Source organism: Manis pentadactyla, chromosome 3, assembly GCF_030020395.1.
Source record: "Manis pentadactyla isolate mManPen7 chromosome 3, mManPen7.hap1, whole genome shotgun sequence".
Classification (NCBI taxonomy): domain Eukaryota; kingdom Metazoa; phylum Chordata; class Mammalia; order Pholidota; family Manidae; genus Manis; species Manis pentadactyla.
This window is the reverse complement of record NC_080021.1, coordinates 42,815,173-43,968,605: the sequence shown is the minus strand read 5'-3', so window position 1 is coordinate 43,968,605 and position 1,153,433 is coordinate 42,815,173. Positions and strand designations below refer to the sequence as shown.

At 41.0% G+C, this 1,153,433-nt stretch overlaps 2 protein-coding genes across 5 annotated transcripts; both read left to right on the top strand.

The window, feature by feature from the left end:
• Nucleotides 1-32,812: 32,812 nt before the first annotated feature.
• SDC2 (syndecan 2) lies at nt 32,813-136,284 on the top strand. 3 transcript variants are annotated; one of them, XM_057497876.1, is made up of 5 exons: nt 32,813-33,437; nt 115,456-115,567; nt 121,836-121,951; nt 134,059-134,194; nt 135,021-136,284. In XM_057497876.1, the coding sequence occupies exons 1-5, from the start codon at nt 33,378-33,380 to the stop codon at nt 135,182-135,184; spliced, it is 588 nt and encodes a 195-aa protein (XP_057353859.1). In that variant the 5' UTR covers nt 32,813-33,377; the 3' UTR covers nt 135,185-136,284. The 3 variants fall into 3 exon arrangements, with proteins under 3 accessions (XP_057353859.1, XP_057353858.1, XP_057353860.1); XM_057497875.1 differs by having other exon boundaries at nt 32,819-33,437; nt 121,836-121,969; XM_057497877.1 differs by lacking the exon at nt 32,813-33,437 and adding an exon at nt 77,229-77,252 and having other exon boundaries at nt 121,836-121,969.
• Nucleotides 136,285-196,886: 60,602 nt separating this feature from the next.
• On the top strand, nt 196,887-1,122,578 carry CPQ (carboxypeptidase Q). Of its 2 annotated transcripts, none has more exons than XM_057497874.1 (8): nt 196,887-197,140; nt 320,174-320,641; nt 400,776-400,983; nt 468,232-468,439; nt 941,039-941,150; nt 995,918-996,009; nt 1,027,301-1,027,502; nt 1,119,217-1,122,578. In XM_057497874.1, the coding sequence occupies exons 2-8, from the start codon at nt 320,209-320,211 to the stop codon at nt 1,119,378-1,119,380; spliced, it is 1,419 nt and encodes a 472-aa protein (XP_057353857.1). In that variant the 5' UTR covers nt 196,887-197,140; nt 320,174-320,208; the 3' UTR covers nt 1,119,381-1,122,578. The 2 variants fall into 2 exon arrangements, with proteins under 2 accessions (XP_057353857.1, XP_036731477.1); XM_036875582.2 differs by lacking the exon at nt 196,887-197,140 and adding an exon at nt 197,284-197,406.
• The last annotated feature ends 30,855 nt before the right edge of the window (nt 1,122,579-1,153,433 follow it).

The window sequence follows — 1,153,433 nt, the reverse complement described above, 5'->3', positions numbered from 1 at the left end:
CTGAGGAACCAGGCAGGCCCAGGTAGGTGCTTCAGAAGATGGGTGGGCTACCACAGTGGTCCTAAGGAGCAGGTTGTGTGGTCCAGCACTCTTCAGAAGGCCTATGGGGACGCAGAGACTCGTGTGTGAACAGTGCAGTCCCAATCAGTGGACTGGCATTTTGAGCAGTATTGCTTAGCCCTGGTGATGTACTAAGCACTGATAAGAATCTGGGGAGGTTTTATGAGAAGACTAATGGAGGTCCAAAAATCTCTGAATGAAGGTTAGGAAAAGATAGATCTTTTAGGTTTTTAGAATCTGACAATAGGTTTCTATTAACTAGAGGCTTTATTTGGAGGTGAGGAAGGATGAGAAGAGTTTGAACTGCCCTCTATCCTGGCATACTTTCCCGCATGCCACTTATACCCAGGTCTGACTTAGTAGATTGATGGTTACTGAGGCAACAGATGTCCAGCTCTCAGTGATAGTTCTACTCTACGTGTGACACTTTTGGGCAGGACCACTGGGCTTTGCAATGTTCTTCTGAAACAGTTGGGGCCCTTATCTGCAATTTGCTTCCAGTTTCATCACAGAGAGCTGATCCCAAAGTTACACATATAACCTTAATGCACCTCTACTTCTGTTTCCTGCAAAAAGAATACAATCATAAAAAAAATTACAAATGTAGAAAACAACTCTCTTGATGAAATGGATAGAAATTTATTTACATGCTATTTTTTTGCATGTCATATATTTAATCCCACAGTAGCTTCTGGAAGGATATTACAAAGATAATCCAGTCAGCAATAAAAAAAAACCTATCTACCTGAGAAATAGTTGTTCCTCTTAATGGGATGTGGAGATTAATCCCAATTGGGCATCAGACATCAGCCTAGTGGTCAAAAACTGCTGAGGCAGAAAATGTTGCAGGTTTTAATTAAAGTTCTGATTGGGTCAGAGTGATGTTAGTTCAGCCTAACGTAAATGTGTCAACCAAAGTTGGACAGCCTTTGACTTTTCTCCTTAACTACAGGGTGCTTTAATTAGAGGAAAGCAGAGCAAGCAGCTGGTATGACTCCGTTTGGCTCTTAAGTTTTCAGTGCCAAGGCCCAGTTTGGGGCATGAGTTATTAAGCTTTCAGAACCATTCTGGAGTCGGACTTTTGGATAGTCAACAAGTGTTTACCAGTAACTGATCGTGAGATTTCAACACCAGACAAAAAACGTCATCCTGACTTGGAACCAACCCTGTTTCTTGGGTAAGCTTTAGCCTCAATGTTTTGGTGGCAGGATTTTCAGGTTAATAATGTTTCCCCCCCTAAGGTAACTGAGAACTTGAGAAAATGAAAACCATCCTTCCAGAACCTCTGGCTATGTGAGGTTCTTTTTGAACACCAGCTTACCATGACTTTCACTTGGGACTATGCAGATGGGAAAACCTACTATATGATTCTTTCATGTATTCCATCACATCCACAATGCTGAACACAAATTTGGAGAGAAAAATTAATAAATATGACTTTGCTGAGTAACTAGTTCTAGGTCTATACAAACATTCCTAGGTATAGTACCCAAAGAATTGAGAATAGGTATTCAAGCAGAAATTTGCACACAAATGTTCATAGTAGCACTGTTTACCATAGCCAAAAGGTGGAAACCTAAATGTCTATCAGTAGATAAATGGATAAACAAAATGTGGTATAACCACACAATGGAATATTATTCAGTCATGATAAGGACTGAAGTACTGATCAATACCATGACATGGATAAACCTTGAAGACATCATAGTAAGTGAAAAACCAAAGGTCACATATTATACAATTCCACCTATATGAAATACCCAGAAAGGTAAGTTCATAGAGACAGAAAGCAGACGGATGGTTGCCAGGGACTGGGGAGGAGGGAGAAGTATGGAGAGGCTGCTTGATGGGTACAGAGCTTCCTTTTGGGGTGATAAGACATTTTGGAACTTCATAAATGTGACAGTTTCACAACGTTATGAATGTGCTTAATGTCACTGAAACTGTGCACTTTAAAAATGGTTGATTCTATGTTATGTGAATTTTCTCCCAATTTAAAAAAGTAGTAAAAAAAAGTATTTAAAAATGCAGAAAAAAATATTACCTATAGTTACACCACCCCAAACCCAAAACTGTTCATATTTTGTTCCAGTTTACATTCCTTAGTAATAATTCATACTGCATATATAACTTATGCTTTATTTTCAGACATAATATTATTTCTGAAGTATTACCTACACTCCATATGTGTCATGATCTTAAACTACTGGGTCAAGTTTCTTGACTCATATTTTTTAAATTGTTTCTTAATGTTGTTGTACTAATTTATTCTGATACCTACAATATAGGACAATATCAATTTCCATACATCCTTGCTAAAATTGACTAGTCTTTTTGAAAAAAGATACTATTATATGATTGTTTTAGTACTATTTTATTTGACTTTAGTAAGGTGGTCACCCTACAACTTTTTCTGTTTTGAAATAATATATAAATTTTAGTAGAGACTTTTCTATGCTTTGTCTTTATTAGTGTTAGAGTGTAGCTAGTCATTATTGTTTGGGGGAGAATCCAACGGCACATGCTTTAAAAGGCTACACTAGACACAGTTGTCCTTGAAGAAGGAATTAGAGAATTCCAAGACAGATACCACCAAGTTACCTACAATGTAATACTGAGCAGAGGTAGATAATATGAAAGATCAAAACATAGAAGATAAAATTTTAAATTCTGACAAAAATCCAGTAGGCTATATCAGTGGAGATACAGCCTTGCACCACTGTGGGGAGGCAGCTCAGCACTCCGTTGAGGCTGCTGTCTTCCTGTTTGATGCTGGAATAGTCACTCTAGCCCCTCTGGCTGCCGATACGGACTCACAGAAAGAACACAGACTGGTGTTGGTATATATCCTAAGACACAAACTGTTCAGTCTTACACATGAATTCCTTGTAACACCGCAGAATGCAGAGTGGGGGATAGTAACAACAGGAGCTGGGCTGTGGAGGGCACTTAGTCTTTCTTCTCCAGGTATTGATAAAGATTAAATTCCAAACTTGAAACTTGAAAATAGCAATGTAAATTTCTTAAAAATTTAATCTGTAACATTGCATTGAAATGCAACTCAACATATGGCAGTGTGGCAGAAAGCCACCAAGGTCGCACTAGAATATTGAAACTTGGCTTGTTAATGAATTACTGGGGACAAGACATAAGGACACCATTTCATTGATTGACTTGGAACCGTCGCTCATAGCCTTTCTGCTCCTCAACTTTCCCTCCTTCCTAACCATCCCTTTTCATGAATACAAAGAATTATTTTGTATTCATGAAAGAATAGAGAAACTAGGATTACAATGAACATTGCCCAAGATTAATCTTGTCTCTGCTCTTTAGTAAATCCAGATGAGAATCTCATAAATTAACAAAGACTATACTGAGGGTGGCAGTCTGTCAAGATGCAGGATGTACCACCCTTTCCTTTTCAATTTTAGAATAAAAATAGCAAGAAAAATATATTCAACTTTAGTGTGCAGATGAAAAAACTGTAATTGAACTGTGACAGAATTTGTTGAAATATGAATGTATAGCAGATGGGCTTCACTTCTGGTGAGAAGAAACTATGGTCTCAGCAGTCATTTCTCAGTCCTTCAATGTCCAATGGTGACACAGGGCAGTGGTTTTCATCACTCAACATAGTGTCCTAGAGACCAATCCTGCCCTTCAGCCAAAGCAACTCTGATCATATTCATTTGTATACTGGAGTTATATTAAGATGTTGCTTGAAAACAGGTTCTTATTTTAAACTTAGCTTGTAATTGCACTGGTGAAAAGGAAGGGACTATGATATATGTCTATAATCAGTTGTTTGGATTCCCAGTTTTAATTTCTGCAAACTCTATTATCTTAGGACAGCTATTGATTATTCTTCTTCTCAAATTCCTTAGTTGAAAAGTTAGAACAATATATGCTTTTTCACTGAAGGTTATAGGAATCTATATAATGTGTGAAAAGACATTTTGTAAACTGTCTCACCTTATAAATTTAAGAATTATCATCTAGTATCAATGATTGCAGGACTGTCAGGTGAGAAATGAATCTAGCTTCACTGCAGCCACAACAGATTGTAAATCAGGGTAGTAAACAACTGAGTTAGCCTTAGCATATTTTTTCTATTTAGAGGGGTAATATTTCATAAATTAGCCAATCAAACAATAAAGAGAGAAAATATTGAAAATAAAATGAACATAACTTCAGGGATCCATAGAACAATACCAAAAGTCTGGTATTTATGTCATCACAGTCCCAGAAAACAAAGAGAAAGAGCAATATATATATTGAAGAAATAATAGCTGAAATGATCCCAAATTAGATTAGATATAAATGGAGCTGAGAAACCCCAAACAGGAAAAATTAAAAGAAAGCTATGCTCACAATATATCATAGTCAAGCTGCAAAGCACTACTGTTTTTATTTTGAAAGAAGCTATAGAAAAATGACATTTTACTTATAGAGGAAGAGCAATTTGATTGTAGGCTTTTTATCAGAAACCATGGAGGCCATGAAGGAGCCACACAACACTTTTAAAGTGCTGAAAGAAAAGAATAGTCAACATAGAATTCTATACACAGTGAAAATATCCTTCAGTAATGAATGCAAAATAAAGATATTTTCAGGAAAAGGAAAACTAACATAATTTGTTGCTAGCAGACCTGCTCTAAAAGAAATGCTAACAGCTGTTCTTCACATGGAAAAAAATTATATTAGAGGGAAAGTTGAAACTTCATGAAGGAACAAAGAGTAATAGAAAGGGTACATATCTGGGTAAATAAAATGGATGAGGTTTTAAAATATATATAACAATTGAAAGCAAAAATAGTAACACTATTTGATGGGGTTTTCAATGCATTTAGATGTTGTTACCAGCTGAGATGCTGTTTTGCCCAGGATCATGTCTTGGAGGCAGCAAGGACAAGGGATCAACCTTTGTTTGGTATGGAGCAACCATCAGAATTTTTAATGAGTGAAAAGAAAATAGATCCTGCTAAATCAGGAGGGGCTCCAAGGGAGGATGCTGTCAGGGCTGCAGTGTCTAGGGTTTATAAAACGGAAAAATTTATATGATTGGCTGGTGTGGGGGGCTTGTTGGTAGGGCCAAGCTGGATTCAAAACAAAAAAACTCCCTTGTTTTTCAGGTTGAATTTGCCAGATGTCCAAGTTGTGGCTTCTTGTTTACTGTGAAGCCTTGACCTTAGATCCCTTCTGACTGCAACTTACCAGGGCTTTGAAACTTACAGGGGCCTTGAATTCTATCTTTCTGTGTCCCAATAACACCTGCCTCAAGGTTACACATTTGAAAACCATAACAAAAGAGTTGGGGGAGGTTAAAGAGTAAGAAGACTTACACAGTGGTTAAGTTTTCTGAACTCCACTTGAAGATTTACAATGTTAGTGCTAAGTAGACTGTAAACATAAGTATCATATTGTGATCTCTGGTGCAACCACTAACAAAACTACACACAAATATAGTCAAAACTTCAACAGTTAAATTAAAATGGAATACTAAAAAATATTCAAATCAAAAAACAGGGGCAAGATCAGAAGCAAAAAACATAGGGATCAAATAGAAAACAAATAATAAAGTGATACACCTAATCCAACTATATCAATACTTCCATAAAAGTTAAATAGTCTAACTATGTCAATCCCAAGAAAGAGAATGTCATAATAAATAACTGAGCAAGATCCAACTATATCAGGAAACCCACTTTAAATATAAAGCAAAAGGATAGAAAAGCATACCATGCAACATTGGCACAAAGAGAACTAAAATCACTACTGTAGTACAAGGCAGCACAAATTTCAGGGGAATGAAAGCTACCAGGGATAAAGATGGACATATATAATGATAAAAGGGTCAATTCATGAAGTAGACATAACAAATCCAAATGTGCATGCAACCAGCGACAGTTTCAAAATACATGAAGCCAAAACAGCTAGTGCTGAAAGGAGAAATGGAAAGACCCACAACTATAGCTAGAGGCTTTAATACTCTCCTCTGTTACTAAAATAACAAGTAGACAGGAAATCCACAAGGATATAGTAGAATAGAATTGAACAACACCATCAACCAATTATATCAATTTGATATTTATACTATATTCTACCCAACCACAGAAGCATGCAAATGGTTTTCAAGTACACACTGAACATTCACCAAAAAGAGCATATTTTTTTCTGAGTTCTAATACAAACCTTAACAAATTGAAAGAATTTAAGCCATATAAAGTAAGTTACCTGACCATAATGGAATTAAATCAGAGATCAATAACAGAGATAGAACTGAAAATATTCAATACTTGGAAATTAAAGAATACACTTCTAAATATTCCATTAGCCAAAGATCAAGCCTCAAGAGAAATTAGAAAATAATCTGAATGAAACTGAAGCTACAATAATTCAAATTTTGTGGGATGAAGCTAAATTAGTTCTAGATAAATGATGATTCTCAATCTTAATTTCCATTTGAACCACCTGAAGAGCTTCTTAAAAATACTGATTCTTGGGCCCCATCCTAGACCAGTAACATCAGATTGTCTAGGGGTGAAGCCTAGTGTGGGGAAAATGGAAATTCCTATGGCCAGGATCCTCACCTGACCCTAAACTACTTAATGATGTAACTGGTGTACTGCTAGGCTACTGCTTCCACATCCACAGGCAATAAGCTATTATTGACTGACTCACTATATAAAGAGCTCTGCCCAGTGCTCTACATGGAGGCAGAGGTGGAGGTGGATTATGGGTCTGCAGACTGCTGGATGCAGATGTGATTCAAGTGCCCAGCCTACTGCCGTGAGAATAAAGCTGAGTATAAATCCTTTCACCCCAAGAACGTTCCATTGTCATTTCTCAGTCCCACTGAATCCATAGTGAACTTGCCCAGGGCTGAAACCTTCAGGCAAGCCACCCAGACAAGAGTATTTTCACAAAGCAGCCCCAGTGATTTTAATGTACTGCCACAGTTGGGAACTGTTATCATAAATGCTGCAAAAGTAATAGAAAATGTTCTGGGAGCACAGACCGCACAATGAACATTGCCTGGCTATTGGGGATGGCTTCAAGGGGGTGGGGGGCACTGAATCTGGAGGGTAAGCAATAATTTGTCAGGTTGGGAAAGGCATCAGATGAAAGGCATGCAGGCATGAAGAACAGCATGGGCCAAATCACAGAGATATGAAATGGTATTGGGTGAATGAAGTTCAATGGATAAAGCATATACATTGTGCCACCTTATGCTCACAGACACACACACACACATGCATCATAGTGCAAACATAAGCCTATACCCTACTGTTAGGGTGAAACTTGCAAATGACCTAAACTTACAAAAACTCTACATCAAGAAAACAGACAAAATATATGGAGATAGGTTCTTATTGGGAGGGAGCAATTTTGAGAGTAAAAATTGCTAGGAAACATTTGTTTATATCTCAGTTTATATAGAGAGATTTTAATGCTGTACAAAATTTGGCAAGCAAAAAGTCACTAGATCAATAAAGCCCACCAGAATATAACAATCTTCATTCAGCCTGGACTGACTAGTTTGGGTTTTTTTCTGAGATTTGTTCCCTCCCTACCTTCCCAGTCTCATTCTTGCCAGTCTCCCTCTGCCCCCCACACCACCTTGTACTCTATTCTTTAATAGCAGAACACTGCACAGATTCACCTCCCTGCTTCTTGCTTCTGCACCTTTGCTCAAGTCCCACTTGTTGCCTACACCTCACCCTGATTAACTCCTACTTACCTTTTATGCCTTGGCTCAGCTATCACCTCTTCCAGGAAGCCTTTCCTGAAGGAGAGTGCTTGGGTTGGGCCTTGAAGATACATAAAATCCAGGATGTTTATTACTCTTCTGCATTGCCTTTTGCATATGCAGTAAAATTTAAAAATTTTATTCCTTCTTAATTCCAGATCACAGGTTTAAATAAGATTCAAAAGTTTTATATCATTTCTGAGACTTTTGTAAGAGCAGCTAGAATCCTCTGTTGTGTTATTTCTCAGGAAACAGATTTGAAAGATTGTAGCAAATGGGCATTTGTTTTTCTTGTGTATTCCAGGAAACATTGAGGAGGGCTTTAGAAAACAAAACTCTGAACTGTGGCAGGTGGTGTTATTCCAGAGAAGAAATTAGTCATTAATAAGGATGGTAACATTAGAATCAGATGCGTATCTCCTGTCTGTGTTGGCAGTCTCTGGGACTGTTGCTGGGAAGATGCAGGCTATTACATGGACACATCCTAGCCTCTCTAAGAAACACGGAGTTGGATCCCAAGAGGCCCTTTAAGGGAGAGTGAGGTTCAACTGTAAAGCTTTCAATCAGAAGTGAAAACCCCACATAAACATTGATTTCTCTCTCTCCCTGGAGTTCCCTATGGCAGGGGACAAAGAAAGCACAAAGGTCTTAAAAAGAGTAAGAAAATTAATCTGGCAATGGGGCAGCTACAGGTGACATGAATTTTTTATGATGAGGCATTATAACTGTCTTTTGGGACCAGAGTTTGTGGAAATTAATAAAGGGAAACCCCAGCAAAGTGGAGCCAGAAAGCCAGAAGGGGGAGCAGTACCATCCATGCCACATCAATTCAGGAAGAATTGTCAATCACTGACCCCAAGAGAAGAATCCTCAATGAGAAAGAACCATCAATTACAGGTCCCAACAGGGAAAGGGGTACATGCTGCTCCTACAAGAACTGACCACCTCTACAACTCAGCCAGTGAGAAACCGTCATCACCCTGAACTCTTGCTTTTCTCCAGGGGACTTTCACTCAAACGACCCTCCCAACGTCCTCCTTCCTCTCCATTAAATGATGTTCCACTCCTTTGTTTGGGGGACTTGCCTACAGTTTTGCTGTAGCTTGCACGTCCTTAATTGCAATTCTCTACTGTTCCTAAATAAACCCATTTTGCTGGTAAGATAACGACTTTTATTTTTAATGTTAATGAATCACCGACCTGAGTACTGCCCTCCTTAAATGAGGTGAATGTGTAGGTACAAATAGGAAGCTGTGTTTGATAGTATGTGAAAATAAAAATAAGCTATAGAAACTATGCATAATATACTAACTCTATTTAAAAATAGGAACATATACTACACAAAATAATGTGAGTAATAGCATCAACACTTCAATAATGTCTGTCTATGGGTATCAAGATCACAGGTAATATTAGTTTTTGCTTGCTTGCGTTTTTTTGTATTTTATGTATTTTCAATACTGAGCACATAGTGCCTTTATAAACTGAAAAACAGTATAATATGAAATAACAGTAAGTAAATAATAAGTTAAAACATGACACTGTATGTTGCAGGGAGAACTGGCTGGAACTGGTTATTAGACCAGTCAAGCCATGAACTTGCAGAATGAAAGCATGGACAGTCATTTCTTTTTCTTTGCCAATTTGAAAAAATAGACAAAGCCTCGGAGTTGTTAATTTTTATTACTTTGATACCAGTGTTGTTGAACATTTCTCTTTTGGAGAAAACACTGAGAAAGCACCTGCCATACTATATGATATAAACAAAGAGGACGTACAGAGTGTTACCTGTGCACACACAAGTCACAATACTACACTTGGTGACCTTGCCTTAAAATCTATGGGTGAACCTCCAGTGAATGCATAAATAAGGTGTGTGGAACTCCACATTCCACTGGAGAATGTTAGCCTGTGAGAACTCTGAACTCAGAGTGGATCTGTGTGTGGAAGGTGAAGTAGGTGGGCTTTGGAGAAAAACTGCATGATAATTTAAAAAATAAAATTAAAAAACAATGAGTGGTATTATATATATTGATATCATTGGTTTGATATTTTAAAGTGGAAAGGGTGTCAACTAGCTACGTTTGCCACATAAAACTGGTAACCTATGTACTTCCTTTATGCACCAGCTTTTACATTCCACCACTTGACTAGGGCCGACCATCTTCCATCTGGGGCACCTGATAGGCAGCATGCCCAATTATCCAGAGCAGGGTCAGCCCACTGATGAAAAGTTGGGCTTAATTAGAAAGTGACAAGCAAAAAGAAGATGAATCAAGCTGCACAGTTATTTCTGCAGGTTCTGCTCTCCTGTGTAAGTCCCACTGAGAGTTTTTCCAGGAAGCCAAAAGAATCCTTCAGTCCTTTAAAGCCACACCAATGTGTCATTCTGGGGATTCCCCAGGATATACTCACCACATTTTGAGGCATGACTTGCTGACTTTCATGTCAAGGGGGAGAGTTATTAGTATGTTAGGCTTTTCCTACATGTATGAACCATTTTTAAAATGCTCCAGAGTTTCAGAATGCTCTTATAATTGGCATCATCAGCATTACCCTCATCATCATTACTAATTTCAAGTAAATTGAACAATCTTCATAGCATTTTATAGCTATCCTTTGCAGAACCAATTTTCTGAACATTAGTCTGACTATAGGATTGAATGAGGTTTTAGAACAAAGCGAAGAGGAGATGGCATGAGTTGGTGGGAGGGTTAGCAGGATGTGGGAAGTGAAAACTAGGAATTCTTACAATTAGACAACATCAATGGTAACTATTGTTTACATATCAAAAAGCACTCAGTGGTATCAATATTTAGATTTTCAACTACTAATTTTTAACTTATTTTATTTTTTAAACTATCATGCAATAAAATCAACTTTTTTTGGTTCACAATGGTGTGAATTTTAAATATATAGGGATTCATTTAACTATCACCACAATCAGGACACAGTAGTTCCATCACCCCAGAAAATGCGCTTGTGCCGCCCTTTTTTAGTCACACTTCCCCAACTCTTATCCTGATCAGTTCTGTATCACTGTTGTTTTATCTAATAGAGACAGTCATATAAATGGAATCATACAATACATAACCTTTGAGACTGACTTCTTTCACTCAGCATAATGCCTTTGTGATTCTTCCAAGATGTTGCATTTATTGATAGTTTGTTTCTTTTCATTCCATTGTATACATGTAGCAGTTTATGCATCCTTTATTGGAGGACATTGGGTTGTTCCCTGTTTATGGCAATTAAGAATTGAGGTGCTATAAATACTTGTGTACAGATTCTTGTATGAACAAAATGAGTTTTCATTTCTTCAGGTGAAATACCTGGAACTGAGATTGCTGGGTCATGTAAGTCTAAATTTAACTTTATAGGGAAGTTCCAGAATGGTCAAACTATTTCTCATTCCCATCAGCTATTATGAAAGTCCAGTTGCTCTGCATCCTTATTAGCACATACTAGTGTCAGCACTTTTTATTTTAGCCATTCTATAGGCATGTAGTAATATATCACTGTGACCACAGTTTGCATTACCCTGATGGTTAATGATATTGAATATCTTTTCTTGTGCTTATTTGCCATCCTTATATCCTCTTAACTATTCATCTTTTGCCTGTGTTTAAATTGGTTTGTTTTCTTACTAGTAAGTTTTGAGGGTTCTTATATATTCTGGATATAAGCCATTTGGTGAATATTTAATTTGCCAATATTTTCTTCTAGTCTGTAGCTTGTCTTTTCATTCTCTTAACAGTGTATTTCACAGAATATTTTTAATTTTTATGAGGTCTAACTCATGATTGCATTCCTTTATTTTTAATATTTTTAATTTTTATGAGGTCTAACTCATGATTGCATTCCTTTATGGATCATGCTTTTGTGTCAGGTCTAAGAACTAATCCCAAGTTATAAATATTTTCTCCTGTGTCCTCTTCTAAAAGTTTTGTAGTTCTAGATTTTACATATAGATCTATGATCTATTTTGAGTTGTTTTGTAAAAGGTATGAAGTTAGGTCAAGGTTCATTTTTTTATCTATGGGTGTCCAGTTCTAACATCATTTGACAAGATCATCCTTTTTTCATTGAATTGCTTTTGCATCTTTGTCAAAAATTAATTGGGTATGTTTGTGTGGGTCTATTTCTGTACTCTCTATTCTGTTGCACTGATCTTTATGTCTATATCCCTTCAACAATATCTCTATTGTTTCGATGACTATAGGTTTATAGTAAGTCTTAAAATCAAGTAGTGTGATTCCTTCAACTTTGTTCTCAACATTTCAACAACCAGGTTTCAATGAACTTTCACTATGAATCAATACCATGCCAAGCACCTTACATTAATTATCTCATTTAGTCTTCACAATAAACCTTGAAGACTGTGTGTCATTTCAAGTCGGCCAAGAAGCAGATGTCAAGGTGGATTTAGAATTGCAATAGATTTATTGGGGGAAATTACTCTAGAAAATAAAGGGTAGAGCGAGCAGGAGTAACAGGAAAAAGCTTCAGATTGTGATGCTGGTCTTACCCCAGCAGTGAAAGGAGAGGAGAAGGAAGGAGGCTTCAGTAGGAGATTCAAACTGGAACACAGCTTTGAGAAAATCTCAGCCAGGGTTATGAGCAAAAGTCCAGAGCAACACATTCCCGTTAGAGGTGTCCTGTGTTGTACAGGAATCCCGAGAGCTCTTGGACCCCCCTGTGCTCAGCCACTGGTTGGGAGCAACCTGAGAAAGTTTGGCCTTAATGTGAATGCTGCCGAGGAATTAAAATCCAGAATGAGCTGATTCTCTTACCATTTCCTCAAATGCAAATATCATGTGGTGGTTAAATTTTATTGTACTATTACAAACACATAAAATAATTTGAACCCTCCCCTGCTCAAAAATGAAGATCTCAAGGTTAATGAGTTAGAAATTTTGTAGCATTTTTCCACTCTGGCAAGACTCAAATATTAATAGAGCTCAAAATAGTGCTTTTATTTAAAAATGGCATTTAGATCCATTTCTATGGACACAGACAAGGGATTAGACTTGGAATCCATTTCTTGCTCTGGCTCCTTATTAAGTGATGCCTCTTTTCTCAGTACTGTTGCTCCCTCCTCTTCTTCCTTTCTTACCCCTCTGTAAATTTTCTTCAAAGATCAAAGTCACTATCCACTCATGTCTTCCTGCCTGGTTAACAGAGGCCAGCTGTCTTCTGTGTTATTAAACACCACATTCAGAATCTCTTAATCAATGTTCCCATTTAGCATTTGTAATAAAGTGCTACAAAAGATGAGGCCTCTATGCAATGCTTATCATTGTCTGGCAAAACTAGCACTATACTTTGATAGTCTATGTGCATCCCCTTGAACATTTTAGAGCATCTCAGTTTGTACAAGATGTTTTTAGTATGTTTTAAACATGTACTCTGAACAGCAGTTGACAAATCAAGACTTTTTCTCCACTGATTTTTCACCCATCTTTTGATTCTTTAAGGTAAGAAATAGTTAAAAATGTGAAAAGTATTCTTTTTAGTAACAAAAATGATAAGTTTGATCTAAATATATATATATATCTCATTTCGATGTGCTTTGTTCTGTTGGTCCTGAAATGAATATGTGAGGCAGATAGGTAAATAGGGCCAGTGATATTGTCCCCATTTTGCAGTTGAGAGAAGTGTGGCACAGAAAGTTAAAGTGCCATCCAAGGCAGAACTGTGATGAAAATCTAAGTTTTATGACTCAAACCACGTGCTCTCTTCTCTGTACATGAAAGCCTGTACATAACATCATAATATGTAAACATAGAAGATATACAGACCTTTAAAGAAGTAAATAGTTGACAGAAGGTTTTGAGTGTTTGAGAACATGGAACATGTTTATATAGGAGCCCAACCACCCCCATTAATGGGAGACTGACCCAGAGAAGGTTCAGAGACAGTTGAGTGAATGAATGAATGAATGCCCCAGATCTGGATGGACAAAGCAGGCACTGCCAGCATAGGGGTTCAGAGGGTAAACACAGAATTCTGCCTGTTTCAGTACAACTCTTCCTGTGTCATGATGTCACATTTTCCTACGTGCCCTGAATGATTTCTGGGCAGCCTGTACTCAGAGCCAGGCAGGGAAGGGAAAGTGTTTTCCCCAGCCCGGACACAGTACACTGTCATGCTCTTGGGGGAAGTGCAAATGATGGCTCAGCTATTCCAGTGAGCACATCTATGCCCATTCAACTCATCCAGAAAATGTATTGATTTTCTTCTGCCTGCCTTCCTGTGCTCATCTCCCCTATCATTTAACTATCCTTATTGTCTATGTGTTGTCTCCTTTGCCATGGAGTGGGCAACATGATTTCAGGAGCTCACTCATTCATCTTTATATTCTAAAGTGACCATCACAGTTCCTGTAATAGTTGGAACTAATTAAGCAATGTCCAAATGAAGGAATGAGAACTATATGCTCAGCACTAGGTTTTCTAGCACTCAGATGAGGAAGAGGATGAAGATACTGATGATGACATCAGCTAACATTTATCAGCACTTATTATATGCCAGGCATTCTACTATATCTTTTACACACACAATCTTATCTAATTTTCATATTAACCCTTAGGAGGTAGGAATTTCTACTAGTCATATACACATACTACAGATACTAGGAAACTGAGGCTTATTGGGGTTAAATAATTCTGCCTAGGACCACACAATGAGTGGAAGAATTATATCTGTTGAATTCCAAGGAAGAGCCTTAACTTGTATGTTATTCTGCCAGTCATACTGTCCAATCCAGAAAATGGATGCATGGTCCAGACCTTGGTATTTCAAAGAAAACAGGAAGGAGTCTGGACATTCTGGGAACTAAGCCACCTTAACTATGGGGAAAAAGAGAAATTAAGTAGAAGGCAGGGTCCCATCTTCAATGAGCTTATGCTGTAATAAAAAAATGAGAACCAACACACATATTAATGAGAGAGTGTCCCAGACACATAAAACTGAATATTTATATATCCGCTCATTTATCTAGACACAACCATACCTTTACCAGTTGGTAAGTATACCCTATATGCCCCACACTATGCTAAGTGCTTTATGTCTGTTTTCTTAATAATCCTCCCAATGACCTTCTAAAGTACATGATATATTCAATTTACAATGCTGAATTCTAATTAGAAAAGTCAGCACTTTGTGCTTGATCACAGAGCTAAGAACAAGTGGATTTGGGCTCCTAGGTCACAGGACTGCAATACCCAGATTACTAAGCCCATCCTCCATGCATTCTGAATCAGGAGTGGTAGAGATCTGGCAGTTATGCCAGAAGAGGAGAATGTTTCTAAAATACACTGCTTAATGGAGACATCTTTATGAAAAGTGAAGATACTTGGTGAAGACTTCTGGATCTGGTATAAACTAGCCCTTTCAGATTAGCTAATCATTCAGTCAGGGTATTATGGGCATGGAACACAGAACAGATAAATATTTTATCCTCTACCCAAAGATGATAGGTCTTTGATACAAAGGCCACGTGAGGCATCCTGAGTAGATGGGGTGTCAGGACATGAGGAGATGAAAGTACTATAGCCCAAGGACTCTGGAAATCTGAAGAGAACCAGGTCTGCAAAGAGGATAAGGGGATGATGAATATCAAGTCCATAATTTCACCAGGGGCTGCCCCAGTTTAGGGAAGTGAAAGAAGTATGTGTTGGAGACTTATTCTTGGAGGTTATTTGGCTTAGTTTATTATTTTGCTTATATAAGCAGAATGTTACCTAGTAAAATAACTAACAATTTGGAACATTTCTAAGTGTTCTAAGTAAGTTTTGTATGAGTTACACCTCATTAAATCCTTACACCTAGCTATTATAGGTAGTTGGTTCTCAACAAATATGGGTTGAATATATGAGTATGATATGTATTAATCTGTGGCTTGCTTTTATGTAACTTAACAACATATTTGGAGCTATTTCCAGGTAAGGATATAGTCATCTGCTACATTTTTTTACACGGACACACATTATTCTTAGTGTTGATGTACCATGATTTATACAATTATTTTACTGTTGGATGTTTAGGACATTTTTATTATCTTCATACAAACAATAATCCAATGAACAGCTTTGTTCATACAACCTTGTATACATTTGCCAATGTTTTTGAGGATCAATACCAAAAATAGAGTGTCATAGATCTTTTTTAAAAACTAAAATCCATGGCCCATTCTTGAGTTCTGTGATCCTGTTGCTGTTTTGTTCCTTCAGTTTTCCTTTGTTCCTATAAGGGAAAGGGACTGGGGAGAATGGGTGGGAAGGGAGGGATAAGGGTGGGGAAAAAGAAAGGGGGCATTACAATTAGCATGTATAGTGTGTGTGGGGGCACAGGGAGGGCTGTGCAACAGAGAAGACAAGTAGTGATTTTACAGCATCTTATTACGCTGATGGACAGTGACTGTGAAGAGGTATGTGGGGGGGACTTGGTGAAGGGGGGAGCCTAGTAAATATAATGTTTTCATGTAATTGTAGATAAATGATACCAAAATAAAAAAATAAGTAAATTTTTAAAAAACCACCTAAAATCCATGGTTCATTAATTGTTAAGTTGATGAAACAATTCTGACTTCTGACTTACATTGGCCTTTGAAACAATCTCTTTCTGTTTTAACCTAAGGCTGATAAATATATTGTTTAAAGATAGGAAGTATAAATTATAGGCCTTCCATTTTAGATTATTAGACTAAAAAGTTATGTGTAATCATAACAGCTATAACATTCTATTCTGTTCTGCAGCATGAGGTAAATAACATTTCTCAGAGCACTGAATATAATTTTGGGTGTTTTGATGTCAAATTCAGGCTTTACATCTTATAGTAATGCCCTTCATTACTCGTATTTTCAGCTGAGTTTTTTTTATAGATTTGTGTTTTATACACAAAATATACGGAACACAAAAATATGGAAGGAAATGTACTAGTGAATCCTCAAGTCCCCCCTGCCTTTTTTTTTTTACCTTATTTTGCATCTTACATACTTTGATTCAATTATCCTCTATATACCTGGATGTGTCATTTCAGAATTAGAATGCGCTTGGTGGGGAGGATCAGTAGGAAGTGGATAAATAAAGAGATGAACTAAAATGTTACTTGTGGGGTCCTTCTCCTGTACAGAAGATTCCCAGACTCTGAAATAATCATAGAGAAGCAACCCATATGTCTATCAACAGATGACTGGATAAACAAAATGTGGTATATAAATGAAATGGAGTATTACTCAGGAGTATTATGAAGGAAGGAAATTCTGACACATGCTACAGTGTGGATGAGCCTGGAGGACATTGTGTTACATGAAATAAGTTAGTCACAAAAAAGATAAATTCTGTATGATTCCACTGATAGGAGGCATCTAGAGTAGTCAAATTCATAGAATCAGAATGTAGAATGGTAGCTGCCAGGGGTGGGCAGGGAGAAGGAAATGCAAGGTCACTGTTTAATGGCTATAGGGTTTCAGTTTTTCAAGGTGGAAAAGTTCTCAAGATCTGTTTCACAGCAATGTGAATATATTCAACAGTGTTGAACTGTACACTTAGAAATGATTAAGATGGTAAATTTTATGTTATGTGTATTTTATCACAATTTAAAAAATTTCAGATGATCTAAATGAAAAACAAGCATTTGTTAGACTCTGAGTAACCTTGACTTGACACAACCCACCCTCTAAGGTTCACATTTAAAACTGCATTCTCAAACTTAGTTGTATTAAGCTGGGGGTAGTCTAGGCCCCCAAACAAGTTGACCTCAACATTTAAAATGGCTAAAACATAATAGAAGATAATTTCTCTCTCATGTAACAGTCCCCAGCAGGTGGTAAATAAATGTTTGTTAAATGAATGAATGAATGAATTAATATATATGGGTTATAAAATATGCATACAAGCCATAGTACCAGATATGAATTCAGTTTCAAATTCAGATGTGAAATGTGATTATTCTTCCATAATTAAATTAAAATATATTTTGAACCTGCCTCCTGGTGGGTTAGGTGACCAAAACTAAATATAAGACAGCTTCTTGCCACTCTGTAGGCAAAATAATGGCCCCCCCAAAGATGGATGTCCACGTCCTAGTCCCCAGAACCTACGATATGCTAATTTACATGGCAAAAGGAATTTTGAAGATGTGATTAGGTTAAGGATCTCAAGATGGGGGGATTATCCTGCATTATGTGGGTGGCCCCATGCCATTATCACGATGGTCCTTGTAAGTAAAAGAGGGAGGCTGGAGAGCGAAAGTGAGAGAAAATTGGCAGAGGCTGTGCTGATGCATTAGAGGAAGGGGCTCCGATCCAAGGAATATAGAGACTTCTAGAAGCTGGAAAAGCAAGGAAAAAGATTTTCTCCTGGAGCCTCCAGAAGGAACCCCACAGAGCTAACATCTTGATTTTAGCCCAGTGAAAGCCATTTCAGAACTTCTGACCTCTGGAACCATAAAATTATAAATTTGTGTTGTTTTAAGTTGCTAAGTTTGTGGTAGTTTGTTACAAAAGGACTAGGAAACTAGTACACACCCATCCCCACTTTGCTGGCAGTGGTAGCTACATTGCTATTGGGAAGGCCACAGTGATACAGAGAGGCCACGCAGAACACAGGGACTCTGAGTAGAAGCTGCCTGGATTCCAAACCCAGCTGTCACCTGCTTGCTCTGTAACCTTGGTGAAGTTATGTAACCTCTCTAGGAATGACTACCTCCTCTTCTGTAAATTAATGTCCTCACCTGTAAAGTGGGAATCAGATTAATACCTACATCATTCAGTTATTATAAGGAATAAATATGTTCATTTAAATAAAGGGCTTAGCGCAGTGCATAGGATGCAGCAAACACTGTATGAGTACTATCTATTTTTGCAGTCACCCTTATTAACATTATCTGGTCCTAGGCCTTATTAATTTATGCTGGTTCCTGGCAAGTGAGCACTCACTTTGGCCATAGGCTGTCCCAGGTCTGCTTGTATTTCAGTTAATTCTTCTCCAGAATGTTCCCCTCATTCTGAAGGCTTGATGCTGATTCCTATGCCAATCGAAAACAGATGTTGGTGTCACCCTTAGAATCCTTTTTACCTGTTGGTTGGTGTGCTTGTCCCCCCATCCTCTGCTGCTGCTCTCTCTGGCTGAAGGCCCATTCCTGCAACGTTGTCCAGGGGATTGCCCTTGGGCAGTGGAAGTCACCTGACTCAGAGTTAAGATGCCCTCACCTGAGGCCAGGATCCCTGGGGAAGGGTATAAAAGCCTTGCTCCCGTGTCTCAAGGCAGGACAGACTGCCGTACAAATTATCTGGTGGACACCACACCCTTCCCCCTGCCTGTCCTGCTGCTCTCACCACCCCTTAGATGTGTCCTGGGAGGACTCCCTCCATAGTATTTGCATGCAAAGTTCTGTCTTGGCTCTGTTTCTAGGGAACTTAACTTAGAATGTGGTCTCGGGCCACAAGACATTTAATAGAGGCTGTTTAGGGTACATGATAGGTAACCTGGGAAACAGTAATAAAAAACTGTGGGATTGCAGAGGAAGTAGAGATTTGGGCTGGAGGAGCATAGAAGGCCTCACCGAATGGCCTGAGCCAACAGTTGGCCTATGTACACCTAATGGAAAAAGCTTACTTTTAGACTAAGGCTTTGTTCTATCAGCCACCTTCAGGTGTCATTGTGTTCTATGCACACAGAATGTATAATGCTATTTTCAACCCAACCTTGTCACAAAGTCAATTTTTTTCTCAAAAGCAATAACACTTCTACCCCTTAAGGCCTCCTTATGTCCTGGAAGTTAAAAGTAAAACTTAAAAGCTTAAATTTTTGTGGCACCTAGAAACCAAATAAAAAGTTCCTAAGACAAGTAAAATTATGTTTGTAGTTTTTCCTGCATAGATTTAAAAAAAAGACCAAACAAACCATTAATTTTTGAGATCTCAGCAATTCATACTATTATCTTTTTGTTTTATTTTCCCTTTAGGTGATATACTGCTTAATATGTAAGCATTTATTGCCATAGTGTCTCAGTACTTTATGACTTTACTTCATTACATTTTCTGTAGTTTACATGTTTATGTTCCTTCCTGACTTCCCCCACTATCCAAGACAACTCCTGCCCCCATTTACTCTTCTCTCTCATACCATCCATACAAATGCTTCCCATACATATGTTTAAAAAAAGAACTATGGCCATTGGCAAGCTGTTTTGGGACTTGTAAGAATATCATAAAGACTCATTGGAAAACACACTTTCCATTCCATTGGAGGTGCAGATCAAAAGGTATTCCCTGATTTTCAAAAGTTCCTGTTACACCACTGTGGGAAGAATGGAATATCCTATGGCCAGGATCCTCACCTGACCCTAAACTTCTTGATGATGTAATTGGCCAGCTGCTACTAGGCTAATGCTCCCACACCTGTAAGCAATGAAATATTACTGACCTAATCACTATATAAAGAGCTCTGCCCAGTTCTCTGGGTGGAGGCAGAGATGGAGGTGGTTTACAGACCTGCAGACTGTTGGATGCAGAAGCCATCCTAGTGTTCGACCTACCTACCACCTTGAGAATAAAGCCAGGTATAAACCCTTTCACCCCAAGCACGTTCCATTGTCATCTCTTGGTCTCATTGAAACCACAGTGAGCTTGCCTGGGGCTGAAACCCTCAGGCAAGGCAACCACTTTATTTTTAAAAAAGACTATACTAGCACTTGTTTTCTAATAGAAAGACATCGAGAAAGGTGTTTTGTTTTTACGAAAAAAGGCAGAAAACGAAAACAGCATTCCGCATTTGTTTTGTAGCCAGCCCTTATAGAGGCAGTACACCTGAGCAGCGAAGGCAGCTCCACCAAGCTCCTTCCCAGTGAACCACACTCAGCGTCTCAGTATCAAGCTGCCCTAGCTTTGCACTGTTTCTGTGAGCATCTGTGTTTTATCTCCATTTATTTTGTGCATCCATTAGCAAGATGCACCCTAAGGTACAGAAAAGCCTAAGAGTGGTTATATTTGGGGTCTGGGAACACTCAAAAACTTTTCCATGTAAATCAATGGTAATTGCTTCTTGTCTTTAGGCCATTTCAGCTTACAAAAGCTTTCATAGGAAGGCTCCACTTTAAGATGAGGGCGGAGGGAACCTGTGAATCTAAAGGACAGTGTCTTCCCCAGCACATGAAAGTGTTCCATGAAAGGAGCACCCAACAATGAACAGGCATTTCCCCCTGACAGGACAAGAGAAACTGTGACTGGTGACACTCTATCACCCACTTGTGTCTTTATCCCCTTCCTTCTTATACACTGCCTTTTCTGGACAGTTGCCAGGCACCCAACCCAATTCAAACTGGGTGGGATACTGCCCCAAGCTGACTGGATGAGGGAACAAGGCCCCATCAGCTCTGCTGGGTGACTGGCCTGGGGAGGCTGGCACCCACCACTCTAGCTGAAAAGCTGCAGCTCCTTCCTCTTTACCAGAGGTGTTTGTGCATGAAGGGGCAACTTGGAAGGGATGAAGAGAGAAGGTACTTTTCACCTACTCCTCTTTGTTTGTCTACGTCTCACTCTCACATACTGGTATGTATGTTCTGACCATTTTACACTGAGTCTCCAATGCAATTCTTTGACTTTTTATTTTTTTAGGGTATAAAGTTGAAACGTGGAAGGAAAGGACAGGAAAGATACTTTTACTCCTTCCTTTCATTTCTCTTTTAAAAATACTCAGTAATACATGCTTTGGGACTTCCATACTGTCTTTTCTGTAATTTTCTGCTTTACCCTTTTTAGTTCTAAACCAACAATGGAGATAAACCAGAATCCAGATGCCTTACAAGTTACTTCAAGGGGAAATGAGGAATTGAACTAGTAAACAGAGCATGTGTTAGTTAATCATGCTGAACGATTTTTATTTCTAACAAAAGCCTTGTAAAATGCATTGGTTGTCTCCATTTAATACTGTAACAAAAACAGATGAAAAAGAGAGTGATTGGTTCAAAACTCATCACATTCGTCGCAGAGGCAAAACAAGAAACCAAGAACTCTTTGATCTGAACCCAAAAGAGCTTATATAGCTTCTAATTTCATTGGGAGGGGTGCAGGGAGTTGTCAGTGCATGTCCTCGAACATAAAACAAAAACAGAATATAACTTCTAGTCCATTTTTACTAATTCTCAGAGGATACAGCCCCCAGTTTTAGAGTTTTAAAGTCTATTTCAACATTTGAATGGCTTTAGCACCAGCCTCAATCAAGCCTTCGATTGCTAATAGATTCCTATTAGCAACATTTTCTTATATGAGATTTTTCTAACTAAGAATAAATTAATTGCTTATGTATGTTCTCCCTGTCCCCACCCCTAAATGTGCTTTGCTCTTTCCTATTGTCCATAAAAGCAATAAAGCCATCATCAACAACTTCCTCCTAAAACTGATGCGTGCCTTTATGACTCACTTCTTGGATATCTACCTTGAGAGCACTAAAGCTGTACTGGAGAACCCTAACTCAAACCCTGCTCTTAAAAAAAAGTATCCTTTAGCCTCTAACAAGATCTGCAGGAGAATGTTGAAGGCGAGCAATTAAGAGGCACCAAGTAGAAAAACTTTGCAAGGGAAGAGCATCAGAATACAGCAGAAAGAGATGACCTAATTTGCGGTCTTTCTCAGAATTATCAGGTTTGGCTAGATTTCCTCATTTTTCTCTTAATTCCTTACACATATGAAGACATTTATCACTAAAATATCTATCCAAGAGTGTGATCTTGTATTTGAATTGTAAGAAAAGCATACTCTTTCAGCATGTAATGGGCTAAAATGGAACTACAGTCTATTTAATTATTTTTGCCCCTTGTTTCCCTGTTATCTAAAGAAGTTCAAAAACCTGAGAATTAGATTCAAATTCATAGTTGGTAATTGATTTTTTTTTTGGTCGTTATTGCTATTGTTATTGTTTAAAACAGTTGCCATTTCTAACTCCATCCATATATATTCCCTCCCCTGGGCTCGTTAGTGTTAAAAATAAATTGGGTTAAACTTATGTAAAAGTAAAGGAATAAAATATTTTTCAATTGAAAAAAAGAACCATCAATATTCTCTGTGCTATAAGTGACCCCTGCCATCATCATATCAATGCTATGTCATGGTCCAAAAGAGAAGCAAATGTTTTACAGGCCAGTAAAAGATTTTATGCACTTTGTTTCAGAACGTTTATCTGCAAAACTAATTTAAACTAATTTGAGTTTATGATCACTGGGAAGATTTGTGATCCACATGCAAATTATTATTACAAAAAATTTTTCTAATAGGGGTCAATATAAAGGATATTAGCATGAGTCTATAACTAGGCAGAGGGGAAATTTTGTAACCAAAACAATCAAGGGTTGGAATGAGAAATCCTTACCCAAAGAGATCTTAAAATGAGTCAGATATTTATTTGTCCTGAATGATCTAGTTGAAACATCTCTGGAGGCTGAGGGATGGGTTATGTAACTCTGAATGCTTTTCCCATTTCTACAATCTGATGATAAATCTCTGGGTGGCACATTAGAATTGTGTTCTTAGAAACCAGTGACATGGCTTTTTTCCCATTGACTCCAATGAAAAAAATACATGTTGAGAGATTTTCTTCTTAGGCTCTCTCTGTCACTCTTCTACCTGAAGATAATGAAGACAGATACAATTATCACGAAGAAAAAAAATAGTATTAGATCCCTACCTCATACCAAACACAAAAATCAATTCTGTATGGATTCAATACTTATAAGTCAAATGCAAAACCTTAAAACTTTTAGTGTCCTATAGGTGAATATCTTTCTGATCATGGATCTTTTAAACAATACATAAAAATGTGCTGGGCATAAAATAAAAGCTTGAGAAATTCGACTGCATTAAAGCAAAGAACTTCATCTCACTAAAAGAGACCTTTCAAAAATGAAAGGATAAGTCACAGACTGAGAGAAGATATTCGTAACACATATAACATGCAATATTGTTGTTAGAGTATATAAAGAACTCCTTCAAATTAAAAAGAAAAATACCAAGTAATCCAATAGAAAAATGGGCAAAAGAAATGAGGCATTTCACAGATGAGGTAACATACATGGCTAAAAAACATTTGAAGAGCTGTCCACGCTTACCAAGAAAGAAAATACAAATCAAGACTACAAGATACATCGTATATACATTTAATCAGTAAAAGTTAAGAAATGTGACAACACCAAATTTTAGAAAGGATATGAATGAACAGGATCACTTGTGCATTGCAGGTAGCAGTGTAAAAATTGCTACATCCACTTTGGAAAACCATTTGGCATTATCTTGTGAAGTGGAACATTCCCAAAGCTCATGACCTGGCAGTTCTACTAGGCATTTACCTGTGTACTACCTGAACACTCATAATCTTGGAAAAAGCAAAAAATGGATGTTCACATTACCACAATAGGTAGATAAATTATTCTGCATGTTCACCCAATAGAATGAACTGTAACTACCTACAGCAACATGACTGAATTTCAATAACATAATACTGAGTGAAAAAAGCCTGTCTGAGATACAAGAAAGGCAAAACTAAACAACATATTGCTTAAACATTTATAAAAATAATAAACACTAAATTCAGGAAAGCAGTTTTCTTTGGAGTTGAGGAAGACAGCACATAGGTAAGTTCAATTTGGGGGGTAGTTGTAGTTCTTAGATTGGATGGCAGGCTCAGAGGTATTCAGTAAATAAATAAAAAGCAAATGAAAAAATAAATAAATAAAAAAGATAGCTATGCTCAGGCCAAAGATGATAGCGTTTGTGAATAAGATTATGATTAAACTGATTTTGTGTATGTGAGGTCGTCCTAAGCCTCCAAAAGAGAGAAAAATAAAAATTGTGATTTCACAATTGCTTTACTTGTGCTTTTATGGTATTTCAAGGACTATAAAATATCTTAGAAATTTCAATTCATAGATTCTACACTATTTAATATTATTTTTACCCCCATCCCTGTTGTGTCTCTGCCTAGTGTTTCCATTTTGGCTTACAGTTGGACAAACAGGCAAACAAGCAAATGCTTAGATGTTTTTCTCAGAATTCAGTGGTTAGCCTAGAAAAATGGTTTCCTAGGTTTCGATCCACATACCCCATATGATCCACCAGTGCACACGTCCCCCTAAGTAGCAGCTATGACAAGCGTAGTTGAGTTTTTTATTGTTGCCTATGGGGGTACTTTTTTTCTTAATCGGTCTTACTAGGGTGTTAGTACTTCCATTAATCTTTTCCTCCCTGAGCCTTTTGCCAGAAATTTCCCCCAGGGGGAAGCTAGGGTAGCCATGGGTGTCTCTTTGTGGGTTTCCCTTCTGGGATCACAGTCTTGCATTGCTGTTATGCAAGGCTTTACAATAGCTTATTCCTTTATGTATTTTGCCCAGTTTTATAGTGGTTTATGATAGGTGGGCAAAACCAGTAGCAGTTACTCCATTCTGCACAGAAGAAGTGACATTACTTGATTTTTATAAGCTTCCACTTTGTTTTTATAAAAAATTTGAATTTTTTATAGTGTTGCAAAGCATATCAAATTATCCCTTACATTCACAGTTCAGAGATCTAATTTCTCAAGTTTTGTAAAGCTGTCATATCCCCAACTGTTACAGATTTTTCCTTCTCACTTCTCAGAACATTTCTCTTGGACACTTGTCTCCTATCCTTCTACCGCTGCCCCCAGGGCTTCCCTTTTCATGTCAAACTTACACACCCCATCCCAAAGTAGAGTGCATATCATACACTTCTTCTAGAATATTCACCCGAAAACCTGAATTCCAAAAATCATAAAAGTTTTAAAAAAATCCAATGTCCAGTCATCATTTGTGCATTATGAAAATGCTTCTTGAATCTGTATATATATTTTCATTCTAAGCCACGTTTGGGGAAAAGATCTCCAATATGCAATTTTTAAGAACTTTATGTATATTTAACATTTTTATAATAAAATAGCACAGCAAAACCAAAAATACGTCTGTAAAGGTTCACAATTACTTCTCTCTCATTTGTCCTCCAAGAACTAAGTAATGCCCTTAGGTTCATTACTCAGTTATTTCCCTGCTATCCTTTTTCTTGTCTGAATTGACTATACTATTTCATTTAGTCTCTCCTTACTGGATAGCTCCTAAATCTGTGGGCATTTTTGTTGCTTTTCTGTAGGACACTCAAATGTCCTTTATACGTCTTTCTGAAGCACAGCTACCCCAGCTGCACCTGGTGATTCCACAGAGCACCCATCATGAGAACTATGAGAAGGAAATAAACACCACCCAGCAAGGAGGTGCTGAGTTTACCTGGAGTCCTCTTTTGCTGGAAACACATAGTAAAGGCAGAGAAAAATATCCAAATTATGTTCTCTGATGACAATACAAGTCATTTGGCACTTCATAATAATAAAAAGATTGCTTTAATCATCTACAAATGTGGAAACTAAAAAACACATTAAAAACAAAACTGGAAATTCCCTCAGTGAAATAGTTATGAATTTTGCTTAAGCATTTAAAAAGCTAACAGGCAACTAATGCCTCAACCTCCCAACCAAGAAGGATTTATAGAAGAGATATCAGACTTTTAAAAGTTCCAGACACATTGGGCTAGAAATCCTGGCTCTAAAACTCACAAGTTGGATTATTTTGGGCAAATGATGGAAATTCTTTGCATTATGGCCTCTAGTCTGTGATATGCAGACATTCCTTGGTTGGCATGAAGTTTTTCTTGAAATGTTCACCTTGCAAAGAACTCTTGCTCTTTAAACCTCTGTTCTCACTTAAATGGGCTTCAAAACCTTGATCTTTCAGCCAGCCACTCCATTATAATTTCAGTAGCATATCTCTTTTTAGAAAATAGAAAATAAAAGCTTAGGAGGGGCCATCATTTTAGTCCTGAACACATAGTCCCCTCCCCCAGTGTACCCTCAATAACCTCAAGGAGGAGCTGGAAGAGAAATGGGCCTGTGGGACAGCAGACACTGTCTGCTCCATGTTAGTGCACTAAGTCTTTCTGATTCCCTCTGCAAAGGCCAATGAAGGGTAGATCTTCCCTGTCCTTGGGGCTGAGGACTGGGAATAGACATGGGACAATGGACGACATGGGAATAGACAGATCAGTGGATAAAATAGAGAAATGGAAATAGAGTGCAGTATATGTAAGAATGTGTGTAAGATAGATTTATATCGTAGAGATGGATATACGAAAGCAATCATGTAAGAGTTCTTATAACAAAAAAGCACATTATCATACAGAAAAATTAGAAAATGATATGAACAGACAATTCATGGAAGAACAACTCCAAATATAACAAACACATGAAAAGATGTTCAAAGGCCCTAGTCATCAGGAAAAGGCACATAACACTAGCAATGAGCTGTCATTTCCTACTTATCAAGCTTATTGCTGCCTGGGATGTGGAGAAAAGAAAAGGATACTCTCAAATACCACTGGTGGAACTATGAGAACTTTTTGTTATTGTAAAACTGTCAAACAATATCTCAAAAATTAAAAATATTTATACTCCCCAGCCCAATAATCCCACTCTTGGGAATCTAGCCCACAGAAAGAAAATCACCATTAATTAAGGAAATATATAAAAGGTATTTCCTGTAGGATTGTTTGTAGGAAACAGCTGGAAACAGAATGAATGCCTATTACAGGGAAATGGCTGGATGGAGTATGAAATAGCCACACCAAAGGGAAATATGCAGCCACTAAGAACATGAATGAAAGTTCTGTCAAGTGACTTGGAGGAATTTCTACAAGATGAAGGAAGTGTTAAATGGGATCTCTTTTTGTAAAATAAATAAGAACAAAACAAACAAAAAAACTTGTGCATGTCACGGATGTGTGTATTCATACAGGGATTCAGTGAGAACCGAGGGAGAAGGGGGCAATTCATATTGGGCTGTTCACATAGGTCAGTGTGGGGTGTCAGACTATGCTTGGGTGAGTAGGGGGGGCTTTACAATACAACACGGACATGAAATCTGCAGAGAACCTCCTCTCTTTGCCATTTGCATTAGTAAAAGCTACAGGAAAAACAGCAAAAGCAGATATTTTGAGTTCTGACTCCAGCATAGATTGTATTTATTTCTACTGGAATTCAAAGAGGTGATTTTTTTGTTTTCACAATTTAATTCTTTCCACTTCTATTTCAGAACTTGCAATTTTGGAATGTTATACTCTTTCTCTAGGTTTTTATTTGGGTTTAAATTTGCTATGGTGTTTCTTTTTTTTTTTTTTTAACTAGAATGATGGGTACTCTTGTTTCCTATGCCCTTCCTAATGCAATTCAGTCTTTTTGTTTGTACTTTTGGCCACTGCAGAACATGTTTCTGTGAGCAAATTTTACTGATACTCAAATATTCTATCATAAATTATAGTGAATAGATGAGGACTAATTGTCTTAAAGGTCGCTTTATCCAGTCTAAGGGCATCAGGGAAGGCAACCTGGAGGAGGTGTGTGACACACAGTAGGCACTAAAATATTTGCTAATGAGGACACTTCTAAACTGACACTGAAGGGGCAAGTATGAATTTGCCAGGCAGAGAATGGGGAGAACATATAGCTTACTCGAGGAAGAGGAAAGATTAACAACAATAATACATTTATTAAGACAACTGGCATTTATTGGAAGTTCAATAGGTGTAAGGTAACTTGCTAAATACTTCACAAGCATTAGCTCACAGACCCCACACATTAACCTTATTATCTCTGATCTACAGATGAGCAAACTGAGGCTTTGATTCAATGGTCTGCTCAGGGGGAACTGGGATTCACACCTCAGCCTATCTGTCCACAAGTCTGAGCTATTATCCACTCTAATACAGCTTCACCTAACAGCAGGTGTAAGAGGTTGCAATATGTCTCCATAATAATTCACCCAGGAATGACCATACTACCTGTTTCATCACTACCTGAAAGAATTTAGTAACACTTTCATACTGGACATTTGTGCATTTTGCCTTTTAGATATTCTAGAAAAATCTTCAGTGAAGCAATTTCCCACATTAACCTGTAGGTGATTCTTGTATTAATATTATTTTACTCAGTGAAATGTTTATGTGTTCTATTCTGCTTTTAGAGTTTTTAAGATACCTACCTAGCTCTACTGAACATGGAAAACATTTTTCCCCAAGGTAACTCAATAATTAAAACATCTTTTTCTATAAAGCTTTTTTTTCTGAAAACCTAAAAGATAGTGGTTTATCTTCATTGAGACTATTCTCTACCTATACATGCCTTACAAAGCACTAATGGCAAAGGATTCCATCCTACTCAGAGTGAAGATAAGGTAGTGAAAACTCTGACCACATTTCAGGAAAATTCATGTACTACCCAATGAGTACCCGGCATGTGGCAGGTGATCCATATGTGTTTGTTGAGTTAATGAATGTCAAGTTTTGCCAGTCTTTCAAGAACCATACCATTTTGTTAGGGAAATTGACAAGAGTGCTTAGCCTCCTGTTTATTCAGGGGATAATTTATGTATTTCATACAATTCCTTAACTTTCCTGCCTGTGTCCTACTGCCCAAAATGTGACAGTTTTGTTCAACACTAGCCCCACATCAACTTATGAAACTCAAATCAGTCAGCTTCCTTGGCAAAGGGTTGATGGGAGGCGAATGGAGAGAAGAGTGGAAAGTCTGAGGCTAAGAATAGATTTTTTTGGATGGCTTTTGATTTTCCTGATGGCCTCAGCTTACTTGTCACTATTAGCATGGGTAATTAATAGTTGGCTGGCTGTATTTCCTTTTATTCTCTGGTTTTATCATCTTTCAAGTGAATTTAGTCAGGGCTGGTCCTACTAAACGGATTTCTAGCCTAGACTCCTGGTAACATTCCAGGAGAATGGCAGTGGAAGAACAACCGAGAACAACAAAGTGGCATCTTTCTCCCTAACAACAAAGTGGCATCTTTCTCCCTTTGCAGTTTCCTCTTCTGACACAGCACCTGCTTATCCACGATTATAACATGATAGCAGTAGATAGCATGGCAGAGCCCAGTGTGTCAACTTAAGTTAAAAAAATGTCTGTAGTAGTTTTCATTCCTATTGTTTTATTTTGCCTAGTTCCTTTTCATTTCTATTTTTTTGTTTCTGCATCTCAGTGTCTATATTCTGTTTGTTTTTAATATTTTCTTGTGAGACTCCTGAGATGGAGTGTTTATTCTTTCAGCAATTAGAGCAGCTATTTGGGAAGTGATGGGTTTTGCTATTTTACTGGCTGTGCTGCTCAAAGCAAAGGGATCTGAAAACATATGTTAGGGGGGAGCCTTTGGTTCTAGGCACTTGCTGCACTTAGTGTGTTAGGTATTCTCCACAAAATTCTACTGAGTCCTCATAGGGTAAAAAAATCCAATTAGCAAATCACACAAACAGGCTGCTATAGACTGAATGTTTGTGTCCTCCCCGAAAGTCATACATTGAAATGCTAATCTCCAAGGTGATACAGAGTATTTGGTGGTGAGCCTCTGGGAGGTGCTTAGGTCATGACAGGGTGGCCCTCAAGGCTGGGACTATTACCCCTACAAAAGAGACTCCAGAGAACTCCCTCACCTCTTCCACTAGGTGAGGGAGGACACAGGGAAAAGACAACCATCTATGAACAGGAGGTCTGCTCTCACCATACACCGAATCTGCCAGCACCTTGATCTTGCACTTCCCAGCCTCCAAAACTGTGAGAAGTAAATTTTTGCTGTTTGTAAGCCACCCAGTCTATGATATTTTTCTTAAAGCAGCACAAATGGACTAAGACAGGCTTTTGTCATTTCCAAATTTAGACACCTTCCTAACAGGAATAGTCATCCCCTTTCCCCTCCCGGACACTCCAACTCAGCACAGGCAATGTTTCTGTAGTCAGCAATGTGTAAGTGCTTTCACTATTAGTGTTTTTGTACCTTTAGATTATCCTTTGGGCCACCCCTGCTAATGCATTTGAACACAAGATATTCTATATTTATTTGTTATTGAGTCCCTGATATTGTGCGACTCAACCCCTTATTACATATACTGTCAATGCTATGCGATCATTTATGAAAAACAAGTTGCTGAGAGTCTCACAAATGCCAAGAGCCTTGAGGGTACATCCTGGGTGCAAGGACAGATACATTTCCCTGAACAGATTCATCTGTTTATTCATTTTTCTTACTGTCCAAGATGAATCAGAGTGCAGCCACCATGCTTCTTGTTAGGTGGATGCCCTAACAAACAGCCATAACCACTAGAGCCATTCAGTGAGTTAATTTTCCCTTTCTGTTGGAATTCTGATTGACGTGGTGGGTCCTTAACTGTTAGGGGGAAAGGAGGTGTGGCCTTGCCCAAAGCCTGGAGAGCAGACTCTGTCTCTTTTGGGGATAGAGGTGACATTCTTTGGCTCTTTACATTTCTCTCACATTGTTCGTTTTCTTTTGAAACCTGTTTTCAGAAGTCTCCTCATCTCATGAAATTCTTCAACCCACAAAGAATCCATTAAAAAAATATGGCAATAGTTCATTCTTCTAAAAACCAAGCTGGACCCACATTGACGTATGGATGCCAGATCAGTTTCTGTGGAGTTGGAAGCACATGATGATATAAATTCCAGCCTCATGATCTTTTTCTTCTTTTCTGTCTCCTTTATCCACTCTTCTGTTTCTCCATATTACCTTTTTGGTCGCCAATGCCTTAAGACTGGACGCTGGGGAGCTTAGTAGTCGGCACTCAGAGTCAAAGAGCTGGATGTCTCCCTCTTTCCAGTTCTCTCAATTTCTTTCTTTGAAACTTAATACAATGAAAGGTTATTAAGACATTGTAATTCTCACTTGGAGTATGCCTGTATTTTAGTCTAATACTAAATTCAAAGTTACCATGGTCTACTCTCAGTATATTTACATCTATGTATCTTAAAGGCTCACAACTCTTGTGCAGCATAAATTGAATTTTAGATCAAAATTTATTCAAGAAATATTTATTGTGTGTCTTTCTGTACCAGGAATGAGAATACAATGGTGAATAAGACAGAAAGTCCTTGGTCTCCTGGACCAGGCATTCTAGAAGCAGAATGGCACCATAATTCATTTATTCCGTAACTCCAGAGAGAAAAATGGTGCTAGAAACTGGGAGGGACTATGCATATGCCATGTTCTGTAGTACACCATAGACTGAATTGGAAATGTTTTTTCATAACAAAATATTTCAAATCAATTACTTCCATTCAGGAAATACATGGTCATTATTTTCTTCAAACTAGAAATTACTTTATCCCTCTTTTCTATGAAGTTCTCTTAAATCCTTTATTATTCAAGGTCTCTATCCAATTTTTCATCAAATTACCCTGTTTGTAGCTCCCAAACGTTAATACCTCCATGGACCCTGTAAAGTGCTTTAGGGGCTTAACTGTGTGTGAGGTAGGAATGGTATTTAAGCCCTTAATGAAAATATAAGCTTTGAAGGTGTTACACTTTGGTGTTTATAAGAGTCTTCCTCCTCTTATCTTTTTTTCGGGGCTGGGCTAGTTAGGGAGGGGGAGGAAATAATCTTAATGCACTTTTGTTACATTTATAGTCTTCTCTTTTAAAATACGGGTTTCGTGTACTGGCAATTATGAACACTTCATACGGCCTGAACGCATCTGCTAACTTTGGGTGTATTTTTCCAACTCTCCAAGCAGTTTCTTTCTACCGATCTGATTCTCGCAGGCAGAAAAGCTAATTATGTCTCGTTGTTTCACCTATCTTTCTCTAGAAAAGTGAAAGTGAATAGACAACACAGAGAAGAGAGGAAAAGAGAGGGGAGAAGGCAGAAGCAAGAAAACGAAAGAACAGTGGAGTCCGGGAGCGCTGACTGCGGACGAGCAGACCCTGGCAGCCACAGCGCGGAGCTGCCGGCGCCCACTGGCCCCTGGAGCTGCCAATCGGGGCGTAATCCTGTAGGAATTTCTCCAGGGTTTAGCTAGGAGTCACATTGCCGCCTCTCCTCCTCCAGACGCCCGGCGGAGCTCGGAGAAGCCGGCGAGGGAGGGAGGGAGCGGGAGAGGAGGAGGACCCGGGGAGGGAGGCGGCGGCGCGAGAGGAGGAGGGGCGCAGCCGACCGCAGATCCACTAGCTCGGCCCGACGCACTCCTCTCCAGATACTCCGGGAGCTCTAGCCGCGCGGACTGCGCGCCCCCGCTGCTCTGTCCCCAAACTTCGGCTGCAGCTAGATTCCAAGTCATCTAATTTATTCCGCAAAATCAGAAACTGAACTGCGACTCGGGGAAGGAGTCCGCGGAGGGGTAAACCAGCGGAGCAAGAGGAGCTCTAGAGAACAGCCTCCCCGAGCAACAGCTCGGCGTCGGGAGTGCAAAACCAACAAGTGAGAAGGCGCCGCGGTCCCGGAGCGCAGCCGCGAGCGCCCGGAGCACGCGCAGGAGGAGCGAGCGAGGCCCCCGAGCCCGGAGCGCGAGCCCCGGCCCGGCCCCCGAGTATCCGAGCCCGAGCCGCGGTCGCTGCAGCGGCTGTGCTCCGGGTCTTTCTGCGCGGGCTTCGCCGGGCGCTGGGCGGGAGGCTCGTATCGCCCTCGTTGCAAACGGCGGCTGGGAGCAGCCGGACCCGGGGAATATGCGGCGCGTTTGGTTCCTGCTCATCTTGGGCTTGGTGGCCTGCGTGTCGGCGGAGTCGGTGAGTGGGCCGGGAGAGGGAAGCGCTCGCCGAAGCGAGGCCGACGGGAGTCCGCAGCTCCCGCGGAGAACCGGGGAGCGCCACCTGGGGGATCCCCTCGCAGACTTGGCGCGCAATTCCCGGGGATCCGCTGGGACAGCTGCGCTTGCTTCTCCAACCCCTTCCCCTCTTTCCACCGCTGCAGAAAAGCATTCCTCGCCGGAGTTTCCCAGTGGTCCCTGGCGATGAGGGCGCGAGAATCTCAGTTTTTCTAACCGCAGAGGTCCCTGAAGTCTCTCCCAACTTCTTCTACCCGCAAGGGTCTTGTTGCGTGGCCCGTGGGGTAAAAGGTGGCAGGAAGCGGGAGCTGGGGAAGGGCCCGAGAGGGAATGTGTCCTCTCCGTGCGTTTCACGGGACCACCTGGAAACTTTAGGGTCCCTACCTCCACACACCATCTCCCCCTTCATCCCCCCAACGCCAGCTTTCCTACTTGATTGAATATAAGGCCTGGGGAGATGGGGCCTCGGTTTAAGAAACCCGCTAGTATCCGGAGAGGAAAGTTTACAGAAGTTCTTTTGTTCGATGTTCCCGGTGGCTGGGGCGAGGTAGCAGACACTACGTGGAAACGCTATCCCCGGAGGCGCAGAATGCAGTCCAGCCGGAGTGCCGCGGAACGCGCTCGAATATTCTGGGTCGCGGGCTGCTGGAATCCTAGTCCTTAAGTGACCCCCTCCTCCAAGAGTGGCCAAGAGTGGCCCGAAGGCCTTTAGGGGCAGGAGGACATTTTAAAATCGAATTGCACTGGAGCGAAGCGCGCTGGGTGAGGCGGGCTTCGTGCGATGCGCTCGGCCTCCGGTCGCCTGGCTGCTCGGGACCCAGGTTTCCAGCCACGTTTGCGTCGCGGGGTCTGGCGGGGCTGTTTCCGAGGCCCGAAGAGGTTTCTTAGGCCGGGGCGCCCTATGGGCACGCAGCCTCCCTCTCCTACCCCGGCACTGGGAACTTGGTTTTTCCTTTGGGTAGTGTTTTTGGGGCTGGAGCCTGTATACCTACTTCGTCCAAAGAGCGCCCTCTAAAGGGAACTGGCTCCTGGGCTTCCCCTTGTCCCTACCTGGGCACCCCTAGAGCTTTGTCCGGCTAAGTGGAAGCCCAAACACCCCGGATTCCGCCAGCAGCTTCAGTATCTACTGGGGCCTCGGCCGGGGAGTGTAGCTGTTCCAGTCCTTGAGCTCCCGTTCTCTGCGCGCATTGCCACCGGTAACTTGTCCGTTTCCAGTTAACTGCACTCTTTGAAGACAAATGTCATCTTTAGGGATAGTTCTGTGAGCTTTTTTCTCCTCCACCCTTGGAGTGTTACTTTCCCCTTCTCGGTTTTTTGGAGTTGAAGCAATTTAGGAATGGAAACCGCTTTGGCACTGAGCAGCCAATGGATGTTTTCATCAGTGTGAGAGCAGCTGTGTATGCTAGCAGGTCCCCAAACGTTACTTGAGATTGGAGAGCACGTAGAATTGTCAGAATAGATGAGTGATTTGGGTAATCAGGCTGAAAAACAGAACTCTGAACCTTAGCCGTATTTTTCTGTAGCAAATGACCGTTTAATCCACTGGGATCCGCCACCTCGTAGCCAGTTACGAACTTTGGCATGTTATCCACAAGGAGAGATTCTGTTTATTTCAGGAAAACATTGCTCATCTTGTTGCAAAACAAGGCAAAGGGAAAACTCCCTAAAGGTTTTCAAGAGAAGCCTCCCTAAAAGGCTTACATGGTTAATTTAAGGAAGTCCTTTTTTGCTAGGATTTGCTAGGAAGTGTTACTGTTGAGGATCGTAGAAAAAGACTGTGTGTTCTGCCTCTGTGTGTATTCTGTGTGTGTAAATCAGACAGAGCTCCTTAAGCAAGCTTTTGGCTGAACTGTGCTCCCTGATGACACCTTTCCCTGGAACTCTGACTGGGGTTCTGATATTTCTCACTTCCAACCAGAATTGGATGCTTTCCTAGTGAGCTGCTTCACTGAGGTAGTTACTGTTTTCAGTAATCGGAATATCCAAAAGTGTGATTAGATATATTTAAAATGTCAACTTGGAGACAGTAGCAGAGTCTTTGTTAGGCAGAGTCAGTCTACTCCATAGAAGCTGTTTCAAAGCCCACAATGGCTAATATAGTACATTTAAATGACTTTTCTGTATGTTTCATGTATAGCAGCATAAATATATGTGAAGTTGAAAGTCTTAATTTTTTTATATTTAGTCAGTAAAGCACATTATTTCTAGTACAATGTATTTTAATTTGAAAATTGCAACTGTTCAGCTGGGAATTAGTAGTGATCATCTGAGCTTAAAGCTTCTCTTTAAAAGGAAGAAAAGAAAAATGTCTGTAGTTAGTGAATTCTTGAGTTTTATACTGAGCTTGGGGAAAAATAAAGAGGCTCTTAGGACCTAAGGCTTAAAGCTGGCTATGAAGAGAAATGGGTATCCATTCCTTTACAGAGGCTGGAGACAACAGGTCAGACTGTTCATGGTGATGCATTCTACTTTCCACGGGCATGTTAGGTCTTCCACTGTGGGAACCGGGTGCAAGGGGAAAGACTGACTGAGTGTGGCAGTAGTGATATGCTGATGTTTTTCCATCCATTTTTTCCCATGACAGTCTATCTTTAGAAAGAATACATTGCAGACTGCTAGGAGCTCATAATTTGAACTGGAAATATGTTTAAGAAAAGGGAGCATTTTAAACTAGTGGAATTTCACACACATGCTTAGATATGTATAAATTAAAAGAAACTGTCAAGTCACTTGGACCCCGTGCTTACCTCTCAGTGTATTATGAAAGGCAGGCTTTGGAAAGTCTTTTGGAAGGAAAAATAAAATTGGAACTGTATAATCTTTTGCAGTTCTTTAAAAATATATTTTGGCTGTTCTAATAATGAAACAAATTACTTTTGCTAGGGAATTTTATAAAACCAGGGTTCTTTCTCTGTTAGTTGGATATTGGCCATAAATAGATGTCATTTAAGAAGGAAAGATCTTATAAGATCAGGCTCACAGGAGATGGGTCTCCTAGAAGAAATTTGAGTATGCTCTCTAACTCCTAGTGCTGGGGTCTGGTTGTACCTAGTTTTGGTGGTGCTCTAAATTCAAAGGATTGCATAACATGGTTATTCACATGGCACCTTTTATAATCATTGGTTTGGAAAGGATTTCACAAGACCATCCAGTTTTTTCCTGGGTGGGACTAGTTCTGAAGTCATTAAAAAACCCCAGAGACCTGACTGGTCAGATGTAGGTGGCCTGGAGTATCCCCAGGTTGGCAAAGCCCTGAGACTGATCCCACCACACAGCCTAAGCAGCTCTGTTATTTACAGGGAGTCCCATCAGGCCACGGTGGTAGTGGCATGTCATTTGGCAGTGATCCAGTAGATCGTGTGAAGAATGTCATTTGAGTATATTCTCATCACACTGTCTCTCCTTTATTGTTAAAAATCAGACAAGAAGATCTTGCCTATCATTTTCTTTTTCCCAAGGCAGAAGACCTGCCATTCCTGCCACTGGCCACAGTAAATTCCATGATCTCAAAATCACCTAATTCTTTCCAGGACCAGAAGCCAAAATAAAGTTTTAGAGGAAAAAAAGCAAGAAGTAATGAAGAAGAGTCTTTGCTGAAATAGCTGCTTTTACTTTCTTTTTAGTCCATGTGCCAGTTCCATCATCTTAATTCTAGTCTTTTGGATTTGAATCTTGAAGACATCCTTGACTCATTCATCTTTGTTGACTTCATGTCCAGTTGGCCTCTACATTCACCTCTTTGTTGTTCATTACACAGTTAATTCACCACCTATTAAGTACCTGGGATAAAGCATGAACAAACCAGACGAACCCTTCGGTTTTTGTGGAGCTCCCATCCTACTGATCCAGATGGCTTTCCCTTCGGTGTTTTTCTGTTTTGGGGCCTCACCAGCTTGTGCCTCCACGTCAGCATCCTTGTAGTCACCCTTCCTAGCCCAGATGCTTACCAGCTGTTTAATTTATCCTGTACCAAGTTGCCTATGGTCCAGAAACCTCCATATTTCCTTGTTGTTAATGGTGTGGAGAATAAAGATCTCCACCAGATTTATGAGATGCTCCCTAATACTGCCACTTCCTACTTATCCCCCCATGATTACTCTCCATCACATCTCCTGGCCCTGAACCCCTGGTTTCGCTGTCACCAGCACTCCAGGGACATAGCCATCTCTTCTGTGTTTCTCCTTTTAAATTCTGTTGATTCAAATCCAAGCTCCAGATAGCCTTTTCATGACTGGTCCAGCCCTTGTTTTTTCCTTCTCTGTAAATAGTAAGCCTAGTGATGGTCAGAATCACTGAAAGTATGTAAAAATACAGATTTCAGGGCCTCATCTTAGACCTACACAATAAGTAGCCTGCAAGGGGTGGGGGCAATCTGTATTTTTATGGAGCATCTCAAATGATTCTAATCAGCCAGCCACGTTTGGGAAATAGTGGTCTGAATTGCACACTTTACCCCTTATAGCTATTTTGTGTTAGTTGTGGGGTTCCCAAAAGTAAGTAGCTGTGTGACCCTGGGGACCAGGGTCGAACTCAAAGGACTTGGGCATGGGAGGTAGACAAGTCTGGGTTCTGATGGTGGTACTTAGCCACATACTCAGTGCAGTAGGGCTTGGATAAGATGCTAAAACTCCAAGTCATTAAAAAAAATACATATGTGTGAGTGTACAAATTGGATTTGAGAAAGACTTTATAACATGACTTATGAGCATAAAATTAGGGTGCATCATAAGCATGGTGTTTGAGGCACAGAAGGTAGTAGGTAGCTTTTTTCTTCCTTTACTTTCTTGGCTCTAAAATCAGATGTTATTAAGGCTTCTTAGCTCTCTGACTTATAGAGGTGAATTTTCTCTCCTATCAAGATTGATGCTATCCAACAGGAGAGCCCTTGTTTCCACACCTTTGTGCAGTGCTAAGCTTGGGAGACACCTGTGGATGATTTGTGTTTGAGTGCAGGAGTTCAGGATTGGGTGGTCAGGGTGAGTTGGTTCTGCTGAAGCTCAGCCTCACTGTGGCCACAGAAGGCCATGCTTTCTGGGGTCCTCTGAACCAACCATCCCTGGGGGGGGACTGGCATTCCTTTGCCAGTTTCGATGTCATTTTCATCAACATTGCAGTGTGGCTGTGAACAATCAGCCAGACATGGAAGTGCAGTCCCACACATCGTCAGTATACAGTCCTGCTTCCCCATTCCCTGTCACTGGATTGACATTCCAGTACTTCGTCTGAGAGAGTTCTGTCTGCATCACCTGCTGGAGAGCCACTGCTCATCTAGAATGACTGGCAGGAGTGGTGGTGGTGGGGTGTTGGGGAGGTGCGGGCAGAGAAAGGGAATATTTTAATTTAAGAGTAGAAATGCATGAAATTTCTCCTCCTAGTAGCTTGAGCATCAGGTCCCACTATTAAAAATCCCCCTTGAGTCTTGACAAGTCTCTTTCTAGGGCAGCATTAATTAGTCTTGCCGCAAGGCTAGAGGGTGACTGACTCTGAATAGGAAAAGACACTGTTGCAATAGAATTGTGAATGTCTGTTTTTCCTGGATCTCAAAGAATTGGTAGGACTGGGAGAGGGGAGAAGCTTGGAAGTCTTTGAAGATTTCCCTTTTGAGTTTCATATTAGCAGAGTGAGGCCAACGGGTATGGTGGAGGTGAGCCAATTCATAGTCTTGGACTCAAACCTATAGAAAAATGTTATTAAAGACATGTTTTCACATGTCTTTCCTCTGCTGTGTTGATCTGTTAAAATGTCACAAAGACATAGCAAATGTGCCCTTTACAAAGCATTTTGATGTTTATTTTCTTTTCTTATGATTATACAGAGATATTAAATACAAATAATACTGGTATTTAAGGAGTATATGCGATTAAGAGAGTTTAGTCTCATGGTAAGAATTACACATGAAATTATTAAAGGAAAGTTATTTTTTTCAAGTTGTTAACCAAAAGAGTAAAAGTTATATATGTATTTTTTGTATGATTTCTTATTAAACATAAAGACAGTAAAAATAATTGTATAATATTTAGGTCAAAAATGAGGTTTTTGCACACGTTCTCTTAATCCCTGTAGGACCCTCAACTTCTCCATCTACAAAATGATAGAATGAACTAGAAGAACTTTAATACTTACTTTTTTTCCTATATGCTTTAGTGTATGATTGGAGAAATGTTAAGATTAACCTAATCAATAAATAATTATTAAGAGCCTGCCAAATACTTATTTTATTACTGAAGCAAGGAATTTATTTACATTGTAGAAGAGTAAGTCTTTTCTAATAGCTGATGGCAATCAGTTAATGTGAACTGAGTATTCATCATGTACTGGGATTATATACATTGCTCTGGATAATCATGATCTAATGCCTGGTGTTTCCCTGCATATATTCTGATACCAGCCAATGTATCATTAAGACCAGTTGATATGATGAAACTCACTTTCAGAAGACGATATGACTTATTGATGTAATTTGGAGAGCTTTTTAAAGCTTAAGTCAGTGAGGGGTCTCAGGCTCCTCCCTGGGTTTCTGACACAGACCTCTGTTTCCACGGAGGGACCTTTAACTGGTGCCTTCCCTTTGGTTCCTTTCTGTAGTCCTGAAACCTAGTGTAAATGCTGGGAAGACTAGAAGCAAGAATCTACATGAGCAGGCAGGATGGGAGAGTGGCTCTAGTGGCTCAGATCCTGGGCATGGAGGTCAGACTTGCCTAGGTTTGAATCCACTTACTGTGTACCCTGGGCAAGATTTTAAAAATCTTTCTGTGCCAAGTTTTCTCATGGAATATTCTGAAACAGGTTTCTAGGATTACATGAGACAGAATAGGTAGGAGCTTTTAACCTCGTGACATGTCTGTGCTGTACATCACATGTTACAGTTATTCTAATTCCTGGTTGTCTGTCTTCCTAAAGTGTAGGGTCTTGGCACATGGTAAGGGCTCATCTGATAAGCTCCAGCTGACAGGGTGGCCCAGGATATGCATGGTTGAGCCTGCTTTTTCATGGCTGCAGTTCTCTTCTGTGACCTAGCTCTATGTTGAATTACTGGGGACGTATTTGTACTCAGCTTTTCTCTAAATGTGGGCAATGTCAGAGAATATGTCATTGATTATTTCTGGTCCATGAAAGGTTTCTTACAGGGCCTGAGTGAATCCATGAGTGTTAAGATGTGAAAAGCCCATCTTTTTCAGTAATTTTACCCCTACAAATCTAACCAAAAAAATAATGATAGCCAGGCGAATGTACTTATTGAAGCCTTACTTATTTATGATAGGTAAGAAAAAATGGAAACAACCTGAGTATACAGTAACATATAGGAATGGTTAAATAAAAGATTCTTAACTATACATTAAATATCAACAGCCATTAAAAATGTATTTGAAGAATATTTATAACTTAGAAACTTTACAGTAGACAGATATAAAACTATTTTACTACACATAGTAAAACTAGTTAAGTTAAATACATTTATATAAATGTATATGTGTATATACTATAAATATATATTCACAAACCTGTACGTGTGATAAAAGTGTATAGAACTAACTACACACACACATATGAACAAACACAAATGAGTACACATAAAACTGAGGAAATGTAGACAAGATTGTGGACTGTATTGATGTCAATATCATTGTAATATTCAGTATAGTTTTATTAAATGCTACCTGTGGGGAAATCTGGGTAAATGGTACAAAATATCTCTCTGTATTATTTCTTTTAACTGCACGTGAATCTAAAATTATCTCAACAAAAAAATTAAGTAAAAAGAAGTGGCACCAGATCTAGATGATTTTACAAGGAAGTTCTGCTGATCCTTTAAGGAACAGATAATTGCTCCACAGTTTAAAGAATGATAGAAGGCTGTTCTTTTTCATTTTATGAGTTTAGCTTTATTCTATGTCAAAACCATGCAAGGAGAACACAAGAAACAATTCTGTGGACCAGTTTCACTTACGATCAGAGATGCCAGAATTTAAAGTAGAATATTATTAAACTGAATACAGTAACTTATTAAAAGCATAATGGTTAAGTCCAAGTAAGGTTCGTCCAAGGAATGTTTCAACTTTAGAAAAGCAGTGCAAGTATTAACAGTTTAAGGGAAATAACAATATGATGATCTCAATAGATGAAGAGAAAAGCATCTGATAAATGATTATAAAAATGTTAATGTAAGAGTCTCTAATCTCTGGTTAACTGAAGGCTTACTATATCAGGGTTAGTACATCTGTGCCAACTGCTCAGTTCACTTGACATGTTTAGGAACCAAAAGACCACTGTTGACTGAGTTGTTAGGCAACAGTTTCTAGTTGTATGGGTGACAGGTGTGTGGCAGAGCAATAAAGTGGGGTATATAGTGTATATAGATTCTAATTCATATGAAGTTGTAGTGCTAGCATTGCCACGTTTCAGTTTTGAGCTCTCCCAAATTAAGTAATATAGGAGATGATCTTGAAAGTTCACAGTCATATGTACTGGGGTTCAGTTTCTGGTATGAGCACCTTATTTCATGTCATCTCTGAGCTTGTTTTTCAGTGTAAAACTTTTGGTCATTTTGAAGATTAGTGTCAGTAATGACTGAAAACTTGTAATAAAAAAAACCTGACCCATAATAAGTATTTTAAGCACTTTTGACTCTCTTTCCTTCTTTTTTTAAGTTTTGTGATTCTGGAATATACTACATATTCATTAATATGTGTGCATGCTTCTTGTTTCTTACTGGCATTCTGACCCTTAACACCAAAGGCATACATATTTTTAAAAATTTAAGAGCAGTTAATTTTTTACCAGGCAGGGTATGATGCTGAATTATACTTTTTCTTTCCCCTGTCATCTGGTCCCTGAACTACACTCAGCTAGAGCTCAAAACAAACTTGCATTTGAGATGAAATTTTAATTAAGATGTGGAAATCTAACATAGTACTTGGGACATAACCATAAAATGCTTAAACAAGGAATTGGAATCTTATGTTGTAATAAGTGATTTATCTGTTAGGTTCACTAATGAATTAAAATCTTAACTTCAGTTAAGTTCCACTTCTTAACTCATTCAGTTAAGAGTGGTATTTTGTTTTGATTATATGGGTATCCCCTTGCTTTTCAAAAGTTTTTAAGTTTCACTACTTTGCTTTTATGGAACACCTACATTCCAAACTTGTTTTCCCTAACTGAAATAAATCTAAAGAGGATTTTTACTTTCATGAGAAAGGACAAAAACAGAAATTGCATTCAGTGTTTGTTTTGCAGTGAGCTGTTACAGAGGCGGCTCGAACCCTGAGCAATGAGATGGCCCTGCCAAGGGAACTACACTCAGCATCTCCGAATCAAGCCACCAGGGCTTTGAACTGTGTCTGTGAGCATCTGTGCTTGATCTGAATTTGTTCTGTGCATCTGTTAGCAAGATGTGTCCTAAGGTATCAGAAAAGCCAAAGACAAGGCTTTTTTGGGGTCTGGGAATGATCACATTTTTTTTCCATATAAATTAACGGTAATCGTGTCTTCATTTCATGCCATTTCAGTTTATGAAAAGCTTCATAGCAATGCTCTACTTTTGGATAGGAGGGGAAACCTATATTAGATTGATCAGATTTTGTAATTGTTCTGATCAGTGATTAATGAAATTTCGTATGTTTGGTAAAGTGGTCAGTTAATAGTTAACTCATGTTACTGCACATCAACCAAAGGCAAAACTCTTTGCTGGTCTTAATAAGTTTAAAAGAAATTAGGACATGATACCCACCTTCAAGCAACTATTATCTTCCTTTGAATTACTTTGAGTAATTGAAGATGGGCTTGACCCATATTTAATATGTGCATTATTTGTAAAATATGCATCAGCTTGTTTTTCTCTGAATCTAGTTAGACATACCTAGCAATCCGAAGTACCAAAGCACTACAATTGAGAGGGATAAGAAGAACCTCTTAGCAGAAAAGTTATTGCTGTCTGAGAAAAACAAATACAAAACCTTTCCTGAAGTGGCACATGTGTTGGAGAAAAATCATAATTCTCTTGATGAAGACATTTGATTTTCATATTTTCCTCTACCTATTCTTGTGTATTAAAAAAATTTTTTTAGAACCAGAATAATCTATTGATGTTTATATCAGAGGAGAAGGAAACCTTACATTTTATCCAGTCTAATTCTACTTACTCTATGTGCTTTGGGCTCTTAAAAAGGTGAGAACTGGACCTTGTATTATGTGTTCTATTGGGATCAAGTAGTCTTAATAGACTCATAAACACAGAGAACAGACTCGTGGTTGCCAGAGGGGAGTGGATGAGAATATGGGTGAGACATGTGAAGGGGAAAAATTAGAATGTTTGAGATCTTGATCTGGGGGTGGTTACATGAGTGTCAAATTTTACATGTCATTATATACAGTGAAATATTACTCAGCCATATAAAAGAAAGAAATCTTACCATTTGTAACAACATGATGAACCTAGATGGCACTATGCTAAGTGAAATAAGCCAGGCAGAAAAAGACAAATACCCTATGATTTCACTTATATGAGGAATCTAAAAACAAAAGAAACAGAACAGAAATAGACTCATAGACACAGCGAAGAGACTGATGGTTGCCAGGAGGGAGGGGAGAGATGGAATGAATGAAATAGGTGAAGTGGATAAAGAAAGAGGCACAAAATTCCAAGTAAGATATAAATTAATCTTGGGGATGCAAGCACAGCATAGGAAATATAGTCACTAATATTGTAGTATCTTTGTATGTTGCCAGATAGTAACTATATTTATTGGGATGAACACTTAATAATGTTAGATAACTGTTGAATCACTATGTTATATACCTGAAACCAGTGTAGTATTGTACATAAACTATCTTTAATAAATTAAAAAGTTTTTTGAAGATAAATAAAAGAAAAAAATTGACATGTCAAATTTTGTCAAGCTATACACTAAGAATTATATGTTTATTGTATGTACCTCAATATAAAGAAACTTTAAATTAAAAAAATATCAAATAGTCTTAGCTGCTGAGTAAAAGGGGTATAAAAGCGTTGGGATGGTTTTCATTGTATTCTTTCAGATTCTTCCTTTTTAATATGTAACAATGGATTTGAGCTAGAATTGACTTTTTAAAGGAAAAACGTCTAGAGAGACTATCCAAGATCACATAGTTAGTGGTAGAGTTATACATTGGGCCTGGGCCATCTGATTTGTTAGTATTTTTTTCTTACCATAAAACATTCCCTTTCTGGCTCCTTCTCCCTTATTCTCTATAATGATTAGCACCTAATACACTTATTTCTGGCACATGTTTGATGAATAAATGAAATACCAAATGGTACATGCATTATATATTATGTACTGTGTACATCAGTGTAGTTAATGTGTTTTGTGCAAAATAAAAAGTTTAAAGTGATGTTTGATGATTTCTCAATTTTCAGCAAAAATTGTGCCCCAGCCAACTCCTTTATTGTCTGTGAACCTTTGGGCTAACTAGGGGAGGGGAGCTAGGAGCACTGGGATTTGGGAGACCCACAGAGATCAGGGACTGAAGTCAAATTGATTTGTAAATCTTAGGAAGATTGTGGAGACTTAAAAACAGAAAAGGAGATAAAAGCTTCCTGGAGATGAGAACCAAAACTAGAAGCAAAATCTTCATGAATGAATGTTCCATTTTATGTGGGGGAAAGGCTGCTATAGTAGATTGGGGGTAGAAAGCATTCCTTCAAATTTTTACACTAAAAATATGTCAATATCTTCCAGAAGAAGAGTCTGGGGGTACTTATGGCTCAGGTAGAAGCGCTTTTTCGCTCAGTTCTTTTTGCCAGTGTTGGATGTAGGTTCATCTTTTCTCCCAACGTTGTCTTGCCAATGGGTTTCAGCCCCAGGCAAGTTCACTATGGATTCAGGGTCACCAAAGAAATGACAGTAGAACGTTCTTGGGGTGAAAGGGTTATACTCAACTTTATTCCATGGTGGCAGGTCAATCACTAAAATCCCATTCACTCCGAGCGAGTCTTCATGCAGCAAGCCGGTCTCTGCTCTGCTCTGCTCTCCTCCAGCCTTGCAGCCCTGCCACCTTGTCTCCCAGAGCACTGGGCAGAGCTCTTTATATAGAGTCAATAACAGCATATTGCCCACACGTGTGTAGTGAGCTAGCCAACGAGGGCCAGGTGAGAATCCTGGCCACAGAACCTTCATTTTATCCACAACATCTTTCACTTAAACACTGCTTTTGTAAATCCTAGCACAGTAACATAAATATATTTGAATCATAGTTCATCAGAAAACAAGTCTGTGGGATATTTTTAAGAAATGAATTTTATTAAAAGACAGTGTCATTGAAAATGACTGCACCGATCTACCATGTCCTGAGAGCTGTGACAGGCACTTCCCATCCTGCCTCACAGCTGCTAGGTGGTGTGACTTGCTGAGGCTGCCTTTTATGTGACCCAGCAGAAGTTTGATCTTTAGTTTTTCTAGCTTTAAATAGCTCTGACATGATACTATAATCTTTGAAAAGAGCAGTGAAAGTGTTTAAATGTGTAACCACTTTTTAATAAAGTCTAATGGGTGCACCCTGAACTGTGAAATGTCAGACCCTTCCTCTGCGTGGGTTGACCTAATGGTCTAGATCACCCATATTCTGATTTCTTTATCAATGCATATTACTTTGATGGCTTCTTTCCACAAGCTTCATCCTGGTAATGGGATAACTAGGGAGTAGAATTAATTGGAATCTCTCTGAATCCCAGATCAGCTGGTATCTGGCTGTTATGACTTTGGGCAGGTTACTGAGTTTTCTCTGCCACAGTTTTCTCATCTATAAAAAGGAGATGGGTCACAGTAGCCTCATCCGAGGGATGCTAGGGGATTAATGATGCTGCACGTTTAGAAGCGTGCAGGATGTAGACTAGTTGAGTGCACTAGTTGATTCTGACTGAACTAGATGACTGATTAGATGTGGTGATGAAAAAGGATCCTCCTTTGAGGTTTTGAACCTGAGACTGAGAAGAATGATGGCGCCATTGACCTACAGGAAAGACAGAAGGAGAGGATGAAGTCTTGCCTCCTTTTCCTCCTTTTGTGGCAGTGGTGGTTTGGTGAAAAGAGGAGGCATTTTAGCCTATGACTTTTAGTTTTGGATAGTGAAGGACATGTTCTTGATCAGTGGTTCTCAACCCTCTCTGCACATTAATTCACTTGGGGAGCTTTTAAAAGCTATCTGTGCCCAGGCACCACCTGGAACCAATTAAATCAGAATCTAATATGGGGGTAGGGCCCAGCTCGCTATAAAATCTCAGGGGCTGATTCAAATCTCCTGAAGGTTTGAGAAGCACTGCTGTGGCTGCTGCCCTGGTCTGCTCCAGCTTAAAGGGAAGGCTAGCAGGTAAGATTTTGTTTCCTACTACTGGTGACCCAGCTCCATGGAATGCAGTGGCTCCCTAGGACCCTAGGACTGACGTGTTTCCATCAGAGTCTAAGCTGTATAGAATTGGGAAATGCTTGCTTCCTTCCAGCTTCTTCCTTTTCTGCCCTTCATTTTTTTCTGCTGCTCCTGCTTTTTTGATAATTACGTTGGTGGATTACGATAGATTTGAGAGCTCTTCAGACGAAGGATTATATATGTATAAATTATCTGAGAATGTCTTTACTGAAACCTTTCCCTTTCCTTTCGAAAAACTTTCCTCAGTGGAACAAAGGATGCTTGTCTTCTTGGCCTGGTTGCAGAAAAGCATGTTTGGTCAGCTTATTAGATTTGCCTGAGTTCATGCTTTGAAAAGAAAGAGTGTGTTTTACAGATTGGAAATGTGTTTTAGGGCTTGTCTGAATTTACCGATCATGTAGAAGTCTTACACACGTGTCTTAATGATGGCCCTCTTACTGTAACTGCACTTCAGTTCAGCACCGTGCACCTGGTTCAAGCTGAATTAATTCCATGGAACTATATTGTTTCCAGTTGAAGTGGAAAAGAGGGTGCTTTAGGCTGTCCTGTGAATAAGACATCTGAGTTGTTCTTAATTCTTAAGTGAAAAAGCAGCATCCCATTATCTAATCTATTCATAGTTTACTTTTTTCAGAGATCTAATTTGGGAGTATGTTTATCCTCACTCCACTCTGAAACACAATTTTTCTATCCCTTAAATAAAAGGGGATATCTTTAATTGACTCAGGGGGAAAAATAAGTCCTTGTTTAAGAACAGTAGAATTCTCAAAGCTTTTAGAAGTTGCTCTGCAGGATAACATTAAAATGCTGACCCTTTAGCAACTGCCACTCAATATGTGTCTGTCCTATAGTAGAGTTGGAAGGATTATTTTGAGCAAGCTGTTGAAATGAGCCATTTTCTATGATTTGTAGGCTTTTAAACCCACTAAGTCTGTAATATGTAGAATAAAACTCAGTATCACTATTATTTTGGTGACAGTAGTGTTAAGTGTGTCTTTGCGAAGTAGTAAGTGTGCACGTAGACATGTTAGAAATTAAGGGAGTGAAAATGTGAATTCTACTCTCCTCCCAGTATATTCCTGATAGATGTACCAGAGCATGGATATAATACAGTTTGCAGATAGAAGTGTTTGTTCTCAGTGGAAATTGGTCTGTTCTGGGAGGCCTCAATTCTAGCCTAAGGCCCGTGGTTCTCAAAGTGTGGCTGCCCCTGCAGGATCTGCGTCACCTCGACCAATGTGTTAGAAATGTAGGTCCTGGGCCTAACTGCAGACTAACCAAATCAGAAATCTGGGAGTGGAGCCCAGGAATCTGAGTCTTTAAAAGCCCTCCTGGTGATAATGTTGTATGATGGAGTTTGAGAGCTATTAAGCAGTGCTTCTCATGGCTGCCAGCACAGGCACTATTAAATGGGAGCCCCTGGGTGTGGGACCCCCACATCAGTGCTTGTTTTTAAGCTGCTTAGCTGATTCTAATCTGTGGCCAGGCTTGTAGGCGATGGCTCTAGGCCTTGAGAATCAAAATGTGGGTGTCAGACCAGCATGAGCATCGCCTGGGAGCTTATTAGAAATACAGAATCTTGAACCCCACCTGAGACTACTGAATTGCCATTTGCATTTCAACAAGACTCCCAGTGATTCATCAGCACACTGAAGTTGGTGAAAGTCTATAGAAATAGTTGAATTTCTGGTACCAAAATCAATCCTAGAAGGCCCTTAATTTGAAAGTTCTGTGAGGGGCACAATAGCTGCTTTGGCTTCTATCTGGTATTGACCCAGGGAAGCAGGCATTAATGGGGAGGAAAGGCATGACTCCACAACTACTGCTTGGAAGCCCTTGGACCATTAGGCAGAAAGCTACCCATAGGCCATCATTAAGTGAGTGATAGCGGTTAAGACACTTGCACGTGCAAGAAAGAAAAAATCCTAATTAGCTCAAGCAATGAAAAGGAACTTTTTGGCTCAGATCATGGAGAAATCCAGAATATGAATAAAGGAAAAGATAAGTTTGTTCCTTTTTGTCTGATGGGTAGATGATTTTTTTTTTTTAATGAAATTGTTTGCCTCTGTCACTGCTAAGCAGTTAGAGATAAAGGCTGTTAGTATATCAGTTTTGATGAGTATTACAAAAATGATGAGTTCACTTGTGTTTACCCTCTCATTCTCAAGATGTTTCCTTTAATGTACACATGTTTCTATACCTTTCTCAGTGCACAGAGGATTTGAGGTGGTTTCCAAGACTATATACCTTTTCTACAAACTTCAGAAGAAGTGCTATAAATGGTTGAATTAAATTCAAATGCAACCAGAGCATTCTATAAGCATACTATGTAATGCCTGTGTAAAGAAAGTTTCATTGAGGATAGGAAAATAATTCCTAATATTCAAAATAACATGATATTTCTAAGCCTCTCAACTGAATAGTGATTGTCCTCTTAATAAAAATGTGGATTGCAGGCACATCAAATGTAAATGAATTAAAATTTCATTTGCTTAGAATTTTGTCTATTACGTTAACAAGATTTACCCAAAACACTGTTGCTGATTTAATAAATATTAAGAGAGCATTTGTGAGATGCCTCCTGGTGTTTACCGTTTTTTTTTTTTCTTGGGCATTACTACTCTTGTGAGTCTTTACCAGGCTGCTTTTGTTGTTTTGTGCCTTGAGGTATAAATAAAGATAGAAAATCGAGAATATTCAAACAAATTCCATACCATGAACTATTTGCAGATGTATTTAGTATTCATTCAGGAGAGCCTTTTAGTCTATTTAATATAAAACTTTCTTCTAGCATTCTACATGTGCAAGAGGTTCAGTTTTTTTTTTACAGGAAATTTAAAAAAACGAACATTTTCTGGAAAGAATTATCATCTAGCAAGCACCAGGAATATAAAATCTAATGACTTACATCTGACGCTGTGTCTTCCTGCATCGTATATTCTTTTGGGCAATCAGAAATGAAAGGGACAGACTCTTCTAAGGAGACAGATTTTGATTGCCTTTTAGGCAGGTTTTCCTTTTATTCAGTCAGAGATGGAATAGATGACTTCAGGAGTAGTGAGGGCTCATGCCTGGAGGAAAGCAAGCTTGTGTTTGGATGGCCCTTTTTGGGTGGATCTTTAGGGGAGATTCAAAGCATCAGCTTGCTGGAAGATAAGCTGACATTTACAGCTTCCTTCTAACCTTAAATTTTATTCTTACAGTATTTTAAATGCTGAGCAACTTATATTTTATTTCCTTTCCTGATAGCTTGGTCTGACTGAGACTAGACATCATTTCTTGCCCTTAGTTGGAGGAGTATGGCATCCTAGGACTACCTTTCTGTTACACTGATGGCAAGACTTCTATTTGCTACATTTAGGGGATAGTGAAACTATTGAATTTTGACATTGCCTCAGACTTGAAGTGGTCCTGACAGGTACTTCATCAGGTAGAACAACCAGCTTGACTGCTGTGTGTCCCTGGGAGATAAGGCAAACTCAGGTCACAGTGAGTGGCCTTGAGGAGGAAGGAAGAGAGCCTCCAGAGGTGAGAGGCAGACGGTCTCTAAGCCAGCATGAATATCAAGGGAGGGCACCACTGTCCCAGCCTGTCAAGGCTTTGGGAGGTATCTTAGCCTCCCAAGCTGTCACTCCTCCACCACTTTGCTCATGGACTAAGTAGTCTTAGACTGGATGAGGTAGCTAGTCATACTGTGTCAAATCACCCATGACCCATGGGTCATAGCACAGGGCTTTCCTTATGAGGAATAGGCAGCCATTGTGAAAAACACCACTGAACCAAATGATGGGCAAACGACCCTAGAAAGAGCCATTTTTCTCCCTCTCCTTTTGCTCAGGTAGCACTCGCTTGATGTTTCCTTCTTCTGTCTGGATAAAGCAAGAAAATGCTGGTCAGGAAGCCAGAAGCTTTGGGTTCTTACAAGTGGTCCTTTCTCTGCCAGTAACCAGCTGTGACCTCTGGCAAATCACTCAACTTCTTTTGCCTCCGTTTCCCCATTTGTAAAACCCATGGATGTCTGCAGCTAAACACCCTATAGTTCTGTAATTGCTGTGCTTTTATTTTTTTCCCAAGGAAATTATTTTTTCTATTTTCTACCTACTACCTTGGGATAAAGTTTTTAAAATTCCAGTTCAGATTTTAACATTGTGCTCTATTCTCTCATCTCCTTTGCCAGCCAAGTGAACTGGCTAGTTGTCAGTTAGAATGCGGTAATCTGTCATGACTAACCATTTCCTCTCAGAGATGCCACTCCAACTAGCTGCTAGATAGCTCAGATTTCTTCCTTCTAGATAGGAGAATGGAAGTTGCTTTTGAATGTGAGAAACTGGAGTTGGAGTAGGAGGTAAAGTTCTCACAGTAGGGGAAAACCGTCCACCTGTTAGAGGCAGGAAACAACTGGGGTGTGAAGGCCAGCTGGCCTTGTTCTGTGGGTAACAATTCCCAGCAGAGATTTTTTCCCCCATTTTAGGCTCTGAGTATTATACCCTAGATATTATGGTCTTATGGTCCTGGAATCTAACAGTTCTATTTAAACTCCAGAAAAGATTATGAAGCTGTGAGTCGCTCAAGTATTGTATTCTAGGGGTTTCAAGGAGTTGATGAACCTCCTCTTCCAACAGCTGACATCCGCAAACTTTCAAAATCGAAAATCTACTAAATGTTTATGAAATTGATGGCGAGAGTAACTATGAGGCAGGTGAAGAATGCTGCCCAGCAGCGATTCCAACACACCTAGCAGTTTGCTGCTTATTAGCCCTGGGACTGCTGGAAGGATCCCCGTGCTGCCCCAGGAGAGGGGCCGTTCCTGGCTGAGAGGTCTCCTGTGCACACTGCTGTCCTCACCCTGCCTGTATTAAAATGATCTTGGTGAGGAGGGCGGATGTGGATTAATTAAAAATGTATATTCTTGGTTCTTACCCTAAACCTTGCTTTTTAATGTAGTCTAAACTTACTGAAGTTACAGAATAACTGCTTTGGGCTGAGAGACTAGAAAGCTTGGAATGGCTTTCTGTTGACTCCTCTATGCTCACCCTTTTTGTGTTTCTTTACAAAGTGCAAAATCTGTTCCTGAGCTCAGGATCAAAACATCCCATGCATTATCTAGACATTATTCATTTAAAAAATTTATTTGGCCATGTAATAGGATGACTGTCAAACACTATCATTTCTTTTATGCTACTTGCAGCTGATATACATATATGTAGGCAATATTAAATCACTTTCTTGAGGTAGAACTCATATAATCTCAAAAAGTCACCCATTTAAAGTGTGCAGGTTAGTGGTTTCTAGTGTCATCACAGAGTTGTGCAGCAGTCACAGCAATCTAATCTTAGAATATTTTCATCACCCGCAAAAGAAGCCCAGTGTTCATTAGCAGTCACTTCTCACTCTACCCCCAACATGTCCTGCACAAGCACTAATCACCTTCTGTCTCTTTAGATTTGCTAATTCTGGACATCTCATGCATGGAATCATACAAAGGGAGGCCCTTTGTGACTGACTTATTTCACTTAGCATAATGTTTTCAAGGTTTATGTGTGTTGTAGCCTGTGTCAGTACTGCCTTTCTCTTTATTCCTGAATAATCTCCCACTGTTTGGATTTACCAATTTGTTTATCCATGTGTCAGTTGATGGCCATTTCTGTTGTTTCAACTTTTTGACTATTACTAATAATGCTTTGAGCATTCATGTACAAGTTTTTGTGTGGATGTGCTTTCATTTCTCTTGGGTATGTATTCAGGAGTGGAATTGCTAGGTCATATGGTAACTCTGTTTAACATTTTGAAGAACTGCCCAACTGTTTTCCAAAGTGGCTGAAACCAGAGTTCCAGTTTCTCTACATCCTCCCTCCCACTTGTCTGCCCTTTTGATTATAGTCATTCTAGTGGGTGTGAAGTGGTATCTCATTGTGGTTTTGCGTTTAGGGATGTTAAGCATCTTTTTGTGTCCCTATTGGTCATTTTGTATTTCCCTCTTTGGAGAAATGTCTATTTAAATCTTTTGCCCATTTAAAAAATTTGTCTCAGTATTATGTTTTAAGATCTCTTTATACAAGTCCATTATAAGATAGACAATTCATAAATATTTTCCCCCATTCTGGGTTGCCTTTCATTCTCTTGACGGTGTCCTCTGACACATAAAAGTTTTTAATTTATATGACGCCTTATTTTTTCTTTTGCTTTTGGTGTCATATGTAAGAAACCTAACTGAAGGTTGCAGAGTTCCTCTGGGTTCTAAGAGTTTTATGATTCTTAGCTTACATTTAGGTTTATAATTCATTTTGAATTAATTTTTGCATATGTGGTGAAATGGTACAACTCAAATTTTTTTTTTTGCATGTGATATCTAGTCCCAACTCATTTTGTTAAAAAAAGACAATTTGCCCTATTGAATTGTCTTGACATCCTTGTGGAAAATAATTTGGCCAAAAATGTAAGGATTTATTTCTGGACTGTTTTATTCCATGTATTCATATGGTCTATATGCAGTACTATATGTACATATTTTTGTATGTAAATATATGTATGTGTATGTGTATAAATGCACACATAGAAGTGAAAATTAAAGTGAACTTGGTTGTGATAGAAGTCTTTCTTTTGGCTTTAAAATAGGTTGCTAGGAAATGGGGCAAATTTAAAAAGTAGGAATTTAAGACATTAACTCCATCAGGAGACTTGGCCTCAAGTCTCAGCTGAATTCACTTGGCAGGAATACAAAGAATAGGTAGCAAAGTGTTGGTTTGCTGTTTTTATTCTTCTTCTTCCTGAGATGGAATACATTTCAGACTGTTTTGGGGTAAAGCACATTTTACATCTCTCTGACCTTAGCCTAGCCCTGCCAGTAAAGATTTGGCTAAGTGAACTTCATGAGCACGGAATGCCCTTCACCCTGCATGTGGATCCTTGGGCTTGAGTTTCTTCAGCTGTAAAATGAAGGAACTTGACAAGATCCTACTGCTTCCCCCCAGCCAGCTTGAAATGGTGTGATTTGTGGACAAGGCCAGTCCTTTAAAATTGGTACGTTACTATCCAAATAACTGAAGAATACAGACACATCTATTAACTCCCTCAATTTTACTCCTGATTCTGGCAAGAAGAGGCTGGGAAGCAAAAAATGGTGGGATTGAAGTGACTAGTTCTCTAAATTATTTACTTTAGTGGTATAAAAAGCGTAGTCTTATGCTCATCACAAAGTTTCTTGGTTATTTTAGTTTTTAATGATGAAAGGTATGGCATGGAAAAAGGAAAACACAAGATTTTGCTGTGACTCTGTGCGCCTCTGCTTTGTGGATAAAGTTGGAGAGCCTGCCTTACCTAGAGAGCAGTTAACTACAGAGAAATAGCTGAAACTTCTAGAAATATCATTATTTTATTCTTGGGTTTGTGGGAATTTAGAAATATGTATAGGCTTTTAATTGTTCACAGCTGGTTCATTACTATAGTGAGAATAATAATTAAGAATAATATGGTTCACCTCTTAAGCTGTAAGTTCTAATCCACTAATTTTTTGACCTGAAGTCTGGCAAAGTCTTCAAGCGGAACATTTGGAGGAGTTCCATCCTACAGTTTTTGGTCAGGAAGTATGGGAATCTGTCTTGTGTTGCTAATTTGTTACAATGATTTTGATGGTTTGATTTTAATGACTTCCACCTAAAAGTGCACACACACAAGCAGCCCACACTCAGAAAAATCCATTCAGACATCCTCACTGCAGAGTCCTTGAGCAGCAGCAATGAGTACTCTAACCCTGATTTAAATGGGGAGCTTGGAGCCTCTGGTTAGCTCTCCCCAGTGGGACCCTATGTGATGGAGATGAAAACCTTGTTGGGAAGAGAGGGAGACAGTTTTAAGGCTCTTGTGAATGGTGGCTGAATCCAGGGTGTGGCATGCACTACTTCCTCAGGATAAAAATAGTTCTTCCAATTCCCAGATTCTAGTCTTGACTATCATAAAGCTGACTTAAGTTATTCCCCTCCACACTTTTTGTAAAATCCTCAAAGTACAAAGTATTATATAATTTAGTGCGGTTTCCTTTCCATCATTTCTTAAGGCACCATCATGGAGAAATGTTTCAAAGCCTTTCAAAATGATGTTAGATAAGTGTAAAAAATAGAATGTATTCTTGAAGAATGATTTGTGTGACAGTTGTACTAAAAACAACAAAATAGCTGTCTCATGAGAACATGTAATTATATCAAAGTATTAAAAGATACCTTTTTTACCTTGGATAACTTGAAGAGAAAAATCTTAAAGTTTCATAGATTTCATGTGTGAAAAATTTTAAGCCCATTTAACTTTGCATTAATTTTAGAAGGAGTAGTAAAACATTAAGTATCTGAACAAATTGATAGCTTTCATAATTTATGCTGGTCAATAATTTGGCTGAGTTAGTAAATAGTTGTTATCTGGATGATATCTGATTCTTATAACATATCATCTTCACTTTTCTCATAGGACTTCCTGGAACAAGATGACTTTTGCCAGGTATATAAGAATCCTGCCAAGAAAACTTTATAATGACAACCTTTTTACTTTTCAAAGTACACATTGTAAAAAAGTTTTCTTGAATCTACAAATAGAATCCATTTTATGAAGTTAAGCTGTTAGTCACTTCACATTTCCAGGAAAACAGGGTAGAACTGTTTTTACTTTAGGGCCATGGAACTTAAGTAGGGCCATGATGGTGTATCAACTGCATGGGAACCCTCGCTCAGTATTAGAAATTAGTGTGAAATCCATAAATTTGGCAATTTCCAAATAAAGGATGTTTGGTGCTTTTTACTTAATACTATTTCATGATATGTTTGTTAAAGTGAACAGAGGAGCTCTAATAATTCCATTATCAAAGAGTTCTATACCTCTGCGCCTATAAGGGCCTCTTTTTCCATCCCAAGCTGTTTATATATGATCAGCATGTGGACACTGTGCATGCTTATGTTTTAAGTATTTGCTTCTGGAGAGCCAGCTTGAAAAAGCAAAACAGAAAAATCCATTGGCATTTTGAGAGTTGAATCCACAGAAGATGTTGTTTGCAATGTGCTGAAAACATAAGGTCCAAACTGCCGGAACAGGCCTGGTGCCAGGCAATTTCACTGAAAGAGGAGGTCTGAAGCGGGCCTTTTAGGATTAGCTCCAACTCAGCAGCTGCTGTCTGAGTTTGATTATGCACATCCTGCCCCGGGAGAACTGCATTAACCCTTGGGCCCCTGGGGAACTTCAGGCCTGTCTTTTAAACAAAAAACTCTTCCCTTGGACACCCAAGGGCAAAAGCCAAAACAATATGGAGGTTAAAAGTAGGCGGAGCTTTTGAAGATTGGATTTGAGGGAACAATCTAGGAAGGAAATTGATTGCAGAATTTTGGACCTGCCAAATGCCTTTTATGATCCTTTAATTTTACAAAGGAGAAAGCAGAGACTCAGAGAAGTTAAATGACTTGCCCAAAGAGAACCAGTCAGAACTGAGATACAGGTCTCCTCCTTCCCAGGTTAGAACTGTTTTATATAGTACCACATTCTTGATGACATAATCTCAAATTGATGTAGGTAATACACTGTGTATTTTTGAAAACTGAGCTGAAAGAGAAGAAACATTTAAAGCGTTTTAGAATTATGTATTAATCATCTTTTATAGACTATCCAGGCAGTTCAGATTTTTCCTTCAAGCAAGTGTTCTACCAGTGTGTAAATCTTAGTAAGTGAGCAGCAAATAGATTATTCCAGCAAATTCTATGTATGATTATTAAAAGCAGACCAGACATATTGGAGAGGTGTTGGGAGGGAAAGCTTATTCAAGGAAGGCTGCTCTGAAAACTTGGAAAGATGTTTATGTAATGAATCTTCCGTTCAATTACTGTGGTGTCTGAAGCAGGACTGCAACCTCTGAGGATTTATGGCCTCGAGTCTGGAGAAGGTAGGTGGGCTCCTATTATCTGCATTGAGGAACATGTGTGGGGTCTTTGAGCTTAAGGCTGTTCCCCCGTCCAGGTAACAAAAGGCTTTGTCAATGAAGATGGCTATCTAGAGTTCTTTGAGAGTAATGTGTTGCTGTTTATTCCACATCTGTGCTGGGAATTGAGAATTTTCCCTGCTCTGTGGTTTCAACATATTCCCATTTTCTTCCTTTTAAAAGTTAGGAAGCTAATTTCTTGTAGGAAAGAATACATTAAATCCAAGGATGTCACTAAAATGTGTGGGTATGTTCTCCTCTTGCCCAATTAAAAGATTGAGCTGTTAGTTTTGTTCGATATGCTGGAACTGTTTAATATTGCTGACTGAAACGGTTTTGACTGAACAAGAGAGAGAAATCAGGATGATCTTACTAAAAATTCTAACTGGGTTTGGGGTCTGTTTTTATATTCATTAGTAGTGGGATCTTTAATTGCTTTAAATTCATGTTTGAAGGTTGAGTGTGAGCTCAGTATCTTTTTCTGTGTCCCACCATCCTTTCTGCAAAACTTAAAATAGCTACATTTATGGTACTCTGTTGAGATACAGTGGCGTTGAGATAGTCTTTCTTGGTGTGTATTATTTTTCTAAGATTTTAGTGATCTCTGTAGCTGTAAATAGAGGGAAAAAGGGAGGTCTGGAGCACATATTAGGATTCAATATCCCAAATAGGCAACCATGACAGCCTTCTTTTAGAGCTCTGCATTGGGAAATGTTTTTTATTCTGTGGTTTAAGTAGGATATGCCTATGGTTCTGTTTATAGATTGATGGACTTTTGAAGTATCCGTTAACTAAAAATGAATTTAAGTTGTTACCTGATTTTCCCCCCTCTGGCTGAAGAAAAGTTAAGGCAGAAGAGAAAGTTATATATTTTTATTGTTCTTCACCAACGCAGTTTTGGGTACTTTGAAAAGAGAAAGTATCAAAATTACTAATCCTTTCCTCCTTTGTTTTCCTTGGTTGATAGCCAGTGGCCCTTTTCCCTATTGAGAAACACTATCTTAATGCTATTATTATGCCGAAATGATATTAAAGGAGGGTAACAAAAGTGATTTTCTCCATAGGTAACTATTCCAGTTTATGTGATACGTTGGAAAACTTTTTGGCGAACTATTTGGACTACTAAGGTAGGGGAAATAGCTTAAGGACTATGGTCCACATTTGGAATAGTTATTAAGCTATCTAATTGGATGTTAAGAGAGCACAGGGAGCAGCTGCAGGACGTAAGGTGTAAGATAAATCCTGTACATGTCCTGCTTCTGAATCGTCACCTTGACCAGAAGTAGCATTCCTTAGGTGGTGCCTTTATCTGTGTCCCACCATCCTTTCTGCAAAACTTAAAATACTACATGTAAGGTACTCTGGATAGGGGAGTACCTGTTTAGGAAGGGGACAAATACATCAATATCTGGATGAGTTTTTTACACAAATGAACGGTTTTTCTCACCTGCTGCTCTTTCCTAGGGTTGAAATTTTTCTTTGTCACTGCTTCTTGTTTGGCATTTGAATGGCAGTGTGTCCTTCCTTTTAGAGCCAGCCAGAAGATTCTGTGTAATCAGGAGAATTTCTCCAAAGAGTTATTAATTCAGTTGCTCCCACTGTAAATGGGTCACACTACAGTGATAAACCGCTGAATTTGAAATCTTTTTAAAAATCTGATTTTCTCTTAAAAACAAAACATACAATTGATTTCTGAGCAGCTAACATCCCACATTCTCTGCCATCTCTGTTGAGATGTGATGGTGTTTTGCTAATTGGGCTGAACTATGATAACATGAATGTAGAAGTAGTTCAGGAATAATAATGGGAGGCCCTGTAGATTTCCTTGAAGAAAGACAAGTGGGTACTTGAAAATGTTACTTCTTAATTTTGGGTGTGAGCTAAGCTTGTCCCTGTGGATTGGGCCTCTTCCAGGACTAGTGCTTGGAGTCCTATGTGCCGAGAGAGAGGGGCCTTTCATTCTTGGCATTCTGGAGGAGATTTACATCTGTAAGCCGGATAAAAATCTGTGGAAAGGTGATTAGTGTAATTGGCCCACTATTACAATTATTCAGTAGGAGGTGACTATGGGATGGCTATTATAGTCCAAAGTGCCTGGTAGGAAGGGGAGGAGACTCATTGAAAACAGCAGCAACATTATAAAACATTGGTTTAAATGTTCATTTAGTAACAAATTACCCTGGCACACACTTCAAAAAGGATGGAGGAATTCTTAACACTTGGAATAAGAATCCACCCAAAAAAAGAGGTGGTCTTTTTTCAAGGATAACTGGGATTTCTGTTCATGATTTCTCTTTCCTTAAAATAGTATATGGGGTAACAGAATCTAGTGGATGTAAACTCGCTCTTAGTGTTCATAATTTTAAGATAGTCATTTTGAAGTTGTACCTACAGACACTCAGGGTGGCCCCAATGGTGGTGGTGTTTTAGCTTTCAGAGAAGCAGCCCAGTGCAGGGTCAGGTTGTAAAGTGGAGTATTTTTCTTTCACATCAAAGGCCAGGGAATGTTCTATAGCGAGCTAAGAAGTAGGGAGCAGGCATCTCACTACTTCTGTTGGGAAACTATGTGTGGAATGTCATAGTTCATGGACCAGAGACCCTGAAGTGAATCCAGGTGCCTGCTCAGTGCTGTTTTCCTGGAGCAAAAAACTAGGCAGAAATTGCAGCCAGATGAACCAAAAATAAAACTGATGGCTTTATTGGACATTCTTTGCATGAAATTTAACTTTCTAATGTGCACATACATCACTCTGGGGATGTCATTATAAATGCTGACCTTTGGTTTGGGGGAGCTGCTGCTTGCTTTCTGAGCTGTTCCACACAGCTCGGCTTTGATTCTAGCCCACATCTGTTGAGCATGTGAGATATATTTTTTCCCTCTGAAGCACTGACAACTGGCTAAAAAGATTTAACGAAAACCAGTCAGAACTAATTTCAGTTAGATATTCCAGTTTAGGATATCAGCTCTTCTGGTTTCAGATGTAGAAGTTATGGCTTCCTTAAAAGCCCTTGCTGAAGGCAGCACTGGGGGAGTCTCCTTGCACAGGGAACTGGGTTTCTTTGTCTTAGCTCCCCCCACCACTGCCTGGGTTAATGATTGCAGGGTGGCTGGGAATAATGAACCAGTGCAAAGCTTGTTATCAGTATGCTTGGGTAATATTTAAAAATCATTCCTCCTCCCCTTCCTCCTTTCTAATAGAAGTCAGAGCACTGCTGTGGTTACATCTAATAAATCCCACAGACTTCATTGGGCTGTTTAATGGGACCGAATGTAGTGTCATTTGTGTACTTCAGTGGGTGGTTCTTATTTCTGTGTGGTTTACTGCTCAATCTTGAAACGATGTGATGTGTGAGGACTTTCAAACAATTACTGTCTTTTATGGAACCAGAGTTTGAGATGACACTTTGACCATCATTCAGCAGGTCACTTGGATTTCCATATGAGCTTTAGAGGGCTTCTCTAACACCAGGCCTTACTGGCTAGCTGGATTTCCAGGTCTTTATTGATTTCTGGGGGCACTCACATGGCTCCTGGATCTGCAGGGGGAGCCAGGGATCTAGCCACTGGCCTGGAGGGGGAGAGGCAGGTGTCCTTGGAGAAGGTGGTGACTCCTTACAACAGCTTTTTTCTGATAGCTGGTGACTACAGTTCCTACTGCCATCAGGATGTCAGAATCATACTCTTCATTCTCCATGGCTCCTGCTGATTGTTGGCACTATTTCAGGATTTATTTCAGTGGCCCGCATGGTGCCTGACCCATAGTAGGTGCTCAGTAAATATTGGTTGAGTGACTAACCCTGGGTGTGTGTGTGTGAGTGCGAGTCTGTTGGCATGTGGGGAGAGAGATTGCACTTGGAGATGGTTCATGAGCTTCATTATTTCTGCCTCTGGAGTGTTTGCACCCTCTACAGCAATAGAGGCAATACTCCCCTATCATAAATGCCACTAGAATTGCTCTGTTTTCACCGCCATTGTCCTTGTCACGTCTTCTCTAGAGGCGCTGAGGAGATCCCTAACTGTTTCCCTGCCTCTGTTGGGTGCTTTAACATTGACCTAGCTGTCTATTCTCATAGTTTTTTGACTCCTTAAAACAGAAATCTGACTATGGCACTCTCCTGTTTAAATGCCCTTCAGTGGCTCCCTATTGACTACGGTTTGGGGCACAGACGACCCTCTGTGATCTGGCCCTGTGTGCCTCTCCTGTGTCAGATCCGAGGGTCTCTGTGTGCAGCCCCGCTCTCTCTCCCAAAGGGGCTCTAATCTACCAGGTGGACTTGGATTTGTTGGGTTTTAAAAAACCTGTTTGGAGCTGGGTCTCCAAGTGAACTGGCAACCCACATATTAAGGTACATTTTGAACAAAGGCATCAAATATTTGGAACAGGACAATAATTCACATTAGGTAACCAGAGAAAGTAGAGATTTTGGGTTTTTGCATATGGTCTTTAAAATTCGATTTATTAAAAAGTTTGCTTTTTTTTTTAACTGATTCTGTAGTTCATCTGGAAGAATATGTGTGTGTATAGGTACACACATAACGTTTTTTAATTTGTAGAAGGAATGAGACAGAGACTTGTACTACTGGAGACTGAAACAAATCTATAATAAGAGGGTGATGTGAATGTAAAAATAGATGAATAATTCAACAAAATAGCACCTCTCGAATTTTTAGTGTGTTGAGTAACAATTATGTGATAAGTCACTGGGGGAAGGTATGTATGGATTATCTAGTAAATGAAGTAGGGAAATTGGATACTTTAAAGAAAAAAAACTATTTAGATCCTTGCCTCAGGTCATACACCAAAATATTCATGTGGATTGGAGTTAAATATGTATTTTTAAAACTCTAAACTAAAAGAATATTTGGGGGCTATTTGATCTCTGAAGGAGGGTACCTTTTTTAGCATGAAAGCAAAAAATTACCAGTCATGTCCCAACTTAAGTGCATAAAGTTACTCCTTTTACTGAAGAACTACAAATGACTAACAGTGATCACTGGGATTAAAAAAATGCAAACCGAAACAAGTATTCATTGTTCTGTCATTGTATTAGGAAAGATTTACAAAGTGCAAATATTCAGTGCTCATTCTGATATGCTTAGATACCCTTTCCAGAAGGAAGTGTAATTCAAAATAAATTTTAAATAAAATATTTAAAAATGGTTTGGATTTTACATATCCTGGGGGGATATTACTTATTTAAAAACCAGTGTAAATTATTTTAAAATGAAAATCTCGAATTTTAGGTTTTCATAACCTTGGTTTTTGATCTTTGTTGTCTTGTTTGCTTTTTAATATACCTTTTGGGCTGTAAAGAGAGGTGTCTATAATTTACTACTCTTAATCATATACTTCTCCATATAAAATAGGGCAAAGGGACAGACCATTGGGGGAAACATGCCTTGTAAAGGGGATTTATGATCCTTAATATCCTAGAAGACCATAATGAGGCATCCTAATTAAAGTCATATTAGGCTCCAGTTTCTGAAATGCTCAAATTTTAATTCATGGTATGATGTTGAATGAGCTACTTTACCTCTCTGGGTCTTGAAGTCTTCGTCTGTAAAAGGAAAGTTGCGTTAGGTCATAGTCTCACAGGTGGGCTGCCCTTGCACACAGCTAAGGTTCTGATGCTTCCTGGCCCCCAGGGCAACTGGATGGAGTCCAGGGCAGCTGACAGAGCTCAGAGTGGAGGCCACAGATCATCACTTCCAGCCAAGAGCCACCATTTGTTCCCCCCAGCAGGTTGTGCAAATGCTACCACAGATCACACTTAATGCATGAAACCTGTTTGCAGTGACTTGTTTTACATTCAAGAGGTGAAGGCTAGGTGGAAAAAGAGATAATTTCAAGTATCATGATGACCCACTCATCCTTCCTACTCAGTATTCAATAGACATAAAAGTGAATAGAAGAAGATACTTCAAAATGTCAAATTATTTATGGTGGTGGGCTTATGGTAACTTTGATTTATAATCTATACCTTTCAGATTTACTCTTAAGAGTGGGTTAAATTTAAAATAAGATTAGTTATTAAAAACATTATTTCTTGAAGCCAACCTTATATTTCAAAACTCCATGAGTACAGGTGGCCACTGTGGCAGTTGGTGTTAAAATTCTAACAAAAATAAAACACCAAACTTGGGCCCATTTCTCATTATGTTAACTATCCTGAAGCATTTTCATCCCAGGGTTTCTTGTTCAGTGATTATTGGCAAGGCTGGTTTAAGTTGTGAGAGGCAGACTTTGAGCAGAAGGCTGGCTGTAGAGTGTTAGAAGGCTTCTTGCTCAGGTAACTCATCCCAAAAGTTGTCTTCCTCCTATCATATTCATCCCCAGATGTTTTCTTCCTTCTTTTTTCCTTAGGATCCTGGAATTACTGAACCATTCATCCTTTGTTCTTGATCCCCAGTGTGCATAAAGTTAAATGTATCTTGTGCCTTCTTAGTGAAGCGATGGAGATTCTGTTGTTAACTTTTCTTATATGCCAGCCCTTCTAGTTCCTTAATCATTATTGTTTTTCTTCTCCCAGGCGCATCCTGCTTATTTACAACTTTCTGGTATGAGTTGCTTAGAATTTTTGAACCGATTAGTTTAAACCGGATTGCTTTTGGCAAGGGGTGGGGGCAGGATAGCTGCTCTTCATGGGTTTTGCTTTACTTGGAAGATAAACACTATACACATTAAAGGTGTTTAGACCCCATTTTCCTCTGCTTAAACGGATACTTTTCATTGACTCCAGACATTTTAATTCTCTGAAAAGTACAATTGTCTTGTCTAAATGATGGTGGGTACCTGGGGAATTAGAAGAAATGCCATTGTAATTCTTAACTATTTTGGAATGATTAAATAGCAAGGCTACCATGGCATATATTAATTATAAAAGTTAGAATATATGATAATGTTCATATTAAACTATGCTAAATGTAGATTATTTTCATTTATATAACACTTTAAGATCTTATAATATGTCTTGACTTTCTGAGCATAAATAATAAACTAAGGTACTAAGTAATAGAAGTTTCCAGTTGGTAGACCATTCATCAATGACATTGTAATTATATGCTTAATTTGTATAGTAATGTTGATTTCTCAGTGACACCACTGCAGTTTGAACCATTGTTACAATTTGTTGAGGGCCTCCTGATTATAAAGCACCATGCTTTGCATTGCCCATGATAGACTCACACAGTAGTTGGCCTTGGGCAGTAGCCCAGGCTTAAAATTATGAAGTTACAAAATATCAGAGCCAGTATGGACTGCACAGGCCTCTAACCCAGTGCTTCTCAGCCATTGATGCATCATGGCATACTTTCAAAAGGTTTGCAGAGCTCACTGCAGGAAACAAATGGATGCTTTTCACTGGAGTTGGACCTGGGGCCTCCATCGCAGGCTCTATCCAGTTGCCTGGAGGGCCCAGGGACATCAGAATCTTGGCACAGCTGTGCCATTGCAGCCCTGCTGGGAAACTGATCTCATCCAAACCTCCCATTTCATAAATGAAACACATCTGTATTTACACATGAGATCCAGAGCAGTAAAGTAGCTTGTTCAAGGTCACAAAATGAACTAGTAATGTTACAGTGGATAGAATTCAAGCATTTCAAAAATTGGAGTCTGATATGACTTCTGTTACATAGGATGCCTTGGTGTGGTCTGCTTCCAGGACATTAAGGCCCATGAAAACATTTCTTATAGGACCTGTTTTCCCAGGCTTATCTCTTTGCCGTATTTTATATAGACAAGTATATGGCTATCAATAGTAAATTATAAATATATTTCTTTGGGCAACCTAAACAATAAAAGGTTTTAAAAAAACCCCACAAAATTAAGGTTATGAAACTAAAAACAATCTGAGATATGTTAAAAAAAATAAAACCACTTTACAATATTTTACTGTTGCAAATCAAGAGTGTACTTAAGGTATAAACCTGTATGCTTCAGAGTTGCCTTTCTTTTAAAACTGAAGAGATAAAAGTAAGATGGAAAAGGAGACTAAAATTTAAAATACAATAACGACACACCACCAACTGCCTCTGTCATTGTATTTACCATGTATTTACCAGCCACCAACTGTTAAAACCCCTTAAGAATACTAGGAAAACTGGTTATCTGGCCTGGCTTTATAATTCAGTTCTGATGATCTCTTAAGTTCTTCTTCAACTCCATGAGAAGATCCACCGGTACTAGGGTAACTGCCTTAGTTTAGCCTTACGCAAGTTCATACGTGTGCCAGCCAAGGTGCATCCTGGAACATGGTGTCTCATCTTCAGTTCCTTAACTGCACTACAAATTGTGCCAATTCAGGACAATTTATAGCATGCTAGGGTGTGACTTCAGGTTGAGCTGTTCCATTACCTCAAGACTAGCACCCATACCATTAATAGCTACATGATCTTGAAGTTCTTAAATCTCTCTTTGCTTCCATTTTCTCATCTGTGCAGTAGGGCATAATAGTGCTTGCCTGCTGGACTTGTTGCATGGGTTCAGTAAATTTATAGGCCAAGTCTTAAGAATAACATCTGGCCCATCATAAATGCAGCCATCCATGTTAGCTATTGCTGCTATTGTTTGCCACCATGGACTGTCACTGAGCAGGAGGCAGTAGGGGCCTTCATATAGCTGAGACTTACCCTACTTTGCCAGTCTCAGATTTAAACCTAAAAATAGGAATCCCTTACCTGAGTTCTTGAGGTGTCAAAGACTATGACTACTGCCAGATGCCCCCGAGTCTCTGCTTACTCGGGGGGCTTTTTGTTGGACTTTCTTCTTTTTGGGGTGGGGGAAGAAAGCCCTACCTTTCTAGGACATAGGTGAAGTATTTTTTTCCCATAGTTAACATTCAGTTCTCATCATTCTTTTGCAGAAATGTCATGGAACAAAAAGGAGGAATAAAGATCCCAGTTTTTGGCTTTACCGAGACTGCACCTAGTGAATATCTAGACAATGTGGTACTTTTTCGGTGAGGTGTTCCCAGCGAAGAGTGTGAGGGACAGAACAGGAGCTCTGTGTTCAGACAAGCTGGCTTTGGCTTCCAGCCCACCCTTAAGACTGAGCACTCTCTGGACTGTGCCTTTACCCTCTCTGCTAGTCTTCCAGTTTGGAGCCACTTTCCAGAGGTGGCGTAAACCATCAGGGATGTGGTGTAAGAGACCATGAGGTGCTTGGAACATACGCTGTTGGACATAAACATGCCCTCCTTTTTCTAAGTTCATCTTTGCCAAAGTGATTTTTTAAAGTACACCTTTGAGCAGTCTTGTATGGTGGCCTATTTAAGGCTGTTTGATGCTGGTGGTCTTAAGGTGACTTTCAATTAATGGGTCTCAGGCTAGTCCTCCCTGCCCTTCTCCCTTAGGACATTTTTGCATCATTCTAAGTTATTTAAGCTCCTTTAGTTTTGTCACTTAAGTCTCCTCCCTCCACCCCCGTAATAATTTACAGCCTCCCTGTGCTCCTTGCCCTCTCACCAGTGGGTTAGACCCCCCACAACAGGGCTGCCAGATAAAATACAGGACACTCGGTTAAAGTGGAATTTCAGAGAAACAACAAGTAAATAAACTTTTTTTTTTTAGCACAATTATGTCCCATGCAGTATTTGGGACATACTTACACTAAAAATTAGTCATTATGTGAAATTTAAATTTAATTGAGTAGCCCTTATTTTTAAGTCTGGCAACTCTGTGAATATTTGTACCAGTTATACTGCTATAACTCTTCTCCCAAGCAGCATATTTTGGCCATAAAAATGTTATTTGGTGATCATTTCACAGTATATACAAATATAGAATCATTATGTTATACACCTGAACTAATATAGTGTTGCATGTCGAGTCTATCTCAAAGAAAAAAAAAAAAGGCCAAGAGGAATAAAAGAGGCTTCCCAGGTGCTTGCTGAAGTCTTGTTCTGACTGACGAAAGAAGAAAATGCCTGCAGGTAACTAGGAGATTCTGACAGTTGGTAGGGAATTCCTTGATGTCTACTTTGATTTGGGAGATTGACACAATGTAAAAAGATGGTCATTCACCAGTTAAGTATTACATATAGCAATTTTATGAAACGCAGAAATGGCTTTTTCATGCAGCTCAAAGGCATGATGTTGAAGGGGAAAACCCAAACAAGAATGCTTTGTATTTGTTAGGAACTTTTAGGAAAATGTCCCTGGGGGTTACTGAGGTAATCAGATGGCACGAACTTGCTCCTTAAGGAATTTAATTTATGGGTGAGAAATTAAAAAATAGTATAGCTTATCCCAACTTCTTCTGTGTTTCTTCTTTAATTTCCCTCCTAAGAGACAAAAGTAGGTCTGCCACAGCTATGGGGAGGAGCAATCAGATGAAGGTTGGTTATAGCCTGGGGGCTTCCAGGTAGAGGCAGTGCTGAGGGCTCAGTGATATCCGAGCCCCTGCTGGGTGAGGTGTGTGCCTGGCAGGGCTGTAGGTGCTGGGGTTGCCGTAGCAAGTGACCAGGTACAGTGCCAGTCTGATGGAGTTCATGCTCTGTCATTGTGGGTCCTTCGGGAAGCATACAGGAGTACCAGATCAGGAGGGAGTGCTGCTTCTGGGAGCTTCCTTAGGGTTTACTGTCTGAGCAGCTTCCTCCGTGGAGATTAGAGAGCTTGCTGTTGGCTAGAGTACTGGAAACGCGGCCATCCATTGTTGCTTGGAGAGCTCATCAGACCTCAGGTCCCTCACTGAGAAGTTTTATACCAGCATCTCCTTTAGCCAGTCCAGGTTGACAGTGGCAGGCTGTAATAAAACAGCTAAAATCAGTCAGTCAATCCGTCACTCTATCTGTAATGCTTTATAAAATAATAAAGGTACATTCCATCTTGTGTCAGATAGAAGGCCTCCTAATATTGGTGTATTATCAGTACCTTTGTGGGGGTTCTGCTGTTATGAAAAATAATCTAGTAGAACTTGATTGATTCTCATGACACTTTGATAAATTTTTAGGGGCTAAAAAGATTGTACCACAACAATAAGGTTTTTCTTCCTTACCAAATTAATCTATAAGTGGTATAGAATAGGAAATAAGGCTACTAGCTTTGGCAGTTCTAACTTTTTGTTTTAAGGTAAGAGAAAAAATAAACTTGATTTTAAACCACTTGGAATTTGAGCTATTGTCCATGTTCTAGAAGCTTTTTTGGGTTGCTTTCGATCCCCAACCTGATGTTTACAGGGCCTCACAGTGTTCAGATATTTCAAAGCTGTCGCAAAGTTCTCAGAAAATCCTGAAAACAATTTACTTAAGAAATAGGAGCATGCAGTGGAGTATTTTTTTTTTAGAGCTAGCAGGGTTCTGTGTTGAAGGAAATAGCAAATCAGACAGTAATGAGGTGTTATGTCAAAAGACTGCATAGAAATCAGTGGTTTTAGGTGTTCAGGGAAGTTAAAAGAAATGAGTAACCAAGTTCTTCTTTGGGAGAGTTTGGTTATTTTGTACTGGTTTCAAATGCTATTTTAATGAGCCCAGTGTTTCATAGTGGGACCAGAACCAAAAGCCATGAATTTTAAGGGTAAAGTAGGGGGAAGAAAAGTCCATTTTCCCATTCCTTAAGGGCTAATGCACTTTAAAATATCTGTCAACTTTGTCTTGAAAATATTTTTATTTACAAGTGACCTCTGACTTTCAGCTTAATTGGTTCCTGCACGTTTCATCTTGAGGCATGGCCATAACACAAACTCTTATTTCCTGTAGACTGTGTTAAATGTAAAGCTTATGTTATATATTGGGATTCCATTCCTGGAAATTTGTTTTTTGATATAAAAATGTGTCAAAAAACAAATGCAAATTTTTTACACATATTTATTATTTCAAGCCAGAGACGCTAAGATAATTTTAAAAACTGTGCAGTAGATGTTACTTTGGGGACATTTTTTTCCACTTAGGCTGAATTGACTGAAACTTTGTTGGAGCTGAATGTTAAATCTCCCTAAAGCAAATACACTTTTTGCTTTGCTTCAAGGATCTTTGAATTGTGTTACATAATAGGGTTTTCTGCCTCATATTCTGTTGCGCATGAAAAGTGTAGAAATGCAGCTAAGTTTCTTAATTGCTAAAAGTTAAAGGAGGGACAGTTGCCATGGCAACTTCTTCAGCCACCCATGCTCTGTTATTTCAGAAGGATCTTCTTTGCTGAGCTTTGAATGAAATATTAAGAATTCAATCAACTCTTCAGAATGTGAAGAGCAATTGCTAAAGAAATGACTGCCCTGAGTGCAATTAGAGCAGACGGCTAGCTGGTCAGTACCATCCCCAGCTGAGTCAGCCTGACCAAGGCGCTGACTTTGGACACAGGCCTTTCTGGCCTGATGCCATCAGTTTGGGTTATCCCTGTGAGGATCTTACAAGATGAGAGGCAGTTGCAAGTTGAGCTGTCCTTGGAGTTTGCTGCCCAAACACCATTAGGATATTCTTTAATCTATATGTTTCTGTCTCAAGTAAGTAACCAAAATACAAATTTCGGCTGAAAGCATTTTCTGGTTTCCCTTTTAAATAAGAGGACAAAGTGGGGCAGACATTATCTTATAATGACCAGTACTGACCGTAGAATTTCATATATCTGTGCCTACATGTTTTCAAAGGTGAAAAATAAGCATGAATGAGATGACATAAAAGTTTTTTCTTCAAACGTTTTGGAATACTTTGTTCTCACTGATCTTCTCGACTAGATGGTGTGTTTTGTAGGGTCGTGTGCCATGATAAAGTACCTAAGTATTTGTGGATTCATGATATGTCAACTCTCACTTCCTGGTTGAGTTTGTGTATCTTAAAAAAACATTGAATTACATTAGGAAAGGAAGAGAAATAGTCCTGCATTATTGCTCATAATCAAGTATACATCAATCTATTAATCATATACTAAGTGTAGTATTTTGCCTGGCACTAAATCATGGGGATCAAAAGGACGCATAAGGAGTGATTCCTGCCCCCTTTTCAAGTTCCCTGACCTGAGTTCTGACCATTTACTAGTGATTAAAAAGCAAATGACATAAGCATAACTAGATTTTCCTACAATGAATGCTATTCAAGTTTTCTTTATTCAGTTTTCTGGTGTTCTCACTCCCATGGCCAAGTTTTCCAATTTTCTAAGGTGTCATTTTTGGATCAAGGTACAACTTAACCCTTCCTATCCTTAAGACATCATATAAAAATTAACAGGTATTTCTGACCAATTGACTTAGTTGGGAAAATGGGGCCATATTGACTAGAAGAGGTTACAGAACTAATGCTTTAAAAACAAGTTTTGTATTTAGCTTTATTGAGATAATTAGGTCAAGCCTCCAAGAAGTTTCAAGGAGTAGGAAGAAAAATTGTAGTGTTAATTATGAAAATCACGTGTAATTATGCATTTCTGATGTCTGTTCAGAATCTCCAGGTGGAGGAAGGAAGGAAAACGGAAGCCCCGACAGATACAGCAGTAGCGTCCTGAGGACTGTTAGAACCGCACGTGGTAGCTTTCAGCCCAGCTTCCCTGTGCTCACCTGTCCATCTTGGGAGGTCACCCCTGTGGACATTAGCTGCCCAGAGGCTCCTTCTTCTGACACTTTTCTTAAACGTCTGTAGTTTATGGATGTCAGGATTTGCAAAGATTTAGCATTGTTTATCCATTCTGTAATAGCTTTCTCTTTCCAGATGAAGAGGCTGTCTTCTTGGCCTTTCATGAAAATGGGTTTTACTCTTATATTGAAATGGAAGTGTTAAAATATAAACTAATAAAAGCAAGGCAGTTTACCAGAAAAGTCTCAGTTCACCCAGGCCAAGTGAGTTATTGAGTCATGCATTCTCCTTAATGGTAGCAAATAGAAGAGAGCCTTGGGGAAGCACTTTCTTACCTGACCTGTTGATCTCTTTTCTAAGAAATTTCTAATATTCCAGCCCAAAGAAGAGACTTGAAATTCTCTCAACTTTGAGGAGACTGCATTCCTGTCTCTGAGGTATAGTTACTTCATTGATTCAAAGGGTATTCATTATGGAAAAACAATATGTGGTATATACATACAATGGAAAATTATTCAACCTTTAAGAAGAAGAAATTCTGACAAATGTTGTAACATGGATGAACCTTAAGGACACTCTGCTGAGTGAAATAAGCCAATCACAGAAAGACAAAACACTTAAATACAGTAGCTAGAGTAGACATATTCATAGAGACAGAAGTACAACGGTGGTTGTGAAAGACCAGGGGAGACAGGACTAGGAAGCTGTTCAATGGGTACAAAGTTCAGTTTCGCAAGATGAAGAGTTGTGGAGACAGATGGTGGTGATGGTTGTAAAATATTGTGAATGGACTTAACCATCTTTAAGTGTACAGTTCAGTAGCGTTAAGATGGTATGTTTTTTAAGTGTACTTTACTACATTTTAAAAAAAGGTATTGATTGAACCCCTGTTTTTTGGGTGCCCATTATACTGCAGTGACTGACGCCCAAGCCCCCAGGCTTAAGGGAGCTCACAGGTCAGTGAGAGGGGAGGGTTTGACACTGCTGAGGTGGGGAACCCAAGGTCGGGTCACGGTCAGGGCCCTTTGGTCCTCAGCTCAGGTGAGCCTGGACCAGCCATGGAGAAGGCCTGAAATGGTTGTCTTTGGAACTGCCCCATGTGTCCAGCCGGCTTCCCCTCTCAACAGTAGAGCTGCCCCATGCTGAAGCCCCAAGCCCGTGCCTGGGGGTCACTTAACCAGCTCCTTCTTTCTAGTTTGCTTTCTGTTCCATTCCCAAACCCAGCTATACTCTTCCTGGTTGGCCTGCACCTTCAAATCCCTTATTTGATGTGTGGGTATCTCCCATTTTATAGTCATTTTCTTTCTGGGACTGTAAATGTAGAGAGGATGTGGGCTGTGCCCTCTGACTGTTGGAGCTCCCAGCACAGTAAACCATACCTAATGAGTGTTTTGGATGAGGAAGAGCCTCTGAAGTTCGAAGCTGACATTGCTAATGCCTATTTAATTGATGGTTATTAATGCCTCTTTAGCAGTGAAGGATAGCCACTGTTTATAGCAACAAACAAGCCCTCAAGCTTTTACCAGTGGTCCAAAGAATTCCCCATCGGTATTAGCCCAGTACATGCTGACCTGGACTTTGCACCCCAGAGAGGAGAGATGGGGAGAAGGGTGGCTTTGCTTTCTTGGGCGTGGCTCAAAGATGGGAATTCAGGGCTTGGATAGGTCCAAATATTCAAGTACTAGTTCAGCCTGTTAAATAGGAGATTTTCCTTCTCTTCTCAGCAAATGGATGTTTCCTTCCACCCAGAATAATAGTTTTAAGTAGCATTACCATATATATCCCAGTTTTTTATACCCCTTTTTCTGTCTTAGTTACTAATAGTAGTTCCCCCTTTCTCAAAAGTGCCTTGATTTGGATAAATTGTCTTACTACCATGGATTATAGGGAGGAACAATGAGAGAGAATCAGTGATTAAGGGAAGGTAAGAAGAAAGAATAGGAGAAACTTGAGCTGCTTGAGGTTTAAGAGGTGAGGAATTGGAGAAATAGCTGTGTAGTCTGGTGTGTTATATAGTCTTTGGATAGACAAAATTATTTGGCTTTTAAATTATAAGTATGGTAGCCTAATATGTAAGAATTTGGAAGTCTTGAGGGCTGCATGGGATCAAAGGCAGATTTATTTTTTAGTCACACTAAAGAATCCTTGCTGCAGGTTAACAGGTTAATATGTTTACTTAGAGCTTTAAACATTTTTATGGCTAATGGCAAGAGTTCCTTGCATTGCATTTGTTTCTTTAAGAAAATGAATTACAGTCTGTTAAAATTGTGTTATATGTGTATATATTTAACTTAGATAATTGTATAGTGGTGTTCAATATTGATTGACCCTGACTATTAAGAAAAGCCAAGCTGGTAATGAAGGAAATTGGGTAGGACCATAATAAAATCTTCATATTTGTTAAGGAAACATCATGTAAGCTGAACAAAATGAGTGTTTTTTAAATCAAGTGTGTCATTAAGGAATTTTTTATGTTGTAAGTTTCAATTTACATGCGTGTGAGCCCATTTTTCAGTTAAGGAGATGTATCTATTCAAGGAAATGAAAAGTCTAGATGTGGGGAGCTCTCAGTGTTTTCTGACCCATCGGCCCAATAAGCTCGACACCATCCTGTTTGTTTCTGATTCTCTGCTCTGGCGTCCTGGCATCTGCCGCAGCCTGAGCCTGGCACTCCCTTGCTGTGGAAGGTCTTGTTTGCATTTTTTTTTTATGATGCTGATGTGTGCTTAAAACCTTTTCCAAAATTTTCAGAAGTCATCCAGTTATAACTGCCTTACATTCTGAAAGAGCTTACTTTTACACAGGACCTTCACAGCCATCTTGTGGGATCAGCAGTCTTTCTGGGTAGAGGAATTACCATTTGTATTTTGCATGTAAAGGAGTGTGGTTGATTCACTCAAGGTGGTGTAACTGGCAGGAGGAACTTGGACTCAAACCTGGGTCTTCTGATTTTATGTCCACTGCTCTAGCCATGATGTTCCCTTTTACTTTGTCTGGCTCAGTTTATTTCAGAAAGAAGAGCTTTGTTTTTTCTCCCAGTCCCCATGCCATTTAGGCTTAATTTGAGGTTGTGCCACACTATTCCTTCTTAGGAAAGAACTAACCTAGGTGCCTTTGGGCTAATTGGACATGTTTTTCCCATTAGCAAAGTGACTTTACTGATGTAAAATTCTCCCCATCCTAAGGGTGTACCGTGGAGAGGCCAAGGGGCTGCAGTCCAGTGTCTTTTGACAGTTCTGCCTCAGTTAACATCCCATTCCATTCCGAGCATTAAGATTTTGCTACGTTCTTCAGCTCTCGCACTTGCTGCTAGCGCCCTGTTCTCTCAATTCCAAACTCCCCTTGCCAGACTTATGCTTATCCCTCAAGAACCAAGTGAAAAGCTGCTGCCTCAGTGCTGTTTCCTCTGCTTACCCTAGTAATCACTTCTTTCTTTCATGAGCTTTTGTGGTACCCGGAACTTCTCTACAGCACTTATCACACACTGCTTTGCACTACAGCTCTTTGTCTTTATTACATTTCTCCCTGCAAGATTGTGCTGAGCTCCTTAAGGGCAATGACCATTTCTCATTTATGTTGGTGTCCCTGTAGCACTTAGCACAGTGCCATATTCCTAGAAAACTTCGAAGTTAATCTTTTTGAATAAATGAGTAGGTTTCGAGATGGTTATGCTCACTTACAAAGTTTTGAAAATTGCAGATTTTTAGAGCTCATGGATATTACATGGGAGCCTGATTATTGGTATAATTATCATCTGGTTTGCACATAATTTAAAAAACTATAACTTATGCAGCAGGTTATCAGATACAGTTTTAAGTCTGCGCTGCTTGTGTGAGCCTAGCATTTAATTAACTTGTATAGGTGTTTTTAAGAAGAGGGAGAGGGGTTGCGGAGCTGAGGGTTTTTTTCAGGAGCTCAGTGAGCTGGCTCCTCGCACTGTTGGTATATCCTGTTAGGTTAAGCCATGGCACAGCTGTCCCCACCTGACTGGCTTTGCTCTTGTAGCTTGCATTCATTGCATTAGATGAGAGAACACATTTCAAGACTTTAACTCTTCTCTGCCTGGCCTCAACTCAGTTTCAGAAGTATTTGAGAGGGTTTTGGGAAATAAACATTCATAGACAGGACTTCGGTGGTGTTGAGAGTTCTCTCTGTGTTTTGTGTATTTTTTATTAATGTTTACATATATACATTTCACTCTATGTTCTTCCAGTTCTGTAGAACTTGGGTTGGCCTAATAATTGGCATTTTTAAGAACTAGGTAATTCTGATGTGTGAAGTCAGAGAAAAATTCACCGTGAGAGACACCAGAATAGATCCCTTTTGGGGAATGAAGGACTTTGAGATAGAGCTTTTAAAATGTGTAAGACCAAGGTAGGTAGAGAGGAGAATATTCCCATGTAGAGGTAAGAAACAGATCAAAGTCTGTAGTGAGAGTGGGTACATCCTGGTAGGAGGGAGTAGGGCACAAGGAGGATCCTAACCAGGCTTCAGTCAAAGGTCACTTGAGAGCAATAGTTCACAAACTGAATGCGTAAGAACTGTTCAGTGAGTTTCTTAAATGTTCACCTTCCTGTATCCCACCCCTGCCTTGAAGTTCTGCCAGTTTGCTGAGGTTTAGGATATGGCCTAGGCGTCTGCATTTCTAATAAGCACTCACTGACCTTAAACACCCTGAGATGATGGAACCCCCCCACTTATGGAGCAAAGAGGATCGGTTGATGGGGTAGCAAGGACTGTGATTTGGGATGATGTTTTGGGACTTAAGGTAAGGAATCTAGAGCTTTAGTGGGTAGATGAGTTTCAGAGCAGCTGAGGGCTCCTGGTGAGGTGGTACATGTAGTGAGGAGGCAGGGAAAAGGGAGGATCAGGAACTGGGGGGTAGAACTTTTCCTTGGAAGAAGGTCTATGCAACTGAAAAGAGTTTGCTCTTGTGGAAACTGCTAAGAATTTGCAGAGAAATTTTTCACTTACATAATCTGTTGAAATTTTGTAGAAAGGTAGCCTTTTTAATACACCTCTTTAAGGGTCTGACAGTGGTCTCTCATAGTCATCCAAAATAGCCTAAGATCAAAGATTGGTCTAATCTCGAGATGACTTGGAATTCATGAACCCTGGGCGGATCCAAGGACTTTGCGAATCAACTCCCAGAAGCCGTAGAATTTTGTGTGGGTGCTTGTTTTTGGGGAGAGTGTCTCTCATATTGATCACATTCACAAAGGAACCTGTACTGGGATTTGGGGTAAGATAATTTAGTAATCAGCTTATATTGGCTGGCTGGCTTGCTTTCTCTTCTTTTTAAAGATCCCAAACAAATTTCTGTTAGTGATAAAATTAGCCAAAAGAACAAAAAAGACTCCAGTGCCTTGGGTGGTTGGCAGGGGAGCCCTAGAATTCCCTGCAGAGGACCTTCCATTTGTTTTTGCTTGGGTGGGCATGCCATCATTAACAGTCACCTGCAGGAGAAGAGCAATGGGGAGCTTTTTGTAAAATGTGTGATGAATTTTCCTGTTCCTCTCTGAGCAATTTCAGTGGCCTCAGCTGAAGTACAAAAAAGAAAGGGCTATTTTAACAGTGAGGAGGTGAATTACTAGTTATTACTATCAAGTTTGGAGCTGAGGAAAGAAGCTGGTGCGTGAAACAGGACTATGTGTGAATGGATTTCTCAAGTGTTTCATTAAAGTTTCATCAGAACGGTTAGCCCTCTAACCATCTTACAGTCTCCCACTTCTGATTCCTTTGTGGAATTAAAAAAAATGCTTTTGGGAAGCAAGGCTAAACAAGCCTTTTTTTCTGAATTTCCATATATTGATTACTGGGCCCAGCAGAGCACCCTGCTGGGAGTTCCCTCTGCTGATGGGAACCCTCAAAATGAGCAAAGCTTTTCTGAGCTGGCACTTTCCACACAGGCTGCCTGTATGCTCTTACCCTGGGTGTGACCATTTTAAAAAAGCCACAGTACTAGAATGAAAACAGGCCATTTCTAAATGGCCTATTGATTTACAAAACCTTTTTTGTGTCAGGTTGAATGGTCTCCTATCTGAGTTGAGGGGAAAACACAGGCTATTTTCAATTTATTATTGTGTCTTAAAGGTTTGAGTTGACAATGTGTGGCAGTTGTGTTCCCTCCTGTTGGAAGGCCTACTGGCATCCTATGTCTTGGTTATATATGTAAAAATCTGGTTCAGTAGTTTACACTGTAAAAGGCTTCTATAGTCCCACTTTCAGTGTGAGTTACACTTAGTAAATATGGATCTAGAAGGCCTAATTATGACTCCAACTCGCCCATATACTTGGGGACCACCTCCCCACCAACACTGCCCACCAGGCTATTTATGGAAGAAGCTGCCAGCGACTCTTAGGTGTCGGCCCATCAGACAGAGTCTGTATCTATTCTCCTTGCTGCAGTATGCAAACCTGAAGCTAGTCTGGGCTCTGCGTCAGTTACAGACGGTGATCAACTGCATCAGGGTGTACCTGGACAGACTATGTTTTTTGCCTGCTGATGTAGAATATCAGGGTGGCTTTTATTCTAATGTGTAGGGTCTGGATTTAAAGAAGCTTTCCTGGTCTTAATATCTGGGCTGACTTGGTGTGGGTCCTGCTTTGATTTCCCAGGCAAACATTTTATGCAGCTTTGAAAACAACAATAGTCATGAAGGTAGTTGAGATATCGAGTGTTTGTATTTCCCCAAACATGATGGGACGAGGAGGAAGGAAGTTCTGAGAATGACAGATGCTTTTCATTGCGGATATGGTGCCATTCATCCTGACGAAGGGATTCGTCTCATCTTGAGGCATTCTTCAGGCAGGAGTGAGCGAGGTGTCACCCTTCCAACCTGTTTTTTAACCTGTATTTTACTCCATCACTTCAGTGCTTTTTTGTTTTTTTTCCTCTCGAGGCTGCAGAAATGTTCATGAAAGGTGAGGAACTACCAGAAGTAGCTGTGACTGGAAACGGACTGAGGAAATTCCTGACCCAAGCCTTCTGTTTAAACTGCCAGTTTTAAAATTGAGACTCTCTCATTGCAGGGGACATGATATAATGGAGTTGCAGCTTTGAGGGCTGTGTGCTTCACTGTCTTGATGTCAATTTTGGTGATAAGTAGGACCATGGCAATAAAAAAGCCTTGACTCCAGCTCTGTGTGGGTGACAGAGCATCCTAGAAAACAGGGTGCCCGTGGAGTAGACATAGTATTTAAAGGGTTTTTGCAGCATATTATGTGTTGTGTATGGTTCCTTCTTATCTCTGGTCTAGTAAATTGAGCTCAAATGTGCCTGTGTACCTTTTATCTCCTGTATAACAAATTATATCTGTCAGAGACATTTTGTAGGTGGGCTGAGTATAGGAATCTAAAAACTGAGTGTTTCACAGAACACTCATACTGAAACTGAGATACTTAGTTCTTCAAGAAAACATGTTAAAGCATGTTATTTAAAAACAATTTTGGGTATTTCCAAACTTTTCTCCTATTTCCCTCCTAACAAACATATCCCCCCACCCCACGTCCATCCAGAGTCTTTGACATGGGGAAGAAAACAAACAAAACCTTTTCCCCTTGCAACATGTACCTGTGTTTCCTGCTCTTGAATTTCAAGTCCCCTGCGCAGCTCTGGTGCCTTGAGGCTGTCCTGCAGGATAGGACACATAGAAATCTTACCTGTAGGTAACTCTGAAAATGGGACTGAAGTCTGTCTCCGAGAACTGCTGCAACTGTGAATGGAGCAGCTTTTATAGAAATGGATGGCTTGCAAGCTGTTGGAAAAGGGGAGGAAGTTCATTCTATTAACAGTGCCACTGTGAAGCGCTAATGCAGGTGGTAGGTAGAACCTGTTGTCCTTCACCTAGTAGACTCACTGGAGCCAGTTAGTTGGGGATGTTTTTTATTTGGCCCTTTGTTTCTCCTTGTTGAGAGTATCTTCATCTGACTGTTATGCTTGTGCCTCCCAACAAAAAAAAATGGCTTTAAAAGTCCTCATAGCAGTTTTCTCTTCTGAGGCAAGGAGTAATACCTCATATGTTTGTTTGCATACCCCAAATGCCTTTGTGTAGAGACTCAATGAGTACTTGTTAGTGAATTTGATTTTTAAAAATTTAATAAGCATTGTTTAAAACAAATCAAACTATTTTCTTATACTGAACCAGAGCCTAGAAACTGCTGCAGTGTAGTAATATGTGTACTATTCCTGTAGCTGAAAAAATAAAATTAGAATAATGTTTCCAAGTCAGTTTTCAAATCCACTTCACCTTTAAGACTGCTTTCTCCTGTAGGTTTGAAACTTTACATGTGGGTTTTAGGGGGACTCCCAAGTAGTATTCAGTACTTCCAAATACAGGCCACATAGATAGGGTGAGGGCCTCTCTGCTCATAGGGAAATGGGAACTCAAAAAGTTTGTCAGAGATCTCATGATTGTAAGTGAGGAGACACATTGTTAAAGGTAGAAAAAATCAAAATGGAAGGTAGGTGGTTGTCCCAGTCTAGGATTTTTGGATAGAATGTAGTTATAATCCAAGTACTTCGTGGAGAATGCTGACGGTCATTCCCAGAAAGAGACACATTCCACTGAAAAGGGAAGTTCAATGGCCGATAGAGGCATCACTGGTGAAGCAACGCTTGTGTCAAAGGTGCTCATGAAAAAGGAGTTTCAATCCTTTCCATTATGTATGTCTCACATGTCCATTGACCTGGGCTGGTTCCCACCCAAATACCCGCCTCGAACTCTGGGGAAAAAAACAGTGTGACAGCCTTCGGCAAGTCCCTTGACCTCCCTTCTGTGGGCATGTTTTATTAAAAAATACAGAATGTTCTATGCAACAATCTCAAGTGACATCTTATTTAAACTGGCCAGTCATGACAGTCCAGTGCCCTCCTGTGATTATTTCTCATTGGCATCCAAAGCCCCCAGGAGCCTCCTGTGTAGATCTCACTCCGGGGTGACAGGAGTCAAATTACTTCCTGTTGAGGGGTGCCCTGATCATCTTAATGGTCCTAATATTGTCAGTTCTTGGTTCCTACACACGGTTCTGTGATCATCTGTCTGGCAGGCTCCCCAGGTGTCTGCGCTGCCAGGTCGCTGTTGAGGGGAAATTGGAACTTAGCCTCTTGCTCAGCCAGTGATCAGCATACTCACCCAAGCCCAGGTCCCCACTGGTGAGTAGGGCTGCTGGATAGTGGGGAGCTCTCCCTGGGGACTCCCACTTGGTTCAAGCCCATTACCTGGGGGCCCTCACCCAGCCTAGGCAGGCGGTATAGGTGCAGAGATGCCCATCATGCCCTTGCTGTGCATTGCATCATGTTCCTCCTACAAACCCCAAGAAATTCAGGTCTCACCAACTGAGTGAGATGAAGAGAAAATCTGCCCATGGTTTTAATTTTCCTAGTCAAACACATCTCTTCTTCATAGGTCAGTATAAAACACACCACTCTCAGTAAAGAATCATAGTAACTAACACTATGTCCTGCTTACTCACTGTGCCAAACACCTAGTCTCAGCCTCTGTGGGTGTTAGCTGTTAAGTCTTGGAATCCTCATGTCACCTTAGGAGGCAGGTATAATATTATTAGCCCCAGTCTACAGGTTAGTTGAGCAGAGACACGGAGCAGTTAAGTAACCTGCTGGAGGTCACTGGGCTACTGGAGCCAGGCATTGACCCATTCAGCTCCAAGGCCCAGCCCTTACCCTCTCCTAGGTGTTGTCACCAAATGCAAGCTGGTTGCTTTTGAATTCTCATGGGGATTTTGGGCGATTGAGTTTGACCATTTATGAGAGCAGACAGGTTGTTTTCTGAATCTTCAGAGGACAAGGAAGAGACCAGATGAGCTCAGCATGTTCGGCAGGCCCTAGTGCTCCGGGACCTTCTCTCCTCCCCCTCTGATCCCAGCCCCCATGAACTTGGGTGCCAAGTACTCTACTGCCCATTTCCTTTTTATTGAAATAGATTTTCTCCAGTGTCTCCATCTTCTTCAAATCTTCCCTTCCTCCTTCTTTTTTGAACAAGATTAGCCTGCATTCATTCTTGGGGTACAGGGTCTGTGCTCCATGAGCCAGAGACTGCATTGGCTGGGGGCAATGCCATCTTGCTGTCTCCCTGGAAGAGATAAATGCCTCCTGATTTGGGGAAGGAGGACATGACAGCCTTTTCCACAGAAGCTGTGCATTGGTGTGTATCTGGATTGCTTCCGATTTGACGTCACTCTTCTCCAGCTAGGCTTGGGCAAAACCCTTGCTTTACCCGGACCTTGTTTGAGTTAATGTCTCAGCCTCCAGGTGAAATGAAGAATGAAATACAGATTCTAGTATCCAATATAAAACTAACTTGTTTTTACTCTGAGTTCCATCGTCGGATTATTTTCTCCAGAGGCCCTGAGGAATTTCTTTCCCTCTTTTGTTTTGATATATTAAAGTTCTTGAATTATATTCCACGTTATTGATCTTGGCAAATGCAGGTTTCAGAACAGAGAGAAGTTAATGGTGCCTTGCTGTTACTGTGCATTACTTGAATTCTGCCCAACACCTGAAAGAAGGGAATTATATCAAGCCATAGTCTTTGAACATAAAATCAGTTTACACTTTGCCTTCTTAAAAATTGATTGATTCATTCAATACATTTGGTGTTTGCCATTTCTAAAAATTTATCCTGATTTAGTATCATTGTAAAGTCTTAAATTTTACTTCAACAAGGTGTTCTGGTAGTCCTACTTCTAGGCTACCTTGCTCTGTATTCAAGACTGAAAGGAACAAAGGAGTTTTTAGGCTTTTGTCACTAACTGATACTTTAAAATACTGTTGTGCTGTTTTAAAGCCTCAATTTTGTTTCTTGGTTCCTTTGTTCTTCAGAAGGGATACTTTACAATCTTTTAGTGTATTTAGGTAACTTTTTATAGAATGTGGTATCCCTTCCCCCAGGGTTAGAGAACTCTGAATGATGAAATTCCTGTGGAGTCTTGAAGCATCTTGCCTTTGTTAGGGAGTAATGTTTCTCCAGTTCATTAAGCTTATAAGAATTTTCTGGTATTGAATGAAAGAGAATTGTAGGTATTTCAGGAATTCCTGAGTAGCTATTTTATAATCAGACTGATGAAAAGAAAGCAGTTTGAGGCTTAGGGTTATATGTAATTCAAGTTTCAGATTTTAAAAACAGTGCAAAAATCTGACACCCTTGTTTCACAAAATGCTTTTTTACACTGAGGGACAAATTGCTAAATGGCATAAAATAAGCTTGGCTTGAGAAGTATTGAAACAAAAATGTTTCATGAGGCATATTTTTAAAATAGATTCAACTCCTATAAACTGGTGTTAATTTTCAAAAATATTAATTACAGGGATTCAGTTTTGATAACTAATCTGTATATACACTATCCATACAGGTTGTGCTTGAGGAAGTGTTTCTACAAAATTTTATGCCATTTTATTATTTTGATAATTTTTTAAAGATATAGAGATTATTAGCTACAAATAACTTATAAGTTCAACATTTTAATACATAAATAGTCTCAGTTTTTGTGGTGAGGGCTTTTTTTGGGGGGGTCTACTGAGTCATTATTCTTGCTAAGTTTGCTTTAACATCTTTTAGGAAGAGATAAGGGTAATGGGAAGTTGTAGAGATAACCTAATTAATAACCAATATCAGTTTTAGAGTGCTATGCTCTTTTTATTTTCTTGCTATTTTTTTGGCAGCAAGAATTGCACAAACACAAACTAGCTAATACAGCTGTTTATCCATCATAACCACAAACACTATTTTCTTTATGCCTTATTGCTCGACCTTCGACCGTTGTCTTCAGACAATGAGAGCCGCTTGTGCATCAATTAATTTTTTTAATTTTATGCAAAGGTTCGTAATCTGGTCTGTCTCCAAGCTCTCTCTATAATAAGGTAATTGACTGAGGACATACAATACTGGATTTATACCAGGAATATTTTTTCTAAAGAGGTTTACAGAGTGATTATTTAAGATAGAAGGTTCTGGTGTATTGAAATATATAAATATCTGAGCAGCCTGCCATCCCTCTATAAAGGGTCATAGTGCAGGTTAGCATCCAAATTTTAATAAAGTCTTGAGTTTTGTGAATATCATTCTCTTCCGTGAAGCACAAGTATGAGAGTGTTACTCTTAAGCAGTTACTCTTAAAACAGTTATTTCTTTGGGTGCGTGTTTCCTAATCTAGACAGATTCTAAAAGGAAAAAATAAGATTTTATGCAGATCATGGTTTAGGTTCTAGCATTTAATTAGAAATAATCTTTAATCTTATAATGCTGTTAATTAGCCAAACACTTTACTTGTACCTGGTTCATCCCTCACAAGGGTGCTCTGAGATAGGTGCTAGTATCTTAGGTTGCCACACTGGGTGAGACAGAAGCCAGGCCCAGCATTGCATGGCACCCACCTGTTTTGAACTGGAGTGTGGGACATAGGTTCACCTGTCTGATTTGGGATCCAGTCCAGTTTGTACTATGGCACTTAAAGCTTTTTGGTTTTTTAACTTTTCTCTTTTTTTTAATGTTAAGATAAAGACACAGAGGTCTGGCCTCTGCCTGCCTCTTCTCTGCCTTCTCAGCCCTGGCCTTCTGGCCTCCTGCTATTCAGCAGAGTGGCAGCTTTTCAGCTTCTCCTGCGGGCCCAGCTTCCTTCCTCTGGGGACTTTGACACAAGCTGCTCTGCCTGCATGGAACTGTCTTCCCTCTCTTCTCCTCTCTTCCTTTCTTTCCTTCTTCCCCTGGGTAAGGCCTAGTGGTCCTTCGGGCCTCAGCTAAAGTCTCTTTCGACCCCCCCTCCCCCGCACTACTCTCATAACTCTGCTCACATCCTTGGAAGCACTGATTTCTATGGTTCATTTTTGTGGTATGTGGTTGTCTTCTTCATTAGACCAAGCTTTGGAAGGATGGGACTTTGTTCTGTTTTGCACCCTGTGTTACAAATGGAAAATTAATTCTCCCCTGTGGGGTCTTTAAGGATCACTTCTACATGACTAAAGAAATAATACTGGGAAAGGCATATGAAATTAAAGGAGTAATTATACTCGGAAGAGGGAGGCAAGGTGTGCCATGCAGGGAGCCATGTGGAAGGAGTGCCCAGGGAGCACGCTCAACCGAGCAGGTAGGGGAGCTGGGAGAGTGAGGTCCCCCCGGGCGAGTGCCTTTACTGGAATCTGGATGGATTACATAAACAAGGCTTAAGATTTCATTAGTGCTTTGGATTCACTAGGTCACATGGGAGGGCAAGAAGGGGAACCTGTGGCAGGGACTGGCCTTACCACCTGTGTGCAGCTGACTGCACGGGGTATTGCCAGCCTATTTGTGGGGAAACAGGCAGTTCTTAAAATTTACAATGCACACTCATTATATTCTCAGCCTCTAGTGTGGTGTCTAGCACAGAAGAGGTCTCACATATCTGAATGAATGGGTGAATGAATGATGCGGACTTTTTATATCTCCTTTCTTAGACCAATCTGAGGGGGAGCCCATGAGATTCAGTTAGTATCCACCAAGAGTAGCTTGTAGCACTCAGTCACCTGTGAACACATTAGGAATCTTTTGTTTCATTCCAACTCCAATCAATTAACCAATATTTATTGAGTGTGAGACAGGGCATAAAATGTAGCTCTGTTGTTTTATTTCTCTTAGTATTTCTTCATATTTACAGAGCAACAAGAATGATTCAGGTACAGTTGCTGAAAGTCACCAGGTAAAGCACACAAATAATTAATATTAGTATTTAAATGTTTGTGACTCTTCCCTAAATAAACACAAATATATGTCACTGGTAGGACATAATAAAGTAGGCTAGATTTAAATTTTTTCCATGTGGTGTATAATACTTTATGGTTTAGGAAGTTTTTAGAAATTGAGGCCACTTCTCAATTACTTCTGACAAGCCTTACTCTTCAAATTTAATAGCATTTTCTGCACTAGTGTCTTTACTTTGTTCATCTCTCCAGCTCCCTTTATCAACCCTGCAAGTTGAGGCATCCATACAAATCCACACATTTAACTTGTGGCTTGCTGCAAAGGTTTGAGATAGTATAAATTTTCTCTTAGTCTGAGAAGAGCATATTTCCAGCTTGAGCCATAATAAATTGTTAAACTTAGAGCTAGACCTCTCAACTTCCTCATGAGCTTGATGGTTAAAATATAATTTGTTTGGAGTGAATTCTCAGAATATCATACATATATATGCAAATGCAATTAAGTGACATACTTGGAAGTCAAACTTGAACTAAACAGTTTATGGTTTGGATTATTTCTGTAATGTCATTTCATATTTCTCACCATTATGTTCCCCTCTTCGGGGCTGATAATTTAAGAAGTCAACTACATATAAACCAGTTTTAGTGAGAAATTTTATTATATTTAAAAGAAAAAGAAACTGAACATGGAAATTATTCTTCCTCTTTTGGCTTCTCCATGCCCCCAACCTTTGCACTCACACTTGTAACCAATTTTAGGATTGTAACAATTAAATATTTGCCATGTGTTTGGTCAATTGATGTCTTTATGTGAGAATCGTACCATTTCTTGCTGAACAATATTTTTATCTTTTCAATACTTGCCCTGAACCCTAGAACACAATAGCTGTGTTGTGTGGGAGGAATGTCCTAGAATGCCAGGCTGAGATTTCTTTAAAGAAGATGCATAAGTACAGGAGGAACACAAGTACAAAAACTGATCTTGAGGACAGTTGTCAGGGCGTGTCTAACCATGTCTCCATTCAGTGTACTTTGTAAATAAAGCCCATAATTGGTATGCATGAGTACTTAGAGCAGTTCTAATTGCCTGAAACCCGTCTGGGAGAAGGATCCATTCTGTTCTTGGTGGTTGAGAAGATTGTAAGTGTAGGGTAGAGCTGTGTGTTATTTAGAAATGGTTTGCTAGGGTTCAGACATGCTACTTTTCTGGTGGGTGGAGATGGGGTGAGAGGAAAATAGCTAGATTTGCCCTGGTTTTTCGTAAAGGAGAAAGGGGTTTGTGATTCTGGCTCAGAACTTGGGTAACCAGGAACAATACTGGAGCAAGAGAGAAGGCTTCTGGTGGTTTTGTGGTCAGCAACTGATGGGCCTTCATTGTTGGTATGTTGCCTGCGTAGGCGCTTGTGTTTGTTGTTGTCTTTAATTATATCCCTGACCTGTATGCGGGAAATCTTTTCAAAGTAAATGTATAATGATTAAGAATTTATGAATTTTAATTCTTGAGATTGCTTAGGGTTCTGTGATTAAGTTCTTGAAACCTAGTGGGTATGCTGAAATATTTATTGAATGAATGAATGAAATGAATGAATGTGATTTTTAAATGGGAAAAGTCCATAAAAGTACCTGTTTTTCAAACATTTCCATAAATCAAATGAAATTTGATGATGATTCTGTAATAAACTAAGTGGTATATATTAGCAAAACAGCCCAATAGAAAATGTTAAATCATACATTACCTTAAAAGTCACATATGAAGATAATCTCCAGATTACTTCATTGATTGCTACTAGAAGAACTGGGCTTTTTTTAGATTGCTTTTGTATGACTTACTGGAATTGGGGAGTAAATCTAGTCATGCTAATGATTAAGTTATCTACTTGATGCTCAGTCCTAGGTTAGGTGCTTATTATGTAGGGTCTCCCCAAGGAATAATGGTGGAAATAAGGTTGCTGTATTTAGCTCAAGGGCCTATAGGGACTAGCTGGAATATGAGAGAGGAGAGTCAAGGCCAAATGGCTAAGAAGGGGGTGAAATTTGAGGTAGGGCTGAAAAGATTTAGGATTTGACATCTAAAGGAAGAAGGAAGAAAGGAAGGGATGGCTGGAGAATCTCTCCTACTTTGGCAGTGGAATTGAGCGTGGGAGGGTGCCGAGGGTAACCTACCTTGTGGAATTGTGTGTGAAAGGTGGGAAATGAAGTAGGGTGTGGGGCCAGGCAGAGGATTGGGGCTTAATAAGGTAAGTAATAAGAGGCTGTTATAGTTTTCTGAAGAGAGAAGTGGGAGAATGAAACCATGGCTTAAAGAGAAGCTTGGTTTGCTATGTTTATAAGTACATTCTCATGACATTAGCATAATTTGCTTTTTTCTCTAGCCAAATACTGGATATTGTCACCAGTAGGCTTTGTTCCCTAACTTTTTAGCCCCAAGTGAATGACCCATAATGATTTACTGATTAACTCTTTTTGAGTATTAGGTTTTTGTTTCAATTTTTATACATTTCCAAGTCAGAGTGCAAGTAAGTAGTACAATCCCTATTCCATAGGAAGGGAGATAGATGAAATACAGTTTCCACCCATGTATTCTAATAGATTTTTTAAAACTAGTATTTTACAAAATGTTACCATGGATTTTGGCATCAGACAACCTAGGTTCAAATGCCAGCTTATTGGTACTATCATCTTGAGAAAATTTCTTAATTGTAAAATCTGTTGCCATATTTTTAAACATGGATAATAGTGTGCATTTCACTGCTTGTTGTAAAGGTTAAAGAATATTTATGTAAAAGTGTTTTGTTAAGTGTGGTATGAGTTAATTGTTCCCTGGTAGGTGTATTACTAAATTATTATACTGTTTCATATATTAATCCTTTAAAATAGTTGGTAGAACATAATAGAATCCATAACAAATGTGTGGAAATGAAAGGACAGATTATATGTTTTTAAGCTATGATTTTATTATTCATGTGGCTTTAGGGTTTGGCTTTTAGGATGGAAGAAGTTTTCTGTATTTCCCTGTAGAACCTAGAATGCTAGTACTTATACTATTTTTAGATCACAAACTCCTTTGAGAATCTGATGAAAGTTATTCACATACACTTTTATTTTTGAAAAAATGAGGTTCACAGATCCCTTAAAATGATCTGTGCACTATTTACATACCATGTTAAAAGCTCTTGGTCTTTTAAAAGATAGAGAAAATGCTCTTCAAAGCTAGATGAGCAGTCCCACACACATTGGCAGGAAAAACACAGCCATCAGCCTGAAGTATGTTTATTTACCCTTCAGTTTTTAATATCCATGTAAATGTGTGCCCAGCATGTATTTGACCAAGCAAGGTGGATTTTCTTCTGGGTGTAGAAACATATACACATTGCTCATAGAGAAGAAGTGAAGCGTAGTGTCCCCAAAAGACAGAGGTGGGAAGAGAAAGAGAAGCAACCCGAGTATCTGTCATATTGTAAGCAGCCTCTCGGGCTTGCATGTTTTAGAACCCTTGTATAAACAAGCACTGGGTTCCCAAAGGGCCTGGGGAAAGTGGGAATTCACGAAGGCCTTACTGTACAAGGTGAGTGGGATGGCCTTGATTGAGTTTATTCTCCAGATGGCTGTTACTCACAGGCCACTTGACACCACTGTTGTTTATTTCATAGTAGTTAAAAATGGCCCAGCAGCGCAGCATCCCTCAGCAGATTTAACAGAGTTCTCCCGTGCCTAAGAAGAAACTTTCTTCCTTACCAAATCTGGTATCCCGCTTACTTCCCTTAATTTGAAATGCATTCTTGTAGGAAGATACTTGGGTACTAGGAGTGAAAGGATCCAACTAAGAAGAAAGCTCAGAGCGTTGAGATAGGGAGAAATAGAAATGATGAGTGAAGGCCAAGTGAATACTAAGAAACTGGCCCTGTCAGGTAAGAAGGAAGACCACTTGCTACACAACTTTTAAATAATAGTCCTTTATCAGATACATCTTTTGCAAACATTTACTCCCAATCTGTGGCTTGTTTTCTTACTTTCTTTTGCAGGGCAGAAAGTTTTTAATTTTAATGAAGTTGAGCTTACCAGTTATTTCTTCCACGGATTGTGCTTTGATGTTTTATCTAAAAAGTCATTGTCATACCCTCAAGGTGGTTTAGATGTTCTCTATCTTCTAGGAGTTTTATGGTTTTGCATTTTACATTTAGGTCTATGGTCCATTTTCAGTTAATTTTTCTGAAAGGTTGTGTTTAGACTCACTTTTTGCATGTGGATGTCCAGTTGTTCCAGCCCCTTTGTCAAGGAGGCTACTTGTTCTCTGTGATAATTGCCTTTACCCCTTTGTCAAAGATCAGTTGGCTATATTTACGTGGGTGTGTTCCCGGGCCACAGCCTCTTTAGGACTGAAAGTTAAGGGGACAAAGTGGTATCTTTCACTGGCACCATTTCCCTTTCTTGCCCTTGGCAGGATTTCTGAGGGTGACGGTCAGCCTGGGGAGTCCGGGTGGCAGACAGCTGGCAAGGAGAGGGCTCCCTGTGGGGTTTGGGGGCCTTGCGGGTTTCTGAGGAAGGAACTCATTGTTACCAGAGTCAGAGTGAAAGGCTCCGCATTCCTGGATAAGGAGTCTAGTCCTCATTCCTCCTGTCCTGCGAGCTCCTCAATTCCTAATGCCCTCGGTCTAACTAAGATCATTAGAGCAAAGTTTGTGTAACTAGTGGAACCAGGAATTCCACTGAAACAAATATGATTGGTAACCCTCATCTTCAATTCTTCATTGTAGTGAAACCTAAAGTAAAAATTAGGGTTGTTTTCAAGCAGAGCTTTTGTGCTTAAATTACCACACTTTTCTCTCCATATCTGCAGGCTACCCTAAATTCCAGATTTCCACTTTGGGGACTTGGATGATTCTGTGTGGAGGCCAAGGTTAATTTAGTGATGGATTAATGACTGTGGGAGAGAGGGGACATGTTTACAGTAGCATTCCATTCTTTTATTTATTTTTTCTTTATTACCCCCACCCCAGCAAAATCACTTAACTTTGTGTCTTCAGACCATCATTTTCACACAGATCACCCCTGACCTGTGTTTCTGGTTCTGTGTGCTTTCCTCTTTTGCTATTCTAACCACCTAATAGACATTTTCCCTGGGATACCCTATTGGTACATCAGACTCCAAAAGCAAAATCTTCTGGACTTCTCCCAAACTTACCTTTAACATTGCTATTTCTGCAAACAGTGTCAGCAAGATGTCTTTGTTGCCATGTCTTACTGAGGTTTGTCTCTCTGCTATTATCTTGCTCTAGATAAGCTTTCCTGACAGACTCCCTATTCTTCCTAACCCACCTTTTTAAGATCTGACTTCCTGCTCAACCCCCTGTCCCCCAATTTTTAAGAGCTCTCAATTTTCAGTTAGAATTTGGGCATCCTAGGCTAGCACTTAATTTCCTGGCTTTTACCTTACTTTCATCTTTTCTAGTACATTCCTTCATGTTCTTTGCTACCTAATTAGGCTGAGTGTTCTCCCAGTCTCTCCATTACCTATAAGTATCTTATACATTTCCACTTTTATATTTGTTCTCAGACATCTAAGCCAGGGTCCTCAAACTTTAGCATGCATCAGACCCACCTGGAGAGCTTGTTACAGCATAGATTGAGATGTGCCACCCCCAGTTTCTGATTCAGTGTGTCTGGGATAGGTGAGAGAATTTATAGCCCTGTCAGAGGTCTGGGTGATGCTGATGGTCCAGGAATCCCATGTTGTACTTTGAGAAAGCCACTTTGCCAACTGATTTTTAAAGCTGATGGTATGGAAGCAATGCAGTTAGTATTTAGTACATTTGGGTTGGAAAATAAACTTAATTCATATGTAGGCCATTAGTTATTCAGATCTGTGCATTGGAATATATGAGCAGCAGTGCTAAAAATGTGTTTTGAACTTTAAAAAGTATGCATTTTAAATTCTGGGCTGGTGGACAGGTCTGTTGCCTTTAAAAGCTCTGTTGAATTGAGAGTTATGCTTCTGTTTCCTCGGTTGGAGACACTTGCCATATATACCCGTGAACCACTGATGGCCGTGCTCTGTCATTATACACCATCAGTCCCTACAGCCAGTTAACTGCTAATTACCAAACTACAGGCCTGTATTCCAGGAATGGTGTAGCCAAACTATGCCAGCATCTCAGTTGTTTATTCCATGACCAGGCGTATGCAGAGTTTTGTGGCTTGGTGGCTTGATAGTACACTGTTTCAAAGACTTACGTGCCTCCAGTTGTCCTGGTGAAGTTTTATATTTCAGTCCTATTGTTAAATGTAGGGAATCACCTCCTTGTTTCATTAATAATGGAAATGTAAGCTAACTGTACCACCAATGGAGATAGGTAAAAAGGGTGGGAAGGCGCTGAGGCCATGGGTTCATGGCTTCTGCCCAGGCCTGTAACCTATTAGGGACATTTTAGTGCTTTTAACTTTGAAAGGGCGTGTCCAAGGGTGGATGTGATTTGAGTAAGTATTTGGAGCTCCTTAGAAAGTAATCAGAAGGTAATCACTTTCCTTCCAATTTCGGTTGCATACTGCAGCTCTGGGATGTAAAGTTGTATGTATATGTTGGTAGCATGTGGCCTGGCCTCACAGGGAGAGTTAAAGGACTTGTACTTAAGTGGAGCCTCTTTTGTGAATGAGTCTAAAGTGAAAGCCTGAAAAATGCCCTGTGATTGGTGAATGTACCCAAGATGTTTCCCTCATACACCTCTGGGCTTTCGATCTCTAACCTGAAATACAGCTTTACAAGGAAATGCCCCAAGATGCTACATTTTTTTCCTAACAGTTCATCTTAACAAGTTTTGTTATCTCCCATTGGTAACTGATGAAGTCATCCCTGCCAGTGCTTTGGGAAAAGGGCCTTGCCCATTGTTTTTGCAGTTGAACTTTGTGATCCTTTGGAAACTCGCCTAATTGTCTGCTTCTGCATCTCAGTCATTCTCTGTGTGTTCTTCACTCAGCTTCACAAACTTAGGGAAGTGAGCAGTAAGATACCCTTTCCTGCTCAGGTATATTTTTTTGAAATTGTCCATTGAGGAAAGTAATTTTTAGGCAAATTTCAGTGCATTAATAAGCATGTGTATTAAAGGCATGAAATGTATGAAGTATTTTAGTTAATTATGAGTGAATTATTATAAGAATATTATGTGTGAATACACTAAGCTCTTATTTCTGAAGTTTGTTTTAGAAATGAGATGTCATTTAGTATTAGTCTGCTTAAGTGAATCTATATTTGACATTTGTGAATGATCAATTTTTTTAACAATTAGATTATCTCAGTTTTTTTCTATAGGAGAAAGTTTTATTAGAGATGTTCCAATCCAATCTCTGATTTTTTTACAGATGAGTGTAATGAGATCCTGATAATGAGATTCACACTGACCACTAAAACCACACTAAATCTGACTTAATCTTTGATTTTGAAGCTATCTCAGGGTCTTATGGGATTATCATACAAAAAAAGAAACTACTGTTTTCCTATGTGGGAGAAATGAATTTAGGTTAAGTCCTTAGTAGGGTTTTGGATAGAGTTTAACATATGTAAGTCCTAATAGTATATTCATATGTGGTCTTTTCTATTAGGGTGGGGACAAGGTGGAAAGTGTGTTGGGGAAGATAGAGAATTGAACACCTGTGGCACCAGCTGCAGTTCTTTCTAGAATTGTAGTGTGGAGAGGGTTGCCTGTGGCTATATCTCAGTTTTCCCTGCCACCAGTCATACCTGTCTCCTAGATGGGAAGACTGTATTTCCCTCCTTAAGCCCTAGAGACATCTGATTGGAAAGGCATAGATAACTACCATGGAGAAATTGGGAGAAATTTGGAATATAGTGGTGTTTCCCATGGGGGTGGAAGGTAAAGGGCCCAGGGAGGGATAATTGAGGAATCAGTCACCTAGAAGTTGTGGAGTTGAAGTTCTGCAGCCAGTTGAAATATCTTGAGTTGTTGTTACCCTACAGAAGATTGATATTATAAGTGAAAAATACAGTGAGTGTGCCACCCCGGCGACCTGGGCTTGAGCCTGCCTTCCCTTCTGTCCTTACACCACTTACAGGCTGTGCAATCTTGTATAGGATCCTAGACTCACATCCTTTTTGATGTCCATGATGCCTACTGCCTGGTCTACCCTACAGAGGTGCAGTGAGCCTCCACTTTCACTCAATGATGTGAAAGTGTGTCTTAGACATAAAGCAGCAAAATGAAGTGACTGTTTTATCATGCTTATATGGCTACATTATTTTGATTATTATATTGGCCAACTTAATTATGTGCCTCTTAGATGCTTCTCTTGAAGGCATAAGGAATTTTAATTCAAAGACATATTTCATCTAAGAACATTGGAGTTGACTTTGGTAAATTCATGAACTTAAATACTTAGTCTCTCCATTAAATATTTCTTGATTTTTTTGAGAGTATTTAATTTGTCCTAATGCCGTGGAGTTATAAAACCATTAATGGTGTTACAGCTCTTAAAGTGAAAGCTACAGCTAATTCATTAGAATGATAATATTGTGAAAGGGTTTTTAGGCATTCTACTGACAAGATTTCTCGGAAAATAATGAAATGTGAACTATAACAGATTTTTAGCTGGGCATATTTTACATGTCTAAAGAAGCTGTTACTATAACTGTTGTACTTAACAGGTTTTATATGAAATACAACTAACAAGCATATGTAACAGACCAAAAAATATTTTTGCTGATTGTTCTTAGTTTTTCTGAGATTGATTGTCTTTGTTTTTTTTAAGTCATTCTGACCTTGCAATTTGAGAAGCATGGGCATTATTTTCATACTTGAATCCCATTGTAAGCATTTATATTTAGTGTGTGTGTGTTTGTGTATGTACAGTTGGGCATAACTTTATTTTCTGAAGTTTAAACAAGTAAAAATTTTTAGTAAGATCTCATCTCTGTAGCAGTTTATATTAAATAACATCAAAGTCTGACTTTAGGAATTCTGGAAGCAAAAAGATAGGGAAGAATTCTCATTTCTCATTTGTAGTTTGAAAAGAAAATGATGTTGTCTTATGAAAGTGTTAAGTTTTGGCATGTTCTGCTATCTTTAATCTGAGTGTTCACAAGAATAATTTAGTTGCCATGTTTTTAACTAAATTTATTTTTACCATGAAAGCCTCGTTCCACAACTGTATTTTGAGGAATGGAGTAATAATAAGTACCTACTATGTGCCAAGCACTGTTAGACAATTTATGTGCAACTACTCATTTTAACCACCAAGGTAGTGGTATAATCTAAACTTCTTAGAAGAGGAAATTCCTGTAAAACTGTAAAGTGTTGCTGTCATTTTGACCTAGGTCTGCCACACACTGGAAAATTCATGTTTTTCCTACTCCTTCCTTACAGAGGCACAGTTATTGAGTCTTTATCTAATATTCAGTAAAGCTTATTCTAAATTTAAAGGAGAATTGTCTGTTTTCTTTGCTTTGTCTTACAAAGCTATATGAGGTATGAGCCAGGTAGACCTTCTGTCTGCAGAGAAGCCTGTGGGTTTTCCTCTCTTCCTCAGAAGTTCATAATTACTCTTGGCACATCTGGTGGTGAAATAATACATCTTGTGGGGGTGGAAGATGAAATGTTAACTATAATTAATGAGATTGTTGGCCAGCCCAAAGAGTTAGTTTAAACAAAAGAGGAGAGCAGCTCAAATGAATGTTTTTCATAATGTACTTTAAAACATAGCCAAAATCTGTTGGAGGTTCTAAACAATTGTCCAGTTACTAAAATAGTTGAAGTAGTACATGGTGGTAGAACCCTAAAGCTCTGTCTGTATAGCAAGATAGGCATCGTGACTGCAGGGGTGGTGTATATGGGTCAGAGAGTGTCAATGACTTGCCTAAGGGAAAACCTGGAGGTGGAACTCTTATTGGAGTTCTTGATTCATGGGTAGGAAATAAACACCACAGACACTGAGTTAGAGCCATTTTTTTCCTGTTTCTGCAAGTTGTAGAATGGGAACTGGTCAGATACTGTAAATTGAGCATGGGTCTGCTGAAGCCAAGAGCTTGTTGGTACAGCCCTAGTCTAGGACTGTAGCTCAGGCTGCTGTTTTGGAAATGTGGGTCTTTAGTTATAAAGGAAAGTAGGGAAAAAGTGAATGCATTCAATAGGCATTTATTGAACATTTGCTGCATTTAGTAGGGCAACAGGTGACTAGGGAGAGTCTTCATCTCCTCAGAGTAGGCCGACCTAAATCAGAGTGTAATGCCAGTAAGAGGCACAAAGAATAATGAAAATTCACTACATGATCAAGGAAGAGTGGGAAGTTGTGTGTGGCTGATGCTTGGATAAGAATAGTGAAATGTTCTTTCATGCTTACTTATTTTTCTTTTTTTATCCTTCCCCTGGCCCCAACCCCAGTACTAGATCATTCCCCTTGCTGGGGGTCTGAGCATATAGTGTACCACCCTGAGCAGACCATCTAGCACCTGGATTATAACTGGCTCTTATTGGTCTCCTACCTGACTGTAAACTCCTGTGGAAGGAAGAGCCATATTGACACAGTACCCAGCACTTAGTATGTGCCTAAATATTTGTTAAATGAAATGAAGCTACAAAGATTGGAATTCAGTTGTTGAGAGCCCTATAATATTTTTTGATTGCTTACTATGTGCCAGGCACTGTAAAAAGTGCTTGTCACATGTTAATTCATTTAATTTTTCAACAGTCCATAAAGGAGGTACTTCTGTTCCATTTTACAGATGGGGAACCTGAGACATGGAAAGCTGAATGTGTTCTCAAAGATCATTCTACTTGCAAGTACAGAGCCTGGCTCTGCCCTAGCCATTAGGATCTGAAGTCTTGCTCTTACCCGCTTTTACCCGCTTTGCTTCCTGCCCCTGGCTTGCCCTGCTGGGGAATTCAGACTGGCTCCTGAAGGAGTGGGGGCGTATAGTGCTGTATGCAGGGGCCTGTGTGAGCACATATGCTCTCTGGTAAAGTAATCCTGGCATTGTTGTGTAGATGGACTGTCCAAAAATGAGAGATGCTTGGAGCGGTATGGTCACCCCTGAAATGGCAACAGCAAGACTTATTAACGTGATTTATTGACCTAACTCACAGAGTGCTTACTATGTGCCAGGCACTTGTACAGGATACTTTACATATACTGACTGATTAGTGCTCATGGCACCCCTATGAGGTAGGCACTATTACTGTCATCCCCATTTAATAGATGAGGAACCTGAGGTTCAGAGAGGTCCCATAGCTGGTAGGTGGCAGAGCCAGGCAGGTCTTCTTCCAGGCTCTAACCCACTATCCCATGCTGCTGCCGAGTCTTCCTGTAAGAGGCAATGACTCCTAGTAGTCTTTGGTGATGCTTCCTTTCCAAATAGTATTGGATCTGAGTAATATCTTGGAGACAGAGCCTTCCATTTCCAAAGCATCTGCTCAGAAGACATTTGTTTAGAAATATTTATATGATTACATTAATATATGCTTGGTTTAGAGCAGAGGGGGGAGAAAAGACACAGGCCTTGACCTTGAGGAACATATTTTGCTGACGGGAGACAGAAAAGTATATAGACACATAAAGAAAAAAGTAATTTCATCTAGAGAAAGGTGAAAAAAATAAGGTAATACAATGGACCTGTGCTATCCACTGTGGTAGCCACCAGCCACATGTGTCCATTAAGCACCAGAAATATGGCCAGTCTAAGTTGAGAAGTTCTATAAGTGAAAAATAATACACTAGAATTCAAAGACTTAGCATGGAAGAGAATTATAAATCTCATTAATTTTCCATTGATTATGTCTTAAAATTTGTTTATATCTTAGACTTAATAAAGAGTATATCAGATGAATGCTAAATGAAAAAAGCAAAGCACAAAAGGGCAAATACATGATTCCACTTAATATCAAGAATAATCAAATCTATAGAGCCAAAAAGTAGAATGGTGGTTACCAGGGGCTAGTGTGGTGGCAGGGAAGGACTGGGGAGTTACTGGAATGATGAAAAAGGTCCGGTTATGCAACAATATGAAAGTACTTAATGTCAATGATTTATATGTTTAAAAATTGTTAGAATGGTAAAATGTGTGTAGTGTAGTTGTAGTACAGTTTTTCAAAAGCCAAAAGATGAATTTAACTTTAGAAAAATCCAACTACTAGGAAGTTTAAAATCAACTGTATGGCTCACATTATATTTCTATGGGACTGTGCTGGGCTAGCGAGTGATGGGTGGGATGGTCAGGGAAGGCCTTTTTGAGAAGATCATTAAAAATAGGAACAAATCTTCTGAGATGAGAAGGAGTTAACCACAGAGAAGCTTGAGGGAAGAGTTTAGGCAGATGAAGAGTTACTGCAAAGGCCCAAGGGTGGAAGCAAGTTTGTGTGTTTAGGGAAGAGGGGTGAGAAATAATGCAAGTGTGGCTCCAGATCACGCAGTCTTACAGGCCATGGCAAAGAGTTCAGATACAACTCCTGCTCAACTTGAGAATAGAAGCAATAAAAACAGAAATTCTGTATAAACTAAGCCACACGAACTTACTGATATTCCTGACCTACAAAATGGCTTTTTCATCTGGTTGAAACTGATACTGTGTTTTGTAATTTGGGGATTTTATCATTTTACCAGTGATATGCCCGGTCGGCTAACACTTTATTGTTTTCTAATTATTTGTTCACTGGTGGGCACCACAGAGGACAGCATACCGTCCTATTGGCTGCGGATCCCAATGCTTGCAACACATCTCTTTTGAAATGGAAGAAAACCTAACTGGCTGCAGACTAGAACTGTCATAAATAATAAAAGTTCCTGAAGGCAGTACCTTGAGCGTTTCCTATTTCATACATCTTCATCTTTTGTCAGCTTGGTGGCGTTTGGAGCCCACATGGGGAGATCATAGCATCGTTAGCGACTTTCAATCTTAGCTCTATCAGGTCACCTGGGCATTTATTATTGCACAGGTAGACTTTCTGGAAACTCTTGGCTCAGGACAAGTAAGTTGAAGGGTTGGCTGTCTCAGTAGGGGAGGGTTGTTAGGAAGGTGAGTTGGGGTTTATCCTAAAGGCCAGTGCTGGCTCAGGTAATCTGGTGACTGTTCCATTCCCCGGCTCCACCTGGGCAGCCTCACTGCGTGTTATTACCACCTTTCAGGGAGCAGGGGCCTTGGGACAGTGAAAGGCTACCCAGAGGAGGTCTGCAGTACAAATTCTTTTCTGAAGAGTCTGACTCCAAAGCCGCTGGTGGAAATTGCTTGTTCATAATAAAGGTGAAAATGGTTAATACCTAAAATCTGGAAAATATTTTCTGGGTTTGGAGCATCCTGGGCCGGCTGCTGTGGACAGGTAAGTCCAGCCAGCAGTGATGATTACTGCCTTGTGCTCCGGTCTTCTCTGGAGGCGTTCTGCGGTGTAGCTGAGCTCCCCAAAGAGGCGTTTCCAGAGGCTCTGGGCATGTCCAGTGATGTGAGGGGGAGAGGTGACTGCAGCCTCCCCAGGTTAGAGTTTAAAAGTCAGCTGCATATTTTGTGCTCCCCGGGATGACTAGACATCATTTCTTGATAGCCTGAGTGCTGTGTAAGCTGATTTTCTGAAAAATGGTAAAGTTGTGTTCTGTCCCCTCTGAATGTAATTATTGGTACCTGAGTTACAAACCAGAAATATATCCCACATATGGAAGATTTCTCGGCTATGTACATATTGTGATTCATTTCTATGGGGTCACTGTTACGTCATCTGTGTTTACTGTTAATGGGGTCACCTAATATAAATCATTAACTACATTATTTCAACACTTTCTAACCTCATGAGGAATGCCTTATTTTGATAGGTTTATAGGGAGGTGGAGTTAGGTTTAGGCTTAAAAGTTAGGTTTAGAGCATTTTTTTCATTGCTGTTTCAGTCCTGATAAGCTTTGTTTGTTTTGTTCATGTCAGGGTTCACCAGGTCATTGTAGCCACCTGCCTTAGTTATAACTATGGGACCCTCCACCCCAGAGGTGGCTTGAGTTTGAGGAAGGCAGTCACTTTAACATGGCACCCAACTTGTCTAAAAGAGCAAATGCGTCTGCATGAATATAAATAACAATTGTATGGGTTTTTGATAGTTTACATAAGCTATTTCTAATCGTCCTGAGAAATTTGGGAGATTGGCATTACTATTTTCTCATTTTATACGTAAAGAAACTCAGCTTCAGAGTTTCAGACCACATATATTGACTTAAGATTAGATTCTGTTCACCACACCCCCCAACCACCATGTTGCCTACTTTCTGGCAAGTGGCCAGAAGGACCACAAGTATCCAGTCATTTGGCATAGTGGAGAAAATAACCATCTGTCACTCACGTCTAATGCTTACTTAGTAACTCTTATTGGCACATCCTACATGCACGTTCTCCAAAATCATCGTGTCTCAAACCTACCGCTGCTTCTTCCTATATTCCTGAGTCGGTGAAGGACTCTACCCCTCATTCGGAAACCTGAATCAGAAACCAGGGTGTTCTTAGACCTAATATGTGTGTGATGGTGGGCCAATCTTATGTTCGCTAAGGTTCAGGTCTCTGTAAGATGGAGATAATTGTGTTAGTACACTGCCTTGTTGAATGTTGGGAGTATTTTGGAGTCTCATCCATGTGAAGTGCTGGTAGTAGTACATATTAAACACTCTGCAAGGACAGCAACTGATGTTGTCATAAAAAAGAAAACCCCCAAAAACCTAATATCTTCTCACTCCTCAATCACTTTGGAGATTCTGTAGATTTTATCCACATTAATATTGTGGACTCTGTCCTTTCTAGTCCCTCTCCCTTAGAATTCCTACATAACTGCTGCTATCATTTGACTCATCACCCTGAGGTCAGGCCCTCTAATCCATCATCTGCACTACACCCAGCCTGATCTTTATCAAAAACACAAATTTGAACTTCTTGAAGTCTCTCATTTGCTCACAGAGTACTTGTAAATTCTCTCGTTTTTCCTCCAAAGGCTCTTCATGATCTGACCCTTTCCACAGCCTTGTCTCACATAATCATTTCTCTTCCTGGACATACACCCTACTGTTCACTGTGTGGAACTAGGGCTCCTCTGAATTCCCCATCCTGTCTTGAACCCCCCAGATACTAGCATTCTCTGTGCCTTAGTTTCCCCTATCTTTCTGCTGTCCTCCACAACTTCTCTCTGCCTAGCGAGCATGAACTCATTTGCCTGCTTTGTGGTCTTACCACCTTGCACAGCACCCTGCATGTAGTAGGAGCTCAATGAATGTATGAATGAATTCTTAGCCTAAGTGGATACAGAGAGGCCAGTGCCTTTATTTAGCCTTGGGGCCTCTCAAGTCTCTAGCCTCTCTGGGGAGTTGGCAGGGCTGGTATTGGACCTTCAGAGGATGACCTGAATTGGTAGCTGAGCCACCAGGAGACCGGGAGCCTGTACCCGAGCACTTGGAGTGAAGAGGAATGAGATCACCACAATTTGTCTGCTTTATCAGCAGCAGCTGCCCCATCAGGACATCTAGAGTTGCCATGTGGCTATTCAAAATCTAAGCCATAATGTCCCTAAATATCCTCTGCAGAAGCAGCCAGCCTTTCCCCACAAGCCACAATCAGCTAATAGTGGTTGTCTGTGGTTACCAGGTACAAAATCTCCATTTAGCTGGAAAGTAGCAAAGCCAGGTCTGCTCTCTGCATAGGCTGTAGAATCTTATCCTGTCATGGTAAAGGAGTCACATTTGTCCCTGGGCATCTCACAGCTTTCTGTGGCAGGTTACGAGTCACTAGACTGTATAGTCTTACTGTTCTGTGAGAAAGACATTGAATATTTCTCATCTTTATGTTATGCTTTACTTCATTGGGCAACTCAAGAACCATGGGAAAATTATTGTATTACATTTATGTTCTAAACAACTAGAAATCCAAGTCTTTCTCCTTCATGAAAAATGGGGGGATCTGCTTTGTTCCTATGAGATGCAAAGCCTGCTAAATGTTTCTTGGGTGAGTGTGACATCTCTGACTTTAGTGCTCAGATTTATAGGTGTGCAGGAAAAAGACCTGCATGATCCACCTGCTCTGTGTCTTATAAGTGTATGTAAATGCAAACCTCTGTTAAAGAGAACACCGACTGGAGAGAGCCGTTTGTTCTCTATGATTATGTTTGCTCTCTTTATTGTTGTTTCAGTCAACATTTTACTGAATTGCAGCACAGTCAGAAAAGTACACAAATTGTAAGTGCATGGCTTGAATTTTTGAGATGCCTTTTAATATATTAATATATAATACATGAATCGCTTAGGATTTGGTGCTATCACCAATTTCTTAATTAAATAAAGAGTTGAGGCTGGAGATAGGAGTGAAGTTCTGAATGCTGTTTTCTTGCTACAGCTGTTTCATAATCTTTTATTACTCATGTGCTTAAGGAGGCAAAGTTTTGCTTTCTTGGTAGTAATATCTGACCACTCACCAGCCTGTAATTTTTACCTCCAATTCTGTTTCTGTAGCCTTTTGATACTACACAAATTCCATTAAAGCCCCATACATACGTGGCCTGTTCCTGTCTCTGTCCAGTGAAAGGTCACCAAAGGGCTTAGCTAAACATGTTGTTCTGATAACCGGGTTCCTTACCTGGATGGATTTGTTTTCTCCCCTTTCCTACCCTCATGTCCTCCCACTTTGTCTTCAAAGGCAGACACCCTTTCCCTTTAGAGCTGTAGTTTATCTCAAGTTCATAGCCTTTTCTTCTGGAAGATTGTCTGATTACCCCTGTCCTCCCATGTAGTCATTTGTGGGCCCAGTTAGTTTAAGTCAGCTAAACACAGGCTGGTATAATTCTGAGTGAAGCTTAGTTCACTCCTCCTAGTATGAAGACAGTGTTTTCTTGTCCCATTAGTGAAGAACTGTTTGTCTTACCATCAGCCTTGGTATCATCTGAAATTTTTTTTATTGGCATTCCCTCTTCTCCCAACTTTTTAATTATGAAAATTCTAAAATATACAGAAAAGTGAACAGAGGACAGTCTTTTCTACCTAAATTCAATAATTGGTAGTATTTTTCCATATTTGCTTTATTTTCTTTTATGTGTAGACCTTACAGGGTTGTCCTTTTGACAGTAAATTTGGTCACAAGGGTATTTCCCTCCTTTGTACTTCAGCATTTGCCCCCTATGAGGAAGGACAGTATCTTATATAAGAAAGTTAATGATGATTCTATAATATTTTCTAATATCCAGTTCATATTCTGATTCTCCTGGTTGTTGCAGAATGTCTTTTTCAGTTTTTTCTTTTAAAGCAGAGTGCACTGGGTTTTTAATCTCCCTCAGTTTATGAATGCATCAGAATACCCCAATTGTGACGACTCAGTGGAGGGACAGTGATAGAACTCATTACTTAGGATGTGTAGACAGAGGAGCTGTTTCCCAGGGGAAGATGTGCTTGCCTCTCTGTTGGCAGTTTCCTTCCTTGCTTGGTGAAGCAGTGTGGACATGAAGGAATGAATGAGAAAGAATTTGTAACACCCATCACCACTATGAATGGGCCACTGACAACTTCAAGAAATCTGGGGATGTCTTATCAAATAAATAAGTTAACTGAGTCTGATACCCTGGGGTGAGGCAGCCAGGCACACACATTGGTAGCAGCTGGGAACCGTCTCTTGTGTATTGGTTTGCCAAAAGCCCAGTGTCACTCTAGCAGGGAACGTAGCTCAGGGCAGAATATTTGGGCCAGCTTCAGGAGTCTCCAGGGATTTGGATTTAATGATAATTAGTAGGCTTTATTATTTGAGGAGGGTGGTGACACCAAAAGATTTATAGAATAATTGAACGTATAGTACATAGAGTTCCACATACTCTTCTAGCCTCCCCATTTCCGTTGCTATTGTGTACATTGCAATTGATGAACTAATATTGGTACATTGTTATTAGCTATAGTCCATAGTTTACAGTAAGGTTCACGTTTTGTGCTGTACAATTCTATGGGTTTTCACAAATGCATAATGTCATCACGTATCTACCATTATGGTTACATACCAGATAGTTTGAAATCCCTTGTACTCTACCCATTTATCCCTCCCCTATTCCCCCTGAACCACTGGCATTATATTGTCTGGTAGTTTTGCCTTTTCCAGGATGTCATATAGTTGAAGTCACACAGTATGTAGCCTTCTCAGACTGGCTTCTTTCACTTAGTAATACGCGTGTAAGGTTCCTCAATGTCTTTTGGTGACTTGATATCTCATTTCATATTATTTCTAAATAATTTCTATTGTCGGGCTGTGTAAATATTTTGTTTACCCATTCACAAGCCTGGATGTTGTATTTTTAACAAATGGTTATACACTTTGGCATATAGTAGGTGTTTGGTAAGTAGTTATGAAATGACCTAGTTAAACAGAATCCTTAATTTTGCTGACAGGTGGGTAATGCCAGAGCAATTATGTTGTTAGGCACTGATTTCCGCTAATGTGCAGTCATTGTTTAGGGAGAGAGCGTGTAGCCCTACAGTGGTCTAGCACAGCAGCTGTGGACAGCTTTGATAGGCCCAGACTTCCAACAGCAGTTTAAAAATTCTCTCTATAATAGCTCTTTCCAGTATAGTAGCCACTAGCCCCAAATGGCTGTCTGAATTTAAATTGATTAAAAATAAATAAAATAAAAAATTTAGTGCCCCTGTGGCACTAGCCACATTTTCAACTGCTGGACAGCCATGTGCAGTTAGTGGCTACCATTTTGAACAAGGCACATATAGAACCTTCCTTTTATCATAAAGAATTGTATCAAACAGCCCTGATCTAGAGCATTCCAATAGAAAGATGGGATTAAAATGGGTTCACCAGGCTGATTCTGGTTTCTCTTGAACGCTTAGCTGCTTGGTGCTGCAACCATTTTATGATGAAAGAGAAGAAGGCCAGAGATTTGTTTGCTGGAGAAAAGTTGGTTTAAGTAACTTGCTGGGGAATAAAAAGGTTGCCCAGGCCCATGAAGCTGTGAAATCCTCCTTGTGTGATAGCCCCAGGAGGTACGGCTTGACAGAGGTTGAGGCCCTTGATCAGCTACTGTTAAGGAGTTTTACAGAACTGTCAGCACTTGCTTAGTTAGTTTGGTGAAAAAGCAGGGGCCTTCTCTAATTTGAGGGGTTGGGGCGGGGATGGAGAAGGGAGTTAAAACTTCTCAGCTGAAAACTTTGCAAACCGTATACTCATCCTTTCAGCAAACTCCTGTGGTCATCGTAGGGTGCTAGGAACATGAAACCTGAATGGATATCAGATATTTGCCACAGAAATTGTAGCTCACTCCTTTGAAATTGAAATTACACTTACTTGGGAGCAAAGCACATGGCAGTTAAGTTTCCTTGGCTTTTTGCTTTTTTTTTAACTAGCTCTTTGGATTTAATCAGATCTAATTTCATTGGTGTGGTAAGTGCCATGCTGACACAAAGTATTATGGGCTGTCAGTCTACTTAGATTTCAGTTCTGTATTCATTTTATGTATGGCATTTTAATGAAGTCTTTGGGTTTTTTTCCTTCTAAACAGAAGTACAGATAACGGACATTACATTAAATTGTGCTTTTCCTTAATGTCTAATCTGGAAATTGGCTGTTGAGGCTGGTGAGGGTTTTTAATATAATTTAAAATGAAAATGCCAAATTGCTCTTTCTGCACAGTGTAGCTCTAAATACTGACTTTCTGCCTTTTGAAATGCTTGCGTTTCTGAGAGGCCTAACGTGGAAAGGTAAATATGACAGAATAATATATCTACTATAATTCCTGTGAAAAGACTTAAAATATTCTGAGTATTTGCAAGTTCAGTCAGGATGTGACCACTTTGAATCATGATTGTGTATAAACACAGGCTTAGAATGGATAGTTTTCTCTAAGAATAGGCATAGAGAAAATAGTATATTATCTTGCAAATGAAGAATTGGAAATGCCATCTCTCAAATGAAGACAGATTTCCCTTTAATCTTTAAGCTAGTGTCACCTGCTAAACAGCTCTTACAAAAGTTGCTGAGGTTTAATCAGTATTTAATAATTATTGAATTTGTTCAACTGACTTTCCTTTGGAAACCAAACATGTTATTCTTTGAATGAAAGTCAGGATAACAGATGAATTTCTTATATTTGCTATGGTTTTAATTTAATTTTTAGAAATATATTTTAATTTAGATACTGTTTCATGTTAGCAAACTCTAGAGAAATTGATTATGGTTTCTTATCATGGAATTGTTCTCTTAAAAGCTGTGAAAGGGAAAAGAATCAATATTAGAGCTTTCCAAGTGGCAGCATTTTACAGAGACCCCCAGCACAATTGATTACAGCCGCTTTTGTAAAGGATTTAAAAAGAACAATCTGTATTAAAAACATCATTCTTTGGTATGAGCCAGAGCAGTTCCGAATGGGTTTCCATGGGGGCTGCGCTGCAATGTGAGTACTTGAAGGGATTGTGGTCATCACTGGCGGGCCAGGGCAGCGAGGCAGAGGAAAGGCTATTAGGTGAGGAGCTGTTGGCGTGCATGCCAAAGAGGTTACCCTGGCAGCTGCAATCATTCGGCCACATTCTTAAGCCTGCAAAGCAGGAGGGGCGAGGAGTGAGTAATTCTTTCACAGGCGAGAGTGTAGGGTTAAGTAGCAAGAAGAGTCGGAAGTATGTCTTTGTTCCAGAGCACCGGCTGAAGGCAGGTATGTCCCGTTGAGGTCAGGAGTAATGGCAGCTCATGGCTCCCCGGCTTCTGCATCTTCAGCTGTTGCCTTGAGGCCCGGGGGAGGCATGTGTACACATTATTCGCAGGCTGCATGCTGATTATAGCCCAATTAAATAAAAAATTCCACTCTGTGGGCAGAGGCACTGTCTGGATGTAGAGTGCCTGGAGCAGTTCAGTATGTTAGAAACTGGTCTCATCTCAGAAGGCATGTGGCAGGACCCAAGTGAGAGGCCCTTAAAGTGAACTGGGCTCCTTGGGTTTTTAATTCAGTAAGACTGGGCTCTCTCGGAAATTAAGAGGTAACAGGTAGCCCAGGTGGCTTTCATACTAAAAGTGGGGGCTTTATCATATAAGCCTTGTTATTGCTTCTTTACAGAGGGCATTTGCAGGAATGGGGTAGTCTGTTAATGGGGTAAGTACTGAAGGTTCTGGGGACTGTGAGAAATTTTAGAAAACAGTGTTCAGTTTGGCATCGGCAAGTCTGATTGAGCAGCTAGAAGCCTTTGGTATGGCTTGCTTCAGAACTGATGGGACCAGGTGGGAAGCCACTCCTATTACTGGATTCACTGGGAGAGAAAGCAATTTTTCCTTGAGATGGCTGATACATTTTGACTCATAACTACTTGTTTTTCTTTATTTCCCACATTTTTAGAAAACTGAGTGCTACATCTCTAATGAAATAGTGCTTATGAATATGTGTTCCAACTGAGACTTTGAAATATCACTAGTGAATTGCTGTGAAGCAGCCTAATTTTGGGACAAAAATAATAATTTCTCTTAAAATATATTCTCAAAAGTTCTTCTTACTTATAATGTTTTTAATTGAGTGTGTAATTTTACCATCTTGCAAGCCCTTTCTTTCCCCTTATCCTCCACACGCTCATATCATAAGAATAAGAGTATGTAAGTCCATCAGCAGAATGTCAGAATGTTTTCATATGTAGATGCTGATGGAGGTAGACCGGAGGACAGAGGCAGTGTTGGGATGAGTTAGGTTACCTTTTGGATTTCTTGGAATCTTTTGGGCATGTGTTAGTTTGCACAGTCAATACAGTTTTTGGCAGAAAATATATATATTACTGTCCATCAGCAAGGGTGCTTTCTAAAATGCCTTTGCTTAGAACTGGCACAGATCATGTGACTATAAACACTCTCCATTAAGCACATGCCTTTGGCTGAGAGCTTATGCTCCTGCCTCGAGTGGCATGGTGCAGCCTGGCATGGGCTCCATTTCTTGGGGGAATTTCATGAGGGTTCTATGTTGGGTTTCACAAGACTCTATAACACCTTTAGATCTTCTGGTTCTTCTCTCAAGGAAATCGTATCTTTAAAAGCTGTTTCTCTTTATTTTACTTGGTTAAAAAGTTTGATCAAGAGCAGTTCCTTTATATAACAAATACAGGGCCTGGGCGGCACAGAATCAGGATGTTTTCCATAGCTATCAGATGTGCATAATCCTTTGGGCAGCTGTTCCTGGGCCTGGACACTGGGTGTAAAGCCCACCACTGAGAACAGCTCCACTCCAGGTTTGGCATCAGTGGTGAAACCATGTTTGGATTTATTCCCTTCTTTCTAGCTTTGCTACCATTACTTAGGTAAGTGCCAACACATGGTCAGTCTTCCAGTATAAGGATCCAGCTGCAAATGTCATCTTCATGACAAAGGCCTTCTAGATCAGGTAGTCACTGTGTCATCACAGAGGCTTTCTGGAATCAGGAGAGGTAGAATGAGAGGCCTCCCTTCCGGACAGATAAAGTGAGTGTAGAACAGGCCCTGAAAGCCAGGAGTCATGCGGAACATGTGCAAGGCTCACTGGCATGTCAGCCCTGTAGACGGGCAGGGGACACGGCACCCCGAGTTCAGGTTTTGGCCTCAGTGCGTGGGAGCTAAACTGGAAAGGAACTTGGCCCCTGGGAAACGAGGCCACCTCCCTTTGATACAGAGGGCTTCCTTGCTTTAAATAACCCAGGAGCAGAGAGTAGTTGATGAGAGGTAATGAGACTCAGGAAATTTTATTACCTGGAATCTTGTGATTGAACATTCATTTTACTAGACTTTTGCCTTTGTGACCTTAGATGAAATGGATTGGGAGTGGCCCACTCACTGTTGTGTGATTCTAAGGCACTTACCTGAAGTGTTAAGTATTTTTTTTGTTTGTTTTAATGCTCATCACTTATACAACCATTTCCATACTTTCCTTAGATTCTTTGTATATGCACCTGTCTGTGTTTGAATGTATAAACTGTTAAATGTTTGTTTTCAGAAGTGTGTTTGTACTGTTGATGTTTGGAAGCTGGTTCCTGGTCATTTGTGAGCATGATTCATTCATCTTGTGCTTTCTGTGTGTTTAGCACCATGTATGTTGTGTGTGTGTGTGTATATATATATATATAAAATTTTTAATGGTATGTCAATTAGGAAAGAAATCATTTACAAGCCACTACCCTTACCAGTTAACTATCTTCATTTTCCATTCCCCTTTCAATGCTTGGCCAAATGACTTGAAATTTTAATAGACTTGTAATATTAGAAGATAAAACAATATATCCTTTTTAAAGTTTATGTGTTGTCTAAATATTTTTCCTTGTTGCTCTACAGTATATGATTCTTAGTGGCTATGTTGAGAATTCATGTATCATACATAATGTACATAGCCACTCCCATCATTGGCATTTAGGTTATCTCAGTGCTTTTGCCTTAATGCATTAGTAAACATCTCTTTAGAATACTTCCTTAGGGTAGATCTTTCCTGAGAATAGAAATAAATAGTCAGATGGTGTAAAAGATTTAATATCTTCTTAAAACAGATTACCAATGTCCTTCCTGAAGGGCTTGTTCCAATTTCTGTTAGTTGTCATCTTTTAAATAGTCAAATCTCTTTTTCACAGCCAGTAGTAAAGTGTCCCATATTCCTGTTAATATTCAAACTCATTGCTATATTAGACTATGAAGTACAGGCTCACTTGGAAATTCCATCCATCAACTGCTGCTAGCCACAGAGCCATGTTCATTCTTCTGCATCAGCTAGAGCCTTGGAAAGGTGTGGCCTGCCCCTTGGACCAAAAGTCCTTCCTGTTTTCCTGTTGCATAGGCTTCCTATGGCATTCTGTCAACCCCCTATATAGGGTGGAGAATATATGTGGTTTGCGCTTTGGGACCTAAAATTCTAACAGTTGAAAAACGCTTTGAGTGAATTATTAAATCTAAACCAGGGCCTATTAGCTTCCTGTGCTTAACTTGGAGTCTGTTCCATTATGGTAGTTTTTACAAAACACTTCTGAATAAGAAATAAATTCCAAATCCTTACCTCCCTGCCTTCATTCTCCTGCCAAACTTCACCAGGAACAGAATCTCGTTATTTCAGTTAGAATCTATTAATATTGACCCTCTTCAGCACTTGGGACTTTTCAGGTTGGGCTTACACAGCTTCTATTTTTACTCTAGTCTAAACTGTGGTCATATGGATAGCAAAATAAATACTAGTTTGGGACGGGGGAGGTAGCAATGCTTATAATAACATGGCTGCAAACCTCTTGCTTCCCCTTGTTTGATATTCCAAAAAAGGAAGAAAACACAACTTGGAGCACATCTGTAAGTAATGAACATTTTCCTTTTGTGTGTCATGCATATTCAACACAATCCCACTCAGAGTCCCAGGCGTTGCTCTAATATACATTGCTTTGTAGAGCCCTAATTTTGTTGCCAACAAATTTAATTCAAGACAAAGGTTATTTCCCTTCTCTTGCTGGTTCAGGAATCCAAATCCTTTACCACAAACAGAAGTACGAATAGTTGCTATGTTCTGCTGCTTTTGTTTTTTCTCCCTCTGGTTTATTTCCTCATTGCTGAAGAGGAGAGAGGTTTTTGTGTAGTATTTTAGCAATAAAACAATTTCAGCAAGAGTATTTTTTAAAAACATAATAATTGAATTTTATAACTTAAATGTTTCAAAATTGATATGCTAGGAAATCTAAACCATACTCAGTTCTTTTTTTATTAAAAAAAGAGGACATTTTCTACTATTAAGTAAACTAACTCAGTGCTCCTTTTTAAATGCTTTTCCATCATTTAAATGTATTCCAAAGACTATGGCTCTGCCTGGCTTGCCTGGCTCATTGGAGGCATTCTTAATGAGTTAAGGGTTTCTTCTAAGGTCATCCTTAGTTTGAGGCTGAATTCCAGATTGCCCTTTTTAAAGAGACCAGGTAAGAGAACATTAATGTAGTTCTCCCAGATGTGAGGCGACCAGGTAACTTCTTTAAAAAGCATGGTTATTTCCTTCTACCAAATGACTTCAAGCTTTCAGAAAATGTGACCTCCACTACTCTATACTGAGCCTTACCATATGCTGGGTCTTGGAGCACAATGTTAGGCCTGGCAACAGGTACTGGAAGCACCACACCCGGTCCCAGTTCTTGGACCTCTTTGGTAACGTTCTGAGTGGTGAGATAAGATTCCCACTCTGATGAGGCATCCATCATGAGTGATAAGTTCCCAGTGAATGGTTCAGACGTAAAGAACTGTAAAGATACCATGCGGATCCTGTCATCTGCCATGGCTTGGTTTGTTTCAGAAGGTTCATGGGAATCAGTCAAACTGCCCTATAGTTGCCTGTGATTTGACATTTATTTACTTTTATTTGCCATTTTTACGAGGAACACAGTCCCCCTTTGCCTCACACTTCACACCTGAATGTGATTCTATCTTCATAAAACCTGGTATTTTTTTCAGAATCAGGTTTATTTTCTTTATATGCATGAGTAAATAATTTAATTATTTTCCTACTTTATGGAACGTATGCTGATGTGTGTCTGAAAGTAAAAGACTGCATTTTCTATGTAACTAATTAAGGACTAGTGTAGATATTTGAAGCAGTTCTGAGTTCTTAAAGAGTTGTTAAGTATAGGGGATTTAAATTATCTCTCATGTGTGACCTCACCTTTGACCTTGGCTTTTGTATGTATTATACATAGGATGGTAGAGTAAACCCGGGACATAATTAGGTACAAGGTAGTTGTCTGTAAACCTTTAAAATAAATGGTTATATTTATATAAGTAAATACAACAGTATATACTTATAAACCTACAGAACACATTCATATCTCACACATTCAAGGACAATAGTATCTTTTTCCAGCAATAAGTTCAGGGTTCCTTCCTTCTATTAAATCTTAGGTTGGATCTGATGCCTGATGGAAATGAAGTATTACAGAAAATGAATGAGTGCAATTGATGTACATGGCTCCAGGCATCCTCCATATGGAGAACTTACAGGACGTTAGGCAGAGAAGAAACTGTTAAGCTAGAACTCTAACTCTTAAGGCAGATTTATTTCCCATTTATGATGCCAAAATGCAGTTCTGAAAGATGTGAAATAGATATTCTTGGGGGCAGAATTTCCATGGCCAGCGATTGCAAGTGCTGGATCCAGCCATGTTCAGCCTCTTTATTGCAGTTTTTCTCAGGACGTTTATTATGATTATGTGTGAATCACAAGAAAAGGGAAGTGGGGAGGTGGGCATGGCCTGGCCAACACTGAGTGAGCACACACTTGAAGACCAGACTTGTACACGAATCCCTCTTCCCCATTTCTGAGCTTATGTCTTCAGAGAAATCTCAGTTCCCTGGTCTGCAGTGGAGATTTGTGAGATGTTTAAATGTGCCAGTGCTTATAGAATACTTGGTACAGAATGTCTGGCACATAATAAACACTTCACATTTAGCTACAACTAATCCTTTTGAACCCCAGGCTGAATAGCTGTGATATCTTCATGTGTGGGTAACAACAGAAGGAGCCCAGAGCTAGATGTCAAGTTTTGGGCTCTGGTTTGGCCACCAACTAGATGGGATGATTTTAAGCTGCTTTGCCACTCTGATGTTTTCTTTCTTCATTTTTGAAACAAATGGTGATCTTGATGCCTGTAATGTCCAGTCAAGCTCTAAGATTGTATGTTCCTTTGGGCTGTACATAAGCCAGAGTTCATTTTAAGGACAAGTATAATCACTTCTAAGTGACTGTGGGAGAAATTTTTAACTATTTATCATCTCATTTACAGTGTGTGTTAGCTGGTAATAAAGTCATCTCTGGAATAAGGTAAGCTAAAGTTACAGTGTAACACTTTATAGTCACCATAGAGGTTAATACCGTCGACTCTAAATCAGTACTTAGATGTATGTGCCTTTGCTCTAAAACTAAGAGGCATCCAGGTGTTTGTTTTCTGTGATGTGATAGAGAATGTACTATCAGGCCTCATGAATATTCTATTTTTATATCCAAAGGCTAATTTTATGAAGGTTGGGTCCAGGGGTGTCTGGTATCCATAAAGTTAGGTTTTCAACTTTCTTACTTTGTTGTTAACCTGAGTTTAAATCATGAAGTGAATTTAACACCAACTGCTTTGAGCTGTAATTATCTTGACCACTTTATTGTTTGCACTAGTTTAAGGCATTTAAAGGGCATTCATCTAGTAGATAAAGCAGTATATTTCTCAAGGAAGCCCTCAAATTTCTAAGTAACAGATTCCCACACTGGTGGTTTGAAACATGATGTTTGTTCCATGTAGGCTTTACCTACGCAAGAAAGATCCAACAGGCAGATTGGTTCAGTTGCTATCCCACAAATTTTCTTTGATGAGAAAACGGGTAGGCTTGTGATATTTCTTACTCAGACCAAGATTGGTGCACTGGATGGTCTTGTATGCATTGAATCAACAGTTTCTCTGTTCGTTTTTATTACAAACACCATGTGCATTCTGGGCTGAATCATTTTATCACTGTACTGGTTTTCATCATCCTCAAATATATAAGGCATACATCACCATTGTGTTCCTCAATTTCCCATCCTTAAAGGAGTTTATTTCCTCTCAGGGGTCTTATATGAAGGAAATTGGTGTGTCCAGGTCTCTTCGTGGAGTTTTTTGTTGTGGAGCCTGGGTTTGGGTAGAAGTGGCAGCAGCTGATGCCATATGGTAAAAGAACTTCCTTTAAGGCTAAGGAGCTTTTTGTTTCATGTGGGTAGGTGACAGGGAGCCAATAAAAGATGTTTAACAGGTGAGTGATGGGGTCACGTTTGAGTTGAAGAAGGGTCCTTCTGCAGAGAATGGCTTCAAAGATGCAGACTTGAGTGTGGCCAAGTAAGGAGCCTTGCTAATGGTCCAGGCCCAATACCATGAGGTCGCTAGAGAAGGAGGGGCAGCAATTAGGAGACAAATGTGTGGACCTGCCTGCCTTCTGGGCATTGTGGGGATTCAAAACTGTTAGCTGTGCTAGCTCCTCTTGGAAAAACTGTATCCTCTGTGGAGCCAGTTTAGCACGTCTGTTTCTGTGGCTGAGCATGGCTGAAGTAGACACCTCTCTCGGTCTCCAGTAGATTTCCTTCCTCAGTTGCTTTCCTAACTCCCCTTTGCTCCCTGTATTCACATCTTGCATCAGCCACGGGGGGAAAAGTTCTCAAAGACCAACTGTGTTTTTCTTCCAACTTGTACTCTGAGCCCTCTTAGCCAACAGTATTGGCACTGCCTCACAGAGGTGGCCAGGCCCAAGTTAAACAACCTTGTTAGGAAGTCCTGCAGTCCGCCTGCAGCCTTGCACATGTTTCCTCCCGGCTACTTCTGTCTGGTGGTTGCTCATTGGGCAAGAGACTCTTCAGAGTGTGTCAGGACTCCTGCTTAGTGGGGAAGACCATTTGTCTAGGTGTGAGAGCAACAGTCTTGAGTCCCCCTTTTCATGGCTTTCAAGATAGGCACATCTTCTTGTCCCAAGGGAATGTTAGTGCATCGTTTGTTTCCCTCCCCGGGCATGGAACCTGCAAAAATCCTTTCAGCACAGAGTGCAGAGTCCTCACGAAAGGAATTTGTCATATTTGGAAAGGTATTTTTAGTTTGTTTAAAGGAAAGCTAATGGAGGTATTCTTTGAGCATTATCTGCTACAGAGTGAAAAAGCACTGCTTATTATAAAATTGAGCTCCATGGAAGAATTTTGGTAATTCTCTTGTATGCTTGGTGCCCCTGATGTCAAAGCTGGAGGTAACTTAGTCTGCTGTCAATTATCTGCACCCCACTGGACAGTGGAGGAACAAATTCTTGTAGCTGCTGTTGGGCACATTAAACGTCCTGTCAGCCCCAGGACCACCCTGGAGCCATTACACACCCCAAGTGGCTGAGGGCTTCTCTGGACATGCCCTGGCCTCCACCCCACATTGTTATGTAACTGAGGCCTGACACCTTCCTCAGAAGAGTTGTGCTAGGAAGGCCAAGTGCTTGTCAGGCTACCATGTATGGTTGGACTGTGGAGGTGGCCAGAATTCTCTGGGAGACTTTCCTGGCCATCTGCGTGCTAGGGAGACAGATGTGTCAGTCTAGACATCTGGGTCACCTAATGAATATAAATTCCATTTACACATAGGGATTAAATATCTTAGTGTTACCCTTTCCCCATCAAACTTCTTTGACAGAGCCAAAAGGAAAATTAAAGCGATTCAGTGTTAAAAAAAAAAAAAAGAAAAGAAAAAAGGCAAACAGGTTTCTAATGCGTAAAGGGAGTTGTTTCTTTCAAGACTTCAGGTTCCCTGAGTAGCTGCAGCACAGCGTGTGCGGCAGGGGTGGGGCAGTTGATCTGCCAGAATTAGAACTGAGAGATTTTAATTTTAGGAATCCTGGAAGTCTTGTGACTTGTGTTAACTCTGAAACCTGAGTCAAAGGCCAGTTTGTTTTGGTAATCTCAATGGGCAAATATTCATTGAGTACCTGTGCACTTTGGGAGGGGCAGGGAGTGCACCAGGTCACTGAAGACCCATCTTCAGTAAGTTGTATTCTGCTGAGGGGCAGGAGAAAATACACCTGAAACTAAAGTAACAATGAAAGCTCACACCTTCAACTGTTCACATGCTACCAAATCTAAAATAGTAGTTTATAACCAGGGGACATTGAAGAACCAGAGAAGTCACAGGCTGTTTTGTAGGTGGCATTTGATGGAGGGAGTGAGAGGGTCCTCCAGATGAGACTGACAAGACAAAGTTAAATACAAGCAGGACAAGGCTGCAAGCTGGAGTTGCTATTAGGGTTGGAGCGCAAACAACCTAAGCAGCATTCACTGAGCACCTACTGTATGCCAGGTACTGTGATTGTACAGGGAGGCAGAGTGGATTAAGGATGAATGAGGGACAGTTCTTGCCCTCAAAGCAACCTAGAGTTTAATAAGGATCAGTTAAGCTGATGGTAGAGCTGTGGAATGCAGGTTCTTGATACAGTTCACTAACTTTGGGGATTATGGCCTGGAATGACGATGGCCTTGGAAACCAGTAAGATTCAGGATGGCCTCAGATTGTTCTGACAGTTCAGAATGCCCAGAATGTCAGTTCAGCTCTGACATTCCAGCAGAAAAATTCCTGCACACTCTTGGCTCAAGGTAGTCACTCAGAGCCTGCAAGCAGCCTGCTGGAAAACCAGTCCCTTAGGCTTCAGGTCCCAAAATGCCAGTGCAATAGCTCAGACAGAATGGGTTCCTGTGCTTTTCTGTCAGTTGGCACTGAAGCCTGGTGGAGAATATGGGCTCAAGTTTAACATACTGCGACTTCTCTAGGAAGCAGCTGAAATTTGAGAGAATAAAGTGGAACTGTTACAGAGGTCTGGACCTGTCTGTCTTAGGAAGGTTCCAGTCATCGCAACTTCTGGAATGAAGTTTTATTTTAAGAGGAAATCTAATGAAAGCCAATGTAGTAAGGAAAACATTTCTTATAATTCCTGTTAGGAACAAACATTCAGTTTTATTTTTAAAAATAGAACAACAATGAGTGTTGCCTATTTCTAAACACAAATGTTATGTAGAAGCTTAACGGTCTGCTTTATTTGTTTCTGAGCTTTCATGAGATACTGGTGGTAAACTATCAATTTACTAAAACCATTAAAAAAATTATGCGTCTACTCTGCCTCTAATTCATGCAAGTTACTCTTTTGGCAGGATTAAGTTGAATTTTAATACTAAAATTCTTACTGAAGAGCTAAGAAGCCGTAGAACTGGTATACTTAGTGAATGATCCCTCTGCAGATTAAGTGTGTGATTTGCTATTACCAAGTGCCAGTAATATATAAAGAATGTGCTCATGTGGGTTTATCTGCATTTGTCATTAAGGCTGTGCTAAGCCAGTGAGCCCTGGAATCAGCCACTGCTCCTCGCAGGGTGCCCTGCCTGGCATCTGTGTGAACCTGGGATGCTGCAGAAAGCTCTGGACTGCCCAGGTGATGGCAGAGCTCTCAGCTGTGCTGATAAAACTCTGAGCGTGGCCAGCCCTGCAAACATTTGGTGGGCCTTGATGGATCTCTGGGTGGTGATTTAGCCTAAGTGCTATCATACTGTTGTGTATATCATCAAGAAAGTCTTAAATGATTTGAGTGTTTTGTGGCTTTTCCAGTAAGAGAGCCCCCCAGTGACTTTGTGGCAAAGAGAATGCCTGAGATGGCTTATAACTAGCACTGGGGCCACTGAAACTCGGATGGGTTCAGTGGCTGTAATGAAAGAAGCACTTGATAGGTGCTTAGGTCTCAGCCATCTTCCTTCAGTTGATTTGGCTACATAGGCTTCACTCAGGGGTGATCATCTGTGGTCAGCCCTTGACTGTATGTAAATTGTCAGGGTGTTCTGAGGAAGTCCAGAAATGTGGGTTCGAAGGAACAGAGGAGAGGGAGAGGTAATCACTGTGGTGGAAAGCTGAACAGTAAGATAAATAAATAAGTATGTTTATTAGTCTCTTACCATTCTGACTCCCTTTTCTTTCCTTTCTCAGAGAGCAGAGCTGACGTCTGATAAAGACATGTACCTTGACAACAGCTCCATTGAAGAGGCTTCGGGAGTGTATCCCATTGATGACGATGACTATGCTTCTGCATCAGGTTCTGGTAAGGCTGTCCACGTCCTCGCTCACCCTCATTCTCCACGCTTGCACACACACAAGTTCTGTTGGAACTTCCTTAGGGGAGATAGGCAGGATACACAGCGATTTAGAGTTCGCTCTTTGGCGTTGAAGTGCCCAGGTGCAAATTCGAGCTCTCTGCCACTTATGCTGTGAGATCCTGGGAATGTATTTAACTTGGCTGAGCCTCAGTTTCCTCATCTATAATATGGAAGGTAATAATAGTCCCTACCACATAGCTTCCTTTTGAGGATTAACGGGGTTGACATATCTACAGCTCTTAGTGTTTGGTGCCTGACATGTAGTCAGCGTTCTGTCAACAGTAACTTTTAGTTTTATTATTAAGGCTTTTAGAGTGATGTCATGGAAGCCAATCTTAAAGAAATCCCTCAAACACTAGTTTTGTAAAACCACCAGCCCTATATTTAAAGATTATAGGTGAGATCAAAGCAAGTCATAAGGCCAGCGCAGATTGCACCTCTTAGTAAAACGAGCTACAAAGTCACATTGCAGAGGAGGAATGAAGGATTCTGGGATTTTTGCAGTCTGCCATACCTGGTAAACATTTCACCTGTGCCAGGAATGGCCCCCAAGAAGCTGAGAAAGAGAGCTTGTACATATGTTTAATTAATGATCAAGTCAGGAATTTGTGGTCAGCAGTATGGTAGGAAAATCTTACCCAAGACCTTCCTTGCTTTGGGTTTTCACTGTAGATTCAACAGATAGTAAAAGTTAAGCTGAACATACATGTCCAGTAGTTAAATTGGCCTGGGTTCAGGGTGACCAAAACAAATTAAAATCAATTTTATCTTTGTTAGAGATCTAGCTATATAAGGGTGATTGCTCTAAGTTGATAGATGGCAAGTCTAAGAGAGACAAGAGAGGTGGTGGCTGACCCAGTAACAATGAGCTTACAATGCAATCTTAATGTAAAAAATAGCGCTAGTTATTCTTGGGAAAGTGATATATATCACACACACAGAATGAGTGTGGAAGGAGTTGTTCTCCATAGCCCACGACTCTATTAATATCTTTCACTCATGGCACCTCTTTTTTTTTTTAGCACCTCAAAAGTGCTTTGTAACTATCATCTTAAAAATGTCCCAGAAAATAATAAACATGGAAACTTTTTTGTCCCCATTTCACAGATGTTAGAATCCATGAGTTGTTATATATTTGTAGAAGTTATCCGAGTCATTTTGCGGATTTCTGCCAAGATCATCCTTAAGATAATATAAAGAAAGTGGGTACACTGTCTTGCTTTTCTGCCAGTCCTGGAGTGGATCCTTTGAAATCCTGAACCCATAATCAGATCATTGATAGAGCTGACACTTAAATGTGGGCCCACATAGATTCTGTCTTGGCTCCAGCCTTGGGCTGATCATTGCTGCAAAGAAGTGTATCATTCTGGAGTTTGGAAACCCCCTTGCCCTACACTTGGGATTTTCAGCTTAAAGGTAGTAGAAGTTGTAACTAAAATTTGTAAAGCATTTACTGTGTGTCAGGCACTGTTCCTATCTTTATAACATTTCTATAAGGACAAATTCTATTTTTATTTCTATTTTTCACATGAAAAACCTGAGGCACAGAGAGATTAAGTAACCCACCTTAGATTATGCTGTTAGACAGTAGTGCTGCTGGGATAGGAACCAGGGAGCTGGGCTTGAGAGTGCGCTCTCTTCCCTTTGCTACTGCCTCCTGGTGTTGCCAAATCCCACTCTAGCACTAGGAGACCCTGCCTAGCTGATCCCCATTCCCAGACAGAAACTGGGGTCCCAGGATTTTGGTCAGTGTTCCTTTGTCCTCACTCCTATCAAGCTCTCCAGTGAAAAAGCAAATGGACTGGATAAAAATTGGCCAAAGGCCCAGAGGGTTTCTCCCAGGTAAGGAGATGGGGTCATGATGTACATGTAAACTCAAGGATGGACATTAGCAAATGCCCATAAGCAAAGTGACTTAACCAGTCACTTCAACATTCATAGGCCTTTACTGTGTGCCAGACATTAGGCTGTGTTCTTGAGCTATGGAATCAGAAAGACTTGGTCCTTACCCTCAAGGAACAAAAAGTCTTAGAGAAACATAGAAATGAGAAAAAAAATAATTGTAACACTATATCATGGGTTACAGTAACATAGGGAAGTGCAATATAACAAAAATGTCAAAGGTAAATGTTGAGTTCTGGTTAAAGGTAGAAGATTGAACACACATGCCTTCCAATATCCAACTAAACTGACAATAAAGGAGTTGGGCCCAAACTTACAAGGGCAAACAAAACAATAGAGTGGACAAAAACCACAATGTTTTGAAAGCTGGGAAGCAGACGGGCCTGTGGTAACAGATTTGGCAGACATGAGAAAGCTGAGTTAGCCAACAGTGGGGATGGGGGCAGGGGGAGCCAGGAAGCAGCCCACTTAACACAGCAGAATCACCCTGGGGCCCAGGAATTGGTGGCACTAGATGGAGGGTGCAGGGGGTATTAAACTCAGGATGATTGTTTGAAAACTGTTTAAGAAGCAAATGTAGATTCCCTGATTCCTTCCCACATAATGCACCAGAGGGACTCATGTTTTCAACCTCAGAAGAAAACCAGAGGTTTATCTGGAGAGAATAAAACAGTGGGTCTTAGGACTGGGAGTGCACCAGCACAGATGGGGCTGTTGGTACCATACTGAAAACTGGGAAAACAAGTTCTTAGATTGAGTTATTTAATGGTGAGATATTTCCAGTTGTCTTTTCCCAGTCGGTTCCTGGAATGCTGTCAGTCTGGCCTTTTCCCTTCCTGGGGAATTGGACCAACTCAAAGCAAGCGACTCCAGTGGCATTGGGAGCTTCCCAGCAAAACACACAGCTCCATCTTAACTGATGCTGCCCACATTTGACGAACCTCTCCTGTGTGCTCAGAGCCTCTGGTCAGCTTTTCAGTGTTTCCCTCTTAATTCTGAAAAGACAACAAAGACTCCCCCAGACACTTACAGGAAAACTTGTAACACAAAAGATAGAGGCCTCGCCACACCCCTAAAATTGGGAGAGGATAGAAGCTCACAGGGAGAAGATAATTTGCAGAAAAACATACTAAATTTGGAGAGATAAGAAGATGCTTTATGGTGAAACAAGAAGAGAGGTACTTAAAGAAAGAACATTCTGGGAGTGCAGGAGAGTGGAAGTATCATGTCAGAACTGAAAAACTCATTAGAAGATAAGATGATATGAGGATATTTATTCATTCATTCAGCAGGTACTTATTAACCGTCCACTATGTGGGGAAACAGACACCATTCTATGTGCTAGGAATACTTTAGTAAATAAAATCTAATATGGTTTCTCTGGTGGAATACTTTTATTTATTCCTTTCTTTATTTCTGTGTTTCCAAATTTTAAATGTACTCTTTTAAAAAGTAGAAGAAAATCTTAGCTTTTTTTTTTTAAGAAGAGATTCAGTAAACAGTGGGAACATAGAGAAAGAAAGAGCTGCATGATGGAGAGGAGATGGCTTCGATTCTGGGCATGGTGGTGTAAGCAGGGGTTGCACAGTTGGCAGCGGGCTCTGGGGTAGGATGTCTCGGGCAGAGAGGTCAGTGAGAGCTGAAGTTGGGGAGGAGGGAGCTGTCACCACAGGGGCTCCCAGGGTCTGGCTGGGGCAAAAGGGTCAATCTTTTTAATAAAAATAACCAATACAGTGGAAGAGCCACCAGAGGCAGATCGCTCATCTGTCCTTAGCTTAAGAAGTGCAAGCTCGAGGGAATTTTCTACTTTACAGAATGTCTTCTCTCTCATAATAGATTCTCCACACTTCTAGGTTGGTGATTGATATTTGTAACTGTTGTGAATCAAGGGGGCTTGAAAGCCCTTAATTGAAAAATTTTCAGTTCTTATTTGAAAATGTTTTTTGTATGAAAATGATTCATTGGAAGCAAATCAAGCATGTGTAACACCTTGAGGGAAGTCAGGTAAGCTGACAGAAAAGAGCAGTGTACTTCCAGAGACATCACTATTAATGACTTATTTACATAGTATTTTGTGTACACAGAATGCTTTCAAATGTCTGTCACATTTATATCACATTATTACCCCCATTTTATAGATGAAGGCCAGCATTACTTGCTGAAGGCCACAGACCTAATAAATACCAGAGCCAGTACTTAGTTTGGTTGTTTAATGCCAAATCCCACATTTATTCCAATATACTCCACCATATCTTCTCTGTATAAGGAATATACATGCTGGAGTTAAAGGGACTGTTGATACATTAAAACATTAAAAACTGAGCCACAGTCGTGGCCATTGTACTGTTTATAGCATGTTGCCTCTTACCCTCTAAACTACTTAGTACGTTAACATGATTTTATGAGGAATTTGAAGGTATTTATAATTTCTTCCTGTCTGAGGAAGTGAGTGAGTTTGAGTTTTTACAAATTTGACAAATGATTAACTTAAAAAGAATGTTGTATTTGAATGTCAGAAATTCTCAAATGCTGTTCTGGTAAAAAGGCAAAAAAAATAGTGCTCAGGTGGCAGTTGGTGGTTAGTCACTCAGTGAACAAATACTGGGTAGGGCCAGTGTATGCTAAGGACTCTGTTAGGTGCTCAGGCATCAAGCCAGATGCACCCTCAGCCTGTGGCACTTCCAGTCTAGTGGGGGGAGACCTCAGGCAGTAGTTATACAAATAAATATGATTACAAATTTGTGATAAATGTAATTAAGGAAGAAAGATGCTGCTAAAAATCACTTACCAGAGGGCGCCAACCTGATATGGAAGGGAGGCCTTCCCCTGGGAATGACCTCTGTGCTAAGGTCTGGGGCCCTCAGACCAGCCAAGGGCTCCTGGCGGAAGATCAGGAGACCATGGCTGGAGCGCAGGGGACAGCAGGGAATGTGATGCCGAGGAAGCTGGAAGGTAGGCCAGGGCCACGCCGCCTAAGGCCGGGCTGAGGCACTTCACATTCATCCCAAAAGCAGTGGGGTGCCATGGTAGTAATTTTAAACATTATTAAATGTTTAATGATGATGGAGTCCTAGCTAATTTGTGGTCAGTGGACTGAAAGGGGTCTGTTAGGAAGAAGTCAGGTATAGTGGTTCATGGAAAGATTACAGTGGCTCAGATGAGGGTGGTGGCTGTAGAAGGGTATTAGAGTGGAGACATATTAAGGTTAAAATCAGTGGACCCAGATGATGGATTTGATCTGGTGTAAGGAAGAGGGAACCAGAGTTGTGGTTTATAGGAATGGAAGGTTCCATTCACTACAGGGTAACATGGGGAGCAGACCAGGTTTGTTGGGAGAGAGGGAAGGAGATCATGAGTTCTGTTTTAAACAGATTGGAGGTATGTAGTACCTTTGAATCATTCCGGTAAAAGTGTCAAGTAGGCTAGTAGATACATGCATCTAATTTCAGAGGAATGGTCTAAGCTAATGATGCAAACCTAGGCTTTGTGTATATTTAGGTAGTAATTGAAGTTATGAACATGAGTGCAGGAGAAAGTAAAGGGTAAGAAGAAGCTTATGTTGAACCTTAAGGAACTCTGTTACCTGGTGCCTGGATAGAAGAGAATGAACCTGCAAAGGAGAATTAGAAATAGCCACAGGGGTGAGGGGAAAGCCAGGAAGTCAGTTATAGAAGCCTGAAGATATTATGTCAAGAAGTAGCTGATAGTTGACAAGTGTCCAGTGGTGCTAAGAGGTTTGGTTACATGAGGACCACCTCTGGAAAAATGCCGTTGGATGTGACAGTGTGGAGGACATTAGTGACCTTAACAAAACAGTACAAGAGTGTGATGACAGGGAAAATCTGACTGAAGGCAGTAGAGCAGGGAGAGGAGGAAATGGCGAGTATCCGCAGCACCTTTGGAAAATCTGGATGTGGAATGGGGAGAGAGGGGACCAGCCCACCTCAGGTCAAGGGTCAGCTGTTGGGAGCCTGCCTTCTTTGTTTATTGTTGTTATGTGTATTTTAAAATGGAAAATGTAGCATGTTGCTGTGGATAAGGGAAAAAATCTCATGAGCATGAGAGATTGAACCTGTAAGTCAAAGGGCCACTGAGAGTGTTCAGGATAATGGTACAAGAAAAATTGCCAATCTGCCTGAAAGTCCACTTTGAAATCCTTCATCACAGAAAGACTGCAGGAAGATCTGTGTTGAATTCTTGAAGAGAGGGAAGTTTGAAAAAGCCTGGCTCTGTCAGTGTCACCCTTAGAGTTGTCTGATAATGTAGGAATCTGTGTCGATGTTCTCAGCTCATCTCTGCATATGTTCCTAGGAGCCGATGAGAATATAGAGAGTCCAGAGCTGACAACATCTCGACCGCTTCCAAAGATCCCATTCACTAGCGCTGCTCCAAAAGTGGAAACCGCAACGCTGAACACGCAGAACAAGGTACCTGCTCAGACGAAGGTGTGTTTGGTTTTGCACTGCATTATCAGCATTGGAAATGCTCCTTTTTAAAATTGTACAGTATGTTCCTTTTAAGAAGCTGTGTTTAAAATTATGTGAGGGTAGATGCTCTTCTCATTATATTACTGTAAATGGCTCTTTGCTATCTATGATCTTTTTGACATCTACCCACCAATTTTTGTTATTGTTGTTAAATAGACTTTGTTTTGCAGAGCAGTTTTAAGTTCATAGCAAAACTGAGTAGGAAGTACAGAGAGTTCCCATATACTCCCTGTCCCCCCGCTGCCCAGCCTCCCCCACTGTCAACGTCCTGTGCTAGAATGGTTTGTTCCAATCATTGAGCCTGCACTGACTCAGCAGTGTCACCTGGAGTCCCTAGTTTACCTTAAGGTTCACTCATGGCCTTACACATTTTGTGGGTTTTGACAAATGTATAATGCCATGTATTTACATACATTACAGTATCATACAGAATCACTTCACTGTCCTAAAAGTTCTGTGTTCTGCCTCTTCATCCTTCCTGTCCCCTGACCCCTAGTAACCACTCATCTTTTTGCTGTCCTTGTAGTTCTGCCTTTTCCAGAACATCATACAGTTAGAATCATAGGGTAGGTAGCCTTTTCAGATTGGCATCTTTCACTAAGTAATATGCATTTAAATTTCATCTATGTTTTTTCATAGCTTGATAGCTCATTCTACCTACCACTTTTATTCTACAACTTTTATTCATCTATAAGCTCCCCAACTAGCTTGTATGTGAATACTTTTTACAGGGTGCTCCTTCTCAAGGAACTCACAGCTCTGTTAAGAAGCAAAACCTTTTCAGTTTATTTCACTTAAGCCAAGAAAATCTTTCATTTCATTAAGAATTTGTTCTGAGTTAAAACCACTGTGATCTTTACATATGCTGAAACAGAAAGAGACTCTAGGTACTAGTTTCAATAAGTTATTTCTCAAAGTCTCCTCATCCACCCTCAGTGCTATATAAACTTTGACATCTTTCATTGGTCATGATGAATGTAGGTGCACACTTGACCCTTGAAAACTGGGACTAGGGGTGTGGCCCCTGGCATAGTTGAAAATCTGCATATAACTTCTGACTCCCCATAAACTTAACTAATACAGCCTAATGTTGACCAGAAGCCTTACCAATAATATAAACAGTTGATTAACATATGTTTTGAATATGTATGATATACTGTAGTTTTATAATAAAGGAAGCTAGAGAAAACAAAATGTTCTTTTAAATTGTCATAAATCTCTGCAAAATTTTCTAATGCATTTATTGAAAAAAAAATATGTGTAAAAGTGGACCCAGGCAGTTCAAACTCATGTTGTTCCAGGGCCAACTGTATATATTGCTTTTGAGAGCTGACTTATTAAGAAATAAGGTCTTTGGCCTTAGAATAGAGCAAAGCTACTAGCTAATGGAAACCATTAGACTGGTGATTTTGGCTTTATCAGCATTATATTGCAATTAGCTGACCACCCACCACTAGGTAAGTTATTTTAGTTGGAAAATGCATAACAAGGCCTGGGTTTCAAATCCTCGATCTGGCCAAGTTTCTCTGAGCCCATTAGCTTCTCTGAGCCCATACTTCATGGTCCTTGAGAAGATTAAATTTGAATGCATGTAGCATGGTGCTTGAGACCGAGTAAACATTCTGTAAGCCTTAATTGAGTTTGGTTAGAGCTGTAGAGACCAAAGCAGTTCAGCAAACGAGCATATGTAATAACTGCAGTAGTAGACTTTGTAGACAGCCCAGGGGTAGCATGCTGCTTATGAAAACTTAGACACAAAAGTGTCTGCTTTTGGAGCTCACCCATTTGTTGGTTAGAAATAAGATGCTGCCAAGATTTAGCAGCAGACAGGATGTGCAAGGCTGTGTCATGAAGGCAGTGATGAGTCTTTTCTGGAGTAAGAAGAGCCCCTTTGCAGGAAGGAACACAGGCAAGTTTTCTGTCCTTGCATTTCCCTACCTTTGCCAGAGTGCATTTGTTCTTCCCATTCCCCCTGACCTCCTAATGCATGAAACAAGGTGGTGATGACCTACTGGATGGGCTTCTGCAGCCAAGTCAACCCTCTCCTGCTGGGACTGTGCTCTCTGAAGCATTAAGATGGGTCAGTTACTATTAGTGGTGGGCTGACTTCACAGGCCAGGAAGTTCTGTGAGCTCTGCGGCAGACGTACTGGCATGTGCTGGCTCCATGTGTGGGAGCCACCCCGTATAATGGTATGAAGTTGAATGAATGAAAGAAGGGAAAAGGGAAGAAGGTGCAATTGATAGTAGGATGGCTGAACACCTCAAAGTGTGTGTGATTCAATTAGCCATTGTGACTGTGGAAAGATACATTTGACTTGACCACATTTTTATTTGACCATTTTTCATGACTGGAAAGTCTTGAAGTCAGCAACCATGAGGACTCAATGGCTTGAGGCTAGAAACTCTGTGTTGACTTTCAGTGATAGAGTTATATCCTAAGCAGAACCTAATTTGATTGAGTTCTGACCAGTTGATAACAATGGGTTGAAAATTGACTTGCATTTTTTAAAATTTGCCTTAAAGAAGTAACGATGTCAGATAAAAATACAGAAGATAGATACTTGGCAGAAGAGCTCAGAAATTAAGGGTCCCAAAGCATTTTAATATATTTATATTCCTGGTATCATTTGTTCAATGTAGTAGTAATAAAAACTCATTCATTTGTGGGGGATTTATTGAGTGCTATTTATTATGTGTCAAATAGTATTCTAGATACTGATAATGATGATGTTGATAATGGATAACAATAATGGTGATTAAGTTTTCTATTTTGCGGTTACATGGTACAGCCAAATTAAACATTGCCTCTTGGATACCATTAATGTAGACTTTGCTTTTGAATGAGCCTCACAGTGGCATTAATGTCACCATTATAGATATTCTATCTAGTTTGTTGTACATTTATGTGACAAAACTAAAAAGCACAGAGTAGAACATTGCTCGTAATCTTTTACTTCCATTATATTTCCATGGCATCCAAACAGCCATATGTGGATGTGACAGATCCTTAATTGGCTTCATTTAATAATCTCTGCTGCCTTTTTGTGATTTTATTTTGTACCTGTATACAAGAGTTAATGTATTTCAGAGTCTTTTTATACTGTAGGAAGAATTCTTTTTAGTCAAACCTCTGCTTTCAAACAGCAAAAGTTTTCCACTTAGAGAATGAGTGGAAGCTTGTGCACTGATGGAAGTGCATAGTGGCCCCAGTTCTGTAGAGGTCTCCTGTATTCACACCCACAGACCCCTGAAATGCAATCTTCTTCTTGCCTGCTGGATCAGAAACTGAGTCCAAGGGAACTGAAGTATCAGCTCTCTCAAATGATTTTAGGGACTCAGAAATCCAGGAGGGAAATTCTGTGATTTGTCATAATAATGGGACAAAGATGATAAGGATTAAGTTAAGCTTAGTCTCTAAGAGCACAGTAGCTACTTCTGTCATCGTATTCACTACCAGAATATACCTCTTCCCCTTGTCACAAACCCGAGTACTATCTAACTTGTTTTCTCATCTCTTCCCCAACCTCTAGTGAAAGTGCTAATGAGCAATAAAAAGGTTCCTAGAGTAGAACCCAGGTCATCCATTCTCCCATCTGTTGAGTTGTTTGTCTTTCCAACAGACAGCCAATTAGTGATGGGCTTTCCATGAGAAGAATGGAGAAAACTCAGGCAACAGACTGCCCTGGAGCCTCTCTCTTTGGCTTTACTATGGTATCTGAGGTCCTGGGAAGATCTTTCATGTTTTCTTCTCTTACAATAACATAGAGAATAATGAAATTTTACGTGCATGTTGGGCAGCAGTGGTGTGATAATTTCTCTGTGGCCTCCACTTTTTATAAATCATGGCAGGTTGGGGTTTAAGGCAGTGCAGGGTTTTCTGCAGCTTCAGAAGATAAGACAGCCATTCTTCCTTACATGTCATTATGCCATCTTCTGTGGAAGTCTAGTGCTCTGTTCATTGAAGCAGGGACCTACTGATCTCACTCTGGAGTTCAAATGGATCTACTTGGTCTAACTAGTGATCCTTCCTAGAAATGCCAATGATCTTAAAGCACCCCAAGAAGGTCAAGTCTTTTTTTTTTTAATTTTATTTATTTTTGATATTTTGTTATCATTAATCTACAATTACATAAAGAACATTATGTTTACTAGGCTCCGCCCTTCACCAAGTCACCCCCACACACCCCATTACAGTCACTGTCCATCAGCATAGTAAGATGCTTTAGAATCACTACGTTCTTCACTGTGTTGCACAGCCCTCCCCATGCCCCCACTACATGCTAATTATACATGCTAATTGTAATACCCTCTTTCTTTTTCCCCACCCTTATCCCTTCCTTCCCACCCATCCTCCCTAGTCCCTTTCCCTGTGGTAATTGTTAGTCGATTCCTGGGTTCTGTGATTGTGCTGCTGTTTTGTTCCTTCAGTTTTTCTTTATTCTTATATTCCACATATGAGTGAAATCATTTGATACTTGTCTTTGTCTGCCTGGCTTATTTCACTCAGCATAATACCCTCTAGCTCCATCCATGTTGTCGCAAATGGTAGGATTTGTTTTCTTCTTATGGCTGAATAGTATTCCATTGTGTATATGTACCACATCTTCTTTATCCATTCATCTATTGATGGACACTTAGGTTGCTTCCATTTCTTGGCTATTGTAAATAGTGCTGCAATAAACATAGGGGTGCATATGTCTTTTTTAAACTGCTGCTTCATTCTTAGGGTAAATTCCTAGAAGTGGAATTCCTGGGTCAAATGGTATTTCTATTTTGAGCTTTTTGAGGAACCTCCATACTACTTTCCACAAAGGTTGAACTAATTTACATTCCCACCAGCAGTGAGGGAGGGTTCCTCTTTCTCCACTACCTCGCCAACATTTGTTGTTGTTTGTCTTTTGGATGGTGGTGATCCTTACTGGTGTGAGGTGATATCTTATTGTGCTTTTAATTTACATTTCTCTGATGACAAGCGATGTGAAATGAAGCTTCTTTTCATGTGTCTGTTGGCCATCTGAATTTCTTCTTTGGAGAACTGTCTGTTCAGCTCCTCTGCCCATTTTTTAATTGGATTATTTGCTTTTTGTTTGTTGAGGTGTGTGAGCTCTTTATATATTTTGGATGTCAACCCTTTATCGGATCTGTCATTTATGAGTATATTCTCCCATACTGTAGGGTACCTTTTTGTTCTATTGATGGTGTCCTTTGCCGCACAGAAGCTTTTCAGCTGGATATAGTCCCACTTGTTCATTTTTGCTTGTTTCCCTTGTCCGTGGAGATATCTTCATGAAGAAGTCACTCATGTTTATGTCCATGAGATTTTTGCCTATGTTTTTTTCTAGGAGTGTTACGGTTTCACTACTTACATTCAGGTCTTTGATCCATTTTGAATTTACTTTTGTATATGGGGTTAGATAGTGATCCAGTTTCATTCTCTTACATGTAGCTGTCCAGTTTTGCCAGCACCATCTGTTGAAGAGACTGTCATTTCCCCATTGTATATCCATGGCTCCTTTATCATATATTAATTGACTATAAATGTTTGGGTTAATTTCTGGAGTCTCTATTCTGTTCCACTGGTCTGTGGCTCTGTTCTTGTGCCAGTACCAAATTGTCTTGACCATTGTGGCTTTGTAGTAGAGCCTGAAGTTGTGGAGCAAGATCCCTCCCACTTTCTTCTTCCTTCTCAGGATTGCTTTGGCTATTTGGGGTCTTTGGTGTTTCCATATGAATTTTTGAACTATTCCAGTTCATTGAAGAATGTTGTTGATAATTTGATAGGGATTGCATCAAATCTGCATATTGCTTTGGGCAGGATGGCCATTTTGATGATATTAATTCTTCCTAGCCAAGAGCATGGGATGAGTTTCCATTTGCTAGTGTCCTCTTTAATTTCTCTTAAGAGTGTCTTATAGTTTTCAGGGTATAGGTCTTTCACTTCCTTGGTTAGGTTTATTCCTAGGTATTTTATTGTTTGTGATGCAATTGTGAATGGAATTGTTTTCCTGATTTCTCTTTCTATTAGTTCATTGTTAGTGTATAGGAAAGCCACAGATTTCTGTGTGTTAATTTTGTATCCTGCAACTTTGCTGTATTCCGATACCAGTTCTAGTAGTTTTTGAGTGGAGTGTTTGGGGTTTTTTATGTACAGTATCATGTCATCTGAAAATAGTAACAGTTTAACTTTTTCTTTACCAATTTGGATTGGCTGTAATTCTTTGTTTTGTCTAATTGCCATGGCTTGGACCTCCAGTACTATGTTGAATAACAGTGGGGAGAGTGGGCATCCCTGTCTTCTTCCTGACCTCAGAGGAAAAGCTTTCAGCTTCTCGCTGTTCATTATGATGTTGGCTGTGGGCTTATCATATAAGGCCTTTATTATGTTGAGGTACATGCCTCTATACCCATTTTGCTGAGAGTTTTTATTATGAATGGATGTTGAACTTTGTCAAATGCTTTTTCAGCATCTATGGAGATGATCATGTGGTTTTTGTCTTTCTTTTTGTTTACGTGGTGGATGATGTTGATGGATTTTCAAATGTTGTACCATCCTTGCATCCCTGGGATGAATCCCACTTGGTCATGGTGTATGATCCTTTTTATGTGTTTTTGAATTCGATTTGCTAATATTTTGTTGAGTATTTTTCCATCTACGTTCATCAGGGATGTTGGTCTGCAATTTTCTTTTTTTGTGGGGTCTTTGCCTGGTTTTGGTATTAGGGTGATGTTGGCTTCATAGAATGAGTTTGGGAGTATTCAATCCTCTTCTATATTTTTGGAAAACTTTAAGGAAAATGGGTATTATGTCTTCTCTGTATGTCTGATAAAATTCCCTGGTAAATCCATCTGGCCTGGGGGTTTTGTTCCTGGGTAGTTTTTTGATGACCGCTTCAATTTCTTTGCTGGTAATTGGTTTGTTTAGATTTTGTGTTTCTACCTTGGTCAGTCTTGGAAGGTTATATTTTTCTAGGAAGTTGTCTATTTCTTCTAGGTTTTCCAGCTTGTTAGCATATAGGTTTTCATAGTATTCTCTAATAATTCTTTGTATTTCTGTGGGGTCCGTCATGATTTTTCCTTTCTCGTTTCTGATTCTGTTGATGTGTGTTAATTCTCTTTTTCTCTTAATAACTCTGGCTAGAGGCTTGTCTATTTTGTTTATTTTCTTAAAGAACCAGCTCTTGGTTTCATTGATTTTTTTTCTATTGTTTTATTCTTCTCAATTTTATTTATTTCTTCTCTGATCTTTATTATGCCCTTCCTTCTGCTGACTTTAGGCCTCATTTGTTCTTTTTCCAATTTCGATAATTGTGACGTTAGACTATTCATTTGGGATTATTCTTCCTTTTTTAAATATGCCTGGATTGCTATATACTTTCCTCTTAAGACTGCTCTCGCTGCGACCCACAGAAGTTGGGGTTTTGTGTTGTTGTTGTCATTTGTTTCCGTATATTGCTTCATCTCTATTTTAATTTGATCATTGATTCATAGATTTAGGAGCATGTTGTTAAGCCTCCATGTATTTGTGAGTCTTTTTGCTTTCTTTGTACAATTTATTTCCAGTTTTATACCTTTGTGGTCTGAAAAGTTGGTTGGTAGAATTTCAATCTTTTTGAATTTACTGAGGCTCTTTTTGTGGCCCAGTATGTGGTCTATTCTGGAGAATGTTCCATGTGCACTTGAGAAGAATGTGTATCCTGTTTCTTTTGGATGTAGAGTTCTATAGATGTCTATTAGGTCCATCTGTTCTAGTGTGTTGTTCAGTGCCCCTGTGTCCTTACTTATTTTCTGCCTGGTGGATCTATCCTTTGGAGTGAGTGGTGTGTTGAAGTCTCCTAAAATGAATGCATTGCATTCTGTTTCCTCCTTTAGTTCTGTTAGTATTTGTTTCACATATGCTGGTGCTCCTGTGTTGGGTGCATATATATTTATAATGGTTATATCCTCTTGTTGGACTGAGCCCTTTATCATTATGTAATGTCCTTGTTTATCTCTTGTTACTTTCTTTATTTTGAAGTCTATTTTGTCTGATACTAGTACTGCAACACCTGCTTTTTAATCCCTGTTGTTTGCATGGAATATCTTTCTCCATCCCTTGACTTTTAGTCTGTGCATGTTTTTGGGTTTGAGGTGGTTCTCTTGTAAGCAGCATATAGATGGGTCTTGCTTTTTTATCCATTCAATGACTCTGTGTTTTTTGAATGTTGCATTCAGTCCATTTACATTTAGGGTGATTATTGAAAGATATGACTTATTGCCATTGCAGGGTTTAGATTCGTGGTTACCGAAGGTTCAAGGTTAGCTTCTTTAGTATCTTACTGTCTAACTTAACTTGCTTATTGAGCTATTATAGACACTGTCTGGTGATTCTTTATTTCTCTCCCTTATTATTCTTCCTCCTCCATTCTTTATATATTGGGTGTTTTATTCTGTGCTCTTTTGTGTTCCCTTTAACTGCTTTTGTGGGTAGTTGATTTTATTTTTTGCCTTTGGTTAGTATTTGGTTGGTCTGCTTTCTTTGCTGTGATTTTATTTTCTCTGGTGACATCTGTTTAGCCTTAGGAATGCTCCCATCTAGAGCAGTCCCTCTAAAATACCCTGTAGGAGGTGGTTTGTGGGAGGCAAATTCCCTCAACTTTTGCTTGTCTGGGAATTTTTCAATCCCTCCTTCATATTTAAATGATAATCGTGCTGGATACAGTATTCTTGTTTCAAGGCCCTTCTGTTTCATTGCATTAAATATATCATGCCATTCTCTTCTGGCCTGTAGGGTTTCTGTTGAGAAATCTCATGATAACCCGATGGGTTTTCCTTTGTAGGTGACCTTTTTCTCTCTAGCTGCCTTTAAAATTCTGTCCTTGTCCTTGATCTTTGCCATTTTAATTATTATGTGTCTTGGTGTTGTCCTCCTTGGGTCTCTTCTGTTGGGAGTTCTGTGTACTTCCGTGGTCTGAATGATTATTTCCTCCCCCAGTTTGGGGACGTTTTCAGCAATTATTTCTTAAAATACACTTTCTATCCCTTTTTCTTTCTCTTCTTCTTCTGGTACCCCTATAATGCAAATATTGTTCTGTTTGGATTGGTCACATAGTTCTCTTAATATTGATTCATTCCTGGAGGTCCTTTTATCTTTCTCTGCATCAGCTTCTATGCATTCCTGTTCTCTGGTTTCTATTCCACCAATGGCCTCTTGCATCTTATCCATTCTGCTTATAAATCCTTCCAGAGATTGTTTCAATTCTGTAATCTCCTTCTGGATGTCATCTCTTAGCTCTTGCATAATACTCTGCAGCTCCATCAGCATGATTATGACCTTTATTTTGAATTCTTTTTCAGGGAGATTGGTTAGGTCTATCTCCCCAGATTCCTTCTCAGGGAAGGATGTCTGGGTTAGTCTGGTCTGTATCAAATTCTTCTGCCTTTTCATGGTGATGGAGGTGGTTGCAGTAAGCTGGTGCCATTTGTCTGCTGGGAGAACGTTCCTTGGTGCTGGTTTTTGGCCTTCCTCTCCTGGGAGAACAGTGACCCCTAGTGGCTTGTGCTGGGCAGCTGCATGCAGACGGGGTTTCTAATTCTTGCCCGGCTGCTGGGAAAAAAGCTCTGCCCTGCTGCCTCAGGCTGCTGCTCCACTATGGCGGAGCAGCGTTGGAGGGGAAATGGGCGGGAGGCTGTTTATCTCTGTGAGGGCCCTCCGAGCTGCACTGCTGCCTGGGGGGTTAGGGCGCCCGGAGTTCCCCGGGATTCCCAGCTGCTAGGCTAAGTGTCCCGGGACGTTTCCGTCCAGCTGTGGGGTCCCTGTCCCTTTAAGTCTTTCAAAAAGCACTCTCTTTTTTTTGTCCCAGGGGCGCCGGATGCAGGGACCCACTCACAGGCTTTACTGTCCCGTTTCCCTAGTATCCTGCACCCCATGCACTGTTTGTCTGTGCTCCCTGTGCGGATGGCTAGGGCTGGATGTTTAGCAGTCCTGGGCTCCCTCTCCCTCCCTGCTCCGACTCCTCTCCTCCCACCAGAGTGGGAGGTGCTCTCCCCGCTGGGGTGAGGGGCACTCGGGTCCCGCCTTGCCACAGCTTGTATCTTACCCCCTTCGCGAGGGGCTGGGTTCTCGCAGGTGTAGATGTACCTGGCTGCTGTCCTGTATCTTCTTGTCTCTCTTTTAGGGATAGTTGTATTTGTTGAATTTTCAAAAATATATATGGTTTTGGGAGGAGATTTCCACTGCTCTACTCATGCCCCATCTTGGCTCCGCCCCAGGTCAGGTCTTTTTATATTATTTAACCCTCTAGACCTAAATAGCCGGCTGCCATTTGGGATGAATCTTGGGTTTAGGTGAACCGTGGCCTTCAGAAAGGATCACTTAACTGGGCCATGGTTTATAGAGACCTAATGAAGATGGTTGGCTATTCTTAGGAAGAGCAGTAGAGCTAAAAAGGATTATTCCCTACAGTGATAGCCCAGTGGAATTGAATATGCTTTTTGTCAGCTGTGTTGGCCAGTAGGAACTTCACCCTGATAGAGAATAGCCAGCTTATTTGAACTGAGTTTTTCCATTCTCTAATCCAGTGGTTTTCAAACATAGAACCACCATGGTTCTGGAGAGCTTTAAATAACAAAAATCAGTGTCAGCTTCCCTACCCCAGACCAACTGAAACAAAATCTCCAGTGGTAGCCTGTTTTTTTTTGACTTGGCAAGTGATTTCAGATTTCATTGTAACCTTTGGTCATTCTCACAAGATGGCCAGCATTGGTGCTGACTGTCAGAAAGCCAAAAGATGATTTATGCATTGATGTGGTAGATTATAAAAATGTTCTTGGTCTTTAGAGAGGTAAAAGTCTTCATTAGAGGGCTTTGTTAATGACAAAAGGACAATGAAAGAAGTGAAAATTTTGGATTGGAGTTAGGAGAACTGCATGAACCAAGGCACACATGTTGAGAATTGATCTTGGTCAGCAGGTGCCAGTAGAGATGGCCTTTCAGGGTTTCTTACTAGAGATGAAGCAGTGAGCTAGGGGGAAGGCTGGAAGTGGCCCAACACAACACAGTTAGGAGGTTGCTGCAAGAACTTGTTGGGTGTCATGTGATAAGACCTGAGTAAGGTATGGAAATGAGAATCCAAGGAAGGCGCCTAATTTGAGAGAATGGTGAAAGCAAATTGGCAGGACTGTGACATGCAAAACATACAATTTGAAATATGCTAAAATAACTTTGGGGGCCTTAAAGAATAGTTGGCACCATTAATGCAAGTAGAAAAGAAGGTGGCTTTGTTTGATGCCACAGTCATGGTTTAGTGTCCTGTGGCTGCTGGGTGGATGGGGATAATGCTAACTTGAGATGAGGTTGTTTTCTTAGACTTATACTTCAGAATTGTGAAAAACACAAGAACTGGAGTATCCTTCATTAGACAGATGAAGAGAGTGAGGTCCAGAAAAGTTGTATGACTTGGTCAGGATCACACGGGAGCTACTGGCAGAACCTAATCCCCCCGAAGTTCTAGTCCAGGGTTCATGGAAGGTGTGGGGAGGGAATGAGTAGAGGCGAGTATGGCAGAGTAAGCCTGAGGGTCCACAGAGTGACAGCAGGCAGAGCCCTGGGAGAAGCCCTGTCAGGAAGCTGTCATCACAGTGCCCTGTGTAACAAGGAGATCCAGAGGCAGGAGAATCAGGGCAATGCTGGTGGGCTGGGCAGCAAGAGGAACATGGTGGCCTGAAGTCAGAAGTGTGGTGAGAAAATAGAGATCTTATGAAATGTCAACAAAAACAACCATATCATTGGGATTGTCATGAACTCACTATCTATCTATCTTGTCTGTATATGTGACAGGTATTATACAAAACCACGAACCATGTGCATCTGGTGTAGGACTCACCCATGGTATAAATATCACACAAACTAATTATTTCAATTATTTCCTAAACTCATTGTTTGTTAAAAAAAGAAAGAAAGAAAGAAAGGGGGGTTGGATTTTAGAATATATTTACCTATTATGTCTTCTTTCTAGCATATTACTTTTTAAAGAAATCTTTATGATCTTTCCCTTTTCCCTTTATCAGTCACCTGAAGAAATTGATAAGGAAAAAGTTCACCTCGCTGACTCAGAAAGGAAAATGGACCCAGCTGAAGAGGATACAAATGTATATACTGAAAAGCACTCAGACAATCTGTTTAAACGAACAGAAGTCCTGGCAGGTGAGTAGCCCGCTGGGGTCTTTAAATAGGCCTTTTTGTCTCAGTGATATTCAGAGGTTTAGGCAAAGCTTGCTGAATGTCATCTTTCTGCTAAAAGCAGTCTTGAGGGTCTCTCTCTTTGCAGAACGCAGCGGGGAACAGGAGTGGCAAGAAGAGGAAAGTTAAAATTTGAATGGGTTCCAAAAAGCTGGACTGGGGGATGGCACGGTGTGCAGATCAGTCTTGTTCCCAGTCATCCTGATTTCAAAATAAACTTAAAGTTCTTTATGGGGAGGGCTGTGGACACAAATAATGCTCAAGGTATTAAGGATGTTGTCCCTAATTGTAACTTATCTGATGACAATATTAACATCTGATTTTAAAGGAGAAGATTTGTAAGATTTAAGAACACTTAGTCCTTGAGAGGATAATCCCAAAGCCAAAACTGAAAGGAAATTTGCATGCTTTTTAAAAAAAATTTAATCGACTTAAATTTCGATTATATGTATTTTGTGTTTTCATTGAAAAAGCAATTAGAAGACTAGGCTGTGAAATGTGAGTATTGAAATGACTAAAGAATTTTTAAATTCTTTAGTCACAGCCAGATTTTCATACTGAGACTTTTGGGTGATATTATTAATACCAATCAAAGAAAGTATTGTTCCTTCCTGAGGAATGTCAGATTTGCATAATTACCCGGTTGCCTCATTGAATCCAGTTTTTAAATGTTTTGGGGGTTTTCAAATTAAGCCTTTTATAAAAGTGTAAATAGTCTGGGCTTGACAAAGCTAATTTCTCCAACCCTTGGATCTCTTCTAAAAGTCATCTTTCTTTCGGTGTGTTTCAGCCGTCATTGCTGGTGGAGTTATCGGATTTCTCTTTGCAATTTTCCTTATTCTGCTCTTGGTGTATCGCATGAGAAAGAAGGATGAAGGAAGTTATGACCTCGGAGAACGCAAACCATCCAGTGCTGCTTACCAGAAAGCACCTACTAAGGAGTTTTATGCGTGAAACTTCCACTTAGTGTCTCTATTTATGAGATCACTGAACTTTAAAAAATAAAGCTTTTGCATAGATTAATGAAGATCTTTGGTTTTTGTTGTTCTTTTTTTTTTTCATTGAAGAGCCATTTTGGCACTTTAATGATAAAATCCCATTGTATTTAAAACTTTTCATGTATTTCTTTAGAACAACATAAAATTAAAACTTAACATCTGCAGTGTTCTGTGAATAGCAGTGGCAAAATATTATGTTACAAAAACTGTCGATGTTCATGGAATTGGGTTAAACATTTATGCACAAATACAAAATGATTGTTTTTATCCTATGGTTCGAAGATGAAAGCTGTTTAATTTGTGTCAGCATGTCTCAGATTGACTTTACCAAGTTGGTCTTACTTTGTTAATTTATCTGTTGTTTCCCCCTCCTCTACTCTCCCTCCTTGTCCCATTTAATACAAAACACAAAACTCTGCCTTTGTAGCTGTTACTGTGCAATTTGTCTTCAGATAATTCAGATATTGGTAGTTCAGTGCAGATGTGATTTTCAAATATGTAAACTTTAACCTCCACTTTGTATAAATTTTTAAGTGTCAAAACTATCCGTTTCACAAGTGCTTTGGTTTTCATTACCTGTAGCTTCAGGCAGATTTGCCACAGCAAATTAACGTGTAAAATTGGATTATTACCACCAAACTGTTTAGTCATATATGTCTCATCAGATCTTCTTTTGGGAGGATTTGATGTGAGTTACTGATAAGCCTCAGCAAACCCAAAGATGCTAACAGTATTTTGAGAAGTTGCTGCAGATTCCTTTGGCCACTGTATTTGTTAATTTCTTGCAATTCGAAGGTACGAGTAGGGGTTTAAGGAAAAGTCAGTTTTTGTTCTTAAAAATGCATTTAAGTTGTAAACGTCTTTTTAAGCCTTTGAAGTGCCTATGATTCTATGTAACTTGTTGCAGACTGGTGTTAATGAGTATATATAACAGTTAAAAAAAAGTTGGTATTTTATAAGCACAGACAATTCTAATGGTAACTTTTGTAGTCTTATGAATAGACATAAATTGTAATTTGGGAACATAAAAACTACTGAATAAATCATGTGGCCTAATATTGAAAATGTCACTGTTACAGATTTTGTACATTTTCGATCAAATGTACACCTCCCCTTTGTTGACGTCTCTCAAGGATGACGTGGTTTGATTTGAGTGTTCCATAATGTCTATAAATCAAAACCAAAGAGCTCATCGATGAGGCTGTTTATTACCAGATTTCTTCTGAATTGGCCAGAGGAAATCTGAGTGTATCATCCTGTGTGTGTTTGGGTGTAGATAATGGAATGCTGCCAGAGAGAGAATTGTGAAGTTTACAACCTTTATAGGATAGCTGATGGCAGTATTGAGATGGATGCCTGTTCGTGCAAATAACTTTTAGGACTATAAATTTCCAGAAAACTGAAGGCGGCTTCTGCGACGTTGGTATCTAAGCTTTAGTCTTATAGATTGATTTACCTTTGAAACTGTACCCCAAATCTCTCCTGAAGCTTAACCGAGAGCTAGCTAATAGAAGAGATACCATGGTTCACACTGTAGGGAAGGACACAGCAGAGGGGCTCTGTGCAATGAAAGGAGGGCCTCACTGCTTGGGACCAAAATTGCTGCAAAGCACTGAAGCCTGAGGAGATGGCAGTATGAGGGTGCCCTGCCTGGGTACTTCCTTCTAACTGCATGGTTCCTCCTAGTTTACCATTACTTTTTGCTTTAAACTGTGAGCCATCAAATAGGAAGAAGGCAGCAAAACAACCTTTCCAACATATAATTTACTTGTAACAAAGTATGAATATTTCATTTAGAAAACATTCCCTGAAATTGCCACAGAACTTTTTTTTTTTTTAATTTAAGCAGCACTTGGAGCAGTGTTTACTTAAATTCTTAATGGCCTTAATTTTCAAATTCCTGTCCATCGCTTACAGACTCCATCCACCTTGGAATGATGCAAAGCACAGGGAGATTCAGGTCGTAGAATAACACCTGCTTGGAATGTTCACGCCAGGAAAAGGTTTCTGGCAAATATTTTGTCACTGCTGTAAAGCAAAATATTTGTTAAAGTGCCAAAATAAAGTCTGTCATGCTGAAAGTAAAAAAATCATTGTATATGACTGACATCCACTTTTCTTCAACTGTAAGTTTTCTGCTTAGATTTTACTTTCCTTTTCAAGATGCAGCAAGTAGTACTATAAGAAGTGTTACTAATGAATACTGAGTTCAGGAAAATTTTGGTAAAATATAAACATTAAAGCCAATGTGAAAATATCCTGTTTTCTTAACCATATGTAAATGATTTCCTTTGTATAAACATGGCTTTGTGTTTGAGAGACTCGCAATATTCAAATGGTCCCATTTTCAGCTTATAGGGGTACGTGGGATGAGCTCACATTTTTTAAAAGGTTTTAGCTGGAGGTTCATAGTGCCTGAACTTCAGGATTAGGACCTGCTTAATCAAATTGAACTTAAATTGAACAAGATTACAGAAATTGCCATCTATTAATGTTAAAAGTTGATAGTTTGGATAAATGTTTAGTGAATTGGTATTTTGAGAATGCATTTAATTTTTGCAAATAAGGCAAAATGTACTTGCTTGTTGAGGATGTGGTCTATTTATATTGGGTCCAGGAGACTAAGCTAAGTAAGTGGAACATTATTAACTCACTTTGGTTGCCCTAAAGAACTAAAATGTCCTACAAAGTGTGCTGGGTCCTACAAGAATAAGTACAATAATAACTTCATAGTTTTGGGGAGCTAATTTCTTCAATATCTTAAGCACTATGAAACCTTAAGGAAAATTCTTAAGAGCAAAAACATAATACCTAAAAATACTACAGGGTTAATTTTATAATCACGATAGTTTTTACTGCTTTATTATAATTATTGGATGGTAGAAAAAATATTTTAAAATACATTGTTTAAGAAGGCAATGACTTGAAGCAAAATCTCCATCTTGAGTTTCTAAGTTCTAATCCTCTGGCAGACAACAGCAAAACCCTAAGAGGTTTCCAATTAAAATTAAGCCAGATGAGAAATGGAGTAGTATGAATTGAGTAATCACTAAGGTTTTTCCCAGGGCTGATATTTTATGACAACAGTGAAATTTGAGATTTAGCTTACACAGAAAACTTTAAAAAGGATAGAACTGTCTGATGTTTAGTGGTGAAGCCAATATCAGAATGAATTTTGTCTCCTGACTCTGGGTGACTTCACTCATAATTTATGGTTCTAAGATTTCATTCCTTTTTGTTTATCTGTTGCATATGGTCTGTATCAAGGCCTTTTCTGACTAAGGAATCATGGTGGCTTTGGAGCAACTTGGTTTCCTGTGAATTAGCTCGAAGGGCATGTGTAAACCAGCAATAGTTCTAACCCACAGATAGCAGAATGAAGCCTTAGGCTTTCAGGCTTCAGATGTGAATGCAAGACTCATTCATTCCAGTTGCCTTGGCAAAATTATGTTCAAGGAACAAATACTGGTATTTGCAAAAGGCATCAGAGGTTTAACATACACATACACATAGTTGCCTATTGACTGTGCACTGGGCATCTTCTAGCAGCTGGGGGTAGAGTGGTGAAGTAGGTAGAGGCCCTGCTCTCAAAAGGTTTAGTTATGGATACATAGTGGAAACAAAATTAGCAAGTGGACAGTATTGGTGGCAATTTCTGTGATGAATGTAATGCAGGCTGATGTAAGGGACTGAAGGACTGTATCAATCCAGATAGGCTAGGAATGCAGCAATACAATCTCAAAGTCTCAGCAACTTAAAACAGCAGAGTCTTGCTTCTTGCTCATGCCACATGTCCATGGGTTGACAGAGAGTTCTGCTCTGAATAATTGTCATCCTCAGCCCAGGTGTCAGACCAATGGAGTAGTCATTGTCTGGAACACTAACAGTCACTGTGGTAAAAAGGAAAATTGTGGTGCAACACACAGTGGCTCTTAGGGCTGTCACCAGTAGTGACATATGTCACTTGCATCCACATTTCATTGCCCAAAGCAAGTCATGTGGCCACATGTAACTTCCAACTTGCAGGGAAGTGCACTACCACTTTGTGGCAGTCAGGAATGAGATGGCATATTTGTGAACAGCTATAGTGACTACAGCCTGGCCAGGAAGGATCTCAGAGGGTAAGGCCCCATTGATGCAGAACCAGTTGAACTAAAGTCAGGAGAAGCATTCCAGGCTGTGGGAAGCCCAGGAAAGGATAGGAGGTCGGCATATTGGAGGAGCAGTGAGAATGCCTGGCTGGCCTTACTTCTTCCACTTTTGTTACCTTTTATTTTATTCCCCACAAGGAGGCTAAGCTGATCTCTTTATGATGTAAGTTACATAATATGTAAATGGTCCTGTGGCACTTAGCATAAGATCCTGACTCTTTCCTCTTGCCCTCAAGATCTTCAGGAACTGACCCCTGGACGATGCATTATAAGGAGTCACAGGTGGGCAACACAGCCAGTTAGGAAGTCATTTTTGATACTTAGTGGGTAAATGATGGTGATTTGGCCTATGGTGGTAATAGTGGAGATCGAGAAGATGAGAGGAATTGTTTGGGAGGTAGAATCAGGTGTTGCTAGAAGGTCAGGGAGGAGTAGAGGGTTAAGGAAAGAAAGGAATCAAAGATGATAGCCTCATTTTTGGCTAAGCTGGGTGAATTATGTTCTGAGAAGGAATATCAGAGGGATATCATTAATAAACTAAGAGTTCCTTTCAGGCCATGTTAAGTTATAGAGAACTAGCAGATACACACATGAGGTGTCAGGTGAAGAGCTGAATGTAAGAACCTGGAGCTCAGAGAAGAGGTCTGGAGATGTTAGTAGGGGTGGTGTCTGTCGTCACCCGGTCGGCGCTCCGACTCCTCTGCTTCCCTTCCCTGCGCTGCTCTGTGTGGGGGTTGGAGGTGGGGAGAGTGATGACCTGTGCAAACTCCATTTCCCAACTTTCCTTGCCAACTGGCTTCTGGAAAAGTTTGACCAATGGAAGGCACTGGCAGAAGACGTAAAGGTCAGGAGGAAGGGAAAGCCAGAGTACTTTGCGCTTAGTCGGCTTTGGGTCCCATCTGTACCAAAAATGAATCTCCTCTGTGGTCTGAATTCCCACTGGGCCACCTTCCTCACGCTCCCAGCTCCCACTGTTCGTGAATGCTCATATGCCCCCGTTTCCCCTGCTGTCTCTCCAGCCCACGGGAGGTAGAGGCTTCCTGCTGTTGCTATGCTCTGGGTTCTTACTCTCCCCAGTTTGCCCTTACAGCTTTTCCAACATCTTTTATAACTGAGCCCTGGATTAAATTCCCTCTCTTGTGTTACCCAGCGTGGGTTCTGTTTTCTTTCCTGGACCCCAACTGATAACATAGGAGCAACATAGGAGCACACAGCACGTAGACGGCATTGAAAGCTATGGGACTAGATGAGATCATCTAGAGAGGTAAGTACACAGAGGAAGGTGGCCCTGGGTCTGTCTTCTAGCACAGCTTATCTTTTCAGATGAGCCACTGCCAGGCTCACTCTCTAGTGCTGATCATAGTGCTGGATTTTCCTTTGGCAGAAGCTTAGCAGGAAACACAATCTTTAATTGCAAGAGGGTAAAAGTTTCCATAATGCCTCACAGCTCATTTTTGAACAATATAATAAGCGTGTTAAAGTATCCACGTTACCAGGTCATTAATAATATATAATATGAACTGTTTTTAAGTTTGAAAAAAGCAATGGGGCAGAGGAGTAAGAACTCAAATATTTCTTGAATATTTGAATATTCAAGAAATACTTCTATTGTGTGTTTACAATGGGAGAATATCAGCAAACAAAATAGTAATTCTCCCATTTATTGCTTGTCCTGGATCATTGAAAGCAGGGTTTTTGCTTCCTTAATTACATCCTGCTGAGGTAGACACCAGAGTAAGCTTGTATTTCCTTTGTCCAGATCAATTGCAGTGAAGAGAAGTAAAGATGGTACAAAACGTAGATTTACTTGGCTCCGTGTCAGACACAGAACTTGCGGGTCATGGAAGTTTCTTGTTCTGATAGCCCCACATCTCGGTCCTGTCCTTTTTATAGTAACTTTTACTCCTTAGCTCTTTTTTTTCATGTGTTAAATAAAGATAATTCCCACTACCTTGGCTTGTGGGAATTCAGTGAGGCACATCAGTGAGGTTATGCACTTATTATGGTATCTGGCATCTGGTAGACCCTCAAATGCAGGAAAATAAGTTCATTCCTCCACAAATGTTTCCCGGGCACTCATTGTGTACCAGGCATAGTTTCAGGCACTGGGAATATAGGAGCCAACAAAATGAAGTTTCTACTCTTAAGGAACTTATATTTGAATGGGAAGAGACAGATAATAAATATGTAATGTATCAAAAAGAAGGTGACATTTGAGCAGAGGCTTGAAGATGGTGAGGGATTGAGCCATGGTGGGTTGGAGAGAAGAGGCTGGGGAACTTTCCAGGCTGAAGGACTAGCAAGTGAAGTGACAAGGCCTTGAGTGTGGCCGAGAAGCAAGTGAACTAGAGATGAGTGGTGGGCAGTCAGTGAAGGATCCATGGGCTGAGGTCCATGTAATGAACTTGGAGAGCTATTGCAGGACATTGAGCCAGAGTGACATTATGACCTGTGCTTACCAGTTTATTCTCAAACCCTAATAGCCTTAGAATCACCAGGAGCCCTTGTTGTTCACAGATTTCTGGGCCCCACCTCCAGAGTTTCTAATTCTCTTGGTGGGTAGAACCTGAGCGTTTGCATTTCCAGCCTCCCCAGGGACAGCTACTGCTAGCGCAGGGACCCAGCTTTGAGAATTATTGCTTCAGAGGGATTGCTTTGATTGTCCTGCTGAGAATGGATTGGCTGTGGGTGGTGGGCAAGGGCAATGGCGCAAGCAGGAAGACAAGTGAGGCTGTAGTAGTACCTCGGGAATAGTCATCCGTCATGGATGGAAGTGGCAAAAAGTGATGGGATTCCTGAGAGACAGAGGTAACACAGTCTAGAAATCCAAGTGAATGTATAATAAATGGCTTAATGACATTATACTATAATATCTGATGATATGACCCATGTTGGCAGACTTCACGGCCACCCCCTGTTTTGAAGGTGTAGCCAACAGGAACTGCTAACAAACCCAGGGTGACACTCTTCTCCCAGACAACCACAAATTCTAATCTTCCTTTCTTCTTAGGAGTAGCAAGAACCATGGTCAGTATCCAGTCCCTAGTCAAGCTGACTCCTTTCTCTTCAGTCCTATAACCTTCAGCATATACCTTGTTCCTGCCTTGTATTACATACATCTGCCTTTGCCTTCAGTTCTGTGTATTGAGGATTTAGATCAGCTTTGATTGATTTTTCCCTCCCAACTCACGCTTACTACCTAACCCAGTTCCTGGCACTGGATAGAGGATGCCTGCACATTCAGGCATCTTACTCAGCCTCTTACTCAGTTCCCCTCAGAAACACAGTAAGGCCCCATATGTCTGGGACCTTCAGCCAAACAAAACAAAACAATCGATATCATTTCAAAAGTCTAAACAGAATTCAAGCAAGTAGGTGTTCCCAGACACATGTTAAAACCTTGGGCTTGAATTTACTTAAAACACAGCAAGTGCTCTAATGGGTTAACGATTTTCTTGCAGATAATATTTTATCGTTTTGTAGATAAATATTTAGCATTTATACAGGCAGCTGATTAGTGTTTTCTTCCTTTGTTCTTTCAGTATTTCCGTTACTATGCCACATAATCACCATGCTGGATCCATGCTGTCCTGAGATCAAAAACTACCCTTTTTATGACCCTCTCTCCCATTTATGTGAAGGAGGCTGGGCTGTAAACATGGTATGAAAAAAATTCTTATATGCCATCTTGATTGCTAACATCTGTTCAAATTTCCATTCATAAATTTAAAATTCAGGCTTCTGCAGCCATCTGGTTTCTTGCAACTATCTGAAAAGAAAAAAAGCCCGAGGCAGATGTGCAGGTGGGAGAAGAGTTTCTGCCTGGCTCGGCCAACTTCTCTGGGTTTTCGCTTTGCTTTCTTTTTTCTTCCAAGCAGAGCAGGCATGCTTTTTCTTCCCTCAGGGTCTGCTGTACTGGGAGAAGGGGTTAGGAAATGGCCAGTCTTGGCTTTCTCCCCATCTCTTTTCAGTCCATTTAATCATGTAAAATGCTGTCTTCTAGACTGTTTGGAAAAAACTTTCTGGTCTGTTTTATCATTGCCTCCCAGTGCCCCATCTCTCCTTGTCTCCCCCTCTGCCCCCCACCACACCCACACTACCAGTGGAGAATGCGCTTTTCTGAACAAGAAGATGGGAACTGTAATCTTTCTACTGACTTGCTCCATGCTGCCTGACAATCTCAGCAGACACAGGAGAACTGGAACTCATTGCTCACCTGGATCATGGGCAGTTTTCTAGCTTGCTGGGCCACTGGGCCTCTCACTGGGAATTTCTCCTCAGATTACCTTGGCAAAGTTAGTGGATATGATTTGGCAGCTGCGGGACCCAGATGCTAAACTAGGCAATGGCCCTTTTTGATTTTGCTCTTGGCAATATCATCTATGTCTAAGGGACTGGGCTGTTTCTAAAGCTGCCTGGCTTCATTCCAGAGGTGCTTTGCAGCAACTGTGAAATGCCTTTGAAAGCTGACATGACATTTGGGGGCCTGCTGGGCTAGGTACTCTCTCAAATGCAACCGAGCTTGGGATGTACTTTTGGCTTTATGTAATTATTTCTTCTAGTTTATCTTGAGAAATAAGTTCTCAGCAAACCACGTGCAAAGTCTGTTTCACATTCTAATATCCTTCTCTGGAAACCACAGCAGTATGAGAGAGGATCCACCCATCCCAAACCTTAGTTTAATTGCCCTGTATGTGTAAGCTGGCAGTTTGTGGGATCATTTTGCTGGGTTATACGTACTCATTTTCATTCTACTCTGATGTTGCTTTTATATATAACTCGTGACTAGTGTCGGATCTGTACTGTGTGACCTGGAATGAGTCATTTAAACAATCTACAACTTCTTGAAATGCTACAGTATTAGAAGTCAAAACCTTGCTTCCCTTATGCTTGCTGGTGTGTGGATCCTCGCGGTAATGTTTGTGGATGTAAGGAAGGGCTTGGCTGGCATTGCTGACACAGGGCTATTCGACTTAACACACTACCCATAATTCTGAAAAGCTGTTAGTGCATCAGAGGTGGCCTAGCCACTGATTTCATCAGCACCCCCCCACCCCATGCCCACACATTGTCACAGAAGCTTCTAGCAGTTTCTGTCACCACCATTTGCTTTCTGAATCCCTGCCTTGTCCCCTTCCCCCATTTCCTGGACTCCTCAGGGCTCAAGATTGAGAAGTGTTTAGAGGCAAAGTTGCAAGCCTAGACTTAAAGCTTAGTGTCAGGGTTTAAAAGGGACTGGAGCAGAGATGGTAAATGCCTGGCTTGGGGGCCTCTCTTCCTGCTTTTCCATCATAGCAGACATCATCAATTGATCCTAGGACACTCTCCTGCAAAGGCCAACCTCAGAATTCTCCAGACAGCACTGGTGCAGTCACAAGAAATTGACTGGAATCGGGTTGGGAGATGAAACCAATTCACCACCCTCTGCCCAGAGGGATGCTGGTCTTGAGGCCATAGTTGTTGTGAGTTATAATTAAGTTTGGTCGATTTAAATAGGTTGGCCTTGGAATCAAATCTAATTTGCAATATTGTTTTGTTGGGAAGTGCATTAAAACTTGAAAATTAGCTTACAAGTGAACTCTTTGAAAGTAACTGGTACATAAATTGGAGTTCTCTCCCAACTTGGTTACACAGTAGCAAGAGGGGCAGCATGCATCTGGTTTGAATGCTTGACTAGTCTAATTCTGTCCCTGCCTCTTACTGGCTATGTGACTTTGCAAAAGTTATTCAATCTCTCTTTGGTTCACTTCCCACATCTACAAAATGGGGAAGGTAATAGGATTACCCTTCTCATAGGATTATTTTGATGATTAATAATTTTTTATTTGTTAAACACTTAAAATACTGCCTAGCATACAGAAGATATAGTATAAGTATTCATGAGTTAAAACAAATATCAAGTTCCAATTTGAACTAGAAGGCTGTATCTGTTTTCCACATTCTCTGTGAAACAAAGAACAGAGATTATCACAAATTTTATCTTTGTCTAAGTGAGGTGCTCTTGGTATCAGTTAATAATTTATCCAACCCTTTACAAATATATATTAAGTCATTTAATACTCCCAATAACCTACTGAGGCAGGGTACTATCCCCATTTTACAGGTGAGATAACTGAGGCATTTCTGTGGGATATTAAATGGACTGCTAGAGTCACTCACCCACTAGGTACCTCTCAGACACATGTAGTAGAGTCAGTGACCCCATGCCAAGGACATGCTTCAGGGACTTTGCCCAAATGTCTTCTGCAACATCAACATGTCCCAGCTGATAAAATGTGAGTTATTCATGGTTGTGAATACTGACCACACTGCCTCTTTTTTCCCTCTAATCGTTATTTAAATCCTACTTTTAAAAATTGTCTTTTACTACTACATAAATGGCATGTACATATTTGAAAATAAAGACAAGCAAAAAGAAGAGAATAAAAACCTATTCCTGCCACTCAGTGAGTACCAGTGTTGAGGTTAGTATGTATCCTTCCAGAACTTTATCTGTATTTCCCTTTTTCCACAAAATGAGATCACATGCTGCATGCCTCTGTCCTTTTATCTGCTGTTTTGTTCTTTTGTTTCTGGTCAGTGATCTCCAATTTTTCCATCTCAACACATTTCATCCCATCTAATAATAAACCATATTTACATTACCCAGTTGTCTGCAATATGTGCTTTATCATTGTTTATCCAAACTTGAATCTCATCCAGGACCATGTTTGCATCTGCTTGTTAGTCTCAGAAGTCTCTTTCAACATATTCCTTTTTTCGTGATACAGATTTGTTGAAGAGACTGGGCCAGTTGTCCTGCATTCTTGGCCTTTATTATTATTATTTTTTTTAAATTTGGAAATGATTCCAAATTTACAGAAAAGTTGCAATACAAATAATTTATTTTTCTTTTCTGAAGTATTTGAAAAGAAGTTGTGACATGATGCCCCATCACATCCAGGCATTTAAGTGTGTATTTCTTACAAAAAAGACATTCTCCAACATAACCCTAATATAAGCATCAAATCAGGAAATTAACGTTGTTACATCACTACCATCTAATCCTCAGCCCCTCTTCAAGTTTCTCCAGTTGCCCTAGTATTGTCCTTTAGATGAAGGATCCAGTCTGGAAAAATGTGTTGAGTTTTGGAGTCATGTCTCTATAGTCTCCTTTGATATGGAACATTTTTTCAATCTTTCCTTGACTTTCATTTTTTTTATATTTGTGGCGATTAGTTAGAGGCTAGTTATTTGTACAATGTCTCCATTTAGATTTCTCTGATGGATCTTCATCATTAGATTCAGGTTATGCATCCTTGGCAGAAATATCACAAAACTGATGCCACATTCTTCTCATTGCATCCCATCAGGTGGCATAAGATTTAGATTTGTCCCATTACTGATGGTGCTAACAATGACTATTGATTAAGGTGGTATCTTTCCCTTTATAATTAGTAAGTACCGTATGGGATACTTTAAGACTACATAAATATCATACTATTTCTCATTGTATTTTCAACTTGTTATTTATTTTTTATATCAATATGGAACTCATAGATCCCTATCTTATTTAATAGGTTATAATCTGTTACTATCTTTATTTATGTTCACGCTTACATTGTTCCATGTTTGGCTAGTGGGAGTCCCTTTAAGCTGGCTCCTGTGTGTCCTTTTGATATGACATATCTCTATGTTCTTTGATCACTTTTTAACATTTTGGTACAAAAAGAGACTTCAGGCTTATCTTGAACTTTCCGTAGCCCAGCTCTGAAATATGCCATTTGTGTAAGGATCCCTGGTGTCTTTGCCTGGAGATAGCGCTCAGAATCTAAGTCTAGATCCTCAGTATGCTCATGCTACTGAAGTGTCCCTGCTCCCAGGTCATCTCAGTGCATGGAGCTAGGAAATGTGCATATCTTTAACTACTATATCTACCTATCTGCTGTCTTCTATCTATCTATCTATCTATCTATCTATCTATCTATCTATCTATCTATCTATCTATCTATCTATCATCTATCCATCCATCATCTATCTATCATCTATCTATCATCTATCATCTGTCTCATCTAGTATCTTTTGTCCTCTATTTATCTATCTTGAAAACTGTGTTCACACATTCACCTCCAGTTTTAATCCAACACCAAAAGATTCTTCTAGTTTTCCCCTTTCCATATTTATAATTTCCTTCTACAACAAGGAGACACCTAGCTCTCATTGTCCTTAATACATTTACTCATTGACTCAATCCCCCTATATATAACCGATCTCCTATTTGCCCTCCTTGCACCACTCATGCTCACAACCCACACTGGGCCAATTTACCACACAGATGCCCTATTCACCCAGCTCAAGTTCTGATACCTAATACCACCCACCAGCCCACCCCTTTGGGTGTTGTCCTCCTCACCTCAACACACCATGTCAGTGCCCCTCCCCATGTGGATGCCTTCTCCTTCCTCACCCCTCTCCTCCTCTGACACCATGCTGAGCCACCCTGCCATGTGGACATCTTCCTCACTCTGCTCAGCCTTCAGTATCTCACACTGGGTTGCACCCCAGTGGGGAAGAGACATATCTATACCCTATTCTGGCTATGACACCTCACATGGGGTCACCCTCCCACATGGAGACTTGTCTCTCTCTCCTTGCTCAGCCTACAAATTCTCTCACCAGGTAGCCCATCTATATAAATGCCCTCCCCACCCTTCTCAGGCCAAGCTACCCTGTGCTAGGCTCAGCCCTGCCTGGGCACCCTCCTCCTCCTACTTAGGCTCTAGCAATCTGCTCTGGGCCACTGTGGCTTACTAGCCCCTGACCTCCAACATACACACATATGTACTTGCTCAGATCTGTCTAATGGCTTTTGCACAAATTGTTCAGGAAGGAGAGAGAAAGGGAAAGAAGAGGAAATGAGGCCATACTGACTTTGGAGGAAAAGAATACCAGCACTTTAGCATTAGCTGCCTCTCCACTATTAGCCACCAATGACAGGGCTCCAGATAGATTCCTTAGTTACTGGCTAAAGAAGAAAGTGTTTAGCGGTAATTCCACAAATACCATGGGTTTATTTTTTCTGGGTATTTTTTGAGAAGGAGAACAAGAAACAGATTCCCATTGTTTTTAACCCAAGGATTTGATGAAGGGAGACTAATACTTAGTCAAGGAGGGATTCCATTAATTTGCAAAGATGAAGTACTTGTAGACTGTGGGGCTTAAACGACAGATTCATAGTTCTGGAGGCAGGAGTTCAAGATCAAGGTGTCAGCAGAGGTGGTTTCTTCTGAGGCCTCTCTTCTTGCCTTAAATGGCTATCTTCTCCCAGTGTCTTTGCATCATCATCCTTCTAGATGTGTATTTCCTAGTCTTTTCTTCCAATAAGGACACCAGTCATATTGGATTAGGGCTCACCCTAATGATCTCATTTTAACTTAGTTACCTCATTAAAGCTTTAATCTCCAAATATAGACAGACTCTGAGATATTGGGTGTTAGGATTTCAACATAAGAATTTTGAGGGAGCACAACTGAACCCATAATATGGACTTATTTCCATAAGGCTAAAAGTATCATTCTCCTTCATGTAACCAGAGTGCCTTATGCAATGCAGATTTTTAGAACCTACCTATATGACTAACCTCTTTTAAAAAGCTTAGTCTTTCTTACCCTTTCCCATAAAAAATTCCTATTATCAAATTTGGGGAAAATAGTTCTAATATTTTGGTGGGCTATAGCAGAGGTTTTGATCTTTGGCTTTCCTGAATGACATAATTTAAAGCCACAGGCAACAACATAAAAAAACAAGTGAACATGTATTAAGGGGACCTGGAAGGTTCACTACAGAGCCCACTGCAGGAGACAAAATGACTCAGTGGCTCTTGCTTAGGAGAGATGTCTGGCTCAGGGGTCCTGGGCTGGGTGCAGAGGTTTGAGACCCTGACGCAAGGAAATAAAAAGGGTGCAGACTAGGGTTTCTGGAAGAACTACACTCAGGGTGAGACTGAAATAGAAGGGCAGGCTCAATATACCATGAAGTGTCAATCCAAGGAGATCCAAGTACCTGGCATAGGACAGAAGTAGAGATAAGGAACCAGGACAAAAGGGTTTGGAGTGGAAAGTACAAAGTGGAACCTAGTGCAATTTTCTGAACCACTGGGACACAACTGTAGGAGCTGTTTATAGGCCCTCAGGGGTCCTACCCATGGATGATGGAGGAGCTGTTAGGATAACAAACCAAGTCAGGTACTCTACAAACCGTGACTCTTGGAATCAAATGTCAGAAAGTCTAACTCAAACAAGTTTAAATAAAAGTGGGAATTTATTGGTGCATGTAGCTGAAAGGGGCAAATCTCACTTCAGGGACAATTGGAGTTGGACGTCAAATGGTATCATCAGTACTTTCAATCAGGTGTCTGTTGAACTCTGGCTCCCTCTTTGGTTTGCCTACATTTTTCATTGGGTATGACCTTTCTAGGGCTAGGAAATATGTTTTCAAATGGGACAAGTTCCACTTTCCTTTATCTGTCCAGAACAATCCATCCTTTCTCTTTCAAGGTCTATATTAAATTTTAAGGAAGATTCTAGATCAATTTGAGTCATACACACATTCATAAACCAGTCACATGGTTAGGAAGATGGCATACTCTGAATAAGGAAATACAATAAAAAGAAAAATGTGTAAAAGAATAAGAGGAAAGCATAAAAGAAAATATAACAAAGTAAGAGTGGAGCTTTTGGGTCTGGTGGGCACAGCTGTACTGAATCACGTGGAAAGGGAGAGCTGAGGATCCCTATAAAGGCAGCAAAGTGCTGTGACCAGAAAAAAGGAAAATGGGTGCATGGTGGGCAAAACCATGCATTCATTACAGATACCTATACTGTTGCTCTTCAGCAACAAGAAGGCAGGGGGACGAGCAGGACCAGCCTGTTATCCCCAGGGATGAGCGAGAGGGCAAGTGTCGGCTGCTTGGACACCCTCCCCTGAGATCCGGGGAAAAACAAAACCACACCAAGCCGGGAGATGTGTCAGCCTCAAGGGCGCAGCAAAACTCAGCTTTATTCCATCAGAGGCTTAGTTATATAGGGGAAGATAAGGAAGTAACAGAAACCAATGGGAATTGATTATCTCATTGGTCACTAGGGTCTTTAGGCAGGTTTCAGGTTAGGTGGGGAGGCGGAGTTAGGGCAAGAGCGCGCGCGCGAGAAGCCAGTTAGGCCACGAACGCGGAAGTAATGAGGGAGAATGGAAACCTCCAGCCTGTGGCCGCCTCATGGTCACAAGCCCAAAAGAGGCAAAAGGTCCCAACAATTCCCCCTTTTTGTTTTATAAATGCTCCGGGATGTCCCGGCAGGCAAGGCCCTGTCTTAGGTTGTCCCCCTCTGCTGATCTTACCTGTCACTGGGTACCTTGCAGCTCTTCGGTTGTCCCAAGCTTACTCATCCTCAGTGGCCTGTCTTAGGTTGTCTCCACCTTGGAGATATTACCTGTCAAGGGCACACGGGGAGATAGTTAGGGGGAATTAACGGACACGGCCTCATCATAAGGTTCACAGCAATCGTAGGGGTCACTGGCTTCCGTGGCAACTCTCTGGTAATGTACCTGCATGCACATCAACTGAATTGATTCAATTCTTTTTTGGACAAACTGGATAATCTTGTTAATAATGCAGGGCCCAAAAGTGAAAAGTGGGAGCAAAAGAAGGATAGGACCAAGGAAGGGCAGAATATAGGGCAACCACCCGTGTAACTCAGTCCAAAGAAAATTGGCTTGTAATTCTTTTTGGCATCTCTCGAGGTCTTCTTGAAGTTGCTTGACCTTATTTTGGACTATGCCGGAGCGGTTCACATAAAAGCAGCACTCTTCCTGTAAAAAGAGACATAAGCCTCCCTTTTCAGCTGTGAGGAGATCAAGCCCCCTATGGTTCTGTAGGACTACTGCCATGAGGGAATCCAATTGTGCTTGGAGGTCAAGAATTGTGCTGGCTACAGCTTGTATATCATTGATCATCTTTTCATCTTTTGAGAAAGGGCTTTATAATAATGCAGAGAGGTCCCCAATCCTGCTGCCCCACTGGCAGCTCCAGAGGCCACCTCAAGGCCTATAAGCAGGGGGATAACTTGGATGGCCCTTTTTGATCTACCTTCAATGTGGTCTAAAGCAGGAATAGGGAGGCTCTGATTATTAGGGACCACTCCAATGTCAGGGAAAATTACAGCTGGAGCACAAAGCCCTGTCCAGTCTGTTGGGAGAAAGCCAAACATGTTTTCCCCACAAATGAAGACTGTTCCATTAGGGGGACAGAGAAAGGTATTGTTCACAGTAATATTTTTTTGGCAAAATGAATAGTGGATTCGACCTACATCTATCCTACTAGTATTATCAGTATGGGGGTCAGCTTTGAAGCATGGGCCTTTAGGGGAAAGAGGGTCTAGATAGACTCTAGAACTTGGGGGTAACAGCTGGCACTGGGGCTTGGTCTGTGACAGGTTAACAAGAAGAGCATTGGCTTGTAATGGTCCCGGCCTCAAGCACAGCCAGCAATCCTTAAGTAAATCGGGATTGGTTCTACTGAGTAAGGTAAAAGCAGCCTGTATGATTGATTATGTCTCAGGATCAAGAAGCAATTCTCCCCTGATCTCCGGGAGTCTAAGAGGGTGGTAAATCGGGGGATTTTGGTCTTCAATCAGCCTGTCTACCAGTTTTTTAATTTTGGTACTGTCGAGCCTGATCTTGGACTCTGCCCCCATCAGAGGCACCTATAGGGGCAAATTTATTCCAGCAGATGTTCTCTCCCCTATTCTTTCGACAGTCAGCATATTCATCCTTGCCTTTTATTAGAGTTGCATACCAGTATATTTTGTTCTGGTGAGTGCAGGGGATGACCTCCTGATAGCATTGAGCATGAACGGAGGCAAGAAAAGTGGTGCAAGGACACTCAGAGGGGGATTTCCCTTGGGCAGGTGAAGATATTTTGGGGCCTGGCCAACAATGGTGAGAGAGAACTCTCCCAGGGCATCCATTTTCTGTCCCTTGCATAAGTGTAACTGCCCGTTGCCCATTAGGGCAGGTTTTAGTAGAAGTATAACAGTGTGCGGGGGGAGGGGCCTTGGAGTGAGCGCAGGCTGTGCAGGGGTCTCCGATGGTTTTTTGTAGTATGGCTCTTGCTTGACCAGGATCTCCAAATCCTGTCCTAGCTAATGGGAGATTTATTGCCATTAACAGGAAGACCAGCATCATTGGGTTCATTGCAGACCCTGAAAGAGAGAAAGAAGAGATATCCTCAGGAGGCGGGGGGCCTTCTGGGTCATCATTGACATTAGTGAACTCCCCCTCCTTAGGGGGGTAATACTTGAGATCCCTTGCGGGGACCCAGATCGGCCTTTTTTCATTGGTCAGAAAGACACAGCCAAACCCCTTCCAGCTGTAATGAGGGGGTCTGGGCCCGGGTCTGGGCCCCTCCATTCTCCAGTAAGGGGGTCCTTCCATCGGGCTCTAATCGTCCAATAAGTAACGGTTGTTGTCCAGTGCTTTTGGAAGGGTGAGAAGTGTTTGCCTTTGGAAAATTTAAAATATTTAGAGTAAATAATGCCATCTTTAGTTGATCATGGGGGGGAGTGTTCCCCCTTTTTGTTTTATTAATTGACCTTTGAGGATATGATTGTGTTTTTGTATTATTGCTTGTCCTTTAGGGTTATGAGGAATTCCAGTGGTATGGGAAATTTGCCATTGACTCAAGAATTCAGTGAAAGATTTACTAATAAAGCAGGGACCATTATCAGTTTTGATTTGATCTGGCAGGCCAAGAACGGCCAAGCACTGGAGAAAATGGCTTATGGCATGTTTAGATTTTTCTCCTATATGGGCTGTAGCCCAACAAGCATGGGAGAAGGTATCAACTGTTAGAAATATGTATTTAAGCTTCCCAAAAGGGGCAAAATGTGTGACATCAGTCTGCCAAAGGTTATTGGGCCTCAGGCCTCGAGGGTTCACTCCACCCTTTTGAAGCAGAGGAACCTGTAGAAAAGGTTGGCATGACTTACATGTCCTAATGATCTTTTTTAAGTCTCTGACGGGGACCTGAGGGAACCGATGGTGTAGTCACCTCCAATTAGCATGTGTAAGTTGATGAAAAGAGGTGGCCTCCTGTACCTTGTAGGCTGAAGCTAGTCAGTCTGCAAGAGCATTGTCCCTCAACGAAAATCTTGGCAAGTCTTGATGTCCCCTTAGATGTTGTACAAAAAGGGGAACTAGTCTCTGTTTTAACAAATTGCGGGCTTGAATCATCAAAGGAGTGATGGGATTATCATCAAGTCTGATGTGTGCGCCCACAAGGTTGGGCAGTAGATTGACAACGTAAAGGCTATCTGAAAACAGATTAAGAGGGCCTTGGATCTCAGAGCTAAAACAACAGCATAAAGCTCTTTAAAGTGGGCGGAGCCCTGTACCTCATGAAAGAGGGTTACAGCCGGAGGGCACTCACTTGTGCCTCGGGGGAACATTACCATAGAGGCTCCCCATTTACCCCCGTCAGTAAAAACAGAGGGGAAACAGGGGTCTGCCTCAGTGAGGAACATTTTAGGTGGCTGCCATGCCAATTGGCCAAAAGAACTCATCCACTTATAGGGACCATAGTGAGAGTCTACTATCCCTGGAAAGCCCTCCATGGCTATTGCCAATCTGGAATTATTTCTCTGTAGCCACGAGAAATCACTGACCTGAAAAGGGATGATCAAAGAGTGGGGTTCACTTCCAAAAAGATGGACAGAAAGATCTCATCCTTGACAATGCAGTCGGCCATTTGATCCACCATAGAGTACACCCAGGGTGCTCCTCCCACAGATAGATGTATCCAATGTACGGGATCCCCCTTCTGAGCCAAAAGGGCAGTGAGGAGGGTCTCTCTGGCCATAATATAGAGGACCAGTGGCAAGTTTGGATCATATCTTTTTAAGGCAGCATTATCAATGGCATGTTGAACTTTTGTTAATGTATCTCTATGTATAGGGTTTAAAGTCACTGTTGAAGCTAGATCAAGGCCTTTTAATAGGTCAAAAAGAGGGATAAGATCAGCTGTGGTTATAGGAATCCAGGGCCTCATCCAATTGATTTCTCTCAGCAATTTCTGGAGCTGTGGTAGCGTATATGCGTCCTGAATACATAACTGGGGCTTAACAGGGGAGACAACATCTAATGTTAAAGTAGTCCCCAAAATTTTAAAAGGAGCTACCTGTTGAACTTTATCTGGGGCAATCTGAAAGTTATAGTTTTTGAGCAGGGAAAGGCACCTTTTAAAGAGGTCTAATTTGCGGGAACAAGTGGCCCCCAAGATAATATCATCCATATATATGTAAAAGAGTATGTCAGATTCCTCTCAGCTTGTTGCTGGCATTCCTCTTTATACAAAGCACACTACTTAATATAAAGGGGGCCATGGAGAACCACCCGGGCAAGAGCCCTCCAATCTGCAGCGGTGCATGGATGGTGAGCAAGTCCCTGGAGGATGGTCTCAGTCCAAGGAGCATTGGGGCCGTCCTCAAGAACGGCCTTCTTTAATTCCTTAAGGTCACCTGGCTCCCAAGTGTACTAGGGGGCAGGGCGGTTACCTCTGGGATTAACATTGACTGGAAATAGCTGACATGGCTCTGGGTTAGGTTGTGGGTAGAACAATGGATTCTCTTGGGGTTGGCAGCCAATGGGAGAGCATGAGTCCTTATATGGGAAAGGAGCTGGAACCTCTGCCTGTTGGCAGCCAATAGGAGAGCATGAGTCCTTATATGGGAGAGGAGCCGAAACCCCTGCTCGTTGGTATTGGGGAGGGGGAGCTGATGGTGATTTGAAAGGGTTAGAAGGGGAACTAGTACCAGGAAGTGGTGGGTACAAAGGAGCCATGGATTTGGGAGGCCAGGGGGCGGCATCAAAAGGGTCAAGGGCGCCATTGCCACGATTCTTATCCGGCTCTTTATGGCTTTCTTGTCCTGCTGGCGTGGACTCAGCCTGAGGAAGGGGATCAGAATCTCCCCAGGAAGGGGCTCCTGACCCGGTGGTTTCCCTGTCTATTAAGTTCTTGGCAGCTGGCTTCGATGGCTGAGGAGGGAAGCAACTCTTAAGGGCTGCTAAAGTGGGGAAGGTGCCCAGAGGGGGGATATCACCCCGATTAACTTGGGCTTTGTGTACGAGTTGCTCCACCCTGTCCCAAGTTTCCCAGTCAAACAAATTACTTGCAGGCAGCCACAGGGTGACCTTAACTAAGGTCTCCCAGGTTATGATAGCTTGGCTGTCAGAGAGCTCTAGGCCTCTACTTCGGAGGAGGACCCTAAGGGATTCAAGAGAGGGATCACGCTTGGAAGAAGAATGTCCCAATTTTATGGGATTACACTTACCCGTAGTCCGATTAGCTCATCAGCGAAGTTCCTCGTACCTCACTCGGGGCACCAGTTGTTGCTCTTCAGCAACAAGAAGGCGGGGGGGATGAGCAGGACCAGCCTGTTATCCCCAGGGATGAGCGAGAGGGCAAGTGTCGGCTGCTTGGACACCCTCCCCTGAGATCCGGGGAAAAACAAAACCACACCAAGCCGGGAGATGTGTCAGCCTCAAGGGCGCAGCAAAACTCAGCTTTATTCCATCAGAGGCTTAGTTATATAGGGGAAGATAAGGAAGTAACAGAAACCAATGGGAATTGATTATCTCATTGGTCACTAGGGTCTTTAGGCAGGTTTCGGCTTAGGTGGGGAGGCGGAGTTAGGGCCAAGAATGCGTGTGGGAAGCTAGTTAGGCCACGAATGGGGAAGTAATGAGGGAGGATGGAAACCTCCAGCCTGTGGCCGCCTCATGGTCACAAGCCGAAAAGAGGCAAAAGGTCCCAACACTATACCAGAAGCATTTTAAATGCTCAGGTTATCTTCTATCCTAAAATATTCTGTGGGCTAGAATATCCCTAACCTGCAGCAGAATGACCCTGGAAGACTAGGTCTGAGAACTCCATAAACCATCCTAGTTTCTTGCTGTGGCACTGGCCTCCTTCTGAGTCCAGCCCTCTCTCTACCTGTTAACCCAGTGTCTACTCTGACCTACTTTTTCTTGTCTTGATAGTGTCCCCTAAGAGATCAGTAAGCAGTTAGCTTGACTGTAGTACATGTACAGATAAAACACATCTAGGCTCAGCCAGGCAAAGAAATGAATCTTCAGGTCTCTGGTGAGAGGTCTCCTGTCACAGAGGCCTAGTGACTGTTTCTGCTTTAGTAGAAAATGTTATTGTCTACTCATAAAAGGGGGAAATTTTCAGTTTCTTTTTCATTGTATTTCCTTCCTTCCTTCTTCCTTTCCTCCCTCCCTGCCTTCCTCTTTTAATCTATCTATCTATCTATCTATCTATCTATCTATCTATCTATCTATCTATCATCTATCTATCTATCTATATCCATCTATTTATCTATCATCGATCTATCATATATCTATCATCTATCTATCATATATCTATCATCTGTCTATCTATCTATCCATCTATCATCTATCTATCTATCATCTATCATCTATCTATCTATCATCTATCTATCTATCATCGATCTATTATCTATCTATCTATCTATCTATCTATCTATCTATCTATCTATCATCTATCTATCATCTCTCGCATTTCATCTATGACACTTAAGTAACACTCACCATGTGCCAGGCACCATTCTAAGTGTTTTTTACAAATACTGGCTCCTTAATTCCACATAATCTTCATATCCTAACAGTTCCCTTCTGCCTGGTTTGGAAGAGAGGTTTTTTTCTTCAGGTTTATGAAAGCCCACAAATTGATCCTGAAGATCTGGAAAGTCAAAATAATTAATAACTAAAACTAACAAAGAAACTTAGGTCAGAACATATCAAGGCTAGCTCCCACACCCCCCCAAAAGAAGAAAGTGTTAAATGGGTATTCACTGAAGCATTTAGTCCCTGGGACTTTTGAAAATCATAATTTAAGACACTCTTCTAGGTTACCTTAATGTGACATAAATAATTGGAATTCAAAGTTGTTAAAGGTCTTTTCTGTACTAGATACTATGCTAAAAATATATACTTACTTATTTGTCTTTAGGGAATGAGACACAGTTCCTGCTCTCATGAAACTCATTGTCTAGGCATAATAGTCAAATGAGGTGGAGACTGATAATTACCTCTCTGTTTATGCTGTTCTTCCTCCTGTTAGTAAAAGAATTCCCCAAAGTTTTAGCTGCATGTATGGCTGCCAAGCTAGAAACTACTTTACACATCACCTTTGTGACTAGATTTGGCTATGAAATTATGTTTTGGTCAATCAGGTGTGAGAAGAAGTAATGCATGCAACTCCCAGGTTATATTGCTTAAAGAATCTCCCTTCTCCCACTTCTTTAGTCTCTATTCCAATAAATTGGAAAGTGCAGATATGGCACTGGGGCCAGCTTCAGCCATGGATAAGAAACACCCCCTGGCAGTCTCAACTAGGGTTCCTGTAAGAGCAGTAAGCCTTACAGAAAATGATTTAAATAGCTCTTATTTCCATTATTCCAAGGATGGTACAAAGCCATATAATTCTAGATACATAGGAAAAAAGTTAATTCATTACAGCAATGGATACTTTAAAACTTTAAAGCATAATTCTCTTGAGAAACCTCCATTGGGAAGCACTGCTTGATGATGTCAGAGCAAAAAAGAAGGAACCTGGATTCCTGAATGTCCACGTGGATAACAGCCTCCAATCCATTCTAGACTGCCTACCCATCTCTGGACTATATGAGAAAGAAATTAATGTCAATATTATTGGGGCCCCTATATTTTGTGGTGTCTTTTGTACAACAGCTTAGCCTTTGCCTATCTAATCTATAACAAAAGGAGCAAGTATATTGCCATGGGGCTCGAGAAGCTTGGGGTCAAAGAACTGTGTGATATTGAACCAGTTGGTCTCAATCTGAGAAAATAAACAAGAGCACTTTGGGTATTGCCTTTGGCACAATCCTTCAGCCAAGGAAGACTACCTGGATGAGTGGCAGGTGCAGACAGACTCAGGGAGAACAACTAGAAAGCAATTCCAGGAGGTGCTCTTTTTTCATTGGCCTCCTGCCCAGCTTTGTCCTAGACCCTTCTAGGATAATTACCCCTCTTATTCCTGAATCCAAAATTCAAGCTCCAAGGATTGAAGTAGATGCGTAAAAGAACTGTCAGACCAAACGCACGTTAGCAAATGGTTGGCCTTTCTTCTGGGAGATAGATCTTTCCCAAGACAATAGCTGTAGTTGCCAGTAGAGGGGGTGTCACTAGGCATCTTGAGAGAATGCTGTATTCTGGAACCTACATCTTTCCCAAGACAATAGCTGTAGTTGCCAGTAGAGGGGGTGTCACTAGGCATCTTGGGAGAATGCTGTATTCTGGAACCTACTGGATTTTTTTTTCTTTCCAATATGGTGAGAGTCCAACCATTGATCTCCCTCTCCCTAGTTCTTATTAACAGTTCATTGCACACTAGATGTAACTAGCAGTCAGAGGGGTCCTAACTAGCATTGGTGCCCAAAGTGCAAAGGGCACGGTCAATGTCACATATAATGCTTGTAATCATTTATAAGGTTGGGGGGTGTCAGTCTAGATTTTATAGATAAGAAAACTGATGCCTGGAGAATTTTCAATGAGTCATGAAAGTCAAGAGCTGTTAAGTGATTAGATAGTCTGTCTGGCTTTACACCGATATTCTTTTTATTATACCATGCAGCCTCTAAAGACTGAGTAAAAATGGCCTTGATCATAGATTGAATTGTTGATGCCAATTTTTCACCTCTCTCTGTAGCTACATTCTTTACAAGTGAGTTTGTAGTTCCTCTCCCTAGAGGTATATTGTACTTCCCTGTCTCTTGACTTTTGGACTCAGCTATATGATGTGCTTTGGCCAAAGGAATGTAGGTAGACATCATTATGTGCCTGTTCCGAGCTTAGGTCTTCAGAGACATCACAATTTCTGCCTGTCTTCTGGGGCTTCTGCCACTGCCATGGAAGGAAGATGATCTGGATAGCGAGCTACACCGAGGAGGAGATGAAGAAGTGCCCTTAGGTAGTGCTTCCCTTTTATTCCAGGCCCCAGAATGAACATACACGGAGCAGATCTGTGAGAAAGAATAAGCAAATATTGTTTAAGATGCTGTTTTAAGAAGCAAGTATTGTTTAAGATGTTTTAAGATCCTGCATTTGAGATTAGAGATATCATTATTCTGCTTATAATTCTTCAATGGCTCCCTGTGGCTTTTGTGATAAAGTCCACACTCTGATTTCTAAACAGTCTTAGATTTGATTCTTGCCGAACTGTCCATTTCATCTCCTCCTCTACACACTCATTATGTTGTATACCAACTATACAAAGAGTCCTCCATGTCTTTGTATGCCCAATTTCCTCTTTCTAGAATGTCTTATTTCTTTCTCTGCCTAATTAATTCTAATCACACTTCAAGAATAAGCTAAAACATCACCTCTTCCAGGAAGCTTTCTCGGCCCTCCAGTATGGTTTAGATGCCACCTTAGATGTGCTTACTGTTAGTATAGCCCTTACCACACATATTAAAACCATATTTTTACATGCTTATTTTTTCTACCTGCCTCTAATCTAAGCAGAGATAGTGTTTTTTTTTTTTTATTCCTGATGCCTAGCACAGGATAAACCTAGGCACAGGACAAACCCCACAGGAAATGGATACTAAATGAAAGCATGAGATATTAAGCGATTAATTACTTGAAACATTTTACTGATGTATTGGGTCCCTTTTCCTTAGATGGGTTTATGTCCCAATTCTCTGGAGCTCATGTATCTTATAGTATTGTTACCTCTGTGAGCCAATTTTTGCTCATCCACTCCAATTAGCATCATGTAATTGAAAGGGTGGACTTACTGTAATGTTCTGTGAGATGTCCAGCAGACTTAGATCTCTGGACCATATTATGACAGAGGATGGTAGAATTAACAAAGCCTTGGGGTAAAACTGCCTATTCCAACTGAACTTGTCTTGTTTTTTATCTTACTTTGTAAAAATGGGGATGGAAGACTATCAGATTGATGACAGTATGCCATGTGCCTGAGGCCATGTTAAGCTGCTCAAGCTAAGGTGCCACATGGAACACCACCTTCAACTGAGGCTGCTATTTGGTTGGGTTTGTAAGAGTGCACTGTTATCCTCTAACTATATTTTATTTTTGAGGGGACTGTCTTGCCAATGGATTTCAGTCCTGGGCAAGTTTGCTATGGATTCAATGTGACCAAAGAAATTGACAGCAAAATGTTCTTTGGGTGAAAGGGTTATACCCAACTTTACTCTCACAGTGGCAGGTCAGTCACTAGAATTCCATTCACTCAGAGAAAGTCTGCATGCAGCAAGCTGGTCTCTGCCTCTAGGCCCCTCTGTCTGCACAGCCGTCCTCTGGGCCTCTCTGCACAGTCGTCCTACACAGCTGTCTTATGGGTCTCTGTCCTCAGCACTGCCACCACTCCAGCCTCTGCTCTGCTCTCCTGCAGCCTTGCAGCCCTGCCACTGTGTTGCGCCCAAAGCACTAGGCAGAGCTCTTAGAATCAACAGCCATGTATTGCCCACAGGTATGCAGTAAGCTAGTCAACCAGGGCCAGGTGAGAATTCTGGCCACAGGAACTCTCATTTTATCTCCAGGATTCATTTAGTAAATTAAATTGAGATATGATGGGTACCACCACCACTGCATCCTCAAGATCTATGTGTCACTGTGACCTTAATACTGCCATTTTTACCTTATAATTGTACCCACCCTCTCTGACATTTAATCACTGCTGCCTGGCCTCTATTATCTTGGGATTCTATTATCCTTCTTATGGGGCTTAATTATCTAACAGAATCTTCTACCATCAGTCCTGGCTCACAAAGGGTAGCTTCTTAGTTTCTCATGAGAGCATGCCCTTCCCATTAGTGCATCCTTATTGCTTTGGTATATAATTGATGGGCTTTGGTAATCTGTCTTGTTTTCCCACCTCTTGGAACCTCAATCCCTTCCTCCACCACCTGCCCTGGGAGTTTTGGAATCTGTATTTCCTTTAATGTGGGACTTTTCCCAAGAGTCCCTAAAAGCTAACTTGGCCACATACTACTATCTCCAGAGGTCCTTGTCAGGTGTTAGATTATCCCGTTTCAGGGGAAAGTGCTACCATGTTGACAAACTCTCCCTTATTCATCTCTGTTTTCCACCCTCCTTGGTCCTACACCTTTAGGGGCAGTTCCATATTTTCTGAACTCCTGATGTTATATACTAGTCAAATCCTGCATCAACTTTGGGCTATAATCCCTTATTCTCTTGCAAAGTCCAGCACAGCCCTACCAGCAGCCTGATTTTGCATAGCAGACATGCCTGTTGAGAATTTTACCTTCTTTGAAGCTCTACTGCAATGATTAAGAAGGTTCATCAGCTTTTTTCACTCTTCTGTGTGGGTGATGAAAGCCTTTTTATATGCCACCAAAGGAGCACTCTGGCTTTCACACTTAGCTTTTGATTATACATTAATCACTTTCAACCACTGTCTATTGCCTTAGCACAGCCACTCAATTCCAGTGTTCTTATGATTTCTTCCATATTTCTCTAATGCATCATATCCTTTTTTTGTGCTGAAAAGTAAGGAAGTGTTCAGTGAATAAGGCAACTTGAAAGAAAGGAAATTGTGGAAGAGGACTAACAGCTGTGAGCTAATTGTCTGCTAGCAGTGCTCCCAGAAGTTAGGGAAATGAAGGCACAGAGGCATGAAGCTCTGTGGTATGGTGGAGGACTACAAGCACTTTAGAACGGGAGTTAGAGCTGGGACCACATACTTAATAGTAGTTGAGTCAGAATCCATGTCTTCTGAGAGTTAGTCTAGTTGTTATTCTGCTGTAATAGGCAATTTCTGAATGTCAAATAAGGCAGTTAGTTTCCTTGCTTACACTGGGGAAAAGACTTATGCTCTCCTTTTTTAGTTCCTATACCACCACCCCTTGTCACAGGAATAGGACAGAGAGGTGCAGAATAGGGGTCCTGGTGGGACACACAGAGCCCAGGCTGTATTTCAACAATTCGGGAATCTTTCAGCATTAGTCATTGATGCCGCCATGGCGTCTCCTCCTCCCTGTTCCCCCATGTTCAGGGTTCCTGTGCCAGCCAGCCCTATAGGGAGCAGAATGGTGCCAATGACTCGTGATTGTTCCCCTCATCGCTTCTTCCTGCCAGGAGGCAGAGGACCCATGGAAGCTCTACCTTCCATTCCTAGGATTGTCAACACCCAGCTACCAGTGGAGGCTCAACTTTATTAAAGGGTTTACTCTAACTCATCGTTCTATTTGAAAAGGTAATTTTTTAATGCAAAAGTAATAAAAGTTATTTATAGAAAATTGTGAAATTTCATACATGGAAAAAGAAAAAAATAAACACATTCCTCCCATCACACAAGACAGCCACTGTTGTATTTTGGTGCATTTTACTACCATATTTTTCATGATTTTATTTACACAGTTATAATCGTTGTAGAGAAAGTGGAAGTTCCTATGGCCAAGATCCTTAGCTGACCTCAATCTACTTGATGATGTAATTGGCCCTCTGCTAGCCTAGTGCTTACACACCCATTGGCAATGAGCCATTATTGTTGGTGTTACTATATAAAGAGCTCCACCCAGTGCCCTGCCAAGAGGCAGTGACAGAGATAGACTGTGGACTTTCCAAAGACAGATGATTTCAGTACTGAACTAACCACTAAAAGAATAAAGCTGGGTATAAACCCTTTCACCTCCAACATTCCATTGCTGCTATTCAGTCTCACCAAATCTAGGGTGAAATTGCCTATGGGCAATCCTCTTTAGGTGAGACAATCATATAAAGCATTTTTCCTGCTTTGGACTTCAGTTTTACAAAAGGAGGCATTTTTCCACTCTTTAAATACTTGCAGACATAATATTAATTGGAATATTACACAGTAATGACTATATTGCCTACTTAATCATATCTTTTTTGGAGTAAATATTTGATACCTATGAGAAATACATATACTTACAATTAAAATACTGTAAACATGGCCTTAATTTAACCTTTTAATTTAAAATGATAGGCTGATATTTTCTATGTCTTGAAAAATTTATAAGCCTGAATTTTAATTGCTTCATGATATTTCACTATGTAGATGTACCAATACTTATGAAGTATCCTGGTATTGATGATCAGCTGATATATTATTGGTGTTTTTCTGTGCTAAATTAATCTGCTGTGTTTATGGTACCCTTAGAATAGATTTCTGGAACTTTATTACTGGGTAAAAGAGTATGGTGACTGCTAGCTGTTCAACAAACCCATTGCCCCTTCCTCCTGGGCACAAAACCAGACTAGATTCTAAGTCCCCTTGCAGTGAGGTGTGACCACAGAGCTAAGTTCTAGCCAGAGGAATGAGATCTACTTCTAGACCTGTCCATCAGATATTATATGCACACTCCTCTGTGCTCTTTGCATTTCTGCCAAATGATCCTGGACATCTCCATTGATTCTGGCCAAGGATCCATTAATTTCCTGAAACAGTTCAGGATCATCATATGAACAAGAAATATACTTCTATTTTGTTTGAGCCATTATACTACATTTTTGGGTCAATGTTTCAGCAGTTAGTATTACCCCAACTAATAAAAAAATACACATTTAAAAAATACCATTGTATATGTTCTGATTTTTTTGTACTTACTTTTAAGCTGCTGTCTAGAAAGTTACTTATAATATATATTCTCATCTGCAATGTACAAGAAAGCCCCGGCCATTGTCAGCATTAAAAATATATTTGCTACCATGCATGAAAATATTTATCATTAAATTTGCCTTTTTTGATGAGTAGTGAAGTTGAATATTTTTCTGTTTGTTACTCATTTGCATTTCATGATGTTTTTCACATATAGAAGTTGTATAATTTTTAAAAGTATCCAAATATATCTTTCCTTCTGTGATGCATTTCATTGTTCTAATCTACATGGTTATAGATAATTTGAAATTAATACTCTATCGACTTGAAGAGTTAGGCCTACTTTTTTGGCTAATGTTTTTGAGGATCCCAAACTACCACTACATTTTAAAGGTATAGTAATATCTCATGACCAATGAGACCAAAAAAACCACTAGATTTGGTCCTGTAATCCTGGAAAAACCAAATTGTTAATCAGATAATTGCAGAATAGCACATTCAAAACAAATATCAAGCAATTCCTTTGAAATTCTGGTGATGGAAATCAGGGCCACCACCTGGTATGTTCTGTATTTATTTGGTTTGGGGGAGTATAATTTGGCTGCAATTCACTGTAATTAGGAAGAGTTTTATAATGGAGTTTCACTCAACTCACACATTGGTTTTGACTTACATGATATATGTTGTCATCTTAGGTTTCTTACATGAGCTGATTGATGTATTCCAAACATGGTCTCCATCCTTGTGTTCTCTGCCAGGAGTAGGAGATCGGTGGTAACCAGGATTCTGGAAGAATAACCCATTCCCCTATATTTATTTTTACCTCCCTGTCCTTACATGACTCTGCAAGTCACCTTTACCTTACCCTCATGGTTATCTTGATCAGCTCTTTCTCAACTATTATAAGGACTGATAAGAATTTACTGAGTGCCTACTATGTGTCAGACACTGTTCTAGGTGCTGGGAATGCAGTGGGTAAAATAGGAAAAAATCCCTGCCCTTGAGGACCTTTCAGATAGTATAAAGTACACATAATAAATAAGAACTATTACCTAGTGTGTTGGGAAATTATAAGTGCTATAGAAATAAAGTGGAGCAGGGTTAAGTTCTGGGGTGGAGAGGGGCTGGTTGAAGTATTAAATAGGTCAGGGTTGGCCTCAAGGAGATGAGATTTAAGCAAAAGCTTGGAGATGGATGAGTTGGTCAGTAGAGATTTGGCAAGAGGGGCAGCCAGTGCTTAAGGAATAGTAAGAAAGAAGCAGTTTGATTGAGGCAGAGGAGCTACTGGGAAGGGAGGTGGGGATTAAGGCTCTGTCATGCACTATCTTGTAGGCCATTATAAACACTTTCCCTCTTAACTGGGGAACAGTGGGACTCTACTGAAGGGTTTTGAACAGAACAACGACATTATATTTTTTCTTTTTACTGTAATAAGTTCTGTTCCCATTGTCTATTACTGTGTAACAAATCACCCAAAACCTTAGTTATTTAAACAGCTTATTATTCTCTCTCATGGTTCTGGGAATTAACTTGGGCTCAGTTGGGCAGTTTTTCCTCGAGGTCATTCAGTCAGATAGCAGTTGATGCTGGCTATTGCTAGGGTCATTAGCTCAGACATTGAATGGGTCACAGATGTGAATATTGGGCTTCTCAAGCCTGGAGGTGGGTTCCCGTAGGAACTATTGCAAAGACAAACATTCCAAGAGCCCCCAGTGGAGGCCTTACGGTTTCCTGTGAGCTGACCATTGAAGCCCCAGAATGCTGCTTCCGCCCCATTCTATTATTCGAGCACATCTCACAGGTAGGGCAGATTCCTAAGAGGTGTTTTAGACTCCACTTACTGTTGGGGTATGGCAAGGTCACACTGCAAAAGGGTATGTGGAGTGGGAGGTATTATTGTGGCTATCTTTGGAAAATATAATAAGCCTCAGGGTCCCTCTAGCTGCTGTGATGAGAATAAATTGTACAGTGGGGGGAAAGGATGGGGTGTGGCAAATGCTTAAAGCAGACCATCTAAGAGATTATTTTAATAATTTAAGCAAAAGACAACGGTGGTGTGCACCAGAATGATAACAGTACAGATAATACAAAGTTCAAACTCTGGATTTATTTTGATGGTAGAGCCATCATTATTTGCTGATGACTTGAATGTGGGTGTGAGAGAAAGTAATCAAGATGTTATTAGAGTTTTTGGCCTAGGCAACTAGAAGGGCGGAGTTGCCAATGCATGTGATGAAGGCTGCAGGTAAAGCAGATTTGGACATGAAAAATTTGAGAGGTCTGTTAGATATCCAAGTAGGAAAGGTAAGTTAGCAGTTGGATATACAAGCTGAGAGTGAGGATGGAGAATATTTTAACCCATTATATACAATTTGAGTGCTGTATGAATGCCTTCTAAGCCCTAAAAATCTGATAGATCTTTATTTTCCTCATTTTATGATATATGGCACTAATTACAATAGCCCAAACTAGATTATTTACTGAATACCCATCAATAGTAGAATGGATAAATATACTGTGGTATATGCATATAATGGAATGTATGTAGCAATAAGAATGAATGAATCATAGCTATGCACAATAATATGAATGAGTTGCTCAAATATATTTTTAAAAATTTAAAAATATTAATTGTGGTGAAAACATATATCGTGAAATTTATTAACTATACATTTTTAAGTGTACAGTTCAGTAGCAGTCCAGTAATGTCAAGTATATTCACATTGCTGTGCAACAGATCTCCATTTTTCTTCCTGTAAGACTGAAAAACTATACTTTTTAAACAACTCCACATTTCCCCTAATCCAAGCCTTAGGCAACCACCATTCTACTTTGTTTCTACAAATTTGACTACTTCAGATACCTTATGTAAGTGGAATCATACAGATTTGTCTCCTTGTGACTGGCTTATTTCACTTAGCAAAATGCCCTCAGGGCTCATCTATGTTGTAGTATGTGATAGGATTTCCTTCCTTTATAAGACTGAATAATATCTATTGTATGTATATATTACCACATTTTGTTTATACACTCATCTACCAATGGACATTTGTGCTTGCGATAGAATGAGTCCTAAGAAAACATATTTGGTTATTCAGATGACCAAATAGATATTTCCCAGGTATATTTGGTCTTCATTCATGGTTCCTGCAGAGTCTTAAAGGTGAAATGGGTGTCTTGCCATATTAATGAGAGACTTTTGGGCCCTACCCAAGGGCAGGGGTTGCCTGTGGAATCAGCCAATGGTCAATGATCTAGTCAATCATGACTATGCAAGAAGCCCTCACAAACCCCTGAGAAGAGCTTGTCCCTCTGTGGTATCCTACTTCACTGTGGGAGAGAACTCCCTTGCTTGGGGAACCAGAAACCTTCCACAAGCTGCAAAGCCAGACCCCAAGCTCCACAAGGATAGAAGCTGCTTTACCTGTGACCTTGCCCTATGTCTCTCTTCTTCTGGCTGTTAGCTTGTGTCCTTTACAGTATCCTTTATTAAACTGGTAAAAGTAAGTATTTTCCTGAGTTCTGAGGTCCATTTTAGCAAACTAATTGAACTTAAGGGGGAGGTTGTTGGAACCTCCAATCTATAGCTGGTAGGTCAGAAGCACAGGTAAATGCCTGGGGCTTGAGACCGGGGACAGTCTTGCAGGACAGAGCCCTTAACCTGGGGAATCTTGGTGCTGTCTCTGGACAGGTAGCATCAGAATTGAGTTGAATTTTCAGACACACTGCTCATGTTAGAGAATTGCTTGTGTTTTCCATGGGAAGAACCCCCTCCCACACACACATGGGAACTGGGTCTGGGAATAGAAAGGAATTACACTGTTACACTGCTATACTGTTACTGCTGCATAACACTATTGTTGTATATGTAGGAAAAACATGTGCTACCTTCACTTCTTGGCTCTGGTGAACAATGCTGCTATGAACATGGGTGTGCAAACACCTCTTACAGCCTCTGCTTTCAATTCTTTGGATACATACCCAGAAGTGGGATGTCTGGATCCTACGTAATTCTATTTCCACTTTTTTGAGGAACCACCATACTGTATTCTATAGTGGCTGCACCTTTTACATTCCCACCAACAGTGAACAAAAATTCCAATTTTTCCATATCCTTGTCAATACTTGTTCTTTTCTGCCTTTTTTCTTAAACAGTAGCCTTCCTGATAGGCATGAGGTGGTATCTCATTGTGGTTTTGATTTGTGTTTCTCTACTGACTAGTAATGTTGATCATCTTTTCATACGCTTCTTGGCCATTTGTGTATTATCTTTGGAGAAATGTCTACTCGAATCCTTTGACTTTTTTTAAATGTAGTTTTTATTGTTGAGTTGCAGAAGTTATTAATGTATTCTGGATATTAGCCCCTTTTCAGATTTATGATATGCAAATACTTTCTCCATTACTTTAGGGAGAAATTTTTACCCTGTTGATTGTATCCTTTGATATAGAAGTTTTATTTTGATGAAGTCCAATTTATCTATTTTTGATTTTGTTATTTGTGCTTTTGGTGTCATATCAAAGAAATGATTGCCAAACCCAAGGTCAGGAAGCTTTTTCCCTATGTTTTCTTCTATGAGTTTTATAGTTAGTTTGTAAATGGTATATGGTAAGTCTCCAGTTTTTTTATTTTGCACATGGATGTTCAGGTTTCCCAACATCATTTGTTGAAGAGACTATCCTTTCTTCACTGACTGTTTTTGGCACCGTTATCAAGATTATTTGACCATATATGTGAGGGTTTATTTCTGGGTTCTCTATTTCATTGGTCTATATGTCTATCTTTATGCTATCAAACACATTTTTAAATGAAAGAAGCTAGATACAAAATAATACCAACTGTATGATTCCATTCATGTAAAATTTTAAAATGATTAAATTTGATCTATAATGTTAGGGGTCAGTAGGGGACATCTTTGTGGGTGTGGGTGGTTAAAAGGAAGTGTGAGGGAGGCTTTTGGTGGTGCTCATATTACTGTTTCTTGATCTGTGTGTTTCACTTTGAAAATTCTTTGAGTTATACACAGATATTTAGCATTCAAAGTTATTACCAGAATCTTTATACTACTTAGTACAATCTTAATTAAAAGCTGTTGCATAGAAGTAGCAAAATAGAATAAAAATTCATTGATCCTATATAATATATAATTTTGGTATCATTAATCTACAATTACATGAGGAAAATTATGTTTACTAGACTCCCCCCATCATCAGGACCCCCCCACATAGCCCCTTACAGTCACTGTCCATCAGTGTAGTAAGATGCTACAGAATCACTACTTGTCTTCTCTGTGTTGTACAGCCCTCCTGTGCATGCGCCCCAACATTTTGTCTATTAATAGTAATGCCCCTTTTTTCCCCCTTATCCCACCCTGCCCACCCATCCTCCCCAGTCCCTTTCCCTTTGGTTAGTCCATTCTTGGGTCCTGTGAGTCTGCTGCTGTTTTGTTTCTCCAGTTTTTGCTTTGTTCTTATAGTCCACAGATGAGTGAAATCATTTGGTACTTGTCTTTTGCTGCCTGGCTTATTTCACTGAGCATAATACCCTCTAGCTCCATCCATGTTGTTGCAAATGGTAGGATTTGTTTTCTTCTTATGGCTGAATAATATTCCATTGTGTATATGTACCACATCTTCTTTATTCATTCATCCACTGATGAAAACTTAGGTTGTTTCCATTTCTTGGCTGTTATAAATAGTGCTGCGATAAACATAAGGGTGCATATGTCTTTTTCGAACTGGGCTGCTGCATTCTTAGGGTAAATTCCAAGGAGTGGAATTCCTGGATCAAATGATATTTCTATTTTTAGTTTTTTTGAGTAACCTTCATAATGCTTTTCACAATGGTTGAACTAATTTACATTCCCACCAGCAGTGTAGGAGGGTTCCCCTTTCTCCACAACCTCGCCAACATTTGTTGTTGTTTGTCTTTTGGATGGTGGCCATCCTAACTGGTGTGAGGTGATATCTCATTGTGGTTTTAATTTGTATTTCTCTGATGATTAGTGATATGGAGCAACTTTTCATGTGTTTGGTGGCCATCTGAATTTCTTCTTTGGAGAAGTGTCTGTTCAGATCCTGTGCCCATTTTAATTGTGCTTTTTGTTTGTTGAGGTGCATGAGCTCTTTATATATCTTGGATGTTAACCCTTTATTGGCTCTGTTATTTATGAATATATTCTCCCATACTGTAGGATGCCATTTTGTTCTACTGATGGTGTCCTTTGCTGTACAGAAGCTTTTTAGTTTGATATAGTCCCACTTGTTCATTTTTGCTTTTGTTTCCCTTGCCTGTGGTGATATATTCATGAAGAAGTTGCTCATGTTTATGTCCAAGACATTTTTGCACATGTTTTTTCCTAAGAGTTTTATGGATTCATAACTTACATTCAGGTCTTTGATCCATTTTTAATTTACTTTTGTGTATGGGATTAGACAGTGATCCAGTTTTATTCTTTTGCATGTAGCTGTCCAGTTTTGCTAACACCAACTGTTGAAGAGGCTGTCATTTCCCCATTGTATGTCCATGGCTCCTTTATCGTATATTGATTGACCATATATGTTTGAGTTAATATCTGCACCCTCTATTCTGTTCCACTGGTCTGTGGCTCTATTCTTCTGCCAGTACCAAATTGTCCTGATTCCTGTGGCATTGTAGTAGAGCTTGAAGTTAGGCAAAAAGATCCCCCTCACTTTCTTCTTCCTTCTCAGGATTGCTTTGGCTATTTGGGGTCTTTGGTGGTTCCATATGAATTTTAAAACTATTTGTTCCAGTTTGTTGAAGAATGCTGTTGGTATTTTGATAGGGATTGCATTGAATCTGTAGATTGCTTTAGGCAGGATGGCCATCTTGACAATATAAATTCTTCCTAGCCAAGAGCATGGGATGAGTTTCCTTTTGTTTGTGTTCTCTTTAATTTCTCTTAAGAGTGTCTTACAGTTTTCAGGGCTTTCACTCCCTTGGTTATCTTTATTCCTAGGTATTTTATTCTTTTTGATGCATTTGTGAATGGAATTGTTTTCCTGATTTCTCTTTCTGTTAGTTCATTGTTAGTGTATAGGAAAGCCACAGATTTCTGTGTGTTAATTTTGTATCCTGCAACATTGCTGAATTCCGATATTAGTTCTAGTAGTTTTGGAGTGGAGTCTTTAGGGTTTTTATGTACAATATCATGTCATCTGCAAATAGTGACAGTTTGACTTCCTCCTTACCAATCTGGATGCCTTGTATTTCTTAATTTTGTCTGATTGCTATGCCTAGGACCTCCAGTACTATGTTGAATAACAGTGGGGAAAGAGGTCCTCCCTGTCTTGTTCCTGATCATAGAGGAATAGATTTTAGCTTCTCGCTGTTAAGCATGATGTTAGCTGTGGGTTTATCATATATGGCCTTTATTATGTTGAGGTACTTGCCCTCTATACCCATTTTCTTAAGAGTTTTTATCATGAATGGATGTTGAATTTTGTCAAATGCTTTTTCAGCATCTATGGAGGTTATCATGTGGTTTTTGTCCTTCTTTTTGTTGATGTGGTGGATGATGTTGATGGATTTTCGAATGTTGTACCATCTTTGCATTCCTGAGATAAATCACACTTGGTCATAGTGTATGATCCTCTTGATGTATTTTTGAATTTGGTTTGCTACTATTTTATTGAGTATTTTTGCATCTATGTTCATCAGGGATACTGGTCTGTAATTTTCTTTTTGTGGTGTCTTTGCCTGGTTTTGGTATTAGAGTGATGCTGGCTTCATAGAATGAGTTTGGAAGTATTCCCTCCTCTTCTATTTATTGGAAAACTTTAAGGAGAATGGGTATTATGTCTTCTCTGTATGTCTGATAAAATTCCCTGGTAAATCCATCTGGCCTGGGGGTTTTGCTCTTGGGTAGTTTTTTGATTACCGATTCAATTTTGTTGCTGGTAATTGGTCTATTTAGATTTTCTGTTTCTTCCTTGGCCAGTCTTGGAAGGTTGTATTTTTATAGGAAGTTGTCCATTTCTTCTAGGTTTTCCAGCTTGTTAGCATATAGATTCTCATAGCATTCTCTAATAATTCTTTGTACTTTTGTGGGGTCCGTCGTAATTTTTCCTTTCTTGTTTCTGATTCTGTTGATGTGTGTAGATCCTCTTTTTCTCTTAATAAGTCTGGCTATGGGCTTATCTATTTTGTTTATTTTCTCAAAGCAACAGCTCTTGGTTTCATTGATTTTTTTCTATTTTATTCTTATCAATTTTATTTATTTCTTCTCTGATCTTTATTATGTTCCTCTTTTTGCTGACTTTGGGCCTCATTTCTTCTTCTTTTTCCAATTTCAATAATTGTGACGTTAGATGATTCATTTGGGATTGTTCTTCCTTGTTTAAATATGCCTGGATTGCTATATCTTTCCTCTTGGAACTGCCTTCACTGCATCCCACAGAAGTTGGGGCTTTGTGCTGTTCTTGTCATTTGTTTCCAGATATTGCTTGATCTCCATTTTGATTTGGTCATTGATCCATTGATTATTTAGGAGCATGTTGTTAGCCTCCATGTGTTTGTGAGCCTTCTTGTTTTCTTTGTACAATTTATTTGTAGTTTTATACCTTTGTGGTCTGAGAAGTTGGTTGGTAGAATTTCAATCTTCTTGAATTTACTGAGTCTCCTTTTGTGGCCAAGTATGTGGTGTATTCTGGAAAATGTTCCATATGCACTTGAGAAGAATGTGTGTCCTGCTGCTTTTGGGTGTAGAGTTCTGTGGATGTCTGGTAGGTCCATCTGTTCTAGTGTGTTGTTCAGTGCCTCAGTGTCCTTACTTATTTTCGGTCTGGTGGATCTATCCTTTGGAGTGAGTGGTGTGTTGAAGTCTCCTAAAGTGAATGCATTGCATACTATTTCCTCCTTTAATTCTGTTAGGATTTGTTTCACATATGTTGGTTCCCCTGTATTGGGTGCATATATATTTATAATGTTTATATCCTCTTGATGAACTGACCCCTTTATCATTATGTAATGTCCTTCTTTATCTCTTCTTACTTTCTTTGTTTTGAAGTCTATTTTGTCTGATACTAGTATTGCAACACCTGCTTTTTCTCCCTATTGTTTGCATGAAATATCTTTTCCATCCCTTTACTTTTAGTCCATGTATGTCTTTGGGTTTGAGGTGAGTCTATTGTAAGCAGCATATAGATGGGTCTTGCTTTTTTTATCCATTCAGTGACTCTGTGTCTTTTGATTGTTGCATTCAATCCATTTACATTTAGGGTAATTATGGAAAGATGTGTACTTATTGCCATTGCAGGCTTTAGATTCATGGTTACCAAAGGTTCAAGGGTAGCTTCTTTACTATCTAACTGTCTACCTTAACTTGGTTATTAAGCTATTATAAACACAGTCTGATGATTCTTTATTTCTCTCCCTTCTTATTCCTCCTCCTCTATTCTTTATATGCTAGGTTTTTAATTCTGTACTCTTTTGTGTTTCTTTTGATTGCTTTTGTGAGTAGTTGATTTTATTTTTTGCCTTTAGTTAGTATTTGGTTGGTCTGCTTTCTTTGCTATGATTTTATTTTCTCTGGTGACATCTATTTAGCCTTAGGAGTGCTTCCATCTAGAGCAGTCCTTTTAAAATATCCTATAGAGGTGGTTTGTGGGAGGCAAATTCCCTCTACTTTTGCTTGTCTGGGAATTGTTTAATCCCCCCTTCATATTTAAATGGTAATCATGCTGGATGCAGTATTATTGGTTCTAGGCCCTTCTGTTTTATTGCATTAAATATATCATGCCATTCTCTTCTGGCCTGTAAGGTTTCTGTTGAGAAGTCTGATGATAGCCTGATGGGTCTTCCTTTGTAGGTGAACTTTTTTCTCTCTCTGGCTGCCTTTAATACTCTGTCCTTGTCTTTGATCTTTGCCATTTTAATTATTATGTGTCTTGGTGTTCTCCTTCTTGGGTCCCTTGTGTTGGGAGTTCTGTGGGCTTCCATGGTCTGAGAGACTAATTCCTCCCCCAGTTTGGGGAATTTTTCAGCAATCATTTCTTCAAAGACACTTTCTATCCATTTTTCTCTCTCTTCTTCTTCTGGTACCCCTATAATGCGGATATTGTTCTGTTTGAATTGGTCACACAGTTCTATTAATATTTTTTCATTCCTGGAGATCCTTTTTTCTCTCTCTGCCTCAGCTTCTCTGCATTCCTGTTCTCTGATTTCTATCCCATTAACAGTCTCTTGAACCTCACCCTGTCTGCTCTTAAGTCCTTCCAGAGATTGTTTTATTTCTGTAATATCCCTCCAGACTTCATCTCTTAAATCTTGCATATTGCTCTGCAGGTCCATCATCATGGTTATGAATTTTATTTTGAATTCTTTTTCAGGAAGATTGGTTACATCTATCTCACCAGGCCCTCTCTCTGGGGTTGCCTGAGTGATTCTTGACTGGATCAGATTCTTCTGCCTTTTCATGGTGATAGAGGTGGTTGTAGGCAGGTGTTGCATGTGTAGGCTGTGAGAACAAAATCCCTGCTTGCTAGTTGCCTTACCCTTCTCTGCTGCCTGTGTCAGTCACCCGCACACAGGGAACAGTCTCTGGGATAATCTCCTGAGGTGCTGTGGGCAGGGCAGCCCTCAGGATAGCCCAGAGCCCTGCGGGTAGTGGCAGGTGTGCTGGGTGTGTTCTACTGTGAAAATGGTGCCCCTTCGTGCCTTGCTCTGGCTTCCTCTGTCTGTGCCAGGCATCTATGCACCAGCAGCAGCCTCTGGGTCAGTCCCGGTTAGTTGCATGCTGGGAGGAGACTCTGTGTGGTTGCTGTGGGCGGGGCTGTTCTCTGTCTGCTCTGCTGCTGTGGCAGGTCAGCCGGTTTGCTTGCAGTGCTGACCTGGGGGTAATGAGTGGCAGGCTGCTTATTGCCATGAGGGGCCTTGGGGCCGGGTTATCCCCCCGGGAGTTGGGGCACCTGAAGTTCCTTAGGAATCTCAGCCTGCTGGTCTGAGTGTGCTAGGACAATTCTGTCCAGCTGTTAAGCCCCTGTCCCTTTTAGACTTTCAAAAAGCACCTGCTTTTCTTTTGTCCCAGGGGAGCTGGCTGTGGGGACCCATTCGCAGTCTCCATCTCTGATTTTACTTTTCTATTTCTCTAATATTCAGTACACCATGCAATGTGTGTTTGCACTCCCAGCACAGATTACTAGGGCTGGTTATTTAGCAGTCCTGAGCTTACACTCCTTAACCCACTCTGATTCTTTTTCTCCCACAAGTGAGCAGGGGTGGGGGGAGTGCTCAGGTCCCACTGGTTCACGGATTTGTATCTTACCCTTTTCATGAGATGCTGAGTTCTTGCAGATGTAGTTGTAGCCTGGCTGTTGTACTCTATCTTCTAGTCTCTCTTTTAGGTGTAGTTGTATTTGTTGTATTTTCAAAAATATATATAGTTAGGGAAGAGATTTCTGCCACCCTACTTATGATACCATCTTGAACCTCTCTCTGATCCTAAATATTTTTATTTTTATTTTTTATAATTATTTTTTATTGAAGCGTAGTTGACACACAGTATTACATTACATTAGTTTCAGGTGTACAGTGATTCAACATTTATATACATGATAATTCTAGTTACCAGCTATCACCATACAAAGTTGTTACAATATTTTGACTATATTTCTTATGCTATACATTACATCCCGGTTACTTATTTATTTTACAATTGGAAGTGTGTACTTTTGTTGTTGTTGTTGTTGTTGTTCTGAGGGCATCTCTCATATTTATTGATCAACTGGTTGTTAACAACAATAAAATTCTGTATAGGGGAGTCAATGCTCAATGCACAATCATTAATCCACCCCAAGCATAATTCTCGTCAGTCTCCAATCTTCTGAAGCATAATGAGCAAGTTCTTACATGGAGAACAAATTCTTACATAGTGAATAAGTTACATGGTGAACAGTACAAGGGCAGTCATCACAGAAACTTTTGGTTTTGCTCATTCATTATGAACTATAAACAGTCAGTTCAAATATGAATACTCATTTGATTTTTATACTTGATTTATATGTGGATACCACATTTCTCTCTTTATTATTACTATTTTTCATAAAATGCTGAAGTGGTAGGAAGATACGAGATAAAGGTAGAAAACATAGTTTAGTGTTGTAAGAGAGCAAATGTAGATGATCAGGTGTGTGCCTGTAGACTATGTGTTAATCCAAGCTAGACCAGGGCAATAAAACATCCACGTATGCAGAAGATTTCTCTCAAAACAGGGAGGGTGAGGTTCTAAGCCTCACCTCTGTTGATCCCCAATTTCTCACCTGATGGCCCCCCTGCGACTGTGCCTGTCTTAGGTTGTTCCTCCCTTGAGGAATCTTACCCGTCTCTGGCTAACCAGTCATCTTCTGGGGCCATACAGGGAAATGTAAAGTTGGTAAGTGAGAGAGAAGCCTTATTGTTTGAAAAGGTTAGCTTTTTACTTCTTTGCATATTTATGCCCTGTGGCTACTATGCCCAGCATTTGTCTTGAGGTATCTTTACAACTTGGAAGAATTATGATACTCAGTAAATTTGATATGAGGCACGAATTCTATTTAAGGGTTGTAATTAGGAAGGAAGAAGAAAAGCTATAGAAGCAGCAGGCAAAAGAAAACATGGGAAGAGTGATTATTTCTTTGACATATCTTCTTGTAGAGTAACTTCAGAATGCATAGGTTTTTTTTTTTTGCAATGACTTATACAAATTACCTTTATTCAAGAAAAGAAAGAATGCATAGGTTTTAAACTACAAATTAAATTTTGCACACACATTAACATAATAGGAGTATAGTTACATAACCAAAGCATATCTGTAATTACCAGCCATCTCCAGTGAAACCAAGAAAACCAGTTAGGCACCTTAGGCATTTGTGAAAACTTATCTATGATATGGTGGATATTGTCCAAATGAGCTTGAACAGTCTGAGAGAAATCAGACAAATTAAAACAACCCATTCCTGGGGATTGTTCACATCCCATATGTTCTTTTAACAGTAAATAGTCTGTAGTTGTAAGAATTAGGAGCGCTACAATTTGCACTTCTCCTAATTCTTGGTTGAGTTCCAACAGTATAGATCCAGTCAAATTTGTTGTTTTACTGTATGCAAAGGCCAGTTTAGATATCTCCTTCTTCATTCCCATGGCAAGTCCAGGAACTGGTGGGATGAGTGCATCTACAGCTGTAGCAGTGCGTGGATCTTTGTTGGGATATTTTGATGATCATCTTCTGGCATGAGTCTTCCAGAGAGTGCTGATGTTGGAAGTTATTTTTCATATCGTATCTTAGTTCATTTTTGGGGTAGCCCAATTAGGCTTTGATCCTCTGTATAAACACAAACAGACCCTTTGCCTACACTTTTATATGCCCTTTATACCCTTGTGTAGGACTCATTGGAGGTCTCCACACAGGAACTGCCTTTTTTTTTGTATCATTAATCTACACTTACATGACGAATATTATGTTTACTAGGCTCTCTCCTATACCAGGTCCCCCATATAAAACCCTTTACAATCACTGTCCATCAGCATAGCAAATGTTGTAGAATCACTACTTGCCTTCTCTGTGTTGTACAGCCCTCCCCTTTCTCCCACCCCCCCATGCATGGTAATCTTAATACCCCCCTTCTTCCCCACCCCCCTTATCCCTCCCTACCCACCCATCCTCCCAGACCCTTTCTCTTTGGTACCTGTCAGTCCATTCTTGAGTTCTGTGATTCTGCTGCTGTTTTGTTCCTTCAGTTTTCCCTTTGTTCTTCTATTCCACAGATGAGTGAAATCATTTGGTATTTCTCTTTCTCCGCTTGGCTTGTTTCACTGAGCATAATACCCTCCAGCTCCATCCATGTTGCTGCAAATGGTAGGATTTGCCCTTTTCTTATGGCTGAGTAGTATTCCATTGTGTATATGTACCACATCTTCTTTATCCATTCATCTATCGATGGACATTTAGGTTGCTTCCAATTCTTGGCTATTTTAAATGGTACTGAGATAAACATAAAGGGTGCATTGGTCTTTCTCATACTTGATTGCTGCATTCTTAGGGTAAATTCCTAGGAGTGCAAATCCTGGGCAAAATGGTAAGTCTGTTTTGAGCATTTTGATGTACCTCCATACTGCTTTCCACAATGGTTGAACTAACTTACATTCCCACCAGCAGTGTAGGAGGGTTCCCCTTTCTCCAAAGCCTCGCCAACATTTGTTGTTGTTTATCTTTTGGATGGCAGCCATCCTTACTGGTGTGAGGTGATACCTCATTGTAGTTTTACTTTGCATTTCTCTGATAATTAGCGTTGTGGAGCATCTATTCATGTGTCTGTTGGCCATCTGTATTTCTGTTTTGGAGAAGTGTCTATTCAGTTCCTCTGCCCATTTTTGAATTGGGTTATTTGTTTTATGTTTGTTGAGGCATGTGAGCTCTTTATATATTCTGGGCGTCAAGCCTTTATCGGATGTGTCATTTTCAAATATATTCTCCCATACTGTAGGGTTCCTTTTTGTTCTATTCATGGTGTCTTTTGCTGTACAGAAGCTTTTCAGCTTAATATAGTCACACTTGTTCATTTTTGCTATTGCTTTCCTTGCCCGGGGAGATATGCTCATGAAGAAGTCACTCATGTTTATGTCCATGAGACTTTTGCCAATGTTTTTTTCAAAGAGTTTAAGGTTTCATGACTTACATTCAGGTCTTTGATCCATTTTGAATTTACTTTTGTGTATGGGGTTGGACAGTGATCCAGTTTCATTCTCTTACATGTAGCTGTCCAGTTTTGCCAGCATGATCTGTTGAAGAGACTGTCATTTCCCCATTGTATGTCCATGGCTCCTTTATTGTATATTAATTGGCCATATATGTTTGGGTTAATGTCTGGAGTCTCTATTCTGTTCCACTGGTCTGTGGCTCTGTTCTTGTGCCAGTACCAAATTGTCTTGATTACTGTGGCTTTATAGTAGAGCTTGAAGTTGGGGAGTGAGATCCCCCCACTTTATCCTTCCTTCTCAGGATTGCTTTAGCTATTCGGGGTCTTTTGCGGTTCCATATGAATTTTTGAACTCTTTGTTCCAGTTCATTGAAGAATGCTGTTGGTAATTTGATAGGAATTGCCTCGAATCTGTATATTGCTTTGGGCAGGATGGCCATTTTGACGATATTAATTCTTCCTAGCCAGGAGCATGGAATGAGTTTCCATTTGTTAGTGACCTCTTTAATTTCTCTTAAGAGTGTCTTATAGTTTTCAGGGTATAAGTCTTTCACTTCCTTGGTTAGGTTTATGCCTAGGTGTTTTATTCTTTTTGATGCTATTGTGAATGGAATTGTCTTCCTGATTTCTCTTTCTATTGGCTCATTGATAGTGTATAGGAAAGCTACAGATTTCTGTGTGTTAATTTTGTATCCTGCAACATTGCTGAATTCCGATATTAGTTCTAGTAGTTTTGGAGTGGAGTCTTTAGGGTTTTTTATGTACAATATCATGTCATCTGCAAATAGTGACAGTTTGACTTATTCTTTACCAATCTGGATTCCTTGTATTTCTTTGTTTTGTCTGATTGCAGTGACTAGGACCTCCAGTACTATGTTGAATAACAGTGGGGAGAGTGGGCATCCCTGTCTTGTTCCCGATCTTCAGTGAAAAGCTTTCAGCCTCTCGATGTTCAGTATGATGTTAGCTGTGGGTTTATCAGATATGGCCTTTATTATGTTGAGGTACTTGCCATTCTATGCCCATTTTGTTGAGAGTTTTTATCATGAATGGATGTTGAATTTTGTCAAATGCTTTTTCAGCATCAATGGAGATGATCATGTGGTTTTTCTCCTTCTTTTTGTTGATGTGGTGGATGATGTTGATGGACTTTCGAATTTTGTACCATCCTTGCATCCCTGGGATGAATCCCACTTGGTCATGGTGTATGATCCTCTTGACGTATTTTTGAATTCGGTTTGCTAATATTTTGTTGAGTATTTTTGCATCTATGTTCATCAGAAATATTGGTCTGTAGTTTTCTTTTTTGTGGTGTCTTTCCCTGGTTTTGGTATTAGGGTGATGTTAGCTTCATAGAATGAGTTTGGGAGTATTCCCTTCTCTTCTATTTTTTGGAAAACTTTAAGGAGAATGGGTATTATGTCTTCTCTGTATGTCTGATAAAATTCTGAGGTAAATCCATCTGGCCTGGGGCATTTGTTCTTGGGTAGTTTTTTTATTACTGATTCAATTTTGTTGCTGGGAATTGGTCTGTTTAGATTTTCTGTTTCTTTCTGGGTCAGTCTTGGAAGGTTGTATTTTTCTAGGAAGTTGTCCATTTCTCCTAGGTTTCCCAGCTTGTTAGCATATAGGTTTTCATAGTATTCTCTAATAATTCTTTGTATTTTTGTGGGGTCCGTCATGATTTTTCCTTTCTCATTTCTGATTCTGTTGATGTGTTTTGACTCTCTTTGTCTCTTAATAAGTCTGGCTAGAGGCTTATCTATTTTGTTTATTTTCTCGAAGAACTAGCTCTTGGTTTCATTGATTTTTTTCTACTGTTTTATTCTTCCGAATTTTATTTATTTCTTCTCTGATCTTTATTATGTCCCTCCATCTGCTGACCTTAGGCCTCATTTGTTCTTCCTTTTCCAATTTTGATAATTGTGACGTTAGATGATTCATTTGGGATTGTTCTTCCTTCTTTAAATATGCCTGGATTGCTATATACTTTCCTCTTAAGACTGCTTTTGCTGCGTCCCACATAAGTTGGGGCTTTGTGTTGTTGTTGTCATTTGTTTCCATATTTTGCTGGATCTCCATTTTAATTTGGTCATTGATCCATTGATTATTTAGGAGCGTGTTTTTAAGCCTCCATGTGTTTGTGACCCTTTTTGCTTTCTTTGTGCAGTTTATTTCTAGTTTTATGCCTTTGTGTTATGAAAAGTTGGATGGTAGGATTTCAATCTTTTAGAATTTTCTGAGGCTCTTTTTGTGGCCTAGTATGTGGTCTATTCTGGAGAATGTTCCATGTGCACTTGAGAAGAATGTATATCCTGTTGCTTTTGGATGTAGAGTTCTGTAGATGTCTATTAGTCCATCTGCTCTACTGTGTTGTTCAGTGCTTCCGTGTCCTTACTTATTTTCTGCCCGGTGGATCTATCCTTTGGGGTGAGTGGTGTGTTGAAGTCTCCTAGAATGAATGCATTGCAGTCTATTTCCCCCTTTTGTTCTGTTAGTATTTGTTTCACATATGCTGGTGCTCCTGTGTTGGGTGCATATATATTTAGAATGGTTATATCCTCTTCTTGGACTGAGCCCTTTATCATTATGTAGTGTCCTTCTTTATCTCTTGTTACTTTCTTTGTTTTGAAGTCTATTTTGTCTGATATTAGTACTGCATCCCCTGTTTCTTCTCGCTGTTGTTTGCCTGAAATATGTTTTTCCATCCCTTGACTTTTAGTCTGTACACGTCTTTGGGTTTGAGATGAGTTTCTTGTAAGCAGCATATAGATGGGTCTTGCTTTTTTATCCATTCTATTACTCTGTGTCTTTTGATTGGTGCATTCAGCCCATTAACATTTAGGGTGACTATTGAAAGATATGTACTAATTGCCATTGCAGGCTTTAAATTCGTGGTTACCAAAGGTTCAAGGTTAGCCTCTTTAGTATCTTACTGCCTAACTTAGCTCGCTTATTGAGCTGTTATATACACTATCTGGAGATTCTTTTCTTCTCTACCTTCTTATTCCTCCTCGTCCATTCTTCATATGTTGGGTGTTTTGTGCTGTGCTCTTTCTAGGAGTGCTCCCATCTAGAGCAGTCCCTGTAAGATGTTCTGTAGAGGTGGTTTGTGGGAAGCAAATTCCCTCAGCTTTTGTTTGTCTGGGAATTGTTTAATCCCACCGTCATATTTGAATGATAGTCGTGCTGGATACAGTATCCTTGGTTCAAGGCCCTTCTGTTTCATTGTATTAAATATATCATGCCATTTTCTTCTGGCCTGTAGGGTTTCTGTCAAGAAGTCTGATGTTAGCCTGATGGGTTTTCCTTTATAGGTAACCTTTTTTCTCTCTAGCTGCTTTAAAAACTCTTTCCTTGTCCTTGATCTTTGCCATTTTAATTATTATGTGTCTTGGTGTTGTCCTCCTTGGATCCTTTCTGTTGGGGGTTCTGTGTATTTCCGTGGTCTGTTCAATTATTTCATCCCCCAGTTTGGGAAGTTTTCAGCAATTATTTCTTCCAAGATATTTTCCATCCCTTTTCCTCACTCTTCTTCCTCTGGTACCCCTATAATACGGATATTGTTCCTTTTGGATTGGTCACACAGTTCTCTTAACATTGTTTCATTCCTGTAGATTCTTTTATCTCTCTCGATGTCAGCTTCTATGCGTTCCTGTTCTCTGGTTTCAATTCCATCAATGGCCTCTTGCATCCTATCCATTCTACTTATAAACCCTTCCAGAGTTTGTTTCATTTCTGTAATCTCCTTTCTGGCATCTGTGATCTCCTTCCGGACTTCATCCCATATCTCTTGCGTATTTCTCTGCATCTCTGTCAGCATGTTTATGATTCTTATTTTGAATTCTTTGTCAGGAAGACTGGTTAGGTCTGTTTCCTTCTCTGGTGTTGTCTCTGTGATCTTTGTCTGCCTGTATTTTTCCCTTTTCATGGTGATAGGACTAGTTTGCAGAGCTGGGATGAGTAACCGCTGGAAGAACTTCCCTTCTTGTTTGTTTGTGGCCGTCCTCTCCTGGGAATACAGCGACCACTAGTGGTTTGTCCTGGGTAGCTGTGCCCAGACATGGCTTCTGCTTCCTGCCCTGCTGCTATGGAGTTTATCTCCACTGTTGCTTTGGACGTGGCCTGGCTCGGGCCGCTGCTCCAAAGTGGTGGAGTCGCGTTGGAGGGGGAGCGGCCTGGAGGCTATTTTTCTCGGTAAGGGGCCTCCGAGCTCCCTGCAGCCCAGGGGATTAGGGTGCCCAGAGATCCCCAGATTCTCTACCTCTGGATTAAGTGTCCCGCGCTGCCCCTTTAAGACTTCCAAAAAGCAACCGCCAAAACAAAACAACAACCACAAAAAAAAAAATTTTTTTTAATAAATAAATAAATAAATAAATGGCCGCTCATTTTTCTTTATTCTCCGGCACCAGCCTCAGGCATCTGCTCACCGGTTTTGCTGCCCTGTTTCCCTAGTATTGGGGTTCCTATCCCTTTAAGACTTCCAAAAAGCACTCGCCAAAACAAAACAGCAAAAAAAAAAATGGCCACTTGCTTTTCTTATGTCCTCCGGCGCCACGCCTCCGGTACCCGCTCACTGTTCTTGCTGCCCTGTTTCCCTAGCATCCAGGGCCCCCTGGGCACGTACTGTGTCTGCACTCTGGCCTGGATGGCTGGGGCTGGGTGTTCAGCAGTCCTGGGCTCCTTCTGCCTCCCGCTCTGCCTACTCTTCTCCCGCTGGCAGCTGGGGAGAGGGGCGCTCGGGTCCTCCGGGGCTGGGGCTTGTATCTTACCCCCTTTACGAGGCACTGGGTTCTCGCAAGTGTGGATGTGATCTGGATGTTGTCCTGTGTCCTCTGGTCTTTATTCTAGGAAGAGTTGTCTTTGTTATATTTTCATAGATATATGTGGTTTTGGGAGGAGATTTCCGCTGCTCTACTCACACCGCCATCTTGGCTCCCTCTCCTAAATTTTTAATTAATATGATATGTATGTGTGTGTTTTGCCATTAGATTCATATTTAGCAGACAAGATAAGGGTTTCAGTATCAGTTTCAGCCATTCACATTCTGGTAGGCCTCTTTGTTCACATACCTGGCAGAGTACTTAGGAGCAAGTGATGAAAGAGAATAAGCAACGCTTCATATTGTGTTCTTTGAAGGATCAAGGTAACACTGACTTTGTTAGGTGAGATATAATCCTTTGACTATAACATCTTCTCTAATAGCAATATTCTGGTAATGTCAACTTTGACAAGGAACACCTTTCTATAATGCCAAGCTAATTAGGATAACTGGCAAAATAAGGACCTATCAGTTATTCCTGCAAGCCCATGTCATAGGAAAAAGAAGGTATAGACCTCACTTCCCAACCTGTGTGCCTTGGCACACTGGGTCCCAGGAATGAATTACAGGCATGTGGAGTCACAGATTCTAACCCTCAGGGTGGTCAAGCCAGGCTTGGGGAAACTGAAACTGCTGGGCTGGTCACTTCCTACAATGAGATCCCTCAATTCTTAATCCCATCGTGCATTACAGATACTATTTTCTCTGTGTGCAGTGATGTGCAATGGGTTGGAAAGTCCATAAAAAGAAAAAACAGTAAGAAGGGACCCCTAGCACAGTGAAGAGATAATTACACACTTACAAAGAGAGAATCACTCCTAATTCTTGATAGTAACACAGATTCCTAGGATGTTCAGGAGTGGCCTATAGGGAAGAAAAGTATGGTGCAGTAGATTCCAGGGAAGGTTCTAGGGTCAAACTACTTGATTTTGAATGATAACCCTGATTAAACAATTATTTTTTATAGTACTTCAAAAACTAAAAGAACTGCTCTGTGCCTCAGTTTCCTCATCTATGATTCATAGAAACCTACCTCACAGTCATGTGAGAGTTAAATTACATTATCTCAGTGTTTACTGTATAGTAGATATCAAGAAATGTTATCTAAGTTACTAACACTGAGTATCACTAACATTTATTCAGTATAGCCATGAGAGTCTCGCTTGTTAGGAATTTCAGTAAAGTTTATTCAGTCTAATCCTCAAAGTAGGTTTTATTATTTCCCATTTTATAGATCAGAAAATTAATACTTAGGTTAAATGATATAACTCCAGGGGTATAATCCTGGGACAAAATACCTTTGAAGCTGAAATCAGTCAAAGAAAGAAATAAAGTAAAGGAACCCATTTATTTCTTACAAGCAGTCATTCCATCTCTCTCGACCAGGCTGCAGCAGAAGAGAGCTCTATCCAATCTCTCCAGTACAGATAAACTCTTGTAATTACCTATTGATATGTAGATGGATGAATCTTCTCCACTCCTTGGAAACACCTATTGATATGCAGATGAACTAAAGCCAGGCAAGAGATTCTGGAAATAGTGAAATTTTACCCACAAATGACTAGCCCATGGCTACACAGGTAATAAATGGCAAAACCAGACTAACTTCTAGGTCATGTAAACTTAGAGTCTTCAAATATTTTTGCTAATATGCTCCCTAGCACATTTTTAAAAAACACATACTTCTTACAATTTTCATTGTAAGTTTAATAGCTACAAAGAAAAAAACTTCCAGCATGTTTTAAATATTGGCATTTCAAAATAAAACTCACTCTTCTAAATATATCCAGTGGAGTTTAAATTCTATAGTGATTGGACATTTACCATCATCCATTTAAAAAAGTACTTGAAAAACTCTTCTTTAATAGTCAGAAATTTTATACTGGTCCTTTTCTTCCATGAAGTTGTTTTTCCTTAGCAGTGTCCCTCCTCCAGGATTTTATCTCCCTGGTTTTTATGTTTCAAAATATTTTGTGGATTGCACTTCATAATTCTCCACAATAAAAAATACATATGTAAATTTAATTTTTAAAAATTTCCTTTGTAGGAGGATCATGAGAAGATGGCGGCATGAGTAGTTCAGAGGAAATCTCCTCCCGAAACATATATATTTATGAAAATACAATAAATACAACTATTCCTAAAATAGACACCAGTGGATGCACTACAACAGCCAGGATACATCTACATCTGTGAGAACTCAACATCACATGAAGGGGGTAAGATACAAGCTGCAGCCAGGTGGGACCTGAATGCTCCCCTACCCCAGAACCCGGCAGGAAGAAAGGAGTCAGAACGGGGAGGGAGTGAAAGCCCAGGACTGCTAAACAACCAGCTCTAGAAATCTGCACCCGGAGCACAGACACAAGGTGCACAGGGTGCTGGATATTAGAGAAACAGAAAAGCAAAACCTGTAGGCAGGTTCTCGCAACTAGTGCCCCTGAGACAAAAGAAAAGCGAGTGCTTTCTGCAAGTCTTAAAGAGACAGGGACCCCATAGCTGGACGAAGTCGTCCCGGCACACTTAGCCAGCAGCTGGGAATCCCAGGGAACCTTAGGCGCCCTAAACCCCGGGCAAGCAGCAGAGCTCTGAGGCCCCTCACGGCACTAAGCAGCCTGCCAGTCATTCCTCCAACTGGCGCAGACCCCGACACACCAGCCCAGTAGCAGGAGAGTGGGAGCGCATGCCAGGAGCGGCAGTGCCAGAAAGGACCGGGAGCAGATCGCGTGTGCCAATGGTGCCAGAGAGGACCAGGAGGGGCCTGTGCAAGCCCACAGTGGCAGCGACTGAACAGCCCGGGTGCAGCTCGCACACACCAGTGGCAGTGGAGCCAGAGAAGCCCGGTAGAGGCCAGCGTGGGAGAGCCCTGTGCACACCTGCAGCAGAGTCCGAGGGAGCAGGCACGCTCCCAGCAGCTGACTGGAATCCCAGCCCAAAGCACAGCAGCCTGGGCCAGACCCAAAGGCCGCTGTTGGTACACAGCTGCCCAGCAGGGGCGCCGCTATCACAGAGGAGTGCACCTGGCGTCCTGCCACTCCCAGCAGGGCTCCGCACTGCTCTGATGGGGACCCTGCTCACAGCAGCTTAGGGGACTAACCCAGTGGCTGCTCCAGGAGTGTGGGTAACCAACACAGGCAGTGGAGAAGGGCAAGGCATCCAGCAAGCAGGAAAGGACTTTCTTTTCCCAGCTGACACACCCGCAACATGCTTACAGCCACCACTATCACCACGAAAAGGCAAAAAAACTTAGTCCAGTCCAAGATAGTTCAGAAAACACATGAGAGAGGATCTGCAGAGACAGACCTAACCAGTCTCCCTGAAAAAGAATTCAAAATAAAAATCATAAACATGCTGACAGAGATGCAGAGAAATATGCAAGAGCTAAGGGATGAAGTCTGGAGGGAGATTACAGACGTCCGGAGGGAGATTACAGAAGTGAAACAAACTCTGGAAGGATTTATAAGCAGAATGGATAAGATGCAAGAAGCCATTGATGGAATAGAAACCAGAGAACAGGAATGCATAGAAGCTGATGCAGAGAGAGATAAAAGGATCTCCAGGAATGAAACAATATTAAGAGAACCGTGTGACCAATCCAAGAGGAACAATATACACATTATAGGGGTACAAGAAGAAGAAGAAGAGAGAGAAAAAGGGATAGAAAGTGTCTTTGAAGAAATAATTGCTGAGAACTTCCACAAACTGGGGGAGGAAATAGTTGCTCAGACTATGGAGGCACACAGAACTCCCAAGAGATGGGACCCAAAGAGGACAACACCAAGACACATAATAATTACAATAGCAAAGATCAAGGACAAGGGCAGAGTATTAAAGGCAGTCAGAGAGAGAAAAAAGGTCACCTACAAAGGAAGACCCATCAGGCTATCATCAGACTTCTCAACAGAAACCTTACAGGCCAGAAGAGAATGGCATGATATATTTAATGCAATGAAACAGAAGGGCCTTGAACCAAGGATACTGAATCCAGCACGATTATCATTTAAATATGAAGGAGGGATTGAACAATTCCCAGACAAGCAAAAGTTGGGGGAATTTGCCTCCCACAAACCACCTCTACAGGGTATCTTAGAGGGACTGCTCTAGATGGGAGCACTCCTAAAAAGAGCACAGAACAAAACACTCAACATATGAAGAATGGAGGAGGAGGAATAAGAAGGGAGAGAAATAATCATTAGACTTTGTTTATAATAGCTCAATAAGTGAGTTAAGTTAGACAGTAAGGTAGTAAACAAGCTAACCTTGAACCTTTGGTAACCATGAATCTAAAGCCTGCAATGGCAATAAGTACATATCTTTCAATAATCACCCTAAATGTAAATGGACTGAATTCACCAATCAAAAGACACAGAGTCATTGAATGGATAAAAAAGCAAGACCCATCTATATGCTGCTTACAAGAGACCCACCTCAAACCCAAAGACATGCACAGATTAAAAGTCAAGGGATGGAAAAAGATATTTCATGAAAACAAAAGAGAGAAAAAAGCAGGTGTTGCAATACTAGTATCAGACAAAATAGACTTCAAAATAAAGAAAGTAACAAGAGATAAATAAGGACATTATATAATGATACAGGGCTCAGTCCAACAAGAGGATATAACCATTATAAACATATATGCACCCAATACAGGAGCACCAATATATGTGAAACAAATACTAACAGAATTAAAGGAGGAAATAGAATGCAATTCATTCACTTTGGGGGATTTTAACACACCAGTTGTTGGGACCTTTTGCCTCTTTTAGGCCTGTGCTGCCCCAGACTGGAGGTTTCCATCCTCCCTCGTTGCTTCCGCGTTCGTGGCCTAACTAGCTTCCCACGCGCGTTCTTGGCCCTAACTCCACCTCCCCACCTAACCTGAAACCTGCCTAAAGACCCTAGTGACAGATGAGATAATCAATTCCCATTGGTGTCTGTTACTTCCTTATCTTCCCCTATATAACTAAGCCTCTGATGGAATAAAGCTGAGTTGCTGTGCCCTTGAGGCTGACACATCTCCCAGCGTGGTGTGGTTTTGTTTTTCCCCGGTTCTCAGGGGAGGGTGGCCAGGCCATCAACACTTGCCCTCTCGCTCAGTCCCAGGGATAACAGGCTGGTCCTGCTTGTCCCCCTGCCTTCTTGTTGCTGAGGAGCAACATCAGTCACTCCAAAGGACAGATTCACCAGACAGAAAATAAGTAAGAACACAGAAGCACTGAACAACACACTAGAACAGATGGACCTAATAGACATCTATAGAACTCTACATCCAAAAGAAACAGGATACACATTCTTCTCAGGTGCACATGGGGCATTCTCCAGAATAGACCACATACTAGATCACAAAGAGAGCCTCAGTAAATTCCAAAAGACTGAAATTCTACCAACCAACTTCTAAGACCACAAAGGTATAAAACTAGAAATAAATTGTACAAAGAAAGCAAAAAGGCTCACAAACACATGGAGGTTTAACAACATGCTCCTAAATAATCAACGGATCAATGACCAAATTAAAATGGAGAACCAGCAAAATATGGAAACAAATGACAACAACAACACAAAGCCCCAACTTATGTGGGACGCAGCAAAAGCAGTCTTAAGAGGAAAGTATATAGCAATCCAGGCATATTTAAAGAAGGAAGAACAATCCCAAATGAATCATCTAACGTCACAATTATCAAAATTGGAAAAGGAAGAACAAATGAGGCCTAAGGTCAGCAGATGGAGGGACATAATAAAGATCAGAGAAGAAATAAATAGAATTCAGAAGAATAAAACAATAGAAAAAATAAATGAAACCAAGAGCTAGTTCTACGAGAAAATAAACAAAATAGACAAGCCTCTAGCCAGACTTATTAAGAGACAAAGAGAGTCAACACATATCAACAGAATCAGAAATGAGAAAGGAAAAATCATGACGGACCCCACAAAAATACAAAGAATTATTAGAGAATACTATGAAAACCTATATGCTAACAAGCTGGGAAACCTAGGAGAAATGGACAACTTCCTAGAAAAATACAACCTTCCAAGACTGACCCAGAAAGAAACAGAAAATCTAAACAGACCAATTCCCAGCAACAAAATTGAATCAGTAATAAAAAAACTACCCAAGAACAAATGCCCCAGGCCAGATGGATTTACCTCAGAATTTTATCAGACATACAGAGAAGACATAATACCCATTCTCCTTAAAGTTTTCCAAAAAATAGAAGAGAAGGGAATACTCCCAAACTCATTCTATGAAGCTAACATCACCCTAATACCAAAACCAGGGAAGACACCACAAAAAAGAAAACTACAGACCAATATTTCTGATGAACATAGATGCAAAAATACTCAACAAAATATTAGCAAACCGAATTCAAAAATACGTCAAGAGGATCATACACCATGACCAAGTGGGATTCATCCCAGGGATGCAAGGATGGTACAAAATTCGAAAGTCCATCAACATCATCCACCACATCAACAAAAAGAAGGAGAAAAACCACATGATCATCTCCATTGATGCTGAAAAAGCATTTGACAAAATTCAACATCCATTCATGATAAAAACTCTCAACAAAATGGGCATAGAATGGCAAGTACCTCAACATAATAAAGGCCATATCTGATAAACCCACAGCTAACATCATACTGAACATCGAGAGGCTGAAAGCTTTTCACTGAAGATCGGGAACAAGACAGGGATGCCCACTCTCCCCACTGTTATTCAACATAGTACTGGAGGTCCTAGTCACTGCAATCAGACAAAACAAAGAAATACAAGGAATCCAGATTGGTAAAGAATAAGTCAAACTGTCACTATTTGCAGATGACATGATATTGTACATAAAAAACCCTAAAGACTCCACTCCAAAACTACTAGAACTAATATCGGAATTCAGCAATGTTGCAGGATACAAAATTAACACACAGAAATCTGTAGCTTTCCTATACACTATCAATGAGCCAATAGAAAGAGAAATCAGGAAGACAATTCCATTCACAATAGCATCAAAAAGAATAAAACACCTAGGCATAAACCTAACCAAGGAAGTGAAAGACTTATACCCTGAAAACTATAAGACACTCTTAAGAGAAATTAAAGAGGTCACTAACAAATGGAAACTCATTCCATGCTCCTGGCTAGGAAGAATTAATATCGTCAAAATGGCCATCCTGCCCAAAGCAATATACAGATTCGAGGCAATTCCTATCAAATTACCAACAGCATTCTTCAATGAACTGGAACAAAGAGTTCAAAAATTCACATGGAACCGCAAAAGACCCCGAATAGCTAAAGCAATCCTGAGAAGGAAGGATAAAGTGGGGGGATCTCACTCCCCAACTTCAAGCTCTACTATAAAGCCACAGTAATCAAGACAATTTGGTACTGGCACAAGAACAGAGCCACAGACCAGTGGAACAGAATAGAGACTCCAGACATTAACCCAAACATATATGGCCAATTAATATACAATAAAGGAGCCATGGACATACAATGGGGAAATGACAGTCTCTTCAACAGATCATGCTGGCAAAACTGGACAGCTACATGTAAGAGAATGAAACTGGATCACTGTCCAACCCCATACACAAAAGTAAATTCAAAATGGATCAAAGACCTGAATGTAAGTCATGAAACCTTAAACTCTTTGAAAAAAACATTGGCAAAAGTCTCATGGACATAAACATGAGTGACTTCTTCATGAGCATATCTCCCCGGGCAAGGGAAACAAAGGCAAAAATGAACAAGTGTGACTATATCAAGCTAAAAAGCTTCTGTACAGCAGAGGACACCATCAGTAGAACAAAAATTTATCCTACAGTATGGGAGAATATATTCATAAATGACCGATCTGATAAAGGATTGACATCCAAAATATATAAAGAGCTCACACACCTCAACAAACAAAAAGCAAATAATCCAATTAAAACTGGGCAGAGTAGCTGAAGAGACAGTTCTCTAAAGAAGAAATCTAGATGGTCAACAGGCACATGAAAAGATCCTCCACATCACTTGTCATCAGAGAAATGCAAATTAAAACCACAATGAGATATCACTTCACACCAGTAAGGATCGCCATCATCAAAAAGACAAACAACAGCAAATGTTGGCGAGGTTGTGGAGAAAGGGGAACCCTCCTACACTGCTGGTGGGAATGTAAACTAGTTCAAACATTGTGGAAAGCAATATGGAGGTTCCTCAGAATGCTCAAAATAGAAATACCATTTGACCCAGGAATTCCACTTCTAGGAATTTACCCTAAGAATGCAGTACTCCAGTTTGAAAAAGACAGATGCACCCCTATGTTTATCACTGTACTATTTACAATAGCCAAGAAATGGAAGCAACCTAAATGTCCATCAGTAGATGAATAGATAAAGAAGAAGTGGTACATATACACAGTGGAATATTATTCAGCCATAAGAAAAAAACAGATCCTACCATTTGCAACAACATGGATGGAGCTAGAGGTATTATGCTCAGTGAAATAAGCCAGGCGGAGAAAGACAAGTACCAAATGATTTCACTCATATGTGGAGTATAAGAACAAAGGAAAACTGAAGGAACAGAACAGCAGCAGAATCACAGAACTCAAGAATGGACTAACAGTTACCAAAGGGAAAGGTACTGGGGAGGATGCGTGGGAAGGGAGGGATAAGGGTGGGGAAAAAGAAAGAGGGCATTATGATTAGCATGTATAGTGTGAGGGTGGCACGGGGAGGGCTGTGCAACACAGAGAAGACAAGTAGCGATTTTACAGCATCTTACTACGCTGATGGACAGTGACTGTGAAGGGGTATGTGGGGGGAACTTGGTGAAGGGGGGAGCCTAGTAAACATAATGTTCTTCATGTAATTGTAGATTAGTGATATCAAAAAAATATTTCTTTGTAAAAATGTTTTCTCTGAACTATTATAATTACTAGGATACAACACTACTAAAATAAATAAGTAAACAACAAGCCCAAATGGAGTTATTTGCCTCTTAAACCAAGACTTTACAATTTTAACCTATTCCAGGAAGGTGACTTTTTAACCTTCAATCAGGAATTTTCTGGTTAGCAGCAAGGAGGTAATTTCACCTGGTCCTCTCCATTCCCAAAAGACAAAACAATCTGCTAGATAAGACCTCCTGCTCTTCCCCTTAAGGAAGGGTAAGCTAGCCTGAAACAATCCCTTTTCTTTTGCTAATAACTTCATGCCCTATCCTTCTTCCTATGAAAAATCTTCCAGTTTGTACAACTTCTTGGAGCATCTCTCTACTTGCTAGATGGGAAAATTTACTTGGTTGAATTTTTTATTTTAACAGTACATGTTTTTTAAAACAAATATATTATACATTCAACAAGTAATTATTGAACATAAATGTAAAATGTTAATCTTCAAGAGATAGATAGGGGTACTGGGCATGTATGGAGTTCTGATTAAAGGAATTATCAAAATGTCCCTTGGTTTAGCTTCTGGGACATTATTCCCCTCAGGGCCATGCACTTTAGAAATGTATAGGATGTGTGAGAAAGGCAATTATAAAAGATTATAAAAGATACCTTTCCAGCACATACCTTTTTGGAAGAAGGCAATATGACTTTTGAGGTTCTAGATCTTGAAGCTGGTGCCTTAAACTCTCCATGTCTGTCTGCCTCTTGGAAAGTCCTTGAGCTCTAAGATGACCACACATTTCAATTTATGCCTGTTGTCCTGGCATGGTTATTAACAGCATCCTCTGGCACTCTCTAAGTGTGTTTGGATGATATTATTGGTCACCCCATCAAGTACTCCAAGGGAACACTTACTCAAATTTGAAGACCACTCTTAAAAACCAAGGGGTGCCTGATTTATTTCCTTTTCTTTTTTAACTGTTGAATTTTAAAAATACTTATTGTTTACCTGTTATGTGCTACATACTGTAAGTTCCTTTGAATTACCATGTGAAGTATTTTTATTGTATCTCCTTTTTTCTAGCAGATAAAAATACTAAAACCCAGAGATTAATTGATCAGTCACAGATAGAAAGTGGCTAAGCCAGAACCCAAGCCTACCCTCCCATAGTTTCTAAAGCCTGTGCTTGTTACCAAGTCTGGCCCCTGAGTCTCAGGGTGAGGCACTGCCTGGTGCTGGTTCCCTTCCCTGCAGCATGAGGTCCTACCTCCTGAAACTAGGGTTATAGTTGAGGCCTGCTCAAGCTGCTCTTTTGCCCAAATCTCTGTGCAAAACTCCTCCTGCCAACTGTCCTTGCAACAGCTGTCCCTGCTTTCTCTTCTTCTCTTTCCTGGTTCTGCTCACTAGCATCTCTTCTCTGGGTGGCTGCATAGTGTCCAATCCATTTGGCAAGGGCAGCCAGAGTAATTTCTCCAAAATGCTAACTTCATTGTGCCACACCCCTGCTTCCAAGCCAGTCCAGTGCTTCCCATAAGGATAAAGTCTGAACTTGTTATCAATATACACAAGGCCCTTCTTTTCATATGTACACTGAACTTTCTCCTCTTCCCTCCCCAGATCCCCCTCCCGTGTTAGTTGTTTGTCCCACACACATCTCCACCACCCAAACCCATCTATGTATATTTCAGATCTCAGCTTAGATCTCTGGGCTGTTTGCCTGGGTTTTGTGTGCCACTCTCTGCCCCATTAACTTTGGTGCCCTTCCAGTGTTGTGCTGGAGCCAACTGGTACAGGCTTTCAAAGCTGATTGTTCACATCATTTCCCAGCTCCAGTGTTGTGTGACATTATATTGGCATCTCAGAATTGGCCATGGTATTTACACCACAGAAACTGGCACATGTTGTAAGTCAGGGCTTTCTTTTTTTTTTTTTTTTATTAATGGTTGGGAAACATTTACCAGCACAACACTGCATCTCTCCTATATTTTCATAACACTCTTAACACCACTTATTTCTTCATTCATTCAGTGAATGTTTACCACTGCCTATCAGGTATCAGGTACTGTTGTATATAAAGTACAATATAAAGGTGAGCAAATAGGATAGTTCCTGCCATCGTGGAGCTTACAGTGTTGAAAGGGGAGAGACTGACCTTAGTCAAATATTCATGTAAGTAAAATACAAAATGATAAATGTTAAGAACTAAAAATACTTAAAAAATGTGCATAGGATATTTGACCTAGTCTAGCAAGGTTTTGCTGAGCTAAAATCTTAAGGATAATCTAGTGTTGTGGAGGGAACAAGGTAAGGGAATAGTGTTCCAGTACAAAGGAACAATAAGTACCGTGGTCAGAGGGAACGTGACCCTTGGGAGCAAGGGAAAATACAAGTGTGGCTGGAAGCAAGCCAGGAAGCTTGGTGGGAGATGCAGCTGCAGAGTTAAGGCAACACAGAGTTTTGTAGGCCCTACTGAGGAGTTTCACGTTTATCCTAAGAGCAGTGGAAAGTCACTGAAGAACACATGGTGTAGTGGAAAATCAACACAGCACGGTGGTTCAGTAACAAGCTAGGTTGCCTGGCTTGACATACGGACTCTGCTGCTTACTAGTATCTTACTAGTTCTCTGAGCCTCAGTTTCTTCACAGGTTAAATAGTAATAACATAATACCTATTCTATGGGGCTGTTCATGAGGTTGTAAGGCTCTTAGAACATAAATGTTATCATATTTCATAAATGTTATTATATATAGGTGTTACATAAATGCTATGGAAGGAACTGTTAAAAACGTCTTTGGTAAGATAACTGAATGTAGTGGGTGGTCTGTGGTCTAATAGGGGACCCAGACATAAATAATTATAACATGAACTAAGCACAAAAGATAGTGGTGACACAAAAATGAGGCAAGTTTAGTTTCCAGTGATTATTATGAGCAGAGTCAAGGGCATAAAGGATGGTCCAGTTGCAGAGAGCAGCAAGCACTCTAAGAGCTGTGGAGACACACAAATGTCACTGTACCAGCTTAAGGCCTAGTGTAGGAAACACACATGAATGAAAACCAAAGGGGAAAAAAATGTAGAGAGGTACCAGTAGGGAGTGGTTAATTTCAACTCAAAAACAAATGGGGAGGCTTTATGGAAGAGGACCCAGCATCATGGTTGATTGTGTGGGCTCTGGAAATAGGCCAGCTCATTTGAGAATTTGTACTTCACTAGCTGTGTGATTTGACCTCTCTAATCCTCAATGTCCTCATCTATAAAGTGGGAATAGTAACAATACTTAGCTCATAGGGTTGATAAGCATTCAATTACTGCTTATAAGATCTTAGGATAAAACAATAAATGTTAAGCTAATGTTATTACACTATGAGTTGAACCTTGAGTGAGACAGATTTGATCAGCACTAAAGGAATAACATGAGTAAAGTCCCAGAAGTTGAAAAGCATGACACATTTAAAGAACAGCAAATCCGTGCCACTTAAAGTATGGTCATCAGTGTCAATCTACACAGTTTTTACTAATGCATGAGATAAATACAGGAATTGAGAACAAACATTTAGAAATTAAAAGAAAACAAAGTTGACATAATTTTATGCTTCTATAATTGTATACTCATAATGAAAACTGAGACTGGCAGTTTTGTATGTCTTTTTTTTTTACTTCCTGCAAGTCTTTAACTGTATCTTGCAAAAATAACAGTCCATAACTGATTGGAAATAATACAAACTTGTCCTTTACCTCAGGTAATTTGAGAAAGAAGCAATTCATTGGAGCCGAATATAGCACCATAGAGATGATCCTGGAAAGGTGGGTCAGGATCACATTGTTAGGAACTTTTAGGAACCTTGAATGTCTCAGAGTTCATAGTGTATTTGGTGGGCAACAGGGTTAATAAGGTTAACTGGGGGTATGTGTATACAGGTAAAAGAACCTTACACGTTACACTTTTTTTTCCTCCAGTGAGCATGTTATTTTTCTTTTCTAATTAATTTTTTTTCCTGGTTAAGAGGAGAGACCTGAATTGCCCTGTTTTACAAAGAGAACTGTTTGTATTTGATAAGAGTGTGGTTAAACAAAGGAATTTAAATTTAACAAAACATTAAACGCTGTGAAAATACGTGAGCACACACTTGGAGACCAGGAATGCGTGTGGCTTGTTGGGATAAGCTACGCTGGGAAATCAGATGAGCCCTTTCTTCCGGGCACCCTCACATAATTAATGTATCAACTAAGGAGAAAGGACTTTTCCTGATCTCCCAGTTTGGTCGTCTCGTCTACCATCATCTCAGCCTCTCTAACAATCCTGCATTCGCAGGATAGGAAAACAACGGTTAAATAACCGCCTACTCAGGGGCGGCATTTGCCAGCTCACAGAGCAGAGCTTCCAGACGCCGTTGGCCAGGTTCCGAGGCCGACCAAGGCCTGTCACGCGTCCCTTTCAGCTCCACAACCCTGTCCTTCCCTACCTGCACAGCCACTCATTAAAGCACAGGGCACCTGTGCCAAGTCCTCCCCACCCGACCTGAAGCTGCTGCTTCTGAAACACACTGCAGCCCGGAAGCCCAGGCCCTGAGGCTCTGCGAGGGTCTGAGGGCGACGCCTGAGTCCCTTTCGCCCTCATATTAAAGAAGCAAGGCCACGGGCCTAGGACCCAGGGCGGGACACTCAGTTTTCCAACGGGAGCCAGCACCCAGCGGTAAGGAGCCCTCCGGCCGACCTGTGACCCTCGGGCCACCCGAGTCCCGGCCGCCCCGCGTCCCGGGCCTCTGCGCCTCCGTCGGTCCCGCCCCGCCGCTCCGCCCGCAGACCGGTGGGGGGGGAAAGGGCGGGGCTGGCAGGGACGCGGTCACGGGGCGGCGCGGAGGGCCCGGCACGTCAGCGTGCGGCTGCCGCCACCTGAAGGCTGGGCTGCGAGCCCGACTCCGAGCATTGCCGCTGCCGCCGCCCGGGCAGCCCCGGCAGGTGCGTTCGCTGCCCGCCCCGGCTGTGCCCGCGGGCGGCTGGTCCGGGGCCCTGGCTCCTCCCGGCGGGCGGGCGGAGGCCGATGCCGGCCCTCGGGGTGAACTTCCGAAGCAGCTCAATTCGTGGTAGCGGCTGACGGACGGGGCTGGGAGGCCCCCAGAAGCCTGGCGGGTCTGCAGCTTCCGTGACCAGGGAGGCGCCGGGCACAGAGATGGGGAGGCCGCGTGCGGGCGTCGAGATGGAGGATGCTGCGGAGCCGCGGCGAGCGCGGCCCTGGGGGTTCCTCCCGGGGCGGCCTCCTTTGGCTCCTAGTTTCAGGGCCCAGTCCCAGGCGGCCTAGGAGTTTCCCTAGCCCCGCTTCTGGAATAAACCGCTAGTTCCCCTGGGCCCTGAGGTTGCTTTATCCAGGCTTCAAAAGTAAAAATCTTACGCTTTTACTTTTGGTGTGCGGGTCTAGGCTCCACTCAACTCTGAGTGTCCTGGGGTGAGTCCTGTTCAACTGGGCAGGGGCTCATAGTACTGAGTAAGTCACTGATGAATGAAGTAGACTGATGAATTAACGAACGAGTACGTGGATGAGCACATGTAAAGCAGAGCTGAACGAAGGAATGCACGAATAGATAAAAATATATTTAAACGGAGGCAGTAAGAGACCCGAGCTTACAACTCATCTGTTCGTTTTCCAAAATAGTTGTGTACATGGTGCACTCTTGAAAATGTAATTACTGCTTGTGGCTACTTAAAAGGAGTTCTGTTTCTGCTGTTTTTTAAAAGAAAAATCACCAGAAGCACCCTTCATGTTTCTACCTTACACAGATTTCATATGTGCTGCTTAAAAACAAAATATGCCTAGGCTTTTTTTTCTTATTTGTGTTTTTTTTTTCTACTTTGGACTTTTGAAGAATCATTGTCACTGTAACATTTAATGTATTTCCGAAGAATAAGGATGATTCTAAAGGTAGAACTACGTAACTTGCTTCTAGTAACCTGTTGTGAAGCCATTCTCTTGAATTAGGGTTGTGAAGAATCTTGTTTTTCTGAGACAGGGACTGGCTAGTTTGTGGGTGACTGAAGAAGGCTGAATGTAGTCCACAGAGGAAAAGAGAGACATTTCTCTGTACAGACACTTCAGAAGTTACATAGGTCAAGACTGCTTTAATACGGTGGGTCACTGCATCAGTTCTAGGTTTCCAGGCCTGATTTTCAGAAAACCTGGGTGACTTTGGACTTGTTACTTGAGCTCTTTAGGTCTCAGTTTCTTAATTGCCAAGGTAAGGGAGGGCTGGTGGGGCCCTTTCCTGAGTTAGACTTCTGGGGTTCTCTTTTATCAGGGGTAAGAGGTGAAAGCTATAGGTGATTTCAGGGAATTATTCCCACTTCAACTGTTCTGCTTGGAATTCTGTGGACTCTTGGCTCTGCAAATTACATCTCATTCCTCTTCCTTTCCACATCTGCTACAAAAAGACCTGGGAGTTTGAGAATTACAATAGACTCTGGGCTCCAGGGGAGAAAGGAGGGCAAAATTTCATTCTGTAGTGCCTCAGGCTTCCAGTTCAGTGTCTAACTTGTTTCCAGGGCATTCTGGCCTGAGTGTCGTATATCCCCAGCATATATAGGGAATTGCATCACTATTAATTTGCATGCATTTGAGATGAGTTGTCACAGATCACAACATTTGGGAGCTAGAAGGACCTTAGAGATTTTTTCAATGGCATTTAAAAAGTCATTTTACATACATATTAAATATTTTTTGCATGCTGCATTTAACAAACACAAAGTCCCAAATGTATTAAGTAAAATAAAATTGGTGTTATCTACTTCAGTTATGTCAAGTCTGTTGGAGAAGTGGAGTCAGATGTGGTGCTTGGTGGGAAAGACCACCCTTCTCATACGCTTTTCCCAAAGATCCAAGTTATGGGGTCACATGTTGTTCAGATGTGGAATGTAGCAAAGGTAATATTTGTAGGGCACTGACCTGTACCGAGCACTGTTGCATTTAATCTTTTTACATATATTGCTGCATTTAATCCTCACTATAAACCTAAGAGCTAGGTACTATTGTAATCCCTATTCAACCTTCCTAAATGGAGTACTTAAAAAATGGGAAAGTCAGGTACTCAGAATAGGTAGATGGAGGCAGGGTTTCTCCCAGAAATACAGGCAGTCCCTGCTAGGAAAGTCTGTGTGGTGTCGGAGTATGTGATCTCTGTGTGTATTCCAGGATGTATATTAACTCTAGGGTATTGTGGACAAGTGAAGTTAGAATGGGAGCCCAGGAGTGGAGGGTTTGACTGAATTATAGAGAATTGGTTGTTACATCATTTAAAAATTATTGAATTCTGTTGGGACTCTGGTAGACTGACACTTTGATCCATGTGCATGTAAGTCCTAATTTTAAATGAGTTAGTAGACTTACTAATTTAGGGAGTGTAAAATGGGTGACAACATCAAGAGCTGTCATCAGGAATGGCACCTCAGGGCTTTGATCCATGAGTACCAAGCATTGTTGTTCCTTGGGCTGCCTTCTGTCCTTGGTAAGGTGCTGCCTCTCAACCTCCTTTTCATAAGAAAGACAACTTTTAATACAGAAAAAGTATAAGGCATGCCTCTCCGTAATTCAGGGACAGGAATGTAAGATGAGTTTCCAGAATCTTTATAATTAATTGACAGGAGCAAAAGAGAGGCCTATAAAGTAGGTGGTTACTTTGTTTCTTCTATGTCAGTCAGGTTTAGCTTCATGGAAGGAATAGACCAGTTGGGGTCCCCTGAGAAACTGAGAGCAGATGCCAGTTTGAATTAGCTCAGGAGGCTGAGATTTTCTGCCCTGAAGGCAGGTGTGATGTAATGGACCTTACCATCGCTCACAATATTATGAAAGAAACATTAAAGCAACAATTTTTATTACATGCCCTGGAGCTAGAGCTTTAAAATGTACTTTCTTCTCCCTCTACCCTCTCTAAACCACTTAGCTTTTAAAAACAAACAACCCATTCATGTGTTTGCTATAGTCAGATTATTAGTTCTTTCTCTGTATTCCTGAGCTCTGTTTCTTTTGGGTAGCAAAAAAGTAAGACTGGTGTTCTTCTAAGTCTCTGGAATTTTTCTTTACATGCAGTTATTATTTTATTCCACACCTATTAATTTCAGTGACCATTTATTGAGTGTGTGCTATGTGCCAAATTAAGATGAATGAGAGACTGTGTTTAAGTAGGAAAGTGGCCTGTCCACAAATAATTGCACTACAGGGTGATGTGAGGGTAGTGACCATTCATTACCCCAGGAAAGAACTATAAGGAACGAGGTATGAGGAAGGCTTCACAGATCAGGTGAATTTTAGACTGGATTTTGAAGCCTAAGAGCTAAGAGGAGGGAGAAGGGTGTTCTAAGTAGAGAGAACTATGTGAGCAAGGAAAAAGGGGTTGAGTATGAGCATGACCCTCCCAGGGAGAAACAGGTTCAGTGTGGCTGCAGGAGAAGGTCTTGTGAGGTTGGAGCCAGAGAATGAAGGTTCTTGAATGCCGTATTATTTAGATGTTTTCACAGCCTAGATTATCTTTTTTAGAAATTTTTTAAGCTGAATTTTTGTGTAGAGGCATGCTATGATTGGATTTTCTTTAGAAAATAGTCTGGCAGTAGTGCTTTGGAAGAACTGTATATGGAAAAGCCTGGTGGCCAGAAGAAAATGAGGATGCTGTTGCTATAGTCCAAATGAAATAGGAAAAGAGTCTGAACTAACATAGATCTGAGACATATTCAGAAATAGGGCAGGATTTAATGGCTACTAAATATGGGAAACAAGGCTGAAAATAATGGTGAGGTTTTGGAATTGCTTGACTGGGTGACTGGAGGTGCCACTAACAAGGATAATAAATAGATGAAGAAGAGGTTTTGGGAGAAAGAAAGTGAGCAGAGGTAACTGTGGACTATCCAATGGAGATACCTCCTGGACAGCCTTGGCTGTAGCTGTACTGTGACATCACATGGCGGAGACCTGTCACACATTATGCCAAACATTTAATAAATTCAATAAATCACGTAAAAAGAAGGAAAAAAATACTTTCGTTAGACTTGACTAATAACCATTGCATCATACTTCAGGTGAGTTTCTTAGAACTCTAATACTGTGATTCTTAATGTAGGTTCCAGTGAAGGAAAAAAAGTTGGACAGTCAAACAATGAGGGCTTATTATAAGCCACCAAGGGAAACCGAAACAGAGCAACCCAGATAGGAGTGGTTCAAAGGAACAAAGCAAATGGCAGAAGTGTAGCAGAGGAGAGGGATTGCTAAAGCCACACACAGGTATAGGCAGATTTGGAATACTGAGAAGAAATTTGAACTGGCTCTTCCAAATAACTATATTTCTTTAATGGTCAAAATATCACAAGCTTTCTTATTGTATTCAGCTTGTCAGTAAGAGACAAATAAGAGATTGTTCAGAGGTGTTGGGCAGAGAGGATTTGGTCTTATTTTGCAGAAAAAAGTTTTGGAAGACTTTGAACTAAAGGAAGAATAAAAGAGGAAGAGGAAGATAAAACGTAAAGGATCAGGATTAGGAGGAATTTTCAGAACATTCAGTGAAATCTATGGCAAATAGTTGCTAACAAGGTAAAAGATGCAATGCTCTCCTAGTGTGGCATTAGACTAACTTGGAAAAAGGAGTATATTAGTATAGCACCACACACACGCACACACACACACACACACACACATTTATTTATTTGAAGTATCATTGACATACAATTTTATGTTGGTTTCAAATGTGCAGCACAGTGGTTCAACAGTTACCTATATTATTAAATCCTTACCCCCTCTAGTGTGGTTACTATCTGTCAACATAGAAAGATGTTACAGAATCACTGACTATATCCTCCATGCTGTACTATATGACTAACTTATATTGTGATTGAGAATTATTGTGTCCCTTTATTTCCTTCCCCATCCTCCTTTACCTGCCTCAACCCCTCCCCTTGGTAACCACTAGTCATCTCTTAGTGTCTATGAATCTACTGCTGTTTTGTTCCTTCAGTTTTGCCTTCTTTTTATATTCCACAAATAAGTGAAATCATATGGTATTTGTCTTTCTCTGCCTGGCTTATTTCACTGAGCATAATATCCTCTAGATCAACCCATGTTGCTGCAAATGGTTGGATTTTCTTTCCTTTTATTGCTGAATAATATTCCATTGTTTATATGTACCACATCTTCTTTATCCATTAATCTATTGAAGGACACTTAGATTGCTTCCATATCTTAGCTATTGCAAAAAGCATAGCACCTTATATTTAAAAAGAACTTTTACATTTGATTGTTACATGATCCCTCAGAAGAAGGTGTAGTCAGATACTATTGTCTTTCTTTTATGAACTAAAAATCTGGGTATGAGGAGGCTGCAGTTTACCTCAGACCCCAGGGCTGGAAACAACTCTGAGCCCTCTGTCTTTCACTCCACTGCTCTGTACATTGTGTACATTGTAGCAGAGCTTTGCTTTGCCTTAGAACCTCAGCTTTTAATGTTGTGTGCTCTCTACCCCCAACTGTGTTAGGTCATGTAAAGTAAAAGTAAAGCAGATATTTGAAGGCTAATAAACCCAGGATCTCTGGCTGGAAGGAGAGATGGAAAGGATCCTTAACATCAGCTCTGCTCTATGCAGCAGGAATAGTCATAAAGCATTGTATATAGAGAATATATGTGGAAATCATATGATACTCTCAACACAATAGGAAATTCTACAAAATAAAACTCTTATGATTAAATCTTCTATGAGGCAAATAACCCCTTTATAAAGTGAATAGCTAATCATTCCTTAATATTGTCTTGATAAATTCAGACTTTCAAATATGGAATTTGCTTAAAGCAGGATACATCGGCAGTAAGCAACATCAACATTGATTATATTGTATGTGAAGAGTTATCTAATTTGAGTATCAAATATGAAAATGGGGATCTGGAGCTGGATCTGCTAATCATTACAGACCATTTAAAGCATATTGAACATTAGGATTTTCAGTAAAATCCATCTAGCTACCTTTACTGCTTACAGAGCACCTGCAGGTAGGACATTGGGTGTGACAAAGCTTAGCTGGCACTAAAAGCCCAGCGAAGCCCAGCCTGGCACTGCCCCCGTCTGATGGTGGGACCTGTAAGAGACAGTCAAGACTGTGACTCCAGCAACACAATGTGCTGGGATAGGCAAACCAGAAGCTCTTGTGGGCTTTGGGTTCTACATCATTATTAAATGAAACTACATATAGTTCAAAGCAAAGTGACCAAAACAATTTTTAGGAGACATTAAGGTGTTGTTTACATGAAAAATCAAGTAGACAAAAGCCAATGGTAATATACAAAAGACAATTGTGTAAGATTTGAATAATGTAACTAATGAGGTTGAAGAATGTAATTCATAAGGGCAAACAGGGTTATAGAAAGTTTCAGTAGCATGATATATTTAATATTATCTTCTATTGTCTATATTATATATGCATATATACAACTCTTCACATACAATATAATCAATGTCGATGTTGCTTACTGCAGATCTATCCTGCTCATGGTAAGTGTGTGGGATATGCACATAAGCATACATTATGTGTATTAACCTTTTATCTTTCTTATGTATATGTACATGTGTGTATACATACATAAAGTCTCTTATTTTTAGAAAGTTCATTTCTTCCTTGGAACATTTATGGAAGATTGTAAAAAAAAAAGGTCAAATGAAGACTTCAGTGAATTCCAGAGTCCTACTGGCCTGGTGCCTCAGTCCTCTGGTTTATTCCTGTTTTCAGTTGGCTTTGTAATGGGTTGAAGTGATAAAAAGAAAACATCCTTTCTTTTGCATGATGCTGTCAAGCCACTCATAATTTATCTTCTGCCTCCACATACATATGTCTTTTTGTACACAGAACATTATTTTGAGAGTCTCTATTATCAAAATACATCAGATCTATGTTATCCATGACTAATCTGAAGATACATTTGTTATGTTTGATGAAGTGTTCTAAATCATTAATGCCTTGTGTATTGTATTGCAAACTTAACCTTCTGAAACATCTGGCTGTTTTTTATATGGTTTTTCTTTTCATTAGCTTTTCTGAGCTAGAGGTTACAGAAAACAAGGGGCTATAAGAAGATTAGAAAATGTACAGAGGATCACAAATCCTCAAAGTTAAGTTCTTTGAGAAGTGGAGGGAATATCATGGAAGTCAGTTTATTCTGACTCCATTTCACTACCTATTCAGTTCAAATGTTAGGGTTTGCAACTTAAAGTCATCATTCATTAGCACCCTATGTTCTCTGTGGTTTAATGGTTAAAAATATGGGCTTTGAAGCCAGTTTCCTGGGTTCATATCTCGGCTCTGCCATCAACACCTCTGTGACCTTGGACCAATTATATATCCTCTCTATGCCTCAGTTTTTTCATCGATAAAGTGGGGATAATAATTATAACTGCCTGTGGTAGGCAGCGTAATGTCCTCCCCCAAAGATGTTTATGCTCTAATTCCCTGGAATCTGTGAAAGTGATAGGTTATGTGATAAAGAAGAATTAAGGTTGCTGATGGAATTAAGATTGCTAATGATCTGACCTTAAGGTAGGGAGATTATCATGGTTTATCTGGGTGGACCCAATTAACAGTGGCAATGGGGAACAAAAGAGGAGTCAGAGGGTTAGGGAGATTGACTGTGGAAGAATGGCCAGAGAGACACATTGTGACCAGCTCTGAGGATGGAAGGAGGAGACCATTAGAGAAGGAAGCGAAGGTGGCCATTAGAAGCTGGAAGAGACAAAGATCCTCCTTTAGAGCCTCTGAAAGGAATGCTGCCCTGCCAGCACTTTGATTTTACCTGGTGAGTCCAGTGTTAGTCTTCTGATCTACAGAACTGTAAGATAATAAATTTGTATTGTTTGTGCCACCAAAATTGTGGTGATATGTCACAGAAACAAAGGAAAACTAATGCATTGTCCTATAGGTTCGTTGTAGGGTTAAAAAAATGTAAACATTTAGGACTGGCCTGCCTCATGGTAAATGCTCAATGTTAGCTACTATTATTATTATTATTATTCATGGTACTTTGGTGCTTCTTCTGTTTTTGCCTCTTTGTCATAGTTGTCTTGTGATTACCCATAATTGTTGGACTCTCTCACCTCTCCTGACTGAGACCTAGGGGTTTCTCACTGTCATTGTAATCCATATTCAGTCTCCAGCCAAGATGTCAAAATTACCATTTAGGTATTCTTACCATTTCATGGCCTCAGATGCTTCTGCTCCAGCTAAGGAGATCTGGGCTGTGACTCCCTGGATCTGCCTGTCTTTCCAGATTGTAGGGTGGTCGTTTGCCCTGCACCCTTGGTTCTCTGTGAGGCCCAAGGAAAGTGATTGGTTTTCAGTTCATGCATTTTTATTTGTTGTTATAAGGACAGGAGGGATGACAAACAGGTGGGGGCTGAAATTGGACCCACGGCAATGCTGTCATTACCATATAGCTTTAAGGAGCTGTTCTGTACTCGAGATCTTCATCTCTACACTTGACTTTTTAAATTTCTGTTCTCTTGTTTTCAGTGCATCGATGTCATTCCTAAACATGCACTTTGCATGTTTTCTATTTTGGTTAATGATATCTCAATCTGTGGGATAGTAGATAATGTGATGTTTTCAAATATAGGGTACAAAACAGGCTCAAAATCTGGGAGGTTATCCTTAACTCTTCCCTTTTCCTTATCCTCCAAAATTAATAAGTCACCAAATGTTGTGTCCACCTGTGATAGCTCCTGAATTTTTCTGTCTTCACACCCCCATTCTGTCTTTGCTCTAATTGTACCCCTTATTGGCTAGGCAGAATCTTTTAAAGCACTTCATCTTCCACACTGCCTTAAGAGTTAGATCATGGCTGGATCATGTAACTCCTCTTCTTAAAATACCTACATTTTGAGATATTGTCTGTAGAGTAAAATCTAAACTGCAAATATGACATTTAAGGTTCTTAAAGATTGGCATTAAAATATATTTCTAAGTGCATTCCTGGTATATTCACTTACTATATTAGTATGCTAGGGCTGCCATAACAAAACACCACAGACTGAGGGGCTTTAGAGCAGAAAATTATTTTCTCACAGTTCTGGAGCCTGGAAGTCCAAGATCAAGGAAGGTGTCAGCAGGTTTTTTTTTTTTTTTATGAGGCTCTTCTCCTTGTTGCAGATGGCCATCCATCAACTTGCTGTTTTAGTTCTCTTACATCCCTGGTGTCTCTGTGTGTCCAGATTTTCTCTTCTTATAAGGATGCCAGTCAGACTGTATTAGGGCCCACCCCTAACATTCTCATTTTAACTTAATCACCTCTTTAAAGGCCCTATCTCCAAATATAGTCACATTTTAAGGTAGTGACCTAGAACTTCAACATAGATTTGGGCAGGGAGGCAAGATTCAGACCATAACACCTACTATACCCCTCCATGTGTTCTGTATGTACAAATCAGATCACATCATGACCTGGAAAGATTTAAAAAATACTGATTCCTGGGTTCCACCCAAGTTCTGAATCAGTAAGTCTGAAATGGGACTGGGAATTGGGAATACATTTGTTGTGTACATGTGTATGTGTGTTTGAATTTCTCCTTTGTGCTTTATAATGCCCCAGCTTCCCTAGACTTTTTGCCATTTCTGGGGAACTTATTATAGGTGTTACACTTTTACTCATGGTTGTTCTTTAACTAGAAATACCCTCTGCAACACAGAGCTATGAAAATTTATTTGTCCTATAAGGCTGAGCTGAGTTACCATCTTCTCTGTTACTTCTTCCATATTCTATCTTGTGATAATCCTGCAATACTTTATCATTACTTAATTATAAGTGCTTGCGAATTTATTTTCTTTTGTTTTGTATGATAGTTATTTGCCTTCCTCTCATTAGCTTCCTAAAGTCAAGGATGACATAATCTTTATTTTCATATATCTGAAACAGTTGCTCTTAGTAGGGAGTCAGTCAATATTTGTTAAAACGAATAAATGAATGAACTCATTAGTGAATAATAATTTTCTTACTACCTTTTATACAATGGAGCCCATTGGATAAAACAAGCTTATCAGATGTAAAATCAGTGGTAGAATTTTTATTCTTGAATTAAACATCCTTAACATGAAAGATGAACAGTTTTTAATCTATATGTCCAATTTAGGTCTTTAAACATTAAAAAATTTCTCTTGAAGCAGTGTAGAGTGAAGTTATCATAACAACTCATAACAGTGCCATTTTTTCTCACATTGAATTTTTCAAGGCAGAGTGTGGATGGGCCTAAAAATGAATGGATTTCCCAATGTCCTTTTTTATCTTCCCAGTCAAGAGCTGCTTCTTTATAGCTGGCATGTTAGGGTGGACTTGTCTAATTGCTGAGCCAATAAGCTGTGTTTTCTGGGTCAATGAATAATGAACACAATTTTTAAAATAATTACATCAGCCAAGACCCAGTTACTAGGCAGGCATCTAGAGTCTAGCATTTCATTTTTGATAGCTTTTCAGAAACTCTAAAACTTCAACCCAGTATTTTCTAGAGATGGAATAATCACCTCTCAGATAATTTTCCAAAGTCTTCTGAACCAGTACAGGCAGTAGGAAAGATTGGCAAGGGAAGGACTGATATCTACTCATAGGGGAAGAAGGGCTCTGCTTTGAAACTGTACAGATAAGACTTTGGATGTGGAAATTTACAAGGCTCAGAAAACCCTGAAACATCTTTAGAAGCCGAGTCCAGCAGAATAACGGGAGTTTGGGTGTTGGCTTGGCTTGGAGTCTGTTTGGCACAAACCACACTGTAAACAACTCTTCAAACATTTGCATCTGCATACTGACTAGATTCTCAAAAGGTCCAATTAAACACTTGCCAATGGAAGAAATGTTTGTTTCCTCAGCTGACCAGGTGTCAGCCTGGCTTTTCTGATGGGGAAACAGTTTCAGCTGATAGTGTTGTATTCTCTTTCTCCTAGACCTGATCTTGTCCTTTTTCTTCAGACAAAATTATTCTTGAAAGCCGTGGAGACTGCGCCAAGCTATGGACCATGGGATTAGGTTAGGCAACTAAAGAAAAATAGTTTTTGTCAAACCCAAGAAAACCTACTCAGTGCTATTGCTTCTTTTGCATAGTTCTAAACCCCTGTTGCTTGGAAAATTATGAAAGTGATAGTAGCTAGAAAAAGGAAAGAGCAGTTCTGAAATATCTTTTAAAAAATAGAATTTTCCTAATAATTGAATTCATTTTTTCAGTCCTTATCATTGTCATTATCATTGCAACAAATCCATATTGAATGATTGTTAATAGGGGTGTTGTGTGTATAGTGTATGTATGTCCCTTATTGACAAACACAGAAATGCTCAAGCGAGAGAGAAAAATTAGATAATTGGTATAGTATGAATAGATAATTTGGCTTTGGAAAGGAGGGTGGGGAATTGTTTCACTGGAACATGAGCTGAGAAGGACTGTAGATAAAGGGATTGAAAAGTTTTGAGTGAGGGTGAAGAAAGCTAAGGTAGCTCACGGTCAGAATATTGTATCCTCAGTTATGGAGAGGAGGGGAGCTTTTCCTGAGCATGAGGGGAGTAGGGGTGGAATTTGGGGCTTAAGGAGAGTGGAAAAACTTTGTAGCAGCTGCTATGGGTAATTTGATAAGGGTCAACTGAAGATATAAATATAAGGGTTGCCAAGCAATGCAGAGGACCCAGACGAGATCAGAGAGTCTTAGTTTTTAGTGGAGACATTTGGCGTGATTAGGTATATGTTGATGGTGGTATTATTTTGCAAGCACAGAGAAAATTCAAAACTATTTTTGGGAATAGGTAACTAGGTGAGGAGGAAAGGCAAAGGCATTCTACAGTATAATGAAAGCATTGTTGTAATTATTAACTACCAAGTTGTGAGCCAATATTAATCTGAATGGTGTCAAATTAAAAAAATCACTGCCAAGAGTTATGTCAAGGAGCTTACCACTTATGTTTTCTTCTAGGAGTTTTATAATTTCAGGTCTTATATTTAAGTCTTTAATCCATTTTGAGTTAATATTTTATATGGTGTAAGATAGTTTTCCAGTTTCATTCTTTTGCATGTGAGTGTCCAATTTTCCCAGCACCACTTATTGAAGAGACTGTCTTTTCCACATTGTATATTCTTGGCTCCTTTGTCATAAATAAATTGATGACATATTTGTGGTTTATGTTTGGATTCTCTGTTCTATTATATTTAGGTATGTGTTTGTTTTTTGACAATACCTTTCTGTTTTAATTACTATAGCTTTGTAATGTAGCTTGAAATCGGGGAACATGATGCCTCCAGCTTTGTTCTTTCTTCTCAAAATTGCTTTGGCTATTTGGAGTCTTGTGTAATTCTGTACAAATACTAGGATTGTTTGTTCCTTTTCTGTGGAAAATGCCATTGGAATTTTGATAGGCATTGAATTTATGTATTGCTTTGGGTAATATGGACATTTACACCATTTTAGTTCTTCCAATCCATGAGCACAGAATATCTGCCCATTTATTTGTGTCTTCTTCAGTTTTTTTTTCATTAATGTCTTATAGTTTTCAATATATAGGTCTTTCACCTCTGTGATTAAATTTATTCCTGGATATTTTATTATCTGTGATGCAGTTGTAAATGGGATTGTTTTCTTAATATCTCTCTGATATTTTGTTAATTACTGTGTAGAAACACAACAGATTTTTTTGTGTATTGATTTTGTATCCTGTGACTTTACTGAACTTATGGATTAGTTCTAACCAGTTTTTGATGGGCACCTAACATTTTCTACATATAATATGTCATCTGTATAGTTGTATTTCTTCCTTTCCAGTTTGGGTGCCTTTTATTTCTTTTTCTTGTCTAAGGCTTTTGCTAGAACTTCCAGTACTATGTTGAAACAACTTTGTTTACAGTATCCATATGTTCTAAAGTATATTTTATTTTATTATTATTCAGCTATGGTGGGGCTAACAGATCAGGAAATAATTGCCTTTGAAGAGATAATTTGTTACTTACAGTTCCCAAGAGGGGGGGTATGCCATGCCATGCAAGGCATATGGGAAACACGAGGGTCAGTTAGGAGGCAGAAGGAATGAGGAGAAAGCATGGGCAAAAAACTTTATTGTGAATTTGATGAGAAAGAATGGGTGACATGAGGTAAGCAGGTTTAGGACTGGCTAGCTTGAATTTCAGTGGGCTGTCAAGTATAGGGACTGTGCCTGGCCCTGGGTTGATTAGGATAGGGGAATATTGGCTTGGCATGTGAGAGTTAGATAAAGGGAAAGTGGTTGGTTTTCATATGAAAGGAGCATTCATAGGGGAGTCTAAAATTTAGCTGATCATGGGAGGGGCAGTTCCTACCAGTCTTTGAGGCCCCAGATGCCAGAGCATCAAAAATACAGAAAATAAGAAAATATAGTTAATACATCACATATCAGAATCAGGGAAGATTCTGATTGGCCTTGCATGGTTCATTCTATTTCTGTAGTTTGGGTGTGGAGTGTGGGGTGAGGAATGGTACTGTGATTGGCAGCCAACCTAGACCGTAATTGAGTACAGGATGGACAAGCTTAAAGAAAAAGAAAACAGAAAAAAGTAAAATATGCTGGGAAGCCAAAACCTGTAGCTACCATAGTCTACTAGAAGGTGCCAATAGCCATCTTGGTTCAGTTCTCCAGGTGACAGTGCAAATATGGCTTGTAACTTCTAAATGTCAGAAAAATTAGGGTTTTTGTTTATATTTTAACAGCTCTTGCTGCACAACATGTACTGCTCCTTGGCTTGATGTCTTTCTTTTGTCCTGCATTTCCACAAGCTTATAGAGCTCCTGAAACACAGTGTCCAAAAGTAAACTCATTATTTGTTTTCCAATCACCTTGGCTAGGTTCCAGTGTTTTTCTCAGTGGCTGCAGCAACAGTGCCTTTTTCTTTGACTCCCTGCCTTCCCCCTATATCAAGTCTTTTATCTTCTAAAATCTCTTTTAGATTTACTTCTTTCTTATCCATGTTTGCTGCTGCCTTTCTATGTAGGATCTCATTACCTTTCCAGTCTTTTCTTTTGAATCCACCTTTCTTAATATTGTCAAATTTGTCTCACTGGGGAAAAATCACCCAAATAAACCCCCAAGTTACTTGAACATTATGGATAGAGAATGGTGCATATATGGCACAAGGGTGAATGTCTGGAGATCTAAATTCAAGTCACATTCCTCCTATGAATTTTATCAAAGATATCTATCTGGTGGCTTGAAAGAGAAATTGTATGTTTGAAAAAATGTTGGTAAACTGTAATGTATTCAGATGATGATATCTTTATTTCTCTTTCTATGCTGTGTGAATTCTAAGTCTTTTCCAAATTCTAATTTTCAGCCTCATCTCCTCTTTCAATTGGAATTCTTCTGTACCCACTCTTAGCCCAAGTTTTTAAAGTTTGTTTCTATCTTTGAATCTTTCTACACTGTTCCAAAAACTGAAATGCCCTTTGTTCTCCTGTCTTCCAACTAAATCTTAGCCATCTTTTAAAGTCTGACTGAATCCTACCTCTTTTGAAGTTGTTTTTAATTATCCAGATCACCCATATTCTTTTTTTTTCTTGCACTTCATTTTCACCACTGATTATTTACTATTCACTTTTTTCTTATCTTTCAGTCTCTACAATATATTCTCTACTTCTGAGGGTAGGAACCTTGATTTTCACTTCTTTTGTATCATGCATAGTTTAGTTGTATAGTTTGTAGATAAATAGTTGATTAATTGTTAATTGGGAAAAAAGTGCCTATCTTCAGTAATTACATTTTGGATATTCTTTGTGAACTACTTTTTTCCCCATGGGAATAAATAATTGTAGATAGACTCACAGATCCTGAAACAGTTTAGTCCATTTTAACAAATCCTTATTGAATTCTGGAACATACGGTAAATGTTGAATAAAGGTCCATTTGTTCACTTATTCAGTCAACAAATATTTATTGAATATCTACTGTTTGCCCCATACTCAGTGAATTATTGTAATATATTCATAGTATTAGACATTGAGAATCCAAATATGAATCTGACATGATCTTTATTCTTAATTTGTTTTACTTGATCAATGATGACACCGTTGGGTAGTTATAAGGCAGTACAGAAGAGTGAATGATGTGCTTGGACACACAAAGAAATGAATAATTTATTCTAACTCAGATAGTTCAACAAAGGATTCACAGAAGAGATAACATTCAGGAAAAAAATGAAGCATGCAGGGAGGTAGCATTAATAGTCATGTTAGCTTTGTGAAAATTTTGCACTTTACACAGTGTTGTTAAAAATTAATATGCCAGAGAGTTTTTGCTTCTGGAAAGATGGAGTAGATGTACTTTTTCCTATTTATCCCACTAAGCACAACTAAAAACAACTAAATTCCATATATCTATATCTATATGTGTCTATATATGTCAAATGTAAGAAAATTCTGAAAGATGGAGAGAAGAAGGAAGACCAGATAGGGACCCTGGGACCTGAGTTCCTTGTGTTTTCTTTTTGTGTCATATAGTTCAGGCTTGGAGCTGAGAAAGCTGGCAACTTGGAAATGCCAATGAGTACAGACCAGAAAAAAGAAATGTCAACAAAGTCCTGTCTCTCTAGCTAGAGGATCAGGAAAAGGATAGTCTAGCAAGACAGAAAACTTAGAAAGTAACCACTCTACTCCAGTCAAACATTACAAAAAACAAAAATCTGTAGTTCCCACTGTAACCTATGCCAACAAAGACTGACTGGGTATAGCTTATACTTCTACTCTCATAAGGCTATTATAAGTATCCTAATAATCCTGCCAGAATGGTGTCAGAGAATACCACCCAGGAAGACAGGACTTTCATACCCACCAGTCATTAATGAGCATCTCCTCTCCCAACCCCATCTGTGGAGTAAGTAGAGACCAAATAGGCCCAATTGACTAGCGCACCCCCTCCTTCCAAGCTTGCATGATGTCAGAGAAGAGCTAGTGGAGAGTCAGGACTTTCACCTTTTGCCAGCAGTAATGGCAACATCTCACTATATTGCTGGTGGAGACCATTTGGGGTATCTGGAATTCCCACCTTCCCTTAGAATTTATAAGGAGACCTTATTTTTTGAGTGTCAGTGGGGGCTAAATGGGGAACCTGGACTGCTTATCTCTAGTAGCAGTTTTGAGGTAGTAGTACATACCCTCCCATTACCTTTCTTCTACTGCAGTAGTATCAGAGAAAACAAGCTAAAATAGAAGGTTAAATAAGATCCAGAGTCTAATAATAACAAAAATGTCTGATTTTCTATTGAAAATCATTTGTCATAACAAAAAACCCAAAGATCTCAAAATTAATAAAAAAGAAAATCAATATAGATGTCAACACCAAGATGACAGATTTTAGAATTATCTGCTACTGTAAAGCAGCCAGATAAAAATGTGTAAGGAGCAATTACAAACATGCTAGAAACAAATGAAAAAATAGAAAGCTTCAGAAAAGAAGTAGAAGATAAAAAGAAGAATCAAATGGAAATTTGTATCTGAAAAATGCTAGAAGCAAATAAAAGTATCAGTGAATGGGCTCAGTGAAACAGCAGAATGGAGGGGACAGAAGAAATAATCAGTAAACTGGGTATTGCCCAATTTGGCCAACATATAAAGAACAGACTGAACAGAAAAAATGAGCAGAGCCTCTAGGAGTTGTCGCACTGTAAGAAAAGATCTAACATTCATGTTATGGAGTCTCGGAAAGAAAAAAGAAATCAGGATTAAAAAAAACTTTCAGAGAGATAATGGCTGAAAACTTCCCAAATTTGATAAGAAACACAAACCTAGAGATTCAAGAAGCTGAGCAAAGTTCTAAACAATATAAACTCAAGAGATCTCTGCCAACGCACAGTATAATTAAACTTTTGGGAAATAAAGACAAAGAATAAAAATCTTGAAAACAGCCAGAGAAAAATGACACTTTACTTAAAGGGGAAAAGAATGAGAGTGGATTTCTCATAAGAAATCATGGAGGACAGAAAATGGTGGCACAATATTTTCTGGGTGCTGAAATAAAATAACTGTTAACCCAGAATCTTATACCCAGCAAACATATCTTTCAGGAATAAAGGGGAAATCAAGACATTCTTGGGTAAAAGAAAACCTTAATCAGGCCTACCCTAAAAGAATGGCTAAAATAAATTCTCTGAACTGAAAGGAAATGATAAAAGGAAGAACCTTGGAACATTAGGAAGGAAGGAGTGAACATGGTAAGCAAATATATCAGCAAATACAATTGGCTGTCCTTTTCCTCTTGAGATTTCTTATTTTTTGATGGTTGAGGTGAAAATTTTAACACTCTTTAAATGTGGTTTTAAATGTATGTAGATAAAATATTTAAGAAAATTATACTATAAACTTGGAAGGGTAAAGGGACATAATAGGAGGTAAGTTTTTATACTTCACTCAAATTGGTAAAATGATGACACCAGTAGACTGTGATGAATATATATATATATATATATGTAAAATGTACTACATACATCACCTAAAAGAACGATGATATATACTCATAAACAGTATAAATTAAAAGATATAAAAGATATATACTTGAAAACAGTATAAATTAATGAAAATGGAGTTCTAAAAAATGTTCAACTAACCCACAGCAGGCAGGAAAAAATACCCAGAGAAACAAAAACAGAGGAAATATAGAAAACAAAAAATAAAACGACAGACTTAAGCTCTAATGTATCCATAATTACATTAAGTGAAAATCATGTAAAATACACCAATTGAAAAACAGACTGGCAGAGTGGGTTTGAAAATATTACCCAACTTTGTGCTGTCTATAAGAAACTCATTTCAAATATAGTGATATAGGCATGTTGAAAATAAAAGGATGGGAAAACTTAAAACAGTTGATTCTTGTTATTTTTGGTAGCTAATAAAGTCACTGTGAACACTGAATTAGCAAATATTAAACAGCTGTTCCTAGCGGAAATACAGGATTAGGTTCCTGTGAGCCTCTTCTCCATTTTTTGTCAACTGACCAATACATGTTTTGTGAAATACAACTGTGAAAATACATTTGTTTACAGCTTGAGACCTGAAATGAGAAGGCCAAGTTTTGCCTTATTTGACTGTAGCTGGGAATTTGTGAATCAGGTAACTCAGGTTTTTTGTTGCTTTGTCCATGGATGATTGTAAAAGTACTGCTAGTATTGAATTTAAGATTATAAATAAATTTTAGTGAGTGGGTGAATTAGCAAACATGAATCCATAAATAATAAGAGCTGACTGTATCATGCAAAAATTAATCAAAGAAAAGCAGAAGTGTCTATATAATATCAGGTAAAGTAAACTTTAGGGCAAAGAAAATAATGCAAGGCAAAGAGATGTTGTATAATGATAAAAGAGTTAATCCACTAAGAAGACATAACAGTGCTAAATGTGTAGGACCAAAAAAATAGCTGCAAAACATGTGAAGTAAAAACTAATGAAAATGAAAGGAAAAAAGACACATTTGGTCATAGTTGGAGACTTTAGTACCCCTCTCAACAACTGATAGAACAACTAGGTAGAAAATCAGCAAGTATATAGCAGAACTCAGCAATAGCACTAACCAAAAATATCTAATATTTACAGACCACCTCACCCAACAATAGCAGAATATACATTCTTTTCAAGTGCTCATGAAACATCATATGAAGATAGACCACACCATAGGCATAAAACAAACCTCAACAAATTAAAAAAAATTGAACTCCTACAGAATTCATTCTTTGGCCACAATGCTATTAAAGTAGAAATGAATAACAGAAAGATAACAGGAAAATCTGCAGACACTTGTAAACATACTTCTAAATGACACGGTCCAACAGGAAGCATTAAGGGATATTAAAAAAATACAACTAAAGCAAATGAAAATGAAAATATAATATGTCAAAATTCATGGGACACAGCTAAAGCAATGTTAAGAGGAAGATTTATAGCATTAAATGCATATATTACAAAAGAGAAAAAGTCTAATATCAATCTAAGCTCCCACCTTAAGAACCTAGGAAAAGAAAATCAAAATAAACCCTGAGCAAGCCAAAATTAGGAAATGAAGAGCAGAAATCAGTGAAACTGATAACAGAGAAACAATAGAGAAAAATCAGTGAAAAAATAGTGCCTTAAAAAGATTAATGAATTTGACAGTTCTCTAGCCAGACTGACAACAGGACAAGAGAAGACGTGGATACCAATATCGGGAAAGAAGGAGGAAATCACCAACCGCAGACACCAAGAGGTTGATAAGGGACTACTCTTAACAACTTTACATGCATAAATTTGACAGCATAGGTGAAACAGACCAGTGAAATAATATAAACTGCCTCCACAGCTTACTCAATATGATATGAATAATTTGAATGGACTATAACTATTAAGGAAATTGAATTTATAGTTAATGGAAATCTCCCAAAGATGAAATCTTTAGCTCCAGATGGTTTCACCAGTGAATTCTACCAAATGTTTAAAGAAATATTAACACAAATTCTATAAAATCTAATCCAGAAAACAATGTGGAGGAGATATTTCCCAATCATTTTATGATGCTAGTATTACTGTGATATCAAATGGCAAAAACAGTACAAAAAAAAAGGAAACTACAGATTAATGTCCTTCATGAATATAGACACAAAAATGCTTAACAAAATATTAGTAAATAGAATTCATCAATACAGAAATAGAACTATACAACATGATCAAGGGGATTTTTTTCCAGAGATGTAAGGCTAGTTCAATATTTGAAAATCAGTCAATGTAATTGACCACATTAACAGAATAAAGAAGACAAGTAATATAATTAGAGCAATTGATATAGAAAATGTATTTGATAAAATTCAATACCCATTTATGATTATAACTTACAGAAAGCTAGGAATAGAAGGGAGCTTCCTCAATTTGATGGAGAGCATGTACAAGAAGTCTATAGATAACATTTTACTTCATGGTGAAAAACTGAATGTTTTCTCCCAGAGATCAGAATAAAGTAGGAAGCATTAGTCTACTTGGTTTCAAGAAGGCTTTATTACAGATGTACAATAATCAAGACTGTGTGGTATTGGTGGAGGAATAGACAACATAGATTAGTAGAGCAGAACAGAGAACTTAGAAATAGATCCATATGAATATGTCCAGCTGACTTTACGAAGGTGCCAAAGCAATGTAGTAAAGGAAAGGTAGCCTTTTTCAACAAATGGTGCTAGGGTATTTGGACATCATCAGCAAGATATGAAACTTGACCTAAGTTTCACATCTTATATGAAAATTAACTCAAAATGGATAGTGGACTTAAATGTAAAATGTAAACTGTGAAACTTTTAGAAAAAAACATAGGAGAAAATCTTCCGAATCTAGGGCCATTCAGAGTTCCCGGACTTGACACCAAGAGCACTAGCCTTAAAAAGAAAAAGCAACAAATTGAACTAGATCAAAATTAAAAACTTATTCTGGTGAAGACCCTGTTAAGTGAATGAAAAGACAAGGTACAGATTGAGAGGAAATGTTCACAAATCACATATCTCATAAAGGACTATGAGTATATAGAATATATAAAACATATATATAAATACAGCATCTAGTATCTAGAATATATATAAACTCTCAAAACTTAATAAAGAACAAACAATCCAATTAGAACTTGGGCAAAAGACAAGAAGAAACATTTTACTGAATGTGATATATAGATGGTAAATAAGCACCTGGAAATATGTGCATCATTGTCCATTAGGGAAATGCAAATGAAAACCACAAGGAGATATCACTATGTATCTATCACAATGGCTAAAATAAAAAAATGTCAGCACTAACTGTTGACAAGGATCTAGAGAAACTAGATTACTCATACATTGTTGGTGAGATGTTACATCTACTCTGGGAAAGAGATTGGCAATTTCTTAAAAAACTAACCATGCAATCCAGCACTTGTGCTCCTGGGCATTTATCCTGGAGAAATGGAGACTTAATGTTTGTATAAAAGCCTCTACACTAATGTTTGTAGCAGCTTTACTTGTAACAACCCCAATCTGGAAACAATCCAAATGTCCTTTAATGGGTGAATTGTTAAACGGTGCTATATCCATACAATGGAATACCACTGAGCAATAAAAAGGATTAGACTATTAATGAGGCAATGACATCTCTGAAAAAAGCCAATCCTAAGATCATATACTGTATGATTTTATTTATTTAACATTCTTAATATGACAAATTATAAAAATGGAAAAGAGATCAGTGGTTGCTAAGGTTTAAGGAGCAGGTGGCAGCAGTGAGGGATGGGAGGAGGAGTAGGTTTAGCTGTAAAAGAGCAAAATGAGGGATGCTTGTGTTGATGGAAATGTTCTATATGTTAACTGTGTCAATGGCGGTATCCTAGTTCTGATATTGTACTATAGTTTTGTAAGATGTTCCATTGGGGGAAACTGGGTGAAGTGTACATGGGATCTCTCTATTATTTATTGTAACTACCTGTGAATCTCCAGTTAACTACAAATAAAAAGCGTAATTAAAGAAAACTTAATATACTTTAGTGTATCTTACTCCCTAGGTTGATAATCTTAAGTCTTTTTGCCAACCTGGCCTACAAATATTTATTCTGAATTCCTGCACTGCACTTGGCATTATGGTAGCTGGCGCTGTTAGGAATACAATTATAGAAGCATGAGTTTTACAGTATATACAAACTAAAGTGTGTGTGTGTATGTATGTGTGTTAAAAACATGTGCAAGAACACCTAAGGGAGTTAAGATACTCTCTTCTTTCAAAATTTCCAATATTCGAATGAAATTTTAAGAGCTATTGCATAAAGTGGCTTTTGTAGTCATATTCAGCTCTTAACTTGCCAAGACTATCTTCTCTCACTATATGCAACTTCACTACAATTCACATTGTATTATCAAATCCATGTGAATTGTGCAAAACAAAAGAAAAATAAATGACCTAGCTAAGGTTTTCCAGCTGCACCAAGGAGAACCTATTGATTTGAGGTTTGATGTAATGGACTGCACTTGAAAGAATATTTTTCCAAGTAATTGTAGTACTTGGAGTGAATGAAGAATTGTGTGAAGAATCTGCAGCTCATTTTCAAAAACTGGGAAAAAATAAGGTAAAATTCTTACCAACTTTGCTATATATTTATGGAATATATGAAAGTTTAGCATTTTAGATTCTTTTCTAATTAACAGTTAATTTGCCTGTAGAATATCTTTGAGAAACTATTTTCACAACCAAGTTTTAAGAAGAGTGATATTTCACTGTTATGGTTTTCAGGGATCTGGCAGAAGAGTAGATCCTATCAGATCTCATGGTTTGGAGGAATTCTTATATATTTAGGTGAAATAGATAAAGATTTTCTGTTCTTATAGAATCAGGTAATTGTCTTTCTATGCAATATTCATATCAGCATACTATGTAATAAAAATGAAGTCATAGAAAGAAAAAAGAGGCAAAAATAAAGCTTCATGGACATCTGAGATTATTGTATTATAGATCACAAAGCAGGTAATTAACAAATAATGAGTGCCTTGACAAGGGCTGCACTGTTGTTCCACTCCAAGACATCTGAATGGTGTTCTCTGGGGTTGTGTAGTATACAGTCAGCCCCATTCTATGCAGCAGCCTTGACATCTACCATGTGCCTGACACTCTTCTAGGTACTTGGGATACAACAGTGAACAAAACAGATGAAAATCCCTGCCCTCATGGAGTTTCCATTCTAGACTAGAAATACAGATGATAAGCTAAATGGATGAGTTAATTTTATAGTATGTTCAGAAGTGACATATTCTATGCAGGAAAATAAAGAAAAGGAGTGCAGGAGTAGGGGGTGTTGTCACAGTTTTGAGGTGGATGGTCATGTGAAGATGCACTGAGAAGTGAATTTGTAGCAAAGCTTTGAAGGCACTGTGTTTCCTCTGGGTACGAGTGTTCAAGCAGAGGGAACAGTTAGGACAGGGGTTCTGAGGTAGGAGTCTTGAACTGCAGCATGGAGGCCATCGTGTGGAGGGAGTAGTAGGGATGTGGTCTGAATTTAGCCGGGGCCTTGTGGGCTATCCTAAGGACTTTGGCTCCTATTCTGAGCAAGATGGGGAGGAATTGGAGGGCTCCACGCAAGGGCACAGCACAGTTTGATCAGATAGCTTTGGTGAAAGTACTGCATTGCTTTGCTAGTTAGGAAGTGGCTCAAATACCATGTTAAAGCAATTCCAATGAAGTGCTGGGGCTGCAAGTGGAGAAAGGTAAGTAGAATGAAAAACGACACCTTGACAAGACCTTTCTCTTATGTTTAAGAGAGTGGAGGTGGAGGAGTGGGGGATAGAGTCTTATAATAAACAGTCTTATTTCTAAAGTAGTTGTTGGACTAGAAACAATGAAACTGATCACACATCTATTTTGGTAGGCAAATTCAATACATCAACGATTATCGGGGCATCTTAAAATTTTCAACATCCAAAATACCCAAATCTGGCATTACAGCTTGGATTCCTCCCACTGGAAAAACTAGTTGGAAATAGAGAAGGTCCTGAAGAGGAATGGAGTCTTACAGGACTGAAATACATGTGTTTTCTGAACTTTTGTCCTTTCTTTAATGATGTTGTACTTAAACACTTTTGTGGGTTTATTGAAACTTTAATAAATATACTCATTTGCATCTCATTGAAGTCAAATCTACATAGCTGAGTAACATAGTTTTGTAGTCTCTACTATGTAAGACTTCAGGGCCTAAGTAAACTTTTATATCACTCTCAATTAGTGTTATTAAGTGTATAAATTTCCTTAAGAAATGCTTGTGTAGGCTTTTAAATAATGAATAAAATCACACACCTGGCTAAGAATTACTGCACTAGATTCACATTTCTCTAGAGAAAGGTCTGTCAGCACATCCATTATACGCACATATTTTCAGGTTGAAATTTGGCATAGCAGTTCTAAAGAAGAAAGAGATTCTAACAAGATGTGAATAAAATCTTTCTCTTCTTTTGAGAAAAGAGACATTCTTTTGTATTCTGACACAGCTACATCCCACAAAACTTTGGGACTCTTGATTTTTGTTTTGTTTTTTGTAAAGGAAGAAGTACCTTTGAAAAGCAGTTAATCTTTGTATATAAAGGTAGAGAAGAACCTTTTGATGTTTGACAACAGCTTTGCTTAAGAACAGAAATGATTTAAAGGGCTTTTAAAAAAGAGCCAATGTTGCCTTTTTTTTTTTTTTCTTCTGGAGATCATAATCACATGAAAACTGAAATACTGATACCCTTAAGGGTGGAATTTATCCTGCCTGTCGCTGGAACAAAACAAGAATACCCACAAAGGGGACACCTTCTTTGGAAGAGTAGACACTAGTGCATGTTTCTTGAGAATTTGAACACGAGTCAGATAAAAGAAAGCATATAAAAGGCTTTAAAATTTTTTATAGTTTTTGAGGTAATAATATGCAAGTGGAACACCACTCAAAAAGGATGTCAGTGCAATGTACATTTCCTTCTTCCTCCTTGCTCTAATCCCTGGTCATTTGTCTTCTTTTTAGAATGTTCCTGGTTATTCTTGTTTATTTTCCCTGTGAACTTCACAATCAATTTGCATTATTTGTATATAGAGAGAGTAGTGGTATCACTATATTATGTTTATAGTCATCTGCTTTAGTGAATTCTCTTATTGATTATAGTTTTCCAGTCTTGTAGAATAATAATACCGGACAGGTAAATGATCATATTGTTTGAAAATGATGATAATTTTGCCTTGTCCTTTTAAATTTTATACCTAGATTAATTTTTTTTTTTTTAAATAATTATTTTTTATTGAAGGGTAGTTGACGCACAGTATTACATTACATTAGTTTCAAGTGTACAACACAGTGGTAGAACATTTATATACATAATTCTAGGTTCCAGCTATCACCCTACCAAGCTGTTACAATATCTTGACTATATTCCTTATGCTATACATTACATCCCGGTTACTTATTTATTTTACCATTGGAAGTCTGTCTTTTTTTTTTTTTTTTTTTTTTGTGAGGGCATCTCTCATATTTATTGATCAAATGGTTGTTAACGACAATAAAATTCTGTATAGGGGAGTCAATGCTCAATGCACAATCATTAATCCACCCCAAGCCTAATTTTCGTCAGTCTCCAATCTTCTGAGGCATAACAAACAAGTTCTTACATGTAGAACAAATTCTTACATAATGAATAAGTTACATAGTGAACAGTACAAGGGCAGTCATCACAGAAACTTTCGGTTTTGCTCATGCATTATGAACTCTAAACAGTCAATTCAAATATGAATACTTATTTGGTTTTTATACTTGATTTATATGTGGATACCACATTTCTCTCTTTATTATTATTATTTTTAATAAAATGCTGAAGTGGTAGGTAGATACAAGATAAAGGTAGAAAACATAGTTTAGTGTTGTAAGAGAGCAAATGTAGATGATCAGGTGTGTGCCTGTAGACTATGTGTTAATCCAAGCTAGACCAGGGCAATAAAACATCCACGTATGCAGAATATTTCTCTCAGAACAGGGGGGGTGAGGTTCTAAGCCTCACCTCTGTTGATCCCCAATTTCTCACCTGATGGCCCCCCTGCGACTGTGCCTGTCTTAGGTTGTTCCTCCCTTGAGGAATCTTACCCGTCTCTGGCTAACCAGTCATCTTCCGGGGCCATACAGGGAAATGTGAAGTTGGTAAATGAGAGGGAAGCCTTATTGTTTGAAAAGGTTAGCTTTTTTACTTCTTTGCATATTTATGCCCTGTGGCTTCTATGCCCAGCATTTGTCTTGAGGTATCTTTACCACTTGGAGGAGTTATGATACTCGGTAAATTTGATATGAGGCACGAATTCTATTTAAGGGTTGTAATTAGGAAGGAAGAAGAAAAGTTATAGAAGTAGCAGACGGAAGAAAACATGGGAAGATTGATTATTTCTTTGACATATCTTCTTGTAGAGTAACTTCAGCATATATAGGTTTTAAGCTACTAAAATTGCGCACATACATTAACATAATAGGAGTATAGTTACATAACCAAAGCATATCTGTAATTACCAGCCATCTCCAGTGAAACCAAGAAAACCATTAAGGCACCTTAGGCATTTGTGAAAACTTATCTATGATATGGTGGATATTGTCCAACTGAACTTGAACAGTCTGAGAGAAATCAGACAAATTAAAACAACCCATTCCTGGGGACTGTTCACATGCCATATGTTCTTTTAACAGTAAATAGTCTGTAGTTGTAAGAGTTTGGAGCGCTACAATTTGCACTTCTCCAAATTCTTGGTTGAGTTCCAACAGTATAGATCCATTCAAATTTGTTGTTTTACTGTATGCACAGGCCAGCTTAGATATCTCCTTCCTCATTCCCATGGCAAGTCCAGGAACTGGTGGGATGAGTGCATCTACAGCTGTAGCAGTGCGTGGATCTTTGTTGGGGTTTTTTGATGATCATCTTCTGGCATGAGTCTTCCAGAGAGTGCAGATGTTGGAAGTTCTTTTTCATATCGTATCTTAGTTGATTTTCGGGGTAGCCCAATTAGGCTTTGATCCTCTGTATAAACACAAACAGACCCTTTGCCTACACTTTTATATGCCCTTTATACCCTTGTGTAGAAGTCGTTGGAGGTTACCACACAGGAACTGCCCTTTTTTTTTTGCTTTGTTTTTGGTATCACTAATCTACACTTACATGATGAATATTATGTTTACTAGGCTCTCCCCTATACCAGGTTAATTTTAACAAATAAATAAAATAAAAAGCAAACAAACAACTGAAGAATCCCATGTTTATCAGGGATATGTCTTCCATCTCATGGCTCTAGGTTCAATGAAGTATTGTGTTCTTATTGAGATTTTCCCTGTTTGAGAAAGAAAATGGTCAGATGATTTCATGCTTAGCACAGAAGGGCAGCATGGGACCCTCCATAGAGGTACTGAGTCAAAATTCCTCATTTTAACTGACTTCTTGAAGTATATATACTTAAACTCCATTGGTATTTGTATTGCTATTTTTAATATATATTTTTTAATTTCAGAAGTATATACTGTTCATACTTGTTCTAATGGGCGAAATAAATCTTAATAATCTCTTCCCACCTGCCTCCATTTCCACCCCCTCAATGTGACCAGGATTTGCAATCAGTTACGTATTTTCTCTCTCTGTCTCTACACTCACCTATGTGTTTATGGATAAATGTAATGATATGTATATATACATAGGATTTTTGAAAAATAGACTTTAATTTTTTTTTTTATAGCATTCTTTTTTTTTTTTTTTTTTTTTAATAATTATTTTTTTATTGAAGGGTAGTTGACGCACAGTATTACATTACATTAGTTTCAAGTGTACAACACAGTGGTAGAACATTCATATACATAATTCGAGGTTCCAGCTATCACCCTACCAAGCTGTTACATTATCTTGACTATATTCCTTATGCTATACATTACATCCCGGTTACTTATTTATTTTACCATTGGAAGTCTGTCTTTTTTTTTTTTTTTTTTTTTTTTTTGTGAGGGCATCTATCATATTTATTGATCAAATGATTGTTAACGACAATAAAATTCTGTATAGGGTAGTCAATGCTCAATGCACAATCATTAATCCACCCCAAGCCTAATTTTCGTCAGTCTCCAATCTTCTGAGGCATAACAAACAAGTTCTTACATGGAGAACAAATTCTTACATAATGAATAAGTTACATAGTGAACAGTACAAGGGCAGTCATCACAGAAACTTTCAGTTTTGCTCATGCATTATGAACTCTAAACAGTCAGTTCAAATATGAACACTCATTTGGTTTTTATACTTGATTTATGTGTGGATACTACATTTCTCTATTATTATTATTTTTAATAAAATGCTGAAGTGGTAGGTAGATACAAGATAAAGGTAGAAAACATAGTTTAGTGTTGTAAGAGAGCAAATGTAGATGATCAGGTGTGTGCCTGTAGCCTATGTGTTAATCCAAGCTAGACCAGGGCAATAAAACATCCACGTATGCAGAAGATTTCTCTCAGAACAGGGGGGGGTGAGGTTCTAAGCCTCACCTCTGTTGATCCCCAATTTCTCACCTGATGGCCCCCCTGCGACTGTGCCTGTCTTAGGTTGTTCCTCCCTTGAGGAATCTTACCCGTCTCTGGCTAACCAGTCATCTTCCGGGGCCATACAGGGAAATGTGAAGTTGGTAAGTGAGAGGGAAGCCTTATTGTTTGAAAAGGTTAGCTTTTTACATCTTTGCATATTTATGCCCTGTGGCTTCTATGCCCAGCATTTGTCTTGAGGTATCTTTACCACTTGGAAGAATTATGATACTCGATAAATTTGATACGAGGCACGAATTCTATTTAAGGGTTGTAATTAGGAAGGAAGAAGAAAAGCTGTAGAAGTAGCAGGTGGAAGAAAACATGGGAAGATTGATTATTTCTTTGGCATATCTTCTTGTAGAGTACTTCAGCATGAATAGGTTTTAAGCTACTACTTAAATTGCGCACACACATTAACATAATAGGAGTATAGTTACATAACCAAAGCATATCTGTAATTACCAGCCATCTCCAGTGAAACCAAGAAATCCAGTTAGGCACCTTAGGCATTTGTGAAAACTTATCTATGACATGGTGGATATTGTCCAACTGAACTTGAACAGTCTGAGAGAAATCAGACAAATTAAAACAACCCATTCCTGGGGACTGTTCACATGCCATATGTTCTTGTAACAGTAAAGAGTCTGTAGTTGTAAGACTTTGGAGCGCTACAATTTGCACTTCTCCAAATTCTTGGTTGAGTTCCAAAAGTATAGATCCAGTCAAATTTGTTGTTTTACTGTATGCACAGGCCAGTTTAGATATCTCCTTCCTCATTCCCATGGCAAGTCCAGGAACGGGTGGGATGAGTGCATCTACAGCTGTAGCAGTGCGTGGATCTTTGTTGGGGTTTTTTGATGATCATCTTCTGGCATGAGTCTTCCAGAGAGTGCTGATGTTGGAAGTTCTTTTTCATATCGTATCTTAGTTCATTTTTGGGGTAGCCCAATTAGGCTTTGATCCTCTGTATAAACACAAACAGACCCTTTGCCTACACTTTTATATGCCCTTTATACCCTTGTGTAGAACTCGTTGGAGGTTACCACACAGGAACTGCCCTTTTTTTTTTTTTCTTTGTTTTTGGTATCACTAATCTACACTTACATGACGAATATTATGCTTACTAGGCTCTCCCCTATACCAGGTCTCCCCTATAAACCCCTTTACAGTCATTGTCCATCAGCATAGCAAAATGTTGTAGAATCACTACTTGCCTTCTCTGTGTTGTACAGCCCTCCCTTTTCTCTTACCCCCCCTTGCATGTAATCTTAATACCCCCCTACTTCTCCCCCCCTTATCCCTCCCTACCCACCCATCCTCCCCAGTCCCTTTCCCTTTGGTACCTGTTAGTCCATTCTTGAGTTCTGTGATTCTGCTGCTGTTTTGTTCCTTCAGTTTTTCCTTTGTTCTTATATTCCACAGATAAGTGAAATCATTTGGTATTTCTCTTTCTCCGCTTGGCTTGTTTCACTGAGCATAATACCCTCCAGCTCCATCCATGTTGCTGCAAATGATTGGATTTGCCCTTTTCTTATGGCTGAGTAGTATTCCATTGTGTATATGTACCACCTCTTCTTTATCCATTCATCTATCGATGGACATTTAGGTTGCTTCCAATTCTTGGCTATTGTAAATAGTGCTGCAATAAACATAGGGGTGGATCTGTCTTTCTCAAACTTGATTGCTGCGTTCTTAGGGTATATTCCTTGGAGTGCAATTCCTGGGTCAAATGGTAAGTCTGTTTTGAGCATTTTGATGTACCTCCATACTGCTTTCCACAATGGTTGAACTAACTTACATTCCCACCAGCAGTGTAGGAGGGTTCCCCTTTCTCCACAGCCTCGCCAACATTTGTTGTTGTTTGTCTTTTGGATGGCAGCCATCCTTACTGGTGTGAGGTGATACCTCATTGTAGTTTTAATTTGCATTTCTCTGATAATTAGCGATGTGGAGCATCTTTTCATGGGTCTGTTGGCCATCTGTATTTCTTTTTTGGAGAACTGTCTGTTCAGTTCCTCTGCCCATTTTTTAATTGGGTTATTTGTTTTTTGTTTGTTGAGGCGTGTGAGCTCCTTATATATTCTGGACGTCAAGCCTTTATCGGATGTGTCATTTTCAAATATATTCTCCCATACTGTAGGGATCCTTCTTGTTCTATTGATGGTGTCTTTTGCTGTACAGAAGCTTTTCAGCTTAATATAGTCCCACTTACTCATTTTTGCTGTTGTTTTCCTTGCCCGGGGAGATATGTTCAAGAAGAGGTCACTCATGTTTATGTCTAAGAGGTTTTTGCCTATGTTTTCTTCCAAGAGTTTAATGGTTTCATGGCTTACATTCAGGTCTTTGATCCATTTTGAGTTTACTTTTGTATATGGGGTTAGACAATGGTCCAGTTTCATTCTCCTACATGTAGCTGTCCAGTTTTTCCAGCACGACCTGTTGAAGGGACTGTCATTTCGCCATTGTATGTCCATGGCTCCTTTATCAAATATTAATTGACCATATATGTCTGGGTTAATGTCTGGATTCTGTAGTCTGTTCCATTGGTCTGTGGCTCTGCTCTTGTGCCAGTACCAAATTGTCTTGATTACTATGGCTTTATAGTAGAGCTTGAAGTTGGGGAGTGAGATCCCCCCTACTTTATTCTTCTTTCTCAGGATTGCTTTGGCTATTAGGGGTCTTTGGTGTCTCCATATGAATTTTTGAATTATTTGTTCCAGTTCATTGAAGAATGTTGCTGGTAGTTTCATAGGGATTGCATCAAATCTGTATATTGCTTTGGGCAGGATGGCCATTTTGACGATATTAATTCTTCCTAGCCACGAGCATGGGATGAGTTTCCATCTGTTAGTGTCCCCTTTAATTTCTCTTAAGAGTGACTTGTAGTTTTCAGAGTATAAGTCTTTCACTTCTTTGGTTAGGTTTATTCCTAGGTATTTTATTTTTTTTGATGCAATTGTGTATGGAGTTGTTTTCCTGATTTCTCTTTCTGTTGGTTCATTGTTAGTATACAGGAAAGCCACAGATTTCTGTGTGTTGATTTTGTATCCTGCAACTTTGCTGTATTCCGATATCAGTTCTAGTAGTTTTGGGGTGGAGTCTTTAGGGTTTTTTATGTACAGTATCATGTCATCTGCAAATAGTGACAGTTTAACTTCTTCTTTACCAATCTGGATTCCTTGTATTTCTTTATTTTGTCTGATTGCCGTGGCTAGGACCTCCAGTACTATGTTAAATAACAGTGGAGAGAGTGGGCATCCCTGTCTAGTTCCCCATCTCAGAGGAAATGCTTTCAGCTTCTCGCTGTTCAATATAATGTTGGCTGTGGGTTTATCATAGATGGCCTTTATTATGTTGAGGTACTTGCTCTCTATTCCCATTTTGCTGAGAGTTTTTAACATGAATGGATGTTGAACTTTGTCAAATGCTTTTTCAGCATCTATGGAGATGATCATGTGGTTTTTGTCTTTCTTTTTGTTGATGTGGTGGATGATGTTGATGGACTTTCGAATGTTGTACCATCCTTGCATCCCTGGGATGAATCCCACTTGGTCATGGTGTATGATCCTTTTGATGTATTTTTGAATTCGGTTTGCTAATATTTTGTTGAGTATTTTTGCATCTACGTTCATCAGGGATATTGGTCTGTAGTTTTCTTTTTTGGTGGGGTCTTTGCCTGGTTTTGGTATTAGGGTGATGTTAGCTTCATAGAATGAGTTTGGGAGTATCCCCTCCTCCTCTATTTTTTGGAAAACTCTAAGGAGAATGGGTATTATGTCTTCCCTGTATGTCTGATAAAATTCCGAGGTAAATCCATCTGGCCCGGGAGTTTTGTTCTTTGGTAGTTTTTTGATTACCACTTCAATTTCGTTGCTGGTAATTGGTCTGTTTAGATTTTCTGTTTCTTCCTGGGTCAATCTTGGAAGGTTATATTTTTCTAGGAAGTTGTCCATTTCTCCTAGGTTTCCCAGCTTGTTAGCATATAGGTTTTCATAGTAGTCTCCAATAATTCTTTGCATTTCTGTGGGGTCCGTCGTGATTTTTCTTTTCTTGTTTCTGATACTGTTGATTTGTGTTGACTCTCTTTTCTTCTTAATAAGTCTGGCTAGAGGCTTATCTATTTTGTTTATTTTCTCAAAGAACCAGCTCTTGGTTTCATTGATTTTTGCTATTGTTTTATTCTTTTCAATTTTATTTATTTCTTCTCTGATCTTTATTATGTCCCTCCATCTGCTGACCTTAGGCCTCATCTGTTCTTCTTTTTCCAATTTCGATAATTGTGACATTAGACCATTCATTTGGGATTGCACTTCCTTTTTTAAATATGCTTGGATTGCTATATACTTTCCTCTTAAGACTGCTTTTGCTGCGTCCCACAGAAGTTGGGGCTTAGTGTTGTTGTTGTCATTTGTTTCCATATATTGCTGGATCTCCATTTTGATTTGGTCATTGATCCATTGATTATTTAGGAGCGTGTTGTTAAGCCTCCATGTGTTTGTGAGCCTCTTTGCTTTCTTTGTACAGTTTATTTCTAGTTTTATGCCTTTGTGTTATGAAAAGTTGGATGGTAGGATTTCAATCTTTTGGAATTTTCTGAGGCTCTTTTTGTGGCCTAGTATGTGGTCTATTCTGGAGAATGTTCCATGTGCACTTGAGAAGAATGTATATCCCGCTGCTTTTGGATGTAGAGTTCTATAGATGTCTATTAGGTCCATCTGCTCTACTGTGTTGTTCAGTGCTTCCGTGTCCTTACTTATTTTCTGCCCAGTGGATCTATCCTTTGGGGTGAGTGGTGTGTTGAAGTCTCCTAGAATGTATGCATTGCAGTCTATATCCCCCTTTAGTTCTGTTAGTATTTGTTTCACATATGCTGGTGCTCCTGTGTTGGGTGCATATATATTTAGGATGGTTATATCCTCTTGTTTGACTGAGCCCTTTATCATTATGTAGTGTCCTTCTTTATCTCTTGTTACTTTCTTTGTTTTGAAGTCTATTTTGTCTGATATTAGTACTGCAAGCCCTGCTTTCTTCTCACTGTTGTTTGCTTGAAATATGTTTTTCCATCCCTTGACTTTTAGTCTGTACATGTCTTTGGGTTTGAGGTGAGTTTCTTGTAAGCAGCATATAGATGGGTCTTGCTTTTTTATCCATTCTGTTACTCTGTGTCTTTTGATTGGTGCATTCAACCCATTAACATTTAGGGTGACTATTGAAAGATATGTACTTATTGCCATTGCAGGCTTTAAATTCGTGGTTACCAAAGGTTCAAGGTTAGCCTCTTTAGTATCTTACTGCCTAACTTAGCTCGCTTATTGAGCTGTTATATACACTGTCTGGAGATTCTTTTCTTCTCTCCCTTCTTGTTCCTCCTCCTCGATTCTTCATATGTTGGGTGTTTTGTGCTGTGCTCTTTCTAGGATTGCTCCCATCTAGAGCAGTCCCTGTAAGATGTTCTGTAGTGGTGGTTTGTGGAAAGCAAATTCCCTCAGCTGTTGTTTGTCTGGGAATTGTTTAATCCCACCGTCATATTTGAATGATAGTCGTGCTGGATACAGTATCCTTGGTTCAAGGCCCTTCTGTTTCATTGTATTAAATATATCATGCCATTCTCTTCTGGCATGTAAAGTTTCTGTTGAGAAATCTGACGTTAGCCTGATGGGTTTCCCTTTATAGGTGACCTTTTTCTCTCTAGCTGCCTTTAACACTCTTTCCTTGTTCTTGATCTTTGCCATTTTAATTATTATGTGTCTTGGTGTTGTCCTTCTTGGATCCTTTCTTTTGGGGGTTCTGTGTATTTCCATGGTCTGTTCGATTACTTCCTCCCCCAGTGTGGGGAAGTTTTCAGCAATTATTTCTTCTAAGATACTTTCCATCTCTTTTCCTCTCTCTTCTTCTTCTGGGACCCCTATAATACGGATATTGTTCCTTTTGGATTGGTCACACAGTTCTCTTAACATTGTTTCATTCCTGGAGATCCTTTTGTCTCTCTCTATGTCAGCTTCTATGCGTTCCTGTTCTCTGGTTTCAATTCCATCAATGGCCTCTTGCATTCTATCCATTCTGCTTATAAACCCTTCCAGAGTTTGTTTCATTTCTGCGATCTCCTTTCTGGCATCTGTGATCTCCTTCCGGACTTCATCCCATTTCTCTTGCGTATTTCTCTGCATCTCTGTCAGCATGTTTATGATTCTTATTTTGAATTCTTTGTCAGGAAGACTGGTTAGGTCTGTCTTCTTCTCTGGTGTTGTCTCTGTGATCTTTGTCTGCCTGTAGCTTTGCCTTTTCATGGTGATAGGAATAGTCTGCAGAACTGGGACGAGTGACGGCTGGAAGGACTTCCTTTCTTGTTGGTTTGTGGCCCTCCTCTCCTGGGAGAACAGCGACCTCTAGTGGCTTGTGCTGCGCAGCTGCGTGCAGACAGGGTTTCTGCTTCCTGCCCGGCTGCTATGGAGTTAATCTCCGCTGTTGCCGTGGGCGTGGCCTGGCTCGGGCAGCTACTCCAAAATGTGGAGTCGCGTTGGAGCAGGAGCTGCTGGGAGGCTATTTATCTCCGTAAGGGGCCTGCCTGCTCCCTGCAGCCCAGGGGTTAGGGTGCCCAGAGATCCCGGATTCCCTTCCTCTGGATTAAGTGACCCGCCCTGCCCCTTTAAGACTTCCAAAAAGCACCCGCCAAAACAAAACAACGACCACACACACAAAAAAATAATAATAATAAAAAAAAAGTTTTTATTAAAAAAAAAAAAAAAAAGGGGGGGTGGTTGTTCGTTTTTCTTTATTCTCCGGTGCCAGCCTCAGGCCTCTGCTCACCGGTCTTTCTGCCCTGTTTCCCTAGTATTGGGGTCCCTATCCCTTTAAGACTTCCAAAAAGCGCTCGCCAAAACAAAACAGCAAAAAAGCAAAAAAAAAAAATGGTCGCGCGCTTTTCTTATGTCCTCTGTCGCCCAGCCTCCAGTGCCTGCTCACTGTTCTTGCTGCCCTGTTTCCCTAGTATTGGGGTCCCTATCCCTTTAAGACTTCCAAAAAGCGCTCGCCAAAACAAAACAGCAAAAAAGCAAAAAAAAAAAAAATGGTCGTGCGCTTTTCTTATGTCCTCTGTCGCCCGGCCTCCAGTGCCTGCTCACTGTTCTTGCTGCCCTGTTTTCCTAGTATCCAGGGCCCTGCACTCTGGCCTGGATGGCTGGGGCTGGGTGTTCGGCAGTCCTGGGCTCCGTCTCCCTCCCGCTCTGCCTGCTCTTCTCCCGCCGGGAGCTGGGGGGAGGGGCGCTCGGCTACCGCGTGGCCGGGACTTGTATCTTACCCCCTTCACGAGGCGCTGGGTTCTCTCAGGTGCGGATGTGGTCTGGATATTGTCCTGTGTCCTCTGGTCTTTATTCTAGGAAGGGTTGTCTTTGTTATATTTTCATAGATATATGTTGTTTTGGGAGGAGATTTCCACTGCTCTACTCACGCCGCCATCTTCCCAAAAATCCCCCCCTAGATTAAGTTTTATTGTCTAATATTATCCAGAACCTTCAAAAATTAATGATGGTCATTGTGGACATCCTTATCTTTTATTTGACTTTATTAGGAATACTAATAGTGTTTAAGCATTGTACGCTGTCTTTTGAGATCAGTGAAGATATTTTATGTTAAGGGAGAATCCATCTGTTCTTTGCATAGTATACAATAAAAATTTTTGTTAAAGTGATTGTTGAAATTTATCAAACGTTTTTTCATAATTTCTGGAGATGGTCACTTAATTTTCCTACTTGTAGTTTTCTTTTTTCCATGCTATCTTTATTGGGGTTTTATATTTTCATAACCAGAATTTTGAAGCCTTCCTTCTTTTTTTCTGTGCTCTAAAACACTTTGGTACTGTGGTTATCTGTTTTTTAGGATTTGATAGGATTCCCTTTGTGAAACCAACTGTGTGTTGGGTTACTTTGGTGGGAGTTAAGTGTTGACAATTTGTCCTACTTTTTTTTTACATGAACTCTGGTCTGTTAAATTTCTTACAAAATAATCCATTTCATCTTAGTCCTCAAATCTGCTTATGTTGAATGAGCCAAATGGTGTTTTAGGATTATTTTTAATTTCTTCTGTTTCTATGATTTTCCCCATCATTATTTTTCCCTTCTAATTAAAGAGATTAGGCATTAAAGGTTTTCTTTACCATTTCCTTTCCTCTTCCATCCAAGAAACAGTTCTTAGATTTACTTACTAGTCCTTTCATGTTCTGTTTTGCTAACACATTAATTTCAAATTTTATTTTTACTAATTACTTATTTCTGTCCTCCTTTTTTACATTTTAACATCTTCAGTTTAGTGCTTAAATCAGCTCTTTCATTCTTCTTTCTTGATATTTTTAGCCAAATCCCCTAACACAGTTATCATGTTTTTCTATACAGTTGAAAAAAATCTATATATTGCTTTTTTTACCATTATCTTTTAGATAGCCTGCATTTTCAGTTTTGATTTAATCTTTGATGCAAAGTTAACAGAATTAAAAAATATCCTGATGGTAGAGCTTTTTTTCTTTCTAGTTTTGTTATTTTTAGGTTTTACTGCATAATGATCACAAGATGTCTGTGTTGCTTCCCCGTTTTTTGGAACTTGGTGAAGTTTTCTTTATTTCCAAATTACTGATTTTGTGAATTTACTAGGGGAGCTTGGAAAGAAGGATCATTCTCTATTTGCAGAGTATATCACTTAGGAATACTTTATTTACATTTTATGTATTCTGAGATACGCTCGTCTATTTTGCCATATACAGAAAGAAAAGAATTGAAATTTCTTATCGCCAATATTTTATTTTCTAGTTTGAAACATATTTTCTGTAGGTTTTTCTTTATGGATTGTAATGCTATCTTATTGGGCACTTAGGTATTCATAACAATCTTCATTTGGGCTTGTATCCTTTAGCATTATAACCTGTCTTTTTTTCATTTAATACATTTTACTCTGCATTCAAATGCAAAACCTTGTTTTCTAATTTCAGCTGTAGTCTTTGCCCTTCCTTTTATTTTAAGCTTTTCTGAGTTACTGGATATCAGGTGTTCCTCTGTGTGCCATAGACAGTTGGGTTTTGCTTTAAGATTCAGTCTAAAAGGCTTTCCTTTTAAAAGGCATGTTTAGGCCTTTTGTATTTATGAAAACAAATGGTTGGTATTAGTTCTGTCATCATGTCTTACTGCTTTTTGTTGTTGCTAAATTTACAGGACAGGTAAATGATCATATTGTTTGAAAATGATGATAATTTTGCCTTGTCCTTTTAAATTTTATACCTAGATTAATTTTTATTGTCTAATATTATCCAGAACCTCCAAAAATTAATGATGGTCATGGTGGACATCCTTATCTTTTATTTGATTTTATTAGGAATACTAATAGTGTTTAAGCATGATATGCTGTCTTTTGAGAGGCAGTGAAGGTTTTACTCTCCCAGTGGTAGGTTGAGCACTAGAATCACCTCTGCATCCAGCAGTCTGCAGGGCCGTAACTATATGAACTATATTTCTACTTTGTTGGACATGTGCATATTTCCTGATAATAAGGGAAGACTTGAATTTCTGTTCTTGTGGTAACTTTGATAACTTTATCTTTACATTGTTCTCTATTCTTTACTATGAACATTGATGAACTCAGCAGTTTCTAGTTTTTCTCACTACCCCCACCCCAAAATTGATTGTATTATATTTTTTCATGTGTATCTTTACATTTAAATATACATGTAATTCTGGTACTTGATTTATCAGTTTTAAATATTTTCAGACCTCTAGTAAATCAGAATGTTTTCATCAATAAGTAACAGAAAACCCGTCTAATGGTTGCTTAATCAATAAAGACAAATTAATTATCTCAATAACAATAAGTCCAGAAGTAGGATAATTCTGTTACCTCAAAAATATCATCAGGTCCTAGGTTTTTCCATCTTTCCCCTTTGCCATACTTAGAATGTAGACTTTTATTTTCATGGTTGTCTCTTTGTGGTTGCATTTACAAGCATGACTTGCTATCCTGCTGTGGCATGAAAAAAGTACTGTTTGTTTTCTTATATTTCTTCGTCAGAGCAAAGAACAAATGTCCCCACACATTTCCTTGGCTAGAGTTGAATCACATGTTCATGCTAATATCACTTACTAAGGGAAATAGGTTTACCAAGACTGACTTAGGCTAATCAAGGATCATCCCTTAGAGCTATATTTCTGCTTTGTTGAATATGTGTATATTTTCTGATAATTTGGGAGAGCCCACTTCCTGCTCTACCAGCAAAGAAGCAGAGAAGGGCAGATTCTGTAGGTCCCCATTGGTATCTGCTACACCTTCTTCTATAAAATGAAGAAATCAGCATTATATTACCCCCAACTTTTGCTCTCTCATCTTTTTATCAATTATACATTACTACATGTACAATTAGGGCTCATAACATATTCATTCTATCCTATCATCATCATCTCCATATTTATTTTGGTCTTAATATAGTGAATGCAGTACTACTATTAGTTATTTTTGCCAGTTTTTCATACATTTCTTGATTGTTTAATATACTAGCAATTTCTTCCAGAGATGGTGAAGGGGAGGGAGAGACTCAAATTCTTTGGGTTCCTTAATGCTCAAAGAATGTTTGTCAGCTGTCATTATATTCCAACAGTTTTATTGGATGTAAAATATGTAGTTTTAATGTATTTCCTTGAGAATTTTTCTATAGAGAGGGAAAAAATAAATGGATTGAATTCTCTTTCACTGTTTGGATTAAGCTGCTTGGGGATGCTAGTTATGCATATATTTGATTTCTATTTTCTGATTTTCATATGCATAATTTTTGCTGTAATTAAAAAAAATTTATTTTTGCTGTAATAATTTTTGACTTGTTCACTTACATTTCATTCTGATCTCTTTTTCTCATTTGTGTCCTTTGTGATGGTGGGGAAAATGGAAGTTCCTATGGCCAGGATCCTTACCTGTCCCTAAACTACTTAATGATGTAATTGGCCTACTGCTAGGCTACTGCTTCCACACCCATAGGCAATAAGCTATTATCACTGTATAAAGAGCTCTGCCCAGTGCTCTGGGCAGAGGCAGAAATGGGGTAGGTTATGGCCCTGCAGACTGCTGGATGGAGAGGTGATTCTAGTGCTCAACCTACCACTGGGAGAGTATAAACCCTTTTACCGCAAGAACTTTCAGTAGTCATTTCTCGGTCTCACTGAATCCATAGTGAACTTGCCTGGGGCTGAAACCCTCAGGCAATACAGTGATCCTTACTTTGTTTTTAGCAGTATTTAATCTCTTTGGGCTATCTCTAATATCATTTTCATTTCTCTGACAATATAATTTTTCTCTTCTAGTTATGAACATTTCTGATAAGTCATCAGTTCCAACTGCCTCACTTTATTTTACTTGAACTCTTGTTTACTTACATTAAATTTTTGTTTTATAGAGACATTTGCTTATTTTTGGTTTCATGGCATTATATTTGGCCACAATTTTTATCTGTGCTGTGACAATATTCTTTGGATGCCACTTTTTTCCCCCTGTTCATTTCTCCTTTGTGGCTTGTACATAACTTTTTTTCTCTTTCTAACAGTTGTCTTTAATGAGGCATACTCTTTCTGTATCAGGTATTTATACAAGGCTTGTAGGTAAGCGAGATCAGTGCTGCATTCCAGATTAACAGCAGTTGTCTTTGTGATAAAGGGTTTTATGGGTATGATATTTTAGCTTTTTCTTTCCTTCCCCACTCCTTTGCCTTCAGCTTTCTAAAGATATGGCATGAGCATGTGATTTGCTACTTTTTTCTACCTACCTACTTTCTTCTCTGCCAAGTTTTATCCAGGAAATCTGCTGCTAGCTCACGCAGCTTGTAGCATTATTCCAAACAAAGGGTGGTTAGTTTTTAAATCAGGGTGTGACACTTTGGAGAACTGTCCTCTGCTGGTTTTGTCACTGAAAAGAACTACAGCTTTATTCAAGATCGTCCTATTACTGACTCACAAGCAAGTCTTCAATTTTGAACTTCTGCTGGAAACCTGTGGCAGTCCAGCCCAGCCAGACCAGTCATTTGTTTCAAGCTTTTCCTGGGTATATTCCTCCTTTACCAATGTCATTCTCATGGCTGGAATGCCCTCTTTCTCAATCAGAGTGCCCTCAGCCTTTAATTTCAGCTCAAGATCCATTTCCCAGAGACAGCTCCAACCCTAGAGGTCTTGCCCTTCTCCAGAACTGTAGGACTTATTAATAGTATCACTGTCTTGCATTTAATCATATGTAATTGTTTAAATAAGCCCAGCTATTCCACTGGTTTCCAAAGGATATTCACTCAACAAATTTTTATTGTGATTTCTGTGGTTTTATTGATAGTTGTAGAAAATGAGGAAGTCACATTGTACAAAGCATTTCACATTAAAAAAAGACCCATTTGGTTTCCATTATCTAAAAGCGACCTCTCATGCCACCACTAGTAACCCCCTTGACCCTCCTTGCTTTTTAAGTTCCTTTTTTCAGAAACCTGAAGACCAGCCAAACCTTGTAGGATAACTTCTACCCAAATTTATAAAAGTATCATCTCAAGAAAGACACTTTTCCTGGCAAAGAAATTCGCACACCACTTAGCAAGATGACTCCACTGTGTTTTCTGTTTTAATTTATATGATTGTTTAAATGTAGTTCTGAGTCAATACTCTAAAACCATTAGATCAGTGGTGAAGGAAGAAGAGAGACTGACATGGGTCCCTGAAGTGTCAAGGTGTATGTGAACTTGGAAATTGGTGCCTCTTTCTTGCCTGACTCTCGTGATCTGCCAAAGCTAATAGAGAAGGGACTGTAGGGCTCCCCCACCCCACCTGAAAGACCGGGAGGTCTTTCATTGTTCCTATGGCTCCACAGAAGAAACCTAGAACACAGAATGGGAGGAGTGAGTTTTGGGCCTGATTAAGTGACAACTAGTTAGAAGATGCCCCATTTGGTAGAGGATTGGGCCCAGAGTCCACTGGTAGCAACAGTGTGGAAACACAGTTGCTCCTCTGTTTGAGGGCATTTTCCATCATGTTCAGAGATGGAATGAGGCAGAACATCTCTTCAACTAAGCCACATGTACCTTCTGGACAAAAACTGCCAGATAAGTGAAGAACACGAGTAGCAGAGAGGGCCAGATCCAGCAAGGGAGGAAATAGCTGCCTACCTGTCACAAGCAGCCAGTCTGAGAAGACAAACCCTTGACACCTCTCAGATTTCACTCTCCCTGCTCCCACATGCTGGTGGACTTAAGGGTTGGATGATGGAGGTGGGAGCAGGTGCACTGGACACTGAGTACATCCACTGCCTAGCAGAAGAGTGGAAAGAGGAGAAGAGCAGCCCAGGGTTCCTGTTCTTTCTCAGCACTGGCCTAAGGTGGGCTAGCCCTGGGGAGATAGAAGACAAAGAGCTTTAAACTGGATGTGAAACTGGAATTTAAAAAATAAATAGGTGCAAAAAAAGGATGCCCACTCTCCCCACTTTTATTCATTATAGTTCTGGAGGTCCTAGCCATGGCAATCAGACAACACAAAGAAGTAAAAGGCATCCAGATTGGTAAGGAAGGAGTCAAACTGGCCCTGTTTGCAGATGACATGATATTGTATATAAAAAACCCTAAAGAATCCACTCCCAAACTAGTAGATCTAATATCTGAATTCAACAAAGTTGCGGGTTACAAAATTAATACACAGAAATCTGTTACATTCCTATACACTAATAATGAACTAGCATAAAGAGAAATCAGGAAAACAATTCCATTCACAATTGCATCAAAAAGAATAAAATACCTAGGAATTAACCTAACCAAGGAAGTGAAAGACCTATACTCTGCAAACTACAAGACACTCATGAGGGAAATTAAAGAAGATACCAATAAATGGAAACACAACACATGCTCATGGATAGGAACAATTAATATTGTCAAAATGGCTATCATGCCTAAAGCAATCTACAGATTCAATGCAATCCCTATCAAAATACCAACAGCATTCTTCAACAAATTAGAGCAAACAGTTCTAAAATTCATATGGAACCACCAAAGACCCCGAATAGCCAAAGCAATCCTGAGAAGGAAGAATAAAGTGGGGGGGAATTAAGCTCCCTGACTTCAAGCTCTACTCCAAAGCCACAGTAATCAAGACAATTTGGTACTGGCACAAGAACAGACCCATAGACCAATGGAACAGACTAGAGAGCCCAGATATAACCCCAAACATATATGGTCAATTAATATATGACAAAGGAACTATGGATATACGATGGGGAAATGACAGCCTCTTCAACAGCTGCTGTTGGCAAAACTGGACAGCTACATGTAAGAGAATGAAACTGGATTATTGTCTAACCCCATATACAAAAGTAAACTCAAAATGGATCAAAGACCTGAATGTAAGTCATGAAACCATAAAACTCTTAGAAGAAAAAAATATAGGCAAAAATCTCTTGGACATAAACATGAGCAACTTCTTCATGACCATATCTCCCCAGGCAAGGGAAACAAAAGCAAAAATGAACAAGTGGGACTATATCAAACTAAAAAGTTTCTGTACAGCAAAGGACACCATCAGTAGTACAAAAAAACATCTTACAGTATGGGAGAATATATTCATAAATGACATATCCGATAAGGGGTTGACATCCAAATTATATAAAGGGCTCACGCACCTCAACAAACTAAAAGCAAATAAGCCAGTTAAAAAATGGGCAGAGAAGCTGAACAGACACTTCTCCAAAGAAGAAATTCAGATGGCCAACAGGCACATGAAAAGATGCTCCACATCCCTAATCATCAGAGAAATACAAATTAAAACCACAAGGAAATATCACCTCACACCAGTAAGGATGGCCACCATCCAAAAGAAAAACAACAACAAATGTTAGTGAGGATATGGAGAAAGGGGAACCCTCCTACACTGCTGGTGGGAATGTAAACTAGTTCAACCATTGGGGAAAGCAGTATGGGGGTTCCTCAAAAAACTAAAAATAGAAATACCATTTGACCCAGGAATTCCATTCCTAGGAATTTACCTTAAGAATGCAGCAGCCCAGTTTGAAAAAGACATATGCACCACTAGGTTTATCGCAGCTCTATTTACAATAGCCAAGATATGGAAACAACCTAAGTGTCCATCAGTAGATGAATGGATAAAGAAGAGGTGGTACATATACACAATGGAATATTATTCAGCCATAAGAAGAAAATAAATCCTACCATCTGCAACAACATGGATGGAGCTAGAGGGTATTCTGCTCAGTGAAATAAGCCAGGTAGAAAAAGACAAGTATCAAATGATTTCACTCATCTGTGGACTATAAGAACAAAGCAAAAACTGGAGAAACAAAACAGCAGCAGAATCACAGAACCCAAGAATGGACTAACAGTTACCAAAGGGAAAGGGCCTGGGGAGAGTGGGTGGGAAGAGAGGGATAAGGGGGAAAATGGGGCATCACGATTAGCACATATAATGTAGAGGAGGGGGACACGGGGAAGGCAGTATAACACAGAGGAGACAAGTAGTGATTCTATAGCATCTTACTGCACTGATGGACAGTGATTGTAATGGGGTATGTGGTGGGGACTTGATAATAGGGGGAGTCTAGTAACCATAATGATGTTCATGTAATTGTACATTAATGATAACAAAATAAAAATAAATAAGTAAATAAATAGTCTTGAGTCTTAAATACTGGAATGAGAGCCTTCTAATAACTGGAAGTGATAGGAAATTTGTGGAATCTGTCCCGATGTTATTAAATATATATTTTAATAAGTCATAGTAAAGTATGATTCATTATAGCACAACTGGCAGGAGAGGCTGGGGAAAATAAAACTATTTTAAGTTTGTATTCCACAGAGTGCTGGCTGTACATTTACCTGTTTATATACAATATAGTAGAAAGAATATAGACATTAAAGTCAGACTGACTCGGGTTTGGTCTTTGCTCACCCACTTACTTTTCATATGATTTTGGCAAATTATTTTCTGCACAGTTTCCTTAATTATAAAATGGGAATGGGTTGTAACATCAACCTCCCAGGGATTTTGTGGGAGGATTAAATGAAATAAATTCCAGGCAGGATCTAGTGTGATCCCTGCAACACAGATTCTTGAAAGGGGGAGTGATTATTATTATAATTTGGAGACAGATCTGACAAATGAAGAACTAATGGCAAATGTAGCCAATGTAGTTTGTGTCAAAACTGGTAAGTATTTGATGTTTTCTAAATCCAAAAGTATACTTTACAATGAATGCAGTATATTTTTCAAAGCATTTTTCTGCTTAATTTAGAGGTTTAAATATGTTGAACTGGAAGCTAATACTTTGAATACCCATAAAAAAGGGTCTCTTGTCCTGATCAGAAAGATGAGGAAGCTCCAAAAGGAGATCTGGAGAGGGCTTCTGCCAGCCTAAAATGTGCCACACACATTTCACTGGGAAGATACTCTGAAAACATACTCTTGGCATTGTGAGTATGTTCCTTGGCAACCTTGGCAGGAGAGGATTTTTGTGTTGCCAGCTAAAAACCACCACTCAGGACTGCCTTGAGTGTCTCTGCTCCCAACCCCTTTCCCATCCCCAGCCCAAGGAACTTTGTGCAATGGCCATTGTATCACTTCCCTTCTACGCACTGGCTCTGGCCCAAGCTAACTCTTCCACATCCCCCTCTTAGACATGCACGTGGGAGGTTCTCTTTGACAAGTCCCCAGCTTTGGCATTGTCAGTTCCTCGTCTGGAGCTTCATCTCTCTCTTTGCCTTGTCTGGATCCTCACTTCTTTGTTGACCCACTGGAAACTGAAATCATGCTGGCCGGCCGGTGACTCTCTAGTCTCTCCCTAGAATGGAAAGGGGCAGTAGTCACAGAGCTGTAGGGTTAACAAGAATGCTGCTGCTGCCTGTAGATGGTAAGTGTGTCCTTGGCATTAGTCATCGGGTGTACAGCAGACATGGGTGCTCATTCCAGAAGTCCAGGTTGCATTTGAAGGAAGTGCCATTGTAATTCTGGAATGAAAGCTACTTGTCTCTAGGTCAGCAAACTCTTTGCGGGTTGGGGGTAGGGGGTCTCCCAACATATGTGTGGGCCTCCAGGGAGCCTGAGGCATAGGTAAGAAGGAGGTAATTAGGAAGAAGAAAAGGGGTGGGGAGGGAAAGGGAGAAGAAGAGGGTGAAAGACAAATGAAAGCTACAGCTATTGAATACCCATTTTGTACCCATTCCATATTTCTACTGACAGTTTAAGATAATGTCCCATTGCTTTGTTTATTTGCTAGCTAATGTTTAAATAGTGTTTGCTGTGTGCCAGGCACCAAACACTTTATTTGTATTAACTCTCTTAGTCCTCACTACAAACCCATGAGGTAGACAATATTCATTTTAGAGAAGGGGAAACCGAGGTATGGAGCTTTAATGTACTTTTCCTAAAATCACATGGCTAGTTAGTAGTAGAGTCAGGTTTCAAACCCAGGGATTGTATTTTCTTTTTCCTTCCTTCTCCTCTTGCCTACCTCTCCCCTCTTCTTTCCTCCTCTCTTCTTTCATCACTCATACTGCAAAAAGTATTTTTTCCATGGATTATTTAGTGACACATTTTTGCTTTTTGGGGGGTCATTACACTGTTTAAAATGGCCTCAAGTGTACAGCTGTAGTGCTGTCTAGTATTTTAAGTACAGAAAAGCTGTGGTGTGCCTTTTGTAGAAAGCACATGTGTTAAATAAGCTTCACTCAGACATGAGTTTCAGGGGTGTTGGCTGTGAAATAGATGTTAATGAATCAGTAGATAATAAATATGGGGTCTTTAAAAGAAACATACATAAAGCAAGGTTATCTATAGATAGGTTGACAAAAATGTTGTGACTGGAGGTTTGCAGGAACCTACTTTTATATTTTCCTAGGATCCATGGTTCAGTATTCTCTATTTCAGTGTATGTAGAGATGTTTTAGAATATAACAACCATGAATAATGAGACTCAGCTATATATCTTTTCCTAACAAAGGTGATAACAAATATCTCTTGCCGTCTGAGCTTGGCCAGATATACATCCATCTTTCTAAGCGATATGGTCGTTTTTCCAAGCACTACCACTAACAGATTTTCTTTCCTCACTTCATAAAATCCCATGCACTATATCATACAGGGTGCCTGACAAGCTGTCAGTGCTTAGAAATACTTATTGAATAAATGTAGTATTCTATATCTTAAGGACTATATGAATGGACCCAGGAGTCAATATTTTCTTTCTTTTTAAGTAAGCCATAAAGCCTTGATAGCAAACAAATTCTTCCAAGTTACCTTGCAGTTGATTATATGCTATCTGTTGAGCATGAGCTATTGAGATTTTCTGAATGGAATGTTACATAATTTGCTGTGTATATTGTTTATTTCCCTTAATCCTCACTGATAAGATTAGGGTCCATCTGTCTTGATTAAGAGTGTATTGTTGATTTAACAAGAGCACTTTGGTAAACAAAGAGGGTATCAGCCACTTGTGTGGGTTCCCTATTATCTGGCTACAGTTATGCTTAAGAGGTCAAGAATTGAGGATTTAGAAAGGTAGATTATATAAGGGGATTCTGATCCCTAAAGGACCTTATATATTTTGTAGTGGATATTTTTGTTTCATTTATTCATCTATTCAATAAATATTTTGAAAATGTACTCACGTTGTAATTTATAATATAAAAATGTGACTTCGCTGAGATTGCAGTTGTTCTTTGACATATGGGAAAGTAGTCCTATTTAGAAAACAATGTATTTCATACACCTATTCCTTAAATATTCATTGAGCACCTGTTATATTCCAGGAACTTGGGATTTAGCAGTAAGACAAAGCTCCTGCATTTGAAGCTTCTTGAAATTTCTTCAGAAAAAGCAGACCCTGAACAATTCATCTAAGGCATTACTCTCTCCCTTAGCCCTCTTCCCAGTCCAACCACTCTGTATCATATCACCTGTTTTATTGTTCTCATAGTACATATTATTATCTGAAATTATCTTGCTTTTAAAAAATCTGTGTACTTATTGTTCCTTCCATCTCTCCTCATGACAAGTATGCAGCTACAAGAGAGTAGGGGCCTTGTATTTCCTGTTGCTGAATCTCTATCACCTGTAGTTTTAGGTCCAATAGTTTGTGCTTTGTAGATATTTGTTCTTAATTATAATTATGGTAATGATGTGAACTGTATTCCTAGGGAACCTGACTTAGTGAAGGGGATCAGGAATGTATCTTTAAGGAAATACTTATTGAGTCCAACTCTGAAGAAGTAAGAATTAACTAAGGCAGGGGAGGAGAATATATTACAGGTGATATATCATGACAAAACATGGCATGTTGGAATGTGTGGAAAAAAGTCAGCATATCAAGAGTAGGGGAGTGTATGAGGTGAACCTACAAAGGACATTTGGGGATTAGGAGGCTGTGGAAGATTTGGAGGATTTGAAATTTTATCTTAAGAGAAAATTGAAGAACTGTAAGCAGGAAATCAATCTCGCTACTCTACAGATAGGAAGGAGACAACCAAGTGGATGGTGTGACCATTCATGGTCTTGAAGATCAGGTGTTCAGTTTTGGAAATTTTGAATTCAAAGATGCTGTAAAACATTCAGATGGAGATGTCAACTATACAATTGGGTGTACTTATTTTGGGGTTCAGAGATGAGTTGTGAGATGGTACACATTTGAGTGACAGCATTGTAGATGGTATTTGAAGTCAAGGGCATTGGTGAAATTGTCTAGGGAGAGAGTATAAAGTTAAGAATAAAAAGGTTTCATTCAGTCTGGCCTTGAGGAACTTGAACTTTTAAAGATTTGATGAAAAAGTATGAATGGGGGAAAATCTTAAAGAAAAGCAGAGGAGGTTCAATTATTTATACTTATTTCTCTGGCCTCTCTAAACAGTTTAGACAATGTTAGAGAAAAACCTGTCAGTTGCTCAATGACAATGCCATCCACTTTGAGCAAATGTTTCTTCATTTATGGTGTCTTGGCATGGATTTGCTCTTACCCTAAAACCTGTGGCTGCTGGAAGTTATTCCCAGAAGCTGTTGCAGCAGAGAATTTGGTGTCCACCTCATGAGTTTGGAGCCTGGCCTGTTCACGTCTGCCAGTAAGCCTTTTCCCTCTTTGCACTGTCCCTCCTGAATGCCTGCAGCACTTCCCCTAACTATCTCAATTTTGTTGTGCAAAGAATCCCAGGGGCATGTTTTCATAATTATAGACCTTATTTTACTCAGGATTTAATAGTATTCTTGTACTATTAACAACTCTTCTCCATTTTCCATTCTGAATTACATTATTCCATGCTGTATAATTTTTACCTTTGGTAGTGAGGTTTCTGTCTTCTCTTTGATAGTGGATCTACTGTAATGTGACTAGTGTGTAGAGGTCAGTGGGCCATCCTTTCTTCTCTGCCATTCCTCATTCCTGCCAGGTGCCTGTACTTGTGAAGCCTGACACCCCATGTTTGGGGATTGGCTATTTTTCCTGGTCTAAAGCAAAGAGCTGTAATATTGAAGACTTGCTGTCAGCTCATGATCCAGTCCTTGTTGTCTGGACTCTAATTCATGATCTTTCCTGCTCAGATTTTCTTTTTTTTATTTCATATTTTTTTTTACTTTGGTATCATTAATGTACAATTACATGAGCAACATTATGGTTAGTAGACTCCCCCTATTATCAAGTCCACACCACATACCCCATTACAGTCACTGTCCATCAGCATAGTGAGATGCTATAGAATCACTACTTGTCTTCTCTGTGTTATACTGCCTTCCACATGTCCCCCCCTACATTATACACACTAATTGTAATGAACACTTTTTCCCCCTTATCCCTCTCTTCCCACCCATCGTCCCCAGTCCCTTTCCCTTTGGTAATTGTTAGTCCATTCTTGGGTTCTGTGAGTCTGCTGCTGTTATGTTCCTTCAGTTTTTGCTTTGTTCTTATAGTCCACAGATGAGTGAAATCATTTGATACTTGTCTTTCTCTGACTGGCTTATTTCACTGAGCATAATACCTTCTAGCTCCATCCATTGTTGCAAATGTAAGGATTTGTTTCCTTCTTATGGCTGAATAATATTCCATTGTGTATATGTAGCACCTCTTCTTTATCCATTCATCTACTGATGGACACTTAGGTTGTTTCCATATCTTGGCTATTGTAAATAGTACTGCGATGAACACAGGGTGCATATGTCTTCTTCAAACTGGGCTGCTGCATTCTTAGGGTAAATTCCTAGGAGTGGAATTCCTGGGTCAAATGATATTTCTATTTTAGGTTTTTGAGAACTTCCATACTGCTTTCCACAATGATTGAACTAGTTACATTCCCACCAGCAGTGTTGGAGGGTTCCCCTTTCTCCACATCCTCGCTAACATTTGTTGTTGTTTGTCTTTTGGCCATCCTAACTGGTGTGAGGTGATATCTCCTTGTGGTTTTGATTTGCATTTCTCTGATGATTAGGGGTGTGGAGTATCTTTTCATGTGCCTGTTGGCCATCTGAATTTCTTCTTTGGAGAAGTGTCTGTTCAGCTACTCTGCCCATTTTTTAATTGGCTTATTTGCTTTTAGTTTGTTGAGGTGCATGAGCCCTTTATATAATTTGGATGTCAACCCCTTATCGGATATGTCATTTATGAATATATTCTCCCTTACTGTAGGATGTCTTTTTGTACTACTGATGGTGTCCTTTGCTGTACAGAAACTTTTTAGTTTGATATAGTCCCACTTGTTCATTTTTGCTTTTGTTTCCCTTGCCCAGGGAGATATGTTCATGAAGAAGTTGCTCATGTTTATGTCCAAGAAATTTTTGCCTATGTTTTTTTTAAGAGTTTTATGGTTTCATGACTTACATTCAGGTCTTTGATCCATTTTGAGTTTACTTTTGTATATGGGGTTAGACAATAATCCAGTTTCATTCTCTTACATGTAGCTGTCCAGTTTTGCCAACAGCAGCTGTTGAAGAGGCTGTCATTTCCCAATCTTATATCCGTGGCTCCTTTATCATATATTAATTGACCATATATATTTAGGTTTATATCTGGGCTCTCTAGTCTGTTCCATTGGTCTATGGGTCTGTTCTTGTGCCAGTACCAAATTGTCTTGATTACTGTGGCTTTATAGTAGAGCTTGAAGCCAGGGAGCTTAATTCCCCCCACTTTATTCTTCCTTCTCAGGATTGCTTAGGCTATTTGGGGTCTTTTGTCATTCCATACGAATTTTAGAAGTATTTGCTCTAATTCATTGAAGAATGCTGTTGGTATTTTGATGGGGATTGCATTGAATCTGTAGACTCTTTTAGGCAGGATGGCCATTTTGACAATATTAATTGTTTCTATCCATGAGCACGTGATGTGTTGCCATTTATTGGTATCCTCATGAGTGTCTTGTAGTTTGCAGAGTATAGGTCTTTCACTTCCTTGGTCAGGTTTATTTCTGGTATTTTATTCTCTCTGATGCAATTGTGAATGGAATTGTTTTCCTGATTTCTCTTTCTGCTAGTTCATAGTTAGTGTATAGGAATGCAACAGATTTCTGTGTATTAATTTTGTGTCCTGCAACATTGCTGAATTCAGATACTAGATCCAGTAGTTTGCGAGTGGATTCTTTAGAGTTTTTTATATACAATATCATGTCATCTGCAAACAGGGACAGTTTAACTTCTTCTTTACCAATCTGGATGCCTTTTATTTCTTTGTGTTGTCTGATTGCCGTGGCTGGGATCACCAGAACTATGTTGAGTACAAGTGGGGAGAGTGGGCATCCTTGTCATATTCCCAATCTTCAAGGAAAAGCTTTCAGCTTCTTGCTGTTAAGTGTAATGTTGGCTGTGGGTTTGTCATATATGGCCTTTGTTATGTTGAGGTACTTGCCCTCTATATCCGTTTTGCTGAGAGATTTTATCATGAATTGATGTTGATTTTGTCGGATGCTTTTTCAGCATCTATGGAGATGGTCATGTGGTTTTTGTTCTTTTTTTTTGGTGATGTGGTGAATGATGTTGATGGATTTTTGAATTTTGTAACATCCTTGCATCCCTGGGATGAATCCCACCTGATCATGATGGATGATCTTTTTGATGTGTTTTTGAATTTGGTTTGCTAATATTTTGTTGAGTATTTTTGCATCTATGTTCATCAGGGTTATTGGTCTTTAATATTCTTTTTTTGTGGTGTCTTTGCCTGGTTTTGGTATTAGAGTTATGTTGGCCTCATAGAATGAGTTTGGGAGTATTCCCTCCTCTTCTACTTTTTGGAAAACTTTAAGGAGGATGGGTAGTAGATCTTCACTAAATGTTTGATAAAATTCAGCAGTGAAACTGTCTGTTCCAGTTTTATTATTAGGTAGTTTTTTGATTACCAAGTCAATTTCCTTGCTGGTAATTGGTCTATTCAGATTTTTTGTTTCTTCCTGGATCAGCCTTCGAAGGTTGTGTTTTTCTAGAAAGTTGTCCATTTCTTCTAGTTAATCCAGTTTGTTACCGTATAATTTTTCTTAAGATTTTCTCATAATTCTTTGTATTACTATGGTGTCCATAGTAATTTTTCCTTTCTCATTTCTGATTCTGTTTATGTGTATATACTCTCCTTTTTTCTTGATAATTCTGGCTAGGGGTTTATCTATTTTGTTTATTTTCTTGAAGAACCAGCTGTTGGTTTCATTAATTTTTTCTGTTGTTTCATTCTTCTCAATTTTATTTATTTCTGCTCTAATCTTTATTATGTCCCTCTTTCTACTGATTTTGCACCTCATTTGTTCTTCCTCTTCTACTTTCATTAATTGTGAGTTTAGACTGTTCATTTAGAATTGTTGTTCTTTCCTGAGGTAGGCCTGTATTGCAACATACTTCCCTCTTACCATGTCCTTTCCTGCATCCCACAAAATTTGTGGTGTTGAATTATTGTCATTTCTCTCCATATATTGCTTGATCTCTGTTTTTATTTGGTCATTGATCCATTGATTATTTAGGAACATGTTGTTAAGCCTCCATGTGTTTGTGGGCTTTTTTGTTTTCTTTGTGTAATTCATTTATAATTTCATACCTTTCTGATCTGAGAAGCTGGTTGGTACAATTTCAGTCTTTTTGAATTTACTGAGGCTCCATTTGTGGTCTAGTATATGATGTATTCTGCAAAATGGTCCATGTTCACCTGAGAAGAATGCGTATCCTGTTGCTTTTGGGTGGAGTGTTCAGTAGATGTCTGTTAGGTCCATCTGTTCTAATACGTTGTTCAGTGCCTCTGTCTCTTTGCTTATTTTCTGTCTGGTTGATCTGTCCTTTGAAGTGAGTGGTGTGTTGAAGTCTCCTAAAATGAATGCATTGCATTCTATTTCCCCCTTTAATTCTGTTAGTATTTGTTTTACATATGTAGGTGCTCCTGTGTGGGGTGCATAGATATTTATAATAGTTACATCCTCTTGTTGGACTGACCCTTTATCATTATGTAATGTCCTCCTTTGTCTCTTGTTACTTTCTTTGTTTTGAAGTCTATTTTGTCTGATACAAGTACTGCAACTCCTGCTTTTTTCTCCTTGTTAGTTGCATGAAATATCTTTTTCCATCCCTTTACTTTCAGTCTGTGTATGTCTTTGGGTTGAAGTGAGTCTCTTGAAGGCAGTATATAGATGGGTCTTGTTTTTTTTATCCATTCAATGACTCTGTGTCTTTTGATTAGTGCATTCAGACCATTTACATTTAGGGTGATTATTGATAGGTATATACTTATTGCCATTGCCGGCATTAGATTCGTGGTTACCAAAGGTTCAAGGGAAATTCCCTTACTGTGTAACAGTCTAATTTAACTCACTTCATATGCTATTATAAACACAACCTAAAGGTTCTTTATTTCCTCCTCTTTCTTCCTCCTCCATTCTTTATATGCTAGGTGTCATATTCTGTACTCTTTGTCTATCCCTTGATTGACTCTGGGGGTAGTTTATTTGATTTTGCATCTGCTTAGTACATAATTGTTCTACTTTGTGGTTTTATTTCCCCTGGTGACATCTATTTAGCTTTAGGAATACTTCCATCTATAGCAGTCCCTCCAAAATCTGAAAATTGTTTAATCCTTCCTTCAAATTTAAATGATAACCTTGCCTGGTAAGTATTCTTGGTTTAAGGCCCTTCTGCTTCATTGCATTGAATATATCATGCTACTCCCTTCTGGTCTGTAAGGTTTCTCTTGAGAAATCTGATGACCTGATGGGTTTTCCTTTGTGTGTGATCTTTTTTCTCTTTGTAGCTGCTTTTAAAAGTCTGTCTTTATCCTTGATCTTTGCCATTTTAATTATTATATGTCTTGATGTTGTCTTTCCTTGAGTCCCTTGTGTTGGGAGTTCTGTGCACCTCCAAGGCTTGAGAGACTATCTCCTGCCCCAGACTGGGGAAGGTTTCAGCAATTACCTCCTCAATGACACTTTCTATCCCTTTTTCTCTCTCTTCTTCTTCTGGTACCCCTATAGTGCGGATATTGGTCCGTTTGGATTGGTCACACAGTTCTCTCAGTATTCTTTCATTCTTAGAGATCTGTTTTTCTCTCTGTGCTTCAGCTTCTTTGTATTCCTCTTCTCTAATTTCTATTCCATTTACTATCTCTTCTACTACATCTAATCTGCTTTTAAATCCCTCTGTTTTATGTTTCATTTCAGATATGGAATTTCTCAATGATTGAATCTCCATCTTAAATTCATTCCTGAGTTCTTGAATATTTTTCTGTACCTCCATAAGCATGTTTATGATTTTAATTTTGAACTCTCTTTCAGGAAGATTGGTGAGTTCAGTTTCATTTGGTCCTTTTTATGGGGTTTGTGAGATTTTGGTCTGAACCCGGTTCCTTTGACGTTTGATATTTTTATGTGGCACCCTCTCATGCCCAGAAGCTCTAGTCTCTGGAGCTGCTTAGCCCCTAGAGTGAGGTTCGTGTTCATAAGGGAGTGGTGCTGGTGCCTGGGGGCAGGAAAGATCTGTTTCCTGATTCCCGTCTTCAGTGCCTGTCTCCAGTATTAGAGCCAGTACGCCAAGCACACAGGTGTGAGCCTTTGTGCTTGGCATCTCTAGCTATTGTAGGCGGGGCCTCCCCTCTGGCTGGCTGACACCAGCACAGTGACTGCCAGTTTGCGAGCCGGTGCTGGCAGGCACGGAGGAAGGTGGAGCAGGCTGTGTGTCACAGTGGGGGCCTCTGCGCTGAGTAGTCAGCCAGGGGGATTGAGCACCTGAAGCTCCTCAAAGTTCCCAACCTGCTGGGCAGAGCGTGCCCAGACAACCTTGTCCACCTATCCCTTCTCCTGCACAGCAAGCTCCATGTAATCCCCGCCCCTTCAGTGGCCCTATAGCTGCTTGGAAGCCTCTCAGACCACCAGCCTTTCCTTTGTCCCAGAGTGTCCAGATGTGAAACCTCATCCTCCACAATTGGATAGAATCCCAGTCTCTTAAGCACTCCACCTGTCCCAGCTTCCCAACCTCACCAACCTCCAGAGCACCACACAGTGTAAGTTTGTGTTCCAAAGCAGACCTCCAGGGCTGGATGTTCAGCAGTTCTAGGCTTCCAACCCCTCCCAGCTCCATTTCTCTTCCTCCCGCCTGTAAGCTGGGGTGGGGGAAGGGCTTGGGTCCTGTAGGATTAAGGCTTTGGTACGATACCCTGTTTTGTGAGGTCTTCTCTGTTGTTGAGGTCTGTATGCAGTCTGGTGCAGCCTTCTTACCTGTTGCTGTTTTAGGGCTAGATGTCCTAACTATATTTTCACACTATATGTGGTTTTGGGAGGAATTCTCTGTCTCACCTCTCACACTGCCATCTTGTGGGATTACTTCAGGTGTAATCTTACTGCTGTGTTCCATGGTGCTGCCATCTCGATCTTCCTAGCTGCTTGAATACTCACATTTCTTTTACATCTTACCCAACTTCCTGGCTTCAAGATTGCTAGCTTGAAGCTAAATGTTGTGGAAAGGTCCATCTTGGGGGTCACAGATTTATAGATACCTGGTCTTTTCTCACCTTTGGTAGCCGAGGGACCATTAAACCATGGGTGACACATTCAAATGTTTATATAATCCAGAATGGGAACACTAATGAGTGGCCCAGGATCCCAGGATTAGTGTGACACTATTAGGAGAAGTGGGACTATGGTGATCTGATTATGGGGTAGCCTCTTCTTATGAGGCTGCTTCCACATCTTCTGATTTTTCCAGAAGAAATAGAAATCCAAATCTTTACATGAAATCTCCTGATCTTTTAATTTCACCAATTGATTCAATAATTGGAAAAACACTGTTCAGGCGAAACAAAATATATCTGACCTTGAGGCAGTCCACAGGTCACTTATTTGTGAACTTTACCTCAAACTCTGGCTTGTCTGACATTTGCTTTGGCTATTGCCTGGTCTCAACCCCCAGCTTTCAACACCTGCCCGGGTGTCACCTACTCCCTGGGGTGATACTTCATTGAAACATCTGCCAGGTTAACCTTGACTTGCAAGTACCTGATACTGAGAGCAGGCAGGACAGTTTGTGATTACTTAGCTTTTGCATCACTGCTTTTTCCCTTAAGTGCTTTTGCCAAATGCTGGTGCTTTGGAGGTCTGACTTGTTTTGATAATTTTAGTAGAAGAGAAATGTTACATGGAAGGATATTTTTTTAACTTTTGAAAAAGTAAATCAGATAAGAGGCTAGCATTTTATCATTCAGTGACTCTCAAACCTGTTTGCATTTTAGGGGTTCTCTGCATGATCTTGCTCTAATATTAGTTGGGTGGCCCCAATTTAATTAGAGGCTGGATTTCCCCTCCTCTTATCCTACTAGGCTGGTAGACCAAGGAGTAATCCGTCTGTTGTGTTTTTTTTTTTTTTTTTACCCAAGATGGTAACTCATCTTTAACCTGTTCATAGCAGTTCACTAAAAAAGGCCTACATTCCTTTCATTGGAAATAATTCTTAATCTGTGTTTTTATAAGGAATCCACACACTGTCACATCCTTTCCAGTTGCATTAAAAGATTATATTTAATTTAGTTCACACTAATAATACACACTGAAGATTAACCTAGGATGTATAATTGTAGAAGATTTTTCCTTTCTTCAAAAGGAATTGCTTATTGCTAAACAAGAATACCAAATTCATTTGACTAAATTTGTAACAAAGCACACCATATCCTTTTTTCCAGAAAACAAAGAAAATTCATGAGAATCTGGTTGGAATAATATTTATGCTTTAAACTGTTCACATGAGTTACCTGATATATATAAAATAAGAAATAACATAAGTGATTTTTAAAGGCTGGATTGAAATCGGAAAAGATCTAAAATCACTATTAGGGGGCCATATATATATATATATTTTTTTTTGAGACAGCATTTTATTTCTTAATGGACAAGAAATTGTATCTATAGTGATGAGTACGAAATGCTCTTTTCTTTTTTTTTCTTTTGAGAGGGTATCTCTCATATTTATTGATCAAATGGTTGTTAACAACTGTTGTGTTTTTTTTTTAATTTAGAAAAAGAAGGTCTTTAACGTTTCATCATCTTAGAAATTTTAATTTCCTTTTGATTTGTGGATTTTAGGCTTTTGAGCATTTTGGGCACAGCCTTCTTGAAACAGAATACCTTTGCTTTCTTTGTGATATTTGACACATTCTAAAGGTGGATGCAATCAGTATCAAGTTGGGAAACCAAGAAAGCCATTCATAAATCACAGAGTTGGTATCAGATATGGGAATTCTAGAGCCAGCCTGCTGATCAGCTAGGTATGCAATTATGGATAGTCTCTGAAATTGAGATAGTGGAACTCATAATATTTTTAATTATGAAAAATATTTCAAAGTAATGAGGATATAGTGATGAATATCCATTTACACAGCATCTAGATTTAATAATTGTCAACATTTTGCTGTATTTCATTTTTGTTTTTTTGCTATTGTTAAGTCACCCCTACATATTTCTCTAAAAAATAACTATTTCTTGCATTATCACTCCTATTAAAATAAGATATAATTTCTTACTGTCATCTAATACTTGGTCCATATTCAAATTTACCATTTATTTCCAAAGTGTGTTTTGCAGCCAGTTTGTGTAGTTCAGGACTTAATCAAAGTCAGTACATTTCATTTGGATATGTCTCTTATCCGTTTCAGCTTAGAACAACTCTTCCTCACCCCTGCTCTTGTGTGTTTGTGTATGTGTGAACATGTGACACTGACCTGTTGAAGAGACAGGCCAGTTGGCCTATACTATGCCTCTTATTTTGGATTTGTCTGATTTTTCAGGATGAATTTTGATGCTTTGCATTTGATGCTGAAAATGGCCTTGGGTCTGGAGATGGGTAGTGGCCAGGAGACCCTGTGCAAGATAATGAGGAAGATAAACACAAAGGCAGTAGGAGTGTTCCCTGTTCCTCTGTCCTGCTCTCTGCCAGAGCTGACAGACGCAGACTAATCTGAACACACAGGACCATAGTCCTTTTGGAAAGATGAGGCAGTTTTTTCTCTTGGCCAGTCCATAATGTAGAGCCTGAAGATACAATGATCTTATTGGGTATGTATTTTAAATAGTGTATCCTGAAAAAAAAATTAAAACCAACAGACAAGAAAATGAAAGGCAACTAAAGCTAGGATAAGATCCTAGAAAATTCTCAGTGTTCTTATACTTTGAGTTTGTTGTTCTTTCTTGAGATGATGAGAAATCTCATCTCTCTTGAGGGTAGAGAGAACCCAGATTTGAAATAGGCAACTGCAGAGGACCAATTGTCTTGGGAAAAGCTGATGATAGATGTTAGGAGATTAGAAATGGGAAAAAGAAGACAGTCAAAGCAGGATGCTTAGTACAGGGAACCAACATTGAGAGGGTCTTTTCTCCCTCCCTCAAAAGACCTATGGGCCTATAGAATCTTTTTTGATCATAAAGGCTTTGGAAGACTAACTCAATCCTTAGCATTCTTAACTTGAAGCTGGGCTTCTGAAACTTTAATGCACATTGGCATCACTGCGAAGCTTTAAAAACTGATATCTGGGTCCCATCTTCAGAAATTCTGATGTAATTTGTCTCAGATGTGCCCATGGCAACAGGATTTTTAAAGACCCTCTGGTGCATTTACATTTGAGGCCCACTGACCTAGAGCACTAAACCATATATACATTAACCTTTAAAAAAATAAAGATGTATTCAGCCCTCTCCCCCACTCTCCATTAAACCTTATGGAATCCCAGTGCATAAAAAAAATCCCATAAAAGTGGAGGTTCTTTAGTTAAGGTAGTCCTGAAACCTGTTCATTGGGCACTATTTGCCCTCTCCATTACCCATTTCTTTCAAACTCTCATTTCCTTCCTATTGCAACATCTTCATAGTATTAAGTTCCAAAGAGGAAGACTATTTGAAAAAAATCACTGGTCAAGAATTTATTGGATTTTAACCATCTGGATTTGAACCCTGTCTCTGTCACTTAACTTATTAACTGGGTGACTTTTGATAACTACTTAAACTCTCTGACCCTCAGTTTCTTTATCTCTTAATTAGAGATCACATCTATCTCACAAGTTGTAGTGAAGACCAAAGTTGAATATAAGCTAGTGCACTCTCAGTAGAGGTTCATTTCTTGGATGGTTTAGGCTTTCCTTGAGGCCGCCATAGGCTTTCAGGTCTCTTCTAGGATGGGATCGATTTGGTTTAATCTGGGAACCTTTAGTTACCTTTGCACTGCACTTGTAATATAGGATAAACACAGATTTTCTCCACCCATAATGGAGCTAAAATTCTTAATTGATTTGTAGCATTGTAGAACAGATGGGGTGGGGTAGGAGTTGTTCACTGCTGAGTGATGAAGAAGCTAGTAGTGTCCATGAAATACCTCAGGAAATGCTGTGTAACCCAGATGAACTATGATAACCAAAGGAGAGAGAAATGGGCACAAGTCCATTCTCATGAGGAACTCCATGAAAGTGATATAAGGGTCCATAATGGTGGTAATGGTTAGGCTGAGGGTTGAGGTAAGGAGTTCTCTGTGGACCAGAGGTGCAGGTTCATGAGTGAGGGAGGATGTTTTTTAAAAAAGAACAATGGAATTTTAAACAGGCATGAAAAAACATGAACACATTCTTTACCATTTTGGTATTCCTATATGGTAAAATAAAACTTCCAGATAATACAGAAACCTCACTTTTTCCCTTATGAATATTTTACAGTGTTACTGAGAGGAGAAATTGACTGATATGAATTTAAGTTCTTCTTCCTTTTTCTTCCCACCCAGGCATTAATAAGTAGTGAAATGGCTAGAGGTGTTCAGGTTGATGAGAAAAGAAAAGTCAGAGGTTTGGGGAATTACAAAGTTAGATGATCTGTGATTGAATAATAATGTTGAGTAAAGTACACAAGTAAAAAATGCCTAAAGTATGTTAAAGGAAAAACTCATTTGGGTTTGGTGCTGTCTCAGTGACATTGAACTAGAGATTCAAGTGGCTATAGATGGTATTTCCTGTTTATCTTTGACACATCTGGCATGAATTTCCACATCATGTTCTCTGTACACTCCTAATCTCTACAGAATGAAAAATGCTTTTTAGTTTCCTTAGCATTCACAATGAAGAATCTTATAGAGAAGCTCTGTTTTCCTTCTGGCATCTGGATAAATGGAGGAAAGGAGAGGTATGTAGGCCAGTTAGGATGTTTGGTGGGCTTGTGTAGATTATCCTTAATCTGTTAAAAAATTATTTTGGAATAATCTTATCCACCCATTATTATCCAAAATATGTGGATTTGATTGCTACCCCACTTTAATATAGTAGCTATATATTTTTAATTCCCATTCTTAATAGACAGATGAGGAATAAAAAATAACTCCCAAGAAGTAAAAAGTGAAAAATTCTTATTTGGGGCAATAGAATCACTTTTTGTTATGTGAAATTGAGAACATGGCAATTTCTGGCAAAATTGTGATGCTGCCTCTGCAGTGGCCTCTTTTTTGTATTATCCTTCTGCTATCTAGCATACATCCACTCACATCCAGGTGCTGAGCAGGGCCCCCACGTGGCTTTTCTGTCAGAGTTCATTTGTCCACAGTGTCCTATTGAGAGCACTCCCTGCAAGTGTTTGTCCTTTACCATTTCCCTTTCGTTCCTCACTTTGCATTCAGTTTATAAAAGACTTCATTTATTATACTCCTGACTTTTGAACTTGAGGCACATTTTTATTTGTCTTACACCAGTTTTAAAAATATTCAGTACATCATTACTAAATAAAGACATGGGTAATAATAAATACCTGGTTCCATCATTTCTTAGAATAGTCCTGTCCAATAGAAATATAATGTGAGCCCCTGTGGGTAAAATTGTAATATTTCCAAAATATCTCGCCTTGCTTTAGTGTATCTGCATATCAACAGGTGTTCCTCAGGGGTGGAGAACAGTTCATCTCCATATTAATGGGTAATTGCCTGGGCAACCTGGGCTTATCTGAACCTGAGAGATTAGGGGAGGGGCTTGTTTGCTTCTGCCAAAGCAGGAAAGAGAGATGGCTCCAGACTGCAGTTTGTAAGCAATGAATGAGTTTTAAACTTTCTCCCTTTGACTGATTTCAGTTTTAGAGGTATTTTGCTCCAGGATTTCCTCTCCCTGGAGTTACGGCCCCATACCTAATTAAAATTTTCTAGTAGTCACATTAAAAAAATAAAAAGAAACAGGTGCAGTAAAATTTTGGTAACATATTTAATAATATATTTTATTTAATTGTATGTCAAAAATAATGTTTCAACATGTAATCAATATAAATAAAAGCTATCTCATATCCTTTTTTTCTACTTAGTCTTTGAGATCTAGACTGTAATTTACAATTACAGCACATCTTATTTTGGAGTAGCCACATTTCAAGTGCTCAGTAGCTAAATGGGACTACTGATTACCATATTTATAGAAAATTTCTCAGTAAGAAGAGTATAGAATTGTGAACATATGCTTAGTTTTAATTAGACCATCTTCTTTGTGAAAAATATTTAAATCTAAACTAATGATTTTTCTCCTTCAGTCTCCTCCTCCTCTCATTCTCCAATTTAGCAACTGTCCCTGACAGGCCTGCCATATTTGGTTTTACAGGTAGAACACTGTACATCTCTAAGAGGTCCTAATTACAGTGCACACAGCTGTATGCAGTGGTACTGTTTCAATAATGCTCCCTAGTTGTCCATGCCAGAGGGGAGTTACTTGTGACATTCCATTTCCCTTATCCCCACTCCCCATCTTCTCCAATCCTGTCTTTCATTAAGTTTTGTTGGTTCTATCTCCAAAGTACATCTAGAATCAGATCACATCTTTCAGTTTATACTACCATCTCTTTAGAGAGGCTGCTACCACCTGGATTACTGCAATATATTCTAACTGGCTCCCCACATCCACTCTGGGTATATCCAGTTCATTCTTCATGCTGCATCCTGTGTTGTGAGTGGTGAGTCTGAGCAGGCCACTCTCCCACTTGAAATCCTACAACCACCTCCCATACTTTTGGGATAGAGTCCAAAATCCTATGGTGGCCTACAAGGCCCTTTGTGATCTGGCTCCTGTGTACTCCTCCTTTCCTCTTTATTTTGCTGAGCTTCTCTCTCCCTGTGTGAGCATTTTCACATGCTGTCTTTGACTACAGTGTCTCTTTACCTTTCTCTTGACCTGGCTAACCTCTTTTTGCCATTCTGGTTAGATATGACTTCTCCAAAAGTGTCTTCTCTAACCTCCTGATGCTTGGGTCCCCATTCTAGGTATTCTTATAGTACCTCTATGTCTTCTTCATAGCACTTATCACAATTTTATCTATATGATTATTGGGTAGTTTTCATGTATTACCTGGCTTGACCAGTGTAAGCTCCATGAGAAAAGAGAGCCACATTACCCTCTGTCACTAGCTCTGTCTCTGTAGTACTGTGCCAGGGCTTGGCATATAGTAAACCTTCCACAAATTCCAGCTGAATTAGTGACTGCATGTGCTCAGACTGTTGTTTCTAGCAGTGTGGTAGCTTTAGGAGGCCTTTCAAGGTCACACAACCTCTGGTCTGTGTGATTAAGTGTTCCAGTTTCTGTTTTATTTAAAGATTTTAGAGTGTTTCCTTTAAGAGGCTGTTTCTTTGGCAGATTGCTGATAAACCTGGGAAAGTTCCAATGGGCACTGAGATGATGATCACAGTCTGTAAAATAGCTCTACAATAAGCATACTCATAATAGCCAACCTTCCTGCACCTCATACTCATACCAGCTCATGTGGTTGTGGAATTGCTGGGTCATAGGTGTGTATCTGCTCAAATTTACCACGTAATTCCAAGTCATTTTCCAGAGTGATTATACCAGTTCACACTAGTGTGGGAGCTCTTCCTTTGTTCTGGTTCTCTTCCATACTTATCATCGTACATTTTTGTTTTTGCCACTATTATGATGTGAATGATATCTTGTGATTTAAATTTACAATTCCCTGATTACTAATGAAGGCAAGCCTTTTTTATTTTTTAAATCACCATTCCTCTTTACCCTTCTGTGAAGTGACTTTTGCCATTTCCCTATCAGATTGTTAATCTTTTCCTTGTTGATAATGAATATATAAAAATACATAAATTTTAATATATTCTAGTTTCTAATCTTTTGATAGTATTTGTGTTATTAATATTTTATCTGTTTGTGTATTTTTTCCCCTGTCATTCTTTGGTCTTTTTTATAAGAGTCAAGATTATTATTTTTAATATAGTGAATTAATCAGTCTTTAACTTCATGGTTTCTGCTTTTTATTTTATTTTTTTAATTTTGGTATCATTAATCTACAATTACATGAGGAACATTATGTTTACTAGGTTCCCCCCTTCACCAAGTCCCCCCCACACCACCCATTACAGTCACTGTCCATCAGCATAGTGAGATGCTATAGAATCACTACTTGTCTTCTCAGTGTTATACTGCCTTCCACATGTCCCCTCCATACATTATACATGCTAATTGTAATGAACCCTTTTTCCCCCTTATCCCTTCCTTCCCACCCATCCTCCCCAGACCCTTTCCCTTTGGTAACTGTTAGTCCATACTTGGATTCTGTGAGTCTGCTGCTATTTTGTTCCTTCAGTTTTTGCTTTGTTTTTATACTCCACAGATGACTGAAATCATTTGATATTTGTCTTTCTCCACCTGGCTTATTTCACTGAGCATAATACCCAGTAGCTCCATCCATGTTGTTGCAAATGGTAGGATTTGTTTTCTTCTTATGGCTGAATAATATTCCATTGTGTATATGTACCACCTCTTCTTTATCCATTCATCTACTGATTGACACTTAGGTTGCTTCCATTTCTTGGCTATTGTAAATAGTGCTGCGATAAACATAGGGGTGCATCTGTCTTTTTCAAACTGGGCTGCTGTATTCTTAGGGTAAATTCCTAGAAGTGGAATTCCTGGGTCAAATGGTATGTCTATTTTGAGCTTTTTGAGGAACCTCCATACTGCTTTCCACAATGGTTGAACTAATTTACATTCCCACCAGCAGTGTAGGAGGGTTCCCCTTTCTCTGCAACCTTGCCAACATTTGTTGTTGTTTGTCTTTTGGATGGTGGCCATCCTTACTGGTGTGAGGTGATACCTCATTGTGGTTTTAATTTGCATTTCTCTGATGACAAGCAATGTGGAGCATCTTTTCATGTGTTCGCTGGTCATCTGAATTTCTTCTTTGGAGAAGTGTCTCTTCAGCTCCTCTGCCCATTTTTTAATTGGCTTATTTGCTTTATGTTTGTTGAGGTGTGTGAGCTCGTTATATATTTTGGATGTCAACCCCTTATCAGATCTGTTATTTATGAATATATTCTCCCATACTGTAAGATGCCTTTTTGTTCTATTGATGGTGTCCTTTGCTGTACAGAAGCTTTTCAGCTTAATATAGTCCCACTTGTTCATTTTTGCTTTTGTTTCCCTTGCCTGGGGAGATATGTTCATGAAGAAGTTGCTCATGTTTATGTCCAAGAGATTTTTGCCTATGTTTTTTTCTAAGAGTTTTATGGTTTCATGACTTACATTCAGGTCTTTGATCCATTTCGAATTTACTTTTGTGTATGGGGTTAGACAATGATCCAGTTTCATTCTCTTACACATAGCTGTCTGGTTTTGCCAGCACCATCTGTTGAAGAGGCTGTCATTTCCCCATTGTATGTCCATGGCTCCTTTATCATATATTAATTGACCATATATGTTTGGGTTAATGTCTGGAGTTTATTCTGTTCCACTGGTCTGTGAGTCTGTTCTTGTGCCAGTACCAAACTGTCATGATTACTGTGGCTTTGTAGTAGAGCTTGAAGTTGGGAAGTGAGATACCCCCCACTTTATTCTTCCTTCTCAGTATTGATTTGGCTATTCGGAGTCTTTGGTGGTTCCATATGAATTTGGAACTATTTGTTCCAGTTCGTTGAAGAATGCTGTTGGTAATTTGATAGGGATTGCATTGAATCTGTATATTGCTTTGGGCATGATGGCCATTTTAACAATATTAATTCTTCCTAGCCAAGAGCATGGGATGAGCTTTCATTTGTTAGTGTCCTCTTTAATTTTGCTTAAGAGTGTCCTGTAGTTTTCTGGGTATAGGTCTTTCACTTCCTTGGTTAGGTTTACTCCTAGGTATTTTATTCTTTTTGATGCAATTGTGAATGGAATTGTTTTCCTGATTTCTCTTCTGCTAGTTCATTGTTAGTGTATAGGAAAGCCACGGATTTCTGTGTATTAATTTTATATCCTGCATCTTTGCTGAATTCCAATATTAGTTCTAGTAGTTTTGGAATGGAGTATTTAGGGTTTTTTATGTACAATATCATGTCATCTGCAAATAGTGACAGTTTGACTTCTTCTTTAGCATGGTTTCTGCTTTTTAAAATCTCTTTTAAGTACATTCATCATTATTTTAAATTATGAATCTTTTTTCATTTCATAAATTTTTCTCAATAGTATTTTTGTTATCTTTCAATTTTATGTATTTGCTGGTTTTTATTGTTCTGTAACCTGTGGATAATTTTTCATGTGTGTTTTGAATTTCAAATATATAATTTCCTCTTATAGTTCTTCTTGCTACTGACTTTCAATTTAACTATTTGTTGCCAGGTAATGTAGTATGTAAGATACAGATTAATTTGTTGAGATCTATTTTATAGCCTGAATTGTAGTTAATTTTCATATTCCATGTGTATGTGAAAAGAATGTGTATTCTTAAGTTGTTGAATGCGTTGTTCCACCAATACATATTAGATCAAGTTTTGCATATTATTCAGATTTTATAAAATTATGGATATTTTCATTTTTGCTTGATATGTCAGCACTGAGAATGTGTCTAAAAATCTTCCATTATTATATGGATTTGTACATTCTGTATAGACATTTTTTGCTATAGATTCTTTTTAACCTGTATAATTAAGTGCATATACATGTATACTTGTATATTTCTAGTGAATTGAGCTGTGTATGTAGTGATTCTTTTTATATCTGTTTCTGTTTTGTCTTTAAGTCCATTTTGCCTCATATTGATACAAGTTTAGCAGTGTTTTTGATTAATGTTTTCTTGATTTACCTTCTTCATAAGTTTAACATTAAACATTTTGTGTGTTAAGCTTTACACATGTTTCTTGCAAATAACAGAATTGTATCTTATTTTTTAATCCAGCCTGACAATATTTGTTTTTTAACTAATCATGCCCATATACATTAATTTTAATTAATGTTATATTTGGATTCATCTCTTCCATCTTGTAATGGTTTGTACTGAAGTGTTCATCTGGATTGTATCACATTGGTTGAAAGATGTCCCAGTCACTGAATCACCCATTCACCTCTCCATGCTCCATTATGTTGGATTGTCCCTAAGGTCCCAACAGCCTAAGGGATTGGGATTAAATGACACCAAAAAACAATGCAGGGACTAGAGATGGTTAGCAGGGCAAAGGGCAGTAACAGGAAGGGAAAAGTTCACCATCAGCATATAAGTAAAGGACTATCATATGCACAGAAAGGGAAATTAAGACATTAGCTAGAACAAATGAATAGAATAATAACACTTTATTCATTGAGTAACCATTTTGTACCAGGTAAGTTGCTAAGTACTTATCCCATTTACCTTAATGCACACAATTACCTTAATGTGCACAACACGCCACTGAGATGGAGAGTTATTTTTCTCACTTTGTAAGTGGGGAAACTGAGGCTCAGAGAGTTTAAAGAAGGTACTCATGGTCAAACAACTGGTAAGTGGCAGAATGGGAATTCTACACAATTCTGTATGATTCTAAAACTCTTGCTTTTTTTGCTGAATTATATCACAGGGAGGTAAACTGTTTCCTGCTAAATAAAGGAAGAACTCTCTTAATTAAAATTGATAAAAAATGTGATTAATGATTACTTGGGGTGGTGAGCATCCCATCTTTGGACATCTTCAAGCAGACACAAGGTGCTCATACAGCAAGACTATTGTAGTGGGAGTTTTACTTTGAATGGGAAGTTGTACTTTAGAACAGATGCTTGGATTATATGGCCATTAAGGAGTATTTCAGTTTCCATCACTGTATTGAAAATGTGCCAAAGCATAACAAGTATATGCCTTTCAAAACTCTCCCTACTTTTTGAAAGTAGCTTCAATGTGAACTTGTCCTTTCTTCACTGAGCCTCTTTAACTCACTGCAGTGTTATATGATGTGTACAGGTTGAGGCTTAATAAAATGCCATTTGATGATGACTTGATGAAAGTTGACTCGGCCTATTTAGATGGGGAAAAACAAGTCATGTGTATTTTTATAGAGTGAAAACACAAGAGCAGCATAAGGTTCATTAATTTGAAATGCTGGAGCCAAGAAATGGAAAAGCTGAGAGACTCCTTTTAGTATCAACATACTAAAAACATTCATGTGTTAAAAACCTTAACAATAAAGCCATACCTATTTTAAATACAATGTTTTTAAAATGAAATATTATTTTATAGACAGCTTTTAGTAAGTAGCCAGCATATACTGGGGGAAAAATAAGTCTGTCCTTGCATCTTGCTTTGTTGTTGCATTCTGCCTTGTGAAGGGTAAGGGCCCATAAGAATGAAAAAATATTAATTTCTGTCATCAGTCTCATCAGATTGGCCCCCCTGTAGACTCTGCTTCTGTGCACCTTATTTTCTTTATGCTCACTCCCACTCCATCAGTAACCACTTCTCCTTTTAAAGCCCAGCCCAAACCATATTTCTTCCAGAATAAAATTCCGGGCATATTGGCCTGTGTCTCTGCCTGTACTTGTATCTCTCCAAGTATCCAGTAATGGAAGCTCACGTATATGAAACAGGATTTTATACATTCTGTACTTTTGAATAGTCCTTTTATACCTTGTTAAAGCAATTTCACAACTGTATCCTATAATATATGGTGTGGGTAGGAAAAATATCATTATAGCATTTTGACACATGAAAAACTGAGGCATAAGTAAGGTATGAATTGCTAAGTAGTTAGTGGCAGAGTTTTAGCATCTTTCAGCTCCATGGCCCTAACAGCCAAATGTCGTGCTCCAAAATATTTCCCACAAGTTTCTGACTCTTGGAGTTTAAGTTAAATGACATGATTAATACCTGGGGCTTGGGGTATTTGCGATTGGCTGAGCTTGTTATTTGAATGGGCCAACCAAGTGCTATGCAAAGCCTACTAGAATGTGAACAGTCTTTCACAAGGGCCTGCCCCTGAGCTGAATGTGCTGTCACCTACATGTGTGAGTCCAGAAAACATGCTAGAAAAGCTTTCAGAACTGACCAATGTCGATATGGGTTGGTTATTCCGGCTTCATCTCATTGGCCCACATGAACTCTGGGTTGTTTTGGGCAGTCCAACATAGATAGTGTAAAGATTACTGGGAATTGGGGCCCAGGGTTCTAATTATGGAGCTTCCTGAGATTAGATTCATCACTTTTATTTCCTGACCTCAGCTTTCTCATTTGACATTTGAGAGACTTGTGCTAGCTCAGTGATTCTCAGAATATGGCCTTTGGATCACATATATCAGAATCACCAGGAGAGTTTGTTAAGGTCCATATTCCTGCAATCCGCCCAGGCCTATAGAATTGGAACCTCTGGTCTTGGGACTCAGTTATTTACCTTTTAACAAGTTGATCAAGTATATGCACTTAAGTTTGAGCACCTCTAATTGAGGTAATCTCTCAGGATCCTTCTACCTCTGACACGCTATGTTTCTGAGTGAGAAAGACAAAGACAACAATTATGGAAATTTTTTTGGCAGATATTTCTTTGCTCTTATTTTTTAGTGTATAAAACTTTTTTTTGACATACAGGAAGCTGTACATATTTAATGTGTACAACTTGACAAGTTTGGAAATAAGTGTACACTTGTGAGACCATCACCACAATCAATGCTGTAAACATAGTCATCACCTCCAAAAGTTTCCTCTTGCTTGCTTCTGTCCTTCCTCTCTTCCTTTCTTTTGTGATAAGAATGCTTAACATTAGATCTACCCTATTGTACATTTAAGTGTACAATACAGTATTGTTAACTGTAGGTGCTATGCTATATAACATGTAGATCTCTAGGATTTGTTCATCTTGCATAACAGCAACTTTGTATCCTTTGACCAACACTACCTCATTTCTTCCTCCCCCAGCCCCTTGTAACCACCATTCCACTCTGCTTCTGTGAATTTGACTACTTGAAATTTCTCATGTAAGTGGGAACATGTAGTATTTCTTCTGGGTCTGGCTTATTTCATTTAGCATTTCTCCTCCAGCTTTATCCATATTGCCACAAATGACAGGATTTCCTTTTAAGGCTGAATAATGTTACATTGTATATAAATAATACATTTAGGTTGCTTCCATGTCGGGTATTATGATAATGTCACAATGAACATGGGAAAGCAGATACCTCTTTGAGATACTAATTTCAGTTCCTTTGTATATATACCCAGAAGTGGGATTTCTGGATCATACAGTAGTTCTATTTTTAATGTTTTGAGGGATTTCCATACTGTTTTCCATTATGGTTTCACCACCAGTTTACATTCCCACCAATAGTACACAAGGGTCCTCTTTTCTCCACATCCTCCCCAACATTTGTTACCTTAGTCCTTTGATGATAGCCATCTTAATAGGTGTGATGTGATATTTTATTTTTATTTTTATTTGTATTTCCATGATGATTAGTGATGTTGAGCACTTTTTCAAGTACCTGTTGGCCATAACTGATTACTCTTCTTTGATATCAGAGACTCTTTATTTTAAATTTGCCAGAAATCAACTAATTGGCATGTGGTGATGATATACTATTCTTAATTATTTACTTTGTTCCTGTTTCTTTCCTGCATAATTACAGTAACCTTCAGTTTCTTCTCATTCAAATCTATCCTTTATGCTATCACTTTTTTTTTGTCTCTGAAACAACAAACTCAAAGAAGTCCTTCACAAAATCGATGTTATTTTGTTGCATTAAAGAACATTTAATTTCTCAGTATGCCTTGCTAGATCTTTTCAAATATTGTGTTGTACCTTATCTTTGTAGTATCTTTCAAGATTTTACCCTCATCCAACCAGGAATCCTTTGGTTCTCAAACCAAGTGTAGGTAGCTAATTACCTAGAGTCATCTTGTTCCTGTCTTTAGGTTTTATTTTGTTTTGCTCTTTTTTAATATGAAATAGCTTTGTATTTCACTTCATCATTTGTTCCAGGTACAATAATATTTACAGAAAAATGCTAAAACATTGAACCATAAGCATTTATTAATAAAACTGAGGATTTAGTTTGGCTCTTTAAGTTTTTTATTTAATATTTTTGTGTATTTATTACTTTAGTACTTATTGCTACTAGAAAGTTGAGAACAAATACCAAAGAAATATTTGTGCAAGAATAACTTAAAATTAATAATCTTCTATATATTACTTTGTTGTAACAGATTGTAACAGTTTGCCATTCTGTGATTTAAACAGTAAAATGCCTTGATTCAGTTTGTGAAACATTATTCTCAGTGAACATTGTTCATTAGCAGGGCCTGTGTCCCAGTGGTTCTCTTTCTGGAATGCCTTTCTCAAGTTTCCCCTCCTGAGGAACTCCTCCTCCTTGTTGAAGAGCCAGTGCCTTTGTTACCTTCTCTGTGAAGCTTCCTCTGACTCCCACAGGTAAAATCAGCTGCTCTCTCCTCTGTATTTTCCATGTTGCTTGGGATATTTGTCTATACTTTTGTGTAATTCATATTGAACATATTATCGTTATGTTTCTGCATCTCTTGCTAGGTTTTATCTCATTCAGTGCTATACTTCAGTGTCTCTGTGGGGCCTGGCACCAAGTTGATGTTTAATAATTGATGTTAAATGAGAGTTTTAACTAAGATTATTTGTTCCACAAGAAACTTACCCTTCCTCCCTTATTGTGTAATGCCCAGAGCACAGATCTTGTCTGTACCCACGTGGCTAAATGATCTGGCTTCCGTCCTTGCACTGGGAAGTGGTTCAACTCTCTCAAAGAGCAGTCCAGAAAAACTCATATATTGAGAATGATATGGTGATGGCTACTTGAAAAGTTTGAAACTATCTTTTTAGTTTAGTAGATGTGTGTCTGTCTCAGATTTGGATTAGGGCCAATGCTTTAATATCTCAGTCAGCAAGGATCAGAACTCAGGAATTCATAATCTTTCATTCTGATCTGATAATTGCTGAAACTATTTGTCAATAAACAACAAAGGACTTCTAGGACTGGATGTAAGAGGACAAAGAAGCCTACAGCTTGAAAGGGGTCGTCTTCTGCCAGCGAGGAACTCTGGACTGTGAAAGAGGCTTAGTTCAGGTCTGGTAAAGAATTTGAGAATGAAGGAAATGCAAGGGCACATTAGTCAAGAAAGTATTTTGGTTACTAAGGGTTAGCTTGGATGTGAGGAAACAGGCACTTTACTCTGTTGGTGAGGATAGAAGCGTAAATTGGTACGGCCCTTCTAGAGTGCAGCTTTTCAATGAGTATTACAAATCTTAAAGGTGTTTATACTTTCTTTTTTATTCAATTCCACTTCTAAGAATCTTTCTTAATAGTCTGACAGGTGTACTAAGATGTTTGTATAAGTATATTTATGTGGAACCAGTCCAAAGATTCAAAAATAGGGAACTGATCAAGCAAATTGATTTGTCTATACAAGGGAATATTATATATGCATTCAAATGATGAAACAATATATTTATGGAAAAGGAAAGAGGTACACGATATATTGTCAGTTTTTAAAAAAGAAGCTATGAGACCATAGGTACATTATGATTCATTTTTATAACATATATTTATATGTATTGGCATCAAACAATTACTGGGAATTAATCACTGATAAATTTTTTTCTTTTGGTTTATCTTGGTGTTAAAAATTTCCTACAGAGAACACACAATAAGTAATAAGGAAATGGTTATTTTTTCAAAATTGTTACCTATGGGAAGGATAATTCCTTTTGATTGGATTCTCTAGATTGAATGCATAGTGCTTGGCCTAGAGTAAGTGTATCATATGTTTTAGAATATTAAGTGATTGTGTGAATAGGTAAACAATTTCACTTCTAAAACTTGGTAATATTAGGTAATTTTAGGGAAACTTCTCTTCCATGGGAATTGCTTTTGTGGGATAGCCACTTTTTGATTCCTGAGATCTTTGCTTCTGTAGTTTTTATTTTTCAGACACCAGCATATGAGGTTATATCCTTTCCTTGGTTGAGGCTGTGCCCCTTCCTTTGAGTGTTGCTGGTCTATTTCTGACTGTTCATTCATTATTTGTTTTACATTTCATTAAAGGTTTTGAGAGTCAGGTTTCATAATACCATGTCATTTCATCATTTTATCCTGTGATTCCTTCCAGTGCTATTATTTAGAAAATTCTTCCTCTGTAAAATTTGATGAAAGTTTACCTATTCTGCCCTAAAAATATTTTTTCATTTAATTCTGAAATTTATTTGAAATCCATTTTTGTGTGGTGTGAAGTGAGACCATAAATTGATTTTTTTTCTTTCAAAATACTTAACCAGTTTTACACAATCCATTTATGGAGTGTTCCATTTTTTTTTTCCCAGATTGATTTGTGATTGCACTTTGTCATATGTTAAGTTATAATACAAACAAGGGTCTATTTCAGGCCTCTTTTTGTTGCACTGATTTATTGATTATTGATTCCTACACCAGAATTATACTATTTTAATTATTAAAGTATTAAAATATAGTCTAGTATCTAACTTGGGTACATTTCCACTGATTTTACTTTTTTGAAAAATAGCTATCTTCACTCACAGTGATTTCCATATACAATGCTTGACATTATGTCAAAGATACAGATTTATTTGGGAGTAATTGACACTTCTCATTTCTTAGTCTGCCCCTCCAGGAGCATGACTTCTCTTTCCATTTGTTCAAGTTTTCTTCTGTTTCATCTCTCTAGGTTTTGCTTAAATAATTTATAGTTTGTACCTATTGTAAGTCATATTTACTAACTAGTTATTGCTAGTATATAGAAAACTGAATCTTGAATATGCATTTTATAATGGGCAATTTGTTGAGTGTTATTAGTTTTAATAGTTTTTTGGTTCTTCTATATTTTCTAGAAAAAAATCTATCATCCTGTGCAAATAATTATAATTCCTACCCTCTTTTCAAATATTTATGTATTTTGTTTCTTTTCATGAATGTCAGTTATCATCCTGAACATCCTTATCTTCCTCCTGATTTTAATGAGAGCAGCTTTCTTATTTGATGCTAAAAGGTATTGGCAATTGGTCTAAGAAAGATTAGGAAGTATACTTTGCTTTCTAGTTTGCTATGAGAGGCTTAAAAATCAGGAAAAAAAAGTGTTGAATTTTGTCAAATCATCTTTTGTCCTTGTTTGATAAATTATGTGCTTTTATTTGACCTAGTGATGTAATATGTTATATTAATATATTTTCTAATATTAAGTAATCCTTGCATTCCTAAGACAATCCCTATTTGATTGTGCTGGCTTATTATATTAATATACTTTTTTTTCTTTTTGTAGATAATTATTTTTTATTGAAGGGTAGTTGACACACAGTATTACATTACATTAGTTTCAGGTGTACAACATAGTAATTCAACATTTATATACATGATAATTCTAGATACCAGCTATCACCATACCAAGTTGTTACAATATTTTGACTATATTCCTTATGCTATACATTACATCCCGGTTACTTATTTATTTTACCATTGGAAGTGTGTATATATATATATATATATATATTTTTTTTTTTTGTGAGGGCATCTCTCATATTTATTGATCAAATGGTTGTTAACAACGATAAAATTCTGTGTAGGGGAGTCAATGCTCAATGCACAATCATTAATCCACCCCACGCCTAATTTTCATCAGTCTCCAATCTTCTGAGGCATAACAAACAAGTTCTTACATGGAGAACAAATTCTTACATAGTGAATAAGTTACATGGTGAACAGTACAAGGGCAGTCATCACAGAAACTTTCGCTTTTGCTCATGCATTATGAACTATAAACAGTTCAAATATGAATACTCATTTGATTTTTATACTTGATTTATATGTGGATACCACATTTCTCTCTTTATTATTATTATTATTTTTAACAAAAAGCTGAAGTGGTAGGTAGATACAAGATAAAGGTAGAAAACATAGTGTTGTAAGAGAGCAAATGTAGATGATCAGGTGTGTGCCTGTAGACTATGTGTTAATCCAAGCTAGACAAAGGCAATAAAACATCTACAGATGCAGAAGATTTCTCTCAGAACAGGGGGGGTGAGGTTCTAAGCCTCACCTCTGTTGATCCCCAATTTCTCACCTGATGACCCCCCTGTGACTGTGCCTGTCTTAGGTTGTTCCTCCCTTGAGGAATCTTACCCGTCTCTGGCTAACCAGTCATCTTCCGGGGCCATACAGGGAAATGTAAAGTTGGTAAGTGAGAGAGAAGCCTTATTGTTTGAAATGGTTAGCTTTTTACTTCTTTGCATATTTATGCCCTGTAGCTTCTATGCCCAGCATTTGTCTTGAGGTATCTTTACCACTTGGAAGAATTATGATACTCGGTAAATTCGATATGAGGCACGAATTCTATTTAAGGGTTGTAATTAGGTAGGAAGAAGAAAAGCTATAGAAGTAGCAGGCGGAAGAAAACATGGGAAGATTGATTATTTCTTTGACATATCTTCTTGTAGAGTAACTTCAGCATGTATAGGTATTAAGCTACTACTTATATTGCATACACACATTAACATAATAGGAGTATAGTTACATAACCAAAGCATACCTGTAATTACCAGCCATCTCCAGTGAAACCAAGAAAACCAGTTAGGCACCTTAGGCATTTGTGAAAACTTATCTATGATATGGTGGATATTGTCCAACTGAACTTGAACAGTCTGAGAGAAATCAGACAAATTAAAACAACCCATTCCTGGGGAATGTTCACATCCCTTATGTTCTTTTAACAGTAAATAGTCTGTAGTTGTAAGATTTTGGAGCGCTACAATTTGCACTTCTCCTAATTCTTGATTGAGTTCCAAGAGTATAGATCCATTCAAATTTGTTGTTTTACTGTATGCACAGGCCAGCTTAGATATCTCCTTCTTCATTCCCATGGCAAGTCCAGGAGCTGGTGGGATGAGTGCATCTACAGCTGTAGCAGTGCGTGGATCTTTGTTGGGGTTTTTTGATGATCATCTTCTGGCATGAGTCTTCCCGAGAGTGCTGATGTTGGAAGTTCTCTTTCATATCGTTTCTTAGTTCATTTTCGGGGTAGCCAAATTAGGCTTTGATCCTCTGTATAAACACAAACAGACCCTTTGCCTACACTTTTATATGTCCTTTATATCATTGTGTAGAACTCATTAGAGGTCACCACATAGGAACTGCATTTTTTTTTTTAATCATTAATCTACACTTACATGACGAATACTTTGTTTACTAGGCTCTCCCCTATACCAGGTCCCCCCTATATACTCCTTTACAGTCACTGTCCATCAGCGTAGCAACCTGTTGTAGAATCACTACTTGTCTTCTCTGTGTTGTACAGCCCTCCCCTTTCTCCCACCCCGCTATGGATGCTAATCTTAATACACCCCTACTTCTCCCCCCCTTATCCCTCCCTACCCACCCATCCTCCCCAGTCCCTTTCCCTTTGGTACCTGTTAGTCCATTCTTGAGTTTTGTGATTCTGCTGCTGTTTTGTTCCTTCAGTTTTTCCTTTGTTCTTATATTCCACAGATGAGTGAAATCATTTGGTATTTCTCTTTCTCTGCTTGGCTTGTTTCACTGAGCAAAATACCCTCCAGCTCCATCCATGTTGCTGCAAATGGTTGGATTTGCCCTTTTCTTATGGCTGAGTAGTATTCCATTGTGTATATGTACCACCTCTTCTTTATCCATTCATCTATCGATGGACACTTAGGTTGCTTCCAATTCTTGGCTATTGTAAATAGTGCTGCGATAAACATAGGGGTGCATTGGTCTTTCTCAAACTTGATTGCTGCATTCTTAGGGTAAATTCCTAGGAGTGCAATTCCTGGGTCAAATGGTAAGTCTGTTTTGAGCATTTTGATGTACCTCCATACTGCTTTCCACAATGGTTGAACTAACTTACATTCCCACCAGCAGTGTAAGAGGGTTCCCCTTTCTCCACAGCCTCGCCAACATTTGTTGTTGTTTGTCTTTTGGATGGCAGCCATCCTTACTGGTGTGAGGTGATACCTCATTGTAGTTTTAATTTGCATTTCTCTGATAATTAGCGATGTGGAGCATCTTTTCATGTGTCTGTGGGCCATCTGTATTTCTTTTTTGGAGAACTGTCTGTTCAGTTCCTTTGCCCATTTTTTAATTGGGTTATTTGTTTTTTGTTTGTTGAGGCATGTGAGCTCTTTATATATTCTGGATATCAAGCCTTTATCGGATGTGTCATTTTCAAATATATTCTCCCATACTGTGGGGTTCCTTTTTGTTCTATTGATGGTGTCTTTTGCTGTACAGAAGCTTTTCAGCTTAATATAGTCCCACTTATTCATTTTTGCTGTTGTTTTCCTTGCCCGGGGAGATATGTTCAAGAAGAGGTCACTCATGTTTATGTCTAAGAGGTTTTTGCCTATGTTTTCTTCCAAGAGTTTAATGGTTTCATGACTTACATTCAGGTCTTTCATCCTTTTGAGTTTACTTTTGTATATGGGGTTAAACAATGGTCCAGTTTCATTCTCCTACATGTAGCTGTCCAGTTTTGCCGGCACCACCTGTTGAAGAGACTGTCATTTCGCCATTGTATGTCCATGGCTCCTTTATCAAATATTAATTGACCATATATGTCTGGGTTAATGTCTGGATTGTCTAGTCTGTTCCATTGGTCTGTGGCTCTGTTCTTGTGCCAGTACCAAATTGTCTTGATTACTATGGTTTTATAGTAGAACTTGAAGTTGGGGAGTGAGATCCCCCCTACTTTATTCTTCTTTCTCAGGATTGCTTTGGCTATTCTGGGTCTTTGGTGTTTCCATATGAATTTTTGAATTATTTGTTCTAGTTCATTGAAGAATGTTGCTGGTAGTTTCATAGAGATAGCATCAAATCTGTATATTGCTGTGGGCAGGATGGCCATTTTGACAATATTAATTCTTCCTAGCCACGAGCATGAGATGAGTTTCCATCTGTTAGTGTCCCCTTTAATTTCTCTTAAGAGTGACTTGTAGTTTTCAGAGTATAGGTCTTTCACTTCTTTGGTTAGGTTTATTCCTATGTATTTTAATTTTTTTGATGCACTTGTGAATGGAGTTGTTTTCCTGATTTCTCTTTCTGTTGGTTCATTGTTAGTGTATAGGAAAGCCACAGATTTCTGTGTGTTGATTTTGTATCCTGCAACTTTGCTGTATTCCGATGTGAGTTCTAGTAGTTTTGGGGTGGAGTCTTTAGGGATTTTTATGTACAGTATCATGTCATCTGCAAGTAGTGACAGTTTAACTTCTTCTTTACCAATCTGGATTCCTTGTATTTTTTTGTTTTTTTCTGATTGCCGTGTCTAGGACCTCCAGTACTATGTTAAATAACAGTGGTGAGAGTGGGCATCCCTGTCTAGTTCCTGATCTCAGAGGAAATGCTTTCAGCTTCTCGCTGTTCAATATAATCTTGGCTGTGGGTTTATCATAGATGGCCTTTATTATGTTGAGGTACTTGCCCTCTATTCCCATTTTGCTGAGAGTTTTTATTATGAATGGATGTTGACCTTTGTCAAATGCTTTTTCAGCATCTGTGTAGATGATCATGTGGTTTTTGTCTTTCTTTTTGTTGATGTGGTGGATGATGTTGATGGACTTTCGAATGTTGTACCATCCTTGCATCCCTGGGATGAATCCCACTTGGTCATGGTGTATGATCCTTTTGATGTATTTTTGAATTCGGTTTGCTGATATTTTGTTGAGTATTTTTGCATCTATGTTCATCAAGGATATTGGTCTGTAGTTTTCTTTATTGGTGGGGTCTTTGCCTGGTTTTTGTATTAGGGTGATGTTAGCTTCAAAGAATGAGTTTGGGAGTATCCCCTCCTCCTCTATTTTTTGGAAAACTTTAAGGAGAATGGGTATTATGTCTTCCCTGTATGTCCGATAAAATTCCGAGGTAAATCCATCTGGCCCGGGGGCTTTGTTCTTTGGTAGTTTTTTGATTACTGCTTCAATTTCATTGTTGCAACTGGTCTGTTTAGATTTTCTGTTTCTTTCTGGTCAGTCTTGGAAGGTTGTATTTTTCTAGGAAGTTGTCCACTTCTCCTAGGTTTCCCAGCTTGTTAGCATATAGGTTTACATAGTATTCTCTAATAATTCTTTGTATTTCTGTGGGGTCCGTCGTGATTTTTCCTTTCTCGTTTCTGATACTGTTGATTTGTGTTGACTCTCTTTTCTTCTTAATAAGTCTGGCTAGATGCTTATCTAATTTGTTTATTTTCCCGAAGAAAAAGCTCTTGGTTTCATTGATTTTTGCTATTGTTTTATTCTTCTCAATTTTATTTATTTCTTCTCTGATCTTTATTATGTCCCTCCTCTGCTGACCTTAGGCCTCATTTGTTCTTCTTTTTCCAACTTCAATAATTGTGACATTAGACCATTCATTTGGGATTGTTCTTCCTTTTCAAAATATGCTTGGATTGCTATATACTTTCCTCTTAAGACTGCTTTTGCTGTGTCCCACAGAAGTTGGGGCTTAGTGTTGTTGTTGTCATTTGTTTCCATATATTGCTGGATCTCCATTTTGATTTGGTCATTGATCCATTGATTATTTAGGAGCATGTTGTTAAGCCTCCATGTGTTTGTGAGCCTCTTTGCTTTCTTTGTACAGTTTATTTCTAGTTTTATGCCTTTGTGGTCTGAAAAGTTGGTTGGTAGGATTTCAATCTTTTGGAATTTTCTGAGGCTCTTTTTGTGGCCTAGTATGTGGTCTATTCTGGAGAATGTTCCATGTGCACTTGAGAAGAATGTATATCCCGCTGCTTTTGGATGTAGAGTTCTATAGATGTCTATTAGGTCCATCTTCTCTACTGTGTTTTTCAGTGCTTCCATGTCCTTAGTTATTTTCTGCCCAGTGGATCTATCCTTTGGGGTGAGTGGTGTGTTGAAGTCTCCTAGAATGAATGCATTGCAGTCTATTTCCTCCTTTATTTCTGTTAGTATTTGTTTCACATATGCTGGTGCTCCTGTGTTGGGTGCATATATATTTAGAATGGTTATATCCTCTTGTTGGACTGAGCCCTTTATCATTATGTAGTGTCCTTCTTTATCTCTTGTTACTTTCTTTGTTTTGAAGTTTATTTTGTCTGATATTAGTACTGCAACCCCTGCTTTCTTCTCGCTGTTGTTTGCCTGAAATATGTTTTTCCATCCCTTGACTTTTAGTCTGTACATGTCTTTGGGTTTGAGGTGAGTTTCTTGTAAGCAGCATATAGATGGGTCTTGCTTTTTTATCCATTCTATTACTCTGTGTCTTTTGATTGGTACATTCAGTCCATTAACATTTAGGGTGACTATTGAAAGATATGTACTTATTGCCATTGCAGGCTTTAATTCGTGGTTACCAAAGGTTCGAGGTTAGCCTCTTTACTATCTTACTGCCTAACTTAGCTCGCTTATTGAGCTGTTATATACCCTGTCTGGAGATTCTTTTCTTCTCTCCCTTCTTATTCCTCCTCCTCGATTCTTCATATGTTGGGTGTTTTGTGCTGTGCTCTTTCTAGGAGTGCTCCCATCTAGAGCAGTCCCTGTAAGATGTGCTGTAGAGGTGGTTTGTGGGAAGCAAATTCCCTCAGCTTTTGTTTGTCTGGGAATTGTTTAATCCCACCGTCATATTTGAATGATAGTCGTGCTGGATACAGTATCCTTGGTTCAAGGCTCTTCTGTTTCATTGCATTAAATATATCATGCCATTCTCTTCTGGCCTGTAGGGTTTCTGTCGAGAAGTCTGATGTTAACCTGATGGGTTTTCCTTTATAGGTGACCTTTTTCTCTCTAGCTGCCTTTAAAACTCTTTCCTTGTCCTTGATCTTTGCCATTTTAATTATTATGTGTCTTGGTGTTGTCCTCTTTGTATCCTTTCTGTTGGGGGTTCTGTGTATTTCCGTGGTCTGTTCAATTATTTCCTCCTCCAGTTTGGGGAAGTTTTCAGCAATTATTTCTTCTAAGATACTTTCCATCTCTTTTCCTCTCTCTTCTTCTTCTGGAACCCCTATAATACGGATATTGTTCCTTTTGAATTGGTCACACAGTTCTCTTAATATTGTTTCATTCCTGGAGATCCTTTTATCTCTCTCTATGTCAGCTTCTATGCGTTCCTGTTCTCTGGTTTCAATTCCATCAATGGCCTCTTGCATCCTATCCATTCTGCTTATAAACCCTTCCAGAGTTTGTTTCATTTCTGTGATCACCTTTCTGACATCTGTGATCTCCCTCCAGACTTCATCCCATATCTCTTGCATATTTCTCTGCATCTCTGTCAGCATGTTTATGATTCTTATTTTGAATTCTTTTTCAGGAAGACCGGTTAGGTCTGTCTCCTTCTCTGGTGTTGTCTCTGTGATCTTTGGCTGCCTGTAGCTTTGCCTTTTCATGGTGATAGGAATAGTTTGCAGAGCTGGGACGAGTGACGGCTGGAACGACTTCCCTTCTTGTTGGTTTGTGGCCCTCCTCTCCTGGGAGAGCAGCGACCTCTAGTGGCTTGTGCTGGGCAGCTGCGTGCAGACAGGGCTTCTGCTTCCTGCCCGGCCGCTATGGAATTTATCTCCGCTGTTGCTGTGGGTGTGGCCTGGTTTGGGCTGCTGCTCCAAAGTGGTAGAGTCACATTGGAGGGGGAGCAGCTGAGAGGCTATTTATCTCCGTAAGGGGCCTCCCTGCTCCCTGCTGCCCTGGGGTTAGGGTGCCCAGAGATCCCCGGATTCCCTACCTCTGGATTAAGTGTCCCTCCCTGTCCCTCTAAGACTTCCAAAAAGCACCCGCCAAAACGAAACAATGCCCACACACACAAAAAAATAATAATAACAATAATAATTTTTAAATTAAAAAAAAAAAAAGGTGTCCGCTCATTTTTCTTTATTCTCCGGCGCCAGCCTCAGGCATCTGCTCACTCTTCTTGCTGCCCTGTTTTCCTAGTATTGGAGTCCCTATCCCTTTAAGACTTCCACAAAGCGCTGGCCAAAGCAGAACAGCAAAAAAAAAATAAATAATAAATAAATGGTCACTCGCTTTTCTGGTGTCCTCCGGTGCCAGGCCTCCAGTGCCCTCTCATTGTTCTTGCTGCCCTGTTTCCCTAGTATTGGGGTCCCTATCCCTTTAAGACTTCCAAAAGCGCTCGCCAAAACAAAACAGAAAAAAAAAAAATGGTCACTCGCTTTTCTGGTGTCCTCTGGCGCCCGGCCTCTGGTGCCCGTTCACTGTTCTTGCTGCCCTATTTCCCTAGTATCCAGGGCCCCGCGTATGCACTGTGTCTGCGCTCTGGTCCGGATGGCTGGGGCTGGGTGTTCAGCAGTCCTGTGCTCCGTCTCCCTCCCGCTCTGCCTATTCTTCTCCCGCTGGGAGTTGGGGTGATGGGCACTCGGCTCCCCCTGGGCCTGGGCTTGTATCTTACCCCCTTCGCGAGGCGCTGGGTTCTCTCATGTGTGGATGTGGTCTCGATATTGTCCTGTGTCCTCTGGTCTTTATTCTAGGAAGAGTCGTCTTTGTTATATTTTCATAGATATATGTGGTTTTGGGAGGAGATTTCTGCTGCTCTACTCATGCCGCCATCTTGGCTCCCTAGCTATTTTAATATACTTTGACTTAATTTCACTGATTTCTTGTTTAGGATTTTCCCAACTGTATCCATAAATGAATCCTGTCTAGAGAACCCTTTCTTGAAGTGTTTTCTAAAAAGAAATATGAGGGAAAAAGAAACGGTTCATTGTCAAGTGCATTTGAGAAAGGCAGATTAAAACATTTGAACAAATTGCTTCTGGCCTCTCAGAGATTTTAATGTGCTAACACATGTAGTAAGTCTCTGAGAAAGTGTTTTCCAAATTAATCCACAATAGACTTTTCCCCCTCAGAAAGTGACACTTATTTCCACAGAACCCTCTTTGGAATGTACTAGTCGTTGTCATGTTTTGGCATCACAGTTATGTTGACTTCATAAAGTGAATTGGAATAGCTTTTCATAATTTTATAGGATCTGGAATAGATTAAGAGGCCTTGAATGGCCTTTCCCATAGCATTGTCTGGACCTAGACCAGTTTTTTAAAATTCCTTGACAACGTGCAACATTGGAAGGCATGGATATTCAACTTTCCTGTTCCATTGAATCAATTTTATTAATTTATGTTTCTAGAAAGTTGTTGACTTTATTGAGATTTCAAAATTCATTAAAATGTAATTGCATCATATTTTAAATATATAAATACAGATATAAATAAATGTAAAATACAAGAATTCTCTTTAATTCTTAAAATCTGTTTATCTGCTGGTAAATAAAATAAAATTTAATGATCTATGCCAAATGCTTGAAACACAGTGCATGGCAGTCAGTAAATGGTGAACTCTTTTATTTCCTACCTCCTTTATAATTTTGTCTTTCTTTTTTATTTAGATTTTTGAGAACTTTGTCAATTTGAAAACTATTTTCCCAAATAACAACCCCTTCTACTTATCTATTTACCTACCTATCTACTTGTGGGGACTAGCACTGCCTGCTTGTAACCTTTTGTCCCAGAATAACCATGTGTCCACATGGCCCCCTCCTTCAGGCAGTATGCTAGCTCTATGGTATGTTGATGGCCTGGGGCTGGCCAAATCCAGGCCCACCTTACTTATGGAAACATCTTGTTGGGAAGCAGACCCCTCTGACTAAGGTTTTGTTCCTTGGGGTGCTGGTTGCACAAGAATGATCTCTTCCAGGAAAGCTTATAGACTGTGTCCTCTTGCCACTGGTACACACATAACCTCTGTCTCCTCCCCTATGTAAGTAGTTCCCTCCTGTCCGTGATAGTGGTATGCAACCTCAGCCAGCTGGCTACTCCTGGACTCCCTGTGCTTAAGTCCCAGTAAATCCCCGTGTCTCCTATGACTTCTCTGGGTCTTTCCTTCTGTCTTTTCAGTGCTTTCCTGTCACAGCACCCACGTGGGCATGCTGTGGGACTTGTGATCACATACTATCTCTCCATCTATTTTTTGTTTTAAAATTCATTAGTTTTCTTCTTAGATTATCAGTTTGGTCTTCCTGCTTTTTTTGCAGTTGTTTTTTCTTTACCTTCTTGTGTTGATGAAATGGTTCATGTAAAGCAAAAATCTTGGTTAGTAATGAAAATATTTAAGTCTACCAAGCTGATTTAAAAATATTTTTGTATTATATTGTCCTTTATGCAGGTGGTCCAATATTCAAAGTACACAGAATGGCTTACAGAAAAAAAAGGGAGTCCTTTCTTCCCCTGCCTCACTCTTCCAGGTCCCCAAGAGGAGGCAACCACAAGGTTCTTGTGTTGCCTTCCAGAATTACTCCAGATGAATTTGGCTTGTATTGCTTTGTCAGGAATGCACACATTTTTTACTTAGGTATTATTTTCACTAGGTTTGAAAAGGCTCTACTTTTAATTTAAATTTTTCACTTGATACAGTACTAGAAGAGTAGTTTTAAAACTCTTTTCAATGGGATATTAAATTACTTTGTTATTAATTTCTATTTTTACTGCATTGTGAATAGAGAATATAGTCTATAATTTGTACTGTTTGGAAAGTCCTGAGATTCATCATATGATCAATTACATGGTTAATTTTTATAAATGTTTCATAGATATTTAAAGATGTGTAATCTCTAAAGGCACAAAATATAAAATTATTAATTTAAAAGATTTTTTTATTGTGGCTTACTGAATCTGTTGTTACAGAGAGTGATACAGTACTTCTCAAAGTTAACTTTTGTAAATTTTATTTATATTCCTGATAATTTTTATGTAATATTTGAGACAGAAAGTTTAATGATTTTCATATATTTATTCTGGATTGTAACTTTTACTTCTTTAAAAAACAATGCTAAAAGTAACACCTATACTTAGAAATAAGAATTCAAATAATATAGAAGGACATAAAATGAAAATAAAATCTTTCTTCAAGCTCTCTACCTGCAGTCTCACACTATAGTGCTAATTATTTTTGAATATTTTTTTACTGTTATTTCTTCTGATGTGGCTACCTTCATATCTTTAAATAGTGTATTTATATCTCTCATTCTTAATTTATTAACTGTAGATATCATCTATTGATTTAATACAAAAGATTAAGATTTAAGTTATTTATACCTTATCTCTCCTTCTCAACTCCCTCCCAATTTTTAAACATTTTTTGACATCCAATGTGTCTCTCTTTTTTTTTTTTAATCAATACTATTTCTCTCAATAATTTGGTGAAGGTTATAAATTTCAACTTCTACATGAATGGTAGTGACAAACTAATTAGGGATTAATTTAATACACTCAAAATTTAAAAGAGCATAGAATATTTTTTTGAGTGGGCTAAATAGAAAAGACGTAGTAACTGACATGTCCAGGTAATACTATTTAATATTTCTTAATTGGACAAGCCAAGATTTTAATAATCAAGAAAATAAAAACTTTTTTATATATGACTTCTGGTCGATTTTTATGACTGATAAACAAGGATTTGTATTATTGTTGTTTTTGTTTGTTTTGATCTTTTTCACTAAGGAAGTTTGTGTGTATATGTCAATATCAAAATGTCATACCTAATAGTTCCACTTTATCCTTCAACTATTATAACTAAAGTACATTTGATTAATCTCACAAGATTGACTGACATGTACTTCTGGCACTTTTTTTTGGGTTACCATATAACCTGAACAAATTGAAGTTTTCAGTTATAAACCAAGGTGGATACAAATAACAAAGCTGCCAACTTGAAGGAGACACTAGAAAATACAATACTTAGGGCAACTTTAAGAGTGTGCCTGAAATATTTGTTATCACATTAAGAAACATGAGGTAAGTGGCAACTCTCCAATGGATGAAAATTATTCTATTAAAAAAGAAAAAAAGCAATGCCAGGTCTTCTACCCCAACTCTTTTTTCCTAGAGGACAGCTATTTTTATAAATCCCAATTTGTTCTAGATTAAGTTCTGGGAAATCTGTTTATTGATTATTACTGATTGTGCCTAAATAAGTAAAGTATTTAACAACTAGTTAGGGTAGTAAAACCCAAATCATTAAATCCAAGTCAAAATGTGTATCTAATCTTCTAATAATTCAATGAAAATATACACATAAGTCAAGAAAACAGATGGTAATGAAAATTCACCATTCCTGTATTTCTATTCTTTTTTTTTTTCTATAATGGTAGTTTTATTTTCCATTTTTTTTGTGTGTGTGTCAAATGTGCTTTTTATTTATTTATTTATTTATTTATTTGGAGAGGTCATCTCATATTTATTGACCAAATGGTTATTAACAACAATAAAATTCTGTATAGGGGACTCAATGCACAGTCATTAATCAACCCCAAGCCTATATCTCAACAGTCTCCAATCTTCTGAAGGATAACAAGTTCTTACATGGTGAACAAGGTCTTAATAGTGAATAAGTTCTTACATGGTGAACAGTGCAAGGGCAGTCATATCACAGAAACTTTCGGTTTTGATCACGCATCATGAACTATAAACAATCAAGTCAGATATGATTATTCGTTTGATTTTTATACATGATTTATAGTGAATCCCACATTTCTCCCTAATTATTATTATTATTATTATTTTTAAACAAAATGCTGAAGTGGTAGGTAGATGCAAGATAAAGGTAGAAAACATAATTTAGTGCTGTAAGAGGGCAAATGTAGATGATCAGGTCTGTGCCTATAGACTAAGTATTAATCCAAGCTAGGCAAGGGCAACAAGACATCCACGGATGCAGAAGATTTCTCTCTAAATGGGGGGGTGAGGTTCTAAGCCTCCCCTCTGTTGGTCCCCAATTTGTCTCCTGATGGCCCCCCTGCAACTGTGCCTGTCTTAGGTTGTTCCTCCCTTGAGGAATCTTACCTGTCTCTGGCTAACCAGTCATCTTCCGGGGCCATACAGGGAAATGTAGTAAAGTTGGTAAGTGAGAGAGAAGCAATATTCTTTGAAAAGGTTAGCTTTTTACTTCTTTGCAGATTTATGCCTATGTGTCTCTCTTTTTCTACCATCCAACTTCTATTAGCTATATTATCACTTTTATGTGGGGAAAATTTAGAGCATTCTGTTCTCTAATTATAATACATCTTCCATACTTTGTCTGTTTGTTGACTCTGAAAGTTAAAAGCTGATAGGCAGCATTTTAATATAATGGTTATGTAATTCACTGTATATTTGATAGGAATACTGGATATGTAGAGAAGGCAATGTAATTCAACACCCATGCTCCTTTGAAAGGGAATGTTCCAATAGTTAAGGCTGAATGTATTCTGTCTTTTAATATTTCATCTGTTACTCAGATGTATGCCATGGTTAACTTGTTTCATATTTGGAACATTCTTGGAAAATGTCTTTTTTTTCCCTGGATTTTCTAATTGTTTTTATCAATAAAAGAAACACATGCCTTTCCACTATTATTACCACTATCTTGCAATAGTTAGTATTTGTTTAATGCTTTAGTATATATTGACCTATTTCTTAGTATGTATAAATGTGTCATCTGGGATTTTTCTTCATTTCATTTCTTCATTAGTTCCATTATTGTTAATTCTGTATATTCCTCTTTTTTTTTACCCCTATCCCTGCAGTATTCAAGTGACTTTTTTCCCGCAAAATTTGCATTGAAGGTAAACTTTCTGGGTTCTTGCTTTTATGAAAATGTCTTTATTTTGCTAGGTATAGAACTCTAGATTTAAAATAATTTCCTCTTAGCAATTTGAAGGCATTGCTCCTTTCTATTGTAGCATGTACCATTCCTGATAACTATGATACCAGGCTGATTCTCTTTACTTTCTAGATAACCTGAATTATTCCTTTCTGGAAGATTCTAATATTTTCTTTTTAACTCTAGTACTCTGAGTCTTCCCAAATGTGTCTGAGAATTGCTTTTTTGTATTTATCCTGGTGAACATTTCTGGACTCCTTCAACCTAAAGATTAATACCTTCAGATTTGAAAAATGTTATTCTATTATTTCTACAGTTGTTTTCTACTTTTCTTTTCATTTTTAATTTTTGTTATGTTATTTTAGTGGGTTTTCTGGAGGGAGAAGGGTTATGTACAAGTAATCAGTCTGCTTCCTGAACTGGAAATCTACATTGTAATTTTTTTGAATATTAAGGGTACCTTTTATCTATTTAATAATTTTGCTTCAATTCCTTTGTTTTGTATCTATAAGGCTATCTCCCCCTTCTTTTTTTTTCTACTCTTTCATGTTATAGCTTGGTTCAACCTGTTATTTTATACCTTGTTTTCTTTTAGGTTTGTCTTTGTAAGTAGCATTCAGTTGGATTTAATGCTCACTACCAGTCCTTCTAATACTGTGACTACTGTATTGGTTCTTGGTTTTGATTTGTCCTGCAAGTACAATGTCTTAAGTAATAGTCTCTGAAGGTGTGGATATGTCATAGTACTTGCTGAGCACATTCACATCTGAAAATATTGTTCTTTTGCTTTGGGACATGCACAGTAACATGACTGGGTGTCAGATTCTTTGGGAACAGTTAACATCTTTAAAATCTGTATAATTGATATCATTTGGTTCCTTATGTTTAGTGTGGGGAAATCTGAGGCCAGCATTTTGTTCCATTCCCCCTTTTCCTCCATGTTTCCCTTTGCAGCAATTGTTTTGTTTTGTTGCCTGAATTCATGTATGTATGTTTTTACAGTGAAATTCATAAATTTATCTAGGTATGATTCTTTCAGTGACTGTGGTTCAAACTGGAACACTGTGGCTTCATTTTATCCACTCTTCTTGAGAAAAATTTTGTATGTTCATTGCTTTTAATCCTTTTTTATTCTTCTACCATAGGTATAACAGTTTGGATATATACTCTGTAATCATCCTACTTACTATTTTCCTTCTTAAGGTTTTTGTTTCTCTGTATTCTGGGAGACTTTTTTCAAGCTTGTTCTCTATCTTTTTTATGTACATGGTCTATGGACTAGCAGTTTCAGCATCACCAGAAGCTTGTTAAGCATGTAAAATTTGTGCCCTACTCCAGAAATACTTAATTAGAATTTATATTTAGATCCTTAAATGATTCATGTGCACTGAAAGTTTGAGAAGAGCTGCTTATTATCCCAAATTCTGTTTCTTTATAATCTCCTAATAGTATTTTGGGTTTTCTTAAATTTTCATAGTATAGACAAGTCTTTTGCCAGCTTTTCTCTAATTTCTGGGTTCTGATATTATTTCAGACAGGGACCTTTTACATCTTTATGAAGACAACAAAGTATGTTTTGATTTCACCTGTTATAGAAAACTGTTTTTAGAAGACACTCTTTTCTTTGAGGGTTCAGAGTGATTTGCTGGAGTGTTTTTGTTTGTTTTTCTTTTCCTTTCTTAAAAATTGAAGTATAGTTGATAGACAATCATGTTGGTTTCAAGTATGCAACACAATGGTTCAACAGTTACCCACATTGTTGAATGCTCACCCCACTGCTGCAGTTGCTGTCTGTCAACATAGGAAGATGTTACAGGATCATTGGCTACATGGTCCATGCTGTAATACTATCTCTGTGACCAACTTATTTTATGATTGAGAACTTTTGTGCCCCTTTATTCTCCTCATTCTCCTTACCCTCCCCTATGGTAAGCACTGGTCACTTCTCAGTGTCTATTAATCTACTGCTAGTTTGTTCATTTTGCTTTTCTTTGTTTTAAAATTCTGCATATACCAATAGACCAGTGGAACAGAATAGAGAGCCCAGATATAAACCCAAGCATATATGGTCAATTAATATATGATAAAGGAGTCATGGATATACATTGGGGAAATGACAGCCTCTTCAATAGCTGGTGTTGGCAAAACTGGATAGCTACATGCAAGAGAATAAAACTGGATTATTGTCTAACCCCATATACAAAAGTAAACTCAAAATGGATCAAAGACCTGAATGTAAGTCTCAAAACCATAAAACTCTTAGAAAAAAACATAGGTAAAAATCTCTTGGACATAAACATGAGCACCTTCTTCATGAACATATCTCCCCAAGCAAGGGAAACAAAAGCAAAAATGAACAAATGGGACTATATCAAATTAAAAAGCTTCTGTACAGCAAAAGACACCATCAGTAGAACAAAAAGACATCCTACAGTATGGGAGAATGTATTCATAAATGATATATCCGATAAGGGGTTGACATACAAATTATATAAAGACCTCATGCATCTCAACAAACTAAAAGCAAATAAGATAATTAAAAAATGGGCAGAGGATCTGAACGGATACTTCTCCAAAGAAGAAATTCAGAGGGCCAACAGGCACATGAAAAGATGCTCCACATCCATAATCATCAGAGAAATGCAAATTAAAACCACAATGAGATATCACCTCACACCAGTTAGGATGGCTACCATCCAAAAGACAAACAACAACAAATGTTAGTGAGGATGTGGAGAAAGGGGAACCCTCCTACACCGCTGGTGGGAATGTAAACTAGTTCAACCATTGTAGAAAGCAGTATGGAGGTTCCTCAAAAAACTAAAAATAGAAATACCATTTGATCCAGAAATCCCACTCCTAGGAATTTACCCTAAGAATGCAGCATCCCAGTTGGAAAAAGACATATGCACCCCTATGTTTATCAAAGCACTATTTACAATAACCAAGAAACGGAAACAACCTAAGTGTCCATCTGTAGATGAATGGATAAAGAAGAGGTGGTACATATACACAATGGAATATTATTCAGCCATAAGAAGAAAACAAATCCTACCATTTGCAACAACATGGATGGAGCTAGAGGGTGTTATGCTCAGTGAAATAAACCAGTTGGAGAAAGACAAGTATCAAATGATTTCACTCATCTGTGGAGTATAAGAACAAAGAAAAAATGAAGGAACAAAACAGCAGCAGAATCACGGAACCCAAGAATGGACTAACAGTTACCAAAGGGAAAGGGACTGGGGAGGATGGGTGGGAAGGGAGGGATAAGGGGGAAAAAGGGGGCATTATGATTAGCACACATAATGTGGGGGGGACTTGGGGAAGGCGTATAACACAGAGAAGGCAAGTAGTGATTCTATAGCATCTTACTAAGCTGATGGACAGTGACTGTAATGGGGTATGTGGTGCGGACTTGATAATAGGGGGAATCTAGTAACCATAATGTTGCTCATGTAATTGTGCATTAATGATACCAAAAAAATAATTCTACATATAAGTGAAATCATATAGTATTTGTCTTACTCTGCCTGGCTTATTTCACTTAGCATAATACCCCTTAGGTCCATCCGTGTTGTTTCAAATGACAGGATTTCTTTCTCTTTTATGGCTGAATAATATTCCATTGTGTATATGTAACACATATTATTTATCCATTCATCTACTGATGGATGCTTGGGTTGCTTCCATATCTTGGATATTGTAAATAATGCAGCAATAAATATAGGGGTACATGTATATTTTCAAATCAGGAATTTTGTTTTCTTTGTGTAAGTCCCTGAAAGTGGAATTACTGGGTCATAAAGTATTTCTATTTTTATTTTTTTCAGGAACGCCCATACTGTTTTCCATGGTGGCTGCATCAATTGACATTCCCACCAATGGTATAGGAGGGTTCCCTTTTCTCACATCCTCACCAACACTTGTTATTTCTTGTCTTTTGGATAGTGGCCATTGTAACTGGGGTGAGGTGATATCACATTGTGGTTTTCATTTGCATTTCCCTGATGATTAGCAACGTGGAGCATCTTTTCATGTGGCTGTTGGCCATCTGAATTTCTTCTTGGGAAAAAATTTCCTCTGGTACTCTGCCCATTTTTTAATTGAGGTATTTGGTTTTTTTGGTGTTGAGGCACATGAGTTCCTTATGTATTTTATATGTTAACCTCTTGCCAGATAAATATTTTACAAATATTCTCCCATGTAATAAGTTGCCTTTTTATTCTCTTGGTGGTGTTTTTTGCTGTACAGAAGCTTTTCAATTTGATGTAGTCCCATTTGTTCATTTTTTGTTTCCCTTGCCTGGGGGAAAAATTGCTAATGCTTATGGTCAAGAGATGTTTGCCTATGTTTTCTTCTAAGAGTTTTATAGTTTCATATCTTGCACTTAGGTCTTTAACCCATTTTGAATTTACTTTTGTGTATGGAGTTGGACAGTAATCCAGTTTCATTCTCTTTAATGTAGCTGTCCATTTTTCCCAACAGCAGTTATTGAAGTGATTGTCTTTTCCCCATTGTCTTTTGTTGGCTCCTTTGTCATGCATTAATTGATGATATATGTGTGGGTTTATTTCTGGGCTCTCTATTCTGTTCCATTGATATATGGGTTTGTTCTTCTGCCAGTACCATATTGTTCTGATCACTGTAGCTTCATAGTGGAGATTGAAGTCAGGGAGCATAATCCTCCCAGCCTTGTTCTTCTTAGGATTGCTTTGGCTATTCAGGGTCTTTTGTGGTTCCATATGAATTTTAGAATTATTTTCTCTAGTTCATTGAAAAATGCTATTAGTATTTTGATAGGGATTGCATTGAATCTGTAAACTGTTTAGGGAAGGATGGACATTTTGACAGTATTAATTATTCCTATTCATGAGCACAGGATAAATTTCCATTTATTTATGTCTTTAATTTCTCTCATGAGTATCTTACAGTTTTCAGAGCACAGGTCTTTCACCTGTTTAGTTAGGTTTATTCATTGGTATTTTATTCTTTTTGATGCAGTTGTAAATGGAATTATTTTCCAGATTTCTCTTTTTGCTAGTTCATTGTTAGTATAAAGGACCACACAGATTTCTGTGTACTAATTTTGTATCTTGCAACTTTGCAGAATCTAGTTATTAGGGCTAACAGTATTTTGGTGGAGTATTTAGGATTTTCTATATATAGTATCATGTCATCTGCAAATAGTGACAGTTTTACTTCTTCCTTACTAATTTGGATGCCTTTTATCTCTTTATCCTGTCTGATTGCTGTGCCTAGGACTTAAAGTACTATGTTGAATAAAAGTGGTGAGAATGGACATCCTTGTCTTGTTTCTGATCTTAGAGAAAAAGCTTTCAGCTTTTCATCAAAGTATGAGTGTGATGTCAACTGTGGGCTTGTTGTGTATGGTCTTTATGATGTTGAGCTACATTCCCTCTATACCCATTTTGTTAGTTTTTATCATAATGGATACTGAATTTTGTCAAATGCTTTTTCAGCATCTATGAAAAAATCATATGTTTATTTTTAATTTTGGTATCGTTAATGTACAATTACTTGAACAACATTATGATTACTAGACTCCCCCTATTATCAAGTCCCCACCACATACCCCAGTACAGTCACTGTCCATTAGTGTAGTAAGATGCTATAGAATCACTACTTGTCTTCTCTGTGTTATACTGCCTTCCCTGTGTCCCCCCCTACATTATATGTGCTATTCATGGTGCCCCTTTTTCCCCCTTATCCCTCCCTTCCCACCCATCCTCCCAAGTCCCTTTCCCTTTGGTAACTGTTAGTCCATTCTTGGGTTCTGTGAGTCTGCTGCTGTTTTGTACCTTCAGTTTTCGCTTTATTCTTATACTCCACAGATGAGGGAAATCATTTGATACTTGTCTTTCTCTGCCTGGCTTATTTCACTGAGCATAATACCCTCTAGCTCCATCCATGTTGTTGTAAATGGTAGGACTTGATTTCTTTCTTATGGCTGAATAATATTCCATTATGTATATGCACCACATCTTCTTTATCCATTCATCTACAGATGGACACTTAGGTTGTTTCCGTTTCTTGGCTATTGTAAATAGTGCTTTGATAAACATAGGGGTGCATATGTCTTTTTCCAACTGGGATGCTGCATTCTTAGGGTAAATTCCTAGGAGTGGAATTCCTGGATCAAATGGTATTTCTATTTTTAGTTTTTTGAGGAACCTCCATACTGCTTTCCACAATGGTTGAACTAGTTTACATTCCCACCAGCGGTGTAGGAGGGTTCCCCTTTCTCCACATCCTCACCAACATTTGTTGTTGTTTGTCTTTTGGATGGTAGCCATCCTAACTGGTGTGAGGTGATATCTCATTGTGGTTTTAATTTGCATTTCTCTGATGATTATGGATGTGGAGCATCTTTTCATGTGCCTGTTGGCCCTCTGAATTTCTTCTTTGGAGAAGTATCCGTTCAGATCCTCTGCCCATTTTTTAATTATCTTATTTGCTTTTAGTTTGTTGAGGTGCATGAGGTCTTTATATAATTTGTATGTCAACCCCTTATCGGATATATCATTTATGAATACATTCTCCCATACTGTAGGATGTCTTTTTGTTCTACTGATGGTGTCTTTTGCTGTACAGAAGCTTTTTAGTTTGATATAGTCCCACTTGTTCATTTTTGCTTTTGTTTCCCTTGCCTGGGGAGATATGGTCATGAAGAAGTTGCCCATGTTTATGTCCAAGAGATTTTTACCTATGTTTTTTCTCTAAGAGTTTTATGGTTTTGTGATTTACATTCAGGTCTTTGATCCATTTTGAGTTTACTTTTTTATATGGGGTTAGACAATAATCTAGTTTTATTCTGTTACATGTAGCTATCCAGTTTTGCCAACAGCAACTGTTAAAGAGGCTGTCATTTCCCCATTGTATATCCATGGCTCCTTTATTGTATACTAATTGACCATATATGCTTAAGTTTATATCTGGGTTCTTTATTCTGTTCCACTGGTCTATGGTTCTGTTCTTGTGCCAGTACCAAATTGTTTTGATTACTGTGGCTTTGTAGTAGAGCTTAAAGTCATGGAGTGTAATTCCTCCTTTTTATTCTTCCCTCTCAGGACTGCTTTGACTATTTGAGGTCTTTTGTGGTTCCATATGAATTTTAGAACTATTTGCTCTATTTCATTGAAAAATGCTATAGGTATTTTGATAGGGATTCATTGATTCTGTAGATTGCTTAGGCAGGATGGCCATTTTAACAATATTAAATATTCCTAGGCAAGAGCATGGGATGAATTTCCATTTATTAGTGTCCTCTTTAATTTCTCTTAAGAGTGTCTTGTAGTTTTCAGGGTATAGGTCTTTCACTTACTTGGTTAGGTTTATTCATAGGTATTTTATGCTTTATGATGCAATTGTGAATGGAATTGTTTTCTGATTTCTCTTTCTGCTAGTTCATTTTTAGTGTATAGGATTGCAACAGATTTTTGTGTATTAATTTTGTATCCTGAAACTTTGCTGAATTCGGATATTAGATCTAGTAGTTCTGGAGTGGATTCTTTAGGATTTTTTTTTCTACTGTATCATGTCATCTGCAAACAGTGACAGTTTAACTTCTTCCTTGCCAATCTGGATGCCTTTTATTTCTTTGTGTTATCTGATTGCCATGGCTAGGACCTCCAGATCTATGTTGAGTACAAGTGGGGAGAGTGGACATCCTTGTCTTATTCCCTATCTTAAAGGGAAAGCTTTCAGCTTCTCATTGTTAAGTATAGTGTTACCTGTGGGTTTGTCATATATGGTCTTTATTATGTTGAGGTATTGCCCTCTATACCATTTTGTTGAGAGTTTTATCATGAATGGATATTGAATTTTGCTGAATGCTTTTTCAGCATCTCTGGAGATGATCATATGGTTTTTGTCCTTCTTGTTGATGTAGTGGGTGATGTTGATGGATTTTCGAATGTTGTACCATCCTTGCATCCCTGGGATGAATCCCACTTGATCATGATGGATGATCTTTTTGATGTATTTTTGAATTTGGTTTGCTAATATTTTGTTGAGTATTTTTGAATCTATCTTCAATAATATGCTTTCTTTTGTTAATGTGGTATATCACATTGATTGATTTGTGAATATTGTATCATCCTTTCATCCCTGGAATAAATCCCACTTGGTTGTATTAGATGATCATTTTCACATATTTTTAAGTTCAGTTTGCTAATATTTTCTTGAGGATTTTTTCATCCATGTTCGTCAGGGATATTGGTCTGTAATTTCCTTTTTTTGAAGTGTCTTTGTCTGGTTTTGGTAGTGAAAGTGATGCGGGCCTCATAGAATGAATTTGGAAGTATTCCCTCCTCATCTACATTTTGGAAAACTTTAGGAAGGATGGGTATTAGCTCTTCTTTAAAGGTTTGGTAGGATTCAGCTGTGAAATCATCTGTTCCTGAACTTTTGTTTTTTGATTACCAGTTCAATTTTGTAACTGTTAATTGGTCTGCTCAGATATTCTGCTTATTCCTGGGTCAGTTTTGGAAGGTTGTACTTTTCTAGGAATTTGTCCATTTCCTCTAGATTGTATAATTTATTGGCATATTATGTTTTATGGAATTCTCAAATAATTGTATTTCTGTGGTGTGAGTTGTAACTATTCCTTTTTTGTTCCAGATTTTGTTTTTGTACTCTTTTTTTCTTGGTAAGTTTGGCTAAGGGTTTGTCCATTTTTTGTTTATCTTCTCAAAGAACCAGCTTCAGGTTTCACTGATGTTTTTCTATTGTTTTATTCTTCTCTATTTTTTAAATTTCTATCCTGATCTTTATTACATCCCTCCTTCTACTAACTTTGGGTTTCATTAATTCTTCTTTTTGTAGTTTTTTAATTGTGAATTTAGACTTTTTATTTGTGATTGTTCTTGTTTCTTAAGATAAGCTTGTATTACTTTGTACTTCTCTCTTAGAACTGCTTTTGTGGCATCTCTCAAATTTTAAACTGTTACATTTTTGTTTTTATCTGTCTCCGTGTATTGCTTGATTTCTGCTTTGATTTGTTCATTGATCCATTGATTATTTAGAAGCGTGTTGTTTTGTTGTTTAGCCTACCTGTGTTTGTGGGTTTTTTGTTTTTTTCTTGTAATTTATTTCTAGTTTAATACTATTTTGGTCTGAGAAGTTGCTCGATACAATTTCAATCTTTTTGAATTTATTAAGGCTCTTTTTGTGGCCTAATATGTGATCGATTCTGGAGAATGTTCCATAGGCACTTGAGAAAAATATGTATTCTACTGCTTGTGGATGGAATGTTCTGTATATAACTGTTAAGTCCATCTGATCAATATGTTGTACAGTGCGTCTGTTTCCTTAATTTATTTTCTGTCTGGATGATTTGTCCATTGATGTCAGTGGGGTGTTAACATCTGCTAATATGATTGAATTGCAGTTTATTTCCTCCTTTAAATATGTTAGTATTTGTTGTACATATTTAGGTGCTCCTATGTTGGTGCATAGATATTTATAATGGTTATATTCTGTTGTCTGATTCTTTTATCATTATGTAATGTCCTCCTTTGTTTCATTAATTTCTTTGTTTTGAAGTCTATTTTGTCTGATATAAGTACTGCTACTCCTGCTTTTTTCTCCCTATTATTTGCATGAAATGTCTTTTTCTGTCCCTTTACTTTCAATCTATGTATGTCTTTAGGTCTGAAATCTATATCTTGTAGGCAGCATATAAATGGGTCTTGTTTCTTTATCCATTCTGCCACCCTGTGTCTTTTGATTGGGCATTCAGTCCATTTACATTTAAAGTAGTTATTGGTAGGTATGTACTTACTGGCATTTTATTAATTGTTTTCTTGTGGTTTTTGTAGTGCCTTTGTGTTCCTTTCTTCCTCTCTTATACTCTTCTCTTGTTATTTGATGATTTTCTTTAGTGTTGTGGTTGGGTTTCTTTTTTATAATTTTTTTTGTGTCTAAAATAGGCTTTAGGTTTGTGGTTATCATAAGGTTCATGGATAGTTTCCTAAATATATAACAGTCTATATTAAGTTGATGGTTGCTCTATTTCAAACACAATCTGCAAATTCTTTTTTATTCTTTTTTTCTCTACCATTCTTTATGTATTAGATATCATAATCTGCATTTTTTGTGCATCTCTTGACTTATTTTGTGTATAGTTGGTTTTACTACTTTTATTTTGTTTTGTTTTTAATGTCATACTTGCTTGTTAAGTAATTGGTTTACTACCTTTATTGTGGGTTTATTTTCACTGGTGAAAGATACTTAGGCTTAAGAACATATACATCTACACAAGTCCCTTTAACATATTCTGTGAGGCTGGTTTAATGGTGGTGACTTCCTTTAACTTTCATTTATCTGGGAAACTTTTAATCTCTCCTTCAAATTTGAATGATAACCTTGCTGGGTAGAGGAGTCATGGTTGAAGGTCCTTTTCTCTCAATACATTAAGTATTTCATGCCACTTTGGCCTGTAAAGTTTCTGCTGAGAAGTCTGCTAATTGCCTGATGGGGTTTCCCTTATATGTAATTTTTTTGCCCCTCTTTAACCTTAATCTTTGTCAATTTAATTATTATGTCTTAGTGTTGTCTTCCTGGGGTTCCTTTTGTTAGAGGCTCTCTGTACTTCCAGGACCTGGGTGTCTATTTCCTTCCCCAGATTGGGAAAGTTTTCAGCAATTATTTCTTCAAAGAGACTTTCTACTCCTTTTCCTCTCTATTCTCCTTCTGGTACCCCTATTATGCAAATTATTTCACTTGGAATTGTCACATAGTTCTCTTAGTATCCTTTCATTTCTAGAGATTCTTTTTTCTCTCTGTACCTCAGCTTCATTATTTTTCTGTTCTCTATTTTCTATCTCATTGATTATCTTCTCAACATTCAGTAATCTATTATTCATTCCCTCCATTTTATTTTTCATTTCAGTTACTGTATTCTTAAGCTCTGAGTGGCTCTTTTTCAACCCTTCTATCTCTTTGTCAAAGTCCTCCCTGGGATCATTAATACTTTTCTGCAGATCAGTGAGCATATTTATGCCTGTTACTTCGAAATCTTTATTGAGATTGGTGAACACCACTTCATTTAGCCCCTTAGCTGTGTCTTATCCTGTATTTTTGTTTGGAACATATTCTTCTCCCTCCTCATTTTGTCTGTGTTTCTGTGTTTCTTCCTTTGTATTAGATGTATCTGCTATGCCTCCTGGTCTAAAGAGTAATGGCTTTATGAAGAAGGTGTCCATAGGACCCAGAAGCTCAAGCTTCTTTACTGACCAGTGCTTGGTTCTCCTTTGCTGTGGAACTCCGGTTGCTGTTGGTGGGCTTTGGGTGGGGCTCCCTGTTTGTCTGTCTGCCAGAACTGCCTGATCCCTGTCAGCAGTGGCTCTTTGTTAGATGTGCAGCATGAGAGCACTTCTGCTTAGATCACTGTGGGCACATCTGCCCTCTGCCTTCCCTACATTGATGGCAGCCTTTCTGGGCAGATGGGGTGGGTGGGGTGGGTGCTTATGGGAGTGTAGTGTGGGATGGGCTTCTAGTGAAGAGAAAGGAGCATTTGGAGATGGCTCCTGGAGGTGCCTCCCTACTTGGGCTGAGAGAGGGTTGGGTAAGCTGGGAAAGCCTCTCTCTGCCTACCAGGCACCAAATTCTGACAGCTGCTGGGCTGAACAGGCCAGGCAGACAGGTGGGTGCTCAGAGGTGTGCCTTGGGGTTAAGATGCCTGCAAGGGGCATAGTGTTTGTAGCTCCCATGAGCATCTGACCAGTTGGGCTTAGGGAGGACTGGGGAAGTGTCCACCTTCCCTTTCTCCTGTGGAAGGAGATCTCTCCAGCCCTCGTCTCTCTGGCTCCCTTCCCACTGCTGGTAAATCTTTCAAACTGCCACCTCTTGTGTTGAGTCTCAACGGGAGTGCACCTGTCCTGCCCAGTGGCATGAGTCTCAGCCTCCCAGAGTGCTCCAGCTCTCTCTGTGGCTGGCCCCGCTAATCACCACAGCCCAGTGCAGTGCGGACTCATGTTCCAGAACAGCTCCACAGGGTCAGATGTGCGGAGTTCCTGGGTGCCTGTCGCCTCCCTGCTCTTTTCCTCCTCCTCCTGCCTGTGGCCTGGGATGGCGGAAGGGCTGGGGTCTTGGTTGATCACGGCTCTGCCCCTCTACCCTTCTCTGTGTGGTCTTTGCTTCTTCCCCAGGTTTGGGGGGTCAGTTCTGCCGTCTTCATGTCGTTTTCAGGGTTAGTTGCATTTGCTGTAGTTGCTTCCTTTGTGTGTGGGGGGAAGGTTTCCACCTTGCCTTCTGACTCTGCCATCTTTTTTCTCCTGTTGTTGTTTTTCCATAAGCCTGTTGTTGGCTCTTTTTCCACTTTTTCATTCTTGAATTGTGTGAGACATAGTTGGGCTTTCTCTTGTTTACGAAAAGAATAAGTGAGTTATTTTTCACTCCACTTATTTTTCATATGTTCAGCTCAGATTTAACCTATAAATTTTATTTGAGCTTTTCTTTATTTCTTATATTTATATCTAATAGGCATTCATCTATCATGGATTTAGGTGAATTAGGATTACAGTTAATGTCCTCTTAATACAACTCTAACTTTTTTTAAACTATAAGATTACATGCAGTTTGCAGTTATTTAAATAGTGTAACACAGCAAATACTCTTTCACATGCCCTCCAGAATGTTAGCTCTTTCTGTCTTTATAAAGCTTTTTCTAAAAAGCTGTGCTTCTATCTGTATTCATTATCTTGCTAAGTTAGGAGGGCTGAGGTTTATTAGCAAAAGTAGAGCAGGCAGAGCTGGTGGGACAGAAGACTGGTTTGGGTAGGAATCCATCACTGCAAGAAAGAGAGTTCCCATGAAATTGGTTGGCTGCTTACCATATTTCTGGCCATTGCAGCCCCTTGGGTTCTGAAATTGGTTATGAAATTTGGTCCAGACTCTAGGGGTAATCAAGATCTTTTCCTATGTTATTTGGGACCATCCTTTCTGTCTGGTTGTGAGGATGAATCATGTGATATATGGTTAAGAATGCACTTCCCAACCTATTCCCACTGATGCTCTATTACATGGAATTTTTTACATTCACAATGAATAACTGTTCCTTCTTTGGCTTTTTCTACTTTGCCAGTTCTGTGTGTGTGTGTGTGTGTGTGGTTTTTACAACAGGACACATAGCCATTAGCCTATTACTGTATTTTGATAAGCTAGGCATCTCAGGTGGCTTTTTGGTTTTCTGGCTCTGTTGTTATTATTATTACTGTTCTTTTGCTTTTTCATATTTTGTGTTTATTTTTGTGTTTTGTGTTTGTAATTCATCCCCAGGGGCTGCATTCTCTTACTTAACTCATTTTGGGTTTGCTTCCAATGTTTTTATCCCAGAGGTCCCTTATGAGTCTCCTTATTGCTTCCACCCCCAGTTTGCCACTTGCATTAATAATTATCTGAGATACTGTATCACCAATTAGACAGTGAGTCACTTCCTTGAAGGTGGGAGTTAAGTCTTAATATTTTTTATTTCTCATTTAGGCTGCTTAGCCTCCTGGAGGGGACAGGAATGAGCTCCTACTCCTCTTTCTTCCACCAAAGCTAGCCCTGGAAAAGGACAAGGTTTGAGTAATATCTTCTAAGGAGAATTTGGAACTCAGACACCTACTGTGGGGGCCTTATACCCTTGCTTCCTGGTCTCTTAGTGGTGGAAATAATGTGCTACCTATTCTTGTCTCTTGGGACTAAGCCAGCAGTATGCTTTTCCAGGGCTCTGTGGGATGGGCTCACTCACCTTGTTCCATCCCTGTCCTACCTTTAATCTGCCTTCAGGAGGCTCAACTTATTCTCTTGTCTTCCTTCTTCCCTTTCTCTCAAACCTCCAGTGAGAGAAGAGATTTTGGTATTAGGAAAATGGACTGTTGAATTCCAAAATCAGAAATAGACCACATAAATATGTATGAAGCATTAAAACCCTTCTTTGAAGTGTGATTTCCTGACTAATGGATGCTTCTGGGTTGACTTTTTTCTATTTTTCTTTGCACTCAGTTAAGCCCTATTCAGACCAACTTTCTTTTTGGATGGACTTAAAAATCTTATGATGAGCATCTGTTAGCGTTTCTATAACATTTTGTATTGTAATAATACCTCCTAAAATTTCTTACCTTATCTTTCACAGAGTGCTCTTATGCTCATTACTTTATTTGATACACCCAACAATGCTGTGAAGAATGAGGGTGTATTATCATCATTCCATTTTATAGATGAGGAGTCTGAGGTACAGAACATTTATGAGAATTTTCCGAAGTCGTGTAGTGATTAAGGTGGCAGCATGCTAAGAGCCACATCTTCAGTTAGTGTGACAAGGGTGTGCTGCCTGTCACTGTTAATGATGGGAAGTGACTGCTGACATTGAGTATTTACAGCATACCAGCTACTGAGTTAAGCCCTTCTTTTCCATTTTGTCATTTAATACTGTTCATAGGCCTGAAAAGCAGGCCACTACTTAGTATCCCCCCAGTTATACACAGGAAAATGTAATTTAGAGAGGCAGGGTAACTTGGTGAAGCTCACACACCTACTGATAGAACTACAGTTTGAACCCAAGTTTCCTTGATTCTATAATCCAAGCTCCTAGCTATTTGGCTTCCTCTTAGCTTTATTGGACCAAATCTAAGAAGATGTTCAATATAGTACAGCTTTTAAAAGGCTGGTCTATTTCTTATGATTTCCTAACCTGTGATTACAAACTCCATTCTCCCTATGACTCCTGCATATCTGGGGCCTATTGTCAGGAGTACAGGTGGGCTCTTCATTGATAAGAAGGGCTGAGAAAGTGATGCAACCAACATTTACTGAACAACTATTACAGCCCAGTAGCTGTTAGAAATCTGTATCACAAAGAGCTCTGTAAGTCTGGCATTGTCATTCCCACTTTATGGAAGAGGAAACTGGTTCAGAGAGGTGAAGAAATTTGTGAAAGCTTCAAAGTGAAGGAGTTGGGACTTTTATGCAGGTCTGTCAATGGCAATGTTGTAAGAGCAAATGAGAAATATTTTACAGGAGAACTTTAACCAACAGAGATAAATTTGTCCCCTGATGGTTTTAAGAAGCATTATAATCAATATTCTGGAGCCCCATAAAGTATGTTATGAAAGAACTCATAAGAGAACCTAAAGAGAAGAAAACCTATGGCAGGTTTTGGCTACATTGCTTGGCTTATATTAATTACAATGCCAGCAAGCCTTTGACTGAAATACAGAGGGATTGGGACTTCACCAGCAAAAAACACATTGGTAAACATCATAATGACACACATATTTAGGAAAATGATGTTTTTAATTTTAAATGCTATGCAGCCTTGCCTTATATAGTCAGTGCTAGGAAGTCATGGTATACCAAAATATGATGTACGTTTTAGCCTTAGGGCAAAAATATGGAACTTGTAGTTATGTCAGAGAGAGGCAACATCTTCTAATGACAAGAACCAAAGCTATAAAAGCCTCAAGATATCTGTTGATTAAACTATTGTGTGGCTGAGCATTTTCCTAAAACTTTATAGGGAATAAGCAGCTGTTAATGACTTTCAGGTAAAAAACTTTTTTCTGAATCTTCAGTCCTCCATTGCTGAAGTGCCGAAGTTGTGGGTGACAAACATTTTCCTGTTCCTCATAAAGGCCGTCCTTGTCTGAGGCAATTTTAAGCAAGGCCTAGCAGGTTTTTCAGCTCATGGAGAGAAAGCTGCATGTCTGCCCTAATGTGCCTTAGCTGGCTTGAGGTGTGTGATGCTCATCAGATGCAGATAAACTGCCATACAGACAGGCTGCCTCATAGATGTGACTTCTTTTTCCACACCTTTGATCCAGCACCCCTAACTTTACCTCTGCTGGATTGGTGTCTCTGTGGTGTGTGGGGTGACCAGGGGAGTGATCTCCATACCCTGGGAACTAGGGGAGGGTGTGGAGGGAGAGTTTGGTGTGTTTTCCTGTTTTCTCTGTCCTTCCTCTCCCTGAGAGAGGTTGGCAACAGCAGTAATGCAAGGAATTCCTCTGCAGCCACAGATCTGGCTGCATATAGTGATTCTGTCCCTTATTTATGGTGTAACCTTGACCTCACCATTTTCCTCTGCAAGCTTCTATTTTGTTGGTACACTGCATTAATGATACCTAACTGCGGGTGAGAAGTAAATGAGATAAATTAGGGCTTAGTAAGGATTACATATCACTATAACTTTACCTCCACTAATAGCATCAAACCTTGGGCCTAGTCAGGGCTAAATCTCTTTACTGTTTGTGTGACATTAACCTATTTGTAGCCACTTTGCTTTTTTACCCTTATTCTTTTTTTTTTTTCCCACGCAAGAGACTTTATTATCTGAAGGAGAGAGTGGCTGCCCCAGAGGGGGGGGGGAGAGAGGGAGCAGCAGAGAGAGCAGCGGGACAGAGAGACAGAGACAGAGAGAGGGCGTTGAGAGAGAGACAGAGACACAGAGAGAGAGAGAGAGCAGCAGAGTGAGAGAGACAGAGAGGGAGAGCAGTGAGTGAGAGAGACAGAGAGAGGCAGAGAGACAGAGAGAGCTTTTTACCCTTATTCTGAATGCAGCAATGCTAATTGGCTTACTTAGGCCTTTAAACAAATGCAGTTTATCACCTGTAGATCCCTGAGTACCACTTACTTAATAGCACGAAAGGTATGTGTATATCTGAGAGAGGGGGCTTGCCAAAACTATTTGCTTTATAGCTATGTTATCATGTTATCACATGCTAGTGTAGCTTTATAGGAAGCATATACTGGATGTTTGTTATACATAATTTTTAGGTGAGGTGTACATGGGTAAAACTGTAACATTTCCAGAATATCTTGCCTGGCTTTAGTACATCTGCATATCAATAGGCGTTCAGAGGTGGAAAGAAGTATGGCTTTAGTGAATTTGCATCATTCCTAAGGGATGGAGAGAAGTTCATCTCCATATCAATGGGTAATTACCTGGGCAAGGAGGGATTATCTGTACCCCAGAGGTGAGGGGAGGGTGGGTTTTCTTCTGCTGGAACAGTAAAGAGAGATGGCCTAGGACTGCAGCTTGTGAGCAATAAATGGATTTTAAACTTTATTTCTCCCTTTGACTGATTTTGGTTTTTAGAGGTATTTTGTCCCGGGATTTCCTTTCCCCGGACTTACAATTGGCAAGAGTTGGCAGGACTCCTGTGAACCCAAAATCTGTCATAATGGGTGCGACCTTTGGGAGGGCTGCCCCTAGAAATGATGGGGAGAAGTGGCACTCGTGCCAAAGGATGTGTGTCTACATTCGTGTGGTCATGGAGGCACCACCACCGCTGCTGGCCGCACTGACCCCAGCCTGTGTCCCAAGCCTAAGGCTACTGCTTCTGCCACTGCTGCTGCTCCTGCTGCTGGCCAGACCCTGGCCACAACCATGGAAAGGAGCAGAGGTCTGGGTCACCTTGATAGAAAAGCAACTGGCTGCTGTGTACCATGTCTTGTTGGCTATGGAGCCCATCGCCAGAACAGCTCTGACCAAGGTAATAACCACCTATCCCATCGCGGGGTGAGTGAGAGACTGGACCCAAAGGCCACGGAGTGGTGTAGCACAGACACCTACCGTGTGTCATGTGACTGGCCATTTGCCTTTGGCATCACCAGGGAATGATGAAGCAGATGCATTGGCTCAGGTGTGTTGCCTAGAAGGAAAGCCTGCCTCTGATGTGGCCCAATAGCTACACCAGTGTTTGTTGCATGCAGGGCAAAAGACAATGTGGGCCCCTCAGTGGGGCTTGCCATTGACCTTTGAAGAAGTCAGTTGATCCCGGAAGGAGTGCCCTGCATGTTGTGCAGATCAGCAAACCACCAAAAGGGACCTAGAGCATCTCTTTGCAGCCTATGGCTGGTCACTGGTGATTGAGAGTGATCAAGGCACCCACTTTATTGGACATGCGTTACAAGGATGGGTGCCCTGGACATGGCTGTGGACATTTGAACTGGTAATGGCTGGCTCTTCAGGCATCTTGGGGAAAAGACCTGAAAGCTGGCTTCCTTTATATTCCTGGAATAAAGCAAAGTGACCCCCAAAATCACAGTTATTTGCCTCTACAGTCCTTGTGTGCTGGATGCGCCCCCTGGCTGCAGCTGCCGCGTGATGGCTTGAATGGACGAGCTTTGGACTTAATCTGCATGGGACTTTGAACCTAGCTGAATCCTCTAGCTTGAGAATTATCGATTGTGTTACTGTTGTCAAGAAAAAAATGCTTAAAGAGAGGCTTGACTTTGTCTAATGTTTGGTGAAAGTTTTGTGAGCAATCTAGCATAGTTGTTAGGAATGAGTAAACAAATGTAGAAACATATTTTGTGCCTAGTGAGAGATTGTGCTGTAAAGTACATTTACTCAATCAACATAGGCTGAATCCTCTGGCTTGAGGATTATGAAGATTTTATTGCTGTTGCTATTGTATGTTATTAGATAGGTCGGAAGAGGGGGAACAAGTAAATTGTAAGGTAAGATTTCTGGAAGGGTGGCCTGTGGGTAAAATTAAAACATTTCCAGAATATCTCACCTAGCTTTAGTACATCTGCATATCAATAGGCATTCAGAGGTGGAAAGAAGTATGGTTTTAGTACATTTGCATCATTCCTCAGGGGTGGAGAGAAGTTCATCTCCATATCAACGGGTAATTACCTGGGCAAGGAGGGTTTATCTGTACCCCAGAGGAGAGGAGAGGGCGGGTTTTCTTCAGTTGGAACAGTAAAGAGAGATGACCTCCATTGCAGCTTGTGAGCAATAAACGAATAAACGGATTTCTCCCTTTGACTGATTTCGGTTTTTAGAGGTATTTTGCCCCAGGATTTCCTCTCCTGGACTTACAGTGTACTTTTCTAAGGAACTAAGAATTTAATTTTTTTAGAATAGACAGTTATTTGTAAAAGTGGTTTATGTCCACAGAAAGTCCAGGTTCTGACCTTTTATGTTTAGTTTCAAGGTACTGTGTAAGAGATGTCTCTGAACTTTGGAGTTTGAAAGAGCATGGTCTTGTGATCAGAACTGACTTTAGATCCCAGCTGTGATATGTACTGTAAAGAGCCTCAATTTCGTCATGTATGAATGTAAATAATACCTACATCATTGGATTAAAAGGGAAAAAATATAAGAAAGTATCACATTATGTAATGCATAAATAGTCTTTCAATAAAAGTTAGTGATTATTTTGGACAGATACAAACATCCTGACAATAGAAATTCATGGCTTCCATTTTTTATTCTTTAGGACCCTGTGTTCCACAGAGAGAGATGCTAGAGGCCACAAAAGAAGGTGATGGGGGGACAGAGGATAAAGAACCCAGGACCCCACCCCATTCAAAAGAAGCTCTTCTTTTATCTATTGTATATATAGTTGCTTTGCATAAGATTTCTTTAAAAGGAAAAAATGCTCAAAAATTGATTTGAGTTCAAGTTATCAATTTTTCTTTTATGAATCATATTTTCAGCTTTGTATCTAAGTAATCTTTGCATGACCCAAGGTCACAAAGGTTTCTTTTTTGGTTTTAAATATAAATTTTAAATTTAGGTCTATGATCAATTTTTGTGTGTGGTGAGAGCTTTAATATTTAGTTTGCTAGGGCTGCTATAACAAGGTGCCACAGACTGGGTGGCTTTAACAACAAGTATATGTTCTCACAATTCTGGGGGCTAGAAACTGGGTTGGCTTTTTCTGAGGCCTCGACTTATAGATGGCTGTCTACCCCGTGTCTTCATATTGTCTTCCCCCTGTGCATGTCTTCTTCTTAAAAAGACACAAGTTCTATAGGATTAGGGTCACCCATATGACCTCATTTTAACTTAATTACCTCTTTAAAGACCCTGTCTGTAAATAACAGTCACATTCTGAAGTATTGGGATTTAGGACTTCAACATATGAATTTAGTGGGGAAGTGATTGAGCCCATAACATATGGATTGAAGTGGGGTTTTGAGTATTTTTGCTTGTATGTTTTGTTTTGTGTATCGATAATTCATTTATTTTAGTACCAGTTGCTGAAAAGAACCTACTTTCTCCACTGAATTGCCTTTTTAATTTGTTGAAAAGCAACTGCTATATAAATATGAGTTGATTTTTGGCTCTCATTCTATTCCATTGATCCATTTGTCTGTTTTGCTCTAGTACCACACTGTCCTCAGTACTTGGCTTTATAATAAGTTTTGGGAAAAAATTGATAAATTGGATTTCTTTAAAACTAAAAACTTCTGCTCTTCAAAGACACTATTAAGAGAATAAAAGGATAAGTCAGAGACAGGAAGAATATATATTTTTGTAAATAATAGATCTGATATAGGACTTATATCAGACTATATAAAGAACTTTAAGATCTAAGTAATAAGAGAATAATCCAAGAAAAAAATAGGAAAAGGATTTGAACAGGCAGTTTCCTAAAAAAATGTGGATAGCAAGTAAGCATTTGAAAATATACTCAACATAGTCAGTTATTCTATAAATATGAAATAAAGCTACAATGCAACATTATTAGGAAAATAAAAAGACTGACCATATCATGTGTGGTAAAGGTATGGAGGAACTAGAACTCTCGTATACTGTTAGTGGGAATGTAAAATGGTAGATCACTTTGGAAAACTGCCAAAAATTTGGCAGTTTTTAAAAACCATAATATCCCTATAGGGTCCAATAATTCCATTACTAGAGTGTATATTTATACAAAGACTTGTATACAAATGTTTGTAGCAGTTTTATTTACATAGCTCCAAACTGGAAACAACCCAAATGTCCATTAACAGATGAGTGAATAAATTAACTGAGGTATACCCATACACTGGAATACTACTTAGCAGTAAAAAAGAAACAAACTATTGATACATGTTTATAATGTGGAGTAATCTCAAAATAATTATGCTGGGTCATAGAAGCCAGGCATAAGAAGAATACATGTTAAATGATTCCATTTGTATAAAATTCTAGGAAATGCAAACTAATGTATAGTAACAGAAAGTGGATCACTGATTTCTTTGGACTAGGGGTATAGAAGAGTTCAAGGAAGGGTAGGAGGGAGGGATTATCAAGAGGCATGAAGAAACTTTTGGGAATGATGAATATGTTCATTATCTTCATTGTGGTAATGGTCTCATTGCTATAAACATGTCAAAACTTATCAAATTGCATTATTTTGAATATGTGAAGTTTATTGCATGTTAATTATACCTGAGTAATAAAGCTACTAAAAAGTGAAAATGTTTGGACTAATAGTATGGAGAATCAAAGAATAAAGTGAAAAAATACAAGAGTAGTAGCCTTAAACTTTCAGCCGTATTAGAATTTTCACTATCCCAACAGCATTTGAGAGACTGTTCTTCTTGTGTACTTTAAGAAATCCAATTCAGGTAGTCAGGAGACTGAGAAGAGACTCCCCACAGTGCTGGTAGCCTTAAAATACAGTATGAAACCATACAAATGCCAAGGCAAATTGAAAGAGGTTGAGCTTTTATCTACAGTTCAGTACCTTTGAATTAATGCATGTTCCACTTTGGTTCTAGTTGCTAGAGACTACGTGTTTCTGTTTTAAGCCCACAATTTGCTACCCCCACTGGGTGTGGAATTCTGTGAAACCAGACTTCACACATGACTTCATTAAAGTTTGTACCTAGATGTGTTTGGAACAAGAGATAAAAGTAACTGGAAGCAGATTTATACAATCTGGACTTTGTTGTTTGGCTAACCTCTTTTTGCTGGTTTTCTGGGTTGATTAGACTTTGCTGCTTGAGGAGGTTTCAGGGGTGACAGCTCCGGCAGAGCCACTCTGCTCTGGACTTGGGCTTGGTGCAAACATTCCTGGTGGTCAAGTCATTTCTACTTTGGAAACAGGCATTGGAACAGGATTGCTGGAACAATTGCATGGGTTCTGTGGTGCAGAAACCATAATGACTTCCAAAAACATGGGCTAAGGTAACTTGGCTCTCTTTTTGTTCCCATCTCTGGAAGAAAGGACCTAGCAAAGTTCAGAGCATCTTAAACATTTTGAAGTTGTGACATTGAGTGTGAATAATTGGTATCTGTGGGGCTCTGAGAGTGAAAGCCAGGCTTACCAGTGTTTCTCATTACCATACAGAAACGAACCTGGGAAAACCTATAGTCAGACATAAAATTTCCACCTAACATTCATTTTCAACCAGGGAATAACAAGTACTACAGTGCTGTATAGCCACTTGCATTTAAACACTCTGTTTTACAAGTCCATAACCATGGTCCACAAAGTAGAATTGGTACCATGGAGACTATACAGTAAGAGCTTGAAAGTAGGACATGTGTAGTCTTCGTAACTACTCTTTCATTTTGTTAAGCACTTCATTAAATTAAAATCCCAAGCAGTATTACTCAGAGACAGCATGGAATGGTGGGTTTTCATCTGTGGCCCAGCATTCCTCAGGCATTGTATTTAGCAGGGAGGGATACTGAAGAGACAGACTGCCTTCAGTGAGGTATCAGTCATGGGAATGAGGCTGAGAAATAAACAGGCAGTTATAACGCAGAGTGTTATGTATGTACCTAGAACAGAGTAGTACTGGGACCTATCAGAAGATCACCCAACCCAAACTTTGAGGGTCAGGTAAGGCTTTTCAAAGGGTGAGTCAGAGTTACCTCCTCAAAGAAACAGAGGAGAGCCTCCTACCTTTACCTCCCATATGACAATGAGTAAATCACATTCTCAGAGACTCTGTTTTGGAAGTTAATATTCCTAAACGGTTGCTAATGAGGATTAAATCAGATGATATGTATGAAAACACATAGCCCAGTGATTTGCTTGGGAAAAGGTCAATGCTGGCTTCCTTCTGTTTTCCTTCCCTCCTGCCCCTAGCAAGTGAAGGACGTGACTCCCATAGCAGACTATGTGAAGGTAGCATCTAGAGGATTTTTAGCTGTCATTTCTGTCACTAGGTGTTTAGTCTGCCTGCTTTTGCCTCTGATGCTGGTCAGGCTGTGCTCCTGAACAGCACAAAGTATTTCATGTCTGCCTGGGACATGTCGTTAGGGGAAGTGGCCAGCCTCTGAGCAAGTGGTGGAGGCGGAGGGAAGATGGGAAACCAGTGCAACACGTGGTGCAGGGCTGTGCGGAGCACAGTCCAGTGTTGCCACATGTGTGGGAGCGGCAGGCGGCAGCATCATCCATTGTCATCCCGTGTGTGGGGAGTGGTGAGAGGAGATTGCTTTAGTAATCAAGCAGACGGAAGAGAGGACAAACAGGAAATCATCTTCAAGTTTACTCTGTACCTAGATATCTGGCAAGTGGTAAATTACTTTTACTTTTGGCCAGACCTTAACTTCTATAAAAAGGAATGGTGCCGTCGGGGGACATTCTGACTGATCAGCAGGCATCTGTGATGTGAAGAGACAATGCAGAAAACTTACCAAGCTGGGCACACTTTGCTTTCCTCTGCTCTTTATTTTCCTTTTGTTTATTTTTCTGTGCACTCTACCCTTTGGAAAACGACTGCTTTTCCCAAACCCAAATCACCTTCTCGTGTTGCAGATCAACCTACCCTTCAGACTTTTTTCTGCACAGCTGTCACAACAAACTTCCCCTCATCTGCTACTAAATGTCTCAGACACTGTTGTGCAGGCTGTGAGTTGCCGACTCATTACCCCGGGGCTTTCCAATGGAGTCTGATGTTATCCAAAATTTCTCATCTGTTTCAAAGGGTACAATTTCCTGCGTTCTCTGGAGAGAAATCAAACACACTACATTTAGGAAATAGGCCGATCCTTCACAGATTTAGTAGACCTCTAGGCAATTATGGGGTGATTATTCCAATTGCATTGTTTCCTCACCTCATTTCCCATAACAGTGACTTGAGTGACCCGGTTATGGGCTTTTCATTTTTTGAGTGAGATATGGAGAAAAGAAAATCTCAAAAATTGAGATAGCTGTGTGTCAGGGTCCGGGGGTTGCCTTTGAGATTTTGGGGCAATGCGAAGAACAAAGAAGGCAGCGGGAGCGGTCATGGAGGGTGCTCAAACAGGCCACTTTATTCTGCACACAGCTCTACTTATACTGCTATATTGCTAATTCATGGTTACGTAAGTGTTTTAAGATGCGCATGCATATGACCTTCGTGGCCAGGCATCTGGCCGTCAAGGCCCCTATCTAGCTCCTTTCCCATGGGTACAGCAGCTTTCTCAAGGCCAGACATATCTAGGGTGAAGCAGTGGGCAGCTGTGCTCATAGAACAGCAGGGGAAGGTGGGGGCCCTCCCCACACTGTGGTATCTTTGAGTCCTCTCTGTGCTTCTCCGGAGCCGTTTTTGTCTCTCCCCAGAGGGAACCAGTTCTCTTTTCCCTTTTTCTTCTGCAGTCTCTATCTGGGATCCAATAATCTTTTTCTTTAAGTCTGTCTTCATAATCTCTTAAATGATACACCTTGTCTCCTGATACATGTGATCCTCCTTTTAAAATTTACTTTTTGAGTTTAGAAATTGCCTGTTAAGAAAAATCATTCTCAGCTGGTTTCCCCTGAGTCTTTATAGTTCTTCGCTCCTTCCTTTTCACCTCTGGTCTGGGATGTATTTACCACCATGGTCTTTGTTCCACAGTCCAAACTCTCTCTCTCTCCAAGTGTCTCTGTAATTCCTCTTTTATTTTTGTAAGTTACCTTTTAATTTCCTGCTGTCAAACATCTGCTCTATCACCTTGCTTTCTTCACTTCCTAGAGAACTTGTTTTATGAACGTTCTCTGTCCCCAGGATAATTTTGCTGGCTGTGCACAGATGCAGTGCTACAAGGGTTTTATTTTACACTGACTGATTAAGCACTTTGAATAATTGTTTTAGCCCCTTCACTGTGACTCCATTTGTCTTAATTCTTTTCTTTTGCCACCTTTGATTAATGTCTCACTATTAGGACAGAGAGGAATCAACGCATTAATTTCCCCTCAACACCATTGAGATGTGCTCTTTTTCCTGTGCAAGAGCCTGAAGCAGCATGTGCTGCATGCTTCCATTACAGAAGGAGGGAACACGAACTATTGTAAAGTAAGTCAGTGTGTGCTCTCAGCCCGTGTTTGCTAGTGGCGCTGTGTGGCAGCCATCTCATAATGCTGTCGGGCAATCCAATCCGGGGAGAGCTCCCTGCCAGCGAGGTAAGACCTTAACCTGGGAGGGGGTTCTTGACTCTGATCAAGAAAGAATTCACCAAAAGGTCAGATGAGTGTAGGTAAGGAAGGAATTTGTGAAAGCAAGGGTAGTGGTGAATGGCAGCAGCCATGCAAGCAATAGAGAGCAAGGAAGAACAGAGGGAGGAAAAGAAAGTCCACTGAACTCCTGCTTGGCATAGGTCAGATCCGTTTCCAACTTCTGAAGCTAGGTTCACCTGGTGTCTGGTGTCCACTTAATCTACAGGGCAATGGAACTACACCCTTACCACCCAGAATTTAGGGGAGCTGCATAACACTGGATGGAGGGAGATTATGTTTTGAGAACTTCCCTAAAGTAAAGAAAGGAGGTTTGGGGGCAGGTACTAAAGAGCAAGATCTGATGGGACAGCTGCAGCCCCATCTGGGTCACCCAGGTGATGGGAACATGCAAGCCCAAATCAGAGCTCTCAGCAGCCACTCCCTACTATCTGGAGTAGGACAGGGAGAGAGGAGACTTGTACTTAGAATCGCTTGCCCTGCCTTAAGATAGGGTCAGTTGTTGGCTAATTACCATAAAATATTAGGAATTTTACTTCCTAACTTCCTGGTTTTTAAAATGAAATTTAGCCTTAAGGTGGAGTCCTTCCTGTTCTTCCTATACTATTGTAACTATGATTTTTCATCATAGGCTGGAAAAATCAATCATGATGCTTGTCCTATGTCCATGCTCTACCTCAACAGCAGAGAGCAAATGTTAGGATTTGGGGAAAAGTGCACTGGTATATCATATTTTAAAACTGAATGGTGAATCTCTGTTAATACTGTATAGCTAGATGATATTTTCTTTTTAACCTCATGAAACTTAACAGCTGTTTAGTGAAGCAGCATTTTCATATATGTCTGTTTGACAGGTTTAATAGCAGGTTTTACCGTAAGTGACTTGCTGAAGAGGCCTCCCTGGCTTGGGCTATAACAAGAATTGTGTTTGCAGGAAGATTCATTGAGAGTCTTTCTGCTTTTGTGTTTATAGGATGGGGGAGCCTGGCTAAAATGAGGGAGACTGAAAGGCATGTTCCAAAGGAAATTACTAATATCTCTACCAGAGTGTTCTTGAACTTGTTATTAACCAGTTCAGGGGAAGATGCGTGGAGGAAACATGCTGTTTAGCAATAAAAACACATTAGTACAGTCAGCTTACTCTACTCCTGTATTGGTGAATGGTAATTAAATCTATATATCTCTAGCTTTATAGTTTTCTGCAGCTGAATCTCTGGAAGACTTCTGCATTTTGTCTGATTCAAGGAAGATTGTAGTCTCTCCCCTGCCTCTGGAAGAGGCTGTTGTACTTTCTAATAGCTTTTTAATATCACTGGACAAAGACACATGCTTCACTGGTTTTACTGGCAGAAATAAAGTACTTCCTTCACTCTTACACTGGAGATCCAAGTCCTAGAAAACTAGGACTTTATGAGGCTAGAGTCCCATTTCCTTTTGTCCATTTTCCAGTTCTCTTAGATCTCAGGACCTCAGAATTGCTAGGGTTACTCACTTTGTGTTTGGCCCCTCAGTGTGTAAACTGCATTCTGGACAATTTATTTGTGTCTTTATTGACTGTATGTGCTTGATATGGCAGCTGCTTGTGGGTGTGTGCACATGTGGCAGAGTCCCAGACCACAGAACCCTGTTCTCAAGGGCATCTGCCCACATGGTCAGCTTGGTGGCACCCTCGGTTAACAAAGAGGCCCAAGAGCTATCTCATATCCTCTTTGAATTTCAGTACATATTTTGCAATTCAAGGATACAGTATTTGTCCTAGGGTTCATGGTTGATTTCATTTACTATAATTTTCATCATATTGTTTCACTTAAGCAGCATGTATGGGAACTTCATATTTATTTCTCAATCATGATGTAGGTCAAAAGTCACTTATGTTTGGCTGTATAACAGAGATACTACTTTTGAACAGTTGATATTTAGGCTTCATCATTTTATATACTCAAGAAATTTGAGGGGGACTAAGAAATCCAGAGACAGGATTAGTAAAGTGAGCCCAGTTCATTTTCTTAGAAGGCAAACACAAAACTGCTCACTGGTAAACAGTAAAATGTGAGGGACACAAAATGTGTCAGCCCACTGTTTCATGCTGATGGGATGAGGAGGGGTAAGAGAGAGGTCACTTGACATCTTTAGAGGGGGGCCATGAGTGATTCAGTGTGGCCAGTGGGAGGAGAAGACCTACTGGTGGAGCTTCCAGCAGGCTGTTGCCCCCACACCTCCCAGCCCAGAGCCCCTGGGATTCCCTCTGGGAAGGGGCCTGCCAGTCAGTACCAGTTGCCCTGCAGTCACTTTACTAACTTCCAGAACCAGTGGGGAAGAAAATGGAGAATCATGCACTGGCTTCTTTGTCCAGCTGTTAGGGTACGTCTCTCTGCCCTCACTCCTCCTCCCTGTGTCCACGATGCCCGTGTCTTCTTCAGAGTGACTGCTTGGTGGCAGAGACATTTGAAGTGAAGCATCCTTAACATTGGCTCTTAGGGAAAATGATCATGGAGCTATTGGGAACAAGTGAATCCTAATCCGAGATTATAGGAGAGGTGGGCCTGGAACATTCCTCTCCCTGTCCTGGAGTCTGATTCTAACAATTAGGACCAGTTCTGGTTGACTCCTGTTTTTTTTTTATTCCCCCAGAAGTATAAGTAAGTTATGATATTAAAAAGTAATGCTTGAAGTTTAAGAAAGAGGTAGGTTGGACTTCTTCTCTTTTCTTTTTAACTTCTTATTTTTAAATAAGTACAGACTCACAAAAATAATACAGAGAGAACCTGTTGTTGCCTTCACCCAGCTTCCCCCCATGGTAACATTTATAGTTTATCAAAACCAGGAAACTGTCACTGGTACAATCTACAGACTTTATTCAGATTTCACCAATTCTTATTAAATTATTTCTAACTCTATGGATTTTTTTTACATAGGAAATAGAATTGAAGGTGCAGTGGGAGCAAAGGTTCTCTTCCTTCCTTTCTTTCTTGCCCTTCTGTCCCCCATCATGTGAAAAATAGATATTAGAAAACTTAAATGAAAAAATACAGTCTGAATGCTTATTTGAAAAGCAGTAAATTAGGTGCCAAGGAGGACATGAATGCTTTTAAGAAGAATTTGTCCTGTATTTGGAAATTAATCTGCTTATACTAAAAGGTTTAGCTTAAGAGAGTACATGTTTACTAAGCACACAAAATGTATTCAGCAGTTTTCTTTGATTTATAAAGAGAGAGAACTACTCTTAAGCTTGGAATGTACATTTACTGCTTCTCATCCTGGTGGCAATTAAAAGTCTTCCAAAATGAATTCAAACATCACCTCCTGTATTTTCTGCCTATGTTCATTGAGTACCTACTAAATGCCGGATCAACACTAGGTCCTAGAGGCTCAAATATGGGTCCTATACAGTCCTTGCCCACATTGAGTCCACAGTTTAGTGGGAGAGACATTGTGAATATAAATATTTTGAAGAAAATAACCATGGCAGCAAAGAGAATGTATGGGAGAGGAGGAGACTAAAGACAAGGAGATCATTGAGGAGATTGTGGTGGTCGTTCAAGTTAAGGTAAATGGCCTGAAACCAAGGTGGAAAGGAAGATGTAGAGGGGGAAGATGAGTTTGAGGGCTTTTAGGAGTTAAATTTGATTGCCCTTAGTGTTCAAGTGGTCGACATCTTTAAAAGAGAGTGAGATGTCTCAAATGGTCCAGACGAAGGGGTGGTAGAAATGCCAGGCATCAAGAGTGGGCATTGAGGGGGAAAGGCAGCCTGTGGATAAAAAGTCATGAGAAGGGTTTGGATATATTGAGTTGAGGTGCCTGTGGGCATCCAAACTAAGAGAGCCTGCTAAGTTATAGGTGAGCCTATGCCATAGATAGTAAATGAAGCCTTGAAGTGAATGACCTTCCAATTAGAATGGGTAGAAGGAAAAGAGGGTCAAGGAGAGAGCCCTGGGGAATGATAAACTTTGAAGGATAGATGGAGAAAAGGTCTTTACAAAAATGATTGGGAAGGAGAGCAGAGATATAGGTAAAAGACTGTTTAGAAAAGGAGAGGCTGTCCACACTGCTAAATGTTTCAGATGTCAGGTATGCTAGGAAATGAAATTTTTTCATTGGATTTAGGGAAAAAAACATCCTTAATGACCTTTGTGGATTCAGTTTTAGTTGGCTAGTGGGAGGAGACAAAATGGTAGATTGAGAAGTGGTTTTTATATATGAACCAATTCAGAGTTTAGTTTAAGGTAATTTAATCGCCTGCTAACATGGATTATAAATCAGTGAGGCTGATATTAAATATTTAGGAAAATCCACAATAGAATGTTAGAGCTAAAGCAGAATCCCTTATTTTACACAGAAAGAGAGACTTCAAATAAATTGTTCAAGGTGATCCATCTAGAGAAGAGCAGTCAGGACCAAGTCCTAGGTTTCTTGACTCATTTAATGGAAGGTATGCTATATGTCTTGATTCAGGAAAAGTAATCATTAAAGTGATGAATAAGTGTATACTTCTGTTGTGAAATAAAACTACTTGTTTGATGAATTTTTTCATTTATTCTATAAATATTTATTGACAGGTATTGTGCTATTTGCTTAGTACACAAAACAAATAAAACCTATTCTTTGCAGAGAACATGCTTGATGAATTTTAAAAAGGTAAAAATTATAAAGGTAAAATATTATTGCTATTATATAGTCTAGCAGGGTGACAGACACCAGCACATGCAGCTCACAGTGCACTCTGAAACGGCAGCAAAGAGTTCTGCCCAGGAGTTTAAGACCTTGCTTCACGATCACAACTTCTGCAAATGGAGGAAGGATGCAAGAACAATTTTGGCAGAAGGAACAGCATGAGCACTATCAGAGAGGTATAAAGAGTGTTTTGTAATTTCAAGGATTGGTGAAAAGCTGGTCAGGGCTGCAGTGTCAGGGTGAGGGAACAGTAGGGGATGGTTGTGAAGAAAGTCATACCCATAACACTGAACAGTAAATGGTGGGTTTTAAGCCAAGGAGTCATTCCATTTGGGTTTAAGGTAAATCTGCTGGCAATATAGAAGATTGATTGGGAAGGGACCTGATTTAAGGCAGGGAGATGTGTGAGGAAGTGTTTTGAATGAAGGATAATGAGGTTCTGAGCTAGAGAAGTGATGATAAAGGTGGAGAGGAGGCAAGTTAGCCAAGAACAAATTTGAAGGAGGAGTTAGAGGCTGGACTTGGAGGGAGAGGGCAGAACCCAGTACATACCACAGATTCTAACTTATCAAGAGTGTGGAAAACACCGGAAAAGCAGGTTCAGAAGGGAGGATTCTGAGTTTGGTGTTGGATATTTAGAATTTAGGTGCATGTGGGAATACAGGTAGACCATATGCCAGATCCTAGAACTTGCTTGTGGTGTTAGTTAGTATAAGAAATATATTTAATTACGGATCCCCAAGAAGCCCCTGAGTAGTGAAGTTGTGTAGCAATTAGAAATGTATTCACAGCAGTATGGAACAGAAAATCCAACTAACAGTGGCTAGAACAAATGGAATTCAGTTTTCTCACATAACAGACAAGTTGGTGGTGCTGGCATTGGTTCAGCTGCTCAGTGATGTCAGGACTAGTTCTTTTGCACTTGCTCCTCCTGGTTACAAAGTAGCTGATGCAGCTCTAGAATTGTGACCCTTTCCTTGTCAGCTGCTCCTGTGTGGGTTTCTAAGTAGAACTGGGTCACAGGGCTTCCTCTGGCTGGGTGGTTGGCTGGAAGAGTAAGGAAGATAATTGTTGAATTCACTTAAATCACCAGTTCCCCATTCTGTGATATGCAATACCTCTCTCTGTTTTTTTAAGCAAATAATTTATAATGCCTGCTTTATTATCCCAAATTAAGCAGCATAGATCATGTATATTTCCAAATTAATCAGTGTGCTATCCTAATTATAGTATAAAGGGGAATTAAGGGAAAGTAATTTATAATAAAGTGCTTCAAGATGTACATTGCCAGGCATGAGCACGAAACCCTGTAATGAAGTGACCTGATGCTTGCCTGGTGAATGTGACTACAAAAAAGGTAGGCAGTCCCTGGGGAGTGGTGATGGTGTTTCCAACCCTGGGAGCAGTGCAGTCGTTGGTGTTCCACTGAAACAAGGCCCAGCTCTTGGTTTGGTTCTCAGCAAGACACAGCATAGCCTTCCCCTGAAACACATGGCTGCTTTTTGGAAGAGTCAAGACTCATTAAAACTACACAAAAACTATTTTTACATGTATTTGTATGTACAGTAGAGTTAGGTTTAAGGCTGAGATAATAGGTTTTTCATATTTAAGAAATCTGTGTGGAAAGGAGGATTCTTAATACACCCATGTCTAGTGTCCCTGCCCCTACCAACTAATAACTATTAGAGCTCCACACCCTTATGACAACCAAAAATGCTCCCTCTGTCATGTATTCAGAACACCTCCTAGGGGTGGCACCATCCATATTGAGAAAGCTGGTTTAGACTAATGGGGCTGGACATTCCAGACAAAATTGAGGTTTGGTTAGCAAGGAAAAGGGGGCTGACTATTGAATAGGTAATTAACAGTGACTCCTAACAGTGGGAACTGTGTCTTAATTTTTTTTATCTTGCTTGTCTTCTCCAAATTCTTGCACAGGTCCTATACAGAGTAATTTCTCAATCGGCTTTCTTGAATGAGGGAATGAATAATTGGAGTATAAGCTGAGGGAAATAGAAGCCCAGTACTGTTTGAACAGTGAATTTAATAAAGGTAAGAATCTTCCTTAAGATGGTTGACAGGCTAATTATTATAAATCCAGGAGTGTTAGCAGGAGTGAAGGAGTGAGCTGCAATGTGCCAGTGTCTGTGCTGGGATTTAGCTTTTCTAGTGTGCATATTGCTTCATGCTCTAGACAGAGAACTAAGTTAAATTTTTATCAGTGAATCCTGTTCAGCAATGCAAGGTTTAAGGGAAACACTTAAGCTTTTATGTAAACAGTATATTCAGTCTTTAGGAGAAAAAGTGACACAGTAAAAAAATCAAAAATTTCCATACTGTAAATCTTACTCGTGTCTTTCAACACATTCTCTTTTCATCGTGTCCTTTTCCACTTTACTTAGCCTGTTCATTTTGGCACTTCTATCATAGCCTGAGCCATTTTCAAACAATAATATTTTAGGAAAAATATTAAGAAATAGTAGCAAAGGATTTTGTTTCCTCAAAATACAAAGCTATTGTTAGAGAGAATATAGTTCACAGTATGAAAAGAATTGGTTTTGCTTTAGTTGGCTTCCAGATTTAAGTAGAAAAGAATGAAAATGATGTTATAAAGAATTTTATCTCTTTTTGTGAAAAAGATAATCTGTAACTACGGATTATGAAGACAATATATGAAAAGCAAGCCTTTTCCAAATAGTGCTCCAAAGTTTCTTTGAATATATAACTTTCTGAATTTAAAGGCATGAAACAGCATGGGTTTTAAAATTAGTTGTTTAAGATTTTAAAGGGTATAACATTTAATATTTCCATAGTTTGAATTCAAATAAAGGAACAATGACTTCAACCTTTTGTATATAAGAATAAAGAGTATTTCAAAAAAATGTTGTGCAGTTTAAGTTTAGACATGTCAAGTGTCCTATAATTGCTCAAGGGAGCGTAAGATTTTTTTTTTTTTGTCAATTGAGTTTATTTGTATTTTAGGGATTTTAAACAATAAAATCTTGAGTGTCTTTGTAAATGAATTGCTTGACTGATGTGTCTTTTGTAAGCATGGATTGCTTTTCCTTCTGTGAAAATTCTCAGGAATAACCAGATAGGTCGTAAGTAGTGACTTGTCTGGGGATTTTGAGAAACTGTCCTTTCCTTGTCCTGATGTGGAATCTGGGTGAATTCTCTTTTCCAAGGAGACAGGAGTAGTGAGAGTCAGAAATAAACTTCCCTCCCTCCCTCCATTCCTTCCTTCCTGCCTTCCCTCCCTTCCTTAATTTCCCTGGGTACATGAGGGGTGGGAAGCTTTCACTGGGCCCCCGTTACAGCCCTCTAGAGCATTTAGTGCCATATATGTTGGAGCTTCACATAGACCTTTTCAATCAAACCTTGGGGAATAATTCCTTCCTATTACTGCAGTATCTTCCACCATTTCCCCATTTATCATTGAAGTACCTGCTGTTTTCTCCATAGCCCGTTTTGTAAAGCCGCTATATTTTGCATGGGTTGTTTCCACTGTTGGGTAGCTTTTTCTTCAGTACTGTTCCAGCTTTCTTCACCTGCCCATCAGTAAACTCCTGCTTACCCTTCAAATCTCCACTCAAGCCATGTTTGCCAAATCCCTACCTTTCCTCTGTTCTCACAGACCTTATAAGTACCTCAGTTATAGGTTTTCACCTTCTGTTTCCCTTTTATACTTCACCGCTCTTTGAGGGTGTGGTTGGTTATTATCTTAGGTATTTGTATCTTTGGTGTTTAGTAGGTGTTCAATAAATTTTTGTTAAAATAATGGAGAGATGAGGTGATGACTTAAAATATAACACCATTTAACACTTAATAAAGAAGAAATTTTTGACATGATTAATACTATGTGTCCTTGTTGATCACCATGGAATTATTTTCTCCCACTGCAGGTGGTAGAAAAAGACTACTGTAGCTTGCTTACCGTTATCTGGCTGAAATTACTATGTTAGGGCAGGCTGACAGTCTTTCAGAGCACAAACCCTCCTGGGGATCCCATACATAACTTTACTTGATAGTGCTTTGTGGTAGATTTCAAAGAGTTCAGCTTCCAATGACTGCATCATTCATGATTTTATCCAATCCTCTTTCTTTCTTAGGTAAGCTATTTACTTGTTTATCACTCACTGTGTAAAAGTGTGCATTTTTGAATTTCCTAAAACTAGCTCTGAGCTACTAGGGCTGTCCTCTAGTACTGATATTAAAAGGTTTAGTGAATGCATCTGTGCTCATGTTATCCCAAGTCTTCTTGATTTCATACACTAAAATATTTCTAATTTGGCCCGTATCTTTTCATACTGAGTAGGAGTAGGGTTTTTTATCCTTTCATGAAAATACACTGGTGTTTTTGATCATCCTTCTCATTTGAATTGACTTGAGGTCTAGAATGAATTTTTTGATGTATGGTCACCCTAAACCTGTGAATTAGGAGAGAAGTTCTTCAAATTGTCCTTGATTATTGGCCTTAATTTGGCCTTATTCTCTCTGTGTATTTCATTACTTGTCTCTGTTTTTTCTTAGGAATGTACAAATTGTGTATTGGATTATAGTCTCTGTTTTTAAATTATATATTATATTTTACAGTTTTTTTAAAGTGGAATGTGATATAGAAAATATCTTGTTTCATTTCCAAATATAGACTGTTAGTAATAATTACTATTTTCTATAATTTATTAATGAAAACATCTTAGTTGGGCTAATGTACCTTTCTAAAAATAAAAATAATAAAAGATTCTTGTAGTGCTCTGTTGGAGAGATATATAATTATGCATTCTAGCCAAGAATTACATCAGTAATTTCTAGATTATGTTCCAGGGAAAACCAGGTTTAAAATCAACTAACATATATTTAGTGTATACTTGACATCGAGTGTTCTAGGTGATTTTTCATGTATTTTGTGTTGTGCCTTTTATTGCAGTAAACTTTGTAAGTACTGCTATGATATTCAAGGGGAAAATGGCCCATTAAAAGGTAGGTTAGTCTTTAAATGAACCTACTTTTAAAAATAAGCATTTATTATGTTCGTGGGATTTGAAGATACAGTGTAGTTAAGATATCAATTTCTGTTTTAAAGTATTTATATCATTTTTTACTGTCAAAATTAACTTGAGTGTGTCAAGAGACATGTGTTATTGTAAAAATGGGTTTTATCTATTAATTCAATTGACATATATGCCAAAAGATGTCAAAATGATAGACTCAGGCCCTGTTTTTTGAGACTGACCTAAGGATGCAGTTCCATTGGTCCCTTTGAGAGGGGTACCATTCCTTCTTGGCTGCCTTGAGATGTCATGTCTTCTCTAGCTTTTCATGGTCCCCTTTGTTCTTCTCTATATGCTGCCTGAATTTGAAATTTATCCTTTTAATATAGTAGTTTCTGACTCCTCAGATTATTTCTTGTGAATGGCCAGTCTTTTAAATTTCAAATTTGTTGAGACTAGTAGTTTTGCAAACTTCAGTAGCAGCGAAGTAGAAAGATGAAATGAAAGAGTCATACAAAGAGAACCATTGTTTTTAATAATTAGATTTGACAAATGTTTAATTATTATGTCAGTTGCCTAGAAAGGTGTCTGTCTAAACCATGATATCCAACAGAATTTGCTTTGATGATAGAAATGCTTTGTCTATGCTGTCCAAAATGAGAGTCACTAGCCAGGTGCAGCTATTGAGCATATGAAATGTGGCTAATATGACTGAGAAACTGGATATTCAACTTAATTTAAATTGAAATAACCACATGAGATTATTGGGTACTGTGTTGCACAGCACTGGATATATTTACTCTTAATTGCAATGTTTATCTGATGTGGCAAGTGAAAAACAATTGTGGACTGGCACTCATCCACGCACCACACTTTGAACTCATTGTTTAGAGCATAGAATCTAGAGCTAGAAAGCTTTGTGTGTCATTGGCAAGTGACTTAATCTGTCCCTACTCTAGGATCCTCATTTGTAAAATGAAGATAATAATAATAATAATAATAAACTATCTCATAGAGTTCTTATAAGGATTAAATGTGGAGGGGGTAGGGTTAGGGAAAGCACCAAGAAACGATGACATCTGAAGGGGCCTCAAGGACAAGTTCAATAGGCAAAAAGGAATGAGTGTTATTAGGGGGAAGGAACCCATTAGGATCACACTCTATTTAGAGGGAGGACAACAGCTAATACTGTCCTAGCCTTATCACTGCTACTACTCCTCTTACCACCATTTCCTCTCTTTCCTAGTTATTTTCTTCTTTTAATCTTTTAGCATATTTTAAACTGGATTACTAGGTAACATGTGGTTCTATGATTTTAATTAATGCTACTTTATTAATAAAGCCAGTCATTGCCTCTTTACTTCTTCATTCTTGGGAATTACGGTGTTAAATTTGGTGGTGGAAGTTGGGCAGCAGTTGAGAATGGAAGGGGAATCCTGCTTGAAAAGCAGCCCCTGGGTTATGGGCAGATAGCTGTGAGACGCTTTACCCCTAAAACATATTTCTTACTTACATAGATTACTTAAGGAAGACAACCACCTGGAAGAAAACCATGAAGTTCCTTCTCTTCTCATTTGTTGGTGTTGTTCACCTTTTATCTCTGAACTCTGAGAAAGCTATTTGTAGAGATGGCATCTGTCAGAGGACTTTTCAAGAAATAAAAGAAGAAATAGCCTGCTATGGAGATATTGCTAAAGCAATCATCAACCTTGCTGTTTATGGTAAAGCCCAGAACAGATCCTATGAGCGACTGGCTCTTCTGGTTGATACTGTTGGACCCAGACCGAGTGGCTCTAAGAGCCTAGAAAAAGCCATCCAAATGATGTACCAAAACCTGCAGGATGACAGGCTGGAGAATGTCCACCTAGAGCCAGTCAAAATACCCCACTGGGAAAGGGGCGAAGAATCTGCAATGATGCTAGAGCCAAGAATTCACAAGATGGCTATTTTGGGTCTTGGCAGCAGCATTGGGACGCCCCCAGAAGGTATTTTCTGTCTTTTCAAGTCAATTTGCTATGTAATTTATAAAGCTAATGTCATGTGACATAACATTATAGTATGCATGATTCATATTATAATTTGGGTGATAAAAAGAAAGATATAATCATTTCCAATTCCATTGGCTTAATGAGTTTTTTTACTCTTCTACTCTTTTCTTCTTCCTTTCCTTCCTTCTGTATCTTTCTGAAAGACAGCTGATTGCACAGTCACTTTTTAAATGAAGAATCTATAGCTATTGGTCCATGATACTTGTCAGCCCTATCACTTAATAGTTTCTATCTGGTATATATTAGTATCATTCTGTAGAGAATTGAAATACGTGTAAATAGGATACAAAAATTATGACCTCTTCCAGGTGACCTCAATGTTCAGAATTTCTTAGAAATGAAATAGGTGATAGAGATTTGCACATTAAATCAATTTGAGTTAATTATTTTTACAGAACTTGAGGCCTCTAATTCAAGGAGTTATCCAGCATGGAGTTCTACCTTTAACTTATCAGCACCCTGGCTCAGCTTCATCAGACAGTATTAGTATGTCGGGGGCACATATAACCAGTCAACAGTGAGCTATTAGTTAGTCTTGGACTATTCACGGACTTCTTATGGACTATTCATATATTCGTGGACAGTTTCCTATGTCAGAAGAACTAGTTTATAGAAACTAGTTGACCTTCCCTAGAAAGTTTATAGAAAAAGTTAAGATAAAGACCCAGTAGAGAATTTGATGGTCTTTTTAAGCAAAATCTTTATTGAAGTATAATTTATATGCCATAATATTTTCCCATTTAAAATATTTCATTCAATGGTTTTTAGTATATTCATAGAATTGTACTACCTCCACCACAGTCCAACTGTGGAATATTTTTGTCACCCAAAAGAAACCCCATACTCATTAGCAGTTATTCTTCGTTCCTCCCCTAACTCCCTTCTAAGCCCAAGGCAACCACTAAATTGGCTTTCTATCTTTACAGATTTGCCTATTCTGAATATTTCACATGAATGGAATAATACGCTATTTGGTCTTTTATAATTAGCTTCTACATGCAACAATGTTTTCCAGGTTCATCCATGTTGAGGCATGTATCAGTACTTAATTCATTTTTATTGCAAATTATATTCTATTTTAGGCATATGCCCCATTTTATTTACACATTCATCAATTGATGGACATTTGTTTTTTTTCCCACCTTTTGGTAATTATGAGCAATGTTGCTATAATCATTCATGCATAAGTTTTTGTATGGACATATGTTTGCATTTCTCTTGAATAAATACCAAGGAGTGGAATTGCTATGGAGGTCATATAATAACTCCATGTTTAACTTTTTGAGGAACTGCCAAACTGTTTCCCAAAGTGACTACACCATTTTACATTTCCACTAATGTTTTCTAATTTTTACACATACTTGTTAACACTTGTTATCTGTCTTTTTGGTTATAGCTATCCAGTTAGGTGTGAAAGGGTATCTCACTGTGGTTTTGATTTGCATTTCCATAATGACTGATGATACTGAGCATCCTTCTATGTCCTTAATAGTCATTTGTATATCTTCTTTGGACAAATATATATTCAAATCCTTTGCCCAATTTTTAATTGTGCTATTTGAACTTTTATTTTTGAATTTAAAAGCTCTTCATGTATTCTGGATACAAGTACCTTATCAGATGTGGGATTTGCTAATGTTTCCTCACATTCTAAGGGTTGTATTTTCACTTTCTTGTTGGTAATATCTGCTGTAGAGAAGTCTTTAATTTTGATTTAGCATATTTATCTAAATTTTCTTTTGTTACTTGTGCTTTTGGTGTTTTTGCTCTATATTTAAGCCTGTGAGTTAATTTTTGTACATGGTGTGAGGTAGGAATTCAACTTCCTTCTTTACCATGAGGTCATTCAATTGTTAGTATTATCTGAAAAGACTTTTCTTTTGCCAAAGAATTGGGTATATTACTTTAACAGATTTTCAGATGTTAAATCAACCTTGAGTTCCTGGGATGAATCCCACTTGGTTATTGTGTCTAGGTTTTTTTTTTTAGATGTTATTGAATTCAGTTGGCGAGTTTTTGTTGAGCAGTTTTACATCTGCATTCATAAGTGATATTTGTCTGCCGGTTTTTGTTTCTGTTTTTGGTGATGTCTTTGATTTGGTATCAGTGTAATTCTGGCTTCAAAGAAACAGTTATTGGTAGTAATTCTTAAAGTTTTGTTAGAGTAACTGTTGAAACCATCTACTCCTGGTCTTTTCTTTGTGGGAAGATTGTTAATTATTAATTCAGTATCTTTTCTTGTTAAAGACCTATTTCCGATTTTCTATTTCTTCTTGAGTTAGTTTTAGTTGTTTGTGTCTTTCTAGGAATTTATTCATTTTATCTAAGTAATATAAGTTGTTGACATACAGTAATTTATAGTATTCTTTTATAATTCTTTTTATTTTTGTGAGGCTAGAGATCCAGACTACTGTTTGTTCTCACTTGCTTTCAACCTGAATAATTCCTTTCATTTATTTATTTTTTTAAATGCAGGTCTGCTAGCAGAAAATTCTCTAGGCTTTCATCCGTCTTAATTTCCTCATTTAATGATCATTTTTGAAACAGCTTTACTGGATGTAAGATTCTTGGTTGACAGTTTTTACTTTCAACACTTTGAATTTGTCATTCTGTTGTCTTTTGGCCCCCATTGTTTCTGATGCGAAGTAAATTGTTAACATTATTGGGACTCCTTTGTATATGATGAGTCATTTTGCTCTTACTGATTTCAAGATTTTATTTTTCGGTTTTCAACATTTTTTATGGATGTATTTAAGTGTGGGTCTTCTTGCTTTCATCCTGCTTGGAGGTTGAATTTCATGGGTGTGTTAATTAATGCTTTTCATCAGTTTGGGAATTTTTCAGCTATTGTGTTTATGAATATTTTTTCCTGTCCCTTTTTTTGCTCCCTTCCGCTGGTATTTCCTTGAGTATTTTGATGCATTTAATGGTGTTCCACAATTGTCAGAGGCACTGTTCATTTTTTTCCCACGGTTTTTTAAAATTAATTTATTTTTATTTATGTTTACTAGGCTCTCCCCTACCCCAAGTCCCCCCCACAAACCCCATTACATTTGCTGTCCATCAGCATAGTAAGATGTTGTAGAATCACTACTTGTCTTCTCTGTGTTGCAAAGCCCTCCCCTTTCCCCCACCCCCCACATTATACATGCTAATCATAATATCCCCTTTCTTCTTAGCCGCCCTTATCCCTCCCTACCCTCCCATTCTCCCCAGTCTCTTTCCCTTTGGTAACTGTTAGTCCATTCTTGGGTTCTGTGATTCTACTGCTTTTTGTTCCTTCAGTTTTTCTTTTGTTCTTATACTCCACAGATGAGTGAAATCATTTGGTATTTGTTTTTCTCCGCTTGGCTTATTTCACTGAGCATAATACCCTCTAGCTCCATCCATATTGTTGCAAATGGTAGGATTTGTTTTCTTCTTATGGCTGAATAATATTCCATTGTGTATATGTACCACATCTTCTTTATCCATTCATCTACTGATGGACACTTAGGTTGCTTCCATTTCTTGGCTATTGTAAATAGTGCTGCGATAAACATAGGGGTGCATCTGTCTTTTTCAAACTGGAGTGCTGCATCCTTAGGGTAAATTACTAGAAGTGGAATTCCTGGGTCAAATGGTAAGTCTATTTTGAGCATTTTGAGGAATCTCCATATTGCTTTCCACAATGGTTGAACTAATTTACATTCCCACCAGCAGTGTAGGAGGGTTCCCCTTTCTCTGCAACCTTGCCAACATTTGTTGTTGTTTGTCTTTTGGATGGTGGCCATCCTTACTGGTGTGAGGTGATACCTCATTGTGATTTTAATTTGCATTTCTCTGATAACTAGTGATGTGGAGCATCTTTTCATGTGTCTGTTGGCCATCTGAATTTCTTCTTTGGAGAACTGTCTGTTCAGCTCCTCTGCCCATTTTTTAATTGGATTATTTGCTTTTTGTTTGTTGAGTGTGAGCTCTTTATATATTTTGGATGTCAAGCCTTTATCGGATATGCCATTTATGAAACTATAGGGTATCTTTTTGTTCTAGTGATGGTGTCCTTTGCTGTACAGAAGCTTTTCAGCTTGATATAGTCCCACTTGTTCATTTTTGCTTTTGTTTTCCTTGCCTGGAGAGATATATTCATGAAGAAGTCGCTAATGTTCACATCCAAGAGATTTTTGCCTATGTTTTTTTCTAAGAGTTTTATGGTTTCATGACTTACATTCAGGTCTTTGATCCACTTTGAATTTACTTTTGTGTATGGGGTTAGACAGTGATCCAGTTTCATTCTCTTACATGTAGCTGTCCTGTTCTGCCAGCACCATCTGTTGAAGAGACTGTCATTTCCCCATTGTATGTCCATGGCTCCTTTATTGAATATTAATTGGCCATATATGTTTGTGTTAATGTCTGGAGTCTCTAATCTGTTCCACTGGTCTGTGGCTCTGTTATTGTGCCAGTACCAAATTGTCTTGATTACTATGGCTTTGTAGTAGAGCTTGAAGTTGGGGAGTGAGATCTCCGCCACTTTATTCTTCTTTCTCAGGATTGCTTTGGCTATTTGGGGTCTTTGGTGTTTCCACATGAATTTTTTGAACTATTTGTTCCAGTTCGTTGAAGAATGTTGTTGGTAATTTGATAGGGATTGCATCAAATCTGTATATTGCTTTGGGCAGGATGGCCATTTTGATGATATTAATTCTTCCTAGCCAAGAGCATGGGATGAGTATCCATCTGTTAGTGTCCTCTTTAACTTCTCTTAAGAGTGTCTTATAGTTTTCAGGGTATAGGTCTTTCATTTCTTTGGTTAGGTTTATTCCTAGGTATTTTATTCTTTTTGATGCAATTATGAATGGAATTGTTTTCCTGATTTCTCTTTCTATTGGTTCATTGTTTGTGTATAGGAAAGTCACAGATTTCTGTGGGTTAATTTTGTATCCTGCAACTTTGCTGTATTCCGATATCAGTTCTAGTAGTTTTGGAGTGGAGTCTTTAGGGATTTTTATGTACAATATCATGTCATCAGCAAATAGTGACAATTTAACTTCTTGTTTACCAATCTGGATTCCTTGTATTTCTTTGTTTTGTCTGATTGCCATGGCTAGGACTTCCAGTACTATGTTAAATAACAGTGGGGAGGGTGGGCATCCCTGTCTTGTTCCCAATCTCAGAGGAAAAGCTTTCAGCTTCTCACTGTTCAGTATGATGTTGGCTGTGGGTTTATTATATATGGCCTTTATTATGTTGAGGTACTTGCCCTGTATACCCATTTTGCTGAGAGTTTTTATCATGAATGGATGTTGAATTTTGTCAAATGCTTTTTCAGCATAAATGGAGATGATCATGTGGTTTTTGTCTTTCTTTTTGTTGATGTGGTGGATGATGTTGATGGATTTTTGAATGTTGTACCATCCTTGCATCCCTGGGATGAATCCCACTTGGTTGTGGTGTATGATCCTTTGGTATATTTTTGAATTCAGTTTGCTAATATTTTGTTGAGTATTTTTTGCATCTATGTTCATCAGGGATATTGGTCCGTAATTTTCTTTTTTTGTTGTGTCTTTGCCTGGTTTTGGTATTAGGGTGATGTTGGCTTCATAGAATGAATTTGGGAGTATTCCCTCCTCTTCTATTTTTTGGAAAACTTTAAGGAGAATGGGTATTATATCTGCTCTGTATGTCTGATAAAATTCCGAGGTAAATCCATCTGGCCCAGGGGTTTTTTTCTTGGGTAGTTTTTTAATTACCACTTTAATTTCTTTGCTGGTAATTGGTTTGTTTAGATTTTTGTTTCTTCCTTGGTCAGTCTTGGAAGGTTGTATTTTTCTAGGAAGTTGTCCATTTCTTCTAGGTTTTCCAGCTTCTTAGCATATAGGTTTTCATAGTAGTCTCTAATAATTCTTTGTATTTCTGTTGGGTCCGTCGTGATGTTTCCTTTCACATTTCTGATTCTGTTGATGTGTGTTGATTCTCTTTTTCTCTTAATAAGTCTGGCTAGAGGCTTATCTATTTTGTTTATTTTCTCAAAGAACCAGCTCTTGGTTTCATTGATTTTTTCTATTGTTTTATTCTTCTCAATTTTGTTTATTTCTTCTCTGATCTTTATTATGTCCCTCCTTCTGCTGACCTTAGGCCTCATTTGTTCTTCTTTTTCCAATTTTGATAACTGTGACATGAGACTATTCATTTGGGTTTGTTCTTCCTTCTTTAAATATGCCTGGATTGCTATATACTTTCCTTTTAAGACTGCTTTTACTGCGTCCCACAGAAGTTGGGGCTTAGTGTTGTTGTTGTCATTTATTTCCATATATTGCTGGATCTCCATTTTAATGTGGTCATTGATCCATTGACTATTTACAAGCCTGTTGTTAAGCCGCCATGTGTTTGTGAGCCTTTTTGCTTTCTTGGTACAATTTATTTCTAGTTTTATACCTTTGTGGTCTGAAAAGTTGGTTGGTAGGATTTCAATCTTTTGGAATTTACTGAGGCTATTTTTGTGGCCTAATATGTGGTCTATTATGGAGAATGTTCCATGTGCACTTGAGGAGAATGTGTATCCTGTTGCTTTTGAGTGTAGAGTTCTATAGATGTCTGTTAGGTCCATCTGTTCTAGTGTGTTGTTCAGTGCCTCTGTGTCCTTTCTTATTTTCTGTCTGGTGGAACTGTCCTTTGGAGTGAATGGTGTGTTGAAGTCTCCTAAAATGAATGCATTGCAGTCTATTTCCTCCTTTAGTTCTGTTAGTATTTGTTTCACTTATGCTGATGCTCCTGTGTTGAGTGCATATATATTTATGATGGTTATATCCTCTTGTTGGACTGAGCCGTTTATCATTATGTAATGTCCTTCCTTATCTCTTGTGACTTTCTTTGTTTTGAAGTCTATTATGTCTGATACGAGTACTGCAACTCCTGCTTTTTTCTCCCTATTGTTTGCATGAAATATCTTTTTACATCCCTTGACTTTTAGTCTGTGCATGTGTTTGGGTTTGAGGTGAGTCTCTTGTAAGCAGCATATAGATGGGTCTTGTTTTTTTATCCATTCAGTGACTCTATGTCTTTTGATTGGTGCATTCAGTCCATTTACATTCAGGGTGATTATTGATAGGTATATACTTATTGCCATTTCAGGCTTTAGATTCATGGTTACCAAAGGTTCCAGGTTACTTCCCTTACTATCTAAGAGTCTAACTTAATTCACTTAGTATGCTGTTACAAACACAATCTAAAGGTTCTTTTCTATTTCTCCTCCTTTATTCTTTATATATTAGTATCAGATTCTATACTTTTTCTCTGTCCCTTGATTGGCTTTGGGGATAGTCAATTTAATTTTGCATTTGCCACACAATCAGCTGCTCCACCCTCCCTACCGTGATTTTACTACCTCTGGTGGCAGCTATCCAACCCTAGGAACACTTCCATCTATAGCAGTCCCTCCAAAATAGACTGCAGAGATGGTTTGTGGGAGGTAAAGTCTCTCAGCTTTTGCTTATCTGGGAATTGTTAAACCCTTCTTCAAATTTAAATGATAATCTCACCGGATAAAGTAATCTTGGTTCCAGGCCCTTCTGCTTCATGGCATTAGGTACATCATGCCACTCCCTTCTGGCCTGTAAGGTTTCTGCTGAGAAGTTTGTTGTTAGTCTGATGGGCTTTCCTTTCTATGTGATCTTATTTCTGCCTCTGGCTGCTTTTAACAGTCTGTCCTTATCCTTGATCGTTCCCATTTTAATTACTATGTGTCTTGGTGTTGTCTTCCTTGGGTCCCTTGTGTAGGGGGATCTGTGGATCTCCATGGCCTGAAAGACTATCTCCTTCCCCAGATTGGGGAAGTTTTCAGCAACTACCTCCTCAAAGACACTTTCTATCCCTTTTTCTCTCTTTTCTTCTTCTTCTGGTATCCCTATAATGTGAATATTGTTCTGCTTGGATTGGTCACACAGTTCTCTCAATATTCTTTCATTTTTAGAGATCCTTTTTTCTCTCTGTGCCTCAGCTTCTTTATATTCCTCTTCTCTAGTTTCTATTTCATTTATTGTCTCCTCCACCATATCCAACCTGCTTTTAATACCCTCCATTATGTTCTTTAATGATTGGATCTCTGACCTGAATTCATTCCTGAGTTCTTGGATGTCTTTTTGTACCTCCATTAACATGTTGATTATTTTTATTTTGAACTCCCTTTCAGGAAGAGTCACGAGGTCCATATCATTTAAATCTTTCTCGGGAGTTGTATTAACAATTTTACTCTGGACAAGGTTCCTTTGGCGTTTCATGTTTGTATATGGCGCCCTCTAGTGTCCAGAAGCTCTATTCTGGAGCCGCTGAGCCCCTGAAGCAATGTCAGGGGTCGCAGAGGAGCGTTCCTGGTGCCTTGGGGGTAGGAAAGAGCTGTTTCCTGCCTCCCGGCTGCTGTGCCTGTCTCCACTGCCTGAGCCAGTGGGCCGGGCACACAGGTATAAGCTTTTGTCCCAGAGCAGCCAGATATGGATCCCTGCTTTCCAAAAGCAGCCGGAATCCTAGTCTCCCCAGGAACTCTGCGTGTGTTAACTTTCCAACCCGGTAGTCATGTGAGTCTCATGAAAGCACCATGAAATGTAGGTTTGTGCTCCCAGAGCAGATCTCCGGAGCAAGGTATTCAGCATTCCCAAGCCTTCCACTCCCTCCCTGCTCCATTTCTCTTCCTCCCGCCAGTGAGCTGGAGTGGGGGAGGGGCTCGGGTCCCGCGGAGCCACAGCTCTGGTACGATACCCTATTAGCTGAGGTCTGCTCTTTTCTTCAGTTGTGTGCAGTCTGATGCGTCCTCTTTCCTGTTGCTCTCTCAGGATTAGTTGCGCCAATTAAATTTTCTTATTGTATCCAGTTTTAGGAGGAAGCCTCTGTCTCTCCTCTCACGCCGCCATCTTTAATCCAGATTCCACTGTTCATTTTTATATTCCCCTTTTTTCTTTCTGTTCTTCAGCTTGCGTAACCTTTATCAATCTATTATCATGTGCACTGATTCTTTCTTCTGCTAGCTTAAATAAACTATTGAGCCCTTCTACTGAACTTTTCTATAATTAGTTTCAATTATTGTACTAATAAAGTTAAATTGTTAAAATAAAATTTGATTGTTTTAATAGTTCCTAAGTAGGAACATGTGCATAGCCTTCCCAACCCCCAGGGTTTACTGTGATATCAGGAGGGCTTTTCTTAGTTGTTTCTTACTGGTTGTTAACTTTTGATTGGAAGGCTTTGACAGGTGGGCTTTCCTTGGTTGTTAAAATTCTGATTGCTCTGCCATTTTGCTTGTTGCTAACAGTACCATGAAGCTACCAACACCCCCTTAATTGCTCTTTATCAAGCTCTCCATTGTTCTCAACAACACTTAAGACAAGGAATTCTCTATGTTCTATTCTAAACAAAGTTGTCACTCTGGGTAATAACTGTAAAGCATTTCATCCCCCTGACTTGCCTCTTCTCCAGGAGACCGTTTGTGCTAGTGCCCAGGAGTTAAACACAGTGATAGTTGCCTTGTTCTCCCAGAGTGATACCCCTATTCGGTGCTAGGACAGGGTGGTATATCCTAGTCTTCTCAGCTTGTCTCTCCGAGCATGGGACCTCTGCCTATGAGTGAGCTGAGACTGGGGCAACCAGCGTCCCAGTATTCTCAATGGCTACATTTTGGGTAGGGTTGCCACCATATGAATAGGGGCTTGGTAGAGGAATGGGGCATCAACCCTCTTGGAATAAGTGCCCATAGTAGAGTTTCTGTAACACAGAGCTGGGGATGGACAAAGGAAGCAGATCATGGTCCAAACACTACACATTCTCATTATTTTAACTCATATTTAGTAGATTTTTTTGGATGACTATTTCTCCATCTTCTCTATGCCCTTAGGACAGTTTTCAGAGACTTTAAGTGATTTTTAAAAAAAAATTTCTTCCAGTTAAATGTTTTGTAGCGTAAAGTTCTGTGAAGTTTCTCCCTCCACCATTCTGGAATTACCACTGGGATGGCCAGTTTTGATCTTTCTGGGGTTATAGAAATAGGTAGTAGAGTTCTGTAAGGTATTAAAGAACCCCTCAGCTTGGTCTTATAGTGTCAACCTGGAGTTTTTTTCAATTAGACACTAGTCTATTTTTTTCTTTCAAAATCCTCCCAATGATCTTAAAAGGTCTAGCCTTATTTACTTATTTTTTAACAGATAAGAAAAGCAGACTATAAGAAATTAGGTACTTTTCCCAGGATTACACAATAGTAAAAGGCCAAGTTCAGGCATGAACAACTGTGAAACTCCAGAGTTTGTGCTTTTAGTCATTAGACTATATTGACTCACCAAAAAAAATTTTAGTGTAATTTTCATCAATAAGGTTTTGCTTTTTAGCCATATGGCTGAAGCAAATCCATCTCAAAAGCTGCTGATAATTATACTGTGATGAAAGAAAATATTGTTGTCTGCACCTTTTTTTTGGACATGTTTTCTAATTCCCATTTCTTTCCTATCCTCATTTCTTATTCTGTAGCTAAGCCTGCTCTTCCCTGGCTTTATCTGTCTGGATTTGAAAATTAAGCCAAGTTACTGATTGCTTCTGGGACCTTCAAAACCTGGGCAAGTGAGTTTTACTCACTTGAATCTATTGTGGTATTCCAAGACTTGCTTTCACTCCACTTTTCATTCCATGGGGCTCAAAGTAGATAAACATTTGTCTGGCAAGTGGACTATTTTAAGCTCTGAGGGGACTGGAGAATTAAGCTGGACCAGGTATGGGAAAATTCCTATAGGAGATAATGTGAAGTCAGCATAAAGGGACTTGTAGATACAGAGCTCATCTCCCAGAAAGCCCATGTTGTTTCCTTGGTTTAGCTACCGACTAGTTGTGGTCTCATCATTTAATTTCTGTGGGCCTTACTTTTGTCACCTGTAAAATGAAAGATGGCTGGAATATGAATCTATAAGGTCTCTTCCAGATTGGAAAGGCTTTTTTCACTTTCCAATTTTGACTTGGATGTTACTGTATGTGTTAGTTTATTTGTGTGTAAGGATTAGGGCTCTGTGAGCTACCTGTGGAGAGTTAGAAAGAGACAAATACATAAGCTGGCCAAGTAAGATGAGATGCTAGCAAAATTTAGTCTTAGAAGTAAGACAGGAGGAAGTATATCCTCCAGTCAATCCTGAGATAACACAGCAGACATCAGATTTAAATGGACTAAGAGAAAGAATAAGAGAAATCCAAGAGGGTGACATGGGGAAGAAAGCAGAGCTTGGGCAGACTATTTTTGCTCTGCTTCAGCATGCATAACTCTATGGATCTACATGATCTGGTCTCTGAAGCCAACACATCAGATCATTGAGTGCTTACGAATCCTCTATGGAGACTGACATCTCTGTGGAGGTACTGGGCTTTCCCAAAATATATGTTACAAATTGTGTTTTTTTAGTTTGGGAGCCCCTGAAGGACTGGACTGAATCTCATCCATCTCTCTCTTCTTTGCACCTAGCACTTTACTCAGTACATAGTAGTTATGCATTTAATGTTTGAGGAGCAATGCATTCTTTTAGGTAATTCTTCCCTAGAGTATTAGTCACTTGTAATAACAATAATAATAATAATAATAATAATAAGTGCTTTCTTCTTCATACTGATGATGTTGTTGATCCATCATCATTTTTTGAGAACTTTTTCTAATTATAAATGAATACCTGTTCATTATTGAAAGCATATAAATATGAAAATTTAAAATATATTATTTTTTCCTTCAGAAAGTGTCATTGCTAACATTTTTTCCCTCCAATTCTTCCATATGCATATGAATTTATATTTTACAAATTTGAGATCAAACTATATGTATTTGTATCTTTTTATGCCATATATCATGAGCATTTACCACATACTGATAAATGTTCCTTTGGTATAAATTTTAATGGGTAAAAAAATATTCAAATATACAGTAATTAATATAGCCCAAGTCTTGGTTTTGGAATCTAGATTATTTCCTTCTTTTTTTTCCAGTTTTAAATAATATGGCTATAAAAACCTTTTAATACAGAAGTAAGAATAGATTTTTAAAGGAGAGATTTTTATGTTTTTGATAAGTGTCCAAAAAGAGGGAATGATTGGTATATTCTAGGACGTCTTAAGAGGATGGCAAAAAATAGTGAAACAGTAATTATTGGGGAAATGCAAATATAAACCACAATGAGATATCACCTCACACCAGTTAGGATTGCCAGCATTGAAAAGACTAAGAACAACAAATACTGGCGAGGATGTGGAGAAAGGGGAACCCTCCTACACTTCTGGTGGGAATGTAAGCTACTTCAACCATTGTGGAAAGCAATATGGAGGTTCCTCAAAAAACTGAAAATAGAACTACCATTTGACCTGGGAATTCCACTCCTAGGAATTTACCCAAAGAAAACCACTTCTCAGATTCAAAAAGACATATACACCCCTATGTTTATCGCAGCACTATTTACAATAGCCAAAATATGGAAGCAACCTGAGTGTCCATCAGTAGATGAGTGGATAAAGAAGAGGTGGTACATATACACAATGGAATACTATTCAGCCATAAGAAAGAAACAAATCCTACCAATTGCAATAACATGGATGGAGCTGAAGGATATTATGCTCAGTGAAATAAGTCAAGCAGAGAAAGATAAATACCAAATGATTTCCCTTATTTGTGGAGTATAACATTGAAGCAAAACTGAAGGAACAAAACAATAGCAGACTCATAGACTTCAAGAGACTAGTGGTTACCAAAGGGGAGGGTGGGTGGGAGGGAGGGAGAAGGGGATTGAGGGGTATTGTGATTGGCACACATGGTGTGGGGGAGATCATGGCGGGGACAGTGTAGCACAGAGAAGGCAAGTGGTGACTGATGGACAGTGACTGCAATGGGGTATAAAGGGGAACTCTGTAGTATGGGTGAATGTAGTACCACATTGATTTTCATGTGAAGCCTTCGTAAGAGTGTATATCAATAATACCTCAATAAAAAAACAGTGAAACAGCTCCTATAGATATTAAAATATGCAAATAAAATTCTTAGAAACCATTTTTTCTTTTAATGTTTATGATATTAATTATTTATAATACAATGTATATATATTCATTTAAATTTTAATTAAAATATTGTTATATTTAAGCTTTTGATACTTTTTGTCAAAGTGTTTTCCAGAAAAACTACACACATCTTCTCTCCTATCAGCAGTGGATCTTAATGTTCTCATCCTGCATCTTTGTCCACATTGGGTATTTTTTCCAAATTTTTGCCAATTTTGTGGGCCAAAATCAATATTTTACAATATTTTATTTTTTATTCCTTATTGGTGAGGTTAATATTTCTGTATTTTTATTAGTTACATGTATTTTTCTTCTTTAAATTATCTGTGAATATCCCTTGCCCATTTTTCTGTTGGTGCTTTAATGGTTTTCTAATTGATAAATACAAACTCATTACATAGTACAAATTTAAATTCTTTATCATTTGATTCAAATTGAGTCTTTTTAAAAGCTATTTGTTTTGTTTTGATCCATCAACTCCTTTTCTCTTTCTTCTTTAGGAGCCTATTTATTTCTCTTATTTCAGTTGGAGTGTTGTTAAAGACTGTAAAACAAAGTTGACTTATCTATGCTTCCTCTTCTCTATCAAAGTCAGCTCTAAGAAACTGAGGTCTTTAGCTCAGTTTACCAGACTGGAACATCAGCCTCATGGTTGCAGATTAGTGGTTGATTTGTTCTTGAAATTGCACTTATTAATGTAAGGTCTCAGTCAAGCTGGACTTGGCTTCTGAGCTGTGTGTAGTCATTGGTGCTTCTGCTGGTTCATGCTAAAGTGTGTGTACCTAATGACTTTTCTTTATGGAAATTTGATTTGGTAGTGGGAGGAAGAAGAGGTAGACATAGCACTAGACTGGACTTAATGGTTAACATGTAGTTGTGGAACTACTCTAACTGGTTTAAAGTTAAAACAGATGTGGGTGTATTACAGGATTTTAAATGGTTTACTGAATCACTGGGAAAGCTGATATTGCAGACTTTAACTTGAGCTTTTCCAGAATGAATTTGAGAACCATTCCATAGAACCAGGCTACTAAGACTGCTATATACACTGCTATACATAGCCCTTCCTAGATTAATCAAAGCCTTTATTGGAAAGCTGCTGTAGAAAATCCAGACACTGCCATAATTATGCTGTCTCTGATACAGTGGAAAACAGCCCCTACCTAATTTCTACCTTCCAGATCTTGTTCAAGGGCATAAAATTGGTGACACTTAAATTACTTGTAGAACCCTAGCTGTGAAAGTCCCAGAAAGGTAGTTTTTAGGTTGGAAAGGATGTTGAATGCCAGTTGTCTACATCCAATCCAACACAATGCTCATTATGCCTCAATAACAATATGATATGAATTTTTTGCATAAATTAAAAAAAAGCCACTGGTTATATAGTACAGGTAACACCACCAATAGCAATTTGGTACTCTTAGGCCAATGAATTATAGTGGATTTAATAGGACTAAAAAGAATATAAGGCGAGTAGTCATGACATGAAGTGGAGGCATATCTCCCTGGGCATCCTGATGGATTGAACAGAAATGTTCCAGGCTTATTGTCAAGCTTGCCATATAATTTAAAGTGGGTTCTTTCATCTTTTTTTACTGTTTCTCTCTTATCTATTTTGCATGTTTCTCTTTCCTAGACTTCATCTTCAATTTTGGTATTTTTACATACATTCTCCCTAAGTGATATGATCCAGTCACATAGCCTTAAGTACCACCAATATACTTATGACTTTTAAGTGTATGTGTGTGTCGCTGACTTCTTTCTACATTTCCAAGAACTACCAGATACCCTGTGAGCTCTACAAACCCATTTCCCCTGTTTCTCATCTTCATGATGAGATTGTCATCCACCCAGGCATCCATGTATAGAGCTTCAGAATTCTGCTAATATCTGATGTAGTATCTTTTTTTTTTTCTGCTGCCTGGAATACCCATATTTAAGAATTTAGTTCAACTGTCTCCTCCACTTTGGGGAAATTTTTTTAATGCTTAATTATCCCCAAAGAAGTACTGACCACTTCTTCCTTCTGCTTTTCCTTTATCCAAACATATTTATATCATAAGCATTTCTCTACTAGATAATTTCCCCTTGCTCCTCAGGGGAAATTTGGCAATGTCTGGACACATTTTTGATGGATCACATGACTGAGATAGTGGTACTACTTGCCTTTAGTGTGTAGAGGCCAGGAACACTTCTCAACATCCCATGATGTACAGAGCAGGCTTCCCTTTTCCCCCAACAAATAGTTATCCATTCCATTGCCACAAGTGCTAAAGTTGAGAAACTGCCTTAGTCCTTAACATAATGTCTCATATACAGAAGAGCTTTAGGAAATACTTGTTGGATGAAGAAGACCTTCCACTTATCTTGTTCCAACATTCAATTAGTCACCAGTCCTTCAATGTCACACATGACTCCATTTTTCCATCCTCACTGTCACATCAGAGTTCAGGACCTAATACCTCCTGCCTATAGTATTATAATTACTTCCTAACTGATCTTCCTGACTCCAGTCTCATTTCGATCTATTTCTACACTGTTGCTTCAGTTGTGTTTATAAAATATGGATTTCATTTGTCACTCCCTTGCTTAAAGTATTTTTATTGTTTAGGGTATAGTTTAAATTCTTATAACCTTTAAAAAGTGCCCCTAGGCTATGTTTCTAGGCATGTGTCTAGTTCCTCTCTAGTCACACACCTTATGCCTCAGCTACTTAGGCCTAACTGCGCTTTCCTCGATACATTCATATCGAAGCAAAGTTGCTTCCTAGACCTCTCTGGCTAACCTAATCCTAGCCCTAATCCTAATCCGAATGGAACTCAAACCATCCCTTCTCTATTTGGAGAATTCCTACTCACTTTTAAAGACTCATATAAAATGGATCTTTTATCTGAAGTCTTTCTTGAACCCAAACCTAAATAAACTTAATTGTTCTTTCATTTCTGTTCTCATAGCACTTTATTTGCCCATATTATACAATGATGGCAATTTATTATAGTTAATCATTCAACTGGTGATCTCTTGAGAAACTGACCTCTTCCAGGGTAAAGCCATATCTTACTTACCTTTGTATCTTCTTCAGCCCTAGGCCCAGTGCCTTGTATTTAATAGATATATATTAAATACCCATTGATCTGATGAACAGATTGTGAGAAATATCACACATTTAAAAGGGATATTTAAAAACTCACTCATACCCAAACAAGCATCCTTTAGCTCTATGTGATTTCCATAGGTCTTTCATATCCTTGGCATCTAACTAACAATAAGTTTTAGTGAGCATCTGAAGTAAAGGCACACAGCAAAGAGCAGGATAAATGAACATCAACTGAGTCATGATAGATTGTTCGCTACAGTCAGATTACTCCTGAAAATTTAAGCAGCATGGACTGGAAAGTCTGAAAAGCTTCAGTTTAGGCTTATTCCAAACTCTCATTGTATTCATCTCTGTAGCTCTGGAGGGAAGGGTATTCCTGGCCTGCGGCAAGTCCTCCTCTGTAAATCTGGTGAAACCAAAATAAGTCAAGGGAATATGGCAGGTTGGGATAAATCTTTTATTTCTTACAGTGGCTCGAGTTTGCTAGCCAGGCCCAGCCCCATCTGCTTCTCTGCCCACCTCTTTTCCAGCTGCCACTCATGCTCTCCTTCACCTACCCTCCCCTTCTGGCAGGAATTCCATGGGAAGGTCCTTCGTGACCAGCAGATGCCATACCAATGTACCAGGAACAGAGGGGAGGAGAGAATAGCCAGCTTCTCTCCAACCCTTGCCCCAGAGGCTGCAAGAGCCTGCAGTGGTAAACACCTATTGATATGTAAATGGACTAAGGTTAGGCAGGATATTCTGAAAATTCTGCCTTTTACTCCACAATCTCAAGGGAACCTAAAATAGCCTCCCTAGCCACATCCATCAAAGGAAGATTTTCTATAGCTGATAGTTTGGTTGATAAATTAGTGAAGTGCTGAGGATGGGTGGAAGATGTCGGCATGAGTAGAGCAGCGGAAATCTCCTCCCAAAACAACATATATCTATGAAAATATAACAAAGACAACTCTTCCTAGAATAAAGACCAGAGGACACAGGACAATATCCAGACCACATCCGCACCTGAGAGAACCCAGTGCCTCGCGAAGGGGGTAAGATACAAGCCCCGGCCCCGCGGGAGCCGAGCGCCCCTCCCCCCAGCTCCCGGCGGGAGAAGAGCAGGCAGAGCGGGAGGGAGACGGAGCCCAGGACTGCCGAGCACCCAGCCCCAGCCATCCGGGCCAGAGTGCAGGGCCCTGGATTCTAGGAAAACACGGCAGCAAGAACAGTGAGCGGGCACTGGAGGCCGGGCGCTGGAGGACATAAGAAAAGCGAGCGACAATATTTTTTTTTTTCTTTCTGTTTTGTTTTGGTGAGCACTTTGTGGAAGTCTTAAAGGGATAGGGACCCCAATACTAGGGAAACAGGGCAGCAAGACTGGGGAGCAGATGCCTGAGGCTGGCACCGGAGAATAATGAAAAACGAATGGACACCATTTTTTTTTTTTTTTTATTAAAAAAATTTTTTTTTTTTTTGTGGTAGTTGTTTTGTTTTGGTGTGTGCTTATTGGAAGTCTTAAAGGGGCAGGGCAGGACACTTAATCCAGAGGTAGGGAATCCGGGGATCTCTGGACACCCTAACCCTGGGCTGCAGGGAGCAGGGAGGCCCCTTACGGAGATAAACAGCCTCCCAGCCGCTCCCCCTCCAAAGCGACTCCACCACTTTGGAGTAGCTGCCCGAGCCAGGCCACGCCCACAGCAACAGCGGAGATAAATTCCATAGCGGCCGGGCAGGAAGCAGAAGCCCTGTCTGCACGCAGCTGCCCAGCACAAGCCACTAGAGGTCGCTGCTCTCCCAGGAGAGGAGGGCCACAAACCAACAAGAAGGGAAGTCGTTCCAGCCGTCACTCGTCCCAGCTCTGCAAACTATTCCTATCACCATGAAAAGGCAAAGCTACAGGCAGCCAAAGATCACAGAGACAACACCAGAGAAGGAGACAGACCTAACCAGTCTTCCTGAAAAAGAATTCAAAATAAGAATCATAAACATGCTGACAGAGATGCAGAGAAATACGCAAGAGAAATGGGATGAAGTCCGGAAGGAGATCACAGATGCCAGAAAGGAGATCGCAGAAATGAAACAAACTCTGGAAGGGTTTATAAGCAGAATGGATAGGATGCAAGAGGCCATTGATGGAATTGAAACCAGAGAACAGGAACGCATAGAAGCTGACATCGAGAGAGATAAAAGGATCTCCAGGAATGAAACAATATTAAGAGAACTGTGTGACCAATTCAAAAGGAACAATATCCGTATTATAGGGGTTCCAGAAGAAGAAGAGAGAGGAAAAGAGATGGAAAGTATCTTGGAAGAAATAATTGCTGAAAACTTCCCCAAACTGGGGGAGGAAATAATCGAACAGACCATGGAAATACACAGAACCCCCAACAGAAAGGATCCAAGGAGGACAACACTAAGACACATAATAATTAAAATGGCAAAGATCAAGGACAAGGAAAGAGTTTTAAAGGCAGCTAGAGAGAAAAAGGTCACCTATAAAGGAAAACCCATCAGGTTAACATCAGACTTCTCGACAGAAACCCTACAGGCCAGAAGAGAATGGCATGATATATTTAATACAATGAAACAGAAGGGCCTTGAACCAAGGATACTGTATCCAGCACGACTATCATTCAAATATGACGGTGGGATTAAACAATTCCCAGACAAACAAAAGCTGAGGGAATTTGCTTTCCACAAACCACCTCTACAGAACATCTTACAGGGACTGCTCTGGATGGGAGCACTCCTAGAAAGAGCACAGCACAAAACACCCAACATATGAAGAATGGAGGAGGAATAAGAAGGGAGAGAAGAAAAGAATCTCCAGACAGTGTATATAACAGCTCAATACGTGAGCTAAGTTAGGCAGTAAGATACTAAAGAGGCTAACCTTGAACCTTTGGTAACCACGAATTTAAAGCCTGTAATGGCAATAAGTACATATCTTTCAATAGTCACCCTAAATGTTAATGGGCTGAATGCACCAATCAAAAGACACAGAGTAATAGAATGGATAAAAAAGCAAGACCCATCTATATGCTGCTTACAAGAAACTCACCTCAAAACCAAAGACATGTACAGACTAAAAGTCAAGGGATGGAAAAACATATTTCAAGCAAACAACAGTGAGAAGAAAGCAGGGGTTGCAATACTAATATCAGACAAAATAGACTTCAAAACAAAGAAAGTAACAAGAGATAAAGAAGGACATTACATAATGATAAAGGGCTCAGTCCAACAAGAGGATATAACCATTCTAAATATATATGCACCCAACACAGGAGCACCAGCATATGTGAAACAAATACTAACAGAAATAAAGGAGGAAATAGACTGCAATGCATTCATTCTAGGAGACTTCAACACACCACTCACCCCAAAGGATAGATCCACCGGGCAGAAAATAAGTAAGGACATGGAAGCACTGAACAACACAGTAGAGCAGATGGACCTAATAGAAATCTATAGAACTCTACATCCAAAAGCAACAGGATATACATTCTTCTCAAGTGCACATGGAACATTCTCCAGAATAGACCACATACTAGGCCACAAAAAGAGCCTCAGAAAATTCCAAAAGATTGAAATCCTACCAACCAACTTTTCAGACCACAAAGGCATAAAACTAGAAATAAACTGTACAAAGAAAGCAAAGAGGCTCACAAACACATGGAGCTTAACAACACGCTCCTAAATAATCAATGGATCAATGACCAAATCAAAATGGAGATCCAGCAATATATGGAAACAAAAGACAACAACAACACTAAACCCCAACTTCTGTGGGACACAGCAAAAGCAGTCTTAAGAGGAAAGTATATAGCAATCCAAGCATATTTAAAAAAGGAAGAGCAATCCCAAATGAATGGTCTAATGTCACAATTATCGAAATTGGAAAAAGAAGAACAGATGAGGCCTAAGGTCAGCAGAAGGAGGGACATAATAAAGATCAGAGAAGAAATAAATAAAATTGAGAAGAATAAAACAATAGCAAAAATGAATGAAACCAAGAGCTGGTTCTTCGAGAAAATAAACAAAATAGATAAGCATCTACCCAGACTTATTAAGAAGCAAAGAGAGTCAACACAAATCAACAGTATCAGAAACGAGAAAGGAAAAATCACAACGGACCCCACAGAAATACAAAGAATTATTAGAGAATACTATGTAAACCTATATGCTAACAAGCTGGGAAACCTAGGAGAAATGGACAACTTCCTAGAAAAATACAACCTTCCAAGAGTGACCCAGAAAGAAACAGAAAATCTAAACAGACCAGTTACGAGCAACGAAATTGAAGCGGTAATCAAAAAACTACCAAAGAACAAAACCCCTGGGCCAGATGGATTTACCTCGGAATTTTATCAGACATACAGGGAAGACATAATACCCATTCTCCTTAAACTTTTCCAAAAAATAGAGGAGGAGGGGATACTCCCAAACTCATTCTTTGAAGCTAACATCACCCTAATACAAAAACCAGGCAAAGACCCCACCAAAAGAAAACTACAGACCGATATCCCTGATGAACGTAAATGCAAAAATACTCAACAAAATATTAGCAAACCGAATTCAAAAATACATCAAAAGGATCATACACCATGACCAAGTGGGATTCATCCCAGGGATGCAAGGATGGTACAACATTCGAAAGTCCATCAACATCATCCACCACATCAACAAAAAGAAAGACAAAAACCACATGATCATCTCCATAGATGCTGAAAAAGCATTTGCAAACGTCAACATCCATTCATGATAAAAACTCTCAGCAAAATGGGAATAGAGGGCAAGTACCTCAACATAATAAAGCCATCTATGATAAACCCACAGCCAACATTATATTGAACAGTGAGAAGCTGAAAGCATTTCCTCTGAGATTGGGAACTAGACAGGGATGGCCACTCTCTCCACTGTTATTTAACATAGTACTGGAGGTCCTAGCCACGGCAATCAGACAAAACAAAGAAATACAAGGAATCCAGATTGGTAAAGAAGAAGTTAAACTGTCACTATTTGCAGATGAGATGATACTGTACATAAAAAATCCTAAAGACTCCACCCCAAAACTACTAGAACTGATATCGGAATACAGCAAAGTTGCAGGATACAAAATCAACACACAGAAATCTGTGGCTTTCCTATACACTAACAACGAACCAACAGAAAGAGAAATGAGGAAAACAACTCCATTCTCAATTGCATCAAAAAAAATAAAATACCTAGGAATAAAACTAACCAAAGTGAAAGACTTATACTCTGAAAACTACAAGTCACTCTTAAGAGAAATTAAAGGGGACACTAACAGATGGAAACGCATCCCATGCTCGTGGCTAGGAAGAATTAATATCGTCAAAATGGCCATCCTGCCCAAAGCAATATACAGATTTGATGCAATCCCTATGAAACTACCAGCAACATTCTTCAATGAACTGGAACAAATAATTCAAAAATTCATATGGAACCACCAAAGACCCCGAATAGCCAAAGCAATCCTGAGAAAGAAGAATAAAGTAGGGGGGATCTCACTCCCCAACTTCAAGCTCTATTATAAAGCCATAGTAATCAAGACAATTTGGTACTGGCACGAGAACAGAGCCACAGACCAATGGAACAGACTAGACAATCCAGACATTAACCCAGACATATATGGTCAATTAATATTTGATAAAGGAGCCATGGACATACAATGGCGAAATGACAGTCTCTTCAACAGATGGTGCTGGCAAAACTGGACAGCTACATGTAGGAGAATGAAACTGGACCATTGTCTAACCCCATATACAAAAGTAAACTCAAAATGGATCAAAGACCGGAATGTAAGTCATGAAATCATTAAACTCTTGGAAGAAAACATAGGCAAAAACCTCTTAGACATAAACATGAGTGACCTCTTCTTGAACATATCTCCCCGGGCAAGAAAAACAACAGCAAAAATAAGTAAGTGGGACTATATTAAGCTGAAAAGCTTCTGTACAGCAAAAGACACCATCAATAGAACAAAAAGGAACCCTACAGTATGGGAAAATATATTTGAAAATGACAGATCCAATAAAGGCTTGACGTCCAGAATATATAAAGAGCTCACACGCCTCAACAAACAAAAAACAAATAACCCAATTAAAAAATGGGCAGAGGAACTGAACAGACAGTTCTCCAAAAAAGAAATACAGATGGCCAACAGACCCATGAAAAGATGCTCCACATCGCTAATTATCAGAGAAATGCAAATTAAAACTACAATGAGGTATCACCTCACACCAGTAAGGATGGCTGCCATCCAAAAGACAAACAACAACAAATGTTGGCGAGGCTGTGGAGTAAGGGGAACCCTTCTACACTGCTGGTGGGAATGTAAATTAGTTCAACCATTGTGGAAAGCAGTATGGAGGTACATCAAAATGCTCAAAACAGACCTACCATTTGACCCAGGAATTTCACTCCTAGGAATTTACCCTAAGAATGCAGCAATCAAGTATGAGAAAGATCAGTGCACCCCTATGTTTATCGCAGCACTATTTACAATAGCCAAGAATTGGAAGCAACCTAAATGTCCATTGATAGATGAATGGATAAAGAAGATGTGGTACATATACACAATGGAATACTACTCAGCCATAAGAAAAGGGCAAATCCTACCATTTGCAGCAACATGGATGGAGCTGGAGGGTATTATGCTCAGTGAAACAAGCCAAGCGGAGAAAGAGAAATACCAAATGATTTCACTTATTGGTGGAATATAAGAACAAAGGAAAAACTGAAGGAACAAAACAGCAGCAGAATCACAGAACTCAAGAATGGACTAACAGATACCAAATGGAAAGGGACTGGGGAGGATGGCTGGGTAGGGAGGAATAAGAGGCGGGGAGAAGTAGGGGGGTATTAAGATTGGCATGCATGGGGGGTAGGAGAAAAGGGAGGGCTGTATAACACAGACAAGGCGAGTAGTGATTCTCCAACATTTTGCTATGCTGATGGACAGTGACTGTAAAGGGGTTTATAGGGGGGACCTGGTATAGGGGAGAGCCTAGTAAACATAATATTCATCATGTAAGTGTAGATTAGTGATACCAAAAAAAAAAAAAGGGCATTTCCTGTGTGGTAACCTCCAATGAGTTCTACACAAGGGTATAAAGGGCATATAAAAGTGTAGGCAAAGGGTCTGTTTGTGTTTATATAGAGGATCAAAGCCTAATTGGGCTACCCTGAAAATGAACTAAGATAAGATATGAAAAAGAACTTCCAACATCAGCACTCTCTGGAAGACTCATGCCAGAAGATGATCATCAAAAACCCCAACAAAGATCCACACACTGCTACAGCTGTAGATGTACTCATCCCACCGGTTCCTGGACTTGCCATGGGAATGAAGAAGGAGATATCTAAGCTGGCCTGTCCATACAGTAAAACAGCAAGTTTGACTGGATCTGTACTGTTGGAACTCAATCAAGAATTAGGAGAAGTGCAAATTGTAGCGCTCCAAAATCTTACAACTACAGACTATTTACTGTTAAAAGAACATAAGGGATGTGAACATTCCCCAGGAATGGGTTGTTTTAATTTGTCTGATTTCTCTCAGACTGTTCAAGCTCATTTGGACAATATCCACCATATCATAGATAAGTTTTCACAAATGCCTAAGGTGCCTAACTGGTTTTCTTGGTTTCACTGGAGATGGCTGGTAATTACAGGTATGCTTTGGTTATGTAACTATACTCCTATTATGTTAATGTGTGTGCACAATTTAATTTGTAGTTTAAAACCTATGCATTCTGAAGTTACTCTACAAGAAGATATGTCAAAGAAATAATCACTCTTCCCATGTTTTCTTTTGCCTGCTACTTCTATAGCTTTTCTTCTTCCTTCCTAATTACAACCCTTAAATAGAATTCATGCCTCATATCAAATTTACCGAGTATCATAGTTCTTCCAAGTGGTAAAGATACCTCAAGACAAATGCTGGGCATAGAAGCTACAGGGCATAAATATGCAAAGAAGTAAAAAGCTAACTTTTTCAAACAATAAGGCTTCTCTCTCACTTACCAACTTCACATTTCCCTGTATGGCCCCGGAAGATGACTGGTTAGCCAGAGACGGGTAAGATTCCTCAAGGGAGGAACAACCTAAGACAGGCACAGTTGCAGGAGGGCCATCAGGTGAGAAAATGGGGATCAACAGAGGTGAGGCTTAGAACCTCACCCCCCCTGTTCTGAGAGAAATCTTCTGCATCCGTGGATGTTTTATTGCCCTTGTCTAGCTTGGATTAACACATAGTCTACAGGCACACACCTGATCATCTACATTTGCTCTCTTACAACACCAAACTATGTTTTCTACCTTTATCTTGTATCTACCTACCACTTCAGCATTTTATTAAAAGTAATAATAATAAAGAGAGAAATGTGGTATCCACATATAAATCAAGTATAAAAATCAAATGAGTATTCATATTTGAACTGACTGTTTATAGTTCATAATGCATGAGCAGAACTGAAGGTTTCTGTGATGGCTGCCCTTGTACTGTTCACCATGTAACTTATTCACTATGTAAGAATTTGTTCTCCATGTAAGAACTTGTTTGTTATGCCTCAGAAGATTGGAGACTGATGAAATTAGTCTTGGGGTGGATTAATGATTGTGCATTGAGCATTGACTCCCCTACACAGAATTTTATCGTTGTTAACAACCATTTGATCAATAAATATGAGAGATGCCCTCACAAAAAAACAAAAAACAAAAAAACAAAAACAAAACAAAGAAAAAGTACACACTTCCAATGGTAAAATAAATAAGTAACCGGGATGTAATGTATAGCATAAGGAATATAGTCAAGATAATGTAACAGCTTGGTATGGTGATACCTGGTACCTAGAATTGTCATGTATATAAATGTTGAATCACTCTGTTGTACACCTGAAGCTAATGTAATGTAATACTGCGTGTCAACTACCCTTCAATAAAAAATAATTATCTAAAAAAAAAAAACTTAGTGAAGTCCTAATTTACACACAAGTTCCCATCATCACATAATTGATTATTTGCATCTGTTCTTTTCTCTTCCTTTGGTCTCATCAGGGAAACAGCATTTTCACTGTTTTTTGGGGGCTTAATGTTTGTTTGATATCTAATTTCAGTATAAGCATAAGTGCTCTAGGGAGCCAAGTATCCCCAAATGATACTTGGAATTTGGAGGTATGGCAACAGCTGGAGGATCTGATTCTAAAGTGTCAGAGGTTATAAATTCTTCTTCTCCATCAAATCAGGAGAGGAAATGAGAAGGAAGGGGCAAAGGAACTCAACATTTATTGAGTGCTTGTCTATTATACACTAGTCATTGCACTGGTTCTTTTACTTGCATTATTTTTTTGGATAGGTAGTGTTCGTATTTGATAGATGGCAGTCTCTGGGAGGTTTAGCACTTTGTCCAAAGTTACACAGTTAATATGCAGCAGAGTCTCACCCCACATCACACCTTCGCAATAGCCTTACCTTTTCATCTTGCCTCCTGGTGGATCTTTCAATCTTTCAGGTAATGCCATTTTTTTCTTGGCTGTTTTCTCAAGAAAGGGTCATCACATTTATCTCCTGTGCACCTTCACACTCTCGTGGAAACCCAACTTAAAAAGTACAAACCATAAAACAAAAACATCACTAATTTTGATTGAATCAGAATTAAGAATTTCTATTCCATAAAGGATAGCATGAACAAAGCTGTTAGATGGTAAAATGGAAGAAGACACTAACACTGTCTAAAATTTTTATGAGATTAATATGTAGGCTATGAACTCCTGGAAGTCAAAAATAAATGAATAGAAAAATGGAAAAGGACTCTGAAAGCAGTTTAAAGAAAAGGAAGCCTAAAAGCTAACAAGTGTATAAAGAGATATGAACTAATTCACAATCCAAACAATACAAATTTAAAAAATAATGAGATTATTTTATAGCAGAGATGTAAAATGTGTTATATCTGTGAGGACATAGGAATCCTCATACATCAATTGGTAGGTATGAAGCATGATGCCACTATTCTGGAGGGCAAACTCATAGTACTTAGCCAACTTAAATATGCTTTCATACTCAGTGGCCCAGTAATTGACTTCCTTGGTCTATTTCCCAGAGAAAATGTCACACAGGTCCATAAGGGTACATATATAAGGATGAGTATTATAGCCTTATTTGTGGGGACAGTGTCCATCTGGAGGTCTGTACTGGGAAAATAGACATGTAAAATGTGGTGGATATCCCCCAGGGAATGTTACATATAAGTTGGAAGAAACAGACTAATATATGTATAGCAATGTGGATGGATCTTACATACATAAAGCAGGGAAAAACTGGAATGACATACATAATACAATTATATTCATATATATTTCACAAATGAGTGAAATTATTTGGTACTTGTCTTTCTCTGCCTGGTTTATTTCTCTGAGCATAATACCCTCTAGCTCCATCCATGTTGTTGCAATTGGTAGGATTTGTTTTCTTTTCATGGCTGAATGATACTTCATTGTGTATATGTACCACCTCATCTTTATCCATTCATCTACTGATGGACACTTAGGTTGCTTCCATATCTTGGCTATTATGAATAGTGCTGTGATAAACATAGGGGTGTATATGTCTTTTTGAATCTGAGAAGTTGTTTTCTTTGGGTAAATTTCTAGGAGTGGAATTCCTGGGTCAAATGATATTTATATTTTTAGTTTAATGAGGAACTTCCATACTGCTTTCCACAATGGTTGAACTAGCTTACATTTCCATGAGAAGTGTAGGAGGGTTCCCCTTTCTCCTCATCCTCACCAACATTTGTTGTTGTTTGTCTTTTGGATGGTGGCCATCCTAACTGGTGTGAGGTGATATCTCACTGTGGTTTTAATTTGTATTTCTCTGATGATTAGGGATGTGGAGCATTTTTTCATGTGCCTGTTGGCAATCTGAATTTCTTCTTTGGAGAAGTGTCTGTTCAGATCCTCCGCCTATTTTTCAATCAGGTTATTTGCTTTTTGGGTTTTGAGGCATGTGAGCTCTGTATATATTTTGGATGTTAACTCTTTGTCAGATACGTCATTTATGAATATATTCTCCCTCACTGTAGGATGCCTTTTTGTTCTACTGATGGTGTCCTTTGCTGTATGGAAGCTTTTTAGTTTGATGTAGTCCCATTTGTTCATTTTTGCTTTTGTTTCCCTTGCCTGAGGAGATGCATTCAGGAAAAAGTTGCTCATGTTTATATTAAAGAGATTTTTGCCTATATTTTCTTATAAGAGTTTTATGGCTTCATGACTTACATTCAGGTCTTTGATTCATTTCAAGTATACTTTTGTGTATGAAGTTGGACAATAATCCAGTTTTATTCTCTTACATGTAGCTGTCCAGTTTTGCCAAGACCATTTGTTGAAGACAGTGTCATTTCCCCATTGTATATCCATGGCTCCTTTATTGTATATTAATTGGCCATATATGTGTGGGTTTATATCTGGGCTCTCTATTCTGTTCCATTGATCTATTGGTCTGTTCTTGTGCCAGTACCAAATTATCTTGATTACTGTGGCTTTGTAGTAGAGCTTGAAGTCAGGGAGTGTAACCCCCCTGCTTTATTTTTCCTTCTCAGGATTGCTTTAGATATTCAGGGTCTTTTGTAGTTCCATATGAATTTTAGAACTATTTGTTTTAGTTCATTGATGAATGCTGTTAATATTTTGAAAGGGATTGCATTGATTCTGTAGATTGCTTTAGGCAGGGTGGCCATTTTGACAACATTAATTCTTCCTATGCATAAGCATGGGATGTATTTCCATTTTTTGGTGTCTTCTTTAATTTCTCTTAAGAGTGTCTTTTAGTTTTCAGGGTATAAGTCTTTCATCTCCTTGGTGAGGTTTATTCCTAGATATTTTATTCTTTTTGATGTAATTGTAAATGGAATTATTTTCCTGATTTCTCTTTTTTGCTGGTTCATCATTAGTATGTAGGAATGCAACAGATTTCTGTGTATTAATTTTGTATCCTGCAACTTTGCTGAATTCCCTTATTAGTTCTAGTAGTTTTGGGGTGGATTCCTTGGGGGTTTTTATGTACAATATCATTTCATCTGCAAACAGTAACAATTTAACTTCTTTACCAATCTGGATGCCTTTTATTTCCTTGTGTTGTATGATTGCTGTGGCTAGGAACTCCAGTACTATGTTGAATAAAAATGGGGAGAGTGGGTATCCTTGTCTTGTTCCCAATCTTAGAGGAAAAGCTTTCAGCTTTTTTTGCTAAGTATGATGTTGGCTGTGGTTTTATTGTATATGGCCTTTATATGTTGAGGTACTTGCCCTCTATACCCATTTTGTTGAGAGTTTTTATCATGAATAGATCTTGAATTTTGTCAAATGCTTTTCAGCATCTGTTGAGATAATCATGTGATTTTTGTACTTCTTTTTGTTGATGTGGTGTATGATATTGAAGGATTTTCAAATATTGTACCATCCTTGCATCCCTGGAATAAATACTACTTGATCATGATGGATGTTCTTTTTGCTGTATTTTTTAATTCAGTTTGCTGATATTTTGTTAAGGATTCTTGTTTCTATGTTAATCAGAGTTATTGGTCTGTAATTTTCTTTTTTTTGATGTGTCTTAGCCTGGTTTTGCTATTAGAGTGATATTGATCTCATAGAATGAGTTTGGAAGTATTTCCTCCACTTCTACTTACTGGAAAACTTTAAGGAGGGTGGATATTAGGTATTCTCTATATGTTTGATGAAATTCAGCTCTGAAGCTATCTGGTAAAGGGGTTTTGTTCTTAAGTAGTTTTTTGATTACCAATTCAATTTCATTGCTATTAATTAGTCTGTTCAGATTTTCTGTTTCTCCCTGGATCGGTCTTGGATGGTTGTAATTTTCTAGAAAGTTGTCTATTTCTTCTATGTTATCCAATTTGTTAGCATATAATTTTTCATAGTATTCTCTAATTATTCTTTGTATTTCCCTGGTGTCTGTAGTGATTTTTCCTTTCTCATTTCTGATTCAGTTTATGTGTGTACACTCTCTTTTTTTCAGAAGTCTGGGAAGGCATTTATCTGTTTTATTTTCTTGAAGAACTGGCTTCTGGTTTCATTGATTCTTTTTATTGTTTTATTCTTCTCAATTTTATTTCTGCACTAATCTTTATTATGTCCCTCCTTCTACTGAACTTTCACCTTGTTTGTTCTTCTTTTCTAGTTTCCTTAATTGTGCATTTAGACTGTTTATTTGGGATTGTTCTTTCTTGAGGTAAGCCTGGATTGCAATATGTTTTCCTCAAAAAAAATGTCTTAACTGCATACCACAGATTTTGGGGTGTTGAGTTGTTGTTTTCATTTGTCTCCATATATTGCTTGATCTCTGTTTTTATTTGATCATTGATCCTCTGATTATTTGGAAGCATGTGGTTAAGCCTCCATGTGTTTGTGGGCTTTTTTGTTTTCTTTGCAGCATTTATTTCTAGTTTCATACCTTTGTGGTCTGAGAAGCTGCTTGGTATAATTTCAATCTTTCTGAATTTATTGAGGCTCTTTTTGTGGCCTAGTATGTGATCTGTTTTGGAAAATGTTCCATGCGCACTTGAGAAGAATGTGTATCCCACTTCTTTTGTGTGGAGTGATATTTAGATGTCTGGTTGGTCCATCTGTCCTAATGTGTTGTTCAATGCCTCTGTCTCCTTACTGATTTCCTGTCTGGTTGATCTGTCCTTTGGAGTGACTGATGTGTTAAAATCTCCTAAAATGAGTGCATTGCATTTTATTTCTGCATTTAATTCTGTTAGTATTTATTTTATGTACTTCGGTGCCTCTGTGTTGGGGGCATAGATATTAAGAATGATTATAGTCTCTTGTTGGATAGACCTCTTTATCATTATGTAATGTCCTTCTTTGTTTCTTGTTGCATTCTTTGTTTTGAAATCTATTTTGTCTGATACAAGTACTGCAATTCCTACTTTTTTCTCCCTATTATTTACATGAAATATCTTTTTCCATCCTGTTGCTTTTAGTCTGTGTATGTGTTTGGGTTTAAAGTGAGTCTCTTGTAGGCAACATATAGATGGGTCTTGTTTTTTTATCCATTCTGCAGCTCTGTGTCTTTTGATTGGTACATTTAATCCATTTATACTTAGAATGATTATCGATAGGTAGGTACTTATTGCCATCACAGGCTTTAGATTCATAGTTACCAAAGGTTCAAGGGCACCTTCTGTACTATCTAACAGTGTATCTTAACTTGCTTATTACTCTATTACAAACACAATCTAAAGTTTCTTTTTTTCCTCCCTTCTTTTTCTTCTTCCTCCACTTTTCATATATTAGTTGTCATATTCTGTTCTCTTTCTGTATCCCTTGACTGACTTCGTGGGTAGTTGATTTACTTTTGCATTTGCTTGTAATTAATTTCTCTATTTCCTTTACTGTGGTTTTGTTTTCTTTGGTGACAGCTATTTAGCCTTAGGAGCAATTCCATCTATAGAAGTTCCTTTAAAATATACTGTAGAGATGGTTTGTGGGAGGTAAATTCCCTCAACTTTTACTTATCTGGAAATTGCTTAATTCTTGCTTCAAATTTAAATGATAATCTTGCCAGGTAGAGTATTCTTGGTTGAAGGATCTTCTGTTTCGTTGCATTAAATATATCATGCTACTTCCTTCTGGCCTGTAAGGTTTCTGCTGAGAAGTCTGATGATAGCCTGATGGGCTTTCCTTTGTATGTGATCTTTTTTATCTCTCTGGCTGCTTTTTGTACTCTCTCCTTGTCATTGATCTTTGCCGTTTTAATTAATATATGTCTTGGTGTTGTCTTCCTTTGGTCCCTTGTGTTGTGAGATCTCTGTACTTCCATGACCTGAGAGACTATTTCCTTCCCAAGATTGGGAAAATTTTCAGCAATTATTTCCTCAAAGGGACATGATATCCCTTTTCTTTCTTTTCTTCACCTGGTACCCCTCTAATGCAAATATTGTTCCATTTGGATTGTTCGCACAGCTCTCTTATTATTCTTTCACTTGTAGATTTTCTTTTTTTCTCCCTGTGCCCCAGCTTCTTTGTTTTCCTGTTCTCTAATTTCTATTTGATTTACTTTCTCCTCTACCTCTTCTAATCTACTTTTAAATCCCTCTGTTCTGTGTTTCATTTCAGATAGTGTATTTTTCAAATTTTCTATCTCTTTCTTGAAGTCCTCCCTGAGATCTTGAATGTTTTACTGTAGCTCCATCTGTTTATGATTTTCATTTTGAAATTTTTATCCAGAGAATTGGTGATTTCAGTTTCACTTAGCCCTACTTCTGGTTTCTGTTGGATTTTTGTTTGTAAAAAATTTTTTTGCTGTTTCATTTTTCTAGTGATTCCTACAGATTAATAACTTTGTGTAGGTGGCTTCCTCTAGTGCCCAGAAGCTCTATTCCCTGGAGCTGCCCAGCACCTGGAGGAATGGTGGGGGTTGCAGGTGTACGGTGCCAGCTCCTGTTGGGAGGAAAGAGCTCTTTCCTGCTTCTCAGCTGCTGTGCCTGCCTCCACTGCCAGGTCCAGTGGGCTGAGCATGCAGTGAGGAGCCTCTGAGTAATGCCCCTATAGCTGCCATAGCCAGGGCCACCCTCCAGCTTGCCTGGCACGATGGTGGGGGCTGCAGGTGTGCAGACCAGTGCCTGATGGGAGGAAGGAGCAGCAGGCTGCGTATCGCAGAATGGGACTTGGCACTGCATTGCCAGCTGGGGGATGGAGAATCTGAAGCTCCTGCAAGTTACCAACCTGCTGGGTTTCATGTGCCAGGTTGATTTTGTCCACCTGCCCTTTCTCCTGAGCAGCAAACTTGGTATAATCCTTGCCTCTTTAGCAACCCTCTCACTTTTGGGAAGTCTTTCAAAGTTCCCACCTTCCTTTTGTCCCGGAGCAGCCTGTTGTGGGTACCTTTTCTCCACAAGCAGCTGGAATTTCAGTCTGAGTATTCTGCCTGTCTTTGCTTTCCAACCCCACTAATCTCCAGAGGTTTATGCTTCTAGAGCAGATATCCAGGGCTGGGGGTTTGGCAGTACTGGGCTTCCACTACCTCCTTGCTCCATTCTCTTCCTGCCACTTGTGAGCCTGGATGGGGGGAGGGCTTGGGTCCCACCAGATTTCAGCTTTGCTACTTTACCCTTTTCTGTGAGGTCTTCTCTTTTCCCCAGATGTAGGCAGTCTCTTGTGCAGTCTTCAGGTCACTCTTTCAGGATTAGTTTTATTTGCTGCATTTTCATGGTATATGTGGTTTTGGATCGAAATTTCTGCCTCACTTCTCATGCTGCCATCTTTGCCACCCTACCTTCTCTTTTATTTTTTAAATATTCCCACCCATAATATTATGCCATTCACTTAGAGTTACATTTATACAATGTGAAGTCTTTGCTTTTTACTGGTATGTTTTTAGTTTTCACATAATGTGTATCTTTGTCATTTTTGTCTTCTTAGTTTCAAAGCCTCTGGGGGCACAGATGATGTCTCTTTCATTTGTTTTCTGTAGCCGTTCAGTATACTCAGTCCTCCGGATCATGATAATCCCAATGTTTAATTTTATGGGAATTCTCCCTGAAAGACATTTTCTTTTGAAATTTTACAAGTATGGGTAATGGTCCCTGGAGACTTAATGGTGAAATAATATAGGCTAATAGTAACCAGGTATCATTTTTTAATAAACACTCATCCAGCTGACATTTCACTCCTTCCTTTCCTTTAGCAAATCTCTCTGACTCCTTTGTCCTAACAGAAAATATCAATGGCTAACAACTGTAGGTTTTTGATAACTGATATTGTAGATGTACCTAGGAAATGTATTCAATAACCAAAAGGTATAATTAGTATTGAACTTAATCAAGTAGAACTAGGGGTAGGATTTAGATATTTCTTATTGATAGTTGTGATTCTTTATGTCTCTCTTTCTCTTTTTCTTTCTTTCTCTGTTATTTACTGTGCTTCTCTCTCTGTCTCTTTTTCTGTACTTCTGTCTACTAAGTAACTCTGCCTTTTTCTCTCTTCCTGTCTTCATCTCTATCTCTGTGTCTCTTTCTTTGTTTTGGACTCTCTTTGTTTTTTGTCTCTTCATTTTCTACCGCCTAGTTTCTGGTTCATAGTCTTACTAACAAGGTAGTCCAAAGCTGATGTCTTTGCAGCTTTGTCAGGTTATTGCTCTAGACTTAATTGGAACTTCTACCTTTTTCTTAGTCTGTGAAAGTCCTCTTTGACAGCCTCATTGTATTCTTAGTATTACAGTCCCTTGGAGCAAGTGCTTGAGTACATATTTTGTTCTTTTACAGCAGTAAAGTAAAATTTCATGATGTATTTAACACTGAAAGTGGTTTCCTAGGAATCAGTGCCATTTTGATGGCTGTTGGGAATATGCACCAAAAAAATCATTAGCTGAAGGCACTTTGATTTCTCCTGGGGAGCTCAATAGGGCAGGGCCTTATGGGACTCCTTATATTCTTGATTTTGTTTATCTTGAAAAAAATTGCATATAAAATTTCCAGGAAATTTCAAATAATAAAAAAAATTATTTTTTATTATTTGAAGTTTCACAACTTTATATCATTAAATTGAAACATTTTCTGATTAAAACATTAAGAAGATCTGTTTTCTTTAGAAGTAGATAGCTTAGAGGTTTTAGATTAACTACTGGTAAATGCATTTGATGCTCAAGGCCTGATTGACTAAGTAAATAAATAAATAAACTATTGGGGCCACATGACATTTACCCAATGTTTTTGAAGGAACTTGAGTGTGAAATTGTCAAAACTAGGTTCAGTTGTGTTTAACCCTTCTTAGTTGCTATTGGGCCCAAGAATTATCAGATTTTCCTTGAGACCATCTTCCATATGAATTCTTCCAAGAAGACCTTGAGAAGTAAATTTTGTTGGTGATCATTGCTTCTTTTTTTTATATCATTAATATGCAGTTACATGAGCAACATTGTGGTTACTAGATTCCCCCCATTATCAAGTCCCCACCACGTACCCCATTACAGTCACTGTCCATCAGTGTAGTAAGATGCTATAGAATCTCTACTTGTTTTCTCTGTGCTATAGTGACTTCCCCATGCTCCCCCCCCCCCACATTATGTGTGCTAATTGTAATGCCCCTTATCCCCCTTCTCCTTCCCTTTCCACCCCCACCCTCAGTCTTTTTCCCTTTGGTAACTGGTAGTCCATTCTTGGGTTCTGTGATTGTGCTGCTGTTTTGTTCCTTCAGTTTTTTCTTTGTTCTTATGCTCCACAGATGAGTGAAATCATTTGGTACTTGTCATTCTCCACCTGGCTTATTTCACTGAGCATAATACCCTCTAGCTCCATCCATGTTGTTGCAAGTGGTAGGATTTGTTTTCTTCTTATGGCTGAATAGTATTCCATTGTGTATGTGTACCACATCTTCTTTATCCATTCATCTAATGGGCACTTAGGTTGCTTCCATTTCTTGGCTATGGTAAATAGTGCTGAGATAAACATAGGGGTGCATATGTCCTCTTGAAACTGGGATCCTGCAGATCATTGCTTTCTTATTTCATACCACATACATGACAAGACAATGTATAGGGCATTTCTGAAAGGTGAACTTAGATGACATGTTACAGGGGTGATGATGTCTGAATAGTGGTGGAAATCTATGACAGAGAAAGATTGGATTTAAAGCCAGTGAGAATTATTGCACACTTAAAATAGGGGAATTTTTGGATAAAAATTTTTTCAGAAAACATTCTTCTTGGCTCTGACAAATAGATGGGAAGGAGAAAGACCAGAGAAAGTGCATATTTGAATGACTAATAGGTTGGACTAATGGCTTTAGAAATGGAGAACTGAATATTATGAAATAAAGATCAATTAATACATTTTGGATATCAGAGATGAAGAATGAGAGGAATCAAAGATTACAAAGCTTTCAAGTCTGAATTAGTAGAAAAACAATAATGATGTCAAAGAAAGGAAGAGGTAGGCTGGGGAGGGAAGTTGGCTGAAGATAGTGGATAATGGGATTAATTTTTAATACACTGACTTTTTGAGGTTGATTCCATAGAAAGCAGTAACATCCTCTTATACAATGTCACCAAATGCCATAAAGTGATAACAATAGATCATAGTGATCATTGATCCCACCATTGGGGCATTTCTTATTTTCTTCAGCTAAATTTTATGAACTATTGAGTCCACTTTGATACAGTCAGAACAGTGATTCCTGTATACTCATCTAACAGATCAATGTACTGTGAGCTTGATTCAGACAAAGGATCTCTGTTTCTCCAGCCCCTAAGGTAGCACCTGTCACATGGCATTGGTTATTGCATTGGCATCCACTGTGTGCCCAGCACAGGGTTGGGTGGTGGTGATAAACAGATGAATCAAACAAGGAGAAGACACTTGTGTACGTAAGATGAGAACATGGAGAAGAGGGAGTTGGACATGCCTTCAGAAGGATATGACGCTAAAGGATGAAGGATTCACTGATGCTAAGAAGGGAAAAAGGGTAAACTTAGGACAGGAAAGAAGGAGAGCAAAGGTACAAGCATGTGAAAGTGTAAGATATACTTGTGCAGTGACTGGAGGAGCAGTTTCATGGTGAGAAGCAAGTGGATGGTGATAGGACTGTAAAAATCCTTGCTTGGACCATTTAATGTAATCTTACATTCCTTAGGTTTGAAATTATTTCTAGGATGAGTAAAGAAGGGGAGAGAGATTATGTGATACTCTAACTTGGTATCTCTTAGTAGAAGCATACAGAACTAGGTGTAATGAGTTTTGAGTTTTAATCTTTGCTTTTAACAAATGTGACCAAGATAAAATTATAAAAATTCTCTGAACTATCTGGGGTCAGTTTCTATGGTACTTATAAATATGATTACTAGCATAATTTGTATTTGATATGAAAATTCCTGATAGTTTTTTTAAGTACAATATAGACTTTTTTATTTTTAAAAATCTAATAAGCCAAAACAATGGCTCATAGTCTTTTGATCATACAGAATGAATGGAATAATTTCCAGTCTCTGCTTCACAGGCAACTGCTAACCTCATTCCTTACTAATGCTTCCCTCCTCCTTATGCGGCCATTTTGTAAACTGTCTCTGTCATTCTTACTATGATTCAAATAGCTTTAAAGCTAATGTGGCCTTCAGTGACAAAATTAATTATTTGCAAAAGGTGGTAGCTTTTCTTTTTAATTCAAACTGCCATATTGTGCTGCTCCTGAACTTTACCTGTAAAGTGCATTTTCTCTACTTAATTTGGGAAATTATGAGAAAACATTTAGTGCTTTTTTTTTGAGCAAGCTCTTGGTTCCCTCTCTTAGTTCATGGAACAGTACATTTGCCCTCCAAGTGAATTTATGCATTATTGTCATCCTGAAGAGCATTTATTAAGCACTTATCTGTGGACATTATGGGCTGAAACAAAAACTAAATAGTTAATGATGTGCAAGGAATGAGTATAAGTTCCAGTCGGTCATTTAAAATAATAATGATTATAAAAATAATGCATTTCTTTTCAAATATAGAAATTTGAAAAATAAGAAAAAGCACAAGTAGGGAAATAAAATCACATGAAATCCTATTGCCTAAAAGCAAGAGCTATGAACATTTTGGTCTATGTGCATACTCTTTTTTTAATGCATTTGAATGCTTAATATACATTCACAGTGTATTGTAAACATTTCTCCTCTTTTTAATGAGAGTATAGTACAGTTCAGAACCTGGCTTTGGGGAGTTGAATCCTGATTCTGTTGTTAATTGGAAATATGACCTTTATCATATTATTTAAACTTTCAAAAACTGTTTTGTTTCTGCAAAATGGGGATAACAATAGTGTTTACCTCATAGAGTTAGAGTCAGGGTAAAATGAGATAATGAATTTAAATCATTTATTGCCTGACATACATTTTATTAGAGTCCTTCTTATTGGATATCCAGTTATTTCTAGTTTTTGTTTTCTTTATGTAATGTTTACTAAGCTATATGATGTAATTGGTATCATCAGGTTTACTGGTGTTTCAGTTAATTGATCTGTGTGTGTCTAGCTCAATTACAAAGAGCTGTTGAGCCAGACTCACCCCATTGTAGGTTGTCCTATGTGGAAGTTTTCCATTGATTTCTCAAACTTGGAACTTCTATGTTGTTCCTCTCATATGGATTTGGTTGCACCAAATGACCTTGCCTGGTTGCCATGGAATTTGTTTCTATAGTGACGACACTATTCTCATATTCCCTTCACCATGAATTTGGTAGAAATGAAACCTGGCTGCATGGGGCTGGTAACAGAAATATACATAACCTTTCAGGTGGGCCTAGAGACTGGGTTTGGGTGACCTCTGGCTATGGGGTCAGCCATAGGATTTTGCATGAGTTGTTGCCACACCCCTTTTGAATAGGGTACTGAAGTCTGGGGATGGATCCAACTTGGGATTTAGGGTGGAGAGTCAGATATCATCTGCATGAGGTGGGATGGATGAAGGGACAAGGCTAGAGCTGTTTTAATGAATTTTTCTACTGTTTGAGCTAGAGATTTTGTCTCAGCAGTTTGTGTGTCTTGTTGTATTTTGGTGATGCCTTAAAGCCTCTACGGTTCCTCCCCAACCCCAACTTACATGTTTATTGAAAATATAATAAAAATGAGATAATATTTAAGTTCAACAAAACTTTAGAGGTTTGACTCTAGAAAAATGCTATGGAGCAGCAGAAACTCTGCTTTGAGTTACTTTGCCCATGAGTGTGTCCTGGTTCTGGGAACACACCCTAAAAAAACTCTCAGACAGCACCTGAGGTGACCTGTTCCAGTTTGTTTATGGCAGTGTTGTTTGTAAGAACATGAAGTTATTATTACAGGACAGTGGGTAAATAAGTTGGAGCAGATTTCTACAGTGGAATACCAGAAAGCCATTAAAATGGATGAACCAGGGTTACTTGTATGAGCCAGAGTTAATTTAACAGTGTTGAATATTTAAAAGTGTGCTGAAGCATTATAGGTATGCATCATATAGTTTATATGAAGTTAAGGAACACACAAATGTTACATTTATACATTTATGTGTAGTGGGGGCATAGTTAGAACACCACATTAGATAATAAATGTCTGAAAAAAGAGAATAAGATGGGGAAATAAACATCACAGGTCTCAAATTTATGGATATTTACTTAAGGGGAAAAAAAAGACATGAAGCAAAGATGACAAAATAATGAGATATAGGGAGATTGAAGTGTGTTCTATATTATCTTTATTTTTTGTATTATCAACCTATTAAAATGGGGAAAGGGGGCAGAGGAAGTTAATATATGACCACAATAAAGAGAAATTCTAGCAATGGAAAGGAAAGTCTTTATTGCATCCCTGATCCCTGGTTCCCATTCCCTTTGCCAAAGAAAACTACTCTTAGCAGTTGTCCATGAATCCTTCCCATGACAGTTTATGATAGAGAAGTATGCTGTATTCATTTCTTCTCTAACTGCACAGTTAATGCTCTTTGCTGTTTTTACTGACAATATATATTATGGAGATCATTCATCCTACGATTTCTGACAATGTGTTCTCAGGAAACTTTTGGTTTATGAAGGTAAGTATAACTATAGTTTCTTTAAAGCTCAAGTTTGAAATTACTGGTCTAGAATACATAAGACCAGCTTAAATATTAAATTATAAAGAAAGATTGTGCTTAGACCCAGACCAACCTTGAAATCAAAGTATATTTATATTGAGATTTGAAAGGCTCTTTTCCCACTTCAATTTGTCAAACAGTTGAGTATGTTAAGCTTGTGACCAGACACAATGTCAGGGTGCACATTTGTGAGGAACTCACACCTCTGAAAGATAACTAATTGCACTTTGTATGGCCTTGGGCAGGGTGGGGATTTGGTTCCATCACTACTGCTACAAGTCACTCTATTGAAACCATGATTGCATCTTGGGTTGCTGTTGAATCCAGGTAATGTTAATTTTGTCCTCATTTGTATTTTGTTCAGCTTTACCAAACTAAATGTTTATTAGTGATTTTTAGGAAAATTGGCATGGTTGTGACAATATAGTTATATTTTATGAGAAAGGAGGAAAAGCTCTTTTTAAATTACCTAAGTCTTATTTTGAGCAAAAGAAAGAAAAATAAATGAAAGAAGTAGTGAAGTAGTTGAGCTCTAGTTCTGGATATCTGGGACAGCTCTGGAGAGGTTCTTGTGAGATCGCAGTGAGCCGGGGTACATAGAGCATGGAAAGTCCCTGAGCCTTTCGTCACAGAGTTTGGCTTTCAGCCCTCTCCTCTCAAAGATGAGGCTTCTGGAATTTTTGGCACTGTTTTCTATTTCTTTTGCTCCTTGGAGGGAGACATTCAATGTATTTTTGCTAAGATTCTCTAGAGTTGAATTTGGGAAATCAGAGGGCAAGCTCCTCATGCAAACCTGTGGGCAGAAAAGGTGCCCCTTTTATCAACCTGATAATAATGCAGATGTCCTCATACACATCTGTTCACTCCTTTGTGGTACCCACAAGATGTGGAAAAGACAGGAGCTTAGAAGTCCTAGGTAGGAGTCCTTTGTCCTTGTACTTCGCCAGGGTCTCATGGCAGTCAAGATTCTTAACTTCTTTGCACCTCAGTTTCTCATCTTCAAATGGGACCAGTAGTACCTACTTCACAGGTAATATTCAAAATATCCGATAGCCAGTGTGGCCTGGCTGTCGGCCCATCAGACAGATGTCATATGTATCTGATAAGGTTGTCCCTGACACTTAATGGCTGAATATGAACCAGGGCAATAGGGGTCAAATAGGGTAATGTATGTGAATGTGCTTTGAAAAATTGCAAAGGGGCACTTAAGCCTAAGCTATCAATACAAAATACATGCATTAAGAAGGGTTTGAAAAAGGGCTTTGGGCTATTTGACCAAAAGAGTCATTAGTGGGAATAAAGAATTATTGTCCCACAGTTATTTCAGCTTATTGAAAAGATAGTTTTCTATAAAGTTAAACATATACTAATTATACAACCCAGCAATTCCATTCCTAGATATTTACCCAAGAAAAAACATATGCCCACACAAAGGCTTGTATGTGAATATTTATTGTAGTTTCATTTATTATAGCTAAAAACTGGCAGTGGCTCACATGTCTATCACCTGTTGCATGGATAAGCACACTGGTTCATACATACAAAGGGATACTACTCAGCAATACAAAGGAATGGATGACTTATGGAATAACAACATGGATGAATCTCAAAAACATACTAAGTAAAAGAAGACAGGCACAAAATATTACATACCATATGATTCCATTTACATAAAATTCTATAAAAGGAAGAAGTTTAATGACAGAAAGAAATCACTGGTGGCCAAGGGCCAGGGTTGGGAGAAGGGATCGACAGCAAAAGTCATGAGGGAACTTTCTGAAGTTATGGAAAAACTATATCTTAATTGTGGTAGTGGTTACATAACTGTATATATATTTATCAAAACCCAATTGTATACTGAAAATTGATCCATTTTATTATATATAAATTACATTTCAATAAAAAGCTGATTAAAAAGTTGAAGTAGGTAAAAAACGGTTTGCTCATGAAAAATTAATAGAAAATTTGCAAGGAAAAGTTGAAAGCAAGGAGGAACATTATATTATGAATCAAAATAGATCCTTTTTATAGGTAATAAATTTTATTTCTGCTTTTGAGTAGTCAATTTTCCAGCTGCTTAGTCTCTAGTAACACCACTTGCAAAGAAGTTCTGCATACACATGGTCTTGTTCATCTCATTGCTATCATTTTCTTCTGCTGTAGAGTATTTCCCTCCCCTATCCTTCCCTTGGACCCCCACTTCCTCTCTTCCTCACCTGACCAAGTCCTACTTACCTTTGAAAATTCAGTTTGGAATTCATCTTCTCTAGGGAGGCTTCCTTTGATTTCTCCTCACCTCTGTGCAATTAGGACACCTTTGGGTATCCCAGTCAGCTTTATCATTACAGTTTCCAGATTACACTATAATTAGCTCTTTATTGGCTTGTCTTACCTAAAATGTGGTAGTCTTTTAGAGTTTAGGCACCATATCTTACACATCTATAGTTTTGTCAAATCTATTCACTCCACGTTATTTCACACTGAAGCAATCGCCAACCAGTCTGTAACATTTTTGAAGACAAGGCTTCTGTCAAATTTATCTTTGGGCTCTCTGCCATACTTAATAGGAAGCATTGCACCCAGAAATGTTAAAATTGCAAAGTAGCATTTAATATAGAAGACTAGAGAAATGTTATCCGGTTTTCTTTAAGGCTAGATTTCAAAGTAAAATTGTAATTGCATATCACTTTTAGAGTTTGCTCAAATGATTTTGGGTTGCCACAGAAACCTTCCAGGTTTATGGTAATAAAAATGTCCTGGATCTTTGGAAGTCTACTGATATCTTCATTCGCAACTTTGTAAGACTAAAGAATTTCACTGTATATAGGATCCATTTTACACAAGCCTTAAAACCTGAACTACAGTATGTTATCTGTGTGGTATTCTTTCCAGCACTTCATAGACATCTTCATTTTTAAAAATAGTACATTACCTTGATTACAGAAAGAACAGGGACTATGCCTTGTTTTTAGGTAGTAGATCAACCACTAGGCCCTTGACCAACTCTCATTGGCTAGATTCATCATCATTTTCAGTTTTTTACTAATCTTATTGATGTTGCTTGGAAAAAAATGGGAGAAAATCTAATTAGGTGTATAAATTTTGAGATACATTAAGAATTCATCAAAATAATATAGATAATATGACTTTTTAGACCCAGGATAAAAATAAATGAATTGACAAAATGTGAGATACTGAAATATTTTACTGGTATAGTTTGTTATGTAAATATTTAAATTTATGAGATAGCATTATAATAGAAAGCAAAAATGTCTCTACATTATAGTCATTTTTAATAAATGGATTTCTACTTCAAGGTGATTTAAACCTATGTTTTAATCTTGGTAAGCAATTTAAAATAGTTTGCTGACTTACTGATTTAACCTTTCAAATATGTCAAGGGCTATTAACTTCTTACAGCATTTATAGATACTTATCTAATGTGTTTTTGGTTAGGATGTGAAAATATTTGGGGGAATAAATCCAATAGTTGAGTGTATTTGTTGTACACAAATCAAAGTTTCTCATAAGTGACAGTATAAATTGGAAGAAGTGGAAAGAAAGAGAAACTTGAACTTAAACTAAATGTGTGTTTATGGGCTCTACTTAGAAATCCACATTAGTGACTCTGGTAGTTGGGATATTTACCCAATAATTCCTTCTCTTTGTAGATTATTATTTCACATATGATTATATATTCTTAGAAGCCAGTTCTCTTTGGAGTACCCAAAGAGAGAGAGACTACATTTTTACCAAATGAGTTATTTTCAATATTCTAATACAGCAATATTTGCATTTAGGAACACTACTTCATTCCAGTATAGCTTTCTTTTTTTGCACAGGTATTTTCCTGTTCACCTCCTCCACCTAAAAGAAATAAAGGCAGTATCATAACTTTTCAGAGCTTTATGTGCATTCAAGATGGTTTGGCATCCTTACTGCATTATATGCCTTAGCAAAAATGTTTCCCAGCAGTTATCTTTAATTACATTTGCACTTACATTAATTTTTAAAAGGATTAAAAGCACTTTCAAAAATAATGCACCTGTTCACTAACCAGCATGTATTAATTTATAACTGCTTATTGAAAAAAATCTGATTGGTCTATATCTCTTGCCTCATGCATAATAAAGAACTTTTTTTGAAAGTAATTGCTGTAATATATTGCTTGAGGGATCAAAATATTAATGTGGTTGGGAGGTAGTATCTTTGCTCTTAAACACACTTTTGAAATGTCCCAGGTGCGCACATAAAACTGGATAAGGGTAGTTGAGGTTGGGGAATGATAGAGTGTTTAGAAGTGATCCTTAGGTAATGAAGTCCTTGAGAGCAGGAATGGGGACTTCTTGATCTATTGAAAAATCATTAAGTACCTGTTGCAGCACCATTCATGGAGGAAAGGATAGTGTTGCTGCTAGAACAGCCAAAAGTCAAACAAATAAGAGGTTGATCTTAGAACATGCTGAGTCCCTCTCAAGGTTTTCCCCTCAAGCTGTGTTAGTATCTGATTTTTTGACCATATATTTCTTCTCTTCCTAAAGAAGAAACAACATAACTCATTTGAAAGAAAACAAAAATGCTGTCATTGAACCAAACAGTGATTTGGGCCCTCATTCAAATAAAGTGAGAGATCTTGTTCATGTGATTTTGGTCCTGTGGGGTTAGGTTAGAAGGATGTGGTTATAAAATAAGCTGTGATTTTATTTTGTTCATCTCCTACTCATAAACCTTCAGTGTTCTCTTCCCTACAGTCATGCTAGGAAAAAGTTCAAACACTTTCATGTAGGTGTCATGGGAGGCCTTCTAGAATTTGGCTCCAATCTAAGCATAACTTTTATTACCTTCTAACTTGAACCTCAGTGTAGCTCAATCATTTTATGATTTGGTCAAGAGATATTCTAGGCATTTCTGGTGGGAAGGAGAGAATAAACTAAGGCCAAAAGGGGGCAAGGTTTGGAGAGCACCAACAGAGATCAGTGCTCAGATCACTAAGTTTGCTGGGGGTGTGCAAGGACAACTGTGGAGATGCCCACACTGATAAAGACTCAGGGTGCCTTTCCAAGGTGAGGGAGCAGTGTTTGTCTCAGAGACTGTGTTCAGATAACATGGCATCACATGGTCTGTGAGCTGATGTAGTAGATTCTTGAAGGAGAAGGCAATCCCAAGAGACAGGTTGGAATTAGGTGAGAAATTATAAGTCTCATGTTCAAAGATGGACTTGAGTCCTTGAGAAAATTAACATAAAAACTAGGGCCTGAAGGATATGTGTTCGATTGGCCTTAGGAGGTGAGGGATGGGGGTGGAAGTGGGCAGAAAGATGGCAGCTCACTCTGGGACTAAGACTCTTATCACCCCTAGCATACCAGACAGCAGATAAAATGCACATATTGGTCCAGAAATTTCCCTGGCATATTGTCATGGTCCTGAGTAGGGAAGAGCCTATAGGTAAGTAGCTTTTAATGTTGACAGATGGATAGGGCAAGTTCTGCAGGGACCAACATCCACCTGCTCTGGATTCTTTAGCTTTATAACGAGCCTCTTTATGATATTTGGGTTGCCATATATTGCATATGATTAATTATTTCATCACTCCCAATTAATTTATATTACTTTAGGTGAGAAATGTCTTATTTTTTCTTTAACTCTTACCCAAGTTTTAAGTACTTCTTGAATGAATAATACATTTTTGGTCATTATTCTGTCTACTTAACAATGAGACCAAATGATAAATACAATTTCACTTAAATTAATTTAGAAAATTAAAAAAATTTTAATGGACATAAAATCAGTCTATTACTTTCCTTAAGCTCTATTTCTCCCCCATATTTATCATTTGGATTGGGAATTGTAAGTGTTGCACAGCAACTAGGAACCTTTTCTTTCTGATTATTTTGGAATACATTTTTTCTCTAGAGAGACTAGAAGCTGGAAAGCCAAAGGCTTTTGCACAGAACTGTGAAGGGATGGATTCAGAATGCTGGGAGATTTTAAAAAATACTTTAATTCTATCTCAGTAAATTCAAAAATATTGAAACTGTATCAACCAACCACATATTACAAACCCATAGCCAACAGCATACTTAACAACGAGAAGCTGAAAGCTTTTCCTTTAAGACTGGAAATGAGACAAGGATGCCACTCTCCCCACTTTTATTCAGTATAGTTCTGGAAGTCCTAGCCATGGCAATCAGACAACACAAATAAATAAAAGGCATCCAGATTGGCAAGGAAGAAGTAAAACTGTCCCTGTTTGCAGAGTACATGATATTGTACATAAAAAACCCTAAAGAATTCACTCTAAAACTACTAGATCTAATATCTGAATTCAGCAATGTTGCAGGATTCAAAATTAATGCACAGAAATCTGTTGCATTCTTATACAATAATGATGAACTAGCAGAAAGAGAACTCAGGAAAACAGTTCCATTCACAATTGCATCAAAAAGAATAAAATACCTAGGAATAAACCTAACAAAGGAAGTGAAAGACCTATACTCTGCAAACTACAAGACACTCATGAGATAAATTAAAGAAGAAACCAATAAATGGAAATACACCCCATGCTCATGGATAGGAAGAATTAATATTGTCAAAATGGCCATCCTGCCTAAAGCAGATTCAATCCAATTCTTATCAAAATACCAAAAGCATTCTTCAACAAATTAGAGCAAATAGTTCTGAAATTATTATGGTACCACAAAAGACCCCGAGTAGCCAAAGCAATCCTGAGAAGGAAGAATAAAGCAGGGGGAATTATACTCTCTAACTTCAAGCTCTATTCCAAAGCCACAGTAATGAAGACAATTTGGTACTGGCACAATAACAGACCAATAGGCCAATGGAACAGACAAGAGAGTCCAGATATAAACCCAAGCATATATGGTCAGTTAATATATGATAAAGGAGCCATGGATATACAATGGGGAAATGACAGCCTCTTCAACAACTGCTGTTGTCAAAACTGGACAGCTACATGCAAGAGAACGAAACTGGATTATTGTCTAACCCCATACCCAAAGTAAACTCAAAATATATCAAAGTCTTGAATGTAAGTCATGAAACCATAAAACTCTTACAAGAAACATTGGTAAAATTCTCTTGAATAGAAACATGTGCAACTTTTCCCTGAGTGCATCTCCTCAGGCAAGGGAAACAAAATAAAAAATGAACAAATGGGACTACGTCAAGCTAAAAGGCTTCTGTACAGCAAAGGGCACCATCAGCAGAACAAAAAGGCATCCTACAATATGGGAGAATATATTTGTAAATGACATATCTTACAAAGGGTTAACATCCAAAATATACAAAGAACTCACACACCTCAACACCCAAACAGAAAATAACCCTATTAAAAAATTGGCATAGGATATGGTCAGATACCTCTCCAAGAAGAAATTCAGATGGCCAACAGGCACATGAAAAGATGCTCCACATCGCCAATTATCAGGGAAATGAAAATCACAGCCACAGTGAGGTATCACTTCACTCCAGTTAGAATGGCCCATATAGAAAAGACTTGGAAAAACAAATGTTGATGGGGATGTGGATAAAGGGGAACCCTCCAACATTGCTGGTGGGAAAGTAAACGAGTTCAATCATTGTTGAAAGCAGTATGGAGGTTCCTCAAAAAGCTAAAAATAGAAATACCATTTGACCCAGGAATTCCAGTCCTAGGAATTTACACAAAGAAAACAAGTTCTCAGAGGGTGGAGCCAAGATGGCGGCGTGAGTAGAGCAGCGGAAATCTCCTCCCAAAACCACATATATCTATGAAAATATAACAAAGACAACTCTTCTAGAATAAAGACCAGAGGACACAGGACAACATCCAGACAACATCCACACCTGTGAGAACACAGTGCCTCACAAAGGGGGTAAGATACAAGCCCCGGCCTGGTGGGACCCGAGTGCCCCTCCCCCCAGCTCCCAGTGGGAGAAGAATAGGCAGAGCGGGAGAGAAACAGAGCCCAGGACTGTTGAACACCCAGCCCCCGCCATCCGGACCAGAGCGCAGACACAGTGCATGCACAGGGCCCTGGATACTAGGGAAATAGGGCAGCAAGAACGGTGAGAGGGTACTGGGGGCCTGGCGCCGGAGGACATAAGAAAAGTGAGAGGCCATTTTTTTTTTCTGTTTTGTTTTGGTGAGCGCTTTTTGGAAGTCTTAAAGGGATAGGGAACCCAATACTAGGGAAACAGGGCAACAAGACTGGTGAGCAGATGCCTGAGGCTGGCATTGTAGAATAAAGAAAAACGAGCAGCCATTTTTTATTTATTTCTTTATTTTCCTAATTAAAAAAAAATTTTTTTTTGTGGTCATTGTTTTGTTTTGATGGGTGCTTTTTTGAAGTCTTAAAGGGGCAGGGCGGGACACTTAATCTAGAGGGAGGGAATCCAGGGATCTCTGGGCAACCTAATCCCCTGGGCTGCAGGGAGCACGGAGGCCCCTTACTGAGATAAACAGCCTCCTGGCTGCTCCCCCTCCAATGCAACTCCACAACTTTGGAGTAGCGGCCCGAGCCAGGCCACGCCCACAGCAACAGCGGAGATAAACTCCATAGCGGCCGGGCAGGAAGCAGAAGCCCTGACTGCACGCAGCTACTGAGCACAAGCCACTAGAGGTCGCTATCCTCCCAGGAAAGGAAGGCCACAAACCAACAAGAAAGGAAGTTCTTCCAGCCATCACTCGTCCCAGCTCTGCAAACTATTCCTATCACCATGAAAAGGCAAAACTATAGGCAGACAAAGATCACAGAGACAACACCAGAGAAGGAGACAGACCTAACCAGTCTTCCTGAAAAAGAATTCAAAATAAAAATCATAAACATGCTGACAGAGATGCAGAGAAATACGCAAGAGATATGGGATGAAGAGATATGGGAGGGAGATCACAGATGCCAGAAAGGAGGTTACAGAAATGAAACAAACTCTGGAAGGGTTTATAAGCAGAATGGATAGGATGCAAGAGGCCATTGATGGAATAGAAACCAGAGAACAGGAACGCATAGAAGCTGACATAGAGAGAGATAAAAGGATCTCCAGGAATGAAACAATATTAAGAGAACTGTGTGACCAATCCAAAAGGAACAATATCCGTATTATAGGGGTTCCAGAAGAAGAAGAGAGAGGAAAAGAGATGGAAAGTATCTTGGAAGAAATAATTGCTGAAAACTTCCCCAAACTGGGGGAGGAAATAATCGAACAGACCATGGAAATACACAGAACCCCCAACAGAAAGGATCAAAGGAGGACAACACCAAGACACATAATAATTAAAATGGCAAAGATCAAGGACAAGGAAAGAGTTTTCAAGGCAGCTAGAGAGAAAAAGGTCACCTATAAAGGAAAACCCAACAGGCTAACGTCAGACTTCTCAACAGATACCCTACAGGCCAGAAGAGAATGGCATGACATATTTAATGCAATGAAACAGAAGGGCCTTGAACCAAGGATACTGTATCCAGCATGACTATCATTTAAATATGATGGTGGGATTAAACAATTCCCAGACAAACAAAAGCTGAGGGAATTTGCTTCCCACAAACCACTTCTACAGGACATCTTACAGGGACTGCTCCAGATGGGAGCACTCCTAGACAGAGCACTGCACAAAACACCCAACATAGTAAGAATGGAGGAGGAATAAGAAGGGAGAGAAGAAAAGAATCTCTAGACAGTGTATATAACAGCTCAATAAGCGAGCTAAGATAGGCAGTAAGATACTAAAGAGGCTAACCTTGAACCTTTGGTAACCACGAATTTAAAGGCTGCAATGGCAATAAGTACATATCTTTCAATAGTCACCCTAAATGTTAATGGACTGAATGCACCAATCAAAAGACACAGAGTAATAGAATGGATAAAAAAGCAAGACCCATCTATATGCTGCTTACAAGAAACTCACCTCAAACCCAAAGACATGTACAGACTAAAAGTCAAGGGATGGAAAACATATTTCAGACAAACAACAGCGAGAAGAAAGCAGGGGTTGCAGTACTAATATCAGATAAAATAGACTTTAAAACAAAAAAGTAACAAGAGATAAAGAAGGACACTACATAATGATAAAGGGCTCAGTCCAACAAGAGGATATAACCATTCTAAATATATATGCACCCAACACAGGAGCACCAGCATATATGAAACAAACACTAACAGAACTAAAGGGGGAAATAGACTGCAATGCATTCATTTTAGGAGTCTTCAACACACCACTCACCCCAAAGGATAGATCCACCAGGTAGAAAATAAGTAAGGACACGGAAGCACAGAACAACACAGTAGAGCAGATGGACCTAATAGACATCTACAGAACTCTACATCCAAAAGCAACAGGATACACATTCTTCTCAAGTGCACATGGAACATTCTCCAGAATAGACCACATACTGGGCCACAAAAAGAGCCTCAGTAAATTCAAAAAGATTGAAATCCTACCAACCAACTTTTCATACCACAAAGGCATAAAACTAGAAATCAACTGTACAAAGAAAGCAAAAAGGCTCACAAACACATGGAGGCTGAACAACACGCTCCTAAGTAATCAATGGATCAATGACCAAATCAAAATGGAGATCCGGCAATATATGGAAACAAATGACAACAACAACACTAAGCCCCAACTTCTGTGAGACACAGCAAAAGCAGTCTTAAAAGGAAAGTATATAGCAATCCAAGAATGTTTAAAAAAGGAAGAACAATCCCAAATGAATGGACTAATGTCACAATTATCGAAATTGGAAAAAGAAGAACAAATGAGGCCTAAGGTCAGCAGAAGGAGGGACATAATAAAGATCAGAGTAGAAATAAATAAATAAAATTGAGAAGGATAAAACAATAGCAAAGTCAATGAAACCAAGAGCTGGTTCTTCGAGAAAATAAACAAAATAGAGAAGCCTCTAGCCAGACTTATTAAGAGGAAAAGAGAGTCAACACAAATCAACATTATCAGAAACGAGAAAGGAAAAATCATGACGGACCCCACAGAAATACAAAGAATTATTAGAGAATACTATGAAAACCTATATGCTAACAAGCTGGGAAACCTCGGAGAAATGGACAACTTCCTAGAAAAATACAACCTTCCAAGAGTGACCCAGAAAGAAACAGAAAATCTAAACAGACCAATTACCAGCAATGAAATTGAAGCAGTAATCAAAAAACTACCAAAGAAAAAAACCCCTGGGCCAGATGGATTTACCTCGGAATTTTATCAGACATACAGGGAAGACATAATACCCATCCTCCTTAAAGTTTTCCAAAAAATAGAGGAGGAGGGGATACTTCCAAACTGATTCTATGAAGCTAACATCACCCTAATACCAAAACCAGGCAAGGACCCCACCAAAAAAGAAAACTACAGACCAATATCCCTGATGAACGTAGATGCAAAAATACTCAACAAAATATTAGCAAATCGAATTCAAAACTACCTCAAAAGGATCATACACCATGACCAGGTGGAATACATCCCAGGGATGCAAGGATGGTACAACATTCGAAAGTCCATCAACATCATCCACCACATCAACAAAAAGAAAGACAAAAACCACATGATCATCTCCATAGATGCTGAAAAAGCATTTGACAAAGTTCAACACCCATTCATGATAAAAACTCTCAGCAAAATGGGAATAGAGGGCAAGTACCTCAACATAATAAAGGCCATCTATGATAAACCCACAGCCAAGATTATATTGAACAGCCAGAAGCTGAAAGCATTTCCTCTGAGACTGGGAACTAGAAAGGGATGCGCACTCTCCCCACTGTTATTTAACATAGTACTGGAGGTCCTAGCCATGCAATCAGACAAAACAAAAAAATACAAGGAATCCAGATTGGTAAAGAAGAAGTTAAACTGTCACTATTTGCAGATGAGATGATACTGTACATAAAAAACCCTAAAGACTCCACCCCAAAACTACTAGAACTGATACCGGAATACAGCAAATTTACAGGATACAAAATCAACACACAGAAATCTGTGGCTTTCCTATACACTAACAATGAACCAACAGAAAGAGAAATCAGGAAAACAACTCCATTCTCAATTGCATCAAAAAAAAAAATACCTAGTAACAAACCTAACCAAAGAAGTGGAAGACTTATACTCTGAAAACTACAAGTCACTCTTAAGAGAAATTAAAGGGGACACTAACAGATGGAAACTCATCCCATGCTCGTGGCTAGGAAGAATTAATATCGTCAAAATGGCCATCCTGGCGGAGCCAACATGGCGGCGTGAGTAGGACAGTGGGAATCTCCTCCCAAAAACATATATACTTTTGAAAATACAACAAACACAACTAGCCCTAAAAGAGAGACCAGAAGACGCAGGACAGTGGCCAGACTGCAGCTACACCAGCGAGAACCCAGCGACTGGTGAAAGGGGTAAGATACAAGCCCCGGCCCTGCGGGACCCGAGCGCCCCTCCCCCCAGCTCCCGGCGGGAGAAGAGCAGGCAGAGCGGGAGGGAGACGGAGCCCAGGACTGCCGAACACCCAGCCCCAGCCATCTGGGCCAGAGCGCAGACACAATATATGCCCAGGGGGCCCTGGATACTGGGAGAACAGGGAGTAAGACCTCTGAGCGGGTGCTGAAGCTGATGCCCCTGTGACAAAGAAAAGCGGGGGCTTTTTGAAAGTCTTAAATGGACAGGGACTTAACAGCTTGACGGAAAAAACCCAGGTCACAGTACAGCAGCTGGAAATTACAGGGAAAACCGGGTGCACTAACCCCCTGGGCAACAGCTCTGAGACCCCTCACAGAGGCAAACAGTCAAGCAGCCCCCCCATCCATCACCCCACCGGGCGCTGCGAAAGCAGAGAAGCAGCCTGAGACAAATTCCGCCCTCAGAAAGGGAAATTTCTACCTCCCGGCCAGGCAAGACACAAAGACCCACTCTACACGCAATTACCCAACACAAGCCACTAGGGGTCGCAGTTGCCCCAGTAAAGAAAGGCCAGTAGTAAGTGAAAATTTTGGCCCTCCCAGCTGACAGTCAATAGCACCTGTCAACATGAAAAGGCAAAAAAATATGATCCAGACAAGACTAACCCAGACAGCTTCAGCATCTGCTACATCTTCCCCTGAGAAGGAATCTGGGGAGATAGATTTAGCCAGTCTACCTGAAAAAGAATTCAAAACAAAAGTCATAACCATGCTGATGGACTTGCAGAGAAATATGCAAGAACTAAGGAAGGAGAATTCAGAAATAAAACAAGCTCTGGAAGGACTTCAAAACAGAATGGACGAGATGCAAGAGACCATTAATGGACTAGAAAACAGAGAACAGGAACGCAGAGAAGCTGATGCAGAGAGAGATAAAAGGATCTCCAGGAATGAAAGAATTTTAAGAGAGCTGAGTGATCAATATAAAAGAAATAATATAAGAATCATAGGCATTCCAGAAGAAGTAGAGAGAGAAAAGGGGATAGAAAATGTCTTTGAAGAAATAAATGCTGAAAATTTCCCCAAACTAGGGGAAGAAATGGCCTCTCAGACCACAGAGGTACGCAGAACTCCCATGACAAGGGATCCAAGGAGGGCAACACCAAGACACATAATAATTAAAATGGCAAAGATCAAAGACAAGGACAAAGTATTACAAGCAGCCAGAGAGAAAAAAAAGGTTACCTACAAAGGAAAACCCATCAGGCTATCATCAGACTTCTCAACAGAAACCCTACAGGCCAGAAGAGAATGGCATGATATACTTAATGCAATGAAACAGAAGGGCCTCGAACCAAGAATACTGTATCCAGCACGAATATCATTTAAATATGAAGGAGGGATTAAACAATTCCCAGACAAGCAAAAGTTGAGGGAATTTGCCTCCCACAAACCACCTCTACAGGGCATCCTACAGGGACTGCTCTAGATGGGAGCACTCCTAAAAAGAGCACACAACAAAACACCCAACATATGAAGAAGGGAGGAGGAGGAATAAGAAGGGAGAGAAATAAAGAATCATCAGATTGTGTTTATAATAGCTCAACAAGCGAGTTAAGTTAGACAGTAAGACAGTAAAGAAGCTAACCCTAAACCTTTGGTAACCACAAACTTAAAGCCTGCAATGGCAATAAATTCATACCTTTCAATAATCACCCTAAATGTAAATGGACTGAATGCACCAATCAAAAGACACAGAGTAATAGAATGGATAAAAAAGCAAGATCCATCCATATGCTGCTTACAAGAGACTCACCTCAAACCCAAAGACGCGCACAGACTTAAAGTCAAGGGATGGAAAAAGATATTTCAAGCAAACAACAGAGAGAAGAAAGCAGGTGTTGCAATTCTGGTATCAGACAAAACAGACTTCAAAATAAAGAAAGTAACAAAAGACAAAGAAGGACATTACATAATGATAAAGGGCTCAGTCCATCAAGAGGATATAACCATTATAAATATATATGCACCCAATACAGGAGCACCAACATACCTGAAACAAATATTAACAGAACTAAAGGAGGAAATAGAACGCAATGCATTCATTCTAGGAGACTTCAACACACCACTCACTCCAAAGGACAGATCCACCAGACAGAAAATAAGTAAGGACACAGAGGCACTGAACAACACACTAGAACAGATGGACCTAATAGACATCTACAGAACTCTACATCCAAAAGCAACAGGATACACATTCTTCTCAAGTGCTCATGGAACATTCTCCAGAATAGACCACATACTAGGACACAAAAAGAGCCTCAGTAAATTCAAAAAGATTGAAATCCTACCAACCAACTTTTCAGACCACAAAGGCATTAAACTAGAAATAAACTGTTCAAAGAAAGCAAAAAAGGCTCACAAACACATGGAGGCTAAACAACACGCTCCTAAATAATCAATGGATCAATGAACAAATCAAAATGGCGATCCAGCAATATATGGAAACAAATGACAACAACAACACTAAGCCCCAACTTCTGTGGGACGCAGCAAAAGCAGTCTTAAGAGGAAAGTATATAGCACTCCAAGCATATTTAAAAAAGGAAGAGCAATCCCAAATGAACGGTCTAATGTCACAACTATCAAAATTGGAAAAAGAAGAACAAATGAGGCCTAAGGTCAACAGAAGGAGGGACATAATAAAGATCAGAGAAGAAATAAATAAAATTGAGAAGAATAAAACAATAGCAAAAATCAATGAAACCAAGAGCTGGTTCTTCGAGAAAATAAACAAAATAGAGAAGCCTCTAGCCAGACTTATTAAGAGGAAAAGAGAGTCAACACAAATCAACAGTATCAGAAATGAGAAAGGAAAAATCACAACAGATCCCGCAGAAATACAAAGAATTATTAGAGACTACTATGAAAACCTATATGCTAACAAGCTGGGAAACCTAGGAGAAATGGACAACTTCCTAGAAAAATACAACCTTCCAAGACTGACCCAGAAAGAAACAGAAAATCTAAACAGACCAATTACCAGCAACGAAATTGAAGCGGTAATCAAAAAACTACCAAAGAACAAAACCCCCGGGCCAGATGGATTTACCTCGGAATTTTATCAGACATACAGGGAAGACATAATACCCATTCTCCTTAAAGTTTTCCAAGAAATAGAAGAGGAGGGGATACTCCCAAACTCATTCTATGAAGCTAACATCACCCTAATACAAAAACCAGGCAAAGACACCACCAAAAAAGAAAACTACAGACCAATATCGCTGATGAATGTAGACGCAAAAATACTCAACAAAATTTTAGCAAACCGAATTCAAAAATACATCAAAACCATCGTACACCATGACCAAGTGGGATTCATCCCAGGGATGCAAGGATGGCACAACATTCGAAAGTCCATCAATATCATCCACCACATCAACAAAAAGAAAGACAAAAACCACATGATCATCTCCATAGATGCTGAAAAAGCATTTGACAAAGTTCAACATCCATTCATGATAAAAACTCTCAGCAAAATGGGAATAGAGGGCAAGTACCTCAACATAATAAAGGCCATCTATGAAAAACCCACAGCCAACATTATATTGAATAGCGAGAAGCTGAAAGCATTTCCGCTGAGATCGGGAACTAGACAGGGATGCCCACTCTCCCCACTGTTATTTAACATTGTACTAGAGGTCCTAGCCACGGCAATCAGAGAAAACAAAAAAATACAAGGAATCCAGATTGGCAAAGAAGAAGTCAAACTGTCACTATTTGCAGATGACATGATACTGTACATAAAAAACCCTAAAGACTCCACCCCAGAACTACTAGAACTGATATCGGAATACAGCAAAGTTGCTGGATACAAAATCAACACACAGAAATCTGTGGCTTTCCTATATACCAACAATGAACCAACAGAAAGAGAAATCAGGAAAACAACTCCATTCACAATTGCATCAAAAAAAATAAAATACCTAGGAATAAACCTAACCAAAGAAGTGAAAGACTTATATTCTGAAAACTACAAGTCACTCTTAAAAGAAATTAAAGGGGACACTAACAGATGGAAACGCATCCCATGCTCATGGCTAGGAAGAATTAATATCGTCAAAATGGCCATCCTGCCCAAAGCAATATACAGATTTGATGCAATCCCTATGAAACTACCAGCAACATTATTCAATGAACTGGATCAAATAATTCAAAAATTCATATGGAACCACCAAAGACCCCGAATAGCCAAAGCAATCCTGAGAAAGAAGAGTAAAGTAGGGGGGATCTCACTCCCCAACTTCAAGCTCTATTATAAAGCCATAGTAATCAAGACAATTTGGTACTGGCACAAGAACAGAGCCACAGACCAATGGAACAGACTAGAGAATCCAGACATTAACTCAGACATATATGGTCAATTAATATTTGATAAAGGAGCCATGGACATACAATGGCGAAATGACAGTCTCTTCAACAGATGGTGCTGGCAAAACTGGACAGCTACATGTAGGAGAATGAAACTGGACCATTGTCTAACCCCATATACAAAAGTAAACTCAAAATGGATCAAAGACCTGAATGTAAGTCATGAAACCATTAAACTCTTGGAAGAAAACATAGGCACAAACCTCTTAGACATAAACATGAGTGACCTCTTCTTGAACATATCTCCCCGGGCAAGGAAAACAACAGCAAAAATGAACAAGTGGGACTATATTAAGCTGAAAAGCTTCTGTACAGCAAATGACACCATCAATAGAACAAAAAGAAACCCTACAGTATGGGAGAATATCTTTGAAAATGACACATCCGATAAAGGCTTGACATCCAGAATATATAAAGAGCTCACACGCCTCAACAAACAAAAAACAAATAACCCAATTAAAAAATGGGCAAAGGAACTGAACAGACGGTTGTCCAAAAAAGAAATACAGATGGCCAACAGACACATGAAAAGATGCTCCACATCGCTAATTATCAGAGAAATGCAAATTAAAACTACAATGAGGTATCACCTCACACCAGTAAGGATGGCTGCCATCCAAAAGACAAACAACAACAAATGTTGGCGAGGCTGTGGAGAAAGGGGAACCCTCCTGCACTGCTGGTGGGAATGTAAGTTAGTTCAACCATTGTGGAAAGCAGTATGGAGGTACATCAAAATGCTCAAAACAGACTTACCATTTGACCCAGGAATTGCACTCCTAGGAATTTACCCTAAGAATGCAGCAATCAAGTATGAGAAAGATCAGTGCACCCCTATGTTTATCGCAGCACTATTTACAATAGCCAAGAATTGGAAGCAACCTAAATGTCCATCGATAGATGAATGGATAAAGAAGATGTGGTACATATACACAATGGAATACTACTCAGCCATGAGAAAAGGGCAAATCCAACCATTTGCAGCAACATGGATGGAGCTGGAGGGTATTTTGCTCAGTGAAACAAGCCAAGCAGAGAAAGAGAAATACCAAATGATTTCACTCATCTGTGGAATATAAGAACAAAGGAAAAACTGAAGGAACAAAACAGCAGCAGAATCACAAAACTCAAGAATGGACTAACAGGTACCAAAGGGAAAGGGACTGGGGAGGATGGGTGGGTAGGGAGGGATAAGGGGGGGAGAAGTAGGGGTGTATTAAGATTAGCATCCATAGCGGGGTGGGAGAAAGGGGAGGGCTGTACAACACAGAGAAGACAAGTAGTGATTCTACAACAGGTTGCTACGCTGATGGACAGTGACTGTAAAGGAGTATATAGGGGGGACCTGGTATAGGGGAGAGCCTAGTAAACAAAGTATTCGTCATGTAAGTGTAGATTAATGATTAAAAAAAAAAAATGCAGTTCCTATGTGGTGACCTCTAATGAGTTCTACACAATGATATAAAGGACATATAAAAGTGTAGGCAAAGGGTCTGTTTGTGTTTATACAGAGGATCAAAGCCTAATTTGGCTACCCCGAAAATGAACTAAGAAACGATATGAAAGAGAACTTCCAACATCAGCACTCTCGGGAAGACTAATGCCAGAAGATGATCATCAAAAAACCCCAACAAAGATCCACGCACTGCTACAGCTGTAGATGCACTCATCCCACCAGCTCCTGGACTTGCCATGGGAATGAAGAAGGAGATATCTAAGCTGGCCTGTGCATACAGTAAAACAACAAATTTGACTGGATCTATACTGTTGGAACTCAACCAAGAATTAGGAGAAGTGCAAATTGTAGCGCTCCAAAATCTTACAACTACAGACTATTTACTGTTAAAGAACATATGGGATGTGAACAGTGCCCAGGAATGGGTTGTTTTAATTTGTCTGATTTTTCTCAAACTACTCAAATTCAGTTAGATAATAACCATCATATCATTGATAAGTTTTCACAAATGCCTAGGGTGCCTAACTGGTTTTCTTGGTTTCACTGGAGATGGCTGGTAATTACAGGTATGCTTGGGTTATGTAACTATACTCCTATTATGTTAATGTGTGTGCGCAATTTAAGTAGTAGCTTAAAATCTATACATGCTGAAGTTACTCTACAAGAAGATATGTCAAAGAAATAATCAATCTTCCCATGTTTTCTTCCGCCTGCTACTTCTATAGCTTTTCTTCTTCCTTCCTAATTACAATGAACTCTTAAATAGAATTCGTGCCTCATCTCAAATTTACCGAGTATCATAACTCCTCCAAGTGGTAAAGATACCTCAAGACAAATGCTGGGCATAGAAGCCACAGGGCATAAATATGCAAAGAAATAAAAAGCTAACCTTTTCAAACAATAAGGCTTCTCTCTCACTTACCAACTTTACATTTCCCTGTATGGCCCCGGAAGATGACTGGTTAGCCAGAGACGGGTAAGATTCCTCAAGGGAGGAACAACCTAAGACAGGCACAGTCGCAGGTGGGCCATCAGGTGAGAAATTGGGGATCAACAGAGGTGAGGCTTAGTACCTCACCCCCCCTGTTGTGAGAGAAATCTTCTGCATATGTGGATGTTTTATTGCCCTTGTCTAGCTTGGATTAACACATAGTCTACAGGCACACACCTGATCATCTACATTTGCTCTCTTACAACACTAAACTATGTTTTCTACCTTTATGTTGTATCTACCTACCACTTCAGCATCTTATTAAAAATAATAAAGAGAGAAATGTGGTATCCACATATAAATCAAGTATAAAAATCAAATGTGTATTCATATTTGAACTGACTGTTTATAGTTCATAATGCATGAGCAAAACCAAAAGTTTCTGTGATGACTGCCCTTGTACTGTTCACCATGTAACTTATTCACTATGTAAGAATTTGTTCTCCATGTAAGAACTTGTTCGTTATGCTTCAGAAGATTGGAGACTGACGAAAATTAGGCTTGGGGTGGATTAATGATTGTGCATTGAGCATTGACTCCCCTATACAGAATTTTATTGTTGTTAACAACCATTTGATCAATAAATATGAGAGATGCCCTAACAACAACAACCAAGAAAAAGTACACACTTCCAATTGTAAAATAAATAAGCAACCGGGATGTAATGTATAGCATAAGGAATATAGTCAAAATATTGTAACAACTTGGTATGGTGATAGCTGGTACTTAGAATTATCATGTATATAAATGTTGAATCACTGTGTTGTACACCTGAAACTAATGTAATGTAATACTGTGTGTCAACTACCCTTCAATAAAAAATAATTATCTAAAAAAAAAAAAAATGGCCATCCTGCCCAAAGCAATATACAGATCTGATGCAATCCCTATGAAACTACCAGCAACATTCTTCAGTGAACTGGAACAAATAATTCAAAAATTCATATGGAATCACCAAAGACCCCGAATAGCCAAGGCAATCCTGAGAAAGAAGAATAAAGTAGGGGAGATCTCACTCCCCAACTTCAAGCTCTACTGTAAATCCATAGTAATCAAGACAATTTGGTACTGGCACAAGAACAGAGCCACAGACCAATGGAACAGACATTAATCCAGACATATATGGTCAATTAATATTTGATAAAGGAGCCATGGACATACAATGGCGAAATGACAGTCTCTTCAACAGATGGAGCTGGCAAAACTGGACAGCTACATGTAGGAGAATGAAACTGGACCATTGTCTAACCCCATATACAAAAGTAAACTCAAAATGGATCAAAGACCTGAATGAAAGTCATGAAACCATTAAACTCTTGGAAGAAAACATAGGCAAAAACCTCTTAGACATAAACATGAGTGACCTCTTCTTGAACATATCTCCCCGGGCAAGGAAAACAACAGCAAAAATGAGCAAGTGGGACTATATTAAGCTGAAAAGCTTCTATACAGCAAAAGACACCATCAATATAACAAAAAGGAACCCTACAGTATGGGAGAATATATTTGAAAATGACAGATGCGATAAAGGCTTGACGTCAAAAATATATATACAGAGCTAACATGCCTCAACAAACAAAAAACAAATAACCCAATTAGAAAATGGGCAAAGGAACTGAACAGACAGTTCTCCAAAAAAGAAATACAGATGGCCTACAAACACATGAAAAGATGCTCCAGATCGCTAATTATCAGAGGAATGCAAATTAAAACTACAATGAGGTATCACCTCACACCAGTAAGGATGGCTGCCATCCAAAAGACAAACAACAACAAATGTTGGTGAGGCTGTGGAGAAAGGGGAACCCTCCTACACTGCTGGTGGGAATATAAATTAGTTCAATCACTGTGGAAAGCAGTATGGAGGTACATCAAAATGCTCAAAACAGACTTACCATTTGACCCAGGAATTGCACTCCTAGGAATTTACCCTAAGAATGCAGCAATCAAGTTTGAGAAAGACCAATGCACCCCTATGTTTATCGCAGCACTATTTACAATAGCCAAGAATTGGAAGCAACCTAAATGTCCATTGATAGATGAATGGATAAAGAAGAGGTGGTACATATACACAATGGAATACTGCTCAGCCATAAGAAAAGGGCAAATCCTACCATTTTCAGCAACATGGATGGAGCTGGAGGGTATTATGCTCAGTGAAACAAGCCAAGCGGAGAAAGAGAAATACCAAATGATTTCACTCATCTGTGGAAATAAGTACAAAGGAAAAACTGAAGGAACAAAACAGCAGCAGAATCACAGAACCCAAGAATGGACTAACAGGTACCAAAGGGAAAGGGACTGGGGAGGATGGCTGGGTAGGGAGGGATAAGGGGGGGGGTAGAAGAAGGGAGTTATTAAGATTAGCATACATGGGGGTGTGTGAGATGGGGAGGGCTGTACAACACAGAGAAGGCAAGTAGTGATTCTACAACATTTTGCTATGCTGATGGACAGTGACTGTAAAGCCGTTTATAGGGGGGACCTGGTATATGGGAGAGCCTAGTAAACATAATATTAGTCATGTAAGTGTAGATTACTGATACAAAAAAAAATGCAGTTCCTGTGTGGTGACCTCCAATGAGTTCTACACAAGGGTATAAAGGGCATATAAAAGTGTAGGCAAAGGGCCTGTTTGTGTTTATACAGAGGATCAAAGCCTAATTTGGCTACCCTGAAAATCAACTAAGATACGATATGAAAAAGAACTTCCAACATCAGCACTCTCTGGAAGACTCATGCCAGAGGATGATCATCAAAAATCCCCAACAAAGATCCATGCACTGCTCAGGTGTAGATGCACTCATCCCACCAGTTCCTGGACTTGCCATGGGAATGAAGAAGGAGATATCTAAGCTGGCCTGTGCATACAGTAAAACAACAAATTTGACTGGATCTATACTGTTGGAACTCAACCAAGAATTAGGAGAAGTGCAAATTGTAGCGCTCCAAAATCTTACAACTACAGACTATTTACTTTTGGAAGAACATAAGGTATATGAACATTCCCCAGGAATGGGTTGTTTTAATTTGTCTGATTTCTCTCAGACTGTTCAAGTTCAGTTGGACAATATCCACCATATCATAGATAACTTTTCACAAATGCCTAAGATGCCTAACTGGTTTTCTTGGTTTCACTGGAGATGGCTGGTAATTACAGGTATGCTTTGGTTATGTAACTATACTCCTATTATGTTAATGTGTGTGCACATTTTAATGAGTATTTTAAAACCTATACATGCTGAAGTTACTCTACAAGAAGATATGTCAAAGAAATAATCAATCTTCCCATGTTTTCTTCCACCTGCTAGTTCTATAGCTTTTCTTCTTCCTTCCTAATTACAACCCTTAAATAGAATTCGTGCCTCATATCAAATTTACTGAGTATCATAATTCTTCCAAGTGGTAAAGATACCTCATGACAAATGCTGGGCATAGAAGCCACAGGGCATTAATATGCAAAGAAGTAAAAAGCTAACCTTTTCAAACAATAAGGCTTCTCTCTCACTTACCAACTTTACATTTCCCTGTATGGCCCCGGAAGATGACTGGTTAGCCAGAGACGGGTAAGATTCCTCAAGGGAGGAACAACCTAAGACAGGCACAGTCGCAGGTGGGCCATCAGGTGAGAAATTGGGGATCAACAGAGGTGAGGCTTAGTACCTCACCCCCCCTGTTGTGAGAGAAATCTTCTGCATATGTGGATGTTTTATTGCCCTTGTCTAGCTTGGATTAACACATAGTCTACAGGCACACACCTGATCATCTACATTTGCTCTCTTACAACACTAAACTATGTTTTCTACCTTTATGTTGTATCTACCTACCACTTCAGCATCTTATTAAAAATAATAAAGAGAGAAATGTGGTATCCACATATAAATCAAGTATAAAAATCAAATGAGTATTCATATTTGAACTGACTGTTTATCATTCATAATGCATGAGCAAAACCAAAAGTTTCTGTGATGACTGCCCTTGTACTGTTCACCATGTAACTTATTCACTATGTAAGAATTTGTTCTTCATGTAAGAACGTGTTCATTTTGCTTCAGAAGATTGGAGACTGATGAAAAATAGGTTTGGGGGTGGATTAATGATTGTGCATTGAGCGTTGACTCCCCTATACAGAATCTTATTGTTGTTAACAACCATTTGATCAATAAATAAAAGAGATGCCCTCACAAAAAAAAAAAAAGTACACTCTTCCAATTGTAAAATAAATAATTACCCGGGATGTAATGTATAGTATAAGGAATATAGTTAAAATATTGTAACAACCTGGTATGGTGATAGCTGGTATCTAGAATTATCATGTATATAAATGTTGAATCACTGTGTTGTACACCTGAAACTAATGTAATACTGTGTGTCAACTACCCTTCATTAAAAAATAATTATCTACGAAAAAAAAAAGAAGAAAAAACAAGTTCTCAGATTCAAAAGACTTATTCTCCCCTATGTTTATTACAGCACTATTTACAGTAGCCAAGATATGGACACAACCTAAGTGTCCATCAGTAGATAAATAGATAAAGAAGAGGTGGTACATATACACAATGGAATTCTATTTATCCATAAGAAAGAAACAAATCCTACTGTTTGCAACAAGATGGATGGAGCTAGAGGTATTATGCTCTGTGAAATATGTCAGACAGAGAAAGACAAATACCAAATTATTTCCCTCATTTGTGGAGTATAACAACGAAGCAAAACTGAAGGAACAAAATAGTAGCAGACTCACAGACTCTGAGAAGGGACTAGTGGTTACCAAAGGGGAGGGGCTAGGGAGGGCAGGTGGAGAGTGAGGGAGAAGGGGATTGTAGGGTATCATATATTGGTGCACATGGTGTGTGTGGGGTCATTTAGAAGACAGTGTAGCTCAGAGAAGACAAATGGAAACTCTGGCATCTTACTACACTGATGGACATTGACTGCAATGGAGTATGGGGATGTCTTGATATTAGGGTGAATGTAATAACCACATTGTTTTTCTTGTGAAAACTACATGAGAGTATATATCAATGATACCTTAATAAAAAAAATAGAAAGAGAATAAACATTCTTTAACAAGGTTAAAAAAAAGTGGTATATTCACATAATAGAATATTATTTGTCAATGAAAAGGAATGAAATACTAATGCATACTAAAATATGGATGAACCTCAAAAACATTAGGGTAAGAGGAAAAAGCCAGTAACAAAAGACCACATTTTTTATGATTCCATGTATATAAAATGTCTAGAATAGGCAAATCTGTAGAGATATAAAATAGATCAATAGATAAATGTGCGTGTGTGTGTGTGTGTGTGTGCATGTGCGTGTGTGCATATGGGGGATACATTTGGATAAGGATTATCTGCTAATAGTACAGTGTCTATGTTGGGGGTGATGAAATGTTTTCAAATTTATTGTGGTTATGGTTGCATAACTGTGAGTATGCTAAGAACTATTAAATGGTACTCTTTAAATGGGTGTATTCTATGTTAAGTGAATTTAATCTCCTTACGCTGTTACTAAAAAGAGAGAGAGAGAGAGAGAAATGGAAGGACTAGATAGATCTTTAAAAAATTTGCCATGGAGGGGAAGTAGAGAAATGCAAAGATGGTAAAGAAATATGTTTTGTTTCTATATTGGTTATTTGTTTTACACAACAGTTTCAAGTACACATTCTCATTTCATCTGTACAGTGTTGCTGTGAATTTATTACATAGATAAAGAGTGAAGCTTAGAGAGCTTAAGTGACTTGCCAAAGAATATATAGCTTAATAAGAAGCAGAATGGGTAATTAAACTCAGTTTTCAGGAAACAAAAGCACAAGTTGAAGGGTTGACTCAGAGAAAGTGGGACATAGCCTACTGAGATTGGAGCAAAGGAAGAAAGACAAGATGATGATACAGATACTTTGAATTCTCTCATTCCAGAAACTCTTATAGTCCAAACCACATTTTTAGCACTGTTTACTTTTATTCTTTTGTAGGCTAGTATATTAACTTATTAATGTATTAATGTATTCTTTTGTAGTCTAGTTAAGTATTTACATTTTAAATTATTTGAACACAGGGCAATGTCTATATCATTCAGATCCTTCCCAGTACATCTGGGGCCTTGATTACCCTTTCTCTGTGTTTAGCACCTATATTCTGAGGAAAATATGAGCTCATTGGAACCAATCAGTAGAAGTATAGTGGCCATGGATGCAGACATGTGTCCTTGCTAGTCTTAATTTGTAAGAGAATGTCAGTTGCCTTGTCAATATGTATTGCCCTGCTTTAAATTGACAACATGGAATACACATGTGCTCCAAATTTTTTTATAAAGAATCCATCTTTTAAATCCCTTTAAAAATTTTTTCCTTTTCCTCATCATATCCCTCTTTCTTTCCTAACATCAAATGATTAGCAAAACCTATTGACTCTATTTCTAAATATTGCAAACTCATCCACTTCTTTCCCTCTACTATGAAATTAGGCCAGGCCCCATCATCCATCATCCAGGTCTTTTCTTTCACCTGGTCTCCCCTCTTTGAGTCTGTCCCTCCTTTACTCTGTAACTACCAGAGCTATATTATTCATATAAAAATTTAATCATATGCCTCCTTGAAGAACCCCCTGCCCAGAAAAATTTCATCACATAGATTTATCTTTTATAATACATGTAAAAACTCATTCAGCAAGCGCTTGGTGGCAACTATTTGCCACACATTCTTCTTCCATTGACAACTTTTAACAATTATAATGAATTGTTAACTCTTTGCCATGACCCATGAGGCCCTGCATGATATAGTCCTTGCCTTTTCCTCAAACTTAATCTCAGGTTCCTACTTGCCCTTTCTCACTACTGTCCAGTGACAGTGATCTTCCTTCAGTTCCTCGGAAAAGCTTTCCTGCCTTATTGCTTCTGGAAGGAGTACTCATCACTGCTCTTCTCAGTGGTAGCTCCTTAGCATAATCCTTCAGTTTTCAGTTCAAATATCTCTTCAGAGAGGATTTTCCTGCTCACCAAATACAAAGGAGAGTTCTGTTCCCATATTTGTCAATTAGCTAGGAATGACAGAAAACCCAAAGTAATCTTAAGCAAGATTCAAGTCTCTTTGTCATGTAAAATTTTAAATGGGCTAGGGACCCAGACTCCTGTCCAGACGATTCTTTCCACCTCTACCTCATGGCAAAATGGCATCTTCCATCTGCATTTGAGTGACCAGGAATGAATCAAGGGTAGGCTAAAGACATGGTCACACCCAGCTACAGAGCAGTTAGAAAATGAGGTCTTTTTTTGTCTAGGTGGTCATGTTTCTAGCAATATTAAAGGGTTCTATCACTGAAGGAGAGGGAGAAAATGGAAATGGTGGAAAAGGAACAACGTCTGCACATGTTGTGCTTGTGGTAGAAATAGACTCTTTTCCATTATTATATCACATGGCATTTTCTTTATCATGGCCCACAAAATAACTTTCTCATAGGAAATTGTGCTTTCCTTGAGCAACTGGCTTGTTTTCTTACCATGGACACTGAATTTTGTGCCTGGTTATGTTTCACTTCTTGCTCTATTTGCCAGACAGTTTGTAGCTTGACTTATTGTCCTCTCCAGTAACTGCACAAACATTATGACATGTATTTTTTTCTATAATATTAACCCTATATTCCTTAATAAAAAAAATAATATATGTTAGGTATAAGGAATATGGAAAATAGAGAAGAGCAAAAAGAATAAATTAAAAGTCAACAGTAAACATCCAAGATATTAGCCATTATTAAAATTTGTGTATTTTCTTCTAAAAAAATATTAACCCTACATTATTTTAGTACAACTATTTTATCTAATTTACTTTTACATTTATTTTTATTTTCTCAGTGTAGTTTTGCAAGTCTTCTCAAATTCTTTTGACAATAAAGTAGGAAACTAATGAGTAAAATACAATTACTAATAAATAAATACATAAGTACACATAAAAATACCCTGTATTTAATTAGGATAACAAAAGTACCTACATTATAGAGTTGTTGAGGGAATCAAGAGTTAATATAAGTAAAACATTTGGAACAGTGTCTGGTACATTGTAAGGCTGTAAGAAATACATAAATGTTCACTCAGTATTTGGGTAATGACCAAGTAAGCCTGCTTGAAAAGTGAGTCTTATGAACACTCCCAATGTAGGTTAAAATGAGAGGAAAAAGATAAGTTATATATTTAAGGGGCTTTCATCAGGAATTATTCTGTGTCTATAGTTTGTAATCTATGTAGCAGCTAGCAAATGCATTGTTCTGTGTAAAATAACATGCTAAAAAATCTTAGTAACGATGGCCTCTAAGATGTTTCATATGTCTTGTAGTTCGGCATCTTGTCAATACAACCATATAGGTAACTAACTGCATGAGATTCAATCACCAGAAGGAATGTTGCTCTCTTTCTGCTTTTTTCCATGTTAAAGATAGAAGGTCTGCATCAGATAGGTCTGTTTGAATCTTAGATCTACAACTAACCAAACTCTATGATCTAAGCTGAGTCTCAGTTTTTACCTCTGTAAAGAGGAAGGTATTTGTCCTCAACTGTATTTACCTCAGTAAATACCTACCACATGGGGACATAATGATTATACGAACTCATATATGTAAAGAGCTTCACATGGTTCTTAGCCAGAATATGCACAAAACACTTATTCCTGTTATCATTTGTTTCATGCAAATCTTTTGAACTAAAGAATTATTACCTTTCACTTCTTAGACTTAAACTGAGTATAAACATACCTGATTTTTTTTCTTTAAATATTTGGAACCCCTGCCCTACAATCTGTGGAAAAGTCTGCAAGACTTACATTTTTACTTTTCCATCCAGAGGTTGTATAGAATAGTGGTTCTTCTCAGATATGGTTCAAGGTTCAAAAGTGGTCCACATGGATTCTTGGGAACCATGTAAACTGTGGGCTCCTGTTGTGATGTTCCCATTACTACAGCATTTCTGCTTAAATTTGTTATGGATTAATAAACTATTAATGATGTTAAATGGATGCCTGTTTTTCATCAATTATAACCCTTCAGAAGCTCATAAAAAAAACTTACCATTCATTTTATTGAATTCAGGTGGTTGGGGATGAATGGCCTGAGAGGCTCTTTACTCTACCAAGGTGGATCATGAAAAATATGGTCAATTTAGTTCCACTCAGCAAACACATATTGAATTCAGATTATGGGAAAAGCATTGTACCACATATTGTAGCAATGTCAAAATACATCCTCTGTGATGGCCATCTGTTGTTATATTCTCCTCTGTTTAGGAGTGGGTGGCCTTCACCCATTCCCAGCCATATAGTTTGAGTGGGATTGGTCCCTTATGCAAGTCTAGAAGTGGATTTTGCGTGGCTTAAGGTAGTCAACACGTCTCATCTGCAAGACCAGGGTACTGGATTCAAAGTGGGCATATAACACATGAGTCTTAAACAGACTTGTTTCCTGGGGCTTCTGGGAAAATTAAGCTTGCTCTTCTTTTCTGTGGGAACTTCTGGGAGAGAGACTCTCTCTTTCCTTGAGAAGTATAATAAGGATGTGAGGGTTGGGAGAACCTGGTGCTGTGAAGGGGCAGAGCACCACACAGATGCTGAAGATGAAGAAGGGCGGTACCAGAAGTTAGGAACTATGTGGGACCAGTCCTACTACTGGTAACATGAGTCAGTACATCTCCTTAAGCCAGCTGGAAATTTCCTTAAGCCAGTTGGGGCTTTCTGTCACTTGTCAAGTATGAGAATCCACATGTTCTTTGACCTCAGCAATTAGAAGAAAAATTTATTTGTGTCATAAATATCAATTTCTTTCATCATTGTTTTCTAGTTTTCAGAGTACAGGTCTTTCACTCCCTTGGTTAAAATTTTCACTTTGTTGATTGTGTATTTTGATGCACAGAAGTTTTTAAGTTTGATGTCGTCCCTGTTGTCTATTTTTACTTTTTTATCTGTACTTTTGGTATCATATCCTAGGAATCACTATTGAGTCCAGTGTCATGAAACTTTTCCCATATTTGTTCTTCTAGGGGTTTTATAGTTTTAGGTCTTATATTTAGGTCTTTAATCCATTTTGAGTTAATTTTGGTATATGGGTAAGGTAAAGATCTGATTTTTCTTTTACATGTGGATCTTTAGTTTGCCCACTACTATTTGTTGAAGTGGTCTTGGCACCCTTGTCAAAGATTATTTAACCATCAATGCAATATTTTTCTCTATTCTAGGGCTCTCTACTCTATTCCATTGGTCTATTTGTCTGTCTTTATGCCAATACCACATTGTTTTGATTTCAGTGCCTTGTAATATATTTTGAAATCAGGAAGTATGAATTCTCCAGCTTTGTTTTTCATTTTAAATATTGTTTTGGCTATTTGGGGTCCCTTAAGGTTCCATATGAATTTTAGGTTGAATCTTTCTATTTCTGCAAAAAAATGCTGTTGAGATTTTGATAGGGATTGTGTTGATTTCACACGCTTTTAAAGATTTTCTTTTCTCATGTTTTTTATCTCTCCCTGATTTATTTTTATTATATGTTTGAAGGTATGGGTCAGTTTTATGTTTTCTAGGGCCAATCATTGAATAATTTATCATTTCCTCGGTGATTTGGAATGCTGTCATTATCATATATCAAATTTTCATATATGGGTGGATTTACTTCTGGACTCTATTGTTTTGCATTTATTTATTTTTCTTTCCATGTAGTAATATCACATTTCTTTCTTTATTAAAGCTCTATAAGAAGTCTTACTATCTGGTAGTGTCCTCTCTGTTTTTTCATTGCAGTTGATGGTGGTTTTTGGCCTCCACTCTCAATATGAATGCAAGAATTGATTTATTTTTCTCTACTGTATTTCTAATATTGTTAAGATAACTTAGAATTTCTGTTGCCATTAATATAACACAATTTTCTCTTTTACATTTTCTAGTCAAGGTCTGCCTGGTATATAGGATATTTTGATTTTCGTATACTGATTGTGTAAGCAACATAGCTGATTTCTCTTAATATTTTCTCCATAGATTTTCTCGGACTATCTACAGATTATTATGTCATTCTCAGATAAGAAAAACTTATTTCTTCCTTCCCTATATTTAAGTATTTGAATTATTTTTCTCAACCCATAAGAAGGGCGGTACCAGAAGTTAGGAACAAATATAAGTATTTGATTTCTATTTATTGTCTTGACTAGTTAAGAATTTTAGCATGTTGTTGAATAAAAGTGATAGCGAGTAACATTTTTTGATCTGATTTGATGCTTGAAACGTAAACTTAGAATGCCATTGCTACTTTGGGTGAATTCCTTTCTTTTTTTGAAAAACAAAAGACGGATTATTTCTGCTCCCACTTAAAACCTTTGAATTAGTTCCAGCTACCCTTAGGATAAATACCTAAGTTCCTTAGAGTAACTATGACACTCTGCCTAGCCTGGTTCCTCCCCACCTCTCCATCTTCATCTTGTCTCACTCTACCATTCTACCCAGGTCCTCTTTCAGGTGCTAGGACTTCATTTCATTTTAGAGCTTTTACATATGTTATTTAATCATACTGGAATATTTTCTCTCTCCCCTTCCACTCCTGCTTCACTAAGTTAATGTCTACCCCACCTCAGTTTCTTAGCCCAGTGTTTCTTTCTCAGATTTCCATGATTTCTGTCCTATCAGAACAACTCAAGTCCCAAGGGTTCCAATTTTAGAACATCATGTATTTCAGTTATTAAATTGTATGTTTAGTATGTTTGCTATTTTTGATAGGTATCAGTCCTCCCCACTGTACTCTGTACTGTAAAATTCGTTAGCAGTATCACTATATCTCACAAAGGACTCTATCCTTTGCACTTTGGAATGGCCAGCACATTGGAAGGGCTCAAAATATATCTGTTGTATGAATAAATATGAATAAGTAAATCATTGTAGGTGCAGATCTCTTGAAATGGAAATACAGGTCCTTCACTTTAATGTCAATTATTTAATTGAGTCTAGTTTAACTCAACTATTTGATGAAACAAATAAATATTTGAGAATAGAAGAATGGGTAATTTGTGAAATAAGTAGGGATAAGGGAAAGGAGAAAGAGTAACTTTGGCTATCCTTAGGGCAATACAATGCCTCTGAATATTTGAAAATTCAAGTAAATGATACTTACTCATTTGTGAACCTTTAGAACATCTCTGCCTTTCCTTTCCACTTCCCAAATCCAGGGATTTGTGTAATAAGACAGGATGCCAGACTCCTTTGATGATTATTGGGCACCTTGGAGAGGGTCCTAGAAAACACGCAAGTACGTGCTGACAAGTTAATTAGGAGGGAAGCTATGTAGGTTGGGGTGAGAAGAGCTTGGATTTGGAGTCAATTGGACCTGAGTTCAAATCCAAATGCTGCCACTTTCTGGTTTGGTAAGATATTTGAACCTTCCTGAAACCCCTTATTTTCTCACGTACTAAATGTGGTTGATGCTCTTGTGCTTAAATCTCTCCTGTTTAAACTTTATGGTGATGATTTTGAATTATAAATATAATGGGATTAATAGATTTATGTCCTTCTGGCCAGTCAACTTTAATAAATGGTGTCCAGGAAATTTTTGTATTAAGTCATATGGTACTGATATTTCCATTATGTCTCTAGAATCTTCTTCTAGTAAATTGGTATGTCAAAGTGAAGTATGGAACTAAGCCAGATTTCTTATTATTGAGAGCAGAAATTCTGTTTTGTTACAGTATTTTTCCCCCAAGTTTTACTTCTCTAGGAAGAGCATAGGACAGTTAACATTTCAAAACATAGCTAAATAAAAAAAGTCCATTTTGGAATGCCAAGCTGTCAAAGAGTTATTTTATCTCTCTGATATAGCACTATAATAATATTACTTTGTACTTGATACAAACATAAGCGTACCAGTTTCTATCATTTGCCCTTGGTTTTCAAAGATGGGATTTAGAGGGGAAATGCATTTAGATATGAAATATTGAAATCTGCTAAAAGTGTATAGAATTATTTAACAGTACAACAGGGCTGCTTGTTCCTTTTTGAAGTGACATCAGGTAGGTAAACTGAAACTGCCAAGATTGTATTTTAATGATCTCTAGGGTTTATGTGCTGTTTAAATTTCTTTGTCATTTAGTCTACATGTGTTAAATCACTGACACTTGCTAAATTCTTCTTCACATTTGTTTGTTGTCTATTGTTTGGTGTAGATCGTTTGTTCTCTTTGATGTGTGATGGGAGGAAGTGAGTAGTTACCTAATTTTCAATGAACAATTTTTCCTAAGGTATTAAATATGTTTATTCTACAGCTTCTCTGTCATTAGCTACAGAATCTGAAGTGCTCTGACAGAAACTTTCAATTCAAAGCTCCTGCATTTAGTTAGCTCTCACTCAGAAATGCAGTGGTACCAAAAAAGTACCCCCAATATCTGTGGCTGGCAACCACTAAGATTTATTTCTTGTTCACTTCATACACCCACACACCCTCAACACACACACACACACACACACACACACACACACACGCACATAAAGTTGGTATTGCCTTTGCTTCTGTCTCAGATATCTTTTTCACTCCAGGATCCAAGCTGAAGGAGACACCCCTGTCTGGGATATGCCAATCTTATAAGAAATAACAGAATATCACATTGGTATGATTTTAAAGAAAATCACTGGCATCTTTTCTATCCTGCCCTGTTCTGACACTTCTCCAAAAAGTCCCTTCCCTATTCCTCTCACCCATCCCTCCATCTTTCCTTCTGTACCCTTTGCTGCCAGGTACTCCCATGAAACCTACTCAGCTTCTCTTCCCAACCTGATGGCGGATCTTTATGACATGCCTAAATTACTGCTTTAGTCAAACCTGACAAGAAATTACATAGCCTCTGGAACTGTCTGATATTATGAAGAATAGCTCTGCTCTAAGCCAAGTAGGCTCCATATTTGCTGAAGTCATAACTACTATTTTTTTTTATTCTTGGTAATTAGTCTGAAGTGAAATTTTAAATAAATTAGAAAATTACTGCTTATACCTATTCAATATATTTCCAGAACCATTACATACCTGATTCTTATTATCATATAATGAGTAATTTCTACATCTGTCATTTCATCTGATGCTCACAAGAATCCTGGTGGTATCCATATTACTGTGATTGTCATTTTACAGGCTAGGAAAAGTTAAGCAACTTAGGATCAAAAGTTAGTGAACTTTATAGACAATATTCAAGCCAGGGTACATAATGATGGACACTTGATAAAGAAATACCTTCTCTTAAACATGTCTTATAGAATGCATAATATAATATAGTAAATACCTTGTAAACAATTTTTAGAGTGAGTTTCTTGTTTCACTGATAGGATTCACCTTAAAATTAGAAAAAAAAAGTCTTCTGCATTTTGAATGACCTAACTTCTAAATTTCAGTTTACATACAACCTTCCCCACGAAAATAATCATTATGTAGATTGGGCAATATGGTTAGTGGAGCACAAAACTGCATGAAGCCAGTTTCCCCATTGCAGTAAGTAATGTCCCCTCTATACTGTCGCTGAAAGTGTTCTCCGATTCTTATCTCTCTTCCCAAGCCACTATCATCTCTCAGACAGAATGTGGCACTAGTTCTCTAGATAGCCCTCCATACCTCTTCTTACCTTCTCCAAGCCTTTCATTACACCAAGCCTAGTGATATTTTCAAAACAAAATCTTAATTTGCCTGACTTCTCTATTCTCACCCAAATTCCTTAATACAGCTACCAGGCTTTGAGGTGATGTCACTCTGCAAACTGCTAGCCTTGTCTCATGCCATTCTCTCCCTCACTCTCTGCTGACGTTAATCTCAGTCCTCTCTTCTCACCAGCCTCCCTGCCAAGGTCCTCTCATTTCTCAGATCTCACCTTCTTAGCACAGCTGTCCATGGCCCCCAGGCCATGATAACTAGTCCTCTTTTCATGGCTGCAGCCATTGAAACTCACTTCTGTATCCCCACCATCATTAAGCTCTGTGGATTTTATTCCTTAAATACCTGCTGGAAGCTCACTGAGGTACATAGTACCTTCAGGATGCTCTCTTTAACAGATGTATTAGATAACAGTGTTTTATTTTGTATTTTTGTGACAGCCCTCACTCACTCACACCAGTTACAATTACAAGGAAATACCCAGGTACTGGGGAGAAAGCACCTTGTTCAGTCATGCTTCAAAGCAACTTTGTTTCAAACACAATGCCTCTTGTTTTAGAGCATAGATGTTCCTTCTGTGATTATTGCTAAAATTAATCAAAGTACCCAAAAATGTGACTGCCTTTCATACCGTGGCCTTATCAATGGAAGCCATTTGGATTCTAAGTGGTCAGATTGCTGGATTGGTCTGTGTTCTATGCTTGTTGCCACTGTATGTTGCTCAGTTAGGTTCCTGTATGACTTGAGTGTCTTACTGTTACTTTTGAGTTAAACATAATGGCCCTATGGTAGATGCCTCTCCATTACAAAACAAAAATGTGTAAATTCTGTATTTCAGAGGTCAAAATAGACAAGTTACCTTGTTTGCAGCTTGTCCTCAGGTGTCAATATGGCAAGATGGATTGTGGCACACTTGTCCATCAAGCAGGCAGCTGCCTCTTCAGAGATGATGACAATTTAACTGTGCCCATGGATTTTGATAGAAGTCAGGACTGGGCTTGCTTGAAAGGCTGACTGACTTTCATTTGAGCCAGACCACAGGAGATAGTTTGGGGAGATGGGTCATATGCCTCTTGCTATTGTTTGGAGATGCACTTTGCCTCTTGCTCTCTCACTTGACTAATGGCTGAGTTTAACATTTGTTTCCTGAAAATTGTTTCATGCAGACTGTTTTTCTTGCCTTGGAAGTCATAGAATAAGGATAGGGGTCCATAAATATCTTGGTTGAAAACTGGAAGATTTCAGTATCCTCTTGTCTATTTTGAAGCCTGGCAAGAAGCCTCCTATTCACTGTAAATGAATAGATCCTTCATCTATTTTTGTCTTCCTTTCCTTTTTCTTACCTGAGAATGCCCTGTCCTTCATTTTTAGGCTATTGAAGTCTAAGGCCCACTTAAAGTTTTATCTTATAGGAAACCTCCTAGATTTTCTCCAGTCAGAATTAATATGATTTATGTTGTTTTTTTTTTGAAATTGTACTTTGTATTTTCATCTAGCGCTTGTGATATCCTGTGTTTTTTTTTTCTTGAGAGGGCATCTCTCATATTTATTGATCAAATGGTTGTTAACAACAATAAAATTCTGTATAGGGGACTCAATGCACAATCATTAATCAACCCCAAGCCTAATTCTCAACAGTCTCCAATAATTGTTTATAGTTCATGATGCGTGATCAAAACCGAAAGTTTCTGTGATATGACTGCCCTTGCACTGTTCACCATGTAAGAACTTATTCACTATGTAAGAACTTGTTCATCCTGTGTTCTTTTTAAAGTTATTATTTACCTATTTTCTCCCCCAGATTATCAATTTTTAAGGGTAGAACTGTAACTTACTCATATTCATATTGTCCTCTGTGCCTAGCACAAAGCCCTGCACAGTAGGAGGACTATAATTTTTGGAATGAATTTGAATCTTTAAGACTTGTTCGTCCATGGAAAGGACATTGCACAACTATAACGTCCTCCATAAACAAGTGGAGACTCAGAAAGGACTGCTATGATTTCTTTTGTCTGCCTTACTATGATTTTGCAATTTCCTTACCACTTTAGGCCAAAGCACTGAGTTTCCAAGAACAACTGTTTTCTCTTCTCCATAACTGAGTACAGGAAAAGCCATTCCACCAGACCTAGCTACCCTGTATAGGGTGCTTAGTATAAGATTACATGGTAAGAGTAAGAGTAAGCTAGGCTTCCTTTTGGGTGGGGCGAGAGTATTTCCTATTTAGGGGTTAAGTCCTCTGAAATTGGAACCAGTTTCCTAAAACATACCACACTGAATGAATCATGTTTTTCTGTCTGTAATTGTTTCCTTTTAATAGTAGAAAACATTATAAAATTCTCACTTTACTTCCTATGTCAACTGTTCTTGGGAGGAAACCAAGTCAGAAGAGACTGAGATTGAAGTCTCTTTATCAAGTTTTCTGTAGAATAAATGATCTGAGGCAATACCACAGCAGTCCACATCTGTTGTTTTACAATTACTAAAGCAGTAATTATGCACAGGGTAAGTTGCTTAAAGAATAAATTGATCAAATTGAAAATTAGGTTAAGGAATCTGAGGATTTTAGTACTGTTTTTGTGATACTTGGCTGTAGCCAAGAGAGTCACTTCATAATTTGAATATATTAACTTCAGTCCCATGTTTTCTTCATTATTAGCTACCATAATCCTTTTCATTACTCTAACAGAGTTTGATGACTTGTTCTGGAGTGAAGCACCCCTCCCTACACATCCCCTATTAATAGATGGGGGCCTAGTGTGAAAACCACCCTCTGATTTATGAGCAAGGTCCTGGGTAGACTAAGAAAAATAACTGGTAACTCAGGCATATATCTACATACCTATTTATTTTTCTTTCTTATTCCTTTTAAAATGAAAATACTGGAGTTTTCTTATTTATATACATATTCTGCATTTGTGAATGAAGATAGTAATATGGTTAATAGGAGAAGAATAACTCTTAGATTCAGACAACCAGTAATTCAGATTTCAGCTTCAATACCTATAGTTGTGGTGACTTCTCTGCACCTTAGGATCCTCCCAATAACTACTCTGCAGAGTTGTTGTGAACATTAGCATAAACGATAGATACTCAAGTATAACCATTAGTATTACTATTATCATTACCAATTATTTCAACCTATAGAAATACACAGGTTCCTTGGAGATATACATTTTTGGAGAGTGATCAAGGATGGGGTATGATTATACTTTAAGTTTTTTGGTTTCTTTTCATTCTTTCAGTATATGTGTGTATTTGTGCCTATGAGAGTGTGTGTGTGTGTGTGTGTGTGTGTGTGTGTGTGTGTGTGTGTGTGAATTCCACATGTTATGTGTCAAGCACCATTTCAGTCTCTTTGGTAATATTAGTGAATAAAACAGACAAAAATTTCTACCCTCCATGGAACTTATATTATTGTAGAAGGCGCAGCAGAAAGCTGATAAAATCTATCAAAAACCTAAACTGGAGAAGAGGGATAAGGTGTTGGAAGTGAACTGCAATTATAAATGAGGAGGTCAGGGCAGACCTTATCATGAATATGATACTGGTTTTGGGTTTCTATTAGAGGTTTTCATGTAATATCTTTTAGAATGGGAGAATGGGAAGAAGGGAGGTGAGAGTACAAGAAAGAATAGGAGCCTGCTGATTTGTAGGAGAACATGAGTATTTCCTTTGTGTAATGTGTTAAAACATAAACTAATATAGGGAAGTTTTCCAGATGGCCTGGTTTTATTTTATTCAGTTTGAACAAACATCTTCTTTAAGTGCTTTATACCCGCTCTGACTTCCCAAACAATGGATACTGAATACAGTCCACTTGGTCTGTGACTGCTGAAGATCATTGCCAAAGTGTCACATATGTTAGTGAACAGTCATGAAACAAGGACCTCAGGGCCCACAGGGGAGCTTTCGGCTGTTGGCCTACATAATGGCTGAGCCTGCGGTGTTTGTGAGTTCTACATAGTAGTCAGTACACACATTTGGCTTTTACATTTAAATTCATTAAAATAAATGACATTAAAAGTTCAGTTTCTGAGTCACATTAGTTACATTTTAAGTGTTCAATAGCCACATGTGCCTAATAGCTACTGTGTTAACAGAGGTATAGAACATTTCCAACATTGCAGGAAATTCTTAGTGTTTGTTATTTTACATGTTCCTGTCTCTGACATTGTTTTGTGTGTGGTATTTCTGTCAGCTTCCATGACTATCTCTTCCTTATATTCATTGTTTCTCATTGTTTTTAGATTTAAATACTAGATCTAGATTTTTGTGTAAGCTAACTAGGCTCTAGCAGAGAGTAGAAAAACTTTCTTATATTCAAGCCTCTGAGTGTTCATACTTGGAATTTGGAATTTATATTTCAATTCTGACTGCCCAAGACCTTTTTGGCTTGGTTATTGTTATGTAGCCGTGCTCTGGATGGTAAGAGAATCAGACTGCTGAATTACTATGGGAGAAGTGCTATCAAAATTTAAAGGTAAAATTGCCCTTTTATGGAAATGCTTTAGACCCAGTCAATGGTCTCTTGCTTGGAGCAGTGCCATTCAAGTAGTGTTTACTGACTGACTGCCCTACACATACACCAAACACTTTGTGAGGCCCAGGAGATGTAAATGAAGACGAACTTCGCCCAAACCCTGAGGAGATCCCAGTTTACGTGGTAGGGAGAGTCATAAGTGGGAAGTCTTCCATTTGCAGTGCCAAGGTATGCCAGGACACTCTGAAAGTCCAGACGAGGGCGGTGCCTGAGGCAGCCTTCCTATGGGTAGTGGTGGGGTGTGGGGGTGGCAGGGCATGAGACAAGAGGCCAGAGGCCAGGGAATGCTCCCCAAAAGAGTGATTCTTAAATGACATCCTGAGCAATAAGTAGGTGTTAGCCTCATGGTGGGGTTGAGAGAATGGGGCCAACAAGACATGATGTACCATAGTGTGAACAGAGGCACTGAAGAGTGAACTAGCATGATGTGAGTGGGAATTTTTAAGTTTAGTATTGTTAGAATTTAAAGGAAAGAGAGTCTGTGTCTGTAGAGATAAACAGGATTTGAATGGTATGTTGAAGTGTTGTTTTTTCAGCAGAGGTAGAAGAGGAGCAGGGGGAGAGCAACATAGGCTGATACAACCTTTTTGCAGTGAAAGTAGTTCACTCTGGCAGGTTTGGTGAGGTGAAATTTGAGGGAGCTAGCCTGGAGGCCAGGACACCTGTGGCGGTGGGTGTGTGGAGGAGGAGGGATTCATAGTAGTCCAAAAGACGGAGCGTGAGGGCCTGATTTAAGAGTGTAATGGGGTGGAGCAAAGGACCTGGCTTAATCAGTATTTAAGGGATAATGATATTTAATCAATTATCAGTTTTTGAGGATTGATTAGACAGACATGGGGGATGTAGCAGGCAGAGGAATCAGAGAGGACTCGAGGCTTTCAGGAAAACAGATTAATTTGAACTCTTCTTCCAAGTTATGGGTGATAGGTTTTGACCTATAGTTGTTACTAATGATCTGCCTTGGGAACTATGGTTTCTAGGCTAGGTTTTGGCTCTTCAGGACTCCAGCACTCTCTTGTTAAAAGAACTTAAAGTATCACCATCATATGACTTTAATTTTTCAGTGGCCTATGAAAATTTATAGAAATTTGGCTTCATTTCTAGTGACTCTAGTCCAGATGCCAAAATTACCCCATTGCTGGGACATCCCTTTGATGGACGATTGAACCTGTTATTCATTAGAAACAGCTGAAAACCATCAACAAAATTCTCATACAATGCCAACAATAATGCCAGTCAGATTTCAAGGTAACTCCAGGTTTCAAAAAGTTATGAATCTCAAAATATGCCTAATTTAAAATGAACCCTTATTTGTATTTTAACACATATTTATCATGTGAAAAAGCTAGTGGCTTCCTTACTTTCCATAATTGTACTTTGCTTTTTTTAGATTATAAATGAAATTCTGAGTTCTGGATGTTGGTGGAGATGTGCTTATACATCCATAATCAATCACTTTAAAGTAAAAGTACAAATTCAGTCTGAATGATGGAAGCAGACATAAGAGAGGAGCCAGCCACTGGGTCCATTAAGATAAGGCCTATATTGAAAACAAGAGTTTTCTCCTACCTGTAGTGTATTTTTAAAAGATTTTTTAAGTAACAGTTAATATTTTAATAACATCTGTTAAGCCTCCAGAAAAGCCTACTCTCTAGTTTGCAAGATTAAGGAAGTATTCCAAATATATGTTGATACTTATTTCACGACACATTTCCATGACTGCATAAAACCACCAAACGGTAGGTGCCCGCCACTTTCCTTTGGGTGGTTATATTTAGCCACTGCATCTGGCCTTTGTTGCTAAATATTTTTTCCTTGTCACTGTCTTCATTAAATTGGATCTTCAGTGGTCTGGCAGTTTTTGAACAACTTTTTGGAAGCTATGAAACCCTGTTCCCTAATCAGGAAGATCTGGGCAAGTCCTGTGATATGAAGAAAGATGGCACTTCTCTTCTAAATGAGACAACAGAATTATAGGACAATTACATAACGTCTTCAAAATTTGTATCTGAAGAGTAGTCATGTGTTTGGGTGATGAACACTGCTGTAAATTGAGAAGCATGGGAAGTTTCCACATCCTTTAAGAATGTTTTGTACAAAGGAGGAAAGAAAAGCTGGCTTTTTGTGATTCTTGGGAAAGGTTACATTAATTATTTGTTAAAAGTTGGATTTATGAAGATCCTTGGTTTCTAAGCACATTCTTTATGAACTACTATGTTTTGTAAGATGTCAATGAAGGTTGTTTAACAACATATCAAAATAGCTTTATGAACAGATAAATATATTGTAGGGAAGTTGGGGTTCCTATGGCCAGGATGCTCACTGAACTTAAACCGCCTGATGATGTAACTGGCCTGTTGCTAGGCTACCGGTTCCATACCTTTAGGCAATAATCCATTATTGCTCTCTAGAGAGCTTGGCCCAGTGCTCTGGGTGGAGGCAGAGACACTAGTGCTTGACCTGCCGCCGGGAGAACAAGCCAGGTAATAAACCCTTTCACCCCAAAGAACGTTTTGCTGTCAATTCTTTCTGAAATGTATTTTCTTTATAAATACTGTCATTCTGTGAAACCCATGACTTCTTAGGGTGAGAAAGAAAGGAGAAAAACTATCTTTTCAAGCAATTTGTGATTTAATACCAGCTGGTCAAGTGAGTTGAAAAACCTTATGAGACATATATTATTTTGAATGCCTTTTCTCTCTCTTGGGAAACTGCCTGACCCCCACAGTCTTTCTCCCGCGGCAAATGGCTCTCAAACTTTGATATTCTCAGACCAGTTTGCCAGATGTAGGAGATAGAGCATGTGTGGCCTTTTGTGCACCAGTTCAACCTGGCTGATCTGAAACCATAAGTTAATCTTGTATGACTTTTATTTCTAGGCATCACAGCAGAAGTTCTGGTGGTGACCTCTTTCGACGAACTGTGGAGAAAGGCCCAGGAAGCGAGAGGGAAGATTGTTGTTTATAACCAGCCCTACACTAACTACTCGAGCACGGTGCAGTATCGAGTCCAGGGGGCAGTAGAAGCTGCCAAAGTGGGGGCTTTGGCATCCCTCATTCGATCAGTGGCTTCCTTCTCCATTTACAGGTCAGTCATGGTGTTCATTTGACATCTTTTTAAAAAAACAGGGTTTTCTATTAAAGAGAAGCCCTTATGAAATAAAAGCAAACCATTCAAATGAAAATACTGTTTTGTTCACACATTTTCCCCCATTCCATATTTGGTCATTTGTTTGTAATATCTTCTTTAGCATTTTCAGGATGAAATTCCAAGCATCATTTGTGCATTCCTTTAAAAAGTTTTCCACATCCATGATGATCCCATAACATTCTTTATAAAACCAAACTATTACATAATTACTTCGGAGGGAGAACTGAATTCATGTCTGTATTTCACCAAAGGTTCCTAATAACTTCAGAGGAAGTCAGACTTTTTTTTCCATTGTTGCTTGAGAAGTGAAATGCAAATAGAGTGGATAACATGATAGGGGCATAGTGGAAAGAGTTGAGGAAGAAGAGGACCTTGGATGTAGACCTGGGCCTGCTCCCAAGCAACGCCGTGGGCTTGGGAATGTTCTTCAGCTCCCTGGGTCTCAGTATTCTCCTCTACTAATCAGTGATGATGAAGAATAAGGAGTTGAATTTACAAAATTATTTTAAGAATAAATGAGGTAGACTTATGATTTTATATGAAAGATACTTGGTTACCTATAAAGGTCTATGTAAGTGTATGGTGGTATTGTTTGAGGGAAAAATGTTTTATCTTTTTCTTTGTAGTTGTAATTGAGGTAATTGCAAGGTGCTTTACTGACCCTCAGGCTTAGGATGAAATTCAGCATTACAGTGGATAGAAGGTCTAAAAATTGACTTATAGACATCTGGCCTAGTTTAATAGCTGCATACAGTAGTGTCACACATTAAGGATAAGATATTTGAGAAACATGGATAAAAGGAGCACCATTTTAGTGTTTGTAGCCTAGACTCTCTAAGGTAAAGAAAAAATGCAAAAAGAATTGAAAATAAGGTTTGTTTAGGTCTCAAGATTAGATCTTTAGTATTTGTATTAAAGGAAAGTTTTTTTGTTCTGCACAATTGCTGCTTGGAGCTGGAGACACAGCTGCTTAACCTTAATTAACAACCTGCACCCTTGAAAATAAAATACTGAGGGGGCGACATGAGCAATTAGGAAACCAACTCAGAAGGGAGTTGTATAAAAATGCAGAATAAAAAGGAAAGGGACATGTTTGTTATGGGGATAAGGTATTTTCCCAGGGGAGGAAGATGGGGCATGTTAAAACCACTCATTGGAAGTTTTATAAGAGAAAAACTGGTTCCACTGATGTCATAGTGTTAAAAATAGAAAAATTTGGCAACTATGAAATGATGATTAGACCATATTCTTTTGGATGGTTAATCTTCCCAGGAGGGAAGTCCTAAAATGTCCAGCTTACTTCCCAGAATACCTCAGTCACCCCCTAGAATAACATACTCAGCAAGCCCTAGCCATTCCTTATGATTTCACTGGTCATGAGACCTAAATTATGGGGCTAGTCTGTTGCTTTGTGAAACTCCATGATTGCCAGAAATATTTATTTAAGAACTACTACTCATAAGACTAATAAATTCCCAGATGATTTAATGCACTGCAATGTGTCAGGGTTAATTTTTTTTTTAATCTTGTGTAATGAAAATATCTGGAAACCCAGGCCATAACCTACAAGCCCCAGAAGAATTTTGTCTAGCAGAGGACTTAGAAATCTGTTGTTAGCCAGTAAGATTGGATTCAGCCACTTGTAGTGTGTATTAAAAAGATATTTTTCTTAATATTTCTAGATCTAGACTGATTATAATTTTTTACCAATTTTATAGCCAACCATATTTCACTGGACTCTTGACTTTTGTAACTTTATATTTTCAACATTTGTAAATATATAACAACATTGCAGTACTTCAGGGTCTTTCACATGAGTCAACCTATTTGTTCTGACAACAACCCAATGGGCCAAGTAGAAGAGGCAGTATATCCCCTGTTTTACAGAAAGGGAAATAAAGCTTAAGAGAATTCAGTGTAATAACATGTTTGAGTCTTAATCCTGAAAGATAAAAATGAAAATGAGACAAACTCTGTCTCTTTCCAAATCTAGCTAATTGTTTTTTAAAACCAATTTTCCTTAAAGAGTATTTTTTATTCCTATCTCTAAATTTTCATCTCTCATTTACTCTGCAGACCATTTAACCTAGCTTTTGCCAGTACTCCAGTGGAACTTGTTAAAGGCACAAACGGCTGTCTACTTGTCAAATACAGTGGATGTTTTTGAGCAAATCATCTTACTTCACCTATGTGAAGCATTTGTCACTATTGACTGCTTTTTCAGTATCTCTTCTCTTTGGCTTCCATGACCTCTTATAGTCTCTCTCTCTTTCTCTCTCTCTCTATCTTACTTTCCCTCTTCCTTCTCTGTTTCTCTAGCATCTCACTCTGAATAGTCTTCCTAAGCAGTCCCATATGCTTTTGACTTCAACCACCATCTGCACAGGGATGCTTTCTAAATGCACATCTCCTGTTCCTACCACTGCCTGTGCTTTAGGCACACACATTCAACTGCCTGTGGATTCTTCTTTGAGATGTTCCATAATTATTTCAGTTTCAATTTATTTTTTCAGAATTGAACTCATCCTTTCACTTCTTTCTCCTGTATTTTCTATCTTAGTGAAGAGATTGCCATCCAGTCTGCCTTCTAAGTTGTATGGTCCTTGATTACATTTTTTCTCTTCCCTTGTCCATCCTTTCTAGTAGTTAATACATGTTTAGGCTCAGCATTTTATCAGTCATTTCAACAAATACATAATGAGCAGTTCCATTTCCTAGCATCACTCCACATTCCAATAGCCAGGAATCACTAACACTTTCCCAAATGCATCACATTTCCTCAAAGTTTCATGACTACATATGCTTCCTTCTCTGCAGCCTTCGCTCTCCATCCTTACTAGTTTCACACTGTCCTTCAAGATTTATCTCAAGTGTTTCTTTTTCTGGGTATTCTCACATCATCCTTTGCACACTCTGTATCATAATGTTCTGGAGATAGTTTTGTCTCATGCTTTGTTAGTTAGACTAACTGTTGTAACAAACAACTTCAAATCTCAGTCATTCAACACAATAGGAGTTGATTTCTTGTTCACATAATAGTTCCAAGATTGTGTTGCACAGATGGCCTTCTATGTCTTTATGTCTTGTGGCTCTATTGCTTCTGGGATCTCAGAATCCTCTGCAGGGTCCTCTGTATGGACTGGCAAATAAGGAGAGAAAGAGTTGATAATCAGAAGGGAGGTTTTCCATGGCCAGGCCTGGATATGGCCTACCTCACTTTTACTCACATTCTGCTGGCCAGAATGTAGTTACATGGAAGCTGAGAAATTTGGTGTATCCTTATGCTCATGGTGAAAGGTAAATGTTTGATAAATTGTCCAGTCTGTCCTAATTGCCTGACTCCAAATTAGACTATAAGTTCCACAAAGACATGGATGATGTATTTTTATCTCTGTAGTACTGTCATCGAGTATAATTTTTGTTACCTAAAATAGTCACTCAGGAAATGTCTTTTGAGAGCATGAACTTGCCTGAAGTTGTGCAGTCATTTGTGCCAGGTCTCTTAAGACAAGCCAGGTGACCCGATTTCAAGTGCTCTCTGACCAAACTGTGTAGCCTCTGTAACAGTAAGTTCAAAACAACTTGAACTTTTAGGGCACTTTGCTCTGCATTTGGAGGAAAATAGCCACATGCGCAATATGCCGGATTTTGTCTTTTCTCTGCCATAGCGTTGGTGAACAATGATGTTCTTAGTTGCTGATCGAATAAAACAGCTCTGTTCTTTGAAAGGCTCTTACTTAGCTCTATGGGAAGGGGTGATTTTGGCTTCTGTCTAGGAGTAATGTAGAAGTCAGCAACACTAGAGAAGAGAATATGCCTTGTAATTTGTTGCTGCTTTACGTCAAAATTAGGCAACCTCCTAAAGAATAGGAAATGTGTTTTCGCAGTTGACATCTGACACTTTTCAGGTCAGACATTTTGGAAGTACAGCTGTCACATGACATGACAGATGTCCTCAGAAGACATCTGTAAAAAAGTCCTTTACTTGTTGTCAACATTATTTCCAGTTTCATTGTTATTTCTCCGTATTCCCACTTTAATGTTTGTGTGCTCATATTTACTTCAAGAAAAGATTTTTCCTTTATTGATGCTTTTCTGACTATTCTTTTGTTCACTATTAACTATCAACTGGGACTCCCATTTGATGTTCCTTAATTTTTCTCTATGTGAAATACCTTTTGCTTGTGTCATAGAAGGATATTTTAAGGATAAATGTTATTAATAAGTTCTACAGAGGAAAGTTTCTTTATGGAGCCATTTGTCTTATGTTATTTCTCAAATTAATTCTATTTTTTAGTTAATATTGAGAGCTTACCAGGAGACTGTTGCTCAGATGTTGCTAGACACTGAGGTTGTTGAGATGAATTAGACATGTTTTTTTTCCCTCAGAAATATTCTATCTGGTTAAAAGAGAGGAGGGTAAGCTTAAACTATAAATGACTAATGCAATATATTTTATATTTAGTGCTAAATGTATGATTGGAGGAAAGGAATGAAGGAAGGAAATTAACATTTATTAAGTACCTATTTTTTACTGTGCTTCTCTGAAGGCTTAAAAAATTTGTTTCAATTAGTTATGCAACCCAGTAGAAGTAGATATTGGTGTCTCTCTTTTACTGAAGGAGAAACAGGCTGACATAGTTAAATGGCTAGTCAAATTACACAGTTAATGAAAGAACTGGGATTTATACTCATAGTCTCTGGCTCTAAACTCCATGTACTTGAGATTATACCAACTAACCAGGAGAGCTAATGCTAGAGGCATCTAGAAGAGATAGCAGAGGGTTTGATTAGAGCTGACTTCATTGAGGGTGTGGGTTTGGGGCATACTACAATGAAAAAGCTGAACCTGAACAAGAGAAGTGGGGTGGAAAGACACTGTATATGTTATCAGACAAGCATGGTGCACTTGGGTAGCACGCAGGTAGATCAGTTTGGCTGGAGCCAGAAGTTTTACAGCAATCAAAGAGACCTAATTGGGGTGAGAGGAAGAGACTGGGTTATAAAGAACCCAGAGTACCAGGTTGGGGAATTTTAAGCTTAATGTGGAGGAAAGGGAAATCATTGAATGTGTAGAGCTGGGGGCTGATATTTTAGAGCAGTATTTCTCTAGGCATGGTCTCTGAAACACTATCATCAACCTCCCCCGGGAGCTTGTCGATATGCAAATTATCAGGCCCTGATTTCCCCCGTTTTTTTTCAACCATTAAAGTAAAAAATGATTGAGGTTGGTGCTGTGGTTTAACCAGCCATCCAGGAGATTCTGATGCAGTTTGGGAACTATTGTTTCTGATCTGTCTGGTGACTGTACATAGCATGCTTTGAGGAGGAAAGACAGGCTATTGTTTTAATAATGCAGATGTGAAATAATAAGGCCATAGATGATGGCAGTGGAGATGGGAGGGCAGAGATAGAAGGAGGGATGGCATGAAGAAATTAGCCCAATGTGGGAAGTTGCATTTGGAAGGGGGGAGGAGGAGTCAAAATTTGCCATAAAGCAAGGATAAAAAACCATGGGATGAATCTGTGTTCAGTTTCACCCAATTTTTAAAAATCAAGAGTTTTACATAAAAATAGGGATTTGTGGTTTTTAGAGAAAAACTAGATCCGGCAACATCTGGTGTGTTTATAAGGCAAATTTCAGCCGAGTGGATTAGCCACCAAATCCTTTTTGGTGAGGGATGTGCCCTCTCCGGTCTGCCCCAGTTTCCCAGTTTCCCTCCACTCAGCTTGGGGACTGGAGAATAATGAGAAATACAGGGGTCAGGAGAGGGAGCTGATATGGAAGCACCATGATTAGTTGGTTTTTAGACATTCTGAGTTTGAAGAGACTGTGAGATAGTCCCATTACTTTAGTTTTTATATTTTGTAAGAAAAACAGTTAAGCATTTCCATTTCTCTCTTATTTACTTTTTGGATCACCTTAGGCAGTTTAAAATTCTAGGCTGGCTTCCTTGTATGAAGTACACCTTGGGACTTCTGCCTCCTGCTTTCTCAACATGTGAGCTCAAGAATGCAAAATAACTTTATATTAGCCCTAGTAAGACATAGTTTGGAAAGTAACCATACTGAGGCCAAATTGTCTATTGTACTGCCATTGCCAAATATATTTTATTTTTCCTAGTTATTTTCTCCTTTGCCCCAGATAATTGAACACAGACTGTAAGTTATAATCAGCCAAGGAAGCAAGAGGCTCTCCTATCACTTTACTGTGAAAATTGCATCCCCACACTGGCTAAGAATTCATTGAGGTGGCAATGAGTTGCTGATGGAACTTGGTTTTATAAATACTATTGATTTATGTTTTTATCACTTGGCCTTTGTGTACTGTATTGGTAGGGTACAGCAAAGAGGAGGAAAAGAAGCAGTCCAGTTTGAAGAAGACTAAGATATGATTAAACATTCAGCTGGAGAGAGAGATGAGTGAATCCAGGTGATGTTTATGGAGTGTCAGAGAGTGAGAATGTTATACCATCTGGTGAGAGAGCTGTGAAAGAGTATATAAATCAATCCCTATAATGATCCTTAATTAATACAGAGCCGATAAGTGACATAATTGAAGCACTGGTTGGACTACATCATGGAGTTAAATAGCTTCAAAAAGGGCTCTGATTAAAGCCATTGCAATTTATAAAACATTCTTCATCTTAAGAAAGCATCTTGATGAGATTTAACACGAACACTTTTGTAATCAGAGGGCCAGCTTAAAACATTCAGAGCAGAGGTGAAATGTTTTAAGAGGTCTACTTTGGATGATTTTTGAAAGCTAGTTGTTCTCGAGAGTAAAAAAGATTGTTCCGTCTCCCTTTGTTTTTTAATGGGAGGAAATTAATGCTGCTGCTTCACACTTAGACTGTCTTGCATTTTTGATGTCCTGATGGTTTGATTCTTCGACATGACCTTAGCATAATTAGCTATCAGGCTTGATTTAAACTGTTTTGAAATATTGTTGCATTTGGAGGGGACATCTGTGCCTGCTGATGATTACAAAATAAGAAAAATCCCACTGTGGCTCAAAATGGTGCATCTGGGCCCACCTCGATTAGTAGGTTCTTTTCCTCCCTTATTTCTTATTTTGTTTTTTCTTAACTCACTCTGAGGCCCATTACAGATGCACAGTAATCAAGCAGAATGCCAATTCTCATCATTTATGCAGGTGGAGGGCCACTGTGTTCCTGAGGGGATAAACTAGAGAAGACCCACACACTGAATGCTGCATTTTTTTCTTCTCATCAGCCTTTTATTTCCTCTGCCTCTGATTTTTGAAAGGCAGATTCTTAGTATAGAAGGCCTTTGTTAGAAATTCCAAAATGTTCTTTAATCACTGAATTCTTATTATTGCTTCAGGTAGTGTGACAGGCACACTGCCTCCTAGTGGATAGGCTCAGGCTGTGTACTCTGGAGTCCCAGCACTGGAGTTGAAGGTCGGGGTCACTGTTTAGCCACTCGCCAGGGGTGTGACCTCGGTAAATTGTATAAACACTCTGCTTCAGTTTCATCTGTAAAGTGGGGGAAATAATGGTACCTTTTTCCTGGTGTTCTGTGAGGATTAAATGAGATGTTATTATTACCTGACAGTAAGTTTACATATGGTGTGTGTAACATACTATTTTTCTATAGTCTGGCCGACTAACAACTGGATATAGTTATTGAATAAAAAAGGATGGGAAGGAGGAAGAAAGGAGGAGAAGTAAGAAAGAAATGATGAGTAAGGAAGGAAAGAAAGAAGGATGAGAGGAAGGGAGAGAAAGAAGGACTTTATTTAATATCACTATTATAATTGCAGCTATCTAATTGGGAGATGGTTCCTAACATCATTATTGCCATTTTGATCTCTGATTAGTTTGTCCAAACTCTGTTGGGACTATGTGTTTACTGGTCTTTTTCTCTCTGGACTGGAAGTTCTCTTGGGGATATATGGTATGTCTTACTCATCTCCATGTTCCCAGGGCTGTACTCAGTGTCTGATATACAGCAATGCTTGAATGAATGAATAAGAAGAATTAGAGGCAGACTATTCAGTTTGCTAACATGTAAATTCAAGGTGTTACCATTTCACATTCATAAAAGTTGAATAACAATATAGATGAGGTGACTAACCTTTTGAATTGCTACTTATCAAAAATGGAATCTCTGGAATCTGAGAGGAGACTATATAGTTATGTAAATTTTGGTAAAGTATTGCAAACTGCATATTACTTTGGTGCTTTGTGAGGCTGCTATAATTAATGGTCTGTTTGCATTCCTAGTACCGGCTGTCATTTTTCATCTGCTTATAACCTTGATATAAAAATGTGTTCTTGGCTGCTATTTTGCATTCATAATTTTAAAATGTATATAAATGTTCACCTTCTATTTTCCAGCTTTCTGATTATCAAAAACACAAACTTAAGATCGCATCACTGTGGCATATTTTTCTGAATCTCTAGTGGTAAAAAGAAATTAAAGCATTTTGAATTCAGGTTTCAGGATTATGATAATGCTGTTTGCTTATGCAGCGCCTTTTGAAAAATGTCTAGTGTTGAATATGAACCCAAAGAATCATGAGTGGCTTCAAGTCAGTCTTTTGCTATTGCATGTGCTTCCATTCTCTCTCATCAAAGCTAGAGGCAACTCTTAAGGTCCTCTAGAGAAAGTACCAGGCAGAAGGTATTACTAAGGAGACTTAGAGACTAAGAAGGTAATAATATATAGAGTGGGATTTGGAATCAGCAGACCTGGATTCAGATGTAGGTTCTGCCACTTAGAGGTTGTGTGACCTTATGTACATTAGTTAACCCACACTGAGCCTCTTTTCTCACCTGTAACATGGGAGAATACTATTTATCTCATAGAGTTGTTGAGATAATTAAATGAAATCAAGCACTACACATACAGCCTGAGACATGGAAGCAGTCAATGAATTATAATGACATCTTATCTTGATCATGGTCATTATTGTTATTATCATCATGAGATAGTGACAGGACTAAGCAGGTAGGTTGTTATAAACTGGCTTATCTTAGAAAAGCAGCAGCTACAGAACTCTTCTGTCTTCCCTAGGAGTTTCAGCTCCAGGCAAGTTCACTCTGGATTCAGTGAGACCAAGAAATGACAATGGAACATTTTCAGGGAAAAGGGCTTATACTCAGCTTTATTCTTGTGGTGGCAGGACAAGTGTTAGAATACCATCTGCCTCAGGGCAAGTCTGCCTGCAGCAAACTGGTCTCTCCTCTGGGCCTCTCCCCTACCTCCCAGCCCCAGAGCACTGGATGGAGCTTTTTATATAGAGTTAATAATATCTCATTGCCTACACATGTACAAGCATGCACCTGTGAGCATTACACTTGCACAGTGGACAAGCAGACTAGGGTCAGGTGAGGATCCTGGCCATGGAACTTACATTTCCCATACACTCCACCCCTCCAGGATTCTTGCCTCACAGTCTATGTACCCTCAATTTTCTGCAATGGTCCCTGTGTGAGAAAGCTGGAACATTGTAATCAAATTCCACAATAACAACAGAGGCTACAACAATATGACGTAGTTATGATACAGGTAACAACAAAAGTTATCATAATCCTCAAACCTGAGGAGATCAATTGCACCAAGTGGTCATTCCAGCTGTATTCAAACCAGTTCTACTAGATGACTTCATGACTTGCACTTTGTGTGCACATCCATCAATCAATACTTTTTGCTATGGTGTGTGCCCAATCCACAAACATTAGAGAAAATTAATCTTAATAGTGATAAGACACATGTTTTAGTGACACCAATATAAGCAAATCTTGTCCATCAGGTAGGATACATGCAAGAGAGTGGTCCTGTGATAGGACTGTGGCAGGAAGGGGTCCCATCCAGATCTAGTACAACAAACCTTTACTCCTCTCCCTGTGGGAATTACTGAGGGAGCTATATATAGTGCTACTGGAGGCATATGCACTGGCCTTAAAGATAAAACAAACTCCACAGGAAGATGCTCTTACCTTCTCGCCATTTAGGGTACATTACCATGATCACTGGGGGCTACTCTGCTGTTACTCCAGGAATACACAGGAAGCCCCACCATCACTGGTCCATGTGGCAAAATGTCCAAGGTCACATCCATGAAACGGAGTCTCTGGGATTTATTGCAGTTGGGCTGGTAGTAAGATATTATTCTGGTGGCCAAACCCTGGCTTCAGTGATTTCTCCTTAGTTTGTATTTGCAATTGTATAGGGGAAGCAGCAGTGTGTGTTATCATGTCTATGGGGCTCAGTGCCCCTTCCAGGGTTTTTCATTAAAATGCCACAGCACTGTCCATAAGTGGACTGACCAACCCCATAGACTATTAGTGTCTGACTTTAGGCCAGATTTTAACAAACCATTGTACCTCTCTGTCATGCCTGCCCTGGTAGGATTATATAGTACATGAAACATCCACTTTATACCTAATTGTTGCACCCATACTTGTAGTGCATGTCCAGTAAAATGGGTGCCTTGATCATTCTCAGTTACCTGTGGTTGGCCATAGGCGATAAAGAGATGCTCCAGGTTTCTTTTGGTTGTTTGCTGGTCTGTGTGACATGCAAGAAAAGCAATCAGAAGTCCAGTAGCTGTGTCCATACAAGTCCTGGCATATTGGTAGCCTCTGACAGGGTAGAGGCCTAATATAGTCTATCTGCCACCTGATTGGGGGCATTGGCCCCTTAGCTATTATCCCATGCTGCTGTGGGACTTGGTGTAAGTCCCTTTTAGGGCATACAGTTACTCCTGCTGGGCTCTGCTGACTTCTTCAAAGTTTAAACTAAGTCCCACCAATGGGCTACAGCCCACATTGTCTTCTGCCCCATATGCAACAAACGTTGATGTAACCAGTGGACCGCATCATAAGCAAGCATTCCTTCTAGCCGTTGTACCTAGGCCAATTTATCTGCTTCATCATTTCTTGGGGATGCTAGTGGCAAATAGCCTGTCATATGATATACTGTAACTGTTTTAGTCTGACCACTGGCCCATAAGTTTTGCAACAACTCTGCCCCCAAAGGGGTAGGTGACCAATCGACCAGTCAACATGGTACCATGTCAGTAGCTACATAGTCAAGCCTCGATAGATGGCCTAGCTGTCAGTGCAGACTAATGGGGAGGGCTGCTGGGTAATCATGAGCCTTATGCCAAAACTCTGCCTATTGACTGCTTTCCCCTCACTGTCTTCCATCTATATTGTCTGTATTAGGATAGAAAGCTGTGGCCCTCCATTTTGGGGGCTGCCCATGGCTGGAGCCATCTATGTATGATGCATCTTCAGGTATAGGGACTCCTCCCTCCTGATAAGGGCACTCTGCTACTAATGGCTCTAACGCAAATTCTTCCTGCCTTTCACTGGTATATGCCACTGGCTCCAATAAGCATTGCAGTTCTTCACTCAAGGGTCTAGTAGAGAGGGCACTATGCTCCTGTAGCTATGTGTCCCACTGGGCTAGTGTGGGCATTTGTGCCATGCCACTCAGCGGCTTTTGGGTCCAGTCTCATACCCACCCCACAATGGGATAGGTTGTTATTACCTTTATCAGGGCCATATCAGAGATGGGCTCCATAACCAGCAAGATGCGGTGTATGGCAACCAACTGCTTCTCTATTAAAGTGTACCATACCTCTGCTCCTTTCCAGAGTTGCTTCCAGAATCCAATAGGTTGATGAGTTCAGAGTTCACAGCCAAAACTGTCTTCAGATATATGAACATCCAGATCACAGAGCCTTAATGGGTCTCTCATACGCAAGGCCTGCACAACCTTGACTACCTGTTTTGCAGCAGTAAAAGCAGATGCCCATGTTACATCCCAATCCCACGTGATGCCCTTTAGCATAAGGTATAAAGGCTTCAGAATTTGTGCCAAGTGCAGGATAAACACTCTCTAGTAGCCTAAAAGGCCCTAAAACTCTTGTAATAATGCCACAGTTGTAGGAAAGGCCTGGACTTTTTCTATGATTGCTTCTGGGATAACTTTAGTCTTACCAAACCAGACAGCCTTCAAGAATTTACTGACAAACCAGGTCGCTGACCCTTAGTGCTGTTCACAACCCATCTTTTTCTCCTGTAGATATTACAACAGTCTAGGTGCTAAACCTTCTAGATCCAAAAGAGAATCAGACATGAACATGACATCATATATATAATGATACAGCTGCACCATTGGCAGTTTCTCCCATGCTGCCAAATCCTGGGCTATGAGTCCATGACAGATGGTGGGGCTGTGGAGGTACTCCTGAGGAAGGACAGTGAAAATCTATTGCTGTCTTTCCCATATGAAGACAAACTGTTCCTGACTTTCATGTGCTGTGTCAGTGGAAAAGAAGGCACTAGCAAGATCCACAACATAATGATATGTCCCTAGTTCATGACCGAGGGTGTCCATAAGGCCTGCAATAGAGGGGACAGCAGCATGCAGAGGGGGTATGACGTTATTCATTTTTTTGTAGTCCACAGTCATACACCAGGAGCCATCTGGCTTTTTCACTGGCCACAGTGGGAAATTAAAAGGAGTATGGGCAGGGTTTATAAATACCCACCTTCACTAGTTCCTGGAGAGTTTCTTCAATTTCTTTATGCCCTCCAGGTAATTTGTATTGCTTGGTATTAGTCACCTGCTGAGGCACAGACAAAGTAACAGGCAGGTGCTTAGCATGTGCCCTCAGAATTTACTTCACCACATATATCGTCAGTCTGAACTCACCTGCAGTGGTCTGCAACCAAAGGCCCTACAGGATATCTATTCCAAGATATATTTGGGGATGTGAGGGATATACACAGGATACCCCTTTGTGGATATATGCACTATTACCAATGGTATTCGGGCTTATTTCCCTCTGATAACCTTACCTCCATATACATTTATAATAGCAGGGGTCCTGGGAAACCACTCAGGGTTGCCATAATTCAGTGAGCACTCAGTTCCTATGTCCAGCAGAGCCAGGACACATTGCATACTCACTGGTGATAACAAATTGATATTTCAACATGTGGTTTCTAGTTCTCACCCAGTCCTCCAAGGCAGGTGCCTTGGCCCTCTCCTCAGTCAAACCATATCACACAATCATCTTCCTATGAGGGTCCAGGCAGGGTTGGCTCACTCTCCAGCAGAAAGTCCTGCAGACACACTGGCCAGATTTGGTACCTCTGGCTTCCATTACTTGGTCCTTGCTTTAACCAACTGCTGAAACTTCTATTCCAGCTTTAATTGCTCCCACAGCTCCAGTAAGGCTTTGTTGGAATTTCCATTGGAGTTTCTCTCTGTCTGCTCCTGCCTTTATCAAAACAAATCATATCTGGGTCCTTGTGACCTCCATGGGGCCCTTTATTTTAAAAAATTTTTATATCATTAATGTAAAATTACATGAACAACATTATGGTTTCTAGACTCCCCTTATTATCAAGTCCCCACCACATACCCCAATACAGTCACTGTCCATCAGTGTAGTAAGATGCTATAGAATAACTACTTGTCTTCTCTGTGCTATACTTCCTTCCCCATGCCCACCCCCTACCCTATGTGTGCTAATTGTAATGCCCCTCTTTCCCCCTTATCCCCACCCATCCTCCCCAATCCCTATCCCTTTGGTAACTGTTAGTCCATTCTTGGGTTCTGTGATTCTGCTGCTGTTTTGTTCCTTCAGTTTTTTCTTTGTTTTTATACTCCACAGATGAGTGAAATCATTTAATACTTGTCTTTCTCCGCCTGGCTCATTTCACTGAGCATAATACCCTCTAGCTCCATCCATGTTGCAAAAGGTAGGATTTGTTTTCTTCTTACGGCTGAATAATATTCCATTGTGTATATGTACCACCTCTTCTTTATCCATTCATCTACTGATGGACACTTAGGTTGTTTCCATTTCTTGGCTATTGTAAATAATGCTGTGATAAACATAGGGGTGCATATGTCTTTTTCAAACTGGGCTCCTGCATTGTTAGGGTAAATTCCTAGAAGTGGAATTCCTGCATCAAATGGTATTTCTATTTTGAGTTTTTTGAGGGACCTACACACTGCTTTCCACAATGGTTGAACTAATTTACATTCCCACCAGCAGTGCAGGAAGGTTCCCCTTTCTCCACATCCTTGCTAACATTTGTTGTTGTTTGTCTTTTGGATGTTGGCCAACCTAACTGATGTGAGGTGATATCTCATTGTGGTTTTAATTTGCATTTCTCTGATGATTAGCAATGTGAAACATCTTTTCATGTGCCTGTTGGCCATCTGAGTTTCTTCTTTGGAGAAGTGTCTGTTCAGATCCTCTGCCCATTTTTAATTGGCTTATTTGCTTTTTGTTGAGGTGCGTGAGCTCTTTATAAAATCTGGATGTCAACACCTTATTGGATATGTGATTTATGAATATATTCTCCCATATTGTAGGATGTTTTTTTGATCTACTCGTGGTGTGCTTTACACTACAGAAGCTTTTTAGTTTGATATAGTCCCACCTGTTCATTTTTGCTTTTGTTTCCCTTGCCCAGAGAGATATGTTCATGAAGAAGTTGCTCATGTTTGTGTCCAAGAGATTTTTGTCTATGTTTTTTTCTAAGAGTTTTATGGTTTCACGACTTACATTCAGGTCTTTGATCCATTTTGAGTTTAGTTTTGTGTAATGGGTTAGACAGTAATCCAGTTTCATTCTCTTACATGTTGCTGTCCAGTTTTGCCAACACCAGCTGTTGAAGAGACTGTCATTTCCCCACTGTATATCCATGGCTCCTTTGTCATATATTAATTGACCATATATGCTTCATGTCTGGGCTCTCTAGTCTGTTCCATTGGTCTATGGGTCTGTTCTTGTGCCAGTACCAAATTGTCTTGATTACTGTGGCTTTGTAGTCGAGCTTATAGTCAGGGAGCATAATTCCCTCCACTTTATTCTTCCTTCTCAGGATTGCTTTGGCTATTTGGGGTCTTTTGTGGTTCCATATGAATTTTAGAACTATTTGCTCTAGTTCATTGAAGAATGCTGTAGGTATTTTGATAGGGATTGCATTGAATCTGTAGATTGCTTTAGGCAGATTGGCCATTTTGACAATATTAATTGTTCCTATCCATGAGCACAGGATGTGTTTCCATTTATTGGTATCTCCTTTAATTTCTCTCATGAGTGTCTTATAGTTTTCAGAGTATAGGTCTTTCACTTCCCTGGTTAGGTTTATTCCTAGGTATTTTATTCTTTTTGATGCAATTGTGAATGGAATTGTTTTCCTGATTTCTCTTTCTGCTAGTTCACCATTAGTTTATAGGAATGCAACTGATTTCTATGTATTAATTTTGAATCCTGCAACTTTGCTGAATTCCAATATTAGATCTAGCAGTTTTGGAGTGGAATCTTTATGTTTTTTTATGTACAATATCATGTCATCTGCAAACAGGGACAGTATGACTTCTTCCTTGCCAATCTGGATGCATTTTATTTCTCTGTGTTGTCTGATTGCTGTGGCTTGGACCTCCAGAACTATGTTGAATAAAAGTGTGGAGAGTGGGCATCCTTGTCTTGTTCCCAATCTTAAAGGAAAAGCTTTCAGTTTCTTGCTGTTAAGTATAATGTTGGCTGAGGGTTTGTCATATATGGCCTTTATTATGTTGAGGTCATTGCCCTCTGTACCCATTTTGTTGAGAGTTTTTATCATGAATGGATGTTGATTTTTGTCGAATGCTTTTTCAGCATCTATGGAGATGGTCATGTGGTTTTTGTCCTTTTTGTTGATGTGGTGGATAGTGTTGATGGTTTTTCAAATGTTGTACCATCCTTGCATCCCTGGGATGAATCCCACTTGATCATGATGGGTCATCTTTTTGATGTATTTTTGAATTCAATTTGCTAATATTTCATTGAGTATTTTTGCACCTATGTTCATCAGGGATATTGGTCTCTAATTTTCTTTTTTTGTGGTGTCTTTGCCTGGTTTTGGTATTAGAGTGCTGTTGGCCTGATATAAAGAGTATGGGAATATTCCCTCCTCTTCTGCTTTTTGGAAAACTTTAAGATGGATGGGTACTAGGTCTTCACTAAGTGTTTGATAAAATTCAGCAGTGAAACCATCTGGTCCAGGTGTTTTGTTCTTAGGTAGTTTCTTGATTAGCAAGTCAATTTCCTTGCTGGTAATTGGTCTATTCAGATTTTCTGTTTCTTCCTGAGTCTTCTTTGGAAGGTTGCATTTTTCTAGAAAGTTGCCCATTTCTTCTAGGTTTTCCGGTTTGTTACTTTATAATTTTTCATAGTATTCTCTCATCATTCTTGGTATTTCTGTGGTATCTGTAGTGATTTTTCCTTTCTCATTTCTGTTTCTGTTTATGTGTGTGGACTCTCTTTTTCTTGATAATTCTGGCTAGGGATTTATCTTTTAGTTTATTTTCTCAAAGAACCATATCTTGCTTTCATTGATTCTTTCTATTATTTTATTCTTCTGGATTTTATTTATTTCTGCCTTAATCTTTATTATGTCCCTCCTTCTACTGACTTTGGGCCTTATTTGTTCTTACTTTACTAGTTTCATTAATTGTGAGTTTAGATTGTTTGGGATTGCTCTTCTTTCCTGAGGTAGGCCTGTATTGCAATATACTTCCTTCTTAGCATGGCCTTTGCTGCATCCCACAGATTTTGTGGTGTTGAAATATTGTTGTTATTTGTCTCCATATATTGCTTGATCTCTATTTTTATTTGGCCATTAATCCATTGATTATTTAGGAGCATGTTATAAGCCTCTATGTGTTTGTGGGCTTTTTCATTTTCTTTTTGTAATTTATTTCTGGTTTCATACCTTTGTGATCTGAGAAACTGGTTGGTACAATTTCAGTCTTTTTGAATTTACTGAGGCTCTTTTTGTGGCCTAACATATGATCTATTCTTGATAATGTTCCATGTGCACTTGAGAAGAATGTGTACCCTGTTGCTTTTGGATGAAGTGTTCTGTAGATGTCTGTTAGGTCCATCTGTTCTTATACATTGTTCAGTGCCTCTGTCTCTACTTATTTTCTGTCTGGTTGTTCTGTCCTTTCAAGTGAGTGGTGTGTTGAAGTCTCCCAAAGTGAATGCATTGCATTGTATTTCCCCCATTAATTCTGTTAGTATTTGTTTCACATATGTAGGTGGTCCTGTGTTGGGTGCATAGATATTTATATTAGTTATATCCTCTTGTTGGACTGACACCTTTATCATTATGTAATGTCCTCCTTTGTCTCTTGTTACTTTATTTCTTTTGAAATCTATCATGTCTGATACAAGTACTGTAACTCCTGCTTTTTTCTCCCTATTAGTTGCATGAAATATATTTTTCCATCTCTTTACTTTCAGTCTGTGTATGTCTTTGGGTTGAAGTGAGTCTCTTGTAGGCCTCATTTAGATGGGTCTTGTTTTTTTATCCATTCAGTGACTCTATGTCTTTTAATTGGTGCATTCAGACCATTTACATTTAGAGTGATTATCGATGGATGTGTAATTATTGCCATTGCAGGCTTTAGATTCATGGTTACCAAAGGTTCAAGGGTAATTCTCTTACTATCTTACAGTCTAATTTAACTTACTTAGTATGCTATTTCAAACACAACCTAAAGGTTCTGTTTTTTTTCTCCTTTTTCTTCTTCCTCCATTCTTTATATGTTAGGTATCATATTCTGTACTCTGTCTATCCCTTGATTGACCTTGGGGGTAGTTGATTTGATTTTGCATCTGCTAAGTACATAATTGTTCTACTTTGCTGTTGTTTTATTTTCCCTGGTGACATCTATTTAGCTTCAGGAATACTTCCATCTATAGCAGTCCCTCCAAAATGCACTATAGAGGTGGTTTGTGGGAGGTAAATTCTCTCAGCTTTCACTTATCTGAAAATTCTTTATCCCTCCTTCAAATTTAAATGATAACCTTGCTGGGTAGCGTATTCTTGTTTTGAGGCCCTCTGCTTCATTGCATTAAATATATCATGCCATTCCCTTCTGGCCTGTAAGGTTTCTGTTGTGAAATCTGATGATAGCCTGATGGATTTTCCTTTCTATGTGATCTTTTTTCTCTCTGTAGTTGCTTTCAAAAGTCTGTCTTTGCCCTTGATCTTTGCCATTTTAATTATTATATGTCTTGATGTTGTCTTCATTGGGTCCCTTGTGTTGGGAGATCTCTGCACCTCCATGGCTTGAGAGACTATCTCCTTCCACAGATTGGGTAAGTTTTCAGCAATTACCTCCTCAATGACACTTTCTATTCCTTTTTCTCTCTCTTGTTCTTCTGGTACCCTTATAATGCAGATATTGTTCCATTTGGGTTGGTCACACAGTTCTCTCAATATTCTTTCATTATTAGAGATCCTTTTGTCTCTCTGTGCCTGAGGTTCTTTGTATTCCTCTTCCCTAATTTCTATTCCATTTACCATCTCTTCTACTACATGTAATCTGCTTTTAAATCCCTCCACTGTATGTGTCATTTCAGTTATGGATTTTCTTAATGATTGAATCTCCATCTTAAATTCGTCCCTGAGTTCCTGAATATTTTTCTGTACCTCCATGAGCATGTTTATGATTTTTATTTTAAACTCTTTTTCAGGAAGATTGGTGAGTTCAGTCCTTTTTCTGGGGTTTGTAAGATTTTGGTCTGAATCAGGTTACTTTGATGTTTCATAATTCTATGCAGTGCCCTCTAGTGCCCAGAAGCTCTAGTCTGTAGTTGCTCATCCCCTAGAGTGAGGTTGGGGGTCATAGGGGAGCAGTGCTGGTGCCTGGGGGGAGGAAAGATCTGTTTCCTCATTCCAGGCTGTAGTGCCTATGTCCAGTATCAGAGCCAGTGCGCTGAGCACACAGTTGTAAGCCTCTGTGCTTGGCATTCTAACTGTTGTAGGCACTGTCTCCCTCCTGCTGGTGTAATACCAGTGCAGTGACTGCCGGTTTGTGAGCAGGTGCCAGCAGGCCAGGAGGAAGGCACAGCAGGCTGCATGTCACAGTGGGGGGCCTCATACCTGAGTAGCCAGCCAGGGGGATGGAGCACCTAAAGCTCCACAAAGTTCCCAACCTGCTGGGCAGAGTGGGCCCAGACAGCCTTGTCCACCTATCCCTTCTCTCACGTAGCAAACTCCGTGCAAACCCATTCAGCAGCACTCTCTCTGTTAGGAAGCCTCTCAGACCGCCTGTTTTTCCCTTCTTCCAGAGTGGCTGAGTGCAGATCCCCTCCTCCACAAATGGCCAGAATCTGTATCTCAAGCACTCCATCTGTCCGAGCTCCCCAACGTCCAGAGCACCACACAGTGTAGGTTTCTGCTCCCAAAGCTGACCTGCAGGGCTGGGTGTTCAGCAGTCTTAGGCTTCCACCCCCTGCCCACTCCATTTCTCTTCCTCCCGTCAGTGAGCTATGGTGGGGGAAGGGCTCGGGTCCCGCCAGATCAAGGCTTTAGTACGTTACCATGTTTCGTAGGTTTGCTCTGTTCATGAGGTCTGCGTGCAGTCTGGTGCAGCCTTCTTTTATGTTGCTGTTTTAGGGCTGGTTGTATTAACTATATTTCACACTATATGTGGTTTTGGGAGGAATTCTCTGTCTCCCCTCTCATGCCACCATCTTGAATCTACACTGCATGGGGCCCTTTATATTCTTCCTCTGAGTAGTAGACTGTATTCCCTTTCATACTCTCATTGTTCCAACCTTTTCCTAGTCTGCTACCATATGGGTAACTTCATTAATGGGCTGTCCTAAGTGTGGGGCAAGAATGGTCACTAAGGGCCCAAAGAGAGATGGTGAAGCCATTTGAAGCACCACATTCCTCATCCCCACAATAAACAGCTTCTCATCTGAGTCATAATTCACTTGGCTAGAAATGGCATTTTTCAGGCCCCAATCCACCAGCTTGGCCTGTGTATTGGGGCAGAGCATAGAGTGCTTCAAAACCTGGAGAGGGAGCTGTACCTCTCCCAGAGGAACCCGTAGTTGCTTCATCTTAATTTTCTTAAATACAACCAGGTGGGCTTTCAATATAGGAGGGCTCTGGCACCACCTCCATTCCCACCAGCTAGTCCTTCCCTGGTTCCTCCTCCAGGGCCATAGGTAGCTTTCTTGCTGCTCCCCTGAGTGTATCTTCTGCTACACCCTTTACCTTTTCTACAGTGTCTCACAGCAATGCTAGCTCAGTCTTCAACAGCTCTCTTACCTTCACCTCAATGTCTCACAGCTGGTATTCTCATGCTGCCTCTTCTTGTGCTTCTCATAGAGTATGTCCTTCTCTTTCATGGCTTTTGCATCTTCCACAGCACCTTTCAACCTGCGTTCTTGTGCTACCATTACATTCTTTACCATCTCCACAGCATCTTGTAGTGATGTCATCTCAGTCATCAATAGACTTTTTTACCTCCTCTATGGCACCTCACAGTTTGTGTTCTTATGCTGCCTCTTTTTGTGCTTCTCACAGGAGTATGTCCTTCTCCTTTTGGTCTTTATTAACACTCTGAGAAACAGCCAACTCATGGTTCCTGTTGCCTTATGGACACTCTTTTAGGAATTTCTTATTTTGCAGAGGGCCAACTCTACTGCTTCAGGTGTCACTTCTGCCTCTCCCCAGTCCTGAGGAGGGGCCCAGTCCTCTAGGAGGCAAGGCACCTTGGACCACATGCCCACTGGGGGATAGCCAAGAGTCTCCCCATCCATAGGGGCAGCCACTGAAGTACCCTTTCCATGAGGGCAGTTTATTCTGTGCTTTTTTTTCTTTTGGTCTGCAGTGAATCCTGCTGATGTCGCCAAATGTCTTGCCTGAGGGTATCATCCCCAGGCAAGTTCACTCTGGATTCAGTGAGACCAAAAAAGTGACAATGGAACATTTTCATGGAAAAGGGCTTATGCCCAGCTTTATTCTTGTGGTGGCAGGACAAGTGCTAGAATACCAGCCACCTCAGGGCAAGTCTGCCTGCAGAAAACTGGTCTCTCCTCCAGGCTTCTCCCCCACCTCCCAGCCCCAGAACACTGGGAAGCTCTTTATATAGAGTTAATAATATCTCATTGCCCACACATGTGCAAGTGTGCGCCTGTGCGTATTGCACGTGTGCAGTGGGCAAGCAGACTAGGGTCAGGTGAGAATCCTGGCCATGGACCTTCCATTTTCTCTACATCTCCTCAGTGTGGGTTCCAGATACCTTGGAACCTACTCTTGTAGTCTCCCTCAGTTTTTGGCTTAACACTCTGTCCTTTGCCTTTTCGTCCCTCACTGGCCTCACATTAAGTGCTTGATATTGTTCTTGATTGTAGTGCCAAAGTTGGTGTTTCAGACCAGTGATGAGTGGCTAGCTAGCAGAGATGCAGCAAGTGTTCTATTTTAAATATTATCCAAGCTAGTTTCCACCTAAGAGCCTTTTTATTCATTAACTCCTTTTTCTGGAATGCTGTTTTCCCAGCTTTTTGTGTGGCTGACTCCCTTTCAATCTTCAGGTCTTAACTGAAAGATTTTCTCCTGAAAGGCCTTTCCTGCCTATCCTTAGTAGAATAGCATTCTCCCTCAAATTCTCTTACCTAGTGCCCTCCTTTGTATGTTCAGAGTCCTAATAACATTTGATAACATATCTATCTACCTGCCTACCTACCTATCCATTTGTTTTATATGTATCTCTTCATGAGAATATAAATTCCATGAGGACTGGACCATATGTTTCTTGTACACCATTATATTCTCAAGACACAGGAGATTGCCTGGTACATGGCAGGTACTCAGGAGATATTTGTTGAATGAATAACTATTAAAAAATCTAAGATCAAAATAATAGAGAACCTATAAATGGATACATACTGACTCATGCATATTTTTTGAAGCCACTTTCTAAAACATCACCGATTTTTTTCTCAACTTGTGTTTTTTTTTGTTTTTAGAAAAATATCAATATATGATAAAGTTGAAAGAATATTTAATGACTCATATACTCTTTATAAAAAATTGCCTAACTTCTTCCAGAGAGGTGGTACCATTTTACATTCCTACCAGCCATATGTGAAAGTTAAGGCTGCTCCATTCTCACTAAAATTCGGTGCTGTCTGTCTGTTTAATTTTAGCCATTCTGGTGGGTGTATATTAGTACCTCATTTGAGTATTGACTTGCATTTCCCTTAAGATTAATGATGTTGAGCAGTCCTTCACATGCTGTTTGGTCATTTATGAACCTTCCTTTGTAAAGAGTCTGCTCAACTCTTTTGCCCATTTTATAACTGAGTTGTTTTTACATTATTGAATAGTACTTGTTCTTTATATATTCCAGATACAAGTCAGTTGTCAGATATGTTTTGCAGATATTTTCTTCCAGGAGGTATCTTGCTTATTCTTTGTTTATTTGTTTAGTTTTTATTTTTTGTTTTTTGGCTCAACAGTTTCTTTTGATCAAGAGAAAGTTTAAATTTTGATGAATTCTAAATCAATTTGTTAGCTGCTTTCTGTGTTCATTCATATATCCTTAATCAACATTCAATTTGACATTTTGTCACATCTCTCTCTCTCATTTTCTGAAACACAGGAAAGTAAGGAGGGCACAGTCATGAAGATACTTTACACATAAATACATTAAGCATCTATTCTCATAAGAACAGGGACCTTCTCTTACATAATGCAATATCATTGTCATACCTGTATTTCTCCAACTATCTTCCACTCTCAATAATGTCCTTGCCTTTTTTTTAAAATTCCAGAATCCAACTGGGGACATACATTGCAATTGTTATCATTTATCTTTCCCCTCCTTAATCTAACATTGTTCCCATCTTTTTAAGACTTTATTACACTGATATTTTGGGGCAGCTATTTTGCACAATGTCCCTTATTTTATAGTTCCCATTTCCTCATTATTAGATTCAGATTAAATATTTTTGGCAAGGATTCTATATGTATAATATTGTGCCTCTCCTACTGTATTACATAAGGAGCAAATTTGAGTTTTCTTTATTAGTGATGCTGTTTGATCACTTGTCTTAAGCAGTATCTCTGGATTTCTTCCATTTCAAAGGTAAATTTCTTCTTTATAGAAGAAATACACTACAATTATGGTGAGATGCTTTTAGACTTTGTAAATCTCATGTGTTCCCCAATAAAATTTCATGCAATAAAAATTTAGTATGTGTTTTGATGATCCTTGCCTGAATCAATCACTACATTGATGGTTGCAAATGTTTTTCTAATTCAATTATTCCTATTAGATTTATTAAATGGCATCTTTTTTGTAAAGAAGAGCTTCCACCCTTCTTCCTTTCTTATTTTTTCTGGGTATCACTTAATGGATTTTTGAAATGTGTGTAATAAAATTCAATACTGTCATTACTTTTTTTGATAAAGCCTCAAAAATTTCAAAGTGCTTGATAAATATCAAAGCTAGTATTTTATGATGTTTGAATATTTGAAACATTGAAAGGAATTCTTTTTTTTTATCCAAAGGAACCCAAACTATCCCAGATAAATCAACTAATTAGCAAAGTGTAATCAATACCATTTCCTCTGAACTTTCTTATTAACAGCATGGGTTTGGACTAATAACTCCTGCAGTTATTTTTAGTTTACCGTTAATTACCACTGAATACTATATGCAAATGAAAATCCTTCACTCCATACATCATTGCTGTTAATTGTTAAAATAAATAAGTAAAAATACCAAATCCAGCAAATTGCTACTGTTTTTCTTCAGATTTTTTTTTCTTTTTTTTTGCTATTAAGTGCCAGTGTTGAGAATGTGTTTTCAAAGAGCCCTTCCCAGGAGAAATAAGTGTCCCAGTGTGGGTTTGCAGAGGTCTACAAGGATGTTTGTTTGGGAGAAGTTTACCTAATTTCTGTGGTATAGTACAGAAAACTGTAAATTATCTACCCACTCCAACTTTCCTACATCATCAGTAGTTGTGAAGGGGGAACCAGCCTTGGCGAGTAAGTCAGAGGTAATAGTGTAATAGCTCAATGAATTTTGTAGCAGTGGTTGCTCTATAAATTAAATATTTAACACCTAGGAGAATAATTTAATTTTTAAAACTTCCCAACTTTATTCCTTCAGTAAACATTTATTAAATGTCTTACATATTCCAGGCCAGGGAAGGAACCAAGTTTTGTAGGACTAGGCACTTATATAATTTTAAGTTCTCTTTTAAGAAAATGAATACAAAGATGTAAATACAAATTTAGATATAAAATCGACATTTACTTAGAAGAGCAAAGAAATTATAATAAATTACACATTTAAGAAAGCCACAAACATTACAAAATACTACAACATAACAAAACCCAGAAAAATGTAATGTTCTTATTAAATTACTACCTGTCAAGATTCTATATTTTTTCTACTTATTTTGCTAGTATATTCTTTGATTGCTTTTTATATGACAGTGCTTTGTGTTATAATTTCTAAAGAGAATAAAAAGAGAATTCTTTCTTCTAGCATGGTTGATAGAAATTTAGTTATTATTGATAGTTTGGGTTTCAGCTTTACAGCTTTTTAATGGTAATCTAATACACATTTTTAGGATTGTCAAATTTCAGAAAGCTGCTATCAAGTTTCTTTCATGTATGAGCTGTAATATTTCAGGACATTATGAATTTTCTTGTTTAATGACAATGAATTGACAACATTTTGAAGTGACAACATTTTGAATTTGATTATTTATTGCCTATATTCTCTTTTCAGTGGCACATCATGACTTCCTTTTACTTTTATATTTGTCAGTATTTTGTCTCAAATCAATAAGAAATTTTAGTCTTTTTCCAAGATGATTTATCCTTCACTATTTGTATTATTTAAAAATCTAAGAATCTAAATCTATTCATCATGAATAGGCCAAGGACATCACTTTCTCTTAATTAATCATGTTTTTTTGTATGTCTTTATCTGATATTGATTGCCAGACTTGGTTGGACAGATATGTATGCTAACTACTGATCCAATATATTGACACAATGTGATTTATACATAGATACACAGGTATACAACTACAGGTTTGTACCCTACAAACACAGGGATTCTGATAAATTCCATTTTGGATGACTACCTCAAAAAAGAAAAATAAAATATAAAATTATAAGTTGTGTTTGTAATGGCATACTCTGAATTACTGATCTATTCTTCACAAAAGAGAACTTCCATTTTAGGTAGGCATTGGTGACAATTGAATCCTTCAACTGTAGTTTTACACATTGGTTAATTGGAAGAACTTTCCTAGTGACTAGCTTCTGGATTTCTACCACTGTCTCCATAAGTTCAGTGACAGGTATTGTAGGATACGTTCTTAGCACAGTATGACCTCTGGCCCTGCCCCTTTGTACTATGACATCAGTAGTTCTGGGAGCTGTTCCTGTACCAGGAAGGAAGTGACAACTGTGAATCACATAAAGATATCCCTATAAACCCATACTAATACATATCTCCAAATCAGTGTCCCCTGAGCTGGATCCTCAAAATCTGTATTCACTTCAGTGTTGTCCAGTATGATGGGAACTATGACAGAAAGGAAGTCAGAGTGATTAAAAGTGTTAAACACCTGTAAAAGTGCATGGACCAGTGCTGGGTGGGCTCCTCCTCAGAAGGTCTCCACAGAGGTAGCTGACAACACCATCCTTATCTTCATCCTCCTTTTCCTCATTTCTATACATGGTTTAGTGGCCTTTTCAGTGTTTTGTGGTTTGGTCCTTGGAATTCTTTGTAAGAGGCTTCTTCTTATTTCTATCTCCTTTTACTTTTAGAGCCTGCACTTAAAATATGTTAGAGATGGTTGAGGCCTTAGAGAATATCTGCTCTACCCCTTCATTTTACAGATGGGGAATTTGGGCTTAAGATCATTCAGCTAGTTAACAGAATAAAAAAGACACGTTTTCTAGCTTCTGATATTGTTTCTTTTCTCTCAAGCCTCATGGGTAGATCAGACTACACCCAGCCTCCCCAGATTAAGAGGAGATTAATTTAGTCATGCTTTAATTTAATGTCTGTGGGGGTTCCCCACCTCCCCCCACAAATGATAGTTTTAAGAGAATATGCAATATGTTTTTAAAATGCTACATCATAGTATTGCTTTGCTCATTTTGGTAGAACTTTTAGCAAAGTGAACTGTGTCATGAATGTTGTCACAAGAAATGGAAACTTACCTTGTGAAGAGAGAGACTTTCCCCAGCTTTGTATTTCATTTCCTCAGCAGGGGAGGAGCCTATATGTCAACTGCCTTGCCTTCCTCTGGGGCTTGATTTTTAATCTCCAGGGAGGCAAGACCGACAAAATGTCATCTCTTCTCCTGCTAAGGAAAGAAGCTGTGAAATAGATCTTCATTGCTTACATGCCTCGTGTTGCTTAGCACCAGATGTATCCATAACACTATGGTGTATATAAAATACTGCTCTTCTGGAATGACTTTTTAAAGGGACTCTTATGCTCATAATGCACCAAATATGCACTGTGATATTGCACCAGTTTTTATCTTTAATTGGATTTATTCCCCTGAGAAAACTTAAGTTTATAGGTGTATGTCTAAATATTGCCCATTACTGATGTGATTTTTCTGCCGAAAATTCTAAGAATGTCTTAATTCTAAGAGAGGACAAGAAAAGAGCTAACATATAATCAACAACTTCTACATACTGGGTGTTTTATATATATCATGTCAGTTGAACCTTTATAAGAACCTTGAGAGGCAGGGAGCTTTAGATACATTTAATATTTGAGTAACTTGAATCCTAGGACATTTTGAAGTTTTTTTTCCCATTGTTTGTGTTCCTACTTAAGAACTGACAGTCTTATCTCTAAACTGAGAATAAAGAGGAAAAAAAGCACAGAAAAGGGTTTTTGTAAGATCACTTTGGTAAAGTTTGCAAAAGAGACCAAAAAGGGCATTTCAGTTGAGAAATTGAAGTTGAGCGAATTGAAGGAGGAAAGTGCCAACAAATGTGCAAAGACAGTGTTAGTGACAGTGAAGAGGCTTCTATGATCTTGGGCCTTATGCTTTGGAAGATGGCTTTTGAAAGACATCTTTGGTTGTATTTCTGTGAGGCTCATTTTTTCTCTACCCTTCTCTCTTGTCCCCTTCCTCCTTCTCTTTGTTCAGTAGCTTTTTGGGGCAAATAACAGTTCCTAAACTAGATTCCCTGTTACTTCCCATTTGAAAGGCAAAAGCAGAGGCAGTACCTCCTGGCAACTATTTGTGGTATCTCCCCTTCCAGAGGTTTGCCTTGTGGCAGCTTCAATTCTTTATCATCACTACTTTTGCCCTATTGGCAGCTCCCCAAGGCCTAAGGAGACAAAAACATATCTGCAGATATGCAAACTTCCAAATCAAGACTTAGTTAATGAGATCCCACCTCCACTTGCCCTTGCCAGTTACTGAATCTTGTTTCCAGCTAGGATGGAAAAAGAGCCTTGGTCATGCTGTCAAAAGCAGATCAGATTTCTCCACTACTCTTTCTTTCTTTCTTAAAAATAAACAAAACACTATACACAGACATACAAAAAAATGACACTAGGTGCAAGTGAAGGTAGTTTGCACTATTTTCATATGTCTTGTGTTCAATCATATTTCTCCTAGCAAATACGATTGAAATTGGTGCTATGCCTTCTTTCTCCACCTTCTGGCATTAGATTTATAGGTGAAAATAAAAATGCACTGGCCCCACAAGAAAGATCACCTTCTGTTCTGCACATATCCCATCTTATTGTCCTATTCTTTGCTCCTGCTCACCTCCCTCTTTCTTTTTCTCTCCCTTCCTCTCCTTAAATTCAGGGCCTAGAGAAATCTTTCACTCTTCTTTTGATAGGTGTCAAATAGACACTGTGAGCTCACTTAAGCTGAACTGTCTGGGGGAAAGTAAATTTGTTCAGGAGAACAGCAATTTGGATGACAAGTGCCAGGACACACCTGATGGCATGACTGGAGAAACTCTTATCAATTTATCAAGCTTCCAGCTCATGTTCCAGGTGGCCTCTCTGTCATTCTCCCTCCTATTCTTATTTGTTCACAGTTGACCCAAATGGAAACATTGAAATACAATGAAGTTCTTCTTGGAAGTTGCTAAGAAAAAGAGTTGATACTGATTCAGCATAGAGTATCTACATCTCCCAAAACAATAGCCAGTTCTTACTGTCAGTTATGTTATTACTACTAATGCTTCTCTGACCCATTTGGGTACTTATATGAAGAAGCCTCAATTTTGAGCCCTCCTAGTTTTTTAATAAACAGGTATGTTACCTAAGCTGCAAAACCTTGCCATTTTGGACCATCCCCAAACCTGGCTGCAGCTTGGCAATTTTTGCCAAGATATAAATAGAACTGTCCTTAAACATTCTTCTCCATTTGCCACATAGTCTTGACTGATGTTTTTGGCTCTCACTTGTCCAAAAGGGAACCTATAGCCATAAATGTCATGAGAACATATTTAGTGGAAGGTGAGATTTTTGTGGTCAATGTAAAAAAAAAAAAGCATTCTAAAATTCAAGGACAGGGCACTGTGGCAGGATCTAGTCTATGAATCACATTGTTAACATGCCCTTAAAGAAAAGAGAGATCAACCTTTATAGACACAGGCAGAATTTCTCCTCTGAACACTGATAATTCATGTGACATTTGCTATTTGCTTATGTTTGCAGCGAAATTCTTTCCCTCAACCTTACACTGTGCTATCAGTCACTTAACAGACCTTCTGAAAGAGTAATACAAGTTGATGTTTCAGATACACAAATAAAGCAGATTTTTAATGCTGGGCATCAGTTATTTGGTTTTTTTGGGGGGTCACCTTTATTTTTTACAGCTTGTAAGCTTTGGCTGTGAATTTACATGTTTTAAAAAATTTGGTGTTGTTGATAAGTCAGTGATAAAACTTATTTATGGAAAAGTCTTGTTATGAGTGAAGAGATAAAGTACCACAGAGTGTAGACAACACACTTTTATTTATTTTTTAATTTTGTACTAAACGATACATGAGCTTGGTATTAGGAATCCCATGGTTGAGGAATCCCAGCTGATGGCAATGCCATCCTTCTCTTGAGGTTGAAGTTTCATTAACAATGTAAAGTGGAAATCTGAGCACCCCCATGTGACAAGAAAGTACACTGTACTTCTGCTCATCTCATCAAGAGCTTTGGAACTTTAGGTCATTAGTATTATTAAAGACAAATTTTTAGGACAGTTTTATATTTACAACAGAACTGAGAGAGAGATACAGAGATTTCCCATATACCTGCTGCCCACATACATGCACAGCCTCCCCTATTATCAGTATCACTCAACAGAGGGTAAAAGTTTTCACCGAAGTGTAACCTATATTGGCATTTATACATCTTATCACCCAAAGTGCAGAGCTTACATTAGAGTTCATTCTTCGTATTGTACATTCTATAGGTTTGAATAAATATATAGTGCCATATATCTGTCATTATAATATTATACAGAGTATTTTCACTGCCCTAAAAATTCTCTGTGCTCTGCCTATTCATCTGTCCATGCCCCTACCCTTAGAAACCATGGATCTTGTGTCTCCACAGTTTTGTCTTTTCCAGAATATATAGTTGTGATCATATAGTATGTAGCCTTTTCAGATTCACTTCTTTCATTTAGTAATATGCATTTAGGTTTCCTCCATGTCTTTTCATGGCTTGATAGCTCATTTCTCTTTAGTGCTAAGTAATATTTAATTACCTAGATGTATCATAGTTTATCCATTCATCTATTGAAGGACATCATTGTTGCCTCCAAGATTTGGCAATTACAAGTAAAGCTGCTATGAATGTGCAGGTTTTTGTGAACATAAGGTTTCAACTTCTAGGTTAAATACCAAGAGGCACAATTGGTGGATCGTATGTTGAGACTATATTTAGTTTTGTAAGAAACCACCAAACTGTATTCCAAACTGACAGTCCCATTTTGCCTTCCCACTAGTAATGAGAGTTTTTATTGATGTGCATCCTTGTCAGCATTTGGTATTGTCATTATTTTAGATTTTGGCCATTCCAGTATGTGTGTAGTAGTATCTTGTTTTAATTTGCATTTCTATGATGACATCTGATGTGGAGCATCTTTTCATATATTTATTTACCATCTGTATATCTTCTCTGGAGAGGTGTCTGTAAGGTCTTTGGCCCATTTTTAGATCAAGTTGTTTGTTTTCTTACCATTGAGTTTTAAGAGTTCTTTGTTTATTTTGGTTAACAATTTATCAGTTGTATCTTTTTCTCCCACTTTGTGTCTTGTCTTCTAATTCTCTTGATATTATCTTTCACAGAGCAGAAGTTTTTAATTTTAATGATGTTGTTTATCAATTATTTCTTTCATGGATCATGTCTTTGGTGTTTTATCTAAAAAGATATCACTATATCCAAGGTCATAGATTTTCTCCTATATTATCTTCTAGGAATTTTATAGCTTTGCATTTTACATTTAGTTCTTTGATCCATTTTGAGTTAATTTTTATGAAGGGTGTAAGGTCTGTGTCCAGAGTTATATTTTGCATATGGATGTCCAGTTGTTCCAGTACCTTTTGTTGAAGAGACTATATTTGCTCCATTTTGCTGCCTTTGCTCCTTTCTCAAAGATCAGTTGACTATGTGAGTCTGTATCTGAGCTCTCTAGTCCATTGTCTATTTGTATGTTCTTTTACTAATATCACACTGTTTTGATTACTATAGCTTTATACTAAGTTTGGAGTTGGGTAGTATCCATCCTTTAACTTTGTTCTCCTTTAATATTGTGTTGGCTATTCTTAGCACATTTTTTAAAGCAAGTTTAGATTTCTGTTTTTTAAGGACATACCAGATTAGCATACGCAGGAATGATAGAGGGCATTTTGATGTTGAGGGAGGAGATAAGAAAACTAAAGTGTAGCTACAAAGTTGGATTGTCATACCTACAATGGTGGAAATGTATAAGGATAACATTGACTCAACCAAAAAAGTTGTGTCTTTATCTTAAGAAATAAAGTTGGGGAACTGAAGGCCCAGTAAAAGTGTTGTAACATGAAGGGAAGCAGCTATTGTTTTCATCAGAGTTCTCCACAAAAACAGAGTCAATGGGAGAAAGATTTTATATATCATATACATATATATGATATATAATATAATAATTATAGTATATACTTATGTATAATGCATTACATTAATAATTATATATTTTATATATTACATATTTATATAATATACAATAATTTATTACATAATATATAATATTTTGTATATAAATAATACATATTTAATATATATTAATAGTTATAGATATAATATATAGCATAATTAATGTATCATCTAATTATATTATATATAATATATTAATTATATACAATATATAATACATGAACTAATTATATATATATAGTATGTGTGTGTATATATATATATATATATATATATATATATATATATATATATATATAAAATGTAACAATTTAGGTATGTAACAAACTGACTCATACAATTATACTGGCTGATAAGTTCCTAAGATATGCAAGTTGGAGACCCAGGAGAGCTGACAGTAGCTCCAGTCCATGTCCAAAGGCATGAGAACTAGGAGAACCAGTGATGTAGTTTCAACTTAAAAGCCAGAAGGCTCAAGACCCGGGAGGAGCCAGTGTGGCAGTATGAGTCTAAAGGCAGGAGAAAGCTGATGTCCTACTTGGAAGGCAGTCAGAGAAGAGGAATTCTCTTTTATTTGGAGTAAGACAATATTGTTTTATTTAGGCCTTCCACTGATTGGATGAGACCCACACATATTAATCTCATTTAGAAACACCCTCATAGAAAATACCCAGAATGATGTTTGACCAAGGCATGTTTGACCATGTGGCCCAGTCAAGTTGACACATAAAGTTAACCATCTCAGTTGTCTTTCTGATCAGTCACATTATGATGTCTCCTGTCTTGGACAACAAGTGACTGCTGAGAAGGGCCAAGAAAAGGAGACTGATGGCGTTATATCAGAGGCCCAAGGATCCAGGGAAAAGACAACAAATCCATCCCTCATAGGAGAATTCCTGATCCTGGGAAATGGATTAGTTTCTAAATTATGTAAAGAATTCATTCATTCATTTTTTTTCATTCCAGTTTCAACTCATAAATTACTTCTCTGGGGGACTACCCCTAGACATTGGCTAAACTAGTCCTTTCAGCTATTCTCAGTTATTCATTTACAAAAATTTATTGAAGGTCTACTCTCAGACAGGTTTTGGAGATTCAACAATGCCTGTGAATAACACATAAGGTCCCTGCCTTCATTCATCTTATGTACTAGTAGGGGAGACAGAAACTAAACAAATAAAGAATGTAATTTCTGATAGTGATAACTGCTATGAGAAATAAAATAGGGTATTTTACTTGGGCATGGTGGTGGTTACACTAGCTATACTGCTCAGAGAAGACCTTTCTAGAGATCACAGTCAGCTTGCATTTGAATGATAAGAAGGCTATTCAGAGACCTTAGGAAAGAACCTTTTGGGCATAGATAACAACTAGTGCAGTAACTCAGTGGGGAGAACCACTTTTCTTGTTCTAGACACTGAATGGAAGTAGGGCAAGAAAGGTAGGAAGTGGCTGGTGAAGAGGTTGGCAGGCCACATCATCATGAAAGGTCATCTAAGCCTTGGTTTGGAGCTTGCATTTTATCCTAATGGAAATGATTTTAAGTAGAGGAGTGATACAATCTGGTTTATGCCTTGGGAAACCACAGGCCTTTGGGTAGGACATGGACTGTGGGGAAGAGGAATGGAAGTAAGAAGACCAGACACTTAGGAGGCTATTGCAAGGGTCCAGGTGAGAGACTCTGATGGTTGGATTATGGTAGTGGCAGCTGAGATGGTGGGTAGTGATCAGATTTGGCTGTTTTGTAGGCAAAGCCTTCAGGACTTGCTGATGGACTGGATAGGGGAGGTGAGGAAAATAAAGGACTCAAGGATGACTGTGAGGCTTTATTTTTTTAATGCCACTTATTTTTATTTGAAATTATTTTTCTGTGTACTTCTTTGCTGTCTGTCTTCTCTCATTAGGTTAGAGTACAAGGAAAGAAGGAACCTTGCCTATCTTACCAGATACTGTGGTACTGCCTTATCCTCAGAATCTAGAATAGTGCCTGTACCTTGTATTCATGAATATATAAATACTGATTTAATAGTTTTTATGGAGGCCTGTCCTAAGGCTGAGATTTAGAGGAGAACAAGACAGAAAGGACCTCAACTGACATGGATCCTGTGTTCTGATGGAGGAGATAGACAATAAACATGTAAACCAGGTTGTTTCTGGTTTTGATAAGTGCTGTGTTGATAAAAGGATAAATAATATGGCTAAGGAAACATCTCTTCTTTATTTTTCCTGTTGTTCTACATGTCTTAGCTAGATTGGAACTTCTGTGAAAGCAAGGAAGGACCAGGTCTTATAGTCTTTGCACTGTGCTAAGCAGATACTATGAACCCAGGAAATACAGATGGGCTGGTCATGCCTGGAAGCCTTGCTTGGTTCCTAGTGGGCCTTAGGTACCTGTTCGTTATTTGTGCAATGCAATGTGACTGGCTAGGGAAATTGAACTAACCCCTCCTTTCCCATGTAGGTTGGCAGTACCTAGAACCATGGGCCTTTTCCTGGGCATGCCTACAGTTTAACTGCTTCCTTGGCTTTGGTTGTTAGTAGGGATTGGGAGGCCACCGATGGGTTTGCCCAGCCTTCCTGCAAATTTAGCAGCAAATAGTGCTTTGAGTTTACTTGGGAAGAATTAAATCTGGAAGGGGAATAAACTTAGGCCAATAAACACAGAGTGCCAGAGAGCGGCAACCAGAGGGATCTGAGGAGCATCTGCATGTTTATTAAAAACAAACAAAAAACCCCTTCTCCTCCTCTACTTAAGAAACATATTTAGACCTCCTCTTATGAAGTCATTTCTTCCACGACATCTGCTTTGAATAAAAGATTTTCAAAAGAGCTTTGTTTGCCCTTAAGCAGTCTTTTCCTTGGATAAGAATGCACCTTTGGGGAAAATTTTTCACTGGGTTGTTTGTCAGCTATCAAAATGAAAAATGAAATCTTCCCTGACTGGAGCAAGTGTGGAATGCTCCAGTAGCACAGCATTTTTCAATTGTCCCTTTACAAACTACTGGACACATTTTAGTTTTTGGTGATCAGGTAGTCAGTAAATATTTATTACATGCTTTCTATGTACTGGTCCTCCACAGGGAACTGTGCCTCATAGTTTGCCGTCTTGTTACTTTTTTGTCTCTTTTTGTGTTCCCCATAACTCAAAATCAGTGACTGACCCACTTAGCACCTTTAGGAGGAAAAGAAGAGCAAGGCAAGTCATTAAGCAGACTTGGAAGAGATGAGTCATTACAATAAGCTGTGAAAAACCAAGCTTAACATAATAACTAGATAGTAAATACTTCATAATTCAAAACTGATTGTTTCAATGAATGGTGCTTTGCCATTTGAATGATCCATTTCCTTACTGATAAGCACCACGGGTCAGTGTTCTCTTCCTTTTGGCTTAGATCATAAGCAAGTGTAGCACACTCATCATGTGTGGACACACTGCTAGGAGTGAGACAGGATGCTGAGATGCACCAGGTAACACTGTCTGTTCTCTGGGGCCTCAGTGCTGAGTACAGAGAAGATGTGTACTTGAAGACTGGATCTCAAGGATAAAGGTATTAAGCTTAATAGGAGAAAGATGAATCTGTGAGAACATGGAGAGGAGATATTAATACTTCTTGGGGGGAATCCAGGCCTAACTAAGGATCCTTCTGCTTACTGTCCCCCAGCTCTGAATTTTTAGTGTTCCTCTTGGATTATTAGTTTTCTTTAGCTTGTGGCAGGCCTCAAGACCAGTATGTGTATCTTTGTTTGCTTTTTTCAAATAATCTACTTACTTTGAGTTTACTCTTTGCTTCCAATTCTTTCCTTCTTCTGAGTTCTTTGCACAACAATGTCACATATCCTGAATGTTATCTTCCTTTTTTTCATACCCAAATGAAAATCACTAGAGCAAAATTGTACCAGCAAAATGGATACAATGAAAATCACCAACTGCTGGGTTGCTAATAAGGAGAGTTCTCTCCTTCCTTCTGCTGCTACCAGCTTCTTTCCTTCTGTCCTATCAAGGTAAACAGGTTGCTAGCTCACTAATTTCCAGCTGTTGTAATCAGTGACTCCTTTACTGTGATGCACAAAGCTATGTGTATCTCTCTACTTCCAAAGTGACTGAACTGTTGAAATAGTTTTAAGAATCAATTAGTTAAAAAAAAAATAGGAAGATTTGGACAATACAGATAAATATTTCCCTTGACTACCCCCCACCATATTCCAGTGTCCTTAGATTTCCTCACTGATGTGAATTGGTTGTATGTTCTTCCAGACTTTTTTTCTCGAATTGATATATGTATATATGTATGTTATGTGAATATGTCATTTGTATTTTTCTAACTCAATTTAGAAATCTTTTTACATCAGTTACAGATAGCACTACTTCATTGCTTTTATTTTTTTCTCTCTCTAGTCCATTATGTTTTTATAACTCTTTGTATGTCTAATAATTTTTGTTCAAATGCCAGATATTGTTTTAAAAAGCAGCTTCCTAGGTTTACCTTTTATCTACTGGGCAGATCAAGTTGAGAACTGATCACCTTAATCCCACCATAGACTAAATTGTATCAGGACAGGTTGCAATTTTGTTAAGACCCAGATTACTTACTTCTGGTTCTTCCTATTTCTGGAGCATGGCTTTCCAGGGCTTTCAGTCAAAAGTCAGGTAGGTCTTTAAGTCCTTAGTATTGAGATGATGAAGAATTTCTCATCACCTTTTGAGAGATTTTGGCTTACCTCTTTAGTTTTCTTCCCTGTGCAGCTTAAGCACTGGACGAATAACTTGATGGGGAAACCAGCTCTGTGGTTAAGGCCCCTCACATCTCCGGTTTTGTCACTGATGTCCAAATGGCTGCAGAGGATTGCTGATTTCTGTGGCCCAGCAGCTGTCCCCTGCCTGACCTATCCTGATGCTGTCCTCTGGATCCTTTAGAGTGAGCCAGCTCAGGAGTGACAAATGTCCTCCATGGCCATGGTGCTGAGTGCAGAGAAGACGTGTACATGCAGACTGTATCTCAAGGGAGAATGTACTAAGGTTAATAACAGAAAGATGAAGTCATGTGAGAGCATATACTTAGTATACTTCAGTCACTTAGTACACTTAGTCACTAGGTATACTTGGTCACCTCTGAAGTCTCTTCTTTCTGGAATTTTACTTTTTTAGTCCTCTTTACTTCAGTTACTCTCAAGTGTATGGTTTTGTAATTTATTTGATATTCTTACTGTTTTTAGTGGAATTGTTGGCCTGCCATGAACAATTCATTATATGCAGAAGTAGAACTTCTCCCTTATGGTTTTTAACTTCTGTAGATTGTTTCATTGCATGATACACTATTTTCTGTACTTTATTCAGCCATTTGCCTGATTATGGACATGTTAATTATTTCCAATTTTTCATTGTTACAGTCTTGCAAATAAAATTCAACTATATGCATCTTTGTGCAATTATTTATTTATGGCAATTACTAATAGTTAAAATTTCCAGATCAAAAAGTAAGGACTTCTAATTTTAATGGAGAGATTGCCAAAATTTTTCTCCAAAATAATTTAAAATTGAATCTCAGGGATGAGGCTTCCTTTCAACTGAATCAATACTTTTTAGGTCTGTATCTGATCTAATAGGTTAGACCTAGTGCCAAATAGTTCTACTAGGCATATGGGGAAGTCTATTAAATCTTTCAGAGACACTGAACACACTGAGGATCTGCCTGCTGTGTTGCCCCTGCCCACTCTGATCCCAGTGCTTTCCTGCGGGTCCATTCATTACTTTTACAGTGTGTTAGGTGAATATGCAATAGATTGTAAGAGTTCAACACATTCTCTAAGACACCAGGGCAGTGAAGTAAGCACTCATGAGATGTTCAGTAGGAAATACAAATCACTGAGAATAGCATAAATAAATAAATGCTGGTTTCTTTGTAGTACAGGCAGCTTCCCAGCTGAAAAGCCTACCTATTGCTGCACTGAGAGAAAACTGGCCACTGATTTAAATCTGTGGGGCCAGCTCTTCATTCACTTTCCCATGTGCTGGCTATAAAATCAATCTTTTGGATGGTTTACTCAGTGTATTTAATGCCTTTTCAGATTCCTTCAAGATCCTTGGCCCAGTAGCAATTCCTTTCCTGGCCAAGTCACAGGGAGTTAGAAGATAGCTTTTTCCAGGCATTTATTGGTATTGAGAGTGGGAATAGTCTGAGCCACTGAACATGGGGTGTACAAGTGTGTTCAGCCTATTGGAGCTCCTCCAGTTCATAGGGTAGATCTACTGGATAGCTCTGCTGGGTTTCTTTTCATTCCACAATTGAACTAAGCTTTTGGCTGAATAGGTAGGAGGTAGGATAAGTCTCAGGCTTCTGGACACTTAACCTAAAATTCTAAAGGAAGATTCCTAATTCTTCTTTTTCTTTGCAGTAGCTTAGCTCTAGGCAGCATTCATATATTCTCTGTTGTACTGTAACAAGGAGCTGCAGTATTTATCTTCAAAAATGGATTTTCAATGTGAGTTTCCTGGAAATAAATGCTGGTTTATTTTGAATTTCAAAAATCTGAATTCTGATTCAGTGGTTATAGTTTAAGTTCTTTGAAATATAGTGGGGAAGGGTTCAGAAATAAAGCAGGCTATCTTCTGGCCTCATTCATTTATTCCCTCTTTATTAAGCAGTGTTGAATCCCTTCTAAGAATTAGACACTGGGCTTTGCTTTTGTGGTAGAAAAATGAATAAGACTGTGATACTTTTGTGCTGTGTCTTAATTGTCTAGATTGAATTCTAAGCTAGCATGAGCATTTTACAATGTAGAAAATAGAAACCAAACAAAAAAATTCCAGTTAGGAGCAAAATTGTACAGGCAGTTGTCTAAGAAAGTGCTCTGCTTTTTACCTCTTATTTAGAATTTTACGACTAAGACTAAGCAGAAAATTAGGAAGAACAATGAAAGGGGCAAGAGGTTAATGGAAATGGGCCAGAGGTGAGAGGACAACGTTTGAACACAAGGTGGAAAAGCAGCAAGGATTGAAGAAGGGTGTTTAGGTCACAGCTTATAGGATCTTCTATTTCCCAATCAGTACATTGTGACCCTGAAGACATAAGCTATGAGAAGGATATCACTGGGGTGTGATGAATTCTTCACATTCTCATTTCCCTTTGCTAATTCAGGCATTAGAGTTGTTGCAGAGAATATGCTCAACAGTGGATGGAGCCACATCTTCATTAGGTATGCCTTTTCTTAAGCAAGCTTGATGTGTTTAAATTCATATTTATTCACTTAACAAAAATTAGATGCTTACCCAGAATGCCTGGCACCCAGTGCTACATGAACTGGGGATGTACATAACAAACATCCTCATCCAGCACTCTGGGGATGAGAAACCTTGAGGAAAGGCAGGCTGGGATGTTGCCAACCATGTTAAAAGATAGGATATAATTAAGACTTTAAAAGAAATACAAACAAATATTGTGGGTATTCAAAGGGAAAAGCACTTCTGATTTTGGGGAAATTGAGTTGAGGGAGGAAGAGCAAAGAAATGAGAGAAGTTTTCATGAAGCAGTATTTTAACAAATCATGGAAGATGGTTTGAATGCCAGCAAGTGATGGATCTCAGCAAGGATGGAGGATAAGGACACTGTGGTAACAGCAGGAGCCAAGTTATTAAAAAGGAGAGCTTGTCTGATGACTGTCAATGTGTTATGAGGTAGAAGATGGAGGATGCAGAGAAACAATGTACATTGGGGTCACACAGATAGGTCTTCAACTCCCTTTTACTTATAAATATGGAGCTATACTCATGTTACTTAACCTTTCTGAATCTCAGATTCCTCATTTTTATTCTTTGGTAGTTTTTTGATTACCGCTTCAATTTCGTTGCTGGTAATTGGTCTGTTTAGATTTTCTGTTTCTTTTTGGGTCAGTCTTGGAAGGTTGTATTTTTCTAGGAAGTTGTCCATTTCTCCTAGGTTTCCCAGCTTGTTAGCATATAGGTTTTCATAGTAGTCTCTAATAATTCTTTGTATTTCTGCGGGATCTGTTGTGATTTTTCCTTTCTCATTTCTGATACTGTTGATTTGTGTTGACTCTCTTTTCCTCTTAATAAGTCTGGCTAGAGGCTTATCTATTTTGTTTATTTTCTCGAAGAACCAGCTCTTGGTTTCATTGATTTTTGCTATTGTTTTATTCTTCTCAATTTTATTTATTTCTTCTCTGATCTTTATTATGTCCCTCCTTCTGCTGACCTTAGGCCTCATTTGTTCTTCTTTTTCCAATTTTGATAGTTGTGACATTAGACCGTTCATTTGGGATTGCTCTTCCTTTTTTAAATATGCTTGGAGTGCTATATACTTTCCTCTTAAGACTGCTTTTGCTGCGTCCCACAGAAGTTGGGGCTTAGTGTTGTTGTTGTCATTTGTTTCCATATATTGCTGGATCTCCATTTTGATTTGGTCATTGATCCATTGATTATTTAGGAGCGTGTTGTTTAGCCTCCATGTGTTTGTGAGCCTTTTTGCTTTCTTTGAACAGTTTATTTCTAGTTTAATGCCTTTGTGGTCTGAAAAGTTGGTTGGTAGGATTTCAATCTTTTGGAATTTACTGAGGCTCTTTTTGTGTCCTAGTATGTGGTCTATTCTGGAGAATGTTCCATGTGCACTTGAGAAGAACGTGTATCCTGTTGCTTTTGGATGTAGAGTTCTGTAGATGTCTATTAGGTCAATCTGTTCTAGTGTGTTGTTCAGTGCCTCTGTGTCCTTACTTATTTTCTGTCTGGTGGATCTGTCCTTTGGAGTGAGTGGTGTGTTGAAGTCTCCTAGAATGAATGCATTGCATTCTATTTCCTCCTTTAGTTCTGTTAATATTTGTTTCAGGTATGTTGGTGCTCCTGTATTGGGTGCATATATATTTATAATGGTTATATCCTCTTGATGGACTGAGCCCTTTATCATTATGTAATGTCCTTCTTTGTCTTTTGTTACTTTCTTTATTTTGAAGTCTGTTTTGTCTGATACCAGAATTGCAACACCTGCTTTCTTCTCTCTGTTGTTTGCTTGAAATATCTTTTTCCATCCCTTGACTTTAAGTCTGTGCGCGTCTTTGGGTTTGAGGTGAGTCTCTTGTAAGCAGCATATGGATGGATCTTGCTTTTTTATCCATTCTATTACTCTGTGTCTTTTGATTGGTGCATTCAGTCCATTTACATTTAGGGTGATTATTGAAAGGTATGAATTTATTGCCATTGCAGGCTTTAAGTTTGTGGTTACCAAAGGTTTAGGGTTAGCTTCTTTACTGTCTTACTGTCTAACTTAACTCGCTTGTTGAGCTATTATAAACACAATCTGATGATTCTTTATTTATCTCCCTTCTTATTCCTCCTCCTCCCTTCTTCATATGTTGGGTGTTTTGTTGTGTGCTCTTTTTAGGAGTGCTCCCATCTAGAGCAGTCCCTGTAGGATGCCCTGTAGAGGTGGTTTGTGGGAGGCAAATTCCCTCAACTTTTGCTTGTCTGGGAATTGTTTAATCCCTCCTTCATATTTAAATGATATTCGTGCTGGATACAGTAGTCTTGGTTCGAGGCCCTTCTGTTTCATTGCATTAAGTATATCATGCCATTCTCTTCTGGCCTGTAGGGTTTCTGTTGAGAAGTCTGATGATAGCCTGATGGGTTTTCCTTTGTAGGTAACCTTTTTTTTCTCTCTGGCTGCTTGTAATACTTTGTCCTTGTCTTTGATCTTTGCCATTTTAATTATTATGTGTCTTGGTGTTGCCCTCCTTGGATCCCTTGTCATGGGAGTTCTGTGTACCTCTGTGGTCTGAGAGGCCATTTCTTCCCCTAGTTTGGGGAAATTTTCAGCAATTATTTCTTCAAAGACATTTTCTATCCCCTTTTCTCTCTCTACTTCTTCTGGAATGCCTATGATTCTTATATTATTCCTTTTCGTTTGGTCAGTCAGCTCTCTTAAAATTCTTTCATTCCTGGAGATCCTTTTATCTCTCTCTGCATCAGCTTCTCTGCGTTCCTGTTCTCTGTTTTCTAGTCCATTAATGGTCTCTTGCATCTCGTCCATTCTGTTTTGAAGTCCTTCCAGCGCTTGTTTTATTTCTGAATTCTCCTTCCTTAGTTCTTGCATATTTCTCTGCAAGTCCATCAGCATGGTTATGACTTTTGTTTTGAATTCTTTTTCAGGTAGACTGGCTAAATCTATCTCCCCAGATTCCTTCTCAGGGGAAGATGTAGCAGATGCCGAAGCTGTCTGGGTTAGTCTTGTCTGAATCATATTTTTTTGCCTTTTCATGTTGACAGGTGCTATTGACTGTCAGCTGGGAGGGCCAAAATTTTCACTTACTACTGGCCTTTCTTTACTGGGGCAACTGCGACCCCTAGTGGCTTGTGTTGGGTAATTGCGTGTAGAGTGGGTCTTTGTGTCTTGCCTGGCCGGGAGGGAGAAATTTCCCTTTCTGTGGGCGGAATTTGTCTCAGGCTGCTTCTCTGCTTTCGCAGCGCCGGGTGGGGTGATGGATGGGGGGGCTGCTTGACTGTTTGCCTCCGTGAGGGGTCTCAGAGCTGTTCCCCAGGGGGTTAGTGCACCCGGTTTTCCCTGTAATTTCCAGCTGCTGTACTGTGACCTGGGTTGTTTCCGTCAAGCTGTTAAGTCCCTGTCCCTTTAAGACTTTCAAAAAGCCCCCGCTTTTCTTTGTCACAGGGGCATCAGCTTCAGCACCCGCTCAGAGGTCTTACTCCCTGTTCCCCCAGTATCCAGGGCCCCCTGGGCATATACTGTGTCTGCGCTCTGGCCCGGATGGCTGGGGCTGGGTGTTCGGCAGTCCTGGGCTCCGTCTCCCTCCCGCTCTGCCTATTGTTCTCCCGCCGGGAGCTGGGGGGAGGGGCGCTCGGGTCCCTCGGGGCCGGGGCTTGTATCTTACCCCTTTCACCAGTCGCTGGGTTCTCGCTGGTGTAGCTGCAGTCTGGCCACTGTCCTGCGTCTTCTGGTCTCTCTTTTAGGGCTAGTTGTGTTTGTTGTATTTTCAAAAGTATATATGTTTTTGGGAGGAGATTCCCACTGTCCTACTCACGCCGCCATGTTGGCTCCGCCCCAGAGATTCCTCATTTTTAAAATGGGGATGATAATATTGCTTTTATGACTTTTTGTGTGTTTAATTTTTGGGGAGTGAAACTTGTTCATTATATAAACACTCTGGCTCTCAATACATGGTAGCAAATATTATGGTAAGTAGTTAGGCTGTCTCAGTTTTGGGCAATGGTATTAGATAAAGCCAGAAAAGTAGTCTGTGATTAAATTTGTTGGTCTTAAGGAGCTAGTTTAAGAATATAAACTTTATATGTAGGCATTGGAGAGCCATTGAAAACTTTGACTAGGGAGTGATGTGATTAAAGTTTGCAATTAGAAATTTTATTCTGAGAGCAATGCTGATGCCATATTCATTGTGGAGATAAAATGTAACAGATGAAAACAGTTGCATATGGAGAATGGTGCCAGATACTGCTATTCACACCTGAGTATCTGTTCTTTCCTCTTTTATACTACAAAACCCCTGATTTTTAGCTGTAAACATGGCTATCTAAAATAAAGACTATATTTCCCACTTTTTCTTGTGGCTGGGTGTGGGTATGTGACTGTGTTCTGGCCAGAAGTATCATGCAGTAGCATGCCTGAAAGGTGGTTGGCACACATTGTTTTCTCCCATTGCTTCTATCCTGTTGCTCAGATAGTCTGCCGTTCAGGTCTAGCTGCCCATTTGGATCCTAGCAATAGTGGAAGGGAAAGCTAGAAGGAGCGTGAGTCTCAGAAGACTTCATGGAGCAGAACTGTGTACCAGACCTACACAAAATTTCACCAGATTTCTGCATGAAAGATGACTGAACTACCTGTTGTGGAACCCACTGAGATTTTTAGAATCTGTTACTTGCCATAGAATCTAATCCTAGACAATTCAGAGATGGAAGGAAAATATGAATAGGGGTTTAGTTTCTCAGATATCAAGCCAATAGCAGTTATAGGAATATAAAGGAAACATGCTTGGAGCAGGAGAAAGATCATGCTTTTGGTTTGGGATCCAGTCCAGGTGGAGATGTCAAATGATGGGAAATCAATGTTAGGAGCCTAGAAGAGAGGTCAGAATTGGAGATACAGACTTGGAGTAGGAAGAATACCTCTAAATAGCTCTGATAATTGTAAGGGAGGGAATGAAATTTCCAAGAGAGAAGAGTAGAAGGAGTATAAAATGAGTACAAAAAACTGAAGGCTGGCCGTGAGCAAGGTCTGTTCATAGAGGAGGAGAGGGCAACAGAGACAGTGAAGTTGGATAGGAGAACATGCACAACGATGGTGGAATTAGAGGAAGAAGGGTTGAGACATAATTGGAGAAGCTTATTTGGTTTGCACGTGGTAGGAAATATGGGAAAGAAAAAAGGAATTACCAAGTTTCTTATATTTGAAAATATACTCATTGTATGTGTGTTTGTTAATGAATAAAATGCTATTTCCTTGAATGTTTCAGAGACGACTTTGATTCCAGTTCATAGAAATATTTTCTATCTTAATGCTTGATTACAGCTTTGTTAAGGCCTTCTCAGGTGGACAGCTGCATACCAAAGTGTGTCAGTGACAGAAGTGCCAAGGAATTCCATGAAGATGGATGGTCTTGTTTGGAAAGTCACCTAATGGCTTTTAAAGTTGTGAGTAGATGATCATCCTACTTAAGAAAGAAACCATAAAGACTGAGAATTTATTAATAGTTTTGGTGTTGGCATCAAATAAAATTAATAACCAATTGGAGTTGACACATTGTAATAATATGCATAATTGTTATTGGTCTTCATGCAACAGACCATATAGTAACTGGCTGTTAAATACTAGCCAGTAGTATTTTGGCCTAGACACATACCAGGCTTCATGTGGATAGCTGTAAGAAGGAGGATACTGAGAAATGTGAGAGAAAAGATGGTTTGTGCCCAGAGGATGGGTTGTAAGGAGGTGGGCACTGTTCTCCTCCCACTTACTAACTAGCTTGCTCTAGAGCTGGAGGCCTAGTGTGCCTTGCCCCCAGTCAAGCTGACCTAAGAACCTGGTGTGTCTACCTGCACTAGTGCCCACCCTCCAGAACCAGCAAATCTGCCAGCCATGTTCTCTCAGAGAGGCTGAAAGATACTGCCATCTGGGGTTTTTTGATTTCCTGAAAGTTCTTTTCGACTTTATAGATAGCCCCAGGGAGTGGGGTCTGTGCAGGAAGGCATGAATGAAATGCTTGTGCGGAATGTGTGGGCTTCAGGTCTCTGGATGTATAGAAAGGCAGGTGGCTCCAGAATGTAGAATAATAATGATGGCTGCTAATTTAAATTAGAGTGTGCCAGGCATTCTGTATAAGCTATTCTGAAGACTCATCAACACTCTGAGATATTATCTCGATTTCACAGATGAGAAATCTGAGGCTAATCCTGGTTATAAAAGTTACTCAAAGTCATACTATTAGTATCAAAGCTGGATTTGACTCCTAGTCTCTCTGGTTCATATGGTGACCTTGCCTCTTCAGGAGTCAGAATAGAATCAATAGTTCCCTGAACGGCAGCTGAGCTCTGTCCAGCTTGAATATTTCAAAAGCCTAGCTCTCTTACTCAGAGATACTCTGAGTTTGTCTGGAGTAGAGGAGCAGGTATTGAGAGTAAGCCACCATGGTGAGCTGGGCTCTGTACTGAGGGAGAACAGGGAAGGAGGCTCCACTAGATCTGACCTAGCTTTGAGCATCACATAGATGATGTGCTGAAATACCTAGGTATCTCTTTTCTTGACAAGGGCATGTGAGAGGAACCCAGCAGGACCTTCCTGGTGTCTGTGGTCAATATGCTACCCTGTGGAGGGTGGCAATTTATTTAATTTCTGTTCTGGTCAACTTCAGTTCATTTGACTTTGGAGAGGTTGCAACATGCCGTTGCCTCTTAAGCTAAGCTTTTCTCTAGAGTTGTGTAACTGATTCTTTATCAGACTTAGTTAGAAATTCAGATGATACTGATTTTAAGTAGATCCATGGAGATTAAATATAAAGAGAGCACAAATGAGGAGAGGTTGAATTTTTCCTAAACTCAAATTATCAGTAGTGAACTCATCATCCCCAGTAGTGGACATAATTATGGAAGTAATAATCTATATCTTTTTCATTCATCAATCCATCAAACATTTATAAAAAGTCTACTGTGTATTAGGGTGCATACTAAGTGCTAGACATATAGAGATAAATAAATAAGTAATGCCTGTTCTAGAGAGTAGACTGGAGAGCCTGAGGGTGGCATTCAGGTTGGTCTGGGAAATAAATGCTCCACAAGCTTTTGGAGAAATGTTATTTTTTTTCTTTGCAAGACTGGAATTGTATTTGTTTTGTCCACAGATGTAGCCTAACTCCACTACCTTAGCACAGAATCTGGCTTTGCTAAGTACCCAAGATATTTTGTAAACTTAATATTCCTAATATTATATTATTATATAATAATTATATATACTAAAGTAATTATATTATTAATATTTCTAATTATATGGTCAAGTGGCCAGAATGAGTTAATTTAACCCATAAATCCTTTTTACTCCCTTTAGTGAGCTAGAAATTTAAGGTTGCCAAAGACAACTTCGTGTCCAAATGTATAAATTCTGGTCTGATTGTGCTTAGTCACAGGTTTGATGAATGATATATTTTTAATAAAAGCAGAAGACTCATGACAAGCTCATTGAATCTGTTGGCAGTTTTAAGACATTGTGCCAGGTTGCTTAGGAAAATTTATCAGAAAATGAGATCTATTAGATTATATATATTTTTGCAAGGCAACTAGGAAAAAAACTGTAAAAATTGAATCTATTTTATTATTTAAAAGCAGAAATTACCTGAAAGGGGAGCAGATTATGGGGAATTGATTAGATATCTGATAGCATTTTTTTTATGATTCAAAAGAGTAATAGATGTTAATTTCTCACAGAAGTTAAATCATAGTTCTAAAAGTAGAAATAAGAGCTCCCATTTGATTACCAATTTTGTAAGAGTTGACTACCATCTATTTTTGGATGATTTTGGTTACCTCTCTCTTTTAAAGTTCAAACTCTAAATTTAAGGCTGTACCTCAATATAGTGTTTATGAAATGGATTAAATCTTATGTAATGTTCCAGTGCAATCTGGAGCCAGAGCAATTACCAGAGGCTTTATGTTTGAAAAGTGTTTTAATCCATGATGGATTTAGAATTATTGCCAGCTGACTTTTGAATCTTAGGCCTAAGCCTTAAGATTCACATTATCCAGATGTTTGTACAATGCCATCTTACTAATGTCCTGTTTATACTTTGACTTTGTGGTAAAAAAATACATTTGCCTACTTCAAAGTACAAGATGAAAGTACTTCACATCAACCAAATATTACACTCAAGCTGCTCAACAACCCTTCACCCCCACTTTTCTGCCTTAAAGGGACTTATTCCCTATCATCACCTATTTTCTCCATGACAAATGACAAGAATTTAGTCTGTTTTGTAGAATTTCATGTGAATACTAAGTCCTTGGTAATGCTTCTTATACTTCCCCTAGCTCTTCTGTTTTCTCTAAAATCATTTCTCTCTTTAAAGGAAAAGTTTAATTTCTCAATTTTTTAAACCAGATTATTAATTGAAACCATGCAAAATGAATGGAGGAAAACCCATTAATTCTTCAAAACTCAGCAGCAGAATCTAATCCTTTGAAAAATCTGTCTGCTTAACTCATCACTATTAATGAGTTTAAGACAACTTAGAAAGGAACAGTGGGAAAAATAAATCTAAAGAAGAGGAGAATAAGGCAGTATTAAAGCTGATATTTTATATTCAGGTTGGGAGAATTAAAAATCCACTTTTACCTTTTCATCTATTTTTTGAGTCTTTTTTTACTGCATATATTAACATATATACTATTTGGGTTGGAGTATATGCATAATTTTAAAACACGTTTTAACCATTTTCTTGTGTTACAAAACATTCTTCAGAATACAGTGTTTAATGGCTACAGAGTTATTTGGGATGACTTTACCACCCTTTATTATATTTATATTTATCTCTCTTATATTTTTATGGTGTCCAGTCTCAGTCCCATAGTGATTCATATCCACCTTTGTGTTCACTGAGTCCCTTTTGTCTTACTGTGGTATTCATCAGAGCTGGTCATCAGATATTTCTGGATTTCATCTTCTGCACATAAAATTGCACTGTGTTTCCTGTTCCCATTGGATTGGCGAGACCATGTGACTTTCTAACCAATGAGATGTAAGCAGAACATTTAATTATTGATGAGAGAGAACTTCCAGAGTGCTTTTCCCTCTGCAACAGTAACTGGCAGTATTTCAGAGAGTGGCTGCCCATTAGCCTCAATTCCAGAATAAGAGTAAGAACCCAGAACTGGGATAGACAGATAGTATGAGCAGGAAATAAAACTATATTGTTTTGGGAGTTCTAGTCAAAGATGGTAACAGGAGGCTCCTGAACTCACTTCCTCCTTTGTATACACTGAATCAACTGCTACACATGGGGCAATTCCCTCTGAAAGAAATCCCAAAACTAGCTCAGTGACTCGTACATATCAAATGAACAAAAAAATAACCACATGGAAACAGGTAGGAAAGACTAAGACACACTCTTACAACAAACCCCAATCCTGGCACAGTAATATACAACTGAGAGGGAATTCACACAATTCCCAGCTTCTTCCTGAGGAGCAAAATGTTTGGATCCAACATATAGTGCCTCCAACTTTTAAGGCTTCCACCAGGCCCCCAAAATAACTTAGCTGTAAAAGTCAATATGGCTTGTGTCCACAAGACACAAAAAATATAGCAAATAAAGAAACAATGGACTTGCAAGGACTCACTGTGGCTATCCACCTCAGAATCAGCACAGAAGGAACAGACAGAAACACCCATTTCCCAGTATTTCCTTGGAAAAGGCCTATTTGCATACTACAAAACTTAATGTACATCTAGGGGCTGACTGTCATCTTCCCCAGAGACTGGTGATGATGGTGAGTGCCACATCCACATTATTGCTCCAGCCTGCTCCAGGTTGCCATTGTCTCCCTGGAAGCTGCCTGTGCCCATGAATGGCACCCTAGCTTTGCTTCCCAGAGGACAGACCCTTTGATTGCCTGGCTTTGGTGGACAGTGGGGCTTGTTTTTCCCAGTCCCACAGAACTTTAGCAAACAAAGAAACAGTTCCTAACCAGTGATTCCCCCAGGGCTTAGTGCAGAGGGAACAGACAGAAATTACCATCTACTATTCTTTGCCTGTAAGAAGTCAATTTTTAAACTTTAAAAGCTACTGCCTGAGGATATGACTTTCAATCTTCCTAGATCTAGGTGATGACAGAAATCCCCACTCTGGGACACTGACAGGTCTCGGAACACCCTTAACTACTGGGAGCCACTATGAACAATAATAAAAGCTTGGACATTCACAAAGGTTTCAGAGACAACCAAGAGCTCAGACTGGGGTAAACAATAAGATTCATCTCCTACATGGGACCATTTCTTCAAGACCAGGGGAAGTGTCTATTTTATCTAATGTGCAGATACCTACAAAGACAGTCAAGAAAAGTGAAGAAACAGTGGAATATGTTCCAAACAAAAGAAAAAGATAAAACTCTACAAACAGACCTCAATGAAACAGAGATAAGTGATTTACCTGATAAAGCATTGAAAACAATGGTCATGAAGTTGCTTACCCAGGTCAGGAGAAAAGTTCATGAACAAAGTGAGAAGTTCAACAGAGACTGAATATATAAGGAAATATCAAACAGAAATCACAGAGCTGAAGAATAAAATAACTGCACTGAAAATTTCAGAGGGGTTCAACAGCAGACAGATCAAGCAAAGAAAGGATCAGTGAAAGAAGAGAGGGGATATGAACTCAACAGTCCAAGCAGGTTTATTGCTGAACCTGAGAAGTACCCTCTTGTTCTGATGAGCAGAAAAAAGGAAAGAGAGAGTCTCTACAGGTCAAGAGGCTTTTTATGGTCAGGGGTTTTGGCAGGCTGTTTGGGGCGCGGGGTTCCTGCCACCTGAAGTTATTTCCAATATCCAGTATTTCCTTCTAATCCTTGTACATAAAACTTTATATTTCTTATCATAACATAAAATTTGCCATTTTCTCTATATTATATCAGAAATTTTCATGTGGTTTTACAGACTTCATAATTAACTTAATGGTTGTAAAAGTGTTCCATTGAAATTAGAAACCATAATTTATACCTCAATTTCTGAGCTTCTAGGTTGCTGTCATTTTTTAAAAGAAATGTTGTTGGAATAAATAATTTTAAACAAATAAGCTAGAACATTAATCTAATCAGCATTAGTATGTAAATACCTTCCTAGTCTAAACACTTTCTAACACAGGTGACTGATGCAAACATTTCTGATACTTTCTTTTGAAGTTTTCTTTACAGTCAATCAATTAACCACATTAAAAACTAATTTCATTATTTTGTAACACATATTGGTTTTGGACCCTAAGTCATTCATTCATTTTGTTCATAATTTTGGCCATGTCCAAAAATCAATTCCAATTTTAAAATACCAAATTTTGCCTCCATTTAGACTATTTGGGAGGCTGCCAGATGTTCTGTAGGCAATTTTAGATGAAAAAATTCCAAAAATGTTTAGAGCAATGGGCAATTACTGCAATAACTGTGCAGCCTCCCACAGTAACAGTTTTGGAGGGATAACACTCCTTTTATGCAAATTTAACTAGGTTTGTTACTATATCCATTAAGTCCATAACTCTTGTCACACTTTATGTGAAACTAATATTGTTCCAAATACATATCAGTTCTTTGAGTGCAGGGACTGATTCTTTCACAGCACCTGTATTAGTGTCCTGCACAGAGTATGTACTTTTATATATTTGTGATTGATTCTCTAGAAATGAATACTCTGTTGAGAATACAACTTTTCCACTGATGAAGGTACATCTTTGAATGAAACCTTTCTTCTGGGTTGAAGGCTTGAACTCTCCAAACCTTAGGACCAACCGTATCTGCATCACTTGGGAATTTATTAGAAATACATATTCTGTGGCCCCACCATGGACCTACTGAATCAGAAACTCTGGATGCTGGGCCCAGTGGTCTGTGTTATAGCCAGTCCTCCATGTGATTCTGACAATGTTTCTGGTAAAAAAATCAATGCAAGTAAAACACTCAGAATACTGCCAGCCCTTCAGCAAATGCTCAGCAAGTGCTATTATTATTATTAATTTCTTTGGAACATTCCATGGACTGTTCTTTCAAGAGCTTAACTTCTCTTTGTGGTATTTTGTGATTTTAAGGGAAGGTTTATGCTTTAGGGGTTCTTGGAACAAGAATATCACCTTTCCTTAAATCTGTAGGAATCAAAGCTCCACTACTTACTTGAGTAAAGGTCTTTCTGTGGTGCCTAAAATAAAGGAAAAAGGATGATACCATAAACTTTAAAAAAGGCCAATGGGAGGAAAATTTTAAATCAGAGTTAGGAGACATCCTTTTTTATCTTATGGAAATGTATTATTTAGGCAAATTTACTGATAATCATGCACAGATGTTGTTTGTAGATATTATTTTCCTGCTGTAAAGCAACCAAGTGCTGATTTCCTATCTGTGCCAGCAGTCTTTTCAGAATGAATTCTGTGCCCTTCTATATCATTGGGCAACAGAAATCTCATAACGTGACCTTTCTAAAGATTAAAGACTAAAACATGTACCTATTGCTTCAGAGGCTGAGAAGATGTACACAAATGTGAATAAATGGTTAAAATACTACCAGATATACAGGAAGAGTCCTTGAACACAAATGCAATTGACATCAAGAAAATATTGGCTTTGTAATTCTGCCTAAATGGCACATCGATGGATCGTCACTGTAGAAGAATTCAGCTGCAAGTATTTCATGTAATTGATGGTGGAAGAAAAGAAAATTTCACCAGATATTTTTCTATTCATTTGCCACAGGTGCCCAACTGCCTGTGACCTAGTATTTCAAGGATTCAAATTGCTACAGTGATAGCTTCAGGCTTTGCTTCCAGATTATTTTACAGGCTGTGCCACAGACTTCCAAGAATTTAATTCTATTTATTGGTAATGCTGCAGTCCACACAATTTCAGCCTAACAGGATGACTATAGTTTCTCAAAGATTCAACAGAATATTGACAGTTTATGTCACCCCAAATTTATGTTCAGTCTTTATGATGTGTATACTGTACTTCATTCTTTTATTTGATCTTAACATGATTTCCTTTACATGTGTCCATGTTTGATCTATTGTGAAGAATACTGCTGTGAACATAGGTGTACAAATATCTTTGAGACCTTGCTTTTAATTATTTGGGTATATGCCCAGAAGTGGAGTTACCAGTTTACATGGTAATTCTAGTTTTAATTTTTTGAGGAACCACCATTCTGTTTTCCAAAGAGGCTGTACCATTTTACATTCCCACCAACAGTGCACAAGGATTCTAATTTCTCCATATCCTTGCAAACTCTTGTTATTTTTTTTTGATAGTAGACATCTTAATGGATGTGAAGTGGTATCTCATTATAGTTTTGATTTGCATTTCCCGAATGATTGTGAAGTTGAGAATATTTTGACATGCTTATTAGTCATTGTTGAAATGTCTATTCAAGTACTTTGCCCATTTTTTAATTGGGTTGTTTGGTTTTCTGTTGTTAATTTTTCAGTTCTTTATTCTGGATATTAATCCCTTATCAGAGATATGATCTGCAAATATTTTCTCCCTTTGTGTGTGTTGTCTTTTTACCTGGTGTTACTGTCTTTTGACGTAAACAATTTTTTAGTGCCCATGAAATCTAATTTGTCTATTTATCTTATTTTCCTATGCTTTCCATGTCATATCCAAGAAATCATTGCCAGAGCCAATGTCATGAGGCTTTTGCCCTGTTTTTTTAAAAGAAGTTTATAGTTTAAGTCTTACATTCAAGTCTTTGATCCATATTAAGTTAATTTTTGCTTATGATGTTAAAAAAGGGTCCAACTTCATTCCTTTGCATCCAGATATCCAGTTTTCCCAGCACCATTCATTGAAAAGTCTGCCCTTTCCCCATTGAATGGTCTTTTCAGCCTTGTCAAAAATCCTGTATATGTGAGGGTTTATTTCTGGACTCTCTGTTCTATACCATTGGTCTATATGTCTGTCTTCATGAAGTATAACACTATTTTGATTGTGGTAGCTATGTAGAAAGTGTGATTCCTCCAGCCTTGTTCTTTTTTTTTCAAGATTATTTTGGCTATGCAGGGTCATTTGAGATATCATAAGTTTTAGGATGGGTTTTTCTATTTCTGCAAAAAACATCCTTGGGATTTTGATAGCTATTGCACTGAATCTGCAGATCACTTTGGGTGGTATTTACATCTTACCAATATTAAATATTCCAATCCATGAACATGGAATCTATTTCCATTTATTTATGCCTTCTTTAATTACTTTAGCAATGTTTTCTAGTTTTCATTGTTCAAGTCTTTTTTTCACCTCCTTGGTTAAGTAATTCCTAAGTATTTTATTCTTTTTGATGCCTTTATAAATGGAATTGTTTTTGTAATTTCCTTTTCAGATTATTTATTGTGTATAGAAATGCCACTGATTTTTGTGTGTTAACTTTGTATCCTGCTACTTTGCTGAATATAACATTTTTTTTTGTAGAGTGTTTAGGGATTTTTTCATAGAAGATCATATCACCTATGAACAGACATAATTTTACCTCTTCCTTTCTAATTTGGACGCCTTACTTCTTTTCAGAACTTACAGTACAATGTTGAATAGGAGTGGGGAGAGCAAACATCCTTGCCTGGCTCCTGGTATTAGAGGAGAAACTTCCATTTCAGACTTTTACCATTGTGTGTAATGTTCACTGTGGGCTTTTCATATATGGCTTTAATTATGTTGAGGAAGTTTGGTACCATTCCCAGTTTCTGGAATGTTTTTTATCATGAAAATGACTTGAAATTGGTCACAGCTTTTTCTTAATAAAGATGATCATATGGTCTTTTTTTGCTTTATTCTGTTAATGTGGTATAATACATTGATCAATTTTTGTATGTTGAACCATCCATACATTCCAGAAATAAATTCCATTTGGTCATAGTGTATAATCCATTTAATATGCTGCTGAATTCTGTTTGCTAGTATTGTGTTGAGGATTTTTGCATCAGTGTTTATAAGGGATCTTTGTCTGTAACTTTCTTTTCTTGTAGGATCTTTGCCTGGCTTTGGTGTCAGGTTAATGCTGACTACCTAGAATGACTTAAGAAATATTCCTTCCTCTTCAATTTTTTGAAAAGTTGAGAAGGGCTCATGTTACTTTTTCCCTAAATGTTTGGTAGACTTTACTATCAAAGCCATAATTTCCAGGACTTTTCTTTGTTAGGAGGTTTTTGACTACTGATCCGGTTTTCTAACTAGTTATAGATGAATTCAGATTTCCTATTTATTCATAATTTAGTCTCAGTAGGTTTTCTGTTTCTAGAAATTTGTCCGTTTCATCTCGGTTATACAATTTGTTAGCATATAATTTTTCATAGTACTCTCTTACAAATGCTTTATAGTTCCCTTCTTTGGAATTTGTAGTAATGTACCCACTTTAATTTATGTTTTTAGTTATTTCAGTCTTCTCTCTTTATTTCTTTGTCCATTCAGCTAAAGGTTTGTCAATTTTATTGGTTTTTTCAAAGAACCAACTTTTGAAAAAATTTTCTCTGTTGTTACTATTCTGTTTCATTTGTCTCTGCTCTAATCTTTATCTTCTTTTAAATTTTGGTATAGTTAATGTACAATTACATGAACAACATTATGGTTACTAGACTCCCCCTATTATCAAGTCCCCACCACATACCCCATTACAGTCGCTGTCCATCAGCATAGTAAGATGCTATAGAATCATTACTTGTCTTCTCTGTGTTTTACTGCCTTCCCCATGTCCCCCCCAATATATTATGGGTGCTAATTGTAATGCCTCTTTTTTCCCCTTATCACTCCCTTCCCACACATCTTCCCCAATCCCTTTCTCTTTGGTAACTGTTAGTCCACTCTTGGGTTCTGTGATTCTGCTGCTGTTTTGTTCCTTCAGTTTTTGCTTTGTTCTTATACTCCACAGATGAGTGAAATCATTTGATACTCATCTTTCTCGGCCTGGCTTATTTCACTGAGCATAACATCCTCTAGCTTCATCTACGTTGTTGCAAATGGTAGATTTGTTTCCTTCTTATGGCTGAATACTATTCCATTGTGTATATGTACCACATCTTCTTTATCCATTAATCTACTAATGCACACTTAGGTTGTTTCCTTTTCTTGGCTATTGTAAATAGTCCTGCAATAAACATAGGGGTGCATATGTCTTTTTCAAACTGGGCTGCTGCCTTCTTAGGGTAAATTCCTAGAAGTGGAATTCCTGGGTCAAATGGTATTTCAATTTTTAGTTTTTTGAGGAACCTCCATACTGCTTTCCACAATGGTTGAACTAATTTACATTTCCACCAGCAGTGTAGGAAGGTTCCCCTCTATCCACATCCTCTTCAACATTTGTTGTTGTTTTTCTTTTGGATGTTGGCAATCCTAACTGGTGTGAGGTGATATCTCACTGTGGTTTTAATTTGTATTTCTCTGATGATTAGGGATGTGTACCATCTTTTCATGTGTCTGTTTGCCATCTGAAATTCTTTTTTGGACAAGTGTCTGTTCAACTCCTCTGCCCATTTTTTAATTGGCTTATTTGCTGTTTGTTTGTTGAGGTGCATGAGCTCTTTATATAATTTGGATGTCAACCCCTTATCAGATATGTCATTTATGAATATATTCTCCCATACTGTAGAATACCTTTTTTTTCTACTGATGGTGTGCTTTGCTGTACAGAAACTTTTTAGTTTGATAAAGTCCCATCTGTTCATTCTTGCTTTTGTTTCCCTTGCCCGGGGAGATATGTTCATGAAGAAGTTGCTCATGTTTATGTCCAAGATATTTCTGCCTATGTATTCTTCTAAGAGTTTTATGGTTTCATGACTTATATTCAGGTCTTTGATTCATTTTGAGTTTACTTTTGTGTATGGGGTTAGACTATAATCCAGTTTCATTCTCTTACATGTAGCTGTCCAGTTTTGCCAACACCAGCTGTTGAAGAGGCTGTCATTTCCCCATTGTATATCCATGGCTCCTTTATCATATATTAATTGACTGTATATGTTTGGGTTAATGTCTGGAGTCTCTATTCTGTTCCACTGGTCTGTGGCTCTGTTCTTGTGCCAGTACCAAATTGTCTTGATTACTGTGGCTTTCTGGTAGAGTTTGAAGTTAGGGAGTATAATTACACCTGCTTTATTCTTCCTTCTCAGGACTGCTTTGGCTATTCGTGGTCTTTTGTGGTTCCATATGAATTTTAGAACTATTTGCTCTAGTTCATTGAAGAATGCTGTAGGTATTTTGGTAGGGATTGCTTTAGGCAGATTGGCCATTTTGAGAATATTAATTGTTCCTATCCATGAGCACAGGATGTGTTTCCATTTATTGGTGTCTTCTTTAATTTCTCTCATGAGTGTCTTGTAGTTTTCAGAGAATAGGTCTTTCACTTCCTTGGTTAGTTTTATTCCTAGGTATTTTATTCTTTTTGATGCAATTGTGAATGGAATTGTTTTACTGATTTCTCTTTCTGCTAGTTCATCATTAGTGTATAGAAATGCAACTGATTTCTGTGTACTAATTTTGTATCCTGAAACTTTGCTGAATTCAGATATTAGATCTAGCATGTTTGGAGTGGAGTCTTTATGGTTTTTTATGTACAATATCATGTTATCTACAAACAGGGACAGTATGACTTCTTCCTTGCCAATATCGATACATTTTATTTCTTTGTGTTGTCTGACTGCCCTGGCTAGAACCTCCAGAACTATATTGAATAGAAGTGTGAAGAGTGGGCATCCTGTCTTGTTCCTGATCTTAAAGGAAAAGCTTTCAGCTTCTTGCTGTTAAGTATAATGTTGGCTGTGGGTTTGTCATATATGCCCTTTATTATGTTGAGGGACTTGCCCTCTATACCCATTTTGTTGAGAGTTTTTATCATGAATACATGTTGAATTCATGTTGGTTTTGTCCTTCTTTTTGTTGATGTGGTGTATGATGTTTATGAATTTTTGAATGTTATACCATCTTTGCATCCCTGGGATGAATCCCAGTTGATCATGATGGATGATCTTTTTTATGTATTTTTGCATTCAGTTTGTAGTATACTGCTAAGTATTTTTGCATCTATGTTCATCAGAGATATTAGTCTGTAAGTTTCTTTTTTTGTGGTATATTTGCCTGGTTTTGATATTAGAGTGATGTTGGTCTTGTAGAATGAGTTTGGGTGTAGTCCCTCCTCTTCTACTTTTTGGAAAACTTTAAGGAGGATGTGTATTGGGTCTTCACTGAATGTTTGATAAAATGCAGCAGTGGAACAATCTGGTCCTAGGTTTTGTTCTTAGGTAGTTTTTCGATTACCAATTCAATTACTTTGCTGGTAATTTGTCTATTCAGATTTTCTGTTTCTTCGTGCTTCAGTCTTGGAATGTTGTATTTTTCTTGAAAGTTGTCCATTTCTTTTAGGTTATCCAATTTGTTACCATATAATTTTTCATAGTATTCTCTCATAATTCTTTATTTCTGTGGTGTCTGTAGTGATTTTTCCTTTTTCATTTCTGGTTCTGTTTAATGTGTGTAGATTCTCCTTTTTTCTTTATAATTCTGGCTAGGGGTTTATCAATTTTGTTTATTTTCTCAAAGAAGCAGCTCCTGTTTTCACTGATTCTTTCTATTGTTTTATTCTTCTCAATTTTATTTATTTATGCTTTAATCTTTATTTTGTCCCTCCTTCTACTGACGTTGGACCCCATTTGTTCTTCCTTTTCTAGTTTCATTAATTGTGAGTTCAGGCTGTTCGTTTGGGACTGTTCTTCTTTCCTGAGATAGGCCTGTATTGCAATATATTTTCCTCTTAGCATGGCCTTCACTGCGTCCCACAAATTTTATGGTGTTGAATTATTGTTTTCATTTTTCTCTATATATTACTTGATCTCTGTTTTTATTTGGTCATTGATCCATTGATTATATAGAAGCATTTTATTAAGCCTCCATGTATTTGTGGGCTTTTTCATTTTCTTTGTGTAATTTATTTCTAGTTTCATACCTTTTTGATCTGAGCAGCAGGTTGTTACTATTTCTACCTTTTTGAATTTACTGAGGTTCTTTTTGTGGGATAGTATATGATCTATTCTTGAAAATGTTCCACATGCACTTGAGAAGAATGTGTATCCTGTTGCTTTTGGATGGAGTGTTCTGTAGATGTCCATTAGGTCCATCTGTTCTAATATGTTGTTCAGTGCCTCTATCTCTTTACTTATTTTCTGTCCTTTTGAGTGAGTTGTGTGTTGAAGTCTCCTCAAATGAGTGCATTGCATTCTATTTCCCCCTTTAATTCTGTTAGTATTTGTTTCACACATACTGGTGTTCCTGTGTTGGGTGCAGAGATATTTATAATAGTTATATCCTCTTGTTGGACTGACTGACCCTTTTTTCATTATGTAATGTTCTTGTCTCTTGTTACTTTCTTTGTTTTGAAGTCTATTTTGTCTGACACAAGTACTGCAACTGCTGTTTTTTTCTCCCTATTAGTGGCCTGAAATATCTTTTTCTATACCTTTACTTTCAGTCTGTGTATGTCTTTGGGTTTGAAATAGTCTCTTGTAGGCAGCATATAGATGGTTCTTGTTTTTTTTAATCAATTCAGTGACTCTATGTCTTTTTATTGGTGCATTCAGACCATTTATATTTAGATTATCGATAGGTGTGTAATTATTGCCATTGCAGGCTTTAGAATTGTGGTTACCAAAGGTTCAAGGGTAATTCCCTTACTATCTAACAGTCTAATTTAACTCACTCAGTATGCTATTACAACCACATCCTAAAGGTTCGTTTTTTTTCCCTCCTTTTTCATCCTCCTCCATTCTTTGTATGTTATCAGTTGTATTCTGTACTCTTTGTCTATCCCTTGGCTGATATCTATTTAGCCTTGGGAATACTTCCTTCTATAGGAGTCTCTCTGAAATTCACTGTAGAGGTAGTTTGTGGGAGGTAAATTCTCTCAGCTTTTGGTTATCTGAAAATTGTTTAATCCCTCCTTCAAATTGAAATGATAACCTTTCTAGGTAGAGTATTCTTGGTTCAAGGCCCTTCTGCTTCATTGCATTAAATACATCATGCCACTCCCTTCTGGCCTTTAAGGTTTCTGTTGAGAAGTCTGATGATAGCCTGATAGGTTTTCCTTTGTATGTGATCTTTTTACTCTCTCTAGCTCTTTTAAAAGTTTGTCTTTATCCTTGATCTTTACCATTTTAATTATTATATGTCTTGGTGTTGTCTTTCCTTGGGTCCCTTGTGTTGGGAGGTCTGTGCACCTCCATGGCTTGAGAGACTATCTCCTTTGCCAAATTGGGGAAGTTTTCAGCAATTACCTCCTCAATAACACTTTCTATCTCTTTTTCTCTCTTCTTCTTCTTCTAGTACACATAAAATGAGAATATTGTTTCATTTTGATTGGTCACACAGTTCTCTCAATATTCTTTCATTCTTAGGGATTCCTTTTTCTCTCTGTGCCTCAGCGTCTTTGTATTCCCCTTTCCTAATTTCTATTCCATTTACCATCTCTTCTACTACATCTAATCTGCTTTTAAATCCCTCTTTTGTATATTTCATTTCAGATATGGAATTTCTTAATGATTGAATCTCCAACTCAAATTCATTCCTGAGTTTTTGAATATTTTTCTGTACCTCCATGAGCATGTTTATGATTTTAATTTTGAACTCTCTTTCAGGAAGATTGGTGAGTTCAATTTCATTGGGCCCTTTTTCTGGTGTTTTTGAGATTTTGATCTGAACCATGTTCTTTTGACGTTTCATATTTCTGTGTGGTGTCCACTATTTCCCAGAAGCTCTAGTCTCTGGAGCTGCTCAGCCCCTAGAGTGAGGTTGGGGGTCATAGGGGAGTGGAGCTGGTGCCTGGGGGGAGGAAAGGTCTGTTTCCTGATTCCCAGCTACAGTGCCTGTCTCCAATGTCAGAGACAGTGGACCAAGCACACAGGTGTAAGCCTCTGTGCTTTGCATCTCTAGCTATTGTAGGTGGGGCCTCCCTCTTGCTGGCCTGATGCCAGCGCAGTGACTGCCGGTTTGCAAACAAGTGCCACCAGGCTTGGAGGGAGGTGCAGCAGGCTGCTTATCACAGTGGGGGGCCTCGCAGCTGGGCAGCCATCCAGGGGTATGGATCAGTGAAGCTCCTCAAACTTCCCAACCTAACGGGCAGAGCGGGCCCAGGCAACCTTGTCCAGATCTCCCCTCCCCCATGCAGGAAGCTTCGTGGAAATCTGCCTCCCACCCCTTCAGCAGCCCTCTCGCTGCTAGGAAGCCTCTCAAACTGCCTGCCTTTCTTTTGTCCCAGAGCGGCCAGGTGTGGATCCCCCTCCTCCACAAATGGCCAGAATCTCAGTCTCTCAGGCACTCCGCCTGTCCCAGCTCATCAACCTGCAGAGCACCACACAATATAGGTTTCTGCTCACAAAGAAGATCTCCAGAGCCCGGTGTTCAGCAGTTTCAAGCTTCCACCCCCTCACCCACTCCATTTTTCTTCCTCCCGCTGGTGAGCTGGGGTCGGGAAGGGGCTGGGTCCTGCTGGATTAAGGCTTTCTTTCGTTACCCTGTTTCATGAGGTCTCCTCTGTTCGTGAGGTCTGTATGCAGTCTGGTGCAGTCTTCTTGTTGCTGTTTTAAGGATAGTTGTATTAATTAACTATTTTTGCACCATTTGTTGTTTTGGGAGGAGTTCTCCATCTCTCCTCTCACGCCACCATCTTGAATCTCAAGTCTCTCCTGTTTTTTTTTTTTAATGTAAACATCTTTTTAAAAACCATGGACTAGGTGGCTTATAAACAATAAACACTTATTTCCTCACAGTTCTGGAGGCTGGGAATTCCAAGATTATGGTGCTGGCAAGTTTGATGTCTTTGTGAGGGCCCACTTCCTAGTTGGCTGTCTTTTTACTATTGCTTCACATGGTAGAATGAGTGAGGAATCTTTCTGGGGCCTCTTTTTTAAGAGCTCTAATCCCACAGATGATTATGACATAATCACTTATCAAAGGCCCACCTCTGAATACCATCACCTTGGGGGTAAGATTCCAAAATATGAATTTTGGGGAGGACACAAACATTCAGTGTATAAAATTTGCTGTGAGTTATGGATTCAGTTCTGACCTAACAGGAAGATGTTGGGGCTCTGAGTGTAAAGAGAGAGTAGCATAGATTAACAGAATTAATATTTGAAATTTAGTCTATTTCATAATTAGAAGACAGTGATCTGGTTTAGAAGATCTTTAAACACCTTCCAGTCCAATTAATCAGAATTATTTTCCATTGGAGCTTAAACTGATAACAATATTTAGTTCATAATATGGACAGAGCATTTCATTGGTTAAGGTTACCTTCTTCATTTACCAAAAGATTATTATGTCCCTCCATATATGTATCATTAGTACCATCTTTATTAAGTAAATTATTCATTTTCACATTTTTCTTATTCCAAGAAAAGTTTTCATCTTGTTTAATACATAAACCCATCTTTTTAAAAAACTGTAAAGATTAGAGGAGAAAAAAATAAGATGATGAAACAAGTATAAGTGCAGAAATTGTAACTTATACAGAACAACAAAATCAGAAAGGAAAATAAAAAAGGAATAAATATATTTTGTGATGTTTACATTAGATCACAAAATATATAACTAGTATTTATATAATACTTTCTATATAATAAAATATTAACTATTTTTAGCTATTTTTAATTCTCTTTAATATTTTTTTCAAAGGAAATTACCTCCTTATATCTTTGAATCTTCTTTATATTTCTGTGTTTTAGAGAAAAAAGCTCTAAGACCTTCCTGTATGCTGTTGAAGTTAAAAGTTACAGTTTTATTGCCCTATGTATTTCTTCCTTCTTTTTCCACTCTTGTGGAACTGGCTGGGTTCCTCTGATACTGCATTTGTAATAGTCTCCTTCCTGGGATCTGCAGGTGAACATAAGATATGAAACATGTTGGTTGAGTTTTGTTCATGTGGAGTCTGTCATCAGCATGGAATAGAATCCAAGAATTTGATTTTTTCCTGTTTCTCTTTTGCCATTTCAACTAAATCATAGAAATCAAAAAATGAAATTTGGTCTTACCTCCTTGCTTGATCAGGTTTTTTTTTACCTGGGGGAGTTGGAAATATTTGAGTGTCTCCCTTTTGTGAAATAATGTTGTAAATAAATGACTTTTCTTTTGTGTTGCTAATAACAGTTTGAAACACCTGAGATGAATTACTCTTGTTAGTGACAATGTGAAAGTCTAAGACGACCTTACTTTTAAGATGCTAGATTAAAAAAATTAATAAAGTCAACTGCCCAAGAGAGTTATTTTCAAACTGATTTTTAAATCAAACAAACCTTTCTAACAAACACAATGTGTGCTCTTCTGACCTTACTAATAAAGGAGTTAAAAAATAAACATTCCTAGAATAAGACAGTAGCTTCAAATGCACACAGTCCTCACAACCATTGCCACCTCCAGACCATTTCTTCAGGGAATATTCCAAGTCTTCATTGGGTTATGAGTAATATTTATTTTAGTCATTGTATTATATGCCCCTGTAAAACCCACTTATTCCTCAGTAAGGATACATAATTGTCCTCTTGTTGGATATTTAACAAATAAGCTGACACCCACTTTCAAGGGTTGATTTGAGCTTGGCAGGTTTTGAAATGCTCAGAAACATAAAGTGCTTGGTGTCTTTTATAAAGAGCTAGTCAGAAGTGACTAGCATTAAGGGAATTTGATTGACATATGGTAATCAGGTGGGAAATTTCAAACTTACATGTTTAAACATCGCACTTATTTTATGTAGATAGTAAATACTTAGCTGACTTAAATTATGTCACTTCATAAAGAAACATGAAATTTAATGAAATTTAAGAGTTGAATTGAATATGTTCATTTTATATTTTGGGCATACTATCTTGCAAACACAGAGACCAGTAGGCTTTGTCTTCATGTATCTCATAGGCCATGTCCAAGGAAGCATGATTTTTGAAGGAAAGAGATACCTGGATTTTCTCTTTAAAGAGAAATATTTTTATTTTTATTTTTAATAATAAAAGTTTTATTGGTCTATAATTCATATACCATAAAATTTACTCCTTAATATGCACAATTCATTGGTTTTTAGTATATTCACAGAGTTGACCAACTACCATCACTACCTAGTTAAATAACACTTTTATCATTCCAAAAAGAAACCCATATAGATTAGTATTCACTCCCTATTTCCCTCTGCCCCCCACAGCAGACTCTAGGCAATCTAAAATTTACTTTCTACCTCTATGGATTTGCCCATTCTAGACATTTCATATAAATGGAGTCTTAAAATATGTGGTCTTTTGTGATTAGCTTGTTTCACTTAGGATACTGTTTTCAAGCTTCATCCATGTTCTAGCATGCATAAGAACATCATTTCTTTATGGCTGAATAATATTCCATTGTATGGATATACCACATTTGTTTATCCATTCATCAGTTGGTGGACATTAGGGTTGTTTCCACCATTTGACTATTGTGAATAATGCTCCTGTGAACATCTGTGTGAACATATATTTTCATTTCTCTTGAGTATATAACTAGGAGCAGAATTGCTGGGTCACATGATAACTACATGTTTAACTTCTTAAAGAACTGTCCAATTGTTTTACAAAGTGACTACACCATTTTATATTCCCATTGGCAATGTACAAGAGTTCAGATTTCTCCATATACTCATTGGTACTTGTTTTTATTTGTGTTTTTGATCGTAGCCACCCTAGTGGGTGTGAAGTGGCTTTTCATTGTGGTACTGATTGGCATTTCCCTTATGGCAAATCATCTTCAGCATCTGGTCATATGCTTAGTATACATTTCTGTATCTTATTTGGAGAAAGTTTGTTCAATTTTTTACCCATTTTTTCAATTGGATTACCATTTTATTACTGAGTTCTTAAGAGCTCTTTATATATACTACATACAAGTGCCTTATCAGATACATGACTTGAAATTTTTGTCCCATTTTATGGATTGCCTTTTCATTTTTTGATGATGTCATTTGAAATAAAAAAGTTTACAATTTTGATGGTTCAATTCATCTAGTTTTTTCTTTGGTTTCTTATGATTTTTGTGTTGTGTCTAAGAAAGAATTTCCATACCCAAGGTTATGGAACTTTACAGTTTTAGCTCTTACATTTAGGTCTATGATTCACTTTGAATTAATTTTTGCATATGTTGTGTGATATAGGGGTACAATTTTATTCTTTTACATGTGGTTATAAGATTGGCCCTAGCACCTACCATTTGTTGAAATTCTTTTTCCATCACCATTGAATTATCTTTTTACCCTTGTTGAAAATGAACTGACCATTCTTACAAAGGTTTACTTCTGGACTCTCAATTCTATTTTATTGATCTACATATTAACTGTTCTTTTGCCAGTACCATACTCTCTTGACTACTATAGATTTGTAGTAAGTTTTGGTATTTGGAAGTGTGAGTCCACCAACTTTGTTCTAATTTTTTAATGTGCTGTTTATTCCAAGTCCTTTGCTTTTTTCCATACAAATTTTAGGATCAGCTTGTCAATTTCTTCAAAAAAAAAAACCAGCCAGCTGGATTAATAGGGATTACATTGAATCTGTAGGTCAATTTGGGGAATATTGCCATCTTAACAATATTAAATCTTCTAATCCATAAACATGGGACAGCTTTCCATTTATTTAGATCTTCTTTAATTTATTTCAACAATATTTTACAGTTTTCATTGTACAATCTTGTACTTTTGTTAAATTTATTTGCAGTATTCTATTATTTTTGTCACTAATGTAAATGGAGTTGTTTACTTAATTTAATTTTCAGCTTGTTCATTGCTATTCTGTTACTACTATATTGTGCTGCTCATTGCTATTGTACAGTTGATCTTTGTATCCTGCAATAGGTTTTAACAGTTTTGTGGATTTCTTAGGATTTTCTATATAATGACCATGTCATCTTTATACAAAGATAGTTTTACTTCTTTCTTTCCAATATGGATTCCTTTTACTTCTTCTTTTTCTTGTCTAATTTCCCTGTCTAGAACCCCTAGTACAATGTTGAAGATAAGTGGGGAGAGCAGACATCCTTGTCTTGTTCCTGATCTCAGGGAAAAAGCAGTCAGTTTTTTACCATTAAGTGTAATGTTAGTTGTGAGTTTTTTATAGATACTTCCTAATTATGTTGAGGAAATCCTCTTCCATTCTTAGTTAATTTCTTTTTAATCATGTTAGATTTTGTTAAATACTTTTTCACCATATCTTATGATGATCGTGTGGTTTCTGTCCTTTTGTATTACTATATTACATCGGTTGATTTTTGGAATTTCTGGGATAAATCCCAATTGATCATGGTGTGATAATCTTTTTCATATGTTGCTGGTATTACTTTGCTTATGTTTTGTTGAGGACTTTTTACATTTATATTCATAAAAGATGTTGGCCTGTAGTTTTCTTAAAATGTCTTTGTATGGTTTAATATTAGTAATGGTGGCCTTGTAGAATGAGTTGGGAAGTGTTCCCTCCTCATATATTTTTTCGAAGAGTTTGTAAAGAATTGGTATTAATCTTTAAATATACTTATTTTGATATTTTTATGGCTTCTCTTATAGTTTACCCTTTGTATTGTTAAATTGCAGGTGGGCTTTGTAAATGGAGGCAGGGAGGTGGTGGTTATCCCAATCATCCCCTGTAGGACAATAGATGTGAAAGTATAGGACTCCAAAACTGTTGCATCTTCATTTTGCCTACTTTCACTAAACAATAGTGGCTGGATACTCCACCACTGAATAATATGCTTAATTGAAGAAACAAATTGGAATGCTTTTATATCTTGAATTCAGAACCACAGATGGAAGTTACCATTTTCCTCAGTGAAGCATTACCATGGGTGCATGTCCAGCTTACTGTCCCCACTTTAAAAGCTCTTACCTATGACTTTTTAGTACAAATTTGTTTATAAACATTATTTAGAAGAACCTATTAAAAAGTATTAATTGAATTGACCTCTTAAGAGAGTCTGAGAACAAGAAGAGTTTGTTGTATCCCAGACATCACATAAGGTAATATGAATTTAGGTAATAAGTATTTAGATTGTTTTCTACATGTTCCAAAGTACTTTTGATCATTAATCACTCTGTCAACACTCAGTGGGAAATTAGCACTGAATAAATAATAGTAACAAGTATTGACTAAATAATTATTATGTGCCAAACATTGTTTTAAATCCTTCACATATATCTTTTATTCCTCATAGCAATATTATGAGGTCAGTACTATTGTTATTCTCCACTTCACAGATGTGGAGACTTAGAAACAGAGAGGTAATCTAAATTGCTTGGTATCATGCAGGTAGAGAAGAATGGTAGAGCCAGGATTTGACCTAGGTTATGTGACTCCATAGTTTGCCCACGACCAGAAATCAGAGTGGATCCAGCATATTCCAGAGCAAGGATTAAGATTCAGCATTTCTGTATTAATAGTTTTGAGTTGATAAGTCATTTATTTCTCTCTTGAAGAAGAAAAATAAAAATTTCAATCAACATTTAAGAAATATGCATAAACAGATTGTACTAAGGATTTGAGATTAGTCTGTCCTGCAAGGGTAATGTAATAGACAAGTTAATAAGACAAATTTAGCATTAATTGAGTTCTTAACTGTGTTGCATAGTGAGTTACTTATATTAATTAATTGCATCTGCATAAAGTAAATAAAATAATTTTATGAAATAGGTATTACTATCACCTTTGTTTATAGATAAAGCTACTGAAGCAAAGATGTGTAACTTACCCAAGGTGAACTAGCAATAAATGGCATAGTCCAATTTTGAACCCAGACAGTATTGCTCCAGAGCCTTTTTCTTAATTATTTTGCTGTACAATTTCTCTGAGAAAGTAGTCACTTGATGTATGGTCACAAGACAGTCATACCAAGAAAGCAGTGGTAAACCGGATTTTTGTGTTTATATATGTGGAGGTTGAAGTCACTTATAAAGGAGATATGTTATGGATGAAATGAGAGAAAGGCTTTTCTGTAAATATTAGAAAATCTGAAACAAATATAGAAATATGAAGAGTAAAAGTAATTTTAAAATGGAGGGCTTAGTTTGTGCTGTTATAGATGATGGGAATAGACTGATAGGATGTAGTGCACACCCAGAAGCTGTGCCACCTTGGCCTGAGGGAATTGTGGTCTTGTACGGTTTGAAACTGTACCTCAGGGGTAAAAAGGGACAGTTGAAAAGAGAAATTTTAGAAAATAAATTTGATGAACTCAATTAGCATGTACAGAGGTTGAATCAACAGTAGATTAGTAAACTTCAATTACAAGTGTTTCTAATTCTGTAAGGAGAATCTGGAAGATAGCAGGAAAAAAATGACCAGTTGAGGTAATATTTCTCCTTTAGTGCCAAAAATATAATCATTTTTTTCTTGTGGCAGTAAAATCAGGGACCTGGGTTTATTCATCACTGTTCTTTGTGGGGACATGAACATTTCCCATTGCTCTACAGTTTTCTGCAGTGTTCTACCACCAATGCAGGGCTACATGTTTGGGCCTCTGACCAGCGAGCTGAATGTGTCTGGGCCAGTTGTCTTCCAGATGTGTGGGTCTCCTGGTCTGTGGCCTGGATGGACTTCAGAGCAAGTTTTGTCTCTGCAAACACATGTACCCACCTCTTGGTCATGAAGGCACTGTCACTGTTCTGCCTTTGAGGTAATTAAAAATTTTAGAGGATCATCCAAATTATCAAAATAAATTCCATGTAATGCTTTCAATGAGATGATTAAGTTAGATTGAAGTTTCCAGGTTTTTTTTCAACTAAAAAGAAAAATTACATTCACATAAAAGCAAATAAGCCAATATTACCCACCTCTCCTGTTCTTCATATGCAGGCAAAGATCAGTGAGTCAGATGTCAAATACAAACACTTTTTAAAAACACTTTTGGTGCATTTATACTTTTGAGGTAACCCAGTGACTTCTTTTCTCAAGTCCTCACACAGGTGTGCAGGAATATCAGGATGGTGTGCCAAAGATCCCAACAGCCTGTATTACGGTGGAAGATGCAGAAATGATGTCAAGAATGGTTTCTCGTGGGAGCAGAATTGTTATTCAACTGAAGATGGGGGCAAAGAACTACCCAGATGCAGATTCCTTCAACACTGTAGCAGAGATCACTGGTAGCAAGTACCCGGAGCAGGTGAGTGAACAGGGTGGATGGGCTGTCTGGGAATAAGATGTTTTGGTTAAGTTTCAGTTTTTAGGTCATTTGGGAAAGAAAGAACATGAGTCTGTTGAGATGTCCCTCATAGATTCATTAAAGGCAGACACTTCGTATATATTTTTTCTCATCAGAAGTCTTATTATATTGGCTGAATAAAGGCAAAGGTAGGACTAATGAAAGGGCAGAATAGGATCCATGGTGTGGATAGTCAACCTTGGAAGAGCGGAGGGCAATATTTGTACATGCGTGTTGTGTTTATTTTGTTTGGAGCCTGCTTGGCATTTGAGATCATGGCAACAACTAATAGTTATTGTGTTCATTGTGTGAATTATCCTATTTTATCCTTTCAAAGCTCATGAAGTGGGATCTATTTTCTTGATTTGATAAGTGGGAAAACCAACATGGAGAGAAACTCAGTTGTCTTAGGTCCACATGGCTAGTAAGTGGCTGAGAAGGGTCTTAAACCCAGGACCTTAGGAATAGTAAACTAAACACTAAACTACAGTTATAGTGCAATTTCCATAATTATTTTTCTTAGTAAAGTTTTGACAATCAATAGTCCTAGAGGCAGATCCAGATTCTATACTAGCTGAAGGGTAAATAACTTGTTCTCTGAGTCTTAGAGAAATTATCTTCAAAGAAAAGGGTGGTCTATGTGACTCACAAGATTATAGTGAGATTGGATTAGCTAATGCACATCAAAGTAGGCTCTCACATCACGGGTGCTCACTGAATATAAGTTTACTTCATATGACATCAAGTGTACAAAAATCAGTTTTTATGAGATTTCTAACACCAATTTCCTTTATTAGTGGTTACTGAAATTATGAAAATAGCAGTTAAAATTATTCAGGAGTTTCAGACTTTATTTTATTTAAGGAAATGAAATGAAGGAAATGAATGAAATGAAGGAAAAAGTAAATAGTGATGGACTTTAGTGATGGAGAAACAAACCTTCTGCATGTGTCTTGACTCAGGACCTCTCCCAAACTTGAGGGCTGTGCTGCAGTAAAGATTTGTTCTATGTTCAGAATCCTTTTCTCCCTTCTTGAATTACCTGCTTCCAGGACCTGGGCATGTGTCAACCTGGGGTTTGTGGCCCAGAGACAATCAAAAAGCAAGACCTCAGTAAGACCATAGAGAGTCAGATAGCTATGCAGAATACTGAGAAACAAACCCTCACAGCCCCTTGACCCTGTAAGGAACTGATAAAACAGAAGGGCCAAGAGTCTATATTCTAGGTACTGAACAGTCAGGCTCCTTAGGTCTAATCCATACCAGGTATATTTCCCCAGTCAGTAGTTCCAGGATAAAGTGTTACCATTTTAAGGTTGCTGGGCCAGGGCAGGAGGGGTTTAAGATTGTATATTATCTGTTGTCTGGGTGAGCAGGCCACTTCTGGCCCTGAGAGTGGGCAGGCAAGGGGAGTGTGTACCATTTGGAGCCTTCATCTAAGTAACCAGGGGGTGTCAAAGTCTGAGGTGAAAGCACTGGGGCAGAGATGTTCTTGGGGATGCAGCAGCCAGAGGGCTGAGATGGTGCTGGCTTTACTGAGGTATAATCTAGATAAAGTAAATTTACCAAAGTTAGGTGTGCAACTCAGTGAGTTCTGAAAATTGTGTGCAGTATTATAACCGGTACCACAATAATAATGTAGAATATTTCCGTCACTCCAGACATTCATGCTCTTGTGCCCCTTTGCAGTCCATCTTCTCATTCACTCCCTTGTTCTCTGGATACCACTGATCTGCTTTCTGGAACTGTTTTTACCTTTTTAGAATTTCAATAAGTGGAATCACAGAATGTGCAGTCTTTCACATCTGGCTTCTTTCACTCAGCACTTTTGAGATTTATCCACATTCTTGAATCAGTTGACCATTCCTTTACATTGCTGAGTAATATTTCTTTGTATAGATATGCCACAATTTGTTACCCATTAAGCAGTTGTTAGACATTTGGGTGGTTTCTAGTTTTTTACTTTTATGAATAAATCTTCTGTGTAAATTCTTGGATGAGTCTTTCTGTGGCCTTATGTTTTAATTTGTCTTTGGGTACATGTGTAGGAGTAGAATTGCTGGCCAGCCTGCATTTTAAGGATTCAGTGGGAAAAGCACCTTCTCCAGGTGGGTAGATTCCAGGAAGTTCCCAGGACTCAAGATTAAACTTTCACCTCTACCAAGTGTTGCATAGCATTCCAAGAGCTTGTCATAAATACCTTGTTACCAAGATGTAAAAGGTAGAAGATTAACAAATTTCTCCCTCAAAGAAGTCACAGCATTACTTCCATGGAAAAAATGTAGATGAGTGTAGTAAAGTCCATGTGGCTGTGTTTTGGTGGGAATCTGCCTTATAATCTGCCTGGAAACATGGAAGATGTCCAGATGGGAATGTGAAGGAAAGCAGCAAGTTTTCCCTCCAGATGTTAGGTAAGTTAATGAACCTGAGTAAGAACAGTCCATCCCTGATAAATGCCACCTCTACTGTGAAGCTTCTTCTGGTAACCTCCCCTCATCCCAATACTTTGTGCCATTGTTACTGTGTTCTCTCCTAGCAGAGCTTTCAAATGCCCTGAGCAGACATTCTGTTTATTTCTTTCCTTTTTTCCCCACCAATGCCAATCCTAAGACTTGGCATGCAGTAGCTTTTGACCACATATTTTATTTCAGTAAAATGAAGGAAGAAAAAAAAAGAGGAAATGGTTGGAGAATAGTCTTAATTTTGATTCTCTTTAAATCTAGATGTTTTTCTGCCTGTCTAGAACACTGATTGTTCATTGGCATATGGACTCACCCCTAACCGCAGCTCTACATGTCCAAACCTGAACACCTCAACTCCTTTATACTTGATTCCTTGCCTAGTTTCTTGTTTCTCTTAAGAAACCATGTCAACCTATCAGCACAGTTAGAAAATTTAGAGTTATTTTTCATTCTCTCTTCTTTATCACTGCCCTACAGCCAGATACCACATCCTATTCTCTCTACTTTCAGCATATTAAAAAAAAACCTGTTCCTGCCTTGCCTTACTGTCATTTCTGTCTTAATATAGGCCCTTGCTATTTCCCTCCTGATTTTTTTCTTCTGATCTCTCCCCTATTTATGTTTTTTTTTTTTTACCTCAATGAAGCTAACGGTTATCTTTTAAACCATTGTTCTCCACATAGTGTTTTCCTGCTGTCAGGCCTCCTCTCCTGTTCTATATAAGATAATGGTTATTATAAAGCTAAATTCTGGGGTGAGTGATCAGATGTTAGCAGAAAATAGAGGAAAAGAGACAAAGAGAGGGGAGTTTGGGAAGCTTAAATAGAAGGCAGTTTAATTAAGAGGAAATTTTATAATACTATTTATAAATGAACAGTAAATGAGAATGAAGAAGGAGGGAAAGGAAATATGTGATGGAAACTCAAATGCCAACCAAGAACATTCTTTCATTGGCCAGTGAGGAAGTTCAGCAATTCTAAACTCTGTAAGTTTTCCTAAAATTATTCAATTTTTTAAAAAGTTATCAGTATATACCCCCCCATCCATAGTTTCAGTTACCTGTGGTTAACTGTTTTCTGGGAGCAAATGATCCTCCTTCTGATGTATCATCAGGTGTATCGGTAGAAAGTCAGTAGTAGTCTAATGCTACATCACAATATTTGTGTCATTCACCTCACCCTGTCTCATCATGTACGTTTCTTATCATCTCACATCATCACAAGAAGAAGGGAGACTACAATACAATAAGAGAGTTTGAGAAAGAGAGTTTAATAACTTTTATTAGTGTATTGTTATACTTGTTCTATTTTACTATCAGTTATTGTTAATCTCTTCCTGTGCCTAATTTATAATTTTTTGCCTATGCAGTTTGAATAGGAAAAAACATAGTACATATAGGGTTCAGTGCTATCTAGGGTTTCAGGCTTCCACTGGGGTCTTGAAACATATCCTCTGTGGATAAGGTGTAAGGTGCGGGGGGTTGAAGTGGTTTGGTAATACTGACAGTGACATAAACATTGGTCTTGACAGTTTAGTTGACTAACTTATCCTAGATGCATCTTTGTTACCTTTCTCTATATCATACTAAAGAATAGTACTGAATAATGCAGAGCAAATTAATTGTAGTGGAATTTATCTCTAAAAAACAAGAGGGTATATTGAAAATACCATTATTCTGCCTGCAGATTGAACATCCTGGGTGACTTGCTGGTGGGTTAGCACTCAGGCAATGGTTGACAGACACTCTTTAGAGCTCACACACAGCACAACCTTACATTCTTCATGCACAGCAGCTTTATGAATGGTAAGAAATAAGCACCAAAGAATCCTTCTGATTTGGCCCAAGAACCATGGACAAGGTGTGGTGAATTTCAGCTCTGGAAAAGTATGCATATGTTTGGTGAAGCATTAAATTTCAAATCCCTATTGCACAATTCAAATATAAGCCTGTACTGAATTAACCACAGGCTTTTAATAATGCTAATAATACCAATACTTTACTGGGTTCAATATGTGAAAATGGCAGAGTAGGGGTATTGTATACCTTCTTCCTAAAGAGCCCACAGTGGCACATTTTGGTTCCTCCACACCCAGAAGTTTCTATCCACTTTGACTTCTTCAGAAACTGCTCCTCTGTAGTTTGGGTATGTTGTGGAACATTCAGTGGACCTTGAACATTTCAAGAGGGGTGCATTTCAGTGGCGGAAGGCAGTCCTCTGGAAGCTGACATTAGTTCTCTGAACTCCTTTCTCTCAGACAGCTTTATTCCTGGGAAACCATCATATTTTTGAGGGTCATCTGTGGTTCAGCATGAGTCTGGTAGAGTGAGAGCAGGAGTGCTTTGACTTGTTATACTCCCTGACACTAAAATGGCAATATTATATATTTTCCTCATTCATTAAAGAACTAATATGCATAGGAAAATACATAGGAAACTTATTTCCATCCAATGAATAGGTTTTCTTTTTTATTAAATCAATAGATGTTGTCCTAATACATAAAGTAGTCTTAAGACAGAGACAGAGATGTAGGAGGTCTTAGCAATTTAGTACCAATTCCCTGACCTTCAGATGAGGAAATTGAATCCATGAGTGACTTATGCCAGGGGACACAACAAATATGTGATAGGAAAGCATCTGGAATGTGACTCCAGATTTCTTGACCCATTTCTTTCTACTCCAAAGATATTCCATTATGCCTGTGTACACCTTAGATGGATAACATCTGCAACATAATGCATTATAAGAAATACATATTCAGTCATTCATATGTCCAAATATAAATTTCCCAGGTATATTTGGTCTTCATCCAGTTCCTGAAAAAGCTTGAGAGCTGTAAAGGTGAAATGGGTGTCTTGTCATGTTAATGAGAGACTTTTGGACCCCCCCCAAGGGTGGGCCAGAGGTCAGATGAGCCAATGGCCAATGATTTAGTCAATCATGACTATGCAATGAAGCCCTCTCAAAAACCCATGAGAAGAGCTTATCACCCTTTTGGATCCTGCTTCTGGGTTGGAGAGAGCTTCTATTATTGGGGAACCAGAACATTTCCATGTGCCACCGAGCCAGGCCCCAAGCTCCATGAGGATAGAAGGAACCTTGCCCTGTGTATATCTTCATCTGGCTGTTAACTTGTATCCTTTATGGTATCCTTTATCATACTGCAAGTTAATGTTTTCCTGAGTTCTATGGGACACTCTAGCAAATTAATCTAATAACCTCAGGGGAAGTTGTTGGAACGTCCAATCTGTAGCTGGTTGGTCAGAAGCACAGGTAAACAGCATGGGGCTTGTGACTGCCATCTGGAGTAGGGAGTGGAGGGCAGTCTTGTAGGATGGAGCCCTGCCCTTAACCTGGGGAATCTGAATCTGGTGCTGTCTTCTGGCAGAGCGTCAGAATTTAGTTCCCAGACACCCTGTTGCTGTTCGAGAATTGCTTGGCCATGTGTGTGGGAAGGCCTCTTCCCCTCATCCGTTCCCCCAACAAAGACAGGGATCAGATGTCAGAACCCAAAAGGAGTTTCTGTGTGAAAATTAACATCTAAATCTAAAGGATGTATGTTGGTTCAAGATGCAAGCAATGTGATCCCTACCAAGTCATTGCACAGGAAATTGTGTCTTTCATGCGTTTTCTCCAGACATCTCTTTCCTAGGCACAAATTGTTCCCATAAATACTGCCCCTTGTTGTCTGAGAGTTTCCTGAGAGCTCTTACTAGCGTTATTACCTGGGAAACCCACCTGTGCTTAGTTCATTCCTTCTGTGATGCTCCCTCCATCATGGCTTTCTTGGATTTCATTACATTTTAGCTCCTTGTGCCTTTGGCAGAGGATCTGGTGAGTGAATCAGTTCTGTGGTGTTATGACTCTTTATGATGCCCTATTCCCCTGTGCCCCTATTCATACACTTTCACTCTCACCCACCAGGTAGTCAGGTGTTTCTGTTTTAGTAGAGAATCATACAAAGCCAAGATAGATCTACTACCAATTACATCATTAAAAACAACTATTAATTTTGAAACAATTTTAAATGCACAAAAAACTAGAAAAATGGGGCCAAATATTTGGATATACCCTTTGACCAGCTTCCCTGATAATATCTTACAAAACCAAGTACATTAGCCCAGTGTGGACACTGGTGAGAAGTATTCCTGAGAGTGAGGTGCTTTCTTGTAAAGCCAGGGCATCTTGTGGGCATCTTCTGTGTAGTGACCAATGCAGGGGACCATGTCCTGACATCAGCTTGAATACTGTGGTCCTTTCCTGGGCTCAGTTTGTGATGTTTCCAGGTATCCCACAAGCAAGCAAACAAACACAGAAGGAAGGTTATGCTCAAATTGACCTTGTAAGAGGGCAAATTACCTGAAACTGGGGGTTTAATACACCCATAGGAGAAATTATTTCATGATAGCAAATTCTCCAGTGTTGACTATTGGGGCTGGCTTACTTCTTTTTTGCTTCTTAGTGATTTCCTAAGCCTTATTATGTGGTCTTGCTTAATAAAATGCAATATTTAAAAAATGTTAATATAGTCAAGAATTATTCTGAGGAAACTATGTGCAAAAGTGTTTTGGATTTTCATTTTTTTTTTGGTTGATAATATCCAAGCTCATTTTGATAATGTCTTGATGAGTGAAATTATTTTTTTATACATACCTGTTTCCGATAGTTGTTTTCATAGATTCAAGGGACAATTTCAGTTTCATATGCCTGTATTATTTCAAATATTATACAGTCTAGTGGGAAACATTGAAATGAAAGTTCTAGTTTGTTAACTGGACAGTTTACTTTTTCTTTTTTTTAAACTGGGGCAGGGTTTCTCAACATCTACACTATTGACATTTTGGGCTAAATAATTCTTTTTTATGATGAGTCTGTCCTATGCATTGTACAATAGCATCCTTGGCCTCTTCTGTACCTCTCACAGCTGTGACCTTGAAAAATGTCTCTAGACATTTCTAAATGTCCAGGACAGAAGTCACCCCAGACTGAGAATCACTGGTGTGGAGTAATGGAATGAATGCTGTGTGGATGTTGCCAGGCCTTAGTTCTAGTTTTATTTTTGCTACAAATAAGCTGAGTGACTTTGGACCACTTAATTCCTCCATTATAGAATGGGATATTTTATCTGGAAAATTTTGAAGGTCATTTCCAACCCTTAAATTCCATTATTTAAAAGAATCCTTAGAGATTATCATCAGAATGGTGGTGTACATTGTATATTGTTATATAATAATAAAACTTTGTGGGAACCCTTTCATCATTTCACAGAATAGGGGTGTTGGTAGGTGGGTTTTTTCTTAATATTCTGTGTTCAAATACAGTTAGGAATTCTTCTACTGAAAATGTTAAACAAGCCCCCCTTTTTGTGGCACTTTTTGAGTCTTTAATGTGCTCATAAGTAATGGTAATTTATAAGACAGTTTTTGTAGTGATCTCCAGGCTTTTTGAGAACCAATAGGTTAGAAGTATAAGACCCATTTCTACTGAGTAGCTTATGTTTTGGCATTTCTTATATTCTTTTTTTTTCAACTGTTCATTCATTCATTCAAAACACATTTATTAAATATCTGGTATGTGTCAGGGATGAGAATGTGGGAAAATGGAAATTCCTATGGCCAGGATCTTACCTGACCCTAAACTACTTGATGTGATTGTCCTACTGCTAGGCTACTGCTTCCACACCTGTAGGCAATGAGCTATTATTGACTTAGTCACTATACAGTGAGCTACACCCAGTGCTCTGAGTGGAGGCAGAGATGGAGGTGGATTATGGCCCTGCAGACTGCTGAATGCAGACACGATTCTAGTTCTTGAGCTACTGCAGTGAGAATAAAGCAGGGTATAAACCCTTTTTCCCAAAGAATGTTCTGTTGTCATTTGTCAGTCTCACCAAATCCATAATGAACTTTCCTGGTGCTGAAACCCTCAGGCAAGACAGAGGTTTATAACACTAGCACTGGGTGTGTAGTATAGCACAGTAGTTGAGACACAACCTGCTATAGAATTCAAATCCAGCCTCTTATATTTTGTTGGTAGGTTATTTTGCATATCTGACCCTCAAGTCAATGAATATTAACCTTCTATGTGGATGGGAGAGCTTATGAAAAGCAGTGAGTTGAGAAAAAGGAGGGTCACATCCGAGGGTCAGAGCCCAGAAGGTCTGCCATGCCATGTAAAAGGCTGGGGTTTTGTCCTGTTGGTAGTAGGGAGTCTCTGAAGGGTTTCTGCATATTTTCATTGCAGTTCACTCTGGCCATTGTATACATTCAGAAGGGCAAAGACTAAAATTTAGCCAGGAGATAATAGGACTTGAACTGAGTTGGCTGAAGTAGAGTTGGAGAAGAGAAGGATTCAGGAAATATTTAGGAAATAAAATTGCAGGAGTTGTTAAAGTTTGGATATAAGGGAGTTAAAAAGGAATAAAGTATAGTTTGGATAACTAGGAGAATTTTAAAATTAATTCCACAGGAGTTTATTGAGTTGCTACCATATGCTGGGTGTATAAAATTTCCCACACAGTGCTTGGAGTTTGTGCTTGGGTGGGCAAGGAAACAAATAACTGCCATAGAAAGCGGGATGTGCCATAACATGGCAGCTACATGGTATGATGGGGGCTCATTTCAGGGGCAGCATTTCTGGTCAGTGAGGCCAACACACGCTTTCTGGCTTATTGTTACAGCATGAGGAGCTGACCATGCTAATGTTTATGGGTCATGGGGCTGGGTTTGGAATGGGGAATATTCCAAGCAGAGAGATTAGTATATATGAAAGCCCAAAGAATAGTGTTATTCTTTTCCTTAAGAAACGTGATGTGACCACCTATAATTTCCAAATCTATTTGACAATGAATCCTGTTTTGACAGAGTCATGCTGTAAAATAACCTGAAGAAAAAGGCATGTCCTATTTCATGTACGTTTTTTTTTAAAGATAAATTATTGAAAAGTTTAGCTATCCCTTTGGAAGTAGCTTTAACACTGATGCTGTCAAGACCATTCTTGAAGGAATAAACAAGGTCTGATTGGCCTAGTGGACTAACTTATTCCATTCATAATTGAATAGTGAGGTGCTATGCAGCAAATTCAGCTTGCCTTTCATCTGAATAGGTAGTCTGATGATTTGTAAAACCTTAATGGGTACAGAAAGTTATTCTGCCTGGTTGGGAGGATTGTACTAACTTAAGCAGCTGTTTAAACTGTCATAAGCAAAGTAATTATTAAATATTTCATGAACATTCTGATTGGAACATTTGTTCACAATTTAAGCTTGAGTTGGAAAGTTTTAGGGATGGAGTTAAAGAGTTTTAAGCTGGCAAATTTCATACCTTTTTTTATTTTTTATTATGAGCTTTTCATGGCCTAGAACCAGTCAACCTAAATCATGGAAGAAAAGTATACATATGGCAAGCATGAGACATTTCATTGTTTATTTTTCAAATTTCTGAAATGTGCTCTCATAGTGGTGCATGCCTTTGGTTCATAAAGACAGCAAATTAAAACAGCTCAAAGCAGACAGGCTGCTTTAGATAGAGAGCCACCCAGGTAGATGAGGCAAACCTTGGAGAATATCATTTCCTGGACTCACTAAGTCATCTTAGTGTGCCAAAATGGGATTTGTAAGCAGGAAATGACAGCTTTTATAGGTTTGGATATATTTTCCTTAGTAATGATGGAGCATTTAATAATAATCATGATGGTATGATGAGTGATAATCCACATTTATGGAGAACTTACTGTGTGACAGGCAGTATACTAGATGCTTCTCATGCATTTTCTCCTTTCATCTTCACTATGACCTTGTTAAACAATGCTGTTATCCCTGACTGATGGATGAGAAAACCAAGGCTTAGATAGACCTCAAAGTTCATAAAACTTCTGTGTGGAAGAATTAGGAGCTAAACTCAAGTTTGTCCTATCCCAGAAGCTGTACTTTAACAATTCATTATCCTGTACTTTTTAGTACCTTTCTATTCTAGTTTGTGAAATACTGCTACATAGTTTCCTGTCTAACTCTACATGTAAAGAAAACCAGGACAACTGTCAGCATCATAATCAACAGCAACAAATGCTTTTTGAATACCTGCTGTGTGTAGAATTCTATGTAATAAGCTTGGAAAATATTCTGTGGCAAAGAGAGACATGATAAAACGGGCCCTTGCTTGGTAGCTAAGTAAAGAAGGCAGTAAATTCTGCAACTCAGACTCTGCAGTGTAATGCAGGACCTGCAGCCCGGCATCCTGCTGGCTCAGTACTAACATAGTGTATAGCACTATATAGGTGGCAGTACTGTCACCTACATTATTCGATTTAATCCTGACAGCAGGGCAGATTATTACCTGCAGTTGCCTATTTAAAGAGGAGAATGCTGAGATTCAGAGTAAATTACTAAATTCAGGCACACATCTAATAAACGGAAGAGTCAAAGTTTCATTCTTTATAACTTGATGTAGTCACTAACCAGAGAGAGCCCTGCAGTTTAATATAGCATAAAATAAATGCTTTAAGGATGCCTTTAAAAAGAACCTAAAAAAGGAAATTGTTTAAATAAATACAATATAATGCAATAAGAGCAGTCTTGGTGGGTCTAAAATATGTTCACAAATTCTTTGATCTTCTTTTAAAAGATGGAGCTGAACTCACTTACCCTATATGTAAGCTGTAGTTAGTAATTTACTTCTGTGAATAGAATGTGATAGAAATGATGGTGTGTGATATCTGAGACTAGAACAAAAAGTGCAGTGCGTCTTCCTCTTTACTCTTTCTCTGGGGTCACTTACTTACTCTGGGAGAAGGCAGCTGCCCTGTTGTGAGGATGCTCAAGCAGCCTTGTGGAGAGGCCCATGTGTTGAGAAACCTGCTCTCAACCAACACAAATTAGCTGGCAAATGAATGTAGCAGCTCCAGTCAAGTATCAGATGACTGCAACCCTGGCCAACAAACCCTTATAAGAGACCCTGAACCAAAATCACCCAGCTAAGCTTCCAAATTCTCAGTCCACAATAACTATGTGAGATAAAAAATATTTCTTGTTTTAAGCCACCAAGTTTTGGGGTGAACTAATACAACAATCAAGAACAAGATACACAGTAAGGAATCACTGAGCTGGCTACTGAAAGATGAGAGAGATGAGTAGGACTTTATTGGATGAACAAAGAATTTATGGGGAAACTTATTGGGTGTTCTGGGCAAAGATAAAAGTGTGCAAAAAAGTATGAAAGTGCAAAAAAGCCGTAGCAAGACATATTTTAGAAATTGAAAATACAGAATAAAACAAAAGCTCACAACTTAATCATAGCATTTGGGGTATGAGAATCTCACTAAGAGCTTATTATATTAATATGATAATGTAGCAATTAATGTTCCTAAGAGTGACTTGAGTCTATAAGAAATAAAGTTCCACATGTACTATTTGAGAAGACAGTAAAGCAACTAAAATGTTGAAATATTTACTTCAAATATTAAAACAAAAAAAGTACTCTATAAATCTTTATTGAAAGGGAAGTCCAGGTAGTCCAAAATAGCCACCTCCCTATGTTGTTACTTTACCAAACTGTCTGGGTCCTTGTTATGAAAACTTTAAGTTTAAATGTAGGGCTAAGAAATAGCTAATGAAGAACACCTGGATTTTCCCCAGGATTTCACTCTACCAATTCTGCTACAACAACTGGGTAGAAATTAACATTTTATAACCAATTATGTTTTTTGCTTGGCATCATGCTAACCAACTGAGTTTTTTAAAAAAGAGAATTGCCCAAACTGACTTGTTATTCTATGCCATATCTCATTCATTGGTTATTGAGGGCTACCCATGTGTCACCCACTGTGACAGGCCCATAAACCGAACCTTTATATTTGTGTTGCAGAAATCTCTTTGCATCTCAGTTCCAGATCCACTTTTTCTATAGTTAGTAGTAGCTCTTGGTAGAAAAACTACATTTATTCTTTAAGTTGGATTTTGTGGTAAAATTAATACCTACTTATTTGGAAAATAGAAATTAAAGGAATTTTTACTCAGAAACACATTAACTCAATTGCTGTAAACTTGCTGCATTTCCTCTCCTGTATTTTCTTCTATGAATATTTTTATATAGACATATTTTACAGGTAGTTTCAGATCCTATTTTTGTTTAGCATCACACAAAATATGACCTGGAATAGAAATTTTAATATCTTTAAGTTATTCTAACAGATAGATATTTAGTAATTTACTTAATTTGTTAGTAGATGTTTTGGTTATATGCAAATTTTTCTGTTAAAATTATGCTTGTCTAAATAAATATGCAGTAGGGAATTTTGAAGTTTTATTTTGACCTGTTTTTGGGCTTTTCTAAAATGGGATAATTTTATTTTATTTCATTTTTATTTTTTGATGTATTGTTTTTATTGAAGTATAGTCAATATACAGTATTGGTTTCAAGTATACAGCATAGTTATTTGACAGTTACATACATTATTAAATGGTCACCCAGCTAATGTAGCTACTGTCAACAAAAAGAGATGTTACAGAACTATTGACTATATTCTCCATGCTGCACTTTCATCCCTGTAATTAATTTATATTACAATTGAAACTTTGTGCCTCTTAACCCCTTCATTTGTTTCACCCACCCACCCCAACCCCTCCCCCATGGTAACCACCAGTCACTTCTTAGTGTCTATGAGTCTACTGCTGTTTTGTTCATTTTGTTTTGTTTTGTTTTTAGATACCACATATTAGTGAAATCATATGGTATTTGTCTTTCTCCACCTGGCTTATTTCACTTAGCATAGTACCCTCTAATTCCTTCTATGTTGTCACAAATAGTAGAATTTCTTTCTTTTTTATGACTGAATAATATTCCATTGTGTATATATATATATATGACATCTTCTTTAACCATTCATCTATTGATGGACACTTTGGTGGCTTCCATATCTTGGCTATTGTAATTAATGTATCAATAGACATAGAGGTGCATATGTTTTTTCAAGTCAGGGTTTTGTTTTCTTTGGGTAAATTCCTTTGGGTAAAAGAAGTGGAATTACTGGGGCATATGGTATTTCTATTTTTAGTTTTTTGAGGAGCCTCCATGCTGCTTTCCACAGTGGCTGCACCAATTTATATTCCCACATTGTAAGAGGGTTCCCTTTTCTTCACATTTTTGCCAACACTTGTTATTTCTTATTGTTTGGATAGTGGACATTCTGACTGGTGTGATGTAATACCTCATTGTGGTTTTGATTGGCATTAACCTGATGATTAGTGATGTGGAGCCTCTTTCCATGTGCCTATTGGCCATCTGTGTATCTTCTTTGGAAAAATGTTTATTCAGGTTCTCTGCCCATTTTAAAATCAGATTATTTGTTTTTTCTTTTTGGTGTTGAGATTTCTTTATATATTTTGGATGTTAATCCGTTATCGATGTATCAGTTAAGAATATATTCTCCCATACTGTAAGTTGCCTTTTTGTTCTGTTGGTGGTGTCCTTTCCTGTACAGAAGATTTTCAGTTTGATGTAGTCTCAATTGTTTATTTTTGTGTTAGTTTCCCTTGCTCAGAGACATGTCCAGAAAAAAATTATTCATGCTTATGTTTGAGAGATTTTTGCCTATTTTTTTCTCTCAGAGTTTTATGGTTTCATGTCTTATATTTAAGTATTTAATACATTCAAGTTTACTTTTGTGTGTGGTGTCAGACAGTATTTCAGTTTCATTCTCTTGCATGTAGCTGTTATGAATATACAATGGGGAAAAAGACAGCTTCTTTTTCCCCATTGTATATTCATAACACCTTTGTCATATATTAATTGACCATATATTCATGAGTTTATATCTGGGCTCTCTGTTCTGTTCCATTGATCTAAGAGTGTGTTCTTGTGCCAGTACCATATTGTTTTGATTACTGTAGCTTTATAATATAGGTTGAAGTCAAGTAGTGTGATACCCCCAGTTTTGTTCTTTCTCAAGATTGGCTACTCTTGGGTCTTTTGTGGTTATATATAAATTTTAAGATTTATTCTAGTTCATTGAAATGAGGTAATTTTAAATGATAATCAATGGGAATCATAGGAAAAGGTTAACATAATTTCTCTCCCTGCCAAAAGAATTGCTTCTGAAAAATTCTAAGAAAACTGTATGGACTTGTGCTGAATGTGTTGTGATATTTATGCTGTTAGGTTAAGCATGAATGATTGAATGAAGAATGTTATTATTCCATGCACATTCTTTACTCTTAAATTTAAGGCTAAAGTAAGTTAATTTAATGTCATGTGAATTTTAAGCACCAGTTATGGCCAGTTAATGCACATTCTTCCTTAGTCGTGCCTCATCTCTTTACAAAATTACAATATTTCATTCCAAATTTATTCTGAACTGATTTGTAAGTAGCAATTTCTCCTATTTTCCCTCAAGTTTATACCAGAAGGATTTCAAATTTATATTCTAAACAACCATTTATGTATTTTCATAACAAGCCTCTAAGGAGTGGGCCTGAATATGGGAACACAAGATTCCATACAAATCAGGATACTGGGCCCAGTTTTTTCTTTATCCTTCAGGGGATATTTTGTGGACAATAGAGATGCCATCTTTATGTCTCTATTCCAGTTTGTCCCCTCTCCATCCATCTTGTATACCACCCCCAAACCAGTATTCCTTAACTATGCCTCTGTGCAGAAGTATGCTTCTGTCAACCCTCTATTTTAAAAAGCCTATGGCTTCTCACCTCCTGTAATAGCCAGTACTCTTTAAACCTAGCATTTAAACCCTTCCATCTATAAGACATTATACTGGTCATACCTTTTCACACGGTAATCTAGAAACCCAGGAGATTCTGTTTCACATGTTTTATGTCACTTACCTGTCTCTTTGCCTTCTCCATACCAATCTTTTCTGTATCTACCTGTTGAAATCTTACTTACTGTTTAAGTGAAATATTTAATAATATTAGCTTATTTAGTAAATATTTACTGGGTACCAATTGCATGCCATACACTGTTCAAGGACCAGCTCGAATACCACTTCTCTCAAGAAGCATTTCCTACGACCTCAGCGATATGCAGTTTTTCTCTTCAGAAATGCCTTGGTATTTTTTAAAATTAAGTATCATTGATAGACAATCTTATGAAGGTTTTCCATGAGCAACATTGCAGTTATAACATTCACCCACATTATCAAGTCCCCAACACATCCCATTGTAGTCCCTGTCCATCAGCACAGTAAGATGCTATAGAGTCATTATTTGTCTTCTCCAAGCCATACTGCCTTCCCCGTGACCTAGCTATATTATGTGTGCTAATTATAATGCCCCTTAATCCCCTTCTCCCTCCATCCATACCCACCCTCTCCAACCCCTTCCCTTTGGTAACCTCTAGACCATTCTTGAAGTCTGTGAGTCTGCTGCTGTTTTGTTCCTTCAGTTTTGCTTTGTTGTACTCCACAAATGAGCAAAATAATTTGGTACTTGTATTTCTCTGCCTGGCTTATTTCACTGAGGATAATACCCTCTGGCTCCATCCACATTGCTGCAAAGGGTAGGATTTGTTTTCTTCTTATGGCTGAATAATATTCCATTGTGTATACATACCACCTCTTCTTTATCCATTCATCTACTGATGGACAGTTAGGTTGCTTCCATATCTTGGCTATGGTAAATAGTGCTGCAGTAAACATAGGAGTGCATATGTCTTTTTGAATCAGAGATCTTGTTTTCTTCGGGTAAATTCTTAGGAGTGGAACTCCTGGGTCAAATGGTATTTCTATTTTTAGTTTTTTGAGGAACCTCCATATTGCTTTCCACAGTGGTTGAACTAATTTACATTTTCACTAACAGTGTAGGAGGGTTCGCCTTTCTCTGCATCCTTGTCAGCATTTGTTGTTCCTTGTCTTTGGAATGTTGGCCACAGGTGATATCTCACTGTGGTTTTAATTTGCATTTCCCTGATAATTAGTGATGTGGAGCATCTTTTCATGTGCCTGTTGGCCATCTGAATTTCTTCTTTGGAGAAACATCTGTTCAGATCTTCTGCCCATTTTTTAATTAGGCTATTTGCTTTTCGGGTATTGAGGCATGTGAGTTCTTTGTATATTTTGGATGTTAACCCATTATCAGATATGCCATATATGAATATATTCTCCCATACTTTAGGATGCCTTTTTGTTCTACTGATGGTCTCCTTTGCTATACAGAAGCTTTGTAGTTTTATGTAGCCCTATTGCTCAATTTTGCTTTTGTTTCCCTTGCCTGAGGAGACGTGTTCAGGAAAATATTGCTCATGCTTATATTCAAGAGATTTTTGCCTATGTTTTCTTGTATGAGTTTTATGGTTTCATGACTTACTTTCAGGTCTTTGATCCATTTTGAGTTTACTTTCGTGTAGGGAGTTAGTAATCTATTTCATTCTCTTACATGTAGCTTGTCAGTTTTGGTAACACCGGTTGTTGAAGTGGCTGTCATTTCCCCATTGTATATCCATGGCTCCTTTATCATATATTACTTGAACACATCTGGGCTCTCTATTCTGTTCCATTGCTCTATTGGTCTGTTCTTGTGCCAGTAACAAATTGTTTTGATTACTGTGGCTTTATAGTAGAGCTTGAAGTTGGAGAGCATTATGGTGTGGGTTAGTGTAAGGATTTGGATTTAGGCTGAGTGTGAGTGTGAGAGTTAGGTTAAAATCTATGGTACCATGTGAGTGAAGGTGAGGTTGAGGGTTAGGGGCTACAATTAATGTTAGGTCCAGGTTAGAGATAGTGTTAGGTTTAGGGTGAGGATATGGTTACTGTGAGACTTAGGTTTAGGGTACAGTGATAGGTATTGGGTAAGTTTTGGGTTATGGTTAGGTGTGGGTGAAGGTGATGATGAGGGTGAGGGGTTAGGTCGAGGTACAAGGGTTAGGATAAGGGTTAAGTTTCGGGTTAGGTGTAGGGTGAGCATATGGTTACGGATAGAGTTAGAGTTCTAATTTAAAGTTAGGTTCAGTGAGAGATTTAGGTTTAAGGTTGTGGTAAGGTGTGGGTGATGAGGTTGAGAGTCAGGGTGTGGCATTATGGGTAGAGTTAGGATTTGGTGCTGGGTTAGTTTTAGGATGAAGTTATGTGTGGGTTAGTGTTAGGATTTGGGTTTAAGGTGAGAGTTAGCATGAGAGGTTAAAAATTATGGTTCTGTGCGAGTGATATTGAGGTTGAATGTTATGGGCTAGACTTATTGTTAGGGTCAGGGTAAGGTTTAGTGCTAGATTTAGAGTGAGGCTATGGTTATAGTGAGAGTTAGGATTAGGTTTCTGTTTTAGGAACTGGGTTAGATTTATGTTTGGGGTCACAGTTAGTTGTGGGTGAAGGTAACGATGGTGAGGAATTAGTTCAAGCAGTTAGTGTTAGGGTTAAGGTTAGGTTTAGAGTTAGGTGTAGGGTGAGCTTACAGTTTTTGAATTGGATCTTGTTTTCTTTTGAGTGGCAAGGGTTAGGTTTAGGGTTGTGTTTAGGATCATGTCTACAGTGAGCATACATTTAAAGAAAGAATTAAGGTTCCAGTTTAGTTAGGGCTAGGGCAAGATTTTGCTTTAAGGTTATGGTGAGGTGTGGGTGACAATGAGTGGTAGTGTTATGAGTAGGGTTTGGGTTAGCAGTTGGGTTAGGTTTAGGATGAAGTTAAGGTGTGGGTTAGTGTTAGGATCTGGGATTAGGCTGTGGGTTGGCATGAAAGTTAGTGTAATAACCACCTTTCTATGTGAGTTATGGGGGGGGTTGAGGTTTAGGGGCTAGAGTTATTTTTTGTGTCAGGGTTATAGTTAGTGTAAGGTTTAGGATGAGGATACGGTTACAGCAAGAGTTCTATTTAGGGTTCAGTGTTAGGTATTGGATTAGGATTACTTTTGGTTTACTATTAGGTGTGAGGAAGGTGATGACAAAGGTGAGGTGTTAGATCAAGGGGTTAGTGTTTGGATTACGTTTAGGGTTGTAGAGAGCATACAGTTATTGATAGAGTTAGGGTTCAGGTATAATATTAAGGTAAGGTGAGATTGAGGCTTAGGGTTATGGTGAAGTGTGGGTGATGATGACAGTGAGAGTCAGGGGGTGGTGATATTGTTTGTGTTTGGGATAAGTTAAGAATAAAGTTAAAGTGTAGGTTAGTGTTAGGATTTGGGGTTAGGCTGAGGGATAGTGTGAAAGTTAGGTTCAGAGTTACGGTTCTGTGAGAGTGAGGGTAAGGTTGAGAGTTAGGGACTAGACTTATTGTTAAGGTCTGGGTTAGAGTTATGGTTAGGTGCAAGGTAAAGATATGGTTAAGGCAAGAGTTAGGCTTAGGATTCAGTGTTAGTGATTGGGTTAGGTTTAGGTTTTGGGTTACAATTAGGTGTGGGTGAGAGTTAGGGACTAGACTTAATGTAAGGGTCAGAGTTGGGGTTAGCACTAGGCATAGGGTGAGGATATGGTTAAGGTGAGAGTTAGGCTTAAGGTTCACTGTTAGGGATTGGGTTAAGTTTAGGTTTTGGCTTATGGTTAGGTGTGGGTGAAGGAGATGATGGAGAGTGGTCAGGTTGAGGGGCCAGTTTTAGGATTGGAGTTAGGTTTGTGGTGTGGTATAGGGTGAGAATACATTATATATAGAGTTAGGGATCCTGTTTAAAGTTAGGGTTAGTGAGAGATTTAGGTTTAGGTTGATGGAGAGGAGTAGATGATGATGAGGGTGAGGGTCAGGAGCTGGTGGTGTGGGTAGGGTTAGGGTTCGGTGTTGGGTTAGGTTTAGGATGAAGTTATGATGTTGGTTCATGTTAGGATTTGAGTTTAAACTGAGGGTTGGCCTGAGACTTAGGTTCAACATTATGTTTCCTTGTGAAGGAGGTTGTGGTTGAGGGTTAGGGCCTAGACTTAGTGTTACTAACAGGGTTAGGGTGAGAGTTAACTGTAGGGTGTGAATATGGTTATGGCGAGAGTTAGATTAAGGGTTCAGTGTTAGGGATAGGGTTAAGTTTAGGTTCTGGGCTATGGTTAAGTGTGGGTGAAGGTGACAGTGTGGGTAAGTGGTGAGGTTGAGGGCCCATGGTGAGGGTTAGGATTAGGTTTAGGTTTCATGGTAGGGTAAGGATAGGATTATGGTGAGAGTTAGGGTTTATTTCCAGTGTGAGGATTAGGATTCTATTTAGGGTATTGGTTATGGTTATGTGTGGGTGACATTGAGGATTAGGGTGAGGGGCCAAGTTTAGGATTAGGGTAAGATTTGGGGTTAGGTGTATGGGAAGGACAGGGCTACAGATAGAATTAGGATTCAGGTTGAACGTTAGGGTGAGAGCAAATTAAGGTTTAGGGTTATGGTGAGGTGTGGGTGATGTTGATGGTGACGATGAGGTGTTCCGTTCAGGGGCCATGGCTAGGGTTAGTGTTAGGCTTTTGGTAAGGTGTACCGGGAGAATAGGGTTATGATTAGTATTAGGATCCAGGTTTAATGTTAGGGTTAGAGCAAGACTGAGGTTTAGAGTTACGGTGATGTGTGGGTGATGATGAGACTGAGGGTCTGTTTGTGGTGGTATTCATTATGGTTAGGGTTATGTTAGTTTTGTTGATTTAGGTTTAGGATGAAGTTGTGGTGTGTGTTAGTGTTAGGCTTTGGGTGTAGGCAGAGGTTTAGCATGAGAGTTAGGTTCAGAGTTATGGTTCTGTGAGAGTGAGGGTGAAGTTGAGGATTAGGGACTAGAGTTAATGTAAGGGTGTGGGTTGGGGTTGGCATTAGATGTAGGGTGTGGATATGGTTAAGGTGAGAGTTAGGCTTAAGGTTCACTGTTAGGGATTGGATTAGGTTTAGGTTTGTGGTTACAGTTAGGTGTGGGTGGAGATGATGAGGGTATTGGGTCAGGTCGAGGGACCAGGGTTAGGAATAGGATTATGTGTAGGTGTGGTGTAATGTGAGCATACGTTTACAGATAGAGTTAGGGTTTCTGTTTAAAATCAGGGCTAGTGAGAGGTTTAGGTGTAGGGTTATGGTGAGTTGTGGGTGATGATGAGGGTGAGAGAGGTTGGTGGTATTTGTAGTGTTAGGGTTCAGTGTTGGGTTAGGTTTAGGATGAAGTTATGGTGTGGGTTTGTGTTAGGATTTGAGTTTAGGCTGAGGGTTGGCCTGAGACTTAGTTTCAAAATTATGTAATTATGGTTCTGTGTGAATGAGGCAGAGGCTGAGGGTTAGGTTTTAGACTTAGTGTTATTGACAGGGTTAGGGTAAGTGTTAGCTGTAGGGTGTGGATATGGCTATGGCAAGAGTTAGTTTTATGGTTCAGTGTTAGGTGTAGGTGAAGGTGACAATGTGGGTGAGTGGTGAGGTTGAGAGCCCATGGTGAGGATTAGGGTTAGGTTTAAGTTTCATTGTAGGGTAAGGATAGGGTTACAGTGAGAGTTAAGTTTCATTTTCAGTGTGAGGATTAGGATTCTATTTAAGATATGGGTTATGTTTAGGTGTTGGTGACATGGAAGTTTATGATTAGGATTAGTTTTAGGGTTAGGTGTACAGGGAGGACAGGGTTATGGATAGAGTTAGGATTCATGTTTAATGTTACAGTAAGGGCAAGATTGAGGTTTAGGGTTATGGTGCAGTGTGGGTGTTGATGAGTGTGAGGGTCAGGTATAGTGGAATGTATTAGGGTCAGGGTTAGGGTTAGTTGTTGGGTTAGGTTTAGGATGACATTTTAGTGTGGGTTGGTGTTAGGCTCTGGGTTCAGGCTGAGGGTTAGTGTGAGAGTTAGGTACAGAATTATGGTTCCATGAGAGTGAGGGTGAGGTTGATGGTTAGGGACTAGACTTAATATAATGGTCAGAGTTTGGTTTAGCTTTAGGTGTAGGGTGAGGATATGGTTAAGGCGAGAGTTAAGCTTATGGTTCAGTGTTAAGGATTGGGTTAGGTTTAGATTTTGCGTTACAGATAGATGTGGGTGAAGAAGATGATGTTGGGCCTCAGGTCTCTGGTCCATCATTAGGGTTAGGTTTAGGTTTATGGTGTGGTATAGGGTGAGCATATTTTTACAGATAGCGTTAGGGTTTCCTTTTAAAGTTAGGGATAATGAGAGATTTATGTTTATGGTTACAGTGAGTTGTGGGTGATGAAGATGAGGGTGAAGGGGTGGTGGTATTGTTGGGTTAGGTTTCAGATGAAGTTATGGTATGGGTTCGTGTTAGGATTTAGGTTTAGGCTGAGGGTTGGCCTGAGACTTAGTTTCAAAATTATAGTTCCTTGTGAGTGAGGCTGAGGTAGAGGTTAGGGCCTAGACTTAGTGTTATTGACAGAGTCAGTGTTAGAGTTAGCTGTAGGGTATGGATATGGTTACCATGAGAGTTAGGTTTAGGATTCAGTGTTAGGGATTGTGTTAATTTTAGGTTTTAGCCTAAGGTTAGGTGTGGGTGAAAGTGACAATGTGGGTGAGGGTTTAGTTTGAGTGGCCAGGGTTAGGGCTAGGGCTAGGCTAAGTTTAGGGTTAGGTGTGCATAGAGAACAGGGTTATGGATAGATTTAGGGTCCATGTTTAATGTTAGGGTAAGGACGAGATTGAAGTTTAGGGTTATGGTGAGGTGTGGGTGTTGATGAGGGTGAAGGTCAGGGGGTGGTTGTGTAGGGTTAGGGTTCATTGATTAGGTTTAGGATGAATTTATGTTGTGTATTTGTGTTAGGATTTGAGTTGAGACTCAACCCTGAGTCTTGGGTTAAAAATTATGGTTCCATGTGAGTGGCTGAGGTTGAAGGTTAGGGCCTAGACTTAGTGTCATTGACAGGGTTAGTGGTGAAAGTTAACTGCAGGGTGTGGATATGGTTATTGCGAGAGTTAGGTTTAAGGTTCATTGCTAGGGATTGGGTTACATTTAGGTTTTGGGGTACAGTTAGGTATGGGTGAAGGTGATGATGTGGGTGAGAGATTGGGTTAAGGGGCCAGGGTGAGGGTTAGGGTAAGGTTTAGATTTCATTGTAAGGCAAGGATAGGGTTACGGTGAGCATTAAGTTTCATTTTCAGTGTGAGGATTAGGGTTCTTTTAAGCATATGGATTACGGTTAGATGTGGGTGACATTGAGGATTAGAGTGAGTGGCCCGGGTTATTGTTAGGTTTAGGTGTGCAGGGCGACACATTTATGGATAGAGTTAGGGTTTGGGTTTAATGTTGGGGTAAGAGTGAGTTTGAGGTTTAGGGTTACAATGAGGTGTGGGTGACGATGAGGGTGAGGGTCAGGGAGTGGTGGTATGGGTTAGGGTTAGTTTTGGGTTAGGTCTGGGATGAAGTTATGGTGTGGGTTAGTGTTAGGCTTTGGGTTTAGCCTGAAGGTTTTCATGAGAGTTAGGTTCAGAGTTACAGTTCTGAGAGAGTGAGAGTGAGGCTGGGGGTTTGGACTAGACTTAATGTAAGGGTCATGGTTGAGATTAGCACTAGTTGTAGGGTGAGGATATGGTTAAGGCAAGAGTTAAGCTTAAAGTTCAGTGTTAGGGAATGGGTTACGCTTAGGTTTTGCATTATGGTTAGGTGTCAGTGAAGGAGATGATGAGGGTTTGGTGTCAGTTTGAGGGGATAGGATTAGGGTTAGGATTAGGTTGAGGTTTCATTTTAGGGTAAGGTTAGCATTACAGTAAACTTAAAGTTTGTTTTCAGTGTGAGGATTATGGTTCTGTTTAGGGTATGGGTTTTGGTTAGGTGTGGATGACACTGAGAATTAGGATCAGTGGCTAGGGTTAGGGTAGGGTTAGGATTAGGTATACGGGGAGGACAGGATTACAAATAAAGTTAGGGTTTGGGTTTAATGTTAGGGCTAGGGCGAGGTTGAGGTTTAGGATTAACAGTGAGGTGTGGGTGATGATGAGGGTGAGGGACATGGGGTGGTGGTATGGGTTGGATTAGGGTTTGGTGTCTGGTTAGATTTCGGATGAAATTATGGTTTGGGTTCATGTTAGGATTTGGGTTTAGGCTGAGAGTTGGCCTGATACTTAGGTCCGAAATTACAGTTGCATGTGAGTGAGGCTGAGGTTCATTGTTTGGGTCGAGACTTAGTGTAATTGACAGGGTTATTGTGAGAGCTGTAGTGTATGGATATTTTTATGGCTAGAGTTAAATTTAGGTTTCAGTGTTAGGGATTGGGTTAAGTTTAGGTTTTGGGTTATGGTTGGATGTGGATGAATGTAACGATGTGGTTGAGGGTTGAGGGTGAGGGGCCAGGATAAGGGTTAGGGTCACATTAAGGTTTTATTGTAGGGTAAGGATAGGGTTACAGTAAGTGTTAAGGTTAGTTTTCAGTGTGAGAATTAGGATTCTGCTTAAAGTATGGGTTTTGGTTAAGTATGGTTGATGTTGAGGGTTAAGGTGAGTGGTCATGCTTAGAGTTAGGGTTAGAGTTAGTTTCAGGGTTAGGTTTATAGGGAGCCCAGGTTTATGAATAGTGTTAGGGTTTGGGTTTACTGTTAGTATAAGGGCAAGACTGAGGTTTAGGTTTATGGTGAGGTGTAGGTGACAATGAGGGTGAGAGGAGATGGTTGTATGTATTAGGATTAGCGTTGATGTTAGTTGTTGTATTAGGATTAGGATGATGTTATGGTGTGGATTATTGTTAAGCTTTTTCTTTAGCTTGAGGGTTAGTGTGAGAGTTAAGTTCAGAGTTACTGTTCTGTGAGGGTGAGGATGATATTTATGGACTAGACATAATTTAAGGGTCCTGGTTGTGCTTAGCATTAAATGTAGGTTGAGGATATGGTTAAGGCGAGAGATATGCTTAAGATTCAATGTTAGGAATTAGGTTAGATTTAGGTTTTGGGTCACGGGTTATGTGTGGGTGAAGGAGATGAGGAGGGTGAGTGGTCAGGACAAGGGTCAAGGGTTAGGGTTAGCATTAGGTTTAGGTTTCATTGTAGGGTAAGGATAGGATTATGATGAGAGTTAAGGTTCATTTTTTAAATATACATTTATAGTTTTATTGAGGTTTAATTGACATACAGTAATCAGCACATAATTTAAAATGTACAATTTGATAAATTTTGACAAAGGTATACACCCAAGGAACTATCACCACAATCAAGACAATGACCATATCCATCACCCCCAAAGTTTCCTTGTGACGCTTGGTAATCCCTTCTTCCCTTCCATCATAGCTTGCCCCAGCTACCATTCCCAAGAAACTGTTGATCTGCTTTCTGTCACTACAGTATGCACTTTCTAGAATTTTATAAAAATATAATAATATGTTTTTTTATCCTTTGGTCTTGCTTCTTTCATTTAGCATTAAGTATTTTTAGAGATATCCATATTGTAGTGTGTATCAATAGTTCATTTATTTACATGACTGAGTGGTAGTCCACTCGTTGGTTATATCACAGTTTGTTTATCCATATTCACCTGTTTATGGATATCTGGATTGTTTCCAGGTTTTGGTTATTAAAAACAAAGCTGCTATGAGCATTCATGTCAGTCTGTATAGATATACACTTCCATTTCTTTTGGGTAATACCTAGGGGTGAAATGGCTAGATCATATGTGCAGGTATCTAATGAAATTTTTAAGAAGTCACCAGTTTTCCAAAGTGCGCCATATACATTCCTATCTGTAGTGTATGAAGAACTCCAGTTGCTCCACATCCTTGTCAATTTTTGTTTTTTAAACTTAAGCCATCCTGTTATTGTGGTTTTATTGCATTTCCCAAAGGACTAATGATACTGAATATTTTTTTCATGTGCTTATTTTCCACTAGTGTATCTTCTTTGGTGGAGTATCTTTCATATCTTTGCTCATTTAAAAAAATAGGTAGTTCATTCTCTTACTAGTCTTGAGAGTTCCTTACATATTCTGGAAGTAAGTCCTTTATCACATATGTGATTTGCAAATATTTTTCCCAGTCTGTGGCTTGTCTTTTCATTCTCAATAGTGATTTTTATAGAGAAGTTCTTAATTTTGGTAAGTCCAATTTATTATTCTTTTCTCTTACAGATTGTGCTTTTAGTGTCGTATCTAAGAAATCTTTGCCTAACAAGAAATGAAAATGATTTTTGGTTCAGTATATTTTTTGAAAGTTTTATAGTTTTAGCTTTTACATTTAGGTCCTCAATCCATCATAAGTTAATTGTTGTATATGTTGACAAGTTGTTGAAAAGACTAAGGTTCATTTTGAATGTGAAGATCAGGGTTCTGTTTAGGGTTTTGGTTGGGTGTGAGTGATGTTGAGGATTAGAGTGAGTGGCCAGGGTTATTGTTAGGTTTAGGTGTATAGGGTGGGCAGGGTTATGGATAGAGTTAGGGTTCGGGTTCAATGTTAGAGTCAGGGCGAGTTTGAGATTTAGGGTTACAATGAGGTGTGGGTGACAAGCGTGATTGTCAGGGTATGATGGTATGAGAAAGGGTTAGGGTTAGGGTTAATTATTGGGTTAGGTTTAGAATTAAGTTATTATGTTTGTTAGTATTAGGTTTTGGGTTTAGGCTGAGGGTTATCATAAGAGTTAGGTTCAGAGTTTCATTTCCATGAGAGTAAAGGTGTGGTTGAGGGTTAGGGACTAAACAATGTAAGGGTCAGTGTTGGGGTTAGTGTTAGGTGTAAGGTGAGGATGTGGTTAAGGCAAGAGTTAGGCTAAAGTTTCAGTGTTAGGGATTGGATTAGGTTTAGATGTTGGTTTATGACTAGGAGTGGGTGAAGGAGATGATGGTGAGGGGTCAGTTCCAGGGGTCAGGGTTTGGATTAGTGTTAGGGTTAGGATGTGGTGTAAGTGGAGGAAAGGGTTATGGTAAGAGTTAGGGTCTGTGTTTAATTTAGGGTGAGTTCAAAATTGAGGATTAGTCTAATGTTCAGGTGTGCATGACATTGAGGGTGAGAGTGAGCAGTTAGGGTGAAAAGCCATGGTTAAGGGTTAGGGTTAGGTCTTGTGTAACAAGTAAGGTGTGGCTATGGTTGCAGTTAGAATTAGGTTCCAGGTTTAATATTAGAGTGATTGAAAGAATGAGGTTTAGTGTTATATGTGAATTTTAGGTGACATTGATGGTGAGGGTGAGGTGTATAGCTATGGTGCTAGGGCTAGGGTTACAGTTATGGCTTCGATAGCTTGTATTGTGACAATAGGGTTGTGATTAAAGTTAAGGTCTGTGTTTAATGTTTGGGTAATTGTGTAATTAAGGTTTAGGGTTATGGTGAGTGTGGGTGACGTTGATGGTGGGGGTAAGGAGTTATGTTAGGGGCCAGCTTAAGGGTAAGGGTTAGGTCTTGAGTCATGTATAAAGGAGGTATAGGTTTACGGTTTGAGTTAGGGTCCATGGATAATGTGAGTGTGAGGGTGAGATTGAGGTTCAGGGTTACAGTGAGGTGTGGGTGACATCAATGGTGACTTCAGGGTTAGGGTTTCAGGGGCCAATACTATGGCTAGGGTTATGTTTCTGGTAATGGGTACTGGAGAATAGGCTTACAGTTAGAGTTAGGGTCCATGTTTAATGTTAGGGCAATGACAATATTGAGTATCAGGGATATGGTGTGGTGTGGGTAAAGTCAATAGCAATGGTGATGGGCTGGGTTCAGAGGCCGTGGCTAGTGTTAGGCTGAGGTTTCTGGTAAGGATTATGTGTAGAATAGACTTACGATTAGAGTTAGGGTTTGGGGGGTAGTGTTAGGGCATGGACAAGATTGAGATTCAAGTGTACGGTGAGGTGTTTGTGACATCAATGGTGATGGTGAGGGTCAGGGCTAGGGTTAGGGTTAAGTTTTTGGTATTGGGTATGGGGTTGATAGGCTTTTGGTTATAGACAGGGTCCTGGAGTAACGTTAGGGCGAGGGTGAGATTGATGTTCAATGTTACGGTGAAGGGTGGATTTTGTCAATGGTGATGAGCAGAGGCTGGGTTCAGGTGCCGGGGATAGAGTTAGGATTAGGTTTCTGGTGAGTGGTAGGGGGTGGATGGGCTTACAGTTAGATATATAGTCTGGGAGTAATGTTAGGGCATGAGCAAGATTGAGGTTCAAGGTTACAGTGAGGCATGGGTGATGTCGATGGTGACAGTCAGTTGTCTGGTACAGGGTACAGGGCTAGGGTTAGGATTAGGTATTCTGTAAGGTGTACGGAGAAGATAGGTTTCCAGTCAGAGATACAGTCAGTTTCTGATGGGAGGGCAAGGGTGAAGTTGAGGTTCTGGGTTATGGTGAGGCCTGGGTGACATTGATGGTGATGGTGAGGGGTCAGTTACAGGAGGCAAAGCTAAGGTAAGGTTTAGGTGTTCCATCAGGTGTACCAGGAGGTAGCATTATGGTTAGAGTCTGAGTTTGGGTCTCATGTGAGGTTGAGGGCGAGATTGAGATTCAGGGTAATGGTGAGGCATTGGTGATGTTGACTGTGATGCTGAAGGTTTAGGTCCAGGTAACAGGGCTAGGAATAGAGTTAGGTGTTTGGTAAGGTGTACAGCAATGTCAGGCATATGGTTAGAGTTGGGGTCCAGGTCTGATGTGAGGGCAACGGACAGATTGAGGTTCAGGGTTATGGTGATATGCGGTTGACAATGGTGACAGTGAGGGGTCAGTCCCAAATGCTAGGGCTATTGTTAGGTTTAGGTTTTCATTAAGGTATATGAGTAGGATAGGTTTTCAGTTAGAGTTAGGGTCTGTCTATGATGTGAGATGGTGGAAGAGATTGAGTTTCATGTTTATGGTGAGGCCTGGGTGATGTTTATGGTGGCAGTGAGGGGTCAGTCCCAGGGGCCAGGGCTAGGGGTAGGGTTATGTGTTCCTGAAGGTGTACGGGAATAATAGTGTTTTGGTTAGAGTTCGGGTCTGGCTCTGATGTGAGGGCGAGGGAGAGACTGATGTTCAGTATTACAGTTAGACATAGGTAGTGTCAATGGTGACAGTGAGGTGTCAGGCCTAGGGACCAGTGCTAGGATTAGATTTACAGTTCACTAAGGTATACATTGAGGAAAGGGTTATGGTTAGAATTATAGTCTGTCTCTGATTTGAGGGAGAGGGCGAGATTGAGATTCAGGATTACGGTGAGGCATAGGTAACATCGATGGTGACGGTGAGGGGTCAGATCCAGTAGCCAGGGTTAGGGTTAGGGTTAGGTGTTTGTTAAGATGTATGGGGAGGATAGGGTTTTGTTTAGAGCAAGGAACTGACTCTCATATGAGGACGAGTGTGAGATTGTGGTTCTGGTTTACAGTGAGACATGGGTGATGTTGATGGTGACAGTGAGGTGTCAGGCCCAGGGGCCAGGGCTAGAGTTAGGGTTACAAGTTTGCTAAGGTGTGCAGGGAGGATATGGTTATGGTTAAATTTCAGATGCTGCTCTGATGTGTGAACAAGGGTGAGATTGAGGTTCAGGGATATGGTGAGGCATGGGTGATGTCAATGTTGACAGTGAGGGTCATGTCAAGGGTCCAGGGCTAGGGTTAGGGTTACATTATCAGTAAGGTGTATGATTAGGATAGGGTAGGGTTAGAGTTTGTGACTGGCTCTAATGTGAGAGTGAGGGCAAAATTGAGGTTCAGGGTTACAGTGAGGTATGGATGACGTAGATGGTGATGGTGAGGGGTCTGTTCCAATGTCCAGGGCTAGGGTTAGGGTAATGTGTATGGAAAGGTGTACAGGTAGGAGAGGGTTGCGGTTAGAGTTCGGGTCCAGCTGTGATGTGAGGGCGATGATGAGATTGAGGTTCAGGGTTACAGTGTGGGTTGTGTGATGTCAATAGTGATGGTAAGGGTTCAGTTCCTGGAGCCAGGGCTTGGGTTAGGGTTTGGTGTTCAGTAAGGTGTATGGGTAAGGTAGGGTTGTGCTTAGATGTAGGATCCAGCTCTGATGTCAGGGTGAGGGCGAAATTGAGGTTCAGGATTATGGTGAGGCATGGGTGAAATTGATGTTGATGGTGAGTGTTCTGATCCAGGCTCCAGGGCTAGGGTTAAGGTTAGGGTTTTGGTAAGGTGGATGGGGAGTATCAGGTTATGTTTAGACTTCAGGTACAGCTCTGATGTGAGGGCATGTGTGAGATTGATGTTCAGGTTTACAGTGAGTCATGGGTGATGTTGATAGTGATCTTGAGAGGTTAGGTCCACAGTCCAGGGCTATCGTTAGGAATAAGGGTCCAGTAAGCTTTACAGGGAAGATGCGGTTATGATGAGAGTTACGGTCCATCTCTAATGTGGAGGCACGGGCAATGTTGAGTTTCAGATTTATGGTGAGTCAAGGGTGATCTTGTTAATGGTGAGGTGTCAGGTCATGGGGACATTTCTAGGGTTAGGTTTAAGTGTTCGGTAAGGTGTACAGTGAGGATAGGTTTATATATACAGTATGGGTCCAGCTCTGGTGTGATTGTGATTGCAAGATTGATGTACATGTTAATAGTAAGGCATGGGTGATGTTGATGGTGACAGTGAGGTGTCAGGTGCATGGGCCAGGGCTAGGGTTAGGGTTATGTGTCTGGAAAGGTATACAGCTAGGAAAGGTTTATGGTTAGAGTTCTGTTCTGGCTCTGATGTGAGGCTGATGGCGAGATTGAGGTTCTGTGTTACTATGAGGATTCGGTGATGTCTATAGTGATGGTAAGGGTTCAGGACCTGGGGCCAGGGATAGGGTTAGGGTTAGGTGTTCAGTAAGGTGTATGGGGAAGATAGGGTTACACTTAGATATAGAAACCAGCACTGATGTGAGGGTGAGGGCGAAATTGAGGTTCACCATTATGGTGAGGCATGGGTGAAATCGATGGTCACAGTGAGTGGTCTGGTACAGGCTCCAGGGCTGGGCTTAGGGTTAGGTTTTCTGTAAGGTGGATGTGTAGTATAGGGTTACGTTTAGAGTTCAGGTCCAGCTCTGATGTGAGAGCGAGGGTGAGATTGACATGCAAGTTTATGGTGAGGTGTGGGTGATGTTGATGACTATGGTGAGTGGTCATATCCACCGTCCTGGGCTAGGGTTAGGTTTAGGGGTTTGGTAAATTTTATAGAGATCATATGGTTATGATGAGATTTAGGGTCCTGCTCTAATGAGGTGGCACACACAATATTGAGATTCAGGATTATGGTGAGGCATGGGTGATGTCGATGTTGATGGTGAGGGGTCAGGCCATGGGGCCATTTGTAGGGATAGGTTTAAGTGTTCGGTAATATGTACGGGGAAGATAGGTTTACATTTAGAGTAAGGGTCCAGCTCTGATGTGAGGGTGAGGGCGAGATTGAGGTTCAGGTTTATGGTAAAGCATGAGTGTTTTCGATGGTGATGGAGACAAGTCAGGTCCAGTGGCGATGGCTGGGGTTAGGTTACATGTCTGAAAAGGTGTACAGGTAGGAGAGGGTTATAGTTAGAGTTCAGGACAGGCTGTGTTGTGAGGGTGAGTGAAAAATTGAGGTTGAGGATTATGGTGAGGCATGGGTTAAATAGATAGTGATGGTGAGTGGTATGGCCCAGGCTCCAGGGCTTGGGTTAGCATTAGGTTTTCGGTAAGGTAGATTGGGAGTATAGAGTTATGTTTAGAGTTCAGGTCCAGCTCTAATGTGAGGGTGAGGGTGAGATTGATGTTCATTTTAACAGTGAGGCATGGGTGATGTTGATGGTGGTAGTGATTGGTCATGTCCACAGTCCGGGGCTATGGTTAGGGTTAGGGGTTTGGTAAGTTTTATTAGGAGGATACATTTATGATGAGAGTTAAGGTCCGGCAGTAATATGGGGGCATGAGTATTATTGATTTTCAGGATTATGGTGAGACATGGGTGATGTTGGTGTTGACGGTGAGGGGTCAGGTCATGGGGCCATGGGTAGGGTTAGGGTTAAGTGTTTGGTAAGGTGTACAGGGCGGATAGGTTTACATTTAGAAGAAGGGTCCGGCTCTGATGTGAGGTCAAGGGCATGATTGAGGTTCAGGTTTGCAGTTAGGCATGGGTGATGTCGATGGTGATGGTGAGTTGTCAGGTTCACGTTCCAGGGCAAGGGTTAGGGTTCTGTGCCCGTAAAGGTATACAGATAGGAGATAGTTACGGTTAGAGATTGGGTCCAGCTCTGATGTGAGAGCGAGTGTGAGGTTGAGGTTCAGGCTTATGATGAAGAGTGGTTGATGTCTATAGTGATGGTAAGGGTTTAGGTCCTCGGACCATGACTAGGGTTAGGGTCAGGTGTTCAGTAAGGTGTATGGGGAATATAGGGTTATGCTTAGACGTAGGATCTGGCTCTGATGTAAGAGTGAGGGTGAAATTGAGGTTCAGGATTACATTGAGGTATGGGCAAAATCAATGGTGATCATGAGTGGTCTGGTCCAATCTCCATGGCTAGGTTTTGGGTTAGGTTTTCGGGAAGGTGGATAGGGAGTAGAGGGTTATATTTAGGGCTCAGGTCCAGCTCTGATGTGAGTGCGATGGTGAGACTGATGTTCAGGTTTATGGTGAATCATGGATGATGTTGATAGTGATGGTGAATGGTCAGGTCCATAGTCTAGGGCTAGGGTTTGGGTTAGGGGATTGTTTAGTATCACGGGGAGGATATGGTTAGGGTGACAGTTAATGTCTGGCTCTAATGTGGGGGCATGGGCAATATTGAGATTCAGGATTATGGTGAGGCAAGGGTGATGTTGATGTTGTTGGTGAGGGGTCAGAACATGGGACCATGACTAGGGTTAGGGTCTAGTGTTCAGTAAAGTGTATGGGGAGGATAGGTTTACATTTTGAGTAAGTGTCTGGCTCTGACATGAGGGCGAGTACAAGTTTGAGGGCCGGGCTTACAATGAAGAGTGGGTAATGTCTATAGTGATGGTAAGGTTCAGGTCCTGGGGCCATAACTAGGTTTAGGGTTAGGTGTTCAGTAAGGTGTATGGGGAAGATAGGGTTACACTTAGACATAGGATCCAGCTCTGATGTAAGAGTGGAGGTGAAATTGAGGTTCAGGATTACAGTGATGCATGGGTGAAATAGATGGTGATGGTGAGTGGTCTGGTCCAGTCTCCCGGGCCGGGGTTAGGGTTAGGTTTTAGATAAGGTGGATGGGGAGTATAGGGTTATGTTTAGAGTTCAAGTCCAGCTCTGATGTGAGGGAAAGTGTGAGATTGATGTTCAGGTTTATGGTGAGGTGTGGGTGATGTTGATGATGGTGAGAGATTAGGTCCACAGTGAAAGTATAGGGTTAGGTTTAGGGGTTCGGGAAGTTTTACAGGGACCATATGGTAATGATGAGAGTTAGGTTCCTGCTCTAATGTGGGGGCATGGGCAATATTGAGTTTCAGAATTATGGTGAGGCATGGGTGATGTCGATGTTGATGGTGAGCATTCAGGTCTTGGGGCAATGGTTTGGGTTTGGGTTAAGTGTTCAGTAAGCAGTATGGGGAGGATAATTTTACATTTAGAGTAGGGGTACAGCTCTGATGTGTGGGCAAGGGTGAGATTGAGGTTCAGGTTTACGGTAAGGCATGGGTGATGTTGATGTTGATGGTGATGCGTCATGTCATGGGGCTATTTCTAGGTTTAGATTTAAGTGTTCAGTAAGGGGTACATTGAGGATAGGCTTACATTTAGAGTAAGGGTGCAGCTCTGATGTGATTGCAAGTGAGAGATTGATGTAAAGGTTTACAGTAAGGCGTGGGTTATGTCTATGGTGACAGTGTGGAGTCAGTTGCAGGGGCCAGGGCTAGGGTTAGGGTTACAAGTCCAGAAAGGTGTACAGGTAGGAAATGGCTCCAGTTAGAGTTGAGTTCTGCCTCTGATGTGAGGGTGATGGCGAGATTGAGCTTCAGGGTTTCAAAGAGGAATGGGTAATATCTATAGTTATGGTAAGGGTTCAAGTCCCGGGGCCAGAGCTAATGTTACCGTTAGGTGTTCAGTAAGGTATACGGGGAAGATATGGTTATGCTTAGACATAGGAACCAGCTCTGATGTGAGGGTTAGGGCGAAACTGATATTCAGAATTACTGTGAGGCATGGGTGAAATCGATGGTGATGGTGAGTGGTCTGGTCCAGGCTCGAGGCCTGGGGTTAGGGTTAAGTTTTTGGTAAGGTGGATGGGGATATAGGGTTATGTTTAGAGTTCACATTCAACTCAGATGTGAGGTCGAGGGTGAGATTGACATTCAGGTTTATGGTGAGGCATTGGTGTTGTTGATGGTGATCGTGAGTGGTCAAGTCCACAGTCCTGGGCTAGTGTTAGGGTTAGGTTTTCGGTAAGTTCTACATATAAGTTCAGTAAGATATGGTTATCATGAGAATTAGGGTCCTGCTCTAATGTGTGGGCATGTGCAATATTGAGTTTCAGGTTTATTGTGAAACATGGGTGATGTTGATGTTGATGGTGAGGGGTCACATTGTGGGGCCATTTCTAGGTTTAGGTTTAAGTGTTTGGTATGGTGTACAGGGAGGATAGGTTTACATTTAGAGTATGGTTCTGGCTCTGATGTTAGAGCTAGTGTGAGATTGATGTTCAGGGTAATGGTAAGGCATGGATGATGCTGATGATGATGGAGATGTGTCATATCCAGTGGTGAGGGCTAGGTTTAGGTTTACATTTCTGGAAAAGTGTACAGGTAGGAGATGGTTATGGTTAGAGTTTGGGTCCAGCCCTGATGTGATGGCGAGTGTGAGATTGAGATTCAGGGTTACGATGAGAAGTTGATGATGTCTATCGTGATTGTAATGGTTCAGTTCGTGGAGCCAGGGCTATGGTTAAGGTTAAGTGTTCAATAAGGTGTACAGGAAGGATAGGTTTACTTTTAGAGTAAGCGTCCAGCTCTGATATGAGGGCGAAGGCGAGTTAAGGTTCAGGTTTATTCTAAGTCGAGGGTGATGTTGATGTTCACGGTGAAGTGTCAGTTCCAGTGCCCAGAGCTAGGGTTAGGTTTAAGTGTCCTGAAAGGTGTTCAGGTAAGAGAGGGTTATGGTTAGAGTTCAGTTCCAGCTCTGATGAGAAGGTGAGTGTGAGATTGGGGTTCAGGTTTATGATGAGGAGTAGGTGATGTCTATAGTGATGGTAAGGTTTCAGGTCCTGCAGCCAGGGCTAGGGTTAGGTTTCGGTGTTCAGAAAGGTGTATGGCGAGGATAGGGTTGCACTTAGATATAGGTTCAGACTCTGATGTTAGGGTGAGTGTGATATTAAGATTCAGAATTCCAGTGAGGCATGGGTAAAATTGATGGTGATGGTGAATGTTCTGATCCAGGTTCTAGGGCTAGGGTAGGGTTAGGTTTTCGGTAAGGGGGAAGGGTAATAGAAGGTGAAGATAAGACGTCAGGTACAGCTCTGATGTGAGGTCGAGTGTGAGATTCATGTCCAGGTTTATGGTGAGGTGTGGGTGACGATGGTCATGGTGAGAGGTTAGGTCCACAGTCCAGGGCTAGAGTTAGGTTTAGCGGTTCATTAACAATTACAGGGAGCATAAAGTTACAGTGAGTGTTATAGTCTGGCTCTAATGTGGGGGTGTGGGCAATATTGAGTTTGATGTTGTTGGTGAGGGGTCAGGTCATGGGGCAATTTCTAGGATTAGGTTTAAGTGTTCAGTAAGGTGTATGGGGAGGAAAGATTTAGATTTAGAATAAGGGTCGGGTTCTGATGCTAGTGCCAGCACAATATTGAAGTTCAGGTTTACGGTAAGGCATGGGTGATGTCAATGGTGACGGTGAGGTGTCACTTGCAGGGGCCAGGGATAGGGTTAGGGTTACATGTCCAGGAAGGTGTACAGGTAGGAGAGGGTTACAGTTATATTTCGGTTTCTGCTATGATGTCACAGTGATGGTGAGATTGAAGTTCATGTTTATGATGAGGTTTGGATGATGTCTATTGTGACGGAAAGGGTTCAGGTCATTGTACCATGACTCGGGTTAGGGCTTGGTGTTCAGTAAGATGTACAGGGAAGAAAGGGTTATGCTTAGACATGGGATCTGGCTCTGATATAAGAGTGAGGGCGAAGTTGCGGTTCAGGATTACGGTGAGGCATGGGTGAAATCGATGGTGACAGTGAGTGGTCTGTTCCAGACTCCATGGCTAGGGTAGGGGTTATTTTCTCTGTAAGGTTGTTGGGGAGTATAGGTTTACATTTAGAGTTCAGTTCCAGCTCTGATGTGAGGGTGAGGGTGAGATTGATATTCAGATTTACATTGAGGCGTGGATCATGTTGATTGTTATGGTGAGTGGTCACGTCCACAGTCCAGGGCTAGGGTTAGGGTTAGGAGTTTGGTAAGTTTTACGGGGAGGATACATTTACGATGAGATTTAGGGTCCGTCTCTAATGTGGGGGTGTGGAGAATATTGAGTTTCAGGACTATGGTGAGGCATAGGTGATGTTGATGTTGATGGTGAGGGTTCAGGTTGTGGGGCCATGGCTAGGGTTAACTTTAAGTGTTTGGTAAGATGTATGGGGAGGATAGGTTTGCATTTTGAGTAAGAGTCCGGCTCTGATGTGAGGGCGAGTGCAAGATAAAGGTTCAGGTTTCCAGTTAGGTTTGGGTGATGTCGATGGTGATGGTGAGGAGTCAGGTTCAAGTTCTAGGACTAGGGTTAGGGTTCCATGCCTGTAAAGGTATACAGATAGGAGAGGTTCACAGTTAGAGTTCGGGTCCACCTCTGATGTGAGGGCGAGTGCGAGGTTGAGGTTCAGGCTTATGATGAAGAGTGGGAGATGTCTATAGTGATGGTAAGGGTTCAGGTCCTGGGACCATGACTAGGGTGAGGGTTAGGTGTTCAGTAAGGTGTTCGGGGAAAATACGGTTATGCTTAGACATAGGATCTGGCTCCAATGTAAGAGTAAGGATGAAACTGAGGTTCAGGATTACAGTGAGGCATGGGTGAAATCGATGGTGATGGTGAGGGTTCAGGTCTTGGGGCCATGGCTTGGGTTTGGGTTAAGTGTTCAGTAAGTTGTACAGGTTGGATAGGTATACATTTAGAATAAGAGTCCAGCTCTGATGTGAGCACGAGGGCAAGATTGAGGTTCTAGTATATGGTAAGGCATGGGTGATGTCGATGGTAACAGTGAGATGTCAGGTCCAGGGGGTAGGGCAAAGTTAAGGGCTACATGTCAGGAAACGTAGATAGGTAAGAGAGGGTTGCGATTAGAGTTCAGGTCCATCTCTGATGTGAGGGCGATGGCGAGATTGAGGTTCAGGGTTACGATGAGTTCTGGTTGATGTCTATAGTGATGATAATGTTCCAGGACCTAGGGCCTGGGCTTGGGTTAGGGTTAGGTGTTCAGAAATGTGTACGGGAAAGATAGGGTTACACTTAGATGTAGGATCTGGCTCTGATGTGAAGGTGAGGGTGAAATTGAAGTTCAGGATTACAGGGAGTCATGGGTGAAATTGATGGTGACAGTGAGTGGTCTGGTCCAGGCTCCAGGACTAGGGTTAGGGTTAGGTTTTCAGTAAGGTATATGGGAACTATGGGGTTACATTTAGAGTTCAGGTCCAGCTCTGATGTGAGTGCAAGGGTGAGACTGATGTTCAGGTTCATGGTGAGGCGTGGCTGATGTTGATGTTGATTTTGCTTGCTCAGTTCCACAGTCCAGGACTACTGTTAGTGTTAAGGCTTCAGTAAGTTTTACTGGGAGAATATGGTTAAATTTAGAATTAGGATCTGCTTCTAATATTGGGTTGCAGGCAATATTGTGTTTCAGGATAAAGAGGCATGGGTGATGTAGATGATGGTGAGTGTCAGGTCATGGGGCCATGGCTATGGTTAGGTTTAAGTGTTGAGTAAGTTGTACGGGGTGGATAGGTTTACATTTAAAGTAAGTATCCAGCTATGACATGAGTGTGAATGTGAGACTGAGGTTCATGTATACGGTAAGGCATGGGTGATGTTGATGGTGATGGTGAGGTGTGAGGTATAGGTGCCAGGGCTAGGGTTAGGGTTATGTGTCAGGAAAGGTTTACAGGTAGAAGGGTGTAATGGTTAGAGTTCAGGAATGGCTCTGATGTGAGGGCGATGGTGAGAGTGAGATTCAGGGTTACGATGAGGAGTGGGTGATGTCTATAGTGATTGTAAGAGTTCAGGTCCTGGGGCCTGGGCTAGTGTTAGGGTTAGGCATTCAGTAAGGTGTACAGAGAAGATAGGGTTCTGTTTAGAATTAGGAAACTGCTCTGATGTAACAGCAAGGGCGAAATTGGGGTTCAGCTTTTCAGTGAGGCATGGGTGAAGCCAACGGTGATGGTGAGTGGTCTGGTCCCGGCTGCAGGGCTAAGGTTAGGATTAGGGTTTTAGAAAGTTGGATGGGGACTATAGGGTTATGTTTAGAGTTCAGGTCCAGCTCTTATTTGAGGGCGATGGTGAGAATGATGTTCAGGTTTACGGTGAGATGTGTGTGATGTTGATGGTGATGATGAGTGGTCAAGTCCACAGTCCAGGACTTCGGTTAGGGTTAGGGTTTCGGTAAGTTTTAGGGGCTGTATACGGATACAATGGCAGTTCGGGTCCGGCTCAAATATGGGTGTGTGGGCAGTATTAAGTTTCAGGATTATGGTGAGGCATGGGTGATATCAAAGTTGATGGTGTGGGGTCAGGTTGTGGGGCCATGGTTAGGTTTAGGGTTAAGTGTTCATTAAGGTGTACATGGAGGATAGATACATTTACATTTAGATTAAGGCTCCAACTGTGATGTGAGGACAAAGGAGGATTGAGGTTCAGGTATATGGTAAGGTGTGGGTGATGTCGGTGGTGGTGAGCTGTCAGGACCTAGTTCCATGGCTAGTGTTAAGTTTACATGTCAGGAAAGGTATATAGTAGGAGAGGGTTATGGTTAGAACTCAATTCTGGCTCTGATGTGAGGGCGACGTTGAGATTGAATTTCTGGGTTACAATGATTTGTGGGTGATGACAATAGTGATGGTAAGTGTTCAGGTCCTGTGGCCTAGGCTAGAGGTAGGGTTAGGTGTTCAGTAAGGTGTACGAGGAAGATAGGATTATTCTTAGACATAGGAAACTGCTCGGATATAAGAGCAAAGGCAAAATTGAGGCTCAGGATTATGGTGAGGCATGGGTGAAATCGATGGTGACAGTGAGTGGTCTGGTCCAGGCTCCAGGGCTAGGGTTAGGATTAGGTTTTTGGTAAGTTGAATGGGGACTATAGGGTTACGTTTAGAGTTCAGATCCATCTCTGATGTGAGGCGATGGTGAGACTGATGTTCAGGTTTAGGGTGTGGGGTGTGTGATGTGTGATGTTGATGGTGATGGTGTGTGATCAGGTCCAAAATCCAGGGAAAGGGTTAGGCTTAGGTTTTCGATAAGTTTTATGGGGAGGATACGAATACAATGACATTTAGTGTCTGGGTCTAATGTGGGGGTGCAGGCAATATTGAGTTTCAGGATTATGATGAGGTATGGTTGATGTAGATGCTGATGGTAAGGAGTAAGGTCTTGGGGCCATGGCTAGATTTAGTGTTAAGTGTTTGGTAAGTTGTACAGGTTGGATAGGTATACATTTAGAGTAAGAGTCCAGCTCTGAAGTGAGGGTGAGTGCGAGATTGTGGTTCAGTAATATGTTAAGGTGTGGGTGATGTCGATGGTGACGGTGAGGTGTCAGGTCCACGGGATATGGCAAAGTTGAGGGTTACATGTCAGGAAACTTATACAGGTAATAGAGGGTTACAGTTAGAGGGCAAGTCCTTCTCTGATGTGAAGGCGATGGAAAGATTGAGGTTCAGGGTTATGATGAGTTGTGGTTGATGTCTATAGTGATGGTAAGAGTTCAGGGCCTGAGGCCTGGGCTAGGGTTAGGGTTAGGTGTTCAGTAATGTGTACAGGGAAGATAGGGTTGTGCTTAGATGTAGGAAAGTGAACTGATGTGAGGGAGTGGTTGAAATTGAGTTTCAGTATTACAGGGAGGCATGGATAAAATTGATGGTGACGGTGAGTGTTGTGGCCCAGTCTCCACGGCTAGAGTTAGGGTAAAGTTTGAGGTAAGGTGGATGGGGACATTTGGGTTACATTTAGAGTTCAGGTCCAGCTCTGATGTGAGTGCGAGGGTGAGACTAATATTCAGGTAAATGATGAGTGTGTGATGTTGATTTTTATGGTGCATGGTTAGGTCCACAGTCCAGCGCTAGGGTTAGGGTTAGGTTTTCAGTAAGTTTTATGGGGAATATGGTTAAAATTAGAATTAGGGTTCGCTTCTAATATTGGGTTTCAGGCAATATTGTATTTCAGGATAAAGTGGAGGCATGGCTGATGTCGATGATGGTGAGGGTTCAGGTCTTGGGGCCATGGCTAGGGTTAAGGTTAAGTGTTTGGTGAGGTGTATGGGGAGGATACATTTACATTTAAGGTAAGTGTCCAGCTCTGACATGTCAATGAATGTGAGACTGAGGTTCAAGTGTACGCTAAGGCATGGGTGATGTCGATGGTAATTGTGAGGTCTCAGGTCCAGGTGCCAGGGCTATGGTAAGCATTATGTGTCAGGAACTGTATACAGGAAGGAGAGGGTAACGGTAAGAGTTGGGGACAGGCTCTGATGTGAGAGTGACGGTGAGACTGATGTTCATGTTTACCATGAGACATGTGTGATGTTGATGGTGATGAGTAGTTAGGACAACAGTCCAGGGCTAGGGTTAGGGTTAGTGTTTTGGTAAGTTTTAGGGGCTGGATACGTATACAATAACAGTTCAGTCTGCCTCTAATGTTGGGGTGTGGGCAATGTTGAGTTTCAGGTTTATGATGAGGCATGTGTGATATCAATGTTGATGTGTGGTCAGGTCTTGGGGTCATGGCTAGGGTTAGGGTTAAGTGTTTGGTAATGTGCACAAGGACGATAGGTTTACATTTATATTAAAGGTCTGGCTCTGATGTGAGGGCGAGGGCAAGATTGAAGTCAAGTATACAGTATGGCATGGGTAATGTCAATGGTGACGGTGAGGTGTCAGGACCAATGTGTCAGTAAATGTATATAATAGGTGAGGGTTATGGTTAGAACTTAGGTCTGGCTCTGATGTGAGGGCAACATGGAGATTGAGCTTCTGGGTTACAATGATTTGTGGGTGATGTCTATAGTGATGGTAAGTGTTCAGGTCTTGGGGCCTGGGCTAGTGTTAGGGCTAGGTGTACAGTAACGTGTATGGGTAAGATAAGGCTATGCTTAGGCATAGGAAACTGCTCTGATATAAGGGCAAGGGCGAAATTGAGGTTCAGGATTGTGGTGCATCATGGGATAAATCTGTGCTGACAGTGAGTGGTCTGGTCCAGTCTCCAGTGCTAGGGTTAGGTTTAGGTTTTTGGTAAGGTGGATGGGGACTATGGGGTTATGTTTAGAGTTGAGGTCCAGCTCTGATGTGAGGGCGAGGGTGAGACTGATGTTAAGGATGAAGATGAGGTGTGTGTGATGTTGAATGTGATGTTACATGGTTAGTTAACCAGTCCAGGGCAAGGGTTAGGGTTAGTGGTTCGGTATGTTGTACAGGGAGGATATGGTTACAGTGAGAATAAGGGTCAAGCCCTACTGTGGGTGTGCAGGTAATATTGTGCTTCAGGATTAAGGTGAGGCAAGGGTGATGTCGATGTTGATGGTGAGGGGTCATGTTGTAGGGCCATGGCTACCATGGCAACGGTTAGGGTTAAGTGTTCATTAAGATGTATGGGGAAGATAGGTATACATTTAGAGTAAGGATCTGGCTCTGATGTGAGGGCGAGGGAGAGATTGAGGCTCAGGTATACACCAACGCATTGGTGATATTGATGGTGATGGTGAGGTGTCAGGTTCACGGGCAGGGTGAGAGGTAGGATTATATGTCAGGAAAGGTATATAGGTAAGACAGGGTTACTATTAGACTGCGGTTCCAGCTCTGATGTGAGGGTAACAGTGAAACTGAGGTTCAGTTTTACGATGAGTTTTGGTTGACGTCTATAGTGATGATAAGTGTCCAGGGCCTGGGTCCTGGGCTAGGGTTAGGGTTCGGTGTTCTGTAATGTGTGCAGGGAAGATAGGGTTACAGTTAGATATAGGATCTGTCTCTGATGAGGGGCAAGGGCGATATTGAGGTTCCATGTTACGATGATGCCTGCGTGAAATTGATGGTGACAGTGAGTGGTCTGGTCCAGGCTCCAGGACTAGGTTTAGGGTTAGGTTTTCGGTAAGGTGGATGGAGTCTATGGGGTTATGTTTAGCATTCAGGTCGAGCCCTGATACGAGGGCGAGGGTGAGACTTTTTCAGTTTCACAGTGAGGCGTGGGTGATGGTGATGTTGATGGTGCATTGTCAGGTTCACAGTCCAGGACTAGGGTTAGGCTTAGAGGTTTGGTATGTTTTACTGAGAGGACACGGGTAAAATTAGAATTAGGATCCACTTCTAACATGGTGTTGCAGGCAATATTTCAGGATAAAGGTGAGGCATGGATGATGTCAATGTTGGTAGTGCGGTGTCAGGTCATGGGGCCATGGCTAGGGATAGGGTTAAGTGTTCGGTAAGTTGTATGGTAAGTATACGTTGACATTTAAAGGAAGTGTCCAGCTCTGACATGAGGGCAAGGGCGAGACTGGGGTTCAGGTATATGGTAAGGCATGTCTGGTGTCGATGGTGATGGTGAGGTGTCAGGTTCAGGTTTCAGGGCTTGGTTTAGGGTTATGTGTCAGGAAAGGTATACAGGTAGGAGAGGATAACGGTTACATTTCTGGAATTTCTCTGATGTGAGGGCAACTGTGCGAGTGATGTTCATGTTTACGGTGAGATGTGTGTGATGTTAATGGTGACGATGAGTGGCCAGATCCACAGATCAGGCCTAGGGTGAGGGGTAGGGTTTCGGTAAGATTTAGGGGCTGGATACGGATACAGTAACTGTTCAGGAACGTCTCTAATGTGGGTGTGCGGGCAATATTGAGTTTCAGGATTCTGATGTGGCATCGGTAATATCGATGTTGATGGTGAGATGTCAAGACATGGGGCCATGGCTAGGGTTAGGGTAAAGTGTTTCTTAAGGTGCAGAGGGAGGATAGGTTTACACTTAGACTGATGGTCCGGCACTGATTGGAGGGTGAGTGCGAGGTTGAGATTCAGTTAAATGGTAAGGCATGGATGATGTCGAAGGTGATAGTGAGGTGTCAGCTCTAGGGGCTACGGCAAGATTGAGGGTAGATATCAGGAAAGGTATACTGGTGAGAGAGGGTTACGGTTAGAGTTCAGGTCCATCGCTAATGTTAGGGTGATGGTGAGATTGAGGTTCAGGTTTACGATGAGTTTTGGATGACGTCTACAGTGCTGATAAGTGTCCAGGACCTGGGTCCCGGGCTAGGGTTAGGGTTCGGTGTTCTGTAACGTGTACAGGAAAGATAGGGTTACACTTAAATATAGGATCCGTCTCTGATGAGGGGGCAAGGGCGATATTGAGGTTCCATGTTACGGTGATGCCTGCGTGAAATCGATGGTGACAGTGAGTGGTCTGGTCCATGCTCCAGGACTTGGTTTAGGGTTAGGTTTTCGGTAAGGTGGATGGAGTCTATGGAGATACGTTTAGCGTTCAGGTCGAGCCCTGATATGGGGGTGAGGGTGAGACTGTTTTTCAGTTTCACATTGAGGCATGGGTGATGGTGATGTTGATGGTGCGTTGTCAGGTTCACAGTCCAGGACTAGGGTTAGGCTTAGAGGTTTGGTATGTTTTACTGAGAGGACACGGGTAAAATTAGAATTAGGATCCATTCTAACACGGTGTTGCAGGCAATATTTCAGGATAAAGGTGAGGCATGGATGATGTCTACGTTGATCGGAACGGTCAGGTCGTGGGGCCATGGCTAAGGTTAGGACTAAGTTTTTGGTAAGGTGTGTGGGGAGTATAGGTTTACATTTAAAGTAAGTGTACGGCTTTAATATGAGGGCGAGGGCGAATCTGAGGTTCGAGTGTATGGTAAGGCGTCTGTGATATTGATGGTGATGGTGAGGTGTCAGGTGCTGGTGCCTGAGCTTGGTTTAGGGTTATGTGTAAGGAAAGTTATACAGGTAATAGACGGTAATGGTTAGCGTTCGTGATCGGCTCTGATTTGAGGGCGATGGTGAGAATGATGTTCGGGGTTACCACGAGACGAGTGTCATGTTGATGGTGATGAGGAGTGGTAAGGTCCACAGTCCAGGGCTTGGGTTAGGGTGAACTTTTTGGTAAGTTTTAGGGGCTGAATTGTGATACAATGACCATTAGGCTCCATCTCTAATTCGGGGGTGTGGGTAATAGTGAGTTTCAGGATTATGATGAGACGTGGGTGATATTGATGTTGATGGTATCGATTCAGATCATGGGTCCATGGATATGGCTAATGTTAAGTGTTCGTTAAGTGTACAGGGAGGATATATTTACATTTAGAATAAAGGTCCAGCTCTGATGTGAGGACGAGGGCGAGAATGAATTACAGGTATATAGTCTTCGTTGGTAATGTCGACGTAAATGATTAGGTTTCAGGTCTAGGGGCCAGAGCTAGGATTAGGGTGACATGTCAGGAAATGTATATAGGTAGTAGAGGGTTACTGTTAGACTTTGGGTCCATCTCTGATGTGAGGTTGACTGTGAGTTTGAGGTTCAGGTTTACAATGAGTTTTGGATGATGTCTGTAGTGATGGTAAGAGTTCAGGTCCATTGCGTCTTTTTGGAGGAGGATTAGGTGTCCAGTAAGGTGCATGGGGAAGATAGGGTTATGCTTAGACATAGGAAACTGATCTGTTGTGAGACGAGGGTGAAATTGAGTTTCAGGATTACGATGAGGCCTGGGTGAAATCGATGATGCTGGTGAGTGGTGTGGCCCAGGCTCTGGGGCTAGGGTTAGGGTGAGGTTTTCTGTGAAGTGGATGTTGACAATAGGTTTGTGTTTAGATTTCAGGTCCAGATCTGATGTGTGGGAGAGTGTGAGACTGATGTTCATGTTCACGATGAGGAGTGTGTGATATTGAATGTGATAGTGCATGGTCAGGTCCACAGTCCAGGGCTAAGGTTTGGTTTAGGGGTTAAGTAAGTTTTACGGGAGCATACGGTAAAAGTTAGAATTAGTGACCACTTCTTTTATGGGGTTGAATGCAATATTGTATTTCAGAATAAATGTGAGGCATGGGTGATGTCAATGTTGGTGGTGCGGTGTCAGGTCTTCAGGCCTTGGCTAGGGTTCAGTTAAGTGTTCGGTAAGTTGTATGGTTAGGATACTTTGACATTTAAAAGAAGTGTCCAGCTCTGACGTAACGGCAAGGGCGAGACTGTGGTTCAGGTATATGGTAAGGCATGTCTGGTGTTGAAGATGATGGTGACATGTCAGGTTCAGGTTCCAGGGCTTGGGTTAGGGTTATGTGTTGGGAAAGGTATATAGGGAATAGAGGATAATGGTTACATTTCTGGAATTTCTCTGATGTGAGGGCAACTGTGAGACTGATGTTCATGTTTACGTTGAGATGTGTGTGATGTTAATGGTGATGATGAGTGGCCAGATCCACAGTCCAGGCCTAGCGTTAGAGTTAGGGGTTCGGAAAAATTGAGGGACTGGAGACGGATACAATAACAGTTCGGGTCCGGCTCTAACATGGGTGTGTTTGCAATAGTGAGTTTCAGGATTCTAATGTGGCATCGGTAATATCGATGTTGATGGTGTGGTGTCAAGTCATGGGGCCATGGCTAGGGTTAGGGTTAAGTGTTTGTTAAGTTGTATGGGGAGGATAGGTTTACATTTAGAGTAAGGGTCTGGCTTTGATGTGAGTGCGAGGGCGAGATTGAGGTTCAGGTTTCCAGTTAGGCATGGGTGACGTCGACGGTGACGGTGAGGTGTCAGGATCCAGTTCCAGGGCTAGGTTTAGGGTTCCGTGCCGTTAAAGGTATACAGATAGGAGAGGGTTACAGTAAGAGTTCGGGTCTGGCTCTGATGTGAGGGCGAGTGCAAGGTAGAGATTCAGGGTTTTGATGAAGAGTGGGTGAAGTCTATAGTGATGGTAAGGGTTCAGGTCCTGGGGCCAAAACTAGGGTTAGGTTTAAGTGTTGAGTAAGTTATATGACAAAGAACGTGTTATGCTTAGACATGGGATCTGGCTCTGATATAAATGTGAGGGGGAAATTGAGGTTCAGGATTAGAGTGAGGCATTGTTTAAATCGGTGGTGCCAGTGAGTGGTCTGGTGCAGACTCCATGGATAGTGGTACGGTTATTTTTTCTGTAAGGTGTATGGGGAGTATAGGTTTACGTTTAGAGTTCAAATCCATCTCTGATGTGAGGGTGTGGTTGAGATTGATATTCGGGTCACGTTGAGGCATTGATGATGTTGATGGTTATGGTGAGTGGTCAGGTCCACAGTCCAGGGCTGTGGTTAGGGATAGGAGTTTGGTAAGTTTCACAGGGTGATATATTCACGATGATAGGGAAGGTCCGTCTCTGACATTGGGGCGTCGACAATATAGAGATCAGTACTATATTGAGGCATAGGTGGTGTCGATGTTGATGGTGAGGGTTCAGGACGTAGGGCAATGGCTAGGGTTAGGGTTAACTGTTTGGTAAGGTGTTCGGGGAGGATAGGTTTACATTTAGAGTAAGGATCCAGCTCTAATGTGAGGGCCAGGTTGAGATTGATGTTCAGTTTATGAGTTAGGCATGGTCGATGTCTATGTTGACTGTGAGGTTTCAGGCCTAGAGGCCAGGGAACGGTTAGGGTTACATGTCAGGGAAGGTATATATGTAGTAGAGTGTTACTGTTACACTTCGTGCCTGCCTCTGTTGTAAGGGTGACTGTGAGATTGAGTTTCAGGTTTACAATGTGTTCTGGATGATGTCTATAGTGATGGTCGATTTTCAGGTCCTGGGCCTGGGGTAGGGTTAGGGTTAGGTGTTCAGTAAAGTCTACGGGGAAGATAGGGTTTTGTTTAGACATAGGATGCAGCTCTGATGTGAGGCCGAAGGCGAAATTGAGATTTACTATTACGGTGAGGAACATTTGAAATCGATGATGACAGTGAGTGGTCAGGTCCAGGCTCCAGCGCTAGGGTTAGGTTTAGGTTTTCGTAAGTTGGTTGGAGACTATAGGGTTTTGTTTAGAGTTCAGGTTCAGATTTGATGTGAGGGCGAGGCCCAAACTGATGTTCGTGTTTATGGTGAGGCATGGGAGATGTTGATGTTGATGATGAGAGGTCAGGTCCACAGACCAGGGCTTGGGTTACGGAGAGGGTTACAGTAAGTTTTATGTGTTGGATATGTTTAAAAGTAGAACTAGTGTCCGGTTCTAATACGGGTTTGCTGGCAATATTGTTTTTCTGTATATACGTGAGACATGGGTGATATTGATGTTGATGGTGTTGGGACTGGTGGTGGGGCCATGGCTAGGGTTATGCTTAAGTGTTTGTGAATGTGTACAGGGAAGACAGTTTTACATATAGATTAAGGATCCAGCTCTGATATGAGAGCAAGGCTGAGATTGAGGTTCATGTATATGGTAAGGCATGTGTATTGTCAATGGTGATGGTGAGTTGTCATGTCCAGGTGTCAGGGCTAGGGTTACGGTTAGGTTTCGGGTAAGATGGATGGGAACTGTAGAGTTACATTAGAATTCAGGTCCAGCACTGGTGTGAGTGCGATGGTGAGAATGATGTTCAGGTTTACGGTGTGACGTGTGTGATGTTGATGGTGACCACGAGTGCTCAAGTCCACAGTCCAGTTGTAGGTTTAGTGTTAGGCGTTCGGTAAGTTTTAAGGGCTGGATATGGACACAATGACTGTTCAGATCCAGCGCTAATGTGGGTGTGCTGGCAATATTGAGTTTCAGGATTACGATGAGGCATGGGTCACATCAATGTTGATGGTGTGAGGTCAGGTCGTGGGCCCATGGCTAGGGTTAGGGTTAAGTGTTTTTTAAGGTGCGGAGGGAGAATAGGTTTACATTTAGATTAATGATCCGGCACTGACTGGAGAGTGAGTGCGAGATTGAGGTTCAGTTAAATGGTAGGGCATGGATGACGTCGAAGGTGACAGTGAGGTGTCAGTTCCAGGGTCTTTGGCAAGTTTGAGGGTAAATGTCAGGAAAATTGTTCTGGTGAGAGAGTTTTACAGTTAGAGTGCGGGTCCATCACTAATGTGAGGGTGATGGTGAGATTGAGGTTCAGGTTTATGATGAGTTTTGGTTGACGTCTATAGTGCTGATAAGTGTCCAGGACCTTGGTCTGGGCTAGGGTAAGGGTTCGGTGTTCTGTAATGTATGCAGGGAAGATAGGGTTACACTTAGATATAGGATCCTTCTCTGATGAGGAGGCAAGGGCGATATTGAGGTTCCGTGTTACGGTGATGCCTGCATGAAATTGATGGTGACAGTGAGTCATCTGGTCCAGGATCCAGGTCTAGGTTTAGGGTTAGGTTTTCGGTAAGGTGGATGGAGTCTATGGGGTTATGCTTAGCGTTCAGGTTGAGCCCTGATGTGGGGGCGAGGGTGAGACTGTTTTTCAGTTTCATGGTGTGGCGTGGGTGATGGTTATGTTGATGGTGCGTTGTCAGGTTCACAGACCAGGACTAGGTTTAGGCTTAGAGGTTTGGTATGTTTTACTGATAGGACACGGGTAAAATTAGAATTTGGATCCACTTCTAACATGGTGTTGCAGGCAATATTTCAGGATAATGGTGAGGCATGGGTGATATCTATGTTGACGGTAAGGGACAGGTCATTGGGCCATGGCTAGGGTTAGGACTAAGTTTTTGGTAAGGTGTATGGGGAAGATAGGTTTACATTTAAGGTAAGTGTCCGGCTCTCTTTTGAGGGCAAGGGCGATTCTGAGGTTCGGGTGTATGGTAAGGCGTGGGTCATATCGATGGTGATGGTGAGTTGTCAGGAACTGGTGCCTGGGCTTGGTTTAGAGTTATGTGTAAGGAAAGAAGTACAGGTAGGATACGGTAATGGTTAGAGTTCGGGATCGGCTCTGATGTGAGGGTGATGGTGAGACTGATGTTCGGGTTTACCACGAGATGAGTGTCATGTTGATGGTGATGAGGAGTGGTAAGGTCCTCAGTCCAGGGCTAGGGTAAGGGTTAAGTTTTCAGTAAGTTTTAGCGGCTGGATTGTGGTACAATGACCGTTAGGCTCCCGCTCTAATGTGGGGGTGTGGGCAATAGTGAGTTTCAGGATTATGATGAGGCGTGGGTGATATTGATGTTGATGGTGTCGATTCAGATCGTGGGTCCATGGATAGGGTTAATGTTAAGTGTTCGTTAAGGTGTACAGGGAGGATATATTTACATTTAGAATAAAGGTCTGGCTCTGATGTGAGGGCGAGGGCGAGAATGATTTACAGGTATACAGTGCTTGTGGGTAATGTCGACGTAAATGATGAGGTTTCAGGTCTAGGGGCCAGAGCAAGGGTTAGGGTGACATGTCAGGAAATGTATATAGGTAGGAGAGGGTTACTGTTAGGTTTTGGGTCCATCTCTGATATGAGGTTGACTGTGAGTTTGAGGTTGAAGTTTACAATGTGTTTTGGTTGATATCTATAGTGATGGTAAGAGTTCAGGTCCGGTGCGTCTGCTGGGATTAGGGTTAGGTGTCCAGGAAGGTGCATGGGGAAGATAGGGTTATGCTTAGACGTAGGAAACTGATCTGATGTGAGGACGATTGTGAAATTGAGTTTCAGGATTATGATGAGGCCTGGGTGAAATCGATGATGATGGTGAGTGGTGTTTCCCTGGCTCTGGTGCTAGGGTTAGGGTTAGGTTTTCTGTAAAGTGGACGTTGCGTATAGGTTTCCGTTTAGATTTCAGGTCCAGATCTGATGTGAGGGACAGTGTGAGTCTGATGTTCATGTTCACGATGAGGAGTGTGTGATATTGAATGTGATAGTGCATGGTCAGGTCCACAGTCCAGGGTTAGGGTTAGGTTTAGGGGTTCAGTAAGCTTTACGGGGAGCATACGGTAAAACTTAGAATTAGTGACCACTTCTATTATGGGGTTGCAGGCAATATTGTATTTCAGGAGAAATGTTAGGCATGGGTTATGTCAATGTTGGTAGTGCGGTGTCAAGTCATGGGGCCATGGCTAGGGATAGGTTTAAGTGTTCAGTAATTGCTATGGTTGGGATACTTTGACATTTAAAGGAAGTGTCCAGCTCTGACGTGACGGCAAGGGTGAGACTGAGGTTCAGGTATGTGGTTAGGCATGTCTGGTGTCGATGGTGATGGTGAGGTGTCAGGTTCAGGTTCCAGGGCTTGGTTTAGGGTTATGTGTCAGGAAAGGTATACAGGTAGGAGAGGATAACGGTTACATTTCTGAAATGGCTCTGATGTGAGGGCAACTATGAGACTGATGTTCATGTTTATGGTGAGATGTGTGTGATGTTAATGGTGATGATGAGTGGCCAGATCCACAGTCCAGGCCTAGGGTTAGGCTTAGGGGTTCGGTAAAATTTAGGGGATGGATACGGATACAACAACAGTTCGGGTCCGGCTCTAACATGGGTGTGTGTGCAATAGTGAGTTTCAAGATTCCAATGTGGCATCGGAAATACCGATGTTGATGGTGTGGTGTCAAGTCATGGGGCCATGGCTAGGGTTAGGGTTAAGTGTTTGTTAAGTTGTATGGGGAGGATAGATTTACATCTAGAGTAAGGGTCCAGCTGTGATGTGAGTGCGAGGGCAAGATTGAGGTTCAGGTTTCCAGTTAGGCATGGGTGATGTCGATGGTGACGGTGAGTTGTCAGGATCCAGTTCCAGGGCTAGGTTTAGGGTTCCATGCCCTTAAAGGTATACAGATAGGAGAGGGTTACGGTAAGAGTTCGGGAATGGCTCTGATGTGGGGGCGAGTGCAAGGTTGAGATTCAGGGTTTTGATGAAGAGTGGGTGAAGTCTATAGTAATGGTAAGGGTTCAGGTCCTGGAGCCATAACTAGGGTTAGGTTTAAGTGTTGAGTTAGCTATATGACAAAGAACGGGTTATGCTTAGACATGGGATCTGGCTCTGATATAAGAGTGAGGGGTAAATTGAGGTTCAGGATTAGAGTGAAGCATGGTTTAAATCGGTGGTGCCAGTGAGTGGTCTGGTGCAGACCCCATGGCTAGTGCTAGGGTTATTTTTTCTGTAAGGTGTATGGGGAGTATAGGTTTACGTTTAGAGTTCAAATCGAGCTCTGATGTGAGGGCGTGGTTGAGATTGATATTCAGGTTTACGTTGAGGCGTTGATGATGTTGATGGTTATGGTGAGTGGTCAGGTCCACAGTCCAGGGCTGTGGTTAGGGATAGGGGTTTGTTAAGTTTCACAGGGAGGATACATTTACGATGATAGGGAAGGTCCATCTCTGACATTGGGGCGTCGACAGTATAGGGTTCAGTACTATATTGAGGCATAGGTGGTGTCGATATTGATGGTGAGGGGTCTGGTCGTGGGGCCATGGCTAGGGTTAGGGTTAACTGTTTGGTCAGGTGTTCGGGGAGGATAGGTTTACATTTAGAGTAAGGGTTCGGCTCTAATGTGAGGGCAAGTGTGAGATTGATGTTCAGTTTTCGAGTTAGGCGTGGTCGATGTCTATGTTGACTGTGAGGTTTCAGGCCCTGAGGCCAGGGCTACGGTTAGGGTTATATGTCAGGGAAGGTATATAGGTAGTAGAGTGTTACTGTTACACTTCATGCCTGCCTCTGTTGTAAGGGTGACCGTGAGATTGAGTTTTACGTTTGCAATGAGTTCCGGATGGTGTCTATAGTGATGGTAGATTTTCAGTTCCTGGGCCTGGGGTAGGGTTAGGATTAGGTATTTAGTAAAGTCTATGGGAAGATAGGATTACGTTTAGACATAGGATGCAGTTCTGATGTGAGGCCGAAGGCAAAATTGAGATGTAATATTATGGTGAGGCACGGGTGAAATCGATGATGTCAGTGAGTGGTCAGGTCCAGTCTCCAGGGCTATGGTTACGTTTAGGTTGTCGTAAGGTGGTTGGAGCCTATAGGGTTTTGTTTAGATTTCAGGTCCAGATTTGATGGGTGGGCGAGGCCCAAACTGATGTTCGTGTTTATGGTGAGGCATGGGAGATGTTGATGTTGATGATGAGAGGTCAGGTCCACAGACCAAGGCTAGGGTTAGGGTTAGGGTTACAGTAAGTTTTATGTGGTGGATATGTTTAAAAGTAGAACTAGTGTCCCGTTCTAATACGGGGTTGCTGGCAATATTGTTTTTCTGTATATACGTGATACGTGGGTGATATCGATGTTGATGGTGATGTTACAGGTAGTGGGGCCACGACTAGGGTTAAGCTTAAGTGTTTGTGAATGTGTACAGGGAGAATAGTCTTACATATAGATTAGGGATCCAGCTCTGATATGAGAGCAAGGCTGAGATTGAGGTTCATATATATGGTAAGGCATGGGTATTGTCAATAGTGATGGTGAGGTGTCATGTCCAGGTGTCAGGGCTAGGGTTAGGGTTAGGTTTCGGGTAAAGTGGATGGGAACTGTAGGGTTACATTTAGAATTCAGGTCCAGCTCTGATGTGAGGGCGATGGTGAAAATGATGTTCAGGTTTATGGTGTGACGTGTGTGATGTTGATGGTGACCACTAGTGGTCAAGTCCACAGTCCGGTGGTAGGTTTAGTGTTAGGGGTTCGGTAAGTTTTAGGGGCTGGATATGGACACAATGACTGTTCAGATCCAGCACTACTGTGGCTGTGCCGGCAATATTGATTTTCAGGATTACGATGAGGCATGGGTGACATCAATGTTGATGGTGTGAGGTCAGGTCGTGGGCCCATGGCTAGGGTTAGGGTTAAAGGTTTGTTAAGGTGTGGAGAGAGGATAGGTTTACATTTAGATTAATGGTCCGGCACTGATTGGAGGGTGAGTGCGAGATTGAGGGTCAGTTAAATGTTTAGGTATGGATGATGTTGTAGGTGACAGTGAGGTGTCAGTTCCAGGGGCTATGGCAAGTTTGAGGGTAGATATCAGGAAAGGTATACTGGTGAGAGAGGGTTACGGTTAGAGTTCGGGTCCATCTCTAAAGTGAGGGTGATGGTGAGATTGAGGTTCAGGTTTATGATGAGTTTTGGATGATGTCTATAGTGCTGATAAGTGTCCAGGACGTGGGTCCTAGGCTAGGGTTAGGGTTCGGTGTTCTGTAATGTGTACAGGAAAGATAGAGTTACACTTAGATATAGAATCCGTCTCTGATGAGGGGGCAAGGGCGATATTGAGGTTCCATGTTATGGTGATGCCTGCGTGAAATCGATGGTGACAGTGAGTGGTCTGGTCCAGGCTCTAGGACTAGGTTTAGGGTTATGTTTTTGGTAAGGTGGATGGAGTCTATGGGGTTACATTTAGTGTTCAGGTCGAGCCCTGATATGGGGACGAGGGTGAGACCGTTTTTCAGTATCACAGTGAGGCGTGGGTGATGGTGATGTTGATGGTGCGTTGTCAGGTTCACAGTCCAGGACTAGGGTTAGGCTTAGAGGTTTGGTATGTTTTACTGAGAGGACACGGGTAAAATTAGAATTAGGATCCATTCTAACACGGTGTTGCAGGCAATATTTCAGGATAAAGGTGAGGCATGGGTGATGTCTACGTTGATCGTAACGGTCAGGTCGTGGGGCCATGGCTAAGGTTAGGACTAAGTTTTTGGTAAGGTGTGTGGGGAGGATAGGTTTACATTTAAAGTAAGTGTCCGGCTCTGATATGAGGGCGAGGGCGAATCTGAGGTTCGGGTGTATGGTAAGGCGTCTGTGATATCGATGGTGATGGTGAGGTGTCAGGTGCTGGTGCCTGAGCTTGGTTTAGGGTTATGTGTAAGGAAAGTTATACAGGTAATAGACGGTAATGGTTAGCGTTCGCGATCGTCTCTGATTTGAGTGCGATGGTGAGAATGATGTTCGGGGTTACCACGAGATCAGTGTCATGTTGATGGTGATGAGGAGTGGTAAGGTCCACAGTCCAGGGCTTGGGTTAGGGTGAACTTTTTGGTAAGTTTTAGGGGCTGAATTGTGATACAATGACCGTTAGGCTCCAGCTCTAATTCGGGGGTGTGGGCAATAGTGAGTTTCAGGATTATGATGAGGCGTGGGTGATATTGATGTTGATGGTATCGATTCAGATCGTGGGTCCATGGATAGGGCTAATGTTAAGTGTTCGTTAATTGTACAGGGAGGATATATTTACATTTAGAATAAAGGTCCGGCTCTGATGTGAGGGCGAGGGCGAGAATGAATTACAGGTATATAGTCCTCGTGGGTAATGTCGACGTAAATGATTAGGTCTAGGGGTCAGAGCTAGGGTTATTGTGACATGTCAGGAAATGTATATAGGTAGGAGAGGGTTACTGTTAGACTTTGGGTCCATCTCTGATGTGAGGTTGACTGTGAGTTTGAGGTTCAGGTTTACAATGAGTTTTGGATGATGTCTGTAGAGATGGTAAGAGTTCAGGTCCGGTGCGTCTTTTAGGATTAGGATTAGGTGTCCAGTAAGGTGCATGGGGAAGATAGGGTTATGCTTAGACATAGGAAACTGATCTGTTGTGAGACGAGGGTGAAATTGAGTTTCAGGATTACGATGAGGCCTGGGTGAAATCGATGATGATGGTGAGTGGTGTGGCCCAGTCTCCGGGGCTAGGGTTCGAGTGAGGTTTTCTGTAAAGTGGTCGTTGACAATAGGTTTGTGTTTAGATTTCAGGTCCAGATCTGATGTGAGGGAGAGTGTGAGACTGATGTTCATGTTCACGATGAGGAGTGTGTGATGTTGAATGTGATGGTGCATGGTCATGTCCACAGTCCAGGGCTAAGGTTAGGTTTAGGGGTTCAGTAAGTTTTACGGGGAGCATACGGTAAAAGTTAGAATTAGTGACCACTTCTTTTATGGGGTTGGATGCAATATTGTATTTCAGGATAAATGTGAGTCATGGGTGATGTCAATGTTGGTGGTGCGGTGTCAGGTCTTCAGGCCTTGGCTAGGGTTCGGTTAAGTGTTCGGTAAGTTGTATGGTTAGGATACTTTGACATTTAAAGGAAGTGTCCAGCTCTGACGTAACGGCAAGGGCGAGACTGTGGTTCAGGTATATGGTAAGGCATGTCTGGTGTTGAAGGTGATGGTGACATGTCAGGTTCAGGTTCCAGGGCTTGGGTTAGGGTTATGTGTCAGGAAAGGTATATAGGTAGGAGAGGATAATGGTTACATTTCTGGAATTTCTCTGATGTGAGGGCAACTGTGAGACTGATGTTCATGTTTACGTTGAGATGTGTGTGATGTTAATGGTGATGATGAGTGGCCAGATCCACAGTCCAGGCCTAGCGTTAGGGTTAGGGGTTCGGAAAAATTGAGGGACTGGAGACGGATACAATAACAGTTCGGGTCCGGCTCTAACATGGGTGTGCGTGCAATAGTGAGTTTCAGGATTCTAATGTGGCATCGGTAATATCGATGTTGATGGTGTGGTGTCAAGTCATGGGGCCATGGCTAGGGTTAGGGTTAAGTGTTTGTTAAGTTGTATGGGGAGGATAGGTTTACATTTAGAGTAAGGGTCTGGCTTTGATGTGAGTGCGAGGGCGAGATTGAGGTTCAGGTTTCCAGTTAGGCATGGGTGACGTCGACGGTGACGGTGAGGTGTCAGGATCCAGTTCCAGGGCTAGGTTTAGGGTTCCGTGCCGTTAAAGGTATACAGATAGGAGAGGGTTACAGTAAGAGTTCGGGTCTGGCTCTGATGTGAGGGCGAGTGCAAGGTAGAGATTCAGGGTTTTGATGAAGAGTGGGTGAAGTCTATAGTGATGGTAAGGGTTCAGGTCCTGGGGCCAAAACTAGGGTTAGGTTTAAGTGTTGAGTAAGTTATATGACAAAGAACGTGTTATGCTTAGACATGGGATCTGGCTCTGATATAAGTGTGAGGGGGAAATTGAGGTTCAGGATTAGAGTGAGGCATTGTTCAAATCGATGGTGCCAGTGAGTGGTCTGGTGCAGACTCCATGGCTAGTGCTTGGGTTATTTTTTCTGTAAGGTGTATGGGGAGTATAGGTTTACGTTTAGAGTTCAAATCCATCTCTGATGTGAGGGTGTGGTTGAGATTGATATTCGGGTCATGTTGAGGCATTGATGATGTTGATGGTTATGGTGAGTGGTCAGGTCCACAGTCCAGGGCTGTGGTTAGGGATAGGAGTTTGGTAAGTTTCACAGGGTGATATATTCACGATGATAGGGAAGGTCCGTCTCTGACATTGGGGCGTCGACAATATAGAGATCAGTACTATATTGAGGCATAGGTGGTGTCGATGTTGATGGTGAGGGTTCAGGACGTGGGGCCATGGCTAGGGTTAGGGTTAACTGTTTGGTAAGGTGTTCGGGGAGGATAGGTTTACATTTAGAGTAAGGATCCGGCTCTAATGTGAGGGCCAGGTTGAGATTGATGTTCAGTTTATGAGTTAGGCATGGTCGATGTCTATGTTGACTGTGAGGTTTCAGGCCTAGAGGCCAGGGAACGGTTAGGGTTACATGTCAGTGAAGGTATATACGTAGTAGAGTGTTACTGATACACTTTGTGCCTGCCTCCGTTGTAAGGGTGACTGTGAGATTGAGTTTCAGGTTTACAATGCGTTCTGGATGATGTCTATAGTGATGGTCGATTTTCAGGTCCTGGGCCTGGGGTAAGGTTAGGGTTAGGTGTTCAGTAAAGTCTACGGGGAAGATAGGGTTTTGTTTAGACATAGGATGCAGCTCTGATGTGAGGCCGAAGGCGAAATTGAGATTTACTATTATGGTGAGGAATGGGTGAAATCGATGATGTCAGTGAGTGGTCAGGTCCAGGCTCCAGCGCTAGGGTTAGGTTTAGGTTTTCGTAAGTTAGTTGGAGACTATAGGGTTTTGTTTAGAGTTCAGGTTCAGATTTGATGTGAGGGCGAGGCCCAAACTGATGTTCGTGTTTATGGTGAGGCATGGGAGATGTTGATGTTGATGATGAGAGGTCAGGTCCACAGACCAGGGCTTGGGTTACGGAGAGGGTTACAGTAAGTTTTATGTGGTGGATATGTTTAAAGGTAGAATTAGTGTCCGGTTCTAATACGGGTTTGCTGGCAATATTGTTTTTCTGTATATACGTGAGACGTGGGTGATATTGATGTTGATGGTGATGGGACAGGTGGTGGGGCCATGGCTAGGGTTACGCTTAAGTGTTTGTGAATGTGTACAGGGAAGACAGTTTTACATATAGATTAAGGATCCAGCTCTGATATGAGAGCGAGGCTGAGATTGGGGTTCATGTATATGGTAAGGCATGGGTATTGTCAATGGTGATGGTGAGGTGTCATGTCCAGGAGTCAGGGCTAGGGTTAGGGTTAGGTTTCGGGTAAGGTGGATGGGAACTGTAGAGTTACTTTAGAATTCAGTTCCAGCTCTGATGTGAGGGCGATGGTGAGAATGATGTTCAGGTTTACGGTGTGACGTGTGTGATGTTGATGGTGACCACGAGTGCTCAAGTCCACAGTCCGGTGGTAGGTTTAGTGTTAGGGGTTCGGTAAGTTTTAGGGGCTGGATATGGACACAAAGACTGTTCAGATCCAGTGCTAATGTGGGTGTGCTGGCAATATTGAGTTTCAGGATTACGATGAGGCATGGGTGACATCAATGTTGATGGTGTGAGGTCAGGTCGTGGGCCCATGGCTAGGGTTAGGGTTAAGTGCTTGTTAAGGTGTGGAGAGAGGATAGGTTTACATTTAGATTAATGGTCCGGCACTGACTGGAGAGTGAGTGCGAGATTGAGGTTCAGTTAAATGGTAGGGCATGGATGACGTCGAAGGTGACAGTGAGGTGTCAGTTCCAGCGTCTTCGGCAAGTTTGAGGGTAAATGTCAGGAAAATTGTTCTGGTGAGAGAGTTTTACAGTTAGAGTGCGGATCCATCACTAATGTGAGGGTGATGGTGAGATTGAGGTTCAGGTTTATGATGAGTTTTGGTTGACGTCTATAGTGCTGATAAGTGTCCAGGACCTTGGTCTGGGCTAGGGTAAGGGTTCGGTGTTCTGTAATGTATGCAGGGAAGATAGGGTTACACTTAGATATAGGATCCTTCTCTGATGAGGAGGCAAGGGCGATATTGAGGTTCCGTGTTACGGTGATGCCTGCATGAAATTGATGGTGACAGTGAGTCATCTGGTCCAGGATCCAGGTCTAGGTTTAGGGTTAGGTTTTCGGTAAGGTGGATGGAGTCTATGGGGTTATGCTTAGCGTTCAGGTTGAGCCCTGATGTGGGGGCGAGGGTGAGACTGTTTTTCAGTTTCATGGTGTGGCGTGGGTGATGGTTATGTTGATGGTGCGTTGTCAGGTTCACAGACCAGGACTAGGTTTAGGCTTAGAGGTTTGGTATGTTTTACTGATAGGACACGGGTAAAATTAGAATTTGGATCCACTTCTAACATGGTGTTGCAGGCAATATTTCAGGATAAAGGTGAGGCATGGGTGATGTCTATGTTGATGGTAAGGGTCAGGTCATGGGGCCATGGCTGGGGTTAGGACTAAGTTTTTGGTAAGGTGTATGGGGAAGATAGGTTTACATTTAAGGTAAGTGTCCGGCTCTCTTTTGAGGGCAAGGGCGAGTCTGAGGTTCGGGTGTATGGTAAGGCGTGGGTGATATCGATGGTGATGGTGAGTTGTCAGGAACTGGTGCCTGGGCTTGGTTTAGGGTTATGTGTAAGGAAAGGAGTACAGGTAGGATAGGGTAATGGTTAGAGTTCGGGATCGCCTCTGATGTGAGGGTGATGGTGAGACTGATGTTCGGGTTTACCACGAGATGAGTGTCATGTTGATGGTGATGAGGAGTGGTAAGGTCCACAGTCCAGGGCTAGGGTAAGGGTTAAGTTTTCGGTAAGTTTTAGCGGCTGGATTGTGGTACAATGACCGTTAGGCTCCCGCTCTAATGTGGGGGTGTGGGCAATAGTGAGTTTCAGGATTATGATGAGGCGTGGGTGATATTGATGTTGATGGTGTCGATTCAGATCGTGGGTCCATGGATAGGGTTAATGTTAAGTGTTCGTTAAGGTGTACAGGGAGGATATATTTACATTTAGAATAAAGGTCTGGCTCTGATGTGAGGGCGAGGGCGAGAATGATTTACAGGTATACAGTGCTTGTGGGTAATGTCGACGGAAATGTTGAGGTTTCGGGTCTAGGGGCCAGAGCTAGGGTTAGGGTGACATGTCAGGAAATGTATATAGGTAGGAGAGGGTTACTGTTAGGCTTTGGGTCCATCTCTGATATGAGGTTGACTGTGAGTTTGAGGTTGAAGTTTACAATGAGTTTTGGATGATGTCTATAGTGATGGTAAGAGTTCAGGTCCGGTGCATCTGTTAGGATTAGGGTTAGGTGTCCAGGAAGGTGCATGGGGAAGATAGGGTTATGCTTAGACGTAGGAAACTGATCTGATGTGAGGACGATTGTGAAATTGAGTTTCAGGATTACGATGAGGCATGGGTGAAATCAATGATGATGGTGAGTGGTGTGGCCCAGGCTCCGGTGCTAGGGTTAGGGTTAGGTTCTCTGTAAAGTGGACGTTGACTATAGGTTTCCGTTTAGATTTCAGGTCCAGATCTGATGTGAGGGACAGTGTGAGACTGATGTTCATGTTCACAATGAGGAGTGTGTGATATTGAATGTGATAGTGCATGGTCAGGTCCACAGTCCAGGGCTAGGGTTAGGTTTAGGGGTTCAGTAAGCTTTACGGGGAGCATACGGTAAAACTTAGAATTAGTGACCACTTCTATTATGGGGTTGCAGGCAATATTGTATTTCAGGAGAAATGTTAGGCATGGGTTATGTCAATGTTGGTAGTGCGGTGTCAAGTCATGGGGCCATGGCTAGGGATAGGTTTAAGTGTTCAGTAATTGGTATGGTTGGGATACTTTGACATTTAAAGGAAGTGTCCAGCTCTGACGTGACGGCAAGGGTGAGACTGAGGTTCAGGTATATGGTTAGGCATGTCTGGTGTCGATGGTGATGGTGAGGTGTCAGGTTCAGGTTCCAGGGCTTGGTTTAGGGTTATGTGTCAGGAAAGGTATACAGGTAGGAGAGGATAACGGTTACATTTCTGAAATGGCTCTGATGTGAGGGCAACTATGAGACTGATGTTCATGTTTATGGTGAGATGTGTGTGATGTTAATGGTGATGATGAGTGGCCAGATCCACAGTCCAGGCCTAGGGTTAGGCTTAGGGGTTCGGTAAAATTTAGGGGATGGATACGGATACAATAACAGTTCGGGTCCGGCTCTAACATGGGTGTGTGTGCAATAGTGAGTTTCAAGATTCCGATGTGGCATCGGAAATACCGATGTTGATGGTGTGGTGTCAAGTCATGGGGCCATGGCTAGGGTTAGGGTTAAGTGTTTGTTAAGTTGTATGGGGAGGATAGATTTACATCTAGAGTAAGGGTCCAGCTGTGATGTGAGTGCGAGGGCAAGATTGAGGTTCAGGTTTCCAGTTAGGCATGGGTGATGTCGATGGTGACGGTGAGTTGTCAGGATCCAGTTCCAGGGCTAGGTTTAGGGTTCCATGCCCTTAAAGGTATACAGATAGGAGAGGGTTACGGTAAGAGTTCGGGAATGGCTCTGATGTGGGGGCGAGTGCAAGGTTGAGATTCAGGGTTTTGATGAAGAGTGGGTGAAGTCTATAGTAATGGTAAGGGTTCAGGTCCTGGAGCCATAACTAGGGTTAGGTTTAAGTGTTGAGTTAGCTATATGACAAAGAACGGGTTATGCTTAGACATGGGATCTGGCTCTGATATAAGAGTGAGGGGTAAATTGAGGTTCAGGATTAGAGTGAGGCATGGTTTAAATCGGTGGTGCCAGTGAGTGGTCTGGTGCAGACCCCATGGCTAGTGCTAGGGTTATTTTTTCTGTAAGGTGTATGGGGAGTATAGGTTTACGTTTAGAGTTCAAATCGAGCTCTGATGTGAGGGCGTGGTTGAGATTGATATTCAGGTTTACGTTGAGGCGTTGATGATGTTGATGGTTATGGTGAGTGGTCAGGTCGACAGTCCAGGGCTGTGGTTAGGGATAGGGGTTTGTTAAGTTTCACAGGGAGGATACATTTACGATGATAGGGAAGGTCCATCTCTGACATTGGGGCGTCGACAATATAGGGTTCAGTACTATATTGAGGCATAGGTGGTGTCGATATTGATGGTGAGGGGTCTGGTCGTGGGGCCATGGCTAGGGTTAGGGTTAACTGTTTGATAAGGTGTTCGGGGAGGATAGGTTTACATTTAGAGTAAGGGTTCGGCTCTAATGTGAGGGCAAGTGTGAGATTGATGTTCAGTTTTCGAGTTAGGCGTGGTCGATGTCTATGTTGACTGTGAGGTTTCAGGCCCTGAGGCCAGGGCTACGGTTAGGGTTATATGTCAGGGAAGGTATATAGGTAGTAGAGTGTTACTGTTACACTTCGTGCCTGCCTCTGTTGTAAGGGTGACCGTGAGATTGAGTTTTACGTTTGCAATGAGTTCCGGATGGTGTCTATAGTGATGGTAGATTTTCAGTTCCTGGGCCTGGGGTAGGGTTAGGATTAGGTATTCAGTAAAGTCTATGGGAAGATAGGATTACGTTTAGACATAGGATGCAGTTCTGATGTGAGGCCGAAGGCAAAATTGAGATGTAATATTATGGTGAGGCACGGGTGAAATCGATGATGTCAGTGAGTGGTCAGGTCCAGTCTCCAGGGCTACGGTTACGTTTAGGTTGTCGTAAGGTGGTTGGAGCCTATAGGGTTTTGTTTAGATTTCAGGTCCAGATTTGATGGGTGGGCGAGGCCCAAACTGATGTTCGTGTTTATGGTGAGGCATGGGAGATGTTGATGTTGATGATGAGAGGTCAGGTCCACAGACCAAGGCTAGGGTTAGGGTTAGGGTTACAGTAAGTTTTATGTGGTGGATATGTTTAAAAGTAGAACTAGTGTCCCGTTCTAATACGGGGTTGCTGGCAATATTGTTTTTCTGTATATACGTGATACGTGGGTGATATCGATGTTGATGGTGATGTTACAGGTAGTGGGGCCACGACTAGGGTTAAGCTTAAGTGTTTGTGAATGTGTACAGGGAGAATAGTCTTACATATAGATTAGGGATCCAGCTCTGATATGAGAGCAAGGCTGAGATTGAGGTTCATATATATGGTAAGGCATGGGTATTGTCAATAGTGATGGTGAGGTGTCATGTCCAGGTGTCAGGGCTAGGGTTAGGGTTAGGTTTCGGGTAAAGTGGATGGGAACTGTAGGGTTACATTTAGAATTCAGGTCCAGCTCTGATGTGAGGGCGATGGTGAAAATGATGTTCAGGTTTATGGTGTGACGTGTGTGATGTTGATGGTGACCACTAGTGGTCAAGTCCACAGTCCGGTGGTAGGTTTAGTGTTAGGGGTTTGGTAAGTTTTAGGGGCTGGATATGGACACAATGACTGTTCAGATCCAGCACTACTGTGGCTGTGCCGGCAATATTGATTTTCAGGATTACGATGAGGCATGGGTGACATCAATGTTGATGGTGTGAGGTCAGGTCGTGGGCCCATGGCTAGGGTTAGGGTTAAAGGTTTGTTAAGGTGTGGAGAGAGGATAGGTTTACATTTAGATTAATGGTCCGGCACTGATTGGAGGGTGAGTGCGAGATTGAGGGTCAGTTAAATGTTTAGGTATGGATGATGTTGTAGGTGACAGTGAGGTGTCAGTTCCAGGGGCTATGGCAAGTTTGAGGGTAGATATCAGGAAAGGTATACTGGTGAGAGAGGGTTACGGTTAGAGTTCGGGTCCATCTCTAAAGTGAGGGTGATGGTGAGATTGAGGTTCAGGTTTATGATGAGTTTTGGATGATGTCTATAGTGCTGATAAGTGTCCAGGACGTGGGTCCTAGGCTAGGGTTAGGGTTCGGTGTTCTGTAATGTGTACAGGAAAGATAGAGTTACACTTAGATATAGAATCCGTCTCTGATGAGGGGGCAAGGGCGATATTGAGGTTCCATGTTATGGTGATGCCTGCGTGAAATCGATGGTGACAGTGAGTGGTCTGGTCCAGGCTCTAGGACTAGGTTTAGGGTTATGTTTTTGGTAAGGTGGATGGAGTCTATGGGGTTACATTTAGTGTTCAGGTCGAGCCCTGATATGGGGACGAGGGTGAGACCGTTTTTCAGTATCACAGTGAGGCGTGGGTGATGGTGATGTTGATGGTGCGTTGTCAGGTTCACAGTCCAGGACTAGGGTTAGGCTTAGAGGTTTGGTATGTTTTACTGAGAGGACACGGGTAAAATTAGAATTAGGATCCATTCTAACACGGTGTTGCAGGCAATATTTCAGGATAAAGGTGAGGCATGGGTGATGTCTACGTTGATCGTAACGGTCAGGTCGTGGGGCCATGGCTAAGGTTAGGACTAAGTTTTTGGTAAGGTGTGTGGGGAGGATAGGTTTACATTTAAAGTAAGTGTCCAGCTCTGATATGAGGGCGAGGGCGAATCTGAGGTTCGGGTGTATGGTAAGGCGTCTGTGATATCGATGGTGATGGTGAGGTGTCAGGTGCTGGTGCCTGAGCTTGGTTTAGGGTTATGTGTAAGGAAAGTTATACAGGTAATAGACGGTAATGGTTAGCGTTCGCGATCGTCTCTGATTTGAGTGCGATGGTGAGAATGATGTTCGGGGTTACCACGAGATCAGTGTCATGTTGATGGTGATGAGGAGTGGTAAGGTCCACAGTCCAGGGCTTGGGTTAGGGTGAACTTTTTGGTAAGTTTTAGGGGCTGAATTGTGATACAATGACCGTTAGGCTCCAGCTCTAATTCGGGGGTGTGGGCAATAGTGAGTTTCAGGATTATGATGAGGCGTGGGTGATATTGATGTTGATGGTATCGATTCAGATCGTGGGTCCATGGATAGGGCTAATGTTAAGTGTTCGTTAATTGTACAGGGAGGATATATTTACATTTAGAATAAAGGTCCGGCTCTGATGTGAGGGCGAGGGCGAGAATGAATTACAGGTATATAGTCCTCGTGGGTAATGTCGACGTAAATGATTAGGTCTAGGGGTCAGAGCTAGGGTTATTGTGACATGTCAGGAAATGTATATAGGTAGGAGAGGGTTACTGTTAGACTTTGGGTCCATCTCTGATGTGAGGTTGACTGTGAGTTTGAGGTTCAGGTTTACAATGAGTTTTGGATGATGTCTGTAGAGATGGTAAGAGTTCAGGTCCGGTGCGTCTTTTAGGATTAGGATTAGGTGTCCAGTAAGGTGCATGGGGAAGATAGGGTTATGCTTAGACATAGGAAACTGATCTGTTGTGAGACGAGGGTGAAATTGAGTTTCAGGATTACGATGAGGCCTGGGTGAAATCGATGATGATGGTGAGTGGTGTGGCCCAGTCTCCGGGGCTAGGGTTCGAGTGAGGTTTTCTGTAAAGTGGTCGTTGACAATAGGTTTGTGTTTAGATTTCAGGTCCAGATCTGATGTGAGGGAGAGTGTGAGACTGATGTTCATGTTCACGATGAGGAGTGTGTGATGTTGAATGTGATGGTGCATGGTCATGTCCACAGTCCAGGGCTAAGGTTAGGTTTAGGGGTTCAGTAAGTTTTACGGGGAGCATACGGTAAAAGTTAGAATTAGTGACCACTTCTTTTATGGGGTTGGATGCAATATTGTATTTCAGGATAAATGTGAGTCATGGGTGATGTCAATGTTGGTGGTGCGGTGTCAGGTCTTCAGGCCTTGGCTAGGGTTCGGTTAAGTGTTCGGTAAGTTGTATGGTTAGGATACTTTGACATTTAAAGGAAGTGTCCAGCTCTGACGTAACGGCAAGGGCGAGACTGTGGTTCAGGTATATGGTAAGGCATGTCTGGTGTTGAAGGTGATGGTGACATGTCAGGTTCAGGTTCCAGGGCTTGGGTTAGGGTTATGTGTCAGGAAAGGTATATAGGTAGGAGAGGATAATGGTTACATTTCTGGAATTTCTCTGATGTGAGGGCAACTGTGAGACTGATATTCATGTTTACGTTGAGATGTGTGTGATGTTAATGGTGATGATGAGTGGCCAGATCCACAGTCCAGGCCTAGCGTTAGGGTTAGGGGTTCGGAAAAATTGAGGGACTGGAGACGGATACAATAACAGTTCGGGTCCGGCTCTAACATGGGTGTGCGTGCAATAGTGAGTTTCAGGATTCTAACGTGGCATCGGTAATATCGATGTTGATGGTGTGGTGTCAAGTCATGGGGCCATGGCTAGGGTTAGGGTTAAGTGTTTGTTAAGTTGTATGGGGAGGATAGGTTTACATTTAGAGTAAGGGTCTGGCTTTGATGTGAGTGCGAGGGCGAGATTGAGGTTCAGGTTTCCAGTTAGGCATGGGTGACGTCGACGGTGACGGTGAGGTGTCAGGATCCAGTTCCAGGGCTAGGTTTAGGGTTCCGTGCCGTTAAAGGTATACAGATAGGAGAGGGTTACAGTAAGAGTTCGGGTCTGGCTCTGATGTGAGGGCGAGTGCAAGGTAGAGATTCAGGGTTTTGATGAAGAGTGGGTGAAGTCTATAGTGATGGTAAGGGTTCAGGTCCTGGGGCCAAAACTAGGGTTAGGTTTAAGTGTTGAGTAAGTTATATGACAAAGAACGTGTTATGCTTAGACATGGGATCTGGCTCTGATATAAGTGTGAGGGGGAAATTGAGGTTCAGGATTAGAGTGAGGCATTGTTCAAATCGATGGTGCCAGTGAGTGGTCTGGTGCAGACTCCATGGCTAGTGCTTGGGTTATTTTTTCTGTAAGGTGTATGGGGAGTATAGGTTTACGTTTAGAGTTCAAATCCATCTCTGATGTGAGGGTGTGGTTGAGATTGATATTCGGGTCACGTTGAGGCATTGATGATGTTGATGGTTATGGTGAGTGGTCAGGTCCACAGTCCAGGGCTGTGGTTAGGGATAGGAGTTTGGTAAGTTTCACAGGGTGATATATTCACGATGATAGGGAAGGTCCGTCTCTGACATTGGGGCGTCGACAATATAGAGATCAGTACTATATTGAGGCATAGGTGGTGTCGATGTTGATGGTGAGGGTTCAGGACGTGGGGCCATGGCTAGGGTTAGGGTTAACTGTTTGGTAAGGTGTTCGGGGAGGATAGGTTTACATTTAGAGTAAGGATCCGGCTCTAATGTGAGGGCCAGGTTGAGATTGATGTTCAGTTTATGAGTTAGGCATGGTCGATGTCTATGTTGACTGTGAGGTTTCAGGCCTAGAGGCCAGGGAACGGTTAGGGTTACATGTCAGGGAAGGTATATACGTAGTAGAGTGTTACTGTTACACTTCGTGCCTGCCTCTGTTGTAAGGGTGACTGTGAGATTGAGTTTCAGGTTTACAATGCGTTCTGGATGATGTCTATAGTGATGGTCGATTTTCAGGTCCTGGGCCTGGGGTAAGGTTAGGGTTAGGTGTTCAGTAAAGTCTACGGGGAAGATAGGGTTTTGTTTAGACATAGGATGCAGCTCTGATGTGAGGCCGAAGGCGAAATTGAGATTTACTGTTACGGTGAGGAATGGGTGAAATCGATGATGTCAGTGAGTGGTCAGGTCCAGGCTCCAGCGCTAGGGTTAGGTTTAGGTTTTCGTAAGTTAGTTGGAGACTATAGGGTTTTGTTTAGAGTTCAGGTTCAGATTTGATGTGAGGGCGAGGCCCAAACTGATGTTCGTGTTTATGGTGAGGCATGGGAGATGTTGATGTTGATGATGAGAGGTCAGGTCCACAGACCAGGGCTTGGGTTACGGAGAGGGTTACAGTAAGTTTTATGTGGTGGATATGTTTAAAGGTAGAATTAGTGTCCGGTTCTAATACGGGTTTGCTGGCAATATTGTTTTTCTGTATATACGTGAGACGTGGGTGATATTGATGTTGATGGTGATGGGACAGGTGGTGGGGCCATGGCTAGGGTTACGCTTAAGTGTTTGTGAATGTGTACAGGGAAGACAGTTTTACATATAGATTAAGGATCCAGCTCTCATATGAGAGCGAGGCTGAGATTGGGGTTCATGTATATGGTAAGGCATGGGTATTGTCAATGGTGATGGTGAGGTGTCATGTCCAGGTGTCAGGGCTAGGGTTAGGGTTAGGTTTCGGGTAAGGTGGATGGGAACTGTAGAGTTACTTTAGAATTCAGTTCCAGCTCTGATGTGAGGGCGATGGTGAGAATGATGTTCAGGTTTACGGTGTGACGTGTGTGATGTTGATGGTGACCACGAGTGCTCAAGTCCACAGTCCGGTGGTAGGTTTAGTGTTAGTTGTTCGGTAAGTTTTAGGGGCTGGATATGGACACAAAGACTGTTCAGATCCAGTGCTAATGTGGGTGTGCTGGCAATATTGAGTTTCAGGATTACGATGAGGCATGGGTGACATCAATGTTGATGGTGTGAGGTCAGGTCGTGGGCCCATGGCTAGGGTTAGGGTTAAGTGCTTGTTAAGGTGTGGAGAGAGGATAGGTTTACATTTAGATTAATGGTCCGGCACTGACTGGAGAGTGAGTGCGAGATTGAGGTTCAGTTAAATGGTAGGGCATGGATGACGTCGAAGGTGACAGTGAGGTGTCAGTTCCAGCGTCTTCGGCAAGTTTGAGGGTAAATGTCAGGAAAATTGTTCTGGTGAGAGAGTTTTACAGTTAGAGTGCGGATCCATCACTAATGTGAGGGTGATGGTGAGATTGAGGTTCAGGTTTATGATGAGTTTTGGTTGACGTCTATAGTGCTGATAAGTGTCCAGGACCTTGGTCTGGGCTAGGGTAAGGGTTCGGTGTTCTGTAATGTATGCAGGGAAGATAGGGTTACACTTAGATATAGGATCCTTCTCTGATGAGGAGGCAAGGGCGATATTGAGGTTCCGTGTTACGGTGATGCCTGCATGAAATTGATGGTGACAGTGAGTCATCTGGTCCAGGATCCAGGTCTAGGTTTAGGGTTAGGTTTTCGGTAAGGTGGATGGAGTCTATGGGGTTATGCTTAGCGTTCAGGTTGAGCCCTGATGTGGGGGCGAGGGTGAGACTGTTTTTCAGTTTCATGGTGTGGCGTGGGTGATGGTTATGTTGATGGTGCGTTGTCAGGTTCACAGACCAGGACTAGGTTTAGGCTTAGAGGTTTGGTATGTTTTACTGATAGGACACGGGTAAAATTAGAATTTGGATCCACTTCTAACATGGTGTTGCAGGCAATATTTCAGGATAAAGGTGAGGCATGGGTGATGTCTATGTTGATGGTAAGGGTCAGGTCATGGGGCCATGGCTGGGGTTAGGACTAAGTTTTTGGTAAGGTGTATGGGGAAGATAGGTTTACATTTAAGGTAAGTGTCCGGCTCTCTTTTGAGGGCAAGGGCGAGTCTGAGGTTCGGGTGTATGGTAAGGCGTGGGTGATATCGATGGTGATGGTGAGTTGTCAGGAACTGGTGCCTGGGCTTGGTTTAGGGTTATGTGTAAGGAAAGGAGTACAGGTAGGATAGGGTAATGGTTAGAGTTCGGGATCGCCTCTGATGTGAGGGTGATGGTGAGACTGATGTTCGGGTTTACCACGAGATGAGTGTCATGTTGATGGTGATGAGGAGTGGTAAGGTCCACAGTCCAGGGCTAGGGTAAGGGTTAAGTTTTCGGTAAGTTTTAGCGGCTGGATTGTGGTACAATGACCGTTAGGCTCCCGCTCTAATGTGGGGGTGTGGGCAATAGTGAGTTTCAGGATTATGATGAGGCGTGGGTGATATTGATGTTGATGGTGTCGATTCAGATCGTGGGTCCATGGATAGGGTTAATGTTAAGTGTTCGTTAAGGTGTACAGGGAGGATATATTTACATTTAGAATAAAGGTCTGGCTCTGATGTGAGGGCGAGGGCGAGAATGATTTACAGGTATACAGTGCTTGTGGGTAATGTCGACGGAAATGTTGAGGTTTCGGGTCTAGGGGCCAGAGCTAGGGTTAGGGTGACATGTCAGGAAATGTATATAGGTAGGAGAGGGTTACTGTTAGGCTTTGGGTCCATCTCTGATATGAGGTTGACTGTGAGTTTGAGGTTGAAGTTTACAATGAGTTTTGGATGATGTCTATAGTGATGGTAAGAGTTCAGGTCCGGTGCATCTGTTAGGATTAGGGTTAGGTGTCCAGGAAGGTGCATGGGGAAGATAGGGTTATGCTTAGACGTAGGAAACTGATCTGATGTGAGGACGATTGTGAAATTGAGTTTCAGGATTACGATGAGGCATGGGTGAAATCAATGATGATGGTGAGTGGTGTGGCCCAGGCTCCGGTGCTAGGGTTAGGGTTAGGTTCTCTGTAAAGTGGACGTTGACTATAGGTTTCCGTTTAGATTTCAGGTCCAGATCTGATGTGAGGGACAGTGTGAGACTGATGTTCATGTTCACAATGAGGAGTGTGTGATATTGAATGTGATAGTGCATGGTCAGGTCCACAGTCCAGGGCTAGGGTTAGGTTTAGGGGTTCAGTAAGCTTTACGGGGAGCATACGGTAAAACTTAGAATTAGTGACCACTTCTATTATGGGGTTGCAGGCAATATTGTATTTCAGGAGAAATGTTAGGCATGGGTTATGTCAATGTTGGTAGTGCGGTGTCAAGTCATGGGGCCATGGCTAGGGATAGGTTTAAGTGTTCAGTAATTGCTATGGTTGGGATACTTTGACATTTAAAGGAAGTGTCCAGCTCTGACGTGACGGCAAGGGTGAGACTGAGGTTCAGGTATATGGTTAGGCATGTCTGGTGTCGATGGTGATGGTGAGGTGTCAGGTTCAGGTTCCAGGGCTTGGTTTAGGGTTATGTGTCAGGAAAGGTATACAGGTAGGAGAGGATAACGGTTACATTTCTGAAATGGCTCTGATGTGAGGGCAACTATGAGACTGATGTTCATGTTTATGGTGAGATGTGTGTGATGTTAATGGTGATGATGAGTGGCCAGATCCACAGTCCAGGCCTAGGGTTAGGCTTAGGGGTTCGGTAAAATTTAGGGGATGGATACGGATACAATAACAGTTCGGGTCCGGCTCTAACATGGGTGTGTGTGCAATAGTGAGTTTCAAGATTCCGATGTGGCATCGGAAATACCGATGTTGATGGTGTGGTGTCAAGTCATGGGGCCATGGCTAGGGTTAGGGTTAAGTGTTTGTTAAGTTGTATGGGGAGGATAGATTTACATCTAGAGTAAGGGTCCAGCTGTGATGTGAGTGCGAGGGCAAGATTGAGGTTCAGGTTTCCAGTTAGGCATGGGTGATGTCGATGGTGACGGTGAGTTGTCAGGATCCAGTTCCAGGGCTAGGTTTAGGGTTCCATGCCCTTAAAGGTATACAGATAGGAGAGGGTTACGGTAAGAGTTCGGGAATGGCTCTGATGTGGGGGCGAGTGCAAGGTTGAGATTCAGGGTTTTGATGAAGAGTGGGTGAAGTCTATAGTAATGGTAAGGGTTCAGGTCCTGGAGCCATAACTAGGGTTAGGTTTAAGTGTTGAGTTAGCTATATGACAAAGAACGGGTTATGCTTAGACATGGGATCTGGCTCTGATATAAGAGTGAGGGGTAAATTGAGGTTCAGGATTAGAGTGAGGCATGGTTTAAATCGGTGGTGCCAGTGAGTGGTCTGGTGCAGACCCCATGGCTAGTGCTAGGGTTATTTTTTCTGTAAGGTGTATGGGGAGTATAGGTTTACGTTTAGAGTTCAAATCGAGCTCTGATGTGAGGGCGTGGTTGAGATTGATATTCAGGTTTACGTTGAGGCGTTGATGATGTTGATGGTTATGGTGAGTGGTCAGGTCGACAGTCCAGGGCTGTGGTTAGGGATAGGGGTTTGTTAAGTTTCACAGGGAGGATACATTTACGATGATAGGGAAGGTCCATCTCTGACATTGGGGCGTCGACAATATAGGGTTCAGTACTATATTGAGGCATAGGTGGTGTCGATATTGATGGTGAGGGGTCTGGTCATGGGGCCATGGCTAGGGTTAGGGTTAACTGTTTGATAAGGTGTTCGGGGAGGATAGGTTTACATTTAGAGTAAGGGTTCGGCTCTAATGTGAGGGCAAGTGTGAGATTGATGTTCAGTTTTCGAGTTAGGCGTGGTCGATGTCTATGTTGACTGTGAGGTTTCAGGCCCTGAGGCCAGGGCTACGGTTAGGGTTATATGTCAGGGAAGGTATATAGGTAGTAGAGTGTTACTGTTACACTTCGTGCCTGCCTCTGTTGTAAGGGTGACCGTGAGATTGAGTTTTACGTTTGCAATGAGTTCCGGATGGTGTCTATAGTGATGGTAGATTTTCAGTTCCTGGGCCTGGGGTAGGGTTAGGATTAGGTATTCAGTAAAGTCTATGGGAAGATAGGATTACGTTTAGACATAGGATGCAGTTCTGATGTGAGGCCGAAGGCAAAATTGAGATGTAATATTATGGTGAGGCACGGGTGAAATCGATGATGTCAGTGAGTGGTCAGGTCCAGTCTCCAGGGCTACGGTTACGTTTAGGTTGTCGTAAGGTGGTTGGAGCCTATAGGGTTTTGTTTAGATTTCAGGTCCAGATTTGATGGGTGGGCGAGGCCCAAACTGATGTTCGTGTTTATGGTGAGGCATGGGAGATGTTGATGTTGATGATGAGAGGTCAGGTCCACAGACCAAGGCTAGGGTTAGGGTTAGGGTTACAGTAAGTTTTATGTGGTGGATATGTTTAAAAGTAGAACTAGTGTCCCGTTCTAATACGGGGTTGCTGGCAATATTGTTTTTCTGTATATACGTGATACGTGGGTGATATCGATGTTGATGGTGATGTTACAGGTAGTGGGGCCACGACTAGGGTTAAGCTTAAGTGTTTGTGAATGTGTACAGGGAGAATAGTCTTACATATAGATTAGGGATCCAGCTCTGATATGAGAGCAAGGCTGAGATTGAGGTTCATATATATGGTAAGGCATGGGTATTGTCAATAGTGATGGTGAGGTGTCATGTCCAGGTGTCAGGGCTAGGGTTAGGGTTAGGTTTCGGGTAAAGTGGATGGGAACTGTAGGGTTACATTTAGAATTCAGGTCCAGCTCTGATGTGAGGGCGATGGTGAAAATGATGTTCAGGTTTATGGTGTGACGTGTGTGATGTTGATGGTGACCACTAGTGGTCAAGTCCACAGTCCGGTGGTAGGTTTAGTGTTAGGGGTTCGGTAAGTTTTAGGGGCTGGATATGGACACAATGACTGTTCAGATCCAGCACTACTGTGGCTGTGCCGGCAATATTGATTTTCAGGATTACGATGAGGCATGGGTGACATCAATGTTGATGGTGTGAGGTCAGGTCGTGGGCCCATGGCTAGGGTTAGGGTTAAAGGTTTGTTAAGGTGTGGAGAGAGGATAGGTTTACATTTAGATTAATGGTCCGGCACTGATTGGAGGGTGAGTGCGAGATTGAGGGTCAGTTAAATGTTTAGGTATGGATGATGTTGTAGGTGACAGTGAGGTGTCAGTTCCAGGGGCTATGGCAAGTTTGAGGGTAGATATCAGGAAAGGTATACTGGTGAGAGAGGGTTACGGTTAGAGTTCGGGTCCATCTCTAAAGTGAGGGTGATGGTGAGATTGAGGTTCAGGTTTATGATGAGTTTTGGATGATGTCTATAGTGCTGATAAGTGTCCAGGACGTGGGTCCTAGGCTAGGGTTAGGGTTCGGTGTTCTGTAATGTGTACAGGAAAGATAGAGTTACACTTAGATATAGAATCCGTCTCTGATGAGGGGGCAAGGGCGATATTGAGGTTCCATGTTATGGTGATGCCTGCGTGAAATCGATGGTGACAGTGAGTGGTCTGGTCCAGGCTCTAGGACTAGGTTTAGGGTTATGTTTTTGGTAAGGTGGATGGAGTCTATGGGGTTACATTTAGTGTTCAGGTCGAGCCCTGATATGGGGACGAGGGTGAGACCGTTTTTCAGTATCACAGTGAGGCGTGGGTGATGGTGATGTTGATGGTGCGTTGTCAGGTTCACAGTCCAGGACTAGGGTTAGGCTTAGAGGTTTGGTATGTTTTACTGAGAGGACACGGGTAAAATTAGAATTAGGATCCATTCTAACACGGTGTTGCAGGCAATATTTCAGGATAAAGGTGAGGCATGGGTGATGTCTACGTTGATCGTAACGGTCAGGTCGTGGGGCCATGGCTAAGGTTAGGACTAAGTTTTTGGTAAGGTGTGTGGGGAGGATAGGTTTACATTTAAAGTAAGTGTCCGGCTCTGATATGAGGGCGAGGGCGAATCTGAGGTTCGGGTGTATGGTAAGGCGTCTGTGATATCGATGGTGATGGTGAGGTGTCAGGTGCTGGTGCCTGAGCTTGGTTTAGGGTTATGTGTAAGGAAAGTTATACAGGTAATAGACGGTAATGGTTAGCGTTCGCGATCGTCTCTGATTTGAGTGCGATGGTGAGAATGATGTTCGGGGTTACCACGAGATCAGTGTCATGTTGATGGTGATGAGGAGTGGTAAGGTCCACAGTCCAGGGCTTGGGTTAGGGTGAACTTTTTGGTAAGTTTTAGGGGCTGAATTGTGATACAATGACCGTTAGGCTCCAGCTCTAATTCGGGGGTGTGGGCAATAGTGAGTTTCAGGATTATGATGAGGCGTGGGTGATATTGATGTTGATGGTATCGATTCAGATCGTGGGTCCATGGATAGGGCTAATGTTAAGTGTTCGTTAAGGTGTACAGGGAGGATATATTTACATTTAGAATAAAGGTCCAGCTCTGATGTGAGGGCGAGGGTGAGAATGAATTACAGGTATATAGTCCTCGTCGGTAATGTCGACGTAAATGATTAGGTCTAGGGGTCAGAGCTAGGGTTATTGTGACATGTCAGGAAATGTATATAGGTAGTAGAGGGTTACTGTTAGACTTTGGGTCCATCTCTGATGTGAGGTTGACTGTGAGTTTGAGGTTCAGGTTTACAATGAGTTTTGGATGATGTCTGTAGAGATGGTAAGAGTTCAGGTCCGGTGCGTCTTTTAGGATTAAGATTAGGTGTCCAGTAAGGTGCATGGGGAAGATAGAGTTATGCTTAGACATAGGAAACTGATCTGTTGTGAGACGAGGGTGAAATTGAGTTTCAGGATTACGATGAGGCCTGGGTGAAATCGATGATGATGGTGAGTGGTGTGGCCCAGTCTCCGGGGCTAGGGTTCGAGTGAGGTTTTCTGTAAAGTGGTCGTTGACAATAGGTTTGTGTTTAGATTTCAGGTCCAGATCTGATGTGAGGGAGAGTGTGAGACTGATGTTCATGTTCACGATGAGGAGTGTGTGATGTTGAATGTGATGGTGCATGGTCATGTCCACAGTCCAGGGCTAAGGTTAGGTTTAGGGGTTCAGTAAGTTTTACGGGGAGCATACGGTAAAAGTTAGAATTAGTGACCACTTCTTTTATGGGGTTGGATGCAATATTGTATTTCAGGATAAATGTGAGTCATGGGTGATGTCAATGTTGGTGGTGCGGTGTCAGGTCTTCAGGCCTTGGCTAGGGTTCGGTTAAGTGTTCGGTAAGTTGTATGGTTAGGATACTTTGACATTTAAAGGAAGTGTCCAGCTCTGACGTAACGGCAAGGGCGAGACTGTGGTTCAGGTATATGGTAAGGCATGTCTGGTGTTGAAGGTGATGGTGACATGTCAGGTTCAGGTTCCAGGGCTTGGGTTAGGGTTATGTGTCAGGAAAGGTATATAGGTAGGAGAGGATAATGGTTACATTTCTGGAATTTCTCTGATGTGAGGGCAACTGTGAGACTGATGTTCATGTTTACGTTGAGATGTGTGTGATGTTAATGGTGATGATGAGTGGCCAGATCCACAGTCCAGGCCTAGCGTTAGGGTTAGGGGTTCGGAAAAATTGAGGGACTGGAGACGGATACAATAACAGTTCGGGTCCGGCTCTAACATGGGTGTGCGTGCAATAGTGAGTTTCAGGATTCTAACGTGGCATCGGTAATATCGATGTTGATGGTGTGGTGTCAAGTCATGGGGCCATGGCTAGGGTTAGGGTTAAGTGTTTGTTAAGTTGTATGGGGAGGATAGGTTTACATTTAGAGTAAGGGTCTGGCTTTGATGTGAGTGCGAGGGCGAGATTGAGGTTCAGGTTTCCAGTTAGGCATGGGTGACGTCGACGGTGACGGTGAGGTGTCAGGATCCAGTTCCAGGGCTAGGTTTAGGGTTCCGTGCCGTTAAAGGTATACAGATAGGAGAGGGTTACAGTAAGAGTTCGGGTCTGGCTCTGATGTGAGGGCGAGTGCAAGGTAGAGATTCAGGGTTTTGATGAAGAGTGGGTGAAGTCTATAGTGATGGTAAGGGTTCAGGTCCTGGGGCCAAAACTAGGGTTAGGTTTAAGTGTTGAGTAAGTTATATGACAAAGAACGTGTTATGCTTAGACATGGGATCTGGCTCTGATATAAGTGTGAGGGGGAAATTGAGGTTCAGGATTAGAGTGAGGCATTGTTCAAATCGATGGTGCCAGTGAGTGGTCTGGTGCAGACTCCATGGCTAGTGCTTGGGTTATTTTTTCTGTAAGGTGTATGGGGAGTATAGGTTTACGTTTAGAGTTCAAATCCATCTCTGATGTGAGGGTGTGGTTGAGATTGATATTCGGGTCACCTTGAGGCATTGATGATGTTGATGGTTATGGTGAGTGGTCAGGTCCACAGTCCAGGGCTGTGGTTAGGGATAGGAGTTTGGTAAGTTTCACAGGGTGATATATTCACGATGATAGGGAAGGTCCGTCTCTGACTTTGGGGCGTCGACAATATAGAGATCAGTACTATATTGAGGCATAGGTGGTGTCGATGTTGATGGTGAGGGTTCAGGACGTGGGGCCATGGCTAGGGTTAGGGTTAACTGTTTGGTAAGGTGTTCGGGGAGGATAGGTTTACATTTAGAGTAAGGATCCGGCTCTAATGTGAGGGCCAGGTTGAGATTGATGTTCAGTTTATGAGTTAGGCATGGTCGATGTCTATGTTGACTGTGAGGTTTCAGGCCTAGAGGCCAGGGAACGGTTAGGGTTACATGTCAGGGAAGGTATATACGTAGTAGAGTGTTACTGTTACACTTCGTGCCTGCCTCTGTTGTAAGGGTGACTGTGAGATTGAGTTTCAGGTTTACAATGCGTTCTGGATGATGTCTATAGTGATGGTCGATTTTCAGGTCCTGGGCCTGGGGTAAGGTTAGGGTTAGGTGTTCAGTAAAGTCTACGGGGAAGATAGGGTTTTGTTTAGACATAGGATGCAGCTCTGATGTGAGGCCGAAGGCGAAATTGAGATTTACTATTACGGTGAGGAATGGGTGAAATCGATGATGTCAGTGAGTGGTCAGGTCCAGGCTCCAGCGCTAGGGTTAGGTTTAGGTTTTCGTAAGTTAGTTGGAGACTATAGGGTTTTGTTTAGAGTTCAGGTTCAGATTTGATGTGAGGGCGAGGCCCAAACTGATGTTCGTGTTTATGGTGAGGCATGGGAGATGTTGATGTTGATGATGAGAGGTCAGGTCCACAGACCAGGGCTTGGGTTACGGAGAGGGTTACAGTAAGTTTTATGTGGTGGATATGTTTAAAGGTAGAATTAGTGTCCGGTTCTAATACGGGTTTGCTGGCAATATTGTTTTTCTGTATATACGTGAGACGTGGGTGATATTGATGTTGATGGTGATGGGACAGGTGGTGGGGCCATGGCTAGGGTTACGCTTAAGTGTTTGTGAATGTGTACAGGGAAGACAGTTTTACATATAGATTAAGGATCCAGCTCTCATATGAGAGCGAGGCTGAGATTGGGGTTCATGTATATGGTAAGGCATGGGTATTGTCAATGGTGATGGTGAGGTGTCATGTCCAGGTGTCAGGGCTAGGGTTAGGGTTAGGTTTCGGGAAAGGTGGATGGGAACTGTAGAGTTACTTTAGAATTCAGTTCCAGCTCTGATGTGAGGGCGATGGTGAGAATGATGTTCAGGTTTACGGTGTGACGTGTGTGATGTTGATGGTGACCACGAGTGCTCAAGTCCACAGTCCGGTGGTAGGTTTAGTGTTAGGGGTTCGGTAAGTTTTAGGGGCTGGATATGGACACAAAGACTGTTCAGATCCAGTGCTAATGTGGGTGTGCTGGCAATATTGAGTTTCAGGATTACGATGAGGCATGGGTGACATCAATGTTGATGGTGTGAGGTCAGGTCGTGGGCCCATGGCTAGGGTTAGGGTTAAGTGCTTGTTAAGGTGTGGAGAGAGGATAGGTTTACATTTAGATTAATGGTCCGGCACTGACTGGAGAGTGAGTGCGAGATTGAGGTTCAGTTAAATGGTAGGGCATGGATGACGTCGAAGGTGACAGTGAGGTGTCAGTTCCAGCGTCTTCGGCAAGTTTGAGGGAAAATGTCAGGAAAATTGTTCTGGTGAGAGAGTTTTACAGTTAGAGTGCGGATCCATCACTAATGTGAGGGTGATGGTGAGATTGAGGTTCAGGTTTATGATGAGTTTTGGTTGACGTCTATAGTGCTGATAAGTGTCCAGGACCTTGGTCTGGGCTAGGGTAAGGGTTCGGTGTTCTGTAATGTATGCAGGGAAGATAGGGTTACACTTAGATATAGGATCCTTCTCTGATGAGGAGGCAAGGGCGATATTGAGGTTCCGTGTTACGGTGATGCCTGCATGAAATTGATGGTGACAGTGAGTCATCTGGTCCAGGATCCAGGTCTAGGTTTAGGGTTAGGTTTTCGGTAAGGTGGATGGAGTCTATGGGGTTATGCTTAGCGTTCAGGTTGAGCCCTGATGTGGGGGCGAGGGTGAGACTGTTTTTCAGTTTCATGGTGTGGCGTGGGTGATGGTTATGTTGATGGTGCGTTGTCAGGTTCACAGACCAGGACTAGGTTTAGGCTTAGAGGTTTGGTATGTTTTACTGATAGGACACGGGTAAAATTAGAATTTGGATCCACTTCTAACATGGTGTTGCAGGCAATATTTCAGGATAAAGGTGAGGCATGGGTGATGTCTATGTTGATGGTAAGGGTCAGGTCATGGGGCCATGGCTGGGGTTAGGACTAAGTTTTTGGTAAGGTGTATGGGGAAGATAGGTTTACATTTAAGGTAAGTGTCCGGCTCTCTTTTGAGGGCAAGGGCGAGTCTGAGGTTCGGGTGTATGGTAAGGCGTGGGTGATATCGATGGTGATGGTGAGTTGTCAGGAACTGGTGCCTGGGCTTGGTTTAGGGTTATGTGTAAGGAAAGGAGTACAGGTAGGATAGGGTAATGGTTAGAGTTCGGGATCGCCTCTGATGTGAGGGTGATGGTGAGACTGATGTTCGGGTTTACCACGAGATGAGTGTCATGTTGATGGTGATGAGGAGTGGTAAGGTCCACAGTCCAGGGCTAGGGTAAGGGTTAAGTTTTCGGTAAGTTTTAGCGGCTGGATTGTGGTACAATGACCGTTAGGCTCCCGCTCTAATGTGGGGGTGTGGGCAATAGTGAGTTTCAGGATTATGATGAGGCGTGGGTGATATTGATGTTGATGGTGTCGATTCAGATCGTGGGTCCATGGATAGGGTTAATGTTAAGTGTTCGTTAAGGTGTACAGGGAGGATATATTTACATTTAGAATAAAGGTCTGGCTCTGATGTGAGGGCGAGGGCGAGAATGATTTACAGGTATACAGTGCTTGTGGGTAATGTCGACGGAAATGTTGAGGTTTCGGGTCTAGGGGCCAGAGCTAGGGTTAGGGTGACATGTCAGGAAATGTATATAGGTAGGAGAGGGTTACTGTTAGGCTTTGGGTCCATCTCTGATATGAGGTTGACTGTGAGTTTGAGGTTGAAGTTTACAATGAGTTTTGGATGATGTCTATAGTGATGGTAAGAGTTCAGGTCCGGTGCATCTGTTAGGATTAGGGTTAGGTGTCCAGGAAGGTGCATGGGGAAGATAGGGTTATGCTTAGACGTAGGAAACTGATCTGATGTGAGGACGATTGTGAAATTGAGTTTCAGGATTACGATGAGGCATGGGTGAAATCAATGATGATGGTGAGTGGTGTGGCCCAGGCTCCGGTGCTAGGGTTAGGGTTAGGTTCTCTGTAAAGTGGACGTTGACTATAGGTTTCCGTTTAGATTTCAGGTCCAGATCTGATGTGAGGGACAGTGTGAGACTGATGTTCATGTTCACAATGAGGAGTGTGTGATATTGAATGTGATAGTGCATGGTCAGGTCCACAGTCCAGGGCTAGGGTTAGGTTTAGGGGTTCAGTAAGCTTTACGGGGAGCATACGGTAAAACTTAGAATTAGTGACCACTTCTATTATGGGGTTGCAGGCAATATTGTATTTCAGGAGAAATGTTAGGCATGGGTTATGTCAATGTTGGTAGTGCGGTGTCAAGTCATGGGGCCATGGCTAGGGATAGGTTTAAGTGTTCAGTAATTGCTATGGTTGGGATACTTTGACATTTAAAGGAAGTGTCCAGCTCTGACGTGACGGCAAGGGTGAGACTGAGGTTCAGGTATATGGTTAGGCATGTCTGGTGTCGATGGTGATGGTGAGGTGTCAGGTTCAGGTTCCAGGGCTTGGTTTAGGGTTATGTGTCAGGAAAGGTATACAGGTAGGAGAGGATAACGGTTACATTTCTGAAATGGCTCTGATGTGAGGGCAACTATGAGACTGATGTTCATGTTTATGGTGAGATGTGTGTGATGTTAATGGTGATGATGAGTGGCCAGATCCACAGTCCAGGCCTAGGGTTAGGCTTAGGGGTTCGGTAAAATTTAGGGGATGGATACGGATACAATAACAGTTCGGGTCCGGCTCTAACATGGGTGTGTGTGCAATAGTGAGTTTCAAGATTCCGATGTGGCATCGGAAATACCGATGTTGATGGTGTGGTGTCAAGTCATGGGGCCATGGCTAGGGTTAGGGTTAAGTGTTTGTTAAGTTGTATGGGGAGGATAGATTTACATCTAGAGTAAGGGTCCAGCTGTGATGTGAGTGCGAGGGCAAGATTGAGGTTCAGGTTTCCAGTTAGGCATGGGTGATGTCGATGGTGACGGTGAGTTGTCAGGATCCAGTTCCAGGGCTAGGTTTAGGGTTCCATGCCCTTAAAGGTATACAGATAGGAGAGGGTTACGGTAAGAGTTCGGGAATGGCTCTGATGTGGGGGCGAGTGCAAGGTTGAGATTCAGGGTTTTGATGAAGAGTGGGTGAAGTCTATAGTAATGGTAAGGGTTCAGGTCCTGGAGCCATAACTAGGGTTAGGTTTAAGTGTTGAGTTAGCTATATGACAAAGAACGGGTTATGCTTAGACATGGGATCTGGCTCTGATATAAGAGTGAGGGGTAAATTGAGGTTCAGGATTAGAGTGAGGCATGGTTTAAATCGGTGGTGCCAGTGAGTGGTCTGGTGCAGACCCCATGGCTAGTGCTAGGGTTATTTTTTCTGTAAGGTGTATGGGGAGTATAGGTTTACGTTTAGAGTTCAAATCGAGCTCTGATGTGAGGGCGTGGTTGAGATTGATATTCAGGTTTACGTTGAGGCGTTGATGATGTTGATGGTTATGGTGAGTGGTCAGGTCGACAGTCCAGGGCTGTGGTTAGGGATAGGGGTTTGTTAAGTTTCACAGGGAGGATACATTTACGATGATAGGGAAGGTCCATCTCTGACATTGGGGCGTCGACAATATAGGGTTCAGTACTATATTGAGGCATAGGTGGTGTCGATATTGATGGTGAGGGGTCTGGTCATGGGGCCATGGCTAGGGTTAGGGTTAACTGTTTGATAAGGTGTTCGGGGAGGATAGGTTTACATTTAGAGTAAGGGTTCGGCTCTAATGTGAGGGCAAGTGTGAGATTGATGTTCAGTTTTCGAGTTAGGCGTGGTCGATGTCTATGTTGACTGTGAGGTTTCAGGCCCTGAGGCCAGGGCTACGGTTAGGGTTATATGTCAGGGAAGGTATATAGGTAGTAGAGTGTTACTGTTACACTTCGTGCCTGCCTCTGTTGTAAGGGTGACCGTGAGATTGAGTTTTACGTTTGCAATGAGTTCCGGATGGTGTCTATAGTGATGGTAGATTTTCAGTTCCTGGGCCTGGGGTAGGGTTAGGATTAGGTATTCAGTAAAGTCTATGGGAAGATAGGATTACGTTTAGACATAGGATGCAGTTCTGATGTGAGGCCGAAGGCAAAATTGAGATGTAATATTATGGTGAGGCACGGGTGAAATCGATGATGTCAGTGAGTGGTCAGGTCCAGTCTCCAGGGCTACGGTTACGTTTAGGTTGTCGTAAGGTGGTTGGAGCCTATAGGGTTTTGTTTAGATTTCAGGTCCAGATTTGATGGGTGGGCGAGGCCCAAACTGATGTTCGTGTTTATGGTGAGGCATGGGAGATGTTGATGTTGATGATGAGAGGTCAGGTCCACAGACCAAGGCTAGGGTTAGGGTTAGGGTTACAGTAAGTTTTATGTGGTGGATATGTTTAAAAGTAGAACTAGTGTCCCGTTCTAATACGGGGTTGCTGGCAATATTGTTTTTCTGTATATACGTGATACGTGGGTGATATCGATGTTGATGGTGATGTTACAGGTAGTGGGGCCACGACTAGGGTTAAGCTTAAGTGTTTGTGAATGTGTACAGGGAGAATAGTCTTACATATAGATTAGGGATCCAGCTCTGATATGAGAGCAAGGCTGAGATTGAGGTTCATATATATGGTAAGGCATGGGTATTGTCAATAGTGATGGTGAGGTGTCATGTCCAGGTGTCAGGGCTAGGGTTAGGGTTAGGTTTCGGGTAAAGTGGATGGGAACTGTAGGGTTACATTTAGAATTCAGGTCCAGCTCTGATGTGAGGGCGATGGTGAAAATGATGTTCAGGTTTATGGTGTGACGTGTGTGATGTTGATGGTGACCACTAGTGGTCAAGTCCACAGTCCGGTGGTAGGTTTAGTGTTAGGGGTTCGGTAAGTTTTAGGGGCTGGATATGGACACAATGACTGTTCAGATCCAGCACTACTGTGGCTGTGCCGGCAATATTGATTTTCAGGATTACGATGAGGCATGGGTGACATCAATGTTGATGGTGTGAGGTCAGGTCGTGGGCCCATGGCTAGGGTTAGGGTTAAAGGTTTGTTAAGGTGTGGAGAGAGGATAGGTTTACATTTAGATTAATGGTCCGGCACTGATTGGAGGGTGAGTGCGAGATTGAGGGTCAGTTAAATGTTTAGGTATGGATGATGTTGTAGGTGACAGTGAGGTGTCAGTTCCAGGGGCTATGGCAAGTTTGAGGGTAGATATCAGGAAAGGTATACTGGTGAGAGAGGGTTACGGTTAGAGTTCGGGTCCATCTCTAAAGTGAGGGTGATGGTGAGATTGAGGTTCAGGTTTATGATGAGTTTTGGATGATGTCTATAGTGCTGATAAGTGTCCAGGACGTGGGTCCTAGGCTAGGGTTAGGGTTCGGTGTTCTGTAATGTGTACAGGAAAGATAGAGTTACACTTAGATATAGAATCCGTCTCTGATGAGGGGGCAAGGGCGATATTGAGGTTCCATGTTATGGTGATGCCTGCGTGAAATCGATGGTGACAGTGAGTGGTCTGGTCCAGGCTCTAGGACTAGGTTTAGGGTTATGTTTTTGGTAAGGTGGATGGAGTCTATGGGGTTACATTTAGTGTTCAGGTCGAGCCCTGATATGGGGACGAGGGTGAGACCGTTTTTCAGTATCACAGTGAGGCGTGGGTGATGGTGATGTTGATGGTGCGTTGTCAGGTTCACAGTCCAGGACTAGGGTTAGGCTTAGAGGTTTGGTATGTTTTACTGAGAGGACACGGGTAAAATTAGAATTAGGATCCATTCTAACACGGTGTTGCAGGCAATATTTCAGGATAAAGGTGAGGCATGGGTGATGTCTACGTTGATCGTAACGGTCAGGTCGTGGGGCCATGGCTAAGGTTAGGACTAAGTTTTTGGTAAGGTGTGTGGGGAGGATAGGTTTACATTTAAAGTAAGTGTCCGGCTCTGATATGAGGGCGAGGGCGAATCTGAGGTTCGGGTGTATGGTAAGGCGTCTGTGATATCGATGGTGATGGTGAGGTGTCAGGTGCTGGTGCCTGAGCTTGGTTTAGGGTTATGTGTAAGGAAAGTTATACAGGTAATAGACGGTAATGGTTAGCGTTCGCGATCGTCTCTGATTTGAGTGCGATGGTGAGAATGATGTTCGGGGTTACCACGAGATCAGTGTCATGTTGATGGTGATGAGGAGTGGTAAGGTCCACAGTCCAGGGCTTGGGTTAGGGTGAACTTTTTGGTAAGTTTTAGGGGCTGAATTGTGATACAATGACCGTTAGGCTCCAGCTCTAATTCGGGGGTGTGGGCAATAGTGAGTTTCAGGATTATGATGAGGCGTGGGTGATATTGATGTTGATGGTATCGATTCAGATCGTGGGTCCATGGATAGGGCTAATGTTAAGTGTTCGTTAAGGTGTACAGGGAGGATATATTTACATTTAGAATAAAGGTCCAGCTCTGATGTGAGGGCGAGGGTGAGAATGAATTACAGGTATATAGTCCTCGTCGGTAATGTCGACGTAAATGATTAGGTCTAGGGGTCAGAGCTAGGGTTATTGTGACATGTCAGGAAATGTATATAGGTAGTAGAGGGTTACTGTTAGACTTTGGGTCCATCTCTGATGTGAGGTTGACTGTGAGTTTGAGGTTCAGGTTTACAATGAGTTTTGGATGATGTCTGTAGAGATGGTAAGAGTTCAGGTCCGGTGCGTCTTTTAGGATTAAGATTAGGTGTCCAGTAAGGTGCATGGGGAAGATAGAGTTATGCTTAGACATAGGAAACTGATCTGTTGTGAGACGAGGGTGAAATTGAGTTTCAGGATTACGATGAGGCCTGGGTGAAATCGATGATGATGGTGAGTGGTGTGGCCCAGTCTCCGGGGCTAGGGTTCGAGTGAGGTTTTCTGTAAAGTGGTCGTTGACAATAGGTTTGTGTTTAGATTTCAGGTCCAGATCTGATGTGAGGGAGAGTGTGAGACTGATGTTCATGTTCACGATGAGGAGTGTGTGATGTTGAATGTGATGGTGCATGGTCATGTCCACAGTCCAGGGCTAAGGTTAGGTTTAGGGGTTCAGTAAGTTTTACGGGGAGCATACGGTAAAAGTTAGAATTAGTGACCACTTCTTTTATGGGGTTGGATGCAATATTGTATTTCAGGATAAATGTGAGTCATGGGTGATGTCAATGTTGGTGGTGCGGTGTCAGGTCTTCAGGCCTTGGCTAGGGTTCGGTTAAGTGTTCGGTAAGTTGTATGGTTAGGATACTTTGACATTTAAAGGAAGTGTCCAGCTCTGACGTAACGGCAAGGGCGAGACTGTGGTTCAGGTATATGGTAAGGCATGTCTGGTGTTGAAGGTGATGGTGACATGTCAGGTTCAGGTTCCAGGGCTTGGGTTAGGGTTATGTGTCAGGAAAGGTATATAGGTAGGAGAGGATAATGGTTACATTTCTGGAATTTCTCTGATGTGAGGGCAACTGTGAGACTGATGTTCATGTTTACGTTGAGATGTGTGTGATGTTAATGGTGATGATGAGTGGCCAGATCCACAGTCCAGGCCTAGCGTTAGGGTTAGGGGTTCGGAAAAATTGAGGGACTGGAGACGGATACAATAACAGTTCGGGTCCGGCTCTAACATGGGTGTGCGTGCAATAGTGAGTTTCAGGATTCTAACGTGGCATCGGTAATATCGATGTTGATGGTGTGGTGTCAAGTCATGGGGCCATGGCTAGGGTTAGGGTTAAGTGTTTGTTAAGTTGTATGGGGAGGATAGGTTTACATTTAGAGTAAGGGTCTGGCTTTGATGTGAGTGCGAGGGCGAGATTGAGGTTCAGGTTTCCAGTTAGGCATGGGTGACGTCGACGGTGACGGTGAGGTGTCAGGATCCAGTTCCAGGGCTAGGTTTAGGGTTCCGTGCCGTTAAAGGTATACAGATAGGAGAGGGTTACAGTAAGAGTTCGGGTCTGGCTCTGATGTGAGGGCGAGTGCAAGGTAGAGATTCAGGGTTTTGATGAAGAGTGGGTGAAGTCTATAGTGATGGTAAGGGTTCAGGTCCTGGGGCCAAAACTAGGGTTAGGTTTAAGTGTTGAGTAAGTTATATGACAAAGAACGTGTTATGCTTAGACATGGGATCTGGCTCTGATATAAGTGTGAGGGGGAAATTGAGGTTCAGGATTAGAGTGAGGCATTGTTCAAATCGATGGTGCCAGTGAGTGGTCTGGTGCAGACTCCATGGCTAGTGCTTGGGTTATTTTTTCTGTAAGGTGTATGGGGAGTATAGGTTTACGTTTAGAGTTCAAATCCATCTCTGATGTGAGGGTGTGGTTGAGATTGATATTCGGGTCACCTTGAGGCATTGATGATGTTGATGGTTATGGTGAGTGGTCAGGTCCACAGTCCAGGGCTGTGGTTAGGGATAGGAGTTTGGTAAGTTTCACAGGGTGATATATTCACGATGATAGGGAAGGTCCGTCTCTGACATTGGGGCGTCGACAATATAGAGATCAGTACTATATTGAGGCATAGGTGGTGTCGATGTTGATGGTGAGGGTTCAGGACGTGGGGCCATGGCTAGGGTTAGGGTTAACTGTTTGGTAAGGTGTTCGGGGAGGATAGGTTTACATTTAGAGTAAGGATCCGGCTCTAATGTGAGGGCCAGGTTGAGATTGATGTTCAGTTTATGAGTTAGGCATGGTCGATGTCTATGTTGACTGTGAGGTTTCAGGCCTAGAGGCCAGGGAACGGTTAGGGTTACATGTCAGGGAAGGTATATACGTAGTAGAGTGTTACTGTTACACTTCGTGCCTGCCTCTGTTGTAAGGGTGACTGTGAGATTGAGTTTCAGGTTTACAATGCGTTCTGGATGATGTCTATAGTGATGGTCGATTTTCAGGTCCTGGGCCTGGGGTAAGGTTAGGGTTAGGTGTTCAGTAAAGTCTACGGGGAAGATAGGGTTTTGTTTAGACATAGGATGCAGCTCTGATGTGAGGCCGAAGGCGAAATTGAGATTTACTATTACGGTGAGGAATGGGTGAAATCGATGATGTCAGTGAGTGGTCAGGTCCAGGCTCCAGCGCTAGGGTTAGGTTTAGGTTTTCGTAAGTTAGTTGGAGACTATAGGGTTTTGTTTAGAGTTCAGGTTCAGATTTGATGTGAGGGCGAGGCCCAAACTGATGTTCGTGTTTATGGTGAGGCATGGGAGATGTTGATGTTGATGATGAGAGGTCAGGTCCACAGACCAGGGCTTGGGTTACGGAGAGGGTTACAGTAAGTTTTATGTGGTGGATATGTTTAAAGGTAGAATTAGTGTCCGGTTCTAATACGGGTTTGCTGGCAATATTGTTTTTCTGTATATACGTGAGACGTGGGTGATATTGATGTTGATGGTGATGGGACAGGTGGTGGGGCCATGGCTAGGGTTACGCTTAAGTGTTTGTGAATGTGTACAGGGAAGACAGTTTTACATATAGATTAAGGATCCAGCTCTCATATGAGAGCGAGGCTGAGATTGGGGTTCATGTATATGGTAAGGCATGGGTATTGTCAATGGTGATGGTGAGGTGTCATGTCCAGGTGTCAGGGCTAGGGTTAGGGTTAGGTTTCGGGAAAGGTGGATGGGAACTGTAGAGTTACTTTAGAATTCAGTTCCAGCTCTGATGTGAGGGCGATGGTGAGAATGATGTTCAGGTTTACGGTGTGACGTGTGTGATGTTGATGGTGACCACGAGTGCTCAAGTCCACAGTCCGGTGGTAGGTTTAGTGTTAGGGGTTCGGTAAGTTTTAGGGGCTGGATATGGACACAAAGACTGTTCAGATCCAGTGCTAATGTGGGTGTGCTGGCAATATTGAGTTTCAGGATTACGATGAGGCATGGGTGACATCAATGTTGATGGTGTGAGGTCAGGTCGTGGGCCCATGGCTAGGGTTAGGGTTAAGTGCTTGTTAAGGTGTGGAGAGAGGATAGGTTTACATTTAGATTAATGGTCCGGCACTGACTGGAGAGTGAGTGCGAGATTGAGGTTCAGTTAAATGGTAGGGCATGGATGACGTCGAAGGTGACAGTGAGGTGTCAGTTCCAGCGTCTTCGGCAAGTTTGAGGGAAAATGTCAGGAAAATTGTTCTGGTGAGAGAGTTTTACAGTTAGAGTGCGGATCCATCACTAATGTGAGGGTGATGGTGAGATTGAGGTTCAGGTTTATGATGAGTTTTGGTTGACGTCTATAGTGCTGATAAGTGTCCAGGACCTTGGTCTGGGCTAGGGTAAGGGTTCGGTGTTCTGTAATGTATGCAGGGAAGATAGGGTTACACTTAGATATAGGATCCTTCTCTGATGAGGAGGCAAGGGCGATATTGAGGTTCCGTGTTACGGTGATGCCTGCATGAAATTGATGGTGACAGTGAGTCATCTGGTCCAGGATCCAGGTCTAGGTTTAGGGTTAGGTTTTCGGTAAGGTGGATGGAGTCTATGGGGTTATGCTTAGCGTTCAGGTTGAGCCCTGATGTGGGGGCGAGGGTGAGACTGTTTTTCAGTTTCATGGTGTGGCGTGGGTGATGGTTATGTTGATGGTGCGTTGTCAGGTTCACAGACCAGGACTAGGTTTAGGCTTAGAGGTTTGGTATGTTTTACTGATAGGACACGGGTAAAATTAGAATTTGGATCCACTTCTAACATGGTGTTGCAGGCAATATTTCAGGATAAAGGTGAGGCATGGGTGATGTCTATGTTGATGGTAAGGGTCAGGTCATGGGGCCATGGCTGGGGTTAGGACTAAGTTTTTGGTAAGGTGTATGGGGAAGATAGGTTTACATTTAAGGTAAGTGTCCGGCTCTCTTTTGAGGGCAAGGGCGAGTCTGAGGTTCGGGTGTATGGTAAGGCGTGGGTGATATCGATGGTGATGGTGAGTTGTCAGGAACTGGTGCCTGGGCTTGGTTTAGGGTTATGTGTAAGGAAAGGAGTACAGGTAGGATAGGGTAATGGTTAGAGTTCGGGATCGCCTCTGATGTGAGGGTGATGGTGAGACTGATGTTCGGGTTTACCACGAGATGAGTGTCATGTTGATGGTGATGAGGAGTGGTAAGGTCCACAGTCCAGGGCTAGGGTAAGGGTTAAGTTTTCGGTAAGTTTTAGCGGCTGGATTGTGGTACAATGACCGTTAGGCTCCCGCTCTAATGTGGGGGTGTGGGCAATAGTGAGTTTCAGGATTATGATGAGGCGTGGGTGATATTGATGTTGATGGTGTCGATTCAGATCGTGGGTCCATGGATAGGGTTAATGTTAAGTGTTCGTTAAGGTGTACAGGGAGGATATATTTACATTTAGAATAAAGGTCTGGCTCTGATGTGAGGGCGAGGGCGAGAATGATTTACAGGTATACAGTGCTTGTGGGTAATGTCGACGGAAATGTTGAGGTTTCGGGTCTAGGGGCCAGAGCTAGGGTTAGGGTGACATGTCAGGAAATGTATATAGGTAGGAGAGGGTTACTGTTAGGCTTTGGGTCCATCTCTGATATGAGGTTGACTGTGAGTTTGAGGTTGAAGTTTACAATGAGTTTTGGATGATGTCTATAGTGATGGTAAGAGTTCAGGTCCGGTGCATCTGTTAGGATTAGGGTTAGGTGTCCAGGAAGGTGCATGGGGAAGATAGGGTTATGCTTAGACGTAGGAAACTGATCTGATGTGAGGACGATTGTGAAATTGAGTTTCAGGATTACGATGAGGCATGGGTGAAATCAATGATGATGGTGAGTGGTGTGGCCCAGGCTCCGGTGCTAGGGTTAGGGTTAGGTTCTCTGTAAAGTGGACGTTGACTATAGGTTTCCGTTTAGATTTCAGGTCCAGATCTGATGTGAGGGACAGTGTGAGACTGATGTTCATGTTCACAATGAGGAGTGTGTGATATTGAATGTGATAGTGCATGGTCAGGTCCACAGTCCAGGGCTAGGGTTAGGTTTAGGGGTTCAGTAAGCTTTACGGGGAGCATACGGTAAAACTTAGAATTAGTGACCACTTCTATTATGGGGTTGCAGGCAATATTGTATTTCAGGAGAAATGTTAGGCATGGGTTATGTCAATGTTGGTAGTGCGGTGTCAAGTCATGGGGCCATGGCTAGGGATAGGTTTAAGTGTTCAGTAATTGCTATGGTTGGGATACTTTGACATTTAAAGGAAGTGTCCAGCTCTGACGTGACGGCAAGGGTGAGACTGAGGTTCAGGTATATGGTTAGGCATGTCTGGTGTCGATGGTGATGGTGAGGTGTCAGGTTCAGGTTCCAGGGCTTGGTTTAGGGTTATGTGTCAGGAAAGGTATACAGGTAGGAGAGGATAACGGTTACATTTCTGAAATGGCTCTGATGTGAGGGCAACTATGAGACTGATGTTCATGTTTATGGTGAGATGTGTGTGATGTTAATGGTGATGATGAGTGGCCAGATCCACAGTCCAGGCCTAGGGTTAGGCTTAGGGGTTCGGTAAAATTTAGGGGATGGATACGGATACAATAACAGTTCGGGTCCGGCTCTAACATGGGTGTGTGTGCAATAGTGAGTTTCAAGATTCCGATGTGGCATCGGAAATACCGATGTTGATGGTGTGGTGTCAAGTCATGGGGCCATGGCTAGGGTTAGGGTTAAGTGTTTGTTAAGTTGTATGGGGAGGATAGATTTACATCTAGAGTAAGGGTCCAGCTGTGATGTGAGTGCGAGGGCAAGATTGAGGTTCAGGTTTCCAGTTAGGCATGGGTGATGTCGATGGTGACGGTGAGTTGTCAGGATCCAGTTCCAGGGCTAGGTTTAGGGTTCCATGCCCTTAAAGGTATACAGATAGGAGAGGGTTACGGTAAGAGTTCGGGAATGGCTCTGATGTGGGGGCGAGTGCAAGGTTGAGATTCAGGGTTTTGATGAAGAGTGGGTGAAGTCTATAGTAATGGTAAGGGTTCAGGTCCTGGAGCCATAACTAGGGTTAGGTTTAAGTGTTGAGTTAGCTATATGACAAAGAACGGGTTATGCTTAGACATGGGATCTGGCTCTGATATAAGAGTGAGGGGTAAATTGAGGTTCAGGATTAGAGTGAGGCATGGTTTAAATCGGTGGTGCCAGTGAGTGGTCTGGTGCAGACCCCATGGCTAGTGCTAGGGTTATTTTTTCTGTAAGGTGTATGGGGAGTATAGGTTTACGTTTAGAGTTCAAATCGAGCTCTGATGTGAGGGCGTGGTTGAGATTGATATTCAGGTTTACGTTGAGGCGTTGATGATGTTGATGGTTATGGTGAGTGGTCAGGTCGACAGTCCAGGGCTGTGGTTAGGGATAGGGGTTTGTTAAGTTTCACAGGGAGGATACATTTACGATGATAGGGAAGGTCCATCTCTGACATTGGGGCGTCGACAATATAGGGTTCAGTACTATATTGAGGCATAGGTGGTGTCGATATTGATGGTGAGGGGTCTGGTCGTGGGGCCATGGCTAGGGTTAGGGTTAACTGTTTGATAAGGTGTTCGGGGAGGATAGGTTTACATTTAGAGTAAGGGTTCGGCTCTAATGTGAGGGCAAGTGTGAGATTGATGTTCAGTTTTCGAGTTAGGCGTGGTCGATGTCTATGTTGACTGTGAGGTTTCAGGCCCTGAGGCCAGGGCTACGGTTAGGGTTATATGTCAGGGAAGGTATATAGGTAGTAGAGTGTTACTGTTACACTTCGTGCCTGCCTCTGTTGTAAGGGTGACCGTGAGATTGAGTTTTACGTTTGCAATGAGTTCTGGATGGTGTCTATAGTGATGGTAGATTTTCAGTTCCTGGGCCTGGGGTAGGGTTAGGATTAGGTATTCAGTAAAGTCTATGGGAAGATAGGATTACGTTTAGACATAGGATGCAGTTCTGATGTGAGGCCGAAGGCAAAATTGAGATGTAATATTATGGTGAGGCACGGGTGAAATCGATGATGTCAGTGAGTGGTCAGGTCCAGTCTCCAGGGCTACGGTTACGTTTAGGTTGTCGTAAGGTGGTTGGAGCCTATAGGGTTTTGTTTAGATTTCAGGTCCAGATTTGATGGGTGGGCGAGGCCCAAACTGATGTTCGTGTTTATGGTGAGGCATGGGAGATGTTGATGTTGATGATGAGAGGTCAGGTCCACAGACCAGGGCTTGGGTTACAGAGAGGGTTACAGTAAGTTTTATGTGGTGGATATGTTTAAAAGTAGAACTAGTGTCCCGTTCTAATACGGGGTTGCTGGCAATATTGTTTTTCTGTATATACGTGATACGTGGGTGATATCGATGTTGATGGTGATGTTACAGGTAGTGGGGCCACGACTAGGGTTAAGCTTAAGTGTTTGTGAATGTGTACAGGGAGAATAGTCTTACATATAGATTAGGGATCCAGCTCTGATATGAGAGCAAGGCTGAGATTGAGGTTCATATATATGGTAAGGCATGGGTATTGTCAATAGTGATGGTGAGGTGTCATGTCCAGGTGTCAGGGCTAGGGTTAGGGTTAGGTTTCGGGTAAAGTGGATGGGAACTGTAGGGTTACATTTAGAATTCAGGTCCAGCTCTGATGTGAGGGCGATGGTGAAAATGATGTTCAGGTTTATGGTGTGACGTGTGTGATGTTGATGGTGACCACTAGTGGTCAAGTCCACAGTCCGGTGGTAGGTTTAGTGTTAGGGGTTCGGTAAGTTTTAGGGGCTGGATATGGACACAATGACTGTTCAGATCCAGCACTACTGTGGCTGTGCCGGCAATATTGATTTTCAGGATTACGATGAGGCATGGGTGACATCAATGTTGATGGTGTGAGGTCAGGTCGTGTGCCCATGGCTAGGGTTAGGGTTAAAGGTTTGTTAAGGTGTGGAGAGAGGATAGGTTTACATTTAGATTAATGGTCCGGCACTGATTGGAGGGTGAGTGCGAGATTGAGGGTCAGTTAAATGTTTAGGTATGGATGATGTTGTAGGTGACAGTGAGGTGTCAGTTCCAGGGGCTATGGCAAGTTTGAGGGTAGATATCAGGAAAGGTATACTGGTGAGAGAGGGTTACGGTTAGAGTTCGGGTCCATCTCTAAAGTGAGGGTGATGGTGAGATTGAGGTTCAGGTTTATGATGAGTTTTGGATGATGTCTATAGTGCTGATAAGTGTCCAGGACGTGGGTCCTAGGCTAGGGTTAGGGTTCGGTGTTCTGTAATGTGTACAGGAAAGATAGAGTTACACTTAGATATAGAATCCGTCTCTGATGAGGGGGCAAGGGCGATATTGAGGTTCCATGTTATGGTGATGCCTGCGTGAAATCGATGGTGACAGTGAGTGGTCTGGTCCAGGCTCTAGGACTAGGTTTAGGGTTATGTTTTTGGTAAGGTGGATGGAGTCTATGGGGTTACATTTAGTGTTCAGGTCGAGCCCTGATATGGGGACGAGGGTGAGACCGTTTTTCAGTATCACAGTGAGGCGTGGGTGATGGTGATGTTGATGGTGCGTTGTCAGGTTCACAGTCCAGGACTAGGGTTAGGCTTAGAGGTTTGGTATGTTTTACTGAGAGGACACGGGTAAAATTAGAATTAGGATCCATTCTAACACGGTGTTGCAGGCAATATTTCAGGATAAAGGTGAGGCATGGGTGATGTCTACGTTGATCGTAACGGTCAGGTCGTGGGGCCATGGCTAAGGTTAGGACTAAGTTTTTGGTAAGGTGTGTGGGGAGGATAGGTTTACATTTAAAGTAAGTGTCCGGCTCTGATATGAGGGCGAGGGCGAATCTGAGGTTCGGGTGTATGGTAAGGCGTCTGTGATATCGATGGTGATGGTGAGGTGTCAGGTGCTGGTGCCTGAGCTTGGTTTAGGGTTATGTGTAAGGAAAGTTATACAGGTAATAGACGGTAATGGTTAGCGTTCGCGATCGTCTCTGGTTTGAGTGCGATGGTGAGAATGATGTTCGGGGTTACCACGAGATCAGTGTCATGTTGATGGTGATGAGGAGTGGTAAGGTCCACAGTCCAGGGCTTGGGTTAGGGTGAACTTTTTGGTAAGTTTTAGGGGCTGAATTGTGATACAATGACCGTTAGGCTCCAGCTCTAATTCGGGGGTGTGGGCAATAGTGAGTTTCAGGATTATGATGAGGCGTGGGTGATATTGATGTTGATGGTATCGATTCAGATCGTGGGTCCATGGATAGGGCTAATGTTAAGTGTTCGTTAATTGTACAGGGAGGATATATTTACATTTAGAATAAAGGTCCGGCTCTGATGTGAGGGCGAGGGCGAGAATGAATTACAGGTATATAGTCCTCGTGGGTAATGTCGATGTAAATGATTAGGTCTAGGGGTCAGAGCTAGGGTTATTGTGACATGTCAGGAAATGTATATAGGTAGGAGAGGGTTACTGTTAGACTTTGGGTCCATCTCTGATGTGAGGTTGACTGTGAGTTTGAGGTTCAGGTTTACAATGAGTTTTGGATGATGTCTGTAGAGATGGTAAGAGTTCAGGTCCGGTGCGTCTTTTAGGATTAGGATTAGGTGTCCAGTAAGATGCATGGGGAAGATAGGGTTATGCTTAGACATAGGAAACTGATCTGTTGTGAGACGAGGGTGAAATTGAGTTTCAGGATTACGATGAGGCCTGGGTGAAATCGATGATGATGGTGAGTGGTGTGGCCCAGTCTCCGGGGCTAGGGTTCGAGTGAGGTTTTCTGTAAAGTGGTCGTTGACAATAGGTTTGTGTTTAGATTTCAGGTCCAGATCTGATGTGAGGGAGAGTGTGAGACTGATGTTCATGTTCACGATGAGGAGTGTGTGATGTTGAATGTGATGGTGCATGGTCATGTCCACAGTCCAGGGCTAAGGTTAGGTTTAGGGGTTCAGTAAGTTTTACGGGGAGCATACGGTAAAAGTTAGAATTAGTGACCACTTCTTTTATGGGGTTGGATGCAATATTGTATTTCAGGATAAATGTGAGTCATGGGTGATGTCAATGTTGGTGGTGCAGTGTCAGGTCTTCAGGCCTTGGCTAGGGTTCGGTTAAGTGTTCGGTAAGTTGTATGGTTAGGATACTTTGACATTTAAAGGAAGTGTCCAGCTCTGACGTAACGGCAAGGGCGAGACTGTGGTTCAGGTATATGGTAAGGCATGTCTGGTGTTGAAGGTGATGGTGACATGTCAGGTTCAGGTTCCAGGGCTTGGGTTAGGGTTATGTGTCAGGAAAGGTATATAGGTAGGAGAGGATAATGGTTACATTTCTGGAATTTCTCTGATGTGAGGGCAACTGTGAGACTGATGTTCATGTTTACGTTGAGATGTGTGTGATGTTAATGGTGATGATGAGTGGCCAGATCCACAGTCCAGGCCTAGCGTTAGGGTTAGGGGTTCGGAAAAATTGAGGGACTGGAGACGGATACAATAACAGTTCGGGTCCGGCTCTAACATGGGTGTGCGTGCAATAGTGAGTTTCAGAATTCTAACGTGGCATCGGTAATATCGATGTTGATGGTGTGGTGTCAAGTCATGGGGCCATGGCTAGGGTTAGGGTTAAGTGTTTGTTAAGTTGTATGGGGAGGATAGGTTTACATTTAGAGTAAGGGTCTGGCTTTGATGTGAGTGCGAGGGCGAGATTGAGGTTCAGGTTTCCAGTTAGGCATGGGTGACGTCGATGGTGACGGTGAGGTGTCAGGATCCAGTTCCAGGGCTAGGTTTAGGGTTCCGTGCCGTTAAAGGTATACAGATAGGAGAGGGTTACAGTAAGAGTTCGGGTCTGGCTCTGATGTGAGGGCGAGTGCAAGGTAGAGATTCAGGGTTTTGATGAAGAGTGGGTGAAGTCTATAGTGATGGTAAGGGTTCAGGTCCTGGGGCCAAAACTAGGGTTAGGTTTAAGTGTTGAGTAAGTTATATGACAAAGAACGTGTTATGCTTAGACATGGGATCTGGCTCTGATATAAGTGTGAGGGGGAAATTGAGGTTCAGGATTAGAGTGAGGCATTGTTCAAATCGATGGTGCCAGTGCATGGTCTGGTGCAGACTCCATGGCTAGTGCTTGGGTTATTTTTTCTGTAAGGTGTATGGGGAGTATAGGTTTACGTTTAGAGTTCAAATCCATCTCTGATGTGAGGGTGTGGTTGAGATTGATATTCGGGTCACGTTGAGGCATTGATGATGTTGATGGTTATGGTGAGTGGTCAGGTCCACAGTCCAGGGCTGTGGTTAGGGATAGGAGTTTGGTAAGTTTCACAGGGTGATATATTCACGATGATAGGGAAGGTCCGTCTCTGACATTGGGGCGTTGACAATATAGAGATCAGTACTATATTGAGGCATAGGTGGTGTCGATGTTGATGGTGAGGGTTCAGGACGTGGGGCCATGGCTAGGGTTAGGGTTAACTGTTTGGTAAGGTGTTCGGGGAGGATAGGTTTACATTTAGAGTAAGGATCCGGCTCTAATGTGAGGGCCAGGTTGAGATTGATGTTCAGTTTATGAGTTAGGCATGGTCGATGTCTATGTTGACTGTGAGGTTTCAGGCCTAGAGGCCAGGGAACGGTTAGGGTTACATGTCAGGGAAGGTATATACGTAGTAGAGTGTTACTGTTACACTTTGTGCCTGCCTCTGTTGTAAGGGTGACTGTGAGATTGAGTTTCAGGTTTACAATGCGTTCTGGATGATGTCTATAGTGATGGTCGATTTTCAGGTCCTGGGCCTGGGGTAAGGTTAGGGTTAGGTGTTCAGTAAAGTCTACGGGGAAGATAGGGTTTTGTTTAGACATAGGATGCAGCTCTGATGTGAGGCCGAAGGCGAAATTGAGATTTACTATTACGGTGAGGAATGGGTGAAATCGATGATGTCAGTGAGTGGTCAGGTCCAGGCTCCAGCGCTAGGGTTAGGTTTAGGTTTTCGTAAGTTAGTTGGAGACTATAGGGTTTTGTTTAGAGTTCAGGTTCAGATTTGATGTGAGGGCGAGGCCCAAACTGATGTTCGTGTTTATGGTGAGGCATGGGAGATGTTGATGTTGATGATGAGAGGTCAGGTCCACAGACCAGGGCTTGGGTTACGGAGAGGGTTACAGTAAGTTTTATGTGGTGGATATGTTTAAAGGTAGAATTAGTGTCCGGTTCTAATACGGGTTTGCTGGCAATATTGTTTTTCTGTATATACGTGAGACGTGGGTGATATTGATGTTGATGGTGATGGGACAGGTGGTGGGGCCATGGCTAGGGTTACGCTTAAGTGTTTGTGAATGTGTACAGGGAAGACAGTTTTACATATAGATTAAGGATCCAGCTCTCATATGAGAGCGAGGCTGAGATTGGGGTTCATGTATATGGTAAGGCATGGGTATTGTCAATGGTGATGGTGAGGTGTCATGTCCAGGTGTCAGGGCTAGGGTTAGGGTTAGGTTTCGGGTAAGGTGGATGGGAACTGTAGAGTTACTTTAGAATTCAGTTCCAGCTCTGATGTGAGGGCGATGGTGAGAATGATGTTCAGGTTTACGGTGTGACGTGTGTGATGTTGATGGTGACCACGAGTGCTCAAGTCCACAGTCCGGTGGTAGGTTTAGTGTTAGGGGTTCGGTAAGTTTTAGGGGCTGGATATGGACACAAAGACTGTTCAGATCCAGTGCTAATGTGGGTGTGCTGGCAATATTGAGTTTCAGGATTACGATGAGGCATGGGTGACATCAATGTTGATGGTGTGAGGTCAGGTCGTGGGCCCATGGCTAGGGTTAGGGTTAAGTGCTTGTTAAGGTGTGGAGAGAGGATAGGTTTACATTTAGATTAATGGTCCGGCACTGACTGGAGAGTGAGTGCGAGATTGAGGTTCAGTTAAATGGTAGGGCATGGATGACGTCGAAGGTGACAGTGAGGTGTCAGTTCCAGCGTCTTCAGCAAGTTTGAGGGTAAATGTCAGGAAAATTGTTCTGGTGAGAGAGTTTTACAGTTAGAGTGCGGATCCATCACTAATGTGAGGGTGATGGTGAGATTGAGGTTCAGGTTTATGATGAGTTTTGGTTGACGTCTATAGTGCTGATAAGTGTCCAGGACCTTGGTCTGGGCTAGGGTAAGGGTTCGGTGTTCTGTAATGTATGCAGGGAAGATAGGGTTACACTTAGATATAGGATCCTTCTCTGATGAGGAGGCAAGGGCGATATTGAGGTTCCGTGTTACGGTGATGCCTGCATGAAATTGATGGTGACAGTGAGTCATCTGGTCCAGGATCCAGGTCTAGGTTTAGGGTTAGGTTTTCGGTAAGGTGGATGGAGTCTATGGGGTTATGCTTAGCGTTCAGGTTGAGCCCTGATGTGGGGGCGAGGGTGAGACTGTTTTTCAGTTTCATGGTGTGGCGTGGGTGATGGTTATGTTGATGGTGCGTTGTCAGGTTCACAGACCAGGACTAGGTTTAGGCTTAGAGGTTTGGTATGTTTTACTGATAGGACACGGGTAAAATTAGAATTTGGATCCACTTCTAACATGGTGTTGCAGGCAATATTTCAGGATAAAGGTGAGGCATGGGTGATGTCTATGTTGATGGTAAGGGTCAGGTCATGGGGCCATGGCTGGGGTTTGGACTAAGTTTTTGGTAAGGTGTATGGGGAAGATAGGTTTACATTTAAGGTAAGTGTCCGGCTCTCTTTTGAGGGCAAGGGCGAGTCTGAGGTTCGGGTGTATGGTAAGGCGTGGGTGATATCGATGGTGATGGTGAGTTGTCAGGAACTGGTGCCTGGGCTTGGTTTAGGGTTATGTGTAAGGAAAGGAGTACAGGTAGGATAGGGTAATGGTTAGAGTTCGGGATCGCCTCTGATGTGAGGGTGATGGTGAGACTGATGTTCGGGTTTACCACGAGATGAGTGTCATGTTGATGGTGATGAGGAGTGGTAAGGTCCACAGTCCAGGGCTAGGGTAAGGGTTAAGTTTTCGGTAAGTTTTAGCGGCTGGATTGTGGTACAATGACCGTTAGGCTCCCGCTCTAATGTGGGGGTGTGGGCAATAGTGAGTTTCAGGATTATGATGAGGCGTGGGTGATATTGATGTTGATGGTGTCGATTCAGATCGTGGGTCCATGGATAGGGTTAATGTTAAGTGTTCGTTAAGGTGTACAGGGAGGATATATTTACATTTAGAATAAAGGTCTGGCTCTGATGTGAGGGCGAGGGCGAGAATGATTTACAGGTATACAGTGCTTGTGGGTAATGTCGACGGAAATGTTGAGGTTTCGGGTCTAGGGGCCAGAGCTAGGGTTAGGGTGACATGTCAGGAAATGTATATAGGTAGGAGAGGGTTACTGTTAGGCTTTGGGTCCATCTCTGATATGAGGTTGACTGTGAGTTTGAGGTTGAAGTTTACAATGAGTTTTGGATGATGTCTATAGTGATGGTAAGAGTTCAGGTCCGGTGCATCTGTTAGGATTAGGGTTAGGTGTCCAGGAAGGTGCATGGGGAAGATAGGGTTATGCTTAGACGTAGGAAACTGATCTGATGTGAGGACGATTGTGAAATTGAGTTTCAGGATTACGATGAGGCATGGGTGAAATCAATGATGATGGTGAGTGGTGTGGCCCAGGCTCCGGTGCTAGGGTTAGGGTTAGGTTCTCTGTAAAGTGGACGTTGACTATAGGTTTCCGTTTAGATTTCAGGTCCAGATCTGATGTGAGGGACAGTGTGAGACTGATGTTCATGTTCACAATGAGGAGTGTGTGATATTGAATGTGATAGTGCATGGTCAGGTCCACAGTCCAGGGCTAGGGTTAGGTTTAGGGGTTCAGTAAGCTTTACGGGGAGCATACGGTAAAACTTAGAATTAGTGACCACTTCTATTATGGGGTTGCAGGCAATATTGTATTTCAGGAGAAATGTTAGGCATGGGTTATGTCAATGTTGGTAGTGCGGTGTCAAGTCATGGGGCCATGGCTAGGGATAGGTTTAAGTGTTCAGTAATTGCTATGGTTGGGATACTTTGACATTTAAAGGAAGTGTCCAGCTCTGACGTGACGGCAAGGGTGAGACTGAGGTTCAGGTATATGGTTAGGCATGTCTGGTGTCGATGGTGATGGTGAGGTGTCAGGTTCAGGTTCCAGGGCTTGGTTTAGGGTTATGTGTCAGGAAAGGTATACAGGTAGGAGAGGATAACGGTTACATTTCTGAAATGGCTCTGATGTGAGGGCAACTATGAGACTGATGTTCATGTTTATGGTGAGATGTGTGTGATGTTAATGGTGATGATGAGTGGCCAGATCCACAGTCCAGGCCTAGGGTTAGGCTTAGGGGTTCGGTAAAATTTAGGGGATGGATACGGATACAATAACAGTTCGGGTCCGGCTCTAACATGGGTGTGTGTGCAATAGTGAGTTTCAAGATTCCGATGTGGCATCGGAAATACCGATGTTGATGGTGTGGTGTCAAGTCATGGGGCCATGGCTAGGGTTAGGGTTAAGTGTTTGTTAAGTTGTATGGGGAGGATAGATTTACATCTAGAGTAAGGGTCCAGCTGTGATGTGAGTGCGAGGGCAAGATTGAGGTTCAGGTTTCCAGTTAGGCATGGGTGATGTCGATGGTGACGGTGAGTTGTCAGGATCCAGTTCCAGGGCTAGGTTTAGGGTTCCATGCCCTTAAAGGTATACAGATAGGAGAGGGTTACGGTAAGAGTTCGGGAATGGCTCTGATGTGGGGGCGAGTGCAAGGTTGAGATTCAGGGTTTTGATGAAGAGTGGGTGAAGTCTATAGTAATGGTAAGGGTTCAGGTCCTGGAGCCATAACTAGGGTTAGGTTTAAGTGTTGAGTTAGCTATATGACAAAGAACGGGTTATGCTTAGACATGGGATCTGGCTCTGATATAAGAGTGAGGGGTAAATTGAGGTTCAGGATTAGAGTGAGGCATGGTTTAAATCGGTGGTGCCAGTGAGTGGTCTGGTGCAGACCCCATGGCTAGTGCTAGGGTTATTTTTTCTGTAAGGTGTATGGGGAGTATAGGTTTACGTTTAGAGTTCAAATCGAGCTCTGATGTGAGGGCGTGGTTGAGATTGATATTCAGGTTTACGTTGAGGCGTTGATGATGTTGATGGTTATGGTGAGTGGTCAGGTCGACAGTCCAGGGCTGTGGTTAGGGATAGGGGTTTGTTAAGTTTCACAGGGAGGATACATTTACGATGATAGGGAAGGTCCATCTCTGACATTGGGGCGTCGACAATATAGGGTTCAGTACTATATTGAGGCATAGGTGGTGTCGATATTGATGGTGAGGGGTCTGGTCATGGGGCCATGGCTAGGGTTAGGGTTAACTGTTTGATAAGGTGTTCGGGGAGGATAGGTTTACATTTAGAGTAAGGGTTCGGCTCTAATGTGAGGGCAAGTGTGAGATTGATGTTCAGTTTTCGAGTTAGGCGTGGTCGATGTCTATGTTGACTGTGAGGTTTCAGGCCCTGAGGCCAGGGCTACGGTTAGGGTTATATGTCAGGGAAGGTATATAGGTAGTAGAGTGTTACTGTTACACTTCGTGCCTGCCTCTGTTGTAAGGGTGACCGTGAGATTGAGTTTTACGTTTGCAATGAGTTCTGGATGGTGTCTATAGTGATGGTAGATTTTCAGTTCCTGGGCCTGGGGTAGGGTTAGGATTAGGTATTCAGTAAAGTCTATGGGAAGATAGGATTACGTTTAGACATAGGATGCAGTTCTGATGTGAGGCCGAAGGCAAAATTGAGATGTAATATTATGGTGAGGCACGGGTGAAATCGATGATGTCAGTGAGTGGTCAGGTCCAGTCTCCAGGGCTACGGTTACGTTTAGGTTGTCGTAAGGTGGTTGGAGCCTATAGGGTTTTGTTTAGATTTCAGGTCCAGATTTGATGGGTGGGCGAGGCCCAAACTGATGTTCGTGTTTATGGTGAGGCATGGGAGATGTTGATGTTGATGATGAGAGGTCAGGTCCACAGACCAAGGCTAGGGTTAGGGTTAGGGTTACAGTAAGTTTTATGTGGTGGATATGTTTAAAAGTAGAACTAGTGTCCCGTTCTAATACGGGGTTGCTGGCAATATTGTTTTTCTGTATATACGTGATACGTGGGTGATATCGATGTTGATGGTGATGTTACAGGTAGTGGGGCCACGACTAGGGTTAAGCTTAAGTGTTTGTGAATGTGTACAGGGAGAATAGTCTTACATATAGATTAGGGATCCAGCTCTGATATGAGAGCAAGGCTGAGATTGAGGTTCATATATATGGTAAGGCATGGGTATTGTCAATAGTGATGGTGAGGTGTCATGTCCAGGTGTCAGGGCTAGGGTTAGGGTTAGGTTTCGGGTAAAGTGGATGGGAACTGTAGGGTTACATTTAGAATTCAGGTCCAGCTCTGATGTGAGGGCGATGGTGAAAATGATGTTCAGGTTTATGGTGTGACGTGTGTGATGTTGATGGTGACCACTAGTGGTCAAGTCCACAGTCCGGTGGTAGGTTTAGTGTTAGGGGTTCGGTAAGTTTTAGGGGCTGGATATGGACACAATGACTGTTCAGATCCAGCACTACTGTGGCTGTGCCGGCAATATTGATTTTCAGGATTACGATGAGGCATGGGTGACATCAATGTTGATGGTGTGAGGTCAGGTCGTGTGCCCATGGCTAGGGTTAGGGTTAAAGGTTTGTTAAGGTGTGGAGAGAGGATAGGTTTACATTTAGATTAATGGTCCGGCACTGATTGGAGGGTGAGTGCGAGATTGAGGGTCAGTTAAATGTTTAGGTATGGATGATGTTGTAGGTGACAGTGAGGTGTCAGTTCCAGGGGCTATGGCAAGTTTGAGGGTAGATATCAGGAAAGGTATACTGGTGAGAGAGGGTTACGGTTAGAGTTCGGGTCCATCTCTAAAGTGAGGGTGATGGTGAGATTGAGGTTCAGGTTTATGATGAGTTTTGGATGATGTCTATAGTGCTGATAAGTGTCCAGGACGTGGGTCCTAGGCTAGGGTTAGGGTTCGGTGTTCTGTAATGTGTACAGGAAAGATAGAGTTACACTTAGATATAGAATCCGTCTCTGATGAGGGGGCAAGGGCGATATTGAGGTTCCATGTTATGGTGATGCCTGCGTGAAATCGATGGTGACAGTGAGTGGTCTGGTCCAGGCTCTAGGACTAGGTTTAGGGTTATGTTTTTGGTAAGGTGGATGGAGTCTATGGGGTTACATTTAGTGTTCAGGTCGAGCCCTGATATGGGGACGAGGGTGAGACCGTTTTTCAGTATCACAGTGAGGCGTGGGTGATGGTGATGTTGATGGTGCGTTGTCAGGTTCACAGTCCAGGACTAGGGTTAGGCTTAGAGGTTTGGTATGTTTTACTGAGAGGACACGGGTAAAATTAGAATTAGGATCCATTCTAACACGGTGTTGCAGGCAATATTTCAGGATAAAGGTGAGGCATGGGTGATGTCTACGTTGATCGTAACGGTCAGGTCGTGGGGCCATGGCTAAGGTTAGGACTAAGTTTTTGGTAAGGTGTGTGGGGAGGATAGGTTTACATTTAAAGTAAGTGTCCGGCTCTGATATGAGGGCGAGGGCGAATCTGAGGTTCGGGTGTATGGTAAGGCGTCTGTGATATCGATGGTGATGGTGAGGTGTCAGGTGCTGGTGCCTGAGCTTGGTTTAGGGTTATGTGTAAGGAAAGTTATACAGGTAATAGACGGTAATGGTTAGCGTTCGCGATCGTCTCTGATTTGAGTGCGATGGTGAGAATGATGTTCGGGGTTACCACGAGATCAGTGTCATGTTGATGGTGATGAGGAGTGGTAAGGTCCACAGTCCAGGGCTTGGGTTAGGGTGAACTTTTTGGTAAGTTTTAGGGGCTGAATTGTGATACAATGACCGTTAGGCTCCAGCTCTAATTCGGGGGTGTGGGCAATAGTGAGTTTCAGGATTATGATGAGGCGTGGGTGATATTGATGTTGATGGTATCGATTCAGATCGTGGGTCCATGGATAGGGCTAATGTTAAGTGTTCGTTAATTGTACAGGGAGGATATATTTACATTTAGAATAAAGGTCCGGCTCTGATGTGAGGGCGAGGGTGAGAATGAATTACAGGTATATAGTCCTCGTGGGTAATGTCGACGTAAATGATTAGGTCTAGGGGTCAGAGCTAGGGTTATTGTGACATGTCAGGAAATGTATATAGGTAGGAGAGGGTTACTGTTAGACTTTGGGTCCATCTCTGATGTGAGGTTGACTGTGAGTTTGAGGTTCAGGTTTACAATGAGTTTTGGATGATGTCTGTAGAGATGGTAAGAGTTCAGGTCCGGTGCGTCTTTTAGGATTAGGATTAGGTGTCCAGTAAGGTGCATGGGGAAGATAGGGTTATGCTTAGACATAGGAAACTGATCTGTTGTGAGACGAGGGTGAAATTGAGTTTCAGGATTACGATGAGGCCTGGGTGAAATCGATGATGATGGTGAGTGGTGTGGCCCAGTCTCCGGGGCTAGGGTTCGAGTGAGGTTTTCTGTAAAGTGGTCGTTGACAATAGGTTTGTGTTTAGATTTCAGGTCCAGATCTGATGTGAGGGAGAGTGTGAGACTGATGTTCATGTTCACGATGAGGAGTGTGTGATGTTGAATGTGATGGTGCATGGTCATGTCCACAGTCCAGGGCTAAGGTTAGGTTTAGGGGTTCAGTAAGTTTTACGGGGAGCATACGGTAAAAGTTAGAATTAGTGACCACTTCTTTTATGGGGTTGGATGCAATATTGTATTTCAGGAGAAATGTGAGTCATGGGTGATGTCAATGTTGGTGGTGCGGTGTCAGGTCTTCAGGCCTTGGCTAGGGTTCGGTTAAGTGTTCGGTAAGTTGTATGGTTAGGATACTTTGACATTTAAAGGAAGTGTCCAGCTCTGACGTAACGGCAAGGGCGAGACTGTGGTTCAGGTATATGGTAAGGCATGTCTGGTGTTGAAGGTGATGGTGACATGTCAGGTTCAGGTTCCAGGGCTTGGGTTAGGGTTATGTGTCAGGAAAGGTATATAGGTAGGAGAGGATAATGGTTACATTTCTGGAATTTCTCTGATGTGAGGGCAACTGTGAGACTGATGTTCATGTTTACGTTGAGATGTGTGTGATGTTAATGGTGATGATGAGTGGCCAGATCCACAGTCCAGGCCTAGCGTTAGGGTTAGGGGTTCGGAAAAATTGAGGGACTGGAGACGGATACAATAACAGTTCGGGTCCGGCTCTAACATGGGTGTGCGTGCAATAGTGAGTTTCAGGATTCTAATGTGGCATCGGTAATATCGATGTTGATGGTGTGGTGTCAAGTCATGGGGCCATGGCTAGGGTTAGGGTTAAGTGTTTGTTAAGTTGTATGGGGAGGATAGGTTTACATTTAGAGTAAGGGTCTGGCTTTGATGTGAGTGCGAGGGCGAGATTGAGGTTCAGGTTTCCAGTTAGGCATGGGTGACGTCGACGGTGACGGTGAGGTGTCAGGATCCAGTTCCAGGGCTAGGTTTAGGGTTCCGTGCCGTTAAAGGTATACAGATAGGAGAGGGTTACAGTAAGAGTTCGGGTCTGGCTCTGATGTGAGGGCGAGTGCAAGGTAGAGATTCAGGGTTTTGATGAAGAGTGGGTGAAGTCTATAGTGATGGTAAGGGTTCAGGTCCTGGGGCCAAAACTAGGGTTAGGTTTAAGTGTTGAGTAAGTTATATGACAAAGAACGTGTTATGCTTAGACATGGGATCTGGCTCTGATATAAGTGTGAGGGGGAAATTGAGGTTCAGGATTAGAGTGAGGCATTGTTCAAATCGATGGTGCCAGTGCGTGGTCTGGTGCAGACTCCATGGCTAGTGCTTGGGTTATTTTTTCTGTAAGGTGTATGGGGAGTATAGGTTTACGTTTAGAGTTCAAATCCATCTCTGATGTGAGGGTGTGGTTGAGATTGATATTCGGGTCACCTTGAGGCATTGATGATGTTGATGGTTATGGTGAGTGGTCAGGTCCACAGTCCAGGGCTGTGGTTAGGGATAGGAGTTTGGTAAGTTTCACAGGGGGGATATATTCACGATGATAGGGAAGGTCCGTCTCTGACATTGGGGCGTCGACAATATAGAGATCAGTACTATATTGAGGCATAGGTGGTGTCGATGTTGATGGTGAGGGTTCAGGACGTGGGGCCATGGCTAGGGTTAGGGTTAACTGTTTGGTAAGGTGTTCGGGGAGGATAGGTTTACATTTAGAGTAAGGATCCGGCTCTAATGTGAGGGCCAGGTTGAGATTGATGTTCAGTTTATGAGTTAGGCATGGTCGATGTCTATGTTGACTGTGAGGTTTCAGGCCTAGAGGCCAGGGAACGGTTAGGGTTACATGTCAGGGAAGGTATATACGTAGTAGAGTGTTACTGTTACACTTCGTGCCTGCCTCTGTTGTAAGGGTGACTGTGAGATTGAGTTTCAGGTTTACAATGCGTTCTGGATGATGTCTATAGTGATGGTCGATTTTCAGGTCCTGGGCCTGGGGTAAGGTTAGGGTTAGGTGTTCAGTAAAGTCTACGGGGAAGATAGGGTTTTGTTTAGACATAGGATGCAGCTCTGATGTGAGGCCGAAGGCGAAATTGAGATTTACTATTACGGTGAGGAATGGGTGAAATCGATGATGTCAGTGAGTGGTCAGGTCCAGGCTCCAGCGCTAGGGTTAGGTTTAGGTTTTCGTAAGTTAGTTGGAGACTATAGGGTTTTGTTTAGAGTTCAGGTTCAGATTTGATGTGAGGGCGAGGCCCAAACTGATGTTCGTGTTTATGGTGAGGCATGGGAGATGTTGATGTTGATGATGAGAGGTCAGGTCCACAGACCAGGGCTTGGGTTACGGAGAGGGTTACAGTAAGTTTTATGTGGTGGATATGTTTAAAGGTAGAATTAGTGTCCGGTTCTAATACGGGTTTGCTGGCAATATTGTTTTTCTGTATATACGTGAGACGTGGGTGATATTGATGTTGATGGTGATGGGACAGGTGGTGGGGCCATGGCTAGGGTTACGCTTAAGTGTTTGTGAATGTGTACAGGGAAGACAGTTTTACATATCGATTAAGGATCCAGCTCTGATATGAGAGCGAGGCTGAGATTGGGGTTCATGTATATGGTAAGGCATGGGTATTGTCAATGGTGATGGTGAGGTGTCATGTCCAGGTGTCAGGGCTAGGGTTAGGGTTAGGTTTCGGGTAAGGTGGATGGGAACTGTAGAGTTACTTTAGAATTCAGTTCCAGCTCTGATGTGAGGGCGATGGTGAGAATGATGTTCAGGTTTACGGTGTGACGTGTGTGATGTTGATGGTGACCACGAGTGGTCAAGTCCACAGTCCGGTGGTAGGTTTAGTATTAGGGGTTCGGTAAGTTTTAGGGGCTGGATATGGACACAAAGACTGTTCAGATCCAGTGCTAATGTGGGTGTGCTGGCAATATTGAGTTTCAGGATTACGATGAGGCATGGGTGACATCAATGTTGATGGTGTGAGGTCAGGTCGTGGGCCCATGGCTAGGGTTAGGGTTAAGTGCTTGTTAAGGTGTGGAGAGAGGATAGGTTTACATTTAGATTAATGGTCCGGCACTGACTGGAGAGTGAGTGCGAGATTGAGGTTCAGTTAAATGGTAGGGCATGGATGACGTCGAAGGTGACAGTGAGGTGTCAGTTCCAGCGTCTTCGGCAAGTTTGAGGGTAAATGTCAGGAAAATTGTTCTGGTGAGAGAGTTTTACAGTTAGAGTGCGGATCCATCACTAATGTGAGGGTGATGGTGAGATTGAGGTTCAGGTTTATGATGAGTTTTGGTTGACGTCTATAGTGCTGATAAGTGTCCAGGACCTTGGTCTGGGCTAGGGTAAGGGTTCGGTGTTCTGTAATGTATGCAGGGAAGATAGGGTTACACTTAGATATAGGATCCTTCTCTGATGAGGAGGCAAGGGCGATATTGAGGTTCCGTGTTACGGTGATGCCTGCATGAAATTGATGGTGACAGTGAGTCATCTGGTCCAGGATCCAGGTCTAGGTTTAGGGTTAGGTTTTCGGTAAGGTGGATGGAGTCTATGGGGTTATGCTTAGCGTTCAGGTTGAGCCCTGATGTGGGGGCGAGGGTGAGACTGTTTTTCAGTTTCATGGTGTGGCGTGGGTGATGGTTATGTTGATGGTGCGTTGTCAGGTTCACAGACCAGGACTAGGTTTAGGCTTAGAGGTTTGGTATGTTTTACTGATAGGACACGGGTAAAATTAGAATTTGGATCCACTTCTAACATGGTGTTGCAGGCAATATTTCAGGATAAAGGTGAGGCATGGGTGATGTCTATGTTGATGGTAAGGGTCAGGTCATGGGGCCATGGCTGGGGTTAGGACTAAGTTTTTGGTAAGGTGTATGGGGAAGATAGGTTTACATTTAAGGTAAGTGTCCGGCTCTCTTTTGAGGGCAAGGGCGAGTCTGAGGTTCGGGTGTATGGTAAGGCGTGGGTGATATCGATGGTGATGGTGAGTTGTCAGGAACTGGTGCCTGGGCTTGGTTTAGGGTTATGTGTAAGGAAAGGAGTACAGGTAGGATAGGGTAATGGTTAGAGTTCGGGATCGCCTCTGATGTGAGGGTGATGGTGAGACTGATGTTCGGGTTTACCACGAGATGAGTGTCATGTTGATGGTGATGAGGAGTGGTAAGGTCCACAGTCCAGGGCTAGGGTAAGGGTTAAGTTTTCGGTAAGTTTTAGCGGCTGGATTGTGGTACAATGACCGTTAGGCTCCCGCTCTAATGTGGGGGTGTGGGCAATAGTGAGTTTCAGGATTATGATGAGGCGTGGGTGATATTGATGTTGATGGTGTCGATTCAGATCGTGGGTCCATGGATAGGGTTAATGTTAAGTGTTCGTTAAGGTGTACAGGGAGGATATATTTACATTTAGAATAAAGGTCTGGCTCTGATGTGAGGGCGAGGGCGAGAATGATTTACAGGTATACAGTGCTTGTGGGTAATGTCGACGGAAATGTTGAGGTTTCGGGTCTAGGGGCCAGAGCTAGGGTTAGGGTGACATGTCAGGAAATGTATATAGGTAGGAGAGGGTTACTGTTAGGCTTTGGGTCCATCTCTGATATGAGGTTGACTGTGAGTTTGAGGTTGAAGTTTACAATGAGTTTTGGATGATGTCTATAGTGATGGTAAGAGTTCAGGTCCGGTGCATCTGTTAGGATTAGGGTTAGGTGTCCAGGAAGGTGCATGGGGAAGATAGGGTTATGCTTAGACGTAGGAAACTGATCTGATGTGAGGACGATTGTGAAATTGAGTTTCAGGATTACGATGAGGCATGGGTGAAATCAATGATGATGGTGAGTGGTGTGGCCCAGGCTCCGGTGCTAGGGTTAGGGTTAGGTTCTCTGTAAAGTGGACGTTGACTATAGGTTTCCGTTTAGATTTCAGGTCCAGATCTGATGTGAGGGACAGTGTGAGACTGATGTTCATGTTCACAATGAGGAGTGTGTGATATTGAATGTGATAGTGCATGGTCAGGTCCACAGTCCAGGGCTAGGGTTAGGTTTAGGGGTTCAGTAAGCTTTACGGGGAGCATACGGTAAAACTTAGAATTAGTGACCACTTCTATTATGGGGTTGCAGGCAATATTGTATTTCAGGAGAAATGTTAGGCATGGGTTATGTCAATGTTGGTAGTGCGGTGTCAAGTCATGGGGCCATGGCTAGGGATAGGTTTAAGTGTTCAGTAATTGGTATGGTTGGGATACTTTGACATTTAAAGGAAGTGTCCAGCTCTGACGTGACGGCAAGGGTGAGACTGAGGTTCAGGTATATGGTTAGGCATGTCTGGTGTCGATGGTGATGGTGAGGTGTCAGGTTCAGGTTCCAGGGCTTGGTTTAGGGTTATGTGTCAGGAAAGGTATACAGGTAGGAGAGGATAACGGTTACATTTCTGAAATGGCTCTGATGTGAGGGCAACTATGAGACTGATGTTCATGTTTATGGTGAGATGTGTGTGATGTTAATGGTGATGATGAGTGGCCAGATCCACAGTCCAGGCCTAGGGTTAGGCTTAGGGGTTCGGTAAAATTTAGGGGATGGATACGGATACAATAACAGTTCGGGTCCGGCTCTAACATGGGTGTGTGTGCAATAGTGAGTTTCAAGATTCCGATGTGGCATCGGAAATACCGATGTTGATGGTGTGGTGTCAAGTCATGGGGCCATGGCTAGGGTTAGGGTTAAGTGTTTGTTAAGTTGTATGGGGAGGATAGATTTACATCTAGAGTAAGGGTCCAGCTGTGATGTGAGTGCGAGGGCAAGATTGAGGTTCAGGTTTCCAGTTAGGCATGGGTGATGTCGATGGTGACGGTGAGTTGTCAGGATCCAGTTCCAGGGCTAGGTTTAGGGTTCCATGCCCTTAAAGGTATACAGATAGGAGAGGGTTACGGTAAGAGTTCGGGAATGGCTCTGATGTGGGGGCGAGTGCAAGGTTGAGATTCAGGGTTTTGATGAAGAGTGGGTGAAGTCTATAGTAATGGTAAGGGTTCAGGTCCTGGAGCCATAACTAGGGTTAGGTTTAAGTGTTGAGTTAGCTATATGACAAAGAACGGGTTATGCTTAGACATGGGATCTGGCTCTGATATAAGAGTGAGGGGTAAATTGAGGTTCAGGATTAGAGTGAGGCATGGTTTAAATCGGTGGTGCCAGTGAGTGGTCTGGTGCAGACCCCATGGCTAGTGCTAGGGTTATTTTTTCTGTAAGGTGTATGGGGAGTATAGGTTTACGTTTAGAGTTCAAATCGAGCTCTGATGTGAGGGCGTGGTTGAGATTGATATTCAGGTTTACGTTGAGGCGTTGATGATGTTGATGGTTATGGTGAGTGGTCAGGTCGACAGTCCAGGGCTGTGGTTAGGGATAGGGGTTTGTTAAGTTTCACAGGGAGGATACATTTACGATGATAGGGAAGGTCCATCTCTGACATTGGGGCGTCGACAATATAGGGTTCAGTACTATATTAAGGCATAGGTGGTGTCGATATTGATGGTGAGGGGTCTGGTCGTGGGGCCATGGCTAGGGTTAGGGTTAACTGTTTGATAAGGTGTTCGGGGAGGATAGGTTTACATTTAGAGTAAGGGTTCGGCTCTAATGTGAGGGCAAGTGTGAGATTGATGTTCAGTTTTCGAGTTAGGCGTGGTCGATGTCTATGTTGACTGTGAGGTTTCAGGCCCTGAGGCCAGGGCTACGGTTAGGGTTATATGTCAGGGAAGGTATATAGGTAGTAGAGTGTTACTGTTACACTTCGTGCCTGCCTCTGTTGTAAGGGTGACCGTGAGATTGAGTTTTACGTTTGCAATGAGTTCTGGATGGTGTCTATAGTGATGGTAGATTTTCAGTTCCTGGGCCTGGGGTAGGGTTAGGATTAGGTATTCAGTAAAGTCTATGGGAAGATAGGATTACGTTTAGACATAGGATGCAGTTCTGATGTGAGGCCGAAGGCAAAATTGAGATGTAATATTATGGTGAGGCACGGGTGAAATCGATGATGTCAGTGAGTGGTCAGGTCCAGTCTCCAGGGCTACGGTTACGTTTAGGTTGTCGTAAGGTGGTTGGAGCCTATAGGGTTTTGTTTAGATTTCAGGTCCAGATTTGATGGGTGGGCGAGGCCCAAACTGATGTTCGTGTTTATGGTGAGGCATGGGAGATGTTGATGTTGATGATGAGAGGTCAGGTCCACAGACCAGGGCTTGGGTTACAGAGAGGGTTACAGTAAGTTTTATGTGGTGGATATGTTTAAAAGTAGAACTAGTGTCCCGTTCTAATACGGGGTTGCTGGCAATATTGTTTTTCTGTATATACGTGATACGTGGGTGATATCGATGTTGATGGTGATGTTACAGGTAGTGGGGCCACGACTAGGGTTAAGCTTAAGTGTTTGTGAATGTGTACAGGGAGAATAGTCTTACATATAGATTAGGGATCCAGCTCTGATATGAGAGCAAGGCTGAGATTGAGGTTCATATATATGGTAAGGCATGGGTATTGTCAATAGTGATGGTGAGGTGTCATGTCCAGGTGTCAGGGCTAGGGTTAGGGTTAGGTTTCGGGTAAAGTGGATGGGAACTGTAGGGTTACATTTAGAATTCAGGTCCAGCTCTGATGTGAGGGCGATGGTGAAAATGATGTTCAGGTTTATGGTGTGACGTGTGTGATGTTGATGGTGACCACTAGTGGTCAAGTCCACAGTCCGGTGGTAGGTTTAGTGTTAGGGGTTCGGTAAGTTTTAGGGGCTGGATATGGACACAATGACTGTTCAGATCCAGCACTACTGTGGCTGTGCCGGCAATATTGATTTTCAGGATTACGATGAGGCATGGGTGACATCAATGTTGATGGTGTGAGGTCAGGTCGTGTGCCCATGGCTAGGGTTAGGGTTAAAGGTTTGTTAAGGTGTGGAGAGAGGATAGGTTTACATTTAGATTAATGGTCCGGCACTGATTGGAGGGTGAGTGCGAGATTGAGGGTCAGTTAAATGTTTAGGTATGGATGATGTTGTAGGTGACAGTGAGGTGTCAGTTCCAGGGGCTATGGCAAGTTTGAGGGTAGATATCAGGAAAGGTATACTGGTGAGAGAGGGTTACGGTTAGAGTTCGGGTCCATCTCTAAAGTGAGGGTGATGGTGAGATTGAGGTTCAGGTTTATGATGAGTTTTGGATGATGTCTATAGTGCTGATAAGTGTCCAGGACGTGGGTCCTAGGCTAGGGTTAGGGTTCGGTGTTCTGTAATGTGTACAGGAAAGATAGAGTTACACTTAGATATAGAATCCGTCTCTGATGAGGGGGCAAGGGCGATATTGAGGTTCCATGTTATGGTGATGCCTGCGTGAAATCGATGGTGACAGTGAGTGGTCTGGTCCAGGCTCTAGGACTAGGTTTAGGGTTATGTTTTTGGTAAGGTGGATGGAGTCTATGGGGTTACATTTAGTGTTCAGGTCGAGCCCTGATATGGGGACGAGGGTGAGACCGTTTTTCAGTATCACAGTGAGGCGTGGGTGATGGTGATGTTGATGGTGCGTTGTCAGGTTCACAGTCCAGGACTAGGGTTAGGCTTAGAGGTTTGGTATGTTTTACTGAGAGGACACGGGTAAAATTAGAATTAGGATCCATTCTAACACGGTGTTGCAGGCAATATTTCAGGATAAAGGTGAGGCATGGGTGATGTCTACGTTGATCGTAACGGTCAGGTCGTGGGGCCATGGCTAAGGTTAGGACTAAGTTTTTGGTAAGGTGTGTGGGGAGGATAGGTTTACATTTAAAGTAAGTGTCCGGCTCTGATATGAGGGCGAGGGCGAATCTGAGGTTCGGGTGTATGGTAAGGCGTCTGTGATATCGATGGTGATGGTGAGGTGTCAGGTGCTGGTGCCTGAGCTTGGTTTAGGGTTATGTGTAAGGAAAGTTATACAGGTAATAGACGGTAATGGTTAGCGTTCGCGATCGTCTCTGGTTTGAGTGCGATGGTGAGAATGATGTTCGGGGTTACCACGAGATCAGTGTCATGTTGATGGTGATGAGGAGTGGTAAGGTCCACAGTCCAGGGCTTGGGTTAGGGTGAACTTTTTGGTAAGTTTTAGGGGCTGAATTGTGATACAATGACCGTTAGGCTCCAGCTCTAATTCGGGGGTGTGGGCAATAGTGAGTTTCAGGATTATGATGAGGCGTGGGTGATATTGATGTTGATGGTATCGATTCAGATCGTGGGTCCATGGATAGGGCTAATGTTAAGTGTTCGTTAATTGTACAGGGAGGATATATTTACATTTAGAATAAAGGTCCGGCTCTGATGTGAGGGCGAGGGCGAGAATGAATTACAGGTATATAGTCCTCGTGGGTAATGTCGACGTAAATGATTAGGTCTAGGGGTCAGAGCTAGGGTTATTGTGACATGTCAGGAAATGTATATAGGTAGGAGAGGGTTACTGTTAGACTTTGGGTCCATCTCTGATGTGAGGTTGACTGTGAGTTTGAGGTTCAGGTTTACAATGAGTTTTGGATGATGTCTGTAGAGATGGTAAGAGTTCAGGTCCGGTGCGTCTTTTAGGATTAGGATTAGGTGTCCAGTAAGGTGCATGGGGAAGATAGGGTTATGCTTAGACATAGGAAACTGATCTGTTGTGAGACGAGGGTGAAATTGAGTTTCAGGATTACGATGAGGCCTGGGTGAAATCGATGATGATGGTGAGTGGTGTGGCCCAGTCTCCGGGGCTAGGGTTCGAGTGAGGTTTTCTGTAAAGTGGTCGTTGACAATAGGTTTGTGTTTAGATTTCAGGTCCAGATCTGATGTGAGGGAGAGTGTGAGACTGATGTTCATGTTCACGATGAGGAGTGTGTGATGTTGAATGTGATGGTGCATGGTCATGTCCACAGTCCAGGGCTAAGGTTAGGTTTAGGGGTTCAGTAAGTTTTACGGGGAGCATACGGTAAAAGTTAGAATTAGTGACCACTTCTTTTATGGGGTTGGATGCAATATTGTATTTCAGGATAAATGTGAGTCATGGGTGATGTCAATGTTGGTGGTGCGGTGTCAGGTCTTCAGGCCTTGGCTAGGGTTCGGTTAAGTGTTCGGTAAGTTGTATGGTTAGGATACTTTGACATTTAAAGGAAGTGTCCAGCTCTGACGTAACGGCAAGGGCGAGACTGTGGTTCAGGTATATGGTAAGGCATGTCTGGTGTTGAAGGTGATGGTGACATGTCAGGTTCAGGTTCCAGGGCTTGGGTTAGGGTTATGTGTCAGGAAAGGTATATAGGTAGGAGAGGATAATGGTTACATTTCTGGAATTTCTCTGATGTGAGGGCAACTGTGAGACTGATGTTCATGTTTACGTTGAGATGTGTGTGATGTTAATGGTGATGATGAGTGGCCAGATCCACAGTCCAGGCCTAGCGTTAGGGTTAGGGGTTCGGAAAAATTGAGGGACTGGAGACGGATACAATAACAGTTCGGGTCCGGCTCTAACATGGGTGTGCGTGCAATAGTGGGTTTCAGGATTCTAACGTGGCATCGGTAATATCGATGTTGATGGTGTGGTGTCAAGTCATGGGGCCATGGCTAGGGTTAGGGTTAAGTGTTTGTTAAGTTGTATGGGGAGGATAGGTTTACATTTAGAGTAAGGGTCTGGCTTTGATGTGAGTGCGAGGGCGAGATTGAGGTTCAGGTTTCCAGTTAGGCATGGGTGACGTCGACGGTGACGGTGAGGTGTCAGGATCCAGTTCCAGGGCTAGGTTTAGGGTTCCGTGCCGTTAAAGGTATACAGATAGGAGAGGGTTACAGTAAGAGTTCGGGTCTGGCTCTGATGTGAGGGCGAGTGCAAGGTAGAGATTCAGGGTTTTGATGAAGAGTGGGTGAAGTCTATAGTGATGGTAAGGGTTCAGGTCCTGGGGCCAAAACTAGGGTTAGGTTTAAGTGTTGAGTAAGTTATATGACAAAGAACGTGTTATGCTTAGACATGGGATCTGGCTCTGATATAAGTGTGAGGGGGAAATTGAGGTTCAGGATTAGAGTGAGGCATTGTTCAAATCGATGGTGCCAGTGCGTGGTCTGGTGCAGACTCCATGGCTAGTGCTTGGGTTATTTTTTCTGTAAGGTGTATGGGGAGTATAGGTTTACGTTTAGAGTTCAAATCCATCTCTGATGTGAGGGTGTGGTTGAGATTGATATTCGGGTCACGTTGAGGCATTGATGATGTTGATGGTTATGGTGAGTGGTCAGGTCCACAGTCCAGGGCTGTGGTTAGGGATAGGAGTTTGGTAAGTTTCACAGGGTGATATATTCACGATGATAGGGAAGGTCCGTCTCTGACATTGGGGCGTCGACAATATAGAGATCAGTACTATATTGAGGCATAGGTGGTGTCGATGTTGATGGTGAGGGTTCAGGACGTGGGGCCATGGCTAGGGTTAGGGTTAACTGTTTGGTAAGGTGTTCGGGGAGGATAGGTTTACATTTAGAGTAAGGATCCGGCTCTAATGTGAGGGCCAGGTTGAGATTGATGTTCAGTTTATGAGTTAGGCATGGTCGATGTCTATGTTGACTGTGAGGTTTCAGGCCTAGAGGCCAGGGAACGGTTAGGGTTACATGTCAGGGAAGGTATATACGTAGTAGAGTGTTACTGTTACACTTCGTGCCTGCCTCTGTTGTAAGGGTGACTGTGAGATTGAGTTTCAGGTTTACAATGCATTCTGGATGATGTCTATAGTGATGGTCGATTTTCAGGTCCTGGGCCTGGGGTAAGGTTAGGGTTAGGTGTTCAGTAAAGTCTACGGGGAAGATAGGGTTTTGTTTAGACATAGGATGCAGCTCTGATGTGAGGCCGAAGGCGAAATTGAGATTTACTATTACGGTGAGGAATGGGTGAAATCGATGATGTCAGTGAGTGGTCAGGTCCAGGCTCCAGCGCTAGGGTTAGGTTTAGGTTTTCGTAAGTTAGTTGGAGACTATAGGGTTTTGTTTAGAGTTCAGGTTCAGATTTGATGTGAGGGCGAGGCCCAAACTGATGTTCGTGTTTATGGTGAGGCATGGGAGATGTTGATGTTGATGATGAGAGGTCAGGTCCACAGACCAGGGCTTGGGTTACGGAGAGGGTTACAGTAAGTTTTATGTGGTGGATATGTTTAAAGGTAGAATTAGTGTCCGGTTCTAATACGGGTTTGCTGGCAATATTGTTTTTCTGTATATACGTGAGACGTGGGTGATATTGATGTTGATGGTGATGGGACAGGTGGTGGGGCCATGGCTAGGGTTACGCTTAAGTGTTTGTGAATGTGTACAGGGAAGACAGTTTTACATATCGATTAAGGATCCAGCTCTGATATGAGAGCGAGGCTGAGATTGGGGTTCATGTATATGGTAAGGCATGGGTATTGTCAATGGTGATGGTGAGGTGTCATGTCCAGGTGTCAGGGCTAGGGTTAGGGTTAGGTTTCGGGTAAGGTGGATGGGAACTGTAGAGTTACTTTAGAATTCAGTTCCAGCTCTGATGTGAGGGCGATGGTGAGAATGATGTTCAGGTTTACGGTGTGACGTGTGTGATGTTGATGGTGACCACGAGTGGTCAAGTCCACAGTCCGGTGGTAGGTTTAGTATTAGGGGTTCGGTAAGTTTTAGGGGCTGGATATGGACACAAAGACTGTTCAGATCCAGTGCTAATGTGGGTGTGCTGGCAATATTGAGTTTCAGGATTACGATGAGGCATGGGTGACATCAATGTTGATGGTGTGAGGTCAGGTCGTGGGCCCATGGCTAGGGTTAGGGTTAAGTGCTTGTTAAGGTGTGGAGAGAGGATAGGTTTACATTTAGATTAATGGTCCGGCACTGACTGGAGAGTGAGTGCGAGATTGAGGTTCAGTTAAATGGTAGGGCATGGATGACGTCGAAGGTGACAGTGAGGTGTCAGTTCCAGCGTCTTCGGCAAGTTTGAGGGTAAATGTCAGGAAAATTGTTCTGGTGAGAGAGTTTTACAGTTAGAGTGCGGATCCATCACTAATGTGAGGGTGATGGTGAGATTGAGGTTCAGGTTTATGATGAGTTTTGGTTGACGTCTATAGTGCTGATAAGTGTCCAGGACCTTGGTCTGGGCTAGGGTAAGGGTTCGGTGTTCTGTAATGTATGCAGGGAAGATAGGGTTACACTTAGATATAGGATCCTTCTCTGATGAGGAGGCAAGGGCGATATTGAGGTTCCGTGTTACGGTGATGCCTGCATGAAATTGATGGTGACAGTGAGTCATCTGGTCCAGGATCCAGGTCTAGGTTTAGGGTTAGGTTTTCGGTAAGGTGGATGGAGTCTATGGGGTTATGCTTAGCGTTCAGGTTGAGCCCTGATGTGGGGGCGAGGGTGAGACTGTTTTTCAGTTTCATGGTGTGGCGTGGGTGATGGTTATGTTGATGGTGCGTTGTCAGGTTCACAGACCAGGACTAGGTTTAGGCTTAGAGGTTTGGTATGTTTTACTGATAGGACACGGGTAAAATTAGAATTTGGATCCACTTCTAACATGGTGTTGCAGGCAATATTTCAGGATAAAGGTGAGGCATGGGTGATGTCTATGTTGATGGTAAGGGTCAGGTCATGGGGCCATGGCTGGGGTTAGGACTAAGTTTTTGGTAAGGTGTATGGGGAAGATAGGTTTACATTTAAGGTAAGTGTCCGGCTCTCTTTTGAGGGCAAGGGCGAGTCTGAGGTTCGGGTGTATGGTAAGGCGTGGGTGATATCGATGGTGATGGTGAGTTGTCAGGAACTGGTGCCTGGGCTTGGTTTAGGGTTATGTGTAAGGAAAGGAGTACAGGTAGGATAGGGTAATGGTTAGAGTTCGGGATCGCCTCTGATGTGAGGGTGATGGTGAGACTGATGTTCGGGTTTACCACGAGATGAGTGTCATGTTGATGGTGATGAGGAGTGGTAAGGTCCACAGTCCAGGGCTAGGGTAAGGGTTAAGTTTTCGGTAAGTTTTAGCGGCTGGATTGTGGTACAATGACCGTTAGGCTCCCGCTCTAATGTGGGGGTGTGGGCAATAGTGAGTTTCAGGATTATGATGAGGCGTGGGTGATATTGATGTTGATGGTGTCGATTCAGATCGTGGGTCCATGGATAGGGTTAATGTTAAGTGTTCGTTAAGGTGTACAGGGAGGATATATTTACATTTAGAATAAAGGTCTGGCTCTGATGTGAGGGCGAGGGCGAGAATGATTTACAGGTATACAGTGCTTGTGGGTAATGTCGACGGAAATGTTGAGGTTTCGGGTCTAGGGGCCAGAGCTAGGGTTAGGGTGACATGTCAGGAAATGTATATAGGTAGGAGAGGGTTACTGTTAGGCTTTGGGTCCATCTCTGATATGAGGTTGACTGTGAGTTTGAGGTTGAAGTTTACAATGAGTTTTGGATGATGTCTATAGTGATGGTAAGAGTTCAGGTCCGGTGCATCTGTTAGGATTAGGGTTAGGTGTCCAGGAAGGTGCATGGGGAAGATAGGGTTATGCTTAGACGTAGGAAACTGATCTGATGTGAGGACGATTGTGAAATTGAGTTTCAGGATTACGATGAGGCATGGGTGAAATCAATGATGATGGTGAGTGGTGTGGCCCAGGCTCCGGTGCTAGGGTTAGGGTTAGGTTCTCTGTAAAGTGGACGTTGACTATAGGTTTCCGTTTAGATTTCAGGTCCAGATCTGATGTGAGGGACAGTGTGAGACTGATGTTCATGTTCACAATGAGGAGTGTGTGATATTGAATGTGATAGTGCATGGTCAGGTCCACAGTCCAGGGCTAGGGTTAGGTTTAGGGGTTCAGTAAGCTTTACGGGGAGCATACGGTAAAACTTAGAATTAGTGACCACTTCTATTATGGGGTTGCAGGCAATATTGTATTTCAGGAGAAATGTTAGGCATGGGTTATGTCAATGTTGGTAGTGCGGTGTCAAGTCATGGGGCCATGGCTAGGGATAGGTTTAAGTGTTCAGTAATTGGTATGGTTGGGATACTTTGACATTTAAAGGAAGTGTCCAGCTCTGACGTGACGGCAAGGGTGAGACTGAGGTTCAGGTATATGGTTAGGCATGTCTGGTGTCGATGGTGATGGTGAGGTGTCAGGTTCAGGTTCCAGGGCTTGGTTTAGGGTTATGTGTCAGGAAAGGTATACAGGTAGGAGAGGATAACGGTTACATTTCTGAAATGGCTCTGATGTGAGGGCAACTATGAGACTGATGTTCATGTTTATGGTGAGATGTGTGTGATGTTAATGGTGATGATGAGTGGCCAGATCCACAGTCCAGGCCTAGGGTTAGGCTTAGGGGTTCGGTAAAATTTAGGGGATGGATACGGATACAATAACAGTTCGGGTCCGGCTCTAACATGGGTGTGTGTGCAATAGTGAGTTTCAAGATTCCGATGTGGCATCGGAAATACCGATGTTGATGGTGTGGTGTCAAGTCATGGGGCCATGGCTAGGGTTAGGGTTAAGTGTTTGTTAAGTTGTATGGGGAGGATAGATTTACATCTAGAGTAAGGGTCCAGCTGTGATGTGAGTGCGAGGGCAAGATTGAGGTTCAGGTTTCCAGTTAGGCATGGGTGATGTCGATGGTGACGGTGAGTTGTCAGGATCCAGTTCCAGGGCTAGGTTTAGGGTTCCATGCCCTTAAAGGTATACAGATAGGAGAGGGTTACGGTAAGAGTTCGGGAATGGCTCTGATGTGGGGGCGAGTGCAAGGTTGAGATTCAGGGTTTTGATGAAGAGTGGGTGAAGTCTATAGTAATGGTAAGGGTTCAGGTCCTGGAGCCATAACTAGGGTTAGGTTTAAGTGTTGAGTTAGCTATATGACAAAGAACGGGTTATGCTTAGACATGGGATCTGGCTCTGATATAAGAGTGAGGGGTAAATTGAGGTTCAGGATTAGAGTGAGGCATGGTTTAAATCGGTGGTGCCAGTGAGTGGTCTGGTGCAGACCCCATGGCTAGTGCTAGGGTTATTTTTTCTGTAAGGTGTATGGGGAGTATAGGTTTACGTTTAGAGTTCAAATCGAGCTCTGATGTGAGGGCGTGGTTGAGATTGATATTCAGGTTTACGTTGAGGCGTTGATGATGTTGATGGTTATGGTGAGTGGTCAGGTCGACAGTCCAGGGCTGTGGTTAGGGATAGGGGTTTGTTAAGTTTCACAGGGAGGATACATTTACGATGATAGGGAAGGTCCATCTCTGACATTGGGGCGTCGACAATATAGGGTTCAGTACTATATTAAGGCATAGGTGGTGTCGATATTGATGGTGAGGGGTCTGGTCGTGGGGCCATGGCTAGGGTTAGGGTTAACTGTTTGATAAGGTGTTCGGGGAGGATAGGTTTACATTTAGAGTAAGGGTTCGGCTCTAATGTGAGGGCAAGTGTGAGATTGATGTTCAGTTTTCGAGTTAGGCGTGGTCGATGTCTATGTTGACTGTGAGGTTTCAGGCCCTGAGGCCAGGGCTACGGTTAGGGTTATATGTCAGGGAAGGTATATAGGTAGTAGAGTGTTACTGTTACACTTCGTGCCTGCCTCTGTTGTAAGGGTGACCGTGAGATTGAGTTTTACGTTTGCAATGAGTTCCGGATGGTGTCTATAGTGATGGTAGATTTTCAGTTCCTGGGCCTGGGGTAGGGTTAGGATTAGGTATTCAGTAAAGTCTATGGGAAGATAGGATTACGTTTAGACATAGGATGCAGTTCTGATGTGAGGCCGAAGGCAAAATTGAGATGTAATATTATGGTGAGGCACGGGTGAAATCGATGATGTCAGTGAGTGGTCAGGTCCAGTCTCCAGGGCTACGGTTACGTTTAGGTTGTCGTAAGGTGGTTGGAGCCTATAGGGTTTTGTTTAGATTTCAGGTCCAGATTTGATGGGTGGGCGAGGCCCAAACTGATGTTCGTGTTTATGGTGAGGCATGGGAGATGTTGATGTTGATGATGAGAGGTCAGGTCCACAGACCAGGGCTTGGGTTACAGAGAGGGTTACAGTAAGTTTTATGTGGTGGATATGTTTAAAAGTAGAACTAGTGTCCCGTTCTAATACGGGGTTGCTGGCAATATTGTTTTTCTGTATATACGTGATACGTGGGTGATATCGATGTTGATGGTGATGTTACAGGTAGTGGGGCCACGACTAGGGTTAAGCTTAAGTGTTTGTGAATGTGTACAGGGAGAATAGTCTTACATATAGATTAGGGATCCAGCTCTGATATGAGAGCAAGGCTGAGATTGAGGTTCATATATATGGTAAGGCATGGGTATTGTCAATAGTGATGGTGAGGTGTCATGTCCAGGTGTCAGGGCTAGGGTTAGGGTTAGGTTTCGGGTAAAGTGGATGGGAACTGTAGGGTTACATTTAGAATTCAGGTCCAGCTCTGATGTGAGGGCGATGGTGAAAATGATGTTCAGGTTTATGGTGTGACGTGTGTGATGTTGATGGTGACCACTAGTGGTCAAGTCCACAGTCCGGTGGTAGGTTTAGTGTTAGGGGTTCGGTAAGTTTTAGGGGCTGGATATGGACACAATGACTGTTCAGATCCAGCACTACTGTGGCTGTGCCGGCAATATTGATTTTTAGGATTACGATGAGGCATGGGTGACATCAATGTTGATGGTGTGAGGTCAGGTCGTGTGCCCATGGCTAGGGTTAGGGTTAAAGGTTTGTTAAGGTGTGGAGAGAGGATAGGTTTACATTTAGATTAATGGTCCGGCACTGATTGGAGGGTGAGTGCGAGATTGAGGGTCAGTTAAATGTTTAGGTATGGATGATGTTGTAGGTGACAGTGAGGTGTCAGTTCCAGGGGCTATGGCAAGTTTGAGGGTAGATATCAGGAAAGGTATACTGGTGAGAGAGGGTTACGGTTAGAGTTCGGGTCCATCTCTAAAGTGAGGGTGATGGTGAGATTGAGGTTCAGGTTTATGATGAGTTTTGGATGATGTCTATAGTGCTGATAAGTGTCCAGGACGTGGGTCCTAGGCTAGGGTTAGGGTTCGGTGTTCTGTAATGTGTACAGGAAAGATAGAGTTACACTTAGATATAGAATCCGTCTCTGATGAGGGGGCAAGGGCGATATTGAGGTTCCATGTTATGGTGATGCCTGCGTGAAATCGATGGTGACAGTGAGTGGTCTGGTCCAGGCTCTAGGACTAGGTTTAGGGTTATGTTTTTGGTAAGGTGGATGGAGTCTATGGGGTTACATTTAGTGTTCAGGTCGAGCCCTGATATGGGGACGAGGGTGAGACCGTTTTTCAGTATCACAGTGAGGCGTGGGTGATGGTGATGTTGATGGTGCGTTGTCAGGTTCACAGTCCAGGACTAGGGTTAGGCTTAGAGGTTTGGTATGTTTTACTGAGAGGACACGGGTAAAATTAGAATTAGGATCCATTCTAACACGGTGTTGCAGGCAATATTTCAGGATAAAGGTGAGGCATGGGTGATGTCTACGTTGATCGTAACGGTCAGGTCGTGGGGCCATGGCTAAGGTTAGGACTAAGTTTTTGGTAAGGTGTGTGGGGAGGATAGGTTTACATTTAAAGTAAGTGTCCGGCTCTGATATGAGGGCGAGGGCGAATCTGAGGTTCGGGTGTATGGTAAGGCGTCTGTGATATCGATGGTGATGGTGAGGTGTCAGGTGCTGGTGCCTGAGCTTGGTTTAGGGTTATGTGTAAGGAAAGTTATACAGGTAATAGACGGTAATGGTTAGCGTTCGCGATCGTCTCTGGTTTGAGTGCGATGGTGAGAATGATGTTCGGGGTTACCACGAGATCAGTGTCATGTTGATGGTGATGAGGAGTGGTAAGGTCCACAGTCCAGGGCTTGGGTTAGGGTGAACTTTTTGGTAAGTTTTAGGGGCTGAATTGTGATACAATGACCGTTAGGCTCCAGCTCTAATTCGGGGGTGTGGGCAATAGTGAGTTTCAGGATTATGATGAGGCGTGGGTGATATTGATGTTGATGGTATCGATTCAGATCGTGGGTCCATGGATAGGGCTAATGTTAAGTGTTCGTTAATTGTACAGGGAGGATATATTTACATTTAGAATAAAGGTCCGGCTCTGATGTGAGGGCGAGGGCGAGAATGAATTACAGGTATATAGTCCTCGTGGGTAATGTCGACGTAAATGATTAGGTCTAGGGGTCAGAGCTAGGGTTATTGTGACATGTCAGGAAATGTATATAGGTAGGAGAGGGTTACTGTTAGACTTTGGGTCCATCTCTGATGTGAGGTTGACTGTGAGTTTGAGGTTCAGGTTTACAATGAGTTTTGGATGATGTCTGTAGAGATGGTAAGAGTTCAGGTCCGGTGCGTCTTTTAGGATTAGGATTAGGTGTCCAGTAAGGTGCATGGGGAAGATAGGGTTATGCTTAGACATAGGAAACTGATCTGTTGTGAGACGAGGGTGAAATTGAGTTTCAGGATTACGATGAGGCCTGGGTGAAATCGATGATGATGGTGAGTGGTGTGGCCCAGTCTCCGGGGCTAGGGTTCGAGTGAGGTTTTCTGTAAAGTGGTCGTTGACAATAGGTTTGTGTTTAGATTTCAGGTCCAGATCTGATGTGAGGGAGAGTGTGAGACTGATGTTCATGTTCACGATGAGGAGTGTGTGATGTTGAATGTGATGGTGCATGGTCATGTCCACAGTCCAGGGCTAAGGTTAGGTTTAGGGGTTCAGTAAGTTTTACGGGGAGCATACGGTAAAAGTTAGAATTAGTGACCACTTCTTTTATGGGGTTGGATGCAATATTGTATTTCAGGATAAATGTGAGTCATGGGTGATGTCAATGTTGGTGGTGCGGTGTCAGGTCTTCAGGCCTTGGCTAGGGTTCGGTTAAGTGTTCGGTAAGTTGTATGGTTAGGATACTTTGACATTTAAAGGAAGTGTCCAGCTCTGACGTAACGGCAAGGGCGAGACTGTGGTTCAGGTATATGGTAAGGCATGTCTGGTGTTGAAGGTGATGGTGACATGTCAGGTTCAGGTTCCAGGGCTTGGGTTAGGGTTATGTGTCAGGAAAGGTATATAGGTAGGAGAGGATAATGGTTACATTTCTGGAATTTCTCTGATGTGAGGGCAACTGTGAGACTGATGTTCATGTTTACGTTGAGATGTGTGTGATGTTAATGGTGATGATGAGTGGCCAGATCCACAGTCCAGGCCTAGCGTTAGGGTTAGGGGTTCGGAAAAATTGAGGGACTGGAGACGGATACAATAACAGTTCGGGTCCGGCTCTAACATGGGTGTGCGTGCAATAGTGGGTTTCAGGATTCTAACGTGGCATCGGTAATATCGATGTTGATGGTGTGGTGTCAAGTCATGGGGCCATGGCTAGGGTTAGGGTTAAGTGTTTGTTAAGTTGTATGGGGAGGATAGGTTTACATTTAGAGTAAGGGTCTGGCTTTGATGTGAGTGCGAGGGCGAGATTGAGGTTCAGGTTTCCAGTTAGGCATGGGTGACGTCGACGGTGACGGTGAGGTGTCAGGATCCAGTTCCAGGGCTAGGTTTAGGGTTCCGTGCCGTTAAAGGTATACAGATAGGAGAGGGTTACAGTAAGAGTTCGGGTCTGGCTCTGATGTGAGGGCGAGTGCAAGGTAGAGATTCAGGGTTTTGATGAAGAGTGGGTGAAGTCTATAGTGATGGTAAGGGTTCAGGTCCTGGGGCCAAAACTAGGGTTAGGTTTAAGTGTTGAGTAAGTTATATGACAAAGAACGTGTTATGCTTAGACATGGGATCTGGCTCTGATATAAGTGTGAGGGGGAAATTGAGGTTCAGGATTAGAGTGAGGCATTGTTCAAATCGATGGTGCCAGTGCGTGGTCTGGTGCAGACTCCATGGCTAGTGCTTGGGTTATTTTTTCTGTAAGGTGTATGGGGAGTATAGGTTTACGTTTAGAGTTCAAATCCATCTCTGATGTGAGGGTGTGGTTGAGATTGATATTCGGGTCACGTTGAGGCATTGATGATGTTGATGGTTATGGTGAGTGGTCAGGTCCACAGTCCAGGGCTGTGGTTAGGGATAGGAGTTTGGTAAGTTTCACAGGGTGATATATTCACGATGATAGGGAAGGTCCGTCTCTGACATTGGGGCGTCGACAATATAGAGATCAGTACTATATTGAGGCATAGGTGGTGTCGATGTTGATGGTGAGGGTTCAGGACGTGGGGCCATGGCTAGGGTTAGGGTTAACTGTTTGGTAAGGTGTTCGGGGAGGATAGGTTTACATTTAGAGTAAGGATCCGGCTCTAATGTGAGGGCCAGGTTGAGATTGATGTTCAGTTTATGAGTTAGGCATGGTCGATGTCTATGTTGACTGTGAGGTTTCAGGCCTAGAGGCCAGGGAACGGTTAGGGTTACATGTCAGGGAAGGTATATACGTAGTAGAGTGTTACTGTTACACTTCGTGCCTGCCTCTGTTGTAAGGGTGACTGTGAGATTGAGTTTCAGGTTTACAATGCGTTCTGGATGATGTCTATAGTGATGGTCGATTTTCAGGTCCTGGGCCTGGGGTAAGGTTAGGGTTAGGTGTTCAGTAAAGTCTACGGGGAAGATAGGGTTTTGTTTAGACATAGGATGCAGCTCTGATGTGAGGCCGAAGGCGAAATTGAGATTTACTATTACGGTGAGGAATGGGTGAAATCGATGATGTCAGTGAGTGGTCAGGTCCAGGCTCCAGCGCTAGGGTTAGGTTTAGGTTTTCGTAAGTTAGTTGGAGACTATAGGGTTTTGTTTAGAGTTCAGGTTCAGATTTGATGTGAGGGCGAGGCCCAAACTGATGTTCGTGTTTATGGTGAGGCATGGGAGATGTTGATGTTGATGATGAGAGGTCAGGTCCACAGACCAGGGCTTGGGTTACGGAGAGGGTTACAGTAAGTTTTATGTGGTGGATATGTTTAAAGGTAGAATTAGTGTCCGGTTCTAATACGGGTTTGCTGGCAATATTGTTTTTCTGTATATACGTGAGACGTGGGTGATATTGATGTTGATGGTGATGGGACAGGTGGTGGGGCCATGGCTAGGGTTACGCTTAAGTGTTTGTGAATGTGTACAGGGAAGACAGTTTTACATATCGATTAAGGATCCAGCTCTGATATGAGAGCGAGGCTGAGATTGGGGTTCATGTATATGGTAAGGCATGGGTATTGTCAATGGTGATGGTGAGGTGTCATGTCCAGGTGTCAGGGCTAGGGTTAGGGTTAGGTTTCGGGTAAGGTGGATGGGAACTGTAGAGTTACTTTAGAATTCAGTTCCAGCTCTGATGTGAGGGCGATGGTGAGAATGATGTTCAGGTTTACGGTGTGACGTGTGTGATGTTGATGGTGACCACGAGTGGTCAAGTCCACAGTCCGGTGGTAGGTTTAGTATTAGGGGTTCGGTAAGTTTTAGGGGCTGGATATGGACACAAAGACTGTTCAGATCCAGTGCTAATGTGGGTGTGCTGGCAATATTGAGTTTCAGGATTACGATGAGGCATGGGTGACATCAATGTTGATGGTGTGAGGTCAGGTCGTGGGCCCATGGCTAGGGTTAGGGTTAAGTGCTTGTTAAGGTGTGGAGAGAGGATAGGTTTACATTTAGATTAATGGTCCGGCACTGACTGGAGAGTGAGTGCGAGATTGAGGTTCAGTTAAATGGTAGGGCATGGATGACGTCGAAGGTGACAGTGAGGTGTCAGTTCCAGCGTCTTCGGCAAGTTTGAGGGTAAATGTCAGGAAAATTGTTCTGGTGAGAGAGTTTTACAGTTAGAGTGCGGATCCATCACTAATGTGAGGGTGATGGTGAGATTGAGGTTCAGGTTTATGATGAGTTTTGGTTGACGTCTATAGTGCTGATAAGTGTCCAGGACCTTGGTCTGGGCTAGGGTAAGGGTTCGGTGTTCTGTAATGTATGCAGGGAAGATAGGGTTACACTTAGATATAGGATCCTTCTCTGATGAGGAGGCAAGGGCGATATTGAGGTTCCGTGTTACGGTGATGCCTGCATGAAATTGATGGTGACAGTGAGTCATCTGGTCCAGGATCCAGGTCTAGGTTTAGGGTTAGGTTTTCGGTAAGGTGGATGGAGTCTATGGGGTTATGCTTAGCGTTCAGGTTGAGCCCTGATGTGGGGGCGAGGGTGAGACTGTTTTTCAGTTTCATGGTGTGGCGTGGGTGATGGTTATGTTGATGGTGCGTTGTCAGGTTCACAGACCAGGACTAGGTTTAGGCTTAGAGGTTTGGTATGTTTTACTGATAGGACACGGGTAAAATTAGAATTTGGATCCACTTCTAACATGGTGTTGCAGGCAATATTTCAGGATAAAGGTGAGGCATGGGTGATGTCTATGTTGATGGTAAGGGTCAGGTCATGGGGCCATGGCTGGGGTTAGGACTAAGTTTTTGGTAAGGTGTATGGGGAAGATAGGTTTACATTTAAGGTAAGTGTCCGGCTCTCTTTTGAGGGCAAGGGCGAGTCTGAGGTTCGGGTGTATGGTAAGGCGTGGGTGATATCGATGGTGATGGTGAGTTGTCAGGAACTGGTGCCTGGGCTTGGTTTAGGGTTATGTGTAAGGAAAGGAGTACAGGTAGGATAGGGTAATGGTTAGAGTTCGGGATCGCCTCTGATGTGAGGGTGATGGTGAGACTGATGTTCGGGTTTACCACGAGATGAGTGTCATGTTGATGGTGATGAGGAGTGGTAAGGTCCACAGTCCAGGGCTAGGGTAAGGGTTAAGTTTTCGGTAAGTTTTAGCGGCTGGATTGTGGTACAATGACCGTTAGGCTCCCGCTCTAATGTGGGGGTGTGGGCAATAGTGAGTTTCAGGATTATGATGAGGCGTGGGTGATATTGATGTTGATGGTGTCGATTCAGATCGTGGGTCCATGGATAGGGTTAATGTTAAGTGTTCGTTAAGGTGTACAGGGAGGATATATTTACATTTAGAATAAAGGTCTGGCTCTGATGTGAGGGCGAGGGCGAGAATGATTTACAGGTATACAGTGCTTGTGGGTAATGTCGACGGAAATGTTGAGGTTTCGGGTCTAGGGGCCAGAGCTAGGGTTAGGGTGACATGTCAGGAAATGTATATAGGTAGGAGAGGGTTACTGTTAGGCTTTGGGTCCATCTCTGATATGAGGTTGACTGTGAGTTTGAGGTTGAAGTTTACAATGAGTTTTGGATGATGTCTATAGTGATGGTAAGAGTTCAGGTCCGGTGCATCTGTTAGGATTAGGGTTAGGTGTCCAGGAAGGTGCATGGGGAAGATAGGGTTATGCTTAGACGTAGGAAACTGATCTGATGTGAGGACGATTGTGAAATTGAGTTTCAGGATTACGATGAGGCATGGGTGAAATCAATGATGATGGTGAGTGGTGTGGCCCAGGCTCCGGTGCTAGGGTTAGGGTTAGGTTCTCTGTAAAGTGGACGTTGACTATAGGTTTCCGTTTAGATTTCAGGTCCAGATCTGATGTGAGGGACAGTGTGAGACTGATGTTCATGTTCACAATGAGGAGTGTGTGATATTGAATGTGATAGTGCATGGTCAGGTCCACAGTCCAGGGCTAGGGTTAGGTTTAGGGGTTCAGTAAGCTTTACGGGGAGCATACGGTAAAACTTAGAATTAGTGACCACTTCTATTATGGGGTTGCAGGCAATATTGTATTTCAGGAGAAATGTTAGGCATGGGTTATGTCAATGTTGGTAGTGCGGTGTCAAGTCATGGGGCCATGGCTAGGGATAGGTTTAAGTGTTCAGTAATTGGTATGGTTGGGATACTTTGACATTTAAAGGAAGTGTCCAGCTCTGACGTGACGGCAAGGGTGAGACTGAGGTTCAGGTATATGGTTAGGCATGTCTGGTGTCGATGGTGATGGTGAGGTGTCAGGTTCAGGTTCCAGGGCTTGGTTTAGGGTTATGTGTCAGGAAAGGTATACAGGTAGGAGAGGATAACGGTTACATTTCTGAAATGGCTCTGATGTGAGGGCAACTATGAGACTGATGTTCATGTTTATGGTGAGATGTGTGTGATGTTAATGGTGATGATGAGTGGCCAGATCCACAGTCCAGGCCTAGGGTTAGGCTTAGGGGTTCGGTAAAATTTAGGGGATGGATACGGATACAATAACAGTTCGGGTCCGGCTCTAACATGGGTGTGTGTGCAATAGTGAGTTTCAAGATTCCGATGTGGCATCGGAAATACCGATGTTGATGGTGTGGTGTCAAGTCATGGGGCCATGGCTAGGGTTAGGGTTAAGTGTTTGTTAAGTTGTATGGGGAGGATAGATTTACATCTAGAGTAAGGGTCCAGCTGTGATGTGAGTGCGAGGGCAAGATTGAGGTTCAGGTTTCCAGTTAGGCATGGGTGATGTCGATGGTGACGGTGAGTTGTCAGGATCCAGTTCCAGGGCTAGGTTTAGGGTTCCATGCCCTTAAAGGTATACAGATAGGAGAGGGTTACGGTAAGAGTTCGGGAATGGCTCTGATGTGGGGGCGAGTGCAAGGTTGAGATTCAGGGTTTTGATGAAGAGTGGGTGAAGTCTATAGTAATGGTAAGGGTTCAGGTCCTGGAGCCATAACTAGGGTTAGGTTTAAGTGTTGAGTTAGCTATATGACAAAGAACGGGTTATGCTTAGACATGGGATCTGGCTCTGATATAAGAGTGAGGGGTAAATTGAGGTTCAGGATTAGAGTGAGGCATGGTTTAAATCGGTGGTGCCAGTGAGTGGTCTGGTGCAGACCCCATGGCTAGTGCTAGGGTTATTTTTTCTGTAAGGTGTATGGGGAGTATAGGTTTACGTTTAGAGTTCAAATCGAGCTCTGATGTGAGGGCGTGGTTGAGATTGATATTCAGGTTTACGTTGAGGCGTTGATGATGTTGATGGTTATGGTGAGTGGTCAGGTCGACAGTCCAGGGCTGTGGTTAGGGATAGGGGTTTGTTAAGTTTCACAGGGAGGATACATTTACGATGATAGGGAAGGTCCATCTCTGACATTGGGGCGTCGACAATATAGGGTTCAGTACTATATTAAGGCATAGGTGGTGTCGATATTGATGGTGAGGGGTCTGGTCGTGGGGCCATGGCTAGGGTTAGGGTTAACTGTTTGATAAGGTGTTCGGGGAGGATAGGTTTACATTTAGAGTAAGGGTTCGGCTCTAATGTGAGGGCAAGTGTGAGATTGATGTTCAGTTTTCGAGTTAGGCGTGGTCGATGTCTATGTTGACTGTGAGGTTTCAGGCCCTGAGGCCAGGGCTACGGTTAGGGTTATATGTCAGGGAAGGTATATAGGTAGTAGAGTGTTACTGTTACACTTCGTGCCTGCCTCTGTTGTAAGGGTGACCGTGAGATTGAGTTTTACGTTTGCAATGAGTTCTGGATGGTGTCTATAGTGATGGTAGATTTTCAGTTCCTGGGCCTGGGGTAGGGTTAGGATTAGGTATTCAGTAAAGTCTATGGGAAGATAGGATTACGTTTAGACATAGGATGCAGTTCTGATGTGAGGCCGAAGGCAAAATTGAGATGTAATATTATGGTGAGGCACGGGTGAAATCGATGATGTCAGTGAGTGGTCAGGTCCAGTCTCCAGGGCTACGGTTACGTTTAGGTTGTCGTAAGGTGGTTGGAGCCTATAGGGTTTTGTTTAGATTTCAGGTCCAGATTTGATGGGTGGGCGAGGCCCAAACTGATGTTCGTGTTTATGGTGAGGCATGGGAGATGTTGATGTTGATGATGAGAGGTCAGGTCCACAGACCAAGGCTAGGGTTAGGGTTAGGGTTACAGTAAGTTTTATGTGGTGGATATGTTTAAAAGTAGAACTAGTGTCCCGTTCTAATACGGGGTTGCTGGCAATATTGTTTTTCTGTATATACGTGATACGTGGGTGATATCGATGTTGATGGTGATGTTACAGGTAGTGGGGCCACGACTAGGGTTAAGCTTAAGTGTTTGTGAATGTGTACAGGGAGAATAGTCTTACATATAGATTAGGGATCCAGCTCTGATATGAGAGCAAGGCTGAGATTGAGGTTCATATATATGGTAAGGCATGGGTATTGTCAATAGTGATGGTGAGGTGTCATGTCCAGGTGTCAGGGCTAGGGTTAGGGTTAGGTTTCGGGTAAAGTGGATGGGAACTGTAGGGTTACATTTAGAATTCAGGTCCAGCTCTGATGTGAGGGCGATGGTGAAAATGATGTTCAGGTTTATGGTGTGACGTGTGTGATGTTGATGGTGACCACTAGTGGTCAAGTCCACAGTCCGGTGGTAGGTTTAGTGTTAGGGGTTCGGTAAGTTTTAGGGGCTGGATATGGACACAATGACTGTTCAGATCCAGCACTACTGTGGCTGTGCCGGCAATATTGATTTTCAGGATTACGATGAGGCATGGGTGACATCAATGTTGATGGTGTGAGGTCAGGTCGTGTGCCCATGGCTAGGGTTAGGGTTAAAGGTTTGTTAAGGTGTGGAGAGAGGATAGGTTTACATTTAGATTAATGGTCCGGCACTGATTGGAGGGTGAGTGCGAGATTGAGGGTCAGTTAAATGTTTAGGTATGGATGATGTTGTAGGTGACAGTGAGGTGTCAGTTCCAGGGGCTATGGCAAGTTTGAGGGTAGATATCAGGAAAGGTATACTGGTGAGAGAGGGTTACGGTTAGAGTTCGGGTCCATCTCTAAAGTGAGGGTGATGGTGAGATTGAGGTTCAGGTTTATGATGAGTTTTGGATGATGTCTATAGTGCTGATAAGTGTCCAGGACGTGGGTCCTAGGCTAGGGTTAGGGTTCGGTGTTCTGTAATGTGTACAGGAAAGATAGAGTTACACTTAGATATAGAATCCGTCTCTGATGAGGGGGCAAGGGCGATATTGAGGTTCCATGTTATGGTGATGCCTGCGTGAAATCGATGGTGACAGTGAGTGGTCTGGTCCAGGCTCTAGGACTAGGTTTAGGGTTATGTTTTTGGTAAGGTGGATGGAGTCTATGGGGTTACATTTAGTGTTCAGGTCGAGCCCTGATATGGGGACGAGGGTGAGACCGTTTTTCAGTATCACAGTGAGGCGTGGGTGATGGTGATGTTGATGGTGCGTTGTCAGGTTCACAGTCCAGGACTAGGGTTAGGCTTAGAGGTTTGGTATGTTTTACTGAGAGGACACGGGTAAAATTAGAATTAGGATCCATTCTAACACGGTGTTGCAGGCAATATTTCAGGATAAAGGTGAGGCATGGGTGATGTCTACGTTGATCGTAACGGTCAGGTCGTGGGGCCATGGCTAAGGTTAGGACTAAGTTTTTGGTAAGGTGTGTGGGGAGGATAGGTTTACATTTAAAGTAAGTGTCCGGCTCTGATATGAGGGCGAGGGCGAATCTGAGGTTCGGGTGTATGGTAAGGCGTCTGTGATATCGATGGTGATGGTGAGGTGTCAGGTGCTGGTGCCTGAGCTTGGTTTAGGGTTATGTGTAAGGAAAGTTATACAGGTAATAGACGGTAATGGTTAGCGTTCGCGATCGTCTCTGGTTTGAGTGCGATGGTGAGAATGATGTTCGGGGTTACCACGAGATCAGTGTCATGTTGATGGTGATGAGGAGTGGTAAGGTCCACAGTCCAGGGCTTGGGTTAGGGTGAACTTTTTGGTAAGTTTTAGGGGCTGAATTGTGATACAATGACCGTTAGGCTCCAGCTCTAATTCGGGGGTGTGGGCAATAGTGAGTTTCAGGATTATGATGAGGCGTGGGTGATATTGATGTTGATGGTATCGATTCAGATCGTGGGTCCATGGATAGGGCTAATGTTAAGTGTTCGTTAATTGTACAGGGAGGATATATTTACATTTAGAATAAAGGTCCGGCTCTGATGTGAGGGCGAGGGCGAGAATGAATTACAGGTATATAGTCCTCGTGGGTAATGTCGACGTAAATGATTAGGTCTAGGGGTCAGAGCTAGGGTTATTGTGACATGTCAGGAAATGTATATAGGTAGGAGAGGGTTACTGTTAGACTTTGGGTCCATCTCTGATGTGAGGTTGACTGTGAGTTTGAGGTTCAGGTTTACAATGAGTTTTGGATGATGTCTGTAGAGATGGTAAGAGTTCAGGTCCGGTGCGTCTTTTAGGATTAGGATTAGGTGTCCAGTAAGGTGCATGGGGAAGATAGGGTTATGCTTAGACATAGGAAACTGATCTGTTGTGAGACGAGGGTGAAATTGAGTTTCAGGATTACGATGAGGCCTGGGTGAAATCGATGATGATGGTGAGTGGTGTGGCCCAGTCTCCGGGGCTAGGGTTCGAGTGAGGTTTTCTGTAAAGTGGTCGTTGACAATAGGTTTGTGTTTAGATTTCAGGTCCAGATCTGATGTGAGGGAGAGTGTGAGACTGATGTTCATGTTCACGATGAGGAGTGTGTGATGTTGAATGTGATGGTGCATGGTCATGTCCACAGTCCAGGGCTAAGGTTAGGTTTAGGGGTTCAGTAAGTTTTACGGGGAGCATACGGTAAAAGTTAGAATTAGTGACCACTTCTTTTATGGGGTTGGATGCAATATTGTATTTCAGGATAAATGTGAGTCATGGGTGATGTCAATGTTGGTGGTGCGGTGTCAGGTCTTCAGGCCTTGGCTAGGGTTCGGTTAAGTGTTCGGTAAGTTGTATGGTTAGGATACTTTGACATTTAAAGGAAGTGTCCAGCTCTGACGTAACGGCAAGGGCGAGACTGTGGTTCAGAAATATGGTAAGGCATGTCTGGTGTTGAAGGTGATGGTGACATGTCAGGTTCAGGTTCCAGGGCTTGGGTTAGGGTTATGTGTCAGGAAAGGTATATAGGTAGGAGAGGATAATGGTTACATTTCTGGAATTTCTCTGATGTGAGGGCAACTGTGAGACTGATGTTCATGTTTACGTTGAGATGTGTGTGATGTTAATGGTGATGATGAGTGGCCAGATCCACAGTCCAGGCCTAGCGTTAGGGTTAGGGGTTCGGAAAAATTGAGGGACTGGAGACGGATACAATAACAGTTCGGGTCCGGCTCTAACATGGGTGTGCGTGCAATAGTGAGTTTCAGGATTCTAATGTGGCATCGGTAATATCGATGTTGATGGTGTGGTGTCAAGTCATGGGGCCATGGCTAGGGTTAGGGTTAAGTGTTTGTTAAGTTGTATGGGGAGGATAGGTTTACATTTAGAGTAAGGGTCTGGCTTTGATGTGAGTGCGAGGGCGAGATTGAGGTTCAGGTTTCCAGTTAGGCATGGGTGACGTCGACGGTGACGGTGAGGTGTCAGGATCCAGTTCCAGGGCTAGGTTTAGGGTTCCGTGCCGTTAAAGGTATACAGATAGGAGAGGGTTACAGTAAGAGTTCGGGTCTGGCTCTGATGTGAGGGCGAGTGCAAGGTAGAGATTCAGGGTTTTGATGAAGAGTGGGTGAAGTCTATAGTGATGGTAAGGGTTCAGGTCCTGGGGCCAAAACTAGGGTTAGGTTTAAGTGTTGAGTAAGTTATATGACAAAGAACGTGTTATGCTTAGACATGGGATCTGGCTCTGATATAAGTGTGAGGGGGAAATTGAGGTTCAGGATTAGAGTGAGGCATTGTTCAAATCGATGGTGCCAGTGCGTGGTCTGGTGCAGACTCCATGGCTAGTGCTTGGGTTATTTTTTCTGTAAGGTGTATGGGGAGTATAGGTTTACGTTTAGAGTTCAAATCCATCTCTGATGTGAGGGTGTGGTTGAGATTGATATTCGGGTCACGTTGAGGCATTGATGATGTTGATGGTTATGGTGAGTGGTCAGGTCCACAGTCCAGGGCTGTGGTTAGGGATAGGAGTTTGGTAAGTTTCACAGGGGGGATATATTCACGATGATAGGGAAGGTCCGTCTCTGACATTGGGGCGTCGACAATATAGAGATCAGTACTATATTGAGGCATAGGTGGTGTCGATGTTGATGGTGAGGGTTCAGGACGTGGGGCCATGGCTAGGGTTAGGGTTAACTGTTTGGTAAGGTGTTCGGGGAGGATAGGTTTACATTTAGAGTAAGGATCCGGCTCTAATGTGAGGGCCAGGTTGAGATTGATGTTCAGTTTATGAGTTAGGCATGGTCGATGTCTATGTTGACTGTGAGGTTTCAGGCCTAGAGGCCAGGGAACGGTTAGGGTTACATGTCAGGGAAGGTATATACGTAGTAGAGTGTTACTGTTACACTTCGTGCCTGCCTCTGTTGTAAGGGTGACTGTGAGATTGAGTTTCAGGTTTACAATGCGTTCTGGATGATGTCTATAGTGATGGTCGATTTTCAGGTCCTGGGCCTGGGGTAAGGTTAGGGTTAGGTGTTCAGTAAAGTCTACGGGGAAGATAGGGTTTTGTTTAGACATAGGATGCAGCTCTGATGTGAGGCCGAAGGCGAAATTGAGATTTACTATTACGGTGAGGAATGGGTGAAATCGATGATGTCAGTGAGTGGTCAGGTCCAGGCTCCAGCGCTAGGGTTAGGTTTAGGTTTTCGTAAGTTAGTTGGAGACTATAGGGTTTTGTTTAGAGTTCAGGTTCAGATTTGATGTGAGGGCGAGGCCCAAACTGATGTTCGTGTTTATGGTGAGGCATGGGAGATGTTGATGTTGATGATGAGAGGTCAGGTCCACAGACCAGGGCTTGGGTTACGGAGAGGGTTACAGTAAGTTTTATGTGGTGGATATGTTTAAAGGTAGAATTAGTGTCCGGTTCTAATACGGGTTTGCTGGCAATATTGTTTTTCTGTATATACGTGAGACGTGGGTGATATTGATGTTGATGGTGATGGGACAGGTGGTGGGGCCATGGCTAGGGTTACGCTTAAGTGTTTGTGAATGTGTACAGGGAAGACAGTTTTACATATCGATTAAGGATCCAGCTCTGATATGAGAGCGAGGCTGAGATTGGGGTTCATGTATATGGTAAGGCATGGGTATTGTCAATGGTGATGGTGAGGTGTCATGTCCAGGTGTCAGGGCTAGGGTTAGGGTTAGGTTTCGGGTAAGGTGGATGGGAACTGTAGAGTTACTTTAGAATTCAGTTCCAGCTCTGATGTGAGGGCGATGGTGAGAATGATGTTCAGGTTTACGGTGTGACGTGTGTGATGTTGATGGTGACCACGAGTGGTCAAGTCCACAGTCCGGTGGTAGGTTTAGTGTTAGGGGTTCGGTAAGTTTTAGGGGCTGGATATGGACACAAAGACTGTTCAGATCCAGTGCTAATGTGGGTGTGCTGGCAATATTGAGTTTCAGGATTACGATGAGGCATGGGTGACATCAATGTTGATGGTGTGAGGTCAGGTCGTGGGCCCATGGCTAGGGTTAGGGTTAAGTGCTTGTTAAGGTGTGGAGAGAGGATAGGTTTACATTTAGATTAATGGTCCGGCACTGACTGGAGAGTGAGTGCGAGATTGAGGTTCAGTTAAATGGTAGGGCATGGATGACGTCGAAGGTGACAGTGAGGTGTCAGTTCCAGCGTCTTCGGCAAGTTTGAGGGTAAATGTCAGGAAAATTGTTCTGGTGAGAGAGTTTTACAGTTAGAGTGCGGATCCATCACTAATGTGAGGGTGATGGTGAGATTGAGGTTCAGGTTTATGATGAGTTTTGGTTGACGTCTATAGTGCTGATAAGTGTCCAGGACCTTGGTCTGGGCTAGGGTAAGGGTTCGGTGTTCTGTAATGTATGCAGGGAAGATAGGGTTACACTTAGATATAGGATCCTTCTCTGATGAGGAGGCAAGGGCGATATTGAGGTTCCGTGTTACGGTGATGCCTGCATGAAATTGATGGTGACAGTGAGTCATCTGGTCCAGGATCCAGGTCTAGGTTTAGGGTTAGGTTTTCGGTAAGGTGGATGGAGTCTATGGGGTTATGCTTAGCGTTCAGGTTGAGCCCTGATGTGGGGGCGAGGGTGAGACTGTTTTTCAGTTTCATGGTGTGGCGTGGGTGATGGTTATGTTGATGGTGCGTTGTCAGGTTCACAGACCAGGACTAGGTTTAGGCTTAGAGGTTTGGTATGTTTTACTGATAGGACACGGGTAAAATTAGAATTTGGATCCACTTCTAACATGGTGTTGCAGGCAATATTTCAGGATAAAGGTGAGGCATGGGTGATGTCTATGTTGATGGTAAGGGTCAGGTCATGGGGCCATGGCTGGGGTTAGGACTAAGTTTTTGGTAAGGTGTATGGGGAAGATAGGTTTACATTTAAGGTAAGTGTCCGGCTCTCTTTTGAGGGCAAGGGCGAGTCTGAGGTTCGGGTGTATGGTAAGGCGTGGGTGATATCGATGGTGATGGTGAGTTGTCAGGAACTGGTGCCTGGGCTTGGTTTAGGGTTATGTGTAAGGAAAGGAGTACAGGTAGGATAGGGTAATGGTTAGAGTTCGGGATCGCCTCTGATGTGAGGGTGATGGTGAGACTGATGTTCGGGTTTACCACGAGATGAGTGTCATGTTGATGGTGATGAGGAGTGGTAAGGTCCACAGTCCAGGGCTAGGGTAAGGGTTAAGTTTTCGGTAAGTTTTAGCGGCTGGATTGTGGTACAATGACCGTTAGGCTCCCGCTCTAATGTGGGGGTGTGGGCAATAGTGAGTTTCAGGATTATGATGAGGCGTGGGTGATATTGATGTTGATGGTGTCGATTCAGATCGTGGGTCCATGGATAGGGTTAATGTTAAGTGTTCGTTAAGGTGTACAGGGAGGATATATTTACATTTAGAATAAAGGTCTGGCTCTGATGTGAGGGCGAGGGCGAGAATGATTTACAGGTATACAGTGCTTGTGGGTAATGTCGACGGAAATGTTGAGGTTTCGGGTCTAGGGGCCAGAGCTAGGGTTAGGGTGACATGTCAGGAAATGTATATAGGTAGGAGAGGGTTACTGTTAGGCTTTGGGTCCATCTCTGATATGAGGTTGACTGTGAGTTTGAGGTTGAAGTTTACAATGAGTTTTGGATGATGTCTATAGTGATGGTAAGAGTTCAGGTCCGGTGCATCTGTTAGGATTAGGGTTAGGTGTCCAGGAAGGTGCATGGGGAAGATAGGGTTATGCTTAGACGTAGGAAACTGATCTGATGTGAGGACGATTGTGAAATTGAGTTTCAGGATTACGATGAGGCATGGGTGAAATCAATGATGATGGTGAGTGGTGTGGCCCAGGCTCCGGTGCTAGGGTTAGGGTTAGGTTCTCTGTAAAGTGGACGTTGACTATAGGTTTCCGTTTAGATTTCAGGTCCAGATCTGATGTGAGGGACAGTGTGAGACTGATGTTCATGTTCACAATGAGGAGTGTGTGATATTGAATGTGATAGTGCATGGTCAGGTCCACAGTCCAGGGCTAGGGTTAGGTTTAGGGGTTCAGTAAGCTTTACGGGGAGCATACGGTAAAACTTAGAATTAGTGACCACTTCTATTATGGGGTTGCAGGCAATATTGTATTTCAGGAGAAATGTTAGGCATGGGTTATGTCAATGTTGGTAGTGCGGTGTCAAGTCATGGGGCCATGGCTAGGGATAGGTTTAAGTGTTCAGTAATTGGTATGGTTGGGATACTTTGACATTTAAAGGAAGTGTCCAGCTCTGACGTGACGGCAAGGGTGAGACTGAGGTTCAGGTATATGGTTAGGCATGTCTGGTGTCGATGGTGATGGTGAGGTGTCAGGTTCAGGTTCCAGGGCTTGGTTTAGGGTTATGTGTCAGGAAAGGTATACAGGTAGGAGAGGATAACGGTTACATTTCTGAAATGGCTCTGATGTGAGGGCAACTATGAGACTGATGTTCATGTTTATGGTGAGATGTGTGTGATGTTAATGGTGATGATGAGTGGCCAGATCCACAGTCCAGGCCTAGGGTTAGGCTTAGGGGTTCGGTAAAATTTAGGGGATGGATACGGATACAATAACAGTTCGGGTCCGGCTCTAACATGGGTGTGTGTGCAATAGTGAGTTTCAAGATTCCGATGTGGCATCGGAAATACCGATGTTGATGGTGTGGTGTCAAGTCATGGGGCCATGGCTAGGGTTAGGGTTAAGTGTTTGTTAAGTTGTATGGGGAGGATAGATTTACATCTAGAGTAAGGGTCCAGCTGTGATGTGAGTGCGAGGGCAAGATTGAGGTTCAGGTTTCCAGTTAGGCATGGGTGATGTCGATGGTGACGGTGAGTTGTCAGGATCCAGTTCCAGGGCTAGGTTTAGGGTTCCATGCCCTTAAAGGTATACAGATAGGAGAGGGTTACGGTAAGAGTTCGGGAATGGCTCTGATGTGGGGGCGAGTGCAAGGTTGAGATTCAGGGTTTTGATGAAGAGTGGGTGAAGTCTATAGTAATGGTAAGGGTTCAGGTCCTGGAGCCATAACTAGGGTTAGGTTTAAGTGTTGAGTTAGCTATATGACAAAGAACGGGTTATGCTTAGACATGGGATCTGGCTCTGATATAAGAGTGAGGGGTAAATTGAGGTTCAGGATTAGAGTGAGGCATGGTTTAAATCGGTGGTGCCAGTGAGTGGTCTGGTGCAGACCCCATGGCTAGTGCTAGGGTTATTTTTTCTGTAAGGTGTATGGGGAGTATAGGTTTACGTTTAGAGTTCAAATCGAGCTCTGATGTGAGGGCGTGGTTGAGATTGATATTCAGGTTTACGTTGAGGCGTTGATGATGTTGATGGTTATGGTGAGTGGTCAGGTCGACAGTCCAGGGCTGTGGTTAGGGATAGGGGTTTGTTAAGTTTCACAGGGAGGATACATTTACGATGATAGGGAAGGTCCATCTCTGACATTGGGGCGTCGACAATATAGGGTTCAGTACTATATTAAGGCATAGGTGGTGTCGATATTGATGGTGAGGGGTCTGGTCGTGGGGCCATGGCTAGGGTTAGGGTTAACTGTTTGATAAGGTGTTCGGGGAGGATAGGTTTACATTTAGAGTAAGGGTTCGGCTCTAATGTGAGGGCAAGTGTGAGATTGATGTTCAGTTTTCGAGTTAGGCGTGGTCGATGTCTATGTTGACTGTGAGGTTTCAGGCCCTGAGGCCAGGGCTACGGTTAGGGTTATATGTCAGGGAAGGTATATAGGTAGTAGAGTGTTACTGTTACACTTCGTGCCTGCCTCTGTTGTAAGGGTGACCGTGAGATTGAGTTTTACGTTTGCAATGAGTTCTGGATGGTGTCTATAGTGATGGTAGATTTTCAGTTCCTGGGCCTGGGGTAGGGTTAGGATTAGGTATTCAGTAAAGTCTATGGGAAGATAGGATTACGTTTAGACATAGGATGCAGTTCTGATGTGAGGCCGAAGGCAAAATTGAGATGTAATATTATGGTGAGGCACGGGTGAAATCGATGATGTCAGTGAGTGGTCAGGTCCAGTCTCCAGGGCTACGGTTACGTTTAGGTTGTCGTAAGGTGGTTGGAGCCTATAGGGTTTTGTTTAGATTTCAGGTCCAGATTTGATGGGTGGGCGAGGCCCAAACTGATGTTCGTGTTTATGGTGAGGCATGGGAGATGTTGATGTTGATGATGAGAGGTCAGGTCCACAGACCAGGGCTTGGGTTACAGAGAGGGTTACAGTAAGTTTTATGTGGTGGATATGTTTAAAAGTAGAACTAGTGTCCCGTTCTAATACGGGGTTGCTGGCAATATTGTTTTTCTGTATATACGTGATACGTGGGTGATATCGATGTTGATGGTGATGTTACAGGTAGTGGGGCCACGACTAGGGTTAAGCTTAAGTGTTTGTGAATGTGTACAGGGAGAATAGTCTTACATATAGATTAGGGATCCAGCTCTGATATGAGAGCAAGGCTGAGATTGAGGTTCATATATATGGTAAGGCATGGGTATTGTCAATAGTGATGGTGAGGTGTCATGTCCAGGTGTCAGGGCTAGGGTTAGGGTTAGGTTTCGGGTAAAGTGGATGGGAACTGTAGGGTTACATTTAGAATTCAGGTCCAGCTCTGATGTGAGGGCGATGGTGAAAATGATGTTCAGGTTTATGGTGTGACGTGTGTGATGTTGATGGTGACCACTAGTGGTCAAGTCCACAGTCCGGTGGTAGGTTTAGTGTTAGGGGTTCGGTAAGTTTTAGGGGCTGGATATGGACACAATGACTGTTCAGATCCAGCACTACTGTGGCTGTGCCGGCAATATTGATTTTCAGGATTACGATGAGGCATGGGTGACATCAATGTTGATGGTGTGAGGTCAGGTCGTGTGCCCATGGCTAGGGTTAGGGTTAAAGGTTTGTTAAGGTGTGGAGAGAGGATAGGTTTACATTTAGATTAATGGTCCGGCACTGATTGGAGGGTGAGTGCGAGATTGAGGGTCAGTTAAATGTTTAGGTATGGATGATGTTGTAGGTGACAGTGAGGTGTCAGTTCCAGGGGCTATGGCAAGTTTGAGGGTAGATATCAGGAAAGGTATACTGGTGAGAGAGGGTTACGGTTAGAGTTCGGGTCCATCTCTAAAGTGAGGGTGATGGTGAGATTGAGGTTCAGGTTTATGATGAGTTTTGGATGATGTCTATAGTGCTGATAAGTGTCCAGGACGTGGGTCCTAGGCTAGGGTTAGGGTTCGGTGTTCTGTAATGTGTACAGGAAAGATAGAGTTACACTTAGATATAGAATCCGTCTCTGATGAGGGGGCAAGGGCGATATTGAGGTTCCATGTTATGGTGATGCCTGCGTGAAATCGATGGTGACAGTGAGTGGTCTGGTCCAGGCTCTAGGACTAGGTTTAGGGTTATGTTTTTGGTAAGGTGGATGGAGTCTATGGGGTTACATTTAGTGTTCAGGTCGAGCCCTGATATGGGGACGAGGGTGAGACCGTTTTTCAGTATCACAGTGAGGCGTGGGTGATGGTGATGTTGATGGTGCGTTGTCAGGTTCACAGTCCAGGACTAGGGTTAGGCTTAGAGGTTTGGTATGTTTTACTGAGAGGACACGGGTAAAATTAGAATTAGGATCCATTCTAACACGGTGTTGCAGGCAATATTTCAGGATAAAGGTGAGGCATGGGTGATGTCTACGTTGATCGTAACGGTCAGGTCGTGGGGCCATGGCTAAGGTTAGGACTAAGTTTTTGGTAAGGTGTGTGGGGAGGATAGGTTTACATTTAAAGTAAGTGTCCGGCTCTGATATGAGGGCGAGGGCGAATCTGAGGTTCGGGTGTATGGTAAGGCGTCTGTGATATCGATGGTGATGGTGAGGTGTCAGGTGCTGGTGCCTGAGCTTGGTTTAGGGTTATGTGTAAGGAAAGTTATACAGGTAATAGACGGTAATGGTTAGCGTTCGCGATCGTCTCTGGTTTGAGTGCGATGGTGAGAATGATGTTCGGGGTTACCACGAGATCAGTGTCATGTTGATGGTGATGAGGAGTGGTAAGGTCCACAGTCCAGGGCTTGGGTTAGGGTGAACTTTTTGGTAAGTTTTAGGGGCTGAATTGTGATACAATGACCGTTAGGCTCCAGCTCTAATTCGGGGGTGTGGGCAATAGTGAGTTTCAGGATTATGATGAGGCGTGGGTGATATTGATGTTGATGGTATCGATTCAGATCGTGGGTCCATGGATAGGGCTAATGTTAAGTGTTCGTTAATTGTACAGGGAGGATATATTTACATTTAGAATAAAGGTCCGGCTCTGATGTGAGGGCGAGGGCGAGAATGAATTACAGGTATATAGTCCTCGTGGGTAATGTCGACGTAAATGATTAGGTCTAGGGGTCAGAGCTAGGGTTATTGTGACATGTCAGGAAATGTATATAGGTAGGAGAGGGTTACTGTTAGACTTTGGGTCCATCTCTGATGTGAGGTTGACTGTGAGTTTGAGGTTCAGGTTTACAATGAGTTTTGGATGATGTCTGTAGAGATGGTAAGAGTTCAGGTCCGGTGCGTCTTTTAGGATTAGGATTAGGTGTCCAGTAAGGTGCATGGGGAAGATAGGGTTATGCTTAGACATAGGAAACTGATCTGTTGTGAGACGAGGGTGAAATTGAGTTTCAGGATTACGATGAGGCCTGGGTGAAATCGATGATGATGGTGAGTGGTGTGGCCCAGTCTCCGGGGCTAGGGTTCGAGTGAGGTTTTCTGTAAAGTGGTCGTTGACAATAGGTTTGTGTTTAGATTTCAGGTCCAGATCTGATGTGAGGGAGAGTGTGAGACTGATGTTCATGTTCACGATGAGGAGTGTGTGATGTTGAATGTGATGGTGCATGGTCATGTCCACAGTCCAGGGCTAAGGTTAGGTTTAGGGGTTCAGTAAGTTTTACGGGGAGCATACGGTAAAAGTTAGAATTAGTGACCACTTCTTTTATGGGGTTGGATGCAATATTGTATTTCAGGATAAATGTGAGTCATGGGTGATGTCAATGTTGGTGGTGCGGTGTCAGGTCTTCAGGCCTTGGCTAGGGTTCGGTTAAGTGTTCGGTAAGTTGTATGGTTAGGATACTTTGACATTTAAAGGAAGTGTCCAGCTCTGACGTAACGGCAAGGGCGAGACTGTGGTTCAGGTATATGGTAAGGCATGTCTGGTGTTGAAGGTGATGGTGACATGTCAGGTTCAGGTTCCAGGGCTTGGGTTAGGGTTATGTGTCAGGAAAGGTATATAGGTAGGAGAGGATAATGGTTACATTTCTGGAATTTCTCTGATGTGAGGGCAACTGTGAGACTGATGTTCATGTTTACGTTGAGATGTGTGTGATGTTAATGGTGATGATGAGTGGCCAGATCCACAGTCCAGGCCTAGCGTTAGGGTTAGGGGTTCGGAAAAATTGAGGGACTGGAGACGGATACAATAACAGTTCGGGTCCGGCTCTAACATGGGTGTGCGTGCAATAGTGGGTTTCAGGATTCTAACGTGGCATCGGTAATATCGATGTTGATGGTGTGGTGTCAAGTCATGGGGCCATGGCTAGGGTTAGGGTTAAGTGTTTGTTAAGTTGTATGGGGAGGATAGGTTTACATTTAGAGTAAGGGTCTGGCTTTGATGTGAGTGCGAGGGCGAGATTGAGGTTCAGGTTTCCAGTTAGGCATGGGTGACGTCGACGGTGACGGTGAGGTGTCAGGATCCAGTTCCAGGGCTAGGTTTAGGGTTCCGTGCCGTTAAAGGTATACAGATAGGAGAGGGTTACAGTAAGAGTTCGGGTCTGGCTCTGATGTGAGGGCGAGTGCAAGGTAGAGATTCAGGGTTTTGATGAAGAGTGGGTGAAGTCTATAGTGATGGTAAGGGTTCAGGTCCTGGGGCCAAAACTAGGGTTAGGTTTAAGTGTTGAGTAAGTTATATGACAAAGAACGTGTTATGCTTAGACATGGGATCTGGCTCTGATATAAGTGTGAGGGGGAAATTGAGGTTCAGGATTAGAGTGAGGCATTGTTCAAATCGATGGTGCCAGTGCGTGGTCTGGTGCAGACTCCATGGCTAGTGCTTGGGTTATTTTTTCTGTAAGGTGTATGGGGAGTATAGGTTTACGTTTAGAGTTCAAATCCATCTCTGATGTGAGGGTGTGGTTGAGATTGATATTCGGGTCACGTTGAGGCATTGATGATGTTGATGGTTATGGTGAGTGGTCAGGTCCACAGTCCAGGGCTGTGGTTAGGGATAGGAGTTTGGTAAGTTTCACAGGGTGATATATTCACGATGATAGGGAAGGTCCGTCTCTGACATTGGGGCGTCGACAATATAGAGATCAGTACTATATTGAGGCATAGGTGGTGTCGATGTTGATGGTGAGGGTTCAGGACGTGGGGCCATGGCTAGGGTTAGGGTTAACTGTTTGGTAAGGTGTTCGGGGAGGATAGGTTTACATTTAGAGTAAGGATCCGGCTCTAATGTAAGGGCCAGGTTGAGATTGATGTTCAGTTTATGAGTTAGGCATGGTCGATGTCTATGTTGACTGTGAGGTTTCAGGCCTAGAGGCCAGGGAACGGTTAGGGTTACATGTCAGGGAAGGTATATACGTAGTAGAGTGTTACTGTTACACTTCGTGCCTGCCTCTGTTGTAAGGGTGACTGTGAGATTGAGTTTCAGGTTTACAATGCGTTCTGGATGATGTCTATAGTGATGGTCGATTTTCAGGTCCTGGGCCTGGGGTAAGGTTAGGGTTAGGTGTTCAGTAAAGTCTACGGGGAAGATAGGGTTTTGTTTAGACATAGGATGCAGCTCTGATGTGAGGCCGAAGGCGAAATTGAGATTTACTATTACGGTGAGGAATGGGTGAAATCGATGATGTCAGTGAGTGGTCAGGTCCAGGCTCCAGCGCTAGGGTTAGGTTTAGGTTTTCGTAAGTTAGTTGGAGACTATAGGGTTTTGTTTAGAGTTCAGGTTCAGATTTGATGTGAGGGCGAGGCCCAAACTGATGTTCGTGTTTATGGTGAGGCATGGGAGATGTTGATGTTGATGATGAGAGGTCAGGTCCACAGACCAGGGCTTGGGTTACGGAGAGGGTTACAGTAAGTTTTATGTGGTGGATATGTTTAAAGGTAGAATTAGTGTCCGGTTCTAATACGGGTTTGCTGGCAATATTGTTTTTCTGTATATACGTGAGACGTGGGTGATATTGATGTTGATGGTGATGGGACAGGTGGTGGGGCCATGGCTAGGGTTACGCTTAAGTGTTTGTGAATGTGTACAGGGAAGACAGTTTTACATATAGATTAAGGATCCAGCTCTCATATGAGAGCGAGGCTGAGATTGGGGTTCATGTATATGGTAAGGCATGGGTATTGTCAATGGTGATGGTGAGGTGTCATGTCCAGGTGTCAGGGCTAGGGTTAGGGTTAGGTTTCGGGTAAGGTGGATGGGAACTGTAGAGTTACTTTAGAATTCAGTTCCAGCTCTGATGTGAGGGCGATGGTGAGAATGATGTTCAGGTTTACGGTGTGACGTGTGTGATGTTGATGGTGACCACGAGTGGTCAAGTCCACAGTCCGGTGGTAGGTTTAGTATTAGGGGTTCGGTAAGTTTTAGGGGCTGGATATGGACACAAAGACTGTTCAGATCCAGGGCTAATGTGGGTGTGCTGGCAATATTGAGTTTCAGGATTACGATGAGGCATGGGTGACATCAATGTTGATGGTGTGAGGTCAGGTCGTGGGCCCATGGCTAGGGTTAGGGTTAAGTGCTTGTTAAGGTGTGGAGAGAGGATAGGTTTACATTTAGATTAATGGTCCGGCACTGACTGGAGAGTGAGTGCGAGATTGAGGTTCAGTTAAATGGTAGGGCATGGATGACGTCGAAGGTGACAGTGAGGTGTCAGTTCCAGCGTCTTCGGCAAGTTTGAGGGTAAATGTCAGGAAAATTGTTCTGGTGAGAGAGTTTTACAGTTAGAGTGCGGATCCATCACTAATGTGAGGGTGATGGTGAGATTGAGGTTCAGGTTTATGATGAGTTTTGGTTGACGTCTATAGTGCTGATAAGTGTCCAGGACCTTGGTCTGGGCTAGGGTAAGGGTTCGGTGTTCTGTAATGTATGCAGGGAAGATAGGGTTACACTTAGATATAGGATCCTTCTCTGATGAGGAGGCAAGGGCGATATTGAGGTTCCGTGTTACGGTGATGCCTGCATGAAATTGATGGTGACAGTGAGTCATCTGGTCCAGGATCCAGGTCTAGGTTTAGGGTTAGGTTTTCGGTAAGGTGGATGGAGTCTATGGGGTTATGCTTAGCGTTCAGGTTGAGCCCTGATGTGGGGGCGAGGGTGAGACTGTTTTTCAGTTTCATGGTGTGGCGTGGGTGATGGTTATGTTGATGGTGCGTTGTCAGGTTCACAGACCAGGACTAGGTTTAGGCTTAGAGGTTTGGTATGTTTTACTGATAGGACACGGGTAAAATTAGAATTTGGATCCACTTCTAACATGGTGTTGCAGGCAATATTTCAGGATAAAGGTGAGGCATGGGTGATGTCTATGTTGATGGTAAGGGTCAGGTCATGGGGCCATGGCTGGGGTTAGGACTAAGTTTTTGGTAAGGTGTATGGGGAAGATAGGTTTACATTTAAGGTAAGTGTCCGGCTCTCTTTTGAGGGCAAGGGCGAGTCTGAGGTTCGGGTGTATGGTAAGGCGTGGGTGATATCGATGGTGATGGTGAGTTGTCAGGAACTGGTGCCTGGGCTTGGTTTAGGGTTATGTGTAAGGAAAGGAGTACAGGTAGGATAGGGTAATGGTTAGAGTTCGGGATCGCCTCTGATGTGAGGGTGATGGTGAGACTGATGTTCGGGTTTACCACGAGATGAGTGTCATGTTGATGGTGATGAGGAGTGGTAAGGTCCACAGTCCAGGGCTAGGGTAAGGGTTAAGTTTTCGGTAAGTTTTAGCGGCTGGATTGTGGTACAATGACCGTTAGGCTCCCGCTCTAATGTGGGGGTGTGGGCAATAGTGAGTTTCAGGATTATGATGAGGCGTGGGTGATATTGATGTTGATGGTGTCGATTCAGATCGTGGGTCCATGGATAGGGTTAATGTTAAGTGTTCGTTAAGGTGTACAGGGAGGATATATTTACATTTAGAATAAAGGTCTGGCTCTGATGTGAGGGCGAGGGCGAGAATGATTTACAGGTATACAGTGCTTGTGGGTAATGTCGACGGAAATGTTGAGGTTTCGGGTCTAGGGGCCAGAGCTAGGGTTAGGGTGACATGTCAGGAAATGTATATAGGTAGGAGAGGGTTACTGTTAGGCTTTGGGTCCATCTCTGATATGAGGTTGACTGTGAGTTTGAGGTTGAAGTTTACAATGAGTTTTGGATGATGTCTATAGTGATGGTAAGAGTTCAGGTCCGGTGCATCTGTTAGGATTAGGGTTAGGTGTCCAGGAAGGTGCATGGGGAAGATAGGGTTATGCTTAGACGTAGGAAACTGATCTGATGTGAGGACGATTGTGAAATTGAGTTTCAGGATTACGATGAGGCATGGGTGAAATCAATGATGATGGTGAGTGGTGTGGCCCAGGCTCCGGTGCTAGGGTTAGGGTTAGGTTCTCTGTAAAGTGGACGTTGACTATAGGTTTCCGTTTAGATTTCAGGTCCAGATCTGATGTGAGGGACAGTGTGAGACTGATGTTCATGTTCACAATGAGGAGTGTGTGATATTGAATGTGATAGTGCATGGTCAGGTCCACAGTCCAGGGCTAGGGTTAGGTTTAGGGGTTCAGTAAGCTTTACGGGGAGCATACGGTAAAACTTAGAATTAGTGACCACTTCTATTATGGGGTTGCAGGCAATATTGTATTTCAGGAGAAATGTTAGGCATGGGTTATGTCAATGTTGGTAGTGCGGTGTCAAGTCATGGGGCCATGGCTAGGGATAGGTTTAAGTGTTCAGTAATTGGTATGGTTGGGATACTTTGACATTTAAAGGAAGTGTCCAGCTCTGACGTGACGGCAAGGGTGAGACTGAGGTTCAGGTATATGGTTAGGCATGTCTGGTGTCGATGGTGATGGTGAGGTGTCAGGTTCAGGTTCCAGGGCTTGGTTTAGGGTTATGTGTCAGGAAAGGTATACAGGTAGGAGAGGATAACGGTTACATTTCTGAAATGGCTCTGATGTGAGGGCAACTATGAGACTGATGTTCATGTTTATGGTGAGATGTGTGTGATGTTAATGGTGATGATGAGTGGCCAGATCCACAGTCCAGGCCTAGGGTTAGGCTTAGGGGTTCGGTAAAATTTAGGGGATGGATACGGATACAATAACAGTTCGGGTCCGGCTCTAACATGGGTGTGTGTGCAATAGTGAGTTTCAAGATTCCGATGTGGCATCGGAAATACCGATGTTGATGGTGTGGTGTCAAGTCATGGGGCCATGGCTAGGGTTAGGGTTAAGTGTTTGTTAAGTTGTATGGGGAGGATAGATTTACATCTAGAGTAAGGGTCCAGCTGTGATGTGAGTGCGAGGGCAAGATTGAGGTTCAGGTTTCCAGTTAGGCATGGGTGATGTCGATGGTGACGGTGAGTTGTCAGGATCCAGTTCCAGGGCTAGGTTTAGGGTTCCATGCCCTTAAAGGTATACAGATAGGAGAGGGTTACGGTAAGAGTTCGGGAATGGCTCTGATGTGGGGGCGAGTGCAAGGTTGAGATTCAGGGTTTTGATGAAGAGTGGGTGAAGTCTATAGTAATGGTAAGGGTTCAGGTCCTGGAGCCATAACTAGGGTTAGGTTTAAGTGTTGAGTTAGCTATATGACAAAGAACGGGTTATGCTTAGACATGGGATCTGGCTCTGATATAAGAGTGAGGGGTAAATTGAGGTTCAGGATTAGAGTGAGGCATGGTTTAAATCGGTGGTGCCAGTGAGTGGTCTGGTGCAGACCCCATGGCTAGTGCTAGGGTTATTTTTTCTGTAAGGTGTATGGGGAGTATAGGTTTACGTTTAGAGTTCAAATCGAGCTCTGATGTGAGGGCGTGGTTGAGATTGATATTCAGGTTTACGTTGAGGCGTTGATGATGTTGATGGTTATGGTGAGTGGTCAGGTCGACAGTCCAGGGCTGTGGTTAGGGATAGGGGTTTGTTAAGTTTCACAGGGAGGATACATTTACGATGATAGGGAAGGTCCATCTCTGACATTGGGGCGTCGACAATATAGGGTTCAGTACTATATTAAGGCATAGGTGGTGTCGATATTGATGGTGAGGGGTCTGGTCGTGGGGCCATGGCTAGGGTTAGGGTTAACTGTTTGATAAGGTGTTCGGGGAGGATAGGTTTACATTTAGAGTAAGGGTTCGGCTCTAATGTGAGGGCAAGTGTGAGATTGATGTTCAGTTTTCGAGTTAGGCGTGGTCGATGTCTATGTTGACTGTGAGGTTTCAGGCCCTGAGGCCAGGGCTACGGTTAGGGTTATATGTCAGGGAAGGTATATAGGTAGTAGAGTGTTACTGTTACACTTCGTGCCTGCCTCTGTTGTAAGGGTGACCGTGAGATTGAGTTTTACGTTTGCAATGAGTTCTGGATGGTGTCTATAGTGATGGTAGATTTTCAGTTCCTGGGCCTGGGGTAGGGTTAGGATTAGGTATTCAGTAAAGTCTATGGGAAGATAGGATTACGTTTAGACATAGGATGCAGTTCTGATGTGAGGCCGAAGGCAAAATTGAGATGTAATATTATGGTGAGGCACGGGTGAAATCGATGATGTCAGTGAGTGGTCAGGTCCAGTCTCCAGGGCTACGGTTACGTTTAGGTTGTCGTAAGGTGGTTGGAGCCTATAGGGTTTTGTTTAGATTTCAGGTCCAGATTTGATGGGTGGGCGAGGCCCAAACTGATGTTCGTGTTTATGGTGAGGCATGGGAGATGTTGATGTTGATGATGAGAGGTCAGGTCCACAGACCAGGGCTTGGGTTACAGAGAGGGTTACAGTAAGTTTTATGTGGTGGATATGTTTAAAAGTAGAACTAGTGTCCCGTTCTAATACGGGGTTGCTGGCAATATTGTTTTTCTGTATATACGTGATACGTGGGTGATATCGATGTTGATGGTGATGTTACAGGTAGTGGGGCCACGACTAGGGTTAAGCTTAAGTGTTTGTGAATGTGTACAGGGAGAATAGTCTTACATATAGATTAGGGATCCAGCTCTGATATGAGAGCAAGGCTGAGATTGAGGTTCATATATATGGTAAGGCATGGGTATTGTCAATAGTGATGGTGAGGTGTCATGTCCAGGTGTCAGGGCTAGGGTTAGGGTTAGGTTTCGGGTAAAGTGGATGGGAACTGTAGGGTTACATTTAGAATTCAGGTCCAGCTCTGATGTGAGGGCGATGGTGAAAATGATGTTCAGGTTTATGGTGTGACGTGTGTGATGTTGATGGTGACCACTAGTGGTCAAGTCCACAGTCCGGTGGTAGGTTTAGTGTTAGGGGTTCGGTAAGTTTTAGGGGCTGGATATGGACACAATGACTGTTCAGATCCAGCACTACTGTGGCTGTGCCGGCAATATTGATTTTCAGGATTACGATGAGGCATGGGTGACATCAATGTTGATGGTGTGAGGTCAGGTCGTGTGCCCATGGCTAGGGTTAGGGTTAAAGGTTTGTTAAGGTGTGGAGAGAGGATAGGTTTACATTTAGATTAATGGTCCGGCACTGATTGGAGGGTGAGTGCGAGATTGAGGGTCAGTTAAATGTTTAGGTATGGATGATGTTGTAGGTGACAGTGAGGTGTCAGTTCCAGGGGCTATGGCAAGTTTGAGGGTAGATATCAGGAAAGGTATACTGGTGAGAGAGGGTTACGGTTAGAGTTCGGGTCCATCTCTAAAGTGAGGGTGATGGTGAGATTGAGGTTCAGGTTTATGATGAGTTTTGGATGATGTCTATAGTGCTGATAAGTGTCCAGGACGTGGGTCCTAGGCTAGGGTTAGGGTTCGGTGTTCTGTAATGTGTACAGGAAAGATAGAGTTACACTTAGATATAGAATCCGTCTCTGATGAGGGGGCAAGGGCGATATTGAGGTTCCATGTTATGGTGATGCCTGCGTGAAATCGATGGTGACAGTGAGTGGTCTGGTCCAGGCTCTAGGACTAGGTTTAGGGTTATGTTTTTGGTAAGGTGGATGGAGTCTATGGGGTTACATTTAGTGTTCAGGTCGAGCCCTGATATGGGGACGAGGGTGAGACCGTTTTTCAGTATCACAGTGAGGCGTGGGTGATGGTGATGTTGATGGTGCGTTGTCAGGTTCACAGTCCAGGACTAGGGTTAGGCTTAGAGGTTTGGTATGTTTTACTGAGAGGACACGGGTAAAATTAGAATTAGGATCCATTCTAACACGGTGTTGCAGGCAATATTTCAGGATAAAGGTGAGGCATGGGTGATGTCTACGTTGATCGTAACGGTCAGGTCGTGGGGCCATGGCTAAGGTTAGGACTAAGTTTTTGGTAAGGTGTGTGGGGAGGATAGGTTTACATTTAAAGTAAGTGTCCGGCTCTGATATGAGGGCGAGGGCGAATCTGAGGTTCGGGTGTATGGTAAGGCGTCTGTGATATCGATGGTGATGGTGAGGTGTCAGGTGCTGGTGCCTGAGCTTGGTTTAGGGTTATGTGTAAGGAAAGTTATACAGGTAATAGACGGTAATGGTTAGCGTTCGCGATCGTCTCTGGTTTGAGTGCGATGGTGAGAATGATGTTCGGGGTTACCACGAGATCAGTGTCATGTTGATGGTGATGAGGAGTGGTAAGGTCCACAGTCCAGGGCTTGGGTTAGGGTGAACTTTTTGGTAAGTTTTAGGGGCTGAATTGTGATACAATGACCGTTAGGCTCCAGCTCTAATTCGGGGGTGTGGGCAATAGTGAGTTTCAGGATTATGATGAGGCGTGGGTGATATTGATGTTGATGGTATCGATTCAGATCGTGGGTCCATGGATAGGGCTAATGTTAAGTGTTCGTTAATTGTACAGGGAGGATATATTTACATTTAGAATAAAGGTCCGGCTCTGATGTGAGGGCGAGGGCGAGAATGAATTACAGGTATATAGTCCTCGTGGGTAATGTCGACGTAAATGATTAGGTCTAGGGGTCAGAGCTAGGGTTATTGTGACATGTCAGGAAATGTATATAGGTAGGAGAGGGTTACTGTTAGACTTTGGGTCCATCTCTGATGTGAGGTTGACTGTGAGTTTGAGGTTCAGGTTTACAATGAGTTTTGGATGATGTCTGTAGAGATGGTAAGAGTTCAGGTCCGGTGCGTCTTTTAGGATTAGGATTAGGTGTCCAGTAAGGTGCATGGGGAAGATAGGGTTATGCTTAGACATAGGAAACTGATCTGTTGTGAGACGAGGGTGAAATTGAGTTTCAGGATTACGATGAGGCCTGGGTGAAATCGATGATGATGGTGAGTGGTGTGGCCCAGTCTCCGGGGCTAGGGTTCGAGTGAGGTTTTCTGTAAAGTGGTCGTTGACAATAGGTTTGTGTTTAGATTTCAGGTCCAGATCTGATGTGAGGGAGAGTGTGAGACTGATGTTCATGTTCACGATGAGGAGTGTGTGATGTTGAATGTGATGGTGCATGGTCATGTCCACAGTCCAGGGCTAAGGTTAGGTTTAGGGGTTCAGTAAGTTTTACGGGGAGCATACGGTAAAAGTTAGAATTAGTGACCACTTCTTTTATGGGGTTGGATGCAATATTGTATTTCAGGATAAATGTGAGTCATGGGTGATGTCAATGTTGGTGGTGCGGTGTCAGGTCTTCAGGCCTTGGCTAGGGTTCGGTTAAGTGTTCGGTAAGTTGTATGGTTAGGATACTTTGACATTTAAAGGAAGTGTCCAGCTCTGACGTAACGGCAAGGGCGAGACTGTGGTTCAGGTATATGGTAAGGCATGTCTGGTGTTGAAGGTGATGGTGACATGTCAGGTTCAGGTTCCAGGGCTTGGGTTAGGGTTATGTGTCAGGAAAGGTATATAGGTAGGAGAGGATAATGGTTACATTTCTGGAATTTCTCTGATGTGAGGGCAACTGTGAGACTGATGTTCATGTTTACGTTGAGATGTGTGTGATGTTAATGGTGATGATGAGTGGCCAGATCCACAGTCCAGGCCTAGCGTTAGGGTTAGGGGTTCGGAAAAATTGAGGGACTGGAGACGGATACAATAACAGTTCGGGTCCGGCTCTAACATGGGTGTGCGTGCAATAGTGGGTTTCAGGATTCTAACGTGGCATCGGTAATATCGATGTTGATGGTGTGGTGTCAAGTCATGGGGCCATGGCTAGGGTTAGGGTTAAGTGTTTGTTAAGTTGTATGGGGAGGATAGGTTTACATTTAGAGTAAGGGTCTGGCTTTGATGTGAGTGCGAGGGCGAGATTGAGGTTCAGGTTTCCAGTTAGGCATGGGTGACGTCGACGGTGACGGTGAGGTGTCAGGATCCAGTTCCAGGGCTAGGTTTAGGGTTCCGTGCCGTTAAAGGTATACAGATAGGAGAGGGTTACAGTAAGAGTTCGGGTCTGGCTCTGATGTGAGGGCGAGTGCAAGGTAGAGATTCAGGGTTTTGATGAAGAGTGGGTGAAGTCTATAGTGATGGTAAGGGTTCAGGTCCTGGGGCCAAAACTAGGGTTAGGTTTAAGTGTTGAGTAAGTTATATGACAAAGAACGTGTTATGCTTAGACATGGGATCTGGCTCTGATATAAGTGTGAGGGGGAAATTGAGGTTCAGGATTAGAGTGAGGCATTGTTCAAATCGATGGTGCCAGTGCGTGGTCTGGTGCAGACTCCATGGCTAGTGCTTGGGTTATTTTTTCTGTAAGGTGTATGGGGAGTATAGGTTTACGTTTAGAGTTCAAATCCATCTCTGATGTGAGGGTGTGGTTGAGATTGATATTCGGGTCACGTTGAGGCATTGATGATGTTGATGGTTATGGTGAGTGGTCAGGTCCACAGTCCAGGGCTGTGGTTAGGGATAGGAGTTTGGTAAGTTTCACAGGGTGATATATTCACGATGATAGGGAAGGTCCGTCTCTGACATTGGGGCGTCGACAATATAGAGATCAGTACTATATTGAGGCATAGGTGGTGTCGATGTTGATGGTGAGGGTTCAGGACGTGGGGCCATGGCTAGGGTTAGGGTTAACTGTTTGGTAAGGTGTTCGGGGAGGATAGGTTTACATTTAGAGTAAGGATCCGGCTCTAATGTGAGGGCCAGGTTGAGATTGATGTTCAGTTTATGAGTTAGGCATGGTCGATGTCTATGTTGACTGTGAGGTTTCAGGCCTAGAGGCCAGGGAACGGTTAGGGTTACATGTCAGGGAAGGTATATACGTAGTAGAGTGTTACTGTTACACTTCGTGCCTGCCTCTGTTGTAAGGGTGACTGTGAGATTGAGTTTCAGGTTTACAATGCGTTCTGGATGATGTCTATAGTGATGGTCGATTTTCAGGTCCTGGGCCTGGGGTAAGGTTAGGGTTAGGTGTTCAGTAAAGTCTACGGGGAAGATAGGGTTTTGTTTAGACATAGGATGCAGCTCTGATGTGAGGCCGAAGGCGAAATTGAGATTTACTATTACGGTGAGGAATGGGTGAAATCGATGATGTCAGTGAGTGGTCAGGTCCAGGCTCCAGCGCTAGGGTTAGGTTTAGGTTTTCGTAAGTTAGTTGGAGACTATAGGGTTTTGTTTAGAGTTCAGGTTCAGATTTGATGTGAGGGCGAGGCCCAAACTGATGTTCGTGTTTATGGTGAGGCATGGGAGATGTTGATGTTGATGATGAGAGGTCAGGTCCACAGACCAGGGCTTGGGTTACGGAGAGGGTTACAGTAAGTTTTATGTGGTGGATATGTTTAAAGGTAGAATTAGTGTCCGGTTCTAATACGGGTTTGCTGGCAATATTGTTTTTCTGTATATACGTGAGACGTGGGTGATATTGATGTTGATGGTGATGGGACAGGTGGTGGGGCCATGGCTAGGGTTACGCTTAAGTGTTTGTGAATGTGTACAGGGAAGACAGTTTTACATATCGATTAAGGATCCAGCTCTGATATGAGAGCGAGGCTGAGATTGGGGTTCATGTATATGGTAAGGCATGGGTATTGTCAATGGTGATGGTGAGGTGTCATGTCCAGGTGTCAGGGCTAGGGTTAGGGTTAGGTTTCGGGTAAGGTGGATGGGAACTGTAGAGTTACTTTAGAATTCAGTTCCAGCTCTGATGTGAGGGCGATGGTGAGAATGATGTTCAGGTTTACGGTGTGACGTGTGTGATGTTGATGGTGACCACGAGTGGTCAAGTCCACAGTCCGGTGGTAGGTTTAGTATTAGGGGTTCGGTAAGTTTTAGGGGCTGGATATGGACACAAAGACTGTTCAGATCCAGTGCTAATGTGGGTGTGCTGGCAATATTGAGTTTCAGGATTACGATGAGGCATGGGTGACATCAATGTTGATGGTGTGAGGTCAGGTCGTGGGCCCATGGCTAGGGTTAGGGTTAAGTGCTTGTTAAGGTGTGGAGAGAGGATAGGTTTACATTTAGATTAATGGTCCGGCACTGACTGGAGAGTGAGTGCGAGATTGAGGTTCAGTTAAATGGTAGGGCATGGATGACGTCGAAGGTGACAGTGAGGTGTCAGTTCCAGCGTCTTCGGCAAGTTTGAGGGTAAATGTCAGGAAAATTGTTCTGGTGAGAGAGTTTTACAGTTAGAGTGCGGATCCATCACTAATGTGAGGGTGATGGTGAGATTGAGGTTCAGGTTTATGATGAGTTTTGGTTGACGTCTATAGTGCTGATAAGTGTCCAGGACCTTGGTCTGGGCTAGGGTAAGGGTTCGGTGTTCTGTAATGTATGCAGGGAAGATAGGGTTACACTTAGATATAGGATCCTTCTCTGATGAGGAGGCAAGGGCGATATTGAGGTTCCGTGTTACGGTGATGCCTGCATGAAATTGATGGTGACAGTGAGTCATCTGGTCCAGGATCCAGGTCTAGGTTTAGGGTTAGGTTTTCGGTAAGGTGGATGGAGTCTATGGGGTTATGCTTAGCGTTCAGGTTGAGCCCTGATGTGGGGGCGAGGGTGAGACTGTTTTTCAGTTTCATGGTGTGGCGTGGGTGATGGTTATGTTGATGGTGCGTTGTCAGGTTCACAGACCAGGACTAGGTTTAGGCTTAGAGGTTTGGTATGTTTTACTGATAGGACACGGGTAAAATTAGAATTTGGATCCACTTCTAACATGGTGTTGCAGGCAATATTTCAGGATAAAGGTGAGGCATGGGTGATGTCTATGTTGATGGTAAGGGTCAGGTCATGGGGCCATGGCTGGGGTTAGGACTAAGTTTTTGGTAAGGTGTATGGGGAAGATAGGTTTACATTTAAGGTAAGTGTCCGGCTCTCTTTTGAGGGCAAGGGCGAGTCTGAGGTTCGGGTGTATGGTAAGGCGTGGGTGATATCGATGGTGATGGTGAGTTGTCAGGAACTGGTGCCTGGGCTTGGTTTAGGGTTATGTGTAAGGAAAGGAGTACAGGTAGGATAGGGTAATGGTTAGAGTTCGGGATCGCCTCTGATGTGAGGGTGATGGTGAGACTGATGTTCGGGTTTACCACGAGATGAGTGTCATGTTGATGGTGATGAGGAGTGGTAAGGTCCACAGTCCAGGGCTAGGGTAAGGGTTAAGTTTTCGGTAAGTTTTAGCGGCTGGATTGTGGTACAATGACCGTTAGGCTCCCGCTCTAATGTGGGGGTGTGGGCAATAGTGAGTTTCAGGATTATGATGAGGCGTGGGTGATATTGATGTTGATGGTGTCGATTCAGATCGTGGGTCCATGGATAGGGTTAATGTTAAGTGTTCGTTAAGGTGTACAGGGAGGATATATTTACATTTAGAATAAAGGTCTGGCTCTGATGTGAGGGCGAGGGCGAGAATGATTTACAGGTATACAGTGCTTGTGGGTAATGTCGACGGAAATGTTGAGGTTTCGGGTCTAGGGGCCAGAGCTAGGGTTAGGGTGACATGTCAGGAAATGTATATAGGTAGGAGAGGGTTACTGTTAGGCTTTGGGTCCATCTCTGATATGAGGTTGACTGTGAGTTTGAGGTTGAAGTTTACAATGAGTTTTGGATGATGTCTATAGTGATGGTAAGAGTTCAGGTCCGGTGCATCTGTTAGGATTAGGGTTAGGTGTCCAGGAAGGTGCATGGGGAAGATAGGGTTATGCTTAGACGTAGGAAACTGATCTGATGTGAGGACGATTGTGAAATTGAGTTTCAGGATTACGATGAGGCATGGGTGAAATCAATGATGATGGTGAGTGGTGTGGCCCAGGCTCCGGTGCTAGGGTTAGGGTTAGGTTCTCTGTAAAGTGGACGTTGACTATAGGTTTCCGTTTAGATTTCAGGTCCAGATCTGATGTGAGGGACAGTGTGAGACTGATGTTCATGTTCACAATGAGGAGTGTGTGATATTGAATGTGATAGTGCATGGTCAGGTCCACAGTCCAGGGCTAGGGTTAGGTTTAGGGGTTCAGTAAGCTTTACGGGGAGCATACGGTAAAACTTAGAATTAGTGACCACTTCTATTATGGGGTTGCAGGCAATATTGTATTTCAGGAGAAATGTTAGGCATGGGTTATGTCAATGTTGGTAGTGCGGTGTCAAGTCATGGGGCCATGGCTAGGGATAGGTTTAAGTGTTCAGTAATTGGTATGGTTGGGATACTTTGACATTTAAAGGAAGTGTCCAGCTCTGACGTGACGGCAAGGGTGAGACTGAGGTTCAGGTATATGGTTAGGCATGTCTGGTGTCGATGGTGATGGTGAGGTGTCAGGTTCAGGTTCCAGGGCTTGGTTTAGGGTTATGTGTCAGGAAAGGTATACAGGTAGGAGAGGATAACGGTTACATTTCTGAAATGGCTCTGATGTGAGGGCAACTATGAGACTGATGTTCATGTTTATGGTGAGATGTGTGTGATGTTAATGGTGATGATGAGTGGCCAGATCCACAGTCCAGGCCTAGGGTTAGGCTTAGGGGTTCGGTAAAATTTAGGGGATGGATACGGATACAATAACAGTTCGGGTCCGGCTCTAACATGGGTGTGTGTGCAATAGTGAGTTTCAAGATTCCGATGTGGCATCGGAAATACCGATGTTGATGGTGTGGTGTCAAGTCATGGGGCCATGGCTAGGGTTAGGGTTAAGTGTTTGTTAAGTTGTATGGGGAGGATAGATTTACATCTAGAGTAAGGGTCCAGCTGTGATGTGAGTGCGAGGGCAAGATTGAGGTTCAGGTTTCCAGTTAGGCATGGGTGATGTCGATGGTGACGGTGAGTTGTCAGGATCCAGTTCCAGGGCTAGGTTTAGGGTTCCATGCCCTTAAAGGTATACAGATAGGAGAGGGTTACGGTAAGAGTTCGGGAATGGCTCTGATGTGGGGGCGAGTGCAAGGTTGAGATTCAGGGTTTTGATGAAGAGTGGGTGAAGTCTATAGTAATGGTAAGGGTTCAGGTCCTGGAGCCATAACTAGGGTTAGGTTTAAGTGTTGAGTTAGCTATATGACAAAGAACGGGTTATGCTTAGACATGGGATCTGGCTCTGATATAAGAGTGAGGGGTAAATTGAGGTTCAGGATTAGAGTGAGGCATGGTTTAAATCGGTGGTGCCAGTGAGTGGTCTGGTGCAGACCCCATGGCTAGTGCTAGGGTTATTTTTTCTGTAAGGTGTATGGGGAGTATAGGTTTACGTTTAGAGTTCAAATCGAGCTCTGATGTGAGGGCGTGGTTGAGATTGATATTCAGGTTTACGTTGAGGCGTTGATGATGTTGATGGTTATGGTGAGTGGTCAGGTCGACAGTCCAGGGCTGTGGTTAGGGATAGGGGTTTGTTAAGTTTCACAGGGAGGATACATTTACGATGATAGGGAAGGTCCATCTCTGACATTGGGGCGTCGACAATATAGGGTTCAGTACTATATTAAGGCATAGGTGGTGTCGATATTGATGGTGAGGGGTCTGGTCGTGGGGCCATGGCTAGGGTTAGGGTTAACTGTTTGATAAGGTGTTCGGGGAGGATAGGTTTACATTTAGAGTAAGGGTTCGGCTCTAATGTGAGGGCAAGTGTGAGATTGATGTTCAGTTTTCGAGTTAGGCGTGGTCGATGTCTATGTTGACTGTGAGGTTTCAGGCCCTGAGGCCAGGGCTACGGTTAGGGTTATATGTCAGGGAAGGTATATAGGTAGTAGAGTGTTACTGTTACACTTCGTGCCTGCCTCTGTTGTAAGGGTGACCGTGAGATTGAGTTTTACGTTTGCAATGAGTTCTGGATGGTGTCTATAGTGATGGTAGATTTTCAGTTCCTGGGCCTGGGGTAGGGTTAGGATTAGGTATTCAGTAAAGTCTATGGGAAGATAGGATTACGTTTAGACATAGGATGCAGTTCTGATGTGAGGCCGAAGGCAAAATTGAGATGTAATATTATGGTGAGGCACGGGTGAAATCGATGATGTCAGTGAGTGGTCAGGTCCAGTCTCCAGGGCTACGGTTACGTTTAGGTTGTCGTAAGGTGGTTGGAGCCTATAGGGTTTTGTTTAGATTTCAGGTCCAGATTTGATGGGTGGGCGAGGCCCAAACTGATGTTCGTGTTTATGGTGAGGCATGGGAGATGTTGATGTTGATGATGAGAGGTCAGGTCCACAGACCAAGGCTAGGGTTAGGGTTAGGGTTACAGTAAGTTTTATGTGGTGGATATGTTTAAAAGTAGAACTAGTGTCCCGTTCTAATACGGGGTTGCTGGCAATATTGTTTTTCTGTATATACGTGATACGTGGGTGATATCGATGTTGATGGTGATGTTACAGGTAGTGGGGCCACGACTAGGGTTAAGCTTAAGTGTTTGTGAATGTGTACAGGGAGAATAGTCTTACATATAGATTAGGGATCCAGCTCTGATATGAGAGCAAGGCTGAGATTGAGGTTCATATATATGGTAAGGCATGGGTATTGTCAATAGTGATGGTGAGGTGTCATGTCCAGGTGTCAGGGCTAGGGTTAGGGTTAGGTTTCGGGTAAAGTGGATGGGAACTGTAGGGTTACATTTAGAATTCAGGTCCAGCTCTGATGTGAGGGCGATGGTGAAAATGATGTTCAGGTTTATGGTGTGACGTGTGTGATGTTGATGGTGACCACTAGTGGTCAAGTCCACAGTCCGGTGGTAGGTTTAGTGTTAGGGGTTCGGTAAGTTTTAGGGGCTGGATATGGACACAATGACTGTTCAGATCCAGCACTACTGTGGCTGTGCCGGCAATATTGATTTTCAGGATTACGATGAGGCATGGGTGACATCAATGTTGATGGTGTGAGGTCAGGTCGTGTGCCCATGGCTAGGGTTAGGGTTAAAGGTTTGTTAAGGTGTGGAGAGAGGATAGGTTTACATTTAGATTAATGGTCCGGCACTGATTGGAGGGTGAGTGCGAGATTGAGGGTCAGTTAAATGTTTAGGTATGGATGATGTTGTAGGTGACAGTGAGGTGTCAGTTCCAGGGGCTATGGCAAGTTTGAGGGTAGATATCAGGAAAGGTATACTGGTGAGAGAGGGTTACGGTTAGAGTTCGGGTCCATCTCTAAAGTGAGGGTGATGGTGAGATTGAGGTTCAGGTTTATGATGAGTTTTGGATGATGTCTATAGTGCTGATAAGTGTCCAGGACGTGGGTCCTAGGCTAGGGTTAGGGTTCGGTGTTCTGTAATGTGTACAGGAAAGATAGAGTTACACTTAGATATAGAATCCGTCTCTGATGAGGGGGCAAGGGCGATATTGAGGTTCCATGTTATGGTGATGCCTGCGTGAAATCGATGGTGACAGTGAGTGGTCTGGTCCAGGCTCTAGGACTAGGTTTAGGGTTATGTTTTTGGTAAGGTGGATGGAGTCTATGGGGTTACATTTAGTGTTCAGGTCGAGCCCTGATATGGGGACGAGGGTGAGACCGTTTTTCAGTATCACAGTGAGGCGTGGGTGATGGTGATGTTGATGGTGCGTTGTCAGGTTCACAGTCCAGGACTAGGGTTAGGCTTAGAGGTTTGGTATGTTTTACTGAGAGGACACGGGTAAAATTAGAATTAGGATCCATTCTAACACGGTGTTGCAGGCAATATTTCAGGATAAAGGTGAGGCATGGGTGATGTCTACGTTGATCGTAACGGTCAGGTCGTGGGGCCATGGCTAAGGTTAGGACTAAGTTTTTGGTAAGGTGTGTGGGGAGGATAGGTTTACATTTAAAGTAAGTGTCCGGCTCTGATATGAGGGCGAGGGCGAATCTGAGGTTCGGGTGTATGGTAAGGCGTCTGTGATATCGATGGTGATGGTGAGGTGTCAGGTGCTGGTGCCTGAGCTTGGTTTAGGGTTATGTGTAAGGAAAGTTATACAGGTAATAGACGGTAATGGTTAGCGTTCGCGATCGTCTCTGATTTGAGTGCGATGGTGAGAATGATGTTCGGGGTTACCACGAGATCAGTGTCATGTTGATGGTGATGAGGAGTGGTAAGGTCCACAGTCCAGGGCTTGGGTTAGGGTGAACTTTTTGGTAAGTTTTAGGGGCTGAATTGTGATACAATGACCGTTAGGCTCCAGCTCTAATTCGGGGGTGTGGGCAATAGTGAGTTTCAGGATTATGATGAGGCGTGGGTGATATTGATGTTGATGGTATCGATTCAGATCGTGGGTCCATGGATAGGGCTAATGTTAAGTGTTCGTTAATTGTACAGGGAGGATATATTTACATTTAGAATAAAGGTCCGGCTCTGATGTGAGGGCGAGGGCGAGAATGAATTACAGGTATATAGTCCTCGTGGGTAATGTCGACGTAAATGATTAGGTCTAGGGGTCAGAGCTAGGGTTATTGTGACATGTCAGGAAATGTATATAGGTAGGAGAGGGTTACTGTTAGACTTTGGGTCCATCTCTGATGTGAGGTTGACTGTGAGTTTGAGGTTCAGGTTTACAATGAGTTTTGGATGATGTCTGTAGAGATGGTAAGAGTTCAGGTCCGGTGCGTCTTTTAGGATTAGGATTAGGTGTCCAGTAAGGTGCATGGGGAAGATAGGGTTATGCTTAGACATAGGAAACTGATCTGTTGTGAGACGAGGGTGAAATTGAGTTTCAGGATTACGATGAGGCCTGGGTGAAATCGATGATGATGGTGAGTGGTGTGGCCCAGTCTCCGGGGCTAGGGTTCGAGTGAGGTTTTCTGTAAAGTGGTCGTTGACAATAGGTTTGTGTTTAGATTTCAGGTCCAGATCTGATGTGAGGGAGAGTGTGAGACTGATGTTCATGTTCACGATGAGGAGTGTGTGATGTTGAATGTGATGGTGCATGGTCATGTCCACAGTCCAGGGCTAAGGTTAGGTTTAGGGGTTCAGTAAGTTTTACGGGGAGCATACGGTAAAAGTTAGAATTAGTGACCACTTCTTTTATGGGGTTGGATGCAATATTGTATTTCAGGATAAATGTGAGTCATGGGTGATGTCAATGTTGGTGGTGCGGTGTCAGGTCTTCAGGCCTTGGCTAGGGTTCGGTTAAGTGTTCGGTAAGTTGTATGGTTAGGATACTTTGACATTTAAAGGAAGTGTCCAGCTCTGACGTAACGGCAAGGGCGAGACTGTGGTTCAGGTATATGGTAAGGCATGTCTGGTGTTGAAGGTGATGGTGACATGTCAGGTTCAGGTTCCAGGGCTTGGGTTAGGGTTATGTGTCAGGAAAGGTATATAGGTAGGAGAGGATAATGGTTACATTTCTGGAATTTCTCTGATGTGAGGGCAAATGTGAGACTGATGTTCATGTTTACGTTGAGATGTGTGTGATGTTAATGGTGATGATGAGTGGCCAGATCCACAGTCCAGGCCTAGCGTTAGGGTTAGGGGTTCGGAAAAATTGAGGGACTGGAGACGGATACAATAACAGTTCGGGTCCGGCTCTAACATGGGTGTGCGTGCAATAGTGGGTTTCAGGATTCTAACGTGGCATCGGTAATATCGATGTTGATGGTGTGGTGTCAAGTCATGGGGCCATGGCTAGGGTTAGGGTTAAGTGTTTGTTAAGTTGTATGGGGAGGATAGGTTTACATTTAGAGTAAGGGTCTGGCTTTGATGTGAGTGCGAGGGCGAGATTGAGGTTCAGGTTTCCAGTTAGGCATGGGTGACGTCGACGGTGACGGTGAGGTGTCAGGATCCAGTTCCAGGGCTAGGTTTAGGGTTCCGTGCCGTTAAAGGTATACAGATAGGAGAGGGTTACAGTAAGAGTTCGGGTCTGGCTCTGATGTGAGGGCGAGTGCAAGGTAGAGATTCAGGGTTTTGATGAAGAGTGGGTGAAGTCTATAGTGATGGTAAGGGTTCAGGTCCTGGGGCCAAAACTAGGGTTAGGTTTAAGTGTTGAGTAAGTTATATGACAAAGAACGTGTTATGCTTAGACATGGGATCTGGCTCTGATATAAGTGTGAGGGGGAAATTGAGGTTCAGGATTAGAGTGAGGCATTGTTCAAATCGATGGTGCCAGTGCGTGGTCTGGTGCAGACTCCATGGCTAGTGCTTGGGTTATTTTTTCTGTAAGGTGTATGGGGAGTATAGGTTTACGTTTAGAGTTCAAATCCATCTCTGATGTGAGGGTGTGGTTGAGATTGATATTCGGGTCACGTTGAGGCATTGATGATGTTGATGGTTATGGTGAGTGGTCAGGTCCACAGTCCAGGGCTGTGGTTAGGGATAGGAGTTTGGTAAGTTTCACAGGGTGATATATTCACGATGATAGGGAAGGTCCGTCTCTGACATTGGGGCGTCGACAATATAGAGATCAGTACTATATTGAGGCATAGGTGGTGTCGATGTTGATGGTGAGGGTTCAGGACGTGGGGCCATGGCTAGGGTTAGGGTTAACTGTTTGGTAAGGTGTTCGGGGAGGATAGGTTTACATTTAGAGTAAGGATCCGGCTCTAATGTGAGGGCCAGGTTGAGATTGATGTTCAGTTTATGAGTTAGGCATGGTCGATGTCTATGTTGACTGTGAGGTTTCAGGCCTAGAGGCCAGGGAACGGTTAGGGTTACATGTCAGGGAAGGTATATACGTAGTAGAGTGTTACTGTTACACTTCGTGCCTGCCTCTGTTGTAAGGGTGACTGTGAGATTGAGTTTCAGGTTTACAATGCGTTCTGGATGATGTCTATAGTGATGGTCGATTTTCAGGTCCTGGGCCTGGGGTAAGGTTAGGGTTAGGTGTTCAGTAAAGTCTACGGGGAAGATAGGGTTTTGTTTAGACATAGGATGCAGCTCTGATGTGAGGCCGAAGGCGAAATTGAGATTTACTATTACGGTGAGGAATGGGTGAAATCGATGATGTCAGTGAGTGGTCAGGTCCAGGCTCCAGCGCTAGGGTTAGGTTTAGGTTTTCGTAAGTTAGTTGGAGACTATAGGGTTTTGTTTAGAGTTCAGGTTCAGATTTGATGTGAGGGCGAGGCCCAAACTGATGTTCGTGTTTATGGTGAGGCATGGGAGATGTTGATGTTGATGATGAGAGGTCAGGTCCACAGACCAGGGCTTGGGTTACGGAGAGGGTTACAGTAAGTTTTATGTGGTGGATATGTTTAAAGGTAGAATTAGTGTCCGGTTCTAATACGGGTTTGCTGGCAATATTGTTTTTCTGTATATACGTGAGACGTGGGTGATATTGATGTTGATGGTGATGGGACAGGTGGTGGGGCCATGGCTAGGGTTACGCTTAAGTGTTTGTGAATGTGTACAGGGAAGACAGTTTTACATATCGATTAAGGATCCAGCTCTCATATGAGAGCGAGGCTGAGATTGGGGTTCATGTATATGGTAAGGCATGGGTATTGTCAATGGTGATGGTGAGGTGTCATGTCCAGGTGTCAGGGCTAGGGTTAGGGTTAGGTTTCGGGTAAGGTGGATGGGAACTGTAGAGTTACTTTAGAATTCAGTTCCAGCTCTGATGTGAGGGCGATGGTGAGAATGATGTTCAGGTTTACGGTGTGACGTGTGTGATGTTGATGGTGACCACGAGTGGTCAAGTCCACAGTCCGGTGGTAGGTTTAGTGTTAGGGGTTCGGTAAGTTTTAGGGGCTGGATATGGACACAAAGACTGTTCAGATCCAGTGCTAATGTGGGTGTGCTGGCAATATTGAGTTTCAGGATTACGATGAGGCATGGGTGACATCAATGTTGATGGTGTGAGGTCAGGTCGTGGGCCCATGGCTAGGGTTAGGGTTAAGTGCTTGTTAAGGTGTGGAGAGAGGATAGGTTTACATTTAGATTAATGGTCCGGCACTGACTGGAGAGTGAGTGCGAGATTGAGGTTCAGTTAAATGGTAGGGCATGGATGACGTCGAAGGTGACAGTGAGGTGTCAGTTCCAGCGTCTTCGGCAAGTTTGAGGGTAAATGTCAGGAAAATTGTTCTGGTGAGAGAGTTTTACAGTTAGAGTGCGGATCCATCACTAATGTGAGGGTGATGGTGAGATTGAGGTTCAGGTTTATGATGAGTTTTGGTTGACGTCTATAGTGCTGATAAGTGTCCAGGACCTTGGTCTGGGCTAGGGTAAGGGTTCGGTGTTCTGTAATGTATGCAGGGAAGATAGGGTTACACTTAGATATAGGATCCTTCTCTGATGAGGAGGCAAGGGCGATATTGAGGTTCCGTGTTACGGTGATGCCTGCATGAAATTGATGGTGACAGTGAGTCATCTGGTCCAGGATCCAGGTCTAGGTTTAGGGTTAGGTTTTCGGTAAGGTGGATGGAGTCTATGGGGTTATGCTTAGCGTTCAGGTTGAGCCCTGATGTGGGGGCGAGGGTGAGACTGTTTTTCAGTTTCATGGTGTGGCGTGGGTGATGGTTATGTTGATGGTGCGTTGTCAGGTTCACAGACCAGGACTAGGTTTAGGCTTAGAGGTTTGGTATGTTTTACTGATAGGACACGGGTAAAATTAGAATTTGGATCCACTTCTAACATGGTGTTGCAGGCAATATTTCAGGATAAAGGTGAGGCATGGGTGATGTCTATGTTGATGGTAAGGGTCAGGTCATGGGGCCATGGCTGGGGTTAGGACTAAGTTTTTGGTAAGGTGTATGGGGAAGATAGGTTTACATTTAAGGTAAGTGTCCGGCTCTCTTTTGAGGGCAAGGGCGAGTCTGAGGTTCGGGTGTATGGTAAGGCGTGGGTGATATCGATGGTGATGGTGAGTTGTCAGGAACTGGTGCCTGGGCTTGGTTTAGGGTTATGTGTAAGGAAAGGAGTACAGGTAGGATAGGGTAATGGTTAGAGTTCGGGATCGCCTCTGATGTGAGGGTGATGGTGAGACTGATGTTCGGGTTTACCACGAGATGAGTGTCATGTTGATGGTGATGAGGAGTGGTAAGGTCCACAGTCCAGGGCTAGGGTAAGGGTTAAGTTTTCGGTAAGTTTTAGCGGCTGGATTGTGGTACAATGACCGTTAGGCTCCCGCTCTAATGTGGGGGTGTGGGCAATAGTGAGTTTCAGGATTATGATGAGGCGTGGGTGATATTGATGTTGATGGTGTCGATTCAGATCGTGGGTCCATGGATAGGGTTAATGTTAAGTGTTCGTTAAGGTGTACAGGGAGGATATATTTACATTTAGAATAAAGGTCTGGCTCTGATGTGAGGGCGAGGGCGAGAATGATTTACAGGTATACAGTGCTTGTGGGTAATGTCGACGGAAATGTTGAGGTTTCGGGTCTAGGGGCCAGAGCTAGGGTTAGGGTGACATGTCAGGAAATGTATATAGGTAGGAGAGGGTTACTGTTAGGCTTTGGGTCCATCTCTGATATGAGGTTGACTGTGAGTTTGAGGTTGAAGTTTACAATGAGTTTTGGATGATGTCTATAGTGATGGTAAGAGTTCAGGTCCGGTGCATCTGTTAGGATTAGGGTTAGGTGTCCAGGAAGGTGCATGGGGAAGATAGGGTTATGCTTAGACGTAGGAAACTGATCTGATGTGAGGACGATTGTGAAATTGAGTTTCAGGATTACGATGAGGCATGGGTGAAATCAATGATGATGGTGAGTGGTGTGGCCCAGGCTCCGGTGCTAGGGTTAGGGTTAGGTTCTCTGTAAAGTGGACGTTGACTATAGGTTTCCGTTTAGATTTCAGGTCCAGATCTGATGTGAGGGACAGTGTGAGACTGATGTTCATGTTCACAATGAGGAGTGTGTGATATTGAATGTGATAGTGCATGGTCAGGTCCACAGTCCAGGGCTAGGGTTAGGTTTAGGGGTTCAGTAAGCTTTACGGGGAGCATACGGTAAAACTTAGAATTAGTGACCACTTCTATTATGGGGTTGCAGGCAATATTGTATTTCAGGAGAAATGTTAGGCATGGGTTATGTCAATGTTGGTAGTGCGGTGTCAAGTCATGGGGCCATGGCTAGGGATAGGTTTAAGTGTTCAGTAATTGGTATGGTTGGGATACTTTGACATTTAAAGGAAGTGTCCAGCTCTGACGTGACGGCAAGGGTGAGACTGAGGTTCAGGTATGTGGTTAGGCATGTCTGGTGTCGATGGTGATGGTGAGGTGTCAGGTTCAGGTTCCAGGGCTTGGTTTAGGGTTATGTGTCAGGAAAGGTATACAGGTAGGAGAGGATAACGGTTACATTTCTGAAATGGCTCTGATGTGAGGGCAACTATGAGACTGATGTTCATGTTTATGGTGAGATGTGTGTGATGTTAATGGTGATGATGAGTGGCCAGATCCACAGTCCAGGCCTAGGGTTAGGCTTAGGGGTTCGGTAAAATTTAGGGGATGGATACGGATACAATAACAGTTCGGGTCCGGCTCTAACATGGGTGTGTGTGCAATAGTGAGTTTCAAGATTCCGATGTGGCATCGGAAATACCGATGTTGATGGTGTGGTGTCAAGTCATGGGGCCATGGCTAGGGTTAGGGTTAAGTGTTTGTTAAGTTGTATGGGGAGGATAGATTTACATCTAGAGTAAGGGTCCAGCTGTGATGTGAGTGCGAGGGCAAGATTGAGGTTCAGGTTTCCAGTTAGGCATGGGTGATGTCGATGGTGACGGTGAGTTGTCAGGATCCAGTTCCAGGGCTAGGTTTAGGGTTCCATGCCCTTAAAGGTATACAGATAGGAGAGGGTTACGGTAAGAGTTCGGGAATGGCTCTGATGTGGGGGCGAGTGCAAGGTTGAGATTCAGGGTTTTGATGAAGAGTGGGTGAAGTCTATAGTAATGGTAAGGGTTCAGGTCCTGGAGCCATAACTAGGGTTAGGTTTAAGTGTTGAGTTAGCTATATGACAAAGAACGGGTTATGCTTAGACATGGGATCTGGCTCTGATATAAGAGTGAGGGGTAAATTGAGGTTCAGGATTAGAGTGAGGCATGGTTTAAATCGGTGGTGCCAGTGAGTGGTCTGGTGCAGACCCCATGGCTAGTGCTAGGGTTATTTTTTCTGTAAGGTGTATGGGGAGTATAGGTTTACGTTTAGAGTTCAAATCGAGCTCTGATGTGAGGGCGTGGTTGAGATTGATATTCAGGTTTACGTTGAGGCGTTGATGATGTTGATGGTTATGGTGAGTGGTCAGGTCCACAGTCCAGGGCTGTGGTTAGGGATAGGGGTTTGTTAAGTTTCACAGGGAGGATACATTTACGATGATAGGGAAGGTCCATCTCTGACATTGGGGCGTCGACAATATAGGGTTCAGTACTATATTGAGGCATAGGTGGTGTCGATATTGATGGTGAGGGGTCTGGTCGTGGGGCCATGGCTAGGGTTAGGGTTAACTGTTTGATAAGGTGTTCGGGGAGGATAGGTTTACATTTAGAGTAAGGGTTCGGCTCTAATGTGAGGGCAAGTGTGAGATTGATGTTCAGTTTTCGAGTTAGGCGTGGTCGATGTCTATGTTGACTGTGAGGTTTCAGGCCCTGAGGCCAGGGCTACGGTTAGGGTTATATGTCAGGGAAGGTATATAGGTAGTAGAGTGTTACTGTTACACTTCGTGCCTGCCTCTGTTGTAAGGGTGACCGTGAGATTGAGTTTTACGTTTGCAATGAGTTCCGGATGGTGTCTATAGTGATGGTAGATTTTCAGTTCCTGGGCCTGGGGTAGGGTTAGGATTAGGTATTCAGTAAAGTCTATGGGAAGATAGGATTACGTTTAGACATAGGATGCAGTTCTGATGTGAGGCCGAAGGCAAAATTGAGATGTAATATTATGGTGAGGCACGGGTGAAATCGATGATGTCAGTGAGTGGTCAGGTCCAGTCTCCAGGGCTACGGTTACGTTTAGGTTGTCGTAAGGTGGTTGGAGCCTATAGGGTTTTGTTTAGATTTCAGGTCCAGATTTGATGGGTGGGCGAGGCCCAAACTGATGTTCGTGTTTATGGTGAGGCATGGGAGATGTTGATGTTGATGATGAGAGGTCAGGTCCACAGACCAAGGCTAGGGTTAGGGTTAGGGTTACAGTAAGTTTTATGTGGTGGATATGTTTAAAAGTAGAACTAGTGTCCCGTTCTAATACGGGGTTGCTGGCAATATTGTTTTTCTGTATATACATGATACGTGGGTGATATCGATGTTGATGGTGATGTTACAGGTAGTGGGGCCACGACTAGGGTTAAGCTTAAGTGTTTGTGAATGTGTACAGGGAGAATAGTCTTACATATAGATTAGGGATCCAGCTCTGATATGAGAGCAAGGCTGAGATTGAGGTTCATATATATGGTAAGGCATGGGTATTGTCAATAGTGATGGTGAGGTGTCATGTCCAGGTGTCAGGGCTAGGGTTAGGGTTAGGTTTCGGGTAAAGTGGATGGGAACTGTAGGGTTACATTTAGAATTCAGGTCCAGCTCTGATGTGAGGGCGATGGTGAAAATGATGTTCAGGTTTATGGTGTGACGTGTGTGATGTTGATGGTGACCACTAGTGGTCAAGTCCACAGTCCGGTGGTAGGTTTAGTGTTAGGGGTTCGGTAAGTTTTAGGGGCTGGATATGGACACAATGACTGTTCAGATCCAGCACTACTGTGGCTGTGCCGGCAATATTGATTTTCAGGATTACGATGAGGCATGGGTGACATCAATGTTGATGGTGTGAGGTCAGGTCGTGGGCCCATGGCTAGGGTTAGGGTTAAAGGTTTGTTAAGGTGTGGAGAGAGGATAGGTTTACATTTAGATTAATGGTCCGGCACTGATTGGAGGGTGAGTGCGAGATTGAGGGTCAGTTAAATGTTTAGGTATGGATGATGTTGTAGGTGACAGTGAGGTGTCAGTTCCAGGGGCTATGGCAAGTTTGAGGGTAGATATCAGGAAAGGTATACTGGTGAGAGAGGGTTACGGTTAGAGTTCGGGTCCATCTCTAAAGTGAGGGTGATGGTGAGATTGAGGTTCAGGTTTATGATGAGTTTTGGATGATGTCTATAGTGCTGATAAGTGTCCAGGACGTGGGTCCTAGGCTAGGGTTAGGGTTCGGTGTTCTGTAATGTGTACAGGAAAGATAGAGTTACACTTAGATATAGAATCCGTCTCTGATGAGGGGGCAAGGGCGATATTGAGGTTCCATGTTATGGTGATGCCTGCGTGAAATCGATGGTGACAGTGAGTGGTCTGGTCCAGGCTCTAGGACTAGGTTTAGGGTTATGTTTTTGGTAAGGTGGATGGAGTCTATGGGGTTACATTTAGTGTTCAGGTCGAGCCCTGATATGGGGACGAGGGTGAGACCGTTTTTCAGTATCACAGTGAGGCGTGGGTGATGGTGATGTTGATGGTGCGTTGTCAGGTTCACAGTCCAGGACTAGGGTTAGGCTTAGAGGTTTGGTATGTTTTACTGAGAGGACACGGGTAAAATTAGAATTAGGATCCATTCTAACACGGTGTTGCAGGCAATATTTCAGGATAAAGGTGAGGCATGGGTGATGTCTACGTTGATCGTAACGGTCAGGTCGTGGGGCCATGGCTAAGGTTAGGACTAAGTTTTTGGTAAGGTGTGTGGGGAGGATAGGTTTACATTTAAAGTAAGTGTCCGGCTCTGATATGAGGGCGAGGGCGAATCTGAGGTTCGGGTGTATGGTAAGGCGTCTGTGATATCGATGGTGATGGTGAGGTGTCAGGTGCTGGTGCCTGAGCTTGGTTTAGGGTTATGTGTAAGGAAAGTTATACAGGTAATAGACGGTAATGGTTAGCGTTCGCGATCGTCTCTGATTTGAGTGCGATGGTGAGAATGATGTTCGGGGTTACCACGAGATCAGTGTCATGTTGATGGTGATGAGGAGTGGTAAGGTCCACAGTCCAGGGCTTGGGTTAGGGTGAACTTTTTGGTAAGTTTTAGGGGCTGAATTGTGATACAATGACCGTTAGGCTCCAGCTCTAATTCGGGGGTGTGGGCAATAGTGAGTTTCAGGATTATGATGAGGCGTGGGTGATATTGATGTTGATGGTATCGATTCAGATCGTGGGTCCATGGATAGGGCTAATGTTAAGTGTTCGTTAATTGTACAGGGAGGATATATTTACATTTAGAATAAAGGTCCGGCTCTGATGTGAGGGCGAGGGCGAGAATGAATTACAGGTATATAGTCCTCGTGGGTAATGTCGACGTAAATGATTAGGTCTAGGGGTCAGAGCTAGGGTTATTGTGACATGTCAGGAAATGTATATAGGTAGGAGAGGGTTACTGTTAGACTTTGGGTCCATCTCTGATGTGAGGTTGACTGTGAGTTTGAGGTTCAGGTTTACAATGAGTTTTGGATGATGTCTGTAGAGATGGTAAGAGTTCAGGTCCGGTGCGTCTTTTAGGATTAGGATTAGGTGTCCAGTAAGGTGCATGGGGAAGATAGGGTTATGCTTAGACATAGGAAACTGATCTGTTGTGAGACGAGGGTGAAATTGAGTTTCAGGATTACGATGAGGCCTGGGTGAAATCGATGATGATGGTGAGTGGTGTGGCCCAGTCTCCGGGGCTAGGGTTCGAGTGAGGTTTTCTGTAAAGTGGTCGTTGACAATAGGTTTGTGTTTAGATTTCAGGTCCAGATCTGATGTGAGGGAGAGTGTGAGACTGATGTTCATGTTCACGATGAGGAGTGTGTGATGTTGAATGTGATGGTGCATGGTCATGTCCACAGTCCAGGGCTAAGGTTAGGTTTAGGGGTTCAGTAAGTTTTACGGGGAGCATACGGTAAAAGTTAGAATTAGTGACCACTTCTTTTATGGGGTTGGATGCAATATTGTATTTCAGGATAAATGTGAGTCATGGGTGATGTCAATGTTGGTGGTGCGGTGTCAGGTCTTCAGGCCTTGGCTAGGGTTCGGTTAAGTGTTCGGTAAGTTGTATGGTTAGGATACTTTGACATTTAAAGGAAGTGTCCAGCTCTGACGTAACGGCAAGGGCGAGACTGTGGTTCAGGTATATGGTAAGGCATGTCTGGTGTTGAAGGTGATGGTGACATGTCAGGTTCAGGTTCCAGGGCTTGGGTTAGGGTTATGTGTCAGGAAAGGTATATAGGTAGGAGAGGATAATGGTTACATTTCTGGAATTTCTCTGATGTGAGGGCAACTGTGAGACTGATGTTCATGTTTACGTTGAGATGTGTGTGATGTTAATGGTGATGATGAGTGGCCAGATCCACAGTCCAGGCCTAGCGTTAGGGTTAGGGGTTCGGAAAAATTGAGGGACTGGAGACGGATACAATAACAGTTCGGGTCCGGCTCTAACATGGGTGTGCGTGCAATAGTGAGTTTCAGGATTCTAACGTGGCATCGGTAATATCGATGTTGATGGTGTGGTGTCAAGTCATGGGGCCATGGCTAGGGTTAGGGTTAAGTGTTTGTTAAGTTGTATGGGGAGGATAGGTTTACATTTAGAGTAAGGGTCTGGCTTTGATGTGAGTGCGAGGGCGAGATTGAGGTTCAGGTTTCCAGTTAGGCATGGGTGACGTCGACGGTGACGGTGAGGTGTCAGGATCCAGTTCCAGGGCTAGGTTTAGGGTTCCGTGCCGTTAAAGGTATACAGATAGGAGAGGGTTACAGTAAGAGTTCGGGTCTGGCTCTGATGTGAGGGCGAGTGCAAGGTAGAGATTCAGGGTTTTGATGAAGAGTGGGTGAAGTCTATAGTGATGGTAAGGGTTCAGGTCCTGGGGCCAAAACTAGGGTTAGGTTTAAGTGTTGAGTAAGTTATATGACAAAGAACGTGTTATGCTTAGACATGGGATCTGGCTCTGATATAAGTGTGAGGGGGAAATTGAGGTTCAGGATTAGAGTGAGGCATTGTTCAAATCGATGGTGCCAGTGCGTGGTCTGGTGCAGACTCCATGGCTAGTGCTTGGGTTATTTTTTCTGTAAAGTGTATGGGGAGTATAGGTTTACGTTTAGAGTTCAAATCCATCTCTGATGTGAGGGTGTGGTTGAGATTGATATTCGGGTCACGTTGAGGCATTGATGATGTTGATGGTTATGGTGAGTGGTCAGGTCCACAGTCCAGGGCTGTGGTTAGGGATAGGAGTTTGGTAAGTTTCACAGGGTGATATATTCACGATGATAGGGAAGGTCCGTCTCTGACATTGGGGCGTCGACAATATAGAGATCAGTACTATATTGAGGCATAGGTGGTGTCGATGTTGATGGTGAGGGTTCAGGACGTGGGGCCATGGCTAGGGTTAGGGTTAACTGTTTGGTAAGGTGTTCGGGGAGGATAGGTTTACATTTAGAGTAAGGATCCGGCTCTAATGTGAGGGCCAGGTTGAGATTGATGTTCAGTTTATGAGTTAGGCATGGTCGATGTCTATGTTGACTGTGAGGTTTCAGGCCTAGAGGCCAGGGAACGGTTAGGGTTACATGTCAGGGAAGGTATATACGTAGTAGAGTGTTACTGTTACACTTCGTGCCTGCCTCTGTTGTAAGGGTGACTGTGAGATTGAGTTTCAGGTTTACAATGCGTTCTGGATGATGTCTATAGTGATGGTCGATTTTCAGGTCCTGGGCCTGGGGTAAGGTTAGGGTTAGGTGTTCAGTAAAGTCTACGGGGAAGATAGGGTTTTGTTTAGACATAGGATGCAGCTCTGATGTGAGGCCGAAGGCGAAATTGAGATTTACTATTACGGTGAGGAATGGGTGAAATCGATGATGTCAGTGAGTGGTCAGGTCCAGGCTCCAGCGCTAGGGTTAGGTTTAGGTTTTCGTAAGTTAGTTGGAGACTATAGGGTTTTGTTTAGAGTTCAGGTTCAGATTTGATGTGAGGGCGAGGCCCAAACTGATGTTCGTGTTTATGGTGAGGCATGGGAGATGTTGATGTTGATGATGAGAGGTCAGGTCCACAGACCAGGGCTTGGGTTACGGAGAGGGTTACAGTAAGTTTTATGTGGTGGATATGTTTAAAGGTAGAATTAGTGTCCGGTTCTAATACGGGTTTGCTGGCAATATTGTTTTTCTGTATATACGTGAGACGTGGGTGATATTGATGTTGATGGTGATGGGACAGGTGGTGGGGCCATGGCTAGGGTTACGCTTAAGTGTTTGTGAATGTGTACAGGGAAGACAGTTTTACATATAGATTAAGGATCCAGCTCTCATATGAGAGCGAGGCTGAGATTGGGGTTCATGTATATGGTAAGGCATGGGTATTGTCAATGGTGATGGTGAGGTGTCATGTCCAGGTGTCAGGGCTAGGGTTAGGGTTAGGTTTCGGGTAAGGTGGATGGGAACTGTAGAGTCACTTTAGAATTCAGTTCCAGCTCTGATGTGAGGGCGATGGTGAGAATGATGTTCAGGTTTACGGTGTGACGTGTGTGATGTTGATGGTGACCACGAGTGGTCAAGTCCACAGTCCGGTGGTAGGTTTAGTGTTAGGGGTTCGGTAAGTTTTAGGGGCTGGATATGGACACAAAGACTGTTCAGATCCAGTGCTAATGTGGGTGTGCTGGCAATATTGAGTTTCAGGATTACGATGAGGCATGGGTGACATCAATGTTGATGGTGTGAGGTCAGGTCGTGGGCCCATGGCTAGGGTTAGGGTTAAGTGCTTGTTAAGGTGTGGAGAGAGGATAGGTTTACATTTAGATTAATGGTCCGGCACTGACTGGAGAGTGAGTGCGAGATTGAGGTTCAGTTAAATGGTAGGGCATGGATGACGTCGAAGGTGACAGTGAGGTGTCAGTTCCAGGGTCTTTGGCAAGTTTGAGGGTAAATGTCAGGAAAATTGTTCTGGTGAGAGAGTTTTACAGTTAGAGTGCGGGTCCATCACTAATGTGAGGGTGATGGTGAGATTGAGGTTCAGGTTTATGATGAGTTTTGGTTGACGTCTATAGTGCTGATAAGTGTCCAGGACCTTGGTCTGGGCTAGGGTAAGGGTTCGGTGTTCTGTAATGTATGCAGGGAAGATAGGGTTACACTTAGATATAGGATCCTTCTCTGATGAGGAGGCAAGGGCGATATTGAGGTTCCGTGTTACGGTGATGCCTGCATGAAATTGATGGTGACAGTGAGTCATCTGGTCCAGGATCCAGGTCTAGGTTTAGGGTTAGGTTTTCGGTAAGGTGGATGGAGTCTATGGGGTTATGCTTAGCGTTCAGGTTGAGCCCTGATGTGGGGGCGAGGGTGAGACTGTTTTTCAGTTTCATGGTGTGGCGTGGGTGATGGTTATGTTGATGGTGCGTTGTCAGGTTCACAGACCAGGACTAGGTTTAGGCTTAGAGGTTTGGTATGTTTTACTGATAGGACACGGGTAAAATTAGAATTTGGATCCACTTCTAACATGGTGTTGCAGGCAATATTTCAGGATAAAGGTGAGGCATGGGTGATGTCTATGTTGATGGTAAGGGTCAGGTCATGGGGCCATGGCTGGGGTTAGGACTAAGTTTTTGGTAAGGTGTATGGGGAAGATAGGTTTACATTTAAGGTAAGTGTCCGGCTCTCTTTTGAGGGCAAGGGCGAGTCTGAGGTTCGGGTGTATGGTAAGGCGTGGGTGATATCGATGGTGATGGTGAGTTGTCAGGAACTGGTGCCTGGGCTTGGTTTAGGGTTATGTGTAAGGAAAGGAGTACAGGTAGGATAGGGTAATGGTTAGAGTTCGGGATCGCCTCTGATGTGAGGGTGATGGTGAGACTGATGTTCGGGTTTACCACGAGATGAGTGTCATGTTGATGGTGATGAGGAGTGGTAAGGTCCACAGTCCAGGGCTAGGGTAAGGGTTAAGTTTTCGGTAAGTTTTAGCGGCTGGATTGTGGTACAATGACCGTTAGGCTCCCGCTCTAATGTGGGGGTGTGGGCAATAGTGAGTTTCAGGATTATGATGAGGCGTGGGTGATATTGATGTTGATGGTGTCGATTCAGATCGTGGGTCCATGGATAGGGTTAATGTTAAGTGTTCGTTAAGGTGTACAGGGAGGATATATTTACATTTAGAATAAAGGTCTGGCTCTGATGTGAGGGCGAGGGCGAGAATGATTTACAGGTATACAGTGCTTGTGGGTAATGTCGACGGAAATGTTGAGGTTTCGGGTCTAGGGGCCAGAGCTAGGGTTAGGGTGACATGTCAGGAAATGTATATAGGTAGGAGAGGGTTACTGTTAGGCTTTGGGTCCATCTCTGATATGAGGTTGACTGTGAGTTTGAGGTTGAAGTTTACAATGAGTTTTGGATGATGTCTATAGTGATGGTAAGAGTTCAGGTCCGGTGCATCTGTTAGGATTAGGGTTAGGTGTCCAGGAAGGTGCATGGGGAAGATAGGGTTATGCTTAGACGTAGGAAACTGATCTGATGTGAGGACGATTGTGAAATTGAGTTTCAGGATTACGATGAGGCATGGGTGAAATCAATGATGATGGTGAGTGGTGTGGCCCAGGCTCCGGTGCTAGGGTTAGGGTTAGGTTCTCTGTAAAGTGGACGTTGACTATAGGTTTCCGTTTAGATTTCAGGTCCAGATCTGATGTGAGGGACAGTGTGAGACTGATGTTCATGTTCACAATGAGGAGTGTGTGATATTGAATGTGATAGTGCATGGTCAGGTCCACAGTCCAGGGCTAGGGTTAGGTTTAGGGGTTCAGTAAGCTTTACGGGGAGCATACGGTAAAACAGAATTAGTGACCACTTCTATTATGGGGTTGCAGGCAATATTGTATTTCAGGAGAAATGTTAGGCATGGGTTATGTCAATGTTGGTAGTGCGGTGTCAAGTCATGGGGCCATGGCTAGGGATAGGTTTAAGTGTTCAGTAATTGGTATGGTTGGGATACTTTGACATTTAAAGGAAGTGTCCAGCTCTGACGTGACGGCAAGGGTGAGACTGAGGTTCAGGTATGTGGTTAGGCATGTCTGGTGTCGATGGTGATGGTGAGGTGTCAGGTTCAGGTTCCAGGGCTTGGTTTAGGGTTATGTGTCAGGAAAGGTATACAGGTAGGAGAGGATAACGGTTACATTTCTGAAATGGCTCTGATGTGAGGGCAACTATGAGACTGATGTTCATGTTTATGGTGAGATGTGTGTGATGTTAATGGTGATGATGAGTGGCCAGATCCACAGTCCAGGCCTAGGGTTAGGCTTAGGGGTTCGGTAAAATTTAGGGGATGGATACGGATACAATAACAGTTCGGGTCCGGCTCTAACATGGGTGTGTGTGCAATAGTGAGTTTCAAGATTCCGATGTGGCATCGGAAATACCGATGTTGATGGTGTGGTGTCAAGTCATGGGGCCATGGCTAGGGTTAGGGTTAAGTGTTTGTTAAGTTGTATGGGGAGGATAGATTTACATCTAGAGTAAGGGTCCAGCTGTGATGTGAGTGCGAGGGCAAGATTGAGGTTCAGGTTTCCAGTTAGGCATGGGTGATGTCGATGGTGACGGTGAGTTGTCAGGATCCAGTTCCAGGGCTAGGTTTAGGGTTCCATGCCCTTAAAGGTATACAGATAGGAGAGGGTTACGGTAAGAGTTCGGGAATGGCTCTGATGTGGGGGCGAGTGCAAGGTTGAGATTCAGGGTTTTGATGAAGAGTGGGTGAAGTCTATAGTAATGGTAAGGGTTCAGGTCCTGGAGCCATAACTAGGGTTAGGTTTAAGTGTTGAGTTAGCTATATGACAAAGAACGGGTTATGCTTAGACATGGGATCTGGCTCTGATATAAGAGTGAGGGGTAAATTGAGGTTCAGGATTAGAGTGAGGCATGGTTTAAATCGGTGGTGCCAGTGAGTGGTCTGGTGCAGACCCCATGGCTAGTGCTAGGGTTATTTTTTCTGTAAGGTGTATGGGGAGTATAGGTTTACGTTTAGAGTTCAAATCGAGCTCTGATGTGAGGGCGTGGTTGAGATTGATATTCAGGTTTACGTTGAGGCGTTGATGATGTTGATGGTTATGGTGAGTGGTCAGGTCCACAGTCCAGGGCTGTGGTTAGGGATAGGGGTTTGTTAAGTTTCACAGGGAGGATACATTTACGATGATAGGGAAGGTCCATCTCTGACATTGGGGCGTCGACAATATAGGGTTCAGTACTATATTAAGGCATAGGTGGTGTCGATATTGATGGTGAGGGGTCTGGTCGTGGGGCCATGGCTAGGGTTAGGGTTAACTGTTTGATAAGGTGTTCGGGGAGGATAGGTTTACATTTAGAGTAAGGGTTCGGCTCTAATGTGAGGGCAAGTGTGAGATTGATGTTCAGTTTTCGAGTTAGGCGTGGTCGATGTCTATGTTGACTGTGAGGTTTCAGGCCCTGAGGCCAGGGCTACGGTTAGGGTTATATGTCAGGGAAGGTATATAGGTAGTAGAGTGTTACTGTTACACTTCGTGCCTGCCTCTGTTGTAAGGGTGACCGTGAGATTGAGTTTTACGTTTGCAATGAGTTCCGGATGGTGTCTATAGTGATGGTAGATTTTCAGTTCCTGGGCCTGGGGTAGGGTTAGGATTAGGTATTCAGTAAAGTCTATGGGAAGATAGGATTACGTTTAGACATAGGATGCAGTTCTGATGTGAGGCCGAAGGCAAAATTGAGATGTAATATTATGGTGAGGCACGGGTGAAATCGATGATGTCAGTGAGTGGTCAGGTCCAGTCTCCAGGGCTACGGTTACGTTTAGGTTGTCGTAAGGTGGTTGGAGCCTATAGGGTTTTGTTTAGATTTCAGGTCCAGATTTGATGGGTGGGCGAGGCCCAAACTGATGCTCGTGTTTATGGTGAGGCATGGGAGATGTTGATGTTGATGATGAGAGGTCAGGTCCACAGACCAAGGCTAGGGTTAGGGTTAGGGTTACAGTAAGTTTTATGTGGTGGATATGTTTAAAAGTAGAACTAGTGTCCCGTTCTAATACGGGGTTGCTGGCAATATTGTTTTTCTGTATATACGTGATACGTGGGTGATATCGATGTTGATGGTGATGTTACAGGTAGTGGGGCCACGACTAGGGTTAAGCTTAAGTGTTTGTGAATGTGTACAGGGAGAATAGTCTTACATATAGATTAGGGATCCAGCTCTGATATGAGAGCAAGGCTGAGATTGAGGTTCATATATATGGTAAGGCATGGGTATTGTCAATAGTGATGGTGAGGTGTCATGTCCAGGTGTCAGGGCTAGGGTTAGGGTTAGGTTTCGGGTAAAGTGGATGGGAACTGTAGGGTTACATTTAGAATTCAGGTCCAGCTCTGATGTGAGGGCGATGGTGAAAATGATGTTCAGGTTTATGGTGTGACGTGTGTGATGTTGATGGTGACCACTAGTGGTCAAGTCCACAGTCCGGTGGTAGGTTTAGTGTTAGGGGTTCGGTAAGTTTTAGGGGCTGGATATGGACACAATGACTGTTCAGATCCAGCACTACTGTGGCTGTGCCGGCAATATTGATTTTCAGGATTACGATGAGGCATGGGTGACATCAATGTTGATGGTGTGAGGTCAGGTCGTGTGCCCATGGCTAGGGTTAGGGTTAAAGGTTTGTTAAGGTGTGGAGAGAGGATAGGTTTACATTTAGATTAATGGTCCGGCACTGATTGGAGGGTGAGTGCGAGATTGAGGGTCAGTTAAATGTTTAGGTATGGATGATGTTGTAGGTGACAGTGAGGTGTCAGTTCCAGGGGCTATGGCAAGTTTGAGGGTAGATATCAGGAAAGGTATACTGGTGAGAGAGGGTTACGGTTAGAGTTCGGGTCCATCTCTAAAGTGAGGGTGATGGTGAGATTGAGGTTCAGGTTTATGATGAGTTTTGGATGATGTCTATAGTGCTGATAAGTGTCCAGGACGTGGGTCCTAGGCTAGGGTTAGGGTTCGGTGTTCTGTAATGTGTACAGGAAAGATAGAGTTACACTTAGATATAGAATCCGTCTCTGATGAGGGGGCAAGGGCGATATTGAGGTTCCATGTTATGGTGATGCCTGCGTGAAATCGATGGTGACAGTGAGTGGTCTGGTCCAGGCTCTAGGACTAGGTTTAGGGTTATGTTTTTGGTAAGGTGGATGGAGTCTATGGGGTTACATTTAGTGTTCAGGTCGAGCCCTGATATGGGGACGAGGGTGAGACCGTTTTTCAGTATCACAGTGAGGCGTGGGTGATGGTGATGTTGATGGTGCGTTGTCAGGTTCACAGTCCAGGACTAGGGTTAGGCTTAGAGGTTTGGTATGTTTTACTGAGAGGACACGGGTAAAATTAGAATTAGGATCCATTCTAACACGGTGTTGCAGGCAATATTTCAGGATAAAGGTGAGGCATGGGTGATGTCTACGTTGATCGTAACGGTCAGGTCGTGGGGCCATGGCTAAGGTTAGGACTAAGTTTTTGGTAAGGTGTGTGGGGAGGATAGGTTTACATTTAAAGTAAGTGTCCGGCTCTGATATGAGGGCGAGGGCGAATCTGAGGTTCGGGTGTATGGTAAGGCGTCTGTGATATCGATGGTGATGGTGAGGTGTCAGGTGCTGGTGCCTGAGCTTGGTTTAGGGTTATGTGTAAGGAAAGTTATACAGGTAATAGACGGTAATGGTTAGCGTTCGCGATCGTCTCTGATTTGAGTGCGATGGTGAGAATGATGTTCGGGGTTACCACGAGATCAGTGTCATGTTGATGGTGATGAGGAGTGGTAAGGTCCACAGTCCAGGGCTTGGGTTAGGGTGAACTTTTTGGTAAGTTTTAGGGGCTGAATTGTGATACAATGACCGTTAGGCTCCAGCTCTAATTCGGGGGTGTGGGCAATAGTGAGTTTCAGGATTATGATGAGGCGTGGGTGATATTGATGTTGATGGTATCGATTCAGATCGTGGGTCCATGGATAGGGCTAATGTTAAGTGTTCGTTAATTGTACAGGGAGGATATATTTACATTTAGAATAAAGGTCCGGCTCTGATGTGAGGGCGAGGGCGAGAATGAATTACAGGTATATAGTCCTCGTGGGTAATGTCGATGTAAATGATTAGGTCTAGGGGTCAGAGCTAGGGTTATTGTGACATGTCAGGAAATGTATATAGGTAGGAGAGGGTTACTGTTAGACTTTGGGTCCATCTCTGATGTGAGGTTGACTGTGAGTTTGAGGTTCAGGTTTACAATGAGTTTTGGATGATGTCTGTAGAGATGGTAAGAGTTCAGGTCCGGTGCGTCTTTTAGGATTAGGATTAGGTGTCCAGTAAGATGCATGGGGAAGATAGGGTTATGCTTAGACATAGGAAACTGATCTGTTGTGAGACGAGGGTGAAATTGAGTTTCAGGATTACGATGAGGCCTGGGTGAAATCGATGATGATGGTGAGTGGTGTGGCCCAGTCTCCGGGGCTAGGGTTCGAGTGAGGTTTTCTGTAAAGTGGTCGTTGACAATAGGTTTGTGTTTAGATTTCAGGTCCAGATCTGATGTGAGGGAGAGTGTGAGACTGATGTTCATGTTCACGATGAGGAGTGTGTGATGTTGAATGTGATGGTGCATGGTCATGTCCACAGTCCAGGGCTAAGGTTAGGTTTAGGGGTTCAGTAAGTTTTACGGGGAGCATACGGTAAAAGTTAGAATTAGTGACCACTTCTTTTATGGGGTTGGATGCAATATTGTATTTCAGGAGAAATGTGAGTCATGGGTGATGTCAATGTTGGTGGTGCAGTGTCAGGTCTTCAGGCCTTGGCTAGGGTTCGGTTAAGTGTTCGGTAAGTTGTATGGTTAGGATACTTTGACATTTAAAGGAAGTGTCCAGCTCTGACGTGACGGCAAGGGTGAGACTGAGGTTCAGGTATGTGGTTAGGCATGTCTGGTGTCGATGGTGATGGTGAGGTGTCAGGTTCAGGTTCCAGGGCTTGGTTTAGGGTTATGTGTCAGGAAAGGTATACAGGTAGGAGAGGATAACGGTTACATTTCTGAAATGGCTCTGATGTGAGGGCAACTATGAGACTGATGTTCATGTTTATGGTGAGATGTGTGTGATGTTAATGGTGATGATGAGTGGCCAGATCCACAGTCCAGGCCTAGGGTTAGGCTTAGGGGTTCGGTAAAATTTAGGGGATGGATACGGATACAATAACAGTTCGGGTCCGGCTCTAACATGGGTGTGTGTGCAATAGTGAGTTTCAAGATTCCGATGTGGCATCGGAAATACCGATGTTGATGGTGTGGTGTCAAGTCATGGGGCCATGGCTAGGGTTAGGGTTAAGTGTTTGTTAAGTTGTATGGGGAGGATAGATTTACATCTAGAGTAAGGGTCCAGCTGTGATGTGAGTGCGAGGGCAAGATTGAGGTTCAGGTTTCCAGTTAGGCATGGGTGATGTCGATGGTGACGGTGAGTTGTCAGGATCCAGTTCCAGGGCTAGGTTTAGGGTTCCATGCCCTTAAAGGTATACAGATAGGAGAGGGTTACGGTAAGAGTTCGGGAATGGCTCTGATGTGGGGGCGAGTGCAAGGTTGAGATTCAGGGTTTTGATGAAGAGTGGGTGAAGTCTATAGTAATGGTAAGGGTTCAGGTCCTGGAGCCATAACTAGGGTTAGGTTTAAGTGTTGAGTTAGCTATATGACAAAGAACGGGTTATGCTTAGACATGGGATCTGGCTCTGATATAAGAGTGAGGGGTAAATTGAGGTTCAGGATTAGAGTGAGGCATGGTTTAAATCGGTGGTGCCAGTGAGTGGTCTGGTGCAGACCCCATGGCTAGTGCTAGGGTTATTTTTTCTGTAAGGTGTATGGGGAGTATAGGTTTACGTTTAGAGTTCAAATCGAGCTCTGATGTGAGGGCGTGGTTGAGATTGATATTCAGGTTTACGTTGAGGCGTTGATGATGTTGATGGTTATGGTGAGTGGTCAGGTCCACAGTCCAGGGCTGTGGTTAGGGATAGGGGTTTGTTAAGTTTCACAGGGAGGATACATTTACGATGATAGGGAAGGTCCATCTCTGACATTGGGGCGTCGACAATATAGGGTTCAGTACTATATTAAGGCATAGGTGGTGTCGATATTGATGGTGAGGGGTCTGGTCGTGGGGCCATGGCTAGGGTTAGGGTTAACTGTTTGATAAGGTGTTCGGGGAGGATAGGTTTACATTTAGAGTAAGGGTTCGGCTCTAATGTGAGGGCAAGTGTGAGATTGATGTTCAGTTTTCGAGTTAGGCGTGGTCGATGTCTATGTTGACTGTGAGGTTTCAGGCCCTGAGGCCAGGGCTACGGTTAGGGTTATATGTCAGGGAAGGTATATAGGTAGTAGAGTGTTACTGTTACACTTCGTGCCTGCCTCTGTTGTAAGGGTGACCGTGAGATTGAGTTTTACGTTTGCAATGAGTTCCGGATGGTGTCTATAGTGATGGTAGATTTTCAGTTCCTGGGCCTGGGGTAGGGTTAGGATTAGGTATTCAGTAAAGTCTATGGGAAGATAGGATTACGTTTAGACATAGGATGCAGTTCTGATGTGAGGCCGAAGGCAAAATTGAGATGTAATATTATGGTGAGGCACGGGTGAAATCGATGATGTCAGTGAGTGGTCAGGTCCAGTCTCCAGGGCTACGGTTACGTTTAGGTTGTCGTAAGGTGGTTGGAGCCTATAGGGTTTTGTTTAGATTTCAGGTCCAGATTTGATGGGTGGGCGAGGCCCAAACTGATGCTCGTGTTTATGGTGAGGCATGGGAGATGTTGATGTTGATGATGAGAGGTCAGGTCCACAGACCAAGGCTAGGGTTAGGGTTAGGGTTACAGTAAGTTTTATGTGGTGGATATGTTTAAAAGTAGAACTAGTGTCCCGTTCTAATACGGGGTTGCTGGCAATATTGTTTTTCTGTATATACGTGATACGTGGGTGATATCGATGTTGATGGTGATGTTACAGGTAGTGGGGCCACGACTAGGGTTAAGCTTAAGTGTTTGTGAATGTGTACAGGGAGAATAGTCTTACATATAGATTAGGGATCCAGCTCTGATATGAGAGCAAGGCTGAGATTGAGGTTCATATATATGGTAAGGCATGGGTATTGTCAATAGTGATGGTGAGGTGTCATGTCCAGGTGTCAGGGCTAGGGTTAGGGTTAGGTTTCGGGTAAAGTGGATGGGAACTGTAGGGTTACATTTAGAATTCAGGTCCAGCTCTGATGTGAGGGCGATGGTGAAAATGATGTTCAGGTTTATGGTGTGACGTGTGTGATGTTGATGGTGACCACTAGTGGTCAAGTCCACAGTCCGGTGGTAGGTTTAGTGTTAGGGGTTCGGTAAGTTTTAGGGGCTGGATATGGACACAATGACTGTTCAGATCCAGCACTACTGTGGCTGTGCCGGCAATATTGATTTTCAGGATTACGATGAGGCATGGGTGACATCAATGTTGATGGTGTGAGGTCAGGTCGTGTGCCCATGGCTAGGGTTAGGGTTAAAGGTTTGTTAAGGTGTGGAGAGAGGATAGGTTTACATTTAGATTAATGGTCCGGCACTGATTGGAGGGTGAGTGCGAGATTGAGGGTCAGTTAAATGTTTAGGTATGGATGATGTTGTAGGTGACAGTGAGGTGTCAGTTCCAGGGGCTATGGCAAGTTTGAGGGTAGATATCAGGAAAGGTATACTGGTGAGAGAGGGTTACGGTTAGAGTTCGGGTCCATCTCTAAAGTGAGGGTGATGGTGAGATTGAGGTTCAGGTTTATGATGAGTTTTGGATGATGTCTATAGTGCTGATAAGTGTCCAGGACGTGGGTCCTAGGCTAGGGTTAGGGTTCGGTGTTCTGTAATGTGTACAGGAAAGATAGAGTTACACTTAGATATAGAATCCGTCTCTGATGAGGGGGCAAGGGCGATATTGAGGTTCCATGTTATGGTGATGCCTGCGTGAAATCGATGGTGACAGTGAGTGGTCTGGTCCAGGCTCTAGGACTAGGTTTAGGGTTATGTTTTTGGTAAGGTGGATGGAGTCTATGGGGTTACATTTAGTGTTCAGGTCGAGCCCTGATATGGGGACGAGGGTGAGACCGTTTTTCAGTATCACAGTGAGGCGTGGGTGATGGTGATGTTGATGGTGCGTTGTCAGGTTCACAGTCCAGGACTAGGGTTAGGCTTAGAGGTTTGGTATGTTTTACTGAGAGGACACGGGTAAAATTAGAATTAGGATCCATTCTAACACGGTGTTGCAGGCAATATTTCAGGATAAAGGTGAGGCATGGGTGATGTCTACGTTGATCGTAACGGTCAGGTCGTGGGGCCATGGCTAAGGTTAGGACTAAGTTTTTGGTAAGGTGTGTGGGGAGGATAGGTTTACATTTAAAGTAAGTGTCCGGCTCTGATATGAGGGCGAGGGCGAATCTGAGGTTCGGGTGTATGGTAAGGCGTCTGTGATATCGATGGTGATGGTGAGGTGTCAGGTGCTGGTGCCTGAGCTTGGTTTAGGGTTATGTGTAAGGAAAGTTATACAGGTAATAGACGGTAATGGTTAGCGTTCGCGATCGTCTCTGATTTGAGTGCGATGGTGAGAATGATGTTCGGGGTTACCACGAGATCAGTGTCATGTTGATGGTGATGAGGAGTGGTAAGGTCCACAGTCCAGGGCTTGGGTTAGGGTGAACTTTTTGGTAAGTTTTAGGGGCTGAATTGTGATACAATGACCGTTAGGCTCCAGCTCTAATTCGGGGGTGTGGGCAATAGTGAGTTTCAGGATTATGATGAGGCGTGGGTGATATTGATGTTGATGGTATCGATTCAGATCGTGGGTCCATGGATAGGGCTAATGTTAAGTGTTCGTTAATTGTACAGGGAGGATATATTTACATTTAGAATAAAGGTCCGGCTCTGATGTGAGGGCGAGGGCGAGAATGAATTACAGGTATATAGTCCTCGTGGGTAATGTCGATGTAAATGATTAGGTCTAGGGGTCAGAGCTAGGGTTATTGTGACATGTCAGGAAATGTATATAGGTAGGAGAGGGTTACTGTTAGACTTTGGGTCCATCTCTGATGTGAGGTTGACTGTGAGTTTGAGGTTCAGGTTTACAATGAGTTTTGGATGATGTCTGTAGAGATGGTAAGAGTTCAGGTCCGGTGCGTCTTTTAGGATTAGGATTAGGTGTCCAGTAAGATGCATGGGGAAGATAGGGTTATGCTTAGACATAGGAAACTGATCTGTTGTGAGACGAGGGTGAAATTGAGTTTCAGGATTACGATGAGGCCTGGGTGAAATCGATGATGATGGTGAGTGGTGTGGCCCAGTCTCCGGGGCTAGGGTTCGAGTGAGGTTTTCTGTAAAGTGGTCGTTGACAATAGGTTTGTGTTTAGATTTCAGGTCCAGATCTGATGTGAGGGAGAGTGTGAGACTGATGTTCATGTTCACGATGAGGAGTGTGTGATGTTGAATGTGATGGTGCATGGTCATGTCCACAGTCCAGGGCTAAGGTTAGGTTTAGGGGTTCAGTAAGTTTTACGGGGAGCATACGGTAAAAGTTAGAATTAGTGACCACTTCTTTTATGGGGTTGGATGCAATATTGTATTTCAGGAGAAATGTGAGTCATGGGTGATGTCAATGTTGGTGGTGCAGTGTCAGGTCTTCAGGCCTTGGCTAGGGTTCGGTTAAGTGTTCGGTAAGTTGTATGGTTAGGATACTTTGACATTTAAAGGAAGTGTCCAGCTCTGACGTGACGGCAAGGGTGAGACTGAGGTTCAGGTATGTGGTTAAGCATGTCTGGTGTCGATGGTGATGGTGAGGTGTCAGGTTCAGGTTCCAGGGCTTGGTTTAGGGTTATGTGTCAGGAAAGGTATACAGGTAGGAGAGGATAACGGTTACATTTCTGAAATGGCTCTGATGTGAGGGCAACTATGAGACTGATGTTCATGTTTATGGTGAGATGTGTGTGATGTTAATGGTGATGATGAGTGGCCAGATCCACAGTCCAGGCCTAGGGTTAGGCTTAGGGGTTCGGTAAAATTTAGGGGATGGATACGGATACAATAACAGTTCGGGTCCGGCTCTAACATGGGTGTGTGTGCAATAGTGAGTTTCAAGATTCCGATGTGGCATCGGAAATACCGATGTTGATGGTGTGGTGTCAAGTCATGGGGCCATGGCTAGGGTTAGGGTTAAGTGTTTGTTAAGTTGTATGGGGAGGATAGATTTACATCTAGAGTAAGGGTCCAGCTGTGATGTGAGTGCGAGGGCAAGATTGAGGTTCAGGTTTCCAGTTAGGCATGGGTGATATCGATGGTGACGGTGAGTTGTCAGGATCCAGTTCCAGGGCTAGGTTTAGGGTTCCATGCCCTTAAAGGTATACAGATAGGAGAGGGTTACGGTAAGAGTTCGGGAATGGCTCTGATGTGGGGGCGAGTGCAAGGTTGAGATTCAGGGTTTTGATGAAGAGTGGGTGAAGTCTATAGTAATGGTAAGGGTTCAGGTCCTGGAGCCATAACTAGGGTTAGGTTTAAGTGTTGAGTTAGCTATATGACAAAGAACGGGTTATGCTTAGACATGGGATCTGGCTCTGATATAAGAGTGAGGGGTAAATTGAGGTTCAGGATTAGAGTGAGGCATGGTTTAAATCGGTGGTGCCAGTGAGTGGTCTGGTGCAGACCCCATGGCTAGTGCTAGGGTTATTTTTTCTGTAAGGTGTATGGGGAGTATAGGTTTACGTTTAGAGTTCAAATCGAGCTCTGATGTGAGGGCGTGGTTGAGATTGATATTCAGGTTTACGTTGAGGCGTTGATGATGTTGATGGTTATGGTGAGTGGTCAGGTCCACAGTCCAGGGCTGTGGTTAGGGATAGGGGTTTGTTAAGTTTCACAGGGAGGATACATTTACGATGATAGGGAAGGTCCATCTCTGACATTGGGGCGTCGACAATATAGGGTTCAGTACTATATTAAGGCATAGGTGGTGTCGATATTGATGGTGAGGGGTCTGGTCGTGGGGCCATGGCTAGGGTTAGGGTTAACTGTTTGATAAGGTGTTCGGGGAGGATAGGTTTACATTTAGAGTAAGGGTTCGGCTCTAATGTGAGGGCAAGTGTGAGATTGATGTTCAGTTTTCGAGTTAGGCGTGGTCGATGTCTATGTTGACTGTGAGGTTTCAGGCCCTGAGGCCAGGGCTACGGTTAGGGTTATATGTCAGGGAAGGTATATAGGTAGTAGAGTGTTACTGTTACACTTCGTGCCTGCCTCTGTTGTAAGGGTGACCGTGAGATTGAGTTTTACGTTTGCAATGAGTTCCGGATGGTGTCTATAGTGATGGTAGATTTTCAGTTCCTGGGCCTGGGGTAGGGTTAGGATTAGGTATTCAGTAAAGTCTATGGGAAGATAGGATTACGTTTAGACATAGGATGCAGTTCTGATGTGAGGCCGAAGGCAAAATTGAGATGTAATATTATGGTGAGGCACGGGTGAAATCGATGATGTCAGTGAGTGGTCAGGTCCAGTCTCCAGGGCTACGGTTACGTTTAGGTTGTCGTAAGGTGGTTGGAGCCTATAGGGTTTTGTTTAGATTTCAGGTCCAGATTTGATGGGTGGGCGAGGCCCAAACTGATGCTCGTGTTTATGGTGAGGCATGGGAGATGTTGATGTTGATGATGAGAGGTCAGGTCCACAGACCAAGGCTAGGGTTAGGGTTAGGGTTACAGTAAGTTTTATGTGGTGGATATGTTTAAAAGTAGAACTAGTGTCCCGTTCTAATACGGGGTTGCTGGCAATATTGTTTTTCTGTATATACGTGATACGTGGGTGATATCGATGTTGATGGTGATGTTACAGGTAGTGGGGCCACGACTAGGGTTAAGCTTAAGTGTTTGTGAATGTGTACAGGGAGAATAGTCTTACATATAGATTAGGGATCCAGCTCTGATATGAGAGCAAGGCTGAGATTGAGGTTCATATATATGGTAAGGCATGGGTATTGTCAATAGTGATGGTGAGGTGTCATGTCCAGGTGTCAGGGCTAGGGTTAGGGTTAGGTTTCGGGTAAAGTGGATGGGAACTGTAGGGTTACATTTAGAATTCAGGTCCAGCTCTGATGTGAGGGCGATGGTGAAAATGATGTTCAGGTTTATGGTGTGACGTGTGTGATGTTGATGGTGACCACTAGTGGTCAAGTCCACAGTCCGGTGGTAGGTTTAGTGTTAGGGGTTCGGTAAGTTTTAGGGGCTGGATATGGACACAATGACTGTTCAGATCCAGCACTACTGTGGCTGTGCCGGCAATATTGATTTTCAGGATTACGATGAGGCATGGGTGACATCAATGTTGATGGTGTGAGGTCAGGTCGTGTGCCCATGGCTAGGGTTAGGGTTAAAGGTTTGTTAAGGTGTGGAGAGAGGATAGGTTTACATTTAGATTAATGGTCCGGCACTGATTGGAGGGTGAGTGCGAGATTGAGGGTCAGTTAAATGTTTAGGTATGGATGATGTTGTAGGTGACAGTGAGGTGTCAGTTCCAGGGGCTATGGCAAGTTTGAGGGTAGATATCAGGAAAGGTATACTGGTGAGAGAGGGTTACGGTTAGAGTTCGGGTCCATCTCTAAAGTGAGGGTGATGGTGAGATTGAGGTTCAGGTTTATGATGAGTTTTGGATGATGTCTATAGTGCTGATAAGTGTCCAGGACGTGGGTCCTAGGCTAGGGTTAGGGTTCGGTGTTCTGTAATGTGTACAGGAAAGATAGAGTTACACTTAGATATAGAATCCGTCTCTGATGAGGGGGCAAGGGCGATATTGAGGTTCCATGTTATGGTGATGCCTGCGTGAAATCGATGGTGACAGTGAGTGGTCTGGTCCAGGCTCTAGGACTAGGTTTAGGGTTATGTTTTTGGTAAGGTGGATGGAGTCTATGGGGTTACATTTAGTGTTCAGGTCGAGCCCTGATATGGGGACGAGGGTGAGACCGTTTTTCAGTATCACAGTGAGGCGTGGGTGATGGTGATGTTGATGGTGCGTTGTCAGGTTCACAGTCCAGGACTAGGGTTAGGCTTAGAGGTTTGGTATGTTTTACTGAGAGGACACGGGTAAAATTAGAATTAGGATCCATTCTAACACGGTGTTGCAGGCAATATTTCAGGATAAAGGTGAGGCATGGGTGATGTCTACGTTGATCGTAACGGTCAGGTCGTGGGGCCATGGCTAAGGTTAGGACTAAGTTTTTGGTAAGGTGTGTGGGGAGGATAGGTTTACATTTAAAGTAAGTGTCCGGCTCTGATATGAGGGCGAGGGCGAATCTGAGGTTCGGGTGTATGGTAAGGCGTCTGTGATATCGATGGTGATGGTGAGGTGTCAGGTGCTGGTGCCTGAGCTTGGTTTAGGGTTATGTGTAAGGAAAGTTATACAGGTAATAGACGGTAATGGTTAGCGTTCGCGATCGTCTCTGATTTGAGTGCGATGGTGAGAATGATGTTCGGGGTTACCACGAGATCAGTGTCATGTTGATGGTGATGAGGAGTGGTAAGGTCCACAGTCCAGGGCTTGGGTTAGGGTGAACTTTTTGGTAAGTTTTAGGGGCTGAATTGTGATACAATGACCGTTAGGCTCCAGCTCTAATTCGGGGGTGTGGGCAATAGTGAGTTTCAGGATTATGATGAGGCGTGGGTGATATTGATGTTGATGGTATCGATTCAGATCGTGGGTCCATGGATAGGGCTAATGTTAAGTGTTCGTTAATTGTACAGGGAGGATATATTTACATTTAGAATAAAGGTCCGGCTCTGATGTGAGGGCGAGGGCGAGAATGAATTACAGGTATATAGTCCTCGTGGGTAATGTCGATGTAAATGATTAGGTCTAGGGGTCAGAGCTAGGGTTATTGTGACATGTCAGGAAATGTATATAGGTAGGAGAGGGTTACTGTTAGACTTTGGGTCCATCTCTTATGTGAGGTTGACTGTGAGTTTGAGGTTCAGGTTTACAATGAGTTTTGGATGATGTCTGTAGAGATGGTAAGAGTTCAGGTCCGGTGCGTCTTTTAGGATTAGGATTAGGTGTCCAGTAAGATGCATGGGGAAGATAGGGTTATGCTTAGACATAGGAAACTGATCTGTTGTGAGACGAGGGTGAAATTGAGTTTCAGGATTACGATGAGGCCTGGGTGAAATCGATGATGATGGTGAGTGGTGTGGCCCAGTCTCCGGGGCTAGGGTTCGAGTGAGGTTTTCTGTAAAGTGGTCGTTGACAATAGGTTTGTGTTTAGATTTCAGGTCCAGATCTGATGTGAGGGAGAGTGTGAGACTGATGTTCATGTTCACGATGAGGAGTGTGTGATGTTGAATGTGATGGTGCATGGTCATGTCCACAGTCCAGGGCTAAGGTTAGGTTTAGGGGTTCAGTAAGTTTTACGGGGAGCATACGGTAAAAGTTAGAATTAGTGACCACTTCTTTTATGGGGTTGGATGCAATATTGTATTTCAGGAGAAATGTGAGTCATGGGTGATGTCAATGTTGGTGGTGCAGTGTCAGGTCTTCAGGCCTTGGCTAGGGTTCGGTTAAGTGTTCGGTAAGTTGTATGGTTAGGATACTTTGACATTTAAAGGAAGTGTCCAGCTCTGACGTGACGGCAAGGGTGAGACTGAGGTTCAGGTATGTGGTTAGGCATGTCTGGTGTCGATGGTGATGGTGAGGTGTCAGGTTCAGGTTCCAGGGCTTGGTTTAGGGTTATGTGTCAGGAAAGGTATACAGGTAGGAGAGGATAACGGTTACATTTCTGAAATGGCTCTGATGTGAGGGCAACTATGAGACTGATGTTCATGTTTATGGTGAGATGTGTGTGATGTTAATGGTGATGATGAGTGGCCAGATCCACAGTCCAGGCCTAGGGTTAGGCTTAGGGGTTCGGTAAAATTTAGGGGATGGATACGGATACAATAACAGTTCGGGTCCGGCTCTAACATGGGTGTGTGTGCAATAGTGAGTTTCAAGATTCCGATGTGGCATCGGAAATACCGATGTTGATGGTGTGGTGTCAAGTCATGGGGCCATGGCTAGGGTTAGGGTTAAGTGTTTGTTAAGTTGTATGGGGAGGATAGATTTACATCTAGAGTAAGGGTCCAGCTGTGATGTGAGTGCGAGGGCAAGATTGAGGTTCAGGTTTCCAGTTAGGCATGGGTGATGTCGATGGTGACGGTGAGTTGTCAGGATCCAGTTCCAGGGCTAGGTTTAGGGTTCCATGCCCTTAAAGGTATACAGATAGGAGAGGGTTACGGTAAGAGTTCGGGAATGGCTCTGATGTGGGGGCGAGTGCAAGGTTGAGATTCAGGGTTTTGATGAAGAGTGGGTGAAGTCTATAGTAATGGTAAGGGTTCAGGTCCTGGAGCCATAACTAGGGTTAGGTTTAAGTGTTGAGTTAGCTATATGACAAAGAACGGGTTATGCTTAGACATGGGATCTGGCTCTGATATAAGAGTGAGGGGTAAATTGAGGTTCAGGATTAGAGTGAGGCATGGTTTAAATCGGTGGTGCCAGTGAGTGGTCTGGTGCAGACCCCATGGCTAGTGCTAGGGTTATTTTTTCTGTAAGGTGTATGGGGAGTATAGGTTTACGTTTAGAGTTCAAATCGAGCTCTGATGTGAGGGCGTGGTTGAGATTGATATTCAGGTTTACGTTGAGGCGTTGATGATGTTGATGGTTATGGTGAGTGGTCAGGTCCACAGTCCAGGGCTGTGGTTAGGGATAGGGGTTTGTTAAGTTTCACAGGGAGGATACATTTACGATGATAGGGAAGGTCCATCTCTGACATTGGGGCGTCGACAATATAGGGTTCAGTACTATATTAAGGCATAGGTGGTGTCGATATTGATGGTGAGGGGTCTGGTCGTGGGGCCATGGCTAGGGTTAGGGTTAACTGTTTGATAAGGTGTTCGGGGAGGATAGGTTTACATTTAGAGTAAGGGTTCGGCTCTAATGTGAGGGCAAGTGTGAGATTGATGTTCAGTTTTCGAGTTAGGCGTGGTCGATGTCTATGTTGACTGTGAGGTTTCAGGCCCTGAGGCCAGGGCTACGGTTAGGGTTATATGTCAGGGAAGGTATATAGGTAGTAGAGTGTTACTGTTACACTTCGTGCCTGCCTCTGTTGTAAGGGTGACCGTGAGATTGAGTTTTACGTTTGCAATGAGTTCCGGATGGTGTCTATAGTGATGGTAGATTTTCAGTTCCTGGGCCTGGGGTAGGGTTAGGATTAGGTATTCAGTAAAGTCTATGGGAAGATAGGATTACGTTTAGACATAGGATGCAGTTCTGATGTGAGGCCGAAGGCAAAATTGAGATGTAATATTATGGTGAGGCACGGGTGAAATCGATGATGTCAGTGAGTGGTCAGGTCCAGTCTCCAGGGCTACGGTTACGTTTAGGTTGTCGTAAGGTGGTTGGAGCCTATAGGGTTTTGTTTAGATTTCAGGTCCAGATTTGATGGGTGGGCGAGGCCCAAACTGATGCTCGTGTTTATGGTGAGGCATGGGAGATGTTGATGTTGATGATGAGAGGTCAGGTCCACAGACCAAGGCTAGGGTTAGGGTTAGGGTTACAGTAAGTTTTATGTGGTGGATATGTTTAAAAGTAGAACTAGTGTCCCGTTCTAATACGGGGTTGCTGGCAATATTGTTTTTCTGTATATACGTGATACGTGGGTGATATCGATGTTGATGGTGATGTTACAGGTAGTGGGGCCACGACTAGGGTTAAGCTTAAGTGTTTGTGAATGTGTACAGGGAGAATAGTCTTACATATAGATTAGGGATCCAGCTCTGATATGAGAGCAAGGCTGAGATTGAGGTTCATATATATGGTAAGGCATGGGTATTGTCAATAGTGATGGTGAGGTGTCATGTCCAGGTGTCAGGGCTAGGGTTAGGGTTAGGTTTCGGGTAAAGTGGATGGGAACTGTAGGGTTACATTTAGAATTCAGGTCCAGCTCTGATGTGAGGGCGATGGTGAAAATGATGTTCAGGTTTATGGTGTGACGTGTGTGATGTTGATGGTGACCACTAGTGGTCAAGTCCACAGTCCGGTGGTAGGTTTAGTGTTAGGGGTTCGGTAAGTTTTAGGGGCTGGATATGGACACAATGACTGTTCAGATCCAGCACTACTGTGGCTGTGCCGGCAATATTGATTTTCAGGATTACGATGAGGCATGGGTGACATCAATGTTGATGGTGTGAGGTCAGGTCGTGTGCCCATGGCTAGGGTTAGGGTTAAAGGTTTGTTAAGGTGTGGAGAGAGGATAGGTTTACATTTAGATTAATGGTCCGGCACTGATTGGAGGGTGAGTGCGAGATTGAGGGTCAGTTAAATGTTTAGGTATGGATGATGTTGTAGGTGACAGTGAGGTGTCAGTTCCAGGGGCTATGGCAAGTTTGAGGGTAGATATCAGGAAAGGTATACTGGTGAGAGAGGGTTACGGTTAGAGTTCGGGTCCATCTCTAAAGTGAGGGTGATGGTGAGATTGAGGTTCAGGTTTATGATGAGTTTTGGATGATGTCTATAGTGCTGATAAGTGTCCAGGACGTGGGTCCTAGGCTAGGGTTAGGGTTCGGTGTTCTGTAATGTGTACAGGAAAGATAGAGTTACACTTAGATATAGAATCCGTCTCTGATGAGGGGGCAAGGGCGATATTGAGGTTCCATGTTATGGTGATGCCTGCGTGAAATCGATGGTGACAGTGAGTGGTCTGGTCCAGGCTCTAGGACTAGGTTTAGGGTTATGTTTTTGGTAAGGTGGATGGAGTCTATGGGGTTACATTTAGTGTTCAGGTCGAGCCCTGATATGGGGACGAGGGTGAGACCGTTTTTCAGTATCACAGTGAGGCGTGGGTGATGGTGATGTTGATGGTGCGTTGTCAGGTTCACAGTCCAGGACTAGGGTTAGGCTTAGAGGTTTGGTATGTTTTACTGAGAGGACACGGGTAAAATTAGAATTAGGATCCATTCTAACACGGTGTTGCAGGCAATATTTCAGGATAAAGGTGAGGCATGGGTGATGTCTACGTTGATCGTAACGGTCAGGTCGTGGGGCCATGGCTAAGGTTAGGACTAAGTTTTTGGTAAGGTGTGTGGGGAGGATAGGTTTACATTTAAAGTAAGTGTCCGGCTCTGATATGAGGGCGAGGGCGAATCTGAGGTTCGGGTGTATGGTAAGGCGTCTGTGATATCGATGGTGATGGTGAGGTGTCAGGTGCTGGTGCCTGAGCTTGGTTTAGGGTTATGTGTAAGGAAAGTTATACAGGTAATAGACGGTAATGGTTAGCGTTCGCGATCGTCTCTGATTTGAGTGCGATGGTGAGAATGATGTTCGGGGTTACCACGAGATCAGTGTCATGTTGATGGTGATGAGGAGTGGTAAGGTCCACAGTCCAGGGCTTGGGTTAGGGTGAACTTTTTGGTAAGTTTTAGGGGCTGAATTGTGATACAATGACCGTTAGGCTCCAGCTCTAATTCGGGGGTGTGGGCAATAGTGAGTTTCAGGATTATGATGAGGCGTGGGTGATATTGATGTTGATGGTATCGATTCAGATCGTGGGTCCATGGATAGGGCTAATGTTAAGTGTTCGTTAATTGTACAGGGAGGATATATTTACATTTAGAATAAAGGTCCGGCTCTGATGTGAGGGCGAGGGCGAGAATGAATTACAGGTATATAGTCCTCGTGGGTAATGTCGACGTAAATGATTAGGTCTAGGGGTCAGAGCTAGGGTTATTGTGACATGTCAGGAAATGTATATAGGTAGGAGAGGGTTACTGTTAGACTTTGGGTCCATCTCTGATGTGAGGTTGACTGTGAGTTTGAGGTTCAGGTTTACAATGAGTTTTGGATGATGTCTGTAGAGATGGTAAGAGTTCAGGTCCGGTGCGTCTTTTAGGATTAGGATTAGGTGTCCAGTAAGGTGCATGGGGAAGATAGGGTTATGCTTAGACATAGGAAACTGATCTGTTGTGAGACGAGGGTGAAATTGAGTTTCAGGATTACGATGAGGCCTGGGTGAAATCGATGATGATGGTGAGTGGTGTGGCCCAGTCTCCGGGGCTAGGGTTCGAGTGAGGTTTTCTGTAAAGTGGTCGTTGACAATAGGTTTGTGTTTAGATTTCAGGTCCAGATCTGATGTGAGGGAGAGTGTGAGACTGATGTTCATGTTCACGATGAGGAGTGTGTGATGTTGAATGTGATGGTGCATGGTCATGTCCACAGTCCAGGGCTAAGGTTAGGTTTAGGGGTTCAGTAAGTTTTACGGGGAGCATACGGTAAAAGTTAGAATTAGTGACCACTTCTTTTATGGGGTTGGATGCAATATTGTATTTCAGGAGAAATGTGAGTCATGGGTGATGTCAATGTTGGTGGTGCGGTGTCAGGTCTTCAGGCCTTGGCTAGGGTTCGGTTAAGTGTTCGGTAAGTTGTATGGTTAGGATACTTTGACATTTAAAGGAAGTGTCCAGCTCTGACGTAACGGCAAGGGCGAGACTGTGGTTCAGGTATATGGTAAGGCATGTCTGGTGTTGAAGGTGATGGTGACATGTCAGGTTCAGGTTCCAGGGCTTGGGTTAGGGTTATGTGTCAGGAAAGGTATATAGGTAGGAGAGGATAATGGTTACATTTCTGGAATTTCTCTGATGTGAGGGCAACTGTGAGACTGATGTTCATGTTTACGTTGAGATGTGTGTGATGTTAATGGTGATGATGAGTGGCCAGATCCACAGTCCAGGCCTAGCGTTAGGGTTAGGGGTTCGGAAAAATTGAGGGACTGGAGACGGATACAATAACAGTTCGGGTCCGGCTCTAACATGGGTGTGCGTGCAATAGTGAGTTTCAGGATTCTAATGTGGCATCGGTAATATCGATGTTGATGGTGTGGTGTCAAGTCATGGGGCCATGGCTAGGGTTAGGGTTAAGTGTTGGTTAAGTTGTATGGGGAGGATAGGTTTACATTTAGAGTAAGGGTCTGGCTTTGATGTGAGTGCGAGGGCGAGATTGAGGTTCAGGTTTCCAGTTAGGCATGGGTGACGTCGACGGTGACGGTGAGGTGTCAGGATCCAGTTCCAGGGCTAGGTTTAGGGTTCCGTGCCGTTAAAGGTATACAGATAGGAGAGGGTTACAGTAAGAGTTCGGGTCTGGCTCTGATGTGAGGGCGAGTGCAAGGTAGAGATTCAGGGTTTTGATGAAGAGTGGGTGAAGTCTATAGTGATGGTAAGGGTTCAGGTCCTGGGGCCAAAACTAGGGTTAGGTTTAAGTGTTGAGTAAGTTATATGACAAAGAACGTGTTATGCTTAGACATGGGATCTGGCTCTGATATAAGTGTGAGGGGGAAATTGAGGTTCAGGATTAGAGTGAGGCATTGTTCAAATCGATGGTGCCAGTGCGTGGTCTGGTGCAGACTCCATGGCTAGTGCTTGGGTTATTTTTTCTGTAAGGTGTATGGGGAGTATAGGTTTACGTTTAGAGTTCAAATCCATCTCTGATGTGAGGGTGTGGTTGAGATTGATATTCGGGTCACGTTGAGGCATTGATGATGTTGATGGTTATGGTGAGTGGTCAGGTCCACAGTCCAGGGCTGTGGTTAGGGATAGGAGTTTGGTAAGTTTCACAGGGTGATATATTCACGATGATAGGGAAGGTCCGTCTCTGACATTGGGGCGTCGACAATATAGAGATCAGTACTATATTGAGGCATAGGTGGTGTCGATGTTGATGGTGAGGGTTCAGGACGTGGGGCCATGGCTAGGGTTAGGGTTAACTGTTTGGTAAGGTGTTCGGGGAGGATAGGTTTACATTTAGAGTAAGGATCCGGCTCTAATGTGAGGGCCAGGTTGAGATTGATGTTCAGTTTATGAGTTAGGCATGGTCGATGTCTATGTTGACTGTGAGGTTTCAGGCCTAGAGGCCAGGGAACGGTTAGGGTTACATGTCAGGGAAGGTATATACGTAGTAGAGTGTTACTGTTACACTTCGTGCCTGCCTCTGTTGTAAGGGTGACTGTGAGATTGAGTTTCAGGTTTACAATGCGTTCTGGATGATGTCTATAGTGATGGTCGATTTTCAGGTCCTGGGCCTGGGGTAAGGTTAGGGTTAGGTGTTCAGTAAAGTCTACGGGGAAGATAGGGTTTTGTTTAGACATAGGATGCAGCTCTGATGTGAGGCCGAAGGCGAAATTGAGATTTACTATTACGGTGAGGAATGGGTGAAATCGATGATGTCAGTGAGTGGTCAGGTCCAGGCTCCAGCGCTAGGGTTAGGTTTAGGTTTTCGTAAGTTAGTTGGAGACTATAGGGTTTTGTTTAGAGTTCAGGTTCAGATTTGATGTGAGGGCGAGGCCCAAACTGATGTTCGTGTTTATGGTGAGGCATGGGAGATGTTGATGTTGATGATGAGAGGTCAGGTCCACAGACCAGGGCTTGGGTTACGGAGAGGGTTACAGTAAGTTTTATGTGGTGGATATGTTTAAAGGTAGAATTAGTGTCCGGTTCTAATACGGGTTTGCTGGCAATATTGTTTTTCTGTATATACGTGAGACGTGGGTGATATTGATGTTGATGGTGATGGGACAGGTGGTGGGGCCATGGCTAGGGTTACGCTTAAGTGTTTGTGAATGTGTACAGGGAAGACAGTTTTACATATAGATTAAGGATCCAGCTCTCATATGAGAGCGAGGCTGAGATTGGGGTTCATGTATATGGTAAGGCATGGGTATTGTCAATGGTGATGGTGAGGTGTCATGTCCAGGTGTCAGGGCTAGGGTTAGGGTTAGGTTTCGGGTAAGGTGGATGGGAACTGTAGAGTCACTTTAGAATTCAGTTCCAGCTCTGATGTGAGGGCGATGGTGAGAATGATGTTCAGGTTTACGGTGTGACGTGTGTGATGTTGATGGTGACCACGAGTGCTCAAGTCCACAGTCCGGTGGTAGGTTTAGTGTTAGGGGTTCGGTAAGTTTTAGGGGCTGGATATGGACACAAAGACTGTTCAGATCCAGTGCTAATGTGGGTGTGCTGGCAATATTGAGTTTCAGGATTACGATGAGGCATGGGTGACATCAATGTTGATGGTGTGAGGTCAGGTCGTGGGCCCATGGCTAGGGTTAGGGTTAAGTGCTTGTTAAGGTGTGGAGAGAGGATAGGTTTACATTTAGATTAATGGTCCGGCACTGACTGGAGAGTGAGTGCGAGATTGAGGTTCAGTTAAATGGTAGGGCATGGATGACGTCGAAGGTGACAGTGAGGTGTCAGTTCCAGCGTCTTCGGCAAGTTTGAGGGTAAATGTCAGGAAAATTGTTCTGGTGAGAGAGTTTTACAGTTAGAGTGCGGATCCATCACTAATGTGAGGGTGATGGTGAGATTGAGGTTCAGGTTTATGATGAGTTTTGGTTGACGTCTATAGTGCTGATAAGTGTCCAGGACCTTGGTCTGGGCTAGGGTAAGGGTTCGGTGTTCTGTAATGTATGCAGGGAAGATAGGGTTACACTTAGATATAGGATCCTTCTCTGATGAGGAGGCAAGGGCGATATTGAGGTTCCGTGTTACGGTGATGCCTGCATGAAATTGATGGTGACAGTGAGTCATCTGGTCCAGGATCCAGGTCTAGGTTTAGGGTTAGGTTTTCGGTAAGGTGGATGGAGTCTATGGGGTTATGCTTAGCGTTCAGGTTGAGCCCTGATGTGGGGGCGAGGGTGAGACTGTTTTTCAGTTTCATGGTGTGGCGTGGGTGATGGTTATGTTGATGGTGCGTTGTCAGGTTCACAGACCAGGACTAGGTTTAGGCTTAGAGGTTTGGTATGTTTTACTGATAGGACACGGGTAAAATTAGAATTTGGATCCACTTCTAACATGGTGTTGCAGGCAATATTTCAGGATAAAGGTGAGGCATGGGTGATGTCTATGTTGATGGTAAGGGTCAGGTCATGGGGCCATGGCTGGGGTTAGGACTAAGTTTTTGGTAAGGTGTATGGGGAAGATAGGTTTACATTTAAGGTAAGTGTCCGGCTCTCTTTTGAGGGCAAGGGCGAGTCTGAGGTTCGGGTGTATGGTAAGGCGTGGGTGATATCGATGGTGATGGTGAGTTGTCAGGAACTGGTGCCTGGGCTTGGTTTAGGGTTATGTGTAAGGAAAGGAGTACAGGTAGGATAGGGTAATGGTTAGAGTTCGGGATCGCCTCTGATGTGAGGGTGATGGTGAGACTGATGTTCGGGTTTACCACGAGATGAGTGTCATGTTGATGGTGATGAGGAGTGGTAAGGTCCACAGTCCAGGGCTAGGGTAAGGGTTAAGTTTTCGGTAAGTTTTAGCGGCTGGATTGTGGTACAATGACCGTTAGGCTCCCGCTCTAATGTGGGGGTGTGGGCAATAGTGAGTTTCAGGATTATGATGAGGCGTGGGTGATATTGATGTTGATGGTGTCGATTCAGATCGTGGGTCCATGGATAGGGTTAATGTTAAGTGTTCGTTAAGGTGTACAGGGAGGATATATTTACATTTAGAATAAAGGTCTGGCTCTGATGTGAGGGCGAGGGCGAGAATGATTTACAGGTATACAGTGCTTGTGGGTAATGTCGACGGAAATGTTGAGGTTTCGGGTCTAGGGGCCAGAGCTAGGGTTAGGGTGACATGTCAGGAAATGTATATAGGTAGGAGAGGGTTACTGTTAGGCTTTGGGTCCATCTCTGATATGAGGTTGACTGTGAGTTTGAGGTTGAAGTTTACAATGAGTTTTGGATGATGTCTATAGTGATGGTAAGAGTTCAGGTCCGGTGCATCTGTTAGGATTAGGGTTAGGTGTCCAGGAAGGTGCATGGGGAAGATAGGGTTATGCTTAGACGTAGGAAACTGATCTGATGTGAGGACGATTGTGAAATTGAGTTTCAGGATTACGATGAGGCATGGGTGAAATCAATGATGATGGTGAGTGGTGTGGCCCAGGCTCCGGTGCTAGGGTTAGGGTTAGGTTCTCTGTAAAGTGGACGTTGACTATAGGTTTCCGTTTAGATTTCAGGTCCAGATCTGATGTGAGGGACAGTGTGAGACTGATGTTCATGTTCACAATGAGGAGTGTGTGATATTGAATGTGATAGTGCATGGTCAGGTCCACAGTCCAGGGCTAGGGTTAGGTTTAGGGGTTCAGTAAGCTTTACGGGGAGCATACGGTAAAACTTAGAATTAGTGACCACTTCTATTATGGGGTTGCAGGCAATATTGTATTTCAGGAGAAATGTTAGGCATGGGTTATGTCAATGTTGGTAGTGCGGTGTCAAGTCATGGGGCCATGGCTAGGGATAGGTTTAAGTGTTCAGTAATTGGTATGGTTGGGATACTTTGACATTTAAAGGAAGTGTCCAGCTCTGACGTGACGGCAAGGGTGAGACTGAGGTTCAGGTATGTGGTTAGGCATGTCTGGTGTCGATGGTGATGGTGAGGTGTCAGGTTCAGGTTCTAGGGCTTGGTTTAGGGTTATGTGTCATGAAAGGTATACAGGTAGGAGAGGATAACGGTTACATTTCTGAAATGGCTCTGATGTGAGGGCAACTATGAGACTGATGTTCATGTTTATGGTGAGATGTGTGTGATGTTAATGGTGATGATGAGTGGCCAGATCCACAGTCCAGGCCTAGGGTTAGGCTTAGGGGTTCGGTAAAATTTAGGGGATGGATACGGATACAATAACAGTTCGGGTCCGGCTCTAACATGGGTGTGTGTGCAATAGTGAGTTTCAAGATTCCGATGTGGCATCGGAAATACCGATGTTGATGGTGTGGTGTCAAGTCATGGGGCCATGGCTAGGGTTAGGGTTAAGTGTTTGTTAAGTTGTATGGGGAGGATAGATTTACATCTAGAGTAAGGGTCCAGCTGTGATGTGAGTGCGAGGGCAAGATTGAGGTTCAGGTTTCCAGTTAGGCATGGGTGATGTCGATGGTGACGGTGAGTTGTCAGGATCCAGTTCCAGGGCTAGGTTTAGGGTTCCATGCCCTTAAAGGTATACAGATAGGAGAGGGTTACGGTAAGAGTTCGGGAATGGCTCTGATGTGGGGGCGAGTGCAAGGTTGAGATTCAGGGTTTTGATGAAGAGTGGGTGAAGTCTATAGTAATGGTAAGGGTTCAGGTCCTGGAGCCATAACTAGGGTTAGGTTTAAGTGTTGAGTTAGCTATATGACAAAGAACGGGTTATGCTTAGACATGGGATCTGGCTCTGATATAAGAGTGAGGGGTAAATTGAGGTTCAGGATTAGAGTGAGGCATGGTTTAAATCGGTGGTGCCAGTGAGTGGTCTGGTGCAGACCCCATGGCTAGTGCTAGGGTTATTTTTTCTGTAAGGTGTATGGGGAGTATAGGTTTACGTTTAGAGTTCAAATCGAGCTCTGATGTGAGGGCGTGGTTGAGATTGATATTCAGGTTTACGTTGAGGCGTTGATGATGTTGATGGTTATGGTGAGTGGTCAGGTCCACAGTCCAGGGCTGTGGTTAGGGATAGGGGTTTGTTAAGTTTCACAGGGAGGATACATTTACGATGATAGGGAAGGTCCATCTCTGACATTGGGGCGTCGACAATATAGGGTTCAGTACTATATTAAGGCATAGGTGGTGTCGATATTGATGGTGAGGGGTCTGGTCGTGGGGCCATGGCTAGGGTTAGGGTTAACTGTTTGATAAGGTGTTCGGGGAGGATAGGTTTACATTTAGAGTAAGGGTTCGGCTCTAATGTGAGGGCAAGTGTGAGATTGATGTTCAGTTTTCGAGTTAGGCGTGGTCGATGTCTATGTTGACTGTGAGGTTTCAGGCCCTGAGGCCAGGGCTACGGTTAGGGTTATATGTCAGGGAAGGTATATAGGTAGTAGAGTGTTACTGTTACACTTCGTGCCTGCCTCTGTTGTAAGGGTGACCGTGAGATTGAGTTTTACGTTTGCAATGAGTTCCGGATGGTGTCTATAGTGATGGTAGATTTTCAGTTCCTGGGCCTGGGGTAGGGTTAGGATTAGGTATTCAGTAAAGTCTATGGGAAGATAGGATTACGTTTAGACATAGGATGCAGTTCTGATGTGAGGCCGAAGGCAAAATTGAGATGTAATATTATGGTGAGGCACGGGTGAAATCGATGATGTCAGTGAGTGGTCAGGTCCAGTCTCCAGGGCTACGGTTACGTTTAGGTTGTCGTAAGGTGGTTGGAGCCTATAGGGTTTTGTTTAGATTTCAGGTCCAGATTTGATGGGTGGGCGAGGCCCAAACTGATGCTCGTGTTTATGGTGAGGCATGGGAGATGTTGATGTTGATGATGAGAGGTCAGGTCCACAGACCAAGGCTAGGGTTAGGGTTAGGGTTACAGTAAGTTTTATGTGGTGGATATGTTTAAAAGTAGAACTAGTGTCCCGTTCTAATACGGGGTTGCTGGCAATATTGTTTTTCTGTATATACGTGATACGTGGGTGATATCGATGTTGATGGTGATGTTACAGGTAGTGGGGCCACGACTAGGGTTAAGCTTAAGTGTTTGTGAATGTGTACAGGGAGAATAGTCTTACATATAGATTAGGGATCCAGCTCTGATATGAGAGCAAGGCTGAGATTGAGGTTCATATATATGGTAAGGCATGGGTATTGTCAATAGTGATGGTGAGGTGTCATGTCCAGGTGTCAGGGCTAGGGTTAGGGTTAGGTTTCGGGTAAAGTGGATGGGAACTGTAGGGTTACATTTAGAATTCAGGTCCAGCTCTGATGTGAGGGCGATGGTGAAAATGATGTTCAGGTTTATGGTGTGACGTGTGTGATGTTGATGGTGACCACTAGTGGTCAAGTCCACAGTCCGGTGGTAGGTTTAGTGTTAGGGGTTCGGTAAGTTTTAGGGGCTGGATATGGACACAATGACTGTTCAGATCCAGCACTACTGTGGCTGTGCCGGCAATATTGATTTTCAGGATTACGATGAGGCATGGGTGACATCAATGTTGATGGTGTGAGGTCAGGTCGTGTGCCCATGGCTAGGGTTAGGGTTAAAGGTTTGTTAAGGTGTGGAGAGAGGATAGGTTTACATTTAGATTAATGGTCCGGCACTGATTGGAGGGTGAGTGCGAGATTGAGGGTCAGTTAAATGTTTAGGTATGGATGATGTTGTAGGTGACAGTGAGGTGTCAGTTCCAGGGGCTATGGCAAGTTTGAGGGTAGATATCAGGAAAGGTATACTGGTGAGAGAGGGTTACGGTTAGAGTTCGGGTCCATCTCTAAAGTGAGGGTGATGGTGAGATTGAGGTTCAGGTTTATGATGAGTTTTGGATGATGTCTATAGTGCTGATAAGTGTCCAGGACGTGGGTCCTAGGCTAGGGTTAGGGTTCGGTGTTCTGTAATGTGTACAGGAAAGATAGAGTTACACTTAGATATAGAATCCGTCTCTGATGAGGGGGCAAGGGCGATATTGAGGTTCCATGTTATGGTGATGCCTGCGTGAAATCGATGGTGACAGTGAGTGGTCTGGTCCAGGCTCTAGGACTAGGTTTAGGGTTATGTTTTTGGTAAGGTGGATGGAGTCTATGGGGTTACATTTAGTGTTCAGGTCGAGCCCTGATATGGGGACGAGGGTGAGACCGTTTTTCAGTATCACAGTGAGGCGTGGGTGATGGTGATGTTGATGGTGCGTTGTCAGGTTCACAGTCCAGGACTAGGGTTAGGCTTAGAGGTTTGGTATGTTTTACTGAGAGGACACGGGTAAAATTAGAATTAGGATCCATTCTAACACGGTGTTGCAGGCAATATTTCAGGATAAAGGTGAGGCATGGGTGATGTCTACGTTGATCGTAACGGTCAGGTCGTGGGGCCATGGCTAAGGTTAGGACTAAGTTTTTGGTAAGGTGTGTGGGGAGGATAGGTTTACATTTAAAGTAAGTGTCCGGCTCTGATATGAGGGCGAGGGCGAATCTGAGGTTCGGGTGTATGGTAAGGCGTCTGTGATATCGATGGTGATGGTGAGGTGTCAGGTGCTGGTGCCTGAGCTTGGTTTAGGGTTATGTGTAAGGAAAGTTATACAGGTAATAGACGGTAATGGTTAGCGTTCGCGATCGTCTCTGATTTGAGTGCGATGGTGAGAATGATGTTCGGGGTTACCACGAGATCAGTGTCATGTTGATGGTGATGAGGAGTGGTAAGGTCCACAGTCCAGGGCTTGGGTTAGGGTGAACTTTTTGGTAAGTTTTAGGGGCTGAATTGTGATACAATGACCGTTAGGCTCCAGCTCTAATTTGGGGGTGTGGGCAATAGTGAGTTTCAGGATTATGATGAGGCGTGGGTGATATTGATGTTGATGGTATCGATTCAGATCGTGGGTCCATGGATAGGGCTAATGTTAAGTGTTCGTTAATTGTACAGGGAGGATATATTTACATTTAGAATAAAGGTCCGGCTCTGATGTGAGGGCGAGGGCGAGAATGAATTACAGGTATATAGTCCTCGTGGGTAATGTCGACGTAAATGATTAGGTCTAGGGGTCAGAGCTAGGGTTATTGTGACATGTCAGGAAATGTATATAGGTAGGAGAGGGTTACTGTTAGACTTTGGGTCCATCTCTGATGTGAGGTTGACTGTGAGTTTGAGGTTCAGGTTTACAATGAGTTTTGGATGATGTCTGTAGAGATGGTAAGAGTTCAGGTCCGGTGCGTCTTTTAGGATTAGGATTAGGTGTCCAGTAAGGTGCATGGGGAAGATAGGGTTATGCTTAGACATAGGAAACTGATCTGTTGTGAGACGAGGGTGAAATTGAGTTTCAGGATTACGATGAGGCCTGGGTGAAATCGATGATGATGGTGAGTGGTGTGGCCCAGTCTCCGGGGCTAGGGTTCGAGTGAGGTTTTCTGTAAAGTGGTCGTTGACAATAGGTTTGTGTTTAGATTTCAGGTCCAGATCTGATGTGAGGGAGAGTGTGAGACTGATGTTCATGTTCACGATGAGGAGTGTGTGATGTTGAATGTGATGGTGCATGGTCATGTCCACAGTCCAGGGCTAAGGTTAGGTTTAGGGGTTCAGTAAGTTTTACGGGGAGCATACGGTAAAAGTTAGAATTAGTGACCACTTCTTTTATGGGGTTGGATGCAATATTGTATTTCAGGAGAAATGTGAGTCATGGGTGATGTCAATGTTGGTGGTGCGGTGTCAGGTCTTCAGGCCTTGGCTAGGGTTCGGTTAAGTGTTCGGTAAGTTGTATGGTTAGGATACTTTGACATTTAAAGGAAGTGTCCAGCTCTGACGTAACGGCAAGGGCGAGACTGTGGTTCAGGTATATGGTAAGGCATGTCTGGTGTTGAAGGTGATGGTGACATGTCAGGTTCAGGTTCCAGGGCTTGGGTTAGGGTTATGTGTCAGGAAAGGTATATAGGTAGGAGAGGATAATGGTTACATTTCTGGAATTTCTCTGATGTGAGGGCAACTGTGAGACTGATGTTCATGTTTACGTTGAGATGTGTGTGATGTTAATGGTGATGATGAGTGGCCAGATCCACAGTCCAGGCCTAGCGTTAGGGTTAGGGGTTCGGAAAAATTGAGGGACTGGAGACGGATACAATAACAGTTCGGGTCCGGCTCTAACATGGGTGTGCGTGCAATAGTGAGTTTCAGGATTCTAACGTGGCATCGGTAATATCGATGTTGATGGTGTGGTGTCAAGTCATGGGGCCATGGCTAGGGTTAGGGTTAAGTGTTTGTTAAGTTGTATGGGGAGGATAGGTTTACATTTAGAGTAAGGGTCTGGCTTTGATGTGAGTGCGAGGGCGAGATTGAGGTTCAGGTTTCCAGTTAGGCATGGGTGACGTCGACGGTGACGGTGAGGTGTCAGGATCCAGTTCCAGGGCTAGGTTTAGGGTTCCGTGCCGTTAAAGGTATACAGATAGGAGAGGGTTACAGTAAGAGTTCGGGTCTGGCTCTGATGTGAGGGCGAGTGCAAGGTAGAGATTCAGGGTTTTGATGAAGAGTGGGTGAAGTCTATAGTGATGGTAAGGGTTCAGGTCCTGGGGCCAAAACTAGGGTTAGGTTTAAGTGTTGAGTAAGTTATATGACAAAGAACGTGTTATGCTTAGACATGGGATCTGGCTCTGATATAAGTGTGAGGGGGAAATTGAGGTTCAGGATTAGAGTGAGGCATTGTTCAAATCGATGGTGCCAGTGAGTGGTCTGGTGCAGACTCCATGGCTAGTGCTTGGGTTATTTTTTCTGTAAGGTGTATGGGGAGTATAGGTTTACGTTTAGAGTTCAAATCCATCTCTGATGTGAGGGTGTGGTTGAGATTGATATTCGGGTCACGTTGAGGCATTGATGATGTTGATGGTTATGGTGAGTGGTCAGGTCCACAGTCCAGGGCTGTGGTTAGGGATAGGAGTTTGGTAAGTTTCACAGGGGGGATATATTCACGATGATAGGGAAGGTCCGTCTCTGACATTGGGGCGTCGACAATATAGAGATCAGTACTATATTGAGGCATAGGTGGTGTCGATGTTGATGGTGAGGGTTCAGGACGTGGGGCCATGGCTAGGGTTAGGGTTAACTGTTTGGTAAGGTGTTCGGGGAGGATAGGTTTACATTTAGAGTAAGGATCCGGCTCTAATGTGAGGGCCAGGTTGAGATTGATGTTCAGTTTATGAGTTAGGCATGGTCGATGTCTATGTTGACTGTGAGGTTTCAGGCCTAGAGGCCAGGGAACGGTTAGGGTTACATGTCAGGGAAGGTATATACGTAGTAGAGTGTTACTGTTACACTTCGTGCCTGCCTCTGTTGTAAGGGTGACTGTGAGATTGAGTTTCAGGTTTACAATGCGTTCTGGATGATGTCTATAGTGATGGTCGATTTTCAGGTCCTGGGCCTGGGGTAAGGTTAGGGTTAGGTGTTCAGTAAAGTCTACGGGGAAGATAGGGTTTTGTTTAGACATAGGATGCAGCTCTGATGTGAGGCCGAAGGCGAAATTGAGATTTACTATTACGGTGAGGAATGGGTGAAATCGATGATGTCAGTGAGTGGTCAGGTCCAGGCTCCAGCGCTAGGGTTAGGTTTAGGTTTTCGTAAGTTAGTTGGAGACTATAGGGTTTTGTTTAGAGTTCAGGTTCAGATTTGATGTGAGGGCGAGGCCCAAACTGATGTTCGTGTTTATGGTGAGGCATGGGAGATGTTGATGTTGATGATGAGAGGTCAGGTCCACAGACCAGGGCTTGGGTTACGGAGAGGGTTACAGTAAGTTTTATGTGGTGGATATGTTTAAAGGTAGAATTAGTGTCCGGTTCTAATACGGGTTTGCTGGCAATATTGTTTTTCTGTATATACGTGAGACGTGGGTGATATTGATGTTGATGGTGATGGGACAGGTGGTGGGGCCATGGCTAGGGTTACGCTTAAGTGTTTGTGAATGTGTACAGGGAAGACAGTTTTACATATAGATTAAGGATCCAGCTCTCATATGAGAGCGAGGCTGAGATTGGGGTTCATGTATATGGTAAGGCATGGGTATTGTCAATGGTGATGGTGAGGTGTCATGTCCAGGTGTCAGGGCTAGGGTTAGGGTTAGGTTTCGGGTAAGGTGGATGGGAACTGTAGAGTCACTTTAGAATTCAGTTCCAGCTCTGATGTGAGGGCGATGGTGAGAATGATGTTCAGGTTTACGGTGTGACGTGTGTGATGTTGATGGTGACCACGAGTGGTCAAGTCCACAGTCCGGTGGTAGGTTTAGTGTTAGGGGTTCGGTAAGTTTTAGGGGCTGGATATGGACACAAAGACTGTTCAGATCCAGTGCTAATGTGGGTGTGCTGGCAATATTGAGTTTCAGGATTACGATGAGGCATGGGTGACATCAATGTTGATGGTGTGAGGTCAGGTCGTGGGCCCATGGCTAGGGTTAGGGTTAAGTGCTTGTTAAGGTGTGGAGAGAGGATAGGTTTACATTTAGATTAATGGTCCGGCACTGACTGGAGAGTGAGTGCGAGATTGAGGTTCAGTTAAATGGTAGGGCATGGATGACGTCGAAGGTGACAGTGAGGTGTCAGTTCCAGCGTCTTCGGCAAGTTTGAGGGTAAATGTCAGGAAAATTGTTCTGGTGAGAGAGTTTTACAGTTAGAGTGCGGATCCATCACTAATGTGAGGGTGATGGTGAGATTGAGGTTCAGGTTTATGATGAGTTTTGGTTGACGTCTATAGTGCTGATAAGTGTCCAGGACCTTGGTCTGGGCTAGGGTAAGGGTTCGGTGTTCTGTAATGTATGCAGGGAAGATAGGGTTACACTTAGATATAGGATCCTTCTCTGATGAGGAGGCAAGGGCGATATTGAGGTTCCGTGTTACGGTGATGCCTGCATGAAATTGATGGTGACAGTGAGTCATCTGGTCCAGGATCCAGGTCTAGGTTTAGGGTTAGGTTTTCGGTAAGGTGGATGGAGTCTATGGGGTTATGCTTAGCGTTCAGGTTGAGCCCTGATGTGGGGGCGAGGGTGAGACTGTTTTTCAGTTTCATGGTGTGGCGTGGGTGATGGTTATGTTGATGGTGCGTTGTCAGGTTCACAGACCAGGACTAGGTTTAGGCTTAGAGGTTTGGTATGTTTTACTGATAGGACACGGGTAAAATTAGAATTTGGATCCACTTCTAACATGGTGTTGCAGGCAATATTTCAGGATAAAGGTGAGGCATGGGTGATGTCTATGTTGATGGTAAGGGTCAGGTCATGGGGCCATGGCTGGGGTTAGGACTAAGTTTTTGGTAAGGTGTATGGGGAAGATAGGTTTACATTTAAGGTAAGTGTCCGGCTCTCTTTTGAGGGCAAGGGCGAGTCTGAGGTTCGGGTGTATGGTAAGGCGTGGGTGATATCGATGGTGATGGTGAGTTGTCAGGAACTGGTGCCTGGGCTTGGTTTAGGGTTATGTGTAAGGAAAGGAGTACAGGTAGGATAGGGTAATGGTTAGAGTTCGGGATCGCCTCTGATGTGAGGGTGATGGTGAGACTGATGTTCGGGTTTACCACGAGATGAGTGTCATGTTGATGGTGATGAGGAGTGGTAAGGTCCACAGTCCAGGGCTAGGGTAAGGGTTAAGTTTTCGGTAAGTTTTAGCGGCTGGATTGTGGTACAATGACCGTTAGGCTCCCGCTCTAATGTGGGGGTGTGGGCAATAGTGAGTTTCAGGATTATGATGAGGCGTGGGTGATATTGATGTTGATGGTGTCGATTCAGATCGTGGGTCCATGGATAGGGTTAATGTTAAGTGTTCGTTAAGGTGTACAGGGAGGATATATTTACATTTAGAATAAAGGTCTGGCTCTGATGTGAGGGCGAGGGCGAGAATGATTTACAGGTATACAGTGCTTGTGGGTAATGTCGACGGAAATGTTGAGGTTTCGGGTCTAGGGGCCAGAGCTAGGGTTAGGGTGACATGTCAGGAAATGTATATAGGTAGGAGAGGGTTACTGTTAGGCTTTGGGTCCATCTCTGATATGAGGTTGACTGTGAGTTTGAGGTTGAAGTTTACAATGAGTTTTGGATGATGTCTATAGTGATGGTAAGAGTTCAGGTCCGGTGCATCTGTTAGGATTAGGGTTAGGTGTCCAGGAAGGTGCATGGGGAAGATAGGGTTATGCTTAGACGTAGGAAACTGATCTGATGTGAGGACGATTGTGAAATTGAGTTTCAGGATTACGATGAGGCATGGGTGAAATCAATGATGATGGTGAGTGGTGTGGCCCAGGCTCCGGTGCTAGGGTTAGGGTTAGGTTCTCTGTAAAGTGGACGTTGACTATAGGTTTCCGTTTAGATTTCAGGTCCAGATCTGATGTGAGGGACAGTGTGAGACTGATGTTCATGTTCACAATGAGGAGTGTGTGATATTGAATGTGATAGTGCATGGTCAGGTCCACAGTCCAGGGCTAGGGTTAGGTTTAGGGGTTCAGTAAGCTTTACGGGGAGCATACGGTAAAACTTAGAATTAGTGACCACTTCTATTATGGGGTTGCAGGCAATATTGTATTTCAGGAGAAATGTTAGGCATGGGTTATGTCAATGTTGGTAGTGCGGTGTCAAGTCATGGGGCCATGGCTAGGGATAGGTTTAAGTGTTCAGTAATTGGTATGGTTGGGATACTTTGACATTTAAAGGAAGTGTCCAGCTCTGACGTGACGGCAAGGGTGAGACTGAGGTTCAGGTATGTGGTTAGGCATGTCTGGTGTCGATGGTGATGGTGAGGTGTCAGGTTCAGGTTCCAGGGCTTGGTTTAGGGTTATGTGTCAGGAAAGGTATACAGGTAGGAGAGGATAACGGTTACATTTCTGAAATGGCTCTGATGTGAGGGCAACTATGAGACTGATGTTCATGTTTATGGTGAGATGTGTGTGATGTTAATGGTGATGATGAGTGGCCAGATCCACAGTCCAGGCCTAGGGTTAGGCTTAGGGGTTCGGTAAAATTTAGGGGATGGATACGGATACAATAACAGTTCGGGTCCGGCTCTAACATGGGTGTGTGTGCAATAGTGAGTTTCAAGATTCCGATGTGGCATCGGAAATACCGATGTTGATGGTGTGGTGTCAAGTCATGGGGCCATGGCTAGGGTTAGGGTTAAGTGTTTGTTAAGTTGTATGGGGAGGATAGATTTACATCTAGAGTAAGGGTCCAGCTGTGATGTGAGTGCGAGGGCAAGATTGAGGTTCAGGTTTCCAGTTAGGCATGGGTGATGTCGATGGTGACGGTGAGTTGTCAGGATCCAGTTCCAGGGCTAGGTTTAGGGTTCCATGCCCTTAAAGGTATACAGATAGGAGAGGGTTACGGTAAGAGTTCGGGAATGGCTCTGATGTGGGGGCGAGTGCAAGGTTGAGATTCAGGGTTTTGATGAAGAGTGGGTGAAGTCTATAGTAATGGTAAGGGTTCAGGTCCTGGAGCCATAACTAGGGTTAGGTTTAAGTGTTGAGTTAGCTATATGACAAAGAACGGGTTATGCTTAGACATGGGATCTGGCTCTGATATAAGAGTGAGGGGTAAATTGAGGTTCAGGATTAGAGTGAGGCATGGTTTAAATCGGTGGTGCCAGTGAGTGGTCTGGTGCAGACCCCATGGCTAGTGCTAGGGTTATTTTTTCTGTAAGGTGTATGGGGAGTATAGGTTTACGTTTAGAGTTCAAATCGAGCTCTGATGTGAGGGCGTGGTTGAGATTGATATTCAGGTTTACGTTGAGGCGTTGATGATGTTGATGGTTATGGTGAGTGGTCAGGTCCACAGTCCAGGGCTGTGGTTAGGGATAGGGGTTTGTTAAGTTTCACAGGGAGGATACATTTACGATGATAGGGAAGGTCCATCTCTGACATTGGGGCGTCGACAATATAGGGTTCAGTACTATATTAAGGCATAGGTGGTGTCGATATTGATGGTGAGGGGTCTGGTCGTGGGGCCATGGCTAGGGTTAGGGTTAACTGTTTGATAAGGTGTTCGGGGAGGATAGGTTTACATTTAGAGTAAGGGTTCGGCTCTAATGTGAGGGCAAGTGTGAGATTGATGTTCAGTTTTCGAGTTAGGCGTGGTCGATGTCTATGTTGACTGTGAGGTTTCAGGCCCTGAGGCCAGGGCTACGGTTAGGGTTATATGTCAGGGAAGGTATATAGGTAGTAGAGTGTTACTGTTACACTTCGTGCCTGCCTCTGTTGTAAGGGTGACCGTGAGATTGAGTTTTACGTTTGCAATGAGTTCCGGATGGTGTCTATAGTGATGGTAGATTTTCAGTTCCTGGGCCTGGGGTAGGGTTAGGATTAGGTATTCAGTAAAGTCTATGGGAAGATAGGATTACGTTTAGACATAGGATGCAGTTCTGATGTGAGGCCGAAGGCAAAATTGAGATGTAATATTATGGTGAGGCACGGGTGAAATCGATGATGTCAGTGAGTGGTCAGGTCCAGTCTCCAGGGCTACGGTTACGTTTAGGTTGTCGTAAGGTGGTTGGAGCCTATAGGGTTTTGTTTAGATTTCAGGTCCAGATTTGATGGGTGGGCGAGGCCCAAACTGATGCTCGTGTTTATGGTGAGGCATGGGAGATGTTGATGTTGATGATGAGAGGTCAGGTCCACAGACCAAGGCTAGGGTTAGGGTTAGGGTTACAGTAAGTTTTATGTGGTGGATATGTTTAAAAGTAGAACTAGTGTCCCGTTCTAATACGGGGTTGCTGGCAATATTGTTTTTCTGTATATACGTGATACGTGGGTGATATCGATGTTGATGGTGATGTTACAGGTAGTGGGGCCACGACTAGGGTTAAGCTTAAGTGTTTGTGAATGTGTACAGGGAGAATAGTCTTACATATAGATTAGGGATCCAGCTCTGATATGAGAGCAAGGCTGAGATTGAGGTTCATATATATGGTAAGGCATGGGTATTGTCAATAGTGATGGTGAGGTGTCATGTCCAGGTGTCAGGGCTAGGGTTAGGGTTAGGTTTCGGGTAAAGTGGATGGGAACTGTAGGGTTACATTTAGAATTCAGGTCCAGCTCTGATGTGAGGGCGATGGTGAAAATGATGTTCAGGTTTATGGTGTGACGTGTGTGATGTTGATGGTGACCACTAGTGGTCAAGTCCACAGTCCGGTGGTAGGTTTAGTGTTAGGGGTTCGGTAAGTTTTAGGGGCTGGATATGGACACAATGACTGTTCAGATCCAGCACTACTGTGGCTGTGCCGGCAATATTGATTTTCAGGATTACGATGAGGCATGGGTGACATCAATGTTGATGGTGTGAGGTCAGGTCGTGTGCCCATGGCTAGGGTTAGGGTTAAAGGTTTGTTAAGGTGTGGAGAGAGGATAGGTTTACATTTAGATTAATGGTCCGGCACTGATTGGAGGGTGAGTGCGAGATTGAGGGTCAGTTAAATGTTTAGGTATGGATGATGTTGTAGGTGACAGTGAGGTGTCAGTTCCAGGGGCTATGGCAAGTTTGAGGGTAGATATCAGGAAAGGTATACTGGTGAGAGAGGGTTACGGTTAGAGTTCGGGTCCATCTCTAAAGTGAGGGTGATGGTGAGATTGAGGTTCAGGTTTATGATGAGTTTTGGATGATGTCTATAGTGCTGATAAGTGTCCAGGACGTGGGTCCTAGGCTAGGGTTAGGGTTCGGTGTTCTGTAATGTGTACAGGAAAGATAGAGTTACACTTAGATATAGAATCCGTCTCTGATGAGGGGGCAAGGGCGATATTGAGGTTCCATGTTATGGTGATGCCTGCGTGAAATCGATGGTGACAGTGAGTGGTCTGGTCCAGGCTCTAGGACTAGGTTTAGGGTTATGTTTTTGGTAAGGTGGATGGAGTCTATGGGGTTACATTTAGTGTTCAGGTCGAGCCCTGATATGGGGACGAGGGTGAGACCGTTTTTCAGTATCACAGTGAGGCGTGGGTGATGGTGATGTTGATGGTGCGTTGTCAGGTTCACAGTCCAGGACTAGGGTTAGGCTTAGAGGTTTGGTATGTTTTACTGAGAGGACACGGGTAAAATTAGAATTAGGATCCATTCTAACACGGTGTTGCAGGCAATATTTCAGGATAAAGGTGAGGCATGGGTGATGTCTACGTTGATCGTAACGGTCAGGTCGTGGGGCCATGGCTAAGGTTAGGACTAAGTTTTTGGTAAGGTGTGTGGGGAGGATAGGTTTACATTTAAAGTAAGTGTCCGGCTCTGATATGAGGGCGAGGGCGAATCTGAGGTTCGGGTGTATGGTAAGGCGTCTGTGATATCGATGGTGATGGTGAGGTGTCAGGTGCTGGTGCCTGAGCTTGGTTTAGGGTTATGTGTAAGGAAAGTTATACAGGTAATAGACGGTAATGGTTAGCGTTCGCGATCGTCTCTGATTTGAGTGCGATGGTGAGAATGATGTTCGGGGTTACCACGAGATCAGTGTCATGTTGATGGTGATGAGGAGTGGTAAGGTCCACAGTCCAGGGCTTGGGTTAGGGTGAACATTTTGGTAAGTTTTAGGGGCTGAATTGTGATACAATGACCGTTAGGCTCCAGCTCTAATTTGGGGGTGTGGGCAATAGTGAGTTTCAGGATTATGATGAGGCGTGGGTGATATTGATGTTGATGGTATCGATTCAGATCGTGGGTCCATGGATAGGGCTAATGTTAAGTGTTCGTTAATTGTACAGGGAGGATATATTTACATTTAGAATAAAGGTCCGGCTCTGATGTGAGGGCGAGGGCGAGAATGAATTACAGGTATATAGTCCTCGTGGGTAATGTCGACGTAAATGATTAGGTCTAGGGGTCAGAGCTAGGGTTATTGTGACATGTCAGGAAATGTATATAGGTAGGAGAGGGTTACTGTTAGACTTTGGGTCCATCTCTGATGTGAGGTTGACTGTGAGTTTGAGGTTCAGGTTTACAATGAGTTTTGGATGATGTCTGTAGAGATGGTAAGAGTTCAGGTCCGGTGCGTCTTTTAGGATTAGGATTAGGTGTCCAGTAAGGTGCATGGGGAAGATAGGGTTATGCTTAGACATAGGAAACTGATCTGTTGTGAGACGAGGGTGAAATTGAGTTTCAGGATTACGATGAGGCCTGGGTGAAATCGATGATGATGGTGAGTGGTGTGGCCCAGTCTCCGGGGCTAGGGTTCGAGTGAGGTTTTCTGTAAAGTGGTCGTTGACAATAGGTTTGTGTTTAGATTTCAGGTCCAGATCTGATGTGAGGGAGAGTGTGAGACTGATGTTCATGTTCACGATGAGGAGTGTGTGATGTTGAATGTGATGGTGCATGGTCATGTCCACAGTCCAGGGCTAAGGTTAGGTTTAGGGGTTCAGTAAGTTTTACGGGGAGCATACGGTAAAAGTTAGAATTAGTGACCACTTCTTTTATGGGGTTGGATGCAATATTGTATTTCAGGAGAAATGTGAGTCATGGGTGATGTCAATGTTGGTGGTGCGGTGTCAGGTCTTCAGGCCTTGGCTAGGGTTCGGTTAAGTGTTCGGTAAGTTGTATGGTTAGGATACTTTGACATTTAAAGGAAGTGTCCAGCTCTGACGTAACGGCAAGGGCGAGACTGTGGTTCAGGTATATGGTAAGGCATGTCTGGTGTTGAAGGTGATGGTGACATGTCAGGTTCAGGTTCCAGGGCTTGGGTTAGGGTTATGTGTCAGGAAAGGTATATAGGTAGGAGAGGATAATGGTTACATTTCTGGAATTTCTCTGATGTGAGGGCAACTGTGAGACTGATGTTCATGTTTACGTTGAGATGTGTGTGATGTTAATGGTGATGATGAGTGGCCAGATCCACAGTCCAGGCCTAGCGTTAGGGTTAGGGGTTCGGAAAAATTGAGGGACTGGAGACGGATACAATAACAGTTCGGGTCCGGCTCTAACATGGGTGTGCGTGCAATAGTGAGTTTCAGGATTCTAACGTGGCATCGGTAATATCGATGTTGATGGTGTGGTGTCAAGTCATGGGGCCATGGCTAGGGTTAGGGTTAAGTGTTTGTTAAGTTGTATGGGGAGGATAGGTTTACATTTAGAGTAAGGGTCTGGCTTTGATGTGAGTGCGAGGGCGAGATTGAGGTTCAGGTTTCCAGTTAGGCATGGGTGACGTCGACGGTGACGGTGAGGTGTCAGGATCCAGTTCCAGGGCTAGGTTTAGGGTTCCGTGCCGTTAAAGGTATACAGATAGGAGAGGGTTACAGTAAGAGTTCGGGTCTGGCTCTGATGTGAGGGCGAGTGCAAGGTAGAGATTCAGGGTTTTGATGAAGAGTGGGTGAAGTCTATAGTGATGGTAAGGGTTCAGGTCCTGGGGCCAAAACTAGGGTTAGGTTTAAGTGTTGAGTAAGTTATATGACAAAGAACGTGTTATGCTTAGACATGGGATCTGGCTCTGATATAAGTGTGAGGGGGAAATTGAGGTTCAGGATTAGAGTGAGGCATTGTTCAAATCGATGGTGCCAGTGAGTGGTCTGGTGCAGACTCCATGGCTAGTGCTTGGGTTATTTTTTCTGTAAGGTGTATGGGGAGTATAGGTTTACGTTTAGAGTTCAAATCCATCTCTGATGTGAGGGTGTGGTTGAGATTGATATTCGGGTCACGTTGAGGCATTGATGATGTTGATGGTTATGGTGAGTGGTCAGGTCCACAGTCCAGGGCTGTGGTTAGGGATAGGAGTTTGGTAAGTTTCACAGGGGGGATATATTCACGATGATAGGGAAGGTCCGTCTCTGACATTGGGGCGTCGACAATATAGAGATCAGTACTATATTGAGGCATAGGTGGTGTCGATGTTGATGGTGAGGGTTCAGGACGTGGGGCCATGGCTAGGGTTAGGGTGAACTGTTTGGTAAGGTGTTCGGGGAGGATAGGTTTACATTTAGAGTAAGGATCCGGCTCTAATGTGAGGGCCAGGTTGAGATTGATGTTCAGTTTATGAGTTAGGCATGGTCGATGTCTATGTTGACTGTGAGGTTTCAGGCCTAGAGGCCAGGGAACGGTTAGGGTTACATGTCAGGGAAGGTATATACGTAGTAGAGTGTTACTGTTACACTTCGTGCCTGCCTCTGTTGTAAGGGTGACTGTGAGATTGAGTTTCAGGTTTACAATGCGTTCTGGATGATGTCTATAGTGATGGTCGATTTTCAGGTCCTGGGCCTGGGGTAAGGTTAGGGTTAGGTGTTCAGTAAAGTCTACGGGGAAGATAGGGTTTTGTTTAGACATAGGATGCAGCTCTGATGTGAGGCCGAAGGCGAAATTGAGATTTACTATTACGGTGAGGAATGGGTGAAATCGATGATGTCAGTGAGTGGTCAGGTCCAGGCTCCAGCGCTAGGGTTAGGTTTAGGTTTTCGTAAGTTAGTTGGAGACTATAGGGTTTTGTTTAGAGTTCAGGTTCAGATTTGATGTGAGGGCGAGGCCCAAACTGATGTTCGTGTTTATGGTGAGGCATGGGAGATGTTGATGTTGATGATGAGAGGTCAGGTCCACAGACCAGGGCTTGGGTTACGGAGAGGGTTACAGTAAGTTTTATGTGGTGGATATGTTTAAAGGTAGAATTAGTGTCCGGTTCTAATACGGGTTTGCTGGCAATATTGTTTTTCTGTATATACGTGAGACGTGGGTGATATTGATGTTGATGGTGATGGGACAGGTGGTGGGGCCATGGCTAGGGTTACGCTTAAGTGTTTGTGAATGTGTACAGGGAAGACAGTTTTACATATAGATTAAGGATCCAGCTCTCATATGAGAGCGAGGCTGAGATTGGGGTTCATGTATATGGTAAGGCATGGGTATTGTCAATGGTGATGGTGAGGTGTCATGTCCAGGTGTCAGGGCTAGGGTTAGGGTTAGGTTTCGGGTAAGGTGGATGGGAACTGTAGAGTCACTTTAGAATTCAGTTCCAGCTCTGATGTGAGGGCGATGGTGAGAATGATGTTCAGGTTTACGGTGTGACGTGTGTGATGTTGATGGTGACCACGAGTGGTCAAGTCCACAGTCCGGTGGTAGGTTTAGTGTTAGGGGTTCGGTAAGTTTTAGGGGCTGGATATGGACACAAAGACTGTTCAGATCCAGTGCTAATGTGGGTGTGCTGGCAATATTGAGTTTCAGGATTACGATGAGGCATGGGTGACATCAATGTTGATGGTGTGAGGTCAGGTCGTGGGCCCATGGCTAGGGTTAGGGTTAAGTGCTTGTTAAGGTGTGGAGAGAGGATAGGTTTACATTTAGATTAATGGTCCGGCACTGACTGGAGAGTGAGTGCGAGATTGAGGTTCAGTTAAATGGTAGGGCATGGATGACGTCGAAGGTGACAGTGAGGTGTCAGTTCCAGCGTCTTCGGCAAGTTTGAGGGTAAATGTCAGGAAAATTGTTCTGGTGAGAGAGTTTTACAGTTAGAGTGCGGATCCATCACTAATGTGAGGGTGATGGTGAGATTGAGGTTCAGGTTTATGATGAGTTTTGGTTGACGTCTATAGTGCTGATAAGTGTCCAGGACCTTGGTCTGGGCTAGGGTAAGGGTTCGGTGTTCTGTAATGTATGCAGGGAAGATAGGGTTACACTTAGATATAGGATCCTTCTCTGATGAGGAGGCAAGGGCGATATTGAGGTTCCGTGTTACGGTGATGCCTGCATGAAATTGATGGTGACAGTGAGTCATCTGGTCCAGGATCCAGGTCTAGGTTTAGGGTTAGGTTTTCGGTAAGGTGGATGGAGTCTATGGGGTTATGCTTAGCGTTCAGGTTGAGCCCTGATGTGGGGGCGAGGGTGAGACTGTTTTTCAGTTTCATGGTGTGGCATGGGTGATGGTTATGTTGATGGTGCGTTGTCAGGTTCACAGACCAGGACTAGGTTTAGGCTTAGAGGTTTGGTATGTTTTACTGATAGGACACGGGTAAAATTAGAATTTGGATCCACTTCTAACATGGTGTTGCAGGCAATATTTCAGGATAAAGGTGAGGCATGGGTGATGTCTATGTTGATGGTAAGGGTCAGGTCATGGGGCCATGGCTGGGGTTAGGACTAAGTTTTTGGTAAGGTGTATGGGGAAGATAGGTTTACATTTAAGGTAAGTGTCCGGCTCTCTTTTGAGGGCAAGGGCGAGTCTGAGGTTCGGGTGTATGGTAAGGCGTGGGTGATATCGATGGTGATGGTGAGTTGTCAGGAACTGGTGCCTGGGCTTGGTTTAGGGTTATGTGTAAGGAAAGGAGTACAGGTAGGATAGGGTAATGGTTAGAGTTCGGGATCGCCTCTGATGTGAGGGTGATGGTGAGACTGATGTTCGGGTTTACCACGAGATGAGTGTCATGTTGATGGTGATGAGGAGTGGTAAGGTCCACAGTCCAGGGCTAGGGTAAGGGTTAAGTTTTCGGTAAGTTTTAGCGGCTGGATTGTGGTACAATGACCGTTAGGCTCCCGCTCTAATGTGGGGGTGTGGGCAATAGTGAGTTTCAGGATTATGATGAGGCGTGGGTGATATTGATGTTGATGGTGTCGATTCAGATCGTGGGTCCATGGATAGGGTTAATGTTAAGTGTTCGTTAAGGTGTACAGGGAGGATATATTTACATTTAGAATAAAGGTCTGGCTCTGATGTGAGGGCGAGGGCGAGAATGATTTACAGGTATACAGTGCTTGTGGGTAATGTCGACGGAAATGTTGAGGTTTCGGGTCTAGGGGCCAGAGCTAGGGTTAGGGTGACATGTCAGGAAATGTATATAGGTAGGAGAGGGTTACTGTTAGGCTTTGGGTCCATCTCTGATATGAGGTTGACTGTGAGTTTGAGGTTGAAGTTTACAATGAGTTTTGGATGATGTCTATAGTGATGGTAAGAGTTCAGGTCCGGTGCATCTGTTAGGATTAGGGTTAGGTGTCCAGGAAGGTGCATGGGGAAGATAGGGTTATGCTTAGACGTAGGAAACTGATCTGATGTGAGGACGATTGTGAAATTGAGTTTCAGGATTACGATGAGGCATGGGTGAAATCAATGATGATGGTGAGTGGTGTGGCCCAGGCTCCGGTGCTAGGGTTAGGGTTAGGTTCTCTGTAAAGTGGACGTTGACTATAGGTTTCCGTTTAGATTTCAGGTCCAGATCTGATGTGAGGGACAGTGTGAGACTGATGTTCATGTTCACAATGAGGAGTGTGTGATATTGAATGTGATAGTGCATGGTCAGGTCCACAGTCCAGGGCTAGGGTTAGGTTTAGGGGTTCAGTAAGCTTTACGGGGAGCATACGGTAAAACTTAGAATTAGTGACCACTTCTATTATGGGGTTGCAGGCAATATTGTATTTCAGGAGAAATGTTAGGCATGGGTTATGTCAATGTTGGTAGTGCGGTGTCAAGTCATGGGGCCATGGCTAGGGATAGGTTTAAGTGTTCAGTAATTGGTATGGTTGGGATACTTTGACATTTAAAGGAAGTGTCCAGCTCTGACGTGACGGCAAGGGTGAGACTGAGGTTCAGGTATATGGTTAGGCATGTCTGGTGTCGATGGTGATGGTGAGGTGTCAGGTTCAGGTTCCAGGGCTTGGTTTAGGGTTATGTGTCAGGAAAGGTATACAGGTAGGAGAGGATAACGGTTACATTTCTGAAATGGCTCTGATGTGAGGGCAACTATGAGACTGATGTTCATGTTTATGGTGAGATGTGTGTGATGTTAATGGTGATGATGAGTGGCCAGATCCACAGTCCAGGCCTAGGGTTAGGCTTAGGGGTTCGGTAAAATTTAGGGGATGGATACGGATACAATAACAGTTCGGGTCCGGCTCTAACATGGGTGTGTGTGCAATAGTGAGTTTCAAGATTCCGATGTGGCATCGGAAATACCGATGTTGATGGTGTGGTGTCAAGTCATGGGGCCATGGCTAGGGTTAGGGTTAAGTGTTTGTTAAGTTGTATGGGGAGGATAGATTTACATCTAGAGTAAGGGTCCAGCTGTGATGTGAGTGCGAGGGCAAGATTGAGGTTCAGGTTTCCAGTTAGGCATGGGTGATGTCGATGGTGACGGTGAGTTGTCAGGATCCAGTTCCAGGGCTAGGTTTAGGGTTCCATGCCCTTAAAGGTATACAGATAGGAGAGGGTTACGGTAAGAGTTCGGGAATGGCTCTGATGTGGGGGCGAGTGCAAGGTTGAGATTCAGGGTTTTGATGAAGAGTGGGTGAAGTCTATAGTAATGGTAAGGGTTCAGGTCCTGGAGCCATAACTAGGGTTAGGTTTAAGTGTTGAGTTAGCTATATGACAAAGAACGGGTTATGCTTAGACATGGGATCTGGCTCTGATATAAGAGTGAGGGGTAAATTGAGGTTCAGGATTAGAGTGAGGCATGGTTTAAATCGGTGGTGCCAGTGAGTGGTCTGGTGCAGACCCCATGGCTAGTGCTAGGGTTATTTTTTCTGTAAGGTGTATGGGGAGTATAGGTTTACGTTTAGAGTTCAAATCGAGCTCTGATGTGAGGGCGTGGTTGAGATTGATATTCAGGTTTACGTTGAGGCGTTGATGATGTTGATGGTTATGGTGAGTGGTCAGGTCCACAGTCCAGGGCTGTGGTTAGGGATAGGGGTTTGTTAAGTTTCACAGGGAGGATACATTTACGATGATAGGGAAGGTCCATCTCTGACATTGGGGCGTCGACAATATAGGGTTCAGTACTATATTGAGGCATAGGTGGTGTCGATATTGATGGTGAGGGGTCTGGTCGTGGGGCCATGGCTAGGGTTAGGGTTAACTGTTTGATAAGGTGTTCGGGGAGGATAGGTTTACATTTAGAGTAAGGGTTCGGCTCTAATGTGAGGGCAAGTGTGAGATTGATGTTCAGTTTTCGAGTTAGGCGTGGTCGATGTCTATGTTGACTGTGAGGTTTCAGGCCCTGAGGCCAGGGCTACGGTTAGGGTTATATGTCAGGGAAGGTATATAGGTAGTAGAGTGTTACTGTTACACTTCGTGCCTGCCTCTGTTGTAAGGGTGACCGTGAGATTGAGTTTTACGTTTGCAATGAGTTCCGGATGGTGTCTATAGTGATGGTAGATTTTCAGTTCCTGGGCCTGGGGTAGGGTTAGGATTAGGTATTCAGTAAAGTCTATGGGAAGATAGGATTACGTTTAGACATAGGATGCAGTTCTGATGTGAGGCCGAAGGCAAAATTGAGATGTAATATTATGGTGAGGCACGGGTGAAATCGATGATGTCAGTGAGTGGTCAGGTCCAGTCTCCAGGGCTACGGTTACGTTTAGGTTGTCGTAAGGTGGTTGGAGCCTATAGGGTTTTGTTTAGATTTCAGGTCCAGATTTGATGGGTGGGCGAGGCCCAAACTGATGCTCGTGTTTATGGTGAGGCATGGGAGATGTTGATGTTGATGATGAGAGGTCAGGTCCACAGACCAAGGCTAGGGTTAGGGTTAGGGTTACAGTAAGTTTTATGTGGTGGATATGTTTAAAAGTAGAACTAGTGTCCCGTTCTAATACGGGGTTGCTGGCAATATTGTTTTTCTGTATATACGTGATACGTGGGTGATATCGATGTTGATGGTGATGTTACAGGTAGTGGGGCCACGACTAGGGTTAAGCTTAAGTGTTTGTGAATGTGTACAGGGAGAATAGTCTTACATATAGATTAGGGATCCAGCTCTGATATGAGAGCAAGGCTGAGATTGAGGTTCATATATATGGTAAGGCATGGGTATTGTCAATAGTGATGGTGAGGTGTCATGTCCAGGTGTCAGGGCTAGGGTTAGGGTTAGGTTTCGGGTAAAGTGGATGGGAACTGTAGGGTTACATTTAGAATTCAGGTCCAGCTCTGATGTGAGGGCGATGGTGAAAATGATGTTCAGGTTTATGGTGTGACGTGTGTGATGTTGATGGTGACCACTAGTGGTCAAGTCCACAGTCCGGTGGTAGGTTTAGTGTTAGGGGTTCGGTAAGTTTTAGGGGCTGGATATGGACACAATGACTGTTCAGATCCAGCACTACTGTGGCTGTGCCGGCAATATTGATTTTCAGGATTACGATGAGGCATGGGTGACATCAATGTTGATGGTGTGAGGTCAGGTCGTGGGCCCATGGCTAGGGTTAGGGTTAAAGGTTTGTTAAGGTGTGGAGAGAGGATAGGTTTACATTTAGATTAATGGTCCGGCACTGATTGGAGGGTGAGTGCGAGATTGAGGGTCAGTTAAATGTTTAGGTATGGATGATGTTGTAGGTGACAGTGAGGTGTCAGTTCCAGGGGCTATGGCAAGTTTGAGGGTAGATATCAGGAAAGGTATACTGGTGAGAGAGGGTTACGGTTAGAGTTCGGGTCCATCTCTAAAGTGAGGGTGATGGTGAGATTGAGGTTCAGGTTTATGATGAGTTTTGGATGATGTCTATAGTGCTGATAAGTGTCCAGGACGTGGGTCCTAGGCTAGGGTTAGGGTTCGGTGTTCTGTAATGTGTACAGGAAAGATAGAGTTACACTTAGATATAGAATCCGTCTCTGATGAGGGGGCAAGGGCGATATTGAGGTTCCATGTTATGGTGATGCCTGCGTGAAATCGATGGTGACAGTGAGTGGTCTGGTCCAGGCTCTAGGACTAGGTTTAGGGTTATGTTTTTGGTAAGGTGGATGGAGTCTATGGGGTTACATTTAGTGTTCAGGTCGAGCCCTGATATGGGGACGAGGGTGAGACCGTTTTTCAGTATCACAGTGAGGCGTGGGTGATGGTGATGTTGATGGTGCGTTGTCAGGTTCACAGTCCAGGACTAGGGTTAGGCTTAGAGGTTTGGTATGTTTTACTGAGAGGACACGGGTAAAATTAGAATTAGGATCCATTCTAACACGGTGTTGCAGGCAATATTTCAGGATAAAGGTGAGGCATGGGTGATGTCTACGTTGATCGTAACGGTCAGGTCGTGGGGCCATGGCTAAGGTTAGGACTAAGTTTTTGGTAAGGTGTGTGGGGAGGATAGGTTTACATTTAAAGTAAGTGTCCGGCTCTGATATGAGGGCGAGGGCGAATCTGAGGTTCGGGTGTATGGTAAGGCGTCTGTGATATCGATGGTGATGGTGAGGTGTCAGGTGCTGGTGCCTGAGCTTGGTTTAGGGTTATGTGTAAGGAAAGTTATACAGGTAATAGACGGTAATGGTTAGCGTTCGCGATCGTCTCTGATTTGAGTGCGATGGTGAGAATGATGTTCGGGGTTACCACGAGATCAGTGTCATGTTGATGGTGATGAGGAGTGGTAAGGTCCACAGTCCAGGGCTTGGGTTAGGGTGAACTTTTTGGTAAGTTTTAGGGGCTGAATTGTGATACAATGACCGTTAGGCTCCAGCTCTAATTCGGGGGTGTGGGCAATAGTGAGTTTCAGGATTATGATGAGGCGTGGGTGATATTGATGTTGATGGTATCGATTCAGATCGTGGGTCCATGGATAGGGCTAATGTTAAGTGTTCGTTAATTGTACAGGGAGGATATATTTACATTTAGAATAAAGGTCCGGCTCTGATGTGAGGGCGAGGGCGAGAATGAATTACAGGTATATAGTCCTCGTGGGTAATGTCGACGTAAATGATTAGGTCTAGGGGTCAGAGCTAGGGTTATTGTGACATGTCAGGAAATGTATATAGGTAGGAGAGGGTTACTGTTAGACTTTGGGTCCATCTCTGATGTGAGGTTGACTGTGAGTTTGAGGTTCAGGTTTACAATGAGTTTTGGATGATGTCTGTAGAGATGGTAAGAGTTCAGGTCCGGTGCGTCTTTTAGGATTAGGATTAGGTGTCCAGTAAGGTGCATGGGGAAGATAGGGTTATGCTTAGACATAGGAAACTGATCTGTTGTGAGACGAGGGTGAAATTGAGTTTCAGGATTACGATGAGGCCTGGGTGAAATCGATGATGATGGTGAGTGGTGTGGCCCAGTCTCCGGGGCTAGGGTTCGAGTGAGGTTTTCTGTAAAGTGGTCGTTGACAATAGGTTTGTGTTTAGATTTCAGGTCCAGATCTGATGTGAGGGAGAGTGTGAGACTGATGTTCATGTTCACGATGAGGAGTGTGTGATGTTGAATGTGATGGTGCATGGTCATGTCCACAGTCCAGGGCTAAGGTTAGGTTTAGGGGTTCAGTAAGTTTTACGGGGAGCATACGGTAAAAGTTAGAATTAGTGACCACTTCTTTTATGGGGTTGGATGCAATATTGTATTTCAGGATAAATGTGAGTCATGGGTGATGTCAGTGTTGGTGGTGCGGTGTCAGGTCTTCAGGCCTTGGCTAGGGTTCGGTTAAGTGTTCGGTAAGTTGTATGGTTAGGATACTTTGACATTTAAAGGAAGTGTCCAGCTCTGACGTAACGGCAAGGGCGAGACTGTGGTTCAGGTATATGGTAAGGCATGTCTGGTGTTGAAGGTGATGGTGACATGTCAGGTTCAGGTTCCAGGGCTTGGGTTAGGGTTATGTGTCAGGAAAGGTATATAGGTAGGAGAGGATAATGGTTACATTTCTGGAATTTCTCTGATGTGAGGGCAACTGTGAGACTGATGTTCATGTTTACGTTGAGATGTGTGTGATGTTAATGGTGATGATGAGTGGCCAGATCCACAGTCCAGGCCTAGCGTTAGGGTTAGGGGTTCGGAAAAATTGAGGGACTGGAGACGGATACAATAACAGTTCGGGTCCGGCTCTAACATGGGTGTGCGTGCAATAGTGAGTTTCAGGATTCTAACGTGGCATCGGTAATATCGATGTTGATGGTGTGGTGTCAAGTCATGGGGCCATGGCTAGGGTTAGGGTTAAGTGTTTGTTAAGTTGTATGGGGAGGATAGGTTTACATTTAGAGTAAGGGTCTGGCTTTGATGTGAGTGCGAGGGCGAGATTGAGGTTCAGGTTTCCAGTTAGGCATGGGTGACGTCGACGGTGACGGTGAGGTGTCAGGATCCAGTTCCAGGGCTAGGTTTAGGGTTCCGTGCCGTTAAAGGTATACAGATAGGAGAGGGTTACAGTAAGAGTTCGGGTCTGGCTCTGATGTGAGGGCGAGTGCAAGGTAGAGATTCAGGGTTTTGATGAAGAGTGGGTGAAGTCTATAGTGATGGTAAGGGTTCAGGTCCTGGGGCCAAAACTAGGGTTAGGTTTAAGTGTTGAGTAAGTTATATGACAAAGAACGGGTTATGCTTAGACATGGGATCTGGCTCTGATATAAGTGTGAGGGGGAAATTGAGGTTCAGGATTAGAGTGAGGCATTGTTCAAATCGATGGTGCCAGTGAGTGGTCTGGTGCAGACTCCATGGCTAGTGCTTGGGTTATTTTTTCTGTAAGGTGTATGGGGAGTATAGGTTTACGTTTAGAGTTCAAATCCATCTCTGATGTGAGGGTGTGGTTGAGATTGATATTCGGGTCACGTTGAGGCATTGATGATGTTGATGGTTATGGTGAGTGGTCAGGTCCACAGTCCAGGGCTGTGGTTAGGGATAGGAGTTTGGTAAGTTTCACAGGGGGGATATATTCACGATGATAGGGAAGGTCCGTCTCTGACATTGGGGCGTCGACAATATAGAGATCAGTACTATATTGAGGCATAGGTGGTGTCGATGTTGATGGTGAGGGTTCAGGACGTGGGGCCATGGCTAGGGTTAGGGTGAACTGTTTGGTAAGGTGTTCGGGGAGGATAGGTTTACATTTAGAGTAAGGATCCGGCTCTAATGTGAGGGCCAGGTTGAGATTGATGTTCAGTTTATGAGTTAGGCATGGTCGATGTCTATGTTGACTGTGAGGTTTCAGGCCTAGAGGCCAGGGAACGGTTAGGGTTACATGTCAGGGAAGGTATATACGTAGTAGAGTGTTACTGTTACACTTCGTGCCTGCCTCTGTTGTAAGGGTGACTGTGAGATTGAGTTTCAGGTTTACAATGCGTTCTGGATGATGTCTATAGTGATGGTCGATTTTCAGGTCCTGGGCCTGGGGTAAGGTTAGGGTTAGGTGTTCAGTAAAGTCTACGGGGAAGATAGGGTTTTGTTTAGACATAGGATGCAGCTCTGATGTGAGGCCGAAGGCGAAATTGAGATTTACTATTACGGTGAGGAATGGGTGAAATCGATGATGTCAGTGAGTGGTCAGGTCCAGGCTCCAGCGCTAGGGTTAGGTTTAGGTTTTCGTAAGTTAGTTGGAGACTATAGGGTTTTGTTTAGAGTTCAGGTTCAGATTTGATGTGAGGGCGAGGCCCAAACTGATGTTCGTGTTTATGGTGAGGCATGGGAGATGTTGATGTTGATGATGAGAGGTCAGGTCCACAGACCAGGGCTTGGGTTACGGAGAGGGTTACAGTAAGTTTTATGTGGTGGATATGTTTAAAGGTAGAATTAGTGTCCGGTTCTAATACGGGTTTGCTGGCAATATTGTTTTTCTGTATATACGTGAGACGTGGGTGATATTGATGTTGATGGTGATGGGACAGGTGGTGGGGCCATGGCTAGGGTTACGCTTAAGTGTTTGTGAATGTGTACAGGGAAGACAGTTTTACATATAGATTAAGGATCCAGCTCTCATATGAGAGCGAGGCTGAGATTGGGGTTCATGTATATGGTAAGGCATGGGTATTGTCAATGGTGATGGTGAGGTGTCATGTCCAGGTGTCAGGGCTAGGGTTAGGGTTAGGTTTCGGGTAAGGTGGATGGGAACTGTAGAGTCACTTTAGAATTCAGTTCCAGCTCTGATGTGAGGGCGATGGTGAGAATGATGTTCAGGTTTACGGTGTGACGTGTGTGATGTTGATGGTGACCACGAGTGGTCAAGTCCACAGTCCGGTGGTAGGTTTAGTGTTAGGGGTTCGGTAAGTTTTAGGGGCTGGATATGGACACAAAGACTGTTCAGATCCAGTGCTAATGTGGGTGTGCTGGCAATATTGAGTTTCAGGATTACGATGAGGCATGGGTGACATCAATGTTGATGGTGTGAGGTCAGGTCGTGGGCCCATGGCTAGGGTTAGGGTTAAGTGCTTGTTAAGGTGTGGAGAGAGGATAGGTTTACATTTAGATTAATGGTCCGGCACTGACTGGAGAGTGAGTGCGAGATTGAGGTTCAGTTAAATGGTAGGGCATGGATGACGTCGAAGGTGACAGTGAGGTGTCAGTTCCAGCGTCTTCGGCAAGTTTGAGGGTAAATGTCAGGAAAATTGTTCTGGTGAGAGAGTTTTACAGTTAGAGTGCGGATCCATCACTAATGTGAGGGTGATGGTGAGATTGAGGTTCAGGTTTATGATGAGTTTTGGTTGACGTCTATAGTGCTGATAAGTGTCCAGGACCTTGGTCTGGGCTAGGGTAAGGGTTCGGTGTTCTGTAATGTATGCAGGGAAGATAGGGTTACACTTAGATATAGGATCCTTCTCTGATGAGGAGGCAAGGGCGATATTGAGGTTCCGTGTTACGGTGATGCCTGCATGAAATTGATGGTGACAGTGAGTCATCTGGTCCAGGATCCAGGTCTAGGTTTAGGGTTAGGTTTTCGGTAAGGTGGATGGAGTCTATGGGGTTATGCTTAGCGTTCAGGTTGAGCCCTGATGTGGGGGCGAGGGTGAGACTGTTTTTCAGTTTCATGGTGTGGCGTGGGTGATGGTTATGTTGATGGTGCGTTGTCAGGTTCACAGACCAGGACTAGGTTTAGGCTTAGAGGTTTGGTATGTTTTACTGATAGGACACGGGTAAAATTAGAATTTGGATCCACTTCTAACATGGTGTTGCAGGCAATATTTCAGGATAAAGGTGAGGCATGGGTGATGTCTATGTTGATGGTAAGGGTCAGGTCATGGGGCCATGGCTGGGGTTAGGACTAAGTTTTTGGTAAGGTGTATGGGGAAGATAGGTTTACATTTAAGGTAAGTGTCCGGCTCTCTTTTGAGGGCAAGGGCGAGTCTGAGGTTCGGGTGTATGGTAAGGCGTGGGTGATATCGATGGTGATGGTGAGTTGTCAGGAACTGGTGCCTGGGCTTGGTTTAGGGTTATGTGTAAGGAAAGGAGTACAGGTAGGATAGGGTAATGGTTAGAGTTCGGGATCGCCTCTGATGTGAGGGTGATGGTGAGACTGATGTTCGGGTTTACCACGAGATGAGTGTCATGTTGATGGTGATGAGGAGTGGTAAGGTCCACAGTCCAGGGCTAGGGTAAGGGTTAAGTTTTCGGTAAGTTTTAGCGGCTGGATTGTGGTACAATGACCGTTAGGCTCCCGCTCTAATGTGGGGGTGTGGGCAATAGTGAGTTTCAGGATTATGATGAGGCGTGGGTGATATTGATGTTGATGGTGTCGATTCAGATCGTGGGTCCATGGATAGGGTTAATGTTAAGTGTTCGTTAAGTTGTACAGGGAGGATATATTTACATTTAGAATAAAGGTCTGGCTCTGATGTGAGGGCGAGGGCGAGAATGATTTACAGGTATACAGTGCTTGTGGGTAATGTCGACGGAAATGTTGAGGTTTCGGGTCTAGGGGCCAGAGCTAGGGTTAGGGTGACATGTCAGGAAATGTATATAGGTAGGAGAGGGTTACTGTTAGGCTTTGGGTCCATCTCTGATATGAGGTTGACTGTGAGTTTGAGGTTGAAGTTTACAATGAGTTTTGGATGATGTCTATAGTGATGGTAAGAGTTCAGGTCCGGTGCATCTGTTAGGATTAGGGTTAGGTGTCCAGGAAGGTGCATGGGGAAGATAGGGTTATGCTTAGACGTAGGAAACTGATCTGATGTGAGGACGATTGTGAAATTGAGTTTCAGGATTACGATGAGGCATGGGTGAAATCAATGATGATGGTGAGTGGTGTGGCCCAGGCTCCGGTGCTAGGGTTAGGGTTAGGTTCTCTGTAAAGTGGACGTTGACTATAGGTTTCCGTTTAGATTTCAGGTCCAGATCTGATGTGAGGGACAGTGTGAGACTGATGTTCATGTTCACAATGAGGAGTGTGTGATATTGAATGTGATAGTGCATGGTCAGGTCCACAGTCCAGGGCTAGGGTTAGGTTTAGGGGTTCAGTAAGCTTTACGGGGAGCATACGGTAAAACTTAGAATTAGTGACCACTTCTATTATGGGGTTGCAGGCAATATTGTATTTCAGGAGAAATGTTAGGCATGGGTTATGTCAATGTTGGTAGTGCGGTGTCAAGTCATGGGGCCATGGCTAGGGATAGGTTTAAGTGTTCAGTAATTGGTATGGTTGGGATACTTTGACATTTAAAGGAAGTGTCCAGCTCTGACGTGACGGCAAGGGTGAGACTGAGGTTCAGGTATATGGTTAGGCATGTCTGGTGTCGATGGTGATGGTGAGGTGTCAGGTTCAGGTTCCAGGGCTTGGTTTAGGGTTATGTGTCAGGAAAGGTATACAGGTAGGAGAGGATAACGGTTACATTTCTGAAATGGCTCTGATGTGAGGGCAACTATGAGACTGATGTTCATGTTTATGGTGAGATGTGTGTGATGTTAATGGTGATGATGAGTGGCCAGATCCACAGTCCAGGCCTAGGGTTAGGCTTAGGGGTTCGGTAAAATTTAGGGGATGGATACGGATACAATAACAGTTCGGGTCCGGCTCTAACATGGGTGTGTGTGCAATAGTGAGTTTCAAGATTCCGATGTGGCATCGGAAATACCGATGTTGATGGTGTGGTGTCAAGTCATGGGGCCATGGCTAGGGTTAGGGTTAAGTGTTTGTTAAGTTGTATGGGGAGGATAGATTTACATCTAGAGTAAGGGTCCAGCTGTGATGTGAGTGCGAGGGCAAGATTGAGGTTCAGGTTTCCAGTTAGGCATGGGTGATGTCGATGGTGATGGTGAGTTGTCAGGATCCAGTTCCAGGGCTAGGTTTAGGGTTCCATGCCCTTAAAGGTATACAGATAGGAGAGGGTTACGGTAAGAGTTCGGGAATGGCTCTGATGTGGGGGCGAGTGCAAGGTTGAGATTCAGGGTTTTGATGAAGAGTGGGTGAAGTCTATAGTAATGGTAAGGGTTCAGGTCCTGGAGCCATAACTAGGGTTAGGTTTAAGTGTTGAGTTAGCTATATGACAAAGAACGGGTTATGCTTAGACATGGGATCTGGCTCTGATATAAGAGTGAGGGGTAAATTGAGGTTCAGGATTAGAGTGAGGCATGGTTTAAATCGGTGGTGCCAGTGAGTGGTCTGGTGCAGACCCCATGGCTAGTGCTAGGGTTATTTTTTCTGTAAGGTGTATGGGGAGTATAGGTTTACGTTTAGAGTTCAAATCGAGCTCTGATGTGAGGGCGTGGTTGAGATTGATATTCAGGTTTACGTTGAGGCGTTGATGATGTTGATGGTTATGGTGAGTGGTCAGGTCCACAGTCCAGGGCTGTGGTTAGGGATAGGGGTTTGTTAAGTTTCACAGGGAGGATACATTTACGATGATAGGGAAGGTCCATCTCTGACATTGGGGCGTCGACAATATAGGGTTCAGTACTATATTGAGGCATAGGTGGTGTCGATATTGATGGTGAGGGGTCTGGTCGTGGGGCCATGGCTAGGGTTAGGGTTAACTGTTTGATAAGGTGTTCGGGGAGGATAGGTTTACATTTAGAGTAAGGGTTCGGCTCTAATGTGAGGGCAAGTGTGAGATTGATGTTCAGTTTTCGAGTTAGGCGTGGTCGATGTCTATGTTGACTGTGAGGTTTCAGGCCCTGAGGCCAGGGCTACGGTTAGGGTTATATGTCAGGGAAGGTATATAGGTAGTAGAGTGTTACTGTTACACTTCGTGCCTGCCTCTGTTGTAAGGGTGACCGTGAGATTGAGTTTTACGTTTGCAATGAGTTCCGGATGGTGTCTATAGTGATGGTAGATTTTCAGTTCCTGGGCCTGGGGTAGGGTTAGGATTAGGTATTCAGTAAAGTCTATGGGAAGATAGGATTACGTTTAGACATAGGATGCAGTTCTGATGTGAGGCCGAAGGCAAAATTGAGATGTAATATTATGGTGAGGCACGGGTGAAATCGATGATGTCAGTGAGTGGTCAGGTCCAGTCTCCAGGGCTACGGTTACGTTTAGGTTGTCGTAAGGTGGTTGGAGCCTATAGGGTTTTGTTTAGATTTCAGGTCCAGATTTGATGGGTGGGCGAGGCCCAAACTGATGTTCGTGTTTATGGTGAGGCATGGGAGATGTTGATGTTGATGATGAGAGGTCAGGTCCACAGACCAAGGCTAGGGTTAGGGTTAGGGTTACAGTAAGTTTTATGTGGTGGATATGTTTAAAAGTAGAACTAGTGTCCCGTTCTAATACGGGGTTGCTGGCAATATTGTTTTTCTGTATATACGTGATACGTGGGTGATATCGATGTTGATGGTGATGTTACAGGTAGTGGGGCCACGACTAGGGTTAAGCTTAAGTGTTTGTGAATGTGTACAGGGAGAATAGTCTTACATATAGATTAGGGATCCAGCTCTGATATGAGAGCAAGGCTGAGATTGAGGTTCATATATATGGTAAGGCATGGGTATTGTCAATAGTGATGGTGAGGTGTCATGTCCAGGTGTCAGGGCTAGGGTTAGGGTTAGGTTTCGGGTAAAGTGGATGGGAACTGTAGGGTTACATTTAGAATTCAGGTCCAGCTCTGATGTGAGGGCGATGGTGAAAATGATGTTCAGGTTTATGGTGTGACGTGTGTGATGTTGATGGTGACCACTAGTGGTCAAGTCCACAGTCCGGTGGTAGGTTTAGTGTTAGGGGTTCGGTAAGTTTTAGGGGCTGGATATGGACACAATGACTGTTCAGATCCAGCACTACTGTGGCTGTGCCGGCAATATTGATTTTCAGGATTACGATGAGGCATGGGTGACATCAATGTTGATGGTGTGAGGTCAGGTCGTGGGCCCATGGCTAGGGTTAGGGTTAAAGGTTTGTTAAGGTGTGGAGAGAGGATAGGTTTACATTTAGATTAATGGTCCGGCACTGATTGGAGGGTGAGTGCGAGATTGAGGGTCAGTTAAATGTTTAGGTATGGATGATGTTGTAGGTGACAGTGAGGTGTCAGTTCCAGGGGCTATGGCAAGTTTGAGGGTAGATATCAGGAAAGGTATACTGGTGAGAGAGGGTTACGGTTAGAGTTCGGGTCCATCTCTAAAGTGAGGGTGATGGTGAGATTGAGGTTCAGGTTTATGATGAGTTTTGGATGATGTCTATAGTGCTGATAAGTGTCCAGGACGTGGGTCCTAGGCTAGGGTTAGGGTTTGGTGTTCTGTAATGTGTACAGGAAAGATAGAGTTACACTTAGATATAGAATCCGTCTCTGATGAGGGGGCAAGGGCGATATTGAGGTTCCATGTTATGGTGATGCCTGCGTGAAATCGATGGTGACAGTGAGTGGTCTGGTCCAGGCTCTAGGACTAGGTTTAGGGTTATGTTTTTGGTAAGGTGGATGGAGTCTATGGGGTTACATTTAGTGTTCAGGTCGAGCCCTGATATGGGGACGAGGGTGAGACCGTTTTTCAGTATCACAGTGAGGCGTGGGTGATGGTGATGTTGATGGTGCGTTGTCAGGTTCACAGTCCAGGACTAGGGTTAGGCTTAGAGGTTTGGTATGTTTTACTGAGAGGACACGGGTAAAATTAGAATTAGGATCCATTCTAACACGGTGTTGCAGGCAATATTTCAGGATAAAGGTGAGGCATGGGTGATGTCTACGTTGATCGTAACGGTCAGGTCGTGGGGCCATGGCTAAGGTTAGGACTAAGTTTTTGGTAAGGTGTGTGGGGAGGATAGGTTTACATTTAAAGTAAGTGTCCGGCTCTGATATGAGGGCGAGGGCGAATCTGAGGTTCGGGTGTATGGTAAGGCGTCTGTGATATCGATGGTGATGGTGAGGTGTCAGGTGCTGGTGCCTGAGCTTGGTTTAGGGTTATGTGTAAGGAAAGTTATACAGGTAATAGACGGTAATGGTTAGCGTTCGCGATCGTCTCTGATTTGAGTGCGATGGTGAGAATGATGTTCGGGGTTACCACGAGATCAGTGTCATGTTGATGGTGATGAGGAGTGGTAAGGTCCACAGTCCAGGGCTTGGGTTAGGGTGAACTTTTTGGTAAGTTTTAGGGGCTGAATTGTGATACAATGACCGTTAGGCTCCAGCTCTAATTCGGGGGTGTGGGCAATAGTGAGTTTCAGGATTATGATGAGGCGTGGGTGATATTGATGTTGATGGTATCGATTCAGATCGTGGGTCCATGGATAGGGCTAATGTTAAGTGTTCGTTAATTGTACAGGGAGGATATATTTACATTTAGAATAAAGGTCCGGCTCTGATGTGAGGGCGAGGGCGAGAATGAATTACAGGTATATAGTCCTCGTGGGTAATGTCGACGTAAATGATTAGGTCTAGGGGTCAGAGCTAGGGTTATTGTGACATGTCAGGAAATGTATATAGGTAGGAGAGGGTTACTGTTAGACTTTGGGTCCATCTCTGATGTGAGGTTGACTGTGAGTTTGAGGTTCAGGTTTACAATGAGTTTTGGATGATGTCTGTAGAGATGGTAAGAGTTCAGGTCCGGTGCGTCTTTTAGGATTAGGATTAGGTGTCCAGTAAGGTGCATGGGGAAGATAGGGTTATGCTTAGACATAGGAAACTGATCTGTTGTGAGACGAGGGTGAAATTGAGTTTCAGGATTACGATGAGGCCTGGGTGAAATCGATGATGATGGTGAGTGGTGTGGCCCAGTCTCCGGGGCTAGGGTTCGAGTGAGGTTTTCTGTAAAGTGGTCGTTGACAATAGGTTTGTGTTTAGATTTCAGGTCCAGATCTGATGTGAGGGAGAGTGTGAGACTGATGTTCATGTTCACGATGAGGAGTGTGTGATGTTGAATGTGATGGTGCATGGTCATGTCCACAGTCCAGGGCTAAGGTTAGGTTTAGGGGTTCAGTAAGTTTTACGGGGAGCATACGGTAAAAGTTAGAATTAGTGACCACTTCTTTTATGGGGTTGGATGCAATATTGTATTTCAGGATAAATGTGAGTCATGGGTGATGTCAGTGTTGGTGGTGCGGTGTCAGGTCTTCAGGCCTTGGCTAGGGTTCGGTTAAGTGTTCGGTAAGTTGTATGGTTAGGATACTTTGACATTTAAAGGAAGTGTCCAGCTCTGACGTAACGGCAAGGGCGAGACTGTGGTTCAGGTATATGGTAAGGCATGTCTGGTGTTGAAGGTGATGGTGACATGTCAGGTTCAGGTTCCAGGGCTTGGGTTAGGGTTATGTGTCAGGAAAGGTATATAGGTAGGAGAGGATAATGGTTACATTTCTGGAATTTCTCTGATGTGAGGGCAACTGTGAGACTGATGTTCATGTTTACGTTGAGATGTGTGTGATGTTAATGGTGATGATGAGTGGCCAGATCCACAGTCCAGGCCTAGCGTTAGGGTTAGGGGTTCGGAAAAATTGAGGGACTGGAGACGGATACAATAACAGTTCGGGTCCGGCTCTAACATGGGTGTGCGTGCAATAGTGAGTTTCAGGATTCTAATGTGGCATCGGTAATATCGATGTTGATGGTGTGGTGTCAAGTCATGGGGCCATGGCTAGGGTTAGGGTTAAGTGTTTGTTAAGTTGTATGGGGAGGATAGGTTTACATTTAGAGTAAGGGTCTGGCTTTGATGTGAGTGCGAGGGCGAGATTGAGGTTCAGGTTTCCAGTTAGGCATGGGTGACGTCGACGGTGACGGTGAGGTGTCAGGATCCAGTTCCAGGGCTAGGTTTAGGGTTCCGTGCCGTTAAAGGTATACAGATAGGAGAGGGTTACAGTAAGAGTTCGGGTCTGGCTCTGATGTGAGGGCGAGTGCAAGGTAGAGATTCAGGGTTTTGATGAAGAGTGGGTGAAGTCTATAGTGATGGTAAGGGTTCAGGTCCTGGGGCCAAAACTAGGGTTAGGTTTAAGTGTTGAGTAAGTTATATGACAAAGAACGTGTTATGCTTAGACATGGGATCTGGCTCTGATATAAGTGTGAGGGGGAAATTGAGGTTCAGGATTAGAGTGAGGCATTGTTCAAATCGATGGTGCCAGTGCGTGGTCTGGTGCAGACTCCATGGCTAGTGCTTGGGTTATTTTTTCTGTAAGGTGTATGGGGAGTATAGGTTTACGTTTAGAGTTCAAATCCATCTCTGATGTGAGGGTGTGGTTGAGATTGATATTCGGGTCACGTTGAGGCATTGATGATGTTGATGGTTATGGTGAGTGGTCAGGTCCACAGTCCAGGGCTGTGGTTAGGGATAGGAGTTTGGTAAGTTTCACAGGGTGATATATTCACGATGATAGGGAAGGTCCGTCTCTGACATTGGGGCGTCGACAATATAGAGATCAGTACTATATTGAGGCATAGGTGGTGTCGATGTTGATGGTGAGGGTTCAGGACGTGGGGCCATGGCTAGGGTTAGGGTTAACTGTTTGGTAAGGTGTTCGGGGAGGATAGGTTTACATTTAGAGTAAGGATCCGGCTCTAATGTGAGGGCCAGGTTGAGATTGATGTTCAGTTTATGAGTTAGGCATGGTCGATGTCTATGTTGACTGTGAGGTTTCAGGCCTAGAGGCCAGGGAACGGTTAGGGTTACATGTCAGGGAAGGTATATACGTAGTAGAGTGTTACTGTTACACTTCGTGCCTGCCTCTGTTGTAAGGGTGACTGTGAGATTGAGTTTCAGGTTTACAATGCGTTCTGGATGATGTCTATAGTGATGGTCGATTTTCAGGTCCTGGGCCTGGGGTAAGGTTAGGGTTAGGTGTTCAGTAAAGTCTACGGGGAAGATAGGGTTTTGTTTAGACATAGGATGCAGCTCTGATGTGAGGCCGAAGGCGAAATTGAGATTTACTATTACGGTGAGGAATGGGTGAAATCGATGATGTCAGTGAGTGGTCAGGTCCAGGCTCCAGCGCTAGGGTTAGGTTTAGGTTTTCGTAAGTTAGTTGGAGACTATAGGGTTTTGTTTAGAGTTCAGGTTCAGATTTGATGTGAGGGCGAGGCCCAAACTGATGTTCGTGTTTATGGTGAGGCATGGGAGATGTTGATGTTGATGATGAGAGGTCAGGTCCACAGACCAGGGCTTGGGTTACGGAGAGGGTTACAGTAAGTTTTATGTGGTGGATATGTTTAAAGGTAGAATTAGTGTCCGGTTCTAATACGGGTTTGCTGGCAATATTGTTTTTCTGTATATACGTGAGACGTGGGTGATATTGATGTTGATGGTGATGGGACAGGTGGTGGGGCCATGGCTAGGGTTACGCTTAAGTGTTTGTGAATGTGTACAGGGAAGACAGTTTTACATATAGATTAAGGATCCAGCTCTCATATGAGAGCGAGGCTGAGATTGGGGTTCATGTATATGGTAAGGCATGGGTATTGTCAATGGTGATGGTGAGGTGTCATGTCCAGGTGTCAGGGCTAGGGTTAGGGTTAGGTTTCGGGTAAGGTGGATGGGAACTGTAGAGTCACTTTAGAATTCAGTTCCAGCTCTGATGTGAGGGCGATGGTGAGAATGATGTTCAGGTTTACGGTGTGACGTGTGTGATGTTGATGGTGACCACGAGTGGTCAAGTCCACAGTCCGGTGGTAGGTTTAGTGTTAGGGGTTCGGTAAGTTTTAGGGGCTGGATATGGACACAAAGACTGTTCAGATCCAGTGCTAATGTGGGTGTGCTGGCAATATTGAGTTTCAGGATTACGATGAGGCATGGGTGACATCAATGTTGATGGTGTGAGGTCAGGTCGTGGGCCCATGGCTAGGGTTAGGGTTAAGTGCTTGTTAAGGTGTGGAGAGAGGATAGGTTTACATTTAGATTAATGGTCCGGCACTGACTGGAGAGTGAGTGCGAGATTGAGGTTCAGTTAAATGGTAGGGCATGGATGACGTCGAAGGTGACAGTGAGGTGTCAGTTCCAGCGTCTTCGGCAAGTTTGAGGGTAAATGTCAGGAAAATTGTTCTGGTGAGAGAGTTTTACAGTTAGAGTGCGGATCCATCACTAATGTGAGGGTGATGGTGAGATTGAGGTTCAGGTTTATGATGAGTTTTGGTTGACGTCTATAGTGCTGATAAGTGTCCAGGACCTTGGTCTGGGCTAGGGTAAGGGTTCGGTGTTCTGTAATGTATGCAGGGAAGATAGGGTTACACTTAGATATAGGATCCTTCTCTGATGAGGAGGCAAGGGCGATATTGAGGTTCCGTGTTACGGTGATGCCTGCATGAAATTGATGGTGACAGTGAGTCATCTGGTCCAGGATCCAGGTCTAGGTTTAGGGTTAGGTTTTCGGTAAGGTGGATGGAGTCTATGGGGTTATGCTTAGCGTTCAGGTTGAGCCCTGATGTGGGGGCGAGGGTGAGACTGTTTTTCAGTTTCATGGTGTGGCGTGGGTGATGGTTATGTTGATGGTGCGTTGTCAGGTTCACAGACCAGGACTAGGTTTAGGCTTAGAGGTTTGGTATGTTTTACTGATAGGACACGGGTAAAATTAGAATTTGGATCCACTTCTAACATGGTGTTGCAGGCAATATTTCAGGATAAAGGTGAGGCATGGGTGATGTCTATGTTGATGGTAAGGGTCAGGTCATGGGGCCATGGCTGGGGTTAGGACTAAGTTTTTGGTAAGGTGTATGGGGAAGATAGGTTTACATTTAAGGTAAGTGTCCGGCTCTCTTTTGAGGGCAAGGGCGAGTCTGAGGTTCGGGTGTATGGTAAGGCGTGGGTGATATCGATGGTGATGGTGAGTTGTCAGGAACTGGTGCCTGGGCTTGGTTTAGGGTTATGTGTAAGGAAAGGAGTACAGGTAGGATAGGGTAATGGTTAGAGTTCGGGATCGCCTCTGATGTGAGGGTGATGGTGAGACTGATGTTCGGGTTTACCACGAGATGAGTGTCATGTTGATGGTGATGAGGAGTGGTAAGGTCCACAGTCCAGGGCTAGGGTAAGGGTTAAGTTTTCGGTAAGTTTTAGCGGCTGGATTGTGGTACAATGACCGTTAGGCTCCCGCTCTAATGTGGGGGTGTGGGCAATAGTGAGTTTCAGGATTATGATGAGGCGTGGGTGATATTGATGTTGATGGTGTCGATTCAGATCGTGGGTCCATGGATAGGGTTAATGTTAAGTGTTCGTTAAGGTGTACAGGGAGGATATATTTACATTTAGAATAAAGGTCTGGCTCTGATGTGAGGGCGAGGGCGAGAATGATTTACAGGTATACAGTGCTTGTGGGTAATGTCGACGGAAATGTTGAGGTTTCGGGTCTAGGGGCCAGAGCTAGGGTTAGGGTGACATGTCAGGAAATGTATATAGGTAGGAGAGGGTTACTGTTAGGCTTTGGGTCCATCTCTGATATGAGGTTGACTGTGAGTTTGAGGTTGAAGTTTACAATGAGTTTTGGATGATGTCTATAGTGATGGTAAGAGTTCAGGTCCGGTGCATCTGTTAGGATTAGGGTTAGGTGTCCAGGAAGGTGCATGGGGAAGATAGGGTTATGCTTAGACGTAGGAAACTGATCTGATGTGAGGACGATTGTGAAATTGAGTTTCAGGATTACGATGAGGCATGGGTGAAATCAATGATGATGGTGAGTGGTGTGGCCCAGGCTCCGGTGCTAGGGTTAGGGTTAGGTTCTCTGTAAAGTGGACGTTGACTATAGGTTTCCGTTTAGATTTCAGGTCCAGATCTGATGTGAGGGACAGTGTGAGACTGATGTTCATGTTCACAATGAGGAGTGTGTGATATTGAATGTGATAGTGCATGGTCAGGTCCACAGTCCAGGGCTAGGGTTAGGTTTAGGGGTTCAGTAAGCTTTACGGGGAGCATACGGTAAAACTTAGAATTAGTGACCACTTCTATTATGGGGTTGCAGGCAATATTGTATTTCAGGAGAAATGTTAGGCATGGGTTATGTCAATGTTGGTAGTGCGGTGTCAAGTCATGGGGCCATGGCTAGGGATAGGTTTAAGTGTTCAGTAATTGGTATGGTTGGGATACTTTGACATTTAAAGGAAGTGTCCAGCTCTGACGTGACGGCAAGGGTGAGACTGAGGTTCAGGTATGTGGTTAGGCATGTCTGGTGTCGATGGTGATGGTGAGGTGTCAGGTTCAGGTTCCAGGGCTTGGTTTAGGGTTATGTGTCAGGAAAGGTATACAGGTAGGAGAGGATAACGGTTACATTTCTGAAATGGCTCTGATGTGAGGGCAACTATGAGACTGATGTTCATGTTTATGGTGAGATGTGTGTGATGTTAATGGTGATGATGAGTGGCCAGATCCACAGTCCAGGCCTAGGGTTAGGCTTAGGGGTTCGGTAAAATTTAGGGGATGGATACGGATACAATAACAGTTCGGGTCCGGCTCTAACATGGGTGTGTGTGCAATAGTGAGTTTCAAGATTCCGATGTGGCATCGGAAATACCGATGTTGATGGTGTGGTGTCAAGTCATGGGGCCATGGCTAGGGTTAGGGTTAAGTGTTTGTTAAGTTGTATGGGGAGGATAGATTTACATCTAGAGTAAGGGTCCAGCTGTGATGTGAGTGCGAGGGCAAGATTGAGGTTCAGGTTTCCAGTTAGGCATGGGTGATGTCGATGGTGACGGTGAGTTGTCAGGATCCAGTTCCAGGGCTAGGTTTAGGGTTCCATGCCCTTAAAGGTATACAGATAGGAGAGGGTTACGGTAAGAGTTCGGGAATGGCTCTGATGTGGGGGCGAGTGCAAGGTTGAGATTCAGGGTTTTGATGAAGAGTGGGTGAAGTCTATAGTAATGGTAAGGGTTCAGGTCCTGGAGCCATAACTAGGGTTAGGTTTAAGTGTTGAGTTAGCTATATGACAAAGAACGGGTTATGCTTAGACATGGGATCTGGCTCTGATATAAGAGTGAGGGGTAAATTGAGGTTCAGGATTAGAGTGAGGCATGGTTTAAATCGGTGGTGCCAGTGAGTGGTCTGGTGCAGACCCCATGGCTAGTGCTAGGGTTATTTTTTCTGTAAGGTGTATGGGGAGTATAGGTTTACGTTTAGAGTTCAAATCGAGCTCTGATGTGAGGGCGTGGTTGAGATTGATATTCAGGTTTACGTTGAGGCGTTGATGATGTTGATGGTTATGGTGAGTGGTCAGGTCGACAGTCCAGGGCTGTGGTTAGGGATAGGGGTTTGTTAAGTTTCACAGGGAGGATACATTTACGATGATAGGGAAGGTCCATCTCTGACATTGGGGCGTCGACAATATAGGGTTCAGTACTATATTGAGGCATAGGTGGTGTCGATATTGATGGTGAGGGGTCTGGTCGTGGGGCCATGGCTAGGGTTAGGGTTAACTGTTTGATAAGGTGTTCGGGGAGGATAGGTTTACATTTAGAGTAAGGGTTCGGCTCTAATGTGAGGGCAAGTGTGAGATTGATGTTCAGTTTTCGAGTTAGGCGTGGTCGATGTCTATGTTGACTGTGAGGTTTCAGGCCCTGAGGCCAGGGCTACGGTTAGGGTTATATGTCAGGGAAGGTATATAGGTAGTAGAGTGTTACTGTTACACTTCGTGCCTGCCTCTGTTGTAAGGGTGACCGTGAGATTGAGTTTTACGTTTGCAATGAGTTCCGGATGGTGTCTATAGTGATGGTAGATTTTCAGTTCCTGGGCCTGGGGTAGGGTTAGGATTAGGTATTCAGTAAAGTCTATGGGAAGATAGGATTACGTTTAGACATAGGATGCAGTTCTGATGTGAGGCCGAAGGCAAAATTGAGATGTAATATTATGGTGAGGCACGGGTGAAATCGATGATGTCAGTGAGTGGTCAGGTCCAGTCTCCAGGGCTACGGTTACGTTTAGGTTGTCGTAAGGTGGTTGGAGCCTATAGGGTTTTGTTTAGATTTCAGGTCCAGATTTGATGGGTGGGCGAGGCCCAAACTGATGTTCGTGTTTATGGTGAGGCATGGGAGATGTTGATGTTGATGATGAGAGGTCAGGTCCACAGACCAAGGCTAGGGTTAGGGTTAGGGTTACAGTAAGTTTTATGTGGTGGATATGTTTAAAAGTAGAACTAGTGTCCCGTTCTAATACGGGGTTGCTGGCAATATTGTTTTTCTGTATATACGTGATACGTGGGTGATATCGATGTTGATGGTGATGTTACAGGTAGTGGGGCCACGACTAGGGTTAAGCTTAAGTGTTTGTGAATGTGTACAGGGAGAATAGTCTTACATATAGATTAGGGATCCAGCTCTGATATGAGAGCAAGGCTGAGATTGAGGTTCATATATATGGTAAGGCATGGGTATTGTCAATAGTGATGGTGAGGTGTCATGTCCAGGTGTCAGGGCTAGGGTTAGGGTTAGGTTTCGGGTAAAGTGGATGGGAACTGTAGGGTTACATTTAGAATTCAGGTCCAGCTCTGATGTGAGGGCGATGGTGAAAATGATGTTCAGGTTTATGGTGTGACGTGTGTGATGTTGATGGTGACCACTAGTGGTCAAGTCCACAGTCCGGTGGTAGGTTTAGTGTTAGGGGTTCGGTAAGTTTTAGGGGCTGGATATGGACACAATGACTGTTCAGATCCAGCACTACTGTGGCTGTGCCGGCAATATTGATTTTCAGGATTACGATGAGGCATGGGTGACATCAATGTTGATGGTGTGAGGTCAGGTCGTGGGCCCATGGCTAGGGTTAGGGTTAAAGGTTTGTTAAGGTGTGGAGAGAGGATAGGTTTACATTTAGATTAATGGTCCGGCACTGATTGGAGGGTGAGTGCGAGATTGAGGGTCAGTTAAATGTTTAGGTATGGATGATGTTGTAGGTGACAGTGAGGTGTCAGTTCCAGGGGCTATGGCAAGTTTGAGGGTAGATATCAGGAAAGGTATACTGGTGAGAGAGGGTTACGGTTAGAGTTCGGGTCCATCTCTAAAGTGAGGGTGATGGTGAGATTGAGGTTCAGGTTTATGATGAGTTTTGGATGATGTCTATAGTGCTGATAAGTGTCCAGGACGTGGGTCCTAGGCTAGGGTTAGGGTTCGGTGTTCTGTAATGTGTACAGGAAAGATAGAGTTACACTTAGATATAGAATCCGTCTCTGATGAGGGGGCAAGGGCGATATTGAGGTTCCATGTTATGGTGATGCCTGCGTGAAATCGATGGTGACAGTGAGTGGTCTGGTCCAGGCTCTAGGACTAGGTTTAGGGTTATGTTTTTGGTAAGGTGGATGGAGTCTATGGGGTTACATTTAGTGTTCAGGTCGAGCCCTGATATGGGGACGAGGGTGAGACCGTTTTTCAGTATCACAGTGAGGCGTGGGTGATGGTGATGTTGATGGTGCGTTGTCAGGTTCACAGTCCAGGACTAGGGTTAGGCTTAGAGGTTTGGTATGTTTTACTGAGAGGACACGGGTAAAATTAGAATTAGGATCCATTCTAACACGGTATTGCAGGCAATATTTCAGGATAAAGGTGAGGCATGGGTGATGTCTACGTTGATCGTAACGGTCAGGTCGTGGGGCCATGGCTAAGGTTAGGACTAAGTTTTTGGTAAGGTGTGTGGGGAGGATAGGTTTACATTTAAAGTAAGTGTCCGGCTCTGATATGAGGGCGAGGGCGAATCTGAGGTTCGGGTGTATGGTAAGGCGTCTGTGATATCGATGGTGATGGTGAGGTGTCAGGTGCTGGTGCCTGAGCTTGGTTTAGGGTTATGTGTAAGGAAAGTTATACAGGTAATAGACGGTAATGGTTAGCGTTCGCGATCGTCTCTGATTTGAGGGCGATGGTGAGAATGATGTTCGGGGTTACCACGAGATCAGTGTCATGTTGATGGTGATGAGGAGTGGTAAGGTCCACAGTCCAGGGCTTGGGTTAGGGTGAACTTTTTGGTAAGTTTTAGGGGCTGAATTGTGATACAATGACCGTTAGGCTCCAGCTCTAATTCGGGGGTGTGGGCAATAGTGAGTTTCAGGATTATGATGAGGCGTGGGTGATATTGATGTTGATGGTATCGATTCAGATCGTGGGTCCATGGATAGGGCTAATGTTAAGTGTTCGTTAATTGTACAGGGAGGATATATTTACATTTAGAATAAAGGTCCGGCTCTGATGTGAGGGCGAGGGCGAGAATGAATTACAGGTATATAGTCCTCGTGGGTAATGTCGACGTAAATGATTAGGTCTAGGGGTCAGAGCTAGGGTTATTGTGACATGTCAGGAAATGTATATAGGTAGGAGAGGGTTACTGTTAGACTTTGGGTCCATCTCTGATGTGAGGTTGACTGTGAGTTTGAGGTTCAGGTTTACAATGAGTTTTGGATGATGTCTGTAGAGATGGTAAGAGTTCAGGTCCGGTGCGTCTTTTAGGATTAGGATTAGGTGTCCAGTAAGGTGCATGGGGAAGATAGGGTTATGCTTAGACATAGGAAACTGATCTGTTGTGAGACGAGGGTGAAATTGAGTTTCAGGATTACGATGAGGCCTGGGTGAAATCGATGATGATGGTGAGTGGTGTGGCCCAGTCTCCGGGGCTAGGGTTCGAGTGAGGTTTTCTGTAAAGTGGTCGTTGACAATAGGTTTGTGTTTAGATTTCAGGTCCAGATCTGATGTGAGGGAGAGTGTGAGACTGATGTTCATGTTCACGATGAGGAGTGTGTGATGTTGAATGTGATGGTGCATGGTCATGTCCACAGTCCAGGGCTAAGGTTAGGTTTAGGGGTTCAGTAAGTTTTACGGGGAGCATACGGTAAAAGTTAGAATTAGTGACCACTTCTTTTATGGGGTTGGATGCAATATTGTATTTCAGGATAAATGTGAGTCATGGGTGATGTCAATGTTGGTGGTGCGGTGTCAGGTCTTCAGGCCTTGGCTAGGGTTCGGTTAAGTGTTCGGTAAGTTGTATGGTTAGGATACTTTGACATTTAAAGGAAGTGTCCAGCTCTGACGTAACGGCAAGGGCGAGACTGTGGTTCAGGTATATGGTAAGGCATGTCTGGTGTTGAAGGTGATGGTGACATGTCAGGTTCAGGTTCCAGGGCTTGGGTTAGGGTTATGTGTCAGGAAAGGTATATAGGTAGGAGAGGATAATGGTTACATTTCTGGAATTTCTCTGATGTGAGGGCAACTGTGAGACTGATGTTCATGTTTACGTTGAGATGTGTGTGATGTTAATGGTGATGATGAGTGGCCAGATCCACAGTCCAGGCCTAGCGTTAGGGTTAGGGGTTCGGAAAAATTGAGGGACTGGAGACGGATACAATAACAGTTCGGGTCCGGCTCTAACATGGGTGTGCGTGCAATAGTGAGTTTCAGGATTCTAACGTGGCATCGGTAATATCGATGTTGATGGTGTGGTGTCAAGTCATGGGGCCATGGCTAGGGTTAGGGTTAAGTGTTTGTTAAGTTGTATGGGGAGGATAGGTTTACATTTAGAGTAAGGGTCTGGCTTTGATGTGAGTGCGAGGGCGAGATTGAGGTTCAGGTTTCCAGTTAGGCATGGGTGACGTCGACGGTGACGGTGAGGTGTCAGGATCCAGTTCCAGGGCTAGGTTTAGGGTTCCGTGCCGTTAAAGGTATACAGATAGGAGAGGGTTACAGTAAGAGTTCGGGTCTGGCTCTGATGTGAGGGCGAGTGCAAGGTAGAGATTCAGGGTTTTGATGAAGAGTGGGTGAAGTCTATAGTGATGGTAAGGGTTCAGGTCCTGGGGCCAAAACTAGGGTTAGGTTTAAGTGTTGAGTAAGTTATATGACAAAGAACGGGTTATGCTTAGACATGGGATCTGGCTCTGATATAAGTGTGAGGGGGAAATTGAGGTTCAGGATTAGAGTGAGGCATTGTTCAAATCGATGGTGCCAGTGAGTGGTCTGGTGCAGACTCCATGGCTAGTGCTTGGGTTATTTTTTCTGTAAGGTGTATGGGGAGTATAGGTTTACGTTTAGAGTTCAAATCCATCTCTGATGTGAGGGTGTGGTTGAGATTGATATTCGGGTCACGTTGAGGCATTGATGATGTTGATGGTTATGGTGAGTGGTCAGGTCCACAGTCCAGGGCTGTGGTTAGGGATAGGAGTTTGGTAAGTTTCACAGGGGGGATATATTCACGATGATAGGGAAGGTCCGTCTCTGACATTGGGGCGTCGACAATATAGAGATCAGTACTATATTGAGGCATAGGTGGTGTCGATGTTGATGGTGAGGGTTCAGGACGTGGGGCCATGGCTAGGGTTAGGGTTAACTGTTTGGTAAGGTGTTCGGGGAGGATAGGTTTACATTTAGAGTAAGGATCCGGCTCTAATGTGAGGGCCAGGTTGAGATTGATGTTCAGTTTATGAGTTAGGCATGGTCGATGTCTATGTTGACTGTGAGGTTTCAGGCCTAGAGGCCAGGGAACGGTTAGGGTTACATGTCAGGGAAGGTATATACGTAGTAGAGTGTTACTGTTACACTTCGTGCCTGCCTCTGTTGTAAGGGTGACTGTGAGATTGAGTTTCAGGTTTACAATGCGTTCTGGATGATGTCTATAGTGATGGTCGATTTTCAGGTCCTGGGCCTGGGGTAAGGTTAGGGTTAGGTGTTCAGTAAAGTCTACGGGGAAGATAGGGTTTTGTTTAGACATAGGATGCAGCTCTGATGTGAGGCCGAAGGCGAAATTGAGATTTACTATTACGGTGAGGAATGGGTGAAATCGATGATGTCAGTGAGTGGTCAGGTCCAGGCTCCAGCGCTAGGGTTAGGTTTAGGTTTTCGTAAGTTAGTTGGAGACTATAGGGTTTTGTTTAGAGTTCAGGTTCAGATTTGATGTGAGGGCGAGGCCCAAACTGATGTTCGTGTTTATGGTGAGGCATGGGAGATGTTGATGTTGATGATGAGAGGTCAGGTCCACAGACCAGGGCTTGGGTTACGGAGAGGGTTACAGTAAGTTTTATGTGGTGGATATGTTTAAAGGTAGAATTAGTGTCCGGTTCTAATACGGGTTTGCTGGCAATATTGTTTTTCTGTATATACGTGAGACGTGGGTGATATTGATGTTGATGGTGATGGGACAGGTGGTGGGGCCATGGCTAGGGTTACGCTTAAGTGTTTGTGAATGTGTACAGGGAAGACAGTTTTACATATCGATTAAGGATCCAGCTCTGATATGAGAGCGAGGCTGAGATTGGGGTTCATGTATATGGTAAGGCATGGGTATTGTCAATGGTGATGGTGAGGTGTCATGTCCAGGTGTCAGGGCTAGGGTTAGGGTTAGGTTTCGGGTAAGGTGGATGGGAACTGTAGAGTTACTTTAGAATTCAGTTCCAGCTCTGATGTGAGGGCGATGGTGAGAATGATGTTCAGGTTTACGGTGTGACGTGTGTGATGTTGATGGTGACCACGAGTGGTCAAGTCCACAGTCCGGTGGTAGGTTTAGTGTTAGGGGTTCGGTAAGTTTTAGGGGCTGGATATGGACACAAAGACTGTTCAGATCCAGTGCTAATGTGGGTGTGCTGGCAATATTGAGTTTCAGGATTACGATGAGGCATGGGTGACATCAATGTTGATGGTGTGAGGTCAGGTCGTGGGCCCATGGCTAGGGTTAGGGTTAAGTGCTTGTTAAGGTGTGGAGAGAGGATAGGTTTACATTTAGATTAATGGTCCGGCACTGACTGGAGAGTGAGTGCGAGATTGAGGTTCAGTTAAATGGTAGGGCATGGATGACGTCGAAGGTGACAGTGAGGTGTCAGTTCCAGCGTCTTCGGCAAGTTTGAGGGTAAATGTCAGGAAAATTGTTCTGGTGAGAGAGTTTTACAGTTAGAGTGCGGATCCATCACTAATGTGAGGGTGATGGTGAGATTGAGGTTCAGGTTTATGATGAGTTTTGGTTGACGTCTATAGTGCTGATAAGTGTCCAGGACCTTGGTCTGGGCTAGGGTAAGGGTTCGGTGTTCTGTAATGTATGCAGGGAAGATAGGGTTACACTTAGATATAGGATCCTTCTCTGATGAGGAGGCAAGGGCGATATTGAGGTTCCATGTTACGGTGATGCCTGCATGAAATTGATGGTGACAGTGAGTCATCTGGTCCAGGATCCAGGTCTAGGTTTAGGGTTAGGTTTTCGGTAAGGTGGATGGAGTCTATGGGGTTATGCTTAGCGTTCAGGTTGAGCCCTGATGTGGGGGCGAGGGTGAGACTGTTTTTCAGTTTCATGGTGTGGCGTGGGTGATGGTTATGTTGATGGTGCGTTGTCAGGTTCACAGACCAGGACTAGGTTTAGGCTTAGAGGTTTGGTATGTTTTACTGATAGGACACGGGTAAAATTAGAATTTGGATCCACTTCTAACATGGTGTTGCAGGCAATATTTCAGGATAAAGGTGAGGCATGGGTGATGTCTATGTTGATGGTAAGGGTCAGGTCATGGGGCCATGGCTGGGGTTAGGACTAAGTTTTTGGTAAGGTGTATGGGGAAGATAGGTTTACATTTAAGGTAAGTGTCCGGCTCTCTTTTGAGGGCAAGGGCGAGTCTGAGGTTCGGGTGTATGGTAAGGCGTGGGTGATATCGATGGTGATGGTGAGTTGTCAGGAACTGGTGCCTGGGCTTGGTTTAGGGTTATGTGTAAGGAAAGGAGTACAGGTAGGATAGGGTAATGGTTAGAGTTCGGGATCGCCTCTGATGTGAGGGTGATGGTGAGACTGATGTTCGGGTTTACCACGAGATGAGTGTCATGTTGATGGTGATGAGGAGTGGTAAGGTCCACAGTCCAGGGCTAGGGTAAGGGTTAAGTTTTCGGTAAGTTTTAGCGGCTGGATTGTGGTACAATGACCGTTAGGCTCCCGCTCTAATGTGGGGGTGTGGGCAATAGTGAGTTTCAGGATTATGATGAGGCGTGGGTGATATTGATGTTGATGGTGTCGATTCAGATCGTGGGTCCATGGATAGGGTTAATGTTAAGTGTTCGTTAAGGTGTACAGGGAGGATATATTTACATTTAGAATAAAGGTCTGGCTCTGATGTGAGGGCGAGGGCGAGAATGATTTACAGGTATACAGTGCTTGTGGGTAATGTCGACGGAAATGTTGAGGTTTCGGGTCTAGGGGCCAGAGCTAGGGTTAGGGTGACATGTCAGGAAATGTATATAGGTAGGAGAGGGTTACTGTTAGGCTTTGGGTCCATCTCTGATATGAGGTTGACTGTGAGTTTGAGGTTGAAGTTTACAATGAGTTTTGGATGATGTCTATAGTGATGGTAAGAGTTCAGGTCCGGTGCATCTGTTAGGATTAGGGTTAGGTGTCCAGGAAGGTGCATGGGGAAGATAGGGTTATGCTTAGACGTAGGAAACTGATCTGATGTGAGGACGATTGTGAAATTGAGTTTCAGGATTACGATGAGGCATGGGTGAAATCAATGATGATGGTGAGTGGTGTGGCCCAGGCTCCGGTGCTAGGGTTAGGGTTAGGTTCTCTGTAAAGTGGACGTTGACTATAGGTTTCCGTTTAGATTTCAGGTCCAGATCTGATGTGAGGGACAGTGTGAGACTGATGTTCATGTTCACAATGAGGAGTGTGTGATATTGAATGTGATAGTGCATGGTCAGGTCCACAGTCCAGGGCTAGGGTTAGGTTTAGGGGTTCAGTAAGCTTTACGGGGAGCATACGGTAAAACTTAGAATTAGTGACCACTTCTATTATGGGGTTGCAGGCAATATTGTATTTCAGGAGAAATGTTAGGCATGGGTTATGTCAATGTTGGTAGTGCGGTGTCAAGTCATGGGGCCATGGCTAGGGATAGGTTTAAGTGTTCAGTAATTGGTATGGTTGGGATACTTTGACATTTAAAGGAAGTGTCCAGCTCTGACGTGACGGCAAGGGTGAGACTGAGGTTCAGGTATATGGTTAGGCATGTCTGGTGTCGATGGTGATGGTGAGGTGTCAGGTTCAGGTTCCAGGGCTTGGTTTAGGGTTATGTGTCAGGAAAGGTATACAGGTAGGAGAGGATAACGGTTACATTTCTGAAATGGCTCTGATGTGAGGGCAACTATGAGACTGATGTTCATGTTTATGGTGAGATGTGTGTGATGTTAATGGTGATGATGAGTGGCCAGATCCACAGTCCAGGCCTAGGGTTAGGCTTAGGGGTTCGGTAAAATTTAGGGGATGGATACGGATACAATAACAGTTCGGGTCTGGCTCTAACATGGGTGTGTGTGCAATAGTGAGTTTCAAGATTCCGATGTGGCATCGGAAATACCGATGTTGATGGTGTGGTGTCAAGTCATGGGGCCATGGCTAGGGTTAGGGTTAAGTGTTTGTTAAGTTGTATGGGGAGGATAGATTTACATCTAGAGTAAGGGTCCAGCTGTGATGTGAGTGCGAGGGCAAGATTGAGGTTCAGGTTTCCAGTTAGGCATGGGTGATGTCGATGGTGACGGTGAGTTGTCAGGATCCAGTTCCAGGGCTAGGTTTAGGGTTCCATGCCCTTAAAGGTATACAGATAGGAGAGGGTTACGGTAAGAGTTCGGGAATGGCTCTGATGTGGGGGCGAGTGCAAGGTTGAGATTCAGGGTTTTGATGAAGAGTGGGTGAAGTCTATAGTAATGGTAAGGGTTCAGGTCCTGGAGCCATAACTAGGGTTAGGTTTAAGTGTTGAGTTAGCTATATGACAAAGAACGGGTTATGCTTAGACATGGGATCTGGCTCTGATATAAGAGTGAGGGGTAAATTGAGGTTCAGGATTAGAGTGAGGCATGGTTTAAATCGGTGGTGCCAGTGAGTGTTCTGGTGCAGACCCCATGGCTAGTGCTAGGTTTATTTTTTCTGTAAGGTGTATGGGGAGTATAGGTTTACGTTTAGAGTTCAAATCGAGCTCTGATGTGAGGGCGTGGTTGAGATTGATATTCAGGTTTACGTTGAGGCGTTGATGATGTTGATGGTTATGGTGAGTGGTCAGGTCGACAGTCCAGGGCTGTGGTTAGGGATAGGGGTTTGTTAAGTTTCACAGGGAGGATACATTTACGATGATAGGGAAGGTCCATCTCTGACATTGGGGCGTCGACAATATAGGGTTCAGTACTATATTGAGGCATAGGTGGTGTCGATATTGATGGTGAGGGGTCTGGTCGTGGGGCCATGGCTAGGGTTAGGGTTAACTGTTTGATAAGGTGTTCGGGGAGGATAGGTTTACATTTAGAGTAAGGGTTCGGCTCTAATGTGAGGGCAAGTGTGAGATTGATGTTCAGTTTTCGAGTTAGGCGTGGTCGATGTCTATGTTGACTGTGAGGTTTCAGGCCCTGAGGCCAGGGCTACGGTTAGGGTTATATGTCAGGGAAGGTATATAGGTAGTAGAGTGTTACTGTTACACTTCGTGCCTGCCTCTGTTGTAAGGGTGACCGTGAGATTGAGTTTTACGTTTGCAATGAGTTCCGGATGGTGTCTATAGTGATGGTAGATTTTCAGTTCCTGGGCCTGGGGTAGGGTTAGGATTAGGTATTCAGTAAAGTCTATGGGAAGATAGGATTACGTTTAGACATAGGATGCAGTTCTGATGTGAGGCCGAAGGCAAAATTGAGATGTAATATTATGGTGAGGCACGGGTGAAATCGATGATGTCAGTGAGTGGTCAGGTCCAGTCTCCAGGGCTACGGTTACGTTTAGGTTGTCGTAAGGTGGTTGGAGCCTATAGGGTTTTGTTTAGATTTCAGGTCCAGATTTGATGGGTGGGCGAGGCCCAAACTGATGTTCGTGTTTATGGTGAGGCATGGGAGATGTTGATGTTGATGATGAGAGGTCAGGTCCACAGACCAAGGCTAGGGTTAGGGTTAGGGTTACAGTAAGTTTTATGTGGTGGATATGTTTAAAAGTAGAACTAGTGTCCCGTTCTAATACGGGGTTGCTGGCAATATTGTTTTTCTGTATATACGTGATACGTGGGTGATATCGATGTTGATGGTGATGTTACAGGTAGTGGGGCCACGACTAGGGTTAAGCTTAAGTGTTTGTGAATGTGTACAGGGAGAATAGTCTTACATATAGATTAGGGATCCAGCTCTGATATGAGAGCAAGGCTGAGATTGAGGTTCATATATATGGTAAGGCATGGGTATTGTCAATAGTGATGGTGAGGTGTCATGTCCAGGTGTCAGGGCTAGGGTTAGGGTTAGGTTTCGGGTAAAGTGGATGGGAACTGTAGGGTTACATTTAGAATTCAGGTCCAGCTCTGATGTGAGGGCGATGGTGAAAATGATGTTCAGGTTTATGGTGTGACGTGTGTGATGTTGATGGTGACCACTAGTGGTCAAGTCCACAGTCCGGTGGTAGGTTTAGTGTTAGGGGTTCGGTAAGTTTTAGGGGCTGGATATGGACACAATGACTGTTCAGATCCAGCACTACTGTGGCTGTGCCGGCAATATTGATTTTCAGGATTACGATGAGGCATGGGTGACATCAATGTTGATGGTGTGAGGTCAGGTCGTGGGCCCATGGCTAGGGTTAGGGTTAAAGGTTTGTTAAGGTGTGGAGAGAGGATAGGTTTACATTTAGATTAATGGTCCGGCACTGATTGGAGGGTGAGTGCGAGATTGAGGGTCAGTTAAATGTTTAGGTATGGATGATGTTGTAGGTGACAGTGAGGTGTCAGTTCCAGGGGCTATGGCAAGTTTGAGGGTAGATATCAGGAAAGGTATACTGGTGAGAGAGGGTTACGGTTAGAGTTCGGGTCCATCTCTAAAGTGAGGGTGATGGTGAGATTGAGGTTCAGGTTTATGATGAGTTTTGGATGATGTCTATAGTGCTGATAAGTGTCCAGGACGTGGGTCCTAGGCTAGGGTTAGGGTTCGGTGTTCTGTAATGTGTACAGGAAAGATAGAGTTACACTTAGATATAGAATCCGTCTCTGATGAGGGGGCAAGGGCGATATTGAGGTTCCATGTTATGGTGATGCCTGCGTGAAATCGATGGTGACAGTGAGTGGTCTGGTCCAGGCTCTAGGACTAGGTTTAGGGTTATGTTTTTGGTAAGGTGGATGGAGTCTATGGGGTTACATTTAGTGTTCAGGTCGAGCCCTGATATGGGGACGAGGGTGAGACCGTTTTTCAGTATCACAGTGAGGCGTGGGTGATGGTGATGTTGATGGTGCGTTGTCAGGTTCACAGTCCAGGACTAGGGTTAGGCTTAGAGGTTTGGTATGTTTTACTGAGAGGACACGGGTAAAATTAGAATTAGGATCCATTCTAACACGGTGTTGCAGGCAATATTTCAGGATAAAGGTGAGGCATGGGTGATGTCTACGTTGATCGTAACGGTCAGGTCGTGGGGCCATGGCTAAGGTTAGGACTAAGTTTTTGGTAAGGTGTGTGGGGAGGATAGGTTTACATTTAAAGTAAGTGTCCGGCTCTGATATGAGGGCGAGGGCGAATCTGAGGTTCGGGTGTATGGTAAGGCGTCTGTGATATCGATGGTGATGGTGAGGTGTCAGGTGCTGGTGCCTGAGCTTGGTTTAGGGTTATGTGTAAGGAAAGTTATACAGGTAATAGACGGTAATGGTTAGCGTTCGCGATCGTCTCTGATTTGAGTGCGATGGTGAGAATGATGTTCGGGGTTACCACGAGATCAGTGTCATGTTGATGGTGATGAGGAGTGGTAAGGTCCACAGTCCAGGGCTTGGGTTAGGGTGAACTTTTTGGTAAGTTTTAGGGGCTGAATTGTGATACAATGACCGTTAGGCTCCAGCTCTAATTCGGGGGTGTGGGCAATAGTGAGTTTCAGGATTATGATGAGGCGTGGGTGATATTGATGTTGATGGTATCGATTCAGATCGTGGGTCCATGGATAGGGCTAATGTTAAGTGTTCGTTAATTGTACAGGGAGGATATATTTACATTTAGAATAAAGGTCCGGCTCTGATGTGAGGGCGAGGGCGAGAATGAATTACAGGTATATAGTCCTCGTGGGTAATGTCGACGTAAATGATTAGGTCTAGGGGTCAGAGCTAGGGTTATTGTGACATGTCAGGAAATGTATATAGGTAGGAGAGGGTTACTGTTAGACTTTGGGTCCATCTCTGATGTGAGGTTGACTGTGAGTTTGAGGTTCAGGTTTACAATGAGTTTTGGATGATGTCTGTAGAGATGGTAAGAGTTCAGGTCCGGTGCGTCTTTTAGGATTAGGATTAGGTGTCCAGTAAGGTGCATGGGGAAGATAGGGTTATGCTTAGACATAGGAAACTGATCTGTTGTGAGACGAGGGTGAAATTGAGTTTCAGGATTACGATGAGGCCTGGGTGAAATCGATGATGATGGTGAGTGGTGTGGCCCAGTCTCCGGGGCTAGGGTTCGAGTGAGGTTTTCTGTAAAGTGGTCGTTGACAATAGGTTTGTGTTTAGATTTCAGGTCCAGATCTGATGTGAGGGAGAGTGTGAGACTGATGTTCATGTTCACGATGAGGAGTGTGTGATGTTGAATGTGATGGTGCATGGTCATGTCCACAGTCCAGGGCTAAGGTTAGGTTTAGGGGTTCAGTAAGTTTTACGGGGAGCATACGGTAAAAGTTAGAATTAGTGACCACTTCTTTTATGGGGTTGGATGCAATATTGTATTTCAGGATAAATGTGAGTCATGGGTGATGTCAATGTTGGTGGTGCGGTGTCAGGTCTTCAGGCCTTGGCTAGGGTTCGGTTAAGTGTTCGGTAAGTTGTATGGTTAGGATACTTTGACATTTAAAGGAAGTGTCCAGCTCTGACGTAACGGCAAGGGCGAGACTGTGGTTCAGGTATATGGTAAGGCATGTCTGGTGTTGAAGGTGATGGTGACATGTCAGGTTCAGGTTCCAGGGCTTGGGTTAGGGTTATGTGTCAGGAAAGGTATATAGGTAGGAGAGGATAATGGTTACATTTCTGGAATTTCTCTGATGTGAGGGCAACTGTGAGACTGATGTTCATGTTTACGTTGAGATGTGTGTGATGTTAATGGTGATGATGAGTGGCCAGATCCACAGTCCAGGCCTAGCGTTAGGGTTAGGGGTTCGGAAAAATTGAGGGACTGGAGACGGATACAATAACAGTTCGGGTCCGGCTCTAACATGGGTGTGCGTGCAATAGTGGGTTTCAGGATTCTAACGTGGCATCGGTAATATCGATGTTGATGGTGTGGTGTCAAGTCATGGGGCCATGGCTAGGGTTAGGGTTAAGTGTTTGTTAAGTTGTATGGGGAGGATAGGTTTACATTTAGAGTAAGGGTCTGGCTTTGATGTGAGTGCGAGGGCGAGATTGAGGTTCAGGTTTCCAGTTAGGCATGGGTGACGTCGACGGTGACGGTGAGGTGTCAGGATCCAGTTCCAGGGCTAGGTTTAGGGTTCCGTGCCGTTAAAGGTATACAGATAGGAGAGGGTTACAGTAAGAGTTCGGGTCTGGCTCTGATGTGAGGGCGAGTGCAAGGTAGAGATTCAGGGTTTTGATGAAGAGTGGGTGAAGTCTATAGTGATGGTAAGGGTTCAGGTCCTGGGGCCAAAACTAGGGTTAGGTTTAAGTGTTGAGTAAGTTATATGACAAAGAACGGGTTATGCTTAGACATGGGATCTGGCTCTGATATAAGTGTGAGGGGGAAATTGAGGTTCAGGATTAGAGTGAGGCATTGTTCAAATCGATGGTGCCAGTGAGTGGTCTGGTGCAGACTCCATGGCTAGTGCTTGGGTTATTTTTTCTGTAAGGTGTATGGGGAGTATAGGTTTACGTTTAGAGTTCAAATCCATCTCTGATGTGAGGGTGTGGTTGAGATTGATATTCGGGTCACGTTGAGGCATTGATGATGTTGATGGTTATGGTGAGTGGTCAGGTCCACAGTCCAGGGCTGTGGTTAGGGATAGGAGTTTGGTAAGTTTTACAGGGGGGATATATTCACGATGATAGGGAAGGTCCGTCTCTGACATTGGGGCGTCGACAATATAGAGATCAGTACTATATTGAGGCATAGGTGGTGTCGATGTTGATGGTGAGGGTTCAGGACGTGGGGCCATGGCTAGGGTTAGGGTTAACTGTTTGGTAAGGTGTTCGGGGAGGATAGGTTTACATTTAGAGTAAGGATCCGGCTCTAATGTGAGGGCCAGGTTGAGATTGATGTTCAGTTTATGAGTTAGGCATGGTCGATGTCTATGTTGACTGTGAGGTTTCAGGCCTAGAGGCCAGGGAACGGTTAGGGTTACATGTCAGGGAAGGTATATACGTAGTAGAGTGTTACTGTTACACTTCGTGCCTGCCTCTGTTGTAAGGGTGACTGTGAGATTGAGTTTCAGGTTTACAATGCGTTCTGGATGATGTCTATAGTGATGGTCGATTTTCAGGTCCTGGGCCTGGGGTAAGGTTAGGGTTAGGTGTTCAGTAAAGTCTACGGGGAAGATAGGGTTTTGTTTAGACATAGGATGCAGCTCTGATGTGAGGCCGAAGGCGAAATTGAGATTTACTATTACGGTGAGGAATGGGTGAAATCGATGATGTCAGTGAGTGGTCAGGTCCAGGCTCCAGCGCTAGGGTTAGGTTTAGGTTTTCGTAAGTTAGTTGGAGACTATAGGGTTTTGTTTAGAGTTCAGGTTCAGATTTGATGTGAGGGCGAGGCCCAAACTGATGTTCGTGTTTATGGTGAGGCATGGGAGATGTTGATGTTGATGATGAGAGGTCAGGTCCACAGACCAAGGCTAGGGTTAGGGTTAGGGTTACAGTAAGTTTTATGTGGTGGATATGTTTAAAGGTAGAATTAGTGTCCGGTTCTAATACGGGTTTGCTGGCAATATTGTTTTTCTGTATATACGTGAGACGTGGGTGATATTGATGTTGATGGTGATGGGACAGGTGGTGGGGCCATGGCTAGGGTTACGCTTAAGTGTTTGTGAATGTGTACAGGGAAGACAGTTTTACATATAGATTAAGGATCCAGCTCTGATATGAGAGCGAGGCTGAGATTCGGGTTCATGTATATGGTAAGGCATGGGTATTGTCAATGGTGATGGTGAGGTGTCATGTCCAGGTGTCAGGGCTAGGGTTAGGGTTAGGTTTCGGGTAAGGTGGATGGGAACTGTAGAGTCACTTTAGAATTCAGTTCCAGCTCTGATGTGAGGGCGATGGTGAGAATGATGTTCAGGTTTACGGTGTGACGTGTGTGATGTTGATGGTGACCACGAGTGGTCAAGTCCACAGTCCGGTGGTAGGTTTAGTGTTAGGGGTTCGGTAAGTTTTAGGGGCTGGATATGGACACAAAGACTGTTCAGATCCAGTGCTAATGTGGGTGTGCTGGCAATATTGAGTTTCAGGATTACGATGAGGCATGGGTGACATCAATGTTGATGGTGTGAGGTCAGGTCGTGGGCCCATGGCTAGGGTTAGGGTTAAGTGCTTGTTAAGGTGTGGAGAGAGGATAGGTTTACATTTAGATTAATGGTCCGGCACTGACTGGAGAGTGAGTGCGAGATTGAGGTTCAGTTAAATGGTAGGGCATGGATGACGTCGAAGGTGACAGTGAGGTGTCAGTTCCAGCGTCTTCGGCAAGTTTGAGGGTAAATGTCAGGAAAATTGTTCTGGTGAGAGAGTTTTACAGTTAGAGTGCGGATCCATCACTAATGTGAGGGTGATGGTGAGATTGAGGTTCAGGTTTATGATGAGTTTTGGTTGACGTCTATAGTGCTGATAAGTGTCCAGGACCTTGGTCTGGGCTAGGGTAAGGGTTCGGTGTTCTGTAATGTATGCAGGGAAGATAGGGTTACACTTAGATATAGGATCCTTCTCTGATGAGGAGGCAAGGGCGATATTGAGGTTCCGTGTTACGGTGATGCCTGCATGAAATTGATGGTGACAGTGAGTCATCTGGTCCAGGATCCAGGTCTAGGTTTAGGGTTAGGTTTTCGGTAAGGTGGATGGAGTCTATGGGGTTATGCTTAGCGTTCAGGTTGAGCCCTGATGTGGGGGCGAGGGTGAGACTGTTTTTCAGTTTCATGGTGTGGCGTGGGTGATGGTTATGTTGATGGTGCGTTGTCAGGTTCACAGACCAGGACTAGGTTTAGGCTTAGAGGTTTGGTATGTTTTACTGATAGGACACGGGTAAAATTAGAATTTGGATCCACTTCTAACATGGTGTTGCAGGCAATATTTCAGGATAAAGGTGAGGCATGGGTGATGTCTATGTTGATGGTAAGGGTCAGGTCATGGGGCCATGGCTGGGGTTAGGACTAAGTTTTTGGTAAGGTGTATGGGGAAGATAGGTTTACATTTAAGGTAAGTGTCCGGCTCTCTTTTGAGGGCAAGGGCGAGTCTGAGGTTCGGGTGTATGGTAAGGCGTGGGTGATATCGATGGTGATGGTGAGTTGTCAGGAACTGGTGCCTGGGCTTGGTTTAGGGTTATGTGTAAGGAAAGGAGTACAGGTAGGATAGGGTAATGGTTAGAGTTCGGGATCGCCTCTGATGTGAGGGTGATGGTGAGACTGATGTTCGGGTTTACCACGAGATGAGTGTCATGTTGATGGTGATGAGGAGTGGTAAGGTCCACAGTCCAGGGCTAGGGTAAGGGTTAAGTTTTCGGTAAGTTTTAGCGGCTGGATTGTGGTACAATGACCGTTAGGCTCCCGCTCTAATGTGGGGGTGTGGGCAATAGTGAGTTTCAGGATTATGATGAGGCGTGGGTGATATTGATGTTGATGGTGTCGATTCAGATCGTGGGTCCATGGATAGGGTTAATGTTAAGTGTTCGTTAAGGTGTACAGGGAGGATATATTTACATTTAGAATAAAGGTCTGGCTCTGATGTGAGGGCGAGGGCGAGAATGATTTACAGGTATACAGTGCTTGTGGGTAATGTCGACGGAAATGTTGAGGTTTCGGGTCTAGGGGCCAGAGCTAGGGTTAGGGTGACATGTCAGGAAATGTATATAGGTAGGAGAGGGTTACTGTTAGGCTTTGGGTCCATCTCTGATATGAGGTTGACTGTGAGTTTGAGGTTGAAGTTTACAATGAGTTTTGGATGATGTCTATAGTGATGGTAAGAGTTCAGGTCCGGTGCATCTGTTAGGATTAGGGTTAGGTGTCCAGGAAGGTGCATGGGGAAGATAGGGTTATGCTTAGACGTAGGAAACTGATCTGATGTGAGGACGATTGTGAAATTGAGTTTCAGGATTACGATGAGGCATGGGTGAAATCAATGATGATGGTGAGTGGTGTGGCCCAGGCTCCGGTGCTAGGGTTAGGGTTAGGTTCTCTGTAAAGTGGACGTTGACTATAGGTTTCCGTTTAGATTTCAGGTCCAGATCTGATGTGAGGGACAGTGTGAGACTGATGTTCATGTTCACAATGAGGAGTGTGTGATATTGAATGTGATAGTGCATGGTCAGGTCCACAGTCCAGGGCTAGGGTTAGGTTTAGGGGTTCAGTAAGCTTTACGGGGAGCATACGGTAAAACTTAGAATTAGTGACCACTTCTATTATGGGGTTGCAGGCAATATTGTATTTCAGGAGAAATGTTAGGCATGGGTTATGTCAATGTTGGTAGTGCGGTGTCAAGTCATGGGGCCATGGCTAGGGATAGGTTTAAGTGTTCAGTAATTGGTATGGTTGGGATACTTTGACATTTAAAGGAAGTGTCCAGCTCTGACGTGACGGCAAGGGTGAGACTGAGGTTCAGGTATATGGTTAGGCATGTCTGGTGTCGATGGTGATGGTGAGGTGTCAGGTTCAGGTTCCAGGGCTTGGTTTAGGGTTATGTGTCAGGAAAGGTATACAGGTAGGAGAGGATAACGGTTACATTTCTGAAATGGCTCTGATGTGAGGGCAACTATGAGACTGATGTTCATGTTTATGGTGAGATGTGTGTGATGTTAATGGTGATGATGAGTGGCCAGATCCACAGTCCAGGCCTAGGGTTAGGCTTAGGGGTTCGGTAAAATTTAGGGGATGGATACGGATACAATAACAGTTCGGGTCCGGCTCTAACATGGGTGTGTGTGCAATAGTGAGTTTCAAGATTCCGATGTGGCATCGGAAATACCGATGTTGATGTGTGGTGTCAAGTCATGGGGCCATGGCTAGGGTTAGGGTTAAGTGTTTGTTAAGTTGTATGGGGAGGATAGATTTACATCTAGAGTAAGGGTCCAGCTGTGATGTGAGTGCGAGGGCAAGATTGAGGTTCAGGTTTCCAGTTAGGCATGGGTGATGTCGATGGTGACGGTGAGTTGTCAGGATCCAGTTCCAGGGCTAGGTTTAGGGTTCCATGCCCTTAAAGGTATACAGATAGGAGAGGGTTACGGTAAGAGTTCGGGAATGGCTCTGATGTGGGGGCGAGTGCAAGGTTGAGATTCAGGGTTTTGATGAAGAGTGGGTGAAGTCTATAGTAATGGTAAGGGTTCAGGTCCTGGAGCCATAACTAGGGTTAGGTTTAAGTGTTGAGTTAGCTATATGACAAAGAACGGGTTATGCTTAGACATGGGATCTGGCTCTGATATAAGAGTGAGGGGTAAATTGAGGTTCAGGATTAGAGTGAGGCATGGTTTAAATCGGTGGTGCCAGTGAGTGGTCTGGTGCAGACCCCATGGCTAGTGCTAGGGTTATTTTTTCTGTAAGGTGTATGGGGAGTATAGGTTTACGTTTAGAGTTCAAATCGAGCTCTGATGTGAGGGCGTGGTTGAGATTGATATTCAGGTTTACGTTGAGGCGTTGATGATGTTGATGGTTATGGTGAGTGGTCAGGTCCACAGTCCAGGGCTGTGGTTAGGGATAGGGGTTTGTTAAGTTTCACAGGGAGGATACATTTACGATGATAGGGAAGGTCCATCTCTGACATTGGGGCGTCGACAATATAGGGTTCAGTACTATATTGAGGCATAGGTGGTGTCGATATTGATGGTGAGGGGTCTGGTCGTGGGGCCATGGCTAGGGTTAGGGTTAACTGTTTGATAAGGTGTTCGGGGAGGATAGGTTTACATTTAGAGTAAGGGTTCGGCTCTAATGTGAGGGCAAGTGTGAGATTGATGTTCAGTTTTCGAGTTAGGCGTGGTCGATGTCTATGTTGACTGTGAGGTTTCAGGCCCTGAGGCCAGGGCTACGGTTAGGGTTATATGTCAGGGAAGGTATATAGGTAGTAGAGTGTTACTGTTACACTTCGTGCCTGCCTCTGTTGTAAGGGTGACCGTGAGATTGAGTTTTACGTTTGCAATGAGTTCCGGATGGTGTCTATAGTGATGGTAGATTTTCAGTTCCTGGGCCTGGGGTAGGGTTAGGATTAGGTATTCAGTAAAGTCTATGGGAAGATAGGATTACGTTTAGACATAGGATGCAGTTCTGATGTGAGGCCGAAGGCAAAATTGAGATGTAATATTATGGTGAGGCACGGGTGAAATCGATGATGTCAGTGAGTGGTCAGGTCCAGTCTCCAGGGCTACGGTTACGTTTAGGTTGTCGTAAGGTGGTTGGAGCCTATAGGGTTTTGTTTAGATTTCAGGTCCAGATTTGATGGGTGGGCGAGGCCCAAACTGATGTTCGTGTTTATGGTGAGGCATGGGAGATGTTGATGTTGATGATGAGAGGTCAGGTCCACAGACCAAGGCTAGGGTTAGGGTTAGGGTTACAGTAAGTTTTATGTGGTGGATATGTTTAAAAGTAGAACTAGTGTCCCGTTCTAATACGGGGTTGCTGGCAATATTGTTTTTCTGTATATACGTGAGACGTGGGTGATATTGATGTTGATGGTGATGGGACAGGTGGTGGGGCCATGGCTAGGGTTAAGCTTAAGTGTTTGTGAATGTGTACAGGGAGAATAGTCTTACATATAGATTAGGGATCCAGCTCTGATATGAGAGCAAGGCTGAGATTGAGATTCATATATATGGTAAGGCATGGGTATTGTCAATAGTGATGGTGAGGTGTCATGTCCAGGTGTCAGGGCTAGGGTTAGGGTTAGGTTTCGGGTAAAGTGGATGGGAACTGTAGGGTTACATTTAGAATTCAGGTCCAGCTCTGATGTGAGGGCGATGGTGAAAATGATGTTCAGGTTTATGGTGTGACGTGTGTGATGTTGATGGTGACCACTAGTGGTCAAGTCCACAGTCCGGTGGTAGGTTTAGTGTTAGGGGTTCGGTAAGTTTTAGGGGCTGGATATGGACACAATGACTGTTCAGATCCAGCACTACTGTGGCTGTGCCGGCAATATTGATTTTCAGGATTACGATGAGGCATGGGTGACATCAATGTTGATGGTGTGAGGTCAGGTCGTGGGCCCATGGCTAGGGTTAGGGTTAAAGGTTTGTTAAGGTGTGGAGAGAGGATAGGTTTACATTTAGATTAATGGTCCGGCACTGATTGGAGGGTGAGTGCGAGATTGAGGGTCAGTTAAATGTTTAGGTATGGATGATGTTGTAGGTGACAGTGAGGTGTCAGTTCCAGGGGCTATGGCAAGTTTGAGGGTAGATATCAGGAAAGGTATACTGGTGAGAGAGGGTTACGGTTAGAGTTCGGGTCCATCTCTAAAGTGAGGGTGATGGTGAGATTGAGGTTCAGGTTTATGATGAGTTTTGGATGATGTCTATAGTGCTGATAAGTGTCCAGGACGTGGGTCCTAGGCTAGGGTTAGGGTTCGGTGTTCTGTAATGTGTACAGGAAAGATAGAGTTACACTTAGATATAGAATCCGTCTCTGATGAGGGGGCAAGGGCGATATTGAGGTTCCATGTTATGGTGATGCCTGCGTGAAATCGATGGTGACAGTGAGTGGTCTGGTCCAGGCTCTAGGACTAGGTTTAGGGTTATGTTTTTGGTAAGGTGGATGGAGTCTATGGGGTTACATTTAGTGTTCAGGTCGAGCCCTGATATGGGGACGAGGGTGAGACCGTTTTTCAGTATCACAGTGAGGCGTGGGTGATGGTGATGTTGATGGTGCGTTGTCAGGTTCACAGTCCAGGACTAGGGTTAGGCTTAGAGGTTTGGTATGTTTTACTGAGAGGACACGGGTAAAATTAGAATTAGGATCCATTCTAACACGGTGTTGCAGGCAATATTTCAGGATAAAGGTGAGGCATGGGTGATGTCTACGTTGATCGTAACGGTCAGGTCGTGGGGCCATGGCTAAGGTTAGGACTAAGTTTTTGGTAAGGTGTGTGGGGAGGATAGGTTTACATTTAAAGTAAGTGTCCGGCTCTGATATGAGGGCGAGGGCGAATCTGAGGTTCGGGTGTATGGTAAGGCGTCTGTGATATCGATGGTGATGGTGAGGTGTCAGGTGCTGGTGCCTGAGCTTGGTTTAGGGTTATGTGTAAGGAAAGTTATACAGGTAATAGACGGTAATGGTTAGCGTTCGCGATCGTCTCTGATTTGAGTGCGATGGTGAGAATGATGTTCGGGGTTACCACGAGATCAGTGTCATGTTGATGGTGATGAGGAGTGGTAAGGTCCACAGTCCAGGGCTTGGGTTAGGGTGAACTTTTTGGTAAGTTTTAGGGGCTGAATTGTGATACAATGACCGTTAGGCTCCAGCTCTAATTCGGGGGTGTGGGCAATAGTGAGTTTCAGGATTATGATGAGGCGTGGGTGATATTGATGTTGATGGTATCGATTCAGATCGTGGGTCCATGGATAGGGCTAATGTTAAGTGTTCGTTAATTGTACAGGGAGGATATATTTACATTTAGAATAAAGGTCCGGCTCTGATGTGAGGGCGAGGGCGAGAATGAATTACAGGTATATAGTCCTCGTGGGTAATGTCGACGTAAATGATTAGGTCTAGGGGTCAGAGCTAGGGTTATTGTGACATGTCAGGAAATGTATATAGGTAGGAGAGGGTTACTGTTAGACTTTGGGTCCATCTCTGATGTGAGGTTGACTGTGAGTTTGAGGTTCAGGTTTACAATGAGTTTTGGATGATGTCTGTAGAGATGGTAAGAGTTCAGGTCCGGTGCGTCTTTTAGGATTAGGATTAGGTGTCCAGTAAGGTGCATGGGGAAGATAGGGTTATGCTTAGACATAGGAAACTGATCTGTTGTGAGACGAGGGTGAAATTGAGTTTCAGGATTACGATGAGGCCTGGGTGAAATCGATGATGATGGTGAGTGGTGTGGCCCAGTCTCCGGGGCTAGGGTTCGAGTGAGGTTTTCTGTAAAGTGGTCGTTGACAATAGGTTTGTGTTTAGATTTCAGGTCCAGATCTGATGTGAGGGAGAGTGTGAGACTGATGTTCATGTTCACGATGAGGAGTGTGTGATGTTGAATGTGATGGTGCATGGTCATGTCCACAGTCCAGGGCTAAGGTTAGGTTTAGGGGTTCAGTAAGTTTTACGGGGAGCATACGGTAAAAGTTAGAATTAGTGACCACTTCTTTTATGGGGTTGGATGCAATATTGTATTTCAGGATAAATGTGAGTCATGGGTGATGTCAATGTTGGTGGTGCGGTGTCAGGTCTTCAGGCCTTGGCTAGGGTTCGGTTAAGTGTTCGGTAAGTTGTATGGTTAGGATACTTTGACATTTAAAGGAAGTGTCCAGCTCTGACGTAACGGCAAGGGCGAGACTGTGGTTCAGGTATATGGTAAGGCATGTCTGGTGTTGAAGGTGATGGTGACATGTCAGGTTCAGGTTCCAGGGCTTGGGTTAGGGTTATGTGTCAGGAAAGGTATATAGGTAGGAGAGGATAATGGTTACATTTCTGGAATTTCTCTGATGTGAGGGCAACTGTGAGACTGATGTTCATGTTTACGTTGAGATGTGTGTGATGTTAATGGTGATGATGAGTGGCCAGATCCACAGTCCAGGCCTAGCGTTAGGGTTAGGGGTTCGGAAAAATTGAGGGACTGGAGACGGATACAATAACAGTTCGGGTCCGGCTCTAACATGGGTGTGCGTGCAATAGTGAGTTTCAGGATTCTAACGTGGCATCGGTAATATCGATGTTGATGGTGTGGTGTCAAGTCATGGGGCCATGGCTAGGGTTAGGGTTAAGTGTTTGTTAAGTTGTATGGGGAGGATAGGTTTACATTTAGAGTAAGGGTCTGGCTTTGATGTGAGTGCGAGGGCGAGATTGAGGTTCAGGTTTCCAGTTAGGCATGGGTGACGTCGACGGTGACGGTGAGGTGTCAGGATCCAGTTCCAGGGCTAGGTTTAGGGTTCCGTGCCGTTAAAGGTATACAGATAGGAGAGGGTTACAGTAAGAGTTCGGGTCTGGCTCTGATGTGAGGGCGAGTGCAAGGTAGAGATTCAGGGTTTTGATGAAGAGTGGGTGAAGTCTATAGTGATGGTAAGGGTTCAGGTCCTGGGGCCAAAACTAGGGTTAGGTTTAAGTGTTGAGTAAGTTATATGACAAAGAACGTGTTATGCTTAGACATGGGATCTGGCTCTGATATAAGTGTGAGGGGGAAATTGAGGTTCAGGATTAGAGTGAGGCATTGTTCAAATCGATGGTGCCAGTGAGTGGTCTGGTGCAGACTCCATGGCTAGTGCTTGGGTTATTTTTTCTGTAAGGTGTATGGGGAGTATAGGTTTACGTTTAGAGTTCAAATCCATCTCTGATGTGAGGGTGTGGTTGAGATTGATATTCGGGTCACGTTGAGGCATTGATGATGTTGATGGTTATGGTGAGTGGTCAGGTCCACAGTCCAGGGCTGTGGTTAGGGATAGGAGTTTGGTAAGTTTCACAGGGGGGATATATTCACGATGATAGGGAAGGTCCGTCTCTGACATTGGGGCGTCGACAATATAGAGATCAGTACTATATTGAGGCATAGGTGGTGTCGATGTTGATGGTGAGGGTTCAGGATGTGGGGCCATGGCTAGGGTTAGGGTTAACTGTTTGGTAAGGTGTTCGGGGAGGATAGGTTTACATTTAGAGTAAGGATCCGGCTCTAATGTGAGGGCCAGGTTGAGATTGATGTTCAGTTTATGAGTTAGGCATGGTCGATGTCTATGTTGACTGTGAGGTTTCAGGCCTAGAGGCCAGGGAACGGTTAGGGTTACATGTCAGGGAAGGTATATACGTAGTAGAGTGTTACTGTTACACTTCGTGCCTGCCTCTGTTGTAAGGGTGACTGTGAGATTGAGTTTCAGGTTTACAATGCGTTCTGGATGATGTCTATAGTGATGGTCGATTTTCAGGTCCTGGGCCTGGGGTAAGGTTAGGGTTAGGTGTTCAGTAAAGTCTACGGGGAAGATAGGGTTTTGTTTAGACATAGGATGCAGCTCTGATGTGAGGCCGAAGGCGAAATTGAGATTTACTATTACGGTGAGGAATGGGTGAAATCGATGATGTCAGTGAGTGGTCAGGTCCAGGCTCCAGCGCTAGGGTTAGGTTTAGGTTTTCGTAAGTTAGTTGGAGACTATAGGGTTTTGTTTAGAGTTCAGGTTCAGATTTGATGTGAGGGCGAGGCCCAAACTGATGTTCGTGTTTATGGTGAGGCATGGGAGATGTTGATGTTGATGATGAGAGGTCAGGTCCACAGACCAGGGCTTGGGTTACGGAGAGGGTTACAGTAAGTTTTATGTGGTGGATATGTTTAAAGGTAGAATTAGTGTCCGGTTCTAATACGGGTTTGCTGGCAATATTGTTTTTCTGTATATACGTGAGACGTGGGTGATATTGATGTTGATGGTGATGGGACAGGTGGTGGGGCCATGGCTAGGGTTATGCTTAAGTGTTTGTGAATGTGTACAGGGAAGACAGTTTTACATATAGATTAAGGATCCAGCTCTCATATGAGAGCGAGGCTGAGATTGGGGTTCATGTATATGGTAAGGCATGGGTATTGTCAATGGTGATGGTGAGGTGTCATGTCCAGGTGTCAGGGCTAGGGTTAGGGTTAGGTTTCGGGTAAGGTGGATGGGAACTGTAGAGTCACTTTAGAATTCAGTTCCAGCTCTGATGTGAGGGCGATGGTGAGAATGATGTTCAGGTTTACGGTGTGACGTGTGTGATGTTGATGGTGACCACGAGTGGTCAAGTCCACAGTCCGGTGGTAGGTTTAGTGTTAGGGGTTCGGTAAGTTTTAGGGGCTGGATATGGACACAAAGACTGTTCAGATCCAGTGCTAATGTGGGTGTGCTGGCAATATTGAGTTTCAGGATTACGATGAGGCATGGGTGACATCAATGTTGATGGTGTGAGGTCAGGTCGTGGGCCCATGGCTAGGGTTAGGGTTAAGTGCTTGTTAAGGTGTGGAGAGAGGATAGGTTTACATTTAGATTAATGGTCCGGCACTGACTGGAGAGTGAGTGCGAGATTGAGGTTCAGTTAAATGGTAGGGCATGGATGACGTCGAAGGTGACAGTGAGGTGTCAGTTCCAGCGTCTTCGGCAAGTTTGAGGGTAAATGTCAGGAAAATTGTTCTGGTGAGAGAGTTTTACAGTTAGAGTGCGGATCCATCACTAATGTGAGGGTGATGGTGAGATTGAGGTTCAGGTTTATGATGAGTTTTGGTTGACGTCTATAGTGCTGATAAGTGTCCAGGACCTTGGTCTGGGCTAGGGTAAGGGTTCGGTGTTCTGTAATGTATGCAGGGAAGATAGGGTTACACTTAGATATAGGATCCTTCTCTGATGAGGAGGCAAGGGCGATATTGAGGTTCCGTGTTACGGTGATGCCTGCATGAAATTGATGGTGACAGTGAGTCATCTGGTCCAGGATCCAGGTCTAGGTTTAGGGTTAGGTTTTCGGTAAGGTGGATGGAGTCTATGGGGTTATGCTTAGCGTTCAGGTTGAGCCCTGATGTGGGGGCGAGGGTGAGACTGTTTTTCAGTTTCATGGTGTGGCGTGGGTGATGGTTATGTTGATGGTGCGTTGTCAGGTTCACAGACCAGGACTAGGTTTAGGCTTAGAGGTTTGGTATGTTTTACTGATAGGACACGGGTAAAATTAGAATTTGGATCCACTTCTAACATGGTGTTGCAGGCAATATTTCAGGATAAAGGTGAGGCATGGGTGATGTCTATGTTGATGGTAAGGGTCAGGTCATGGGGCCATGGCTGGGGTTAGGACTAAGTTTTTGGTAAGGTGTATGGGGAAGATAGGTTTACATTTAAGGTAAGTGTCCGGCTCTCTTTTGAGGGCAAGGGCGAGTCTGAGGTTCGGGTGTATGGTAAGGCGTGGGTGATATCGATGGTGATGGTGAGTTGTCAGGAACTGGTGCCTGGGCTTGGTTTAGGGTTATGTGTAAGGAAAGGAGTACAGGTAGGATAGGGTAATGGTTAGAGTTCGGGATCGCCTCTGATGTGAGGGTGATGGTGAGACTGATGTTCGGGTTTACCACGAGATGAGTGTCATGTTGATGGTGATGAGGAGTGGTAAGGTCCACAGTCCAGGGCTAGGGTAAGGGTTAAGTTTTCGGTAAGTTTTAGCGGCTGGATTGTGGTACAATGACCGTTAGGCTCCCGCTCTAATGTGGGGGTGTGGGCAATAGTGAGTTTCAGGATTATGATGAGGCGTGGGTGATATTGATGTTGATGGTGTCGATTCAGATCGTGGGTCCATGGATAGGGTTAATGTTAAGTGTTCGTTAAGGTGTACAGGGAGGATATATTTACATTTAGAATAAAGGTCTGGCTCTGATGTGAGGGCGAGGGCGAGAATGATTTACAGGTATACAGTGCTTGTGGGTAATGTCGACGGAAATGTTGAGGTTTCGGGTCTAGGGGCCAGAGCTAGGGTTAGGGTGACATGTCAGGAAATGTATATAGGTAGGAGAGGGTTACTGTTAGGCTTTGGGTCCATCTCTGATATGAGGTTGACTGTGAGTTTGAGGTTGAAGTTTACAATGAGTTTTGGATGATGTCTATAGTGATGGTAAGAGTTCAGGTCCGGTGCATCTGTTAGGATTAGGGTTAGGTGTCCAGGAAGGTGCATGGGGAAGATAGGGTTATGCTTAGACGTAGGAAACTGATCTGATGTGAGGACGATTGTGAAATTGAGTTTCAGGATTACGATGAGGCATGGGTGAAATCAATGATGATGGTGAGTGGTGTGGCCCAGGCTCCGGTGCTAGGGTTAGGGTTAGGTTCTCTGTAAAGTGGACGTTGACTATAGGTTTCCGTTTAGATTTCAGGTCCAGATCTGATGTGAGGGACAGTGTGAGACTGATGTTCATGTTCACAATGAGGAGTGTGTGATATTGAATGTGATAGTGCATGGTCAGGTCCACAGTCCAGGGCTAGGGTTAGGTTTAGGGGTTCAGTAAGCTTTACGGGGAGCATACGGTAAAACTTAGAATTAGTGACCACTTCTATTATGGGGTTGCAGGCAATATTGTATTTCAGGAGAAATGTTAGGCATGGGTTATGTCAATGTTGGTAGTGCGGTGTCAAGTCATGGGGCCATGGCTAGGGATAGGTTTAAGTGTTCAGTAATTGGTATGGTTGGGATACTTTGACATTTAAAGGAAGTGTCCAGCTCTGACGTGACGGCAAGGGTGAGACTGAGGTTCAGGTATATGGTTAGGCATGTCTGGTGTCGATGGTGATGGTGAGGTGTCAGGTTCAGGTTCCAGGGCTTGGTTTAGGGTTATGTGTCAGGAAAGGTATACAGGTAGGAGAGGATAACGGTTACATTTCTGAAATGGCTCTGATGTGAGGGCAACTATGAGACTGATGTTCATGTTTATGGTGAGATGTGTGTGATGTTAATGGTGATGATGAGTGGCCAGATCCACAGTCCAGGCCTAGGGTTAGGCTTAGGGGTTCGGTAAAATTTAGGGGATGGATACGGATACAATAACAGTTCGGGTCCGGCTCTAACATGGGTGTGTGTGCAATAGTGAGTTTCAAGATTCCGATGTGGCATCGGAAATACCGATGTTGATGGTGTGGTGTCAAGTCATGGGGCCATGGCTAGGGTTAGGGTTAAGTGTTTGTTAAGTTGTATGGGGAGGATAGATTTACATCTAGAGTAAGGGTCCAGCTGTGATGTGAGTGCGAGGGCAAGATTGAGGTTCAGGTTTCCAGTTAGGCATGGGTGATGTCGATGGTGACGGTGAGTTGTCAGGATCCAGTTCCAGGGCTAGGTTTAGGGTTCCATGCCCTTAAAGGTATACAGATAGGAGAGGGTTACGGTAAGAGTTCGGGAATGGCTCTGATGTGGGGGCGAGTGCAAGGTTGAGATTCAGGGTTTTGATGAAGAGTGGGTGAAGTCTATAGTAATGGTAAGGGTTCAGGTCCTGGAGCCATAACTAGGGTTAGGTTTAAGTGTTGAGTTAGCTATATGACAAAGAACGGGTTATGCTTAGACATGGGATCTGGCTCTGATATAAGAGTGAGGGGTAAATTGAGGTTCAGGATTAGAGTGAGGCATGGTTTAAATCGGTGGTGCCAGTGAGTGGTCTGGTGCAGACCCCATGGCTAGTGCTAGGGTTATTTTTTCTGTAAGGTGTATGGGGAGTATAGGTTTACGTTTAGAGTTCAAATCGAGCTCTGATGTGAGGGCGTGGTTGAGATTGATATTCAGGTTTACGTTGAGGCGTTGATGATGTTGATGGTTATGGTGAGTGGTCAGGTCCACAGTCCAGGGCTGTGGTTAGGGATAGGGGTTTGTTAAGTTTCACAGGGAGGATACATTTACGATGATAGGGAAGGTCCATCTCTGACATTGGGGCGTCGACAATATAGGGTTCAGTACTATATTAAGGCATAGGTGGTGTCGATATTGATGGTGAGGGGTCTGGTCGTGGGGCCATGGCTAGGGTTAGGGTTAACTGTTTGATAAGGTGTTCGGGGAGGATAGGTTTACATTTAGAGTAAGGGTTCGGCTCTAATGTGAGGGCAAGTGTGAGATTGATGTTCAGTTTTCGAGTTAGGCGTGGTCGATGTCTATGTTGACTGTGAGGTTTCAGGCCCTGAGGCCAGGGCTACGGTTAGGGTTATATGTCAGGGAAGGTATATAGGTAGTAGAGTGTTACTGTTACACTTCGTGCCTGCCTCTGTTGTAAGGGTGACCGTGAGATTGAGTTTTACGTTTGCAATGAGTTCCGGATGGTGTCTATAGTGATGGTAGATTTTCAGTTCCTGGGCCTGGGGTAGGGTTAGGATTAGGTATTCAGTAAAGTCTATGGGAAGATAGGATTACGTTTAGACATAGGATGCAGTTCTGATGTGAGGCCGAAGGCAAAATTGAGATGTAATATTATGGTGAGGCACGGGTGAAATCGATGATGTCAGTGAGTGGTCAGGTCCAGTCTCCAGGGCTACGGTTACGTTTAGGTTGTCGTAAGGTGGTTGGAGCCTATAGGGTTTTGTTTAGATTTCAGGTCCAGATTTGATGGGTGGGCGAGGCCCAAACTGATGTTCGTGTTTATGGTGAGGCATGGGAGATGTTGATGTTGATGATGAGAGGTCAGGTCCACAGACCAAGGCTAGGGTTAGGGTTAGGGTTACAGTAAGTTTTATGTGGTGGATATGTTTAAAAGTAGAACTAGTGTCCCGTTCTAATACGGGGTTGCTGGCAATATTGTTTTTCTGTATATACGTGATACGTGGGTGATATCGATGTTGATGGTGATGTTACAGGTAGTGGGGCCACGACTAGGGTTAAGCTTAAGTGTTTGTGAATGTGTACAGGGAGAATAGTCTTACATATAGATTAGGGATCCAGCTCTGATATGAGAGCAAGGCTGAGATTGAGGTTCATATATATGGTAAGGCATGGGTATTGTCAATAGTGATGGTGAGGTGTCATGTCCAGGTGTCAGGGCTAGGGTTAGGGTTAGGTTTCGGGTAAAGTGGATGGGAACTGTAGGGTTACATTTAGAATTCAGGTCCAGCTCTGATGTGAGGGCGATGGTGAAAATGATGTTCAGGTTTATGGTGTGACGTGTGTGATGTTGATGGTGACCACTAGTGGTCAAGTCCACAGTCCGGTGGTAGGTTTAGTGTTAGGGGTTCGGTAAGTTTTAGGGGCTGGATATGGACACAATGACTGTTCAGATCCAGCACTACTGTGGCTGTGCCGGCAATATTGATTTTCAGGATTACGATGAGGCATGGGTGACATCAATGTTGATGGTGTGAGGTCAGGTCGTGGGCCCATGGCTAGGGTTAGGGTTAAAGGTTTGTTAAGGTGTGGAGAGAGGATAGGTTTACATTTAGATTAATGGTCCGGCACTGATTGGAGGGTGAGTGCGAGATTGAGGGTCAGTTAAATGTTTAGGTATGGATGATGTTGTAGGTGACAGTGAGGTGTCAGTTCCAGGGGCTATGGCAAGTTTGAGGGTAGATATCAGGAAAGGTATACTGGTGAGAGAGGGTTACGGTTAGAGTTCGGGTCCATCTCTAAAGTGAGGGTGATGGTGAGATTGAGGTTCAGGTTTATGATGAGTTTTGGATGATGTCTATAGTGCTGATAAGTGTCCAGGACGTGGGTCCTAGGCTAGGGTTAGGGTTCGGTGTTCTGTAATGTGTACAGGAAAGATAGAGTTACACTTAGATATAGAATCCGTCTCTGATGAGGGGGCAAGGGCGATATTGAGGTTCCATGTTATGGTGATGCCTGCGTGAAATCGATGGTGACAGTGAGTGGTCTGGTCCAGGCTCTAGGACTAGGTTTAGGGTTATGTTTTTGGTAAGGTGGATGGAGTCTATGGGGTTACATTTAGTGTTCAGGTCGAGCCCTGATATGGGGACGAGGGTGAGACCGTTTTTCAGTATCACAGTGAGGCGTGGGTGATGGTGATGTTGATGGTGCGTTGTCAGGTTCACAGTCCAGGACTAGGGTTAGGCTTAGAGGTTTGGTATGTTTTACTGAGAGGACACGGGTAAAATTAGAATTAGGATCCATTCTAACACGGTGTTGCAGGCAATATTTCAGGATAAAGGTGAGGCATGGGTGATGTCTACGTTGATCGTAACGGTCAGGTCGTGGGGCCATGGCTAAGGTTAGGACTAAGTTTTTGGTAAGGTGTGTGGGGAGGATAGGTTTACATTTAAAGTAAGTGTCCGGCTCTGATATGAGGGCGAGGGCGAATCTGAGGTTCGGGTGTATGGTAAGGCGTCTGTGATATCGATGGTGATGGTGAGGTGTCAGGTGCTGGTGCCTGAGCTTGGTTTAGGGTTATGTGTAAGGAAAGTTATACAGGTAATAGACGGTAATGGTTAGCGTTCGCGATCGTCTCTGATTTGAGTGCGATGGTGAGAATGATGTTCGGGGTTACCACGAGATCAGTGTCATGTTGATGGTGATGAGGAGTGGTAAGGTCCACAGTCCAGGGCTTGGGTTAGGGTGAACTTTTTGGTAAGTTTTAGGGGCTGAATTGTGATACAATGACCGTTAGGCTCCAGCTCTAATTCGGGGGTGTGGGCAATAGTGAGTTTCAGGATTATGATGAGGCGTGGGTGATATTGATGTTGATGGTATCGATTCAGATCGTGGGTCCATGGATAGGGCTAATGTTAAGTGTTCGTTAATTGTACAGGGAGGATATATTTACATTTAGAATAAAGGTCCGGCTCTGATGTGAGGGCGAGGGCGAGAATGAATTACAGGTATATAGTCCTCGTGGGTAATGTCGACGTAAATGATTAGGTCTAGGGGTCAGAGCTAGGGTTATTGTGACATGTCAGGAAATGTATATAGGTAGGAGAGGGTTACTGTTAGACTTTGGGTCCATCTCTGATGTGAGGTTGACTGTGAGTTTGAGGTTCAGGTTTACAATGAGTTTTGGATGATGTCTGTAGAGATGGTAAGAGTTCAGGTCCGGTGCGTCTTTTAGGATTAGGATTAGGTGTCCAGTAAGGTGCATGGGGAAGATAGGGTTATGCTTAGACATAGGAAACTGATCTGTTGTGAGACGAGGGTGAAATTGAGTTTCAGGATTACGATGAGGCCTGGGTGAAATCGATGATGATGGTGAGTGGTGTGGCCCAGTCTCCGGGGCTAGGGTTCGAGTGAGGTTTTCTGTAAAGTGGTCGTTGACAATAGGTTTGTGTTTAGATTTCAGGTCCAGATCTGATGTGAGGGAGAGTGTGAGACTGATGTTCATGTTCACGATGAGGAGTGTGTGATGTTGAATGTGATGGTGCATGGTCATGTCCACAGTCCAGGGCTAAGGTTAGGTTTAGGGGTTCAGTAAGTTTTACGGGGAGCATACGGTAAAAGTTAGAATTAGTGACCACTTCTTTTATGGGGTTGGATGCAATATTGTATTTCAGGATAAATGTGAGTCATGGGTGATGTCAATGTTGGTGGTGCGGTGTCAGGTCTTCAGGCCTTGGCTAGGGTTCGGTTAAGTGTTCGGTAAGTTGTATGGTTAGGATACTTTGACATTTAAAGGAAGTGTCCAGCTCTGACGTAACGGCAAGGGCGAGACTGTGGTTCAGGTATATGGTAAGGCATGTCTGGTGTTGAAGGTGATGGTGACATGTCAGGTTCAGGTTCCAGGGCTTGGGTTAGGGTTATGTGTCAGGAAAGGTATATAGGTAGGAGAGGATAATGGTTACATTTCTGGAATTTCTCTGATGTGAGGGCAACTGTGAGACTGATGTTCATGTTTACGTTGAGATGTGTGTGATGTTAATGGTGATGATGAGTGGCCAGATCCACAGTCCAGGCCTAGCGTTAGGGTTAGGGGTTCGGAAAAATTGAGGGACTGGAGACGGATACAATAACAGTTCGGGTCCGGCTCTAACATGGGTGTGCGTGCAATAGTGAGTTTCAGGATTCTAACGTGGCATCGGTAATATCGATGTTGATGGTGTGGTGTCAAGTCATGGGGCCATGGCTAGGGTTAGGGTTAAGTGTTTGTTAAGTTGTATGGGGAGGATAGGTTTACATTTAGAGTAAGGGTCTGGCTTTGATGTGAGTGCGAGGGCGAGATTGAGGTTCAGGTTTCCAGTTAGGCATGGGTGACGTCGACGGTGACGGTGAGGTGTCAGGATCCAGTTCCAGGGCTAGGTTTAGGGTTCCGTGCCGTTAAAGGTATACAGATAGGAGAGGGTTACAGTAAGAGTTCGGGTCTGGCTCTGATGTGAGGGCGAGTGCAAGGTAGAGATTCAGGGTTTTGATGAAGAGTGGGTGAAGTCTATAGTGATGGTAAGGGTTCAGGTCCTGGGGCCAAAACTAGGGTTAGGTTTAAGTGTTGAGTAAGTTATATGACAAAGAACGTGTTATGCTTAGACATGGGATCTGGCTCTGATATAAGTGTGAGGGGGAAATTGAGGTTCAGGATTAGAGTGAGGCATTGTTCAAATCGATGGTGCCAGTGAGTGGTCTGGTGCAGACTCCATGGCTAGTGCTTGGGTTATTTTTTCTGTAAGGTGTATGGGGAGTATAGGTTTACGTTTAGAGTTCAAATCCATCTCTGATGTGAGGGTGTGGTTGAGATTGATATTCGGGTCACGTTGAGGCATTGATGATGTTGATGGTTATGGTGAGTGGTCAGGTCCACAGTCCAGGGCTGTGGTTAGGGATAGGAGTTTGGTAAGTTTCACAGGGGGGATATATTCACGATGATAGGGAAGGTCCGTCTCTGACATTGGGGCGTCGACAATATAGAGATCAGTACTATATTGAGGCATAGGTGGTGTCGATGTTGATGGTGAGGGTTCAGGATGTGGGGCCATGGCTAGGGTTAGGGTTAACTGTTTGGTAAGGTGTTCGGGGAGGATAGGTTTACATTTAGAGTAAGGATCCGGCTCTAATGTGAGGGCCAGGTTGAGATTGATGTTCAGTTTATGAGTTAGGCATGGTCGATGTCTATGTTGACTGTGAGGTTTCAGGCCTAGAGGCCAGGGAACGGTTAGGGTTACATGTCAGGGAAGGTATATACGTAGTAGAGTGTTACTGTTACACTTCGTGCCTGCCTCTGTTGTAAGGGTGACTGTGAGATTGAGTTTCAGGTTTACAATGCGTTCTGGATGATGTCTATAGTGATGGTCGATTTTCAGGTCCTGGGCCTGGGGTAAGGTTAGGGTTAGGTGTTCAGTAAAGTCTACGGGGAAGATAGGGTTTTGTTTAGACATAGGATGCAGCTCTGATGTGAGGCCGAAGGCGAAATTGAGATTTACTATTACGGTGAGGAATGGGTGAAATCGATGATGTCAGTGAGTGGTCAGGTCCAGGCTCCAGCGCTAGGGTTAGGTTTAGGTTTTCGTAAGTTAGTTGGAGACTATAGGGTTTTGTTTAGAGTTCAGGTTCAGATTTGATGTGAGGGCGAGGCCCAAACTGATGTTCGTGTTTATGGTGAGGCATGGGAGATGTTGATGTTGATGATGAGAGGTCAGGTCCACAGACCAGGGCTTGGGTTACGGAGAGGGTTACAGTAAGTTTTATGTGGTGGATATGTTTAAAGGTAGAATTAGTGTCCGGTTCTAATACGGGTTTGCTGGCAATATTGTTTTTCTGTATATACGTGAGACGTGGGTGATATTGATGTTGATGGTGATGGGACAGGTGGTGGGGCCATGGCTAGGGTTACGCTTAAGTGTTTGTGAATGTGTACAGGGAAGACAGTTTTACATATAGATTAAGGATCCAGCTCTCATATGAGAGCGAGGCTGAGATTGGGGTTCATGTATATGGTAAGGCATGGGTATTGTCAATGGTGATGGTGAGGTGTCATGTCCAGGTGTCAGGGCTAGGGTTAGGGTTAGGTTTCGGGTAAGGTGGATGGGAACTGTAGAGTCACTTTAGAATTCAGTTCCAGCTCTGATGTGAGGGCGATGGTGAGAATGATGTTCAGGTTTACGGTGTGACGTGTGTGATGTTGATGGTGACCACGAGTGGTCAAGTCCACAGTCCGGTGGTAGGTTTAGTGTTAGGGGTTCGGTAAGTTTTAGGGGCTGGATATGGACACAAAGACTGTTCAGATCCAGTGCTAATGTGGGTGTGCTGGCAATATTGAGTTTCAGGATTACGATGAGGCATGGGTGACATCAATGTTGATGGTGTGAGGTCAGGTCGTGGGCCCATGGCTAGGGTTAGGGTTAAGTGCTTGTTAAGGTGTGGAGAGAGGATAGGTTTACATTTAGATTAATGGTCCGGCACTGACTGGAGAGTGAGTGCGAGATTGAGGTTCAGTTAAATGGTAGGGCATGGATGACGTCGAAGGTGACAGTGAGGTGTCAGTTCCAGCGTCTTCGGCAAGTTTGAGGGTAAATGTCAGGAAAATTGTTCTGGTGAGAGAGTTTTACAGTTAGAGTGCGGATCCATCACTAATGTGAGGGTGATGGTGAGATTGAGGTTCAGGTTTATGATGAGTTTTGGTTGACGTCTATAGTGCTGATAAGTGTCCAGGACCTTGGTCTGGGCTAGGGTAAGGGTTCGGTGTTCTGTAATGTATGCAGGGAAGATAGGGTTACACTTAGATATAGGATCCTTCTCTGATGAGGAGGCAAGGGCGATATTGAGGTTCCGTGTTACGGTGATGCCTGCATGAAATTGATGGTGACAGTGAGTCATCTGGTCCAGGATCCAGGTCTAGGTTTAGGGTTAGGTTTTCGGTAAGGTGGATGGAGTCTATGGGGTTATGCTTAGCGTTCAGGTTGAGCCCTGATGTGGGGGCGAGGGTGAGACTGTTTTTCAGTTTCATGGTGTGGCGTGGGTGATGGTTATGTTGATGGTGCGTTGTCAGGTTCACAGACCAGGACTAGGTTTAGGCTTAGAGGTTTGGTATGTTTTACTGATAGGACACGGGTAAAATTAGAATTTGGATCCACTTCTAACATGGTGTTGCAGGCAATATTTCAGGATAAAGGTGAGGCATGGGTGATGTCTATGTTGATGGTAAGGGTCAGGTCATGGGGCCATGGCTGGGGTTAGGACTAAGTTTTTGGTAAGGTGTATGGGGAAGATAGGTTTACATTTAAGGTAAGTGTCCGGCTCTCTTTTGAGGGCAAGGGCGAGTCTGAGGTTCGGGTGTATGGTAAGGCGTGGGTGATATCGATGGTGATGGTGAGTTGTCAGGAACTGGTGCCTGGGCTTGGTTTAGGGTTATGTGTAAGGAAAGGAGTACAGGTAGGATAGGGTAATGGTTAGAGTTCGGGATCGCCTCTGATGTGAGGGTGATGGTGAGACTGATGTTCGGGTTTACCACGAGATGAGTGTCATGTTGATGGTGATGAGGAGTGGTAAGGTCCACAGTCCAGGGCTAGGGTAAGGGTTAAGTTTTCGGTAAGTTTTAGCGGCTGGATTGTGGTACAATGACCGTTAGGCTCCCGCTCTAATGTGGGGGTGTGGGCAATAGTGAGTTTCAGGATTATGATGAGGCGTGGGTGATATTGATGTTGATGGTGTCGATTCAGATCGTGGGTCCATGGATAGGGTTAATGTTAAGTGTTCGTTAAGGTGTACAGGGAGGATATATTTACATTTAGAATAAAGGTCTGGCTCTGATGTGAGGGCGAGGGCGAGAATGATTTACAGGTATACAGTGCTTGTGGGTAATGTCGACGGAAATGTTGAGGTTTCGGGTCTAGGGGCCAGAGCTAGGGTTAGGGTGACATGTCAGGAAATGTATATAGGTAGGAGAGGGTTACTGTTAGGCTTTGGGTCCATCTCTGATATGAGGTTGACTGTGAGTTTGAGGTTGAAGTTTACAATGAGTTTTGGATGATGTCTATAGTGATGGTAAGAGTTCAGGTCCGGTGCATCTGTTAGGATTAGGGTTAGGTGTCCAGGAAGGTGCATGGGGAAGATAGGGTTATGCTTAGACGTAGGAAACTGATCTGATGTGAGGACGATTGTGAAATTGAGTTTCAGGATTACGATGAGGCATGGGTGAAATCAATGATGATGGTGAGTGGTGTGGCCCAGGCTCCGGTGCTAGGGTTAGGGTTAGGTTCTCTGTAAAGTGGACGTTGACTATAGGTTTCCGTTTAGATTTCAGGTCCAGATCTGATGTGAGGGACAGTGTGAGACTGATGTTCATGTTCACAATGAGGAGTGTGTGATATTGAATGTGATAGTGCATGGTCAGGTCCACAGTCCAGGGCTAGGGTTAGGTTTAGGGGTTCAGTAAGCTTTACGGGGAGCATACGGTAAAACTTAGAATTAGTGACCACTTCTATTATGGGGTTGCAGGCAATATTGTATTTCAGGAGAAATGTTAGGCATGGGTTATGTCAATGTTGGTAGTGCGGTGTCAAGTCATGGGGCCATGGCTAGGGATAGGTTTAAGTGTTCAGTAATTGGTATGGTTGGGATACTTTGACATTTAAAGGAAGTGTCCAGCTCTGACGTGACGGCAAGGGTGAGACTGAGGTTCAGGTATATGGTTAGGCATGTCTGGTGTCGATGGTGATGGTGAGGTGTCAGGTTCAGGTTCCAGGGCTTGGTTTAGGGTTATGTGTCAGGAAAGGTATACAGGTAGGAGAGGATAACGGTTACATTTCTGAAATGGCTCTGATGTGAGGGCAACTATGAGACTGATGTTCATGTTTATGGTGAGATGTGTGTGATGTTAATGGTGATGATGAGTGGCCAGATCCACAGTCCAGGCCTAGGGTTAGGCTTAGGGGTTCGGTAAAATTTAGGGGATGGATACGGATACAATAACAGTTCGGGTCCGGCTCTAACATGGGTGTGTGTGCAATAGTGAGTTTCAAGATTCCAATGTGGCATCGGAAATACCGATGTTGATGGTGTGGTGTCAAGTCATGGGGCCATGGCTAGGGTTAGGGTTAAGTGTTTGTTAAGTTGTATGGGGAGGATAGATTTACATCTAGAGTAAGGGTCCAGCTGTGATGTGAGTGCGAGGGCAAGATTGAGGTTCAGGTTTCCAGTTAGGCATGGGTGATGTCGATGGTGACGGTGAGTTGTCAGGATCCAGTTCCAGGGCTAGGTTTAGGGTTCCATGCCCTTAAAGGTATACAGATAGGAGAGGGTTACGGTAAGAGTTCGGGAATGGCTCTGATGTGGGGGCGAGTGCAAGGTTGAGATTCAGGGTTTTGATGAAGAGTGGGTGAAGTCTATAGTAATGGTAAGGGTTCAGGTCCTGGAGCCATAACTAGGGTTAGGTTTAAGTGTTGAGTTAGCTATATGACAAAGAACGGGTTATGCTTAGACATGGGATCTGGCTCTGATATAAGAGTGAGGGGTAAATTGAGGTTCAGGATTAGAGTGAGGCATGGTTTAAATCGGTGGTGCCAGTGAGTGGTCTGGTGCAGACCCCATGGCTAGTGCTAGGGTTATTTTTTCTGTAAGGTGTATGGGGAGTATAGGTTTACGTTTAGAGTTCAAATCGAGCTCTGATGTGAGGGCGTGGTTGAGATTGATATTCAGGTTTACGTTGAGGCGTTGATGATGTTGATGGTTATGGTGAGTGGTCAGGTCGACAGTCCAGGGCTGTGGTTAGGGATAGGGGTTTGTTAAGTTTCACAGGGAGGATACATTTACGATGATAGGGAAGGTCCATCTCTGACATTGGGGCGTCGACAATATAGGGTTCAGTACTATATTGAGGCATAGGTGGTGTCGATATTGATGGTGAGGGGTCTGGTCGTGGGGCCATGGCTAGGGTTAGGGTTAACTGTTTGATAAGGTGTTCGGGGAGGATAGGTTTACATTTAGAGTAAGGGTTCGGCTCTAATGTGAGGGCAAGTGTGAGATTGATGTTCAGTTTTCGAGTTAGTCGTGGTCGATGTCTATGTTGACTGTGAGGTTTCAGGCCCTGAGGCCAGGGCTACGGTTAGGGTTATATGTCAGGGAAGGTATATAGGTAGTAGAGTGTTACTGTTACACTTCGTGCCTGCCTCTGTTGTAAGGGTGACCGTGAGATTGAGTTTTACGTTTGCAATGAGTTCCGGATGGTGTCTATAGTGATGGTAGATTTTCAGTTCCTGGGCCTGGGGTAGGGTTAGGATTAGGTATTCAGTAAAGTCTATGGGAAGATAGGATTACGTTTAGACATAGGATGCAGTTCTGATGTGAGGCCGAAGGCAAAATTGAGATGTAATATTATGGTGAGGCACGGGTGAAATCGATGATGTCAGTGAGTGGTCAGGTCCAGTCTCCAGGGCTACGGTTACGTTTAGGTTGTCGTAAGGTGGTTGGAGCCTATAGGGTTTTGTTTAGATTTCAGGTCCAGATTTGATGGGTGGGCGAGGCCCAAACTGATGTTCGTGTTTATGGTGAGGCATGGGAGATGTTGATGTTGATGATGAGAGGTCAGGTCCACAGACCAAGGCTAGGGTTAGGGTTAGGGTTACAGTAAGTTTTATGTGGTGGATATGTTTAAAAGTAGAACTAGTGTCCCGTTCTAATACGGGGTTGCTGGCAATATTGTTTTTCTGTATATACGTGATACGTGGGTGATATCGATGTTGATTGTGATGTTACAGGTAGTGGGGCCACGACTAGGGTTAAGCTTAAGTGTTTGTGAATGTGTACAGGGAGAATAGTCTTACATATAGATTAGGGATCCAGCTCTGATATGAGAGCAAGGCTGAGATTGAGGTTCATATATATGGTAAGGCATGGGTATTGTCAATAGTGATGGTGAGGTGTCATGTCCAGGTGTCAGGGCTAGGGTTAGGGTTAGGTTTCGGGTAAAGTGGATGGGAACTGTAGGGTTACATTTAGAATTCAGGTCCAGCTCTGATGTGAGGGCGATGGTGAAAATGATGTTCAGGTTTATGGTGTGACGTGTGTGATGTTGATGGTGACCACTAGTGGTCAAGTCCACAGTCCGGTGGTAGGTTTAGTGTTAGGGGTTCGGTAAGTTTTAGGGGCTGGATATGGACACAATGACTGTTCAGATCCAGCACTACTGTGGCTGTGCCGGCAATATTGATTTTCAGGATTACGATGAGGCATGGGTGACATCAATGTTGATGGTGTGAGGTCAGGTCGTGGGCCCATGGCTAGGGTTAGGGTTAAAGGTTTGTTAAGGTGTGGAGAGAGGATAGGTTTACATTTAGATTAATGGTCCGGCACTGATTGGAGGGTGAGTGCGAGATTGAGGGTCAGTTAAATGTTTAGGTATGGATGATGTTGTAGGTGACAGTGAGGTGTCAGTTCCAGGGGCTATGGCAAGTTTGAGGGTAGATATCAGGAAAGGTATACTGGTGAGAGAGGGTTACGGTTAGAGTTCGGGTCCATCTCTAAAGTGAGGGTGATGGTGAGATTGAGGTTCAGGTTTATGATGAGTTTTGGATGATGTCTATAGTGCTGATAAGTGTCCAGGACGTGGGTCCTAGGCTAGGGTTAGGGTTCGGTGTTCTGTAATGTGTACAGGAAAGATAGAGTTACACTTAGATATAGAATCCGTCTCTGATGAGGGGGCAAGGGCGATATTGAGGTTCCATGTTATGGTGATGCCTGCGTGAAATCGATGGTGACAGTGAGTGGTCTGGTCCAGGCTCTAGGACTAGGTTTAGGGTTATGTTTTTGGTAAGGTGGATGGAGTCTATGGGGTTACATTTAGTGTTCAGGTCGAGCCCTGATATGGGGACGAGGGTGAGACCGTTTTTCAGTATCACAGTGAGGCGTGGGTGATGGTGATGTTGATGGTGCGTTGTCAGGTTCACAGTCCAGGACTAGGGTTAGGCTTAGAGGTTTGGTATGTTTTACTGAGAGGACACGGGTAAAATTAGAATTAGGATCCATTCTAACACGGTGTTGCAGGCAATATTTCAGGATAAAGGTGAGGCATGGGTGATGTCTACGTTGATCGTAACGGTCAGGTCGTGGGGCCATGGCTAAGGTTAGGACTAAGTTTTTGGTAAGGTGTGTGGGGAGGATAGGTTTACATTTAAAGTAAGTGTCCGGCTCTGATATGAGGGCGAGGGCGAATCTGAGGTTCGGGTGTATGGTAAGGCGTCTGTGATATCGATGGTGATGGTGAGGTGTCAGGTGCTGGTGCCTGAGCTTGGTTTAGGGTTATGTGTAAGGAAAGTTATACAGGTAATAGACGGTAATGGTTAGCGTTCGTGATTGTCTCTGATTTGAGTGCGATGGTGAGAATGATGTTCGGGGTTACCACGAGATCAGTGTCATGTTGATGGTGATGAGGAGTGGTAAGGTCCACAGTCCAGGGCTTGGGTTAGGGTGAACTTTTTGGTAAGTTTTAGGGGCTGAATTGTGATACAATGACCGTTAGGCTCCAGCTCTAATTCGGGGGTGTGGGCAATAGTGAGTTTCAGGATTATGATGAGGCGTGGGTGATATTGATGTTGATGGTATCGATTCAGATTGTGGGTCCATGGATAGGGCTAATGTTAAGTGTTCGTTAATTGTACAGGGAGGATATATTTACATTTAGAATAAAGGTCCGGCTCTGATGTGAGGGCGAGGGCGAGAATGAATTACAGGTATATAGTCCTCGTGGGTAATGTCGACGTAAATGATTAGGTCTAGGGGTCAGAGCTAGGGTTATTGTGACATGTCAGGAAATGTATATAGGTAGGAGAGGGTTACTGTTAGACTTTGGGTCCATCTCTGATGTGAGGTTGACTGTGAGTTTGAGGTTCAGGTTTACAATGAGTTTTGGATGATGTCTGTAGAGATGGTAAGAGTTCAGGTCCGGTGCGTCTTTTAGGATTAGGATTAGGTGTCCAGTAAGGTGCATGGGGAAGATAGGGTTATGCTTAGACATAGGAAACTGATCTGTTGTGAGACGAGGGTGAAATTGAGTTTCAGGATTACGATGAGGCCTGGGTGAAATCGATGATGATGGTGAGTGGTGTGGCCCAGTCTCCGGGGCTAGGGTTCGAGTGAGGTTTTCTGTAAAGTGGTCGTTGACAATAGGTTTGTGTTTAGATTTCAGGTCCAGATCTAATGTGAGGGAGAGTGTGAGACTGATGTTCATGTTCACGATGAGGAGTGTGTGATGTTGAATGTGATGGTGCATGGTCATGTCCACAGTCCAGGGCTAAGGTTAGGTTTAGGGGTTCAGTAAGTTTTACGGGGAGCATACGGTAAAAGTTAGAATTAGTGACCACTTCTTTTATGGGGTTGGATGCAATATTGTATTTCAGGATAAATGTGAGTCATGGGTGATGTCAATGTTGGTGGTGCGGTGTCAGGTCTTCAGGCCTTGGCTAGGGTTCGGTTAAGTGTTCGGTAAGTTGTATGGTTAGGATACTTTGACATTTAAAGGAAGTGTCCAGCTCTGACGTAACGGCAAGGGCGAGACTGTGGTTCAGGTATATGGTAAGGCATGTCTGGTGTTGAAGGTGATGGTGACATGTCAGGTTCAGGTTCCAGGGCTTGGGTTAGGGTTATGTGTCAGGAAAGGTATATAGGTAGGAGAGGATAATGGTTACATTTCTGGAATTTCTCTGATGTGAGGGCAACTGTGAGACTGATGTTCATGTTTACGTTGAGATGTGTGTGATGTTAATGGTGATGATGAGTGGCCAGATCCACAGTCCAGGCCTAGCGTTAGGGTTAGGGGTTCGGAAAAATTGAGGGACTGGAGACGGATACAATAACAGTTCGGGTCCGGCTCTAACATGGGTGTGCGTGCAATAGTGAGTTTCAGGATTCTAACGTGGCATCGGTAATATCGATGTTGATGGTGTGGTGTCAAGTCATGGGGCCATGGCTAGGGTTAGGGTTAAGTGTTTGTTAAGTTGTATGGGGAGGATAGGTTTACATTTAGAGTAAGGGTCTGGCTTTGATGTGAGTGCGAGGGCGAGATTGAGGTTCAGGTTTCCAGTTAGGCATGGGTGACGTCGACGGTGACGGTGAGGTGTCAGGATCCAGTTCCAGGGCTAGGTTTAGGGTTCCGTGCCGTTAAAGGTATACAGATAGGAGAGGGTTACAGTAAGAGTTCGGGTCTGGCTCTGATGTGAGGGCGAGTGCAAGGTAGAGATTCAGGGTTTTGATGAAGAGTGGGTGAAGTCTATAGTGATGGTAAGGGTTCAGGTCCTGGGGCCAAAACTAGGGTTAGGTTTAAGTGTTGAGTAAGTTATATGACAAAGAACGTGTTATGCTTAGACATGGGATCTGGCTCTGATATAAGTGTGAGGGGGAAATTGAGGTTCAGGATTAGAGTGAGGCATTGTTCAAATCGATGGTGCCAGTGAGTGGTCTGGTGCAGACTCCATGGCTAGTGCTTGGGTTATTTTTTCTGTAAGGTGTATGGGGAGTATAGGTTTACGTTTAGAGTTCAAATCCATCTCTGATGTGAGGGTGTGGTTGAGATTGATATTCGGGTCACGTTGAGGCATTGATGATGTTGATGGTTATGGTGAGTGGTCAGGTCCACAGTCCAGGGCTGTGGTTAGGGATAGGAGTTTGGTAAGTTTCACAGGGGGGATATATTCACGATGATAGGGAAGGTCCGTCTCTGACATTGGGGCGTCGACAATATAGAGATCAGTACTATATTGAGGCATAGGTGGTGTCGATGTTGATGGTGAGGGTTCAGGACGTTTGGCCATGGCTAGGGTTAGGGTTAACTGTTTGGTAAGGTGTTCGGGGAGGATAGGTTTACATTTAGAGTAAGGATCCGGCTCTAATGTGAGGGCCAGGTTGAGATTGATGTTCAGTTTATGAGTTAGGCATGGTCGATGTCTATGTTGACTGTGAGGTTTCAGGCCTAGAGGCCAGGGAACGGTTAGGGTTACATGTCAGGGAAGGTATATACGTAGTAGAGTGTTACTGTTACACTTCGTGCCTGCCTCTGTTGTAAGGGTGACTGTGAGATTGAGTTTCAGGTTTACAATGCGTTCTGGATGATGTCTATAGTGATGGTCGATTTTCAGGTCCTGGGCCTGGGGTAAGGTTAGGGTTAGGTGTTCAGTAAAGTCTACGGGGAAGATAGGGTTTTGTGTAGACATAGGATGCAGCTCTGATGTGAGGCCGAAGGCGAAATTGAGATTTACTGTTACGGTGAGGAATGGGTGAAATCGATGATGTCAGTGAGTGGTCAGGTCCAGGCTCCAGCGCTAGGGTTAGGTTTAGGTTTTCGTAAGTTAGTTGGAGACTATAGGGTTTTGTTTAGAGTTCAGGTTCAGATTTGATGTGAGGGCGAGGCCCAAACTGATGTTCGTGTTTATGGTGAGGCATGGGAGATGTTGATGTTGATGATGAGAGGTCAGGTCCACAGACCAGGGCTTGGGTTACGGAGAGGGTTACAGTAAGTTTTATGTGGTGGATATGTTTAAAGGTAGAATTAGTGTCCGGTTCTAATACGGGTTTGCTGGCAATATTGTTTTTCTGTATATACGTGAGACGTGGGTGATATTGATGTTGATGGTGATGGGACAGGTGGTGGGGCCATGGCTAGGGTTACGCTTAAGTGTTTGTGAATGTGTACAGGGAAGACAGTTTTACATATAGATTAAGGATCCAGCTCTCATATGAGAGCGAGGCTGAGATTGGGGTTCATGTATATGGTAAGGCATGGGTATTGTCAATGGTGATGGTGAGGTGTCATGTCCAGGTGTCAGGGCTAGGGTTAGGGTTAGGTTTCGGGTAAGGTGGATGGGAACTGTAGAGTTACTTTAGAATTCAGTTCCAGCTCTGATGTGAGGGCGATGGTGAGAATGATGTTCAGGTTTACGGTGTGACGTGTGTGATGTTGATGGTGACCACTAGTGGTCAAGTCCACAGTCCGGTGGTAGGTTTAGTGTTAGGGGTTCGGTAAGTTTTAGGGGCTGGATATGGACACAAAGACTGTTCAGATCCAGTGCTAATGTGGGTGTGCTGGCAATATTGAGTTTCAGGATTACGATGAGGCATGGGTGACATCAATGTTGATGGTGTGAGGTCAGGTCGTGGGCCCATGGCTAGGGTTAGGGTTAAGTGCTTGTTAAGGTGTGGAGAGAGGATAGGTTTACATTTAGATTAATGGTCCGGCACTGACTGGAGAGTGAGTGCGAGATTGAGGTTCAGTTAAATGGTAGGGCATGGATGACGTCGAAGGTGACAGTGAGGTGTCAGTTCCAGCGTCTTCGGCAAGTTTGAGGGTAAATGTCAGGAAAATTGTTCTGGTGAGAGAGTTTTACAGTTAGAGTGCGGATCCATCACTAATGTGAGGGTGATGGTGAGATTGAGGTTCAGGTTTATGATGAGTTTTGGTTGACGTCTATAGTGCTGATAAGTGTCCAGGACCTTGGTCTGGGCTAGGGTAAGGGTTCGGTGTTCTGTAATGTATGCAGGGAAGATAGGGTTACACTTAGATATAGGATCCTTCTCTGATGAGGAGGCAAGGGCGATATTGAGGTTCCGTGTTACGGTGATGCCTGCATGAAATTGATGGTGACAGTGAGTCATCTGGTCCAGGATCCAGGTCTAGGTTTAGGGTTAGGTTTTCGGTAAGGTGGATGGAGTCTATGGGGTTATGCTTAGCGTTCAGGTTGAGCCCTGATGTGGGGGCGAGGGTGAGACTGTTTTTCAGTTTCATGGTGTGGCGTGGGTGATGGTTATGTTGATGGTGCGTTGTCAGGTTCACAGACCAGGACTAGGTTTAGGCTTAGAGGTTTGGTATGTTTTACTGATAGGACACGGGTAAAATTAGAATTTGGATCCACTTCTAACATGGTGTTGCAGGCAATATTTCAGGATAAAGGTGAGGCATGGGTGATGTCTATGTTGATGGTAAGGGTCAGGTCATGGGGCCATGGCTGGGGTTAGGACTAAGTTTTTGGTAAGGTGTATGGGGAAGATAGGTTTACATTTAAGGTAAGTGTCCGGCTCTCTTTTGAGGGCAAGGGCGAGTCTGAGGTTCGGGTGTATGGTAAGGCGTGGGTGATATCGATGGTGATGGTGAGTTGTCAGGAACTGGTGCCTGGGCTTGGTTTAGGGTTATGTGTAAGGAAAGGAGTACAGGTAGGATAGGGTAATGGTTAGAGTTCGGGATCGCCTCTGATGTGAGGGTGATGGTGAGACTGATGTTCGGGTTTACCACGAGATGAGTGTCATGTTGATGGTGATGAGGAGTGGTAAGGTCCACAGTCCAGGGCTAGGGTAAGGGTTAAGTTTTCGGTAAGTTTTAGCGGCTGGATTGTGGTACAATGACCGTTAGGCTCCCGCTCTAATGTGGGGGTGTGGGCAATAGTGAGTTTCAGGATTATGATGAGGCGTGGGTGATATTGATGTTGATGGTGTCGATTCAGATCGTGGGTCCATGGATAGGGTTAATGTTAAGTGTTCGTTAAGGTGTACAGGGAGGATATATTTACATTTAGAATAAAGGTCTGGCTCTGATGTGAGGGCGAGGGCGAGAATGATTTACAGGTATACAGTGCTTGTGGGTAATGTCGACGGAAATGTTGAGGTTTCGGGTCTAGGGGCCAGAGCTAGGGTTAGGGTGACATGTCAGGAAATGTATATAGGTAGGAGAGGGTTACTGTTAGGCTTTGGGTCCATCTCTGATATGAGGTTGACTGTGAGTTTGAGGTTGAAGTTTACAATGAGTTTTGGATGATGTCTATAGTGATGGTAAGAGTTCAGGTCCGGTGCATCTGTTAGGATTAGGGTTAGGTGTCCAGGAAGGTGCATGGGGAAGATAGGGTTATGCTTAGATGTAGGAAACTGATCTGATGTGAGGACGATTGTGAAATTGAGTTTCAGGATTATGATGAGGCATGGGTGAAATCAATGATGATGGTGAGTGGTGTGGCCCAGGCTCCGGTGCTAGGGTTAGGGTTAGGTTCTCTGTAAAGTGGACGTTGACTATAGGTTTCCGTTTAGATTTCAGGTCCAGATCTGATGTGAGGGACAGTGTGAGACTGATGTTCATGTTCACAATGAGGAGTGTGTGATATTGAATGTGATAGTGCATGGTCAGGTCCACAGTCCAGGGCTAGGGTTAGGTTTAGGGGTTCAGTAAGCTTTACGGGGAGCATACGGTAAAACTTAGAATTAGTGACCACTTCTATTATGGGGTTGCAGGCAATATTGTATTTCAGGAGAAATGTTAGGCATGGGTTATGTCAATGTTGGTAGTGCGGTGTCAAGTCATGGGGCCATGGCTAGGGATAGGTTTAAGTGTTCAGTAATTGGTATGGTTGGGATACTTTGACATTTAAAGGAAGTGTCCAGCTCTGACGTGACGGCAAGGGTGAGACTGAGGTTCAGGTATGTGGTTAGGCATGTCTGGTGTCGATGGTGATGGTGAGGTGTCAGGTTCAGGTTCCAGGGCTTGGTTTAGGGTTATGTGTCAGGAAAGGTATACAGGTAGGAGAGGATAACGGTTACATTTCTGAAATGGCTCTGATGTGAGGGCAACTATGAGACTGATGTTCATGTTTATGGTGAGATGTGTGTGATGTTAATGGTGATGATGAGTGGCCAGATCCACAGTCCAGGCCTAGGGTTAGGCTTAGGGGTTCGGTAAAATTTAGGGGATGGATACGGATACAATAACAGTTCGGGTCCGGCTCTAACATGGGTGTGTGTGCAATAGTGAGTTTCAAGATTCCGATGTGGCATCGGAAATACCGATGTTGATGGTGTGGTGTCAAGTCATGGGGCCATGGCTAGGGTTAGGGTTAAGTGTTTGTTAAGTTGTATGGGGAGGATAGATTTACATCTAGAGTAAGGGTCCAGCTGTGATGTGAGTGCGAGGGCAAGATTGAGGTTCAGGTTTCCAGTTAGGCATGGGTGATGTCGATGGTGACGGTGAGTTGTCAGGATCCAGTTCCAGGGCTAGGTTTAGGGTCCATGCCCTTAAAGGTATACAGATAGGAGAGGGTTACGGTAAGAGTTCGGGAATGGCTCTGATGTGGGGGCGAGTGCAAGGTTGAGATTCAGGGTTTTGATGAAGAGTGGGTGAAGTCTATAGTAATGGTAAGGGTTCAGGTCCTGGAGCCATAACTAGGGTTAGGTTTAAGTGTTGAGTTAGCTATATGACAAAGAACGGGTTATGCTTAGACATGGGATCTGGCTCTGATATAAGAGTGAGGGGTAAATTGAGGTTCAGGATTAGAGTGAGGCATGGTTTAAATCGGTGGTGCCAGTGAGTGGTCTGGTGCAGACCCCATGGCTAGTGCTAGGGTTATTTTTTCTGTAAGGTGTATGGGGAGTATAGGTTTACGTTTAGAGTTCAAATCGAGCTCTGATGTGAGGGCGTGGTTGAGATTGATATTCAGGTTTACGTTGAGGCGTTGATGATGTTGATGGTTATGGTGAGTGGTCAGGTCCACAGTCCAGGGCTGTGGTTAGGGATAGGGGTTTGTTAAGTTTCACAGGGAGGATACATTTACGATGATAGGGAAGGTCCATCTCTGACATTGGGGCGTCGACAATATAGGGTTCAGTACTATATTGAGGCATAGGTGGTGTCGATATTGATGGTGAGGGGTCTGGTCGTGGGGCCATGGCTAGGGTTAGGGTTAACTGTTTGATAAGGTGTTCGGGGAGGATAGGTTTACATTTAGAGTAAGGGTTCGGCTCTAATGTGAGGGCAAGTGTGAGATTGATGTTCAGTTTTTGAGTTAGGCGTGGTCGATGTCTATGTTGACTGTGAGGTTTCAGGCCCTGAGGCCAGGGCTACGGTTAGGGTTATATGTCAGGGAAGGTATATAGGTAGTAGAGTGTTACTGTTACACTTCGTGCCTGCCTCTGTTGTAAGGGTGACCGTGAGATTGAGTTTTACGTTTGCAATGAGTTCCGGATGGTGTCTATAGTGATGGTAGATTTTCAGTTCCTGGGCCTGGGGTAGGGTTAGGATTAGGTATTCAGTAAAGTCTATGGGAAGATAGGATTACGTTTAGACATAGGATGCAGTTCTGATGTGAGGCCGAAGGCAAAATTGAGATGTAATATTATGGTGAGGCACGGGTGAAATCGATGATGTCAGTGAGTGGTCAGGTCCAGTCTCCAGGGCTATGGTTACGTTTAGGTTGTCGTAAGGTGGTTGGAGCCTATAGGGTTTTGTTTAGATTTCAGGTCCAGATTTGATGGGTGGGCGAGGCCCAAACTGATGTTCGTGTTTATGGTGAGGCATGGGAGATGTTGATGTTGATGATGAGAGGTCAGGTCCACAGACCAAGGCTAGGGTTAGGGTTAGGGTTACAGTAAGTTTTATGTGGTGGATATGTTTAAAAGTAGAACTAGTGTCCCGTTCTAATACGGGGTTGCTGGCAATATTGTTTTTCTGTATATACGTGATACGTGGGTGATATCGATGTTGATGGTGATGTTACAGGTAGTGGGGCCACGACTAGGGTTAAGCTTAAGTGTTTGTGAATGTGTACAGGGAGAATAGTCTTACATATAGATTAGGGATCCAGCTCTGATATGAGAGCAAGGCTGAGATTGAGGTTCATATATATGGTAAGGCATGGGTATTGTCAATAGTGATGGTGAGGTGTCATGTCCAGGTGTCAGGGCTAGGGTTAGGGTTAGGTTTCGGGTAAAGTGGATGGGAACTGTAGGGTTACATTTAGAATTCAGGTCCAGCTCTGATGTGAGGGCGATGGTGAAAATGATGTTCAGGTTTATGGTGTGACGTGTGTGATGTTGATGGTGACCACTAGTGGTCAAGTCCACAGTCCGGTGGTAGGTTTAGTGTTAGGGGTTCGGTAAGTTTTAGGGGCTGGATATGGACACAATGACTGTTCAGATCCAGCACTACTGTGGCTGTGCCGGCAATATTGATTTTCAGGATTACGATGAGGCATGGGTGACATCAATGTTGATGGTGTGAGGTCAGGTCGTGGGCCCATGGCTAGGGTTAGGGTTAAAGGTTTGTTAAGGTGTGGAGAGAGGATAGGTTTACATTTAGATTAATGGTCCGGCACTGATTGGAGGGTGAGTGCGAGATTGAGGGTCAGTTAAATGTTTAGGTATGGATGATGTTGTAGGTGACAGTGAGGTGTCAGTTCCAGGGGCTATGGCAAGTTTGAGGGTAGATATCAGGAAAGGTATACTGGTGAGAGAGGGTTACGGTTAGAGTTCGGGTCCATCTCTAAAGTGAGGGTGATGGTGAGATTGAGGTTCAGGTTTATGATGAGTTTTGGATGATGTCTATAGTGCTGATAAGTGTCCAGGACGTGGGTCCTAGGCTAGGGTTAGGGTTCGGTGTTCTGTAATGTGTACAGGAAAGATAGAGTTACACTTAGATATAGAATCCGTCTCTGATGAGGGGGCAAGGGCGATATTGAGGTTCCATGTTATGGTGATGCCTGCGTGAAATCGATGGTGACAGTGAGTGGTCTGGTCCAGGCTCTAGGACTAGGTTTAGGGTTATGTTTTTGGTAAGGTGGATGGAGTCTATGGGGTTACATTTAGTGTTCAGGTCGAGCCCTGATATGGGGACGAGGGTGAGACCGTTTTTCAGTATCACAGTGAGGCGTGGGTGATGGTGATGTTGATGGTGCGTTGTCAGGTTCACAGTCCAGGACTAGGGTTAGGCTTAGAGGTTTGGTATGTTTTACTGAGAGGACACGGGTAAAATTAGAATTAGGATCCATTCTAACACGGTGTTGCAGGCAATATTTCAGGATAAAGGTGAGGCATGGGTGATGTCTACGTTGATCGTAACGGTCAGGTCGTGGGGCCATGGCTAAGGTTAGGACTAAGTTTTTGGTAAGGTGTGTGGGGAGGATAGGTTTACATTTAAAGTAAGTGTCCGGCTCTGATATGAGGGCGAGGGCGAATCTGAGGTTCGGGTGTATGGTAAGGCGTCTGTGATATCGATGGTGATGGTGAGGTGTCAGGTGCTGGTGCCTGAGCTTGGTTTAGGGTTATGTGTAAGGAAAGTTATACAGGTAATAGACGGTAATGGTTAGCGTTCGCGATCGTCTCTGATTTGAGTGCGATGGTGAGAATGATGTTCGGGGTTACCACGAGATCAGTGTCATGTTGATGGTGATGAGGAGTGGTAAGGTCCACAGTCCAGGGCTTGGGTTAGGGTGAACTTTTTGGTAAGTTTTAGGGGCTGAATTGTGATACAATGACCGTTAGGCTCCAGCTCTAATTCGGGGGTGTGGGCAATAGTGAGTTTCAGGATTATGATGAGGCGTGGGTGATATTGATGTTGATGGTATCGATTCAGATCGTGGGTCCATGGATAGGGCTAATGTTAAGTGTTCGTTAATTGTACAGGGAGGATATATTTACATTTAGAATAAAGGTCCGGCTCTGATGTGAGGGCGAGGGCGAGAATGAATTACAGGTATATAGTCCTCGTGGGTAATGTCGACGTAAATGATTAGGTCTAGGGGTCAGAGCTAGGGTTATTGTGACATGTCAGGAAATGTATATAGGTAGGAGAGGGTTACTGTTAGACTTTGGGTCCATCTCTGATGTGAGGTTGACTGTGAGTTTGAGGTTCAGGTTTACAATGAGTTTTGGATGATGTCTGTAGAGATGGTAAGAGTTCAGGTCCGGTGCGTCTTTTAGGATTAGGATTAGGTGTCCAGTAAGGTGCATGGGGAAGATAGGGTTATGCTTAGACATAGGAAACTGATCTGTTGTGAGACGAGGGTGAAATTGAGTTTCAGGATTACGATGAGGCCTGGGTGAAATCGATGATGATGGTGAGTGGTGTGGCCCAGTCTCCGGGGCTAGGGTTCGAGTGAGGTTTTCTGTAAAGTGGTCGTTGACAATAGGTTTGTGTTTAGATTTCAGGTCCAGATCTGATGTGAGGGAGAGTGTGAGACTGATGTTCATGTTCACGATGAGGAGTGTGTGATGTTGAATGTGATGGTGCATGGTCATGTCCACAGTCCAGGGCTAAGGTTAGGTTTAGGGGTTCAGTAAGTTTTACGGGGAGCATACGGTAAAAGTTAGAATTAGTGACCACTTCTTTTATGGGGTTGGATGCAATATTGTATTTCAGGAGAAATGTGAGTCATGGGTGATGTCAATGTTGGTGGTGCGGTGTCAGGTCTTCAGGCCTTGGCTAGGGTTCGGTTAAGTGTTCGGTAAGTTGTATGGTTAGGATACTTTGACATTTAAAGGAAGTGTCCAGCTCTGACGTAACGGCAAGGGCGAGACTGTGGTTCAGGTATATGGTAAGGCATGTCTGGTGTTGAAGGTGATGGTGACATGTCAGGTTCAGGTTCCAGGGCTTGGGTTAGGGTTATGTGTCAGGAAAGGTATATAGGTAGGAGAGGATAATGGTTACATTTCTGGAATTTCTCTGATGTGAGGGCAACTGTGAGACTGATGTTCATGTTTACGTTGAGATGTGTGTGATGTTAATGGTGATGATGAGTGGCCAGATCCACAGTCCAGGCCTAGCGTTAGGGTTAGGGGTTCGGAAAAATTGAGGGACTGGAGACGGATACAATAACAGTTCGGGTCCGGCTCTAACATGGGTGTGCGTGCAATAGTGAGTTTCAGGATTCTAACGTGGCATCGGTAATATCGATGTTGATGGTGTGGTGTCAAGTCATGGGGCCATGGCTAGGGTTAGGGTTAAGTGTTTGTTAAGTTGTATGGGGAGGATAGGTTTACATTTAGAGTAAGGGTCTGGCTTTGATGTGAGTGCGAGGGCGAGATTGAGGTTCAGGTTTCCAGTTAGGCATGGGTGACGTCGACGGTGACGGTGAGGTGTCAGGATCCAGTTCCAGGGCTAGGTTTAGGGTTCCGTGCCGTTAAAGGTATACAGATAGGAGAGGGTTACAGTAAGAGTTCGGGTCTGGCTCTGATGTGAGGGCGAGTGCAAGGTAGAGATTCAGGGTTTTGATGAAGAGTGGGTGAAGTCTATAGTGATGGTAAGGGTTCAGGTCCTGGGGCCAAAACTAGGGTTAGGTTTAAGTGTTGAGTAAGTTATATGACAAAGAATGTGTTATGCTTAGACATGGGATCTGGCTCTGATATAAGTGTGAGGGGGAAATTGAGGTTCAGGATTAGAGTGAGGCATTGTTCAAATCGATGGTGCCAGTGAGTGGTCTGGTGCAGACTCCATGGCTAGTGCTTGGGTTATTTTTTCTGTAAGGTGTATGGGGAGTATAGGTTTACGTTTAGAGTTCAAATCCATCTCTGATGTGAGGGTGTGGTTGAGATTGATATTCGGGTCACGTTGAGGCATTGATGATGTTGATGGTTATGGTGAGTGGTCAGGTCCACAGTCCAGGGCTGTGGTTAGGGATAGGAGTTTGGTAAGTTTCACAGGGGGGATATATTCACGATGATAGGGAAGGTCCGTCTCTGACATTGGGGCGTCGACAATATAGAGATCAGTACTATATTGAGGCATAGGTGGTGTCGATGTTGATGGTGAGGGTTCAGGATGTGGGGCCATGGCTAGGGTTAGGGTTAACTGTTTGGTAAGGTGTTCGGGGAGGATAGGTTTACATTTAGAGTAAGGATCCGGCTCTAATGTGAGGGCCAGGTTGAGATTGATGTTCAGTTTATGAGTTAGGCATGGTCGATGTCTATGTTGACTGTGAGGTTTCAGGCCTAGAGGCCAGGGAACGGTTAGGGTTACATGTCAGGGAAGGTATATACGTAGTAGAGTGTTACTGTTACACTTCGTGCCTGCCTCTGTTGTAAGGGTGACTGTGAGATTGAGTTTCAGGTTTACAATGCGTTCTGGATGATGTCTATAGTGATGGTCGATTTTCAGGTCCTGGGCCTGGGGTAAGGTTAGGGTTAGGTGTTCAGTAAAGTCTACGGGGAAGATAGGGTTTTGTTTAGACATAGGATGCAGCTCTGATGTGAGGCCGAAGGCGAAATTGAGATTTACTATTACGGTGAGGAATGGGTGAAATCGATGATGTCAGTGAGTGGTCAGGTCCAGGCTCCAGCGCTAGGGTTAGGTTTAGGTTTTCGTAAGTTAGTTGGAGACTATAGGGTTTTGTTTAGAGTTCAGGTTCAGATTTGATGTGAGGGCGAGGCCCAAACTGATGTTCGTGTTTATGGTGAGGCATGGGAGATGTTGATGTTGATGATGAGAGGTCAGGTCCACAGACCAGGGCTTGGGTTACGGAGAGGGTTACAGTAAGTTTTATGTGGTGGATATGTTTAAAGGTAGAATTAGTGTCCGGTTCTAATACGGGTTTGCTGGCAATATTGTTTTTCTGTATATACGTGAGACGTGGGTGATATTGATGTTGATGGTGATGGGACAGGTGGTGGGGCCATGGCTAGGGTTATGCTTAAGTGTTTGTGAATGTGTACAGGGAAGACAGTTTTACATATAGATTAAGGATCCAGCTCTCATATGAGAGCGAGGCTGAGATTGGGGTTCATGTATATGGTAAGGCATGGGTATTGTCAATGGTGATGGTGAGGTGTCATGTCCAGGTGTCAGGGCTAGGGTTAGGGTTAGGTTTCGGGTAAGGTGGATGGGAACTGTAGAGTCACTTTAGAATTCAGTTCCAGCTCTGATGTGAGGGCGATGGTGAGAATGATGTTCAGGTTTACGGTGTGACGTGTGTGATGTTGATGGTGACCACGAGTGCTCAAGTCCACAGTCCGGTGGTAGGTTTAGTGTTAGGGGTTCGGTAAGTTTTAGGGGCTGGATATGGACACAAAGACTGTTCAGATCCAGTGCTAATGTGGGTGTGCTGGCAATATTGAGTTTCAGGATTACGATGAGGCATGGGTGACATCAATGTTGATGGTGTGAGGTCAGGTCGTGGGCCCATGGCTAGGGTTAGGGTTAAGTGCTTGTTAAGGTGTGGAGAGAGGATAGGTTTACATTTAGATTAATGGTCCGGCACTGACTGGAGAGTGAGTGCGAGATTGAGGTTCAGTTAAATGGTAGGGCATGGATGACGTCGAAGGTGACAGTGAGGTGTCAGTTCCAGCGTCTTCGGCAAGTTTGAGGGTAAATGTCAGGAAAATTGTTCTGGTGAGAGAGTTTTACAGTTAGAGTGCGGATCCATCACTAATGTGAGGGTGATGGTGAGATTGAGGTTCAGGTTTATGATGAGTTTTGGTTGACGTCTATAGTGCTGATAAGTGTCCAGGACCTTGGTCTGGGCTAGGGTAAGGGTTCGGTGTTCTGTAATGTATGCAAGGAAGATAGGGTTACACTTAGATATAGGATCCTTCTCTGATGAGGAGGCAAGGGCGATATTGAGGTTCCGTGTTACGGTGATGCCTGCATGAAATTGATGGTGACAGTGAGTCATCTGGTCCAGGCTCCAGGGCTAGGGTTAGGTTTAGGTTGTCGTAAGGTGGTTGGAGCCTATAGGGTTTTGTTTAGATTTCAGGTCCAGATTTGATGGGTGGGCGAGGCCCAAACTGATGTTCGTGTTTATGGTGAGGCATGGGAGATGTTGATGTTGATGATGAGAGGTCAGGTCCACAGACCAAGGCTAGGGTTAATGTAAGGGTTACAATAAGTTTTATGTGGTGGATATGTTTAAAAGTAGAACTAGTTTCCGGTTCTAATACGGGTTTGCTGGCAATATTGTTTTTCTGTATATACGAGATACGTGGGTGATATCGATGTTGATGGTGATGGGACAGGTAGTGGGGCCACGACTAGGGTTATGCTTAAGTGTTTCTGAATGTGTACAGGGAGAATAGTCTTACATATAGATTAGGGATCCAGCTCTGATATGAGAGCAAGGCTGAGATTGAGGTTCATGTATATGGTAAGGCATGGGTATTATCAATGGTGATGGTGAGGTGTCATGTCCAGGTGTCAGGGCTTGGGTTAGGGTTAAGTTTCGGGTAAAGTGGATGGGAACTGTAGGGTTACATTTAGAATTCAGGTCCAGCTCTGATGTGAGGGCGATGGTGAAAATGATGTTCAGGTTAACGGTGTGACGTGTGTGATGTTGATGGTGACCACGAGTGGTCAAGTCCACAGTCCGGTGGTAGGTTTAGTGTAAGGGTTTGGTAAGTTTTAGGGGCTGGACATTGACACAAAGACTGTTAAGATCCATCACTACTGTGGCTGTGCCGGCAAGATTGATTTTCAGGATTACGATGAGGCATGGGTGACATCAATGTTGATGGTGTGAGGTCAGGTCGTGGGCCCATGGCTAGGGTTAGGGTTAAAGGTTTGTTAAGGTGTGGAGAGAGGATAGGTTTACATTTATATTAATGGTCCGGCACTGATTGGAGGGTGAGTGCGAGATTGAGGGTCAGTTAAATGGTTAGGTATGGATGATGTTGTAGGTGACAGTGAGGTGTCAGTTCCAGGGGCTATGGCAAGTTTGAGGGTAGATATCAGGAAAGGTATACTGGTGAGAGAGGGTTACGGTTAGAGTTCTGGTCCATCTCTAATGTGAGGGTGATGGTGAGATTGAGGTTCAGCTTTACGATGAGTTTTGGATGACGTCTATAGTGCTGTTAAGTGTCCAGGACGTGGGTCCTAGGCTAGGGTTAGGGTTCGGTGTTCTGTAATGTGTATAGGAAAGATAGAGTTACTCTTAGATATAGGATCCGTCTCTGATGAGGGAGCAAGGGCGATATTGTGATTCCATGTTTATGTGATGCCTGCGTGAAATCGATGGTGACAGTGAGTGGTCTGGTCCAGACTCTAGGACTAGGTTTAGGGTTATGATTTTGGTAAGGTGGATGGAGTCTATGGGGTTACATTTAGTGTATAGGTCGAGCCCTGATATGGGGACGAGGGTGAGACCGTTTTTCAGTATCACAGTGAGGCGTGGGTGATGGTGATGTTGATGGTGCGTTGTCAGGTTCACAGTCCAGGACTAGGGTTAGGCTTAGAGGTTTGGTATGTTTTACTGAGAGGACACGGGTAAAATTAGAATTAGGATCCATTCTAACATGGTGTTGCAGGCAATATTTCAGGATAAAGGTGAGGCATGGGTGATGTCTACATTGATCGTAACGGTCAGGTCGTGGGGCCATGGCTAAGGTTAGGACTAAGTTTTTGGTAAGGTGTGTGGGGAGGATAGGTTTCCATTTAAAGTAAGTGTCCGGTTCTGATATTAGGGCGAGGGCGAATCTGAGTTTCGGGTGTATGGTAAGGCATCTGTGATATCGATGGTGATGGTGAGGTGTCAGGTGCTGGTGCCTGAGCTTGGTTTAGGGTTATGTGTAAGGAAAGTTATACAGGTAATAGACGGTAATGGTTAGCGTTCGCGATCGTCTCTGATTTGAGGGCGATGGTGAGAATGATGTTCGGGTTTACCACGAGACGAGTGTCATGTTGATGGTGATGAGGAGTGGTAAGGTCCACAGTCCAGGGCTTGGGTTAGGGTTAACATTTGGTAAGTTTTAGGGGCTGAATTGTGATACAATGACCATTAGGCTCCATCTCTATTTCAGAGGTGTGGGCAATTGTGAGTTTCAGGATTATGATGAGGCGTGGGTGATATTGATGTTGATGGTATCGATTCTGATCGTGGGTCCATGGATAGGGCTAATGTTAAGTGTTCATTAATTGTACAGGGAGGATATATTTACATTTAGAATAAAGGTCCGGCTCTGATGTGAGGGCGAGGGCGAGAATGAATTACAGGTATATAGTCCTCGTGGGTAATGTCGACGTAAATGATTAGGTTTCAGGTCTAGGGGCCAGACCTAGGGTTAGGGTGACATGTCAGGAAATGTATATATGTAGGAGAGGGTTACTGTTAGACTTTGGGTCCATCTCTGATGTGAGGTTGACTGTGAGTTTGAGGTTCAGGTTTACAATGAGTTTTGGATGATGTCTGTAGAGATGGTAAGAGTTCAGGTCCGGTGCGTCTTTTAGGATTAGGATTAGGTGTCCAGTAAGGTACATGGGAAAGATAGGTTTATGCTTAGACATAGGAAACTGATCTGTTGTGAGACGAGGGTGAAATTGAGTTTCAGGATTACGATGAGGCCTGGGTGAAATCGATGATGCTGGTGAGTTGTGTGGCCCAGGCTCCGGGGCTAGGGTTCGAGTGAGGTTTTCTGTACAGTGGACGTTGCAAATAGGTTTGTGTTTAGATTTCAGGTCCAGATCTGATGTGAGGGAGAGTGTGAGACTGATGTTCATGTTCACGATGAGGAGTATGTGATGTTGAATGTGATGGTGCATGGTCGTGTCCACAGTCCAGGGCTAAGGTTAGGTTTAGGGGTTCAGTAAGTTTTACGGGGAGTATAAGGTAAAAGAATTAGTGACCACTTCTTTTCTGTGGTTGGTTGCAATATTGTATTAAAGGATAAATGTGAGGCATGGGTGATGTCAATGTTGGTGGTGCCGTGTCAGGTCTTCAGGCCTTGGCTAGGGTTCAGTTAAGTGTTCGGTAAGTTGTATGGTTAGGATACTTTGACTTTTAAAGGAAGTGTCCAGCTCTGATATAACGGCAAGGGCGAGACTGTGGATCAGGTATATGGTAAGGCATGTCTGGTGTTGAAGGTGATGGTGACATGTCAGGTTCAGGTTCCAGGGCTTGGATTAGGGTTATGTGTCAGGAAAGGTATATAGGTAGGAGAGGATAATGGTTACATTTCTGGAATTTCTCTGATGTGAGGGCAACTGTGAGACTGATGTTCATGTTTACATTGAGATGTGTGTGATGTTAATGGTAATGATGAGTGACAAGATCCACAGTCCAGGCCTAGCGGTAGGGTTAGGTGTTCGGTAAAATTGAGGGACTGGAGACGGATACAATAACAGTTCGGGTCCGGCTCTAACATGGGTGTGCGTGCAATAGTGAGTTTCAGGATTCTAATGTGACATCGGTAATATCGATGTTGATGGTGTGGTGTCAAGTCATGGGGCCATGGCTAGGGTTAGGGTTAAGTGTTTGTTAAGTAGTATGGGGAGGATAGGTTTACATTTAGAGTAAGGGTCTGGCTTTGATGTGAGTGCGAGGGCGAGATTGAGGTTCAGGTTTCCAGTTTGGCATGGGTGACGTTGACGGTGACGGTGAGGTGTCAGGATCCAGTTCCAGGGCTAGGTTTAGGTTTCCGTGCCGTTAAAGTTATACAGATAGGAGAGGGTTACGGTAAGAGTTCGGGTCTGACTCTGATGTGAGGGCGAGTGCAAGGTAGAGATTCAGGGTTTTGATGAAGAGTGGGTGAAGTCTATAGTGATGGTAAGGGTTCAGGTCCTGGGGCCAAAACTAGTGTTAGGTTTAAGTGTTGAGTAAGTTATATGACAAAGAACGTGTTATGCTTAGACATGGGATCTGGCTCTGTTATAAGAGTGATGGGGAAATTGAGGTTCAGGATTAGAGTGAGGCATTGTTTAAATCGGTGGTGCCAGTGAGTGGTCTGGTGCAGACTCCATGGATAGTGCTAGGGTAATTTTTTCTGTAAGGTGTATGGGGAGTATAGGTTTACGTTTAGAGTTCAAATCCATCTCTGAAGTGAGGGTGTGGTTGAGATTGATATTCGGGTCACGTTGAGGCATTGATGATGTTGATTGTTATTGTGAGTGGTCAGGTCCACAGTTCAGGGCTGTTGTTAGGAATAGGAGTATGGTAAGTTTCACAGGGGGGATATATTTACGATGATAGGGAAGGTCCGTCTCTGACATTGGGGCGTCGACAATATAGAGATCAGTACAATATTGAGGCATAGGTGGTGTCGATGTTGATGGTGAGGGTTCAGGACGTGGGGCCATGGCTAGGGTTAGGGTTAACTGTTTGGTAAGGTGTTCGGGGAGGATAGGTTTACATTTAGAGTAAGGATCCGGCTCTAATGTGAGGGCCAGGTTGAGATTGATGTTCAGTTTATGAGTTAGGCGTGGTCGATGTCTATGTTGACTGTGAGGTTTCAGGCCTAGAGGCCAGGGAATGGTTAGGGTTACATGTCAGGGAAGGTATATACGTAGTAGAGTGTTACTGTTACACTTCGTGCCTGCCTCTGTTGTAAGGGTGACCGTCAGATTGAGTTTCAGGTTTGCAATGAGTTCCGGATGGTGTCTATAGTGATGGTAGATTTTCAGTTCCTGGGCCTAGGGTAGGGTTAGGATTAGGTATTCAGTAATGTCTATGGGGAGATAGGGTTACGTTTAGACATAGGATGCAGTTCTGATATGAAGCCGAAGGCAAAATTGAGATGTACTATTGTGGTGAGGCACGGATGAAATCGATGATGACAGTGAGTGGTCAGGTCCAGCCTCCAGGGCTAGGGTTAGGTTTAGGTTTTCGTAAGGTGGTTGGAGCCTATAGGGTTTTGTTTAGACTTCAGGTCCAAATTTGATGGGTGGACGAGGCCCAAAAAGATGTTCGTGTTTATGGTGAGGCATGGGAGATGTTGATGTTGATGATGAGAGGTCAGGTCCACAGACCAAGGCTAGGGTTAGGGTTAGGGTTACAGTAAGTTTTATGTGGTAGATATGTTTAAAAGTAGAATTAATGTCCGGTTCTAATACGGGTTTGCTGGTAATATTGTTTTTCTGTGTATACGAGATACGTGGGTGATATCGATGTTGATGGTGATGGGACAGGTAGTGGGGCCACGACTATGGTTATGCTTAAGTGTTTGTGAATGTGTACAGGGAGAATAGTCTTACATATAAAATCGGGATCAAGCTCTGATATGAGAGCAAGGCTGAGATTGAGGTTCATATATATGGTAAGTCATGGGCATTGTCAATGGTGATGGTGAGGTGTCATGTCCAGGTGTCAGGTCTAGGGTTAGGGTTAGGTTTCGGGTAAAGTGGATGGAACTGTAGGGTTACATTTAGAATTCAGGTCCAGCTCTGATGTGAGGGCGATGGTGAAAATGATGTTCCGGTTTACGATGTGACATGTGTGATGTTGATGGTGACCACGAGTGGTCTAGTCGTCAGTCCAGTGGTAGGTTTAGTGTTAGGAGTTTGGTAAGTTTTAGGGGCTGGATATGGACACAATGACTGTTCAGATCCAGCACTACTGTGGCTGTGCCTGCAATATTGATTTTCAGGATTACGATGAGGCATGGGTGACATCAATGTTGATGGTGTGAGGTCAGGTCGTGGGCCCATGGCTAGGGTTAGGGTTAAAGGTTTGTTAAGGTGTGGAGAGAGGATAGGTTTACATTTATATTAATGGTCCGGCACTGATTGGAGGGTGAGTGCGAGATTGAGGGTCAGTTAAATGGTTAGGTATGGATGATGTTGTAGGTGACAGTGAGGTGTCAGTTCCAGGGCCTATGGCAAGTTTGAGGGTAGATATCAGGAAAGGTATACTGGTGAGAGAGGGTTACGTTTAGAGTTCAGTTCCATCTCTAATGTGAGGGTGTTGGTGAGATTGAGGTTCAGCTTTACGATGAGTTTTGGATGACGTCTATAGTGCCGATATGTGTCCAGGACCTGGGTCCTAGGCTAGGGATAGGGTTCAGTGTTCTGTAATGTGTACAGGAAAGATAGAGTTACACTTAGATATTGGATCCATCTCTGAAGAGGTTCAAGGGCGATATTGAGGTTCGGTGTTACGGTGATGCCTGCGTGAAATCGATGGTGACAGTGAGTGGTCTGGTCCAGGCTCTAGGACTAGGTTTAGGGTTATGTTTTTGGTAAGGTGGATGGAGTCTATGGGGTTACATTTAGTGTTCAGGTCGAGCCCTGATATGGGGGCGAGGGTGAGACCGTTTTTCAGTATCACAGTGAGGCGTGGGTGATGGTGATGTTGATGGTGCGTTGTCAGGTTCACAGTCCAGGACTAGGGTTAGGCTTAGAGGTTTGGTATGTTTTACTGAGAGGACACGGGTAAAATTAGAATTAGGATCCATTCTAACACGGTGTTGCAGGCAATATTTCAGGATAAAGGTGAGGCATGGGTGATGTCTACGTTGATAGTAACGGTCAGGTCGTGGGACCATGGCTAAGGTTAGGACTAAGATTTTGGTAAGGTGTGTGGGGAGAATAGATATACATTTAAAGTAAGTGTCCGGCTCTGATATGAGGGCGAGGGTGAATCTGAGGTTCGGGTGTATGTTAAGGCGTCTGTGATATTGATGGTGATGGTGAGGTGTCAGGTGCTGGTGCCTGAGCTTGGTTTAGGGTTATGTGTAAGGAAAGTTATACAGGTAATAGACAGTAATGGTTAGCTTTCGCGATCGGCACTGATTTGAGGGCGATGGTGAGAATGATGTTCGGGTTTACCACGAGACGAGTGTCATGTTGATGGTGATGGGTTTTAAGGTCCACAGTCCAGGGCTTTAGTTAGGGTTAACTTTTTGGTAAGTTTTAGGGGCTGAATTGTGATACAATGACCATTAGGCTCGAGCTCTAATTCGGGGGTGTGGGCAATTGTGAGTTTCAGTATTATGATGAGGCATGGGTGATATTGATGTTCATGGTATCGATTCAGATCATGGGTCCATGGATAGGACTGATGTTAAGTGTTCATTAAGTGTCCAGGGAGGATATATTTACATTTAGAATAAAGGTCCGGCTCTGATGTGAGGGCGAGGGTGAGAATGAATTACTGGTATATAGTCCTCGTGGGTAATGTCGACGTAAATGATTAGGTTTCAGGTCTAGGGGCCAGAGCTAGGGTTAGGGTGACATGTCAGGAAATGTATATAGGTAGGAGAGGGTTACTGTTAGACTTTGGGTCCATCTCTGATGTGAGGTTGACTGTGAGTTTGAGGTTCAGGTTTACAATGAGTTTTCGATGATGTCTGTAGTGATGGTAAGAGTTCAGGTCCGGTGCGTCTTTTAGGATTAGGATTAGGTGTCCAGGAAGGTGCATGGAGAAGATAGGGTTATGCTTAGACGTTGGAAACTGATCTGTTGTGAGGACGATGGTGAAATTGAGTTTCAGTCTTATGATGAGGCCTGGGTCAAATCGATGATGATGGTGAGTGGTGTGGCCCAGGCTCCGTGGCTAGGGTTAGAGTGAGGTTTTCTGTAAAGTGGACGTTGACAATAGGTTTGTGTTTAGATTTCAGTTCCAGATCTGATGTGAGGGAGAGTGTGAGACTGATGTTTATGTTCACGATGAGGAGTGTGTGATGTTGAATGTGATGGTGCATGGTCATGTCCACAGTCCAGGGCTAGGGTTAGCTTTAGGGGTTGAATAAGTTTTACGGGGAGCTACGGTAAAAGTTAGAATTAGTGAGCACTTCTTTAATGGGGTTGGATGCAGTATTGTATTTCAGGAGAAATGTTAGGCTTGGGTGATGTCAATGTTGGTGGTGCGGTGTCAGGTCATGGGGCCATGGCTAGGGATAGGTTTAAGTGTTCAGTAATTGGTATTGTTGGGATACGTTGACATTTAAAGGAAGTGTCCGGCTCTCTTTTGAGGACAAGGGCGAGTCTGAGGTTCGGGTGTATGGTAAGGCGTGGGTGATATCGATGGTGATGGTGAGTTGTCAGGAACTGGTGCCTGGGCTTGGTTTAGGGTTATGTGTAAGGAAAGGAGTACAGGTAGGATAGGGTAATGGTTAGAGTTCGGGATCGCCTCTGATGTGAGGGTGATGGTGAGACTGATGTTCGGGTTTACCACGAGATGAGTGTCATGTTGATGGTGATGAGGAGTGGTAAGGTCCACAGTCCAGGGCTAGGGTAAGGGTTAAGTTTTCGGTAAGTTTTAGCGGCTGGATTGTGGTACAATGACCGTTAGGCTCCCGCTCTAATGTGGGGGTGTGGGCAATAGTGAGTTTCAGGATTACGATGAGGCATGGGTGAAATCAATGATGATGGTGAGTGGTGTGGCCCAGGCTCCGGTGCTAGGGTTAGGGTTAGGTTCTCTGTAAAGTGGACGTTGACTATAGGTTTCCGTTTAGATTTCAGGTCCAGATCTGATGTGAGGGACAGTGTGAGACTTATGTTCATGTTCACGATGAGGAGTGTGTGATATTGAATGTGATAGTGCATGGTCATGTCCACAGTCCAAGGCTAGGGTTAGGTTTAGGGGTTTAGTAAGTTTTACGGGGAGCATACGGTAAAACTTAGAATTAGTGACCACTTCTATTATGGGGTTGCAGGCAATATTGTATTTCAGGATAAATGTGAGTCATGGGTGATGTCAATGTTGGTGGTGCGGTGTCAGGTCTTCAGGCCTTGGCTAGGGTTCGGTTAAGTGTTCGGTAAGTTGTATGGTTAGGATACTTTGACATTTAAAGGAAGTGTCCAGCTCTGACGTAACGGCAAGGGCGAGACTGTGGTTCAGGTATATGGTAAGGCATGTCTGGTGTTGAAAGTGATGGTGACATGTCAGGTTCAGGTTCCAGGGCTTGGGTTAGGGTTATGTGTCAGGAAAGGTATATAGGTAGGAGAGGATAATGGTTACATTTCTGGAATTTCTCTGATGTGAGGGCAACTGTGAGACTGATGTTCATGTTTACGTTGAGATGTGTGTGATGTTAATGGTGATGATGAATGGCCAGAGCCACAGTCCAGGCCTAGCATTAGGTTTAGGGGTTCGGTAAAATTGACGGACTGGAGACGGATACAATAACAGTTCGGGTCCGGCTCTAACATGGGTGTGCGTGCAATAGTGAGTTTCAGGATTCTAATGTGGCATCGGTAATATCGATGTTGATGGTGTGGTGTCAAGTCATGGGGCCATGGCTAGGGTTCGGGTTAAGTGTTTGTTAAGTTGTATGGGGAGGATAGGTTTACATCTAGAGTAAGGTTCCAGCTGTGATGTGAGTGCGAGGGCAAGATTGAGGTTCAGGTTTCCAGTTAGGCATGGGTGATGTTGATGGTGACGGTGAGTTGTCAGGATCAAGTTCCATGGCTAGGTTTAGGGTTCCGTGCTCTTAAAGGTATACAGATAGGAGAGGGATACGGTAAGAGTTCGGGAATGGCTCTGATGTGGGGGCGAGTGCAAGGTTGAGATTCAGGGTTTTGATGAAGTGTGGGTGAAGTCTATAGTGATGGTAAGGGTTCAGGTCCTGGGGCCAAAACTAGGGTTAGGTTTAAGTGTTGAGTAAGTTATATGACAAAGAACATGTTATGCTTAGACATGGGATCTGGCTCTGATATAAGTGTGAGGGGAAAATTGAGTTTCACGTTTAGAGTGAGGCATTGTTTAAATAGGTGGTGCCAGTGAGTGGTCTGGTGCAGACTCCTTGGATAGTGCTAGGGTTATTTTTTCTGTAAGGTGTATGGGGAGTATAGGTTTACGTTTAGAGTTCAAATCGAGCTCTGATGTGAGGGTGTGTTTGAGATTGATATTCGGGTCACGTTGAGGCTTTGATGATGTTGATGGTTATGGTGAGTGGTTATGTGCACAGTCCAGGGCTGTGGTTAGGGATAGGAGTTTGGTAAGTTTCACAGGGAGGATACATTTACGATGATAGGGAAGGTCCGTCTCTATTGGGCATCAACAATATAGAGATCAGTACTATATTGAGGTGTAGGTGGTGTCGATGTGGATGGTGAGGGGTCAGGACGTGGGGCCATGGCTAGGGTTAGGGTTAACTGTTTGGTAAGGTGTTCGGGGATGATAGATTTACATTTAGAGTAAGGGTCCGGCTCTAATGTGAGGGCCAGGTTGAAATTGATGTTCAGTTTATGATTTAGGCATGGTCGATGTCTATGTTGACTGTGAGGTTTCAGACCTAGAGGACAGGGAACGGTTAGGGTTACGTGTCAGGGAAGGTATATACGTAGTAGAGCATTACTGTTACACTTCGTGCCTGCCTCTGTTGTAAGGGTGACTGTGAGATTGAGTTTCAGGTTTACAATACATTGTGGATGATGTATAGTTTTGGTCGATTTTCAGGTCCTGGGCCTGGGGTAGGGTTAGGGTTAGGTGTTCAGTAAAGTCTACGGGGAAGATAGGGTTTTGTTTAGACATAGGATGCAGCTCTGATGTGAGGCCGAAGGCGAAATTGAGATTTACTATTACGGTGAGGAACGGGTGAAATCGATGATGACATTGAGTGGTCAGGTCCAGGCTCCAGCGCTAGGGTTAGGTTTAGTTTTTCGTAAGTTAGTTGGAGACTATAGGGTTTTGTTTAGAGTTCAGGTTCAGATTTGATGTGATGGCAAGGCCCAAACTGATGTTCGTGTTTATGGTGAGGCATGGGAGATGTTGATGTTGATGATGAGAGTTCAGGTCCACAGTCCCGGGCTTGGGTTACGGATAGGTTTACAGTAAGTTTTATGTGGTGGATATGTTTAAATGTAGAATTAGTGTCCAGGTCTAATACAGGTTTGCTGGCAATATTGATTTTCTGTATATACGTGAGACGTGGGTGATATTGATGTTGATGGTGATGGGACAGGTGGTGGGGCCATGGCTAGGGTTATGCTTAAGTGTTTGTGAATGTGTACAGGGAAGACAGTTTTACATATAGATTAAGGATGCAGCTCTGATATGAGAGCGAGGCTGAGATTGAGGTTCATGTATATGGTAAGGCATGGGTATTGTCAATGGTGATGGTGAGGTGTCATGTCCAGGTGTCAGGGCTAGGGTTAGGGTTAGGTTTCGGGTAAGGTGGATGGGAACTGTAGGGTTACTTTAGAATTCAGGTCCAGCTCTGATGTGAGGGCGATGGTGAGAATGATGTTCAGGTTTACGGTGTGACGTGTGTGATGTTGATGGTGACCACGAGTGGTCAAGTCCACAGTCCGGTGGTAGGTTTAGTGTTAGGGGTTCGGTAAGTTTTAGGGGCTGGATATGGACACAATGACTGTTCAGATCCAGCACTAATGTGGGTGTGCTGGCAATATTGAGTTTCAGGATTACGATGAGGCATGGGTGACATCAATGTTGATGGTGTGAGGTCAGGTCGTGGGCCCATGGCTAGGGTTAGGGTTAAGTGTTTGTTAAGGTGTGGAGGGAGGATAGGTTTACATTTAGATTATTGCTCCGCCACTGACTGGAGCGTGAGTGCCAGATTGAGGTTCAGTTAAATTGTAGGGCATGGATGACGTCGAAGGTGACAGTGAGGTGTCAGTTCCAGGGTCTTTGGCAAGTTTGAGGGTAAATGTCAGGAAAATTGTTCTGGTGAGAGAGTTTTACAGTTAGAGTGCGGGTCCATCACTAATGTGAGGGTGATGGTGAGATTGAGGTTCAGGTTTATGATGAGTTTTAGTTGATACCTATAGTGCTGATAAGTGTCCAGGACCTTGGTCTTTGCTAGGGTAAGTGTTTGGTGTTCTGTAATGTATGCAGGGAAGATAGGGTTACACTTAGATATAGGATCCTTCTCTGATGAGGAGGCAAGGGCGATATTGAGGTTCCGTGTTACGGTGATGCCTGCATGAAATTGATGGTGACAGTGAGTCATCTGGTCCAGGATCCAGGTCTAGGTTTAGGGTTAGGTTTTCGGTAAGGTGGATGGAGTCTATGGGGTTATGCTTAGCGTTCAGGTTGAGCCCTGATGTGGGGGCGAGGGTGAGACTGTTTTTCAGTTTCATGGTGTGGCGTGGGTGATGGTTATGTTGATGGTGCATTGTCAGGTTCACAGACCAGGACTAGGGTTAGGCTTAGAGGTTTGGTATGTTTTACTGATAGGACACGGGTAAAATTAGAATTTGGATCCACTTCTAACATGGTGTTGCAGACAATATTTCAGGATAAAAGTGAGGTATGGGTGATGTCTATTTTGTTGGTAAGGGTCAGGTCGTGGGGCCATGGCTAGTGTTAGGAGTAAATTTTTTATAAGGTGTATGAGTAGGATAGGTTTACATTTAAAGTATGTGTCTGGCTCTGATATGAGGGTAAGGGCGAGTCTGAGGTTCGGGTGTATGGTAAGGTTTGTGTGATGTCGATGGTGATAGTGAGGTGTCAGGTGCTGGTGCCTGGGCTTGGTTTAGGGTTATGTGTAAGGAAAGGAGTACAGGTAGGATACTGTAATGTTTAGAGTTCGGGATCAGCTCTGATGTGAGCGCGATGGTGAGAATGATGTTCGTGTTTATCACGAGACGAGTGTCATGTTGATGGTGATGAGGAGTGGTATGGTCCAAAGTCCAGGGCTAGGATTAAGGTTAAGTTTTCGGAAAGTTTTAGGTGCTGGATTGTGATACAATGACCGTTAGGCTCCAGCTCTAATGTGGGGGTTGTGGGCAATAGTTTGTTTCAGGATTATGATGAGCCGTGGGTGATATTGATGTTGATGGTGTCGATTCAGATCGTGGGTCCATGGATAGGGTTAATGTTAAGTGTTCGTTAAGGTGTACAGGGAGGATATATTTACATTTAGAATAAAGGTCCAGCTCTGATGTGATGGCGAGGGCGAGAATGAGTTACAGGTATAAAGTCCTCGTAGGTAGTGTCGACAGAAATGATGAGGTTTCCATTCTAGCGGCCAGAGCTAGGGTTAGCGTGACTTTTCAGGAAATGTATATAGGTAGGAGAGGGTTACTGTTAGAATTTGTTCCATCTCTGATGTGAGGTTGACTGTGAGTTTGAGGTTCAGGTTTACAGTGAGTTTTGGATGATGTCTATAGTGATGGTAAGAGTTCAGGTCTGGTGCGTCTGTTAGGATTAGGGTTAGGTGTCCAGGAAGGTGCATGGGGAAGATAGGGTTATGCTTAGACGTAGGAAACTGATCTGATGTGAGGACGATTGTGAAATTGAGTTTCAGGATTACGATGAGGCATGGGTGAAATCAATGATGATTGTGAGTGTTGTGGCCCAGGCTCTGGTGCTAGGGTTAGAGTGAGGTTTTCTGTAAAGTAGACGTTGACTATAGGTTTCTGTTTAGATTTCAGGTCCAGATCTGATGTGAGGGAGAGTGTGAGACTGATGTTCATGTTCACGATGAGGAGTGTGTGATGTTGAATGTGATGGTGCATGGTCAGGTCCACAGTCCAGGGCTTGGGTTAGGTTTAGGGGTTCATTAAGTTTTACGGGGATCATACGGTAAAACTTAGAATTAGTGACCACTTCTATTATGGGGTTGGATGCAATATTGTATTTCAGGAAAAATGTGAGCATGGGTGATTTCAATGTTGGTGGTGTGGTGTCAGGTCATGGGGCCATGGCTAGGTATAAGGTTAAGTGTTCCTTAAGTTGTATGGTTAGGATATGTTGACATTTAAAGGAAGTGTCCAGCTCTGACGTGAGGGCAAGGGTGAGATTGAGATTCAGTTAAATGGTAAGGCATGGATAATATAGAAGGTGACAGTGAGGTATCAATTCCAGGGGCTATGGCAAGTTTGAGGGTAAATGTCAGGAAAGGTATACTAGTGAGAGAGGGTTACGGTTAGACTTCGGGTCCATCTCTAATGTGAGGGTGATGGTGAGATTTATGTTCAGGTTTATTATGAGTTTTGTTTGACGTCAATAGTGCTGATATGTGTCCAGGACCTGGGTCCTGGGCTAGGGTTAGGTTTCGGTGTTCTGTGATGTGTGCAGGGAAGGTCGGGTTACCCTTCGATATAGGATCTGTCTCTGATGAGTTGGCTAGGGCGATATTGAGGTTCCATGTTACGGTGATGCCTGCGTGATTTTGATGGTGACAGTGAGTCATCTGGTCCATGCTCCAGGACTAGGTTTAGGGTTAGGTTTTCGGTAAGGTGGATGGAGTCTATGGGGTTACGTTTAGCGTTCAGGACGAGTCCTGATATGGGGGTGAGGGTGAGACTGTTTTTCAGTTTCACGGTGAGGCGTGGGTGATGCTGATGTTGATGTTGCGTTGTCAGGTTCACAATCCAGGTCTAGGGTTATGCTTAGAGGTTTGGTATGTTTTACTGAGAGGACACAGGTAAAATTAGAATTTGGATCCACTTCTAAGATGGTGTTGCAGGCAATATTTCAGGATAAATGTGAGGCATGGGTGATGTCTATGTTGATGGTAAGGGTCAGGTCATGGGGCCATGTCTAGGGTTAGGTCTAAGTTTTTGGTAAGGTGTATGGGGAGGATAGGTTTACATTTAAAGTAAGTGTCCAGCTCTGTTATGAGGGCGAGGGCGAGTCTGAGGTTCGGGTGTATGGTAAGGCATGGGTGATGTTGATGGTGATATTGAGGTGTCAGGTGCTGGTGCCTGGGCTTGGTTTAGGGTTATGTGTAAGGAAAGGTATACAGGTAGGAGACGGTAATGGTTAGAGTTCGGGATCATCTCTGATGTGAGGGCAATGGGGAGAATGATGTTCGGGTTAACCACGAGATGAGCGTGATATTGATGGTGATGAGGAGTGGTAACGTCCACAGTCCATGGCTAGGTTTAGGGTTAAGTTTTCGGTAAGTTTTAGGGGCTGGATTGTGATACAATGACTGTTAGGCTCCAGCTCTAATGTGGGGGTTCAGGCAGTAGTGAGTTTCAGGATTTTGATGAGGCATGGGTGATATTGATGTTGATGGTGTCGATTCACATCGTGGGTCCATGGATAGGGTTAATGCTAAGTGTTCATTAAGGTGTACAGGTTGGATATATTTACATTTACAATAAAGGTCCGGCTCTGATGTGAGGTTGAGGGCGATGTTGAGGTTCAGGCTTATGAGGAAAATTGGGTGATATCTATAGTGATGGTAAGGTTTCAGGTCTTTTACTCTTGACTTGTGTTATGGTTAACTGTCAGGTAAGGTGTACTGTTAAGATAGGGTTACGCTTAGACATAGTGCCCTGCTCAGTTGTAAGAGTGAGCGTGAGATCTGAGATTCAGGATTACGGTGAGGCAAGGGTGTAATCAATCGTAATGGTGAGTATTTTGGTCCACTCTCCCAAGCTGTGGTTAGGGTAAGTTTTCGGTAAGGTGAATGGGGAGTATAGGGTTACGTTTAGATTTCAGGTCCAGCTGTGATGTGATGGCAAGTGTGAGATTGACATTCACATTTATGGTGAGGCATGGGTTATGATGATGGTGATACATTAGGTAAACAGTACAAGTCTAGGGTCAGGGTTTGGTGTTCGGAATGTTTTACAGGGTCCATGTGTTAACGATGAGACTTAGGTTCCTGCTCTGATGTGGAGGAATGGGCAATATTGAGTTTCAGGATTATGGTGAGGCATGGATGATGTCAATGTTGATGGTGAGGGTTCAGGTCTTGGGGCCATAGCTTAGATTTGGGTTAAGTGTTTGGTAAACTGTATGGGGAGGATAACTTTACTTTTAGAGTAAGGGTCCGGATCTGATGTGAGGGCACGGGTGAGATTGAAGTTCAGGTTTACGGTAGAGCATGTGTGATGCCATTAATGGTGATGGGTCATGTCATGGGGTTATTTCTAGGTTTAGATTTAAGTATTTGGTAAGGGGTACATTGAGGATAGGTTTACATTTTGAGTAAGGGTGCAGGTCTGATGTGATTGCGAGTGAGAGCTCGATGTATAGGTTTATGGTAAGGCGTGGGTTATGTCTATGTTGATGGTGAGGTGTCAGGTTCAGGGGCCAGGGCTATGGTTAGGGTTACAAGTCCAGAAAGGTGTACAGGTAGGAGAGGGTTACAGTGAGAGTTCTGTTCTGGCTCTGATGTGAGGGTGACGGAGAGATTGAGCTTCAGAATTTCAATGAGGTATGGGTAATGTCTATAGTTATGGTAAGGGTACAGGTCCTGGGACCAGAGCCAGGGTTAGGGTTATGTGTTCAGTAAGGTGTACAGGGAAGATAAGGTTACACTAAGACATAAGATCTGGCTCTTATGTAAAAGTGAGGGTGAAAGTGAGGTTCAGGTTTACAGTGAGGCATGGGTGAAATTGATGGTGATGGTGAGTGGTCTGGTCCTGGCTTCTTGGCTAGGATTTGGTGTTATTTTTTCTGTAAGGTGGATGGGGAGTATAGGTTTATGTTTAGAGTTCAATTCCAGCTCTGATGGGATGGCAAGGGTGAGATTGATATTCAAGTTTATATTGAGGCGTGGATGATGTTGATGGTTATGGTGAGTGGTTCAGTCCACAGTCCAGGGCTAGGGTTAGGATTAGGAGTTTGTTAAGTTATATGGGGAGGCTAAAGTTATGATGAGAGTTAGGGTCTGACTCTAACATGAGGGCATGGACAATATAGAGTTTCAGAACTATGGTGAGGCATAGGTGATGTCGATGTTGATGGTCATGGGTCAGGTCATGGGTCCATGGCTAGGGTTATGGTTAAGTGTTTGGTAAGGTGTATGGGGAGGTTCATTTTACATATAGAGTAAGGGTCCAGCTCTGATGTGAGGGTGAGGGCGAGATTGAGATTCAGGTTTCCACTTAGACCTGAGTGTTGTTGATGCTGATGCTGAGGTGTCAGGATCATGTTCTCGGGTTAGTGTTAGGGTTCCATGGCCATAAAGGTATATATATAGGAGAGGCTTACGGTTAGTGTTTGGGTTCAGCTCTGATGTGAGGGCGAGTTCGAGGTTGAGGTTCAGGCTTATGAGGAAGAGTGGGTGATATCTATAGTGATGGTCAGGTTTCAGGTTCTGTGGCCTTGACTAATCTCATGGTTAAGTGTTCAGTATGGTGTGCGTTGAAGATAGGGTTATGCTTAGACATAGGACACAGCTCTGATGTAAGAGTGAGGGTGAAATTGAGGTTCACGATTGTGGTCAGGCATGGGTGAAATCGATGGTGATGGTGAGTGGTCTGGTCCAGTCTCCTGGGCTGGGGTTAGGGTTAGGTTTTTGGTAAGGTGAATGGGGAGTATAGGGTTACGTTTAGAGTTCAGGTCCTACTCTAATGTGAAGGGAAATGTGAGGTAAACATTCAGGTTTACAGTGAGGCATGGGTGATGATGATGATGGTGAGAGGTTAGTTACACAGTGCTGTGCTAGGGTCATGGTTAGGTGTTCAGGAAGTTTTACAGGGACCATATGGTAATGATGAGAGTTAGAGTCCTGCTCTAATGAGGGGGCATGGGCAATATTGAGTTTCAGGATTATGGTGAGGCATGGGTGATATTGATGTTGATGGTGAGGGTTCAGGTCTTGGGACCATGGCTTGGGTTTGGGTTAAGTGTTTGGTAAGCTGTATGGGGAGGATAATTTCACATTTAGAGTGAGGGTCTAGATCTGATGTGAGGGCAAGGGTGAGATTGAGGTTTAGGTTTATGGTAAGGTGTGGGTGATGTCGTTGATGTTGAGGGGTCATGTCATGGGGCTATTTCTAGGTTTAGATTTAAGTGTTCAGTAAGGGGTACATTGAGGATAGGTTTACGTTTAGAGTAAGGGTGCAGCTCTGATGTGATTGTGACTGAGAGTTTGATGTACAGGTTTATGGTAAGGAGTGGGTTATGTCTATGGTGGTGATGAGGTGTCAAGTTCAGGGGCCAGGGCTATGGTTAGGGTTACAAGTCCAGAAAGGTGTACAGGTAGGAGAGGGTTACAGTGAGAGTTCGGTTCTGGCTCTGATGTGAGGGTGACGGAGAGATTGAGCTTCAGAATTTCAATGAGGTATGGGTAATGTCTATAGTTATAGTAAGGGTACAGGTCCTAGGGCAGGGCTAGGGTTAGGGTTATGTGTTCAGTAAGCTGTATGGGGAAGATAGGGTTATATTTAAAAGTAGGATTCTGCTCTGATGTGATGTTGAAGGCGAAATTGACGTTCAGAATTACAGTGAGGCATTGGTGAAATCGATGGTGATGGTGAGTGGTCTGGTCCAGTCTCCAGGCCTAGGGATAGGGTTAGGTTTTCGGTAAGGGGTAAGTTGAATATAAGGTGATGATTAGATTTCAGGTAGAGGTCTGATTTGAGGTTGAGTGTGAGATTCATGTTTAGGTTTATGGTGAGGCGTGGGTGATTTTTATGGTCATGGTGAGAGCTTAGTTCCACAGTCCAGGGATAGAGTTAGGGTTAGCAGTTCATTAACAATTATGGGGAGCATACAGTTATGGTGAGTGTTATGGTCTGGCTCTAATGTGGGGGTGTGGGCAATATTGAGTTACAGGATTATGGTGAGGCATGGGTGATGTCAATGTTGATGGTGAGGGGTCAGGTCATGGGACCATTTCTAGGGTTAGGTTTAAGTGTTTGGTAAGATGTATGGGGAGGATAGGTTTAGATTTAGAGTAAGGGTTTGGCTCTGATGTGAGTGCAAGTATGATATTGAGGTTCAGGTTTACGGAAATGCATGGGTGATGTCAATGGTGACGGTGAGGTGTCAGTTGCAGGTACCAGGACTAGGGTTATGGTTACATGTCCAGAAAGGTGTACAGGTAGGAGAGGGTTATGGTTAGATTTCGATTCCATCTCTGATGTCAGGGCATCGGCCACATTGAGGTTCATGTTTCAATGAGGATTGGGTGATTTGTCTAGTGAGAGAAAGGTTTCAAATTCTGGGCCAGGGCTGGGTTTAGGGTTAGCTGTTCAGTAAGATGTATGGGGAAGATATGGTTATTTTTAGACATAGATACCAGCTCTGATGTGAGGGCGAGGGTGAAATTGAGGTTCAGGTTTATGGTGAGGCATAGGTGAAATCAATGGTGATGGTGAGTGGTCTGATCCAGGCTCCAGGGCTGTGGTTAGAGTTAGGTTTTCAGTAAATTGGATGGAAAGTATAGTGTTACATTTAGAGTTGAGGTCCAGCTCTGATGTGAGGGCAAGTGTGAGATTGAGGATCATGTTTATGATGAAGAGTGGGTGATGTCTATTGGGATGGTAAGTGTTCAGGTCCTGGGCCCATGACTAGGGTTAGGGTTAGGTGTTCAGTAAGGTGTACGAGGAAGATAGGGTTATGTTTAGACATAGGATCTGGCTATGATATGTGTGAGGGTGAAATTGAGGTTCAGGTTTATGGTGAGGCATGGGTAAAATCAGTGGTGATGGTGAGTGGTCAGGTACAGGCTCCAGGGCTAGGGTTAGGGTTAGGCATTTGGTAAGATGGTTGGGGACTATAGGGTTATGTTTAGATTTCATATCCAGCTCTGATGTGATGCCAAGGTTGAAACTGATGTTCAGGTTTATGGTGAGGCATTGGAGATCTTATGTTGATGGTGAGAGTTCAGGTCCACAAACCAGGGTTAGGGTTATGGGTAGGGGTACAGTAAGTTTTCTGTGGAGGATATATTTAAAATTAGAATTAGTGTCCAGTTCTAATATGCAGTTGCAGGCAATATTGTATTTCAGGATAAAGGTGAGGCATGGGTGATGTCAATGTTGATGGTGATGGTTCAGATCATGGGGCCATGGCTAGGGTTAGGGTTAAGTATTTGTTAATATGTACAGGGAGTTAAAGTTTACATTTAGATTAAGGGTCAGGCTCTGATGTGAGGGTGAGGGCAAATTGAGATTCATATATACGGTAAGGCATGGGTGATGTCGATGGTGATGGTGAGATGTCTGTTCCAGGTGCCAGGGCTATGTTTAAATTTATGTGTTAGGAAAGGTATACAGGTAGGAGAGTGTAATGGTGTTAGTTCTGGACTGGCTCTGATCTGAGGGCGATGGTGAGAATGATGTTCATGTTTATTGTGAGATGAATGTGATGTTGATGGTGATGATGAGTGGTCAGGTCCATAGTCCAGGGCTAAGGTTAGAGTTAGGGTTTCAGTAAGTTTTAGGGGCTGGATACAGATACAATGACAGTTAGGGTCCGGCTCTAATGTGGGGGTGCAGGCAATATTGAGTTTCAGGATTATGATGAGGCATGGGTGATAGCAATGTTGATAGTGTGGAGTCAGATCGTAAGGCTATGGATAGGGTTAATGTTAAGTGTTTGGTAATGTGTACAGGGATGATAGGTTTACATTTAGATTAAAGATCAGGCTTTGATGTAAGGGCGAGTGTGAGAATGATATTCAGGTATACGGTAATGCGTGGGTGATGTTGATGGTTATGGTAGGTGTCAGTTCTAGGGGCCAGGGCTAGGGTTAGGGTTACATGTCAGGAATGGTATACAGGTAGGGGAGGGTTTCCGTTAGACTTTGGGTCTGCATCTCATGTGAGGGCAACAGTGAGTTTGAGGTTCAGGTTTCCAATGAGTTTTGGTTGATGTCTATAGTGATGGTAAGAGTTCAGGTCCTGGGCCTCTGCTAGAGTTAGGGTTAGGTGTTCAGTAAGATGTACGGGGAAGATAGGGTTATGCTAAGACATAGGAAACTGATCTGATGTGAGAACGAGGGAGAAATTGAGGTTCAGGATTACAGTGAGGCATGGGTGAAATTGATGATGATGGTGAGTGGTGTGGCCCAGGCTCCAGGGCTTGGGTTAGGGTTAGGTTTTTGGTAAGGTGGACATTGACAATATGGTTACGTTTAGATTTCAGGTCCAGCTCTGATGTGAGGGTGAGGGTGAGACTGATGTTCAGGTTCACGATGAGGAGTGTGTTATGATGAATGTGATGGTGCATGGCAGGTCCACAGTTCAAGGCTAGGGTTAGGTTTAGCGGTTCAGTAAGTTTTATGGGGAGGAAACAGTTAAAATTACAATTAGTATACACTTCTAATATGGGGATGCAGGTAATATTGTACTTCAGGGTAAAGGTTAGGCATGGTTGATGTCCATGTTGATGGTGAGGTGTCAGGTCATGGGGCCATGTCTAGGGTTAGGGATAAGTGTTCTGTAAGGTGTACAGTTAGGATAGATTTATATTTAAAGTAAGTGTCCGGCTCTTACCTGTAGACAAGGGTGAGACTGAGGTTCAGGTATGCAGTTAGGCATGTGTGATGTCGATGGTGATGGTGAGGTGTCAGGTCCAGGTACCAGGGCTTGGGTTAGGTGTATGTGTCAGGAAAGGTATACAGGTAGGAGAGGGTAAGGAATAGAGTTCAGGACCGGGTCTGATGTGAGGGAAACTGTGAGACTGATGTTCAGGTTTATGGTGAGACATGTGTGATGTTGATGGTGATGATGATTGGTCAGGTCCACAGTCCAGGCCTAGGGTTAGGGTTAGGGTTTCAGTAAGATTTAGGTGCTGGATCCAGATACAGTAACAGTTCAGGTCTAACTCTAATATGGGGGTGTGGGAAATATTGAGTTTCTGGATTATGATGAGGCATGGGTGATATTGATGTTGATGGTGTGTCAGGTCATGGGATCATGGCTAGGGTTAGTGTTAATTGTTCAGTAAGGTGTACAGGGAGGATAGGTTTACATTTAGATTAAGTGGCCCTGATGTTAGAGTGAGTGTGAGATTGAAGTTCAGGTATATGGTAAGGCATGGGTGATGTTGATGGTGATGGTGAAGTATCAGGTCCAGGTGCCAGGGCTAGGGTTAGGGTTATGTGTCAGAAAAGGTATACAGGTAGGAAAGGGTATTGGTTAGAGTTTGGTACCAGCTCTCATGTGAGAGTGATGGTGAGACTGATGTTCAGGTTTATAGTGAGACGTATGTGGTGCTGATGGTTATGATGAGTGTTCAGGTCCACAGTCCAGAGCTAGGTTTAGGGCTAGGGTTTTGGTAAGTTTTAGGGGCTGGATACGGATACAATGACAGGGTTTGGCTCTAATGTGGTGGTGTGGGCAATAGTGAGTGTCATGATTATGATGAGGCTTGGGTGATATTGATGTTGCTGGTGTGAGGTAAGGTCGTGGGGCCATGGCTAGAGTTAGGGTTAAGTGATGGGTGAGGTGTACAAGGAGGATAGGTATACATTTAGATTAAAGTTTCAGCTCTGATGTGAGGGCGATGGTGAGATTGAGGTTCAGGTATATGTTTAGGCATGGGTGATGTCCAGGGTGAACGTGAGGTTTCAGGTCCATGAGGCTGGGGAAGGTTTTTGGTTACATGTTTGGGAAGTTATACAGGTAGGAGAGGGTTACGGTTAGAGTTCAGGTCTGGCTCTTATGTGATGGCTATGGCGAGATTGAGGTTCAGGTTATGATGAGTTGTGGGTGATATCTATAGTGATGGTAAGGTTTCAGGTGCTGGGCCCTGGGCTAGGGTTACAGTTAGGTGTTCAGTAAGGTGTATGGGGAAAGTAGGGTTACTCTTAGATGTAGGATCTGGCTCTGATGTGAGGGTGAGGGTGAAATTGAGTTTTAGGCTTACAGTGAGGCATGGGTGAAATCTATGGTGACAGTGAATGATCTGGTCCAGGCTCCAGGGTTAGTGTAAGGGTTAGGTTTTTGGTAAGGTGGATGGGGTCTATAGGGTTACATTTAGACTTCAGGTCCAGCTCTGGTGTGAGTGTGATGGTGAGAATGATGTTCAGGTTTACGGTGAGACGTGTGATATTGATGGTGATGATGAATGGTCAGTTCCACAATCGAGGGCTAGGGTTAGGTTAGGGTTTCATTAAATTTTAGGGTCAGGATAAGAATACCATGACATTTAGGGTCTGGCTCTAATGTGGGAATGCATGCAGTATTGAGTTTCAGGATTATTGTGAGGTATTGTTGATGTCAATGTTGATGGTGAGGGGTCAGGTCATGGGGCCATGGCTAGGGTTAGGGTAAGTGTTCGGTAAGGAGTACAGGTTGGATAGGCTTACTTTTATAGTCAAACTCTGGCTCTGATGTGATCGTGAGGGTGATTGAGGTTCAGGTGTATGGTAAGGCGTGGGTGATGTTGATGGTGATGGTGAGGTGTCAAGTCCACACTCCAGGGCTAGGGTTAGGGTTAGTGGTTTGGTAAATTTTACAGGGATGATACAGTTAAAATGAGAATTAGGGTCAGGTCCTAATGTGGGACTGCATGCGATATTGAGTTTCAGGATTATGGTGAGGCATGGGTGATGTCGATGTTGATGGTGAGGGGTCAGGTCATGTGTTCATGGATAGGGTTAGGGATAAGGGTTAGGAAAGGTGTACAGGAAGGACAGGTTTACATTTAGAATAAAGGTGCAGTTCTGAATTGAGGATGAGTGTGAGATTGAGGTTCAGGTATATGGTAAGGCATGGGTGATGGTGATGGTGATGGTGATGTGTCAAATATAGGGGCTATGGCTATGTTTAGGGTTACACGTCAGGGAAGTACATAGGTAGGAAAGGGTTACTGTTAGACTTCGGGTTCAGCTCTGATGTGAGGGCGACAGTGAGATTGAGTTTCAAGTTTACAATGAGTTTTGGATGATGTCTATAGTGATCGTAAATGTTCAGGTTGTGGGGCCTGGGCTAGGGTTAGTGTTAGGCGTTCAGTAAGGTGTATGGGGAATATAGGGTTATGCTTAGACATAGGATCTATCTCTGATGTGAGGGCGAGGGCGAAATTGAGTTTCAGGGTTACAGTCAGGCATGGGTGAAATCAATAGTGACAGTGAGTTGTCATATCCAGGCTCCAGGGCTAGGGTTGGGGTTAGGTTTTCGGTAAGGTGGTTTTGGACTATAGGGTTACATTTAGATTTCACGTCCAGCTCTGATGTGATGGCGAGGCTGGAACTGCTGTTCAGGTTTACAGTGAGGCGTGGGTGAGTTTGATAGTGATGGTGAGAGGTCAGGTCCACAAACCAGGGCTAGAGTTAGGGTTAGGGGTTCAGTAAGTTTTACAGGGAGGATACAGTTAAATTTAGAATTAGTGTCCCATTCTAATATGGGTTTGCAGGCAATATTGTATTTGAGTATAAAAATGAGGCATGGGTGATGTCCATGTTGATGGTGAGGGGTCAGGCCATGGGGCCATGGCTAGGGTTAGGGTTAAGTGTTCAATAAGGTGTACATGGAGGATCGGTTTACATTTAAGGTAAGTGTCCAGCTCTGACATGAGGGTGAGGGCTATATTGAGGTTCAGGTATATGGTAAGGCATGGGTGATGTCAATGGTGATGTTAAGGAGTCACTTCCAGGTGCCAGGGATAGGGTTAGGGTTATGTGACAGGAAAGTTATACAGGTAGGAGAGGGTAATGGTTAGAGTTCAGGACTGGCTCTGATGTGAGGGCAACAGTGAGAGTGAGATTCAGGGTTACGATGAAGTGTGGGTGTTTTCTATAGTGATTGTAAGGGTTCAGGTCCTGGGGCCTGGACTAGGGTTAGGGTATACATGAAATTAGGGTTATGATTTGACATTGGAAACTGCTTTGATGTGAGGGCAAGGGAGAAACTGATGTTCAGGTTTATGGTGAGGCATGGTTGAAATCAATGGTGATGGTGAGTGGTCTGGTCCAGGCTCCAGGGCTAGTGTTACGGTTAGGTTTTTGGTAAGGTAGATGCAGACTATACTGTTACATTTAGATATCAGGTCCAGCTCTGATGTGATGGTAATGGAGAGAATGATGTTCAGGTTTACAGTGAGATGTGTGTGATGTTGATGGTGGTGATGAGTGGTCAGGTCTAAAGACCAGGGCTAGGTTTAGGGATAGGGTTTCTGTAAGTTTTAGGGGCTGGATCTGGATACAATTACAGTTCGGTTCTGGATCTAATGTGAGGGTGCAGGTAATATTGAGTTTCAGGATTATGATGAATCATGGGTGATATCGTTGATGGTGAGGGTTCATTTCATGGAGCCATGGCTACGGTTGGGTTTAAGTGTTCATTAAGGTGTTCGGGGGAGATCGGTTTACCTTTAGAGTAAGGGTATGGCTCCAATATGAGGAAGAGGGTGAGACTGAGGTTCATTTATATGGTAAAGCATGGGTGATGTCAAAGGTGGTGTGGTGTCAGGTCCAGGAGCAAAGGCTATGTTTAGGGTTACATGTCAGGAAGGTATATAGGTAGGATAGGGTTACTGTTAGACTTCAGGTCCAGCTCTGGTGTGAGGGCAAATGTGAGATTGAGGTTCAGGTTTACAATGAGATGTGGATGATGTCTATAGTGATGGTAAGGGTTCAGGTCATGGGGCCTGGGCTAGGGTTTGGATTAGGTGTTCAGTAAGGTGTACGGTGAATATAGGGATACACTTAGACATAGGATCCAGCTCTGATGTGAGGGCGAGGGCGAAATTGAGGTTCAGGATTATGGTGAGGCATCCGTGAAATTGATGGTGACAGTTAGTGGTGTGGCCCAAACTCCAGGGCTAGGGTTAGGGTTGGCTTTGGTAAGCTGTATGGGGACAATAGTGTTATGTTTAGAGTTCAGGTCCAGCTCTGATGTGAGGGCGAGGATGAGACTGATGTTTAGGTTAATGAGGAGGATTGTGCGATGGTTATTTGTGATGGGCCATGGTCAGGTCCACAGTCCAGGACTAGGGTTAAGGTTGGGGGTTCAGTAAGCTTTACGGGGAGGATACGGTTGAAATTAGAATTAGGGTACATGTCTAATATGTGGTTGCAGGCAATATTGTATTTCAGGATAAATGTGAGACATGGGTGATGTTGATCTTGATGTGGAGGGGTCAGGTAAATGGGCCATGGCTAGGGTTAGGGTTAAGTGTTTGGTTAGTTGTACAGGTTGAATAGATATACATTCAGAGTAAGAGTCCAGCTCTGATGTAAGCATGAGGGCAAGATTGAGGTTCAGGTATATGGTAAGGCATGGGTGATGTCGACGGTGATGGTGAGGTGTCAGTTCCAGGGGCTAGGGCAAGGTTGAGGGTTACATGTCAGGAGAGGTATATAGGTAGGAGAGGGTAGCGGTTAGAGTTCAGTTCAATCTCTGATGTATGGGTGATGGTGAGATTGAGGTGCAGGGTTACAGTGAATTGTGGTTGATGTCTATAGTGATAGTAAGCACCCAGGACCTGGGGCCTGGGATACTGTTAGTGTTAGGTGTTCAGTAATGTGTACAGGGAAGATAGGGTTATGCTTAGATATAGAATCCAGCTCTGATGTAAGGGCAAGGGCGAAATTGAAGTTCAGGTATACGGTAAGGTGTGGCTGATGTCCATGGTGATGGTGAGGTGTCAGGACCAAGGGCCATGGCTAGAGTTAAGTTTATGTGTCAGGAAAGGTATATAGTAGGAGAGGTTTATGGATAGAACTCAGGTCCGGCTCTGATATGAGGGTGACATTGAGACTGAGGTTCTGGGTTGCAATGATTTGTGGTTGATGTCTATAGTGGTGGTAAGAGTTGAGGTCCTGGGGCATGGGTTAGAGTTAGGATTAGATGTTCAGTAAGGGGTACGGGGAAAATAGGGTTATGCTTAGACATAGGAAACTGCTCTGTTATAAGGGTGAGGGTGAAATTGTGGTTCAGGATTACAGTGAGTCATGGGTGAAATTTTTTTTTTAATATTTATAAAATAATGTTTATTGCATCATTATATAATAAAAACTGATTGATGACTAGGTATTCCACAGACTGGTTGATGACTAAGTATTCCACAGAATGGAATACTGATTATCCATTAAAATATAAATGGCCCATTGAATAAGTCTAAATACATATTCAGAAATAGATCAAAACTTTAACAACGTTTACCTGAGAGGTAAGGTTCAGAAAGACTTTGGTCCTTTTGTTTGTATTTTCTTTCTTTTTCTTTTAATTTTATTTTGGCATCATTAATCTGCAATTACATGAAGGACATTATGTTTACAAGGCTCCACCCTTCACCAAGTCCCCCCCATATCCCCATTCACAGTCACTGTCCATCAACATAGTAAGATGCTGTAAAATCACTACTTGTCTTCTCTGTGTTGCACAGCCTTCCCCATGCCCCCCCACCCACCATACATGCTAATCGTAATGCCCCCTTTCTTTTTTTCCCACCCTTATCCCTCCCTTTCCACCCGTCCTCCTCAGTCCCTTTCCCTTTGGTAACTATTAGTCCATTCTTGGGTTCTGTGCTTCTGCTGCTGTTTTGTTCCTTCAGTTTTCTTTTGTTCTTACACTCCACATATGAGTGAAATCATTTGGTATTTGTCTTTCTCCGCCTGGCTTATTTCACTGAGCATAATACCCTCCATGTTGTTGTGAATGGTAGGATTTGTTTTTTTCTTATGGCTGAGTAATATTCCATTGTATATATGTACCACATCTTCTTTATCCATTCATCTACTGATAGACATTTAGGTTGCTTCCATATCTTGGCTATTGTAAACAGTGCAGTGATAAATATAGGGGTGCATCTGTCTTTTTCAAACTGGAGTGCTGCATTCTTGGGGTAAATTCCTAGAAGTGGAATTCCTGGGTCAAATGATAAGTCTACTTTGAGCATTTTGAGGAACCTCCATACTGCTTTCCACAATGGTTGAACTAATTTACATTCCCACCGGCAGTGTAGGAGGGTTCCCCTTTCTCCACAACCTCGCCAACATTTGTTGTTTGTCTTTTGGATGGTAGCCATCCTTACTGGTGTGAGATGATATCTCACTGTGGTTTTAATTTGCATTTCTCTGATGACTAGCAATATGGAGCATCTTTTTATGTGTCTGTTGGCTACCTGAATTTCTTCTTTAGAGAACTGTCTCTTCAGCTCCTCTGCCCAGTTTTTAATTGGGTTATTTGCTTTTTGTTTGTTGAATGTGTGAGCTCTATATATATTTTGGATGTTAACCCTTAATCGGATCTGTCATTTACGAATATATTCTCCCATACTGTAGGATACCTTTTTGTTCTATTTATGGTGTCCTTTGCTGTACAGAAGCTTTTCAGCTTGATATAGTCCCATTTGTTCATTTTTGCATTTGTTTCCCTTGCCCGGGGAGATATGTTCAAGAAGAGGTCACACATGTTTATGTCTAAGAGATTTTTGCCTGTTTTTTTCTAAGAGTTTTATGGTTTCATGACTTACATTCAAGTCTTTGATCCATTTCGAATTTACTTTTGTGTATGGGGTTAGACAGTGATCCAGTTTCATTCTCTTACATGTAGCTGTCCAGTTTTGCCAGCACCATCTGTTGAAGAGACTGTCATTTCCCCATTGTATGTCCATGGCCCCTTTATCGAATATTAGTTGACCATATATGTTTCGGTTAATGTTTGGAGTCTCTATTTTGTTCATTGGTCTGTGGCTCTGTTCTTGTGCCAGTACCAAATTGTCTTGATTACTGTGGCTTTGTAGTAGAGCTTGAAGTTGGGGAGTGAGATCCCTGCCACTTTATTCTTCTTACTCAGGATTGCTTTGGCCATTCGGGGTCTTTGGTGTTTCCATATGAATTTTTGAACTATTTGATCCAGTTCATTGAAGAATGCTGTTTGTAATTTGATAGGGATTGCATAGAATCTGTATATTGCTTTGGGTAGGATGGCCATTTTGACGATATTAATTCTTCCTAGCCAGGAGCATGGGATGAGTTTCCATTTGTTAGTGACCTCTTTAATTTCTCTCAAGAGTGTCTTATAGTTTTCAGGGTATAGGTCTTTCACTTCCTTGGTTAGGTTTATTCCTAGGTATTTTATTATTTTGGATGCTATTGTGAATGGAATTGTCTTCCTGATTTCTCTTTCTATTAGTTTATTGTTAGTGTATAGGAAAGCCACAGATTTCTGTGTGTTAATTTTTTATCCTGCAACTTTGCTGAATTCCAATATTAGCTCTATTAGTTCTGGAGTGGAGTCTTTAGGGATTTTTATGTACAATATCATGTCATCTGCAAATAGTGACAGTTTAACTTCTTCTTTACCAATCTGGATTCCTTGTATTTCTTTGTTTTGTCTAATTGCCATGGCTAGGACCTCCAGTACTATGTTGAATAACAGTGGGGAGAGTGGGCATCCCTGTCTTTTCCCGATCGCAGAGGAAAAGCTTTCAGCTTCTCACTGTCCAGTATGATGTTGGTTGTGGGTTTATCATATATGGCCTTTATTATGTTGAGGTACTTGCTCTCTACACCCATTTTGTTGAGAGTTTTTCTCATGAATGGATGTTGAATTTTTTCGAATGCTTTTTCAGCATCTATGGAGATGATCATGTGGTTTTTGTCTTTCTTTTTGTTGATGTGGTGGATGATGTTGATGGATTTTCAAATGTTGTACCATCTTGCATCCCTGGGATGAATCCCACTTGGTCGTGGTGTATGATCCTCTTGATGTATTTTTGAATTCGGTTTGCTAATATTTTGTTGAGTATTTTTGCATCTATGTTCATCAGGGATATTGGTCTGTACTTTTCTTTTTTGGTGGCGTCTTTGCCTGGTTTTGGTATTAGGGTGATGTTGGCTTCATAGAATGAGTTTGGGAGTATTCACTCCTCTTCTATTTTTTGGAAAACTTTAAGGAGAATGGGTATTATGTCTTCTCTGTATGTGTGATAAAATTCTGAGGTAAATCCATCTGGCACGGGGGTTTTGTTCTTTGGTAGTTTTTTGATTATCACTTCAATTTCATTGCTGGTAGTTGGTCTGTTTAGATTTTCTGTTTCTTTCTGGGTCAATCGTGGAAGGTTGTATTTTTCTAGGAAGTTGTCCATTTCTCCGAGGTTTCCCAGCTTGTTAGCATATAGGTTTTCATAGTATTCTCTAATAATTCTTTGTATTTCTGTGGGGTCCATCATGATTTTTCCTTTCTCATTTCTGATTCTGTTGATTTGTGTTGACTCTCTTTTCCTCTTAATAAGTCTGGCTAGAGGCTTATCTATTTTGTTAATTTTCTCAAAGAACCATTTCTTGGTTTCATTGATTTTTTTGATATTGATTTATTCTTCTCAATTTTATTTATTTCTTCTCTGATCTTTATTATGTCCCTCCTTCTGCTGACCTTAGGCCTCATTTGTTCTTCATTTTCTAGTTTCGATAATTGTGACATTAGACCATTCATTTGGGATTGTTCTTCGTTTTTTAATTATGCCTGGATTGCTATATACTTTCCTCTTAAGACTGCTTTTTCTGTATCCCACAGTAGTTGGTGCTTTGTGTTGTTGTTGTCGTTTGTTTCCATATATTGCTGGATCTCCATTTTGATTTGGTCATTGATCCATTGATTATTTAGGAGCGTGTTATTAAGCCTCCATGTGTTTGTGAGCCTTTTTGCTTTATTTGTACAATTTATTTCTAGTTTTATGCCTTTGTGGTCTGAAAAGTTGGTTGGTAGGATTTCAATCTTTTGGAATTTACTGAGGCTCTTTTTGTGGCCTAGTATGTGGTCTGTTCTGGAGAAAGTTCCATGTGCACTTGAGAAGAATGTGTATCCTGTTGCTTTTGGATGTAGAGTTCTGTAGATGTCTATTAGGTCCATCTGTTCTAGTGTGTTGTTCAGTGCCTCTGTGTCCTTACTTATTTTCTGTCTGGTGGATCTGTCCTTTGGAGTGAGTTGTGTGTTGAAGTCTCCCAGAATGAATGCGTTGCATTCTATTTCCTCCTTTAATTCTGTTAGTATTTGTTTCACATATGTTGGTTCTCCTGTATTGGGTGCATATATATTAATAATGGTTATATCCTCTTGTTGGATTGAGCCCTTTATCATTACGTAATGTCCTTCTTTATCTTTTGTTACTTTCTTTATTTTGAAGTCTATTTTTTCTGATACTAGTATTGCAACACCTGCTTTTTACTCTCTGTTGTTTGTATGAAATATCTTTTTCCATCCCTTGACTTTAAGTCTGTGCATGTCTTTGGGTTTGAGGTGAGTCTCTTGTAAGCAGCATATGGATGGGTCTTGTTTTTTTATGCATTCTATTACTCTGTGTCTTTTGATTGGTGTATTCAGTCCATTTACATTTAGGGTGATTATTGAAAGACATGTACTAATTGCCATTTCAGCCTTTAAGTTTGTGGTTACCAAAGGTTCAAGGCTAGCTTCTTTACTATCTTACTGTCTAAGTTAACTCGCTTATTGAGTTATTATAAACACAGTCTGATGATTCTTTATTTCTCTTCCTTCTTATTCCTTCTCCTCCCTTCTTCATATGTTGGGTGTTTTGTTCTGTGCTCTTTTTAGGAGTGTTCCCATCTAGAGCAGTCCCTGTAAGATGCCCTGTAGAGGTGGTTTGTGGGAAGCAAATTCCCTCAACTTTTGCTTCTCTGGGAATTGTTTAATCCCTCCTTCATATTTAAATGATAATCGTGCTGGATACAGTATTCTTGGCTCGAGGCCCTTCTGTTTCATTGCATTAAGTATATCGTGCCATTCTCTTCTGGCCTGTAGGGTTTCTCTTGAGAAGTGTGATGATAGCCTAATGGGTTTTCCTTTGTAGCTGACCTTTTTTTTCTCTTTGGCTGACTTTAATACTTTCTCCTTGTCTTTCATCTTTGCCATTTTAATTATTATGTGTCTTGGTGTTGCCCTCTTTGGATCCCTTGTCATGGGAGTTGTGTGTACCTCTGTGGTCTGAGAGGCCATTTCCTCCCCTAGTTTGGGGAAGTTTTCAGCAATTATGTCTTCAAAGACACTTTCTATCCCTTTTTCTCTCTCTTCTTTTCTGGTACCCCTTTAATGCGGATATTGTTCTATTTCGATTGGTCACACAGTTCTCTTAAAATTCTTTCATTCCTGGAGATCCTTTTTTCTCTCTCTTCATCAGCTTCTCTGCATTCCTTTTCTCTGTTTTCTAGTCCATTAATGGTCTCTTGCATCTCATCCATTCTGTTTGAAGTCTTTCCAGAGCTTGTTTAATTTCTGTATTCTCCCTCCTTAGTTCTTGCATATTTCTCTGCAAGTCCATCAGCATGGTTTTGACTTTTGTTTTGAATTCTTTTTCAGGAAGACTTGTTAAATCTATCTCCCCAGGTTCCTTCTCAGGGGAAGATGTAGGAGATGTCGAAGCTGTCTGGATCAAATTTTTTTGCCTTTCATGTTGATAGGTGCAGTGGAGTGTTATTGACGCATCTATCAACTGGGAGAGTCAAGCCTCTTTCCACTTGGCTCCTGGCCTTTCTTTACTGGGACAACTGCGACCCCTAGTGGCTTGTGTTGGGCAATTGCATGTAGACTGTGTCTTTGTATCTTGCCCGGCCGGTATTGAGGAAGCTCCCTTGCTGTGGGCATGGCCAGCCTCAGGCAGCTGCTCTGCTATGGCGGGGCCCCAGTGGGGTAATGGACGGGGGGCTGTTTGGCTGTTTACCTCCGTGAGGGGTCTTAGAGCTGTTGCCCATGGGATTAGTGCACCCTGAGTTTCCTGGAATTTCCAGCTGCTGGACTGTGACCCGGGATGCTTCCGTCCAGCTGTGAGGTCCCTGTCCCTTTAAGACTTTCAAAAAGCACTCACTTTTCTTTGTCCCAGGGGCGCCAGCTTCAGGACCCACTCACAGGTCTTACTGTCCTGCTTCCCTAGTTTCCAGCACCCCACGCATGCACTGTGCCTGTGCTCTGGTCCGGATGGCTGGGGCTGGGTGTTAGCAGTCCTGGGCTCCCTCTCCCTCCTCGCTCTGACTCCTCTCCTCCCGCCGGGAGCTGGGGTGAGGGGTGCTCAGGTCCCACTGGGCTGTGGGTTGTATGTTACCCCTTTCACCAGGCGCTGGGTTCTCGCAGGTGTGGATGTAATCTGCCTGTTGTCCTGTGTCTTCTGTTCTCTCTTTTAGGATTAGTTGTATTTGTTGTATTTTCAAAAATATATATGTTTTTGGGAGGAGATTACCAGTGAGTGTCCTACTCACGCCGCCATCTTGGCTCTTGTTTTCATCATGGGTGAAATTGATGGTGACAGTGAGTGGTCTGGTCCAGGCTCCAGGACTAGGGTTAGGGTTATTTTTTCAGTAAGGTGGATGGGTACTATGGGGTTATGTTTAGAGTTCAGATCCAGATCTGATGTGAGGGCGAGGGTGATACTGATGTTCATGTTCACATTGAGGCGTGGGTGAGTGTGATGGTGATGGTTCATGGTCGGTTCCACAATCCAGGGCTAGGGTTAGGGTTAGGGTTTCAGTAAATTTTACAGGGAGGATACAGTTAGAATTTTCATTAGGATCCGCTTCTAATATGAGGTTGCAGGGAATATTGTATTTCAGGATAAAGTGAGGCAAGTGTGATGTAGATGTTGATGGTGAGTGGTCAGGTCATGGAGCCATGGCTTTGGTTAGGTTTAAGTGTTCTGAAAGGTGTACGTGCAGGATAGCTTTACATTTAAAGTAAGTGTCCAGCTCTGACATGAGTGCATGTGTGAGTGTGAGGTTCAGGTATATGGTAAGGCATGTATGATCTCGATGGTGATGGTGAGGTGTCTGGTCCAGGTGTCAGGGCATGGGTTAAGGTTATGTGTCAGGAAATGTATGCAGGTAGGAGAGGTTTACGGTTAGAGTTTGAGTCTGGCTCTTATGTGAGAGTGAAGGTTAGATTGAGGTTCAGTGTTGCAATGAGTTTTGAGTGACATCTACAGTGTTGATAAGGGTTCATGTGCTGGGGCCTGGGCTATGGTTAGGGTTAGTTGCTGAGGCAGGTGTATGGGGAATGTAGTGTTACACATAGGATCTGGCTCTCATGTGAGGGCAAGGTGAAATTGAGGTTAAGGATTATGGTGAGTCATGTGTGAAATCGATGTTGATGGTAAGTGGTCTGATACAGGCTCCAGGGCTATGGTTAGGATTATGATTTTGGTAAGGTGGATGGGGACTACAGGGTTACGTTTAGAGTTCATGTCCAGATCTGATGTGAGGACGAGGGTGAGACTGATCTTCAGGTTTATGTTGCTGCATGGGTGATGTTGATGGTGATGGTGAGTGGACAAGTCCAAAGTCCAGGGCTAGGGTTAGGGTTAGGGTTTCGGAATGTTTCATGGGGAGGATACGGTTAAAATGAGAATTAGGTTCAGGCTCTAATGTGAGGGTGCATGCAATATTGAGTTTCAGGATTATGATGAAGCATGGGTGATGTTGATGTTGATGGTGAGGGGTCAGGACATGTGTTCATGGCTAGGGTTAGGGTTAAGTATTCGGAAAGGTGTACAGGGAGGATAGGTTTACATTTTGAATGAAGGTACGGCTCTGATGTTGGGGTGAGGCGAGATTGAGGTTCAGGTAAATGGTAAGGCTTGGGTGATGTCGATGGTGATGGTGAGGTGTCAGGTCCAGGGCCAAGTCTAGGATTAGGGTTACATATCAGGGAAGGTATATAGGTAGGAGAGGGTTACTGTTAGACTTTGGTTCCAGCTCTGATGTGAGGGCGACAGTGAGATTGAGGTTCAGGTTTACAATGTGTTTTGGATGATGTCTATAGTGATGATAAAGGTTCAGATCCTGGGCCTGGGCTAGGGTTAGGGTAAGGTGTTCAACAAGGTTTACGGGGAAGATAGGGTTACATTTAGACATAGGATCCGGCTCTGATGTGAGGATGAGGGGGAAATTAGGGTTCAGGTTTATGGTGAAGCATGGGTGAAATTGATGGTGACAGTGAGTGTTCAGGTCCAGGCTTCGGGGCTAGGGTTAGGGTTAGGTTTTTGGTAAGGGGCTTGGGGACTATAGGGTTATGTTTAAATTTCACATCAAGCTCTGAAGTGATGGCGAGGCTGAAACTGATGTTCAGGTTTACAGTGAGGCGTGGGTGAATTTGATGGTGATTGCAAGAGGTCCGTTCCACAAACCATAGCTAGGGTTACGGTTAGTGGTTCAGTAAGTTTTACGGGAAGTATATGGTTAAAATTAGAATTAGTGTCCGGTTCTAATATGGGGTTGCAGGCAATATTGTATTTCAGTATAAAGGTGATGTCGATGTTGAGTGTGAGGGGTCATGTCATGGGGCCAGGGCTAGTGTTAGGGTTAAGCGTTTGATAAGGTGTACATTTAATGTAAGGAGGTTGGTTTACATTTAATGTAAGTGTCTGGCTCTAACGTGAGTGTGAGAGCGAGACTGAGTTTCAGGTATATGTTAAGGCATGGGTGATGTCGAAGGTGATGGTGAGGTGTCAGGTCCCGGTGCCAGGGCTAGGGTTAGGGTTATGTATCAGGAAAGGTATACGAGAGGATAACAGTTAGAGTTCAGGACCAGCTCTGATGTGAGTGCGACAGTGAGTGTGATATTCAGGGTTATGATGAGGAGTGGATGATGTCTATCGTGATTATAAGGGTTCAGGTCCTGTAGCCTGGGCTATAGGGTTAGGGTTAGGTGTTAAGTAAGTTGTACTGGGAAGGTAGGGTTATGCTTTGACGTAGGAAGCTGCTCTGGTTTGAGGGTGAGGCAGAAATTGAGGTTCAGGATTACACTGAAGCATGGGTGAAATTTATGGTGATGGTGAGTGGTCTGGTCCAGGCTCCATGGCTAGTCTTAGGGTACAGTTTTTGGTAAGGATAATGGGGTCTATAGGATTACGTTTAGAGTTCAGGTCAAGGTCTGATGTGAGGGCAATGGTGAGAATGATGTTCAGGTTTACGTTGAGACATGTGTGATGTTGATTGTGATGATGAGTGGACAGGCCCACAGTCCAGGGCTAGGGTTAGGGTTAGGGTTTCATTAAATTTTAAGGGCTGGATACAGATACAATGACAGTTCAGCTCCAGCTCTACTGTGGGAGTGCAGACAATATTGAGTTTCAGGATTATCATGAGGTATTGTTGATGTTGATGTTGATGGTGATGGTCAGGTCATGAGGCTATGACTAGGGTTCGGGTTAAGTCTTCAGAAAGGTGTACAGGTTGGATAGGTATATATTTATAGTAAGACACCAGCTCTGATGTAAGTGCGATGGTGAGATTGAGGTTCAGGTATATGGTAAGGTGTGTGTGATGTCTATGCTGATGGTGAGATATCAGGTCCAGGTGCTAGGGCAAGGCTCAGGCTTACATGTCAGGAAAGGTATATAGGTAAGACTGGGTTACGGATAGAGTTTGGGTCCATCTCTGATGTGAGGGCGACAGTGTGATTGAGGTTCAGGTTTACAATAAGTTGTGGTTGATGTCTATAGTGATGGTAAGGGTCCATGATCTGCATCCTGGGCTAGGGTTAGGGTTATGTGTTCAGTAATGTGTACGGGGAAGATAGTGTTATACTTAGATATAGGATCTGGCTCTGGTGTGAGGGTGAATGTGACATTGAGGTTCAGGGTTACGGTGAGTCATGGGTGAAACCGATGGTGACAGTGAGTGGTCTGGTCCAGGCTCCAGGACTAGGGTTAGGGTTAGGTTTTCAGTAATTTGGATGGGTACTATTGGGTTATGTTTAGAGTTCAGGTCCATCTCTGATGTGAGTGCCAGGGGAAAACTGATGTTCAGGTTCATGATGAGGCAGGGATGATGTTCATGGTGATGGTGTGTGGTCAGGTCCACAGTCCAGGGCTAGGGTTAGAGTTAGGGGTTCAGTAAGTTTTATGGGGAGGTTACAATTAAAATTAGAGTTAGGGTCCACTTCTAATATGGGGTTGCAGGCAATATGGTATTTCAGGATAAATGTGAGGCATGGGTGATGTCGATGTTGATGGTGAGAGGTCAGGTCATGGGGCCATGGCTAGGGTTAGGGTTAAGTGTTCAGAAAGGTGTATGGGGAGGATGATTTTACATTTAAAGTAAGTGTCCGGCTCTGATGTGAGGACGAGTGTGAATTTGAGGTTTAGAATTACGGTGAGGCATGGTTGAAATTGATGTTGACAGTGATTCACCTTGTCCAAGCTCCAGGGCTAGGGTTTGGGTTAGGGTTTCGGTAATGTGGATGGGGTCTATAGCATTACATTTAGAGTTCAGGTCCAGCTCTTATGTGAGGGCAAGGGTGAGACTGATGCTCTGGTTTATGTGGCATCATGGGTGATGTTGATGGTGATGCTGTGTGGACAGGTCCAGGGCTCAGATTAGGGTTAGGTTTTTGGTAAGTTTTATGGGGTGGATACAGTAAAAATGCGAATTAGTGTCAGGCTCTAATATGAGGGTGCATGCAATATTGAGTTTCAGGATTATGGTGAGGCATGGGTGATATCGATATTGATGGTGAAGGGTCAGGTCATGGGTTCATGGTTAGGGTTAGGGTTAAGTATTCGGAAAGTGTACAGGGAGGATTGGTTTACATTTAGAATAAAGGTACAGCTCTGATGTGAGGGTGTGGGCAAGATTGAGGTTCCAGTATACATTAAGGCGTGGGTGATGTCGAAGGTGACGGTGAGGTGTCAGGGCCAGGGTCCGGGTCTAGGGTTAGGATTACACATCCCGAATGGTATATAGGTAGGAGAGGGTTAGTGTTAGACTTCGAGTCCGGCTCTGATGTGAGGGCAACAGTGAGATTGAGTTTCAGATTTACAATGAGTTTTGGATGATGGCTATAGTGATCGTAAGGGTTCAGATCGTGGGGCCTGGGAAAGGGTTAGGGTTAGGTGTTCAGCAAGTTGTACAGGAAAGATAAGGTTATGCTTAGATATAGGATCCAGCTCTGATGTGAGGGTGAAGGCGAAATTGAGGTTCAGGATTATGGTGAGGCATGGGTGAAATCAATGGTGACAGTGAGTGGTTATGTCCAGGCTCCAGGGCTAGGATTAGGGTTAGGTTTTTGGTAAGGTGATTGGGGACTATAGGGTTACGTTTAGACTTCAGCTCCATCTCTGATGTGAGGGCGACAGTGAGACTGACGTTCAGGTTTACAGTGATGCATGGGTGGGTTTGATGTTGATGGTGAGAGGTCAGGTCCACAAACCAGGGCTATGGTTAGGTTTAGGGGTTCAGTAAGTTTTACGGGGAGCATATGGTTAAAATTAGAATTAGTGTCCATTTCTTATATGGGGTTGCAGGAAATATTGTATTTCAGTATAAAGGTGAGGCATGGGTGATGTCGATGTTGATGGTGAGGGTTCAGGTCATGAGGCCATGTCTAGGGTTATGGTTAAGTGTTCAATAACGTGTACGGGGAGGTTGGATTACATTAAAAGTAAGTGTACAGCTCTGACATGAAGGTGAGGTCGAGACTGAGGTTCAGATATACAGTAAGGCATTGGTGATAGCTATGGTGCTGTTGAGGTGTCAGGTCTAGGTGCCAGGGCAAGGGTTAGGGTTATGTGTCAGGAAAGGTATACAGGGAGGAGAGGGTCATGGATAGAGTTAAGGACCGTCTCTGATGTGTGGGTGACTGTGAGACTGATGTTCAGGTTTACGGTGAGACATGTGTGATGTTGGTGGTGATGATGAGTGGTCAGGTCCACAGACCAGGACTAGGGTTAGGGTTAGGTTTTTGATAAGTTTAAAGGGAGGATACGAATACGAAGGCATTTAGGGTCCAGCTCTAATGTGGTGGTGTCAGCAATATTGAGTTACAGGATTATGATGAAGTATGGGTGATGTTGACGTTGATGGTGAGGGGTCAGGTCATGTGGCCATGGCTTGTGTTAGGGTTAAGTGTTTGGATAGCTGTACAGGTTGTATAAGTATACATTTAGAGTAAGAGACCAGCTCTGATGTGAGGGCAAGGGCGATATTGAGGTTCAGGTATATGGTAAGGCATGGGTGATGTTGATGGTGATGGTGAGTTGTCAGGTCTAGGGGCTAGGGCAAGGTGAGGGTTACATGCCAGGAAAGGTATACAGGTAAGAGAAAGTTACAGTTAGAGTTCAGTTCGATCTCTGATGTGAGGGAGACGGCGAGATTGAGGTTCAGTGTTACGATGAGTTGTGGTTGATGTCTATAGTGATGGTAAGGATCCAGGACCGTGGGCCTGGGGTACGGTTAGTGTTAGGTGTTCAGTAATGTGTACATGGAAGATAGGGTTATGCTTAGATGTAGGATCAAGCTCTGATGTGAAGGCAAGGGTGAAATTGTGGTTCAGGTATACGGTAAGGCATGGGTGATGTCCATGGTGACAGTGAAGTGTCAGGACCAAGGGCCATGGCTAGGGATAAGTTTATGTGTCAGGAAAGGTATATATTAGGAGAGGGTTATGGTTAGAACTTAGGTCTGGCTCTGATGTGAGGGCGACGTCGAGATTGAGATTCTGGGTTACAATGATTTGTGGGTGATGTCTATAGGGATGGCAAGTGTTGAGGTCCTGAGACATGGGCTAGAGTTAGGGTTAGATATTCAGTAAGGTGTACGGGGAAGATAGGGTTATACTTAGAAATAGGATCTGTCTCTGATATGAGGGTGAGGGCGAAATTGAGGTTCAGGATTATGGTGATGCATGGGTGAAATCAATGGTGACATTGAGTGGTCAGGTCCAGGCTCCAGGACTAGGGTTAGGGTTAGGTTTTTGGTAAGGTGGTTGGGGACTATAGAGTTACGTTTAGATTTCAGGTCCAGCTCTGACGTGATGGCTAGGCTGAAACTGATGTTCATGTTTAGAGTGAGGCGTGGGTGAGTGTGATGGTGATGGTGAGAGATCAGGTCCACAAACCAGGGCTAGGGTTAGGGTTATGAGTTCATTAAGTTTTATAGGGAATATAGAGTGAAAATTAGAATTAATGTCTGGTTCTTATATGGAGTTGCAGGCAATATTGTATTTCAGTATTAAGGTGAGGCATGGGTGATGTCAATGTTGATGGTGAGGGGTCAGGTCATGGGGCCATGGCTAGGGTTAGGGTTGTGTTCTATAAGGTGTATGGGGAGGTTGGTTTACATTTAAAGTAAGTTCCTGGCTCTGACGTGAGGATGAGGCTGAGACTGAGGTTCAGGTATACGGTAAGGCATGGGTGATTTCGTTGGTGATGGTGAGAAGTCAGGACCTGGTGCCAGGGCATAGGTTAGGGTTATGTGTCAGGAAAGGTGTACAGGTAGGAGAGGGTAATGGTTAGAGTTCAGGACTGGCTCTGATGTGAGGGCAATGGTGAGACATTCAGGGTTACGATGAAGAGTTGGTGATGTCTATAGTGATTGTATGGGTTCAGGTCCTTTGGCCTGGGCTAGGGTTAGGGTTAGGGGTTCAGTAAGTTTTATGGGGAGGATACGGTTACAATTGGAGTTAGGGTCCGCTACTCATATGGGGTTGCAGGAAATGTTGTATTTCAGGATAAAGGTGAGGCATGGGTGATGTCGATGTTGATGGTGAGTGTTCAGGTAGTGGGGCCATGGCTAGTGTTAGGGTTAAGTGTTCAGTAAGGTGTATGGAGATGATAGGTTTACATTTAAATTAAGTGTCCAGCTCTGATATGAGGGCAAAGGTGAGATTGAGATTGAGATTAAGGTATATGGTAAGGCATGGGTGATGTCGATGGTGATGATGTGGAGTCAGGTCCAAGTGCCAGGGCTAAGGTTAGGGTTAGGTGTTCAGTAAGTTGTACAGGAATGATAGGGTTATGTTTGATGTAGGAAACTGCTGTGATGTGAGGGCAAGGGAGAAACTGAGATTCAGGGTTACGGTGAGGCAAGGGTGAAATTGATGGTGACAGTGAGTGGTCTGGTCCAGGCTCCATGGCTAGTGTTAGGGTTAGGTTTTCAGTAAGGTGAATGGTGTCTACAGGATTACGTTTAGAGTTCAGGTCCAGCTCTGATGTGAGGTCAATGGTGAGAATGATGTTCAGGTTTTCATTGAGACGTGTGTGGTGTTGATGGTGATGATGAGTGGTCAGGTCCACAGTCCAGAGCTAGGGTTAGGATTAGGGTTTCATTAAGTTTTAGGGGCCGGATATGGATAAAATGACAGTTTGTGTCCGGCTCTAATGTGGGAGTGCAGGCAATATTGAGTTTCAGGATTATGATGAGGTATTGTTGATGTTGATGTTGATGGTGAGGGGTCAGGTTGTGAGGCCATGACTAGGGTTAGGGTTAAGTGTTCGGCAAGGTGTACAGGTTGGATAGGTATACATTTATAGTAATACTCCGGCTCTGATGTGAGTGTGAGAGCGAAATTGACGTTCAGGTATAAGTTAAGGCATGGGTGTTGTCGATGGTGATTGTGAGGTGTCAGGACCAAGGGCCATGGTTAGGGATGAATTTACATGTCAGGAAAGGTATATAGTAGGGGAGGGATGTGGTTAGATCTCAGGTCCAGCTCTGATGTGAGAGCAACGTTGTGATTGACGTTCTTGGTTACAATGATTTGTTGGTGATGTCTATAGTGATGGTAAGGTCCTGGGTCCTGGGTTAGGTGTTCAGTAAGGTGTACAGAGACAATAGGATTATGGTTAGACATAGGAAACTGCTCTGATGTAATGGCAAGGGCGAATTGGGGTTCAGGATTATGGTGAGTCATGGGTGAAATCGATGGTGACAGTGAGTGGTCTGGTCCATTCTCCAGGGCTAGGGTTAGGGTTAGGTTTTTGGTAAGGTGGATGGGGACTATACAGTTACATTTAGAGTTCAGCTCCAGCTCTGATGTGAGGGCGATGGTGAGACTGGTGTTCATGTTTAGGGTGAGGCATGTGTGATGTTGATGGTGATGATGAGTGGTCAGGTCCAATATCCAGGGCAAGAGTTAGGGTTAGAGTTTTGGTAAGTTTTATGGGGAGGATATGAATACAATGACATTTAGGATCCGGCTCTTATGTGGGACTGTGTGCAATATTGAGTTTCAGTATTTTGATGAGGTATTGTTGATGTCAATGTTGATGGTGAGGTGTCAGGTCATGGGGCCATGGCTAGGGTTAGGGTTAAGTGTTCGGTAAGGTGTGCAGGTTGGATAGGTATACATTTATAGTAAGACTCCTTCTCTGATGTGAGCATGAGGGCAAGATTGAGGTTCAGGTATATGTTAAGGCATGGGTGATTTCGATTGTGATGGTGAGATATCAGGTACAGCGGCTAGGGCATGGTTGAGAGTTACATGTCAGGATAGGTATATAGGTATGAGAGGGTTCCTGAAAGAGTTCGGGTCCATCTCTGATGTGAGGGCGATGGTGATATTGAAGTTCAGGGTTACGATGAGTTGCGGTTGATGTCTATAGCATGGTAAGAGTTCAGGTCCTGAGGCCCTGGCTAGGGTTAGGGTTAGGTGTTCAGTAATGTGTACAGGAAAGATAGGGTAATTCTTAGATGTTGGAAACTGATCTTATGTGAGGAAGAGGATGAAATTGAGGTTCAGGATTATGGTGAGTCATTGGGTGAAATCATTGGTGATGGTGTGTGGTGTTGCCCAGGCTCCAGGGATAGGGATAGGGTTAAGTCTGAGGTAAGGTGGATGGGGACATTAGGATTACGTTTAGAGTTCAGGTTCAGCTCTGATGTGAGGGCAAGTGTTAGACTGATGTTCAGGTTCACAATGAGGAGTGTGTGATGTTGATTGTGATGGTGCATGGTTACGTCCACAGTCCAGGGCTATGGTTAGTGTTAGGTTTTCAGTAAGTTTTATTGGGAGGGTACAGTTAAAATTAGAATTAGGTTTCACTTCTAATATGGGGTTGCAGGCAATATTGTTTTTCAGGGTAAAGTGGAGGCAGGGGTGATGTCGATGTGTTGGTGTGGGGTCAGGTCATTGGGCCATGGCTAAGGTTAGGGTTAAGTATTCAGTAAGGTGTATGGGGAGGATAGGTTTACATTTAAAGTAAGTGTTCAGCTCTGACATGACGGCGATGGAGAAACAGTGTTTCAGGTATATGCTAAGTCATTGGTGATCTCGTTGGTGATGGTGATGGGTCACGTCCATGTGCCAGGGCTATGGTAAGGTTTATGTGTCAGTAAAGGTATACAGGTAGGAGAGTGTAATGGTTAGAGTTGGGGACCGGCTCTGATGTGAGGGCAATGGTGAAACTGATGTTCAGGTTTACAGTGATACATGTGTGATGCTGATGGTGATGATGAGTGGTTAGGTCCACAGTCCAGGGATAGGTTTAAGGTTAGGGTTTCAGTAAGTTTTAGGGGCTTGATATGGATACAATGACAGTTCAGTTCTGGCTCTAATGTTGGGGTGTGGACAATAATGAGTTTCAGGATTGTGATGAGGTATGGGTGATATTGATGTTGATGGTGTGTCAGGTCATGGGCCATGGCTAGGGTTAGGGTTAAGTGTTTGGTAAGGTGTACGGGGAAGATAGGGTTATGCTTTGATGTATGAAAATGCTCTGATGTGAGGGTGAGGGAGAAATTGAGGTTCAGGATTATGGTGAGGCATGGGTGAAATAGATGGTGATGGTGTGTGGTCTTGTCCAGGCTCCAGGGCTAAGGTTAAGATTAAGTTTTTGGTAAGGTGCATGTGGTCTATAGGGTTATGTTTAGAGTTCAGGTCCAGCTTTGATGTGAGGGCAACAGTGAGGCAGATGTTCAGGTTTACGGTGAGTTGTGGATGATGTTGATAGTGATGGTTAGAGGTCAGGTCCACAGGCCTGGGCTAGCCTTAGGGTTAGGTTTTCGGTACATTTTAGAGGCTTGATACAGATAAAATGACAGTTGGGGTCCGGCTCTAATGTGCAGGTTTGGGCAATATTTAGTTTCATGATTATGATGAGGCATGGGTGATATCAATGTTGATGGTTAAGGTTCAGGTTGTGGGTCCAGGGCTAGGGTTGGCTTAAGTGTTTGGTAAGGTATACAGGGAGGATAGGTTAACATTTAGATTAAGGGTCCAGCTCTGATGAGAAGGCGAGGGCGAGATTGAGGTTCAGGTATACGGTAAGGTGTGGGTGATGTTGATTGTGACAGTGAGGTGTCAGATCCAGGGATCAAGCTAGGGTTAGGGTTTCACATCATTAGAGGTATACATTTAGGAAAGGGTTATGGGTAGAGTTCGGGTCCGGCTCTTCTGTGGGGGTGACAGCGAGATTTAGTTTCAGGGTTACGATGTGGAATGGGTGATGTCTATAGTGATGGTAAGGGTTCTGGTCATGGGGCGTGGGCTAGGGTTAGGTTTAGGTGTTCAGTAAGCTGTATGGGGAAGATAGGGTTACTCTTAGATGTAGGATCCAGCTCTGATGTGAGGGTGAGGGTGAAATGGAGGTTCAGGATTACAGTGAGACATGAGTGAAATCGATGGTGACAGTGAGTGGTCAGGTCCATGCTCCAGGGCTAGGGTTAGGGTTAGGTTTTTGGCAAGGTGGTTAAGGACTATAGGGTTATGTTTAGATTTCAGTTCCAGTTCTGATGTGAGGGCGAGTGTGAGACTGATGTTCAAGTTTACAGTGAGGCATGTGTGATGTTGATGGTGATCATGAGATATCAGGTCCACGGTCCGGTGCTAGGGTTTGGGTTAGGGGTTCAGTAAGTTTTTTGGGGAGTATGCAGTTAAAATTAAAAGTAGGGTCCGGTTCTAATGTGAGTTTGCAGGCAATATTGTGTTTCAGGATAAAGGTGAGTTATTGGTGATATTGATGTTGATAGTGAGGGATCAGGTCGTGGTGCCATGGCTAGTGTTAGGGTTAAGTGATTGGTAAGGTGTACAGGGAGGATAGGTTTACATTTAGAGTAGGTGTCCAGCTCTGATGTGAGGGTGAGGGCGAGATTGAATTTTAGGTATACAGTGAGGCATGTGTGATGTCAGTGGTGACGGTGAGGTTTCAGGTCCAGGGGCCTCACTATCTATCTCATAAACCTCAATAAACACCTGACCCTAACCCCAGTCCTAGCCTGAGACCTGAACTCTTACAATCACTATAGACATCATCTACTCCTTGAACCTCAATTTCACATTTGCCCTCACATCAGTGCAGGACCTGAACACTAACCACAACCCTCTCCTACCTGTACACCTTTCTGGACATGTAAACATAATCCTAACCCTGTTCCCTGGATCTGACACCTCACCGCCATCATCAACATCACCCATGCCTAACCAAAAACCTGATAATCAATCTCACCCTTGCCCTCACATCAGAGCTGAACCTGAACTCTAAACATTACCCAATACTTCTAGTCGACCTTACTGAAAACCGAACCATGGCCGAGGAGCCAGGACTAGACCACTCACCATCACCATCACCATCAATTTCACCCATGCCTCACCATAATCCTGAACTCAATTTCAATCTCATCAGAGATCACCCTTGCCCTCACATCAGAGCCAGATCCAATGTCTACACATAATCCTATCTTTCCTGTACACCTTACTGAACACCTAAACTTAACCCTAGCCAAGGCCCCAGGTCCTGAACCCTTGCCCTCACTACAGATATCACCCACTCCTCATCACAACACTGAACCTAAATCTCTCTGTTGCCCTTACATTAGAGTCTGAGCTGCATTCTAACCATAAGCCTCTCCTACCTGTCCACTTTTCCAGACACGTTGCACAAACACTAGCCCTGGCCCCAGGACCAGAACCCTTACCATCACTATAAATATCAACACACCTCATTATAACCCTGAACTTCAATCTTGCACTCGTCCTCACATCAGAGCCAGACCTGAAATATAACCATAACCCTCTAGTACCTTTACACCTTTCTGGACACGTAATCTTAACCCTAGCCCTGGACTGTGGACCTGACCACTCACCATCACCAACAACTTCACCCATGCCTCACCGTAAACATGAACATCAATCTCACCCTTGCCCTCACATCCATCTGAGCTGGACCTGAACTCTAAACATAACCCTATACTCCCCATTCACATTACCAAAAACCTAACCATAAACCTAGCACTATAGCCAAGACAAGATTTCCCACCATCTCTATCGATTTCACCCATGCCTCTCCATAAACTGGAACCTCAATATCGCCATTGCCCTCACATCAGAGATGGATCCTATGTCTAAGTGTAACCCTGTCTTCCCAATACACCTTACTGAACAGTGAACATTGCCTCAGGACCTGAACAATTATAATCACTGTAGATATCACTCATCCTCACTGCAGCACTGAACGTCAATCTCACACTCACCCTCACATCAGAGCTGGACCCAAACTCTATCCATAACCCTCTCCTACCTGTACACCTTCCCTGACACATACTCCTAACCTAGCCCTGGCCCCCGGACCTGACACCTCACCATCAACATAGACATCACCCACGCCTTAATGTAAACCTGAATATCAATTTCTTTCTTGCCCTCATATCACAGCCAGACTCTTACTCTAAATGTAAACCTATGCCCCCATACACCTTACCAAACACTTAACCCTATCCCTAGCCATGGCCCCACAACATGATCACTCACCATCAACATCGACATCAAACATGCCTCTCCATAGTCCTGAAACTCAACATTGCCCATGACCCCACATTAGAGCTGGACCTACCTCTCATTGTAACTGTATCCTCTCTGTAAAACTTACTGAACTCCTAACCCTAACCCTAACCCTAACCTTGGACTAAGGACCTGCCCACTCACCATCCGCATCAAAATCACCCATGCCTCCCCATAAACCCTGAACTTCAATCTCACCCTCGCCCTCACATCAGAAACGGACCCTTAGTCTAAATGTAAACCTATCCTCCCCATACACCTTACTGAACACTCATCCCTAATCCTAGCTGTGGCCACACGACCTGACCACTCAACATCAACATTGACATCACCCATTCCTCACCATAATCCTGAAAATCAATATTTCCCATGCCCCCACATTAGAGCTGGTCCTGAACTCTCATCCTAACCGTATCTTCCCCATAAAACTTATCGAAATACTAACCCTAACCCTAGCCCTGGGCTGTGGACCTGACAACTCAAAATCACCGTCAACATCACCCATGCCTCACTGTGAACCTGAACATCAATCCCACCCTCGCCCTCACATCAAAGGTGGACCTGAACTCTTAACATAAACACTTACTCTGCATCTACCTTACCAAAAACCTAAAACTAACCCTAGACCTGAAGCCTGGATCACACCACTCTCCATCACCATTGATTTCACGCATGCCTCACCATAATCCTGAATTTCAATTTCGTCCTCGCACTCAGATCAGAGCCGCATCCTATGTTGAAGTGTAACCCTATATTCCCTGTACACCTTACTGAATACCTAACCCTAAACCTAGTCCTGGCCCCAGTACCTGAACCCTCTCCATCACTATAGACTTCATGCACTCCTCATTATAACCCTGAACCAAAATCTAGCCCATGACCTCATATCAGAGCCAGACCTGAACTCTAACAATAATGCTCTCCTACCTGTATACATTTCCTGACACATAACCATAAACCTAGCCCTGGTCCCAGGACCTGACACCTCAAAGACAACTTCAACATCTCCCATGCCTTACTGGAATCCTGAAACTCAATCTCACCCTGGCCCTCACATCAGAGATGGACCTGAACTCTAAATGTAATCCTATACTCCCAATACACATTACCATAAACATAACCCTCATCCTTGCCCTGGAGCTGATACCAGATGGCTTACCATCACCATCAATTTCACCCATGCCTCAATATAATCCTGAAACTCAATTTCGTCCTTGCCCTCACATCAGAGCCAGATCCAATGTCTGTGCATAACCCTATCTTCCCATACGCCTTATTGTACACCTAACCCTAACCCTAGCTAAGGCCTCAAGTTCTGAACCCTTGACCTCACTGTAGACAACAGCCACTACTTATCGCAACTCTGAACCTCAATCTACATCACCCTCACATCAGAAGCATACCCGAACTCTAACCATAACCCTCTCCTAACTAGATACATTTCCTGACATGTAACCCTAACCCTAGCCCTGGCTCCTGGACCTGACACCTCACCATCACCATCGACATCACCCATGTTTAACGTAAACCTGAACATCAATCTCGCCCTTGCCCTCACATCAGAGCTGAAACTGAACTCTAAATGTAACCCTATACTCCCTATCAACCTTCCCAAAAAACTAACCCTAATGCTAGCCATGGAGCCTGGACCAGACCACTCACCATCACAATCAATTTCATGCATGCCTCACCATAATCCTGAACCTCAATTCCACACTCGCCCTAATGTCAGAGTCAGATTGTACTTCTAAGTGTAACCCTATCTTCCCCATACACCTTACTGAACACCTTAACCAACCCCTAGTCCAGGCACAAGGACCTGTACCCTTGCCATCACTATAGCCATCATACACTGCTCATTGTAACACTGAACCTCAATCTCGCCATCACCCTCACATTGGAGGCGCACCCAAACTCTATCCATTACCCTCTCCTACCTGTATGCCTTTCCAGACATGTAATCTTAAATCTAGCCCTGGGAACTGGACATGACACTTCACCGTAAACATCAACATCGCCAACGCCTTGCTGTAAACCTGAAACTGAATCTCACACTTGCCCTCACATCAGAGCTGGACATGAACTCTAACCATAACTCTCTCTTTCCATACACCTTTATGGACATGGAACCCTAAACCTAGCCCTGGTCTCTGGACCTGACACTTCACCATGAACATTGACATCACCCATGCCTTACTGTAAACCTGAACCTCAATCTCTCACTTGCCCTCACATCAGAGCTGGACCCTTAATCTAAATGTACTCCTATCCTCCCCACACACGTTACTGAACACTTAAACCTAACCCTAGGCATGGTCCCACAACCTGACCCCTCACCAACAACATTGACATCACCCATGCCTCACCATAATCCTGAAACTCAATATGGCCTGTGCCCGCACATTAGAGACAGACACTACTTTTCATTGTAACCGTATCCTCCCCTGTAAAACTTACCAAACCCCTAACCCTAACCCTAGCCCTGGACTGTGGACCTGACCACTCATCATCACCATCACCATCATCCACACCTCACCATAAACCAGAACATCAATCTCACCCTCACCTTCACATCAGAGTTGGAAATGATCTCTAAACGTAACTCTATACTCCCCATCTCCTTACAGAAAAAATAACCCTAATCCTAGCCATGGTCCCACGACCTGACCCCTTACCAACAATGACATCACCCATGCCTAACCATAATCCTGAAACTCTATATTGCCCATGCCCCCACATTAGAGCCAGACACTAACTCTCATCATAACCGTATTCTCCCTGTAAAACTTACCAAAAACCTTACCGTAAACCTGGCCCTGGACTGTGGACCTGACCACACATGAACACTATCAATATCATCCATGCCTCACTGTAAACCTGAACATCAATTTCAGCCTCACCCTCACATCAGAGCTGGACCCGAACTCTAACAGTAACCCTCTCCTTCCTGTACACCTTTCAGGACATGTAATCCTAACCCTAGACCTGTCTCCTGGATGTGACACCACAATGCCACCATTGACATCACCCACTCCTACCGTAAACCTGAACCTCAATCTCGCCCTCAGATCAGAGCTGGACACTTACTTTAAATGTAAACCTATACTCCCTGTACACCTTACCAAACACTTAAGCCTAACCCTAGCCATGGCCCCACGACCTGACCCCTCACCATCAACATCGACATCACCCATGCCTCACCATAGTCCTGAAACTCAATATTGTCCACACCCCCACGTTAGAGCTGGACCCTAAATCTCATCACAACCATATCGTCCCTGTAAAACTTACTGAAGTCCTAACCCTAACCCTGCCCTGGACTGTGGACCTGAACACTCACCATCAACATCAACATCATCCATGCCTCACTGTCAACTTGAACATCAATCTTACCCTCGCACACACATCAGAGCTGAAAATGAATTTTAAACATAACCCTATACTCCCCATTAACCTTACAGATAAAATAACCTTAACCCTAGCCATGGAACCTAGACCAGACCACTCACCATCACTGTCAATTTCACCCATGCCTCACTGTAATACTGAACGTCCATTTTGCTCTTGCTCTCACATCAGAGCTGGATCATACTTCTAAGCATACCCCTATCTACCCTGCACACTTTACTGAACACCAATCCCTAACCCTAGCCCTTGCCCAAGACCTGACTCCTACCCATAAATATAGACATCATCCACTCCTTATAGTAAACCTGCACCTCAATCTCGCCATTGCCCTCACATAAGAGCTGGACCTAAACTCTAACCATAACTCTCTCCTACCTGTACACCTTTTTGGACATGTAATCCTAACCCTAGACCTGGCTCCTGGACTTGACATCACAATATCACCATTGACATAACCCATGCCTTACCGTAAACTTGAACCTCAATCTCGCACTTACCCTCACATCAGAGCCAGACCCTTACTCTAAATGTAAACCTATCCTCCCTGTACGGCTTACCGAACACTTAACCCGAACCCTACCATGGCCCTACGACCTGACCCCTCACTATCAATATCGACATCACCCATGCATCACCATTATCCTGAAACTCAATATTGCCTGCACCCCCACATTAGAGCCAGATCCTAACTCTCATCGTAACCGTGTACACCACATAAAACTAACCAAATCCCTATGACTAACCATATCCCTGAACTGTGGGCCTGACCACTCACCATAACTATCAGCATCACACACACTTCATGGTAATCCTGAACATCAAAAACACCCTTGCCCTCACATCAGAGATGAACCTGAACTCTAAACATAACCTAATACTCCCCATCCACCTTCCTGATAACTAATCCCTAACTCTAGCTCTGGAGCCTGAACCACACCACTAACTGTCACCATCGATTTCACCCATGCTTCACCATAATCCTGAACCTCAATATCGCCCTCGCTCTCACATCAGAGCCTGATCGTACTTCTAAGCATAACCCTAACTTCCCTGTACACCTAACTGAACACCTAAACCTAACCCTATACCAGGCACAAGGACCTGAACCCTTGCCATCACTATAGGCATCACGCACTGCTCATTGTAACTGTTGCCCTCAATCTCGCTGTTGCCCTCACATCAGAGCTGGACCCTACTCTAAATGTAATCCTATCCTCCCCATACATGTTACCAAACACTTAACCCAAACCCAATTCATGGTCACACAACCTGACCCTCACCCAACAACATCAACATCACCCATGTGTCACCATTATCCTGAAACTCAATATTGCCCGCAACCCCACATTAGAGCCAAAACCTAACTCTCATCATAACCGTATCTTCCATGTAAAACTAACTGAATACCTAAGACTAACCATAGCCCTGAACTGTGAACCTGATCACTCACCATAACCACCAATATCACCCACACCTCACCGGAATCCTGAACATCAGTCTCACCCTTGCCATCACATCATAGCTGTACCTGAACTCTAAACATAAACTTAAACTCCCCATCCACCTTCCTTAAAACCTAACCCTACCCTAGCCATGGAGCATGGACCAGACCACTCACTGTAACCATCATTTTCACCCATGTTTCACCGTAATCCTTAACCTCAATTTCACCCTCACCCTCACATCAGCCTCACCAACAATGACATCACCCATGCGTCACCATTATCCTGAAACTCAATATTGCAGACACCCCCATATTAGAGCCAGAACCTAACCCTCATTGTAACTGTATCCTCCTTGTAAAACTAACCGAGCCTCTAAGATGAACCATAGCCCTAAACTGTGAACCTGACCATTCACCATAACCATCAACATCATCAATGACTCACCATAAACCTGAATGTCAACCTCAACCTCACACTCACATCAGAGCTGGACCTGAACCCTAAATACAACCCTCTACTCCCTATCCACCTTCCCGAATATGTAACCCTAACCCTACCCATGGAGCTTGGACCAGACCACTCACCATCGCCATCAATTTCACCCATGCATCACTTTAATCCTGAACCTCAATTTCACCCTCACTCTTACAGCAGAGCCAGATCCTATGTCTAAACATAACCCTATCTTTCCTATACATCTTACAGAACACCTAACACTAACCCTAGTCATGGACCCAGGACCTGAACCCTTACCATCGCTATAGATGTCACCCACTCTTCATCATAATCCTGAACCTCAATCTCGCACTTGCCCTAACATCATATCCGGACATGAACTCTAACCATAACCCTGTCCTATATGTACTCCTTTATGGACACAGAACCCTAACACTAGCCCTGGAACTTGAACCTGACACCTCACCATCACCATCGACATCACCCACGCCCAACTGTAAATGTGAACCTAAATCCTGCCCTCAACCTCACATCAGAGCTGGACCCTTACTCTACATGTAAACCTAGCCTCCCCATACATCTTACCAAACACTTAACCCTAACCCTAGAGATGGGCCCACGACCTGACACCTCACCATCAACATCAACATCACCCATGCCTCACCATAGTCCTGAAACTCAATATTGTCTGCACCCCCACATTAGAGCCAGACCCTAACTCTTATAGTTACCATATCCTCCCCATAAAACTTAGCAAACTCCTAACCTTAAACCTTGCACTGAATTGTGGACCTGACCACTCACCAACACCATCAAATTCACCCACACCTCTCTGTAATCCTGAACATCAATCTCACCCTTGCCCGCACATCGTAGCTGGACCTGAACTCTAAACGTAACCTTATACTCCCCATCCACCTTCCCAAAAACGGAACCCTAACCCTAGCCCTGGAGCCTGGACCAGACCACTCACTGTCACCATCAATTTCACCCATGCCTCACCGTAATCCTGAACCTCAGTTTCACCCTCGCCCTCACATCAGAGCTGGATTATACTTCTAAGCATAACCCCATCATCCCTGTACACCTAACTGAACATCTAAACCTAACCCTAGCCCAGGCACAAGGATCTGAACCCTTGCCATCACTATAGCCATCATGCACTGCTATTCTTAACCCTGAACCTTAATCTCGCCATCACCCTCACACCAGAGGTGCACCCAAACTCGAACCATAACCCTCTCCTACCTGTACACCTTTCCAGACACGTAATCCTACACCTAGCCCTAGGCCCTGGACCTGACACTTCACCATCAACATCAACATCACCCATGCCTAACTATAAACCTGAACCTCAGTCTCGCACTCGCCCTCACATCAGAGCCAGACCCTTACTCTAAATGAAATCCTATTCACCCCATACACGTTACAACACACTTAACCCTAACCCTAGGTATGGTCCCGCAACATGACTCCTCAGCAACATTGACATCACCCATGCTTCACCATAATCCTGAAACTCAATATTGCACACACCCCCACATTAGAGCTAGACACTAAATCTCATCTTAACTGTATCCTCCCCATAAAACTTACCGCACCCCTAACCCTAACCCTAGCACTGGACTGTGGACCTGACCACTCACCATCACTATCAACATCATCCACGACTCACCATAAACCTTAACATTAATCTCACTGTCTCACTCACATCAGAGCTGGACCTGAACACTAAACGTAACCCTGTACTCCCAGTCCACCTTCCCGAAAACCTAACACTAACCCTAGCCATGGAGCGTGGACCAGACCACTCACCATCATCATCAATTACACCCATGCCTCACTGTAATCCTGAACTGCAATCCCGCCCTCACTCCTACATCAGAGCCAGCTCATATATCTAAGCGTAACCCTATCTTCCCCATACACCTTACCTAACGCTAACCCTAGTCATTGCCCCAGGTCCTGAACCCTTACCATCACTGTAGACATCACCCACACTTCATCAAAATCCTGAACCTCAATCTCGCACAGGCCCTCACATCAGAGCCAGACCCGAACTCTAACCATAACCCTTTCCTATCTGTATACCTTTAAGGGCACGGAACACTAACCATAGACCAGAAACTTGAACCTGACACCTCACCATCACCATCAACATCACCCATGCCTAACTGTAAACCTGAACTTCAATCTCACCCTTACCCTCACATCAGAGCTGGACCCTTACTCTAAATGTAAATTTATCCTCCCTGTACACCTTAACAAACACTTAACCCTAACCCTAGCCTTGTCCCCATGGCCTGACCTCTCACCATCAACATCGACAGCACCCATGCCTCACCATAGTCCTTAAACTCAATATTGTCTGTGCCCCCACATTAGAGCCAGACCCTAACTCTCATTGTAACCGTATCCTCCCTGTAAAACTTACTGAACCGTTACCCTAACCCTAGCCCTGGACTCTGGACCTGCCTACTCATTATCAGCATCAACATCACCTGTGCCTCACCATAATCCTGAACATCACTCTAAACCTCGCCCTCACATCAGAGCTGTACCTGAACTCTAAACATAACCCTATAGTCCCCATCCACCTTTCAAAAAACCTTACCCTAACCCTAGCCCTAGAGCCTGGACCACACAACTAACCATCACTATCGATTTCATCCATGCCTCACCATAATCCTGAAACTCAGTTTCACCCTTGACCTCATATAAGAGCTGGATCCTACGTCTAAGTGTAACCCTATCTTCCCCATACACCTTAGTGAACACCTAACCCTAACTGTAGCCCAGGCCCCAGGCCCCTTACCATTACTACAGACATTACCAACTCCTCATCATAATCCTGAACCACAATCTCACCATCGCCCTCATGTCAGAGCCTGACCTGAACTCTAAACATAACACTCTCCTGCCTTTATACCTTTCCTGACATGTAACCCTAACCCTAGCACTGTATCCTAGACCTGACACCTCACCGTCACCATGGAAATCTCCCACGTATTACCTCATACCTGAAATTCAATCTTACCATCACCCTCACATCAGAGCTGGATCCTTATTCTAAATAATAACTGATCCTCCCCAAACACCTTACAGTACACTTAACACTAACCCTAGCCATGGCCCCATGACCTGACCCCTCACCATCAACATCGATATCACCCATGCCTCACCATAAGCCTGAAACTCAATATTGTCCACACCCCAACATTAGAGATGGACCCAAACTCTCATTGTAACTGTATCCTCCCCGTAAAACTTATTGAACCCCTAACCGTAACCCAAGCCCTTTACTGTGGACCTGACCAGGCAGTATCAGCATCAACACCACCCATGCCTCACCATAAACCTGAATATCAGTCTTTCCCTCTCCCTCACATCAGAGCTGTACCTGAACTCTAAACTTAACCCTATTGTCCCCATCCACCTTACAGAAAACCTAACCCTAACCCTAGCCCTGGAGCCTGGACCAGCCCACTCATCATCACTATTGATTTCACCCATGCCTCACCATAAACCTAAAACTCAGTTTCACTCTCACCCTCACATCCAAGCCGGATCCTACATCTAAGCATAACCCTACCTTCCCTGTACACCTTAGTGAACACATATCCCTAATCCTAGCCCAGACTCCAGTACCTGAACCCTTACCAGCACTACAGACTTCACCCACTCCTCATCATAATCCTGAAACTCAATCTCGCCGTCACCCTCCCATCAGTGATGACCCAAAATCTAACCATAACCCTCTCCTCCCTGTATAACTTTCCTGACATGTAACCCTAACCCTAGCCCTGGTCCCTTGTCCTGACACTCACCATCACCATTGACATCACCCACGTCTTATTGTATACCTGACCTTCAAACTCGACCTTGCCCTCACATCAGAGTCAGACCCTTACTATAAATATAAACCTATCCTCCCTGTAAAACTTACTGAACCCCTAACCCTAACCCTAGCCCTGGACTGTGGACCTGACCACTCACTATCAGCATCATCACCCATGCCTCTCCATAAAACTGAATATCAGTCTCACCATTGCCCTCACATCAGAGTTGGACCTGAACTCTAAATGTAACCCTATAGTCCCCATCCACCTTATAGTAAACCTAACCATAACTCTAGTCCTGGAGCCTGGACCAGACCATTCACCGTCACCGATTTCACCCATGTCTCACCGTAATCCTGAACCTCAATTTGCCCTCGCCCTCACATCAGATCCAGAACCAATGTCTAAGTGTAACACTATCTTCCCATATACCTTAGTGAACTCATAACGCTGATCCTATCCCAGGTTTAAGGATCTGAACACTTACCATTACTATAGACATCACCTACTCCTCATCATAACCCTGACCTCAATCTCAACATCACCCTCACATCAGAGCTGAACCCGAACTCTTATTGTAACCCTCTCCTACCAGTATACATTTCTGGACACCTATCCTAACCCTAGCCCCTGGTCCTGACAACTCACTGTCACCATCTACATCACCCACCCCTTATCATATACCTGAACCTCAATCTAGCCCTTGGCCTCACATCAGAATCAGACCCTTACTCTAAATGTAAACCTATCCTCCCTATACACCTTACCGAACACTTAACCATACCCCTAGCCTTGGCCCCATGATCTGAACCCTCACCATCAACACTAATATCATCCATGCCTCACCATAATCCTTAAACTCAATAGTATCCTCACCCCCACATTAGAGTCGGACCCTAACTTTCATTGTAATGTATCCTCCCTGTAAAACTTACTGAAAGCCTAACTCTAACCCTTGCCCTGGACTGTGGACCTAACCACTCACCATTACCATCAACATCACCCACACGTCACCGTAAACCTGAACATCTGTCTTACACTCGGTGTCACATCACAACTGGACCTGAACTCTAAACGTAACCATATAGTCCCCATCCACATTACTGAAAACCTAACTCAAACCCTAGCCCTGGAGCCTGGACCAGACCATTCACCATCCCCATCGATTTCACCCATGCCTCACCATAATCCTGAAGCTCAATTTTGCCCTCGCCCTCACATCAGATCCATATAGTACTTCTAATCATAATCCTATCTTCCCTGTAAAACTTAGTGAACACCTAACCCTAACCCTAGCCCAGGCCTAAGGACTTGAACCCTTACCATTGTTATAGACATCACCCACTCCTCATCTTAACCCTGAACCTCAATCGCACCATCGCCCTCACATAAGAGCTGGAGTTGAACTCAAACTGTAACCCACTCCTACCTGTATACTTTTCCTGACATGTAAACATAAACCTAGCCCTGGCCCCTGGACATGACACCTCACCGTCACCTACATCACCCACACCTTACCATATAACTGAACCTCAATCTCGCCCTTGCCTTCACAATAGAGATGGACCCTTACTCTAAATATAAACCTATCCTCCCCATACACATTATTATACACTTAACCCTAACTATAGTCATGGCAACAGACCTGACACTTCACCATCAACATCGACATCACTCATGCCTCACCATAATCCTGAAACTCAATATTGCCCTCACTCCCACATAAGAGCCATATCCTAACTCTCATTGTGACTGTATCCTCCCGTAAAGCTTACTGAAACCCTAATCCTAATCCTAGACCTGGACTGTGGACTAGACCACTCACTATCACCATCAACATCACCCATGCCTCACCCTAAACCTGAACATCAGTCTCACCCTCTCCCTCACATCAGAGCTAAACCTGAACTCTAAACATTACCCTACTGTCCCTATCTGCCTTACCTAAAACCTAACCCTAACCCTAGCCCTGGAGCATGGACCAGACAACTCACAGTCACCATTGATTTCACCCATGCCTCACCATAATCCTGAACCTCAGTTTCACATTCACCCTAACTTCAGAGCCGGATCCTACATGTAAGCATAACTCTATCTTCCAAGTACACCTTACTGAACACTTAACCCTTACCCTATCCCAGGTCCCAGGACCTGAACCCTTACCATCAATATAGACATTACCCACTCCTCATCGTCACCCTGAAACTCAATCTTGCCATCATCCTCACATCAGAGCTGGACCTGAACTCTAACCATAACCCTCTCCTACCTGTTTACCTCTCTTGACATGTAACCTTAACCCTAGCCCTTGCCCCTGTACCTGACACCTCACCATCACCAGCCATATCACCCATGCCTTACCATATACCTGAACTTCAATCTAGCCCTAGCCCTCACACCAAAGTTGGACCCTTACTCTAAATGCAAACCTATCCTCCCTGTACACCTTTTCGAACACTTAACCCTAACCCTAGCCATGGCCATATGACCTGAACCCTCACCATCAACATCAACGTCACCCAAGCCTCTCCATAATCCTGGAACTCAGTATTGCCTGCAACCCCACATTAGAGCTGGACACTAACTCTCATTGTAACCATATCCTCCCCGTAAAACTTACCAAACCCCTAACCCTAACCCTATCCCTGGACTATGGACCTGACCACACACTATCAGCATTAACATCACCCACGCCTCACCGTAAACCTGAATATCAGTCTCACCCTCAGCCTCACTTCAGATCTGGACCTGAACTCTAAACATAACCCTATAGTCCCCATCCACCTTACTGAAAACCAAACATTAACCCTAGCCCATGAGCCTGGACCAGACCACTCACCATCACCATCGATTTCACTCATACCTCACCATAATCCTGAACCTCAATTTCACCCCCTCCATCACTTCAGAGGTGGTTCCTACTTCTAAGCATAATCCTATCTTCCCAGTACACCTTAGTGAACATCTAACCCTAACCCTAGCCCAGGTCTAAGGACCTGAACCCATACCATCACTATAGACATCACCCACTCCTCATCATAACCCTGAACCACAATATCACTGTTGCCCTCACATCAGAGCTTGACCTGAACTCTAACCATGACCCTCTCCTACCTGTATACCTTTCCTGACATGTAACCCTCACCCTAGCCCTGGCCCCTGGACCTGACACCTCACTATCACCATCAACATCACGTACGCCTTACTGTATACCTGAACCTCAATCTCGCCCTTACCCTCACAGCCGAGCTGGATCCTATGTCTAAGGATTATACTATTTTCCTGGAATTGGAAGATAGTGTAATCGTAGGTTACATGTCTGGAAAGGTCTACAGGAAGGCGAGGATTAAGGTTAGAGTTCAGTTCCAGCTCTAATGTGAGTGCGAAGGTAAGATTGATGTTCAGCTTTACGGTGAGGTGTGCATGATGGTGATGGTGAAAGTTCAGGTTCACAGTCCATTGTTAGCATTAGGGTTAAGGTTTGGGTAAGGTTTACGGGGAGGATATGGTTATGATGAGAGTTAGGGTCTGGCTCTAATGTGTTGGCATGGGCATTATTGAGTTTCAGGATTATGGTGAGTCATGGGTGATGTTGATATTGATGGTGTGGGGTCTGGTCATGTGACCCTGGCTAGGGTTATGGATAAGTGTTTGGTAAGGTGTATGGGGAGGATGGCTTTACATTTAGAGTAAGGGTCCAGCTCTGATGTGAGGGTGAAGGCGAGATTGAGCTTCAGGTTTACAATAAGGCATGGGTGATGTCAGTGATGCTGGTGAGGTGTCAGGTCCTGGGGCCAGGGCTAGGGTTAAGGGTACATGTCTGGAAAGGTGTACAGGTAGGCGAGGGTTACTGGTAGTGTAGTGTCTGGCTCTGATGTTTGGGTGAGTGCAAGATTTAAGTTAGGGTTACGATGAGGATTGGGTGATGTCTATAGTGATCATAAAAGTTCAGGACCTGGAGCCAACATCTAGGGTTACGGTTCAGTGTTCAGTAAGGTGTATGGGATAGGTTTATGCTTAGATGTAGGATCCATCTCTGATGTGAGGGTGAGTGTGATATTGAGGTTCAGGTTTACGGTAAGGCTTGGGTGATGTCAATGGTGATGGTGAGGTTTCAGTTCCACAGTACAGGGATAGGGTTAGGGTTAGGTGTTTGGTAAGTTTTATGGAGAGGATACGGTTATGATGAGAGTTATGGTCTGGCTCTAATGTGGGCCTGGGGGCAATATTGTGTTTCAGGATTATGGTGAGGCATGGGTGATGTCGATGTTGATGGTGAGCGGTCAAGTCATGGAGCTATTGCTAGGGTTAAGGTTAAGTGTTCGATGAGTTGTACAGAGAGGATAGGTTTACATTTAGTGTAAGCAACCTGGTCTGATGTGATGGCGAGGACAAGATTGAGGTTCAAGATTACGATGAGGAGTGGTTGATGTCTATAGTGATGGTAAAGGTTCAGGTTCTGGGGCAGGGCTAGGGTTATGATTTGGTGTTCAGTAAGGTGTACAGGGTAAATAGGGTAACACTTAGATATAGGGTCCATCTCTGATGTGAGGCCAAGGGCTATATTGAGGTTCAGGTTTACGGTAAGGCATGGGTGATTTCAGTGGTGACAGTCAGGTGTCAGGTCCAGGGGACAGGGCTAGGGTAAAGTTTACATTTCTGGAAAGGTGTACAGGTAGGAGAGGGTTATGGGTAGAGTTCAGGACTGGCTCTGAAATGACGGCATGTGCGAGATTGATGTTCAGGTTTATGATGTGGAGTGGGTGATGTCTATAGTGATGGTAAGGGTTCAGGTCCTGGGGCCAGGACTGTGGTTAGGTTTAGGTATTCTGTTAGTTGTACGGGGAAGATAGTTGTATGATTAGACATAGGATAGGGCTCTGACGTGAGGGCAACCATGAAACTGAGTTTCAGGATTACAGTGAGGCATGGGTGAAATCAATTGTGACGGTGAGTGGTCAGTTCCAGCCTCCAGGGCTAGAGTTAGATTTTTGGTAAGGTGGATGGGGAGTATAAGGTTATGTTTAGAGTTCAGGTCCAGCTCTGATGTGAGGATGAGGGTGAGATTGATGTTCAGGTTTATGGTGAGGCATGGGTGATGTTGATGTTAATGGTGTGTGGTCAGGTCCACAGTCCAGGACTAGGGTTAGGGTTAGGGGTTCAGTTAGTTTTTTTTGGAGGATACGGTTACGATGAGATTTAGGGTATGGCTCTAATCTGTGGGCACATGCAATACTGAGTTTTAGGATTATGGTGAGGCATGGGTGTTGTCAATGATGATGGTGAGGGTTCAGGTCATGTGGCCATGGCTAGGGATAGGGTTAAGTATTAAGTAAGGTATACAGTGAAGATAGATATACATTTAGAGTATGGGACTGGCTCTGATATGAGGGCAAGTGCAAGATTGATGTTCAGGGTTATGATGATGAGTGGGTGATATCTATAGTGATGGTAAGGTTTCATGTCCCTGGGCCAGGGCTAGAGTTAGGGTTAGGGTTAGGTGTACAGTGTTGTATGGGGAAGATAGGTGTATGCTTAGACTTAGGATCTGACTCCGATGTGAGGGTGATGGCAAAGTTGAGGTTCAGGTTTATGCTGAGGCATGGTTGAAATCGATGGTGATGGTGAGTTGTCTGGTCCAGGCTACAGGGCTAGGGTTAGGGTTTGGTTTTCGTTGAGTTAGATGGGGACTATAGAGTTACGTTTAGAGTTCATGTCCAGGTCTAATGTGAGGGCGAGGGTGAGACTGATATTCAGGTTTACGGTGAGGCAATGGTGATGGTGTGTGGTGAGGTCCACAGTCCAAGGCTGGGGATATGGTTAGGAGTTCGGTAACTTTTACGGGGAGGATGCGGTTACGATGAGAGTTACAGTTCAATTCTGATCTGGGGACACGGGAAATATTGAATTTCAGGATTACGGTGAGGCATGAGTCATATATATGGTGATGGTGAGTAGTCAGTTCCACAGTCCAGGCCTAGGGTTAGATATAGGGGTTTGGTAAGTTTTACGGGGAGTATATGGTTATGATAAGAGTTAGGGTTTGGCTCTAATTTGGGGGCATGGGCAATATTGAATTTCAGGATTATGGTGTGGCATGGGTGATGTCGATGTTTATGGAGAGTGGTCAGGTTGTGGGGCCATGGCTAGGGTTAGGGTCAGTGTTCCATAGGGTGTACAGGGAGGATAGGTTTACTTTTAGTGTAAGGGTCTGGCTCTGATGTGAGGGTGAGTGCGAGACTGAGGTTCAGTTTTTCAGTAAGGTGTTGGTGATATCGATTGTGACGGTGAGGTGTCAGGTCCATGGGCCAGGGCTAGGGTTAGGCTCAGGTGTTTCCTAAGGTGGTAGGGACACATAAGGTTTCAGTTAGATTTTGGTACTGACTCTGATGTAAGGGTGAGTGCAAAATTGAAGTTCAGATTACGACGAGGCTGGTGTGTAATCAATGTTGATGGTGGGGGTCAGGTCAAAGTCCAGTGCTACAGTTAGAATTATGTGATCAGTATAATGTATGGGTAGGATAGGGTTAGGGTTAGAGTTCTGGTTCAGTTCTGATCTGAGGGCAAGGACAAAAGGGAGATTCAGGTTTATCTTGTGTTATGGGTGACATTGACTGTGATGGTCAGTGGTCTATTACAGGGTACAGGGCTAGGGTTAGGGTTAGGTGTTCAGTAAGGTGCGAGGACAAGATAGGGTTACCATTCAAAATTCAGACAGGTTCTGATATGAGAGCGAGCATGAGATTGATGATTGATGTTCAGGTTTTTGGTTAGACCCGGAGGATGTCACTGTTGACAGTGAGGGGTCCAGGACTAGGGTTAGTGTAAGGTGTTCGATAAGGTGTATGAAGAGGATAGGGTTAGGTTTAGAGTTCAGGTTCAGCTCTGGTGTGAGTGTGATACCGAGATTGAGGTACAGGTTTACGGTGAGGCGTGGGTGATGTCTATGGTTACTGTGAGGGTACAGGTCTGGTGTTCAGGACTAAGGTTAGGGTTAGGTATTAGGTAAGTTTTATGGGGAGGATAGGGTTGCTGCTAGAGTTACGTTCCAGTTCTGATGTGAGGGATAATGTGAAATTGACGTTCAGGGTTACAGTGAGGCATAGGTAACGTTGCTAGTGATGGTGAGGTGACAGGCCCTGTGGCCAACTAGGGTTAGGTTTATGTGCTCCATAAGGTGTACAGGAGGGATATAGTTACAGTTAGAATTAAGGTCCATCTCTGATTTGAGTGAAAGGGCGAAATTGACTTTCAGGATTATGGTGAGGCCTGGGTGACATTGATGGTGACAGTAAGAGTTTAGGCCAAATGGCCAGGTCTAGGGTTCATGTTAGGTGTTCAGTAAAGCGTAAAGGGAAGACAGATTACATTTAGACTAAAGTTCAGGTTCTGGTGTCATAGTGAGTGTGAGATTGAAGTACAGGTTTGCAGTGAGGCATGGGTGATATCTATGGTGATGGTGAGGTGTTAGTTCCAGGGGCCAGAGCTAGGGTTAGGGTTACATTTCCAGAAAGGTGTACAGTTAGGAGGGGGTTACTGTTAGAGTTCGGGTCCTCCTCTGATGTGAGGGCAAGGGCGAGATTGAGGTTCAGGTTTATGATAAGGCATGGGTGATGTCAATGGTGATGATAAGGTGGCAGTTCCAGGGGTCAGGGCTAGGGTTAGGCTCAGGTGTTTCCTATGGTGTTTGGGACTGATAGGGTTTCAATTAGATTTCACGACAGGCTTTGATATAAGGGCGAGTGCAAAATTGTGATTCAGTTTACCATGAGGCTGGTGTGATGTCAATGTTGATGGTCGGGGGTCAGGTCAACATCCAGTGCTACAGTTAGGCTTACATGATCGGTAACATGTATGGGTAGGATAGAGTTAGGGTTAGAGTTCAAGTCTGGTTCTGATGTGAGGGGGAGGGTGAAGGTGAGGTTCAGGTATATGTTGAGTTATGGGTCACATCAATTGTGGCGGTCAGTGGTCTATTACAGGGTACAGGGCTAGGGTTAAGGTTACTTGTTCAGTAAGGTGCAAGGACAAGATAGGGTTACTGTTAAAGATCGGAACTGGCCCTGATGTGAGGGTGAGCATGACATTGATGTTCCGGTTTTTGGTTAGACCTTTGGAATGTCATTGACAGTGAGGGGTCCAGTACTTGGGTTAGGGTTAGGTGTTCGATAAGGTGTACGGAGAGGATAGGGTTAGGTATAGAGTTCAGGTATGGCTCTGGTGTGTGTGTGATATCGAGATTGAGGTACAGGGTTACGGTGAGGCATCGGTGATGTCTATGGTTACTGTGAGGGTACAGGTCCAGTGTCCAGGACTCTGCTTAGGGTTAGCTATTAGGTAAGTTTTATGGGGAGGATGGGGTTGTGGCTAGAGTTAGGTTCTGGCTCTGATGTGAGGGCTAATGTGAGATTGATGTTCAGGGTCACAGTGAGGCATAGGTAACCTTGCTAGTGATGGTGAGGTGACAGGTCCTTGGTCCATAGCTAGGGTTAGGGTTAGGTGTTCAGTAAGGTGTACAGGCTGATATAGATACAGTTAGAGTTAGGGTCTATCTCTGATGAGAGGGCAAGGACTTAATTGATGTTCAGGTTAATGTGAGGCATGGGTGACATCGATGGTGGCGGTGAGGGGCCAGGCCAAATGTCCATGTGTAGGGTTCGTGTTAAGTATTCAGTAGAGTGTAAAGGGAATACATGTTACATTTAGAGAAAGCTTCAGGCTCTGATGTCCAAGTGAATGCAAGATTGAGGTTCAGGTTTACAGTGAGGAATGGGTGATGTCATTGGTGATGGTGAGGTGTCATGTCCAGGGGCCAGAGCTTGGATTAGGGTTACATGTCGAGAAAGCTGTACAGGTAGGAGAAGTTTACAGTTAGAGTTTGGGTATGGTTCTGACGTGAGGGTGAGAGCAAGACTGAGGTACAAGTTTATGATGAGTGGGTGATGTCTATAGTGATGGTTAGGTTTCAGGTCTTAGGACCAGGGCTAGGGTTAGGATTAGGTGTTCAGTAATTTGTATGGGGAAGATAGGGTTAATTTTAGCCATAGGATCTGGCTCTGATGTGAGGGCAAGGGAGAAATTGAGGTTCAGGATTACAGTGAGGCATGGGTGAGATCGATGGTGACAGTGAGTGGTCTGGTCCAGGCTCCAGGGCTAGGGTTAGGGTTAGGTTTTCGGGAAGGTGGATGGGGATTATAGGGTTATGTTAAGAGTTCAGGTCCAGCTCTGATGTGAGATTAATGGTGAGATTGATGTTCAGGTTTACAATGAGGCATGGGTGATGGTGATGGTGATGGTGAGTTGTCAGGTCCACAGTCCAGAGCTAGGCTTAGGGCTTGGAGTACGGTCAGTATTACTGGGAGGATACAGTTACGATGAGAGTTAGGGTCTGGCTCTAATGTTTGTGTGCAGGCAATATTGAGTTTCAGGATTATAGTGAGGCATGTGTGATGTTGTTATTGATGGTGCAGGGTCAGGTCTATGGGCCATGGCTTGGGTTAGGTTTAAGTGTGCAGTATGGTGTACAGGGAGCATAGGTTTACATTTAGAGTAACAGTTCAGCTCATCAGAGGTTTAGGATTGTGATTGAGGTTTAGGATTACAGTGAGGCATGGGTGAAATCGGTGGTGATGGTGAGTGTTCTGGTCCAGGCTCCAGGGCTAGGGTTAGGGTTAGGTTTTCAATCATGGGGATGGGGAATACAGTATGACCTTTAGAGATTAGGTCAAGCTCTGATGTGAGAGCGAGGGTGAGATTGAGGTTCAGGTTTCTGTTCAGACATAGGTGATGTTAATGGTGATGTTCAGTGGTCAGGTCCACAGTCCAGGGCTAGGGTTAGGATTAGGGTTTCAGTAAGTTCTACGGGGAGCATTCGGTTATGATAATAGTTAGGTTCTGGCTCTAATGTGGGGGAGTAGTCAATATTGAGTTTCAGGATTATGGTGAGACATGGGTGATGTTGATGGTGGTGAGGGGTCAGGTCATGGGGCCATGAGAAGGGTAAGAGTTAAGGGTTCAGTAAGGTGTGCAGGGTGGACAGGTTTACATATAGTGTAAGGGTCCAGTTCTGATGTGAGGGGAGGGCGAGTTTGAGGTTCAGGTTTATGGTAAGGTGTGGGTGATATCCCTGGTGATGGTGAGGTGTCAGGATCAGGGGCCAGTTCTAGGGTTAGGCTCAGGTGTTTCCTAAGGTGGTAGGCACGGATAGGGTTATGGTTAGATTTCAGAACCAGCTCTGATGCAAGGGAAAGTGTGAAATTGAACTTCAGGTTATGATAAGCCTGGTGTGACATCGATGTTCATGATGTAGGGTCAGGTCAACGTCCAGTGCTATAGTTAGGTTTATGTGATTGGTAACATGTACAGGTAGGATAGGGTTAGGGTTAGAGTTCAGGTCCAGTTCTGATATGAGGTCGAGGGTAGAGATGAGGTTCAGAATTATGTTGAGTTTTGGGTGACATCGATTGTGATGGTCAGTGGTCTATTACAGGGTATAGGGATAGGGATTGGGTTAGGTGTTCAGTAAGGTGTGAGGACAAGATAAGGTTACTGATAAAGTTTGAGACTGTCTCTGTTGTGAGGGCGAGAATGAGATAGATGTTCAGGTTTTCGGTTAGACCTGGGAACATCGATGTTGACAGTGAGCATTCCAGCACTAGGGTTAGTATTATGTGTTCAATAAGGTGTATGGAGAGGATAGGGTTAGGTTTAGAGTTCAAGTCCGACTCTGGTGTGAGTGTGATACCGAGATTGTGGTACAGGGTTACGGTGAGGCGTGGGTGATGTCTATGATTACTGTGAATGTATAGGCCCAGTGTCCAGGACTAAGCTTAGGGTTAAGTATTAGATACGTTTTATGGGGATGATAGGGTTGCAGTAGAATAAGGTTCTGGCTCTGATGTGAGGGCTAATGTGAGATTGATGTTCAGGGTTACAGTGAGGCATAGGTAACATTGCTAGTGGTGGTGAAGTGACAGGTCCTAGGGCCAGGGCTTGGGCTAGGGTTAGGTATTCACTAAGGTGTACAAGGGTGATATAGTTACAGTTAGAGTTAGGGTCCATTTCCGATATGAGGACAAGGACGAAATTGAGATTCAGGATTACAGTGAGGCTTGAGTGACATTGATGCTGATGGTGAGGGGACGGGCCAAACGGACAGGTCTAGGGTTCATGTTAGGTGTTCAGTAAAGTGTAAAGGGAAGATGGGGCTACGTTTAGAGTAAGGTTCAGGCTCTGATGTCAGAGCGAGTGGGAGATTGAGGTTCAGGTTTACAGTGAGGCAGGGGTGATGTCGATGGTGATGGTGAGGTGGCAGTTCCATGCACCAGAGCTAGGGTTGGGGTTACATGTCAGGAATGGTGTAAAAGTAGGAGAGGTTTATGGATTGAGTTTGGGTCTGGCTCTGATGTGAGGGCGAGTGCGAGATTGAGATTCAGGTTTATGATGAGGAGTGGGTGATGTCTATAGTGATTGTAAGGGTTCAGGTCCTGGAGTCCTGGAGCCAGGGATAGGGTTAGGGTTAGGTGTTCATTAACATGTATGGGGAAGATAGAGTTACAATTAGACTTAGGATCCTTCTCTGATGTCTTGGCGGGGATGAAATTGAGGTTCAGGATTATGGTGAGGCATGGGTGAAATCAATGGTGATTGTGAGTGGTGTGCACCAGGCTCCAGGGCTAGGGCTAGGGTTTTGTTTTTGGGAAGGTGGACGGGGAGTATAGGGTTACGTTTAGAGTTCAGGTCCAGCTCTGATGTGAGGATGAGGGTGAGATTGATGTTCAGGTTTACGGTGGTCAGGAGGCGTGGGTGATGTTGATGGTGATGGTGAGTGGTCAGGTCCACAGTCCATGGCTAGGGTTAGGATTAGGGGTTTGTTAAGTTTAAAGGGAGGATACGGTTATGATGCGAGTTAGGACCTGACTCTAATGTGGGTGTACGGGCAATATTGAGTTTCAGGATTATGGTGAGGCATGGGTGATGTCAATGTTGATGGTGAGGGGTCAGGTTCAGGGGTGAGGGCTAGGGTTAAGTTCAGGGCTTTGCTATGGTGTAAGGGGAGAATTGGGTTACAGTTAGAGTTCGGGTCCATTTCTGATGTGAGGGCAAAGGCTAAATTGAGTTTCATGATTACTGTCATGGGTGACATTGGTGGTGATGGTGAGTTGTCTGGTACAGGGTACAGGTCTAGTGTTAGGGTGAGGTGTTCAGTAAGGTATATGGGGAGCATGGGGTTATGTTTAGAGTTCAGGTCCAGCTCTCATGTGAGATCAAGGGTGAGATGAGTTTTCAGGGTTATGGTAAGGCATGGGTAAAGTCAATGATGACTGTGAGGGGTTTGGTCCAGGGACAAGGGCTTGGATTAGAGTTAGGTATCTGGGTAGGTGTATGAGTAGGAAAGTGTTGCAGTGAGACTTCAAGTCCAGCTCTGATGTGAGGGAGATAATGAGATTGAGGTTCAGGGTTATGGTGAGGCATGAGTGATTATCAATGGTGACAGTGAGATGTTAGATCCATGGTCCAGGGCTAGGGTTAGTGTTAGGTGTTCAGTAAAGTGTATGGGAAGAATGGGTTATGCTTAGACTTAGGATCCGGATCTGATGTGACTGTGAAAGGTAGAATGAGTTTCAGGTTTGCAGTGAGGTGTGGGTATTGTCTATGGTGACAGTGAGGTGTCAAGTCCAATGGCCAGGGCTAGGGTTAAGGTTAGGTGTTTTGCAATGTGTACCAGGAGGATAGGATTATGTTCAGAGTAAGGGTCTGGCTCTGATGGGACAGGGAGTGCAAGATTGAGGTTCAGGGTTACTGTGAGGCATGGGTGATGTAGATGAAGATGGTAAGGTGTCAGGCCCAGGGGGCATGGCTAGGGTTTGGATCAGGGGTTTTGTAAATTTTACAGGGAAGATAAGGTTCTGGTTAGATTTAGGGTCTGGCTCTGATGTGAGGGCCAGGGCAAGATTGAAGTTCAGGATTATGATGAGGTGTGGGTAGTTGATTGTGATGGTGAGGCACTAGGTCCAATGGCCAGGGCTAGGATTAGGGTAAGGTGTTCAGTAAGGTGTAGGTGGAGTATAGGGTTACATTTAGAGTAAGGGTCTGGCTCTGATGTGAGGCAAGGGCAGATTGAGGTTCAGGTTTACGTTAAGGCATGGGTGATATCTATGGTGATGGTGTGGTGTCATGTCCAGGGGCCAGGGCTAGGTTAGTGTTAGGGATTTGCTAAGGTGTAAGGGGAGGGGAGGGTTATGGTTAGAGTTTGGGACCAGCTCTGATGTGATGGCCAGGGTAAGACTGAGGTTCAGGGTTGAGGTGAGGACTAGGTGCTGTCGATGCATTTAGTGAGCCGTCAAGTCCTGGTGCCAACTGCAGGGTTAGGGTTAGGTGGTCAGAATTGTACGGATAGTATCGGGTTTTGGTTAGGGTTACAGTCCATTTCTCATATGAGCGCGAGTGTGAGATTCAAGTTCAGGGTTACAGTGAGGCCTGGGTTGCGTTGATGATGCCGGTGAGGTGGCAGGTCCAGGGGCCAGGGCTAGAGTTAGGTAATAGGTTCGCTAAGGTGTATGGGGAATACTTATTTCTGATCAGATTTTGGTTCCAGCCCTGATGTGAGTTAGAGGACGAGATTGAGGTTCATGTTTATCATGAATCATGGGTGCATTCAATGGTGATGGTTAGGGGTCAGGCCCAGTGGGCAGGGCTATGGGTAGGTTTAGGTGTTCTGCAAGGTGTATGGAGAGGATCGGGTTCTGGTTAGGGTCCATTTCTGATATGGCTGTGAGGGCAAGATTGAGGTTCAGGATTTAAGTGAGGGATGGGTGATATCGATGGTGATGTTGTGTGGTCTGGTCAATGGTCCAGCGCTAGGGTTAGGGTTAGGTGTTCGGTAAGATTTACAGGGAGTATACAGCTACGATTAGAGTAAGGTCTGTCTCTGATGTGAGGGTGAAGGCAAGATTGAGGTTCAGGGATGCCGTGAAGTGTGTAATATTGATGGTGACGGTGTGGGTATAGGTCCAATGGCCAGAGCTAGGGTCACTTTTAGGTATTCCATAAGGTGTATGGGGAGGATAGGATAATGTTTAGAGTATGGGTCTGGCTGTGATGTGAAGGGGAGTGCGAGATTGAGGTTCAGGTTTATGGTAAGGCATGGGTGATGTTGATGAAAGTGCTGAGGTGTCAGATCCAGGGGCCAGGGTTAGGTTATGGGTCAGGGGTTTTATTAGGTGAATGAGCAGGATAGGTTTATGGTTATAGTTCAGGTCTGGCTCTGATGAGAAGGTGAGGGTGAGATTGAGGCTCAGGATTAAGGTGAGGCTTGGGAGACGTCAATGGTAACCATGAGGGTTCAGGTCCAGGGTTCAGGGCTATGGTTAGGGTTAGGTTTTCAGGAACGTGTATGGGGAGAATATGGCTACAGTTAGAGATAAGGTCTGACTCTGATGTGAGAGCAAAGGTGAAATTGAGGGTCAAGGTTACTTTGTTTCATGGGTGACATTGATGGTGACAGTAAGGTGTCAGCTCCATGGTCCAGAGCTAGGGTTAAGGTTAGGTGTTCGGTAAGTTTTACAGGGAAGATACAGTTATGATGAGAATTTAGGTCCTGCTTTAATGTGAGGCCGTGGGCAATATTGAGTTTCAGGATTATGGTGAGGCATGGTTAATGTTGATGTTGATGGTGAGGAGTCAGGTCTTGGAGCCAGAGCTATGGTTAGGGTTAGGTGTTCAGTAAGGTGTTTGGGGAGGATATTGTTACAATTAGAGTTAAGGTCTGGTTCTAATGTGAGGGTGAGTGGGAGACTGTGTTTCAGGGTTACAGTGATGCATAGGTGATGTCGATGGTGATGGTGAGGCATCAGGTCCTGGGACTAGGGCTAGGGTTAGTATTACGTATTATGTAAGGTGTACAGGGAAGATAGATTTATGGTTAGAGTTGGGATCCAGCTCTGATGTGAGTTTGAGGGCAAGATTTAGGTTCAGGATTACAGTGAGGCATGGGTAACATCAATAGTGATGGTGAGGGGTCAGGTCCAATCTGCAGGACTATGGTTAGGATTAGGTGTTCACTAAGTTGTGTGGGTAGGATAGGGTTATGTTTAGAGTAAGTGTCTGGCTCTTACATGAGGGCGAGTATGAGATTGAGTTTCAGGTTTATGGTGAGGTATGGGTGATGTTGATGGTGACAGTGAGAAGTCAAGTCCAGAGGACAGCATTAGGTTTAGGTCTTCGGTAGTGTGTACAGGGAGTGCAGGGTTGTGGTTATAGTTCAGGTCTGTCTCTGATGTGAGGGTGAGGGCAAGATTGAAGTTCAGTGCTTTGGAGAGTCGTGGGTAACAGTGGTGACTATGTGTGGTCAGGTCCAGGGGCCATGGCTAGTTTTAAGGTTAATTGTTTGGTAAGTTGTAAGGTGAGGATAGGGTTACAGTTAGAGTTATGGTCTGGCTATGATGTGAGGGCAAGGGCAAGATTGAGATTCATGGTTACCGTGACACATGGGTTACATCCATGGGCCAGGGCTAGGGTTAGGATTAGTTGTTTGGTATGTTATATGGGAGATAGGGTTATGATTAGATTTAAGGTCTGGCTCTGATGTGATGGCAAGGGCAAGATTCACTTTCAGGATTATGGTGAGGCGTGTGTGACACCGATGGTGATGATAAGGTGTCAGCTCCAGGGCCAGGACTAAGGGTAGGGCTAGATGGTCCATAAGGTGCGTGGAGGATAGGGTTATGGTTAGTGTTAGTGTCCAGCTGTGATGTGAGGGCAAGGGAGTGATTGAGATTCAGGCTTACACTGAAGCATGGATGAGGTTGAAGTTTATGGGGAGGGGTCAGATCCAATGTCCAGAGCTAGAGTTAAGGTTAGGTGTTTGGTAACATGTACAGGAAGGATAGGATTATGGTTAGAATTATGATCTGCCTCTAATATGAGGACAAGTTCGAGATTGAACTTCAGGGTTACAGTGAAGCATGGGTGACATCTATGGTGATAGTGAGGGGTTCTGGGGCCTGGGCTAGGGTAAGGTTTAGGTCTTTGGTAAGGTGTTTCTGGGTAGGACAGTGTTATGGTTAGGCTTAGGGTCCGGTTTTAATGTGAGGCTTATGGTGAGTTTGATTTTTAATGTTACAGTGAGCTATGGGTGATGTCAATGGTAATGGAGAGGCATGGGGTTCAGGGGCCAGGGGCTAGGGTTAGGGTTAGGTCTTCTGTAAGGTGTCTGGCGAGAAGAGGTTTATGGTGAGAGTTTGGATCTGGCTTTAATGTGAGGGTGAGGGCCAGATTGAGGTTAAGGTTACAATGAGGTTTGGGTGATGTCAGTGTTGATAATGGGGGGTGGATTTTAAGGGCCAGTATTGGGTTTAGGGTTACATATTTTGTAAAGTATACAGGGAGGCTAGGTTTATGGTTAGAGTTTGGGTCTGGGTTTAATATGAGTGCCAGGGTGAGATTGAGGTTTAGGGTTACAGTGAGGTGTGGGTTATGTTGGTGGTGATGGTGAGGGGTGAGGTTCAGGGGTCTGGGCTTGTGTTTGTGTTAGGTCTTCAGTAAGGTGTATGGGGAGAACAGGGTTACAGTTTGAGTTAGGGTCTCAGTTTAATCTGAGGGTAAGGGCCAACTTGAGGTTTAGGGTTATGGTGAGGTGTGGATGACATCAATGATGATGGTGAGGTGTGGGGCTCAGTGGCAAGGGATAGGGTTGTGGTTAGGTCTTTGGTAAGGGGTATGGGGAGGAGAGGGTTCTGGTTAAAGTTAGGTTCAGTGTTTAATGTGGAGTTGAGTTCGAGATTGAGGTTCAGTGTTACGGTGAGATGTTTTTGATGTCAATGGTGATGATGTGTTGTTAGGTTCAGGGTCTAGGTCTAGGGTTAGGTTTAGGTTTTTGGTTAGGTGTACAAGGAGGATAGGTTTATGGTTAGAGTTATGGTCCATATTTAATGTGAGGGTGAGGGCAAGATTGAACTTCAGGTTTTTGGTGAGGTGTGGATGACATTGATGGTGACGGGAATGGTTTAGGTTCAGGGCCAAGGCTAATGTTAGGATTAGGTTTTGGGTTAGTTGTATGAGATGGATAGGCTTATGGTTAGAGTTAGGGTCTTAACTTAATGTGAGAATGACCATGAAATTGAGGTTCAGGGTTACAGGGAGGTGTGGGTCATGTCGATGGTCACGGTGAGTGTTTAGGTTCAGTGGCCAGGGCTAGGGTTAGGGTAAGGTTTTTGGTAAGGTGTACTGTGAGGATAATACTATGGGTAGAGTTAGTTTCTGGGTTTAAAGTGAAGGTGAGGTAGAGATTAAGTTTAAGGGTTACTCTGAGGTCTGGGTGATGTTGATAGTGATGGTGAGGGGTGTTGGGTGTTGGGTGAACATACAGTTACAGATAGAGTTAGAGTGTCATTTTAAAGCTGGGTTTATGAGAGATTCTGGTTTATGGTTTCAGTGAGCTGTGGGTGAAGATTTGTAAGAGGGTTAAATGTTGGTTTAGGTTTAGGATGAAGTTATGGTGTGGGTTAGTATTAGCATTTGGATTCAGGCTGAGGGTTGGCCTGAGACTTAGTTTCAAAATTATGACTCTGTGTGAGTGACAGTGAGGTTGAGGTTTAGGGGCTAGGCTTAATGTTATTGACATTGTTAGGGTGAGTAATAGCTGTACTGTGTGGATATGGTTACAGCGAGAGTTAGGTTTAAGGTTCAGTGTTAGGGATTGTTTAGGTTTAGGTTTTAGGTTATGGTTAGGTATGGGTGAAGGAGATTCCGAGGGTGAGGGGTTCGGTCAAGGGGCCATGGTTAGGGTTAGTTTTCAGTTTTGGGTTTTTTTTTTTGGCACCAAGTTCATTATTTGATTTATTAAGGAACAATAGTGAATTTTTTTTTTTAGTTCCACTTATTTTTTTTATTTTTTATTTTTTTGTAGATAATTATTTTTTATTGAAGGGTAGTTGACACAGAGTATTACATTACATTAGTTTCAGGTGTACAACATAGTGATTCAACATTTATATACATGATAATTCTAGGTACCAGCTATCACCATACCAAGTTGTTACAATATTTTGACTATATTCCTTATGCTATACATTACATCCCGGTTACTTATTTATTTTACAATTGGAAGTGTGTATTTTTTTTGTTTGTTTGTGAGGGCATCTCTCATATTTATTGATCAAATGGCTGTTAACAACAATAAAATTCTGTATAGGGGAGTCAATGCTCAAGGCACAATCATTAATCCACCCCAAGCCTAATTTTCATCAGTCTCCAATCTTCTGAGGCGTAACAAACAAGTTTTACATGGAGAACAAATTCTTACATAGTGAATAAGTTACATGGTGAACAGTACAAGGGCAGTCATCACAGAAACTTTCGGTTTTGCTCATGCATTATGAACTATAAGCAGTCAGTTCAAATATGAATACATTTGATTTTTATACTTGATTTGTATGTGAATACCACATTTCTCTCTTTATTATTATTATTTATAATAACATGCTGAAGTGGTAGGTAGATACAAGATAAAGGTAGAAAACATAGTTTAGTGTTGTAAGAGAGCAAATGTAGATGATCAGGTGTGTGCCTGTAGACTATGTGTTAATCCAAGCTAGACAAGGGCAATAAAACATCCACAGATGCAGAAGATTTCTCTCAGAACAGGGGGATGAGGTTCTAAGACTCACCTCTGTTGATCCCCAATTTCTCACCTGATGACCCCCCTGCAACTGTGCCTGTCTTAGGTTGTTCCTCCCTTGAGGAATCTTACCCATCTCTGGCTAACCAGTCATCTTCTGGGGCCATACAGGGAAATGTAAAGTTGGTAAGTGAGAGAGAAGCCTTATTGTTTGAAATGGTTAGCTTTTTATTTCATTGCATATTTATGCCCTGTAGCTTCTATGCCCAGCATTTTTCTTGAGGTATCTTTACCACTTGGAAGAATTATGATACTCGGTAAATTTGATATGAGGCATGAATTCTATTTAAGGGTTGGAATTAGGAAGGAAGAAGAAAAGCTATAGAAGTAGCAGGCAGAAGAAAATATGGGAAGATTGACTATTTCTTTGACATATCTTCTTGTAGAGTAACTTCAGCATGTATAGGTTTTAAGCTACTACTTAAATTGCGCACACACATTAACATAATAGGAGTATAGTTACATAACCAAAGCATACCTGTAATTACCAGCCATCTCCAGTGAAATCAAGAAAACCAGTTAGGCATCTTAGGCATTTGTGAAAACTTATCTATGATATGGTGGATATTGTCCAACTGAACTTGAACAGTCTGAGAGAGATCAGACAAATTAAAAGAACCCATTCCTGGGGAATGTTCACATCCCTTATGTTCTTTTAACAGTAAATAGTCTGTAGTTGTAAGATTTTGGAGCGCTACAATTTGCACTTCTCCTAACTCTCGATTGAGTTCCAACAGTAGAGATCCAGTCAAATTTGTTGTTTTACTGTATGCACAGGCCAGCTGAGATATCTCCTTCTTCATTCCCATGGCAAGTCCAAGAACTGGTGGGATGAGTGCATCTACAGCTGTAGCAGTGCGTGGATCTTTGTTGGGGTTTTTTGATGATCATCTTCTGGCATGAGTCTTCCAGAGAGTGCTGATGTTGGAAGTTCTTTTTCATATCGTATCTTAGTTCATTTTTGGGGTAGCCCAATTAGGCTTTGATCCTCTGTATAAACACAAGCAGACCCTTTGCCTACACTTTTATATGCCCTTTATACCCTTGTGTAGACCTCATTGGAGGTCTCCACACAGGAACTGCCTTTTTTTTTCTTTTTTTTGGTATCACTAATCTACACTTACATTACGAATATAATGTTTACTAGGCTCTCCCCTATACCAGGTCCCCCCTATAAACCTCTTTACAGTCACTGTCCATCAGCATAGCAAGATGATGTAGAATCACTACTTGCCTTCTCTGTGTTGTACAGCTTTCCCTTTCTCCCACCCCCCCATGCATGCTAATCTTAATACCCCCCTACTTCTCCCCCCCTTATCCATCCCTACCCACCCATCCTCCCCAGTCACTTTCCCTTTGGTACCTGTTAGTCCATTCTTGAGTTCTGTGATTCTGCTGCTGTTTTATTCCTTCAGTTTTTCCTTTGTTCTTATATTCCACAGATAAGTGAAATCATTTGGTATTTCTCTTTCTCCGCTTGGCTTGTTTCACTGAGCATAATACCCTCCAGCTCCATCCATGTTTCTGCAAATGGTAGGATTTGCCCTTTTCTTATGGCTGAGTAGTACTCCATTGTGTATATGTACCACATCTTCTTTATCCATTCATCTATCGATGGACATTTAGGTTGCTTCCAATTCTTGGCTATTGTAAATAGTGCTGCGATAAACATAGGGGTGCACTGATCTTTCTCATACTTGATTGCTGCATTCTTAGGGTAAATTCCTAGGAGTGCAATTCCTGGGTCAAATGGTAAGTCTATTTTGAGCATTTTGATGTACCTCCATACTGCTTTCCACAATGGTTGAACTAACTTACTTTCCCACCAGCAGTGTAGGAGGGTTCCCCTTTCTCCACAGCCTCGCCAACATTTGTTGTTGTTTGTCTTTTGGATGGCAGCCATCGTTAATGGTGTGAGGTGATAGCTCATTGTAGTTTTAATTTGCATTTCTCTGATAATTAGCAATGTGGAGCATCTTTTCATGTGTCTGTTGACAATCTGTATTTCTTTTTTAGAGAACTGTCTGTTCAGTTCCTCTGCCCATTTTTTAATTGGGTTATTTGTTTTTTGTTTGTTGAGGTGTGTGAGCTCTTTATATATATTAGATGTGTCATTTTCAAATATATTCTCCCATACTGTAGGGTTCCTTTTTGTTCTATTGTTGGTGTCTTTTGCTGTACAAAAGCTTTTCAGCTTAATATAGTCCCACTTATTCATTTTTGCTGTTGTTTTCCTTGCCTGGGAAGATATGTTCAAGAAGAGGTCACTCATGTTTATGTCTAAGAGGTTTTTGCCTATGTTTTCTTCCAAGAGTTTAATGGTTTCATGACTTACATTCAGGTCTTTGATCCATTTTGAGTTTACTTTTGTATATGGGGTTAGACAATGGTCCAGTTTCATTCTCCTACATGTAGCTGTCCAGTTTTGCCAGCACCATCTGTTGAAGAGACTGTCATTTCGCCATTGTATGTCCATGGCTCCTTTATCAAATATTAATTGACCATATATGTCTGGGTGAATGTCTGGATTCTCTAGTCTGTTCCATTGGTCTGTTGCTCTGCTCTTGTGCCAGTACCAAATTGTCTTGATTACTATGGCTTTATAATAGAGCTTGAAGTTGGGGAGTGAGATCCCCCTTACTTTATTCTTCTTTCTCAGGATTGCTTTGGCTATTCGGGGTCTTTGGTGATTCCATATGAATTTTTGAATTATTTGTTCCAGTTCATTGAAGAATGTTGCTGGTAGTTTCATAGGGATTGCATCAAATCTGTATATTGCTTTGGGCAGGATGGCCATTTTGACGATAATTCTTCCTATCCACGAGCATGGGATGATTTTCCATCTGTTAGTGTCCCCTTTAATTTCTCTTAAGAGTGACTTGTAGTTTTCAGAGTATAAGTCTTTCACTTCTTTGGTTAGGTTTATTCCTAGGTATTTTATTTTTTTTGATGCAATTGTGAATGGAGTTGTTTTCCTGATTTCTCTCTCTGTTGGTTCATTGTTAGTATATAGGAAAGCCACAGATTTCTGTATGTTGATTTTGTATCCTGCAACTATGCTGTATTCCGATATCAGTTGTAGTAGTTTTGTTGTGGAGTCTTTAGGGTTTTTTATGTACAGTATCATGTCATCTGCAAATAGTGACAGTTTAACTTCTTCTTTACCAATCTGGATTCCTTGTATTTTTTTGTTTTGTCTGATTGCTGTGGCTAGGACCTCCAGTACTATGTTAAATGACAGTGGGGAGAGTGGGCATCCCTGTCTAGTTCCCGATCTCAGAGGAAATGCTTTCAGCTTCTCACTGTTCAATATAATGTTGGCTGGGGGGTTATCATAGATGGCCTTTATTATGTTGAGGTACTTGCCCTCTATTCCCATTTTGCTGAGAGTTTTTATCATGAATGCTTGTTGAACTTTGTCAAATGCTTTTTCAGCATCTATGGAGATGATCATGTGGTTTTTGTCTTTCTTTTTGTTGATGTGGTGGATGATGTTGATGGACTTTCGAATGTTGTACCATCCTTGCATCCCTGGGATGAATCCCACTTGGTCATGGTGTATGATCCTTTTGATGTATTTTTGAATTCGGTTTGCTAATATTTTGTTGAGTATTTTTGCATCTACATTCATCAGGGATATTGGTCTGTAGTTTTCTTTTATGGTGGGGTCTTTGCCTGGTTTTGGCATTAGCGTGATGTTAGCTTCATAGAATGAGTTTGGGAGCATCCCCTCCTCCTGTATTTTTTGGAAAACTTTAAGGAGAATGGGTATTATGTCTTCCCTGTATGTCTGATAAAATTCCGAGGTAAATCCATCTGGCCCGGGGGTTTTGTTCTTTGGTAATTTTTTGATTACCAGTTCAATTTCGTTGCTGGTAATTGGTCTGTTTAGATTTTCTGTTTCTTTCTGGGTCAGTCTTGGAAGGTTGTATTTTTCTAGGAAGTTGTCCATTTCACCTTGGTTTCCCAGCTTGTTAGCATATAGGTTTTCATAGTATTCTCTAATAATTCTTTGTATTTCTGTGTGGTCCGTCGTGATTTTTCCTTTCCCGTTTCTGATACTGTTGGTTTGTGTTGACTCTCTTTTCTTCTTAATAAGTCTGGCTAGAGGCTTATCTATTTTGTTTATTTTCTCAAAGAACCAGCTCTTGGTTTCATTGATTTTTGCTTTTTTTTTTATTCTTCTCAATTTTATTTATTTCTTCTCTGATCTTTATTATGTCCCTCCTTCTGCTGACCTTAGGCCTCATCTGTTCTTCTTTTTCCAATTTCGATAATTGTGACATTAGACCATTCATTTGGGATTGCTCTTCCTTTTTTAAATATGCTTGGATTACTATATACTTTCCTCTTAAGACTGCTTTTGCTGTGTCCCACAGAAGTTGGGGCTTAGTGTTGTTGTTGTCTTTTGTTTCCATATATTGCTGGATCTCCATTTTGATTTGGTCATTGATCCATTGATTATTTAGGAGCATGTTGTTAAGCCTCCATGTGTTTGTGAGCCTCTTTGCTTTCTTGTACACTTTATTTCTATTTTTATGCCTTTGTGGTCTGAAAAGTTGGTTGGTAGGATTTCAATCTTTTGGAATTTTCTGAGGCTCTTTTTGTGGCCTAGTATGTGGTCTATTCTGGAGAATGTTCCATGTGCACTTGAGAAGAATGTATATCCTGTTGCTTTTGGACGTAGAGTTCTATAGATGTCTATTAGGTCCATCTGCTCTACTGTGTTGTTCAGTGCTTCCATGTCCTTACTTATTTTCTGCCCGGTGGATCTATCCTTTCGGGTGAGTGGTGTGTTGAAGTCTCCTAGAATGAATGCATTGCAGTCTATTTCCCCCTTTAGTTCTGTTAGTGTTTGTTTCACATATGATGGTGCTCCTGTGTTGGGTGCATATATATTTAGAATGGTTATATCCTCTTGTTTGACTGAGCCCTTTATCATTATGTAGTGTCCTTCTTTATCTCTTGTTACTTTCTTTGTTTTGAAGTCTATTTTGTCTGATATTAGTACTGCAACCCCTGCTTTCTTCTCGCTGTTGTTTGCTTGGAATATGTTTTTCCATCCCTTGACTTTTAGTCTGTACATGTCTTTGGGTTTGAGGTGAGTTTCTTGTAAGCAGCATATAGATGGGTCTTACTTTTTTATCCATTCTATTACTCTGTGTCTTTTGATTGGTGCATTCAGCCCATTAACATTTAGGGTGACCATTGAAAGATATGTACTTATTGCCATTGCAGCCTTTAAATTCGTGGTTACCAAAGGTTCAAGGTTAGCCTCTTTAGTATCTTACTGCCTAACTTAGCTAGCTTATTGAGCTGTTATATACACTGTCTGGAGATTCTTTTCTTCTCTCCCTTCTTATTCCTCCTCCTCAATTCTTCATATGTTTGGTGTTTTGTGCTGTGCTCTTTCTAGAAGTGCTCCCATCTAAAGCAGTCCCTGTAAGATGTTCTGTAGAGGTGGTTTGTGGGAAGCAAATTCCCTCAGCTTTTGTTTGTCTGGGCATTGTTTCATCCCACCATCATATTTGAATGATAGTCATGCTGGATACAGTATCCTTGGTTCAAGGCCCTTCTGTTTCATTGCATTAAATATATCATGCCATTCTCTTCTGGCCTGTAGGGTTTCTGTCGAGAAGTCTGATGTTAGCCTGATGGGTTTTCCTTTATAGATGACCTTTTTCTCTCTAGCTGCCTTTAAAACTCTTTCCTTGTCCTTGATCTTTGCCATTTTAATTATTATGTGTCTTGGTGTTGTCCTCCTTGGATCCTTTCTGTTGGGGGTTCTGTGTATTTCTGTGGTCTGTTTGATTGTTTCCTCCCCCAGTTTGGGGAAGTTTTCAGCAATTATTTCTTCTAAGATACTTTCATCTCTTTTCCTCTCTCTTCTTCTTCTGGAACCCCTGTAATATGGATATTATTCCTTTTGGATTGGTCACACAGTTCTCTTAATATTGTTTCATTCCTGGAGATCCTTTTATCTCTCTCTATGTCAGCTTCTATGTGTTCCTGTTCTCTGGTTTCAATTCCATCAATGGCCTCTTGCATCCTATCCATTCTGCTTATAAACCCTTCCAGAGTTTGTTTCATTTCTGTAATCTCCTTTCTGGCATCTGTGATCTCCCTGCGGACTTCATCCCATTTCTCTTGCGTATTTCTCTGCATCTCTGTCAGCATGTTTATGATTCTTCTTTTGAATTCTTTTTCAGGAAGACTGGTTAGGTCTGTCTCCTTCTCTGGTGTTGTCTCTGTGATCTTTGTCTGCCTGTAGCTTTGCCTTTTCATGGTGATAGGAATAGTTTGCAGAGCTGTGACGAGTGACGGCTGGAGGAACTTCCCTTCTTGTTGGTTTGTGGCCCTCCTCTCCTGGGAGAACAGCGATCTCTAGTGGCTTGTGTTGGGCTGCTGTGCGCAGACAGGGTTTCTGCTTCCTGCCCAGCTGCTATGGAGTTTATCTCCGCTGTTGCTGTGGGCATGGCCTGGCTCGGGTAGCTACTCCAAAGTGGTGGAGTCACGTTGGAGGGGGAGCGGCTGGGAGGCTATTTATCTCCGTAAGGGGCCTCCCTGCTCCCTGCAGCCGGTGGTTAGGGTGCCAGAGATCCCTGGATTCCCTACCTCTGGATTAAGTGTCCCGCCCTGCCCCTTTAACACTTCCAAAAAGCACCCGCCAAACAAAACAAGGACCACAAAAAAAGAAAAAAAAATTTTTTTTAATTAAAAAAAAAAAAAGTTGGCCGCTCCTTTTTCTTTATTCTCCGGCGCCAGCCTCTGGCATCTGCTCACTGGTCTTGCTGCCCTGTTTCCCTAGTATTGGGGTCCCTATCCCTTTAAGACTTCCAAAAAGCGATCGCCAAAACAAAACAGAAAAAAAAAAAATTGGTCACTGTTTTTCTTATGTCTCCGGTGCCCGGCCTCCGGTGCCCGCTCACTGTTCTTGCTGCCCTGTTTTCCTAGTATCCAGGGCCCCCTGCACACGCACTGTGTCTGCACTCTTGCCCGGATGGCTCGGGCTGGGTGTTTGGCAGTCCTGGGCTCCGTCTCCCTCCCGCTCTGCCTTATCTTCTCCCGCCGGGAGTTGGGGGGGTGGGCGCTCGGCTCCCACCAGGCCAGGGCCTGTATCTTACCCCCTTCACGTGGTGCTGGGTTCTCTCATGTGCGGATGTGGTCTGGATATTGTCCTGTGTCCTCTGGTCTTTATTCTAGGAAGAGTTGTCTTTGTTATATTTTCATAGTTATATAAGGTTTTGGGAGGAGATTTCCGCTGCTCTACTCACGCTGCCATCTTCCGATCTCTCAAGTTTTGGGTTTGATGTACAGTGAGCATACATTTTCAGATAGAGTTAGGGTACCTGTTTAATGTTAGGGTTAGTGATGTAGTTATGTTTAGGGTTATAGTGTGGTGTGGGTGATGATGAGGGTTATGGTCAGTTGGTGGTTGTATGGGTAGGTTTAGGGCTATGTGTTGGTTTAGGTTTAGGATGAAGTTATTGTGTGGGTCATTGTTACGATTTGGGTTTAGGCTGAATGTTGGCCTGAGACTTAGTTTAAAAATTACAGTTGCATTTGACTGAGGGTGAGGGTGATGGTTAGGGGCTATACTGAATATTACTGACAGTATTAGGATGAGAGTTAGCTGTAGGGTGTGGATATGGTTATGGCGAGATTTAGGTTTAGGGTTCAGTGTTAGGGATTGGTTTAGGTTTATATTTTGGTTACAGTTAGGTGTGTGTGAAGGTGACAATGAGAATGATGGATTAGGTTGAGGTTCCAGGGAGAGCATTAGGGTTAGGTTTAGGTTTCAGGGTAAAGAAAGGGTTATCGTGAGACTTAAGATTCATTTTCAGTGTGAGAGTTAGGTTTTTGTTTAGGATTTGGATTATGGTTACCTGTGGGTATAGGTGAGGATGAGGGTGACAGGTTAGGGTGACTTGCTAGTGTTAGAGTTAGGGTTAGGTTAAGAATTAGGTATACGGGGAGGACAGGGTTATGGATAGAGTTAGGGTTCTGGTTTAATATTAGCATGAGGTCAAGATTGAGATTTGGGTTTAGGGTTATGGTGAGGTGTGGGTGACAATGAGAGTGAGGTTCTGGTGGTGGTGGTGGTATGGTTTAGGGTTAGGGTTAGTTGTTGGGTTAGGTTTAGGATGAAGTTATGGTGTGGGTTAGTATTACGGTTTGATTTTAGGCTGAGCTTTAACATGAGAGTTAGTTTAAGAATTATAGTTCCGTGGGAGTGAAGGTGAGGTTGAGCTTTACAGTCTAGAATTATTGTTAGGGTAAGGATTAATGTTAGATTTGGTGTAGGGTGTGATTTGGTATAACGTAGATTTGGTGTAGCAAGAGTTAGGTTTAGGATTCAGTGTTATGGATTTTGTTACGTTTGGTTTTGTGTTATAGTTAGGTGTGGTTGAAGGTAATGATTTGGGTGATGGTTTAGGTCTGGGTTCCATGTTTAAGTTTAGGGTATGGTGACCATATGTTTACAGAGTTAGTGTTCCTCTTTAAATTTCAGAGTTAGTGAAAGATTTAGATTTAGGGTTATGGTTATGTGTGGGTGACTATGAGGGTGAGGGTCAGGGTATTGTGGTATGGGTAGAGTTACCCTTAGGTGTTGTTTTTGGTTTAGGATGAAGTTATGGATATGTTAGTATTAGGATTTGGCTTTAGGCTGAGGGTTGGCCTAGACTTAGGTTCAAAATTACAGTTCCATGTGAGTGAGGGTGAGGGTGAGAATTAGGGACTAGACTTATTGTTATCATCAGAGTTAGGTTTAGAGTTAGCTGTAGGGAGGGTGAGAATATGGTTATGGCGAGAGTTAGTTTTAGGGTTCAGTGTTAGGGATTGACTTAGGTTTAGGTTTGGGGTTATGGTTAGTTGTGGGTGAAGGTGACGAGGTTGTGGGGTTAGATTGAATGGTAGGACTATTGTTATGATTTGGTGTAGGTTTCAGTGTAGGGTGATAATAGAGTTATGGAGAGAGTTATGGTTTAGTTTTAGTGTGAGGCTTAGGGTTCTTTTTAGGGTGTGGGTTATGGTTAGTTGTGGGTGAAGGTGAGGATGAGGGTGAGGGGTTAGGTTGGTTGCCAGGGTTTGTGTTTGGTTTAGGTTTTGGTGTATTGGTAGGACTGGGTTATGGGCAGTTAGGGTTTGGGTTTAATGTTAGGGTAAGGGTGAGATTGTGGTTTAGGGTTATTGTGAGGTGTGTGTAATGATGAGGGTGAGGTTCAATAAGTGGTTGTATGGGTTATGTTTAGGGTTGGAGTTTGCTGTAGGGTTAGGTTTAGGATGAATTTATGGTGTTGATTAGTATTAGGGCTTGTGTTTAGGCAGAGGGTTAGCTTGAGAGTTATGTTAAGAGTTTCACTTCTTTGTGAGTGAGGGTAAAGCTGAGGGTTAGGGACAGACAGTGGCAAGTCTGGGTGAGGGTTAGTGTTATGTGTAGGGTAATGATATGGATATGGCAAGAGTTAGGTTTAGGGTTCAGTGTTAGAGCTTGGGTTATGTTTAGGTTTTGCATTATGGTGAAGTGTGGGTTAAAGTGATGATGAGGGTGAGGGGTTTATTCGAATGGCCAGGGTTAGGGCTAGTGTAAGGTGTAGCATTCAGTGTAGCATAAAGAAAGGGGTATGTTGAGAATTAGGTTTGAGTTTTAATGTTTGTCTTCTGGTTAGGTTTACTTTTTGGCTTATGGTTAGGTTTGAGTGAATGTTATGGTAAGGGTGAAGGGTCATGTTGAGTGGCTTGGGTTAAGGTTAGGTTTGGGTTTAGGTCCAGTGTAGGGTGAGCATATGGTTGTAGATAGGAGTTAGATTTCCAGTTTAAAGTTAGGGTTTATGCAATATTTAGGTTTAGGACAGCACAAAGAAATAAATGGCATCCAGATTGGCAAGGGAGAATTTAAACTCTCCCTGTTTGCAGATGACATGCATTGTACATAAAAAACCCTAAAGAATCCACTCCAAAACTGCTAGATCTAATATCTGAATTCAGTAAAGTTGCAGGATAAAAATGAATATGCAGAAATCTGTGGCATTCCTATACACTAACAATGAACTAGTACAGAGAGAAATCAGGAAAACAATTCTATTCACAGTTGCATCAAAAGGACAAAATACATAAGAATAAATATAACCAAAGAAGTGAAAGACCTATACTCTGAAAACTACAAGACACTCATGAAAGAAATTAAAGAGGATACCAATAAATGGAATCACATCCCATGCTCATGGATAGGAAGCATTAATATTGTCAAAATGGCCATCCTGCCTGAAGCAATCTACAGATTCAATGCAATTCCTATCAAAAGACCAACAACATTCTTCAACGAACTAGAGCTAATAGTTCTAAAATTCTTATGGAACCAAAGAAGACCGAGAACAGCCAAAGCAATCCTGAGAAGGAAGAATAAAGCTGGGGGGATTATGCTCCCCAACTTCAAGCTCTACTACAAAGCCACAGTAATCAAGACAATTTGGTACTGGCACAATAACAGACCCATAGACCAATGGAACAGCCTAGAGAACCCTGATATAAAACCAACCATATATGGTCAATTAATATATGATAAAGGAGCCATGGACATACAATGGGGAAATGACAGCCTCTTCAACAGCTGGTGTTGGGTTTTTTATATACAATGCTACATGCAAGAGAATGAAACTGGATTATTGTCTAACCCCATAACAAAAGTAAACTCGAAATGGATCCAAGACCTGAATGTTACTCATGAAACCATAAAACTCTTAGAAGACAAAATATCCTGAATATAAGCATGAGCAACTTCCTGAATGCATTTCCTCAAGAAGGGAAAGAAAAGTAAAAATGAACTCATGGGACTACATTAAACTGAAACGTTTCTGTATGGCAAAGGACACCATCAGCAGAACAAAAAGGCATCCTACAGTATGGGAGAATATATATGTAAATGACATATCTGACAAGGGGTTAACATCCAAAATATATAAAGAACTTACAAGCCTCAACACCCAAAAAGCAAATAACCCAACTAACAAATGGGCAGAGGATATGAAGAGACAATTCTCCAAAGAAGAAATTCAGATGGCCAACAGGCACATGAAAAGATGCTCCATATCACTAATCATCAGGGAAATGCAAATTAAAACCAGAATAAGATATCATGTCACACCAGTAAGGATGGCCAGTATCAAAAAGACTAAGAACAGCAAATGCTGGTGAGAATGTGGAAAAAGGGGAGCCCTCCTACACTGCTGGTGGGAATGTAAGCTAGTTCAACAAAAGCAATATGGAGGTTCCTAAAAAATCTAAAAATAGAAATACTATTTGACCCAGGAATCCCACTCCTTGGAATTTATCCAAAGAATACAACTTCTCAGATTCAAAAAGACATACACAGTCCTATGTTTATCGCAGCACTTTTTACAATAGACAATATATGGAAGCAACCTAAGTGTCCATCAGTAGATGAATGGATAAAGAAGAGGTGTTACATATACAAAATGAAATACTATTTGGCCATAAGAAACAAATCCTACAATTTACAACAACATGGAGAGAGCTGGAGGACATTATGCTCAATGAAATAAGCCGGACAGAGAAAGACAAGAGTCAAATGATTTCCCTCATTTGTGAAGTATAGCAATGAAACAAAACTGAAGGAACACAATAGCAGCAGACTCAGAGACTCCAAGAAGGGACTAGCGGTTACCAAAGGGGAGGGGTGTGGGAGGGTGGGTGGGGAGGGAGGGAGAAGGGGATTGAGGTGTATTATGTTTAGTACACATGGTGTGGGGGGTCATGGGGGAAACGGTGTAGCACAGAGAAGGCAAATAGTGAATCTGTGGCATCTTACTACACTGATGGACAGTGCCTGCTTTGGGGTATGGGTGGGGACTTGATAATATGGGTAAATGTAGTAACCGCAATGTTTTTTCATGTGAAATCCTCATAAGAGTGTATATCAATAATACCTTAATGAAATTTTTTTTTAAATTTATATTTAGGGTTATAGTGAGTGTGTCTGATGATGGGAGTGAGAGTCAGGGGGTGGTGGTCTGTGTATTTTTAGGATTAGGTGTTGGGTTAAATTTATAATGAAGTTATGGTGTGTGTTATTGTTACGATTTTGGTTTAGGCTCAGGGTTAGCATGAGAGTTTGGTTAAACACTATGGTTCAGTGTGAGTGAAGGTGAGGTTGAGGGTTAGGGTCTAGACTTATTGTTAGGGTCAGGGTTAGGTTTAGTATTAGGTTAGGATAAGGATATTGTTATGGCAAGAGTTAGGTTTTAGGGTTCTGTGTTAGGGTTTGGGTTAGGTTAAGTTTTGGATTATGGTTAGCTGTGGGTTAAGGTGACAATGAGAGTGAGGGGTTAGGTCTAGGGGCTAGGGCTAGGGCTCGGGTTATATGTTATGGTTAGGTGTAGTGTGAGCTTTATTCTCTATCTGTATACAGCTTTATTCTTCCTTATCAGGATTGCTTTAGCTATTTAGGATCTTTTGTGATTCCATATTGATTTTAGAAATATTTGTTGTAGTTTGTTGAAGAATGCTGTCATTATTCTGATAGTGATTGCACTGAATCTGTAGATTGCTTTAGGGAGGATAGCCATTTTGACAATATTAATTCTTCCTATAATGAGTATGGGATGTGTTTCCATTTATTGGTGTTTTCTTTAATTTCTCTCATGAATGTCTTTTAGTCTTCAGGGTATAGGTCTCTCACCTCCTTGGTTAGGTTCATTCCTAGGTATTTGATTCTTTTGGATGCAATTGTGAATGGAATTGTTTCCCTAATTTCTCTTTCTGCTAGTTAATAGTTAGTATATAGGAATGCAACAGACTTCTCTGTATTAATTTTGTATCCTGCAACTTTGCTGAATTTAGTTATTAGTACTAGTAAAAAAAACTAGGGTTTTTTTTATATACAATATCATATCATCCACAAGCATTGACAGTGTAACTTCTTCATTACCAATCTGGGCACCTTTATTTCTTTGTGGTGTCTGATTGCCATGGCTATGACTTCCAATACTATGTTGAATAAAATTGGTGAGAGTGGGCATCCTTGTATTGTTCCCGATCTTAGAGGAAAAGCTTTCAGCTTTTCTCTGTTAAGTGTCATGTTGGGTTTGCTCATTGGTCTTTTTTATGCTTCTCTTTTGTCACTAATCTATACCTCATTGCTGGGTATGTAGTGGGTACTCAAAAAGAGTTTTTAAATTCATAAAAAAAAGACTGAATCCATAGATGAATGAAATAATGAGTAAAAGAATGTTTTCTCTACTAGGAGAAACTAATGACTAAAATAAAATATTTTAACTGGAATAGAAATTTTTTTATGGGTTTCAAATCTATGAAACACCCTCAGTCTGATTTCCAACAGAGAAGGGAATATATGGAATCCCATCCTCTGATTTCTGTATCAATGCTTTTTTTCCCAGCATGCTACCACATTCTGCACTATCTAGCTATAAAGTCAGTACTATACTTTGCCATTGCTTTTCATTATAAGACATAGCATCTTAAGGACATATTTAAGGAGACGCTAACTTTCAGATTGCCAATAACCTATTTTAGCATTCAAAAAAGCAAATATAGTACACTGAGTGGTGAAAAGACATGGCAGATAAGGTAATTTTGAAAAACCACTTATTTAGAACAATAAGTAAGGGCTAAGGATCTTGATTAGTCCTCCATAGAAGTGAACCATCAGAACAATAACCATACCATCGTCTTGTGTTTACTATGTGTCAGTGATTTTATTGTTCAATTTCTCAGTTAATCCCCAAATCAGATACTTTTATTTTCCTCATTTTACAGATGGGGAATTGGAAGTTTAAAGAGATTATGCAACTTGCCCATAATCACTGGACTAGTACATGTAGAACTTGGGCAAATTAAACCTTAGTCTTTCAGTCTTTGAAGCCCATGAATTCAAGCTCCGTGTTCCTGTTTAAGCTCTGTGCTCTTTTTTATCTACACATGAGGTTAGATAATATGTGGGGTTTGACAGTGACACTATTGCAGATCCTTTCTGTTATGTCAACTGATTTTGATTTAGGTAGTTGTTTCTGTACTAGCTCTATGAATGATGAATAAGACTCTGGGGTTGATTTTTTGTATTTTTTTTGCAGGAAACATGAAACCACAGAAAGGGGGGTACTCTCAAAAGAATGTGCTGTTTTGAGTGGTTGGAGGTACCATTGTGAAGCAGAGCAAGTGTGACTCTCCTCTGAGGATGATTATTCTTTCAAAATCTGAAGTTACTTTGCATTATTTTCTTTCATATTTTTAGGGAGGAGAAGTAAAAAAAATAGATAGGGTGCCTCTAATTAAAAAAAACAGAGCTTTAAAAAAGTGTCTTTCTTTGCTTAGGATCCCTTCCTTTGGTAATGGCCCCTCTCCCAACATTGTGCTTCTGGTAGACTGCCAAGTGCAGAGAGATGCAGGGACAGAGGAGACTGGGCTGAGAAATCCATGACTCTGCCCTGAATTACTCAGGATCTCTGAGTCTCAGGTTCCCATCTGCAAAATGAGGTTCGTGCATGCATCTCACTGAACTGTTGAGGAATCTGTGAAATACTGTCAACAAAATCTTTGGTACAGAGTTGTTACTCAATGAGTGAGTTATCACACTTTGAAATTCCTTTTTCCTCTAAAGAAGGAAGAGCAAAAGTAGACACTCTCAAGTAGGAGGGCAGCAAATGCAGAATTATTGATGGTATTTGAGAAGAACATCCAACCATTCAAATGATGAATCAGCAAAAGACAATCAGGACGATGGTGAACTGTGAGCTGATGCCCTGCTACTTTGTTAATAATGCTGCTGTTTAACTCACAATACTTCATTCTTTAAAAAAATCAATGGTACAAAAGAAGCTCAGGCCTCTTTGGGGTGGGGGATTTATTGGGGCACATGAAAGGAATAGGGATTGTAGTCTGTAAAGAAATAGCCATTCAGCCACCCAGTGGCAAAGTCTCCCTTTTAATGAGTAGAGTATGGTGAGGCTCCAGCATATTGATCAGTGTTCTGCTATGGGTGGTGAGAATTTCAAAATTGAAACAGTACATATTGGATTTGATAATAAGAATATAGAGAATTAAAAATGAGATGTCCAGGCAGCATCTCTTTTAAGTAAGCCTAGGATCAAAACTGTATATTCTAGCTGATGAAATGTTGTGAGCAACTAAAGTGCTATGGTGGAAAAAGAAAGGATCCTGCTGGCTGGTGGAACACTGATGTGAAGTGATGGGGGAATTTTGATCAAACATGTATCTTTGATCTTTAACATAACTGTCTAGAGGGAGTATTAGAAGCCAATGAGAAGCTAGACCTATCTAAACTGACTTTTTGCCATGTTATTTCAAATTTGAACAATTGATAATTTACCAGAAGTTGTATAAAAAGTCAGTCATTTGGATTTGGAATGCATTTCAACATAGACATGAGGCTGAAAATGACTGTTTAACTCATCTTCCTAGTATTAGATTTAACAGAACAAGGTATAAATGTAAGAGAAAGTCAGTATGAGGGGTACAGGATTATGGAGGAAGAGACTTACCTCTCTCAGCTAGGGACATTGGGCAACTCTTGGCAAAAAAATATAATCAAGCCGTATTGTCTTTGATGGACTCCTTTTTTTGTCTTCTTCTTCCTGTTTCTGGTACCTTTTCTTTGTAACAGCATCCTCTTGTTGCAAAACAACTTGATGAGACAGGTATTATCAATATAATTGAGAAAGATGATGCCAGAGAGGTTTATATAACTTGCTCATGTACAAATAATAAGTAAATGGGAAAAGTCAGTTTAATAATCAAGTATATCTGGCTCTAAAATTCATGAACTCTGACATTTTTTTGCTTGGAATATCTGAATTAATAGTGCTACCATTAACAAAATAAATGAATATAGAAGGAATATGGGTTGGAGTAGGAAGTGGGCAAAGAAGAGGCAAGCTTGGTTTTAGATATGCTGATTTTGAGCTGCCTTGGGATAGCTACATGCCACTGTCTGGTCACAAGTGAAATCTTGGTTTGTTGCCCAGTGGTGGAGATGCATACACTTGGAGTGTTCCATTTACTTTGAAATAGTGAAGGGTAAGTAGGTGAATTCATACACAGAGACAGCTAGCTAGCTAGATAAATAGATAGCTGATAGGTAGGTAGGTATGTAAGTAGATAGATGATAGATAGATAGATGATAGTTACAGATAGCTATAGATAGATGATAGATAGATAGATAGATAGATAGATAGATAGATAGATAGATAGATAGATAGATAGATAGATAGATAGATAGATAATTTGTTGGTGAGTTGGCTGTTTGCAAGTTGGGAAATGTCTGCAGTTACTAGTCAGTATTCCTATTGCTTAGCAACTTCATTTCCTCATGTAGCTATGACAAAAAGAAGTTTCATATTTATTTTTTGTGCCTAAAGGCTGATAGTGATGCCTATGAATGATGCATAAGTGACAATTTTGTATAATGAGTATTACTTTGGCTCTTGGAATCATAGACTCTCAAGGTTGGAAGAAAACTCTTGGATTTGCTCTGTATTCAAACTTTGCTTTCTACCTGCATGAGGCCCTTACTGCCACTTCCCAGTCCTTTAGTCAGCTCTCCCTATATGAAGTATCTCCATTTTGAGGTGAATTCTTCCTACCTGTAAGTGGATATTCACCAGTTGTTCCTAGTTCTACCCGTAGAAGACAAATCCCAGTATCTCTTCCACATGAGAGCTCATCACATATTTGGAAACAGCCTCTATGTCTCTCCTGATTTTCTCTTTCTAGAACTGAGTTTGTCCTCCACCTCCTTAGTGGTTCCTGTGCACAACTTGCTGAAGTGAGGACTTGTTAGCCCAGGCCTGGGAATGATCTCAGCAGATGGACTCCAGTGTTATCCTGTTTAGAGATTGTTTCATTGGCAGAGAGCTGCTCATCCAAGGTCACACCCTGTCTTGGTGTGTTGTGCATCCAATGACTGAATCATGTGGGGGTATAAAAGCCCAGTTATTTCAGTTAAAATATGTGACACCTCTGACAAGCTATTTTAGTTTTAGAACTGCCAGTGGGGCCAGATGAGGTCATGGTTGCAGTGCATCCAACTTGACCTCTCCTGTTTCTTCTTGTGTCTTTCCCTTCCCTTTCTAAGGTGTTCACCCCAAGGGTATAAACAGTTGGCATGCCAAAATTCTGGTGCAGTCTTCTTCCTGGGGAACCCAATCAATAATGCATGGCTTCAAGTCTTTTCATGAACCTTTCCAATTTGTTTATGGACTTAGATACTTTGGTAGGGCTTTTGGAGTGGATGGATACCTGGGGGTAATCTCCTATATGATCATAATACATTTAGCTTTGAAGGATATTTTAAAGTAAGCTTCATTACTATGAAGCCAATGTGTAAAACTGATATAATGGAGAAATAAATGTTTTAATGGAGGTGTGTTAGCTAAGTTCCCCCTCAAAAGCAGAGCCTGAGACAAGGATTACATGTGAATAGCTTATTTTGAGAAATAATCCTAAGAAACAGAAGTGGAAGACTTAAAATAAAAAAGGAGGGAAAGCCAAACCAAGGTTCATTATTAAGCTGATCATCACTAGGGCAACTGAGGTAAACTCCCACTGGGACCCTCTGAGAAGCCAAGTAGAGTTGTCTGCAACAAGATGAAAGAGGAGAGTATCCACCAGTTCCCAGTCCCCGTTGGTCCAGCCTTACCTCATGAAATGTTAACTCCCTTGCACTTATAGTTTTGTGCTTGCCTTAGAACAGCTGAGTTAGTACCTGTCACCTTCCAAGGAGACAGGCACAGAAATCCCTGGGCAGAAAGTGAAAGATGCCAGGTACAGCTGAGACAAGATGCTATCTGGTTACACTGGTGCACAACTGGTTGCTGCAGCAACCATGGGACCAAAAGGTTGGACCAAGAATATGTGAGATGGGGCATAAGAGGGGACCAGTACAGGGTTTTGGCCATACCAATAACATTGTATATCTGGGATAGTCTTTGTGTATGGGTTTCATGAAGGCAGAGTGCATTGGATTGGGTTTTCTCCTAACAAGTTCAACTATTGGAAGGCTGCTCTTCTTTGATCATAAGTGGTAGAGAAACTTCTGATGATTTGGAAGTATTGAAGAGGTATGCTCACCCATGAATAAAATGCTTATCTTGGCTATTTAGACTTGTTGACAGCTAAAATATCACAAGGACTGGTTGCAGAAACCACTGTGTAAAGATCCACAGCCTCCTCATGCTTTTCTATAGTGGACATTTGTTGCCAAGTATTTTGACAATGGTTTGTCTAAGAATTTCTTTCATGCCTTTGATTTATCTACTCTGTGTCCTCTGCATTTTGAATATCATGGAGCTTAGACTCTGGTGGTGCTGGGCCATGTATCAGTTTATTATTAAGTTGGGGTGGAGAGTAAGGGAATTGGGAGGTAGCGTGGAATTCAAAGGAAAGGTCATTTTTCATTGTATGGACTAAAGCACAGTTTTAGCATCATATCCTCTATAGACACTACTGTCTCTTAGTGTAAATTAGGCAGTAGTGACTCAGCTCTGAAATGGTTACTCACAGTAATCTCCATCATTTCATAGCCATAGTTTTTCATTGGCAGCTTCCTAATAAGCTCATTTCTGGGGTGGCAACTGGCAGAGCTACGGACTTTCTTCAAGAGATTTGAGAGATGCAGTCAGACAGTCAATTAGCATTTTTATTTATTTTGGGAAAACATTGAGTCCCAAGACCTGCATAAGATTGCCCTAGTAGTACTTACACTGTTTAACAAAACATGTCAAAAATTTCCTACTGTCATCCCAGGAATTTTGCAGTAATAGGACTGAAGAGACTGGAACTGAGAGGCTGGTTACAAAGAGGGGCTGGTGAGATCTATGCATCAATAAAGCAAGATTTAGGAATAAAGGAAGGTCAGTTAAGGCAAAGAGGGATAGACTGGCTTAAATTCATGAAGCTTATCTCAGAATCAGGAAGCTAGTTAGGACAGTGAGTGGAAGGAAGATATGGGGCCCAGAGCCATAGAGCCTAGGAAGTCAGATATCAGATAGTAGAACGGATGTCTAATAATAGCAAGTTACTTGTGTATCACTTATATGTGCCTGGTGCTGTTCTAATCATTTTTTGTGCATAAATAATTTAATTATCATATGTCTCTGAGGTAGGTGCTATTATTATTATCAAACCTTGTTAGCAGATGAGGTAACTGAAGCTCAAAGGGGTCAGATAACTTATCCAGTCTCCCATAGCTTTTAAGTGATTGAGCCTGGTTTCAAACCCAGGAAGTCTTTTCCTAAAGTTCGTGCTCCTCTGAATATTGCTTATTGCTTAAATACCTGCTTCTGAGATAGAAGCTTCTTATATACAATAAATATCCTTGATGGAAGGCTAAGATAGTCAGAATATGTGGGGTAAGGGAGGCGGGTGGGTACATCGGACACACAATTTATATGCCTCCTCAGATCCATCCAGACCAACTGCTTCTCGCAGTCAGCAGGGGCCCTGAGGCCACCCAGTTACCTGCCTAGGGAAAGGTGGGCCCTGGCCCTTGCCTGCTGCTTTGCAGCTCAGCCAAATAGTCCCTGGTTGTAGTTTCTGGCTCTTCCTGTAACTTTAGGACTTGTATGAGATACCAAACTATGGGGCCTGGGACAAGGCCCCATAAACATAGATGATACAGTCCAGAAATTCAGGAGAGTTATCTTCCTGTGGGGTGAAATTTGATCAGAAGAAACCAGGCCAGACAGGAAATGGCCAGATAAATTCTTTCATCTTCCTCTGTCCCATCAATGATTCTGAGGCATGGGTTTCCTATTAGCACATCCAGCAAAGCTCCTTGTGTCAGGTGGGTTTACCTGCCTGAGGACTCATTGAGTCTCTCTATAGTTTATGCTGAAGTGTTAGGCAGCATAGTTGTATGTCACTTGGCATTGTCTGACATCCTCCCTAATCCCCCTTGCCTTCTTTTTGACTTCAACTGCTCTGACTTTACCCTCTCCCCCGCAAAAAATCACAAATACCAAAGTAAGAAAGTGGCCTAGGCTAAAAAATGGAAACAAAAGAATAGTGGGCAATGCCTCAGACATACCTCATTGTTCAGTGACAAAAAGAACATTGATTCTTTGAAAAACATGCTTAAAGTGAAAGTTGAAATTATGACTAACAGGTAAGTGGTATTTAATAAGAAGTTAATTTTACCACAATGCAAACACTCACAAAGAGAAGGGAATTTTAGGAGTGAAGAACATTGCCAGGATCTCTCTCTGTGATTAGACTGATTGGAGATCACATTTGCTTTACTGCCTCTATGCCTGTCTCCTCCTCTTCATGTCACCAATAGCAAAAATAGCCACCATTTTCCAAACATTTAAATACATGCCTGACACCACACTAGACTGTGTGTAATTTCACTTAACTCCTTTGAGTAGAAATTGAAACCTGGAGAAGTGATTGTCAAACAACTAATGAGGATTCAAACCCAGGTCGGTCAAACTCTGAAGCCTATACTCATAACAGACATCTTCTGCTGTCTTCTGAAAAGTTATTTATTGGAGGAAGTTGTTTGGAGCAAAGAAAAGCCACAGAGAGAGAAAATATGGCATGAAAGCCTCTTACTTCCTTTTGTTCTAATTTGCTCCAAAAGCCACTTGTGGTGGTGCCAGCTGCTGGTGTTTGGAGTACCCTCTCCTGCTAGGAGGGAGTGCTGTTCCTGGGTAGCAGACTGTTGATGCTTCTCATGTCAAGTATACCCTTTGGCTCCTTGATCTCACTTTTATGTACTGGACTGGCATGAATAAGGCCTCTGTCTGCCTGGTAGACCCAACCCCAATCACGGTGATCTCCTGGAGATCACCCAGCCCACAACAGCTGGCAGACTTCCTCCTTAATACTTTCATTGATAGATGTCCTTGAGGCAGCCAAATTTTAAAAAAAAAATTTCCTTTGAATCTAAAGCTCTTATCTCCCACCTTTTATTCCTACTAGGTGCATCCCAGAGTTTTATGTTTATGCATCAATAGGACCACATTTGCCATGGAAGGAAGCAACGGCACAGGTGACCCCTGCAAAGGAGAATACAAAAGAAATTTCATGTTTGACTTTGAGATGTCTCATACTGCTTTTTACCTCCCTAGTAATGTTTTTTGTTGTTGTTTAGTTTTCCTTTGTTTTTGTTACTTAATGTTGTTTAAATGATGAAAACAAAAGGCCCTTGCTGAAAGTCATGAGATCTGGGACCTGCTTGCAGCTCTGGCTTATCAGCTAGGTGTGGCATGGATCTGTCACCTATTCTCTGGAGAACTCAGTTCATTCACCTGCATAATGGGAGATTTGGGTAAGATTTTTTTATCCCTATGCCATGCTGATTCAGTAAGAATCCCCACAGATGTTTGTTTGTTTGTTTTTGGTATCATTAATCTACAATTACATGAGCAACATTATGGTTACTAGACTCCCCCCATCTCAGACCTAATAATCACAAGTCAGGTGAAGGGAAGAGAGAGTGGGGAAGGGGCAGGGGCCCAGAAACCATAATTGCTGCCAGCTTTCCAGGTCAGCCTGCTGCACAGTTAGTTTAGGAGCCACTTTCTGCAGTGCAGCTAGGATTACAGCTCCAGTGGTGCCGTTTGTACTGCATAAACCCCATGGGCGCCATTCCCATGGAACAGAATTTGAATGATGCCTTGGTGTTGTGCAGCATAGCAAGCCTTTATGAACTGCTTTCTGCAGGAAGTCATTTCCAAGCATGGATATTCCTTGATTTTAGGACAGTAGAATGGAGTAAGGTGCTGAGTGGACAGTGGCCCAGAAGCAAGTGGTTAAAAGAAAAGGCACATTAGCTATGACAATGGGATAGGAAAGTGGAAGGCAGCTTAAGGACAGCTAATAAACACCGACCCACAGGAAGATGGCTATCACATTGTCTCCCACATTACAGCTGGTACCCATCTGAGAAGAGGGTCAGTGAAGAAAAAAGGGCATCAAAGGTGACTTGGCCCAAAAGGTGGGCCTTGGGTCCAGGTGCTCCAGACAGGATTGAGTTGAGAAAGAGAAGCTGGGCTTTCTCCATCTGGGACAAGCTTGTAGATGCCAACTAATTTTTCTGTTTGGGGGTTCTTTGGTTTTGTTTCCCTTTATAAATTGTAAAGTTCCTTTTGTAAAACTAATCCAGCCTTTTCTCAACCAAATAAAAGGAACAAAATTTGTTTGCACTTAAGCCTGTATAGAACTATCACAGTAGCTGCCAGAAGCCAGTTTATGTTGGCTAAAGTCTGGAACAAGAGTTGGGGGTCTTAGAGCAGATAAAAGGTTAAAATTCTGGGGGAAGAGAGTTGGGACACTGTTGTGATGAGATAAATTTTTTTCTCATAAAGTACAGAGATGTTGCTGAGCTGGCGGTCAGAGGTATGTCCATTGTCTGGGACTGTACTTTGCTTAATTTTCATGAAAATCAGTTTAGTTACTGTCAGAATGCAGATTGTTGCCAAATTCCTAGCCAATTCTGATTCACTAGGTATGGAGGGGACACTTGGGTTCTGCATTTTACATGAGCATTCAGGGACCCCACTTTGAGAATGCTGTCCTGGACAGTGAGAGGAAGGATGCTGAACTCTGTCCCAGCACAGAACCTTGTATTCCTTGGGAATTTTATTACCTTCTCTGAGCCTTAGTTACCCCTCATATAATATGAATAGTGATACATTCCCCTGCCCAAATTACAAGTCTCAGAAAAAAAATTCAAACTAAACTGTGGAATAAAGAGATGACGTTCATTACTTGAGTAGAAATCTGCATGAATAAAAGTCTGTATCATGGGTTTCTGTTAATCCATCCCTCCCAAGCCTAACACTTAGCACAAGAATATGCATATAGTAGGTACCTTATGTATGTGTGTGTGTACAAATATATATGATTTAGTTTGCTTAGGAGCCTTTGAAAGACCTCTGGGATATCAAAATGACAGAGCTATTAGTTATATCTCTATGCCTGCCAGAAAATCGGATCTGCCAATATAGAAGGATAATTCTCCAAGGTGGATTGATAGAGGGAGCTCAGTAGACAAGGAAAACAAATACTGACTGAGGAATTATATTCATAATGTATATTGTATTCATAATATATTTTGGTCCTGTTTGGGGAATGTGTTAGTTAAGTCTAGCTGCTGTAAGAAAGAGACCCACTGCTATAGCATCTTAAGTAACAAACAAGCTTCTTTATTGCTCATGTAGCAGGTCTGATGTGACTGGTCTGTATTTGTTGAGTAGCTCAGCTTCCCTTGGTCATTCAGGGCACAGCTTCCTTCCATCATGTTGCTTTGTTATCACCTAGGGCACTGTCATCATCTGCATTACAGAAGCTGGCTTGTCACCCGGAAAAGGGAAAGAGAACACTAAACACTTTAAGGCTCAGACCTGGCAATGGCACATATCACTTCCATTCACAAGCCATTAAAAACACTGCTGTGCCTAAGTGAAAGAGTGGCTGGGAAATGTAAGCTAGCTGAATAACAATGAACCCAGCTATCGCTCTATTATTAATGCTATAGAAGAAAGGACGAACAGTCTGTGGCTAGCAGACTCTGCCACTGGAAAGGTATACAGAACTTCTGACAGTGAGCCAGTCACTACTTTTCATAGCTTTACTGCTTGGCCAGACCTGCTTATCTGCTATGCAGTATTCCATTTCCTTTGATGTGCTGTTCCCAGCCTATCTAAAACCTCATTCCTAGCATCCAGTTAAGCCTGTGCGTTATTCTGGGCAATGTGGATGCTGACATTCCCTTTTCTTAATTTTAGGGCTCTCTTCTTATCCTGTGCAGCTCATAAGAAAAGACTTGTTGAGTCCCATCCTACAGTTAATAACCATGCCACTGGTGGGGAAATGTAGGCAAAAGCACCAGTATGAATTGTCTTCCATTTGCTTTCCTGACAGTTATGACCCAATGAATCTTATGTATAACTATTGTCACATAATTGGAGGCCCTGAGCATTAAGAATGTTTTCTTAAGGATCATCCAGGTAGAAAATGAGTTCACAGATTTTCAACATTTTTACTGATGGTTCTTTCAAGTCTTCACCTGTCCCTGCACTCTATTTATTCTATACTACCTCCCTTATTTAACTTCTTTGTCTCTCTGTCTCTCTCCCTCCATCTCTTTCTTTCTCTCTCTTGGGGATGGGGGAAAGTATGTTCCACCACAACAATGTATTTCAGAATTCTTAAAGTTTGTTCCTCATTATTTTGTGATGTATAACACTATTCATATCAGGAAGGCCTTATAATTAACTGCCTTGGGATATTCTAAAGGTGAAGCCACTCTGCTGCCATGCATCTTGCAAGATTTGTGATTTAGACTGGAGGTTGGTAGGTGACAGATACTGTCACCCTAAGGAGGGTGGAAGCAGATTGAGAGATGTTGCCTGGATGGGTGTGTTAGCTTAGAGAGGGACCTCCCTACTGTGGGAACCGAAGCCCTGTAAGACTGTGGTGCGACTCCAGTGAGATGAAATTGATTCAAAGAAGAATATGAAGGCAGGTTGAGGGCTGTGAAATTGTACTGAAGCTCAGATCACTAAAGGCAAAAACATTCATATGTATGAGGAATGGGCCATAGATTACTTTCCTGACAGCTAGTGGACACTGTCATTAAAGTTTGTCTTTCTGAAGCAATCATGCAGACATCTCTCTTTTCAGTTTTACACATACACACATATCATTCTTCTGTTATTTTTTGTAACACAATTGAATAGCCTTTTCTCTTCTCCAGGAGATCTGGGCTGCCTGCCACATCCCCAGAGCATTCTGGAATTATTATGGACTTTTCCCTCCACCCTGAGCCTCCCGCAATTTTAGCAATTCTCCAGTGCCTCACCAACTGCATTTCCATAGCTTGGTGAATGTCCCCTTGTTGCACTTTATGTTTTGCCACTTGTGATGGCAATTTATAGTAGAGCCAAGATGTGGCCTGCTTTGTGTCCAGCAATGAATGTGTCCAGGAGTCTGCCTATAATATGCAGTGGGCCTTCAGGGATGGTACAGCTGTGATGTGAATGGAATTGTGAGGTAAAAAAGGGCCTTAATTCCTCTTCCTCTTTCCCATGGATATAAAACTGTTATGGTAAACTAAACCTCTTATTTCATATACAACTGTTGGCATTCTGGATTGTTTTAATGGCCACTTCTTATTGCTTAATACTGAGCATTACCATCTGTTTCTTTCTTAATTGTAAATGCAGCAGGAATTCACAATTACATCAGTAACAGTGGAAATAAAATGGAATTAGAGGCCTTGTACTTAACACAAGGCAGCCTTCCTGTAATGCTTTTTGTCTATTACAGACATTAGTTGGAGAGGAGAATTTCTCAGTGGTTTTCTCTCTCCCCTTCTCAATATACTTACCATAAGAGTATCATGCTATAAATTCAGCAATTTTATTTTAGTGAGAGAGAAAGCTGTGCTCTTCTGTCCATGGAGCTGGGGATGTGTGGGCAGATCTTTCTCACAGTATTAGAAGCCAGTGGTGTGATTGTCCTGCTGTTATTGGCCTGAGTTTTGTGAATAAAGAGGTGAGTTGTAATAGCTCAATGACATGAGTCACAGCCATCCCCTAGAGAAGAGCTGGGAGTGGACATCTGAGGAGCTTTGATTAGCCCACTGGTTCCCAGTCTGCCTGTCCCTGACAAAAGGAGCATTTGTGGAGGGAGGCCATACGGAAATTGAAGAGATACTTAACTCTAAATTACTTAGGCATTTATTCTTCATTAAGTGGAAAAACTTAACCAAATTTTAGACTGACAGCATTTTTGAATTAGAAGAAATTCTTAGAAATCACCTAGATTAAAGCCATGGTCTCTTTTCTTCTTTGTCTGGTCCTTGGCCAGGTGGAGCATGAGCTCTGGAGTCTGTAGGGCAGGGTCTGACTCAGGAGCCACCCCTGTGCTGCATGTGCTGTGCATTCTTCTCACGGAGGCCTCAGTGTCTCAATTCTCTTCATATGTGGCAGTGGGTATCACAATGCGTCTTGCAAAGCCTACTGTTTGGATGAAATGAGAGAGAACATGTAAATCCTAGCCCATTGGGCGGCCAATGGTTTTCTTCCCTGCTTTCCATTCACAATTACGACAGATGAAGAATCATTGGTCTGAGGAGGTTAAATGTCTTGCCCAATGCCATCCACCTAGTAAATGGAAAACCTGGAACAGGAAGTAATGTTGTCTAAGACCCATGTCTTCCAAGATTTTTTTCTCACTAGGTCATATCTAGGCCTGTTGCTACCTCTCTCTATTCTTGTCACCCATGGTGCTTTTGTGCAATAACAGCTCTAATAATTATCATTTGTGTAATACTTTTTAATCCATAAAGTACTTTTAAAAGTGTGTATTCCCATTTATTATGAAGTTGGCAAAGTCATGTTATAATCATATTATTACTATTTTACTTTTGAGGAAACTGAAACTCTGAAAGGCCAGGTATCTTGTTGAGGTCATACTGAAGATTGAGGGAGGACTTGAGCCCAGGTCTGTGAGGTTCCAGTGCGTGGGCTTCACTCTGTGCTAAGTGAACTCTCACTGTTACTCTAGCACCTGTAGGAGAGGACTGAGAGGTGGAACAAGTAGGAACCGACACTGTTATTTATAATTCAGTTGCTGTAGTTAGGATTTTGTAGGATGAGGGTGCTACAAGGAAGCCAAAACAGTTTTCTTGAATTATATTAATGTTTTAGTGACCCATGTGTTTTCTAACCACCAGAAGGATCCCGGATCCCATGGGCAAGTAAAGAAGCAGAGCAAGAGACAGCAAGTTTCCACTCAGAGTAGTTACTAAACCAAACCAAACCTAACCTAAGCTAACCTAACCAAACCTAATGTGCAAAACAACAACCAGAAAAGGCCCTTGTTCCAACATATGAGTGAGTATTTTGCTACTTCATAAATGTAGCTCATAAATAAGGAAACTGTCTGAGTCATTTGTTCCTGACAAGTTTAGGTTCAGGCCAGTAAAGGTCAAGCTGGTGCATGTGCTCAAACAGGCATCTGGGAGCTCAGCTAGAGAAGGGTCTGCAGGCCTTGGGCTTGCCTTTTCATCCCAGTGCCCCATCCAAATGAAGAGCCCCTTTGCACTTTCCCAGCCTCTAGACCATGGGTTTTGCCTTTACTTGTGTAAGGTTAATGAATCTTGATGATAATGACATCACAGTGGTGTCACTCACATCAGTCTCTTGTGTAATGCCCATGCCCCTCCTGTCATGCTGTCACTGAGCCATCCAGACCTGCTGTATAATAAGCAAGCTTACTGGAAAGTTGTCCTTTCCAGCAATAAAAGTGAATCTTTGATCTCAGAAACCCTCCTACTGACCATGTATAGAAAGCCATGCAAATTTTTTAAATGTCAATACTGACATTCTGAGGTTTTTCTGTGTAACCTGATTTAGTCTGATTTTCCCATTATTTTTTCTATTTCTATGGGCATTTTACTGCAGCACAGGGGCAGCATTATTCAGAACGTAATAGTACATGCTGTAGAGTCAGCCAGACCTGGGGTCAAGTCTTGGCTCTGCAACTTAACTCTGTGACCTCGTATGCGTTCTCTAAGCTTCCCCTTCCCCATCTGCAAAGTGACAGTAGTGGTCCCCACCCACCTGCTGGTGCTATGAGGATCAAAGGAGCTGCCACATGCAAAGTGCTGTAATTCAAGAATAGCGTTTTGCCTGATCTCACTCCCCAGAACCAGCTGAATGATTCATTTGTGAAGTTTTTCATCATTAAGAAGCTTTAGCTAGACAAATGTCATTCAGGATTCTTTTAACATATGAAATGCATTCATTTTTTTGAAACAGCTAAAAAATAATATTTTTAAAGCTTTGTACCTTACCTTAGAAGTCAAATCTATGTTAAATTTAACTAATGTTAAATTTTCACTTCAGGTTACTCTCATTTCTTATCCTTTTTCTGTGAGCAAGGCAGCAAGAAAGGCATTATTCCTATCTTGCATATGAGTGGGAAAATATCCTCTCTGTGCTAAGTACATCTCTGTGAGCATATTGTTTGTTTTAATCTAGCTTTTTAAAGTCAGAAAAATCTTACAGTTCCAATATAATCTTAATGACTAAAAATGCTTATTAAAAAGTACATTAAAAGGAAAGGCAATTTTTGAGGACTCAAGGGCATATAAACAGGTTATTAATTTTTTGTAATTGTATTAAATCAAGCTTATGCCAGCTGAATTCATGACTTCATATACATTCTTTAAAGTTTTATAGAAATAATGCTAAAATAAAGGAATGTGAATTCCTTTGCCAGTTCTTTGAAGGAAACGGTAGGTTCTGCTCTGTTTTGAGGGAGTATTAAGAGAAGCAATCCAGTTATACTGCTGCAGGCTTAGAATCTTTAGCCTTGAAGATCAAATCTGCCCAGTTACATAGAATGATTCCATATGCTCTCCTCTGATATCTCTTTTTATCTATATATTGCACTGTTTTGATCCCAGCTTCAGGGGAAGCAGAACAGAAGCACTCTGAGGAGGAGAATGTGCAAGACATGCCACACACAGACATCTCATCTGATCATGACATCCTGGATTCTGGCAAGGCCAGGACCACTATTTTCTCCACCAACTTCTCCATGCTCCTCTCCTCCCATCACCCCCATGTGCATGAACTCATGTGCTCTGATGTGAATCTGCCTTTTTTGGAGAAATCAGGCTTACGAAATTACATTATTGAGGAAAAGTTACTGTTACTCTCCAAAATGGAAAGAACTCTGCACTAAACCTTTTGATTCTACTAAGTATGCAGAAGCATTGAGCAAGGCAATCGGACAGCCACATGTAACTCCAGATGTACCTTACATATGAGCCATTGTCCACACTGCTGGCAGCATTTAAAAAAATGATCGTAACACATATGGTCCCTTGTTTTTTGTTCTGGCTTCCAAAGTCTTGCTGATCCAACCACATCATCCTTGTGATATTTCCAATAAAGCAAATATCTGTATGCTATCAAGTTGTGAACTCCATGTGCTTCCTGAGCACAAGGTGGTGGACAAGTTAATTCCAAATGAAAGTGAGGGCAGAGAGCTTTGCCATAACCCTACTCATCCAAAAAGAAGGGGCATGTGTGAGGTGTGAGAAGAGGAAATTAAATGGGTTGACCACCTCTCTCCATTCAGTGTTTTGGACCCCTACCTAGCATAGCTTTCAGCTTCATAGGATGATACTTTCCAATTCCCTTTCTAACCAAGACTCCAAGCTGTGCTCTCTCAGGGTAGAGAGTAAATTGTTTGTATTTTGTAAATGGCCTGTTTCCCATCTCTCAGAAGAATTCCTCATCAGCTAAAATTTCAGAGACAATCAAGGGAAGTTGTTCTGGTTGTCTAGCTATTTATAAATTATTACTATTCAGTCAAAAGTCTTGATGCTTGCTGAAAACTTTACAAAAAAATGATACTATGGTCATTTACTTCTCATCCATTACTTTGCTTTTTACATATCCACATGATTACCTAGAATACTACCGAAAAGAAATTGCAAAATAATGCTTTCTAAGCACATGCTACATTCACAATGTGATTTTAAGTGGCTTTTTAAAAAAATAATTCCTATTCTTTTCATTGTGTTTAAGCTTCTCTATGTAAATGTGCCATGTGTATGTTGGGGAACAGGGGTAGTAAATTGGGGTCCATAGCCAAAACAAGTTTTTCAACAGATACATTACACTTGTACTGCTTATTAGTTCATTTTAAATTAATGTCACAAACATTTATTGAGTACCTTCAATGTGTTGTAAATAAATATCTCCTTAGATTTGAGGGGCTTTTTGTTTTTTGTTTTGGTTAGTTTTGTGAAAGGAGACAGCATCCCTTTGTAGCCATAGGACTTTATAACTATGAAGAGGATGCTGTAGCTACTCACTATAACCTAGGTAGGAGAAAAAAAATGGTTTTGATTTCTTCATTGAGCTGTAGGTAGCCATGGTGGTGATGTTGCGGAAGGACAAAAACAGGGCCCTGTGCAGAGCAGGAGTCCTCTTCTGGCTCTTGCTGCAGTATTGGTGAGGGGAGATTAGTAGATATAAACATGGTGAGGCTGGCATTTTATCTATCTTTTGAACAGATTTAGGAAGTATAATTGACTTGTCCTCAGAAATCTGATTCAATTTTTTTTAATAGAAATTTTCTCTGCAGCTTTGGCATTTTCCTTTCCATTAAACTCCTTAGTTTTCAGTGAGGGGACTACAGCCCTGGCCCTGCACTGTCATTTTGGGATGATTTACTTTACGATTATAGTAAGGGACTTTTTGGTCAGAATTATACCAGGCTAATTTCAAACCGAGTCTGCTGACTCCAACAAGTCACAAAGGGTCCCCACCTCCAGTGTACAGAACAGGAAGTGGCATGCTAGGATGCCAGGAATAAGGCAATTGCTCAGATGGAATAACACTTGGTAGTTTGGAGGAATTTGTTGATGTAAGCCTAAATCGCAGGTTAGAGACTGAGTTGTGGGATGAATTTCTGCCAATTATGGTCCATTGTGCAGTCAAAAATGGGAAAAATTACTTACTGCAGATGGCTCTTTGGCATCGAAATCACTGATGGAGTAAAGAGAAGGAAATCTTCAAAGTTATCAGAAAAGATGGACTGTGATACAGGAAGCTGGTTTCCTAGGTTATCTGCTTTATCTGCCTCACATGATGTGAAAGGAGAGAGGAACTGAAGGGCTAGAGAACTGTTGAGTAGTCCTTAGCACCGACTTGCACAGTGATGACTGGTGCCTGCAAATGCCCCTTTGGTCTTGTTATGGCAGAACCTGTGTTTTTAAGAGTTGGGGCCTTACTGAAGGTTCTTTCTCAGTATCTCTCCTGTGTCTGAGGCTTTTTGCATATAGGAAAGGTGGAGACGAGCTCCCTGATGTGTCTGTAAATTCCTACTCTAGGAGCATGCACTTTGTGTACCTGGAAGGCTGTAACCGAAATGCTGAACATCAAAATAACTACAGCTGATCATTGCAAGCATGCCTACAACTGAATATTCTTTTTATTTTTCACTCATGGATTTGTGCACCGTCTAAAAAAATCACTCTAAAAATAAGATTTGTAGAAGAGGAAATAAGAGAAAACACACCACCTACCCAGGTACACCCAAAGGACTACTCTCTTTATTGGTCCTCAATCATCATGCTCCAGGTATTGAGGACAGATCTTAAAGATTTCTCTCTTGAAAGTCCCACTTCTCAGCTTTGTAACTTGCCATTTCTGTCTTCTACCCTTTGGAATTTAAGTTCCTTGAAGAAACAATTTCTGTGGGCCATGTGCTTCTTCTTCTGGAAATAGCACTTTAGTTCCTGGGGAGAACCAACTCACTCTCTCACTTTGCAAGCAGGCCAAGTAACATCCCAATTAAGACAGTCTTCTCTACTCTGCCTGGAGGTGGCCACAGGATACAAATGAGTCCACAGACTCTGTCTGTATTCTGAGAATTTGAGCTTTGAGCAGAGTGCCTCTAGAATGGAAAGGTGTTAGAGCTGATTCCTCTCAGGGCAGTTCTCTGAAGAGAAGGCAAGGTATTCTGTGCCTGCCCTCAAACTGCTTGTTTCCCATTCTTTATGAAGCCTGGCTGGGCAACCTCCCCTTAGATTCTGTGAGGTGCCCCATAACTTTCCCATAAATTCCTTTATTTTGTCCCAACTGTCCAAAATTGGTTGTTGTTTACTGTCAGAATATCCTGATACAGATTTCACTTTCTAGCGCCCATTTATGTCATGTTAGGATGCAGCATATTGAAAGCATAGTGAAGATTACTGCCTATATTTCGAATTCTAGAATTCAAAGGGGTCATGGATATGAATTAAACCAAATAATACTGTCCCTTATACCACTTCATTTTTCCCAAGAGTTTTAGAAACTTATGTATTTAAAATGGAGAGTTAGAGCAGAAATTAGGGAAGTTTACAACCATTATCTTTTTTAAAGTAAACTTTTTATGTCAGAACAGTTTTAAATTTACAGAATTACTGTGAAAATTATAGAGTTCCATACAGCTAACATCCAGTTTCCCTGTTATTAACATCTTCTGTTAGAATGATTCATTTGTCACAATTGATAAACCAGTATTGATACATATTATACTCATATTTCTTCAATTTTCTGCTAATGTCCTTTTTCTGTTCAGGGATCTTACCCAGGGATCCACATTACATTTAGAAGTCTCCCCTCTGAGACCCCTCTTGGTGTGATGGTTTCTCAGACTCTCCTTGTTTCTGATGGCCTTTACAGTTTTGAGGAGTACTGGTCAAGTATTTTAGAGAATGTCCGTCAGATGGAATTTGTCTGATGCTTTTCTAATGATTCGGCTGGGGTGATGTGATTGGGGGAGGAAGACCACAGAGGTAAAGTGCCTCTTCCATCACATCATACTGAGGGTACATACCAATGACGCGACTTCTCATTGTTGACGTTAGCTTTGAAAGCCTTGCTGATGTAGTGTTTGCCAGCTTTTCTCTCATTTTAAAATCATTTTTTCTCCCTTTACATACTGTATTCTTTACATGGACATCACTATGTACAACCCACATGTAAAGATTTGGAAAGTTTACTTTACCTCCTTAAGTATCTATATAAATTATTTGTTATTCTTCTGCACAGGAGATTGATTCTTTTCTTCTCTCTCTCTCTCTCTCTCTCTCTCTGTTTATCTATCTAGTCATTCAATCAATCATTTATTTTTAGTTGTATGGAGACATGTTCATTTATTTGATACTTTGGGTTATAATCCAAAGCCATTTTATTTATTTATTTTTGTGCTCATATGGTTCCAGCTGGGAACTGTGGCCACTGGGAACTCTCTCAGCTGGCTCCTGTGTCCCTTTGACATATCCTCATTAATGTGGTTTTTTTTTTTTCAGCTCTTCCTTGTTTACTGGCACTACAGGATGCTCTAGGCTTATCTTGCATATTTGCTTTCTCAGTTGTAGAATCAGCTATTTCTTCAAAGAGCCCTAGTTCTTTTTGTTGGAGAACAGCATTAAAAACCAAGGTCTGGCACTGCTTATGCCTGTTTACTCCTGGGATGCCATTGCTTCTAGGTCCTCTCAGCTGAGACATATGTTTGTATGCTAACCCATTTGTACACACATATCTATATAGATGTTTCTGTAAGTAACTATCTGTATCTATATTAAGGTAAACATGAATTATCAGTCTCAAACTCTAGTCCTTCACCACATTCTAGCCTTGTTCCCTTGGTTTTCTGTAAGTTCCCACCCCAACAATGAGAAACCTGGCTCTCACCATCTCCCACACATTTAATTAATTGTTCAATCCAGCAGACATGTATTATTGTTTCAGCATTATTAACTCTTGGTCCTGTGGGAAAGAACTTCATCAACTAGGGTACCATACTTATAGTGCTTATTTTACCTTTAGCTTTATGGACTTCACTCAGTTCCAAAGTTGAGGACTTAACTCCTCTACCTTCTGCAGTGGGGTTGTTTCAAACAATTACCTTTCTAAAATTCTGTTATATATTTATCCAAGGGATAAACACATAGCTAAAGATGTCAAAGGGTGCTGAAAGACTTGTTAATAAAAAGATAGCATTCCCCACTTTAACTCCCACTCCATCCTGAGCTGTTTCCCAAGAGGAACACTTCAACTTTTATGTCATGCATCTGAATAATGTGCTTTCAACTATCTCTTGAGACATCCATTTTCAACATTATCTGTTGATTTTCTACCATTGTAGATGAGGATTTAGCTTCATTTCACCTCCTTCCTCTGACCCATTTCTTCACAACATAGGTATTCCACAGTATTTTTATTAACTCAATATTCAGTATTTACATTATTTACTTTCTTGTTAAATTTTTTAAATCCTGGAATTAATAATTACTTCATTCTTTGTACTTACCACTGTCTCTCATCCTACATTTTTACCATGTGATCAAACTTATTAGATAATTTTCTGTTCTACTTACCACTCATCCTCACCTCCCAGAATCCTGTTTTCTGGACTACTTCCCTGAGAATAAGTATGCAGGATCACAAATAAGGCTGCTGGAATCTAGAAACTGGATGAAAAAGAGACTGGGAATCTCACTGTGTTCCATACAGGCTTTAATCAAACTCCCTGTTCTCAGATTGCACCTTACTCTACCTTCTCTATGCCAGGTTACTGTGTCCCAAGTCTCTCTGAGTCACCTTCTGTGTGACTTACACTCCTATTTGCTAGTGTTGCGAGAATATGGGTTGCAGTTGTTTGAGTGGGCATGAGTGGAGTAGGGACCTGGGGGTGTATGTGCTACAGTCTAGTGAGGAAAATGAACAGATGTGTGACAAAAGAATATGGCCAGTGCCCTGACAGAGGTACAGTCAGAATGCTATGGAAGCTAAGAACAGAATAACTTACTTTTTTTGGAGAATTCAGGAGTACTTCTCCAAAGAGGTAACATGATCCAAGTCTAGTGTGGGTCGTAGAAAATGTAGACCAGACATGAGACCTCTTGTTTAAGTTGGGGCTCCCTTTTCTGTTCAAAATCACCTCTCCACAGACAACCAACAGCCCAAGAAACACAAACACAAAGTCCATCTCTAATGAAATTCAAAGACAACTGTAACACTAAACTACATTAAGTGAAGGTGCGAAGCAGATGAATTCTTACTGGCTTGGCAGAGTAAAGCAAGGGGAACCTACGCACCTATGCATAATATATCTAAGAGAAACAAGCTGCATTACTGCAGAGATACCGCGTTCGCCCCTTGTTGCGGTGACGACAGCGATACGTACACAGACCTGGTTCACTTCAGTTCTTTATTGTTGCTCGGAAGGCCGGGAGAAGGTGAGTGAGAAGAAGCAACAGCCGGGGGGAGCGAATGAGAAGAAGAATGAGGGGAGAGAGGGAGACAGAGATTGAGAGAGTGGGAAAGAGAGTGAGTGCTTCTTTCCTGCTTATGCCTTATATAAAGGAAGCTGGCCTATGGTGATCAAGCCTATAGGAGCAACTTCCTTATGCTAATGCCACCTAACCAGGCAGGGTGGCGCCCAGGAAGCGTGCGCCACCTTAGGGCATTGGTCAACTAGAGTGGAAGGGCGGTGTTCAGCCATAGTGGGACTCAGCCTCGGCCGTAGGCGGGCCCCTACACAGAGAATCTATAGAAGGTCCAGGAGATAGAGGTACCGGGTGCCTCTGAGGCAGGGGTGAAGAACCAGAGATGACTAGAGAGCAGAAAGTTTGCTTGAAAGTATTTATGAAAGAGCCTGTCTAGGGCAAGGACCACATCTAACTAACGTATGTGCACTATGAGGCTTGCACCAGCCAACTGCTAGACAGACTCAGTACATGCTTATTGAATCTATTATAAGCGGACAGCACTGTGCTTGCCACATTAACTCCAAACAAGTGCTAAAACATCCAAAACTATTTTAGTTGCTCAGGCACCATCTGAGAAGTGGTAGTTTGGAGTTGAACTAGAATCTCACATTCCCGAGTTTTAACCCAATCTTATGCCCCAAAGCTATGCTGCCTCTAGGAAGTATTCTTGGGTGATTTGGAAAAGACCTGTAGCAAATTGAGAATACAATACTTTGAGAGGCTCCCAAAAGAACAGGATTTTTCTAATTAGATAGAGGCATCTTTCATACTTCCATCACTTCTGTACAGATTTCCTGTGATTTTAGTATGGCCTTATCTTTAGAAATAATCACTTTAGCAATGGAATTAGTTTACAAGTCCAATTAGGATTAAGATAAGGAAGCCATATGACATAACAATTAAGAAAATGGGGTCTGAAGTTGGAGCTGAGTTTGAATCTCAGCTCCCTCACTGACCAAATGGGTAAGTCATTAACTTCTCTGGACCTCAGTTTCTCTCCACCAAAACTAGGATAATAACAATATATACATTATTGAGTTGCATGAGGATGAAGCATGATAATGTATGTAAAACACTTAGCATAATGCATGTGTTTCAATAAATATTACCTAAATTTGTCATCATCTATCATGAAAGTTAATATAATGCCAGGCAGGTATTTGGGGCTGTCTGAAATAACTTGAAAAAGTTTAGTGAAAAAAATTGGGGGGTGAAGGGTGGGGACTGGGCATAGAAAATTTAGCAATCTAGGGAAACAGTGGCCCTTTCTTCCTTGAGCCCTGTTAAATTGAAAGATTGTGCTCTAGCAGCCAAGGGAAAGCTCAGCTATATGAATCACTGCTTATGATCTAAAGTCCATTAGCTACTCCATTTAGCTGTTAATGTTGTGAGGCCATTGGTCTAAATAAATGTGTTATTTGGTAATGGACTTGTTTTCTTAACAATTATAATATATTGTTCTCTCCAAATGCTATAATTTAACTCTGGCATTCTGCTAATTAGTCAGCAGATTAGCCTTCACCAGTTTCAATGTTTCATCCCCTCACCATGTCTTCATATTAAAATATATTTAGTTGGTGTTGCGGACTGAATTCTGTTGCCCCAAAATTCATACATTGGAGCCCTAACCTCTAGTAGGTTAGCTGGTGACTACATTTGGATATGGGGCCTTCAGAGAAGTGATTAAGGTAAAATGAGGTCCTTAAGGTGAACTAATGTAATATTACTGATGTCCTTATAAAAAGAAGAGATTCAGGCACACAGAGAGATAACAGGGGTGCAAGTGCACAGAGGAATGACTATGTGCAGAGCCAGAGTGAAGGTGACTCTCTGCAAGCCTAGGAGACTGGCCTCAGGAGACACTAAACCTGCTGGCACCTTGATCATAAACTTGTAGGCTCCAGAACTGTGAGAAAATACATTTTGGTCATTAAGCCCCCCAATCTGTGATATTTTTGTTTGGCAATCCTGGCAAACTAATACAGTAGGCACTGGGGAGCCAAATTTATTTTGGAATTTCTGATTTTATTTTATTCCTTGTAGTTCATAAAGCACTTATCACAGACATCATTTGAATCTGACCCAGCTGTATAACGTGTTATTATTAACTCCTTTTTATAGATGAAGCACTTGAGGGGCTCAAAGAGTTTATAGAAATACTTAGCTGCTTAGGAGGCAGGAGGAATTTGAAGTCAGGCTATTTGATTTAAACCTCCTCTTTTCATTTCACCAACATGTCTTTCACTTATCGCTCCCCTCTTACCAAGACTGTAGAGTATATACCTGTTTCTTCCTAGTGTAGTTTGTGCACTTGGTTTGTTATAAGTTAGTTTTGATGGGTTACCACTAGTGACTGTGGTATATAACAGGTTATCACTCTCTACAACTGACAACTTAGTACTGGTTAATGTGGATTTCTGCCTAATGTTGGGATAAAGAAAACTTTAAACTTGCCAAATTTGAAAAGAGAGTATTTTTATTTATTACTTAGCTTCCAGAATCTAATGCCTTTCAATTTTCTGTCATTGTTCCACTGAAAATAGAGCATGGAATATTATTATACCTTTTTGGTTTTTTTTGCTTTTAAGCCATTTCATGCAGTTCAATCAATTTTTAGTCATTCATTCATTCTACAAATATATATTGAGTACCTGTTAGGAGTCCCAAGTTTGGATACCATTTTTTGAGGTAAGTGTTAGCATGTTCAGCACAGAGAGATGCAGCTGAGGAGAAAACGGTACTTTCTTTGCTATATTGAGAATATTCCTTTCCCCACTCGCAAGTTGCACTATCAGTGTTCCTTCTCATAAAAAGATTTCTTGGAAGTTTGAGAAAGCTTGCCTGAAAAAAAATTGTAAGCAGTTTGATATTACAGTTCTTATATAATCTGATTTATTGTCATAGTCATTCATAATTAAAGTTATGGCTGCTCATATGTGGAAGTATCTTGGGGGAGAAAGTGAATAGACAGGGAGGGAGCATTTAAGTTAACAACTTTGATGTGGGATTTCTTTCCTATTACTTTTAGACTACAATTTAAAGAAGTTTGTGTGTATTATTTTTTCACCACAAATTTTACTTCAAGAAAGGAGAATGCTCTGATTTCTCCCCCAAGAGGAACAGTAATTTTTAAAAATCATCTTTTTAAACTAAATTCAATTTTTTAATTTCAGAGACCTTTGTTATTGTTGTATGACAACACAGAGTATGTAATTCTTTAATTCTCTGGCCATCTAATTAGAAAGATGTTTCCTAAGTATGATCAGCATTGGAATTGGTTCAAAATCCATATTTATAAAACAGTAACTATGACAACCCATTCTTCCTTACCAGGCCCAACCCCTGATACTTTCCCAGCTGTCTATTTTGCAAGATGACATAAGTAGAGGGCTTGGGGGGAAAAAAGAAACCAAACTTTGGATGACAGTCAAAATGATTTTTGCAAACAGAGCCTTTAAAGCTGTTTGTTCAGCAGCATGTGATTCGGACAGTGGGAGTTCATCAGGCAGCAAGGATTAACCCCTAATTTGTCTCTGTTTTCCTTTTTGGAAAGGGATAGATTGCTGTGAATTCCATATACTCAGCCTGAGCTGCCAAATAAGATTTGGAACTGTTTGACTGACTGGCTGAAACATGAGGCACAGATAATTCATTGTTTTCCTGTTCTTCATGACCCCATGTAATGGGGTTTTGCTTTGTTTAAAAAGAAGTAAAAATACATTACAATTTTTAAATCAATGTCCCAATGAACCTGAAAGTCTTTTAAATATTTCATCCTTTTCTGGTTGAATAGAATAATGCTTCTTAATCTGTAGCAATTTTAACCAAATTCTTTATAGTTATCTCCATCTCAAATGCAGATACCCCTTTAAAGTGAATATTAAGCAGGTCATAATATGCTTGATGAACCAATTTCTCTAAATGAGCTTATTCATGGTTCATTTTGATTGTACCACCGAGGTGTGCTAAGGACTCTGAGTGGGCAAGGCAGTCAGAATACCTCTGGTGCTTGACAGAGTGGTGTATCCTGTCAGATCAGCTGACCTTCAGACTTGAGACTGTAGCAGGACTCTGCAATTGAGAGCACTCATTACGAATGACCCCTCCCCTCAGTCCATTTCCAAATGTCTCAGTGGGAATGAATTCCCTGTAGAGAGAAGGGCTTGAGCTGAATCCCTGATAGAGCTGACTCTACCAGAGCAGGGCCATCTTTCCCTGGGTCAGAAGTAAGGAGGAGGTAGTAGGCTACAAACTGTTCAACCATATCTCCATGAACCATAGCCACAGGACTGAAGCCATCTTAGCCAAGAATCTGATGCAGGGATAGGACTTCTTAGTTAAAGCAGTACCAGGCCTCTTCTAAAATTCATCTGGAGCCACAAAAGACCCTGAATAGCCAAACCAATCCTGTAAAGGAAGAATAAAGCTGGGGGGATTATGCTCCCTCACTTCAAGCTCTACTACAAAGCCACAGTAATCAAGACAATTTGATACTGGCACAAGAACAGACCCATAGACCAATGGAACAAACTAGAGAGCCCTGATATAAATCCAAGCATATATGGTCAATTAATATACAATAAAGGAGCCATGGACATACGATGGGGAAATGACAGCCTCTTCAGCAACTGGTGTTGGCAAAACTGGACAGTTACATGCAAACTGGATTATTGTCTAGCCCCATATGCAAAAGTAAACTTGAAATGGATCAAAGATCTGAATGTAAGTCATGAGACCATAAACCTCAAAGAAGGAAACATAGGCAAAAATCTCTTGAATATAAACATGAGCAACTTTTTCCTGAATGCATCTCCTAGAGCAAGGAAACAAAAGCAAAAATAAACAAATTGGACTACATCAAACTAAAAGCTTCTGTACAGCAAAGGACACCATCAGCAGAACAAAAAGGCATCCTACAGTATGGGAGAATTTATTTGTAAATGACATATCTGACAAGGGGTTAACATCCAAAATATATAAAGAACTCACACACTTCAACACCCAAAAAGCAAATAACCCAATTAAAAAATGGGCAAAAGTATACAAACAGACAGTTCTCCAAAGAAGAAATTCAGATGGCCAACAGGCACATGAAAAGATGCTCCACATCACTAATCATCAGGGAAATGCAAATTAAAACCACAATGAGATATCACCTCACACCAGTTAGGATGGCCAACATCCAAAAGACTAGGAACAACAAATGCTGGCAAGGATGTGGAGAAAGGAGAACCCTCCTACACTGCAGATGGGAATGTAAATTAGTTTAACCATTGTGGAAAGCAATATGCAGGTTCCTCAAAAACTCAAAATAGAAATACCATTTGACCTGGGAATTCCACTCCTAGGAATTTACCCAAAGAAAGCAAGTTCTCAGATTCAAAAAAACATATGCACCCCTATGTTTATCACAGCACTATTTACAATAGCCAAGATATGGAAGCAACCTAAGTGTCCATCAGTAAATGAATGGATAAAGAAGAGGTAGTACATATACACAATGGAATACTATTCAGCCATAAGAAAGAAACAAATCCTACCATTTGCAGCAATATGGATGGAGCTAGAGGGTATTATGCTCAGTGAAATAAGCCAGGCAGAGAAAGACAAGTGTCAAATGATTTCCGTCATTTGCGAAGTATAACAATGAAGCAAAACTGAAGGAACAAAATAGCAGCAGACTCAGAGACTCCAAGAAGGGACTAGTGGTTACCAAAAGGGAGGGGTGGGGAGGGTGGGTGGGGAGGGAGAGAGAAGGGGATTGAGGAGTATTATGATTAGTACACATAGTGTGTGGTGTGATCATGGGGAAGACTGTGTAGCACAGAGAAGACAAGTAGTTTCTCTGTGGCATCTTACTACACTGATGGACAAGTGACTGCAAATGGGGTATGGTGCGGGGACTCGATAATATGGATAAATGTAGTAACCACATTGTTTTTCATGTGAAACCTTCATAAGAGTGTATATCAATGATACCTTAACAAAATTTTTAATAAAAATAAAAAATAAACAAAGAGAGTACCAGGCCTCTTAGTGGCATGAGACACACTTAACCTGGTTTTCTTTCTGATATCCTTTCTTCCCTTGGCTTCTATACTATCCTCACTAGGTGTTTTTTATATCATATCTCTGGAAATCAGAATTCTAACCTGGAGATTAAAAGCAATACATTAAACTGAAATTATTAAGATTATGATACAAAGTAGTATAAGGAAGCACTGTAAGATATGAACTTGAATCATCAATGCTGTTTGATTAAACACATGGCTGGGTATTCAAAGAGAGTACTTCATAATATGCTTTTCCCTCATAAAATACTTCCTTTTAATTCTTACACTGGCATAGCTCTTCCTCAGAACCATTTAACTAGATCCTACACCCTAGCCAAAGGGAACAATTCAGTCTCCTTCATCTGCTTCAACCTCTGAGGCCATCCCAACTGCCTTAAATGGAAATGCATGAGAGTTTTCCATTCTCCAGTAAAGTTTACTTGAGTGGGCATTTATTCTATTTCATGTGCAGAAACACAGCACTATGTTTAGAATTGGACTTACTCATTTCCTGAATATTTATAGCTTCCCTTTTCTCTACAACCTCTTTACTACAGATTTATGGAGACAAGAAAAATATTGTAACCAAAAGCACCACTGCAGATTTCTCTGTACTGACATTATTCATGCCCCTTTGATTTATTACCTATCATTCGAAAGGAATATTTCGCAACTTTTGTGCAATGATTTCTTTTTTAACAAAGAATGATTACATCCATATAGCATAACTCTTCTAATGGTTAATGCAGTTTGTCTTATCACCCATTCACTCCCTAATTATAGTGTGTTAGTAAGTAGATACTATGCATGGAGAGTTGGAAGAGAAATATTTTATTTTAGCCCATCTTTCAGAGAAGAGGAGATGGATATAAACCAGACTAGATACAATGAATGATTATTAAGTGCTTGGTTTAGTGGGCTTAATCTGCCAGGTACTTCTGAATTAATTAAAAAACAAAGAAACTTCTGTGGCTGTTAATACTTCCAAGTGCCAAAGTTTGAATTTCATCTATTTTAGGCTCATTAAAAAAATTTTCACTAACCCTTTATAATTGAATTCACCTTGTACTTTGTTTTAACAGCCATCCACCCTTTTGTGTAATCCCTGTACACTATACATCATTAGGCTGAGGACGAAGGTAATTATGAGTGACTAATACATGGGAAATGTTTTTTGAATGCATGAAAGAAATCCACTTGGAATTTATACCTAAGAATAAAAGCCCATGGACTGTAACAAAATGTAGTGAATTAACCTTCTTGGGTTCATTTATGGAAGCTTTATGTGTTTATCAAATACATACCAAGTGATGCCAAGAATGCCTCTCCTTTTCTGTCCACTTATTCAGATCTTATCCAACCTTTAAGGCCCATGTGTAAGTTCTACTTTTAATGAAGCTTCTAAATTTCTGCCAATTCAGGCCATCTTATTCTTGGGTGCAATTGGAGAGCTATTAAAAATCTTTGTGCCCAGGCTACACTCAGGTCACTTAAATCAGACCCTCTGGGGTGAGATTCAAGCCTCTGCATTTTTAAATGCTCGGGTGGTTACATTGTGCAGCCAAGATGAAGAGCTACCACTTGAGCTAGATGTGATTTCTCCCTTCTCGGAAGATCCAGAAAACCTTGATTACAAACTTAGTTGTAATTGGCTTTATATTCCAGTTCAAGGTACTTTGAAGACCAACTAGCCCAACCTCCCTTCCAATTTCTGGTTATCCAGCTGGAATACCCCCATTGGCAGGGAACCCATTCCCTAATGTAAGCTGGTTCATCTTTGGGCAGCTCCGAACAGTTCAGATCCAAGTCTGTCTCTTTGTTGCTTCAACCTCTTCTTCCTGTTTATACCACTATAGGGAAAAAACCTTCCCCAAAAGTTTTTAAACATTTGAACAATCTATTCATTTGAGAAACATTTAAGGAATGCCTGCTCTGTACTGGGCACTGAGCTACCTCACTAGAAATAAAAGTAAAGATCCCTAGGAGGATTTGAAAGTCAATCTTCATTACTACAAATAAATTGTTTTTTTTAATCTGTCACATTTCTCACATAAAAGATTATCTAAACTGGAACAGTAAACAATCAAATAGGCTTAAACTACAACATGAGAAATTTATGTAGCAGAGTTATGACTATAAAACTTTGAAACAGTTTGCTGAATAAGGTTGTGGAATCTTTCTTTGAGGTTTTAAATATGACAACTTTCATGTGACTCCATTTACATACTTCCTTGAGAGCAGAGGACAATGTCCTTGGTTGCTTTTCAGAGTTCCTTTGAGTCATTCTGAGTCTCTAAATGAGGCAGTTCTGGGGAAGCCAGAGTGAATGATTAAGATATTTACTTGACTACCTGTTGTTCCCCACAAGCAAGCAGCCAGCTGGGGTCTCCATGGAAAATCTTAGTCCAGCAGGGCTTGGTTCCCTGAAATGGAAAGTTCTGCTGGGAAACAAAGCACGCTAAGGGTGGATCTGGGTTGCACTGGCCTTATATATACTTCAAAGATTTTTTTAAGGAGAGGGAAGGCTGGCTGCTAAGGTGCAGAGCTCCAGGTACTCCATTCCCATTGTTGCCCTCCCATGGCGGTGCACTCATAAACTCCATAGATCTCCTGAGGATGGTTGCTGTGGAGTAGTGTAATGCGGTGGGCTGGCCCTAAAGCACAATGGAGATGAGCACCTTATGAGAGAACCATGCAGAAGAAGTGCTAAAAATGGTCTAAGGGAAAGTAAGGGGCCCCAGGGACTCTTTCCTGGGAACTAGATCATGGTTCTACTTCCCCAACCTAGATACACATCAGCGAGGCATTTCACACTCCAAAACACAAGCTAGCTAAGATGTTTCCACCATCCTCTCTTATCTGCTTAAACCCCAGGTCCTCCTTTCCTTCATATAAGCCCAGCCCTGAGATGATCTGAATTCCTTTGAATCTCTGTTTATCAGTGCAATTAAATTTGCACTCTGTTGATTAATTCTGGTTTATTCCTCAACCCTGCCAGGCTTGATCACATGGTGTGCATTATGTCAGGAGAGAGTTGTGCCCTCCCCCAATTGCATCAACCTTAAAAACAAAGGCACTGAAAATATGCAAGGCCACACTGGGAAGTCCTGTACAGCTCAAGTTCATCATGGTGTTTTACAACCAACCAATTACTCAATTCATTTTATGGGTTGACTGTGCCCACCTCATACTCTCAGGTAGCATTTTCTAATATCATAAAGACCAGAACTAAAGGAAAAGTGCTTTATCAGTTCTAAACCCTGGGGCATTTCTGCACTAATAACCTTCCTCTTTCGTGCTTTTCAAAAGAATATAAACCAAAGCAATTAAATTAAATGGAGTTAACATTGGCTTTGTAGCATAAATCAATTGTCAGGAAATTCAATATTAAGGGGTTAACGCTCCTTTCTTATGATCTGGCTAGTATCTGCCTCCTTTGAATTAAGAATAAGCCAGGAATTAGGCCTTGGAGTAAAAGAGCATTGCACGAGAGAGACAGTGACGTGTGTTTAGCAGTAGATAGGCAGCCTTGTGATTTGTGGGTGATGCATGTTTAACAGATTTTTGTCTCTCTGCCGGTTACAGACTCTTTATCAGGTTCTCCTGCACAGGGTATTCTGAATAGGCAAACATGGATTAAGCAGTTTACCATTGTGCTCCATGGCTCCAAACAGAAGGCAAACAGCTTCATGTTTACACTGCACCACCCAGGCAGTGCTCTGAAGGGCCGCCAGATTCTCCACATCACTGACTCTCCCAGTGCAAAGCAGAGGTCTCTGCTCTGTTCGTGGACTGAAAACCACTTGCAAAATGGGTTTCCAAAGTTCAGACCCTGACACAGGGAAATTTTACTCCAAGCCTGAGAGCAGCAAGTCAAAAGAAACAATTCGCTGGCATTTGCATCTGATTTCAATTGGATGAGTCCAGGGCCTGAAGGCTTTCTGCTGAGTCTGAAACAAACAAAACCTGAGCTCCTCAACCCAGGCTGCTTTTAAGGAATTACAATGATTTAAAACCTGTATTTTTATTATAACTTACTCCTAATGAGAAGATGCTCTCTCCTTCCAACCTCATTTTTGTACCTAACTCCCTATAGAAATGTTATCAAGCTTTTATATTAGGAGCTTATACAGGCTTTTGAATGATGGATCATTCTGATTTAAGTGAGTGATAACTTAAAATCCCAGGTGCTTTCTTTCTTTCTATTTATTGAGGGGGACAAAGGATTAAAACTTATAGAGTGACCCTTTCAAAGGCAAAAAAATAAAATGTGTAACATTCATTCTGTTTGTATGAGGAAGGCCTTATTGAAAGGTTGGTGAGCAGATATGATCCATTGCATTGGTTAGGAGGAATGGTGGATGATAAAATGATTCAGATGCCATGCCTGAATGTGAGTTTTTAGCCATGTTTTACTATAAAGAAGTTATGTGCATGTGACACTTTTGATCTGCTTTATGAGATTAAACAAAAATGCCCCTCTTCTTAGGCTCTCTTTTATGCTGCCCCAAATGAAGTTTCTCAGTTCGCATCTAGATGTTGGAGTGCAGCCCCTCTCTTCGGTTTAGATTGCTGGATATTCCTATGTTTCCTTCAGCACTGTTCAAAGCATGCTTCTCACCAGTTCTGACTATCTCTCTGCAACATGCTTTTTTTCCTATATCTGTCCTGACACTAGAGTTTGGGTGAAAAATGTTCTTTCACTATAATTTCTTACTTTCAGCAGCACACAAATGAGTTATACTCAGATACAATTACTCACACTTGCTTCCAACTGAAAGTATCCATTGAAAAATGTGAGTAAAGAATTCAGTAGATCTGTTTCTCAAAGAGGAAAATTTCTTTGCAAATTGCTATGCTTTGACAATGTTTTCCATGTACTGAGAGCTCAAGGGGAGCTGTGTTCAGGTCTGGAGTTACATCAAGAAACAGCCCCAGCCGGAGCCATCAAAAACCAAGAGGGGAGAAGCTTATTCTTTCTGAACTTCACTGTTAGGAGATCAAGAAGGAGATACAGGTTTCCTGCAATGTATTCAGAAACTCTTGGGGTTTCTATGATAACAAAAATGAACAGGGAAAATACAGTGTCACTTCTCCCCTTAAGATTCCCTCAGCTTCACATGAGCCCAAGATCAAGGAATCAAATACACAGGAAGTCACAGAGCAAAGAGGGACACGTGCTTCTTTTAGCCCAGCAGATGGCTAGCAACTAAACTCCTTAGAATCTTCACTGGATGAAAAATTAGGAGAATTATTATTACATTTCTTCTTTTCTAGAGTGATTTTTTGGAGATAATTGAAATGTTAATTCTGTTCATTTGTGCAGAGTTTGTTTGGAATAGAGAATTTATCTCACTTGCCAGCTCCCCAATAGAACGACATCCATAGAACCACTATTTCAGAAGTTTGATTCTTTGGCTAGCTGTTACCATAGCATAAATTGAACCCTCATATTCTTACTGAAAAGTTCTATCTCTGGCAGTGAGAGTGCTATTTTTTAGATGCTATTCAATGTTTTACAGAAGGCATAACTTTCATGTGCCCATTTCCCAGTGGTTATATGAAAACCTTCACTGCTCTCTTGGTTTTCCCAGTGATGAATTTTCAAGTCTGCAGAATGCAGAAGACAGTGCCAGCTCACTTCACATGAGTGCCAACAGACATGTCATTTAACCACCTGGCAGAAGGATTGGAATGGAGATAGTTATAGCTGGCTGGACTCCAAGACAAGGAGAGAATTCTAATGAGCAATTGGAATGCCAGAGAGATGTGTATCTCCTGGGACTTGGGTCTGTCAACACTGCGAGGAGGAGAGAAAGATTTGTCCCGCAGAGAGGTCTTCACAGGGCAGAGATGGGCATCAATATGCTAAGTCTTAAAATCCTCCATTGCATTAGCTCCCTTGGTGGGTGGTCCCCAAGCAGGTTCTGACCATCCAAGGCAGAGGGATGAGAGGAAACCCAAAGGTGTTCTTCTCCCCCTCTTCTGTCAGTGGCTGTGTGCACACGAAAGGCCACTTTGATCTTTATCAGGCACACATGCAGGCCTGGGGCCACTTTCTCTGTTTCCCATAAAGAATTTGTCGAAGCAAAATCATGTTATTGGATAGGAAGTAACTGGCTTTCATTTACGAAGTATTCCAGGGACCAAGGCTACTCACTAAAGTTCAGCAATTCTCTTCTGACCTTTTTGCCTTATAGCTCTGCTAGGTTCAGGCACAAAATAGGTAAGCAAAATGGTTTCCCTTCCAGCTCCCTTTCTTTTTACTTCTCTTTAGCTTTTTTATTGTGCCATAAAGGACTAGTGTGTCTCCTGCTTATCTAAAGCAGTTTTGGCAAAAATGAAGTTTTGGTCCTGTGGTTTTATGGCAGCCCTGGAGAAACTGCCATACTGTTTCCACAGCACCATTGTTTGTTCATTTGTATTGTAGTCCCAGTCTTGCTTTTGCTTCTGTTTTATTTACCACCTTGGAAAACTAACTCTCGTGGGACCTGTATAGCTCCTGTGAAGTGTGTAGGCTGGGTGAAACTTGCTTTCAGAAAAAGTATAAACACAGCAGGAGAAATGCATCTGAGACTGCCCAGAAGGCTTGTTCTGTACGTCCTCCCTTCCTTTGACTGGTGTCCCTACCTTAAGTACCTAAAACTATCCCAGCGGCACCAGTCAACTGGCTAAAAAGGCAGGGGTCTAAGGGTCTTAAGCTTGAGGATAACTGTTCCCCCCTCTACCACAACACCACACACCCTATTTCTCCCAGCTCCAAAAAGAGTTTTATGAGCAAAACTGCTCTAAATAGAAGGTGCCTCCTTTAGTTGGGCTGAGAGGAGAAGAGACACCAGGTTGAATCTTGGTGGTGAAGTTTCCTGGTGCTCGTGCAGTCCTCTTGCCTTGAATGATGTTATCAATCTCTATGCACTGTTTCCCTCTAGCCAATCAGTAACTTCCTCAGGGGGATAACTTGAGATCTTTTATTGTGGGATTCCTATGTAGCAATTCCTAACTTGTCTCAATATATCTTTTAAAAAAATTACTTTTAATAAAAAATATTTCAAACATACTAGAAAAACCACAAAAAATCAGAGATTGAACAAATATTAACAGTTAGTGAGGTTTGCCTCATACTATTCTTTAGGAAGGGAAGGAAGGAAGGAAAAAAGAAGGAAGGAAGGAAGGGAAGGAAGGAAGGAAGGAAGGAAGGAAGGAAGGAAGGGAGGGAGGGAGGGAGGGAGGGAGGGAGGGAGGGAGGGAGGGAGGGAGGGAGGAAGGAAGGAAGGAAGGAAGGAAGGAAGGAAGGAAGGAAGGAAGGGAGGAAGGAAGGAAAGAAGGCAAAACAATACAGATGTAGTTAAAGTTCTATAGTTCTAGCCTTATTTCCCTAGTATTTTCCCCTTTCTTCCCCATAGAATTCACTTCTTGAGATTTTTGTATATCCTTCCCATGAATATTTTGGTTATTTTTTTACATATCTATGCTACCATATACAAATTAGTAGTTTTTAGTATTAAAGTGTGAACTAGTATCATAAAAGTTCATCCTTTTGCAACTTGATTGATTTTATTCAATATTATGTTTTTAAAGACTTATAACATTCAACGTTACCTTTATTCAATATTATATTTTTAAAGACTTATCCATGTTGGTATATCTTGCTTTAGTTTATTCATTTGTATAAACCAACCAGAATTTATCCACTGTCATTGTTGCTCTAAATAACCATTTTATTAAGAAAAGCTAATTATATTCTTCCCCTACTCTTCACAACTTGGCCCCAACCTGCCTATCTAGTCATCATTAATTACTCTCTTGGTCCAGGTTCCCCCTGGTTCTGCTTTTCAAAAGAGCCATTGGTTTATCTGATGCAGTAATTGTCTGTGCTTTGACCTCAATGAGCACAAATGGCCTCTGAGCAGCCTCTTCCAGGTAAGAGGTTCATTTGAGATACCAGGTTTTGTTTGTTCACCACTATCTTTCCAGCATCTACGAGAGTGCTTGATTCTTAACAGATATGCAGTAAATACTTGTTGGATGAATGTCTGCTTGTGTGAAAGTAGATGCCTGTGGAATAAGAGTTTAATGCTGTGATTGTGAATGCATGTGGGCAGGCATTAGGCCCTTCTGAAAACATTACACCACTCTCCAGCAACCACTGTTTTTTGCTAATTGGTTTAGTCTTCAAAAACTGCCACAAAAGATTAAAGAGATGATTTTTGTCAGCTCTTCTGGATTTGTCTCACTCCTGCATGGCTCAGGGAAAAGGACCTGGGTGTTTGCAAAGAGCCACCAAAAGTTCTTGCCATGTGGAATTGGTGTTCGAAAGGCCTGGCAGATGTTACACTCTTTTGCCATCTGTCTCTTGGAAGTAGTTCTGATTTGGCTTCGACTAGACCCCGCAGGATCATGAACAATAGATTTGGAGAGAAAATGCCAAATGTTTAGCCCCAGTCAAAGGGAGACATTTTTTTTCTTAAGCTGCTCATGTTGCCAGCCCAAGGCTGGTTCATTCTTACTCTGCCTGGGTGTGACTGCACCCTCCTGGAATGAATGGTTAGAGGAGCTAGGGTGAAACAGAAAATGGTTCTGTACCACTAAGAAAGGCTTCCTGTAGACTTTTGGCAACCTTACTTACAGCAATTATTTCCTGAATAAGCAATTGACAGGACATTGTCCCTGCCTCCAAGTTGCATCCAATTCAGTGGAGGAGACAGAAGGCTGGGGTTTTCAAGGAAGTAGCTAAATGCTACAAGGAGAGGAAGCACAGGGTGGTATAGAAGCACTTAAGAGGGGCACCAACCTAGTTTGGGGTGTGGTAGTCAGCAAAGGCTTCCAGGGGGAAGTGACCTCATCTGTAAAATGGGATTAATACACACATCACAAAGTTGAGAGAATTCAAGGTAATGTCTTTAAATTGCCTGATCCTTGCTAGTAGCAGCAATAACAATGTGGTGTTGGTAGTGGCAATGATGATACAGAAGGAAAAAAATGGCTTTATAACTAGATAGCCCTAGTTTCAAATACCAGATCTGTTATTAGCTCTGTGATCTTGAATAAGTCACTCAGCCACACTTGCCTCATGTGTAAAATGGGACTGCCTACTTCCAGGGTGGTTATGATGATTACAGAAAATGTTCATAAAGAAACTAACATGGTGGCTGGCACACACAAGGCATTCAATAAGAAACTGGTATGAAGGACATTGAACATTCACTAAAAAGGCAACAGGAACATGAAGAGAAGGTAGTTGGTGTTATGAGTGGATATGGAGGGAAGAGCTCTGAATGTCAGGGGCCTAAGTATTCACCCAACCTTTGTCAGTGGGCACCCAGGTGCCCTTGGTCATGTCCTCTCTGGCATCCTCCAGGCTACTTTCCCATCATTGCAGAAGGGGCCCATCCATAAATCAGTTAATATTTACATGAGAGGAACACGTAGCAAGTGATCCAGGTTTAAGGACAATAGAGAAACCAGTATGATATGAGGACACGTGAAGGCTTTGTGGAGAAGCAGAGCCCGGGCTGGGTGCTGCGGTCAGGTGGGCTCTAGACGGGAAATAATCAGTGAAGAGGACATTCCAGGCCGGGGCACCATGGAGCAAAAAGGGCCAAGCCGCACATCAGTTATGTCAGATGCTTCCTTCCTCCCCTCACCTCTGGGGCAGCCCTGCTCCTGGAGGAGAATGGATAATGCTGAGATCTGGACTTTGGCTCAGAAGTTTGTTTCTTTGACAGTCTGGGCTGGTTCTGGCAAAACTGTTGAGTCACTGAAGTTCATCTGTGTGATCATTCACTTTTCTATCAGCAAACCACCTTCCTTTCCCTGTGAGTTCTTGTCAGCTCAGCTAAACAAGCCCCCTGATTCCTACCTTACTTTGCAAGCCTGCAAAACATGCCTTTAAGCAGCCTTTCTCTTGTTCTTCTCCACACTCTTCAACAGAATATCTATAATCATAGAACATCAAAGCCTAAAGGAGCTTAGAGTTCGATATTATAATGCCTCCCTTATTTTTTATGAAGGGACATGTCCAGAGGTAAGCATTTAGGGATATAGCCAGATTTTTGTGATTTCCAGTTGTTTTTTTCCTTCCACTATGCAACCTGCATTTTCCTCCAGCATTCATTCTGATTAGGGCATCAATACCTATGTTTTAATCAGGACTTGGAGTATTAAGTTTCCAAAACTTAGTGAAACTGGTTTAATAAGAGGAAAATGTCTTAGCTTGTGTAACAGAAGAGTTTTAGTAGGGCTGAAACCAGGTTTCTGGAATATGTCAGGTGTTTGCCTTTCCTTTACAAGGCTCTACTTTTCTTGGTAGGGTTCATTCTCAGGCAGACAGCCTACAAATGGTGCCTCAAAGGCCTAATACCACCAGACTTATATCAGCTTAGCATCCCAAGAAAAATAGAGAAGTTTTTTTTCTGGAAAAGTCTTAGGTAGGACTTTCATTAGTTTGACTTGAGTCATTTTGAGCCCACTTTCATTGTGGTGGGGGTTGTAGATCTGTGATTGCCCAGGACTACATAGGGTGCCCACTACTGGAACCAAGAGTTATGGTCAATCTCACACTAACCATGGACTGAGAATGAGTAAGAGGTGGTTACCAGGAGGGAACTGGGTTTCTGTTTTCAAAAGAAGGGGAAGTGGATGCTGAGCTAGTGTGTGTACACACAGCCCCATATCACCCACACACACCTCCCAAAATGGATAACAGGTTAAGGTATTATATCCCTGACAGTGTTCACCTTCTGGGAAGGACTGGCAATGTTTTAATGTGTATAAAATGAGAATTTTTTCACACCATGGAAAGTCCAGTGAAGGAGTTGGAGAAGGTGGTCATTTTGGATTTTAGGATTTTTCAGGCTTTCCTGAATCACACTACAAAGTAACTCCTGACTCTGTCCACTTAAATCTTATCCTGATGTTGGCCCAGGAAGTCAGCCTGAGATAAGAAGGTCTCTGCTGATTAACCACATGTGGATAATTGAAAGTTGATATTAATTAACTGTCCTCCAAACTGTGCATCCCAATTTGTCTTTCCTGTTTTCTTTCCATGTTTTGCTTACTTTGTTAATGAGCATAATGAATGTCTTATGAATCCAAGTCAAGTATTGGACGTCAGGTAAGAAATTATAACTTTGCATGTTTGTTGCATTCTTTCCTTTTCATGGCTTTTTTGTGTAGTTCTCATGTGCTTGGAGAAAACTCTGGGTTTGTCTGTTGGAATGAAGTGTTTATATCTTTTCACCCTGCAGAGTGATGATGGGAGACAGTGGGTACATATTAGGAGGAGGTAAGGGTGGTAAGGGGCAGGGAGAAGGTGGCACTGTTCAGTGTGGTCGGATGGGCTCAGTAGTTCTGCACTGAACTGAACAGAATTTTGCCTAAGTTGTTTTAGAAATCATTCTTGAGGCTATTTTAATTTGTAATGTTCTCTTATATGATTTTGACTCATTTGCTTAATGATTTCATTTGTGTTTTGAAAGGGAACAACAAATCTTTGTTACTTTCCCTGATGCTTTTCAAATACCACAGAATTCTGTAAGGCTGTCAGAGAGACAGAGGGGGCCAACATTAAACATTCATTTTCATTACTTTGGCAAAGAATTCTGGAGATAATTCGGCACAGAGGTACCAGTGCAGGTCTCTGATAGCTGTACCTAATTCTAATTAACTTGCTCACAAAATCTCTTGCCTGACAATTACTAGTAGAAATACATAGAAATATCTAAATACTTCAAAGATCTCAGAGAGACCTTGGGATAATATTTCAAAACATTTAAAAACATCAGAAGTTTCAAAAACAAAATATTCCCACACATATAAGAGTAGTGGTAAGGGAGAGACTATGGTCTTTTTGTTTTCCTCAATATTATTATATCACTGGACCTGAACACAGTGATTGGTAGAAAGGAAGTTCTCCATAAATATGAAACTAACCCATGAATTGCATCTTTACCTGGTTCTTGAATACCCATGGCTTTAAAGGTCATTAGAGCAGGCAAAACAGGGTGGTCTCCTGTGTATCATCTATCTATGCATCCAGCAGGGTATGGCTTCTTTTATTCCTTCCCTGGCTGCCTCACTCCCTCACTCCCTCTCTTCTTTCTTCCTTCCTTATTTCCATCTAGTATTTAATGAACCCCTACTCCGTGTCAGTGTCCTTCATGACTGTTGATCCCTTGTGATATGACTAAGACTTACCCCTACCCTCAAACAGCTTACAGTTGAGTGAGAAATACACACAAGTAAATGGGCAGTTTCAATGTAGCCTTAAAAATATTCTGATAAAGTACTTGGTGTCTATGGATGTTTAAGAAGAAAAGCACTTAACTGAAACTCAAGGAATCAGGAAAGGCTTCTCAGAGGAGGTGACACTTAATCTGAGTGTTGAACAATTTGAGTTAGCCAGGCCTGGTTTTCCAGGGCTGAGTGGGTTAGAGTGGGGGACTCTGGGCCTCTATTTAATCTCCCTACCAGGGTAAGGCAGGTGTTGGTTCCCCACCACCCACCAGTTTCAGGTGTCCAGATAAGAATCCAGTCTGGTAGTCATAGCCTGGCAGCCAAAGGAATTGACATGGAGTTCATAGTCCAGAGGAGCATCCCACCCCTGGGTGCCAGGAGGGGAGGTAATAGTGCTGGAAGTCTGTCCAGCCTTAGGAAAGACACCTGAATGAGCATGGTCAGGCACAGTTCTCGTGCTCAGAGAAGATGGCACAGCTCGGATTACAGAGGGCCTAGAACCTCAGCCATGGGCACAGCATGCAGGCCAGGAATTGGGCTGACAGCCCCATCGTTGCTTGTGCCTGAAGCAGTGGGAGCCACCATTACCACACCTCTAGGAAGCCTCTGTTGAGCTACTTCAGGAGGTGTTTACTCTTTCCCTCTTATTATTTAACTCCACAGAAACCAACCTTGCTTCTGAGAAATCCTTTAAGGCCCACCGGATTACAGTGTCAGCATTTCTTATCAGCACCTACTATGTGGCTGGCCCCATTCCTGGCACCAGGGATGTAGGGATGAAAAGATCTGGTTTGTTCCTTTAACTAAGCTGCCTAGCTTTGCGTTTTCAAAAAGTTATTTTTCTGGTACCCTTAAAATTTGTTTTTCCCAAATAATATACTTGCCTCTTAGAAATAAGTTACATGACATAGAAATATAGAGGCTAAAATAATAGTATTTCCTTCCTCCCCTAATTCTATCTTCTTTCACTAGTGTTAGCCTTTGATAACCTTTCTTGTGTATCTTTCCAGTGCTTCTTCTATGTTTGTATATCCATATTTAATTGAATCAGTTGGAGTTTTGGCAGGAAACAGATGGAGCATTCAAATTAGGATGATTTAAGTTGAGTTTAATAGAGACAGTTTACAAGGTTTGGGGAGGATGCAGGGAAAACAGAAGAGATAATGTTTACTACCGCTAGACCTGAAAGGTCATGGAGAGGCAGTGGTCATGGAAACCTGGACACAGAGAAGGTACTGCAGAAAGAACCCTTGATGTCATGGAGACCTTTGGTGGAAGGATGCAGCCAGTCCTCATGGACCACAGGGGGGTAGCTGGGAATAAGCACACTGACTTCCCTTGCTTCTCTCCCTCCCTCCCTCTGCTGCTGAAGCTCCCCAGTGACTGAACCCTACAGGAAGCCAGGGTGCAGGAAAACCTATTGATACAGTCCACCTAGGTCAGCCTCCTTGGCCAGAGAGCAGAGTGGAAAGTGGATTGAAGAGGCAAACAGGTGTCCAATACAAGTACATACTTATATAGTTCTATGAACTTTTAGTTTCTTCGCTAACTTGTTAGAGAAGTGGGATTGTACTATGGTATTCTTCTGTGTCTTCCTTTTTTGTTAAACTAAACAATTTGTCTTGAGATATTTTCCTCAGTACACATGTATCTGATTAATTTATTTTAATGAGAGTGTAGTATTTCATCATTTGGTATATCAGAATTTTAAAAAATTTTATATGTAATAGTTGATATGTACAAAGGATAGTTATGTACTATCTTTATAAATTATGAAGCCTAATAGTGAAACAGTCATCTATAAATTCACTTCTCAATCTAAGATCACAAGTTCCATTAATCTACCTTTGGCTCCTCTCCTAGGCAATCTCTGTGTTCCCTCACCCTACAAATACTAGTCTGAATTTTTTGTGTTAATCTCTTCATGCTTTTTTTTAAACAATTTTTTTTATTTTGGTATCATTAATATACAGTTACATGAGCAACATGGTGGTTACTAGATTCCCCCCATTATCAAGTCCCCACCACATACCCCATTACAGTCACTGTCCATCACCTTCACGCTTTTTTATAATAGTTTTCCCATATGTATCTCTAAACAATATGTTTCAGTTTTGCTTTTTAAAAAGCTTATATTTTAACTGTATATAGTCTATAATTACCTTTTTTTAAAAGCATAACATCCATTTTGCTATGTGCAGCCGCATTTCATTTATTTTCATATTTTGTAATACTCCATTGTGTGACTATGCCACAACTTACCTCCCCATTTGACCGTTGATGTACTTTTGGGATGATTCCAGTTTTTGCTGTTTCAAACAGTGCCACTTGTGAACAATTTTTTGTCCATATCACCTGGCAAATACATATAAGAGTTGCTCTAGGGCATATACCTAGGAATGGAATTTCTGGGTCATGGAGTTTACATGTTAGGCTCTGCTAGGTAATGCCAAATTATTTTCACTGGGATTGTGACAATTCACATTCCCACTGGAAGTACATAAGAGTTCTGGTTGTTCCTTGTCTTTCCCAGTGCTTAGTATTTTCAGATGTCTTAATTTTTATAACTGATATTCTTTTCAGGGATGCCATGCAAAAGCTTAATGAGTCTATCTCTGTTATCATAATTTTTAAACTGGCTATCCTAAAGAATGAATTCTACCTTTTATTGTAAAAATTTTCTCTTACCTGGCCTATTTGATTTGCCTTATTGTTCCCTGACTATGACACAGCCTAAATATATTTAAATGTAGTTAATACATTGAAAGCAAATATGCCAAATGGGTCTTCATATTCCTTCTAGACTTTATAAAGAATGTGATTCTGATAGGACTTCAACATGCAAATCACTGTTCATCAGCTGAAGGTTAGAGTTGATCCCATATGATTAGCTCACAAAGACAGAAAATCAACAGTCCTCCATGGTCCCTTTTTACCAAACTTCAGACCACCTTGACTTTCACAGCAAATTGGATTATGTGCTCTTCGAAAGGAACTGTGCCTTCCTCCCTCCCTTCTTTCATTCTTTTAAATATTCATTCACTGATCAGCTGAAAATCTAGTGGAGAAGACAAATGAATATTACTGTATGGCTTGCAATAGGATGATGAGGAATGGACAGATGGCTTCTGGAGTTAAACTTAACCTGTATTTTTTGAGCCCACCTCAGTTCCTGGGATGGATAGTCTTTACTGAGTATTAGCTGGATGAATGAGGTTTCAGTTCTTCACTCTTTATAGTTTGAGAAGAGCTACATGGAGTTGAGTTCCCATTGACTAGTCCACCTTTTATTACTGGAGTTAGTCTTTGTTAATTTAAAACTCAGAATACCTTATGTGATCTCTTAATTAATTCCTTCCCAAGGTGTGAAACATTCTCTTAATTTATTTCACTTTTTTAAAAAATGCCTTTTGCGTTCTTTCAAACACTCCATCTTCTTTCTTCAAATCTTGGGAACTGGCATTACTACCTTATAATGTCTCAGCATGCTTTTCCTCCCATACAAGTAAGAGCTTGTAATCATCCAAAGCTTCTCTGACCTAGAACAGCTGAAAATTCCCATTAATGAAAACATGGGGGCTTACAAAATTGCTCTCAGCCCTCTCCCGTAGAAGCATGTCTGGCACTTGGTAATGAGGTGGCTGGAATGTGGGTAATGGATGGAGTGGCTGCTGCCACAGATAGGGTTGTGGGGCTTTGAAACCAAGCACCTTCAGTGGGGTAGGGGAGAACTGCTTTTAACAAGATGCTGGGATTGGTTGAACTTGGGCTGGCCTTGCACTCTTACTATTATAACCTCGATATCTTTCTCATTTGTAAACTTTATTTCCATTCCAGAGCTCAGCTGAATTTGCCTGGGTCCCTCATTTCTTTAATCTTTTGTCCCGACTGGCTTGCGTGTAAATCAGCTTCAGACTTTCAGCTGCCCATATATTATCCATTTCACACCCTGTAAAGAGGTTTTTCTTTGCAGGCACCTGTCCAAGTGTGGTGGCGTATCTTAACGCTGGACAATGTGGTTGCTGTTAGTAGTAATGAGTTGTTATTGAGCATCAGTGTGGGGTCGAGTAGACGGAATGATTGGATGGCTCAGGATTGAAGGTTTCTGGGCTGGCATGCTGTGGGACTCCAGAGAACTCACCAAGCCACTCCAGGTCCTCTATTCCATTCCTGCCAGAGCTGATGTTTTCCTTTCCCTACTAGGGACATCATGAGTGTAACTGAGAACCATGTTCTAAAACTGTTGGAGTGAAAGTTTGTAATACTGTCCTGTGCCCCTCACAGTGGTAGGATACACACAGGTTCACATCTTTACATACGTTGTACATCAGTATGCACTCTTCTCATGCCTATGGAGCAGATGTAATCATTTTATTTGTTTTTAAATATAGAAATACAAGAAAACTGAACTGATAGAAAAAATAAGTCAGGTAACATTCAAAGAGGAAGTTGTTTAGTCATTCAGGCTACTACTGAAATATTGAATTTCTTTAATGGTGACAGATTGCTAGAATGCTTTATTATCCTTCTTTCTCCTTTCCTTTTCTCTGGAGAAGATAACTTATTTTTCAAAGCCTAAATAACTGAGAGGGTTATACACTGATTTATAATTTACAGAAACAATTTGGCTACTCTTATTAGCGGAACCTGAAATAGCATTGATATTCCAAAAGATTGTGATTTCACAAGTAAACCACAAAAGGCAATTATTTTGTACATTTTCTATGTTCCATTCTCTTCTTTCATCCCTATAAGGCAGGGGCTGAGTTGTTTTCTTGCAAACCTTACTGTCTTAGCCTAAACCTCTACAGTTGTTTTTTAAATGGAGGTTTGATTATCTTGCCAGAAGACATATTAAGGAGAACTCCTCAAAGGCAGTATTCTTGGAGCCAAGTTCTTAGGGTAGCCAGCTCACCCAGCTGCCTCCTTTGGTCCCAGTGTGACTTGTACAGTTGAGTTCTCTGTTTAAGGCTGGGGTAGAGCACAGGAATGAAGCAAATGAAAGGTACTCTTGGGGTCTAAGCTAGGGATCAACCAACCCACTATTCCTGCAGCTGACACAAAAGATCAGTCACCAAGATCACAGCTTTGTGGCTCAGTATTGTAGCCAGAGTTGAATTCCTGGAGTGGTTCTTGAAATCCAGCATTCACAAGAATCATCTGGATGCTTAATAAAAATGTAGATTCCTGGGACCCATGCTCAGATTCAGATTCAGTAGGTGAGGAATCTGCATTAAACACATGTCACAGATAATTCTGATGCTGGTGGTCTAAGAATACACCTGGAGAAACACAATCTAGTACCTGTTGTCATCTCTTGCTTTTGGCACTTTGCCTCTGCTTTAGGAAGTGACTTTGAATATGACTCTTTCAATGTCACCACTTGGAGATAGAACCAGGAATTCCTGTGATGTACTTTTATCTAACCTGGCTGAACTCTAAGAGGATGTTAGATACATTACTTAATGCAGATCTGGCTTTCTGGAAGACTTCCACTGGACCCATGCAATGTCCAGTGGTTTGAATGACTGGAAGCTGGAGTCAACAGCTAACCTCCTAGACTGTCCCAAACTCTCTTCCTTTTGAAAGCCCTGTAGTACTCCAGGGTAAAATAATAGAGACTCCTATCCTGGAATTTTAGATAGGAGACCTGAATGACCCGGAAGTAAATTATCAAGAATTTGAAGGTTCCCCTATATAATGGTTGGACTTATTTTCATAAATCTATAAACCACTAAAGTAATACAAATAGTAGAAATAATTTATACTAGACTACCACGGACCAAGCCTTGTCCTACATAATTTGCATATATTCAGCTAATCCTCATAATAACCAATACTTTAAGTATTATTAGTATACTCCCTTTATAGATAAGTAACCAAGGCATAGGAAAGTTAAGTAACTTGCACTAGAAAAAATGGCAACTTGGCCCTCATAATTTATATAAGTTAAAATGAAACAATTGAGGAAAACTAGGAAAATGAAGAAGACTTCTTTTTCAAAAGAGAAAGGAAATAAATGCACGAAAGGCATTATGGGAGCACAACACAACCACTTGTGAGAAGTGTTGTAGTTTTTTGGGTTTTCTTTTTGCAGTTTTTCAGGAATGTACATAGGCACTATAGCTGCAGCCTTTAATGCATATTGGGATTAATTCCAGGACTTTTACTGTCACTCAAAGTTTGACAATGTAATAGGTATTTGTGTCCCTAAACCTTTTAGGCTGGAAGGTTTTGTACATTAGTAGCTATTAAAGATCTTATTGCAGAAATTACTGTCATGACTATGGAAGCCCTAATTTAACCCACATTGATCATAATATGTTTCTGGCATTGTCAAGTATTTTTCTGATTCAGGTAGCTATAAAGCATATTTGAAAGCTGGCTTCAATCTCTGTGGAGTTACACAGCCCTTCTGTTAGTCCTGGTGAAATCCTTTTTGAGGATTTTTTTTTTTTTTAGTGTTAAAGATAGGAAGACAATTGACATTGCTAAGTACTGAATTCTAAGTCCTGTCTATAATAAAAATGTCCCTTGGCCCCATCAGCCAAGAGGGTCTCAATGATTGTGCCCAATTTTGCATCCCATGGCACTTGCTTGAAAACCCAGGTGTCCAGGCTTCCCTGTGAAATTCCCTCCAGGCAGTTCTCACGGACCCCAGGGTTATCTGCCACATTCTCAATCCCAAGTTTATTCATGGCTACCTGTTTCTATTTCCTTGTTAGTATTTTTGTAGATAATAAAAATTGGAATATGTAATCAATGATAGTAAGAACAGAGTCCTATGCTTTGCCATTTCTTTCTTAGTAGTTTTGTTAAAAAAAAAAGCACTGGTGCAAGCTTTCTTCTTCTAGAGGTGTGCAGTTTTTCATATGTCAGCCAGCTGTAACCTTTTGAAGGTTTAATGAAATCAGCAAATATAATTCAACATACAAGAGTGGATATGAATCAAGTATATTATTGTTGAACAAATGGCATTAATTTCCAGTGCACATGTGAACCTGAGTTTAAAAATATTTGTTTGAAAAATGTCAAGCTACTCATTGTTTTAGAATATTTGAGCAGCTTGCCAGTATACTCTTTTTAAATAGCCATACTTTAAAAAGGTTACGGTGTTTGCATATTTACTTTTCAAATTTAAAAATTCTACCAGTGGATTGGATAGTGGAGAAGTACCTTGAATTTCTCTTTTTAATAGATTGTATGTCCTAGAGGGTATAGAAAATTCTCCTTCACTGTCAGCACTAGCCTTAGGCTAAGGGACTTGCTTTATACCCCAGTGCTTGTCATTCTGTCACTGGGTGGAGAAATTCTCTTTGCTGCCCTCCAGAGCTTATTCAATTAGATTGCTTAAAGCTAATGGAGAAGCTAGTATCTCTGTCTAATGTCAGCCTGCTAGGAAGGAAAGAACTCAAGGGAGAATGGCATGTGTTGGGTACTCTGAGGTACTAGAGCTTAGATGATGAGCAAGGTAGCCATGGGCTCTACCCTCCTGAAGGTCATGGTGGCAGTTCAGGGATCACTATAGGTAGACAGCACAGAAGTCTTCAGAGCTGGTATGGAGAGCTCCAAGAGGATGATGGAAAAAAATTAAGTTTGTTTCATTTTAAAGTTCTGTTGTAGTGGATGTTTCATAATGCATGTAGTATGTTGGTGTTGTGAAGCATTTTTTACAAAATACTTAATTATTTTGCACACACATACACAGATCTGCTTCAGGACTATCTATTCTGTTCCACTGATCTTAGTTGATATTCTTTTTTTTCTTAGATTACATATATAACTTTTTATTTTGGTATTATTAATGTACAATTACATGAGCAACATTATGCTTACTAGACTCCCCCTATAACAAGTCACCCCCAAATACCCCATTACAGTCACTGTCCATCAGCATAGTCAGATGCTATAGAATCACTACCTATCTCCTCTGTGTTGTACTGCCTTCAACGTGCCCCCCCTACATTATGTATGCTAATTGTAATGCCCCTCATTACCCCTTATCCCTCCCTTCCCACCCATCCTCCCCAGTCCCTTTCCCTTTGGTAACTGTTAGTCCATTCTTGGGCTCTGTGAGTCTGCTGCTGCTTTGTTCCTTCAGTTTTTTCTTTGTTCTTATACACCACAGATGAGTGAAATCATTTGATACTTGTCTTTTTCTACCTGGCTTATTTCACTGAGCATAATACCCTCTAACTCCATCCACGGTGTTGCAAATGGTAGGATTTATTTTCTTCTTATAGCTGAATAATATTCCACTGTGTATAACTTCTTCTTTACCCACTCATCTACTGATGGACACTTAGGTTGCTTCCATTTCTTGGCTATTGTAAATAGTGCTGCAATAAACATAAGGGTACATATGTCCTTTTCAAACTGGGCTCCTGCATTCCTAGGGTAAATTCCTAAGAGTGGAATTCCTGGGTCAAATGGTATTTCTCTTTTAGTTTTTTGCGGAACCTCCATACTGCTTTCCACAATGGTTGAACTAATTTACATTCCCACCAGCAGTGTAGGAGGGTTCCCCTTTCTCCATATCCTCGCCAACATTTGTTGTTGCTTGTCTTTTGGATGGTGGCCATCCTTACTGGTGTGAGGTGATATCTCATTGTGGTTTTAATTTGCATTTCTCTGATGATTAGCAATGTGAAGCAGCTATTCATGTGCCTGTTGTCTTTGGGTTTGAGGTGAGTTTCTTGTAAGCAGCATATAGATGGGTCTTGCTTTTTTATCCATTCTATTACTCTGTGTCTTTTGATTGGTGCATTCAGTCCATTAGCATTTAGGGTGACTATTGAAAGATATGTACTTATTGCCATTGCAGGCTTTAAATTCGTGGTTACCAAAGGTTCAAGGTTAGCCTCTTTAGTATCTTACTGCCTAACTTAGCTCACTTATTGAGCTGTTATATACACTGTCTGGAGATTCTTTTCTTCTCTCCCTTCTTATTCCTCCTCCTCGATTCTTCATATGTTGGGTGTTTTGTTCTGTGCTCTTTCTAGGAGTGCTCCCATCTAGAGCAGTCCCTGTAAGATGTCCTGTAGAGGTGGTTTGTGGGAAGCAAATTCCCTCAGCTTTTGCTTGTCTGGGAATTGTTTAATCCCGCCATCATATTTGAATGATAGTCGTGCTAGATACAGTATCCTTGGTTCAAGGCCCTTCTGTTTCATTGCATTAAATATATCATGCCATTCTCTTCTGGCCTGTAGGGTTTCTGTTGAGAAATCTGACGTTAGCCTGATGGGTTTTCCTTTATAGGTGACCTTTTTCTCTCTAGCTGCCTTTAAAACTCTTTCCTTGTCCTTGATCTTTGCCATTTTAATTATTATGTGTCTTGGTGTTGTCCTCCTTGGGTCCTTTCTGTTGGGAGTTCTGTGTATTTCCGTGGTCTGTTCGATTATTTCCTCCCCCAGTTTGGGGAAGTTTTCAGCAATTATTTCTTCCAAGATACTTTCTGTCCCTTTTCCTCTCTCTTCTTCTTCTGGTACCCCTATAATATGGATATTGTTCCTTTTGGATTGCTCACACAGTTCTCTTAATATTGTTTCATTCCTGGAGATCCTTTTATCTCTCTCTATGTCAGCTTCTATGCGCTCCTGTTCTCTGATTTCAATTCCATCAATGGCCTCTTGCATCTTATCCATTCTGCTTATAAATCCTTCCAGAGTTTGTTTCATTTCTGTAATCTCCTTTCTGGCATCTGTGATCTCCCTTCGGACTTCATCCCATTTCTCTTGCATATTTCTCTGCATCTCTGTCAGCATGTTTATGATTTTTATTCTGAATTCTTTGTCAGGAAGACTGGTTAGGTCTGTGTCCTTCTCTGGTGTCTCTGTGATCTTGGTTTGCCTGTAATTTTGTCTTTTCATGGTGATAGGAATAGTTTGCAGAGCTGGGACGAGTGACAGCTGGAAGAACTTCCCTTCTTGTTGGTTTGTGGTCCTCTCTCCTGGGAGAACAGCGACCTCTAGTGGCTTGTGCTGGGTAGCTGCACGCATACAGGGCTTCTGCTTCCTGCCCAGCTGCTATGGAGTTTATCTCCGCTGTTGCTGTGGGCGTGGCCTGGCTCTGGCAGCTGCTCCAAAGTGGTGGAGTCGCGTTGGCGGGGGAGCAGCCTGAGTCTATTTATCTCTGTAAGGGGCTTCCATGCTCCCTGCATCCCAGGGGATTAGAGTGCCCAGAGATCCCTGGATTCCCTACCTCTGGATTAAGTGTCTCACCCTGCCCCTTTAAGACTTCCAAAAAGCACCCACCAAAACAAAACAATGACCACAAAAAAAATTTTTTTTTAAATAAATTAATTAAATAAATAAATAAATAAAAAATGGCCACTCGTTTCTCTTTATTCTCCAGCGCCAGCCTCAGGCATCTGCTCACTGGTCTTGCTGCCCTGTTTCCCTAGTATTGGGGTCCCTATCCCTTTAAGACTTCCAAAAAGCACTGGCCAAAACAAAACAACAAAACAACAACAACAACAAAAATGGCCGCTCGCTGTTCTTTTGTTCTCTGGCGCCGGCCTCTGATACCCGCTCACTGGTCTTGCTGCCCTGTTTCCCTAGTATTGGGGTCCCTGTCCCTTTAAGACTTCCAAAAAGCGCTCACCTCAACAAAACAACAACAACAACAACAAAATGGCCACTCGCTTTTCTTATGTCCTCCAGCGCCTGGCCTCCGGTACCCACTCACCATTCTTGCTGCCCTGTTTCCCTAGTATCCAGGGCCCCGCGCATGCACTGTGTCTGCACTCTGGTCTGAATGGCTGGGGCTGGGTGTTCAGCAGTCCTGGGCTCCGTCTCCCTCCCACTCTGCCTCCTCTTCTCCCCCAGGGAGCCGGGGAGGGGGGGCGCTCGGGTCCTGTCCAGTCAGAGCTTGTATCTTACCCCCTTCATGAGGAGCTGGGTTCTCACAGGTGTGGATGTGGTCTGGATGTTGTCCTGTGTCCTCTGGTCTTTATTCTAGGAAGAGTTGTCTTTGTTATATTTTCATAGATGTATGTGGTTTTGGGAGGAGATTTCTGCTGCTCTACTCACACCGCCATCTTGGCTCCGCCCTCTTTAGGATGTTTTATGTACAATATCATGTCATTTGCAAACAGGGACAATTTGACTTCTTTCTTGCCAATCTGGATGCCTTTTATTTCTTTCTATTGTCTTATTGCCATGGTAGGACCTCCAGAACTTTGTTGATTAAAAGTGGGGAGAGTGGGCATCCTTGTCCTGTTCCCAATCTTAAAAGAAAGGCTTTCAGCTTCTCACTGTTAAGTATAATGTTGGCTATGGGTTTGTCATGTATGACCTTTATTATGTTGAGGTGCTTGCCCTCTATACCCGTTTTGTTGAGTTTTTATCATGAATGAATGTTGAATTTTGTCAAATGCTTTTTCAGCATCTATGGAGATGATCATGCAGTTTTTTTCCTTCTATTTGTTGATGTGGTGAATGATGTTGATGGATTTTTGAAATTGTACCATACTTGCATCCCTGGGATGAATTCCACTTGATCATAGTGGATGATCTTTTTGATGTATTTTTGAATTCGGTTTGCTAATATTTTGTTGAGTATTTTTGTATCTATGTTCATCAGGGATACTGGTCTGTAATTTTCTTTTATTGTGGTGTCTCTGCCTGGTTTTGGTATTAGAGTGATGTTGGCCTTGTAGAATGAGTTTGGGAGTATCCCCTCCTTTTCTACTTTTGGAAAACTTTAGGGAGGATGGGTATTAGGTCTTCACTAAATGTTTGATAAAATTCAGCAGTGAAACCATCTGGTCCAGGTGTTTTGTTCTTATGTAGTTTTTTGATTACCAATTCAATTTTGTTGCTGGTAATTGGTCTATTCAGATTTTATGTTTCTTCCTGTGTCAGCCTTGGAAAGTTGTATTTATCTAGAAAATTGTCCATTTCTTCTAGGTTATCCAGGTTGTTAAGCATATAATTTTTCATAGTATTCTCTCATAATTCCTTGTATTTCCATGGTGTCGGTAGTGATTTTTCCTTTCCTAGTTCTGATTCTCTTTACGCACTTAGACTCTCTATTTTTCTTGATAAGTCTGGCTATGGGTTTATCTACTTTGTTTATTTTCTCAAAAACCAGCTCCTGCTTTCACTGATTCTTTCTATTGTTTTATTCTTCTTGATCTTTATTTTATTTATTTATGTTCTAATCTTTATTATGTCCTTCCTTCTACTGACTTTGGGCCTGATCTATTCTTCCTATTCTAGTTTCATTAATTGTGAGTTTAGACTGTTCATTAGGGATTGTACTTCTTTCCTGAGATAGACCTGTATTGTGATATACTTCCCACTAGGCATGGTCTTTGCTGCATCCCACAGATTTTTTCGGTGTTGAATTATTGTTGTCATTTTTCTCCATATATTGCTTGATATCTGTTTTTATTTGGTCATTGATCTATTGATTATTTAGGAGCATGTTATTAAGCCTCCATGTGTTTGTGGGCTTTTTCATTTTCTTTGTGTGATTTATTTCCAGTTTCATACCTTTGTGCTCTGAGAAGCTGGTTGGTACAATTTCAGTCTTTTAAAATTTACTGAGGCTCTTTGTGTGGCCTAGTATATGATCTATTCTTGAGAATATTCCATGTGCACTTAAGAAGAATGTGTATCCTGGTACTTGTGGATGAAGTGTTTTATAGATGTCTGTTAGGTCCATCTGTTCTAATAGGTTGTTCAATGCCTCTGTCTCTTTGCTTATTTTCTGTCTGGTTGATCTCTCCTCTGGAGTGAGTGGTGTGTTAAAGTCTCCTGAAATGAATGCATTGCATTCTATTTCCCCCTTTAATTCTGTTAGTATTTGTTTCACATATGTAGGTGATTCTGTGTTGGGTGCATAGATATTTATAATAATTATATCTTCTTGTTGGACTGACCCCTTTATCATTATGTAATGTCCTTCTTTGTCTCTTGTTACTTTCTCTGTTTTGAAGTCTATTTTGTCTGACACAAGTACTGCAACTGCTGCTTTTTTCTCCCTGTTAGTTCTATGAAATATCTTTTTCCATCCCTTTACTTTCAGTCTGTGTATGTCTTTGGGTTTGAAGTGAGTCTCTTGTAGGCAGCATATAGATGGGTCTTGTGTTTTTATCCATTCAGTGACTCTATGTCTTTTGATTGGTGCATTCAGACTATTTACATTTAGGGTGATTATCAATAGGTATGTACTTATGGCCATTGCAGGCTTTAGGTTCATGGTTACCAAAGGTTCAAGAGTAATTCCTTTACTATCTAAGAGTGTAATTTAACTCACTTCATATGCTATTACAAACACAACCTAAAGGTTATTTTTTCCCTCCTTTTTCTTCCTCCTCCATTATTTATATGTTAGGTATCATATTCTGTACTCTTTGTCTATCCCTTGATTGACTATGGGGGTAGTTGATTTGATTTTGCATCTGCTTAGTAATTAATTGTTCTAATTTGCTGTGGTTTTATTTCCCCTGGTGACATCTATTTAGCCTTTGGAATAATCCCATCTATAGCAGTCCCTCCAAAATGTAGAGGTGGTTTGTGGGAGGTAAATTATCTCAACATTTGCTTCTCTGAAAATTGTTTAATCCCTCCTTCAAATTTAAATGATAACCTTGCCATGTAGAGTATTCTTGGTTCAAGGCCCTTCTGCTTCATTGCATTAAATATATTATGCCACTCCATTTGGCCTGTAAGGTTTCTGTTGAGAAGTCTGATGATAGCCTGATGGGTTTTCCTTTGTATGTGATCTTTTTTTCTCTCTCTAGCTACTTTTTAAAGTCTGTCTTTGTCCTTGATCTTTTCCATTTTGATTATTATATGTCTTGATGTTGTCTTCCTTGGGTCCCTTGTGTTGGGAGATCTGTGCACCTCCATGGCTTGAGAGACTAGCTCCTTCCCCAGACTGGGGAAGTGTTCAGCAATTACCTCCTCAATGACACTTTCTATCCCTTTTTCTCTCTCTTCTTCTTCTGGTACCTCCATAATGTGGATATTGTTGGTTTGGATTGGTCACACAGTTCTCTCAATATTTTTTCATTCTTAGAGATCCCTTTTTCTCTCTGTACCTCAGCTTCTTTGTATTCCTCTTCTCTAATTTCTATTCCATTTACCATCTCTTCTACTACATCTAAACTGCTTTCAAATCTGTCCATTGTATGTTTCATTTCAGATACAGAATTTCTTAATGATTGAATCTCTGTCTTAAATTTGTCCCTGAGTTCTTGAATATTTTTTGTACCACCATGAGCATGTTTATGATTTTTATTTTAAACTCTCTTTCAGGCAGATTGGTGAGTTCATTTTCATTTGGTCCCTTTTCTGAGGTTTGTGAGATTTTGGTCTGAACCAGGTTCCTTTGATGTTTCATAATTCTATGTGGTGCCCTGTAGTGCCCAGAAGCTCTAGTCTCTGGAGCCTCCTCAGTCCCTAGAGTGAGTTTGGGTGTCATAGGGTAGCAGTGCTCATGCCTGAAGGGAGGAAACTTCTGTTTGCTGATTACCGGCTGCAGTGCCTGTCTCCAGTATCAGAGCCAGTGGGCTGAGCACAGAGGTGTAAGCCTCTGTGCTTGGCATCTCTAGCTGTTGTAGGCAGGGCGTCCATCTGGCTGGCCAGTGCAGTGACTGCTGGTTTGTGAGCAGGTGCTTGCAGGCCAGGAGGAAGGCACAGCAGGCTGTGTGTCACAGTGGGGGGCCTCTAAATAAGTAGGCAACCAGGGGGATGGAGTGCCTGAAGCTCCTCAAACTTCCCAACCTGCTGGGCAGAGTGTGCCCAGACAATCTTGTCCCCTATCCCTTCTCCTGTTCAAATCCCATTCAAATCACACCCCTTCAGCCACCCTCTCACTGCTAGGAAGCCTCTGAGACCGTCTGCCTTTCCTTTTCCCCCAAGTGGCTGGATGTGGATCCCCATCCTCCACAAATGGCTGGTATCTCAGTCTCTCAAGCACTCCAGCTGTCCCAGCTCCTCAACCCCAACAACCTCTAGAGCACCACACAATGTAGGTCTGTGCTCCAAAGCAGACCTCCAGGGCTGGGTGTTCAACAGTCTTAGGCTTCCACCCCCTCCCTGCTGTGTTTCTCTTCCTCCGGCCAGTGAGCTTGGTAAGGGAAGGGCTTGGGTCCCGCCGGATCAAGGCTTTCATACGTTACCCTGTTTCTTGTGGTCTGCTCTGTTTGTGAGGTCTGTATGCAGTCTGTGGTGCAGCCTCTTTCCTGTTGCTGTTTTAGGGCTAGTTGTATCAAATAAATTTTCACACGATATGTGGTTTTGGGAGAAATTCTCTGTCTCACCTCTCATGCCACCATCTTGAATCCCTCTCTCTTTTCTCTTTTTTTTTTTTGATGATTTTCTTTAGTGTTATATTTGGATTCTTTCTGTTTATTTTTTGTGTATTTATTACAGATTCTGGTTTTGTGGTTACCATGAGATTCATATATAACAACTCATGTATATAAGAGTCTATTTTAAGTTGGTGGTTGCTTAAGTTAAAACACTTTTTAAAAGCACTACATTTTCTCCCACATCCTTGAATGTTTAATGTTTTTGATATCACATTTTACATGTTTTTTATTTTATGTATCCCTTAACTAATTATTATAGATACAGTTGATTTTACTACTTTTGTCTTTAACCTTCATAGTAGCTTTATCAGTGGTTGAGCCCCTATCTTTATTGTTTACTTTTACCAGTGAGATTTTTTTCTTTCATATATTTTCTTATTTCTAATTATTTTCCACTTAAAGAAGTCCACTTTAATATTTCTCATAAAACTTGTTTAGTAACTCCTTTAGCTTCTCTTTGCCTGGGAAACTCTATCACCCCTTTAATTTTGAATGATAACCTTGCCAGGTAGAGTATTCTTTGTGCTAGTTTTTTCTTTCTTTTAGTACTTTGAATATCTCATGCCATTTTCTTCTGGCCTGCAAAATTTCTGCTGGTAAATCAGCTGATAGCACAAGGTTTGTTCCCTTATACATAATTAGTTGATTTTCTCTTGTGCTGCTTTTAAGATTCTCTGTCTTTAATTTTTGACATCTCAGTTATATCTTGGTCTGGATCTCTTTGGGTTCACCTTGTTTGGGATTTTCTGTGCTTCCTGGACCTGAATGTCTATGTCCTTCCTCAGGTTATGGAAGTTTTCTGCTATAATTTCTTCAAATAAGTTTTCTGCCCTTTCTCTCTCTCTTCTTCTGAGACCCTATAATTCATATGCTAGTATTCTTGATGTCCCAAAGGTCCTTTAAACTTTCATCTTAAAATTCTTTTTTCTCTTTGCTGTTTAGTATGGGTCATTTCCACTACCCTGCCTTCCAGATCACTGATCCATTTTTCTGTGTTATCTAATCTGTTGTTTATTCTCTTTAGTGTATTTTTCATTTATCTTATTGTATTCTTTAGCTCTGATTGCTACTTACTTATTTATTTTCTCTTTGTTGAAGTTCTCACTGTGTTTATTCATTTTTTTCTCCTAAGTACAGTAAGCATCTTCATGACCATTACTTTGAGCTCTTTATCAAGAATTCTGCTTATCTCAGTTTGTTTAGTTTTTTGTCTGAGATTTTATCTTGTTCTTTCATTTGGAGCATACTCTCTATCTCCTCATTTTGTCTGATTATATGTTTCTATATATTAAGTACAGCTATGTCTCCTGGTCTTGAAGCTGTGGTCTTATGTAAGGGACATCCTGTGAAGTTCAAGTGCAGTCCCCCTTGGCTATCAGAGCTAAGTGTTCCAGGGGTGTCCACCATGTGGGCTGTGGGCACCCTACTATTGTGTCAGGGCCACAGCTGCATGTCTGGTCACTCAACCCTGCTGTGAATGCTGTAGGCATGCTGGTGGGTGACATGCTTCAGGCATCATTGTCAGCGGGGAGGCCCAGGGAAGGCATAGGGTTGTATGGGGCTCTCAGCTGGATGTGTGCCCTAGCATTACCAGTCTAGAGGGAGGATTCCAGAATGGTACCCACCAGCATAGGGATTAGCTCTGCAGAATGAGATAGCAAAAATGGCTGCTTCCATTGTCTCATTTTCTGGGGAGAGGCCCACCTGTCTCTTGCCTCTCTGGCAGGTGCCCTAAGTTTAGTAGGTGGGTTTTTCTTTAACTATAATCTATGCCCTTCTTGATCTGGTGTTTTTATGCTGGCTTCTGGATCAAGAGAGTCTATGTGCAAGCCCTTAAAGAGCAGGTTTTCCTTTCCCTCCAGTTCCATAGTTTTCCTGCACACATTCACTATTGGTTATCAAAGCCTGATGTTCTGGGTGCTCATCTCTCCTGTGCAAGATCTAAGGTTGGGGGTGACTGATGTAGAATTCATATCTTTCACTCTTCAGGAAAATGAGATTCTCCTGACTATGGAATGGCTTACTATGGAGTCCATATCTCTGCCTCTTCTACCCATATTGTTGCTGCCCCTTGTCGTGAAGGCTCTGTTCATCCAGTTTCTAATTTCCCTTCAGAGAGAATTATTCCATATGTAGTCATAGATGTGTTCATGGGAGGCTGTGCTCAGGATCTTCCTATGTTGCCATCTTGAACTCTCTCCTCATAATTAACTTTAAGCCTTACTTTATTTCTGGTCCTGACTTCTTGTCCATAGCTCTGTATGATTCTGACCTTTGAAGAACACATTAAAGGTTAATCTTTTTTTAATGTACTCATTGTTTATACTCATCACTGAGAGTAAAGGAGTTACATTATATAGTAGTTGAGAGTAAACTTCTTTAATGGGTTTATGTGATTAAAATTGGAAAGGTCAAAGTAATTAATTGGAAGTATGTTTTAATTGTGCACTGGTTAAAAAAAAAGTAATGTTTTCTTTAAGGGACTGAACTAGCTTAATTCTGAATCACATTTTATTACTAAACAAAAACAAATCAACTCAAGCTGATTTGTTGATTTTGTACTGTATTTCAAGTCTTGTGAGAAATACATGTGTGGATAAAATGAGAGTTCCTGTGGCCAGGATTCTCACCTGGCCCTGGTTGACTGGCTCACTGTGCACCTGTGGGCAATACATGGCTGTTGACTCTATATGAAGAGCTCTGCCCAGTGCTCTGCACATGACATGGTGGCAGGGTTGCAAGGCTGCAGGAGAGCAGAGTAGAGGCTGGAGTGGTGGCAGTGTCGAGGACAGAGGCCAAGAGGATGGCTGTGCGACATGATTGTGCAGAGGCCCAGAGGATGGCTGTGCAGGACAGCTGTGCAGAGAGGCCCAGAGGACAGCTGTGTGGGATGGCTGTGAAGGCAGAGAGGCCCAGAAGCAGAGACTGGCTTGCTGCACACAGACTTGCTCTGAGTGAATGGGATTCTAGTGACTGACCTGTCACCTGGAAATAAAGTTGGGTATAACTCTTTCACCCCAAGAACGTTTTGCTGTCAATTTCTTTGGTCACATTGAATCCATAGTGAATTTGCCCAGGGCTGAAACCCATTGGCAAGACAACATGTAAAGGAAACAAAAAGTTTGTGCTATTAGGAGGGAGTGTAATGTTTCTCAGCTGAAGGACAGGGATGAAAGAAACATTCCTCCCCTCTCCCTAGTAGAAGTGCATCAAATCAGAGATGGGAGGCATTTTATTTCCAGACTCTACACACTATCTTCCCTTCCAGTCCCCTACCACCAGGGGAGTATATTGTTTGCCCCCCAACTGCTTGATAATTACTGTCAGAGAAAGCCACTTTTACTAAGAACAGACACCATATCAATGGAGCATTCTGACAATGAAACATAATTAAATGCTAAAATGAGCTGAGAAACTAGATGGACTGAACATACACTGGGTGCCAAGCAATGGGTTTGGCCCTTTTCTTGTAATTTCTTTACATCAAATGTCTATTTTTAGGTACATGAAAATCAGAGCCCAGAGAACCCAAGCAGCCTGTGAAATGTTCCTAGAAAGAAGGAGAGGTAGACTTCAAATTCTGGTCTGTCGGCCTCTAAAACCCATGGTTTTAACTACTGTGTTGCAAGAAAAGGGACAAAGACAAGGATGAAATATGCCCTATCTTATTGCAGTTTACTGAGGGAACATATGGAGATTAAAATTCATAAGTTGTTAGAATACAGAGTTGAAAGAGATGAAACAGTGCTCCTATGACAGGCTATTTAGTTTTTTTCTTTGATCGTTAAACAATGGTACATTTAAATTTGTCTGTCACAAAAGTTGATATCTGCCCTTTATCATCCACCCCTCTTTCTTGGCAATCTTTATACCTTCTCTACAGAAATTATGCTCAAATGTGATGTCAGGATATGCTTTTTGTTCCTGGCTTAAGCTTCTAATTTCTACATGGAATATGCCAGACTTTTGATGCTTTCTCCTCTCGACTCTCTCCCTATATTCTAGGCACTCCTAGAAGAGCCATGATGTGCAGTCTTGCCAGCTCTGTATATTCAATTGACAGTGAAATCCTTCATTAGATTAGCCGTTGCTAGGACAAAACTCACTTCAGGTGCATGGGAAGCTTTAGTTGAGACACCTGAATTCATTTTCACCCAGTATTACCTGGTTACCTAGTAACTGCCAAGTTATTTAGAGAGGACTGTATGTTTGTGATTGCTTGAATTATAACTCTTTTTCCCCTTTGCAACCTATTATTGAAATGAAAATGTAACTTGGCTATTTCATGATATATGGATGTTTTCAAATGGAATAAGTTCATGCTGTTTTAAATTAGGCTTACCAAACATTTTTAGAATTTGTCTTATTTCTAAATAACATGTGCTTGTGATTGATATTCCCTCTAATTCAAACTGGCAGTGCATAGGACCCTAAACCTGTGCCTGCTGAAGCAGTCTGCATGAAATCTACTGTGCTTTCTAACTTCCCAAGTGAGTCTCTGCTAGAGAGAATTGTTTGACATGTTTGAGGCCATTTAAAAATAATTATGGTGTAATCATTAATGGTATCTATTTAAGTAGTTCATGCTCTGTGCTAGAAACTGTCAGTGATGTATGCGTTATGTCATCTCATCTAATTCTTACAAAACACTTTAAAGGTAGGTTTGTATTATTATTATTCCTATTTTACAGATAGGGAAACAAGATTAAGGTTAAATTACTTGCCCATGTCAAACTGATAGGGATAAATAATGGAAAAAACTCCTTAAGCAACGAGTAGTGGATTAATTTTTAGCATAGTCAAGTAAAAGGTAATGCGTTAGAGAAAAGCCATCAATAGTTGATTCTGCACTGCTTTTTTATGAAGCAGGCAGAGGGATATGATGAGTCAGAAGCTCTGGGTTCTATTTTCAGTCCTTGTCACTTGAGCAAATCACTTTGCTTCTCTGTGCAAAAGTAGAGTATTGCCCATAATCTCCTAAGGTTATTCAAGCTTTAGGAGGGTGTGCATGTAAGAGCCTGAAAAGGAATCCAGAGTCATTGTAAGTTTCTCACTTTATTTAATTCTATACAGTTAAGGAGACCAGGTAAATTCTGGGAACTACCAGGAAGGTTGTTATAGTTTCTAAATAATATATGAAAAATTATGGTATCTGTACTTTACAAGTTTAATGCTGCATCTTCAAAATGCAGTGAAATCAGAGAAATTCCAGAAAGAAACATCAAAATGGTATGATGAGACTATTATAATGAGTGTAGTGATCTTCACCATCCAAAGGAAAACAAAAAATGCCTCATTTGGATATGTCTGCAAAGTTATGATTTTATGTATTATGTGTGTGAAAAGGTAATATTAGGAAAAATAAAGAGAAGTACCATAGGGCATATGGAAATGATACACTTATGGAATTTCCTACCCATGGATGCAAAATATAGAAATATCTTTGAGCATATTAAGCAAATGAAGAATGACAGCTCATCATGGACTCTCAAAAGAAACTCTAAATGTGGAGTTCACCCATAGAGGTTGGTATTGACAGTGACAATAATTGTTTGCCCTCCCCTAGTGTGCCCCTAGGTTCCAATGGACATTGATGCAGTATGGCTCCAATACAAGAAAGCAAACTTTAAGTCATAAAAAATTCTTTTTAGTATGGCAGATTTCCTTAATAATAAATATTACTAGTAATATAATATGTTTAAATTTGGGGTCTAGTTAAAGAAAAAACATGCTAATAGAAATGTTCATAGTAGAAAAACAATGTTAGTATCACAAGTAATCATCAACAGTCCCTTCTCACTGAATAAAGTCCAAGATAAGCCCACTTTTCCTTTTTGAATAATGGAATCTTAGAGTTGACAGTGCTTTGGGTGTTTATCTATCACAGTACTCCCCTGCAATTGCCACCTCAGGCCAGGCATCCATTCTTTACCTGACAGATGTTCTTTCACTTCTGCTTGAACACTCAGTATTTGGCAGCTTACTCCACTGAGGAATCCTGTTCCCTTGTTGGACTACTGAGATTTATTCTTCTACTGAGCTAAAATCTATCTGCAAATGCCCTCCACTCACTGGCCTGGTTATACCTTCTGGGCAAGTAAGTCTACTCCTTCTTGGTGTAGCATCTGGTGGATGCTACATCAGGTGGATGAAGCATCTGGCCCTTTGAAGCCTTCTCATCTCCAGGGTAACATACTCAGTTGCTCTTCAAACAATGCTGTTTACAGACACGGTCAAATCCTGATAGCTCCTCTCTGATCACAATCTATATATACCCAGGTCTCCTTGGGTATGTGCATGGAAGAAAAAAGTGTTTGATTAGAATAAAGTGGGAGTATTACTTCACATTATCCCAATCCCATACTTCCTTCAGTAAACCCTAAAATTTTATTAACTTTTTCCATAGCTGAGACACATTGTTAGCTCAATATGCTTAGGTCCCCCTGAATTTTCTGGTTGTCCCCAGAGGAACTGCTACTAACCCACCATCCCAAAGTGCAGTGTGTACCTTCATATTATCCTTACTGAATTATCTTACTGGCATTAAGCTATTATTTTTACTTCAAGATAGTTTAGAATCTTGATTATTTGGTCCAACATATTAGTAACTCATCTTACATTTTTATCATCTTAAAATTCATAAGCATATCTCCAAAGGATTAATGGAAATGTTGAACAAAATTGTACCAGGGCTGAGTTCAGTTACTCAGATTAGGAATTTAGTACTTTGATGTTTATATTTCTTTTAATCTTGCTCTAATTTTATTGCCTATTAAAATACACTGTGTTAATAAATACAAATTAAATTTATAAACACTTACTTTTATTAGTGTTTTCATTTCTTCAGAAAATGCATAATTGAGGGAAAATACACAATTGAAAACAGCATTGTTTGAAGAGTCACTGAATCTTTTATCCTGGAGAAGGGGTCTTCAAAGAGCCAGATGCTTCATCTACAAGAGAAGTAAATTTGTCCAAAAGATATAACCAGGCCAGTGAGTGGAGGGCACATATACCACCTTCCTTCTTTTCCTTTTCCTTTCTTCTCTTTTTCCTTTTCTCTTCCCTTCTCTTTCTCCTTTGTTTCCCAAGTTATATAATTGACTGTTCAAAACACATGGCTACAACAACATTTAACTGATGAGAATCTAATTTCATAACAAGTCAAAGTACCTAAGGGAGCATGGATAGCGTCGATTGTTGACATTAAATCTAAGTCCACAGTGTGACAATAATCTCACAATATCCATTTATGAAGAAAGTGAGCATTATTTTATTATAGTGTTCCTTCATTTTAATTAATTGTATTTTGGAGACAGGAAAGCTAAACTATTCATTATCCTTTGTGGTCCCTGTTAAGTTCTGAAAATTACCTTGTATTTGCATTTTGTTCTTTTTTATTTGATAGTCATTCTTCATGGACTTGGTCCCTTGGGGCAATTTTTACTCTTTTCTGACCAGAAGATCTGCTTTCACTAAACATTATGACATTCAAGATGCTCCTACTCCTTATTCTTGAGTTTACTTTTAAGAGCATAAAAGATAAGCTTACTGTGCTGCTCAAACCGGGACCATGCTTCAAGTCAGCTTTGGGCTTACTTGACACCACTTTCAGACTATTCCTTTGAGTGATGTACAAACATAATAAAGTTAATCAGCTTTTTAGCTATTAGTGACTTTTGATTCCTTTGAGACTAAAATTGTCACTTCTCTTCATGTAGAGGTGCTATTTGACTGTGAATATTGAAGTTAAGCTTCAATTTATTATATTTTAAATGGAAAGGAAGAATATTTTCATTTTGGGTAAATATACATAATATATACTTTTCTCTGATTCATTTATATTGGGCATAATGGCATTTATATTAGGAACAATACTAGTTAAGATGTCTATTCTGGTTTTTTTCTAGGAATGAAAATTCTAATAAAAAGTAAATCAGAATCAGGGTTACTTTAATGGGCAAAATAGTATTCTTTCACACAAAGATGCAAGAAAATGAAACATTTGATATTTGCAATATCCCCTTCCTAAAACAAACCAATAGAAATTTGGCTTACTCTTAGAGTTTGAACAGAGATTATTAGCTAAAATGACCTGGCTGATAGTATTTGTGGTCAAGAATGATGAGAGGATTAGAGACCAAGAAGTACTATACTTGGACAGCAAGCCTGCCACTTGTGCAGATATAGAGCTTTTCAAAGGAAGCTTGACTCTTGACACCCTGTCTTGAAGCTAAAAGTTGGACCATTGAAAAGTCCTCTATTAGGGGTGGCTATAACATTATTTGATTGCCTTTTATTTCAGCTATAATTTATGCATCAAAATTAAAGTTTTCTTCAAGTATTGACATCATAGGAAGCCATGTCTTAAAGTTCATGACAAGTCTTCAGACTTGGGATGGTTGACTACTGACTACTTATTACCACTGTAGTCCAGTGACAAGACAAACAGGATCCAGCAGAAAAAGGTAGATGTTTAAGGTAGAAATACTTTGTGACTTTTATTTAAATTATACAGGCTGTCATGGCTGGATGATATTTCTCAAAGTCTCCTTTCCACTTCTCAGCTTACCGAGTCTTAGCAATATCCACAATGACATCAATCTAGTGCACATAAGAACATGGCAAAATAATTTATCTTAACTTCACGTGAAGTTCAGCAACCTGACACAAGCCTGGGTGCACATCTTGACCTGGGTTTACCTTCTCTTTTCTTCCTCTGCCTTTCCCAAAACTTCCTCTGCAATCCTCCTCCCTTCTGATCTGTCTTCTTTACTTTCTCTTTTTGTGCTAGCCATCATTTTGTTTTCTTCCCATTCTTCGTTCTCTCCCTGCCTCCTTAATCCCCTTTTTTCTTCTTTTGTTCCCTAATCATTCATAACAAAGTAACTAAAATTTCCCCCATCCTCAAACCAAATTTCTTTCTATAAAGGAAAAACTACGCAGAAGTAAATCCATATACTAATCCATGATAATTTGGCTTTCACTTTTGGGAACTGATGGTAGAGGAGGAATTATTGTATACTCTCCCAGGGACTATGCTTTTCAAAGTGACAACAGTCATTTGAATAGCTAAACTCTGGTCTGTTCTTTAGTTTTTTTCTCTAGACTCATCAAATAGGTCCAGAACTGGAAGCTGAAGAATATTGTATAGACAGAAGCTTTCAGCTGCTGATTTTGCAGAATGAGTTCTGTAGAGAACATTCTGAAGATCACAGAAGGTTAAATAATTGAGGAAGTTTCCCCAATCAATAGAAAAACAAGCATCAAAACCAGTACTCTAAGCTGCGTAGGCTTGGTTTCTAGGGTTTTAGAAACCATTAGGGGCCAAGAAGAATTCTTTAGCTTGTAAACCTAAATCGCAAAAGTTAAAACAGTTTCTTTTGGTAGGAAGCACCTTGGTCCCCATTTTCTATAATGAAAGATTGATGATACCTCTATGAGATTTTCTAAATTGAACCATGAAAGAGTCTGTACAATACCAAAATACCAAATACTTCTGTTTTTTTTTAATCCTACACAACATGCCTAATAAAATCCTGAAACAGTGGTGAATGAATGGTTGTAAGAAAAGAGAAGTTATAACTGTGCACTGTACCATAGTTGGATTTGACCATGGGAAAGATGGTAATTATTAAGTTAGGAGTTGCCTAAACTTTCCTCCCCTAGAGGAAGCTCAAATACAATGTTGTAATTCAACTCTTCTACTCCTCCCATCCTCTCAAGTGAAACAATTTATGTGTGGTTTCTTAGGCCACAAGAGAAGGAATTCAGAAGTACGAATATTTCACTTAAAAGAATACCATTTCCAGTTGCAACCAGTCATGACTTCCGGATGAAACCCAGTTGCCTCCATTTAATCAGAATGATTTCCTTCCATCGACATTCTCTGCTGTGCCACTATCCACAAATCAATGTTTAATCAATTTCAGCCATTTCTTCCAAATACACCGCAATCTCATTTTATAAATCTACCTAAGGCTTGCTTTTTGTAAGTCACAGATAAAATAGGACCTTCTTGTTTTATCCTCAGGTATCAGTCTAGTAATACGCTCAGAGAATTCAACCAGGAACAGACATGATCTTCTTTTGATGAAGCCAGTCTGAGTGCTCTACAAAAGGAAGAGGGGATGCTCCAGGAGCAGAAACAGTTCCCTTCAGGAGCAGCTGTGGTGATACTTGAGCATTTAGACAGACGGCCCATTTTATTGTGAAAGAAATCTGTATCCCACAAGCTATCAACACCCAATAGCTTCCCTAAACAAAGCCTGAAGCTAAATTAATTCAAGAGAAGTTCAGATGTTTGCTGTGTTGTCTCTGAACACACTTTGTGTGTCAGGAGCCTAGCTTTATTCTGTAGACCACCTCATCTGTTCACTGGGAGGACATAGTGCCTTTTGTCTGCTGGGCAATAACACAGTATATTCAGCAGCCGTCCAATGAAAGCCAGGGTTTTGTCTCCAATAGGGATTACAAAAATACAGATTCCTTGAGAAGCGCCTGCCCGCCTTACATAGATTCTAAATTGTGGGAAGATCCTAGCAGCCAGAGTATCTAGGAAATGCTCAGGGAAAAGTCTGCTGAGGTTATGGAAACCTTTCAAAGGACAATTTCCCCCTTAAAAGTGGGTAGAATAAAAGAATTCTTGAGAACTGGCATGGAATATTGGACTAGAAAGCCAACTCCTTCTGTTAGCTTTCTGCCTAAGACCTAAGAATGTACCCAATTTTAGAATCCCTCCATGGAACAGAATTTTCCATTCCCTTTCCCCTATTAGCCATTTTTTAACTTCTACAAAAGCCTTCCATCAGAAAATTCTTGATTGCTTGTGTGTGACCCTAATGTTCACTGCTGCAGCCCAAACCTGATTCCTTTCCTTTCCTCTCCTGCTACTGCTCATATCCTCCACAGAGGGACCTATCACAGCCAAAGCCCATTATTAGATCACTTCTTGGCTTCTTCTCTAAGGCTAAGTAATGACAGACTTTTTCCTGCTCTTTTGGTAGGCCATATTTTTCAACTATTTAATGATTTTTGTTGTTGAAAATTTGATTGGGGGTTTCCTGTGTCTGGAAATGCATTAGGTCTTAAACTTTGTAGGCCTAATACTCCTCTTGCTACCTCTTAGAATACACCAAATAAAATGACTAAGAGAATGAGGCAGCTACAAACAAAACAGAACATCACCAAAGCAAAAATTAAAAACAACAAGTAGTTGTTTTTCTGGTTTTTGATTGAGCAAGACATTTATAAAATGACACATACTTCAAAGTTAAGTGAGCATTTTGAGGATTGATCAGCAAGAACTTGGTCAGGTTTAGATAAATACCAATACAACTCACAATTTAAAATGCAAAATGTTAAAAGCTAAGCATGCTGGAAGGTACGTATGACCCAATAGTGGCCCTTTCTTAGTATAACAGGTACAAATATAACTTCTATTTACCATAGGGATTTGGAGACCATTGAGCCATTATTGCAATAGCTTTCAGTGTGCTGCTGGATACAATTATTTCAGATTTTCAGTTGTATTTGCTGTCTAGTTGGTTTTAAGAGCAATATGATCTTTTCCAGGTTTTAGCATCAAGATTATGATTTTAAGTAAATGTATACATTTTTCATATTTTTTCTTTGCTAACAGTTGAAATAGGATTAGATAAATCTGACCTTAATGTTTGATTGAACTCATTTATAAAACTATCTGAGCCACATGCCTTTCAAAGATATGTCTTTGACAGCTCTTACTCTTGCTATTGTTTAATGTAGCCCACATGCAGAAGGCTTTATTCAACATGCCTGTATAACCTAAAGAACAATAATAAAAGGCTCACACATGTTCTGTCTTCTCAGTTTCAGAGAAAGAACACTGCCAGTGCCTCAGAAGCCACTTGTGTGCCCTTCTCTGCTCTGATCATCTCCTCCTCTATGCTCCAATTTCCATCTGCTTTAAAAACTATCCTAATTTCAGTTTACCATTACTTAGCTTCTTTTGTATGTGTGACTTTACTATCTCTGTATGCATTGCTAAAGATTATATTATTTAGTTCAACCAAATTTTGAGATTTATATGATGGAATCATACTCTACCATTTCTTTTGTGATGTTCTTTTTTAGTTTTGCTTTGCTTCCATATTTTTGTTTGGAGTTCTGTTTATATTGATATGTGTAGCTATAGTTCATTTCCATTACTGTAAAATAATTCACTGTATAACTATAAGTATGCCACAATGTATTTATTCATTCTACTGTTGCTGAACATTTGGTTTGGTTCTGGTTTGAGGTTTGTAGTTACTTCTGTGTGACTCCAAGAACTCGAGTGCCAGAATTCCTCCAATATATGCACCTAATGTGAATTGTTGGATTGTGATGCACTTATGTTCAACTTTAAAGAGATGCCCAGTTATGGTCCTGAAGGATTTTAACAACTTCCTTTTCGTACCAGCACTGCATGATAATTCCTTTTGCTCAGTATCCTTGCCAGGACTTCACCTTGGAAGATTTAAACTTTTTCAAGTTATATAGGTGCAAAATGCTATTTTATTGAGGATTTAATTTACATTGTACTGATCAGTAGTGAGGTTGGTCATCTTTTCAAATCCTTGGTGTCCATTTATAGTTTCTTTCCTGTTAAATGTCCATTTATGTCTTTTATTAAACTTGTCTTTTGGGTTGCTTGTTTTTTTCTTGTTCATTAGTAGGAATTCTTTATTTTTTTACATATAAATCATACTCTTGGTTACATATATTGTAAATGTCTTTTCCCAATTTGTAGCAACTCCTCTCATTCTATGATTTCTCTTGAACATAAAGTCTTCATATTTTTATAGTAGAATCTATGCTTCTTTTCTTCATGCTTTGCATTTTTTATGTCTTGTTCAACATCTCTTCCCCTCTCCACGAAATCGTAAAGATATTTTTCCTTTTCTTCAAAAGTATAATTTTTTTTTTAGACCCTGAGAGGAGACTTATGGTTACCATGGGGGAGGGGTTGGGGTGGGTGGGTGAAACAGGTGAAGGGGATAAGGAGGCACAAAATCTCAATTATAATATAAATTAGTCATGGGGATGAAAGTGCAGCATAGAGAATATAGTCAGCAATACTTTAATATATTTCCATGTTAACAGATAGTAACTACATTAGTAGGGGTAAGCATTTAGATTAACTGTCAAATCACTATATTATATACTTGAAACCAATATAATACTGTGTATCAACTACACTTCAACAAAAAAAACAAAAGTTTAAAATTTTGATTCTATTTAAGTATTAGTACATCCAAAAATAATTATGTATTATTTTTCATTTCAATTTGACTTTTTAAACATAGTTTCCATCTCTTTGATGAAACTGTCTTTTGCACTAGAATCTTTTTCTTGAAGTCTATAATTTATTCATATTTTCATACATTTTTTTAACTTTAAAAACATACACTTTTTTGCCATTCTTTTTAATGTGGTAAAACACACATAAAAAAATTGACCACTTTAACCACTTTTAAGTGACATGAGGAACACTCACAAAAATGTTATGTAATCATCACCAACATCTATTTCTAGAACTTTTTCATCATCCCAAACAGAAACTCTGTACCCTTTAAACAATAACTCCCAATTCCCTGCTCCATACAGTCCCTAGTACCCTTATTCTACTTTCTGTCTATAGATTTACTTGTAATAGATACCTCATATAAGTGAAATCATAATATTTGTCCCTTTGTATCTGGGTTATTTCACGTAGCATAATGTTTCCAAGGTTTATTTATAGTATAGCATCCATCAGAACTTTATTCTGTTTGTGATAAGATATATTCCATTGTATGGATATATCGTTTTTTTATCCATTTATCTGTTTGGGTTTCCACATTTTGGCTATCGTGAATAATGTTGCTATGAATATTCATATGAAAATATCTCTTCTCAATTATTTTGGATATGTACCTAGGAGTAAAACTGCTGCACCATGTGATGTTTAACTTTTTGAAAATATTTTCTCCCATTTTATGAGTTGTTTTTCCACTCTCTTCATGATGCTCTTTGATGTGGGAAAGTCTTAAATTTTAAGGAAGTCTAATTTATCTAGGTTTTGTTGTTCTGGTAGTTCTGTGCTTCTGGTGTTGTATTCAAGAAATCATTGTCAAATTCAATGTTATAAAGGTTCCCATGTATTTTCTTCTAAGAATTTTGTAGTTTTATCTCTTAAATTTAGGCATTTGCTCCATTTCATTAAAAAATTTTTTTATTTTGACATTGTTAATATACAATTACTTGAAAAACATTATGGTTACTAGACTCCCCCTATTATCAAGTCCCCCAACATACCCCATTACAGTCACTGTCCATCAGCATAGTCAGATGCTATAGAATCATTACTTGTCTTCACTGTATATACTGCCTTTCCCAGTATATACTGTGCCCCCCCACTACATTATGTGTGCTAATCTTAATACTCCTTTTTCCGCCTTATCCCTCCCTTCCCACCCATCCTCCCCAGTCCCTTTCCCTTTTGTAACTATTAGTCCATTCTTGGGTTCTGTGAGTCTGCTGCTGTTTTGTTCCTTCAGTTTTTTCTTAGTTCTTATACTACACAGATGAGTGAAATCATTTGATATTTGGCTTTCTCCACCTGGCTTATTTCACTCAGCATAATACCCTCTAGCTCCATCCATGTTGTCGCAAATGGTAGGATTTGTTTTCTTTTTATGGCTGAATAATATTCCATTGTGCATATGTACCACCTCTTCTTTATCCATTCATCTACTGATGGACACTTAGGTTGCTTCCATTTCTTGGCTATTGTAAATAGTGCTGCGATAAACATAGGTGTGCATATGTCTTTTTCAAACTGGGCTCCTGCATTCTTAGGGTAAATTTATAAAAGTGGAATTCCTGGGTCAAATGATATTTCTATTTTGAGTTTTTTGCGGAACCTCCATACTGCTTTCCACAATGGTTGAACTAGTTTACATTCCCACCAGCAGTGTAGGAGGGTTCCCCTTTCTCCACATCCTCGCCAACATTTGTTGTTGTTTGTCTTTTGGATGTTGGTCATCCTAACTGATGTAAGGTGATATCTCATTGTGGTCTTAATTTGCATTTCTCCTATGATTAGTGATGTGGAGCATCTTTTCATGTGCCTGTTGGCATCTAAATTTCTTATTTGGAGATCTGTCTGTTCAGCAACTCTGCCCATTTTTTAATTGGCTTATTTACTTTTTGTTTGTTGAGGTGTGTGAGTTCTTTATATAATTTGGATGTCAATCGGATATCAGATATGTCATTTATGAATATATTCTCCCATACTGTAGGATGTCTTTTGTTTCTACTGATGGTGTCCTTTGCTGTACAGAAGCTTTTTAGTTTGTTATAGTCCAACTTGTTTATTTTTGCTTTTGTTTCCCTTGCCTGGGGAGATATGTTCATGAAGAATTTGTGTCTTTATGTCCAAGAGATTTTTGCCTATGTTTTATTTTAAGAGTTTTATGATTTCATGACTTACATTCAGGTCTTTGATCCATTTTGAGTTTACTTTTGTGTATGGGTTTGAAAATAATGCAATTTCATTCTCTTACATATAGCTGTCCAGTTTTGCTAACACCAGCTAAGGAAGAGGCTGTCATTTCTCCATTGTATGTCCATGGCTCCTTTATCATATATTATTTGACCATAGATGCTTGGGTTTATATCTGGGCTGTCTTTTCTGTTCCACTGGTCTATGGGTCTGTTCTTGTGCCAGTACCAAATTGTCTTGATTACTGTGGCTTTTAGTAGAGCTTGAAGTCAGGGAGCGTAATTCCCCCTGCTTTATTCTTCCTTATCAGGATTGCTTTGGCCATTCGGGGTCTTTTGTCATTCCATATGAATTTTAGAACAATTGGCTCTAGTTCATTGAAGAATGCTATTGGTATTTTGATAGGGATTGCATCGAATCTGTAGATTGCTTTATGCAGGATGGCCACTTTGACAATATTAATTCTTTCTAGCCAAGATCATGGGTTGAATTTCCATTTATTAGTTTCCTCTTTAATTTCTCTTAAGAGTGTCTTCTAGTTTTCAGGGTATAGGTCTTTCACTTCCTTGGTTAGGTTTATTCCTAGATATTTTATTCTTTTTGATGCAATTGTGAATGGAATTGTTTTCCTGATTTCTCTTTCTGCTAGTTCATCATTAGTGTATGGGAATGCAACTGATTTCTGTGTAATAATTTTGTACCCCACAACTTTGCTGAATTCAAATATTACATCTAGTAGTTTTGGAGTGGATTCTTCAGGATGTTTTATGTACAATATCATGTCATCTGCAAACAGGGACAGCTTGACTTCTTCCTTGCCAATCTGGAAACCTTTCATTTCTTTGTGTTGTCTGATTGCCATGGCTAGGACCTCCAGAACTATGTTGAATAAAGATGGGGAGAGTGGGCATCCTTGTCTTGTTTCCGATCTTAAAGGAAAAGCTTTCAGCTTCTTGCTGTTAAGTATAATGTTGGCTGTGGGTTTGTCATATATGACCTTCATTATGTTAAGGTACTTGCCCTCTATACCCATTTTGTTGAGAGTTTTTATCATGAATGGATGTTGAATTTTGTTGAATGCTTTTCAGCATTTATAGAGATGATCATGTGGTTTTTGTCCTTCTATTTGTTGATGTGGTGGATGATGTTGATGGATTTTTGAAACTGTACCATACTTGCATCCCTGGGACAAATTCCACTTGATCATAATGGATGATCTTTTTGATGTATTTTTGAATTCGGTTTGCTATCGTTTTGTTGAGTATTTTTGTATCTATGTTCATCAGGGACACTGGTCTGTAATTTTTTTGTGGTGTCTTTGCCTGGTTTTAGTATTAGAGTGATGTTGGCCTCATAGAATGAGTTTGGGAGTATTCCCTCCTTTTCTACTTTCGGGAAACTTTAAGGAGGATGGGTATTATGTCTTCACTAAATGTTTGATAAAATTCAGCAGTGAAACCATCTGGTTCAGGTGTTCTTTTCTTAGGTAGTTTTTTTTATTACCAATTCAATTTCCTTGCTGGTAATTGGTCTGTTCATATTTTCTGTTTCTTCCTGTGTCAGCCTTAGAAGGTTGTATTTTTCTAGAAAGTTGTCCATTTATTCTAGGTTATCCAGTTTGTTAGCATATAATTTTTATAGTATTCTTTCATAATTCTTTGTATTTCTGTGGTGTCTGTAGTGGTTTTTCCATTTTCATTTCTGATTCTTTTTATGTGTGTAGACTCTCTTTTCTTCTTGATAAGTCTGGCTTGGGGTTTATCTATTTTGTTTATTTTCTCAAAGAACTAGCTCCTGCTTTTATTGATTCTATTGTTTAATTCTACTCAATTTTATTTATTTCTGCTTTAATCTTCATTATGTCTCTCCTTCTACTAACTTTGTGCCTCATTTGTTCTTCCTTTTCTAGTTTCATTAATTGTGAGTTCAGACTGTTCATTAGGGATTGTTTTTCTTTCCTGAGGTAGGCCTGTCTTGTGATATACTTCCCACTTAGCACAGCCTTCGCTGCATCCACAGATTTTGTGGTGCTGAATTATTGTTGTCATTTTTCTCCATATATTGCTTGATATCTGTTTTTATTTGGTCATTGATCCACTGATTATTTAGGTTCATGTTATTAAGGCTCCGTGTATTTATGGGCTTTTTCATTTTCTTTGTGTAATTTTTTTATAGTTTCATACCTTTGTGATATGAGAAGGTGGTTGGTAAAATTTCAATATTTTTTAATTTACTTAGGCTCTTTTTGTGGCCTCGTATATGATCTATTCTTGAATATGTTCCATGTGCACTTGAGTAGAATGTGTATCCTGCTGCTTTTGGATGAAGTGTTCTGTAGATGTCCGTTAGGTCCATTTGTACTAATATCTTGTTCAGTTCTTCTGTTTCTTTACTTATTTTCTGTCTGGTTGATCTGTCCTTTGGACTGAGTGGTGTGTTGAAGTCTCCTAAAATGAATGCATTGCATTCTATTTCCCCCTTTAATTCTGTTAGTATTTGTTTCACATATGTAGGTGATTCTGTGTTGGGTGCATAAATATTTATAATAGTTATATCCTCTTGTTGGACTGACCCTTTTATCATTATGTAATGTCCTTCTTTGTCTCTTGTTACTTTCTCTGTTTTGAAGTCTATTTTGTCTGACACAAGTACTGCAACTGCTGCTTTTTTCTCCCTGTTAGTTCTATGAAATATCATTTTCCATCCCTTTACTTTCAGTCTGTGTATGTCTTTGGGTTTGAAGTGAGTCTCTTGTAAGCAGCATATAGATGGGTCTTGTTTTATTATCCATTCAGTAACTCTATGTCTTTTGATTGGTCCATTCAGACCATTTTCATTTAGGGTGATTATTGATAGGTATGTACTTATTGTCATTGCAGGCTTTAGATTCATCATTACCAAAGGTTCAAGGGTAATTCCCTTACTATCTAACAGTCGAACTTAACTCACTTCTTATGCTATTACAAACATCACTTAAAGGTTTTTTTCTCTGCTCCTTTTTCTTCCTCCTCCATCCTTTGTATGTTATGAATCATATTCTGTACTCTTTGTCTATCCCTTGGGTGACATCTATTTAGCCTTAAGATACTTCCATGTATAGGAGTCCCTCCAAAATGCTTTGTAGAGTTGGTTTGTGGGAGGTAAATTCTCTCAGCTTTTGCTTATCTGAATATTTTTTAATCCCTCCTTCAAATTTAAATGATAACCTTGCTGGGTAGAGTATTCTTGATTCAAGGTCCTTCTGCTTCATTGCATTAAATATATCATGCCACTCACTTCTGGCCTGTAAGATTTATGTTGAGAAGTCTGATGATAGCCTGATGGGTTTTCCTTTGCATGTGATCTTTTTTTCCTCTCTCTAGCTGCTTTTAAAAATCTGTCTTTATCCTTGATCTTTTCCATTTTAATTATTATATGTCATAATGTTGTTTTCCTTGGGTCCCTTGTGTTGGGAGATCTGTGCACCTCCATGGCTTGAGAGACAATCTCCTTCTCCAGACTGGGGAAGTGTTCAGCAATTACCTCCTCAATGACACTTTCTATCCCTTTTTCTCTCTCTTCTTCTTCTGGTACCCCTGTAATGTGGATATTGTTGGTTTGGATTGGTCACACAGTTCTCTCAATATTCTTTCATTCTTAGAGATCCTTTTTTCTCTCTGTATCTCAGCTTCTTTGTATTCCTCTTCTCTGATTTCTATTCCATTTACTGTCTCTTCTACTACATAGAATCTGATTTTAAATCCCTCCATTGTATGTTTCATTTCAGATATGGAACTTCTTAATGATTGAACTCTGACTTAAATTCAATTCTGAGTTCTTGAATATTTTTCTGTACCTTCATAAGCATGTTTATAATTTTTATTTTGAACTCTCTTTTAGGAAGATTGGTGAGTTCACTTTCATTTGGCCCTTTTTCTGTGGTTTGTGAGATGTTGGTCTGGACCATGTTCTTTCGACGTTTCATATTTCTATGTGATGCCCTCTAGTGCCCAGAAGCTCTAGTCTGTGTAGCTGCTCAGCCCCTAGAGTGAGGCTAGGTGTCATTGGGGAGTGTAGCTGCTGCCTGGAGGGAGGAAAGATCTGTTTCCTGATTCCCGTCTGTAGTGCCTGTCTCCAGTATCAGAGCCAGTGGGCCAAGCGCACAGGTGTAAGCTTCTATTCTTAGCTGTTGTAGGTGGGGCCTCCCTCTGGCTGGCCTGATGCCAGCACAGTGAGTGCCAGTTTGCAGACTGGTACCACCAGGCCAGGAGGAAGGTGCAGCAGGCTGCATGTCACAGTGGGGGGCTTTGGAGCTGAGCAGGCAGCCAGGGGGGATGGAGCACCTGAAGCTCCTCAAAGTTCCCAACCAGCTTGGCTGAGTGCACCCAGACAACCTTGTCCAGCTCTCCCCTCCCCCATACAGCATGCTCCGTGCAAGCCCCACCCCTTCAGCAGCCCTCTCGCTGCTAGGGAGCCTCTCAGACTACCTGCCTTTCCTCTGTTACAGAGTGGCCAAGTGTGGATCCTGTCCTTCACTAATGGCTGGAATCTCAGTCTCTCAAGCACTCCACCTGTCTGAGCTCCCCAACATTCAGAGCACCACACAGTAGGTTTCTGCTCCTAAAGCAGACTTCCCAGGGCTCGGTGTTCAGCAGTTCTAAACTTCCACCCCCTCCCTGCTCCATTTCTCTTTCTCCCACCGGTGAGCTGGGGTGTGGGAAGGGCTTCGGTCCCGCTGGATTAAGGCTTTCATACGTTACCCTGTTCCGTGAGGTCTGTGTGCAGTCTGGTTCAGCCTTCTTTCTTGTTGCTGTTTTAGGGTTAGTTGTATTGATTAACTATATTTGCATACTATTTGTGGTTTTGGGAGTTCTCCGCCTCACCTCTCACACTGCCATCATGAATGTATCTTGCACTAGAATCTTTTAACATATTAAAACCATAGTTGTTTTTAAGTCCTTGTCTCACAATTTAAATATCTAGACTATACATGGGTCTGGTTCTATTGAATACTATATTTCCTGACAATGGGTTGTTTCATATCTTGCTTATTTTCTATCTCATAATTTTTGATTAGGTGCTGGATATGAGGAGAGCAGTAGAGCCTGAGGTGAATAGCATGTATGTCCCAAAGTGAGAACGCCATTTCTGTCAAGTCATTGTATAAGAGTGTTTGAGTCCCTATTTACAGTTGAGCAGGGTTTGGATTTTATTGTTTCTATTCTTATCTTTGGTGCTCACATGCTTCAAAGTTCTTCAGCAGTAGGCTTCTGCTACTCTATTTTTAGTAGTGGGGTTGGTTTGCTGGAGGAATTTTCTCAGTGTCATACTTTACCCTTAGCTTTTAACAGGTCCTGTAGGTCTGCACTCCAGAAAGTATTTCTCTCTGTGCTCTTACCTTACCCTTGGCTATAAACTGTTACCGCTCTGCTTGTTACTCCCTGAAGGGTAGTTTCTTGGTTCTCCTGCCCCTCGATCTTAGCCAGGCTCTGGGTTCCCAAACTCAAAAGTGGGGCTTTCTCTACATTCGTGTCCCTCTCCTGTGGAAAGATCTGGAAAATGGGTTCATAGTACCCTCATGTGGGAAGTTCCCAGGAAGTCTTTGGAAGCCAAACTCTACTGTGTGCCAGGGGTGTGGGTACCCACCCCTTGACCTAGGGGCAGCATAGTTCTCTTTACATCAGTATAAGATTCTGGGTGTTAATGGGCTTCCTGCCCTCTCCCAGAGACATATATGTTTTTCCTAATATCAACACCGGGTGACAGTGCAATTTTCTACCCTTTCCCTGTAGCCACCGACCTTTGCCTGGGAATGCCCTGTAAGGCCATTTTCTGCCATTCCCCCAGTGGCAGATGGTTTCTGCTTCTTGTGAGGGAAGGGTCCCAGAAGCAGCTATGTTTGCTCTCTGCCTCGCAACAACACCTGGTCATGATGTGCCCTTCTGCAGCACTAAAGTGGGCTCTCTCAGCACTTCTGCTCTGCTTCTGATACTTCTTGTGAGCACCTGATGGGGGTCTGTGGAAAGATCTGAAAAATGGGTACTTAGTACCCTCGTGTGGAAGCTCCCAGGGAGTCTAAACCCGCAGGTTAATCCACATTCACTCTTTAAGAATTTGCTAACATTTTGGTTGTCTTCCTTGTTCCTGCTTTTATGACTCTCTTTCTCCTGTCACTGCTAAAGGCAAAACAGCTCGTGTGTCCCTTCTGTCCTTGGATGAGCTTCTATCCTTGGAATTCAGTTCTTCTGGCTGAATTACAATCGCAGACCTCTCAAGGGCCTTAAGAAAGTTATAATTTATAGATTATCCAGATTTCTCTCATTGTTAGTATGGTGACAGAATTCTCCAATGGCTATCAACATTTTAAGAGGAAGCAGAAATTTTCCTCTCCCTGCCACCACCTCTCTATTCTCTTTCTCTGCCTTATTTTCCTTTATAGCATTTATTTATTTATTTATTTATTTATTTATTTTTTAGATAATTATTTTTTATTGAAGGGTAGTTGACACACAGTATTACATTACATTAGTTTCAGGTGTACAACACAGTGATTCAACATTTATATACATGATAATTCTAGGTACCAGCTATCACCATACCAAGTTGTTACAATATTTTGACTACATTCCTTATGCTATACATTACATCCCGGTTACTTATTTATTTTACAATTGGAAGTGTGTACTTTTTTTTTTGGTTGTTGTTGTTAGGGCATCTCTCATATTTATTGATCAAATGGTTGTTAACAACAATAAAATTCTGTATAGGGGAGTCAATGCTCAATGCACAATCATTAATCCACCCCAAGCCTAATTTTCGTCAGTCTCCAATCTTCTGAAGCATAACGAACAAGTTCTTACATGGAGAACAAATTCTTACATAGTGAATAAGTTACATGGTGAACAGTACAAGGGCAGTCATCACAGAAACTTTTGGTTTTGCTCATGCATTATGAACTATAAACAGTCAGTTCAAATATGAATACACATTTGATTTTTATACTTGATTTATGTGTGGATACCACATTTCTCTCTTTATTATTTTTAATAAAATGCTGAAGTGGTAGGTAGATACAACATAAAGGTAGAAAACATAGTTTAGTGTTGTAAGAGAGCAAATGTAGATGATCAGGTGTGTGCCTGTAGACTATGTGTTAATCCAAGCTAGACAAGGGCAATAAAACATCCACATATGCAGAAGATTTCTCTCAGAACAGGGAGGGTGAGGTTCTAAGCCTCACCTCTGTTGTTCCCCAATTTCTCACCTGATGACCCCCCTGCGACTGTGCCTGTCTTAGGTTGTTCCTCCCTTGAGGAATCTTACCCGTCTCTGGCTAACCAGTCATCTTCCGGGGCCATACAGGGAAATGTTAAGTTGGTAAGTGAGAGAGAACCCTTATTGTTTGAAATGGTTAGCTTTTTATTTCTTTGCATATTTATGCCCTGTGGCTTCTATGCCCAGCATTTGTCTTGAGGTATCTTTACCACTTGGAGGAGTTATGATACTCGGTAAATTTGAGATGAGGCACGAATTCTATTTAAGAATTCATTGTAATTAGGAAGGAAGAAGAAAAGCTATAGAAGTAGCAGGCAGAAGAAAACAAGGGAAGATTGATTATTTCTTTGACATATCTTCTTGTAGAGTAACTTCAGCATGTATAGATTTTAAGCTACTACTTAAATTAAGCACACACATTAACATAATAGGAGTATAGTTACATAACCCAAGCATACCTGTAATTACCAGCCATTTCCAGTGAAACCAAGAAAACCAGTTAGGCACCCTAGGCATTTGTGAAAACTTATCAATGATATGATGGTTATTATCTAACTGAATTTGAATAGTTTGAGAAAAATCAGACAAATTAAAACAACCCATTCCTGGGCACTGTTCACATCCCATATGTTCTTTTAACAGTAAATAGTCTGTAGTTGTAAGACTTTGGAGCGCTACAATTTGCACTTCTCCAAATTCTTGGTTGAGTTCCAACAGTATAGATCCAGTCAAATTTGTTGTTTTACTGTATGCACAGGCCAGCTTAGATATCTCCTTCCTCATTCCCATGGCAAGTCCAGGAACTGGTGGGATGAGTGCATCTACAGCTGTAGCAGTGCGTGGATCTTTGTTGGGGTTTTTTGATGATCATCTTCTGGCATGAGTCTTCCCGAGAGTGCTGATGTTGGAAGTTCTCTTTCATATCGTATCTTAGTTCATTTTCGGGGTAGCCAAATTAGGCTTTGATCCTCTGTATAAACACAAACAGACCCTTTGCCTACACTTTTATATGTCCTTTATGTCATTGTGTAGAACTCATTAGAGGTCACCACATAGGAACTGCATTTTTTTTTTAATCATTAATCTACACTTACATGACGAATACTTTGTTTACTAGGCTCTCCCCTATACCAGGTCCCCCCTATATACTCCTTTACAGTCACTGTCCATCAGCGTAGCAACCTGTTGTAGAATCACTACTTGTCTTCTCTGTGTTGTACAGCCCTCCCCTTTCTCCCACCCCGCTATGGATGCTAATCTTAATACCCCCCTACTTCTCCCCCCCTTATCCCTCCCTACCCACCCATCCTCCCCAGTCCCTTTCCCTTTGGTACCTGTTAGTCCATTCTTGAGTTCTGTGATTCTGCTGCTGTTTTGTTCCTTCCGTTTTTCCTTTGTTCTTATATTCCACAGATGAGTGAAATCATTTGGTATTTCTCTTTCTCTGCTTGGCTTGTTTCACTGAGCAAAATACCCTCCAGCTCCATCCATGTTGCTGCAAATGGTTGGATTTGCCCTTTTCTTATGGCTGAGTAGTATTCCATTGTGTATATGTACCACATCTTCTTTATCCATTCATCTATCGATGGACATTTAGGTTGCTTCCAATTCTTGGCTATTGTAAATAGTGCTGCGATAAACATAGGGGTGCACTGATCTTTCTCATACTTGATTGCTGCATTCTTAGGGTAAATTCCTAGGAGTGCAATTCCTGGGTCAAATGGTAAGTCTGTTTTGAGCATTTTGATGTACCTCCATACTGCTTTCCACAATGGTTGAACAAGTTTACATTCCCACCAGCAGTGTAGGAGGGTTCCCCTTTCTCCACAGCCTCGCCAACATTTGTTGTTGTTTGTCTTTTGGATGACAGCCATCCTTACTGGTGTGAGGTGATACCTCATTGTAGTTTTAATTTGCATTTCTCTGATAATTAGCGATGTGGAGCATCTTTTCATGTGTCTGTTGGCCATCTGTATTTCTTTTTTGGAGAACCGTCTGTTCAGTTCCTTTGCCCATTTTTTAATTGGGTTATTTGTTTTTTGTTTGTTGAGGCGTGTGAGCTCTTTATATATTCTGGACGTCAAGCCTTTATCGGATGTGTCATTTTCAAAGATATTCTCCCATACTGTAGGGTTCCTTTTTGTTCTATTGATGGTGTCTTTTGCTGTACAGAAGCTTTCCAGCTTAATATAGTCCCACTTGTTCATTTTTGCTGTTGTTTTCCTTGCCCGGGGAGATATGTTCAAGAAGAGGTCACTCATGTTTATGTCTAAGAGGTTTGTGCCTATGTTTTCTTCCAAGAGTTTAATGGTTTCATGACTTACATTCAGGTCCTTGATCCATTTTGAGTTTACTTTTGTATATGGGGTTAGACGATGGTCCAGTTTCATTCTCCTACATGTAGCTGTCCTGTTTTGCCAGCACCATCTGTTGAAGAGACTGTCATTTCGCCATTGTATGTCCATGGCTCCTTTATCAAATATTAATTGACCATATATGTCTGAGTTAATGTCTGGATTGTCTAGTCTGTTCCATTGGTCTGTGGCTCTGTTCTTGTGCCAGTACCAAATTGTCTTGATTACTATGGCTTTATAATAGAGCTTGAAGTTGGGGAGTGAGATCCCCCCTACTTTATTCTTCTTTCTCAGGATTGCTTTGGCTATTCGGGGTCTTTGGTGGTTCCATATGAATTTTTGAATTATTTGTTCCAGTTCATTGAAGAATGTTGCTGGTAGTTTCATAGGGATTGCATCAAATCTGTATATTGCTTTGGGCAGGATGGCCATTTTGATGATATTAATTCTTCCTGGCCATGAGCATGGGATGCGTTTCCATCTGTTAGTGTCCCCTTTAATTTCTTTCAAGAGTGACTTGTAGTTTTCAGAATATAAGTCTTTCACTTCTTTGGTTAGGTTTATTCCTAGGTATTTTATTATTTTTGATGCAATTGTGAATGGAGTTGTTTTCCTGATTTCTCTTTCTGTTGGTTCATTGTTGGTATATAGGAAAGCCACAGATTTCTGTGTGTTGATTTTGTATCCTGCAACTTTGCTGTATTCCGATATCAGTTCTAGTAGTTCTGGGGTGGAGTCTTTAGGGTTTTTTATGTACAGTATCATGTCATCTGCAAATAGTGACAGTTTGACTTCTTCTTTGCCAATCTGGATTCCTTGTATTTTTTTGTTTTGTCTGATTGCCGTGGCTAGGACCTCCAGTACTATGTTAAATAACAGTGGGGAGAGTGGGCATCCCTGTCTAGTTCCCGATCTCAGCGGAAATGCTTTCAGCTTCTCGCTATTCAATATAATGTTGGCTGTGGGTTTTTCCTAGATGGCCTTTATTATGTTGAGGTACTTGCCCTCTATTCCCATTTTGCTGAGAGTTTTTATCATGAATGGATGTTGCACTTTGTCAAATGCTTTTTCAGCATCTATGGAGATGATCATGTGGTTTTTGTCTTTCTTTTTGTTGATGTGGTGGATGATGTTGATGGACTTTCGAATGTTGTGCCATCCTTGCATCCCTGGGATGAATCCCACTTGGTCATGATGTACGATGGTTTTGATGTATTTTTGAATTCGGTTTGCTAAAATTTTGTTGAGTATTTTTGCGTCTACGTTCATCAGGGATATTGGTCTGTAGTTTTCTTTTTTGGTGGTGTCTTTGCCTGGTTTTGGTATTAGGGTGATGTTAGCTTCATAGAATGAGTTTGGGAGTATCCCCTCCTCTTCTATTTCTTGGAAAACTCTAAGGAGAATGGGTATTATGTCTTCCCTGTATGTCTGATAAAATTCCGAGGTAAATCCATCTGGCCCGGGGGTTTTGTTCTTTGGTAGTTTTTTGATTACCGCTTCAATTTCGTTGCTGGTAATTGGTCTGTTTAGATTTTCTGTTTCTTTTTGGGTCAGTCTTGGAAGGTTGTATTTTTTCTAGGAAGTTGTCCATTTCTCCTAGGTTTCCCAGCTTGTTAGCATATAGGTTTTCATAGTAGTCTCTAATAATTCTTTGTATTTCTGCGGGATCTGTTGTGATTTTTCCTTTCTCATTTCTGATACTGTTGATTTGTGATTGACTCTCTTTTCCTCTTAATAAGTCTGGCTAGAGGCTTATCTATTTTGTTTATTTTCTCGAAGAACCAGCTCTTGTTTTCATTGATTTTTGCTATTGTTTTATTCTTCTCAATTTTATTCATTTCTTCTCTGATCTTTATTATGTCCCTCCTTCTGCTGACCTTAGGCCTCATTTGTTCTTCTTTTTCCAATTTTGATAGTTGTGACATTAGACCGTTCATTGGGATTGCTCTTCCTTTTTTAAATATGCTTGGAGTGCTATGTACTTTCCTCTTAAGACTGCTTTTGCTGCGTCCCACAGAAGTTGGGGCTTAGTGTTGTTGTTGTCATTTGTTTCCATATATTGCTGGATCTCCATTTTGATTTGGTCATTGATCCATTGATTATTTAGGAGCGTGTTGTTTAGCCTCCATGTGTTTGTGAGCCTTTTTGCTTTCTTTGAACAGTTTATTTCTAGTTTAATGCCTTTGTGGTCTGAAAAGTTGGTTGGTAGGATTTCAATCTTTTGGAATTTTCTGAGGCTCTTTTTGTGTCCTAGTATGTGGTCTATTCTGGAGAATGTTCCATGTGCACTTGAGAAGAACGTGTATCCTGTTGCTTTTGGATGTAGAGTTCTGTAGATGTCTATTAGGTCCATCTGTTCTAGTGTGTTGTTCAGTGCCTCTGTGTCCTTACTTATTTTGTGTCTGGTGGATCTGTCCTTTGGAGTGAGTGGTGTGTTGAAGTCTCCTAGAATGAATGCATTGCATTCTATTTCCTCCTTTAGTTCTGTTAATATTTGTTTCAGGTATGTTGGTGCTCCTGTATTGGGTGCATATATATTTATAATGGTTATATCCTCTTGATGGACTGAGCCCTTTATCATTATGTAATGTCCTTCTTTGTCTTTTGTTACTTTCTTTATTTTGAAGTCTGTTTTGTCTGATACCAGAATTGCAACACCTGCTTTCTTCTCTCTGTTGTTTGCTTGAAATATCTTTTTCCATCCCTTGACTTTAAGTCTGTGCGCGTCTTTGGGTTTGAGGTGAGTCTCTTGTAAGCAGCATATGGATGGATCTTGCTTTTTTATCCATTCTATTACTCTGTGTCTTTTGATTGGTGCATTCAGTCCATTTACATTTAGGGTGATTATTGAAAGGTATGAATTTATTGCCATTGCAGGCTTTAAGTTTGTGGTTACCAAAGGTTTAGGGTTAGCTTCTTTACTGTCTTACTGTCTAACTTAACTCGCTTGTTGAGCTATTATAAACACAATCTGATGATTCTTTATTTATCTCCCTTCTTATTCCTCCTCCTCCCTTCTTCATATGTTGGGTGTTTTGTTGTGTGCTCTTTTTAGGAGTGCTCCCATCTAGAGCAGTCCCTGTAGGATGCCCTGTAGAGGTGGTTTGTGGGAGGCAAATTCCCTCAACTTTTGCTTGTCTGGGAATTGTTTAATCCCTCCTTCATATTTAAATGATATTCGTGCTGGATACAGTAGTCTTGGTTCGAGGCCCTTCTGTTTCATTGCATTAAGTATATCATGCCATTCTCTTCTGGCCTGTAGGGTTTCTGTTGAGAAGTCTGATGATAGCCTGATGGGTTTTCCTTTGTAGGTAACCTTTATTTTCTCTCTGGCTGCTTGTAATACTTTGTCCTTGTCTTTGATCTTTGCCATTTTAATTATTATGTGTCTTGGTGTTGCCCTCCTTGGATCCCTTGTCATGGGAGTTCTGTGTACCTCTGTGGTCTGAGAGGCCATTTCTTCCCCTAGTTTGGGGAAATTTTCAGCAATTATTTCTTCAAAGACATTTTCTATCCCCTTTTCTCTCTCTACTTCTTCTGGAATACCTATGATTCTTATATTATTCCTTTTAGATTGATCACTCAGCTCTCTTAAAATTCTTTCATTCCTGGAGATCCTTTTATCTCTCTCTGCATCAGCTTCTCTGCGTTCCTGTTCTCTGTTTTCTAGTCCATTAATGGTCTCTTGCATCTCGTCCATTCTGTTTTGAAGTCCTTCCAGAGCTTGTTTTATTTCTGAATTCTCCTTCCTTAGTTCTTGCATATTTCTCTGCAAGTCCATCAGCATGGTTATGACTTTTGTTTTGAATTCTTTTTCAGGTAGACTTTCTAAATCTATCTCCCCAGATTCCTTCTCAGGGGAAGATGTAGCAGATGCTGAAGCTGTCTGGGTTAGTCTTGTCTGGATCATATTTTTTTGCCTTTTCATGTTGACAGGTGTTATTGACTGTCAGCTGGGAGGGCCAAAATTTTCACTTGCTACTGGCCTTTCTTTACTGGGGCAACTGCGACCCCTAGTGGCTTGTGTTGGGTAATTGCGTGTAGAGTGGGTCTTTGTGTCTTGCCCGGCCGGAAGGGAGAAATTTCCCTTTCTGTGGGCGGAATTTGTCTCAGGCTGCTTCTCTGCTTTCGCAGCGCCCGGTGGGGTAATGGATGGGGGGGCTGCTTGACCGTTTGCCTCCGTGAGGGGTCTCAGAGCTGTTGCCCAGGGGGTTAGTGCACCCGGTTTTCCCTGTAATTTCCAGCTGCTGTACTGTGACCTGGGTTGTTTCCGTCAAGCTGTTAAGTCCCTGTCCCTTTAAGACTTTCAAAAAGCCCCCGCTTTTCTTTGTCTCAGGGGCATCAGCTTCAGCACCCGCTCAGAGGTCTTACTCCCTGTTCCCCCAGTATCCAGGGCCCCCTGGGCATGTACTGTGTCTGCGCTCTGGCCCGGATGGCTGGGGCTGGGTGTTCAGCAGTCCTGGGCTCTGTCTCCCTCCCGCTCTGCCTGCTCTTCTCCCGCCGGGAGCTGGGGGGAGGGCGCTCGGGTCCCTCCTGGCCGGGGCTTGTATCTTACCCCTTTCACCAGTCGCTGGGTTCTCGCTGGTGTAGCTGCAGTCTGGCCACTGTCCTGCGTCTTCTGGTCTCTCTTTTAGGGCTAGTTGTGTTTGTTGTATTTTCAAAAGTATATATGTTTTTGGGAGGAGATTCCCACTGTCCTACTCACGCCGCCATGTTGGCTCCGCCTCCTTTTATAGCATTTAAAACTATCATTATTGCCCATCTCCCTCACCAGAATGTGAATTCCTTAAGGCAGAATATTTGTGTTATTCATTTCTATATCTCTAGCACATAGTAGGAACTCAATAAAAATTGCTGAATAAATGCATGGATGAATGACAAAGATCATAAGATTTTCTCCAGTATCTTGCATTTGACTCTTTTCATAAGAATGTACTTCCTCTGAGGCTGTTTTTTCTCCCCTGTTCTGCCGCATTTTTCATATGTTCCATTTTGATTACATGTTCATCTTTTAATCAGCCTAATCTCTGTGCACTCAGTGTCTCCATATGCACCAATAACAAAGCAATGAATGCCTTGTCCTGGGGGCGGCTCTCTGTCTACCCTTGACTCAGCTTATGACTGCCCTCAGGCCTGCAGCTGTCCAGCAGTGTCTGTGTGCCCCAACCACACTAGCCCTTCATGCTGGCAGGCTTTCCTCCAGTGCTTTCCTGCCTTACTGCAGTAGGTTCTTCTCTTCAGCCCAAGGCCAGACTCTTTGGTGTTCAGGGCTAATGCGTGCCTCACAATGACAAACCACATTTCAGATGAACCACTCCACTTTCCGCCTTCCCAACTGTCCTGTTGAGGCCATCATTGTTGTGGCTGTCATTTAATGATTTTTTTTACCCTTTCTTGCCTTTGGAAGAGTTGCCAGTGAAAAGGAAGTTTAGGGGTGGAAGGGGGTTTGGTTGGTGCTCTGCCAGCCTTGGGGAGCAGCACAAAAGGGGGTTGGTGCCCCCGCCTCTGCAGGTTCTAGGCCATGTTGCTTGTCTCGGGTTTTCATATCTTGCAACAGAGGTGGTGAAGGGACGGTGCATTTCCCTGTCTTTTATCAGGTGATCCTTTTTCATGAAACTGGAGTTTACTCTGTCTCTGGGTAGTTTGTTTTCATTTTGTTTGCTTAAATCAGATCTAAATATATTACAACTAATGTTCATTTCCGTCTGACCCTGACATAGGCATGGGGAGTCTGTGGGGCTGCACTGGGGCGTGCTGGCCAGAGAGCATGTTGGATGACACTCTGTGTGCTACTCCTTTCTGAATCTATGTAGAAGCTCTTATGATTAGGAAAATTCAAGTTCATTAAAAATACTACTGTATTAGAAGTAGCTTTTGTCATTGTCTAGTTTTTAATTTTATTAATATTAAAATTATAACCTATCTAATAGTAGCCCCCAATATATTTTCTTATTTAAAAAATTAAAACAAGCTCTCATAACATAACTGGTTTGTAATCATTCTTCCATAGCACTTTGCCAAAGACCTTTTATCCTGTGGGGTATCATTTAGTTTCCTATCATTCAAAACAATTTCCCCATCTTTTAACTATTAATTTAAATAATAATTTTGGATTGGTAAATGGAGGCATTTCACAAGTACAATTGTAAAGCAACCTCAATTATTCCAAAGGAAGTCTGAAGTACAAGATAATATCTGCCTAGATTTAGTTACCCTTATGTGTTATCTGAGAAAAAGTTCATTAGAACACATTTTGACACTTTTAGTTCACTGGAACTTTAACTTCATTGGGAAAATGGTTCTGAGCATGGTGAGAAGTTGACTAATTGGTTTGTTCATCCCACATGGGATTTACACCAGTTTCTGAATCACAATTTCCTGCTATTGCAACATGTTTTTTCTTTCCTTAGAAACAATCCATTTGGGTTTGTTACATGGCCATTTGTTAGTCTGGAGCATTGTACTTGTTTGTGACTACAGTGAAGTCATAGTACACTGGGTCTGTGTATACAGAGTCAGTGTGATATCTAACAGCTGCTGGGGGAAGCAGTCTGTACAAGGGGTCACTCTAATAATATATTATATTCAAACCAAAAATCTGCCTTTCCTAAAGTCATGGGGTATTTTAATTTTAATCACCAAGAAGATTGGTTAAACTTTGGTTTGCTTACTATTTATATGCTATATATAGACATCAATCTGTTAAACTTTTTTTTTAACTTTTTATTGAATCATAGTATTACAGAGAAAGTACAAAATTCTAAGTGTATAACAAGATGAACTTTTTTATACAAACTGAACACACCTATATAAGTGGTACCCAGATCAGGAAAGAGAACATGACCAAGCAGCCTGGAATCTTTCCTTGTGCCCCCCTTCATGATGCGAACCCTCCTCACCATGGGTATCCATGCTACTAATTTGCTTGTTTTTATATTTTATGTAAATAGAATTACACACAATGTATCATTTTGTGTATGGTTTCTTTCATTCTTCCTATGTTTATGAGATTCACCTACATTTATCATGTATTGTGTTTATTTTTATTGCTGTGCTGTGTTCCCTTTATCAATGCAATACAACACAGTCATTCAGCTTTTAACAAGCATTTAAGAATTTTCTTTTGAGGAGGGTGGTGCAGCAATTATGAATACTCTGTGAATAATTTAGTACATATCTTTTGGTGAAAATATACATACACATATACATTCCTGTTGGATATATAGCTAGGAGTGGAATTGCTGGATCATAGTGTGTGTGTATGTTCAGATTTAGTAGATGAGTCAGTTTTCCAGAGAAGTTGTAAGTATTCATGCTAACACAATGTTGAAGAGTTCCAGTTAGCATTTTCTGTCTTTCGTTTTAGCCATTCCAGTGGATATGTACTGAATGTGGTTTAATTTATATTTCTTTGATGATAATGAACTTGAGCACCTATATATATTATCAGTGATTTGTATATCTATTTTTGTGAATTATCTGTTCAAGTCTTTTGACCATTTTTCTATCAATTGACTCTTTTTTGTTACTGTATCATAGGAATTATTTATATGATCTGGATATGAGTCATTGTTGCATTTATGTATTTAACATATTTTTTCATCCTCTGTGGATTGCCTTCTCATTTTTGTAATGGAGTCTTTTGATGAATAAATTTTTGTAATTTTTAAATGTCCAATATATTATATTTTCTTTTATAGTTTGCACTTTTTGTGTCCAGTTTGACAGATCTTTGCCTATTCCAAGTTGACAAAGCTGTTAGATGCTTTTCTCTAATCTTTATTTAGATTTGTAATTCATCTGGCTTGACATCCATTTATATATTGTATGATATAAAAATTAAGATATATTTTTCCATATGGATATCCTATTAAACCAGCATCATTTTACTTGGCTTTTTGCTTGTTTAAAATGTATCCATAAAATTTATTTCCACTGAAATATTTTTTATATTTTCTTGGAGATAATTAATAATGATTCTTGAAAAACCTTACACCAATGGTGATTTAAAATTATCATCTACACACTTATCTAACACTATGTAAACTGAATTCTTTCTTAACAGTTCTTTTGTTTAATTAGACTCAAGTTTGTGACTCCAGCATATTTATTCACTATCAGAGTGATTTATAACACACAAAGCATAAACATTCTTTAAAAAATAAATTATTGTTCTTACTTTGTCAGTTGAATTCAACACATTTTTATTATGTGTCTGCTAGAATTTGAGACAGTTGAGAATATGGTTGAAGTTTTGAACTCCATTTTTATGTCATTTAGGTCAAACATCTGTCTATGACTATTTTTTATTTAGTATCCAAAATTATATTCATAAAGAGAAGTGCAAGGTGAGAACTTTTATTTCTATGAAGTTGACCTTACACTCCTTATGTATTATCTCTCTCTATATATGAAGTTTTCCACTAGTAATGACACAGATCTTTTAAGACATGAAAATAGAAAAGAAAATTAAAAAGTTTCATTTCTTTATTTGTAATGCCTATGAATGTTTCCTCTTTGATGTCATTTCTGCTTATTTTATTTTTTTCTCTTTTGATTATTTGTTTGAGGTTGTACTGGTCAGCGGCCATCTGGACAGCTGGGATGTTGGGCAGGGTGCCATGGATGATGGTGGTGGAGCCTTCATCTCATGGGAAGCACTCTCACTCATCAAAGATCTTGGTAAATATTTAGAAAGTTGTTACCCAATGTGCCAGGGTCTTAGTAATAACATATTTAACTCAACACACAAAATACGCAACAGATTAGTTATAGTGATCCTCCTAAGGTCTATATGTTTTTTGTCAGTTGATTTCTAGAAAAGAACTAATTTGTCCCATTAAGGAAATTTTTATTTAAGTGTATGTTAGATATCCAAAGCATCAAATATGATCAGCCACTGGGGGAAATGAATAAGCAAACTGTAGAAAATGTACATAGAGACCATGTAAGGAAAACATGACCAAGCGCAAAGAAAAATTAGCAGCTCCCCCACATCTTTTCTCATTGTTCATCTTAAAGACATTGTCAAGCTGTTAGGACAACTTTATTGCAGTTGTCTTCCCGTGATAGAAGTTGAAGAAAGCAATGTAGGACTGAAGGAATGATTTCTGTTGCTACAATAAGGAATCCAGGCTGAAAATTGTACCTTCCAGGCAAACCTAGACGTGGGGAAGATGGATAGGCCTATAAAGGAAGGGCTAATAGTGAAAGCAGTTTATTTTGATAACCCTGTTTGTAAACAAAACATACATTTCCTCTTTGTGTGCTGGTCAAAAAAGTGGATTGAAGTGAGGTTAGAAATAATGAAATAGTCTGAAGTGAGAGTTCTGTGTCTGAATCAGACCAGTGGCGGTTTTAAAATGCCTCATCAGAAGAATGTTGTACATCATAACCCTGCAGTAACCTTAGCTTCAGATGTAGTAAAGATCAGAACATTCCCTTTGGTGAAGGCTTTCCATTGCTTACTTAAATACATTTGTTTTTAAATTCATGCCTTTCCTCCGGCTTTTAATGACCCCATCTAATCCTGTATTGGCACATTAAATAATTTTCATCTTGACCACAGCTTGCTAAAATTGTCTTGCTTGGGACAAATCTTTGATGCACCATTTTGATTTATGTCTTAGTTGTGTTTTTAAAATGGAGAAATGGAAACATGATCATGCTTTTTATTTTATTCTATTTTTTTACTCCTCATTAGGCCAGTGTCCCTCAGCCTTGGTCTTGAGACATTTGGGGCTGGATACTTAATTCTTTGTTGTGCGGTCTACCCCGTGCATTGTAGGATCTCCAGCGGCATTCCTGACCTCTACCTACTAGATGCCAGTAGCACTGTCCCCATGAAGTTGTGACAACCAAAATCATCTCCACTTTGCCAAATGTTCCCTGGCAAGTCTGGGGATGGGGAGAGTGCATAAAATTGCCCCACTAAAATAAAGTAATAAAAAATCTCTTAGATACATGAATACAGGGTTGTTTTGTGAGAAAGAAAAGAAACTAATTGGAAAACTTACCTTGTATATACTTATACTTTGACCATCATTTCCTTACTGAGCACCTACTATGTAAAAGCATTTTGTGAAAGCTGGGCATACAGAGAGGTTTAAAGCCTGTCCTCTGTTCTTAAGACCCTAAGGATAGAGTTGGAGACATACACATTTACCTACACACATAGTTATCCATACAGGCATAATTTTAAGGTCTGCTTTTAGAATTGGGTAAGGTTTGAGAAGGAGAAATTGTCCAACAAAACTTAAAAGCACACATTCCTTCAGAGAAGATCTGGAAGACTGTATGTAAACATGAATTCTGTGTGTAAATTTCTCCCCTCCTCTCCCTTCACTTAAAAATATTCCCTTGCTGTCTGTTCTCACTGTCCTTAACTTCATTCCAGAATGAGTGGGTTCTAGAGATGAGACAGGCAGATATCAAACATTTTCCTCTTTCTAGAACATAGATATTTATTTTGGAAGTTAATTTTACTTCAAGGTGTTCAGCCAGCTTGATTGGAAGCAGAGCAGTAGAATAAAAAGAGAACTGGGCCCATCTGGATTGGATTTTAGGTCACTCTGTGGCACAAGCTACTTTCTTTGGCCTTGGGCAGGTCATTTAGACTCTCTGGACTTCGTTTTCTTCATCTCTATTCAACTATAGAGATGCTTCCAGAGCATTTTAACTGTTCCAGTTTGGAATAAAAAATGTTTCTTCTCTAGGCTTTGAATCCTACTTCTTTAGTACTCAGCATGGGGTCCTAAGTCACTGTTAATTGAGTTGAATTCAATTGCATGAATAAATCTCAAATACCATGGAAAGGTGAATTGAGTATTTTTTCCAGCTCTGAAAGTAAGCTGACTTCAGTTGCTCTTGATAACTAGTAATCAGTATGCTTCAATTCAAGACTAAACTCTACAGTGGATTGCTGAAAACCTATGTAAACATATGAATAAAATCCTAAAATAAAGAATATTTTTTTGAACAAGTGTTTAGAGGCAGCATGGCATACTGTTAAAAAAAAAAAGCACAACACTCTGAAGCCTTTCTGACTGGGTTTGAATCCCAGCTCTGCAACTTACTAGCTTTGTGGTCTTAAGCAAGCTACTTTTCCTTTTTGTGCCTCAGTTTTTTCATCTGTGAAATGAAAATGATAATATTTCCCTATCTCATAGGGTTGCTTTGAAAATCAAATAATCTATTCACATGTGTCTTGAATAATGCCTGATCCATCCCAAGTATTTAATAAATGTTAACATATTATTGAATAAGCATAACTCTGACAGTACCATATTCATTATGTAAGGGATGATGATAATTTTTTCTTTACACCTGATCCCTGTTAGTGATTACCTTGCCTCCAAACTTAATATGTTAGTTATACTGATGTAACTCTGGGGCCAGCTGCTATGATATCCCTAACTGACCTTTCCCTTTACTGTTTAAGCAGCCATCCCTTGCATATATTTTGAGTGATGGAAATCCAGTGACCCCTTCACTTTTTTCCACTTTCATACTAAATTTTCAGGAGGCTAAATTTCTCCTGCTCATTTCCTGCTTTGGTTGAATGCCCAATCTCCACTCTGCACCTCACTTCCTGTGATTGCACCCATTGAATGTTACTCTTTAATTTTAAAATTAAAATTAGATTATGGATTTCTATTTGTAGGTTGCCTATGTGTTTTAATATAAAGAACTGGGTCCAACATGTGACATATGAGTTCTAGATGAAAATAACTGATATGAACAAGAAATAGGACTTAGGGCTAGAAGCCAAGAAACAGGTTTGCAGTTATATTACTTTATTACATTGGTCTCTAACTCTTTAATTGGTGAAACATGAAAGTTTCGTGGCAATCTCTTTTTCCAAGAAAAGTAAGCCCCTTTTTGGCTGCTGTTCCTTAGACGGTACATCATGCAGCATGTGTGTCAAAGTCCTTCAGTGGCGCTTGTGAATTTGAAAAGTTGGTCCAATGGGGCTTTCTGATGTTTAGGAATATTGTTCTAAGATTCATCTTTCTTGTTTCTTCTCCTTTGTTCTCTTCTTTTGCCACTCTTGTAGATTTACTCTTTTGCCCAAGCCATCAGCTAAAACTATATTCAATTAATCTAACAGAGAGATATCTGTGCTTTACAAAGATAATCAGTCATTCCTAAGTAACTGTCAACAGAAAACTATTTTCTGTGAAATGCTATTGAATACTTTTTTTTGTTTGTGGTTTACTGGACTTGAAATTGTTTATCTGAGATGTCATTTCCTGGAATGTTCTGGTATCAGTGGACAAAGCTTATGGCTGAAGATGTTATGCTTCAAAACATTCATTTGTCACTTGAAAAATAAACCACCATACATCCCAAAATTTTTCCAATTTTACCATTTTCAATGAAGTTAGAATTTTGAGTTTTCAGGCCTAAACAAAGGGAAAGAAAGAATCGGCAGTACTACCTGGTTGTGGAAATGTGGGATAAAACATCTTCCTGAAGAAATTTAAATGCGAACATCCTGACCATGATTGTTATAGATCTTCAAAGTCTGTGTATTAGGAAAATATTTATATATTCCTTCATTCATTCACTCAACAAATATTTATTGTTCACTGACTGCATGTCAATGTGCCAGATGCCTTATACTAAATGAGAGTAAGGTATTGCCCTTGAAGTTCTTGCAGTGGGAAAGACATTTAATTCAAAAGTTGCAATGAAATTGTTAAGGTCTTTCACTAAAACATGTACAAATTATTCTGGGCACCTAGTGAAGGCAAGGAACAGCACAGCTTGGCTGGGTCAGGGCACCTTCACAAAGGTGATACTGAGCTTTCTTTTATGAAGATAATAGAAATTCCTGAAGTGGAAGGAGCAGAATGAAATATTCCCAGCAGAGTATAGAGCTTCCAGTCCTGCACATCATTAAAAATGAAGAGAAAATTGTTGATAGTAACAGTCTTTGGATTGTGGGGGGACAGCCAGGGTTTGTAGAATTGCAGATGTTCATTTTTAACTGATATAATTACATAACATTGGATTTTTATATAATAAGCATGTGTTACTTTGGCAATTGAGGGAAAAAAACCTCAAAAGTCAAACAAAAGAAAAGAATCTCGGTATTACCATTACCATAACCACTCTGTTAACAGAAACAATAGGGCAGAGGGGGGAAGTAGGAAAAGTCATTCAGGAGTCACCAAGCCTTCCAGGCCCCGTACACCAGACGACACAGCCAAATGCGTGCTAAGAATTTGTGCAGCTGGAGTTTTATGCAAGTGTTGCTAATGCTGTCCATTCGCTCTTAGCAGTGAGGATCCACCCAGGAACAGGCTTCCTCTTCCCAGGCTCTGGTCAAGCCTCCCTTGGAAAGAAAGTCCCAGGAAATCCAAACCAGAGCATCTGAGAAGGGAAATTAACAACTTCCAAAGAAATGGAAACGTAAGGGATAGAGCTAGTTGTAACCAGAACCCTGAAGCCAGCTTGGGACTGACATACACCTAGAAAAGTGATCCCTTTTAGTTTTAGTGTTTAGTGGTTCTTCTGGCATAGTAACAGCTGTAAAAGCTGAAGGCTTTACGAATATTCAGTAAAAACATTTACTGAATGTTACTATGCTATAGACATTGTGCCATGCACTCCTCTGCATTCATATTCTCTTTTCTTCTGGACAGTTACCCTAAGAGGTAGATACTCTTATTAGATCCATTTTACAGAAGAGGAAACTGAGGCAGAGAAAAGCTAAATACCACAACCAAGGTCACACAGCTGTTAAGTAAAACAATTAAGTCTAGGCAGCCTGACCCCAGACCCAGTACTCTCATGTACTTTATTATGTTGTTTCATTAGGATAGCTGTTTTATTAAGATAGTCTGTTTCTAGGAAATCTCGGCCTTAGATATTGAGATGTTAAATAGAAAAAAAAGGTGTCCTATGGTCCAATAAGTTTGGGAAATTCCCTCAGGGAATTTTCTCATCAAAAAACATTTGTTGGGAGAGCCTCCCATGGATAGAGTATGCTTGGGAAACACTGCTCTGGGACATTATTGACTCGGGCAGAACTGAAGAAGAATCCAAGAATACTCACTCGGGTACACCTTGTGGAGCTGAGTGCAGGTGGCCTTGGATTGGATTTCCCTTGCAGATTTTCTAGGCTATCTTTGGGATTTTTTCAGTTCAGCTGCCAGAATATTGACAATATAGAGCCATGCGATGGTCCTTTAATTAGCTGCTAGAGATCATTCTTGTATTTCTTCTTGAAGAGGCTTTGTACCCACCCAAGTGCAAACTCTACCCAAGGACTAAATTCTTATCCACACTGTCTGAGCCTATAATGAATGTAGTATTATTGGAAATGTTTGACATATGTTAAGGGCTCTTTCTGTCAGGTTTTTCTGTGGCCCCAGATGAATCAGAATTTGGCAGAATTTTTCTTTTCTAGAAGGAATTTTTATCCTAAAAACATTGCATTACTCCCATTTGGGTGTTTTTCCTCCATAGTTATTTTGTGAACATAACATGGAGGACTAATAGCTCTGGGAAAGGTATTCAATTAAGGTAACTGGTCCTCAGTACCTTTAGGGCATAATACATCTGCCTGTGGAACTGTCCAAGAAATTATCTTGTTCTAAGTCTTTGAAAAAAAATTTTCCCCAACATTAAATTTTCATTAATTTGTATTTTAATGTAGAGCATTATTTGCACTTATTTTTTTGGAACAAATTTTGATCTTGACTTTTTATAGTTGTATTTAGTGAGACAAAAACCTAGAACAATAGAATAATTCAAAACTTTCAGAATTTGCTTACTCTTTTTCTCTTTTTTTGTGACTTTTAAAAGGTTTATGGTCATGGAGCATTTGTGACTCTTTCTCATAGTATTTTGAGAATTATCTTCTCATTTTTTATTCAGACATATTTCTTCTAATGGCAAGTATGTAGTGCCTGGCTTTACCATAAAACCTGTAACAGATACATATTTTTTCAGCTGGAAATTGTAGATAACTTTTCCTAAGGTTTGAACACATGTATAAGTTTCGCTAAAACACTTAGCATCTTTATATCTCATCCAGCTACTGTAGACATTGCCACTGGCATGTGTAAAAAGACAAACTGTGTGTAGATTGATCTTCCAAATATGTCCATGAGATAAAGTAAAATTTGTTAGAATGAATCCCTTAGGATTTGTTCTACCTTTTAGTTTGGATCTGGTAAGGGAAATTTTGTAGTTATGTTAGAGCCTTAGACTGCATGAATATCACTGCTTTTATTTCATTGTTTAATTAGAATATATAATTTCTATGTAAAAGTAGACAAAACCCCAGCCCGGTGGCATAGAACATTGTGATAAGCTTCTTGTCTGACAGGGTCTGTGTGGGCAGCAGATGAATGCTGTGAGAGGAGGAGACTCATGGGGCCCCTTTCGCCCTGGTGTGCCTAGTTTCCCCCCCACACCTGCTTTGGTTTGGCCTGTATGCAGTGTTGGTAAAGGAAATGGAAGCTTAAGAATTGGTATTATTTATCCTGAAGAGGAAGGACTATGGAAACACTTAATAATGGTATCCTTAGTGCCCCAGTGGATTTCCTCCCACCCAAGAATGGGATTCATGTAAGTCCAGGGTGGGGCTGTCTGGAAAACATGGGCACCTCATCAAAACAGTATCATCACGGTATTATGCAACTTGGCTCACGAGGAGGGCTCTCATTTCAATAATAAATATTGAATACCCACTTCGTGCCAGGCAAAGTGGATAGGACACAAGTCCTTCCAGCAGGGAGCTCACAGTCAGGCAGCAGTGGCTTCACAAGGATGGAGATACTGGAGCTAAGCTTCGTATGGGTGGGAGTAGGAGAAGAAAGAATAAAATAATAGCTCATAAAAGCATATAGGTTGAAGAGTGGATGATGGTTTTGTAAATCTAGAGCAATAGCTGAATGAGGAGTGTTGGGAAATGAGTCAAGTGAAAGGTGAGGGTCAGTTTATAAAAGGCACTAGATGCGAAGCTGAAGTTCAGAGTTGGTGCTATGGGCTGGGGGAGCCACTGACAATTTTAAACATGAGTTTGATGTGATAGGACTTCTTTCTAAAATGAATGTATCAGGCAAGTTTTCCTTTTAACCTATAAATAAGTGTGATGGAAGAATAGAGACACAGGTAGACGGAGTAGGGTGGTCCCAGCTGTATGGAGACTTGGAGTTAATCAGCAAATTTTATTTGCTGTGTAGCTGACAAACCAGCTTCTACCTCTTTATGCTAAATATGCCAAAGAGGAAGTGATGGGGTTTCCAGGGATGTGTGTTCTTGGCCTGCATACTTCTTTGCATCATGCTAATGCCTAATGCTACATTTTGCAAAAGCTGTAGTTCACCCAGGTTGGAATTAATTCTGTTCCAGTAAATTTGCCTAAAAACAGAGGTCTGCAAACAAAGAAACAAGAAAATATACTATGAACATCTGATTGGACCTTAGGGTTACCAGATTTTTAAAAAATGGTCATAGGAGATGAAGGTTTAGTTTAGTTCATTCTTATGCTCCTCCAACATTGTGAACATCCTCAAAATCAAGCTCTAGGAATGGAGAATTTTACTGCATGTGTGACATAAATGACAGGCTAAATAAAGTATTGAAAGAAGCTGACAGTTACAAGCTTACTTATTTGTAATCCTGCTAATGCCCTCCTTATACGGGGTGATCATTGTTGATGAGCTGATGCTCAGCCCATGTTTTTTCTGGACACCAGCATCTACAGACTGTACCATATGACCCAGATCTCATACTTATTTATTTATTTATTTGAAATGGACAAATTTCTTTAAAGTCACAGCTTGCTTTGCAAAACTGATACAAGAAATATAAAATCTAAATCACCTATATCTATTAAAGTTGTTGAATTCATAATTTAAAATCTTTTCACAAAAAAACCCTCCTGACCCAGATGGTGTCACTGGTGAATTCTATCACATATTTTTTTTTTTTGTAGATAATTATTTTTTATTGAAGGGTAGTTGACACACAGTATTACATTACATTAGTTTCAGGTGTACAACACAGTGATTCAACATTTATATACATTATAATTCTAGGTACCAGCTATCACCATACCAAGTTGTTACAATATTTTGACTATATTCCTTATGCTATACATTACATCCCGGTTAATTATTTATTTTACAATTGGAAGTGTTCACTTTTTTTTTTCTTTTTTTTGTTGTGAGGGCATCTCTCATATTTATTGATCAAATGGTTGTTAACACAATAAAATTCTGTATAGGGGAGTCAATGCTCAATGCACAATCATTAATCCACCCCAAGCCTAATTTTCATCAGTCTCCAATCTTCTGAAGCATAACGAACAAGTTCTTACATGGAGAACAAATTCTTACATTGTGAATAAGTTACATGGTGAACAGTACAAGGGCAGTCATCACAGAAACTTTTGGTTTTGTTCATGCATTATGAACTATAAACAGTCAGTTCAAATATGAATACACATTTGATTTTTATACTTGATTTATATGTGGATACACATTTCTCTATTATTATTATTTTTAATAAAATGCTGAAGTGGTAGGTAGATACAAGATAAAGGTAGAAAAGATAGTTTAGTGTTGTAAGAGAACAAATGTAGATGATCAGGTGTGTGCCTATAGACTATGTGTTAATCCAAGCTAGGCATGGGCAATAAAACATCCATGTACGCAGAAGATTTCTCTCAGAACAGGGGGGTGGGTTCTAAGCCTTACCTCTCTTGATCCCCAATTTCTCACCTGATGGCCCCCCCTGGGACTGTGCCTGTCTTAGATTGTTCCTCCCTTGAGGAATCTTACCCGTCTCTGGCTAACCAGTCATCTTCCGGGGCCATACAGGGAAATGTAAAGTTGGTAAGTGAGAGAGAAGCCTTATTGTTTGAAAAGGTTAGCTTTTTACTTCTTTGCAGATTTATGCCCTGTGGCTTCTATGCCCAGCATTTGTCTTGAGGTATCTTTACCACTTGGAAGAATTATGATACTCGGTAAATTCGATATGACACACGAATTCTACTTAAGGGTTATAATTAGGAAGGAAGAAGAAAAGCTATAGAAGTAGCAGGCGGAAGAAAACATGGGAAGATTGATTATTTCTTTGACATATCTTCTTGTAGAGTAACTTCAGCATGTATAGGTTTTAAATTACTAATTAAATTGCGCACACACATTAACATAATAGGAGTACAGTTACATAACCAAAGCATACCTGTAATTACCAGCCATCTCCAGTGAAACCAAGAAAACCAGTTAGGCATCTTAGGCATTTGTGAAAACTTATCTATGATATGGTGGATATTGTCCAACTGAACTTGAACAGACTGAGAGAAATCAGACAAATTAAAACAACCCATTCCTGGGGACTGTTCACATGCCATATGTTCTTTTAACAGTAAATAGTCTGTAGTTGTAAGATTTTGGAGCGCTACAACTTGCACTTCTCCTAATTCTTGGTTGAGTTCCAACAGTATAGATCCAGTCAAATTTGTTGTTTTACTGTCTGCACAGGCCAGCTTAGATATCTCCTTCCTCATTCCCATGGCAAGTCCAGGAACTGGTGGGATGAGTGCATCTACAGCTGTAGCAGTGCGTGGATCTTTGTTGGGGTTTTTTTATGATCATCTTCTGGCATGAGTCTTCCAGAGAGTGCTGATGTTGGAAGTTCTTTTTCATATCGTATCTTAGTACATTTTCAGGGTAAGCCAATTAGGCTTTGATCCTCTGTATAAACACAAACAGACCCTTTGCCTACACTTTTATATGCCCTTTATACCCTTGTGTAGAACTCATTGGAGGTCACCACACAGGAACTGCCTTTTTTTTTTTGTTATCATTAATCTACACTTACAAGACGAATATTATGTTTACTAGGCTCTCCCCTATACCAGGTCCCCCCTATAAACCCCTTTACAGTCACTGTCCATCAGCATAGCTAAATGTTGTAGAATCACTACTTGCTTTCTCTGTGTTGTACAGCCCTCCCTTTTCTCCCACCCCCCCATGCATGCTAATCTTAATACCCCCCTACTTCTCCCCCCCATTATCCCTCCCTACCCACCCATCCTCCCCAGTCCCTTTCCCTTTGGTACCTGTTAGTCCATTCTTGAGTTCTATGATTCTGCTGCTGTTTTGGTCCTTCAGTTTTTCCTTTGTTCTTATATTCCACAGATGAGTGAAATCATTTGGTATTTCTCTTTGTCTGCTTGGCTTGTTTCACTGAGCATAATACCCTCCAGGTCCGTCCATGTTGCAGCAAATGGTAGGATTTACTCTCCTCTTATGGCTGAGTAGTATTCCATTGTGTATATGTACCACATCTTCTTTATCCAGTCATCTATCGATGGACATTTAGGTTGCTTCCAATTCTTGGCTATTGTAAATAGTGCTGCGATAAACATAGGGGTGCATTGGTCTTTCTCACACTTGATTGCTGCATTCTTGGGGTAAATTCCTAGGAGTGCAATTCCTGGGTCAAATGGTAAGTCTGTTTTGAGCATTTTGATGTACCTCCATACTGCTTTCCACAATGGTTGAACTAACTTACATTCCCACCAGCAGTGTAGGAGGGTTTCCCTTTCTCCACAGCCTCGTCAACATTTGTTGTTGTTTGTCTTTTGGATGGCAGCCATCCTTACTGGTGTGAGGTGATACCTCATTGTAGTTTTAATTTGCATTTCTCTGATAATTAGCAATGTGGAGCATCTTTTCATGTGTCTGTTGGCCATCTGTATTTCTTTTTTGGAGAACTGTCTGTTCAGTTCCTCTGCCCATTTTTTAATTGGGTTATTTGTTTTTTGTTTGTTGAGGCATGTGAGCTCTTTATATATTCTGGACGTCAAGCCTTTATCGGATGTGTCATTTTCAAATATATTCTCCCATATTGTAGGGTTCCTTTTTGTTCTATTGATGGTGTCTTTTGCTGTACACAAGCTTTTCACCTTAAGATAGTCCCACTTGTTCATTTTTGCTGTTGTTTTCCTTGCCCAGGGAGATATGTTCAAGAAGAGGTTACTCATGTTTATGTCTAAGAGGTTTTTGCCTATGTTTTCTTCCAAGAGTTTAATGGTTTCATGACTTATATTCAGGTCTTTGATCCATTTTGAGTTTACTTTTGTATATGGGGTTAGACAATGGTCCAGTTTCATTCTCCTACATGTAGCTGTCCAGTTTTGCCAGCACCATCTGTTGAAGAGACTGTCATTTCGCCATTGTATGTCCATGACTCCTTTATCAAATATTAATTGACCATATATGTCTGGGTGAATGTCTGGATTCTCTAGTCTGTTCCATTGGTCTGTGGCTCTGTTCTTGTGCCAGTACAAAATTGTCTTGATTACTATGGCTTTATAGTAGAGCTTGAAGTTGGGGAGTGAGACCCCCCCTACTTTATTCTTCTTTCTCAGGATTGCTTTGGCTATTCAGGGTCTTTGATATTTCCATATGAATTTTTGAATTATTTGATCCAGTTCATTGAAGAATGTTGCTGGTAGTTTCATAGGGATTTCATCAAATCTGTATATTGCTTTGGGCAGGATGGCCATTTTGACGATATTATTTCTTCCTAGCCACGAGCATGGGATGAGTTTCCATCTGTTAGTGTCCCCTTTAATTTCTCTTAAGAGTGACTTGTAGTTTTCAGAGTATAAGTCTTTCACTTCTTTGGTTAGGTTTATTCCTAGGTATTTTATTTTTTTTTTGATGCAATTGTAAATGGAGTTGTTTTGCTGATTTCTCTTTCTGTTGGTTCATTGTTAGTGTATAGGAAAGCCACAGATTTCTGTGTGTTGATTTTGTATCCTGCAACTTTGCTGTATTCTGATATCAGTTCTAGTAGTTTTGGGGTAGAGTCTTTAGGGTTTTTTATGTACAGTATCATGTCATCTGCAAATAGTGACAGTTTAACTTCTTCTTTACCGATCTGGATTCCTTGTATTTTTTTGTTTTGTCTGATTGCTGTGGCTAGGACCTCCAGTACTATGTTAATTAACAGTGGGGAGAGTGGGCATCCCTGTCTAGTTCCCTATCTCAGAGTAAATGCTTTCAGGTTCTCGCTGTTCAATATAATGTTGGCTGTGGGTTTTTCATAGATGGCCTTTATTATGTTGAGGTACTTGCCCTCTATTCCCATTTTGCTGAGAGTTTTTATCATGAATGGATGTTGAACTTTGTCAAATGCTTTTTCAGCATCTATGGAGATGATCATGTGGTTTTTGTCTTTCTTTTTGTTGATGTGGTGGATGATGTTGATGGACTTTCGAATGTTGTACCATCCTTGCATCCCTGGGATGAATCCCACTTGGTTATGGTGTATGATCCTTTTCATGTATTTTTGAATTCGGTTTGCTAATATTTTGTTGAGTATTTTTGCATCTACGTTCATCAGTGATATTGGTCTGTAGTTTTCTTTTTTGGTGGGCTCTTTGCCTGGTTTTGGTATTGGGGTGATGTTTGCTTCATAGAGTGAGTTTGGGAATAACGCCTCCTCCTCTATTTTTTGGAAAACTTTAAGGAGAATGGGTATTGTGTCTTCCCTGTATGTCTGATAAAATTCCAAGGTAAATCCATCTGGCCCGGGGGTTTTGTTGTTTGGTAGTTTTTTGATTACCGCTTCAATTTCGTTGCTGGTAATTGGTCTGTTTAGATTTTCTGTTTCTTTCTGGGTCAGTCTTGGAAGGTTGTGTTTTTCTAGGAAGTTGTCCATTTCTCCTAGGTTTCCCAGCTTGTTAGCATATAGGTTTTCATAGTATTCTCTAATAATTCTTTGTATTTCTGTGGGGTCCGTCATGATTTTTCCTTTCTCGTTTCTGATACTGTTGATTTGTGATTGACTCTCTTTTCTTCTTAATAAGTCTGGCTAGAGGCTTATCTATTTTGTTTATTTTCTCAAAGATCCAGCTCTTGGTTTCCTTAATTTTTGCTATTGTTTTATTCTTCTCAATTTTATTCATTTCTTCTCTGATCTTTATTATGTCCCTCCTTCTGCTGACCTTAGGCCTCATTTGTTCTTCTTTTTCCAATTTCAATAATTGTGACATTAGACCATTCATTTGGGATTTCTCTTCCTTTTTTTAAATATGCTTGGATTGCTATATACTTTCCTCTTAAGACTGCTTTTGCTGTGTCCCACAGAAGTTGGGGCTTAGTGTTGTTGTTGTCATTTGTTTCCATATATTGCTGGATCTCCATTTTGGTTTGGTCATGAATCCATTGATTATTTAGGAGCGTGTTGTTAAGCCTCCATGTGTTTGTGAGCCTTTTTGCTTTCTTTGAACAGTTTATTTCTAGTTTTATGCCTTTGTGGTCTGAAAAGTTGGTTGGTAGGATTTCAATCTTTTTGAATTTACTGAGGCTCTTTTTGTGGCCTAGTATGTGGTCTATTCTGGAGAATGTTCCATGTGCACTTGAGAAGAATGTATATCCTGTTGCTTTTGGATGTAGAGTTCTATAGATATCTATTAGGTCCGTCTGCTCTACTGTGTTGTTCAGTGCTTTTGTGTCCTTACCTATTTTCTGCCCGGTGGATCTATCCTTTGGGGTGAGCGGTGTGTTGAAGTCTCCTAGAATGAATGCATTGCAGTCTATTTCCCCCTTTAGTTCTGTTAGTATTTGTTTCACATATGCTGGGGCTCCTGTGTTGGGTGCATATATATTTAGAATGGTTATATCCTCTTGTTGGACTGAGCCCTTTATCATTATGTAGTGTCCTTCTTTGTCTCTTGTTACTTTCTTTGTTTTGAAGTCTATTATGTCTGATATTAGTACTGCAAGCCCTGCTTTCTTCTCGCTGTTGTTTGCCTGAAATATGTTTTTCCATCCCTTGACTTTTAGTCTGTACATATCTTTGGGTTTGAGGTGAGTTTCTTGTAAGCAGCATGTAGATGGGTCTTGCTTTTTTATCCATTGTATTACTCTGTGTCTTTTGATTGGTGCATTCAGTCCATTAACATTTAGGGTGACTATTGAAAGATATGTACTTATTGCCATTGCAGGCTTTAAATTCGTGGTTACCAAAGGTTCAAGGTTAGCCTCTTTAGTATCTTACTCCCTAACTTAGCTCGCTTATTGAGCTGTTATATACACTGTCTGGAGATTCTTTTCTTCTCTCCCTTCTTATTCTTCCTCCTCCATTCTTCATATGTTGTGTGTTTTGTTCTGTGCTCTTTCTAGGAGTGCCCCCATCTAGAGCAGTCCCTGTAAGATGTCCTGTAGAGGTGGTTTGTGAGAAGCAAATTCCCTCAGCTTTTGTTTGTCTGGGAATTGTTTAATCCCACCATCATATTTGAATGATAGTCGTGCTAGATACAGTATCCTTGGTTCAAGGCCCTTCTGTTTCATTGCATTAAATATATCATGCCATTCTCTTCTGGCCTGTAGGGTTTCTGTCGAGAAGTCTGATGTTAGCCTGATGGGTTTTCCTTTATAGATGACCTTTTTCTCTCTAGCTGCCTTTAAAACTCTTTCCTTGTCCTTGATCTTTGCCATTTTAATTATTATGTGTCTTGGTGTTGTCCTCCTTGGATCCTTTCTGTTGGGGGATCTGTGTATTTCCGTGGTCTGTTCGATTATTTCCTCCCCAGTTTGGGGAAGTTTTCAGCAATTATTTCTTCCAAGATACTTTCCGTCCCTTTTCCTCTCTCTTCTTCTTCTGGTACCCCTATATTTTGGATATTGTTCCTTTTGGATTGGTCACACAGTTCTCTTAATATTGTTTCATTCCTGTAGATCCTTTTATCTCTCTCTATATCAGCTTCTATGCATTCCTGTTCTCTGGTTTCAATTCCATCAATGGCCTCTTGCATCCTTTCCATTCTGCTTATGAACCCTTCCAGAGTTTGTTTCATTTCTGTAATCTCCTTTCTGGCATCTGTGATCTCCCTCCAGACTTCATCCCATATCTCTTGCGTATTTCTCTGCATCTCTGTCAGCATGTTTATGATTTTTATTTTGAATTCTTTGTCAGGAAGACTGGTTAGGTCTGTCTCCTTCTCTGGTGTTGTCTCTGTGATCTTTGTCTGCCTGTAGCTTTGCCTTTTCATGGTGATAGGAATAGTTTGCAGAGCTGCGACGAGTGACGGCTGGAAGGACTTCCTTTCTTGTTGGTTTGTGGCCCTCCTCTCCTGGGATAACAGCGACCTCTAGTGGCTTGTGCTGGGTAGCTATGCTCAGACAGGGCTTCTGCTTTGTGCCCAGCTGCTATGGAGTTTATCTCCGCTGTTGCTGGGGTCGTGGCCTGGCTCGGGCTGCTCCTCCAACGTGGTGGAGTCGCATTGGAGAGGGAGCCGCTGGGAGGCTATTTATCTCCTTAAGGGTCCTCCCTGCTCCCTGCAGCCCAGGGGATTAGAGTGCCCAGAGATCCCCAGATTCCCTACCTCTGGTTTAAGTGTTCTGCCCTGCCCCTTTAAGACTTCCAAAAAGCACCCGCCAAAACAAAACAACGACCCCCCCCAAAAAAAAAAAAAAAGAACATTTTAAAAATTAAATAAATAAATAAATAAATAAAAAATGGCCACTCATTTTCTTTATTCTCCGGTGCCAGCCTCAGGCACCCGCTCACCGGTCTTGTGCCCTGTTTCCCTAGTATTGGGGTCCCTATCCCTTTAAGACTTCCAAAAAGCGCTCGCCAAAACTAAACAGCAAAAAAAAAAAAAAAAAAATGGCCGCTCACTCTTCTTATGTCCTCCGGCACCAGGCCTCCGGTGCCCGCTCACTGTTCTTGCTGCCCTGTTTCCCTAGTATCCAGGGCCCCCAGCGCACGCACTGTGTCTGCGCTCTGGCCCGGATGCCTGGGGCTGGGTGTTCGGCAGTCCTGGGCTCCGTCTCCCTCCCGCTCTGCCTACTCTTCTCACGCCGGGAGCTGGGGGGAGGGGCGCTCGGCTCCCGCGGGGCCGGGGCTTGTATCTTACCCCCTTTACGAGGCACTGGGTTCTTACAGGTGTGGATGTGGTCTGGATGCTGTCCTGTGTCCTCTGGTCTTTATTCTAGGAAGAGTTGTCTTTGTTATATTTTCATAGATATATGTGGTTTTGGGAGGAGATTTCCGCTGCTCTACTCACGCCGCCATCTTGGCTCCATCCCCCCAGATCTCATACTTTTAAACTTTCTAGTCCTCCTTCTTTAACTCAAAATCTGCAGGTAAATGAGAGAGCTTGGAAAGTAGAATAAACATCTGCTTCATGTCAGAGTATCTTGAGTTTCAAATCCTTCTCTGCTCCTTTGTTGGCTATTATTTGGAAAAATTATTTACCATTTTAAATCTCAGTTTCTTCTTTCTTACCCTGGAAACAGTTTATCTGCAATAGTTGATAGGATGTTTTTAAATAATTTAGATAGTATCTGGCCCCACTACATCATCAATAATAACAACTATAAGTGTTAGATGCTGATTGCCAAGACAACTGGGGTGGATATTCCGGTAGAGGCTGTAGTCTCAGAATGGACTTTGTCTCTTGAGGCAAGGTCTCTGTCCTGTCACACAGCTCAGCTTGATCAGAGCCATCCCCACAGGACAGAATCCTTTTTAGTAAAGGAATATTATAGCCTCCATCCATGAGTATATAGATGGCTGAATCTATCCTCATTGCTGTAGGAAAGGGCACTAAATAGATGCTTCATAAATGTGATGCAGAATTAAAATAAAACACACAGGGCATAGGGGTGGAGAGATCTTCGTCTTTTCCTCTATTTTGCTTCTCTGCCAAAGTCCTTAAACTAGTAACACTGTATATATAAAGATTTATAATATCCTTGAAGAAAATAAATAGTAAAAACAGGAAATAGCTATTCAAGGTAACATAATTTACTACAAAGTAAATTGTTTGAAATATAGAAAAAGAAATCAAGCCAGAGAAAACAGAGAGTCAAATCTAGTGCTTACTGTTTACAATTTATCCTGGTGATGAGTTCTCAAAAAATCTATTTTTTTAATGTATAATCAAACCCCACAGTTTCCAGTTCTCAGAAGATCTCCTCCAACACTGAGGACGATGACCACAGCTGCTTGTGTTACTGTTCTTTCTCTGTAATAATGGCTTCTTTTAAAAGGAATGTATTTAAAATATAACTGAAACTATTCTGAGCTATAGTTTTGATTAATGGGTGTGGGAAAATATAATTCAGGAAACGTTTCAGAGGCTGTATTTCTGTTCTCATCACAATGGACTGTGTATCCTTTAGGTATCTCAAATTTGCTTGTTTCTGGCAGCATGTTAGAAAATTAAGTGCACCATACTGGAATTACCCCTTTTCTGAAAGAGAGAAATGTGAATTCATCTTTCCTAGTTGAATAATTTTCGGTGAATTCATTTGAATGTCCTTTTTGGCCACAACTGAGGAGTTAGAGGAATTTTTGAGCTGACAACCTTTCTGAAACTTTATGTAGTTGCAAAAAAGCAGTGATTAAACTTGTAAATCAGAGGCTTTTAACAAAAATGCAAAGTATATACCAAATGAATCCTGTATCGCATATTTTCACTTAACATAACACATAGACATTAATTGAGCACTACATGAACAAATATTAATTGAACATCTGGGAGAAGAGAGGAGAAAACCAATATTGATAGAGTTTCTCCTGTGCAGCAGTTACTTTACAGCACTTTAAAAATCCTCAGAACAGCCCTCTGAGGTATCTCATTATCTCTGACATGTCACTAGACCTGTCTGGACCTTAATTCTTTATTGGTAAAATAAGTGGCAGTTCGCTTAGGGCTGTTAACATGAACCAAACACAATGTAAGCAATCACACCTCTCAGAGTTGCAAAGATGAGAAATCATAGCACATAATGTTGAAGAAGACTGTAGTTGTGATATTGCTATTGATGGTGATTATCTCACTGACTTGGAATTCAAATGGAGCACTTTGGTGGAGAAACCATTTAGAATATAGGGAGACGAGCTAATTTTAAAGTTGTTATAGTAAGAAAAACTTCAATAATGCTTAGAGCATTTTATAATTTTTACTAATTACGAATGTATAAAGATTCTTTCTTTCCTTTTTTTAAAAATGTGACAGTAGCCATGAATACCCTTGCTTTAGGACTTAAAGAAGTAACATTGAGTAAGATTTCTCCAGGTCTTCTTAGAATGATGTGAAGATGAGAACAGATTCCAATTTTAAGATGAAACAATAATAGCAAGTTAGCATTCTAAAGCTTGCTGTACCAGGCTCTGATCTAAGTGCTCAATAAGTAGGAGTTACTAGTTTTCTTTTACAGGTGAAAGGCCTAAGGCTGATGCTGTTTACAACATACAAAAGTAGACAACTCTTCTTTTTCTTAATGTTTCTCTTTAAGTTTTTTCTTTGCCCTTTTTTTCTAAAACTGAGAAATACTGCAAATGCTTGGGAACAACATAGAATAATAAACACTGACATGGCCTCCACCCAGATTTCATAAATGTTAACAATTTCAAGTATTTGTTTCAGAGCCTTAGTTTAAAGAAATACAAAATTAGCAATACAGTTGAAACCTATTTTGTACTCTCTACAATCCATCTACTTCTCCCTCTGCAGTTGTAACCAGTGTTTTGATTGTTTTAACATTTTTCTGTTAAAACAGCCTCTTTTTGTGTTAACTTGAAAAGAATATGTATTTCCCAGAAATAGTATTCTACAGGTAATTCTAATTGCTTGTAGTTAGAATTAATTCTAATTCTAATTCTACAGTTAACCTTATTAATTGCGCTGTTCAATACTACATATCACTACTAGTTTTTTATCTGCTTGATCTGTTTTCGAGAGAAGCATATTAAAATCTCCCACTAGGATTGTGATTTCATGAATTTTTCCTTGAATTTCTATCAGCCTAGCTTTACATAGTTTGAGGTTTTGTTGCTTTATATAGTTGAGCCTAAATAATAATAATAATTTTTCCCTGCAAGCCTATTTTATCTTATCGTAATATCATGGAAACTACTCTCTTTTGGTTACTCTTTCTTTTTCTATTCCCTTACTTCCCACTTATCTAGGTCATTGTGTCTCAGTTGATTCTGTTGTAAACAGTATTTAGTTAAATTTTTGCTGGTGACTCTCACAATATTAGTAACAGGGACCTTTGTTATCTGTATTGTGATTACTTATACTTAATTAAATTACTTACATTACTAACATTTTTTCTTTTAAAGTTGCTATTTTTGTTTCAAGAGAAACAAAATATTCAAAAATTCAAGAGAAGACCCCCCAACCTCTTGTTTTTTGTTTTTTGTGTGCTTTGCAAGATTTTGTAAGAACAAAAGAGACAGAAACTTAAAAATCTATTAGCTAGTGATGATTCATTTTCAAATTTTATTAATATGAAAATTTTTTAGTCCTCACACTCTAGTTTATTATGAGATGACCAATGTTACTGTGTCATCTTAGTATTCTTCCAATGAAGAGTTTTATTATGGTACTTAAATGAGCTAGTTAATTTCTGGCATATAATAACTGCTCAGTGAATTTTAGCTCTTATTATTATTCACAGTACTTATTAGATGGCCAACATGTTTATTGAGATGTATATTAACTATTATTCCTTTCTTCTGGTTCATTTACCTTCTTCTTAATGTAGAACTCACAGAAGTTCTTTTAATACAGTTCTGTGAGTAATTAATTCTCCATTATATTTGAAAATGCCTTTATTTTGTTCTTACCTTTGAATGATGTTTAGTTGGGTATGGAATTATAGATGGCCATTATTCTCCCTGAATTCAGAAGATGATATTCTATTTTCTTCTGGCTCCTGTAGTTTCTCTTGAGAAATCTAATTCTATCTACGATGATCTGCATTTTCACTATGACTTGTCTGGGGACTATCTTTGGTTTTACTTTTCCCTGCTCTGATTATTTTTGCCTCTTCAATTTCAAAACTCTTATCTTTTCCTTTCTTTTAGGATTTTGTAATGTCATACATATTGCCTCCTCAAATATTGCTTTCCCTTATTCTATTCTCTCTTGGAATTCTCATGAAGTAAACCTCTCATTCTGTCTCCCATGTCTCTCAGTCTCACTCGTATTTTCCATTTCTTCATCTCTCTTTGTAGCTTTCTTCGTGATTTCTTTAGATCCATTATTTCAGTTCATAGTATTTCTATTCAGTTGTGTTTGTTTTTTGATAAACTTTTTATGTTACAAAAATTTCAGATCTACAGAGACATGAAGATAATTCAGAGAGCACCCTTATCCTCAACGCCTAGTTTTCCCCATTAACATCTGACAGTGTGGTACATTTGTTATGATTAATTGAGCCAATATTGATGCATTGCCATTAACTAAAAGCTCACAGTTTTTTCAGATTTCCTTAGTTTTTACCTAATACACTTTTCTGTCCCAGGCTCCCATCAAATACCCCAATACATTTAGTCGCTGTGTGTCCTTTGGCTCCTCCTCGCTGTGACAGTTTCTCAGATGGTCCTTGTTTTTGCTGACCTCTACAGTTTTGAAATGCACTTGTCAGTTATTTTGTAAATGATCCTCAATTGCAGTTTGTCTTATGTTTTTCTCAGAGTTAGACTGAGGTTATGAGTTTTGTGGGGGAAATCAGAGAAGTAAAGTGCTATTCTTATCCCATCACATCAAGAATATGTGCTGTCAGCATGACTTATCACTGTTGGTGCTGACCTTGATCACATGACTGAGATATATTTGTGACATTTGTCTATTTACATATTTTTTATATAAAACACCATGATAAATTAATTTATTATTTTATACAGCCAATATTTACTTAGACAGCCATACATTCATATGATATTTTTGTATTATAAAATATACATAATGTAACATTTACATCTTGGCCATGTTTTGGTATACAGCTCAGCAACATTAAGTACATGCACATAGTCGTGCTACAGTTGCCACATCCATCTCCATCTCTAGAACCTTCTTTACCTTGTGCAACTGAAACTCTTCCCCATTCTCCCCTCCTCTCAGCTTCTGGCCCCCACCTTTTACTTTCACCTTGCCTGTTGAGTTTTTAACTTAAGTTGCATATGGTATAAGTCATGTGTATCATTACATAAAATTTTGGTGTGTAGTTTATCATTATAGTCTTATCTTCATTGAGTCCTTTTTTTCTGACAGAGGGAAGTGTGGAGGTGCCTCTACAGCAAATCACCACTACCTTTGGTTTGATATCTCTGTGTGTTTCCAGAATCTTAGACTGGTGGTCCAATTCTTTCTCAGCTTAGGGTTTCAAAACCCCATGGATGACTTTAGCTTCAGCTTTTACCTTCTGTTCTAACTTAAATACCCTTATTGTTTCTGGAATGGGGATGTCTGTCTCTTTCTCTTTCTTTTTCTCTCCTCTTCCCTCTCTCTCCCCCTTCCTTCCTCTCTCTGTCTCTCTCTGTCTCTTCTTCCCTCCCTTTCTCTTTTGAATTATACTATACATTAAACAATAATTTTTAAAATTTGCTGTGTGGTATATTAAAAAGTTGTTAAAAGAGTAAATCCTAAAAGTTCTCATCACTAGAAGGAATCCCTTTTCTTTATTGTTTTCTTCTTTCTTTTACTTTTATTGTATCCAAATGAGAACATGGATATTAGCTGAATGCATTGTGGTAATCCTTTCACAATATATGCAGATCAAACCATCATGCTGTATGCCTTAAACAGTGATATATGTTAATTGTTTCTCAATAAAACAGGAAAAATCATACAGTTTATAAAATTTATGTGACTGGACAAAACATCATACTTTCTAAGTATTTTTACATATTTTATGAGAAAATGATTCCTTTTGCATCAGTTGAGTAGCCAGAAGTCCTCCTTAGTTCTTTTCTAAGGAAGCAAAACACCTTTTGTTCATCCACAACTGGAAAATCAGGGCAAGGACTTGTCGGTAACACCCATCTTCATGGAGTAATGAGGAAGAGGATGAGAAGAACCATGAAATAAAGCATGAATGGCTAAGGCCACTGGTCCCCAATCATTATACCATCAAGTTTCTCTGATATGTGTATTTTTACTTGTGTGCTTTGTAAAATTTTGCAAGAACAACAGAGACAAAAACTTAAAAATCTATTAGCTAGTCATGATTCATTTTCAAATTTTATTAATCCAAAAATTTTATAGTTCTCACTCTCTAGTTTATTATGAGATAATCAAGGTTACTGTGTCATCTTGGTATTCTTCCAACCAAGAGTAAAGAAATGAAATTTGCCAATTTAGTTTACTCAGTGAACCATTTTACTTATAAAGGTAAAAATCTTTCTATGTTTTTTTTAGAATATTTGAAATTTGATCATAGAGTCACTTTGACGATCCTAGATTTAGAAACACTGGCATAAAGGTACTGATGAGTCCTAGGAACAAAGAAGTCATCCTTGCCTACCTACTTCCTGTCTGAGCGTAAGCTTCTGCTGGGGGTCCAGAAACTGTGTCAGCAGCCACTGCTCATCCCTTTCTTGACAAAAGTCACAACATCTCCAAAGGCTGGTGATGCAGACCAAAGAGGTCTAGGTGCAGGTATTTATTTATTAGCTTTTAGATGATATTATTTGGACTAACAGGAACATTATTACACAAAATCATCTCATTAGCACTCTTGAGAGATGGCCCTCCTTTTCATATCAGATTAGAAAGTCCTGAGCCATCAAAGCAAATGTGGTATGAGTGATTCTGCCCTGCTGTGGTAAGTGCACCTTCTGTAATCAGCCGTCACTTAAAGATTTTCACCATGGCTTTTTGTTTATGTATTCTTTCAGAATAGTGCCTTAGAAAAATTGTAACTGCCTTTTCATGGCAATTATTAAGCAGATTTTCATTCTCCATCTCCCAATCCCAAACCCCCAGACTTGAAGAGGAAACAAATCCTATTCCCAATCTAACCATTCATGACACTCGTGCCTGTGCTTACCCTGAAGTCAGCCTGACATCCAAGAACAGCAGGCAAAGCAGCCATCACTCGACAGCCTGGGGAGGCAGTAGGTGGATGAATCAGGAGGACATTAGGGGGAGCAGCCATCTCTTTGTCGCTCTATGTGGTGAGGCAGAGCATATTTTTAGAATGGACTTTGCTGGAGGGATAAATAATACAGTTCTGTCATCTAGACTTTTGAATCATACTTCTAGCCTTGTAATTTACCTGATTCACCCCTATGTACAATTCTTTCTTCATGATGAAAAATGGTCACTAAGTGAGGGATGAGTACATTAGCGAGCACACTTAGGGTTACTACATTTAAATCTGGGGAATATGGAAGAGAATGGAATGGTGAGTGATTCTCGTCAATGATGGCCAGTCCAGTGGCCTTGAAGGACTGGGCAGAAGTAGTATGCATATGGGAAATGGGCACATGTACATCTTTCAAGTCCTTCACAGGGTCTGCTGGCCTACTTTATGTATTCAAGGTTATGTTATGTTGCATCTACCCACAGATCTTTAAATATGCTGCACTGTTTTGCCTCTCCTCATTCACCATCCCTCCATCTCTTGTGTGTACTCATTGATTCCATTGTCAGATTTGAGCTCCTTTAGCATTACCTTTAATTTTTGCATGTCCAGCAGCTGGCACAAGGAGATACCAAAAATGCTTATCAGATTTAACAGAACTGACCTGCTCAAGTGCTTTGGGCTAGAAAAGAGAGAGGATCAGAGGCAAGCTTTGTTTTAAGGAGTGGAGGAGACAATCCATGGAGGCTCTCCATCTCTTATAGAAACTTGGGATACTGAGGAAGTGTAACTATGACCAAAGGGAAAGAAAAGAAGGAGAAAGAAGGTGAAGAAACAACCAAGTAGGAGAAGTGGAACCTGCCCCAGGGAAGCACAGTCAGGTGGACGAGGGATGTTTGGGGCTCACATCATAAAGTTGGATGAGAAGTCCATATCTACATCTATTTGACCTGGTTACCATCATTACACTGTCTCTGGATTTTAAACTTTTGTTAATCATTAGCTTTTGTTTAATCACACAATCATTTTTCTTGTGTCCTTCCTGGCTCCATCTTGAACATCACATTCATGTTAACTGAGAGAACTTCTTTTAACCTAGGCAGTCTCCCAGGTGAGATACTTTCAGTCCCTTTTGATAAACACATGTTTAAAATGACAGTTATTGCCTCTTATGGAAGAAGACAGATTTTATTTAATCATTTTTTCAAGTGGAAAGATTTGTTATGGTCATGGTGGCAAATTTTTCTTAATTCTCCAAGTGCTATAAAAAGTAACTTAATGGCATGAAGTGAATTCCCATGGTGGGAGGTGTCCTGTCATTGTGAATTGCTGTGATCATCTTTGAAGTGTTATTTTTTTCCACACTGTCTGTCAGCAACTATGTAGGATTTGTTTTAGAGTCAAAAATGTGTGAGATGAGTTGATCTACATCCAAGAGATTCAAACATTGTTTTGTTGTTGGTTTTGAATCTGATTTTTGGTCACTAATTCCGTTGTGGGGTAGTTTGTTAAGTTTAGCTGTCCTGAAATTTTATATTCAGATGCAGTTTTTTATACTTTCTTTTACCCTCTTTACTTAAGGATGTTTAGAGAAGAAAAAATAGCATTTTATCTTTTTTCATTATATTAAATTGTTAAATATATCACATTCCTACTATTCTACACAAGTTTTATTTCTAAAATTACACACATATATACACATATATATATTACTTAAGACTGATCAGCCTTTTCCTCTATCTACTACATACACATCCAGCAATTCTGTTTTCAAATCTTCCAGACTGGGAAAAAATGTACTATTTGTAATCAGATGATTTCATTTCAGTGAATGCCTTTTTATTTCTCTCTCCCTGTGATTTACTGCTTGAACCGTGAGAAACATCCAAGTCCAGATGCTGCTTTCCAGCTTTGACGAAAACTTGGTGGTTGACCTCACAAACTTAGGATGATTTATCTGATGTGATTCAGTGGTGGAAGTAATAATATTGATAGTTTAAACCTTAGAAGATAACATCAGGAAAAGGAAACCTTGGTCATTCTGCTTCTTGTTAACAACAGCCAGCAATTTAAAAAGCAGACACTTGCTAAGGGGGAGGAGATAAAAAAGATCAAACAGAAATGCCTCCTCCTTCACGTAAATATGAGCTGAGGATGCTGCATAGTAATAAAGTCAAGGTCTTAGAAGCTTTCCCTTGATGAGTGTATGTATGTGCTTATTTTTATTTAGTCTTCAAAAAAGAATTTTCTTATGTATTTACCCTCAATGAGAGAACTACATCTAGATCAAAATAGTTTTTTGCAAAGTTCTTTGTTCTGTATAAAAGCCTTTAAAGATGTCAAATTTGCCCTGGCTGTGTTGACTCAGACCAGATTATATGCTATGTGAATTAAGTCTGTGAGAGACAGACTCTTGCCATGCCTTCTGCACAATGATCCCACTCATCTGCCAGGAGGCAGAGGTGAGTCCCATCACTCTGCGCACTGCCCTCAGAAGGCAAGCCCTCTGCAGTGCCCCATTCTGGGTACCTTGATTGTGAGGAGGCTTCTTCAAGAGGAAATGATTCTGAAGAAAGAAATGTGCATGACCAGTTTTACAGAATGCAGCTGGTGAAGCATGTCTTTCTATCAAAAGCTTGTGCAGCAGAAGAGAAAAGAAATTAATATTGAGTCAGATTTCCTCAAACCCCACCAACCTTGGACAGTGTGTCCTGAGAGGAAAAGAACAGTGAGCCTCCACACCTAACATTAAACCAACCAGACTTCTTTCTGCTTTAAGGAATTCCAGGGGGTCTCGACTCTGCCAAAAATAACAGGACATTTTTCTCTTTGTTCTTCGTGGCATTGGTTCTGCTTCCCCCTGGACCTCTAGCCAGAAGTGGAGGTGTACCCTTTCTGCCCAAAAGCTTTGAAGATCAAAGGATTTTAGTTGCTAGAGCTGGAGGGGATTTCAAATATCATCTAATGCAATGATCTGATTGTTTATGTGGATAAAGTAAAACCCAGAGAGAATGTGGCTTGGACAAGGACACAGACCACAGTTTGTGTCAGAACCCAGGTTTTCTACCTTGTGGCCCAGGGCGTTCTATAGTACACCGTACCAGCTGAATCCCACTTCTTTCCAGGACACATTTTGTACTTCACTGGGTTAGTCTTCTCCCTGTGTCTTCCACAAAAGTCCTCCTCACTCCCACCTCTGTACCCTTGCTGATGCCCTGTGCCCTGCTCAGCATGCCCTTCTCTTCTAAGTCCTCTACGTAAACCCGTCACAACCTGCAACATGCAACCCAACCCCATTTTCAAAGTGAAGGCTCTGTGGTTCTTCTAGGCCCATTTTTGTTCTCTTTTTCTTGTTTAATCTCTATTTCCTCACCATACTATGCTCTTCAGTGTTCACCTTTTTGCTTTCTGCACTTTGGTCCTCCCAGTGTCTACCACCCGGTTGAGAACATAACAAACTCCCAGCTTGTTGATAGGCATGCTGAACAATCTTCTGTTGGGCTGGTAGAAGAAGCAAGAGAGGGATCCATGCACGCAGAACCCAAGTGTACAGATACTCAGGACTTTTTAGAATCAGTCTTCACTGGTCAAGTATTTCCAGTACCTGCATCATCAGCCATTTCCATTTATCCCTTCCCTCCAGGTACTATTCAAGTAAGAGATAATTCCTATCCCTGTTGGGATAGAAGTTTCCCAAGGCCTTGCCAATATTATAGTTTGTGAAGTTTAATCTAAAGCTCTCCTTTTAGGAGGGATAGGAACCACAGCATGGGTATAATAGTAGATGCTCAACATAGACATCTCCTGACAATGTGACAGGTGACCCCTAGGAAAACCACGATGGAAAGATTTTTAAAGGAAACTAACAAAGACTATAGTGGTGCTAAGCAAAGGAGCTTTTGTGAGTCACAGTGCAACCCATAGACAGGCTTTCTAGCTCCTTTTAAAAACCCTTTCTAATACAACAGCCTTATGTTTTAAAGTCAAGAAAGTGAAGAATTGAAGGTCACCTCCAGAATCAGTGGTAATCTACTTAATATTTTCCCATTCTGGTTTGTATTCACCATATTCAATCCTCAATAGACTTGAAGCAGAGTGCCTTGGTAGAAAGAGGTCTTTAGAGCCAGGCAGCCAGGCAGGGTGGCAGTATAAAAGGAGCCCTACATGAGGACCATGAAGACCCAGGTCTGAGGCTTAACTGTGCCCCTTGCTGTTTTAAAAACATTGGGCAAAGCCTCTTACCAATTCCAGCTTTAGTCTTCTCATCTATTAAATGTGGATAAGAATCCTTGCCCTACTTTCAGGCATTCTTCATGTATGTAATGATTTCTTTAACATTTTCTTCACTGTTAGATTGTCAGCCACATGATGAGGGCAGGGTTTATATGTGTCTTGTTTAACAGTCTATCTCCAGAACTTGGACCAAAGTGAAGTATGTACTATAGTCATTGGTTGATTGACCAAGTGACCGGGAAAAGTTTAAAGCAGTTATAAGCTGTTATTATGATTCTTGTTATCTTTGATGTTGTTGTTCTGGCTCCACAGAGGGTTATAGTTTTTAGTTTGGGTTCCCATTTTCTACTCTCTGTAACTGAGAAAAAGTGGAAGCAAAAGACCCCCAGCAAATCAACGGACACCAACCACTGACCCTTGGTCACAAGTGAGTAACTTCGAAAGTTCATGGTATTTCTTTGTAGATTATTCCTTAGTCTCAGTACCTGGCATACAAAGTGGATGGGTTTGACCTTTACTCGGATCTGTTCTATGTCTCTTGATATGTGTGTGCCAGCAATCATCAACAGCAAGATGACCTTCTTGGCTGATTATTACTGGCAACTTTTCTTCTGCAATTTTTTTATTTGGCCTCTGATGTATGAGTATTTGTAGTGGCAAAGATAAGCTTCTAATGGTACTGCACTGAATGTGGCTTCTGCCTGAGGATGCACACATGCCTGAGGTGGATCTAGACTGTCCAGGTGAGCTCTTACTTTAAAGCCCCTCCTACAGGTGAGTTCTGAGACATGGAGGAGAGAGGGCCTTTGCCATCCATAGGTCTTCTTTTGAAAGCTTCATGTAGATGATAGTGCAGGGGAGGAAAACATTAAAGAAATAATTATATAGGTGAAGAATGCCTAGATGTAGGGCAGGGATTATTACTCTTATTTAGCAGATAAGAAAACTGAGGCTGAGAGAGGCAGGAAACTTTGCTTAAGAGTTTGGAGGCAGTACATGACAAAGGCAGGCCTCCTTATCATATAAGGGTAACAATAGTGCCTTATACAAGGGATTTTATGATGGACCAGTAAAGAAATACATATGAAATTACTGAGCCTAGAATCTGGTCTGGAGTAAGTATTCAATAAAGGTAAGTTTTCACTCACTTTCTTTCCCTTCATTCTCTTTACTGTAAATCAGCCTGAATGCAGAGTGGCAGAATCAAACGTGGGTGCTGCAGTGGCTCACCTGAAGTGCTTCCTCTCAGTTCACATTCATCTTTCAGACTGTTTGTTGTACCCACATTTCCTGTTAGCACAGATTGGAGGAGTAACATGACCTTCAATTGTTGACAGAGACATGAATAGGCAGAACACAGTGATGAACGTCTCAATTTAGGAAGAACTTAAATGCTGCCTTTGGGGTAGGCTAGCTCTACCTCCTGCACTGACTGTACATCATTCTTGGAAATTAACCCTTCACCATTGTCACTGAGGTGGAAACGGGTGCCTGTGCATTGAGTATCACCTTCAGATGTAAAGGATGAAGGTCTAGCAAAGTACTTACGATGCATTTGCCTCTACAGTCACATTATTATACATGTTTGAAGATGTTGCATTGCATGATTGGGTTTGTGTATGTATTATTTGTTTCTTGAATAAGAACTGAACAGAAGCTAATAGTTTTATATGAAAATATAATGATTACCAAATTCAGGAGTTAATGTCGGGTTTCACAACCATTCTTGCTTGCTTAGTACAAACTTAAGGATAATCGAGCATGTTGGTGTAAGCCCTGGTCTTTATAGGTCCAATGGATGACAGTCTATATTTTTATAAATTTCGAAAGCATTATCACTTATTACAAAATGCAGATGATTTTACTTTAAAGGAATAATAGATATATGTGTAAATAGGTTACATACCTACAACTTTTTGTTTTGTTCCTTTCATTTAAGACAATCCTAATTTAATCTTTACTATTGAATCTATTAATTCAAGTAATATCTATCAGTAGGTAGATGAGCTAAACAATTATCATGTATATAAAATTTATATAAGATAATATGTTTGTATATATACACAGTAAAATATATACACATTTAGGTATGGAAACAATGAGTAACACCTCTTCATAAAGTTAATATGTTTAGGATCTAAAATTATGTATTATTTCATAGTATACCAATAAGAATAGAAACTACCCTGGATATTTCAAGAAGAAAGGGATTTAATTTAGGGAATTAGAGCCTGTGGCAGGAAGTGAATGCTCACCAAACACTGTATTATTCTCTTGTACTCTCTGGCTAATAGATTGGGGCTTTATGATGGTCCTGGCCGAAGGACCGTGAAGGGGAGGGAAGTATTAATTTCCTAGGGCCAAAACGGTTAAGAGCTTGTATGCTTCCAACCCTCACTTCTCCTGGAAGCAACCCTAAAAGCTAAATTTAAAAAAACGGAGACTCCTCATTGTCTGAGTGACCAGGTAGAGGAGAGTTTTCACCCAGCTGCACTGGACAGTGGGCACATCAGCTTCTGCTACACAGGCACAGAGACTTGGGTTTGCCTATTGAGGCAGCTATTACCTCACAAATAAAGGGACCTATACAAATGTAGGAAGGCCAGGCATGCAGCTACTGGTATCAGAAAATCATGGAGTCCCAGAACTGTAGGAAACCATCACCAACGATTTCAGCTGCCCCTAGTACCAAAATAAGTGTTTTGTAGGGTGATACTTAGAAGCTGTTGGCAAAAGCTCACATATGCTGTCTACCAAGGTCCCTGTGACTACACACCTCAAAGGAGTAATGATGGTGCCTATCTTTTGTCTTTGAAATCCCACATGAATGAGGCTCATTGTTTCCATCTAGCACCATAACCCTGCTGCCATAGATTTCAGGAAATGTGGTTCCCAGGCTTCTAATTCCTGTAATACCATGGAAAGTATGAAAGGAAAAAATGGTGCTGAGTTACCAAAAACCAAATCTGGCATTAGGGTAGCGATATGCCTCAGTTTATGTGGAATAATCCCAATCTATTCCTGTTAACCCAGAGTATCAGTAGTGCCCTGTTTCAATCTCAAAACTTTCCCTGTCTGGACACTAAAGTATATGGCCATTTACCTAATATTAACATCGTGGAAATACTATATTCATTTCCTTAGCAGACACTGATTAAGGATATACTGAGTGGTAATCAACATGCTAAACACTGGGGACATTGCTAAACAAAGACACACATGATCTCAGCCTTCATGGAACTTGGAGACTAGTTTAGTAAGTGATAAGGGCCTTAACACAGTAACAACTATAAGAACAGAACAGAGGAGACATACCTGAAAGAGGTTGAAGAATTAAACTGTACAGGTCTTGATAACTAATCAACATAGTGGTTAAGAGTCATACTCTTGAGTCAGACTGTCTTGAGTTTGAATACCAGCTTCGCCACTTATTAGCTCTCTTAACTTGGGAAGTTACCAACTAATCTGCCTCAATTAACTAAGCTGTAAAATGGGGGTAATAATAACTGCTGTGATAATTAAATGAGATAAAAACTTACAAACTTTATAAGAGTGCCTAACATATAGTAAAAATTCAATAAATATTTGTAATGATCACAACAATGAATAAGGAAAAGGAGGAGCTGGGGAGTGGTCTGTAATGGCTGAATATGAGAGAAGAATCCAAGAAAACTCCCAGGTTTCTGACTTGGTGTCTTGATGGATGATTGTGTGAAATAGTAAATGCAAGGAAAGCTGATTTATATGAGGGGATTTCTTAAAGAATAAATATAGAAAAATCCAATTTAAGTTGTGGGGTGGAGGCAAATAGTGCATTCAGTTTGATTATATTGAGTTTGAGGGACCTTTTGGGTATCTGATTGACAATGTCTAATATACAGCTGAATATCTAAGTCTGATATAGTCAGGGGCTCAAAAAGAGTTCTGAGCTGAAATCTAGACTTTAAAGCCTTTCAGATCTAGATGCTTGTTGGAACCAAGGAAATGTGGAAGTTAGAGTATTCAGAGTGGAGGAAAGAAAGTACCATTACCTGAGGTATGGTTTCTGAGGTAGGCCAGTATTTAAAGGGCAGAGGAAAAGAAGCCCTTGGGTAAAACAAGATGGAATAGCTTGAAAAGTAGAAGAGAACCAGTAAGGGATGTGAAGGAAAAACAGGGTGGACAACAGTGTTAAGTGCCAAACACAAATCAAGAAGATAACAGAAATGAGTTCCATAGATTCATCAACTGGGGGTTCTTGGTGATTTTAAGATTAACAGATTCCTATTAGGATAGAGTAGGGAGCATAGAAGTTGGTCACAGAGAGGAGGTGAGAATAAGAGAAAATGTGGAGATCATGAAGCATTAATCTTTTCTTCAGGGTACTTGACTGTGAAGTAAAGGAAAGGGTCAGCTTGGTGGCTGGGGCTCTTACAAGCAGAGCCTGTGGGATCATTTGGTCCCAGAGTTGCACATGAGACTTGTAGACCAGGAAACGTTCTAGATAACAGGACCTTGAAAGTCTTTTGCATCTCAGAGTGTTTATTATTCCATGGCTCTCTACCTGATAAGGGCCCAGATTTAGCTTTTGTTTTCACAGGGTGATACCTATAGACAAGGCATAAAATCTGTCTTATTCTAAAAATGTGTAAGTTAGAATTTAATGTGACTGGATGAGTGTTTAGGGAAATGTATCTTAGGGTTCAAAACATATATCTTCACATGGTATATTTATGAACAGAGTTCTTAATTTTTTAGTATCTTATACATTCATTTACTTTGCAGTTTATGTTTTGATCCCTTTTTTCAACCAGTAGCTTATGCTTATACACAATTTATCTTTTTGACTATTTTTTTTCTTGCTTGTGTCTCCAGCTTTTCCCAGAGAATTATTAAATCCTTAGGTCATAACATTTGATGAGGTTTACTGAATGATAATACTTTTCAAAGACTAACATTTCCCCTAGAGCCTCAGTGGGTTTATTGACTAGAGCAAAGCAGTTAGTTTGCTTCTAGGGGAGGAAGGTAGGCCAGGCATCTGGAAATGTTCTACCAGGAGGGGCTAATGGCCTTGTTTTTTAAAGGGCCCAGGGCCCTCATCACTCACCTCCAGTCTTGCTAAAGCATAAGAGAGTCAGAATTTATGACTGCAGCATAATTCTGGACTACAGTCTTTCATCTGATACCTTCTGTTTAGAAAGTCTTTTCAAATGTTTTCTTAGCCTCAAGGGAAAAGTTTCTCCCAGAGATACCTCAGTTTTGATCAAACGCACTCATGATTCCCCTTTTAGTTTTTTTCTCTACCAATTAAGATCCTCTTAGCTGGGTAGAATAAACTCATAAACGTGATTCTGCTGGTTTATTAGAAAACTCACTTTAGCTAGAATCAAAATTGCTCATATGGACAGACCTTAGGGAACTAGGAAAGGTTATTTTCCTCCCAAGAGTTCAAGATGTATAATTTAATTTTCCTTTGACCAAACTCAGATTTTTGTTGACTTTATTGTATAACAGCCCAGCCATTTCAGTTAGGGATTGGTTTCTGTTTTTCCCATTTAATTAGAAATTTCTGTTGTTGCTGTCATTTTGTTTTCATGATTGTGTTTAAAACCTTTTTTAATTAGGATAGTAAAATATTCTATTTCTTTAATTTCCTATTTCTTTAATTGCAAGTAACACTAATTGAAAGACGCACCTTTGATAAGAGAAGATTTTTAAAAGAAAAAACCTCAATGAACCTATACATTAATCATAAGACTTGTCTAATTTCAATACTGAATGTAAAAAATATGCTCTTAGAATAGAAGAGATATGATATTAATGATCGTTTCACTTGACTCAGACTTTCCATTTGTGAGATTCGTCATTACTTAATAGTTTTCCATCTATTCTTCATTTATCCATTAAACCAGTTATTGAGAACAGTAATAAGTATTAAACTCTTGCTAAGCAATAGACAAGGAAGACTATCTGGAGATAGCTAGCATTTTGAATTTGTAAAGAAAACACTTATCATGTCTTAATCTAGCATATTTCTAAAAAGCATTCAACATTTTTCTCTTAGTACTTTGAAATCCAATTTGAGAAAAATGGAAATTATATGGTGGCTTTCTCACATGATCTTCACCACCTCCATTCCTTTGCTTTTACTGTCCCCTTGATTTTACATTTCCTTACACTGTCTAGCAACCTGAGTTTATATCTATTACAGCATGCCATATATAACCAATATAATAATGACATATGGTATCATCATAGGATGACATGATTATGGTGGAAAAGATTTGAAAATAAGGAATAATTATGTTTAAAATCTTCAAAAAATAGGAGAATAGCATCCATTAAGAAAGAAAAGAACAGGTGTTTATGAAATAACAGCTAAGTAGTAATGAAATTAGAATATACAGATACAAAAGAGAACCAGTTAAAATTATTGGAAATAAAAATGTATAATCATTTTTAAAAAATCTTGACAGAAAGAAAAAATAGTCAAAGAGAAACTGTATGAATTGGGACAGGTAAATTAGAAAATTACCAAATTGTTTAAAAGGGGGAAAAGAGAATGAAAAATATAAAAGATTTTGAAACAGGACATTCTATTATAAATCAATAAATAGTTTCAGCAGCAGAGAACAGAGAGAAAAATTGCTGAATATTTTCTAGAATTAGGGCAAAACATAAGTATTTATATTTTAAAACGTTTAAAGAATGCCAAGCAAGACACTTAAAAAAAAAAAACTTCCTTTTATGCTCACATTACATTATAGAGAAGCTAAAAAGCATCAAGGGAAAAATGTTTGCTTTTTTGAATAGGAAGATATGAAAAAACACTGAAGCTTCCCTTGATTACTAGAGGTTTATTCTTGCATTCTGTGGTGGTAAATCTTTCTTGTATATTGATTTAGTTGTTGGCTTGCTGTTACTTCTCGTATTCTCGTTTAGTCATTATATGTCCTCCAGCTCATTTTAGTTTGCTGCTGTTCTTTGCTATTACTGGATAATCCAAAAATTATATTTATTAAGAAACTTTTTATAAATAGTAAGAATAATCTATGAAACAGCAGATTGGCTTTAAAGCAGCATGTAATAATTCTAAAATAATAATAGCTTTTATTTATAGGATGTTTACTACCTATTAGGCAGTTATGGAATGTTTTTATCATTTAATCTTCCCAACATCCCCAAGAGGCTAGTACTACTGTATCATCCTTTTCTCCAGATGAGGACCTTGAGGTTTACTTAGGGAAGCTGAGACACTTGCCCAAGGTCACAAAGTTTTAGCTAGCATGGACAGTGGTGTATCCTAGATTTTAATGAAGTCCATCTAATACGGAGTCCAGATTCTTAATGATTATTCTATGATACCTTCTTTTTGAATAAGAAGGCTTTAGGAAGCTCCTGGGACTTTGAGAAGTCTTTATAAGTGGGCTTTCTCCTCTGAGGTTTTATTCCAGAGCATGACATTGCTGGAATTTTGATCCTCAGATGATTGGTTGTTTTTTAGATGTTTCACTTTTTTAAATCTATATGTGGCCAAGAACATCCAGGCTGTGTATAATCATAAGTACTCTCTCAGCTGGTCTAGTCTATTTACCATTATGACATATTCTGGGGAACCAGAGACCATTTAGAATTCTAGAAATAGAACTCAATTCCCTTTTATAGGCCCCTAAGAATTTTCTGTCGACAGAACTTGGAGGTCTTCAGAAGCTGCCCAGTAGATCCTAACAGCGGTGCATTTCTTCTCAATTCTCATGTCTTTCTCTTGAAAACAGATACTGGTTATGGTTCTGATTTTGAATTTGATAAGGTTGGGGAAAGAAGCCAGGTTGAGCTTTCCATTGAAATTGCAGAAGAGGCATCCTCAGAAAGCCAGACATCCTTGGTCTTCAGGCAAGTCCTTCAGACGTGGACTAGCTTCCTTGACTGTTGCTATCCAAGTGCAGTCCTCCATAGAGGTTTATCTATATCAGGAGAGGACTGTAGAGGTCATACTGAAGAACAGAGTGAGGAAACATATCTACCAAAGGAGTTATTTGTTCCCAAATTTACCCTGAGCATGGGGGGAAAGGGTCTTTTTGTAACTCTGTATGAATCAAAGCTTTAAACAATGGCAAAATTTCTGGAGAATCTGAAAGTCAATAGTTCAGCCAAAGAAAACGGTCTATAAAAGCAAGCCTCGGAATCATTGATGAGGTTGCAGAGTTAACTGATCTTGTAGTCTTTGGGTCTGACTTAGATTCCCTGCTCTATAAGTTATAAGCTTGTTATGATTGTGGACCCCTCAATGAAACTCTCTTATCTTGGCTACTGCATCAGTAAAAGTGATAGCATCATACATACTGGATTTGGGGGAGGATCAACTGAGAAAATCAGTGTTAAAACCTTTGAGCCACCTCAAAGCCCTATGCACAGTTCAGTTGTTATTAACCTGAAGTTTTAATTTTAGATGAATACAATTGGTCTGCAAGTCTTTGACTTTACTTCCTAGGACTCTGCACACCATATACACGTATATATACCTCTATACTTGAAGCCTGAGAGTCTTAGCCCCTTCTTCAACTATAAACAGCTTTGCTGTACTCTGAGGCCCCATCACTAGATTCCCACTGTGGGATTACTTCTGTTCTATGTCCCTGGTGGCCTGGTGCTACCTAATTGAATCTGCAGTCATCTGCATGCTCTGCCGAGTGAAGCTGACGACCAAGGATTAGGTAAGGACCTGAGATCAGCCTAGGTGCATGTTGACAAGCTCCCCTTGGAAGGCGTCTTTCAACTGCCCTTTTCTTCACTATGCCAAACCAAGTGGGGAGAAAATAATTCTCACAGTTAGGGAGAACATTTATGGAGTATCCACCTGAAACCTCACTCTGCTAGATCCTATTATGTTATTTTGTTGATAATCATTATCACTATTATCTTGGATATATGCCCTTATATTTATTACTCAGACTCAGGAAGGAATTTTGATATGTGTTGAGAACCATCAATACTGAACTTTAATGTTAGAGATTATATTACATTTTAATGTTGGAATTAACATTTTGGATTTAATTATCTTGACATCTTTTTCTTTAATTCTCCTAATTCATTTTTATTATGTGAAGTCCAAGGCCATCCTTTGAAATGTTAGTAGGAAGACTGAGGATTAAAAAGGACAGGTAGTCAAATCACAGAATTTAATTCAAAATGCACAAAGGAATTACAGTGTAATTGTAACCAATAATATCCTTAATACATAAAACATTCAAGCAGATCAATAAGAAAGAAACCCATGACTGCAATAAATATATGAGCAAAGGCCCATAATCTATAACTTGCAAAAAAGTTTAAAATGTTAAATCCAAGTAGCAATCAAATACATGTAATTCAAAACAGTGAAATAACATTTTTTGCCTTTTAACTTAGTGATTTTTAAAACCTGTGAATACTGGTAAAAGCACAATCATATACTGTTTATGGGAATATAATTTTATACCCACTGTTTGGAAAGCAATTTGACAATACATATCAAGAGCCTTAAAACTACCCTTTGACTAGTTTTACTTCTCAAAATCTATCCTCAGAAAAATTAATATCTTAAAAAGCTTTATCTTCAAAGCTAGTCATTATAGTGTTATTTGTAATGCTAAAAGCTGAAAATAAAAGAAAAGTATAACAATTGAAGAACAGTTAAATTATGCTTTGTCCTTATAATGGAAATAAAAATTTAGGTAGACTGAAATACACAGATAAATACCTGAGATGTAATTAATTTGAAAAAATGTGTGTAATGTTTCAACTTAAATTTAAAAGCACATTAAAAAAGAATTGAAGGAAATTTCTGAAATGTTGATAGAGATTATTTCTTATTAATAGGTTGTGACTATCTTTTTCTGTTTTCTAAAATTTCATGATTAGTATGATTTCTATTTTAAAGGGAAAAAGAAATTCAATTTTTAAAAAGAAAAAAACATAAAACAATTGCTAATGGGGCCATGGACAATATCTCCATAAACATGGCTTGAATGGGAAGGCTTATGAATTTTTCTCTAGCAACTGAGTACTTATGGTCATTTCATATGGATTGATTTAAAATATATTTTGAATAGCCAGCAAAGACTTTCTCCTAACCTAACATTCTCCTAAGCTAATATTTGAGTGTGAAGTAGATGGCAAGAATAGTTTTATCACAGCCTAAATCCTAAACCCTAAACTATGCTAAGCAGATTTTTGATGGGCCTTGACATGTTAACAGCATATAAATGTTACTAATTACAAATGAACCTTGTCTCTTCACTGACAAGGTTATTAGTTTAACAAAGTGGAATCTAAATGTGTGAGTGCAAGTATATAGTGTGGTGTTTTGGGGTTTTTTTTGTCCTAGATATTAAATTTGTAGTCCTTCAAGGCTAATTTCCACATTTCAGAAGTATATATTCTCCATGCGTGTGCTGAATAATGGGGAACTTAAAATAAAAAAGACCATTGCCTATTTCATATGCTCCATAAATGTGCTGACAAGAAGCACCGATATCCCATGTACCCTCTGCAATTTAGAATCCTGAATCCTTTCCCTAAAAATGTATGGTGAGGGAAACAAAGTCTAAATAAGGCCATCAGTACCCTAACAGGGGTTTCAGCCAGCTGAGTCTGTCAACGGGCTTGAAATCCTAATACCTGTGGTTTTTTTGAGGGGTTATTTGCACTTGTCAGAAGAAGGCTCTGAGAATTTCAATAAAAATGAGGCATCAGTTTTGAAACCAAGAAGACTATTGTGCTTTGCCTAAGGGATAGAAGTGAGATTGAATGGGGTTAAAAAATCTAAAAACTGGAGTGCCTTTTGAAGCTCTTCGCATGTACATGTCCTGCTGTTCTTAGATTTGCACAAACCTGACCCAATGATGGTATCAGGAGCTTGAATCCAGCAGGCACTCTCATAGGGTCCTGTTACTCTACTATACCTGCAGAAGTCAATAAATAGAACTATAGAGGACTGCTCTGTGTGCAAAGCAGTGCAAGGGAAATAAAACTTATGCAAAGCACATTTGTCACCTTCTAAATATTTGTCCTATTTGAAAAATTCCAGCTCTGATTTCTTAGTCCAAGTTGCAGTTCAGCCAAAAGTAGCCGATTCAACACTGTATGAGTTCGCTATTACTGTGTCTCTCCCTTTCTGAGAATCCCTGGGAACAAACAACAAAAACTAACAAAAACAAAATATGCACTAAAATGTAAATACAATGTCTGGATCCCTGATGTGTTATGCTAAAACCCTTGCTGGCAGCCCAGGAGGAGCCAGGTGCTCAGGGCACTGACTTATCTGGTCGCAGAGCATCAGGGCCCAGAAACTGACAGACGCTGAAGGGAGCCTTTTGTTACCTGACTACTATGGCAGGTTGCTGGCTCCTTCTCCTGTGTTGAATAGTTGAAACTTGTCTTTCAACTAAACAGAGTACATGGGGGCAGAGATTCCTTTTTAGTTTGGCAACCTAAGTATACTAGAAAAAAAATGCTGCTAAAAAATAGCAGGAAGGCATGAAAAATGCTTTATGAAGAAACATAAAAGAAAACCAGAGGAAAGTATATTCAGCCTCAGTCATTAAAAAACACATGCCTGCTCCCAGCCCTGCCTCCTCCCAGTTCTCTCCCCTTGAAAGTTTGTTTGTCTGAAGAGTTTCTTCTGCAGAACTCCAAACAGGCCCCAAGTATACTGGTGTCTAACAGCTGCTTCTGGGATGAGAGGGGCTTCTATTAAGAGAGAGACGAATCTTCCATTTAAATTTGGGGTTTTATACAACCATTTTCTGTGTGCCTTAATTTTTGGCATCTGACCGTGCTGTTTTTTCAGCCAGATCTTTGAGTGCTTGTGTCTTCCCATGACACTGTTGGCAGTTGATAAAAGCAGGTCCACCCTGAAGAAATGCCACAGGTACTGCCTAGAGTAAAGTGACACACACAGATACCGCTGAGAACTTGCTTGCTTCCTGATTCATATTCTACTCTTCATAACGAGGCTGTTTTCAAAACTGACAGTGTCTGTAGCCCTGGTGATGGAAACTAATGATCAGCATCCCCAAATGGGAGTAATCATGGTGCTATTTGACACTGTCCATAGAAAAAAACCTTTGCTTTTAAGCCAAAGCAAAGACCTATTTCTAAAATGACAAATGTGTATAAATTTTCAAAGTAGATTATGATTTCTCCAAAAAACACAGGCAACCAAAACACAGTTATGCTTCATAGTCTAAGGTGATCTCACTCTTGAAACAAACTTCATTCTGGGCAATGGCATGCATTTTCTAGATGGGAGGGGAAATTGTTATAGCTTATAATAAAGAATAGGCTGTTTTTCTCATTTGGAAACCTCAGGGGAATGAAGTAACAGTTTTAATACTGCAAAGAAGTGGGCTGTGAAACACTGGGATAAGTCATGTTTATTTAACACTTAATGCCCATGTTCTGTTAGGCATGAAGAGACTACTCTGGTGCTATTATTTAATGCTGGAATAGTAAAAATAGTCTGGCTAAGATTAGATTAGGCTGTTTACTCGAAGAACTCCAGGTTTAAAGCTCAAAAATGAGTAAATCAATATTGTTACCTTACAGAGCATTTGAACATAAGTGTGTCTGGGATGGTGAGGTAGTGAGCCATCCTCCCTTTTTTGATCCCAGTGAGGTCCAAACCTTGAGGAAATGAGCTGACATCTGTATTTTTTTTTTAAAAATCAGTTGTTATTTGAAGAAATTAAAGACAAAATTACTTACTTAGAACAATTGGATGCTTTGTGCTATTGATCCCCGGGTATACAGAAATAGATTTAAGCAACGTGGTGGTGAGTGAAGCCAAGGAGAGCCAGGAAGCTGAGATCAATAGTTCAGCAGACTCTAATAGTGTGTTGATTTATGCATGGACTTCAAGGCTGTCTGTTTATACAAATGTGTACACATGTACCTTTACCTTGTGACCAGAGTGAACCCAGTGCTGAGATAACAGATCGTCCCTCGGACTGGGTTCCTTACTTTTCAGTTTTGCGACTAGCTGAGAGAGTACTTCTCTACTGGGGTCTTTTGGGTGTGTCTGATGATATCATCTGTCATCATCCTCAACAAATCCCTGTGCCATCTCCCCCAGGATTAATCCCTGAATGTGTCAGCACTAGTCCCCTGGGCTCGCTGAGGGGATCTGCATACAGGAATATAGGCTTAAACCATGGGCTTTTGGATCAAAAGGACCTAGATTCAAGTCCTGCTTCTGCTTTTACTTATATACAGTAGTTCCCCTTACCCACAGTTCCAGGTATCTGCAGTCAACTGTGGTCCAGAGGCAGACGATCCTACTGATATATGGTCAGAAGGTTAATAATAGCCTAATGCTATGTCACAATGCCTACATCATTCACCTTATTTCATCTCATCACATAAGCATTTTATCATCTCACATCATCATGAGAAGAAGGGTGAATATAATGCAATAAGATATTTTGAGAGACCACATTCATATAACTTTTACTACAGTATATTGTTATAACTTCTATTTTATTAATTGTTGTTGTTAACCTCTTACTGTGTCTAATTTATAAATTAAACCTTATCATAAATATGTATGTATAAGGTAAAAACATAGTATGGGTAAGGTTTGGTACTATTTGCAGTTTCAGGCATCCACTGGGGGTTTTGGAACATATCCCTTGCAGATAAAGGGGTACTGTTGTATGGGACCGTAAGTGAGTTGCTTCTCTCCCTAGGCATCAGTTTTCTGATCTTTAAAATAGGAAGAATAATAATACCTACATCCTTGTGTTATAGTGATGATCAGTTGAAAAATATTAAAGGAACTAAAGCACGAAGTGCTTAACATATTGCCTTAACATGTAATAGGCACTTAATGACTAAGAGCTTTCTTTTAACCTTACCTCATTAGCAAACAGCTCTATTCTCTAGCTCATGTTCTGCTGTCCACATCAGGGTCAGCATGATGCCATGGAAGTTGGTGCAATTTGTATTTCTCACATAACTACTTTGTGTGCTGATCTGGTTGGCTCTGAGGTCAGGGCTGTGCATTGTCCCTTCCAAGTCACTTGGCTTTGGGAACCATCTAGTCCTATGCACAAGGCCTCTATCTTCCAAAGTGGAAACCTTTCTGTCACTCTGTCTTGTCAGCCTCTGCATGATCAGCCACTTGGGCCCTGGCAGATCATCCCTGGGCACTTGATCACCATCTGCAAGAGCCCTGTGCTAGTCTCCAGAGAGTAGAAAGGCACTTCTGATGTCTCAGAGAGCCAGGCCAAACACCTTCACCTCTGGATTCTTGAATTCTGTTTGACAGGTTTCATCATTCTGTCTACTTTCCCAGACACTTTGCACCTCATCTCCTCCATGTCACATTGATTTTTTCTTATTCTAGAGGGTGGGTGCAGGGTCTAAGAAGTGAGTATGGTTGGCTGACAGCTGCTCCAAGCAGAGCAGCATTTGGCAGGAGGTGCAGGAAGAAACACTGTAAGGTGTCTACATCTTTTCTTGAGTTTGTGATGATGCTATTTATGGTCCACAGTTTTTGTTTGAGGAGATATTTGTTTACTGGAAGAAAGATGTTCTTCTGCATATTCCTTAAAAAGAAACACAGGTTACCATCTGGCTTTCATCATTTGAAATGGGAGTGAAGAATGTCTATATATCTGTATTATCTATATTCTAGTCATTTTGCTCTCTGGATTTTCTTAATTGTCCACTAATTTTCTTTCTTTCCTTCTTTATTTGTTCATTCACTCATCTATCCATTAAGTGAGGTGAGGGAGTAAGTCCTGCTGAACTGTAATAGAAGGCAGTGACTTTCATCAGAGTGCTGTGGTAGCAGATAGCCAGAGAATGGGGGTGCTGGTGACTTGAGGCCTGTAGCTCACAGTGTGATTTGTATAATTTCTATGATTTCCGCAGGTAACAGGCTGGTGGTGTTTGCTTTTCTGTGTCATGTTTGGTGTCTGCTTCCCCACATGGTGTTGATCTCAGTTTTCATTTTCATCCTAAGAAAGATTACATTGGAAACTTGAAGAGGGGTTATAAAGTGGGGTCCTAGTGGAAATGAACAGGAAGACTTGAAAAGAGGCCTTGTCCTCTGCTGTGATGGTGACTCATAGTTTCCAGTGATGACTCAGCACCTACCAACCTCATGAAACCCACATGAGAAAGCACCCCGTTACTCCCACATTATTATGGGAGTTCAGTCTCTCTGGTGTACTTCTGACTTTAATATTGGACCTAAATTATTTTTGTCTTTTGTATGTCAGAGAATGTTTTCAATGTAAGAGAACCTGAGCCAGGGTAGTTGAAAAGGCATGGAAACTGGCGTTTAAAAATAATCTGGATTCATATCCAGCCTTTAGTACTTACTAGCTCTGTGACATTCATATCACATTTTTTTAGTCTTTGTTCCCTTATCTGTAACTTGGGGATAATGTGCAAGGTACTATAATACTCCCAGGTGTTATAGGACTGTTTTGAAAGTTAAGTGAGATAATGTCTGGAAAGAATTAGCACAGTCTGGCAGAGTGGTAAGTACCCAATAAATCCTGCTCACTTCTCTCGCCCAGCCTCACCACCCAACCAGTTGGCCATTGTCTGTCACACAGCATCAGTGGCACTGTGAATACTTCTATTGTTATGTAATTGCTCTCCACCCATCTGCCCCTTCATCACCTTTCTGCCCTCCCTCCAGATCTATTCCTAAACTCAATTATCACTCCCTCTCTGGTATAATCTCCCTCTCTGCAGAGAACAGTGAAAACCTGATGTTTAAAAATCATTTACCATAGAAGGACTTAAAACTCATACAATGTCCTTGTGAGTTTTTGTTTTCCAACAGGATGTATTGTTGACACAAAAATTAATATATTTACATTTGAAGCCTATTATTCACAATAACCTTGACAGTAACATTTCCCTGATTTTTTAGAAGCCCTGTATTTTTTGTGTGCAGGGAATGCATTTTGTTGATTTGTCAAAGTGAATGCTAGGCTTGTAATTTTTTAGATTCAGTTTAAATATTTCTGGAGCTCAGGTTCCCAAAATGCAAGTGAGTCTTCAGCAATCTGTATGGAAGTAAGTTACTCTTCTTTTCTGTCTTACTTGGAATTTGTGATGATTTTCAGTCCCAAACATTTAAGACTTGCTATATTTATAGCAACTCCTGTTGCTATAAATCTGAATATTCCAGTGTTGTTCAGCTTCTGGATGTCTTAGGGTCTGATTGCTTCTCTCCACCAGCCTTGAAAATGTCCTCTTTGCATTGGTTCCAGCTCTTACCCTACTAACCAAACACATTTACTCAACCAACTGTCTATAGGCCATATTCTTGCCACTGTGTCTCTTTGAAGTAAGACTGTTTCATATGGAATTTGAAGGTGCTAACATGGGTCTCTCAGTAATAGGGGCAGGTAGTGTAGCCTCTCTAATGTAAGAGTTTCACCTGAAAAAAAGACAGAAGAAGATAGAGATGGCACAGGACTGCTCAGCTCTTTCCTGCTGTTATCATTGGGAAGGCAGTAGCCTGAAGTGGTTAATAGCATGGATATGGATTGGGCATCAGACAGTCCTAGGTTAGTCCGAACTTACTACTACAAGTTACCTATTATTGGGCAAGTAACAGTTTCTCCACCTCTCAGTTTCATTCTTTGTAAAAGGGGAAGGCAGTATTACTTACTTTGCAGAATTAAATGAAGTAATGTTTCTAAAATTATACAACATACTGTCTGGAATTATCTAAGCACAGTGTCTGCTACAGTACTGAGTGCCCAGGAAATCTCGGTCCCCTCTCCTCTTGTGCTGAATGCCTCCCACCTCTAACATGGCACTGATGATGCTGTAAATGTTTTCACCTCCTCAAGTTCTTTCCTTTGTTGCCTTTCTGCCCAGCCCTGCTGTCTCTTCTTGAACCCAGTTCAAGTCTCTCTCTGGTGTAACCTCATCCTCCATGTAGAGAAGTGATAACAGTTTTTTAATAGTTTTCTTTAGATGAATTCAAAGTGCCTATAAAATGATGGTGGTGATGGCTATGATGAGAAGAATAATATGGGAATTTCTTTCTCTCTTTGTCTTCTAGATTGTAAGTTCCATTAGTCCAAAGAGCATGACTGTTTCTTCAGCTCTAAATCCCTTGGTTCTTTTTGATTTCTGCACAGTTTGTGTAAATGAGTGTTTGCTGATTTGTATGTTCACTTCTCCTATTACAGGATTTTTCTTTCTTCTTTTATGGAATAGAATTCTTAAATGTATGCTTGTACATCTAAATATGAACAGCCATGATTTATTTTAATAAGCATTAACTGTGGAAATTAAATATAGGTTTATATTTAATATCACAGGAAATAATGCTCCTGAAATGTTAGTGTCTACAGAAGGGGGAAAAAATCTAGTAGGCTGATTTTAAGGTTTGAGGACAGAGGTCCTGGGAAAGTTTCTGAGAATAGAAGCATTACATTCCTTCCCATACTATGTACATAACTCTGCATGGGTATGGTTTCATTTCAGAACTGGAATGTCACAGACTGAACACATTCCTGTAAGCTCAGCCCTAGGAGGGCAGCAGATAAATGTAGGGAGGCTTTCGAAGACAACAGGCCTCTGAGGTCTGAAGTAAATTTTTACAAGCTCCTATAAATAGTTTTAATAGACTATATAAAATTTATCCCTTACCTAATAGCTTTTATATATAAGATGTGACATAATGACCTGGAAAAGCAAAAATTGTTAAGGTCAGATGATTCATTACCTTGACAGTGTAAGCTTCATAAATTGTGAAACATTGAAATTTCATGTAAATACCCCTGAGTTTGCTCCAAGTTATCTTTTATCTGGAGAATAAAAATGTGTCTCCCACTTTCCATAAATGAGAAGTGAAAATGTTTGATATAAATGGCACTTTTCCTGGAAGGCCAAATGTTTCTCTTCAGAAAATGCCAGCTCCATGTCCCTCTGGGTGGGGTTCAGTATCTGCAGTCATCAATTATAATATTCTAGATCTAACAGAGATTCAGATTCCAGTCTATTTCCATGTTCCCCACCTTTCCACACCAAGCCTTACTACAAGGCTTTAATCTCCCTTAGGCAAGTATAACTGATAACTGATTTAATGTTTAGAAATATCCTATGTCCAAAAGTTATTTTTCTAGATAGAATTTGTATCTATCTTGTTGCAGCTTAAAGTAGTTTTCCTCAGTTGTGCTACTTTATTCATCCACAAATATCTGTGGGGTTCTTTGATTTACAAGGAGCTGCATGTGGAAGCCAAGAGAAGACAGTACATTAATCATAACTAATTAACAAATGGGTGGAACATAAAATAACAGCTTTGAAGTTCAGAAGAAGGAAAGAGAGGAGCAAGAGGAATTGGAGTAGAGTCTTGAAAAAGGTTGGGATATGAGTAAGCCACAAGCAATGGACAAATGGGATGGGACAAATGGTGTGAGGGAAAGCACAGAGATAGGGAGACTGGTCTACCTTGAAGTAAAGCTGGGGGAAGGGGAGCAGATTGGAACCAGTCTGCCCAAGGCCTTGAATGCCATACTAAAGACAATGGCTGTATGCTATAGACTAGTGACCTACAAAGCCAGGCACTATGTTGGGTACAGGAAAAGGTTTATTTCTTACAGAAAAAAAGAAATGCATTTTACTAATATTTATTACATGTATGGCAATATTGGTATATGTCATTTACACATATACATATGTGGTCATACATGCCCCAAACTGTTTCACTGATAGAGATGCATGTCCTAAAACATCTGGAGGCAGGCTACTGCTATAGATGATATGGAGTGATTAGAGATTTTCACACAGCCAAGGACATGTTCAAAGCAACATTTTAAGAAGAATCTAGCAGCAGTTATACAGAGAGGATTGGAGGAAGCAGTTATTTGGCAATTGCGCAATTCAAAGGGCTTAAATTATGGTAGCCACCGTGGGAAAGGAGATGGGAAGTGCCAGAGACGTTTTGATGGTCTTATTGTTTTCATGGTCAGATTTTTCCTTAGCAAGAGGACTCAGCAGTGACTCTTTGGGAGCTGAGAATAGAGCAATGCTCAACAGAATGACTGTTTTGTTCAAAAATGATTGCAAAAGAAGTATTGATATGACCAAATGTGTTGTGGCCTGAAAAGCTAAGCTTCAATGAAACTAAGAATGAAGATTATGATTAATTATTGGTCAAAAACAAATTTAGATAACCTCATAAATAATTTTAAAAACAAGGAAAATCTTAAAAAATTTACATAACCTCCTCTCCCCCATAACTATAAAAAGGAGCACTTGAAAGAGTTAACAGAATCAGCTCCTGCATTACAAAACAACTTATGCTTCGTATCTGCTGTTTGGTATTAGAAAGGAATCCCAGAAATTTTCTCATCTCAGTTGATTGTTGGAGATATATTACTTTCTGATAATCATTGATTCAAGTACAAACACTCATTCTTCCTCACACAGTGTAATCTTCACAAGAAATAAAATGTAAAGAACCATACTGGTGAATGTGAATTTGTAAGAGAAGTCTTGATTTACCACATTTTCTTTAAAATAGTACTATTTATGTAACTCTTTCCCTTTTGATGTTTTTGCAAGGTAAAACTCTTAACAGAAGTGTGATTGAGAGTTCAAATCTATCATTAATCAGGCTTCTCAATTTCTCCTTGCAGATAAAACACCTAATGATAAGGAAAAATAAATAGTATGTTTTCAAACTCCAACTAGATCAGGCATGTAAGCCCTACATGATACTATCATTATCTTAGAAATATATTAATGGAAAAGTTCCATTATCAGGCAATTTAAATAAGAAAAACAAATTCACATATTTTAACTCAAAGGAGGCATCAGATATAAACTTAACATTTGTCTCAGTCAAGTCAAAAGAGACTACAAATTGAGTGTGCATGTGTGTGTGTAATTATTTTGGCTAAAAATGAATAGAATGTAGTATGGAAAATTGATATAGCATATTGATACATATCAGAATAGGGAGATTTAAGAAAAAGTTCCACATTAAGTAGAAGTGAGTATTCTCATATAATGCTGGTGGGAATATAAATTGGTAGCCCTTCTTTTGGGCAATAGTGACATGTTTCAAGTGTCTTAAAAACATTTATACCATTTAGACTCAGTGTTTCTACTTTTAAGAACTTGTCCTAAGGATAAAAACCTTAAATGTCTAGCAATAAGGGAATATCTAAAGAAAATAGAGGTATTTTCTTGAAAATTATGGATTATAATAGGTTAAAGGCCATATGTGTCATAACTTTAAGTGGAAAAAGAAGTATAAAACTATGTATAAAATGTTACTTTTTATGTATGTATACAATTACATGCACACAAAAATAAGGAAATATAGTAATATGCTTATAGGTTGCTTTTGTTTTCTGATTTTTTATTGTTCTTAATTTTCAATTTTACAGAGGATATATACTATTTATATAATCAGAAAAAATGTCAAAGTAAAAAATTAAAGAGAGCTGTCAGAGTTTAAAATGCAAATACCTATAATTTAATGCAATTAGCTGATGAAAGGTTTCTGTGGCCATATTTATTTAATGTCTTGATAAACAAGAGCTGTTGATGTGCTAAATCTTGACTAGATCCATCTGTGCAATGATGCAATAGTAACTGAAGCAAATGTTGATACTGAAGCACATCTAATTATCTAGGTTGCTGGGATGATTTTACTTCTGCTTTTTGGGCTTTGGTTCCACGAAATAGATTATTTTACCAACTTTCTGAACTGAGGAGGCACTAATGTGCTTTAAATGAAAAACAGTCACTTTTATTTACATGTTTATGAATATATTCATTCAGTCAGTCAATAAGCATTTATTCAGCACCTGTTACATGTCAGTTACTGGACAAGGATTAGGAGAATGAGAAAGGAGTGTCAGAAAATTAATGATCTATGGGTAAATCAACATTTAAGTGTGGCTAAAAATGAAGATAGAGGTATTTATGAATTTCTGGAGAATCACTGACAAAGGGGTAGCCAAGTGATATTAGAGATGGGCTTTGTTGACTGAACAGGAGTTTGCCAAATGGAAAAGGTGAAGGAGCATTCTAGATAAGAAGAAGAACATATACAAAAGACCAAAAATGTGGGGTAGCATGGCATGTTCAGGACTGGTAGGAAACATGATGTGGCTGGAGTTTAGGATGAGAGGCAGATGCAAGAGATGAGAGTAGAAAGGTGGGTTAGGGCCAAAAATGGCCTTCACACACTGGTAGTCACAATGTTATACTTCAGCAATGATTAACTGTGATTTTTCTGGCTAATTGAATCCTAATCACTATAATGAGGTAGGACTGTTCTCTTTGAATTATGGAAATTATAACTGTTATGACCTGTTCCACAAACACAGGTTATAAATAAGATTATGTCTCTTTAATCTCCTTTATAGTTAATCATCCTCCACAGGCCTTATTACCGGAAGTCTATTTACCTCCTCTCCAGCGACTTCCCCTCTGGGTTGTCTATGAATCCAGGACCTTTCCCAGGCTGAATAGATCAAGTCCTCTTCCAGAAACCTGTAGCTGACTCCACCTGTCAACGCTTTCCCTCTGGCTTTGCAGAACATCATTTGCTCCCCTAAATCACAGCTGTGCTGATTTGGAGCAACGAGGTTACAACTCCCTGTTTACATTCCCATGCTCACCTGTTGCTCCCTAAATCATGACCTTTGTGTCAGGGTGGCTGGATCTGAAGGAACTTCTGCAGTTGGCCACATGCTAGGCTGAAATTAGCCCTTCCCCTAGAACCTTAGACCGCTGTGTTGAGCAAGGTCGACAGCCCAGGCTCCTCCATTTATCAGGGTTACTTTATTTTAGTGGTTCCCAGGATCTTCCCTGTCCCAGGATCTTGGTCATTGTCTGTCACCCTGATCAAACAGGTCTCTTATCCCCAGCCCCCCAGCTACAGAAGCAAGGCTGAGGGCACTAGGGCTTTCCTCTCAGAAGGCCCTGACACCGATATACCTCCTGCCCAGGGTCCAGGTCAGTCCTCCAGATGGCTCAAGAGGGAGTAGCTTACAAGATGGGATTTACAAAATAGTTTGTTGCTGGGTCCCAAAGCCTGGGCCAAGGGCCTAACTCACGTCACTGAAAAATACCAAAAGTGATTTTTTTCAAGAACAAAAGATCTTCTTCAAAGTGAATTTCTCTTCCTGCCTATAAAGAGGAGTAGTTGCAGTTTGCTTTACTAAAATAATTAATCTTTGTCTAACCATGTGCCCTATTTAAAAAAACAATGATAATGTGCTTATATGCTATATGACAAATTATGTAACTCACCCAAGGTGGAGATACGTCTTGATCCCCAAACCCATGTGTCTAACCACTGTGCTTACTACTTCCTCTCAAGGTGTGGATAAAATGAGAGTTCCTGTGACCAGGATTCTCACCTGGCCCTAGTTGACTAGCTCACTGCACACCTGTGGGCAATACTTGGCTGTTGACTCTATATAAAGAGCTCCTCCCTGTGCTCTGGGTGTTACATAGTTGCATGGCTGCAAGGCTGCAGGAGAGCAGAGCAGAGGCTAGAGTTGTGGCATCACTGAGGACAGAGGCTCAGAGGGTGGCTGTGTGGGACGACTGTGCAGAGAGGCCCAGAGGCAAGGGGAGAGACCAGCTTGCTGCATGAAGACTTCCTGCTGGAGAACGAGCCAACCTCACTTGAGCCCACATAGGAAGGTGACTGGGGAACATGGTTTGATCGAGAGCAAGGTCAAGGTATCTGTCCTGAGGGACCAGGGAGGACTGGAGGCCACATGTTGAAATAGCTATCCATTGGTCCTCAGTGAACATACAACGTGTCCTGGCTCTGCTGGACACAGGGGCTGAAACCCATTTGCAAGACAATTGGTGAAAGTCAGCAGAGTTCATTGCTGACCAAGGTAAAAGACAGGCTGCCCTTATGGGAGGGGTGCTTCAGTGGGCTGCCCCTGTGAATGGGGAGACAGTGGATCATCCCCCCAATGGGTATGTGGTCTGAGGTGGCTTGACTCCTAGAGGACTGGGCCCCACCTGAGAACTGGAGGCAAGTGGAGGTGACATCTGAGGCTGTAGGGGTGGCCCTTGGTATAGTAAGCAGATCCTTTGAGAAACAGAGTGCCCGTGAGGCAGCGGGGACTGTGGGTTGGCTGCTTCTCACAGTATTAAAAAGGTCTACAGAAGAGACCCAAGAAATGGCGACACGAGAACACGAGCTGCAAACGTCTGTGGATTCCCTAAAGAAGGAGATGGCGCTGATGCAAGAGGAGGCAGCAAGGTGCCTTTGGAGTGGTAAACAATTCCTTACCTGATGACACGGCAGTGCTGCCAGGTGTTCTGAAGGAGGTAGAGGCCATCAGGTAAAAAGACCAGCTACTGAGGGAAGCACAGGCAGAGGTGGCATGAGAACATCAGCTGCAAAGCATTGAGGTGAAGGTAAGGGAGCTTCTGAACACCAAGCTAGCATTGCTGAGAGGCACTGTAACAGAGGAGGCACTTGGGGGAATGGAGAGAAAGGTGCCATCAGCCCCAGAAATGGACAAGCTAGGGAAGGATGAAGGGGTGGTGCTGCAGACACTGGCCCCTCCTGTATTGAAAGCATGCCCAGTAGTTGTAAAGAAAATAAAGACCCAGCAGCTGAAAGTTCCCCAAGGAGAGGAGCAGCCCCCTCTCCAGGTCGTGGAGCACTCTATGGTCCACCCCTATACTCAGGCTGAGCTGGTGGCTGTGGGACTTAGGGGTGGATGGAATTGTTCTGTTGGGATCAGAGATGGGAAAGTTGTCTTCCCTGACAGCGCAGCCTGCCTTGAGGCAGCGATTACAAAATGTGAGTGACTCACAAGAATTTAAGGGGCCCATGAAGGTTACGAAGACCCAGATGTGGGTTGATTTAACACGGGCAGGAGTAGATGGAAGGAAATTAGACTGGAAGCCAAATAGGATCTTACTGGAACTATGGCAACAACTGAAACCAGAGCAGCAGTTCCAGCCATTAAGACCAAAGAGGCAGAGGTCAGAGACAGAGCCACGAGTCCAGCCTGTATGTCTGCAAGACTTTTGGCTGGAGAGGCTGGAGAAGAAAGTTCGAGCTTCCGTGCACAGGGACCATTGCAGAGGACTAAGGGCACATAGATTGAGAGGAGAGAATCCTGGAGGGGTGGAGTGTGGATAAAATAAGAGTCCCTGTGGCCAGGATTCTCACCTGGCCCTGGTTGAGTAGCTCACTGCACACCTGTGAGCAATACATGGCTGTTGACTCTAAGAGCTCTGCCCGGTGCTCTGGGTGCAACATGGTGGCAGGGCTGCAAGGCTGCAGGAGAGCAGAGCAGAGGCTGGAGTGGTGGCAGCACCGAGGACAGAGGCCCAGGGGATGGCTGTGCAGGACGACTGTGCAGAGGGGCCCAGAGTATGGCTGTGCAAACAGAGGGGCCCAGAGGACAGCTGTGCAGACAGAGGGGCCCAGAGGCAAGGGGAGAGCCCAGCTTGCTGCATGCAGACTCACTTTGAGTGAATGGGATTTTAGTGACTGACCTGCCACCTGGAAATAAAGTTGGGTATAACCCTTTCACCCCAAGAACGTTTTGCTGTCAATTTCTTTAGTCACATTGAATCCATAGCGAACTTGCCTGGGTGAAACCCACTGGCAAGACACAGGGGTACAAAGTTTCTCACGAATTTAAAGGAGGCTCTGTTTGTCTTTCTAGAGCCAGCTATGCACCATGGCTATGCTGTTGTTGATTGGAGGCTTTAACATTCCTCATATCAAACTGATTACTTCTTTATTATCTTAATATAACATGATTGGCCATCTGGCTGATTTGAAATGTAAAGGAGACTAATCCTGTCCTATAACGATTCTCAAGTGGAACACCATATCTATAGGTATATTCATTTGCTTATAAAAAATGATTTTTCCCTAACCTGTGCTGTCCCTCTTTCCTTATTTAGAGAATTCCATCATTTAAATAATTTGGCACAGTGTTTCTGGTAGGTACAGAGATATGTGAAAAGAAAGTATTTTTTCCTTTTTTATGGATTCTAGAAAATGTTCAGAATTTTCATTTGCAGTACTTTTCCTTATTTTTCTTTGTGTTGCAAGCAAAATGTCATTTGATTTAAATTGACATTAAGTACATTTCCTTTAGAGAAACCAAAGATTATGATCTTTAGATATACTGATGAGGTTTCTTCCTCCAGCAACAGTTTCAGTTTATGCTACAAACGTGAGCAGATGGTTTGACTGGAGCGCGTGCGGGCACCGCAGGATTCTTTTCCAGCAGGCACTTGAATGTCTTTGGAAGAACTTCATCTCTGAGTCTTTAGATGCCTCTTCTCTCTGGGGGTAAAAGTGTGTGCTCTGTGCTTGGATATTCATTATGTAGTTTTATATAGTTCATTTATTGATATCTATTAACATGCCAGGCACAGGGCTGTCTTACATACATGATCACGTCTCATTTAATCCTCATAACCACGCCATGAAATAGTTACAACATAAGCATATAATATTCCCTCCACTTTTCAGATGAGGAGGCTGAATTTCAGGTAGATCAATTTCTCAGTTGTTATACAGTTGGTGCCTAATCATACAGGGCTCACCATCTCTGTCTGCCTTTTTCAACTGTAACAGCTTGCCTGGGAATAAGCTGGCTGGAGAGGTTTAGTTGACGAGGCTGGAGGAGTGGTGGAGGGCTGTGAACTTTATTCCAAGCGAGACACCTAGCTTTTTTCATTCAGTCAGTACCTATTTATTGGGCACTGATATGTGCCAAATAGTCTAGGCACTAGAGGGTATCATAGTGCACCAAAAAGCATAAAACCCTGCCTTCTAGAAGCTTACATCCTAGCAGTTGAGGTTTGAGGAGAGAAATAATGTGATTAGGTTTAAGTTTTGTGAGGGTCCTTCTGGCTGCAGTGGGGAGTGTTCCCTGCAGAGGGGCAAGTGCTGCTGCAGGGAGACTGGTTAGGAGGTGCCTGCAATAAGCCAGGAAAAGGAGGGACTCAGACCAGAGCGGTAGCAGAATGAGAAGTTGGATTCTAGATAGACTTAGAAGAGAACACCAATGGAGTTTGCTAAGCAACTGGATGTGGGACTTACTTTTCTAGGCTTTAATTGGAGCTCAGATCAGCTTGTGCTCCTGTAATTATGTTAAAATGCGCAAGCACAAAGTGGCTCCACAACAAAATTCCATTTAGCAGAAAATGTAGCCCCTTTTCATCTCCTTAGCCTTAGGCCGAGGAAAGGACAATATTTGTTGGTGCCCAGATGAGGCCAGCAGAGCTCCATTTCCCAGGAGCATTTGTCCAGGCTTCGGTCCACCAGCCTGTTCCCTCGAAGGCCCCATGCCTGGGTGGTTATACTTGTGAGATCATACTTGAGATCTGTAGTGTATCCATCTCAGAGCCACTCAGCGTCTTTCTTTATACCTCTCCTGTGGTGAGGCAGGAGGATGGATCCTCTTAATAAGATTTCAGCCCAGCTTCCTGTTTTTCTGCTTGTGTTATGTCCCTGAAATTACATTATGAGGTTGAAATCAAAACATTTCAATTCTTGTTCACAAAGTGGGACTTGTAGCGTATTGTGTTGTCAAGTTTGGGAAACACCTTCCTCATAGTTAGCTTTTACTGAGCACATATAGTCGCTCATAAATGGTCTAGATAGTCCAAGATGCCAGTAACTTCAATAACTCCCAAGTATAAATTTGTATTTCCCAAGTCAATGAAATTGCCACCAAACTATTTGTGCAGTAATAAGGTGAATTAAATGGCAGCCTCATTCAGTTTATTTTCATTGACCTTAAGTGAATGGCCATACAGTTCCAAGTAGGAGAGGAAAGTGACCATGAGTAAACATAAATATTGCATCTGCTTCCTCATCATTACATTACTGAGGATAGCATGGACAACTAGCTATACTTGTAGATTTAGACTAAGAAGCTATCTCCAACCTACCTTACCTTGTAGTAGAGCCAAGTAACTGTATTTTTAATTAGTCACTGGACAGCCCCATGACCCACCTAGAATCCCCCTGTCTGCACCTCCTCTGTGAGATCTAACATCCCATCCCACTGAACTTGGCCATCCACTAGTCCCTGCTGTACAGGTTGCCCAGTTAAGGATATGGTTAGAGGCTCTCACTTTCTGGCCTGTAGGCAGCATTTACATCACCGGCTTCTCCATTAACCTGTCCTGGAGATCAGCCCTGAGGGTGCTTTGCTGTGTCAGCCATACTCTGAATTAGGCAGCCACAACAGCAAGAGATAAATATATGTGCCTCTGATTCGTTTCTACCTCCAGAATGCAGACGAGGGCCCTTGCCATTTTTTAGAAATTTAAAATCAACTGAAGAATCACTTACTTTATTATTTTTCCCAGGGCTGCGTCCCAAGAGGACTCTGCGTTTGGTGCTCTGGACTGCAGAAGAACAAGGTGGAATTGGTGCCTTCCAGTATTATCAGTCACACAAGGTAAGAAAGCAGCCAAGGGTTGCTGGGCATTTGCACATGTGATATCTGTATAAAAAAACCAGAAGCACTGATGTTTGGGTTTTAAATTCCCTCTTTTGTCCTGAAGACTCTCAACAATACATTGTGGTAAGCTGATCCCAGCAAATACCCCATGAAAAAGCCTCTCTGCCCATTCCCATGAGGAGAATGTGCTGGCAGAGTGAGGGTGCTGTGGGGTGGGGCTCAGGGCTTCTCCATTTCTGCATCCGTCTATTGCCTTAGAAACTTCCCATCTGCCACACTGCCATTTTCTCAGTCTCCCTAGTTCTTCTACACTCATGTATGCCATGGAAATAGTAATAGACAAACCTTCCCTCTCCCCACGCAGCCCGCTCCCATACTTGGATGTCCTAAATCCTCCTGGATGCTCTGGTATTTGAGGGTCATGTCCTGCGGTCTTGAGTCAGCCAGGAACATTGATGATGGCAGTGGGAATGACAGGAGCCAGAGGTCTCAGACCTGGGAATACAGAGGACTGCCTACAATAAGGCAGAAGTGAAGCTTGAGGAAAGAAGGTGAGAGTGGAAGATTGTGATTAGAAATACAAGACGACATTTAAGAAGAGAACAGGGAGATCAATGCCAAGAACCACCTTTGAGAGAAGGCAAAGTGTTCTGGACCAAATCAAATGTTAGTTCAAAGAGGAATTCCCAAACCAGCAGGTGTGCTGCTGAGTAGAGATGCCTTGGGAGGCAGGGAATTCGGGTCTGGTTTGCTGCAGCTGCTGGATTGTTTTTCCTGCTTCTCCAGATCAGAGGCAACAGATCTTGCAAGCTTACATTATCAAAATCAGAAACAGGTTTGTTTTCTGAATTGTGTTTATATCCTTTTAGATCACTTCACAGAGTCAGTCTCTATTATCCTATTTCAGTTAGAGCTTAAGAGTAATGAGTTCAGGGTCATGAATTTGGTCACTGAATATAGGTATTTACTGTACAGAGGTAAACCATGCCTCATGCCCAGCTGTTTCACACGTCAGATTTTTGGCCTCAAGTGAACCTTGGGAATGAGTTTCTAGATGAGCATCACATGTTTGGTGGGTCAGTAACATTACCTTCTTTATCTTGCAGCAGACTAGAACATCAGATAAGAGGTATTCTAGATTCAATAACACTTCATTAATATTTCTTACCACCTATTATGTTTCAAGTACTAGATTAGGCATTAGGTTTAGTGTTGTTAAAACAATTCACCCTGACCTTACTGAGACTGCAATCTAAAGTTCACCAAGACTGAACTTCAATGATAATATAATGTGTGAGGTGTTCTGATAAAGAATAAAGTATTGTATGACAGGAAGCTCACCCTACCTGGTCTTGGTGAGTGGTTGGGATAGGCTACATGGAAGAAAGGACACCTAAGCAAAGACCTGAAGATTGAGTAGAAGTAAGCTAAGAAAAAGTAGTTGACAGGGAGAAGTGAGCACTGGGTAGCAGGAACTGTATGTACAAAGGGTGGAGGTAAAGAGAACACAGCACACTGGAGAAACTGAAGGGAATTCAGAGTGGCTGGCGCATAGAATGTAACATGCACAGCAGAAGGAACATAGAGTAGAGAGGTAGACAAAAGCCTGAACAAGAAAAACATATACACCCCACTCAGAATTTTGTACTTTATCCTGAGTCAAGAAGAGCAACAATTTTTAAGGAGGAGCCTTTAGACTCTATGCATCTTGGACTCAGTAAAAAACAGAATACATAAAGAAATGTTTTGAAGTGCATATATTCTCCATATATACCCTACTAAAAAAAATTGGATTTAAACTGCAATGAATCTTGCTTGAAATTTCCTCAACCACTAAAATTCCTTAGATCTGAAAAAAGGTTTATTTCTCTGTAAGTTTTTGAGTTTCACTCAAAAATACATGAATTCTAAACATACCTTCTAAAATACATGGATGAAGCCAGAAATGACTTCACTTTTAAACTTCTAGGAAGGTTTGGCAGGGATATATATATATCTATGTATATATATAAGCATATTATATATATAATTTCAAAGGATGTGCAGTCAAATCAACAGAGCTGGTTTATCTTGGCAATATTCATATTGCCTTCATACAAATGTGTACATATACTGTTGGCTAGTCTGATTTGCATTTCAGGGGTGGGAAGAAGAAATTCCACAAAGGGAAATACAGGCTTTTTGTTTTAAAATAACTCTTTTTCTCAACTTTAAAAAGACATTCTGCATGTTTTATATGATATAGCTAATTTAAAAAAAATAATAATTCTATATTCTTATGAATGACATTGATGGAAGCATTGTCAAGAGCATAATCATTTCTGGGATGGCTGAGATAACTTTAAGTACGTATAATAAGCAAGTCACAAATCAGGGACAACAAATCAGATTCTTTAACTTCTCTATAGTATTATTTAATGCTAGAAAATAGTCAATGTCTAGTTCACTCCAGTCACAACAGAGAGAGCCTCTGTTCTAAGGTTATGATAGTTGCTGAAATAAATAAGCCCTAAAATTTCAGTGACTTAACATAGTAGAGATTTATTTCTTGCTTAGTTAACATCCAGGCTACAGTTGTGCTCCACATAGTCATTCAGGGATCCAAGCTGATAGTCTCTTTAGCAACATGGCTTTTAATATTGTCTTGAGCATCAATATCCAGCCCGCCAACATGGGGGGAGTGGGAAGTTTTAATGGGACAGTTCTGGAAGTGAATAGGGGAAAGGCAGGGAGCGTGTTTGGTTAACTAAAACCTAAAGGGACTTTCATCCACCATTAGCATGGTTATATCTAAGAGAAAACTGTTGCTTTGTATTGTTTTAATAATCTATTGCTTCAATTTTTATGATATAAAAATACTTTTATAATGAAAGGAAACAAGTAGAAGGACAGGGGTGTCAGTAAACATTTACTTGACAGAGTTTTTATTTCATTTTAAAGAGAATGGTGTATCTTATAAACAAATGGCAGGCAAGGCAATATATTCTTCCTCCTCCAACAAATACTAAGACACTTATAGTACAGCATAGAATGGCTACCACAGCTGAACTTTTCAGGCCTTGCATTTTGCCTTCTCACTTCAAATAAGAAACTAAACACACCACTGGCCATCAGGGAAACTGGTTCTAGTCTTTGTTCTGCCACTAACTAAATATGAGGCATTAACAGTGAAGTCCCTCAGCCTCTCAGAGACTCAGTTTCCTCATCTTGGCCTATTAAAGTTTATCTCCACTTCAAAACTCTTGCAATGCAGAGAGAATCCAGGTCATAATTATGCTTTTTTCTGTTACAAACATAAGTTGTAATATTATTTACAATTAAAATGTACAATTAAGCATGCAGTTCTAAGTTCTAGTGTCGTTAAAATTATATTTATCAATATAATGGTAGATTAGTAAACTACTGTTACTGAAAACTTAAGAAGTTCAAGGCATCATCTCTGTCACACTTGTTCCTCCTTCTCTATTCATTATTTATGTGAATGACAGCACCGTCCTCCTCTGGCAGTTTTGAAACTGCCAGGTATCAAAATGTCACTGACATATTTTCCTCCTTCCTATTCCTTGTGCCCCATATCTAATCAACAGTAAAGTGCCATGATTCTACATTCTATCACTTTAGATGCATCCTCCATTTCCATGTTCCTGGTCTTTTCTCTAGTTCAAGATTTCCATTACACCCACCATATTAAGTTAATCTTCCTGAAGCCCAGCTTAAATCAAATAAACACTCTGTCCCCACACTTTAGGTTGCTCCCCAGTGATAATAGAATACAGACCAAAGTCCTTAGCTTCTTGGTCCTGTGGTCTTCCATGCCATGGTTTTCTAGCATCTCTTCCATGTCTTCTAGTCTGACAAAAATGAGTGATTCTTTATACATCCCACACTGGCCTTTTATTGTATCATTAGTCATACAGTTCCTATGCCTAAATCCCCTTCTTATCTCTTCATGATCTTTAAGGAGGAACTTAAATGTCTTCTTTCCACAGGCATTCTCTGGCTAACTCTCCAACCCCTGATTGAACATAACTCCCTATCCCTGAAACAAACATAACACCTTATCTAGGCATCTTTGAGGATGTGGAATAGTTTCTAATCTATAGGAAAGAAAGAAAGAAGGAAGGAGAAGGAGGGAGGGCAGGAAGAAGAGGGGAGGGAAAGAAGAGATAGAAAAGAGGAAAAGAACAAAAAGAAGCCACAGTCTTTGGCCACAAGAAACTTGCATTCTACTTAAAATTAATTTCAAACTCACACATAAGAAATTTAGCCTATCAAAAATATATGAGGTTCTAAACTATTTACTAAAAGTATCCTACTTTTTGCAAAGGATTCTATATTGACAGGGTGTAGAGTGGTGTAAAGGCTTAATACAATAAATGTAAAGGCGTTAGGAAAGGGAGAAATGGCTATGACATGTTATTCATGAGGAAGGCTCAGCACCTAATACCTGAGGAAAAAGTGGATTTGAAAGAATAATCAGGAGGGGAGAAAAGGGAAATCTACTCCTCTTCATATTGATGATGACTGAGTCCCAAAGTGTGCCTTTGGCATTGGTATGGGTGATACCAAACAGGAACAGAATTTTTATTTTCGGAGAACCAATTTTAGTCATTGTGAAAATAAAAGATTAGAACTTTAAAAAAAACTGACTTTTTATGATACAGTTATGGTTATTGGTGATCTATATCAGTAATCAGTAAGTTACTGTCTGCAGGCCAAAGGCAGCCTGCTGCCTGTTTATGTACAGTCCTCACTGCTTTTTCCATTTTTTGCAAAGATCTATGGCCTGAAAAACCTAAAATATTAAATATCTGACCCTTTACAGAAAAAGTTTACTGACCCTTAATCTATTTAGTAAAAATCATAAAATATTTTCACATTGTTATTTCCATACAGTAATTTCTTCTGGCTTTGTATGGCCTAAGTGATAATTTTATAAATTTTGTTTGAAACCAATTAAGTATTTTTCAGGAAGATATTTTGTAATAATATGAATGTACATGTACTATCCTTTTTTCTATGATTTTTTATTTTGTAGAGTTTAATAGTAAAGTTGGCTATACTTACATAGCATCAGTTATGGAGAAAACTAATATGTAGAAAATAATCATTCTTTCTTCAGGTTGCCCTGAATATATTCCTTCTTCCTCCTCATAGAATTTTTTCAACAGTGAAAGTTCTATAAAGGCTATTTTAATGGAAACATACAGCTAAACTTTGTGGGAATAAAATTACCAATAATATTCATTACCCTTTCTTAGTAAATGTATCTTTGTTCACAATTTACTTTTATTGATATAGTCATAGAAAAATTTAAAATTAAAGTGATTTAAAGTCATGTGGTAAAACTTCTTGCCAAACTAATTTTCAAAATTATATTCAGATTAATAGCTATCTTTACTTCATAATTAAGCTTTTTAATGAAATATTAGTTAAATTATTATACTAATTGCTAGCCTTACTAAATTGTTTTTGAAATATGTGAGGCCTTTTGTAGTTTTATATAAATTTTGAAATTCAGATGCAAGATGCACCTTTATTATGTTTGAAATACTCTTTCCAAGAAAACAAACTGGCTCAAAAAGGTCTACAAGCATTATGGCAACAATTACTAAGTAAAATAATTCAAACAGGAAATACTGAATTTTTTGCTATATTTTAGACTTAAAACAGGAATCATTTCTGGGGTCCATCCAGCATGCCCACAACAATTAATAGCAGAAAGTCCCATAAAGGATGTGTGTGTATTTTTCTCTTATTATAAAAATGCTACTTCACATATTTTGATAAGTAATAAAATTTACTCTCCTGTTAAAATTCTTTCCACTGTCTCTCTTCACATTAGCAGAAGGACTTGGGAATTACTTACATGCATATTGTTTGTACTTTAAATTGATCAATTTGTTTATAAGTAATACATTTTTCATGCCAACCGTTTCTTTTTGAGGTATAATTTGCATTCAGTAATTAAATGCACAGATCTTAAGTATACAGCTGAATACCCTTGGCAGATGTATACCCCCATGTAGCCATACCGAGATCAACACATAGAGCATTCCATTTCCCTAGGAAGTTTCCTTTGAGATCAACCTCTGATGGAGTCAGTAATATTCAGCAATAAATATTCTGCTGACTTTTGTCACCAAAGATTGGTGATGCCTAGTCTTGAACTTCATATAAATGGAATCATACACTATGTACTCCTGAGTCTGGCTTCTTGCACCAAACAGTAAGGTTTTGTGACTCGCTCCTGTTGTTGCATTCACAGCCCTCTGTTGTTTCTATTGTATGACTATACCCCAGCTTCCCCATCCATTCTCCTTTTGGTGGACATTTGGGTTGTTTCTCATTTTAGCTATTATAAATAAGGCTGTTATGAGCATTTTTGTACAAATCTTTTGGTGGACAAGAGCATTTCTTTTATTTTCTGATAGTAGAATCTCTGGGTCATATGATAGGTGTGTGTCCAACTTTGTTAGAAACTGCCAAAGAGATGGAGTCTGTACCGTTCTAAATTACCACCAGCAGCATGTCAGATTCCTAATTGCTCACCATCTTTCTCAATATGTTTGTATTATTAGACTTTATTTCTGGCCATTCTTTTGGGAGTAATATTTTTATATTTTTCAAGGTACAGTTCTGAAGAGTTCCAAGAAAAATTCTGCCCTCACTTTTAATAGTCATCATTCTTTCACCCTCTCCTGCTTCCTTGCCTGAAGACTACCACCTTTATTCTGTGTTCTGCCTTAGGACAGATTTAAGGGATTTAAGAGAGACTAAAGGCCTTTTTACCCTGCATGTAGTTTGTGAGCCTACTAATGGTTGAAGGGGCCTATTCCAATTTGAAGGAACAGGACAGAGAAATGGCATCCTGTTCATAGTCACAGCTGACTTCCTGGAGCACAGACTTCACGTGAAGGCCAGGGGCTGTTGGAACTCAGCTAGAGCCAAAAGGGGACCTGAGGCAAGAATCATCCCCACAAGGGTTTGGGGAGAGAGATCCCTCTTGAGCCCAGAAAAGAGGTTGTTCCAGAAAGGGAGAACAAAGATGGGGGGGAGTGCATTTGTGTGTTTCTGTATTGATAGAATTACTTTTTCTTTTTTTTAAATAACTTCTTTATTGATTGACTTCAGATTGCACTCACTAAGATGGAAATGTCACCACGTATAGGCTATTATTGTGATCCAGTGACTTTTTAAGAGTTTACTTATAGGAGTGGAATTTAAAATTTGGAATTAAATAATATTATAGATGATTTTATGGAATTTTCAAATCAGTGAAAAAAATCAGTAGTATCCACATGCCACTTGCTAATCTGCTTTTCATAGGAACCGTGTCACCTTCTTTTCCACTCAAAAGGAGAGTAGGATGTCGTTTCTGAGAAACACCCTAGAATAGTTTGAACTAGATTGCTGGCATTTTTAAATCTTTCCCATTTTAAGCAAAAAAATTTGTCATAATTATAATGAGGAAGGTAATCTGGTCTTGAGAAAGCCTCATTACACAAGGTAATCAAATAAAATAGATTGATAGTTCTATTTTGGCATGAAAAATATTTTAACCTTTTCCTGATTTATTGCACAAACTCCTGGCAATTGAATTACCAGGGCTATGAACGCTGCTGTGTTCTTGTAGTCATTAATAAGGGCAATATTTTAAATAGGCTTCATTAAATGAGGGATGGGATGTATGATCATTCTAAATACATCAATGTATTCTAACACTAGCCAACTCTAAAACAGAAAAAGTTAAAATGAATATATTTTGTCAGAATTTCTTGTGTTGCCATGCTGAGGACCAAAATTTCCTCTTTACTTATGTAAATATACAAAACTGCTAGCTTATTTTGCTGGTGAAGTTCTTGCCAACTTCCCAACCCACACTGGGTTCATGTTTCACTCTAAAGTAAAGGGTATGTTAACAATGCTTGTGAGACTTGTCCATGTTATCCGGGCAAATGGGTTTACTTAGGCATTTTTATTTCACCAACCCTATTGCCTCTCTATATAATGTTCATTTAGCTAGGGTGACGCTGCTAGAGGAGAACAGCTTTGTGCTCATCTGCAGCTCTGGCTGTAAGAAATAATAGACCTGATAAACTTATTCGGCATAATTGTGTCTGGACTGTGTCTCCAGCACAGCCTTTCTTATATAGTTAATGTTCCATGCAGTATAGATGTACTAATCAGAGGTTATTGTCTCAATCATTACTGCTGGGCTTTTATGCATCCTGTGTTTTTCTTTCAGAGTCTAGATATTTGCATTAGTCTGTCAAGCACATCACAAAATTGGTTTAAATTTCATTTATCTCAGTGTATTCCTGGTCTGGAGCTGCTTACAGTTCCAATATTCACATAATTTCTACAACACACCTGGGAACTCTTTGGGATCTTACTAGAATTTATGAACTGACTTTTTCTTAAAAAGAAAGCTGTCTTTTGCATTTGTTTGCTTTCTCCTGTGTAGAATTTCATTATGACTATGGGACTTCAGAATCTTCTGTATGCGTGCTATTCATATGCAGATGTACACATCAGCCTGGGCAGAGGTATCAAAATATTCCCTTTGATGTTAAGACAATCAGATTATGCCACCTTGCAAATGAACATGAGTAGGCTTCAACTCACCTCTTTATCTCCTTAGAAAGGATCCTTCTTAGCTGGTTTTTATTGTTTTTTCCATGTAAAATAAATAGTTTAAAATAAAAAGACTGGCTGTGTAACGAGAATGGAATTTTCCACGTTAAGATAGGATGGCAAACTGCCTACAGTTGTGGGGCAATATTTATCAAATAACACCTTATGGTTTCATATCACAATAAAGTTCAGTTTGAGTGCTGGTTGTAGCTGAACATATATAGAGAACAATACCCCAACTTCTCTGCTACCGTTACTAGCCCAAATAAGACAACTGCCTTTCAAGGTGGGTTCTGAGAACGTTGTGCCAAAACACTGAGGTCTACTGTGAATCACTGTGGCTGGCATCTTATCTCAGCTATTTTCCATTCCTGAAACTATGAAGAAGGTTTGCATCCAGCCTGTCTTCCCAGCTTACTAGAGGTTGCCGTACTAGGCACAAATAGTTTCTGCCTCAGTGCCTCTCTATTGCTAACCAGGTTGTGATCTGACCCAGAAGGACCTACAGTGTATTTAGTGCACGAACTTTCTAAGGAAATCAGATTGGCACACCGGGACACACAAATCCGAACTGAGCTGTCATGCCTTAGGCTCACAAGTGACATATGGGTCAGAGCCCTTGGAACTAAATTAAGTTACATAGAGCCTTATTAAGTTACATAGAGTCATCAAGCCACTTTTGAATCACCAGCACTATTTTTAATTTGCCTGGGATTGTCTTCTTCCCACCATCTTTTAAACCAGGGATTGGCAAACTTTGTTTTTAAATGTCTAAACAGTAGCTTTCAGCCAATATTTTGGCTAAATGTCCAAACAGTAAATATTTAGAAATGTGGTCTCTCTATTCACCTCTGTTATTGTAGTGGAAAAGCAGGCACAGATAATGCTAGACAAATAAGCATGGCTGTATTCCATAAAACCTTATTTAACAAACAAAAAATAAGCAGCAGGTCAGATTTGGTATGCTGGCCATAGTTTGCTGACTCCTGTTTTAAACCCTTATTGGGAAGAAGTTTAGAAAAATTTCTTCTGAAGCCTCTTCCAGTTTCACAGTCACACCTTTTGGTGGCATTTCAACATGTAGAGTGTCTTGTACCTAACATTTAGTTGTGTCTTGATAGGCTTTAATATTACTGTTGTTGCAAGCTTAGCACTCTAGAAATTACAGTGGCTTTGCCTTGTGTATTTGGCCTTAGTTACAGCCTAGTGAGCCACACAACAGCCATGGTAACCTGACTGAAGGAAGGGGTTAACATGGTTTCCCAGAATTTCTTTAAGCAACAGTGGAGCCCTTTATTAAGATAACTAGATGTAATAATATTCAAAAATACACTTATTTTAAAGGACATATATTTTTTTAAGTCTATACATACAGAAGGGTCTTTTAGACAAATGAACACTCCAGTACATCTTAGCAACTTTCCTACTAATCATTAACAATTATCATTCACTGTTTAAGCACATCCTAGTTTATCCATAGATTTGCCTACAATATTTCTTGTTTGAGACTAAATTACCTTCTGGGAAAGAGGCTCTTGCCAGGAGACCCCAATGGCATCATGTCTTTTGGTAATCAGTAGCCCTTCTAGAAGTTTGTCCCTTACTTCTGGCTGCTGTGGTTTTTGGGTGTTTCCACTAGATTAATACATAACCATAAAAGAATGGTCTGTTTAAGATGGCTTGAAGAACGAATGGACAGAATAAAACTGGCATGGCTGCCAGCAAGGTCAGTCTGGAAAGTAGTTACTGAGTGGTGACTTCATTTTGTACTCTGAGAAACAGTGTTCAGAAACCACAATAAGTTGTCCTATAACCATTTTCTTTTAAGGCTGAAGATCAAACAGGGAACTGAGAAGCAGAATCATGGGACATATTTGTGAATACAACCTGAATACCCTCCATGGTCCTTTGTCTTTCTCTGTGAAACTCATCCTATTAGGTCACTCCTATAAATGTTAGCCCACTGTGGTGTCTTAAAGTTGCTACTTGTGCCCTAACCAAGTTGGACTTGGTCTGATTTCTAGCTTCACTATCAGTTAAGGCACATCTAATTCTAACTCATCTATTTGTGTAAAAAACTTAAAGGCATAATATTTTTCTTAACCAAAAGAGTAGAACTTTTATTTCTTATTTTCTTTCAGATCTCACTCTTGCATGCTCTTAATCAAATGCTTGTCCTGTATTTGCAATCACTCATTCTAGAAGCTTAGGTTACCCTAGCAACCAGCAGTTTGTCTGAACTCCTTTGGTTTCAGAGTTCTCTTAAAGGAGAGTTCTCAGAATCCATTTCTAAAGAGCTTTCATACTCCACAGTAGCAAAACATACATAAACAAAAATTCAAAATTTAAAAGCTTAACAAGGCCTTTCAACAAAGGCTTAAACTGGTTTCATAGCATGGGTTATTTTGAGATTAGACAGAATTTCCATTACTAAACAGGAGTATAATTTTCTTTTATAGATTTCTATAGTTTCATTTAATAAAACTTTTCTAGTGAGATGTAACACCCCATTGAAATCAGAGACAGTGCTATGGCAAATATGTATGAATATGTTTCAGGAAACACACCAGGTATTAACTGAAGTTCTGGGAGAATGTATGGCATGCATTCTTCCCCCTTTGCTGGCATAACTGGATGATTTTTTTCCCATCCAAAGCTCTGGAAAATACTTAATCATATCCCACAGAGCAAATGCAAGGCAATCAAACCATTTTGTCATTTGCATTAGGAAAGGTCAAAGGGAAGAAAATGCAACAATAAACAGGGAAAAGTGCTTTGTGAAAATTTTCCATCTTTTTTCCAATGTGAGGGAAAGTAATCTGTTCCTTTTAACAGATCTGAAAATCCAGTACTTTATATTGTTTGGATAGACTGATACAGAGAAAATAAACCATCAAGAATTTTGAAAGATCCCATTTGCCAAAAAAAATGTGTAATAAATTCTTCCTATTTTCAGGGTGTCATTTTAATCTCTTGTATCTATATGATCATTTATAAATAAGACTACTCTTTCATGAACATTGAAAATAAAAGTACGGTTTCATAGACAGTGATAGCAGTCATGACCCATGTGCCAGGCTAGATACTGTTTTCCTTATTTCATACATGAGAAAAGAAAAAAAAGTTTCAGAGAGTTAAAGAGCAGACCCAAGGTTGTACACCACAGCTGTGAGGGACAGAGCCTAAATGTGAACCTAGCTTTTCTGTGTCCAGACTTCAGCCATAATGTCTTCAGTGGCTATGTACTTCTCTGCCACTCATCTTAAATATAGGATTTACATACATATTTAATATACATTTATATATATTTATATATACATCTACCTATTTGTCATAGTCTGAAGTACATACACAGCCATATATTCAGGCATGCTGGACACAGTAATACAAGAATGGATGACTGGAAGAATCATTTCAAAGTGCATAGTTTAAAATACATGCAGCATGGAATCATATTCTACTACATTCTGGAATTTAAGGCCAAGGGATATTGTATAATGATATAGATATCAGCTATCACCAATAATTCTCAGTGTTTTATATTTGCACTCTCCCTGGAGAGTATAAATATGCATATATTTGTTACTGAAATTGACTCTCTAAATCCTGCTACAATGATTAAAAAATAATTTAATCTTCACTGTAATAGTCTGTTACTATTAAGTTTACAGTTTAGGGCATTTCCTAAACAAAGTTTTAGCTGGAAAATAGATATAAATCAAAAAACATCCAGAGAGAACTTTTAGTTATATGAAACTCCATCTCACACCAATAAATATTAAGATCATTCCACTATTTAAAAGATTGTCTTCAGATCAGCGTCTCCCCAGGATATCACCTAGGGACATCTACTACCTCTAATCTCAAAAAAAAAAAAAAATGAGAACAAAACTCTAACCCTTGAGAGATGGAAGTAGTATATGTATTAATCTGTTTACATCCTTTCTATGTGTGTGGAGCTTAGACACCCTGGAAAATGTATCAGGACCCTCCACAAATCAAGTCCAGCTTCCTTCCTCCAGTGTAACTGTGCCTGATACACCAAGGACAGAGATTCACCAGAATGGATCCATGCTTGTGCTATTTTTAGAGATTTCCAAGAATAGAGATTTCACTAGTGTCAATATTTTTAAACATTATCAGACAGTAAGCATATCGCATGTCCACTTAGCAATGTCTTAATGTTAGGGGTGCAATTTAGACTGTTGCAGGAACAATTATAAAAGAAGGTGGCTGTGAGGTCTCCAGACGTTAGTGTGCCCTAGTCCTGCCTGCCTTAGTGGGTTTTGTGTGCAAGCACTAAGGAAGAGTAAGTGAATTGGAAGCAGGGGGATGAATCGTGAATTGCAAAAGAGAAATGTAAACATTACTTGCAAACTCAACTCAAAGAGCAAATGATTTAATACTTGTTCTCTGAATTTTGTTGTTTTTAAAGTGGGCTCTAATTTATTCTTTTTTATTTATTCTTGTTCTGTTTATTTTGGTGTTGTTTTTAAAGTGGGCTCTTCTTTCCTTGGTTGGGAGATAAAATAACTTATAACCTTTAACATGTTCTTTCCTTCATGATTGAGAGCTCAGTTTGTCAGTATTTTAATTGGCAAACTGTTTTCTGAATACGTTGGAATATGATACCTATCCAAATAGGTTGATATGTGCTCTTCATCACTGAACGGTGGCTATAATCAAGAGCTGCCCCTCTTGGTAGCTCAGCCTCCCAAAGTCTCATACAAAAGAAATGGGAAGGAAAATGGAAATCAAAGACAAATTCAAGAGGATAACAGATAGTTGGAGCCTAAGGCGCTAAATAAGCCCATTGGCTTCCACAAGAGCTTGGTGGAAAGGCTTTGACCACCTTTGTGATTTTTATCATCTCATCTTTTAGGCAATTACCTTAATATGGCACTCTGGAGTGATAGTTTCTATTGAAAGGCTCTATTTAAACATCTTTTTCTGAATCACCAAGACAAGAATGGAACAAATGAAGATGAAAAAAATATTCACTTGTACACAAAGCTTCTACCTGCAGGTCTCTAAAACCATAGTTAATGTCTAATTATACTGACACTCCTATCGTACAAAAATACTGATGGTGCAAATATAATTTCCCAACTAATTATTTCATTATATGGAAGTGACACATGTGAAGTAAATTAACATTGTCTTCATAAAAGCCAACATTTGTGGACTTTCATATTGAAATCTTCAAGTAGAATGAAGTGTACTTATTTCTGAAAAATGCCTTTTATATTTATGAGCATAATACCACCTTCTTTTAGCAGATATTTACCATTACATGGGTTAGTGAGATATATGTGAGTCAGGTATTACTGACAGGGAAGTCCAGAGATGTCAAGGGACATGACTACCACCAGCTGCAACAGTTTAGATTATGTGACTATGCCTCCTCTCTTAAATTTGGCTCAAGCAGTTGGCATATGAATAGTGGTGAAAGAAACATCCTTTTCCTTTAAAAAATCACTGACATTTGCACCTCTTCAGCTAGAACAACAGAATGTCAAATACTGTATTCTCAAATTTAAACTAGAAAATAATGGTTGGGCCAGAGGAAGGGAGAGGGAACTGAAGAGTTACTTCATGAGATTGATTGGAAAAGGATTTGATATCTATTTCTTTGATTTAAGGGTTACCAATTGTAAGGACTGTGATTAGGATTAACAAAGTTTGTCAGGAAAAATAAAACTTTATTAAATGTACAGGGTTTTAAAACTGAAATAGTATATAATACCTCATACTTTGTGTTTATAGAGTTACAGAAGCAAAGTCTATCTGAGTCTAAAGATCATGCTGACTTGATCATGAGCAGTGAGGTTTCAACTTAAATAATCAATGGATCAATGACCAAATAAAAACAGAGATCAAACAATATATGGAGACAAATGACAACAATAATTCAACACCACAAAATCTGTGGGACACAGTAAAGTCTGTGCTAACAGGGAAGTATATTGCAATACAGGCCTACCTCAGGAAAGAAGAACAATCCCATATGAACAGTCTAAACTAATAATTAATGAAACTAGAAAAAGAAGAACAAATAAGGCCCAAAGCCAGTAGATGGAGGGACATAATAAAGATTTGAGCATAAATAAATAAAACTGAGAAGAATAAAACAATAGAATCAATGAAAGTAGGAACTGGTTCTTTGAAAAATTAAAATAAATAACCCCCCAGCCACACTTGTCAAGAAAAAAAAAGTCTACACACACAAACAGAATTAGAAATGAGAAAAGAAAAATCACTATGGACACCACAAAAATACAAAGAATTATTACAGTATACTATGAAAAATTATATGCTTAACCAACTGGGTAACCTAGAAGAAATGGACAACTTTCTAGAAAAATACAACCTTCCAAGGCTGACCCAAGAAGAAACAGAAAATCAAACAGACCAATTACCAGCAACTAAATTGAATTGGTAATCAAAAAACTACCTAAGAACAACACTCCTGGACCAGATGGCTTCACCACTGAATTTTATCAAACATTTAGTGAAGACCTAATATCCATCCTCCTTAAAGTTTTCCAAAAAGTGGAAGAGGAGGGAATACTTCCAAAATCATCCTACAAGGCCAGGATCACTCTAATGCCAAAACCAGGCAAAGACACCACAAAAAAAGAAAATTACAGACAAATATCTCTGATGAACAAAGATGCAAAAATACTCAACAAAATATTTGCAAACCAAATTCAAATATACATCAAAAACATCCATCATGATCAATGGGATTTATTACAGGGATGCAAGGATGGTACAATATTCAGAAATCCATCAACATACACCACATCAACAGAAAGAAGGACAAAAATCACATGATCATCCTCATAGATGCTGAGAAAACATTTGACAAAATTCAACATCCATTCATGATAAAAACTCTCAACAAAATGGTTATGGAGGGCAAGCACCCCAACATAACAAAGGCCATATATGACAAACCCACAGCCAACATCATACTTAACAGTGAGAAGCTGAAAGATTTTCCTCTAAAACTGGGAACAAGACAAGGATGCCCACTTACCCCACTTTTCTTCAACATAGTACTGGAGGTCCTAGCCATAGCAATTAGACAACATAAAGAAATAAAAGGCATCCAGTTTGGTAAGGAAGAAATTAAACTGTCACAGTTTGTAGATGACATGATATTGTACATAAAAAACCCTAAAGAATCCACCCCAAAACTACTAGAACTAATATCTGAATTCAGCAAAGTTGCAAGATACAAAATTAATACACAGAAATCTGTTGCATTCCTATATACTAACACTGAACTAGCAGAAAGAGAAATCAGGAAAACAAATCCATTTACAATTGCCTCAAAAAGAATCAAATACCTAGGAATAAACCTAACCAAGGAGATGAAAGACCTATACCCTGAAAAATACAAGACACTCATGAGAGAAATTAAAGAAGACACCAATAAATGGAAATACATCCTGTGCTCATGGATAGGAAGAATTAATATTGTCAAAAAGGTCATCCTGCCTAAAGCAATCTACAGATTCAATGCAATCCCTATCAAAATACCAACAGCATTCTTCAACAAACTAGAACAAATAGTTCTAAAATTTGTATGAACCAAAAAAGATCCCAAATAGCCAAAGCTATCCTGAGAAGGAAGAATAAAGCTGCAGAGATTACACTCCCCAACTTCTAGCTCTATGACAAAGCCACAGTAATCAAGATAATTTGTTATTGGCACAAGAACAGACCTATAGATCAATGGAACAGGATAGAGAGTCCAGATTTAAACCCACACATATATGGCCAATAATATACAATAAAGGAGCCATGAATATACAGTGGGGAAGTGACACCCTCTTCAACAATTGATGTTGGCAAAACTGGTTAGCTACATGTAAGAGAATGAAACTGGATTATTGTCTAACTCCATACACAAAAGTAAACTCGAAATGGATCAAAGACCTGAATGTAAGTTCTAAAACCATAAAATTCATAGAAGACATAGGCAAAAATCTCTTGGACATAAACATGTGCAGTTTTTTCCTGAACACATCTTCTTGGACAAGGGAAAAAAAAGCAAAAATTAACATCAAAGTTTGATGGGACTACATCAAACTAAAAAGCTTCTGTACAGCAAAGGACACAATCAGCAGAACAAAAAGGCATCCTACAGTATGGGAGAATTTATTTATATATGACATACCTGATAAGGGGTGAACATCCAAAATATATAAAAAGCTCATATGCCCTAACACCCAAAAAGCAAATAACCTAATTAAAAATGGGTGGAGGATCTAAACAGACACTTCTCCAAAGAAGAAATTCAGATGGCCAACAGGCACATGAAAAGATGTTCCACATCGCTAATCATCAGAGAAATGCAAATTAAAACCACAATGAGATATCACCTCACACCAGTTAGGATGGCCACCATCCAAAAGACCAGGAACAACAAACACTGGTGAGGATGCAGAGACAGGGGAACCCACCTACACTTCTGGTGGGAATGTAAATTAGTTCAACCATTGTGGAAAGCAATACGGAGGTTCCTCAAAAAACTAAAAATAGAAATACCATTTGACTCAGTTATTCCACTCCTAGGAATTTACCCAAAGAAAACAAGATCCCTGATTCAAAAAGACATATGCACCACTATGTTTATTGCAGCACTATTTACAATAGCCAAGAAATGGAAGCAACCTAAGTGTCCATCAGTAGATGAATGGATAAAGAAGAGGTGGTACATACACACAATGGAATATTATTTAGCCCTAAGAAGAAAACAAATCCTACCATTTGCAGCAATATGGATGGAGCTAATGCTCTGTGAAATAAGCCAGGTGGAGAAAGACAAGTACCAAATGACTTCACTCATTTGTGGAGTATAACAACAGAGCAAAACAAGGAACAAAACAGCAACAGACTCACAGACTCCAAGAAGGAACTAGGGGTTACCAAAAGGAATTTGGAAGGGGGGGGATGTAGAAGGGGATTAAGGGGCGTTATAATTAGCACACATAATATAGGTAGGTCATGAGGAAGGCAGTATAGCACGGAGAAGACAAGTAATCACTCTATAGCATCTTACTGCGCTGATGGACAGGGACTGCAATGGGGTGTAAGGGGGCACTTGATAATATGGGTGAATGTTGTAACCACAATGTTGCTCATGTGAAACCTTCATAGGATTGTATATCAATGATACCTTAATAAACAAAAGAAAAGCTACCACTTAACCAAGAAAGTTTCAAGAGCATTGTTTGCCCCATGGACCACTTTGGCAGTCTGGTAAAGCCTATCTTCTCCAATAATATTTTTGAATGTATAAAATAAATGCATAGTATTACAAGGACATGGATTTATTAAAGTACAGTTATCACAATTTTTAAACTAAATATGATCTAGTCATATGTCCTTTAAAAATGCATAAGATAAAAAGATCTTGCACTATTATCTGATTATTACTGTAATTTCAAAGTAGTAATAAAAAAGATTAAGATATCTACAACAGATATAATATGATATGAAAATAACTGTCATTTCTATTAGCAACAAAGAGATCCTGCTTATACTACTGTGGTTTGTTACTTACGTTCATAATTGAAGGAAATTCTAAATTTTGTATAGAGATTAATGAAAACAAAGATGCAATTTTTTCCCATTCAAGTTCACAGACCACCTTCACATTTATGAACCCCCAAGGAATGACAAATTAAGAACTCCTTCTCTAGAATAAACCTGCAAAATATTATTAGCCCCATCTTACAAATGCATAAACTGAGGCCCAAAGTAATTAACTCAGTATTTTTCATCTAATTGCTAAGAACTGTGTCAAATGCTAGTAGCATCTGTACATTACCTCCTCCAGCTCCCCAGTGGGAATCACCATTGATGTGGGAATTACAGTATCCACCCGACTCAGACTGACAGCCCCTCAGAGCTGTTACCCTAATCACCTGTATCTCCTTCGAACACCAGTAATACCCTTATGAAGATAGCAAATATCCAAAGAGAGACTTGGAGCAAGGTCTGTGCGCCTAACAGCTTTTATTCAGTTTGCCTCGAGCATTTCTAGTGTTCAGTCTCACCTAAATGGTCCTCAGGTGGCTTCTCAGAATGATCATTATTTCCAACATATTTGATGCTATTTTCTACCACAGCTATTTTCCTCTTCTGCCTTTGCGTGATTACTGCTGCTGCTCATTACTGTTCTCAGATGAGGGAAATCATTTTTCTATACCTCCCTTAGCTCAATACAGGTACCTATTTGTATCTTTTTTCTGTAATCGGTATAATTCCTTAGTCTCCTTTTGTCTAAACTATACCTATTAAATTACCTTAACTCTTCTCAAAGCTAAATTGCCGCATCTGTTTATTATTTTCCTTCATTTTGTCTGAATACTTTAAAACTTACAAAGTATGTGAAGCAATTGTCAAAGCTATAAGCAGTCCCAGGATGCATTTATTAGTTTCTGTAACTGGGTCTTACTGATTACACTGTGTATTATTAGTGTCATGTTATACTAAGTTTAGCATAACAAATCGTAAGGGTTCTTTTAAAAATTATTTAATATTTTAAAGTAAAATTTAAAACAGACCTTGGCAGTTCAGTTGTTACTGCTTATCCTCTTCTCCTCCTATGGCCATTGTATTTTGGCAAGCCTTGCATGCTGGGGACTCTCAACTTTGATGGTGAAATCATGATGACACAGGGCCTGCAAAGGATATAGTCAGCCCTGTTTTCACTTGACACGGAGATGACTTTTGCCACACGGCTTCCAGAATGAGAGTACCTTATTATTCCATTGAAGGAAACTTAGAAGTTTCACTTAGAGTAGTTAGATAATTGAAGGCCATTTTGTTTACTGCTATCACTCTACAAATGCTTCTGGGAACCCTTCATTGTTGAACCCTATGCTTGCTTGAGAAGATTGAAAACAAAACAAAACAAAATCCTAAAAACTGAGGCTTCCTTATCACCAACACTAGCAACCACTTCATCATCATTATCTTTACCACCACCCATCATCCCAAAGAGCATCTAATTATATGTTTGCCAGATTTACATACACACACACACACATATGTCTGTTTAAATACATAAATACATATATTTATTCATTTACTCAGCACATGTTTATCAAGAGCCTTTTAAGTTCCAGGCACTGTTCTAAACTATGCCTTCATCTTACTTCCATTCTAGGGCATCATGATTGATAGCAAATTGGGTAAATAAGTAAAACAGTATGTTAGATGAAGAGAACAGCTGAGAAGAAAAATAACATGGGACAGAGATAGGGTACATAGGAAGGGGGTGGTTTGAATCTTTGTTGGGGTTGGGGGAAGGGAAGGTAAACCACTTCATTGAGGTGGTTATTTTTGAGTGAAGACCTAAAGAAAATAAAGAAGTGAGCTATGTGGCTATCTGAAGAGAGCATTCTAGGCAAGGTGAGGAGTTCTGAGTAAGACTGGAAATCCTGGAGTTTTTGAGCAGAGGACCAGCATGACCTGAATGATCACCCAGGAAGCTGGTTTGAGACTAGATGGAAGGGGACTAGAACTGAACAAGGCAATAGCCCAGGTGAGAGATGATGGTAGCCTGGACCAGGATGAGAGCAGTGGAAGGGGTGAGAAGTTGTCAGATTCCTGATATATTTTAAGGAAAAATCCTGATGTTGAATTGTGTACAGAGTGTGAGAGAGAGGAGTCGAGTGTGATGCCACAGTTTAAGGCCTGAGCAACTAAAAGGGGAGGAGTTGGATAGAAGGGGGTGAGGTGATGCTCAGGAGCTCTGTTCAGGACATGTTGAGATTGAGATATTGGACATTCTGCAGAGAGGGCAAGTACATGGCTTGGTGTAAGAGCCCTAAGTTCAGAGGAGAGGTCTAAAGACAGCCATTGTCATTCGGTAGAAACACTCAGTCTCTATTAACAGTAGCACTTTCCCTTCTTTCAGCACCTCTGTATCCTGTCTGGTGGAAGTTCAGCTTCTGTGCTGTCAATGCTGGGATTGCTGTGTTTGTTCTCCAGGGGCTGTAGTGCTCGTACAGGCTCTGTCTCTTCATCCAGATCTTCTAGTCCCAAGGATACTGACCACAGGCCTCCTCCTCCATCTCCACAGGCCTCCTCTTCCATCCCATTCTTATGAGCCTCATTGGGAGTCACAACCCCTGAGCTGTGTTCTCCTTACTCCCGATGTGGAGACATCTCTCATCTCCTTCTCTCATGGTTGTTGTAGCCACCAGCCCATAAAAGCCATTGGATGCGGCACCATTCAGTAAGTCAAGTGATTATGTCAGATGGTGATGGCTTAGTGGCTTATTTCTTTAGCCTTCTTTAAAGTTCAATTCATTATTCTACAGACAACTTGAGGCTTCTTTAATTATAAAACCAAAAAACAAGTAACTCTTGTCCCCAGATCCTTCCTGGCCAAGATATTTTTTCCCTCTTTTTTGGTGAAGAATTCTGGGAATTCAACTAAGCAAGTACTGAGGCATTCCAGCAGAGACCAAGGTGCTTCTTGGGAAAGATTTTTGGCTCCCCTTACAGATATACTCCTAAACCTATGTGATTTAACACATGAGCATGATTATAAATCAAACTCTTTAATCTTTTAATAGTAAAATTCAAACTTATCCACATATCTAGTTTAAATAAAAAATATGGTTCTCTTTTGAAGCAATAACATAGAATGGTCACTCATTCAACAAATATTTATTGAGCATCTGTTACACATTCTCAGTGCTGTTCCAGGCACCCTGTCATTAGGGAGCTCCCTGTCATTAGGGAGCCTACATGCTTCGAAAGACCACACAGGACATACTTATACTAAAAAGGTATATGTTGTTTATCTGAACTTCAAATTTAACTGGGTGTCCTGCATTTTACCTGGTCACTGAGGGTGTGGTCATCCAGCCACTTGGCTGGGCTGGATAGTCAAAGATGGCCACACTTGTATGTATGGAGGCAGGGAATGGCTCTCAGCTGGGCTGTGCTCCCCATGTAATATCTCATCCTCCAGGAGACTAGCCCAGGCTTCTTTACGTATCAGTATCAGGGCAGCAAAAGATCAAGGTCGCAGTTACATGACTTTTTACAGCATATTCTCTGCAGTCATAAGTGGCCACTTCTGCCAGAGTCTACTGGTTAAAGAAAGGCACAAGGCCAGCCCAGATTCAGGGGATGGAGGAAGAGATTGCATCTCTCGATGAAAGGAATGGCAAATTCACATTGGAAAAGGGCATTCATACAGGGAAAGAAGGGATGTAGCCATTAAACAATGTATCACAAGTAGTAAACACAACAGGAAAGTCTCTGCCATCAGAGACCTAACGTTAATCCAGGAAGAGACCGACAACACAGGTAACTCTTACTATTGATACAAAGGAGAAAAATGAGGCAGAGAGTGCTATCAGGAGTGTTGTGCGAGGTCTTCTTTGATATAAGGTGGTCAGGAAGACTTCCCTAAGAAAAGAACCTTTCAACAGAACACTGAAGGAAATGAGAGATCATCAGAGGAAGAGGCAACAGTCAGAGGAAGTAGCAAGTGCAAAAGATTCAGGACCCAGGCATTATTGAGAAACTGAAGATGGTTGTTGCAGTGAAAGTAAAGTGGAGAAGATAAGGTCAGAGAAGTTATGGAAGGTCAAGATATGTCTAAATCTAGGGCTTTACAGGTGAATAAAAGGACTTTTGCCTATTACCCTGAGTGAGATGGGAGCCACACACAGGGTTCGAGAGGAAGAATATCACCATTTGACATAGATTTTTTAACAGGACTACTCTGGCTCCTGTGTAGAAAATATACTAAATTTTGGCAAGGGTTGAAATAGGGAGACAGGAAGCTATTGCAATACTTCAGGCAAGGGATGATAGTGGCTTGGGCCAGATGATAACAATAAAACTGGTGAGAAGTTGTTGCACAGTAGATCTGTTTTGATATTAAAGCCAACAGGATTTGCTGATAGATTACATATTTGGCATAAAAGTAAGAAAGGAGTCAAGAATTTCAGGCTATCAAAATTTTTAGACTCAGTAGCTAGAAATGTGGATTTGTGTTTACTGACTTGTGCCCTCTTTATAAGAGAAAAGCAAAAAGAGTAAAGGCAGAAGAAAGTAATGTGATGACAGAAGGAAAGACAATGTAATGAGGAGCCATGAGCCAAACAATGGGGGAAACTTCCAGAAGCTGGAAAGGCAGGAAAACATATTTTTCCTTAGAGCTTCTAGAAGGAGACAACCCTGACAATACCTTGATTTAAGCCCTTTATGACTTATTTCAAAGTTATAATATCCAGAACTATAAGAGAATAAATTTGTGTTGTGTTAAGCCAGTAAATTTGTGGTAATGTTACAGCAACAAGAGGAAACTAAGTCATGATTAGATGTTTAGATAGGCATGACGAGTAGCTGTTGCATATGACTCTGGAGTTCAGGGGAGAGGCATGGAAATATGAATTGGAACTCATCACTATATACATTGACTTAAAACCATAAGGCTGGACAAGAGCATCAACAGAGTGTGGATAAAAAAAAGAAGCCTTTAGACTGTTTTGACCATCCCAACACCGAGAGATCAGGGGGATGAGAACACCAGCCATGGGAAATGAGGAGTATCCAATGATGAGGAGAGCCAAGAGTTCAAGGTCCCAGAAGCCTAGGGAAGAAAGCATTTGCAGGAGTAAGAAAGTGTCAAATCTAGTTCCATCAAATACTTGCAATGTAATGCTCATTAGTGATCTCAATCTTGAATTTTTTGATAACTACTACAAAAATTCTGGGAGGAACAATTAATTTTTGAGAGAGGGATACTCTATATTACATGTTCATATTTATTCTTTTATAGATCACCTAAGCTCTTGTCCTCTCTTAGCAACATATGTGGACAACATTATTTAGATGCTTATAGTAGTATTCATTCACTTACTCATTTGACAAGTGTCATCAAATACCTGTGGTGAGGTCCTGGGGTTGCACTAATAAACTTACAAAATCCCTGTTCTCATAGAATTTGCCATCAAGGGCTTCACTCAACCCACTCATTACCTCCTCTTTCAGTCTCTTCCCAACTTTTGCTAGTAGTTGCCTTTCCTTCTTTGTATATGTCTCTTTCATAAAACTCATCACATTTAATATAACTGCTAGTTATTGCCTCTGCTGGTAAACTCTGCCCTCTTATAAGGAAGCAACCCTATCTTAATCATGTTTATATACAAATTCATTCATAGGTAGGTTGGCAGTATGGCCTATTATTAAAACGAGGACACATTTGCAAGGAAAGGAGATATCTTAATCATACGAGACAAAGAATATAAACAGGGAATGCCAAGGGCAAACAGCAAACAGGGATGTATGGTCAGTCTATTATTCCCTGCTTTTTATCTCAGTAACTGTTGAATAAATATAGTTTGCTCCCTGAAGAAACACCTTTACTGAAATATGACTTAATATTTTGCTTTTTGCTTTAGTTAAGCACTGATAGGCAGGATATAGTATTAGGAAATGTGTTTCTACCTCTCTTAAAACTGTTAATGGAGACTCTGTTATTTTGTTCAATGTTCTTCATATAAAGAGCCACATAATAATTCCCCTTAGAATTGAATGCTGGAGAAATTGTTGCTTTTTTCAAGAAGTTGATGGCATGTTTTCTTTTCCTAGATAATGAGAGCTTTATGATATATCAATCTTCCCTCTTACCTTGACAGCACAAGCTAGAGTTGAGTTATATCCTCAAATTGCTATTGAGGTATCATATCAGATATTCCTGGTTGTTATTTTCTTTTTCCTCACATGTTTATTGAGCACCTACTATGTGCTGAGCTCTGGTATTTAAGCTGAAGATATGGCAGAGAGATCCTCACAGATTTGATCCCTGCCTTCATAGCATTTCCTTGGCTCTTGAGAGTTTACATACTTTTTAGGTATGGTATTAGGATCTTTTCTGATTAGAAGAATTCTTTCAGGCATAAAGTAGTATAAAAAAACAATTGAATAAACTGCAAGAGCCCAGCATATTAGGTAGGGGTTTGGAGTGTTAGGCAGGGGCAACCAGGGGAGAGGTAGGTATGAAGTCACTTGAGTAAACCCATAGCCTTGAAGCCCATATTTGGTTATTATTGTTTTTTATGAGGTTTCAAACCCATTATTGTGCTTTTGAGAACAAAGAAGACAAGGCAAGTTTATGAAAATAAAATTACTTCTAAAATAGTATTTAACATTGTGGAAAAAGTTGGAGTTCCTATGACCAGGATCCCCACTGAACCTAAACCACTCGATGATGTAACTGGCCTGTTGCTAGGTTACTGCTTCCACACCTGTAGGCAATAAGCTATTATTGACTGAATCACTATATAAAGAACTCTGCCCAGTGTTCTGGGCAGGGGTAGAGATGACGGAGGATTACAGACCTGCAAGCTGTTGGATGCAGATGTAACTCTAGTGCTCGACCTACTGCTGGGAGAACAAGCCAGGTAATAAACCCTGTTGCCCCAAGAACATTCTACTGTCATTTCTTTGGTCACACTGAATCTATAGTGAACTTGCCCAAGGCTGAAACCCATTGGCAAGACAAGCATCTTCACTAATCTTCAGAAACAGTGCTTGATCAAAGAAAGCATATCAACTTTGTTGTAATCCAAAAATGCTTAATTGCTTGTCTGTAGGCTACAGAGAAAGGCTAATTAATTATTAATTGTGTTTCAATATGATATGCCATAGGACTGAATGAATATTCGGGTTCTGGAATATAGAGTAGCCTATTTTTGCAGGACAAGAAAATAAGTACTGTAGATTTAAAAGAAATAACCTGTCAGCTTTTAAGCTGAACTCAGCCATCGTTAGAAAGGAATTTAAGGAAGCTGCTGTAGTCTTACCAGCCACGAGAAGATTAGCAGTCACCCAGAAAGCACTGTCTTGGCTGGTAAAACACCACCATCCAACACAAGACACACATCTTAATGTTTATTGAGCATGTAACAGTGTCAAAGCAGAAAGGTCAACTGAAGGAAGGCTTCTTATTTAGGCAATGTAGTTCTTATAAAAGTTTTAAGCCCAGTGAAGGATGGGAGTGTGGTGGGCATAAGAGGAGAGATTGACAGAAAGATACCATGAGAGGCAGAGAGTTGAAAGACATAGAGAATGAAAAAAGCATGGACAGCTGCTTTCACAGCACTAGCTGTGTTGGAGATTTCTCTTCTACAATTGCATATTGAGATGTATATGAAACTAGTAACATGAAACTCTTGACCAGTGTATTATATTAAAGCAATTTAATTTTTTAAAATTTCATTGTGAAGATCTTGAGGCCCAGTGATTCTAACTATTGATTATGCTGCTTTGACATGCAGGAATAAAATTAAAAACTGAGATTTTCCCTGTAAGCCTTTTTTAAGCCTATCTACCACATAGCCTAAATATTGCATTCTTTTTAGTCCTAAAAGAAGTGTGAAGATATTCATATTTCCTGTATAATATTTAAAAAATTCACATTTCTTTTAGCCTATGTTTATGCCATATTTTCAGCTCTCATGCGCCCTATCGTTACCATAGTGACATTTATAAAGGGATCATGTGTTTTCAGTATGGTTAAGGGCTATCTGTGGGCCTTAACAAGCTCAGGAGGAGAATTCACTGAGATCTAGAGTGCTTCCAATGACACTGTAAAAATTGAATTGCCTGAAAACACAGGTTTGTCTCACAACAGAATCTTCTGTGCACACACAGAGAATGATAGGGCTGAAAGGGATCTCCAGAAGCCATTTATTCTGTTCCTGTCTCCAGGCAGAATGGTGGCTAAACCTCAATAGGTGTCTGCAATTTTAGTACTAATGAAATTTACCCAAGACTGCCCATTTCCACAAGCTACTGCCAGTTGAGCTGTCAGATAAAAATAAGTGATGACACCCCACCTTGTCTTCACCCCTTTCCTGGCTCTCCCTTGGGTACCCAGTGCTGTTCAATATTGGAGATGGTCAGAAATAAAAGTCTCAACTTCAGAGTAGATCTAATCAGAAATTAAAACCTATTCTTACCTACCATCCAGTCATGACAGTTGTTTGAACTGTTCTGTGGAGGAACCCTCACCCCTTCCATCCCCCCAGTTCCACACCTTGAACTGTGCATTCCAGGGTCACTGGCACAGCTGGAAAAGATGATTGCAACAACTCAGCACACAGCACCAAAAGATGATTTGCTTCTGAGAACTTGCTTTGCGCTTACCATTCGAACACAGCGTCACTGCTGTCATCCGTAAAGGCAGAAAGTGGTACTGAGGCTGTTTACCGTGTATCAGGATGGAATTTATTTCTTTGAAGATTGAATTGAGGAGGATGTGACTAATTCAAATAATTAAGACTCTTTTCCCCTTCGATTTTGGGATTGTGACATCACTTTAGGTCAACATCAGAGATACATTACTTAGGTTATGAGAAATATAAGCTTTAAAACAGAGAAGCCAGGTTTGGGGGAAAAGGAAATATTGTTGAACTTGGGTCTGTATTTCTGAAGAAGAATCATATGGAATTTTACAAAAGGAAAGAACACAATCATTTTTGTGTTTATATTAGGGAGTAAGCATATAAAAACATACAATATGTACTTTAAATACTTTTCTTCTTTTTAATCTTGCACCACACCCAAAGAATGCTAATGGTTACCAAATTGTTCTTTGGCAGAATAATATGTCCCTTAAAAAAAGAAAAAAGGAAAGAAGTGTGATAGGATGTGATTCTAGCATGACAGTAACCCATCGTTCCCAACCCAGGAAGTTATCCCAAAGCATTTCTCTATGTTACATTATGTTTAAATTATATGGCAATGAATGACAGTTTCCATGGCTCCTAATAAAGAGGTGTTTCTCTTTATTAAAAGAGCAAAGTGGGGGTTTACAGATAATATCTGAGCTTATCTTTGAGCTGCACATATGCCTATATGCCCCAGCTTGTCAGTGGGTGCTGGTTATCTCAGCAATAAAGCATTCGGTCTCTAGAAGTAGGCTTCTTCCTGCATCTTGTAAACAGGAAGACAAATATCTTGTTATGTGAGCTATAATGGGTTGAGTGAAGCAAGCATGGTTCTGCTCCATTGTCAGTAGCTATAAACAGCTTTTCAAACCTATATTGAGTGTGTCCCCAGCAACTCAGGCACAGTAAGGAATGTTTGTGATGTTTGCTGTTGGTGATGACACGTTTGTGATGACACATTCCTGAGAAGCAGCAGTTCTAGTAGCCCAGTGACCCAGCTTATTCCAGTTCCTTTGTGCACAGACATTTTGTTTTCCCAAGTCCTTCACCATGTGCTAACAATTAGACAATGACTCCATAAGCGAGGAGAAAAAGCAGTGTCATGGATGGTGTGTGGTTCGTTTTCTTAGTTCTTTATTGAAAACATAGGGATGTTTATATATAAATACAAAACTATAGAATGCTGGCACCATGTTAGCAGCAGCTAATAATATTCTACATAAATGGAAATCAAACATGTCTCTTACCTATGCCAGAATTCTGGTTTACTGACTTCTGCACATCCTGTCTAATTCAACTTGAAAAGATGTTTTATTATTTTAGGCTTTTTATGTCTAGTTGGAAGGAAATTGTGGAGTAAGAACTTGTTTTTGTGTTTTTTCATTTCTCTCTTTGCTTCATCAAATTACTTTATTAGCAGGGATGATAAATTCTGTTCAAGTAGACCTTGTATTATGATCATGAACAAAAATTTTAAGCCTTATACATTTGTTTAACTACAGTCCCTGTATTTTTAAATTCGAGGTGAGGACTTGACAGTGTGGCTTGACAGTGAGAAGTAAGCTTTACCAAACAGGGTGTGGAGGGTTGAGCTCACAGGCTTGGAGTGGCAGGCCTCTGCATTGAATTCTGGCTGCTTCACCTACTAGCTAGGTAACCTAGGGAAAATGAGTTAATCTGACTAAACTTCATTTACTTCATCCATGAAATGAGAACTATAGTGCTTACTTCATAGAATGATTGTGAGCATTACATGGATAAGCTGTAAAGCATTTCACATAGTATCAGACATATATGAAGCACTGCTTATAAGCAGCTAATGGTTTAAATGGAAACCATCTTGAGAGGTACTGGTGCTTAGTGGTAAGACCAGTAACAGCTCTTTATCAAGCACTGATTATGCACCAATCTTCATGATACCTTCTTTCTTACAACTCCATGAGCTGACCACCATTATCATGCCCACTTCATGGAAGAAGAAACTGAGAGGTCACAGACTGCTCAAAGTCACACAGCCAGTGATTGGTTAATCTGAGGATCAAACCCAGTCTGAATAATTCCAAAGCTCATACTCTTCATCTCTCTGCTAACCTGGCTGCCACGTATATAGTGTGCAGCACCTTTGAAAGCTCCTTTATATACATTATTCTCTATGGTCCTATAAATATCATATGATATTGCATAATGGCTTCATGAACTGTGGAGTCCCTTGTCCCTAACACATCTGTTCATTTGCAGTTGAAGAGGGCTAAGAACTCCTTAGTGCACGTTTTGTTAGAACCCTGGAAAGTTCAACTCATGCGACCATTTCACTTGGGCTACAAAGGTCTTTCCTTTAAAGGCAATTAGTGCTCCATGTGTGTAGGCTCAGTTTCAAGCTTTGGAAAAGAGCATTTGTCCCAGCATGCAAGAGAAACCAAAGGCCAAGATAACACCACATGGGGACAGAGGGAGAAAGCCAGTCACCCACCTGCTAGCCCAGCATGTCAGTCGCTGAGTCAGGAATAGAGAAGACTGGGTCCAGGGCTATGTGCATCTCATCACATTGCTCATTAGTGTTGGGTCTGACAGCCAAACTGCTACCTGGCCCCACCTGAACCTAATAGTACATAATTAGGAGCACTTTTTTAGTCATTAAGGATGGAATCTGCCGCAATATGGGAACCCTAGCATTATAAGATTATCCAATTGTATTTTTACTTGCAAATGTATTGTGATATTCCTATTCTTTTTAAAAAGGACAGAGAGAGCTTGGAGTGGGGAGTAGAAGGGCATACAATGGGTGAGGATTAGGATAGCTAAATCACATGTCCACTTGCTGACCTAACATCAGTGTGCTAGTTAAACAAGACCTGAATGTAAGACATTAATGCAAATATTTTGCATATTATTAACTCTAATGATGCTGCCATTGTGCAGGAGCCAGAGCTGAAAGCTGAGGTAGCACTTTTTATTATAAATGGCCTTGGCCTTTCTCTGAAAGTCACCATGAGGACAGAAACCCCTTAGAAGTGAGAGCGGAAAAATGAGAAGACTTCTGCTTAACAACTTTCTTATCATTAACAACAGCAAAATGTTGGCCCACCCCGTTCGGTCCCGTAGATACTGGCAGCATCCTCCTTTAGAGCTGGCCGCTGCTCCTGCCCTTGTAACTCCAGGGAGTTAGTTCCGTGGCAGGCGTTAGGAAGTCAGTGTAAAAAGGAATCTATTCTAGAAAAAATATAATAAACTTATGCAACCCTAAAATTGTTATGTAAGTGAAAAATTCTAATTCAGAACAATTGTTACTCTTTACTCTATCCCATGCTAGCAGTGGCAGTGTGGAGTCTTGGAAAGCATAGGATTTCAGACCGAGCTCTACCATTTGCCAGCTGTGTGACTGTGAGCAAATCACTTGACCTCTCTGATCCTCAGTTCCTTTTATATATAAAACAGCATCAGCCATAAAGCTGCTTTTTCTACTTTGTGGGTATGAGAGAAGATCAAAGATTACAAATGTGAAAGTTTTCTGGAAATACTGTACAAATGTTATTGATTTTTACTAGGTGAATAATGAGGAACGAATAGCAGTGCTGTCTAAGGATAGCTTGGAAATAACTCCAACGAAATAGCTGTTGGTAGCAGTTGATCAGTCTGCTCCTGAGAAACAGATGGCCAGGCCACTTAGAAGGGCCTGAAACTTGCAGGTCTTAGGGCCACGTGGCAATTTAGCCATGCAACCTGGTGAGAGCCTCTTTTATTCTAAGCTCTTGCAATGACGATATTGGCTGCGTGAAGTCACTGTTGCTTTCTTACCAGACTTTATTTGGAAAGAGTTAACAAACAAAAGGCCTGGCAAAATTGCTGGGATTCACACAGAGGAGCATTTCATGTGTCATTCTATTACCTCCCTCCCTGGGGAGTCTACAGCTGGAACTACAACATTAGAAACCCAAAACAAACCTGTCAGTTTGATGCCTTTAATCTTCAGTAAACCTCAGAATTAAAATTGGATAGAATACCTGTTTAGAAGAAAGAGGGGTAGAGATATAGATCCATAGGGCATACCTTTTTTTGACTTTGCACAGCTAACACTATCTAGAGATACCCACCATAGAAGACAAATTGTATCCTGGTACACAGTAGGCTTTTAAAAAAATTGGTTGAAAGAATATTATTGCTAACAGATAATTGAGTGACTTTAGTACGGGGCTTTATATTTTTTAATCTTTCCAAATCAACTCGAGTTTGGCAGGTCCCAAGATGAGTAATTGTGCATGTCAAAATGCTTAGGTAGTAATATGCAGACCAGACCCTAAGTAAGGCACAGCAAGATGTGTTTTGGCAAGAACTGGTGAGAAGATATTTCATTATTGTTGTTTGATAGTTCCTAAGGAGAAAGCAAAGATACAACAAATACTAACTAAATGCTTCTCTCTTTTGTTTAGGCAAATATTTCCAACTACAGCCTGGTGATGGAGTCTGACCTGGGAACCTTCTTACCTTCTGGGTTGCAATTCACTGGAAGTGAAAAGGCCAGGGCCATCATGGAGCAAGTCATGAGCCTGCTGCAGCCCATCAATACCACACAGGTCTTTGGGGCTGGAGAGGGGACAGACATTAACTTCTGGATCCAAGCTGGAGTGCCTGGTAAGACCAAAAGATGAAGTTGGTGTTCCCTATACCTGCTGCCAATGTAAAATAAAATTTTTATACTAACATTCCGCAGTGGATACTGATAAGCCAGTTAATGCATGGAAACCTAAACTTTTGTTTATAAGCTATAATCTGATGATTTCCAAATTTGGCATAATAATACTCATTTTATTTATTTATCCATCCATCTTCTCTTTCCTAATTATAAGCTCCATCACTCCCAGAGATTCTGATTTCATGATTCTGCAATTAGGCCTGGAAATCAGTTTTTTGTTTTTTGTTTATCTAAATGGTGCTCTCAAAACCAAAATTTGAGGAGTAAAAGGCAATTACTACTAACAATATCCTTCTAGTTCTAGTCTGTGCTAGGAAGTCTTCTTAGACCCAGATAATTCCCTACCCAAAGATTGTGGTATGTGAAATTTTACCATCAGAATTTTATGATTTGAAGATGGGATACTTCCTCTAATCATTTTTTCTTAGTGCAAAGACTCCTAAAAGAGGTTGTACATAAACTAGTTTACCCTGATCAGTGATTTACCAGGTTGATATTTTGAAGACAGTGTCTGGGCAGGGATGAAATTATGTAATAGGAGTAGGCCTAGGGATGTTATAGGACTAGAAAATGGGACAAGTCTCAAAGAAGACAAACTTATACTACATCACAGCATTGCCCTGGACTAGCCATGAGAAAGGACTATTGAGGATATTAAGCTTCTTTGACCTGAGATTGTTCCCTCATTATCCACAATCAAAGCCATTGTTGAAGGATCCATTAGCAAATTTTTCTGTATTTGTACTATGCAAACAGGAAGTCCAGCTTTTCAATGGTTTTAGCATTACTGTTTCTAGAACCATTTCTATGGCTACAAAACATTTCACAAGTTTAAAAAAAAAGTGGCTCTGCAGACCCACACCACTCCAGCTTTTTTTTTCAGCCTGCAGAGGAGTTTCACCGACAGCACACTGCATGGAATTAAGATTTTTAAAAAGCTTATTCTTGAGATATTATAAATATTTTTAAAGCATGCTTTGGATTTTAAGTTTATGATTGTCTTTCATAATTAAAAATGGGAGGAGTCTTCCTTTATTCTTTTATTTATTTATTAAGGTACCATTGATATATACTCTTATAAAGGTTTCATATGAAAAACATTGTGGTTACTACAGTCGCCCATATTACCAAGTCCCCCCCTCACCCCATCACAGTCACTGTCCAACAGCATAATAAGATGCCAAAGAGTCACTACTTGTCTTCCCTGTGCCATAGTGCCTTCCCTATGACTCTGCCCATACACCATGTGCACCAATCAAGATACTCCTCAATCCTCTTCTCCCTCCCTCCCCACCCACCCTCACCAGTCCCTTTCCCTTTGGTAACTGTTAATCTATTCTTGGGTTCTGTGAGACTGCTGCTGTTTTGTTCCTTCAGTTTTGCTTTGTTGTTATACTCCACAAATGAGTGAAATCATTTGGTACTTGTCTTTCTCTGCCTGGCTTACTTCACTGAGCATAATACCCTCTAGCTCCATCCATATTGCTGCAAATGGTAGGATTTGTTTTCTTCTTATGGCTGAATAACATTCCATTGTGTATATGTACCACCTCTTCTTTATCCATTCATCTATTGATGGACACTTAGGTTGCTTCCGTATCTTGGCTATTGCAAATAGTGCTGTGATAAACATAGGGGTGCATATGTCTTTTTGAATCAGGGATCTTGTTTTCTTCAGGTAAATTCCTAAGAGTGGAATCACTGGGCCAAATGGTATTTCTATTTTTAGTTTTTAGAGGAACCTCCATACTGCTTTCCACAATGGTTAAACTAATGTACATTTCCACCAGCAGTGTAGGAGGGTTCCCCTTTATCCGCATCCTCACCAGCATTTGTTGTTTCTTGTCTTTTGAATGTTGGTGATCCTAATTGATGTGAGGTGATATCTCATTGTGGTTTTAATTTGCATTTCACCGATGATTAGAGATATGGAGCATCTTTTCATGTGCCTGTTGGCATTCTGAATTTCTTCTTTGGAGAAGTGTCTGTTCATATCCTTTGCCCATTTTTTAATTGGGTTATTTGCTTTTTGGGTGTTGAGGCATGTGAGTTTTTATATATTTTGAATGTTAACACCTTGTTGGATATGTTGCTTATGAATATATTCTCCCATACTGTAGGAAGCCTTATTGTTCTTCTGATGGTGTCCTTGAACCTTCTTTTATTCTAACACTTCCCCTATTCTACCTCAATACAAGGACCCAGATTCTCTCCAATCATTTGTGTTTATTTTAACATATTCAAAATATATGGAAACAACATTTGCATTTACAGGGCTGTGCCTCATCCGGTCAGAACTGAGAATCTCTGCATACATGTTATTTTAAATCATGATCTCAGGGAAAGGAGTTTGTTTTTTAAATTGTATGAAACAATTTATTTTAAATTTTAGATTTTTCCTGAGTAGTAAAATTTTCAATATGAATCTTCTTAAAATTTAAGAAAACTTAAATAAGTTTGCTCTGTGGTAGGTCTGGAGGAAAAGACTGACAGATTGTAGGTGGATCAGAATAGAGACTGGGGGTGGATAAAGGGGAGGTAAGGAGCTGAAACCAAAAACAGAAGGAGAACAAAAAAACTTGTACTCCCTCCTCCCAGGTATTTCTTGCTTTTGTTGAGTTGTATAATTGAGAATTGTCTCTAGCTTTGTTCCTTCCATGTAGGTATTCATAAGAATGGTTCTGTTTGGAATGAACAAATTGATTTGATTGTCTTCACAAAGGTGAGGAGGCCTTTTCCCTCTGGTGGTGAGGTCAGATCACTAACTAATGGAGTGGAATGGAGAATTTGAGCCCCATTATGGTTGCTTAAGAATGAATATGAGTTACAATTTATAGAGCTGCTGCTATTTATCAGGCACTCCGTGATGCTTTTTGCAAACACTGTCTTTCTTATCTCCAAACAATCATCTTAAGAAGGAGATACAATTATCCCTATTTTGCTGGTGAAGAAATAACTCAGAGGAACTAAATGACTTTGGTGAAGAAAAGGACTCAGAGGGACTAAATGACTTGTCCAAGTCTATCCTGCTCTTAAGTGCAGAAATCACCCTGAGAACAGACCACTTTGGTTTCAAGGCTGGTGGCCCTTTCCCACAATTTGCAACAGCACAGGGGAGTCTGGAATGCAGAGATGGTCTTCCAAATCTATGGTAGTGTCTGAAATATTTATCTAACTCAGCTCTTGCTTATGCAAAGAATTTTAGTTCATTCCTGCTCCAGCATAATTTATCCCTGGGGAAAGGAGTTTGCTATTGTAAATAACTACTTATTTCTTCTCACATTCTTTGTTCTATCCACTCCCTGCCCCCCCCCCCCACCTCTGTAGTTCAGGAAGGTTTAGATAAAGTCAGTGCTTCATTTAGACTGCAACAAATGTTTCATGACATCCTTTTTTTATTTCCTTTAGAGTATGGTGAGATAGAACCAAATTATTACTATCTTCCTCTGTTACTGTGAGCTATCTTTTAGTATTTCAAATTTGATAGAAATAATGGAACTACTAATGTTAATATTGTTGCTGATTGAAAATTTTAGGAACTTTAGAAAAAGATGAAGAAGAAGAACTACACTTAATCTGAAAAAGAAAATTAAAATATACCAGTTGTGTAACCTATATTCTTGAAGACCTGGCAAGTTATGACTTAAACCTAAAGATAGGATTCAAAATAGTAATTAAGTTATGACTAACTGTTCACCTAACTTCTGAAAAATTAATAAGAAATAATATTTCCAAACTCTGCCCTTCCTTTCCTCCTTTTCTTTGCTTTCTTCCATTGATTAAATAATTATTTATTGAGCCCCTTCCATGTCCTAGGCCTACCAAATTTTTGTAGTCTGATGGCTGAGTGCCTATTTTTCAAATGTTCTATGCATACTCAATAGTGAAATACTAATTAAAAGCATAGATAGAATTAAAATTCAGTGTGATTTCCATTAATTATAGAAACCAAATAGATCAATTTATGGAAGGATCATCTTTAGAGAGGAGAAATGATGTCCTTCATTCGTCTAGATGATGTCTGTGGTGGACAGGATAACTATCAACAGAAATACGATGCTTCTGTGGGGGAAAACTTTAACAAGTATCTCAGAACTATTTTCCACATAAGCTCTCTGTTCCAGATATCTCTATACTCCAGCCTTTCCCCATTTCCACTTCCCTCCATACTCCTTCCAACTCATTCCCTCCAAATCCTAGATGCTCTTTAAGGCCAAACCCTGTATTCATCAGTGTCCATGAACCCTTCCTTAACAGCCCATAGCACTCTATTGCTTCTCTACATTTCTAGAACACTTCTGCATCCCACAGTCTGACCCATGAATTACACACTAATATTGTTCTTGGATTACTAGTTTATGTGTATCCTGCCTCCTATACCCACTGATCAGTTCTTTGAGCTGAAAGCCAATGGTGTCAACTTCTTTGCCACCTCTGTAGCTCTTAGTTTAATTTGGGGAAACATTTAAATTCTTGTAAACCTGACTAAGAGAAGAAAGAAAAACATAGAAATAATTATTTTCTCAACAAGCTTTGGGTCCTTCAGTTTAAGAACGTGGAGAAAATTAGGATGCTGAGGAAAGAGACCTAGAGAAAAAATGTTGGAAGAAAGATACAATTTAGGGATGCTAGAACAATTAGGATTGTTTTTCTTAAAGGAGTAAAGACTGAGAGAAGTTGTTGAGTAATGTTTTCTAGTACTTTAACGATCCTCAAACATAAAAATGGCAGTAGACATAAAATGACAATGCAAGAGTATGACTTAATATAGTCTATGAGGGACTTAGGTTAGTCTCTATTCACTCCAGGTGACAGGATTTAAATCTTTAATTATTGCCTGATTCTTCGAGTATGAGCTCCAGATTAGAATGAGAGCATGAATATGTGAATATGTCAGTAATATGATATAACCCATGGTTCTCAGATGTCCTTAAATGTATTCTTCTTAAACATCTTCATTCTTTAGAAACTCCTGCATAAATATATATCAATGGAAAAAATTAGGTACATTCTTAATGTGACGTGAGGGAGTGAGCCCACCCTTATACCATATTTACCAATATGAGTTTCCTCTCTGCTTCAGAATCTAAGAGTTACCTTTTTCTGATATTGTTGGCATGTAGTAGACAGTCAACTGGAAAGAATTAAGAGTATGTGTTCTGGTTTCACAACTTCTAACTGCATGTGCTATGTTAGGCAAATGATGTAATTTTTCTCAGTTTCACTTATTTATTGTTAAGCATTCTTGTTAATCAGTTCCTTTATGGCACTGGGGAATCAGTAGTAAAGAAGGTAGACATGACTCATACTCTCACAGACTATTCAGTCTAGTGAGTGAGACTTGGTTATCTCGTATGCAAAATGGGTATGATAACTGCCTGTCCCCACATGTGTCCTCCTTCTCTGTTCCCTATTTCATTGACCGGCATCACCATCCAGAAACCACAGTGGCCTCTAAGTCCTGTTTACTCCAAGTTCCTCTTGTTCTTACACCCATTCCTTTCTCTCCACCTCACAGACCTTGTCTCATCAGCCTTCCACTAACATCCCACCTGACATTCTTAGTCCTCTTTCAAGTAATTGGCTCACTGCTTCCACAGTGAACTTTCTAAATTGAAAATCAGTCTATAGTTGAGATGCTTTTCACTGCAAAATAAATAAGATATAAGAATCAAGTATATCTAATTTGTCAGGAGGCATTCTGGAGAGAGTAGTCTCAGAACACAACTTAGTCACCAGCCCCATCAGGCACCTTGGTCTTCAGGCCTGTCCACGTTGCCATCCTCGGCATGTTGGCTTTTGTCATCAGGCCTGTCCTCTCATGGTCCCAGGGTGACTGCAGTCAGTCCAAGCAACTAATTCTGAGACATGTCAGTGGAAGTGAGAATGTCCATAATGGATATCCCTTTTTAACGTGAGGAAATATCATCCAGAAGCTCAAAGCAGGTTTTGTCCTCAATCTCAAGGCCAAAACTGTAACACGTGTTTGTTACATGTGTGCTTACAAAATTAGGCAGTGGCAATGGAAGGGAAACCAAGACTACCTAATATTGAAAAAATTTTATTTCCTGGGCCTAGAGTGAAAAAGTCCTGATGTATGAGAAAAATTGAGATTCTTTAGGAAGAAGATGAGGCTTTTCATTGGTAAGCAACTAAGAGTAGCAACTGTATCTGGTCATCTCTTCTCCTTCCTTAAAATCTTCCCATGTCTCCCCACTGTCTTCACAGTACCCTTTATTTAGCATGGGACTCAGGCCCTCCCGGTCCCACCCCCCGGCTGGTCCACAGCCTCCTTCCTCACGGCCCCCCCACTCCTTTCTGTTCATCTCTCATTCGAGCAAGTCCCCCTCGGGGCGGGGGGGAGGTGCCCAGGGCACCCCGCACTGTGACTCCTCCTTGCCCTGGGCCCGCCCTGTTCTCTCATCTTCGCCAAGCGATCCCTGCTCATCCATGACTGAGCTCCTCCATCTCCTCTGATAAGCCTTCTTTGATCCCCAGCGGTTGGGGTGAGTGAAGCCTGGGTGAGTTTCCCCAATGCCTTACTCACCTCTCCATGGGGCACTTGCTCTTTTCTTATAATGTCTAATGGTGAATTCCTCAGAATTCCCAGTACCTGAGAAGTACCTTGCCCTCGAGAAAATGCTCACGAATCAAATGTTGTTTAAGTAGGGTTTAGGTTTATAGGAATAGTAAGATACTGTGACAGGTTTGTAAATGGTAATGCCATAACCATAAGTTATTGTTACTTTAGTATTACTTAGCTTCATGGGGCTGTCCTCTCTCCTTACATACTGAATTGTTTTTAAAATCACATTTTAATTTCTTTCATATTTTTATGATAGTTCAGACTTCATATTGAAGTACAAATATGCAGATTACTCAGAATTTCACATATTTTCCCTCTTGCTTATTTCTAATACCTCATATGTCATTAAGCAGAACTAAATTAAAACTTTCCATTTCTACATTTTCAAAGACTTTTCATATAAAATGTTCCAAGAAAGGAGAAGATCAGGACACAAGTAGGAATGGTAATGTAAATTGAAGGTTCAGCCTCTGGACCCAGGACTCATGTTTTCCAGTCACCAGATGGAACAGTGTAACACAGCAGTTCTATGTCCCCTGCTGCCCCTAATTAAAAGTGACGCCTCCTTTATGGTGAAAATTCTGTGCCACTGATGTTAGGAGAGATCAATGCTGCATGGTGAGCAGACCTCACCCCACTGGGAATATGAAAAGGGCACTTTCTGGTTTGTGTCTGTAGCCCTCATTTAAATAACCAAGCAGTTTCATTCAATCAGCAAACATGTCTTATGTACCTACTATAAACCAGGCACTCTAGACACTGACTGAGTAGAGAGCATGAAAAAGACTTAACAGGTCTCTGCTCTGTGGAGTTTACATTTTAGTGGGGAAGAGGGAAAGGGAAGTGGGAAGAGACACTGTAAAAAAGAAATCAAGAAGAAAGAAAAATATTAGAGAGAGATAAGGGTAAAATGAGAATTATAGTAGGTGGCTGCCTCTTACTTCAAACTCAGGTGAACTGAGCTCTTGTTTTAATATTCCTTGACTGCTATGTGCTCAGAGGTATATAGAACATACACTCAGTACCACACTATTGAAAATTGCTCACCAGCAGCCAGCAAGCTGCTTCTGCTCTTCCCAGACTTGGTGTAGACCTGCTGTGGCTTGACAGAAGCCACTGGGTATCTTGACCAAAGCAGAACTGGCTCGTGCCCTCTGGTATGACTGAATACAGCCTAGAAGGAAAAGAGAACATTGTTTATAAGGGCAGTTAGTCATGCACTGCCTTATGAAGTGTTTGTTGCCACCTTAAACTGTTATTTAAAGCACACACTTTCACTTTAAAGTTAGTACATCTTGTATTTTATCTCCTTATTTGGATTGAGAACCAAGAAAGTACTTTATTAATGCTTATATACCCACAATACCCATTATTCCCTGGCACATAATAGGTATCTAGTAAATGTTTGCTGATTAGATGTATTGATTTAAAGATGAACACAAGAAGCCAGGTCACCGTAAAAGGAAGTTTTTGGTGCAGCACCATGATAAATTACAGAGTAACTATAGGAGTTCACAGGATGGAAGGTAGGGAAAACCTGGAAGAGGTGAACTTGAGCTGGCTATTGAAGGATATGTAGTATTAGAATGGACAGAAGGGGCAGAGAGGGCAATCCTGCTGACAGAAATTGTATGAACAAAGGCCAGTGTCCCCCTTGGGAACAGCTAGGAGAATGACTACGATGGGCAGAGGATTCACCTTGGAGAGCAGTGGGTGGTAAGAACATTGAGTATCTGGGCCAGATGAGAAAGAGGCATGAATTTTCTTTGTACCTGTTGCAAAGTCGCCAGAAGTCATCAGTGATAGAGGGGCTTGATGAGAACAGTGTTTGAGAGGGGAACCCATGAAGTTCCTGCCAGGGATACCCCATCACACTCAAAGAGGAGGTTCCAAGTGAAAGGATGTGGAGTGGAAAGGTGCTTGAGGGAGTAGCACAGGTTTAGGACGAATAGAAAATCAGAGGGTAACACAAAATCATTGCCCTATTTTGTGTACTATAATGACCCAAGAAACACAGTGACTTAAATTTCTCTATCTACAATTTCCCATACCTTTTAATAAAGCCTAGGAAGGTTTCAGATTCTCAGGGTTAGTTCTTCTGGGTTCCTTTTCCTATGCATTTGACTTTCCATCAGTTTCACTTAATAGTTTACAAATACTCTGACTCCTTACATAACACTTCATTCAACAGGTACCTGTATTATATATAAATTATGGAAAATACAAAAATAAGATATGGCCCCTTTTCTCCAGGAGCTCACAATCGAGAACTGACTGTGATTTGTTTTACTTAAAAACCATGGAAACAAGAAGGAAGACTTCATCATGGGAAACTAGATAAAGCTACATCAAACTTTGCTAAGAAGAAAAATCTAAAATTACTTGAAAGCCAGTGGAGTACAAAGAAGTAGGAATTCAAAATATGTTCTACTTGCCAACTATGTGAACTTTGTCTATCCCTACTTTAAGTGATTAGAAACTATAAAATTCAGTATGCCCTGTAATATTAGATGATTTTAAAGTATGTTTTTTAAAATTTTATTACAGAAAATTTCAAACACAAAAAAAGTAGAGAGAATAGTCTAATGAACTCCCATGTGCTCAGTATGCAACCTCAGAAATTTTTCATTCATGGACTAATGCACACCCCAACCCCTACACCCAGATTATTTTGAAACAAATGCCCAACATCAAATCAATTCATTTATAAGTATTTTAATTTGTATCTCTAAAAGGCAGGAGCTCTTAATATATAACTACAATACTATTTTTCCTCTTAGAAATATTTTACATTAATCTCTTAGTATGTCCAATATATAGCCAGTTTTAAAATATTTCCAGTGTCTTCAAACTGTTTTTCCCTCATAGTTTTTTTAATTAGTCCAGTATTCCAATGAGGTTCAAATTATACATTTGGTTGACATGGTAGATGTCTCTTAAGTCTCTTTTAATCCATAGGTTTTACCTCCATCTTTTTTCTTTTTTGCCACTTGTTAAAGAAACAAACTAATTTGTACTGTAGGATTTCCTACAGTCTGGAGTTAGGTAATCCATTCCCGTGGAATCGCTTAACATGCTTCCTCTGTCCCTTATATTTCCTATGAATTGGTAGTTAAATCTAGATGCTTGATATGATGTGATTTTTCTTTTCTTTTTTTCTTTTCCTTTTTTGGCAAGTATACTCAGGTGTTGCTATGTATTTCCATTAGGAGTAATGTCTGGTTCTCTCTCTTTTTATGATGCCAGCAGTCATTGAAGATTTGTGTAGGTCCATTATTTCAATGGGGGTTGCAAAGTGGTAACTTTGATTATTAGTTGAGATAATTCTATAAAAAAGAACTTTCTCCTTATTGACTATCTGATTACCCTGAGATATTTTTGTGTAAGAAAAGTAGAATAAAGATTTTATTCTTTCTCTTTACTTACCTATTTTAAAACATTATTAGTTTGTTTGCTAATATCATCCAAAGATAGCTAACTGGGTTATTTTTTACTACTATTTACTAACAGATTAAAAAAAATATATATGTGCCTCATTCTCTTGCAGTAATTATGCTTATTATTGTTCAAATTGTCCCATATTTGGCCAGTGAGAGTCTCTTTAAGCTGGCTGCAGAGTCCTTTTGATATGACTTGTGTAGTTACTGACAGTGTTCTGATGTGACAAATGTTCCACATTATCTTGTGTATTTCCCACCTCAGCTCTAGAAGCAACTATTTCTCCAAAAAACCCAGTTTCTTCTACTAGGCCATGGTATTTAGAGGCCACAGTCTGAATGTTAAGTGTGCTTATTGCTGCTGGGTTGGTCATTATTTCTAGTTCTTTGCAGTGGATGAAACTAGGAAATATCTTTTTTTTTTATCTAAAGAAAAAACATATTATGAATTGTATATTTCCAATTCAAACCTAGGACTTTTACAAAGTTGTTCTTTACCACATTGGTATTAAATCTGCATCTCCTTTTTCCCTTGCCAAAAATACAATTCCTAGTGCAGCAACATGCCACTCATTTGCTTTATCTGAAGGTACACACACAACTACCTCAGAGAAATAGGACCACACAACCAACAGCATGGTTATTGAAAACTTTTTTTTGCAGGTTGTTTTGTCTTTAGCATGCATTTCATTAGAAATGTACACATTTCTGTTAACCTATAACACAAATTTCCCTGAATGTGCTATTATTTCCATCTTTCATATTTTTTTTAAACCTGAAACTACTGATTTCTAAAATGTTTAAATGGTTATTTACAATTTTTCCTTATAAAGCAGGAAAGAGGTTGCAGATAGGAATAATTAAAATAATTCCCTTATAATGTCATAGTTGGATCCTCTGGACATACTATTGTTTGTTCTTCTTAGACTGTGAAATTCTGACAATTTCACAATTTCATGCATTCATTCAAGAGATACCTAGTAAGTGCTATATGACATTCAGACAAGAGGAATAAAGAGGGAATTGAACATGAATTGAGTGTCTACTATATGTCAAGTATTATCCTAGCTGCTTTACATACATTATCTCATATAAAATATTTTGAAGTATATATTAGTATTCTGTTACCAGTTTTCAGATGACAAAGTTGGGGCTCAAGGAATTTCCTTTGTCCAAATTCACAAAACTATTAAATGGAGGAGCCATAATTAACATATCGGTCTGTTTTATTCCAATGTCATATATAAGGTACATTCTGCTCTCCAGTTAATGCAAGGTTTGGACATAGGAAGACTGAAGTTCAGTCAGAACCTCAATAGAAGTTCAGGCAAGAGAGGCATTAAATTGGGTAAGGCACCACAGAAGTGGTGGCATTTCACCTGATTTTCAAGAAAGAATAGAAATTTGTTGGATGGAGAGGAAGTGCATTCCATGAAAAGATGAGGATAAGTGAAATAGTGTAGGTAAGAAAGTACAACACATTCTTGATATGATGAGCAGTCTGGTTTGGCTAAAGTTTAGCTTAACACAGGAAAATAGAGCTCAAACTGAAAAAGTTGTCTGAGATCCCAGTTGGAACCTAAATGCTATCCTGTTTTTATAAGAAAATATAAAATTTAATAATTCATGGTATAACTAAATGCTCTTTTATAATGTGACATTTGCTATCTTAATTGTTTTTCCAGTTCATAATGCACAAATCAGGTATGGTTTAACTCTGTGAAATCTGTTAGTTATGAATCTTTGGAGATCTGAGTGGGCTGTTACCTATCATTGGACTAGTTACAAAGTTTGTCCTTAGTATTCTTTCTTTCTTCCTTTCTTCCTCCATCCTTTTTTCTCTCTTTTTCTCTCCTTTTCTCCCTTCCTTCTTTCCTGCCTCCCTTCTAACTGTAACAGCTGAAGTAATCTCCTGGCAGGTGAGAAAACAGAATCTTATATAGAATAGGACATGGCCTTCATCAATACCCAAAACTACCCAGTTGTGGAAGGTTTAAACCTATGTGAAAGTGTTTGCTGGACATATCTTTACAAAATCCATAATGTTTTCAGAAGTAGCTCATTAATTCTTACTGATGTCTTTTAAGGATGGGCATACTCATAGACACTGCTTTAATGTCTTTAGTTGGCACTATGCTGCAAAGAGCAGTATAGAAGTAGAGCCATTGCCCAGAAGGGTCAGTGACTGCACACTCGTGTTTATATATTCTTAGCACAAGATTTTACATAAGATACCCTGAAAATTTTATCAATCACTTACTTGGCATGTTAGCTTCAATTGCCCTGAGCTTTAATTTTTTATTTTATGCTAGTGTAGATCCAGTCAAAGCCCATATAAACACAAAATTTGTGTTTAGGTTACAGCATGGTTCACACCCCTGACTGGACTTTAAAATCACCTGGGGAGCTTTTAAAAATGTATCAGCATTGAGGCCCAACCAGATTTAATTGGTCTGCAAGGCTGCAACAGTTGCACAAGTCCATGGAGTCCCTTTTGCCAAGAACATATTCATCCCCCGATCCCCCCAACCAACCTCTCCAGCACAAGTCCGATAGAATCTATGTGAACAGTGCCTGCTATACTTGTGCAAACTTGGAAGCCTCGAGAGAGTTCCTGAGCATACCCATTTTTGAAAGCTCCTCAGGTGCTTCCAATATGCAGCCAGAATTGACAACCATTTTTAGGTGTAAAAACTTAGACATTAAGATCATGGATTTAGGAGCCATGTAGAAATGGGTTCAATATCTTGATCTACTACTGTCTAACTGTGTGACTTTAGAAAAGTCATTCAACTTCTTAGAACCTCAATTTCTTCATAAAAAAGATGGTGATAATAATACCTGTCTCATGAGATTATGAGGAAAAAATAAAGACAGTGTAAGTGAAATTCTGGGCACAAAGTTAAAACTCAAGAAGCCACTATTATTATTTTAGTTATTACAGCAAGATTTCTGTATTAGTCCAGACTCCTACAGTACTAAGTACAGAAACCCAACTCAGATGACCTGAAGCAAAAATAGGGAATTTAAGCAAGCCACAATAAGAATATGATTGGACTTGGTCTCATGGATTCCAGCATTGAATGCTGTTGGGACACATTTTCTATCTCTCTGGTGCTTATTCCAACTTCTTTCATGGTACCTTTATTCTCTCAAACCAGCTGTCCCCTTAGAGGATAAACTATGACCATAGGCACTTGCATCTGTAAAGCTTCTTAAGCACCAAACAGCTAAGCAATTTTTCACATCCAACTCAGTTTGGAAAGTCACAGTGGCCCAGCTTGGCTCCTGTGTCCATCCCTGTGGCCAAGATGTATAGTCCTTACCTGGGGAGAAGGAGTAATGTGCTGATGAACACAGTAACCATCTTTATTTTCACTGTTGGAACCTGATTCAAACTATATAAAATACATAACATATCTGCCATCCTAGGATCTATTAGCAGATGAGAAAGGACAATAGGAAGTTCACATAAACAATAAAGAAATCCCCTGAATTGAAAACACCTAGTCCCTCTGCTCTTCATGACCTGTACACGATAATCACCACTCCAATGAAGTTAGGGTGACAAAGGCATTCCTTAACCTTTCTGGTCCAGTTTCCCTGGGACACTCAGGTTGAAGGGCAGGTGAGGAGTTGGACGAGTTGTGTCTGCATCATCCAATACCTGGAGTGTTCTCTCCTCCCACTCCCCTCCACAGGCTCTCCTGCCCACGTAAGTGGGAGAAGTTAGCAGTTATTCATAGGAACACAGTCTACAGCTACTGCACTTTGTATGGTAGCTAAGAACAAGGCAGAGAGGAAGAACAATCACAAGAGGCCCAGAGACACCCGTTAACATTTGGATTGTTCTAGGCACTTACCTAACACTTGTGGTGGAGAGGCAGCAAGTGTCAGGAAAGAGGAACAGGATTCATCACTTTATAGCAGTCTGCTTTGACAAGTTATTTAACTTCTCAGCTTCAGTTTCCTGATTTGTAAAATGAAGGCAATAATATTTCACAGGACTATTGTGAGAATTCAATGTATTTGATAAGTGATAATGCCTTTAAAAGTCAATTACACTGTACACAGTTGATCTCCAGTAAGTGGTTTTAGGGTTTGGGGGATAGTTTTATATTTAAAAAATTACTGAAGAGGCCTTGCTATGAACATGTTGTTATGTATTTAGACCCAGTTAGAGAGGCTGTCTAGACATATACTTGAATATCCTACGAAACACTGCAAAAGATGAACAAGTATTATTGGTACTCCCTGACCTTGGGGTCTTAGCACACGGACTTTGCAGTTACATAAATGACTGACAGAACTGCTGGCGTTCTCTTCAGATCACCCTGCTGCCTTCTGGGTTCAGTCGCATTGTGTAGGAAAGCACCTGACTCACTTCACCTTAACATAGTGTAATCCTTCAGAGAAGGAAACGAAGAAGAAAAAGTCCAATATTAATAGCATTAGTAGCTCTTTTATGTCAAATTATGCTTCTGGGGATTTTGAAGCCGCTTTACAATTCCTGTTCAGCCAAGGTAAATTGATTATGGGTTGATAAGGGTTGGTGGAAGAATTATATGAGTTAATGTGTAAAAGCCAGCTGGCTCACAGCCAAGGAGACAGATGGCACTCTGACTCTCATGGGCAATATCAAGTTCTAGATTATGTACTATGGACTGCCTATACTGGCGAGGAGCCTCATCCCAGACAGTGATATTAATATAGTATGCATCTATCTATCTATCTGTCTATCTATCTATCTATCATCTATCTAATCTATCTATCTATCTATCTATCATCTATCTAATCTATCTAATCTATCTATCTATCTATCTATCTATCTAAAATGCATGTTCTCTGACGTGAAAATGAAAGAATGACCTTTGTAAGCCCCTTCTGGTATTGACTCCATAACTAAAAGCCCATATTTTTCCAGAAGTAAAAATTGTTTTAGATGCAAAACAAGGGTGTTTTGAATGAAGGAGCAATCTACTTGTGAACCCTTACTTAGAAGGAACAGGAGATTAAATAGCACAGACTTTCCTATATAAAACAAACATGAATAAAGGTCAGCTATGGATTTTAAATTGTTCAAAAGATTAGTACCAAATCACTAGAATGTAGGGAGAAAATTGATGAGAGTACCTCGACAGTGAAGGAATATATTTTCTTAATTTTTATAACATCTGATCTTAGTACCAATTTTGTTCTAATTTCTGCTAGTATAACCACATAAATGCCTGATTTATACAGTTTAAGTATCCCATGGCAACATGATTTGTGTTTCTCTCTTTCATTTCCTTTCTACCCCTCCCTTACTTTTTTCTTGAGAGAATCAAGGAAAGGTTTCCCATTTCTCAACTGTTGAATCTATTTATGAAAATCTGCACTAAACAGTTTAGTACAATTAAGCAGGATGCCTCATTCATCAAACCTTCATTTTTCTAAGCCTCCCTTCCTGTCAGTCACCAAAAAGCATGCGTTAAGTGGAAGCTGTATTTCTAGCCTGTTGGCATGCCACATCTGTTGACGATTACAGAGGCACACACAAAGCCATTCATATCATGGCATGTGCTTCCCTGTGCCTCGGGTCACAGGCCCTCTGGGACATTTACAAAGTGTGTGCTTTTTAACTGTCATGGAACTAAAGAGTTTAATTTTGCCTGAGAATGTGTTTATGTGCCTTGTAAAGAAACTAGTCATTCCCTTTTGCTTTCCCTCATTATGATGTGTGTTTGTGTGTGTATGTGTACCAAAAGAACCATGCCAGGCAATAAGCCTAAAGACATTCTTCTACATACCCATCAGGCTTCCTTGTAAATTGCTGCTTTAATTCATTCTTTTGTAAATAGTATATTTTTTGGCTGCTCTTGGATTTTGTCTAGTTTTTGAATACTACTTAATTCTGATTTCATGTCCTCATGTTCTTAGTCAAGATTTGGGTCAGGTTTTTTTTTTAATATCTTGATAATGATAAATCACTGGGACCCTGTCTGGAATTATTCCCTCTTTCATTTGGATCACTTCCTGGCCTGTAAGCATATAATGTTTTTTGTTCTGTGAGCCCTATTATTCAGGAAGTATCTAGAGGCTAGAAAAGTGAGCCAAATCTCCAAGTCATCTACCCAGATATTTTCTCTCTCTAATCTTAACACCTGGAATAAGATTATTCTTATTTGGCAATATCCAAGGTATTGACATTTTTTTTCTTGTTTCACCCAAACGTTTAACATTGGGTAGGCATGACCATAGTAGCATTAATTATTTTTTTTTCATTTACAAGCAAGACACTGCTTTTGGACATGGTAAGCATCTCTTACTAAATATTATGAACATTTAAGTGAATTCTAGTAGGAGAGTTACCTGAAAGAATTATTTAATGTCTGAAAGAAGGACTAGGAGGGAAAGGTGACGCTGAGGTTGAAGTCACTGGTAGTTTCATCCATGGTGGTTAATGGGGTTTCTTAATCTTTAAATATCAAGCATGCTATAATGCTTAATTATCCTTAAAATCTAAATGAATTACTACCCTATTGGAGGAAAGAGGAAGTGACCTACAATTTCTTTAGTGTTTATTGAGGAGGAGAAGCTTGAGGAGCTTTGGGAATTCTACAGACAAGAGGAAGCTGTTAGATTCTAGGCTACCACTTCCCTCAATTGCAGAAAACAGGATGCATGAGCATCCCTCTTCTCCAGCATTAAATTTTGTGTCAGTTTTCTATTAAATTCAAGGATATGTAAAGGAAGCAATTTTAATTGCTTGGCACTTAAAAAACCTGTTCTACTGTTCAATAGGTTAGAAATATTTTGAATATTTGATTGCATCTACAGCCATGCAGATTTAGCTGTAATAAATTTTTGCTGTATGCCTAAGTAATCTGTCATCTAGAAATGAACATTTAAATGCAACTATAGACTGTTCGTGGGGGAAAGAGCAGCTAATATTTATTGAAGACCTGCACGGTGCCAAATGCATTACATTTATTATTTTATCTACTCCTCTTAATATGCATTTGAGTAGATATTGCTCTTTCTGTTCTACAGATGAGTAAACTAAAGCCACGGTGGGCTAGGAGCACTTACCTAATGGGAATGAGGTACAGTGCTGATCTGAAAGAGCGACTCTAACTGAAAAGCTTGTTTTCCTTCTCTGCTTTCTTTACCCCCTGGGATTATGTTGAAAATAGTAAAGGGTTGCAGCTTCTTAGTTCTTGCAGGCTTTATAGTCTGTGAGCCTGATTCACCAGGGATACACATCCAGCTCCACACACACAAATCTGCTTGGCACCTGATTCATCTGGATTTGTGTCTAAGTTATCCCATACATTAAATAGTGCTAGATCCTCTCTCCAGTTTCTACTTTGTAGGCAGTTTAATATGTCTCAAAACTCACATTATCCCAGAGGATTACTGCGAATGTTGTTTTATGTTAATCAAGTATGTGCTGTGCTGTCTTGTATTAATTAAATTTATGGCACGTAAATCAAGAGTCCTCCAGGTTGGCTTTTGGAGCGTGCTCTATCTCTGATGTGGGAAGAGCCCATTTGGAGATTTTCCTACGCAAAAGGAAAGAAAGCTACCACCAGGTATTGTTTAGAGCTTCTTCAACTGATCTGCAAACACAAGAGGAATCTAGCTTCTATGGAAGCTTTTAATAAACCTAGTTATTTTACAATTAGTCAAATGTTTAGAATGCAGAATTCCTTCATTATTTATCTTTCCACTTATGGTTATGTTTTAAGGCTCTTTTGATGTTGTTTGCCCCTCAGGTGATGGTAAATGACCATGACTGCTAATAGGCTGATTTCTACAGGCACCTGGTGGCAACTGCCTCATAAATATTCAACAGGGGCCTTCTGTGCAAGGACTGGGGAATTAGGTGACCTGCCAAGTCTTTCCACATCTAATATCTATGATAATGGCTGCAAATTACATGGGACAGAAAGAACGGCCTTGCTCTGTGAAAAAGAGAGGTAGAATCCAGACAGCCTATGGCTCCCAGCTTTGCCAGGCAGCTACCTGGCTGAGAACACCTTGCCCAGCTGCTGGAAGCAGAGGTCATGGGCTTTCACCCTGCCTAATATCAGTCCTTCCTCAGCAAGACCTCACCACCCCAAAGAAGAGCAAATTCTTCTCTTTATTTTAATCTTTTGTTATAATGGTAATTAGAATTACATCTTGAATAGTAAATTAAGAAACCCAAAACAGAATTTTAAATTTAAAAAGATTTTCCACTAGGAATCCAGTTGCATTAATTTTGTGGACTGAAGGTAAGCTAAATTAGCCAGGTTTGTGCATTCATTACCTCATTCTCATCCTGAACATCACAAATGTAAAAGGCTGTCATTAAATTTGAGAACTGACAAGAACTGGGATTTCTCAATATGAGTGTTGAAAGATTAATTTGGAAAGATCTCACTAAAAAACACAAAAGGCTATTGCTAACATCGGCATTTTATATTCATAGTCTGTATCTGGTTTTAAAAAATGCCTATTTGCAGTACCTGGTTTAAAAAGAAGTTATACATTTAAAGCACATGGTCAAATTTTAAAGTGAAATACCTATGGTTGTTATGTGTTCTAGTGATACACATGCACAATTTATAAGATCATATTGGAAACTTCTTTTGTCATCCAAGGATATTTGACTTCCATTTATTAAGCAGCTTACATCCAAACAAGAGTTAAAAATAAAGAGAAAATGAGCTCTTTTCTTTCACCCATTTTCTTCATAATATGATTTCAAAGAGAAAGTACTTACTTCTTTGACAATAGTTCACACTTTGTGTTTGCCCTGAAAATATTGGTGGTAAATGAGAAGTGGTGGTGATGAAAGCAGTGGTAATAAATTTCGTGTAAGTATAATTAATATTCACCAAACTAGTTGCAAAGCTGGTAGTGGGGTAAAAATGTAAATATTTCATCTTTGATCAATGGAATTTTTGTTTTATAAGTAGCTATATACCTTGACTTATACATCTGTAGCATATTTTAAACATCTGTGTTCAAGATGACCATTCAGAAAAAGGAAGCTAAAAGGTTCACTGGCTTCACTTAATACCCGTTGTTTGGTTCAGTATACTGCATTCAGGTCCCAGATGAGACTTTTGTAGAGGAATTTTATACAATTTTCTTACCTTATTGTAAACTGTGTAACTCAGTATATCTTTTAAAATATTAGAATGTGATTTTACTATGATTTTTCAAATGTTATACAATTGTTGAAGAACTGAAAAATCAGTTTCAGTAGTGAAAATGAGACTAATTGAGACTAAATGCTAGAGGCTGATAGCTTTTAGCTCTGTTACCACAGGCCCCTCACTACTCTGCATTGCCTTTGTTTGTTTATGAGGCACCTAGGCCCTGGTTTTAAAAATTCTACTTTTTTCATCACACTTGATTAATTTTACCCACAGATAGCTTAAAAGAACAGCCTGACTAAAATGAACTACATATACAGGAAGAAACAGATTGCATGCAGCTTAGTTATAAAATATGAAGTCCAAGCTGTGCTTGAAATACCTTTTATAGGAGATCCTTCTAGTTAAAATAATAATAATTTATAATATTACCACTCACAAGATACCTAGGCAGCTGTTGCTATTAAGAAAATTGCATTGCTTCTATTTGCTCTTGCTACATGTTTACTTATTTCCTAAAAGCACAGGGCTATAAGCAGTATTAATGATCTGGGATATAGTCCCTAGTCTTGCCATCAATCAAAACTGGACCTAAGGCCACAGAGTCTGTTAATATCCCAAGAGGCTAGTTCCTTTGCCTCTGCTATTATTATAGCCCCACCTCCACCCCCATCCCATAGCCATAACAACAGCAGTTTGTTACAAGAGGATCTGAATAAACTCTGGATCCATTTCTGCCAGAGATCTACTTATTTTCTAGTCAATAAAAACTAAGAGGGGCCCTCTGAAGTTTTTGCTTGGTGACTCCTGAATTAAGCATTGGCCACTTTTTCCTTCTCAGCACTACTCCTTATGTGTACTGAAATCTACTTGGGATGGGGTTGGGGGTGTTGATCCTTTGTTTATCCTTCAGTGGCCTTTTGCAAACACTTACCCTGGACCAGTAGTATTCAAACAATGTAATAAAGAATCTCCTGTAAAGCTAGTTAAAAATGCAGATTCCTGAGACCCATACCCAGAAACAGTAATGTAGTAAATCTGGGATGAGACCCAGAATCCATTTTTCTTAAGTTCCCTTGATGATTAAGATGTAGGGTGTCTGGGAATCCTCCTTTGAGGAACAGGATGGGTTTCGAGTCCTTGCTCCTGTGTTCAAACAGCAACTACCTATTGTAACCACCTAAGAACTACATGATCTAGGCAGTGTTTTCCCAGGCTAATTCAAGTTATCAGGTTCAGAACCAAAGGTATAGCAAGTAGGCTACTTGGCATGAACAGCAGTTTGGTGGATACTGAGTGCCCTGGAGTGGGAAGACCTGGGTGAGTCCCAGGACCCTGATGATGGAGCTTTGGCAGTGCTGAGTGACTTGTTATTGTGACTCAGTTTTCTAGCATATGAGTGGAGAAATCATCTTTGCCTTCTACCCACATAATACCAATGCTCTGACAAATGTTGAGGCGTAGCTTGTAAAAATAAACTAATTTTTACATGGTTCTGTAGTTACATAAGTAACAGATTTCCAAAAACCAAACAGCCATAGAAAACCCAGCATTTTCCTTATGTTTTATAGTAATTTCCCTCAGTTGTAGATGATGGATTATAAAACCACCTTTTCAGAGACTATCTCTACAACTTTCTACTTTTCCTTCATCTTGTCTCAATTCCTTTCTATAAAGATATTGAGGTGCCAGATTACATGTCACATTTCTAAACCACTTCTAACTAGTGCCCTTGGAAATCTTACATTTCCCACACTCAGAATTTAGGAGGTCAACCATATTTGACTTGCCAAAATAACAAACAGCTGCTGAGCTAGCCTAGAGTACTGTATGGGATAAAAAGTCAGGTTTAACCACAAAAACCTTCCCAATCATGAGTCAGTGTGTGGGTGCCTATATATAAGACTTTATGTAAGAGAGAAGGAACTGAGTGGAGGAAAGTTGTTTCTTTTGAACTGGAATTTTTGAAAGGATGCATCCTTGCCCACCCTAGAGAAATCTAGAGGTAAATCTTAGAGGTCTAAGGCAATGCAAAGTTTTCAGGTTTAAGTAATTAGGATAATTTTCTCTTCCTAGAGATGGGTTGGAGAGAGAGTGAGATAAAAGTAAGAGTGAGAAAGTTTTAAAAGTACAGATAGAAGGTACCAACTAATATCAGAGTGGACTGAGCTCTGGGAGGGAAGCATGTATCAGTTAAAAGTTTCCCAGGGTGTACTTCCTTGACTTCATAGATGCCTGCATGTCAGCAACTAAGGGATTCTGAGCCATGATTGATTACATTCCCCTGATCCCCTCCCTGTAGGGAGAAAAGCGCTGACAAAGTTCTTGCCTTTGTATTACTCCTTTCCCATAAAGCAAGGTAACAAGAGGTGTACTTCTCTCTTGAAGAAATCTAGTGACTAACTGCCCTCTGGAGAAATCTCTCTCATTGTTCTACTCACCTCATCTTTTCCAAACACTGACATTGTGCAGTTCACATCAGAGCGGTGTATGGTGAGCGCCCCGTAACCTCTGCTTTGTGGAAGTCCACGGAGATGCCTGCAGTGGGACAAGGTGGGTTTACTGCCTGCTGCAGTGAAGGGGGACACACACCAGGAGGAACCATGAGGCACCTTGGTCAAAGGATGTGAAAAAGGGCCTGGGGATTTGGGTGTGATTAGGGAAGGGTTTAGGGAGGGTCCAGGGAAGCAGGGGTTTGCTCTCGAGTAGGTGCTCTTGGAAGGGGGGAGATTCCATAATTGGACATCTTAGAAATCTTATCTGCAGGGAGGAGACAAAAGTTGTAATGGGTAAAGAGGCAGCAGCCACTCATGCTGCTCAGAAAGAGGAGATGTTTAGTGTTTTGTTGTTTATACAGTGACTTTGATTTAGTCTGGGCTTACACAAAATTATGAAGGGACTTATTCTGACTCACTTTGTCATACTGACAGAAGGTCCTTGTCCGATGCCAGCGTTCTGTGAGATTCCTTGTGTGTCCCGCAGGAGAACACGATGGCCTGGCTTGCTTAGCAGCTGTGACCCCTACCAGACACCAGTTCCCAGATGTCAGGGCTGCATTCTTCTTTTTCAGTTCAAATGTCTTTATAGTATAAAGTCAGTTTTAGAACTGTATGATATCTTTGTCATGAACATTTCAGGTTCTCTTTTAAAGTGCTGTTTTTCTCATTAATCTTCAGCTTTTTTCATTGTTTGTTTATGATCAGTTTATCAGATCTCAAGTTGCATGTCTCTAGCACTTAGGATCTTATGCATTAAGGACATTTAGGGATGTAGGAACACTAAGAAGAGTAAAGAGAGGCTATTCCCCATGAAGCAGTGGGTCAGTAGGGAAATTACAAGGAAAAGCAAGGGGAATGAAATGGTTGCCAAAGGCTAATCAAAAGGAGGAATGGATGGAAGGATGGATAGATGTGTAATAGCAACCCCATCTGGACTTCTTACCATCCCAAATAATTTGCAATTATCCTGAATACCTCTAGACTCAATAACCAACAAAACACATGCTTCCTACCATTTTATTATCTACTTATGTGTGTGTATATATATATATATTGCACTTGGTATTAACACATAATACTGAATTTATTGGCTGCTAAAATTATGGGAAAAAGCAGCTAATGTTTCAGAGTTTTTCTTGCTTCATAACTAAGAGGGAAATAAGTAGGATGAAAACTCAGTAGAAAACTGTATGCAGCATTTAGTTTTAAAACCCACTACTTTTGAAATCTGTCAGAAATCTTTCAGATGTGGTTATACTCAAAATCATAAGGCTTAAAGCCTATGAAATGTTCATTTTCATATCAACATAGAATGAAGTCAGAGTATGGGTGACATATTCCTTTTTTCAATAGGGACTTCTGCAGAGACACTCAGTGAAGAGGTATCCTTATGCAAGAGATGTCAGCAACTAAGGGAAAGAGCCCAGTTTGTGCCATATGAGTGGTATAGGTAGTTATAGACTGATGCTTATTACCCTGGGCAGAGAGGACAATGGCCCATTTCCTTTCTGTATTCTTTATAAGGACTAAGCCTACTGAGACACTAAACCACCAATCAGAATATGAAATCTTTAAGGGAAACCATTTACCTGCTATTTATTTGCCTTCTACTTTAAATCTAAGGGCTTATAACAGCCACTACCCAGAGTTTCTGGCAGCATAAGGTATGAGGCTTCACACAGGGATAGGGAATGCCCTTGGTAAGCCCCTCCCTCTCTTGTTGGGGGAATGGAAAGCCTCCTTGCTTCTTTTTCCCTTTTTTTTTTCTTTTTTTCAGAATAAGTATTCTGAGAAGAAAAAAACTCTTCTCTGATAACTCTTATAAAACACTTTTGTGCTTGGCTCTCCAAGGATTAAGAATTGGACATAATTCTCCATTCATTTCCCAAGTGTCATGAAAGAATTGAGTTTAAAGGCCCCAATTCCCTTGCAGGTTACACTGTCTATCTAGATGAATCAGTATTCAACACAGCTTTGGGCAACTCTCAGATGATTTGCAGGTTTGCAAATTGTTCAGACTCATAATGAAATCTCAGGCTAAAGAAATCACTAAGCAGTTCATAAGCATGAGTGTTTTCTCCGGATGCCTGGACATCTTCGATCAGTTCATTCATCTGCCCTTGTTGCCTCATCTACATGAGCAACAGATGCTTGAGAAAGTCATGTATACACTAATTTGGTGCCACTGCAGATTCACGGCCTCCAACCTAAGCTGGACCCTTGATGAGGCTTCAGGCTCCTGCTGCACATCCTCAGTCGGTTCCTCTTCCAGATTGTCCCAAACCACTGACCTCACTTCCCCACCTTCCATTTCCTCCCTTGCTCAGCAAAGCACAGTCCATTTTCCATCCATTCCTACTTTCCCTTTTGGATACAATAGGATGTATCTCTCTCTAAATAACCCGGGGTGTTTTCTGGGTCCTGTACCCTTCTACACCCTCAAGCACCTCAAACTGGCAATTGTTTCTGTCCTGTAATTTCCAGTCTCTCTCTTTACTAAAGTTTTCCTTTCAGAATATAAAATATTCTCAAGTGTTTTTCATTTAATAAATAATAAACAAACCCTTTCATGGGACGCCATAACCCTTCAGTGCTTTCTTTCCTCTGCAGCCAAGCCTCACTCCTCCTGCTCTTTCCTTTTCACACCCAATCTGCATTCCACCGGGAGCTGTCCACCAGGACTACCCTTCCAAGGACTCAAAGGTCCTCCTTTTGGTTAAGTCAGTGGGCCCGTTCTAGTCCTTTCCTTACTTGATTGATCAAAGGCATTGGCACAGTTAAGTACCACCCACATCTTGAAATTCTTATTCCTAGTTTCTGCGCGCTTCTCTCCCCTGGTTTGCACTCCCTCTTCCCCATTCCATTTCAGGGGTCTCTCCTTGTACTGGTCTAAGTGTTAGTAAGTGCTAGACAGTGTCATTCTTGGACTCTTCCCATTTTATTCAGTTTGCTGTTTCTAGAAGATAACTCTATAGACTCTCAAGTTTATATCTTCAGATGTGAAGATCCATGTAGCCAGCATTACCACAGCAATATCCGATAGGTACTTAAATGCAACATGCCCAATGTTGAACTTTTATCTCACTCTCCAAACCATCTCTAGGAATAGCAAATTATCATCCTAGTCACTCAAACCTGAAAACTTTGCACTGACTTAAACCTCTCCTCATTTAGCTCTCTCCATTCAATTGATCCCCAAGAGGTGCCAATTCTGCCTTATAAATTTAGCCTCTCCTCTATTAATTGTGCTGTTCCTTTGGTTAAGGCATTCTCATTACTAGATTGTTTCTACTTATCTTCCAAAATGTGGCTTCCCATTGCTTTCTAGGCAAACTACTGGTCATGGCATATAAGGTCTTTTATGACTTGATATCTACCAAACTCTGCATCCTGGTCTCTTACCAGTTTTCCAGATGGACCTTCACTCTAGCCATAACATCACACTAGAAGTTCCTTAAAAACACCAACTTGTTTCACAATACCTCCTTTTATGTGCTGCTCCTTCTGCCTCTAACATTCTTCCTTTCTAATCTTTCTGGCGAATTTCTACTTATGTTTTAAGGCTCAGCTCAGATAATAACTTACTAACAAGCTCACTCAGAAAATGTTAGCAATCATTATTGTTGCTGTTTTTGTTATTATGCCTCCATGTAATATCTAAGGCTGTTTGGCACCCTTCCTCTGTACCTCTGTATTCTCATAGCAAACCTACAACAATGTTTTATACACACACACACACACACACACACACACATATATATAATGTATATTATATAATAGATATGTAGTAATTGGCTACTTGTATTTTTTTCACCACCTGGTTCTGAACTTCAGCCACTTTACTTTAATCACTTACATTGCCTGCCTAGACCCTGAAGGCACTTGGGTTGGTATCCATGCTTAAAATAACAAAGATCATCAACAACTTTCTAGTGAAATTAGGGTGGTGGTAGTGAGGGAGGTAAATATTACATTTATTGATGCTAAGCACTTTCTAAATGTTTTACATGTATAATCCTATTATTAATCTCATTTAATGGATGAGGAACCTAAAGATGAAAGAGGCAAGTACCTTGATGAGAGTCACACAGCTTATAATTAGTGGAGTTAGGATTTGAATACATGGAATAATAATCTAGAGTACAAAAAGACAGGGACAATATGTTCCATGTCCTTATACTAACCTTATTCCCTCCTATTACTCTATGAGAGAGAGAGCCTGTAAACTAAATTCAGAATTTTTATTATATATGTCTACTTTGTAATTGAATTAGGTCTTTGGATAAAGTTCAGCCCTTCCCTCAAGTTGGACACCTAGAAAAGGAAATAAGATATGAGCATACCTCAAAATCTAGGCAAAATATTATAAACAGTAAAATTTATAAATGCTATGGAAACTGAAAAGAGAGAAAACTTGGGAAAGTGTTTTTGAAAGAGGTGACTTTGGACATGTGCCTGAGAAGCTGAGTCCTAATGGGTGAACATGGCCAAGGGATGAAGAGTGGAAAGGATTTAAAGGGTAGTTGTAGGAAATAGAACACCACCTCTTATTACCTTGCTTTATGGGGAAAGAGTAACACAAAGGCAAAAACTTTGGCAGAGCCCTTCTCCCTACAGGGAGGGAAACGTAATCAATCATGACTCAGAATCCTCAGGTGCTGCCATGTAGGCATCTTTGAAGTCAAGGAAGTACAGCCCGGGAAACTTTAAACTGACATATGCTTCCCTCCCAGAACTCTGTCCATTCTGATATTAATAGGTACCTTCTATCTGTACTCACTTTTCTGGGCAATGAGTTGAAGTTGAGTGGTTGCTTAAGATCCCAGGAAAGAATCAAGCTATCCTGAGGCTTCATATTTGAACACTTTGGTTCTGGTCTTGAGAATGTTGTTGGTGCCATTTCTCCAAACTATAGAGTCATACTGCTCCTCCCCAGAAAGCAGCCCAGTGATCTCGGCTTGTCTATTTTGTGGATTTCTCAGGACACTGCAAGAACTTTCATTCATTGAGTCTGTTCCCTTTTTTTTTTAGTATTGGACTATTTTTAGATTCATTCTCTTAAAAAAAATAATGACCATATGCAATCTGAAGTGGGTAGTGATCCACTCTGATGTGACTACTTGATGAATATGTTAGCCTTATATTCTCTTTTAATTTGTGAGTACATAGAGAATCATTTTGAAATGCTTTGTTTGCTTTTCTTTTTAATTTGGTGCCTTACATATGGAAAATGCTTAATAAATTGCTTTTGTGACTCATTATATATGCAAATATGTACATGATTGTCATCTGTAAATATTCTAGTCCTCCTCTATGTCAGGAATCAAAGGTTCAAGGTCCCTATACAGAACACAGTATTCAGTGGCTCCTGTATCAGGGTACATAAGGCTGGCAGCTACAACAAATAAGCCCATCTTAGTGACTCTGTGAATAAGCATTTAGTTCTTGCTCATGTCATAGTCCAATAGAGGATCAGTGTTTGGGAAAGGATGTTGTGCACTACACAGTTATTGAGGTACCTAGACTCCTTCCATCTACTGGCCTTGCTGTGTGCAAAGCTTCAGGCTGTTGACGTCCTCCACTAAAACCTTTGCATGTCATCAACCAGACAAGCAAAGAGAGAGAAAGAGAACATGGAAGATTATGGGAGAGGTTTTTGGAGTCAGTCCTGGAAGTATACAGATGGCCTCTGCCCAAAATCCCATTGCCCAGAAAAAGTTACATAGCCCTGTCTAGGTGCAAGGAAGCTAGGAAATGTAGCTTTTCTATGTGTTCATGAGAAAAATAAAACAGTTTGGTGCACACACAGCATTGTCTCTTATCACTGCCTTTATCCTCTCCATTATTCCAGTTTTCTGAGTATTTTAAAGTTACAAAGTCTCTCCCCTCCTCTCTCAGATATCAATGAAACCTCACAATAGGTTGGTGTGGAGAGCTGGGAATCCACAAAAAATATAGTCTTCCCAACCTTGCACTACTCAGTTTTCCCTTGTCATGGCTTTCTGTATTTGGTTACCATTTAGTTCAGTTCAAAAGACAGAGTTCCTACCATAAGCTAATCACTGTCATAGGTCCTGGGGAGTCAATCACAAATAAGACAGTCTCTGCTCTCAAGATACTCAGTCTAGCAGGGGCCCATCCATGTCAGGTCCTGACAGCAATTCCAGAAGGCTTTCTCCAGTGCCTTTCTCCCTCTCAAACTGCTTCAAATCCTTCAGAAAGAAGGCAAATCCCCTCTCCACACCAGCTCTACACAGCTTTCTACTGAAACCCTGCTTGTTCCTCCAGGAACACTGTGTTTTCAAAAACCTTCTACAAACATCCCTAGAATTAATTTTGAGAAATAAATTTAGATAGTGTAACCCATTGCCATATCTCTGCATATGAATAGATTCTCTTTAGATTATGTCCTGAGGCATGATACAAATTGACTGCTTTCCCTGGCACAAGGAGAGCTTTCACATGATCTGAGTGGATCTGGCTGTTATAGGAGTCACATCACATGCCTCTGGAGTTTTACCTTAGGTAGCTAAAAGAATTGGCAATAGCCCCAAGTTCCCCTCCATAAAGAAAAGGGAGTTTTTATGCAAATCAGGTTCCAGAAACAGCCATTGGTATCCCATGATCATGCACTCAAACTGAAAAAAAGGGTGACTTGCAAACTAAACCCTGTTATTAACATGAGTTTGTGTGTGTGCATATATACAAACACATATAAAACAAAAAATTTCAGAGGGAAATTTTGTGGGGGAGGCTGCCTTGGGCCTGTTAAGTATGTTTAGTTTAATCGAGCAGTCAAGTTCTTTTTTTTTTTTTAACCAAGCTTTAAATATCCAAGATGCCAGATTTCCAAGATGAATTCTCTGTAAGAAGTCCTAACGCTTGTCAGACTTAGGAGAGAAAGGTCTTTTGTTTTGGTGGATTTAACTCCACCCTTATTCATTTTGGTTATAGTAAAAAGTGTTAAAAATATGTTTTTCTGAGAAAGTGGTTTCTCCTAGTGCTGAGTTCTCACCATCCCAATATGTTGTAAGAGCAGCTCTAGCTGTTCTCAAGGAAAACATCAAAGGAGGGAAAAACAAATTAGCAAGCACAATAATTCAAAACCTCTTAAAATGTTCCCAATTGTGGTGGGACTTCCTGGGCCATTCTGAGGAATGGATATTTTGGATTTTGCTTTAGCGTACACAGAAGCCGATATCTCCAGGTAGTTCCTCCTTATAAGTTTACTCTTAGAGAATTCTTGAAGCACCTTACTCAACAGTAATGTAGATTGCCCAGTTAGAAAATTACAGGAGAATGGAGTAAGCTAATATCTCAAGAAGTTTACTTGTCTAGTCCTCTTACATTAGCTAGCTGTATACTTGCACTACCAGGACACCATATTATTAATTTAGTAATAAACTATACAGCAATGAAATTACATTGCTCCTTTATTTACATAGAGAAAACACAAGCATGATTACTGTTTAAAGGTGCTTAAAATCTAGATGTGAACAACAGAACAGGAGCCTCCACTGTAAAATAAACCCTGAGTAGCATTTGGCATATAGTAGATCCTCAAGAATTATTTGTTGAATAAATGGGGATCAAACAACATAGAGGAATATATCAACAAGTATTTAAAGTATGGGAATGGAAGGAGTTCTATGAGAATAGCAAAGATGTATGAAGATGGTAGTGTTGAGCAAAACTGCTGAAGAGTCATAGACTTCAAACAGGTGGAAGAAAGAAGTAGGCAGACCAGGCCAGAAGAAAAGAGAGAAGTCATACAGGAGGGAATTAGCATGGTGCAGTGGAGAACTGGTCTTAATTCAGGTCAGAGAAACTCATGGTGATATAATAGAAACCAGGCACATCAGCCTTGGGGATATGGACTTAGTCACACCATTTGGGTTGTGACTGAGCTCTGCCAGTCAGTCAATGACCTCATTTGATATCTATAATTTGGGAATAATACTGTAAGGCATATATTAAATAAAAATTAAGATGATGTAATAGGTGAAAAAGTTGTAAACTTGAGCCATTTAAAAGATGGTATTATTGTTATTATTGATGAAAAATGTTCTGGATAGCCTTTTGATTCTGGTGTTTTTTTCTTAGAGTGGGAAAAGGTTAATAGAATGTCCCTAGCATGTGTGTGCCTAGGAAGAAATAGATAAAAAGGTGAAATCTAGTGATGGCTTATTGAATAATTTCAAAACAGTACAAGTCAGAAAATTCTTTTAAGACTCCCAAGTAAGTTTTAGAAGTGATTTTGAAGTTAAATTTGTATGACTCATTTAAATTATTATGAATTGTGTATGTTCATTTCAGAGTTTTTGTGTGAGAAGTAAAGACCCATCCACTCACTGAGTTGGTAAAGGAATTGATTAGAGTAATAGTTAACCACACTTGTATTGTTAAGAAATGTTAAACAAAGCTTTATTAATGTTAATGATTCTTGGCATGTATAACCTCTTATCTTCAGAGACCTTGACAATCATCGATTTAAACTTCTTTTCAAATATATTCTCAAATTAAAGTCATTGTTTCCAGATATGCCTACAAGCAAAAAGTAAGATTTGCTGGTTGTCGGTTAAAGAAACTATTTAAGAAATCGAAGTGAAAGCTATATATTCATAAAGATAGTTTCAGAGAAGATGGCATTGACCTAAAACAAAATTTAGGCAGTATGCTCTGCCCACAGTTGGTCACATAGAAGATTTCAGTGCTGACGCAGCACTCTTACAACTCCTATAATGAGTCCAAAGCAGGTATCACTAATGAGTCTTGATTTGTCCATTAGTTCTCTTTGCCATATAGGGTTCTAAAAGCCAGTACCAGTAGGTCAGAGTTGATATAGGCAAAATGAAACCTACTTTACTATCCTGGAATAAAGGATGGCTCTTACAAAGTTCCATAAGAAACTCCCTTATCACTGTTAATGTCCTACAAGTGTGTAAGTTATATGATTAAAATATATAGATGCAGAGCTTACATGACAGTAATGTCTCAAAGTCCCTTCCCACATATTACTTTCTTCATTCATTTGGCCCCTCATTATTTATTCATTTGACTAGTAACTTATTCTCTCTGTTTGTCTCACTCATCAGTTTATTCATAGCTCACTTTATATTGGTGCTAAAAGAGGGAAAAGGTATAGAAAGCCTACAGCCTGCTCTGCAAGAGCGCACAGCAGGACAAGATGTGGCTGTGTGAACCAGTCAAATCCTGCTCCTTTCTCAAATGAATGTAATCACTTGAGCTTTTTTGTAATTGTTTTAAAAATGAAAATGCACTCAAACTGAAAAAAAGTAAAAGGATGTGTTTCTGAGTTTTCAAAGCTGCTTCTGATTCCCAGGCAGCTGCTGGAAGAATTTCTTGTTGGCTCAGTTCTCAGAGAAGCTAGAAGCTAAGAACTTAGAAACCAAAACACCTACGTAAAACCCTGTCCAACAAACAGTGCTGTTTGAGTTAAGCTGCCCTTTTCCACAAGCACAGAGGGGCACAGGAAAAAGGTTCTGTGATGGGAAAATCAGACCCGTAAGGACCAGAGTAATTTGTGTTCAACAAGATTGTTGTATATGTTGTTGTTTCTCTTTACTCAACATGGCATTGAAGGCCAGGTGCTTTGCAGCATTGGAGATGAGTGTCCTTTCATTGATCCCTTTTTGTTTGCAATTTCAAGGATTCAGATTTTGGTGTTTTATTTGGAACACGGTTTGGGGGTCAGAAAGGCCTGAGTTCAAGTTTTTGCTGTGTGACTTGAGGCAAATTCTGAACCTCTCTAAATCTCAATTTCCTCATCTGTAAAATGAAGAGATTAACTATAGTAGTTCCTCAAAAGGGCTTCTGGGGAATGAGACTAGATGGTCCAATAAAGTGCCCAGCATTATGCCTAAACATTGGAAGGGCTGAATAAATATTATCTATTATTATACCTTTAGTGTCACCAGTCATGTTTAGCCAACCATTAGTTTCCTGTCACTTCTGTAACCAATCACCACAGACTTAGAGGCTTAAAACAACACAAATTTGTTCTCTTATACTTCTGGAGGTTACAAGGCAGAAAGCAGTTTCACTGGGTTAAAGTTAAGGTGTTCGCAGGGATGGTTTCTTCCAGAGGGTCTGGGGAAAAAAACATTTCCTTACCTTTTTTTGGCTCATAGTACTTTGTGGCCCCCTCCTCCATCTTCACAGTGATCCCTCTAATCTCTGCTTTCATCTCATTACATTGCCTTCTTTGACTCCTTCTAGATCTTTTTTATAAGTGATTACATTGACTTCACCCAGATGCTCCAATATAATCTCATTTTAAGACTCTTAACTTCATCACATCTGCAAAATTCCCTCTTACCATATAAATAAGCATTCACAGTTTCTGGGGACAAGAATTGTGGGCATCTTTGGGGGCCATTCTTCAACCTACCACATTAACTAATATATTTATTAAACATTTGAGATAATTTCCATGGTATAGCTATCATGCAGAGGGGGAAGTATAAAATCTGAGGATATAAGAACTTGATATACCAACCAAATAAATCATTTAGAAAACACAAGAGTAATTTCTGCAATGTCTATTCTCTCCTCCCACCTCTATCTTATTTCTACTTAGTGAGGAAGAAAGTTGTAATTTGAATATGTACAGTCGAAAAGCAGTGGGATCCTCAAATGAAGGTGACCTGGGCTCACAGTCCAACTCTGCAACCTGGTGGCTGGCAAGGTTACCTTGGGAAAATTGTATAATTGCCTTGGGTGGTTTTCCCTAAAAGTATTCTCTGAGATAAGGATTTGAAGGATTGGATCTGTGAAACTGCAACCAAAAGGTTAGTAAAAGGATTTGAAGCAGGTAGTTTATTTGAAATGTGATCCCAGGAAGCTCTGGTGGGGAGTGAGGAAACGAGTCCAAGAGTGGAAGGAAGCTAATAATTAGTGTGTTATCAAGCGGGTTACTCTTTGTGGGCCACTGGGTGAACTCTGGGATCTGAGAGACAGTGTAGAACATGCTCAGAGGTACCCAGCCTGGGGGAGGAAGCTTTCACATTAGCTGAGGGCTGATCCCAGGGGCATTATGTCCAGGACTTGCATCTTGCTCAACTCCTGGGAGACAGTTTGCTGTAGGAGGCCCACATCTAATGAGGTAAGCTAAGGGCCATGGGGTTGTGGAAGGGGCACTGACCAAATCTGCTGGCATGAGGCCTCTGAACTCCACTCTTGTATTCACTTTGCAGAAATTTTGTGAAAATTAGCAATCCCATTTTAAAGTACCTCCTAATATGTCCAGCACATAATAATCTCTCAATAACTGGTACCTCTTAAATGATGATATCAAAGGTTTCCCTTCAGTTTCCGCTTATGAAATTTATTTGCACTCAGGAAGATCCCTCAACATTTCTAAACCTAAATTTTTTATCTCTAAAACCAGAGAGGAGGGTAAACTAAACCATCTATTGTGAATTCCTAGGATTAGTATACAGTTCTTCATGGTTTGGTTTCCCACATCTTTGATACTAGAATTTTCCTCTGGCTTCTATGCTAATGACTGTTAACTAATCAACTGTTTTGGTCACGTGTGACCCTTAGATTCTTTTTGGTAAATCATGGTGGCCTCTGAATAAGTTTTGAGGCCTGGATTTCCTACTTAGCTGACAATTTCAATACTAGGTTATAATGAACAGAAATCTCAGACAAATACTGTCACACATAAAATGTCCATTCAGCAAACATTTATTAGCAAGTAAACACACACACACAGTTCACAAGACTTGTTTTATAAACTTGAGTATGTTCTAGCTCTCTATTTTTAGGTGCCTTTTCCCCCATCTTTCACAAAATATTCACTGAAGGCCATCATGAAGATTCCAGGGGCAGGATTCAGTTAAACTTATGGCTAGCTTCAGGGAACCGGGATCTTCCAGTGTCTCTGCATGGACATAGGACTATTTAGGGATTTAGCCAAGACCATCATTCCTGAAGCTAAAGGCTACAGGCCTCAATGGATTTTTATGCCCTTGTGAAACAAGTGTGGGGAGTGTCCCTAAAATATCTCTGCCTTTCACATATAAACATAATGAATACTTTTTATTTCACTAATGAGGACCCATTTCTAACATTCACCAGGCTACGTAGCAGACTACTAATTTCATCAATTAATAAAAAGCCATTTCTGACTTTCAGTATGTTAATTGGCAATACACTGCTTATGGATTGAGGTACAGGAAACAGAAACCTCTGGCAGCCAATGGGAAAGCCCAGCCCTGCTCTGTGCTTTCTTGATTAGTATGCAGGCAGTGCCAGGTTATAGGTTAACCTAAGTAATGGCCACATAGTATCACACTGCATATGTTGATGTATTTTTTTATTTCAGTAAAACGTACAAACATAAAACGTATCCCCTTAACCATTTTATAAGTGTACTATTCTGTAGCATTAAGTACATTCACATTGTTATCCATCACTGCCAACCATCTCCAGAAGCTTTTTATCTTCTCAAATAAAACTCAGAACTCTATACCCATAAGACAATAATAATGACTCTCCATGCCCCTCTCTACCCAGCAACCAACATTCCACTTCTCTCTCTATGAAGTTGACCACTTTAGGTCCCTAATGTAAGTAGAATCATACAATATTTCCTTTTGTGTCTGCCTTATTTCACTTAGCATAATGTCTTCAATTTTCATCCATCTTCTAGCATGTGTCAGAATTTGCTTTCTTTTAAAAGCTGAATAATATTCCATTGTTTGCCATGCTTTTGTCTGTTTATCCATTAATGAACAGTTGAGTTGGTTCCACCATTTGGCTACTGTGAGTAATGCTACCATGAACACTGGGGTACAAATATGTGGTAAAGCATTTTAAAGTAAGTTCAGATAAAACAATCTGCTACTTTTACTAGGAACCTAAGGAACTATGCAGATAATACAAGCACAATATTTCCTAATCCTTAGTACTATTGCATTTTAGTAAAGCCCTTGTATCTCCACTACATAGGTTTTATGATCTTCCAAATAAGATTTTGGAAGGAAACATTTTGAAAATCTTGATTTGTTGTCATAAGACTGATTTTATTTTCATTTCCAAAATAGCTTTTAAAATATCACTCTTCCTGTAGTTCTTTAATTTCCTATATGGTACTTTATTTTGGCAAGATCACATAAATTTCCACAGCTATTTGGTAGATCTACTTGGCTTCCAGGATGTAGTTACATAAAACCTTATACTTTGTGATCTCAACGTTTTCGTCAGTGAATGCTGAGGTGTGCCCTCATACGGTGTGTCCTCACTGTTGGGACGGTGTAATACTTTATACATTCAAATTAACCTTCCTCTGTAAGACCATGACCGTGGAGAACATCTTCCCTGAATTCTGACGTTGGCCACAGATGAACTACATTGTTACATATTGTCGGAGACTGGAGGCTTGGATTCTGTGCAGGAGGGCTAGTGTCCTTAGTATGTATGTGTGAGTGTATGTGTTTGTAAAATCAGGAAAACCAAGAGCCAGGCACTGAGCTCACTTACAGAGCATGCCTGCCAGAAAGCCCCTGCCCAAGTTTCTGGATTTTGCCTTGATATGCTGGGAAAGAAGTGGGTTTCATAAGTGATGAGTTTCTAGATCTACCCCTATCTCTCCAATGACTACAAGGCCTTGGAAAAGTTGGCCTAAGACTTTGATTATACCTTCATTAGCCCATGTTTATTGAGCACTTATTATGTGTCAGGCACTCTGCTAGGTGTTTAGGAGATATTGGTGAATGAAATAAAGTCCACTATGCTCATGTCACTCAGATTCTTGAGCTATGCCTAATATGGTAGCTACTAGCCATGTGTGGTTATTAAAATTAAAAATTCAGCTCTTCAGTGGCACTAGCCACATTGATGTCCTCAATAGCCACATATGGCTGATAGCTACTATGTTCATCAGGACAGAAATAGAACATTTCCATCATCACAGAAAGTTCTACTGAATGATGATATGAGAAAAACAAATAATAAATAAACTACAGAATTTTAGAAAATAGGAAGTGCTATGAAAAAGGGAAAGTAGAGTAAGGGAAATTAGGAGTGCCAGAAGTAGATAGAAACATGTTGTGTTCAGTCAGGCTAAATATTTCTGAGAAGGTGAGATTTAAACAAACTTGAAAGAGGTGAGGATGTAAACTAAGCAGATACGTAAGGGAGGAGCATTCCAGAAGACTGAACAGCCAGAGCAGCATGCTGTTAAGAGTACGTTTGACATGTTCCATGAATTACAAGGAGTCCAGTGACTGAAGATGAGTGAGCAAGGGAGAGAATGAGAGTGAAGATCAGAGAGTATTGGGTTCCAGAGAATGTAGGGCTTTGGATGCTATTAATGACTGGCTTTTATTCTGAGTGAAATGGGAAAACCTTTGTAGAGTCTTGAGCTCAATGGCATGATCTGTCATATTTGAATGGTATCACATTAATGTCTGTGTTGAGAATAGACCAAAAGAGAGAACTGTGACAGGGCTGTTGTAATAGCCCAGGACCAAGGGTGTGGTAGCAGTGGAAGTAGGGAGAAATGGTCATGTTTTGGATATATTTTGAGTGTAGAGACAATATGACTTCCTGATGGATTGTACAAGTAAAAAATCATTCCAAAAGATTCTAAGGTTTTTGGTCTAAGCAATTGGAAGATGGAGTTGACATAAATCAGAATGTGGTAGACTGTGATTAGAGTGGGTTTTGGAAAGAAGACAGAAATTCATGTGAGGACATGTACAAGTTTGTGATGCCTGTTACACATCCAGGTGGAGAGGTCAAATAGAGAGTATGAAGCTAAGAAAGAAGTATGGGCTGCAGAAATCATTTGTGAATCACCAGCAATATAGCCATGGACTGGAGGGATCATAACGAGTGAGTATAGAGAAGAGGAGGGACTGAGCCTGGCAATTCCAACATTAAGAAGTTGAGGATCAGATAAAAGAAGGAATCCACAAAGAGGTGAGAAAGAAGATAGTAAGGTAGGAAGCAAATGAAAGAGTGGAATCCTAGAAGGCAAAAGAAGAAAGGACACTGAGGAGGAGGGAGTGATCCCTGTGTCACATGGTGCTGGGACATCAAGTAAAATGAGGGTTGAGAGCTGATCACTGGATTTAACTAAGTGAGTTATTGGTGACCTTGACAAGAGTAGTGTTAAAAGCTAGTAAAGAACAAATAGATGGTGATGATGCTGTAGATGGTGATATGAGTGTGTTTAAAAGAATAGGAGAGAAATTGGAACTATGACCATATAGACCATTCTTTAGTGGGCTTTTGCTGCAAAAGGGAATTTTTTTTTGAGTAATACTTTTTAGGGTGCTAAGGTAGGCAGTGTGCCCAGGCCAAAAAATAGAATGGAGACCTACATACAATATTTTCAACATGTAAATTTATGTACCAAGCTAACAAACTGTTAAATAAAAGGTTCTTTCCACCATATTGACAAATATACTTTTATAAGAACCTGAAAAACCAGGTTCAGATTTAGAATTCTTCTAGAGTTCCATGTCAAAACTTAAAAACACAGGGAAAGGGCCTATGGCCTATACCTCTTCCCTCCCAGCCCCAGCTCCATCCCATACTAATAGGGGTTTTGTATTCTTGGGTGGCGACACCCCTGCCTGCATGTCCACACTTTGTCCACACTCCCACAAAGGACCATCCCTTGAATATCACTTGAGCCTAGGGGTATGTGAATGAGCAGCATGGTCTACCCTAGAGAATATGGAGCCAGAGAAAGAGGACTGTGGACACCCTGTAAAGGGCTAGGGACTATCTGGGCAAAGAATTCTGGGGTACAGAGTATCCAGGGTATAGTCTAGAGAGCAGGGAACATTAGCCCTGGAACATAAACACTTTTGGCCTAACAGACTCCTCACTGAATTCTATATAGAGCGACATGTGGCTGGAGAAGAACTAGAGGATGGCCTTTTAAGGCATAGAGCCAAGGAGAGGGAGCCTCTCCTTGGCTCTTTGAACTAGCAGGGAAATGGAGTAGAGAGAGAGATTTTTAAGATAGAGAAACATGGTTTTTTTTGTTCATGAGAACAATCCAATAGAGAAGGGATAATAGATGATTGGGAGGAGAACAGAATGATTAAAGCAATTCCAGTAGGCAAAAGGGAAGAGGACCTAACTCACAAGCAAGGAAATTGGCTTTGGATATGAGTGAGGAAGTATCTGTGTGGGAGGCTGTGGGGTCCTCATCTCAGTAATCAGCACAATTCTAGAAGACCCCTGATTAGGAATGCCTTGCTAGAGTGCTATTTCAAGTCAAAGTTGACTCTTTTGGGTAATTTAATTTCTATTTGAGGACTTACTAGCAACTCACTTTTTTTTAGTATATTAAATATTTATATTCCACATTATATAGATCTTTCACTTTCATAATTTCTTCATAAGGAAGTTGAAGCAGAGAAACAGTGTCTTGTCAAGAGATACACAGCCAGTAAGTGGTAGATACATTTCCTTCTGACTCGGGATATATACCAAAAATTTCCCACTGGCCTTTTGAGTATGTTTCTTGATATAGAAGTCTGGGAGTCCCTAAATAAGAATTCTGATTTTTACAGACTTGAAGGAATTATTCCAATTTTAAAAATCAATGAAACAGAGGGATTAAAGATGGAAGTATGAGAGGAGAGACAGAGGCTTCCTCCTAAAACCATATACAATTAGAAAATATAATTGGTGCAACTAATCCTGAGAGAGCAACAGGAAAGAGGATGGCACCAGACTGCATACACCTGGATAAAAGAGCAGACCTCATGGAACACGATAACGTACCAGAGCCATGGCCTGGCAGGGACCCAAGCCGTTCCCCCGCCCCAGCTCACCAGAAGGAGTAAGAGAAATGGAACAGGGAGGGAGTGGAAGGCCTGGGACTGCTGAATACCTAGCTCTGGAGATCTGCTCTGGGAGGACAAACCTACATTTCATGGTGCTTTCATGAGACTCACATGACTACCGGGTTGGAAAGCTAATACAGGCAGAATTCCTGGAGAGACTGAGATTCCAGCCACTTGTGGAAAGCAGGGATCCATATCCGGCTGCTCTGGGACAAAAGTTTATACCTGTGTGCTCAGCCCACTGGTTCAGGCAGTGGAGACAGGCATAGCAGCCAGGAAGCAGGAAACAGCTCTTTCCTCCCCCAAGGCACCAATACCACTCCCCTGTGACCCCCAACATTGCTTCAGGGGCTGAGAAGCTCCAGAATAGAGCTTCTGGACACGAGAGGGCACCATATACAAATATGAAACACCAAAGAAACCTGGTCCAGAGTAAAATTATTAATACAACTCCTGAGTAAGATTTAAATGACATGGACCTCATGACTCTTCCTGAAAGGGAGTTCAAAATAAAAATCATCAACATGCCAATGGAGGTACGGAAAGACATCCAAGAACTCAGGAATGAATTCAGGTCGGAAATCCAATCATTGAAGAGCACAATGGAGGGTACTAAAAGCAGGTTGGATATGGTGGAGGAGACAATAAATGAAACAGAAACTAGAGAAAAGGAATACAAAGAAGCTGAGGCACAGAGAGGAAAAAGGATCTCTAAGAATGAAAGAATATTGAGACAACTGTGTGACCAATTGAAACAGAACAATATTCACATTATAGGGATACCAGAAGAAGAAGAGAGAGAGAAAGGGATAGAAAGTGTCTTTGAGGAGTTGGTTGCTGAAAACTTCCCCAATCTGGGGAAGGAGATAGTCTCTCAGGCCATGGAGGTGCACAGATCTCCCAACACAAGGGACCCAAGAAAGACAACACCAAGACAAGTAATAATAAAATTGGCAAAGATCAAGGATAAGGACAGACCATATAAAGCAGCCAGAGAGAGAAATAAGATCACATACAAAGGAAGGCCTATCAGGCTAACATCAGACTTCTCAGCAGAAACCTTACAGGCCAGAAGGGAGTGGCATGATGTATTTAATGCAATGAAGCAGAAGGGCCTGGAACCAAGATTACTTTATCTGGCAAGATTATCATTTAAATTTGAAGGATGGATTAAACAATTTCCAGATAAGCAAAAGCTGAGAGAATTTACCTCCCACAAACCATCTCTACAGCCTATTTTGGAGGAACTCCTATAGATGGAAGTGTTCCTAAGGTTTAATAGCTGTCACCTGAGGAAACAAAACCACAGTAAAGAAAGTAGAACAGCTAATTACTAAGCAAATGCAAAATTAAAATAACTATCTCCAAAGTCAATCAAGGGATAGACAAAGAATATAGAATATGATACCTAGCATATAAAGAATGGACGAGGAAGAAAAAGGAGAAGAAAAAAGAAGAACCTTTAGATTGTGTTTGTAACACAATATTAAGTGAGTTAAGTGAGACTCTTAGATAGTAAGGAAATTAACCTTGAACCTTTGGTAACCACGAATCTAAAGCCTGCAATGGCAGTAAGTACATATCTTTCAATAATCACCCTAAATGTAAATGGACTGAATGCATCAATCAAAAGACATAGAGTAATAGATTGGATAAAAAAGCGAGACCCATCTATATGCTGCTTACAAGAAACTCACCTCAAACCCAAAGACATGCACAGACTAAAAGTCAAGGGATGGAAAAAGATATTTCATGCAAACAACAGGGAGAAAAAAGCAGGTGTTGCAGTACGAGTATCAGACAAAACAGACTTCAAAACAAAGAAAGTAACGAGATAAAGAAGGACATTACATAATGATAAAGGTCTCAGTCCAAAAAGAGGATATAACCATTATAAATATCTATGCACTCTACACAGGAGAACCTACATATGTGAAACAAATACTAGCAGAAATAAAAGGGGAAATAGAATGCAATGTATTCATTCTAGGAGACTTCAACACTCTACTCACTCCAAAAGATAGATCAACCAAACAGAAAATAAATAAGGAGACAGAAGCATTGAACAACACATTAGAACAGATGGACCTACCAGACATCTACAGAACTCTCTACCCCAAAACAGTAGGATACACATTCTTTTCAAATGCACATGGAACATTCTCCAGAATAGACCACATACTAGGCCACAAAAAGGGCCTCAGTAAATTCCAAAAGATAGAAATCCTACCAACCAACTTTTCAGACCACAAAGGTATAAAACTAGAAATAAATTGTACAAAGAAAGCAAAAAGGCTCACAAACACATGGAGGCTTAACAACACGCTCCTAAATAATCAATGGATCAATGACCAAATTAAAATAGAGATCAAGGAATATATGGAAATAAATGACAACAACAACACAAAGCCCCAACTTCTCTGGGACGCAGCGAAAGCAGTCTTAAGAGGAAAGTATATAGCAATCCAGGCCTATTTAAAGAAGAACAATCCCAAGTGAATAGTCTAAAGTCACAATTATCAAAATTGGAAAAAGAAGAACAAAGGCCTAAAGTCAGCAGAAGGAGGGACATAATAAAGACCAGAGAAGAAATAAATAAAATTGAGAAGAATAAAACAATAGAAAAAATCAATGAAACCAAGAGCTGGTTCTTTGAGAAAATAAACAAAATAGATAAGCCTCTAGCCAGACTTATTAAGAGAAAAAGAGAATCAACACACATCAACAGAATCAGAAATGAGGAAGGAAAAATCATGATGGACCCCACAGAAATACAAAGAATTATTAGAGAATGCTATGAAAACCTATATGCTAACAAGCTGGAAAACCTGGAAGAAATGGACAACTCCCTAGAAAAATACAACCTTCCAAGACTGACCAAGGAAGAAACACAAAATCTAAACAGACCAATTATCAGCAATGAAATTGAAGCAGTAATCAAACAGTTACCCAAGAACAAACTCCTGGGCCAGATGGATTTACCTCAGAATTTTACCAGACATACAGAGAAGACATAATACCCATTCTCCTTAAAGTTTTCCAAAAAACAGAAGAGGAGGGAATACTCCCAAACTCATTCTATGAAGCCAACATCACCCTAATACCAAAACCAGGCAAAGACCCTACCAAAAAAGAAAATTACAGACCAATATCCCTGATGAATGTAGATGCAAAAATACTCAATAAAATATTAGCAAACCGAATTCAAAAATGTATCAAAAGGATCATACACCACGACCAAGTGGGATTCATCCCAGGGATGCAAGGATGGTACAACATTAGAAAATCCATCAACATCATCCACCACATCAACAAAGAGAAAGACAAAACCACATGATCATCTCCATAGATGCTGAAAAAGCATTCAACAAAATTCAACATCCATTCATGATAAAAACTCTCAGCAAAGTGGGTATAGAAGGCAAGTTCCTCAACATAATAAAGGCCATACGATAAACCCACAGCCAACATCATACTGAACAGCGAGAAGCTGAAAGCTTTTCCTTTAAGATTGGGAACAAGACAGGGATGCCCACTCTCCCCCACTATTACTCAGCATAGCACTGGAGGTCCTAGCCATGGCAATTAGACAAAACAAAGAAATACAAGGAATCCAGATTGGTAAAGAATAAGTCAAACTGTCACTATTTGCAGATGGAATGATATTGTACATAAAAAATCCTAAAGACTCCACTCCAAAACTACTAGAGCTAATATCAGAATTCAGCAAAGTTGCAGGATACAAAATTAGTACACAGAAATCTGTGGCTTTCCCATACACTAACAACGAACTGATAGAGAAATCAGGAAAACAATTCCATTCACAATTGCATCCAAAAGAATAAAATACCTAGGAATAAACCTAACCAAGGAAGTGAAAGACATATACCCTGAAAACTATAAGACACTCTTAAGAGAAATTAAAGAGGACACTAACAAATGCAAACTCATCCCATCCTCTTGTCTAGGAAGAATTAATGTCATCAAAATGGCCATCCTGACCAAAGCAATATGCAGATTCGATGCAATCCCTATAAATTACCAACAGCATTCTTCAATGAACTGGAACAAATAGTTCAAATATTCATATGGAAACACCAAAGACCCCGAATAGCCAAAGCAATCCTGAGAAAGAAGAATAAAGTGGCGGGGATCTCACTCCCCAACTTCAAGCTCTACTACAAAGCCACAGTAATCAAGACAATTTGGTACTGGCACAAGAACAGAGCCACAGACCAATGGAACAGATTAGAGACTCCAGACATTAACCCAAACATATATGGTCAATTAATATTTGATAAAGGAGCCATAGACATACAATGGGAAAATGACAGTCTCTTCAACAGATGGTGCTCGCAAAACTGGACAGCTACATGTAAGAGAATGAAACTGGATCACTGTCTAACCCCATACACAAAAGTAAATTCAAAATGGATCAAAGACCTGAATTTAAGTCATGAAACCATAAAACTCTTAGAAAAAAACATAGGCAAAAATCTCTTATCCATAAACATGAGTGACTTCTTCATGAACATATCTCCCTGGGGAAGGGGAAAAAAAGCAAAAATGAACAAGTGGGACTATATCAAGCTGAAAAGCTTCTGTAGAGCAAAGGACACCATCAGTAGAACAAAAAGGCATCCTATAGTATGGAAGAATATATTCATAAATGACAGATCAGATAAAGGGTTGACATCCAAAATATATAAAGAGCTCACACACCTCAACAAACAAAAAGCAAATAATCCAATTAAAAATGGGCAGAGGAGCTGAACAGACAGTTCTCCAAAGAAGAAATTCAGATGGCCAACAGACACATGAAAAGATGCTCCACATTGCTAGTCATCAGAGAAAGGCAAATTAAAACCACAATGAGATATCACCTCACACCAGTAAGGATCGCCACCATCCATCCAAAAGACAAACAACAACAAATGTTGGTGAGGTTGTGGAGAAAGGGGAACCCTCCTACATTGCTGGTGGGAATGTAAATTAGTTCAACCATTGTGGAAAGCAGTATGGAGGTTCCTCAAAAAGCTGAAAATAGAAACACCATTTGACCCAGGAATTCCACTTCTAGGAATTTACCCTAAGAATGCAGCACTCCAGTTTGAAAAAGACAGATAGACCCCTATGTTTATCGCAGCACTATTTACAATAGCCAAGAAATGGAAGCAACCTAAGTGTCCATCAGTAGATGAATAGATAAAGAAGAGGTGGTACATATACACAATGGAATATTATTCAGCCATAAGAAGAAAACAAATCCTACAATTTGCAACAACCTGGATGGAGCTAGAGGGTATTATGCTCAGTGAAATAAGCCAGGAGGAGAAAGACAAGTACCAAATGATTTCAATCATATGTAGAGTATAAGAACAATGAAAAACTGAAGGAACAAAACAGCAGCAGAATCACAGAACCCAAGAAAGGACTAACAGTTACCAAAGGGAAAGGGACTGGGGAGGATGGGTGGGAAGGGAGGGATAAGGGTGGAGAAAAACAAAGGTGACATTACGATTAGCATGTATAATGTGGGGGTGGGCACAGGGAGGGCTGTGCAACACAGAGAAAACAAGTAGTGATTTTACACCATCTTACTACGCTGATGGACAGTGACTGTAATTGGGTTGGTGGAGTGGACTTGGTGATGGGGGGAGTCTAGTAAACATAATGTTCTTCATGTAATTGTAGATTAATGATACCAAATAATAATAATAATTAATTAATTAATAAAGAAAATCAATAAAACAAAATGAATAAGAACAAAACAACTGCTTCTTATAAATTTTATTATGTCAAAACATGTGACTTCTTTTTAAATACTGAAACCTATGACATTTTTTTGCCCTTTGTCTAATGCAGTCACTTTGTGAACAGTCAAGTGATGTCAGCAATTGCTTTTATACACCCAAACCCTGCCCTGATGGGAAGGAAGACTGTGGGGAGAGGCACTGAAGTAAGGTTCCTTGTTTGTAAAATTAGAATAAAAACCACTTTCGTGTTTCTCCTAGAGGCTTGATTAAGATCAACTTTAAAACATACCCAAAAACAGTTTCAATTTCCTAGAATAATAGGACCTAAATGTAACCAATAGCATACTATTTAAAATAGTACTTTGTAAAAAGCTCAGGTCAACTTCCAGTTCACCTAGGGAGAGAGGGAAATTTGTAAGTGAGGACACTGAACCACATTTTCTCAAGGACTAAACCTTTGGCTGTGTCTCCCTACACATCTTCTACCATCAGCCTTAGTCACTCCAACTTGCAGTGCTGAATGTTATCACCATTCAACCCATCCATCGACATGCCTTTAAATACATTCAGAATTGCTCTCTTTCAAACTTATCGAACCATAAAACCATCTTCATTGATACAGCCTTATGCTTATGAAATTTCTTATGCCTCCTGAACCTGCTCTTTTACTTCCTGACTTCCAGATCTATAACCCTTCCATAATCTCCATAGGCCTTGATCTGTCTCATCCCCAACTCTAGCCATGACCCATTTCAAGTGTGTTCTCAGTAGCTCACCATATGCTTTCACTCTCCATGCCTCACCAGTTCCCAGCCTGGGCAATTATTTCCATTATCAATCCGTTCTATATAGCTCTCAGAATTTTTCCATTCATCTCAGGAAAAGCCCCTTTCAGATTCTCTGCAGCACCCTGTTCTAGCCTTTCTCATGTTCCTCCAGCTAACCCCACCTCTTTGCCACTTTCACTGAAGGTCTCTTCTCCTGCTATATTGAGACATTAAAGAACATCCATCATGAGCTTTCATTATTTTCTTCCTTCTGGCCCTTCATAATTTCACCCAGTCCTCCATCCTCTCTCCTGACAAAGAGGTGGCAGTTTCCGTCTCCTTTTCAAGTGTGAACCATCCATGCCTACAGGACCTTGCTCTATGAATGAGCTCCTCTCTTCCATCTCTCTGCCTCAGTGATTCTGTCCTTTGGCCTACAAACATACCACAAAAATATCCAGAAAAATATTCCCCAGGCTTTTTAATCCCTTTAAATTCGGATTCTACTTCCGTTCTCTTCCTTGGTGAATCTTAAGAGATATGTAGTCAGTGTTTTTACTCCTACCACCGGCCCCCCACAACAGTTGTGACCTCATCCTACCTTCCTAGCCTTACACCCAGGGCTGACACAGCCCTTCCTAAGGCCCACAGAACACTTTTCCAACTCCATACCTTTTATTTCCCTGTTCCATCCCCCTAAATCGCCTTTCCCTTTCCCCTGGCCATTATTTGAGGGTCACTCTCTACAAAGCCTACTCAATACAGCATTTCCATAAAGCCATGCTGTCCTTTACCCAACTCCTTTTTTTTTTTTTTTCATTTTTTTACTGAGATATAATTGATACACAGTAAAAGGCACCCAGTTTGATAAGTTTTGATTATCATGAACATCTGCATAGCCACCTCCCAAATCAAGATATTAACATTTGCACCACCCCAGTTTCCTCATTCTCTTTTCCAGTCAGCCCCCAACTTCACCCCCATCTCCAGAGACATCTACCATTCTGATTTTCTAAGAGTAGTTTTGCCTGTGCTTGAACTTCACATAAATGGAATAAAACACAGGGTATTGTGCCATATTTTTTTAACACTACATCCTGTTTTTGAGATCCATCCATATTGTTGCATGTATCAGTAGTTCATTCTTTCTGATTGCTGAATACTTCCTACCAAGTGAATATACCAGTTTGTTTATCCATTTTCCTGCTAAATACATATTTAGAATTTTTTCAATTCTTAGGCATTTATGAATAAAGCTACTATGTACATTCTTATACAAGTTTCTTGTGGTTATGTGTTTTCTTTTTACTTGGAAAATATCTAGGAATGGAGTTGCTGGGTCATAGATTAGAGATACATTTAACTTTGTAAGAAGCCACCAAGCTGTTTTCCAAGGTGGCTTTATCAATCTTTCGTTCTTTACATTTCCAACAGCAGCGTATGAGCAGTCCAGCTGCTCCACACCCATCTCTTACTTTTGTGTCCTCATTCATGCTTTTCTTTGACATGTCATCCTGAATTATTAGAGCATCTTATTTTAGTCCCCTTATTTTCTTTATTTATATAAATAAAGCTCATGAGCACATAAAGTTCCATGGGCATACTCTACTCATGTCATCTTCCATGCCTTTTCCCACAGTAAGGGGATAATTCTTACTTGGAATGTCCTCCTATTTTCCTTCCTAGAATCTAGCTCTTCAAGATATGGCACAAATGCCAGTATCTCTATCTCTGTCCACTTGAGCTTCTCAAGGACTGGTGCCATTGTGCCTTAGTTGTCTTTGCACACCCACAGTCTAGCCTTCCTTAGAGCTGACTCTCTCCAAATCTGTACAAACAAGAATAAAATGGAGCGTAGTGAGGAGCCAGGGACTCAGAATTCTCTGTACAGACAGCCAGCCCAGTGGTCCAGTGAAATCAATATGACCTGACTCTCCAGGTCGTGTGTTACAATATTACAACTTGAATGCAGGGCTCCTGTGACCATTTGTTACAGTCTTCAGGAAAGGCTTTTTTATCAGATTAATAGCAGCAAGTGATACAAATTATTGGATTTCTTTTCCCACATAAAAAACAGCTATTTGCAGCCTTTTGAAGCCAGGTAAATGAGTCCCATTGATCTTACCTGTAGAATGCTGCAGGGTATTTTTGTCCTGTCTTAACTTCCAATATTCTGTGACAGGAGCCCACTTCTCCAGCCCAGCTGGTCTGATCGTCATTCCCTGGGCGTACCCTGCTCATGTCATCCTCCATGCCTTTTCCCACAGTAAGGGGGAAATTCTTGCTTGGAATGCCCTCCCATTTTCCTTCCTAGAATCTAGCTCTTCAAAACCTGGCACAAATGCCAATATCTCTATGAAACTTTCCCAGCTACTTCATCCTTCAGTAACTATTCTCCCCTCTGAATTATTGTAACCTTCCCAGGATAGGGTAATGACCCCCGTTCTAGCCTCCTGGGCTTATAGATCAATATGGGCTTCACAGGGCAGGGGAGAGCTGCCTAAATGACAAGGGTACCCCAGATATCTGTGGCCATGTTCCAGAGGGCCAGCTGCTATGCAGAATCTCTTTTTTGACATCCCTTCCTCAAAATGAGCACTCTACTCCTAGCCAGCACTGTCTGCCTCCTGCCATCATCTTGAAGCAATAAATTGCTTCAGATGCATATTTCATCACTCACCAGTCAGCCAAGAGCTTGAGCTGCATTCAAGAGCACATGTTAAAGCCTTCAGTCCTCTGGATGTGTGGGAAAGCACTGAGTAATGTGGCTCAGCTTGCGTCGTCAGTACAGGCTGCTCACTTTCCTAGAGAGACTAGGAAGAGTAGGCTTAAATTTAGCAGATCATCTTAAACAAGACGAGAGAGAGGGCCTAACAACTCTCCAGACTTTATTTGCTCTATTCTCTCTCTCTCTCTCTTTATGAAAACAAACCAGCACTGTATCTTTTCCCTCATGTACTCTGGGCATTTATCCCAGGTGTCCTTCTGAAAGATAGCCTGGAAAGCAGAGTCTTTTCTTTCAATTCCCATTGTGTTCACTGGACTTCAGAAAAATCCTTCATCTTTAATACTGGAAGTTGCATAGGAATATTGCCTTCCCATGCCCCCTTATTTTGCCCTTTTGCTCATGTCTTCACCTGGTTATGCTACTCCACTTTCTCCTTACTTCCTCATCTCTACAAAATACGTTTATTCAATTGAAAAAAATTTAACCTCTTTTAAAAATTTTTTAATGTTTTCACTAGACACTATGGTAGGAGTTAGAAGTCCAAAATAGTCAAGAGAGAAACAGTGCCTACTTCTGAAGCTCCTGTTTACTAAGATATATAGACACACAAAAAGACAAGTATAAAATAGTATCCTGACTGTCATCCTATTAAAAGTACAGTGGACTATTGGGACACATGAAAGGAGATCTGAGACCAGCCTCAGGAGGTCTGGGAAGGCTTCAAAGAAGAGGTGACATTTAAGCTAGTGAGAGTTACCCACAATCAGTGAAAAACATGAGGGTGCGGGTGGGTGCTTCACATAAAGGACATTAAGTGGGAACACCCCAAAACTGTGAGCATGGCACAGGAAGGACTGAATGAAGTTTGGCGTGTTCAGAAAACAGAATGCAAGAGGGAGTGGTGAAAAAGGAAGCTGAGAAAATACACAGGGGCACTCTCCAAACAGGCCTTTCAGGTAAGTTCTGATAAGAAGTAGGGACTTCTCATAGCAAAGGAAGACATTCAAAAGCTGAAGTCGAAGAGTGAGAGGACCCCTTTGAATCTCTCACTGGCTGTAGCTTTGATAGTGTGGATCGGAGGGGCAAAGTCAGAACAGGCAGGAAGACCAGATAAGGGATGATGGTGGCCTCAGCAAGAGGAATGGGAAAAAAAAATAAGCAGAACTTTGCCAAGTTTTAGAGTGAAGTAGGAAGATGAATGAATTATAGGATATAAAGCAAATAACAGATGGGAGAATACAGGCAATATGTTCATTTGATAAAGACAAAATTCTATGATAGTGGGCTGAATCCCCAGTTTGCAAGTTAGAGAATCCAGTTCCATGTGATAGATGCGGCATGGTGGGCAGGTCCTGAAGCAAACCCCTGTGGTCCATTCCCAGCTGATGCTGGCCTTAGGCAAGTTACCTAATCACTTTACATGAAGGGAAGATGATCAAACCCACTCTACATTCTTGTACACATCAATGAGATAACAAATATGATGTGTTTAGAATAGTGCCTAGTACACACTAGGCAAGTGCTCAATAAATGCTAAGCATCTACTGAACCATTAAGTTCTAGGAAAAGAACTTATATAGTGGCCTCTCACCCAGGCTGCTATAGATACTGAAAAACACATCCTTTTGCCATTGTTTTCTAAATTGTTAAAAATCTGGCCTGTCTGTCTAGAGAAGCACTTACATTGTATTGCTTGGCTCCAGTAAGAAGAGCAGAAGCATCCATCATGAAGGTGGTGTACGCACAGCTGAGAAATCTCTTATGGGTTCCTACCCTGTTTTTTTCCAGAACCTTTCCTCTAGTTTTCAAATGAGATTTCTCTTTTCAGGAGGGTGCCAAATGCTGAAGATTTCATAATACTCCCAACCCCAGGCACCAGATTTGTATAATTGCAGTGGTTTGAACTGTCATCTTTCAAAGAGGCCACAAACTATTTGCCTGTCAAATTATCTGCATGTTGATAGAGCTGAAATTATAGAGATGAGGAATGTGAGAGTATGTTCCAAAGTAGCCGGCACTTGGTTGGTGATCCTTAAGTGTTGGTTTCCTTTCTGGAATGTACCAAGACTGTTTTCCTATTAAACAGCATGACAGGGTGGAAGCCATATGGGATTTGCCCTCAAATTTTGGTTCTACTGTTGACCAGCTATAGAAACTTGGGTTGTTTACATGTCTCCTTGAGCCTTTTTCCTCATCTGTGACAGAAGCTGATAATCCCCATTCCACCAGTGTGTGTTAGGGATTAAATGAGACAATGTATATGGAAGTATCTGACACACAGTAGGTATTCTGTGTTTTTTCTTCTCCCTGTTCTGTGCCCCTGTTTTGACTTCTAGTATCCATGTTTACTCTCACAGAGCTGATACATTTCTTCACATCAAGTTAGTATATCAGTTAGTCACACACACCCCTGATGCATTAAATTCACTGCATGGGAGTCACACCATTACCTAAATTCTCGACTGTCTTGTTAGACACCAGCAAATATTTTCATGGCTGCAATAGAGATGTTATTCCAGTTGTCAGTACTGAAATGATGTACTCCTTCATTCTTCATTGAGATGTATGCAGGCATTTTATTTTCACTGGTTGAACATTTTGCAGTCTCCTTTAAAAACAATGCCGCCTTCTTGTTTCCACTCTCTGACCTGCCTCTCCTCCTCCCTTGCAGCTTCCTAAACCCCATCTTGTTTTCCTGTATTGTTTGCTTAATGGGCACTTTAATAAGTGTGGCATTTCCATGTCAGAATGTACTGAGCACAAGACAGAAATTGGATTTCTTCCTGGGCAGTTTCTATCCCCACTCCTTGTTTACAGATTTTTCCCTTCTTTTTCATTCTGCAACACAACTGAATATGTTGAACCAGAAAGGGGAGGAAGGAGGTATGAAAGGTGAAGCAATCTGCCTTCTCATTGTTTCAGGAAAAGCTTATTAGCAACCTGTTCACTAGAAGAGACCAAGTGCTCTAAAGATACTCCAGTTCCTCTTTTGTTTCCACAAAAGCCCTAAGCCCTGAGTATATAGTGCATGACAGAACCTAATTACTGATTATTGTTACCCACACTGCCCAACTGTGTTTTGTAACCAAAAGCTATATTGGCAGATGTGAGCCTGAACCGGCTGAAAACTCAGGTTTTCAAGCCTTTTTTGGAAGGCTTATCAACTGGAAGCAATTTTATTCTAGCCAGTGTGCCTGTGTTGCTCAGATTTTATGTTAGTGAATGTTTGGAGATTGGGAGAATACACCAGAGTACTTTGGCCAATGCACAGATATCAGTCACCCCATAGGAATATCTTGAGCTGACTCAGGTACTCATATTTCTGAAACTGGACTTCATTGCAAAATTCAAAAGCTCTGTGCTATTTTTTAATTTGTTCTCTTTAAATAGTTAGATATTTGAGAAAGAAGAACAAATCTGGAGGCATCACAGTGCCTCATTTCAAATTATTTTACAAAGGTATAGTAATCAAAACAGTATGCTACTAATGTTTTTAAACAAGACACTTAAGTCAATGGAATAGAGAATCCAGAAATAAACCTACATATATAGTAGATTAATTTGTAACAAAGGAGGTAAGAATATACAGTGGGGAAAGGAGAGTCTCTTCAGCAAATGGTGTTAGGAAAACTGGACAGCTACATGCAAAAGAATGGAACTAGACCACTATCTTATACCTGCACAAAAATTAACTCAAAATGGATTAAAGGCTTGAATATAAGAGCTGAAACCATACAATTCCTAGGAGAAAATATAGGCAGTAAGCTACTTGACACTGGTCTTGGTGAGGAATTTTTGGATCTGACTCCAAAAGCAAAAATAAACAAGTAGGACTATATCAAACTAAACGGCTTCTACACAGCAAATGAAGCCATCAACAAAAAGAAAAGGCAACTTATTGAATGGGAGAAAATAGTAGCAAATTATACAGTCAGTAAGGGGTCAATATCCAAAAAATATATAAAAAATAAATAAAACTCAGTAGCAAAAAAAACCACAAACAATCTAATTAAAAACCAGGCAAAGAATCTGAATAGACATATTTCCAAAGAAGACATACAGATGACCAATAGGCTCAGGAAAATATGCTTATCATCACTAATCATGAGGGAAGAATGCAAATCAAAACTACAATGAGATATCACCTCATACCTGTCAGACTAGCTATTATCAAAAAAGACAAAAAAAAAAAAAAACAAGCGTTGGCAAGGATGTGGAGAAAAGGGAACCATCATATACTGTTGGGAATATAAATGAGTGCAGCCACTTTGGAGTACGGAAGTTCCTCAAAAAATTAAAACTAGTACTGCCATATGATCCAGCAATTGCCCTTCCCTTCAGATATTTATCCAAAGAAAACAGAATCACTAATTCAGAAAGATACATGCACCCCCATGTTCATTGCAGCATTATTTGCAATAGCCAAGATTTGGAAACAACCTAAGTATCCATCCATGGATGAATAGAAAAAGAAGATGCAGCATATATATATATATATATATATATATATATATATATATATATATATATATATATATATAATGGAATACTACTCAACCATAAAAAGGAATTAAATCTTGCTGTTTGCAACAACATGGTTGGACCCTGAGGGAATTGTGCTAAGTGATATAAGTCACAGAAAGCACATTATTTCACCTTTATGTGGGATCTAATAAAGAAAAGAAAAGAATACAAAACAAAACCAAAATCATAGTTACAGAGAACAGAATGGTGTTATCAGAGGGAAGTGAGCTGGGGAGTGAGCAGAATGAGTGAAGGAGGTCAAGATAAATAAATAAGTTAAAAAATAAGTAAGCCATGGGTATATAATATGCGGCATGGTGACTATAGTCAATAACAATGTAGTGCATACTTGAAAGTTGCCAAGTGAGTAAATCCTAAAAGTTGACTTTGTATGGTGATAGACAGTAACTAGACTTATTGTGGTCATTTTGCAGTGCATACAAATATCAAATCATGATGTTGTACACCTGAATTCAATGTAATATTATATGTCAATTAAATGTCAATAAAAAATTTTAAAGTAAATAATTGATTGGCATCTGACTTCAATAGCCTTTATTTGGCATTTAATGAAGAGAAATCGGTTTTTCTCTGGGCATGGACATGCTGTATACATTTGATGAGTATAATGTGTGCTAAGCTGGATATAGATGTGCATGCACACCCCTTGCCACCTGCCTTATTTCATTCTGCACAGAGCTACAGATTGGCCTGCTCTCCATCTCAGCCAGCTGTAGTTAATTTGTGTCTTTACTTCTCCGCCATAGCCCTAAGGAAGTGGAGTTTCCAGTTTAAAAATAAAGTTTATTAAAAATGAAGCAACATGGTGATAATTGGCTTTTAAAATGCTTAAATAAAATTCAAGTGGAAAACAAGGAACAAGATGCAAAAGAGGAAGAGAAATTAGGTAATAAAAATGAAGACAGTTATAATAAGAGAGTAAAGTAACAAAAAAAGTGGGTGAGGTTGACAGGAGATAAATTGGAAAGGGAGAAAGGGTCAAGGAATAAGCAGAAGGGAAGAAAGGGGACCGGAAAAGAAATGTTATAGAGTTGAGTAATGGGCTCAACAAAGGAAACAGAAAAGGCGAAGGCCAAAGTAAGAGTTACAGGCAAAAACAGTCAGAGACATCCATGTCTCAAGAATTGCAGGTTATTTGTGGCCTGGCAGGACATAGAAAGGGGCTAGATCTATCCCTAATCAAGTTAGATGCCTGAATTCCTTAGGACAGTCCAACAGTCAGGGAGACTGAATGTCCCCCCATATGCTAATTCAGACTCTGAAATAGGAGCCAGCCAGACTCATTAATGGATTTGGCCAGCCTATTATGGCAACAGAATTCACTGATGCATATTGAAACTGAATTTTCTAACCAAGGCCTTAAATAAACAGTCACCAGATGTAACTGAAAACCAGAATAAGGCTTTCAGTGGTGTTCTGTAGGAAAAGTCTGAAAAACCTTCATTTTGATTTTTTTCAGTTTTAGTCATTTGTGGTTTTCAACCGTGGCTAGTATGTTAGCAGCTCTCCCACTGCTGGAATGCATGAATCCTAGTATTTACTTTCAACATTCTGCAGGGCAGGGAAAGTGGCTGACACCTGTGATATAAGTGAAGCCCCTTGGCAGGAATGTTAACTCTATCAGTAACAGTTTATGTTTGAGAGATTTGGATTCTAATGAGACCACCAGAACTCCTTTCTCCAAACCAGGGGAATCCAGAGCAAATTAGCCAGCCCAGATTTGCAAAACCAGAATTGTCAGAGGAAAGTAGAAATGGCAGGAGGCCTAAGGAAAATCTCAGGAAGTTGTCATTCAACCAATGGCCTGAGATCCAGACTCTGTAAACTTGGCACCACCTCCTGGGCTTGCTGTGGATCATGTCCTAGCAACTGGAATGCTCTTTTGAATCTAGGGATTGATGATCGCCAGTAGCTTGTGGATAGTTCTCCATTTCGAACAGATACTTCTGTTATAGTTGGAGCCAAAAGCTCTCTTTGTTTGCATGTTTCTTAAGTTAATGTGATTGATTACACAATTTTCACCAATTAGTGGGAAATGTAACTATAATAACCCAGGTTGACTTGTACTTGTCAACAAGTTGTTTTTTTAAATATATACTTTGATACTTTTATATAGTTAGGTTTGCTTTTCTACAAAATCATGAAGCCCTATTTACTCAAGTTTTGCTGAGACACTGGACAACCCTCCTGTCCTTATTCCCAGTCCCCAGTCCCTGTTCCAAATGAGGATCACTGCCTCCAAGGATGCAGAGTTATAGTGGGTAGTCAATTCATTCTATACATATTATTCAGCTATCAGGGTGACCAACTCATCCCAGTTTGCCTGGGACTTTTCTGGTTTTAGCACTGAAAAGTCCTACATCCCAAGAAATCTCTTACTCCCTGGCAAACCAGAATGGTTGGTCACCCTATCATGCTCTGACAGAGCTAGGAGAAACTTAGAAATTATGATCATTTCTACCCACTCATTTTGAAGTGCTAGTTAAAACCAATTTATTTTCCTTCTCATTCACACATTTCCAGGATTGGAGGAAATAATTAAATACTATGATTGAAGATGTAATAGGCAGGTTTCATTAAAGAATAAAGTTAAACAAAAGGTATTCCAACAAACAAAAGTCCAAGAATTTTATAATCCAGGTTGGGATTTGAAAATTAAATAATCAAAAACATAAAGTGAATCAAAAATCATTATTCTGTATCTGGATACTCTTTGCTAACATCAAAGAGATCACTGCTAAAACTATTTTAAAAATCCTTTCAGGAAATTTAGAGAATGAAATACAATGGACATACTATCACTCTCTCTAGTTACACCTTTTTTTCTGGAAAATGTTTGCAATAGCATGAAAGGATGGCAGACCAGCCAAGAAACCAATAAATGGTGACTGTAGTCCTCACTCAATTACTAACAGACCACTGATCCCAGATAAGGCATTCAACCTCCCAGGTCCTACAATTTCCTCATCTGAAAATGAAAGTGTAGGTAAGAATTTCCCATGGTACAGCTAGCACAGGAGAAATATTAGAAGTCAGGATACTCATGTTGCAGTCTTCCTACTTCATTTGAAACCATGTGGTCTTGGACAAGTGCATTAGGCTCAGTTTCCTCATACATAAAATGGAAAGGCATTAACAGCCTAGAGAACCAGGGTCTTGTGATGATCAAGTGATACTGTAGGGAGCATGTGCAAATGTCACATTTTGCTCTCATGTAGTGGCCCTTACAGCTTAAGATAACATTTAACAAGAGTTGTGATTTAGTGTAAGGGTTAGTAAACTGGCCTATGGGCCAAATCTGGCCCATTACCAGTTTTTGTAAAAATAAAATATAAAATGAATTTTAAAACTCCCAACAAACAAAAGTCCAGAAGCAGATGGCTTCACTGAATTCTACCAATATTAAAGAAGAGACAGTACCCATCCTTCTCAAAGTATTCAAAAATGTAGAAAAGGAGGGAATACTTTTAAACTCATTCTATGAGGCTGGCATCACTCTAATACCAAAACCAGACAAAGATACTACAAAAAAGAAAATTAAAGACCAATATCCCTGATGAACATAGATGCAAAAATCCTCAACAAAATACTAGCAAAAACTAGCAAACCAAACTCAAAAATACATCAAAAAGATCATCCATCATGACCAAGTGAGATTTATACTAGGGATGCAAGGATGGTACAGTATTTATAAATCAATCAGTGTGATACACAGCATTAATTAAAAAAAGGATAAAAACCATATAATAATCTCAATAGATCCTGAGAAAGCATTTGACAAAATTCAACATCTTCTCATAATAAAAACTCTCAACAAAATGGACATAGAGGGAATGTACCTCAACATAATAAAGGCCATATATGACAAACCCACAGCTAACATTATACTTAGTATGATAAAATAAAGGTGAAAACTTTTCCTCTAAGATCAGGAACAAGACAAGGATGACCACTCTCACTACTTTTATTCAATGTAGTACTGGTGGTTCTAGCCATGGCAGACAAGATAAAGAGGTAAAAGGCATCCAAATTGGTATAAGAAAGAAGTAAAACTCACTGTTTGCAGATGACATGATGTTATATATAGAAAACCCTAAAGACTCCAAAAAAACTATTAGAACAAATAACAAATTCAGCAAAGTTGCAGGATACAAAATTAATACACAGAAATCTGTTACATTCCTATATGCTAACAACAAACCTCAGAAAGAGAAATCAGGAAAACAACTCCATTTACAATTACATCAAAAAGAATAAAATACCTGGGAATAAACCTAACCAAGGAGGTTAAAGATCTGTACTCAGAAAACTATAAGACACTCATGAGAGAAATGAAAGAAGACTCAAATCAATAGAATCTATCCCATGCTCCTGGATAGGAAGAATTAATATTGTCAAAATAGCCATCCTGACCAAAGCAATTTACAGATGCAGTGCAATCCCTTTCAAAATGCCAGTGACATTTTTCAATGAACTGGAGCAAATAATCCTAAAATCCATATGGAACCATAAAAGACCTTAAATAACCAAAACAATCCTGAGAAAGAAGAACAGTGCTGGGGGTATTATACTCCCTGACTTCAAGCTATACTACAAAGCTAAAGTAACCAAAACAGTATGGTACTGGTACAAGAACAGACAGATCAATGGAACAGAATAGAGAGCCCAGAAATAAATCTATGTATACATGGTCAATTAATATATGATAAAGGAACCATGAATATACAAAGAAAAGGCAGTCTCTTCAATAAATGGTATTGGGAAAACTGGATTACTAACTCCATACACAAAAATAAACTTGAAATGGATGAAAGACCTAAATATAAGACATGAAACCATAAAACATTTATAAGAAAACAGGCAAAAATCTCATGAATATAAACATGAGCAGCTCTTTTCTGGACACATCTCTCTGGGCAAAGAAAACAAAAGCAAAGTAGGACTACATCAAACTAAAAAGCTTCTGTACAGCAAAGGACACCATCAACAGAACAAAAAGGTAATCTACAGTATGGGAGAATTCATAAAGATTTATCCAATAAGGGGTAAACATCCAAAATATATAAAGAACTCACACAACCCAAAACCAAAAAAACAAATAACCCTATTAAAAAATGGTCAAAGGACCTGAAGAGATGTTTTTTTCCAAAGAAGAAATACAGATGGCCAACAGGCACATGAAAAGATGCTCCACATCCACGTTGGTAATCACAACAGTTAGGATGGCCACTATCCAAAGACAAGAAATAAAGAGTGTTGGTGAGGATGTTGAGAAAAGGGAAACCTCCTACACCATTGGTGGGAATGTAAATTGATGCAGCCACTGTGGAAAGCTGCATGGAGGCTCCTCAAAAAACTAAAAATAAAAATACCATATGAACCAGTAATTTCCACTTCTAGGAATTTACCCAAAGAAAACAAAATCCCTGATTCAAAAAGGTATATGCACCCCTATGTTTATTGCCTCATTATTTACTATAGCCAAGATATGGAAGCAACCAAAGTGTTCATCAATAGATGAATGGATAAAAAGGTGGTACATATATACAGTGGAATATTATTTGGCCACAAAAAGGAAAAATCTTGCCATTGGCAACAACATGGATGGACCTAGAGGGTATTATGCTAAGTAAAATAAGCCAGGCAGAGAAAGACAAATGTCATATGATTTCACTTATTTGTGGAATCTAAAAACAAACAGAACAAAATGAACAAAATAGCACTAAACTCAAAGACAGTGAGAAGTAACTGGTGGTTACCATGGGGAGGGGTGGGGTAAGAGGAGGTATAAAGGGATGCCAAAATTCTCAGTCATAAGTTGGCCACAGAGATGGTAGTACAGTATGAAGAGTATAGCCAATGATTCTGAAAAACCATTAAATACATAAATATATGCACATACACACACATACATATATATACACATAGTTACAGTTACATATTTACATTTATACACACTGTCTATGATTGCTTTCTTTAACAACAGAGCTAAATAGTTGTCTTGCAACACAGACCATATGGCCCACCAGATCTACAATATTAGTCTCTAGACCCTTACAAAAATACTTTTCTGACTCTGGGCTAGCAGAAAGGTTGCAGATTGGTGTTTAAAGGTCCAGGATTCTCTCAGGTTCTGTGTCACTGTATGATCTCAAGCAAATTATTTTCTCTCTGGTTTTGTTTCTCACACTCTGAAAAGAAGGGAATACAAATCCACCCCTTCTTTCCTCACAGAAATGTTGTTAGGATAGATAGGAAAACAAAAGCACTGATCTTTCTGAAAGGAAAGATTATTTAAATTATTTAAATTCAAAGTATTATTCATAAGGTGGATGCTGTTAGATGATTCAGCAATGACTGATGTGTGGCTCTTCTCTGATATTAGTTCTCTATGCACATGAGTGGGGGATTACTTAGATCAGTGATAACACAGACCCCTGCACCATGGTACTACATCAAAAGCTAAAATAATACACTAGAATCTAATTTAATCACAGTATCTACACAGGAGTATGAGTTTTAATTGCTTCTTTATCCATGATTCTCTGAAGGTTATCATTAAACATTTATAAGACAAGAACTTAAGATCATGCCAACATCTTGGCTGGGGCCACAAACAGCTGGCCATCTTAATCCAAGACCGAGTGAGAGAGCAACCTCAAGCACAAAAGGAAGGGCTATTCCCAAAACAGAAGAACAGTGGTGGTAGTAGCACATGGGCTTGTTTGCAGAGAAAATACCATAGATCATTTGTTTATGTTAAAACTTTATCCATATTTGATTCTTAGAAGCATGACTGATAAACAGGCTGGTCAAGCACATACATAAGTGATTATTAAACCTTTGCCTAGTACATGTAAATATTGGGATCTCTTCTTTTCCAAGAATGCCCTCAAATCTCCAAGGAGGATTTCCCTAAAGGTGCAACTTTTAATGTGTCTGAAAACAGCCATCTAAAGAAGCCAAGCCCAGTCTTTGAAAGGAACACTGGCCCAGGTGCAACCCATTTACAGTCCCTACATACAAAACTCCAGATTTATGGCATAGATAAATTAGTAGGCAATCATTTGCTCTATAAAAGGAGTCTTCATTTTACAACCAGATTCACTGCCATGTTCCTTTACTGATCTATTGCCACCAGTGCAGTTCCTATAAAATCTAATTGTTAGAAATGTGATACACATATGCTTTTTCATTGCTAACCTGATGGAAAAATGAAGACAAGGGTACTCTTATAATCCCCTTAGTGTTGAAAATGTGGTTTTTGTCAAGATCATTTGTTCTCAGTCTAGGAGCTTAATGTTACTTGTTACTTCTGATTGACTAAGAGAGATGGGTTGCATAATTCTTTACTATAACAACAATGAAACAATATTATGTAATTTCTTTGATTAAATCACCCTGATTATCTGCAGGAGATTTTTTTTTTGTATTGTTACTCTACAATTACATGAGGAACATTATGTTTACTAGACTCCCCTCTCCACCAAGTCCACCCCCACAAACCCCATAACAGTCACTGTCCATCAGCATAGTAAGATGCTATAGAATCACTACTTGTCTTCTCTGTGTTGCACAGAACTTCCAAGTGCCCCCCCCCAACATTATACATGCTAATTGTAATGCCCCCTTTCTTTTCCCCGCCCTTATCCCTCCCTTCCCACCCATCCTCCCCAGTCCCTTTCCCTTTGGTAACTGTTAGTCCATTTTTGGGTTCTGTGATTCTGCTGCTGTTTTGTTCCTTCAGTCTTTCCTTTGTTCTTATACTCCACAAATGAGTGAAATCATTTGGTATTTCTCTTTCTCCGCTTGGCTTATTTCACTGAGCATAATACCCTCCAGCTCCATCCATGTTGTTGCTGCAAATGGTAGGATTTGTTTTCTTCTTATGGCTGAATAATATTCCATTGTGTATATGTACCACATCTTCTTTATCCATTCATCTACTGATGGACACTTAGGTTGCTTCCATTTCTTGGTTATTGTAAATAGTGTTGCAATAAACATAGGGGTGCATATGTCTTTTTCAAACTGGAGTACTGCATTCTTAGGGTAAATTCCTAGAAGTGGAATTCCTGGGTCTAATGGTATTTCTATTTTGAGCTTTTTGAGGAACCTCCATACTGCTTTCCACAATGGTTCAACTAATTTACATTCCTACCAGCAGTGTAGGAGGGTTCCCCTTTCTCCACAACCTCACCAGCATTTGTTGTTGTTTGTCTTTTGGATGGTGGCGATCCTTACTAGTGTGAGGTGATATCTCATTGTGGTTTTAATTTGCATTTCTCTGATGACTAACGATGTGGAGCATATTTTCATGTGTCTGTTGGCCATCTGAACTTCTTCTTTGGAGAACTGTCTATTCAGCTCCTCTGCCCATTTTAGGAGATTTTTTTTAAATGAAAGATCAATCATACAGGAAGAAGTTAACTGGTGTTTTAATGATGAGTCATAATGTTAACAATAGCTACCATACTGAATATTATCATATGACAAGCAGCACTCCAACTCATTAGCTCACTGAACCTCAAACAAACCTAAAATGATGGGTATAATTATAATCATTTCTATGTTATAGATTGGAAAATTAAGGCATAAAGAAGTAAAATATCTTTCCCTATATCACAAGCTGTACATGCAGTCAGGATTCAAATTCAGTGAGGCTGGCTCTATAATTCATGCTATTAACCACTATGCTATATTGACAAAGCAACTGTCGGTGCTGAAATACAGGAGCAAGAACAGCATATAACATGTTTTCTGTCTTCAAGAGGCTAATAGGTTTGTCAATTATATCTCAATTTAAAAGGCTTTTAACTTTTTAAAAAAAATTTGAAAACCATACAAGAGTATCTGCTTTAGGCCATATTACAGAAACTGGTATTAGACTTGCTCTTTGCCATAAAAACAAAACAAACCCAGAAAACTGGAAAAAGCATAGTCAACAAAAAATTTTATACATTGGACAATAGGAAAGTGAGTTCCATGAGCCCTAAGGGAAAGAAAACAAAAGATGACCCCAGTGGATGTCCTGGTTTCCTGCCTGGAGACACATTTGAGGCCATGGCACAGGGAAGGAAAGCACAAGCACAGCACAGTAGTGTCACTAAATCGCAGAGACAAATTAGAGTCTGAGGCAGCTATATTTATAGGGCTGAGTATCAAAGAGAAAGGAGCAGCACAGAAAAAAACTTCTGACATCTGCATGAGGATCTCCTCAAGTCATTTGCTGCATACTAAAATTAGCAGGTATAGAGTAAAATTCCATAAATCTCAGCAAAGAAAAGCTATCAAGGAGCTGGAGACTGAAGATTCCCAGAGCCTACAGGGCTGGGAAAATTTTTAATTCTGATCATAAAAATGGAACAAACTTGTTGAGTATGTGGTGCATTCCACAGAAGCCACAGAAGGGTCTCACTTTAATAGTAGGGCTAAACTAGTCCTTGAATCAAAACTATACCAGAATCACCTTAGAAAAACTTAAAAAGACTTGAAATGATTAATCACATCTATAACTGCCAAAATAACATTCAACATTCTTTAAAGGAAGACAAGAAAACCCAGACAACAGTGTAAAATTTATAAAATCTATCATCAAATAAAAAACTACTGGACTTGTGGCAATGCAAGAAAATGTAACCCATAACCAGGATAATATTAAGTCAAGAGAAACAGACTCAGGAATAATAGTGATGGTGAAATTGGCAGACAAGGAATATAAAGAGCTATTAGAAATATATTCAAAGATTTTAAAAAATAAAAACTATGAGAGGAGGAATGGAAATGATAAAAAAAACAGCCAAATGGAATTCTATAACTGAAAAGTTCAATATATCAAATAAAAAATTCATTGAGTGGCTCAACAGCAGATTTCATACTGCTAAATAAAAGATCTGTGAACTTGAAAACATCATAATAGAACCAATCCAAACTGAAGACAGAAAAAAATGAGTGATAGAAATGAACAATCTCAATGACCTGTGGCAAAACAGCAACCAGTTTAGCACATGTATAAATGGAATCCTAGAAAATGGCAACCAATTAAAAATTGCAGAATCAACAACTAAAGTTTTCCAAAATGTAATAAAAGCTACAAACTTACATATCCAAGAAGTTTGAGAAAACCTAAGCAGGATAAATAAGAAGAAAATCATGATATTTGACCTGCTGAAAACCACTAATAAATAACTTAAAAGCTTCCGAGCAAAACAGTGCACTACATATGGGAGAAAATGATAAGAATAATCTCTGATTTTTTGGTTAAATTTAGTTTCTGGAAGAAAACAATGGACAACATCTTTGAAGTGCTCAAACAACAACCTGCCAACCTAGAATTATATAATTAACAAAAATGTCCTTCAAAATTAGGATAAAGTTAAGAAAAAAACTTTTAGACAGACAGAGCTTGGTGAGCAAATTCTTCTCCCAAAGGCTTTTCTATAGGAAATATTAAAGGAAGTTTATCAAGCTGAAATAAAATGATTGACAGAAATTCAGATTTGTACAAAAGAGAAGAGTGTGTAAATTGATAAATACATGAGTAAATAGAAAATGCACTTTTGTTGCTTTAAAAATACCTTTTTTAAATAGTGAATTTTTAAAGCAAAAATGATATTTTGTGGAATTTATAAATATGAGGTCATAAAATGTATGAAAATAGCACAAAGGACAGAAGAGTTGTAGGTGTACTGTTGTAAGATTCTTAAGTATATGAAGTAAGTAATATCTGAGTGAAGACTATGATAAGTTAGAAGACATGTTGTAAATACTAGAGCAAACCCTCAAAAATAAAAAAGAGGTATAACTATAAGCCATAGAGAGGATAATATGGAATTTTTAAATATTAAATTTTACAAGAAGAAAGGAATAAAGGAGGAACAGAAAAATAAAGAATAAGTGAAACAGGGGGCGGAGCCAAGATGGCGGCCTGAGTAGAGCAGCAGAAATCTCCTCCCAAAACCACATATATCTATGAAAATATAACAAAGACAACTCTTCCTAGAATAAAGACCAGAGGACACAGGACAATATCCAGACCACATCCGCACCTGAGAGAACCCAGCAACTCGCGAAGGGGGTAAGATACAAGCCCCGGCCCGGCGGGAGCCGAGCACCCATCCCCCCAACTCCCGGCTGGAGAAGAATAGGCAGAGCGGGAGGGAGACGGAGCCCAGGACTGCTGAACACCCAGCCCCAGCCATCCGGACCAGAGTGCAGACACAGTGCATGCGCGGGGCCCTGGTTACTAGAGAAACAGGGCAGCAAGACCGGTGAGCGGGTACCGGAGGCCTGTGCCGGAGGACAAAAGAAAAGCGAGTGGCCATCTTTTTTGTTGTTGTTGTTGTTGTCGTTGTTTTGGTGTAGTGAGTGCTTTTTGGAAGTCTTAAAGGGAAAGGGACCCCAATACTAGGGAAACAGGGCAGCAAGACCAGCGAGCGGGTATCGGAGACTGGCGCCGGAGTACAAAAGAAAAGCGAGAGGCCACCTTTTTGTTTTGTTTTGTTTTGTTGTTTTGGGGAGCGCTTTTTGGAAGTCTTAAAGGGATAGCAACCCCAATACTAGGGAAACAGAGCAGTAAGACCGGTGAGCGGGTGCCCGATGCTGGCAATGGAGAATAAAGAAAAACGAGGGCTTTTTTTTTTGTGTGGTCGTTGTTTTGTTTTGGCGGGTGCTTTTTGGTAGTCTTAAAGGGGCAGGACATGACACTTAGTCCAGAGGTAGGGAATCCGGGGATCTCTGGGCACTCTAATCCCCTGGGCTGCAGGAAGCACGGAGGCCCCTTACAGAGATAAATAGCCTCCCAGCCGCTCCCCCTCCAATGCGACTCCACCAAGTTGGAGCAGCCGCCAGAGCCAGGCCATGCCCACAGCAACAGCGGAGATAAACTCCATAGCAGCCGGGCAGGAAGCAGAAGCCCTGTATGCGTGCAGCTACCCAGCACAAGCCACTAGAGGTCGCTGTTCTCCCAGGAGAGGAAGGCCACAAACCAACAAGAAGGGAAGTTCTTCCAGCTGTCACTCGTCCCAGCTCTGCAAACTATTCCTATCACCATGAAAAGACAAAATTACAGGCAAACCAAGATCAAAGAGACACCAGAGAAGGAGACAGACCTAACCAGTCTTCCTGACAAAGAATTCAAAATAAAAATCATAAACATGCTGACAGAGATGCAGAGAAATACACAAGAGAAATGGGATGAAGTCCAGAGGGAGATCACAGATGCCAGAAAGGAGATTACAGAAATGAAACAAACTCTGGAAGGATTCATAAGCAGAATGGATAAGATGCAAGAGGCCATTGATGCAATTGAAACCAGAGAACAGGAATGCATAGAAGCTGACATAGAGAGAGATAAAAGGATCTCCAGGAATGAAATAATATTAAGAGAAATGTGTGACCAATCCAAAAGGAACAAGATCCATATTATAGGGGTACCAGAAGAAGAAGAGAGAGGAAAAGGGATGGAAAGTATCCTGGAAGAAATAATTGCTGAAAACTTCCCCAAACTGGGGGAGGAAATAATCGAACAGACCACGGAAATACACAGAACCCCCAACAGAAAGGACCCAAGGAGGACAACACCAAGACACATAATAATTAAAATGGCAAAGATCACGGACAAGGAAAGAGTTTTAAAGGCAGCTAGAGAGAAAAAGGACACCTATAAAGGAAAACCCATCAGGCTAACATCAGACTTCTCAACAGAAACCCTACAGGCCAGAAGAGAATGGCATGATATATTTAATGCAATGAAACAGAAGGGCCTTGAATCAAGGATACTGCACCCAGCATGACTATCATTTAAATATGATGGAGGGATTAAACAATTCCCAGACAAGCAAAAGCTGAGGGAATTTGCTTCCCACAAACCACCTCTACAGGGCATCTTACAGGGACTGCTCTAGATGGGAGCAATCCTAGAAAGAGCACAGAAAAAAACACCCAACATATGATGAATGGAGGAGGAGGAATAAGAAGGGAGAGAAGAAAAGAACCTCCAGACAGTGTATATAACAGCTGAATAAGCGAGCTAAGTTAGGCAGTAAGATACTAAAGAGGCTAACCTTGAACCTTTGGTAACCACGAATTTAAAGCTTGCAATGGCAATAAGTACATATCTTTCAATAGTCACCCTAAATGTAAATGGACTGAATGCACCAATCAAAAGACACAGAGTAATAGAATGGATAAAAAAGCAAGACCCATCTATATGCTGCTTACAAGAGACTCACCTCAAACCCAAAGACATGTACAGACAAAAAGTCAAGGGATGGAAAAACATGTTTCAGGCAAACAACAGCGAGAAGAAAGCAGGGGTTGCAGTACGAATATCAGACAAAATAGACTTCAAAACAAAGAAAGTAACAAGAGATAAAGAAGGACACTACATAATGATAAAGGGCTCAGTCCAACAAGAGGATATAACCATTCTAAATATATATGCACCCAACACAGGAGCACCAGCATATGTGAAACAAATACTAACAGAACTAAAGGGGGAAATAGACTGCAATGCATTCATTTTAGGAGACTTCAACACATCATTCACTCCAAAGGACAGATCCACCAGACAGAAAATAAGTAAGGACAAGGAAGCACTGAACAGCACAGTAGAGCAGATGGACCTAATAGACATCTATAGAACTCTACATCCAAAAGCAACAAGATATACATTCTTCTCAAGTGCACATGGAACATTCTCCAGAATAGACCACATACTAGCCCACAAAAAGAGCCTCAGCAAAATCCAAAATATCGAAATTCTACCAACCAATTTTTCAGACCACAAAGGTATAAAACTTGAAATAAATTCTACAAAGAAAAAAAACAGGCTCACAAACACATGGAGGCTTAACAACATGCTCCTAAATAATCAATGGATCAATGAACAAATTAAAATAGAGATCAAGGAATATATAGACACAAATGGCAACAACAACGCAAAGCCCCAACTCCTGTGGGACGCAGCAAAAGCAGTCTTAAGAGGAAAGTATATAGCGATCCAGGCACCCTTGAAGAAGGAAGAACAATCCCAAATGAACAGTCTAACATCACAATTATCAAAACTGGTAAAAGAAGAGTAAATGAGACCTAAAGTCAGCAGAAGGAGGGACATAATAAAGATCAGAGAAGAAATAAACAAAATTGAGAAGAATAAAACAATAGCAAAAATCAATGAGACCAAGAGCTGATTCTTTGAGAAAATAAACAAAATAGATAAGCCTCAAGCCAAACTTATTAAGAGAAAAAGAGAATCAACACAGATCAACAGAATCAGAAATGAGAACGGAAAAATCACGACAGGCTCCACAGAAATACAAAGAATTATTACAGACTACTATGAAAACTTATACGCCAACAAGCTGGAAAACCTAGAAGAAATGGACAACTTCCTAGAAAAATACAACCTTCCAAGACTGACCAAGGAAGAAACACAAAAGTTAAACAAACCAATTATGAGCAAAGAAATTGAAACGGTAATCAAAAAACTACCCAAGAACAAAGCACCCGGGCCAGATGGATTTACTTCGAAATTTTATCAGACACAAAGAGAAGACATAATACCCATTCTCCTTAAAGTTTTCCAAGAAAACAGAAGAGGAGGGAATACTCCCAAACTCATTCTATGAAGCCAACATCACCGTAATACCAAAACCAGGCAAAGACCCTGCCAAAAAAGAAAATTACAGACCAATATCCCTGATGAATGTAGATGCAAAAATACTCAATAAAATATTAGCAAACCGAATTCAAAAATGTATCAAAAGGATCATACACCACGACCAAGTGGGATTCATCCCAGGGATGCAAGGATGGTACAACATTAGAAAATCCATCAACATCATCCACCACATCAACAAAGAGAAAGACAAAACCACATGATCATCTCCATAGATGCTGAAAAAGCATTTGACAAAGTGCAACATCCATTCATGATAATAACTCTCAGCAAAATGGGAATAGAGGGCAAGTACCTCAACATAATAAAAGCCATATATCATAAACCCACAGCCAACATTATAATGAACAGCAAGAAGCTGAAAGCTTTTCCTCTGAGATCGGGAACTAGACAGGGATGCCACTCTCCCCACTGCTATTTAACATAGTACTGGAGGTCCTAGCCACGTCAATCAGACAAAACAAAGAAATACAAGGAATCCAGATTGGTAAAGAAAAAGTTAAACTGTCACTATTTGCAGATGACATGATATTGTACATAAAAAACCCTAAAAACTCCACCCCAAAACTACGAGAACTGATATCGGAATACAGCAAAGTTGCAGGATACAAAATTAACACACAGAAATCTGTAGCTTTCCTATACACTAACAATGAACCAATAGAAGGAGAAATCAGGAAAACAATTCCATTCACAATTGCATCAAAAAGAATAAAATACCTAGGAATAAATCTAACCAAAGAAGTGAATGACCTATACTCTGAAAACTACAAGTCACTCTTAAGAGAAATTAAAGGGGACACTAACAAATGGAAACTCATCCCATGCTTGTGGCTAGGAAGAATCAATATCGTCAAAATGGCCTTCCTGCCCAAAGCAATATACTGATTTGATGCAATCCCTATCAAATTACAAGCAACATTCTTCAGTGAACTGGAACAAATAATTCAAAAATTCATATGGAAACACCAAAGACCCCGAATAGCCAAAGCAATCCTGAGAAAGAAGAATAAAGTAGGGGGGATCTCACTCCCCAACTTCAAGCTCTACTATAAAGCCATAGTAATCAAGACAATTTGGTACTGGCACAAGAACAGAGCCACAGACCAGTGGAACAGACTAGAGACCCCAGACATTAACCCAAACATATATGGTCAATTAATATTTGATAAAGGAGCCATGGACATACAATGGCAAAATGACAGTCTCTTCAACAGATGGTGCTGGCAAAACTGGACAGCTACATATAAGAGAATAAAACTGGACCATTGTCTAACCCCATATACAAAAGTAAATTCAAAATGGATCAAAGACCTGAATGTAAGTCATGAAACCATTAAACTCATGGAAAAAACATAGGCAAAAACCTCTTAGACATAAACATGAGTGACCTCTTCTTGAACTTATCTCCCCGGGCAAGGAAAACAACAGCAAAAATGAACAAGTGGGACTATATTAAGCTGAAAAGCTTCTGTACAGCAAAAGACACCATCAATAGAACAAAAAGGAACCCTACGGTATGGGAGAATATATTTGTAAATGACAGATCTGATAAAGGCTTGACATCCAAAATATATAAAGGGCCCACACGCCTCAACAAACAAAAATCAAATAATCCAATTTAAAAATGGGCAGAGGAACTGAACAGACAGTTCTCCAAAAAAGAAATACAGATGGCCAACAGACACATGAAAAGATGCTCCACATCACTAATTATCAGAGAAATGCAAATTAAAACTACAATGAGGTATCATCTCACACCAGTAAGGATGGCTGCCATCCAAAAGACAAACAACAACAAATGTTGGCGAGGCTTTGGAGAAAGGGGAACCCTCCTACACTGCTGGTGGGAATGTAAAGTAGTTCAACCATTGTGGAAAGCAGTATGGAGGTTGATCAAAATGCTCAAAACAGACTTACCATTTAACTCAGGAATTCCACTCCTAGGAATTTACCCTAAGAACACAGCAATCAAGTTTGAGAAAGACAGATGCACCCCTATGTTTATCGCAGCACTATTTACAATAGCCAAGAATTGGAAGCAACCTAAATGTCCATCAGTAGATGAGTTGATAAAGAAGATGTGGTACATATACACAATGGAATACTACTCAGCCATAAGAGGAGAGTAAATCCTACCATTTGCTGCAACATGGACGGACCTGGAGGGTATTATGCTCAGTGAAACAAGCCAAGCAGACAAAGAGAAATACCAAATGATTTCACTCATCTGTGGAGTGTAAGAACAAAGGAAAAACTGAAGGAACAAAACAGCAGCAGAATCACAGAACTCAGGAATGGACTAACAAGTACCAAAGGGAAAGGGACTGGGGAGGATGGGTGGGTAGGGAGGGATAAGGGTTGGGGGAAGAAGAAAGGGGGTATTAAGATTAGCATGCATGGGGGTGAGTGGGAGAAAGGGGAGGGCTGTACAACACAGAGAAGACAAGTAGTGATTCTACAACATTTTGCTATGCTGATGGACAGTGACTGTAAAGGGGTTTATAGGGGGGACCTGGTATAGGGGAGAGCCTAGTAAACATAATATTCTTCCTGTAAGTGTAGATTAAAGGTAACAAAAAAAAAGAAAGAAAGTGAAGGGGGATTACTCCCTGATAGGATAAAACTAACTGTAAATCAATGATTAATGCATGCTTTAAATACCCTTAATTTTGATCACTTAAAGGGTGTCAGATGATCGGCTATGGAGGTACACTTTTCTGATAATATTCCTTTCTCTTAAAAAAAAAAAAAAAGCATTTCCTGTGTGGTGACCTCCAATGAGATCTACACAATGGTATAAAGGGCATATCAAAGTGTGGGCAAAGCGTCTGTTTGTGTTTATACAGAGGATCAAAGCCTAATTTGGCTACCCAGAAAATGAACTAAGATACGATATGAAGAAGAACTTCCAACATCAGCACTCTCTGGAAGACTCATGCCAGAAGATGATCATCAAAAAACCTCAACAAAGATCCAGGTGATGCTGCAGTTGTAGCTGCATTCATCCAACTGGTTCCTGGACTTGCCATTGGAATGAAGAAGGAGATATTTAAGCTGGCCTGTACATACAGTAAAACAACAAATTTGACTGGATCTATACTGTTGGAACTCAACCAAGACTTAGGAGAAGTGCAAGTTGTAGTGCTCCAAAATCTAACAACTACAGACTATCCACTGTTAAAAGAACATATGGAATGTGAACAATTCCCAGGAATGGGTTGTTTTAATTTGTCTGATTTCTCTCAGACTGTTCAAGTTCAGTTGGACAATATCCACCATATCATAGATAAGTTTTCACAAATGCCTAGGATGCCTAACTGGTTTTCTTGGTTTCACAGGAGATGGCTGGTAATTATAGGTCTACTTTGGTTATGTAACTGTATTCCTATTATGTTAATGTGTGTATGCAATTTAATTAGTAGTTTAAAACCTATACATGCTGAAGTTACTCTACAAGAAGATATGTCAAAGAAATAATCAATCTTCCCATGTTTTCTTCCATCTGCTACTCCTATAGCTTTTCTTCTTCCTTCCTAATTACATCCCTTAAATAGAATTTGTGCCTCAAATAGAATTTTCCGAGTATCATAATTCTTCCAAGTGGTAAAGATACCTCAAGACAAATACTGGGCATAAAAGCCACAGGGCATAAATCTGCAAAGAAGTAAAAAGCTAACATTTTCATACAATATTGCCTTTCTCTCACTTACCAACTTTACATTTCCCTGTATGGCCCCGGAAGATGACTGGTTAGCCAGAGACGGGTAAGATTCCTCAAGGGAGGAACAACCTAAGACAGGCACAGTCGCAGGGGGGCCATCAGGTGAGAAATTGGGGATCAACAGAGGTGAGGCTTAGAACCTCATCCCCCCCTGTTTTGAGAGAAATCTTCTGCATCCGTGGATGTTTTATTGCCCTTGTCTAGCTTGGATTAACACATAGTCTACAGGCACATACCTGATCATCTACGTTTGCTCTCTTACAGCACTAAACTATGTTTTCTACCTTTTTCTTGCATCTACCTACCACTTTAGCATTTTATTTAATAATAATAATAATAATAATAATAAAGGGAGAAATGTGGCATTCACATATAAATCAAGTATAAAAATCAAACAAATATTCATATTTGACCTGATTGTCTATAGTTCATAATGACTGATCAAAACCGAAAGTTTCTGTGATGACTGCCCTTGTACTGTTCACCATGTAAGAACTTATTCACTATGTAAGAGTATGTCCACCATGTAAGAACTTGTTCGTTATGCTTCTGAAGATTGGAGACTGATGAGAATTAGGCTGGGGGTGGATTAATGATTGTGCATTGAGAATTGACTCCCCTATACAGAATTTTATTATTGTTAACAACCATTTGATCAATAAATATGAGAGATGCCCTCTCAAAAAAAAAAAAAAATCATCAACATTACAGGAAAGAAAACACCTTTCAGGAAAGGTAAGATAGCTCTACAGTGAACAGAACTCCAAAAGTCTAAAGGTTTGCTGCTTTTTAGAAATTAGCTGGGCCAAAAATAGCAAGGAATATCCTGCAAGGAGCCTCAGAGCCAATTCATTCACTTTTTTTCAACAAATATTTATTGAGCACCACTGTTCTGTGCCACTTTTCTAGGCACTGAAGACTAACAGTGAACAGAATAAAAGTTCTTAACTCCCTAAGAGTTAGATCTCCAAACCAGGTCATTTCAGCTTGGAGGTTTCAGGCTACAGCTTGGGGTCCACAAACCTAGCTGAGTGACTTAGTCTGTAAAATGAGGGTCCAGCACATTTTCGAGTGAATATAGATGCTGTAGAGATTACTGTGTCTTTTTTAAAGTGGTGCATCTATGGTAGCTTTTAGACAATATTTTCTCCAATTATTACCACAACAGAAGGTGGGTTTTTTTTTAAGTATTTTGATATTAAAAAGGGGGAGAGGGTGTTCCCAAAGTTTATCAGGAATTACTACTAAAGAACAGTTTATTTCTCCTAGATACCATGGCTAAAAATCAGCCTTATAAAGAAAGGACATCCTATACAAAAAAATAAAAGAAATCCTGTCATTTGCAACAACATGGATGGACCTGTTATGCTCAGTGAAGTAAGTTGGGTAGAGAAAGACAAATACCAAATGATTTCATTCATTTGTGGGTATAAAAACACAGCAAAACAGAAGGAACAATAAAGCTGTGGACTCATAGACACTGAGATGGGACTAGTGGTTACCAAAGGGGTGGGGAAGATAGGTAGGGAGGAAGAAGAGGATTAAGGGGCACTATAATTCACAATCACAATATAGGAAGGTCACAGGGATGGTAACAGCAGGGAGAATACAGTAAATGACTCTGTAACATCTCACTACATTACAGATAGTGACTGCAATGGAGTGGGGGAGGTCTTGATAATATGGGTGAATGTTGAACCACTGTGATGTGTATATGAAACCACTGTATGATTGTAAATCAATGATACTTTAAGTAAAAAAAGAATGAAAAAAAAAAGAATAAGTGAAACAAATAATAGCAAGATGGTAGACTGAAACTCAAGTGTATAATAATTAGGTTAATCATAAATGGACTAAACCCTCTAATTAAAAGACAGATTGTCAAACTGAATAAAGAAGCAAGACTCAATTATACGTTATTTGACTAAAATACACTCTAAATGTAAAGGCAGAAGTAGGTTAGAAATAAATAGATGGGTAAAATATACACAGCAAATTCTGAACATCTGAAAACTACAAAACTGTACTATTCATAAAAATAGGTGTCAAAATAAAGAATACTATTATAGAGGAGGAGTAACATTTTATAATAATAGTCTATTTATCATTGAGACATAGACATTGTAAATTATAGTGCACTCAATTACTAAGATTCCAAATTACATGAGGAAAAAAAACTGACAGAATTCAAACAGACAAATCCATAGTTGTGGTTGTAGATGTCAACACGCATTTTTCAGTAATTGTTAGAACAAGTAGAGAGGAAGTGATTACGTATATGGAAGACTCAAACAGTTATAAAAACCTGTGTTCAACAATAGCAGAATGCACATTCCTTTTTTTTAGTGAACGTAGAGCATTCACCCTGCAGAGCATATGCTGAGTCATAAAAACAGTCTGAATGGATTTAAAAGTATTAAAATCATATGAAGTATGTTGCTGACCACCATAGAGTTAAATGAGAAGTCAAAAGTGGTAAGATATCTAGGAAATCCCCAAATATATGAAAATTAAACAGCACAGATGGACAAAGAAGAAATCACAAGAAAAATTAGATCTTAATAATAAAAATACAACATATCAAAATGTGTAAGATAAACCTAAAGTTGTACTTAGATGAAAATGTATGGATTCAAATGTTTATGTAAGAATATAAAGTACTAAAAGTCAGTGATCTAGCTACTACATTAAGGTCACAATATACAAAAATCAATTGTATTTCTAAATACTAACAACAACCAGAAAAGGAATAAATTAGCCTGGAGTAAGTAGAAGAAGGGAAATAAGAAAGAACAGAAATCAATGAAGTAGAAAACAAATAATAGAGAAAGTCGATGAATTTTAAAATTGGCTTTATGAAAAAAATCCATAAAATTGATAAACTTCTAGCAGATTGATCAAGAAAAAGATGATGCAAATTGCCAATGTCAGGCGTGAGATAGGGTACATCACTACAGATCATGTCACTGCAAGTGTAAGAGGCTTTTATGAATAAACATATGCCGAAATTTAGATGACATGGACAAATCCTTTAAAATAGACAAACTACCAACACTGAGTCAAGAAGAAATAAAAGGCGTCAATAGCCCTATAAACTAAACAAATTGAGTTAATAAGTTAGAACTTTAACTCAAAGAAAACCCCAAGTCCAGGCAGTTCCCTAGTTAATTCCATGAGATATTTAAGGGATAAATAATCTCAATATAATACAAACTTTAAGAAAACAGGCAGTAAACACTCCTAACTCATTTTATGAGGCCAATATTACACTGAAACCAAAACCAGATAAAGATAAAAGAAACTGCAGATCAATATCCTTCATGAACATAGACACAAAAATCCTTAACAAAATATTAGTGAATATAATTCAACAATATGTAAAAAGGATAAAAAAACTATGTCTAAATGGTATTTGTCTTAGGAATTCAAGGTTAGTTTAGTATTTAAAAATCAATAAATACAATTTACCATATTAACAGAATTAAGGATAAAAAATGTGACAATCTCAGGAGATGCACAGAAAGCATAAAAAAAATTCAATAGCCATTCATGATTTAAAAAAATAAGAAACCCCTAGCAAACTAAGAATAGTAAGGCTCCTCGTCAGCCTGATTAAAGTAGCTATGGAAAACCTACAGCTAACATAGCACTTAATGATGAAAGAGTGAATGCTTTCCTTTTAAAATGGGAAATGAGGGAAGGATTCCCATTCTCTACTTCTCTTCAATATCATACTGCAGCTCCCACGCAGTACAATTAGGCAAGGAAAGGAAATAAAAGGTGACAGATTAGAAAGGAAATAGTAGAATTATTGTTATGAATAAATAACATGATTGTATACACAGAAAATCCTAAGAGGACTATAAAAATATGCTGCTAGAACTAGTAAGTAATTTTAGCAAGGTCACAATATACAAAAATCAATTGTATTTCTAAATACTAACAACAACCAGAAAATAAATTTTTAAAAAATAGCATCAAAGAACATGAAATACTCAGGAATAAGGTTAACAAATGCATGTAAGATTTGGATGCTGAAAATTACAGAAGATGTAAGAGAGACTTTAAAGGAGATCTGAATAAATGGAGAAATATATTGTGTTCATTAACAAAAGATTTAATATTAAGACATTAATTCTCCCCCTAAAGTGTTCACTTTGGCAGCAAATATATGAAAATTCTTCTCCAAATAGATACATAGTGTCTATACAATTGCAATAAAAACATCCAGGAAACTTCATTGTAGAAAATGATAAGCTGATTCTAATGGAAATGCTATGGGTCTAGACTATTAAAAACAATTTTGAAAAAGAAAAAAATGTTGGAGAACTTATTTCAGCTGATTTCAAAATTTCCTATCTGTAATAATAAAAGCAGTGTGGAATATTGGAATAAGAACAGACAAATACATCAATGGAACAGAGTGGAGAATCCCACAATAGATCCATATATATATATATGGTCACATAATTTTTACAAAAATGCAAGGTTATTTAATGAGGAAAGAATAGTATTTAAGATAAATAGTAATAAAACAAAAAAATATCCTTATAGGAAAAGAAAATTAATTTTAACCCTTACCTCACCACATGCACAAAAATAACTCAAAATAGATCATAAACCTAAATGTAGAATCTAAAACTACAGTCTAGAAAAAACATAGAAAATATTTTGATCTCAGATTAAGCAAAGATTTCTTACACAGATTACAAAAACCATGAACCATAAAATGTTAATAACTTGGACTTCATCGAAATCAAAAGTTTCTCCTCTTTGGAAGACACCATTAAGAAAATGAAAGATAATACACAGATAAGAGAATATACTCATGATATATATATATATATATATATCTGACAAAGGATTTGTAGCTCTTACTGCACAAAAGGACACAACTCATTAAAAATGGGCAAAATAGTTTAACAAACACTACAGTCTACATGAATGCCCAATCAGTACATGGAAAGGTGCTTGACATTATTAGTTATCATGAAAATGCAAATAAAAAACAAGATGAGACATTGCTACACTCTCACTAAAATGATAAAAACAAAAACAACTGCAACAGGGTAGATGAATTCCAAAAGCATTATGCCTAGTGAAAGGAGCCAATGAAAAAGATTACATACTGTGTAATTCCATTAGTGTAAAATTGTACAAAAAGCAAATCTCATCTACAAAGGCAGGAGGCACACCAGTGGTTGCCTGAGACTGATGAGAAGGAACTGGCTAAGAAAGCACACAAGTGATGGAAAATGTTCTACATCTTGATTGCTGTGGTAATCACCCAGTTTTATACATATGTTAACAAATGTACACTTAAAAATGGGTATATTTCATATTATGTAAATTATGTATAAAAAGGAGTTATCGTTTTATTGCAAAATATTAGCAGTTCCTTTTATCTAGTTTTTTCCCAAGGTTATGCAGTATCATGAATTCCTCTAGTTAATTCAAGAATTAGGAAATCAGCATGGGTTGTCTTGGTCTGAACGGGCATCACAACTGGAATTGACCTTTCTGTCCCTTGAGCTCTTATAGAACTTTTGACCTCATCTTCCAGCTCTTGGCATGCATGCCCTAGCTCTCCTAGTCAGACCTCCTTAAAAACAGAGGCTTGGTATAACTTTCACAGTCATTTACTTAAAACTTACCCCTCATCCCATTTTATGAATATAGTTAAAAGTTGAATGAATGCATTACTGGAGAGCAGTTGTGATGGGTTACCCTGGAAAGTCCTTAGTTTCCTGCTGATAGAGATGTTAAGAGGAAGCTGAATGCCCTATATTAGGATTGTTATAAAATGATTCAAACATTAGATGATGATTGAACTAAAAAAGTTCTCTATTTGAAAAGAAAGTCTCCAAGAGGATGAGATGTTTAACCACAGAGACAAGTAATCCTAAAAGCTAGGAGGATCCACAGCCATTCGGACAATTCCCTGACCACAGAGTGGGGTTTACTCTAAACCAACAGAGGGAATTAGATGCCTGTTACCAAGTGTATGAGGTTGAATGAGAAGCAAGGGAAGGATATAATTTTGGAAATGTACAGTCAAACATTCTATTATGAAATCTAATGGAAGGAATTTCAAAAAGCACAGGTTAATGTGAGAAGTTAGTTCCCTGGGAAGAAAAGATGAATGGTGGTGTGGGCATAGATCATCTGAGGCAGAACACACAGAATCACCCCTTCACTCCAGGCTGTGAGGTCAAGGCTCCCCACTCCTGTGGCCTTCATCTTTCTGATGAAGGGATGAATTCAGAGCAAGTAAAAGGGTTACAGATCCTCTCACCGGACTCTTACTTGTAATCATCATCCAAACCTTTAAGTTTACTCATCTGTAAAATGAGGATAATAATAATTATAGAATCATTGTGAGGTTTAATAAGGTAATGCATGCCAAATGTTTAATTAAAACCATGGCACATAGAAAGTACTTAGTAATCCTAGCTATGATTGTAGTTATGATCTTGTTGCCTTTTTCGTCATTAGACATTATGTCATTGTACATAACCAATACTTCAAAGACAGGAGTGCCATTTCCCAGTCTCTGTGCCATGTCCAGAGTGAAACAACCTGTGCACTCCTCTAACATGCTCATAAACAGTCTATGCTGCATTAATAACAGAAACTTGGGGAGAATAGGGCTTTTTCCTTTTCTCCAATTCCTTTCTAAACTTCATCTGTCGAGTCCCAAGCAGTTTGGGAGGTAATTTTGTAGGTGTACTCTACTAGATTGGAAGTTCCATGAAACTCCATGAAAGCAGACACCTGTATGTTTGTGTCCACTGTGCTTAGCAAGGTACTTGGCACCTAGTAGGAACTCAGTAGATATCAGATGAATGCATATGATCTTTCCAAAAAATCTTATATACAAGTCATGTTTAGTAGTCTCCTTAGTGGCCGCCTTGCTACTCAGCAGTGAGTACAAGGTTAATACATTGTAAACGTAACTCTGATCAGCCTGAGTAGTCATTTAACCTATTCACAGCAGCTAAAAGATTATTTCTCAGCTGTATAAAATTAAACAAGAAATAATTCATGCTTCATGTCCCATGTCCTTCATAATGAGGTCTTCTTACCGGTTTAATGAGTTACTAAAGGGGAGCATACTTTCCCTACCACCTTTTGTCAAGAATTCTAAAGGCTTTAAGAAAAATTACTCAAGAGCTGAAACAGCAGGGCTCCTGCTGTTATTTATAAATGCTGTGCTGGAAACTATTTCAGGGTCTGTAGCAGCAAATTTCGAGCACCACTTATCCCATAATTCTGGAGTTTGAATAACAAATGATGGAATAGCTAATGACATGTTACCCCACAGAATAGCTTTAGGTTCCTTTATCATCAGCAGCCTTCTTTTCTTAAAGAACACACAGAAATGTGTAAATTGCAGTTTATCTCACCACAGAAACATTTAATCAAACGTACTGTAATTATATTTGGGGTGGCTACTGAAAATAATCACTTTCTTCATTACAAGGATTGTCTTAAAATTACATTAATAAGGGTCAACCATAATAGCATTGGGTATTTAGCTACACTTAAATGTTAAGTTTGCATCTCAGCCTGTAGATTCCTATAAATGGTTTGCCATGCACCAGGATGTTTTCATGAGCATTGATTGGCATTTAATGGATATTCCTCAAACCATGTTTTACTTCAAGTGAAACATGGTTGCATTAAAGGTATGCTTGTGTCCCAGGCTTCTCCTTATACATTGATTTCCTTTGTTTTGGAATTCACAGAGCTTTCATGTTCAGCTCATTTTTTCCTTCACTGTATGATGATTTTTAGAAGGTTATATTTTAGGAGGTTTTGTGTAAAAAAAAAAATGCATCCCTTTAGCAGATAATCAGTTAAAGGGGCTGCAGTTAACTGCCAAATGGGAACCTGCCAGGTAACTAAGAAAGAAAAAGACTATTTGCATAAATAAAATGAAAGCATATTAGAATAACTGAGCCGACGTTCTCCAGATTTTTCACCATGGTCAACATCTAACTTTGCTCCATCATCAAGGATTATAGTTTGAAGCAAAGATTATTCACCAGGTTTGTTCTGCTTGTAGTTCCTTCCTCAGAAGCTGTGGTGGAAGAAACTTCACTAATATTTTGCAGCATTAGCCAAGTAGTTTGTCATCTTCTTGTTACCAACTGCCTTACACAAATGCTTGGACACACTTACCTTGGATACATCTGTGCTGTCCGGCACAGAAACAAATGTGGAGAATAGAGAGGAGTCCACAGGCTCTCACTGCCAGATAAATTTTCTTCATTGACCTGAGATGCCTTTAAAATGACTCACATGGCACCATTCCCCAGTTTTCTGGATATTGTACATGTTATTCATTAGTACTTAAATTTTATTGTATTTTTATATAGCATCTTTTCAGATAGGATTTTTATTAGTAGTCAAACTTTCTTCTATATATTTATTTCCTATTTTCCATATTACTGCTTCTTATGATCTTGACGTGGCATCCAGAAGTGAAAAAAGCCCTTTGTGGTGCAGACTCTTGGTCCATCTAACCCATTATTCTATTTCTAACAATGGCCCCCAGGGGCATTTTGTAGAGGGTTTGGCTGCCCATCTTGACATGACCTTAAATTATTGGATGCACCCTGTCAAAACAGTCTCATTTTTCTTTGTAACCAGTATAGGTTAAGCAGCTGGGAATTTATACTTGATCCATTAAAGGGGACAATTTTAGCCTGTCATACTTATTGAAGATCCACAGTGTAACTGGAGAGCCTTTGAAAGTTTTCAAAACTGATTACAGTTCCAAGTACTGATAACAATCCTTGGGTGGACTTCCTTGTGGAGAATACCTGTTGCTTCTGTCCTTTGCCTCATTCCTGATTAGTTCCCTATCCACAGCAAAACATTCCCTCCAATCCCACAGCAGCCCAACCTTGCTTTATTGTCATACAGTTTAATCAAAGGTTCTTTTAATAGGCAAAATACCTCCCTTCTCCTAGTTCATAAAAACAAGTCAAGGCTGCTGCTTATAAAAAGTCATGACCTTGATCTCTTTTTCTCTATAAACTCTGTACTTAAATGCTTAATAATGAACCTTGGATTTTATAAATCCATTAACCTGGCCGTGTAGAAGTGAGAATCACCAGTCAGAGGCTCAGAGAATCTGCCTTGTGGCCTCTCTCATGAATGGACATACTCCAATCAGCCAGTTGGCTTCCAGCACCATAATCATTTAACAGAGGGTGACAAAATTAGGACTCCTGTTCTTCCACACCGTCCAGCATTCTTGCAATACTGCCAACCTCTCTTGCAGAATTATCCATATTCAGTGTGGGAAGAGGTCTAGAACACCATGACCATGCAATACTTCCAACTTGTCTCATTCCTTCGTTTCTGCCTGCCAACAGAAAGGAAGGTGACAAAACAGAAACAAAGGTTTATATCTTAATACCTAACTTCTACTGCACAGAGACTTTGTAACCTTTTTGTATTTGCAGCCAGAAATCCAAATCTGTCCATTTGAGCACAATTACAGAAAAGGCATGATGATTTTTAGGCTTTCAGTATAAACTCCACACTGGAAATAATCTTTAGAATCTTCTCAAATCAAAGACCCATATGCACTGAATAGTTGCACAGTGTGCTCTGTTAGAAACCCTTTTTACAGTGGAGAGAACTGCAGAAAGGTGCTTATAAGGAGTCACACTGACTCGGGGGTGGGGGTTATTGAAATTAGGCCATGACAGAAAAGTAGGCAGTAAGGACTCTTTGAACAAAGGGAGAATAATGAATTGAGACTGATATCTGAACATAAGTAAGATTCAAAATTACCCCTCTCAAAAGAAGTATCAATATCAGTTTGTGTTACAAAACCAGGAAGAAGGAGAGAGTGGTGTTTTTCTTTATAGCTATATATATGAAGCTATGAGTACACATGCATGTATGTAAAATCAAACTCAAAACTAACAAATATGAATGTGATGGTTCTTTTAAGATTTGTAAGTGGTTGGTAGTATATTATAATTTTTTGAAAGGTAGAGTCATGACTCATGTGGAAGGTATAAAGCAGGTCAGGAGAGAAACAAGAATAGGGTGAGCAGGTGTTGAGGACAAGCTCAATATTATTATAAACACACAGACACAGACACATAAAGTGTGTATATATATATATATGTATGTAAAATATTTGTATATCTGTGTGCATAAACTTTATTCTCTCCCAGTCTTCTTCATATGTGGAGGCCATACAGGGAGAAGGTGGAAGTCCAGACACATGTTCATGACCAGTTTGCTCAGGGCTCTCACTTAGGGTAATCATAGATAAAATCATAGATGGTGACTCTGTGAGTAACTTAACCTTGAGAAGAAACATGAATGTGATTGTTCTTTTAAGGTTTGTAGGTAAGGAGTATTAACTTATAATTTTCTAAAAGTTATAATCATGTTTTTCATGTAAATATAAGTGAACACAAAGATTTTACTCAATCGAGGGAATCAGTGAGACATTAACACCAATTTACAGAGCATTTGAAAAATTAATATGCAATTTAATAAAGAAATCTTAGGATAAGATTGCTAGGTTAGGTAAATAGTGCTGGGTTAAGTAAAAAACTGTTAAGTGTCCTAGATGCCAATAAACTGTAAGTTTCAGGATTATCTGTTCTATGGAACAGAAACCATTTTCATCTCTACTGGACAAAAATCTCTGAGTTCATATGTAACTTCACTAAGTCTGGCACCTTTAATCAGTAGTAAGCAGTGAGTCAAACTGAGTACACTCTCCTAGGTGGCTGGGGTGGCATTTGCCCCTGAATGACATTGAAAGGATGTGCTGTCCATCTTTTTCCCTTATTTTCAAGTTGTGGACAATTTTCACAGCAGTGGTGAAAGGTATAGGAACATTTTATGTAGTTCATAGACTATTTGTATCTCAACTTCCATATGAAATAGCCCACATTCTTGGTACTTATTCTCTAAGGCAGAGGATCCAAGAAGACAATCCCCAGAAAGTAATATTTATTTACCAAAAGTAGCTATAGAGGGGAGGATGAGACCAATATTGATCTCTGATTTTGTCCCATTAGATATTTAATAATTCTCTCATTTATCCATTCAGTGATTCTAAAATATTTATTGAGTATCTACTACATGTCACACATTGGAGATTGAGGGGAAGAAGACCAAGTCCCTGCTCTTAATGGAGCTTATGTTCTAATGGGAAAGACAGGCAGCAGATAATGAAGCCATCACATTCATAAGACTCTTAGGTAGTAAAAAGGCCATGAAAGGGGAGAAAATCAGGGCTAGGGGGATAACAAATGATCAGAGGAGGGGTTGGGGTTTTGGGAGAATGGTTTGGGAGCTCCCAGGAAGATGGAAAAGCCCTGCAGCATGTGGCTGGGCCAGAGCAGGGGGCTCAGTGTCAGGTGGGGATATGCTGTTCATCTTCTGGTTATAGTCCCAGGCCACCTAAGCCCACTGTAAGAACATAATCCAAACCTGTCTTCAGTCTGTTTCAAGGCCCAAGATACCTCCAACTCAAATTTCCATCTCCTTGTCATGAGACAGAAATGGGGAGGGGAGACCAGATCAGCAAATGGAATGAATCATGCAAATAGTTTCTCCCTGGGGAAAAAGCAGCTACAGATTTCCTGGGATAGAACAGTGAGAGAGGGTACTAAAAACCAGGAGTATGGTTTCTGGCTCAGAGACCTGGAATTGAAACCCATCTCTATTGCTGATACTGTATGACTTTAGACAAGTTACTTAAATCTTCTTTCCATCTGTTAATGACACATGCTGATCACTCCCTCATGAGGTTACTAGAAGAATTAAGTGTAATAATCTCCATAAAGCTTGAGGCCCACAGGAAGCACTTAACAAATAGTATTCTTGTTATTCCCACGTTTGGGGAGTCTGTAGTACCATCTTCATGTAGTAGTGATTAACTAGACTTACTACTGCTGTGCGGTTCTTCACGTTTATGGAAAGATGAGTCATTATCACAGCATTTACATATATGTGACCTGGAGGTCCACAAGTTCTGGTGGCATTGACCTCAGCTATGTGGTCATAATTATCCCAGAGGCCAATCCAAGTTTTCCAAAGAGATGGAAGGTGCAGGGCCTTAGTGACATACCTGATGCTTTATAGCTCAGACTTGGAAATTTTAGGTAGATAGAGAGTTTAGAAGCTAAATTGTGATACTTCTCATGGAGTTTTGATTGGAAATGCTTTTCTCTTTCCCTTACTATCCTGTTGTCTTGCCTTATCCTGTCCTTTGCTTTAGTGTCTTCTCCTTTCTTTTTTTCTAAATTGCTTTCTGTTCTGGAAAACTATGGATTATAAAGCTATTAATTAGTTACATCTCACTCTAATTTTCAATGAAATTTAATTCAGTAAGGATAAAACTGTCCCTTTTGAAAAGAAAAATTAAATGTCTGCAAATTCCATGAATTGATTTTCTAATGATTTTTGTAGTAATATTTTTTCATTTGATAATGTTGCTGAAATAAATAATAACTTTAATTAAATTTAAAATACATGTTTAGATTTTATAGATTATAGGAAGACTAAGTTTCCTTGCAGGGAATGAAACCATAATGTTCTTCTCTAACCCCATAATTATTATCATCAGGGGAATGTCCGTAATACAGTCCATTGCAATTAAATTGCATCCCCCAGACTGTTCAAGATATGTTTATAAAGGAGAAATGGGTTTTCCACAGCTGTCTGCCTGTTAGTGCATCCTTCATGCAGCATTGCAGCAGCCAGTGTATGCACTAAAATAACAGATTTGAATTTTAACATTTCAAAGTTTCAAATGTCTTTCAAAAACTCGTAACATGAATTGCCTAATTTGTGTACATGAAATTCCAAATGAATGAAAATCAACCTACAGTACGAGGGGGCTGTGAGAATGTCTGCGTATTTGCCTACCCATCTCTTCAGGAATTAGCAAGTATTCAATCTTGTTCTGTTATTCTGCACAGCCCGCAGTCATTACTGGGATCTTTCTGTGAAGACTGGAACCTATTGTGAACAGTATGGGGAAGGTTGGGTAGTTCCTAAAATATCCATTGGACCAGCTTCACCCAGTCATACATCTATAAAATATTTTCTGAGATGAATGTTTACAAAAAAGATTTGGAAAGGAAAGAGGGGGAAAGGAAGGAGAAGGGAAAATAATCAAAACCAGGGAAAAGGCAAGGTAGTATAGAATAGACATCATGGTCCAACTGTTCCATCTTTAAGAGCAACCATCAGAACTTTGATTTATTAACTTAGAATTTTAAGTCTTCAAGCTGTATTTAATTGATCATACTGATGTGGATGCATTGGGCCATTCTTGTGGATATGTAACATCTACAGTTAAATATTAATCTAGTGCCTTTTAATCCTTAAAATAATCTTGAAAGTCAGGTATCAGTAGCCGCATTTCGTAAGTGGGGGAACTAAATCTGGATGGCTTTACGTGATTTGCCCAAAGTCACCCAGTTATTAAGCAAAAGAGTTTGAATTTGAACCCAGGCCTGTCTAACCCCTATTTCTCTCAGCTGAATCTCCATGTGTAGGTCCAACTTCTCCTTGGCTGACATACTCATGTTCACATCCTTAAATTCCAAACTTCTCTTAGAAGTAATTTCCTAACAGTGAACTGCCCTAGTGATGCAGTAGTTTGTTTCCAACCCTTCAGAGCAGGCTCCTCCCTGCCAGCTTTCTATTTTTAAAATCATTTAATGATTCCCTGTTCAGAGCTCATATACCCATCAAGATACTGGGAAATTTATCCCTAGGAATAGTTAACATTCCCTCCACCCATGAAAGCATGTCAGATGCTCTCAGAAATTGAAATGCAGACTCCCCTTCAGTCCTGATCTTTTACATCAGTAGCTGTCACTGATAAAATGTCTTTGGAATTGCAGAGACAGATTTGCAAGGCAGCCAACAGGCCCACCTCCCAGATCCTGTGGTTATCAGCATTCTCATTAGTGATAACTGATTTTTTGGAGTTGTTAGTTTTGTAAAATGTTCATGGGAACTTAGATGATCTCTTGAGGAAATACCTTCCTTAATTCACTAGCTTTAAAGGGAGGTAGCCAAATTCCCACCCACCTGGCACTCAAGTCCTCTCAGTCTGAGACAGAAAGGGAATTTCAGAGGCCTGAAGGCCTGCACGAATATTTCTTGCTTCTATTGTTTCCGTGTGGAATTTGGAGCCTTCTCTGTCAGCTATCATGCAGTATCTTTAAGAAGCTCTGAATGAGAGGGAAACAGCCCCAAGCCAGCCACACTCTGTCTGCTAGAATTCAGTGTCCTTTCCTGTTTCTTGATATTCACAATTCTGATTCATCTTCTATCCACCCTCAGTGATTTCCATTTTTTGAACTCCTTTACTTTATTCTTAATTTGCAGATGAATTTGGTATTTACCTGATGCTCTCTAGGATCCAGAGAATATATGCTTCTCACCAGCTCCAACTAGTTCTAAAACGTCACAGTCTCTATTAAAATGCTTCCAGCTCCTACCAAACTACACACACATGTGTCTCTCCTGGGTGTGCTATCATCTCATGGCATAGTCTTCTGGTTTTAAAATGGACCTCTGACCTTTCCATTGGGAAGTTTGGTGATCTTCATCCACATGCATTCAAGAGAATTTCAGAGAATGGGATATTGTCATCTGGCCCTGGTTTCTGTCACTGTCCCCCAGATTATACCTCTTTCCCCTCCATCTCCTCACTACCATGGTCCTTTATACAACTTTATACAACTTGCATGTTTCTCTGCAGCTACAGTGCAGTTCCAATCTCCCCACCTTTCTGCCCATTGGTCCTCAGTGGTTCCCCATTTATGAGCTACATTCAGTCTGTTTTCAGCCTTATAGGTAGAACCTTCCACAGTTGGTTGCCAAATTTGTCTGCCAATAATTAAATCAAGTTACCATCCACATCACCTAACCTGCTCACATATTCTATTATAGAACATTTGTGTCCCATCTCTGTCTGTTGACATACTAAGTACTTATGCAAGATTCTCTTACCACTCCATGTCTGTCCTCACCTTTGTCTACCCTCTGCTGCGCCCATGGAGGCTAACTGTTATGGACTGCATTAACAAGTCACCCTTGCCCTTTGGCTTATGATGGGGTTTGGCCAAGGGGAGGCCCCGCAGAATGTGGGAGGCACCAGCAGGAGACTGATTCCCTGTCTCCTACAAACAACCAGAGCTCCTATGTGGCACTGTCCTACAGCTATAGGTGTTTTCTTCTTTGCACATTTAGGCTCGGGGTGGTAATGGCTCTCCTTATTACTAGCCCTGGGGTGCTTCAGCATCCCTTATAGATTTTATTTTACCCTGACCACACTTTGTAAATAGTCCTTACATCAAATTCTACAAGTTACCTTCATGGAATATTCCATCTGTTTCCTACAAGAACTCTGACTGACACAGCATCCTCAAGGCCCAGTTCACACATAAAGTCTGGTGATTTCATTCATTTGCTCAACAAATATACATTGATCTTCTATCTGGTGCTACATGGCATTGGTGACAGAGAACAAAACAGAAGCCTTGCCTTCAGGGAGCTTACAATATAAAAGGGAAAACAGATGTAAATCAAGCAATTACTGGATGATGAAGGAAGATTGTAATAAGAGATACATGGAGAGCACACAGCAAGGGGACCTAGTCTAGGGTCAGAGACGGACCTTCACCTGCATGAGCCATCCACCATATCTTCGTCCTTTCCTCATAACACTCAGTACATTCTGACTGTGTAACTAACTATGGACACATTTTCTATGCGTCTACTAGGGAGTAAGCTTTTGAGAGCAATACTGTGTCTTTTTCACCTTAATATCTGCTTCAGTCCTTAGCCCACTGCCTAGAATATTGTAGGGACTCAAGTATTTGTTCAGCTGAATAACTGAATATTCTGAATATTTATGGACCTCAGCTCCAGCCCACCCACTGAAGGTTTTGCCCTGTCAGGCAGGATGATGAGGAGATCCCACCCTTCCAGAGCTACTGGGCTAACAAAAAATATGTTTTACTAGTTGGGAGAGAAAAATCACCAAGGAATAAGAAGCCTCCTCAACACAGGTGAAGGGCTTGATAGGTGTTATGAGCATAATACATCCTGCTTTGGATATTTGCTGACAGGCATTAGAGACATTAATTGTCAAGGTTGAGAGCTGAGTTTTCTTTTATACATTTTTTTGCCTCTGTGGCTTGTGTTCTCTTTAATAGTACCATAGCTGAGCTCAGTGTGAAATAGGAATGAATGTGAAGTAAATCCAAAGTCTACTTCACAGCAAGGAGTTTGGGTAGATAGGTAGGGGGAACCCTTGGCACAATGTTTGAAAAACTTGGGTTGGGTTAGAGGAAATCCATGCATCACCTGAGACAACAAAGGGCTCAGGAGCAATGGCAGCGAGCCATCCCTAGGGCAGGAAGTAGAGGATCGGGAGACGGGAGCTCCGGCAATGAGGCAGACGTTCCTAGAGACATCCCAGGCCTCCAAAAAATAATTGTTGGACAAACAGTAACTGTCTTTCTGTAATACATGGCTTAGTAAGGGAAAGTAAGGGAATTCCTCAGAGGTAAAAAATGATAGAGAATCAATAGAGGTAAGGAACCCGGGAGCCTGGCATTTGTCTAAGGCTGTCCGCTGATCCATGTCTTCCTAGTGCCTGGGTTTCAGTAAGTAGTGAGTGCATCTAGGACAGGAGACAAAACTTTGGGCCCTAGAGTCCTTATATAAGATACTGGTTAACTTTAGATAAATAGGTGAGCTATGATTTCTAAAGTCTCCACTGACAGAATTGAAATCAACTTCCAAACTGACAGAGTGGGAGGAAAAAAAGGAATGATAGGAGGGCAAAAATCAACACAAGGGAAGATAAGGAAGAGATGGTAAAAAATCAAAATGAACAAATAGAAAGCAAAAATAGATGGTAAAAATGAATCCAATTTAATAATAATCATAATATACATAAATGAATTATACTCTCTAGTTAACAACAATAGATTGTTAGACCAGATTTTAATTAAACTTTAAACTGTTCACAAGAGAAATGCCTAAAAACATAAGACAGAAGAAGACTGCAAATAAAATGATGGGAAAATCCATACTAAGGTTAAGGAAACAGGCATGGCTATATTAAATATTAGGAAAAACTAGGCTTCAAGACAAAGGCATTACCACAGTTGACGAGGATAACTGTGTAGTACTAAATATGTTCAGTTTACCAGGAGACAGAATTCTAAATTTGTGTGCCTCTAATAGCATAACTTTGAAATATATAAAAAAGAAATTTCTGGAACTACAAGAAAAACACATCCAAAATCACAGAGGAACATTTTCACACATCTCTCCCAAAATTGATAGATCAAATAGACAACAAATCAGTAAGGAGTTAAAAGATTTGAAGAAACACAATTAACAAGTTTGATCTAATGCATACACAGTACAATGAAAGCACATTCTTTTCAACACACGGAACACTCATAAAAAATGGATCACGTAATAGGCCATAGAGAAAATCTCAACAAAATTCCAAGGATCTGTATCACACCGCCCACAATCTCTAAACAGTTAAAAATAACCAAAGAAACCCCATACTTTTGAAAATTAAAAAACACGTTGTAACATAAGAGACAAAGGAAATAATAACATTAGGAATTAATAAACATTTGGAACTAAGTGATCATGAAAATACTTATCAGTACTGGTGGATGGATATGCAGTAAGTAGCAGGGGAAATTTATAGCCTTACTGCTTATTCTAGAGACAAAGAAAGTCTGCAAAGTAATACACTGAGCATTCAACTCAGAAGTTAGAAAAAGAAAAACAAATACACCCAAAGAAAGAATGAGGATGGAAATAATAATAAATAATAACTGAGAAAAAAATCAATATAAGAAAAACTGTACAATAAGGAGTGTCTAAGAAAACCAAAATTGTCTTTTTTTACTCACAAGACTAATACAACTGACATACTGGCAAGATTGATGAGCAAAAAAGAGAGAAGACACCAATAAACTGTATCAGGACTGAAAAAGAATGCATCCCTGTACATGCTGCAGATATAAACAAAGATAAAAACAGGACATTATTGACAACTTTATGCTGATTATTTTGCATATTCAGGCAAAACGTTCCTAGCAAAATGTAATTTCCAAAGTTATGTCAAGAAGAAATACAAAACCTGGTTGAATAGCCCGACAACCAGGAGAGAAATGGAATTGTTAGTGAAAATTTTTACCATAATGAAAGTATCAGACTTAGGTGGTTTTGTAAATTCTACAAAATAACCAAAACTGAGTCATTCTAATCTTACACAAACTATTCCAGGGTGTAGAAAAAGAAGAACCAACACTTAACATTTTATGAATCAGATATATCCTTGATGCTAAAAATGGATGGCCATAAATAGAAAATGCAAATTTTAAAAATGTATACTTTACAGTTAGCAACAAAAAGTATAACCTGTAGAGGAAAGAAAACTAACAAAAAGTATACAAACTGTGTTACAAAAGTTTAAAGACATTATGGAAAATTCAGCACACCATTTTCATGGATAAAAATGTAATATCCTAATATAAAGATGTTAGTTCTCCCCAAACTGATATGTAGGTTAACACAATTCTTATCAAAATCCAACAATACTTTTTTGTGCAATTAAAAAATGACTCTAAACTTTATCTGAAAGAACAAATGGTCAAGAATAGTAAGATATTCCTAAAGGAGAAAAAAAAAGAAAGTGAGGGAAGCTGCCATGCCAGAAAACAAAGATTGGACAGTAAAGACAATTAAGATATGGTAGTATTGCCACAGGGACAGACAGATAGATCAGAATTAGAAAGATAAACAAACCCATATACATAAGGAAATGTGATATATGACAAAGTTGATATTGCAAATCAGTGGGGAAGGAGGATGTATTAGTCAATAAATTTTGCTGGGAACACCTGAAAAATAAAAATAGAAGCCTACTTTCCAAAAATCAATCCCAGATCTAGATGGATGAAGAACTCAAATATGAAAAGCAAAATTTTTAAAGTTTGGAATAGAACACCAAAGAATATTTGTATGATACTGGGGTGTGGAAGGATATCTTTAAAAAGATTTTTTTAAACCGTGAAAATCAAAAAGGAAAAGATTCATAAGTTCAATTACATCTGCTCATCAAAATACATGATAAACAGTGAAAAGAGCCACAAACTGAGAAATGACTTGTAGAAACTTACTACCCACAAAAGATTAGTATCTAAAATATATCAAGAACTCCTACAAATCAATAAGAAAAGAAAAAAAACAAATCAATTGAAAAATGGGCAAAAGGTGTGAACAGGCATTTCACAAAAGAGAAAACATAAATGACCCAAAAATGCATACTTGATAACATGGTCAATATAATTGTAAAAAATTAAAATTAAAACCACAATGTCATAAAAATTGTCAAGCAAAATTAGCTTAACAGTACCAAATGCTAGAGAGGATGTGAAGTAAGAGAAAGACTCATGTTGACAGTGGAAGTATAAAATAAATTTTGGAATTGCGTGATAAATTAAACACACACATACTCTGTAGCCCAGCAATTCCACTCCTACATTTAGACCCTAGAGAATGCTTTTTACAGCATACAGTAACAGAAAACTGGAAACAACTTGAAGGTCCATCATCAGGAAAATGGATAAGTAAGTACAATGAGATAATGTACAGCAATAAAAAATGAAAATACTACAGCTGTATGCAGTAACATAGATAAATCTTATATATGTTGAGCAGAAAAAGCAAGCCACAGAAATATATCTGGAGTATATGGTTCAAAAGCACATAATGTTAATCAATTTTATGTATGTATTACATATCACATACATAGTATTACATGTGTGGTAAATATATATATAATATAAATATATGTGCATATATGGCAAAACCATAAAGAAAAGTAAGGAGTGATTAACATGCAAGCAGAACTGAGTGGGCACCTCTGGAAAGAGAGAAGGCTCTACAAGGTGGGGGGGCTCATACAATGTGCTTCAAGGGTACTGGTAATACCTTTTTCACATTGGATTATGGATATATGTGTATATTCTATATTGTCACCCTTTCTAATACATATTTATGTTCTCAAAATCTTATGTATGTATGGTATATTTCACAATAAAACAGTAAGTAAATTAAAAAAATAAGGCCAGAGGCTAAAGAATTGTGATTGGAATCCACAAAATGGGCCTAGCAGGTTCTGAAGGATGAATAAGAGACTGAATAATCCCTGAGGCTCTGATGCATGGCTAAAACTAAAGAAAAGCTTCACTGGAGTGGAACACTTCTAAGTGGGACAGAGACTTCTACGGTGCCCTTGGAGGTGGATGGGGAATTTCATGGGAAGTGAATGATTTGAGAAGAAAAACTTGAGCAAAGGAATATAGACTTTCTTTTGTTTCCAGGAAGGTACATAATTTGCACTCTTTCAGATATTGTCTTTTTATAAATAAACAGGCCATTTGTATCAGTTACTTAAACAAAGGTTTCTTTTCCTTCAGCAATAGAAAGGCCAGAAAAAGGCAGTATAGAGCTCATTCAGTGGGCTAGCAATATTTTCCAAGTCCAGACTGCTTCTGTCTTTCCACTCTGCCGTTTTTAGTGTGTGGGCTTCTTGCCCCATGCAGCTTCAGACTTCTCATGTATTTGTAATGAAACACTAGGGCATTTTCTTGCCTCTAGTCAGCAAAGTAAGGGCTTCCCTAAAACTCACCCACAGCCTGCCCCCTCCCCCATATCCTCATAGTCACAATGGTGTCACATGGCCATTTCTTGCTGCGAGAGAGGCTGGGGAAGTAATGATTTTGCCACTGCAGCCTGTGTAGTAGAGCAGGCAAACATGAAGCAGGGGGGAGTAGCAGTGGTTTCTGAGCAGCTCTTCAGCAATAGCTGTCAGAATACTTCACTAAGATCTCTTCCTCTTTTCTCTCCAGGAGCCAGTCTACTTGATGACCTATATAAATACTTCTCCTTCCATCACTCCCACGGGGACACCATGACTATTATGGACCCAAAGCAGATGAATATTGCTGCCGCCGTTTGGGCTGTTGTCTCTTATGTCATTGCAGACATGGAAGAAATGCTTCCCAGGTCTTAGAAGAACAAGAAAGAAACCACCTTTATCCTTTCTGGCCAGGAGTCCTCAGTCTGCAGCTTCAGCAAGCCCCTCTGCACCTAATGATTTCATCTGATCCATTTTCAAATCACAGCACTTTTATGTACTTTCTGTTATCTTTTTTGATGCCTTCCAAATTCTCTTGTTTCTAGAATAAGAAATGATCCCCACGTCCACATAGAATCACCATATGGTAGAGATCATACTGGAGACATTTCTTTATACCACCTGTAAAAAATATTGTTTCTACTTTGAAAGTAAAAACTGGATAAACATTTAGAAGACTGCTTTTTATGTGTGTCTATATGAACATTAAGTCAAATACAGTGACACCAGTTTATGTTATTTATAGAAGGAGTAAAGAAATACACAATTGTAGTATGGTCTTAATTGAATGTATGGAGAAATTTGGCTTTCTATATGTACCATTTTATATTAGCAGAATTTTTTTAATGAGAAATGGATTTTTTAATAGAAAAAAGTCACTATTTGGGGAAAAATCAAATACATATAATCCAATTGTCTTATTAAAGATGAGTACTAGGGTCTACCACCAGTTAAATGATGATACTCTTTTACATTTATGTTATATATTTCACACTATTTTTATGAAGTTGGAGCTTATTCACATTTTGCTTATAACAAGATTGAGGATCAGAAGGGCTAAATAATATTCACAGGGTCCTATAGAGGAAAGACATTGACCCTCCCCCCATCCACTCTGGTAACAACCTCTACTGTTCTTCAACACACAATATTGACCATTCAATAAAAATTTATAAGAAAAAAATACAAGAAAAAGTAAACTCAACTCATTGTCAAGAGTTAAAGCAAGAAAGAAAATCAGATTAAGAGATAACCCAGATGTTGAAATTGTCAAAGACTTTAACAGAACTGATTAATATGCTAAAGATGTAGTAGGAAAAGTAAACTACATAAATGAACAGAAGGAAAATTTCAACAGAGAGATGAAAACTATAAAAAAAGAGTCAAATGCAAAAGCTAAATAAAAAATATAACATCAGAGGTGAAGAATTTCCTTGGGCTCATCAACAGACTAGACGGGGTTGAAGAAATAATGAATTTGAAAACAAGTCAATAATAATTATCCAAACTAAAATATTAAGAGAAGAAACAGCGAAGAAAAACAAACACCAGAATGGATCATCCAAAGTTGTGATCTAATACATATGTGGTCTAATATGCATGTAATTGAACTCCCAGAAAGAGAAGACAAAGTGTCAGTTTTATTAATAGTAGTAACAAAAGGATTGAAGGGCACAGTGAGGCCTTTCATTCACAGCACAGCAGCAGGCCAGCACTAGGACTGACACTTACACAAAAAACTAAGGTGCTGGATAACAACTGAGAAACACTTTCTTAAATATATGAGTTAAATAGTTAAAAGGTAAGGAATATTAGACAAAAAACTGGGTGAAGATATAAACCAAGAGAAAGAACACAGTATTTTAAACCAGCTTTCTCTTTGAGAACATGTGCAGAATGTGGTGAACTTAAATTCCATTTTCCCAGCCTTTCAGGGCTTAAGGGACTATCGATGAATCCCAGAGCCTGCCACATGAGGGATACTAGAGAGTCCCAGTAAAACTGGGACCCCACAGGAATTATACCTCAATACCAGGGTAAACTAAAAATAACTCTGAGGATAGCAAGGAAAATTGCTGTTATTGAATAAGTGCTGAGTGGAGGGTTGGAAGAAATTCTCACAGATGAAGTATACAATGAATATGTAACTTAAAAGGGTCAAAAGAAACAAATTAAAAAACAAAAATGAAGACAGGAGCCATATCATTCTGAGCAAGACAAACCAAAAGAGAAAACAGAATTAACCCAAAATGTCCTCTGAAAATGGAATTTTTAAATTGAGAGTTTTCAAAACTGTGTCCATTATGTTTAACTAAGTAAGAGAAGGGACTGAAAATAGAAGAGAGGGCAGAGGGCAATAAAAAGTGGGCAAACATACTGTAAAAAGAACCAAATAGAACTTCTAGAAGTGTAAACTATAGTAAGTGAAATTTAAAAATTAGAAAACCAGTTGAGCTTCAAATGAGAGAATTCATGAACTGAAAGATGAAAAAACTAATGAAAATTTAGCACAGAAAGGAAAATATGAATGAGAGATTTAAAAATATGAAGAATAGAGTTATATTGTCTAATATATGTTAAATCAGGGTTTGAGAAAATCGGACAAAGAATTATCTGAAGAATACTAAATGAAAAACTTTCAGAAATAATGAAATATACCAACCCACAGACTCGAAACCCAATGAATCCCAAATAAATGAGAAGAAATCTACACTAAGACATGGTATAGAGGAACTACAGACCAAAAAAGACAAAGAGATCTTTGAAGCAAGAGAGAAGTGATGGATTACCTTAAAAGAAGCAATTAATAACAACTAATAATCACTAACTTCTAATGATAACATGATACTAGCCAGAAGACAATGGAATGATATCTTCAACATCTTTAGCAGGTTGCAAAGCAAAGTTATCTTTCAAGAATAAGAGCAAACTGATATTTTCAGGTAAACAAAAACAGAGTTTACCCCAGTAGAGCTTAACTGAAGCATATTTGAAAATATCCTTGTACTATTGGCAAAATCAAATGACCCTAGAGTGAAGAGTAATGTCAGGAAGAAGTCAAGAGTCTGGCTCAATGCCAAATGTCTATGTATGCTTTCTCAGGCCCAACTACAGCCATTACAAAGGCTTTTCCTGGCAAACCTCCTGGGGGAAAGCTCCCTGGCTCATGGCAGACTTGGTGCACAGCCAATACTTTCTAATTTTCTGAAGGGGGTTGTAGTCTAGGACTCAGGACCTCTAGGCCAGTGATGCTTATACACATACTTGCATTTCTAGCCCAGACACCTCCACTCAGAGGCCTCCTTATTGGGGTCTTGAATAAAACACTTTTGTCCACTCTGACTCATTTCTTTTCCACTTCTAGCCGTCTCCTCTCTTCCTCTCCTGGTGCACTCTCACAACCAATAAAATGGCAGTAATCTTTTGTTTAGAGCTCTTCAGCAGTGATGATTTCCCCTTCATCTGTGCTGATTCACCTGACCCTTGCCTGATGCCATTCTGTTGGGGAACTAGTGCCTGTTTTTGCCTCTTGCTTACACTATCTCAGTAATAAAGCCTTAATTGTTAATTTCAGTGTGGCTCATCATCCTAATTGATCACTTCACTGGCAGCTCAACAAAAATTAAGAGCAAAGAGAGTAGTAGTCATTTTAAACAAATATAGACTTAATAAAATAATAATAATAATACAGTATTTGGGGGAAAAAGATATTTGGCTAGAATAGCATATAAATAAAAAGGGAAGTTACTGGAATTAGTGTTCTAAGATTCTTGTATTGCTCTAGAAGACAATAAAGTTATTATCTTAATTTTAAACTCTTTTAACTATAAATTAACTTTTCTAGTACAACCACAAAAAAATAGAGTTAGAGTGTAAAAATAAACACTACACCCCCCCAAAAAAATGGAGAAAAAAGCCTCAACAGATTTGATGTTATGTTCAGAGACCACAATGGACTAATCAACTAAAAAAAGTCATGTGTTTGGAAAATAAATGACAGTGAAATGAAGAAATGACCACTAAGAAACCCACAGGTCACAGAAGAAATTATAACTGAAATTAAAACACTTCTATGACTGAATAATAGCATTTTATACACACACACACACACACACACACACACACACACACACACAACACCACCTCTATATCAAACTTGCAGAACACAAGTAAGCAGTTTCTTAGAGGCAAATTTAGTGTTCAAAATGCTAAAAATAGAAAGACAAAAAAAAATTAATGAACTAATTCAATTTAAGGAGAAAACAAAATGGCCAAATAGACCAAAGAAAGATTAGGGGATAAATACGAGTGGAAATCAGTGAAACAGACAAGTGTTCAATAGGATCAACAAAGCCAAAAGCTGGTTCTAATAATAAGTACTAATAATAACACTTATGGAAAGCTTTATACCAATAATTTCAAATCTTAAAGAACCGATTTCTAGAAAAATGGAAGGTACTTAAATTAGCCGATGAATAAACCAAATGTCTTAATAACTCTAGAAATATTAAATAAATTGAATCACTAATTTAGAATGCCCCCTTCCATGCCAATTCTTTGAGCTAGACAGTTTTACAAGCAAGTTCTACCAAACTTTAAATAAACAAATAATTCCAATTTTACAAAATTATTCCAGAGTATCAAAGGAATAGTGATTCTCAACTCATTTTATGAAATGAGTACAATCTCAATCCTAAAATCTGATTAAAGATAGAATGGAAGAATCACAGGTCAACTTCACTCATGATCACAGAAGAAAAAAATGTAAACAAAACATTAGCAAGTTTTGTCTATCATTGAATAAAAAAGAATACATGAGGACAAAGTTGGGTTTATGCCAGATATGCAAATTGGTTTGTCGATAGAATATCAGTTAACATAATTCACCACATTAACAATTTAAGGGGGAAACATTATTCAGTCATGTCTCAGCGCAGAAAAACAGTCATATAAAATCCAAAATCCATTTATGATAAAAAGTAATGAGGACATCCTCAACCTAATGAAAATGTCTACAAAAAAGGTTAAAAAAATCACAATTACAATGAAATACCTAAAGTGTTCCCTTTAAAATAAAGAATAAAGTAGTGAACTACTTACTTCATTAGTGTCTTTGAAGTCTAGCCAGTAAAGAGGAGGGAGGACAAAGCAATGGAAAAGAAGAAAAACATTATTTGTAGATAAATATGATGGCCAATATAGAAAATGCAAAAGAACCTGCAAAAAAATTAGAATTAAAAACAAAGTTTAGGGAGGCTGCTCAAGAAAAGAAATCAACAATTATAATGAGAAGCATTTCTGTACATATACTTAGAAAATGAAACCAAAAAAATACCATTTATATTAATATCAATTAATATAAATGCCTACAAATAAATTTTACAAAAAATGTGTCATATTCCTTTAGGGAGAAAATGATAAAACCTTATTGAAAAATATTAAGGTAGAACTAAGTAATTAGAGATATATACCATGTTCATGTTGGAAGACTCAACAGTAAAGACATCCATTCTTCCAAATTTATCTAGGGTCAATACCATCTCAATCAAAATTCACAATGAGATTTTTTGGGGTTGGAATTCTTGATTTTGGTTTACTGGTTGGTTGGTTGGTTGGTTGGTTAGTTGGTTGGTTAGTTGGTTGGTTGGTTGGTTGGTTGGTTGTGCCAAGCTGATTCTAAAATGTAATTGGATGACAAAGGACTAACAATAGTCAACATTCCTAAAAAAGGAATAAAAGTAGGGGAGCATAGTAGACATTAATGTGATTGCTAGTATTTTCCATTTTCTTTCTAGGCAAAATTTCACTTTGAAATTTGGTATTACCATATGCTTTTGGCAAAGAAATATGAGTAGAAGTGGCTACTTCTGGGTAGAAATTCTAAGACTCAGTGCCATACTCTCTCTTTCCCTCATCATGTCAAATGACAGTGTTCCAGGTAGTGCTGGTTCCAGGAGTCTAGATCCAAAGTGAAGTCTGGACATGACCGAACTTCCAGTCTGCCCATAATGAACATGAAGCACAAATAAGAAATAAATATCTTTTGTGTTAAGCACTGATAATTTTGTGGGAGTTTTGTTACCACAGCCTATTCTGGCTAACTTTTTTTATCATATCTTGCCAGATATCAAGACTTATTACATAGTATTTAAGATGGCATGGTCTTAGCACAAGAATAGATAAGTAGACCAATGGAACAGAATAAAGAGTCCAGATCCAGAACTGCACATGCATGAAGACTTGTTTATGACCAGGTTGGTATAGAAGATCAGAAAAAAAAAAAAGAGGGTAAGCTTTTCTATAAATACTAGAACAATTATCTCTAAGTAAATATTTAATTGGACTCCCACTTCATACTCCTTTGTAGCATCTTTTGTTGACAAAAGATGTCCATTATGGGTAGTTTGAAAACAAGTTATTGAATCACTTCCCTAATTTAAAAGTACAGTCTCTGGAAACATATCTGAAAGCACCCAGAGCAGTGCCCAGTACACAAGAGGACCACAGTAAATGTCCTCTGCTTGGGGAACGTCAGAGGCTTCTGTCTTATGGAAAATCCATTTCTCAGTTTCCATCCTTCTCTTCTTCTTTTCCTTAAGCTAATGATAGTAACAAGATGAAAATTCCCAGCATGGAGTTCCATCAAGTGAGAGCTAAACTGAGTGCCAGCAGGAAAGTTCTGGAATTCTCATAAAGGAGGGGAACAAGCATAGGCAGGAAATAGGAACTGCCCAACAGGGATGTCTTCATCCCAGTTGTGCTTTAGGTGGTCCCACTTGTGTCCTGTCTTCACAGAAAGAGACAAGTAGCCATGAATGGAGACTTAGACTGGAAGGTAACCCACATAGGCAATGATTCACACTACACTGGCCCTAGAGAGACACAAGGAGATCTTCTGACTGACGTTGGTCAAGTAACTTAAAAGGCGATGTCTTCCAACTCAATCCAAAATCCAGTCATTCTCAGGTTCACTCTGGGTTGAGAAACATAGCATGTTCTAATTCTTTAGCCAAACTCTGTGAAGTGGAACCATAGCAGCATTTAGCCTAGGACTAATTTTGCCCAACTACTAAAGCTAACCCCTCTGAGTACTGTATTTGATGCCCTGTGAATTATGAGGTTTTTCTCTCTGACTGGGGGAACAAACTATTTCTGTCCTTGTATGAGCTCCTAGTGTTGTTTCTTCTATTCCTTTCAATAGTTCTTTCCCCAACCTCTGATAGTTTCCTCTGACACATGCACTGATCAGTATGCAGCTGAAGACCTAGGGGAAGGATGGGGAGACCCTCTGCAGATCCACAGCACGCTCACTCTGTGAAGCTCCCCTCTCTGAGACTGCATCCTCTGAGGGGCCTTGGCCTCCGTGGACATTCCAATTCCTCTCTTCAACTCACAATGGTCACTGGGCTGCACTTGTGTTTCACTTCCCTGAACTGCACCTGAAAACTCTCTCAAGGCAGTAAGCTAAGATGATGCATCCTAGGGCTTACCTCATTGTTTTTCTGTCTCCTGGGTACCAGCATCCCTCATTTTCTGGTATCTCACGTCTTGAAAACTGTTGTTTCATACATTTTTTTAGGATTTTGTATTGTTCATATGGAAAGACAAGTCTGATCCCTCTTACTCCTATTTGGGCACAAGAGTCACTTGTACCAATCACTAATTTTCACCCAATGTATACACCCATAGCCTTCTTATATTTTGTGCATTTTGATTCATTCTTTTCTCACCACTTGATTCCAATTTGGGAGTGTAGATGCTTAGCAATTTCAAAAACTGTCCAAAAACTGAGCTAAAATTCATGGCATCTATGAATTATCAGAGTCCAAGGATAATCTATGGTTTATCTAGTAGCCATCCTTGGTCAGGGATTATTTTCTAGAAAGGATATACCCAATTTTAAATTTAGTTCTAAAACCTCATAGGCTGATCAGTTGCCTCCAAATTGCTTCCTAAAATAGGGCATTTATGTCCTATTGAACCAGTTTCTTCCATTTCCTTCATGATCAGCAAAGAGAGACTTCTCAGCAGGAACATGGCCACACTTGTGACTTCTGCCTCCCTTTGAGTTGGAGCCATACTATGCCTTCGGCTTGTCTTCCCTGCACAACCTCTGTAGATCACCCCATAAAAGGCAAAGCCCAAAGTAAGTTCCATTTTGTATTCTCCATCCCTTGCCACCACCACCCTCCCCACTTACTCCAGAATTTCAAACTTCAGAGCAACTTTTAAAGAGAAAAACTGTCATCAAAGTTTATTCTAACCTCAAATTCTCACTAGCTGGCAAGACTGTCACATTCTCTGTCACTAACTTTTCCCTGAGTCACTGCACCCACCTAATCCTTCCAGGAAACTAAACCCTTTCTCTGCCCCCACCTCCTGCACAGGGTTTGGGATAGTACCCCCCATTGCCTATATCCCAGAAATGGCTCTGAGGAAATGGGCCTTACTCCATCTCTTTCCTTTCCATATAAAGTTGTCTCAGGGGGAAAAAAGAATTACATAGGGCCAAATGATAGCAGAAATGGTCCATTTCATAATGGCTCCCCTTTACTCTTGCCTTATGTGAGGAGAATGGAAGGGCTGGGCTGAGGGACAATGGTAGTATGCATAGGAGGCAAACGGTATTGTTGAATGTGGTCATCAGGTGCAGTAATAGCATAGGAGTTATGCAGAAGTGCATGGGAGCTGGAAAAATAGAAGGGTGGAGGAAGAAATATGAAGAATGAGAGGAGCCCACAGGGTTTTCTCTCATGACAACTCGACCTGCCCATTGTAATTGCTTAACTTACATCTGCCATGCAGATGTAATATAGTTATTGAATAACTATAGCTATAGGCATTTTTAGGTACAATCCTCTTATTTTCCATAAATTGTTGTCAAAGGATCTTTTCATCTGCTAAAAAATTGTGTATCATTTGAGTGTTGGCCTATTTTCTGTGTGTGCAGTAGCTTACCAATTCGACTTTAGGGTCAAGTTGCTTTCCTGATTCATTTGGCTGAGTAGACGTAAGTGGAAATTGAGAAGAAAAACCCATTTAAATATTGTATAATGTGAAAAGATGAATGCTGTAACAGAAAAAGGAGAGGATTAGAGGGAAGGAGGTCGATTGCTGATTTTGCCATTGACGTTGTTGAGATGGTTTTGAGGGTTCTGATGCTTCTGTGAATGATTTGGAATTTAAGTTCCCTGGAGCGTTCCACCTTCCTCTCAGTAATTATACTAACAGCACCAAGAGTGTTTTGAAAATCCTCATATGTCTACACTGCATACATTTCATTGCCATGTAGTCCTATTTGCTCAGTATGCTCCCTTCATAATAATTTGAGATACTTCCCATTTGCCTTGAGTAAATATCAAACAGATCTTGATATCTATATCTGTCTCATGAAATATACATCCTCTCTAACTGTGCCCAAATGATTAATTTACTGCTATGTGATGATTAGCATAAAAATCTCATCACCACACGAGATAGAAATGTTATCACTAATTGCCATTTGAAGTAAAGAATGTTTTTTGCATAGAAATAAATGATGCATGCTTACTTCTCAATTCTGTTAAACTAGAAAACCCAAGACTGTTTTTGTAGCAGAAAAAAAATTACTTTGAAGTTTTTTTTTCTTTTCTCTCCCTTAGATGATCCACAGTTCCACAAAGGACTGGTGGAAAGCAATGGTTAATGGAATTTTGTATGCAAAACGAGACAGTGAATTGAGTTCTTCCCGAATCAGGTTTTCCAAACACTCTGTTACTCAACTTAAGGCAAAGACCTTTTCCCTGGATGTTAGGGCTTCCTTATGGCCCTGAAACTTGACAGGTAAACACTCATATATTTGCAGCATTTTTTTTGTATGCAAAACGAGACAGTGAATTGAGTTCTTCCCGAATCAGGTTTTCCAAACACTCTGTTACTCAACTTAAGGCAAAGACCTTTTCCCTGGATGTTAGGGCTTCCTTATGGCCCTGAAACTTGACAGGTAAACACTCATATATTTGCAGCATATCCTAAGAGTGCTAAAGTCCTTCAGAGAAGCTGACTCTTAGTATCATTAGTGGTCATTTTGGATTTGCTAAAGCAGTCACACAACTAAGTTTAATGGTACCTCAGAAAGCCTTGTTCTATTTTCCAGATTTAAAGAACATGTAACTGTGCCTCAGATCTTGGTGATGAAGTCACACCCTAGTCCAATTAGTTGTCTATCCCAGAGATTGTAATAAAGGAACATGAATTTTCCCCAAGTTCTGCCTTGCCATCCAAATCATTATCACCATTATTGCTAATATCCACCCTGGGCCAATTATACTGCTAAGAACCTTATATGCATTTCCTCATTTAATTCTCACCCAATGCAGTGAGGTAGATACTATTTTAATCCCCATTTCAGAGATGAGAAAGTTTAGATATATATGGAAAATTTGGCTTTAATTAACTTTTCCAAGGTCATGAAGCTGATAAAATGTGGCTAAAATCTAGATAATTCAAACCAAAATATGCCCCTCAGACAAATTCTCCAGATAGCTACCTTTCTAGCCTTCATTGTGCAGATAGAGCTAGTCTAACTGGTACATTTTCATTTTGAGGAAAAGAGTGGGTCTTGAACAGTGCCAAACTTTGATCCAAGGAAAAGGGGCCTTGTGCTTTTAGAGGGCCCCAAATATTACAAACACACAGCAATGACACATTTATTGAGGGACATCTGGATGCTCCTGTTGCCAGAGATCTGGAGCTCAGAGCCGGCACAGCATGACACATCTGCATTCAGGCTAGTGCCCTTTAGGCTCCAAAGATACGCTGCCATCCAGGTCCAGCCTTTGAGCAGAGACTGAGTGCTGTCAACATAGATACTGCCTCAGAGCTCAAAGAAGAGCTGAGGGACAAAAGTACTCAAAATGAAAAAACAGATTCATTCACTGTCACATCTTTCCTCTCAGAGCGCATGAATGCAATAGATTCTTGCCCAGTGAGGTACAGTTGCCTACAACTGTTGAGCCTCTATTTTCTTGATTCTCATTATGGTTGCTGGTCTGAAGGTGCTCATGAATAAGGATGGTATTGCAACAGTTGTACACAGTGGTAATACCGCGTTATTTAATATTTGCAATATTAAATCACATTTCTCACAAATTTGAGTATGTTGGTCTAGGTTTAACACTTTTGAAATCTAATATCCATAACCTACATTGGCAATTAGATGGACATTTCATGCTAAAATTACAAATAGTTTCACTTTTGTAAAAGTCAATAATATTCAACATTTTAAAATTTAAATAGAAAATGTTCACTTCATTTAAATATTTCTATTTAAAACATTGAGATTTATTATTATAATTTATTTCTTTTCAATTCAATAGTTAAGCATGCATTATTTTTAACTGTGGCAAAATACATATAACATAAAGTTTACCATCTTAACCATTTTTAAGTATACAGGTCAATGGTTTTAAGTGCATCAACATTTTTGTGCAAACCCCACCACCATCCACCTCCAGAAGTGTTTTCATCTTGCAAAACTGAAACTCTGTACCCAAACTGAAACTGCACCAATGAAACAATAAAACCCCATTACCCTTTTTGCCCAGACCCTGACAACTCCCCTTCTACTTCCTATCAGATTCTCCATGAATCTGATTACTCTAAACACCTTATATAAATGAAATCATACAGTATTTGTACAGTGACTGGCATTTCACTTAGTGTAATGCCTTCAAAGTTCCTTTTTGCATTAGGATGTATCAGAGTTTCCTTCCTATAATGTTTTTTGAAACATTGTAAGGTTGAATAATGTTTCACTGTATGTTTATACTACATTGTGTTTATCCATTCATCCATCAATGTTGACGGACACTGGTGTCTTCCATTTCTTGGCTATTGTGAATAATGCTCTATGAGTGTACAAATACCTCTTCCAGACCCTGCTTAAACCCAGAAGTGGAAAGAAAACATTGTCAAATCCAGTGTCATAGTTTTTCCCCTATTTTTTTTCAATGAGTTTTATAGTTTTAGCTCTTATGTTTTGGTCCATTTTGAGTTAATTTTGGTATAAAGTAAGGGTCCAACTTCATTGTTTTAAGTGTGGATATCTACTTCTTCCAACATTTGTTAAAAAGAGGGTCTTTTCCCACTTGAAAGGTCTTAGCACCCCTGTCAGAAATCATTTGACCATATATAATGGAGGGTTTATTTCTGGTTTCTTTATCCCCTTAATCTATATATTCCATTGACTTTATGACAGTACCACATTGTTTTAATTTACTGTAACTTTACAGTAGGTTTTAAAATCAGGAAGTATAAGACCTCCAACTTTCAAGATAGTTTTGACTATTTAGGGTTCTTTGAGATTCCATATGAATTTTAGGATGGACTTTTCTATTTCTGCAAAAAACACTATTGGAATTCTGATAGAGACCACATTGATCTGTGAGTCACTTTGGGTAGTATTGATATTTTAAAGGATAAAGTCTTCAATCCACAAATACCAGTTGTTGTCTTAGCTTGGGGTGCTATAACAAAATACCACAGACTGCATTACTTAATCATCAGAGATTTATTTCTCACAGTTCTGGATATTAAAGAAATCCAAGACAAAGATGGCAGCAAATTCAGTTCTTGGTAAAGGCCCTCTTCCTCCTTTGTATCTAGTCACCTTTGCAGTATGTACTCACATGGTCTTTCCTGGGGGTGTGCTCATGGAGAGATCTCATGTCTCTTTCTCTTTTCAGTAAGGGCACTAATCTCATCATGAGGGCCCACCCCTCATGATCTATTCTAACTTTACTTCCCAAAGGCATCACCTCTGAACACCATCACATTGGAGAACAGGGTTTCAGTATATGAATATGGGGGGGGCCACTTAAACATTCAGTCCATAGCAGGTATCTTTATATTTATTTGTGTTTTCAATATCTTTCAGCAATATTTTATAGTTTTCAGTGTACAAGTCTTTCACTTCCTTGATTAAGTTCATTCCTAAGCATTTTACTCTTTTTGGTGCTATTATAGAGAGAATTGTTTTCTTAATTTCCTTTTCCTACTGTTTGTTGTTCATGTATAGAAATGCAGTTGATTTTTATGTGTTGATTTTGTATCCTGGGACTTTGTTGAATTTGTTTATTTTAACAGTGTATTTGTGGAATCTTTAGGTTTCCTACAGATAAGATCATAATATTGTAAATCATCTTACTTCTTCATTTGAATGCCTTTAACTTCTTTTTCTTGACTAGTTGCTCTGGCTTCAATAATTCTGAATATTTTAGAAGAAAAATAGCATTTTTGAAAATATATACAAAATGTTTTGAATTGTTATGCTTAATTTACATTTTTATTAAATATTCAAATTTTCTGTATTTTGAATACAAAATAATTTTAATTTTTAGTCCTTTAGCACATGACTTTCATCAGAATTCAAGTTATGTGAAAATCTGGATTATAAGTACATAATTTATGATTTTGCTGAACCGATGATAAGAAAAATTAACTTTATGGAAAACATACATAAAATTGTAAATTGTACATGTCTTCATTATTCATCCAGACATAACTGGCCCAAAGAAGTTCAAGTGCATCAACATTTTTGTACTTATAGGCTATCCAGGCATGGGCAATAATAATTAAATTCAGCTATCTTTGATATATTTCTGACTTTTAGTCATTATGTTTGTATATTTTTCAAAGCAGATGGTAGAACACATTTAGTTTAGCAGTTTGTTAGTTTTCATTTATAACTTCTAAGTATGTCAGCATATCTGAAAGCTTCTCTTTGACAATCAAGAACCCCAAGAAGAGTCTGCCCGGCTGGTCTGCAGCTCTATGCTCTCCTTATCCAAGGCCCACAAATGTTTGCTAGGGGCAGTCTTGAGTTGGAAAGTGCAAATAACAGTAGCTTTCTCATCTAGGGAGGTTACTCTAAAGAGAGAATCCCCTCCCTACTCTGCAGCCAGGATGATATTTGCACATCACAGATCTGATTATGCCCTCCTCTGCTTAGAGCCTCTCAGGAGTTCCTCTTTGCAACTTGGGATAATGCAGAAGCTCTGCATTTCCTAGCCCTGTCTTCCTTCCTAGTCTTAGTTTGTGTACTGCTCCTCCCCTCGTCCTTCTGGCCACAGTGACTTTTTCCTAGTCCTTCCAAGATGTCTTATCTTGCCCCAGGACTCTGCACATGCAGTTCCTTCTCTCCATGATGTTCCTCCCTTGCCCCTGTCTTTGTCTGGCTAACATTTGCCTATCCATTGAACTCATCTCTAAGGTCCTTTCCTCTGGGAATCTTCTTTTGAATCTTTGGACTAGATAGAGCCCAATATTAACAAAAATAATTTTAATTATTACTATAATTATATAACTATAAATATATAAAATATGTAACTATATATAATTATAAAATAATTATTATTTTGATGGTCATGTCAAAGACTAACTTTTGTTGAATGTTTGCCACCCAATAGGAGAGGTAAGCACTTCACATGTGCTAACTCTTTTCATTCTCCCAAAAGCCTCCCCTCCATTTTTATAAATAAAGAAGTCAAGACTTAGACAAGATAAATCACCTGCCTACAATCACATTATTAAGAGGTGGAGCCAAGATTTTAATCAAAGCTGTCTAACCCCAGAGATTATATATTTACCACAATGCCATACTGGTTTTCTCTGTTAAGGATCCTCACTCATGATTTGTGCATTCGTTCCACATGCTTAGTAGGTTTCTACCATGTGCCAGGCACTGTGAGTATGAAGGTGAGTAGCGAGACAAATAAGGCCCCTGCACTCAAGGCACTCTGTTCTAATGAGGAACAAGACTATAAAAAGTAAAGATATGCAAGTAAATACAGAAGAACACTCCTGCTGTAGAACTGAACAGGTTCTGTAATAGAGTAAATGGGGAGCACCTGCTATTGACAGGATGGGCTCAAATAGGGGACATTTGAGCTGAGTCCTGAAGGTTGAGGAACAGAGCTAGTTAATCGTCCTTCAAAATCAGTTTGCCTTTTTAATGATAACAGACCACCTAAATTTTAGCTGGATTATATTCTTCCACCCAGCCTTGTGATTGGTGTAATCATGTGACTAATTTCTGGCTAATGGGTTATAACTGGAAGTGGCATGAGAAACTTCCAGGAAATCTCCTTAAGGGAGGTAGGGGCATAAGCATGCTCTTCCTCTCCCATCCTCTTTCCCATTGGAAGGTAGGAACTTCAGCAGCCAGTTTGGACTGTGATGTGAACTTGGGAATGGAAGTAATACACAGCGGAGAAGCAACTAGGAAGAAGGATGGGTCCCTTCTATGCAGTACCTTATCAGCCCTGGACTGAGTCCCTCAGATAAACTTCATTGAAGTTGTTGCCTACAAAGAGTGATGGGACTTTTTATGATTCCGAAGATTCAACACTGTTCCTTGTGAAGTGCAGCCTAGGAGCTTCATGCACAAGCTTTCAGCCACAGTGGTGACTGACTAAACATCCTCAGGAAGTCATTAGAGACCTTTGGTGGCCTCCGACTCTGTGACTTTGGAGTCACAGGAAGTGGCTGGTTTTCCTTCCCCTCCGGCCGGCCTTTGAAAGGCGTCTGGCGTGCCGGAAGGGCCACTCACTTGATCAGATGGCACCTGCCAAACTGACAGATAAAAACTGCCATGATGCAGATCTCTGAGAAATGCCTCCATGACATATTAGCGATTTCACAAACACTTCCAAAAGCTCAGATAAAGCTTTTGATGTCCCTGATCTTTGCACTCCCAAATGGTGACTAAACAAACAGAAATCGGTTTTCTTTGAAACCCTTCAAAGTGCTAAAATCGCCTAACTCCGTTTGTTGACTATTCTCTGACTTCCAAAGGTCAGGGAAGATTTTCTGTTTGTTCATCCTTCCTAGAACACTTTCACATTCTCTTCTAGTTACTTTTCTATACAATTTAAATCCATCTTTCATCTGTTTAATACACAAGTTGGAATTTTCTAAAGAATGAAAATGGTTATATTTGAAACTTGTATAAACATTCTATTGGGATATGGTAAATAAAACTTGCCAGCAAGTTCTTGGAGGACTTCAATTTAGAGGTAAATGAGTACAGGCAGGAACTGACTGTTTTACCAACATATTTAGTGTTCATGGAATCACAGTGCATTATTACACTGTGTGAAATCACTGTGCTAAGGTCGTTGCATCATCATCAGTGTGACTTGGGGCTTGGTCACAGCAGTAAGAGGGATATGTGATTCTGTACTTGTGTCACTCAGTAATTATTAATTCACTATTAGCACTTGAGGGGGTCTCTAACTGTTAGGAAGACACTGTGGAAGGTACCATGTGAAGGCAAACTAAAAGGCTGAGCTTTGGAGTCTTCTCTACCATTAGGACCCTCTTAATCAGGATTCTATAGGTAAGTGACAGAAACACATTTAAACTAACTTCAGAGAAAACTAACTTTTAGGAAAAAAAAAAAGAGAGATGGAATGGGAAAATGCTGAGACATCCCGTGAAAGTCCCAAGTATGTGCGGCTTCAGGGACTGAGCCAGACGCTGATTCCTGCTGAGCAGTGCTTTGCAACCTTTTCACCTCACAGATATTATCTAAAAGAATGATACTGCTTTGGCCCACGGGGATAATATAATAAGGCTGCTCCACACAACCGAAAGTGACTTACTCCTTGGCGTACTGATGAGCCACCCAGATAAAGCCCTTTTTTTAGTCTCCCAATTTTTAAGGTCTCAGGAAGCTATCTGGGCCAACATTTATTGAGCCCATTAAATGTCCGGCACTGTCCCCAGCACTATACATGCATTTCAGTCATGCATTAAATCTTCATCCAATCCTGTAATCAAGTATTTTCCCATTTTATAGACAAAAATATCCAGGTACTTAAAGGCAGGGCTTAAATCCCATTGGCTCCAGTTTTCCCTCAGCTCTAGGGCCTCTACTGGGCACCAAAGCCTTCTGCAATAGAAAGTGAGCTGATTGGAAAGCTTGAGTTAGGTGCCCATCCTGGACCAATCAATGATGAGAGCAGGTGGGATCACACTGGAGAAGCAATTTTGTCCTTAAGCTGCACCCCCTGGAAGAAGGGAGGAAGTGGCAAATCCCAGCAGAGGAGTGCTTGACACCTCCCTCTTCTCCTTCCTCCTCTCTCAGGGGCCCAAGGTTGATGTAAGTATTCTCTCCAGGTCACAGCACACTGTCATCGTGATGCTCCTCTTGCTTTACTTATTTCTATTATCCTCTTCTCCACTCCCATTCTCCTCTCCATTCCCAAAGGCCACCATTCTACTTTGATAGGAATCATTTTATTTGTATGTGTTCTTATATAATGTATGTTTTTGGTTTGTGTTGCATGCACTTTTAATTTCTACATTGGACATCAGGCTACAGGTTCCATTCTGTGCTTTCCTTTTGCTGCTCAATCTTGCATTCATAAGATATATTCATGCTGCCATGCTGTTGATGCATTGCTTCTGACCACAGCATGTACTCTGTGATGTACCAGCACTACATTTCCCTTTTCCTCCAACTCCCAACATGCCCAGTCATGGACAAATGGGTTCTATGGATCATGCTCCCCAACTTAAGTGGGAATGAACTTGATTTTTTCTGTTTATAAAAAAAACAAGGGGAAGAAGAACAGGGAAATCAACCACAGGTCCAGTGGGACTATCCTCAGAGCAATAAAGGCCTTTCCCATTATCTTTCTGAGCAACGTTTAGGCAGCTGTTGTGCCACAGAAAGACCCTTTTAAAGAATGCATTGGTTTCATACCTGGGAAGAAGCCCTCAGGGTGAATTAGTGGCTGCCCTACATTAGAGGCCTAGCTATAAGAACCACTAGCTATTAAAAAAAAAAGTTAATTATGAGGAGAACTCCATGGCCTAAGCTGAGGGAGTCAGTGACTCGCAGTGAGGGGCTAATCAGGGGGCCATGTTTGTGGCAACAGCTCTCTCGAGGGCAGAGGTTTTACTTGGGAGGCCAATAGTGTGTGCAGCGTTTGGGCTTGTGTGGGAACCGGGAGGCTGTTCGTGTTTGGGCTCATTGGCTGAGAGATTATTGCCCATGGGGATTATTAACTAGTGACATGGGAAAGGGCAAAGAATCAAGAGCAACGGTGAGACTCAGAAAAATCTCTCATTGCATAAAATTCATATCTTCGTGAAACTCCAAACAGACTTTTTCTGGGACTGGGGCCCCCTGATCCTTCAGGATTACTACATAGATATTATAATTTTACCAGCTCTTAGTCCCTGCTGTCATCCATTCCAGATGATTCTGCATTTAGCTGTGCGGTAAAACACATAAGAAGCATTTGATTTCCAAGAAATTGCATGAGATGTTTTAGAAGTCCTTGAAAATGAAATGTTGTGTTTTGTCACTAACAATGTTATTTTAAGCCAGGAAGCCAATTCCCAACATGCTCCCACCAACATTCTGAGGATAAATAGGAAAATGGATGGGCAGAATTTAGGAGCTGATCTCCAGAGGGATATTTTGACAAAATGTATATATATGTTTCATATCTCATGTTCATTACCTGAGTACCTATTATGCGCCAGACACTGTACAGCATTTTCCTTGACTTGCTTCCCCATCCCACAGCACCCTTAATGCCCAGGTGCAGGTGTGCAGTCACTTGTTCTGCAGGTGAGTGCACCAAGGGTCAGCCTCACAGACACAAAAGGCCATGCAGTGAGAGCACAACCAACATTTGTATTCAAGTCCTTTGACAGACTTTGGTCATTTTCCATTCTTTGGCCCTGTTTCAATAAGATAACCCAAACAGTGAATCCTGTTACTTGCAATGGAAATTAACACCATTGTCAAAAGCATGCAAAGTATGTATCATAAGGGAAGGAATGTTAAAATGGCTTCCCCTGAGTGTGACACCCTCTGATGTCACCCCCCTATTTGTACTTCTGGACCTTTTTCTTTTCTCTTTTCTCAATCCTGCCAACTTTGGGGTATATGAGTAAGCAGATGAACCTTGTCATAAATAGCAGGTAAATCTAAAGTGGCTGTGTGTGTTGATATTTCATTTTTATTATACATTTTCAATGTCTGTACAGATAAGTAACTTTTTTTCTTATAACACTTCCAAATAGAATTATCTCTTAACAATATCTACTTCACGACCGGAAGCCAAGATGGCGGCGAGAGTAGAGCAGCGGAAATCTCCTCCCAAAACCACATATATTTATGAAAATATAACACAGACAACTCTTCCTAGAAGAGAGACCAGAGGACACAGGACAACATCCAGACCACACCTGCGAGAACCCAGTGCCTCGTGAAGGGGGTAAGATACAAGACCCAGCCCAGCAGAACCAGAGCGCCCCTCACCCCAGCTCCCAGCAGTAGGAGAGGTGGCAGAGCGAGGAGGGAGAGGGAGCCCAGGACTGCTAAATACCCAGCCCAAGCCATCCACACCGGAGCGCAGACACAGTGCATGCGTGGGGTCCAGGATACTAGGTAAACAGGACAGTAAGACCTGTGAAAGGGTCCCTGAGGCTGGCACCCTGTGGACAAAGAAAAACAAGTGGCCTTTTTTTTTTTTTTTGCAAGTGCTTTTTGGAAGTCTTAAAGGGACAGGAACCCCAAAGCCAGATGGAAGTGTCCTAGGACACTTAGTCCAGCAGCAGGGAATTGGGGGAACTCTGGGCACTCTAACCCCCTGGGCAGCAGGGAGCGCAGAGGCACCTCACAGAGATAAATAGCCTCCCGGCCACTCCCCCTCGAACGCAGCTCCACCATATCCGAGCAGCAGCCCGAGGCAAGCCACGCCCACAGCAACAGTGGAGATAAACTCCATAGCATCCGGGCAGGAATCAGAAGCCCTGTATGCGTGCAGCTACCCAGCACAAGCCACTAGAGGTCGCTGTTCTCCCAGGAGAGGAAGGCCACAAACCAACAAGAAGGGAAGTTCTTCCAGCCATCACTCGTGCCAGCTCTGCAAACTATTTCTATCACCATGAAAAGGCAAAATTTCAGGCAGACAAAGATCACAGAGTCAACACCTGAGAAGGAGACAGACCTAACCAGTCTTCCTGAAAAAGAATTCAAAATAAAAATCATAAACATGCTGACAGAGATGCAGAGAAATATACAACAGCTAAGGGATGAAGTCCAGAGGGAGATTACAGACGTCCAGAAGGAGATTACAGAAGTGAAACAAACTCTGGAAGGATTTATGAGCAGAATGGATAAGACGCAAGAGGCCATTGATGGAATAGAAACCAGAGAACAGGAACGCATGAAGCTGACACAGAGAGAGATAAAAGGATCTCCAGGAATGAAACAATATTAAGAGAACTGTGTGACCAATCCAAAAGGAACAATATCTGTATTATAGGGGTACCAGAAAAAGAAGAAGACAGAAAAAGGAATAGAAAGTGTCTTTGAAGAAATAATTGCTGAAAACTTCCCCAAACTGCAGGAGGAAATAATCGAACAGACCATGGAAATACACAGAACTCCCAACAGAAAGGACCCAAGGAGGACAACACCAAGACACATAATAATTAAAATGGCAAAGATCACGGACAAGGAAAGAGTTTTAAAGGCAGCTAGAGAGAAAAAGGTCACCTATAAAGGAAAACCCATCAGGCTATCATCAGACTTCTCAACAGAAACCTTACAGGCCAGAAGAGAATGGCATGATATATTTAATGCAATGAAACAGAAGGGCCTTGAACCAAGGATACTGTATCCAGCATGATTATCATTTAAATATGATGGAGGGATTAAACAATTCCCAGACAAGCAAAAGTTGAGGGAATTTGCCTCCCACAAACCACCTCTACAGGGTATTTTAGAGGGACTGTTCTAGACAGGAGTACTCCTAAAACTAAACAGATGTCACCAGAGAAAATAAAATCACAGCAAAGAAAGCAGACCAACAAAATACTAACTAAAGCCAAAAAAATAAAATCAACTACACACTAAAAGCAGTTAAAGGAAACACGAAAGAGCACAGAATAAAACAACCAACATATAAAGAATTGAGGAGGAGGAATAAGAAGGGAGAGAAGAAAAGAATCTCCAGACAGCGTATATAACAGCTCAATAAGTGACCTACGTTAGGCAGTAAGATACTAAAGAGGCTAACCTTGAACTTTGGTAACCACGAATCTAAAGCCTGCAATGGCAATAAGTACATATCTTTCAATAGTCACCCTAAATGTAAATGGACTGAATGCATCAATCAAAAGACACAGAGTAATAGAATGGATAAAAAAGCAAGACGCATCTATATGCTGCTTACAAGAAACTCACCTCAAACCCAAAGACATGCACAGACTAAAAGTCAAGGGATGGAAAAACATATTTCAGGCAAACAACAGAGAGAAGAAAGCAGCTGTTGCAGTACTAATATCAGACAAAATAGACTTCAAAACAAAGAAAGTAAAAAGAGATAAAGAAGGACATAACATAATGATAAAGGGCTCAGTCCAACAAGAGGATATAACCATTCTAAATATATATGCACCCAAAACAGGAGCACCAGCATATGTGAAACAAATACTAACAGAACTAAAGGGGGAAATAGACTGCAATGCATTCATTTTAGGAGACTTCAACATGCCACTCACCCAAAAGGACAGATCCACTGGGCAGAAAATAAGTAACAACACGGAGGCACTGAACAACACACTAGAACAGATGGACCGAATAGACATCTATAGAACTCTACATCCAAAAGCAACAGGATACACATTCTTCTCAAGTGCACATGGAACATTCTCCAGAATAGACCACATACTAGCCAACAAAAAGAGCCACAGTAAATTCCAAAATACTGAAATTCTACCAACCAACTTTTCAGACCACAAAGGTATAAAACTAGAAATAAATTCTACAAAGAAAACAAAAAGGCTCACAAACACATGAAGGCTTAACAACATGCTCCTAAATAATTAATGGATCAACAAACAAATTAAAATAGAAATCAAGGAATATATGGAAACAAATGACAACAACAACACAAAGCCCCAACTTCTGTGGGACGCAGCGAAAGCAGTCTTAAGAGGAAAGTATATAGCGATCCAGGCACCCTTGAAGAAGGAAGAACAATCCCAAATGAATAGTCTAACATCACAATTATCGAAACTGGGAAAGAAGAACAAATGAGGCCTAAAGTCAGCAGAAGGAGGGACATAATAAAGATCAGAGAAGAAATAAACAAAATTGAGAAGAATAAAACAATAGCAAAAATTAACGAGACCAAGAGCTGGTTCTTTGAGAAAATAAACAAAATAGATAAGCCTCTAGCCAAACTTATTAAGAGAAAAAAGAGAATCAACACAGATCAACAGAATCAGAAATGAGAATGGAAAAATCACGACAGACTCCACAGAAATACAAAGAATTATTAAAGACCACTATGAACACCTATATGCCAACAAGCTGGAAAACCTAGAAGAAACGGACAACTTCCTAGAAAAATACAACCTTCTAAGACTGACCAAGGAAGAAACACAAAAGTTAAACAAACCAATTATGAGCAAAGAAATTGAAACGGTAATCAAAAAACTACCCAAGAACAAAACCCCCAGTCCAGATGGATTTACCTCGGAATTTTATCAGACACACAGAGAAGACATAATACCCACTCTCTTTAAAGTATTCCAAAAAATAGAAGAGGAGGGAATACTCCCAAACTCATTCTATGAAGCCAACATCACCCTAATAACAAAACCAGGCAAAGACCCCACCAAAAAAAAAAATTACACACCAATATCCCTGATGGATGTAGAAGCAAAAATACTGAATAAAATATTAGCAAACCGAATTCAAAAATATATCAAAAGGATCATACACCACAACCAAGTGGGATCCATCCCAGGGATGCAAGGATGGTACAACATGTGAAAATCCATCAACATCATCCACCACATCAACAAAAAGAAAGACAGAAACCATATGATCATCTCCATAGATGCTGAAAAAGCATTTGACAAAATTCAACATCCATTCATGATAAAAACTCTCAGCAAAATGGGAATAGAGGGCAAGTACCTCAACATAATAAAGGCCATATATCATAAACCCACAGCCAACATCATACTGAACAGCAAGAAGCTGAAAGCTTTTTCTCTGAGATCGGGAACTAGACAGGGATGCCCACTCTCCCCACTGTTATTTAACATAGTGCTGGAGGTCCTAGCCACAGCAATTAGACAAAACAAAAAAATAAAAGAAATCCAGATTGGTAAAGAAGAAGTTAAACTGTCACTATTTGCAGATGACATGATATTGTACATAAACCCTAAAGACTCCACTCCAAAACTACTACAACTAATATTGGAATACAGCAGAGTTGCAGGATACAAAATCAACACACAGAAATATGTGGCTTTCCTATACACTAACAATGAACCAATAGAAAGAGAAATCAGGAAAACAACTCCATTCACAATTGCATCAAAAAGAATAAAATACCTAGGAATAAACCTAACCAAAGAAGTGAAAGACCTATACCCTGAAAACTACAAGTCACTTTTAAGAGAAATTAAAGGGGACACTAACAAATGGAAACTCACCCCATGCTCGTGGCTAGGAAGACTTAATATTGTCAAAATGGCCATCCTGCCCAAAGCAATATACAGATTTGATGCAATCCCTATCAAATTACCAGCAACATTCTTCAATGAACTGGAACAAATAGTTCAAAAATTCATATGGAAACACCAAAGACCCCGAATAGCCAAAGCAATCCTGAGAAAGAAGAATTAAGTGGGGGGGATTTCACTCCCCAACATGAAGCTCTACTACAAAGCCATAGTAATCAAGACAATTTGGTACTGGCACAAGAACAGAGCCACAGACCAGTGGAACAGATTAGAGACTCCAGACATTAGCCCAAACATATATGGTCAATTAATATTTGATAAAGGAGCCATGGACATACAATGGCGAAATGACAGCCTCTTCAACAGATGGTGCTGGACAGCTACATGTAGGAGAATGAAACTGGATCATTGTCTAACCTCATACACAAAAGTAAATTCAAAATGGATCAAAGACCTGAATGTAAGTCATGAAACCATAAAACTCTTAGAAAAAAACATAGGCAAAAACCTCTTAGACATAAACATGAGTGACCTCTTCTTGAACATATCTCTCTGGGCAAGGAAAACAAAAGCAAAAATGAATAAGTGGGACTATATTAAGCTGAAAAGCTTCTGTACAGCAAAAGACACCATCAATAGAACAAAAAGCCACCCTACAGTATGGGAGAACGTATTCATAAATGACAGATCCAATAAAGGGTTGACATCCAAAATATATAAAGAGCTCACACACCTCAACAAACAGAAAACTAATAATCCAATTAAAAAATGGGCAGAGGAACTGAACAGACAGTTCTCCAAAAAAGAAATACAGATGGCCAGCAGACACATGAAAAGATGCTCCACATTGCTAATTATCAGAGAAATGCAAATTAAAACCACAATGAGGTATCACCTCACACCAGTAAGGATGGCTGCCATCCAAAAGACAAACAACAACAAATGTTGGCGAGTTTGTGGAGAAAGGGGAACCCTCCTACACTGCTGGTGGGAATGTAAATTAGTTCAACCATTGTGGAAAGCAGTATGGAGGTTCCTCAAAATGCTCAAAATAGACTTACCATTTGACCCAGGAATTGCACTCCTAGGAATTTACCCTAAGAATGCAGCAATCAAGTTTGAGAAAGACCAATGCACCCCTATGTTTATCACAGCACTATTTACAATAGCCAAGAATTGGAAGCAACCTAAGTGTCCATCAGTAGATGAATGGATAAAGAAGATGTGGTACATATACACAATGGAATATTACTCAGCCATAAGAAGAAAACAAATCCTGCCATTTGCAACAACCTGGATGGAGCTAGAGGGTATTATGCTCAGTGAAATAAGCCAAGCGGAGAAAGATAAATACCAAATGATTTCACTCATCTGTAGAGTATAAGAACAAAGGAAAAACTGAAGGAACAAAACAGCAGCAGAATCACAGAACCCAAGGATGGACTAACAAGTACCAAAGGGAAAGGGACTGGGGAGGATGGGTGGGTAGGGAGGGATAAAGGGGGAGGGAAGAAAGGGGCTATTATGATTAGCATGCATAAGGTGGGGGAGAAAGGGGAGTGCTGTACAACACAGAGAAGACAAGTAGTGATTCTACAACAGTTTGCTATGCTGATGGACAGTGACCGTAAAGGGTTTTGTGGGGTGGTCCTGGTATAGGGGAGAGCCTAGTAATCATAATATTCTTCATGTAATTTTAGATTAATGATAACAAAAAAAAAAGAAAGAAAGAAAAGGGGTATTACTCCCTGATAGGATAAAACTAACTGCAAATCAACGATTAATGCATGCTTTAAATATCCTTAATTTTGATCATTTAAAGGGTGTCAGATGATCAGCTATGGAAGTACATTTTTCTGATAATATTCCTTTGTCTTAAAAAAAGCAGTTCCTGTGTGGTGATCTCCAGTAAGTTCTTTACAATGGTATAAAGGGCATATCAAAGTGTGGGCAAAGGGTCTGTTTGTGTTTATACAGATGATCAAAGCCTAATTTGGCTACCCAGAAAATGAATTAAGATACGATATGAAGAAGAACTTCCAACATCAACATTCTCTGGAAAAGTCATTCCAGAAGATGATCATCAAAAATCTTCAACAAAGATCCTGGCGCTGTTGCAGTTGTAGCTGCATTCATCCCACCGGTTCCTGGACTTGCCATGGGAATGAAGAAGGAGATATCTAAGCTGGCCTGTGCATACAGTAAAACAATAAATTTGACTGGATCTATACTGTCGGAACTCAACCAAGAATTAGGAGAAGTGCAAGTTGCAGCACTCCAAAATCTTGCAACTATAGACTATCTACTGTTAAAAGAACATATGGGATGTTAACAGTTCCCAGGAGTGTGTTGTTTTAATTTGTCTGATTTTTCTCAAACTATTCAAATTCAGTTAGACAATATCCATCATATCATTGATAAGTTTTCACAAATGCCTAGGGTGCCTAACTGGTTTTCTTGGTTTCACTGGAGATGGCTGGTAATTGTAGGTCTGCTTTGGTTATGTAGCGGTATTCCTATTATGTTAATGTGTGTGTGCAATTTAATTAGTAGTTTAAAACCTATACACGCTTATGTTACTCTACAAGAAGATATGTCAAAGAAATAATCAATCTTCCCATGTTTTCTTCTGTCTGCTACTTCTATAGCTTTTCTTCTTCCTTCCTAATTATAACCCTTAAGTAGAATTCGTACCTCATATCGAAATTACCGAGTATCATAATTCTTCCAAGTGGTAAGGATACCTCAAGACAAATGCTGGGCATAGAAGCCACAGGGCATAAATCTGCAAAGAAGTAAAAAGCTAACCTTTTCAAACAATATTGCTTCTCTCTCACTTACCAACTTTACATTTCCCTGTATGGCCCCGGAAGATGACTGGTTAGCCAGAGACGGGTAAGATTCCTCAAGGGAGGAACAACCTAAGACAGGCACAGTCGCAGGGGGGCCATCAGGTGAGAAATTGGGGATCAACAGAGGTGAGGCTTAGAATCTCACCCCCCTGTTTTGAGAGAAATCTTCTGCATCCGTGGATGTTTTGTTGCCCTTGTCTAGCTTGGATTAATACTTAGTCTATAGGCACACACCTGATCATCTACATTTGCCCTCTTACAGCACTAAACTGTGTTTTCTACCTTTATCTTGCATCTACCTACCACTTCAGCATTTCATTAAAAAAAATAATAATAATAATAATAAGGGAGAAATGTGGGATTCACATATAAATCAAGTACAAAAATCAAACGAATAATCATATTTGACCTGATTGTTTATAGTTTATGATGTGTGATCAAAACCGAAAGTTTCTGTGATGACTGCCCTTGCACTGTTCACCATGTAAGAACTTATTCACTGTGTAAGAACTTGTTCACCATGTAAGAACTTGTTCGTTATGCTTCAGAAGATTGGAGACTGACGAAAATTAGGCTTGGGGTTGATTAATGATTGTGCATTGAGTCCCCTATACAGAATTTTATTGTTGTTAACAACCATTTGATCAATAAATATGAGAGATGCCCTCTCAAAAAAAAAGCATATCTACTTCACTGTTATAGCACTAGATGAAATTGTACCATTTTTAACTTCTACTCTTCATGCCCATCTTGCAATCAAGGTTATTATAAGATGTCCTCCTAAATGTTGGCCTTGTCACAGGTCAATATAAATGAATTCATTTCTACTTTCACTCTAGTTTCTTATCAACATTCAGCCTAAGCATTTTTAGTTCTCAAATATTTTACATTTAGCCATGTTTATAAAGCATTTACAGTTGAGTTCAGCCAATGCAGTATGCAAATGAGGCGCTGATGCTGTTTTGGAAGTGAGCAGAATGCAGTGGCTAAGGGCATAGTTTCTGGAGCTAGCTTTCCTAAGTTTGATTCCTAGCTTTCCCTCACTTCTGCTGTTGATATTGAGCAAGTTACTCCACTCATCTGTCTTATTTCTCTTGCATAAAAATGAGATTAAAATTATCCTTACACAATAGGATTCTTGTGAAGCATTAATTTATATGAAGTGTTTAGAAAAATGACTGGAACATAATAGCTCTATATATGTGATTACTATTATTATCACTATCATAATTCCACAACAACAATGACTAAGAGCTAAAAACTTGAGGAGGCAGCTACCAGAAGGCCAGGAATCAGGACTTGTGGGTGTCAGGCCTCACCACAACCACCTTCTGGAACTGGAGAACCTGGAGAACTGGAGCACTTACTGATATACTCATAACTGCTCTCCTAATTCATCTATTAAACTGTACTTTGTGATGTTCATAGTTTTGAGAATATTCAGTTCTAGTAAGTGAATAAGCTTGTAGTTTACAAACATAGGCAAACTATCTTAAGATGTTTAAGTATAAATAAGTAGCTAGTAAGCAAAAAGTGTGATTGTCATAGGCAGAATTCATGGGATGTGTTAAGTATAACATAAATAGTTAGCAAGTAGAACACGTGCATATTAACACATGTAGAGAAGGTGTGCAGAACCAAGAAATACCTAATGTTTATGAAGCACCTGAGTAGTAAATATTCTTAGTGTACTAAATAAGACTAAATATCAAGAGGCATTAAATATACTTGAGTATTTAATATTCATGATCTCTTAATTTGGCAAACTATTGGCTATACCATTCAGGTCTGACATGTCCTCTGCCCAAGAAACCCACAGATACTCATCTGGCTAGCTGGCAAGCCACAGCAGAGGCCAGTCATATTGGTTCCTCCATCTCTCTAATAGCACAATGTGACACTGGCTCAGGGCACCTCCCATCTCTAGGCCTCTGTATCAAGGATCCCCAAGACCATACTCAGTTTCAATGATTTCCTAGGAACTCACAGAGATCATAAAAGAAGTTAAACACATGGTTGTGGTTTATTATAGCAAAAGGATAGCAATTAAAATCAGCAAAGGAAAAAGGTACACAGGACAGAGTCCAGGAGAGGCCAGATACAAGCTTCTAGTTTTCCTCTTCCAGTGGAATTGTATGAACAACACTTAATTCTCCCAGGAACAATGTGTGACACCACACACAAAGTATCACCGTCTAAGAAGTTCAACCAAGACTTGGTGTCCAGGGTCTTTACTGGGGTTCAGTCACATTGGTGTGGTGTGCCCATCTGACTGAGATAACTACTCAGACACAGCTTGCCAGAGGTCCAACTGATAATGTGTGCCCAACACACTTACCATAAATCACATGTTAGCATGAACTATCTGGCAGGGCCCAAGACCCCAGGTAAACAAAGACATCTTTATCAGGCAGGATGTTCCAAAGGCTTGAGGATTATCTCCTAAGAGCTGGTCAAGGACCAATCCTTTCTATGGAATGTACAGGGTTTGAATACCCCAAGTCTGCTGAGTTAACCCTCCCCTGCATAATCCTGTTGCTTAAACCTCAACTCTGATCCGAGTAACCATGTTGTTACCAGGGAGAGCTGAAGTGGCAGGGAGAGATGGGCCTGTGAACACTGTGCACCCCAGGATTCAAGTAGTATGGTCCTTCCACCCCTTTTGCACACTACACTAAATGCATTGGCTTACCCCATCTTTCTCTTCTTGCTTTTTGCTGTGTTCTAAATGTATTTAATATACCTTATGACTAGCATTTTAACTTGGTCTGTGAATTTTTCTGGGATAGCTTGTCTGAGAGTTTTACAAGCTCCATTTCATGTGATTGGAGATTATTTCCCACATGACATGTCCTCCCTTCATCATGTGTTGGGATGGGTGGAGAGAGGTGATGTATTAGTCAGCTTTTGCAGAGATATACCACTGGAACAAACAATACCAATGCTTACATCAGCCGTGAATTGTTATGAGTTAAGAACAGTAACACAATCTATACAAATGAGACAAAGAAGAGGAGAAAGATGAGAAAGCAGATTCATGAGAGTATTGGTATGGCTATTATCTTGTTTATTGCTTCTAGGCACTTCTAACCACAATATGCCTTTAGTTCATATCTACTGAATGCTCACTACAGACCAGGCACCATGCTAAACACTGTAGATGAATTAGCTTATACTCACAAACCTGTGAAGTAGGTACTGTTCACACCATCACCATTCTCTAGATGAGTAATTGAAGGCACAAAGAACTGTGAGAGGCCATGTGTTTTGCCTATGATGCAGCCAGAATTCAAATGCAGGGGACAGAGTTCACACTCTCACCACCCTACTAGGGTGCTTGGGCTCTGAAATTGGTTTGTCTTGGTCTCAGGACCTGGCACAGAATGGATGGAACTCTTTCATTTGTAGGAGACAGAAACCTAACTCAAAATGGTTTAAGGGAAAGGGGATATTTATTCATTCATAAGACTGAAAAATTCACAGAATAGAACTGAAATAATCCAGGTGCTCAGTGATCCAGGCTGTCAGGACCTGGCCGCTCGCTTGCCATCTCTCAGTTCTGTTTCTGCTCTGTTGGCCTCACAGTATTCCCTGCTAGTTACTGGGAGCTCCACACTGACATGACTACAGCTTAGCAAGCTCAGCTATATGCCTTTCCTGAGAGCTCTAGCCACAGACCAAGGGGCCAGACTGACTGATTTGCCCCAATTGATCCAGTCACTGAGGTGGAGCCATGGCCGGGCCTGGGTGACGGTGACACCCTGGCTGCTGACTGCTGGTGTCAGGCCCACCGCAACCACGTGGATTGGAAATGAATGAGGGAATTTCCCCTAAGGAAAATGGGGTTGTTGTCAAAAGAAGAGGGAAGAGCTCTGGCAGGCAAAAACAACCAGTGGTTTCACAGCCTTCATTAAATCCATTGCATTTGTTCTCCTTGGTCCTTGTCCCCCCTGCAACATAGAATTGAAAAGCAGAGACACAAGAGGGAAGCAGAGGGAAAGTACTGTTTGAATGCACTCCAAGGGAGGAGTGAGCCAGAGTCAGGATAGACAAAGGCCCCAAACTTCTAAGGGAGGGTCTGTCTATTACTACCTAGTTAGGAGGCTCTTCTTTTGATTGACAGGGTGAGGTCATCTGATTTACAACTCTAGTTGTACACCCATTTCTCTTGTTGCGCATGTCTTTCCCCAAAATGCACACAAAGCCCATGGGTGGTGGGCAAAACCGCAATTTTATTTTAATAAGATTGCGAGGAGGTGTGGTTTGGGCGGTTCTTAGTTATGTCCGATTGCACCCGTGTTGGGACCTGTTTGGGACCAGTCTGGCCTGATCTCATTGGCAAGAAGTTACCTCCCTGCAAAGCCTTTGTCATCTTCACGTATGACCCCCTACCTGGGCAGAATCGGGGCAGCTTTTTTTCCTTGAGCCTTATCCTCCCCTTCCCCTTATGCTCATGTCTATCCTTCTATCTAACACTCCTAACAAATGCATGAATATTGGATTAATGATGGATAGATAGGTGGGTGGATGGATGTGTGAGTGAACACAAAAATGCATCGGCCAAGGTAAGGGTCTCTGTGGGAGATGTTTACAAGAAAAATACTTTCTTATATATCAGAACAGTGAGTCAAGTCAAGGTTAGCAATTCCTTTGTTTCCTTTCCACATAGGAGACAGCAGGTGATTTGAGGGAGTTATAAGAGGAAGACTATTGAAAAATAGGTACACAAAACAAAGAATGAGAACATGGGGAGGAACTCAGCTAAGGGAGACAATTACCATTTTAATAGGACATCTGCCTCGAATACTGTGGGTCTCTAGTTGCTGCTTTTGTTAGTACATCTCTTCTTCTGGGTAAGAACACTGCAACTATCGTGGGCAGTTACAGCCCAGTGCACAAAGTCGCACGTTGCATCTGGAGAGACTGGTCACCTCCACTGGCACAAGCCAGCAGGATTCTCAGGAAATAGAATCTCGCTCCACAGGGCTTCTCAGACTCTCTTAAACTTCCAAACTTAAGCCATTCCTTTAGGTTGCTCCCTAGTTTTCAGCCCTGTTTGAATCCCCTTAAAGCTGCCATTTTGCAAGTTGATCTTCAGAATGGGACTTGGCAGGGCAAATAGAGCCCCAGTTGAGAGAGTACATCTGCCCAGTGGAGAAGATTATGAAAAAGGACAAGATGATAGATTCCAGCAGCAGGTTCAGGGAAAGGAAAAAAAGACCTCCCCACACACTCACACATGCACAAGCACCCTGAGCTGTTTTTGTGCACAGCTCGGCTTCAGCAAGCCCTCAGCATATTTCAGCCTGAAACCCTGGTCTTATTTTGTTTTTCACTGTTTGTTCCATTTCAGGAAAAATGTAATTTGCATCTTTATAATTCACTTGCACTTTAATTTTGCCCTTAAAATTTATTAACCCATCTTTTATTTATTAATTCATATGGCTGCCCTCGTGTGACAACTCCAGTCTTCTAAGATGCCAAGTAAACATCTATGTCTTTTGTGTTCAAACCAAGGATTTCTGGGGAGTCTGCCTCCAAGAGATTTAAGTTTCTTTTTCAACCCAGAAGTTTCTAAGTGTCACGGGCATCTGAGCTGCCAGACTAGGAAGCTCAAGCACAGGTCGCCTTTTGACATGTGATGCTGCATCCATTTAGCTCTCACAGGGGTCCAAGTGTGCTTGGCCGGGTGGAGCCCGGCATCCTGACCGTTTTCCTCCTGCATCAGGTCTTGCGATTCCCATCTCACACCAGTTCGGGTTGAATGTAAGAAGGTGTTTTGATTACAGAAAGTGATTCACCAACCTAAAGTTGTACCAAAACTGAAATCTGAGGGAAGAGAGAGCAAAGGAGGGTCCCTTTCAGGGGAAATGAGACACAAAGCAGGATCACTGGTTTTCTAACTACCTCAGGCAGAAGGATAGGAGTCCTAAAGAAGTCATAGTGTCACCTCCCAAAGACCAAAGACCTGGAGTAAATGGAGTCCCAGCCCACCCTTTTAATGTCATCTCCAAGGAGCCTGAGCCCAGTTAGGCGGAGGCACTTTGCCAGTGGGAGTGATGAGCCTAGAGGCCAGCCTCCTCCATTCAGGATATGCTATCCAGGAGGGCCGGGTCTGAGGACTCCAGGTTGAACCAAATAAAATTATGAAAAAGCACAGGGGTGGAGCCAACATGGCGGCATGAGTAGGACAGTGGGAATCTCCTCCCAAAAATATATATATTTTTGAAAATACAACAAATGCAACTAATCCTAAAAGAGAGACCAGAAGACACAGGACAACAGCCAGACTACATCCACACGTGCAAGAGCCCAGCGCCTGGTGAAAGGGGTAAGATACAACCCCCGGCCTGGCGGGACCCGAGCGCCCCTCCCCCCAGCTCCCGGCGGGAGGGAGAGGGAGCCCAGGACTGCTAAACACCCAGCCCCAGCCCCCCGCACCAGAGCACAGACACAGTGCATGCACATAGAGGGCTGGAAACTAGGGAAACAGGGCAGCAAGACCTCTGAGCAGGTTCCGAAGCTGATGCCCCTGTGACAAAGAAAAGCGAGTGCTTTTTGAAAGTCTTAAAGGAACAGGGACTTAACAGCTAGACGGAAACAACACAGGTCACAGCCCAGTGGCTGGAAATTACAGGGAAAACCGGGTGCACTAACCCCCTGGGCAACAGCTCTGAGACCCCTCATGGAGGTAAACAGCCAAACAGCCCCCCCCCCCGTCCATTACCCCTCCAGGTGCTGCGAAAGCAGAGAAACAGCCTAAGGCAAACCACACCCACAGAAAGGGAAATTCCTCCACTCCGGCCAGGCAAGACACAAAGACCCAGTCTACACGCAATTACCCAACACAAGCCACTAGGGGTCGCAGTTGTCCCAGTAAAGAAAGGCCAGTAGCAAGTGAAAAGTTTGGCCCTCCCAGCTGGAAGTCAATAGCACCTGTCAACATGAAAAGGCAAAAAAATATCCAGACAAGACTAACCCAGACAGCTTCGGCATCTGCTACATCTTCCCCTGAGAAGGAACCTGGGGAGATAGATTTAACCAGTCTTCCTGAAAAAGAATTCAAAACAAAAGTCATAACCATGCTGATGGACTTGCAGAGAAATATGCAAGAACTAAGGAAGGAGAATACAGAAATAAAACAAGCTCTGGAAGGACTTCAAAACAGAATGGACGAGATGCAAGAGACCATTAAAGGACTAGAAAACAGAGAACAGGAATGCAGAGAAGCTGATGCAGAGAGAGATAAAAGGATATCCAGCAATGAAAGAATTTTAAGAGAGCTGAGTGACCAATCGACACGCAACAATATCTGCATTATAGGGGTCCCAGAAGAAGAAGAGACAGAAAAAGGGATAGAAAGTGTCTTTGAAGAAATAATTGCCAAAAACTCCCCCAAACTAGGGGAAGAAATGGCCTCTCAGACCACAGAGGTACACAGAACTCCCATGACAAGAGATCCAAGGAGGGAAACACCAAGATACATAATAATTAAAATGGCAAAGATCAAAGACAAGGACAAAGTAGTAAAGGCAGCCAGAGAGAAAAGAAAGGTTACCTACAAAGGAAAACCCATCAGGCTATCATCAGACTTCTCAACAGAAACCCTACAGGCCAGAAAAAAATGGCATGATATACTTAATGCAATGAAACAGAAGGGACTCGAACCGAGACTACTGTATCCAGCATGAATATCATTTAAATATGAAGTAGGTATTAAACAATTCCTAGACAAGCAAAAGTTGAGGGAATTTGCCTCCCACAAACCACCTCTACAGAGTATTTTAGAGGGACTGCTCTAGATGGGAGCACTCCTAAAAAGAGAACAGAAGAAAACACCCAACATATGAAGAAGGGAGGAGGAGGAATAAGAAGGGAGAGAAATAAAGAATCATCAGACCGCGTTTATAAGAGCTCAACAAGCGAGTTAAGTTAGACAGTAAGATAGTAAAGAAGCTAACCCTGAACCTTTGGTAACCACAAACTTAAAGCCTGCAATGGCAATAAGTTCATACCTTTCAATAAT

Coding starts and splice junctions, on each gene's coding strand:
- SDC2 (XM_057497875.1), top strand. CDS start 33,378: ATGCGGCGCGTTTGGTTCCTGCTCATCTTGGGCTTGGTGGCCTGCGTG. Junction 115,568..121,835: donor TGCTTCTGCATCAGGTTCTG/GTAAGGCTGTCC, acceptor ATATGTTCCTAG/GAGCCGATGAGAATATAGAG. Junction 134,195..135,020: donor ACGAACAGAAGTCCTGGCAG/GTGAGTAGCCCG, acceptor GGTGTGTTTCAG/CCGTCATTGCTGGTGGAGTT.
- CPQ (XM_057497874.1), top strand. CDS start 320,209: ATGAAGTTCCTTCTCTTCTCATTTGTTGGTGTTGTTCACCTTTTATCT. Junction 941,151..995,917: donor CTCACTCATCAAAGATCTTG/GTAAATATTTAG, acceptor TATTTTTCCCAG/GGCTGCGTCCCAAGAGGACT. Junction 1,027,503..1,119,216: donor GATCCAAGCTGGAGTGCCTG/GTAAGACCAAAA, acceptor TTTTCTCTCCAG/GAGCCAGTCTACTTGATGAC.